The sequence below is a fragment of the Dendropsophus ebraccatus genome, chromosome 2, assembly GCF_027789765.1.
Source record: "Dendropsophus ebraccatus isolate aDenEbr1 chromosome 2, aDenEbr1.pat, whole genome shotgun sequence".
NCBI classification, from domain to species: domain Eukaryota; kingdom Metazoa; phylum Chordata; class Amphibia; order Anura; family Hylidae; genus Dendropsophus; species Dendropsophus ebraccatus.
Window position 1 is genome coordinate 102,016,014 of NC_091455.1, and position 1,092,209 is coordinate 103,108,222.

Sequence of the window (1,092,209 nt, forward strand, 5' to 3'; positions counted from 1 at the left end):
TCACATAAAGGTGCAAATCTGTCTATTAAACGTATGATCTATGCAAGTACCACTCCTAGTTTTGGGGCACAAATACTGATACAAAATACTGACCAAAATGCCCAGAGAAAGTGGCTTATGGAAATCTCTAAGGTTTAACCCCCCCCCCCCAACACACACACCACCACCACGTAATACCAGGTCTAAAGGTCTAAAGGGGTCCTGCAAAAATGAGAAGTAACTAAGTAACCCCCCCCCCCCCCCCCATGAAAATAAACAAAAATAGGAATGAGAAGTCTCCTCTGTCAATAATACATCACACTGTGTATAAGGCTTTTTAGGCAAAATAATGTCCGTAAGTAATAATAATGACCATTATTGATGGTTGTTATTGTAAGTTAACGCCTGTTATTTTAAAAACAACAAAAATAGCCTAATTTTGTAAAACTAAGCAGTGGTCTACAGTCTAGTGTAATTACTGCAGTCAGTCCACAGTCTAGTGTAATCACTGAAGTCAATCCATCCATCCATCCACAGTCTAGTGTAAACATTACATGTAGGCCACAGTATAGTATAATCACTGTAGTCAGTCAGTCCACAGTCTAGTGTAAACATTGCAGTTAGTCTACAGTGTAGTGTAATCACTGCAGTCAGTCCAGAGTTTTGTGTAAGCACTGCAGTCAGTAAATATTGTGGTTAGTCTTCAGTCTAGCGTAATCACTGCAGTCAGTCAATCCACAGTCTACAGTAAACATTGCAGTTAGTCCACAGTCTAGGGTAATCACTGTAGTCAGTCCACAGCCTACAGTAAACATTGCAGTCAGTCCACAGTCTAGTGTAAACATTGTGGTTAGTCCACAGTCTACTGTAATAACAGCAGTCAGTCAATCCACAATCAGTGTAAACACTGCAGTTAGTCCACAGTCTAGTGTAATCACTGTAGTCAATCAGTCCACAGTCTAGTGTACCCAGTGCAGTTCATCTAAGGTCTAGTGTTATCACTGCAGTCAGTCAATCCACCCAACCACCCACAGTCTAGTGTAAACATTGCAGTTAGTCTGTCTAGTGTAATTACTGCAGTCAGTAATTTTTTTTTGTACTATGTAATAATGTTGAATTCATTATGTTTAATTAGTTAGCATTTCAAAACTTACCTTTAAAAAGCCAGCATTTGCCCCTGCTGTGTGATTCTTGTAAGAGTTTATGGTTAGAGCTATACACACTATATGTCAACTGTGGATGCAGTGCTTTGTTGCTTGTCCTTTTCTTGTAGTATTTCCTGATCAGAACGGCACAGAGCGGCAAAGAGTTATATGGCAGCCAACTGATGAATGGATTGCAGCGGTACAGCGATTTCCTTCGTTATTGCTCCAAATTTGCTCATCTCTACCTTTGACATGTCATAATGGCTTCCCATGTAAAATAATCTATACTGCATGGTGTAATATTTAATAGATTCTGCTCTAGAGGTCTGTGCTCTTCCATGCAGCAAATTAAGCGGAAACCCCAACAGAAACCACCTGAGCAGGGGCAATATTACAGAAATATGGTGTAACAAGAAAACACAACAAAAAAAATCATTGCAATGAACTATGAAAAATCCACAACATTGCTGTCATATAAAGTGGCAAGCTGGGAGCAGAATGACCTTAAATAGGCCTGTCTGCTATGTTATATAGACACTATTTAGCAAATTAATGTATAGAGTGCAGCACATGGCACAGATTTAAAGTGGCAAATTTAACCACTTCAAGACATAGCCCTTTGATGCACAAAAGTCCGGGTCATATTAATATAATGTTCCTCCCTGCCTTCTAAGAGCCATAGCGCTTTTATTTTTCCACCTATAGAGCTGGTTGGGGTGTTATTTTTTGCGCCATGATCTCTAGTTTTTATTAATATCATATTGTTTTGTTTTTTTTTGTTTTCATTAACGCCGTTCACCGTGCGGGAACAATAATGTTATATTTTGATAGATCGGACAATTCCACACGCTATGATATGTAATATGTTTATTTATTTATATTTTTATAATGGGCAAGGGGGTCTTTTAAACATTTATTGGGAGGGGGTTACAAGGATTTTTTTAAATACTTTTCAAAACTTTTTTATTACACTTTTTTTTTTACACTTATTTACTGTAAAATATGCAATCATTAGATTTCATATACTGATCTATGCTATGCCATAGCATAGCATAGATCAGTGTTATCGGCGATCTATGTACAGAGCCTGCCTGAGAGCAGACTCTATACATGGATCGCCCATCCGACAGGACGGAGGTAAGGAGCTTACCCCCGCCTGGTGGCACATGCGATTAGGACCCCCGCAGCATGGCTGCGGAGGCCCCGATTACTCAGTGACAGATGCTTGATCTGAGCACCTTAAACGCCGCGATCGCGGCATTTAAGGGGTTAATGAGAGTCGGCTGCGGATCGCAGCTGACTCTCATTACCTCCGGCGCTGGACACAGATGTGAGCGGGATAGCTCTGTCTTCAGCTATCCCGCTCACATCACAAAGCCCCTGTCAGTGTAGGAATGTATATATATATTCCTACTGCACAGGGTATGTGCAGTACAACCGTATATATACAGATTACTGACGCGAAGGGGTTAATGATTCAGTCAGTGTTCAGTCATTAATGCAGCAGATCCTGAATCCAGATCATTATCTGCAGCAGATCCTGAAGGTGTGAATGGACCCTAAAGGTCCTATTATACAAAATGATTATTGGCAGATAATTGTCTTGTGTAATAGAAGGCAACGATCAGCTGACATGAACGATGTCGGCTGATTGTTGCAGTCATTTGTCTTTCAACATGTTGAAAAACAAACGATTCATACAGCAACGATCTATCAGACCGCTGCTATCTGCTATGGGCTGCCCGGACGATCAAGCGATCACCCGTACAGCCCACTGCAGCTCCCCCCCGCTCGCTGCCGATGTGTGTAATAGCACCAGCAGTGAGCGGGGAACGAGGAGCAAATGAGCGCTGACAGCAGCTGGCAGAGCAATCAGATTTGGCCAAACTTACTGTAAATTTGCTCATCTGTAATTAACTGCTCCAAAGCCAAAAGTGGATTTAGAAAGATTGTGAAGTGGAAGTCCTTCTTTTATATTTCCCATTTCTTTTGAATCCTCCTCTGGTATGACACTTTTACAAGCACACTAGATATGTAGATTTTTCAGTAACAATCTTTGAACTAACAAAATTTGATAAGCTGATAAAAATCTAAACAAGAACTACACAAAATGATGCAAACAAACTGAGTGTGAACCCAGTAATAATGATGCAACAAACACCAAAAATCTGGCAGCAGCAATTTTGCCCCCCACCCCCCCAAATTGCAATGATGAGTCTAGAATTTTTACAATGCAATTTATTAAGAAAGAACAAACATGAAAGCAGTAGAAAAAAACAAGATTCATAGTAGAATTACTTTATAATGGTAGCAGAATGAGTAGCAACAGAAACCCGACAGTAACAGAACCCACCCCCCTCAGCATTTTTCTACAAATGTAAAGGACTGCAAGCACTGTGCACCAGTTATATGTACACAGGCCAGAAACAAATGTACTTTGTAATATATCTATATGTAAGGACTGATCGGATGAAGTTATTTAATAAGTTCTCTGGAGGGTTTAGTCGCCAGGCTGCTTATGCATTGGGATTGGTTTTCATCAGACAAAGATCTGCCTCTACCATCTCTTTAACTAATTCCTGCAATGAAAGAAATCAGTGTTAGTTTTAATATTGGAGGTGAGGATACATGGAAACAAATTTACTGACATATCTCACGGTGGCTTTACCAATATAATTAATAGAAACCAAGAATTTATACAATGACTATTATAATTATTAGCAAGATTAAACCGAACATGACCTGAATCTGAGCAACAATAATAAAATGCAGAAAATGGAACAATATATTTTAGACCCATATATATTAGATATCATGGCCGGTTCTGCTCTGATAAAAGTATAGCAGGGGAGTGACTGCTACTCCATTAAAGAACATGAATTGCAAACTTCTGCAATGCATAAGTTAATCTGTAAGTGTGTTGTGTAAGACTAAAGGTCATACTTCTTTGGCTAAACAATATCCACAACTTTAGAACATTTCGGTTACTATTGTTTATTTACCAAGCCATGCCATGTTATGCTGTAGTGTACATTAAAGGGGTTATCCAGTGCTACAAAAACATGGCCACTTTTTTCAGAGACTACATGACTCTTGTCTCCAGTTCAGGTGCGGTTTGCAATTAAGCTCCATTCACTTCAATAGAACTGAGCAGCAAAACTGCACCTAAGCTGGAGACAAGAGTGGGGCTGTCTCTGGAAGAAAGTAGCCATGTTTTTGTAGTGCTGGATAACCCCTTCAAAACAGAAGCACAATGCATGAGACTGATGGAGTGCACAAACTAAGGCTTCCTGTCACAGATTGCACATCTTCCTTGTTATTAGCCCCAGTCATATAGTAACTTTTACAGAAAATACCATATTATTCTTGTCACTAGTAACACAAAGTATCATACACAGCTAGCAACTATCAGCCTGAATTAATAGTTCATAATCTGAAACAGGCTTTATATGTTGTTACTATTGATAGATAGCCTCTTCCTCCCCATCCTATATAAACTAGTAGGGTGGTCTCCCTTAGGATTAGCCTGAAGTTTGCTTGTACTGTTTACTGCATCAGCAGGATTAGGAAGTGAATGTGGCCCTCTACTGACTAGGAGCTAAAACAATCCATTCACTATAGGTAGAAATAAATATATATAAACTTATGTGTACCCAAGCTATTACTTCTGCACCCAAGCACTTGCTTTGTGAACTGATGATGTCACTTGGTTTCTTACGACAGGGAGGGCTAAAAGAGCCTGCAGGACACAGTGGGATCGATTTTTACTAATCCTCTTACACATTCAGACAGCGTTTATTACAGATGTTATAATACATCTGGTGCAATACTGTTTACAATTGTACTTTACACCAGTATATTGCAACACAATTTTTGTGCATATATTGAAAATTAAATATTGCATTTCAAGATACACCCCTTGGGCAAAACACAACCCTTGTGAAATAAATGTACCTCATGTGTGTCTCCCCTGCATGCTGTGTGTAGATTGAATAGGAAGTTACCATCCCTAATATCAGTGACCTATAACCAACCAGGGCTTAGTGGACCCTCTTCATGATACAAATGCATTGTGTGTCTGTTCTACCTAAGCTCTGTTTGCTCTAGCACTTTTCTTAAAGGGGTTGTCCAGCTAAAAGCTTTTTTATTTTAAATCAACTGATATCAGACAATTATATAGATTTGTAATTTAGTTTTATTAAAAAATCTCAAGTCTTCCCATACTTATTAGCTGCTGTATGTCCTGCAGGAAATGTTGTTTCATTTTCAGTCTGACACAGTGCTCTCTGCTGACATCTCTGGCGGAGAGAGGAACTCTGTCTTGGTTTTCTATGAATCCCCACAGAAAACCTCTCCTGCTCTGGACAGTTCCTGTCTCGACAAGAGATGTCGGCAGAGAGCGCTGTGTCAGACTGAAAATAAAACAACACTTCCTGCAGGACATACAGCAGCTAATAAATATGGGAAGACTTGAGATTTTTTAATAGAAGTAAATTACAAATCTATATAATTTTCTGATTGCAACATTGCAACCTTGGGCTAGGTTCACACTACGTAAGTTTCCGTCCGTAGCACGCTCCGTGAATAAGCGGCCGGAGATTTACGTAGTTTGCGTACAATGGAAAGTATACGATCTACGGCTGTACAGTTCACACTACGTAAGAACTTAAGCCCGGATCGTATGCGGCGCCGTAAAAAATGAACCAGACCATTGTTTCGGGACGGAAATGCTGTAACTTACGCCCGTAGCGTAACATGCGGTCCCGTACGGAGTGGTGATTTCTTCTTTTTGACACTTTGATTTGCCAATCCAAAAGGTTCTGTGGGGTGTCCGGGGCTAGCCGAAGATATCCAAGTAAAATACCGCTGTCAGATCGCTACGTACGCCGCTCGGGAAGCGTACGTACATTACGGACGTAAGTTCACGGACCTACGTAGCCGGCCGCAACTTGCGTAAATCCCGGCCGGAGTTTTACACGTATATGTCCGGCCGCGAAAAATATGCGGCCGGACATATACGTAGTGTGAACATAGCCTCGAGCAGTATTTGAATCTAGGTTATAATGAACAGGGTTGCCCTAGGAGTGGACAACCTGCATATATCAGGCTTCCTACCTTAAGGGGGCGCTAACAAAGCCCCACAAAAAAATAAGCTGATTCATTTCTTTCCTCTGAAGTTCTACCGCATCTTAAACGACAACTCCGGTGCTGATAAAAAAAAAAAAAAAAACTGAAGCTCCAGATGGTATCATTTTTTTCTTCACTTGCTGGTTTGGGCTTTCCCATGATGCACTTTGTCTCCTCTGATGTCTAACTGACTCTGTAGAACTTTTAGATGGCTTACAGCTTGCTCAGCCAATCAGAGCTGAGCAAGCTGACAAAGGGAGGCTGGCCTAACAGGGCTTAGACCAGTTTCCCTCTAGATGATGTCATTGTCACAAAATGTCTCCCACAGAACAGTCTAGGGTCAACAGTCATTAGGTAAGAATGAGTTTACTTCACTTCCTGGTGGGGGGTTGAGGGGGGAAAAGATAGGGAAGGGGGGCAGATAGGTGATTGAAATATATTACAAAGTTACATAACTTTGAAATGTGTTTCAATTGCTGGGAGCTTTTCACTGGAGTTGTCCTTTAAAGCAGAAGTCCTGAGGGAGTTGTGTGTGTGTGTGGGGGGGGGTTGATTGTGTAAAATAAAAAAGACAATATGCTCACCACTCTCAGTGCCCAGACTGCGCTGCATTACCGGGCTTTCAAACCCGACAGCTGTCATCTTCTCCCAGCTTCCAGGTATGTAACGATGGGTGGGATTTTGCCACCCCAGTCGTAACGTATGCCCAAAGCTCAGAAGACAGCTGTCTTGGGTCCAGGAGCGGGATGCAGCTATGTGTGGGCACTGGGACAGGTGACTATAACTTCTTTTTTATTTTTCTCCCAGCCCCTGTCCGTAATGATTTTTTGCCATGCTATATAGACATGTACAATCAGTAAGGTGAGTACAGGACCTATATAAACGTGCACAATCAGTAAGGTGAGTACAGGACCTATATAGAGGTGCACAATCAGTAAGGTGAGTACAGGACCTATATAGAGGTGCACAATCAGTAAGGTGAGTACAGGACCTATATAGAGGTGCACAATCAGTAAGGTGAGTACAGGACCTATATAGAGGTGCACAATCAGTAAGGTGAGTACAGGACCTATATAGAGGTGCACAATCAGTAAGGTGAGTACAGGACCTATATAGAGGTGCACAATCAGTAAGGTGAGTACAGGACCTATATAGAGGTGCACAATCAGTAAGGTGAGTACAGGACCTATATAGAGGTGCACAATCAGTAAGGTGAGTACAGGACCTATATAGAGGTGCACAATCAGTAAGGTGAGTACAGGACCTATATAGAGGTGCACAATCAGTAAGGTGAGTACAGGACCTATATAGAGGTGCACAATCAGTAAGGTGAGTACAGGACCTATATAGAGGTGCACAATCAGTAAGGTGAGTACAGGACCTATATAGAGGTGCACAATCAGTAAGGTGAGTACAGGACCTATATAGAGGTGCACAATCAGTAGGGTGAGTACAGGACCTATATAGAGGTGCACAATCAGTAAGGTGAGTACAGGACCTATATAGACATGTACAATCAGTAAGGTGAGTACAGGACATATATAGAGGTGCACAATCAGTAAGGTGAGTACAGGACCTATATAGAGGTGCACAATCAGTAAGGTGAGTACAGGACCTATATAGAGGTGCACAATCAGTAGGGTGAGTACAGGACCTATATAGAGGTGCACAATCAGTAAGGTGAGTACAGGACCTATATAGAGGTGAACAATCAGTAAACTGAGTACAGGACCTATATAGAAGTGCACAATGTATGTGGGTGTACGTGCATTTGTGATCGGTTTGATTTTAACTCAGAAGTCCTGTGTATCCTAAAAAAGATAACATTGGTCTGAATGGGAAAAAATGTCAACATTAGAATGCAGTAGTAGACTCTGGACTTCAAGGCGCCAGAAGGGTTAAACACATTAAAATGCATCAGTAGAATACGTACATCAAATGAGACCTTTGGTGCCCAGCCTAACTTCTGCTTTGCCTTGCTGCAGTCTCCTTGTAGAAAGTCCTGTGGGTGCAAAGAAAAGCAATGCATTTCAGAAGAAAACATTACACAGCTGAATCATTTTCATATTATTAAAATATATCATGTTACATAGTCATTTATAGTGTAAGCATAGCCAAACTTCAAATGGGTAAAACAGTCATCCCTACAGGTTAAGATGACACCAGGAGACGTATAATGACAGAACAGTAGGGTAAATATTCAGTCTCAAGGTCACATACAATTGGGACAATAAAACAGGGCTGTCAGGACTTGTGTGATCAGCAGGAGCGGATTAACTTTACCATAGGCCCCGGGCTGTTCACCAAGCCTAGGCCCCCCCACCCCACTGTAACTATCGAAGCACTAGCCTGGCGTTCATAGTACAGGATAGATAATGTCATGATGTCCTGATTTGTGCAAAATTGCCATTAAAAAACGGTGATTTTTTTGCAAATTATGGCAGAAGTGTAGCCAGGAGACAGTACACCACTGAAAGTATAAGTCTTTTTGGGTGGTCATGGGCCCCCAGGAGCTCAGGGCCCCGGCCTGCCGCCCAAAACGCCCCTATTATAATCCACTACTGGTGATCAGTATCATCTGGATACACCAGCACCCTTCTTTTAAGGGCAACTGATGCCATGGCTGATAAGGGTATGTTCATACCTCGTTTTCTGTCCCGCGTCGGGCTGCACGTCAGGAATCAGTGAAAAAAGGATGCGGACGTGCAGCCCACGGCCACATGACGGCCACATTGACATAAATGAGCAGGACGGAGTCATTTTGTGACTGTGTTCTGCTCATTTGCGGGACATACATGGCTTTTGTGCAGGACTCAAAAGCGTAGTCGACCACGCTTTTGAGTCCTGCACAAAAGCCGTGTATGTCCCGCAAATGAGCAAAACACAGTCACATAATGACTCCGCCCTGCTCATTTAAGTCAATGTGGCCGTCGGCCACACTTCCACATCCTTTTTTTACTGATCCCTGATGTGCAGCCTGACGTAGGACCGAAAACGAGGTAGTTTGAACTGTCCCATTTAAATGAATGGGATCAGTTCAAACACCAGTTTCCCTCCAGTGCAGTAGCAGCTGAAATAACTAAACAAAAAGAATAGAGTTTTGCACTCTAGCCTACAAGTGAGCTGAAAAAGTGGGTGTGGTTCTGCATAAAAGAGGCAAATCCTAAATACCCCAAATTTGCCAAAAAGTATCCTAATTTGAAGATGGTGAAAATGGAAACTAGACAGTCTTGGGCTACGACCACACAATACCTTCTTTTTTGCCGTCATTTCAAAGCAATGGCTATTGTTTTGAATTAACAGCCGTTATTTGGCCACAAAATGAAGGACATCTAGAAAAACAGCAATCAAATGGCCAAAAAAATATTGTGTGGTCATGGCCTAAAGATGTTAAACAGCCTGCTTAAGGCTGGGTTCACACTACGTTTTTGCAATCCGTTTTTTGCAAAAACCGGATGAAAAACGGATGGAAAAAACGGATGCAACTGTGTGCATCCCTTTTTTTTCCATTGACTTCCATTATAAAAAAAAGGATCTTTTTTTTGACAGACACAAAAACTGGGTTGTCCACGTTTTTGTGTCTGTCAAAAAAAAAAACTTATCCCTTTTAGATTCATTTTTTTTTAATAATGGAAGTCGAAAAAAAACAAAACAGATGCAACTGTGTGCAACTGTTGAAAAAAAAAATTGCAAAAACATAGTGTGAACCCAGCCTTACTTAAAAGCTGGTGCATTTGTGGACTATTTAGTCTAAGATGAGAATCATTAACTTTAGAATTATTCACCCAATATATATATATATATATATATATATATATATGGGGAATAATTCTAAAGTTAATGATTCTATATATATATATATATATCCTTAGCTGAAAATACCACATACTAAACAAACAGAAATGCCTAGTTATTGAGACTAGAGTGATTTCTGCTGTAGCTTTTTAACAATCAGATTATCTTCGCTGATCAGTTCGCTTTTCCAACAAACTAATCCATGTCTCTGTAATGAAAAACAGTTTACAGGCCCTAAGTAGCTACAATTTGTCCTAAACAATGAAATCAAGCTAAACCCTGAGGCCGCAGAAAGTCTTTTCAGGGACAATGTTCATTTTAGGGTGAAAGGTAATGTCAGGGCTAGGCTCCTGCAACTGATTACTCAACAGCCTCCACCATCCCAACCACAAATCTCTATGTGCCACTGCTGAAAACCCAAAGATACAAACACGTCGCTCCTCAGTATAAATGAAATTACTTGGGTTACAGTTCATGGTCTACATTTATGTGAAGAGCCGACAGATACATCTGTTCAGATTTCTAGTTTTCTCTGCCTAAACCGCACTCTGTAAAAACAGCAGAGGAACACTAGAGAGCTCAGTGGTCAGGTTACTGAATCAACTGCTTCAAATTATTGTCTTGCTTTGTTTAAAACAGAAGTAAATCACAAAACAAACACAATAACAAATGAAATGCTCAAACTTAAACAAAAACATGTGCTCCAGGCAAAAAGGTTGAAACTGCTAAGATTGTGAGGATTTCACTAATGTCAAAAGGTTGAGAGATCTGGGCTCTTCTAATGCAACCTGCCCTCTGCTGAACTGACAAAGCATAGCTATACATATATTCTTATATATAGTTTTTTCACATGTATATATATATATTTTTTATATAAACATATTAAACCTTGTTTACATATTAAAATCTTTTGACTATGTTAAAGTACACTCCAATTGTACTACTGTATCCCAGTCTCCTATATATTCTTATCTTTCAGCAGTTATGCTGTAAAGTAGTGCTTATATTACATATGGTATAGTAACTAGATGCATATAAATACATACAAATAAAATATATTAACTTCAAGTTGAAAACATGGAAGACAACAATGCATTAAAGAGGACCCTGCAAAAATTAGATGTTACTGTTATGAAATTGCTTAGGTTGCCCTGATTGGACACCTTTTTACAGTTTCTTGATATGCCCTCCTGTTCCTGACAAGTGTGTGTTGTATAGTTTATCTTTCAGTTCAGTAAGTGGACATGCTTATATAGTCAGGGTGTGGGTACTATGCATACACACCTCTCAATGTAAAACATTCACACTCCCTGACTCTAAAATTAAAGTCTTTAGCTTATATTTAGACATAAGCACAACTTCAGCATCCGGTCCGTCCAAAGCGGAGGGCGTAGCTGTATCCATGTTTTCCAGGCAGCCCTAGGGCTGTATCCAACTTCTTTAGGCACCGCTAATCAAATGCTGCACTCTCGGGTTTGGACGGACGCAAGCATACTCGAGTTGCGCTCACCTCTACTTATTTTGACTTTCACTATTAAAAGTAAGTTAACGCCCACATGACTACTTTTTGGTTGGCCAAGAGTCCTCTTTAAATAATTTGTTAGATGACTGGGATTTGTAACTCTGGGTTTTCAGGATAGCTGAGGGTGTTAAGTAATCACTTACAGCAGCCTATACCTAGCTACCCCCCTAAAAGAACTCTGAAAAAACTCTCTGAAGCCTTAGGGTTTATACTAATTTCATGGTTTAGGTCAATTTGTAGCTTCTTAAAGCTTAAAAAACATTCTTCCTCATAGAAATATGGGGGGAGATTGATCAAAGGGTGCAAAATATAGACTGGTATAAACTGCCCACAGCAACCAATCACAGCTCAGCTCTCCACCCTGGAAAAATGAAAGAGCTGTGATTGGTTGCTGTGGGGGTATAATGTACACCCTTTTCATAAATCAGGGCCATGGATTCATTTCTAGAATTGTAGATGTTCTACAGACCTTAGATATGTGAATATAACTATATATTTTTTTATTGTTTTCTGTTAAAGATGATTCTGCACATTAATAACCAGCGTGCCAGTGTGATATGGACACCCACCAACAATCTTCTATAAAAAGGATCCATCGGGGCTAGCGAATTGCTCTAGCCACATAGTGAGAATGGAAGATGGCTTACCTACTGTATATGTCAGCAATACATCTTACAATGTAATAACATTTTATAGTTTCTAAAGAAAATCTTTTGCAACAGATTTGCCAAAAAGTTCTGGTTTAAATTAAATCTGTTTTGACCATCCGCTCAATGCCAGTCATGTATGTACAGCATGTGACCAATACGACTAGTTACTGCTTGAGGGCTCAAGATACTAGTGAAGGACCAATGGATGGCCTGCACTGGAGAGGCAGGGTAACAGCCATGTATGTACTGTCTATTATCAAATATACAGCTGCCAGTACAGGTGACCATGCCTCCCCCATGTTATTGCATATGCAGCTGGAGAAAAACCCCTTTAATTTAGCTATGAAAGTATCATTCCATCCTGTTCAGCAATAAATATTAAACATAATAATAATAATAATAATAATAATAATAATAATAATAATAATAATAAAATCAATTTGCAACCGTAAAGAATATGCTCACACTCTAGAGCTGAAGACAAAGGGACACATTGTGTAGTGCTGTGACAACGTTCGAAACTCTGGTGAAAAATGTAAAGTATTTCAATGTAAATACGCTGCTTCCTGAGCACTGCTTCAGGGTGTGAGCGCTGCATTTACTCTGCCTACTTAGGTGAAAGCTATCGGCTGAAAATGTATTTATGCTAATTCAATCATTGTAATTGATCTTTACTAACTATTACCACTGCAAATAAAACCAGTCAGGTTAACAAGCTCGGATTAAGGAGAGTGGATGTATGCTGGAAAACCTGGAATGGAATCATACATTGTAACAGTTTCATGTCATAAATAGGCAGACTCACAATACTTTTGTTCCATGTAATTCTCTAAACATCTAACAACCTCCTCTAGAAAACTACAGCTATACCAGCCACAGATGAAGAGAACAGCCCCCCAATCTCCTTATCAGCTATGGTGGCTGCTTTCACCATGGTTCACAAAGCTGCATGTATCCCAGCGTATAGTGAAATGTACTCCTATCATTCACAACTATAGGTGGAAGTGTTTCTGAAGGGAGAGAAGACACATGAATCAAACAGGCTGGATTTAATATACCCAATATTTTGTTCCTGTAGATATATACACAGTATCAGCTATGTCACCGCTTACCTTCTTTTTATGATATCACTAGGCAAGTATTTTCGGTGTACCTAAACACGCAAGTGAATAAAGAATATATCCAGAGTCTGCCAAATATTCACATTGTTGACCAAGTCTGACATGGAAATCCTTTTACCTTCTTACTGATTACTACAGAGGTGACTAATTTACAGATTGGATTTTAACTTGATGCTGATAATGGCCTCTTGAGGTGCTGGTATACCTGGTATCCTTTCATCCAACAACCATCTCTCCCGTTCACATCAAACACATGAATGTTCAACTAAACCAAATGTTTAAGTGTTGTGAAAGAGAAGAGGGGAGTAAGCTGCTGTCAGACAGTTGTGGCGATGGCTTTTCTCCCAGAAAACAAAAGGGTTGGGCAGTTGAAATCCAGTATGCCTGGCCATTCTCTCTCTTGACATCAACTGTCATAGAATAATCAGGAGGTTTTCATTAATAATAATAATAATAATAATAATAATAATAATAATAATACACAATTGGAGAGGCCAGCCAAAATTTCACTAAAGTATATGGAGATCTTTATGTGGTGTACCTCCTATTAGTCATGAAGAATATTTATTAGGGCAACATGGGTAATAGAGCTAAATTTTATCACTCTACAATAAAAGCCCCCATACCAATTAAAGATGTGTCAATTGAGCCCGCCATTTTTGGTGGGATTGGCCAACCATATAAAGCGTATGACGACCCAATGCCTCTCCCCTGACAAATAAAGTTGGGTAAAAGAAGGATAAAGCATGTTTAATTTCAACAGTCCAATCCTTTTGCTCTCAGGGATATAAGCCGTTTCAAGGCCACTCTCTCCATTCAGAGTACATGAACACAATGGCCCAGTGTATAAACAAAGAAACTTGTGTAATTTGGTAATCGCAACAAATCACAGTTCAGCGTTCATTTTACAAGAGCTGTAAGCTGAGCTGTGACTGGCTGCTATGGGCAGTTTACACCAATTTCTATTCTACATGTTTTGATAAGGGCCGATGTTTCTGGGAAATAAAAACTGGGCTCTGCCTGGTTTTCATGGGTAACAAGGGCAGCTTTTGCTATCTAAGATTGAGTCAGGTTTTCATATGGATAATTTTTTATTGTTTCATTATAAAACATAAAAGAAAGTTGTGAAATTCTAATTTCAGACATAATTACAGCCCCCAAGAATGCTGTAGCTTCAATTTCCAGGAAGCCCAAATCCCTGCACGTTATCACAAAGATTACTGGCTATTGTGTCTTACATTTATGGGACCTTTACATTACATCCTAGTAAAGTAACAATTCATAGGGTAAAGGATTTTACAAAACAAAGTCTAGAAAGTTACACAGTTTGGTAAAAAGCTACAAAAGCCAAAACATAAAAAATAAAAAAAGGATTCCACTGTAAAAATCAGTTCCATGATACTCTTATTTCCCAACAATTGAAACCTCTACTTAATAGTAATAATTGCCTCTGTCCTTATCCTGCTATATCATGTATACTCTGCCTCTTGTTTAGACTCAGATGTCTTAAACCAAATAAAATGTTGGTGGTCGCAATGTGAGCCGCCTGTAGGAATTCTTTTACTGTCACATGATGCTATGATACATGTCAGTTCTAGAGCTGTTACATTAACTGAGGGTCACACGCAGCTAGCCAAACATAACCTACATTGTAAAAAATAATTCACCTTGTCAACAAAGAAAGCAGCTAAGCAATGAGCTTAAAGCGGTATTTCCAACTCAAAGGGAACACCTTTTGCTGCCATCCTATTACCTATTTATGAAGGGTGTCCTTTTACTGCCAATAGACACAGCAGTGTATATACGAATAGATGTTTAAAGGGAAACAAGTATAATCGGGTGCAAAGCTTTAGCTTGGCTGGACCCAAACGTCCAGTTTATCAATTCATTCCAAAGCAACTAGCAGCGCTTCAAGGTTTCAAAACCCACCCAAAGTTTTATTCCCACTGTGGTATTCACTGAGGCCAGCAATGTTATGGCACCTCATTGGAGCAAATTTTCTGCAGTTTACCATAAGTGCCTGTGGATCTAAATATAGTCCTTAATACAACATTAATTCATCATCAAATCACAACTACATATGATCTCATATCAAAAATTATTTTCACATGAATGAACCTGTGCATACAAGTGTTGGATTATACCATATGTTATAACTGTATTATTGATAACACAGGAGGCTGGTAATAAACAATTTAATCATGGGATGCACTTTCACACAAAGTAAGTTACACAATTATATCTCCTTAGTGGGATTTCTCCTAGCAGATAGGAAAATGTCTTCTACAGTGTATTCCTATCTAGAGCAGTGCCTGTAGAAGGTAATATAGTGCTGGATGGAACATCATGGAGCTTGAAGCACTCTGTGTGTTCCACTGGTGTACATAATGAGAATTAAAGAGACTGCAGGACACTGTCAGAGGGAATGATTCATAGCACCCTACAAAGTTATGGGTATTCTTCCCCTGCTTTCCTACACTAGGGATAGAAAGCAATATGACCCAGGCTTCAGATATCAGCTAGAGCCCACATCCTTTGCCTAAATCCATTGTTAACATCACCTTTTAGCCATTGACCACAGGTATACATCAGAATACTGATAGTATTCTGATGTATAGTATAGTTAGTGGCATAGCCATAAGAGTCATTTGGTATGCATTACACTGATATACATCTTATGGTGGATCAGACGTAGCTATCCAAACATACCACAATTTTTACAATAATTTTTTTATATATAAGTATTTACTTTGTTTCACTATGTGGTACATGGTCTTTTTAAAATTTCTTGAAATAAAATAAATAAAAAAATTATGCTTTTATTTGTATATCGCCAACTGATTCCGCAGCACTTTATATAGTTTGCCAATTGTGGTCCCTGTCCCCTTTGGGGCTCACATTCTAATTTCACCAATCTGTATGTTTTAGGTGTGGCAGGAAACCCATACAAACATGGAGAGAACATACAAACTCTTGCAGATGTTGTTGCCCTTGGTGGGATTTGAACCCAGGACCCTAGTGCTAACCACTGAGCCACATTTCTTTACCCTCACACCTATAACTTTGTTTTCTTGGACAAAGCTATGTGAGGACTGCATAGTGGCAGAAAGGCTAGGCCTATTGATAAATGAGCTGTAGGAAAGGGTTAAAAGGCCTGATGGCAACTGATGCAAAAATGCAGTCACCTGAGACACATAAACTGATCCTGATGCAGCTGATATATATACATATTTGTGCTATCAGTTTCCCTTTATCTGTTGAACAAACCCCTGTTTACAGAGGGAGATGTGCGGCCGATGAAGATAAATCTAGACAGACAATAATTGGGTGTTTTCCCGGTCTTCAGCGGATAACTGTCACTTTTACAAGGGCCAATTATCGGCTGCAAGAGCATTTCTAGCTACGCTTCTGGCTGATAATTGGTCTGTGTAAAAGGCCCTTTAAAAGCTTAGACCTAATTCACACATCGGGCACGCAATTGCGGACAGAACATAAAACCAATGGTATTCAATGGCCCCGTTCAAACGTCCATACGTGTATACGGGGCCCCGATCCATGCTGCAAAAAAACTGGACATGTTGTAATGCGGACTGTTTTTTGCGGCACAGATCGGTGGTAAATGTAGTGCTCCGTGAAGCATGGAGCACTACGGATGCACATTCATAGTATGGTCCGCGGTCGTGTACTGCACGACGGGTGTGTGAATACAGCCTCAGGAAAACCTGACAGGACTGCTAGGAAAGACAAGGAGTCCTGCTCACCACACCCACATAGGGTAAATAACAGCACACTGTTCAGTGAGCACACACTGATAGAGGGAAAGCTGTCAATCACTGAGCAGGGTCAGAAGGACTCTTACTACCTATATATTTTATTTCACTTTTCACTCAGAACTCCTGCTCCAAATCATATAAACTAATACTTCACAGAGCTCAGCTTCTCTCCCTCTTTTATATCCTGCTCTCAAAGCAGTTTATTTTATCTGACAGGCGGGGCCGTATTTACCACTAGGCACTCGTGCACCAGGAAGCAGGGTTCTCCCACCTCCCTTTCAGACTTGCCAGTAAAACTGGTGGCTTTCTGAGGAAGGGGGGAGGTTGTATGGTGGTATTGGTCAGGTATGGTGTGGCGGTGGTAAATGTGATGCCTGGAGCTATTACCTACCAATCTACCAATCCTGTGGTGAGAATTCCTTCAGACAATATGTAGACGTCTCTAATCATTGATTCAATGTGGAAATTTGTTTATGTTTGAAGCTGTTAAAATCCATGAAAAACACAATTCAGACAATGTTTCTACATGTAGAGAAATGCATGTGGCTGAAACGACGCTCCCATTTCTTCTCCAGTGGTCATGTGCTGTTACCAGGATTAGTGCTACAGTAAATGTGGGAACCCGGCCTAAGACTGATCAGATATAAATCATGATGCTTATTGGTGAGTGAAGATGGGGCGTCTTCAGATTTAGTGCCTAGGGCAGCAGCAGCTGGCAATACGGCCCTGTTTTCAAACACTTCGGTATATGAACTTGTCAATTTTCATCCTAACTACATGGTAGGAAATCAACTTACAAGGGGTATATATGGCTCCATTTTAGAACAACCTCAATTGAGTCACAAATCCAATAATACAGACCACCAATAAAAGTGATAATGTATTCCATTAATCTATTCTACACATTAACTTCGTAACGACACCACCTTTGGTCAAACAAAATGGCATTGGCAGGGCAGGAAAAAAAAAAAAAAAAAGATGCTCAAAAGGTGATCTTTAGTGAAACCCATTGTCAAAGTCTTGTCAATAGAGAATGAAAAGCTAAGACAACGAGAAATGGTGCCCATATACAGTATGTCATGTGTCAGTTAACTGGACGTGGTTAAGATTTTATCCATGATTTATGTTATAGATGACTATTACATCTGTCATCAGTGGACAGCCATGCTTGGGTCTGAAGTGACTAAACACACTGTTCTTCATTAGGATTACTGACAAAATATGCAACGTGTAAGGATGTATAATTTATTAACAACTCCTGACTTTTTAAGGCTATGTCATCACAATGAAAAAACAAGAGCAAATAATGGCCATTATTTGCTCTTATTTTTACATTCTGGGAGCATAGCCTAAATGCATGCAAACAGCTTATACGATTTAGCAAACAAGTTCATTTTGAACATTCAATAGGAAGCCTTTATTTTATTAGCCTTGCTTTCTAGGCAGCTCCTAAATGTATTTTGGTTATTGCCTAGTAACACATAACAGGATGCAAGTGGCGACATAGGGAAGTGCTAAGAGGCATGTATCAATGATGCACTACTAGCAAATCGGACATGCAGTGCTGGATTCAGGGGTTATAATCTTCCACTATAGACGCAGCCTTTACAGGAATAATTTCAGTGTTTTTACTTCCCTATCAACATTCTAAAAAAACAGATGACAAAAATTAGAGTTTACTTTGTAAAAAATAATCAAACAAACTCTATAACACACTATATAGAACTGCACAGATATGACACAGTGGTCTCAGAAAGACCACCCCCACCCCAATCCAGACAAGATTTTTTGTGACACATCTTCAGTTGCACCAGATTATGCATACTAGCCATGTGCTTTAAAAGGATCAGCCACATAAAAAAAATAACAAAGTGGTCACCTTAAAAAAAGTTTGATTGTAGAAGTCATTCTTTTTCCTATAATGGTGACTGAGTGCCAAATAAAGAGTAGAAAATATCACAGACTGTAGAGACTGAAAAGTCTTGTGCTTTTTCAGCATTCCTAGAAATCTAACGCAGTGGAACAGCCAGGGTATCAAGGGATTGAAGGAATTTTCGGGGACTTAACCCCTAGTATAAACCTGCGGTAGCTATGGCCTAAATGGGAAAAGGCTACATACAAAACATGGCATTTAGAAATAAAAAGACAACTGCTGTACGTAGTAATTAAAATACATATAGTGTATAAATAAAAGACTGCTCTTATCTTGTGACTGTACAGAATCTCTCATTTCCCTGTGTACAGGAATGGAAAAAGAGAACACGATGGAAAAAGCGATACAATGGGACAGTGACAACAAATACACTGCACCCTCTGGGCTTGTAAATATCAGCACAAATTAAGGCAGAAAGCAGCTCTGTGCTGTAATGACGGGTGATAAGAGACGACAAGAAAACAGCAAGCTGTCTGGTCTGCTCAGGAAGTCAGGAATCAGCAGCATTGTCCGCCAATGGAGGTCTAGAGAATTCCATCAGGACGCAAACAATGCTTCAAATCAACCTCAGGGAAATGGAGTCAGTCAGCACTGGCTCTGACAAGTATACTGACACTGGAGATAAAGTAGTAAATGGAGTGAGCCAGAGGGAGCTGGCCCCTGCACTGCATGCTCCACACTGCCAGCGTTAAGGATGCAATGGACACATTTATCAACACAAGATCATAATATATCCCTCTATTAACCCCTAGATGACCCACCTATTATAGCCCTTTATAACAATTTATTGTGATATTATTACATTCCAAGAGCCACAACTTTTTTTCTGTTAACAAGGGCTTATGTTTTTTGCTTCCACCATTTTGAGATACAAAAAATGTATTGTTTAATTTTCTTAATTATTATTATTATTATTATAATTATAATTATTATTATTATTATTATTATTATTTTGTGTAGGTGAGTGGGGTGAAACATAACTACAATTCAGCTGTTGGTTTTTGCATTATAAATGTGCACTCTAAGTCCTGATGTAGGAGTGCCAGCAACGGAGATTGGAAAAACGTCTCCTCTTCAGTGCACTGGCTAATTTTGGTACCATGAAATAAATACACAGAATTTTGCACGAATTGGATGTGCTGCGACTTCTTGATTATATATATATATATATATATATATATAAAAAAAAAAATATATATATATATATATATATATATATATAGCCTGCCCCAGCTCCCTGGACCCTTTACTGGGCCACCGGCGCCCTTCCCACACCTGATCCTGCAGCTGTTAGCCGGTACTTTCCCTAGCCCACCGCTGCTGCTCCCCGCTGCTGGGAACAGCTCCTACAGCCTGCCCCAGCTCCCTGGACCCTTCTCTGGCCCGCAGGCGCCCTTCCCACACCTGATCCTGCAGCCGTTAGTCGGTAATTTCCCTAGCCCACCGCTGCTGGGAACAGCTCCTACAGCCTGCCCCAGCTGCCAGCACCCATTTCTCCCCTGAGGCGGGGAGAAGCTACAGCTACGGCGTGTTTTTATCTTTTATTTTTTATTTTTTTGTTTTGTGATGTCCCAATAAAGCTACCATAATTTTATTGAAGCCGTGGATGGAATTTTTCGTTTCATGGACTTTCCAGGTTGCGGCCCACAATACAGCCAGAACGTGACATATTCTCCTTTTATGCAGAAGCTACAGCTGCCTTGGGAAATCACCGGCTAACGGCTGCAGGATCAGGTGTGGGAAGGGCACTGGCGGCCCAGAGAAGGGTCCAGAGAGCTGGGGCAGGCTAGAGCAGCTGTTTCCCTCAGCGGGGAACAAGTTCGAACAGCTGCCTGCTCCTGCCTCTCTCTGCCTTCACTGCGGGAAACACACATTAAAGGAGCAGGGATTCCCCTCATAATGAAGGGAATCCCAGCTCATTTACAGTAAGTAATGGTGCAAGATGCACCCCTACTTACTGCTAGTCTTTACACTTTGTGGGCCGGGCGCTTTGCACCAGACTCATAGAGTGTAAAAACCAATTAAAGACATTTACATTTTTCCCTAAGGGTGCCTTTACACAGACAGATTTATTTGGCAGATTTTTAAAGCCAAAGCCAGGAACAGACTATAAACAGGGAACAGGTCATAAAGGAAAGAATGAGCTTTCTTCTCTTCTAAAATCCATTCCTGGCTTTGGCTTCAAAAATATGTCAGATAAATCTCTCTGTTTAAGCAGCTTCACAGCTAAGCTTTCATTTACCTGGGGTAAGAACCAGCCCTGTACCTAGTCTGTGTAATGGAAAGTGGCTTGTTGGCCCTGGTTTTATTGAGAAGGTGCCTCAGCAGTATAACAAGTTGACCACCGATAACATAATGACAGCTTGATGTGTTATTATAGCATACGCTTTTTATAAACATTACTATGGCTGCATCTTTTTCTTTTTCTTTGTGTGTTAGTAATTTAAAAATGACATTTTTAGAATTTTAGAACATGACATAACAATAACTGTGCAAAGGCTCAAATATGGCAACAATAATATCTGAATTAATCCCATAAATAAGTATTATGGCCAGCCACAACTGTGTATATATTCTCCTTCACAACATGCCCTGTATATTGGCACCTGACAACACAAATAATGTCAGCTTGTGCTGCTAGACATCTCCCATATAAAATACATGTTATCCACATGTGTAGGTGTTCCAGTTAAGTGACAGCATACTACAGGCACATTTCCAATGTATTTTTTTCATGCAGCATGCCCAATGGAGGAAGTCCAAGCTGTGGCCTTTCACATGACTTCATAAAAGTCTAATTTATCACCAGCCACCAAACATCTAGAAAATCATAACATCCTTTCAGGAAAACTGTGTGGAAAATAATCAGATTTACTTTGATGAAAGCTTTATTACACTTTGCACAGTAACCCTTTAAACATATCAGCAAAATGAGAACGACTAAGATAATGTCCATAGTTTTCATTGCCAGTGGACCTTTGAGTCTAGCAGAATGGAACCAGTGCAGAACTGAATGGGTTACAGTATCTCAGTGTTCTTATCTGGATTGTGTTACTATCTCACTGTTTCATTGTTGGCAAAATCTTACGATTCGCTCAGCCAGAGAATGAGATACAAATTAATATGTTACTTTTGAGGCTTTCGGGGATTATTTTTCTTGTGTTTATTTAACATTGTTCTTCCACTTAGAAGTCTGTTTCAAACACGTTTCCGAAAAGGTTGTCCAATTTATAATTCACCCCAAATTTATACACATTTTCCACGTCATCCACACAAGCTGTAAACCAACAGAAATTACAACACTGATATGTAGGGGCAGAGAAGTAACATTTAAACAGAAACTGGTCACAATAAAAGGATCCATTTCATTTACACACATTACCATCTGGTTATAGAGGACGGCACCACTCTATGTTATATAGCAGATAGTAAACAAGTTTCATTATGGGGGATGTCTCAACCGGACAACATTGGTCCCTAGGGAAAGGGGCAATGTGAAACCACTCCTCACTTAGTCCCTGCAAAGAGTACATTTACCACTCTGGAGGACTCTGTGTGACCATGTACCACAAGCAGTAATGCCTCCCTACTCCTCCGCCTATCCCTATTCCTGCTTGATTGGCAGTCAGGGTTCAGCCTCCATCTAACTCAGTCAAGCAGGGATAAGGCTCTGAGTGGAGCAATGAGGTGTTATAACCCTCAGCACTTCAGGAGTTTGGGAACGCCTATTTGACACTTTGCACTGGAGAAAAAAGCATTCTTCTACATTATGGAAGCACAGTTGGATAATAGAAAAGTACCATGTGTCTTCTTGTTTTAACAGCTATCTAACTATGTCAGCAGTTTGGAAACTGAATTGCAGCTGACAGATTCCCTTTAACCTCTTCCCGATTAGAACCTGTCGTCACATCCCTTTTAAATCCCCATACCTGCATATGGACGTGTTGGCCTGTCCTTAGATGAATTGGGCACATAAGCTGGATCTCAGCAGTTAACCCTATAGATGCTGTGTGACTGCAGCATATATACAGAGAACAGAGAGAGAATTGTTCCTCTGTTCACCATCGACTCTCTGTGAACAACCACAGTTGTCCCGATCAGAGTCCCAATGGTAGCTATGAAAACCAGAGGTCCCTCTGAGGCCTCCAGTCTCATAACTATGAAAGCCAATCAGGCTCTGTCCTATCAGCTATGCAGATTACAGTAATCTGATATCTGGCACTCCAGTGTATTATCTATAAGATCGGACAGTCAGATAGTGAAGTCCCCTAGTGGGGAAGTGAAATAACATACAGAGTTAAAAAATAAAATAAAATAAAAATAAAGTCAAATAAACAAATTAGTCCCATGTCCCAGAATGCAAATAATAAATGTAGAACAAAAAAGTACAAATATTTGGTATCGCCACATGCTAAATGATACTGGCAATAAAGTTATCACATGACATAACCCGGAAGGTGACCACAGAAAATTCAAAGATGGAAAAATGCTAATTTTGGTATTTTTTATGAAATGGGGGAATTTTCCCCCAGAAATTGGAAGTATATTGGTTAAAATTAACCACTAACCTAAAGTACAATAGGTCACAAAAAAAACTTTCAGAATCGCTTGGTTAAGTTAAAGCATTCCAGAGCTATAATCGCATAGTGAGTGAGACAGGTCCGATTTGAAAAATGGGCTCTGGTCAAGGCCAAAAGTAGCCTGGTCCTGAAAGGGTTAAAGATGGTGGATAATGCCATAGGACGGAAGTATGTTTATAAAAAAGTTTTTTATTTATTTATTATTTTTTAAACAAATTTCACTAAAACTTAAAAATCAAATACTTTCACATGTTATGAAGTTTCTTACCCCACCAATAAGAGATATCTCCTTAGATGTACAGTAGAGTGAGTCAATGAATACCATAATGTAACAGAAACAATGATAATTGTTTATGTATAGATAATCTATGCTTCTAATAGGTTTCATGCACGCAGCACAGCTATGTCTAGGAGATAAGAGCAAGGCTCAAATAATAAACCCCAAATGGACTTATAGGGTGAAAAATAAAACCGCTATAGAAGTCACAAAAGGGCCATTTCAATCATAATTATTTGTAAAAAACAAATAGTAAAATATTAGTAATAATATAAATAGTAAAAATACAAAAGCTATGTAAAAATGAGTATCCTTGTATTTGGAATCACCTATAAAAGAAAGAAGATGAGGGAGATTTATCAAACTGGTGTAAACTAGCTCAGTTCCCCCTAGCAACCAATCAGATTCCACTTTCATTTTTGCAAGGAATCTGTGAAGAATGAAAAATGGAATCTGATTGGTTGCTAGGGGTAACTGAGCAAGTTCTACTTTACACTCCTTTGATAAATCTCCCCAAACATGTCTGTTTTACCGTAAATTAGTGCACTGCGTAAACACAGAACCCCCAGAAAAAGTTTTGAAATTGTTTCTTTTTTCCCCAATTTCACCTAATATTTTCTGTCATTACAAACTACAATTGAGAAAAGCAAGCCCTTCCATGGCTGTAGATGGAAAAATAAAAGAGCTATGGATCTGAGAAGGCGAGGAGGAAAAAACAAAATAAAAAATGACAATTGACCTGGTCTTTAAAGAGTCACTGTCGTATTTTTTTTTTTTGCAGAAATCAATAGTCCAGGCGATTTTAAGAAACTTTGTAATTGGGTTTATTAGCCAAATCTGCCATTATCTGCATGTAAAAAGCCTTTTCCCAGGTCCCCCCCTCCTTCCTCTTTTTCATCCACTCTGAAAAATCTGAAAATTGTGACTTGTTGCAGGAGACGTACCCTGTCTGCTCTAGGGAGAGGGGAGGGGGGAGGAGGAAGGAGGGAGTTAGCCGGCAGCAGAAAGCAGATAACAGAGGATTACAGGCACGGAGCTGGGTGACAGCTGTAATCTGAGCTCAGACAGGTCACTGGTGACTGTCCAAGAAGATAAGGGTGAGATATTTATAGATTAACTCTTTGTTGTCCTGTTTTGGTCTTTTGTTTAGCTCTCTCCATAGGAGAACAATGAAGACAGGGGGGAGAGCTTCAAACAGCTTTTTCATGATAAAAATGCATTTTTCTGATAATAAACCCAATTACAAAGTTTCTTAAAATCGCCTGGACTATTGATTTCTGCAAAAAAAATTTTCACGACAGTGACACTTTAAGGCCAAAACCCACTGTGTCCTGAAGGAGTTAATCAATTTATCATTCTTTGTCTGCACAGCGTATAGCAACTGTGGTCTCATCTGATGGGAATATTAAACATATTCAACCAGTGACTGCATGATTTCAGCATTCTTTCTATAAATCACATCAATTATTTACATGAATAACTTACACATACTGACATGATGACAAACAAGTTGGGGCCCATCCTATCTGTTCGGCTAAATTCACACATAGTGAATTTGCTGCAGATTTTCCATCTCGATTTGCCAGTGGAAAATATACAGAAGGACACAGCAGCAGCAAAGTGGAAGTGAATTTAAAAAGGTTGTCTGGGGACATTACATTTTTTATATATGGCCCCAGGGTCATTTCCAGCAGCAGGCTGGGTGTGGGGGGTGCCTCTGCTATGAGGGAGTTGGTGTTTGACCCTGGCTAATAATACTACCTACAGGAGGACTTGGCCATTGGGGTAACTACTTACAAGGGTGGACCTGGCCACTGCGGCTACTACAACCAGGGAAGACCCAACTACTGGGGCTACCTGGCTACTAGGGAAAAGACCTACAAGGGAAACCTGGCTACTGTTGTACTACCTAGAGAGGCGACTTGGATACTGGGGTACTACCTAGGGAAGATTAGCTACTGGGAGGACATACCTAATAGGGACAATTACCTACTAGAAGCAGCTATCTAACTACTGGAGCAACCTATCTAATAGGAGGGCCCCCCCATCTCCCAAATCCACATTCTCACCCACTTTACTGTGAAAGACACCAAAGGGGCATTATTACTGCTTGGAGCACTAAATGTGGGGAAAGGGAAGTAGAGAGCTGGAATATAGTGGAGCCTAAGGACCGTATTACATGGCTCGATCACCACTGTAAACAAGAACTGATCATTGGTTATATGTTTTTGTGTTACTGCCCACTCCCCAGTGTCCTTCTCCCCTCTGCCTGCAGCCACTGGTGGAACTTCAGAGATGGTTTCTGAAGTGACAGGTCGCTCAGCCAATCACTGGCCACAGCACTGTCCCGCCTCAGACAGTGATTGGCTAAGCAGCTTGTCACTTCAGAGACCAGCTCTGAAGTTCCACCAGCAACTGCGGGCAGCGGGCAGAAGCCAGGAAGATACCATGGAGCGTGCAGAGGTATGTAGAAACTTTATAATCTTCTTTACACATTCATCAGCTGTTAACAGTGCATTGCAAATACACGTAGCAATGAGCGGTCAGCAGCTAATGATTTTTAGTCAGGACCAAAGACAAGATCAGCCAATGATTGTTGTCATCAGCTGATCGTTGTATTTATTACACGGAGCGACAATTTGCCAAATCAGGCCAATTCGGCAGATTGTCTCTCCAAATAATAGGGCAGGTTCTGCAGAGATTAAATGGTAAAGTAAAGGACTCTGATCAGAGAAGACATCACCTGTGAGTTATTACATGTAATTGCATTGTAATCTTTTATATGTCTATTATGGTAATGACAGCAGCCATAGTATTATTTAGGCATCATTTGTGATATGTTACTGTGTATGGTGTATTTTGTTTAGTAGTAGTATGTAGGTGATAATTTATCACTGTGAGTGCTGCATCCTCTTCAATGATTACATATTGTTTTAGCCCACATTATACTTGCACATGCTTTACTTTTCGCAGCAGTTGTGCTAAGACATTGCAGCTTTGTCCCACTGGGAAACCCATCACTGCAGCTGCAAAAATAAAATGTTTGCAAGTGTGTAATATAATCAATTTCAGGGGGTACAATGTATATTGTAATGAATTTTAGAGGGAACTACACTTTTTTTTTTTTTTTTTTTTTTTTTACAGTCCCAGCCATATATAAAAATGTTTGCCCCAGGAAAACACTTCTGACAAATATAGTCAAAAAACAAACATAAAAAAAGCAAAACTGAAAACTTATCCTAATGATCCCCTGGTATTCCACTGGTGAGTCTTCCTTGGTTCCCTGCTGTTCTCTGTTTACATTGTCTTCAGCAGTGACATGACGTGCAGTGGTAATCTGACTCCATGTATCACTGGAGACCGATGGGGGACTATGAAACCCTATACAAGAAACACCAGGCAAGTATGGCAAGCATTCTGTTACTTTTTTGTTTCGTTTGTTTTTTGATTTAGTAGGAACTCACTGCTGTGAAAATATTCTGCAGCAAATCCACTGTAAGTGAATCCGCTGTCAGACACCTCTGGCAGTGGCTTATTTCCCCCAAAACAAAAGGAGAGTCTGAAGGCCCAAAACACATTGGATGGTCAGCATATGCTACTGAATTGTTAAGTTTAGCCGAGATTCACCTAATGTGCATGGCCAGCTTAACAGTAATGCAGAACATGTAATCAGGCAATTAATTAATAATTGCTACCTAGTTATTAGTGGTATTTTATGCTTTTATATGAGGAAGGCATTGAAAAGGGCAACAAAAGAAAAATCCCCAGAAGTTAATTTGAGATAATTAGCATGTTATTGATGCATGGTTTGAGCAGACAGACCTGTTCCAGCTAGTGCTAATAACACAAGAGGACACAAACTGTCTGGTAGTTTGCCTTCAGCTGATACCTATCACACCTTAAGTAATGGTAATTTACATCCTAACATTAAAGGCGCCTCTATGACAGTTCCCATACTCTACTACACCAAAAAGGATCATCAAATGCAATCTGCCCTTTATTTGAACTGTGTAAGGAAACGCCTCAACTTATAAAAGATAAAAAAAAAAAAAAACTGGAAACTTTCCAGTGTTGTCTATGTGTAGCTTACTTCACCTAAGGCCAGTACATTTGTTTTAAAGATCGGCATAAGGTGAGCTCTCATTAGCTGCCAAATTAAAGCACATATCATGGTATTACTGTAATACATGGTCAATGATGCTGGAGATAAGTTATAGTAATATGTGAAAAAAAATCTTGTATCATTAGTGGCCAGAATTTGTTATGAATTTAAGAATGTACTGATTGTTGTTCTACACAACACCATGGCCTGCTTATGTCCTCATATATGAATTTCTCATTGTCACTTTCTTCTAATCACATTCTCTACGGTCTTGATTTTTGAAACATTATTACTGGCACAAGCTTCATTTCCTACTGATAAATACTGCAATAATCGGCCAGACTACCCAATATTAGCTAAAATACCGTATGATGTGTGGGCACCAAAATAACTCCATAAGGCTCCAGAGTGACTGACCCCCATACTTTTTTTTATCTAGCTTATTTCAGTTCATTGATGGGTTTATATTTGACCACAGCTGTTATGAACAATAAGGTTTGATATAATGACATCTAAATTACCCCCTAGACATTTGAGTGCAATAGTAGTGCAATTCTGGTAAGACGACAGAAAGGTTAAACTTTGTTATAAACATTCACATTCTTGCAAACTGAGCTTAAAACCTGGATGCATTCCCTTTTACAATGCTGTAGCTACCCACAGAGGTTTATTTTTCTAACTGTAGTGAAAGGTTGCTGCCTCTGGGGCATGAAAAAATTCATCTCATTTGCATACATCACTTTTTTTTCTTCCCTGCTGCCATAGTTTATATCTAGGTCAAATTAAAGGAGAACCTTCAGTATTCTTAAAAACGTAAGATTTCTCTTTGATTTTAAATGCTTACTTCATATGTATTTGACATTTCTTCTGAAGCTTGTTAATATGTTACCAATTTTTGACGTGATCTCTACAGAATTTACACCTCCAAGCTAGAAACAGTAACTAAACAGTAGGAGAACAGCATAATGCCAAGGCATATTGCTAATATCAAATATAATTTACAAAAAAATATATGATGTTACAAACTTTTCTTTTTAAATATTATATTTTTTTTCAACTTTTGTTGTTGCAATTAACCCCTTTGTGCCCACCCACTGTATTTAGAGGGCTGTCTGAAAGGTGCCTGGTCTGTCATACCTCAGAACTCCCATACCTCCATGTTAGCTCTACTTCTACTGTAGTGCTGATTTTACAACTCAGTGCAATAACACTGCAATGAGCTGTATAAGCAATAAATATAAATGTTTATAAAAGTCCCCTAGGAGGACTTATAAAGTATGTATATGTTGCAGTGAAATGATAGAATCACGGATATAATCAAATCACAGGAAATGATGAAATGGCCGTGCCGTTCCATAATTTCCCTAGGGAATTGATCGAATCATTGACCCCTTTCAGGGAAATGATGGAATGAACTCTATCATTTTCCCCTGCGACATAGAATTCTCTTACTTTATGGCCTTTCTGCTCCCCCCAGCCTGTCCGGTCTGCTCCCGGTCTGCCCCCGCCGCCGCATACCTGCCGGGAGGTGTGCCATTCTGCTCCCCGTCTGCCTCCGGTCCCATCCGCCCCACCCTGCGACATGCCTCCTGCTCCCCCAGCCCGTCCGCTCTGCTCCCTTTCTGCCCCAACACCGTATGCCTGCCAGGAGGTGTGCCGCTTTTCTCCCCTGTCCCCCTCCGCCGCCGTGCCTGTTGGGAGTTCCTGTCCGCCCCCGCCGCTGTATGCCTGCCGGGGAGGTGTGCCGCTCTGCTCCCCCATCCGGGCGACTCCTCGATCGTTCATTCCATCATTTCCCTGAAAGGGGTCAGGCATTTGATCAAATCCCTGGATTCTACCATTTCACTGCAACATATATATATATATATATATATATATATATATATATATATATAAAAAAAGCATTTATAAGTTCCCTTTTGCAAGTAATAAAAACGTTACGTCCGAGAGAATAACATTTGACATCACAATGTGCTGAAATGTCCAAACTGTTAACATATGATGACAATTAATCTGCATTGGGTATCATTGTAGATGGCAGGAGTCTCTAGCAACATTTATATCAATAACTCCTTTTCATTTACAGATTTGCAACTATTTATTTGATACACTGCCCTATACCAAAATATGAGCTTGAAAACAAGTGCCAAGTGTCATGGCATAGTGAAGTGAACTGCAAATACAAAATCTGCATTTAATTGCATGTCAAGGCGTATTAAAAGCAGCAAAGTAACTGGGACTTGTTATCAGATGGAAAGAGAATACACAACATGAGATAAATAAATGCAGACATATAAGTTGCTAAGTTACAGCTTTCCTGGCACTTGTCCGTGCCTTTGGCACTTTCAAATAATTATAGTCATGTTCTTGAGTAACAAAAAAAAATCTAATCAAAAGCTGAAGCTGATTGTGGCAGTGTCTATTTCTGCACGTAGGCAATGGCTGGCACGTCCCTGACTTACACACTGCTACTCATCTTGACATCACACCTGTCACACAGGTTAGGAAAACATGATTAATAAAAGAACAAGAAAAAAAAGTGATAATCCTAACAGCATTTAGAGAACCACCCTAAATCACACACACTTCTTCCTTCTCTTCACATAGCACTGTATTTGCTTACTTAATAAGTAGGATTAGGAGTTCCTAAAGCCAGTTGTAAGGTAGAAACTCACACACTATGCAGATCAGTTATGCTAGGAGACAGAATCAACAACACATAATGTAGAATAACACTGAATTTCTTCATAATGCCAGACCCCCTCACAAGATAAGGCAGCCAAAGTAGTTTCAGGACAAATTTGTATTTTGTTATTCAAAGAAAGGCTACCCAGGCAAAGACTGTGCCACCCACCATATCACTTACTTCTAACATCAACTATTATTTACACAGAATCCTATTTAATTAATCAACAACGAGCATCTGGACCCCCTGAACTAACGTGTAAGTTGCCTGGCAGTTGTCAAGTGTTGGTGAATACTGGACAGAAGGTAAGTGTGGCGGTATGAGTACTAGCTCCTTTGGGAAAAGGGAACATGGAAATTGGTTGGTTTTAAACTTGAAGGGACATCTCTTTGCTCAAGAGGTGTGAGAGCTATTTTGCATATCATTCTTCACAGAATTCTCAATGGAGTAGCAATGGTGTGTAAGGGTGGTATTACACGGGCCGAGCAGGGCCCGATAATACCTGTAAACGAGCAGCGATCTGCTAGATCGTTGCTTGTTTACTGGACCTATTACACGGCCCGATAATCGTTTGACAAGAGCTGCAAGGACATCGTTACCGATGTCCTTGCAGCCCTTGCTAAACTGGCATACATTACCCATCCACGTTCCAGGGCTGCTCCTGCGTCCGCTTCTCCCGGGGGTCCCGCGCGCTCTCTAGCGTCACAGCAGCCTGTCAGCTGGTAGGCCGCTCAGCCAATCACAGGCCGGGACCGCCGCGGCCTGTGATTGGCTGAGCGGCCTATCAGCTGACAGGCCTCTGTGACGCTAGAGCGCGCGCGGGACGCAGGGAGAAGCGGACGGCAGGAGCAGCCCTGGAACGTGGATGGGTAATGTATATCGTTAGTCGCCGGCCACGCACCGCTATTACACGCAGCGGTGCGCGGTCGGCGCCCGACGAAAATAGGTTCTAACCTATATCAACGATCAGCCGATGATCGTTGTCATCGGCTGATCGTTGCATTTATTACACGGAGCGATAATCGTCCGAATCGGGCCAATTCGGCCGATTATCGTTCCGTGTAATACCACCCTTAGTCTCCATATGTCTCTATGACTAACTCTCCTTAATGAGAGTTAGTACCCCTTTGACCAAAGTTTAGACCAAGAAGGTTGGGCAACAACAAATGGGAGTGTACTTGTTCTCAAACACCCTAAATAAGTAGGAAGTAAGTGGAAGGAAGCATGTAATATAGTTTGTATAGCATGTTATAAACAGAGTTAATAGTACACATTTATAGGTCGAAGCCTCTCCATCTTATACAGTGTATTACAATGCATCAAGAATTGAGGATCATTATACTGGAAATCTCCTTGTTGTACGATGTATCTATAGACCCCCACTCACCACACAAAGGCCAGAAGTGTCCTTAGTAGGTATGTGTTGGTATAGCATGTTTTTGCTATTTTTTTATGTTTCAAAAGAAATCTGCATAGATTAATAGTATAAGTTAATATACAAAACTTTAATATATCTTGTCAGACAAAAATGCTTTTTTCTTCTGTTATCAGGAATATGCCATACTGAAGGTATATAATAGCAAGATATAGTGTTAATTCTCATCTATGAAAACATGGCAGCTTATACTAAAAAGTCATCTAAAACAACAGGGGCTTATAGGTGATGGGTGCCCTGTGGATGATGAAATGACAAAATGTTCCTTATGTATATCTCTGCATACAATGGAAATGTATTGTGAACACACATGAAGAGTAAATTATACTACACATCAGGACAAATACAGCTGTGAATCCATCTCTCTCTCTCTCTCCTCTAGTGCAGGCTCTTAACTGCTGAGTCTTTACTGTATAATCATATGTTTTGTTGACCACCCAAAATAACAGAAGTAGTCCTGGAAATGATAGCATGCTACTTGTGACACCATTCCGCCTATCAATTTCACAGTTCTGTTACTTGGGGAGCGCTTACAGAATTACAAAGACAAACAATCATTTCTATGAACTTGTGTGGGTGGTTCAATCTTAATAAAACTTCCCAATTGGGGACTGCGTGTTCAGTCAGAATTGTTTCTACACTTTTTATTCTTCTTCAAAGAAAACAAAGAAATACAAATAAAGTTGGCTTCTATGAGGTACAATAGCTGCTATTATCAAGAAATGTAGTCCTTCAGTCTTTAATTTGAATATCTCGTCTTGAATAGCATCAAATATCGAATATAGAAAAATGCTTTTATTATTTGGTACAAGGAGTCAATGGAGCTCCTGATCTGCTACAAACTGGAATGCCTCCTCTCTCCCCCTTCCACCCTGCTTGATTAACACCTGGAAGCTGAGTCCCTAGCAGGTCTGGGATGGGAGGGGAAGTAAGGAGGTGTTACAGCTTGCATCACATCTGGGGCTCAGGAAAGTCTCTTTGACTCTTTGTTCTATAGAAGTCAAGTTATTTTCTACATTCTGGAAGCACAGATGAATATAAAGAAGATATCATGTGTCTCCTTGACCTAATGGCAATCTAAATGTGTCAGCAGTTTGGAACATGAACTGCAGTTGACAGATTCTCTTAAAGGGGGTTATTTGACCATTTACAATTGATTGTCTAGCCTCTATATAGGCTAGTAACATCAAATCAGCAGGCATCCAGCACTTGTCAACTGCACTGTTCAGAGTCCTTAAATGGCACAACACTGTATCATCACACCTAATAAAACAAAAACTGCAGAGCAAGAAGCATTAAAGGGGTTATCCGGAGGGCAAAAAATATGTCCTATCTGTTCCCCCCAGCATTCCTTTACCTTCCCCTGGCTTGGGGATGGGATCATGTAAGAAGCATTATGTGTGAAACTACACCCACACGCAAGGTTTAACAGATACCCGTTGTTACCCATGTCGTGGCAATATTGAGCAGCTATTGGACATTGCGTGTGTGTTATTTCACAGGCACAAAATGCTCCTGACATGCACCTGTCCCTTCCAAGATGGCTGAGAGAAGAAATAAAGCACCTTTTCGGCTCCCCAGATATACATAATATATGCATACCTCTCAATGCTCCTTGGTGTCTTCCTGTCTTCTCCATGCTCCTCGCAGTCTCCAGTGGAATTTCAGAGTCAGTCTTTGAAGTGACAGGCTGCTCAGCCAGTCACTCGCCGCGGCGATCCCGCCCCAGTCAGTGATTGGCTGAGTGGCTTGTGACATCAGAGACCGCTCTGAAGTTGCAGCGGCAGCTGTGGGGAGCATGGAGAAGGCAGAAAGACACCGGGGAGTGTGGAGAGGTAATGTATGAACTTTATTATTTTCTTTGCACTTTCATCAGCCATCCGCCATGCATCGCTATCACACGTAGTGATGTGCACCCGGCAGCCAATGATTTTAGGTCAGGAACAGCGGACCATTGCCTTTATTACACGGAACAATTATCTGCTGATTCAGCAGATTCTCACTCAGTGTAATAGGGTCCTAAAACTCTCTCTGTAATACAAATATTGTCTTCTTACATGGGGAAAAAATAGGTCAACCTATGAAATAAAAAGAAATACACTTGTCTTATGAATGTATTGACCTAAACAATAAAACTATGAACCAATTTTTTTTTACAAGAATACTTAGCTTACATTGAAGGCCAAAACAATTCCGTCTAAGAAGACTTCATGCATTTAAATTCCTCCTGACACAAAGGCAACTTTATGTATCAAATACCCCCGGAGATAAAGCACAACCGTTCCACTTGTGGTAGTCGTGTGGTTTTAATCTGAGATGGATTTAGCATATGGTATCCCCACAAGAGATCCCCATTTGCATAAAAATGTCAGTATTCTAGTATATGATATTTAGATTTGCTCTGAAACCATGAGAACTGAAAGCCGTGCAAACAAAAAGCAATACTGTACACTTGTTTATGTGACTGAACATGTCCTTCATTATACATACATTGTACAATAAATTCATTTAATTGTACAAATGTAATATACATATTCACTGAGATAGAAAGCCTCAAAGCTAATCTTTCCTCATTCAATTGCTTCATCTGAAGTATTACAAATGAATGGCACATTTCTGGCAATACTACAAATTAATCTAAATGCGCAGAATCCACTTGTTAAGTAAAACAAAAAGAACAGTGACATACGCTAAAAACACAACACAGATGGAGTTGAAAGATAGTTCAACATGAGATTGTCTGTTTCCTATTATTTCGGCATTTACTGATGTTACTTCATTTACATATAATAGAAGTTAGCCTATTACTATTCCTGGATTCACTTGTGAATATGAAGGTGAATTGCACAGCACATATAGAGATTCTTTTTCAGTTTCAACATAATATAATTATAGTACAAATGTATTCTGCTTGTACTTTCAGCAAATGTAATATTTTAAAAATGTTGTTAGGAGAATTAGTTTTATATTTAAATGTGCCTATTGTAGGATGAAAACAATGTACTCACCTGCCACTGATCCCAGTCTGTGCTGCTGAGCACTTCAACACAGGAAATGCTCACTGAGCTATTTAATGGAAAGGGTAGTAACCACTGCAGTGAATGATTAGTGGAGTTTCTCTTGTGTTGAGATGTAAGCAGGAAGCGTTTGGGAGAAGGGACCAGCACTGTCAAAACAGAACCAGTGGAGGATCAGTGACATTTTTCAGCGTATGAGATGACTTTTTAACCCTGAAAAATCTTCTCAGAAGTCAGGGGTCGTCTTATACGCCGGGCATGGTCACCCCATACTGTGGGGGAGCTAAAAAATGGCCACATCCCTGCTGTATGTGGCGACCACTATAAAAAACAAACAAACAGCTAACTCATCTGGGATGTGTTCCCGGCAGCCGCACATCTCCTGTCCTGTTTCCGGCAGTGTGACACTGCCTGTGCCGGAGGTCCCCGAAGTTCTCCTGGGCAGCCGAGTGTCTCATCAGAGATGCTTGGAGATGCTCGGCTGCTGGGAGAGCTTCGGGAGAATGACAGAGGCTCCAGAAGTCCCAGAAGCCTCTGTCATTCTCCCCAAGCTCTCCTGGCAGCCGAGCATCTCCGAGCTTCTCCGATGAGACACTTTGGCTGCCTGCGCCGGGAACGGGATGCGAGACGCATGGCTGCTAGGAACGGGTCACAGGCAAGTTAACTGTTTTTTTTTTCTTTAACTGAAGTTACCCCTGCCTGACTGCAGCAGGGCTGCAGTTAGTAAACACTGCTGCGGTCAGGCAGGGGTTAACATTTTCTGACATATAAGGCGAACCCCTGACAATGTTTTTAAAGTCAGGGGTTGTTTTATACTCACAGTCACCTTATATGCCAGAAAATACGGTATTTCTTTCTACTCTAACACTGAGCATGTTTAAATTTAAAGATAATTTTCCAGACAACTCTTTTAACCCTATGCCACAAGTCAGGCATCATGAGGGGTTCCTGGTCCAACCACTATAAAATAAGCTATTACCAGCAAAAATAATAGCCATTCCCTTAATTCCCCTGTAGCATCACTGCATTGAAAAGTATTTGGGGTATGTTTCTATCACGACAACATTGCAGGGAAAGGTGGCCATGAATAATGATCATTATTTGTAGCCATGATTATAACAAAATGGCTGCTTTTCGTCGCTATGTTCCCATCATGGGAACATAGCCTTAAAGTGTACCTATTGGACTCACTAAGTTGTCTAGAAATGGGGCAGGTTTTGTAACATATTATAATAAAGGGATCTTAAAGTGGAAGAATTCCTAACAATTTGGCATCTGGATGATCAGGACAAATTATGGGAGATTTATCAAACATGGTGTAAAGTGAAACTGCCTCAGTTGCCCCTAGCAACCAATCAGATTCCACCTTTCATTCCTCACAGACTCTTTGCAAAATGAAAGGTGGAACCTGATTGGTTGCTAGGGGGAACTGAGCCAGTTTCATTTTACACCATGTTTGATAAATGTCCCCCATTATTTACGTGTTAACACAGGCATTAGGATTTGACATTCCCTTTGTTTGGATTAAATAATGTACAATTTTCAGTAATACTAAAAGTCAAAAGCTAATAAAAGTGACGATTATAGAAAACGCTATATACAGGTTACAATATTAATCGGAGAAAATAATTAAGATTTAAAATGACACTATATTCACCAACCCACTCCTCCAAACAGCTTGTACCATCTGTTTGATGAGAGTAAGTCCTTCCCAGTCATGTCTTTTAACCCCTTAAGGTCAAAGCCAATTTTCGTTTTTTTGCGCTTTTGCTTTTCCATTTTATGTTTGAAAGTCCATAGCGCTTGCCGTTTTTTTACCTAAAGACTTATACGAGCGCTTATTTTTGGCTAAACCAATTGTACTTTGCAATCACAGGCATTATTTTTCCATAAAATATGCTGCGAAAATCATTTGCGCTGTCAAATAAAAAAATAAAAAAACTAATTTGTTTTGATTTCAGGGAGTTTTGCATCTACGCCGTTCGCCCTATGGTAAAACTGACTTGTTATGCATGTTCCTCAAGTCGTTACGATTACAACGATATGTAACATGTATAACTTTTTATTATGAGATGGCTTTTAGAAAATTCAAACCATTGTTAACAAATATATGTTCCTTAAAATGGCTCTATTCCCAGGCTTATAGTGCTTTTATCCTTTGGTCTATGGGGCTGTGTTAGGTGTCATTTTTTGCACCATGATGTGTTCTTTCTATCGGTACCTTGATTGCGCAAACTTTTTTATCACTTTTTATTACATTTTTTCTGGATTTGATGCGCAATTTTGCACTTTGGAATTTTTTTGCGCTGACGCTGTTTACCGTGCAACATCAGGAATGTGATAATTTAATAGTTTCGGGCGATTACGTGCACGGCGATACCAAATATGTTTATTTATTTATTTGTTTATTTATTCATTTATATTTATAAAATGGGAAAAGGGGGGTGATTTGGACTTTTATTAGGGGAGGGGATTTTTTATTAATAAAAACACTTTTTTACTTTTTTTTTTTTTACATAAACTAGAAGTCCCCCTGGGGGACTTGTATATACACAGCACTGATCTCTCATAGAGATCAATGCTGTGTATATACACAGCAAAGATCGATTACATCGGTCATAGATTGCTTTGGCCTGCTGCAGGCCACAGCAATCTATTGCTGAGCCGGGATCAGCATCATTGCGACGCTGAGGCCCGACACGGGCAGAAGAATGGATCTCCCCCCCCCCCCCCCCCGCGATCGCATCGCGGGGGGGAGATGCGTCCCACTAGACACCAGGGACGTGAGGTCTGAAGCCCTTCAATGCAGATGTCAGGTGGCAACGGGACCTGCGCCGGCTAATAGAGGCACTGCCTGGCTGCAGATTGCTCTGAACACCCCCCGCGGGTACCCCCGCAGGTACATCATGGGTCGCTAAGGGGTTAAAATGCGCCTGGTGCCTTGGTTAGGGTAAAAAAAACTACTTTTAATCTGCAGTCAACATGGCGTGGCCCAGAGTGCCTGTGCCATAGGTTTGCAACACCTCTTCTTTCTTCCTCCTTTCCCTCCTCATCATTAGCAATGCCCCTGGGAAGGATTTCTCCTATTCACCACTTGTCTGAACAGTGCAAATGTGCCTTAACGATTGGAAGTGGCACATGTGCACTGTTTAGTCAAGCAATGAATGGGAGAAATCCTGCCAGGGGCATTCCTAATGATGAGGATGGAGCAGAGGAAGAAAGAAGAGGTGACGCAGGCCTAGGGCACCCCGTCAATTTTCAATTTTGCTTTTTATTTTTTCCTCTTCACTTTCTTAGTGTTATAACTCTTTTATTTTTTCATCTACAGGGCCATGTAAGGGCTTGCTTTTTTTGTTTTTTTATTTTAGAAATAAATGAACTTTGTAATGGCACCTTTCAATGTACCAAAAAATTAATGAAGAAACCCCTAAAATGTCATTTATGGGCTGAACTTGGGGGAAAAAAAACAATCCGATCCGGGTTTATGTAATGCATTTAATGGTAAAATTGAGATGATATCGTTATTCTATAGGTCACTCTGAATAGTGATATGCAGTTTATATAGCTTTTCTAATGTTCATCTGTTTTTTTTAACAGTAAAACTTTTTTTTTTTGTAAATAGGTATGATTAAATTGGCCCTATTATGACTCCTATAGCGCTTTTATTTTTTTTACCTATGAGGCTGTATGAGGCATATTTTTTGCGCCATGCTCTCTAGTTTTTATTAGTACCATATTTGTGTAGATTGGACATATTGATCACTTTTTATTAATTTTTTCTATATAAAATGTAATTAAAAAAATCATCAATCCTGTTTTTTCTTTTACTGCTTTTTGTTTACGCTGTTGATCATGCAGATACAATATTGTTTCATTTTATCAGATCGAACAGCTACAGACACTATGGTATATAATATGTTTATTATTTATTTATATTATTTATTATTTTTATATGTTTTATTTATAACATGGGAAAGGGGGTGATTTAAACTTGTATTGGGGGAGGGGCTGTCATGTTTTTTAAGCCTTTTTTACTTTTTTTTATTTTACACTTTTTAGGCCCCCTAGGGGACTTTAACATTTTTACATTTGATTACTAACACTGAACATTGCTATGCTATAGCATAGCATTGATCAGTGTTATCTGTGATAATTGCATAGAGTCTGCTTGTGGCAGTGACAGGAGTGCAGCCACAGAGTCTGCCTGTAACAGGAGTGACTGTAGGGGCCCATCATTAATGGTGAGGACCTAGCTGTGAAAGGTAGCCAGACCCCACGCACTCCTGAGCTCACTTCATAGCACCGCTGGACCCACTGGCGTACCGGTATGTCATGGGTCCTTAAGTGACAGGCTCCCATGATGTACTGGTACGTCATGGGTCCTTAAGGGGTTAAAGAAAAATAATCAGGTAACTAATATGGCTAAAGAAAGTCCTTACATACAACAGTCAGAAGGATCTAATAAAAAATGTAAATCACTCATTATGTAGAAGACCAGACTATTTTCAGGGTTCTGTATAGTGCACACAGGGTCCCAGAAAAGTAAAATGAAGCTGCCCTCACCTGGTGCCCAAAGGAGCAGCTCATCCTGGCACAGGGAGAGAGCAGTACAGAGCATGCATAGAGAGACGCTACTAGACAGCCCTTCTTATCAAGGACCCAATGCAGCTGTGGGGTATGCTTGCCTTTGCTTATATATAAATTTACTTTACTGTATTCTATAAACTACACATTTGTGCTATTTTTTATTTGCATACACCCTATGATCAATATAAGGAATATTATCTAATTATAAGTGTTAATATAAAATAATGAGTAATTTAATACTACCTCTAACATCACTTAAGGAATCTTTTGCCAACAAGTGTAACACCCAATAAATTGCTAGTAAAGCCTTGTCAGAGAACCACAGATAATCCCCATTAAGAGGACGTGTCCCATTAATACCAAGTAATTATGGTTATATCACACGACATTCATGTTACACATTTCAAGGAAAGAACTTTTTGTTTCCATATAAAGGTGAATGTGCAACTTTAATATATTGTGAGATCAATGATTTGGGCCACATATGCCATGAGGCCAGTTGTGTTTCTCACCCCAGGCAGTGTCAGATAGAGGAAAGGGGGTGGGGGGGGGGGGTGTGGTTGGCAGCATTTGCACTTCAGTACTGTGAAATGAGGAACCAGCCTAACATGTGTTGCTTTTCGGCAATGATTCCCGCTGTCTGCCCGCTCCGTGGAGAGGGTGGATACAGCGGGAGGACCGCCTGGAAAACTGGGATACAGCCATAGCCATAGGCTGTATCCCAGTTTTCCAGGCGGTCCTCCTGCTGAATCCACCCGCTGCACGGAGCGGCCAGACAGCAGGAATCTGATGCCGAGAGTTCGGGTTCATAAGAACCCGAACCTCGGCAGGTTCGGACCATCCTTAGTGACAAGACATAACCTCTCCCTACACTCACAGTAGGAGTAACAGCCTGGCCTACAGTGCACACACAAAGCTTGTCACATTTTGGGAGGTTGAGGTCATGCACACTCCATGGGTTATTTTTCTGCCAGTGACCTTACAGTTAGCATAAAAGTCCTGCACTTACCCTGCTCTTATCTACTGCAAGCTTCTGGCCACATCTTCAGTCAGTTAAGAGGACCATCATATTCCCAATGTGTAAAAAAGACAAATTTGGTCAGCTTTCCTGGGACACCATTCACACTAGGAAGGAGCACGTTGCCATGGCAGAAATTGCAAACACACCAAAACACAAAATGTGCAACAGCTCATCGCAATGTCAAGATACAGACCCAATACAGATATAAAAACCGCTAAAAGCAGCCCTGCTAAAAAAAATCTCCATAAAAATAATAAAGCTCTTAGTTACCATTTGCAAATAGTGTAAACCAGTCCACCAGCAATAATGCTTGGTATGGGCCTACACTGTACTTAGGCCCATCCTACTGGGGTATCTGAGGCCCACCAGAGGAGCTGATCCTGGGGGCCCACCAATGAAGAACCAGTGAGAAGCGACATGCTGACCTCATCCTGGATTCATCTGTACCTCTGTCTACAACTCCCTCGTGAATAACAATATTCAGTCTATCTACAACTCTCAGAATGCACTACACTAATGAAGCTCCTGTATGGAACCAACCCGGCGTGGTGGCATTCATAGTTACCCAAACTTATGGTAGCAGGAGCGAGTGCACACCAACCATTGCATTCAGACCTACATCAACAAACAATAGACTCCATGGATCAATAATGGTGGCTATTAACCCCTTGGCACTATAGCCAAAATTATAAATTTTCTTCTGTCTTTCAAGGACCATAACTTCATATTTTTCTATTAACATAGGCCTTATCACTCCTTAGTGACGAGCCTGTTTTCTTTTTTTGCCTCCTCTTGTTTAAAGGCCATAGCGCCTACAGACCCATATGAGGTCTTATTTTTTGTGACACCAATTGTACTTTGCAAGGACACAATTTTTCCTTAAACTTTTAAAATAATGTTGTTTGGGTCGCCATATTCTAAGCTATTCTATACCTTATTTTTACTTCTTCAATTAAGCTTCTGCACTTCTTTTATATTGGTTATCTTTCTGAAGTGTATATGATTTTCTGAGCACTTTCTATTCCTTTCTTTTTGGGTTTTAAGGTGACCAAAATGCATCAATTTTAGCTTTTTTCAGTATTCAAAGATCATTCAAATACCATTATATTTTACATTCTAATCATTAAATGTATCATTACTGTATGTTTATTTTTTATTACATAATAAATGTGACATTTTCCTTAATTTGTTTTAAGGTTTTTAAAGTAATGTCGTCTACTTTTGTTTGTAGACTATGCTATTATGTACTAAGAGTTATGTTAGGCGTAATATGCTAAATTACAGTAACCTAGTTTTGACCACTTTCTAGCAAGATGATATGCCACAGGTAAGAGGCACAGCACTTTTAGGATAATCTAAGCAGTTACATGTCTAGCAATACATCTTGTTTCAGAAGGGTCATGTTGTGTGTCACTTGAACCATAAAGAGATCTGGTTTCTGGCATTTACATCCTGGAAGACCACACATATCAGACATTGTCTAGTGAGTGGAGAGAGCCACTAGACGCATTGAATTGTATTTTCATCTGTAATTTTAGCAGCAGGAATGATTGGTTGTACATTACAGATCTGCAAACTTTCCATATTTTCCATGGTTGACTTCAGGTTGTCAGCAAGGTACCTTGTATTCTATATAAAGTGCATGTTGGCAAGATGCTTAAGTTCATAGAATTCTCTTGTTTTTAAAGTTATTGCTTATGAGAGAATTGCCATTCATAATAAGTCATTCTCTTTTAGTGCTTGTTTAGAGTCTTATAGCTATCATATATGCTAAATTTGCAAGTTTGTCAAGGGATACAGGGGGATAGGAAAGCATTGTAGTCTGCTCTATTCCATCTGACACATCCCAATCCCAGGACTTTTGTGAAAGGAGCTTTAAGTGGTTTTACGCGATATTACATTGAAGACCTGTCCACCCCTGAAATCTACACTGATCAGCAGAACAGAGTGGCTTTGCTTGGCCGAGCTGCAGTACCAAGCATTGCCACACTCTTATGAGGCACTATTGCGAGGGATACAGCAGTGCAAAAAATTGCCTTTTCATTGTGTCTGTGAGTGGGAGCCAACAATCATACATTACCGGCCTATGCTAAGGATTTTGCTTTTTAATGCAGGCTGAACGGTATTTATTTAATGATGCCCAAAGCTGTAGCCCTTACAGAAAAACCTGCTTAGGACATTGCTTTTCTCATAAATATGCTTCTGATCAATCGCCCAATATATTAATTTGGGGTAACTTGATGCAACATTTCATTTACATAAATGCCAAGCAGCCATTTTACTATGCAGGATGTGGTTTTTCCACAGAGGTGTGGATCTAAGAATTGGAAATACTTGTCTTTTCTGTGGATATAACATAGGAATCTAAGGTGTAATGCTTAGATGGTATCCATATAACAATATCAACCAATAACAATTTTCCATAAGATTAAATGTCCATTTGTTGGGGACAGGTGTTTGTTACCACAGACACACTCATATCATAGTTACCAACATATTAAAAACCTAAATAAGGCAATTTAAACCCCATCCCTGAATAGGTTTGGCGTGCCCCCAAATCATCTTTTAGGTATAGCTCACATGAATGCCGCTACTTTTGTGGCCTGGTTTGTAGGACTGTCCTGGCAAAATTTGGACAGTTGGTAACTATGTCGTATTAGCTGAATTATGTCTACATACATAGAATGTACTAAAATATTCTGAGACATAAGGTTTCAAATAGCATTCAATGGCATTTTACTCCTTTATTTAACATAAATCTGAATGTTTGAATTCATCAAGAATGATCACTATGCATCATGAAACAATTTTCTCATTGATGAAGCAAGTTTTCCGCACTAGTCCATTTCTCATGTGAACAGGATTTGTTGAATTCTTTATAAAACAACAAGAAATGTACTACAGAGGCCAATAACAATTAAGCACAAGGGACTTTTAAATATCTTCATAGGCAGACACTTATCATGGAAATTGGAAGAAGCAGCATCAGATCCATCCAATAAAGTTGTGAACACATGATTTTCTTAAGGACATTTCAAGAAACATAATAGTGTTAGTCAAGGACATGTTTCCCATGCTGCTCCAAAACTTCACTGATATCCTGAACAAGCTGCTCAGGACAGAATATTAGTTGGCTCTAAAAATCAATTGCAGAAGTGATTGTGAGAAGTCTAGAAAGCTGAAAACAGAATAAATAGTACAATTGTTTAATTTACTGGTAGTTAAAAAAAATAGTAACTCAAAATGGGATAAAAACAATTACCCACCCCTACATTTGTCATCCGTATAATGCCTCCCAGCAGAAGTGCAGCAATGATGCAGAGATTCTGGCTGGAGGTACCAAGGTGGTGGTGAGCTTAGGGGGAATAAAACCCATTTTAGATATTTACCAGTTATATGCAAAAATTAATGTATTATAAATTATTACTATGTTGTAACATGAAAAGAAGTAATTTTATGAACAGTCGTTTTTAATGTGCAAGCATTTATCATAGGGAAAAATAATATAAGATAAAATGACACCAAAGTGGAGACCAAAACAGCAAATATTTCTTTTTTCCACAACTTTTAAAAAGCAGGATGAATATTATTATATTCCAAGTTCTAATTGTTAGATGAAGCAATGGCAATCATTGGATGTTTATTTTTTCATTGTTTATTTTGTTACATAATGAATGGGATTTTTTTTTTTTTTGGAACTTTGGATTACTATGCAGTCACTGGACATGTGAACAGGCCCCCCCCCCACCTGCCATTTGTCATACACTTATTGTGGCAAGCGGTCTTTGCACCTTCTCAGGCATTGGAGCTCAGGTGTGATTACTTCTGAACCATCTATAGCTACACTTGACTACCCTTATAGATATTACAGCTAGATGTACAGTATAGCCATTTTATTGCAGGACGACTATGTTTTTCTCATGCAATGCTGCCTCATATAGAAATGTCCACAGCTTGACTGTGTGATGCTGCACCAAGTGCTTTTTCTATGACTTAAGCTGGAAGAGGTCTTTCCAAATCTCCACCTAGCAGTTCACTCGAAGAAAATAATTTGTGTAATGATTTAATTGGATTAATGGAAAGAAGGAGATGAATTATGGTTATCGGTATATTACAAGTAACATTCCCAATTAATTTCAGGATCTCTGTGTCATTTGTGATTTAATGACAAAAACAGAATGGGCTGAGTTATAGGCTCCCATTACATTTCACAGGAGTAGTTAATTATGGTTCAGCAACTCCCTTTTCTTACTGACATAGCTTAACTTCATTCCTTTCCACCCCAGCCCAGAGTGTCTGACAGTCTGCCAGGATTCCAGTTGACCCAGGACCTTGAATACTTAAGATACTGAAGGATCTATGCGACTAGCAATGAAATAATCAGAGAGACCACAATGTGCTGCTCTATTTACACATAATAAAGGAACAACAAAAATGATTAAAACACAAAATGAGCGCTTCCTATTACTTGTTCCTAAAATGTGTATGGCACTTGTCCAGTCTTCATAGAATAATACAGACACATTAATATCAAATATGCTGTATTTGTCATGCAGATTTTTTTTTTTATAAACCAGTAACTTAAACATTCCCATAATTATGGAAAATAATTAGTTCCACTGGGGAATATTTACATACTGTAGTGATGGTAACTAAGTCGATCTGCATTTTCATATGACATTCCAAGACCTTTAAATTAAAAACACATTTTTAACAAGTTGCTGGATTATATGCCTGCCATGAAATTATCTGAATTAGTCTGCCCATATGATTTGTAAAGCATAAGAATTTTACAATCCTGATTTTATATACTCACTTGTTCAATTGACTGATTCTTTCATTCAGTGTAATTACCCTACACAGGCACACTGGATTAGACACGATCTTTCTTCACGTAAAACTTTTTCACTGAGGCTTAAGGTAGCACAAAATGAGCATCTAAATAAGGTTTCTAAGGATAAAGGGTTTAAAAACACTCTCCAGAATAAAACACTAAAACCCTTCATGGCCACAGGTGCTATAACACCGCTCCAAAAACTTCCATGATTATTAATTTGACCTATACAAGCCAACCTGAAAGGGCTGAGACTTATTCACTTAAAGTTAAAGAGACACTGTTTTAAAGGGCCAGACTACAAATTTAGTGAATCTGATAAAATTGCTATACAATGGATATGTTACAATAAATGTGTGAAATTTAGCATTGTATAGAATGTCTAAGAAATCTATAGAATGCTGAACATGGCATAACAAAGTATGAAACACTACAAATTCCCCATATTACCTAGGCATTCTATGCAATGCCAAAAGGCAAACCAGTATATAATACTACCAAAAGTGACATTTTTTGTTTGTTATGCCGAAAGCCGGGGGGGGGGGGGGGAGTGTAAAATAATCTCACCAGTGATGTTTTGAGACTGCCTTTTTGTAATGACTGGGTATAAAATAAAGCCTTAAAGGGAACCAATCAGCATGATTGTACTGATATGGCTCCCAGCTGCACACTATAGATCTACTGTGCAGCTCGTGAAGCATACCAGCCATGTCTGCAGCAGTAGCTTTACAGAGGGGAAAAAGATGTTTTATTATGCTGATGATCTTTATGGCCGTAGTGTTCTAATGCGGGCGCATCAGCGCGTGCCCGCATCAGAACTCGCCATAGCGCACAATGAAGCTAGCATTCGGAGCAGCTCGCTTTATTGTGTGTACTGACAGGGTTTCCTACGACCGCAATTTACTGAATTGCGAACGCAGAAAACTGACATGTCAGTTCTTTGCAGCCCGGCATGGGATCCTGGCTGGAGCGTATACGATGTGTATACGCTCTGGCCGGAATCCCATAGAACAAGAGGCAATGTTTCACACTGCATTAAGTACGGTCGTTGTTGCCGATGACAACAATAGCCGTACTTTTACGTAGTGTGAACATAGCCTCAAACAGCAAAGTAGTCTTTCCCTTTTGCAGAGAATGGACCTGAAGGTGTTACCAGTGCTTTAAAGCATTTATGCTCTCATGAACATTTGTATTATGCAAACTAAGCTGATATATCTACTGCATTCAGAAATGGGTGGAAGTAATAAAAATCTTAATAAAAAAGTTTTTGGCTTACAGCAGGGCGACACTCAACTGCTTTGCACTGATAGTGGTGGCATGATATAAACACAATAGTAAAAAAAAAAAATTTAAATATGATTATAACATATCCAGATACCACAACAAATTGTACCCTTGGACTTTAACCCACATTTATTCCTAACTAGAAAATGTACCTGGCGCTGCCCGGGTATAAAGTGTCAGTGTGTTAATTAGATTTGTTCTAAGGTGCCCAGGAGGTCAAGCTAAAGGTATTGTTTCATCTGAGTTAATCAGTGGAATTAGTGTATACCTGTAGTGCATAGTTGGAGGGGTTCTGTATACCCACAATGTATAGTTTTTAGGGGTCTCGCATATCTGTAGTGCATAGTTGGGGGGGCTGTATACCTATAGTGTATAGTTGGGGGGGGGTCCTGTATACTTGTAGTGTGTATTTGGGGGGGCTGTATACCTGTAGTGTATAGTTGGTGAAGGTCCTGTATACCTGTACTGTATAGTTCGGGGGTCCTGTATACCTGTAGTAAATAGTTGGTGCTGTATACCTGTAATGTATAGTTGGTGGAGGTCTTGTATACCTGTAGTTTATAGTTTGAGGGTCCTGGATACCTGTAGTGTATAATTGGTGGAGGTCTTGTATACCTGTAGTATATAGTTCGGGGGTCCTGTATACCTGTAGTAAATAGTTTGAGGGTCCTGTATAACTATAGTACAGAGTTGGTGGAGGTCCTGTATACCTGTAGTGTATAGTTTGGGGTCCTATATACCTGTAGTATATAGCTGGTGGAGTTCCTGTATACCTGTAGTATATTTGGGGTCCTGTATACTTGTAGTATAGAATTGGTGAAGGTGCTGTATACCTGTATTATAGAGTTGGTGTAGGTCCTGTATACCTGTAGTGTATAGTTTTGAGGTCCTGTATACCTGTAGTGTATAGTTTGGGGTCCTATATACCCGTAGTATATAGTTGGTGGAGTTCCTGTATACCTGTAGTGTATAGTTTGGGGTCCTGTGTACCTGTAGTATATAGTTGGTGGAGGTCCTGTATACCTGAAGTATATAGTTGGTGGAGGTCCTGTATACCTGTAGTATATAGTTTTGGGGTCCTGTATACCTGTAGTGTAAAGTTTGGGGTCCTGTATACCTGTAGTATATAGTTTTGTGGAGGTCCTGTGCACCTGTAGTGTATAGTTTTGGGGTCCTGTATACCTGTAGTGTCCTGTATACCTGCAGGGTTGTATTTACCCGTATGGCAGTGTTATTCAGTCACAGTGTGTTGGTATTGGTCATGTCTGGTATGGCGGTGTTATCCAGTCACAGTATGGTGGTATTGGTCAGGTCTGGTGTGGCGGTGTTATCCAGTCACGGTATGGTGGTATTGGTCAGGTCTGGTGTGGCGGTGTTATCCAGTCACGGTATGGTGGTATTGGTCAGGTCTGGTGTGGCAGTGTTATCCAGTCACAGTATGGCGGTATTGGTCAGGTCTGGTATGGAGGTGTTATCCAGCACAGTATGGCGGTATTGGTCAGGTCTGGTATGACAGTGTTATCCAGTCACAGTATGGCGGTATTGGTCAGGTCTGGTATGACAGTGTTATCCAGTCACAGTATGGTGGTATTGGTCAGGTCTGGTGTGGCAGTGTTATCCAGTCACAGTATGGCGGTATTGGTCAGGTCTGGTGTGGCAGTGTTATCCAGTCACAGTATGGCGGTATTGGTCAGGTCTGGTATGGAGGTGTTATCCAGCACAGTATGGCGGTATTGGTCAGGTCTGCTATGACAGTGTTATCCAGTCACAGTGTGCCGGTATTGGTCAGGTCTGGTGTGGCAGTGTTATCCAGTCACAGTATGGTATACCTGTAGTGCCCTGTATGTACATGTCCTGTATAGATGGAGTAGGGGGCCCTGTATATATATGTACTGTATAGATGGAGTAGGGGGTCCTGTATATACATGTACTGTATAGATGGAGTAGGGGGTCCTGTATATACATGTACTGTATAGATGGAGTAGGGGGTCCTGTATATACATGTACTGTATAGATGGAGTAGGGGGTCCTGTATATACATGTACTGTATAGATGGAGTAGGGGGTCCTGTATACATGTACTGTATAGATGGAGTAGGGGGCCCTGTATATACATGTACTGTATAGATGGAGTAGGGGGTCCTGTATATACATGTACTGTATAGATGGAGTAGGGGGTCCTGTATATACATGTACTGTATAGATGGAGTAGGGGGTCCTGTATATATATGTACTGTATAGATGGAGTAGGGAGTCCTGTATACATGTACTGTATAGATGGAGTAGGGGGTCCTGTATATACATGTACTGTATAGATGGAGTAGGGGGTCCTGTATACATAAACTGTATAGATGGAGTAGGGGGCCCTGTATATACATGTACTGTATAGATGGGAGTAGGGGGTCCTGTATATACATGTACTGTATAGATGGAGTAGGGGGTCCTGTGTACATGTACTGTATAGATGGAGTAGGGGGTCCTGTATATACATGTACTGTATAGATGGAGTAGGGGGTCCTGTATATACATGTACTGTATAGATGGAGTAGGGGGTCCTGTATATACATGTACTGTATAGATGGAGTAGGGGGTCCTGTATACATGTACTGTATAGATGGAGAAGGGGGTCCTGTATATACATGTACTGTATAGATGGAGTAGGGGGTCCTGTATATACATGTACTGTATAGATGGAGTAGGGGGTCCTGTATATACATGTACTGTATAGATGGAGTAGGGGGTCCTGTATATACATGTACTGTATAGATGGAGTAGGGGGTCCTGTATATACATGTACTGTATAGATGGAGTAGGGGGTCCTGTATATACATGTACTGTATAGATGGAGTAGGGGGTCCTGTATATACATGTACTGTATAGATGGAGTAGGGGGTCCTGTATATACATGTACTGTATAGATGGAGTAGGGGGTCCTGTATATACATGTACTGTATAGATGGAGTAGGGGGTCCTGTATATACATGTACTGTATAGATGGAGTAGGGGGTCCTGTATATGCATGTACTGTATAGATGGAGTAGGGGGTCCTGTATATACATGTACTGTATAGATGGAGTAGGGGGTCCTGTGTACATGTACTGTATAGATGGAGTAGGGGGTCCTGTATACATGTACTGTATAGATGGAGTAGGGGGTCCTGTGTACATGTACTGTATAGATGGAGTAGGGGGTCCTGTATACATGTACTGTATAGATGGAGTAGGGGGTCCTGTATACATGTATTGTATAGATGGAGTAGGGATCTACCAGTTATTACTGTGGATGTTGTGAGGCAGCTTCCCTAGCAACCATTGCTCCCTGTGAAAATGAAAGCAGTAATCTTATTGGTTGCTAAGGCTCCAACTGCCGTGTCTGCTGCAGCTAATTATATCACCTGTGTTTGCAGTGAGGAGATTTTCCCATTCATCTCTATGGGGCGCCTCTCTTTCCCCTCCCCCTCCCCTCCTGTACATCTGGCGGGGACGGGACCTTCGTAATAACCTTCCCGGGCACCCAATGTATCTGTGTGCCAAATTTGGAGTCAAACGGTTCAGGCGTTTGGAAGTCTATAGAGGACAGACAGACAGACAGACTTTGATTTTTATGATATAGATGTTGAATTACTTTTATTAAATTACTCCTAAATAGTCAAGTTAAAAGTTTTAAAGAATAAATTAGGCCGAGCATTGCAAACAGTATAACAACCTGGAATAGACCCATGGTAAGTTCCACCACAATGCTACATTATCACGCTATTACATGCATGACATGCTTCTTTTTTTCAATAGCCCCACTGTAAACTGTAACATCAAATTGGCAGACTTAGAGAAGCAGTGCCGATTTTAAGGCTTGTGTTTTTTATGACAGTGTGAACATTTATCCTCCACAAGAAAAAAGTCAACTACACTGTAGAAGGCTCCACTGGAACATACGATAGGCACGTGAGAAGTGGAGGTTACACAAGTACAAAAGACAAACTAAAAACAAATTAAAGGAAATCTGTTAGGTCTCTACCAGGTAGAGCTGCAGAAGAGTGTGACACTTCAGCTTCCAAGGAAAATGCTAGAAGCAGATAGCTGGGGCACTTCAGCTTCCGAGGAAAAATGCAATTTTACAACTTTGCAAATTGCCATCAGCAAAGACAAAAGCATCACTTGTTATATCTCCCCACCACCTATCTGCCTGTGTCTGCAGCTCTGTACATGGTACAGAACTGACAGATTCCCTTTAAAACTTGCCTAACTAAAGATGCAGACATTCAGAACACTATAAGAATGTACTATATAGAATGTACTATAAGTGAAGAGAAACCTCTTTGAGACAACCACCAAAAATGGCAACAGTATTGATTTTGTAGGGTTGGTACTTTCAAAGAAGACTGTAGAAGTACATAGAAAATATGAAAATCCTAAATCAGTCTACATCAGGAGTGGTAATACAGGTTATATCCCAAATGGGGATATTACCCCATTTTACATTTTGTCTCCCCGTATAAAATCTTCAGAAATCAGTCATTTTCAGTGGTGGAACCATTTTTAATACTTGGGTGTCGATTAGAGATGAGTGAACCTGCCGAAAGCTCCCAAAGTAGTGTCCATTGATTCTGCTGGTGCTCTACAGTGGAGAGTTATACTTGAGACAGTGCTTAACTATTGGTGAAATAGGAATGCCCTTCTCTATTTTACTACCCTATTAATCATCACATACTAGAAGGCTATTTCATCAGTGAGAACTTTTCTAACCAATTCTCTGTACACTCTTGCCAGTCTTTTAGTCCTGCTGTATACAGAATCTCACTCATTGGCTCTAATAAATGTAAAGTTTTCCTCTTGGCTCACTAAAGTACTGCCTTCCCTTAAAACTGCTACCCTAGGCACAGGACCACAAATGAATAATGGCAAATACAGCCGTGCCTATTGTATCTGGAGGATGTGGGTCTCTTTCTCATTTCTTTATTAGACCTGGCTTAGAGATTTGGTTGCTTTTCAGACTTGGGTGTAAACTGAAAGAAACTTGAAGGGATGCCACTGTTGGACTTACAAATGTATAAAAACTTAACTAACGTGGGCGTGCAATATTCTCAAATGATAGGATGGACTGGTTGCCCAAAAGGCAGGGTCAGCACATTAGGGGACAGTGGATAGAGTGCACTCCCCCCCTTCCCCCTGGCCCTTGCGCAACCACCCCATCCTCTCATTTGAGAATATTGCACGCCCACATGTTAGAGTGATGTTCGATGTTAGTACGTTGTTACTGTAATTTTTAATCCGAACTAAATTTCAAACTCAATAAAAGTTTAGTTTTTATACATTTGTAAGTCCAACAGTGGCATCCCTTCAAGTTTCTTTAAGTATAAACACATTGCCACCGGGACCTAATCTATCAACGGTCCAGGACGCTCCATAAGTCCTACTGTAATTAATTGGGTGTAAACTGGGCCAAATCGACTATATTCTCCCTCTGTTCTTGTGACCAGGTCTCTCCAGTGGCTACAGGGGGAAAGGGCTTGATGGAGATCACATAGTTTAAAAATCTTGGGGTCCGAGTATCTTCTGATCTGCACTTGGACTACCTTATCCTTGTCCTTGTCTCTGTTGGGCAGTAATTATATTTTTTTTATGATTTACTTAACTAAGTTACCCACTAACCCATTCTTTTTCCACAGAGATTTCTTCCATAGACTAGGTTAAAAACCTTCCATTGACAGCACAGGCCCCCTATGTGGCTTAGCTGCTCCTAATTGGTGTTTTATTTTTTAACAGCAGCACAACAGTTAAATGTTAATTAGTGGCTGAATCACAATATGGGAAATGCAGCCACCTCTCTGGTTCTGATTAATTTTATAAGAACCTTTTTGTTTGAACAGTTATAAACCAATGACCTACTTGCCCCTTTAAGACTGTGGTCATAGGGTAAACTGTTTGGACTCTCCCAATTTCCCTCTCATTTATATCAACTCTATAGGCACTCTATATGTTACCTATTCTAGTCCCTTGGAGACTTCCTTTCCTTCCTCTCCCTCCAACCATCGTTCATCACTTTGTCTTCTCGGGCAACCCACAGCTCAGACATGCACTCATGGTGCAGCTTGGCTCCCTTCATGTTGTCCTATGTGCCTCCAAGCTGGAGGATCTACTTTGCAGTTGTGAATTGTGTAAGCTAGTGACCTGTGTCCATGATTTCTCATATCAGGTTTAAAAAATGCCTGATGACAAGGCTTTGCTTAAATGGCGGAAGGATATTCCAGATTTGTCAGACCTTGACTGGAGAAGGTGACTGATGATTTCCTTTCCTCTGCAGTGAGTGTGACATTCTGGTGCAATACAAATTTCTCTACAGAATCTAATACACATTTTTTCCAGTTTTTCCAGGTCTGACTTGTTTTTTAAGTGTTAGGGGGCAACTGGTGGCTTACTGTACTTGATGTGGTATGGTCTTGAACTATAGTATACCTCTTTTGGTCTATAGTGGTCCAGTTTATACACTTCTATTAGATATCCCCCATATCCTTTCCCCACAGGTCTGTCTTTTAGGCATTCCTAAATAAATACTCAAAGTATGCACAAGAGATCACTCCATTTTATTCACTTTTAATGTACCAGAAGTACCATTTCTATGTACATACAAATCATCTCTTTTCCTGGCTCAACCTGGATAATAGGTACATACCTCTATTTAAGATTGTATATGTTCAGGCAATGTTGGCACAAATTTGATAAGGTGCTTGTACCCAGGATCTGGCTGTCTCTATTAAAAATTGCATTGTTTTTCCTTCCTGTTTCTGGTGGTCTTTGCTCCTGGCTGAGGGATGGAAGGTTTATGGCTGGGTGTGTTTCTGTATGTGAGGTTGTGCTGTGTGCCTGTTGGTGTTGGCTCTTCAGAAGGCACTGTAATCCCCATGCTCCTTCACTGACTTTGTACCTCCATGCATTGCTTTTGTTCTGCTCCTCCTTATCAGATCCTGACTTGTATGAAGACATTCTAAATTCCAGGTGTATGTGAGCAGCTGATTTTGACAAGTTGACGACAAAGAGGCCAAAAAGCGATGTAACCGAGTTCTTATACAATCACATTTCTGTTTCTCCGTTTTAGCAGTAGGGTTGAGAAGTTGATGAACTCAGTTTTTAACATATGAACTTAAGATGAGCATGTGAGATACAGAAGGCTTTAAATTTTTCGGGCAAAAATCAGTTTATGATGGAGCTAGCACCTTAAAAAGCATACATCCTTAGAAAACAATATATATCAGGACATAAATGGGCTTAAAAGGAACTGGTTGTGTCCTGCATTTACAGTATCTTATAGCTGCCAGACACAACAATTCAACACTTTGGCTGGTAATCTGCGGCATGGAAATATTTTTTAAAATAACACTCTTTAGTCCTGCTCCTGACAAGTAGGCATGGGGCAGAGCAGGACCATTATGTAGTTACTGTGCCTCCACCCTCCTCCCACTCATTCATGCTTGAATATCATGCTGAGTGCTGGGAACTTAATGCTTGCCACTTAGGCAGGGCCGATTCCAGGGTTTCTGCCGCCTGAGGCAAACCTCAGGCGGCCGCCCCGAGTAATGGCCGGCATGCGACCCCCGCCCCCTTCCCCCCCGCAGCCAGCTGCTCACCTGTCCCATGCTGCAGCCGGCCCGCGCTCTCCGCTGTCTCCACATCCCGTCAGGTCCCGCGACGTCACCCTGCAGCTGTCACGGACCTCCAGGCTGTGGTGAGTGAGTGGGGTGATCGGGTCACGCGGGGCGGCCCCACGCGACCCGATCACCCCAGCGCGTCCCCCACCGACCCCGGGCACTCACCACAGCCTGGAGGTCCATGACAGCTGTAGGGTGACATCGCGGGACCTGACGGGATGTGGAGAGCGCGGGCGACAGGACAGGTGAGCGGCCGCTGTCATTTTTGTTAAGTGATACTTAACAAAAATGACAGCAGGGGGGACATAATGCCGCCCCCTGCCGGACCTCAAAATCTGCCGCCTGAGGCGGAAGGCTCATTCCGCCTCATGGCAGAAGCGGGCCTGCACTTAGGGTGCCAATCGAGTGCGAGTGGCTGGAAGGAGGGTGGAGGCAATGTGGCTACATGCTGCTTCGGCTGTGCCCTCATGCCTACTTACATGGAGCAGGGATTAAAGGGGAACTCCAGGTAGAGGTAAAAAAAAAATAAAATAAACCTGCTGCAGAAGCATATACTGTAGCATTGCTTACCTGTCTAACCCAATTTTGAAACTATCAAAAATCTATTTGTTTTCGGGAGTTTTGTTCTGTTTTGTGTTTCTGTACATCCTGGTTGAGCAGTTGTACACAGTACTACAGGTTCCAGAATGCAATGCTTTCCCTTAGCTGTTCATCACAGTCCTCCACCCTGCCCATTCCCCACCCAAATCTGTTGCAGAACTTCTAGGCTGTGTTCACACATTGCATTTTCATTGTGTTACTGAATTAATTGCATCATTTCATTGTGGTCCCACCCACACAGCATGCTGTATTCTCTACCTGTAACGCTGATATTAAAATAAAAGAAAAATATTATGGTCAAGCTTCTTTTATCTTTAAAGTTGAGCCCCATAATAAGGAGTTTATCCTATATTATCTTACATGGGATACACCAGTGGCGGACGTACCGCTTGTGCAGCTGGTTCGACTGCACAGGGGCCCTGAGGGGGACAGGGGCCCGCCGCCAGCTCTGTTTTCCCCCTTTCAGCATCCCTAGAAGCTGCGGCTCCGCAGCTTCTAAGGATGCTGCACTGCCCCAGCCCACCACCTGCAGACGCACACACACTAATTGTACCCTGCTACAAGGGCCTGGGACAATCAGTGTGTGTGTCGGCACTCATGTTACTGAGGGCCCCCCACTGATCCCCTCACAGGAATCCACCGTTCTCTCGTTTCCTTTGGCAACAGGAGAAGATGCCCTCACACACTGTAATGCGCGCTGTAATGGACTGCTCCTCTCCACTGTATGGCATCCGTGGGTTTGAAAGGCCCCTCCCCCAGGCCAGGTCACAACGCTGCACAACATACAGAGTGTACAGCATTGTGACCTGACCTGGGGGAGGGGCCTGTCAACCCCGCAGATGCTATACAGTACAGGGGAGAGGAGCAGTCCATTATAGCGCCGCATTAGTGTGAGTGGGGGTGTTTTCTCCTGTCGCCGAGGGAAACGAGAGAACAGTGGGTTCCTTTATCCGGACAGTGAGGAGGGGAGCGGTGGGGGCCCTCAGTAATGTGAGGGCCTGCAACAGTCAGGGCAGAGGATTGGAGTTCCACCTGGGGGGGCTTCCTCCTCTTGTCACTATAGGGGCTGTATACAGCAAGGGGCATTGTTACTATGGGGGGGTCACAACAGGAGGTATTCTTACTATGGGTGGTCACAACAAGGGGGCATTGTTACTATGGGGGGGTACAACAGGGGGCTTTATTACTATGGAGGGGGTCACAACAGGAGGCATTATTACTATATAGGGCACAGCTGGGGGCACTTTTACTATATGGGGGCACCACAGCAGGCATTATTACTATATGGAATCGACAGCAGGAGGCATTACTACTATATGAAAGGCATAGCAGGGGACCTTATTACTATATGGGGGGGGGCAGTATAGAAGGGGATGTAATGACGTAATGATTATATGGGGGTCATAGAAGATAGTGTTATAACTATATGGGGGATCCTACATACAGGGAGCAACCCACACAACTACCACTTTACTGCACATGACACCAAACTGTGGAATTACTACTCTATGGAAGCCTATAGAAAAAGGGAAGGAAGTTGAAGGAAAAGTACGGAGCCTAATATGTTTGTCTGGCAGGTTCTGAAGAGAAGAATTGCAGCTGGAAGAAATAATCATGGTGGTCTGGGCCGGATGTAGAGGAAAAGAAAAAAGTGATGCCTCAGATCAAATAAGACGTCACCTGTGAGCCACTTATTGACTTTTTAGTATTTTGTAGATCATTTGGTAGGGGTGTCCCGAGGTGGAAAACGTTGGTGGGAAACAAAGGGGAGAGGGGCCCAGGCAAATGTTTTGCACAGGGGCCTTATGCAGTCTGTGTCTGCCCCAGGGATATACTGTTTATGCCTCATTTTTTGTCCAGGTGGGATTGGCAGTGCCGGCTCTGATACTCTGATACGGTTTAGCATCATTTAATTGTTACTGCATCATTTTTGTGAAGACGCTGCAGTACTGCAATGACACTGCAACATGTGTGAACATAACCCGAATTTCACTGCAGACTTTTGCTCAATCAGCGAAGTTGCAGCACCTGCTTCTGTCTGGTCAGAGATAGTGAATCACTTAGGGGATTGGGAGATTCAGCCAAGCCTCCTGTGACATAATGCCCTGCCCCCGTATGCATTAGCAGTCTGTGCTCAGCAAACACACAAATGTGAGACAGAGGCATGGTATCACTGTCTCCTAAGGGGGGAAAAGCAGAGGGAGCAGGAGACAAAGTGGATTGGCACAGAGGCCAGTTTTCTTCACTTCCTGGATGTCAATCAGCTACCAGTGTGGCAGAACCGCACAGATATGGTAATACATTATATAGACACATCTATATAACTTTTAATGTACTTTTAATAGAAAAACTGATTTCCTTATGTGGAGTTCCCCTTTAAAGAATGTTATTTAAAAAATGCCCCCTGCAGCAGAGTACCAGGCACAGCATCAGAGAGCTGTGCCCAATAGTTATAAGGCTTACTTATTATGAGGGATGTGATCAGTTCCCTTTGAGGGTCTGATGGATAAAGCAGCATTACAGACCAATGCATTTCCAGGATACTCCACATTAGGTCTGTGGTTCTAAACTACAGTATTATTAAGTGACAATAATATGTTATTTAGCAGGACTGATTTTCTGTGCCCAGGACTGACAATGCAGCTCCTTCTATAACCCTCCACTCTCCCAATTTTAAAATATCAATTCTGTTATGGATGGTTGATGGTATTGGAAACTTAGTTCATGACCTGCCAACAAAAACACAGAGATAAGAGGAAGAGAAGGCCGCCACAGCTACACAGCACAGATTATTTCTTGTAGTAGACCTATAGTTCATGCGTGTTTACAAATGTATTTAGGGGGGGGAGGGGGCTAGGTCGTCGGGAAGCCTGAAAAATGTGACACTCTGGGACTTATCCTTTAGGGCAAAATTGTTTTGACTCCGTTTCTATTCAATTGACCTAATGAACCTATACAGGTCACTTTGTTGCCACTCAATATTCATCACAGAATGCTGTTCCTATATAAAATCACTTAAACATGCTGCCAAATATGTTACCCTGGGAATGCAACACTGATGGGAGTGGATGTATGACTGTGCCTCAGCGTTCTGAGCGACTATATAGTGCTGTATTTATAGGTTGATGAACATTGATTTGGAGACTTATTGTTCTCCCTCTCACTTTCGCCTGTATGTACACACAACTGGTAATCCTTTCAATCCATATTTATTGGCAAAAAGCTGTGCCTTCAATGACATATGCTAAAAAAATACAATGGGTTATAGTAAATAAAGAACGTTTGACACTATAACATTCCCATTATCTGTGGATTCTAATATGTACTCTTTACTGCAACAATAATACTGCAAACTAGAATTTATATCATGTCATGGGACTAGAGCAGGCAATAGAGCCTTGAAAGGATAGATATTAGCACATGCACTTGACTTTGCCACTACTAACTCGTCTGCTCTTCTTCATTCAGCAAGGACATCTCTGTTCAGGGCTGTGCTGGAGAAAAGCTTTCCATCAAATGGTTTGATAAGAAAGCCAGATGTGATCAAAGTTTGCCTATTCATCTTATCTGTGAAGCACCATAACTCAGAAATGAAGCTGCTCTTCGCTCGCTCCTCCCCACCATTAATAGCCATTCAATCACAGATGAAATTGCTGCACATGTACTCCCAGCCAGATGTTATCTTTCCCGGCCTCTACTTATAAACTCAGCCTGAAACCTGAGTGGTTGATGAGACTAGCTAAGCAGTTGTACCTTTGACCTGCTTGCATTAAACTTGCCCAATCAATTTAAGCTTAGTATAAACACTGTTTCCCATAGTCCCTTATGGTTCTAGTGGTGAGAAGAAACGGGCTAAGCCTAAACATTTTCTAGCAGCAATCTTGTCTTACAACACCAGGGGGATTTACCCAGCATCAGGGGCTTTATGAAACCATATGAACATGCTGAAAGAATTAGAGTCTTCTATAACAGATATATTGATGGTGACAGTCATTTCTTAACATTAGCTCTCTTACTAGCAGCAAAAACCAAGCAAGTAAATTTAGAATCATGCTAATAAACAGATAATCTATGCTAGCTACATGATAGGGCAGCGCGCAGTAGTATTAATGCCACTCTTAAAATATGCTGCTTCTTTAAAACTATTAACCTGTCTGTTCCTCTTAACACTTCCTAATTCACCAAACATCTTCTCTAGAAACATTACAGCTTATGATATGGCATCAAGCCCAGTGCAGGCAAAGGTTCCCTCCCAAGAGCTGCAAATCCATCCTAATATGTTATGATCTAAAACATGAAATCGTCAATACAAGACTAAAACTATCCCAAACATAACAAATCAAAATTATAAGAAAATAGCAATTTAAACCTTATAAAATTATCACTACTAGCATTTTTTGCCACTGAACCCAGACTGACAGAAACGATTAAGAACATGCAACAAGAGTAATATAAAATATGACACAACCCTTGCAGTCCCATGTGACTACATGGGCCACACATGTTGATCCTGCTGGCCCAAAAGGCTGCACATATATACATTTCTTGCACAGCGCAGGCAGAAGAGAAGTGGATCTTTATTAACATTTGTAACAATTGTAATATTCATTGGAGATAGATTAAAAGGTTTGTCTATCCCCCAAACCTTTTGGTTAAGCACTCAGACTGGTTTAAATTAAAAAAAAAAATTTTTTTATCATCTTTTCCCTTGCAGCTCCCATCCTGAATTGCAGTCCTGGCTGAGTAGATGAGTAGAACTTTTTTTTTTTTTTACCATGAGCAGGCTCCTGTGGAGTAGGATAACCCTTCTATGGTCACAGTCAGCTAGAGACTTCACTGAGGTCAATGTGAGCTATCCAGGAGCATCAAGGTAGGAACCAAAAATAGAATCTGCATAGGCTACTGCACCATGGCCCAAAAACTAGGGTTAGGAGTTTGAATCCAACCTTAGTTGGATTGGCTTTAAAATATAATTCTTTAAATATATGTCTGAAACAGAAATGAGACTAGTTAGACTATGAGGAGGAATACAGCACAACAAAGAACAGTAAAAAATGTAATTTAACCACTACAACCAAACATTGTACCATAAAACTGCTATGTGAATATGTACCTGGGTTCGTTGATCAGAAGCTGTCAGCATGAGATGCAGAGGATTGACACGGAGATTGTCGGAAACCAAGTGAAGTAAGAAAAAGGTAATCCAGCACCATGTCCATAAAAGCTTTCTTTTATTAGTCAAAAATCCAATAAATCCAATAAATAGATGCGTTTCAGTCATAAGGCCTTAATCACAGCTGTGATCAAGGCCTTATGGCCGAAACGCGTCAAGCATAGGTTGGCGATCACCATGTTTATTGGATTTTTGCCTAATAAATGAAGGCTTTATGGATGGGGTGCTGGATTACTTTTTCCTTACTTTACAAAGAACAGTGTTTCCCAACCTAGGAGTTTTTGGTACCAAGTCAGGGGTTCATGAGAGAACAGCAGCACTGAGACATTTCACTATCAAAGTAAGAATGACAAACTGGTTTCAGTCAAATTAAATATGCTTGGTAAAGCAGTCTGCACATTTTTAGCCAGTATATAGAATGCTTTACCACCCCGACACAAAGCTGCATCGAAACCAAAATGTAAATTACTTTCCTGGACGTGATATTTTTTTTTAGCAGGAGTTCCACCATGAATAAATGAATAAATTTTGGACCTATTAAAACCAATAAGTAGCACAAGGTCCTATTACACACACAGATATCTGACAGATCATTGAAGCCAAAGCCAGGAACACACTATAAACAGGGAACAGGAAAGATTGAGATTTCTCCTCTTCTCAAATCTATTTCTGACTTTGGCTTCAAGAATCTGTCAGATAAATCTGTGTGTGTAATAGGGCCCTTAGGCATGACTTTACACATCTTAATACTATACTGGCAGCACGGTAATGACTAATAGCTGTATTACATATAAGAAAGAAGATAGTTCTAAAGGTTCTTTGGTCATCACAAGGCAATTTGCAGCTACGTACTAACCCAATATCGGTAGTAGTGGCGCTATATACTTTGGATTATACAACGCGTTCACCACTAATTGAACAAAATATATTTCAATAACTTCTTCTTTATAACATTAATAGGAGGAACATGTTTTTCCTGATACAGGACTTGTAAATGTTTATGTGGGTAGTCACAGTGGCCAACTACATACATTCAGCTGTCGGCATCTCTAAATGTGTCTAGCTGGCAACTAAACTTACTGTACATATTGCTAGATGATAGAAATGGTTTTTATCACACATTCTCATAGAATGTGTTGGCTACCTGAAGAAATGGGCTAAAATCACATCTGTCACAATAGATAATATGGTCACAAACAAAATCTCTATGTGTGTGGCCATCTGCACAGTTAATCCCATTCCTATGGAGCGATTTAAGAATCTGTTAAGAATGTGTTGTAGGGCATCTTCCATCAAAGTAAGTGTACAAGTGTAAGAACATCTGTTGCACTTGCAGGTTAACACATTGAGTGACTTTTATCTAAAAGTGACACCTTCTTGCTATAGTGACACAAACATGCTAAATGTGTTCAAGCCAATTTGTGCCATTTTACAAGTTAGCACATTAGAGCATTATATGGTTAATTACTTGGATAACATGTCTTTGATACGTTTATCTAGAGAATAGGACCAATACAAGAGCTAAGGGTCCTTTTACATGTACAGATAAATCGATTAAGCGCTTGTTTAGTCAAAGACAAGCAATGATGTTTTTTTCTTTTAAATGATAGACGTTTAAACAAAAAATAAGTCGCTACAAAAAGTGGTTAATATGATTCGTAATATATCGTAATATAATACAGACCCCACAAACGACTGATCAACGAGGGTTTACACAGAAAGACTTGAGAACGATTAATGATGATTTTGAGGCCAACTTAAAAGATGCTGTGTTTACACATTTAAACAATATAACGATTTACCACACGATAATTGGCCTGTGTAAAAGGGCCCTAAGACAGAGAAACAACATGTTTCTTTATAGAAAGATATTCAAGGAAGGAACTGCCAGGAATAGGTTTTATGCATGTGGATTATATGATGAATGGTAATAATGACACTTATGATATGCTGCTAAGACTACTTAAAGTTATCTTCAGATATGCTTGAATTTTTACTAGTTGTTACATGTAAATGTTAATTTTGTTTTATTGCAAGATCTTTAAAACTATTAACCTGTCTAACTATGCATTCCAATTAGAGATAGCACTCCAAGATGGTATGCTTTTAAAGTGTACCTGTCATTTAAAAAAAAAAAAACGACAACCTTTTGACATATCCTAGAGACATTTCAGCAGTTTGGATCAGTAAGGCTCTGGGTGTTAGATCACTTTGTTCCCTGTCTCCAGACGACGGCCTATAGACTTACTATGGAAGTCCATCTGCTGCCATTAGAAGAGAGGGGATAGAGAGCATGCTTAGCGAACGCTTTTTTCTGCGGGTTCTAGTTGTAAATGGGACAAACAATTAAATTTTTTGTATGGCATTGCCCATTCAACATCTTTGTTATTTATTCCAACCATCTATGAACCACAATGATTGCAGTGTTTTGGGCCATGTTTTTGCTAAAGGCTTTTGGCCGGTCTGGGCATAGGCCTCTGTGATTAAAGGCCCTATTGCACCAAGCGATTATAGGACGATTATCAGCTGTTACAGCCAATAGTCGCTTGGCTGTATTAGGTAGTGTTAAAAGGCAACGATCAGCCAACATGCACAATGTCGACTGATTGTTGTCTTTCAACATGTTGAAGAAAAACAATGCAGCGTAACAGAAACGGTGGCAGCAGACCGCCGATATCCCCTATGGGCCACCAACACAATTTAAAGATCACCTGGGCAGCCCCTTTGCAGCTCCCTGCTCCTCCCCACTCGCTGTCGGTGGAATAGGGTGTGGAATAGCCCCGACAGCGAGCAGGGAACAAGAAGCAAACGAGTGCTGACCTTACAGGTCGAAGCTTGCTTGCTCCTTTAATATTAGCCCTTGTAATAGGGGCTTAACTCTTTCTATCTTTTTATTTATATTTAATTTGTGCAGTGTGAGCTTTAGGCTTTATTCACATACCCCCGGATCTGCACCAAATATAGAAATTGGCTCCTGTTCACCTGAATTCAAAAGTGTGTCCTTTTGGCCTCTAGAAGTTATTTTTACTGGGTAGAAAACTATATTCGATTACACTATTCAACTAAAGACATCTAGTAAATGTCTGCAGTACAACAACTAGTGTTGGTCTGTTTGGATTGCTTTAGCACTACTTTTAGATTTTATTATTATATACTAAAATATGAAACAAAAAAAAAAATAGAAGTACAGAAAATTCTCACCATATGATGTGCTATTCCCTAAATTACAGTTTATATAACTCAGAGCACAATTTTCAATCAGCACCCTTGCTTTGTGAGTGCTGACAAGACAGGGGAGCTATAACACAGGCAAAAAAAAGAAATGCACATACTGGAATCCCATTATTTAGGGCCATTCTTTATCAGTCTTAAATACTGATTTTAGCCAGGAAAATTGAAAAAAGACATGAAGCTGTAAGGGAGCAACCACTAAAATCTTTCATTACAAACACCATACAAAGGTCAGAACAAAGATAGTACCGCAGTTCTGTGACATTAGAATAAAGGGCCCTTTTACACAAGTGAGTGCCGATCAGTGAGATAGGCACTTGTTTGCAAGGTCTTCCTAAGGGTCCTTTTACACGCTCACATTGGCCAATTTATCTGACAGATTTTTTTTAAGCTAAAGCCAGGAATGGATTCAAAAGGAAGAAACATCTCAGTCTTTCCTTTATAACCTGTTTTCTGTTTATAGTCTGTTCCTGGCTTTCGCTTTAAAAATCTGCCTGATAAATCTCTCTGTTTAAAAAAACCTTAAGGCTCAATAAATCGCATGTCTGGGCCGCATGAACAACCCCTGCATCGTTCATGTGGTCTATTAATTTGAGCTGCCTCCACATTCCTCTTAATATGATATATGGGACACTAACAATGATTTAAATTTCCGCAAATAAGATGTGTTCAGCTGACAAACAAGAGATTTCACGTTTGTCGGCTGATCACTGGTCCTTTTACTGGGGCCATTAATTATGAGAGAGTGTTCCTGCCTGCAGTTTTTTGGCCCGTATAAAAGGACCGTAATCTATATCTCTGCTCTGAGGTGGGAGGCCAGCGGACTGGGACCACATACACCCTTGGTAACTGATGTGTATTGCCATATCCTATGTGACCACTCTGTTCAGCGTACTAGAATATGTAGTCAGTTATGGTTATTATGCGGAATACACAGTACAATATAGGTGTTTCTTATCAAGTTGGGTACTGAGTTGTATTCTCCTAGGAATATAGGTGTTTTCTATCTCTGTTTTAACTGTGTTCTCAATTATAAATAATTTCCAAAAGTCAATTATATAAGCAAAAATAGAAAGATAAGAAACTTTGTTGTATTATTCTGTTTTCTTTCACTCTTCTTTCGCTCTCACAGTAAGATTTTAAGTATAATTTTTGTGCTTCCTTTTGACTTGGCAGAAGAGACTCCAGCTTCCTTCACATACCGTTCTTTTTTGGCATTTTAAAATGAGTGAAAAAATGCTATTTAAAAACATCTATGTAACATTTTTATTATGTAGCATTTTATTAGATGTTACATGGCTTTTTATGGCGTTTTTGACAACATTTTGTGCATGTGTTTTTCCAGTTCTATAGGAAACGCTACAAAAAAAATAAATTCCATACCCCCAGCATCATGCACAAACATGGTTTTTCAAAAACTGCTGTGTGTAATGCTAGCCTAAAACTAATAGTGGTTACCTGGACCAGAACCTGTAATTGCTAGGCCATCTGAATGTGCATATACTGAAGAGTAATACACATACTGATATATGCTTAGAAGCTTGCAAGACTAAATACTAGTACACAATTTCTCCTAAGTTTAATAAATTTGGGCCACAATTCCTGTGGAGATGATGGGACTAAAATGGGTTATCTTGCATTAAAAGCTCATTGTTGCCCTGTTATAAAACCTAAAAATATTATGTTTACCACTCTGTGCTTTCTGGTGTCCTCCTTTGGTGTCTCCAGGTCCACCACTAAGGGTGCCTTTACACAGAGAGATTTATCTGACAGATTTTTTAAGCCAAAGCCAGGAATGGGTTTAAGAGAAATCTCAGTCTTTTCTTTATGAACTGTTCTCTGTTTATAGCCGGTTCCTGGCTTTGGCTTTAAAATCTGTCAGATAAATCTCTCTGTGTAAAGGCACCTTAAAAGCAGCCAAAGTCATCTTGGTAGTGAAAACTATTAGTTCTAGCTACTAGTTTGCCTGCAGTCAGTGGGGGACCCGGAGACGCTGCTGGAGGACACCAGGTGACCGCAAAGAGGTAAGCACAAGATGTTTGTTATGTTTTATAATAGGGCAGCCACACAGAAAACGTTTTTTATTGCTGGGAAAAAAACCTTAAAGGGGTAGTTCAAGACACATGACCATCCACAAGAAATGGCATAAATGGATGACAGGTGCAGGTCTCTGGCCCACTCACATGATGTATTGTTCCAATGAACAGCACATCAGCAGTGTAAGCAGAGCTGTAGAGGTACAATAGAATGGTGAAGAAAGTTTCCACACATCTTTATAGCGGACTTTCCCTAAGGAGAACTAGTAGTATCCCTTTGACTCACATTTTATTAAGACACAGAGAAAGATCAAAACTCCAAATATATCCAGAGAACACTTCTGTGTAATACTGCTATAAATCAAGACACAAAATAAAATTGATAAATCAGATTTTTTTCGTTTAAACCTTTCAAGTACTACCTCTGTTGTGGCAGCAAGTACAATAATTATAGGTTGAAGTCAAATGCACAACTAGCTGTAGAAAAAAAAATTAAAAGATGGCATAAAAATGCAGGGTGTTTTACTATCTGGGATTAAATCTGCTCTTGAATGAAGTCATAGAGCCCGCAGCCCAACACATTACACATACTGTCCATAGTGCAAGTGCAGAGCGTGAAACTCATGACTGACAGCAAGAGGCCACTCTGACAAACTGCCTCTCCCATCGAACATATCTCTGCTCCATATGAATGAGCACACTGACTGCCAACTGTATATAGCTGCAGCCTTCCAAACGCCTTGTGCAGCAGAAAGAGCCGCGTCGAGCATCTACCTCCCCCAGCTGACACCCAGCAAAACAAAAGAACTTTTGTGTTTAATTTGAGGTGATGCATACCATCCCTGGGCTGACATATACAAACAGTTTAGGAGTCAGTCACTCCAGGGTACATTTCACATCAGCCTACTGCAGTTTATTAAAGCCACTGATTGGAGCCTTATGTTTCACCGGTGACACTGTCACTAGTTTCATGATAATAGGCTCCAGATTCCAACTAATCCTAAAATAGAAAAGTTGTAATATGATAAACCTTAGTACTAAGAACACGTTAAAACAAATATACTGTATTTGTCAATGAGCAACAGGTTTTGTCTTCCGACATATAAAAATGGAAATTATTTTAAATATACAGCTAAAAGCTGGATTTCAGTCTTCAGTATACGTTTAGTAGAGAGAAATAGAGGGAAAACAGTTTATGAGGTCTTAATAGTGGAGCAGGTGGGAATATACTAATACTAATGAAAGAATTTATTTTATCTTAAAGGGGTTCTCCAGGTCAATAATACTGACTGCCTGTCTTAAGACTACATCACCAATCTTTAAAAAAAAAAAAAAAACTAATAATAATAATAACAATAATAATAATAATAATAATAAAAAAAAAAAAACATGTTGGTACCATACATTTGATGAGAGTAAGTCCTTCCCAGCAATGTCTTTCAAAATGTGCCCAGTGCTTTGGTTAGGGTAAAAAGTGACCTTTTAATCTGCAGCAGCCGAGTCAATGAGGCATGGCACTGTTTAGTCAAGCGATGAATAGGAGAAATCCCAGGGGTGTGCCTAATGGAGAGGAGGGTGGGGAGAAAGAAAGGAGAGGTGTAGCAGGCCTAGGGCACAGATCCTCTAGGCCTCGCCTCACTGACTCAGCTGATGCAGATTAAAAAATCATTTTTTACCCTAACCAAGGCACCGGGCACATTTTAAAGGGGTAGTGCGGCTCTAAGAAATTATTCACAAAATAACACACATTACAAAGTTATACAACTTTGTAATGTATGTTATGTATGTGAATGGACCCCTTCCCGTGTTCCCCGCCCCCCGCCCGTGTACCCGGAAGTGTAGTGCACTATACATACCTGATCCGTGTCGACCGACCCCATCTGTAGTCTTGTCAAAGACGTCATCTTTGGGAGGCCGTCCGACCCGCTCCTGCCGTCCCTCATGCCGGCCCCCCTCTGCCGCGTCATAACTATGCTCAGCCACAATTGGCTGAGCACAGTTATGCTCAGCCAATCGCGGCTGAGCATACATTACAAAGTTGTATAACTTTGTAATGTGTGTTATTTTGTGAATAATTTCTTAGCGCCGCACTACCTCTTTAAAAGACATTGCTGGGAAGGACTTACTTTAATCAAACAGACAGTACCAGTGGTTTGGGGGGAGGGGGTTGGCTCGGCGGATACAGTATGAATTTATTCATCATAGTGAAAGTGCTGCAGTAATGTAAGTGTCTCATCTTTTCCATTGTTTACTTAGGCACTAGTTCATACAAATGGCTGTGCCTGGAAGTGCAACTTTTCCCATTCACCAGAATCAGACAAGTGCAACACACAGCCGTCAGGCAGCAATGCCAGGAAACCCACCTTAAAGTGTACCTGTTGTTATAACTTTCAACATCTAAATCAACAGTAGGCAGCTTTTAAATTTTGTGCTTGTTGAAAAAAGGAGACCAAGCACAGGAAGTCCTGGCCAGTACAGAGTGTTACGGTTCAATGTGTCCCTCAATCAGATGACCGCCTTCTCTTTGAGTAGGCAGATGGCCGCGACTTCTTGTGTTTAGTCTCTTTTTTATATCTAAACACAGGAAATCCTGTGTTTCCCATGATAACCAAAAAAATAAATAAATAATGAATGTAAATTGCAAACTTGCTTTATTTCCCATTTACTGTTGATTTAGATTTTGAAAGTTATAACGTCAGTGAAACTTTAAAAAGGCTCCAAACAATAAGGGGGACTTATTCTGGCATAGTTTGTGCCAAAAAAATACCTACATGACTTGTGCTACATTTATAATTTGTTTTAGACATTTTTAAATTGTGTCCAAAGATGGATTTTTGGATCTGCAAAAAGGGTTTTGATTTCCACAAAAGAGGGCGTGAATTATTTTGCAACAACATAAGCTAAAAATGCAACAGTATTCTGGCACAAGATACTGGTGCAGTTTATGCTGACTGAGATAGTCAGTCTAAACGTTGACTAGCCAGTCTAAAGCTGGCCATCCACCTTTAGTAACTGAAGGCAGTCAGTTATCTCTCCTGACCGGCTCCCATCCTCCCCATACACAGAAGCGTTCGGCACAACCAACCTTTCCAGTGTTCTCTGTGAGGAGGGAAGCGTTAAGCAGCAGCAAGAGAGTTCTCCTAAACAAAGGAATTGGGCGGTGATTTTCCAACCCCCGATTGACATATATGACCATCAAAAGTGTATAGAGACCTTAACCCTTAGAGGACCGGGCCACTAATTGTACTTTGTAATGACAGGCTGAATTTTTTTTCATAAAGTAGACTGCAAAATCAGAAAAAAATTCAATGTGTGGTGAAATTGAAAAAAAACAAAACAAAAATGCATCTCTTTTATTTGGAGGGTTTTTGTTTTTACGCCTCTCGCCCTGGGGTAAAACTGTCTTGTTATATATGTTCCTCAAGTTGTTATGATTACAACGATATGTAACATGTATAACTTTTATATTATGTGATGGCTTGTAAAAAATTCAAACCATTGTTAACAAATATATGTTCCTTAAAATCACTCTATTCCCAGGCTTATAGCGCTTTTATCCTTTGGTCTATGGGGCTGTGTGAGGTGTTCTTTCTTGTGGATGACCGCTGGGACGTGAATGTTGTGGGACCGCTGGAATATAAAACGGGGTGCTGCAGTGAAACTGAAGACTGTATGTGGCACAAGCAAAAAGGTAAAAAATCTGGAGCACTCACCGATGCTAGTAATCTTAAGCGGTTTATTTCAACACATCAACGCAGGGAGGGGGAGAGATGGCACAGGTGCGGGAGCGTCTCTGCTAACGACAGTTTCACGCCAAAGCGCTTTCTCAAGTTCAGAGAAACTTGAGAAAGCGCTTTGGCGTGAAACTGTCGTTCGCAGAGACGCCCCCGCACCTGTGCCATCTCTCCCCCTCTCTGTGTTGATGTGTTGAAATAAACCGCTGAAGATTACTAGCATCGGTGAGTGCTCCAGATTTTTTACCTTTTTGCTTGTTCTTTCTATTGGTACCTTGATTGCGCATATGCGACTTTTTGATCGCTTTTTATTACAATTTTTCTGGATTGGATGTGACCAAAAATGCGCAATTTTGCACTTTGGGAATTTTTGCGCTAGCACCGTTTACTGTGCGAGATCAGGAATGTGATAAATTAATAGTTCGGGCGATTACGCACGCAGCAATAACAAACATATTTATTTTTTTTATTTATAACATGGGGAAAGGGGGGTGATTCAAACTTTTATTAGGGGAGGTTTTTTTTTTTTTTTTACACTTATACTAAAAGCCCCCCTGGGGGACTTCTAGTATAAGTACACTGATCTCTCATTGAGATCGATGCTGTATAGTTATACAGCATAGATCAATGAGATAGGCACTGGATTGCTTCCGACTGCTGTAGCCAGAAGCAATCGAGTGGCGAGCCGGGATCAGCGCCATTACGGCGCAGACCCCGGCCCGAGCCGGATGTGTGGATCGCTCCTCCGGGACAACATCCTGTCCCGGGGGCGATCCACCCCACTATACACCAGGGATGGGCTGCAGTAAGTAATCAGATGCAGCTGTCAACTTTGACAGTTGCATCCGATTACTTAATTAGTGGGCATGGCGATAGGACTGTGCCCACTAAAAGCTGCAGTCCCGGGCTACAAGCAGCACCCGGGATCGAGGTGGTTCACAGCGGGGGCCACCGCACGCAGCATCGGTCTGAACATCCCTAGGCGGCCCAGGACGTACGGGAACGCCCAGGGTCGCCTAAGGGTTAAAGTGTCTCTGTCTTTTTTTTTTTTTTTTGCTGAAATCAGTAGTATAAGCAATTTTAAGAAACTCTATAATAGGGTTTATTTGGCAAGAAAGCCTCTTTCTGTACTCAAGAAGCAATTTCCCAGCCTTTCCCCCCTCACTTCTTATCTGTGGATTATCAGGCAAATCTGCCTTCATTATAAAGAAGCCAGTAAAGATGGGTTCTGCTTCTATTGAGTGGGGGAGGGGCCAAGGTAAATGAGTGAACAGGAAGAAGAGACATGAAGGTCAGCTGTTTGTAGACTGTCTGGCCACCTAAACGTCTGGATTGAGGGGTCAGAAAGGTCAGTGCTTATCTAGAAACTTGCTGAGAGAAGATTGCAGGGTGTTTTGCTGTGCAGGACTCCTCCATGCTCACTCACTCCTCTCAGCCCCTCCCCTCTCCATTAAGCATAATGGACAGAGAAATCCTGCTTCTAAAGTGAGGGGGGAGCTAGGAAAACAGCTTTTTGAGTACAGAAGGAAACTCTTTTGCTAAATAAAACCTATTATAGAGTTTCTTAAAATCGCTTGAACTAATTTATTGTTTTAAAAAAAATTACATTACTGTCTACAAAATAAGTAAATCTAGGCCAGTGTGTTCCAGCCTAAAATGCATCTTAATAACTTTCCAAAAAAAAAAAAAAAAAGTGTAATCTGAATTAACAATTTTCATGAATAAATGCTATAATGGAGGCAAAAAGTTATACCTGGCTCCCCTATCAAGTAGCTATATGTAATTTTGTCAAAGGAACTGGGGAGATTTATCAGACACGGTGTAAAGTAGAATTGTCTCAGTTGCCCCTAGCAACCAAACTCCACCTTTCATTTTCCAAAGAGTCTGTGAGAAAAGAAAAGTGGAACCTGATAGGTTGCTAGGGGCAACTGAGGCAGTTTTACTTTACACCAGTTTGATAAATCCCCCCTATAAACGTTAAATATATTTATAGCAGTTATAGGAACCACTTGGTGTAGTTGTTCTTATCTAAAACGACCTCCATGCTCCTGAAAGCTGCTAACACTAGCAGTATATACAGTATACTGATCTGAGGCGGACTTGGCACATGTCTGTAGTGGGCCCCCAGGCAGTATCAGTACCCGGGAAGTACGGGCCCCCTGCTCCTGTTGGGCCCACTTAGTGACTGGATGCTGTGCCTGGCTGGGGCTGATTCTCCTCCTGTACTCCACTGTCTGGCATACCTTGTGTGAGAAGGAGAGGAGAGACCATGTGATGACGGTCTGGAGGGATCTTGCTGGGTTATGGCTGCCAGGGACAGGACTGTGGAGAGGAGGAGCAGCAGCAGCTCTGACAGTGAGTGATTATTTTCAGTGTGTCTGTCAGGCTGCTGGAAGTTGTAACATAGAGGGTGGACTGTGTAAGGCCCCATTCACACGTCCGTGTCAGTTTTTACTGTCAGGAAATCCTGATCAGGACGCCTTAGGGTGCGTTTACACAGACAGATTTATCTGACAGATTTTGGAAGCCAAAGCCAGGAATGGATTTGAGAGGAGGATAAATCTCAGTCTTTCCTTTATGACCTGTTCTCTGTTTGTAGTCTATTCCTGGTTTTGGCTTCAAAGATCTGTCAGATAAATCTGTCTATGTAAACGCACCATTAAATGTCATCAGGAAAGTATCAGGATTTCCTGACAGTAATCCGTTTTTACCTTCAGGAAACCATCAGGAGTGCCGGGGGTGCCGCGAGTGGCCGCGGGGGGGGTGGGGGGTGCCGCGAGTGGCCGCGGGGGGGGTGCGTGGGTGCCGCGAGTGGCCGCCGGGGGTACCTGCAAACAAGGATGCGGATGAAGAGGCAGCGAAAAGGCAGCAGGAGGCCGGAGCAGAGGCGGAAGGTGAGTGAAACTCCGGACGCTCCCATAGACTCCTATGGGGGCATCCGGGCCGGATTTCCGGACGAAAATAGGACCGGTTCTAAAAAATCCGGTCCTATTTTCCGGAACGGACACCCTTCCGGAAAATTCCGGAAGGGTGTCCGTGTCCAATGAAAGTCTATGCGTCCGGAAATCCGGGTGGTTTTTCCGGACGTGTGAAGGGGGCCTAAGAGAAAACACAGAGCCCCCCACCCTCTAATTCTGATGTTTGATTGTAAGTTTCTGCTTGTTTTTTTGCCAATTACTGTCCCCCCCCCTGCAGCATGGTTGTTTTTCTCTTTCATCTCCCCCCTAAGCAGCCTCATACAGTTCATGTATCCCACCTGTGCAGCCACATACAGTACATGTATGCCACCTGTGCAGCCACATACAGTACATGTACCCCACCTGTGCCCCAACAGTGATTACAGGCCCATTTGTTCTATCCCCTATTGGTTCTGTTCTGGGGTCACTTCCACACTCTTAGCTATATATTCTGATCCCCCACACAACATCCAGTGTATAATGCATCCAGGACCCTCCAAGTACAACAGCTGCAAAGACTACAACTCCCAGCATTTACTGACAGTCTGCAGCCCTCATATGTTGGGATTTGGAGTACAAATGAGCAGACAACTCAAGGGGTTGTCCTCCCAAGAAACTACAACTCCCAGCATTCATAAGTGTAAGGCATTCTGAGAGTTGTAGTTATTGTTATTCTGGGAGTTGTGGTCACAGATACATCAGTCCAAGATAGGACCAGGTCAGCATGTCACTTCTGACGGATTCTTTATTTGGGTGCCCCCCATGATCAGTTCTATTCGTGGCCACTGGGACCAGCACAGACTACAGTACAGTCCTTTAGTGGGCCCTGGCATCTGTGCAGTAGGGTCCTCCCGAGAAACCAGGACACATGTACCGGATACCCGGGCGTACATACAGTATGTGTGCACCTTTAGGGCAGAAAGGTGGAGAAACTAATAGTTTTGGGGGGTCCAACCACATTTTTTACACAGGGGCCCTCTGCAGTCTGTGTCCACCCCTAATATGGATCCTACCAATGTCATACACAAAATGAATGCAGAATTTTGCCTATCATGGCCTCTCATCAATGCTCTGTGTATTTGGGAGACTGCATAGCTTGCACTTTTGGCCTGTTACTTTTAGCCTGTCTGTACTCCCCTCCTTAGATTATGATACTGCAACCAAGTCACACACATAAACAGGTCACTGCCTCCCACAGAATCAGAGTTTCTTATTTCATGAAAAACGACATATTTCTGCAAGAATTATGATCTGATAAGCTGCAGGTTACACAGTCCATATCCTCTTCTAATCCCATAGGAGAAGACAACTTTTTTTTGGATAAGAGAAATGTACCTATACCTTGGCCAAAAGAATCTCAACAAAGAATAGATAAGTATAAAGGCTGTTAACATCATTGGACTCTGGTTGAAAAGTGAAATTTATACTCCAGGGGTCAAGGCAGGAGTTTATCAAGTATTAGTCAATGTTGATATCTGCACAACATGCTTAAAAAATAATAGTGTAATATATTAAGGAACATGTGATGGAGGGCAGGTGTGATGAAGTAGTATTATACCATCTACACTTGGTCAAGAGGTAAGACAACACACTGAATGTATCTTCTCTATGTTCACATACCGTAAAAAAAAAAAAATCAAAATACAACAGTAAAAAATGTATAAAACATGCCCATATTTTGAATCTACTATGTGCTACAGGTCTATGGAAATATGTCAGTCTGTGCACACATTGTAAAGAAATATATATTATTTTACAATGTGTGCACAGACGGCAGTTTTTCCATACACTTTAATGTAGCACATTAATAGAATCAAAATACGGCTATGCGTTATATCTTTTTTACCGTTGATTTAATTTTAGCCTTGAACATAGCCTTGGTAGAAAGTGGACAATGTCAATTACCCATCATAAGGAATACTATACTTTTAATCCAGAAAACACACAAAAAAGCTATATGCAGGAAAAATGTTAGAATTTTTAAAAGCGATGCAGTTCAGGAAGCACTGCATTAACGTGACCTAAAACTGGACTGTTTATGAGAGTTGCCCCACTGAGAGAAGTTGGCATGTGACACAGGAATTAGTTTTATTGACTGCAATGTTAAAATCTCCAAAAAATGAGACCTGTTAAGTGAGAAGAGAGGAAGTGTGCATGCCATAGAGTTATTAATGAACTGTGCTGGTTATGCAAATATAACCTAATACAAATGTGAGATTGTGACTTTGACCAGTCACACGTGTCTCAGGAGAGAGAAAACATACTTTCCATACTATTACAGGAGGCGAAATGTATACTTCTAATGCCAGGACCTGTTGTATCAATGGCAGTACCCATGCAGCATCAACACTGTCAAAAGATACACACACACCGTACACACTGTCAATACAAACACACACACACACACACACACCGTATACGCAGCGTACTTATTGCTGCGATACGCAGCAAATACGCAGCAGATTAGATCCAACTGAACACAGCATTAAATCTGCACCATCAAATCTGCTGCGTATTTGCTGCGTATACGGTGTGTGTGTTTGTTATAGACTACACTTACCTGGTACACTATGTAAAGAATACGCCAGGCAATGTCTTAGCATAACCATCAAGGTACCACACATTTGTGACTGCTAAAGTAGATAGCAATTACCTATATTAAAAGTGTTTGTGGATAATTTTAGTCTAAAGGCCCTATTACACAAAAATATTATCACCCGTCTTGTGTAATAGAAGGCAACTATCAACCGACACGAACAATGTCAGCTGATCGTTGCTGTCGTTTGTCTTTCAACATGTTGAAAAGCAAATGACTAATAAAGCAGGGATCTGCTGCAGGTGCTCCGTGGAATAGGAGCGGCGGCAGCAGACCGCTGCTATCGGCTACGGGCTGCCCGGACGATCTAGCGATTACCCGGGCAGCCCCACCGCAGCTCCCCGCTGTACTCACCTGCTCGCTGCCGACGCATGTAATAGAGCTGGCAGTGAGTGGGGAACGAGAAGCAAGCGAGCCCCCCAAAAGTTATACAAATCCTCAATATACACTTTTAGGGTAGCTTCACACGTACCGTATCGCCGTGGATTTTCTACTGCGGATCCGCAGATTTGTCTAAATGAATGAACACAGCACCAAATCCGCACTGTAAAATCTGCTGCGGATCTGCAGCGCATCCGCAGCAGATTTTACAGTGCGGATTTGATGCTGTGTTCATTCATTTAGACAAATCTGCTGCGGATCCGCAGTAGAAATTCCACTGCGGTACAGTATGTGTGAAGCTACCCATAAAGTGCTTTTTTCCCTGCACTTACTACTGCATCAAGGCTTCACTTCCTGGATTAAATGGGGATGTCATGACCCGACTCCCAGAGCTGTGCGGGCTGTGGCTGCTGGAGAGGATGATGGCAGACGGATATGCTCAGTGTCCCTCCAGTGCTCTGTGTCCCTCAGTGTTCCTCTGCCATCATCCTCTCCAGCAGCCACAGCCCGCACAGCTCTGGGAGTCGGGTCGTGACATCACCATTTTATCCAGGAAGTGAAGCCTTGATGCAGTAGTAAGTGAAGGGAAAAAAGCACTTTATAAGCATTTCCTTAAATAAGTGTGCAGTATATTGGTGATTTGTATAACTTTTGGGGGGCAATACAATACTTTAATAAAAATTTTAGCTGGACTTCTCCTTTAAGGATAATGGATTATTCTACTTCAGATTTGGACCTGGTTTCCAGGTTATTAGTGATCATAGGTAAACCTTCGTGACACAGAATGTGTTATAACTGTTTTTAATGGGCATCCATCATTTAATGACAAACAACAGCTGTTATAACAACGCCCACTGTTATAAAATAACAGGCGTTATTTGTGATTAAATGACAGGCGCCCAATAAAAATGGCCGAGAGAGTCATAACACATTCTATGTTACAAAGGTTAAACTATGATCACTAATAATCTGGAAAACTGCAGACATTATGGCCATTAGATAAATAGGTAGCAGAAACAACTCACACCATAAAAAACAAGCTCCTACACATGCAGAGAAAAATTGATAAACAGTACTAATGGTGCCAACTTGTCCCACAGAAAACAAGCCCTCTTAGAGATATGTTGAACAAAAAATAAAGTTATAGATCTTGGAATGAGTCAATGAAAAAAAATTACGCAAAAAAAAAATAAAAATCCCTGGGTTCTGAAGGCCTAAGGCAGGTCAGTCCTTAGGGGGTAAACACTATATGAATGAAATGTCTCTTGGAGTCCCCCCAAATACAAATAAATAAAGAGGAAAAGAAAGTATACTTCAAATAAACTAGTGTAGCTTGTAATTAAGCAGTCTTTATATCTTTACATAGTCACCACTGCTCGACAAGTGGAGATTCTAGTATGGTTATACTTAGTCCTAAGGCCTCATAAAAAAACTTTGAAAACACACAAATTATCACAAGCTGACTATTCTATTGTAATTTTATTGCCACAATTAGGCCTGTGTAGCTCTTATTATTACAGAGTGCTATATTGCTTAAAAATTAGCATGCACTGTAGCTGATCTAATTGTGGCTACAGTGTCTAAGTTTACACAGCCCAGAGAGCGCAATACAGGCTTGTATATAAAACCATTATAGTTAGTTTGTAAGGCTTAAAAAAGACATACATTCAGTTCAGCCGATTACCCTATTGTGTTGACCCACAGGAAACCAAAAAATGAGGTAGAAGCCAATTTTCCTAATTTTAGGGAGATAAATTCCTTTATAAAGTCCTTCACAATAAATCTTTGGATCAACAAGTGTGAGTATACAAGTATTTTACAGGAGAACTTCATTTTGGAATAGTTAATTCTAACTTCTAATCTAAAGTTAATGACAAATACAAACACAAAGTAAAAACAGTACTACTGCAATTGACATTTTACAGGTTTTACACTGAGATCTTTCTGTACATGTCTTTATTGGTGATAGTCTAAGATACACATGATGTGTATTATGGATTATATGCTAGACTATGTTGTTTCATTAGGCCTATGTTATGTAAATTGATGTGACACACAATATGATTCTATATTTTCTTGTTTTTTATGCTATTTTTTAAATAAGCAATTCATTATTATATCCCAATAAGAACTACACAGCCCAGTTTCAGAAATAACAGCACAACAGAAACTTGGAACAATCTATGTGTTTTCCAAGTTTTTATGAGGACTTAGAACTAAGTATAAACAAATTAAAATCTTAAGTTCTTGAGCTGTGGTGACTTTTATTCTTTCTACAGATTTAAAAAATGTTTAATTAAAAGTGACAAATGTTTATTTGAGGAATACTAGTGTCGAGCATAGTGCTTGGGTAAAGGCCCCCATACACCTTTAATAACTGACGGCTGAATGGTCGTTTGGCTGTCAATTGCCGGCATACCGCTTGAGTCCTAATGTGTCTAACGTGTCTTGCAGAAACCTACTGCTTTTTATGTTAAAATTTCTGTATATTTCGTTTTAACACCCCTTTAACCCCTTAACGACCCATGACGTATCTGATACGTCATGGTGGCGCGGGGGGTGTTCAGAGCGGCGCTGGTCCCGGCTGACATGTGCAGCCGGGCAGTGCCTCTATTAGCCGGCACGAGTCCCGTTGTCGCGCCGGCTAATTAAGCCTCTAAGTGCAGCTTTGATCCGTGCATCCCTGGTGTCTAGTTATACATGTTATATATCGTTTTAATCGTAACGACTTGAGGAACATGCATAACAAGTCAGTTTTACCATAGGGCGAACGGCGTAAATGCAAAACTCCCTGAAATCAAAACAAATTCCAAATTCCTTTTTTTTTTAATTTGACAGCGCAAATTATTTTTTTCCGGTTTCGCAGCATATGTTATGGAAAAATAAAAAAAAAAAAAAGGAAAAAATGATCTAGGTTAAAGCAATACTGTATACATGTACCCCCCCCCCCCCCAAAAAAAAAACTGCAGGTACTGTTCGTATCCTCTGCTAAAGTCCTTCCTCATAGTGTGTTTTATAATGCTCCTGGTGACATCATGTCATCATGTTTCTACGCATGCATCATAGCATCCAAAGCGGCACCGTCTTCACCCAGCCTTCGGAACTTCTCATTCATGTGATGCAAGCACGGTGAGAGTTACAGGCTACACTTGCAGCCACTCGCAGTGTATATAAATGAGCAGTCCCGAATGCTGGGTATAGCCGCTTCTTACGCTACGACGCACACACAGAAACATGAAGACAACTGACGGGGAGGGGGGGGGAGGGGGGTTTTGGGGTGACAGATGGTAAGGAGAAAGGAGACACGGATATCCCAGGCCACACCTCGTTGACTCGGCTATTGACTAAGCTGTGGCAGAGTAAAGAACTCTTTTTGGCAAACCAAGTCACTGGGCGCATTATAAAACACACTACCAGGAAGGACTACCCGAGAAAAATGGTACCTTCTGTTTGGGGGAGGGGAAGGTTTCATGCATACAAAATAGCTTTAACCAGGCACCCCCCACTCTGCCGAGCAGTTGGCATCTGGTTAAATAGGTTTCCTATTTATTTTAATGGGGTTTGTTACTTGAGGCAAGCACTTGAGGAATGAAAAATACTCAGTAATGAGCCCGCTCAACCAGTTGGAGGCAGAGGTGGGACATCGATATAACTGCTGACTGGCTGAGTGGACCTAAGTCACGCCCAAAGTCCAGTCTCTACACCAGGAAGCAGCTAAGGACCGGAGCAGCAGACTGCAGGCAACAGCACTGGAGCTGGGGAGGTAAATGCATGTTATTTTTTTTACCCACCCTCTCTGAGAAGCAGATACATACTTCCAAGACATGGAAATACAGGTAGCTAGTGCCAGAAAGCAGAAGACTTGAGCCATCATTTACTACCTTTCACCAACACTTTTAACAATCTAAACTCCCAGTTAGTACACTGCACCAGACTATTAGCGTTGCAGACTGCTGCATTTAGATCACAGAGCGGTGACTAGACTAAATACAACTGTATATACCTCTCAGATAACAGTAGAATGCACTGCACTGAAACAACAGTGTTGTCATTTACTGAAACTAAAATCTTAAAAGATCTGAGAATTAAAAAAGGTAGAGATTTTATAGTGATTAAGCTATTTTAATAAAACAGAAATCATCCTTAAAGTGAAAGTACAACCTTCATAAGGATCTTTATAAGTACTTATAGTAAACGATTGTATAAGGTATAGACAAGACTATTATGGACAACACTGGGAATTTATTTTTCAATTAGAGTCCCCACTGACTGCCCCCTACAAAATTTGAATATGCAAAAAAGAGGTCAGTGGAGCCTCAGTTGCGAGTCTCAAAACACAGGAATAGTCAGATATCCCTCTCTCCCTACAGAATCTGCCAGATAAAACATTTAGGCCAGCCCTATCCACACCTTTATACAAAGTCCCCATCTGTATTGCTCCACATTGTAACAGTGTCCACTTTGTCCCATGTAGTATTTAGGCCCTATTTGGATTTTCAAACAGTACTTAGGCCCCCTCTATGCCATCACATAGTAGAAGGTCCCCAATATCTGCCCTCATGTAGTAAAGTCTCTTTGTTTCCATATCGTAGTTAGGCCCTTTTGTGCCCCCATATAGTAGTCATACCCCCGTGCATCTAAATAGAAGTTAGGTCTCCCTGTGCAGGTAGCCCCCCCCAGTAGGTAGTGTCCATAATGAAGCTAATGCCCATGTAGGAATCTCCCTGTAGGTAACCCCCCTCCCAATAGTCCCATCTTGGGATGGCAGGACATCACCAGAAAATTGTGACTGTCCCGCCAGATCCGGGCTGGTTCGGAGGTAGGTATTTGCCCAGCTCTAAGAAGCGAATCCACCACAAGTACAATACAGAGGCACTATGCAACTGCAAAGGGGCGTGCCTATAACCCTGTAGTCTTAAGCTGTAGGGACTCCATATACTACCTTACAGACTCTGCTGTGCTCTTAAAGGGGCATTCCTGTCCCATTACTAACAAATATTTTTCATTTTTACAGCAGTCCCAGCATACCATAAACATCTTTATATCTGAATGCCCCTTTGTGAATTAGGTAATGCTTATCAGTATGCAATGCTAAGCATTGATTTATGACTTTACCATGCAGGTGATGAAGTTACATATAACTAGAATGAAAAGTTTCATGTCTAACATTAGCTTAGAGGAAAATAAAATAAATACAACTGTTAAAAGAAAACAGTTTAAATGGATTTGAAGGGGTTTATCATCACAGACAAAGCCTGTTCATAATATATCTCCCTGCACAATAAACTGATTACTCAAGATCTCTATCCCAGTACCTTGCCAAACAGTGGATATTGCCAGAGGACACCACAACCGAGGATGGCTTGACAATACCAGAACAGTTACGGAAGTCACTCTGTTCTGGGTCAGAGGGTGGCCTTGATCTGGAAACCACCCTCTGTGATGTCAATATGCTGTAATAGGGCAAAAGGACAGGAGTTGTCTTCATGTGACAATCTGTTTAAGGTCCTAATGTCCACAATTACTTCACTGTAGCCATCAACCCTTTACATTTCACAATAAATCACAAAAAAAACAGCTGTAATTTTTAAGTTGCAATTAAAAAAGGCAGAGCTCATGTTAGGTTATGACATGAGAAAGTATCCACTTGTGAATGATATTTTCTAGAGCTACAGGAAAAAAGATATGCTTCTTTTGTTATGCAAAATAAAAGTCACAAAGTCATCAACTTTACATAACAATCTGGCAGTGTAAGAGGCTGGCGTGGCCTTCAGAGCCAGATAGAGATGATAATCTCAGAGTTTTCAGTTCTGCTTCTTTCGATTCTCTGCTCCGCATACCACAATGCTAGATGAAAAAGTCATGTGTAGGTCAAACTGTTGCCTGGGGTAAAACCTAAACATTTTTTAGTATGAAGAATATATCTATATTTTTTTGTTCTCCTGTTAAAGTCGCCTGGGTTTACCTTATCTCTAGTAAATTCTCAGAGTTTATGTTCTCCCAATCTCTCTCTATCTTTTTAGAATGATGATACTTTACATAAAAAGGACAAGTCTGACAAGGGGAAAAATACTCTGAGGACAGTAACATATTGAAATACTTACACACACTGACTAGGCTGATACCTTTTTCAAGGAAAGCAACACATGCATTATGCATATACATTGTTTTATGTACATACAATATCAAGATAATCTTTTTAAAAAAAGGTTAAATGATTAGAATCTGTAGCTAAGTATTTTGATGTATACATACATGCACAGATGCTAGATTTTTACTATTAAACCACTCCTACTGCCTTTACTATGATCTTTTGGTTTGTAGTCGATAGGAGCTTAACAGAAAAACAAATGAAGACTATTAGGAGCTTGAAAGACCTGAACTCCAGTAGACAGATTGTTACATTACATGCTTTGTGTACTTACCACTGCCACTTATAAGCCTATAATGATTTTCTGCCCTTAAGTCATAGTGCCTTAGAAACCCTACTTGTGACAATACAACATCACATCCTCAAGTGTTGACTACATAAATGTCTTATTATGTGGTGAGAGCAAAACGTTCTTTCATAAAGGTACATTGTGACATGGGTTAGTGAAAAAAAATGCCCCTTTTAACTTAAATGAAAAGTTTAACAAGAGCTGTGCTACCCATTTTATTTAGTATGTCCCCAAGCAACAAATTTGATTGTGGGGCTTCTACTGTTACTACCAGAGATTAAGTTTTGGAACATATTTAAGGCTATGTTCCCACTACATATTTACAACGGGCGTTCTTTAGTGAACGGCTGTTGTTCAACACTAAACTACGGCCCCAATTTATAATCATGAACTTTAATTCCAGCCGTGGTTTAACAACAATGGCCGTTGTTTGTGCTCATCTGTAAATAGTAAAAACATAGCCTAAATATAAATATTTAGATTATATCACAATTTGCTTTGGCCAACAATCCAGCCTAAAATGGTGAAGAAGAGAACACCTTCATATACTGTTGTAGTGGATATAAAAGAGGTTGTCCAAAGTGGACAAATTCTTCAATTTGTGGGAAGTACACTGGGGCAAATTTACTATTAACTGGCATTTTACATGCCCGTTTTTAGTTTAAGGGTGCCACAGTAAGTTGATACAATTGTTATTAAGACCTCTTTTACAGAAGTGGCAAAACAGCACAGAAATAAAAAAGTCACAACAATGATCAACTTTTTTACTCCAGAAAAGTAGACTAACTAGTATAGTGAATTCCCCCACGAGTGAACCACATATATACTGTTTTCTGGTTGTATGCAGTGGCGGTCTTTGGCACCAAGCACCCCAAGCGATCGCTTGGGGCCCCCAACTTCCAGGGGGGCCCACACGCCCCGCTCTTGTGCTCAAGACCGCTGGACAGGGCTGCTGCCCCGCTCGCTGCTGCTATCTGAACTGTAACTATGAGCACTCGTAATGAGCGCTCATAGTTACATGCAGCAGCACTGACAGGGCGGGAGACATTGGCCCCCTTCCTGTCAGTCACTCTTGTGGCCGCAGGAAGGGTTTTCCCTGCGGTCACAAGTGGCAGCTTTGTCCTTGTGGTGCCGGCGCTCCAGTGACATCACTGGAGCATCGGACCCAGGTGAGTATAAGTGTTTGTTTTATTGTGTTATATATTATATGGGAGGGGGAGCACACAGGAGTCTGTTTAACTGGGGGAGCGCACATCGGGGGTCTATATAAATGGGGGGAGCACACAGGGGGGCTATACAACAGGGGGAGCACACCGGGGGGCTATAGACTACTGGGGCTTCACAGAGGGGTCTATATACTACTGGGGGCAGCACACAGGGGGTCTATATACTACTTGGGGCAGCAGAATGGGGTCTATATACAACTTGGAGAGCACACAGGAGGTCTATATCCAAGTGGGGGAGCACACAGGGGGGCTATATACTACTGGGGGAGCACACAGGGGTCTATATACTACTGGTGGGGCACACAGGGGTTCTATATACTACTGGGGGAACATACAGGGGGTCTATATACTACTTGTGAGGCACACAGGTGGTCTATATATAACTGGGGGAGCACACAGGGGTCTGTATACTACTGGGGCAGCACACAAGGGGTCTATATAATACTGGTGGGGCACACAGGGGGTCTATATACTACTGGGGGAACCACATAGGGGGTTTATATACTACTGGAGGAGCACACAGGGGTCTATATCCAAGTGGGGGAGCACACAGGAGGTCTATATCCAAGTGGGAGAGCACACAGGGGGGCTAAATACCCCTGAGGGAGCACACAGAGGGCCTATATACTAGTGGGGAGCACACAGGGGTATATACAACTGGGGGCAGCACATAGGGGGTCTATATACAACTGGGGCAGCACACAGGAGGTCTATATACTTCAGGGGGAGCACACGGGGGGCTATATATAACTGGGGGAACACACATGGGTCTATATACTACTGGGGAAGGCAAACAAGGGGTATATACTACTGGGGGCAGGACACAAGGGGTATATACTATTGGGGGCAGCACACAAGGAGTTTATATTACTGGCGGGAGCGCACAAGGGGTATATACTACTGGGGGCAACACACAGCGGTCTATTGCTTCGGAACGCGTGTCGAGGGGGGGGGGGGGCGCCCAGACATAAGTTTGCTTGGGGCCCCAGAAATGCCAAGACCGCCCCTGGTTGTATGTACACAGATAGAGAAGGTTTACATAAATACAAATATAAAAATATGATAATTAACTGATTTGTATGTGGCCAACATCTGGTATTATAACCAGGATTGGCCAATGTGGGGCAAGGATTTGATGTCAGACATACTCATGTGAGGTCTCCAGTGTAGACTTATGTCTATTTTACTTCAGACCTGAGAAAAAATTTTTTATGTTAAATGATTGACACACACTGTAAACAACAAAAAGCAGGAGAATTTGTTGGAAATGTACAGAGCTCTGAGGTCATGATTCAGGGGAGCTTTCACCTTACTGCACAGGTTGTGTGATGGATTCACATTAGCTTTTCAGGCTGATAAGCACAGGATTCCTAGTAATTGATGCATGCTACATTGTGAAACACAGGCTCTTAAACGTCAATCAGCAGCTAAAATTGCTGTCTGCCTCTAAGCAACATACAATATAATTGATTGTGTGACAACTTTATCTAGGTGTATAAAATTGCTCTTTTCCCTCCCTCAGGGTTCTGTCTTGCTTCTTCTTGTCTTTACACTAGACTGGCCTTTGCCCTGATCACACACTTCCATTAACCAAACACACACAAAAAAAGGACACAAGTATTTCAGAAGGGTGCTCAACATCATCATATTAGTATTTTACACAATTGTCTCTTTAAATTTTATATGATATACTTCTCTTATCTCTTTGTAGATATTGTTGTAGATAAACAGATAGCTACATACATGTAAGTGGTTGTGCAGCCTCTAATAGTTTTATTAGCAGTTTAAGTGTTACTGTTCTATCTTATTATTTAAAGTGTACCCGTCATCACAGTCGCTGCTGGATCAATAGTGAATTCCACTTTGAGGCCAGAAGTTTGGCCATCCATGGCTACAAAATGCCAAGACCTTAACAAGCCCAACCCCCCATTGCATCAGAACTAGAGCAGCCGTGACTGACAGGTACACTGGGGAAATTTATTAAAATCAGTGATCATCCAACTAATGCACAGGCATGGTCTCTCTTTCAAAGCAAGAAACTAAGAAACAAGGGGGCAGTCATGCAACTCAGAAGGTTCTCGTAGGCTAATTGAAATTTTTCCTAATTAGACAACCCCTTCAAGATATAGTAATAAAACTATGGATGACTCAGCAGCTTGAAAGGCCATCACAAGGTAAACTGTTGTATTTTGTTAAAGGGGTATTCCAGGAAAAATCCACAGGATAGTGGAAAAGTAGTAGAACATGGAGGTCTGACCTCTGTACCCCCGCCGATCTCAATATTGGGCCGACTTCTGTATTATGAATAGAGCCGTGGTGGGTACGACATGTGACCAGCGGTTCTATTCATTCCTTACAAATTTAAATTTTATTAAAACAGAAAAACTGAAAGAAATATGCCATACTTTCCTCTATTTTAAAAATGTGTTACATTAAGCTAACACATTTTAAACACACTTCAAATGTATTTCTTATGTTGAACTATATCTATACATATATATATATGTGTTTTTTTTTTGTTCCTATAGAGGAAAGAGTCGAGAACCCCGGAGGAGCGATGTGCTCGGCTCTTTTCGTTGCTCCTTAGGACTGAATAGAACTGCAGGTCACTTGCCATACCATGGCCATGGCAGTCATATTATTTTAGTTGTCCCTTCAGCTAGTTTAAAGCTATAAAGAAAAAAGCCCCCTAACTGAAAAAAGAGAGTATCATACACTAACTACAAGATAGGTTTTTAGCTTCTGGAACTATATCTCAATAAATGTTAAACATGGCACTATTCTAAATTTAGGAATAGCAGGATACAAATAATATACTTTGTATAGCATTTTCACCAGTTTGCAAGTAATTACATGACAGTTCAAGTCACAGTACGTCTTATTTCACTGGGTAAAGGTTTGTGAACTTCCGAGAAACGAGAGGTTGTAGAAAGATTTTCTGGAAATGATGGTGATGGAATATATTATATGTGCAACAGGATTACTTGTATGAGAAATCCCAGTTGAGGGAAGCCACATCAAGACTGCTGCTTTTGGCAATAATTTTCAAGTTTATGATTAACAAAGAAGGTTTTCTTCCGTAAGAATATCTCATCAGACTGCTTCCCTATCCCTATAAAGCAAGTCTTATGCTTTCTTATTCATCCCTAACCTGCTGTAGATGTAACATATTAGAATGAATTAGCATAAGACGCAATATCAGAGTACACAGAGGGGTTTTTTCACTCTTAAATTCAAATGAACTTAGAAACTTCCTGTAGGCTCAATGTTAAAGCTTCAAAGGAATTCCAACTCAACTGGAATCCTTACAACCAAAGAAACTGTGCTCTTGGTTAACCGGAACATAGGGAGGCTTGGTGAGAGCCAAAAATAACGCTTGCACATACTCCTCATAGTTCAGCTTTGAACAATTGCTTGGTGTCATGTTAGGAATCAAGGGCAGACAATGAGCTTGTCTGTTCCTTGATATTACACCATAAGCAAAGGTTTTGGAAACGTTCACAAAGTTAAACCCAGTATTGCTCAGACTTTCTGCAATGTATACTCAACACAGAGGAAACGCTGTGAGATGGGTCAACTTAGCTGTGAATTTGTGACTACAACTTACAAGCTGTCCCCATATTACAATTCTATCTTGGTGTATGAGTGACTTTGGAACATCTCTGACTATGCCATGACATCACTAAGTTTAAAATCTCTTTAAATGAAGGGATATGACTGTGCCTGTCTGTCTTTATTTTCCACATTGTTCATATTGTTTTTGGTGTTTGGTTCATGCAGCTTTTTTATATTTACCTTACAAAATAAAAGGGGTACTCCAGTGATTTTTTACAGTACAAAATCTGCAGACTTTTTAGTACTTATCAGCTGCTGTATATCCCGCAGGAGATCAGTAGCAAATCCTCATATTAAACCTCTCCAGACTGAAAATATTACACCGCTTCTTGCAGGACATACAGCAGCTGATAAGGACTAGAAGACTTGAGATTTTTTTTTAAATAGAATTACATTACAAATCTATGGCACTTTCTGGCACCAGTTGATCTGAAAGATTTTTTTTTTTTTGCTGGAGTATCCCATTAAAGGGCTGCTCCCACAGACTAGCTTAGCAGCATGTACTAACTGTGAGACCTCTTCTATTCCACTTAGATTGTAAGCTCTTATGCACAGGGACATAGCTTCTTATTACATACCATAAAATTCCTAATTTGGGAGAGTATAGTAAATCAGTAACATCTCTTCAAGATTGAAAGTTCAAGACTACACTTTGGTTTCTATCATTACCCTTAATGTTTACAGTCTTGTTATGATGAAGCCTCATCATCAGTAGGTTGTGCTTTTCATCCCCCCTCTCTACTATTGTTACTTTGATGTCATTATAATTTGAGTCTATAAATTATTTCCCCTAAATTTCTATTTTACCACCATAGACACTTATCCCCTAACCAGAGGATAGGAAAGAACAGGCCTCCTGAACGGCACTCTGAATACACTCAAATGCTGCTCCATTTCCATTTTTCTGTGGAAGTGCCAAAGATAGCCAATACAACTTTGCCCCTTTATCCCTATATGAACACAGATGGAATATGTCACAATTCTTCAGCTGGATTTACAGTATACATAATCAAACAGGAAAAAACTTCATAACCTTTTATTTGAAATTAAAGCTATATGAAGATCCCAAAGAAGACTCATGCACCTCTATGGAAGCCCTGGTAAGACTTTGAAGTACTCAAGGTGTGCAATACTCCCAGTAGTGGATTAAAATAGGGGCGTTTTGGGCGGCAGCCCGGGGCCCTGAGCTCCTGGGGGGCCCATGACCACCCAAAAAGACTTATACTTTCAATGGTGTACTGTCTCCTGGCTACACTTCCGCCATGATTTGCAAAAAATTCACAGTTTTTTTATGGCAATTTTGCACAAATCTGGACATCATGACATTATCTATCCTGTACTATGAACGCCAGGCTAGTGCTTCCATAGTTACAGTGGGGTGGGGGGGCCCAGGCTTGGTGAACAGCCCGGGGCCTATGGTAAAGTTAATCCGCCCCTGAATACTCCATTTGGGACTGTGCTCTATTAGCTGACAAGTCCTCCCTCTACAGGACCCTTTATAATCATGCACCATGCAGATGGCCTCCAATATCATTCTCTTGTATCATCTATTGGGAGAGAGTCAGGAGGCCATCATACGCATGGTCAACCACCCTACCAACACATATCTAAGGTGTATGGATAACTAAATATGGCAGTAAATTTTTAAAACACTTAAGATGCCAGTGATACTAAAGAAAGGATTTGCCATATACACAATTCCCTATTTAATAGTGCAAAGAAATAATGTTATTTCTTCATACCTTGATTATATTGTCATCCTTTAACACCTTTAGGGCCCTATTACACACAGTGATAATTGGGCCGATTAGCGATCCGTAAAATGGAGACAATGATCAGCTGATAAAATAATCATTATCTGATCGTTTCTTTAGGCCTAGACCTAGAATCATCAACTGCTGACCGTGCATTGCTACCAATGATTGCCCAAACAGTCAATACTTTACCTGTCCACGTTCCCAGTGTTCCCCTGCACTCTGTATGCATCCTGGCACCACTGACAGGCCATCAGCGTGAGGTGCTGAGATGCATACAGAGTGCAGGGGAACACTGGCACCAGGTAAAGTATCAACTGTTTGGGCAAGGCTGCACGGACATCGCTAACAATGCCTGTGCAGCCCCTGCTATTATCAGGCTGTGTAAGGGTCCATTTACACAGAAAGATTATCTGATAGATTATCTGCCTAAGATTTCAAGCCAAAGCCAGGAATGGATTTGAGAAGAGGAGGAATCTCAGGCTTTCCTTTATGACCTGATCTCTGTTTATAGTCTGTTCCTGGCTTTGGCTTCATATTTTTGGCAGATAATCTTTCTGTGTAAATGGACCCTAAGAGGCCTAGTAAATAAGCGCTGATCTAGCAGAGCGGTGTTCGTTTACAATATTGATATGGCCCATGTAATAGGACCCTTGCTCTGTAAAGGGGTCATGTGGCTTGTCTGGATCTGCCAGTTCAGTTTCACAGTAACATTATTCTGTAGCATTTTTTTCCTTATAGAAATGTATGACTAAATAGCCAACTGGGTGTTACCAGATGGTGTGTGTCCCTACATTGTCTTGCACTTTTATTGGATAGTCTCAGACAGTGCAGCAACACGTCCGGAATTGGTAATACCCAGTTGGCTATTTAGTCACGCATTTCTAGTAAGAACAACAGTGGAATGGCAAAACACAGAGGTGTAAGAAAAATATTCCAGGATGAAGTACTTACTAAAACAGACATTTCAGGAGGGTTTACAGATCCTCTTTATTCAACTGAAGTCCGTTTTATACATTTTTTTATGAGACTTAACTTTTATGGGTAAGCAAAAAGTCACTGTGCACCTATGTAACTGGAAAGGACCTCATACATAGCATCCATTCAAACAAGTAATGTCAGTGTTGCCTTCTTCACAAAAAAAAACTAAACAAAAAAACAATTAAATTTAAAAAAACGCACACACACATACGGGGAGGACTTTATCCACATGTATGACTATAGGTATTGTATTTGCATTGTTACTAATTGAATGAAAATGAAACATGCAGCAGCCACAAAAATTCACATTTGAGGAATATAAAAAAAAATGTGTGTGAATCTGGCAAAACATTTTATGAAGGCTACAGACTGGTCATGTACTATTAGTATAGAAGGGAGTGGAATAATTTACATCTCATTGCCAAACTGCCTGGCCAAGAACACACAGGATTTCACTTTGTTCTATCCTCTGACAGTTTACTTCACTTACATACAATGAAGAATATTATAGTAATGCCCTCAGCATCTCACACATACGAGATGCTTCATCTGTTCTATGACCGTTAGTCACCAGCTTATTGGAAGTGCTAAATCCCAGCCAATTTGGGAATTGCTTCATCAACATACTATGATATTCATTACGTATCATGGATTTGCTTAACAAGAGATTATTTAACCAAAACATTCTATTAGTTTGTTATACTTCTAAGCAATTGTAGAAGCAAATAAACCAACCTAAATGCTCTTTTAATTAAATTTATTTCACAGTAATCCTAAACTCCTGGGCAGGGTTCACAAGTTCAGCCGCTCACGTCCACTGTGATATGCTATGCTTTGCCCTAATGTTTCCAGTCTTTCGGGCGCAATTATTCACAATTAGGAAGAGACATACATTGAGAAATCCTGATACTCCTTGAATTTAAATCTTACTTTAGACATGATTTACCTTAGTGCTGTTTTTGTTAATTTTTTCTTTTTTACACCATATGGTTCAGTTTCAAGCAATAGGGAAGTGACCACCAAAATAAACTAATATTTCTGAAGGGACGAGGATTGGGTTTTAAAGTCTATAATAAGGCTTGTCAAGTCTTTTTAAGTGTCAAATACAAGATGATGTTGGTAACTCATTTCACCAAAAACCATAGTTCTGACTGCATATATTTACTTTTTTTCCCCCTGAATCTCCTTTTTGCTAAATCAGATAGTATTGCAATCAGAGAAAAGCCTGAATTAGAGATCATCATAACAGGCAGTTTAACCAAAAATCACGTGCAAAGTTGTTTCAGAAGTTAAGTTGACTAGTTATAATATATCAAAATGTACCGATTTTTCCCTAATTTTAGGAATTTGTTCAAGAAAATAAAATGTTTGTGAAATATTTCTTGAAATATTAAGATAATCCCCCCATCTGTTTCTACAGTAAAGCATTAGCGTTTATTGAGGATAAGGACAGACAATAAGTTATTCTTATAAAGCACTGCACACATATAATGTGGCTGTAATCAGTAATCACAGCTCTATAAAAAAAATTGGTAGTAAGTATCGTTGAGCGAATCTCTGGTAAACTTCTCTGAACTCTGAATTACTTGAGAGATTCACTCAACGATACTGAATCTGTAGAGAGGATAACTCTTGGACTAACGATCATCCAGCCTACAGCTATCTTTCCCGTCTTAATCATACACATGAATATTCAGCATGGCCAAAAGTTCCTTTGTTCTCTATGGGAAGGGGTAAGCTGTTGCCAGACTGTTCTGGTAGCAGCGTATCTCTCTGAGAACAAAGGGGTCATACAGTAAAATTTATCCACGGCTGAAACCTATCTCCACCGATATCATATGTCTGTGAAGACTTGGGTGACCCCCATTTAAAAGACATGAGTATAAAATGTATGGGGACTGTTAAGTTTCAATGCAGACTGTCTCAGACTAAAGAGTCAATTATCAAATTATTAAATTCAGGTTCCGTGAATCTTACAGTAAATTTGCTTAAAGGAGAAGTCCGGCAAAATTTTTTATTAAAGTATTGTATTGCCCCCCAAAAGTTATACAAATCCCCAATATACACTTATTACGGGAAATGCTTATAAAGTGCTTTTTCCCCTGCACTTACTACTGCATCAAGGCTTCACTTCCTGGATAAAATGGTAATGTCACGACCCAACACCCAGAGCTGTGCGGGCTGTGGCTGCTGGAGAGGATGATGGCAGAGGGACACTGGGCACTGGAGGGACACTGAGCATCCCCCTGCCATCATCCTCTCCAGCAGCCACAGCCCGCACAGCTCTGGGAGTCGGGTCGTGACATCACCATGTTATCCAGGAAATGACATCACCATGTTATCCAGGAAGTGAATATTGGTGTATAATAAGTGTATATTGGTGATTTGTATAACTTTTGGGGGGCAATACAATACTTTAATAAAAGTTTCCACCGCTCTTGCATCTCCTTGTGTAATATAAGATGCATGGCCAAAGGCTGATTACAGCAAGGGCTGCACAAAAATCACTATCTATGTCCGTACAGCCCTGCTACACAATTTTGAGCAGTGCAATAGGCTCAGTGAGTGAGCGCTGATTATTGGCAATTTCTTACAGTTTGGGGTCGGACTGTGCTTAAAGGGAACCTGTCACCCCCGTACCAGGGCAGAGCCTGGCCGACCCCCTGGTGGAGACCCTTATACTTACTCCTGCTCCTGGACCCGCTCCCGTTGTCCAGATATCGCCGCTGGGCTTCTGATGGCAAAATCTCGGCAACGGGAGCGAGTCCAGGAGCAGGACTTTGTGCACGGGGTAAATATAAGGGTCTCCACCAGGGGGTCGGTCGGGCTCTGCCCTGGCACGGGGAGTGACAGGTCCTCTTTAATAATAGAGCCTCTTAGGCCTACCCCCCCTAACATTATAGGACACATTACTGTACCTGTGCTTTAGTGACGTCCCTACACATGCCAGCAATTCCTATGCAGTACATTACGGTAAACACAAGGAAGAGATGGAGCAGGGCGAAATCTTCTAATGTGTGCTCCCTTCTCCTTTTTTGCAGGCCTAAACTTAGTAGTAGACTCAGCAGTTTTCTGCTGTCAGCCCTCAGTACAGACAAAAGGGGCCAACAGGTGAAAAAAATGAGAATGTATTGCAAATATGTTTTACATTGTACAGTTTTGGCATAAGTTCTTCAAAAGTACAATTTGCCTTTTATACCACATTGTAGTACTGCATCACCCTAGATATCTATTAAACCTATAAAAATCTATTTTTGTCACGGAAATATTTTGAACACTAAACAAGATGTGAGAAACTCTGGGTGCACGTCCACACGTTTCACTTCTTCCTGATGGCTCTAGCAGACTGCTTACTGTCCAGACATGTCAAATCCCTGTGTCAAAATCCATTTCTGAAAGCAATCTTGGTGATCAATGTAACTTGAAGTTCTAGTTGGGCTTTACTGTCCTCATATTCACCTTCTCTCTTGTCCTAAGTGACATTCTTGTAACAAGAATGAGGAGTTCTCCGATCTGATTATCTTATCACTGGGATGAAGCCAAAAGCATTGACAATTACCCCTATTGAAAGTCAAATGTTATTTCTAAATCTTCACTGGTGTTTTAAAAGCATCAATCACCTGGATCGGCACTGAAAATGTTGCCATTACTTCACTGTAGCCCCTTGTGGAATGATGCATTTATCAGGCTTCGTCTGTGTCCCAGTGCTTAGCTATTATTCAAAAATGAAAAAACCCGGAATATTTGTCAGTCAGGTGATCCATAATACAGCATAAGATCCCATCTATTTTATGGATAAATTAATGAAATGTTCCAAAATGCTTCACTTTTATAAAGAAAGTTTCAGAAAATAAAAGCTATAGTTGTCCGTGTGATCTGTTGACCTGTTGTTCACAATGAACTTAAGGAAATTCTGTAGCTACCAACAACCCTTGCACTCCAAAAACTTCAACTATCCTGGCCCGTACCTGTAATATAATTGGGTCTCTTACCCTCTGGGGTGCCACCACCATCTGTATGTCAATACTAAAGAAATGGGGCAATGAGTTTAAATATGGGAAAACTAAAATTAGATAACAGATAAGCAGAACCACATAAATCTACAAACCGAAAATGAAGCATCAGCATTGGGTTATTCTGGCTAGAAAAAGTCTTTTTACTTTATAAGTTCTCCAATTTCTTGGAAAATGTCACAATGGACTTTACTTGGAATCAGAGCACTTGGAAAAACACTTCTTTTTCTAGAAGAAACAAATCTAATGATGCATACTGTACAGTAGATTTGCTCATCTCTACCATTTAACAAGATGTGTCCAATGGATTTCTAGTTGACAACTGCACCAGTTCCTGAAATCACATTTGAAAAGACCTTAACCTCTTAAGGACTCATGACGTACCCGTACGTCATGCGCCCGTAAGAGGTGTTCAGAGCGGGGCTGCGCGGCGACCCCGCTCTGAACTGCCGCGGTCCCGGGTGCCGCTTGTAACCCGGGACCGCGGGTATTAGCGGGCACGGTCCGATCGCCGTGCCCGCTAATACAGTAATCAGATGCAGCTGTCAAACATGACAGCTGCATCCGATTACCGGATGCAGCACTTCCCTGGTGTCTAGTGGAGGAGATCGCTCCTCCGGGACGTTGTCCCGGAGGAGCCATCTCAGTTACTGCTGCCGGCCGGGGACCGCTCCAAGATGGCGCCGTCCCCGGCTCGGCACTCGTTTGTTTTCGGCTGCCGAAAGCAAACGAGTGCCGATCTCATTGATTTTTGCTGTATAAGTATACAGCAAAGATCTCAATAAAGGAGATCAAAGTGTATATACTAGAAGTCCCCCAGGGGGGCTTCTAGTATATGTGTAAAAAAAAAAAAAAAAAGAAGTATTGTTATTAGTAAAAAGCCCCCTCCCCTAATAAAAGTTTGAATCACCCCCCTTTTCCCAGGTATTAAATAAAAATAAATAAATAAACAAACATGTTTGCTAACGCCGCGTGCATAATCGCCCAAACTATTAATTAATCACATTCCTGATCTCGCACGGTAAATGTCGTTAGCACAAAAAAATCCCAAAGTGCAAAATTGCGCATTTTGGGTTGCATCAAATCCAGAAAAAATGTAATAAAAAGCGAACAAAAAGTCGTATATGAGCAATCAAGGTACTGATAGAAAGAACACATCATGGCGCAAAAAATTACACCTCACACAGCCCCATAGACCAAAGGATAAAAGCGCTATAAGCATGGGAACGTATATTTGTTAACAATAGTTTGGATTTTTTACAGGCCATCAGATACAAGAAAATTTATACATGTTATATATCGTTTTAATCGTAACGGCTTGAGGAACATGCATATCAAGTCAGTTTTACCCCAGGGCAAACGGCGTAAAAACACATTCCCCCCAAATAAAAGAAATGCGTTTTTTTTTTTCAATTTCACCACACTTTGAATTTGTGTCTGGTTTCGCAGTGTACTTTATGCAAAAATTCAGCCTGTCATTGCAAAGTACAATTAGTGAGGCAAAAAATAAGGGCTCATGTGGGTTTCTAGGTGGAAAAATGCAAGTGCTATGGCCTTTTAAACACAAGGAGGAAAAAACAAAAACGCAAAAACAAAAATTGGCCCCGTCTTTAGGAGAAGTCTGGAATTTTTTTTATTAATGTATTGTATTGCCCCACTAAAGTTATACAAATCACCAATATAAACTTATTACTGGAAATGCCTATAAAGTGCATTTTCCCTGCATTTACTACGCATCAAGGCTTCACTTCCTGGATAAAATGGTGATGTCACGACCCGACTCCCAGAGCTGTGCGGGCTGTGGCTGCTGGAGAGGATGATGGCAGAGGGATGCTGAGTGTCCCTCCAGTGCCCTGTGTCCCTCAGTAGTAAGTACAGGAAAAAAAACACTTTATAAGCATTTCCCATAATAAGTGTATATCGGTGATTTGTATAACTTTTAGGGGGCAATACAATACTTTAAACTTCTCCTTACAATAGAACAAGATTTAGATACAAATAACTTGACATTATACCGACAGCCATTATGTTTGTGCATTTTCAGCAAGTCATTCAGCCTTGGACTGACTCCCCGATGAAACACTTGTATACAGGAAGGTGTTGTTTCCTTCTGTAATCTCTATATTGTGGTAGATGCATTGTACTTTTTTTTGACAGACAGGTACTAGGTTTTCTTGTTGGGATCTACAGGGTTGGGGTGGTTCATGTACTGAGAGGTCAGAGGACAAGTACTGGAGAGCTGCTGCATCATATTTAACATACCACAATGTGACAGGAAGCCAAGGAGTAGACCTGGATCATCCATTAAATGTCGACAGCACTGCTGAGAGCACAATGACCTCAGGCAAATGGTAGATGGTGGCCCTCTGCTCTACAGAATCCAGTGCGGGGATAATTAGCTGCTCAAACTGTTTCCTAATCAACTTCTAATTAGTGTCACTAACCTGGGAATGTACACAACAGGGAAAGTTCTCACCCCTCGGGTACATCCAGTGGATATACAGTCTACACATAGACCACAACAGTCATTTATAGGCATGAATTATCTATCATTAATTCTTAATTTTTCCTATAGACACTTCTCATATAATTAGATTTTTGAGGTTATGTTGAATCAATACACTTCAGTTAAAGTACAAAATTTAAAAAGGTGCATAAAGAAAATGTATTATCTGTACACAGTTTTTCATAAAACTAGGTCTATTTTTGCAACCAGACCAGGCAAGTGCAGGAACATCTGTTAATCTGACACAAGCAGTATGTTATGAAGGACACCTAAAAAAAAGTCACAAAATGCGTGACATATCATATGTGTAATACATTTCACCAGGTGCGTAGCTAGGCCCCATAGCAAAAGAAAAAACTCTACAGGTCTCACCCCAAGAATCAGGTTACAGACCCCCCCAACCCCCAAACACACACACAATGAAACTGAAGGCAGGGGGTGTGGGAACATAAAAAGGAATGTATACTTGTGTAACTTGAATGTATGCTGCGGGGATACTGTCTCCGTGCCCCCTGCAGCACTGAATTACTGCTCCTGAACCCCTGCCAGGCTATGCCAAACTCGGGCTCACTGTTGTAGTCACTGATTGGCTGAGCAGGTACTTTTCCCTGGGTCGTGACACACCAGAAAGCAGGAAGAAATTGGAGCTTGGTGATGCAGCGCTGCAGGGGCACGGGGGCAGTTAAAGCGAATATACCAGCATGTACATTGCTTTAAGTTTTTGTACATGAACGGACCGGCACTGGTGCAGAGATGCTGGTGCCATGGCCCCTTTTATGAACCGCGGCCCGATTCCCGCACACAGTGCTGATCTATTTCCGGGCACCGATCCGACCTGAAGCCCTGGTGGCGGGCCCAAATGTGACGAAACACCTTTCCCTCTGTGACGCAGCTCCATTAGAATCAATGGAGCCATGTCACAGAGGGGAGGGGTTTTGTCTCACTGGGGGCCAGCTGGCCTGTCTCCAGTGCTTCTGGCCAGGCCTGTGCCTGGGAATAGACCGGTGCCGTTCACAGGAACCAGGCCGGGGTTAAAGAAAAGGACTGCGGCAACAGCGCAGATCTAGTCATTTAAAAAACTTAAAGCTGTGTACCTGATGGTACATTTGCTTTAAGTATACATTCTTTATTATGTTCCCGCACCTCCCTGCCTTCAGCATAGTTTTCATTTTGGCCGTAATTTGTCTTTAATTTCACAACAGACACCAGAATTCCTAGGTATTTAGTTGTCCAAGCAAGAAAAAAAACATAGTGGTCATAAACCACAGATGAGCAAATACAGCAGTCTCTAGGCTGATAAGTATTTATAGGACCCAACATGTTATTATCCAATAATTTCTGCTCTTAGGTCTATTAAAACAGTTCTATTGATGATGACCCTATTCCAAAAATTTCTTTGCCACGCAGGCTCAATGTGAGTAGACCAAAATGGGTAATGCCCTCAGCATGTCCAAACTTTGGCATATCCACATGCTTTTGCATGGTAAAGATTGCTGTAACACAAATATTAAAGGAATTGGCAACAGTTAAAGAACACCAGATGGTAAGATTAATACGTATTATCAGATATAGTGCACAATTGCTATTATGACTTTGGACAAAACATAGTCACCTACCTAGCATTGTTTTACATGTAAAATATATAGTCATGTGGCAGTATGTTAACTTTTGCTTATGTGCCCAAAGCATTTGGATGCAAGTCTTATTTATGTCAATTAATAAAGAACATTCTTATATCCCTAGGAAAATGTAAATGGTAACAAAGCCAACATATTTGCTTTGCATGTTTCAATTGGGGTTGCCAAAACTGCCACAAAGTGAAATGTTCTTATAGTAAGTGACAGCTCAATCGCTAAGACAAGGAATCTGACTGCGGTCTGTTTACTTTGGATAAAGGCAATTGGTTTCTGAAACTGTATTAATTTGCAAGCTGGATGACTTACACATATCTGATATATGAAGAGTGCGATCCAGTTCTCAATATGAATCATACTGTGCGGTTTATATTTCATTTACTCCTTTGTTTGTTTACCTGTAACTCAAATACGTTTTGTGAAACCTGTCTAAAATTTCACCATTATAATCTGAAAGGATTTTCTGCATCAGGAAATTTGTCTCGCTCCAGTTTCCATTTTTCCAAACAGGATGTTACACAAAAAGTAAAAAAAAAAAAAAAAATCCACCTGGCCTCATGTTATAGCAAATAAGGCAACAGAAAAAGTTGCTTTAGGTTATACCATTAGCTCATACATGTGGATGTCTATAGGAATCCTGACACTGTTGCATCAAATATTAATTTGTGATTTGACTGGGATATGGTGTCAGCTCATCCCCCAACCAGCCAACAAGTCAGCAGGCTTAGAGTTTATCCTGCGATCTTTTTCACTTAGAAGCACAGTATCTGGTTTATGTTATACTGAAGGAACACATAATGGACACAGTCAGATGGAAATTAAAATGCTGAAATGATACTCTTTTAATCAGGAACATTTTGGATGCGATAGGATAGGAAATGGAAATACAACAGTTTGTCTGTATCATTCCAGACCCACTGATGGTTCCTAATACTAATGACCTTATCCATCATATATCAGATCCTCCCATTCAATGAAAAATAGGTCATATAGTCACCATAATAGCTTAGGCTAAAGCCTCTTGTAAGTGCAATCTGCCAAAAAAGCTAATTTATGTGTGCTGGTTTTTACATTACAGATTAGTAGCCACTGAGGATTTCCTTCTGCTTGCAGAGAATTATACTCATACAGCACACTGAAAGACAGCAGAGTACCTGAAGTATGAATCCAAGTTCTAACAAGGGCACAGTATTACACAGTAACAGAACTGCACCATAGCACAGACGTGCCATAACCAAAAGAAAATTCATTGACCATGGATATCCAAAGGTTATTTGTAATTCACACATATCCTACAGTAGGACAATTCATTGGCTTATGGCAAAATAGAATTCATTCAAATATAATAATTACATGTATTTAACTATAATAAAGGGGTTTAACCTTTAGAAGACCTGGACAATTTTCATTTTTGCGCTTTCGTTTTTTCCTCCTCATGTATATAAGGCCATAGCTTATGCATTTTTCCACCTAGAGACCCAGATGAGCCCTTTTTTTTGCACCAATACTTGTACTTTGTAATGGCAGAAGTAATTTTTTGCATAAAATAGGCCGTGATACAAAAAAAAATTATATGTGTGGTGAAATTGATCTCTTATTGAGATCTATGCAGTATAAGTATACTGCATAGATCAATGAGTTCTATGCTCTATAGGCTCTAGATTGCCGAACCGGCTAATAGCCGAGGTCCCCGGCTGCATATAGCACCTGGGTTTGCGACCGCCCCCCCCCCTGAACGCCCCTAGGGGCTCCATGACGTACAGTTACAGTAAAGCTGTTAAAGGGATATTCCCATCTGAAGAGGTTATCCTCTTTCCACAGGATAGGGAAAAACAATCTGATCAGTTGTAAAAAAAATGGATGAAAAAACGAATAGGAAAAACATAGTGTGAATCCAGCCTAACTTTATCCCTTGTATCCTTGTAGTGACACCATGGAGACATCAAGAATTACACAATGCTCATGTTCTACCCACGCATCTCTCGAGAGTGAGAGATGCTCTTTGAAGCCAATGCCTTCTTTGGGAATAAAGAATGGTCCTCAATGGAGTCTATTAAAGGGGCACTTCGGTGAGTTTTTTTTGTAAGAAAGTTACATAGATTTGTAATTTACATCTATTTAAAAATCTATTAAAAAAATGTAAAAGTCTTCCAGTACTTATCAGCTTCTGTATGCCCTGCAGAAAATGGTTTATTCATTTAAGTCTGACACAGTGCTCTCTGCTGCCACCTCTGCCCGCAACAGAAACTGTCCAGAGTAATAGCAAATCCCCATAGAAAACCTTTCCTGCTCTGGACAGTTCTTGACATAAACAGAGGAGGCAGCAGAGAGCACAGTGTGAGAGTGAAAAATAGAATACACTACTTCCTGCAGGACATACAGCCGCTGGTACTTACTGGAAGACTTGAGATTTTTACAAATCTATATATTTTTCTGAAAATTTGTCGCTGGAGTTTCCCTTTAAGGGTATGCTCACACAATGGAATATGCAAGGAAATTTTAAGCAAATTTCTCAAGCTCAAACCGCCGTCCGCCCAAAGAATTGGAATGTCAAGCAGAGTGTGGCCTCAGCTTGAGATTTCCTCACGTATCCTGTAGTGTCAGAATTCCCTATAAACGTATTTTAAAATGGGTTTTCTAAACCAGACAATTGTTACTGGATAACCCCTTTAAGTACTCTGCCAGTCAGGCATTTACGAACAGTGGTAAGATACACAGAGTATGAATCATCAACACTGTTGTTGTTTCTTGTGTTTAAATAGTACTTACTTTATATCCCAAATGTAAAACTTTCTCCAGTGTTGTTCTTCATAATGCAATATGTGAACTTTTTGTATTTATGCTCTGACATCTGGAGGCCGCATAAAGAATTGAGCGTCTTCGTCTCCATACATGACAGCACTATGAAAGTGTTGTGGTCTACAGAACTATGGGGTTATTTATATTAATGCATGTGATACCAAGTGTGGTTGTACCTCTCTAATTTCAAGACAGGAGCATAGGACAATTTAGGCTATGCCCTCTTCCCCATGTAGACTATTTCCAGAGGTCATGTTTCTCTACCATTACATTTTGTATTTTACTTAAACAGAACTTTAGACTTCCCAAAGAAAATTAATCTCTTGGGAGGTAAACTGAATGTATAGGATTGACAAGGAGAAAGACTGGAAAACTGGGCCAAAAGTCATTACTGGATCAACATGTTCATTCTGGTATCCCCTACCGGCTAGAAATTCAACATTTTATTTAAGACATTTAAATCTTTTTCTCTGACTCCCAAGAGAGCTCTGTCATCTAAGCACACTGGGCTATGCCTATACAAGATCTTAAACTGTAGGTAAACCTTCGGCACCCTGTGCAAGACATTGGAGGGAATTTATCATTGCAGAGTATGTACTGCCAACCTTTATCTTTTTGGAAACTATGCACATGCTACATACAGTAAAAACTCACATAGCTTGATAAATTTGTGTGTATCCACATGCACTAAAACATTCAAATAAGACTGCTCAGAGTTTGGGTAAAAACTTGTGCATTTTTTAAGGTGGACCTGGAACCAAATGTCAAAAACTTTTGAGCAAACAATTGTTCAAATTTTTTTTGACTTTTTGACAAAAATTCCCAGAAGTACACTGGTAATAATTCCCCCCACTTTTGTTCCATAATCAATAATACTACACTATATGAACAAAAATATTGACACAGCTGCACATTACACCTGCATGAGCCTATTTTAGGACATTCCTTCTATTATCTATATAGAGTTAGTCTCCCTTTTGCCATTATAACAACTTTTGCTCTTCTGGGAAGACTGTGTACAAGATTTTGGAGTGTCTCTGTGGTAATTTTGCCCATTCACCAAGAAGAACATTTTCAGAAACTAAAATTGGATAAAAGGGGCTTGGCTAATAATCTCTATTCTAGTTCATAAGGTGCCCAATGGGGTTAAAGTCAGTAATCTCAGCAGCCAGACGGGTTGTTCCACCTCAAACTCCTCCAACCATACCTTCATGGACTTAATGTTTCCATAAAATATGCTGCAAAACTAGAAAAAATATTTGCGTGGGAAAATAATTTTTTGGGAGGGTTTCCTGTTTATGCCTTTTGCTCTATAGAAAAACTGACATGTTATGTATGTTTTTCAAGTCAGTACGATTACAATTATAGGTATGGTATGTAACTTTTATTTTATTTGACTGCTTTTAAAAAATGAAAACTTGAAAAAACAAACAAACAAACACTAAATGTGTTTAAAATTGCTCTATTACCACCTTTCTAACACTCTTATTTTTTGGTCTATGAGGCTGTGTGAGGTGTCTTTTTTTGTGCCATGATCTTTACCTTCTATCAGTACCTTGCTTGCGTATATGCGACTTTTTGATAATTTTTTATTACAATTTTTCCGGATTTAATGTGACCAAAAATCTTCAATTTTGCACTTTGGAGGGGTTTTGTGCTTACACAGTTTACCGTGCAAGATCCGTAACGTGATAATTTCATCATTTGAGCGATTCTGCCGCTGGAGCCCATAGTAATCAAGCTCCAAGCAGGTGATCCTGGCAGAAGCAGGGATCACCCCTAAGTGATCGCATCGCGAGTGGGCAATCCAGCCACTAGATGCAAGGGGAGACTTCTCTATAGCCAATTCAATGTCGCTGTCAGTTCTGATAGCGACATTTAAATGGTTAATTAGTTGGACATGGCAATTGGTAGCTGCCGGGAGCCACACGGTTCGGAGTGGGGTCGCAGCGTGACCCCTCTCTGAGATCCCCTAGTGGCATCAAGACAGACCAGGTACATCATGGGTTTCGGGCACATGCGCCTGAAACCTAATGCAATGAAACTGCAATGTGTGAACACATTTCCATGTGCAGATGTAGCTAAAACTAGACGCTCAACCCGAATTTCCAGTGTCATCACTTTTCAACCTCAGCAGAGAGATTGGTTTGCCTAAATACTTTTTTCTATATTAATTATTCATTTTCAGAAAAATAATAGGTAATATCAGTATTTCTCTATTCCATAATCTTATTTAAAAGTACACATAAAAACTCATGGAAGCACAAACAACAACTGACCTGCTATGGCACCACTCATCAACAGGTACAAACAATAAAGTAGAAACTAAAATTGTAAAATTGAGCTAATAAGACTTTACCTTTTACAAAATGTATATCTATGTATTACAAAAATTTAAACAACAAAACAAAAGAAAACGTGGCATGACCATGATTCATTTTTGTAACACATTGATGTGCACTTCTTAAAGGGGTTGTCCGGCGCTAAAAAATTATTCACAGAATAACACACATTACAGCCGCTGAGCGGCTGATGACGCGGCCACGTCATCAGCTGCTCAGCTGCGATTGGCTGAGCACAGTTATGCTCAGCCAATCGCGGCTGAGCTTCGGATGACGCTGCAGAGGGCGGCCGGCACTCGGGAAGATCCGCCGGCCGCCCGAAGAAGACGTCACTGCTGAGGATCGGAGACCGTGGTAGGCACGTGACAGGTATGTATAGCGCACCACACTTCCGGGTACACGGGTGGGGGTGGTGGGACACGGGGAAGGGGGCCATTCACAGACATAACATACGTTACAAAGTTGTATAACTTTGTAATGTGTGTTATTCTGTGAATAATTTTTTAGCGCCGGACAACCCCTTTAATATGGCAGAATAAAAGTCAAGTTTTATAATCTCAGGAGCTGGAGAACATTTTGTTTCTACCTCTGTTATCCACTGGGAGTCGTCTTAGCTGTCTATTGCCTCTATTCTCCTGCTCTGATTATACCTGCATATACTGCAATATACAGTACATGGCAGCGAGCTAATACATGTTTGTTTTGTTTTTTTAACAAACGCATACAATATAATAAATACAATACAACAAATGAGTATATATATATATATATATATATATATATATATATATAAAACCACAAAATTACATTGATGTGAAAACTCACTAAACAAACCCCAATAAAAAAAAGTGTATGCCTACACATAAAAGACCATGCACACTGACCAAATAACTTTAAAAAGTAAAGAAGAAAAAGAGAACACAAGGGAAAAGTATACTGCATAACACCTAACTGGTGCCATAGTGAAAGAGTCCCCACACATTGCTGCTCTATCTGCAGCTTCATCAGGGACCCCTTCAGTGTTTAAGGGTGAAACTACTGTTCACCCCAAAGGACACAAAATGTGTTCCAGAAAGTGTATGTTCTTACTTCACACAGTTGGAGCCTTTTAATGGTCACTTTTCAAATAGCACTTTAATAAGATTTCAGATGTGTAGGGTCTTTTCTGGTACATTTTTTGTGTAATTTTATGGCATATGTTTTACCATATGGAAACCATTTAAGGACATATTTTAATTGGTTACTCTCTGGGACAGCCATCTTGTTTTAGATATGTGATTTTTGATATGTGATGTAAGTGATTCTATCTATCTATCTATCTATCTATCTAGCAATTCTACATTTTGTAAATTTTCATTATAACAAATAATCCAGAAAAGGAATAACATAAAAAGTATAACTATAAATAAAACCAGTCATATTTGCATACACTTGTATAAAATAGCAAGGGTATCTACTAGACATTCCAGCATATACCTCCTAAAATTTTAAACTTTACAATAGAATTAATGTAGTTACATTGGTTTTTTTCAGTGATAAACAGTTATGCCAACTAGTAACCTAAAAGTGTATCTAAAGTTTCAAAAAAACTTCCAGCATGTCAGAGAAAAGGATCAATGGGAGACCCCCCTCCAATCACTAGGGCAAAGGGGCTGAAGTGCTTGGCTGAATGTTGTGCAAACAGTCAAATAGAAACTAAGGGGAACAGCACTCAGCTGTGACTGTGGGAGTCTCAGCACCTAGACCCCCTTAAATCCAAACTTCTGAGACGTCTCTATGACACATCACAAGTTTGCTCAAAGTTTAGGACATTTCAAGCCCTTCCACAGAAAACAACAAATAAAATCATGCCAGTCTTATATTGCTAAAGTCCAAGAATCGGGAAAAGAGAATTTTTGTGGATACATTTGTGATTCTATTTAAAAATCTGAAAGGGTCAGGTAATGTTATGATGGAAATGTTACTCTATCTTATCGTAGCTTTGAGAAAATCAAAAAGGCTAAGAAATGAATATTTTAGAAACTCCCAAGGGAGCAAAAGTTGAAAGCAAGAAAGGACCACACAGATTTCAGTATAATGAAACCTAAAAATATTTAGGGTCAGAAGAGTTGAGGAGATTAAGGTCAATTTATTAGTGTGTAGTGTTCTATAAATGGAAAAAATACACTGATCACGTCTAAAAGGCAAGATTTCTCTCATTAACAGCATACTTAAGACATTAGCATATAACATGGAGAGCACATCAGAGGGGTTTCATGTCTTGGTCACTTGTTAATATTATAATGGACAGAGAATGGGGAAAAAAACAATGAAGAAAATAAATGACTCTTTATAGTAAATATTTCTAATTTGTTCCATCCATATGTGGTTGTCATAGGTATGTCCATGAGGACTGAAATACTGCAGAATCTTCACATTCAGCTCTTTCCCAAGTATGCAGCAGAACAAGTGGAATACTATTCTAAAGTTGCAGACACAGCTGTTTTGGACGTCTCATTTGCTATATTAATTACACCTATGCTGCCTAAATTATAAAAGTCTGGACAAGTTGACGGCTCCTGAAAAATCATTCCTTCCTCAGAGAAATGACGCTGCCTGAGTATTTGGCCTTTTGCAAATGAATCCTTTATTACTTGTATCTCACATCAATTCTTTTCCATGTCATTGTAAATAAAAGGTGCTTTTCTCTATAAAGTAATAAATAAATAAATGACACCCTAACATTTTTGAGCATTTTATTTTATTAATTCTTCTTTATTTAAACTTATTCTTAATGTCAGTATGAGGGTAGGTTCACACTATGGAATCTGCTTGGATGGGGTACCATTCTATGGCCGGGCGGATTCCACATTTCGCAGAAAGAACTGACGTGTCAATTTTTGTCTTGTAAACTTTGTAATCGGCTGCGTATTACACACCCATGGTGATGCAAGGCTGATGCGAGGCTGATGCTGGGGTAAAGAAAAAGAATAAGTATTATACTTACCTGTCCAGGCTACCACGATGTCCTGCTGCCTTGTTACTCCACTCATGCCTCCAGCACTTCTGAACCCCGCCTCTGAAATGACAGGCCGTTCAGCCAATTACTGGCCCCAGAGTTGTTCCATCTCGGCCAGTGATTAGCTGAGCGGTCTGTCACTTCAGAGACTGAATAAGAAGTCCCCAAGATGACTGCGGTGAGCACAGGAACAAGGCTGGAGAACACTGGGGTAGCCTACACAGGTAAGTACATGTCTTTATTAATTATATACCCCAAAGCAATCACTCCATGGACATTGCTAACAGCCCTAGCTGAACGATAATTGAGCCGTGTATAAGCTCGGTAAGCAAGTGCCAATCTAGAGAATCAGTGCTCGCCATGAAATACGGCCCTTAGCTGAGCATTTCTTCTCACTTTCTGGTGATCGATGGGTGTCTCAGTACCCAAACCAATCAAAACTTTTGATGTTTTGATGGTTTCAAGAACTTTATTTATATATATATATATATATATATATATATATATATATAACTTTTTTTTTACTTTCCATGATGGTACGGTAGAGTTATACAAACACAGATCTGCTATGCAAACAGCTACACTTATAATCTGCTGCATACATACACAGACAGATGAAGGTGTAGGACCTTCCATTATGTTAAAGTCATGTGACCGACATCATGAAAGCTCCTGCAGGACTTTCATATTCTGTTCTGGGTAAGGTTGAACATAGGACCTTTAATTGTTGTGGGAATCTGGATGTAGATGTGCCAATTGCATCCAGCAATTTCTCTCTTGCCTGGTGCCAATCTCAAAAATCTGTAAGGACTTTGTAGAAGAGAGTGGCTGCACAGTTGCCAGAAGTTGAGTCCACTCCTGACTTTGGCTACTAAAAAAAATGCATCTGACTGCACTAGTAGCCCAATACAACATTTGCTGCTGGAGCGTGTTATATCTGGGTCAAACATATGCCAATGGGACACTGGGCATGCATTTGCCTATTCATCAAATATAGGTGCAATGTCATATATCCTGCTGTATATTCTTGCAATGTCATATATCCTGCTGTATATTCTTGCAATGTCATATATCCTGCTGTATATTCTTACAATTCACAACAATTCAGCATACTGTGCATCAAGTATGCTACACATTTCACTACAGACACATGTTGACAAGTTGCCAATGTAGGTCTTTGGTCCAATCCAAACACATTGGGAAGAAAAAATTTACTAAAACTTTTCCCAGTACTTTTTGCTGAGTTTTTCTAATTTTTGCACCATAAAATCTCCAAGTTTCAATGGAAAAAAATAAATACCAAACAACATTGAATTACCTAGGGATTTTTGGGGCAAGGCAAGAGAGGTGCAAGGTGACCATATAAGCACTCTAACACTTCTGGAAACATATATTGGGCAGGAAAAATGCATAAACATATTATAATCAATGTAAAAGGTAAAAAAAAAATCACTTCCCTTAAAAATTAATTTTTTATTCCAACCTATTGTATAAGTTTTACAATACCTTTTTATGAGTATTTTGCTCTTCATAGGTCAAATGACCTATAATTGCTAAATGTGTTATGAAAATGGGAAAGTGGTGCAATTATCACAAAACACGGGGAAACATTCTCTGACCCCCTGCGCTCCTGCTAATACTTGACACATCTCTATTTACTAATGCTAAATCCAAACCAGTTTTCTAATACCAACCAATAAACACACCGAAAAATTATCAGAGATCAATGGGACCACAGCAGTAGATTAAAGGTTCAAGGTTTACAGATCATTGCTGATAGAAAACAAGCAGCAGGGGGTATTCGGCATGTCAATCAAAGTAAGCCCTCATTCTTTTATCCCAATTGCTTGTTCATAAGCAACAGAATATAGAAGATATACTGTGTATTCATTGTTTGTTACTTTTTGTGGGGGGTGAGATCTTCTTGCCGTCTCGCAAAATGAAGTTTAATGCACACACATACACTTTTGTGGAGATGGTGGAACAGCTGTACCATAGACCTGTGTGCAGTTCCTCAATATTGCTTATTGTTGTGGACGCTTTCACAAATGGTAAATTAATAACATTTGCAATTGACTTGGCATGCTGAGACTATGTAAAATGCTCTGTAGAAATAACGGAATTATTATTATTACAAGCAAGCATTTTTCAGTATGTGGTCACTTTTGCATTGCTTCAGGGGAAGGGTGAGTTATAAATACCAACAGAGAACCAGCAATGACCTTAGCTGTACGAACTCTACTTCTGATTTATGTATTCCAACTTTCCAGTGCTTTCAACTTTCCTGGAGGGTAAAATATATCCATTCTTATTTCTTTTGGCATTAAACAGAGTCTTTACCTCCTCTACTAAATCCATTAATCGCAGCAGAGGGGCCTAAAGACCTGGCTTGTTCAGCAGGGGAGGGGTCAAGCCATTCTCTGATGTCAGTATCAATCATGAGACCCTCAAAGAGCTCACTATTGTTTCAGTGTGTCCTCTCGTCTATGCTACCAACCAAATATTTGCTTAAACAGTAGGTGCTACTTACAATAACTTTACATATTCTATCTTTATGACTGATGTAGGTATATTGCTTTTGGAAATTAATAAGCAGTGACTTTGGGTAGATTGTCACAATGTAAAGTCCCTCATTCATAGAATGGTAGTCCAGTACATTTAAACCATGAGATTAAATCCAAAAAAGTTCACTTAGCACACAGGTGTTTATAGGTATGGGCTTTGGGCGTCAAGATGTTTCCTTCCACACTTAAGAGAATGGACCACAAATATAATACAGAGGGGACACCCAGGCTTGTAGGTCAGTAGTGTTTTAAGTTGTTGTTAATATGTTGAACTGAATTCGTTGGAAATTGGTAGCCACTGAGGGGACTAGCAGAGGGGTCAGACAGAGGAAGATCGATGGCAAATATTGATTACTTTGGCAGCAGAGTGTTTGATGGGAGGCTACAGAGAAGGATGTTGCAGTAGTCCAGGCAGGACATGATAAGGGTGCACAAGTTTTTGTTGATTTAAAAAACTGGGCAAATTTAAAAGTCATCTCAAAGCAATGGATTTGTGAGACTGGGGAAAGTGTGGAGCTATTTATTATCACTGATAGTTTTGATGGGGTGGGGGTAGGAGGGGTTGGGGATTTAGCGAAATGAAAGAAAGATGAACAATTTAGTATTCTTCATGTTATGTTTTAGAAAATGAAAAAGAGTAAGGATTATATAGCCATTAGCCACATGATTGGGACAAGCCTATCTCTATAGAGGGATCGTTTCCTCCTAAGGTGCTCTTTAAAAAAAATTATGGCTTTATTATGCAGTGTGTGTGTGTGTGTGTGTGTGTGTGTGTGTGTTTTAATAGCATGTTTTAGTACATCTATTTAAACTGACACCATTAGCGTCTGGATCTTCAAAAAGCTGACATATGTTCCTCAGAGAAGGTTAACCCCTTCACATCAGCAATACGCAGATATACGTTCCTGCTGGACATACCCCGTGCAGTAAGAATGTATATCTATGTTCCTGACTATGAGGGGCCGTAGATGTGTGCGGGACTGTTGCAGTGAGAGTGGCCCCACACACATCAGTGTCCAGGGATCCCAGCATAATAACAGGCAGCTGCAATCCAACAGCTGCTTGTCATTAACCCCTTAAACGCCGTAATCGATAGCGTTTAAGGTACTCAGCGGCAGGACAAGCTCCTGTCACTGAGTGATCAGGACCCCCGCAGCGATCGCTTGTACCGATGGGCGATGTATGTATAGAGTCTGCTTTCAGGCAGGCTCTATGTACAGATCGCCGATAACACTGATCTATGTTATACTATGACAGAATATGTTTTAAATGGAAAAAAAGTGTTAAAAAAGTGTAATGAAAAAGTTTTTTAAAGTATTAAAAAAACCTTATAACCCCCCAATAAAAGTTTAAAATACCCCCTTTTACATTATAAAAATATAAAAAATAAATAAACATATTATATATATATAAAAAAAATTTTACTAAAAAGCTATCAAAATTTTGTTTTTACATCAATATGATATTAATAAAAACTAGAGATCATGGCGCAAAAAAATGACATCCCATCGTTATGGCTCTTAAAAGGCGGGGAGGAACATTGCATTAATTTGACCCGGATATCCGTGCATCAATGGGCTTGGTTTTAAAGGGGTTAAGTAAATTTAATTAAATATATCCTGAAATATATCTGTATTATCTCTGATAAATGCCATGATTTTCTCTGTCCCTATAACAGTGTTTATGCTTTAAAGCTACACACTCACATACTTATTGGGGGAGGGGGTCAGATTGTTTTAATAAAAGTGGAAAACCAGATTATGCTACACTGATCAAGTCTCTGCGTAACAAATTTTTATATCATTTTGCCTTAACTGAAGTGTGTCTGAAAACAAATGTGGTGGGTCCACTGAAATTCAACAACCAACTTCATTACTTTGGATTTGGTTTTTCTTTCTAGGGACAATGGCAATCCAGAAGGTGTTTAGGGAGCTAATCCAGCCACAACCCATTCTGAATCTTGGTCATTTCAAGGTTTTAAAATAAAGGATTTTTTAGGGTACATGAACATTAATTGCAGCCATTGTTTTACAAGAACAACAACAACCATTGTTTGCGCTTAAGAGTACGCAGTGGGAACATAGCCTATGACTGTGATTTTGCAGTGTATGACTGTGTATTGTTATTTTTAATTGTATGACATGTTAAATTGGCACTGTCAGCTCCTGCTGTTAGTGTAACCAAAAATAAAAATGGCAGCCAAGTACATGGAATTTCTTTGAGGCTGTTCTGAATATCTTTTTTTTAGCAACCTACAATGTAGGCAGCTAAAAAATACGACAACATAAAAGAGATTTGAAACTTTCCAACCTATTACTACTTCTTAATTATGTCTGCAAGTAATTTGAGTGATATAACTACATAATATAATACAAATATATAATATATATATATATATATATATATACATATATATATATATATATATATATATATATATATATATTAACTATATAATATAAAAAAGGAAATCTTATGGAGTGGAAGTCATGAGAGTAAGTATTATATTAGGAATTTATTATGACAAATTTATGCAAATGTCTTGTACATTCTTATTGTAGCATGGGAATATGCTGTTTGTCTAAGACAGACGTTCCCATAGTGCTTTAGTCATAGTCATTGCTGTAACTTTTCACAGTAATACCCTAATCTCACTGAGGCTGTACTCCCACGTTCCGTGAAGTTGTTCGTGTGCATGGTTCTGTGCACACAGACAAATTATTAGCCCACTACTTTGTATTAGGCTATTCACATGTTCAGTGTTTTCACGGATCTCCAATCTGTTCCGTTTAAAAATAGGACATGTCATTACTCGGAACAGAAGCACGTCACGTCAATTTGGCTGCAAACAAGTTTTATTCTGGTGATGCAGCACAGCGCAGTGTCAATAAGGCTGGGCCTAGAGAATCCAAGCCTCAGGCATGAAGCATCTATCTCCCTGCCTCTATTCTTCTTTGGCACACCATGTCCAGGCTGAATGAAGATGGGGAGAGAGGCGCTGTAGGTGTAGAGCAAGAATACTTTTAGCCCAAATACTGGCCCCAGGAGAAAGGCAGACCCTGGGACTGGACAAGGCGTGAGGAAGTGTAGAAAAAGGTACCGGCTGGCACATGTTTAGGGAACTGAGGGAACTGAGGGAACTTTTTTCAGGCTGGGTTCACACTACGTATATTTCAGTCAGTATTGTGGTCCTCATATTGCAACCAAAACCAGGAGTCGATTAAAACACAGAAAGGCTCTGTTCACACAATGTTGAAATTGAGTGGATGGCCACCATATAACAGTAAATAACTGCCATTATTTCAATATAACAGCCGTTGTTTTAAAATAACAGCAAATATTTGCCATTAAATGGCGGCCATCCACTCAAATTTCAAGATTGTGTGAACAGATCCTTTCTGTGTTTTTAATCCACTCCTGGTTTTGGTTGCAATATGAGGACCACAATACTGACTGAAATATACGTAGTGTGAACCCAGCCTTATACTGCATTGGACAGAAGCAGCTGAGTTTTGCAGAACCAATGGACAAATGGCATCATGCTAAAGTATAAATCAGCTCAGGTTTAGATAACCCAGTGGCATGTTCTGTTGCCTTGCAGCATTGAAGTCCTGGGTTCAAACTGGACCAAGAATAACATCTGCATGAAGTTTGTACTTTCCCTGTGTTCGCATGGGTTTCCTCGCTCTCACACGTTTCCCCCCATAATCTTATTAATGCCTTAACTGGCTTTCTATGAAAATTGGCTGTAGTATGTGTCTGAGAAAAGGTTCGAGATCATAATACCCACATATTTCTTGTCAAAAGGGTTATCTCACAAAGATAATGCATCACCTATACATAGGTAATATGGTTGAAGAAAGACACACATCCATCAAGTTCAACCAAGGAGGGGATGGATGCAGGGAAGGGGGGTATACAAGGAGGGGATGGATACAGGGACGGGGGAGGGATGATAGGTTCTATACATATGCATTTTTGTTATTTTGTTCTAAGAACTTGTCTAGGCCGGTTTTGAAGCCCTCTACTGTTTTTGCTGTGACCAGATCCTGGGGTAGACTGTTCCACAGATTCACAATTCTCATGGTAAAGAAAGCTTGTCGCCTCCGGAAATTAAACCTTTTTTTCTCGAGGCGGCAAGGCACTGCCCCCTTGTCCTTTGAGGGGGTTTTACCTGGAACATCTTTTCCCCATATTTCTTGTAGGGGCCATTTATATAATTATACACACACTTGAGCCCTCTCAGGAGGGTCAGGGGTCCCTTAATTCAAATAAACTCCAAACCCACAGGCCGTAGCCCGGGGTAAAAAACCCCCTTTAATTTATATCACCCCCCTAATAAAAATTAACTTTTATTACGTATCTTAAAAGTAAACATGTGAACTTGTTTAAAAACACAACACACCCAGTACTCCTATCACTAGCCAATACTAGATGATATATAGGGATATAGCTATCCTCTTTTACTAACTATGTCAATCACTATCACAGTCTGCAGTCCTGTATAAAAGGTAACTAGGAGATACTGGGTGTCTGCTATTTAAAAAACTATTCGTGGTTTTAAAATAGCAGACACCCAGTATCTCCTAGTTACCTTTTATACAGGACTGCAGACTGTGATAGTGATTGACATAGTTAGTAAAAGAGGATAGCTATATCCCTATATATCATCTAGTATTGGCTAGTGATAGGAGTACTGGGTGTGTTGTGTTTTTAAACAAGTTCACATGTTTACTTTTAAGATACGTAATAAAAGTTAATTTTTATTAGGGGGGTGATATAAATTAAAGGGGTTTTTTTACCCCGGGCTACGGCCTGTGGGTTTGGAGTTTATTTATATAATTAAATAAATTAATCATATCTCCCCTTAAATGTCTCTTCTCCACACTAAACAAATTAAATTCTTTTAATCTCTCCTCATAACTAAGATGCTCCATTCCCCTTATTAGTTTAGTTGCCCGTCTTTGTACCCTCTCCAGCTCTAGAACATCCTTTTTATGAATCAGATTCCAAAACTGGACAGCATACTCCAGATGAGGCCGCACCAAAGCTTTATAAAGCGGTAATATTATATCCCTGTCCCGAGAGTCCATGCCTGTTTTAATGATACATGTATGAGGGTCCATTGCTAGGGCTGTACAGTGAGAAAGGTCAGGGGCTCAGAACCTCCATTCTATATTATCAGTAGGGGTCCTAGTGGTTAGACCACAGCATTCATAAATGTGATAGTTACCCTATGACTAGGTAATAAATGTTTGATTCCATGTTCAGCCTTTTTTCAATCTTAGTTAAATATGGTGCTTTTCTTTCTTCTAGTCAGCAGTGTAGTAAAAGAGGGACTGAGGGGATCTTGGCTATTCTAGAATTCTTTGGCATGAAAGAATAATGCATATTTACTGCATATATATGTTACAAGACACTATTGATAAAAGACATATCAATATATTCCAAAAATGTGTCATATATGTACATAAAATGCCCCTTTGCCTCTATCTCCATCCTCTCCTCATAGTATGTAAGCCCTTGTGAGCAGGGCCCTCAATCCTCATGTATGGCTTGATAATAATATGTGTATCTCTGTAATGTCTGATTTTTGTCCATGTAAGTACCCCCAGAATTGCTGCAGAATCTATTGGTGCTATATAAACAAAAATTATTACTATTATATAAAGAAGTAACATATACCACCTTCAGTCTACTAAATCCCAATGTTATTGTAGTGATGTGGCATGCCACTGTGACTAAAATGTTAGGAACCTCATACGTCTAGCTAGGGATGTTGCTTTGGAATTTCCCTTAATAACTGGCTACTTATTAAAAAGCAAAGTATGTACCGCAAACTGTTCTAGTAAAGTTAAAAGGCATGTTTATTATTCTGTCCAGACAGAAGAGAATTCCATAACAGCTGGGTGGAGAAAGTGGGTTCTGCCCAAAAGTGAGTGCCCATTTTGTATTCGTATGACTATTCTCTTTGCATTAGTGAAAATTAGTTATAATTCAGAATTTCACTTGCATTTCAAACAGCCTGTTCCCTAATCTTAAAGATGCCTCCTGTGCCCTGTTTTGTTAGTCTTTAAATGTTGCTTTATTTTCTTTACTTACTATTTACTGGGGTCATGTGGGTGAGCCTTCCCACAGCTTGACTATCAGAGGCTGGTAGCAGGGGGTCAATTAGACCTGGGACAGCTGGCCAAACACACAGGCAATCACAGCGCAAGTGATTAAATTATCTGGCAGTAGGGGAGATGTAGAATTTCCTACTTACTACTTCAGTGGGTCTGTAGTACTTAAGATCAACTTTCACATGGACTTTTCCAGTCTCACTGCAGCGGCCCACTTCATCTTCATTTTTGCCCTCCCACCTGTAAAAAGACAAACATGATGAACACAGCTACATTCAAAGACTGGGGAAGAAGCATTTGGCCATTTTTGTTCCCCTCCCAAAAAGCCTGGTGTCAAACCCATCTCCCTAGGAGAGTGTAAACTCATTATCAAATGGAACAAAGGAGAAGACCTGCCACTAGAATAATTTCCCAAATTGTCACATTCTTGCCACGTGTGAAATGTGCAAGTTGTACATTCCAATCTATGGCCCTTGTAAAATCCTTAACTGGAAACTAAGGTGTAAAACCCTGTGCACACGCATATAATTTTGGTACTGTGTTAGTCAGCTGAGCTCAGAAATGTGGTAAATGTTACACAACTGCATGTGCTGAAAGAATAGGTCAAATAAGAATACTAAAGAATTAAAATGAATACTTAGAATAGTAAATGAATAATGGGAATACTAAATTGTTTGCCAATATTTGCAATACACATTTAAATTTAGGAAAAGCTTATTGATCAACCTAAGTTTCCTTTCCTCATCATCATAAAAGCTTTTCATCTATCCCATCTGTACAAAATAATAACATACAATTATTTCTGCAGAGATCATGGCTAAATATTTATAGTGTGTAAAAAAGACAATTACCATCTAAGCAAAACATGCACACTATGAAGAGAGTGCAACAGCACTGTTTGCCCATAGAAGGTGGCATTTCCACATTCTTTTATACATGTTTCCAATTCTCAAAAGTATGGCATAATAATATGCATAGATACTAATATGAATAAGTTCTCATACTAACATTAATGATTACATACAAGGAATCAACAAAATACATTAAGTGGATTACGTCTTATGAGTATGACTTGTCTTGATAAATGTATTGTGTATAAAATATACAAAACGTGTACTGGGAACTATAATGCAGTTTGGCAAAACAAGAGATGTATTAATGGTTGCAATGGTGAAACCATTGGTGACATTTATTGCAAGAAAAGCAATTCGAAGAAATTTGACAACAAATGTGCAATGAAGGGAGATGCTAAAAAAAAGTATTAATTGATGTTTATTGTTATAAAAACTAATATACCTGAAAAAATGCAAAGTTGAAGAACATCTAATGCCACCTTTCATAAACTGGAAGAAATGTAATTTTTATTGGGGTTGAGATGTGGTAATAAAATAATTCCAATCTGGATATTTTCCCATCTGGAAATTTATAGCATTTTCACTTATCTTGGAGACCCGCGCCTATCTCAAGATGGACAAGCTGACTTTCAGTTTATATAACTCTCATAGGGGTTAATGGGAGTTACATAAATCGTATGGCTCCACTAGACATGATGTTTCAGTAACATGGAAGTTATAGACCTAGTATAGCAAACTGTTGCAAACAAGTGCTCTGCAGTTTGCGCGACTCCCATTAATATGGATAGGAGTTATGCAAACTGCATAAAACAGCCTTCCTATATAGGTGGGGGGCCCAGAGGGGGGACCTGCTACTATCAGACATTTATGGCATATCTTTTTTAAAAAGTAAAGTAAAAATCTGAAAATTAATGACATGGTTGGATTTGCGCGTTTGTTAAAAGGAGCAAATGTTTTAGGGCATCAGTTGTGTAAACCCCCACCATGGATATCTACAATGGCATTTTCGAATTATATAGATTATCTATCTACTTACTATCTACCTACTATATATCCATCTACTGTATAAACACCTGATTATTTGTCAAAAATTCAACACTCAATATGACAGAATTTCTGGGTTTATTCTTGGTAACTGGCCTCTTGGACAAAGAAACATTACCAAAGTTGATAGATTGACTTAGTCGTTCCTTGTACTTGTCATTTATATTAGGTCAATTACTGTTTTTTCACCTATGAATAAATTCTGCTAATTGGAGCAAATAATGTGATTTGTATATTGGCAAGAGATGTTCTAGAAGAATTTAGCCCAGCCTTCCACATGTAAAGCACCATCCATGTACTGATAGACTGAAGAAGCATTTAACCCTTTTCTTCCCTGTGAATTAAATACTGGCAGTAAAATGTTTCAATCTGGAATATTACTAGTTACGTCTCTCGAAATGTCATAAAAAGCAATCCTGGCTTTATTGATTAATGACGTATGCTAAGATTAGTGTGATGTATTCAATGTTGGTAATGGGACATGCAAACTGAGCCAACAGTTGATTGTTAAAGGACAGGACAAGGGTGTAACCATTCTGCTGACATACTGACAAATCATTTTAATTAGAAATACATAAAAATAATGGATATATAGGCAGGCAGCTGGGATATAGGGTAGGCAGAGGAAGGCCATAGTGTATGGTGCCATCTTTTAACAGGCATGGAAGGGACATTTTTCATGAAGTAGAAACCATCTGTTTTTTACCCCCTTCCGCAACCACATGTTAAACAGCCGTTTCAACCACAGGAACGTCATGTTTCTGGAGTCATACAAGCACGGGCCTACAGAAACTCTGTTTAGGTAACCTAAAGTTACCTAAAGTTCACCAACAGCTAACATTTTTCCATGGATTCATACTGTTTCCACTATACGCAACAATTATCTGCCAGAAACTCTGTCACCATCGTATCTCTGACATGAACAATGGATCTTATTGAAATCCTTGACATCTGCCATCTGAGGAAATTGAGGAAGATTCCATACACATAAGATCATCATCCAATTCCACTGAATCAGTAGGTTCAGTCATATTATTAGTATGACCAGGTTTGGATAGAATAAGGGTACTTTACACGTACCTTATACATGTGCTGCTGTTCAGTGCACATACTGCTATACAATGCACATACTGCTGTAAAGTGTACATACTGCCGTACAATGCACATACTGTTGTACAGTGCACATACTGCTGTACAGTGTACATACTGCTGTACAGTGTACATACTGCTGTACAGTGCACATACTGCTGTACAATACACATACTGCTGTGAAGTGTACATACTGCTGTACAATGCACATACTGCTGTAAAGTTTACATACTGCTGTACAATGTGCATACTGCTGTACAATGTACATACTGATGTAAAGTGTACATACTGCTTTAGGCTGGGTTCACACTACGTATATTTCAGTCAGTATTGTGGTCCTCATATTGCAACCAAAACCAGGAGTGGAGTAAAAACACAGAAAGGATCTGTTCACACAATGTTGAAATTGAGTGGATGGCCGCCATATAACAGTAAATAACTGCCATTATTTCAATATAACAGCCGTTGTTTTAAAATAACAGCAAATATTTGCCATTAAATGGCGGCCATCCACTCAATTTCAACATTGTGTGAACAGATCCTTTCTGTGTTTTTAATCCACTCCTGGTTTTGGTTGCAATATGAGGACCACAATACTGACTGAAATATATGTAGTGTGAACCCAGCTGTAAAGTGTACATACTGCTGTAAAGTGTACATACTACTGTACAATGTACATACTGCTGTAGGCCAGGTTCAGACTATGTAACTGTGCGGCTGTATTTGCGGCTGTAATTGTGCGGCGGTATTTTTGGTGGTTCATGCGTACGCTGGAAAGTATAGGATATACGGCTGCACAGTGCACACTATGTATGAATCTACAGCCCGATCGTAAACGGACCCGTAAAAAATGAACAAGACCATTGTTTGCGGCTGGACATGCGGCCGAGGATTGACAGGCGGTCCGTACGGAGTACTTCAAAAATAGCCGGCAATGATGCCGAATGCCGATGCCTCTAATAGTTAATATATTAAATTAATAAAACAGATTTTCTTTGTAATAAAGTCCCTTTCGTTGGTCAATAATTTAATTCTAACGAATCCATCATTTGGCAATTAAATATACTGTTAAAATAAATAGATATATAAATAAATGTATATTTATATATATATTTATTTTTTGACAGTATATTTAATTGCACAATGATGGATTCGTTAGAATTAAATTATTGACCAACGAAACTGAATTTATTTAATCGAAAATGTGTTTTATTAATTAAATATTAATTAGTACAGGAAGCTCCATAAGCCGTTAATTCATATGCCGGCAATAGAGCTTTCTGTACTAATCATCACTTTACTTTAATGAAAACATCAAATGTTTCTTCTAATTATGTTATCACAATAGCATTATTAGAAGAAACATTTAGAATTATATGTGCGCTCAGCTGATTGGCTGATCGGCTCAGCGCACATATAATTAGCGGGTCCGCAGCACAGTGACTTCATTGTGCTGCGGACCAGCGAAGAGGACACATCGGGGTGAGTATAGAGCTCTCCCCACCCCCTCCCCAGCACTGCACCCCTCCCAGCAAGGAAGGGGGGGTCAGTTAACCCCTTCCTTGCTGGGATGGGTGCAGTCTGACATCAGTCTGGCCCCCAAGGGGTTAAGGGGGATGCAATACATCCTCCCTTAACCCCTTGGGGGCCAGACTGTAAGCAGCGATCTGTAAAGATGCTGCATACTGTAAGGTGCACAACACCGCTCACAATGATGGGTGTTGTGCTCCTGTTTGTGTGTTTTTTGTGTGTTTCTCCCTTTTTGTTTTTCAGATATCGGTATCCTGGGGATTACGTCGGATTCCGTGGACTACGTCGATGACCAGCGTTTTTTTTATGTTTTTTTTTAATAAAATGGTCAATGAGGGGTGTGGGGGTGTTTTTATTTGAATCAAAAATTTTTTTAACTTGTGTCTTGTCTTTATTTCTTTACTTTATAGACTTAGTAGTGGAAGCCGTCTAATAGACGGAATCCATTACTAAGTTGGGGCCTAGTGTTAGCCGGTATAAAATGGCTAACACTAACCCCCCATTATTACCCCAGTACCCAATGCCACCAGGGGTACTGGGAAGAGCCGGGTGCCAGTGGTCCCGGAGCGTCAAAATTGGCGCTCCTGGACCGGGCGGCAGCAGGCTGGTAAGAATTAGGCTGGGGAGGGCCTAAACCAATGGCTCTTCCCACCCTGGTGTTACCAGGCTGCTGTCGTTTGGTTTTTAACCCAGCTGGTTATAAAAATAGGGGGGACCCTATGCGTTTTTTTTTAAATAAATAAATAATAAAAAAACGCATAGGGTCCCCCCTACTTTTATAACCAGCTGGGTTAAAAACCAAACGACAGCAGCCTGGTAACACTAGGGTGGGAAGAGCCATTGGTTTAGGCCCTCCCCAGCCTAAATCTTACCAGCCTGCTGCCGCCCGGTCCAGGAGCGCCAATTTTGACGCTCCAGGACCACTGGCACCCGGCTCTTCCCAGTACCCCTGGTGGCATTGGGTACTGGGGTAATAATGGGGGGTTAGTGTTAGCCATTTTATACCGGCTAACACTAGGCCCCAACTTAGTAATGGATTCCGTCTATTAGACGGCTTCCACTACTAAGTCTATAAAGTAAAGAAATAAAGACAAGACACAAGTTAAAAAATTTTTTGATTCAAATAAAAACACCCCCACACCCCTCATTGACCATTTTATTAAAAAAAAACATTTAAAAAACGCTGGTCATCGACGTAGTCCACGGAATCCGACGTAATCCCCAGGATACCGATATCTGAAAAACAAAAAGGGAGAAACACACAAAAAACACACAAACAGGAGCACAACACCCATCATTGTGAGCGGTGTTGTGCACCTTACAGTATGCAGCATCTTTACAGATCGCTGCTTACAGTCTGGCCCCCAAGGGGTTAAGGGAGGATGTATTGCATCCCCCTTAACCCCTTGGGGGCCAGACTGATGTCAGACTGCACCCATCACAGCAAGGAAGGGGTTAACTGACCCCCCCTTCCTTGCTGGGAGGGGTGCAGTGCTGGGGAGGGGGTGGGGAGAGCTCTATACTCACCCCGATGTGTCCTCTTCGCTGGTCCGCAGCACAATGAAGTCACTGTACTGCGGACCGGCTCATTATATGTGCGCTCAGCCGATCAGCCAATCAGCTGAGCGCACATATAATTCTAAATGTTTCTTCTAATAATGCTATTGTGATAACATAATTAGAAGAAACATTTGATGTTTTCATTAAAGTAAAGTGATGATTAGTACAGAATGCTCTATTGCCGGCAATATGAATTAACGGCTTATGGAGCTTCCTGTACTAATTAATATTTAATTAAGAAAACACATTTTCGATGAAATAAATTCAGTTTCGTTGGTCAATAATTTAATTCTAACGAATCCATCATTGTGCAATTAAATATACTGTCAAAAAATAAATATATATATAAATATACATTTATTTATATATCTATTTATTTTAACAGTATATTTAATTGCAAAATGATGGATTAGTTTAAATTTAATTAGTGAACAATGAAAGGCACTTTATTACAACGAAAATGTGTTTTATTATTTTAACAGATTAACCATAAGAGACATCGGCATTAGTGCAGAGGATCGCAAACCCCGGTAATAGCAATTCATGTAAACTGTGTTCCCTGCTTTCCCAGATGCATCCAGAGGTGTTTGCATCACTTTCTTAAGATTTTATTTGTTATTTTTAGTTGAACCAGATTTCCAAGTAAATGACCGTATGTTTTGAGCCGCATGTCTATTTTTTCCCACGGCCGGAGTTTCATCCGCACATTTACAGCCGCATAAAAAATACAGCCGCAAAGTTACATAGTGTGAACCTAGCCGTAAAGTGTACATACTGCTGTACAGTGCACATACTGCTGTAAAGTGTACATACTGCTGTAAAGTGTACATACTGCTGTACAATGCACATACTGCTGTAAAGTTTACATACTGCTGTACAATGTACATACTGTTGTACAGTGCACATACTGCTGTACAGTGTTTCTGCACAAAAACAAATCAATCTATTTAAACTCAGTTGCGAATCTGCTGCAGAGATCGCAGTACTTGGCTATGTCTAGAAGCTCCTATAAAGAATAGATGGAATGGTGGCATGCATGTGCAAACTGCCAATCCATTCTAAAGGGAAACTCGCTTCCCTATTCTTGAGATTGTAAGGGGCCTTAGCGCACCGACCGCAATTAGATCCTGAGGATAGGGGATAACTTTGCCAGTTGAAGAAACCACAGCATTACCGCAGCATCTAATGTACATAGCAATCTCACAACTCAACTACCAAATCCTTTTGTTCTTTGGGAAATACGCCTCTTTCAGAGGAGCAAAATTTTATTTTGTCTATTTTTAGTCTAGTTAAACTAATACGGTGCTATCTACTGTTAAATCTTTTAAGTTTCTCTAACTGCACCATTATTAATAATATGCTTGAGTGTGACCTATACCATATGTAAAAAAATGCTAGTCTCATCTATACAGCACCCTATATTATGTTTGGTGTAATGATTCCAATAAAGTTCTAAACAGTCACTGACAAAAAATAGGAACACCTGTAAAGATGCTTAGCTGGCTGGGTGCAGACTAGCACAGGTTCTCTCTCACTTGAGACTGATAAGAGTATCATTGTGCAGAGCAGCTTCTTGCATCATTTATGATGAAGTGCGGACACAAAGAACCAAAACATTTACACTACAGAATTTCTTGCACTGTTGTCAGTATGTCTGGTGCCATAATTTCCCGCTGCGATGCATATGTCTGCACTTTATTTCATTCTTTGCAGTCAGTAATTGGCTTCATACATTGTTCCAGTGCTTAGATAACATTAATGACGTCTTGTTGTTATGTCATTTGCTTACACTATGGTTTTCCCGATGTGCTTGAAAGCTTTCTCCACAAACTCACGAACGCTGTGGACCTCCCCTGTAGATATCACAAAGTCTTCAGGCTCATCTGTTTGCAGCATCAACCACATAGCCTGCAGAGAAAATAAACACAGCACAAGTGAGTGTGATATACTATAGGAGAAGAGAACTTGCTGCCAGCCTGTAGGACTTCTGCCTAGCATAATGCATCCCATTAGGACATATACTGCCAAAAGTTATTTAAGACTACACAATATTTAAGAAAAGAAATATTCTGCAAAAATATAAGCAGGTAATTTTGAGTAGAATATGCTTACTGATGTTTTTATAACTTTATTTGCTGAACATGTTGAAAATAGTATGATAAGTTACAGATTTAATGTACAGTATGTACTCATGCCACAGTCAGACACAAGGACACCCAAAGCCGTACTACAGTGCAAAACCCTTTAAGTAAGTATGACAAACATTAAATATAATATATAACGAAAATAAGACCACTAGTTTAGGCTTTAAAGTGGATTTATCGCCCCTCCTGACCTGTCTGTTTTAATAAATTCTTCTTCATGAAATATTAATTTTAAATCAACTTTTCCTTTTCTATATGTCGTGTGACATTCCTCTTAATTGAAATATGACTAAATAGCCAACTGGGTAGGAACTATGTGTGGCACACCACAAGGCCTACTGTATCTCTCATATATGCTATATTGCTCCCCTCATCCAGGCCCCCTGTCATGGTGTTTGAGAAGGGGAGAAAGGGTGGGGAAAAGATCTTGCATGTATACTGTCAGTACCTGAGGGGAAAAGGCATTCTATTTCTGTGAAATAAATCCTTAATCTCCGTCAGTTATCAGGCAACCTACTATATACTAAGATATTATTAAGATGGTACAGAGTTCCCACACTGTTACATTCAATTTATCCAGACGTTCTGGATAGTTGTTACAGTTGTGAGTCTGAACAGGGTTCCATGTTCCACATTTCATGGTTATGCACAACCCAAGTTGCTAATGACCCATCTATCCGATTACTCTCATTATTACTAGGAACGATTAGGACCCAAGTTGTTGTTGGTTAGGTTTCTACTCATTGCAATGCACACAGTTATCACTAAATGTTAGAAGTACACTGAGGATCTGACTGTAACGTACTGGTTTCCATATAACGTATAAAAAAAATTGTTGAAAGTTTTAAGCGCAGCGGAATGAAAAAAAGCTATTTTACCTATTTTTGATGGTTTCATTTTTAGGCTATGTTCACACTATGTGAGAATAACAACAGCTGTTATTTGACACGGCTGGGTAAATAATGGGCGTTGTCTTACAATGTTCACTCAGCCGATACTGCAGTAGCGGCCAGATTAACATAATTTTATTTTCACCAGGATGCGGGCGCATTTGGGTGTACCGGACTCCAAATAACCTTTGACCACAGTTTAAAGAACGGACGTGAGCACAGACTATTTTCTACGACCACTGTTCACCGAACTGAAATTGTAGAAAATAGACATGTAAATTATTTTCTGCGGCTACAGTTAACCACGGCCGAAGTGTATACACTATGGCCATTGTCTCATTCTTTGCCATGCAATTAAGTATTGTCAATAAACAATTGATGTTGTTTTACAAAAGAATACAGTGTGTGAACATGGCCTTAATGTGGAATGTTAGTTTACTGGACCTGGCTAACACTATGGGTGGTTTCACAGCGTTTTGGAAAAAGATGCAGCATTTGTGGCAGTTTCTGTTTCAGTGATTTTATTCAAAGCCAGAAAATCAATTCAAAAGGAGGGACACTTCTCCTTCCTGCTGGATCCCCTTCAGGCTTTATGTCAAAAAGTGGGATGAAAAACTGTCACAAAACCTGTAGTAGAAGTTAAAACAAAGAAACAAACTGGGTTTTGTGTGACGCCACTATTAGCAAAGCACTTGCCATCATTTTTCCTAGATCTCCCCACTATTGCCATGTCTATTAAGGCAGCTAGAAAGTGCAGCTTTCTACACCAATACTGTCTACTTCACGATTGTCCTGGAGATCAGTCATTTTAGGGTGCTAGTTTCCATTGTAACAAATTTTGCTATGAATATATAGAAAGGAATATAATAGGCAGCATGCCAGGTTGTCGTCATAATCATTATTTGTGGTCGTTACTGTCAAAAGATGGCAGTCTTTTCTTGACAAAATGAAAGCCATCCAAAAAGATGATTGCATGTTATGTTAACATAGCCTTATGGTGTAAAAAGTCAAAACATTTGTGCCCAAGAATCATTTTTTTGTTATAGGTATTTTGCAATATTGTTTTATTTTAATAGAGCGGATAATTACGCATGTTACGACATATAATATGTTTATTTTATTACTTTTATATGTTTTATTTATAAAATAGGGAAGGGGGGGTTGATTTTGACTTTTATTGGGGGAGGGGCTTTGGGGCATTTTTAAAAACATTTATTTATTTTATTACACTTTTTAAGTCCCCCTATGGGATTTTTACATACATATATTTCTTACACTAATCCCTGCTATGTCATAGCATAGCATTCATCAGTATTATCTGCGATCTTCTGATCTCTATCAGAAGACTGAAGATCAGACTGCATGGAGGTAAGTAGTATAGCTCTGGCAGTCAGGCCATGCGATCGGGACCCCAGCAGACACCCTGCGAGGTCCCGATTGGTAAATGACAGGAGATGCTCCTTTCACTTACACTTAAACACCTGATCACGGCGTTTAAGGGGTTAATAGCGGGCTGCCGCATGATCGTGGCAGCCCACCATTGAGGGTGAGGGCCTGGCTGCTGACAGCAGCCAGTCCTCACCTGCTATGAAGCAAGCTCCTGAGCTCACTTCATAGCATGGCCTCAGGCAGGGCGTACATCCATGGATGTTAAGGAGTTAAAGATGTAACTTTTTTTTTGGAACACAATTTTTCTTTTCTGTAGAACTAAAACTCCAGGGGAAATTTTTATAGACTACTTAAAAAAAAAATGGCAACTTTTTAAGCGCAATTCAATTTAAGGCCCTATTACACCAACAGATTACCTGACAGATTTTTTTAAGCCAAAGCCAGGAATGGATTTGAAATGTGTAGTTAGTAGTGGATTCTATGTGTAGTTAGTAGTGTTGAGCAGACTTTCCCTGACAACATTCTCTGAACCCGAACAGTTCGTGAAGTTTGCTCAAAACTAACAAACATGTAGATCAGTTGTGTTGTTCTGGCTGTTGTTACTTTTTGTGCAGCCTTAGAACAACCTTATTTATATGAACTCCTTGCAGCACACTATGAAGGCTAGCAACACAAACATATGAAAAAATTGGAAATGTATTAAGTTTGGCAGGGGTAAAGTGTCATGGCAGCTGCACTGGGCATGTGCAAGGTGTTGATGATTTTTCAGACAACTCCTTTTTATTAAACTTACACACTGAGTCTCCCCACCAGGTACACATACAGCCTCCTCTCCTCAGCTGCACATGGCTGCCAACGAGTATATATTTAGTGGTAACAGTCTATGCATTTGAAGTAAAACACACTACAGCTCAGATTTTATAGGGTAAAACAATAGTTTTCAATTACTAGGAGGGAGAGAGTTAATTGCCCATATGTCCCTTCTGTTGTGAATGATTCGGCCACAATAGCCCGGCTTTCATCCTGTGTTTACATAAGTGAGTCCAAGGTGTGAAAGAGAATCTAATGAGATCCACCAAGTAGTGAACACCAAGGGCTATCCCTCCATTACTCCACAGGAATTCACAATCATCACACCTGAATATCCTTTGTGAAAACATACTGCTTATTCCTCTAGGTCCATATAGTGTTATGCTTTTCTATGGAGAAATCCTTACTAAGGACAATTTTTTTTTTACACAGAAAGTTTTTTCTTTTACATAAAGTGTCCTAATGTGAATGTAGTCTGCCTTTTATAACACTTTTTAGTCATGGTATTGTACATGCTTTGGTCTGAGATTATATGTTTTAACTAGAGATGAGCTAACCTGGAGCATGCTCGAGTCCATCCGAACCCAATCGTTCGACATTTGATTAGCGGTGGCTGCTGAAGTTGGATAAAGCCCTAAGGCTATGTGGAAAACATGGATATAGTCATTGGCTGTATCCATGTTTTCCAGACAACCTTAGAGCTTTATCCAACTTCAGCAGCCCCTGCTAATCAAATGCCGAACAATCGGGTTAGGATGGACTCGAGCATGCTCAAGGTTTGCTCATCTCTAGTTTTAACCCCTTCACATCAACAATAAGGCTATATACGCTCCTGCTGCCGATGCCCCGTGCAGCAGAAACGTAAATAACTGTCCCCAGAGCCGAGCCGGGGGTGATGATAGGCAGCCGCGGTCACCCCTCTATGCATCGTGGCATTTAAGGAAGTCAGTGACAGGCTAAGCATGGCTATTTTTTTTAAATATATATGAAAAAAGTAATAAAAAGTGGTAAGAATTTTATTGTACACCAATATGATACCAATAAAAACTAGAAATCATGGCACAAAAAAATGACACCCCAACGAGACCTGTGGGTGGAAAAACAAAAGCGTTATGGCTCTTAGAAGACAAGGAGGATAGCGCTGTTTCAGTGTGACCTGGACATCCATTCATCAATGACCTTTGGTCATGAAGGGAATAACCTCAAATGTACAGCACCCTGGAGTTCACGGCACCTTAAAATAAACAATGATGGCAGTGACAATAATACTAAAAATGCTACTAATAATAACAAGAACAACAAGAATAATAATAACATTTTATAAATAATAATATTTTATTCATTTGTGGTATAAATAGATAGCAAAATCAAATCTGGATTATTATAGAAAACTGAATTTCAATGTGCAAAATCATTGGGTTTGGCACCACAATTGATGGATTCAGTTGGTGCTACAGCGCTGCTACTGTTCTCAGCCTGTGTGTGGTATTGCAGCTCAGTTCCGGTGAAGTGAATAAAGCAGAGTTTTAATACCACACACAAGAGGACAGGTGTGGAGATGTTTTTGGAAGGGTGCAGCTATGTTTTTCTAGTTCAGACTACCCTTTTTAACATCAGTGGTAAAGTAAAGCTGGTCAGCCAAGGGGTTAATAAATAAAAAGGTTTGCATAAATGTGTTTTTGATAAAAAAAATAAATAATAATCTCTCAGTTTATGATTCTGTATACTTACTACCCTGGGAGATGCTTTATATATATTCTGGTATTTCCTGTCTGTAAAATCCTTATCAGCCAAAATATATAAAGAGTGTGCTGTGAAACTATTATTATTGAGCTACAAAGTATAAACATATTATATTGTCTATCTAATCTCTACCAACCTAAAACTTGTATTTAATATCTATCATCTCATACTTATCTAATATATATTACTTATACTCATAGCCCTCTCTATATACAAAATGTCTCTGCTATTGATCTCTCATATCTAATATACATCACTCTCATATCTACTTAACATATATCTCTCATATATCTAATATCTCATGTATATATCTATGTATATATGTATGTATATATATTTTTCTATCATCTATCTATCTATCTATCTATCTATCTATCTATCTATCTATCTATCTATCTATCTTATCTGCAGCACACCAATATTGTAGTAGGAAAAAACTGTTTCAAAATAGCAGTGAAGAAATGTTTCAATCCTTAAGCTCTATGAGAGAGATGAAACGTTGCTATCTTCAATGCTATTTTGTATGGAATAAACACAAGTTTTTTTTTATTACATTATTGTGCTGCGGACCTCTGCTTGTATATGGATGTATGTAGGCCTAGTAAAGTCCTGCTTGCACCCATCTTGACGGTAAACTCTTGGATGTGCTGTTTCTATCTACCTAACTAGCTAGTATCTCTCTCGTACTTATGTAGGTGGGCATAAACCTTCAACAACTGTCGGCTGATTAATTGATTGGCCAACAGTTATCTCTCCCATCCTCCCCATACACAGGAACATCCAGCACGTTCTAGTAATCTATGGAGTGCACAGGATTAAGTTGCAGTCACACTCCTCTGATGGCGGCTTATGTCTCTGAGAACAAAGGGATCGAGCAGTAACTTTCCATCATGCCTGTATGAGGACCTTTAGGCTGTGTTCATACATGGTTTGCCATAATTATGCTGCAATTTTGGCATAAATAAGGCAAAGTTTTGCTATATTACCACATTTTGCACAACTGCAGTAAAGTAGTAAAACATTTTTGCTGAGATTTCACCAAAATTGTGAACGCAGCCCTGGCCGCACGATTATCAAGTGTAACGGTATGTTTACACTGAGAAATAGGTGAGAAATAGGTAAGGAATTAAGGAGGAAAGTTTTCTGCTTGAAATTCCTCAACTATGCAGCTCTGGCAGAATAGATGCAGAATTTGAGTGGAATTTAAAGTGGACCTCAAGCTCCATTGACTTCTTAAGGATTTCTCTAGCGGAATGGGCCCAAAGAACTGACATGTAAATTTTTTGAGCGGAGATCAGCAGAGAGTGGCGGAGAGCAAGGGATTACATTAAGAAACTGAGGCAGGTGGAAGTGGAGTCTGCGGTGGGAGTGCCGCTCACAGTTTTACTCAGTGTGAACTAGGGCTGGGCGATATGGGCAAAAAATAAAATCTCGATTTTTTTAAATTTTTTGACAATTCTCGATTTAAATCTCGATTTTTTTCCTTTTTTGCTAAATAAACAGAACATTTTCTCCCTGCAGCATCAGATACTATTTTAATATTTTAGACAACAACTGTATTGATTTCCAGTGTAACAGAGGCCCCATATAGTATAGGAAATCATGTTTGTGCCTCCATCTACGTAGGGTGTAGTAGTGGAGGTATGGTGGATAGGGGGTGTAGGAGTGGAGGTATAGTGGATAAGGGGTGTAGTAGTACAGGTATAGATGAGGGGTGACTGGGGTAAAACTGAAGGGGACTGGGGTGACACTAAAGGGGACTGGGGTGACACTAAAGGGGACTGGGGTGACACTAAAGGGGACTGGGGGACACTAAAGGGGACTGGGGGACACTAAAGGGGACTGGGGTGACACTAAAGGGGACTGGGGTGACACTAAAGGGGACTGGGGGACACTAAAGGGGACTGGGGTGACACTGGGGGACACTAAAGGGGACTGGGGGACACTAAAGGGGACTGGGGTGACCCTGGGGGACTGGAGGGACAATGGGGGACACTAAAGGGGACTGGGGTGACACTGGGGGACACTAAAGGGGACTGGGGTGACACTAAAGGGGACTGGGGTGACACTGGGGGACACTAAAGGGGACTGGGGTGACACTAAAGGGGACTGGGGTGACACTAAAGGGGACTGGGGTGACACTAAAGGGGACTGGGGTGACACTGGGGGACTGGAGGGACAATGGGGGACACTAAAGGGGACTGGGGGGACACTGAGGGGACTGGGGGGACACTGAGGGGACTGGGGGGACACTGAGGGGACACTGAGGGAACACTGAGGGGATTGGGGGGACACTGAGGGAACAATGAGGGGACTGGGGGGGACACACTGAAGGGGACTGGGGGGGGACACTGAAGGGGACTGGGGGGGACACACTGAAGGGGACGGGGGGGACACTGAGGGAACAATGAGGGGACAGGGGGGACACTGAAGGGGACTGGGGGGGACACTGAAGGGGACTGGGGGGGACACTGAAGGGGACTGGGGGGGACACTGAAGGGGACTGGGGGGGGGGGACACTGAAGGGGACTGGGGGGGGACACTGAGGGAACAATGAGGGGATTGGGGGGACACTGAGGGGACTGGGGGGTGACTGGTGCAGCTGGAGGTGATTGGAGCAGGAGGGCACATACATCTCCTCCTCCTCTTACCTCCACACACACGCTCCCCTCCCGGCCAGATATGGAGGTCCCGGGTCTGTGGAGGAGGAGGCCGCAGGGACTACAGTAGGTGGTGATCGCATAGCTGCGGGTCACGGAGCTATACAGCGGGAACGGGGGTCTGCACCGAGCCCCCCGATCCCGCTGTATAGCTCCAGGACGAGCAGCGCCGCGATCACCACCTACTGTAGTCCCTGCGGCCTCCTCCTCCACAGACCCGGGACCTCCATATCTGGCCGGGAGGGGAGTGGGACGCTCAGTGGAAGGGGCGGGGGCAGATCAGCGGCGGCGCTGTCAGTGGCTGGAGGCCGCCGGCACTGCACCGCCCCTCTCCAGCCTGGCCACCCAGCATCTTCTCCCCGCTCACCCACACCGCCCCTCTACGGCTCTCCCGCCGGCCTGCACCGCAACCCCCCTTCTCTCAGCTCCTCCCTGGCACCGCAGCCCAAAATGATTTTTTGTGAAAATCGAATTTACGATTTTCACAAAAAATCAAATCGATTTCAACGTTCTGGACGATTAATCGAATTAATTCGATTAATCGCCCAGCCCTAGTGTGAACATACCCTAATGCTGTAGTAAGTGGTAATTTATGTGATTAGAGATGTTGTGGAAAAGTTATTTTCTACCTATAAAATGTTCCTGATATCTGAGCAATGTGATCACATGTGCCTGAAGTGTTGTCATACAGATTACCACACACAGGACAATAGGGCGCTGAACATTAACGGCTCGCTTCGAAGTGTTAGGTTCCCAATTGTTTGCTTTGAAAATACACAGACAAATTGTTCTTTACAGCTAGGGCATGTTGAGAGTGAAAACAGCCTGTTGTAACAACTGCAACTTGAGAGGAATTGTTCCTAAAAGGTTCTCTAGTCTAGTGTCACTTGTCTGCCAATGTATCCAGCACTTCAACTGCATTACAGTACACTGCCAATTCATCTGTATCCAAGGAGAAGAATACACTGCCCCCATGTCAGGCGTGGTGAGCACTCCTCAGCAATGTTGTTCTTCTGGGTGACACTAGTTTACAGAGGAAATGCCTTTTTCCATTGAATGCCATGCGGCTAATCAGCCTTGTGATGCACATAGCAATCAGACATAATCACCTAACAAAGGCTTTATCAGCCTGATATTTATCTTGGATGGTTCAATGATGGCTCAGACACAAGCCAGTGTACAGTTCTCAGTGATCCCGGAAACACTGCCTGGCATGTGGCACACCGGGAGATCATTGCAGTGATACGGCGATCTATACATGACAATCTGAAAACGTATGCCGAGATGAATATAGAGTAGGGATGAGCTTGTACGTATACACACCACATATAGGTACACAGGATCATCTAAGAAAACACATCCGAAGCTTGCAGATAGAGGAAATGATATGACTAATCCAGAGCACAATCCTCAGTTATTGATTCATTAGGCCACACTTTCTACATTGATCGCATGAAATTAACCTCGGAAATGGCACAAACAGACAGTACATTTTTATACCTAGACACTTAATGATCAGCACATTATCTACTATGTTTCCCCAAAAATAAGGGGTTGGGGGTTGTTAAAGGGGCCAGGTCCCATACAGGCAGCGGATCCGCTGCATGTATGAGACCCATTCAGCTTCACAGTACTGGATCCGCAGCGCATTTCGGTGCAAACTCGCAGTGTGAAATCCGCTGCGAATCTGGTATGTGTGAAGGTACACTAAGGGTGCATCCACAGGTACAGGATCTGCAGCAGATCTGCAGCAGATTTGATGCTGTGTTCAGTTATTGAGATCAAATCTCCTGCGGATGCGCAGCAGAAAATCCGCTACGATACGGTGTGTGTAGCCTAAAAAAGAAAGCTGCCATGGCTTTCTAAGCCAGGATAACCCCTTTAAGAAATACCTAGGTACTGCACTGACAGGACCTTCCTCCTGGTTGACATTACTACAGAGCTATCATCCCTGTACTCCTTGATTTGCAGGCATGGCTATTCCTAGACCGTGTGGGTCCTGGTTATCTCTCCCTTTCTGCAGAAGATGCAAATGTCTCACTACATCCAATAGGTAGAGTGACAATGAGAGGACACTAAACGTCATGGGGAATAGAGAGGGGGAGATGCTGATACAATGAATGGACACCAGGAAGTCAAGGCTGCATGCCTTAGAAAAATATACTTCCTATAAACTTGGATAAGTAGGCAATAACATATTTGTGGGAAAAAATAGCTAAGATACACATGTAAATTCTGAAGCAATGTTTGTTTTAACAGTGAACATTCTCTATAGAAAAAAAAACTGCAAGGGCAAACTTTATGTGCACAAAAGCTTCCAGCAAAAACTCTGATATTTCTGCAGTAACCGACTAGGGGAGATGTATAAAGCAGTCTTACAGCAGCCAATCACATCTCAGCTTCACTTCACCAGAGCCCATTAAAGAGGTACTCAGGAGAAATGTATTATTAGTTTTATTTGTAAATTACTTCTATTCAAAAATATTAACTCTTCCAGTACTTATCAGCTGCCATATGTTGTGCAGGAAGTGGTATATTCTTTCCAGAATGACAGAATGCTCTTGGCTGCCACCCCTATCCTAGATTTGCTACTGCTCTGGACAGTTCCTGACACAGACAGAGGTGGCAGCAGAGAGCACTGTGTCAGACTGGAAAAATAAAACTCTTCTTCCTGTAGCACATGCAGCAGCTGATAAGTACCGGAAGACTTGTGATTTTTAAATAGAATTTATTTATAACTTTCTGGCACCATTTTTTTTTTATTATTATTTTTATTTTAAATTTCTCGAGAACATCCTTTTAACTGAAAGCTGAACTGTGAATGGCACATTCTGATGGCTGTAGTTTATGAAAAATATGTCATTTAATATTAAAACAATAAAACTAAAGTACTTGATGGACTGGGGGAAATTCCATCTATACAAATCTTAATTGGTTTCGTACACTTGATGTCACACTTTTCTTTTTTTATTTTAACACAACGCAACTATGCAATACTATGTATTACCCATTAGCATGCTTCCATTATTGTACAGTATATATATATATATATATATATATATATATATACCACAGATATATGCTGTACAGAGAAGATACAATTTACATTAATCCCTGCATACAATACGGGAATAATCTATTGTTCTAAGACTATACACACTCACTAGGTCCTAACAGTATACCCTACTAAAGTTTATTAGCTTTTATTTCTAAGGACAGAAGATGGCTAGCAAACGCTTTCCTTCAGATATCAAAAGTCAGATTTGATAAAATAATACAAAGAAATGATCTCCAATGAAGCCTGCTTCAAATGTTTCCCATAGAACACTGCTAGCCTCAGAGAAAGTTGTGTTATATATAGCAAACACTCAAGCTATTCTCTGTTTCTCAATAAGAAAGTTCAGCTTGGAAGTTAAAAGAAAAAAAAAAACACACAAACCTTTTTTTTTTCTTTGTTCATAATAAAAAGGAAATAGTCATAGACTTTCAAGCCCTCATTGGATAATGTTTGTTTTCACTGCTTATGCCGCGTCTGAAATTTGCATAGCGTACGAGTTCCTTGTCTGGAACGAGTGCCAGAAATCTGTAGTTACAACAATGGTCAGACAGACTCTCCCAGGCCCCTGACCTACCAATTTCTAGGCATTTCCTCTAATAGTTCACATTGTACCAGACCTCAGTCTGAGAACGAGAAACGAGAGCTACATAGTGGCTGATTTATTTATCATTACTGGATCTTTTACTAGTCTTAACAGAGGAGAAAAACTGTGTTTAAATTCCACCGAGTATAATTAATGGTTATTGAGACGTAAATGAAGAACAGGTGACATCTGAAATCAGAAGATAAATGAGCCAGTGTTTTAGTGTGATAATGGGTTAGTAATTGCTATAAAGCTAAGGAATATTGAAGCCCATCATAATGCTAGATCATGTCCAGAGCACAAAGACCTCTGTGTGAGAGCTACTCAGCCGTTTACCTCCTTATACAGCTGCAGAGCTGATTTGGTCCATTTATTCCCTGATGGACTGCACAGCTCAGGCAAAAGTTCACCAATTCTCACCTTCCTGTTCACATGCTGAACCACATGACCCATGACACGGTGGGCCACAATCTCAGATATAATCACTGCAACCTCTTGGCTATCTTTTAACCGCATTAGATAGGTCACATATTTCAAGTATTGGACAGGCTTTACCCAATAACTTTTTCTTTCTTGCTGGATTAAGTAAAATACATGAACTTTCTGCTACCTTTTCCTTTAAGATTAATTGTTTATTTTACACTTACTGGCCTAATGCAGAGAGGGGGGGGGGGTCTAAAAATGTTAGAGGTTGCTTCTGGAAATTGAATTATTAAAACCTGTTACAGTAAGTTCTAGATGTCCTATACATTTTATTTGGGTTGTTTTACAGTGTGTGTATATATATATATATATATATATATCCCATTCAGATGTAGTTTGTGCCGCACATATTTTTTTATGTATACATCATTTTAATGATAAAATTGCAGTGGTTATCACTAGAAACCTATCAGACATCTACAGCTTTAGATAATGAAGAATCTAGATATTGTAACTGAAAAAAGTTGAAAAGAATATTTGCTAAGTAAGTTAACATTTAATATATAGTACTGAATTTTCCTTTAAGACACTGTAAGAGCTGGTTGGTGTGTTTATGGAGGGTTTTTAGAGAGCGGTCTTATTTAACATCATTAGGTTTTTGTGGAGAGAATAACCTTAGAGTTATGCAGAGGAAAACACACAACTGCTGAGGTGCACAGGGGAAATATGCCAGGCTAATGCATTCTGTAAAGCTACGTGACTAAGACACCTGCTTTGCAAGCCTTACCTATGTCTACTGCCAAAAAAAAAAAAAATCATATAAGAAAAACATGCCCATTCAAGTGATAAAGGCTATTTCAAGAGAGATTTGAAAATCCCATGGCTTTGCTATAGTATATATGAGGGAAACACCCACTGAGGAGGCATTCGTATGCATTTCACACCTGGACTAGTGAAGGAGAAAAACCTCAAGTGGATTAACAAACACTGAATTCATTTTCCACAGACTTCTGTCCTCAGACATTTTAGTGCATGAAGAGACTCTCATGTAACTTCCCCTTCTTCCGCTCAGCATCAGCCCAGGAAAACTTATTAACTGTGTTATCAACCATGACAAACACCTCGCGTTAATCAAACTCCTGTTTAACTGCCTTTATCTCAGACACTTTTCCATCTGCTTCTGTACTACAAGTAGCAGAACTGCTTCCCACCTTACATTTCTGACAGTTACAAACAAGAAAACATAGGAACGAGAGATCATATAACCTGCTCAATTACCAAGAGTCTGTAAAACAATATATTAGGTTTGCATGTTTATATTATTATTATTATTATTATTATTATTAGCAACATCATTTCTAGCATTAGTTATTTTTTTCTCCATTTTTATTACTTCCTTAATTTAGAATTTTAATTGGGTGACAAGGCCATTAACCCTTTGAGGACAAAGCCCAAAATGACCCAGTGGACCGCACAAATTTTCATTTTTGTGTTTTCGTTTTTCCCTCCTCCCCTTCTAAGAGCTCCAGCAATTTCAGTTTTCTATCTACAAGGCCATGTAAGGGCTTATTTGTTACAGGAATAGTTGTACTTTGTAATGGCGTCTTTCATTTTACCATAACATGTATTATGGGACCCCAAAATTATTATTTTTAAAGATATAAATTGGTGAAATCGTAAAAAAGAATGCAATATGGTAACATTTGGGGGGTTCCTGTGTCTACGTAATGCACTATATGGTAAAAGCGACATGATACTATTATTCTATAGGTCAGTCCGAACACAACCATATGCAGGTTTACACAGATTCTCTAATGTTATATATATTTTTTTTAATGAAATCCTTTTTTCCCCAATCAATTATTAATAAAATGGGCCTATTGCGACGCTTATAAAGGTTTTATTTTTTCACCTACAGGGCTGTATGGGGTGTCATTTTTTCCGCCATGATCTCTAGTTTTTATTAATACCATATTTGTGAAGATCGGACGTTTTGATCACTTTTTAATTAATTTTTTTAATACAATGTAACGAAAAAAATCGCTAATCCTACACTTCTTTCCCTCTTTTCGTCGACGCCGTTCGCTGTTAGTGATGACAATTGTTACATTTTAATAGCTCGGACAATTACGCACACTATGATATATTATATGTTTGTTTATTTATTTTTATATGTTTTATTTATATAATGGGAAAGGGGGGTGATTTCAACTTTTATTGGGGGAGGGGCTTTGGGGTATTTATAAAGACATTTTTTTTTTTACACATTTTTGATCCCCTTGGGGACTTTTACATACAATTATTAGATTATAAACACTGATCATTGCTATGCCATAGGCATAGCATTGATCAGTGTGACAGGCGGTCTGCTCCTTGAGCCTGCCTGTGGCAGACTTAATCACCAGAGCGCCGATTGGACCGCACAAATAAGGGTGAGACCTCTGGCGGTCCATTAAAACGATTGGAACCACCACAGTCACACTGCGAGGGTCCTGATCGGTAAGTGTCAGGTGGTAATCAGATTAGTAGTGGATTTTAATGTTAAACCCACAGCGTGAAATCCGCTGCAATACTTTACATGTGAGTGTACCCCAGTACATAATTTGTTCCTAGAAAAATGAAATGACAAGCAATGTGGCAGCTACAGCTGATTCCATAAGATGTCAGCAAGCTTTTCCATTCTGTGTGTGGGGGTGGGGGGCTAACTATGAGGAATTACCATTAAAGCTACTAGGAGCTCTGAGAACTTGACATTTTATAAGTATTTCTTTCACACAGCTTTATGCTTTTAGGTCTGATAACATATGTGGGTCTTTATTTTTTATTTATTTCAAGATTTGACAAATGAAATAGTGCTAGTCAAACTACTGAAGTGATGTAAAATCTTCCTACACAAGTGTATTGTATACCAACAAGCACTTTCACTTGGAAAAGCAGCCATTTGATTTATTAATGCTTCCTGCACTTGATATTGCCAAGAAGGGAATCCAAACATCATTTAGCCGCTGCAAAGCTGATATGTCAGTGTGAAGAAAACAGATAGAATACAATTAGAAACTCTAATCAAGATTATTTCCGCTTTGGATTCCTGCAGCTACGTAACACACAGGATGCAGTGTACGTAATCCCAGAGCAGATTATGATAGTATGGCAAGTATGATAAGCAGAAGGCCATTTAGAACTCATAACATACAGGCTCCATTTAGATCCACCCAGACAGTGCTGCGAGCCAACAAAACTGAAAGATTGGTAATACACATTCCACTCACTAAAGTAAAAAATGCAATCTGAATAAACCACCGCCGTTTCCTATTACCTAATATTTATAGTCACTGAAAACAAAAATACAATTATTGTTCCCATAAGCACTCAAGCTTTGATTTAGTGGGCACTGCGCTCGGCTCCCCCACACACTGATTATCTGGCAACTAAATGGATTTTTTTTCTAGTAAATGTTTTTATTTCAGCAACTGTAATAGCTGGAGTAACCTGGCTATGGTGCTGCTTGTTGTACTGTACATCTATGTTTATAAATCACATATGTTCTGCTATGTCAGATAGATTGATGGACCAATTGAAGTGCGTGGAGATAACATTCAAGAATTCTCTTTCTTTGGTGACTAAAGAAATATATATATATATATATATATATATATATATATACACACACACAATTTTTTAAAGGGGCATATTCAGATGGAATATATGAGCAACTGAAGCTGCCTATAAACTTTAGATACAATGTTGTCAAGTGTTGTCAATGCAGGAGAGGGATACAGTTCAAATCTGTCTACAACATCTCTCGTTTCCATATGTTGAGAATAGTTGTGAGACTGCCATACACATCAGATGGTCATCCAGTCTCACAGATATAGATGAGTTCTAATGACATTTATCTAACGTGTATGGGCAGCTTTACACTGTGGGTTAGATATGAAAGATTATTAAAAGTATGATAATTTATCTTTTTTAAGGTTTTGTGGAGCAATACAAATATTTGCATGCAGAGTGTCCAAGTCTTCATAAGACACATAGGTCCTATTAGGGCTTTAAGAATTCATAGAGGGACAGTCCTGCTTCATATCTGTCAACAAAAACGTGCTCAAATTGTTCAAGTACTAAACTGTAAGGCCCCATGCATATTTCTTTTACAGTCAGGAAATACTGATCAGGAAGCCATCAGTATTTCCTGACCGTAAAAACAGAAAGAAAAAGAAAATTAAAAAAGCACATACTTACCTGCTGCATGGCTCTCTAGCTCTTTTTCTCTTTTTTCGCTCTACTCATGTGCTGAAGCGGGAAGAGTGCCACAGGTATAATGCTGCCTTCTGCCACAATGGTGATTGACAGGGCAGCAAGCCAATGGCCTTGCAAATGCAGCACCGCATTTAACTGTATACGCTCCTCATTAGGAACTTGTACAGTTAAAGAGCCAGATGTAGAGCATGGTAGTACTTGCCTTCTTGTGCATCTTGGACAGCACATAATAGTACATTTTTCCTCCAACAGCTGATACCGATAGCCAACAGCAACTAGAGATGAGCCAATGTACTGCAATAAAAAAGCAAATCGCTTAGTTATCTCTGCAATCTGCAATTACTGCCGTTCCTCTCCAGGTACTGAGAAAAGCTGGATCCAGTGCTGGGAAGTTTCCTAGGACTGGATCCAGCTTTTCCCAACACCCAGGGAGCAGCAGCACAGAGCGGCAGTGATTTAAAAGGCAGCTGGCTGATGAGAGGATTGCAGAGATAATAAAATTCTTTGCTTCTTTATTACTGTACATTCGCAAACAGCAACTTTTCCCAGCAATATCAGCTGTTTTCCAGCAGTATAGGGAGGCAAAGGGATCTGGTGACTGCAAAGGCTTTAACATGAAGAGGGGCTTGCACATGGTTTACATCCAATGTGAATTTTAATGTTTCAAATATTTTTGGTCTTTAATGTATTTGATTTTTTTTTTATATAAAAAAGTGTCCGTTTTAATTTTTCTTTTGGGCGATTGCCCACAATGTTAACTGAGAAACGTGCCGAGTTACCAAAGCTAGGGGACTTTTGCTCTTGCACAGTCATTGGATCTCAATTGTACCGCCACAGAAATGAAACACAGCAGAACAAGTGACTCGCTTCAGTCTCCAATAATGACAGAGGTCACGCTGCGTGAAATAATGTATCTAATGTTTGTCTGACACTGCTCAAGTTATGGTTAATCACATCCACAACAAAGAAATCTTTATGTAGCTGTCAAATAGGGCAGGATTGCTTTCTTTACCTACAGTATACAATTAAATATAATTACATGCCTCATTGTGTCTAGAATAAATGATTGTTGAAATTCATTAGGGTTTATTGAGGTTACTGACAAAACAACCAATTCATTTTAGTTAATACATTGGGGTTCCTTATCTATTTTTGTGAATCAGTCCTTCCCACCATTGATGAGAGGCGTGCTCGGCTCCTACATAGAACTGGTAGTCATGGGAAAAATCAGAATGTACTTTCTACAGATGTATTGTTTTCCTTGGTGTTCCTGTGTTCCATAAAGCATTGAAAGAAAATACATTGCTATGTATTTTAGTTATGCAACAACTTGAAAGATGTCTATGATTGACTCTATGTTGCTGTGAAAAAGGGGAGATGATGGTGTGACAAAGCACTGGCCTATGGAGACAGTCATACTTACATAATACTGATATTTATCTATTTTCAATCTCGAAATAGCCTTTTAATGTCTTTTTGAAAGTGAGGGCTCCAGAACATAGTATGCCAGATGCAGTCTAACTAGATCTTTATACAATGGGATCCCAATCTTTATCTTTTTACTGTTTATACCTCTCAACTAGTTCTAAACTAGTTCTTAACTCATCTTTTCATCAAATTAAATTCTCATTTTACATAAAAGGTGGCTCAGTTTGACAGAGTTACTCACCACTAAACCCAATGGGTTGGGTCGAGGTTGTGGTATCCAGAGTGCAGCCACTGATATATGTGCCAGGAAAAACCCACAACCTTCCCACAAGAAATAACATCAGACTCGAAAGTCACGTGTTGGATCATTGCTACATACCAGGTCATTAGCTCGTCTCAATGCTCTTATTGATAACACCACTACATATGACGCAACTCGTCTGGAAGAGCATTTGGCTTCTGCTGTTTGTAGCAAGCACTACTTTTAGCCTCACCCTCTTGAGTACAATGCTGGATTATTATTATTAAATAAGTGCTCTGTCCCAAGCAGGTGAGATCACTGAAATCTATTTGTTTCAATGTGATCCAAGAGTTTGTGAAATTAAAAAAATATCAAGTTCAAAGAGTAAATTAAATCTGTAACCATTGTATTTTTTCATCATGAAAACGACAGTGATGCATTGTAGGCAATTGGAACTGTTTGTTGCCGACTGCAAGATAAAAATAAAATGGTAAAAATAAGAGGCATTTCTGCACTTTGACTGGGGAAACCATGTTGCCTGATCACTTGCTATATACCATTGTTCAATAGGAATGAGATTTTAACTGCTCATCTTTACAGCCAAGGGTGCTATAAAAAGACATGACGGAAGAAGAAGAGTGAAACATTAAGGGAAAAGGTCACAAGGTAAAGTCAGAAAACAAATGGTGTGCAGATGCCAAAGCTAAAACGGTTGTGTGCATCAAAGATATATAACTGCAGTGGACTGAGGATACATTGTCTAGAGGAAGAAGGAAACAGGAAATAGGAGACCCACTATACAGGAAAGAAAGAGGTAATGGTGACAACAGAGAAATGACAGAAAATCCAAGGAATGAATAGACTGATATGTGACAGTAGACATAGAGTAAGATAGTCCACAGTTTACGTAAACCTGTGTGTATCTTATCACATACTCAAGTATAGAATGAAAACAACCACAGCATCTAGAAATGGCTAGGCACCATAGCAAACTTTTAAAAGCCCTTCCCCAACCCCATTTTTGATTAATGGACCGTAGTTGCTTTCTCTCTCTCTATACATACAGTATATATATTAGGGATGAGCGAACTTTTAAAAAGTTCGGTTTTGTTCGATCCGATGAACTTTTGTGAAGTTCGAATTCGTACTAACCGAACCTAAAACAAACCTTACTGACTGATATATAGTTTCGTTTAGTTGCAGTTGCTATTACAATGAAAAAAGTGGAAAAAATCAAACTGCAAAAATAGTGAAAAAAAAATTAGCCAAGGTGTAAGTGATTACACGAGACATAGGACACAAAATTCTTTGGACACAGGAGGGTGGAAAACAGACATTTGACAGTGGAACCAGCAGCAGTAATGGTACTGTATTGGATTTAGTATGGTTGAGAACAGACAATTGACGGAGGAGGAGGAGGCAGCAGCACTTTATTCCACCCAGCCCAGTATGGTTGAGAAGAGATTATTGGAGGAGGGGGCACCACTTGATTGCACCCAGGCCACTATGGTTGAGAACAGACTATTTGAGGAGGAGGAGGAGGCAGTACCTGATTGCACCCAGGTCAGTATGGTTGAGAACAGACAATTGACGGAAAAAAAGGATGTTCAGCCTTGGAGTGGTGGCCTGGGAATCCTCGCTGATGATGTTGTTCAGCGCACTTTCCAGAACACGGACGAGTGGGATGATGTCGTTGATCCCATAGTCATGCCTGCTCACAAACAGAGTCGCGTCCTCAAAAGGGATCAACAATTGGCAGGAAATGTTTGAAGAAACCTGTGCACTATGAGGTTTATCACATGTGCCATACAAGATGTATGACTTAGCCCTCCCTGCTGCACTGCAGAGACAACGTTACTCCCATTGTCGGCTACAACACTTCCCACCGTTAGTTGACTCTGGGTCAGCCATTCATATATCTCCTCCCCGATGGTCCAGAGGAGCTCCTGCCGACTGTGGCTCTGTTCACCCAGGCTCAACAAATGGAGGACAGCCTGAGAGCACCAGGAATGACATAGTTGGTAAGACACCAGGGCAGGTTGGTCTGCAGTCAAAGCAGTGGATGGTTGCAAGCTGGTGAAGGAAGAACTTGTGCAGAACTGGCCCCCTAAAGCACCGGGGAGGTGACAGTGGCAAGAATAGGCTTCCTGATGGTCTTCTGGGAGGATGTTGACCCAATGGGCAGTAACAGACATGTACTGCCCTTGCCCATAATTAAAGAACCAGATATCAGCACTGGGGTGCACGGTCTTGGACACCAAGAATCCCAATGAGTCGCCAACATTTTTCTACACAACTGTGCAGTGATGGGACAGCTGATGGAACTTTTTTTTTTTGTTTTTTTTTTTACTTTTTTGTTGTGGCTAAACGGGGTTTTCCTATTTTACCTTTTTAAACTTTAATAAAGTAGATCAGATTGAACACTGAAGTTGCTTTCATGTGTTTTGGTTGATACTTACAGACAGCTGTCACATTACATTTTTGACTAGGCAGCACCCAGGTATATCTGAGGAGCCTAATTTAAAGTCACTCTGTACCCACAATCTGACCCCCCCAAACTGCTTGTACCTTCAGATAGCTGCTTTTAATCCAAGATCTGTCCTGGGGTCCGTTCAGCAGGTAATGCAGTTATTGTCATAAAAACAACTTTTAATTCTGCAGCGCTGTGTCTAACGGCCGGGGCTTACATTTGTATAAAACAAACAGCAGTAAATGTTCCTGGATCATTCCTAATGATGAGGAGGGTGGGGAGGAAGGACAGAGAGGGTGTGCCAGCCTAATGCATATACAAATGTAAGCCCCGGCGGTTAGACACTGCGCTGCCAGATTAAAAGTTGTTATTATGACAATAACTGCATCCCCTGCTGAACGGACCCCAGGACAGATCTTGGATTAATAGCAGCTATCCGAAGGTACAAGTGGTTTGGGGGAGACAGATTGTGGGTACAGAGTCGCTTTAAGGTCTCACCCTAACAGGGGTGACGTCACACATCTTGATATTCACAGAATACCAGGATACAAGGAATTATAGGAGTAATAATCCCTTGTATCCTGGTCTATTCTGTGATTTTATTTGTAATTGTTATTTTAACCAGAGTCGTTACAAACTTTGTCAAAGTTTGGTTCAGTGTCGCTCATCCCTAATATATATCTTACATATTTCTCTATATGACGGCAACATGCCTCCTCCAATTTCATAGGTGGTGCACATATTTAGAAATACAGTGGTACCTTGGTTTAAAAGTAACTTGGATTGAGAGCGCTTTGCAAGAAAAACTACAGTATTTTAACCCCTTGGTGCTGCAGCTAGTTTGGGCATTAATAACCAGGCTCATTTTTCAAAATCTGACCTGTCTCACTTTATGCGCTTATAGCTCAATGATGCTTTAACGTATGCTAGCAATTCTGAGACACATATGGCACTTTATGTTAGTGGCAAAATTTGGTCACTACTTTGTGTTTTTTGTGAAAAACATTAAAATATCATGAAAAATTAAAAACAGCATTTTAAGAACTTTGAAATTCCCTGCTTCTAAAAAAAGAAAGTTGTAGCACATAAATTAGTTACTAAGTCACATTACCAATATGTCTTCTTTATTCTGGCATAATTTGGTAAACATATTTTACTTTTTTAGGGCCGTTACGGGGCTTAGAAATTTATCAGCAAATTATCACATTTTCGTGAAAGTTTCCAAAACTGATTTTTTTAGGGACCAGTTCTTTTTTTAAATGGATTTAGAAGGCATGTATCCTGAAAACCCCCATAAGTGACCCCATTTTGGAAACTACACACCTTAAAGAATTAATCTAGGGGTATAATGAGCATTTTTACCCTACAGGGGCTTCAGGAAAGTATTCATAATTAGGCCATAAAAAGTGGAAAATTAAAATTTTCCAATAATATATACGTTTAGATTAAAGTTTCTCATTTTCAAAAGGAACATGAGAAAAATCACCCCACAATTTGGAACGCAGGTTCTCGTGAGTACAACTGTACCCCATATGTGGGCGTCAATCACTGCATGGGCACACAGCGGGACTCAGAAGGAAGGGTGCGCCAATTAGCTTTTCCAATGCAGATTTTGCTGAAGAAGTTTCTGAGCGCCAGGTGCATTTGCAGTGCCCCTGTAGTGACAGAAGAGAGAAAAAACCCATAAGTCACCCCATTTTGGAAAGTACACCCCTCAAAGAATTCATCTTGGGGTGCGGTGACCATTTTGACCCCACAGGTATTACAGGATAGTATTCAAAATTAGACAGTAAAAATGAAAAACTCGAATTTTTCCAATAAATTTTAAAAATAATTTTTCCAGGTTCTTGTGAGTACAACGGTACCCCATATGTGGGCATAAACCACTGCATGGGCACACAGGAGGGTTTAGAAGGGAAGGAGCGCCAATTAGCCTTTTCAATACAGATTTGGCTGAAGAAGTTTTCGAGCGCCAGGTGCGTTTGCAGTGCCCCTGTAGTGCCAGCGTAGTAAAATCTCGCCATAAGTCACCCATTTTGGAAAGTGCACTCCTCAAAGAATTCATTTTGGGTTGTGGTGAGCATTTTGACCCCACAGGTATTAGAGGAAATTATTCAAAATTAGACAGTAAAGATTAAAAACTCGAATTTTTCCAATAATATGTTCTTTTAGTTTGAAATTTCTCAATTTCACGAGGAACAAGAGAAAAAAAGTGCCCCAAAATTTTTAACGCAGGTACCTCATATGTCGGTATAAACCACTGCATGGGCACACAGGAGGGCTCAGAAGGAAAGGAGCGCCAATTAGCCTTTACAATGCAGATTTTGCTGAAGAAGTTTCCGAGCGACAGGTGCATTTGCAGTGCCCCAGTAGTGCCAGCGGAGTAAAATCTCTCAATAAGTCACTCCATTTTGGAAAGTACACCCCTCTGAGAATTCATTTTGGGGTGTGGTGAGCATTCTGACTCCACAGATATTAGAGGAAAGTATTCAAAAGTAGACAGTAAAAATGAAAAACTCGAATTTTTCCAATAATATGTTTCTTTAGTTTGAAATTTCTCAATTTTACAAGGAACAGGAGAGAAAATTCACCCCAAAATCTGTAAGGCAGAGTGTCCTAAGTAGAACGGTACCCTACATGTGGGCATAAACCACTGTATGGGCACACAGCAGGGCTCATAAGGAAGGGAGAGCCAATTAGCATTTTCAGTGCAGATTTTGCTGAAGAAGTTTCTGAGCGCCAGGTGCGTTTGCAGAGCCCCTTTGATGTCTGCAGAATAGAATCCCCCCAAAAGTCACCCCATTTTGGAAAGTGCACCCCTCAAAGAATTCATCTTGGGGTGTGGTGAGCATTTTGATCCCACAGGTATTAGAGGAAAGTATTCAAAATTGGCCAGTAAAAATGAAAAACTGCAGTGGTCAGAGGCAACGTGCGGTGGTCTGAGGCAACGTGCTGTGGTCAGAGGCAACGTGCGGTGGTCAGAGGCAACGTGCGTTGGTCAGAGGCAACGTGCGTTGGTCAGAGGCAACGTGCGGTGGTCAGAGGCAATGTGCGGTGGTCAGAGGCAACGTGCGGTGGTTACGTGCAATCTGGGGGGTTACATGTAATCTGGCGTGATTACGGGCAACCTGGGGGGGTTATGTGCAACCTGTGGAGGTTACGGGCAACCTGGGGTGGTTACAGACAATCTGGGATTGTTACGGATAAACTGAAGTGCTTATAGGTAATCTGGGGTGGGTAAATATAATTTGGGGTGGTTACGGGCAATCTGGGGTGACTACGGACAATATGGAGGAGGTCACTGGCAATTTGGGGTGGTTACGTTCAATGTGCGGTGGTTACAGGCAACCTGCGGTGGTTACGGGCAACGTGTGGTGGTTACGTGCAATCTGGCGTGGTTACAGGCAACCTGGGGTGGTTTCGGGCAATCTGGGAGTAAACTGCAATTATAACTATAATAAAAAGTTTATGTTTTTCACTTTTTGTGCTTTTACATTTTTTTCTTCACGATATTACTATGATTACTGTGATATTTTCTATCACAGTAATCATAGTTCAGTAACAGTGAACAGATTGGTCCCTGTCACTTTAAATTTTCAGAGATGATTGCTTCTGAAGGGCATGCGCACTTCAGAAGCAGTGTGGACGTCGAGGTGGAAGGACCTCCCTCGATCAGGTGAGTATAAGGGGTAGGGGGGTGACTGGGGGACGGGGCGGTGACGACTTGGGGGGGCACAGTTTCACTTTTTATCCCCTATTATTTATGGTGACAGGGGCTAAAAAGTGCTGGACAGCACATGGCACAAGCGATCAGCGGTATATAGTATATACTGCTGATCGCTTGTACGGGGACCACACAGGGGGGTCCCCGATCACTGCCCCATGCTCTCCGCTACCTCTGGTTGCAGAGAACATGGGGTTTTGATTTATTTTTATTTTTCCATCACTGTTGACAGACAGTCTGTTCACAGCAATGGCGGCGGCCATCTTGGAAATTATGGCCACCGGGGGAGGGGGGGTTAGTTATCAGGGCACTAGGGGAGGCTGATCTGAGGTCTGGGGGACACTTTTTTTTATCTCCCCCCGCCGGGGGGGGAGAGATGAAAGGCAGCGGCGGCGCCGGCAATGTCCAGTATCGCCGGCCACTATAACGTTAATAGCAGCGATCGCCGGTACAGGGCCGGCCGGGACGGACCCCACACACTGCCCCAACCCCTCAGCTACCTCCGCTTGCTGGGAGGACGGGGTGGGGGCCTTCCCGGCGCCGCAGCCTTATTCTCTGCCATCGACGCAAAAAGCTGATGGCAGCAAAATAAGGCCCATTAGTGACCGCCGTAAAAAGCTGTATCGGAGGTCACTAAGGGGTTAAAATTGTAACTTGGTTTAAAGGGGTTGTCCAGCGAAAATCTTTTTCTTTTAAATCAACTGATATCAGAACGTTATATAGATTTGTAATTTACTTCTATTAAAAAATCTTGTCTTCCCATACTTATTAGCTGCTGTATATCTTGCAGGATATATTGTTTTATTTTCGGCCAAAGATGTCAGCAGAGAGCACTGTGTCAGACTGAAAATAAATAATAATAATGCTTTTATTTGTATAGAGCACACATTTGTATAGAGCACTTCACACAGTTTTGCCAATTATTGCTCCTTGTCCCCAATAGGGCTCACAATCTAAATTCACCTATCTGTATGTTTTGGGTGTAGTAGGAAACCAAAGTATCAAGAGAGAACATACAAACTCTTTGCAGATGTTGCACTTGGTGGGATTTGAACCCAGGACCACTGAGCCAACGTGCTGCCCACACAAAATTTCCTACAGGACATATAGTACCTAATAAGTATAGGAAGACCTGAGATTTTTTAATAGAAGTAAATTACCAATCTATATAACTTTATCATACTAGTTGATTTGAAATAAAAAGATTGTGCTGGACAACCCCTTTAAGAGCATTGCTTTGTTTAAGAGCTAGGTGGCGGTGGTGGAGGGGGGGGAGTACTGGGTGGCAGTGGTGGAGGGGGGGGAGTGGTCTGCATAGCTGGGTCTACAGGACTGTACTCTGACCCAGGAAGTCTCCCCCACCTTCCAAATCATAGCAGATCCACAGGACTGTGGAGGCAATCTTTTCATAAATGTAACCCCTTTCTCCCCGGACAGAGAGTGCTGTATTTATGTACCTACATATGTCCTGGTCATTCCTTCATGCTCCCTGCAGTCTCTGACAGCCCTTGTGTTTCCCATTCTCTCCATTCCTGCTATAATGTGCCTGCACTTACACTCAGCCACTCACACTGCTGTATAAAAAAGTATCTGTCACTGTTCTCCTGCACAGATCTGTGATTCTCACTTTCGATTGGTTTATGCTGAACACTTCCTCACACCACACAGAGCTCTGACAGCAGCCTTTCTTTTCTAACCTATTGTACTATGCTTCTGCATTATGGGGGTCTACAGTTTCATCCTGTATCTACAAACTGCTGCTGTTTCTTCAGGTTTATGCCCTTACTATACATTATACTTCACATGCTTATTGCTATACTGTACAGTAACTTACATGACATATTCAGCTGTTTCTAATAGGGATGAGCGAACTTTTGAAAAGTTCGGTTCGGTTCAGACCGATCCGAAATTCACGAAAGTTCGCCGGATCGAACCGAACCGAACTTTTCAAAAGCGAAACGAAAACTAACCTTGCTCTAACGGCTGAATAATTGCAGCTACAATAGTGGGAGTGTGATAGGTTATAGTTTCGTTTAGTTGCAGTTTCTATTACAATGAAAAAAGTGGGGGGAAAAATTTCCAAAAATAATGAGAAAAAAAAAAAAATAATAATAATAATAGGAATAAAATTAATAAAATATAGTGAATAAAAGTGCCAAAATAGTGAAAAAAACATATAGGAAAAAAAGTTTACAAGGAGGATGCGGCAGCACTTGATTGCACCCAGGCCAGTATTGTTGAGAAGAGACAAGTTGAGCAGCAGGAGGAGGCAGAAGTTTATTGATTCCAGTCCAGTATTATTGAGGAGAGGCTACTTGAGGAGGAAGCAGCAGTTGATCGATTACAGGCCAGTATAATAAAAACAGACTACTAGTGATCAGGGGCGGATTAACTTTACCATAGGCCGCTGGCTGTTCACCAAGCCTGGGCCCCCCCACCCCACTGTAACTATGGCAGCACTAGCCTGGCATTCATAGTACAGGACAGATAATGTCATGATGTCCTGATTTGTGCAAAATTGCCATAAAAAACAGTGATTTTTTGCAAATCATGGCAGAAGTGTAGCCAGGAGACAGTACACCATTGAAAGTATAAGTCTTTTTGGGTGGTCATGGGCCCCGGGCTGCCGCCCAAAACGCCCCTATTATAATCCACTACTGCTAGTGATGATTATATTTCTATTTTTGTTCCTCGGCTTACAAAGTTCTGACAAACTAAATCTACTTACTCCTACGAAGCAGGTTCACTGGCCATGATACAATTGCATCTAGGGGGTCACGTGATTGTTTTGAGAAACAAAATAACAAATGTATCATTCTTTTGTTCCTGTGTGTATATGCCAAGGTTATTTCGCCATTTTCTGTATTTTCACATCTGAAGAGTGAAAGCAATTCACTCAATTAGCTTATTTAGAACTGTGAAGGCAAATCGAAGGAGGCAGATATGGTTATCGATAAATCACTCATCGACGTTTATGGACTAATCTTACAAGTAAGTATTTGATAACGCCTTGCCATTAATGAGTTAATAAATGTTGACATAGGTGGAGTTCTAACAGCTTACCGCTTTTTGGCTTATCATTGTGAGTCTGAGAAGCGATGTGTGTGACAGTCACTTGATGTATTTTTTAGAGTTAGTGTCAAAATTAAATGTACAGGTCTGGTCTTCGAATATATCAGATATCTGTTCTCAATAATGCTTACATTCTGTCCCGGTACTTTACAGTGCTTCATTTTATATATGTGTTGTTAAAGGCTCTTTCCTTCCTAATTTCTCAATTACAAGTTAGTCATGAATGATCCTTATTTATGACGAAGCTAAATGTTTATTATGGATTTTTGCCCCCACCCATTGCCCTGTGTGACTACATTGGCCACCATACATTGCTGATAGTAGTTCACATCCCTACGAATGTGTGTAATTCCTATGGCTTGCCCATAAGGGCTAGCTCTAAATCGCACTATACATTTATATTTGTTAGGGTACAAACACACACACCGTATACGCAGCAGATACGCAGCAAATACGCAGCAGATTTGATGGTGCAGATTTGATGCTGTGTTCAGTTATTTAGATCTAATCTGCTGCGTATTTGCTGCGTATATGTTGCGTATTTGCTGCGTATCGCAGCAGTAAATAGTCTGTGTATACGGTGTGTGTGTTTGTACCCTTAGGCTATGTGTCTGTGTGAAACATAATGCAATGTATTTCCAATTGTAGCCAATGTGCCGCTAATTATGTTTGATTCGCTATGTTTGTGTAATATCTCTTCCAGGAATTTTCTTTGTTTGATCACATGTTGCTGAGAAACGAGGGTGTGACTTATGGTTTGTGTTAGCGAGCTGCCCGCGCAGCTAACTCACTCCCCCCTCCCCCCTCCGGATTGTGGTGTCGAATTCACTATTACGTTATGTTTGAAATATTTGAGGCTTACACTATGACCACATGATGGGAGTAGTTGTGTACTGTGTATATGATATGGGCCGGCAGCAGACATCATGGAGGGAGAGGGAGGAGGTAGGGAGTTAGCAGCACGGGAAGCTCCATAACCCACCCACATAAGTGACGTCATATTTAGTCAGCAACATTGCCTCTAACAAGGAAAAGGCCTCGACTAGCTATTACCTTACCAAGCGAGCATTGTTTGCAAGAGGTTTATAATATTTATTTATCTTTTTATTAAGGTCCATGCTCGGCCACTGCTATGGGACGGCCCTACGCCTGGGTACACAAGCCGGCTAAGACGGAGTGCCGCATGGAGGGAGGTTGCCCGGATTGTGTACCCAGGTTGGGACAAGCATAGTAGATTACAGAAGTTGATCATTGGTAAGTTATTTACCCACTATGTCAAACAAGAAACTCTACTGTTATGGTCACCTGACGCTTATATATTCCTAATGTCTGTACGGTTTTTGCTTTCAGCCAAACATGTGGAGACCAGGTGGTCCAGTGTGAGGGACAGATTCATCAGGGAGCGACGGCAGCTGATGAGGCGTGGGGCCTCACAAGAAGAACTGGGCTCTTTGCGTTTTGCCCCAATGCTGCGTTTCATTTTGAATGCCAGCAGACGGCGCCAGTAAGTGTGTGTCTTAAGTGCATCTGTCCATGCTAGGATCAGATGATGTCAGTATTAGTTCAGTCTGTTATGTGTGCAGACATATAGACATGTGTTACGTAGACAGAGATTATATACATCGAGCTTCCTGCAGGGGGACCTATATATTTCTGGAACTGGATAGTCGATGATGTAAGACCTAACTGGAGTTCGATTTAGCTACAAAGCACGGACAGGATAAATGGCGACAAATGTGCCCCAATGATTACATATGACCTAACAATGTCCCACTCATTTCTCAAGTGAGATTTTTAGGGAGCCAAGGGCTAATTAGCCCAAGATGTGAGAATAAATTACTACTTCTTTGCAGACATATTATTTTCCCTGAGCATCATTTTTGGAGAGCAGTGTGAGAATGTTGATCAATAGTCTAGATTATGCGCAAAGGTAAGGCTAACACCAAGGGCGTAACTAGAAATGGCTGGGCCCCATAGTAAACAAGAAATGATTGGGCCCCCCCCCCCCCCCGACTGACCACTAAACGGTCAAGTGAAGTCATAACTACATAACTGCTAGCTCTGGTCAGGAGTGCTTGCAGTTAAAGGGACATTTGCAAAACCCAGGAAACCAGCAGGGCCACCGGGTGCTGCAAATGATGACGGCTCAGGGGGCCCAGTGTATTGCAGGAGCAGGCCATGGGGCCCCCTGATGCGGCGGGCCCCATAGCAGCCGCTATGGCTGCTATAGTGGGAGTTACGCCCCTGGCTAATACATTGGACATACTGGATAAAAAAGGACACAAAAAGCCTAAGTAAAATCCTGCATTGGATGCATATTGGTTCTTAAGAATTGTTACAATGTTGCTAACATGTTGAGATGAATGGAGATGAAGAAGCTCAACAAACAGCAGAGGCCTCATCGGATGAAGAGAATAAAGAACCTCATATGACGGAGGCACGCACCATGACTCCACCACCAAGAGGCCCTGTTGAGCCTGGGCAGGGGGACGAACATCTGGCTTGACGTTAAAGAATAAATTGTGGGTGTCCTGCCTGCACTCCCTCTTATACTAAGGTTGTTGTTGGCATAAATGATTGTGATTAGTGGTCACACAGCCTCTGCCACCCCCCCCCCCCCTCAACCACTATCCTGTGCTTTATACTATTTCGAGCATGTAATAAAGATATTTTGTGATATATCGGTGTTTGACTATTTTCTGGACATCACAAGTTTTTTACTTCCTATCTCTGCCTCTCTCTCCCTCTCTCTACCTCCCTGTAAATATCTACTTTTTTGCCTATCTATGTGCTTTCCCTCCCTAACTAGCACGGAGCTCCTCTCTCTCTGCAGTCTAGACACACAATGAGAAAGAGCATGGACGCTCAGGCACTTCCTGTTCCTGTAGTGACATCACACACCTTGATATTCACATAATAAAAGGATAAAAGGGATTATAGGAGTAATAATTCCTTATATCCTCTTCCATTCTGTGAAAACAATACAGTTTTGCGACGCCGTTGCGGTTTTAACGAACTTTGTCACAAACTTTTTGAAAGTTCGGTTCAGTACCGAACCAAACTTTTTGCAAAGTTCGTAACGAATCTGGTTCATAACGGTTCGGTTCGCTCATCCCTAGTTTCTAAATGTTTTTCCATTGTTTTACATGTTATTCAAAATAAAATAAAAAATCATTATTTTTGGAATGTGGAACCAATTGTCTGCATTTCAATATTTTCTTATAGGAAAAAGTGCTTTGGTTTAAGAGTGATTTGGATTACAAGCAAAGTCCCGGAACGTATTATGCTCATAATCCAAGGCACCACTGTATAGATAATTTATAATAATAGGCCGCATGCATGGAGCACATTGAAATCCAATCCCATACTGTTTGAACTTAATTAGGTAGCTACTAGATAGACAGCTACATGGCGACATCTGAACTTGGCCCTAGTTTCTCCCAGCTGCACAATAATTACTGCCTGACCACTCGTAATAGCACCTGGACACTCTGCAGGTACTGGCAGATGCAAATTTTCTCCATACTATAATATAACATCATCATCATAAAAAGGAGGTGTGCATATATTATAACCTAGTTTACAACAAATATAGGAAAAAATATATAGATATTACCCAACAGCTATTGATGTAAATGTCGCCATGCGGAAAATAAAACTTGTAGGCTATGGAGGACAAGAAGTGGCAAAAGGCAAAAGCTACTAGTGGCGATAATGGCGAAACATATCTATATAAATAGATCAATATATAAATAGATTATCTATAAATAGACAAATATCTATATATATATATATATATATATATATATATATATATAGCTGTCAAACTATTACTCTATTTCTCTGAATGCTGCCATTGATATGCATACTCCCCATTTTGAATGGACAGAGAACATAGGCCACCAGATTTCACTGGCAATGGCATATCTCTCATGAGAACAATAGCATAAGACAGTTGAAAACCAACTGATCAATCCTTTTCTTCCCTGAGATGTGCCATTAAGGGAGAGTTGGGAGGTCACCTCACAAATAAGATGGTCGCTGATCCCACCAGAATCTGTGGGTTCAGCTGGCAATCTACTGTATACTGTCAGCTTTTCCCATGATAAAGAATACACCAATCCTGCTGACTGACCTTGGGAGTAATGTGCGTTGCTGATGAGGCTGGACAAGTCTATGTATATAAGGTAATAGGCTAGATAACACAATTATGATGATATTTACATTGATTACTGAGCTGAAGCATTTAATACACAGTTCCAAGAGAATGTGTGAGCAGTGTGAAAGGGTAGCGAGAGACAAGAGAGCTATAGTTGTGTGGTGACTTGCAGTGTAGCGCCAATAAGAAAGATATCATATTTACCTTACAGATTAACATTTTCCCATTGAAGACACCAGAATACAAAAGATACTATTGGAGGCCTCTTGTTTCACATTGTTGCATCTATCAGAGTTTTAACCCCCTCCTAAAATACACTTAACTTCACTTTTTTTTAACCAAATAATGTATTCTAAAACCAGACCAAAAAGTATTCATGTGTTGAAAAAAACAAAAACAACTTTGTGGGGGGGGGCAATATGGTAAAACTGACATCTTATGAGAGCAAATTTATATATTTTCTGATCCCTTTATATTAGAGAACCTGGAGCATGCTCGAGTCGATCCGAGCCCGAACTTTCGGCATTTGATTAGCGGTGGCTGCTGAACTTGGATAAAGCCCTAAGGCTATGTGGAAATCATGGATTTAGTCATTGGCTGTATCCATGTTTTCCAGACAACCTTAGTGCTTTATCCAACTTCAGCAGCCCCAGCTAATCAAATACCGAACGATCGGGTTCGGATCAACTCGAACCCGAACCCGGCTTACTCATCTCTACTTTTTATTCATTTTTTTCTGGTATGTGGCATGACCATAAACCAACAAGTGGCATTTAGTATTTGCTGTTTAAGCTATTCACAATACAGAAAAGATGCTGCTATATGTGATTGATGGCTTCAAAAAGGCCACTCCTTGGCTGAAACGTTGCTGCGGCATGTCATTTTTTAACTGAGATGGATTAAAATCTATATTTTCTAGGTCTGATATAAGTCTGATGCCTTGGATTCTACTATTTTCTGTATTACTGTAAAGGATCAGTAACATATATTATTTATAAGTTCGAAAAATTCCTTACACATTGATACCAAATATGCAATTTTTTGTGGGAGTTTGGACTTTTTAAAAATGGGGAAAATTATCTATCTATCTATCTATATCTATCTATCTCCTATCTATCTATCTATCTATCTATCTATTATCTATCTATCTATCTATCTATCTATCTATCTCCTATCTATCTATCTATCTATCTATTAATCGATCGATCTATCTATCTATCTCCTATCTATCTATCAATCTATCTATCTATATCTATCTATCTCCTATCTATCTATCTATCTATCTATCTATCTATCTATCTATCTATCTATCTATCTATCGCTGATCTCAAATGTTAACATACCCCAGCAGAATTTATGCTTTCTTGTCCTTTTTTCAGAGAATATAAATGATAACACAAAAACTTTTTCCCCACTCATGGTTAGTGGTTGGGTGAAGCCAATTGTTTGTAAAACTACTGTCATTTCTCTTTTTAAATTATAACAACAACTAAAAACACCCAAATGACTCTGCTCACAAGTTTACATACCCCATACTGTGTATTGCCCCATCTAACATCAATAACAGCTTGAAGTCTTTTGTGGTAGTTGTGGATGAAGCTCTTTATGTTCTCAGATGGTAAAGCTGCCCATTCTTCTTGGCAAAAAGCCTCCAGTTCCTGTAAATTCCTGTGCTGTCTTGCATGAACTATACACTTGGGATCTCCCCAGAGTGGCTTAATGATACTGAGGGCAGAAGATTTAGATGACGACTCCAGAAACTTCACATTGTTCTGCTTTAGCCAATGACAGGTTGACTTGGCCTTGTGTTTTGGATCATTATCATGTTGGAACGTCCAAGTACGTCCCATGCACATTTTTCTGTCTGATGAATGCAAATTTGCCTCCAGTATTTGCTGATAGCGTGATTCATTCATCTGTTCTTCAACTTTGACCAAGTTTCTTGTGCCTTTGTAGCTCACACATTCCCAAAACATCAGTGATCCACCTCCATGCTTCAGAGTAGGAATAGTGTTCCTTCCATCTTAGGCCTTGTAGACACCTCTCTGAATGTAATGTTTATTGTTGTGGCCAAAAAGTTCGACTTTTGTCTCATCACTCCAACTGACCTTGTTCCAGAAGTTTTGAGGCTTGCCTTTGTGCTGTTTGGCGTATTGTAGATGAGATACTTTGTGGCATTTGCACAGTATTGGCTTTCTTCAGGCGACTTGACCATGCAGCTAATTTTTCTTCAAGTGCCTCCTTAATGTTCATTTTGAAACAGCCACACCGGTTTGTATCTCATCTGATGTTATTTGTGGACTTTTCTTTGCATCCTAAAGAATTTTCTTGGCAGTCCGGCTGAAATTATTGTTGGTTTACTTGATTGTGGTTTGTTTTTTACAGGGCCCATGATTTTCCATTTGTCCATTTGAACACTGCTGAATGGCATTATCAATTGCTTGGATATCAGAACAAAGTGAAGGTTCTGGAGAGGCCATCTTACTCTGTTGACCTAAATATCATTGAGCCATTCTGGGGAGATCTCAGGCATGCAGTTTATGCAAGACAGTCTAGGAATTTGCAGGAACTGGAGGCTTTTTGCCAAGAAGAATGGGCAGCTTTACCATTTGAGAAAATAGAGAAACTCTTCCACAACTACCACAAAAGACTTCAAGCTGTCATTGATGTTAGAGTGGGCAATACACGATATTAGGAACCGGTGTATGTAAACTTTTGATCAGGGTCATTTGGATGTTTTTGGATCTATATATCAATTCGTCAGTAACAGACTGCTCAGACAATAACTGGCCACAACGCTGTCCCATCTCAGTCCGTGATTGTGCCAAGATAAGTTTATCTCGAAAGTGGCAGTGGAGCATGCAGTGGGGGACCTGTAAACGCCACAGGAGGATACTGAGGGAGCAAGGTAATGTTATGTTGTACAAAAGGGCAGCATTATATAAAATGTTTTAAAGTGGCAAAGTACCCTTTAGTTGTTGCTACCAGATGCAGATAGCAGCTAGAACACACCAACCATGGAGTGGGCTAAGCCCACAAGTTTACTCCATACTTCCCCACCTGACCCATGACATAAGTATATATAATGAGTTGGGAACAGGTTAAGCATTCAGGCAAATTGTATCATGACTGCCATATTAAAGGAGTCATTAAAGTCCCACCAAATTAAAAAAAATGGAGGAAGGCACGGGAGTGCAGGAAGATAATAAACAATGTTAACTCACTCGTCTTTGTGGCTCCGTAGTGCTGCTCCCTGGTTCTGCTGGATGCCATTTTCTCCAGGAAACTATGTACATCGCATACCCGAATCTTCCAGCTGCAACGTCACTGCCTGGTTGAGCAATTGCCTGCTTAGCCAGTCAGTAACCAGGGCTGGTGGGTGTCCCTCTCCAATCACTAATTGGCTCAGCAGGCAATCACTCAGCCAGGTACATGACCTTTCAGCCAGAAGAGCTGCAGGACACCAACAATTGGCAACGGGACCCAGGAGCGGCGCTATGGAGCATGAGGAGAGCTGAGTTTACTTTGTTTATTATTCCCCCCCCCCCCCCGCCTTCCTGTAATTTTTGGATGTTTTGGGACTGCTCCTTTAATTTAGTCTCACTATCTAGTCATTTATGGACATTTGTTAAAGGGGTTTTCCTATTCTTAGGATAGCCTATTAATATCTGATTGGTGGGTGTCTAACACCTGGCACCCTCACCAATCAGCTGCTTGCCAAAATGGTGGTGTCACGTACACAATGAACAAAGCTAGAAACAGCTCTGTACAGCATGTAATGGCTGTGCTTAGTTACTTCAGCTCTAATCTAATGTACTGTAAGTTAATGGGAGCTGTGCTGCAATAACCCAGTACAGCCACTAGACAATGAATGGAGCTCTTGGTTTTCAGCTCTATTCACTGTTTATGTGATACCACAATTCTGCCAAACAGCTGAATGGTAAAAGTGCTTCTTTTAAAAACACAATGATTTAATACTAAATATTACACAGTGTTAATCAATAAAACATGTTTTGAAAAAAAAATTACACAGTGTTCTCTTCAGTGGACGACATTTCTAATGCCTCAGCAAACATTGTAATGGCCTTAATATAAAATATGCAGAAATAGATACATGAATATGATGGATATGCAAAAAAATAAAAAAACATCCACAGCTCTCAAAAAAACAAAAACAAATGTAAATGGTGTCAGGAGTCCACACCTAGCTCCACTGGTGTAACTTATATAACAACAAATATAGACTGCAGCATTCCAGTGTCCGTGGAAAAGGCGTTTATTCACCCATCCGCAAACAATATGCCAGGTTTCAGTTTATTAAAGAAGTCCCACCAAACGGAAAAACAGAAGGGAGGTGGGTGAAAAAAATAAACAAAGCTAACTTACATATCCTCATGCCTTGTAGTGCCGCTCCTAAGTCCTGTTGACAGCTGCCCATTACCTGCAGCTCTCCTTGACGCAACGTCACATACCTGGGTGAGTGATAGCCCACTCAGCCAATCAGTGACTAGGGTGAAACACTGCTACGGTCACTTACTGGCTGAGCAGGCAATCGCTTAGCTAGGCTGTGGCGTTGGTGGGACTTCCTTTTTAATAGAGGTTTTCAATAGAGCTGTGCTTGAGAAAAGTTCTATTAATGAGCTGCAATGGTGAACAACTTTTTCACTGACATTGGAGTTCTGCAGGATAGAAGGATAGATACAAGATAGGAAGATAGATAGATAGATAGATAGACGGACGGATAGATAGACAGACAGATAGCCATGTTACAATGAACAGTTTGTGTAAATCTTCATTAAGGTTGCATATACAACGTTCAGAATGAGGAAAATAGCAACTTTTTTAATATCAGGTAAAAAAAGTAATATTTTCCACATTGTAAATATTGTATATGTATATAGATAAATGATTGTGTGCATTTATTACAGCTATTCCTCAGCACAGCATATACACTGCATTTATCCTTCTAATAACTTGATCCCTAAACAGATAAAGACAAGTAAAAAGGAACAATATAAGAGGACATACAGTAGATGACAGCAAAATATTGGTATTCATTGGTTGCTAACAAAATCTACCAGGTAAGGCCACATTTACACGTTCCGTGAAATGCATGTAACAGACTCCCGCCCCCTGCCTCCCCCCCCCCCCCCCCCACCCGGGCAGCATCTGTGGAAAGATGCTGGGAGCTGGGGAACTGTATGCATACGCGCTGCACTGAAATGACAGAGCCGCATATGCGTATGCATACAGTTCCCTCGCTCCCAGAATCTTATCACAGATGCTGCCCAGGCGCGCGCCGGGGGGGGGGGGGGGGGGTTGGGGGGGGGTCCGTTCCATGCATTCCACATCTGTGTTCCATGCAGGGCACGGGACGTGTGAATGTGGCCTTATTTTTCTACAAACAATAGACAATATTAGGTATGAATGAATGCGCAGTATTGTGTTGTAGTATACAGTGACTATTCACCTGCCACTATCCATATAGTTCAATAACATTAGAAATAAAAGCTAGCAACTGCATCACTGTGCTAGAAAGGCTGTGAAACAAAATATCACATGAAGAGTAAAGTGATTTTTATGTATGTATATAACTTTTATCTGATATGACACTAGCGACCCCCTTCAATACTCCATGAATTGAGGATCTCCTACATCCAAAAAAAAATTAAAAAATTAAACAGGACACCCGAGATGATCTGTCCACATTTGCTTGATGTCATGTTTTTCTGGCACTAGTATGTTGTTTGTGGAGCACAGCCTTGAAGGGGAATGCAGATGATACGTCTCGCACATATGCTGTTCTGCTTAAATCATTTTTATATAGAAATTAAAAGGACCTCCCCGATGTCTGCTACCACCTTCCCAGTCCCACTGGTGACCTTTGAGGCAAGCCAGATGGGATTGGTGGAACGATGTCAAGGAAGTGCTGAAAAGGTGACTTTGGTCTCTGGCAGTTTGTCTGGAGCTCGTTTCTATGTGAAATCTCTGGGGGTTGCTACTTTGCAATTTCTCAGGAATGTCTAATTCTCCTCATCCCTTCACTGAGTCTCTCTGGAAGGGTCATAGAGGCCTGTGACATCCCTTGAGGGCACTGCCTAACTAAATTAGCATGAGATAACTTTGGACTCCCTTCCAAACAAGAAAATACAAGGGGGAGAATTTCATTAAAAGCAGGGGACGAGGTGATCCGAGTTAATCCCAGCCCAAAGCTGCTGCAGAAATGTTCTGTACTCACATTTTGACTTTTATCCATGTAAGAGAGTTCACGACAAGCACAAAGCCCAGTGTGTAACTTTACTTCCATTAGGCAGACATTAGCCCTCTCATAAGAGGAATACCTTTTGTGGGCACTAATGTGCCTCTGTGATGGAGTTTGCTTTTTTTGGACAGACTACCATCATTTACACTGCGTTTACTTGCCATACTATATAAATCTTTAGAAATGTGAATATGAACTTTAGACAGATTTGGTAAACTGCAGCTTGCAGTAAGCGTGTGGATATGCAGTGTAACTGTGGGGCATCTGGATTCCTCCTGCAGCCACAAATGCTACTTGTGCCAAACCAAGCTGACAGCTTTAGGGAGTGATAACACGGGGTATTGCTATCTGAGCAATTACCTAATAGATTCTGAACAATGGGAGACCAATACTGGACATCACCTTCTTATACATTCTTGTCATGTAACATGAGAATAACAGTCAATCAAGGCCTAGTACAGTGGCGTTGAAAAAACACAGCCACAACCATCATGTGCCATGAAGTATGGCATCATGTCATTATATAAATTAACATATTATGCATAATTGGGACATGAGAGAGACATGAGATTGGCACAGAATTCATATGCTTAGTGTAAAAACTAATATGCAAAATAAAATAAATACTGTAAATAAATTTTAAAAGGTTTGGAATTTTTCGTCCTGAAAAATCTCATGCAGCTGAGGTTAAAGGCATGCAAGACATTATTTTATTTAAGAACCTTATGGTTCGTTTACACGGAGCGATAATTCGCCCCAATCGATCGTTAAACGATTTTGAAGCAACAGACGTTTAGACGAATAAATCGTTAGAATAATCGTTAGAAAAATTGTTACTGCGATCGTTTTTAAGATCGCTTAATTTTAAGATCACTTAAAAAGCCCATCTCACACATAGGGTGAATCTTTGAAAGACTGTTTACACAAAGCGATTTGCGAATTTTAAGCGACCAACAACGGTTTGAGAAGATGTTGAAAGATCACAATGAAAGATTTCTTGCTCAATGCTTGATCGTTCGCTGTGTTTACATGAGCCGATTATTGCTCAAATGCGATTGCTATTGGGAAAATTCGAACGATAATCGTTCCATGTAAACGCAACATTATCTGATGTTATTACTATTATTATTAATTTTAATTCCATCAGGTTTATCAAAGTCTTACAACAATGTTATCAAGTGCGATATACAACAGAAAAACATATTACACAAAACAAAGTAACATTAATCTGGTTTATTTGCAACTCCCTAATATTTACTAATGTATTGAATTGCTCTTACATTAAAGCTACTGTGTGACGGCCTACATCTTGCCAGACAATAGGATGTGCTTTCCCCGCAGCCATCCTTTGCTACCTAAAGATCGCTTCTAGTGACATGTTAAGGAGCTCAGCAATGAAAACCAATCTGAAAACTTGACTGTCAGTGTAACTAATGATCTATGACCGATGAAAACAGAAGCTGCTGTCATGTGAACGGAGGCCAATTTTGATTTCCTGAAGCTCTTTGTTGATGTCACACTTCCTCAGCTATCAGGAGAAACAATGTACAGGTAGATTTCTTACCCAAAGCAAAATTTGAAAAGTTGTTCCAAAAGCACCAATAACATACATTTCTAGTTGTGATGATGTAGAAAGCTTTTTGCAGCTTCATTGTCTTCATGAAAACTATGACTACCCTCCATTATAATGAAGCATAAATGAATTAGTGTATTTTTCGGCATATAAGACAACTGGGAATATAAGACGACCCCCAACTTTTCCAGTTAAAATATAAAGTTTGGGATATACTCGCCGTATAAAAAAATTTCCACACAAAACAAAAATTAATTAAAAAAATCAGCAGCGAGAGGAGACAGACAGAGAAGGAGGTAGAGTAATACAGTAGGATACAAGGGTGGGTCAAATGGGGGAAAGAGGTGTGTTTTTCTGGGCACAGCGGTACTCCACCGAATCTCTTTATTTCATAACCCGGACCCCTGCAGCTTGCTCTGCCCTTGATACGGTCACTGCATACGCTGGGGATGTGGACGCTTTTGAGCTCCCTCCACCTTATGCAGCAACCACAGATTCTCCAGTTTTGTTCCTAAGTTTTTCAGCACTCCCATAAAACGACACCCGATGTATAAGACGACCCCTGACTCTTGAAAAGAATACCAACAATGGATATTCTCCTTTACCATTTATCTATAGCGGACATGTTACTAGTTACTAGATGAGCAAAGCAGGCTAAGCTAAACGATCAGCTTTTGAATTCCGTCCGAGACAGGCCGAGGACAAAATGGAAAACATAGATACAGTCCTGGAAGACATGGATACAGCCTATGGCTAGGTTCACACTATTTAACCCCTTCAAGACCAAGCCTATTTGCACCTAAAAGACCAGGCTCATTTTTAAAAATCTGACCTATCTCACTTTATGCGCTTATAGCTCAGTGATGCTTTAACGTATGCTAGCGATTCTGAGATTGTTTTTTCGTCACATATGGCACTTTATATTAGTGGCAAAATTTGGTCACTACTTTGTGTGTTTTTTACGAAAAACATCAAAATATCATGAAAAATTGAAAAAATTAGCATTTTATGAACTTTGAAATTCTCTGCTTCTAAAAAAAGAAAGTTGTATTACATAAATTAGTTACTAAGTCACATTACCAATATGTCCTCTTTATTCTGGCTTCATTTCATAAACATATTTTACTTTTTTAGGGTGTTACGGGGCTTAGAAATTTATCAGCAAATTACCACATTTTCGTGAAAGTTTCCAAAACTGATTTTTTTAGGGACCAGTTCTTATTTTAAGTTGATTTAGAAGATTTGTATACTGGAAACCCCCATAAGTGACCCCATTTTGGAAACTAGACACCTTAAAGAATTAATCTAGGGGTATAATGAGCATTTTAACCCTACAGGGGCTGGAGGAAAGTATTCACCATTAGGCCGTAAAAAAATGAAAAATTAAAATTTTCCAATAATATATACATTTACATTAAAGTTTCTCATTTTCAAAAGGAACATGAGAGAAAAAGCACCCCAAAATTTGTAACACGGGTTCTCTTGAGTACTACGGTACCCCATATGTGGGCGTAAACCACTGCATGGGCACACAGCGGGGCTCAGAAGGGAAGGAGCGCCAATTAGCTTTTCCATTGCAGATTTTGCTGAAGAAGTTTCCGAGCGCCAGGTGCATTTGCAGAGCCCCTGTAGTGTCAGCAGAGAGAAAAAACCCCATAAGTCACCCCATTTTCGAAAGTACACCCCTCAAAGAATTCATCTTCGGGTAGGATGAGTAATTTGACCCCACAGGTGTTAGAGGAAAGTATTCAAAATTAGACAGTAAAAATGAAAAACTCACATTTTTTCCAATAATATGTTCATTTAGTTTGAAATTTTTCAATTTCACGAGGAAAAAGAGAAAAAAAGTACCCCAAAATTTGTAACGCAGGTTCTCCTGAGTAAAAAGGTACCTCATATGTGAGCATAAACCACTGCATGGGCACACAGCAGGGCTCAGAAGGAAAGGAGCGCCAATTAGCTTTTTCAATGCAGATTTTGCTGAAGAAGTTTCTGAGCGCCAGGTGTGTTTGCAGAGCCCCTGTAGTGCCAGCGGAGTAAAATCTCGCCATAAGTCACCCCATTTTGGAAAGTGCACCCCTCAAAGAATTCATTTTGGGGTGTGGTGAGCATTTTGACCCCACAGGTATTAGAGGAAAGTATTCAAAAGTAGACAGTAAAAATGAAAAACTCGAATTTTTCCAATAATATGTTCCTTTAGTTTGAAATTTCTCAATTTCACGAGGAACAAGAGAAAAAAGTACCCCAAAATTTGTAAAGCAGGTTCTCCTGAGTAAAAAGGTACCTCATATGTCGGTATAAACCACTGTATGGGCACACATCAGGGCTCAGAAGGGAAGGAGCGCCAATTAGCTTTTTCAATGCAGATTTTGCTGAAGAAGTTTCTGAGCGCCAGGTGGGTTTGCACTGCCCCTGTAGTGCCAGCGGAGTAAAATCTCGCCATAAGTCACCCCATTTTGGAAAGTGCACCCCTCAAAGAATTCATCTTGGTGTCTGGTGAGCATTTTGACCCCACAGGTATTAGAGGAAAGTATTCAAAAGTAGATAGTAAAAATGAAAAACTCGAATTTTTCCAATAATATGTTCCTTTAGTTTGAAATTTCTCAATTTCACGAGGAACAGGAGAGAAAATTCACCCCAAAATCTGTAACGCAGGTTCTCCTGAGTAGAACGGTACCCCATATGTGGGCATAAACCACTGTATGGGCACACAGCGGGGCTCAGAAGGGAAGGAGCGCAAATTAGCATTTTCTCTGCAGATTTTTCTGAAGAAGTTTCTGAGCACCAGGTGCGTTTGCAGAGCCCCTGTAATGTCTACAGAATAGAATCCCCCCAAAAGTCACCCCATTTCGGAAAGTACACCCCTCAAAGAATTCATCTTGGGGTAGGATGAGCATTTTGGCCCCACAGGTATTAGAGGAAAGTATTCAAAATTGGCCAGTAAAAATGAAAAACTTGAATTTTTCCAAAAATATGTTGGTTTAGTTTGAAATTTCTAAATTTCACAAGGAACAGGAGAAAAAATGTACCCCAAAATCTGTAACGCAGGTTCTCCTGAGTACAACGGTACCCCATATGTGGGTATAAACCACTGTATGGGCACACAGCAGGGCTCAGAAGGGAAGGAGCGCCAATTTGCTGGAGCAAAACCGCAGCTAGTAACAGTTATTAGAATAGCGCAGTTACTAAAATACAATAAAAAAAATTAGATTACAGGTAATGTGGGGTGGTTACGGACAGTCTGGGGTGGTTCCGGGTAATCTAGAGGCGGTTACGGGCAGTCTGAGGTGGTTACGGGCAGTCTGAGGTGGTTACGGGCAGTCTGAGGTGGTTACGGGCAGTCTGAGGTGGTTACGGGCAGTCTAGGGTGGTTACGGGTAATCTGGGGTGGTTACGGGCAGTCTGAGGTGGTTACGGGTAATCTGGGGTGGTTACGGATAATCTGGGGTGGATACGGTCAACATGGGGTGGTCACAGGCAACCTGCTGTGGTTACGACAACCTGGGGTGGTTACAGGCAACCTGGTGTGGTTAGAGGCAACCTGGGGTGGTTAGAGGCAACCTGGGGTGGTTACGGGCAACGTGGGGTGAATACGGACAACCTGCTGTGGTTACGGACAATCTGGTATGGTTACAGGCAACCTGCTGTGGTTACGGACAATCTGGGGTGGTTGCGGACAATTTGGGGTGGTTGCGGACAATCTGGGGTGGTTATGGACAATCTGGGGTGGTTGCGGACAATCTGGGGTGGTTACGGACAATCTGGGGTGGTTACGGACAATCTGGGGTGGTTACGGACAATCTGGGGTGGTTATGGACAATCTGGGGTGGTTACGGGCAACCTGGGGTGGTTACGGGCAACCTGCTGTGGTTACAGACAATCTAGGGTGGTTACAGGCAACCTGCTGTGGTTACAGGCAACGTGGGGTGGTTACGGACAATCTGGGGTGGTTACGGACAATCTGGGGTGGTTACGGACAATCTGGGGTGGTTACAGGCAACCTGCTGTGGTTACGGATAAACTGAAGTGCTAATAGGTAATCAGAGGTGGGTACCTGTAATCTGGCGTGGTTACGGGCAATCTGGAGGGGGTCACTGGCAATTTGGGGTGGTTAGAGGCAAGGTGCAGTGTTCAGAGGCAAGGTGCGGTGGTCAGATGCAAGGTGCGGTGGTCATAGGCGACGTGCGGTGGTCATAGGCGACGTGCGGTGGTCAAAGGCGACGTGCGGTGGTCAGAGGCGACGTGCGGTGGTCATAGGCGACGTGCGGTGGTCAGAGGCGACGTGCGGTGGTCAGAGGTGACGTGCGGTGGTCAGAGGCGACGTGCGGTGGTCAGAGGCGACGTGCAGTGGTCAGAGGCAAGGTGCGGTGGTCAGAGGCAAGGTGCGGTGGTCAGAGGCAACCTGCGGTGGTTGCGTGCAATCTGGGGGGTTACATGTAATCTGGCATGATTACGGGCAACCTGGGGTGGTTACGGGCAACCTGGGGGGGTTACAGACAATCTAGAATTGTTACGGATAGAGTGAAGTGCTTATAGCTAATCTGGGGTGGTTACGTGTAATTTGGGGTGGTTACAGGCAATCTGGGGTGATTACGGACAATCTGGAGGGGGTCACTGGCAACGTGCGGTGGTTACTGGCAACGTGCAGTGGTTACGGGCAACGTGCGATGGTTACGGGCAACGTGCGATGGTTACGGGCAACGTGCGGTGGTTATGGGCAACGTGCGGTGGTTACGGGTAATCTGGGGGGTTACGTGCAATCTGACGTGATTACGGAAAACCTGGGGTGGTTATGGGCAACGTGCGGTGGTTACGGGCAACCTGCGGTGGTTACGGGTAATCTGGGGGGGGGTTAGGGGTAATTTGGGAGTAAACTGCAATTATTACTATAATAAAAAGTGTGTGTTTTATTTTTTTGTATGTTTGTCACTTTTTGTACTTTATACATTCATGTTCACTGTATTACTATGATTACTGTGATATTTTCTATCACAGTAATCATAGTTCAGTGACAGAGACCAAATTGGTCTCCTGCACTTTAAATTTTCAGAGCTTGGCTGGTTGTGGAGCGCATGCGCACTTCATAACCAGCCAGGACACGGAAGAGGAAGGAGCTCCAGGAGCAGGTGAGTATATGGGGAAGGGGGGGGGGGGGTGACTGGGGGACGGGGGTGACAGGGGGGGTGGGGGGGCGACTTGGGGGGTGGGGGGGACATCACTTTTTATCCCCTGTCACCAATCATTCATGGTGACAGGGGATAAAAAGTGCTGGCGGCACATGGCACAAGCGATCAGCGGTATATAGTATATACCGCTGATCGCTTGTACCGGGACCCCACAGAGGGGGTCCCGATGACTGCCCCATGCTCTCCGCTACCTCCGGTGGCGGAGAGCATGGGGCTTTCATTCATTTTTCTTTTTTGATCACTGTGAACAGACATTACTCTGTTCACAGTGATCGCGGCGGCCATCTTGGATCCGATGGCCACCGCGGGAGGGGGGGTTAGTGACTGGGGCACTAGGGGGCTGATCTGGGGTCTGATTTTTACTTATTTCATCTCCCCCCACCGTGGATTCACGGTGGGGGGAGATGAAATACAGCGGCGGCACCGGCCCATTAGTGACCGCCGTTTCGGCGGTCACTAAGGGGTTAATGGGGGTCAGCTGCGGAATCATAGCTGATCCTCATTATTTCCGGTGCTGTACACAGATGAGAGCGGGATCGCTGTCCCTGCAGCGATCCCGTTCTCATCACAAAGCCCCTGTCAGTCAGGAACGTATATGTACATTCCTACTGCACGGGGCATGTGCAATAGGAACGTATATATACAGATGGCTGACGTGAAGGGGTTAAAAACAACAGCCGTATTTTATAACAACGCCCATTGTTGTGCAAACAACAGTCGTTAATGCACAAATAACAGCTGTGTTTACACAACAATGGCCGTTGTTATAAGATATGGCCGTTGTTTTTACAACAATGGCCGTTGTTATGAAATGTGGCCGTTGTTTTTACATTGCATGAACCTAGCCTATCACTGTATCCATGCTTTCCAGGCGGTCCTTGGGCCGTTGCTGTACGAACCTAAACAAATCCTGCTTTGCTCATCTCTATTTACTAGTTACTCCCATTACAAAGAGAATACCCTAGAACAGTCATTGTTTCATGGTTAGTCCTCAGTGAGGAAAGGGAACCTGTCATGTTGGAAATGTAGTCTACTCTAGAGCAGAAAGAGCTAAACAGACTGGCAGACTGACAGAGTTTTATAGGAAACATAAAGGTCAATCTCTGGTTATTGGGCCCTAAGCAGTCAAGTGGGCTTTCCTGTTCAGTGACTGGCATCCTTTATGCACATTTATGAACACTAAGTTGTCAATCACTGAGAGGGACCACCCACTTGACCACTTTTTTGAAGGATGCCTTGTATAGTTTTTCTTGGGATACACATAATGAATTGAAAAATGTATTCAATGGGGGGGGGGGGGCATAGGTGGGGAAAAACATGCAAATAGCACTTGTACCATTGTTTTAATGGGTTTTGCTTTTATGGTGTTTATCATCTTGAATAAATCACGATACATTTCTGTTTGTTAAACACACCTAATTTGTATTTTTTTATGTTTTACTACTTTTGTGCAATTAGTTTTTCTGCCAGACCTGTAACATGTAAAGTGATCACCCTAAAATATTAATAGCAATTATTAAGGGGTTGAAAGTCAGTGGGGCAGATGTATCAAAAGTGATGCTGGTGGAATCAGATAGGTTGCTAGAGGCAGCTGCTCTACTTTTTTTTTGCATAAATTTTTGCAATAATTATTAAGTGATTAATCTCCATTGTATTTTGTCTTTCATAAAAAGAAGTAGTGCCAGCCTAGCACTCCTCCTGTTATAACTAGGTGTAAGAGATACAGTATGATGTATTATGTGCTATAAGGCAGTGATCTCAGACATTTCATGTCTGTATTTGTGTGTAGAATTATGCCAGGACATCAGGCAGCCTTCTTGTAGTGATTTTTTAGTAAAGGCTCTTTGTCTTTGACCAGAACTGACTCCTCGGGCATTAGGTATTTGGGCGTAATTGAAAGGATTCTCATGGTTCCTTGAAGGTTCCCATGTGAAGTGGTTGTAGTTAAAGCTTGTACATCTGTCTTCTGTATACTAAACAGTGCAGCAGGAGGCTCCAACACTACATAAGTTAAAAGGGAGCTTGTATTAAAGTGTCTGCATTTTATGTGCTTACAAACACATGATGAGCTAACATTACATGGAACTCGTCCCATGACATCCTTTAAGTGAGAAAAAAGGCAATAACTCTTTAAAGAGAAGGGCCAAATGACCGTGGTGGGATATTCCCTCACAGCTGCAAATAGTTTTTATATCTCTTAAAACCAAACATTCAATACCCTTCAGCATACTTGAAGCTATTAAAATGTTAATATTCTCTTTTCAAGCATTAATACACAGGTTGGCTTCCAAACCTGCAATGTAAATTTATGGATACTATACATTACATCATATATCATACTTAATGGAAAAAGAAATTAATTTTACATTCGGTAACTGCAAAGGATAATTATAATAAGCATAAAACTGATACCAAATCCAATCCTTCTAAACTGTGGGGGATAATAAATACAGGCTAATTGGTAACCTTTTCTGGGACTGTGATCATTTACACTGAATAAATTTGTTGCACTTATTTTATGCTGATTCTGCATTCCTTCCCATTTATGTCTATAGCGAAACACAAATCTGCCATCTATTTCCCAGTGAAACCAATAAAAAATTGTTCTTGTGGTTATAAAAAAAACTCCTAAAAACAATCATTCAAAGCTGTCACAATTGGTAATAGAAGAATTAACTGGTGAGAATAAAAAAAGATCTTTTTACGGTATCATATAATGTACAAAATGTAGGACGACACCCACTAGTGGAGCAGACAATCATCTGGCCATGGAGGAGGGCTAAAAACATGGACAGACGCGGATTATCTGCTGTGGATTTGCAGATGGAGAATCTTCGATGTATAAAAATGGCATTAAACTGGATGGGATTTTACCAAATCTTATCCACACATTGCCTATAACATGTGGAATTCATGCAGGAATTTAAAGGGGTCCGCTTTTTTTTTCTTTCTAGAAACCGTTCTTGTCCTCAGTTTGGGTTAAGGTTTTGCAGCTCAGTTCTACTTAAGTCAACAAAGCTGAATTGTAATACCACACACAACTTGGGGACAGGGGTGGTGCTGTTTAAGTCCATGGCATGTCAATTTATGCTACTGACTCCATTCCACTCGGTTTGCACAAAAATCTGCGCCTTTTCCCCTATGTGAGGGCTACTAGCCTGAGGGGGTGCTGCACAGTGGGAAGGAGAAGTGGCCTTCCCCTACGCCTGATTTACCATGATTCACATCTGCAAACAGGTGTAAATGCTTACAGTAATCTACACCTTATCTGCACAGCAGGTGCAGGTCCACTAGATTTGCTAAGAGGTGTGCACCTCTTAGTAAATCTGTCAGGGTGCATGGGGATGGGGCTTTATTTTTAAATTTCCCCAATGTCTTTTACGACCCTAACAGCACCCCTGACAACTAACCCTCCATTCCCCCATTGCACCAACTCTGTAATAAGTAGCTTTCCTATATGAGCCTCACAGTGGCTCAGTGGTTATAGTTGCTTCGCAGCACTGTTGTCTTGGGTTGGTTTGTATGGTCTCCCTGTTATGTCTAGGTACTCAGTTTTTTCCCAAAACCCCAAAAATACACGGACTGTGCATCTAACCCTTTTCTAACATCCATTTAATTTGCCTGTATCCAACATTGTATATAAGTCTACACACTGACATAATCTGTGGTGCTAAAACTAGGATTCTCTCTTTGGATTACTAAACCCCTGTCTTTTCTAACAAAGGAATAAAAGGAGAAAGAAAGGGAAACATAAGTAAAAAACTTATTCTAAGGCCATGCTCACATTACAGCAGTAAACCAATATACGGGCAATAGAAAAGAACTCTTTGAGATGTGACAGGTGAGCATAGTGCAACATACAACAGCCATTCACTAAAGCTAAAAGAAAGGAACTATTCTAATTCTTGCAATACAGTTCACTTCCATCCTGAGCAACCAATTTTACTGAACATATATGTTGTTAGAGCACTCGACCATGTACATTAATAAAATATTCCTGTAGTCACCTAAAAGATGGGTTAACATGTCACATATGAGAACATGTAATAATAAATTCTCTGAAAATACATTCCACGAATAAAAGAAAACATATTATATATTGCAGCAATCCATAAGAAACACTAGCCTGAATAATGAACGTGGTGGAATTAAAAGCTTTAAACCTGTTAGAAAAGTAATATTAAGTTAGTTGTAAATATAACTGAAATAATCCAGACAGTTTTATGATCCTAGACCCTGAAATGGAGGGTGCTGAATTCTTTCCCTGGTAATGGTGGTAAGCACAGCTAACAGATGGAAGAATTGAATGGAAATTTCAATAAAGCAGTCCACAAAGAAGTGTTTGTGAGTACAGGGGTTCTCCCTCTCTCTTACTTTCTACAAAAAAAGGAAAAATGGAACGTTGTTTTATTTTGATAGAGTGCCAGAACAGTACTGCATTCCTTACCGAGCAGAATAAAGGATTGAGTTAGACTGGCCTTCTCAACACCTTGGCAAAAGCCCCCTTGGGTCTCATTTTGCTGGGATGACTATTTATATGACAGGTAAGGGAATAATTTTGTGGGATTTGGTTACTCTAGGCCTCAGTGACCCCAGGGTCAAAAGAGCAAATACAAAAGTGACAATGTGGATAATTGCTCCGTTTAAGATAATGGAATACTGATTGGGGTCAATTATTATAACACCTGAAAGATAAATGAGCCGACGGTACAGGCTCACTGGAGGTAGCCAGGCAGAAATATCACTATGAGTGTAATCACTGGTATGGTGAGAGCTCTGGAAGAGGATTCCTTCTTAACCTGCACCCAGGCTGTCCTGTAGAATCATCAAATGTGGGTGTAAAAAGATGACCCCATCTGTGGGTGTTACCTAAAATTTAGTAGGATAAAAACACAAAGTCCAGCTCCATCCCCTTTCTTAGACATGTCTGTTTCCTCAATGATGCATGAGAGCCAAAATGGCTGCAACAACAGTTCTAGAAGGCCACTTGCACTTGTTACCCAGCTTTCCCATGTTTCTTATTTATTATAAGGACATATTGTCACAAAATGAATGCCATCGACTGAATAGGTATGATAAGGCCAGAGCATAACATTGATTCATCTTCATTTTTAGTCCAAAAAAAAGCTTAGTTCTGCATTCAGATAAAAGCACAGCTTGACCCATGGAAAGAGAAACCATTGAAAAGGAAAGATTAAAAAACAAACATTTGACAACCACAGAGGAAAAAACGACTGGAAGAAAAAGTAGGGAAGATGTGCTATGCATGAGGAAATTGGTGTTCTAAAAGAGACAACAACTCCTTCAATGAACATTGAGTTGGAAGCCCCCCTAAATGGTGTGTATAAATACATGGTTCTTTTGCAGTGTCTGTTTCAGTTGCATTTCTCTTATTATCATGAGATTCAAGTATTTTTTATTGAACAATAAGAAAAGAGATGCAAGCATGTACATTTAAATACATTTTTAAAGCATAGTGTTTTTCATTTCCTAACATCTGGCCACACCAAAACGCACTATGTGAAAGCACACTTAGGCAGGAGCTGGTCTTCTCTGAGGCTTCCCATCTAGTACTAGAGAAGGTTCCAGTCTGCAGGACACCTCTTTATGATGTCCATATGCCCTTGAAAGAGAATAGCAAGATAGTGTTCACATTTAGGTGACGATTTACTACTTTTTATGCTTTAACCTAATCCGTTTACTCTCCCTGACAGAGTATTTTGTGAGTGAACATATAACACTACCTAATATATGGAAGCCTTGGGCAATTGTAGCCCCTCCTGGAAAGATGTCGTCTGCAGTTACTTCAAGAAAATATGCTGTCTGAATTATAAAAATTATAAAAACCTCAATACCATGCAGTGACACACAGCATATTCATATAGTGCCTGCCCCAAGCAATACATGTGTTCCAAAGAAATAATGAGTTTCTATGGTTAGTTATTGTACAAATACCTTCATTGTTCACATATTTTAGTCCTCCTCACCAGGGGAAGAGTAAATCATCTCCTTGAAGCTTTAAGACCCACACATGATGCAAGATGTTCACTACCACACCAGGAGGTGGTTATTAGACATGCCCAAAGAATTATTGCTATGACTATGCTGCCCATCAAGTAAAATCATGGAGATCAGGGCAAGTTTCACTTAATTTATTATCCGTCTGCAGAATTATAGTTTAAACAAGGATTTGTTGCTTTCATTTCAATTCTCATAAAAAAAGTTTAAGTACTGTTCAGTTTATAGCCTTTGCATGCCAAGTGCACATCACTATATACTGAATTGAAGCAAAATTTGCTTTCATATTGCTCTTCATTTCATGACATTATCTTATCTGTCTACACACCATCCTTCCCTTTAAATGAAGTGGCTCTCTGGGAAGTTGGTGCAGTTTTACCCTGAGCAGTGCAGAGACTTCCTAATTTACTTTGCTTTACAATTTTGCCCCTCAACCGAGATTTCACAGTAAGGGTAGCTTCACACGTACCATATCGCTGCGTTTTTAACGCTGTGTATTTATCGCTGCGTTTTTGGTGCGATTTTTACATGCGAGTTTTGATTTTCAAATGAAAATCATGTGAAAATCAAAACTCGCATGTAAAAATCGCACCAAAAACGCAGCGATTAAAACGCAGCGATAAATACGCAGTGTTAAAAACACAGCGATACAGTACGTGTGAAGGCACCCTAAGGCTATATTCACACTACGTAAAAGTACGGCCGTTGTTGCCATCGGCAATAACGGCAGTACTTTGGACGGTGTGGAACACTGCCTTATCTGCTATGGGATCCCGGCCAGAGCGTATACAAATAGTATACGCTCCGGCTGGGATCCCATATGGCGCTGCAAAGAACTGACATGTCAGCTTTCTGCGGCCGCAATTCAGTAACAGCTAAGCAACGGGGGTTTTAGTATATGAACCTGTGACAACCAGCCAATCGTTGCCCAAAACCTTTTAAATACACCACTTACACCTATAAAATGATTGTTCCCATGCTCCTTTATCATCACCAATTTTAGAAGGAGCGCTAATTTACTTTCTATGCCAGGCTTAAAGAGGATGTACCATCAGGTACATCATCTTTAATTTGACCCACCGATAGGTCCGTTTTTCGATCCGTGGCCCTGTTCTCATGTACGGCGCCTTTCTATGCACGGGTCCCTGGCTGGTGCTCAAGCACTGGAGGCCGGGCCGAAGATCGAAAAACGGACCACAGCACCGGCTTCCCCATGACGGCGCCGTTCTATCGGTGGGTCAAATTAAAGAGGATGTACCTGATGGATGTACCTGGTTGTGATATACTGTATCTGCGTAAATAGGAGCAAATAGAGCTAAATAGTCCGAGAGATCCTCTCCGGATTGCCACAGCTCAAAAAAAGCAACACAGGGTAGTAACTGGTAATGCTACATAAAAACAACATTACATTGAAAAAGAAATATGGCAGAAAGAAAAAAAAAGGTTTTCCGGACTGTTTTGCTAAATGCAAGTGGGCAGATTATTCTGAAAACTGTTCCTTCCTGCTACCTTCCCTTTCTGGGCCCTGTGTGTAGGTTTTGAGGTAAATGAAAAGGATATGCCTGCTAAAACATATTTCCTTCAAGTTCCTGATGCATTTTAATAGGAATGTTGGCAGTATAATAGCAGAATGGCTCTTTCTTTCTCGTGCTTAGACTAAGAAAATTTCAAGGCACCAAAGGGAGATACTCCAATATTAGATTCTACATTCAGAATGTTGTTTGAATCATAAGTTTAGACTTTTTTTCAATCAAAGTAGCGTAGTAAAATCTTTTAGGCTGTGTACATGCCGCACTTATGGCCTCCCTTTAGCATGCATGCAGGGAAAGCTCACTTTGTACATGCTAAATGTGTCCATAGGGTTACATTAGTCTAATGGAGGTCAAAAGACTGTCCCTTCGGCATATGTTGGGCTAGTATACTGCAAAAATAATAAGGTAAGGAGTAGTGTATCAGACTAACGTATTTAATACATCTGGATCCTAGGGAAATAAATAAATAAAAAATAAAAGCATAGTAATACTTCCTGATATGCAGTTCCCAACAGGAACGTTGGTGGCAGCAGAGAGGCCTGTGGCACCCCTTATTGCTGGCACTCAACAGAAGTGGCTATATAGGGAAAGAAGTATACATTAATTTTAATGACGTTATGTAACAAAGTAATGTAACTCTACTAATGCAATGTATAAACAAAAAAAAAAAAATTAAGTCTCCGGAGTACCCCTTCAAAATTACATTTCTGAGAACCAACCCAGCTGATTATGGTTGCATATAGATACCAACAGTCATGGTTTTATGGGTGTTGTCAATTAAACATTAAAAGTCCAAGCCTGCAGCCACAACCTCCAATATCAGAACTTGATGACAAATTTACTATATTTTGCAGACTTGGCGGAGTTTTAATGCATATCATGTGATGAGTTATCAAATATTAATTGTGTAAAAGTGTCGTTCTTTTAAGAGAGAATTCAAGATCTGCAGTGTTGTACAGTTGCCCAACAGCTGTATAACACTTGAACTCATGTATCCGTGTCCCAGACAAATTTCATGCCTAATTTTCTGAAAATGAACACCAAAGCAGTGTCTGAGAAGACAGGTATGATGTAACATTAGTACGAGGAAGCAGACATCTGTTAGGCATGGAAAAAGCTCAAGCCATTTACATAATGTGTATTTTTGAATACTGGTGGCGATTTATGTGCGGCTGCTGAAGATTCACTACTCTGCATGTTCCCCTGCAGTTTACATGGCTATCATAGAAGTGTAAATGGAAAATCTGAGATTCATATTTTCAGATAAATTAACTGCTGGATGGAAGTTATTTTGCCAAACTAAACCACAGATTCCCCAGATTAACATGTAAATCAGAGGCAAAATGAACAGCATACCTGTATAAGAAAAGGGCTGCAACCACGGGAGAGTCTTCTGGTAATATTAGGAACTCTAAACTCACTTCATTTGCCAACAGAAGTGCTTGTGACTAACAGGCAATTTAATTTTTATACAAGTTAATTTTATTAAAAGTAAAAGCTAAGTCCGGCCATCTGTGTTCTTATTTCCTGTGCCTAGCTTATCCATTTGTTCCAAATTTGGAAAATATTACAGGGAAAAACAGCTTTGGTTGTTTATGAAAAAAAAAAAAAAAATCTCTCATGTCCTAAACCTTAGGATGTCATAGCTTATATTCTTCTTCTTCTCCTTCTCCTGCCTCTGCCATCAGAGCTGGCCACACATGCAGAGATGTCCAGATTTGGCCACAATACATTGAGCATTCTGTTTTTGAAAGGGAACATATAAGAAAAGATATTTCTTTTTAAAATCCTCACAATCGTAGAAAACGCAGTGCATTTGCATTGCTGTACATCTATTTTTTTTGTACGACAGTTAACTAAATCAGTTATTTCTAGGCATAGTAAGTAACCACAGTGCCTCATACTACAAGTACAGCACTACCTTGTGTCACAGGTCCTGGAACCTTTGTGTTTTGTTTTTTTTTAACTTTCAAAAAACACTTCCAACAGATTATGCTGGAAGGTGAAATTATGCCTCTCTGTGAAAAAAAAGTAGATAGTTTCATAAACCAATGAATATATACAGTATTTTGCCACATTTTGGCAATCTAGCCATACATAAAGTTAGTTTATGTTGAAGGCCAGAAAGTTAGTTTACAGTATAATCCAGACTGTGAAGTTCTTCGTTGTTGCGGACGATGCTATGTAAGAAGAAATGCACATAAACATGTTTACTCCTGTATCTAAGGGGTTAATTCTGAGCTCCACATCTGTCCAGCCTGACTAAACGGTATGTCTCATAGAACAGAAGGAGCTGCGTCTGCGAAAAAGCTTAAAATATGCATGAAGCCGCTGAAAAAGAAAAGCCTATGCATGCAGTGCAATGTCTCTGACCATGGTGAAGTCTGAGTTTTGGATGAGATTCAGGATAGACACCCCCACTCTATCCTCACCTCCACCAAAGGTCTCCCTGAAGTCAGGAACACAAATGTGGGCTGTCTGAGCGCTCTGGAATGCCAAGCAGAAGCCTGTGTTGCGGCAGAGGGAGGAGAGAGAAAAAAAAAAAAGAGCACGGCTGAATGAACTTAGTGTTACCTTTTTTTCTAACATTAGTCTTCTTTTCCTGATACTGTCTGAATTTGAAACATCTAATTTAATCCATTGAAGGGCCCAGTCTTCCTTTTATTTCCTGTCTGTACTGGAGCAGTCGCCTGTTTTAATTATGACTTTCTCCAGCTCCTACATGTTGCGTGCTCCAGCTGGCTCACAGCACACTTCCTTGGAAGGTAAAACCGACTAACTGTGCTGATGAGAGTCCGATAGGGGCAAAGCCACAGTATTTAATAGCACAGCTGATAGGGAGGGTGGCAGGAACTTCCAGAAATCTCTTCCAGCAGAGTGATTATGTGCAATCAATGCTCATTTACCAGCAATTGCTGAGGCAATTAAATATTACTAGTGACACAGAGGAATTAATTCACTGTATCATACCCAGGACGTGGGCCCTGTAAATTTTATATACATATAAATATATAGAGCGAGAGAGAGAGAGTTAAAAAACCCTTGGATGAAATAAAGTATCTATTATAAATCATGTTATTTTTTTTTAATTCTTTAACAAAAACTGTGCTATGAAGAATGTGCATCGTTTCTATTATTCCGACATGACAAACACTTTAATGGTGTGTTCACACTTACCGGATTGGCAGATGATTTTCTGCTGTGGATCCGCAGCAGATTTCATTTAAATAACTGAACACAGCATCAAATCTGCACCATCAAATCTGCTGCGGATCCTGTAGGTGTGAACGCACCCTAAGGGTACAAACACACACACACCGTATACGCAGCGTATTTTCTGCTGCGATACGCAGCAGATACGCAGCAGATTAGATCTAAATAACTGAAAACAGCATCAAATCTGCACCATTAAATCTGCTGCGTATACGGTGTGCGTGTTTGTACCCTTAGGGTGCGTTCACACTTAGGGTATAAACACACACAGCAGATATGCAGCAGATATGCAGCAGATTTGATAATGTGTTCAGTTATTTAGATCTAATCTGCTGCGTATCTGCTGCGTATCGCAGCAGTAAATACGCAGCGTATATGCCGTGTGTGTTTGTACTCATAAAAGATCTGCAACAGATCTGCAGCAGATTTGATGGCGCAGATTTAAATCTGCAGCAGATCCACAGCAGATTTCTTGGCCCAGATTGGATTTGCTTTGAATCTGCAACTTCAAATCTGTTCCATCAAATCTGCTGCAGATCCTGTATGTGTGAACACACCCTAATGCTACGTTTAGACGAAGCGATAATTCGCCCAATCGATCGTTTAACGATTTTGTAGCAACAATTTGGTTTTCTTAACGATCAGCGTTTAGACGAATAAATCGTTAGAAAATTCATAAGAAAATTCGTAAAAAAAATTGTTATTGCGATCGTTTTTAAGATCGTTTAAGCCCATCTTTTATATAGGGTGAATCTTTGAAAGACTCATCGCTTGATCTTTTGCTGTGTTTACATGAAACGATTATCGCTCAATGCGATCGTTTTTGCGAAAATTCGTCCGATAATCGTTCTGTGTAAACGTAGCATAAGCCTATGTTCGCACATTGTATTTCCATCAATGTTTTGGTCAGTCGTTTTTCAATCAAAATCAGGAGTGGATCTGACAGGGTAAAATTATAATCGAAAGAATAGTCCAGTTTATGTGTTTTCAACTGCTGGTTGCTGCTGGTTTTGGTTTTAAAAAAAGACTGACCGAAATACTGTGTGAACATAGCCTAAAATGTCACATTTTTAAAACATGCTTTTTAGGCTATGTTCCTATGTCTTTTTTAGCCATTTCACAGTTGTTTCTTTGACGCTCCTCAATTTGGCCCCCACATGCAAATTACAACTGTGGAACTGCAGCCATGGAAGGTACTATATATAACATTTTGATCTTATCCTGGATGCTTGCTAATGTTTGATGGAGGTCATGGCACATTCTAGTCTTATTTTTTTTTTATTCCTCAAACATGTTTTTCCATGCAGAGGGAACAGCTATCCCAGAACACAAAACCTCAGTCTGTGAACTGTTCTTTTTTTGCTCTGAGGAAGTCACAAATCTACCAGACACCATTCTTATTTTCCCTTTATATAGGGTAATATAACTTCAGTTTAATCTGTTTCAGTAAGCTCTCACAAGACATATACTGTCCATATAATGTACAAAGGTTTGACATGACTTCAGGATTCCATATTAGGCAGGAGCTCCACTTGCAAAGGCCAAGATTCACACAAAAAAGCAGTTCAGACACTTTATTACAAACCAACAGTGAACATTTTTATTGGGCCCTAGAGAGGCAGCTGCGATAATTAGAAAAACACTACAGAGGTGTTGATCAACACTCTCTTATTCTCTAACTCTGCTGTGTCAGTAAATCTCACTGAAAGACTTGAATTAACAAGGATGTCTAGTCCTCTGCTCTAACACTATCAGCTCTAAGGAAAAAGAGAAGAATTACAGTTTTGCATTTCAAATTATTGAAAAAGAAACAGTTCATGTTACATCATAGGCTTTGTTTAATATTAAATACCTTGGCAACATAAGTCTTTGTTCACCCCTTCCTTCCTCAGGATAGGCTATCAGTTGCTGATCAGTGTGGTGCCGACATCCAGTACCCAAAGCCCATCACCTGTTTGGCACAGCTGTGCCACTGTATAGTGAACTGGGCTGGAGCAGTTGGCTTTATTCACAGCATAACGGCTGAGCATAGTTATTGCAGCTCGGGTTCCATTCACTTAAATGGGAACTTAGCTGCAGTAACACAACATGGCCACTATGCGGTGAACAGAGCAAACCGCTTCTGGTCCTATTCACTGTGTATTAAAGGACAACTCCGGCGGGATCCCCCCCACCAAAAAAAACCACAGACACCATACTCACCATCTCTCCCGTGACGATCGCCACTTGATTCGCCCGCCATCCGCCTCTCCGTCACCGCCGTCCAGCGATGTCTCTTGCTTCCGGGTCCAGGTGATGGACAAGGCTGCCAAATGGAAAAGCGCATCACATGGCTTCCAGCAAGCTCAGCCAATCAGGGCTGAGCAAGCTGGAAGCCATGTGATGCGCTCCAGCCAATGAAAAGGCTGCTGGTGCGCATAAGCCGCCCCCCGGCTCTGACGTCGTCATCACCAGATGGCGCCCGGGAGAAGAGGACCATGACGACCGTAACAGGTAATGTATAATTTCTTTAACTTCTGGAGGGGGGGGGACGGGGGTCCGAAAGTGGGGGAAGGGGGCCAGACCGGGTATTTAACCACATTACAAAGTTATATAACTTTGTAATGTGTGTTATATAAGCAAAAACATTTTTTTCGTGGGAGTTGTCCTTTAAGGGTGTCACGGCTGTGCTGATCAGCAATTGATGGCCAACCCAGAACACCCCTTTAAATATGTTTCCAAGTTATCTACAGTTGTTAGTGGTTTGAGGAGGTTCTGGCAGATTTCATTTAAAGAGTGATGCAAGTTGGGCTTTTAAAATATACTGCCACACATATAACAGCGCCATAAAGCACTGCTGGCCAATTTCTGCATTATGAAACTCAAACTGTCATAAACAGATCAGAAAATGCAGCATAATACTCGTCCGCGTCACTTACATCTCTTAGATTTTAGACAAATCACTATTTGTAACCGTCCCTCAGTATATAGGATATTGGGACCAGAGGAGGGAAGACAGTACAGCACCAGCTTACTTGTGAAAAGCATCACTGCTAAAATATCCATGGCTAAGCAACTCCACACTTTTTACTTTTTTTTTATCAGACGTTACATAACGTCTACCAGAAAAATTGCTAAAATAGTTGCTGTCGAAAAAAAAAAGTTGTGCATTACTAAAACAACAGTATTATGCATTCACACCGTAATATATACCAGGGCAAGTAGAGGTCTGAAAGGGATTTTGCTAATAAAATTTTGTCAGAGTTCAATAAAAACAGTTTAACGTTAATCTTCATAGTATTTATAACCATTTTATAAGGATCAGATGTGAGACGAATGAGGGGTTAAGGCAGTAGTTAGAAGAGAGCTTCATTTTATTGCTGGTCAAATGTGCTAAGTCATAACTATACTAGCTATCAGAAGATATTATAAAACCAAGGCATGTCAATACTGTCCCGTCACTCTCTCCACTAACTGGCTTTACTGAATGCCATGCCTCATAAAATCTGGATTTAAGTCTACGCGGAGCAAACGCATTTTACTTGTGCTCAGCTCCTCCCCTCTGCTCAGTCCTCACTGGTTACAACCCAATCATAAGCACGAAGACTACAGAATAAACATTGCGAGTCCCATGAAGTAAGTGTAAAATATCAGTGTCCAGACATTCAAGGTACTGAGCAGGTACTATGAAACTTTCTGACTTTCACAGGCTGGCAACGCAGGCAGCTTTACCAGGGTCCATTACCAATAAGAGTTTTATTTGCTTAATAAATTACATTCAAAAGCACAATGGCCAGGGCTCACAGCTGTAAAATTGCCAAACATTGTCAATGGCTGTTCTCTGGTTATAAATAGTCAAATAATGGACTGCTCATGGGCTCCCCCTCCCTTTAATTCCCTATTGAACCGATCTAGCCATTACTTAGAAAGCATTAAAAAAGTGACTCTACATGACATTTTATAGAGTTCATAAATTGCCACAAACAGATGAACTAGGACAGATTTGTAGGCACAGGGGTTCACGTATAAAATAAATTGCACATAAAGGACTCGCGGACAAAAAAAATAAAAAATAGAAAAAGGTTTTGATAGTGATGAAAGAATACTTGTGGAGAAAAATTAAAGAAACAGAAAAAAGATGCATAAATCACGAACACTTTTATATCTGACCGTATTATTATCAGTTTGCATGTAATGCTGTGAGACTTTACACTATTACTGACATTATAAAACTGAACTTTTGCTTGTATTTTACAGTGTAATATTCATAACATCCAATTTATTGGAAAAAAAAAAAACTATTTCAGTGCTGGAAAGCAGTAACCATACCATTCTGCACTCTCTACTGCTAACCTAACAGTATTACACATATATATATATATATATATATATATATATATATATATATATATATATATATATATATATATACCGTGTTTCCCCGATAGTAAGACACCCCCGAAAGTAAGACATAGTTGGACTTTCGGGGGCTGGGCTAAAGTAAGACATACCCCGAATGTAAGACATAGTACATAGGGCGGTATTTTTGTACTTTTATGTCCCTGCGCCCGTCCTGTCAGAGGCTCGCACGCGCGCGCACACACACACACGCGCGGCCCGGCACGAGCGCTGCACGTCATGTGCAGGGACGCCGGTATTGGTGCGGGAGCTGAAGGAGCAGCAGGGCCCAGGTGACTGCCCGCACCGCCCCCGTCTGGTCCAAGCGACCTTCCCCCCACCCCCCGTGCGCGCACCTGTCCGCCCTCTCTGAGGCCCCGTCCTGCCGCACCGTCCATGCGCCCACCACCCGTCCGGTCCGGCGTCCCTGCTCACTGAGGGGAGTACAGGACAGCCGCCCTCACGTGCTGCTGCTCCTCCAGCTCTGACATGGCCGCCTCCCTGCACACACAGGACAACGTGTGACAGCTGACCTGTCATCTCATCCCCTCAGTAACAGTACAGGATAGGAGGAATAATGGGCTGCAGCAGGCGGGATAACTTATAGCTGTGTGTGTTATCCTGCCAGCTGCAGCACATCCATTCCTCCTATGTTACAGTCCTGCACTGTTACTGAGGGGACTACAGTCATACACCCCTGTCCGCCCCCCTATACAGTCATACACCCCTGTTTCCCCCCCCTATACAGTCATACACCCCTGTCCGCCCCCCTATACAGTCATACACCCCTGTCTCCCCCCCCTATACAGTCATACACCCCTGTCTCCCCCCCCTATACAGTCATACACCCCTGTCCAATATAAGACATACCCCAAAAGTAAGACATAGTGGGACTTTTGGGAGTAAAAAGAACGTAAGACACTGTCTTACTTTCGGGGAAACACGGTATATACACACACACACACACACACACACACACACACACTGCTCAAAAAAATAAAGGCAACACTTAAATAACACAATGTAACTCCGAGCCAATCACACTTCTATAAAATCAACCTGTCCAGTTATGAAGCAACTCTGACTGTGAATCAATATCTTCTGCTGTTATGCAAATAGAACAGACAACAGGGAGAAATGATAGACAATGAGTAAGAAAACCCCGAGTCCGGCAGGTCCTGGCAGTTCCCACACACTATATACTCGCTGCGGTCGTTCAGTATGTAATTCTACCGCCCTTAACCCCTTCTGCTCCCCCGCTGTAAGCATACATTACCTCTCCTCGCTGCACGGGTCCGGCGTCCTGCTTTTCCGTCCGGCCAATCAGTGTGTTGCCCAGCAGCAGCCACTGATTGGCCGGACGGGAGAGCAGGACGCCGGACCCGTGCAGCAAGGAGAGAGGTAATGTATGCTTACAGCGGGGGAGCCGGGCGGGAGCAGAAGGGCTTAAGGGCGGTAGAATTACATACTCGCTGTGGTCGTTCAGACCGCAGCGAGTATATAGTGTGTGGGAACTGCCAGGACCTGCCGGACTCCTTTCGTGTGAATATACCCTAAAGGAGAGATTCTGCAGGTGGTGACCACAGTGCATTTGTTCTCATCCTTTCTGGCTGTTGTTATGGTCACTTTTACATTTTGTCATAGCTCTGACCTCTGAAGGTAGCATGAGGCGGTGTCTACAACCCACCAAAGTTGCTTATCAAGGATGGCACATCAATGCGAGTTGTGGCAGAAGGTTAGCTGTGTCTGTCAGTACAGTGTCCAGTACAGTGTACAGAGACAGGAGGCAGGCCAGTACACCAGAAGACATGGAGGTGGCTGTAGGAGGGCAACAACGCAGCAGCAGGACCATTACCTCTGCCAGAGACCCCCAACAAGCAAGTAATATAGGATAGTATAAGAGCCTGACGTCCACAAGTGCTTACAGTCCAACATCATGCAGGGTGATTGGCAGACGTGACAAAGTCTAGAGACTCTTCAAGAACATTCTGCTGCCTGCAACATCCTCCAGTATGACCGATTTGGCAGTGGGTCAGTAATGGTGTGGGGAGGCATTTCTCTGAAGGGCTGCACAGCCCTCAATGTGCTAGCCAGAGGTAACCTGACTGCCATTAGGTACCAGAAAGAGATCTTGAGACCCACTGTAAGATCTTTTGGAGGCACAATGGGCCCTAAGTTGGCTGGAGTGTGTCAGGAGTTCCTGCATGATAAAGGCATTGAGGCTATGGACTGGTCTACCTGTTTACCAGACCTGAATCCAATCGAACACATCTGGGACCTCATGTCTCGTTCCATCCACCAATGCCACATTGCTCCACAGACTGTCCCAGAGTTGACTGGTGCTTTAATCCAGTTCTGGGAAGAGATCCCTCAGAAGAATATTGCGGCTTCATTAGGAGCATGCTCAGGCACGTAAAAGCCTTACACACTACTGAGCATCATTTCCTTGTCTTGAGGCATTTCCACTGAAGTTGGATTAGCCTGTAATTTGATTTACATTGCTATTTTTTGTTTTATTGCTCTCAATGTATTCCACTATGTAATCAATAAAGATTTTATTTGTTTATATCTAGGATGTGGTCTTTTAGTGGGAGATTTATCAAGAAGTGTAAACACTGGTGTAGACTGCCCTTAGCAACCAATCACAGTTCAGCTTTCAGCCCTGGTAAAATGAAAGTGAAGTTGTGATTGGTCTACACCAGTGTATACCAGTGTTCCCTTTATTGTATATATACACACACAGACATTGCCATTCCTACATGTTCACAACAATGTGCAGGGTTTGTCACTTGCTGGCTATAGAAGAACAACTGTTCATTAGGAGCCAAACAATTCTTGTTATGGTGTGCTTACTGTTGAAATCTTAACGGTTATTGTGAAGAAAAGCTGCCGGGGTCTTGCTTATTTGTAAATGTGATACTACACATTCCAGTGACTGAGCGACCATGTAATACATGGTCATGCTGAGAGATACTCTTTGTAGCAGCCCCCTTTTGGGTGAGTCCCAAGAGGGAAAAATGAACAGTGGATGTAAAATTGGGGGGTGGAAGGGGGAGGAAGTCCTTCTCCCAGGGCTTCTTCAGATATGAAGTACTTCAACTATTTTTCTGTTCCAGAAGGAAGAACAGCAAAAAAAAAAAAAAAAAAGTGAAGAAGTACATATATAGGCCAACGAAAATTAGAGCACAGATGCCCCCTTCATCAGGCAAATAAGAAAACTGTGAGACAATATCCATGCCATAAAAGAAACTTAAACATTGTTGGGGTTACCAGCCGAACAAGAGATACCATCTGCAGAAGAGCTAAAGCGCAGGGTCACTCAGTGCTGAGGTGCATAGTGCATAATAATCATCAACTCTCTGCAGATTTAGTAAATACAGGCATTTTTTTTAATGCCAAGCAGCTGCATGTAAGCCCTACATTACCAAGCACCATGCCAGGTATCAAATGGAGTGGAATAATGCATGCCACCACTTGACTCTGGAGCAGTGACAACATTCAAATAAGGAATCACGATTCTCTATCTGCCAGTTTGATGGACCAGTCTGAGTTTGGTGAATGCACTGTGACAACAGTAAAGTCTGGTGGAGAACAGATAATAGGGTTGCTTTGCAGTGATCGACACACACAGTTGGACCTCCAGTCTTGACCCACACAGTTGGACCTCCAGTCTTGACCTCCAACACCTTTGGGGTGAACTAGAAACTGCAAGCCAAGTGGTTGTCCCAATACTTTTTGTCCATATCTTACTAAGGGCCTTTAACATGGCATGATGTGAGGACGTGCAAGGACGTAAGCCAATTGTGTGGCCAGCTGCATGAATGATCTCTGTATTGTTTGTGCAGCTACTAAAATATATTTCTATCGGCCGCACATGCCCTGTTTACACAAGGAGCTGTATGTGGCTGATAGCGATATAAGTTAGCAAAACTAAAGAAGAAAAAGTAAACACGCTCAGATTGTTATATAAAATAGCTATATTAGACAGGCTAAGGCCTAGTTTACACATAGAAGTTGCATCCGTTTCTGTTTTTTGTAAGAAACTGACTACAACTGATATCACAATTGATGGCAAAAAGACATCAGTTGTCATCAGGTTTTCTATTATTTTTTCAGTAAAAACCATCAGTTGCCATCAGTTAATATCAGTTGCCATACTTTGATTCTATTAGTTGTCATCAGTTTTTTTTCCAATACAGCATATAGGGGGCAGCACCAGAGCAGGAGATATAATATCGTGTACAACTTACATGGGAGCTACTGTGGGCAGCAAGACATGGGGACATCTCCTATAGCAGGGGTAGGGAACCTTGGCTCTCCAGCTGTTGCAAAACTACAATTCCCTAATCATCCTAACAGTCCTATTGAAAACAATGGGATCGCTTCAGAGATGCGTTTCCCTCCGGTGATTTTCTACTGCATATCGCCGGATATGTGTAAACTAGACCAAAAAACATTTAAAAAAAAACTGTTAAAAATTCACTTTAAACAAACTAGTTGCAAACGGCCTTATATGCTTATACAAATAGCTGGGACACAAAAAAAAAATCAACTAGTATGTGATGCAAAGCAGACAATATGCATGAAAGTAACAGTCTATAAAGCTCAAAACAACCTGTGGTACTGGGTCCTGATGTAACAGTGAAGAGAAAGAACTCTACACATATCACTGCCTTAAGGCTCCTCCACTCCTTGACAGATGAAACTTTTACATGCGATTATGGGCCAAAGGAGTGTTTCTAGCAATGCTTCTTGCCGATAACCGGCCCGTGTAAAAGGGGATTAACTTATACCTCTTGCTAGATTCTACTGCCCATATGTTATAGCCTATAATTTTTATACTCTTTTTAATAACTTTTTTTTTAACATAAATGGCATAGTACAGACTACCATACAGCTAACACCCCAACTAAGTTGTCTCCACATCAGCTTTATTTACAAAGTGGAATTGTGACACACAATAAAGAAGACCACCAATGAGAGTGAAATTGCAAGACTTATATTACTGCAGAAATAAGGGCAATTTCATCCCTGCTTTTCTACTCCAGTCTCTATATCAACAGAGTTGTGACAGCGCTGATTTATTACCCACTGGGTCAAATGTACCAATGTGTCCTGTCCATACACATCTTGGGACAAAGACATTTGCAATTAGTAGGCAATGGAATGTATGGGAAACAAAATAATGTAGTCTGGACTTATATACAGTATGTGTTTCCAAGTTAGGTGAAGTTGGGTCAAGTAATCATATTGTTATTAGTGCTCAACATGCGTAAAGTGCCATGTTAAATATGACTTTAAGAATGAAATTATTGCTTTTCTGCAATTATGTTTTTATTTAGACTAAGCAAATAGATTATAATAGACACCAGAAAAGTAAAATACATTTGGGTCATGTAAACCAACCCTCCCACAAGTGGAATAAAGTGGGAAATTTTGTTTATCACACAGTGGTTATAGATTACAAATTTAATGCTGACCAAAAGGTGCAAAATAAAATATAAAAAGAAATCTTGGAATATATACTGGTAAGACTGACTTCTCATACCTTCCAATGCTATATCACCTCAGTGGTAAAAAAATGGTGTTTCATGATGCTGTTATAATTTAGATGGTCTCTTTTATATGCTGTGCTAGGTAAGAGGTGCAGTAGACATATTGGATGCCCACAGATTATAATACTGTATGTTTACCATGTAGCCATCCACGTAACCTTGCTAGATTGGGCAGCAAGCCAAGGTCCACAGGTATTATATTGCGTCCATGCTGAGATCTTGTCATGGAACTATGACTGGCTGCTGTCATCGTGTGATAAGGAGTCATACAGATAGCAGAACACTAGTGGGCATATAAAGCTATTTAATGCCATATAAATTGCAGAAAAGTGATTTCCCCCCTCCCCAAATCGAGTGACTCCCCATTGGATTGACATGTTTACCTGTTCTGAGAACCCCCTCTCCTTCCAGACCTGTCCATGATGAATGTGAAACTACAGTGACTTTGCTAGAAAGTTAAATACATCTCTGTACAAAAATAAACATTACAGCTTTGGGGAGCTGTAGGGTCTTTCATTTTCGAAGGACTGGTTCTCCAATGTCAAGAACAGTTCACTGGCAGGGCTCTCAAAGTTTAGACAACTGAAAAGTGACTGAAGGACCAAACCCTTTGGAAAACATACTTTTAAAAATATTTAGAAAAAAATAGTTTTTCAGATTTCATACACAATTTTATTTGAACATCTTATAACTTCTTATAATCTAGTTGTCTGCAGATTGGTTTAGTGAACCTGTAGAGCTTTGACTGGCATCACCCATTTGTTTCTGTCAACACTGTACAATTATCTATGTTCTAAACCACCTTGCAGTAAACGGAAGTTTTATTTCCGAAATATCACAATATCATTTATAGAACTTTACTTACATCTATCCTACGATAGGATACTGCATGCATGTTTCATTTGACTTTCATTCTGACATTTGGTTTTGGACCAGTTTTTGAGCCAAAGTCGGAGTTGTATTAAAAGGAAAATTCTGGTATTCTTTCTTCTATGCTAAGGTATAGTAAAAAAATAAAATAAAATAAACTATATCCACCTGGGTTTCCCTGCAGCTTCCATTGAAGTGCCTTTCAGACCCCCACTCCTCACTGCTTGTTTCAGGACGCTCAAATCACTGGCCATAGCAGTGCTCCACTTCTGTCAGTGGTTGGCCAAGCAGGTCCTGCTAAGGTTTGTCTCAGAAGAAGCAACAAGCAATCATGTGCAAGGTACTAGATGGCACTGGAATGGAAGCTGCAGAGCACCCATTTAGGAATTATAAATTTTTGTCACACTATACTGTAAATGTAAAAAAATGTTCTATACCAGAATACCGCTTTAAAAAGAATGTACCACTTCCCTTAGTGAAAAAAATAATATATATATATTTTTTTCATTCAATGTGGCTGGTGCCGGCACATAGATCCTAGTGGCACTGTCTATTTTTAAAACCGCTGGTTCTCGCAATCTGCGCCAATTTTTCAATATGCAGACAGGGTTGCCTAGTGCATTGGGGGTGGGTCCAGCACCCCCAGTGCACCAATATCTCCTCCCCTCAATGATGTCATGAGGCAGAGCCAGACTTGATTCAGAAGGTAGCACGTCAACCAGGGAAGGAAATATTGGTACATTGCGGGTGCTGGGTTTGCCTCCAGTGCATCAGGTGACCATGTTTGCATATAGAGAAACAGCGCAGATCATGGGAATCGGGCAGCAGTTTTAAAAATGGATGGTGTCATGAGGATCTACGCACTGGCGCCGAACAGGTAGTGTAAAAATATTTTTTTTACAAGGGGAAGTGGTACATTTGCTTTAAAGGGAACCATCAGCCCAATTGGGCTAATATGGTTCCCTGAACCGCTGTATACAGCTCCTGCAGCAGCTGCGGCACGTGCTGGCCACAGCTGCAGCAGGAGCTGTATAACCGAAAAAAAAAGCACTTTAATCCCACGGTGTGTGACAGGCAGAGGCGGGGAGGTAGTCATCTGGGTGGCTTTCCGCCCATGTCTAGTCACCACTCTGCCTGTCAGCGCGCTCTGAGGGAAGGAATGACAGGCAGAGAGGTCCCTTACGTTCCGAGGAGCGTTCTGACATGCAGAGAGTGGTGACTAGACACGGGCGGGAAGCCGCCCAGATAACTACCTCCCTGCCGCTGCCTGTCACGCGTCCCAGGGATTAAAGTGCTTTTTTCTGTTATACAGCTCCTGCTGCGGCTGGTATGGCCCGCGGCTGCTGCAGGAGCTGTATACAGCGGTTCAGGGAACCATATCAGCCCAATTGGGCTGATTGGTTCCCTTTAACATATATGGGGAATAAAATGGAAGGGTCTGTACTACATGCTGGAGCCACTTCCAGACTTGGCTAAAGAAACTGCAATGGTCTTTCCCAAAAACTACTGACAATTCCACAATGACATGTAATGGAAAACTGTATCAACAAGGATGCGTGAAATATGAAAAGACACCAGGATGCAGGCTTTGAGAAAAGGAGCCAAACTGCTGTTCACTGGATTCAGAGGACATACAAAATTATATAGTTTAATAAAGGCAGTCAGAAAATGAGAAATATCACTTAAAATATTCAGTATGTAGAAAAATGTACATACTAATTATATACTGGCCTCTTGGGAAGAATTATTAAGTCTCTATATGAACAGAATGTAATATGTGCTAACTGCCTTATCTTTTCCTTCGGAGAACTAATTTTAACAATAACTTTTTGTGTGCTTCTTTCCTGCCTACGAATGCCCAGGTTGATTCAGTCAAACATACACATTCAGAGGCCTGGATGTGTATATAGCAGTTTAAACAAACTTGGAATAAACTTGGAGCCAATTAAACAACACTGACTAAAGAACGGTCACTTAGCACACGGGTATCAAACGGTTTTATCTGCTTACGAACAGTAAAACCTTTTCCCTGTGCATTAAATACATATCTATCCCATCCACAGATATACATGACATCATGGAACAAGAACTACACAAAACAAAAACTGTTTGGAGACCTGTGTCAAGTTTACATTTTCTGCTGGCCCAGGACAGTCTCTCTGTGCCACCCAAACATTGAGAGTGACTAGGCTGGAATTAATGGTGTAACAGGTTTAGGCTTTAAGCACTGTGGCCATTAAGTTTTCATTTTTATGATTTGCCAAACCCATCACATAAATCATTGGACTATAGCTTCCTAAATCTCAATGAATATGATACAGGTGGAGAGGGATACTGAGGTTATCCTTTTAGCTTTTGCACAGAATTAGGTTTGTTTCTTAATTTTGTAACTTTACTATAACTACTTAAAGGTAAGGTGTCATTACTTTCATGCTGCCTGAACCACATAGTTTAGGCAGCATCAATCTGGTGACGGGTTTCCTTTAGCCATTGAGGTTATACAAGAAGGAGCAAAAAAATTTGGGCTATGTTTCATGAGTATGGCTTGATTCCTGTGAACCATGACATATTCATTCATCAGCTAAAAGGTGTGATTCATAGGTATTTCTAGCCACTTGCTATGATAAGACCATATAACCTTTAGTTAAGTGCCTAATACAAATACATTCATACAATGTACAAAACTGAAAACTACAATATTCACTTTATACGGTGATTAGTATACTTTAACACACACACACACACACACATATCTATATATTACATAAATTACATTTGTAGCTCATGTAACAATTAAATAGACAGATATCTAAGTGCCTTAGTTAAGAGTTAATAAGATCTGTTAAAGTGAAAGCAACATAATACTAGGTTAGGTTTTCCAAAAAGAGAGAAAGGTAGAGAACACAAATCCATACTGTACTGCAAGACAGGAAATGTGTTTTTCCCTCATTTACAGCACTCCGTAATTTATTTCTGCTCTCCCTGCCTGTGGAGTTTGCAGTCACTAGTGTTTCAGAAACCAGAAAGCATCCCCAGGGCACCAGAACGCAACCCGTATTTAATATTTGTAACCTAAGAAAACTTCTGCCTTTCTGCTGTGAACTCTGGCTGCTCAAACTCATTCTGCAGTGAGCCCTGCCGAAAGAAATGTATACTGCCAAGGACCACCAATGTTACACACTTCAAGACTGGGCCAAACCCTCAATGTATCTCCAAGTTTAAACTATGGCTGGCCAGAAAACCCTCTCTGTCTTATATTTAACACTAAGGATTAAAATTGTGAAGACTGTAAAAAAATAAAAAAACATAATTGTTTTGCATGCCCAGTCACATAAACTATGCAACAGACTTAAACTACATCTATGCTCCTAAAAATCTAAACTTAGTTGAGTGTTCTTCCACTGTTTTCTGTGTTTATTTTCAATATCAGCAAATTACAGTATCTACCAAAAAGAGGTCAGGTGGCATATATCAGTCTATGGGCACATTCACACAGGGCCCAATTTACCACTAGGCACCCGTGATCTGGTGCCTATGGCAGCACCTTGCAGGGGGGCAGCACCAGGGAACGGGGGGGGGGGGGGGGGGCGACTACTTTTTTGTATCTTTTTTGTATCTTTTTTGTATCCTTTTTTGTATCTCCAAGTTTAAACTATGGCTGGCCAGAAAACCCTCTCTGTCTTATATTTAACACTAAGGATTAAAATTGTGAAGACTGTAAAAAAATAAAAAAACATAATTGTTTTGCATGCCCAGTCACATAAACTATGCAACAGACTTAAACTACATCTATGCTCCTAAAAATCTAAACTTAGTTGAGTGTTCTTCCACTGTTTTCTGTGTTTATTTTCAATATCAGCAAATTACAGTATCTACCAAAAAGAGGTCAGGTGGCATATATCAGTCTATGGGTACATTCACACAGGGCCCAATTTACCACTAGGCACCCGTGATCTGGTGCCTATGGCAGCACCTTGCAGGGGGGCAGCACCAGGGAACGGGGGGGGGCGACTACTTTTTTTTTTTAGTCTCCCACCTCCTGTTCAGACTTGCCAGTAAATCTGGTGTCTTTTTGAAGGGGGGGGGGGGGGGGGGGGCTGATCTCTGGCTCTTTTACACTGGCTGATTATTGGCTAAATAAACATTAGTAGTAAAGCTGCCTGCCAATATTCGGCCAATGTAAAGGGGCTTTTAGAGACAACAGCAGCTATGGAGCTACTGTTTGGTCACTGAGTCACCCAGACTTCAGAGAAATGCACATACCCTGATATTCCTTGTCCTCGCCATGCTCTCCTCTTACAACACTCGATTCAGTTCACTTTTTCTTGTTCAATGTTTTTTATTAAAGTTTTACAATAAAATTATCAATACAGAGAAATGTGAACTTTTTAATCAATGGGGACCTGTTAAAAACTAGAAAGATCAGTTGAACAGGGTGTTTCCTGAATTGTCTATTTTCAAAAGTTAGGAGGGTGCACAAGGTCCTAAAAGTAACTTACCACAATAAGCCTACTTTGCACTTTTCCTCTATACATCTGTCTCCTCTCTGCACACTGTAAAAATAGCTTTTAGGGTGCCTTCACACTTGCAGCGGAAATCTCGTTGAGAGTTTTGCAGCGAGAACCAATACGGGCTAAGGTCTTACATAATCGCAGTGGTCTGGGCAGGGCAGGAGAGCAGGAAGCCGGGACCCAGAGCAGCAAGGAGACAGGTAATGTATACCGACAGCATTGGAGACGATTAAGGGGTTAAGGGGTCTTCAGACCGCTGCGAGTATGTAGTCACAGGGGCCTGCCAGGACCTTAGCTCGTAGCGGATCTCACTGCAAAACTCACAGCGAGATTTCCGCTGCGAGTCATTATGTGTGAAGGCACCCTTAAGGAAATATGTTTTCCAAAACTATTGTGTTCAATACAGTATTATGAGATACATATGTGTGTGATGGTGAAACAACTAGAGTGATGTCACTCCTTTTCTATGGCCCGGCCTCATGTAAGGAGGTGGGGGGTGGCCTGCTGGGGCGGCGCGTCATGACGTAGGACGCACGCCGCTGGAGGCTCTGCTCTCCCTTCCCCTCCTCCTCCCCTCTCCTCCTCCGTTCAAGCGGCTCCAGCTAAGGCCCCCGAGATGAAGTGATGACGCCCCTGGGAAGTCCCTGGTATCCCGGACGGGCAGGTGGTCAAGGATATGCCAGGTGGAAATACTGACCGGAGGATGGACTGGGAGGCTGACTGCAGCCGGACTCTAACCACTTGGTGCAAGGAGAGGATGTTCCGGAGGTGGACAAAAGGTGTATTGCGTGGCGTGGAGTGGGGGGACGGGATATTTCCCCGAAGAGTTGCCGCAGGCGGCGGGTTGGAAGGCCCCGGTATGTCACGTGGGGCCGAGGACCAATAAGAATGCGCCCTGTCGGGGGCCTGATCTGTGAGGCGCTGCTTGGTCCTGGTTAGGCGGGCAGCCGGGGCGCAGATGAAGCATTGCCCTGACATCACCGTGGAAGTGTCTGCTGGTCCAGAGCATTGCAGGGGACTAAAAGCTGCTCTGTGGAAAGTGCTGATTTGCTTTTTCGGGACTGCAATTGGGGTCAAGCTATTTCTGCCATTTGAGGGGGAGGAGTGGCCATTATGACCTCAAGAAACTCTAATAAGAAAGCTGGAACAGCGAAAGATAAGTCTGTCAAGCTTGATGAATATATGAAATCCCCTGTGAATTATGCTAAAGTAGTGGCTTCTCGCTCCCCTTCACCTACGGTGAATTCTGCTGGGTCTCGATATGCTGCGCTCCAGGAGGAGGGGGGGGAGACGGCCGCAGAGGAGGGCAATCTGGCGGCAGGTGGTAAACTGGATGCAATATTATCTGAAGTGAAAGGTTGCAGTAAATCTTTGGTGGACTTATCATTGCAAGTTGGCTCGCTCTCTACAGATGTCAATCTAATAAGGGATGATTTATCCAAAATCAGAGAAAGAGTCTTATCACTTGAGAAATCCGTACCAGGTTTGGAGGAGGAAATTGTGTGTTTAAAAAAGACTGTGTCTGATCATGGAAAACAGATTAAAACGTGTAATGATAAGATTACTGACCTAGAGGACCGCTCTCGTCGGTCTAATGTGAGGATTCTTGGACTTCCTGAGGGGTCGGAATCAGAGGATGTTGTCAAATTTTGTCATAAGTGGTTAATAGATCTTTTTGGAAGGGACTCTTTTTCGGAATTGTTTGGCATTGAAAGGGCTCATAGGATCCCAAGCAAACCCCTCCCGCCCGGCTCCTCTCCTAGAGCATTACTAATTAAAATGGTTTGTTCCAGCGATCGTGATGCTATACTGAAGCTGGCAAGGAAAAAGGACGATGTGCTGTTTAATGGGGGGAGAGTGGCATTCTTTCCGGACTTCTCCAAGGCTACTCAGGTCAAGAGAATATCGTTTAGAGATATAAAGAGGAGGTTACATCAAGCTGGCATATCTTTTTCATTACTTTTTCCGGCCAGATTACGAGTGACTTATAAGGATTCTGTCTGTTTTTTTTCTTCACCTGCAGATGCTTTGAAGTGGATGGAGGGGGCGGGAATAGATTAAAATGGATCGGGGAGGTTGGGGGGGGGGGGTTGGGGGGGGGGGAGCAGTGGCCAGCGGTGGTTGCCGGTTTTCGAAGAGGTGCCCTAGCATGAGATGTCTGGGGTGCCAGTTGGGGGGGGGCGGGGGGGGGGAGGTATGGGGAGGGATGGGGGGAGGGGGGAGGGGGGGGGAGATATGGGGAGGGTATGGGGAGGAGGGAGGATTCCTGCGGGGGGTGGGGGATGTAGTAGAGGTAATTGATTTTGTTATATGCCGGGGTTTTTTTTTTTTCCTTTTTTTTTTTTTTTTTTTTTTTTTTATTTTCCTCTTTCTCCCTTTTCTCTTTCTCTCTTTTCCCTCTCCTCTTCTAGATTATGAGCGGGAGTAAGTGTAAGTTTCTTTTTTGGAATGTAAGAGGCTTGGGAGATCGGGTTAAGAGATGTGCAATGTTTGACCGAATATCTAAATTTCTTCCCGCTATAGTCTGCTTGGCGGAGACACATTGTTCTTTAGATAACATCGGGAAGATTAAAAGAAGGTGGGCCTCGCATCAATTTCATACAGTGTATTCCAGCTTTTCGGCTGGGGTTTCTATATATGTACATAGGGGGGTCCCCTTTCAGGAGCTGGATTCGAGAATTGACTCCCTAGGTAGATATATTTTTTTACACTGTAGGATTTATGATGCTGTGGTTGTGTTGGCCGCAGTTTATGTTCCCCCTCCATATTCACATAAAGTGTTATTGAAATTGATCGAATTTCTGCAAGAGAAGGGGGATATCCCGTTGTTCGTGCTTGGTGATTTCAATTGCCCAATGGATAACCATAATGATAGAAGAGGTAGGATGAGGGAAGAACTCTCACGTCCTACCCCTTTAGCTAAGGTAGTAGAAGAACTAGATTGGTATGATGTATGGAGGAGCCTCTATGGTCTCACTCCGGTATTCTCGTGTTTTAGTGCCTCTCATGGTGCGGCCTCCCGTATAGACCTTGTATTCTGTAACAGTATCTCTATAAAGTGGGTGGGGTCACTTAGGTATGAGCCCAAATCACTCTCTGATCATTCTCTGTTGGTGCTGGGGATTGGGATTCCTGGATTTGCCGTAAGCCTTAGAAGGGAGTTTAGGTTTAACCCTTATTGGTTATCCCTATTGGATCAAAAACAGGTGATTAGGGAAGAAATTGAATTTTTTTTGAATACGAATAGAGATTCTACGCAGTTGCAGTTTGTCTGGGACGCACTTAAGGCCTTCTTGAGGGGGGTACTTTATAGGGAAGTGAATCGTAAAAAAAGGCAATATCATAGTGAGGAGAGTTTGATTAGAACCAAGCTTAATACCGCAGAGGCGGAGTTCGTAGAGAATCCATCTCGGGAAAATGGGCAGGAACTAAAGCGGCTGCAAAATAACCTGAAAGAGTTTTTATTATTAAAGGCGCAACAAAAGATCTTTTTTCAGGGTCAGACCCGCTTCTTAGAGGGGGGAAAGGCGGGGAAGTTCCTTGCCAGACTGGTTCAGAATCAAGATCCGAAAAAATGCATTACTATGTTAGCAGATGAACAAGGGAGACAAATACGTGATCCTGATGCGATTCAGAATATTGTCTTGCGGCATTTCCAGGAAGTCTATAGTTCCTCTAGTTCAGTGGATGAGGGTGGGACGAACTCACTGTTGGGGGGTCTAGAGTTACCTGTTATGAATCCTGAACAAAAGATTATGTTGAATAGACCCATAACGGTGAAGGATCTTTTACAATCACTTAGTAGCTTTAGAGGTCAGTCCACACCAGGAACGGATGGGCTGCCCTTTGAAATTTATAAAGAATTCCAAGATATCCTTCTCCCTAAGCTGTTAGAGGTATTTAAGGAAAGCTGCAGGCTGGGATGTCTACCCCGGTCTATGCGGGAGGCTAGCATCGTGCTTATTGGAAAAAAAAATAAGGATCCGGTTAAAATAGACTCTTACCGTCCTATTTCGCTATTGAATACAGATTGTAAGATTCTGGCTAAAGTGCTCGCACAGAGATTAGCGGAAGTGGCTCCGGAGATGATAGGGGCAGAACAAACGGGGTTTGTACCCGGTAGATTTTTACAGGATAATATATCTAGAGTGTTTGCGAATTTGCAGATAGACTCCGGTGGTCCCCGCTCCATCCTGTCGATCGATGCTACTAAAGCTTTCGACAGGGTGGAGTGGGGATTTCTCTGGAAAGTTTTGGAGAGATTTGGAGTGGGAGGGAACTTTATTTTTTGGGTGAAGTTGCTTTACTCTCTCCCTATGGTTAGAGTTATGATTAATGGTAATCCCTCTGATTGGTTCTCTCCTTCACGTGGTACTAGACAGGGGTGTCCCCTTTCGCCTCTTCTTTTTGTTTTTTATATTGAACCCTTGGCTGCTCTAATAAGGTCCTCACAGCAGATATCGGGCTTTGGGTTAAGAGGTATAAATGAGAAGATTTTGTTATATGCTGACGATATTATATTATTTGTTAAGGGGGGAAGAGGAGATATTTTGACTGCTATGGACTTGGTAGACAGGTTTGGAGCTGTATCGGGTTTGGAAGTTAACTGGACAAAGTCGGCGTTGCTCCCTCTCGAACCAGATGAATCATTGAGAGATTTGAGGGTGTCGGTAGTACCGATTGGGGGGTCTATTGAATATCTGGGTGTCAGGATTTCGGGTAATGTTGGGGATTTCCTTGGTCTGAACCTTTCCCCTCTGCGGGGGAAGATTCAGAGTAAGCTGAATCTATGGGCCCAGTTAGTATCCGCTATGGCAGACAGACTAGCTTTAATCAAAATGGTTATTTTGCCCCAGGTATTGTTTTTCTTATATTCTGCCCCTATCTGGATCCCAAAATCATGGTTTGAAAAATTGTCTACAATGTTAAACTCCTTTATCTGGAAGGGCAGGCCCAGACTTAAGTATAAAAATTGGACTGGAAGATTGGATGAGGGGGGTCTTGGATTGCCGGATTTTTTTATTTATTATTTAGCAATTGGGGTGCAGGATTTACACAGGGGGGATTCTTTCTCAGTTATAAGTTATATTTTGGAAAATTCTAAGTGGGAATATGCAGATGCACTGGTGGGGGCTGATGCTGCCTTTGGTGGTGGCAGAAGTTTAACACAGGTTAAAAAATATTGTAACATTTGGAAACACTTGAAGAAAATATGTAAGTGCACTTTTTATTTTGATTTTTCGTCACTTTGGGGGAATGAGGAACTTGAGGAATTCCTTAAATTTCCAAATGCACGTTTCTGGGAAAATAGAGGGTTAAAACGTTTGAATCAGCTGATAGTGGATGGGAATTTTATTTCTTTTGAGGACTGTAAAAAACTTTTTATGTTGTCAGATTCGCACTATTTTTGGTATTTACAATTGTTGAACGTTTATAAAAGCTCTGTTAAAGAGGCTGGTTGGCACATAGAGTCACATCCGTTTTTTGAATATTTAAGGTCACTCCCGAAGGGGAAGAAAGTATTGTCGGGGGTTTATAAGTATCTGGTTCGTGAGAGGAGCAATCCATATCTGTCCAGGATGAGGGAAAAGTGGGCACTTAGAATAGGAAATGTTAGCGATTCCCAATGGGAGGTAATGAAGAAGAATTGTAGGATAAATTCGATTAGCGCCTCCCATCGCTTGATATCGGCTAAGATCTTATACAGAGTTTACCTCTCCCCGGAAAGGTTGCATATTATGCATTGTAGGACAGACTCTATCTGTCCGAAATGTCAGCAAGAACATGCAGATTTTTTTCACTTGGTGTGGGATTGTCCACTAGTTCAGACTTTCTGGGGTGAGGTAATAGGGTTTATGAAGAACTTAATGGGCATGGTGTTTGAGGAGGATACCTTTTCATTATTGATGGGGGCCTTCTCTTCTGAGGTGGGAGATGGTAGATGTATAAATAAACTTACTACTCTGGTGAAGGTGGTAATTTCCCGTTATTGGATGGGTCCTTCTTCTCCTCCTTTTGGGGAATGGGAGCAATTAGTGGAAAGAGTGTACAATTATGAAAAATCTCTGGTTAAAAAACAATCATGTAAAGCACTGACTAGGTTCTGTAAGATATGGGTGAAATGGGAAAATAGGAAAATGAATTGATGAGGTTTCCCCCCCTCCTTTTTTTTTTTTTTTTCTCTCTCTCTTTCTCTTTCTTTTCTCTCTTATTTTCTACATCCTCTGTGGGCGGGTGGGTGGGTGGTGGGGAGGGGAAGGAAAAGGAAAAAAAGAAAGGGAAGGGAAGGGGAGGGGGAGGGGAGGGGAGGGAAGGAGGAAGAGAAAAGGAAAAAAAAAGGAAAAAGGTACTGTACACTGCATAAGGATGGTTAGAGCAAGAGTCGTGGGCCATTCTGGGTTGTTAAAACAGGCATGATTTCTTAGCGGCTTTTTTGTATTGGATGTTATTAGGCACAAAGAGGACTGGAATGGTGTTTTAATGTCTTTTATAATGTTTTATGCCACTGTGGAGAAATAAAAGTGCTAAAGGAAAAAAAAAAAGAGAGTGATGTCACTGATGTAACTGTGTATAGTAATATGTATAATATATGGTTTTAAACCAACATTCTGCATTTGGCCACAAGATGTCGCTGTTTTGCAGTACACAGCCTGTGTTGTTAAGGCTGTTGTTGTTGTCAAGGGAGACAAACCTGACAGTTGGAAGATATGGCCTGAGGGAAGAGAAGGAGGAGGGACCTGACGCCATCTATGTGAAGCACATATCTTCTGGGACCCCCAACTGCTGTGGAGAGCAGCTATACTAGTCTGTGACTGGGTCCTGTTGAGACATTCGCTGAGTTAGCATAGGAGCTGTTTCAAATCCAGTTGTGAAGAGCAATGACCGCCATCTTTGCTACAGAACTTTGGCAAGAGGCGCCCCGCGTCCCGGGTCCCTGGGTCAGTAAGCGCACACGCTAAACTTTCTGGGAGAGATATTGGCACTGTAGATAGTTTACTCAAGGCTATTGTCTGTCACAGGCCACATTATATTGTGAAAGGAACATTACAGCATACTCCATAGCCATTTGTCTTGTTATATTGTTAAACCCTTCCAATTAGCAATCTGTATATATACATTTCTACTGCACATACCCCGTGCAGTAGGAATGTATATATACATTCCTGTAACTGACGGGCCTACTGATGTGAGCTGGATTGCTGCAATGAGAGCGATCCTGCTCACAGCAATCCCGCAGCTGACTCATTAACCCCTTAAATGCTGTGATCTACAGCGATCGCAGCGTTTAAGGTGCTCAGTGACAGATCAAGCCAGATATGTCACTGAGTGATCCCATGTGCCGACAGGCAGGGGTAAGCTCTTCACCTCCGTCCTGTCGGATCAGCAATTTATGTGTAGAGTCTGTTCTCAGGTAGGCTCTATACATAGATCGCCGATAACACTGATCTATTCTATGCTATTCCATATCATAGATCAGTACATGCAATCTAATGATTGTATATTTTACAGTAAAGTGTAAAAAAAAAAAAAAAGTGTAATAAAAAACGTTTTTAAAAGTATTAAAAAACCCCTTATAACCCCCCAAATAAAAGTTTAAAAGTCCCCCTTGCCCATTATAAAAAAAATATATATATATAAATAAATAAATAAACAAATTACAAATCGTGGCGTGTGGAATTGTCCGATCTATTAAAATAAAACATTATTGTTCCCGCACGGTGAATGGCGTAAACAGAAAAAAAATGCACCAGGATTGCTGGTTTTATTAAACTATATATCACAAAAAAATTTATAAAAAGCAATCAAAATTTTTCTGTTAACACCAATATGATATTAATAAAAACTAGAGATCATGGCACAAAAAAATTACACCCCAACCAGCCCTGTAGGTGGAAAAATAAAAGCGCTATGGCTCTTAGAAGGCGGGGAGGAACATTGCATTAATCTGACCCGGACTTTAGTGCATCAAAGGGCTCAGTCTTGAAGGGGTTATTTTGTGGTTTAAGAAACAGTGTAAATAATTTGTAAGATTGCGAGCTGCTGTGCTACACCACAAACGCCCATGAGACGCACCCCCAAATATTGGTTCCTGTTTATTCAGGGGATTAGTAGGTATATGGGGGCTAGCCTATGTGAGCTTGCTAATAGGAAACTGTGGGGGAGATTTATTAAAAGGCTAAAACGCCTTTTTTAGGCACAGATGGCATAAAAATATTGGCAAATGGTCTATTTGCGAATATTTTATTCGCATCGGGCCCATCTGCGCCCCCTGCACCAGTGGGGTGGGGAGGGGGTGTTAGGGGGGGCACAGCATCATGCAGAGGGGGTGCGGCCTCTGCGTGCGCCGCATTTATAATTTTTTCTGGGAAAAAAATTATAGTGAAACCTACGCCAGCTCTGAGCTGGTGTAGGTTTTACTTTGTTCACACAGACAGGCTCCGTGCGCACAGGATTTATGTAGAGGCAATGCACCTCTACATAAATTCCCTGAGCTCCGGAGCTGCAGGAACATTTGTAAGCCTGGCGCAGCAACCGCAGGACTTAATAAATGTCCCCCTGTGTGTACATTTATACAACATATTTCTGGCGACATGCTGTGTAGCACAGGGGCTATTGGACTATTGGAAGAGGCCAGCCTAAAGGTCTAGGCCCCACCCCCTCTAGGTTGGCGCATACCAATAGCTGCTGAAGGTGCGGGACCTATGCAGCAATTACATCACGGGGCGGGGCCAGCCGATGCATTGTGGGAGGGGCTAAGCTGGTCTTTGCCCGTGAAGTTCCGCCCAGTTAGCACAATCAGCGGATGATAAAAGATCACTTTTTACTGGAACAAGCACCATGACGTATGATATAAAAAAGGTATGAAAACTGCTACATTTACACTTCACATCTGCGTCGAGAAGTCATAATGTAAAAAGGGGGTGACCGTTGTTACTTAAAGCCTGATTGTATATAATTTTGTTATATTTGAGTTGCTAGTACCCTCAGTACCTTAGTATTTTTCAGTAAAGTGCAGTTTTGTTTAGACTGGTGTTGGAGTCGCTTTCCTCGTTTGTGACTTTGCTGTATCCTAGGGAGCCCACCTCGGTACACGGCTTACACATAGTCCGCCATTACCCCATTAACCGTGTAGTGAAATGGCGTATGTACCTGACCATCTAGAATGCTATGGAACTGCAAGCCTATCACTGCCACTTATTGTACATACTTACTAATAATGAACATGTATCTGTAAAAATAAGGTTACATTGTTACATGCTTAATATCTGAGGCCTGTGGTTCTGATCCTCCAGCTCTGGTTTCTTTACAGCGTCTTCTTTCCTCTACTGTATATCCACATCTGTTTCCAGTGTGATGTTGGTATGCAGACAATTGTCTATTGGATGTGTGTTGTGGTAATGTTTGCCAGGGTTAAAGACAGGGTCAATCTGATCAAGGAACTAAAATTAGCTTCTGTATGTTATCCTGGAAAGAAAGTACTGTAAGTTTACTTTTTACAAGACAAAACACTGCTTTCATTTGATTTGGTTTATTTCAGCATCGGAATCATGAAATGTCCCACCCCTCTGTTCTCTATCTGTTCCACTAGGCCACTGTAGTTAAAGGAATAGGATTAATACAAATATAATAAAAAGTGGGTGGGCCAGCTGACTCCTTTTTATGAGCGACAATAAGAACTAGTGTGCTTACACAGAGAGATTTATCTGACAGATTATTGAAGACAAAGCCAAGAATGGACCTTAAGATGTTATTTTGTGATGCCAGTTCCGGTTGGGCACACAGGTGTGATGGCATGCCTGCTTTTAGTTTATAAGGCTGGCTGTACCTTGTTCTCCTGCGGACAGTGTCCTGCCGGGTTGCTACCGGGTCTCTTGGGATGATATCACGGTTGGCCAGAGGGGTGTACTGACCCTCCTGGACTAGTGGAACTGCCACCCGCAGAAATGGGAAGTGTCCTAAGGCTGTAGTGTACACTGTGTAGGTGTGAGGAGAATCACGACAAAGTCTCTTTATCACAAATAATCTTGTTTATACTTGTAAGGTACTTGTGCGCAGCAAGCTATACAGCTTTGCGTTGACAGGGTACGATACACTTGATAGTTCCCTTGATAAGACACTTGGTAATACAACAACCAGATCTGTGATAGGAATACAGTGAGGAGTACAGTCGTGCTGACTGTGTAGAGTGTTGAAAAATACAGAGAAGCAGAGTAGCAGAGAGGAGGATGTCGTGAAAGTCCCAACCCAAGTAGTACTGTGCTCTGCTGGGATGTTGGAGGATGAGGTAGAAGAATACTTAGAAGAAGAAGAAAATACTTGTGCCTGTGTATTGACCTTTGAGTCTTCACACCACCTAATGCCCACCAGTGTCAGCTGAACCGTCCTATGAGGGTGACACAAGGCCCCAGTGCTTGTGACCTGGGATAAGAGGAATGCTGAGGATTTCCTGCTGACAACCGTGCTGCGAATAGAGTTCATAGGCCTTTGCTCTATCTGGATCAGTTCCTAGCTTACTGCTGTCTGTGGATACTGTCCTGCTCTGTGACTCTCCTACAAGGCCCCAGTGCTTGTTACCTGGGATAAGAGGAATGCTGAGGATTTCCTGCTGACAACCGTGCTGCGAATAGAGTTCATAGGCCTTTGCTCTATCTGGATCAGTTCCTAGCTTACTGCTGTCTGTGGATACTGTGCTGTGTCTTGTGTTGCTTCCTACCCATATGGGGACCTGACTAAGACTGAACTGCTTTTCCTGTCACCCATGTGACTTCCTTCCTCTGTGTAACTAAGGTGCGCTGTGGGTGAAGAGTGCAGAAGTAAAGCGAGAGATAATAGAACAGAAGAAGAGAAAATACCTATAGGTCCACAGATCCATGTGACACACAAATAAACAATAACCCTTTACATACTTCAGCCGTGCAGCTTCTGAGTACATATACTTAATACAGTGACATCTAGTGGCGAAACTTTATCATCACCTTCATCACCATATGTATACAATAAGTACAGGCTTTTACGAAGGGTGTAACCAATAGCAACACCACAACACTACTGCTTATAATCTCCCATACAATGTGCTTACAGATATTGAAAGAAATAGTTCTTGTGAACTATTCCAGATGATGGTTCAAAGCAGACTGTCCCCAAACTAAGGGCGCACAGTATCTATGTCCAACAAAATGCCACAGATGCATTCCTCAGCATTCCCATCTAGTCTGCCCTTATCGTTTTTCTTTCTTGATCCCAGGCAAGGTAGGTAGGTGGCATACACAGATTTCTTATTTTATTCTGTAACTACATTGTTCTTTTGCTTACATCTGTATATGAACAGACACAAAGAAATGTGAGGAAAATCGTTATACAAAACAGGAAATGTATCACATGTAACTCAGAATCTATGTAAACCCACACAAATACAGTACAGTCCACCATGCCTAAAAAACTGCAAGCCTCGTTCCTAAGGCAGTGTGTCCTCAAATACTACTTCATTTTATTTCCTGTCAATGTCCCATCCCCTTTAAAGTCACAGCTAATCATCCATACCAGGGACTGTGGTACAGCTTATACCATACTCCGCAGTGCCTGTATACACATTGAAGGGGCCAGAGCACTAAGTGGCATGTTGATGTTGTGGTGACTGGTGGGTATTTCAGCTATCAGTCTTTCAGCGATCATACACTGATGATCTTTGATGGTTATGATTTAGCTGGATTACGTGCCCCATGTATACTGGTATTATTGGCTGGTCTCAGTGTTGGTTAAATAACAGTATGATGGTGTTATGTATGGTGATAATAATAATTGTCTTTTGTATACTGGTATTTAGTACCTGAATGAATATTATTTAGATTGGTACGGTACAGTATGCCCATACTGTCATTTTTAGATTGGTACGGTACAGTATCCCCCATACTGCCATTTTTTTTGTCTGCCTAGACTGCAAAAATACCTTGTCATAGCCCTGCTAACTACTATATGTGGACGCAGACAGTTTTATACTAATACTATATTTTTGGCAGATTTTGCATAAATGAGTCATGGGAAAAGTCTTTATGATAGTCCAGGCCAGATGGAGAAGAAAACCAAAACTGAGCAACTTTGATCAGAAAAGATGTCACCTGTGAGTCACTGGATAAAATTGAATTGTAATAACTTATATGGTCTGCAACTCCGGTGTAGAGACAGTATTAAGATTGTATTCAGCAGTAGTGTGGTGGTATTAGTCATTATGTAGTGGTATTATGTGCCCCTGGTAAACTGGTACTGTTAGTGTTATTGGTATACTAAATATGGTTAGTAAGTTAGTAAAGAAAGCAAATACAATGCTGGTTTAATATCAGGGATTGAGAATACACAGGGTATTTGGCATGCTTTCATAAATATTTGGTCATAATAATTATATAAGTGCATTAAAGGAGTAGTTCCCCCCCAAAAAAATTCTTTTAAATCAACTGTAGCCAGACATTACTTCTATTAAAAATCTCAAGTCTTCCAGTACTTATCATCTGTTGTATGTCCTGCAGAAAGTGGTATTCTTTCTATGGGGATTTGCTACTACTCTGGAAAGTTCCTGTCATGGACAGAGGTGTCAGCAGAGAGCGCTGTGTGAGACTGGAAAGAAAACACCACCTCCTGTGTCCTGCGTCCTTAGCTGTTGCATGTCCTCTACAGCAGCTGATAAGTACTGGAAGACTTGAGATTTTTTTTATAGAAGTAAATTACAAATCTTTTGCACCAGTTGATTTGAAAGAAAAACATTTTTGGTGAACTAGGATTTTAATTTTCCTCTGCTTATACATCAGACATGCAAATGCAAACTAATTCTTATGGCTATACATATTTATTTACATGGCTTCTTAGTAATGTTGATCGAGGGCATGAGAAGCCCTAAAGGTGGCTTCTGTGCCATGGCACCTTCACTACACTAAAAATGTGCAGCTTTGCTAAGCAATAGAATTGGAAAGTAAAAATGTCTGGGATAATGCTACTAACCACTGAGATCTAGCTCAAGCCAAACCAACGCATAATGGCACAAAACAAAACAAAAAGTGGGACGAGTAGAATATACAGAAGATTACATATCCCACAAATGCTGTATTTTGTAACATTTCCCGGGAAGATGCACAATTGCTGAGGCTGAATTATCATCCACTTTGTAGGAGAATATATATACACTATTTTATTAATCACTGCCATGATGCCTTCCCACAGTTCGATGTGGAGAGATGCAACTCATGCTGGTTGGTCAGGGTGCCGAGTTCCGTGTATGAGACCTATTAATTAGAATATCGCCCTGTGTAAGTGACATCTGTTCATGCCAAATTGTGGACAGCATGTTGGGATGCATCATGGCAGTGACCCAATAAGGAATTTATGCTTCTGTTCACTCTAGAGGTTTTTATACATTTTCTTGTTCATACAAAAAGGGGTTTTTATGGCTTTGTTATCATTTTGCTTCCAGCTTTTATTGTTGTGTTTAGTACCCTGAAATCTGTTATTCTATTCCCTTAAGGATATTTCCCATTGATATGAATATTTTGGAAAAAGGGGTCAGCCAGGCTTGATTTTTTTACTCATCTAACCGATCGCCTCCTGTACAGATGCAAACTTTCCACCCTTGCCCTCTTTATGGCATAGATACAGGATAGGCCATGTGTTTCTGATGGGTGTTGGATTCACCTCTGGGACCTCTTAGCTATAAGGTAGGTGGCTGTTGTGTTCACACACACGCATATGTTGAATGTAGAGACGGCCATACATTTCTGAAGGTCATTCATGTTGCCCAGCTGTTTCTGTAGACTAGAAGGATAGAGCTGTATATATGCCCATCCATCTTGCCATTTAATTTCTGCCTGTGGATATGTTAAAATCTGTTCTTTTATTCTCTTCAAAGTCATCCATTGGGCTGTGTTATTTTTCCTTTATTCAAATTGTGATCTTTGATAGCATGTGTGTGGTAAATTCCTTATTAATGTTTCCTTCTACCATATGATTAGGCAGCAAACACATGGTTAAAGAATAAATGACACTTTCTACTCCTATCTGAGCCGCTGGCATCACAGTTATACATTTATGGAGTGCTAAGGCCTCACTAGGAAGGAAGTCTTCAACTACTCTCGATGACATAGCTGCAGCAGGCGAAACTGCTGGCAGTTCCTGTGCACCAGTCCCTTGATACTTACACAAAGGACAGAAAATTGATGGCGCCAGAGGGCCTCTTCCTAGATCATCCCACAGCTGAATATATGAAATGATATGCCATGATAAGGAAGCAGCGCTGGACGAAGATCTAGGAGGGTAAGAGCCCTCAGATACATTAATCACCAAGTAAGGGGCCCTATGTAATCTCACACTGAAAATCATGGTCAAGGCTGCAACAGAGCTGACTCTGGAAGAGGGGGAGGCACTCGCAAGTTTTAGTACCGTTGAATGTCCTCTCTTCCCTTTGGTATGGAAATCTCATCAAGAAGGTGTCAGGAGGATGAAACACAAGATCTGCAGTTTTACTCTCAGACACAGAGTGATTCACAGCTTCACTGTCCAAGAAGTTGCTGCTATGAGACACCTCTAGCACACCCGTACATGTTGCTATAGTGAATTCACACTGTAATTCTTAATACCATCTTTAGATATTAAAGACAGGTCTCAAAAGCTTTCTCTTAAAGTAAGCATTTTAGTGTGTTTTAACCCTAAAAACTAACACACTAATACAAACATTTTTTTAAATAAAAAAAAATCCAGCATATAGCTTATTATACCCAAACTTGTCTGCACCATATGGTACTTCGAGATATTTACTACATGCTGGCACTGGTGAGATTTCTGTAACTTTGGGCTGAGAATATGAAGAAATAGCTCCTATCCAACACAGATTCATATAGAGCGTGCCTTTTGTAGCTATAACAATTCCTATTAAGAGGCCATCATTGGAAATATCCCATTTGAAATGCTCTAAAATGACATTTAGGGTCATTGTAAAAAAAAAAAAGCAATAATTTTGTGACTATTAAATCCCATATTGAACGGATTGATTTTGAGGCCACTTTCTTTGCATATTTGGAAAGCCACACTTCAATGATCTGCCTTTATAAGCAGAAGCTAGCAGACACAATCCGGTAGATTCCAGCCCATGGCAACCAAAACCACTTAAAAAAAAGTAAAAACATTACTTCCCTTTTTTGTACCTCGTTATTATCATTGGTGGAATTAAAGGGGTATTCCCATCTTATAAAATTATTCCTTACCCACTTCAAATAGCTTAGAGATTTCGACAGCTTTGTTGGGTAACCAATTTAACCCAGATACACTATGGAGAGTAAAGGTTGTTTTTTTGTGAATACATAGCTTTAAGTTATATTACTTTGTAATGTAACCTCATAAAAAATTGTATACTTTTCTCTTTATCAACTTCCCATTGGTGGCAGCAATAAGGGGCGACACAAGCCCATCTGTTAGCACCAATATCTTGCAGTTCCTGAGCCCTGATCAAGCACTGCCACACAGCACTATTGATGCTGAGCATGGTCCCCCACATGTACTGTATATTCTTATTAGAATATACAGTACCTAGGGAAGCTCACAGTAAATATAGCAATATAGTCAATATAGTGACGGCCAGCTTCCTCCCCAGGTACCGTATATTTTATTAGAACTAGAAAATAAGGTGTCAGTGTGTTAATTAGATTTATTCTAAGGTTCCCAGGAGGCCAATCTATGTCCTTGTTTTTTTCTAAGGGGAAATCGCCAGTAGCCCTATATGCCCCTATATACCCGACAGTTCTGCGCTGTTTATGTAAATTGTAGCTTATGTACATTAGAAATAAACTAAAAACTTCAAACATCCATCCTGTATACCTGTAGTGTGTAGTTGGGGGGCTGTATACCTGTAGTGTATAGCTGAGGGAGGTACTGTATACCAGTAGTGTATAATTGGTGGGAGGCGGTTATACCTGTACAGTATAGTTTGGGAAGTACCGTATACCTGCAGTATATAGCTGGTAGAAGTCCTGTATACCTGTAATGTATAGTTTGTGGAGGTCTTCTATACCTGTAGTTTATAGTTTGCGGGTCCTGGATACCTGTAGTGTATAGTTGGTGGAGGTCTTGTATACCTTTAGTATATAGTCCGGGGGTCCTGTATACCTGTAGTGTGTAGTTTGGGGGTCCTGTGTACCTGTAGTTTATAGTTGGTAGAGGTCTTGTATACCTGTAGTGTAAAGTTTGGGGGTCCTGTATACCTGTAGTATAAAGTTGGTGGAGGTGCTGTATACCTGTAGTATATAGTTGGTGGAGGTCCTGTATACCTGTAGTGTATATTTTGGGGTCCCGTATACCTGTAGTATATAGTTGGTGGGGGTGCTGTATACCTGTAGTATATAGTTGATAGAGGTCCTGTATAGTTTTGGGTTCCTGTATACCTGTAGTGTATAGTTTGTGGAGGTCCAGTATACCTATAGCATATAGTTTTGGGGTCCTGTATACCTGTAGTGTAGAGTTTGCGGTCCTGTATACCTTTAGTATATAGTTGGTGGAGGTCCTGTATAGCTGTAGTGTATAGTTTTAGGGTCCTGTATACCTGTAGTGTATAGGTTGGGGTCCTGTATACCTGTAGTATAGAGTTGGTGGAGGTGCTGTATACCTGTAGTATAGAGTTGGTGGAGATCTTGTATATAGTTCGGGGGTCCTGTATACCTGTAGTGTATAGTTTAAGGGTCCTGTATACCTGCAGTATACATATTTTATTAAGAATATACAGTACAGTGTGTGTGTGTGTGAGTGGGGGGGGGTGCTATATCTATAGTGGTTGATAAGAGCAGAGGCATGGGAACTGCACAGCTTAGGCATGAGTGTTGGTGGCAGCAGAGAGGAGATTTAAAGGAACAGGTATTCATTTATAATAATTTAAAAAAATAATACAACTTTATTAAAGCAATGAATTAACTCCCCCACGCAAGAGACAAACAAAAAAATTACTATGCTTGTAATACATAAAACATATATAATGTTGTTAGGAGTAAATAAGTTTTAATGTTAGGGACTGTTTCTATTACATTTTGGCCATACATTTAGCATATGCACTGATAAAGCTCTGTACATACAAACTGTATATACCTATAAGGATTCATGTAACCATAGTGTCCTTCTGTCATTCAACTGGACAGTATACTTATTTTCTTGCACTTTGGAAAAGCACAGTAGGCTAGATAGAAATACCCCAATATAGAGTGAAACAGAGAATATCTGCTAAAAACGTCTCTGACGTTTACAAAAATAAATAATGCTACTAATACTAATAAAACTTATAGCTACAACTACAGTGTACATGGTGATATGAGAGAGGACACTACGGAAGACTCCAGTGGTATATCCAATGTTACTATGTACCTAATCTTACAGGTAAACAGAAAGTCATATTATACTTTGATATTGCACACATACTGAAATGACCTACATTGGTCCACTAGTTGTAATAAAAATGCATGTACTCTATAAGTGACCTATGACGTGATGTTCAGTAAGAAAATTGAGTCAACTACTAATACTGTATAATATATATTAATAAAAAGATCCCTTTTATCTAGAGAGACATTTTCCATCATTCTCATCTTTGCTTTCCAATATACTCATCAGATAAAATCCACATATTTCCTTTTCAGGGGATAGTAATAAGTAGGGGATGAGTCAGTCTAGCGCATATATCATGAAAGACGTGTTCTGCCCGACTCTGACTAAAGTTCTGAATTTCAGATTTCTACAAATGTTAATGTGTGTCATGGCCTAGCTTTCTTAGGCTGTGTGGGACAAGGTTTAGATAAATCGGAACATAAAGTAACATTTTTTGTGTGAAGTAAAAGCTGTCATGAACAACCTAATGAAGAGGAATGGTTTAGAAAGAAAGCCCTAATGATATCCAGCTGCTGGTATATGTTACTAGCTGATAAGAGCATGTTTCAGCTTTACAATAGGGAAAGTTTTGGGAAAGGTTAAAATTCTGAATACAGGAAGTCCAACTTTTTTTTGCTTCATCTGCTAGACTTCCTCTGAACTTGTATTCATTTTCTTGCATAACACATTTTTCAGTAAAAAAAAAAAAAAAAAAATAGAAAAGAGGGGGGGGGGGGAAGCTCTTTATGTTCTCATTAGTAAGAAGGGTGTCGCAAAGCCAAGAATTGGCTGCAGTACAAAATAAATATAAGGTATGTGATCTCAGTTATCCTGACGGCAGACAGTGCCACCCTGTGCTGTCAGTTCTGTGTTCTCAGCCAGCAGCCCAAACCTAGAGCCTTAATGTAACTAGATCAAAAACACCCCCAGGAACCACACAGTGCACATCACAAATGAAATATGACTCATCTGCTAAGAGCTGTGCAAGGAGCTGCCATACAGCAATATTGTGATATGTGTATACTTGGAAACATATTCAACCTACAGCTGTTAAAATCCCAGAAGCCAGACAGCCAAAGCAATAAGTGACGACCTGAGCTTTTTTTTTTTTTTTTAAACTGAGGTTTATTGAAGGATGTACATAATATACCATACAGAAGATTGTCAAGTGCATAACAATAAAGGAGAACAGAAGGACATAAAGTGTTACAGGTCTTTCACACAAATGAACAGTATGCACAACATAGTGAAAAACAGGGAGTATGTGCATGCCCTAACCGAGGGCCTGCCCAACCATAAAGAACAGTCTATGCATCCTAACTAGCTAATACAGTAAGCAATCCTGGCTGCCTATACCCTGTACATCCACAGAAGATCGTCCCCTCCTACCTCTAGACCCCTCAAGTGCGCAAGGCATCTCGCTGACTCAAGTATCGGGACGGGGAATAATTGGTATCCGGTGAGTCGCACCATGTACCCCAAACTTTGCGAAATTTAGAAGCACAGCCCCTATGCTTAAACACAATATTCTCATAGGAAATGGCCGTATTCACTAGGGTCATCCATTCGGCAAGCGAAGGGGATCTAGAGTCCATCCACCTGAGTGCGATAGCCTTGCGAGCAAGAAACAATGTTTCCCTTATAAATATCATCTGGTGGTGAGTCCACGCAGCCTCATCTAGTATACCCAATAGGCAACATTTAGGGGAGCGATCAATAGGCCCCGGAAGGAGCCCATCCATTACTTCCCACACCTGCAACCAAAAAGCGTTAATCAGCGGACAATTTCAGATCATATGAATGAAATCAGACCTTGGATGCTTACATCTATGACACTCCGTAGTGGGGCATTTGCCCATTTTGTGCAATCTGACCAGTGTCAAATAACATTGGTGAAAGATAAATAGTTGGGTGAGTTTATTATTAATTGCAGGGGAAACCAAAGTGTGAGAAGCTAGTGCCTCATCCCAGTCCTCATCCGTCATGGATGGGATTAGTTTTTTCCACTTGACTTCTACTGGGCGAGGTGACCCTTGAATTTTAGCGTTCATAAGGTGTGTGTAAATCACAGATATGATGCCCCTAGGGCTTTGCGACTTAAAGACACCTATGAGGGGATATTTGGAGCATACTTTATGGGGGACGTCAAACTGTGTCGTTACTGCGTGGCGCAACTGGAGGTATCTATAGTGGGAGTGGCGAGGAAGATCATGTGCCTCCTGCAGTTGCTGAAAAGTTCTAAAATGTGGGGCAACAAGAACGTCTCCCAACCGATTAACTCCATGGTGAGACCAGAAGGCGGGGTCCAAGGCCTCAGAGAGGTGAGTTAGAGTAGGGTCGTGCCATAAAGGTCGGTCCAACATGCAGTCCGTGTACTGTGAGAGGCGCTTGGCAGCATTCCACACCTGAGCTGCAAGTCTGTGCAATGGAAGCCATCTACCATCCACTTTCCCTTCCAGGATCGGCCAGAGGTGCTGTAGGCCCAAATAGTATGCAAGGTGATGTTCCTTATTGGACAACACTTCAGCTAGAGTCCACTTCATAAGGTATCGCAGTTGTCCTGCCATATAATAAATATAGAAGTCCGGAAGGGACATACCACCCTGTGATTTAAATCGCTGAAGCGTGGATAGCTTTAATTTGGATCTATTCTGTCCCCAGACAAAGGGAGGAAGCATTTTATTTAATTGCTTGAAGAATGTTAGTGGGATTGGAGAGGAGGCGTGTTCTAATAGGTGCAGGCACTTGACCCTGTGAAAGAGCAGCCTGAAAGACCTCCACCAAAGCAGGAGACAGTTCATTCAGGTACTTTGCGTAGACCTCGATCGGAAGCCCATCTGGGCCTGACGCCTTCCCTTTGGCCAGATCAGAGATAGCCTGTTGTACCTCCTCAAGGGTAATGGCGGCCTCCAGCATGGTGCAACTATCAGGCAACAGGGTAGGAAATGTTATATCAGACATATAAGCATCTATCTGAGACTGTGAGGGAGGGTGTGGGGAGGAGTACAATTCTGTGTAAAAGTGAGCAAAACAATCTACTATGGCCTGGTTGGAGTCCAGCACCGTACCCTGTGGGTCTTTAATTTTAAGTATAGAGGGCGATCGGGAGTTTTGATGGATCAAGTATGCTAACAGTTTACTTGACTGGTTGCCCAGTTCAAACGCTGATTGCTTATTAAAGAAAATACGTCGGTTGGCCTTCTCCTGTAGGAGGTGCAAATATCATCTCCCAGTTCCCAACCAGGCTTCCCGATTGGTGTCTGAGGGGTCCTGAATATAAGCCTGTTCCAGGTGTTTACAATCATTTTCCAACTCTGTTTCCTCTCTGGCGCTCTCTCTCTTGATGTAAGTAATCGAGGACTGAAGGCAGCCACGCAAATAAGCCTTGGCGGTCTTCCATAGGATCAGTTTATTTTCATGCGGAGTATTCAGGTGGAAAAAACATTCAAGCTGATCCGGTATACGCCGGTATACGTCAGTCTCGCCGAAGAGAGAGAGCCAGAAAGGATTTAGTCTCCATACCGGCCCCCCCGACCGAGGCCGACCAAGAGTGAGCAACACAGCCGAGTGGTCCGACACAGACCTAGGAAGATACGTGATTGAGGTGGCTGCGGAAACCAAAAGGGAGTTTCCTACAATCATACCAATCCGTGAAAGGGTGGAATGCCCAATAGAGTGGCAGGAGTATACTTTGGTCGTGGGGTGGTAGTGTCTAAAGACGTCTGTCCAGCCCAACTCAGTGAGCAGACCATGTAGAGGGGTGGGGGAGGGGCAGTGGCTAATTTGTCTAGGGTCAGGTCTAGAACCATATTATAGTCGCCCATGCAGAGCAGGGCAGCACCAGGATATGAGGCTGTGAAAACCGCCGCTTGATGTATAATCTGTAGTGAACCGGGGGGAGGATTATAAATGCACAGCAGGACATAAAGGCGATTATCAATGTAAGCGTGTACAAATACGTATATGCCTTCAATGTCCACTCTGGAGGCCGCCATCTCCCACTTGACCGACTTGTGTACCAACAAAGATACCCCTCTGGAGTGTGTGGTGTGGAAGGAGTGTACAGTACCTTGCACCCATGGCTTATTTAAGAACCGTGCTGTCTCGGAGACCATATGTGTCTCCTGTAGGTACAACAGGTGTGGATTGCATTTGCGGATCTGGGCAAACACCATAGCCCTTTTCTGTGGACTGCCAAGGCCTCTCACATTCCACGACATAATTTTAATGGACATCATGGCACCTAAAAGAAGAGAACAGACAGGGCAGGCAGGCAGCATTAACATTTAGGAAATCTTGGATGCATAGAACTGATAACAAAAACATAATAAACCAACAAACAGTGCTGCTCTCGGCAGCAAACATATGAAAGCAAACAAAAAGCTGTACAGCTAACATGTGGCACTTCTATGTACGGGGGGATCCTGTGGATATAAACCCATATGTCAAGAGTATGTGTGCATAGGCTTCTAGTCCCGCCGGTCCTGAGCCCAGCTGTAAGCTAACCTAAGGGTCTAAAAAATAAAAATGTCCAGGTGACCAATAACATAGCAGTACTAAAGATGACCTTGCCGGGCACTACAGAAGTCACGGTCAACAGTAGTAAAGGAGTCTGTCCAACCTAGTTATGCCAAGTAGGGAGCAGAGGTGTCCTCAAGGTCAGCGATAAGCACGGTGTATCCCCTCACATGGAGGCGACCGCAGGGCTCCTGTAACAGTGCTGGTACTTCAGAAGGGAACACCATAACAAAGAAAGGTGTAGTGCAGGTACAATCCGGAAACAACAGGTAAGAACGTCAAACAGAATAACTCAAAGCGTTACCGCCCGATATGGCATCGTACTGGGACCAGTACATGGCGATCAGGTCATCAATCCTCCTCACGTCCGCAGGCCTCGGCCTGACGTCTGGCTGCCCACTCCTCAGCTTCACGAGGCGCCGTGAAGAAAATGGCTCTGTCGCCATCCACTATGTGGAGTCGAGCAGGGTAGGCCATGGAGTATGGGATGTCCATTTCTTTAAGTTTGCGCTTAACCGCTACAAACGTGGCCCGCTTCTTCAATAGCTCCGCCGAAACGTCGGGGAATATAGAGATTGGCGCCCCATTAAAGACAAGGGCAGGTAGTTGCCGTACCTGACGCAGCACCAAGTCTCGATCATTGCAGTTGAGGAGTCTGGCAAGGAATGGGCGCGGGGGGGCCCCCGGTGGAGGTGGTTTCGCGGGCACCCTGTGTGCTCTTTCGACTGCAAAGGCCGCTGAAAATGGCGCGTTAGGCAGAATTTCCTTCAGCCATTGCTCCACAAAGACGCTGGGAGCAGAGCCCTCAGAGCGCTCCGGTAGGCCCAGGATCCTCAGATTATTGCGTCGTAGCCGATTTTCCAAATCATAGGCCTTAGATTTCTATTGCTCACTCTGCTTTTCCAGGGCAGTAATGGCCGCAGGGATCGGAGCTGTTCTATCGTCCAGGTCCGATATACGGTCCTCAGTATTCCGGACTCTGTCCCTGAGTTTATGGAGGTCCGCCCGCAGTAGGCCCAAATCTATTTTGACTTCCTCCAACATACCCGTGAGGGAGGCCTTGCATGTGGTGATAGCCGCGAGGATCTGTCTCATGGTCGGCTCTTCCACCTCCTCCGCTCCGCTGTCGGATGAGCTGCCGGCTACGCCATCATCAGGGTCTGCACGGGCTTTAGTCACGGCGCGTCTGCTTCCCCCTCCGCCACCGCCGCCATTTTGGGAAGCCGTGCGCGCCTGTGACTGCAGCTTCTCGGGGATCGTAGGTTGCTTTGTGAGTCCCATGGCGGATCTCCCTGGACGGGCGCGGGTCCTGGGTCTCTTTTGTGGCGCTTTGGAAGCCAGGATTCTGTGCAGGATGCTGGGTTAAGGCCCTATTCCACCAACAGATCTGACGACAGATTATCTGCCAAAGATTTGAAGCTAAACCAAGGAGTGGATTTGAAAAGAGGAGAAATCCAGTCTTTCCTTTATGACCTGTTCTCTGTTTATAGTCTGTTCCTGGGTTTGGCTCCAAATCTTTGGCAGATAATCTGTCGTCAGATCTGTTGGTGGAATAGGGCCTTTACACGGGATCTGCCCGGAGCTACTGCAGCATGCGACCGCTCGCTCCAGTGTCCAAGCCACGCCCCTCGACAACCTGAGCTTTTGGAGCACTTTCAATACATCAAGCTTTACTTTGACAAATCTATAAATGTACTTGTCTTTCTGATAATTTTTGGCATCTCCCTATATTTATTCTTCCTATACCAAAACTGTCATAACTTTATAGAAATATATTACTCTTATTAAATATACCGATTGCATTATTTACTACAAATACACAAAAATCTACCATAATATTGTGTATGCCCCTGTTGTGTCGCCAAAACAACTATATAAGACTGTGAGCGATCCGGAGAATGAACCAAGAGAAGTCTGCGTGCAGCGCATTCACACCTGACTCTGTGTCATGTGACCTAGACTTATTTCCGGACCGTCTAGGTCTCAGACACAGAGCGGGAGAGGACCAGGGGAGGACTAGAGGAGAAGGTTCTGGCACATGGCAAGACACAGCAGTGCAGCCACACAGTGACACCGACAGCACTTGCACTGTGTTAGTGTCACTGTGGAGTGTTGCAGCATAGCCTTACACAAGACTACAGGACTACAAGGAATTGTTTGAGTTCTGAAGCAAAATTTACTTAAAAATACTGGTTGAGAACCAAACTTTTCAGGTTCAGAGCAGTCTGAAAAATGAAGTACCACTGTATTTGAACAAGTTTTCATGCAGGAGGTCTTAAGGAGGTTTTAACTGACTGCCGGAGGTCTCTTACCTTTCTCTGTGGAGTCAGCTAAGCGATCTTCTGGCAGAGGCTGCCGCAGGAAGGCTCTATGTGAAGATCGCTTATAACACTGATATGGCATAGCAATGACCACTGTTAGTAATGTAAAGCATGCATGTTATAATCCCCTAAAGGGACATAAAAAGTGAGAATAAAAAAAAATATATATTTTTTTTTTCAAGTATGACATAGCCCATCCCCCAATAAAAGTTAAAATCATCCCCTTTTACAATTTTATATATAAAACACAAACATATTATATATGATAGCATGTGCAATTGTCTGATCTATTAAACTATGTTCTCATATGTCCCATATGATGAATGACGTAAAAAAGAGCAAAAAAAAAGATCCAGGATTGCAAATTTTTTGTCACATTATTTATCAGAAAAACCATAATAAAAAGAAAAATATAAAGAAAATATTTAAAAAATGAACTTAAGAAAAACTAAAGATTGTGGCACAAAAAATGGCACTCCAACCAACCATGTAGATGAAAAAATCAAAGCGCTATTGCTCTTAGAAGGCCAGGAGGAAAAAGTGAAAACGCAAGACTGAAAATTGGTACTCCGGCAAAAATCTTTATTCAGATCAATTGGTTTCAGAAAGTTATATACATTAGTAATTTATTTCTATTTAAAAAATCTCAAATCTTCCCATACTTATCAGCTGCTATACGTCATGCAGCTGTGTATTCTTTCCAGTCTGACACAGTGTTCTCTTTTGCCACCACTGTCTGAGACAGGAACTGCCCAGAGCAGGAGAGGTTTCCTGTGGGGATTTTCTACTGATCTAGACAGTTACTGAGATGGACAGAGATGTCAGCAGAGAGCACTTTGTCAGACTGGAAATAATACACCACTCCCTGTAGGACATATAGCAGCTAATAAGTACTGAAAGACTGGAGATTCTTAAATAAAAGAAATTTACAAATCAATAGAACTTTCTTAAACCAGTTGATTTTTAAAAAAGTAAATAGCTGGAGTACCCCTTTAAAGGGGTTATCCAGCGCTACAAAAACATGGCCACTTTCCCCCTACTGTTGTCTCCAGTTTGGGTGTGGTTTTGAAGCTCGGTTCCATTGAAGTAAATGGAGCTTAATTGCAAACCGCACCTGAACTGGAGACAACAGTAGGGGGAAAAGTGGCCATGTTTTTGTAGCGCTGGATAACCCCTTTAATGTAAGCCTTCCTATCAAACCCTCACACTTTTTAAAAAAAAATACATAATGAAAATATGAAATATGAAAATACATAATGAAAAAACCCCATGCACCTGAAATAGCTACTTTTATTCTGGTGAACACTGATAGGTAACTCCCCCCCCCCCCCCCCCCCCCCCCCCGTGTCTTCACAATGTCTTCTCTCCTTTCCTTTAATGTATTGCTATGACTTTTCTCATTTTCTAAATGTTTAATATACAAGTATAGAATTATTCCTATAAAAGGTCAAAACCTGTGTGGTTTGTGTGAAAAACAACTCTGTGGTAAAAGCATGCATGGGAACATAGCAGTGACACCAAAATGTGCGACAGATAAGTTATTGTTCTTCGGAGAACTAATGGCATGGAAACCAAAAAGTTAAATGCAAGAAACTATGTCTTGTAGTCTGTGCAAACCTTCCTGTTGGGAGTTCCTTTCAGAATCAGTGGGAAACGTACAGTATTAATAGCTGCTCTTTCCCACAGGTCTGGACAGGATCTCTACATCAGCTTTAACTTCTCGGAAAAGGGTGACCCATACACACAGAAGACATTAGAAGCCTAAAACGCAGGACCCAGGGGGCAAGAAAAATGGATCACTTATATAATCCCAGTAAATAATAATAATAATAATAGTAACTGCAATCAATGAGTAATACAGGAACAGGTCACGTTCCACTAGGAATAAAAATATCTTTATATGAAATCTGTTTACTAAAGCAATTTTACAAATTGCCAAGTCATTCATGTGTCTTCTGGGTGCAAGTAAAGCTAACAAGGATGCTGTCAATTATAATAAAGATGAAAAAAGAAAAAACTAGTACAACAGGTATATAGCGATTAATAAAGATTCACATAAAGTGAATGAAATAATCTCTATATTACTTGACTAATTTACTATAGAAAAATGTTCCATCTTCCAGCAATACACGTGAAATACAATGGGGAACTCTTACACAAATTGTAGCTAATAGATTTTGGATAAGAGCTGCATCCAACTTCTTCAGCCACTGGTATTCAAATGCTGAACGATCGGACTCTGCAATTGCAACTGCGATTTGTTGTATATTTTAGAATTTGTGTGACAATTCGATGTTTGCAGCAGTACCTTACATGTAGTACTTGTGTCCAGGTTTTTATTTTTGTAATACTGGAGTATGTTTAAATGTAAAAAAAAATCACCAATCTGATGAATAAAATGGTCAGTAAAAGTATCCTTTTATAAATGTGCTCCAATACATTTAATTTACAGCTACTGTATTATAAAGGAAAACATGAAAGCACTACCATTTAATGTGAAATCCCCCCAAAAAAGTGGCAAATAAATGGCAAATAACAATGCAGTGCAGTGCTACGCTTCTTCAGGCTTTTTCGTGCAATCTTTATTATAGAGATACTGTATAAATTGCTAATTCTCCCACTGATGCTTATAGCCCTAACTGCCTTTTCTCAGCAGATTGAACGTTAATGACAAGAAAATGACAATATTTTCATAAAAAGCATAGATAGTGTAAGAAGCGTAGGAGAAGAGTAAGTTATGTCTAATTTCACGCTGGAATTCAGCTTAATGTTCCAAGTCACTAAATTGCTTCTTGCCTTCCTTTGCTGTACACATTCCTAAGCGGTGACAATAATGTGGGACATGATATAGGACTTATCATTAGACGCTCAGTTACCTCCCTACCATTTAATGAGTTGTGCATGCTGTGAAGAGCTTAAAGGAGACAATAGAGCAGGAGACCATCCATCCTGTAGCACATCCTGTCTAGCCAGGAAGTGACATATTCTCTGGTGTTCAAACAATTTTGATGTACTAAATGGTCAAAATACACAATTTTCACCAAATCCAAATATTGTTGCTTTCATTCCAAAGCAGTATCCATTTCCTTATTTGGTAACCTTTCCAAACATGAATGTGACTGTGTATCATAACAACCACTCTCATAATGCTCATTCGACACTTTCCAATGTATAAAGCATAAAAACTATGGAAAAATAATATCAGTAATGTCGATGTCTACCACCCTTCAAAAACTTTGCAATATTGTATTGGGGAATTCTAAATTTAAAAATATTGCCAAACAGAGCACATGCAGTGTTGACATTTCATATTATGTGCTCTATAGCAGGGGTGTCAAACTCAAATACACAGTGGGCCAAAATTAAAAAATTGGACAAAGTCACGGGCCAACCTTGATAATTATTGAAGCGTGCAGCATGCATTGTTCCTGGCACTGGTCAGTGGTATGCATCTCCCAGCTCTGTGCACTATGATAAATTGCTATGACATGATTAAACCCCAACGCATATAATAGCCAATCCACAAAAAATTGCCCCACATACTAGCCAGCCCTTCCAATAGTACCAAATAGTAGCCAGGCCTCCCAAATAGTCTCATATAGTAGCCAGCCGTCCCCAACAGTCTTATATAGTAGCGAGCCCTCCCCAATAGTCTCATATAGCAGCCAGCCCTCCCCAATAGTCTCTTATATAGTAGTCAGCCCTCCCCAATAGTCTCATATAGTAGCCAGCTTTCCCCATATTCTCATATAGTAGCCAGCCCTTCCCTGTAGTCTCATATAGTAGCCAGCCCTCCCCATAGTCTCTTATATAGTAGCCAGCCCTCCGCAGTAGTCTCATATAGTAGCCAGCCCTATCCATAGTCTCTTATATAGTAGCCAGCCTTCCACAATAGTCTTATATAGTAGCCAGCCCTCCCCATAGTCTCTTATATAGTAGCCAGCCCTCCGCAGTAGTCTCATATAGTAGCCAGCCCTCCCCATAGTCTCTTATATAGTAGCCAGCCCTCCGCAGTAGTCTCATATAGTAGCCAGCCCTCCCCAATAGTATCATATAGTAGCCAGCCCTCCCCAATAGTATCATATAGTAGCCAGCCCTCCCCAATAATATCATATAGTAGCCAGCCCTCCCCAAGAGTCTCATATAGTAGCCAGCCCTCCCCCATAGTCTCTTGTATAGTAGCCAGCCCTCGGCAGTAGTCTCATATAGTAGCCAGCCCTCCCCATAGTCTCTTATATAGAAGCCAGCCCTCCGCAGTAGTCTCATATAGTAGCAAGCCCTTCCCAATAGTATCATATAGTAGCCAGCCCTCCCCAATAATATCATATAGTAGCCAGCCCTCCCCAAGAGTCTCATATAGTAGCCAGCCCTCCCCCATAGTCTCATATAGTTTGCCAGCCCTCAGCAGTAGTCTCATATAGTAGCCAGCCCTCCCCAACAGTATCATATAGTAGCCAGCCCTCCGCTGTAGTCTCATATAGTAGCCAGCCCTCCCCAACAATCTCATATAGTAGCCAACCCTCCCAAATAGTGTCATGTAGTATCCAGCCCTCCCCAATAGTCTTATATAGTAGCCAGCCCACCCCCATAGTGTCTTATATAGTAGCCATGGTGGGCCAGATGTAATTAAAACTCTGAATTGCCTGGCGGGCCAAAAATAATGGCATCACGGGCCAGATTTTGACATGACTGCTGTATAGCTTTAGCAACATTTGCAAAAATGTAGATATTATAGGACTTTCACTTTCTCACTGCGGGGTTTCTTACCCCGAATCAGAGCTCTTACTTTAATCTGTTGTTCCAACACAGATATACAGTATATAAAATTTGATTTATGCAAATCAAGAGAGAAAGCCCATGGGGCACACTCTGGGTTGCAAAAAGCCAAGCAACATTTGTCTCTTTCTTTCCTAACTTATGCCCCTATTATTTGAACAAACTTCTGGCATGTCATAGCGACAGGTCAGAGGTTTTTATCGGTCGGGGTCCGGGTGCTGAGAACCCTGGCGATTGCTAGAATGAAGGGTCAGACGTGTCTCTCCTACATTTCACTGCTAAAATATCAGTGTATGGAATTATAATGGAGCCCTATGGAACTTCCAGCAATCACTGTAGTGGAAGTTCCACAGGGCTCTATTATAGAGCCGTCAACTACTACCTTAGCAGTGAAAGGGAGATGAGAAGGCAGAGTGTGCCCTGCTGCTTGTGTCTGCCCCTTTATTCTAATGATCGGCGGGAGGTCTGACCACCCGGGCCCTGATCGATACAAACCTCTGACATGCCACTATGCCATGTCAGAAGTTTGTTTAGATCATAGGTACCCATTAAGTAAACAGCAATTCAGTTTAGCTTTACAGGCTGAAAAATACTGGGCTTTTGCAATCTAGGGGAATGTCCCATTAGCTTTATCTCCTAATTTGCATAAAACTAAGAGTTATACCCCATAATTCAGGGTAAGACGCCCTATTGTACACAGTTTTACTTTAGTCAGCAAAAAAATCTGCAAAAAAAAAATGGTTTAATGTTGGTTGCTATCTGGTAGAGATTTAGTTACCACTGGTGGCAGATGTAGAGAAGAGAAAGACCAACTTTTTTTCTTAGGGATATAAACTGCTGCCAGGGGTGTCTGATGGCAGCTCTCTTCCCACTTTTCATTGAGAACACATTAACTGAGTACGCATATATACGGGCTAATTGGTAGAGATAGCTGTTGGCTTAATGAGTTTGTGGCTGACAACTATCTTATGTGTTTGCCCAGATTTAATAGCCTCAAAGTGGTGCCAACTAGGCTGTGATGAGTGTAAACATTTCCAGCTCATGTACAGAGTTGTCTACATTGAGCTACCACTCTTCTTCTGCTTTTGACTCCAGCCAATACCTCCTCTTCCCTCCCCCCTAAGCTTTATAAGGATCCTGGCCACTCTTTGCCTGAGCTGTCAGGTCTCTTTGGATCTAGTCTGCTTTAGCCTGTGTATCTTGCTTCTGTTCTCAGTTATAGTACAACTCGGCATAAGTTCTTTACCTCGTTCTCCTGTCTGCTGCTAGACCTGTCGAAAATAAATCTACAGGCCACCACTCCATTTATATTTCCTGCGTGCCTTAGTATTATGATTTTGGGTTCCCTCCACTCCTACACATCAGCATTTGCTAAACGAGACAACAAGGGGTAGTGACCGATGGATTCCCAGTGTGAAAATGCACTCATGTTGGAGGTTAAAGCTGCAAAATCTCTTTGGGCCCTATTAAACCAAACAATTATAGGCCGTACTTGGCCGATTACCTGACGATAATCGCTTGGTGTAATAGCAATTACACCAAGTTAAACGACTACGATTAGCCGTCATGCACAATGTCAGCTGATTGTGATCTTTCAAAAGTTTGAAAAAACCATGATAATTAGTACAAATTTTGTGAAATAAGGCCAGTGGCAGCAGACTACCGCTGACTTCAATGGGCTGCCCCTCCCACAGCTTCCCCCCCCCACTCGTCGTGCATGCAACGAGCTGGGAATAATGGAGGCGGCAAGCGCTGACCTGAAAGGTCGTGCCGTTTAACGTGGCCCTTAGACTGTCCTCCCTTGTTCAGTGCTAAGCCAAATCCATTAGTGACTTGTTAGATCTATTTTTCCAGTTGGCCCTACAATAAAGTTCTTAGTTTTGCAGAACGTGTTAAAGGGAAACTATTAGCAGTATAAGTCATGCTAACCTGCTGATATGGGCCAACATGAGATATCACATAGTACGCTGAATACCAAGTTACCTTAGTTATGTACATCCTGGGTTATATACATATGTAAATTAGGGCTTTCGGTGCACCAGGCGTATTACTTCATACTTCACTGCACCAATCCACCCAATATTGTATTAACACCTCCTTATGAATACCAATCCGCCCATCAGACTCACATCTCCTATAAAGTCTTGTGCAGTAACAGCCCCAATCTGCATATTCAGCATTTTTTACACAAAGGGCATACAGGACAGACATGACAGAGGGAACACACTAATCCAGTGTACCATGCCATATTACCGTATTTTCCGGCATATAGGACTACTTTTTAACCCCAAAAAATCTTCTTAGAAGTTGGGGGTCATCTTATATGCCGGGTACGGTCCCAAAAATGGCCCCATCCCCACTGTATGGGGCGACCACTACAAAAAAAACAAAACAGTTAACTCACTGGGGGCCCGTTCCCGGCCTCAGCGCGCCTTCTGTCCCGTTACCGGCGCAGGCAGTGTAACATACGCTGACTGTGCCAGGGATCCCCAAAGCTCTCTTGAGCAGCCGAACATTTCAGCGGAGATCTTCAGAGATGCTCGGCTGCCGGGAGAGCTTCAGAAGAATGACAGAGGCTCCGGGAGTACTTGAAGCCTCTGTCATTCTTCCAAAGCTCTCCCGGCAACCAAGCATCTCCGCGTTTCTTAGATGAGACGCCCGGCTGCTCGGGAGAGCTTTGAGGATCCCCGGCGCAGTCAGTGTACATCGAACTGCCTGCGCCGGGAACAGGACAGGAGGCGTGCGGAGGCCGGGAATGGGCCCCTGGTGAGTTAACTGTTTTTTTTTTTTTTTTTTTATTTAGCTGCAGTTAACCCCTGCCTGACTGCAGGGCTGCGGTCAGACAGGGGTTAACATTTTCCGGCGTATAAGGCAAACCCCTGACAATCTTCTTCAGGGGTCGTCTTATATGCCGGAAAATACGGTAACTCATCTCAGCAGGTTAGCATAGTCTAACCTGCTGATAGTTACCCTGTATGCTACATAAAAGCATTTATGTAAGAAAAACTTTATAGATATCTGTGACTGTGTTAGCATATAATATCTACCAATACCTAGAGCTTTTCTGGAATTCTATGTGCATAGTAAGATAATTGTGAAACCGGTCACTATTTTCATGTGTATGGTTAAGCAATCACTAGAGCACATGCTGCTATGTTAACAACTGTAAACCACCTACAATTACTAGCATGATCCCTAACCTCTGAGAGGTGGTAATCCTGTATTGGTTGTAAGCTGTCAAATTTATTTCCCTTTGGTGAAATATCCCCTGGATTTAATTACAAGTCATTCTCAATACTTTATGGAGTTGAGCCCAAGTGCCGTGGCTTTGACATTTAACCCTCTGACCCTTAAATATTTACCAGCTTTCAAACTAGTTGTGCACAATTATCCCTTCAAGTGCAGCAGAGATCCATCATTCTAGCCAAGAATTACCATGGTATTCTTTCCAAGGTATGTCATTGCCTTTCATGATCCAAGGTAGTATATACACCCAAAGTCTAGGAGTCTAGAAACTAAATATAGAATGCAGAGAACAGAAATTCCTACAGAAATAAATGCTGCAAGGATCCCTCCAACCTTGTTCTAATACCTCGCCACAAAATACTCTCCTGTATACACACCTGCCAAATTGCTAGAAGCCAAAAAACAATTGGACTCAGATTAGACAACCTGGAATGGCTGTTACATTAATTTCCAAAGAAAATCCATTACCAAAGCCGCAGTTAACAAGGTCTGCTCCATCCCAAGACAACTCATAACCTCACTCACTCTCACCAAGATATACATGTATGCTATCAACAGTACATGTGATTCCTCCAGAAAAATAAAGGCTAAAAATCTACATTTACACCTACCGTGTTTCCAGCTGCATGGTTCTGATGCTGCTTGTTTTGTCTTTATTGAAGCACAAAAACACACAACTGAAAACATGCGGCGTCAAACATGCTGTGAAACTGTATGTGTGAATGTACCCTAACATTTTAGTTTGTTGGCATTAAAATATATACTAGCTGCTTTAAGAGACTACCTTACATATCTGTACTTCATTTTAGCCAGGATGAACGTGAGACAGGCTATATCTCCTTTACTATGTGAATTTATCCTTAGAAAGATAATTAAAGGTGTTGGAAAGTTTGTAGTAAAAATAGATTAGTGTATAGTATTAGGCTATGTTCACACAGCGTCCAAAGGAGGAAAAAAGTGTCCGCTTTCAAAACCTAAATGAACAGAGTGGGCAGAGCATGCACAGCCTCCGCTACAATTTTACTTTTGGATTTCTGAACATTGCTAAACGCAGCACTCTGCAACATTTGGAAAGCCCATGGAGACTGAATGAAGCAATGTGTGAAAATGCATGACCCGCTTCATTTATTTGTGGCTCTAATTTTACTCTGTTCTGGCAGGTTCCAGCAGTGAGGCCACAAATTATCTTCTATTCTGTGGATAGTGTTTAACTTACCCCCATGAGAATAAAAACTGTAACTGGGCATCATCCAATATAGTACTACATAGTATTACATTGTGTAATGCGGGCTAAAATTGGGTAGCTACAGATCAGTGAAGCAGGTTAAAAATACTGTATTTACAGGCTTTTTTCCACTTTCATAGAATTTTACACCCGTGAGTGAAAATGAAATCTAAAAGAATACTGGCTACTAGAGCTGGGCGATATGGCCAAAAAATAAAATCTCGATTTTTTAAAAAATTTTGGACGATTCTCGATTTAAATCTCTATTTTTTTTCCTTTTTGCTAAATAAACAGAATAGTTTTGTCCTTGCAGCATCAGATACTATTTTAATGACATTTGAGACAACTGTATTGCTTCTCACTGTAACAGTGCTCCCCTGTAGTAGACAAGCCCCCTTTGTGCCATTCTGGGCCCCCATATAGTATAGGAGATCTTCTTTGTGTGTTTAGTAGTGGAGGTATAGTGGATAAGGGGTGTAGTAGTAGTAGTACAGGTAAAGATGAGGGGTGTAGTAGTACAGGTACAGATGAGGGCTGTAGTAGTACAGGTATAGATGAGGGGTGTGGTAGTACAGGTATAGATGAGGGGTGTGGTAGTACAGGTAAAGATGAGGGGTGTAGTAGTAGTACAGGTATAGATGAGGGGTGTAGTAGTAGTACAGGTATAGATGAGGGGTGTAGTAGTAGTACAGGTATAGATGAGGGGTGTAGTAGTAGTACAGGTATAGATGAGGGGTGTAGTAGTAGTACAGGTATAGATGAGGGGTGTAGTAGTAGTACAGGTATAGATGAGGGGTGTGGTAGTACAGGTATAGATGAGGGGTGTGGTAGTACAGGTATAGATGAGGGGTGTGGTAGTACAGGTATAGATGAGGGGTGTGGTAGTACAGGTACAGATGAGGGCTGTAGTAGTACAGGTATAGATGGGCAGCTAGGGGGGGATGGAGGGCGACTGGGGGTGACTGGGGTGACGGAGGGCAACTGGGGGTGACGGAGGGCGACTGGGGGTGACGGAGGGCGACTGGGGGTGACGGAGGGCGACTGAAGGAGGAGTGGGGGTGATGGAGGGCGACTGGGGGTGACTGAAGGAGGAGTGGGGGTGATGGAGGGCGACTGAAGGAGGAGTGGGGGTGATGGAGGGCGACTGGGGGTGACTGAAGAGGGACTGGGGGTGATGGAGGGCGACTGGGGGTGATGGAGGGGGACTGGGGGTGACTGAAGGGGGACTGCGGGTGACTGAAGGGGGACTGGGGGTGATGGAGGGCGACTGGGGGTGATGGAGGGGGACTGGGGGTGATGGAGGGCGACTGGGGGTGATGGAGGGCGACTGGGGGTGATGGAGGGGGACTGGGGTGATGGAGGGGGACTGGGGGTGATGGAGGGGGACTGGGGGTGACTGAAGGGGGACTGGGGGTGATGGAGGGCGACTGGGGGTGACTGAAGGGGGACTGGGGGTGATGGAGGGCGACTGGGGGTGACTGAAGGGGGACTGGGGGTGATGGAGGGCGACTGGGGGAGATGGAGGGCGACTGGGGGTGACTGAAGGGGGACTGGGGGTGATGGAGGGCGACTGGGGGAGATGGAGGGGGGCTGGGGCAGCTGGGAATGATTGGAAAAAGGAGTACACATAGCCCTCCTCCCCTCACCCCGGCCACACATGCAGGTCCCGGTCCCTGCAGGAGGCTGCAGGGACTGTAGTGGTGATAGCGTCGCTGCCATTACTGGAGCTGTACAGCGGGATCAGGGGTGAAGATCCTGCTGTACAGCTCCAGTAATGGCAGCGACGCTATCACCACTACAGTCCCTGCAGCCTCCTGCAGAGACCGGGACCTGCATGTGTGGCCGGTAGGGGAACGGAACGCTATGTGTACAGCTGGGGAAGGTCGGTCGCGGCTCTGGGGGACTGCCGACCGACCTGCACCTCGCCGCACTTCCCGCCCGCCCGGCACCTCCACGCAGCGCCACCCCCTCACTTCCCGCCGGCCGTAACCTGCACCTCATGCCCGGCTGGCACCTCCACGCAGTGCTGCCCGCCCTCCATCTCCCGCCCGGCACCTGCACCTCCCGTCCGCCCGCCCGCCCGACTGACTCTCCGCGCTTCTCTGCCCTTCTCTGCCCGCAATGATTTTTTGTGAAAATAGAATTTACGATTTTCACAAAAAATCTAATCGATTCTAACCTTCTGGGCGAATTAATCGAATTAATTCGATTAATCGCCCAGCCCTACTGGCTACAATGCTTTTTATTCACGCTTGCAGGTAAGAACCACTGTCATGGATTGACTAAACTAAACTAAACTAGGAGCAATCCACACGGTCTTCTGAGGCCTAGAACTCCATAAGTTCTATAAGTTATTTCTGGAACAGGGAGATCATTTCTGAATTAAAGTTTTTAAACTTACAGAATAGATAATAATAAATAATTTTTCTGAGTTTATTTTACGCACATCCCAGATGGCATTGTATGCCAATATTTTGGCATTGTTATAAACATGAAACGCTCTTCCTTTGGCCAAATCGACTTATTTACAGATTTGAATATTAGCCAATGTGTTTTCACCCACCAGCAATGACAGAAACCTCTCATAACAAGTGAGTGAAAACAATCTACAGCACAGAGCGTGTTAAAAGGATTATTCGCTGCCATCAGAGGTTCAGCGGCAGCCGTGGATTAATCTCTCCTGTACTGTGCGTCCTGATGATGACATGTACATGTATCCAGTATAGACTTGTTTTACATGCATCATACAGGTAATGCTCATTGTAAAGGTCATCTCAGGCTCCTCGAAGCAGGATTACAAGTGTGACACGAATGCAATATGGATGGGAGCCATATACACAACAAATGCTTATTGATGTGTCACAGGAAGAATGTTCTGTTGTGATGGCTATATTTATCTCAATTTCTATGAATAATCCAGCCAAGCAAAAACAAAGCTAAAAGATTTCCTTTTTGTTCAAAGAATGTAACCGAACATTGTAAGATTATTGACATATTTAACAGCCCAGTCTACAACGTATAGAGTACATGCAAAAAAAAAAAAAAAAAAAAGTAGCACAGACTAAGATTCAATGGGTAGGGCAGGAAAAAAGAACACTTTAGCTGCTTGGAAGTGACCATGATGATGGCTCCCTGCAATGACAATACTGAAATATAGGAAAGGTGAGAGCAAATAAACTTCCTTGTGTAAAACAGGTTAAAGTACAAAGGAGCACTCGTTTAGTCATTGCTGTTGGAATCACTTCCCCAAAATTATATACTTCAAACCATGTACAATGAGGCTTTTATGTCCACTACAGAACACTGTGTAATACCTCATAAAGATGTAATGATAAATGGATTTAGGCAGGTTACCCACATGGCCTTAAGATGTCTTATCGCTTTGGTAATTTGATATTTCAAATGGTTGCCAGTGGCTGTGGGCAGCGTTCCCATCAATAAAGAAAAAGGTTGTCTATTGCTGTTGCCCTGGCTGGAAAACAGGCTAGCACCTTATGGTTCGGATGTTCCCACCTTACAATGCTAGCACAGAACCTTACAGTCACAAGGACATTACACATAAAACCGTTTCTAATTGTAATCCTGGTCCGTTTTCAATTACTTGACAAAGATGTTTTGTTTACAGCGGTTGGAAAGTAGCCAGGCCTTCAGTAGATTGGATGAACATCGCTTATAGGAATTTTTGATGCACCTGTTAATTTTGCCTCTGGGTAAACAGTTGAGGACTCCACTACTTCCTTAAACTGTGGTGGAGGCAAAGAAACATGCAATAATAATTATAACAAATGAATAGATTAGGAAATCTGAGAAGTGAAAGTTTAGGAAAGCATCAGGACTGAACCTGCTCGGCTAAAATGCAGAGAATACATAGCAAAACACACACACACACAAGAAACATGTGCACAGCAGGGTAAGAGTTCACTTATTTTATCCCAATGATCTTTTCCAGACGTAGCAAATGATACATTATTGGATCCAGACCAACAACTGCTTTCGAAGACCAATCTCACTTAAGTGTCATTACTTTACCTCTTTCAGCTAGAAATTGCTGTTACCCTAACTTGTCCACAGTGAGATCTATACAGAGTTTGCTCTCTGGCCTCGTTCACTTTCCCTCTGTGTGATGGGAATTCAGTATTTAAAGCACCATGCTGACCGTAGAACACCCAAGTAGAATCTGGTGGGGACCATTTCTCACAACACTGCAATATTCCCAGCAGTTAAATAATGAACGTCACAGCAAAGATGAACAGGCAAGCAATTCAAGCATCAAAAAAAAAAAAAAAATGTTTTCTAGTGGATAAGTTGATATCTTCTATTAATAACAGAATTAAGAGTCCCTTTCTACAATGCCATGCAAACAAAAAGTGCTGTTCATAATTCTGTTTTACTCGCCACCAAATATTAAGTGGCATCAACAGCCGCTCAATGTCCAGCGCCAGTGAAAGCTTTTCATTTGGATTCCTGCTGAGCCACATCTGTCACAATTAAATAGCTCAGAGCTAGGATTAATATCAGAAAAATCATATGATCTTTTATCCTCTCAAAGGAGTGTTGTGCTCACTTTATCCGCTGAGGGCACTTCTTTTATATAATGGCAAGAAAGATTTATAACTATGGCAGACTAAAATGCAGCACAGTTTAATGCCAGTTCCTCATGCGATTCCTCAGGACGGTAACAAAACAGTTTCAGGGAAATTCCACGTCTTTTATCTCCACACAGAGACCTATCATAGAGACAAGTGTCCTTAAACTGGGAGCATAAAAATTTTTTTCACACTGAAGGGGCTGGGGTACTGAACCATTTTGGTGGCATTTGGAGAATTCAGACTTTTGCCACTTTCACATGGCACTAATAGAGCCAATATTTGTTATCAGTATTCATAAGCCAAAACCAGGCATGGGACAACCAAAAAATGTAATGGAAAGATACTGGCTTTGGCTGTGTTTTGGCTTACAAAAAGTAATGCAAAATACTGATCGAAATACTGTTATGTAAAAAATCCCTATAGAGAAGTTCAAGTCTGGAAATCCAGTGGGTTCCAATGTCCTATCAGGAACACTAATACAGAGATTTAGACCATACCTCTCAAAAGTTTAAAGGAAAACTATCAGCAGGTTAGAAGCTGTGTTTTTGCATACTTTGTAGTTTATTCCATATGGTAATAAGGTGGCTTGATTCACTGGGGGCAGTAATACTAATTCTCAGAAATAATACCAATGCTGATCACTGCAGAGTGCTGGATGAATATTTATTTGAAGGGGCAGTCTGGATTGGTGCATTGCAGGCAGTAGTCCCACCCCCAGTGCTCCAAACCGCCTCATTAGCATAGGTATTAAACTACAAAGTACACAAAAATGGCGCTGAAGATGAAGGTAAGAAAGCGCCATAGGGACATAGATGCTTCTAAACTCTACATGTGCTCTAATCCGAGATGTCCCAAAAGAAGTGACATACAATTACACTTACAGGTAGAAAAATCTTGATGTTATGGTTATTAAAAGGTTGGGATAATTGAGTTCAATATAGAAGTTTGGGCTGCCATAGAAACATGCTCAGGACGCTACTGCAACAACCCAAATTTCTATCGGCAGCTGCGTCTGCACACAAAAACATGACAGGCAAGCTAATCAAGACTTTTAGCATTTTGGGCTATAAAAGAAAGATTTTATGCAAGGAACACTGCAGCCAATACATATATAGTGTACTATGTCTCCTGAAATGTTGGTCCGAAGATGTCCATAGCCTTTAAAGTTCATTTGAAACACTTACAAATTAAAGAAAAATACAAAGCCATCAACTGGACTGGTATCAACTGGTATTCCAGATTCACAATATTTTTTTCCACATTTCCTTGTGCCTTGAGTTTTTTTTTGTGACTTATGGCTAGTTCATTCCTTTCCCTTTTTTTGTATTTTGGAGCGAAACTTTGTAAATTAAACATTCACTCTTAAACTGTTGCCATTACTAGCATTAATACTGTAAACACAGGCTGATTATTTTAATTATACCGCCATATTCTAGAATTGATGAAATATACAGCCCGATTTATTGTCACTTAGCTTTCGAGACTAAATTGTCTACACTTAAAGAAAAACAAACATTAGAGCAGACTGGATTTAAACTTGGAAAAAATGCAAGAGTGAAGAAATGGTGGAACATTAAGAACAACATAATAGTATTTGAGACTCAACTGCAGTAACCACCGGAGCAACTGAAAGCTACAAATATGTTGTATAACCATGCTTTATAATTATGTTCAGGTGTATGGCTCCATACCAGTAGCTTTATCCAAATAGGCTCTGAATCATGACTACATCCAGTTGTATATTCTAGTTAATCAAATACCCAACATGCCTAGTCAGAGCTGACAATTATTGGCAAACCAAAGACAATTCAATGTAGGTTATGTTAACACACAGTAAAAATAAAAAATTAAAACAGCAGGGGCATGGCTTGAGCATGGCCGAGTGAGGACGCGTCTGCTTGCAGCTCTGGGCACAACTCTCCATTATCGGGACTCTAGCCCTCATCATCTCACCCCGTTATGCCCGTAAGGGGTAGGAAGGCGTCCTCAACACCCGTGGTGACCCCAGGAACCTTCTTTGCCCGGTTTGTCCACTCCCCGGAGCAGCCTTCCTAGTCTACCCTGCCGCCCGCCAAAATGGCCGCGGCACCTGCGACGAGAAGGAATACCCAGAAAACAGTGCAGACCTTCCCCGAGTTGAGCCAATCGGTCCCGGAACTCCTGCGGACCCCGAGGGACCAGGACCCGACACCGTTGGTCACCGAGAACCGCGTCCCCGACACATGTCTGACCCCAGCCATGTTACTCACAGAGGTGCGGAACCTCTTGCAGGCGCTTCCCACGAGAGAGGAGCTCACGTCTCAACTGGCCCGCATGGAGGAGTGCCACGCCGGCGATATGGCGGAGCTGAAGACCGCAGCGGCTGCAGTTACCGCCATGGTGTCGAGTCTGGAGAACCGGCAGGCGGACTTGGACCAGGCCCTGACCTCGCTGACACCACGGGTGGACTCCCACGAGGCTGTCCTAAGAGATTTAATCTTCCATGTTGATGACCTCGAAAACCGGGGGGTGGCGAAATAATGTGAAAATCCGTGGTCTCCCGGAAGATATTGGCCCAGACCGCCTCACAAGGGCAGTGAGGTGCATTTTCAACCGCTACCTGGGAGATCCGGATGACACCAGGATCGAGATGGACAGAACGCACAGAGTCGCTGGCCCGCGACCGCTGGACAAGAACCGCCCCAGAGACGTCCTGTGCCAGGTACATTATTATCAGCAAAAGGAGGCACTGCTTCGACGTGCCTGTGAACTGGGCCCGATGGACTTCGACGGTGCAGAGATTAACCCCCTCCCAGATCTATCCAGGCGCACCAGGCTTTGCGTCGGCTACTGAAACCGCTCCTAGATGCCATACGTGGGTCTGAAGCCTCGTACCGCTGGGGCTATCCCTTTCACCTCATTATACGGAAGGCGAACTCCACCTACATTCTCCGTACCCCTGCTGACCTACCGGGAGCCCTCAAGCTGCTAGACTTGCCGTCCCTGGACCTACCGGACTGGACTGCACCAGTTCTCCCGACCCCGCCTCCTGGACCTATATCAGGGAATCGCTCGCCAGGCACGGAGACCCGGCGATCATGGTCTCCGCACCACAGAGCCTCCTCTTCTCCCCGACGTTGGGTTCAACGCTCTCCTCGCCGCATCCAAGACGATACCCGCTGACCGGATAGACTCCCGGGGACCGCGTTACTGGACTGCTCCCGCTGGAAGACTGCTGTCTCTTCTACCGAATGCAAGTAACCCCCCCCCCAACCCCCCCGAGGCAGGTATCAGTCTCACAGGTGGGTCGGTATCAGGATCAGGATAGTCCCCTGTGGACGCACGTCCATGCCTCGTTGTTCCCCGGCCAAGTCCCCCCTCCCCTCCCCCCTCCCTAGGGGCTCTGCAGGTCCTCACTACTTTTCCCCCCCTTCCCCCCTTAGGGGCCTCGGTCGCACACGGTTGCTAGAGTTCCTGGTGACCTACCGATACTGTTGCAGTTAGCTGCCCGAGCTGATGACACTCTTGGCTGACTCTTCCGCGTTCCCCCGCAACTTGTCACACAGGTTTTGGGATTGGTTGCGTTGTAGACCTCCATCCCTCCCAGTGTTTGGGTCTTTGTCAACCACTCTTCTTCCCCTCCCCCACCCTTCTTCTTATTCCTCTCTCTCCTCTTCCTCTCCTCCTCCCCTCCCACTCCATCTTTTCACTCTTCTTTTTCTCCATCCCTGTTACCTCTCCCTCCTCCTCCCCCCTTCCCAGGCCAATCCTTGCTGGGCTATGTCGTCCATAACGTGTGTCTCGCTCAATGCACAGGGTCTGAATATACCGGAAAAGCGGTCTTCCCTGCTGCGCCTCCTCTGGGCTAAACGTGCTTCGGTGGCCTTCATCCAGGAAACCCACTTCCGCAAAGACCAGATACAAAGACTGTCGGACCGCAACTTTCCTGATGCCTTCCACAGTTGCTCTTCAGATTCTAAAACAAAGGGGGTATCTATTCTAATTACCCGCTCTGCTCCTTGGGAGCTCGTGGATCAGATGGCGGACGCGGAGGGCCAGTTCCTCTTTGTGAAGGGTAAGATGGCTGGCACTTTGTGCACTTTTGGCACGGTATACCTTCCAAATACCGGCCAACTAGCATTTTTGGAGCGGTGCTTTGCTGAGGTGGATGACTTCCTCGAGGGAGTGCTTGTTCTTGGTGGAGACTTCAACATGGCTCTAGATCCCCTTCTAGACACCTCTACGGGTCATTCCTCTCTGTCTTTCCCCTCCCTACGCCGCACTAAGCAAACACTTCACTCGTACCAGTTGATGGACATTTGGCGGCTGTTACACCCGCGTGATAAAGATTATACATTTTTCTCGCACCCGCACAACTTATACTCTCGCATAGACTATTTATTTCTTTTTCATGCGCACTTGGAGCTTGTTACTGCGGCCTCCATTGACCCTATATCTTTCTCTGACCACGCCCTGATCTCCCTCTCTCTATCTCCCCCCCAACCCCGTTCCTGGCGATGGCGCCTCAATGACACTCTGTTGAGAGACCCTGGTGTGGCGGCAGAGATCCAGAAGGATCTGATGGCGTACTTCACCACCAACGTCACCCCTGGTGGTGTGGGAGGCCCATAAGTGCTACATACGTGGAACTTTCATCAAACTGGCCACACGCCACAAAAGAGAGCGCGCGGCCAAAATCAGCTTCTTAGTTTCTCAGATAGCGGCTCTGGATAGGCAGCACAAGAGAACCCTTGACGTTGTTACAGGGGCAGAGCTCTCAGTCCTGAGGGGTAAGCTATGGGATCTCACCTTCTCGGATGCTAAGGCTTCGCTGGCCAGATCCCGCCGCCATTACTATGAGTTTGGCAACAGGCCAGGCAAGACTTTAGCCCGAGCTTTGCGACAACAGAGGGCTCGCTCCTTCATATCCCACCTCTCCTCTGGGCAGGGCTCCCGACTATCTTTATCCTCTGAAATAGCAGGCGCTTTCCGCTCCTACTATGTCAACCTATACGGCCTACCCTCCACCACAACCCCAGGTAGTACAGATTCCCTCCACTCCTGCCATCTCCTCATACCTCCTGGACTCTGGTCTCCCCTCCTTGCCGGAAGAGAGCGCTTCCTTACTGGGTTCTCCCCTCACCGCCCAGGAGTGGGACTGGGCAATTAAATCGTCCCCATCGGGCAAAGCACCCGGCCCGGATGGCCTCACTTTACCATACTATAAAGCCTTCAGCTCCCTTCTCCCCGACCATTTCCTGTCTGCCTATAATTCCATTTCCACGGGTTCCCCTCTCCCTGCGGACGCTTTACGTGCCCACATCTCGGTTATACCCAAGGAGGGCAAGGACCCAACGCAATGGCAAAACTTCCGCCCCATCTCTCTCCTGAACCTGGATCTAAAATTCTTTTCTAAAATATTAGCCGCCCACTTGACTCCCCTTCTCCTACCCATCATACACCCCGATCAGTTGGGCTTTATGCCTACACGGGAAGCACAGGATAATAAGACTAGAGCCCTCAACATCCTATACCATACTCGCTCTGCGGCCCTCCCAGCTATGTTACTTTCCACGGATGCGGAGAAGGCCTTTGATCGGGTCAGCTGGCCCTTCCTTTTTGCTACACTCAGACATCTTGGTCTGGGACCTCACATGTTGGGGTGGATTGGCTCCCTGTATTCCTGTCCGTCGGCCCAGGTCTCGGTCAACGGCCTTCTCTCCTCGTACTTCCCCATATCCAATGGCACGCGACAGGGCTGCCCCCTCTCCCCTCTCATTTTTATTTTGACCCTGGAACCCTTCCTAAGGCGTATAGGAACCCTATACCACCGGAAAAGGAGCTTGTGGCCTGCTTCTTGGATGCGCGAGGAGATGGATGAGGAGTGGGTGCAAGAGAATATGCAGTCTACCTGGGCTGCCGTGAAAGTAAGCGCTAGGTCTACCTCCCAAGCAGAGAGAAATGGAGGGGGTGGTTGTTCTGGTGGAGAACCCAACAATGTGTACAGGAGAGAGAGAGTGACAAAGGGGGCCAGTCCCCAGATAGAGAGACTCGAATTGTGTGAGAGAGCATGCAAAGCAATCCGGGTTAGGATGAGAGCGGAGATAGTGAGTTGCAGTGCCCTCCAAAACCCGAGAGGGACAGGGTCGACTCCACCAGATCTTTCAAGAGGTCTCGTCACTCTGCTGGAGGAATTGTGGCGGAAAAGGCTCCCTGATTCACACTTACTGGAGTTGCCCGAAAGTGGTTCCCTTTTGGAAGGAAGTCTGGCGCATTTCGTCCACTTTCACAGACCACCAGCTCCCCTTCTCTCCCTCATTATTCCTCTTGCATATGTCTGATATCTCCCTTAAGAGCTACCGCCATTCTGTCCTCCGACACCTGATCAACGCTGCGCGTGCCTGTATCCCGGCATTGTGGCGGAGACCGGACCCCCCCACTATCTCCATGTGGATTCGCAGAATCAAAGACATTAAGCGCTTGGAACATCTCTCTGCTCAGTTGCATGACCGCAACACTCGGTTCTTTCGGACGTGGTACTACTGGGAGCAGTTCACCGAGACAGACGAATACAAGTTCCTGCTGGCTCAGTAAGGCTTGCCCCCCCCCCTTGTCCTCTTCTCCATCCCCTTCTCGTCCTTCTTTACCCTGCTTCTTCTCTCTTGGCTTCGAAATGAGCGTGAGCTCACTCCCCTACTTGCACACTTCCCGATTATACCGGCCCACCTGTGAGCCCTGTAGTGCCTTAAGGTGTTGGCATTGCCATTGTGTTAATTTTTCATTGCTGTTTTTTTTTTTGTTTGTTTGTTTTTTTAGATATGTGCCATTGCATCCGTTGGGATGATGTTTGAGTTGATGTTTCTTTCTTTTGTATGGAAAATGTGAAAATTGAATAAAAATGGAGAATTTAAAAAAAACAAAAAACAGCAAAATACAACAGTAAAATAGGTATAAAACACAGCCATATTTTGAATCTGATAACAGTAGTAAATGTCCCTAATAGTAATATTAATATCAGTAGGTCTACCTAAGTGCTGTGAACAGTCTCCAATCTCTATGATGTATAAAATATTGTTTTCCATTGCTTGTTATTTGGACTTCTGCTGTTCATTTTTTTTAATACAAGCATTTTTAAACCTCTTTCTGGCAGTCAGTCTCCATTTAGTTTTATATATTTGAACTTTACTCTCTAGATAAACAGAAACAGAGGGAATGAAGAAAGCAATGAGAACTGAGGACTTGAAAACTTTCTTGGTAAATCTGTTAATTTGACATTAAACTAAACTTTAAATAATTGGTAGGGAAGGAATTTTATTCCACTTATTGCAGGTAATAGCTGGACATCAGTAAAACACTGGATCTTTACATGTCCTATATTGGCTATGTTCATTTGTTTTTTCTTGGCTTTTTTTTTTTTTAATGACGTCCATCATTTTGAGTTCAAAATTACATCAGTAATTTCACATTTTGGATGCACGTCATTACAATGGCGGCTGTTGGTACATTATTCTAGTTCATGCTGTTTTGGGTGTGGTTCTTTTTAGTAAAGACAGCTAAAGGATGGTGAAAAAAAACGTGTGTGAACAACAAAAAAAAGTCCACTGACATCCACGCAAACAACATTCGTTAAATAATACACTGTGTGAATTGGGCGGCCGCCATTCCATTGATTTTAATGAATGCCTTTAAAGTCAATGAAAATGCTGCAACAACAGACGCGGCAGAAGCCTTTTTTTTTTTTTTTTTTTTTTTTACTTAGTGAGAACATAGCCATTCAATTCAAGTAACAACTGGATTCTGAGGAAACTCTATATAGAAATGACTAACCAACACATCATTTCATTACTGTAACTTTGCAACAGCTTTACTCCAACAGGACCAATTCAGTTGATATATATATATATATATATATATATATATTTAGAAACACACAGTCTAATTCTTAGTGGAACTTGGACTAGACAGTTTAAGAATGCCCCAGACTTATCTAAGTGTATCATGCTATTTGGTTTACATTTAGACCAAGTGTCAGCTGTCTCAAACTTTGTCAGAATCTCGGGACAATTTTTGGTGAATAGTGAAGCATATTAAGCCAGTTAATAAAGCTCCACCCTATTTTAAGAGATCACGCCCATCCCTAGCCTCTACATATGCACTGCACTGATCCCTATGAGCAATCAGTATATTGCTCACAGAAGTCCTCTAGGGTTCTACAAATAAGTGTGTAAAAAAAAAGTTTACTATTTAAAAAACCCCATCCAGCATTAAATGTTTAAATCACCCTTCTCAGAATTTTTAAATAAAAAAAACAACAAAAAAAAACAAACATATTTGCCACTGCTGCATGCGGAATCGGCCAAACTATTAAATTATCACATTCATGACGATTCTATCCGCCATAGATATAGGGAGAGTCTTCCATACCCCTATCCTACTTTTAAGATTCTTGGCGAATGGGATTAGATTATAATTCCGAAAACCATCCACCTGTCCGGAAATTCTGATTCAAAGATACTCCAAGCTATCCGATGGTCCCAAAATCCTAAGTTTCCCTATAGGGGAATCTATCTCCCCATCCAGAGGGAGAAGAGACGATTTCTCCCAGTTGATGGCGAGACCCGAGAATGACCCAAACTGCTCAATTTTTTCAATCATAACTGGGAGTACCTTTTCTGGGTCCCTAATAAACATCAGAACATCATCTGCGTATAATAGAAGCTTAGGAAAACCACAACAGCTACCGAAACCACAGTACCCAGGGTACTGTCTTGCCCAAGCTGCCAGAGGCTCAACATAAAGCGCAAATAATAAAGGGGATAGGGGACACCCCTCTCTGGTCCCCCTTCCAAGAGAAAAGGGCTCAGAAGGAGAGCCATTTACAATGAGTCTCGCTATTGGAGAATTATAAAGTGTTTTAGTCCAATTCAGGAAGCGTCCCCCTTATACCCATCTTCTCCATAGTGTACCACAGGAACCCCCACTCCACCCTGTCGAACGCCTTAGTGGACAGTTGAATGTTGGCAAACACTCTACTGATGTTTTCATGGACTGTCTTGCCTGGCATAAAGCCACACTGTTCGTCCCCTATAACTCAGACAATCACTTTGCCCAGCCGCAAGGCTAAAACTTTTGCGAATATTTTTATATCAGTGTTTAAAAGAGAAATGGGACGGTAGGAGTCAACCTCCAAGGGATCTTTACCTTTCTTGGGAATTAAGACTATATGTGCTTCTCTCATGGACTTTGACAGGGAGCCCCTACTACAGGATTCTTTCAAGACCTCTAACAGGATGGGCAAGACAGTACTAGAATATTTTTTATAGAAAAGGAAAGGCAAACCATCAGGTCCCGGAACCGAGTTACCCGCAAAGGACCCCAAGGACTCCTCCAGGTCCCCTACTGTCAACTCCTCCTCCAGTAAACCCAAATGTTCATTAGCAAGTGAAGGCTTCGTAACGTCTGCAAAAAACTCTTGCATTTTTCCCGTCAGCCAGACAGTCAGAGCCATATAATCTACCAGCACCTTTTCAACATTCTGTCTACCCTGAACCATCTTACCCTTGTGGTTCCTGAGCCCCGTGATATCCTGACGCTCTTGTTGGTTTTTAAGAAGACTAATCAAAAATTTATTGGGTTTTTCTCCCGAGAGAAACTTCTGCTGCCCCAGAAACAATAATTTATGCTGGGCCTTCTGTCTCAACCACTCCCCATATGTGTCTTGGGCCTTCCTAAGATTCTTCAGTGCCTCTGGAGTACCTTCCCTTTCAAATTCGTTTGTGTGATGTTCCTGCTGCAACCTGAGCTCTCTCTCTTTTGCGCCAAAATGTTTTTTTTTTAATAGAGATCTGTTTCACATAAAGACCCCTGAGATAAGCTTTTAAGGAATCCCAGACAATTAGAATATCTGCTGTTCCCTTATTTATATCCCAGAACCATTTAATTTCCTTGCTCATTTCTTCTTCATTGTTCAAAATGTTGAGCCAATGCTGGTTCAGTCTAAAAGGTTTAGGAATATAGTCATCCCCCTGGCCCTTTAATTCTAACAAAAGAGGGGTATGGTCTGAAATAGTTTTAGGTTCTAGTCTGATATTTTTAATATTTTAACCCCATATTGTTAACAAGAGCTAGGTCTATACTAGAGGCAGACTGGTGCGAGGCATTGAAGCAAGAGAAGGCAATTTTATCCAGATGTCTCAAACGCCAAGCGTCAAACCAGCCTACCTCTTTACAGAATGTCCTAAGAGGAGATGAGTGCCCTATATTTTGTGTTCTAAAACTTTTGCGATCTAGATTTGGATTAATCACACAATTGTAATCACCAAGCGCAAACAGGCACTCATACCTTTTCCCTTTCTGGAAGTTCATCAGGGCTACCAAGACATCTACCTTAAATGGTGGGGGAATATAGATAAAAGCAATGACCACTTCCCTTCCATCTAGCTTCCCATGCATAAAAATATAACGACCTCTTTGGTCAACAACTGAGGAGTATAAAGAGAAATTGACCCTCTTGTGGATAAAGACGGATACCCCTGAAGAGTAGGAAGACAGAGTGGAGTGCAGTGCATATTTTGCCCAGAGTCGCTGACATTTAGAAATGTTATCTTTATCTAAATGTGTTTCTACAATACCAACTATAGCAGGGAGATGTCTGTTAATTGCGACAAAAATGGCTACCTTCTTGACTCTATCCGCCATATCTCGCACATTCCATAAGAGAATTTTAGTAGAATTTACCATTCACCAACTGGAGGAGAGAAGAAAAAGAAAAAGAGAGAGAAAAACACAGACAAAAAAAAAAAAAATACGAATGATTCTTCTGCCTTAGCTTCTTTTTCTTTTTATGGCCTCCCCCATCTGGATCGAGGATGCGTGGCTTAAGTCAATTGAAAATTTGTTGGGTGATTTAATTTGGGGAAGCAAAAGAGTCAAATTGAAATACTCTGTTTTTGCAACCCCTAAGAGAAAGGGAGGGTTTGCGCTTCCTAACTTGCGTTTATATTTTCTTTCAGCACATTTTGCTAATATTATAAAAGGGGTAAAAGTGGCTACTTTTGAGCATTTATTGAGTATGAGCACTTTTGATCACTGGTACGAATTGTTGGGGTCTGGCTCCCTGATACAGGAGCCCTATAAAAGCTTCTCACTGTGTCACTTGTTAGACAAAATTTGGAATGAGACCAGACTCTGGTGCGGTATAAGTGGGAGCTTAGCTCTTGCTCCGCTCTGGAATAATTTGCACATTTGTGAATTCACAAAAATTTGTAATAGTTGGTTTTGGAAGCAGAGGGGTATCAATAAGATAGCCCAGGTATTTAACGATGGGAAATTGCACACCTTTCACTATTTTTGTGAGATGTATGGTTTATTACCTAAGCAAAAGTTTTTTTATAATCAGTTGTCACATGCTAGGGCTTGCTCACGGGAGGAAGGAAGATTTTCTATAGCACATTCAGGGATTTTTCAATCACTTTTGGAACTAGACATTAGGAAAAAGCGTATATCCTTTATATATAAAATGCTGAGTGGCTTGGGAGAGCAGAGTAGGGCTGATGCGAGTTGATCCAGATGGGAGAAGCAAATGGGGCAGATTGAGACTGACCAATGGGAGAATATTCTGAAAAATATTGACAAAGTCTAACTCAATGAAATGCATCGATTAACACAGTTCCGCATTGTTCATTTATGTTATTACTCCCCGGAGTTGCTATATAAAATGAGAATTAGGGACACGACAGCGTGCCCCAGATGTGGAATGGATAGAGCTGACTTGTTACATCTCTTCTGGTCCTGTGCCCTAATTCGGGAGTACTGGAAAGAAATTTTTACAGTACTCCACGTAATCCGCTGATAGCAATCCTTGGGGTCTCGGCGGGCATGGAGGAGGACAAACAGTTAGTGCTGCGGGTCCTCTTTTATGCCCGACTGAGGATTTTGAATAAATGGTTTTCGCAAGAGGTACCAACTAAGGCTAAATGGTTAAGATCACTTGAAGAGATTAGGGGCCATGAGATGGTCTGGTTTCAGGCAAAAAAAGAAGGTATGGTTAAATTCCAGCGGATATGGGGGAAATGGAAGTAGAGGTGAGGTCTGAATGTCTCCCTTCCTTTTTTTTTTTTTCTCTCTTTCTCCTCTCTCTGCTCTTGCTCCTCTAGGGTTTAATGGGGGGGGGGATGATGGGGATAGTGTGGGAGGGAGGTTAGCTTTCGGAATCAAGCTTTCTGATGTATGCATATACCTGCGGTACCATCCTATGTAATGATTCCGGAGCTTCTTTTTGTACTAATTGTTGGAATGAAATTTATTGTTGCTTTTGTTTTTTGCATTGTTGTGGGAAAAATATTAACTCCTAGACGACCCAGGACGTAGGGTTACGTCATGGAAGTCTGTCACCAGACGACCCTGGACGTAACTGTACGTCATGGGTGGTTCTCCCGTTATGAAGCGCGCTCCGGAACGGAGCGCGCTTCATAGGAGGTGGGGTTCGGCTGCAGTGAGCAGCCGGGACCTCACCGGTAATGACACGCTGCAGCGATCGCGCTGCCGCGCGCCATTGACCCCTTAAACGCCGCGACGCGACCGCAGCGTTTAAGTTTAAGTGACAGGGGGAGTCCCCTGTCACTTACCGATCGGGACCCCCGCCGTGTGACTGCGGGGGTCCCGATCGTTGAAACGGACCGCCGGAGGTCTCTCACCTGCCTCCGTGCGGTCCGATCGGCGATCTTCTACACTGAGCCTGCACAGGCAGGCTCAATGAGCAGAGCACCGATAACACTGATCAATGCTATGCCTATGGCATAGCAATCATCAGTGTAGAAATCAAACTAGTGAATGTAAAAGTCCCCCAAAGGGAAAAAAGGGAAAAAAAAGTTCAAAACACTATTACACTACCCCAAAACCCCTCCCCCAATAAAAGTTGAAATAACCCCCCCTATCCCATTATATAAATAAAACATATAAAAATAAATAAATAGATAAACATATAATATACCGTAGCGTGCGTAATTGTCCGATCTATTAAAATATAACAAGCGTCATTGTGATCGGTGAACGGCGTACACGAAAAGAGGGGAAAAAGTGCAAGGATTACCGATTTTATGTTACATTATATATAAAAAAAAAATCAATAAAAAGTGATCAAAACGTCCGATCTTCACAAATATGGTATTAATAAAAACTAGAGATCATGGCGGAAAAAATGACACCCCATACAGGTGAAAAAATAAAACTGTTATAAGTGTCACAATAGGCCCATTTTATTAATATTTAATTGCCAAAAAAAAGGATTTCATAAAAAATATATATATAACATTAGAGAATCTGTGTAACCTGCATATGGTTGTGTTCGGACTGACCTATAGAGTAATAATATCATGTCGCTTTTACCATATAGTGCATTACGTAGACACAGGAACCCCCCAAACGTTACTATATTGCATTCATTTTTACGATTTCACCAATTTATATCTTCATAAATAATATATTTGGAATTCCATCATACATGTTATGGTAAAATGAATGACGCCATTACAAAGTACAACTATTCCTGTAAAAAACAAGCACGTACATGGCTTGTAGATAGAAAACTGAGAGTGCTAGAGCTCTTAGAAGGGGAGGAGGGAAAAACAAAAACACTAAGATTAAAATTTGCGCAGTCCACTGGGTCATTTTGGGCCTGGTCCTCAAAGGGTTAAAAGAAATAAAGAATTTTAAAAAAATTATCACATTCATAATTTCATAATCTTGCTTTCTGCAGCCCGGGACTGCGGCTATTAGCAGGTGCAGCCGATTGCAGCACCTGCTTATTAGGACAGTTAAATGCAGCTGTCAAACATTTAAAAGTCCTGTGCAGCCCCTTTCCTGGTGTCTATTGGCCGGATCCCCCCAACCAACCCCCCACCCCCCGCGATCGCAGATAGGAGATCAATGATGTGTATATAGAAGTCCCCCAGTGGGCTTCTAATTACTGTATGTGAAAAAAAGTGTTTTTATTAATATTAAAAAAAATCCCCTCCCCTAATAAAAGTCTGAATCACCCCCCTTTTCCCATTTTATAAATAAAAAAATAAAATAAACTTATTTAGTATGGCCACGTGTGTAATCGCCCAAACTATTAATTTAAAGAGAAAACGGCAGGATTTACAATAGTAAAAGGACGGGCGCCAGCAAGAAGAGGTAAGCGAAAAATGCAAAAAATTTGGCTTGGTCATTAAGGAATTAACCCCTTGCCTCTCCATCCTCTTTTGGCCTTAATGCCCGGGGCCTATTTTTCAAATCTGACCAGTCTCTCTTTATGTAGTGATAACTCTCATTGCTTTTAACTATCACGGTTATTCTGAGATAGTTTTTTCGTGACATAATCCTCTTTATGTTTGAGGTATACTTTGGTTGATATACTCAGTAGTTTTTTGTAAAAATCACAACATTTGCGCCAAAATGTGAAAAATTTACATTTCTTTATATTCAAAACTCCCTTTCCTAAGAAAGATAGTCATGTCACATGAACTAATTATTGCTGCAACATTTACAACATGTCTACTTTATGGTGACGTCATTTGGTGAACGTCCTTTTACTTGTTAGGATGCTAGAGGGCTTCGAAATATTGCAGCGATTTTTAAAATTTTCATGAAAATTTTAGTTCTGATTTTATTTGGGACCAGTTCAGTTCTGAAGCGGATTTGTGGGGCCTCTATATTAGTTACCCCCATAAATCGCTCCACTGTAAAAACTGCACCCCTCAAAGTATTCAAAGTAACATTTCATAAGTTTATTAACCCTTTAGGGGTTTAAGCAAGTTGGAGGGGAAATTTTAAATTTTCATTTTTTTGGCAGATATTCTATTTTAGTAAATTTTTTCCTCTAACCCAGCAAATACTAACTGCGAAATACCACTCACTATTTATTCTGATTATTCCAATGTTTCTAGAAATCCCCCATATGTGGCCGCAGTGCATCACCTGACTCACCCACAGGCCTCAGACACGGCAGAGACCTGGGGAATTTTGAGGCCATTTTTTATTTCAGGGATTTTTTAGCCATTCTACCATGTCACAGAGGCCTTGGGATGCCAAAATATTTGTGTAAGAGGGGTTGACATTTCCATCGGTACCATTCTGGGGGACATATGACACCCTGATAATTTTTTATTAATTTTTTTATGAGGTGGTATGAATAAAAAAACACAATTTAGCAACTGTTTTTCACCATTTTTTGTACGCCGTTTAGTATACGTCACATGATATGTTATCGTTATTCGTCAGGTCGGTTCGATTACAGTGATATCCATGTTATATAGCTTTTGTTATAGTTTATGGCATTTATGCTATAAATACAGTGGAGTTACTGTATGTAAGGGCTTTTTTTTGCGGCATAAGCTGACGTTTTTAGTGGTACACCTTTTGGGTACATGTGATGTTTTGATAGCTTTTATCTATATTTTTTAGGGGGTGGGATTAAAAAAAATTGTCGTTTTGATTATTTTATTTTTTGCAGCGTTAATCAGGCGGGATAATTAATGTAATGGGTTAATAGATGGGGTCATTACGGCCACGGCGATCATTTATAAAGGGGGATGGGGAACATGTATCTCCCCTCTCTCCCCTGCCGCTTTCAAAAGATTATGACAGCGAGAAGGGCCAGACATAGGGGACATCAGCTATGGGATCATTATGATCCCACAAGCTGATGTCAAATCACGACCTGGGCATTGAGGCATCAATGATCCAAGGTCGTAAAAGGGTTAATTTATTAATTAATTAGTTTATTCATTTTATTTATTTATTTATGTATGTATGTGTGTATTTGGGTGTATTTTGACTTCTACAGGTCCATCTATAATACATTACAGCACATGATCAGTGCTGTAATGTATTCTAGAGAATGAACGAGCTGTCAGAATCTGACAGTTCATTCATAGATCAGGTCACTGCCTCAGTGCAGGGGCCTGATCACTGTCATCCACAGCAACCCAGACGCAGGAAGCAGCGCCTGGGTTGCTATGGTAACCCCCCGAAGCCGCACGAACACTCGCACGGCTCAGGGGGGGTCGGAGGAAGCGGATCTCCCTCCGGCTGCTCCAAAGACACGGCGGTTGCCTCAACCGCGGTGCCTATAAGGTTAACTGTCCGGGGAGGAGCGCGGCTCCCCTCTGGGCAGGAGCAGCAGGAGGAGGCTGTGTGAGGCTGTGTGGACAGCGGGGGGAGGCAGGGAAAGCATGATGACGTTTTGGAAACGTCATGTTGCACGAACTACATACTTTACAAACGTCATTTTGCGGCAAGGGGTTAAAGAACATAGCATGTCCCTTTATGTAACTTTTTTATTACCTTAGGAGGCTATTCCATGCATGGTCCCTTTGTATGGATGCTGTGCTGCAGAACAAAATGTGAAGCTCCCAGCATTATAATGAATCATGATGCTGAGAGTTCCGTGATACCAGTAGGTAGCACATCTTCTATGTAGGGGCCACAATCACAGAATGTGTGAATGCCCTCTTAGGGTATGTTCGCACACAGAGTTTCACTACAGTAATGCAATGAAGGACAGCTGGACAGCAATTAATTGATTAATTACTGCAGTGAAGGTATTAATTACTGCAATTAAATGATGCAGCTGTCAAATCTGTCAACTGCTTCCAAATGGCTAGTTAGCCGAGCTCTGCAATTGGCTGCACCGGCTAATACCCGCGGTTCCGTGCCATGAGCCCTCTCTGCTTCCCCCTAACAGCGGCGGGACAAGCATACTCGTCCTGCATCATCTAGGGGTAGGGAAAGCAGGGAAACAGTATTACAGGAATCGGCATTACGGGGTTAGCGATCCTCTGCAATAATGCCGATGCCTCTAATGGTTAATATATTTAATTAATAGAACACATTTTTGTTGTAATAAAGTCACTTTCGTTGTTCAATAATTTAATTAAAACGATTCCATCATTGTGCAATTAAATATACTGTTAAAATAAATAAATAAATATATATATATATATATATATATAAATGTATATTTATATATATTTATTTTTTTACAGTATATTTAATTGCACAAGTATGGATTCGTTTAAATTAAATTATTGAACAACGAAACTAATTTTACAACGAAAATGTATTCTATTAATTAAATATTAATTATTACAGGAAGCTCTTTTAAAGCCGTTAATTCATGTTCCCAGTAAAAAGAGCTCACTGTAATAATTAATACTTTACTTTAATTAAAACATCAAATGTTTCTTCTAATTATGCTGATAGCATAATTAGAAGAAACATTTTGAATCATATGTGCGCTCAGCTGATCGGTTGATCGCACATATAATTAGCGGGTCCGCAGCACAGTGACTTCATTGTGCTGCGGACCAGCGAAGAGGACACATGGGGGTGAGTATACAGCTCTCCCCACCCCCTCCCCAGCACTGCACTTATCCCAGCAAGGAAGGGGGGTCACTTAACCCCTTCCTTGCTTGGATGGGTGCAGTCTGACATGTCTGGGCCCCATGGGGTTAAGGGGGATGCAACGCATCCTCCCTTAACCCCTTGGGGGCCAGACTGTAAGCAGCGATCTGTAAAGATGCTGCATACTGTAAGGTGCACAATACCGCTCACAATGATGGGTGTTGTGCTCCTGTTTGTGTGTTTTTTGTGTGTTTCTCCATTTTTGTTTTTCAGATATCGGTATCCAGTGGAATACGTCGGATTCGGTGGACTACGACGATGACCAGCGGTTGTTTTGATTTTTTTTGTATAAAATGGTCAATGAGGGGTGTGGGGGTGTTTTTATTTGAATAAAAAAAAAATTTCACTTGTGTCTTGTCTTGAATTCTTTACTATATAGATTTAGTAGTGGAAGCCGTCTAATAGACGGAATCCATTACTACGTCGGGGCTTAGTGTTAGCAGGTATAAAATGGCTAACACTAACCCCCCATTATTACCCCAGTACCCAATGCCACCAGGGGTACTGGGAAGAGCCGGGTGCCAGTGGTCCCGGAGCGTCAAAATTGGCGCTCCTAGACTGGGGCGGCAGCAGGCTGGTAATATTTAGGCTGGGGAGGGCCTAAACCAATGGCTCTTCCCACCCTGGTGTTACCAGGCTGCTGTTGCTTGGTTTTTAACCCGGCTGGTTATGAAAATAGGGGAAACCCTACTCGTTTTTTTAGTTTTTTTTAAATAAATAAATAATTAAAAAAAACGCATAGGGTCCTTCCTATTTTCATAACCAGCCGGGTTAAAAAACCAAGCAACAGCAGCCTGGTAACACCAGGGTGGGAAGAGCCATTGGTTTAGGCCCTCCCCAGCCTAAATATTACCAGCCTGCTGCCGCCCCAGTCCAGGAGCGCCAATTTTGACGCTCCGGGACCTCTGGCACCCGCCTCTTCCCAGTACCCCTGGTGGCATTGGGTACTGGGGTAATAATGGGGGGGTTAGTGTTAGCCATTTTATACCGGCTAACACTAGGCCCCGACTTAGTAATGGATTCCGTCTATTAGACGGCTTCCACTACTAAGTCTATAAAGTAATATAAATAAACTATAAAGAAATAAAGACAAGACACAAGTGAATTTTTTTTTATTCAAATAAAAACACCCCCACACCCCTCATTGACCATTTTATTTTAAAAAATCCAAACAACCGCTGGTCATCGTCGTAGTCCACCGAATCCGATGCAATCCACTGGATATCTGAAAAACAAAAAGGGAGAAACACACAAAAAACACACAAACAGGAGCACAACACCCATCATTGTGAGCGGTGTTGTGCACCTTACAGTATGCAGCATCTTTACAGATCGCTGTTTACAGTCTGGCCCCCAAGGGGTTAAGGGAGGATGTATTGCATCCCCCTTAACCCCTTGGGGGCCAGACTGATGTCAGACTGCACCCATCCCAGCAAGGAAGGGGTTAAGTGACCCCCCCCTTCCTTGCTGGGATGGGTGCAGTGCTGGGGAGGGGGTGGGGAGAGCTGTATACTCACCCCCATGTGTCCTCTTCGCTGGTCCGCAGCACAATGAAGTCACTGTGCTGCGGACCCGCTAATTATATGTGCGCTCAGCCGATCAGCTGAGCGCACATATGATTCAAAATGTTTCTTCTAATAATACTATTGTGATAGCATAATTAGAAGAAACATTTGATGCTTTAATTAAAGTAAAGTATTAATTATGACAGAAAACTCTATTGCCGGCAATATAAATTAACGGCTTTAATAGAGTGTCCTGTAATAATTAATATTTAATTAATAAAACACATTTTCGTTGTAATAAAATTAGTTTCGTTGTTCAATAATTTAATTTAAACGAATCCATACTTGTGCAATTAAATATATTTATATATATATTTATATAATATATTTATTTATATATATATTTATTTTAACAGTATATTTAATTGCACAATGATGGAATCGTTTTTATTATATTATTGAACAACAAAAGTGACTTTATTACAACGAAAATATGTTCTATTAATTAAATATATTAACCATTAGAGGAGTCGGCATTATTGCCGATTTGCCGGCTATTTTTTTTTTCCACAATTTTTGCACTTTGATTTTTTCCACTTTTTTCATTGTAATAGCAACTGCAACTACACGAAAGTATACCCTATCACACTCCCACTATTGTAGCTGCAATTATTCAGCCGTTATTGCAAGGTTCGTTTTCGGTTCGGTTCGTTAGAACCCGAACTTCAGTAAAGTTCGGGGGATCGAACCGAACCGAACTTTTCAAAAGTTCGCTCATCCCTATTTAGGGGTTAAAGTAGTTATCTGGTACAAGAAAATTGTATTCAAATAAAACCATCAACTTAAATTATATAACGTTCTAATACAGTGTTATTAGTAATAGTAGTGGCTACAGTGTGCTTTGGCATGTTTCACCTCTGATAGGAAATAGAAAATACCATGAACTAAGTTCCGTCTACAGTTCCTCCCTCTTTTCACATCATCCCCTGACGTCACAGAAAGCTTGGCTGGATCTTGTCTTTGAGCTCTAGCCTTGACCCCTGAGCGATGTTACACCTCTGACCAGCACCTCCAGCCCACATCCCCATCCTTCATCATATACACAGATACATCTTTTTGTGGGACATGAAGGGTATGTTCACATGGTCAGGTAATTATTTAAGCCAAAGCCAGGAACAGATTAAAGGAAAGGACAGGTCATTACATTATGCTGCATTTACACGGAGCGATAATTCGTCCAATCGATCGTTTAACAATTTTGAAGCAACGATTTGGTTTTTACAACGTTTTAAAATCGTTAGAAAATTCGTAAGAAAGATCGTTATTGTGATCGTTTTTAAGATCGCTTAAGCCCATCTTTTACATAGGGTGAATCGTTGAAAGACTGTTTACACAAAGCGATCTGCGAATTTTTAGCGAACGACGAACGACGATTTGAGAACATGTTCAAAGATCAAAATGAATGATTTTTCGTTCGTCGCTTAATCATTTGCTGTGTTTACACGGAATAATTATCGCTCAAATACGATTGTTATTCCGATAATTCGAACGATAATCGTTCCGTGTAAACGCAGCATTACAAATGGCATTTTTGTCACGTTTTCTGTAATTTTTCATTTATTTTCCCACAAATTCCTGCAAATTGTGTATTTTACTGCTATATTAGCAACAAAATGGCAGGAAAACAGTGGCAAAAATGCAGCAAAGTTGAACAAAAAGGCCATGTGTGAACATAGCTTTAGGGAGAGTGAGGAGTAATTACATAATTTCATTGCAGTACTTCACCATTTCAATGCAGTGCATCATTTCTGTGAAGATGCTGCAATACTGTGACAGTACTGCAATAAAACCCCAATGTGTGTGAACACAGCCGAATGACGAGCAGGTGCTGCAACCTCATTGACTGTGCAGTGAAATAAATTGTTTTGGACGGGGAACTGGCAGTACTGCTGGGGAAAGGGAGTAGGTAGAGTATGGGACTGTTATGAGAATCAGAGGGAAAGTAATGCCTTCTGAGACTTGTAGGACTGAACAACCGCTAAACAAGGAAGTATAACCACAAAATACAATCAAAGACCCCCAAAACAACCGGATTTTTGGTGGTTTCAGAACTGGGGAAGACAGGTACACAATGCTTCTGCAGCATGTTTATTTTTTTCACCTGATGTTGGAGTACTCCTTTAACAAAAGAACAAAAGAAACTTTTTGCTTTTAAAATTACCCTTTATTACATTCACAAATTTTGGGCAAGTATTACAATCAGCATGCAAAAAACAAAGAGTTGACAGAGCAGAGATGCATGTAGATAATTCCAATAGCTAAAAAAACAGATAGTCCAGCTCTCTCTTGGAGTCATAAAACCAGCTCACTACACCAGTTATCATTGCTTTCCATTTATATGCATCAATAACTGTATAGCAGGAGAAAAAAAAACACCCTCCCACTGGACCTCACATATGCCTTAATGCTTAACAACTGCACATTTCACATTCATGAAATACCCCTGTATGTGAAGGTGACATGACAGACACAGCCTGGTGGCTGGGAGAGTTTCACTTTAACAGTCTGGCCATCTACTTTAATTACATGCTTTCGGCTAGACAGCAAATCAGCCAACTAACATAAACAAAAGGGAGGATTTCAGGCAAATTGGCCTGATAGCATAGAAGAAGTGTCCAAAGTAATACTAATGAAGAGGAGGCTGACTTACTAGATGACATAGCTAACATCAGTCTCCCAGGAAAGAAATTTGCAGCAGCAGCTCATGTTATTGCACAGACTGCCCACTGTCCGAAAGGGAAATTTCCTGTCACAGCAATTCCTGATTGATAATTAAAAAGGACATTGGCAAGGTAAGCTGACTCTGATTCAATTTAGCAATAAATAGATACACTCTAGAGATACCAAGTAGTAAGAATGGCATACAGTTCACATCATGCTACCTAAATGCTTCATTACTCAGGAATATGAGACAGCTGGCTCTAAGTGAGGGACATTTGGTTAACCATTACCTTCATTATGTTTAGAGTGAATATAACAATGAACTATAAGGCTGAAGATATCTAGAGATGTCTATTAGTTTCAAGCAAAATTACTATTGACCTAGAAAAGGAGCTGGTCGTGAACACACACATACACACTGATGAGCCATGAAATTAAAGGGGTTATCCAGCGCTACAAAAACATGACCACTTTCTTCCAGAGACAGCATCACTTTTGTCTCCAGGTTGGGTGCAGTTTTTGCAACTAAATTCCATTGAATTGAATAGAGCTTAATTGCAAATCACCTGACCTGGAGACAAGAGTGGTGCTGTCTTTGGAAGACAGTGGTCATGTTTTTGTAGCGCTGGATAACCTCTTTGAGGAGGACCCATAACCTCCCTACCGCCTCACTATCTACGAAATCTCTCTGAAATATATTTAATTAATAAAAGTACAGCCCCTTTTTGACATGTCTGTTTTTACTGTCAGGAAAGCCTTCAGGAGGCATCTGGAAACCATAAGGATTTCCTGACAGTAATCAGTTTTCATGTTCAGGAAACTATCAGGAGTGCCTTCAGGATTTCCTGATGCTCCTATAGACTTCTATAGGTGCATCGGTTCAGGAAATCCTGATGAAAATAGGAAAGGTTCTATAATTTCCTGACCTATTTTCCAAAAAGGATACCCTTCAGGAATAATCCTGAAGGATGACAGTGCCCAGTGTAACCATATGGGTCAGGAAATTAAGACAAGAATTCCTAATAAGAAATCTGGACAGATTTTCCTGAAGTGTGAAGGGGGTCTAAGGCACTTCCTCTATAATTTAGTAAAACACTGACACTTTAGGAAAGAGGGTCTGGAGTAGGGCTGGAGTCAGCAGCAGTGGAAGATCTTTATTTTGACAGCTCTTAAAGACTTCCTGCTTCTAAACTAGAAGAGTCCATTGTGAATAACTCTTTATAAGAACCTGTGTCCTCCACTAGCAGAATTACCTTTCATTCACAGTCAGTTGTGTTCTGCTCTTGCTTATTAACCCATGGACATCTTAATGTAAATATTATTATGTATAAAGCAAAGTTCCAACTTTAGGCTGGAGATGAGTTAAACTTTTTCCTGCTTTCTGTTGTGTTGATTTGCTACTCACAAGCACCTATTGAAGAGTTACCAAGATTGTGATTCCCTTTTGGTCAATTTATGAGAAATATAGCAGAATCAATTCTCCCATTGTATTCTACAGACCAAATGACTTGATAAAACACAAAAGAGGAGAAATAATTTGCTCATTGTGAATCTTTGCCAAATCAGAGCACAACAACCAAAAGGAAAAAAGAAAGCAGACATATATAAAATGCAAAAATACAATAATGTAAAAATATCAATATGCTTTATTAACAGTTATGCTTGGACAAAAACCTCCAAAAGCTTAAAAACACCTAAAACATTTACCATAACTCCACTCCTGGCTCAAATACAGCAGAGTGTGTCATTACTCACCCTGCCAATAATAATGTATATCTGTAAATACATAACCATATACAAAAAAGATAAACTACATGGCCAAGCCTAAAGTGCATCAAATAACAAATAAAGTACAAGTGCAATAGATCCACAAGGCAAGCCAACTGGGTCAACAAAGGTAAAAAGGCAACATGGCTAGTGTTCACCGGGGTGAGTGGAGAAGTGCCCCAAGATTATACACTATGCAAAGAAAAATAAAAAAGAGTAAAGGGTCATCAATGAACATCAATTCAGAAGGTGTCTAGCAAGAGGAGGCAATAGTTATTGTGACAATCTACAAATAACGCATGCGCGAATCACAGAACGTAAATGTTTATTAAATGGTAGCCTTAATATATTAAAAGTGATTCCCCTGACACACAGTATGACCAGTACAGTGCCAAGGAAGGAATTAAATTAATAAATCTTGTCAGGTCAACATGTTTAAGTAAATAAGGTAGGTGACCATGTGGTAACATAATTGTCGCAAGCATGATGCCACTAAAATTGGGGCTGAAGCTTAAAGGTTAGGATGATAAACCACATATAGTACAAGTGTGGAAATAGGTCTGCAAAGTAATCTCCTGGATACATGACCCCCCCCCCCCCCACACACACACACACTTCGTAATCCTACAAGGGCTGAGAATTGCTATAGGCATCATAAAATAAAGCCTCATAGTGAATAAATGAGCTATCTACATCAAGTTCATGCACACCAGCATATGGGGATGTCAACACCAATATATGCGTCCATGGACAACACCAGTTATAAGAATAGCATGATGTTCTCAAACAATTGAAAAAAGGGTAGAGGGTCAAATCTTGACCCCTTCACAGACACTGAGGTTAGTGTGCCATAATATTTTCGGCCAATAGTGGGGTCAAAACAAAAACCAAATATCTGAAATAAGACGTATTAGACATAAGAGTGCACAAGACTGCACATCAGTATAGGATAAGCTCCACCCACAGTCAGAGAAAAATCTTACCAGACTTTGATGTCTCTCTGCTAAAGTAGAACCTTTTGCCCTGTAATATAGTGGGACATCACTGACTTTGCTAATGATATGTATTAACAAAAGTCCAATACTGTACTTTCATTTGCTGGTGTTTTTTTCTTATAACCAATAGGTCTGTCTTTAAAACTCCCAGGTAAATATGGCATAGGTTTCCCTTATGTCTCCAAAACTGGTCTGACTTACTAGGCATGGACCTTGGAATCCCCCCTGAAAGGTCATATTAGATTGCCTTACCTACTGTGAAAGCCAGCACTAGCGATGTTCACGCAGCCTATTACTTTAGTTAGCTGCACATCTCTTATTACATGAAGAGATAGGTGGCTGGTTATTTTATTTCTGGCAGGTTTAAAGACAGCAATCAGTCAATGAGTAAGATCTTGCTTGCTTCTCAGCTGATCGCTGGCTGTTACATGTGGAGACATCTACCAGATTTGGAAGATAATCTCTGTGTAATTGGACCTTTACACTCTTTGTAAAAATTGTTCAGGAATGTTTCAAGAATATGAATGGTGGGGACACATTATCCTGATGATTGAGGTACCAATATCACTGTCATGAGAGTCTGTATTTAGTCTAAAACAATGTTTAGGTAGTTGGTACAGTTAGGGACCTATTCCACCGGACGATTATCGTTTGCATAATCGTTAACGATTAACGATCTCAAGCGACCGCTATTGCGAAAGATCTGAAAATGTTCACTCATTTCCATGGAACGATGATCGTTACTTATGACCGTATTTGTGATCGTTTTTTCTTCGCTATTGCGTTCGTATCTACTGCGAACAACGTCTCATTCAGTGCAAATGATTTGCGAACGTTTTGCGAACGAGCAATGATAAAAATAGGTCCAGGTCTTATAAAGCGATCACGATTTCTCGTTCGGTCGTTAATCGTTAACTGCTATTTAAACTAACGATTATCGTTTAGATTCGAACGATTTAACGATAATCTGAACGATAATCGTCCGGTGGAATAGGGCCCTTAAAGTACCATCCACATGAACGCAATAAACCAAGGTGTTCCAGTGAAACATTGTTCACAGCATCACACTGCCAACACAGCTCCAGTTTCAGAGGTTTTAGAGAGGCAGTTTTCAGGGGCAAAGCTATAGTTTTCTTTTCATAAACAAAATCTTTTTTTTTTTTTTTTTTTAAATAAATCTAATTAAATTTATTAAAGAAGAAGCGTGTTATATTTTAACCAAATGAAACAGGGATGAGCTAGGTGGAACTTTAAGTTCCTAGTCATTTTATAATATAATGACCAACTCATGCACATGAGGGTCACCATGGCACTAATTATTTCGGCGGTTAGAAGTAAGGACACAGTGCGCTCTTATATCTTATAACAGTAACCTCTAGTCGACAGAAAGAATTTATGAATTAAAGAACAGCTAACATAATTTACAGACTACAAGAGCTGAATGCATTCAAATACTGACATCGCTAAAGAACTAAAGTCCAGATCTACCCTAGAGCCAAGGCCCCTTTCCGTGTACCAATCATATACCCTGAACATTTAGTTTATCTTTGGTTCGCATATCATATGCACTGAATTTTCCACGTTTCTTTGGCGAAATACATGTAAGTTGAAAAACTATTCCCTGGAACCTGAAATGTTTAGATATTCGTAGCGGCTGAGATTATTCAGCCTGTAAAGTGAACTGTGACGTGCTTCTCTAAGGGGTTATTATGACTTGTAACAAGAAAAAAAAAAGAGACACATTTAGATTTAGTTACTAAAGTAACAGCTTCTGCTTCTTATCGCTCTGTCTTGATAACCTTTGTTTTCCCTTATGGCTCTAGACCTGAGAACCTGGGAAATGGATTATAGAAGTCAGATAGCCATTTTCTGTCTCAGGATGATAGATTACAATTTTTTTGTTTATTTCACCCTTCACAAGAAATGCTGCCTAAAGAAATGTATAGGCTGTATGCTTAACTTTGACTGGTAAAACTAAATAATTCAGACACTTCAGAGAAGCCACTTACAGCGGAGTTTTAAAGATGGGGCTCATTTAGTCTACAAGTCTGACACACACTCATATCTTACCTAAATATTTAAGGGTAACTGAGAATGTAGATGGTTTATTGGTAAGAGTCATTAGAGACAAGGATGTTATAGGGAATACTTAACTGTGTCTAGTTTTTAACAAGATCTATGCAACTTATAATACTAATGGCCCCCATATGCATTTATTTATTCTACCTGTTTTAAATGCTGAGGAAAAGAACAGTTATTAGAGTAAATGTCCATCCTAGAATGCCATTTATATTTCATTTAAACAGATATAAAAGTGTGCGCTCATAGATTTCTTTATATATTTATAGGTGTTGATGCATACTGTACATGCACATTGTTAATTTTGAAATGAGATGCAGTGTTGAAATGATTCCTAGTGCACCATTAACTGTTGGGGAGAATTTGCATCCATAGAAACTTACAAACACATTTTTGGGGATTTTAAAACCTTAAGATCCAAGCCAATTTTCGTTTTCGCACTTTTATTATTCTCTCCTCTCTCCATTTTTTCATCTACAGACCCATATGGGCTCTTATTTTTTGCATACCAATTGTATTAATAATGACATACTTCCTTAGAGGCACCATGATGAAACAGGTATGTCATGGGTCATTAAGGGGTCAACATATGTCCTCTATGGAAAAAAGCTTTTCACATGTTATTAAAATTATCTAGTATAAAAATTAAACCTTCACCTTTATTAGCTTTGTTATGTTCCTTTACTTTTTACTGGTTGCAATCCATGGGCCCTTTTACATGGCCCAATGTGAGGCAGAAAACAATCACCAATCGGCAAGATCACACAATGATTGCTGGGTTGTTATATTTGGCCATTTCAATATTTTGTTATTGGCTGACATCAATTGTTTAGACAGGGAGATATAAGAGTGATAATGATAATTTAGAGGGTAAATGAGTATTCTTTGGAATGCTCACTACTATAAATCGCCCTGTGCAAAAGGACACTAAAAAGCAAAGAGTAAGCACTGCAAGACAATATCAGGTCAGTCAAAAGATCATTCCAAGGGATTAACAAAATGGTGCTCTACCAATGAACAAGGCAAACTGCTACTGCTTTTCATCTGTTAGAACTTCGTTTTACTATTTATTGTTAGAATGTATGATATTCTTACTGTAAGGTTGATTTTATGATAATATGATTGTTAAAGATCAGAAAGCCTTATAACTATTATATGAAAGTTAAATACTCTGTACTAATAATCTGTTCTGACCATGCACTGACCATGAATGTATTGTAAGGCCATATGAACATCCTATAAGCTGCCTGCTGACACCAGCTGCCTGTTGGTCTTGTAATGTCCACCAGGAAACATTAGGAAATACTTTACTACTCAATATAAAATAGCAAACACAAATAAGCTGAAATATATGAAATAGGTTTTACCGTTTTAATTTTCAGAAGTATGTAAAGGACATAACTAGTATTACATAAACGTTTGGCGGCAATGGCATACATCAGTAAGAAGGGGCGTGCAACGCAATAATGTTCAGCATTTAATAAATACGTTTTCATTGTCAAGTAGCACTGCTAAGAAGATACGACCCAATGTTACATGATGAAATTTAAAAAAACTGTACGTAGAAACCACACAGGCCAAGCAATTTTTATTATTTGATTACTACTAATTTCTCCACAGTAAGTAACAAAATCATGTCCTGCTCCTGTAAAACAAAGGGGCTTCACATGGGTTAAGCCTACAAAAAAAATTTGAGGTTAAGGAAACAAAAATAGAGTAAAATGAATTCATTTGAAGGCCAAGAGCTTTAAAGCTAGGTTTCAGTAGGCATTCCATCCAATGAGGCAGGCCTGCAGTAATGCGGCTCCCAGTAACAGAGCCCTCATTGTTTTTTCATGGCAGCTAGAAAATGCTGCTTTATGTCGCCTCACACCACATTTCCAGTGCAAGGCCTATGAGAAAACGAAGGCCGAGGTTGCACGGTGCATTGAATAGCCCACTTTCTCCAGTAAACTGCTCAACATCCCAACCTATACTCACAAACCTTAGCAGAAGGATGTTGTTTTTTTTGCATAATTTATAACCGGCGTTTTTTCTTTAATGTGGGATTTGGTCATTTCTGTGTCCTCTCCCCTCCAAAGTCACTGGACTTAGCAAGGTGAAACCCTTCAAACAGCAAAGCCGACACATACACCCAGTAAGTAGATAAACATTGCATATTTGGAAGTGTAGTTATTCCACACCTGTTTTACATGTTTATACAGTAATTAAAGATTAATGCCTGTTCCAGACCAGATAAATATATGCACGGTGCACGGAACAAAGCTTTCACTGTTCGGAGCTAGCTCTAAAACATACTGCATTTAACATTATCCAGGGTGGTTGACAAAAGGTGAAGTCATGTCACAAGCCAGCCTTTGCAACAAGTCCCTAAAGAATATATGCAGCACATGTACACACAAACACACAACAAATATAAATGTTGGAGGATTTAGGGTTGTCAATTAATACGTTAGGGTTTTTTTTGTTTATATTTAACAATTCTATAACGAAGTAATATTAAAAACAACTCAATGTGAGTATATTGTTATATACTGTTAGATTACAATTATTAAAAAGCTTTTAATTCAATTATAAATCCGTGATATTTAAAGAAAAGGATTATTAAATACAGTTATAAAAGCTATTGTTTATGCTGTAAGATAGTAATATTTTTATGTGAATAAAAAACATTCCATTTATGTCTATGAGTGCAGTTAATATCTAAATTCAATGAAAATTCTATGACTTATGTGACAGGCAACATGTCATGTAACATAATAGCATTTGTCTCAAACAAATTGCAACCAATCACTGCTAATTCTGATAAAGGAAAGCAATAAAATGTATTTAAATAATGACATTTACATAGTTTTTTTATACAATCTAATTTTTATACAATTTACTTTAAATTATATACAATAAAACCTCTTTTATATGACCAACTAAAATGGTCTTGAAAATTGGTCATATGACACCTGATCTGGATACGGGATGGCCTTCTTAAAGAGGTGGTCTTTAAGAAAGATTTCACTGTATATTTTATTACATACATAAAATTGTGACTAAATACCACCAGACATTTCTTTAAAGTGGCGGTGTAGTAGACAATACTTATATTTAAAGGAAGATGAGCTAAGTTAAAGCACTCCAGATGGTTACTGTTTGTAACATGTCTCCTTTGCTGTTTTAGAGTTTCTGGCACTTTTATAGTGTGTAGCCCTAGTGATAACGTGTAAGCACAAAAGATAAAGAGACATTATGGAAACAAATGAAAAATTTCATTCAGAAATAGCTTGTACATATAAAGTCAAGGTGAAAACTGCAGCATAAAATCACAGCAACTACTTCTCATCCATCTGCAACACATTGTTTTACAACCTTGGCAGTGATATTCATGTCTTCAGACTACATTAGAGGAACACACACTAAGTACACAAAACACCTGAATAAACTGTGGGTACGCAGTGTACACACAGTACACAAAACACAGGAATTAACAGTATGTACAAACAGTGTATAGACACTACACAAAACACAGGAATAATCACTATTGATGTGACTATTTTCTATATTTTTTTCATAAAGTAAACTACTCTGGGGACCAGTAAGGTCCACTACAATGTTGCACTATTTATTGTTTTGCTGTATACCCACCAATAAAAGGAAAAATATACACTATTTCTGCCTCAGTCGGGCTATAAATCGGGAAATAAGGACAGTCGGGACAGAAGAGGTTCCACTATTCATGACCTGTATGGAGAACTCTATGCAGTTTCTACAACTATGGTAGACTTGACAAGACCATATATTACATTATTGCCCATTCATTGGAACTGGTATCTGGTAATACTAACTTTCTGCTTCAGTAGGAAGAGATTGGGGTAATTAGCCTAAGAGAAGGGGTTCTCCTGTTAAAGCAAACCTAACAATGTTTAAATGTGTTGTTCTACATTAGGCAACTTTTAATATCTTGCTGTTCTGTAGTAAACAAAGAATCTATGCTTACCTGCCTACATTCCCAGTGGCCTCCTGTGGCATTGCCAGCATGGGCTCTTTATTGTTTGCTACATAACAGCAGCAAGATATTTAAAGTTGTCTAATGCTGGATAACCCCAATGGGCATATTCCTTAGTTTGATATAATTATCACGAAACAAGAAAAAAAATGGAGGATATATAACTTTTGCAGAAATAGTGTATTTCTCTGTGTCCTGTGCAGCAAATAGATCTGCATAGATATTAATTAAAATTATAAAAATGCTCCCATTTCAATGGGTTCTTTATCATAACTGCAGACCCCCCGATTAGATTCTGGCAAGGGAATTATAATGTGAAAACAGGTTTACCTAACCAGAACAAGCTGCTCACTTTACCTGCTCACATAAAAGTAACATCCAAATCCTCACTTCTAGGCAAAAACTTACAAAAACAGTAAATGGTAGTATGTGCATTACTTTAGAAAGTATACTTAGGGGATGAAACTAGTATCCCACATGGGGCCTACTGCTAACATGACAGTAAAATTCAGCTAACACTAATAATTGCATTTAAAGGGGTTATCCAGCACTACAAAAACATGGCCACTTTTCCCCCTCTTGTCTCCAGTTTGGGTGGGGTTTTGAAACTCAGTTCCATTGAAGTAAATGGAGCTTAATTGCAAACCACACCTGAACTGGAGACAACAGTAGGGGGGAAAGTGGCCATGTTTTTGTAGCACTGGATAACCCCTTTAAGAGACAAACTGAAAGCTAACAGTTGTAGTAACTGAATGTTGTATTGTCTTATTTATTTTTATGAACTGTATTGATTAGATGAATATGAATCCTATATATATATGTATCAATAGTATCTAATTTACGTGTACAGTATTGGTAACATTTCTAATTTATTAGCCACATGGTTTTGCCCACATACAGCAAAAAACAGCCCACCCATGAAAGAGAGAAAAGACGTACAAGGCTGTGTCGCTGTGCGCTGCCATTGCTAGTGAAGCAAATTTACAGTGCTTGCAAAGCAATTCACTTCGCTAAGCTCGGCCTCGGCATGTCAGCCACCTTCATTTGAACTCCATGCTGCTATGGGTGCTTGGAAAAGCTGGATGCAGTCCTAGGAGAAGTTTCCCAGGACTTCAGCACAGAGTTCATAGACAGCTGGCTGACAAGCCGATGGCTGAGCTTGGCGAAGTGTTTTGCTAGCACTGTAAGTTTGCTCATTCCTAAAGAAGTTGCTAGGTTCCACATTGAAAAATTAGGATTACTGTATAACTACTTAAGATGGGGGTGATAGAGTGGGTGGTAAGGATACTGTGCAACCAGTATAAAGTCTTGTATTTTAAATAAAGAATAAGGGCTGTATCATCCATGCACCAAAGTAGTCCAGTTTATAGTCTTTAAACATATACACCAATTCTCAAATTAGTTAAGAATACTGTAATCAATGTACTGTTCTGATCAAGGACTATAGCAGCAACTAATTGACTCATTGGTCGACGTTGGGGAAAGGAAAATGTTAGGTGGTGAAAAATTTTATAAAAATGGAATCTGTCAACACCCTGGCCCTATACGAGGTGCTGACAGTGTGCTGTAGTTGGCAGTTCCCTAGTGAGCATGGCACCTTATGTAATTTGTTCCTGCAGTGGATTATGCATATTTATCTCAGGTCTCCTACTGTAATAAAGAGTCAAAGAGAAGTTGTTGCTTAGCGTTTGTGCCGCGCTGTGGGACGCATCAACATGGTTTTCTACTCTCTCATCTTCATGAATACTCTCTGCTGCCGGCCTCCTGTTTGCTCACGCTGTCAGCCAGTGTCTCTGAGTGTTTCAGTCATAACTGCCTACAGAGAACTGATCTGCAATCAGATATAGCTGAATCACTAAGCCTAACTTTATTACAGCAGTGGTCTAGGGGTAAATCACTAGTCTAGAGATCAACAACAGTTTATGCCTGTGTTCGATTTCCCTGATGGAAACTAAAGGCAACCAATCAACCCAATTGGGCTGATTTGGTTCCCTGCAGCACTGTATAAAGCTACCGGCCAGGGCTGCGGCAACAGCTTAATACGGGAGAAAATTAAGTTTTAATCCCCTGGTGCGTGGTAAGCAGAGGCGGGCAGGTAGTCCTCTGGGCAGCTCCCCGCCCGTGTGTAGTAAACGCTCTCTACCTGTCAGCATGCTCTGCGTGGATGATTGACCGGCAGAGAGGACAGTAACGGGCCGTAGGGCTGTTTGTAGTGGTGAAACAACACTTTGGACAGCACTACGGATGTGCATCTGTAGCCGTCCACATTTGCACAGACCCATTAATTGATTATTGGTGATCTATGCAGCAATTGTGGTCCAAAATAGGACCTGTCAGTTTGGCACAGATGGTGGCCCCATAACATCTATAGGCATATGAATAGGGCCGTTCAAATAAATTACAGACGTGTATATGTAACTATAATGGGAATCTATGCTGTAGTTCATATACTGTAGTTTGCATTTTTTACACTGCAGTAAGACAAAACAAGAGGGTAGCCAAACACTAATAAACCCCTTGGGATGGAGCTTACCTAAATGAAAATCCTTATCATTTTAAAGATTTTTTGTTGGTCAATAAAGGTATCACTCCTAAAATACTTTGATCACAAGTATTTATCACGATATAAAAGATTCCCTTCCAAATCCATGATATATTTTAACAAAAGAAAAAAGTCTGTGGTGTTAACATAGCCTAAGCCTGCACTAAGAGCAAAGTACATAAAATGTAGATTCCTGTATACATTGGGCTGCCTGTCTCATCTCTCGATATTCTCAGTCTGGTAAACTGGGCTCTCTATTATCTAGTTAACGTATTTGACAACGTTCAAAAGGCCCCAATATATCAGAGAAAGAACAGCTTGCAAACTGGCAAGTCACATTATTTATTATAAGCCACACATGCGACAAATTATTTAACTCACTGACTCCTAATAAGTCAAAGAGCAAGCAATTAGCTAACTGGGTCTGAACACTGTTTGTGGCAATTTATAGATGCTCTCAAGCTGTCACGGCACTTCAAAGCACTATTAGGGGGAAACCTTTTAATGACTCACTTGAGATGACAAGTATTACACAGCACACATGGCAGCAATGGACTTGGCATAGCGTCCAATTCTGTGTAGAGATTTCTTTCAACAGCTGTTTACATGTTTGCTGTTAGCATTCCTCTAGTTAGGGTTGTATGCAGGCAGTACACAAGTGGATGTAGATGGTAAGAACTTAGCAGGGAATCCTCTGGTGTCTTTAGATTGTATTCCATGTATACCTGCCAAAGGGATTTCTGTTACACAATAGTAACTCCCATTAGTGTTGAATATTACATTCACCAAACATCAATGGAATAATTAGTCGCATAAATAGGAGTAGGGGGAAAGATAAAACTTGACACCCTGTTATGATAATGGTTTTTGCCTTACTTTCCTTTGTCCATTTCCCCTCCAGCTATTTTGGAGAATGGGACTCTGCACAGGTTCCTGCCACCCAACAACAAAAGGATGGGCCCAACTAGTGGTGGACCCTTCTCTCCAAGGACTTCTGAGGTCTTCAGCTATAGTGTGTACATCCTTGACACTGATTCTAAGTGCAATAGAGCACAACATATTATAAGTTCTTACTAGTTGGGCAGATGACAGAAGAGTAAACTTAGCCCTCACCACCTCACCCTTCTTCATCAAACAAGAACCAGAAGTAATTAAAATGACTTTATACCACACACTTACTATATTAAAACTCTACAAGCCTCTGATTGTGCTGGAAGTTGGTTCAGACAGAGGCACCTTCATATTGCTGCAAAGCTATAATTAAAGACAGCACCAGCCTACTGCACATGGTATGAGCTCCTGCGCTGCCAGGTCTATAACTACTACAGTATACTGCGCCAGGCTTCACTACTGTCTGCAACTGATTTTAAGTCACATTTTACTCCTGGGGAAATAAACGTAATACATGTTGATTATGCAACTATATGTATTTTACTGTCTTGTTTATCAGTCTCTATTTCAATTCTGGAAACCAAAAACAATTCTACTTTGTCATTTGCAATTCTAAGCTCATTTCCGTACAGACTGTTCTTATATATTAATTGAGCCCTTGGCTTTTAGCATTATGTTTGTTCTGCTTAAAAGCTACGCTTTGTGCTACATTAGTTGCTATCTGTATTCTGCAATGTCTACTTTTACTTGTGTGTGTCCTTGTTGTAACATTCTTTGTAAATTAAGCAGTTAGGATTTTAATTATATTCATTTATTTTAAACCTCAATCCCCCAGGTTAAATTTGACCCTAGGCAAAAAAAATTTAAATTATATTTATTCTAAAGTTCAGACTGAGCCTGGTGCAAACTTGTACATGACGGAAAATGTATACCTCCCAGGAGGAGGTGTAAATGTTCCCAGCTTTACAGCAAGTGAGATAGAAAACATGTCTTGCATCTCTATCCACATGTAAACGTCCCTATAATTACATTCAGTGACTGCAGTTATTAGAGTCCCAGCCAAACGCAGACCCATTTAGTCATTTAATAGCTATATTTGCCCTCAGCTAATTATAGGGAACTAGAGGCACAACGATTAAACGTTATTCTGAATCCTTCGCAGGCCTTTGGGTCATTGATTCTGGTTGACAGTCAAATACAGTAAACAAAAGGATTATGAGAAATTATTTGCATATACATAATGCTGGACCTACATCATGGGGCAGAGGACTATGGACAGTAATAGGTATCACCAAAAGTAATATTAAATAAAAACAAATTCTACAATACAGAAAATAACTACTAGTGAAACTAAGGCAAGTGCCTTGTGGGTAGATCTTATTTATCTTTTATAGATATTATAAGGCATCTGTGAATGATACCAGGTTGAAAAAATCTTAAAATAACCACAAACCATGAACAAACATTACATCTGACATGTTCTGCTCTAGGGATGGTCCGAACCGAGTTTGGTTTGGGTTCGTACGAACCCGAACTCTCGGTAACGATTCGCGCTGTCTGCCCGCTCCGTGGAGCGGGAGGAACCAGCGGGAGGACCGCCTGGAAAACTGGGATACAGCCATATCCATAGGCTGTATCCCAGTTTTCCAGGCGGTCCTCCCACTGTATCCGCCCGCTCCACGGAGCGGGCAGACAGCGGGAATCTGATGCCGAGCGTTCAGGTTCATACGAACCCGAACCTCAGAGGGTTCGGACCATCCCTATTCTGCTCCAATAGTCCATCAAAGCCCTCCCATTCAAACACATTGAAGGCAGGATTTGGCCGGGTGGGGTGATTCCACACAGAATCTCGGTGCCAATTCTGTAGTGTGAACAGGGCCTTAGTAAGTTTACGTTTATTAAGTTTACTAATAGTGTGATAACTGAAGACAAACAAAGAATTTAGAATTTGGTATCTGTCCCAGAAACATATCATACATCACTAGCATATTTCTGACTAAACTGGTGACATCACATTATATGCTATCTTCAGTAGTTCCCAGACACTAAAGATAAGAGTTTACTGTACTCTTACGGTTGACCATCTGCATAGTGAACTCAGATAACGTTACTTTACGGACATATTACTGCATCTAGGACATTTTGAAGAATATATCCGTGGATAACTTTGACCATTATTGCTGTTTACGTTAAATCCTATAACATAACGGACATGCCCATCTTTTACAGGGTGAATCTTTGAAAGACTGTTTACACGAAACGATCTGCGAATTTTTAGCGAACGACGAACAACAATTTGAGAACATGTTGAAAGTTCAAAATGAACGATTTCTCGCTCATCGCTTGATCGTTTGCTGTGTTTACACGGAACGATTATCACTGAAATGCGATCGTTATTGCAAAAATTCGAACAATAATCGTTCCGTGTAAAAGCAGCATTAGACAGGATTATATTCCCCTATAGTTGCTGACAATTGTTGCTGTAACTACCTCCTGGAACCTGTGACAAGGAATAAAGAACAAATTCTAGAAATCTAGAAAACCTAAAAACATTTAAAACAGGATGATAGATTACATCACAGTTCTAAAAAAGAAATCCAAATAATTTATACTAAAGAAATAGGTTATATTTGCAAACAGATGGTGCATCTATGGTCCCTATGAAGGTATCATCTTGCAATCTTTACAGTGACCAAGTCCACATAGAACTTCTGAATTCCATCTATTATTATGGGCCTTTTTTGTAGATGAAAAAAATAAAAATAGGGCACATGTTGATGTATAAGAACATATACACCATATAAATAAGATATATGCTCATCAGATAATAGATATCCATCTTTGGTTGTTTGGAAATGTGTGCATCAAAGGACATGTTTTACTTGACATTTATTCAGCTGTTAGGTGGTAATATATCTTATTCATGACCAACATTGCCATTAGACAACCATGAAAAATCCAGTAGAATGGAGACACTGGCTGCAAACACCAGAGTATAGCATTTCTGTAACGTTAAAAAAACCCTCATCATGTCTGGTAAAGGCTTGTGTGAGAAGACAAAACCATCATATCAGATGATCAGTTAGGCCATACGTTACATTTGCCATGACTATTGTAGTACAAACAGGGCAAGGCTCAGTTACATGAGAGGAACATCAAAGAATTCATTTTGCAATATATCCTAGTCTATTACAGTAACTGTTCAAGAACATTAGTAATTCTGTCTGCCATTATAATAGTATTTAACTATGGTTCAGTTCACCCAATATTTCACAAGGTGGATGGGAGGAAACGCATTTGCATGAAATGTCCTTAACACCAACAGACCGGATTTTCCATCTCCCCCATCGCAAATAAAGAAGCACATAGATAGTAATAATATCATACTTACAAGCAGGGCCCCACCGGCCAACTAGAGCAGCACAGGATCCTCTTGAGGGGCATATTGAACAATACCAGGACCAATGGCATCAGAAAGATAACTGCATTTTAAGTTCACTTTAGAACAAAGTACTTGTCACTAGGGTCTAGGGGGAAATTTACCAAGGGTTTTGCACCTATTTTTAGGTGAATAATTGGATTCTATTTATGAACCAGTATTCGACAAACAAATATTTATTAGATGCAACGTTTTTTTTAATCTGCCTGTTTTTTTGAGTATTCACCAAAAAGTTTGCATAATCCAGGATTAGCGCCCAATTTATCATTTGCAACTTTTTAAAAAGTCTCACAAACAGGTGCAGGTTTACGTCTGGTCAGTACCAGGTGAATATGCTTGCACAATTTTTGCAACTTTTTCCTTAGATAAATTCACTATGGCAGTGCCATATTTTCATAAATCAATCACAAAATATAGAAACAAAATGTACACCAATCCTCATTAGAAGAGTCACACACATTAGACTCCTTGGTAAATGTCCCCCAAGGTGTCCATATACCTTAGACCAGTGCTTGTCTAACTGTGAGGTGGGCCTCACCAATGGGGCGCCCCCTGCTTGTTGGTGAGGCCCAGCTCGGGAGACAGTTTTCACAAAAGTAACTATGATCTGCACAGTTCTTTTTCTGTTTGCAAAAAATTCCATTTTAGCCACATTAAGTTATTTTGTACTTGCTTTATTAGCATATAGAGCTTGGGAGATGGGTGGAAGACAGCCCTAGCATTATGTTCAGCTATTAAATGGACTTTCACCACAAATAGTGAGGCCCAGGCACCTTCTTGGTCAGTCTGGTGAGGCCCAGGCATTGCCTTGGTCTGTTGGGTGAGGCTCTAGTAGAAAAAGTTTGAGAAGCACTGCCTTAGACTTAAGTCATGCACCAACCTCTGTATTTTCATCCAAGTAACGTGTATTGTGGCTTTCCGACAATCCCCCAGCAAACAATGTTGGGTTGCTGGAGAGAAGGGTCAGGCCTTCTTGATTTTTACAGCTTAACCCTATAGTTTTGTGACAGACGAGCCACTGCCAGGGGCATCTGGCTGTTACTTACCCATCCCTATAGATAAAACACATATTCAGTCGCGTATGGGGAGGTCAGGAGAGATAACTGTCAGCTGAACAAATGGTCAGCCAATAGTTATTGAAAGTGTATGACTACCTTAAAATGGTGTTCTGGTATCAAAAAATTCTATTTAACTAATATAGTGTCCTCATTAATAATACTTCAGTGGGCTTTTGTGAGATTCATCCCTGAGATGAAGTTGAAAATAGAGGATATACAGATCTGTAGCTGCTGATGTTACAGGAGGCTTGACTGGATCTGGTCTCTGAGCTCTATCTCCACCCCCAGAGTGATGTCACCATCTTTGACCAGCCCCTCCAAAGCAACGCATTCTAGAAATTGTAGCACTGAACAACTGCTCAACCAGAAATTACAAGACCCCCAACACAAATAGATGTTTTAATAGTTTTTAGAAGTGGAATAGACAGGTAAGCATTGATATGCTTCTGCACCCAATGTCGGAGTACCCCTTTAAGTTTAAATTGCAGTTAACACTGTGAAGACACATCTGCATTGATGGACGCACCCTAGAAATCTCAATCTTCACAATGTGAACCATTTGTTTTAGAAGACATAAGAGAACTCTGTAAGACCCAAACGAACAACATGGAGAAAATACAAACTCCATGTACAGTAGATGTTATTTCCTTCTCAGATTTGTTATGACCTTATTCCTATTCTTAGCCAATACACACATTTTTATTTACTATCACAAATACCACAGCACACATATATATTATAATATTCAATACAAGGTGTCATGGTGGGCTCAAAGTGCATGGAAACATTCAAAGATAAAACAAAAGAATACACATCTTAGGATGGATTGGAACATTTTCAGCATCAGTAAATGTTAATCTAGCTAAACTGGTTCTCAAGTCTTTGTGATACTATTCATATAGCTAAGTAGGTGACTAGAAGGGTAGCATCAATTGCCAACAGCCTGAAGTAGCCAGCTATTACTTTCTCACACTCATTCTGTGTTAATGCCACGGAACCTGCTCACCAATGTCTGGTGGCGTGTATACCTGAAAGAGCCGATTACTATACAGAGAGACCATTTAAACTGAGAGGAAAAATATTACACTTCAAACAATGCATTTATTATAGACGTAAAGCCAAGCCTTTAATTACCGCCACTTTATCTGAGGAACATTTTTGCTGGCTGTAAATCTAAAAGGGCTTTATTGTGAATGAGTGGTTATAGTTTATGCAGTTGGAACAATGCACCATTAAAGAAAAAAAAAAAAAACACTGACCCTCCTAAGACAAACTTAGGAAAAGGCATTAAATATCCTCTAACAGCTTTTTTTCCCCAAGACTTTAACAAATATACAACAGTAGCACTATTGCTTTGCAGCGGTGGGATCCTAGGTTCATATCCGGACAACAGCAACATCTGCAATGACGTTTCACTACCACTGCAGTTTATTTTGCCAAAGCCTGAAAAAGATTCAAATGGGATAGACTTGGGAGGACTTGTACTCTTCTTTTTTGTTGGATCCACTAGTTTTGGGCATTTTTACGGCACAGATACTCTTTAAAACTATGTTCACACATATTAACATAATAGTAACATATGGCAGTAATATAGAACACAGCCATATTTTGAATCTAATAATAAGCCCTTAATGTAGCAGAATATAGCACACTGCTATCCAGACTAAAGGGGACACACTTTCTTCCCGGACAGACATAAGTCTATAGGAAACTATAAATTCCAGGATGAGATGGAGTCTAGACAATAGATCAGAGAGAGAAAAAGTTATATAGATTTACAATTTATTTTTATTTAAAAATCTCAAGTCTTTCCATACTTATCAGCTGGTATATGTCCTACAGGAAGTCGTGCATTCTTCCCAGTCCCACTGCTCTCTCTGCGGCTACCTCTTTCCGAGACTGTCCAGAGCAGGAGAGGTTTTCTGTCGGGATTTGCTGCTGCTCTGGACAGTTCCTGTCTTGGATGGAGATGTCAGCAGAGAGCACTGTGGCACACTGAAAAGAAAACATCATTTCCTACAGGACATACAGCAGCTGATAAGTATGGGAAGACTTGAGATTTTTAAATAAAAGTAAATTACAAATCTATATAACTTTCTGAAACCAGTTGATTTGAAAGAAAAAGATTTTTGCTGGATAACCCTTTTAATAAGGTGGCCTCCTATCAGGAGTAGGGATGGTCCGAACCGAGTTTGGTTCGGGTTCGTACAAACCCGAACTCTCGGTAATGATTCCCGCTGTCTTCCCGCTCCGTGCAGCGGGCGGATCCAGCGGGAGGACCACCAGGAAAACTGGGATACAGCCATAGCCATAGGCTGTATCCCAGTTTTCCAGGCGGTCCTCCCGCTATATCCACCCGCTCCACGGAGCGGGCAGACAGCGGAAATCTGATGCCGAGCGTTCGGGTTCATACGAACCCGAACCTCGGAGGGTTTGGACCATCCCTAATCAGGAGTCACCTCTTAGCTTGGCCCATCCCTTGAGGGATATCTGGCTAATCCTGTGTTTCGAGACTCCAGAGACTCTTTTTGCATAATTCATAGTATATCTACCCTCTAATATTAAAGAGTTGACTCTGCTGAACCTACTTGGCCTAAACAGCAAATCAGAAAAGTGTGCTTTAGAAGAAATTTTGGCCTGTTTTGTGTGTTCCTGTGTCTACTGTGAAAATTGCAATATTTAAGGATTTTGTATGCATGGGTAATTACATTAAATAAGCAAAACTTACAGGTAGCTCAAGGGAGTAACCTGCCAGTGGTTATTAATATCAGCAAGGTGAAAAATGAAGGAATTACAAAACACATGCAATGTGATTGCTGCTTTTATTCTCATAGAACTAGACCTAATAGAAAATAAACATTAAGGCCTACATTAATTAAAGGGATTATCAGATTAATTAAAGGGGTCCTACCTCTTCTGGTTTATGACACTCCACTTCCCTCCCTTCCCATCTGTGCTGAAAACTTTCGAGAGGTGGGTGGGGCCAATTTGTGGGCACTACTAGGGATGAGCGAATCGGCCGAATACAGCCTGAGGACCGCCTGGAAAACTGGGATACAGCCATAGCCATAGGCTGTATCCCACTTTTCTAGGCAGTCCTCAGGCTGTATTCACCCTCTCCACGGAGCGGGCAGACAGCGGGAATCAGAAGCCGATAGTTCAGGTTTGCTCGTACCTAGGCACTACATGCAGGTGAACCACACCCGCAAAGTCCAATAGCTGCCCAATGTCACCACAACACTGGTACCATCAGGCAGCTATTGGTCATTGCCCACAATTTGCTCCCACCCCTCTCTTGTCAGTGAAATTTATCAGCACAGACGATAAAGGGGATAATCCCTTTAAACTGTGTAAAACAGAAACTGGTTGTAAACTGCCCACAGCCACCAATCACAGCTCAATTTTCTACCGGAGCTGAAAGATGAGCTGTAACTGGTTGAAATGGGCAGGTTACACCAGTTTCTATTTCATACTTTAATATATCTGGACCTTTGAAACTGAATATTGACTACTAGTGTTATCTTTTCATGGTTTGGATAAATGATTCCCAAAGCACTTAGGATTCAATAATAAAACTAGATATACAGCTACACAGTCACATTACTAATGCTGCAAAACACATCAGGAAATGGGAAATACAATAATAACATTAATAAACAAGAACATGAAATTATATCTTAAACATTAAATGACTTTCCTGTAGTCTAAACATATCTTATTGTACTGTTGTATAAGTGGACTGTTTGCATTAGGCATGTCTAAATGGATTTAAAATAGACAGACTTCCATTTATACTCCTAGTCCAAAGCATGTCTACATTTGAGTGGCATTTTCCCCCTGCCAATTAGATTCTTGGCAGGGTTTCGGGTACAATCTAGGAAGATTGTCCAAATATGGTGGGGAATTTCATAACACTGGTGATATTAGCATTTTCTTCCGAGTTTAACATAACACAGTCCACTGATTTGCCATCAGAGTCTGACACACAATGTGATATCATAGGTTATGGAATGCAAGAGAACCACTGGTTCACCATTAGTGTCATACTTAAGTTTTTAAGTATTCATTTTGCATCCTAGAATAGATGAACTCTTTCAGAAATGTGTAAAAATGCTGTGATGGAAGCCAAGACATTTAGAAGTCTTGGCAAGGAGTGGAAAGATGGGCGATATAAGTGTAAGTCTAGCAACCTGCAGCCGCCACTAGAGGAACCCTGGGAGCTAACAAAACATGAATATGAGCTCAATGATAAAGGCAATTTATAGGCAATGGGTTGCTAAGCTCCCCCTAGGAACATTTCACTGGCAGACACTAATTCAGAGCTTTGCATCAGACAAAGAGAGCTCAGGCTATAAAGATGTATTCTTTAAACTTCCAAGGTTGGAGCACTTTACCTACTTACAATTGCATCACTTTATGCTGGTTCGTTTAGGCTCGAATACTGTTTCCAAGCCTTCCGCATTTGAACAACTAGCTCGGATGGGTACGTCTACTGCAGGGCTCATCTCAGATATTTACCGCATTTTATTGTCACCAATAGATGGTTCCCAAACTAAACAAACTAAACTAAATTATGTGACAAAATGGGAAGTTAACATTGGCAGGGAGCTCCCACCGGAATGTTGGAGCATTATTTGGGAAAGGGCTGCAAAATCCTCCATATGCACGACGTACCAGGAGTCTCACTATAAGGTGTTGATGTTTTGGTATCATACCCCAGAACTCTTGCATAAGCTTAATAGTTCCATCTCTCAGTTTTGTTGGAGATGTATTACTACGGTTGGATTACTGTATTACATTTTTTTGGATATGCTCTCTTACACAGCAGTTCTGGGCAGAGGTGTGTGGATTGGCCTCAGCTGTTCTCCACATTTTGGTCCCTAAGGATCCAGTGGTGTGTCTACTTCCCCTATTTCCCAAAACTTTTAGGAAAAAACAGTCCAAACTCCTACTAGTAATGCTTACAGCTGCTAAGTCTCTCATTGCCAGAGCTTGGAAGCAAACATCTCCACCGACCCTACATTGTCTACTGACAAGGATTAAAGACTTGCGAGGTTTAGAACGGTTGACTGCGTCCCTTATAATAGGTTGGAAACGTTTGACTCTGTCTGGTCTCCGTGGGATGCTTATGACACCCCTTAGTGCTGTATGAGTTACTAGTCCTAGGGTCCCCTTTCCCCCATTCCCCCCCACCACTTAAGTCCATTGTCTTCCCCCTGTGTTGTTTTGTTTGACTTTTATATTTTATGAGCCTTACTGGTTTTATGTTCATTTCTAGACAACATAGCTACGGGTCTATATGGTAGTTCTTCTTTTCTCACGCGCTGTCATACTCGACCTAGGTTTAGATCCTACATGTGACTTGTTTTGTACAATACGTTTGCACTCTTTTGTCAGTACTGCCTATGACTTTGTTTGCATAACAATGTTTTATGTCTAATTTTCTTGTAAAACAAAAAATTCTAATAAAAATTACAGTTATAAAAAAAAGATGTATTCTTTAATTTATGGGCATATGATAACACAAGGTGGACTTTTACTTTAAGACAATGTTGGAAGGCAAGTCACAGGAAAAATAAATTCTCGCTCACGTTCTTGTCTCATCGCTAACCTGTCTGCTACACGTTAACCAGGCAATAAAGTTTTTAATTGACAAGCACAGGCTGAAATGCTAAACCTAATGAAAAATGACCATTGGCCTCAGATAAAACATTAAATCATAGGAGAAGTGGGCAACCATGTTTTAAAAGGGATGCTTTGAATATTTCCTGGGCAGGGAAGCATTAAGCATTAATTTAAGGAGCGCTGGGTCAAGATATTCATGCCTTTTCACTAGGAGGTGTCATTTTTGGCATCTGCTCCAACAAAAATATAAAATGATAATATACCAAGGAGAAGAGGAAACCGTGAACCTAGCATTTGTTAAAATAGTTTTCATGTAAAATTACCACTATAGAAATAATTTACTGTACATCACATAGCTTTAAATATATACATTGTTTACTGCCAATACAATAATGTCCTAATGCAGATTTTTCCACACCTAGCTCATGATACCCATGTGCAGAATACATATGGCATATCATGAAAAAAGGTGAAGGTCCCACATCTTTGATCCACACCTATCTTATCTAGAAAACTCTTAGCCCTCTCTGGCCTGCTTGCATTGGCTTTAGGTGGTTAGGAAGCCAAATCAGGTGTTTTAAACGCTGCTTTAGTGACATGCTTAGTGCTGCATTTACACAGAACGATTATCGTGCAAATTTGCACGATAACGGTCGAATTCGAGCGATAAACGTACGTGTAAACGCAGCGAACGATCAACGATTGATCTTTCAGCAGATCTTTCGCAAAAAATTTGCAGATCGTTCCATGTGAATAGTCGTTCGCCGATTTAACCAATGTGTGAGATAGGCTTTAAGCGATCGCAAAACGAATTTCCGTACGATATTTCGTACCGTCTAAACGCTGATCGATATGAAAAAAAAAAACCGTTACTCCGACATCGTTAATCGTACGATCGGGCGAATTATCGTTCCGTGTAAACGTAGCATTACGGCAAGCCTTAGGCACATAGACACATTTGTGAGCATGCTCTGCGTGCTCATTTCACAGAAGAGGAAGGGCTGATTTGTGAATTGTTCTTCTTTTTAAGACCAAGCCATGATCCTGATACAACTCTTGTCCCTACGATAATGATAGCAACAATTTGCTGCCCGTCGCTCTGAGCAATAGGAGCGCGGCAGCAGACCACCGCTATCTCCTATAAGCCACCCAGACGATCGATTGCTTGCCCAGGCAGCCCCTCCCACAGTTCCCCAGCATCTCTCCGCTGCTATCTCTGCATGTAATAGCACAGACAGCGAGCGGGAAGTAAGGAGGAAATGAGCACTGACCTGATAGGTTAGGTTGGCACTCGATTCCTCCTCTACATGGTGCTGTAAAATACGGCCTTAAAGCCTTGGGTTCAGATAGAGCAGACTGCACTCTCTATCCTGCTAACTGCAGCCCTGGCTCCAGGGATCCCCATACATTTTCAACAAATAACTGCCTGCCCTCCTCATGCAGAGGAACTTTCGGCATAGACGAGCATTACTGTGTTGTCTATAGGGAGAGGTAAGCCATAGCAGAATGCTCTCGTTAAGGCTTATCTCCCTCTGAATAAAGGGATCAGCTGTGATTTTGGTTCATGGACGAGCTACCACTAACATCATCTGTTTGTGGTTCAGAACACAGTTCTGAAAGAACCCAACCCCTAAGATCTGTCATTTGGATTCATGTTTATTATGACTGCACAAGGAGCCAACGGCATAGCCTCTGCTGATAAGAAAAAAAAAAATCACACAATATCAGTCCATCACAAGACAGTCAGACAGTCTGTCATTGTGATCAACAAATTTTCAGGCTGCGCCTTACAGGATGAACAAACTTTCAGATGCTGGATCATAGCAAACAGACAAGGGAATCGTACCTTTAATGACAGTATACTCATTTGCGAGATAAATGCACAGTGACATTTCAACTGTTAAAAGTTCCATGTTATCAACTTAATTAAAACAAATTCACTTGCTTATATAAAACACAAAAGTCATTGCCATAGCCACTTTTGATTAAGCTTGCTTTCCTAAAAACACAGCTGCAAGCTCTTTTTCTTTTTCCTATATTTTTTCCAAGATAAAACTAGATTTTTTTTTTCCTGAGTGCTGAACTTGATCCTGGTTCACATTGCCAGCTCACCTCCAGCTGCCTTTGCAAAGTTTCACACTAAACCCCTTGTTTATATCAGTGCTGCAATTAAGACTAGGCCAAGAGGAGACGTCCCCATGAGGGTGCCAAAAGTGCAAGGCAAAGACATGACTTTCCGTCGCTCTTTTTCTAACCAAACCCTCATGCCTTTTCCGATGTGACTGGTAAATATGCAAAGGCACACGCATACATACATGCAGATACACACATACACACATCTCCCCCTTGATCAAAAATCAGTGGCCATTTCAGGACATTTCCACAAACGCAAGCTTATTTGTTGGCCAGTGGAGGGGTTCTGCCATACTGAAATCATTTCCAGAGCTAAATTGGGAAACTTGAGGCAGCTGGGCAATGTTACAGCTGGCTAAACTGAAGCGTGCAATAAAAGGCAGTGTGAATAAGGTATATTGAAGCTAAATTGGATTCGTGTGAAAGGACATTTATTTTGAAGGTCAGAACAGGAGAATTAATGAACAGACGAAATTAAATTAGGTCAACCACATCTCGAAAAGCATGTTTAAAACATGCGGCAAATTTGAAAATGCAGGAGACACCGCTTTAAGTTGCTCGCAAAATCTCATGATACAATTTTAGTAAAACGTGCATACATGGGTCAGACTACTTTATGTGTATGTACTCATATTTCCTAGACATCTGTAACTATATTTTCATAGTGAGGCATCTAGTCATGATAACAACACAGGAATCAATATACAAAAATGAAGTTGTATTACTGTATTTTCTATCAAAGGATAGATGCCATCTCCTAGTGACGCAATGTCCATGCAAGAACTGCCTACTCAGCCAATCACTAGGCAGGACACCAAGGTGGGCAGTGATTGGCTGAGCAGAGATGTAGCAGGAACAAGTGGAGGGCAGAAACATCAAAGTGTCAGCTGCAAGGGGCTCTGGGTAGTAGGGTATGACTCTATTATTTTATTCCACTCTGACATTTTATAACACCAGAAAACTGTCATGCAATGTTAATAAACTGTGTTTGTGTTGCTTGTCTTCCTCCAAATGGATAAACTGTGACAGGCTAACCTTATGGCCCACAGAACCAACAAGTGCTCTGCTGTTACTTTGTCATAGCCCTCCCAACCCATCACTGTGGTCGGACCTTCACCAATCAAACACTGGTAGTCATAAGTGTCTATCCTGAGGCTACCGCAAAACTGTGTACACTGGCAGTCTGATTTCTAAAGTAAAAAAACTGTAAAATAAGGGGAATTTGGACCTTTGTAAGTTTTTTTTATATTTTACTTATACACAGCACCATGTGAAAGCTGTATGACTGATTATTTTCCAAACTTAATTACAACTCTGCCAAATTGCGCAAAATACCGTAGGAGTAAAGAGTGTGGGTGTACACATGAGCATATAGGTGTGGCTTGTATACAGATTACTATCCTAAACCCTAATGCTCATATATTCAATACTATACCTGGTAAAGTTTGTTTATAATGCAGCTCATAGGCAGACGTAGGTGAAAGTTTATAATTAGAGATGAGCGAATTTACATAAATAATGAAGTGAATCGCTTCATTATAATTGTCAGTTTGCTTATCAGCCAGCTGCCTTTTAACTAAGTGCCGCTCTGTGAGGCTCCTTCCCGGGTGCTGGGGAAAGCTGGATCCAGTCCTGGGAAAAGCTGGATCCAGTACTGGGAAACATCTCACAGTTTCCCAGGACTGGATCCAGCTTTTCCTGGCACCCGGAGTGGAGCAGCACTGACTTAAAAGGCAGCAGGCTGATAAGCTGACTGTGGAGCTAACAAAGCAATTCGCTTCATTATTAGTATAAATTCACTCATCTTTATTTATAATATACATAATAAACAGTAGGTTTATTTGCATTCTAAAGAAAAAATATTTGATTTATAACAAATACTTTTACCAATTCTAACTCACGATAGTTAAACATGAACTTGAATAAAGCCAAGAAAAAGATACCCAGAATCACAACAAAATATTTTACCTTCCTGAAAGTCTGATACTTCCCTAAACTAAACTGATACTTTTCCAAATCTAAGGGTGCCTTCACACGTAATGAATCCGCAGCGTATTTCACGCTGCGAAATCGCAGCGTATTTCACGCAGCGAATTTGCAGCAAAATCCGCTGCGGATCCAGTGCCTTTCATCCCATGCACTGATTGGCTGAGCAGGATCGGAGCCGGGAGCCTCACATGCAGCCGCTGCGGCGAGCTGGTAATGTATGCTCTCGGCGGCGGGCTGCCGGGGGTTAACTCACATACTCACAGCGCGATGAACGGCACTGGATCCGCAGCGGATTTCGAGGTTTTCTGGCCACAAAATACTGATACTGTGGATGGGTCATCAGTCACTGATTGGTGAAGTGCCAACAGCAGATACCCGCATCAATCAACTGCTCAGCACCTGCATTACACAGTGAACAGGGCTGGAAGCAGTGTGCCTCCCAGTGGTGGGAACGTGTAACTGCAGCTCATCTCCTGGTCAAGTGAATGTAAGCTGCAGTAACAAGGTGAAGCAAGTACACAGTAAGGGTGGTATTACACGGAACGATAATCGGCCGAATTGGCCCGATTCGGCCGATTATCGCTCCGTGTAATAAATGCAACGATCAGCCGATGACAACGATCATCGGCTGATCGTTGATATAGGTTAGAACCTATTTTCGTCGGGCGCCGACCGCGCACCGCTGCGTGTAATAGCGGTGCGTGGCCGGCGACTAACGATATACATTACCCATCCACGTTCCAGGGCTGCTCCTGCCGTCCGCTTCTCCCTGCGTCCCGCGCGCTCTAGCGTCACAGAGGCCTGTCAGCTGATAGGCCGCTCAGCCAATCACAGGCCGCGGCGGTCCCGGCCTGTGATTGGCTGAGCGGCCTACCAGCTGACAGGCTGCTGTGACGCTAGAGAGCGCGCGGGACCCCCGGGAGAAGCGGACGCAGGAGCAGCCCTGGAACGTGGATGGGTAATGTATGCCAGTTTAGCAAGGGCTGCAAGGACATCGGTAACGATGTCCTTGCAGCTCTTGTCAAACGATTATCGGGCCGTGTAATAGGTCCAGTAAACGAGCAACGATCTAGCAGATCGCTGCTTGTTTACAGGTATTATCGGGCCCTGCTCGGCCCGTGTAATACCACTCAGCAGTCAAATGTGCTTGGAAAACCCCTTTAATTTTCAGCTCAATCCAATCCCACTCATGTTAGCATAATCACAATATAGAAATTGTCAGATGTAAAAGAACAAGAAGCCAGGCATTTTGTTGCCTGTTTTTTTTTTTTTTCAATTTCCCTCAAAATTTAGTAGGTTTTCTATTACAAAGTATACCTACCCTATTTGCTAGTTGTAAACACACATATACAGCACAAAGTTTGCATTTTATCAGACAGATAAACAGTACTTACAGTGCCATGTGCAGATTTCTCACCAGTTGTGCTAACAGTCACCTGATACAAAAAGTTTAGCTTTGAAGTGCAAGTGTTAATAAATGGCTACTATTACTTGTTACTCTAAGGGTATGTTCACACTGAGGAACAGACAAGGAATTGAAGAGTAAATTTTCCAGAGGAAAATCTCCTCTTCTTAAATTGGTACAGAATTTGTGCGGAATTGGCGCAGAATCAAGCGGAATACAAGCTGAATTCAGAAAAGCGGAAATTCAAAGCCACAATCATTCTATAGGATTATTCTAGGGGAATTTGCAGAAAGAATAGACATGTCAATTTTTTGGGTGGAAAGTGGATCTGTGACAGGACTTCCTCGCAAAAATTTTGCCATGTGAACAACAGAGCAGAAAATCTATAGAACACAATGGGACATTGTTCTGTCCATATTTTACAGGAGAAATTTCCAGCGGAATATGCGTAAAATTAAATTCAGTTTGAAATTCCTCACCTATTCCTCAGTGTGAACATACCCTTAGAGCAAGGCACACATATACATTTTGCAATATAATATTATTCAGAATAAAAAGCAAAACATATAGCTGATCATGTGAAAGGGTAGTTTTTCTAGTAGATCAATAACATAAATAAAACTCAATTCCCGTCTTCCCCAGTTAAATTATTCTAATACCTTGAATTTATATTTTGGTATCATCATAGATTTAAAAAAACAAAAAACATTTTTAAATATTTATGCTTGCTGTGACTCAATTGGAATGTATTGACCTAAATGGGGTATTCTGCTTATTTTAAACTTTTAACTTTTTACCTCTCCGCACCCCTCGGTGTCTTCTTCAGGATATCGTAGGACGACACCAGGTGAGTGGGAAGAGGTAAGAATAGCTTGTTTGTTCTGTTCTCTGCCAGGGCAGCAACATATCAAAGATGTAAAATAAGCGGAACACCCCGTTAAGTACACAGCAATCATTTTCTAAACATAAACAGACAAGAAAAAAATGTAGAATGTAACCTCTTAAGGACACAGTGGATTTTGGCCTTTAGGACCAGGCCAATTTTCATTTTTGTGTTTTTGTTTTTTCATTCTTGCCTAATGCTTTTATTTTTCAACCTACAGGGCTATTTGGGGCTTATTTTTTGCACCACGATCTCTAGTTTTCATTGTTAGCATATTCATGTTTACGGGATGTTTTGATCACTCAAATTATTATTTTTTCTGATATATAATGTAACAAGAAAAAAATCATTAATACTGACGCTTTTTTGCTGACAACGTTCACCATAAGGGAATACTATTGTTATATTTTATTAGATCGGACATTTACGCAATCTACGATGAGGCTTTCACAGTCACAGAAATCCCGCCTTATTTCAAGGCCATGCCCCTGTTCCTCCTACACTGGTTCGAGTGACACCCCTGAATGGAAGGAGAGATGGGAAATTCCTGTAGCGGTAAAAGCCTCGTTTACACACAAGTTCTCTTCAATCAACAATCATATCCGACAGATGTCCTATTTTTAGTAAAGGCATATTGCTTTTTGCATGCAAATCCATTCAGCCAACTATAGTATACATTTTCAAAGTGTATTAAATGTCACTAGTTTATGACTGAGCAAAACAGAGAAGGAAAACCACAATGGAGTATTGTCAATTTCCTTAAACATCCCTAAACATGCACCTATCAATTTAAAAGAGTTTTATAAACCTGCCTGACTTCATTAGATTAACCTATTAGGGACATATGACGTACCCGTCATATGTCCTCATAGACCATGGGATAAAAGCGCTATAAGTATGGGAATGGAGCGATTTTAAGGAACATATATTTGTTAACAATGGTTTGAATTTTTTACAGGCCATCAGATGCAATAAAAGTTATACATGTTAGATATCGTTGTAATCGTAACGACTTGAGGAACATGAACAACAAGTCAGTTTTACCCCAGGGCGAATGGCGTAAACACAAAAAAACCTAAATAAAAAAATGTGTTTTTTTCTTCAATTTCACCACACTTTGAATTTTTTCCTGGTTTCGCAGCGTACTTTATGCAAAAATTCAGCCTGTCATTGCAAAGTACAATTAGTGACGCAAAAAATAAGGGCTCATGTGGGTCTCTAGGTGGAAAAATGCAAGTGCTATGGCCTTTTAAACACAAGGAGGAAAAAACGAAAACGCAAAAATTGGCCCCGTCCTTAAGAGTTTAAGGGGTTACCCAGCACTAGAAAAACATGGCTTCTTTCCTCCAGAAGCAGCATGACTTTTGTCAGCTGTTTGGGTGGGGTTTTGCAACTTGGCTCCATTGAAGTGAATTGAAGTCTAATTGAAAAATCACACCCAAACTAAAGACAAGATTCATGCTTCTGGAAGAAAGGAGCCATGTTTTTTTAGTCCTGGATAACCCCTTTAACCCATCAGAAGGGTGACAAGGTAATGTAGTGCTCTCACTGTTATTGAGTCCCATAGAGTCCCCTTTATCACGCATAGTTATTTTTCATTCACTCCATTTCAGGGGGTGGAATCAATTACTCACTTACTTCTTCAGCCAATCACAGCACAGCACAACATATTCTGTGCTATGCAAAGCCATGGTGTTGAGAAACCTGCACTGGAGTAAATAAGCTGGCACTGACCTTGGCCTAAAGATTTACATAATACAGTACTAAATGGCATGCATGGGAAAGAGGGGGTACAAATTAAACGGATTTGCAAGGTGCTATGGGTAGTACACAACACACTGAAAAGTTAATGTTGTTGCTGTGGCTACTAAGAAGCTGGAATTGAGAGATTACACTGTAGCATTGTTTATATATAGCAGTAGGTACATTTGAATATAAATAAGAAACAGCAGTCCAGAACCTTATGGGTGATTGGAGATAAGAAGCAAGCATTGATTTACCTTTGAGGAACAGTGCTTCTTTGGCAGGCAGACAGGCTCACAGATTGTAGGTACACAGCTCAGGCTCAGTCTGTGGCACTCTATCCTGCACATAGCAATCACTGCCCCACTTGTAATTTGTTCTGGTCTCTCTCATACTAGAGACAGATTTCCCCTGATAACAGGTAGTTGGCAACAGATTTAGGGGTGGGGAGACACCTAGTGGCCAAGGTTTTAGTGCATTTTTTTCTAGGGCAATAAATAGTTATTGATTAATAAATTGATACAAATATGTTATCAGTTCCAAATAAAGTATTTTTAAATCACATTTCAAAAAATCCCCCAAAATAGCTGTTTTATAACTAAAATATGATTACAAAAATATAGCACATATATTTTGTTTGTTATACACTGAAAGAAATAAAAATTGCTGGGTGTTCCCTTCATGAAACATTTACCACAATTGCTAATCAAAAGAATGGCTTTTCCTGATGGTTTGTATATCTATACTCTCTATAATTACATACAGCTTTTAACAAAATGGTTCTATTTAAATTAAACTACAGCTTTTAAAAAAATGTAGTAGTGTACAAAAATAACTTTTTACAAAAATAATTTTGAAAGGATGCTTAGCTTTTGAAATTGAGTAAACTTAAGAAATATTTACGTAATGTTTTTTAACCCTTAATCCTCTATACAAAAAAGTATGTATTTTCAATTAAACTGATTAACGTAACATTAAGATCACCCGCCTAAAACTCTGAAGGCATCAGAGGTCCTGTGGAATTTGTCACAAGAGGTTAGCAGCAGATCTGTTAAAGGGGTATCCAGTGCTACAAAAACATGGCCACTTTTGCACCACTCTTGTCTCCAGATTGGGTGGGGTTTGAAACTCAGTTTTATTGAAGTAAATGGAGCTTAACTGCAAACTGCACCTGAACTGGAGACAAGAGTGGGAGAAAAGTGGGAGAAAACTATATGTTTTTTTCTCACTTGCCCTGATTCTGCTTGGCACCGCTGCATCTCCCCCTGAGATCACTGACGGCACCCTAGGACTATCCACAAGCCCTAGACCTGTCTGTGATCTGAGAAGGACACATAAAAGGGGTAAAAATACTTACCAGCTACTGAGCATCATGGCCATCGAGGATGTCAAAAGCCCGGCCACCATTCACAGAGTGGAGAGCAGTAGTCAGTAACCTAGACAACCAGTTGACAACTATAGGGTAAAAGAATAGGGCCAAAATGCAAAAGTAAGGAATTTTCTAAATTTTGCATTATCTGGCAAGGAATACATGTTTCTGATGTGAGAATAACCCTTTAAATACTGTAAATTTAAATCCATGGAAGGGACATGACTTTCTAGCTTATCCCACAGATCTTTAATTGGATTGAGATTTTGGAGGCTAAAAGCTGTACTGCACAGCGTGACTGCGGTCAGCGCTCGCTTCCCGAGCCTGCTGCATGGCTTGAGAATTGTGCGGCAAGCAGGGCATAGGCATCGTTAGCGGTGTCTGTGAATCCCTTGCTGTAATCAGCTATCGACTGCGGATACCCTATTACACGGGAAGATGCACAGCTGATGATTTTTAAGCATGTTTAAAGACAGTGATCAGCCAATGAGCAAGCTTTTACTCACTTCATGTTCCTCAAACTATTCCTGAACAATTTTAGGTGGTATGTGTCAGTTATATATCCACATTATGTATAATAATAATAATAATAATTATTATTATTATTATTATTATTATTATTATTATTATTATGATTATTATAATAATAATAATAATAATAATAATAATAATTATTATTATTATTATTATTATTATAGCAGCAATATATCAGCCCAGGCCACCTTTTTCTACTTCTCAATGAATCGGTTCTGACGCTCGTGTATTCTTTCTATAGATCTTCTGGAGAAATGGATGACCACCCCACCCTCTTGTTGATTCACCAACTAACCAATGCACACACCGGAAACACCAAGACCTGCTGTTGAAGACACTGTGACTCAGTTGTGTAGACTTTAAATGGGGCCCGTTTACTGGGCCTATTCCACGGCACGATGATCGTTTAGCGAGGGCTGCAGGAACAGCTCTTGCAGCATACATTGCCTAGCAGGGCTTCTTCTCCGCTCTGTCTTCCTCCCTGGGTCCCATGGCGCAGCATCAACTCCGGAGCGGCCTGAGCCTGGCCTCAGCCAATCACTGGCCGCGGCGGCCCTGGCCTGTGATTGGCTGAGCGGTCTGACAGCTCAGTCAGGCCGCACCGAAGCTGATGCTGCGCCGATGGATCCGGGGAGGAAGACAGAGTGGAGTAGAAGCCCTGCTAGGCAATGTATGCTGCTTCTCAAATCGTCGGTCGTACGCCACGCCGCTATTCCACGTAGCGATGCGTGGTGAGTGACCGATGATTTTAGGTTTGGACCTAAAAAAAACGATCAGCCGATGACACGATCATCAACTGATCATTTTCTCTATTCCACGGAGCGATACTCGGCCGAATCAGGCCGATTATCGCTCCGTGGAATAGGCCCCTAAGTCTCTCAGGTCCTTTGCCCTTACATATGCAAAACTGACTGTCCATTTGCTACCTAAGGGTTCTCACTCTTAGGTCTGTATGTTCACACATTTAGGTCTGTAATTGCAATTATCTAAGCCAAAGCCAGGAACAGATCATAAATAGAGGACAGGTCATAAAGGAAAGACTGAGATTTCTCTTCTTTTCACATCCATTCCTGGCTTTATTTTCATTCATTGCAAAAAATAAATAAATAAATAAATAAATAAATAAATAATAAATAAATATATATATATATATATATATATATATCTTACACACACACACACACTTTCTGATGATATCGAATTGTTACATTGTTTGTGAAAACTGACACAGAAACAAGCAAAGTTTTTTGTGTCTGTTTATCTCCAGTCTTTTTTAAAAGAATTATTGTATAGAGAAGACCTCCTAGCCGCCCGCTCAGCTCCCAAGTGGTTGGAGAACGAACTCTAGTAGGTTGTTTTGGTATATTAACAGATATACTCTTCTGCTAGTCTTAAAAAGAACGTTCCAGATACAACTGCAATTTTTAAAAGGATTTGTAAAGCATTAACCTAATGTTAAACACTACTAGAAGCCAACAATAATCTTCTATTACATCAACAGCTCTGCAGTACAGGAGGATTCTAATAATTCAGTTATGAAACCTATTTGACTCTTATTACTTATTATAATTAAAAGGTTACAATTTCTGATCCATAATTTTATATACACTCACCAAAATGGGTAACAATATAAAATAAGCGCATTGTATAGATGAGAAATACATTCCAGACTGCATATTTGCTTCGGTAGAGAAGGTTAACTCTTTATTAACCCCTTAAGGACCCTAGAAATTCAAATCTTTGCATTTTCATTTTCTCCCATTTTCTCTTTGCCTTCTAAGACCCTTATATTTCCATATACACAGCCATGTTTTTGTAACATGGGCTTGTACTTGGTAACGCCCTTCATTTCACCATAAATTATACTACAAACAGGGAAAAAATTCTTTGTGAGGCGACATCGAAAACAATTTTGTTTACACTGTCCAATATGTAAGAATAGGCTATCGATTGTTTTATCCTAGAAAGCTTCTTTAACCTCTTCATCACCAAAGGTCATCAATGCACATATGTCCAGGTCAACATGAAGCAGTGTTCTTCTCCTCACCTTCTAAAAGCCATAACACTTTTATTTTTCCCCTACGGGGCTAGTTGTGGGTTCATTTTTTCCCCCATGATCTAAAGTTTTTATTGGTAAGACATTAGTGCAAATGGGAGTTTTTGATTGCCTTTTATTAATTTTTGTTTTCTGACATATAATAAGAAAAAAACAGCAACCCTGGTGTTTTTTCCTCATTTCTTTTACACAGTTTTATTTGTTAAATGGGATAGGGGGTGATTTAAACGTTTACTGGAGGAGGGGTTTTGACATTTTTTTTTAAAACTTCAGAAGATTGCTGATTCAACAGGACAGAGGTTATTGTTATACCACACCCTATCAGGGAGAGTGATTGGGACCCTTGCAGGGGTCATGATTATTATTATGATTTATTTTTAAAGCGCCCTTGATTCCAAGGCATTATTGAACAAACAGGAACATTACAAAATCAAAACACATTAAATGAATAAGGTAAGTGGCAGACTGACACATGGGGAAATAGGACCCGGGTGTTGGAGGATTAAAGGTCGCGTGAGGGTCGGTAGCCAGATATTAGGTTAGTGATATATATGGAAGGGACATATTGTGGCCTTATATGTCATGGTAAACAATTTAAAATGAATACGTTGGGCAAGGGAAGCGAGTTAACGGATTGGCAGAGGGGAGAGGCAGAGGCAAAGCGTGGGGAAAGGTGAATTAGCCGGACAGCAGAGTTAAGGATAGACTGGAGGGAAGGTTGTTAGAAAGTCAGTGACTTCTCCTGTCACTGACTCCCTTAAATGTTGTGATCATTATAGATCATGGCATCTAAGGGGATAATGACAGGCAGCAGCCTGATTGCTGCTGCCTGTCATTATGCCCAGCTCTTGGGATGGGATGAGCGAACATATTCAGTTCGGATCACAAACATTCACGAACAAATAACGAGCGTACTGTAAAAGTGTAAGTTTTGGTCCATGCACATGCGTACAGATTATTAGGCACAAACTGTAAATTACACAGTTGTGTACGCAGTAGCATACACAGTTGCGTACAGATTGCATACGGTTCGGTCTAGAGTTAAGCACATGCATACAGATTATCAGATGCAAGGCGTAAATTACGCAGTTGCATATGTTCGCAAGTTCGACTTCATTCAAAAATGATCGTTATAACTATTCCGATCATCAAATTGTTCATGATCAGCGAACACAAACAATTAGCGTCAGGTTCATATAAGTATACGAACATTTACGAACATGTTAGCTCATCACTACTCTTGGCATATTCATGTTTGCAGTACTGCTCATACTGAAGAAACCCCATGCTCATAAGGGGTTATCCAGACTTAGAAAAACATGGCCACTTTCATCCAGAAACAGCACAACTCTTGCCTCTAGTTTGGTTGGGTTCTGCAACTCTGCTCTATTGAAGTGCATGGAGGGGTAGCAAAAAATGTTTCTTTCAAATCAACTGTCAGAAAGTGCCAGAGATTTGTAATTTACTTCTATTTAAATATCTCAAGGTTTCCAGTACTTGTCAGCTGCTGTATGTCCTACAGGAAGTGTTGTATATCTAACTGCCAGAGGTATACTACTTATCTCCATAAGTATGACAAAGCCCCTGCCCAATAAAAGTTTCACCCTCCTTTCCCATTATACAAATAAAACATGTAAAAATAACTAAACCATATACCATATATTACTATATAAACCATAGCATGCCTAACTGTCCTTTTTTATGGTGTAAACAAAAAAGAGGAAAAAAAAATGCCAGGGTGTTGATTTTTTAAAATTACATTATATATAATAAAAAGTAATCAAAACGTCCCATACAGCCCCGTAGGTGAAAACATATTTGCAAGAAAAAAGTTTGACTGTAAAGAAAAAAAAAAAGTAAACCATTAAAAAAAGCTATGAAAACATGCATATCGTTGTGTTCAGATTTACATATAGAATAAAGATAACATGCTAGTTTTATTATAAAGAGCATAACGTAGACAAGTTACAAAATTGCATTTCCCCCCCAATATAATACTTTTGGCCTTCCTATATAGGCAGTATGGCTTTTTGAAGGTGAGGAGAGAAAAACAAAAAAGCGAAAATTCTAATTGGCCTGGTCATTTAGGTTATTTTGGGCTGGGTCATGAAGGGGTTAATGCCACAACCCACACCATACTAGCATCATGGCTGCCAAGAGATTCATTTGTCTCTTCTGCTCCTTTTCCTAAGCTCTCTGATCCAATAAAAAGTATACAATCATGGAGACAATTTACAGGTTAACGGCATACTGCTTTGCGGCACCTGGAATCAATGTTGCATGAAAAATGTCAAGTATTGGGCTTCCAATGTTCTATTCTGATTTGGTTATGTCATTTCCCCACCTAGCCTTTCTGTTCCTAAATTAGGGATTATGAATATAGTAATGATTTATAGTCTAAGGGACAGGTGACAAAAATGATTTTATAAGTGGTCCATATTTATCAAAGTGAGCAACCAATCACAGCTTAGCTTTTATTTTACCACAGCAGAGAGCTGAGTTGTGCTTGGCTGTTATGGGCAGCGTAAAGATGTTTTTATTTTACATACTATGGCGGATATTTACCAAACTAGTGTAAAGTAGAGCTGGCTCAATTGCCCCTAGCAACCAGATTCCACTTTTCATTCCTCACAGATTCTTTGGAAAATGAAAGGGGGAATCTGATTGGTTGCTAGGGGCAACGAAGACAACTCTACTTCACACCATGTTTGATAAATCTCCCCCTATGTGTTAGGGTCCTATTCCACAGGCCGAGCAGAGCCCGATCAACTATGTAAACAAGCGCCGATCTGCTAGATCGGCGCTCGTTTACTGGGCCTATTCCACGGCCCGATGATCGTTGAGTGAGGGCTGCAGGGACATCGTTACCGATGTCCTTGCAGCCCTTGCAGCATACATTACCTGTCGGTTCTTCTCCTCTGCTCTGTCTTCCTCCCAGGGTCCCGCGCGCTCTAGCTTCAGAATGGCCTGTCAGCTGACAGTGACCGCGGCGGTTCAGGCCTGTGATTGGCTGAGCGCTCCGTCAGCTGACAGGCCACTCTGCAGCTAGAGCGCGCGGGCCCCGGGGAGAAAGACAGAGCGGAGGAGAAGCCCTGCAGGTAATGTATTGTGCTTCTCAAATAGTCGGTCGCCCGCCGCGCACTGCTATTCCACCGTAACGATGCGCGGTGGGGGAACAATGATTTTAGGTCTGGCCCTAAATGAACGATCAGCCGATAACACGATCATCGGCTGATCGTTCTCTCTATTCGACGAGCCATAATCGGCCGCATCGTGCCGAATGGGGCCAATTCGGCCGATTATCGTTCCTGTGGAATAGGGCCCTTAGAAAGGCTGGAGCCTAAATCTTTCCTCCTTGTCAATCTGTTTGTTTGTTTTTAAGTACACCGCAATTCCCTGTTTTGTTACACAGACATAAGAAAAAGATATGTTTTTGGTCAGTAAAAGTAGGGGATTACAATAATTCCATGATGTTCTCGCACTACCTTAATTAGGAGATATAATGCAGATGAAACACCTTCACGCTACATCTGGAACCTAATAAGTCGGATCAGTTTCAGTGGTCCGCTGCTGGGGCTGCCTGATAAATGATCACTTAAACAATTATAATCAAGCCTGAGTTAGCAAACTCAATTATTTTAATTATTTCTTTTTTTCCTCCTATTTTAGCGCTGTATGGGACAAATTTGCATGACTTCCTGAGAGCTAGACACTATAAAATACATTGGGAATATATGGAGTCCCACCCCCTTCCTCCTTCATCACCATCATAACTACCTTGTCCTCCTCCATAGTCTTGGGTGGGCAGATGCATGGGGAGACTGTAAGCAGTATTGCCTGAACTTTAACAGCCTGCTACTCTCCTGAAGCACATCTGGGCTTTATATCAGGCCTTTAATTAATCCTCAGTGAAAGCCAAGCAATGACATTTTGACTGAGCAGGCTCCAGTTTTGGACAGGTCTTGATTTATTACGACTGAGTCTCAACCAACTTTGATTTATTTCAGCTTTGGGGAGGAGGTTGAGGAGAGAACAGAAAAAGCACTGTTGCTGGTAAAGTCTGTGACGCAAGATAGAACCTCCCATTACAAAACCAAAATGACAAATTTCAGACACATTATGGGAAGGGGAAAAGGCAATGTAAGACTAGGAAACTTTACCAAGTACACACTGGACAGGCAGCCTAGGACCAGTTAGGAAACGTGACTCTTATCTAAGAAAGCAATAAATGCCTAATTCCCCTTTAGGAGTAATCATCTGTAATCACAAGGACAGACCAGGAGAGGCTGCAGCTTCTGGTAATGTGCTATGGTCCCTGAGAGGAAAAAGGATGGGAGGACCTAGGAAGCTGCCAGGAATGGATATCCTCTGCTGGTCACCAAAAACATTAGTAGGTGCTCAGCTTTATGTTGTAGAGGAAAAGAATTAAACACATAACATAGGAAAATACACAAAGAACAGTAACATTACAAAAAGAACAATACACAGAATAGCAGGTAAATCTATCTAAGTGAGGACTGCAGCAATATTAACCATTTTACTACTGTCATATACCATTAAGGAGTGTGGCATTGGTCATTGTAAGGATGAACTGAGCTACTATAAAGCCAGATAAAATAACACATGTCTAACAAGAACCTCAGAAATTTCTGACGTCAGCTTAGACCCCAAGATGTTTTCTAAGGAAGGCAAAGGTTAAAGTAAATGAATTATTCGACAGGATTTGTTATGCTGCTATTCTACAAGATTCTTTAGGGTGCGTTCATACGTACAGGATCTGCAGCAGATTTGATGGTGCAGATCCAATGGCCCAGAATTGATTTGCTTTGAATCTGCAGCTTCAAATCTGCGCCATTAAATCTGCTGCAGATCCTGTACGTGTGAACGCACCCTCAGGGTACAGGATATGCAGCAGATCTGCAGCAGATTTGATGGTGCAGATTTGAAGCTGCAAATGCAAAACAAATCAGTTCTGGGGCATGAAATCTACTGCGAATCTCCTGCAGATCTGTTGCAGATTCAAATCTGTGCCATCAAATCTGCTACAGATCCTGTACGTGTGAACGCACCCTAATGCTGGGTTTACACGGAATGATTATCGTGCGAATTTGCACGATAACAAATTCGAACGATAATCGTACGTGTAAATGCAGTGAACGATCGCACGACGAGCGAGAAATCGTTCATTTTGATCTTTTAACTTGTTCTTAAATTGCCGTTCGTAAAAAATTCGCCGATCGTTCCGTGTAAACAGTCGTCGCGCGAAAGTCCCGCCGCCCAAAGTCCGGCCCCCAGCTCATCCGCAGCTCCCTGCGCCGGCTTGATTGCCTCCTCCGCAACCCCGATCGCCACCCCCCGCGCGCCCGCCGCTCCGATCGCCCCCCGTGGCCAAGAACATACGTTACCTGCTCCGCGTCGCAGGTCTTCAAACTCCCCGGCTCCCCTCTTCAGCGCATTGATTGACTGAAGAGGTGAGTCGGGAATTTCAAACGGCTCCTCTTTAGCCAATCAGTGCTGCCTTGCATTGATTGGCTGAAGAGGGGAGCCGGGAAATTCAAACGGCTCCCCTTCAGCCAATCAGTGCCGAAGAGGAGCACTGATTGGCTGAAGAGGAGCAGTTTGAAATTCCCGGCTCACCTCTTCAGCCAATCAATGCGCTGAAGAGGGGAGCCGGGGATTTGAAGACCTGCTACGTGGAGCAGGTAACGTATGCTCGTGGCCGGAGCGGAGGCGATCAGAGCGGGGGTGGCGATCGGAGCGGCGGGGGTGGCGCAGGGGGCTGCGGTCGAGCGGGGGGGCGGGCTGCAGGTTGGCTGGGCTGCGGGCGCGCGATCGCCAAATGATTTTTTTGAACGATATATCGTACAGTCTAAACGCTGATCGTTATAAAAAAAATAGTTACTTCGAAATCGTTAATCGTGCGATCGGGCCAATAATCGCCTCGTGTAAACTTAGCATTAGGGTGCCTTCACACACACTAGATCCACAGCAGATCAGCAGCAGATCTGCAGCAGATTTGATGCTGTGTTCAGTTAATTAGATCTAATCTGCTGCGGATCAGCAGCAGAAAATTCGCTGCGATACGGTGTGTGTGAAGCAACCCTTATAGTAGATCCCACATGCCTTATAATCAATTAATTAGATAGCAAAGGAGTGGACAACTGATAGACAACGTTTCTCCTGTGAGTGATACATTTTACAAATCCAATAAGTTGCAACATGTTGCAATGGCTGCAGTGGCTATGCTTATGTGACTTCTGGTTATTTTCCTATTCCATAGAACCACATGGCAGACACATACCAGGATGACAGACTTTATTTTTTAGAATCTCAAATAACATTGGTGTTATAACTTAGTGATATCCCTAGCATGCTGGGGGAAAAAAAACTATGTATATAACTGTGTTAAGTCCTGATTTTTGCTCTCTGCTGCCACCTCTGTCCATGATGAAACTGTCCAAAGCAGAAGAGGTTTTCTGGGGGATTTTCTACTGCTCTTGGACAGAGGTGGCAGCAGAGAGCACTGTGTCAGACTGCAGAGCATACACCACTTACACAGAACTGCCAATATCATACCCAGAAAGATGATTTTCTCCTCCTTAATGGAAACATAGAACTGCAGTTTCCATTGTTTGGACCACATATCTAGTAAAACTAAATTATTCTCCATATTACTGACACCTTCAGGAATATTAACCCTATAGCACATTTTTGTGTCATCAGCAAACAGACAAACCTTGCCTACCAAACCTTCCACAGGCAAATATGCCTGTATGCCTTCATGTCCAACCATATTGCATCTCTTTTATCCAGGCTAGAGGTGGCCCAATGGGGTACTGGAGCCTTTTTTCAGTTGTACACTTTTCCCTAAAAATCTTTTACCTTTAATATTATAATCACTTGCATATATGACACCGCCTGAAGCTTTAGCTGAACCAACTTATCGCTCGCTGCCCGTCCGGGGGTCTGTAAATTCGGTGAAAAGATCCAAGAAAGTTTCGCTCATCTGAGGTACGATGCGTGGAGTCCCCGGAAACTTGGCGCAGAGCGAATCAGCCACGGGTAGTAGTCCAATAGATAATAGGAGTGGTGTAGATTTCCGATAAACAGCTATATTGTTGTTAAACATCTATGACAGCTGAGTGGTGTATGTTGCTGTCCTTGACAATACATTGCAGTAGTCCAGCATGCACTGTGTTGTGCCATTTACTTGAGGGACCCCCATTTCTGTGATAAGTGGGGATACAGCTAGGCAGTCTTCCACTCATTAGCTAATTACCACCTATCCTATAGATAACAAATACCTCATAACAAGGTCTTAGGTTACCTTTGCCTCTGGTATTCCTAGATACTTGCAGTGCTGTACATGTGGGTTCAGGCCCAGGAGTCTTTGTGATAGTATTGTACTATACTTTGTTTTTCTCTATAGACAATGAGTTTTTTTTATTAAGTACTTTACTCTTGTTTTGCTGTTACACAGTACTTTCTATAGCGTGTTAAGTTAAAACCCAGTTACAAAAAAAAGTATCCATTGATATTTCCTCTGTAGCCATTTTCCCTTCAACTGTGGAAAATGAAAGGCATTTTGGAGAAACAGACAAAAAGCAGAAGGAAGGTAACCAGTCTGATAGATTCCCACAGGGAGAGACCAATGTCTGCTAAAGGAGGCAAGTCCGCCAGTCAGGCATGGGGCTGCTAAGCAATTAATTTTTTGTTTTTGACAACTTGACTGTCATACTGTAAATTTGTCTTTTTAGCATGGTACATAGTAGTCACACATAGTCATAACAGTAACAAAACAAAATCCCATATAGTTCCATTTGAAAATCTTTTACATCAAGTTTCTTGGTATATTAACATTTTACAGCCCAAAATGACATTTGTCAGCTTTGGGTCTATACAACCCATATTAATGGAGTTGTCTCTGACGACACAACCTCTGTAAATCTGTTCCTGGAAATACTAAGAGCCACAGATCTGAAAACACATAGCTGAAGAAAGAAAAGAGGGAGAAAGCTATAAACGTTCTCACCTTTGGGTTTAAATGAATCTACCTAAAAATCAGAACAGAGATCAAACCAAGACTTTCCACCTAGTATATCAAGAATGTAACCAATTCATTCTATTCAATCAATTGTTCTGTGTTACCAAAAGTACACAAGCCACATGAGGATATGTGTGTGTCCTTGCTCTGCCACATGCACAGTGATATACAAGACACCACTTGATCTCTATACACCACCCAAGAACACTGTGTGTGTATTACAATAACCAGCTCATGCAGAGAAGGTCAAACACCAGCCATGTCAATTTGCAAGCAGTGGACCTTGGAGGTCAGGGGGCACCTAGCTGTGTGATACTGGCAGTAAATAAGAACCCACGGTGGATTAGGATTAATTCCTACAGGAGGATTGTTATTGGTTTTTTCTCTTTCAGGAAAAGAAGCTGCATGAGTTTACAATCTAAAATAGCATATTATGAGGGCATATTGTGAGGAATGGTCACCACAGCAAAAAGAAAAGAGAAAGATGGTTCCAAGGATTGGGATGGGAGATCTCAAGGATTTTTTAGTAATGAAATACAGCAAGAGTGGTGTATTTTTTTTTATTAAATTTTTCATTTTTATAGCATTCACCTAATAGGATGAACGATGAGATAATATAGTTCAGGTCGTTATGGATGTGGCAATACCAAATATGCAATTTTTTTTATGTTTTATATAAAAGTTATGTTGTAAGGGGAAATTGTGTAGTTGTATTTTTTTGAAGGGGTGGATTTTTTTTAAATGTAATACAATAAATTTATATTTTCAAAAAGTTTTATTTGATCTGACCGGTAATATAATACACTGTTCTACTAGTATAGTGCAGTGTATTATCATTTCAAGATAACATCGATAGGCGATACAACCGCCGTGCCGGAGGCAATACTGGGTAGGCACTAATATATGGCATACCTGAGGGCTTTTATTAGACCCCCTTCTACTATAGAAATTCATCTGCATCCCAGCTATTTTATCTCAGCGATACTTATGGGGTGACAAAAACCCAGTAACCACTTAAATGCCACAATCACAATTTGACCACAGCATCTAATGGGTTAAACTAGAAGGATAAAAGGTTTCTCTGCTCTTGATAGTTAGAGCCCTGCTTTCATGCAACATTCAAGTTCCTGTGATATTCTACACAGGAGACTTTTACCCCGCAGACAAAAGACATATTGTGGTCATTAAGGGGTTAAAACACATATGCACGCAGCTAAGCATGTATTTGTATGTACAGTTATTGTATGTACGGGATATTCTTAACAGTTGTGTGACAAATGTACTTCTATAAAAGTCGGGGAACAAGGCACAAACTGTTCATTAACCTTTATCTTCTAACCCATCTTTATGAATGTGCTATTCAATATAGAGGACACTTTAAACTGGTTAAGTGACTAAGCACACGGCAAAAGGGTCCTATTACACAGCGATTTTTAGCGACTAACGATAAACAATAGCAAATTAGATTGTTTATCGTTAACCTGAAATCGTTTACCATGTTACACAGAACGATGGTCATTAGTTACGATCGTTAATGCGATCGTTTCTATGATCGTTTACTCCTTCTGATCCCAGCAAAACAATGAACAATGTGCAATTACACTGAACAATTTCTGAAAAAACGTGGAACTTGAGCGAACGAATATGGAATTACAGCTAACGTTTAGCGAACGATTAACGATAATTTTAGGTTCAGATCTAAATCAACGATCGGCATACAAACGATTTTCTGATCGTTGCCTGCAATTACACAGAACAATTATAGTTTAAATTTGAACGATATAATAATTTTTTGAACAATAATCGCCCCATGTAATAGGGCCCTGAGCCTTCTGGCACAGACCTAACGAAAGATGTTACTTCCATAGTATGGAATATTAAAACCCAATGTACACTATATAACTACCTATAAGAATAAATGGTTTCTGTACATGTAGACACTTGCCCAATAAGAGCTCTCTAAGTAAAGAGGGAAAAAAACAAAACCAACAGTGTTATGGAATCTGGAAGCTATAAACTTGAAAGGAATGATGGCAGGAATTAACATTTCTAATCAACCTAGTTAATTTGAAAGACCACCAATGTATGTAGAGCATGTTCAAGCTGAAGGGGTGGTCCTAGATCAGTCACATCTACTTACTGATAGACAGGAAATATAAGCATATGGTAGAGGTTTTTTTTATTTCATCTGAATATGTGTATATAAACATGAACAAAGGATTACACCATATGAAAACCAACAAGATATATTATATATACACATATATATTATACATGCATTTTCATTATTACACGTTTCTGTAGGCCAGCCCAGAAACCAGTGTGCATTAGTTACCTATAACAACCAATTACAGCACAGCTTTCATTTTCAGGAGCAAAATTTAAAATGCTTACATAGTGTTATGGTTACACTTTATGTTATGGTCATTTTGTGTTGGTGCAGCAATTCTAAACCACTGGGTGTTTACGCCATGGGAAAAGACTTCAGAAAACATAGTTAACAGGATTTGAGCCATGTACAAGTGTTGCCCTAAAAAGCCGATTAGGCTAACTAATATGGAACTATGAAAACGTCAGTTTTGTAAGTCATATAGATTACATCTTTTTCAGGAGCTGACACAAAGTGGATGGTTCCTTGCTGAGGATACTGTGACTGGCCACTTCTTGCTGAGGATACTTTTAGCTGACCAGCTATAACCAGGTCATCCATCTGGCCCTAACCTTTGGCTGAGGATACTGTCACTGGCCACTCCTTGCTGAGGATACTGTCACTGTCTACTCCTTTCTGGGTATACTGTCACTGGCCACTCCTTGCTGGGTATACTGTCACTGGCCAATCCGTGCTGAGGATACTGTCACTGGCCACTCCTTGCTGAGAATACTGTCACTGGCCAATCCGTGCTGAGGATACTGTCACTGGCCACTCCTTGCTGAGGATACTGTCACTGGCCAATCCGTGTTGAGGATAGTGTCACTGGCCACTCCTTACTGAAGATACTATCACTGGCCACTCCTTGCTGAGGATACTGTCACTGGCCACTCCTTGCTGAGGATACTGTCACTGGCCAATCCGTGCTGAGGATACTGTCACTGTCCACTCCTTGCTGAGGATACTGACACTGGCCAATCCTTGCTGAGGATACTGTCACTGGCCACTCCTTGCTAAGGATACTGTCACTGGCCAATCCATGTTGAGGATAATGTCACTGGCCACTCCTTACTGAAGATACTGCCACTGGCCACTCCTTGCTGAGGATACTGTCACTGGCCACTCCTTGCTGAGGATACTGTCACTGGCCACTCCTTGCTGAGGATACTGTCACTGGCAAATCCGTGCTGAGGATACTGTCACTGGCCAGTCCTTGCTCAGGATACTATCACTGGCCACTCCTTGCTGAGGATACTGTCCCTGGCCAATCCTTGCTGAGGATACTGTCACTGGCCACTCCTTGCTGAGGATACTGTCACTGGCCAATCCTTGCTGGGTATACTGTCACTGGCCATTCCTTGCTGAGGATACTGTCACTGGCCATTCCTTGCTGAGGATACTGTCACTGTCCACTCCTTTCTGGGGATACTGTCACTGGCCATTCCTTGCTGAGGATACTGTCACTGGCCACTCCTTGCTGAGGATACTGTCACTGGCCAATCCTTGCTGGGTATACTGTCACTGGCCATTCCTTGCTGAGGGTACTGTCACTGGCCATTCCTTGCTGAGGGTACTGTCACTGGCCATTCCTTGCTGAGGGTACTGTCACTGGCCATTCCTTGCTGAGGGTACTGTCACTGGCCATTCCTTGCTGAGGATACTGTCACTGTCCACTCCTTTCTGGGTATACTGTCACTGGTCACTCCTTGCTGGGTATACTGTCACTGGCCAGTGCTTGCTGAGGATACTGTCCCTGGCCAATCCTTGCTGAGTATACTGTCACTGGCCATTCCTTGCTGAGGATACTGTCACTGGCCAAACCGTGCTGAGGATACTGTCACTGGCCACTCCTTGCTGAGGATACTGTCACTGGCCACTCCGTGCTGAGGATACTGTCACTGGCCAATCCGTGCTGAGGATACTGTCACTGGCCAATCCGTGCTAAGGATACTGTCACTGGCCAATCCGTGCTGAGGATACTATCACTGGCCACCCCTTCCTGAGGACACTGTCCCTGGCCAATCCTTGCTGAGTATACTGTCACTGGCCATTCCTTGCTGAGGATACTGTCACTGGCCACTCCTTGCTGAGGATACTGTCACTGGCCAATCCTTGCTGGGTATACTGTCACTGGCCATTCCTTGCTGAGGATACTGTCACTGGCCACTCCTTGCTGGGGATACTGTCACTGGCCAAACCGTGCTGAGGATACTGTCACTGGCCACTCCTTGCTGAGGATACTGTCACTGGCCACTCCGTGCTGAAGATACTGTCACTGGCCAATCCGTGCTGAGGATACTGTCACTGTCCACTCCTTTCTGGGGATACTGTCACTGGCCAGTCCTTGCTGAGGATACTGTCTGTCACTGGCCACTCCTTGCTGAGGATACTGTCCCTGGCCAATCCTTGCTGATTATACTGTCACTGGTCATTCCTTGCTGAGGATACTGTCACTGGCCACTCCTTGCTGAGGATACTGTCACTGGCCACTCCTTGCTGAGGATACTGTCCCTGGCCATTCCTTGCTGGGTATACTGTCACTGGCCACTCCTTGCTGAGGATACTGTCACTGGCCAATCCTTGCTGGGTATACTGTCACTGGCCATTCCTTGCTGAGGATACTGTCACTGGCCATTCCTTGCTGAGGGTACTGTCACTGGCCATTCCTTGCTGAGGGTACTGTCACTGGCCATTCCTTGCTGAGCATACTGTCACTGTCCACTCCTTTCTGGGTATACTGTCACTGGCCACTCCTTGCTGGGTATACTGTAACTGGCCATTCCTTGCTGGGTATACTGTCACTGGCCAGTCCTTGCTGAGGATACTGTCACTGGCCACTCCGTGCTCAGGATACTGTCACTTGCCACTCCTTGCTGAGGATACTGTCACTGGCCAATCCGTGCTAAGGATACTGTCCCTGGGCCTCACCGTGCTGGGGATACTGTCACTGGTCACTCCTTGCTGAGGATAATGTTAGCGGCCACTCCTCGCTGAGGATAAGGTTAGTGGCCAGTCCTTGCTGAGGATACTGTCACTGGCCACTCCTTGCTGAGGATACTGTCACTGGCCACTCCTTGCTGAGGATACTGTCCCTGGCCACTCCTTGCTGAGTATACTGTCCCTGGCCATTCCTTGCTAAGGATACTGTCACTGGCCACTCCTTGCTGAGGATACTGTCACTGGCCACTCCTTGCTGCGTATACTGTCACTGGCCATTCCTTGCTGAGGGTACTGTCACTGGCCATTCCTTGCTGAGGGTACTGTCACTGGCCATTCCTTGCTGAGGGTACTGTCACTGGCCACTCCTTGCTGAGGATACTGTCACTGTCCACTCCTTTCTGGGTATACTGTCACTGGCCACTCCTTGCTGGGTATACTGTCACTGGCCACTCCTTGCTGGGTATACTGTCACTGGCCAGTCCTTGCTGAGGATACTGTCAATGGCCACTCCTTGCTGAGGATACTGTCACTGGCCACTCCTTGCTGAGGATACTGTCACTGGCCAATCCGTGCTGAGGATACTGTCACTGGCCACTCCGTGCTCAGGATACTACCACTGGCCACCCCTTCCTGAGGATACTGTCCCTGTCCAATCCTTGCTGAGTATACTGTCACTGGCCATTCCTTGCTGAGGATACTGTCACTGGCCACTCCTTGCTGAGGATACAGTCACTGGCCACTCCTTGCTGAGGATACTGTACCTGGCCAATCCTTGCTGAGTATACTGTCACTGGCCATTCCTTGCTGAGGATACTGTCACTGGCCACTCCTTGCTGAGAATACTGTCACTGGCCAATCCTTGCAGGGTATACTGTCACTGGCCATTCCTTGCTGAGGGTACTGTCACTGGCCATTCCTTGCTGAGGGTATTGTCACTGGCCATTCCTTGCTGAAGGTACTGTCACTGGCCATTCCTTGCTGAGGATACTGTCACTGTCCACTCCTTTCTGGGGATACTGTCACTGGCCATTCCTTGCTGAGGATACTGTCACTGGCCATTCCTTGCTGAGGATATTGTCACTGGCCATTCCTTGCTAAAGGGGAATGTCACTGGCCATTCCTTGCTGAGGGTACTGTCACTGTCCACTCCTTTCTGGGTATACTGTCACTGGCCACTCCTTGCTGGGTATACTGTAACTGGCCATTCCTTGCTGGGTATACTGTCACTGGCCAGTCCTTGCTGAGGATACTGTCACTGGCCACTCCGTGCTCAGGATACTGTCACTGGCCACTCCTTGCTGAGGATACTGTCACTGGCCAATCCGTGCTAAGGATACTGTCCCTGGGCCTCACCGTGCTGGGGATACTGTCACTGGTCACTCCTTGCTGAGGATAATGTTAGCGGCCACTCCTCGCTGAGGATAATGTTAGTGGCCAGTCCTTGCTGAGGATACTGTCACTGGCCACTCCTTGCTGAGGATACTGTCACTGGCCACTCCTTGCTGAGGATACTGTCCCTGGCCACTCCTTGCTGAGTATACTGTCCCTGGCCATTCCTTGCTAAGGATACTGTCACTGGCCACTCCTTGCTGAGGATACTGTCACTGGCCACTCCTTGCTGCGTATACTGTCACTGGCCATTCCTTGCTGAGGGTACTGTCACTGGCCATTCCTTGCTGAGGGTACTGTCACTGGCCATTCCTTGCTGAGGGTACTGTCACTGGCCACTCCTTGCTGAGGATACTGTCACTGTCCACTCCTTTCTGGGTATACTGTCACTGGCCACTCCTTGCTGGGTATACTGTCACTGGCCACTCCTTGCTGGGTATACTGTCACTGGCCATTCCTTGCTGAGGATACTGTCAATGGCCACTCCTTGCTGAGGATACTGTCACTGGCCACTCCTTGCTGAGGATACTGTCACTGGCCAATCCGTGCTGAGGATACTGTCACTGGCCACTCCGTGCTCAGGATACTACCACTGGCCACCCCTTCCTGAGGATACTGTCCCTGTCCAATCCTTGCTGAGTATACTGTCACTGGCCATTCCTTGCTGAGGATACTGTCACTGGCCACTCCTTGCTGAGGATACTGTACCTGGCCAATCCTTGCTGAGTATACTGTCACTGGCCATTCCTTGCTGAGGATACTGTCACTGGCCACTCCTTGCTGAGAATACTGTCACTGGCCAATCCTTGCAGGGTATACTGTCACTGGCCATTCCTTGCTGAGGGTACTGTCACTGGCCATTCCTTGCTGAGGGTATTGTCACTGGCCATTCCTTGCTGAAGGTACTGTCACTGGCCATTCCTTGCTGAGGATACTGTCACTGTCCACTCCTTTCTGGGGATACTGTCACTGGCCATTCCTTGCTGAGGATACTGTCACTGGCCATTCCTTGCTGAGGATATTGTCACTGGCCATTCCTTGCTAAAGGGGAATGTCACTGGCCATTCCTTGCTGAGGGTACTGTCACTGGCCATTCCTTGCTGAGGATACTGTCACTGTTCACTCCTTTCTGGGGATACTGTCACTGGCCAGTCCTTGCTGAGGATACTGTCACTGGCCAGTCCTTGCTGAGGATACTGTCACTGGCCAGTCCTTGCTGAGGATACTGTCACTGGCCACTCCGTGCTCAGGATACTATCACTGGCCACTCCTTGCTGAGGATACTGTCCCTGGCTAATCCTTGCTGAGTATACTGTCACTGGCCAATCCTTGCTGAGTATACTGTCACTGGCCACTCCTTGCTGAGGATACTGTCCCTGGCCAATCCTTGCTGAGTATACTGTCACTGGCCATTCCTTGCTGAGGATACTGTCACTGGCCACTCCTTGCTGAGGATACTGTCACTGGCCAATCCTTGCTGAGCATACTGTCACTGGCCACTCCTTGCTTAGGATACTGTCACTGGCCATTCCTTGCTGAGGATACTGTCACTGGCCATTCCTTGCTGAGGATACTGTCACTGGCCAATCCGTGCTGAGCGTACTGTCACTGGCCACTCCTTGCTGAGGATACTGTCACTGGCCATTCCTTGCTGAGGGTACTGTAACTGGCCATTCCTTGCTGAGGATACTGTCACTGGCCAATCCGTGCTGAGCGTACTGTCACTGGCCACTCCTTGCTGAGGATACTGTCACTGGCCATTCCTTGCTGAGGGTACTGTAACTGGCCATTCCTTGCTGAGGGTACTGTCACTGGCCATTCCTTGCTGAGGATACTGTCACTGGCCACTCCTTTCTGGGTATACTGTCACTGGCCACTCCTTGCTGAGGATACTGTCACTGGCCACTCCGTGCTGAGGATACTGTCACTGGCCAATCCGTGCTGAGGATACTGTCACTGGCCAATCCGTGCTGAGGATACTGTCACTGGCCAATCCGTGCTGAGGATACTGTCACTGGCCACTCTGTGCTCAGGATACTGTCACTGGCCATTCCTTGCTGAGGGTACTGTCACTGGCCAATCCGTGCTGAGGATACTGTCACTGGCCAATCCGTGCTGAGGATACTGTCACTGGCCAATCCGTGCTGAGGATACTGTCACTGGCCACTCTGTGCTCAGGATACTGTCACTGGCCACTCCCTACTGAGGATACTGTCACTGGCCAATCCGTGCTGAGGATACTGTCCCTGGGCCTCACCGTGCTGGGGATACTGTCACTGGTCACTCCTTGCTGAGGATAATGTTAGCGGCCACTCCTTGCTGAGGATAATGTTAGTGGCCACTCCGTGCTGAGGATACTGTCACTGGCCACTCCCAAGTGGAAATGGCTTATATCAGATAGACTACGTTTGTCAGGTCTTCCTTTACCAGCAGGATGGTGCAACTCCACATTTTTATTTAGACATCTGCAGACACCTGAATGAAACTCTTCGATTCTTCAATGTCGTGCTGGCCTCCAAGAAAGCCAGAACTATCACCCTTCAAACTGTTTCTGTGGGGCTACATCAGTGTATCATAGTATTCACCAACAGCCATTTCCTTGGTGTACTCAGGGGCATACAGTGATAAATCTGCTACTAAATGTGCCATAACTGCTAGTATTCCATCAAGAGTATTCTTACAAGAGCTTTTACATTGATTGTCTACATTACAGATATCTGCAGAAATAGTTTACAGGCATACAACAAAAAAACATACAAGTACATCCAACAAATTAACAACCATAAATACATACGTCAAGAATTCTCTACTTTAGATTTGGCAGCATCCCACTACTAATCTTCAATGCTTATTCTGTAACAGTGGACCCCCATCTACCACCTGCAGTTTATAATAATGATATCTTATATGGCAGGACCATATGGGCCCCTCTGAGACCAGGGTTCGGGTTCAACTGCTTATTCAGCAATGCCTATAGCTACACTCCTGGAAATTAGGGCGTTCGAACTCTGCAATGAGAAATTATAACAGGAAGGAAAGTCCGCCATATTGCAATATAGACAAGAATAATCTGATATAATCTGTTTAGTTATGCTCTGCCAAGACAATCCACAATGAAAAGAAAAATGGTTGTTAGGCAGTGTATACACACTAGCAACTAGACTGTCAGACATACTGTTACTCTGCTGTGTAAAACAGGACTGGCACTGTGATCAGGAAAAGTAAGTTTACAGCTGCCACACCATGCCATTCCTTATCTCTAACATTTTTCTAAAAATGAGTCTGGGTGAAGACCCTCTTTAGTTTGCCATACAAGCAGTGTTCTGGAATAATCAGATCTCTTTCTCTTCAGTAATAAAAGATGATGGAAAGTCCCCCTTATCTAAGTCTAACCTTTCTCTGTGACAGTAGGGTAAGGAAAGCTCTTTCATTAGGCAGAATTTTAGAGAGATAAATAATGCTGAAAATGATCGTAACATTAGGTATGTTGTATGTAATATAAGACACAGCAATAGTATATCACATCTTACTTTGACGTTATAATATAAAGTGGAAAATAAGTTATTAAACCATAAACCTTGTGCTTCTATTCCTCAAACCATTAGTGGGGGTGGGAAATGTATAGAGCATTGGGTTTATTACCATAGTGATTATGTCTGTCTAAGGTTTCACAGAGTGATTAACTGGGATATGACTCCTATAACTAAGAGAAGAAGAGAGTACGGGAACAGCTGCTGATTGTTTATTTTCACAGCTTAAAGATGCAATGAAAACATGAGCAGCAATGAAAGACATCATCAAAATTAGTCAACGTGTGAGCGGTCCTATCCAGGGGGGATTCCTGAAAGTCCATCCTTCTGTAAAGTGAATGGCATTTTTATGTGTCCATCAGAGGACAAAGACGGACAGACTTTTACCCACAAGTGCAGCCAAGCTGTGTAAAAAGGCTGAGACATACAAAAGAATTGTTGAGTTGGTGATTATGGATGTAGAACTCTTGTGAGAGACAGATAGACAGCCTCCCTTATGTGCAAAAAAATTGCCTGTATGTGCAAACTACAGCTGTAAAAACAAACAAACAAAAACACTGTTAAGAAAAGAAGTAAGGAGACCATCATGGGATGGGCTCTATGTCCAGCCCTAACCAACAGATAAGCAGTCACCTCTTCTGGAGATATTACATTGTCACACTGTGACACTTCAGACATCAGTTTAAAGCTTTTACAACCATGTCTATGATGCTATTTGTCCAACAAGCTGCAACCTGAAGATCTGTATGATGTCAATGATGCCTCTACTCTATGTGATTCCTCAAGCACACATGATGTCGATAATAGGGGTATTCTAAAATGGCCTATGTCTAGTTACTTTTCCGTTCCCAATATACTAATAAGGGTGTGGGTAGCCTAGGGGGTGGACACCACTGCTCTCTTGAGAACTGATCAGCGGTGACCACCTCTTTGTCTATCCAAGCTTTGGTATAAAAGGCATGTTTATGGAGTAGCAACTTAACATGGATCACATAGGTGGAAAGTACCTTTATGTGAGACATAAAAAGACACATAAAGCTTATGGTTGCTGCAATATGGATTAATACCAGTACTATAGCTTGTATAGAACTATAATCTGTTTGTGTGCATAAGCCCTTCAGAAGGTTAGACAAATCTAACCTGTTAATACTGTAGCTCCTTATTGCACATGGGGTGCTGAGGATGAAGATAAAATTCCTATCTTTATCCTCTGTGCCATCTCTGTGCAGTCTGAAATTTATACCTTTGTCTAATAGGGCCATTTGGAGATCTGGGGGCGAGGCTATGACCTCCAGAGCACTGATCCAGTTGGCCCACTTCACTGATAATTGTTAGAAGAGAAGGACCTTAGCCCTGCCCCCAGTGCTCTAAACAGCACTTCTAGACAGAGGATCAAACTTCAAACTGGCACAGAGGATGAAGGTAAGAGACTTCATCCTTAGCGCCCCATGCTCCATAAGGAGCTGTCAGCAGGTTAGATTTGTTGACCTGCTGATAGTTTCCATTTAAAGGTAAAGTGATCTGTACAGCATTACAGCCAAAGGTAACACCAGTAAAAAGCACCAGTATAAGGCAATAGAAGATTCCTGCAGAGTGAACTGTTCAAAGGTCACAGAGTATGCTCAGTAATATTTTACATTCATCTCAAGAGAACACGTTCTGTCTGTTTTCATCTATGCCCATATCTACGCTGTAAAGCATATCACTAAATTCTTATAAACAGCTTGAGCAAGATAGCAGCCCCAATAAAAATTAAATTACAAAAAAATTAAATAACAGAAAATAGAATGCATGCCCTTCTGAACAAGCACAAACAAGCACAACAAACAAAGAACTAGCAAATATAAGGACTCGAACTCCTGTCATCAAGCATCTTCCCTCCACTCCGTGCAAAACTGTCATCCACCTAATCAGTGTAGCAACGACTTTTATTTACTGGTTTCAACGTGTTACGTGATCCCCGAGCTAGCAAGTAAAACTTGCAGAACAGAAATCTGCAGAAAAATGTCACATACAAGATTAATGTGAAACTGTACTGGCATGTAACCACCCCCAACCCCTCGGTACCCTGTTGTACAGGTCCCTACACCGTGTCCGGTTCAGGGGTTGGACTTTCTATTGGACCCGGTATTTTGAAGAAAACTAGTTTTATCTCTAAGGCAAAGCGGGAAGTTGATGTGGGGTGACTTAGAGCATCCATGCCTCTCCCCGACTCCATCCAGCCCAGGGGCGTGCTGAAAACAAGGTGGGAGAGATGCCGGTGCTCTAGGCCACACCATATTGACTTCCCACCTCACCTCAGAAATAAAACTATTTTAAAAACACTGGCACCTGGAGAAAGGCCATGAGGACCTGTACAACATGGTAATGGCAGTTTGGGGGTGGGTACAGAATCGCTGTAATAACAGCCCAGATATAGTGCTGCTGCACATATGCACACACACAACACCTTATCCTGAGACGGGCAGATGACAAATGGGTCTAAGAGCCAGTCGAGTCAATAGGCACTTGTTTAAAAGCGTCTTTATGTAGTCTAATTATTGCACATGAAGGGTCCCATGAAGAATTGGAATCACAGGATTTATATGGCAACAGCATAGCAGAGTCTTCTGAAAACTGCAGAATAGCCAGGTTATCTGTTTGATAATAACACTCTGTAAAGGGGCCTTAAAGGGGTTGTGTCATAAAGAAAAACTAGTCTAGTCTATAGTCTAGTATATTTTAAATGTACAAGCATTTCTTAAATGTATCATTTGAGATTTATAGAGTCACTAATGTGCTGCTTTACATCCAGGCATCCACTTTCTTTGGTCACTCATGCTCAGTTCAATCCCAGTGACATGATCTGTCCTATTAGATCTAACAGTTGGTTTTCACTTCACATGGAAACAAGAGGGATTGTGGGAAAGTGTCTGCACTGTTGTACGGCCACAGCAGGGTTACAGAGGAAGCTTCTTTACTAAAAACAGCATATTTGTTCTCTTTTACAAATATGTAGGATTTTACCTTCTTTTCTTTGTGACACAACCCCTTCAAGTTTAACAATCATATTCACAAAGATAGATCTTTCTCTCCAACAAATGGTAAAGCCATATATTCTGCTAATCAATCTGATGGAATTTAGCTATCCAATATGTAAAAAAAAGTGTTATGAATGTAGAAAACTTCTAATTCCACAAATAACTCAATCTATCAAGTTGCATAACCCTTGAAAATCCTCCATGTCCTTCATGGCGGTGATAAACTAATCTAATCAGTTCCACAGATCAGGCATGTCAATCAACACATAAGTCAGGATATAATGATGCCTCTTCATCATCTCAGCATGGGAGAACTGTGGGCAGGTAACCACAGACAATATATATCAGGGAGACCTGCATTTACTGTGTAATAACTCTTTTCTACCTTATAAAAATTAGACTCAGTAAAATTAAAATCTGTCATCCCTAGTAAAATGGTCAGGATTATTCAGGAAGAATAATCAATTTCTAGGCGAATGTATGGTATATTACGAAATAAAGACAGATCCTAAAGGGTTGTCTCCCAAAGACAAACCCATTATCAAATAAAGATAGCCTGACTGACAGCTGATCACCATCAGAGCTTTCTCCTCAGAACCATTCAGTGGATTGCTGATGTTGAAAAGTCACATCTAGCCACTCATTTGTGTAGTAATATATGATGTTCATTCAAAAGAATGGACAACCCCATAATACATGGCATAGTTGGTCCATCTAGTCTTCCCTTTTAGCATGTCCTTTCTTATTATCTTCGGGCAGATACATGCTCATCCCAGGCATGTTTAACTTCAGTCATTGTAAATTTACCTACCACATCTGCAGGAAGGTTGTTCCCTTACAGTGAAGTAATATTTACAACTAACCTTAGATTGTGTCCCCTTGTCCTTGAATTCAGTTTCTACATGTTGTTGACCATGTAGATAGCCGGTGCATACAGAACATTCCACTTCAAATTGCCTGAAACTCCCAGGTTTCGAACCCTGAAAGTGGCAGATATTTGGGGTCTCTGGGAGCACATACACTGCATAATTCAGCATTCAGTAAAAACCTCTGGATCAAGTCTTTTCTTTTTGGAAGCTGAGCCTGAAATCACACATCACACAGACAAGGCCACAGACAGTGGGGTTTTGGGGCCCCCCCCCCCCCCCCCACTGCCAGCTGGCTGCATGCTGTCCTGAATTATTTTACTACTTTGCAGAAGAGGAACATATCTCAATATAATACACAATAAGACTGGGTACACAAAGGAATCTTTATCTTGTGAAATGCTCTGTGGCTAGTCTGAAGCTGTACGATAGGACCCCAGAATTATGTAATACAGGCAAGAATCTCACAACAATAGAAAATGTCTTCTGTACAGGCCTGTAGAGTAGTGTTGAGCGGACTTGCTGAACTGTTTGGATTTGGCAATGTTTTCTCTAAACCAGAACGGCGCTCTTGCCTACCAGGAGAACATTCACATTTTCCCTAGGGCGGCATTCTTCTCTAAACTATGGATGTCAAATGCTGTGCGTCTAGAACATTGCTGAACCTTTACAGTCCGGCAGATCCGCATACCACTACTGCAGAACATGGAATTCAGAGAAAAAGGTCCAGCACTCCAAGGAGATACAATATGAATAATTCTTTATTGCAAAACCAGCATAAAAACGGGAACAGGTAAAGCAGTTGGTACGTTTCAGGGTGCCACAACGCCCTGTTCACAAGTGAATATAGTGCAGATCATGTTACATATAATACCTGCAAAGCACTACACTTTAGACCAGCCCTGATCCCAGCTTTCTTAGCATCCTTTAAACTAACCCTCTAATGCAGGGCAGAAGTTTACCAGCTGTCTCTGTGCAGCATGTTGAGCCACTGGGTGTGATGAGCTGGACAGCTAGGAGGAAGCCGGGCACCAGTGGTAACACTGAGCCACAATCTACCATTATTTTTACAGCAGGAGCTGTAGAGTGAGGGAGCCAATATTGGGTAGTTAGTGAAGCAGATTATGACTTATTCAGAGACGTTTAATTTTAAGCTATTAGCAAAGTCACCAAAAAATCTTAGCTGTTTATTCCAAGAGTAATGTGCACCTTTAGTAGTACAGTTTCTCCCTCTACATAATGTTAGACATCACTACATGACTTGGCTACACCGCAGGAGGAGGAGGAGTGCTTGCTGTTTCCTTCCTACTTTCATGTAAATCAGTGGGTTGCCTTCCTTGAATTGACAAAGATTGTGAAGTATGAGAATACTCATAACTGCTGGGTTGTATCATAAATTTCCTCTTAAGTAGAACTCAGGAAACTGCTATGAAATAAAACTGACCTCTACTTAAGACATGGAGCACTTTAACCATTATATTAAGGAAAGGCATTACGTGCATTGTTATTGCTAAAGCAGGTGTGAATCCCATAAGAGGGAAGGGAAATTCAAGGGAAACTGAATTTGTGTCTGTTATAGGAATACAGATATTCTGATAATATATTATAATATGAGATAGCAATACATAAGTTACTAATCTCACAATTAAAGTCTTCAGATGAAAATGCTGAAGTGTCATGCAAGGAATTGAAAACACAACTGGGATAGCTTAATACCACAAAAAAGATACCCCCTGCAGGTCAGACAGTTTTATATAGCAATGGTGAATTAAATATTTCAGGCTTACAAAATGACTGTTTTATCAAAGGATTCTGGCCTGTATCCTACCTCAACGTAGTCCTTGGCATGACCCCAGTCTCTCTTGGCATCCAGATTTCCAAGGCTGAAACACTCCATCTGTCCGAGGTGAATCTTAGCTACTGAACGGCTAATTTTTCGGGTTACAAAATTTGCCCCTGAAATAAAGATAAAAGATATTGTTAGAACTGTCCCGCCAAGGACTTAATGTCTGGCAGAATACCATTAGTTCTCCACCTCATAGTAATTTCTTTTATTTCTCAGTCCTTCTCTGAAGCCCTCCTCCCCCCTTCAATAACCATGGCATCTCGTTCATCATTTGAGTAAGCTAAGAAGCTTCAATTGCCAGAGTCGCAAGCTCCACTTTCACGTCTTTTCTCTCTAAAACTTCTTAAGCATTCCTAATTCGCTGCTTCAATATTCAATCTAGGCAGAAGGCCAAGGAAAATCAATTGGAATGTCAGTTTATAAACATAAAATGCAAAAGGTTATACAAAGGGAAACACTAGTATGGAAGACAGACATCTAAGACCACCCTAGCTTTAGAAATAAGAACAAGTAGGAATACACTTTTTGACTGTTAATAAAGCAGCTGGTAAAGTCCAGTAAAATATTGCATTTTTTTTCAAGCCTATGAATAATGGAATACTTCAGAGAACGGTGTGTTTTGTCTCTGCATCTTACAGAATAAACAACTGCCAGAAAGGTAAAAAGGTAAAAAGCGTGTCACTGGGTGCAACTACCAAGATTTGCATAGTCACACACAAAAGTTATAGCGTCACTCTCATGATACAAAAAAAAAAGTTGTCTCGTCTGACACTGCATCTCTCTTCTGACGACGTATTTTGGAGAAAGACACCGCTATCAAGGTGGGAGTGCTGCGCCGTGGGGCTGTATCAGTAAAGTAAAGAATGAAACACTTTAGACTCTCCAGGCATTATATTTATACATGATGCCGGGAGGTCTGTGAGTTCACTGTGCAGCTTCACGTCCCATAGGGTCCAGGGATTAAGGAGCATGTGAATGACCCCGTTCTCGTGTCACACAGGTCCTACAAAGTCTGTGCACTATAAGGGAGAAGAGCTGTAGTTATGAGGGTAAGAGTGGGGGCAGGGAAGATCGTTTGGGGGTTGAGGCAGAATTACAGTTTTGGGAGGTAGGGTCAGGTCGACCAGTTTGGGATGAGGGGGGGGGGGGTCGTTCTGGGGTGTGTGGTAGGGGGGCAGTGTGACCAGTCTGGGATATGGGGGGGGGGGCAGAGTGACCAATCTGGGATGGAGGGGGGTGTTATGGTAACCAGTCCGTGGTAAAGCTGGGGCAGGAGGTTTTCAGGGAGACAAGGGTAGGGTGGGAGATGTCTAGAAGTTTTTAAAAATATAAAAAAAAACAAAAAGCTTTAAAATTAAAAAAAGAAAAAAACATATAAGCAAAAAAGGTAAACACAGTTGGCACTGTAATTCAGTCATTGATGATAACGAGGAGACTGCCAGAAAGTTATCTGTATAAAACAGTCTCAGCTTAATATTAAACCTAGGGTCCAACTGAAAACATGCAGGATTTTAGAATATTTTATAATACCGTAAAAGAAAAAATACAAAAAAAAACTTTACCAAAAGTCTTAAAAATATAATTAAGATGAAAACTTGATTTAAACTATATGTCATTTTATAATAACACATTCTCTTTAGGGGATAGTCTGGGAAATTTTTTTTTAAATAGACTGGTGTCAGAAAGTTATACAGATTTGTAAATTACTTATATTAAAAAATCTCCAGCCTTTAAGCCCTTTCTTGCTGCTGTATGTCCTGCAGGGAGTGAAGTTTTATTTCCAGTATAACACAGTGCTCTCTGCCGCCACCTTTTTCTGTGTCAGGAACTGTCCAAAGCAGGAGAGGTTTTCTACGGGGATTTGCTACTGCTCTGCACAGTTCCTGTCACAGAGAGAAGTGGCAGGAGAGAGCACTGTGTCACACTGGAAAGAGTACACCACTTCCTGCAGGACATACAGCAGCTGATAAGTACTGGAAGACTTAATTAATTTGCAAAACTTTCTGACGACAGTTGATTTAAAAACTTTTCTCCCTCCGGAGTACCCCTTTAATGGGCTTTCTAGAAGGTGAGGAAGATAGCACTTTCCCTTACTACCACAAACAGCTGTATGCTATGTGTATTCACGCTGTATCTATGAATAAAGTGGATTTGTTTCTATTCGTCTCAACCTAAACTGAACCCAAAAAGCATACTTTCATCCTAAATCCTACATAACAAGTGGATTTATTCCAGCATTACCTTATACATAAACAAATTAAAATAGCAGCCATTGCCATTTATTATTCTTGCAGGACATTTTGAGATACGCTGCTTGGCTAAATAGGTGTAAGGAACTGCATTTCTGTGCTTAAATGAATATTCTGAAGACAGTGAGCTGCTGCCAGGCAAAATATGCCAAACTCAAAGCAAACAGATGTGCTACTGAATAACTATGCAAAACGAACGTGCCAAACCTATTATATCACTGCACAGACAAGGACTGTTTAAAATGGTGCTAATGGTATTATATATCAAAGGTACATTTTAAACAAACAAAAAGCACAGTTTTATGAGTAAGTGGGATTTAAAGGAAATTAAACTTTTGCTCATAAAAAGTATTTACAGTACCCATGTGCTTACACAATCTACCTGTGTATTTTTCCCTTTGGCAAAAGCCTGGACGTCCAGTTTGTTATACTACATGACGCACCATAAAAAGGCTGGGATCATGTTCCATTGGCAACCAGCACTTGGTGGTTTAATGTATAGTGAGATTTTCTGTGTTGGCTGTCAGTCTGACAGTATGTATCATAAAAACAGCATATATACTAGATGGCCAAGTAGGCTTAGTGAATAAATGGCACCGATAATAGTTACAACATTTTACGTTTTTTAGTACCAAACACAATTGCCAAAAGATTTAGCTACATTTTTTTTGTAAGGGTTGTGTATGTGATGGTTTGTGTTTATTTCTTTGCCTTCTGTACATTATACATTTCCTTGCATGTTCTGATTTATTTCATATCTACCAAGTAACATTTGAAAGTAGACTTGTATTGGTGTATAAACAAAGGCCCTGGCTGTTTAAAGGGATACTCCAGTAAAAAAAAAAAAATCAGAGTAGCTGGTGCCAGAGCTTTGTAATTAAGAAATTAAAAATGTTCTGGTCTTCCAGTACTTAGCAGCTGCTGTATGTCCTGCAGGAAGTGGTGTATTCTTTAAGGCTTCAGATTGCAAAAGCCCAACAAAATGTATCCAATTTTTTTTTATTTATTTTTTTAGCAATGCCTCTCTGGCTGCTTGCAACCTCATTCGAGAGGCATTGTTAAAAAGTGGAAGGCATTAACATTGCTGGGTTTTTCTGTCCAGGGGAATGTCCCATTGGCCTTTTTTTTATATTTTAAAAAAAATATTTCTCTCAATCATTAAAAACAATCAATACAAAAGACATACAATCCAAAAGGTTATATAGGGGACACTGCCCCTGCCATATCCAAGCGGTAAAAACCCCAAGCTATGTGTACATTAAACAAGTTTCTGAAAATCCCGCACCCCCCACCCTATACCCACTCTCACCCGAGATGGGGGGAAAAGAAAGAAGAAAAAAAAAGGGAAAATTTTAACCATCAAAGTTCTAACTCAAATATTGCCGGCAGATGCTAGAAAAGCAGAGTTCTCATTCATGCTTCAACCATGCTCACCACTATTTAATAATCTGTCGGTGTTTTTGGTGTCCCATTGGCTTTTAGGGCCAATTTGTATATCACACTGGATGGATGCACAGAATTAGGCTATGTTCAAAAAATAAAAATAAAAGCATAGCACAAATATATGAATAATACAGCAGCATTTTCAGTCTATGGGAAAAGGACAATCGGCACACACACAATAAAGAAAGCAAGCCATAATTGGGTACAGGTAGAAAAATTATTAACATGTTCATTATTTACAACCAGTTTTTGCATTTTGTTTTTACCTGTTCACACACAGTTTATTTTCTCTCATTAATTATTTTCACATCATGATCATATTTTACTGTATTGTGAGTGTCAGAAGCACTACGGAGCCATGGCCTAAAAGTTCCTTACAATAGAGTCCACAGTGAAAGGAAAACTGCATAAAACCTCAAGTATATACCTCTATATGTGTGTTTACTTAACAGAACATTATGGAGTAAAGCAATAGTACAGATTGCTGTATTAAAAAAAAAACAGGATTTTCATAACAATAATCATTATGATAGCTAGCAAAGGCATCAAAGTTGCATTATGATGTATAGGTGAGCTGACTGCAGGAGCATTGGGCCATGTAGGCAATTTAGGGGTTTTTCCAGGATTCGAACAGCATAACTCCCTTCTTCCTAAAACAGCGCTGCTCTTGTCCTTAGTTTGTGCGTGGTTAGAGATGAGCGAACCGGGTTCGGGTTCGAGTCGATCCGAACCCGAACGTTCGGTATTTGATTAGCGGGGGCTGCTGAACTTGGATAAAGCTCTAAGGTTGTCTGGAAAACGTGGATACAGCCAATGACTATATCCACGTTTTCCACATAGCCTTAGGACTTTATCCAACTTCAGCAGCCACCGCTAATCAAATGCCGAACGTTCGAGTTCGGATGGACTCGAGCATGCTCGAGGTTCGCTCATCTCTATGCTGTATTGCAACTCAATTCCACTGGTGTAAATTGAACTGAGATGTAATGCTTTTCGTATCCCAGATAACTTCTTTAAGTTATCTTTTTAGAGACTACATTATACTTCTTTACTTTAAATTGTAATTCACTGTGCAAAGTTTTTGTCCATTTTAAAAAAAAAACATTTTCCACTTTCAACAGGAAAACATAATGGGCCACATGTATCATCCGGCGAACGGATGATTTTCGGCGGAAAGTGCCGATTTGCGTATTTTTTTAAACGCAAATGGCCGATTTGCGAATAAAATATTCGCAAATCGGCACTTTCCGCCGAGTACGCCAGGGGGCGGAAAGGGGCGGAAAGTGGGCGGAACGGAGGGTGCGGACTCAGAGTCCGCGCGATTTATCATCCGTTCCGCCAAAATGTACGCCGAAAACCTACTCCAGTCCTCAGCTGGCGTAGGTTTTCGGCGGTGCGCAACGGCGCGCACGGGATTTATGTAGAGGCAGTCCGCCTCTACATAAATCTCCGTAGCGCCGGAGCTGCGGGGGCATTTTTACGTCCGGCGTAAAAAACGCCGGACTTAATAAATGCCTCCCAATGTGATTGTGATCTGATGAATCTAGCTAAAAGGCTATGTTCACGCACTGATGTTTTGCTGCTATCTTTTTGGAAGCTGCAAATTATCATCATAATCATTATTGACAGCCATTCGAAAAGATAGCCACAAAACGCTCATTTTGTTAAAACGGCCTAAAATGTAGAATTTGATTCCGTTAGTTGGACAGATCTAGTGGATATTTCAATCATTACAAAAGGCTTGATGTGAAGCTGTGGTAGATTGTGAAAACTTTAGGGCTACAGCGAGTCAGAATGCCCTACTGTGTTATATTATTTAATACATGAAATTGCCAATTATATGTGGTCTGGGTACACATCTGCATTGTGAAACCAATATGGCAGAAAAACTGAATTCAAGCGGTGATGGATCCATGAAATGACTGACCTCTAATGACTTACAAGGAGGTCAGTTTGGAGCCCATCTTTTTGACAATAGTCATATAAAAGGAACTGTGATGACTGCTTCAAATAAAATTAAAATCCCCTAATGCAGATGTGAAAAGAGCCTAATAGTGCAAATTGCACTTTCCCCCTAAACCTAGAAATATTTAAACATTAGGTGTCAGTATGGTTTCAATGTATGTATTACAATTATTAATGTAACAAATGCTCTGAGAATGATGACAGACTCAATATCTGAGATATATTAGACTTTAACATATAAAAATTGGTTTAATTGTGTGCAAGTTAAAATCATGAATAGCCACATCTATTTAAATAAGGTCATGCATATTTGTGGTCTTCTAGGAATGGAACTCAACAGCCCAATTGTAACTTATGGTTACAGCTGCTCAGCAATAAAATTCTTAACAAATTACTTTTTCTGTGCACATTTTTTAAAAGCGCACATTTGCCATATAAACTGTACAGCACAATCTCCATGATATTTTGTTAACAGAAATTTCCTAAAAACAGTACAAAATACTGAAGTGAAGTTGGTATATAAGTTGGTATATATGTTACAGTAGAAGTGGATGGTCAGAGAACGTAAACCATTACTAGGTAATGTCTACCATGACTCAATTGATTTGATTTGTCTCATAAACCTAAGAAAAAAAGATGTTAACTACAATACAGATGAGCCTGATGATGAAATATACCCAAAGTCTCATTTACTTAAAGTGTCACTGTTGTTTAATTTTTTTGCAGAAATCAATAGTACAAGCGATTTTGAGAAACGTTGTAATTGGGTTTATTAGCCAAAAAATTCATTTTTATCATGAAAAAGCAGTTTGACGCTCTCCCCCGTCTTCATGGTTCTCTTATGGAGAGGGAAGGGGTTGAGGGAGATGAGGCACCAAAACAGGACAACAAAGAGTTAATTTACAGCTACAGCACCAGGCTATCTCCACTGAAGTCAGCACTGACCTCTGAATATGGCTGTCCCACAGGTCCCGCTGTGTAATCCTTTGTTCTCTGCTCTCTGCTCCCTCCTCCCCTCTCCATAGAACAGACAGGGCCCGACTGATGTAAAAGAGTCGAGATTTCCCGATAGTGAGCAATGGATGAGAGAGAGGGGGGGGGGGGGACCTGGGAAAAGTCTTTTTGAATGCAGATAATGGCATATTTGCCTTTTAAACCCAATTACAAAGTTCCTTAAAATTCTGCAAAAAAAAACAAAAAAAAAACGACAGTGACACTTTAAAAAGAAATGCATATGCCAAAACAAAAGAAAACCTAACATTTTAATCATGTCCCCTAGGTCCCACTGCCACGGGACCAGTATATAGATAGTAAACAAGGTAGGTAACAACAGAGTTGTTCATTAAAATATAGTATAGTGCAAATTTATTCTAGCTCCAGAACCATCAAGACAGGGCAGCATTTGGAAGCCTCAAAATTCTTTGGGAAACATATGAATAGAGTAACTAATAGGGAGTCTATCCGCTAAAGCAGCTGAAGAGGACTTGTTCAGGAATGGTTTGAAGAAGAAACATGACAAAGACAAGGTGTTGACTCGGCCTAAAATTCCCCAGATCTCAATCTGATCAAGCATCTGTGGAATGTGCTAGAAAAACAATTTGAATCCATAGAGGTCCCACCTCACTTTTTAGAATGGGAAATATATCAGTGGTTTCTATGTAGATTTGGGTGAAAAACTGACAATTGTTTGAGCATTTGCTTACTTTTACAAAAATGTGCAATTTTTCCAGTCTTTTCTACAAAAACTGCAAAACAAATGTAAAAATATTGATAAATGTCCCCGCTCCCTCAAATGTTCTATAATAAACAGGAACAAGCTGTAGCTTATGTATATAAATGGTGTCATGGTGAAAATGTTGAACGGTCCATTATACAGTATGCAAGAGTAACAGAACTGAAGAAGTCTCTAAAAATTCTCTAAAATTGGGACCAGATCCTAAAGTTGCTGAGCAAGTTATGTATTGAATGTTTATTTATCCTTATCATTAGAATGCACAACATTCTCAATAAAATTTTGTAGAGAGAAGATTTAGTGTGCACTTTTATTAATGCTGTTAATGTAGAAAGAAGTGAATAAAATATTACATATACATTCTTTTGACATATAGTTGCTGATTTACCATGAACCACATATGAACTCAAGCAAGTCACTATTTCCACCACCCCAATCTGCTTCTGCTCACATGGCAAACGTTGGCTTCCCTGTAGAGACCTGGCTCACTTCAGATTGGGCGTAGTAAGAAAAGACACTGAGAATGTCATGGTTGACCGACTAGACTACAGAGATCAGAGAGATTATGCTTCATTTGCTCACCAGGTCTTGCCAAAAGCAACACGTTTTAACTGCAGGTACTCATATCCAATAAGCATGTATAAAGGAATGTTAAGGCTCAAAAGAGCCATTCATAAGGAAGATGTGTTAGGGATATCTACTGTACCACCCTTAAGCAATGGCTCATTTTTAAACACACACTTTAAAACACTGTATAAAACTTCAAAGAATAAACCTCAAGATACTTCCAAAGAAAAACGTGTTCACCCAAAATAGTGAGAACAACAATATCCTTCTCCTGCCATTGTAAAAATGTATAATGCTGGGCATGGGGCATGATTTTGGAAACAGGAGAGTGGGAGAGTTATGATGTAACCCACAGCATTATGCAAAGGCTTGAGTACTCCTTGTCAAATTACATGTTATGTTGATTTTTTTTTCTTTTGTGGAAAGAAGTTAACGCAACTACAGAACAGAAGAACGTTAAACATAACATTTTTCAGAGAAAGTGAAACTCTATGAGCTGAGTGTACTATTTCAACTCAGTTTCAATAAGGTGAATGTAGCTAAGCTTAGTGTGTGAATCCAATGTTACTCCACTTCCTGACCTTCAGACTGGGCATAGAGTGATGCAACTGCACTCTAGGTGGTATAGTCGCCCATGCACCTGTATAACGTCCAGCTGATTTTGTGCATGGATTCTACTAATTAGACTTGGACTCACAAAACACTTTGGAAGTAGAACAAGCTGGCTTGACACCGTACTAATAAAAAGTATAATTATGTCTGGCCAGATCCAGGCTGAAGATTGGGCAGAAACGTACCACTGGATTTAAATTTGAAACAACAGCTAAAGCCAATGGAAAATTACGAAATTAACTATAATAGAAAAACAATATTTTGTATGTGCAAACAAGTTTAAATACTTTATAATCTATCGTAGATAAGTAAACAGACAAAAGCCTAAGGGTGCTCCTCTGTCATCTTACCTAGAAGGCTTGCCACTAATTTGTGATGATGTGGGTTCACTCAAACCCAAACTTTCTGTAAGTTCACTCATCGCTAGTTACGGACACACTTGCACTATGGTGGGGGAGTGAGTTACACAAACTCAAAGAGTGGAAGGGTCAAGGAAGGGAGCTCGCATAGGCTGGAAACAGAATGCAGAAATGGCAGTTTGCAGGGAAGAATCGAACAGGGCATAAACAGAGAAAAAGCAAGCTGCAGAGGCAGTTGAAGCAAAGGCAAGCAAATTTTTTGAAAGAGCTACAAAGAAAAGGCTTGTGCATTATAATAAGTAAAGGGCAGAAATAAATAAATACTTTTTCGAAAAGTGTAAATAGCCTTTAAGCGTAAAGATGAGGTGACCACACCAAATGGATTGCGGTACATGACTTATCTTGGCTTTAAGTTAGCAAAATCAGGTTGTATTGTATTTAAGTGTTAAGGTTCCTACTTAGTAATACACTGAAATCATATAAAATACCACCACTTTAAGAATACAATTATCTAGATCAGTGTTGCAAAGAATTTCATGCTCCCTTTAATCCCACTTCTTTGAGTTGACCAAATCTAAGGAAGACCATTCTTCCATTTTTGTAACTACCTGTAGCGATTTTATTATAATATAATATATTGGTGCAGCTCACAATTATCGCTGTATAGGTCGAGGTTAAACTAAAAAATGCCCTTACCTAGAAAGGAGCGAGTGAGGAAATCGGAAGTACATAAAGTTTTTTTTAGTCCTCTAAACCACAACAGTCCTATCTTACCAGTTGAAATGGTTACCTGTTCAGGTCGTAAACATATACTAATCTGGCCAAGATTTGGACAGTAATAAATTAATTTAATATAATCATAAATAGCGCATGATATAAATATTCATCAACAGAAGATAAAAACATATATACGCATTCCTATAGTTATCAAAAATGAGGATTAATACATGGAACATTAAATAAATGCACATAAAGGTTCAATACACAGATAAATAAATAAATAGAAATAAAAAATAAAAAATAAAAAATAAACAATAGAAAAATGAGTCAAAAAAAAAAAAAAAAAAAAAAAAGGGTCTCTTTAAAATGAGCGGTACCGCTGGGTGCCGGCCGGTTGCGAAGTAATATTGCTTATACCTTTAATTGTAAGCTACTAATTCCACTCTAGTTGCAGTTCAGTTTAGAGGGTGGTCTTGGACTTGTAGTCCTTCCAGGTACATATCAAGACTCGGACTGATAGTCTTTTTTAACGTGTTTTACAGACACCCTTTTAGACTAATAGTCCTCCCGAGTCATCAAAGTATGGTCTGCTTTGTTAGATCAGTAATGATATTTTACGCAAACAGTGATATCAGACACAAACTTATGGCGTTTGTAGCGCCTCTCACCCGTCCCGAGGTGGCTGGTGGTATCGCTTCTTCCCTCTCTGCTATCAGCTCGCAACGGCCGAATGAGGTTAGCGGCTAGTGTAGCGATCCCGCAGCGCGTCCTCGTGGTTCTGAGGATACATTCGCGCGCGATGGTACAGCCTCGATCTCGTCACAGATGACTCCGTCCGGGACAGGGTGGTAAAGATGGTTGTGGTATTCCAAATGGCAAGTGTCCAGATGGTACAATACAATCGGGGGGCCCCCCAGAGGGACAATGGGTCAAGAGTAGGTCCCAAAAAAAGGGAAAAGAAAAGAAAAATAAAAAATAATAATAATAATAAAAAAAAAAATGTTCGGTTTAAAATCACAATAACTAATCTGATGTAGCATTAGTCTGTATAATTTCCATACGCGTTTCAAGGTTCTCAATGTTTAACCTCTTCGTCAGTGGCGATGATGCTAGATTTTATGCTGATGCTGATTTTATTATATATGCTGCCATTAGTTGTAATCTAAATGTATCTTTTTTTGCTTCAACTGGCACATAATTTAATTTAAAAGTACCCATTTGTATCCTTTGGGATGGAAGAACCCCGAGGCATGGGTGTTAAACAATACAGTCTATGTAAAGCTTAGTCTAACCTCGTGTTATGCCTTAAACAGAATGGTCTCCATGATATAGTCAATGCAACAACTCACATGCTACTGTGACTTCTACAACTATGAAGAAAATACACTTGTGAGCCTTTAAATAATCCTACGTAAAACCAATACATTCTTTAATAAGTTTAGATTGCTACACATATACATTTCCCTTTATTATTAATAAATTTGTTTTATTCAGGTGTAGGTTTTATTCTTAGCAATCAACATCTATCTAGCAATGATTTCACTACTGATTTCAGAATTTCATGATATGACCACCATTATGTCATATAATGACATAGATCGATGAGATAGGCACTTGATTGCTTCCGGCTGCTGCAGCCAGAAGCAACCGAATGCTGAGTTGGGATCAGCTCCATTACGGCACAGACCCCGGATGGTAAAGGATGTGTGGATATCTCCACTGGGACAACGTCCCGGAAGAGCGATTCACCCCACTAGACGCCAGGGAACAGCTCCGGAAGGTAATCTGATGCAGCTGTCAACTTTCACAGCTGCATCTGATTACCTGATTAGCAGGCACGGCGATCGGACCGTGCCCGCTAATAGCCGCGGCCCTGGGCTACATGCGGCACCCGGGACCGCGGCCCCGCTCTGAACTCCCTTAACGACCGCAGGACGTAAATATACGCCCACGGTCGTTAAGGGGTTAAATTAACGTTATACATAGGCCAAACATAGGTCTGTGCTCCCTGAATGCCGATATTTGGTCTTTTCTCAAACACAGCAAGAGATGTTCGGTGTCCCTTCAGTGCCCTGTGTCCCTCAGTGTCCCCCTGCCGTCATCCTCTCCAGCAGCCACAGTCTGCACAGCTCTCGGAGTTGGGTCATCACTATTTTATCCAGGAAGTGAAGCCTTGATGCAGTAGTAAGTGCATTTAAAAAAGCACTTTATAAGCATTTCCCGTAATAAGTGTATATTGGTGATTTGTATAACTTTTGGGGGGCAATGCAATTCTTTAATAAAAATTTTCACTGGACTTCTCCTTTAATGGTGACCTTACAGACACTTTTAATAAACAGCACAGCCAAAATAATAAAATCAGCAATTAAAGATTCACATATAATCATGCAATCTATATAGTCACTACCTCCTTGAGGAATCAAAGGCAACACTGGCATCCCTCCAGAGACACAGTATGAACAGTAGAGGCGCTATTGCCACGGACACAACCTTCAATCAAAGCTGTATGTTTACAATAGTTAGTTTATAGTTAGGTAGTTACAGTCTCCATTGAAACATTATAAAGCATTAAAAACATATAGATATATATAGATTTACAAAATCCCAAGCCCATGACATGTATACAGTATTATAATACACAGACAAATGTGGCATAATAAGGGCTGTGGAGTCGGTAAGCTGCAGCTCAGACTCCAACTCAGACTCCTGAATTTTATCAGGACCAACTCTGACTCCTGACTCCGACTCCTGCTCCTTCATAAATGGCCAGTCATATACCAGGGGAGTTATTTATCACACTGGCTCAGCAGCTTCTCCCTAATGTCCTACACCATCCTGGAGTGACTTCTGAAACATACAAAGGAAGCTTCTCCTGTGTGTGCAGTGGATGCAGCCAGTCTCCAGCCTCCATGTCCTGAACAACTCAGAACTAGACTAGATGGAGCAGGTGATCTTTTCCTGCTGACAGTCTTCTATGTTTCTGACTAAATATTCACCATACTTAAAGAAACACTGCTAACAATGCCAGATACCTGTGATATAGAGGTCATCCATAGTGATATACAGAGGGTCACACATAGTGATATAGAGAGTGGTCACACATAGTGATAAAGAAGGTCACTGTGGGGGCACGCAATATCATGCACACACACACCCACACAGCCTGCTGCAACTATAGCACACACACACAGCCTGCTGCAGCCATAGCGCACACCACAAACACACACCCACAGCCTGCTGCGGCCATAGCACACATACACAGCCTGCTTCAGCCATAGCTCACACACACACACACACACACACACAGCCTGCTGCAGCCATAGCGCACACCACACACACAGCCTGCTGCGGCCATAGCACACATACACACAGCCTGCTGCAGCCATAGCACACACACACAGCCTGTTGTAGCCATAGCACACATACACACAGCCTGCTGCAGCCATAGTGTGCACACACACACATACACACACACAGCTTGCTGCAGCCATAGCACACACACACAGCCTGCTGTAGTCAGAGCACAAACACAGCCTACTGCAGCCATAGCACGCACACACAGCCTGCTGTAGTCAGAGCACAAACACAGCCTACTGCAGCCATAGCACGCACGCACACACACACACACACACACACACACACACACACACACAGCTGCAGCCATAGAACACGGAAGAAAACAGAGAGAAAACACCACACTGAGGACAGAGGTTACTGCTACACTACTTTTGGCTTCTCCTCCTTCTCTATATTACACAGAATATCTTCATATTACACTGCTGCTCATCTACAGTCATCCAGCATCCAGGAAGAGAACAGCACAGATCTCCCCCCACACAACGGACTCTTCTAGCTCAGGAACAAACTGCCAAATAGTGACCGACAACTTTTCCACCCTAATCTAATAGGACCAGTGTCCTATTACTGATATATTCCCCGACCCCCCTTATGTAATAGGGCCAGTGTCCTATTAGAATGTTGCTCATAATATATATTCATGAGAAAAACATGTAAAATTCATATCAAAATTCAATTCTACATTTTTTAAAGATTTTTTTAAAGCTGGAGTCAGAGTCAGAGTCGGTACATTTTTTTCCAACTCAAACTCCAGCCAAAGCTAGCTCCGACTCCAGCCAAAACTAGCTCCAACTCCGACTCCAAGACTCCGACTCCACAGCCCTGATAATAAGCACATTAGTAGCCATTAGAGCTAAATTTATTGCAGACTCTAAACCAAATCTATGAACACACCAAAATATACACCTTAAGGCTGGGTTCACACTATGTATATTTGAGGCTGTATTTGGTCCTCATGTCAGGTCCTCATAGCAACCAAAACCAGGAGTGGATTGAAAACACAGAAAGGATCTGTTCACACAATGTTGAAATTGAGTGGATGGCCGCCATATAACAGTTAATAGTTAACAGTTAACAGTCAATACCACAGCCGTTGTTTTAAAATAACAGCAAATATTTGCCATTAAATGATGGCCATCCACTCAATTACAACATTATGTGAACAGAGCCTTTCTGTGTTTTCAATCCACTCCTGGTTTCGGTTGCTATACAGCCTCACAAATACAGCCTCAAATATACATAGTGTGAACCCAGCCTAAATCAATAAATGTGTGTTCCCTACTAGTTCACACTGTACGGCGCTGCACTGCAGGTACCTAGCCACTATGCCGCTATATAGATCTAAAGGGTTCCGAATCCTCTATATTAGTATATGTCAAATAAACAAATAATAGTGATCTATAGCGCTGTGGTTGGTACAGGGATATTCGGTTCTAAAGCAATGATAATAAAGCGATAGTCATATATATCATATAAAGGAAGAAACAGTAGTGAGGAATTGACTATAACAAATGCAAAATCACAATCAGGTGGATGCTTAGTGTGTAGCTTTGTTGTGATCTTAAATAGCGGTATACTGTTGCCACACGTAGTAATACTCAAGTGTATTGGTGAACTTAGTAGCGATGTCCTACCTGTGTTTCACAATAAGTGCCTTCTACGATGGTCATACTGTAAAGTTCATCTTGCAAGGTGTAATGAGGAAGAATCCTTGCTGTCGGGGTTGGGAGCGAGCCCCGGCCGGCGGCTCTGCTACTACCAAAACACCCGGCACGGTAGAGTAAGTTCAAAGGAGTCCACGTTTAGGTGACGTCACTCTAGTGGATACGGAGGCCGATGTATGGCAAAAAGACATCTAACGCGTTTCAGCGAACTTGCGGTCGCCCTCGTCAGAGATGATGCAGGCTCCTATGCTTCCTCCTTATATAGACTACTCCACCTATCATTCCTCTCCTTGCTGCAATCATATTGGGGTAAGTAGTGTTCATCAGTTGTATTCCGCTACAGTATTACTATATTGCCTAAGTCTATTACTGTCTGGGCAACAAACATAGTTGCTAGTGTATATAATGTGACTTTTATATGTTTGTAACATGATTACTATTTACTTGTATGTCTCATTTATTTTAAAAAAGGTTGAGATATGATTTAATGTTTGCGAGTCCATTTAATTTAAAAACGCAAATAGTTCCAGATCCGCATTGAGCCCATGAGGGATGAGACTATTAAGCCTAAAAATCCATTCCGTTTCCACCCTGGACATCTGTTCAATAAAATTCCCACCTCTCCAATTTGGAACCACTACCTCTATACCTGCAAATTGTGCGTTTTTAAAAGATCCTGAGTGTTGCTCTGCAAAGTGTTTAGACAGGGGGTGGCCCATAAATTTCCTTTCAATATTATATATATGTTCTGTTATACGTGTGTTCAATTGTCTCTTGGTTCTCCCTATGTATAATTTACCGCATGGGCACTTGATGTAATATATAACCCCCTTACTTTTGCATGTAATGTGTTTTCTGATTTGAACTGATCTCTTATCTTCCTGGATGGAGGGAACCATGATCTGTTTGCCCGATGTTTTGCAGGGTTTACATGCTTTACACGGGAAAAATCCATTTCTCTCTGCTAAAAATCCCTGCGTCTCTTTTATGTTTCCCCGTCCTTTGTTTTGACGTTTTGTGGTGGGAGCCACTAGATTTCCTATATTCTGGGCCTTTTTAAAAATGAAATTAGGTTTCTCGGACAATTTCTCTCCTATTATTTTATCATTTTTAAGAATATCCCAATGTTTAGTTACTATCTGTCTAAATCTATGGCTTTCTTTGCTATATGTGGTAATGATGGGGATTTTTATCTGTTCTTCTTTACTTTCTCTGTTGTCCTCAATATTTTTGTCCTTGTCTTTCAAAAATTCTCCTCTATTTTGTTCCCCTACTTCCAGGGCAGTTTGTTGCATTTTTTCCACCTCATATCCCTTAGAGGCAAATTTTTCCTGTAGTTGTTTTGCTTCTTTCAAATATTGATCTTTTAAAGTACAGTTTCTACGTAATCTGATGAATTGACCCCTAGGGATGTTTAATAACCAGTTGGGCAAGTGACAGCTATTTCTATTAATAAAACTGTTGCTATCCGTGGGTTTGTAGTATGTTTTAGTTAAAATTTGATTCTCCTGAATGTAAATGGTCAAGTCTAAAAAATATATCTCTGTCTGACTGTATTCGGGGGTAAAAGTGAGATAAAAACTATTTTTATTAATATCATTTAAAAAAGAAATCAGAGTGTCCCTACCCCCTTTCCAGATGAATATGACATCATCTATCATCAACCTAATTTCATTTTTAAAAAGGCCCAGAATATAGGAAATCTAGTGGCTCCCACCACAAAACGTCAAAACAAAGGACGGGGAAACATAAAAGAGACGCAGGGATTTTTAGCAGAGAGAAATGGATTTTTCCCATGTAAAGCATGTAAACCCTGCAAAACATCGGGCAAACAGATCATGGTTCCCTCCATCCAGGAAGATAAGAGATCAGTTCAAATCAGAAAACACATTACATGCAAAAGTAAGGGGGTTATATATTACATCAAGTGCCCATGCGGTAAATTATATATAGGGAAAACCAAGAGACAATTGAACACACGTATAACAGAACATATATATAATATTGAAAGGAATTTCAATTTATGGGCCACCCCCTGTCTAAACACTTTGCAGAGCAACACTCAGGATCTTTTAAAAACGCACAATTTGCAGGTATAGAGGTAGTGGTTCCAAATTGGAGAGGTGGGAATTTTATTGAACAGATGTCCAGGGTGGAAACGGAATGGATTTTTAGGCTTAATAGTCTCATCCCTCATGGGCTCAATGCGGATCTGGAACTATTTGCGTTTTTAAATTAAATGGACTCGCAAACATTAAATCATATCTCAACCTTTTTAAAAATAAATGAGACATACAAGTAAATAGTAATCATGTTACAAACATATAAAAGTCACATTATATACACTAGCAACTATGTTTGTTGCCCAGACAGTAATAGACTTAGGCAATATAGTAATACTGTAGCGGAATACAACTGATGAACACTACTTACCCCAATATGATTGCAGCAAGGAGAGGAATGATAGGTGGAGTAGTCTATATAAGGAGGAAGCATAGGAGCCTGCATCATCTCTGACGAGGGCGACCGCAAGTTCGCTGAAACGCGTTAGATGTCTTTTTGCCATACATCGGCCTCCGTATCCACTAGAGTGACGTCACCTAAACGTGGACTCCTTTGAACTTACTCTACCGTGCCGGGTGTTTTGGTAGTAGCAGAGCCGCCGGCCGGGGCTCGCTCCCAACCCCGACAGCAAGGATTCTTCCTCATTACACCTTGCAAGATGAACTTTACAGTATGACCATCGTAGAAGGCACTTATTGTGAAACACAGGTAGGACATCGCTACTAAGTTCACCAATACACTTGAGTATTACTACGTGTGGCAACAGTATACCGCTATTTAAGATCACAACAAAGCTACACACTAAGCATCCACCTGATTGTGATTTTGCATTTGTTATAGTCAATTCCTCACTACTGTTTCTTCCTTTATACGATATATATGACTATCGCTTTATTATCATTGCTTTAGAACCGAATATCCCTGTACCAACCACAGCGCTATAGATCACTATTATTTGTTTATTTAAAATATACACCTTAATAAGCACCTTTCCAATTATCAAAGCTAAATTTTTGTATATGAAACCCAGGTCATTCCATCAAACATGCTCAATGCACTCACCAAGGCCCTCAGGTGTAATGCTCTGTATCTTATATATCCAATTCTCTTATATTTAAAAGAGACCATTGATTAGTTGAGAAATCAGAAATTTGTTCTATAAGAAAAATAGTAATGTTCCTAAATTCTTTGTCATGCTTTTCCGTCAAGTGTCTAGATACACTATGTTTGAGAAATCCCCTCTGCACATGTATGTGGGTATTAACCCTTTTGTGCAGTGGCTGTACGGTTCCTCCCACGTATTGCATTATGCATTTTCAGTCAAATAAATAGATCACAAATGCCAAAGTGCAACTCAGATGTTTTTTAATGAGTGAACAAGAGGAGAGAAACCTTGAAGGATAGCTCCCACAGGTTGGAGAAAGAGGGGAGCAAACGTAAGGCTCATAGGTTAAGTATAGAGGAAATTTTTTTAAATAAAAACCTATGGAGAAAATATATATGTTTGCACCATAACAAGTAGAAAGCAAGAATAACAAAATGCTATTTCTATAATCTGTCTATAGCCTTTAAAGGATTTTATTCATGATACCAACTTGGAGCTGCTTACTCTATAAACTGTAAAAATAAGACCTCATGCCAGTGACTTGCTCTAATCAGGATATAAGAAATATGTTCTAAAATGATCTGACATAATTCCCCAATGTCACAGACCTCAGTTTCTAAAAGTCTGAGGTCACTGTGACCGAATGGATGGACAGGCTCCCTTTGGGGAAATTTCAAGTATACTGCGCTATAAATATAAGAACCTAACCTCCACAGATTGTTGACACAGACACTAAAGGGGAAATCCCTGATGTTCCCAGATAGCTCTTCTTCACCCCTCTGTACTGCATACCCATAACTACACTCCTAACTACCACAACTGCACTGTATACCTTGCTCTACTATTTGGCCATTACTAAACCCTATCCTACCTAGCATTAAAAAGGAACTACTGGTAAAGCATTTCTTTTTTGTCCTGGTGACATTTAAGTCATAGGAAAGGTAGGTAATATAGGTGCTAATGCGGTGTCTACATGGTTCTTTAGGTATTACATGATGGGTCAAAAGATTTTTTTTTTCTTTTTTACTAGATTTGACATTTAACTCAAAAATACATGCTTCACCAGTAGGATAAAACTTCCCCTGACAGATGGTGGGTCATAAATGTTTAATGTTTATTCAGCGGCTAAAACATGAATTCCACTTGAGGTTATCATTTTACTATCTGTGATACATTAGACATTATGGACTATTTTGTAATCTGTCTGCACCTTTAATATAATACTTCACAGTTCTCAAAAAATAGACAGACCTCAGGGGTGAAAGAGAAACAATCTGTTCTTTTGTGCTCAGCAGCTTGACTTCTCAACTCTCCACTTGTGTTGTGCCTTTAACCACATGGATCTATAAAGCACACAATGTCTTATCTTGCATCGTGCCAGTATCATCATGTGGGTGTCTGCTTTAACACTACTTAATTCTACCCACTTGAAATTAAACTAACACATATAAACAATTGTTCACAAGGCCCCTAATGCCAATTCAAAACATACAAGGGCAAGGGGGAAAAACACTTCAACCATTCTGTGATGTGTTCACAGTAATATGGCCCTCTGCAATTTATATGCCACAGAGTGGTAAAATGACTGAACCTCTGGATGTCACCATGACAAAGCCATCTACAATGATTCACACAAAGAACTGCCATATATTGCTATACAAAGTGGCAGACTATTGTTTGCTTGTGTCTGTTTCTCTTAGTACCAATAATGATACAGAACCATTCTGAAAATGTTATACACTGTACCACAACTATCCATTGTGACATAGCTTCCACCATTCTTTACTGTTACAACTGGTTTGAAAGACACATTTCTTAGTGTACATTTGCACAAACAAGGAATGAAAATCAATGCATTGATTGTCAATGACCAGATCATTTTTTTTTATCACCCTCATCTTAGTGACTTCTTTTCCTACCATAGACATTGTTGGTATTTTGCTAGGAAATGTTAATATAGTTTAAGTAATGGAGGTTGTACTGCTGGAAGCCACAATATGGAAGGTGATGCAGAGCTAGGTAAAGGCCAACAGTTCCTTTAAGGGTTTGGCCACTTTACAGTAAAATAGTTCAGAGTACAGTATTAGTAGGTGCACTTAATGAGAACACCTCCCTGTGTACCTCATAGAGCTAATCAGACTCCCCTCAACCAGGCTGGGCTGTCCTGCTGTGTGGTGAGTCTGTCCATAAGATGGCTGACATGGAGGAGCATGTGACCATGTCCCGTCTCCAGTGTCCACCATAGGCATATACAGGCTCAGTGGTGGACACTGGGGGTAGGGCATAGTCACATGCTCCTCCATTTCAGCCATCTTATGGACAGACTCACCACAGAGCAGGCAGTACAACCTGGAGTAGATGAGTCTGATATTAGCTCTACAAGGTACACAGGGAACTGCTGTTAGAAAGTGCAGTGAGTACACTTACTAATACTGTACACTGAGCAATTTACTATAAAGTGGCAAGAACCTTTAATAATGTATACCTGTGTATATGTAACAGACCAAGAATGACATCAGTGATATGCTTTTCTAAACACAATGAAAACTTCTTAAATGCAGAAACAGCAGGTACATGTCAGAATATTGGGGGTTCTGTAATATCTGTTCACAGAAGTCATCAGCAGAGTAAATATTTACTAGGGGGTGGAAATATAGTTGCTACCCGCTCTCAGGTTCCATTACATGCAGTGTTTCAGTCAACACACAGGGCATGTCATTAGACAAGCGATTTTCTTCCTACATGTTATGTTTCTAGGGTAACCAGGTAATACAAATACAGGTGCGGACTCCAGATTCTGAACACATTCCTGATGACTGCACCACTTTTCTAACATAAAGTTCCATCCAACAAATATAAAACCATTTGTTTGTGATACAAATTGTTTAGGAAGCGAAAAGCGATAGATCTGGAAAGTTAATGTTGTTATACTTCTCTCCATCTATTGTAGTTTTCTGAGCGCTTTTCTTACAGGTTACAAAATATTTTCAGTAAAATGATCCTTTCTTTAAAGATGGGCTGTTCTCCAAAGAATTTCAATAAGGCATATAGTTACACAACTATTTAGAGGCTAATGTTTTGATATAAAGATTACTATAGACTTTCCATCATCTTGAAGCAGAGGAAAATATTATTATAAATATTATAAAGCATTATTGATAGAAACTTTTGTTGCACAGTTGATGACATAATGAAACATTGCATTCCATATCCTCCTTCTTCTCCTCCCGCTTTCTAAAACTCAACATGGACAAAACAGAACTTATCATCTTTCCCCCATTCCGCTCCACCCTGCCTTCTAATCTGACAATCACTATCAATGGCTGCACTCTGTCCCGTCCCCCAAGTCCGCTGCTTTGGGGTCATCTTTGACTCTGCCCTGTCCTTTAAACTACATATTCAGGCCCTGACCACCTCCTGCCGCCTTCACCTCAATAACATTTCCAGAATCCGCTCTTCTCTCACCCCTGACTCCACCAAACTGCTGGTCTATGCTCTCATTATTTCCCGCTTGGAGTACTGTAACATCCTCTCTGGACTTCCATCTATCTCCCTTGATCCCCTCCAGTCTATTCTTAACTCTGCTGCCCGACTAATCAACCTTTCCCCTTGCTTTGCCTCTGCCTCTCCCCTCTGCCAATCCCTCCACTGGCTCCCCATTGGTCAATGTATTCACTTAAAATTGTTGACCATGACATACAAGGCTATCCACAACCTGTCCCCTCCGTACATCTCTGACCTGATATCCCACTACCGTTCCTCACGCAACCATCGATCCTCCAGTGACCTCCGTCTGCACTCCCTCCTTGTTTGAACCTCACGAAACTGCCTCCAAGACTTTGCCTGAGCCTCCCCCATACTCTGGAACTCGCTACCCCGACACATCCGGCTCTCATCCACCATCAAGTCCTACAAAAGTAACCTGAAAACCCACCTCTTTAAACAAGGCTACAACCTACAATAACTCTGCATCACACTTGAATGGCTGCACTTTATCTCCTGTTTCTCTCCCCGTACCTTATAGATTGTAAGCCCTCGCGGGCAGGGTCCTCTTCCCCCATGTACCAGCCTGTCTTTTGCCTTCATGTAATGTGTCCTGATCTTGCATTGTTCCTGCTTGTTACCCCTATCTATTGTATAGTGCTCTGGAATTAAGGGTGCTCTATAAATAAATAATAATAATAATTCTCATGTGGCCACGGTAAAATGTCAAATTCCTATGCAGACAAGATAAAGTAAATGTAGCTATGATACGATGGGGGACTTCAAACCTAGACTCCCATATAAAATGCAGCATAGGCCTCTGCTTTTGGGGGGGGGGTGTAGTCTTATTGAAATGAACGTCCATGCTGTGCGACTATGCGAGCCGTGGACTTTATTTCTTCCTCGTTTACAGCGGTATTTGCACAAAGTGATGAAATGTTTACTGCATGTAAAATGTGAAAATTTTCATATAAAGAAAAACGCACTGGATTTTTTGTGTGTGTTTACATTGGACATATATTCTGGGGTGGCAGGCCCCTAATTCACACACATTTTTGAATACGAGGAAGCCAGGCAGTTTAATATATATTTATTGCACTGTGGAAGTTTGTGTTATGGCCTTATATGTATTTCCCTTTATTGGGGTCTTAGATTGTACTCACATGATATGATTAGTAAGCGCTATGTATTCTGTATCACAGAACAAACCTTATAGGATACCAGGAAATCCATCTCTAGGGAAAAGTTTTGGGAAAGGCTGTTCTGCTTACCTCTGATGGGGTTCCTGTGTGTTTTTGGAATAAAGTATACAGCAATACAGTGGTGTAAATACAAAGATTGTAGCATTAAGAGAACTATTAGTGTGTGAAGTCTAAAATAACCAATACTAATGATTGCTGGCACTAATAAGACCACTATTAGTGTAATTGGTGTAATCTTGGTGTATGAACCATAAAAATTGACACTATTTACTATATACACTAGGGTTACATAACTGTGAATGTGCCATAGGTTACTGCCTTAAGACACTCTCTGAATCATGTTGCATCTCAGATCATATATATATATATAAATATAGTCATATTGTGACTCAAATTTTTGCAACCAGAAGTCCATCTGGGATGGATTTAACACATTTGTCACTTGTGGTTTGCAATGCAACCCCATTGAATCAGATTGGCACAATTCAGGGTGTGAGGTATGACAATTTTTAACTGCATGACTTTAACTGAATCCCACTTTTCATTTTGCCCAGGGCCACACAGTCTAAAACCGTCCCAGGGCAAAATTTAAAAAACTATCAGCAAGTTAGACGAATCCAACCTGCTGGTAGCTCCCTACGGTAAACAGGGCACTGAGAAGGAAGGTATGTCACTTACCTTCATCCTCTGTGCCGTTACCATGCAGTTTGAAGTGTAATCCTGCACATAGTAAGGCAGTTTGGAGCACTGGGGTCGGAGCTACCACCCCCGGATGGCCCATCCCTTCTAATGATTATCAGTAGAGCAGGCCAGCTGAGCGGGGTAGCCAAGTTCCAGCGCTCCAAACAGCCTTACTAGATGCAGGATTAAACTACAAACTACTTCGGAACAGCATTGAAAATGGAGAGACATACCTTAATCCTCAGCACTCCGTGTGCAATAGGGGGCTATTAGCAGGTTTATTTAACCTGCTGATAGTTTTCCTTTAAAAGTAGGGTCCAGTCTTAGCTATATACAGCATGTCATAAAGGCCTATCAATGCAAGTTTCACATAGATAAGAAATACATAATTAAACCGTGCAAACAATATTTAGGATTTTACTGCTCAAGCCAACAGGGTTAATCTGTGTCCTCCATTGGTGTCTTGTAAGGAATTTTTTGCTGCCAACCAAAATAATATGCATATGACGCATCACCCTATACGACCACAGTTATTATTTGATCTGAAAATAACGTGTCACATCTAATCCTCAATCTATGAGCAGAGCTGCAACTTCAAAGCACTTCTAAATATGTCTGGGTTAAATATAGACGTTTGCAAACTACATGTTTTACATGCCTCAATAAATCTATTTACCATGTCAGCAAACACTGGTTCTGAAATCTAAGGTCATGAAAAGACTGCTTTTCTTTCAGGAAACACAGGCATGGAAAGAGTCTATATCATGCAGTTGTATGACGACTGATAAAGATTACAGGGAACTCACCTTCATCAAGGGAGACTGGGAATACATAAACACCCAGTTTTAGGATTTATAGCATCAATCATTTATTCCTATAATCTAACACAGTAGTATTATTCTAGTCACTAGTCATCATCATAAATGTGTGCTCAGAAGTAAAAATCATTTATAGGAAATTGCTGTCAGTAACTCTGCTATTTCGACCCTGACTTCTATAGAATACAATTACAGGACAGTTATCAGATCTGTCTCTTATTGTCACACATACACCTAGACGTTTATAACCTGATCAGGACATTTTCATTTGCTGGATGTAAATGTTAAATTCTCCTTTCGAGTATTGCAAGCAGCGACCTTGAAACTGAAGAATTTACAGACACAGAACATTGGAAAATGTAAACACTATTCATTGTAGTAGCAACAACCTTTATTTGCTGAAACATAAAAACCCAATATTGTAAAATCCCAATATTGTATTTGTTACTTACGTGTTTATATAGTTTCTAGTTGAAATTCCCACTAACTCATCATTACTTCAGAAATCTCCCATTATGTTACAATGAAATAATATAGGGAAAATGAGACTCCCATGATCTCGAAATGTCCAAAACCGGCAATATCAGCTAAACATTGCTTAAACAGGCATTACATTTAAAAAAAAAATGCATAAATCAATAGCACAAAATATTGTAAGAAACTTTGTAGTATATCTTATCAGAGAGGAAAAAAAAGCCCCTTTCTTCACTTATAAGGCTACTTTCCTGATCCCATCTAAAATCATAAAATTTGAAAAAAACTGCTTAACTCCATCTTGAGATAGATCTGTTAATTGAAGTATCAGGTTATAGCTGTCCATAGAAGTCTATGGAGGGGGAGGCGGAGCAGCTTGCACTGAGAGTTTTCTCTCATTCCAGGGCTTGATTTACAATTAACACTGCCCAGCACTTCGACATAATGTTCTCTGTGCTGCTGCATCTGTACAAAGCCGTAATCTTATAATATCTGATGTATTTAGAGCTCTGTAACAGGAAAATGGAAATGTAATCGACATAAAAATACATAGCAAAACAACAGGTCCAAAGAACAGTATATCACACAGCTGTTATACTTTATAAAACGAGATGTGACAAAGTCAGCACTGCAAGTATATAGCTCATTCTATTGGCCTTGATGAGTTATTTAGTAGATTTCCAGTGCTCTCTCCCAGAAGACTAGCTACAAGCGGGGCAGGGACAGGTGGGGTAATGTTGGGGGTTCTTGGGGTGCAGTAGCTGCTACTGGGCACACACTGGGCATACTTTCTGACCAAGACTTTTTTCCCAGTAAAAAGAAGAGAAGCACTGCTCACTAAATCTCTGGTGATACATTAAAATGCAAAAGATGCCCACTCAGCCATTGTTGTAAGTAATAGCAACGGGGGAAATTTAGCATGGGAGTAATTTTTTTTAACTATCCAAGAAAAGGGGGGGGGGGACCTCTTAATATTGCTTATAGAAAACTCTTTCACATCCTTGGTTTTCTACCAATAGTATGTAACAGAAGCTACAGAATCAGACTATATAGAGAGTTTGCTTCACTTTTTAGATGCATCGGAACAATAAAAAGGATTGATTACAAAAGTGTAGACCAAGCAGGTCTAATAAATATTCTTTCCAACCAGATGACTGGCCACTAAGACATGATATTCTTCTAATTAGCAATCAAACATGGTGGAGTAAAGCCGCATAATGCATGGTGTTGCAATGTTTTGCACTGTTCACCCTCTGCCCCTAAATCACAAGGAGCTAATTTCTTCTAAAAGTATCATTTCCCTTTGCTGGTTCATACGGCTCCAGGAATATAAACACAGAGCTCAAGGTGTTCACTATTTACAGCACCTCACAAAACAATTTTACAGCCGTATTAACTACCCTGTTTTATGACACCCTCATAATTAATTTTATTTTTAGGGCATATTATTTAACAACTGCATCTTTCAAATAAAGTGTGAAACTCATGGAACCCTGCCAACATGCCAATCATTCACATTTATTTGCTGCCATGTAAGTAGAGACAATCTACCTGGTATCTTAAAGCTTAACGTTTAGAACATAAAGAAAGACAATTGCATAGTTTGCATATAAGGAAATGCACATAACTAGACCTGCCAATAAACAGCCGGCATTTTCACATGAAACCATGCTATGTAATGTTGTTGCCTGGACATTGCTTCATTATGAATCACAGTATATATTTACTGCCAATTGTGATGGGGGGAATCTAGCCACACAGCTTAATGTGTGCAAATAAAATGTAGAAAGAACTAGATGGAAATTGGTTATACTATGCCATACTAACATTTAAATGTTACAAGGTATAACTGGAGGAGAAGCACCATAGTCAATATAGAGGCACTTTTTAAATAGATGCATATAGTCCCTATGCTGGATTGCTTATTGCCATTTGTAACATATAGCATCTATATGTTAAATCTTGCAATTTCTAACATATAGTATCTATATGTTACATGCAACTATAGCATTTAAAACAAGCTATACTTACTTGCATCCAGGTCCAATCTCCTGACAGCAGCTTTTTAGTCTTGTGCTGGTTGAAAAAGAAGACTAAATGCAGGAAGTTCGGCCAATACAGTGTGTCTCAGCTCAATGGGTCCATCAAATGACTGCTGTCTCTGTGAGCGTGCAAATGACTTCCTGTGATTTCTCTCTCTCTATATATATATATTTTTTTTAACCAGCACAAGACTAAAAAGCTGCCATCAGGAGACTGGACCTGGATTTCATGTATTGTAAGTATGGCTTTCCTTTAGGCTACGTTCACACTACGTATATTTCAGTCAGTATATATCAGTCAGTATTGCAACCAAAACCAATGAGTGGATTAAAAACACAGAAAGGCTCTGTTCACACAATGGTGAAATTGAGTGGATGGCCGCCATATAACAGTAAATAACTGCCATTATTTCAATATAACAGCCGTTGTTCTAAAATAACAGCAAATATTTGCCATTAAATGGCGGCCATCCACTCAATTTCAACATTGTGTGAACAGATCCTTTCTGTGTTTTTAATCCACTCCTGGTTTTGGTTGCAATACTGACTGAAATATACATATACTGACTGAAATATACGTGGTGTGAACGCAGCCTTAAAGTGATACTGTCACCCCCTTCACTTTACAGTTGCTTCATTTCATCGGGTAAGATTGCCGACTAGCCGTTGGGCCCAGCGCTAATGAAGCCCCGCCTAGTTGACACTGTCCACCAATGAAATGGAGTGATTTTAGAGTAGAAAGAAGATGCAGACAAGTTTTATACAGGTATATATTAAATGTGCAGCATTTTAGCTTGTAAATTGTGCAGAGATCGGCACATAGAGTACAGGGGTGACAGTATTACTTTGCAAACATTTTTTTATTTCACAATACGTTAAAAAAAAAAAAAAAAAAAACATTTCAATTTTGAAAGTTATAATTACACTTTAAGGTTGCAGTACAATTTTTTTTTGTTGAAAAGGAATCAGTTGCACATCCAGAAATCTGAGGGCATAACTTTGGATATCTGAACCTATCCTGGAAATCCTGGAGTACGTGCCCTTAAAACAATTTTTACTCTGCATGCTATATGTGTGGATGTGTATGTAGTCCTGTTCAATGGGCTAATCGGCACCCTGACTACTTAGCGTAGTTTAGCAATGCAAACTCCCGTTGAAAACAACAGGATGCAATCTAGGGATGGAATTGTTGCAGATTTCAAGGTGGAATACACACAGATTCTGATGGTGATATCCATGTGAATATCTGTCAAGATAAACTTTTAGAAAGTGACAAGATGCTTAGATTAAACGTTGTGATCAGTAAAACCATCATTTCTATTCTCTAAAAAAAATAATTAACATGAAAATGAATGTATGCACAAAACCTTAGACAGACAAAGGATAGCCATTTTTGTCTATCAGGGGAGACAAGCTCATAATACAGTCATAATTAAAGCTAAGCAAATATAAAACAAGTCTTTATAAATATACATGACTTGATTTAAAACGCTATCAAGCCGCTTTCTGTTTACCAGTGATTTGATATGTCTAAATTCCTTTACTTTGCAATGCAAAAAGCTGGTAGGGGTAGAGCCAGACAATTCTCCCAGCAAGCAACAGAAACTGGCTTCTGTTAGAGTTAACAGCAATGCCAGAGTCTGACGCCATATGTACTGTATATCAGAACCTTCATGTTCCAGTCGCTTATCGCTGTGTCAAAATAATGGAATGTGCATATACAAACAGTCTTCTTGCAGTCGGCTTTTTCATTTGTTCTCACTTAACTTCTACACTGATTTCTATACACTGTGAAAAAAATGACTGTGCCCTATGTCTTGTCTGGCATTACTTAAATGTACAGATATACAAGCTCCATTACTTTAATCTTCTCTATTTATAATCTGTTCATGCACTGAATAAAAGTGACAGACTAACCTTTTAGACTGCTGATCATCCAACGCTTACACTATTAACATTCACAAACTAAAAGTGAACCATTACGATTGTCACTGACTTACGGAAAAGTGGGACAAAACAATGTCAACTTTTTATTTAATAATTGTATACGCTAACGCTCAACATAGCCTTCATCTACATTAGAAGGAACTCTCTAATAGAAAAAAGGCCTACTCGGTGGCCATATGGTCTTAGCTAGTCACACAAAGGGGTGAACAATGTGTCTCATGTATACTTTCTGTTCTATAAGCGGTTTCCTAACTATTGCTCAAGACTTTTCCAACTATTATAGAAAAGTCCATAACAGTTGGAACTTAATTATTGTTGGAAACCGCTTATAGAACAGAAAACGTGCATGACACACTACTACACCCCTTTGTGTTAAGGCCCTATGACATGAAGAGATTATTGTCCATTATGGACAATAATCATCTTTTGTAATAGAAGACATTGATCAGCCGACATGCACGACGTTGGCTGATCGATGTCTTTCAACATGTTAAAAAATAAACGATCTAGATAGCAGCGATCTGCTGCCGTCACACCATGTAATAGGAGCAGGGGCAGCAGACAGCCGCTATCTTCTATGGGCTGCCCGGACGATCTAGCAATCAGACAGGCAGCCCCCCTGCTCTTACCCGCTCGCTGCCGTCATGTGTAATAGCGCCGACAGTGAGCGGGGAACGAGGAACAAGCGAGTGCTGACCTGACAAGTCGACGCTGGCTTCCTCCCTCTCGACACCCCAGGTAATAGGGGCTTTAATTTGTATTAGGGTAGCTTCACACGTACCGGATTCGCAGTGGGTTTCACGCTGCGGGTTTGCAGCACTGATTGGCATAGGCAGCACTAATTGGCTGATGGGGACAGACAGGAGCCGTGAGTCTCACATGCAGCCGCGCCGCCCAGCAGGTAATGTATGCTCCGGGCGCGAGCTTCAGGGGGTTAAAGGGGCGGGTTACATACTGCCAGCGGAATGAAAATTCCGCTGTGGGTATGTGACCCATTCAACTTCACTGTACCAGTATTTGCAGCGGATTTCACTGCAAACTCGCAGCTTGAAATCCGCTGTGAAGCTACCCTAAAGATCAGTCAATTTATGGTACAGGACTTCTCTTGATAAAGACTCAACTTTCCTGATGTTCAATACCTGTAAAAGGGTCAAACTACTGCTATTTATAGCAGTCTGATGTCTTCAACTGGACTAAAGCCCAGCCTCGATTACTTTAAGGGCAGTCTATCCCCATGTATATGTGCATCTAGTTACACCACGTTATATATGCACAATATAGCTAACCCTACCTTATTATTTAGGTATGCTGCAAAACACTCTTTATCAAATATGCAAATTAGTTATTTGGAGCAACGGGGGAGTTGCTTCTATTCGCAGAGCACTGGTACTAATGCCAAGATCCCCCTGCTCAGCTTCAAGCCGCTCACAAAATCTCAGCTCCTCTGTGACGTCGGCCCTCAGGGCCAGGTCATTCAGCAAGGACATGTTTGCCGTTTGGAGGAGACAGGAGGTTCTGGGCAGTCACACAACATGCACCCATTTGTGATTCAATAGCTAATAGCTAATTTGTGTTTTTCTTCCTGCAATTCTATTTAAATAATAAAAGACCATAAGGGTATAAACCCACACACCGTATAAGCAGCGTATTTACTGCTGCGATAAGCAGCAAATACGCAGCAGATTAGATCTAAATAACTGAACACAGCATCAAATCTGTACCAACAAATCTGCTGCGTATTTGCTGCGTATCTGCTGTGTATACGGTGTGTGGGTTTGTACCCTTAAGAAGGATCCCCAGCACTCACCAAATCTTGTGAGATATATTTATTTCAGGTTAACAGATGCACAGGCAAACATCCGTTTCCCAATTCACAGCTTTCATGCAAACAACAGAACAGTGACAGCCTTCAGAGCAGTATAGGGAACAGTGTCTCTCTCTCTCTCTCTCTTTCTAATCTATCTGTGAAGATGGATATGTAGCCAGGGTAAACTTGTATGTCACTGTCAAGGGTTAATTAATTATCTGGCAGTTAGAGAATGGCAGAAGTGCCAGCACACAATATTGCTAGTTGTCCAGCAGTGAGGGAGTTAACAGAACTGTGCTGTGAGAGAAGGGGAATAGAAGGAGCTTGTGTGGAGCCCAGTCATTGTGTTGTGAGGTAAAACGAAGCAAATGAAATATATGAGGTAGAAACAGTGACAGAGAAAGGCTATTTTCACACAACGTCTTTTCATCTCCGTTTAAAATGATGTCCGTCATTTTGAGTCTAAAATAATGGACGTTATTTAGCAGCCTGACCTCCCCTTAGTGCACTGACGGGTGTTTGTACATTATACTAGTTTAGAATTGCTAATTGGACTATGGGTGTGGCTTAATTGAAAAGTCCATTGAATGTAATAGTAAAAACGGAGACAGAACGGTGACAAAAGGAAAACTGTGTGTGAACTACAAATAAAAAATGTCCGCTGTTTGCAAAAGACGTCCGAAAATAATGATCATGCTCATTATTTTGACGCCCGCAGCAAAAACGTCCGTTATTCAATACGCTGTGTGCTTTGGACATCTGTCTTCCCATTGACTTCAATGCATTGCAGTCAGTTAAATCTCAAAATCTCAATAACGGACGTTATTTTAAATATGAAAATCGGCCGCCTTTTTAATATTTTTGACGTTGTGTGAACATAGCCAAATCCAGATTTATGTGAAACCCTCTGTCAGAGATCACAGTACAGGAGCAGGATCTGCCACAAGGGGAGTGTGCTAGGAACTGTGTGGGTGGTAGGAAGCATTTCGTCACTGTCAACACTGACGTTTCTTTTTGTTGGAGTTTACTGTTTATATCAGAATAAATCCTGTTAAACTGAACTATAATGGAGCATGCTGAACTTCAAGAGGTGGGTTATATAGAGGATACACTTAAGAGTCCTGACCCAAGGCATGCCCCCTCCCTCCAATACGCTCAGAATCTCAAAGAACTCAAATTATCCCAACACTGCCATACCGATACCATAAGGAAGGATGAAAACCAATCCCTAAAGTGGGTTTGCTTTTAAAGTAACACACTCATCTCCTCTGATCCCCTGCAACGGTCATCCTGATGATTCCAGGCCCCCACTGCATCCATATGCCAGCAACGCATTGAATCAAGACCATTGGTTCCCTGTAAGCCTGCACAGTGAAAGCCAGGAGTTAGGTTGAGCACTGGTCAGGACTCTGGCCTGTACGATGTGCAGACATGTGGTCCAGCCCTGTGCATCCCGGGTGCCTTTGCACGATTAGGTCGCAGCAATGTTTGGGACACTAGAACCGGCCGTAGCAGTGTGCCAAACACGGCCTAAGTGATATAGACATGCACGGTACTGATTAGTTCTTTTGTAGCATACCATCTCTACTTTTGGAGATTGTGTCACTTTAAGTTTTTTCACACAAGGTTACATTTGCCCTAGCCATTGTCTAGCCATATTTCTGTTCACAACTTTGCCCTTATCTAAGATGGCTGCTACTAGTAAGTGGGAGCTCAGGGCACATGGGCAGTTGATGATGACGTGTTGTATGTTTTTTAGTCAGTCCTGCGCATGCCCACTGTGAGCTGGCTGACGTCATGTGATGTGGGACACTGTTATTGCTTGGCTGTTTAGCTTATAAATATAATGTTTTTAATACTTATTATAATTAACACTGATCATGCACATATTGTTTTCTCACTTATTGATATGATTACTGTTTGCTCTGGATTGCTTTGCACATTACTATAATACAGTGAGATAAGATGTACACTACCGTTCAAAAGTTTGGGGTCACTTTGAAATGTCCTTATTTTTGAAGGAAAAGCACTGTACTTTTCAATGAAGATAACTTTAAACTAGTCCTAACTTTAAACAAATACACCCTATACATTGCTAATGTGGTAAATGACTATTCTAGCTGCAAATGTCTGGTTTTTGGTGCAATATCTACATAGGTGTATAGAGGCCCATTTCCAGCAACTATCACTCCAGTGTTCTAATGGTACAATGTGTTTGCTCACTGGCTCAGAAGCCTAATTGATGATTAGAAAATACGTGCAATCATGTTCACACATCTGAAAACAGTCTAGCTCCTTACAGAAGCTACAAAACTGACCTTCCTTTGAGCAGATTGTGTTTCTGGAGCATCACATTTGTGGGGTCAATTAAATGCTCAAAATGGCCAGAAAAAGAACTTTCATCTGAAACTCGACAGTCTATTCTTGTTCTTAGAAATGAAGGTTATTCCATGCAAGAAATTGCTAAGAAATTGAAGATTTCCTACAACGGTGTGTACTACTCCCTTCAGAGGACAGCACAAACAGGCACTAACCAGAGTAGAAAAAGAAGTGGGAGGCCGTGTTGCACAACTAAGCAAGTAGATAAGCACATTAGAGTCTCTAGTTTGAGAAACAGACGCCTCACAGGTCCCCAACTGGCATCTTCATTAAATAGTACCCACAAAACACCAGTGTCAACATCTACAGTGAAGAGGCGGCTGCGGGATTTTGGTCTTCAGGGCAGAGTGGCAAAGAAAAAGCCATATCTGAGAGACTGGCCAATAAAAGAAAAAGATTAAGATGGGCAAAAGAACACAGACATTGGACAGAGGAAGACTGGAAAAAAGTGTGGACGGATGAATCCAAGTTTGAGGTGTTTGGAGACAAAGAAGAACATTTGTGAGACGCAGAACAAATGAAAAGATGCTGGAAGAATGCCTGACGCCATCTGTTAAGCATGGTGGAGGTAATGTGATGGTCTGGGGTTGCTTTGGTGCTGGTAAGGTGGGAGATTTGTACAGGGTAAAAGGGATTCTGAATAAGGAAGGCTATCACTCAATTTTGCAACGCCATGCCATACCCAGTGGACAGCGCTTGATTGGAGCCAATTTCATCCTACAACAGGACAATGACCCTAAACACACCTCCAAATTGTGCAAGAACTATTTACAGCAGAAGCAGGCAGCTGGTATTCTATCGGTAATGGAGTGGCCAGCGCAGTCACCAGATCTGAACCCCATTGAGCTGTTGTGGGAGCAGCTTGACCGTATGGTACGCCAGAAGTGCCCATCCAACCAATCCAACTTGTGGGAGCTGCTTCTAGAAGCGTGGGGTGCAATTTCTCCAGCTTACCTCAACAGATTAATAGCTAGAATGCCAAAGGTGTGCAATGCTGGAATTGCTGCAAAAGGAGGATTCTTTAACGAAAGCAAAGTTTGATGTAAAAACAATGTTATTTCAAATACAAATAATTATTTCTATCCTTGTCAATGTCCTGACTTCATTTTCTATTCATTTCAGAAGTTATGGTGGTAAATAAGTGTGACTTTTCATGGAAAACACAAAATTGTTTGGGTGACCCCAAACTTTTGAACGGTAGTGTATATGGGTCATTTTATTATATTACGGTTTTCGATGGCTGTGATACTGAAAATAATTATTACATGAGTTGATTGATTCAGTTACACTGTATGTAATTCACTTTGTTACTAAATGAGATGCTGTGGACACTAGACACTTCTGCTTCAGAAATATTGCATTTGCCAGTGAAATAAAGTAACCACCTGTGGGATTGATATCTAGATGCTGTCTTTGTGCTTCTATAATTTCGATTTCTAACAAACAAGAATCCAGTCTGGTGAGGCAAGAATCTTCTACCATTTCTGCTTATAAGTCTTGGTGCTGTTGGGACTGTGTTTAAATTGCACAGTAAAAGCCGTCTGCCCAGGTGAAAGCAATATGCTCTCATCCAAGGGAGTAATATTCCCCTTACAAAAAAATTAAATATGGCCGAGGAGTTGCTGATGAGTCTTTAAGGAAATTCCATTTTTTTTGTATGACAAAACAGAAGGGATGATTTAACTTTATAAACATTAATATCCTATCTTGCAGCCAGGATACCATGCATGCTTCTGTGGAGTAAGAAGAAAAATAAATCCCAGGATCTGCTTCCTATTAGACAGTACTTGCAAACATCTGATGAAAACAAATGACACGGAACATGCAGAGTAGTAATACTGTAATTACGAGGGCCTCACAGAACATAAACTCTTCTTCTAGCACAATGTGGCATAATATGCTCTCTACCTAGGAAAGAACAAACTAGAAATCTGGATGCTAAAGGAAAGATACAGAATAACTTTTACAGACTTTTTATAAAATCTCCATGTCGGTTAATAAGCATGGCATGGGAGAGGTCAGCCAGCCAAAAAGAAATCTTTACAATGATGTCATCAGCACCTTACCCTGGGAATATTTCTGCACATGTAATGAACATGGAGCCTGGGAATCTGGAAATGTGATATAGACACAGTCCGTCTCTTTTGGCCATAATATACTAAAACATTACATTTATTATTAAAAATCAGCGAATGTAAAGCATTTCTATGGTTTAAAAATAGCTGAAAATAATATGCGTAGCCTTCAAAACAACATGTTATTGCTGCTAGGGGTTCAAAGAAATGAAAGCTTTAAAGTTTTCCTTAAAACCCTGAAAAGTATGTGTATATATATCACAAAAAAGTGCATGCAATTTATGGCAAACTATGGCTATATTCAATGGTAGTGTATCTGCTGCAGATTTGAGCAGTGGATATTCTATGTGTGAACACTCTTTAAAGCAAATGAGTAAAGTATGAGCAAAGTATGAGCAAGTACATAACTTTAATATTTTTACATGAATAGACTGGCGCCGGTGCATGAATGCAATGCCGTGGTTCTTTGTTTTGAGCCATGGCCCGGTTCCCACACATGGTGCCAATCTATTCCTGGGCACCAGCGCAGCCTGAAGCACTGGAGGTAGGCCAGACCGCCCCCCCGCCCCCGGATGTGACGACACCCATTCCACTCAGTGACGCAGCTCCATTAGAATGATTGGAAACTGGGCTGGGGTTTAAAAAAACAGAGTGCGGCACCGGCATTCCCGAGCCGGTGCCAGTCTATTGATGTAAAACTCTTACAGCGATGTACCTGATGGTACATTGCCTTTAAATATAGAAGATGTTTTCTTGTTTTAAGAATATATGAAATATATGGATATATGGAAGGTGCCAGGTGTCTCCTTGCACAGCTATCTAACAGCATCAGCAGTTTGGAATGTGAATTTTAGCTGACAGATTCCCTTTAAGGGGTTAAACAATAGGTCAATATCTGACAGGGAAATGGGAGCTGCATAAGCAGGCAGTGGAGCACCATAAGCTAGACTCCAATGTTATGGAAGCATCATAGCTTGGAGTGCTACACTGGTAACACAACAACACCACTCATTGTTAACATCAATGGGAGTTGTGCAAGCTGTGTAAAACAGCCCACTCTGTTGTCTTTGGCTTCCCAATCTCCTCCAGCTGCCTCACACTTGGGGGAAAGGGAATTGTTTATCTACATGTCACTTGTATGGGAGAAGGGGGGGGGGGGTGCAGCTGATATGGGGACAATGTAAATTATCTATACAGGTGGCACTATGTATTCCCGATAAAGGGCAATATGCTAAACAAAACATAAAATGAACTGCAATTCCAGGATTATTACAGCGCCTAGTTCTGCTAGCTGCAAGCCAAGCAATTTGTCAATTTATGCAGGGAACGGGAGAGGGGTGCCATTACTTATGGCCCATTGCTAAAGGATCAGGCCTCTCTAAATAAGTTGTACTCTGTTCAATGTGAAATTGCCAAACAGACAAATTTCCCAATATAAGAAAATATATACAATGATTTTAGGTTCTGTACATTCCTTTCCATTTAGCAGTTTCCAGAAATGTCAGAAACATGAATCTTTTTTTTCCTAAAATGTCATGTACACTGCAGTTCTGTGTATCTGTATTCGCCAAACGCAAATGACTTCCATCCAAGCTGGCACATTTACTGTAGCAACTTAAATGGATATCTTGCATATAATGAATATGAATACTGCTTTTACATTACTGTACAAGAATAAGTGTGTTTATAGAAGATATATCTGAGAAATCTAAAACGCACATATCCTTAAACCTACTACTACGTATGGAAACAAAGGTTTAAAATAAGAGGTGATATTTTTCAAGTTCTAGAGTTGAATTATTATTTGGAGACCACAGCCGTAATTTTCTCCCACAAGCTGATTTATGGAGTTACAAGATGCCACAAAGACATTTCCCCTTTCTGCTTTCTCTCCATTTCCCATTCATTTCACATAATAAGCGGCTATTTTCAGATTTAAGTTTTTTTTTTCGCATTTACGTCTAATTAATGCAGCCCACGATGTGAGCTGGTAGATTGTATTTCACAGTGTTCTGAAGGGCGATTACATTTTGATGTAGAGTCCTATGCGGTTTGCTTTGTTTCCCACACTGTGTTCCCGCCTGTTCATGGAATGCATACATGGTTTTGTCTGTTGTTGTCCAATGTGTGCATGCTCCAGCCAGCCTCTTATCTTATAGGGAAAAGCTCAGAGGGTGTGTCTACTGCAGAGGTTGGTTGTGAAACAGAGGGCATTCACAATTATATAAAGGATTTAGGCAACGTTGCTGTTCATCACAGATAGAGGACAAGTAATCATTGTTTTGGAGAACCAGTAAAGGGGGAAATACTGGTTACCTATAACACTGCAGCAATTGTTTTCCCATACCCTCTTGAAGCTGGCACCAAGGACTTCCTGATGCTAAGCATCTTGACATAATTTGTGGAACAAGGAATGGTCCACACACTGAGGTAGGGTGTTTCCATCCTGTACATCAATAGATACTATTATGTACCAATTCCAAACAAGTTATTATCTTCACGTTTGCTTGAATACATGCACTGTCTAATAGAAACTGCTCCTCCTTCCCAATAATTACTAAGTGAGTTTTGCATTTGGCATTTTTTTTGTAAATCAGCCCTTGGTATCACATGAAATAAAGTGGAAACTCAGCAGTAAATAACTGCAGGTTTATAGCTCCAAGGAAATTCACTGGCGCCTAGTTACATTTAACACTGGTGCCATACAGATATTCAGCACATGTACTGATCACAATAAAATGTTATAATCTATGGAGTGGCTTTCCCCATTATTGACTTTTAGAAACAATAACAATACACAAACATTACAATTAAAGCCAATGGAAAGTAAAAGAAATTTCATATATGAATCATATTAACAACAAAAGTTTCAATTACTTGTGTCACAAGCTTTTTCTATAATACACAGGAATAAGGGCTAGCAAGACCCACAAATCTTGATCTGTATGTCTGCAACACACATTTGTCAATGATCAGGATTTCAGTAAGTCTAATAAAATGCAAACACCATTTTTAGGAAAGCAAATGCCACTATGGCCACACGTAGCTGAAATCCACATTAAAGCAAATGTAGAATCAGGTACTGTACATTGCTTTGGTTTTTTTCTTTACATGAATGGATTGCGGCTAGGATGCAAGTGGTGCAGTTCCTTCCGCTCGGTTTCTGCACCCAGTACCGGCCCCCAGTGAGAGAAAGCCCCCTCCCCTCTGTGACGTGAGTCTATTCATTCTAAGGAAGCGGCATCGAAGAGGGGAGATTGTCACACTGGGGGCCATCCAGGCTGTACCCAGTGCTTTGTGCCAGGCTGCTTGGTAATACACCATCAGCGTGCATGGGAACTGGATGACGATTTAAAAAAAGGACCACGCCACCAGCACCCCCGTACCGATCCATTCATGTACATAACCCAAAGATTTTCTTCTGCAGATTTAGGTGTGAATTATGCAAATTTTAAAAATTGGGAATGTATTAAAGGGACTTTCAAGGCAAAGGTAAAACTTTCATGTGCAGTTCATACCACCTCTCTTGCTTCCCTTTAGAATATCTTTCCCCTGCTGTGTTCCCATTCTGCTAGCTTCAGGTTGACGTTCTCTTTTCCCCCAGAAAAACAAAACCCTATGGATAAGTACTATAACTTGGAAAGATTATTTGTCAAATCAGGCAGATATCACCCTGTGTAATAGGGCCAGCGGTTAGACGAATGAGCAAATGATGAGTCTTTGGCTGATTGTTCAATTCTAATCTGTTAATAAAACAACCCACTGACGGACACACATCTCTCTGTGTAATAGGGGATGGGCAGCCATTGACTGATTAAACCAAAGGGCCGAACAAACATTTCAGCCACTGCTTGTGCAGCCCTGGCTTCACAATCAGTGAGCCATGTAGATGCTTGTTTACAGCCTGGTTTGCGTCATGTAATACCCCCTTAACGCCAAAAGGGGTCCATCCCAGACACTCCACCCCTGTAACTAGCAGCTTTCTCTAGAATGGGGGTGCTGCTCAGCTATTTTCTTAAAACCAGCTCCTACTGCCACAGCCAGGCAAGATGGTCAAAGTTAGGATCGAGGGCACATGAATAAACCTGCCATAGTATTACACTTTTTTTCCAACTAATTTAAATCTATTCATTACGTTACCTCTACGCGGACTCTCATGATTGAAAAGAATACCATTGACTGCAAACAAATTGTAGGCTTCTCGGAAATTCACCACAATCCAGTAGGCATAGAGTTTGGCAGCTCCTGTAAAACATGAAATATAAACATATCATTTAGATTATCCTACCACATTAAATCTACCTCAGCAAACAAATCTATGCAGAAGTGTCCAGCTTCATGTTGTAGACACCTCTCCTTATATATGATAATATCACCATACACAAGTCGACCAATGGAGTCTGTACAACAGTACATAAAGGTTGTAGAGCTCTCTACTAAGAAGCAGCAAAGGCTCCAGTGCACTGCCATGCAGGCTCAGTACCATGTACGCAAACCCTCAATCCCCTTACTCACTAGCTTGGGCATGACTGAAAATTACAGCTGTTGCTACTGGGTGGGGAAATCTTAAGAAAAATGTCATATGTCAGTTATATAAAGTATATATATAGGAATAGTGCTACTCCCACACACACCTTATCCGGAAAAGTTACAAGAATCACCAGATACACTCTGTAGTGTTTACTCACCATAGGGAGACCGAGGGTAAAACGGAGTAGTCTCCTTCTGTGGGATTTCCTGTACTTTTCCGTACAATTCACTGGTTGAGGCTTGATAAAACTTCACTGTTTCAATAAGGCCACAGGTTTTAACGGCATCAAGAAGACGTAAAGTGCCAACACCATCCACATCTGCTGTGTACTCTGCCAGATCAAAGGAGATCTAAAAACAAACAAATTTAAGGTATAAAATTTGAGCAATAAAGTGGATACAAATTTTATTTTTCATACATGTGGAATACAGACAGGGGGAATACACGCTTAAGGCACACTAAAAGTAAGGGTAAGTCATTCTACAGCAGGCTTAGAATAAGTAGTGCAGCCCCTCTGTGTAGGGATCATACGAGATCGACCTCCCCCTTCTCCCTCTGTATCTAGCAGGCAAGAGATTGACCCTTTACATGCCACGGTCAGATGATGACAGTGACATGTAAAGAGTATACAGCACTGTACTTACCTATGGACATCCAGATGATGCTGTCTCCATAGCCTATGGGTCTCCATGGTAGCTGGGGGGCCTTGTGAAGCCCCCAGGGCTGCAATGAATGCCTGAGTACCCGGCTGTGGTACATTACCTGTCAGCATAACACTGACAGGCTGAATACACTGCACTAGATGACTAGTACAGTGTATTACAGTAGTGAAGTAATGACATATAAAAAAAAAAAACATTAAATAAAATGTAATACCCAACCCTAACCCCCCATAAAATAAATACTTTTTCTCTTATGCGTCTTCTAAATAAAACATATAAAAATACACACATTTAGTATATTCACATCCTACGTCCTGAACAATAACATAAATGAATTTTTTATCCCACACAGTGATTGCTGCTGCTGCTGCAAAAAATATTGATATAGGATTGCTGTATTTTGTTAATCTGTCACCCAGAAAATGGTCTGTACCAAAATGGTACAAATAAAAAGTAAAACTTTTCCCGCATAAAATAGGCTCTAATATGGCGATGGAAAAATAGAAAGGTTACACTGCTTGGGAGGCAACCGTGAAAAAATGAAAAACATGACTTGCACATTAAGTCCCGGAATGTATGCTGTTGGAAGGGGTTAAAAATGGATTGAAAAAAGGATGGTAAAAACAGATGCTGCTGTATGCCATACCGCAAATCTGTTTCCCATTGACATACATTATATTAAAAAAAAAAAGGACTGAAACAGATGAAGATGAACGAAATCCAAATTTGGTCAGGTGTATTGATGATTTTAAAAAAAAATTGTTAGGTTACTAAGCATAAGGTTGTTGTAAGTGGTAAGAAATATATAGTTTTTTTTCTATTAATTTTCCCCTACTTCAATTTCCAGAGTCCAACAGTATTATAGATGTTATAGTTGTGGCAATATAACAAACACAAAAAGTTCACAGCAGCAAAGATGCACAAAATAATATAGGTGGGTTCACGTCTCACCAACCGGGGCCCCAGATGGTCATGAAACCAAAAGAAAGACGAAGACAACACTTCCAAGAAGATTCCACATTTTAATATCACACCAGATGCGCAACCTTTTCGGCTGTTATAGCCTTTTTCAAGCAGCGATACAACACACAATACAAGCTCATTATACATAAAAAGGTAAATATAAATTAAATAGTGACATTCCAATAAAAAAAAAAAATCATGCAACAAATCACACGTGTAAATGCAAAATTAGTGACAAGTGATAAAATAGGAGAACCTTCATTAAATCCAATATATGAATCCGTGGTCCATACCCGACCTAAGAGCATATCAGCAATGTCAAAATGACAACACAGTCAGCGTGGCCAGGGTGCCAATCTCCCATTTCACCATGAAACAACAGTGCACAGGGGTCCGCAAATGGAATACATAGCCCATCCCTGAGTCCTCAATGTATACCAACACTAGCCTGGTCCGCCTAAAAAAAAATCTATTACTATGGCATAAACCCTAAAGTGGACAATACGTACAAAGATAAGGGTATAAAGACTTAATTTGGTAGCTTAGATATATACAGTAACACGACTAGTGCTGTAATAAATAAAGCCCCTCTAGCATAAATAGGCATAAAAAAGAATAGCATTATTCGGTTTCTCCGGTTATCAGGTAACTAAGATCGCTTTTTTCCCTCAAACAACATGGCATCTTGGTAAGCATAGGGTAAATGACATCCATCCTGTGGGTGCCAGCCGCACAGCACACGCGCTGACTCTGTCTGAGGCTTTCAGGTGACCCAGAGCGGTCACGTGACACGACTGTGCGATGCTGTTGTGTGACGTCACTTTGGAGAGAGAGCGTTTCCCTGCCTGCTGATTCCCTATACCTGTCAGATGAATGTATAGCCAAATGGGTTCATTTGTTTATGTTTTTAGTGTGATGGGGTTTACTCCTGTGTTCATTGGATCTTATTTAGGGTTGAGGCTGTAAGTTATGTAATCGTACACTATTGCTGCACAATCGGATTCATATATCAGATATATCTGGTGTGATATTAAAACACAGAATCTTGGAAGTGTTGTCTTACTTTTGGTAATATAATAAAGATATTACACTCACCCATCCCCCTGGCAGCACAGTATTACCAGCTCACTGTCACCCTCCAGTCTCCCATATATCCCAGTTTTTGTGTCATCACAACCTGACAGGAAATACCCATTTAGCCAGTCAGTAACTGCAGAAGTGTCCCGTCACTGACTGGCTGAGTGGGCATTTCTGAACTTGGTTGTGATGTCACAGGAGCGGGAGCTACAGGAGATCAGCAGGGCACAGGGGGCAGTTGTGCTGCAGGGCACAGAAATGGGTAAGTATAATTTCTTTATTATACATAACCTCTTTATTATTGACTGCATATAAAGAAGTTTTTAAGCCTGTGCAGTTCTATTACACTAATGCAATGATGAAAAAAAATTTTTTTTTCAGAAGAATATTTTTGCAAACAGAATTATGCAGTTTTTGCAAAGCAGTTGACCCCCTACTAACCAGGTGCAAAAGTTAATCATGTTTGATATTTTGCGCACGTGAGAAAAAGGGTTTTTGCAAGGTAAATCTCACACAAAAAATACCCTGCAATAAAAGAAGGCACATAAAAAAATAGCAGTTGTTAGACTGAATGATACATTTTCCCTATGTCTTTCTCCTGACCTTTTTGCATCTAAGCCTGTAACCCTGACAAGGGGAATTCCTCTACATCTAGAGGAAAGAAAGTTTCACCAAGATCCCACAGGATGGCTGTCATCTTCAGCTGAAACAGGGTATGTCATGTACCTGACTTCTCCAGCTGAAGCGTCATGTTCCCGGCTGAGTGATTGCCAGCCCAGCCAATCAGTGACTGGGGCGGGACAATGCACCAGTTACTGACTGGATAAGCAGGCGATCGCTCAGCAGGGCCCTGAAGTCGGGTACATGACATACCTGGTTTCCAGCTGAAGATGACAGCCGTCTGAAGTGAACGGGACCTGGGAGTGGCACATTGGCGGCCCGAGGACGGGTGAGTGCACTTGTTTATTATTTTCCTGCCCCCACCAACCTGCCTGCAGTTTTTGTACTTCTATGAGACTTCTCCTTTTAATCCTATATTTCACAACATACTACACATGAAATAAAAACACTTTACAGAAACAGGGTTTATTTCTAAATATCTACATGAGCTATAAATGCAAACAAACAGAAAATTCTAGCTATACAGGAAAACGAAAAGTTGAAAAGTTTAAGGGATTTATTAAAATGAAAGGACTGATAAACGGCTGGAAATGGTTTACGTAATGAATTATGCTGTCCTCTTACAGCTTGTAAGTGACAACGCTAGCTGGGAAAAACGAGGACTAGTGGGAGGGTACTTGCTTACTGGAGGACATGAATAAGAGAGATGTAAGAGATAGCCAATTCATTTTTCCTTATTTGTGCCATGGGAATCTTAGACTAAGAATAAATGTGGGAGGAAAGAGGTTTTTTTCCTGTTCTCCATATCCACAAGAAGAACACGCTTACATGAAAATGTCTCTGTAGCATTTTACAATGTTAAACTGCAATTTACAATAAAGAAAAACTGTATATTTTCCCAAGAAAATAAAATCTAGACCTAAGTCCAACAACACTAAGAAACAGAGATTACTATGGTAACCGCTGATGCTAGTCGTGGGGAGTAGGAAACCACTAATTGTAGGGCTGCTGAAACAATGAAAGTCACAAAGTTAATCACAAGTTCCAGGGCAAAATTATTTTTGACATGAAAATTCCATTTGTTTTATAGCCTGGACTCTGCACAGGGAATGGTGTTTGTGTCATACTTTAGGGGCGCTGAGCCAGTTTTATTCTTTACAGAATGGCTGGGGAAGTGATTAATGCAAAAGAAATAGGGATGACTCTTTTCATCAACTCGGAATTGAGTTTCCATTGATCTTGGTGACAGCTAACAGACACAAAGGCAGTTCCCTCTTCAGTCCTGTAATGCCATCTTCATTGCAAACAGGAGTACTGCACTGCAACGTTGTTGTTGGCACAGCAGCCAAGTGTTCTCTCAAAGTGTCATTTAGTATGAAATAGTGAAGCTCTGCTGGGGTCACCTATTAAGAAGCATTGCTTAACAAGCACAGACCTTGCAAAAATGAAGAAGAATTTGTCAACATAATTCCTACCTTATTTTATAGTCTAAAAGGTGAACACATTTTTTCGTATTACAATAACTAAAATAAATGGGTGGAATAAGGTAACATTACAATGGTATAAACCATAGCAAGGGTTATTAACTTCCACCTTATCCTAATAAGCTTGTAGCATAAAGCAACATTGGTAAAGTCAGATGTGCACCACATACTGTACATATATTTAAAGGAGTACAAATGTGCTGTTGTTGGTAAAGTCACTTGCATCACTGTATTGTTTTTCTCCCCATTGATCTAATCACTTCCTGGTTGTCATTTGAAACTGGACTCTGCCATTGCTATGCAATACTGTACACACTTTCCCAAAATCCCCCTTACTCCTAGGCTCAGTGGAGACCATCTACCAGTATTGCCTGGAGATTACAGCTGAACTGAACATGCTTGCCTCAGGTTATCAAAACAATCAAGGCACATGAGGAATTAGTAGATCTATATATCTCAAACAATATAAATTCAGAAATGCTTGTATATTTAAAATATATTTAATTTTACATAATGCATCGGTTTAGACTTCGGGCCCTCAGGCTCAAGGATGTAACTGGGCGTCTTTTTTTGCAGTGCATTGCAGCTCAAGGACGTATAGTTACGTTCTGGGTTTAAACAGGTGCAGAAGCTGGCGCATGTCTGCGGCGGGTCCTGGCTGTAAGTGATAGCCAGGCACCAACCACATCTGCCAAGACCTAGGCCAAGCCCAGATTGCGGCAGTTAACCCTCTGATCGCAGCACCGGTAGTGCAGAATAGAGGGAGAATTGTCCCACAATTATCACAATCACACAGCCCGATGGTTGCTATGACAGCAGGAGGCTTCCCTGAGGCCTCCTGTGTCATAGCTACGATGGCTGATCAGGCTCAGCCCGAAGGTTGTTTAAGTACTGTCCTAAGTAATTCCTACCTTCTTTTTACTTAGTAAAGATCCCACTATCCGTCTATATAGCACTGCAGCTTTGGGACTTTGTGTTGCTGTGGAACTGCAGCTGTGGGTTCAGGCTCATGTAATGCTAAATATGTATATTTGGATCCCATCTTAGGGAATTCCCCTAACTACCAGCACAGACAGTCATACTGCTATGTGATCTGTAATGTATTCCTGGCTGTCATGTCTTCTCTGTCCACTCCACTGTATTCTTTACTAGATGTGCTGATGTTACTTTTATAGTGAAACACCACCATACTGCATGTCTGCTATGGATAAACTTAAAATGTAACTATAAATTATGATTCAATTAGTTAGGCTACGTTCACACAGAGCAAAAGGGGCGGATTACGCGAGGAAATATTTCCGCCTGAAATCAACTGACGCTTAATTCCGAGCAGAATGTAAGCAGAATGTAAGCAGAATCCCTGCGTATTCCACTAGGAAAGTGTTCAGCTCGCAATCAGCTCGACAAATTCAGCGCGGAATACTCGAGGAATCCGCACTGAATCCGCATGCATTCAGCGCAGAAATTCAGCGAGTATTTGGCGAGTAAACTAGCCTATACCAGAATATATACTAGAATCCTCCTCCCCCCTTTTTTCCCCATTTCAGCACTGATTCAGCGCTTAATTTCGGCTTGTATTCCGCGCTGAATACGCGCATATTCTGCGCTGAAACAGAAAATCAGAGCCCCATTGATTTGTATAGGATTCCGCTAGCGGAAGAATGAACTTGTTCATTCTTCTGGCGGAAAGCGGATTAGTTCAGTGCGGAAATTCCACCGTGTAAACTGCAGAGCAGAATTTCCATTCAACACAATGGAAATTAGCTCTGCACCTATTTTAACGGCTGAAATTTCAGCGCTGATTCAGCGCAGAAATTCAGCTGCTTTTGTTCTGTGTGAACGAGCCCTTATGTGCAAAGTCATACTCTATTTGACTCATTTTATGCAGTAGTGAATATCTAGTTCCATATCTAGTTTTATAAGGGATTAAGGCTGGGATCACACTGCATTTTTGCAATTTTTAATCCGTTTTATGCAAAAAAAAAAGTAAGAAAAAATGGATGCAATGGTGTGCATGACTTTTGATCCGTTTTTCCATTGACTTACATTATTTTAAAAAAAAATGATTAAAAAAGGATCAAAATGAGAGATAAGCGAACCTCGAGCATGCTCGAGTTCATCTGAACCCGAACGTTCGGTATTTGATTAGCCGGGGCTGCTGAAGTTGGATAAAGCTCTAAGGTTGTCTGGAAAACATGGATACAGCCAATGACTATATCCATGATTTCCACATAGCCTTAGGGCTTTATCCAACTTCAGCACCCACCGCTAATCAAATGCCGAACGTTTGGGTTCAGATGGACTCGAGCATGCTCGAGGTTCGCTCATCTCTAATCAAAATGCATTTTTTTAGCGTACACAAAAACATGGTCAACCACATTCAAGGAATTCCTTAGGGTGGGACTTAAAGGGGTACTCCAGCGAGGGGGGCCTAGGGAAAAGACGTCCTTCACCTCCCCGGTTCCAGTGGCGGGTCCCGCATTGCGGCGCTCCGGTGCTCCCGGCCGCTTTCGGGTGTCTGACACGGGCCCGAGACATGACGTCTCAGGGCCGCTCAGCTACTCAGTGAAGGAGGCGGGATCTGAGCGGACTTGAAACGTATCCCGCCTCCTTCACTGAGTGGCTGAGCGGACCTGAGATGTCACACTTCGGGCCCGCGTCAGACAACCGGAAGCGGCCGGGAACCGGGCCCCGGAGCGCCGTGATGCGGGACCCGCTGCTAGAACCGGGGAGGTGAGTGGACATCTTTTCCCTAGGCCACCTCCTCCCTCCTCCGGTCCCAGCACAAAAGTGCCCCCCTGCTGGAGTACCCCTTTAAACAACAGCATATGGATACCACTTTTTGATCATGAGCTCAAGAAGGCAGTTACACCACTGAGAAAGATAATTGCATCAATGAACTACTAACATATATTCAGATTGCCTATAAGAAGGGAAGATCCACGTGGGCCCGCCATAACCCTGACGAAGACAACTGCATCCAGTTGTTGAAGGGTGTTGGTGAATTGTGGCCGATACGAGGATCACTGATTCCCGGGAAATCTGAATTGTACGTGGTAAATTCCCAGGCAGCATTAATGTAGAATCCACCTATCATACAGCAATGAACACCTTCTAGATACACGCATCCCGGATTGTAAGTCGATTCTTCCCATCATAGTGAACAGGTAGTGCATCTTTGCATTTTACCATTATTGCACCACATTGACAATATTAAAAATCGGTGGATATTGCTGACTCTACGCCACTAGCCAGTGCAAGCACTGGATACAGGACTTCCATTATATGTTTCATCTCTAGACATTACTTAAATAAAAGCAGGGGTCAAATAGTTATAGTGCATAACACAAGAATGAGATAGAAGGAAGACAATTTTGCTAAAAGGTAGTGATTACCTTTTGATTAGCACATCATAAAGAGCTGTCAGATTATCACATTGTTCTAGAAAGTTAGCAACACACTATCAAGAACAAACCGCCAGTATTGCTATGGTGGGAATACTGATTGTGGTGATATCACTAGTCATATTAACTTTTGCAGGACTAATAAAGCTTACAAGCACAGAGGGAGTGGACTGGAAATAAAATTGTCATGCATTAGGATCTCTTGGACTAAATGACAGACATGGATTTGCTCCATTCATGTTTAAGGCTAGGTTCACACTGCTTTTTTGCTGTCTGTTTAACCTTTGAGTTCTATGAAATTAACGGGTGCAAAAATGGATGGTAAAAACACTTCAGGATCCATTGACTTACTTTATAACACAAATCAAAACAGATGCATTTATTTTTTAGTATACACAAAAATGTGGTTGACCAAGTTTTTCTGTATGTTAAAATTAAACATTTAATAACAGATCTGTTAAATGGACAGCAAAAATGCAGTGTGAACCTAGACAATATGTAATATATTTTAAGCATAGGTATGTTGTATAAGATCACTACGGGCATTTAAACATGATGGGTGGACTTACTTAGAAGGCCTTGACAAACCGTAACAGCAAGTGATACGGCCGTAGTTTGGGGATCCAGCCCCTCTGACTATTACTGGCTGACTATTCAACAAACAGTTTACATCAACTATCCATGTTTCCGGCACGTGATAGGTAATGTAAAAACTGTTTAGACAAAGTCTGTACAGACATTGCTAACGAAGTCCCTGCAGCCCATGCTAAAAGATAACAGGGCGTTGCAATAAGCCCAGTAAACGGATCTAGCAGATCGGCACTCGTTTAGAGCATTGATAGGGTCGCCATCTGCCCAAGTAAAAGAACCCTTAGTTCCCATAGCCCAACGGTTGTTGTATCCTGACATTGCTAGACATGTTCCCATGGCATCTCCTTTACGCAAAAAATGTCCGTCTTTTGATAATAATAACACTGTATGTGCAATATATGTCTTATCACACTCTGGTCACAAAACGTATGGACACAAGAATACAATAAAAAAACTTGGGCAGACTGGACAAAGTAATAAAATAAATTATTAGAAACCAATAAACAACATTAAAAGGTGCAAAATGTTTAAACAAAACCACATAATTACATATAACCTAAAAAAGAAATGCTTACTTTATGGTCACTCTGTGTATTTCTACCATAAATCACAGTGATTCTTGGTTCAGTTTAATAACACATTCATTATGTAGGCTGGAAAATAAATAAGGGTCCCACTTAGAAAAGGCGCAGTGAAGGTCTCAGGATTTCAGGCATGAACTATTTGCTGTCCTAATGTAGGAGTGAAATGCTTAAAAAAGTGATAAATTAAGCAGATAATGTTTGGCTAGTTGCAAAGCATCTTGCAGAGATCATCAATCCAGCGCTGTGCCCTCTGTACACTACTCCCAGGCAGTCTCAACCAAATGGAATTTTTCTCCATGCTAAGCAATGAAGTGCTGGACTGTCACTCCACTGTGAATCATGTGCCCACCCAGCTTCTACAACTTCTCCCACTGCACACATAAATGTGAAAATATGGATGATAAAGCCTTGACAATGGCAATCTCAAATAAATAATGGGGATGCAAGGCAGCTTGTGTCAAACTGCTTTTTGGTACAGTCAAGGACAAAATATGAGGTAATAAGAAATGACAAAGAATTAGTATTGTGACTAATTTAAATCAAAGACTATTCATGTATACAGCACAAGATCACATCTCCTCAGGAGAACACATATCTATAGGTGAAACCAACCCATTTACTAACAAGGGTACCCTGCCATTCTTCCTTGTGGTTGCTAGCACACAAGACAGGTTGTGTTATCTAGCTAAAGCCAGAAGTGGATCCAGCAGGAAGGTAAAGACACTTGCTTGTCATCTGACTCCTGTCTTTCAACATGTTGAATGATAATTTGTCACCTGCCACACATCTCTCTGTGTAATAGGAGATGCACAACTGATGGCCGGTCTGATCGGTTAATATGCCCTTATGAAAACCATTGTGTCCCTTTGTGTCCCCTACATGGAAATAACTTGAATCAATAGGGAACCTTTAGCTCTCCAGCTTTTGCACAGCTACAAATCCCATAATGCCTGAATAGCCAAAGTTTCCTGGGCCCAGGCAGGATGGTAATTGTAGTTGGAGGGCCATAGGTTCCCTAACACTGACCTAGATGTTGTGGTCAATGTGACTGTAGCAAGTAAGTTGTTAAACACATAAAGGGGTGGCCTCTCTGTTACCTTATCACACCTCCCCAATAAGACCATAGGGTAACAAGCAGTTAAAATGACAGCTGGTGTTTAGTGAAGGAGCATAGTACAACTTGTAAAAGGCAGGGTGTACTAGGAGAGAGGGGAGCGGGGGGGGGAACAGAAAAAACGGCACCAACTGACCTCTCCCTGTTACTCTTCAGCACTGGATCATCGCTGTGGGAAACCCGACGCACTCTGCGATCACAAGCAGAGCTGACGATATGACCCAGCTGATTGTCTGGTCACTAAGTCAGTTACTAAAAAAACCAAAAAGAAAAAACTAAAAAGAAACAAAAAACGTTTTTCTCGGCCGTCATTCGAATCCCCCCGCCCCCTAAAATAAAATAAAACTTGGTATCACCATGTCCATAACAGTCGGATCTATTACAATAGCATTTAAAATGCCTAAAAATAAATAGAAAGGAAAAATATCTAATGAATATGAAGAGTTGCTAATTACAAAAAGAACAAGCTTTTACATAGACTAATTGAAAGTAACTGTAAAAATGTATAGGTGTAAAAATATAGGAATGCAAAGCATATTTGTAAAGAAAAAAATAAATAAAATCATAAAAATAAATAAAAACAACAGCACTAAAAACTGAAAAACTACTGTATTTTCTGGCATATAAGGCGACTGAATGTATAAGACGACCCCTGACTCTTAAGAAGATTGTTAGGGGTTCGCCTTATATGCCGGAAAATATTAACCCCTGCCTGACCGCAGTTAAATCACCTGGGGCCAGTTACCGGCATCCGCGTGTCTCCTGTCCCGTTCCCGATGCAGGCAGTGTAATGTACACTGCCTGCGTCGGTGATCCCCGTAGCTCTCCGGGCAGCACAGCGTCTCATCGGAGAAGTTTGGAGACTCTCGGTTGCTGAGAGAGCTTCATTAAAATGACAGAGGCTTCAGGAACTTCCGGTGGCTCTGTCATTCTTCCGAAGCTCTCCCAGCAGCTGAGCGTCTCTGAGCTTCTCTAAAGAGACACTCGGCTGCCCTTGAGAGCTACGAGGATCTCCAGCGCATGTACATTACACTGCCTGCGTCGGGAACGGGACAAGAGATGCGTGGATGCCGGCAAAGGCCCAAGGTGAGTTAATGTTTTTTTTTTTTTTTTTATAGTGGTCACCCTATACGGTGGGGATGTGGCCGTTTTGGAGCCCCCCACCACACACACACACACACTGTATGGGCGACCATACCTGGCGTATAATAAGACCCCCGACTTCTGAGAAGATTTTTCAGGGTTAAAAAGTCGCCTTATACGCCGGAAAATACAGTATTGCCACAAAATGAGGTTAACATGTTGTTATATTAGTTGTCTGGGGAGCAGGAGATGGCTGAAGCCATCTGCTCTTTCCCCGATGCTTACTTTGTCAGGCTAAGTGGGGCTAGGTTGTGATCATGGTGGGCAGATGAAATTACGCATACTCACAATGTCAAGTAGCTGCACTTTCTCTTTGACATTGTGCAGCTATTAGACATCACATGCGGGCATGATCGCAACTTAGCACCCCGTTTCGAGGGGTTGGTGGGTGCAGGAATTGGTGGTGTTTAATGTCGGTGAGCAGAAGGCTTTAGCAAATACATTCATTTAGCACAATTGCCTTTTTCTCCTGATAAGCTGCTCTTTCCCTATTATTAGGGAAGGCGAGGTTCCCTAACCCTGCTCTATATGGAGTAAAGGCTCAGCACATAACTAGAGAAAATGGAGATGTAATCCTGCCCCGTGCATGGGGGTCTGGCAGTCCCACATTGTCCTATATACTGTGGGATTGTCCTCTATACTGTCGGATTGTAGCTCCACTACTATTACCGCCAATATTATACTACAGTTTCTACTACCCCCAATATAATACTACTGCCATCAATATACCATACCAGTATACAGCTCCACTACTTCTACCCCCAATCTAATACTACTACTGCCCCCTAAATTTTATACCAGTATACAGCTCCACTACTACATTAAGTGTTCCTGTCATTGAAACATGTCAAAATAGTGTTCACACCTGTACCGATTGGAAGAACAAGGGCGGAGAAGACCCAGACCGATCAAAACTTTTGACATGTCTCAATGACACGTGAAAAGTCTTTTATGATGACAGGTACACTTATAACACATTTATTTAAAAAAAAATAAGAGGAACATAAATTTTATCATTGTAATAGTACAGACATATTTTTATGTTTTTTTAAATTTGTTATTAAGTATCGAAATGGTATCGAGTATGGAAATAAAAAAAGTTCATATTGGTATCCAACTAGAAATTCTGGTATTGTGACATCACTATTATACATACACTTGATGTCTATATATCTTTATTATAGATATTTATACACCAGCCATACCACTGTTTTTAGAGCAGGGAAGTGGTCTGTAACCTAGAATATGAGCTGTCAACAATTAGAGAAAAAGAGCACAATATCAGGAGAAGGAGACAAGTGTGGTAAATGAATATATTTGCAAAAATATAATGACTTGACAAGTCCTAAAAGTAAACCTATATTAGTTGAGATGGGACTAGCCCTTTAAGGACAAATGTAATGCAAAAACTAGTAGGAAACAAAAACAAGAAGGTTCCATGTAATTTATTTCTCTTAAGCGTAACAGCTATACTTGCTTTTGAGGTGGATAGTTATCAGCCTGACACAATACATAACAACAATGCTTCAGGTCCTGTTTAACATACCACCTGCTTTCCAAAAATAAATTGGAGACTGCTAAAAATACAGTACACCTCAGCGTTCCATAATAGACCCAGGCTAGTTCCGTGATGTCACACAAGAAGGGAGCATCTCTTAATAGAAGCAAACACCTTTTTTTGGCAACGCAAAACGGGATCAACTCATTAAGAGATGTGTGGGAGGACGAACAGCAATTTACACAAATGGTTTTATTTCTAAAGGTGCTGTGCCTTTATACACATTACGAATTAATACACTCTTTAGTTTTCTATTCATGCAGGGAAAATTGGTTTAGGAAATAACTAAAGGGTTTTTCCTCATTAAAAATTTGTGAGCACATGTTGTTGGCGGGGCAATCAATTCCTAGGGGTCAAAAGGTCCTGTAAAGTAGTTTTTGTTTGTTAAGGTGTGTATCCTAATATCCACATTAAAAATATATTTATTAGAACAGCTATATGATTGAATAGTACACTATTCGAGGTATTCGACTGCAGTCGAATATTCGAGCCAAAACGCAGTAAAAATTCTATTGGTCCTCCCACATCCCCTGGCGCTTTTTTTTCCAGCCAATAAACATGCAGGGGGGAGGGACAGGCACTAGGAATAGGCAGAACTTTAAAAAAAAAACTGTGATTGGCTGGCTAAACCATGTGACCTCCTGAATAAAAGAATAGTGATTTGAGATTCATATCACTTGCTGTTTGGAGCTAGAGAGGGACAGACTGTAAAGCAGGGAGAGGAAGGTATTAGGTGAAGTTAGGTAGGAAGGGACCCCCAAAAGCCCTTGTTAGGCCTAAAACTATAGAAAAAGAGAGATTTACAAGCTGTTATGGCACAGGCAGTGTGTATACAGCTGTATACAGTGTGTGTGTGTGTGTGTGATAATAGCTGTTATCTTGCTACTACAGATTTACGCAGTGTGTGTCCAGGGGAGGTGTTGATCAGCCTTTTATTTCTATTGTTGTAAAAACAATTCTGTATCCGGTATACGGCTGTATACAGTGTGTTTGGGAAAATATAGCTGTTATCTTGCTACTACAGATTTGCACAATGTGCGTCCAGTGAAGGTGTTGACCAGCCCTTTATTTCTATTGTTGTAAAAACAATTCTATATCCGGTATACGGCTGTATACAGTGTGTGGGATAATATAGCGGTTATCTCGCCTCTACTGATTTGTGCAGTGTGTGTCCAGGGAAGGTGCTGACCAGACCTTTATTTCTATTGTTGTAAAAACAATTCTATATCCGGTAAATGGCTGTATACTGTGTGTGTGGGATAAATTAAAAACTACCTGGTACAGCTAATTTGTATTAAAAAAAAGGAAAAAAGTTAAACGGCTACTACAATGCGTAGGACAAAGCAAAGAGGACAGGGACGCGGAAATGCTGCTGGGATTTCAAGCCGCAGTCAAGTGATTGGGGATACAGCGCGTGCTTCAGAGGGACGTCCATCCCTGGCTTTATAGGACAGTTGTCCAGGTGGCGGGGTACACAACTGTCGAGACCCGATCAGCGTGTTACTATGGATGGCGGAGAGTGCTTCCAGTCATTTATCCACTCATTCCAGTCTCGAGGCTAGCCAAGAGTCTGACACTTATGTCTCCAAACCTGTACAATTAGTCCATCATAGTCATCCCACCCTTGCCCACTCCGAGGAGCTCTTTTTGGGTCCTTTTCCCCAATTGGACAGTGTTCAAATAGTTGATGAATCCCAGGAGCTACATTGTCTGAGTATTTTTTCCATTATACAAAGCGGTTATATTGTGTTTGGAGTCTATAGTCGATAGTGGCATAATACTGAGAGTGGATATATATATATATATATATATATATATATATATATATATATATATATATATATGCAATATATACATGTGTGCAATTCACATCACTGGCTGGGCAATATATAACTCTGCAAGCAATTGTATTTCACAAGTGTACTGAATAAACAAAAAACAAACATACGCTATTATTACGCACCACCTAATACATATGCAAGTACCACTAGACCAAAAGGAACACTTCTACTTTACGTTTATGTACCCAGGCATGCTTCCCTTGCTGTCCCATATGCATTCCAGAGGTGTTGGCATCATTTCCTGAGGTTTCATTGTGCACTTGGTGACCTCCTAGTGATCGAATCTTGATTTCCAGGTCCCAAGTATTTTTCTCCCATTGACTGTAATAGGATTCCATATTCGTTTGAATAGTCGAATATCGGGAGCTATTCGAATCGAATATTTCACTATTCACTCATCTCTAATATATATAAGCCAAGCACAAATTTCAGTAGGAGATAAATGTATGATCACTACAGATTGATTCTTGTCATTGCACAGGATCCCAGAGGTCCTGAGTCCCAAGTTTCCAAGCCTGGATGGACTGGCAGTCACATATGAATAGTGCCCCTTAGCTTACTACATCTATGAGACTAATCGATCATTAGTTGGCTGTCTAGTAATACTTCTCTCCAGTACACTACTACATATACTTCTGTTCAAGCCTGTTTTTAGAGTTCACACTACCCTAGGCACTTTGAGTGTTGGTGCTCCTCTCCACTAAACAAAAATTGACCATAATTAACCATGTGGAGGTGGCTAAACATCAAATCTACCTAAATAAATCCCCCTTGCTTCAGTCAGGTTAGCCTTTCAAAAACCCAGGAAAGCTAAGTAACTCATCCACCAGCTAATACTACAGTGATGGCCAAAAGTATTGGCACCCCTGCAATTCTGTCAGATAATTCGCAATTTCTTGCAGAAAATAATTGCAATCACAAATGCTTTAGTAATAATATCTTTATTTATTTTGCTTGCAATGATAAGACACAAAAGACAATAAAAAAAAAAAATCAAATCATTGATCATTTTACCCAAAACTCCAAAATGGGCCGGACAAAAGCCTAAAACTTGGTAGCACAACCTTTAGACAGCAACTGCGAACAACTGCTTCTGGTAACCATCAATGAGTTTCTTACAATGCTCTGCTGGAATTTTAGACCTTTCTTCTTTGGCAAATTGCTCCAGGTCCCTGAGAGTTCGGGCCATTGTCCTGCTGGAAGACCCATAACCTCTGAGGGAGACCCAGTTTTCTCACACTGGGCCCTACATTATGCTGCATTTGTTGGTAGTCTTCAGACTTCATAATGCCATGCACATAGTCAAGCAGTCCAGTGCCAGAGGCAGCAAAGCAACCCCAGAATATCAGGGAACATTCACCATGTTTGACTGTAGGGACTATGGGGGAGATTTATCAAACATGGTGTAAAGTGAAACTGGCTCAGTTGCCCCTAGCAACCAATCAGACTCTTTGGAAAATAAAAGGTGGAATCTGATTGGTTGCTAGGGGCAGCTGAGCCAGTTCCAATTCACACCATGTTTGATAAATCTCCCCCCATGTTCTTTTCTTTGAAGGCCTCTTTTTTTCCCTATAAACTCTATGTTGATGTCCTTTTTCAAAAAGCTCTACTTTTGTCTCATCTGACCAGAGAACATTTTTCCAAAAAGTTTTTGGCTTTCTCAGGTACGTTTTGGCAAACTCCAGCCTGGCTTTTTTTTAAGTCTCTGGGTCAGAAGTGGGGTCTTCCTGGGTATCCTACTATAGAGTCCTCTTTCATTCAGACGGCCACGGATAGTACTGGTTGACATTGTTGCACCCTCGGACTGCAGGGCAGCTAGAACTTGCTTTGATGTTAGTGAAGGTCCTTCAGCCACCATCCGCACAATCTTTCGTTGAAATCTCTCGTCAATTTTCCTTTTCCGTCCACATCTAGGGAGGTTAGCCACAGTGCCATGGGCTTTAAACTTCTTGATGACACTGCACACGGTAGACACAGGAACATTCAGGTCTTTGGAGATAGACTTGTAGCCTTGAGATTGCTCATGCTTACTCATAATTTTGCTTCTCAAGACCTCAGACAGTTCTTTGGTCTTCTTTCTTTTCTCTATGCTCAATGTGGTGCATGCAAAGACACAGGTGTGATTTAGTTGTTGCCACCACCTTTTATGTGCCACAGATAAGTAACAGGTTTCATTAATTACACAAATTAGAGAAGCATCACATCACATTACATGATGGTGTAGAATTATATCCAATTTGGCTTTTTGACAATTCTTTTTGTGGTTTTCCATTGAAGACAAATTAAATGAAGAGATTAATACTAAAGCATTTGTGATTGCAATCATTTTCTGGAAGAAATTGAGTACTATCTGACAGCATTGCAGGGGTGCCAATACTTTTGGACAGCACTGTATGTATATAGTGTGTGTGTATAGCTTCACAGGACTTGAAATCCATCATATATGTCCCATTTGTCTAGACAAGGGATTCTCAAACTTTTTGTACACGGACCTCACCAGGCAATCCATGTTGGTGCTGGGGCCTCACTAACAAACACCCACTAACGCGCATCTCCAAATTCTGTCACATAGTGCACATAATATACCCTAGTAACGCCAAATCAGCACCATAGTGCAGACATAAATAATTCTCTGCCAGCAATAAATCAAACCCATGGTGTGGCAATAAATTTTTTTCTGTCAGAGAAAACACAGAAGCACAGTATAGAAATAAATACTGTTCTACCTGTAGTAAACCAACACTGCAGTGCAGAAATTAATACTGCTCCACACATTAGTTTACCAAGGTAGTAATTAATAATAAAAATCACTGGGTCACTAAATTATCTGGATTAAGGGTGGTATTACACGGGACAATAGGGACCCGATAACAACTGTAAACGAGCGCCGATCTGCTAAATCACGGCTCATTTACTGGGCCTATTACACGGCCCGATAATCGTTTAACAAGGGCTGCAAGGACATAGTTACCGATGCCCTTGCAGCCCTTGCTTAAACATTATACTTTACCTATCCACGCTCCAGGGCTGCTGCTGCGGTCCGCTTCTCCCCGGGTCCCGAGTGCTGTAGCTTCAGAGCGGCCTGTCAGCAGGTGGTCCCGGCCTGCGATTGGCTGAGCGGCCTGTCAGCTGACCGTTCGCTCTGAAGTTAGAGTGCGCGGGACCCAGTGAGAAGTAGAGCGCAGCAGCAGCCCTGGAGCGTGGATAGGTAATAGTCAGTCGCCGGCCACACACCGCTATTACATGTAGCGGTGCGCGGTCGGTACCCGACAATTATAGGTTCTAACCTATATCAACAATCAGACGGTTACAACAATCATCGGCTGATCGTTGTCTTTATTACACGGAGCGATAATCGGCCGAATCGGGCCAATTAGGCCGATTATTGTTTCATGTGATAGTACCCTAACTCTCAAGGTACAGGGAACCTCGCAGGTCATACTGTAGATGTCTGAGGTGACAAGTAGAGATGAGCAAACCGGGCCAAGGTTCGGGTTCTTACTAATCTGAACCATCGCCATTTGAATCCTGCTTTCCAGGCATGACTGGGGGTGTTTCCACCTTCCCCATGGAATGGTAAGACAGCAGGAGTCAAATGCCTATTGTTTGGGTTCGTATGAACCCGAACCTCTGCCCGATTCACTCATCCCTAGTGACAAGGTCTAAACACTGGAGAGGTCATAAAATATATATGGACACAATAAAAATAGGCGCTATTCTGGGAATAAAAGTAAACTGAAAATGAAAGTAATTTCAAAATTAACAGATTTTTGATTTTCCAGTAAAAAAAAAAAAAAAAAAACGCAACAAAAATATTGTGATTAACTTCTTTTGTTAACCCATTTGCTGACAAGTCTTGTACTGAAGGGTGGTGTAAATTAGTCAGATTTACGCTTCATCATCATGAAAAATCTTCCAGTTGCAGAAAGATGATTTATGAGCCCAAGTGTTTTTTTGTTAACTGGGGTTTTCCTTCAGCATTCAAGGTAATAAATCAGAGTGCCACAGTCCATTCCTCCAGTCTGTACAGAAAAATTTTGGTTGTTGCACTCTACATATTTTTGGTGTCCTTTAACCTAAGATTTTTTATTTTGATAAAAATGGTAAAAAGTGATTAGTATGTTCTTTATTTTAGCCTAAGTTATGGAAATGTACATATTAATATAATTTTAAAAGTTTATCTCAATATTTAAAGTTATCTGCCTATGGGATAGGTGATAAATAACTGATCTGTGGGGTCTGACAACTAGGACTCCCACCAATCACAGGAACATAGGTCTCCAATCTCCCCAGGTAAATGCCTTAGTATGTTCAGCTATTACTCCATTTACTCTATGGGCTTTCTGAACATAGGGAATAACTGTACTCTGTTATGTTCAGAAGACCCATGCAGAGTAAATAGAGTGAAGGTTGGACATGTGTGCTTATCTATATTCAGAAATCCCAAAGTGAAAGAACAAAGCAGTAGCATAGCATGCACGCTGCTTTTTTCATTTATTTTGGGATAACAGAACTCTGTTCTTCTGATCAATGGGGGTTGCAATGGTGGGCCACCCACTGATCTGTTAGTGATCACCTATCCCATGTATAGATCTTAACTTTAAATGTTAGGGTAATCCTTTTAATATAACTTTTTACTGTAGGGAAGTAGTTTTGCTGCACTACCATGGATGATCTGTGTGCATATATATAACAGAACTACTAGGTCAATTAGTTGCCAACTTAATTTGACCTGTAGACATTTTATGTAAAGTCGGTGTTGAACAGATGTTGCTGACATCCCTGGAAGCTATAAGGTAGTATATCCTGGTGCTGGAAGCATGATCAGCTTCGTTCATATGAGAATACAGCAGCCTTACTTGTGCCTACATGATCCTTTGTCATTTAAAAAATGACTTTGGGTTTAAATGTTAAACAGCACTGCTAGCTGTCGACTTCAAGTGGCCTCATGCCCTTCCTATGACAGCCCCACAGAGAGGTAACTGTTTTGTATTTCATTACGAAGTTGGAACAAAGAATCTTCAGGAAGACACAAACCTGAGCCAGCAGTTCTGGGCACATTCATAACCACAAGGGTAATAATGCTTCATCAAATGATCCTTCCTTATATAAAAGACATAAGACATGACCCTTCTATCATGCGGTTTGTATGAGTAGATGTATACTTAGGGGGGGAATTTATCAATGGTTGCATCTGGTGTTAGGTGTAAAAAAAAATTTGTGAAGCCCACATGTAAGTGACTGAGAATATAAGAAATTAATAGTGGGCAAAAAATTGGACAAAGTCAGGGGCCAACCAGTGTGCATGGACACCAGTGGCAGATTAACTGTACCATGGGCCTTAGGGCCCTATTCCACCGGACGATTATCGTTCAGATTATCGTTAAATCGTTCAAATTGAAATGTATTGAAATGTATTTAACGATTAACGACCGAACGAGAAATCGTTGATCGCTTCATAAGACCTGGACCTATTTTTATCGTTGCTCGTTCGCAAAACGTTCACATTGAATAAGATGTCGTTCGGTCGATACGAACGCAAAAGCGAAAAAAAAACAATCGCAAATACAATCATAACTAACGATTATTGTTCCATGGAAATGAGTGATCGTTTTCAGGTCTTTCGCAATAGCAGTCGTTTGAGATCGTTGATCGTTAATCGTTAACGATTATGCGAACGATAATCGTCCGGTGGAATAGGGCCCTTAGGCTGTTCACAGAACTTGCCCTCATTGCCCAGCCCTCCCCATTAGCCTCATACAGAAGCTAGCCCTCCCCAATAGTCTCATACAGAAGCCAGCCCTCCCCAATAGTCTCATACAGTAGCCAGCCATCCCCAATAGTCTCATACAGAAGCCAGCCCTCCCCAATAGTCTCCTATAGTAGCCAGCCCTCCCTAATAGTCTCATACAGTAGCCAGCCATCCTCAATAGTCTTATACAGAAGACAACCCTCCCCAATAGTGTCCTATAGTAGCCAGCCCTCCCTAAGTCTCATACAGTAGCCAGCCCTCCCCAATAGTCTCATACAGTATCCAGCCCTGCCCAATAGTCTCATACAGAAGCCAGCCCTGCCCAATAGTCTCATTCAGTAGCCAGCCCTCCCCAATAGTATAATATAGTAGCCAGCCCTCCCCAATAGTCTCATACAGAAGCCAGCCCTGCCCAATAGTCTCATACAGTAGCCAGCCCTGCCCAATAGTCTCATACAGAAGCCAGCCCTGCCCAATAGTATCATATAGTAGCCAGCCCTCCCCAATAGTCTCATACAAAAGTCAGCCCTCCCCAATAGTCTCATACAGTAGCCAGCCCTGCCCAATAGTCTCATACAGTAGCCAGCCCTTCCCAATAGTCTCATACAGTAGCCAGCCCTCCCCAATAGTCTAATACAGTAGCCAGCCCTTCCCAATAGTCTCATACAGTAGCCAGCCCTCCCCAATAGTCTCATACAGTAGCCAGCCCTCCCCAATAGTCTAATACAGTAGCCAGCCCTTCCCAATAGTCTCATACAGTAGCCAGCCCTCCCCAATAGTCTCATACAGTAGCCAGCCCTCCCCAATAGTCTCATACAGTAGCCAGCCCTCCCCAATAGTCTCGTACAGTAGCCAGCCCTCCCCAATAGTCTCATACAGAAGCCAGCCCTCCCCAATAGTCTCATACAGTAGCCAGCCCTCCCCAATAGTCTCATACAGAAGCCAGCCCTCCCCAATAGTCTCATACAGTAGCCAGCCCTCCCCAATAGTCTCATACAAAAGCCAGTCCTCCCCAATAGTCTCGTACAGTAGCCAGCCCTCCCCAATAGTCTCATACAGAAGCCAGTCCTCCCCAATAGTCTCGTACAGTAGCCAGCCCTCCCCAATAGTCTGATACAGAAGCCAGCCCTCCCCAGTAGTCTCATACAGAAGCTAGCCCTCCCCAATAGTCTCATACAGTAGCCAGTACTTCCTAATAGTCTCATACAGTAGCCAGCCCTTCCTAATAGTCTCATACAGTAGCCAGTACTTCCTAATAGTCTCATACAGTAGCCAGCCCTTCCTAATAGTCTCATACAGTAGCCAGCCCTCCTCAATAGTCTCATACAGTAGCCAGCCCTCCTCAATAGTCTCATACAGTAGCCAGCCCTTCCTAATAGTCTCATACAGTAGCCAGCCCTCCTCAATAGTCTCATACAGTAGCCAGTCCTGCCCCAATAGTCTCTTATAAAGTAGCTAATGCTTCACAATAGTCTCATACAGTAGCTAGCCCTCCCCAATAGTCTCATACAGTACCAGCCCTTCCCAATAGTCTCATACAGTAGCCAGCCCTCCTGCAATAGTCTCTTATATAGTAGACTGCCCTCCCCAATAGTCTTGTACAGTAGCCAGCCCCTATAGATTGTAAGCCCTCGCGGGCAGGGTCCTCTTCCCCCGTGTACCAGTCTGTCTTTTGCAGTCACGTAATGTTTTCTGATCTTGTATTGTTCCTGCCTGTTGCCTTTCTATTGTATAGCACTCTGGAATTTATAAATAAATAAATAATAATAACAATAATAATAATAATAATGGGAAACTGTCACCCCTGAATGGCCCATACTTACCCCATCCTGCTGGTCCCACCACGGAGGTACGCCCGCCCGCTTATCTTCTCATATCAGTATGGGGGGCCGTATACAGGGGTATGCAGAGTTTAACATGTCTGATGTACATCTAAGATTTTTTATTTATTTGACTTTAGTGTAGAAAATAGATGTGTCTTGTTGGCCAAAGATATGAGCCATATACTGTATGACGACCTGTAATGCCAGGACAGATCCATTGGTGCAGATTCTGGCAATACCATGTGTACATGAAGCCCACAATGCATACAACAAGTACCCCTGCTGAAACCTTACCATGCCCCTTCTGAAAGATCACCTAAAAATGTCTTAGGCTTGTGTTCAGAGGAAGAGGGGGAAAAATGGCTAAAGCGTGACAAAGCTGTCTGTAGTCATAAGCGTCTTTACCATCATTCTAAAGTTCTTTATTAATACACACAGTGTAAATATGCAGGCTTCATTGCGGAAGTCAGTGTTATTACTGCAAATGTACCAGAATTCTGTTATAATTTGGGCAAAAAGCTGTCTGTCTCAGGGCCCTATTCCACCGGACGATTATCGTTCGCATAATCGTTAACGATTAACGATCTCAAACGACCATTATTGCGAAAGACCTGAAAACGTTCACTCATTTCCATGGAACGATAATCGTTATTTGTGATCGTATTTGCGATCGATTTTTCTTCGCTATTGCGTTCGTATCTACTGCGAACGAACGAACGATGTGTTATTCAATGCGAACGATTTGCAAAAGTTTTGCGAACGAGCAACAATAAAAATAGGTCCAGGTCTTATAAAGCGATCAATGATTTCTCGTTCGGTTGTTAATTGTTAACTGCATTTCAACCTAACAATTATTGTTTAGATTCGAACGATTTAACGATAATCTGAACGATAATCGTCCGGTGGAATAGGGCCCTTACATGACATGTACAACAATTATTTTGTGATTTAGACATAGTTTTCCTACCAAAGACAAGAATGAAGCAGGGCTTTTTAAAAAGACAGAGGCCAAGTAAAAGGCTTTTATTAGTTTATGTCTGGATCCAAGAGAAATGAAGGTAATACCAGGGCTGTGGAGTCGGTAAGCCACAGCTCCGACTCCAACTCCGACTCCTGAATTTTATCAGGACCAACTCAGACTCCCGACTCCGACTCCTGAATTTCATCAGTACCGACTCAGACTCCCGACTCTGACTCCTGCTCCTTCATAAATGGCCGGTCAGATACCAGGGGAGTTATTTATCACACTGGTTCAGCAACTTCTCCCTAATGTCCTACATGATCCTGGGGCGACTACTGAGGGAATGAAGGATCAAGCGATGAGCGAGAAATCATTCATTTTGATCTTTCAACATGTTCTCAAATCGTTGTTGGTCGTTCGCTAAACAAATTCGCAGATCGCTTTGTGTAAACAGTCTTTTTACAGATTCACCCTGGGCTTAAGCGATCTTAAAACAATCAATTTTTCACTTTGTCTAAATGCTGATCGTCATAAAAAAACAAATCATTGCTTCGAAATCGTTAAACGATCCATTGGGCGAATTATCGGCAGATAAGTATTGGCATATTTGTGTTTGGTGGTTTTAACACTTTTATGCTCAGTGGCATGTTATAAAAATTGCAGCACGCTGTTCCTGCTAGAACGCAGGAAAGCTGCTGGCAATTTTTTCTGTCATTTTTGTTTAGGCCAAAAAATGCCATACATGCCCCCCAATGTTTAAAGAGGCACTGTCATAAAAATAAACTTTTGAGTTTGACATATTAGAGAGAGAAAGTTTTATCAGTTGGGTTTGAAGGTTCAGATCCTGACTGATCAGGAGAATGAGCCCTGAAAATCCGCGCCCAGTGTGGTCCTCTGCTGCTAGCTCTGTGAAACGTGAACAGATGGCCACATAATGCAAGTCTATGGAGCTGACACTGACACAGATTGGGGAGAGAACTGTGCGGCAGCGTGGTTGTCTCCCCCTCATTTCTCTGATCAGTCAGGTTCTGAACACTCAGGATACTAAATAAGGGTACAAACCCACACACCGTATATGCAGCGTATTTACTACTGCGATACGCAGCAAATACGCAGCAGATTAGATCTAAATAACTGAACACAGCATCAAATCTAAACCATCACATCTGCTGCATATTTGCTGCGTATACAGTGTGTGGGTTTATACCCTTAGGGTGCCTTCACACAGGATGTATCACAGCTGAAATCTCGCTGTGAGTTTTGCAGGGAGATTCGCTACGATGTAAGGTCCTGGCAGGTCCCTGTGAATACATACTTGCAGCAGTCTGAAAGACCACTGTGAGTATGTAAATCACCTGCCCCGTAACCCCTTAATCGGCTCCTGCTGTATACATCACCTGTCTCCAATCCTTGCTGCATGGGATCCCGGCTTCCTGCTCTCCCTCCCAGCCAATCAGTGTGTTGCCCAGCCGCAGCCACTGATTGGCTGGGCCGGGGAGCAGGAAGCCGGGACCCCGTACAGCAAGAATTGAAGACAGGTGATGTATATAGCGGGAGCCGATTAAGGGGTTAAGGAGCTGGTGATTTCCTGAAAGACCGCTGCGAGTATGTATTCACAGGGACCTGCTGGGACCTTACATCATAGCGAATCTCGCTGCAAAACTCACAGAGGGATTTCTGCTGAGATACGTCCTGTGTGAAGGCACCCTAAAAGTCATGGCTTGTTTCATATACTGGATTTATGAAAAGAAAAACACCTAACTAATGGTCCTTTTACACGAATCGATAATTCACTCAATCGATTGTTAAACGATTTCAAAGTAACGATTTGTTTTTTATGCCGATCAGCGTTAAGTTGCTGAGATAAATCATTTGAAAAATCATTATTACGATCGTTTTAAAATCGCTTAAGGCCATCGCACACACTAGGATGAATCTGCAAAAGACTGTTTAGACAAAGCGATTTGCAAATTATCAGCCATCGAACAGCAATCATTTGAGAACACGTTAAAAGACCAAGATGAACAATTGCTCACTCGTCATTTGATTGTTCTCTGTGTTTACACAAGCAGATTATCGCTCAAATGCGATCGTTATCGCGAAAATTCAAATGATAGTTGCTCCGTGTAACAGGACCATACTATAAAAGAACAAAGGGGCATACAACCTGGTATACCAGAGAGCCTCTGCTATAGAAGCTTACAATTCCTAGTGTTTATGTAGCAGGAAGGATTCCATACTAGAACAGATGGGCACTGTTAATACAAGGCAATGAAACTGATTTAAAGGCTAGAAATTCGACAAGTGTCAATATTGCCAGGACAAGGCAGTGTACAATTTAACACCAAAGAGTGTCCATTTCACAACTGATGTAGGAACACATATGGCAACATTCTTTCAAGCAGTAACATCATAAAGAGTGTACCTCCACAATTACCTTATTATAAGTGAAAAATAATGAAAAGCTAAGTAATGGCTGCAATGACACCAGTTGGTTACCCCTCCAAAGCCTGCACTGTAATGCTCTGCATTGAGATGTGTGTCTTTCTTTTTTCGCCTGCCTCCAGCTGAGAGGCTGCATGCTTCCTCTCCATCCCAGCTGTTCTGTGTACATTTGGCTTTAATCAGGTGTAGGGCAGGAACTTCACATCCTGTTGCCTTGCACTGATTAGGAGGAGTTAGATTTTACAAATTGGCAGATCCCTTTCCACAGGGTTCTTGGAAGGATGAATCATTTCACATTGACACATTGATGGCTACATTATGCAAAGCAGATAGAGGTGATGAGAATCATACAGAGCGTGCACAGAACTCCTCATGATAAGCCTCAATGCCTCATAGTGCTGCTGTTTGTATAGGCTCCACTGTACTATTTGATACAGTATATAATTAATAATCAGGAAGCACAAACTATACATTACCGACAAGTTACTTGTTTTTCTCTTCTGTTGTAGATATTTGTCACTTAAAGCAACAATGCTCAGCATTTCTAATGCATATGACCATACCCCCAAAGACTTCCAATTTGAGCAATTTTAAAGGGAATCTGTCAGCACCTGGAGCCGACCTGAGGGGCTGACAGTGTGCATTTAGTGACAGTTTACTAGTTAGCAAGGTACCTTTGCCTTCGCTCTCGGGGGAGGGGATGTTGCACAGTTTCATAGGATATGATAAGGCTGATGCTGCCAATAAGATATTGCAGTACATGTAACAATCAGAGTATAGTCTGCATAGACTTGTGGCCCCCAACATGCATTTTTTTGGAACATTTGTTGTTTTAATTGACCAAAATACTGTACTGTATATCTCATCAGTAAGTGGCAGCAGTGGGTTCAAAACTTTATCAACAGAGTCAGAATAAAGAATCAGAAGGACCAGGCTAAACTGGAGCACCAGCACAGGACTGGGCAAGGGGAGTATAGTGTATTTTGTGGTTTTACTGACCTTGCAGGCTGTAGTTTGTTTCTTAAATTAAACCAGAGAACCCCTTTAAATCCTTTTCGCACCATGAGGTCATGGTTTCAGTAGGAAGGTAAACAGAGAGCTCAGGAGTTGAGCCCTCTTTATACCCTGTGGCTCCAAGCCTCTATTAGCAGCCACGGCCCACGAATAATAGCTGGGAAGTAGTAATCTCCATTGTTAGGTATTTAAACAGTTTAAATGCAGCTGTTGCTTGTGAAACTGTGTAAGGGTGTCTTCGCACACAACGTATCCGCAACAGATTAGAATGGCTGACCGCCGGGAGGCATGGAGCTCAGCAGGAACACTGAGTTCAACATACTAGCAGCGGGATGACAATCCCACTGCGAGTTTAACATTGAAATGCATTGGCAAGTATCCGCAGTGGATTTCGCTGCGAATTCGCAGAAAGAAATCCGCTGCAGATACGTTGTGTAGTTAAGCGGCACTTCCACTCTGAAGCCTGTAGCATGCTTTAGGGGCTGCTAGAGGGAGTCCAGCATATTCATTAGGTGCAGCTTCCTCAGCGGACGCTGCAAAGCAATAAACACTGTTAAACTGGTGGCCGCAAGGCATTAAGGACATTCCTGCAGCCGATACCTCTGTCAGGATCCTGCAGCTGAGCACCATCGGGTGTACCCACAAATCAATTAGCCATTCACTTCAATGTAATGTGCGCCGCAGCACATTACATTGTGTGAACAGCGATTATTTTCAGACGATGTTCACTAAACAGGATTCGGAAATAGGCAGGTATATTATTTTAATGCCCGTTCTAAAGAACAGGCATTAAAATAACAATGTGTCAACACATCGGGCAGCATTGCCACCCCTGCAGTAAAAAATGGACGCTGATTCCATTGCAATCAGCGTCTGTTCTTTACTGAAATATATTGTGTGAACATAGCCTAAGGTCATTTAAAAAAATGTTTTTACATGTCATAGAGGCATGTCAAAAGTTTTGATCAATCCAGGTCTGTGTGTTCAGCTGCTGCAGTCCTCTCCCTGCTTATTGCCTGGATCCTTCCAGCGATGATCTTAGCCGGCAATGAGTTAATGGATTGGACCCGCTGTACTGCGCATGTGCTGCGTATTAAGATCACAGACACACCAACACGAAGGACCGGCACACCCCTGATTGACATCACAGCAATTATGCAGTTTAATTCCCGCCCAGAGGGGCATGATTACTGCGGAGGAACGCCTAAAGGACAGTCACTACTTGCCGGTGGCTTACCGCCCAGATGACTACTTGGAGACAATTTCCATACAGCACGCCAAGTTTATTAAGTTAGCTTGCGTGTTGTAAATTGCAGGGAGGGAGGTGTAAAAGCATGTCTGGGAAATGTGCTGGGTGCTGCTACAGCACATTACCATAGCGTAATAGACTTTTTTTGGTTACTGGTTCCCTTTAAAACGACAGTGCCCATTTAAGTAAAAGGTGATTCAAGCAAAGAAAGCAAAACAAAACAAAAAAAAACACTGGTTAATTTTATATCTTGTATAATAATAATATTTATTTATATAGTGCCAACAGATTCCGCAGCGCTTATGCTTCCATAAAACACTGAAGGAAACATTAAGATAAGTAAAGAGAAGCAAGCACTGGTACAGGAATCTACTGGATTACCAAAGTAGGGAGCATTTTGCACAAGTGTTCTTAAGCAATGTGGCTCAAGAATTCATTTTTGTGCATTTCTTTATAATGCAGTGGAAAAACTTGAACATATTACAAAGTCAGAAGTTTGCCACCTGGTTTGCTTTAAGGACCTCCTGGTGTGTGAATATATCAATTCCCTTTAGGTCAGGTGGAGGTCTCTTCGCACCCTTTCAGACCTCATCTGTCTGAAGGACATTTCCTCCATTAATCACACAGCTACCAGGATGAAGTCAACTCTTCCCCAACTGTTCCCGTCACACTCACAGCATTTGTTAAGTTATCTTCACCACCAAATGTATGGCAGGTTACATTTGCGCAGATATGCTCATGATGTGTTCAGTGATGTTGAAGGGAAGATTACACAGATTGAATCCATCACTGTGGATGCATTTAGTTAACCTTTAGGGATACATGTAACCTACGTCGCAGCAGGGCATCCACAGTTATCGCATCAATCACTTGTCATGCAGAAGTCTGTACTGAAATGAGCAGTGAGGACATTTGTATGGCAATGCATTGAAGCAAGTAGTCATACAGTATAGTATATTGTTTAATCCTCTGCTTTATTATTGCATCATTACTATTATTTGCATTGCTATTAAATCACTCATACTTTGAACCCAATCATACCCTGGCTTTTCCTATTTTTCTACACATTAGCCATATATTTATACTGTATACCCTGGTCAAGACAAAGCAGCTTGATGTAAAAGCATTTACAAATCACAGTTGTTAATGCTAGGTCACTAATGTGGCACAAGTTGCTGAACATTTGCTCTTTTCTTTGCCACCTTCTTGTCTGGTTTAATTTACACCAATACTTTGTGCCAAAATAATGGCAAACTCCATTAATAAACGTTGTGCATATTACAATTCGTCTTAGCCATGCCCTATATCTAGACACTTATCAAAGTCGCTGGTGAGGAGTAAAAAAAATTAATGAATGAATAAATTAAATAAATAAATAAATAAAGTGCTTATAAACACATGTATGCCAGTTTTTGGTTCAATTTGAAGCAGAATTCTTGTACAGCATGCATAGTAAAAGACCCTTATTATTTTCTGCATTAGTATAAGAATAAACCATACCCAAAATCAGGGCTTATACTTTAATATTCAATTGCTTGATAATGATATTAATAGAAATAATAAAAAAAAAAAATATATATATATATATATATATATATATATATATATATATATATATATATATAGGAAAAAATCTGCACTGAAATGTACTTTTTATCAGGTCCAATCTGAACATATGAAAAGTGCATGAACTCCAACCCATAGCTCCAACCTAACTCCAAGCTATACAGCCGGTACAGTACAGAAGAACGCAGAGTTAAAGATTATACCAGACCAGCCTGCTTGCTTATTCTAAGTACTCACACAGTATATGACTCTTCCAGAGACAGATCCCCAATCTGTTATCACATAAAGGAATGAACTCTTGATAACACAGCCACACAGTCACTTCCTGCTTCAAATCTTCACAAGCTTCAACACTCTGCTACAGACTGCAATCTCCCAGCCCATGAGAAAATTCCCTTCCTGCTTCCCCCTGATAGCATTGTACTTTAACCCCCTGAAGAAAATGGGATTTTTTTTCCTTTAATAGAACTTTCACTGATTTTTGTTGCCACACTAAAACTATTTTTGCAGGTTTTACTTTCTTTTAAAACCTACAGCAAAACGACAAGCTTTGCTATAGCATACATATATAGTTTAGATGCTTGTCCACCAAAGTACTGTAGGTCCAAGCTATAGTCATCTGTGCGGCAGGGGTAGACTATCCACTTTTCACTGTACAAACATTCAATAACCAATGCAGTATGAATAAGGCCAGGGCTTAAACTATTAAATGACTGATGTAGTACACAAGACTGCATGCATATCTATTTATTACTTTGCCCCAAAGCTGCAGCTTGATTTAAAAAAGTTTACAAAAAGTTGTGTAGACCTAGCCATAAATAGGCACTGTTACCATAGACATATCAAAAGTTTTTTTTTTATCGGTCTGGGTCAAACTTAGTAGAACATTTAAGTAGAAATCTTTCCACCTTCTTCAGGCAGTGGGATTCAAATGCTGATCGTTCGGGTTCGTGTGAACCCCAACTTTTGGCAAGCTCACTCATATCTAGTGCTTACCACACTCTCTCAGATGACAGCAGCATAATATAAGTCTATGGAGCCCGGAGAGACTGTGCTAAGCATGTCTTCCCCACGGTTTGTTCTAATTATTGGTAAGGTCTGAATACTCAAACCCCAACCAGTAAATTGTTTGACATTTCTCGGTGACACATCAAAAGTTTTTATTTGTGACTAGTACACTCTGAAGTGTGCTCAAAAAGGGATTTGCCCAGTGGTCCTATCATCAAGGCTCTGTACTTGGGGCCTGTTCTCTTCTCCATCTATACCTTTGCCTTGGGACACATCATAGAATCCCATGGCTTCAAGTGCCAACTCTATGCCAATGACACTCAGATCAACCTCTCCGGTCCGGATGTCACTTATCTGCTATCCAGAGTCTCAGATTGTGTATCGGCTATATCTTCCTCCTTCTCCTCCTGCTTTCTAAAATTTAACATGGACAAAACAGAACTTATCATCTTTTCTCCATTTCGCTCTTCGCTCCACCCCTCCATCTAATCTCTCAATTACAACCAATGGCTGCACTCTGTCCCCTGTCCCCCAAGTTCGCTGCCTTGGTGTCACATTTGACTGTACCCTTTCTTTTAAACCGCACATTCCGACCCTGACCACCTCCTGCACCTTCTGCTCTTTTCTCACTCCTGACTCCACTATACATGCTCTCATTATCTCCCGCTTGGACTACTGTAACAGCCTCCTCTCTGGCCTTCCATCTAACTCCATTGCTCCCCTCCAGTCTATCTCTAACTCAGCTGCCCGATTAATCCATCTCTACCCTCAATCTGCCTCTCCCCATTGCCCAACCTGATATCCCGCTACCATCCCTCACGCAACCTCCGATACTCCAATGATCTCCTATTGCCCCCCCCCCTTGTTCGTACCTCACACAACCACCTCCAAGATTTTGCCCAAGCCTCCCCCATACTCTGAAACTTACTACCCCGACACATCTGGCTTACATCTACCATGAAGACCTTCAATAGTAACCTGAAAACCCATCTCTTTGAACTAGACTACAACCTATAACAATTCTGCATCACACTGTGACTGACTGTACTTTACTTTCTGTCTCTCTCCCCGTACCTTATAGATTGTAAGCCCTTGCGGGCAGGGTTGTCTTTCCCCATATACCAGTGTGCCATTTACCTTCATGTGATGTGATCTTGTAATGTTCCTGTTTGTTACCCCTTATCATTTGTATAGCGCTCTGAAATCAAAGGTGCATTAATAATAATCATCATCATAATCTCTATCAATTACAGTGCATTATTGTGGTGGTACTACTATCTGTAATCTTTTACAACAGATTATTATATTGGCAGGCAAATTCTCTTAAAGGGCAATTCCAGAAAAAAAAAGTTTTCTTTCAAATAAACTGATGTTAGAAAGTGCCAGAGATTTGTAATTTACTTCTATTAAAAAAATCACAAGTCTTCCAGTACTTCCAGTAGCTGCTGTATGTCATAGACATAGAAATGTAGGACATACAGAGGCTGATAAGTACTGAAAGACTGATTTTTTTAGAAGTAAATTGCAAATCTCTGGCACTTTCTGACACCAGTTGATTTGAAAGAAAACATTTTTCACTGGAGTTGCCCTTTAATTTCCATGTACTAAAGAAAAAAGGGGATGAGTCTCACACACCAGTTTTAACCATTGGCCTACAGAAACCTTGGTCGAGCCCCAGAAGAAAGAAAGCTCAAAAGATGTAATCGAGAGATTATACTTATTTTTATATATAATTAAAATTTGATTTCTAACATATATTTTCACAGGGAAACAACAAATAAAACCCTGAATTATACCTAAAAAAAAAAAAGAATTGATCATTGTCAAGATTATGGATTAAATACAGACTAGAGATGAGCGAATCGCTCATCTAAATGAAACAAATCGATTCGTTTAATCTGTGCTCCGCTCATCAAGTCGCCTGCCTTTCAGCGCTGCTACGCTCACTGCCGCTCCACCCAGGGTGCGGGGGAAAACCTAGATCCAATCCCTGGAAACTGGGAAAAGTTTCCCAGCATTGGATCCCCTTTTCCCAGCATCCCTTGAGTAGTCGCAGGAAGCAGAGCAGCGCTGACAACCTGGTGGCTTGATAAGCGGAGCACGGTCACATCCAATTCTGGTACCTGAGAAGGCCTAAAAATTTAATTGTCAAATAAGAAAACATTATTATCATAAACGGTAGGTAAATGCTGGAGACTGTACTAGAGATTTTTTAACAGGGCCCAGGAGTATGCCATAAGCATACAGTATACAGTAAACAGACATATACTGCATATCTAGTGCCATTTACTAATGTGAACCCAGCCAAAGTAAGCTTTCTTGGGTAAAGGTGTTTCTGATCTTAAAGGGTAGGTATCCAATCTTGTTCGTGGCTTTAACTTAATAGCTCTGGCACAGAAGGCCAATGAAGGCAAAGAACCCAACTAAACATACAGGATGGGTACTATATATGAGGAAGTCAATAAGCACCTGGTATGTGGTGTTCAAAAAAACATGGAGAAATACATTGACTCCATGCAACTAATTCTTCCTTTCCTGCTCTATCATTTTCAATAATGATAAAGTGACACTGTCACCCCCATTATTCATTTTTCAATCTTTAAAGATGTGTGTAAACCGCAAATAGCTCTCTGCATACCTTTTTGTATTTTTTTTTTCATGAGGCGGGTTGCTGAGAAATTATAACTTTGCTGAGTGTCTTCTAGCGCCACTGGGCGGGGCTTAGTCCCTGAAGCGCCACATAGCCCCGCCCAGTACATCGCCGTTGACCCCGCCCCCTTTGGCACGTCATATCTCCCGGCCGACGCTCACAGTCTTGAGTACTCCAGGACGTCGGTGACGTGCGCGTCCACATCCCCCTGCGTCCGTCAAGTGATGCGCACGGGTCACCCACATCCTGCGGATTATACCAGCCGCACAGTCCCTCGCCGTTCCGAACGCTCCTGAGCCCTCGCTGTGGCTGTGAATCTCCTCACAGCCAGCAGCGAGGCGCGGAGATGCGGAGGTTCTTTTCGGCGCATGCGCAGTGCAAGGTGGACGCCGCAGTGCGTCTACAAACTATCTCTGCACCTCGCTGCTGGCTGTGAGGAGATTCACAGCCGCAGCGAGGGCTCAGGAGCGTTCGGAACGGCGAGGGGCTGGTATAATCCGCAGGATGTGGGTGACCCGGTGGTCACCTTCTGCGCCTGCGCATCACTTGACGGACGCAGGGGGATGTGGACGCGCACGTCACCGACGTCCTGGAGTACTGAAGACTGTGAGCGTCGGCCGGGAGATATGACGTGCCAAAGGGGGCGGGGTCAACGGCGATGTTATAATTATAATTATATAATAAGTTATAATTTCTCAGCAACCCGCCTCATGAAAAAAAAAAATACGAAAAGGTATGCAGAGAGCTATTTGCGGGTTACACACATCTTTAAAGATTGAAAAATGAATAATGGGGGTGACAGTGTCACTTTAAGGTGTCACCCAAGGTATTATGGGGAACAGGAAACAGCGCAATGATGGAGAACTCTAAAGAGACCAAGAAACAGCTGTAGCTTTCCAATGCACATATCAGCACACATTTTACACTTGTCCCAGATAAATGATTAGATGTTCTCTAGACAGTGTTCAGCTGTTGCACTGACACATGCAATAGGCAAGGTTTTCTCAGCTATGCTCAAGTTTAGACCTGAAACACTGAGATAATGTATGACCTTTCTAGTGACATTAATATGCGCCAATTGCAGGCTAACATACAACTTCACTCATTTATAAAGTTCACAAGGCAGGAAAATTCCATTTTGCTAGAATAGAATGTTACAAGGTACTATCTAGTTAGAACATCTGTTTTTTATTTGAAAATGCTCAATTTAAAAAAAATATTTTAAGTATTTCAAGAATAAATATTTTAGAAGAATATCATTAAAATACCTACAGTAAAGGCCCAACCACATAAACCTTTAACACCAAGCACTGGGCAATAGGTCTGTGAGAAAGATCCATGTGAGGCTCTAGTTATTATAATAAAAATAAAATATTAAAAAAAGTCAAGGAGATATGGCCTAATATGGCATAATACAGCCGAAACATTATTTGTGTGCACAGAAAACATAAACCAGTGGTCTCCAACCAGTAGCTTGGGAGTTAATATGCATCTCAAATCTAATTGTGAGACTGAAAGGAGCCCTCATGTATATGCACTGCTTACAATACAACATCTAAACTAAAAATAATGCAAATCCAATATACAGAGAAACAGCAGGTTGGTACATATGAACCTGCTGGTATGTGCCTGTAGTCTTTTTTTAGTCTGATTTAAGAAATACCTTTTGCTTCCTATACATTCCAAATTTGTTTGCATTATTTAGTTAAGTCCAAACATGTAAATTAGGTAGTTTGGTGCACCACATTACACCAATAGCCAGCCTCTACAGCAGAACAAAGTGAAGGTTCTGGAGTGGCCATCTTAGTCTCCTGACCTCAACATCATTGAGCGACTTTGGGCAACTTTACCATCTGAGAAAATGAAGAGCCTCATCTACAACTGCCACAAAAGACTTCAAGCTGTCATTGATGTTAGAGGAGGCAATACACTGTATTAAGAACTGGGGTGTGTAAACTTTTGATCAGAGTCATTTGGATGTTTTTGGTTGTCATTCTGTTTTAAACGAGAAAACACAGTAGTTTGACAATAAATGGCTTCATCCAACCACTAGCCATGAGTGGGGAAAAAGTTTTTTGTGTAATCATTCATATTAAGAAAACAAAAATCCTGCCAGCGTTTGTAAACTTTTGAGCACAACTGTATATATACACCTGAATAGTATAAACAGAGCCTAAGCTTTCCCTCCTTATTTTTTCTCTCTCTAAGGAATTCATCCTACTTGATCTCTCACATTTATCACCGCCCTCATTCAGAGGGAATATTTTGATATAAACACTTTGGGCCTAAATATGATATAACTTACTTAAACATGCCAGTATGTGTACTGATAAGTGACATTCCATTTGTAATGCATGGTATACATCAAGAATGCGTGAATATCGGAGCTGGCTAGATTTTACTGCTTTCCTACTTCAGTGACTTATAACAGGAAAATGTTTCATCCTTACAAAAATATAATTAACAAAAAGTGTTCACTACAACACATTATGAAGCTGTACTAGAATGACTAAACAATGCATCTTAGGGATTTGGGACAAAAGGTCAATTGGCAGGAATGCGCCTTTAAGAACTTACAAAAGGCTTGATCCTTACTTCTATATAGAGAGAGGAAGCCTATCTCACTAGAGGAAGGATGCCCACTTTAAATAAGGAAATGAGTTTGCAGGATGCACACATGCTGCTTTCTATTAATGACAAGTAAAGACTTGGAGATGATAGATAACAGAAATGTCACTGGATATTACCTGAATGTACCTAAAGTACAAACAAAGGCATACAACTTATAAGTAAACCAGATTTTCCTTTTCCCGTAAAACGTAAGCATTGAGGACACAGCTGAGAGAAAAGTGGCTAAAACAGTGGACTCTGTTCATCCTAGTGTCAAGGTTTCTAAATCTTAAAGGCTGCCCTAAAACACTTTAACATTATTCTACCCACGAATAAACAATGGAAACCTAACAGAACAGAGGCTAGCCAATGCCACTAGATGGCATTTGCCATATTATCATAATTATTATTATTACTACAAATCATCATTAATTACACATGTGCATATGGAATACACAAGAGAGCGAATATATAACATTCTTACTGATGAACAGACTCTTACAGAAGGAGATAAGGCAAAGAATGAAATGGAATGACTGACGTCCAATGCACACAGTATATAAAATGACGGACATTATCTGCACGGACGTCAAAATAATGATCATGTCAATTATTTTTTGGACATCTTTTGCAAACCGCGGAAGTTATTTTATAGTTGTTCACGCACAGTTTTTCTTTTTTCCACAGTGCTTTCTTAGTTTTTACTATTAATTTCAATGGACTTTTCAGATAAAGACACACCCAAAGGCCAATTAGTAATCCAAACTAGAATAATGTCCCAGCAGCTGTTATTGCAACGACGGGCGGCCAATCCTCAAAATAACGGTAGTTATTTTGGATTAAAAAAGAGGGGCATTGTTTTAAAAATTTTAAAAGAAAAACGTTGTAGGAACATAGCCTTATTGTACCTAATAAGCTTTTTTGAAGACTCTGGATTTCAGAATGCTTTCAATAGTTTAGAGGGTGAAAAAAAAGTGTAAAAACTGGCGGAATTCCACGGCGGAGCCAGCCTCCGTGTCATAATGACAGTCTATAGGAGGCTCGGGTGCCTCCTCTCTCCATGCTGAAGAATGGACATGTCTATTCTTTAGTGCAGAGAGAGGAGGTGCGCGAGCCTCATTATGACACACAGACTGACGGGATTCTGCGGCATGGAATTCAGCCAGTTTTGCTCCGTGTGAACGGAGCCTTAGAGTAGCAAGTTAAAGAGAATAGGGTCAATGGGAGAAATATGGGCTATGATTATTTATTTTTTATAGTGCCCTTGGTTCCAGGGCACTGTACATATGATACAGGGTTAAAGTACAGATCAGAAAAACACAAGTGAGGTACAATGGACGTAAAAAAGACTAAATGACAAGACTGATACAGAGGAAGAGAGGGTCCTGCTAATGAGGGCTTACACTCTACAATGGGCAAATGAGAAGGTCTTCTTACAAACTAAGATTACATTTGGGGAGGTATAGGAACATTATAGCACAGCTTTATATACAAGTAACACATTGTTAGTATTTTTAAATGAATTTGCAGGGCAATGTGTAGCCAGTTAAGGGACTGGCAGAGGAGAAAGGCAGTGGAAGAACAAGAGGAGAAGTGGATTAACTGGAATGCAAGATATAGGAACCTACAGAGAAAAATGCTGTTTAAGCGGGAGATGATGAGGGCCGTGTACAAATATTTTTGTGTAAAGGAGTTGTCGAGCGTTACGCAACTTTTATTATGCTGCTGTTAATAGAAGACAACAAACAACTTATGCTTATCTCTCCGCACTGTGTCCTTTCCAGTGTCACTCGCTGACTACAGCACCTCCAGACTTGTCTCGGAAATGACAGCCTGCTCAGCCAATCACTGACAGACAGTGATAGATGGGGGTCTGTCACTTCCGAGAAAAGTTTGTCCCCGCAACCTGACACCAGGGGAGCGTGGAGAGGTAAGCATAAGATTTTTATTGTATTCTATATAACAGCACCAAGATATTAAAAGTTGTGTAAAGCCAGACAATCCCTTTAAGGAAAAAGCAGATTAGATAATTGGTTTTGAGATACAGGTAGCAGGAGGTAAAAGGGTCTTGAATATTAGCTCTGTAGGACAGGGTTTTCCCAAGGTAGTGAACTTGTGGAACTGGAGATAATTTGGAGTCATTAGCAGTGATTGATAGCTGCAGTATAGGAGCTGAGTGAGATGGTGGGGGGAGTAAAGATTAATTCTATTTTCTCCATGTTTCATTTTAGGGCTAAGGAGGAGGAGAAAGAAGATGCTATAGCAGACAGATGTTCTGGAACTCTGCTCTGGATGCCAGAGAGTTAACATCTAGGTCAGAGTGGTAAATTTACATGTCATCAGCATTAGTGGTATTAAAAGCCATGGAAGTTTATAAGATGTCTTAGGCCAAAAGTACGGATGGAGAAAAGGAGTACCATTACAGAGCCTTGAGGTATACTATCAGAGGAGGTGGTGTGCCACTTAATATTGGGTTGGTGAAATACAAAAATATGGGCAAGTCTGTAATGCCAAGGAAGAAGAATCTGTTTTTGACAAAGCTGACCATTCCTTTCTGCTACAGAGGACAGGACAAGAATAAAGAATACATGGTAATGTTCTGCGACTTACAGTGCAGAAGATTACTGGTGACATTGATTAAGGCCATCTCAATAGAATGGTGGGGTCAAAAGCCAGAAAGTAAATGATCAAAAACAGCATTACAATAAGAAAGTTGGAGGGACTTTTCAAAGTGGATATGTAATGAAATTGTATGTAAAGCAGAGTAGTTAAATGGGTGGGTAACTGGACAAAGAGGAGTCAAGGGATGACTTTTAAAGGATGTTATAGTTACAGTTTTAAAGAGAAAGATCCCAACAGCAATTGATTAGAGAGCTAGGTTAGACAGGGATACACACAGTTGTAAGAATAACAATAAGATGCGATGACATTGGGTCATGTGCACAAGTGGTGAGGTGTGATATATGGACAGTAGGGTGGAAAGGCTTCCATTAGTAAACGCCCTGTTCCACAGATTTATCTGACAGATTCTTGAAGTCAAAGCTAAAGATGGATTTGAAAAGAGGAAAAATCTCAGTCTTTCCTTTATGACCTGTTTTGTTTATAACCCCCCCCCCCCCGATAAAGATGCCCTTTGATAAAGCAAACTTACGTGTCATGGTGTGTTAGGGTACAGGCACCATGCTGCTAATATGGATAAGCAGAATGCTTCATAGAGTAACTTAGAACATTTAGTATTGGCTACACAAAACGATTTTTCCGTACGATATATCGTTCCGTCTAAACGCTGATCATTCTAAAAAAAACCATTGTTCTTTCGATATCGTTAATCGTACGATCGGGCGAATTATCGCTCATTAGTAGGATGTTTTATTAGGGACAATTATTGTTGAGGCTACTTTATTCTGGCCTGTTTATTGTAGTGTGTCCATTGGAACTACTGTACATGAACTGTTCTGTTTATAGCCTGCTCCTGGCTTTGGCTTCAATGATCTGCCAGATAAATGTGTGTGTGTGTGTGTGTGTGTGTGTGTGTGTGTGTGTGTGTGTGTAAAAAGGCCTTTAGGGTGGTGAAGCAGGTTATGGGAGAAGAGCACTCAGCAGTTGTGTAGAGGTTTTTGTGCAGACTGTAGTTTGAAGCTTTCTCTAAAGGTGTCAATTTTGAGTTTAAAATGTGACAAAGTTCTCAGCTAAGATAAGAGATGTGGAGATGAGGCACTGGGGGTGGTGTAGAGAGTTAAAAGTGCTGTTTTGCTGTATCTGTTTGGAGTTGTAAGAAAAGAGTAAATAAGTCAATGAAGAAATAGTCTAGTTTAGCAGAGGTGTGAAACAGAGAACTGAATACTTGTATGATTTAAAGACTTCTTTGGAGTATTTTCCCTTTAAAGCGTAACTGTCATTTCAGGGTCATTTTTCTGAAAACATTAAATATCTACAGTTCAAGCGATTTTAAGAAACTCTGTAATAGGTTTTATGTACTAAAAAAGTTTCCTTCTGTACTGAAAAAGCAATCTCCCAGCCTCCCCCCTCACTTCAAATGAAGCAGGATTTCTGTCTCCATTATGTGGCTATGGAGAGGGGAGGGGCTGAGAGGAGTGACTGAGCACGGAGGATTTCTGCACAGCACAACACCCTGCAATCTTCTCTCAGTAAGTTCATAGATAAGCACTGACCTTTCTGACACCTGAATTTAGCGTTTTAGGTGCCCAGAGAGTCTACAAACAGCTGACCTTCCTGTCACCTCTTCCTGCTCCCTCATCTCCCTCAGCCCCTCCCCCCTTCATAGGCTTACAATGGAGAGAGCAGAACCCGTCTTCACTGGCTTCTCTGTAATGAAGACGTGTTTGCCTGATAATGCACAGATAAGAAGTCAGGGGGGGAGGCTGGGAGATTGCTTCTTGAGTACAGAAAGAGGCTTTTTTGGCTGATGAAACCTATTACAGAGTTTCTTAAAATCGCTTATACTACTGATTTCTGCAATAAAAAAAAAACATGACAGTTACGCTTTAACATCATTGTGCAAACCCATAACACTGTCTTTTTTGGCATTTTGGTGTTTCTGGACTGCCTACCACTGATTTGTTCAATTCTGTTGGAATGCTTAGGCTACTGTTGTATTGTAAAAGAATTGTAAATTGTAAAATATTATACTGCGACAATGAAGAGGTGATGTATTAGAACGCTAGAAGCGATTCAGGTTGAATAGGGCATTTTAGACTACACTGTCACCCCCCAAGAGTCATTTTTATAGACATATCATATGAGGGCTTGATTTTATCGGGACTAACTTTTATTTTTTAATAGAGTAATTTTGGGATTCAAGTAACTTACTGATTAACTTTTATTAACCCTTTTTGGGGGGAATAATGGGAAAAAATGGACAGTTTTTTTGCATTTTAACGTTATGTCATTAAGCTAGTGGTAAAAATAACATAATAAATATATTCTCTGGAATAGCATGATTACAGTGACACCGAATTTCTATAATTATTTTTTACGTTTTACGTGAAGCTATTTTTCTAAAGACAAAAAACTGTTGCCTTGTTCTAAAGTCCATAGCTTTCTTATGTTTCTCTAGAGACAGTAGGTTTGGTCTTGCTTTTTTAGGGAAAATGTTTAGTTTCAATCAATGCGATTTTTTAATTATATATGACTCACTTTTTGATTGCTCCATTTTTACTTTTTCAGAAGTAATAAAAAATAAAAAGTTTTATAATTGTATAATTTTATACATTGAGTGATTACAAAAACGCAGCGATACCAAATATGTATGTTTTTTCTTGTTTTATGTAACAATTTATTTTTTATGGGAAATATATACACTGCACTACTACTGTCAGGGCCGTATTTACCACTAGGCACTCGTGGTCCGGTGCCTAGGGCACAACCTTGCAGGGGGGCAGCACCAGGGAGCAGGGAGGGGAGAAAAAAACTTTTTTTGTTTTTATTTTTTTAGTCTCCCACTTCTCAGTCAGACTTGCCAGTAATGAGTAGGAAGGAGGGGGTGTGGAAGTCGGCACTCCGGGACGTAGAAAGATTAAAATATAACTTTTATTCGTGCATGTTAAAATACAGCAAGTAGCATAGTGGGACCATAGTGGGACCTAGACTTGCCAGTAAATCTGGTGACTTTTTGAGGGGGGGTAGGGGGGAGGTATGATCAGGTCTGGTGTGGCAGTATTGTTCAGGTCTGGTATGGCTGTGACGCCTGGAGCTATTACGGTGAGAATTCCTTCAGACAATATGCAGATGGCTCTAATCATTGATTCAATGTGGAAATTTATGTTTTAAACAGGTAAAAACCATGAAAATGTGATTCAGACAATGTTTCTACATGTAAAGAACTGCATGTGGCCAAAACCACTCTCCCCCACGATGGGGTGTCTTCAGGTTTAGTGCATAGGGCAGCAGCAGCTCTTAATACGGCCCTGACTACTGTGTATAGTGTCTGTCAGCATAACAATTTATACAGCTGTGCCTCCAGTAATGGGCATGTAACGGGTTAAACTAACAGTATCTAAGGTCTTTCTAGTCCTGGGAGTTTGTGCAGGAGCCCGGCTGTCTTAATAACAGCTAAGCTGCCATGACGTTATTTTGACCATGCCAAAAAAGGCATATTGGTTGTAATAAGGTCAATCAGTGACCTTTGTAAAAAGGCATACTAATAGTCATTAAGGGGGCATTCACATGTTCCATGCATGGTCCATATATACGGACAATATGCTGCAGGATAGAATGCAGAGCTCCTGGCATTAAGACTTATTATGATGCTGGGAGCTCAGAATCAATTAAAATATTTGCGCTACTGTACTGACACAGCCGCACGGCTCGGTCACTACTGTAGGGTGAACATTTAAACTGATTCTGAGCTTCCGGCATCATAATAACTCATAATGCCGAGAGTTCCTTGATTCAGGTCCGTAACACATCATCTGTGCACAGACCGTAATCATGCAACGCTTGAATGCCCTCTTAGGCTTTAAAGTACCTTCAAGAGAAGGCTGGTTTTGGGAAGAGAATAGAAGTGTGGTTAGGTAGAGGAGAAGAGTGGAAGACTAGCGCAGAGTGATAGGTAAGAAAAAAAGAAGGTCTACATTACACTAAAGAATAAAAGTGCCAGCCTTTATATTTCTTTGGCATATTCCAAAAGTCTTTTTCTTTTTTGTTCATCACCACATATTCAAGTGGATATGCATGGCTCTAATATATCTTCTAGATGAAAGACAACATAAGCAGCACTTCTTGGTATAGAGCTACCTTTGGACATGTATATTATTTTCCTCATCCAAGATGCAGCCTATTCATATTGTACAAATAACATCCCTATGCATTTCTTGTGCAGGCCAATCCTCAAAGGTAATATTCCTGCAAGAAAGTGGGACAAAAAACAGCTCCAAAAATTCTGCTGTGAACAGGGATTAATCTTGTTTGCCAAAAACTCTGCTGTGAACAGTGACCTATCTTGCTTCCCACAAACACATCTGTCTCACACTCTGTAATTCATAGACTTTCAAGCATCTCATCACATTACATTATTTCATACAGCATCTATAGTTGTGAACTCATATATTCACAGTACCCACCATAATTTATAATAATAATAATAATAATATTTATTTGTATAGCGCCAACAGATTCTGCAGATTATAGATGAAAGTTAGTCAAATCATTCAGCCCTAGTGCCTCATTCACCAGAGCATACATTCCGTAGGGAATAGATAAATAGTAGAGGAAAAAAAGGGGAGCAGGCGAGAGGCGGCGCCTTGTGTGATACCGTACAGTAAGGGAAAAGGAAGGTGAGGGTAGTAGGAGGCTCACCTTGTTGCCCCTTGGGCTTAATGCATATCACCCCTGAAATGGGGTACTGATGTAGAGTCTGAATGGTCCTGGTGCCGAAGACTGCAAGCTAGTATGGAGTAGCACGCCGGGATGCTCCCTGTGTGAGGGCCCGTGTAAAATTGCAGTAAAGGAAAAAAGAAAGAAATTGCTGAACTCCTAGGAAACACCAGCGCTGTCTTCACAAAGTCATGGGACCAAAGTTTTAGGTGAAAGAAACAAACGTTTATTTATTTCTCATTGACATCCCGCTGCATGTATGTAAATTAACCCCCCCCCCTGCCGGCCAGAGCATACATCACCTCCTCCCAGCTGCTGCAGGGTGGGCAGCGCACTGATTGGCTGAGCGGGATGAGCAGACGCCGGGAACACCTTAAGCTAGTTACATACACGCAGCGGGATGTCAATCCCGCTGTGAGTATGCATTCTCATTGGGATGAACAAACACAGGACCCGCAGCGGATTTAGCTGCGAATTCGCAGCGTGAAATCCGCTGCAGATCCGGTACGTGTGAAGGTACAATAATAGTGATTGGAGTTCCATTATTTTGCTTAAAAAGACTTGATTCTCCATTCATGTAAAAACTATGGTGGTATGCATCTTTTTAAGGACATACACATCTATCTATACTAAATTTCCTTTGCTGAATACAGCAAGAAGAGCTCACAGTTTTTCAAAATTGTGACTTGGTTTAAGAGCATTGCTTTGGTTTAAAAGCTCCCTGTACTGGGTGGGATGGGGAGTGGGGGAGGGGCATGGTCTGCATAGGGGATGGGGGAGTACAGCTCTGTACTCTGACCCAGGAAGTCTCCCCTCACCTTCCAAATCATAGCAGATCCCCTTCAGGCTGGGGCTTACATCAGGGGACAGGACTGTGTGTGGGGGGGTAATCTCTCCATAGCTGTAACCCCTCTCTCCCCGGACAGAGAGTGCTGCATGTATGTGCCCACATCTGTCCTGCTCATTCCTTCATGCTCCCTGCAGTCTCTGTCAGCCCTTGTGTTTCCCATCCTTTCCATTCCTGCTATAATGTGCCTGCACTTGCACTCATCTATACACAATGCTGCTATAACGTGCCTGCACTCATACTCAGCCATTCACACGGCTGTATAGAAAAGTTTGTCACTGTCCTCCTGCACAGCTCTGTGATTCTCACTTCCTGATATTTAAAAACTGCTGCTGTTATTTTTCAGGTTTATGCACTTACTATACATTATACTCCACATGCTTATGATATACTGTACAGTAACATATTCATCTCTTTCTAAATGTTTGTTTCATTTGTGATTCAGAATAAAAAATTATTATTTTTGGGGTGTGGAACCAATTGTCTGCATTTCAATGATTTCTTATGAGAAAATTTGCTTTGGTTTAAGAGTGGATTTGGATTACAAGCATGGTCCCAGATCGAATTTTGCTTGTAATCCAAGGCTCACTGTGCCATATATGCTGAACAGAACCAATGTTCTGCTGTGCGCATGAGCTCTGTGAACCATAACATGCTACATAAATAGTGTTCTACAGAAACATGTACATTTGACCATGAATTACTTTGATTTCCAAGCTCCAGTTCCAAAATTAAACTCCAAATTAGGTTGGCTGAAGAAATTCCAAAGAACTTGAGACTCCCATATAGAGCCAAGAAGAAAAATCAGCTGAGCATAATTAAATGACAGAACACAGTTGCTGATGACAGATTTATGGTCTGGCTACAGAAAATGCATAAAGATAACAAAGTGTTAATAAAATTAGCTGTTTGCTGATAAAAATCTGAGCCCCACCATCTCCACTGTAATTATCTCTACTGTGCCACAGTCTTCAGTATAGCAGTAATTGTACATGGGCCTAATCCAAATGTAGTTAAAAACACTAAGTTTGCTGAAAATAAATCTCTCTCCTGCTAGAAATTAGTGTAATGAGTAGGAGACTATTTTTATATGATATAGATAAGTTGCTCATAATTCTTTATACAAGGTCATTTTTCATCCTGACGCAAAGTTGGCCAAGAACCCATTGCTATTTCTGTAATCTAAGTATTAATCAGAACTAATGGTGGTCCTTAGTAATGGTAGACAATTGCTTGTAATTAACTATGATCACCTTCCGGGGAGGAAGACGAGTGGGGGGGCTCAGGAAAATCATTCCTCATTCAGGCGTTAACTTCAATATACACCGTACACAAAGAAGAAAATAAGTGAAAATATGTATATAGTGTGCATTAAGACTCTGTGGAGAGGAAATATAGTCTGGAAAAGGCGGTCCTCAGGCTGTATGCACCCTCCCCATGGAGAAAGCAGACAGCGGGAATGAGAAGCTGACTGTTTAGGTTCGTACAAACCCAAACCTTGGCCGCCTCGCTCATCTCTAACTGTCTCAAAAGAGCCAATCGGCTACACAAAATACTACACCTTCTCAAAAACAGTACTGTTTTTGAGAAGAATAAAAAAAAGAACAGACATCAGTTTCCAATCATGAACCACTTCTTTCACCTAAGGATACCTAGACACTCAACAAAACATAAAAGTCAATTTGTCTGCAGTATGCTGCAAATGACTGGCAAGAAGGGTTGAAATTAATACAGCCTCCACTGCTGTAGCCTTGGCAGGCATACGGTAAGGCAGCTCCATCAATGTTCAGACACCTGGTCACCAAATTCTGTAGCAAACGATAGCTGCCTATGGACCACCAGCCAGGAAAGCCGATCACAATACTTGCTCAGTTCTGTACTTTCGGTAGTTAAACAACACAAGAAAAGTAGGGTGAAGGAGTGCACATGACGTGGCATCCATTTACACAGAATTTCATAATTCCTTTATTAAATTTCACATTTCATATTTTCATACAGAAGTGTGGTGCTGAATAAAATGTAATGCAGTGGTTGCTGGATTCTTTTAGGAATATATATAAATATATATATATATATATATATATATATATATGGAAAACCTTTCCTCCCTGTTATTACTATTAGCTCCAAGAGTGCTGAAACATGCACCTCCTGTTAATACACAGAGGAGGAACATATGAGCCAACTCAAGGTTCAGGGCAAGTTAAGTGGCACGTTATTAACATCAGTAAATCATACGTTGACATTCTGCAGCAAAATGTACAACTTTTTATTTCAAAGCTGCAAACTGAATTCAATGACCGGGCTAGTTCTATGAAAGATCAGTGGCATCAGTGGCGTAAACTACAGGGACAGACCCAATTTATGAGCAATTGTCAAATCCAAATTATAACGGAGTGTTCTCATACATAGCACACCTTCCTTCCATTCTAAAATGACACAGTGTCACTTGGATGACCCTGCGTGTATGAAAGGTCATTGAAACCAGGCACCCTTACTTAACCCGCAGTATAATATATTTTTTGTCAAACTCTCAAAACTAGTTTTGTACACAGTGTTCATATTGAAAAAAACAGCTGTCTGCTGACAGACTGCTAGCTGGGAAGTAAAATCTGAGTGAAGTGGTTAACCCCACATCCCTCAGCTTCTGATAAAGTGCTTTGATAAGCAGACTATAATAGTGAAAACACTGTGCAAATCTAGGGTTGTTCCTCCTATGAATTAATGGTTTGTTTAGTTGAAGCTATATGAGCCTTTCACACAGCTTTCCTCTTATTTTGGGGAGTCTGCATAATTATTTTTTCTTACTTAGCACAGTAATATCCTCTGCATGAGGTAAACAGCAGTTGCAAAAGTGATGACCTTTCTAAAAAGTGTGTGGAAAAGTTAGAAAAGTCTTTGCCCCACCAGTTCAAATGCAAGTCAGCCACAACGTGGCATCAATTAAGCACACAGCGCGTAAAGTTAAAGATCATGTACATGACGTGATGGAAAGGTGAGCAATTTCCAGGCCAAAATTAAAAAAGGTGAAGACATACTTCATATAGAGAGGCGATTCTTCTCGTCCTCGGTGGTAAGCTTTTAAACTATGATGGCATTTTGATACTGTGCTCATGTTACAGAAGTCTGTTCATCTGATGAGGTGACTTGTACAAACATCTGAGACACTTCCCACCATCTGACATCAAAGTTACATCATGCAAGGGAGAAAAGATTCCACACTTGGTATATGTAATGCGACAAGATGCAGAAATATGCAGAAAAATATATACAGTAATATGTGTGTAAATACTGTAATATTCTGAGTGGTTCGAGATGGTGCTGCTACAAAGAAATTTAACAGATGCTTTACCCACTCCAGCCTAAAGTTAATGTTTTAAATAGAAGATTTCATTTTGTAGATAGAAAAAAATTGAGATAAAAAAAATTTACTGCACAAAAAGATAAAAATAAAAAATAGAAGGAAAACAAAACTGCATTGAACTGCTGATAATTTAGTGACTAAATTAAAAACCTGCAACGTGTTTAAAAATCTGCATTATTTGCAGTACCATGGATTTCATGCACATTTTGAAGTCAACCAGGAAAATTACGCATTACTTGCATTACGCATTACTTGCACTCACACAGCATGATTGCTGACTAAATATACCCTTTTCTCTTGATCCCTGATAGGGAAAGTAGGGGAAACGATGATTCATAACATCTTGATGTTGGATCACAACCCACCCATTTTGACGTGGAGCTGTCTAGTAGAGACTTGATGGATGGATGGATTTGATGGATCTCTTCAAATATGCTAATAAATTCTGAAAACTATCAACCATCCTTGATGGTGCAGACCTATCAGGCACATTAGAGAATTGCTGAATCATACTCACGAATCCGGAACAGACCAAAAAAAAAAAAAAAACAATTCTATTCTATTGCGAACGGTACATTGAAGATGGTGTTGACATGTCCGGCCTGTCCAACTCTGACAGGGGATCTCTAAATGCTCCAATAGGGCTGCCAGAATTTAATGCAGCCATTAAAAAACGTACAGGGGAGAGGGAGTATTAAGGACTGATGGCTCTTCAGGAGTTTTCTGTAAGGCATTAAAGCTGTATTAGACAGGGCTGTGGAGTCGGAGTTAGTTTTGGCTGGAGTTGGAAAAAATGTACCGACTCAGACTCCAGCTTTAAAAAAAATCTTAGAACAATTTAGAATTGAGTTATAATATGAATTTTATAAGTTTTGCTCATCAATATATATTATGAGCAACATTCTAATAGGACACTGGCCCTATTACATAAGGGTGGTCGGGGAAAAGTTGTCAGTCACTATTTGGCAGTTTGTTTCTGAGCTGGAAGAGTCCATTGTGTGGGGGGAGATCTGTGCTGTTCTTTTTCTGGATGCTGGATGACTGAATATAAGCAGCAGTGTAATATAAAGATATCCTGTGTAATATAGAGGAGGAGGAGAAGCCATAAGTAGTGTAGCAGTAACCTCTGTCCTCAATGTGGTGTGTTCTATGGCTGCAGCAGGCTGTGTGTGTGTGTATGCTATGGCTGCAGCAGGCTGTGTGTGTGTGTGTGTGTGTGTGTGTGTGTGTGTGTGTGTGTGTGTGCGCGCGCTATGGCTGCAGCAGGCTGTGTATGTGTATGCTATGGCTGCAGCAGGCTGTGTGTGTGTGTGTGTGCTATTGCTGCAGCAGGCTGTGTGTGTGTGTGTGTGTGTGTACTATGGCTGCAGCAGGCTGTGTGTATGTGTGCTATGGATGCAGCAGGCTATGTGTGTGTGTATGTTATGGCTGCATCAGGCTGTGTGTATGTGTGCTATGGCTGCAGCAGGCTGTGTGTATGTGTGCTATGGCTGCAGCAGGCTGTGTGTGTGTTTGCTATGGCTGCAGCAGGCTGTGTGTGTGTATGCTATGGCTGCAGCAGGCTGTGTGTGTGTGTATGCTATGGCTGCAGCAGGCTGGGTGTGTATGCTATGGCTGCAGCAGGCTGTGTGTGTATGCTATGGCTGCAGCAGGCTGTGTATGTGTGTGTTTGTGTGCTATGGCTGCAGCAGGCTGTGTGTATGCGTGCTATGGCTGCAGCAGGCTGTGTGTGTATGCTATGGCTGCAGCAGGTTGTGTGTGTGTGTGCGCGCTATGGCGTGCCCCACACCCACAGTGACCCCTCTATATCACTATGTCTGACGACCCCTGTATATCACTATGTGTGACCCCTCTCTATCACTATGTGTGACCCCCCCCCCCCCCTCTATATCACTATGGCTGACCTCTATATTACAGGTATCTGGCATTGTTAGCAGTGTTTCTGTGTGTATGGTGAAAGTTAGAAACTAGAAACTAAACTTTTAGAAACTAAAAGACCACCTGCTCCTTCTAGTCTAGTTGTGAGTTGTTCAGGACATAGAGGCTGGAGACTGGCTGCATCCACTGCACACACAGGAGAAGCTGCTTTATATCTTTCCATATTCCTGGAGAAATTGCCCCAGGATCATGTAGGACATTAGGGAGAAGCTGCTGGGCCAGTGTGATAAATAACTCCCCTGGTATATGACTGGCCATTTATGAAGGAGCAGGAGTCGGAAGTCGGAGTCGGTCCTGATAAAATTCAGGAATCTGAGTCGGAGCTGCGGCTTACCGACTCCACAGCCCTGGAATTAGAAGTCCTGACCCGTGCTGCAAGCAAGCACCAATATGCTAGATAAATAAATACACCAATGGATAGCTGATGTAAAGTTAGGCAAAAGTGTCTTAAAATACACCAAATTTATCAACCAAACACAAGGTGCGTTCTTTGTCTAGTCCCAATACACAAGTTCTCAGTTCTCAATACACAAGTATTAGACAATTTTAATAAATCTGCCCAACGTTGTTTTTTCTTAACAGCAGCATGTCCTCTCATTTACATTTTACCGACAATTTTCTGTCATTGACACACAGAAAAAGACTGCAGGAGATTTAAAAAAAAAAAAAAAAATGTCCAGATAACCAGTCCCTTGCTTCATGTACTATAAGGGGGGACAGTCCTGTAAATCAACGTAAAATAATGCATATAGTTACAATGATATGTCATAGATTTTGTGTAAGTAAATTGTTGTAAAGTTCTGTGCATACTATACATTCAGTATGAGTGCTTTTTATTAGTTTTGTCAGAACTAAGGTGGGATAACTTATGTCTTGGCCTTTACCCAAGTACATAGTTCGCCAACTAGTCAGCAATATTGTAAAGCATGTGACAATACGACTGCTTTCTCTGACCTCTCCAACCACACACCCTGGGTGATGGATTCTTAATCGCCCAATATTAGATCATTTGAAAAGAATGTTGTCTTAAAGCGCTGTGGCAAAGCACAGCCATTTCCTTGTAGATAGACATACAATAGCTAGTACCAAACTCTAAGCCCCTCTCTTTTCTTCATTGGCACATGAAGACACATGAAGCCAAGGCTCTAATCTGGACTTGCATATTTTACAGTTGTGTAATTGTATTGGGAAGTTCTTAATTATTACGGAGCAGTCACTCAACCATACATGTGTACTTTTCTTGTTCTGTAGATTTTTTTTTATCACCTTTCAAGACTCTGCTGTGTAATTTGTAGGGTTTGCCAAAGTAATAGATGGCATGATTGGTTTACTAGGAGTTCTTAGTTATGTATATGATACATTGTGGACACATGACAACATTTTGTTACCTGATAAATAACTAGAGAGAAGAAAACTTTTCTACTGTGACCAGAAACTACATATAAGCTGATATTGGTCATCACAAAAAAAGTTGACACTATGAAATCGGGGCAGACTCGGCGCCAACTCCTGCCTTCTATCAATTACAATGGTAGAGTATGCACGCCTCTGCTTTCCGTGCCTCTCTGTTGAAAGAACTGACACGTCAATTCTTTGAGCGGAGAGGCACGCATGCTCTCCCATTGTAATTGATACAAGGAAGGAGTCGGCACCGAGTTCCGCCTGGAATTTTGGCGCCGATTCCATAGTGAGAACGGGGCCTAAGGAGTAAAAAGGAATAATGGGATACAGTAACAAAATATTGGATAAGGTGTAAAATATAAAAAATAGAATCATACAAAATGTTGAGTGGTATATGATATGAGATATATATATATATATATAGTTCATTTCCTATTATCAGTGTTTGCAGGGCCCTTGCAAGCTGTTCTATTAATCTCAATATGTATATAATTCATATTCCAGCTGCGATTATAGAAAGGTTGCTCACTATTGCGCAACCTTTATATATTAGTGTTTCTAACTATAATAAAACATATATAAGGCGCATTCTACGGAGCCTACCACCTTTATCTGTTTACAATTTACCGGTTAGTAGGATGCTATACCAGGTAGTGCACTCGAATCACGCAGCCTACACCTTATTAACGGTTGCTAAAAAAGTTCGATGCAGCCCTAGAAAGTATTTGAAAACATGGATGCAGCCATAGGCTGTTCTCCAGGCAGCCTTAGAGCTGCATCCACCTACAGTCACCAGATGCCGAACATGACTGATCTGTTATATGGCGAAATTGATATGTTGAATTTAAGATCATCACATGGACATGTCACAAGTTTAAATTGATCAGGGTGGCAGCAGAGAGCACTGTCTCAGACTGGAAATAATACACCACTTCCTGCAGGATATACAGCCGCTGATAACTACTAGAAGACTGGAGGTTAAATAGAAGTAAATTACAAATCTATATAACTTTCTGAAAGTTGATTTGAACGAAAGATAAACTTTAAACTCCTTGAATTGTGAACAGAGTTACTCTGCTTTGCTACAAAAAATTTTATATGTCAGTGGATGTGAAAACAATTGGGCAATTGTCCTTGTACATTATAAAGTAGGGTATTCCAAGCCTTTGAACATCATCAAACATGAAGTAAATATTGCCTAATCCTTGGATATTCTAGGTATGACTACGTGAACATAAACCAACATATGCAAATATCAGCAGCAGGAAGGAATCGCAGACATTGTGTACAGGATGCTATGTCAACATTGAAGTAACATGAGTGGAATCAAGCAACAGTTCTGTGGTTTACAAGTTTATGTTCACAGAGTTGTATAGATTAGGACCAAAGAGATTATTACATAGCTAATTAAAGTTAAATTAATAGCCCATTTAGCTGGAGAAGAAATTTACATTGATCAAAGTTCTTTCTGCAATTTAAACAATTCTGCAGCATAATGTACAGGTTGTTTATACAGAACAATTACCTTTCTGTATACCCAACTTGTTCATGACATAAAACTGGTCTTTTCCCCCTTTTAAATGTTCCACGTCTCCCCAATAATAACATCAATAGATGATTTTATGCTAAAGGACTGATTAAAAGGAAATGCACTTAAGAATCAAAGACAAAAAGCCTCTATACCAAAAAATAGCAATAAGAGAACTGTTTCACTGCAAAGCTACAATAAACAGTCCCAAATAAGCACTATAGAACTAATACTAAAGAAGAAGCAAAAAAAAGAAATATTATCATCATTCAGTAGTTGCTAGGCACTGTCTTATTTGCTAGCAACTAAGGAGTGGGCCCTGTACTGTACTCTATGACAGACGTATAATGGCACGAAAAAGTGCTAGGTGCTGATAAGGCATTATTCCATTTAAATCCCCATTCAAAAAAAAAAAAAATACACATGGGTCACTGGTGAAACAAGGGGGAATATCCACAACCCTTGTCCAATGTATTTAGATACTAAGCTAGAGGAGCAAACTTTGTCCTGGGTCAGTAAAATCCATCTATAATAAAACATTATAACATAACAAGCAATAAATGAGTTTATAAAGAGATCATATAGTGATTTTCATTAAGGAGAATCTTTTAGGACCCCAGGGCTTCAAACACCAGGTGAGGAGAACAGCCTTCAGACATTCTTCTTTGCTCTATGATGCATAGAGCCCAAAATGAACTTTAAACTATTACAGAGCAGCACTGGACATAGCGGGAATTAAAAAAGGAAACGGTTAAGTACAGCATGCTGAAAAACCTAATTGTGCCACTTGGCACCTCACATCTTTTCATTGTACTACCTGGGGCTGGGTTCACACTACGTATATTTCAGTCAGTATTGTGGTCCTCATATTGCAACCAAAACCAGGAGTGGATTAAAAACACAGAAAGGATCTGTTCACACAATGTTGAAATTGAGTGGATGGCCGCCATTTAATGGCAAATATTTGCTGTTATTTTAGAACAACGGCTGTTATATTGAAATAATGGCAGTTATTTACTGTTATATGGCGGCCATGCACTCAATTTCACCATTGTGTGAACAGAGCCTTTCTGTGTTTTTAATCCACTCCTGGTTTTGGTTGCAATATGAGGACCACAATACTGACTGAAATATACGTAATGTGAACCCAGCCTTATGCTAAGTTTACACGAGGCGATTATTGGCCCGATCGTACGATTAACGATTTCGAAGTAACGATTTTTTTTTTATAACGATAGACGGTACGATATGTCGTACGGAAAAATCGTTTTGCGATAGTTTTGCGATCGCGCGCCCGCAGCCCGCCCCCCCGCTCAACCACAGCCCCCTGCACCGCCCCGATCGCAACCTCCACCGCTCCGATTGCCCCCCCCGCCGCCGCCGCTCTGATCACCCTCCCCCGCTGCCGCTCCGATCGCCCCCCCCCCCCCGCGCTGATCGCCCCCACCGCCGCGCCCAAGAGCATACGTTAACTGCTCCGCGCAGCAGGTCTTCCGACATCCCCGGCTCCCCTCTTCAGCGCATTGATTGGCTGAAGAGATGAGCCAGGAATTTCAAACTGCTCCTCTTCAGCCAATCAGTGCTCCTCTTCAGCACTGATTGGCTGAAGGGGAGCCGTTTGAAATTCCTGGTTTCCCTCTTCAGCCAATCAATGCAAGGCAGCACTGATTGGCTGAAAGGGAGCCGTTTGAAATTCCCGACTCCCCTCTTCAGCCAATCAATGCACGGCAGCACTGATTGGCTGAAGGGGAGCAGTTTGAAATTCCCGACTCCCCTCTTCAGCCAATCAGTGCATTGACCATTGAGGAAACAGTAAGTCATAGAATTATTTTAGCTGAAGTGTTATAGTGTATGTGTCAAAGCTACAAAAATAAACATACCATACCACCTTTTGGTTGGTCTTGAGGAAAAGCCACTGAACTAGAAAATAACATTGTCTTTCACAACTGCAGCTTTAGTTCTTGAAACCAGGCAGGGTAATTTCTCAGCTTAGCAGCTCCTAACAATTACCTTATTGTCACTAGGTCCACAGCATGCCAGATTTTATGTAACAATCCAGCAGCATGCTGTCATGTCTGGCTATAATGACTCTGGTATTTTACCTTAAATATGTTTTGCAGCCCCCTCCCTTTCTATTTCTAGTGCAGAACACTGTATTCCCATAGAAGTTCAGTGAACGCTGACATCATTACCTAATATTCCTAGCCTGAGATGGCCAAGTTCTGAGAAATATTCTTGGCTCACCTAGTTCAGGTGTTTTAATAAAGCGCCATAAATAACAAGATCAACTGTTCAAAGAATCAGCAAGGGTTTGGCCACACGTGGTGTATACATTGATGACTTTTGCATTGAATGACTGAGTGGAAAACCTACACAGTCTAGGGCCCTATTACACAGAGTGATAATCGGCAGAATCAGCCCGATTTGGCCAATTATTGCTCAGTGTAATAGAGAGAATGATCAGTCAATGAAATGATCATTGGCTGATCCTTTCTTTAGGCCCAGACCTAAAATCAATGGCCACCAGCGGCACATCGCTATGTGTAATAGCAATGAACGGCAGCACTTTTGCCATGTTTTTGCTGTTCTTAATGACGACTTTAAACATTTTTTCTTTTTATAGTGAAGCATACAAGAAATAACAGAAAACTTCAGTGTACATAACTATTCACCCCCTCCCTATAGTCAGTACCCCTCCTAGAGCCAGCTTTTGCGGCATTTCCTACTGTAAGTTGCTTCAGATAAGTCTCTTTCAGCTTTCCACATCTTGCTACTGGGGTTTTTGCCCATTTCTCAAGGCAAAACTGCTCCAGCTCCTTTAAGTTAGATTGTTTCCAGCAATTTTCATGTCAGGTCACTGATGCTCAATTGGATTAAGGTCTGGACTATGACTAGGCCCATTCCAATACATTTATACATTTCCCCTTAAAGCACTAAAGTGTTGCTTAAGCAGTATGTCTTGGGCCATTGTCCTGTTGGAAGGTGAACCTTTGTCCCAGTCTCAAATCACTGTAAGGGTATGCTCACAATACGGAATAAGTGCGGCCTCTGCTTCAAATTCCACCTGTCCCGTTGACCCAATGCATTTCTAAAGCTCAATCGGTCATCTGCCCAAAGAATTGACATTTCAATTCTTTTGATGGATGGCGGACTGAGCTTGAGTCATTGGGAACATACCCTTAGACCAAAACTGGTTTTGCTCAAGAATATCCCTGTATTTACTACCATCCATCTTCCCCTCAACATGGACCAGTTTCCCAGTTCCTGCTGCTGAAAAAACATCCCATGATTCTGCCACCACCAAGTTTTACTGTGGGAATGGTGTTGTTGGAGTGATGAGATGTGTCGGTTTAGCCCATACATTTAAGTCTATCAAATGCCTTTTGGCAAACTCGAAACAAGCCTTCCTTTTTTTGGCTCTAAGTAAAGGCTTTTTTTTCAGCCACTCTTTTATAATGTCCAGCTCTATGCAGTGTAAGGCTTATAGTAGTCAAAACGACAAATACTTAAGTCTTTGCTTGGAAACTCCATAGCTCCTTCAGGGTTAACTTTGGTCTCTTTGCTGCCTAATGCCCTCCTTGCCCAATCTGAGAGTTTTGACGGTGGCCATCACTTAGCAGGTTTATTGTGGTATTATGTTTTTTCCATTTGATGGTAATGGATTTGATGGTGCCTCCTGGGGATCATAAGAGATTTGGACATTTTTTTTATAACTATAATCCAATCCTTAATAGCGCTTCTTAACAAATTGTCCCTGATTTATTTGGAGATCTCCTTGGTCTTCATGGTGTTGTTTGGTTAGTGGTGTCTCTAGCTTAATAGTGCTGCAGCCTCTGGGGCCTTTCAGATAAGGGGTGTATATACTGACAGACCATGTGACAGATAGACTGCACACAGGAAGACTTCATTTCACTAAACATTTGACTGAAGGAAATCGGTTGCAAGAGAACTTTTTCGAGACATTCAAATTTTTTAATCTATTTTTCCCTCTTCACTTCACCAACTTTTTGGTGACTATTTTGTGCAGATGCATAACACACAATTCAGATAAAAAAAACTTTTAAACAACAGGTTTTAATTAAACAAAATAGGTAAAAAGCCAAAAAGGGAGTGAATACTTCTGCAAGCCACTGTGGCCCTAACAAAGATGTCTTACCTCCTACTCCATAACTACATTAATGGCTCTATATTGGGCAAAGTGGGCACTAAAGCAGCAGCCACCATGTCAACCGTGACAGTTTACTACAAATTGCCATAATTTAAACAGGCCTAACCTGGGAATTATTTCCTGTTTAACTACCATTTACATTAAGGGTGACAACAGGCAATACTATTGTATGAACAGATAAGCGGGGCACAAGCTCTATATTTCACTGTTTAAAATGCTGAATTTGCCCTGCTTAAGCCTGTCATGAGTATGTGACATGGAACCTTCTGGCATCTCCCACCCTGTGTGGAATCATTTAGACACAGTTGTTCACACAGTACAAGTATAATCTATCTTGATATTAACCTAAATCCCATCTCACAGATTCAAGTGCCAAGACTGACTGCATTCCTCAATTCTCCATAAACCGCATGCTGAACAATACATATTGTCAGTCGTCTGTGTGGTCAGCAATATATTATGTAGTTTACTGATATACTGATTCTAAGGGGTGAAAGATATGTGAATTATTCACTCGTCTATATACCTGAATATGGATGGCGGCCTGACTTATCTCAGTAACCACCTTACCAACATTTTTCACATTCCCCTCAATATAACGTAGCACAAGAAGTATATCGCTCTAACTGTACATTCACACGTACCATGTTTCCAGCTGCATGTTTTATTTTTTGTTTAAAGCACAACAAGCAGAAGTTAAAACCATGCAGCATTAAAGGGGTTGTCCGGCGCTAAAAAATTATTCACAGAATAACACACATTACAAAGTTATACAACATGATGCCACATGATTTGCTATACAAAGGGGCCCGCTGAGGCTCTGTCGCCCAAGGGCCCACCAAAACCTGGTGCCGGCCCGTGTACCCGGAAGTGTGGTGCGCTATACATACCTGTCACGTGCCGACCACGGTCTCCGATCCTCAGCAGTGACGTCTTCTTCGGGCGGCCGGCGGATCTTCCCGAGTGCCGGCCGCCCTCTGCAGCGTCATCCGAAGCTCAGCCGCGATTGGCTGAGCATAACTGTGCTCAGCCAATCGCAGCTGAGCAGCTGACGACGTGGCCACGGGGCCATTCACAGACATAACACACATTACAAAGTTGTATAACTTTGTAATGTGTGTTATTCTGTGAATAATTTTTTAGCGCCGGACAACCCCTTTAAAGGGAATCTGTCAGCTCCTATGAAGGGGGAGTGGTGATGGCTTCGTGCCGCACTTTGGCCCGCCTCACCACTCCCCCTCCCAGCTTGTATTGAATATTCATTGCGCTCACCAGGTCAGTGTAGTGCGTGCACGCTCCCGCGGCGATTCGTGCATGCACCGTAGTGCGTCGGAGCGGCACTGAGCGAAGCCATTGAGGACATAGGCTTTGGCCCTCAGTGCGTCTGCGCCATTCTGACGCACTACGGCGCATGCGCGAATCGCCGTGGGAGCGTGCACGCACTACACTGACCAGGTGAGCGCAATGAATATTCAATACAAGCTGGGAAGCTCTATTGGAGCTGACAGATTCCCTTTAAACGTGCTGTAAACCGTGTACATGTGAAAACACATTTTCAAATCTCTGCATATAAGTGAAGGGCTCGTGTGCTCTGGGGATGCTCCACATTAGAGATGAGCGATTCGGTTCATTCCTATTGGCATTCTACTTATCTGGCTGCGGAGCTTTAAAGTCTGCTCCGCTCCGTGCCGCTCCTCCCAGGTGCTGGGAAAAGATGGATCCAGTCCTGGGAAACTTCGCTCATCTGTACTCCTGATACAGACATTGAAGCAGTCAGGGGAACGGAACACAGCTGCGATACTTAGCATAGCCCCTATGAAATACAGGACAAATACAGGAAAGCATACAGCACTCACACATTGTGGACCCTTCAAACAGCTGATCAAGGACAATCTATCTAACATTTATAGACTATCCTGTGAGGTGAGGTCATCAATCTTAAAAGCTTGGTTAGCACTCACCAAAGCCTAATGTGAGTATCTACTACCCTTACTAACCAATACAGGATCCCTAATTTATAAAAATGTAAGAAGGAACAAAATCAAAAAGAAAGGGGAGAATCAAGTCAAACTTGTGTTCCAGCTGTCCAACATGATAAATCCAAAAACTTGTTTAATGGGATTGAATGTTCACCTTATTTTGAGTAACGTAAAGAAACAAGAGGTTAATGATCTGCTACTCCCATGCCAGCCGTGCGCACACACACACACACACAGACGCACACAAACATCCAGTCTGCTAACAATTAGGCATTTCTCTCAAAAGCAGTACAGAACTAACAAGACTAATAAATCAACCAAATCCACATTTTATAATGTTATGAAATGCAATGCCGTTCTTGGATATATTTAACCTGGTTCAGCTTAGGAGCACTCCTCATTTTTCTTTGGAATGTATTCCAACCTCTACTGCCAGACTTAGGAAAACAACATTTGTTTGGTTACACTTACATTGTATGTGAAGGCAACGAAAAAGATGGCTTAAAACCACAAGTACTTGAGCTTGTCACCTTGGGCAACACAAGACTTTGAACAGACTACTAGGGTTTACAGTCAAGCAAAATGGGGAGACATACAGTACTACCAAGAATCAGCCTTTCATCAGAAAGAAAATGTGACTGCTACAATTTGACATTTAACTTCTGTGGACCCTTTTATAATTTAATGGCAAGTAGAAAATTGTGTTTTAAATAGTACCAACATATTTTTTTTATTATTTTTTTTTACAAGTAGTAAAAATAAATTTGTATTACATAGAAACAGAAGATTGCTGGCCGAAAAAAAAACTACCTAGGTCATTTGGTCTGTCCTTATATCAACTTCTTTATTTAGATTTTAGGATAGATCAATGCTTATCCTAGGTATAATTTAACCTCTTACCAGTCGACTGCCAAGACACTTTTTTACAGCGACCCGTTGGTTGTTGCACATAGTCTTTGAGTAAAGTAATATTTTCTTGGGTTGCTCCTGATCTTTTTCACAACTAACCTCAGATTGTGCCCTCTTGTTCTAGTATTCACATCTTTAAAATAAATAAATACATAAATAAATAAAAGGCTTCAATCAGGTCTACCCTTTCCCTCCTTTGTTCTGGACTATATAGATTTAGCTCTTTAAATTAATTGTCCATAATTAGAAAAAAAACAGCACCACACCAGTGCTCAGGTCATGTGTGGTATCACATTTCAGCTCCATTGAAGCAGACATGTTTTTTTAGTTGCATGATGCCTTTGAATGCATTTTTATTCATGAATTCTACATATTATGGTCCAAAAAAAAAACTAAAGAAAAAAAATCTTCAATCTAGAAACTTTGTTTCAATCTAGCACAGCTGGGTTTTCTGAATTTATTTACTATAACTGGCTTACGTGATCACCTGACCCAAGAAAGCGGCAAATTATAATGACCGATAGCGATTCCTAGGAAATCCCCATGAGTGCACTCCTGATTGGGACAGGAGCAGGAACACCGAGAAGTTACAAAAAAAAGCACCCCTTCCTCCTTTCAGAATGTGTACACATTGCCACCAATCACAATATCAAGGAGTGATGTCGTGGAGACTTCCTAGAAATTGAATTATGGTGAGTATAATTCCAAATTTCCCATGTCATCTCCACGACAGCACCTCTAAGAACGTACGGCTGGGTTTACATATGTCAGATGCATGTGTTACCGTTTTTGGGGAAAAAACTGACCACAACTGATGTAACAACTGATGCCAAAAAGGCATCAGTTGTCATCAGGTTTTCTATCCTTTTTTTCAATAAAAACCATCAGTTGGCATCAGATGCAATCAGTTGCCATAAGTTAATTGCATCAGTTGTGATCATTTTTTTCTTTACACACAAGGGCTATCTATTTTTTAGGGGGCAGCAGTAAAGGAGTAGATGGCCCCCTGTGAGGTGTACCCCTAAAGTAGATGGTCTACATTAGGAGTACACCTCACAGGGGGCCATCTACTATAGAGTCAGCTGCTACAGGCAGCATCAGAGCAGGTGAACTACTATAGGGGGGAGGGGGTGACAACTCGGATCGGAGTCCTCTACTGGGGGCAGCAGCACACGGGGACATCTCCTATAGAGTGTGCCCCTCCTGCCAGGGGCCACTGTGCTGCAGAGCTGGGGTCACAGGGGTTAATGGGGGGGGCTGGGGAAACCTTTACTTGAAGCGCCAGAGGCAAAAGCCGGACGGTGCATAAATGCATGCGCCGGCACCAGCAGGGCCTCCAGCGCTCCACAGACTTCGAAGGATGCGGCAGCCGCATCACCGGACCAGCGGTACGTCAGGACGCTGCAAGATCAGTTCTGCCGCACCACCGATCCTGCGATGCGGCAGGCACTAATTGCACGCCGCATGTTTTGAACTGTCCCATTGAAAATAATAGGATTAGTTCAAAGATGTGTTTCCTCCGGCGCTTTCTTCCTGCACCGGAGGGAAACGCCGCCGCTGCGCCAGATATATGTAAACCCGGCCTACCAAAGATTTTTTAGGGATGGACACCTTGCAGCCACTAACCATTTCCTTATTAGCTAGTACACCTAAATGTGTAATGTCTGACAGAGGTGCAGATTTTTTTTCGAGGTAGCAGCACTAAACATTTAGCTTAAAGAGGACCTTTCACCCCCTGTGCCGGGGTAACAGGCTCCCGAACCCCCGCTAGAGCCCCCTATATTTACCTGATCGCGCTGGGTGGCGCTTCTTAATCCGGTCCGGTGACGGAGATTTCAGCGCCCGAAGCCCGGCGCGCGCGCTCCTGAGATGAGTCCGATGCCTATAGAGAATGAATGGTGAGTCCGACGCTCCATTCATTCTCTATGAGCATCGGACTTATCTCAGGAGCGCGCGTGCCGGGCTTCGGGCGCTGAAATCTCCGTCACCGGACCGGATTAAGAAGCGCCACCCAGCGCGATCAGGTAAATATAGGGGGATCTAGCGGGGGGTCGGGAGCCTGTCACCCCGGCACGGGGGGTGACAGGTTCCCTTTAAGTTCTCTTGACCCAGGAAGAAAAGACTGACCTGGTACTGTATAATGTTCCTTGACTTGAAGAGGAGGAGATTTACTTTTATTTTCTTAAGCCTCTGAGGTAGCTAACCTGACCCGCTTAGATATGTAGCTTTTGGAAGCTTTCCTCCATGTATTAGGACCTGCAATCTAAATACATAGATTTTTATTCTCTCCCCATGTCCCCAAGTTGTGTCTGATACTTTCTGCAGCTTTTATGAATCTGGAAATCCAAGGATCTTCAGGTATCTTAACCTGATAAAGAGTACAAAGGGGGAATTACCTCAAATTTTAAGGTGATAGGAGATATATAAATAAATAAATAAATATATAATATAATATAAATATACACATTCCCCATCCCCCTTTATAAATGATCCCCTATAAATGAGATACATATATTTGGTATCTCCGCATCCGTAATGACCCCGTCTATTAACCTGTTACATTAATTATACAGCCCCATTAATTTCATAAAAAAATAAAAAACTAACCAAAATGACTTTTTGTTTTCAACACGCACCCTAAAAAAAATACTGTATAGAAAAAAAAAGAAAATCAAAACATAACATGTACCCAAAAGGTGTACCGCTAAAAATGTCAGCTTATGCCGCAAAAAAAAAAGCCCTTACATAATTCCACTGGCAAACAAATTAAAATATTACTGCTCTTAAATTAGGCAAGACATAAACAGTTTTTATAGTATAAATGCCATAAACTATAACAAAAGCTATATAATATGGATATCACTGTAATCATACCAGATTACATTAAGCAGATGACACTTGAAACCAGATCGGTTTAGAAACGTGTTGTGTCGCCATTTAATGGTTTTTACAATAAATTTTATAGCTACTATCATTGTGTCTCCATTGGACCTGCACCCGTACAACCCCTTGTTGAGTGGAGGTGTTTTGTCTGCAATGTGATCCATCTTGTATGGTGGTACCTGGGGAGTGGCCGCGGTCCTGCTACATGCGTTTGTTGAGTGTTGTGCCTCCCTTTGCACAACACCATCAGGTGAGAGCCTTTTGATCATTTTCTATTCTGTTTGATCTGTGCTATGGAGCGCTGTTTTATATTCTTTTGACTGTAATAGTACCAACCTGACAACTAACGATAACACGTCATATGTAACGTTTAGTAAATGGTGTACAAAAAAATGATGAAAAACAGCTGCTAAATTGTGTTTTTTATTCATACCACCTCATAAAAAATTAAATAAAAAATTATCAGGGTGTCACATGTCCCTCAGAATGGTAAAGATGGAAATATCATTTGTCTTACACAAATATTTGGCACTGCAAGGCCTCTGTGACATGGTATAATGGCTAAAACAAAAAAAACTGAAATAAAAAAAAGGCCCGAAAATTCAACAGTTCTCTCTCATGTCTGAGGCCTGTGGTTGAGTCAGGTGATGCACTGTGGCCACATATGGAGGATTTCTAGAAACATTGGAAGAAGGGGAATAAATAGTGAGTGGTATTTCTCAGTTAGTATTTGCTGTGTTAGAGGAAAAAATTGATTAAAATGGAATATCTGAAAAAAAAAAAAAAAAACTGAAAATTTCTCCTCCAACTTGCTTACATTTCTGCGAAATACCTAAAGGGATAATAAACTTATGAAATGTTACTTTGAATACTTTGAGGGGTGCAGTTTTTACAGTGGAGAGATTTATGGGGGTAACTAACATACAGGCCTCACAAATCCACTTCAGAACTGAACTGGTCCCTAATAAAATTAAAACTTGAAATTTTCCTGAAAACTTCTCCAGAAGTTTACCATTTTTTGCGCCATGATGTGTTCTTTCTACCGGTACCTTGATTGCGCATATGCAACTTTTTAATCACTTTTTATTACAATTTTTTCTGGATTTGATGCGACCAAAAATGCGCAATTTTGCACTTTGGGATTTTTTTGCGCTTACTCCGTTTACCGTGCGAGATCAGGAATGTGATTAATTAATAGTTCGGGCGATTACGCACGCGGCGATACCAAACATGTTTATTTATTTTTACATTTTTATTTATAACCTGGGAAAAGGGGAGTGATTCAGACTTTTATTAGGGGAGGGGGCTTTTTATTGACAACACCACTTTATTTATTTTTTTTACACATATACTAGAAGCCCCCCTGGGGGACTTCTAGTATATACACTCTGATCTCTCATAGAGATCTTTGCTGTATAGATATACAGCAAAGATCAATGAGATCGGCACTCGTTTGCTTTCGGCTGCTGCAGCCGAAAACAAACGAGTGCCGAGCCGGGGACGGCGACATCTTGGAGAGGTCCCCGGCCGGCATCAGGTACAGAGATCGCGTCTCTGGGACAACGTCCTGGAGGAGCGATCTCACCCACTAGACACCAGGGAAGTGCTGCAGCCAGTAATCGGAGGCAGCTGTCAACTTTGACAGCTGCCGACGATTACCTGATTAGCGGGCACAGCGATTGGACCGTGCCCGCTAACAGCCGCGGTCCCGGGCTGCATGTGGCACCCAGGATCGCGGCGGTTCAGAGCGGGGTCGCCGCGCGGTCCCGTTCTGAAGCCCCTTACCGGCAAAGGGCGTAAATACACGCCCTTTGTCGTTAAGGGGTTATACAACACTACAAAAACATGGCCACTTTCCCCCTACTGTTGTCTCCAGTTTGAGCGGGGTTTTAAAACTCAGGTCCATTGAAGTAAATGGAGCTTGATTGTAAACCACACCTGAACTGGAGACAACAGTAGGGGGAAAAGTGGCCATGTTTTTGTAGCGCTGGATAACCCCTTTAATAAAAAAGATTATTATAATATTACAAAAAGGTAATCATTTAAAGCTTTCAATATTCTGCTAGACCAAAGATGACCACATGGTTATGCATGCCATTCATTCAACTTAACAATCAGGTCATTTTCAGGTACTTTACAACAAAACAACCAGGTACAAAATTTGATTGATTTACTGAAGAAACAAATTCTCAAAATGAAACCTCATGATAAAAGACTGCTGCAGACACAGTGCTAGAGAACAATGTGTGTGACAGCTCTATAGCTTTGTAGGGTCAACCTCTTGCAGGCATGTTCCAAGCCCAATAAAAAGGTTAATGCTTCAATGGCTGTCAGGAACATGCAAGTCAAAACACAATCTACACAAAACAAAGCAGCCATATAGCATTGAATATAAGCAGCTCAATATAATATCCCAGCTGTCACTTTTTTTCTTTAAATAGCTTGGCGCAGCTCCAGAGTGAGACAAAAGTCACTGCTGTTTGTATGGAGTATGTGCTTACAGCAAAATAGACAATTTAAAAGCAAGTGCTTGAAATGGGACTAAATATATCTCAATAAGCAAGAGTTAAAGATCGCCAATGGCTGGAAATATATGTAATTTTAGCTACAGTGACAAATATAGACACCTGCTTCTAAACTGTAGGTATAAATATAGATATTACTATCATATAATAGAAAGGGAGAGAAACATGGAAACTGTTCCCCCAGGAAAAGAAAACAATTGGAAACTCATTAATATTTTTTTCCATTACTATTTAAAATTCTACTATTCTAAAATGAGGGTGTTGTGTAAAAGCTATAGCCCAGCATCAATATTAGGATGTGCCTATGATTATAGATAGGACACATCTGAATGAATACTGGTTTCTCTTGATTTATAGACATGACGGTCTAAAAGCCTAAGGCTTAAATGACAATTTTTTTTTTTACATAAATAATAATATAGTAGATGATGTCCAAAATTGTAGGCTGTGTAAGGATAATACTTAAAAACTCTGTTGGGGGAAATGCACAAAAATTATTTTAAATGTGACTAAAATGTGAAAGGTGAAAAAAAGGTAAACTCTAGAGATGGAGCTGGAAGAGGTGCAAGTCATGAAATTCGACTCAGCTCACATTGAGGAGTTGCACCTATTGTTGGTTCTGCACCTGAAATAAAGCATCATCTTTAAAGGGGTTGTCCGGCGCTAAAAAATTATTCACAGAATAACACACATTACAAAGTTATACAACTTTGTAATGTATGTTATGTCTGTGAATGGCCCCCTTCCCCGTGTCCCACCCCCCCCCCACCCGTGTACCCGGAAGTGTGGTGCGCTATACATACCTGTCACGTGCCGACCACGGTCTCCGATCCTCAACAGTGACGTCTTCTTCGGGCGGCCAGCGGATCTTCCCGAGTGCTGGCCGCCCTCTGCAGCGTCATCCGAAGCTCAGCCGCGATTGTATACACAGGTATACAGGACCTTCCTACACTATACACTCCAGGTATACAGGACCCCACAACTATACACTGCAAGTATACAGAACCCCCCTAATTATACACTACAGGTACACAAGACCACCCCCAACTATACACTACAGCTATACAAGACCACCCTAACTATACACTACAGGTATAGAGGACCCCCAAATATATACTACAGATATACATGACGTCCCCAACTACACACTTAAGGTATACAGCCCCCCTAAACACTACAGGTATATAGGACCTCAACTATATACTATAAGTATACAGGACCCCCCCCCCCCTTCTTGTTCCTGTACCCACTGCACAGAAAGAGTTACCAGTAGTCAGGTACCAGCAGTCCCGGAATAAAATGGTGTCAGTTTTTTGGGTTTTTTTTTAAGTGTGTAAAAAAACAAATAGCAGCAGCCTAGTAATACAAGGTCAGGAAGGGACATTTATTTTGCTACCACCCAGTTCAGGGAGCCTTTTTTTTTTTTTTAAACCTCCAGGACTACAGGTACCTGGCTCTTTGCCATACCCCTGTGGCAGTGGGTACAGAGGTAACAATGTGGGAGTTGGTGTTAGCCATTTTACAGGCTAAGCCCTGACCCCGCCTTAGTAAAAGATGGAGTCTACCAGACAGCTTCCACTACTAAGCTTGTAAGGTGCATTAAAAAAATAAAAATAAAATTGGAGTCCACCACATCCGATGTAGTTCTCAAGATACCAATTATTTAAAAAAACCAAAAGAGAAAAAAGGCAGGAGCAGAACATCCTTCATTTTGATAGGTGTTCTGCTCTTTACAATAAGCATCTATACACATAGCTGCTTACTGTCTGTCCCCCAGGAGGTTAAGGGGGGAGCCAGACTGTGCTCCATCTGCTGTTCTGAGCACAGTGCATCTGACCCAGCAATGAAGGGGTTAAGTCACTTAACCACCCCTTACTTGCTGGGGCAGTGCACTCAGCACAGCAGACGGAACGGATGCTATGCATCTCCACTTGATCCCCCAGGGACAGACTAACTTTTTGAGCCAAAATATTCGGGTTTTCATTGATTTCGATAGGGTCCAGATTTGGTTCCAGGTTCACAAACATTTTTTTCCCCCCAGTAGCCAAAGGTCTTCCCATCCCTACTGTTGGGGCAAAACCACACGCGGTACCTTTCATATATCTGTACGCTTTCATAACACAGAAAAATGCTTTTATTCTCTATTGTCAAGTGGCAAAGAGGCATTCCCGAACCACTGAAGTGCTGACAGCTGGCGTACCTCTTCACTTTCCCTCCCCTCCCTTTCCCTAAAATCAGACAGGCTGGCTTGTATCATTGAGCCTTGGGCATCATGACCCCATTGCCCCATTTAACACCTACTCTTTCTTGAAAGTATATATAAATGCACAGTACCTAACAGAAAGAAGATCTTACTAAGCAGGGAAATCTATTTCTGCATTTCATAAAAATCTACATATGTTGCAGTTTTCAAAACAAGCTATGTGAACTATGTTTTTACAAACACAAAAGATCTAGATGCACACTGAAGTGTTCGGTGATTTGGCTATGTTCCTTCAAATGCAGGTGGTCAGGTTAGTTGTGAAGTTCAGGACTGGCATTGGAGGACATCCAGTTTCAATGCTTATCAGATTTCTTACATTTTAGGGCACACTACAAACCCGTCCCTCTGGAAGAAATAGGACAGACTTACTCCAAAATCAACAAATTTAACTTTTTTGAGATCATTCCAGCTTAATTTAGGAAAGGAAAACAGAGTTGAATATCGTTAAAATGCTGAAGTGGCAGAACTTTTACATTACCCTTCTACAGACACTTTGTACAATGATGATCAGTTTACAAGATTAACAAATGAACACCAGCATGCATTTTTAAACACATATTGCTATGCGACACGAAACCCCATTTTTTGTTTTCTTCAATAACCAACCATTTGGAGCTTGGCAGCTTTGTGTTAGAGGCTGTGGTTCATCTCACTGACAGTTTTAGAAAGCGGCTACTGTAGGGTTGTGTATATTAACTCAAGATATAGAATAGATAGGAATAGATACAGAATAGACAGAATAGATCAGTCTAGTGATGGCCCAGTGTCTGGGATTAGTATGTGATCAAACTTACAAAAAGGCTTACAATTGGCATTTTAATATACTGCAAAAAGCGCGTGAATTAATAGGGGTGCTTTCAAGTTATATAACCAACAGAACGAATATTTACCCTATATATAAGCTATTTTTGTTATAATACCATAAGGCAAAGTGCTTACATATTATAACATTTATATTCTTTAGTCACACATATGTATCTTTCTCTTTATTGACACATATCTGGGTATATGTAAAAGATGTGCGTTAACTCTAATTGTTCCCTCTCTCTTCTTTTTTCTCTTTTATTTTGTGTTTGTTCTGCAGAGAAAAAAAAAACAAAAAAGGCTTGTACTGCTTGTAGCTTGTCAATTCCAGAAAACGTGGAATGTAAATATGGTAAGTAAACGTTGGGTATTCCATGAATCAATATGAAAAATTATTTTACCATGGTTCATTTTTATGCAGGATTACAGAAAAAAAGCTTAGCTCCTATAAGAATAGCACCTTATCTATGGGATGTGTCTATTGGAGGGCATCTACATTCAAGTTAAAAAAGGGCTGAACTGCAATTCCAGATACAGCCCATGGGCAGAAGTAGCTCTGTGTTTGGAAATTAAAAAGCATTTTTTTTTCTAATCCTGGAAAACCCATTTACATTTTATTACTGGCTTGTTATATTTACTACTATTTTTATAGTCTTTGTAAAAAGCAAATCCTGCAAGTAAATGGTAAATCTCTGTCACTGAAGAAATTCTATGACTGTGCAGATGAATGTGTAAAGCATATACAAAATGTGCCTGCTGGAGAACAGGAACAAGCCGCACTTATGGAAGGCGTAGTAGTGATCAGAAGTACTGGCTATAAATGCGCTCTTTTATCAGGATCAACTGGAGAGTCAAATTAAAGAAAAAAATGTTTGGGGCACAAAAAATAGATTTATTGCCTAAGCATCAAATGTGTTTTTACTGGAACTGGAAAACTGTCAAAATACATTTTATATATTTCAGTCTAGGGCCATAATAAAGTGAAGTATTTTGTGAAAAAATGCAACACCTGTCACTTAGGTTCTTCTCAATAACAATAAAAATGTCCACAACAGCGATGACTGTCCTTTTAAGAGAAAGCGGATAGACATTTTGATTGATACTCTATAATGTGACAATTTGTCAATCATGTAAGCATTTTTTTAAAAAATTCTCTACAGAAATCCCCTATACTTTTAAAACAATGTAGACGTCTAAAGATCAGCACTCAATAATTTACTGTCATTCAAAAACCAGCTTAACTTGACTTCTAGAATGTGTGAAATGAAATTTAGCAACACTTTACATATGTGATAGGAGTAGAATACAATAATAGCATATTCAAATTTTTTTCATGCCATACCCTAAAGTACAATACAAATTTTAGAGGGCAGCCATTGTAAGTTGAAAATATAGAAGACTGAGACTATCAGGCTGGGTCTACATTTACTCCACTGCCTATTTTCTGCTTCTCTGATCCATTTTGGTGTAAAAAAAAAAAAACAGAAACAAATCTGTTTAAATCTTAATTGTTTTAAATTGGAATTTATTTGCCTCAGGTAACATCGATTCACATTTATTCAATTTGCTTTCTGTTGTTTGAAGGGAGAAAAATGTGACATGCACAAATTTCATTTCCGTAAAAAAAAAAAAAAAAAAAAAGACAGACACCAAACTAAAAGGAACCATTCATTTTTTTTCACTGAAGTCTATAGTTATATGTGTAAGTGGACCAATGTTCCATCTGTTTTCTGAGCTTAGCCAGAAAAGGAAGAGGCCCAGAAAACAACCCCAGATCATGTGAACTGTCCCACAGATAGGCATAAACATAAATGTGTAAAAAGAAGTAGTTTTTTTTTTCAGTTTGCATCAAGCACTACCTTAAGGAGAACTTTTAGCTTGTGAAGTAACCATCCTCCCCTGGTGACCATATTGCCCTGGTGGTCTGTACAGCTGAACAGCATTATAGTACACATACACATCATTAGCCAATGAAAGCAACTATTTCAAAGCACCCACTGATTGTTGCTACCTGCAATGTGCTAATTTACAGCCATAATGATATTCCAGGCACTGCATGAGGTGTATAGCCACACTTCCTAAATTCCAGATTTATCAAATTGTCTAAAAAAAACTGCCAACCAATCACAGCTCAGCTTTCATTTTGCCAGGGCTGAACACTGAGCTGTGATTGGTTTCTTTGAGCAGTTTAAACCAGTTTCTGTTTTACACACTTTGATAAATCTGGGCCAATGAGGTTTAAAAGTGTCACCCAAAATGTTAGAGAGACATGTCAACATTTTTTTTTGGTCAGGGTTTGAGTGTTCAGACCCTGACTGATCATTAAAATGAGCAGGGAGACGCTCTGTGTCTGTGTGCAGAGATGTGCTCCATTGACTTTCATTGTGCGGCCCATCTCATTACTCATTACTTTCTAAAAACACATTTCAAAAGAAAAAATAATAATTTGACATTACTTCTAATTTCGTATGTTAAATAACCAAATGGTATTCTTAAAGTATTGTAACCTTTTAAAAAAAAAAAAACTTGTATGTCATAGAGACATTTCAACAAGATTGGTTGGGATCTGGGTGGGTAGGGAGACCCCCACTGATCGCTAGAACAAAAATGGAATAAGTGCTCAGCTAAGCACATCTTTTTCCATCTCTTTCCTTGCTGCAGGAAACAGTGAGGAGAGAGATCGCTAGGGAAGTTCTCAGCTTAGTACTTCTCCCTGGTAATTTTAGCAATTGGGGAGGGGGTTTCAGCACCCAGACCCAGTTCAATCAAAACTTTTCTTTGATACATCTCTGACATACAAAAAATTGCTGCAGCAAGCTGCAAGTGTAAGGACTCACCGTATATATTCCATATATATATATATATACACACCGTAAATACACCTTATTTTCTATTTGTGTCTGTTAGCCAGCAAACTGCAGCGTGCAAACTGCATAGTGTGAACAAGCGTAGAGTGCTGGCTATTTGTTTGCTTTTTACAGTATATCTCTATGACATGTCAAAGGTGCTTTGTTACTTCCTTTTCGCCATATTGGTGTTTATACCTATGTACCTGGCAAAGCGGAGGGATTAAAAACTTTTATGCAATTATTACTGTCTTCTTCACATCCCCTCCCTCTGTTAAATTTGTCTTTCAGTCAGTTACTGTTTAACAGCCACCTTCTTCCTATCCCTTGAACTAATAATTTGTTAACTGATGTGAAAATAAAAAATTATATATATGAAAGAGAGCCTACTGGCAGATGAGTAATAGGTTAGTGACTAGCAAACCTAAAAACATCTAGCTTTTTATGTAGAATGGCTCAGTGTTCCACGCTGAAAGTGCAAAGGTGAATTGTATAAAAGCATATGTGTTACTTTTCCCTTACACAATGCTTTTTACTATGAAATCTTAATAACCCTGAAAATTCATGCCAAAGTTTACAAACCAAGAATACTGCCTGACTAGTCATCCATTGCCTGTTTCCAATTATACCACACAGGACTTTGAAAGCACTTCAGTTACTGAGGGTGCTCATCTCAAATTATTTTATGGATCTTGTTGTAATGGTGTCATGCCGAGAAACAAGTTAGGGCACATCATGTGCTTCTTGAAGACTTGTCAAGCTTTATGAGAAAGGGTGATCCTTGTGTGAATGCAACCACATGGGAAAGCTAAGCTGTTAAACATCACTGAGGTTTAGCTATCCTACAAATCTTAAGTCATTTCATAATATGTTGTTCTTATAGGCACATATTGGTGGTAAAATGCTGTAGGGGTACTTTATACTGGAAATTTCATATTAGCAGTATTTTTCCAGGCCAATTAAAACATTTCTATATAGGAGAATTAATTATTAATAATGAAATGATTATTTTTTAGTAATTAAAATATAAAAATATCTGGTCCTCAATTATAAAATTATTTTATGTGAAACCCTATAATATGTTTTATTGATAGGAGTGCTAAAATCATCCAGACATAGAGAAGCGCAGCCTACTAACCCAACTAAAGGTGGCTTGTTCACTGCAGACTAAAGGCTATTTAGTTATAAAACAGTGAATAACAGGGTTCACATTTCTTAAAGGGGTTATCCGCTGCTTCAAAAACATGGCAACTTTCTTTCAGAGACAACACGACTCTTGTCTCCAGTTCAGGTGTGGTTTGCAACTAAGCTCCATTCACTTCAATGGAACTGAGCAGCAAAACCCCACCCAAGCTGGAGACAAGAGTGGGGCTGTCTCTGGAAGAAAGTGGCCATGTTTTTGTAGCACTGGATAAACCCTTTAAGACATGGCAGCATGATAAAGGCTATTAACTGGTTGATGGTCTACAATCATTCAAAAGAATAGCAACTCAGCAAAAAAATCTGTGCCTGGTGTCACTGAAACTTGGTTAGGGCATGTTGCCTGCATTTTTTTTACACAAATTTTTTTTAGCCAAGTACATGGACAACAGGTTAAAGAAGATGTCCAGAATTTAAAAAATGAGAACAATGAATTGGAAGAAATGTACTGACTGCAACTGAAGTCTGATTATTTACATGATGGTGATGAAAAGCTTGATGGTACCATTTTTCTACAGAAAATGTATTACCAATTATTATACATGAGCCATTTGTGAAGGAGTCGGGAGTGGGAGTGTGGAAAAAAGTGAGGAGTCGGAAGTCTAGCTTACTAACTCTTAGGCCTGGAAAAACGGTCTGCTTTTTTTTTTCCTAAGAATAGCGCCACTGTAATTCAAGACTGTCTGGTTTTGCAGCATCTCTCTTGACATGAAATTGGATAAGCTGCAATTCTAGACACAGCCCAAGAACAAGCGGGGTGCTGTTCCTAGTAATAAGCAGAAAGCTCCAAACCTTTTTTTCCCTTAGTCATTGGAACCTCTTTAAAGACCCTGAATTAAACCCTCCTTGACTGATACAGGTAAACCAGTAAACCATCAGTTTCACTGCTCAGGGTTCAGTTCTCACCTATTTCAGACTGCTTCTATGGGTGGCAGGACTTTTAATATCTAGCAAATATCCTACTAGTAACAGGGACCACATTCATCAATGTACTTTTGTCCAGTTTTATCAAAAAGTCCTAAAAAGTAAATCCTTAGAGAACAGTGGGCTTGCTGGGTAATAATTTTAAAATACTACTACCTAGTTAAAAGCAAGTAAATTGCCTCTAGTCTGAATATATGACCCAACATGCAATTTCGGAGCAGCAATATTAACACTTGCTTAAAGACATAAAGTCTTTTTAATCTGCACTTGTTGAGAGAGAAGATAATATGCAGCATTTATTCTCAGGTTAGCAGGGCTTTCACTGTAATAATGTGCTATCATACATTCCTTAATTCAGATTAATCTTCTGGGGCACAAAAAGGACAGTTCAACAAGTAAAACATCAAGCTGGCTTGCATTTTATAGACAGATTACTTGGTAAGAAGCCTTTTTATCATATTCCTACAACATTCTTGTAGACCATTAATAGTTTCAGCTTGTTACACATTATCATCAATGTTCAGCCACAGCGATGTTTTACCGGGGTCCTTCTGAACAACAGAATACAATCCTTGTTGTTATTATGATTAATAAATATAACGACACAATAAATCTCTTTTATCAGACACTTGTGAATACCTTTTCAGTCCTCATACCTGTGGAGTTGTACAGTGTAGTGCAGTGGGGATATTGCCCCCCCCCCAACCCCCTACACCACCCCTTCTAAACCCCAAATCTTATATCCTGATAAGACAGTGGAAGAAAGTTATCAAAATGAAGGCAAAGGAACAGTGCGGCAGCCCCCTATAGCAACCAATCAGATTACAGTTTTCATTACATTTTATTTCATTGCAGCCTTACTAAAAAATAAAAAATAAATCTGATTGGTTGCTATAAGGCTGTTTCACTGATCTATGTAAAAATGTGGTTCATATTCCCCAGTGTATTAACTGGAGCCTACAACACATCTACAAGAAAATGTGGGGTATGTTAAAAGGTGTAAAAAGGAAAAAAAAAATCTAGTGATTGGTTAGTGGGCAAATCTAGCTAAATATTTTTGGTAAATAAAAGCCAAATAAATTCCTATCACTTAGAGTTGTTACCACAAGTAACTTGGTGCATGGTTATATAAAGGCTAATACTGTACAACAATAGGGCAATGAGGCTTCTTTTCTGGATGAAATTTTTCTGGATGAAATTTACAATTTTACAATTCTTCCCGCTATGCAAAAATCACAGCCATCTTTCCAGACAGCTGTCATTTTAACATGAAAAAAGGCCGCCTATTGCTAATGAAGGACGCAAACAATAATTATGATCATTACTTGAGAAGGTAAAATCCAGTAGTGGGAACAAAAGCGAAAACAATACGAAGCAAGATAGAAACATCACAATTTTTACTAGCTCTACTTTACAATATTACGCACATACAGTATGTGTTTTGAGAATCTTTAATGAGGCTCCACGGGCTCATATATATATATATATATATATATATATATATATATATATATGTTCCTTGATATAAATCTTAAAATCTTACACAAATGTAAAATTTTAAACAGCCTTGTAAAACATTATAATAAAACCTTTAGGTAAATACATAAAAATCAAAAGATTCTCAATTAACTAAAACGATTGTTGACAAAAAAAAGTAGGACACAAGAAACATTACGTGGATGATATTCTATACCTCATAGGGAGCACTGATGCTTTTACATTATGACACATATGTCTATACTGGAGCCCGTATTGTGATCTAATTTCGGAATCAATTGTACTTGTCTGTGACACTCTACTGCCATCTATGTGCCAAAAAGAGATTCACCACCTACAAGCACATTTACCAGCAGCATCAATGATTCCCTGAAACTACGCCGAACAAATCTAATAGAGACATACATTTATAATAGCAACAGTGACAAAAACTCTTGATTTAATTTTAATCTAGTAATTCTATTAATAGATGTCTTTTATCTTAGAGTTCAGTGACTCAATTCACTTCACTTGTTATATAAGAGTGCGGTGGCAGTAAATGTAGTTGTATTCCATTATTACTGACAGATGCATCCCCTGACATTCAGTGAAATAGAAAACGTGACTGGAGTAAATACAAAGTATAACAATGTATAATTAGGATTCTCTTGATCGTATCATTTAAAGTGTAATCATCATTTAAACAAACTTCTGATATGTCATAGCGACAGGTCCGAAGTGTGTATGGGTTGGGTCCAGGTGTGGAGACCCTCTGTTAAAGTCTTTTTTGTACTGCAACTATAATGCACCACCACTTTGTTTTTGGCTAAATTGTTCATCGCTTGCCGATACGCTGGAACTTTATTTTGGTTGATATCATTCCTTTTATTCTTTGAATAAAGTGTATCTATTTCACTAAACTTCTGACATGTCATAGTGAGGTCAGAAGACCCCCACCGATCACTTGAAAAAAGATGCAAAAGAGCTTGTCTGAGCGCTATACCCTTTTGTTTTGTCTAAACTTAAACTGTCCATGGGACGCTTAGCAAGCAATATTCGGATTTGCAGAAAGTGGTTATGTTCCCACAAAGTCTGCTTTCCGTCTTTTGATAATGACGGACATTAATAACAACCATGATCAGTAAAAAAAAAATCTGTCATTATCAAAAGACGGGCGCTTTTCACATGGCTGGAAAGATTGCCTGTCTTAGACTTTCACAGAATCTGTATACTGCTGGCTTGGCTATTCAAAGGAGAGCAAAGCAGAAACAAAGACTTCTGTCTCTTTCTGCTATTGATCAGTGAGCTTTCCAGTACCTGGACCCACACAAATCACAACCTCTGACAGGTCATAAGTTTAATAAAATAATAGGTACACTTTTGCATCATTTATTTATGGTTTATCTAGAAAAGAAACCTGTAAAGCTGTCAAAATGAGTGACTGAATTCCTGTCCTAACAGTGGGATTGCATAATAGGAGTACAATCAAGAGCTACTATAATGCCAATTGTTCGTAAGAAACCAAAGGCCAACTCGAAGTTTCTAAAATAAAAAGTTCTGAAGCTTAACAATACTTCAGACGATATATTGTATCATTTGTAGCTCTATGAATAACTAAATCATTGATCTTACAGAGTCTCTATCATCAGATTATACTACCCTAGGTAAGGGCAGCACATTGGGATCACTGCCTATTTATGCCAATAATAATGCTCAAGGTTAGATTTGCACATATGGGGTAAATTAATTGATGAATAATAAATATAAGTTAGGAACAATTTCTGTAGCTTCTATACCTCTATTTCAGTAAAAGCGTTATTACCCCATTCCATGGGGCGACTGGGAGGAGCAAACAAGCGCTGTCAGTGCTCGTTTGCTCCTCGTTTCCCGCTCGCTGTCAACACTATTACACGCCTTGGCAGCTGCAAGGGGGCTGCCCGAGTGATTGCTAGATTGTCTGGGCAGCCCATAGCAGATAGCAGCGGTCTGCTGCCGCCACTCCTCTTCCACCGAGCAAAGGCAGCATATCGCTGCTATATTAGCCGTATGTCTTTTAACATGTTGAAAGACAAACGACTGCAACGATCAGCTAACATCTTTCATGTCGGCTGATCATTTTGTTCTATTACACAAGACGATTATTGGCCGAATACGGGCGATAATCGTTTCTTGTAATAGGGCCTTTACTTAGGGAAGCATTACAGATATCACTGAGTACTTTTCAGTGAAGGACAAGTGAGCCCTTCCATCAACAAAGATTTTTGGTTGATACTTCATCCTACATTGATACTAGGGATGGTCTGAACCGAGTTTGGTTCGGGTTCGTACGAACCCGAACTCTTGGTAATGATTCCCGCTGTCTGCCCGCTCCGTGCAGCGGGCGGATCCAGCGGGAGGACCGCCTGGAAAACTGGGATACAGCCATAGCCATAGGCTGTATCCTAGTTTTCCAGGCGGACCTCCCGCTGTATCCACCCTCTCCACGGAGCGGCCAGACAGCAGGAATCTGATGCCGAGCATTAGGGTTCATACAAACCCGAACCTTGGAGGGTTCGGACCATCCCTAATTGATACCATTTTTACCAGTTACACTGGATCTGTATCTATAGATATAACTTTTCAAAGACTGCCCAGTTGTAGTCCATCTGTTGACAGAAAAGTAGAATTACAGCAAGAGTATATTAAACAACGTATGTTAATGACAAAAGGAAATTTTAAGTTTTTAAATACTCTTAAACCACCATAGATGAATACAGTAGGAAGCTAGTCTTAAAACAAACCAAATCACTGCAGGATCACATGTCTCCAGTCTCCCAGCACAGCGTGGCCTAGAATGTATATTTATCTTATGGTCACGTGACGTCTAGTCATTTGCAGATAAATGGTCTTTAATTATTGGAACAATATTTGCTTTCTTACTCACTGTAATAAAGACAAACCATACACTAATTAGAAGATGGATGGGACGGGGACAATAGGCAATGCTTTGTGTGGTCTGATAATAGCCCAGAAACCACAAGCTCCACCTAAACCTTCACAGACAATCATTTCACACATACAATTTCTTTGTGGATTGCGACAAGCGTAATATTATACCATTATCCAAGGATCCAAGCAGGTGTTAAAAATGTTATATATACACATACACACACTATATATAAAAATAATATTTTTTTATCATGCCAAACAAGAATACTTTTATTTAGTTGCTTATAGAACATGGATAACTTTTAGGAAAATTAAAATCTCTTCATATGAGATTCACATCAATGTCTTAAAGATAAACATTGTGGGATACGCCATGACTACTATGGTCCTTTATGTTAAAGCATACCTGTCACAGTTCAGTCTTTAAATTTAGCTATTAACATGCAGTTGAAACCAGAAGTTTACATACACTATATAAAGACACATGCATGCATGTTTTTCTCTTATTGAAATCATAGTAAACCTTTCAGGTTTTAAGGTTAATTAGGATTACCAAAATGATTTATATTTGTCAAATGCCAGAATAATGAGAGGGCATTTTTAAGGCATTTTTATTACTTTCTACAAAGTAAAAAAAATGCATACATTCCCTTAGTATTTGGTACCACTGCCGTTAAGCCGTATGAATGGAAGCTAATTTTTAAGATATACCTTCCACAGGCTTCTCACAATAGTTGGTAGGAATTTGGGTCCATTCCTCCCAACAGAACTGGTGTAATGGAGCCATGTTTGTAGGCTGCCTTGCTCGCGTCTGCCTTTCAGCTTTGCCCATGATTTTCTTCAATAGGGTTGAGATAAGGGCTTTGTGATGGCTACTCCGAAACACTGAATTTGGTATCCTTAAGCCACTTTGTAACCAGTTTAGAAGTATGCTTTGGGTCACTATTCACTTGGAAGACCCATTTGCGCCAAAGTTTTAACTTCCTGGCTGATGTCTTAAGATGTTGCTTCAGTTTTGCCACACAACGTTCTTTTCTCTTAATACTATCTATTTTGTGAAGAGCACCAGTCTCTCCTACAGCAAAACAACCACACAAAATGATTCTGCCACCTCCAGGTTATACGCAGTAGGGGTGGTGTTCTTAGGCTTGCAAGCTTTTCTCCCTAAACGAAACAATGATTATTATGGCCAAATTGTTCCATTTAAGTTTTGTCAGTCCACAGGACATGTCTCCAAAAATAAAGGTCTTAGTTCCTGTGAGCATTTGAAAACATTAAAGGGGTTATCCTCTTTAACATGGCGACAAAAACATGGCCACTTTCTTTCAGAGACATCACGACTCTTGTCTCCAGTTCAGGTGCGGTTTGCAATTAAGCTCCATTCACTTCAATGGAACTGGGCAGCAAAACCCTGCCCAAGCTGGAGACAAGAGTGGTGCTGTCTCTGGAAGAAAGTGGCCATGTTTTTGTAGCGCTGCATAACCCCTTTAATCTGGCTTTCTTTTAGAGTAATGGCTTCTTCCTGGCAGAGTGGCCTTTCAGCCCATGTCAATACACACTTTTACCAGTTTCAGCCAGCATCTTCATAAGGTCTTCTGTTTTTGTTCTCGGGTTGATATGCACATTTCGTACCAAAGCACATTCGTCTCTGGGACACAGAACTTGTCTCCGTCCTAAGCAGTATGATGGTTGGACATTTCCACCTTCTTTGTACTTGCATATAATTGTTTGTTTAGATGAATCAGGCACTTACAGGTATCTGGAAATTGCACCTATTGATGAACTAGACATGTGGAAGTCCACAATTCTCTTCCTGATATTTTGGCTGATTTCTTTAGACTTTCCCATTATGTTAAAAAAAAAAAAAAAAAGTGTGCTTCAGGTGTGCTTAAAGGAGAAGTCCGGCAAAGTATTGTATTGCTTCCCAAAAGTTATACAAATCCCCAAAATACACTTATTACTGCACATAAAGTAAAGTACAGAAATGCACATTAAGTGCTTTTTTTCCCTGCACAAGGGAAAACTACTGCATCAAGGCTTCACTTCCTGGATAAAATGCTGATGTCACGACCCGACTCACAGAGCTGTGTCACTGTGGCTGCTGGAGATGGCAGGGGATGCTCAGTGCCAGCTTTGTTCCTCTTCTTGTCTCCCTGTCGCAGCTCTCCCCCAGGGTGCCTCTTCCCACTGGGACCCCTTTGCTCTTCCCCAGCATGCCCGCTCCCCACACTCTCCGCCATGAGCCCACTGCCCATCCTGCCTGGTGGGACCTTCTCAGATGTCCCCCAGGCAGTGGCAAATTCAAACTAGCTGCCACCCAGCACTTTCTTTCCCCAGCCGCTGCTGTCTTTCTCTCTCCCGCCTGGGACTCCACTACCCCCTGCAGCGGCAGCAGGGACATCTCCCCGATGGGAGTAGTGAAGTCCCAGGCAGGTTAGAGAAAGACAGCAGCAGCAAGGGCTGGGGACAGAAATCTCCGGGTGCCAGCTAGTTTGAATTTGCATTCACCCGGGGGACATCTGAGAGGGTCCCGCCACATGGGGTGGGCAGCGGGCACATGAGGGAGAGTGTGGGGAGCGGGCACACTGGGGCAGAACGGGGGAGTCCTGGTGGGGAGCAGTACACTGGGAGAGGGCAGGGGGGTCCCAGTGGGGAGCGACACACTGGGGGAGAGCGGGGGGGGGGATCCCAGTGAGGAGCAGCATCCTGGGGAAGAGGAGGGGGAGTCCCAGTGGAGAGCGGCACACTGGGGGAGAGCAGGGGGGGTTAAAGTGGCGAGTGGCACACTGGGAAAGAGCAGGGGGGGCCCGGTGGGGAGCAGCACACTGGGGGAGAGCTGGCGCAGAGAGACCAGGAGGGGAACAGAGCTGACACTGAGAATCCCCCTGCCATCTCAAGCAGCCACAGCGGCACAGCTCTAGGAGTGGGGTCATGACGTCACCATTTTTATCCATGAAGTGAAGATTGCATGCAGTAGTAAGTGCAGGGAAAAACCACCTTATGTGCATTCCTAGTAATAAGTGTATATTGGTGATCTGTATAAATTTTGGGGGGCAATACAATACTTTAGTAAAGATTTTCATTGGACTTCTCCTTAAAATACATCCACAGGTGTGTCTCTAATAACTCAGATGTTTCCAATAAACCAGTCAGAAGCTTTCAAAGATATGACATCACCTTATGGGTTGTCTCAGATAGTTTAACCCTTTAAGGACGGGGCCAATTTTCGTTTTTGCGTTTTAGGTTTTTCCTCCTTGTGTTTAAAAGGCCATAGCACCTGCATTTTTCCACCTAGAAACCCACATTTTGCGTCACTAATTGTACTTTGCAATGACAGGCTGAATTTTTGCATAAAGTACACTGCGAAACCAGAAAAAAATTCAAAGTGTGGTGAAACTGAACAAAAAAAAAAAACGCATTTCTTTTATTTGGGGGGACTGTGTTTTTACACCATTCGCCCTAGGGTAAAACTGAAACTTTTCTTTTATCTGATGGCCGGTAAAAAATTCAAACCATTGTTAACAAATATACGTTCCTTAAAATCGCTCTATTCCCATGCCTGTAACGCTTTTATCCTTTGGTCTATGGGGCTGTATGAGGGGTCATTTTTTTTGCGCCATGATGTTTACTTTCTATCGGTACCTTGATTGCGCATATACGACTTTTTGTTCGCTTTTTATTACATTTTTTCTGGATTTGATGCGACCAAAAATGCGCAATTGTGCACTTTGGGATTTTTTTGCGCTTACGACATTTACCGTACGAGATCAGTAATGGGATTAATTAATAGTTCGGGCGATTACGCACGCGCCGATAGCAAACATATTTATTTATTTATTTACTTTTATTCAAAACCTGGGAAAAGGGGGGTGATTCAGACTTTTATTAGTGGAGGGGGATTTTTACTACAGCAAAGATCAATGAGATCGGCACTCGTTAGCTTTCGGCTGCTGCAGCCGAAAACAAACGACTGCCGAGCCGGGGACGGCGCCATCTTGGAGAGGTCCCCGGCCGGCAGCAGGTACGGAGATCGCTCCTCCGGGACAACGATCTCACCCACTAGACACCAGGGATAAGCTGCGTCCGGTAATCGGATGCAGCTCTCATGTTAGACAGCTGCATCTGATTACTGTATTAGCTGGCACGGCGATCGGACCGTGCCCGCTAACACCCGCGGTCCCGGGCTACAAGGGGCACCTGGAACCGCGGCGGTTCATAGTGGGGTAGCTGCGCGGCCCCGCTCTGAACACCTCTTACGGGCGCATGACGTACGGGTACGTCATGCGTCCTTAAGAGGTTAAGGACATAGTAATTTGAGTGTACTGTATGTTAACTTTAGACTTAGCAGAAAGTAATAAAAATGCCTTTAAAATGTTCTCTCATTAATCTGGCATTTGGCAAATATAAATAGTTCTGGTAATCCTCATTGACCTAAAACGGAAAAGGTTTATTCTGATTTCATGTCACATAGTAAGAAAATCATGCATATGTGTCTTGCCGTTTATATACCGTAGTGTATGTAAACTTCTAATTTCAACTGTGAGTTTGGGTTGTCGTGGAAATGTCCTAAGCGTTTGTGCGTTCTGTGCATTATGTTTTCTACCTTTTGGAACATTTTACACCTTTTTTTGTATTTGGACTATTTTAAAACTTTATTTTAAATAATTTCTTAAACTTTTTGGGCTAGAGGTAAAATACAAATCATAAAAAGTTTTTCTTTTCGCAAACCAGACTTTAACTGCCACATTCACATTCAAAAATATCCAGTATTTTTCTGCAAATAAGACTACTTTTTAACCCAGGAAAATCCTCTCAAAAGTCTGGGGTCGTCTTATACGCCGGGTATCGTCCTATTGGGCGGGTGCTGAGAAGTCTCAAAACCAGACTGGAGAATCCATATGAAGGGCAGCGCAAGCCGAAGGCATCTGGGGTATGTTTAAAAAGAGATATGGTAGAGTGGCGCTGTGCCCAGAAAAACAAACCTCTATCACCAGTCTGGCTTCCGTTATATCCTACCGGTATTACTGTACCTCCTTCTCTGCCTCTCAGATCTTACTGCTGTCTGATGTTTTTTATTAATTTTTATTTGGTGTGCATTGGAATGGGGGTAGTCTTATATGGTGAGTATATCCCAAACTCAATATTTTAACTGGAAAAGTTGGGGGTCGTCTTATAAGCCCAGTCATCTTATACGGTATGCCAAAACCCAATGCAAGCTTTTCATGTTTTCACTTGCTTTCATTAACCCCTTAAGGACAGAGCCAATTTCTATTTTTGCTATTTAGTTTTTTCCTCCTTGTGCTTAAAAAGGCCATAGCACTTGAATTTTTTCACCTAGAGACCCACATGAGCCCTTATTTTTTGTGCCACCAATTATACTTTGCAATGACAGGCTTAATTTTTGCATAAAGTACACTGCAAAACCAGAAAGATATTATATGTGGGTGAAATTGAAAATAAAACATTTTTTTTTAATTGTTTTTTTTTTTGTGTGTTTATGCCATTCGCCCTAGGTAAAACTTACTTATTTTAAATGTTCCTCAAGTAAGTAAAATTACAACAATATGTAACTTTTATTTTATTTGATGGCTTTTAAGAAAATTAAAACCTTTTTTAAAAAATAAATGTTTCTTAAAATTGCTCTATTACCATGCTTATAATGCTTTTATGGGGCTGTGTGAGGGCTGTGTGAGGTGTTATTTTTTGCGGCATGATCTGTTCTTTCTATTGGTACCTTGTATGTGTATATGTGACTTTTTGATCACTTTCTATTACAACTTTTTTTATTTAATGTGACCAAAAATGCACAATTTTGCATTTTGGAATTTTTTTTTTGCACTTACGCCATTTACCATGCGAGATTAGGAATGTGATAATAAAATAGTTCGGACAATTACGCATGCGGGGATACCAAATATGTTTATTTATTTATTTTTATTTATAAAATGGGAAAAGGGGGTGATTCAGACTTTTATTAGGGGGGGACTTTTAGTATTACTACACTGATCTCTCATTGAGATCTATGCAGTATAGATATACTGCATAGATCAATGAGATCTGTGTTCTATTGCTCTCGGCTGCTGCAGTCGAGAACAATAGATTGCCGAGCAGAGATCAGCGTCTTTACAGCACAGACCCCGGCTGGCTCAGATGCAGGGACTGCTCCCTCCATGATCGCATCGCTATCGGACCATGCCAGCTAATTGCCGTGGTCCCAGAATGCAGATAGCACCCGGGATCGCAGTGGTTCAGAATGGGGTCACCGCGCAGCCCCCCTCTGAACCCCCCTAGCGGCTCCAGGGTGTATATGTACACTCTGTGTTGTTAAGGGGTTAAACTAGCACATAAAGATACCTGTGGCAAGTGCACTCTAATGTGCTATTTACATCAACTATATATTTGTATGGGGAGATAAAACAAAAAGTGATAAAATTCTGTGTCCTGTTTGCTAGATCAGCTTTCCAAATTTCAGACACTTATCCACTATGTCCATAAGCTTCTCCCATACACTGTCCTCATCCCTAAAACAGAGAGAATTTTTTACCTCAGCACCTCTCCTGTCCTCAGTTTAAAAGTGTGGTTTTGCAGTTCAGTTCCATTGAAAGATAGGCAGCTGAATGGCAATACCACACACAACCTGAGGACAAGCTGCATGAAAGCAACTGTGCTTTTTCTAATTCTGGATAACCCCTTTTATAATATTACATTGACTTAATGATATTTTGAATCTCAATCCACCGCCCGCCCAAAGAATTGACATGTCAAGCGGACTCCCCTTGAAATTTCCAGCAAATTCTGTAGTGTGCAGAGATTTCTCTTTGCAGGTATTTCCTCTATATTAAACTTCAAGTAAGTCCATAACCAAATGCAAAACCACACTTTGTCTAGCAGCCCTGTACATGCCTTACAAATTAATAATATTAACTAGTTTCTGCACTGTATACATCATGAGTGCCCATCCAATGCATAAACTGTATAGTCTTACTTGCATGCTTATTTTTTTAATAAAAAGTCCTGTCTTACAATGCATAGACCCACAGAAAATTAAACAGAGCGGCCAAATAGATAAAGAAATTATAAAACTGCCCAAGAATAAGTCATCAATTTAACTTTTAGTCAGTGTTATGTCTAATACTTGGAAAGTCCATCGCTGTGAATAAGCTACTGTTAAAGACTTTCCATACAGACATGGATGAATACAGGTCACTACACTCCCTGTCCACACCCCTAGGAAAGGCTAAACCTGCTCAGTGCACAATCTGTTCCTCCAATCACCTGCATGGTGAAGTCATGGTCCTGAGAGTCACTATTTTAAGAAACTCTTAAGTTGAAATCGGCTTGCTTTCTCCCACATTGCGTCAACCATGTTACATCAAACCGGTCTCTGTGTAGCTTACCCTGAGTCACAGTGCTTACTATTTATGATTCAGTGTGAGTTCTTCTGTCAGTCCTTCCCAGACCTTGTGTATTCATTCCAAGAACCAATTTCATCTTCATTGGTTTCCTTCAGGAAACCAGACCAACTTCCTATTATTTTATTTTCCTTGCCTTCTGCACAGCCCACATAAAACTGACTGGAAGTGAGAGTGATAGAAAACGTTATACTGCAAAAACATGAGCCAAAACAAACACACACAAAGAAAAAAAAAACTGCACCCGTCATCTGTGTACACCGTCCAAACACATCATTGTGCTTTTTTTTTCTTTGTCAATTTCCAAATAGTAAATCAGTATTTTACTCCATTCTTAAAGAAAACTTTATTTATGCTACCAATTATACTAGACGCCTGAGTAGGTTGGGGGAGGTCCAACGCATCCCCAATGTGTATCGGTATCCGAGCTCCAGCTGGGATGTGAGTCATCAGCAGTCACAGGCTGGCAAACCTGACAGTCCTCCCAGAAATGCAGTGTTTATGCTGCCATTCCCTGCTCTGTGAAAAGGAAAATAAGCCATTGCTTTATATTCACAGCAAAACATACGATTCACTGAGATTTCATGGAAAATTGACTTCACAAACATAACTTGTTGAAACAGACAAAACCTCTAATTCTCCAAGAAACTCTGAGTAAAATATTCTAAAGTTTTGCCAAGAGTCGTGATCTCTTTCACTTCATTTCACAGACGCTGTAAGAAGCCAGCTCTCAGAGTTCAGCCTGTCACACAAGTCAGGGAATAGAAATGCTGTGGAGCCAATGGAATGAGTCAGTAAGAACAGTTCCCACTGGACAGTCTGTCAGTAAATGTTGCAAAATTCCTAATTAGGATGGGCACAGAAGGGATTCATGTGGAAATACCAGAATGTCTGCATTGTGGTTTCCAAAATGACCGCACACATTTTGCCACCTCTTGTCCCACGCTTCTCGAAAACTGCCGAGTTCCAGCATTAAATAAAAATTAAAAAAAAAGCAACGAAACAAGGTAAATATTATCCTATACACCCTACTCATTTTCTGAAATGACAATACCACAAAACTATTACACACAAACATTCATTCCGTTTACATTAAATTGAAGGATACTTACTGTATAAACAATTTCTAGTCTAGATTACCTATTATTCACATTACAGTGGCCCAAAAGACGGATATCTGTTATTAATAGCAATAAACGGCTGCTATGAGGGTACCATGACATATTACATCACTGTGCTAGCTGATTCTTGCAGTTATAAAATTAGACTGATAGATAGATACATTTTATATATTATAACAAACACATATACAGTACATCCTTAAAATACAATCCAAATCAAACATATATCTTACAGTAAACAGCAGACATATAAAACATTAACATTGTCTGGTTATAACCACAGGAAATTGTAGCCACAATGTCTGCTCATCCTGTAATTCAGAATTACACAGCCATTGGGCCATAATAATAATCCCTATCCAACATTCCAATCCCACACCGCAGTGCCCTCCAAAAGCTCACACAAAACAGACTGCTCCTACATTGTAATGTTGTATAACAGAGCACATTTACAAAATCAGACATGGCTAAAAAGTTGTGTAATTCTAACAAATATATTTTAAAAAGTGTTATATATAATTGAAAAAAAGCGCTCAGCTGTTCCTGCACTTCAAAAGTGTGACTATATTATAAAAAAAAAAAAATTATTTATTTATTTTCCATTTTTATCTTGTAAACTACTTCTATTTTCTGAGCTAAGGGTACAAAAAAACTAGGCGGATCCGCAGCGAGATCCATCTCGCTGGGAGTATGTCCGCAGCCCACCCCATAAATCTCCCAGCCGCCGGAATGAATACTTCACTTGGTCCCTCTCCGGCTTGATTCGGGGGTTTCCGGCAGGTCCCACTCGACCAAACAGTGCGCTGCCCCGCCGCAGCGCACTGATTGGCTGAGCGGGACGTGAAGCAAGCCGGAGCGGGGACCCGGAGATGGATGCGCACCGACGGCCGGGGGGTTAACGGGGAGTGCTGTGGACATACTCCCAGCAGGATGGACATCCCGATGCGAGTTTGTCTGGCCATAAGTGTACTGGGCAGGGATCTGCAACGGGTCTCGCTGCGAATTTGCAGCGAGAAACTTGCTGCGGATCCACCCAGTGTGTTTGTACCTTAAAGCATTTTTAACAGCATTTAGCTTTATGGCAAAGCCCATGGATATAGACACAATAGACAGGCTCAGACTATATTTGTGTTTGTTTTCTGGGCATTCTTTGTGTCCTGTCCAGGGGTCATTTCACAGTAAGGGGGGGGGGTTGAGCTACGAGCTTCAGCTATTGCAACTAGTAGTAGATATTCTGTTATATGTATTCTCCTTTCACTGTATTCCTCTAAGATATATTATCTAAGATGATAAGGAGGACACTGCTGGAAAGGTATCTGCACAGAACTGAAAGGTTTAGCTCAGTTTTTGGCTTACTGGTCAAAAGGTAAATTGCAGGAATATTTTAAAATATAGATTGTGGAAAAAGGAAAATTGAAAAAAAAAATTACACAAAAAATCTTACGAAATAGGTTTACCATAAAAACATAATTTAAACAGTAGGTATTTCTGCTGGTAACGCATTCACACTTAATATCACCCTATGCAGCCGACTAGAGACAAGCAAACTTGGCGAAAGTTTTGGTTGGCACCACCCCAAATGATCAGCATTTGAATCTGGCTGCCTGGAGAAAGTTGATGCAGTCTGAGTCTACGGCTGTATCCAGGATTTCCAAGCAGTCCTCAGGCTGCATCCACCTTCTCCAGGCTTCGCGATTCAAATGCCTCATGTAAACCTGAACTTATGGCAAGTTGGCTCATCTCTACAGCTGACCAAATATAAAATATAAGCTCACCAGACAAAAAAAATCTGTCATCCTAGTGTGCAAGCACAGATGAATTGTTTAGCCTGTGCCGATGGGGCAGTGGTTGAGTCACATGCTCAACTGTGTGCGCACTGCACTTATTTTTTTAGGGGTGACTCCTTTTTTCTCCTGTGAGCTTAGCATTGTACAATAAAAACTGCAGCTGGAACAATGAATAAATGCAGATAGTCTAACAAACAATATTCTTTCTTCAATGCCACCCACTGACTTTGAAACAATTTAGCATTTTTTTTTTGTTTTCTGAATGAAGCAACTTTCTAAATAGTCTTTATTAAAAATCTCTAAACTTGGCTGCTACTTGGAGGACAACATACAGTAGGCTGGCATAGATACACGGCAGTTTGCACTTATCTGCCATTTACTAGAATAGATATAAAAAAAAAGAGTTCACAAAAAAAAGAGACTGCAGAGACCTCATTAGAGAAACTAAGCAATATTTTAATAAAGACTTGGGGAACCTTTAAAGTATTCATAAAATGTTTGGCACAGCCCACTTTTCTTTTTTTTTTTTTTTTTTATCAAACTGTGTCTATAAAAATCCTGCACGGGACAAAAATCATAATTGTTAACAGTTACTTGGTTGTGCTTTATTTTTTATTTTTTTTAACCCAAGGGCGGGGAAAAGATGGAGGGTGAGGGTCTATTCATAACTTTAGAACTTTTTTCCCCTCTATTGATTAAGAAGGTAAAAATCTCATGAGGCCCAAATAAATCACCCTATAATGAAAGACTTTCCCCTTTTGATCTTAACAGTGATCATAAATAACCCCCTCCCGCCGCTGCACAGTAAATTAACATCGCTGCAGCGACATTAATTTATGATTGAGGATGCGCCTGTGTCATCCGCGGTGGTGCTGAGAGTAAACCCTATAGATACTGTGGTCAGTACGACCGCAGCACCTATAGGGCTCCTGACAGAGAATTTTCCCTCTACAGAGGGAGAATTCTCAGTTCAGTGTCCATTGGGGCTCTGCGAAGTGCCCGCAGAGCCCCGATGGTAGCCATGGAAACGGGAAGCCTGAGGCTACGGAGGCCGACGGGGGGAGGGAGGGAAGGACGCGCTGGGCGAGCGCTCTGCCCCCTCCGCTCTCTCCCCTGCCGCTGTTATAAGATTGTGACAGCAGCAAGGGACAGAGGAGAGGGGGTAGACATAGGGACATCAGCTTATGGGATCATAATGATCCCATAAGCTGATGTCCAAAAACAGCCTGGGCATTGATGCATCAATGACACCAGGTTGTAAAAGGGTTAAACAACATTTTAAAAAATTGTTGCCCCTGCCCCTTATAATTTCAGGTCTGTCTGCAAACTGGTGCTCACAACCAAACAGCATACTCTAGATGAGGCTGCACCAGTGCATTGTAAAGTGGTAACATTATGTCCCTGTCCTGTGAAATCATGCTTCTTTCACTACATGACAATATTCTGCTGTCCTCAGAAGCAGCTTTTCTGTAGTATATTATTTATACGTATACCCCCAAAATGCTTCTCTACAAGTCATTGACACTGTCCATCCCCCTAGAACATATGACATATGCAGATAAGCAGCACCCAGATGCAAAAAATTACATTTCTCTAAACTGAACATCATTTACCAAGTGGAAAGGAAAGAATTTTACACACCTATACCAAGTATGTAGTCACTGTCATAGGGAGTCGGCATAACGCTAAAATATGTTCTAAACCTAGACAAAGTAAGAATCTTTTCTACGATCTATCATGACATAGTACGGTATGCCTAAAACAATGGTGGGTTGCATATCCGAACAGATTTCTATTTTATATTAAGAGATCTTTGACCATCCAGCAGGACCCCTACCAGCGCAAATCAGAAACCACAAAAGGTTAAGCAGGGTAGCTTAAAGGAGAAGTCCGGAGAAAATTTTTATTAAAGTATTGTATTGCCCCCCAAAAGTTATACAAATCACCAATATACACTTATTACAGGAAGTGGCTATGAAGTGTTTTTTCCCTGCACTTTCTACTGCATCAAGGCTTCACTTCCTGGATAACATGGTGATGTCACGATCCGACTCCCAGAGCTGTGCGGGCTGTGGCTGCTGAAGAGGATGAGGGCAGGAGGATACTCAGTGTCCCTCCAGTGCCCTGTGTCCCCCTGCCATCATCCTGGGAGTTAGGTTGTGACATCACCATCACTCCTTTAATGCGCTGTGCTACAAAGAGTCCTTCATCATTAGATGCCATCCCATTAAGAAGTACAGCCAGATATCACAACAGTTATCCTTCATAGGATGACCTCATTAAATATTATACTGTACCATTTAGTAACCAAATAGGAGACTATGACTTACCTTTACGTGGCTCTGGGCTCCCAGGTTGTATATTTCAACGGGTTTAACTTCATTAATTATTTTCACTAGACATGTACTATCAGTCAGATCACCATAGTGCAACTTCATGTCTAAAAGTGTGAAACAAGAATTACTAAAGTATTAGGTATTTTAATGAAGGTTTTAACCCCAAATTGCCTTATTAGGAGTTATGCAGATGCTTTTATCATCCGTCATAAGACAAAGACCACAGTTATGGCATAATATGGGTTAGTGAGACCCTATGGAGTTTTAGCATACACAGACACTCGTGGGTTAGACCTGGTGAAATTCTTATTTTGGCCTTTGGATCACTTTCTACTATGATAACAGGAATACCAGCTTTAAACAATACCAGCTTTTTCAGGGGTTTATCTTATACTCCGGAAAATGTTTACCCCTGCCTGACCACAGCAGGGTTTACCAGCTGGAGCCCTACTGCGGTCAGGCAGGGGTTAACTGAAGCAGAAGGCAGGAACCCCCCACTGCCCAACTCCCCCTGACTGCTCACCCAGGTAGTCGAGCGTCACAGTGGAGAAGCTCGAAGACGCTCAGCTGCCGGGAGAGCTTTGGGAAAATGGCAGAGGCCCCCGGAAGTTCCTGAAGCCTCTGCCATTCTCCTGAAGCTCTCCCAGCAGCTGAGGGTCTCCGAGCTTCTCCAATGTGACGCTCGACTGCCTAGGAGAGCTTTGGGACCTCCGGTGCAGGCAGTGTCTCTGCATCAGGCTGCCTGCGCCGGGAACATGCGGTGACCATTCCTGGCCTTTAAGACGACCCCCAACTTTTGGGCAGGTTTTCGGGGGTTAAATACTATGTATTGTTCTATGAATAAATATTTTCTATTAGCTTCTAACATAACAAATATATATATCCTAAATATGGCTGTGTGTAGATATTGTTGTTACATTCTTGCTATGGGGCACCCTAATGTTCTTTTAATTCTTTGAACCAGTGTCCAGAACAGAACAAAATTATTCATGACAGGCCATTTACAATGTCCACATAAAGAATCAGAGCTAGTGGTCACACAAGCTCAGCCGTATAGTTGTCTTGTGCAGGCTAGTCAATAAGAATCAAGCCTGCACAAGGGGGGTCTACATAACGCACTTTACAGTAAAAGTTACACGATACCATTATTCTATAGGTCAGTCTGAACATAACCATATCCAGGTTTACACAGATTTTTTTTATGTATAAATTTTTTTTAATGAACAACTTCTTTTTATTGCAATAGCCCTACGGTGACTCTTCACATATGGGGGGTCTGGGTGTCATTTTTTGTGCCATGATCTCAAGTTTTTATTAGTACCATATTTGTGTAGATCGGACGTTTTGATCACTTTTTGTCAATCTTTTTTATAAATAATGTAACATTTTCCCTCATTCTGTTTACGCCGTTTGCTGTAAAATATTATTATTGTTATATTTTAATAGATCGGACAATAATGCACGCAAAATAAACGCATAATAAACATAATATGTTTATTTATTTATTTTTACGTTTTATTTGTATAATGGCATGGGGGTGATTTTAATTTTTATTAGGGGAGGGGCTTTGGGTTTGTTTTTTTTTTATTTCCCTTTTCTTTAAACACTTTTTAAGTCCCCCTGGGGGACTATTACATGCAACCATTAGATTGCATACACTGTTTAACCCCTTGCCGCAAAATGACGTTTGGGGAACGTCATGTAAAACAAGTAGTTCCCGCAACATGACGTTCCCCAAACATCATGCTTTCCCTGCCTCCCCCCGCTGTCCCTAACGGTGATCGGGCAGCGGGAGGAGGCTATGTCACACGGCATCCTCCCGCTGCCTCTGCCCGGAGGGGAGCCGCGCTCCCCCCGGGCAGTTAACCCCATAAACGCTGCGGTCAATGCGACCGCAGCGTCTATGGGGAGATACGGTGTCCTCCCGCCGATTGGGCGGCGGGAGAAGGCTGCAGCACATTGCCTCCTCCCGCCGCCACTTCTCCTATGTCCCCCGGCCCCCTCCCCTCGTCCCCCGATACCGGCGGATCGCCGTTATTACCGTTGCAGCGGCGATCCGCCAGTATCGGGCATTACCGGCGCCGCCGACAGCTTTTTATCTCCCCCCACCGTGAATCCACAGTGGGGGGGGAATTAAAATGTATAAATCAGACCCCAGATCAGCCCCCCTAGTGGGCGATCACTAACCCGCTCCCCTCCCCGGACGGCCATCACATCCAAGATGGCCGCTCCCATCTCTGCGAACAAACAATGTTTGTTCGCAGGGATGGAAATGAATAAATAATCAAAGCCCCATGCTCTCCGCCACCGGAGAGCATGGGGCAGTGATCGGGGACCCCCCGTGTTGTCCCGGTACAGGCGATAAGCGGTATATACTATATACCGCTGATCGCCTGTTCCCAGTGCAAAGAAGCACTTTTTAACCCCTGTCACCATAAATCATTGGTGACAGGGGATAAAAAGTGTCAGTGTGTCGTCCCCCAAGTCGCCCCCCACATCCCCAGTCACCCCCGTCCCTCAGTCACCCCCCCTTCCCCATATACGTTGCCTGATCCTGGAGCTCCTTCCTCCTCGGCGTCCTGGCTGGTTGTGAAGTGCGCATGCGCTCCACAACCAGCCAACTCTGAAAATTTAAAGTGACAGAGACCAATTTGGTCTCTGTCACTGAACTATGATTACTGTGATAGAAAATATCACAGTAATCATAGTAATATAGTGAAAATGAATGTGTAAAAGTACAGTGAAAAACATACAAAAAAATAAAACACACACTTTTTATTATAGTAATAATTGCAGTTTACTCCCAAATTACCCCTAACCCCCCCAGATTACCCGTAACCACCGCACGTTGCCCATAACCACCGCACGTTGCCCATAACCACCGCACATTGCCCATAACCACCGCACATTGCCCATAACCACCGCAAGTTGCCCATAACCACCACACATTGCCCATAACCATTGCCACCGCACGTTGCCTCCGACTACCGCACGTTTCCTCCGGCCACCGCACGTTGCCTCTAACCACCCCAAATTGCCAGTGACCCTCTCCAGATTGCCCGTAACCACGCCAGATTGCCTGTAACGACCCCAAATTACAGGTACCCATCCCAGATTACCTATAAGCACTTCAGTTTATCCGTAACCACCCCATGTTGCCCGTTACCACCCCAGATTGTCTGTAACCACCCCAGAGTGTCCGTAACCACCGCAGGTTGCCCATAACCACCGCAGGTTGCCCATAACCACCCCAGGTTGCCCATAACCACCCCAGGTTGCCCATAACCACCCCAGGTTGCCCATAACCACCCCACATTACCTGTAATCTCATTTTTTATTGTATTTTAGTAACTGCGCTATTCTAATAACTATTACTAGCTGCGGTTTTGCTCCAGCAAATTGGCGCTCCCTTCCTTCTGAGCCCTGCTGTGTGCCCATACAGTGGTTTATGCCCACAAATGGGGTACCGTTTTACTCAGAAGAAGCTGCGTTACAGATTTTGGGGTACGTTTTTTCTCCCATTCCTCGTGAAATTAAGATATTTTATACTAAACGAACATATTATTGGAAAAATTCGAGTTTTTCATTTTTACTGTCTTATTTTGAATACTTTCCTCTAATACCTGTGGGGTCAAACCGCTCACTGCACCCCAAGATGAGGGGTGTACTTTCCTAAATGGGGTGAATTTTGGGGGGGGGGGGGGGGGTTCTATTTTGCTGACACTACAGAGGCGCTGCAAACGCACCTGGCGCTCAGAAACTTCTTCGGAAAAATCTGCACTGAAAATGCTAATTGGAGCTCCTTCCCTTCTGAGCCCGGCTGGGTGCCCATACAGTGGTTTATGCCCACATATGGGGTACCGTTCTACTCAGGAGAACCTGCGTTACAGATTTTGGCATGCAGCTTTTCCCCTGTTCCTAGTGAAATTGAGAAATTTCAAACTAAACGAACATATTATTGGAAAAATTCAAGTTTTTCATTTTTACTGTCTAATTTTAAATACTTTCCTCTAATACCTGTGGGGTCAAAATGGTCACAACACCCCAAGATGAATTCTTTGAGGGGTGCACTTTCCAAAATGGGGTGACTTTTGGGGGGTTTCTCTTCTGCGGACACTACAGGGGCGCTGCAAACGCACCTGGCGCTCAGAAACTTCTTCAGCAAAATCTGCATTAAAAAAGCTAGTTGGCGCTCCTTTCCTTCTGAGCCCGGCTGTGTGCCCATACAGTGGTTTATGCCCACATATGAGGTACCGTTGTATTCAGGAGAACCTGCGTTACAAATTTGGGGGAACTTTTTTTCTCTTGTTCCTCATGAAATTGAGAAATTTCAAACTAAACAAACATATTATTGGAAAATTTAAATTTTCGATTTTTTTACGGCCTAATTGTGAATACTACCCTCTAGCCCCTGTAGGGTTAAAATGCTCATTATACCCCTAGATTAATTCTTTAAGGTGTCTAGTTTCCAAAATGGGGTGACTTATGGGGGTTTCCAGTATACAAGCCTTCTAAATCCATTTAAAAAAAGAACTGGTCCCTAAAAAAAATCAGTTTTGGAAACTTTCACAAAATGTGATAATTTGCTAATAAATTTCTAAGCCCCATAACACCCTAAAAAAGTAAAATATGTTTCCCAAATTATGCTAGAATAAAGAGGACATATTGGTAATGTGATTTAGTAACTAATTTATGTGCTATGACTTCCTTTTTTAGAAGCAGAGAATTTCAGAGGTTCATAAAATGCAAAATTTTCTAATTTTTCATGATATTTTGATGTTTTTCACAAAAAACACACAAAGTAGTGACCAAATTTTGCCACTAATATAAAGTTAGCATACGTTAAAGCATCACTGAGCTATAAGCGCATAAAGTGAGACAGATTTTGAAAAATGAGCCTGGTCATTAAGGCCAAAACAGGCTTTAGAGGCAAGGGGTTAATGCTAAGCCATAGGCATAGCATTGATCAGTGTTACCAGCGTTATGCACACAGAGTCTGCCTGTGGCACACTCTACAAGCAGAACGCAGATCGTACCGCAATGAGGCGTTTAAGGGGTTGATAGGTTGCAGCACAATCGCTGCAGCCTGTCATTAACAGTGAGGGCCCAGCCGTTGATTGCAGCCGGCTGTCACCTGCTATAAAGCACACTGTGCTCCTGAGCATGCTTCATAGCACATTAGACACCCAGGGCGTACTGGTACATCCTGGGTCGTCTGGTGACAGGCGGCCAGGGCATACCCGTACACCCTAGGAAAGAAGTGTGCTGCTTGCCTGTTCTAAAAAAGTCAATAAATATTTTATGAGGCAACCACTTAAATATTGGGATACTGAACTCTATCATCAAGCCACTCTAAATTACAATAAATACATCCATGCACTAAAGTCTAGAAAAAGAATTAGAAATTTCTGTCTATTGAATGGTATCAAAATATAGGGAGAAATAATTTGGGAAATTCTGTTTTATGAAGACATGGTTACAGCAGCATTGTAATAAAGAACTAGCCTTACTTCCTTCTATATGAGCTTGTGGATTCTTGTATAGATGCTCAATCCTCCCAGTGTTGAAAGAGCTTGATCGACGTACAATGCCATGCACCTGTGAATGACAAACCGCGAAACATGGTTCATCCCCTGTGACTGACAAGCCCATGTAGTTTAGTCTTCATGGAATGTACAATAAGTCTCTCCTGCAATACAGCTCTAAAGATGTTAGCTTGTAAGGCCACTAAGAAAAAGTCTAAAAACTACCCATTTATTGTGAGATTACAACAAACTAATGAGTTTTCTGTCAGTAGATAAAAAAGGCAAGGTGGCTATAGCACTAAAAGTTTTCTGATATAATTATATATATAATTATATCAATTACCGCTATTGAGGTATCCTAAAGATCTGAAGGAAACAACTGACACAAATATCACCCACTACTATGAAAAAACATTCACTTGTATGCTTAGTGATATGTACATTCACATAGTATACAGTAATACAAACATAATTTATAAACAAGGATAGAACAAAGGAAAATTCAGTCGTTGGAAAGATCTATTTTTCCTTTCAAAAGCCCCGATTAAGTGTTCTCATCCCCTCCTGACTGAGTTTTGTTAGACATTCGGCAATCCCGTCCTGAGCAGCCCATGGACTGACACGCTGTATCATCTCTCTGCAATGTGATGAAAGATTTCAGCTAGAGTTGACAGCAGGAAAAAGCACTCTGCCAGTAGACTGGCACTGTAGCAAATCACGCTCACAGAAAACACTCAAAGACCCTCTGCACAGTGTGGTAGCAGTCGCATTCTTTCCATCCTGTTTTGTTCTCTCGCTTTTGAAGGAATGTTCACGGCAAAAGAAAAACTTGTCAACTGGTTAATCTATGACAACAAGTATTAATGTAAGGACTGATGAAAGCTGGGGTTGTCTGCTGCTAATACAGGTGTAATATAAACATTTTGACATGCCAAAATGTGTGCAAAAGGGATAATCTGGTTAAGAATGTGAGATAAGGCAATCTTTATGCCTTGACACAGACAGTTAACTCCTTCAAGACAGCTTAAAGAAGTCATCATGAACAAATGAGTATTTTTTGAAGGATATTTGTAAAGTTTAGTGCTTGGTGGGCTAAACGTGACAAGACACATGATACATGGGGGAGGGCAGTTTTTTCTTTGTTAAAAGGGAAAATGTCAGCTAGAAAAGACATCCCAAACTGCTCACATGGCTCCATAGCTATGTAAGTAATGAGGCTACTCATTTCTTTATTTTAGTTGTCTAAGTCTGCAATCACCTAAAATACTGTATTAATTACTGCTCAGTGTCAGAGGCATAGTCAGAAATTTGCACTGTGCACTGAAAAGCCCAAGTGCACTGAAAAGCCCAAGCTACTTCTCTATGACACCTCAGAGCTGCTGTCAAAAGCATTTTAGGTGATTTTAGCATCGGACAAATACAGTACAATAAACATATGGATAGACTTACAGCTTACATAGCTATGTAAGCAGTATGGGACATCCTTTCCAGTTGACAGTTTCCCCTTTAAGGACGGAGCCAGTTTTAATTTTTGCGCTTTCGTTTTTTTCCTCCTCATGTTTAAAAGGCCACTGTGCTTGCATATTTCCCCCTACAGACCCACATGATCCCTAATTATTTTCCACCAATTATACTTTGCAAATACAGACTTAATTTTTCTATAAAATTTGCTGAAAAAAACTGAAAACAATTATATGTGCAGTGTAATTTGAAAGAAAGGTGCAATTCCTTTTATTTCGAGCGGTTTCGTATTTACGCCCTATGGTAAAAATATAAAAGTTATCTATGCTCCTTAAGTCAGTACGATTGCAACGATATTGTCATGGCCGCGGCGGCGTCCCGTGCTTCGGGCCGCCGCCGCGACCGCCCTCTATCCCACGCAGCTGCCGGGGTCCCTGTGCAGGGACCCGGCGCTGCGGTCTGTTCGGCCCCGGGGGGCGCATCACCTCGTCCCGCTCCGGTCTCCGTCTGTGCCGGCCGGCGCGCGCGTCCCCGCCTCCTCGGGCGCGCGCGCGCCGGCTGTCTCAGGTTTAAAGGGCCAGTCCGTCCCTAATTGGTAGTTGCACCCAATCACTCCCTATAAATCCCAGCATGCCCTGTCCCTCGTGTTGGAGCCTCTACATGCTTCCCATAGCGTTTGGCCCAGCTCCCTGTTGTTCCTGACCTTAGTCCTTGTCCCTTGTTCCTGTCCTCAGTCCTAGTCCCTAGTCCTTGCCCGCTGCCTTCCCACTGTTCCTGAGTCCTGTCCGCCACCTGCAAGCATATATACTATCCTCCGCCTGCACTATCTCCTGCCTACTGCTCCTGTCACGCCTCGCCTGCCGTCACTAGCAACCAAGCCAGGGGTAGCGACCTGGGGGTCGCCTGCCGCAGCAAGTCCATCCCGCCTTGCGGCGGGCTCTGGTGAAAACCAGCGGCCCCTTAGACTCCGCTCCCTGGTGAGGTCAGTGCTATCGCTGGTGACGGTCTAGTGGATCCACTACTCCAGGCGTTACAGATATGTAACTTGTATAACTTTTATATTATTTGATGGTTTTTAAAAAATTTGAACCTTTAAAAAAAAACTAAATGTTTAAAATCAATCTATTCCCATGCTTATAACGCTTTTATTGTTTGGTCTATGTGGCTGTGTAGGGTGTCATTTTTTGCGCTGCAATCTGTTTTTTTTCTGGACTTAATGTACACAAAAATGCGCAATATTGCACTGTGGCGGGTTTTTGCGCTTACACCGTTTACCGTGCGAGATCAGGAATGTAATCATTTAATAGTTCGGGCGATTACGCACGCGGCGATACCAAATATGTTTACTTTTTCATTTATTTATTTATATTTATAAAATGGGAAAAGGGGGATGATTCAAACTTATTAGGGAAGGGTTTGTTTTTTTTATTAATAAAAACACTTTTTTTTCCACTAACAGTAATTAGAAGCCCCCTGGGGGACTTCTATATACACAGCACTGATCTCCCATTGAAATCAATGCTGTGTATATGATAGAACAATGATCCATCAGATCGGTGCTCTATTATAATGGTCTGCTGCAGACCATCTACATGGATTGCCGAGCTGGGATCAGCGTCATTCCGATCACATCGCGGGGGGGAAATCCCCCATTAGACACCAGGAAGAGGGGCCACCACCACTATTCAAATTTGACAACTGCATTCAAATAGGTAATTAGCCGTCAGCGGCTAATACCTTCGGTCCCTGGCTACACATAGCAACTGGGGACCAAGGGCAGCAGGAGCCCTCTCTGATCACCCTTAACGGCCGCATGACGGATATACCAGTCATGCGTCGTTAAGGAGTTAAGCTAAAACTGTCACTGTTATTATAAGTTTCAAAATCAAAATCAACAGTACATGTGATATAAAACAAGTTTGCAATTTACATTCATTATTTTTTTTTTTTGTTCTCATGTTGTAAAACAAAGCTATACTTACTTGTATCCAGGTCCAGTGTCCTGAAGGCAGCTGTTTGGTCTTATACTGGGTAAAAAAAAAAAAAAAGAGAGAGACCAAACACAGGAAGTCCTGGCTCAATGCATCCCTCAATCAAATGACTGCCCTCTCTGTGAGTGCACAGATGACCGGGACTTCCTGCATTCGGCCCACTCAACAAGGATGGCACCATTGTAAAATGATGTGAATAATCTACACAATGTTTTTTTGAAGTGCTGTCTCCTCTACTCTTCTTTGGATTGTATCCAGATCTGGGTTTATGATGGGCCCCTAATACTACACATAATGATTATACAGGTAAAAAGCATACAGTGATATCTTCATGAAAAGGGTTAAAGATGAGGCACTCACCCCTCCATAAGCAAATGGTTACTTTATTGAAGACTCTTCATAAGAACATAGGACGCGGTCAAGTGAGCAAACGCGACCGCGTCCTATGTTCTTATGAAGAGTCTTCAATAAAGTAACCATTTGCTTATGGAGGGGTGAGTGCCTCATCTTTAATCCTTTTCATGAAGATATCCCTGTTAAGTGTCTGCTGCTATGGATGATTGAGCACCACCAAGCTCATATATTGAGGGGACTAGACGCAGTTCACACATCACGTCCGCTGTCTCTAGTAGTGCCGAGGTGAAAGTTCCTTTAGAGACTCTAAAAAGCATACAGTAATTATGGTTTATAGTTTTAGTTTGTAGTTGTAGTTTGTAGTTGGAGCCATAGAGTTCCCTTTTAAAGGACAAGTGCCATGAAAAACTTTTTCCCAGTAATTGAAGCACATTACAAAGTTATATAACTCTGTAATATGCTTCAATCACCTATCTGCCTCCCTTCCCTGTCTTTTCCCCCCTCCACCCCCCACCAGGAAGTGTCCTGACTCACACAGACCTGATTACTGTCATCACCGTCACCAGGCAGCTCCTTCTTGTGAGGATGAGTCATCAGCAGGAAGGCTGCTCTAGGTCTGTTACACCAGCCTCCCCCTCCCCTCCTTGTCAGGTGACTCTGCTTGCTCAGCTTATCTTCTCTAGTGACATGACTCCTTCACTGAGTCCAGGGCAGCAGGAGAGAGGGTATGAGGGGAGGGGGGAGCTGCCTATGTGCCGGAGTCAGTCTGAGGGAAGATAAGCAAGTGACATGTGACAAGTGATGGCTTGCAGTTGTTCAGCCAATGGGAGCTGAGCAAGCCTGTCACCTGACAAGGCAGGGGAGGGGGGAGGCTAGTGTAACAGGAGAAGGAGCTGAGAGAAGAGCTTGGTGACGGTGACGACAGTAATCAGGTCTGTGTGAGTTAGGACACTTCCTGGTGGGGGGTGGAGGGGAGAAAAAACAGGGAAGGGAGGCAGATAGGTGATTGAAGCATATTACAGAGTTATATAACTTTGTAATGTGCTTCAATTACTGGGAAAAAGTTTTTCATGGCACTTGTCCTTTAAGGGAAACAGGGCTAAAAAGGTGATGCGCTTGATAGAGAACAGTACAAACATGGGATTTTCCTACTTGACTTTATTGTGATCTAGGGATGAAAAAGGGGAGCACGGCTGCAAGGAACATGATGACTGTTTAGCCTTCCTAACTGTATATTTATGGTTTTCTGTAATTCAATAGAATATAGAAGGGAGGATAACCATACTGTCCTGCCACCGGTAAGAGATGGTACTGGCTCTAGCTGTCTAGGTAAGGCTATGTTCACACTACGTGAAAGACCTGCTGCTCTGTGACCCAGCTGAGTCACGGAACAGCCGGTTTCTGAAAAGATCATTCTGGCCTGTACTGCAGTATCGTCCAGATGATCTTTTCGGCCCCAGTGCTCATAGCACACAATGAAGCAAGCGGCCGGAGCCGCTCACTTCATTGTGTGAACTGACAGGTCTTTCTGCGGCCACAATTCACTGAATTGCGGCCGCAGAAAACTGACATGTCAGTTCTTTGCGGCGCTGCTTGGGTTCCTGGCCAGAGCGTATACTAAGGGGGAGATTTATCAAAGGGTGTAAAATTTAGACTGGTGCAAACTGCCCACAGCAACCAATCACAGCTCAGCTTTAGGCAGTGCTGAAAGAAAAGAGGAGCTGTGGTTGGTTGCTGTGGGCAGTTTGCACCAGTCTAAACTTTACACCCTTTGCTAAATCTCCCCCTAAGTGTATACGCTCCGGCCAGGATTCCATAAAAGGATAGGCAGTGTTCCACTCCGTACAAAGTACGTCCGTTGTTGCCGATGGCAACAACGGCTGTACTATTACATAGTGTGAACATAGCCTAATTTTGCAAAGAGGTATGAGGGGACTGGCATAGCATTGATGAAGGCAGGATGAAATCTAGAATTAAAGATTGTGTCTGATCAGAAGCGGGCAGGAGGCTGGGTGCTGCACCACTACCTGATGGTCTATGACAAAAGGAGCAGTTTCTGCTTCAGGTCTTCTTTAAGATGAGGCCTCAGACTGAAAATATTCCCTCCTACTGCACAAGAATTTATCAGTACGCAACCTCCACTGAAGGTAATGTAGCAACTGTACCATTAGAAAAACATGGTGTAGGTTTACAATTGGGAGTCATTTTTTGGCAATTATTAACTTGAGGAATTCATTGTATTCGCTGTATTAACTTTATCTATAACTTGCTGGCCTATAATACATGTGCTCAGAACTGATGGATCTTTTTACTGGCAAATAAAGTAAATGGAAAGTAAAAAATGACAGACAAAACAAAGCATGGACAAAAACATAAGCTATGGCAAAAGCTATGATAAACTGCTTGTTAAGAAAATACTTTTCATGCTAACATATTTTATTGCAGTTGAAATATTACCCATATTTTGACACTACAGTACCCAATTTTAGTAACACCACCTAATTCATCTTTGCAGAACAGATTAGTGTCCCCCTCCCCTCCATTCAGATGGGAATATTTAATTGTCCAGGAGACAAATCCATCAGCTTGCAGAACTTATCTCTGTTCCAACCTCAAATGAACAGTCATCGTTGCCAAAAGTAGTGATTTTGTATTTTCCCAGCCACTAAGACTCCTAATATCTGATCCTAAACAGAAGCTAAAATACTGGTGAACAGAGACGACTGACCCGTATAACCCTATATTTTCTGGAGAAACCAAAGTTATAGTTCAGTCATTTATATGTTTTCAAATTCAAAGTGAAATTCTGCCTTTTACAACTTTTACAAGCGAAATATTAAAAGAAAACTTTACAAAAATGTTTTCCTATCAGTTTCAAGTGTTATTTTGTTCTCCTATTATGCAGGAAAATGGGCTTTGTGCAGCACTACTCTTTCCACCTTCCAGCTGTTGATCGACAGCTGGCTCCCTATACACGGTGTGTGTGTGTATGTGTATATATATATATATATATATATATATATATATAAATATATATATATATACTGTATACACACACATTTATTTATTTATATATACGCACACAGTATAGATAGACAGTTGCCAATCAGCGGCCAGTGGGCAGAGGGAGCTAGTGCTCATGAATATTGAGGACTACTGAGCGCACTGGTGTGCGGTACATCTCTGTGCTGTAATGTATTATAGTGTGAATGAGCTGTCAGAACACTGACAGCTCTTTCAAATGATCAGACCCCTAACCTCAGCACATTAACCAGCATCTCGGTTGCTATGGTAACCCCCCTGGAGCCATGCAATCGCTCACGTGGCTCCAGGGGGGTAGGCGGGAGCAGATCTCCCTTAGGATTTCCAATGGACCGCGACGTCTATGGGGTTAACTGCCCGGGGCATAGCCTCCTCCCACTGCCCGACCGCCGTTAGAGACAGCGGGGGGAGGCAGGGAAAGCATGACGTTTAGGAAACGTCATTATGCAGGAACTACCTGCTTTACATGACGTTTCCCAAACGTCATATTGCGGCAAGGGGTTAAAGTGACACTGTCAACCCCTTTTTTTGCACAGGCGTCAGCCCATACCAATGGCCGCAGAGGGGGCAGGGCCAATGTGCCAATGACATAATGGAGGGGTGGGACCTAAGGTGTGATGTGGGCGGGGCTAAGTGGTGGTGCGCCCGTGAAGCCCCGTCCAGGTAGCACAATCCGCAGATGATAAAAGATCCCTTTTAACTGGAACAAGCACCATGACGTATAATACAAAATAAGGTATGAAAACTGCAAGATCACCGAATAGATGGTATTAGGAGTGGATGGAAGCCAGGGTCCACTGATCCCTGGTTTCTATCCACTCCTAATACCATCTATTTGGTGATATATTTTTTCCTTTTGTACACTCTCCTTCATTGTGCCCTCTTACTGCTTCACCTTTTCATAGTGATTTGTTTAGTACACACACTTATTCATATATTTATTCATTGCATGCATTTTTGTACTGTTTTTCACTTGTATTATTTGGAGATGCATTGGGTTAAGCATTGATACTACTTTTCATGTTCCCACATTGGTTTATGCAATATGGGCTTTAAGGTATTTGTATTAATTTCATTTTCAAAGGTGTATGTGGGGTGGATGGTTGCAATGGCTTTCCAGAGCCCTTTGGCCGTACTATCACTATAGACGGCTTGTACGGTGTTATATGTTTTTAATTGTTTTTAGATGTTGTCTCGTGTATGCCATAACTTGTTAATAAAGATTTTGTACTTGTTTCACTATATTTGCTGGTGTGCTGCTACTTATTCTGACCTTATTTCTATTGTTTTGGGCAGTTGTGTTTTTGGGTCAGGTTCTGAGCACCAGCTTTATATCTGGGCTGTGCAGGATATATGTATTTTTGGTTTGTAGACCTGTGTAGGGAAGTCATAATGCAAAAAGGGGTTGACACTTTAAGGGTGTCACTTTAAGAAAATAGAGCACCTAGTTAAAGGGGTAGTGCGGCAGTAAGCAATTATTCACTAAATAACACACGTTAGAAAGTTATACAACTTTGTACTGTATGTTATGTTAGTGAATGCCTTTCCCGTGTTTCCCCTCACCCACGCCACCCCCGGAAGTGTAGTGTTCTATACTCACCTGATTCGTGTCAACCCCCGTCCGCCATCTTGAGACAATGATGTCATCTTCGGACGGACGGCCGAACCACTCCTACCGTCCCTAGTGCCGGCCGCCCTCTGCCGTGTTATCAGCTGCTCAGCCGCGATTGGCTGAGCACAGTTATGCAGCTGAAGACGCAGCAGAGGGTGGCCGGCACGAGGGACGGTCGGAGCAGTTCGGCCGCCCGCACGAAGATTACATCATTGTCACAAGATGGTGGACGGGGGTCGACACGAATCAGGTGAGTATAGAGCACTACACTTCCGGGGGTGGCGTGGGTGGGGGGAAACACGGGAAAGGGGGCCATTCACTAACATAACATACATTACAAAGTTGTATAACTTTGGAATGTGTGTTATTTAGTGAATAATTGCTTACCACCGCACTACCCCTTTAAGAAAAATGTGTGAACATTTCTAACCCAAGTATTAGGGGAGGAGCTATATTATATTAATACAATATCTTTCACGGTCAGGAAAAAATGGAAATACTATACAAGGCATATATTGAGCCACTGAATTTTAAGACCAAGAAATGGGCTGTTCACTTATAGTCACCAATAGCAGCCTGTTAATTCAGTGTCTACACTTAAAAGGGGTAGTGCGGCGCTAAAAAATTATTCACAGAATAACACACATTACAAAGTTATACAACCTTGTAATGTATGTTATGTCTGTTAATCGCCCCCTTCCTGTGTCCCACCCCCCCCCGCCCGTGTACCCGGAAGTGTGTGGTGCATTATACATTACCTGATCCGTGTCGAGGGCCGTCCGCCATTTTGGCCGAATCCCTGCCGCTGTCCCCCCTCCGCCGCGTCACAACTGTGCTCAGCCACGATTGGCTGAGCACAGTTATGCTCAGCCAATCGCGGCTGATGACTGTGAATAATTTTTTAGCGCCACACTACCCCTTTAAGCAGTGCTTGTTTCTACTTGTATTTCTAAATGTACTGGGAGGAATAAGCTATTCTGTAGATTCATTTTGAGTACACCACACATGGCTGAAAGGGCAACGTCATGTTAAATAAGAGAAAACACCATTTACATCACTAGAATTAAAAATGTTTGGGTATGGGTGTGTGTGTGTGTGTATATATATATATATATATATATATATATATATATATATATATGTATGTGTGTGTGTGTGTGATTTTTATTGCTTAATGCAACTTTTAAATGAAAGTGACCTAGTTGGGAACGTTTTTATGTGCTGTATTACATCATAAATTATTCCGTCATTTTTTTTTTTTTTGTACAGCTCTGGCCTGTTCAGGTTGCAGCTTATCTGACCTTGCGGGAAATGTACAGAGCGCCAATACCCTGAGGAGACAAGGGAATCCACTAGCAGACCCTCTCTGATAAATAGTACAATAAGCTGGCGTGATTACAGGCCATGTTGCACATTCTTTTTGGAAGCTTTGATTTGTTATCTGGATTTGGAATGGAAAACACAGAGAAAGGACAGCAACAGAGGAAGTTCTGTAGGCTGCTGCATGCTAGTGATTTCATCAGCCTGTTCTAACGTTAGTCACTTACCTCATAGCCCTTTTCCAGTAGAAATTCAGCCAAATAAGAGCCATCCTAGAGAGAAAGGAAAAATAAAAGAATTAAACGTTTGTAAGAAACGTGCACAGCCACTGTATGGGAGCTGATATTATGTAATACAGTGATATAGAAATCGTACTGAAGAAAGGTGCACACACAGTCTGCCAACTGAAATGTTTAACCACATGCTGAGCTGCAGACATCCAGAAGCCAGTTCTCCAGGGAGAGCACATTTAACAACTCAAAACAAACCTGAATCTGGTTTTACTGATCAGAGCTCCCCAAGAGTATTAAAAAAAAAAAAAAAAAAAAAAGGTTGTGGCTTTTGCCTAGTTTCTAGCAGAGTCCATGGGGCTGCATTTAGCTGGGTAGTTCCACTGTAAGGGTGGGTTCATGCTGAGGAATTCTCGTGGATAATATCCGTGGAATTCCGCTGTCTGTGCGCGCGTACGGCCGTGCGCCTTTCCGCCGGCTCCATAGACACCATTCCATGGGCCGGCTGATTCCGCATTCCGCCGAAAGAAGTGACATGTCACTTCTTTTGGCTGATAGCGGTATACGCCGGCCCATAGAATAGTGTCTATGGAGCTGGCGGAAAGGTGCGCAACCGTGCGCGCGGACAGACAGCGGAATTCTGCGGATATTATCCGCGAGAATTCCTTAGTATGAACCCACCCTTAAAGCGACTCGGTACCCACAAACCCCCCCAAACCACTTGTACCTTCAGATAGCTGCTTTTAATCCAAGATCCTTCTTGGGGTCCGTTCGGCAGGGGATGCAGTTATTGTCATAAAAACAACTTTTAATCCGGCAGCGCTGTGTCTAACGGCCGGGGCTTACATTTGTGTATGCATTAGGCTGGCACCACCTCTATGTCCTTCCTCCCCACCCTCCTCATTATTAGGAATGATCCAGGAACATTTACTGCTGTTTGAGCTTTGCACAGGTGTATTAACGATCCAGCCCATGTGCCGGGCTGCCACAGATGGGGAATAGGAGGCAATCTGCCTGGAGTATTCCTAATGAGGAGGAGGGTGGGGAGGAAGGACAAAGAGGTTGTGCCAGCCTAATGCATATACTAATGTAAGCCCCGGCCGTTAGACACAGCGCTGCTGGATTAAAAGTTGCTTATATGACAATAACTGCATCCCTTGCCGAACAGACCCCAGGACAGATCTTGGATTAGAAGCAGCTATCTGAAGGTACAAGTGGTTTGGGGGGGTCAGACTGTGGGTACGGAGTCGCTTTAAGGCAGAAGGAAAACTTACATTCTGTAGAGCCATTTTGCTGAAAAGGAAAATAAAAAAAATAATAAAAAAAACTTTATTTTCTAGTATAGACACGCATGACATCTACAAAAAATCTATGACATCTATTTTTATTCTGTATTTGTATTAAGTGGAACTTTTACCAGGCTTAATAAAAGATATATTTTACCATAAATGCCGACTCAGCATAGCTCTTTCTAGGCTGTGTTTGTAATGTTCCCCGCAGTATGTTAAAGTGTACCTTTCATTAGAATAAACTTTTGACATGTCACAGAAACATACAAAAAAACAAAAAGTGCAACAGCAACCTGCAGGTGCAAGTGCTTACTGTATATACTGCCCCAGGCATACACATGTTAAAAACCTGCTCTATTGAGGATCTTAGCAAACTATTTGATGCAGTTATTGTCCTAAAAAACAACTTTTAAACTTGCAGCCCTGTGCTAAACTGGCATGGCCTAGATTGACTAGGCATTAGGCTGGCACAACCTCTCTGTCCCTCCTCCTCGCCTTTTTCTTCATTAGGAATGCTCCAGGCAGGTATTCTCCTATTCATCAGCTGTGAGAACATGGTACATGGGCTGGATCGTTAAGGCACCTGTGCAGTTTTCACTGCAAAGGAATAGGAAATATCCTGCCAGTGGCATTACTAATGATGAAGAGGGTGGGGAGGAGGGGTGGTGCAAGGTTAGAGCACAGATACTTTAGGCCACTGCAGTTTGGCACAGGGTTGCAAGTTTAATAATTGTTTTTTTAGGACAATAACTGCATCACCTGCCAAACGGATCCCAGGACAGATCTTGGATTAAAAGCAGCTATCCGAAGGTGTAAGTTGTTTGGGGGGGGGGGGGGGGGGGGGGGGGAGACAGATTGTGGGTACAGAGTCGCTTTAGGTGTCCTCAGAGACATGGTTCAACTCTAGCATTCTCACACTAGCAATGGCCTCTCCTGGGCTAACAATAGGCCTACAACTTGGCAAATAGGAACCAAATAATCTCTATTTATAGCACCCACATGACATAGGGAGTTCAAGCCAAAAGGAGGTAGCCACACTCCTCACATACAACAGAAAAAAAAAAAATAAAAAAAATTGGCAGCACCCAATGCCTCTGTTCACACTGTAGGATGCACGCAGCATGTGGCTAAAGCACAAACAACATTTTTTTTTAAAAGTGGGGGGTTTGGCTATCTCCTGACGGCTTGCACTCCACTCATGTCCTGTGGGTGCTGTAAATAGAGATTATTGGTATCCCTGGAGAGGCCATTGCTAGTATGAGAATGCTAGAGTAGGACCATGTCTCTGAGGACACCTTAACATGGTGACATGGTACACTCTAATCAAATGGTTTGCTATGATCCTCATTTTTTACTATCTATATAGCAGGTTTTCATCGTGTGTATGCTGGGGGGAGTGTGTATGGTAAACACTTGCACCTGTAGGTTGCTCTTGCACTTTTTGTTTTTTTGTTTGTTCTTTTGCCACATGCAGCCTACAGTGTGAACAGAGGCATAGGGGTTCTAACAATTTTTGCTTTTTTATGTCACAGAGACATGTCAAAAGTTATGATCGGTCAGGTTCTGAGTGTCCAGACATTGATCGTTGTGGAGAAGTAGAGAAGCCTATTGAGTTATCCAGGTTGGATAGACACAAAGCGAGGAGAGGAATGCACACCAGCATAGACTTTTCCTGGCTCGTTCTCCTGATTGGTCACACAGTCATAGGCTATGTTCACATTACGTAAGAGACCGGACGATGGCAACAACGGCCGTACTTTTACACTGTGTGAAAATAGCCATAGTCTGTATGCATGTTTTTCAGGACTCCCTAAGACTGCATGCAACTTCTTTAGCCATCGCGCATCTCTAGTAACAACAGTTTTCTTATCTCTAGTAACCATCATTTGGATAAACTTCTGGCTTATGATAGCAATGTCAGATGTTTTGATCGATAGGGGTCTGGGTTCCTTGCTGAAATGATTGTGCAGAAATCCTAAGATCTCTGTTTATTTCTGTCATGCTGCTAAATGTCCACCCCTCAATTGACATACTGCATATAAATTATGTACAGTATCCACCAGAAATTGTGTTGGCTAAACAGCAGAATATCATTCTCAAAAAGAAAAGGATACCACAAGCAGCAGACAGTGACTGACTGGACATTCATGACATACCCTGTGGAGATGTCATGATTGGGCAAAGATGCAAAGACCCCTTTATTAAGTGTAATGGGTTCCTGTATGCCACACAAAGCAAAATGTTGTATTATGTTTTCAAAATAATTTATTTAGGGAGAAAAATACAGAAACAAAGAATGACAAGAGGACTGGCAGAAAGGTCTGCAACTGTCAGTATTTTTACAGTGCAAAATAGCACAGTCAACTACATTTTTTAGTACCCTGAAAAAAAAAAACATATGCAAATGTAAAACTAGCCAAAGAATGGCAAAAATATACTTTTTGCATATGTTTTGCCCAAGGAAATGTAACAAACAACTCTTTTTTTGAGGAATAAAAAAAAAAATAAAAGAAATGAGTTGTTAACAGAATCGTACACATGGCTAGAAACTAACAACCCAGTAATGTTTATATTATAATAATAAATGTATTCGAGTTCTAACGAAAGGCCGTTAAGCAGTTACCCAAGTTTTTCTATACATTATTACATTAGAACTCAAATTACAATTGACATAATTTTTAAGAAAGCAGATCAAAATCTGACAAATATTTATTGCATTATAGTATATCCTTGGAAATACAAACATTAAACTGCAGAAGTGCTTAAGCCATAGGGTAAAGGGGAGAGGAAAAGCTGTGTGGATTTAATACACTGACGTGAAACAGACCTGACCAGGATTGAACCCTGTCAATAAGGTCTTGTTCTTCTCACCCAAGCTATTTCTCAGACTTTCCAACCACACTGGAACATTCTGAACTAGCAGTGGCACTTGCTTCCTCACTACTTCCTTTCCAGGTCTATCGAGTGATAGGCCCAGGATTTGCAATGAGATGGAAACAGGCAGCAAGTGCTACTGGTGTCTGGCCGACACACAGCACAGCTGATTTACTGTCTGGCAATGCAACACACACCACGCAGACTGATGTGGAACTGTGCCGGCACCCATAGGCCACAATTTTGTACTGGGTGTCGGTTTTCAAAAAGGGCACAGCAATGCAGCCATTGTCAATGTCTATAACTGAAGCATTGACTCCAGTTTCTTGCCTGTGCCAAAAGCCAGTAATGAAATCAGGGAAGGAGGAACATTCCAGTAGTGCTAGATGTGATAAAGTACACAGATTTGTTTGTCCAAAGCTAAAGTTCTCTTTTCCGCAAAGGCTATCAACTTTGATGATGTTTGACCATATATATTAAGCCAAGGTGGGTGTGCATGTATTCACTAATTTAAGGTAAACACTTTCAATTTGCTGACCTAGAGAAGAAAAAAAATCCTGCAGACATAGCTCATGAGGAGAAAAAATGATTTTAACATTAAGTCTAGAACTGAAACTTTTTATTCCTCCACTGCCCAATACACACGGCTGTCATTTCTCATGCACTTGTACATTCTTAAAGGGAAATCTCACCTAGATTTTTTTTAATAATTAGAACTACAGCGGTACCTCGGTTTAAGAGTAACTTGGATTAAGAACGTTCTTCAAGAAGAGCTCACAGTTTTTCAAAATTGTGACTTGGTTTAAGAGCATTGCTTTGGTTTAAGAGCTTCCTGTACTAGGTGGAAGGGGGAGTGAGGGAGGGGTATGATCTGTATAGCATGGTCTACAGCACTGTACTCTGACCCAGGAGGTCTCCCTCGCCTTTCAAATCATGGCAAATCCGGTCCAGGCTGGGGCTTGCATCAGGGGACAGGACAGGACTGTGGAGGTAATCTCTTCATAGCTGTAACCCCTCTCTTCCCGCACAGACAGTGCTGCATGTATGTGCCCACATTTGTCCTGCTGATTCTTTTATGCTCCCTGCAATCTCTGTCAGTCCTTGTGTTTCCCATCCTCTCCATTCCTGCTATAATGTGCCTGCACTTACACTCAGCCTTTCACACTGCTGCTATTATGTGCCTGCACTCACACTCAGCTATATATACTGCTGCTTTAAATGTGCCTGCACTTACTCAGCTATACACACTGCTGTTATAATGTGCCTGCACTTACAATCAGCCATTCACACTGCTGTATAGAGAGGTTTTTTGTCACTGTCCTCCTGCACAGCTCTGTGATTCTCACTTACTGATTGGTCCATGCTGAACACACACCCCCTTCCCCATTGCTGTCATGTGACTACATAGGCCTCTGGCAACAGCACTGCTTCTCTATTCTAGCCTGTTGTACTACACTACTGCATTATGGGAAACTGCAGCTCCATCCTGTATCTACAAACTGCTTTTTTTTTTTTTTTTAAGGTTTATATACTTCAGGGCTCCAGATGGCGACCAAAATGGTCGCCAATGCGACTGATATTTTGCAAATGGCGCCCAGATTTATTAATCTGGGCGCCATTTGCGACTGGCCCCGGCGGCGGCGTGCTGTATCTTTAAGTCCGGGTCCCCGGCTGATGCGCGGCTGCCGGGGGTGTCCCGTCCTATCCCCGGCTGATGCGCGGCTGCCGGGGGTGTCCCGTCCTATCCCCGGCAGCGCGGCGCATCAGTGAGCTGCCTGGGGCCCTGACTTCCGGCACAGGAAGCGCGCGTCAGAGACGCTTCCTGTGTCAGAAGTCACAGCCCCGGCGTACAGGGAGCTCACTAACGCGCCGCGCTGCCGGGGATAGGACGGGACACCCCCGGCAGCCGCGCATCAGCCGGGGACAGCGTCCGAAGAAGAAGAGGATCGCCGGGGGAGCGGGTTGTCAGGTGAGTTTGTGTGTTTGTTTCTTTTAAATACTGCTTAGCATAGAGGAAAGGGGGGGGCATCTATAATGGGGGGAGAAGAGGGGCCATCTTCAAGGGGGTGAGAGGGGGCTATCTATAATGGGAGGGGGTATCTATAAGGGGGGGAGAAGAGGGGGCATCTATAATGGGGAGGAGGAGGGGGCATCTATAATGGGGGGGAGGAGGGGGCATCTATAATGGGGGTAGAGGGGGTATCTATAAGGGGGGGAGAAGAGGGGTATCTATAATGGGGAGGAGGAGGGGGCATCTATAATGGGGGGGAGGAGGGGGCATCTATAATGGGGGGGGGAGGGGGCATCTATAATGGGGGTAGAGGGGGTCATCTATAAGGGGAGGGGGTATCTATAAGGGGGGGAGAAGAGGGGTATCTATAATGGGGGGGAGAGGGGGCATCTATAATGGGGGGGAGGAGGGGGCATCTATAATGGGGGTAGAGGGGGTCATCTATAAGGGGAGGGGGCCATCTATAAGTGTAGGGCAAACTGGCTGCAGACACTGGGAGATAGATATATGCACAATTATTATTATCAGGGCCCCTCAGGTGTCTGTATTGTAGGGGGTCACTTGCATTAGTCACTAGGTGAGAGATATATCTATCTATATACACATCTTGTGGGGGGTCACTATGGCTGCAGTCATAAGTCTAGCTCAGTATGTATAGACTGTTGCAAGCTTTTAAAGGGAACCTGTCACCCCCGGTGACGGGGTGACAGGCTCCCAACCCCCCGTTAGAACCCCCTATACTCACCTCATCGCGCCGGGTCCCGCTTCTGAAGATGGCCGGGTCACGGAGATCTCAGCCGCTGCAGCCCGACGCGCACACTGAGAGATGAGTCCAACGCTCATAGAGAATGACGGAGCGCTGGACTCTCCCGTCATTCTCTATGAGCGTTGGACTCATCTCTCAGCGCACGCCGGGCTGCAGCGGCTAAGATCTCCGTGACCCGGCCATCTTCAGAAGCGGGACCCGGCGCGATGAGGTGAGTATAGGGGGCTCTAACGTGGGGTTGGGAGCCTGTCACCCCGGCACGGGGGTCGACAGGTTCCCTTTAAGTTCAAGTTCAGAAGAGTAAGCCTCATTAAAAGGCTAACCAAGTGAAGCTGAAGTACTGAGTCAGACTGTATATGGTTGTCAAGTTGCAAGTTTCCATGTTGAACATTTTCAAACTAAGAAAAGAAAGAATCTAAAGGAGGAGGATGCCGTGGCCTCTGCACACAGTAAGTCCCATTTAACATAACATTAATTTTACATGGTTTAAAATGTTGGCGACCAAATATTCTATTTGGCGCCTAAATTTTTCAGGTTAGGAGCCAATGGCTCCCAGGTAAATTTTTTAGTCTGGAGCCCTGTACTTACTATGCATTATACTCCACATGCTTATTGCTATACTGTACAGTAATTTATATAATTTGACATATTCAGCTGTTTTTCATTGTTTGTTTCATTAGTTTTACATGTTATTCAGAATAAAAAAAAATATTTTTGGAGTGTGGCACCATTTGTCTGCATTTCAATGATATGTGAAAATTAGCTTTTGTTTAAGAGTGAATTTGGATTACAAGCACGACCCAGGAACTAATTATGCTCGTAATCCAAGAAACCACTGTATATACTGAATGATGGCATTTATATTTTCTGATTGTCACTTTTCTTTTTTTTTATTACACATTATTAGAGGGGAAACCAAACAGCAGTATATATGATGGCTTAAGTTAACAGTATTTTCAGAGATGCTTTACAGCACAAAAAATTCTTTAAAAATGATCAACATAAAAGGGATTGTGTCTTTAGAAAATAATACATTTTTAACTTCGCAAACCATTTCTTATATTTCACTTCTACAAAAAATGTTAAAAAAAACTCCCCTGACTTTGCATAGTCTCAACTTTTACCATGTAACTGGCAGATTTATCATTGTCATAACATATTTTTCTACATCCTCCCTACCCATTTTTTTTTTAATCGGTCAGGGTTTAATTATTCAGACCTCGCAGTGTTGTGCAATCCTTTCCTGGCTCTGTGTCCATTTGAGGAGATGTACCCCATAGACTTCCATTATGCGACCGTCTCCTCACTTGACACAGAATTGGAGGAGGATTGCACTTCTCCTGGCTCGTTCTCCCAATTGGCCGCAGTCTGAACACTTAGATCCCAACCAATAAAAACTTTTGACATGTCTCGCATCAAGAATAATTTTTGTGAAAGTGCCTATTTAAAACAATTTTCTTTTGGTTACAAAGCAAATCATGTGACTAGTGGATTAATATTTTCTACCATTCTATTTTTCAGCGACACTGAACACCATCCGGTACCGCCATCTTTTCATTACATACTGGACACAGCCACAGAAAAGGCCACCGTTCCTGTGTAATGTGCAAGTGTCATGCACATTGTACAGACCGGGAGGGAGGTGTAAGACCATGCAAAGTTAAAAATTGTCCATACCGCGATGCGGATTGGTGTACACAGTTCGAGTCTCCTATTGGACATGGTTTAATTTAGGTGACAAATATGGTTGTTTTCATTTTTTTCTCCTCGCTCTGTCTTGATTGTCAATGTACGTTTCCGGGAGGCGGGGGGGTTGTCCCTGCACCTCCACTCTTGTTGATCCCAAAAATAAAGAATTTAAAAAAAAAAAAAATTGTCCATACAATGGAGCACTGTTGTGTGAATGCTATATGTAAATAGAAGAAGTTTATTTATCAAGATTAAGACGGATATTCTTAAGATGCTCATATACATTAAATTAAAGTTAAAAAGAACATCAAATTTTACCTTAAATGATTGTATGTAGGCTAAAATTTAACAAATAGTTTGGCCAACCAATGACCCGTCTTCATCTGAAATGAAGTCAGCTGTGTCTGCAATTTCAGTGGAATAGTCAGACGGAAAAAAAAATCATTCAGAATAGTTCTCCCATCGACAATCTTTCAGGAAACAATGTTTTTAGAATATTTCCAGAAAGTTTGTTTGGACTTCACTCAGTGTCATTGATCCTGTATGGCCAGTTTGAATAATGTAATTAACTAAAAGAAAACGATTGAAAAAAGCTGGACTGTGTAGCATTGCAAAAGCAGGCAACAAGTGCTCAACATATATTGGAACTCCTTCAAGACCGCTATAAAAGCAGCCTGATTCAATTCAGAGAACGAGAATGGCTAGCATGTGCAAAGCTGGTATGTAGTTGATGAAAAGGCCACCGCAAGATGTATTTGTACACAATCCTTATTGTAGTTTTAATAAACTTTATTATTATTCAAAAATCTGGGCAAACATATGACTTGCCTACAGAATTATATTATTATATACATACACACACACACACACATATATATATATATATATATATATATATATATATATATATATATATATATACACATACACACACACACAATGTGAAATTATACAAAAAAAGTAAAAAATTTAAATGATTCTGTTCACAAAAAAAGTTCTTGGCATAATAAAAGGCACATTTAAGAGCACTGGTGGGAATGGTTTCTGCTCAGAAGCGAGAACAAGCAGCACAGTATCACGATTAGAAAAAGGTTCATAACACACATTTTATTGACTGGCTGTAAAAAGAAAACAAATGCTGCCTTATTCTTAAGCTCTACGCTTAGTCTCTTGGAGCATGTAACGTAGCAGTAATACAGATATATAATATTTCAAAATACTGGCATCACCAGAGTTCATATAAGTTTGCTCAATCCATATTGCTTTAATTCAGAGGACATAAACCCTGGAGTCAGTTCAGGAAGGCCAAGGGGGAGAAAAAAAAACTAAGAAAAAAACCCCCTTTGCATGTCCTTTTACAAAGAGGTCTTTTAAGGGTTGAGGCACATTACATTATGAAAAGTGAAAAGTCCTCACTTTCCCAATTTGCTGCTCCAAATCACCTGGACACAGATAAATTTCACTAACTTTATAAGCTGTGGAGAGATTTAACACCAAGCACAAGTTTTAAGAGGTTATATTCGAAATTCACAGGGTTTCCAGCCGATCTCGGCGTTCTTAAATAGCTGTTCAGAAACTGCTCCACATCCCGGAAACGACAGGAAATACTCAGGAAACCTCCCAGTCTCATTTACTCCTTCCCTCTTTCTGCCTACAGTTTCAAAAGTAGTTTTGATCAGGTTCATAACAAAGTATTTAAGTCAAACAGTGTACTGTAGTGTTCTTGTTTTAGGTTTTATGCCATGCCAAAAAGAAATGACTTCATTCCGTTACCTTCAGAGAGCTGTCAGTGAAGTGATTCTGCACAGCAAGAATGTCATTGAATAACGTACATTTATTGCTAAATTGTATATATTGGGCAATTTGTTTCTGTGAATGCCCATAAAACAAAAAGGAGTGGAAAACAGCTTTTTAATTGTGTTGTAAATCTTCTGCATACACCACAGCCAGCTTATGCGATCCATCAATATGCACTGCAGACTGCTGTGTATTGGCCTGTAGGGAGATGTTGCAGATGGCTGCAGCAAAAAACACTTTGCATTATTGTCTTCTACTTTGCAATACGAGTCACAAGATTACATGAACTTTTACATCACTATGGGCCATATAAACTACCTTATAATAATAGCTGTGTAACAACCAGAAATAGCACATTAAAGAGCAACCTATTTAAGTACAGTGTCGCAAAGGGACTTCTGGGAGTAATCCAGTTAAAGACCTTTAAAATTCAGTATGCCAATAAACTGGCAGGTCGTTTTATATACTCCACCGAATGGGAACAATGAATATTTATACTCACAATAGTACAATCTGTGGAAACTACATGAAGAATATTACAAATTATAGCATAATTATATCTCCACCCAAGTTCTAACACTTCTGGGGACTCATCCTCACATTCACATTTTCAGAATAGGAGTTAACTGTATGTGTCAAAGCTGCTTTTACCTCTTAGGGCTCGTTCCCACTGAGCAAAAGCAGCTGAATTTCTGCGCTGAATCAGCGCTGAAATTTCAGCCGTTAAAATAGGTGCAGAGCTAATTTCCATTGTGTTGAATGGAAATTCTGCTCTGCAGTTCACACAGTGGAATTTCCGCACTGAACTAATCCGCTTTCCGCCAGAAGAATGAACATGTTCATTCTTCCGCTAGCGGAAGCCTATACAAATCAATGGGGCTCTGATTTTCTGTTTCAGCGCGGATTCAGCGCGGAATACAAGCGTAATACAAGCGGAAATTACTCGCTGAATCAGCGCGGAAATGGGGAAAAGGGGGGGGAGGAGGATTCTAGTATATGTTCTGGTATAGTCTAGTTTACTCACCAAATACTCGCTGAATTTCAGCGCTGAATGCATGCGGATTCAGCGCGGATTCCTCGAGTATTCCGCGCTGAATTTGTCAAGAGCTGATTACGAGCTGAACACTTTCCTAGCAGAATACACAGGGATTCTGCTTACATTCTGCTTATATTCTGCTCGGAATTCAGCGTCAGTTGATTTCAGGCGGAAATATTTCCTTGCGTAATCCGCTCCTTTTGCTCTGTGTGAACGTAGCCTTAGGGTGCATTCTCACGTTGCAGGTTCGGCAGTGGAATGCCTGTAATGGACTCTCCCCCTGCCCGGGCAGCATCTGTGATAAGATGCTGGGAGCGGGGGAACTGTACAGATATGCGTCGCACTATAATGAATCAGCCGCGCGGTGCTGTCATTACAGTGCGGCACATATCTGTACAGTTCCCCCGCTCCCAGTATCTTATCACAGATACTGCCTGGGTGGGGGAGAGTCCGTTACAGGCATTCTACATCCGTGTTCCATAAGGAACACGGAACTTGAGAATGCAGCCTTACGGTACGTGCACACTGCGGAATGGCGACGGATAAACAGTTGCGCATTCCGCAGCTCGCACCCGAAGGCGAGCGCGCATATCTCCATCCGTGTGATAAACGCCATTCTATACATGGGCAGATTCCTTCATCCGTCCAAAGAATGAACTTGTTAATTTTTTGGACAGACGGAATCCGCCCGTGCATAGAATGGAGACTATGATACGGGCGGAGAAGAGCACGCCCGCCTCAGTCCGCCGGCGGGTGCGAGCTGCGCAATGCACAACGGGTTATCCGTCATCATTCCGCAGTGTGCACGTACCCTTACAGTCACCCTAAGCCACTCTGACTACCTACATAAAGAGTGGGTGACCACAGACTCCTAACCATTTTTTTTGTCATTATGCCAATATGTGTTAGCTATTTGTATGCTTACTTTGACCAAACAAGGTAAAGGCACCTATACTGACATAGTTGTAATCCATTTAATTGTAAAGATCAGTCCAGTACAGAATAAACAAATAGCTTAAAGTGAGTTGTTGTTTTTCACTTATTAGAGACGCATATTTTTTTATCTCTAATCTGGAGGGTGGGGGGTGAAGGCAGCCATATTGCCCAGTTTTCTGCAGAGAATTTATAGATATGCTTTATAGCAGCCCAACATATTGTAGTTGCTGCTACTGGGAGAGTTTTCTAGGCATGCTCTGTGACCTGTACAGAGGGAAGGAAGGTAGCCCAGACTGGCACTTACTATAAATGGTGGATCCTATATTATTTATATATAGGTGTTACCGTTTACTGTAATTCGGCCTGAGAGTGCTGAAATGTTTTCTCTACGGAACATTATATGTCAGGCTTTTATTAGGTTTAGTGTCCAGACAGAAAACTAAAAGGTTTCAGATTTTAAAAATGACAGTAAAATGTAAAATAAACAAATTACTAAGTTCATAAAGGGGTACTTCAGCAAAAAAAGAATTTCTTTTAAATCAACTGTTGCCGGAGATTTATAAACTACTTCTATTAAAAAATCTCAACTCAAAATCTCAAGTCTCTAGTACTTATCCATTGCTGTATGCCCTTCAGAGAGTGTTGTATTCTTTTACAGTCTGGAGAGCAGGAAAGGTTTCCATTGGGGATTTCCTTCTGCTCTTGACTATTGCTCTCACAGACAGAGGTGGCAGCAGAGAGCACTGTGTCAGTTTGGAAAAAATACACCACTCCATGCAGGACATACAGCAGCTGATAAGTACTGGAAGACTGGAGATTTTTTTTGAAAGAACTAAACAACAAATCTCTGGCACTTTCTGACACCAGTTGATTTGCAAGAAAAACATTTTCACAGGATAACACCTTTAAACAGTATGTTGAACATAGAAAACTTGATTTAAGCAATTAGTCATTTTGTGATGACACATTCTTTTACTATAAATTTAGAAGTTTATCTGATACAGTGCTCGCTACAGCAGTATAAAAGGAGAACATTCTATAATAAACATTTGAGAGAAGCTTATTGCATACTCTGTTATGTATTACTAGTATGGAGTAGGCAACTAAGCTGCCTGTAACAATGGCTGCAGTAAGCCAGCATGTTAGAAAAAGAATTTGGAGTCAGAAAAATGCCATCAGACAATTGCAAAGACACAAGACCATCAAGTACATTTGCTTTAAGTATTACCCATGTATACAACGGTGGTGGCGCGGGGAAGCCGGTGCCACAGTGCTTTTTTTAACCGCTGCCCAGTTCCCGTGTTTGGCGCGGTTCTATTCACAGGTACAAGGCTGTGGCTGAAGCACTGGAGGCAGGCAGGCCCGCCCCCAGTGGGAGGAGACCCTTCCCTCTGTTACGCGGGTCCATTAGAGTCGTACACGGAAACCAGGCCACGGTTTAAAAAAAAAAAAAAAAAAAAGGCCCTTGATGGTACATGTACTTTAAAGTGAATCTGTCAATTTACATTTCAAACTGTTGACACTGTAGCTCTTAGGTCAAGAAATCACATTGTACCTTGCATATATTCAGCTGTGCTTCTAGAATGTGGAAACATGCTTTTATTCCCTGGTGCAAAGCATCAAAGAGGCATTTAAAAACTCGTGAAATACTAAGGGCTGCAATGCCTCCTCACTCCCCCTTCCAGCCCTCTCCCCGTTTGATGGAAAATCAGCTGGAAGAGGAGTCCTGCTTCCAAATCTTGCACCTGTGCACAATTCGGTTAAACAGCAGAGAAATTATATTGGAAAGCATGGCTCAGCGCTAGAAGCTATGTCCGCAGGAGCAGAAATAGGTGGGAGAAGAGACATTACAGCACTCAGCACTCTAAGAGCTTGGGAACACCTTTGACACTTTGCATTAGAGAATACAAACCTTTTTTTTGTGGTAGCACAGACAGATATATGAAAAGTGTCAACAGTGAATTGCAGATGAATGATTTACCTTAAGAAAAGTATCAGCATAAAAATCTGTCCACATTACTTGCTTACTATAAAAACAACTATACCATCTCCCAGAGACCAAGCAGCAAGGCAGATCAACAGATGTCTGGAGAATAGTTTTCAAATCTAAGAATTTCATTTGGCAGTGCCGTTTTCTAGAGTGGAGGAGTCACAAAGACCTTTTTAAACATTTCTATAAATACCGTTCAGCAGATGTTGGGCTGCTGTCTGCCTTCTTTCGTGGGAGTGCTTTAGGTCTGTCTGCCTGTCACCAAGCTATTTGCCATCACCAACTTAATTGACAAATCGAGCAATTGATTTTTCTCTTGTGCCATTCACTTTTTTTTCCAGGTAAAATTGACTGAAAAATGCACTTGCATGATTCATGTCTTTGAGAGGTTTTTAGCCTTTTTTAGGCGAATATTGTTTTTCAAGCTTAGGCAAAAGCTTCAGCTTGCATATAGATTTAGTTTTATGTCGACTTCACACATCCCAGTCTATAACTAAAGCCAACAGACTGCCAGCATTCTGTGGTCGGGAGAGGAAGGGCAACTATGATCATTTCAAAAATTTTCCAATATTTGGTTGAAAATGTTACTCCAAGGTGGAGCAGTAATTTTAATCACTAAAACAGAACCCACACAACTTGGAAAAAAAAGTAAGAGCTTTTTTCTAAGCACTACATTTCTCTTGAAAGTGTGGTGACTTACCTTGAACATGTTCTTATTTCACAGTCAACTATTTTAAAGAATACACAGTAATAGTCATTACATTCAAAAAGCCATTGATGTACAGTACAGTATCCCATACTGGTATTGGGCTTGGCTGTGTTCACATCTACATCATATGCTTCAGTACAGATCTAGTAAGTTTGATGAAAATAGAGTAATGAATCCTAAAGAGAAATTAAACATCTCTCTGGTATCATGATGTGGCCCTGGCCTTCAAAAGTGTATACACCAATCAACCATAAGGGTGCGTTCACACTGACTAAAACACTGAGCCCCCCGCCTACCTCAGTTTGTCATTAGGATGCCTTGCGCGCCTCCGATCTCCGCCATGGAATTCAGCCTGTTTAACTCAGTGTGAACATACTCTTACCTTAAAACCGCCTGACTAGTATTACGTAGTCCCCCTCTTGCCACCAAAGAGCTCAGACTAGTGAAGGCATGGACTCCCCAAGACCTCTAAAAGTGCCTCCTGTACTTTTTAGTACCAAGATGTTAGAAGCAGATCCTTTATGTTGTGTAAGCTGCAAGCTCCATGGATATTTTGCAGCATATCTAGACTGACATTTGTAATTTAGAGGCCAAGTCTATACCTGAAATTCTTTGCAAAAAAAGTTCAAAAACATGGCAAAGCAGCAGGGTGCATCTATTAGAGAATACTATTGCAATTAAGGGGGTGCTTGGCCTGCAACTGTGTTTGAGTAGGTGGAACATCCAGCCAAATGAATTCCAGGACCTAAGAATTCCCAGAACATTATTACCCAAAGCACTGCCTTGGCGGGCTAAGCTTTTGTACCATAATGCATCTTGGGGCACTCTGTCCCTCAGGTAATGTAACTAGTTATCCATATAATGTAAAAGTAGGGCTAAAAAAGTTGATGTCTCTCCTACTTGACAAAGGGGCAATTTATGCCTCGAAACGCGATGTTTATGAGACCATTAAAATTCATCGTTTTACTTCATTAAACCTGAAGCCGTGAAGCGCCGTCATTCTGGCTCCTGTGGTCCCCGCCTACCCCGAGGATCCGACACTTCATCTACCATATAATGTAAAAGGTCATTCTTCAGACCTGGCCACTATTAACCATAAGCTCCATGGTCCAGTTCTTAAAGTGTACCTGCCATTATAAATGTCAAAATCTAAATCAAAAGTAGATGTGATATAAAGCAAGTTTGCAATTTACATTCATTTTTTTTTTGTTATCCTGGAAAAACACGGCACTTCCTGTTTTATGACTCTCTTTTTATCAAAAAACAGGAAGTCCTGTGTATCTTAGGCCATCTGAGCACTCACAGAGAGAAGGCAGTCATGTGACTGATGGACACATTAAGCTGCGACTCTCTGTACTGGCCGGAATTCCTGGGTTTATTCTGGGTTTTTTTTCAACCAGTACAAGTCAGAAAATCTGCCTTCATTAGACTGGACCTGGATTTCTGGTAAATTCAGCTTTGTTTTACAGCGTATTCATATGTTGATAATTTTTAACACTTTTAACACATCAACTTTAGGAATTAACTGTTGATGTTTTGCCTGTTCTGTGTTTTAAAAGTGGTTTCCTACTAATCTTGTGGTTCATATTTTAGACATCTGATTTTCTGATAACTCACTCTTAGGCTGGGTTCACACTACGTATATTTTAGTCAGTATTGTGGTCCTCATATTGCAACCAAAACCAGGAGTGGATTAAAAACACAGAAAGGCTCTGTTCACACAATGGTGAAATTGAGTGGATGGCCGCCATATAACAGTAAATAACTGCCATTATTTCAAAATAACAGCCGTTGTTTTAACCCATAGCTGCACCAGGACGTTATTGAACGTCCTCGTGCCGCTATGGGAGTTCAGAGGGGGGTCGCGCGGCGACCACCCTCTGAACTGCCGCGATCCCGGGTGCCGCGAGTAGCCCGGGCTCGCGGCTATTAGCGGGCACGGTCCGATCGCCGTGCCCGCTAATTAAGTACTTAGAAGCAGCTGTCAAAGTTGACAGCTGCTTCTAAATACTTGCTGTTATACATGCCTGGTGGTCTAGTGGGGGGATCGCCCCCCTGCGGCGCGATTGCGGGGGGGCGATCCCCGCATCCATCCCGGGCCGGGGTCTGCTCCGTAATGGCGCTGATCCCGGCTCGGCATTCTATTGCTTTTGGCTGCAGCAGCCAAAAGTAATAGAACACCGATCTCATGGATTCATGCAGTATAACTATACTGCATGGATCTCTATGAGAGATCAGAGTGCATATACTAGAAGTTCCCCAGGGGGGCTTCTAGTATATGTGTAAAGTAAAAGAAAAATGTATTTTTAATAACACAAAATCCCCTCCCCTAATAAAAGTCTGAATCACCCCCCTTTCCCCATTTTATAAATAAAAATAAATAAATAAATTAATAAACAAACATGTTTGCTATCGCCGCGTGCGTAATCGCCTGAACTATTAATTAATCACATTCCTGATCTCACACGGTAAACGGCGTCAGCACAAAAAAATCCCAAAGTGCAAAATTGCGCATTTTTGGTCGCATCAAATCCAGAATAATTGTAATAAAAAGCGATCAAAAAGTCATATATGCGCAATCAAGGTACCGATAGAAAGATCATATCATGGCGCAAAAAATGACACCTCACACAGACCCATAGACCAAAGGATAAAAGCGCTATAACCCTGAGAATGGAGCGATTTTAAGGAACATATATTTTCTTTAAAAGGTTTTAATTTTTTACAAGCCATCAAATCAAATAAAAGTTATACATGTTACATATCGTTGTAATCGTAACAACTTAAGGAACATATATAACGAGTCAGTTTTACCCCAGGGCGAACATAGTAAAAACAACCACCCCCCAAATAAAAAAAAAACATTTTTTTTTTTCAATTTCACCACACATATAATTTTTTTCTGGTTTCCCGGCACATTTTAGGCAAAAATTACATCTGCCTTAGCAAAGTACAATTAGTTGCGCAAAAAATAAGGGCTCATTTGGGTCTCTAGGTGGAAAAATGCAGGCGCTATGGCCTTATATACACGAGGAGGGAAAAACGAAAACGCAAAAATGAAAACTGGCTGTGTCCCCTAAGGGTTAAAATAACAGCAAATATTTGCCATTAAATGGCGGCCATCCACTCAATTTCAACATTGTGTGAACAGAGCCTTTCTGTGTTTTGAATCCACTCCTGGTTTTGGTTGCAATATGAGGACCACAATACTGAATGAAATATACGTAGTGTGAACCCAGCCTCATGGTGCGTTTACACAGGCAGATTTATCTGACAGATTTTGGAAGCCAAAGCCAGGAATGGATTTGAAAAGAGTCTTTCCTTTATGACCTGTTCCCTGTTTATAATCTGTTCCTGGCTTTGGCTTCAAAAATCTGTCAGATAAATCTGCCTGTGTAAACGCACCAATAAAAGTGTCAATTATACAAATGTTCAAGGTACAATAAAGGAGCTCTTATCTTATCCTTACTTGTCTGAAACCTTTAAATGCTGTTTCCCTGTGATTATACTAAGGGACAGGAAAGTGCATAGTGAAGGAACTCTTACTAGAGCAAACCTTTGCACAAGTTTGGCAATTGATAAAGGGTCCTGAATCCTGGCCGGTTTCCAGAAGAGTGCTCAACTTCCACAATTCATAGCAGAAAATAATTAAAAGATGGGTGGATGTCCTGTGTTAGGAAACCTTGTGACCTGTGATATGAACCTTCACTGGACAGCTCCTTGAAAATGTCTCCCTAAACACTCAAAAGGAAGCATCTTACATCCTTTATTCTAAGAGATCCTGATGTGACTTTTCAACCTACCTGTGTCCTGTCTGACAGTGGAGCTCAATGCGGCATCCAAATGGACTCAGATGATAGCAGACAAAACACATACACCAATTGCTGGGGGACTTCTGTTTTATACATTAAACAATGACCTCTGGGAAAATACATTCATAACAAAAATGGTGAGCTAATGCATTTTTTTAAAAAATCTTTGTCCTTTAACCTTCTGTAACAAGTCAACAAAAAGAAAGGAAAATCAAAAAGATAAAATCTATTTCTTCAAACAATACAGAAGGAAGAGTACTACTGTTAAAGGTATAAAATAATCCCACTGTACAATAGACAGTTTGCATACATTAATATTTTTATATATAAAAATACACACACACATATATATATATATATATATATATATATATATACACACATATTACAGTTTATCTTTTCATCTTACAAAATGTAAGGAATTCTATTTAAATAAGACACAGAAATGAGCAATGATCCATTAGGAATGTAATGAAATAATTATCCATCTAAATTGGGACCCTTAGAAATTTCATTGTCTTTATTTATAAATAACTAAGCAAAAAATAAGAGTTTGCTCACAATTTTACTAGGGCATCCTATTTTGAACGTGCTGAGGCAAACAGTTTTTTTTCCAAGATAGGCTATGTTCACACAACCTCAAAAATAGAGAAAAGGCATCCGAATTTGATATTTAAAAAAACGTCCGTTTTAGCTACAATTTAACTAACTGCAAGGTAATGCATTGCAGTCAATAGGAAGACAGATGTCCAATGCACACAATGCATTGAATAACGGATGTTTTTACTGCGGACGTCAAAATAATGAACACGATCGTTATTTTCGGATGTCTTTTGCAAACAGCGGACATTTTTTATTATTTGTTCACACAGTTTCTTTTGTCACCGTTCTTTCTCCATTTTTACTATTAAACTCAATGGACTTTTCAATGACGCCACATCCAAAGGGCAATTAAAACCCCAAACTAGAATAATGTACAAACACCCGTTAGAGGGGAGGCCAGGCTGCTAAATGACATCCGTTATTTTAGACTCAAAATAAGGGACATAATTTTTAATGGAGCTGAAAAAACGTTGTGCTTACACAGCCATAATTAGATGTCCAAATCACAGAACATTGAACCACGGGGTTCTTTTACATGTGGCGATATCTCGCCCACAGGCTTCCGGAAACGAGCACCGATCAGCAAGATCAGAGCTCATTTGCAGTGCCTTCTTACACAAGAAATGAAGTGGCCAGGGTACAGGACCATACATACATATATATATTATATATATATATACATACACATACATACACACACACACACACACACACACACACATTTGTGCCGTCAGTCTGCCAAACACACAGCAGTTGCAGATTAACCTAGTGCGCTGCTTGTGATCCAGCATCCTCTTCACTGTCTCTCAGTCCAGCTGCTGTCTCCAGGCCCTGCCTCCTCCGGTTGGCAATCATTCTGGTGAAGGTGGGGCTAGAAGACAGCGGCTGGATGGAAGAGCCAGTGAAGAGGATGACGAATCACAAGCAGTAGCCCACAGCAACTGCTGTGTGATCTGCAAACAGCATGGAATACATGTACAGTATATCTGTGCTGTCAGTTTTTGTCCATCTTTCCAATGTCAAACACATCAACCCCATGAACCAGGGCCGGATCAAGGTTGGTGGAGGCCCTGGGCGACAATTTCGTTTGGGGCTTCTCATTCCCCGCTCCCCCCCCCCCTCAAAAAAAAAAACTATACAGTTATCCATACAAATGGCTGCCTTACTGTAGGGGGTTTATAATGTTCATGAACATTATACACGACTGTCACACCGAGCTCTTCATGAATTGTAGTGAAAATGTTTGTAGATGTTTCATTTCTTTCAAATTCAGTGTTGAAAACTGTCAGTTTTCATTTAGTTTCATGTGGGGCCCCTCTCTGTCTATTATCAGTGTGATGTGGGGTCCCCCCCTCTCTGTCTATTATCAGTGTAATGTGGGGTCCCCCCTCTCTGTGTACTATCAGTGTGATGTGGGGTCCCCCCTCTCTGTCTATTATCAGTGTGATGCGGGGTCCCCCTCTCTGTGTAGTATCAGTGTGATGCGGTGTCCCCACTCTCTGTGTAGTATCAGTGTGATGCAGGGTCCCTTCTCTGTATATTATCAGTGTGATGCGGGGTCCCCCCTCTGTGTATTATCAGTGTGATGTGGGGTCCCCCCTCTCTGTCTATTATCAGTGTGAGATCAGTGGTCCAAAGTCAATTTTATTTTGAAATCATAATTTTGTGTTTTTACTGTTTTTACATTTTTATGCCAACCGTGGGCTCCTTTTGGCCATAATTATCACTAGACCTCTCAGGGCTCCTCACTTACAAGCAGGTAATGAATATTATACATTTTCTGTAAGAATAATAGCTAACAGGAAAAAAAAAAACTTTGAATAGGAAACTGCTGAATAAGAAACCAACTTCAGCTTGGTTAATCTAGATACTATATAACAGCAAGATGGCAGACATCATGTGGTAATGGGGACAGAGGCTATTTGTCCAGCAGTACAGCAATACTGTGCACTGTGCCACTGAAGGGGTATTGGGTCTCACCACAAAATGTGGGCATTGTTGTGGAAACTGTGGGGGGGGGGGGGGAGATGGCATTAGGGGGCAATGTGGAAAGTACAGAGTGTGCAAGTATAGATAGCAGAGCTGTATATGTGTGAGCATTCATAAAAAATATGTATGTGTAACAGGCAGTGCTGTGGTGTGTGTGTACATTGAAGGGCTGGTTACCTGCTCATATGGACATGAGCTCCTCTCCATACACATCCCTTCCGACAGCTTACAGAGTCTAGCTCCTAACTCATCACATGGGCCCGACATCACCACAGGTCCTTTAGCTCACAATGAGCAGGGTATCCCGTCCTGCAGCTGCCCTGGTGTCCTGTCTCTCAGCCATATCACAGTCCTCACAGGGAGGAGCAGGAGTCACAGGACACACAGGCACATGGTTAGCATGGTTAGACACATGGTTAGCAGCAAACAGTGAGGATACTCTACTGTTTTCTTTTTTTTCACAAACCCTACTTCCAGGTTTGGGCTGGTGGAGGCCCCCTAGTGGTGGAGGCCCGGGGCACGTGCCCCTGGTGCCCTCCCTTTAATCCGGCCCTGCCAAGAACAGTCTGTTCACTTGGTGCTTAATAGATCACCATCCCTTCACAGGTGTCATTGTCACTTGATTACGAAGGTCATTCACTTTACCTGGCAGTAGCTGATATATATTGTATACACTCACTGGCCACTTTATTAGGTACACCTGTCCAACTGCACGTTACCAATTAATTTCTAATCAGCCTATCACATGGCGGCAACTCGGCATGTAGACATGGTCAAGACAATCTCCTGCAGTTCAAACCGAGCATCAGTATGGGGAAGAAAGGTGATTTGAGTGCCTTTGAACGTGGCATGGTTGTTGGTGCCAGAAGGGCTGGTCTGAGTATTTCAGAAACTGCTGATCTACTGGGATTTTCACGCACAACCATCTCTAGGGTTTACAGAGAATGGTCTAAAAAAGAAAAAACATCCAGTGAGCGGCAGTTCTGTGGGCGGAAATGCCTTGTTGATGCCAGAGGTCAGAGGAGAATGGGCAGACTGGTTCGAGCTGATAGAAAGGCAACAGTGACTCAAATAGCCAACCGTTACAACCAAGGTAGGCAGAAGAGCATCTCTGAACGCACAGTACGTCCAACTTTGAGGCAGATGGGCTACAGCAGCAGAAGACCACACCGGGTGCCACTCCTTTCAGCTAAGAACAGGAAACTGAGGCTACAATTTGCACAAGCTCATCGAAATTGGACAGTAGAAGATTGGAAAAACGTTGCCTGGTCTGATGAGTCTCGATTTCTGCTGCGACATTCGGATGGTAGGGTCAGAATTTGGCGTCAACAACATGAAAGCATGGATCCATCCTGCCTTGTATCAACGGTTCAGGCTGGTGGTGGTGGTGTCATGGTATGGGGAATATTTTCTTGGCACTCTTTGGGCCCCTTGGTACCAATTGAGCATCGTTGCAATGCCACATCCTACCCGAGTATTGTTGCTGACCATGTCCATCCCTTTATGACCACAATGTACCCAACATCTGATAGCTACTTTCAGCAGGATAATGCGCCATGTCATAAAGCTAGAATCATCTCAGACTGGTTTCTTGAACATGACAATGAGTTCACTGTACTCAAATGGCCTCCACAGTCACCAGATCTCAATCCAATAGAGCATCTTTGGGATGTGGTGGAACAGGAGATTCGCATCATGGATGTGCAGCCGACAAATCTGCGGCAACTGTGTGATGCCATCATGTCAATATGGACCAAAATCTCTGAGGAATGCTTCCAGCACCTTGTTGAATCTATGCCACGAAGAATTGAGGCAGTTCTGAAGGCAAAAGGGGGTCCAACCCGTTACTAGCATGGTGTACCTAATAAAGTGGCCGGTGAGTGTATAATCTCATTGTAGACAGGGCTATATAACAATTTAGCTTTTTTTGTGAAGAGAAAAAAATAACATGTAGGTTCCTGTATTAAGTATCTACACCAAGAATCACTATTGTCCCTATATGTTTATTTGTAATAAATAAATGTGGATATACTGCCACTATATTTGAGCTTTGTTCACATCTGCAACAGATAACATCATATTAAAGGGGTAGTGCGGTGCTCAACATTTATTCACTAAATAACACACATTACAAAGTTATACAACTTTGTAATGTGTGTTATTTAAGTGAATGGCCCCCTTCCCTGAGTTCCCCCAACCCCCGGAAGTGTGGTGGATTATAATCACTGCATTACTGTCGACCCCGTCATTGTCCCAAGATGGCATTCCAAGATGACATCGCGGCTGAGCAGCTGATGACGCGCCAGAGGGGGGCTGGCATGAGGGAGGGCTGGAGCAGTCCGGCCGGCCTCCTGAAGATTAAGTCATTGTCCCAAGATGGCAGCCGGGGACGAAAGTAATGTGGTGAGGCAAACGCCCCAAAATATACCTATATTCCCTATTGGTTAAAATTTAACTTTTATTGCAAATAAAACTAAAATTAATAGATTAAGCAAACAATAGACAACATAGAATGTGAACAGTGAATTAAAAAATGGAAAAGGGCTTGTCATTCACTCCAACTCCACCATTTGATAAATTTTCTTGGGTTAAAGATGTCCATTTGTTTGCACGCAAACTTGTACTTCATAAATATTTTAAAAATAAAAAAATTCCGTCATACGATATGGACAAAAGAGAGAGAGATGCTTTGGAGGCACTTATCGACCTACAAACAGAAATCGATACAGGTATTAGGGAATTTCAAGCCCCCCAGACGAGATTAAAACCGCAATCTCTTTTTACACCAGCTATAGTCACATGTCACACCATTGATCGTTTCGTTACTTTAATGTGTCAGGATATTGAAAAACTGGAATGTAAAATTAATCAAGGAAATTCGAACATTTCAGTTGATGAATATAAAGCTCTCAAAGAATTAGCAAACAACAAGAAGATCACCATAAAATCGGCTGATAAAGGGGGTAATTTGGTGATTCTGGATACCCCCGACTATCGCAATATGGCATTACAACTATTACAAGACACCAAGACATATAACATACTTAAGAGTGATCCCACCAAACAATACCTTGCTGAGCTAAAACAGATCCTAATGGGGGCAAAACAAAAGGGACTAATAACTGATGATGAATTTAAAGTCCTATATAATCCTTGTCCAACTATCCCTACCTTTTATGCACTACCGAAGTTGCATAAGGAAAGACGCCCAATTCCTGGTAGACCGATCGTGTCGGGTAATGATAGTTTGTCTGAAGGTATAAGTACTTATATTGACATCATATTGTCTCCATTCGTGGAAGCCCTACCCTCCCATTTAAAGGATACGAAGGCGACTTTGACCAAGATTCAAGAAATTAACCTCTTCCCAGGAACCATGCTCGCATCACTTGATGTGGAAGCCCTTTACACGAGTATTGAACACAATCTAGGAGTTAAAGCGGTAGAATACTTCTTACAAACAAGAGGAATTTCTTTTCGTGAGCATAACACTTTCGTCACTGATATTCTTCATTTCCTTTTAACACACAATTTCTTTCTATTTGAGCACAAATTTTATTTACAGATGACCGGTACGGCAATGGGGACCACATGTGCACCTACTTACGCAAATTTATTTTTGGGGTGGTGGGAGTCGGAGATAGTCTTCTCCGACTCCCTCCTCCCCTTCACATCTCGGATTTTGTTTTGGGGTCGTTATATTGATGATGTTTTAATTTTATGGGACGGAGATATCGACCTTTTTCAAGATTTTGTTTCAGCTTTAAATGACAACAGTATTGGGTTAAAATTTACGAGCGAAATTCACCATGATCACATTAATTTTCTTGATTTATCTATCACCAAGAACACTGACGGGACACTTTCCACTGAAATATATAGGAAGAAGACAGCAACCAATAACTTCCTGGATTGGACTAGTCATCACCCTCTCCCCCTTAAAAAAGGAATACCGATGGCACAGTATATTAGGGCCCGTAGAAATTGTTCGAACGAGGAAACATTCGAAAGGGAGTGTAAGACTCTATATTCTCGATTCCAACTTAGGGGTTACCCTAAAAAAGTTCTACACAAGGCCTATTACAGGGCGAAACATCTGGAGAGGGATTCTCTCTTACAATCCAGGACAACTGTCCAAAAAGATGGCCCGAAAACCATCAGATGTATTGGGACATTCGATGTGGCCCACTGGCATATTCAAAAAATTTTCAAAAAGCATTGGCCCATCCTAATGATGGATACGGATTTAAAGGACATACTAACTCCAAGACCAAGTCTAACCTATAGACGTGGAAAGAACCTAAAAGACTGGCTAGTTCATAGCCATTTTTCTAGTGACAATGATATTCCAGAAACTAACTGGCTTAAATCAAGAGCAACAGGCTCCTTTACATGTGGGAAATGCATTTTCTGCCGTTATATTGTCAAAACAAAATCCTTTACAAATCCACAAGATAAAAAAACTTATGAGATCAAAGAATTCATTAATTGCCTTACAACCGGTATAGTGTACGCAATAGAATGTCCCTGTCATTTACTATATATCGGTAAAACGATACAACAGTTTAAGAAGAGAATCTGTCAACATGTCAGCTATATAAATACAAAAACAGAAACAAGTGTGGCAAGACATGTGAATAATGTCCACGGTGGTGACCCCAGAGTTCTCAAATTCTGGGGAATCCAACAGTTAAAACTGGGCCCCAGAAAAGGAGATCTTGACAAAAAACTTCTACAACTGGAGGCAAAGTGGATTTTTAGACTTAACACATTGGCTCCCTACGGTTTGAATGAGGGTTTTACCTACACCCCTTTTCTTTAAAATTTACATGTACTATATACACAATAATCTAATAGACACAGTATCTATATTGTACAGTGTTTTAAATGATAGGTCATATACAAGTTCCCCCCCCCCCCATCCATCCCTTCTTCAATGCACCCCAGTCATGATAATACTTACTTATAAAATCTACTCAGCCAGGTTAATTGGATCCGGAATGAAAGCATTTGTTATATATGTTATATCTATATTAATACTAATGATCTCAAAAATCCAGACATATGCTTCCTGGAAAATATCTTTTAAGTCCGTGGGGCGGGCACATTAGAGACTATAGCTCAAAAATCGACTAAGTCTCATGACATGCGTAGACTGTTACCTGGTGATTTAATCCAAGTCCCGTGTCATGCGCATCGAGCATCAAGAATCGAAGTCAGAACCTGGTGATTCATTCTAAGTCTCGTGTCATGCGCATTGGTAAATCAAGCGTCGGGAGTCTAAGTTAGAAGACATGCGCAGTAGCTATGACATCTTATGATCCCTGACATGCGTATTGTCAAATCAAGCGTCGGTAGTCTAAGTTAGAAGACATGCGCAGTGACTTTGACGTTTCATGATTCAGTCCAAGTCCATGCGCCTGCGCACAAACATAAACCCACCCCTCTATTACCTACCTATTACAGGAAGGAGTCATTTCAATGACCCTATCCTTGACTGCTACGTCATCTTTCAGGGGGGAGGTATTATTATTACGTTTATCCCTTTTTGACCTATCAAGTCGGCATCTCTCGGGGTAATAGGTTATTTAAACCTCCGTTATGACGCCGCCCATCAGCCATAGTCTTTGAAAAAGTTGCGTTGGCAACGAAACATGTCAGACGCTGGGCTCTTTTAGTACTTTGCACGCTGCCGTAGATGGTGACATTGTCATTGTTTAACACGGGGGGCTAGCTAGCTGAGCGTAACGCGCAAAATCGCTCGTGGGGCTGAGATAGGCATACCCGGCCACAGTGTCACCCTCTCCTTGTATATATATGTACGTTTTTCAAGGATAGGAGGAATCTATACCCATTGGGGTGTCTTGCTTTATCCCCTTTTGGGTTAGTAAATTGTTTGTGGTGACTCAAGGAGAGTACTGACCGGCTATTGATGCACTCCTATTCCTTATACATACTGCACACCATTCAACACTAAGGCAGATCGTGCAAAGCTTTTTAATTCACTGTTCACATTCTATGTTGTCTATTGTTTGCTTAATCTATTAATTTTAGTTTTAGTTTTATTTGCAATAAAAGTTAAATTTTAACCAATAGGGAATATAGGTATATTTTGGGGCGTTTGCCTCAGTGGATTATTATTATTGTTACCTCCTACTGGACTCTGGATCTAGTTATCCACTAGTGAGTATAATGCACCACGCTTCCGGGGGTGGGGGGAAACATGGGGAAGGGGGCCATTCACTTAAATAACACACATTACAAAGTTGTATAACTTTGTAATGTGGGTTATTTAGTGAATAAATATCGAGCACCGCACTACCCCTTTAATAAGGCCATCTTCAGGGCCGGCGTCCACACCCGGCATACTCGGGCAAGTGCCGGGGCCCACGGCCGCCAAATGGGCCCCCGACACTTGCCCGAGCAGTGAGCCAGACACCCGCCGCATCACCGACCCCCGGGGGAGCGGGTGCTGACGACCCCAAGTCCAGGGGAGGGCTGGAGGGGCTGGGGAAGGACCTGCCGTGTTTGCGGCACTGGGGAAGGACCTGTGGTGATGTCATAAGGGGGCGGAGCTGAGAACGGGAAAGGATGCAGGTGGATAAAGGACCTGTGATCATTGTCATGTGACATAAGGGGGCGGGGCTCACTTATACCTTCCCTCTGTATGCTGTGAGTTGTAGTCCTCCTCTTATATCTACTTCTGTAGTGTCCTCTGATCTCCCATAATAACAGGCTGTCCATGCTGGGAGTTGTAGTCCTCCTCTTATACCTTCTTCTGTAATGTCCTCTGATCTCCCATAATAACAGGCTGTCCATGCTGGGAGTTGTAGTACTCCTCTTAAATCTCCTCCTGTGATGTCCTCTGATCTCCCATAATAACAGGCTGGATATGCTGGGAGTTGTAGTCCTATTATATCTCCTCCTGTAATGTCCTCTGATCTCCCATAACAGGCTGGACACGCTGGGAGTTGTAGTTCCCCCTGGTATACCTCATGTAATGCCTCCTGATTGTAACTCCATTCTAGCCTGCTCTATGGTGAACAAGCTAGAATACAGACTCCAGGGGGACGACCTCCTAGCAACTCCATTCTAGTCCATTCTAGCATGGATGCGCTCTCACCAACAGGCGCAGAGCGATGACGTCATCACGCCTGCTGGTGGATCCACAAGGTGCACACAAGGGCGATGAGGACCCGTCCCCCGCCCGGATTAGTGAGTATGATTTTATTTTTTTATTTTCTTGTGCTGAGGGAGATCAGGGGGCATTTCTATGGGGGCAGGGGACATTACTATGGGGCAGAGCAGGGGACATTACTATGGGGACAGGGGGCATTACTATGGAGACATGGCAGGGGGCATTACTATGGGGACAGAGGGCATTATTACTATATGGAGGGCACAGCATGGGACCCCCAATCCGCCTTACTTTACTGCACATGACACCAAACTGTGGAGTTACTACTGTATAGGAGCCTATGGGTGGGAAAAAGGGAAGGAAGTTGCTGGAAATGTGCGGAGCCTAAGATGTTTGTCTGACAGGTTCTGGAGAGATGAAGTGTAGCTGGAAGAAATCATCATGGTGGTCTGGGCCAGATGGAGAGGAAACGGAGAGCAATCTCCTCAGATCAAAGAAGACGTCACCTGTGAGTTACTGAATTACGTTTTTTTTCGGTATTTTGTCAAACTTTATTTGGTAGGTGTGCCCCGAGGTGTGCTATACAAAGGGGCCCGTTGAGGCTTTCTCGCCCAAGGGCCCACAAAAACCGGGAGCCGGCCCTGGCCATCTTATATCATGGAGTGCCTTGTAAACAAAAGAAACAGAGCTCTCGAAATCTAATAGAATTTATAATTGTTTCTAAACTGACGCAAATACAACCTTATAAAATCTTGGCAAGAGGGACACCTGCTATGTTACCTGTAGAGTGGTGGTGAGAAATGTGTACTTCTGCATCACTTATGTACTCCGTCAATGCTTCCAATTGCAGGTATTGCTACAGAAGCATCATATGTGATTGTTGGAGCAGATGACTGACATTAAAGGAAAAAAGCCTGTGTGTCAACCTGCTTCTCCGATTAAACAAGCGTTGCCGCATTCATTGCACTAAATATCTCCTTTGTGATCCCTTCTTAGAAAAGGTTTGGCATTTCCTCTGGGTACTGCAGACCGCCTTGCAACAATCGCCCTTTAACAATGTGACAATTGAGAGCAGTATGACACTCACATAAATTTGTAATCTTTATAGCTGTGAAGAAGCCTATATTTTTAAAAGATGAAAAGTGATATTGCCCAACTTCATGGAATACTCCCACAGAGGTAAACCTGGCAGAGTAAAGAAATGCCGGAGCCCACATGTACCACAAGTACGCCTCCTCTATGTCTTCCAGAACAGATCTCCCCATGCACATTAAACCATGTTAAAACCTGTCTGCCTTGATCCAGCTGTAACACACAATTGTTCCTGTGATAGTAACTGTAACAAAAACAAACCACAGCCCCAAAACCACATCAAGCCCCTGTTTAATTACAAGAAAGCCACAGCTCCACTCGGCTATGTTCAAGTCCAATTTATAAGAAATAGAACATCATTTCTTTGGTGGAACATTTTGCTTTATTACATCTCTACACAGAAGACCCTCTGTCTGAACCAAAGTTCTTGAACATAATAGTGAAAGAAGTAGAAGCTTTAGATTAAAAATTTCTGGTCTGCAAGTCAACATGTTCCCTGTTTTACAGAAGTAAGTAAGTAGTGCCTGCGGAATGAGCTGTAATAGTCGATGGCTAATCAGCTAAATAGTACAAAACTAGACATGTAACATCTACAGTGGAGCCAGAAAGCTGAAAATGTTGGGCCTACCATGGGGTTTTGTAGCTCCTGTGGTTTCTTCTTTTACAAACACTTAGGTTACCTGGATGCCATATTTTAATGGAAAAATCTATTTTGAGTGTCAATAGGAACAGTGATGCTAAAAAAGCTTTGCAGGATAAGCTGAAGGTATACAAGTAGAATAAAAGACAGCTTCTCGTGAATACGTAGAATACTGTATTCATTTTGTGAAGCAGGGTGGTGCTGGCATCATCTCAGTATGTAAGACAGGGATGGACCTTCAATGGAGGAAGACTATGCAGCTGCTATGTATTGCCTTGTCCCAGAATGCTAAAACCTTACCCAACCCAGATGTATGAATCTCCTGCTGCATCCAGCTGTCTCTCTCTGTTCAGCAACTGCTAGTTAGCAAGGCAGTAGGCCTATAGGCCAGATGTAAACTGCAACATTTATGTCCTGCATCATAAAGAGCAGAGAGGCACTACTTACTGGCCAGCTGATGTTGCAGTCCACCTCTGTCCAACCAACAAAATAAAGGAAAGTCTTTCACTGTTTTGCTTTCATTTTTTTTTTACTTTTTTTTTGTCGGAGGGCCCTATTACAACATTACAACGATTATTAGTCGTACTTGGCCATTCTGGCCAGTAACTATTTAGTATAATAGTGCCTGTTAAAAGACCAGGTTGTGCATGTTGGCTTCAATATACCACCCAGGCAATCTAAGGATTGCCCAGACAGCCCCTCCCACAGCTCACCGCCCCCCTCCCCCACTCCTGCAACTGCCTGTCTGTGCATGTAATAACATAAGCAGCGAGCAGGGCATCAGGGGGAAGTGAGTGCTGATCTGACAGGTCAGTCTTTGCTTCCTCCTCTATATCGTGCCATGTATTATGGTCTTAAGAAAAACATGGCCAATTTAAAGCTCCTGGCAGAAGACCACTGACTGGAACAGTAAAAGGTAAATTCTGAAATAAAGGGAGCCGATTGTGGATACCACTATTAGTATAACATGATAGAATTAAGGGGGTAGCATGACTGGCAATAAGAGGTCTTCTGAAAGAAGGAATAACTGGCTTTTGCTATGGGAACCAATGGTTTCTATGCATGACCCTGAGGAAAGTGCCATAAGTGCATAAGCCACACCACCAGTGGCCCCAAAAAGCCTCATTAGCATAATACATAATCTGCTAGTATCCCAAAAATTGCACCGAGGATGATGGTAAGAAAATTCCCTTCCTCCTCAGCGCTTTGTGTGCTATAAGGACATATAAGAAGGTTAATTTTTTTTCCTTTTAAAGAAGTAAAGAATTCCCTGTAATATTGTTTGGAATACAGGGGTATTCCACTCATGTAAAATATATGGTAAATTATCCCTCCCTCCTTGAGATAAACAATTCATTCCATACATGTCATTATATTTTCTGTCTCCTTCCCCCAGTTCTGAGCTTGCTGCTTTCTTCTGAAGACACAGAAAATCATTTAAGTGGGCAAAAACGGATCAAGATGGCTGAAATCCTATGCTTACCACGTAAGCTAAAACAGGTAAGCACAAGGCTTACACAGTAACAGCTACATTATTTTCTAATAGCAGACTTTGCATCACACCAAAAGCAACAAGAAAAAAAAACCCAGAGTGCATCTTTAAAGGGGTTATCCAGTGCCACAAAAACATGGCCACTTTCTTCCATAGACAACACGACTCTTGTCTCCAGTTCAGGTGCAGTTTGCAATTAAGCTCCATTTACTTCAATGGAACTGAGAAGCAACACACCGCCCAATCTGGAGACAAGAGTGATGCTGCCTCTGGAAGAAAGTGGCCATTTTTGTGTAGCGCTGGATAACCCCTTTAATAAGTAAAAGGCATATAAATGAATTCTGCTTTATACAATAACAGGCGACAAATTGTTTATATACAGTTAAAGGTATGCCACAAATATTTCCACATTTTAGAGTGTAACCTGCTAGAGCTATACATCTGTTTTATTCATACACATATGGAAAATAGAATGTTATTATTTTTAATAAAATCAATCTTTTTAATTTACACAAGACTTCATATGTTTTTGCTATAGCATACTATAAAGGCAGGATCTGTCAGCCTGTTGTTATGCCCTTTTGACACTGATCAAATTATACCATAAATGTTGCAAGCAATAAAAGTAACTTAGATTTTAAAGCAAGGCAAATGACGAGCTGAATGTCATATGGAGATGTTACTACAGAAGCGCTATTATTTGAGTGTTACCGAGTAATGAATCAAACATGCTAACAGTAATTTAAAAGGTTAGTAAACACTTAACCTAGATATTTGGTACCACTCCTAAGTGCCTCTGGGTGTTTCCAGGAGTACACACTGAAGGCCATTGTTACTTTTCTTCCTTTAACTATTCTGTCAAACAAGTATTGAAAACCTTAAACAACCTACACAGTTTCACTTATCAAGATGTGACTAATCAAAGAGTGGGCCAGAGATGACGACATGCGGAGTGATTATTAGTGCTCGGGATGCGGTGTCACTTTAAGTAGTCTCATTAAATTACTACTTCCACAGTTTAATTGAGCCCTGGAGCAAAGCCATGGTGTTTACAGGAGTATACAATATTATGCATAAACTAAACTAAAAAAAAATCCCCCAAATCTTCTAGAACAATATTTGGAATTTGTAACCCACATATATAAATCATTGAATATATCCTGGTCTTCATACCTTGGCATGCAGGCATAAGTAGGATGAACCCCCGCCCGCCCCATTGTTCCACACACCAACAGCACAATATGAGTGGACAGCTCTAGCACAGAAACAAAGAAAAGAGCTGACCCTACTGTCCTGTCACAGAACATGTGTCATCTGTATACAGTCAGCCTGGGTGACAAACATGTTTCCAGTCATAGGGTGGGTTCATACTGAGGAATTCTCGAGGAATTGTAGATTAAAGTTTTCTGCTTGAAATAATAGGAGCAGAATGCAAGCAGAATTTAAGCCCCCATTGACTTCTATAGGATTCCTCTAGCAGCATCTGCCCAAAGGGCCGGTTCACACTGAGTAAACACGGCGTAATTCCGCGGCGGAAAGCTCAGTGTGCTGCCGTAAGTGAATGAGAGGGCGCGCACTCGTCCGCTCCCTCTCCTTTCCCCTTAAGGAAGTAACATGTTACTTTTTCAAGCGGCGGCCCTTAATGCCGTGTTCACTCAGTGTCAACTGGCCCAAAGAATTGACAGAAAGCAGATCAGCAGCAGAAAATTCTGCAGTGTGAACAACAGAGCAGAAATCCCATTGAACACAATAGGACTTTGCTCTGTACATATTTTATGGGAGGAATTTCAAGTTGAAATAAGAGTGGATTCCTCTTCCGTTCCTGACCTATTTCTCAGTGTGAACCCAGCCATAGTCAACACCATCATCTCACTCCGTGTTACTGTTTGTAGACCAACCAGCTCATGGGAAAAAAAAAAAACACAGTTAACCCCATCAATTAGGATTACTACTGTGGCATATGGTTTTAATCGACCATGCCAGGTGGCTATATTTTACCCATTTTATATAGAAATTGTGTGGTACGGGTGAGCAACTGATATGGTAAACGTGATTCATACCCTGTTGCTGGAATGTAAACCAAGCCAGCTTCATGACAGGACAGACACTTAAATATGCCACTCGGATAGCAGAGAACTACAAGATACTGTACAGAAAATTTTAAATATTCACACACAAAATGACAGAAGCAATGACTGCTGCCACCATGATGTATTAAAGCTGAATCTGATGCATGGGATTATTGCCATTTTCTAAAAACTTAAAACCTCTGAGGTTTTATGAATTATAGGGGGAGATTTACAAAGTCTGGTGATTTTCTACTTAAAACGCCTCCTGTGTTCGTTGTGCTAGATTTACAAAGACAATTACCTCTCAGTAGCTCCAGCAGATAAGGGCTGTCTATGCGCCAGATGCAAAAATCGAAGGCAGCTCAGAGCGTGTGTAAATTTCTGCTGTGTAAATTGGAAATTGCAAAAAATAAAATAAAATTAAAGAGATGACAGAGGTTGTGATCTCAAGCAGTTTTGCAATAAACCCAATTTATTTTTTATGTTCATATTAACTTTATACATATGGCCACTAGGTCTCACTTCCTGTCAAACTGTGGTCCATGCTCCCTCCATGCCAATATTTGGTCTTTTCTCTGTTCAAAAAAAGGGACCAAACACGGGAAGTCCTCTGCATACGGAGCAGGACAAGTCTTCACTACACATTTGTACAGCTGCTGCACATCCAAATTCAGTAGAAGAGAATCCTGGGGTGATTGCATTGTATGGTCAGCTCTCCTGTCACACACCACCAAAACCTCTGTAACCAGAAAGTGACATTATACTCACTAGATTGTTACATAACAAAGAGCATTTTCTTCTGATAAGACTATGTTCACACATGGCAATTAATTAGTGTTAATTATGTGTTTTTGCAGCGATTTGTGCAATCACAGTAAAATAGCACTATTTCTGCAGCAATTCCGTCAAAATGATGACAAAAATAGCACTATTTTACAGTGATTTCTGTAATGGTCCTTTTACACGGAGCAATAATTCGCCCAATCGAACGATTAACGATTTCCAAGTAACGATGTGTTTTTTTAAAACGATCAGCATTTACACGGAACTATATATCATTTGAAAAAATTGTTATTGCATTCGTTTTAACATCTCTTAAGCCCATCTCATACATAGCGTGATTCCTTGAAAGGCGGTTTAGACAAAGCAATCTGCTTATTTTCAGTGAATGACCAACGACGATTTGAGAACATGTTGAAAGATCCTGATGAACAATTTATCGATCGTCGATTGATCGTACGCAGTTTACACAAGACGATTATCGCTCAAATGCGATCGTTATCGTGAAAATTTTACGATAATCGCTGTGTAAACGGACCATAAGCGTGCATAGTTGATAATATAATTAGCAAAAGTTAATATAATTAGCCCTCAGCTGATATAAAACCTGCATGATGAACAGGTGGCTTTCCTTGCATGAACGCACAAAGGACTGAGACTTTCTGTGTTTGGTCTCTTTTTCTGAACAGAGAAAAGAATAAATATTGGCGCGAAAGGAGCACGGACCACAGTTTGGACATATGTATAACATTAATTTAAACAGAAAACTTTTTTTTTTTTTTAAATGAAGAGACTAAATTGCAAATATGCTTGCAAATACAACTCCTGTAAATTTCGTAAATTTTTTTTTTTTTGCGCGGGTACGCTTTAAAGTGATGTCCATTTCTAGCTTTGTACAGGTTGTATAGTGAATGCTGTAGCTTTGACTGACAGCCGGTCAACAGGTGGGTTGAGTGTTGGCACCCCACTGATCAGATATTGCCAGCCTATCCTGAAGATGGGCCATCAGTAAAATATATGTTATGGAAAACCCCTTTAAACAATTAGCATGGAGATTTAAATGTGTATTGAGCCGGGAACCTTCTATTGGATCATCGTGTTTAGAAGTTTTGCATGCTAGGGCATATTTTGGTATGACATGTCACTGAAAAATTTGCCATAGCAGTTATGTTACTGTCTGCCCCCTTCTTGCTAACCTGAGGAAAGTGGAAGCAGTAACACACAACATTTCTTTAGATGCATAATTTAGCTTGGGAGCTGTATACACAAGACTATTGTATATTCCTAATCAAGACTATTTCCAAAGTTGCCCCATTCATGAGTTAAGAGGCACTGGGGATATAAAATATCCTTTGAGTTGATCTTTTGTTGATTAAAGCTCCATGTGTGTGTTCATTTTGGATCACAGTGGACCACACAGGTAAAACACCCATATGAACAGCCCAGAATATGTGGCTCCTCATCCTGGAATTTCAATTATTCTGGAAAATACTTGCTTTCTAAGCTTTGTCAAAATCTTTCATGTGCTCATTTTAATGAGTATCCCATAAGGATAATGGTCATGACTCCTCAGTAGAAAGGCGAAAAAGCATGTATAGTACTGAATCCCCTGCTATCCAAAAGCAACATGCATGCTAGTGTAACGTTTAGAAGAAGAACTTTAGGATATCTTTAGGATACTTTAGGATACTATACAGCATTCTACAGTCTGAAAACATGGCGGCTGTAGTATGTTGGTGGGCATGTTTGCTTCCTCAGGGCCAAGACAACCTGCCATTATTGAAGAAGCACGACTACGTCAAATGCAGTAAAAACACGTAATTTTTACCATGATTTGGGTCAGTTAAGACCAAAAATTTAAGGGAACCATGACTGTACTGCAACAAAATGCATTGTATAAATACAGTCTTAGATGGGCAGACCCCTGCAGCCCATCACGTCCATCACAGGGACATGTCTCACTGACTAATGATTGTTGCTGCCGCATGATTCCAGCGATCAGAGGACAGACAATCTTGTTTTCTTTTTTGACTGATGCCAGGTTCTTTAAGAGTGTTATCACACTCTTATTGAATACACAGCCAGGAATAGACATGTATAAAGGAAGACTGGGACTTCTACCCCCTTTCAAACCCATTCCTGGCTTTGCATTTAAAAATTAAAAATCTTACCATGTGAACATTCTCTAACACAAGGCAATAAACAGGAAGGTTATGCCAGCTGGAGGTACAACCATGCAGGAAGGTCTGGGACTTTTGGTGGCGCTGACGGCATCAGATGGACATCACTCCTTCAATGATGGGAGTAATAGTACTTAATGTAAAATCATAGCTTTATTACAAGAATTATGCGTTTTAAGGCACAGTCTCTTTATCAGATTCGTATTGATACAATGATCAATACATTACAATGTATGTCATTGTTATTCCAAAAGCAAATAGTCAGGGGTTTAAAAAAAAAAAAAAAAAAAAAACACCTGCATGGTATTACATATATGGTTTTAGCGGCTAATGTTGAGAATGATCCACACTTGATACATTCTTCAAATACTGAAGTGTCAATTTAAGGTGACAAACCCTTGTATTTGTTTAAATGCGCTGCCTAGTTGTGCAGTGTAAATAGAAAAAAAACACAACATGCACAGTTCTGGTGCCATCTGCTGGAGAACTGTGCAACAACAGAATATACCTGACCAAGAAACAAGATTATTATCCAAACCAGGCCATGTGGTATTTGGTACTTCTAGTGCAGCAAAAAAATCACATTAATCATTTCTGTTTAAATACATTCAACTACTGTCTCAGTTTATCGCAAGAATAACTTGAAGAATAATGGCTGTCAATGGAGACATACGCACTTATTTTTACACACCTCTAGTATATATTCGGTAGCACACTTTATGCACGAAAATTAAGTGTAAAGACAGAACTTTAAAGCATTTACAGAGAAACTCCTTTAATTTCATATCAGGCACTAGACAGATACCATATTATAAAAAACCCGGATTCCAGGACACAGAAAAGTATAGAAACTGGAGTAGACAACACTCATTCAGATCCTACCTGTGCAAGACAATAGCATTTAGTTTCTACAGAAATATTTTTCTCTTCCTCCAGTATTTCTTTTAGACTATAATTTGGTGATTGCATAAGATGGACATGCTGTATTATTTTGAAATTCATGCTAGCAATATTCTGGTATCAATAACATGTCATTACAAAGTTATATTTCTAATAGTATCTAACTGTTTAAGTCAGTGCTTCTCAAACTTTTTCTACTGGAGCCTCACCCAACAGACCAAGGCAATGCCTGGGCCTCACTAGACTGACCAAGAAGGTGCCTGGGCCTCACTATCTGTGGTGAAAGTCCATTAAAAAGCTGAAAATAATGCTAGGGCTCCTTTCACCAGTCTCCCAAGCTTTAGATAATAAAGCAAGTATAAAATAAATTAATAATGTTGCTAATATGGAGATTTTTGCAAACAGTAAAGGGACTGTGCAGATCATAGTTACTTTGTGAAAACTGGTTCCTCAGCTGGGCCTCACCAACAACTAGGGGGTGCCTCACTGGTGAGGCCCGCCTCACACTTTGAGAAGCACTGGTTTAAGTAACTGATAAGAAAACGGAGGTTGACAACTTTAACTCCTTAAAGTTTCCTTGTTATAAAAAAAACAGATAACCAAAAAAGAGTTGTGCCAGAGACATGTCAAAAGGGGGTATGAGTGACCACCAATCTTCTCTACATATAGCCAGGAGAAGCATGAGGCTGTGCTCTTTACTCCCCAGAACTCTGCCATCTTTATTCCACTGCACAAGACCACCGAAGACCTATAATAAAAGTTGCCTTGTGCAACAAGCTTGTGATAGCAGGAAGCCACATAACCACACGCTTCTCCCAGCTATATCGAGAGAGAGAGAGAGAGAGAGAGAGAGAGAGAGAGAGGACCGCCCACATGCCTAGTTAAGTATGATTTACAAGTGCAAAAAATGTATACAGTTAGTTTTTGAGGGATTTGTGTAACGGTCATAGCAAATACTTATATGTTTGAAAACAGTGCTACCAGATTTATTACACTGTATGTATAGCTGCAGGGGTTGTTTGCTGGTGACTGGTGTCCCTTAACCCCTTCGGGACCAGGCTAATTTTCGTTTTCAAAAAACAAGCAAGCTAGCGGATTCCACCAAGGTGGTCCACTTGCATCCACCGGCGCTACTCACTATAAATGTGTATATTAGAATGCTGTCCAAAAGGAGTACAAGTGTCACATATGAAATCCGCTCCTGGGCTAAAAACAACACTGGCTAACTCTGCAGCCTTGCCAATCCGTCTAATGCAGGCACTACAAGTCTCAGCTCGCCCTCTCCAGCATAAGATACCATGAAACTGATCCTACCTGGGTAATTGGAGCAAACAATAAGAGAGCAGGTCCAGAACAGACGGTCCGCGGCAAGAGAAAACAGGATACAAATCCAGTGTAAACAGTCTGGGATATTGGATGCAGTGGCACAGGTAATAATCCTTCAGAACTTAAGTCCAGGAACAGGCAGTATAGTGGATCGAGTGTGGGCACGCTCCGGCCGGCAGCGTGCACCACAAAAACTTCCGCCCGTAGATCTTAGTGACGTCACAAAGACAAAGTAAGGAGGCCGTAGTAGACCAAAAAACCTCCGACTAGTTTCAGAAAATGGTTCGTTTTCCTTCATCAGGGAGCGGCTTCATTGGTGTGCTGTCCTCCTTTTAAAGACCTGGTCTTAGATCTTAACCAATATGGCTGATTAACCCTTTCTCTCCCATCCAATGTGGCCAATTAACTTTTTTTTTTTTCTAAATCCAATATGATGGTTTACCCTCTTCTGCCCCAGGCTGTACAACTCATAGGCTCCTCAATACCTAGTACTTTCATCCTGCTTTCTCTATTAGTATGCCTGGACTCGATTAGTTGCCTTTATTGCTCCTTTTCTTTCCCCCTTTTTTTGATTATTTTTAAAGCATATGTGTAATGTAATGTAGATAAAAAAAAATAATAAAAAAATAATATATTATATATATACACATACAAACATGCACACATACATACACATATAAAAATAACTTTATTTCAATATAAAAATAAAAAATAAAAAATACATAAGGATATACAAAAAATATTATTTCTGAGAAAATATTTATAAAAATATATGCACACATACAAAAATGTGCATACATACATAAAAACCCATACAAAAAAAAAGCTATGGTGGCCCCCATGAGATAATAATGCCCCCAGAGGTGCCCCCATATACTAATAATGCCCCCAGAGGTGCCCCCCATAAACTAATAATGCCCCCTGCTCTGCCCCTAAAAAAAAAAAACACATCCTACTCACCTAATCCGCGCTGTGGCTGCAGGCAGAAGCTCTCCTCCTCCTCTTCGGGCTCCATCTTGCGAGCCGCAGGGACGGGACCTCCATGACGTCATCACGCCTGCAGGAGAGGTCACGTCCCGGCCACCGATAGGCTGCTGGCATGAAATGCCGACAGCCTATGGGAGTTAATGTAGGAGCAGGATGCTGACACTTCCTGCTCCTACATTATGCTCACTTTAATGTTCCGCCTGCTCACTGTGCGGGCGGATCATCAAAGTGATCTGTGCATCCCGAGAAGCTGCGCGGCCGCAGCTTCTCGGGATGCTTAAAGAGACAGCGCACATTTCCCACCGGGATCCCGCGGCACCCCTGGCGGGTTCTCCCGGCACACCAGTGTGCCGCGGCACCCCGGTTGGGAAACGCTGGCATAAGTGACGAGCTGTGATGTATAATGCTCGGCATCTGGATGTAAGAGCAGTATTAGGGTACGACAAAATGGGATGTTGGCAGTGACACACTAAATCAAGTATATAAAGATAAAAATGATATGATAAGGTACCTTTCCTCTTGCTGGATCAGCCTCTGTCTTAGGGTATGTTCACACTGTGTAAAATCGGCGGAATTCCACCTGCCTCAGTGTCCCACAGTATCTCTATGGGATGGCTCGCGCACCTCCGCTTCCGTTGCTCTCCGCTCAAAGAATTGACAAGTCAATTCTTTGAGTGAACAGTCGCGGAGGTACCCAAGCCATCCCATAGAGAAACAGTGTCACACTGAAGCAGTTCCGCCGCGGAATTCCGCTGATTTTACTCTGTGTGAACTGGCCCTAAGGGTTCCCATTTATTTAGCAGGATTTGAGTGGTCAAAAATACGGCTTGAAGAATTTCTTTGTCTGCTCAAGTCTTGCTAAATACACAGTCTGTCTGTCTGTGCCTGACCATGCAGATGAGAACTTGCAAAACATCTTATAAATGTGTATGTTGAACCAAGCTCATATGTACAAGGGCATATGTACAAGGTAGAACTCTTGTATCACACATGATATATGGCTGTGTATATATACAGGATTCTTCAGACTCTACATCAAAGATGTCAAACTGCGACCCTCCAGCTGTTACAAAACCATAATTCCCATCATGCCTGGACAGCCAAAACTAAAGCATTAGCTGTCCAGGCATAATGGGAATTATAGTTTTGCAACAGCTGGAGGAACGGAGTTTAAAAAACCCGCTCTACCTGTACACAACTAATCTCTCCTCTATACATAGTGAATTGATATTAAAATCAGCAAAGGCCTCATACACTTGGCAGCCACATTATGGCCCCATGCAAAATGGAGCAGTAACACAGCCTTGCACATGAACCCGAGTCATTTTAATGTGCCTGTTGAGATTTTACCACCAAACCTAAATTATAGTGGGAAGCTACATCTGCTTCACTGCAATGAATGCCCAGACCTATCCTGCAGGCTCCACTGCCTGGAACAGGTGCACATATAGCCAGCTATATGTTAGTTTGAAATTTTCACTGTATCCTAAAAACTTCAATAGGTGAAGGGAATTTTCTTTATTAGTCAACAGGCATACAGTGGGTACAAGGTGTAACAAAACAGCCTGGGGACAAGGAGAGTAAACATCTGCAGACAAAATCCCATGTGTAAACAGCAGAGCTTACCTTTTATTCTGGAAGGTTACAGCGCAAAAAAAGGAAATTAACATAAAGAAAAGCGGAATCGAACCACAGAAGTTAGTTTGTTGTTATAGCATCGAAAAATAATACGCAGTTTACGATGAAGAACTCAAGATGTACTGTAGATCTTAAGGACAAAAAAAAGGTGGAGCAAACAGCGGCTATGAACCAGCTGACTGCCAAGTGAGACAGATGAACACAATGCCGATTCCTCCGCACATTTCATTGCTGTAGTTACATTTTATAGCTCCCTGTTAATCAGAAACAGATGTGGCTGCTTCTACAAATTCACAATAAAGTTTACATGTTCATTACCCCTCTTATTCCACAAATATAGTGGTAACTGCGACACAGACAATGCACAGTCTAAGGTCGCATGCACACATCCAGATTTTCTGCAATTGCTGACACAATTATGTCTACAAGCCCATGCACATATTCATTTCTTTTTTACGGATCCGTGTGGATGCGACAAAGTGCCAATAGAAGTCAATGGGTCTGTGAAAAACAGAATTACCATCCACATGTTTGGCATGTTCCGCAACCATCTTCTATCTATAGCCCTTTTTTTTCAGATCTGCAAATACAGTGGGGAATTATATACAAGTATTTGATGCACTGCTGATGTTGCAGGTTTTCCCACCTACATAAAAGGAGAGGTCTGTGATTTTTATCGTAGGTATAATTGAACTATGAGAGGCAAAATCTATTTTAAAAAAAAACCCCAAAAAATCATGTTGTTTGATTGAAATAATTATTTTGTATTTTATTGCATGAAATAAGAATTTGACACAATATAAAAACAAAACCTTAATATTTGGTACACAAACTTTTGTTTGCACAGGGATTTTGTCCTACTTGTCCATACAGATCATCTTCAGATCTTTCAGGTTTCTGGGCTGTCACTGGGCTACATTGAGTTTCAGCTCTCTCCAAAGATTTTCTATTTGGTGCAGGTCTAGAGGCCACTCCAGGACCTTGAAATGCTTCTTACACACCCGCTACTTACTTGCCCTGGCTGTGTATTTCTGGTCATTGTCATGCTGGAAGAACCAGCTACAATCTTCAATGCTCTGACTGAGGGAAGGAGGTTGTAGGCCAAAATCTTGCAATATAATGCCCCATCCATCCCTCCTTCAATATGGTGCAATCATCCTTTCTCCTTTTCAAAAAAAAGCACCCCCAGAAAGTTTGGGATGCATTTTGCAGACCTTTTCTCTTTTGGGGACTACAAAATGAGCAGTGTCATAATACAATGTGTAAACATAGCATATGGGTGCATGACGTTGTGTGGCTTGAGCAATTCACTAATACAAGATCAACTGCATATAAAAAGATATCTACAGTACCACATTTGTGTTTGCAATGCACCTGGAACCAGGCCCCCCTTTCTTCCCAAATAGCCACACAATCTTGCCAATAATCCCAGGAACATTGTGCAGCTACTAATAAAGAAATAGGACATGGTTTCGACCTAAGGGCCCTATTCCACCGGACAATTATCGTTCAGATTATCGTTAAATCGTTCGAATCTAAACGATAATAGTTTGGTTGAAATGCAGTTAACGATTAACGACCGAGCAAGAAATCGTTGATCGCTTTATAAGACTTAGACCTATTTTTATGGTTGCTCGTTCGCATTGAATAAGAAGTCGTTCGGTCGTTCGCAGTAGATACGAACGCAATAGCGAAGAAAAACTATCGCAAATACGATCATCGTTCCATGGAAATGAGAACGTTTTCAGGTCTTTCGCAATAGCGGTCGTTTGAGATCGTTAATCGTTAAAGATTATGCAAACGATAATCGTCCGGTGGAATAGGGCCCTAGGGCCCTGATCCCACATTTTTTTTACGCTTCTTTGTTTAGATAACTAGACTGCCAGTTGGGGCTCTGCAATGTGATCAACATTACCAGGCTTGTCAGATAGCTTTATGACAAGGAAAGACTGTTGCTAAAACATGTTTTGACAGCTGGTGTCTCAATCTATTAAACGTGCATGTTTTTGCAAGGCATTTTCGTGCATTTTCTCTGCAGTTCTCAAATGCAAATGTGCGTTTTACAGTGCACCTTAATGTCTTCCCTGTGTAGTGCACAGACAAGCCCGATCCTCCAGGAGGAAGAGGCACACTTCATAGGCACTCTACACTTAATAGAAGCAAGGTGTCTGAACCACATCCAAGACAACACCGGTGTCCCTGGTGACAAATCTTCCCCCAAGTTGCAGCATGGTGTGGAAGTCTAAAAGGCATCCTTTGTAAAGGTGATATGTTTTCAGTGGCCCTGCATTTTATAGCTTTCTAGACTGAAGCTCTGGGCACTAGGAAACAGTTTACCTCTAACAGAGAGCAGCCAACTACCCTCTCGCCAATTGTGGCACCCTTTCTAGTTTTCTTTACTAATGCAGCTGTGTTTCAGATGAGTGATTTTAAAAAGCAGTTACTCAGCATTCACATTTAATACGGGACACATCAAATTCTGCCTATGACCACACTATTCTTTCTTACCAAAATGTAGTTGTTGGCAAAACATTGCATCTCAATTTGTGTTCCAAGAAAGAAACATAACACGTAGCATCTGATGTTCAAGACTAAAAATGAAAACAAAGAGCTTTTGCTTGACGGGTTTATATGCAGTGCAGATTAAGAAGCCTCTTGCAATTTGGCACTTTCAGGGTCCCAGTAGATTTCACCAGCTACCTGCACATAATACTGCTTGAACGTTATGCCATCCTACCTGAAACATCTCAGCTATATGCTTGAAGGGAAAGCTGGTCATAGTATGCAAGTCAATACAAGCCTGTCTAGACACCCAATTTAGAGCACAGCAAGCCCATTTCAACTTCTATTAAACAATATGTAGAGCAGAAATTGTTTTATTGTGCAGTTTTGGACACAGCACAGTCCTTTTATTCACAACCCTAAACCTGTAAATAGGAACAGTTTTCCCTTCAACTGTGACAAAATGGTACTCTTAACAAGCGGTTTTCTATATAATCTCATACCGTAATTTTATTTTCATTCTCGGTTCATGGTTACAGAAATATTTATTCGATCTAATTTACTATGTGCTGTAAACGTTCTCCCTTGCATTAGGGAAGGTGCTATATTTATGCCACAACTGAGATTTTCCTTCTGCGTTGGCTGGAAAGTGAACATTTTATGGATAGCCAGAGAAGAGTTGAATTAAATGGCACATGCAGCATTTTGGCTTATAGCCGCTTTGCCAAATTACCTTCCATTGAAAGAAATAAACCTTTTCTTGTGTGGCATGTGGCACAATGATTTTTTTTTTTTTTTTAACTGCAATTTTTTTTCTTTATAAATTACAAAAACACAAATTACTTAAAAAGTGGTTTGTGCCCTTTGGCACAAGATTATTTCAGTCAGGAAATAAAAAAAAAAAGAAATTGGCCAACCAAAGTTTACTCTATTTTATCACATTTCTAAAGAAAATTGTTTTGGCATAGGAAATTTAACTTCTCTACTAAACCTTAGATAATAGATGGTTATTCGGGGGAGAAAATATTTCTGTGTCTAGGTTCTATGGTTTAATGTCCTAGTATTTACTGCCAAAATGAATACCGCCCACACACAGGATATACTGGACTTTAACTTTAATAAGAAACTTGGCTATCAAGTATACAGCGTTTTCTTGTCCTATGAGGCAAAACCTTTGTCTGATAAATGACCAAACTGTGGATGCCTGCATGTTGGGGTGAAGAAGAAATAACTCAGCTTTCAAACAGCCATGAAAGTTTACATGTTACTGAGCTACCCCGCTGGAGCTAAAATCCATGCAGGCCATGATAGCCAAGCAGCAGAAATACTTCAACCGCAGTGGTTACCAGCTGAAGTATATTCCATCCTATCCCCAAATAGCTTGTGCTACATTGATGTCATGTTCTCCAGCTGTAGCCTAAAAGAGTATGGGATCTCTAGAGCAGCACAACGTAAGTGAAGCCATTAGAAGCATATGGTGCGTTACTGGTCCATTTATACAGAAAGATTATCTGACAGATTATCTGCCTGAGATATGAAGCCAAAGCCAGAAACATACATAAACAAAGAACAGGTCATAAAGGAAAGACTGAGATTTCTCCTCTTTTCAAATCCATTCCTGGCTTCAGCTTCAAATCTTAGGGAGATAATCTGTCAGATAATCTTTCTGTGTAAATGAACCCTAAGAAATGAGTACAATCCCTTTCAAAGTCCTTATAAAACCTGTATCAAAGCAGATTTGGGGCAGAATTTCAAAGTGCAATGGGATGATTCTACCCAGAATTTGTCCAGAACAGACATGTGAATTCATGAAGCAGAATCTAAATCCACATCTGAAATTGTGCAGTTGGTAACTGATTTCTTAATTAAATCAATAAGGCCTCATTCACATATCAGTAATTTTTTTGCACACTATATTTAGTCCGCAAAAAAAGTTAAAAATCTGTTTGTGCTTTGAAGATCTGCAAGATGTGTAAAGTGCTAGTTAATAAAGTTGAACAAGTTAAAATAATAATAATAATAAAAAAAAGATGTACTAGTTTTCCCCACAACTAAAAAGGTCGTATGGTCGCTTGGCATCCATTTTCCCTTGCCATTACTGGCTCACTTTGCTGCCAGGAGGAGCTTAAATAGTGATGTCATAATTTGCAGATCCGCAAATAAGGGAGACCACAGATGCGCAATCTGCAAAAAACAGATCCCGTCAACTACTATTGGCATGTCTGTGCCAATAAAATCTGTAAAAATTGCGGGCATGTAAAGAGGGTATAAAAAAACAACGAGTTCTATATTTGTCTGCAATTGTGAATGAAATTAAGCCTAAGGCTTAAATTCCTTGAGGATTTTGAGGCAGGATCTGGGTAATAATCTGTGTGGAATTTAACTCAAATTAGATAGTGTAAACAAACCCTAAGGCCCTGCTCCCAAACTGTGGTCACCACAAGTGGCCAAAATAACACGCCTATGCAGTCACCAATAGCAGTGCAATGTTTCCGATAATCCTGGGAACAACACACTGCCATTGGTGAACAAATGGGCGTGGTCTCCACCACATGCATTCCTCGGCATGTGGGAACACAGCCTAAGGCCCCATTCACACTGCGCAACCTTCTCAAAGCCTGCATGCGAGTGACGGAATCCGTGGCGGGTTATCGGCTCAGATTACTTAGTGTGAATACACCCTTAAGCCCTGTTCACACTGAGCAAACACGGCGGAATTCTGCGGTGGAGTTCTCCGCTGCGGAATCCTGCCATGCTCAGTGTCCTGCTGGGAGTGAATGAGAGGGCGCACGCGCGCGTCCGCTTCCTCCCCTCTCTGCTCAAAGAAGTGACATATCACGCCGATGAGCGGAGAGTGGCGGCAGCGGACGCGCGCCCTCTCATTCACTCACAGCAGGACACTGAGCACGACAGGATTCTGCAGCGGAGAGCTCTGCCGCAGTATTCCGCCGTGTTTGCTCAGTGTGAACAGGGCCTAAGGGTGCATTCACACTACGGAATCCAGGCAGATAACCCACCACGGATTCCGTCACTCGCCCCCACTAGCACGCAGGCATTGAGAAGGTATACGACCACTGGATCAACCTCGTTCTCCGCATCCTCCCGAGTCTGCGAATAGTAAATTCCAGAGATTTAACCGGAGTTGTATTAATTTTTTAGCTTGCTCAGGTGATGGGTTAGTTTTATTAATACCCTAAGCTTGTTGGAGTTGGAGTACTAGAGCTGCAATGTGTTTCTCCTGCTCCTTTTTAGGATACTACCAAATTTTATAAAGGCGCCATGAATAAAGAATTTATGTTAGTTCTACATAGTAGTTGTGGAAATAGATTGATCATGATGATTATCTGCTTTAGGGTACAGTGCATATATTAAAGTTAATTTCTTTTTTTTCTGCTGTATTTGTATTATTTCTCTTTTTTATGAAAAATTTTAAAAACTTAAAATTAAAAAAAAAAAAAAAAAGGGTAGGTTTAGGAGAGGACAAGAATAGGAAATAATAAATATGGTTACTAAGTGTACAGTACATAATGATTTTTTTTTTTTATTAATAGTAGTAAACCTTTCATGAATGCTTTTGACTTAATCAGAAAGCATGTGAATAACCATCAATATACATTGTCTTTCATATAAATATTGAGATTGCTCTCATTTAATAGTAAGAAACAGTTTAGGTAACCAAACAACATTCACTCGTGGCTCCCACAGTGAGTCTACTGTGCTGTGTCTGCAAAATCTTGGCATTTCTTTCAAGCAAGTCAATAACAGGAACTTGATCATAAATGCCCTGGTTTCCGGTTATTACAGTACTTTCAGCTGCTCGGCCAATGGAGCATAAGAAGAAATAAAACTGGCAGAAAATGCTGCCAGGAAAAGGCTCCAGTGTTTTTAAATACATTTGTTTCTCAGTTACCAGTGCATTGGCTCCAGCTTCATTTATCATATTCCTCAGAGTCACAGACTCTGCTGTTTTATCTACATCAGTTAACATTACGCTATAGTCAAGTTGAGGGTATTTATGAAACTATATTTTATAAAAAAAAATATTAAAACACAAAATACAAATATCATGTCTTCTGACTGCTAAACACTACCTGGCTGCCATGACTGATGGGTAGCATCAGCTATTTTTCCATTGACCGGATCTGTTTTCCGACATTGCTGAGGTGAAGAAGCAGCTCTAGCCATATGCAGGCTGCAGCTTCTGCTTCACCTTGGCCGCATCTCCTTTCTGGTGTATTCTTTCTAGTCTGACATGCTGCTCCCTGCTGTCACCTCTGTCCCCATCAGGAACTGTCCAGTGCAGTAGTAAATCCTTTTCTACTCTGGATAGTTCCTGAAACAAACAGAAGTGGTAAGCAGAGATAACGGTGTCATACTGAAGAAAATACAACCCTTCCTTCAGGGCACACAGCAGCTGATAAGTACTGAACTTAAAGGGGTAGTGCGCGCTCAGCAATTATTCACAGAATAACACACATTACAAAGTTATACAACTTTGTAATGTATGTTATGTCTGTGAATGGCCCCCTTCCCCGTGTCCCACCACCCCCGCCCATGTACCCGAAAGTGTGGTGCATTATACATACCTGACGCGTATCGACCCCCGTCTCCGATCTTCAGACAATTGCGTCCTCTTCGGGCGCCCTCTGCAGCGTCATCAGATGCTCAGCCGTGATTGGCTGAGCATAACTGTGGCCGCGTCATCAGCTGCTTAGCCTCGAGTGGCTGAGCATAACTGTGCTCAGCCAATCGCGGCTGAGCACAGTCATGATGCGGCAGAGGGGGGCCGGCATCAGGGACGGCAGGAGCTGTTCGGCCGGCCTCCAGAAGATGACGTCTTGGCACAAGATGGCGGACGGGCCCGAAGCAGATCACGGGGTGGTGGGACACGGGGAAGGGGGCCATTCACAGACATAACATACATTACAAAGTTGTATAACTTTGTAATGTGTGTTATTCTGTGAATAATTGCTGAGCGCCGCACTACCCCTTTAAGATGTCAATAGCAGACATGATTTTGGCATACTTAAATATTTCTCCTTCTAATGCTAGTAGATGAGCACTATGAATATCTGGGAAGAGCATTATTATATTAGCCTTTTGGGTTTTTATAAGTCATCTTTAGCAAAAGAAAGGGAACCTAATGGTTTCTGTTTAGAAATGAGAGAATCAGATTTGAAGCAAAATAGATCTGCGCTCATCTCCCTCAGGCTGTCGGCTCCGTGCAGAGGGAGGATACCGCCCGGGGACCGCCTGGAAAATGTCTGGAAAACATGGATACCGCCATAGCTGTATCTTATTTTTTGTGGTTGGATATAGTTGTTGTTTTTTTTTTGTTTTAGCACTGTCACTTTATATCCATTTGTTATCAGAACTGTATATACTTGCATTGTGGTTCACCATTCACTTACTAATATACTTTTTTTTTATTGGAAACAGTTTGCACTTTGTTACACCTAAAACAGGATTACCCCTATTGATAGGGATACATATCTATATAATTCTATCATACATTTCTTTGAACATGGCTTTACTATTGGACTAAAGCAGCTCCCTGTAGGAATTACACTGGTTATCATCCAGTTATCCTAGTTGAAAGAAAGTCCCTTTCAATAATCCTTGAATCTTAGGGAACTGCTATAAGCATATATTTAAAGATTACCAAAATCTTGGCAAGAATATCAACCTTAACCCATTAGTTGCCGCTAAAACGCCTTTAGACGTGGTCCTTATTCCGATATTATTCTGATTTATACGCCTTTTTACTGACCTATTGGAATAAGTAAACGTCACACTTATGTGTCCACATCCCACGTTGTGACAGCTGGACTCCCACTGTAACTACCTGAAGCAAAAAATCATCCCCTTCGGGTAGTTTAACCCATTTAATGCTGCAGTCAAACCCCTCCCACGCAATGGTAAAATGACACTTTTTCCTCCATACAAAATTACATAATACATAAATAATACATAATAAATTACATAAAAAAACTAAAAAAAAAAAAAAAAATCTACATTTTTGGTATTAGCACATCATTAATGACCCAAGCTATAAAATGCTACTATTAATCATACCATATGGTTCACACTGTAAAAATGTTAAAAAACAGCGCCAGAATTGCTTTATTTTGTCAGTCTGCCTCAGAAAAACATAAAAGAAATCATATATACCTATGTGAAAATTGGTATTAATAAAAACTATACATCTTCCCACAAAACATGATCCCACAAACAGCTATATCACAAGAAAAATACGAACGCCATTAATCTTGCAACAGTTTGTCGTTTTTTCAAGAAAATAGTTTCTACTGTGCCCTTAGTTAAATTAAAAACTAGGCAAATTTGGTATCGCTGTAATCGTAGTTACTCAGAGAATACATTTATGTTATTTTTACCGCACACTGAATAGCGTAAGTTTAATATTAAAAAAGAAAAATTAATTTTTTCTATTATTCTCCAAAAAAGGGTTAATAAAAATCAATCAATAACTTTTATGAACCTGAAAATGGCGGCAATTAAAAAGTATAGGTTGTCCCACAAAAAACAAGAACTCATATGGCTATGTGGGCCATAAAACAACAGTATGACTCTTGGAAGGCCGCAATTAATAAAATATGAAAATGGCTTGGTCATTAAGGCCTAAAATGGGCTGGTCATTATTAAACATTCAAGTAGTTAAGTGGCCAGTATGACTACAGTAATGTGTTTTACAGATTTCTAAAACAACTTTAGTTGTCTTCAAGAACGCAAGTGTAGCAGTCCAAAAGTTATACCACTAACTACCTCTAGATGGAGTACTTAGCTGAAGGTTTGAAATGAGCTGAAGATTACCTGAAAGTCTAATTATTTGTATATATAAGATTTTACATCCAGTGAGGAACTAGCCATAAATAATAAACCTTTATTTACATGCTGACAAGTGGCAGACTTTTTTGCTGCTGATTTTATCTCCAATTTTAACCAGTGCATTGAAATATGCTGGAAAATTTATATTGTGCAAAAAAACTACTAGAATATAGAAAATAAAAGGGTGTCCTGAGACTTATTACTCACCCTGTTTATTTAAGAAATGAAAGGAAAAATTACAAATCTTAAAGGGGTACTCTGGCTGTAATCCTCTTTTTTTTTTTTTTTTTACAATCGCAGGTGAGGTAGTGGATAAAGACAATTACATTTTTATATCTCTCCAGCTCCAACCTCTCTGCTGAGTCTGTTTGTGAAAGACTTTACAAGCAGAGTGCCCATCTAGCAAATGCATTAAACTGACCAGTTATCAGCAATCGAATGCTTCTTTATAACAGGTTCCTAGGTAGACTTAAAAACTGTAAAAAAATATAAACTTATTTGGTATAGTGTGTGCAGAATGTCTGAATTCTAACTTTCCTGATCCTGCATGGTTAATGACAAACTCCAGGGTCCAAATTTGCTGATTTTTGGTCATATCAATTTGAAGAAAAAATAAGATGTGGTCCTAAAACAAAACTACAGATCATGGTGCAAAAAATCAGCCCTCAAAAAAATTATAGGGGTCAGAACATAGCGATGCACAGATTTTTTTTTTTTAATTATTATTATTATTTATTTTTTTAAGGGTTTTAATTTTTTTATAGTAAAACAAAAACTATTAAAAACTTAAGCACATTTAGCATGTCAGTTTTATAATGTAGCGAGCTCAGAAAAAAAATTATTGTCCGACAAATTAGCAAAATTACATTTTCTTAAAATTTTTATGGCTGTGTAATATATTATATGTAAAATAACTGGCACCAGTTAAAAGTACAAAAAAATAAGTCTTTATACACACATAAATAAAAAAGTTATGTGGTATTTAAATGGTAAGCTGGCAATTAGTTGGCATTGCTATAGGAAGCCCGTGTTTGCCAACATGTGATCACACTCCTTACCTGCCACTCAGCCACAGCTCTGAGAGGTAGTAGAAAGACAACACAATGGACAAAAACAGCACAGAGGGTCTAGTGACAATGACAGATCCCACACACTGATGGACATTTGCAAATAAATGTTTGTAGCTAGGTTCAGCCATGTTCAAGTTGTTTCCATTTGGGATTCTCCCAGTACAGTTTGTGTGTGTCTGTATAGATCTCTTACTATTGTGCAGTTGTGTTTTTATTGCATGCACGAAATACAGCCTGTCTGTATACATTTATAGACAAAGTTGACAGGTTTACTTTTCTTTCTTCTTGTCTCCTGATCCAGAACAGTGTTTTCAGGATAACCTGACCTTTCAAGCCAGGTGTGTGCGTGCAAATGGATGAATTAAGAGTAAGGGTACAAACCCACACACCGTATACACAGCAGATACGCAACAAATACGCAGCAAATACGCAGCAGATTTGTTGGTACAGATTTGATGCTGTGTTCAGTTATTTAGATATAATCTGCTGCGTTTTTGCTGCGTATTTGCTGCGTATCGCAGCAGTAAATACGCTGCTTATACGGTGTGTGGGTTTATACCCTTATACTGGAAATTATTTTCTACTTAAAGGTGAACACAATTCATGGGGTCGCATCTTAAGGCTGGGTTCACACACAGTATATTTCAGGCTGTATTTGGTCCTCATCTCAGGTCCTCATAGCAACCAAAACCAGGAGTGGAGTAAAAACACAGAAAGGCTCTGTCCCCACAATGTTGTAATTGAGTGGATGGCTGCCATACAACAGTAAATAACTTCCATTATTTCAATATAACAGCCGTTGTTTTAATATAACAGCACATATTTGCTATTAAATGACGGCCATCCACTCAATTACAACATTATGTGAACAGAGCCTTTCTGTATTTTAAATCCACTCCTTGTTTTGGTTGCTATACAGCCTCAAATATACGTAGTGTGAACATAGCCTTAACCTACTTTTAAACATTTTTCTTTAACGGTGCGTTTACATGAAACAACTAACTATGTAAGAGATTTGAATGCCACTACAGGTATAGAACCACTGTGAAGCAATCACTGACCTGGGAGATCAGCTAAAGAAGACACTGTAGGCTGCTAGTAAAAGTGCTCAACACAGTGAAAACCTAGGTGCAATGCCCCTGGGGAAATACAAATATGCTAAAAGTCTGTGGAGCCTGATTTATAGGGGTACTTCAGCGAGGGGGCTATTTTCTGATCTGGCCGGGAAGGAGGTGGCTGAGAGAAAAGACGTCCACTCACCTCCCCAGATCCAGCGGCGGGTCCCGTATCGCGGCGCTCCGGTCCCCGGGCCGCTTCCTGGTGTCTGACGCGGGCTCGAGACGTGACGTCTCAAGCCCGCTCAGCCAGTCAGTGACAGAGGCGGGATCTGAGCGGAATTAAAACGAATCTCGTCTCTGTCACTGACTGGCTGAGTGGACTTGAGACGTCACGTCTCGAGCCCGCGTCAGACACCAGGAAGCGTCCGGGAACCAGGGACTGGAGCGCCGTGATAAGGGATTCGCCGTTGGATCCGAGGAGATGAGTGGACGTCTTTTCTCTCAGCCACCTCTTTACCGGTCAGATCACAAAATAGCCCCCCCGCTGGAGTACCCCTTTAAGAGTCTTGAAACATGGACTAGCCAGATATCCCTCCAGAGAAGGACCATAGCAGGGGGTGGCTCCTGTAAAGAGACCACCAAAACCACCATATTAAGTAGCCCTTTCAGTCAATATGCAACACAATTTCAACTCTATGGATATGACAAGAGAAATACCAAAGCCAGATATCCACCCACAGGCAATTGTTTCAGGATGTTACCCTCTACTACAGACTCTTACTAAAAGTATAGGATATTGATTGAATCTGTATATATGGACAATGTAACGAATCAGAAGTGATTAGTAAGCATTCCAAGCAATCCAAGGGATGACACAGCACTTTTTGTGAGGGAAATGAGACGTCCAACGCACGCAAGATACAATGTTTTGACTACAAAACAGGCTTTTTCACGCACAGGCTGTTTTGTAGCCAAAACATTGCATCTTGAGTGAGTTAACCCCTTAACGACACAGGGCGTACATTTACGCCCTCACTGACTGGGCTTTACCGCAAGAGGACGTAAATGTACGCCCTGGCGCGGTCCCGGGATGCCACAGGCAGGCTGGATCAGAAGATCACAAATAACACTGATCCCTGCTATGCTATAGCATAGCAGGGATCAGTGTATGTAATCTTATGTATGAATGTGATAGTTCCCTAAGGGAACTATAAAAGTGTAAAAAAATAAATCAATAAAAGTTTTTACAAAATGCCCCAAAGCCCCTGCCCGAATAAAAGTGAAAATCACCCCACCTTCCCATTTCATACATAAAACACATAGAAAGTAATCAAGTTAATTAACATATTATATACCGTAGCATGCGTAATTGTCCGATCTATTAAAATAAAACAATACTATTCCCGCACGGTGAACTGCGTGAAAAAAAAAGCGCTAAAAAACCGCAGGGATTGCCTTTTTTTAATGCCATTTTCTGTATAAAAAATAAATAAAAAGCGATCAATACGTTTCATCTAGAAAAAAATATTACTAATAAAAACTAGAGATCATGACGCAAAAAATGACACCCCATACGACCCCGTAGGTGAAAAAATAAAAGCGCTATAGGAGTCACAATAGGGCCATTTTAAATATGCCTATGTGCAAAAAAAATGTGTTAGTTTTCCTCTAATTGCTGATATGCTAATTAGCGGGTACAGAGCATTTGGGGCATTCCCCATGCACCCAAAGCACCTGCCTAGCTCGCCCACTATGCAGGGCTCCAGACTAAAAAATTTACCTAGGAGCCATTGGCTCCTAACCTGAAAAATGTAGGCGCCAAATAGAATATTTGGTCGCCAACATTTTAAAACATGTAACATTAATGTTATGTTAAATGGGACTTACTGTGTGCAGAGGCCACGGCAGCATCCTCCTCCTTTAGATCCTTTCTTTTCTTAGTTTGAAAACGTTCAACATGGAAACTTGCAACTTGACAACCATATACCCCCCTGCTGCCGGTGTGTTCCCTCAGCCAGCTGCCATCTTACCGGCAATGATCTACTATATATATATATATATATATATATATATATATATATATATATATATATATAGCCCCCGGCAGCCGATGACATATAGCCCCTGTGGCAATGTATATGGGATATGGGAAGTGGTACTGTGCAGTGTATACATACACACACTGAGGGAAGTGGTACTGTGCAGTGTATATACATACAGACACTGTGGGAAGTGGTACTGTGCAGTGTATATACATACAGACACTGAGGGAAGTGGTACTGTGCAGTCTATACATACAGACACTGAGGGAAGTGGTACTGTGCAGTCTATACATACAGACACTGAGGGAAGTGGTACTGTGCAGTCTATACATACAGACACTGAGGGAAGTGGTACTGTGCAGTGTATATACATACAGACACTGAGGGAAGTGGTACTGTGCAGTCTATACATACAGACACTGAGGGAAGTGGTACTGTGCAGTCTATACATACAGACACTGAGGGAAGTGGTACTGTGCAGTCTATACATACACACTGAGGGAAGTGGTACTGTGCAGTCTATACATACCCCCCCCCCTCGCACCCCACACGCACTGACTACCGCACCTGGCCGCCATCACAACAGACACACTACCAATCCCCCGCCCAGGCCGCGGTCCCCCCACACACATTACTGGCCGGCCGCCACCCCTGCCGTCCCTCCGGTTGTACTCACCCACTATCTAAGCTTGGTGCCGCTGGGGTGAACTTGAAGAACCGCCGGGTGAGGAGAGGCGGGAGAGAGGCGCTGGAGGAGTGTGGCGCCTCTGTGGCCGTCCGTCCAATGAATGACGGACGTGCTGGATGACGTCACTGGAGAAGCGTGTCCCCGCACACGTCATCCAGCACGTCCGTCATTCATTGGACGGACGGCCGCAGAGGCACCACGTGATTCGGCGCAGCGTGCGGAAGTCCTTAAAGAGACAGCGCGCCGCCGGGGCCAGTCGCAAATGGCGCCCAGATTAATAAATCTGGGCGCCATTTGCAAGATGTCAGTCGCATTGGCGACCATTTTGGTCGCCATCTGGAGCCCTGCTATGCATATTCATATATGCATAGTTAGGCCATTGTTATGGCGCATGTGCAGGAAGCAGCCCGTAAAAAGCGGCATAACTATGCTTCTATGAATATGCATAATAGGCAGACCAGGAGGGGGCAGGCTAGGCGGGCCAAGCGGGTGCTCCGGAAGCAAGGGGAACGCCCCAAATGCCCTGAACCTGCTAATTAGCATATTAGCAATTAGCAGAAAACTACCATATACAAGACCAAACAGAAATATGAATTACAGACCGGGAATCTTGAGGTAAATAGCGGCTGGCTCATATCAGCAGGTTTACTGGCCCGAACCTGCTGATAGTGTCGCTTTAAGGCCCAAACTAGCTGCACCATGAAGGGGTTAATATATGTTATTACTGGTAGGCAGTAAAAAAAATAAACAATTTTTTTTTCCCAGAGTACTGCTCTAAAGGCCCTTATTGCCCAGGAACGATGCTAGAAACTCTCCTTTGGCTGATAATCGGCCCATGTAAAAGTGACAGTGATCAGCTGAGGACCAGGAAAAAAAGTTTAAAAGTTATCAATATTGGCAGCACATGTTCCTCTGTAAACAGGGTTATGTGAGTCTGATAACGATAAAGGGAAATTGACAGTACGAATATATATATCTATCTGTGCTGTCAGTTTACAGATCCCAAGCAGTGTATATTTCCATTAGCGCTGCTTGTGATCTGCCATCCTGTTCTCATGTTGTCAGCCACTGTTGTATCTTCAGCCGGGGTACTGGAGAGCTGCATGCCAGATGACAAGCAGCATAAATAGTAAGTATACGCTGGTAGTGATCTGTAAACAGAAAGCATAGATATATAGATATCTGTGCTGTCAGTTTCCAGGCCTGCCCAAATGATACAAGGATCGTTCATGCAGCCTGGCCGCTCGATTTCTCATGCTGTGTAAAAGCAGTGCAAACGAGCACGAATCTTGCTGATTGGCGCTCGCTTAGGGCCACCTGTGACCAAGAAATCGCATCCTTCATCAATAGCCACCTGATGTTGCTAGAATCAACAGCCACGTCACATAGCTATTGAGGAATTAAAGGGGGCATGGCTTTGGCCACATTCATGATCGCAAATGTGGAAATGCAACCGTAAGCAATCCTGGCCCATGTGTCAAAGAGAGTCACAGTTGTGACAGATTTTTAAGCTATTGGAATTTTTTTTAATGAAATGGCCCTAAACCACTTTTATGGAAACTACAATCATCAAGAGATGATTGATGTAAGACATATCTCTCCATGAAGAAGGGTTTCTAATGTCAAAAACATACTTAAAGGACAAGTGCCATGAAAAACTTTTTCCCAGTAATTGAAGCACATTACAAAGTTATATAACTCTGTAATATGCTTCAATCACCTATCTGCCTCCCTTCCCTGTCCTTTCCCCCCTCCACCCCCCACCAGGAAGTGTCCTGACTCACACAGACCTGATTACTGTCGTCACCGTCACCAAGCTCTTCTCTCAGCTCCTTCTCCTGTTACACTAGCCTCCCCCCTCCCCTGCCTTGTCAGGTGACTCAGCTTGCTCAGCTCCCATTGGCTGAACAACTGCAAGCCATGGTGTAACAGGACCTAGAGCAGCCCTCCTGCTGATGACTCATCCTCACAAGAAGGAGCTGCCTGGTGACAGTGACGGCAGTCATTAGGTCTGTGTGAGTTAGGACACTTCCTGGTGGGGGGTGGAGGGGGGAAAAGACAGGGAAGGGAGGCAGATAGGTGATTGAAGCACATTACACAGTTATATAACTTTGTAATGTGCTTCAATTACTGGGAAAAAGTTTTTCATGGCACTTGTCCTTTAATATGGCATGAGATTAAGCAAATCACAAGCTTTGTCTTCTTAAAGAATCTGTGAAGAAAACACTTTGTGTTTTCCTCTGTAAAAACTGAGAGTACACAAAAATATGGTATAGACCAGGGATATTCAACTGGCAAACCCCTGCACTAGAGACCTGGAGAGGGAGCAGTGTGAATTGTAAGGCTAGGATAACAGAGCCTTTTGCATCAGATTAAAACAAAAACAAACATTTTTTTTTTATTTATTTTTTTAAATCTTCTTAATGAACAATATCCAGATGGATCTTGTTCTTAAGGATAGGCATCTTGTTTAAAAAAAAAAACTAGTTTTAGGAGTGACAATAACTAGCCATGGCACTGTCCCATCCAAGTCAGTGATGGGCTGAGCAGGCTGTTACTGCCAGGAGCACGGAGGGGCAAGCATAAGGGGGAGATTTATCAAACATGGTGTAAAGTGAAACTGGCCTAGTTGCCCCTAGCAACCAATCAGATTCCACCTTTCATTTTCCAAAGTGTCTGTGAGGAATGAAAAGTTGAATCTGATTGGTTGCTAGGGGCAACTGAGGCAGTTTCACTTTACACCATGTTTATTATGTTTTCCAACAGGGAAGCATTATACAAATATTTTTCTAACACTGGATAACCTTTTAACTCTTTATTCTATAGGTCAGTCTGAATACCGCGATATGCAGTTTGTATAGCTTTTCTAATGTTTTACTGTGGGGTTTTTTTAACAGTAAAAGATTTGTTTTGCAAATAGATGTGATTACAATGGCCCCTTCTGTGACACCTATAACAATTTTTTTTTTCACCTACAGGGCTGTATAGGGCGTCATTTTTTGCGCCATGATCTCTAGTTTTTATTAGTTTCAAATTTGTGTAGATCGGACTTATTGATTAACTTTTTATACATTTTTTTAAATATAAAATGTAATAAAAAAAAAGCATTTTTTTTACCGATTTTTGTTTACACCGTTCACCCTGCGGGAACAATATTGTTTTATTTTAATAGATCGGACGATTACGCGTGCTACAGTGTATAATATGTTTATTTATTTTTATTTGTTTTAATTATAAAATGGGAAAGTTGGGTGATTTAAATTTTTATTGGGGAAGGGGCTATGGTGTGTTTATTAAAACTTTTTTAAAAAATTATTTTTTACACTTTTTAAGCCCCTTTAGGGGACTTTTACATTTTTACATTGGATTTAATAAACTAATCATTGCTATGCGATAGCATAGCAATGATCAATGTAATCTGCAATCATTGCATAGAGCCTGCCTGTGGAGTGCAGGGATCCCCAATCTGACTGCCAGGGAAGAGGTAAGAGACCTCAATCAGTCAGTTACAACGATTGGGACCCATGTATCACACTGCAAACGGACAGTGACAGGAGCTCCCATCTCTGATTTAAGTGCTGCAGCCCATCATTAAGAGTGAGGACCTGGCTGCATATAGCAGCCTGTCCCCACTTGTTATCAAGTGAGCTGAGTTCCTAAGCTCACTTCATAGCGCCGCCGGACCCACTGGCGTACAGGTACGTCATGAGTCCTTAAGTGACAGGATTCCATGACATATCCGTACGTCATGGGTCCTTAAGGGGTTAATAAAGTGGTTGCATTTTTTTAGAAATGCCCCCAGGTGCTGCTAAAATAAAAAGATAACACTTACTGACCTGCTGCTATCTGAAAGCAATGGTCCTCTCTGCCTCATCCTGCTTCTGATGACATGGCAACCCAGTAGGAACTGCCTGCCAATGACTGGCCACAGTGGTAACCCAGTGATTGGCTGAACACAAATTAACAATTAGTAGTTAAGAAATATAGGTAGCCAACTGCATAAACAGATAAATACATACATAGATATATACTAGCATCAATATACAGCACATATATACCAATAGTGAATATATTGCATGAATATATTCTTTTTATGGTGTTCACCATGCAGGAAAAGTAGTGTAGTTTTTGTTAAGTTTAGATATACAGTCATACCTTGGTTTAAGAGTAACTTGGTTTAAGAGCGTTTTGGTTTAAGAGCTCACAGTTTTTCAAAATTGTGACTTGGTTTAAGAGCATTGCTTTGGTTTAAGAGCTCCCAGTACGTGGTTAGAGGTGGAGTGGGGGAGGGACAGGGTCTGCATAGTGTGGTCTACAGCCCTGTACTCTGACCCAGGAAGTCTCCCTCAGCTTTCAAATCTTGGTAGATCCACTTCAGGCTGGGGCTTGCATCAGGGGACAGGACTGTGGGGGTAATCTCTCCATAGCTGTAACCCCTCTCTCCCCGGACAGAGAGTTCTGCATGTATGGGCGCACATCTGTCCTGCTCATTCCTTCATGCTCCCTGCAGTCTCTGTCAGCCCTTGTGTTTCACATCCTCTCCATTACGGTACAGTAACTTATAATATCACATATTCTGCTGTTTCTAGATGTTTGTTTCTTTTGTCTTACATGTTATTTAGAATAATAAATCATTATTTTTGCGGTGTGGAACCAATTGTCTGCATTTCTATGATTTCCTATGGGAAAATTAGCTTTGGTTAAAGAGTGGATTTGGATTACAAGCATGGTCCCGGGAACGAATTATGCTCGTAATTCAAGGCACCACTGTATATATATACACTGTATATAGTTTCTATAGTCTCAGGATTTGTTCACACTATGGAATACGCTCAAACATTTCAAGTTTAGGCCGTGTGGCGGACTCTGCTTGAAGTTCCATCTGTCCTATTGACTCAATGATATTCTCAAGCTCAATCTGTCGTCAGCTGGAGAATATCATTGAGTCAATGGGACCAGGTGAAACTTCAAGTGGAGTCTGCTGCATTGTCGGAACGTATTCCATAGTGTGAACATACACTCAGTTATATATATTCTTGTTTACATTTTTTTATTTAAAAAATAGGGAAAAGTACTGATTTTCATTTTTTTATACAGTGGATTCATTTATTTTTTTACATCTTTTAAAGGAGAAGTCCGGCGAAAATTATTTTTTTATATGTTATTACTGATGGAAAGTTATACAATTTTCTAATGTACATTTAGGGTACAAACCCACTTGACGTATTTGCTGCGTGAATCAGTCTTAAAAATAAGCAGGTAAAACGCAGGTTGGCTTTATACGATTGTTCTGCATTAAAATACGCAATTGCGTATTTTTGAAGCGTGAAGCTACATGCGTTTTTCGCACAGATTGTTAACAACTGATGCTTTGCTAACAACAAGCTTCACGCTTCAAAAATACGCAATTGCGTATTTTAATGCAGAACAATCGTATAAAGCCAACCTGCGTTTTGCCTGCTTATTTTTAAGACTGATTCACGCAGCAAATACGTCAAGTGGGTTTGTACCCTAATTATGGGAAATGCTCCTATACTGCTATTTCCCTTAATTTAGTGTACCAGGAAGTGTTAGAATTCTCTCAGAAGCAGTGACGTCACGACGAAAGGTGTAATTCCTATGGAGTGTCCAGCAGGGGGCGCACTATATATAGAAGTCAATGGTACTCATTGACTTCTATATATAGTGCGCCCCTGCTGGACACTCCATTGGAATTACAATGGATGTGTATGTAATGTAATATACAGTGTTTTTGATTGAATACATTTATGAAATACTTTGGGGAGCAAGTGTCCTTGCTCCCCAAAATATTCCATAAATGTAATCAATCAGTACATCACAGTGAGCCCACCGCCGCTACCGAACGCCCGCCGCTGCCGCCGCTGTGGACTACTCTCCCCACCTGCTCATAGCATGTGCAGGTGATGGGAGAGTAGTAGCCGGGTTATATGGCTGAGATCGCCGCCGCAATGCCGCGCAGGGGGAGCCGCTCATCACTGCAGCTATCATCCCCCTCCGCTCCCCCCTCCTGCTGCTTCCTTACTCTATGTGATAGCTGACTTCCTGCCCGGCCGCCAGCACGTGTGAACGGAGAGCGGCGGCCCGGCAGGAAGTCAGCTATCACATAGAGTAAGGAAGCAGCAGGAGGGGGATGATAGCTGCAATGAGCAGCTCCCCCTGCGCGGCATCGCGGCGGCGATCTCAGCCATATAACCCGGCTACTACTTTTCCATCACCTGCACATGCTATGAGCAGGTGGGGAGAGTAGTAGTTGAGAGTAGTCCACAGCGGCGGCAGCGGCGGGCGTTCGGTAGCGGCGGTGGGCTCACTGTGATGTACTGATTGATTACATTTATGGAATATTTTGGGGAGCAAGGACACTTGCTCCCCAAAGTATTTCATAAATGTATTCAATCAAAAACACTGTATATTACATTACATACACATCCATTGTAATTCCAATGGAGTGTCCAGCAGGGGCGCACTATATATAGAAGTCATTGGTACTCATTGACTTCTATATATATATAGTGCGCCCCCTGCTGGACACTCCATAGGAATTACACCTTTCGTCGTGACGTCACTGCTTCTGAGAGAATTCTAACACTTCCTGGTACACTAAATTAAGGGAAATAGCAGTATAGGAGCATTTCCCATAATTAATGTACATTAGAAAATTGTATAACTTTCCATCAGTAATAACATATAAAAAAATAATTTTCGCCGGACTTCTCCTTTAAACAATACACTGCACTAATAATGTAAGTAGTGTATACTGATTATTATGGTATTATTACAGTGTGCGGCTATAACTATGGCATCTAGGGATTTTTTATTGCTTCCCCAGCAAGGTGAATGTGTGTACAGGCTCAATGTGGGGGCGCTAATAACACAACAGAATGCCAGTCATTGGTGACAGATAGCAGCTAGCAACCCTGGGCATAGACTGGGCTCAGCTACTGAGATCACTCTATACTTATAAAGGGCACATGTACTGTACATACAGGGCAGATTAGATACACACATACACATACACATATATATATATATATATATATATATATATATACACACACATAATGTTTATACACACACACATATGCTGTATACACACACACACACACACACACACATTAACCTCCTGTGTCTGTCTCTTCTCTAGCAGATGTCACATCCCAGGCCAGCAGTGAAGGGGTCAGGAGATGAGGCTGTATGGGAGGGGACAGGGCACGCATACTTCCAGTCATACCTGCTGTGTGTGGGCTCTGCTGTTGTGCTGGGCCTGCCTCCCCCTTCTCTCTGCTCCGGCACAGACAGCCAGCAGCTAGAAGACAGCTGCCCCCAGTGACAATGCTGTCGGTCATGGAGCTATAAAGAGGGGGCCTGATGTGGCAGGGGTGCCTGGGGATGTGCCTGTAGTAAAAGTGAAAGTAAGGGATTGTGCCGCCCCCTAGTGGAGGAAAGAATCTACAGCCTGAGGCAGAAAGCTCATTCTGCCTCATGGCAGAAGCGGCCCTGGCTGAACAGGCATTTCCTGCATGAAGCTGAGAGTACCAGGAGCCATGAAATGGTTGCTAAAGAATTAGGGAGTATGGGTTATATACATATGTATTTATTATGGCAGCACCTACACAAAACTGCAGTGTGAGGGTACGTCCAGAGGTACTACATCTGCTGCAGATTTGATGGTGCAGATTTCATACTCAGGCTTTAACCAATATAAATAAATAACTAAATTAGCACCATTGAATCTGCCGTGTAAAATACATAGCAAATTATATATGTGTAAACAAACCCTAACAGCTCTTTTACACAGGCCGACACTGCCCTGATAATGAGTGCTGAACAGTGGGATTGGTGTTCGCTTGCAGTGCCATTACATGGCTCAATCAGACATGCAGCCGATCTGGATAAACAATGGCTGAATCACTTGTGCAATCCCTTTAAATTCATTGTTATTGATGGCACATCCTCGGTTTAGTTTTTTTCCAATGTTTTGCATCAAAAAGCCACTATTTTACAATGATTATGCAAATTTCAGTAAATGCCTTTTTTTGCAGCAATTTCAATTTGTGGCAGAGACACAGGAAAAGCAGGGCAAAATTGTGCTGTGTTCCCACATCTGCATTTCTGATGGGGTACTGTATTCTTCTCGTCACAGGTTTCCCCACATATTACAGTTGATAGATAGGGGTCCAAACATAGGGAACTTTATGATTAGCTTATTGAACAACCAGACATCTTAAGGTAAATGCACACTAGATGGAATAAGTGTGGATTTGTTCTGGTGGAAACTCGCACTGCATACTACAGTACCCGCAAACTAGATTGAATTTTTGAAATCTCATCTACACACAGTGAAAATTTTTATGACTGAAAATTACCTGCAAAGTAGATTTTAAAATTTGCAGTATATCAATTTAAGATGCATGCAGGCTGTGCTTTGTTTGCATGCAATAGCTGCACAGTGACATCTTACCCTAAGGGCCCGTGCACACAGAGCAAAATAGGCAGACATTTCAAGTGGAGCCAGTGCCGCGGACACCGCTTGAAATGTTGCCTGTCCCATTGATTCAATGGGATTTCTCATGCTCTTTTGCTCTGTGTGCACAGGCCCTAAAGGTGCTCTTCTACACAATGCTAGTAATCTGCATACAACCTGTGGCTGCATTAACTCCCTAGGGTGGCATCTAACTTCACCAGCCACAGGGCGTTGAATACAAAGCGTTTGCGCTCGGCCACATGGCCGAATCTGGACGCTTTTCTGAAGTTCACTCATCACTACTAAGTTGTGCTCTTTGAGCAGGATGGGTGGAAATTATACCACAGCAATTTATAAATGCTTTTTTTTTTTTGCCAAAAAAACAAAACAAAACTACACCTGAAGCCTGGCTAACTACTGGCAATGCAGGCATTCATTTTTATCAAATTAGAAATGCTGATGCTTAAAGCAAATGTACCCCTCTATGATGGGAACCAAGCCGCGGTTCAAAAAAAGGACTGTGGCACCAGCGCCATTCTATCCATGGTACCTGATGATTCACTTTTGTAGCCATATAAATGTATAAATGTGGAAAAAGGTATGTTCATGTCCCATTTTAGTTTTTGGTAAATTTGGCAAAGCTGCTGTGATATTTGGTAACTTTTCAGTCTATGGCCCTGCATTCTCACAGCAAATTTTCATTCAGCTGCAAAAACGAAGTCAAAACCATATTTAACTGATTAGCTGCTGGCAAAAATTATAAACAGCAAACACTTACCTGCCTGCGCTCCCTGGTGACACTTGTGCTTCAGTCTCAAGGTCCCTGCTTACTGACAGCCCGCTCAGCCAATTACTGGCTACGGCAGAACAACTCAGTGATGGGGCCCAGAGACTGAAGCAGGAGCACAAGTAAGCATGGGCAGGTAAGCAGGAACACAAAACCACAGCGAGAAAGCAGGGCCATAGACCTTAAAATTACAGATTTACTGCGAAACTCAGAGCGTAAAATACACAGTGAACTTGATATGTTGGAGCTCACCCTTAAAGTATTACCCATGTAAAGAACGGCACCGGCATGGGGAAGCCGATGCCATGGTCCTTTTTTTTTTAAACTGCGGCCCGGTTCCCGTGTGTATTGCCATTCTATTCACGGGTACCGGGCCAGGGCTAAAGCCCTGGAAGCAGCCTGGCCCGCCCCAGTTGGGGGAAACTGAATGACGTGGCTCCATTGATTCTAATGGAGTCACATCGTAAATGGGTAACTGGCTGAGGGTGGCCATCAATGGGGCATACTCTGATAGTCACAGTAGGTACAGCAGGGGTCAGTGTTGGGATCACTTATTTTTAATATGTTTATTAATGACCTTGTAGAGGGGCTACAGAGTAGAATATTTACAAATCACTGATTAGGCCACACATGTAATACTGTGTATAGTTTTGGGCACTTGTATATAAGGACATGACTGAACTGGAGCAAGTGCAGAGAAGGGTGACTGAGGTCATTAGGGGAATGGGTGGGTTACAGTACCAAGACAGGTAATCAAGCTTGCGGATATTTACAGTAGTTTAGAAGTAAGATATCTTAGTGGCGATCTGATTACAATGTACGAATATATGAATGGACAGTACAGAGATCCTTTTACTCCTAGGCCTGTAACCATGACAAGGGACATCCTCTACGTCTAAAGGAACGAAGGTTTCACCGCCAGCACAGAAGCGGATTCTTTACTGTACGAGCAATGAGAACTCTCTGCTATATGATATTGTCATAGCTAATTTATTCAATAAATTTAAGGAAGGCCTGGTTGCATTTCTTGAAAAATATAATATTACAATATTACATGTGATCCAGGGCTTTATCCTGATAAATTGGCATCTGCCTCATAAGAGATTTGCCTTCCTCTGGAGAAATACAGTACAGTTTCTGTAGGATGAACTTGATGGACTTTTTTTTTACCTTATTAGCTATGTTACTACATGACCAATTAACTGAGGTGTCAAATAAGAGACTCCTTACCTGTCCTGTAATCCCAGTGATAAGGGCCACTTTTCTGGACTTGCCGTTATCCGACACAGTCTTGGATTCATTTCCTACGTTGAGTGCCATGCTCTCAGGATAGGTTTTCTAGTAAAGATGTTAAGTGCTCTCAATACAGCCAAGTCACACTGTAAGCAGAAAGAAGCGACAGGTAAGTTACACTGCAGCTGCCTGGGGATTCAAAGAGGAAGGTGTGGAGAGATCACTAGGAACAGCCTGCTGGGCCACACAGCAGTTGTCTCCATACAATGAGAATGTGACACAGGAGGGCTGGGGTCTACAGGTGCACCAGCAACATCCTGATGAGTGACATCCAGGAGCTGTAAGGAAACGTGCTGGAGACATACACACAATATATATGTATGCTGTATTCATATATCATGCTATAGTAGACACAGCAGCTCACACAGTATACAGTATGTATATATCATATAACATGATATAGTAGGTACTCAGGCTCATATATACCATACAACATGATATAGTAGATAGAGGCTCATATATATCGTATAACATGATATAACAGATACACAGGCTCATATATAACATGATAAAGTAGATATAGATGCTCATATCGTATAACATGATAGTAGATAAAGCAGCTTGTATATACTTTATAACATGATATAGTAGATACACAGGCTCATATACACCATATAACATGATATAACTGATAAACAGGCTCATTTATATCACACAACATGATAAAGTAGATATAAAGGCTTATATATATCATGTAACATGATATAGTAGATAGAGGCTCATATATATTATATAACATGATATAACAGATAAACAGGCTCATTTATATCACACAACACGATATAGTAGATACACAGGCTCATATATACAATATAACATGATATAGTAGATACACAGGCTCATATATACCATATAACATGATATAAGAGCTACACAGGCTTATGTATATCCTATAACATGATATAAGAGCTGCACAGGCTCATATACATATGGGGTGCTCCCTCATTAGTCTATACAGGTATACTATAGAATAGCAGGTCACATATAACACAGTAGCCAGGTGGCCTTATATGCAGTATAGACTAGGTGGTCACATGTGTACAGCATCTGGTCCAGGGCTGAAGTGACACACATCCCCCTCCCCAGCAGAAGTTTTTATTGTGTATACAGGAGAGTCATTACTGAGTAGTACAGCAGCAGCAGCAGGGCGGGCGGCAGGCTGTGCAGTCAGGGCAGCAGGACAGCAGGCACATAGATGCTCAGCAATGTGATATCCGGATGCTGGAGTGTGTCCTCTCCACTCAGTGTGACATCAGCATGGAGGGGCGGGGCTTGTTTCGGAAGGGGCTGAGTTCCATTTGGGTTAGAAGCAGGAAGCTGGAAACAGTGATCTGCTGCACTATACACTGTGTATACTGAGAGACAGAGCAAGGGAGCTCTAATATCTACAGGTGGGGGGGGGGGGATACTGGTTTGTGTGGGGTCTGTATACAGGGGGAGAGGACTAGTGTGTGTGTGGGGTCTGTATACAGGGGGGAGGACTGGTGTGTGGGGTCTGTATACAGGTGGAGAGGACTGGTGTGTGTGGGGTCTGTATACAGGGGAGAGGACTGCTGTGTGTAGGGTCTGTATACAGAGGGAGAGGACTGGTGTGTGTGGGGTCTGTATACAGGGGGAGAGGACTGGTGTGTGTGGGCTCTGTATACAGGGGGAGAGGACTGGTGTGTAGGGACTGTATACAGGGGGAGAGGACTGGTGTGTGGGGTCTGTATACAGGGGAGAGGACTGGTGTGTGGGGTCTGTATACAGGGGAGAGGACTGGTGTGTGGGGTCTGTATACAGGGGGAGAGGACTGGTGTGTGAGGTCTGTATACAGGGGGAGAGGACTGGTGTGTGTGTGGGGTCTGTATACAGAGGGAGAGGACTGGTGTGTGTGGGGGGTCTGTATACAGAGGGAGAGGACTGGTGTGTGGGGTCTGTATACAGGGGAGAGGACTGGTGTGTGTGGGGTCTGTATACAGAGGGAGAGGACTGGTGTGTGTGTGGGGTCTGTATACAGGGGGAGAGGACTGGTGTGTGTGGGCTCTGTATACAGAGGGAGAGGACTGGTGTGTGTGTGTGTGGGGTCTGTATACGGGGGAGAGGACTGGTGTGTGTGGGGTCTGTATACAGGGGGAGAGGACTGGTGTGTGGTCTGTATACAGGGGAGAGGACTGGTGTGTGGTCTGTATACAGGGGAGAGGACTGGTGTGTGTGTGTGGGGTCTGTATACAGAGGGAGAGGACTGGTGTGTGTGTGTGGGGTCTGTATACGGGGGAGAGGACTGGTGTGTGTGGGGTCTGTATACGGGGGAGAGGACTGGTGTGTGTGGGGTCTGTATACGGGGGAGAGGACTGGTGTGTGTGGGGTCTGTATACGGGGGAGAGGACTGGTGTGTGTGGGGTCTGTATACAGGGGGGAGGACTGGTGTGTGGGGTCTGTATACAGGGGGAGAGGACTGGTGTGTGTGGGGTCTGTATACAGGGGAGAGGACTGCTGTGTGTAGGGTCTGTATACAGAGGGAGAGGACTGGTGTGTGTGGGGTCTGTATACAGGGGGAGAGGACTGGTGTGTGTGGGCTCTGTATACAGGGGGAGAGGACTGGTGTGTAGGGACTGTATACAGGGGGAGAGGACTGGTGTGTGGGGTCTGTATACAGGGGAGAGGACTGGTGTGTGGGGTCTGTATACAGGGGAGAGGACTGGTGTGTGGGGTCTGTATACAGGGGGAGAGGACTGGTGTGTGAGGTCTGTATACAGGGGGAGAGGACTGGTGTGTGTGTGGGGTCTGTATACAGAGGGAGAGGACTGGTGTGTGTGGGGGGTCTGTATACAGAGGGAGAGGACTGGTGTGTGGGGTCTGTATACAGGGGAGAGGACTGGTGTGTGTGGGGTCTGTATACAGAGGGAGAGGACTGGTGTGTGTGTGGGGTCTGTATACAGGGGGAGAGGACTGGTGTGTGTGGGCTCTGTATACAGAGGGAGAGGACTGGTGTGTGTGTGTGTGGGGTCTGTATACGGGGGAGAGGACTGGTGTGTGTGGGGTCTGTATACAGGGGGAGAGGACTGGTGTGTGGTCTGTATACAGGGGAGAGGACTGGTGTGTGGTCTGTATACAGGGGAGAGGACTGGTGTGTGTGTGTGGGGTCTGTATACAGAGGGAGAGGACTGGTGTGTGTGTGTGGGGTCTGTATACGGGGGAGAGGACTGGTGTGTGTGGGGTCTGTATACGGGGGAGAGGACTGGTGTGTGTGGGGTCTGTATACGGGGGAGAGGACTGGTGTGTGTGGGGTCTGTATACGGGGGAGAGGACTGGTGTGTGTGGGGTCTGTATACAGGGGGGAGGACTGGTGTGTGGGGTCTGTATACAGGGGGAGAGGACTGGTGTGTGTGGGGTCTGTATACAGGGGAGAGGACTGCTGTGTGTAGGGTCTGTATACAGAGGGAGAGGACTGGTGTGTGTGGGGTCTGTATACAGGGGGAGAGGACTGGTGTGTGTGGGCTCTGTATACAGGGGGAGAGGACTGGTGTGTAGGGACTGTATACAGGGGGAGAGGACTGGTGTGTGGGGTCTGTATACAGGGGAGAGGACTGGTGTGTGGGGTCTGTATACAGGGGAGAGGACTGGTGTGTGGGGTCTGTATACAGGGGGAGAGGACTGGTGTGTGAGGTCTGTATACAGGGGGAGAGGACTGGTGTGTGTGTGGGGTCTGTATACAGAGGGAGAGGACTGGTGTGTGTGGGGGGTCTGTATACAGAGGGAGAGGACTGGTGTGTGGGGTCTGTATACAGGGGAGAGGACTGGTGTGTGTGGGGTCTGTATACAGGGGAGAGGACTGGTGTGTGTGGGGTCTGTATACAGAGGGAGAGGACTGGTGTGTGTGTGGGGTCTGTATACAGGGGGAGAGGACTGGTGTGTGTGGGCTCTGTATACAGAGGGAGAGGACTGGTGTGTGTGTGTGTGGGGTCTGTATACGGGGGAGAGGACTGGTGTGTGTGGGGTCTGTATACAGGGGGAGAGGACTGGTGTGTGGTCTGTATACAGGGGAGAGGACTGGTGTGTGGTCTGTATACAGGGGAGAGGACTGGTGTGTGTGTGTGGGGTCTGTATACAGAGGGAGAGGACTGGTGTGTGTGTGTGGGGTCTGTATACGGGGGAGAGGACTGGTGTGTGTGGGGTCTGTATACGGGGGAGAGGACTGGTGTGTGTGGGGTCTGTATACGGGGGAGAGGACTGGTGTGTGTGGGGTCTGTATACGGGGGAGAGGACTGGTGTGTGTGGGGTCTGTATACAGGAGGAGAGGACTGGTGTGTGTGGGATCTGTATACAGAAGGAGAGGACTGGTGTGTGGGGTCTGTATACAGGAGGAGAGGACTGGTGTGTGTGGTCTGTATACAGGGGGAGAGGACTGGTGTGTGGGGGGTCTGTATACAGGGGGAGAGGACTGGTGTGTGGGATCTGTATACAGGGGAGTGGACTGGTGTGTAGGGACTGTATACAGGGGGAGAGGACTGGTGTGTGGGGGGTCTGTATACAGGGGAGAGGACTGGTGTGTGTGTGGGGTATGTATACAGAGGGAGAGGACTGGTGTGTGTGTGGGGTCTGTATACAGGGGAGAGGACTGGTGTGTGTGTGGGGTCTGTATACAGGGGAGAGGACTGGTGTGTGTGTGGGGTCTGTATACAGGGGAGAGGACTGGTGTGTGTGTGGGGTCTGTATACAGAGGAGAGGACTGGTGTGTGTGTGGGGTCTGTATACAGGGGAGAGGACTGGTGTGTGTGTGGGGTCTGTATACAGGGGAGAGGACTGGTGTGTGTGGGGTCTGTATACAGGGGAGAGGACTGGTGTGTATGGGGTCTGTATATATGTATGTGTGTGTATATAGGGGGAAGGGGTGTCTCTATACAGGGGAGAGGGCGTGAGTGTGTATGAGGGGGTCTGTATACAGGGGAGAAAGAGGATTGGTGGGTGTGTGTGTGTGTGTGTGTGTGTGGTGGGGGGGGGGGTTCTGTATACAGAGGAGAGAACTGGTGTGTTTGTGGGGTCCGTATACACTTCTCTCCCCCTGTAAACAGACCCTAAACACACCAGTCCTCTCCCCTGTATACAGACCCCACACACGCCAGTCCTCTCCCGTGTATACAGACCCCACACACCAGTCCTCCCCCCTGTATACAGACCCTACACACACCAGTCCTCCCCCCTGTATACAGACCCCACACACCAGTCCTCTCCCCCCTGTATACAGACCCCACACACACCAGTCCTCTCCCCTGTATACAGACCCCACACACACCAGTCCTCTCCCCTGTATACAGACCCCACACACACCAGTCCTCTCCCCTGTATACAGACCCCCACACACACCAGTTTTCTCCCCCTGTATACAGACCCCCCACACACCAGTCCTCTCCCCTGTATACAGACCCCACACACACCAGTCCTCTCCCCCTGTATACAGACCCTACACACAGCAGTCCTCTCCCCTGTATACAGACCCCACACACACCAGTCCTCTCCCCTGTATACAGACCCCACACACCAGTCCTCTCCCCTGTATACAGACCCCCCCACACACCAGTCCTCTTCCCCTGTATACAGACCCCCCACACACACCAGTCTTCTTCCCCTGTATACAGACCCCCCCACACACACCAGTCCTCTTCCCCTGTATACAGACCCCACACACCAGTCCTCTCCCCCTGTATACAGACCCTACACACACCAGTCCTCCCCCCTGTATACAGACCCCACACACCAGTCCTCTCCCCCCTGTATACAGACCCCACACACCAGTCCTCTCCCCTGTATACAGACCCCACACACACCAGTCCTCTCCCCTGTATACAGACCCCACACACACCAGTCCTCTCCCCTGTATACAGACCCCCACACACACCAGTCCTCTCCCCCTGTATACAGACCCCCACACACACCAGTCCTCTCCCCCTGTATACAGACCCCCCCACACACCAGTCCTCTCCCCTGTATACAGACCCCACACACCAGTCCTCTCCCCTGTATACAGACCCCACACAAAGCAGTCCTCTCCCCCTGTATACAGACCCTACACGCAGCAGTCCTCTCCCCTGTATACAGACCCCACACACACCAGTCCTCTCCCCTGTATACAGACCCCACACACACCAGTCCTCTCCCCTGTATACAGACCCCCACACACACCAATCCTCTCCCCCTGTATACAGACCCCCACACACACCAGTCCTCTCCCCCTGTATACAGACCCCCCACACACCAGTTCTCTCCCCTGTATACAGAACCCACACACCAGTCCTCTCCCCTGTATACAGACCCCACACACACCAGTCCTCTCCCCTGTATACAGAAACCACACACAGCAGTCCTCTCCCCTGTATACAGACCCCACACACCGTTCCTCTCCCCTGTATACAGACCCCCCCACACACCAGTCCTCTTCCCCTGTATACAGACCCCCACACACACCAGTCCTCTCCCCCTGTATACAGACTCCCCACACACACCAGTCCTCTCCCCCTGTATACAGACTCCCCACACACCAGTCCTCTCCCCCTGTATACAGAGCCCACACACACCAGTCCTCTCCCCCTGTATACAGAGCCCACACACACCAGTCCTCTCCCCCTGTATACAGACCCCCCACACACCAGTCCTCCCCCGTATACAGACCCCACACACACCAGTCCTCTACCTCTGTATACAGACCCTACACACCAGTACTCTCCCCCTGTATACAGAGCCCACACACCAGTCCTCTCCCCCCGTATACAGACCCCCCACACACCAGTCCTCCCCCGTATACAGACCCCACACACACCAGTCCTCTACCTCTGTATACAGACCCCACACACACCAGTCCTCTACCTCTGTATACAGACCCTACACACCAGTCCTCTCCCCCTGTATACAGAGCCCACACACCAGTCCTCTCCCCTGTATACAGACCCCACACACACCAGTCCTCTCCCTCTGTATACAGACCCCACACACAATACTGAACATACTAGAATGTATACCCTGCAGTAAGAAGCTCACAGAAAAGGCTACATTCTAGACTCAACCATAGCTGTATTTTCCTCTTGCTGCAAGGACCTCCTGACGCCAAAAGGTCACATGACCATGTAGTCATGTGATGCCTGTTTTTAAGCAACCCAGAGTTATATGGAGCTGCTGCTTCCTGTAACCTGGTAGAGGGGTTTATAGTATTGTAAGTTTTAGTGTATTGCAGAGGGGCACAGCGCTGTTTTGGGGTGAACAGTGTTTGCCAAAGAGGACACTGACGTTACAGGCTGTGTGAAGTGACAGGGTCCGTCTGCTTTCTATTCGTCCTACCAATATGTGCCGCAGAGCAGGTCTTTTGACACTGGCACCTGAGATACTTTCTGTCTTGCCTTGTATTCCTCCCCCTTAACATTGTAGTTGTCTGCTGACATATGGGGGCTTGTGTGGTTGTATTCTCGGCCAGTGGTGTTATGATGTTACTTGTCGTGACACCAGTGCTGTGATACCTGTTTTGTATATGGCCGGTTTATGTCCCCAAATGGTCGGTAACCTCCAGACTTGTTGCCGGTCGCTTGGGCTCTTGTCATGGCAACCTGGAGTGGCAACTGACCCACCCAGGATGTCAGTACCGCCACCCACAGAGAAGGGGAAAAATAACCCAAGGTGTACGGTGCTGTGTATAGTTGCAGACAGAAGATGACAGACTCTCATGCATTTTGTACAAAGGTATAACAATTTTCTGGATAATGTTGCAGGTGAACAACACATGCTTTGTAAATAGTGCAAATCTTGACACAGACTCAAGTGCTGACTTGACTCAAAAGTAGGGACTGTCCCTCCAAAAGAGGGACACTTGGGAGGTGTGGTAATTGCCAAATGTTCAGGTTCATCCAAACACTCACCATTTGATTACCAGTGGCTGAAGTCGTCGGATGTAGCCCTAGGGAGTCCAGGAAAACATGGATACAGTTGTAGGCAGTATCCCTGTTTTCCTGGCAGCCTTAGGGCAGCATCTAGCTTCTTTAGTCAAATGACAAACCGGAAGATTCAGCAAGTTTTCTTTTTTACTAATTACTATGGAAGCAGCCATATTGCCCGTTAACAGCACGGACTACAGGCAACAAGGCACAGAATTTTCAAAACCGTCTAATGGAACAATTGTTTCCTGCCACTTCTATTCTTTCGGTTTTGTAATGTGAGGTGAATTGTGTTTTGTTGTAGGGTGTGAAATCCTATCCTCTCTCACACACTCACACACACACACTCAACCCCTGTAGGAGGAGTTAGCTCCGTGTGGGAGGAAGTGCAAGGAGTTAGTCATTGGAGGTCTGCGAGGGCAGATGTGTGAGAGACCAGCTCAGTTAGAGATTTCTTCTATACAAACAACTATTTCTACTATGCCGTGCTAAACTACTGTAGGGAAGAGCAGCCACAAAGTGCTGACTTAAAAAGTGCTTAAAAAGAGTAAGAGCTTTGGTAGAAATAGTAGTAGTGCTTTGTAAAGGTAGAGAGAAGAGGAGTTTTCCAGAAGAGCCCTTGCCCAGTGTAGATCCTGTACTCTGCTGGAACTGTAGTGTAGATATCAGTAGATAAGTGATACTCAAAGTCACGTTTAGACAATGTCTGACCACCTTCTGCCCCCTTGTATCATCCTAGGTGGGTAGCACAAGCACTAGTCATGGGTTATCTGGGTGTAGCAAAGTGCCCGAGTTTTCCCAGTCGACCTGCCCTGCGCAGTAGGATACATAGACCTTTTCAATACTGGCTGCTTTGTCCTACTGGGGTTGATTCCTTTGTTAACAGGATATTGCCCTGCACATTTTTGAGAAGTTCCTGGCATGGACTAGGGTAATCCTTTGTGGCTGCTCTCCCCTACAGTAGTTTAGCACTGCATCATAGAAATAGTTGTTTGTAAAGAAGAAATATCTAACTGAGCTGCTCTCTCACACATCTGCCCTCACAGACCTCCAATGACTAACTCCTTCCACTTCCTCCCACACGGAGCTATCTCCTCCAACAGGGGTTGAGGGTGGTATTAAATGGGCCGAGCAGGGCCCGATAATACCTGTAAACGAGTGCCGATCTGCTAGATCAATTCCAATAAACCCACAGACCGAAGTCCGGGGTACAAAAACCCCTTCTTATAGAAACCCCCCTTATTAATAAAATGTAACTTTTAATATATATTCTTATAAAATAATCATGAACGTGTTAAAATTACATAACATCCAGCCCTCTAACTGTGTAATACACTACTTGGAAAATACAACTCTCTCTATCTAGAACCAGTATACACTGGAAATATATACACAACTAATTTATCTATCTAAGGCACAGCATATGCTGCAGACAAATGCTGCCTAGTTCACAAAGGAGCTGGGTGAATGCGTATAAAATCAACACAGTGCCATCTCTCTACATGTTTCGTTGCAAACACAACGTCATCAGGAGAAAAATGGGCAGCACTGGCTCTCTATACTGGTTACTATTTATACATATGGTCCATAAATTGGATCCTGGTACCGCCCCAAACAGTGGTCCATTTTGCACCAATGGCTAACAATGTTATTAAACTATATGGCCATATTCGTTGCAGATAGGTGATCCAATTGCAACTTTGTTCCACCTACTTTCAAATGTACCTATCGGCTACAATGTCAACAAATCACGTCATAATAATCCCACGGGCACGTGACATACCTCCGCCACCTGATCGTACCATCCCGGAAATGACGTTCTCAAATCAGTCATGTGATATTGTCACGTGACCGTTACATTCAGTTCCGCGCATGGCAGTGAACTTAGAGCGCAGTGTACAATGTTCATTCCTACTGCGCATGTCGCCGTACTTAAACCACAGCGTACCATATTCTTACTGACTGCGCATGTCACGGTTGATATAGTTTAATAACATTGTTAGCTATTGGTGCAAAATGGACCACTGTTTGGGGCGGTACCAGGATCCAATTTATGGACCATATGTATAAATAGTAACCAGTATAGAGAGCCAGTGCTGCCCATTTTTCTCCTGATGACGTTGTGTTTGCAACGAAACATGTAGAGAGATGGCACTGTGTTGATTTTATACGCATTCACCCAGCTCCTTTGTGAACTAGGCAGCATTTGTCTGCAGCATATGCTGTGCCTTAGATAGATAAATTAGTTGTGTATATATTTCCAGTGTATACTGGTTCTAGATAGAGAGAGAGTTGTATTTTCCAAGTAGTGTATTACACAGTTAGAGGGCTGGATGTTATGTAATTTTAACACGTTCATGATTATTTTATAAGAATATATATTAAAAGTTACATTTTGTTAATAAGGGGGGTTTCTATAAGAAGGGGTTTTTTTACCCCGGACTTCGGTCTGTGGGTTTATTGGAATTGATTTAGTTTGTGACCCCTACCCGCCTGTGAGAGGGGCGTTGGTTCTATTATTATTTAGGGTGATTAATCCCCAGTGTTTTCCCCGGTTCTAATGTGCACCGCGATATGGCGGGCTTTCTATCACAAAAATTTAATTTAGAAGGTTTAGCAGCTGAAGCCACTCAAGTATTTACTACGAATGTACTTCCTCTTGGACAAACAGAAATTAATCAGGCCTTTTGTAACATCAATAAAACATATAAACAATATATTAAATCGTGGTGGGAAGTGACCAGTCTCGATACATATTATAAACAAAAAATTGTATATAGGGGTCTGAGAATCCCCATTGTCCCCAACTCACATCAGGAGGATAATACCTTCCTGAAGGGGTGGGAACAAATTCTTACAGAGAATTCATTGCGCATGATCAATTACCTTCTTGAGTACGAGAAGGGTCATTTGCAGAGAATCGTTCAAAAACTTGAAGGTGAAGTGAAAGAGATACAGGCCCTATCTAACCATCCTGAATTTGGCAATCTAGAATTGAAATTACAAAGGAATCTTGAAATTTTTTAAAACGATATTAAAGAGAAAAAACATCGTAAATACGTGAGAGACTATACTGATTTCTCTACTGGCCAAATATATAATATCGGGGTACTAGACAGGGACAAACAGTACCTTATCAAAACCGTACAAGGAACGTTAATAATCCCTCTGAATCAGAGACTTCAGGAACTGAGGGTTCAGTCTCTGACTCTAGTTCAATTAGACAAGGAACGAAACGTAAAACAAAGTACAGTAAGGGTAAGACAACATTCAGTAGGAAACAACCCTATCAAGTAAGATCAGTGGGTAATTCTCATCATAATAATCAGAGAACATGGGTAAACAATGTTCCTACACCAAATGGAGCTCATGGCTCACTTGGTACGTCTACTGTACAATCATCTCAAGGTTTGGTTTCCCCCATGTTGACATCTCAATTTCTACTAACTACCTCACAGATGCCTATGATGATCAATGCAGGACCCACCCCTTCACAAACAAATCCAATAGCTACCTCTATGATGACCAATGCTGGACTCGTCCACTCACAAACAAATCTTACAGCTACGTCCATTCAAAATATGCCAACTTCAAGCCAGACTACTCCAATTATGACATTACCCTCTTTTTTAGGCCTCCCCCCTACGGGGTTGTAGATAATGTGGAAATACCAACTAACATTGCTCACGGGGTTTTAGAAAATGTAGTGATACTAACTAATAGTAATGACTTGATAGATGCCAACAATGACACTGCTACTGGTGCGTTACAAGTCATTAATTTATCCTCACATGTTCTAACTGATGGAGAAAGAGAGCTATTAAGCAGAGGTTTATCTTTTACACCTACGCCACAATTCCAGTCTTTTGACTGGGTAAAGGATATTAATCTCTTTGCGCGGAAGTTATCACTACATAAGTGGCACCTACAGAGAGATATTCATTTGAGGGGTATCCAGCAGAGAGAAGAGGAGAGTATACAGGCTTTAGAGGAGTTGCTACAAGAGAATGAGGGTGGAGAGGTCAACTTAAAGGCACCATTTACAAGGTTTAAACCGAGATCTGTAATGACACCACCATTCTCACAATATTCATATATTGACACTTTTGTCAGACTTGTGAGTAGAGATCTAGCTGGGATACATGCTAATAAAGAGTTGGTACATTCTAATATCACACAAGTCGAAGACCAAGCCTTGAAGAGCCTGAGGGAGAATGAAGACCTGATAATTAAGCCCTCGGATAAGGGGGGAAATGTGGTACTGATGAATCGTGAGGATTATGTGGAGATGGCATTAGCCCTCCTAAATGATGAAACCAAATATGAAAAATTGAGTTCTGACCCTACTGCCTGTTATCTCGGAGAGCTTAAGTCCATACTTATGGCAGCAAGAGAACAGGAGTTGATTTCGGAGGATGAGAAAAGATTCCTGTTTGACCCACACCCTACAATAGCAACATTTTATGCGCTCCCTAAGACCCATAAGTCTACCAGTCCGATTAGGGGTAGACCTATAGTGTCGGGCAATAACTGCCTAACACAAGGGGCAAGCCAATATGTAGATAAGATCTTGGCACCGTTGGTCTCAGCATTGCCATCATATATTAAAGATACGAAAGATATGGTTACTAAATTGATGCATCTAACGATCAATGAGAATACTATACTTGCCAGTCTGGACGTGGAGAGTCTGTATCGCAATATACGTCATGATTTGGGACTTCAGGCCACTTCTTACTTTTTGAGCACTAAAAGCCGTCACTTTCAGGCACATAATAATTTTGTTGTTGATTTATTAAGATTTATTTTAACACATAATTATTTCTTGTTTAATGGCCAATTTTTCCACCAAACACAAGGCACGGCCATGGGGTCTTCATGTGCACCTAATTATGCAAATTTATTTTTAGGGTGGTGGGAGGACACTATTGTTTTCGGTGATGATGATTTTGGTTTGTTTTCTACACATATTTTGCTGTGGGCACGCTATATAGATGACATCCTCATCCTTTGGGATGGGGATGCATCTTTATTACAGGATTTTGTGGATACACTTAACAAGAACAATATTGGCATGCATTTCACTTATGAATTTGGTGGCCGTAGCATTAATTTCTTGGATTTACACATTTACATTGATGACGACCTCCAAGTCCAGACTGGCATTTATCGCAAGCCAACATCAACCAACTCTCTGTTGCAGTGGCAGAGTTGGCATCCGACGAATCTACGACGTAGTATCCCGGTGGGGCAGTATCTTAGAGCCCGGCGCAATTGCTCTGAGGAACGGGAGTTTCAAGCAGAATGTAGGAACTTGTATAAGAGATTTCGCAATAGAGGGTACCCCAGTAAACATTTACGTAAGGCATACCATAGAGCTTGTGACAGTGATAGAGATGGCCTCTTACAGAATACTATGTCATGTGAGACACATAAGACAATTAGATGCATTGGCAACTATGATGGGAATGCAGATCAAGTAATGGCAATACTCAGACGTCATTGGCACCTCTTGCGAGCAGATACAGATCTTGCTCCTGTGATTAATAAGTACCCCAGTGTGACATTTAGGAGAGGGCCAAATCTAAGGGACATGCTGGTGCATAGTCACCTACAAACATCTTTAAACCCTCGTACATGGTTGGAAAATAGAGTGAAGGGCTTTTTTCCTTGTGGACACTGTGGATTATGCAAATTCATGTGTAAAACCAAAATGTTTCAGAATCCAGTGGACGGTAAGAACTTTGAAGTCAGACAATTTCTTAACTGCAGTAGCAAGAATTTGATATACATTGCACGATGTACTTGCCCCCTAATATATGTAGGGAAGACAACCCAGGAGTTGCGACGTAGGGTATCCAAGCATATTAGTACGATACGCACGGAATCAGACACTACTTTGGCCAGACATATCCGACATGTTCATAATGGTAGACTGGAGGATATTAAATTTTGGGGCCTCTGTCAACTCAAGTTAGGACCACGAAAAGGAGATATTGATAGGATCCTTCTGAAGGAGGAGGCGAGATGGATATTTCGTCTCAAGAGTCAGGCCCCTTTAGGGCTCAATGAGGGCTTTTCTTATGCTGCTTTCCTCTAAATAAGTTGCTTAAGACACTATGTACCGGCACTGTATGTGCAATTTGAATGATACGTACAGCATGAATATAGATATATTTTTTCTGTTAATTCTATACTGGTTAGTGATATAGGTATTATGCTTTAATGATTATTTTTAGGGACGCCCACAGATAGCTGTAGTGGATCTATACCATTTTGTATAGGGTGAAAAATAGATAGATGGAAGGTGAGAGACAAGTAATAATACACAATTTATGCTGCATAGATAATTGTATGATTATGCTTTAATAATGACATCATTGGTATAGTAGTTCTTTATTTGTGTATATTTTTTGTACTTACCTGTAGGGTTGTTGAGTGGGTACACCATAATAGGGCTTTAGTATATGTTTTGTATAGGCTTGTAATACTGTTATCCTATTATACTATTGTATAGGCTTGTAATGCTATTATCTTATAGCAATATGGGGTATACTTTAGCTTATTGTTATCTATGCGGAATATCATTGTCATTTATGGTAATAATACTAGGGTATACTATAATAGATTTGTCTCCCTAATAGGTTTCATGTAATTGCATGTAATCACTATTGACATCTAGTGGCCAGTAAACTATAATGAGTATTTGTTCTGTGAGCCTATCAACCGTGACATGCGCAGTCAGTAAGAATATGGTACGCTGTGGTTTAAGTACGGCGACATGCGCAGTAGGAATGAACATTGTACACTGCGCTCTAAGTTCACTGCCATGCGCGGAACTAAATGTAACGGTCACGTGACAATATCACATGACTGATTTGAGAACGTCATTTCCGGGATGGTACGATCAGGTAGCGGAGGTATGTCACGTGCCCGTGGGATTATTATGACGTGATTTGTTGACATTGTAGCCGATAGGTACATTTGAAAGTAGGTGGAACAAAGTTGGATCACCTATCTGCAACGAATATGGCCATATAGTTTAATAACATTGTTAGCCATTGGTGCAAAATGGACCACTGTTTGGGGCGGTACCAGGATCCAATTTATGGACCATATGTATAAATAGTAACCAGTATAGAGAGCCAGTGCTGCCCATTTTTCTCCTGATGACGTTGTGTTTGCAACGAAACATGTAGAGAGATGGCACTGTGTTAATTTTATACGCATTCACCCAGCTCCTTTGTGAACTAGGCAGCATTTGTCTGCAGCATATGCTGTGCCTTAGATAGATAAATTAGTTGTGTATATATTTCCAGTGTATACTGGTTCTAGATAGAAAGAGAGTTGTATTTTCCAAGTAGTGTATTACACAGTTAGAGGGCTGGATGTTATGTAATTTTAACACGTTCATGATTATTTTATAAGAATATATATTAAAAGTTACATTTTATTAATAAGGGGGGTTTCTATAAGAAGGGGTTTTTGTAGCCCGGACTTCGGTCTGTGGGTTTATTGGAATTGATTTAGTTTGTGACCCCTACCCGCCTGTGAGAGGGGCGTTGGTTCTATTCTGATCTGCTAGATCGTCGCTCGTTTACTGGGCCTATTACACAGCCCGATAATCATTTAGCAAGAGCTGCAAGGACATCGTTACCGATGTCCTTACAGCCCTTGCTAAACTGGCATACATTACCCATCCACGTTCCAGGGCTGCTCCTGCCGTCCGCTTCTCCCGGGGTCCCGCGCGCGCTCTAGCTTCACATCGGCCTGTCAGCTGATAGGCCGCTCAGCCAATCACAGGCCGGGACCGCCGCAGCCTGTGATTGGCTGAGCGGCCTATCAGCTGGCAGGCCGATGTGAAGTTAGAGCGCGCGCGGGACCCCGGGAGAAGCGGACGGCAGGAGCAGCCCTGGAACGTGGATGGGTAATGTATATCGTTAGTCGCCGCTCGTGCACCGCTATTACACGCAGCGGTGCGCGGTTGGCGCCCGACATAAATAGGTTCTAACCTATATCAACGATCAGCTGATGATCGTTGTCATCTGCTGATCGTTGCATTTATTACACGGAGCGATAATCGGCCGAATCGGGCCAATTCGTCCGATTATCGTTCCGTGTAATAGGGCCCTGAGTGTGAGTGTGAGAGAGAGGGAACAAGATAGGATTTCACACCGTACAACTATTAACAAAACAAAATTCACCTGACACTTTACAAAACCGAAAGAATAGAAGTGGCAGGAAACAATTGTTCCTTTAGACGGTTTTGAAAATTCTGTGCCTTGTTGCCTGTAGTCCGTGCTGTTTACGGGCAATATGGCTGCTTCCATAGTAATCAGTGAAAAGCAAACTTGCTAAATCTTCCGGTTTGTCATTTGTCTAAGGGCCCTATTCCACCGGACGATTATCGTTTGCATAATCGTTAACGATTAACAATCTCAAACGACCGCTAATGCGAAAGACCTGAAAACGTTCACTCATTTCCATGGAACGATAATCGTTACTTATGATCGTAATTGCGATCGTTTCTTCTTCGCTATTTATTCGCTATTGCGTTCGTATCTATTGCGAACGACTGAACGATGTCTTATTCAATGCGAACGATTTGCGAACGTTTTGCGAACGAGCAACGATAAAAATAGGTCCAGGTCTTATAAAGCGATCAACGATTTCTCGTTCGGTCGTTAATCGTTAACTGCATTTCAACCGAACGATTATCGTTTACATTCGAACGATTTAACGATAATCTGAACGATAATCGTCTGGTGGAATAGGGCCATAAGGAAGCTAGATGCTGCCCTAGGGCTGCCAGGAAAACAGGGATACTGCCTACAACTGTATCCATGTTTTCCTGGACTCCCTAGGGCTGCATCCGACGACTTCAGCCACTGGTAATCAAATTATGAGTGTTTGGATGAACATGAACATTTGGCAATTACCATACCTCCCAAGTGTCCCTCTTTTCGAGCCAAGTCCCTCTGTCCCTCTTTGCCCCTTACATGTCCCTCTTTTTTAACCTATGAATTAGATTTGCATTTATAATGCTGTCTGGGTTTTTTCCTGTATAATAGACCCAAACTTGCAGATTATACCATCATGTGGTGCAAGTTGGATCCTATAAATTGTTATATTCAGATGAATCGTGTGACATTATGGCATCTTTCACACATGCAGAATTATTTATTTCTTTGGCCCCATACACACACATCTCTAGGTGTTTCGGATCTGTTTTGGGGCCATGATTCGTGCCCCCAAAAACAATTAAAGGACAAGTGCCATGAAAAACTTTTTCCCAGTAATTGAAGCACATTACAAAGTTATATAACTGTGTAATATGCTTCAATCACCTGTCTGCCTCCCTTCCCTGTCTTTTCCCTCCTCCACCCCCCAGCAGGAAGTGTCCTGACTCACACAGACCTGATTACTGTCGTCACCGTCACCAAGCTCTTCTCTCAGCTCCTTCTCCTGTTACACTAGCCTCCCCCCTCCCCTGCCTTGTCAGGTGACTCAGCTTGCTCAGCTCCCATTGGCTGAACAACTGCAAGCCATCACTTGTCACATGTCACTTGCTTATCTTCCCTCCGGCTGACTCCGGCACATAGGCAGCTCCCCCCTCCCCACATACCCTCTCTCCTGCTGCAGTGGACTCAGTAAAGGAGTCATGTCACTAGAGAAGATAAGCTGAGCAAGCAGAGTCACCTGACAAGGAGGGGAGGGGGGGGGGCTGGTGTAACAGGACCTAGAGCAGCCCTCCTGCTGATGATTCATCCTCACAAGAAGGAGCTGCCTGGTGACAGTGACGACAGTAATCAGGTCTGTGTAAGTTAGGACATTTCCTGATGGGGGGTGGAGGGGGGAAAAGACAGGGAAGGGAGGCAGATAGGTGATTGAAGCACATTACAGAGTTATATAACTTTGTAATGTGCTTCAATTACTGGGAAAAAGTTTTTCATGGCACTTGTCCTTTAAGCCATATGAAACATATGACAGTAGGTCCCTGCAAATGCGGACAGTTACTAACACACATTGGTAATCTGGTCCGCAGTGAACCATAAGTGTCCCTCTTTAGCCATCCAAAAAGTTAGGAGGTATGCAATTACACTCATCACGAATAGTAATGTTGAAAAAAAATTACAATCCGAAAGTGGAAACATTTAGAAATGCTATAAAAGAGTGCTTGCCAGTTTAGGGGACCAGGAGGCCCTCATTCACCATAGGTGTGGGTCCTACCTCTAAACCCTGCATATAAAACATTTATGGCATATGCTATGGATGTACCATAGATGTTTTAGGTGGGAATACCACTTTAAGTGTTGTGGGAGGGGAGTAGGTTGGATGGGAGGCCTGTGATGAACTGAAGAAAATCAATGCATTCCATAAATTGTAGTGCTTATCGACTTGGGAGGAAGGCAAGCCAGTAGAGACACTGTGATGCTCTGGGTAATGTTCTGCTGCCAAAGTGTTACACTTTGAGACCAACCACCTAAACATTGTTGCAGATTTAGGACACCCGTGGCATCTGCTAATGACAGTGGCCTCTTTCAGAAAGATAATGCCCCTTGCACACCTGCATAATTTGTTTAGGAAAGGTTTAAGGGCTCAATCTGAACAAACATCTGTGGTGCTGGTTAAATATTTGGATAATGGAGGTCCTAGCTCACGACTTACAGAACAGAAAGGAGACCTATGCAGTTGTGGTGTCCCACCACTGTGGTTCTTTTTCTTTTCTTTTTATATTTCATACACCTGTCCAAAAAGTTCTTTCATCAGCTTAAGTGATTCTGGAGTGTTTAGAAGTTATTTTTTTGTCCACCACTATATGTCAGTATTGTATATGTATATGAGTATTGCACAGCTGTAGTTACTAATGGGTTACTGTTTTTTCTCTTGTACCACATGGATCTTGTTACCAATGAGAGCTGTTCTTTATCTTAATCTATAACTATCCTCTTATTCTTGCACACACACCTCCCCACCAATCCCAGGGAAGTTCACTTAGGTCCCTGTAGGAGGAGTTTTACACTGGTGAGTGGAAGTAGCTCAGTCCTAGTCAGATTTCTGTGCAGATATGACACAAGACAAGACAGTCCCTGCTGTAGTCAACCTGGGCCCTTGCTTATGCCATGTCCCCTGTCAGGGATAAAAGAACCAGTCTAGTGAGTCTTACTTTGGATTATGTACAGGACAGACACACAGGAACGTTCCCTACAGTGGTCAAGCTGGGCCCTGACCTATGCAAGGTCCATTGTTACGGGACGCGCACAACTAGTCCAGTGCAGTGTAGTCTAAGGTGTGATAGTGGATAGACGCACATGGAGGCAGATACTCGTTTCTTGAAAAGCAGCACTTCTACACACTATGCAGTGCTCAACGCACACTCAGAGAGGACAAGTCAGGGATCATCCCAGCCCACGCCATGAACAAGTTTAAAAGTGCTGGACAGTACCCTGAAGAAAAAGGAACTGATCCAGATAGAGCAAAGCTGCTAGAAGCCTTGGTACTCTATCTCGCAGTGCAAGTGTCACCAGGAAATTTTGGCCACTCTGTTTATCCCAGGTAACAAGGTCAGGGTCTTGTGTCACCCTCTAGGATGGGTCATCCGACACTGGTGGGCAATAGGTGGTGCAAGGACCAACGAGTCAAAACATGGGAACAAGTATTCTCTCTACTCTCAAGTATTCTATTTATTCTACTTCTCAAGTTCTGGCAGAGCACAGTACTACTTTGGATTTGGACTCTCTCGAAATCCTCCTCCTCTACTTCTCTTATCTTTCAGCACACAACTCAGTCAGTACGACTGTACTCCTCAGCTCTCAGCACAGATCTAGTCGCTAAGGTCTAAAGTAACTTATTAAACTGAAACGAAGGGGGAGATTTCTCAAAAAGGTATAAAGTAGAATTGTCCTAGTCGCCCCTAGCAACCAATCAGATTCCACCTTTTATTCCTCACAGACTCTTTGGAAAATGAAAGGTGGAATCTGACAATTCTACTTTACACCAGTTTGATAAATCTCCCCCTTACTGTGTATCACTGTATCAAGTATTCTGGCAGTTAAGAAGAGTTTATTTATTTTAACTGGACTCTGTGATCCAAATCCAAGCACCTACACAGCCATCATATCTTTCTTGTGTCATCTCCCCTTTCTGTGGGTGGCGATACCAATAGTCCGGGTGGGTCACAACTCCACTCCGGACCACCGTGATAAGTACCCAAGGGACCCCCTCACATCCTGACAGGTTACCGACCACAGGGGAAAGGGTATAGCCAGCCTCACAAAAATAAAAGCAGGTGTGCCAGCATACCTGTGTGCCCAACCGGCACTGGCGTCACAACAGTATAACACCTGGCTTGGGTATATCCCGACAAACCATTACTGCAGTGGAGTCACACTTCACCATCTGGCAAGTGACCGGTCATCCACCACACAGTCTTAGGGTATGTTCACACTGAGTAAATCGGGTGGAATTCGGCGACGGCGGAACTGTCTGCCACGGATTCCCGCCTGCCTCCCTGTCCCATACCCTGTCTATGGGAGAGCCTGCATGCCTCCACTCTCCTTGCACAAGCTCTCCCATAGACAGGCTATGGCATACTGAGGCAGGCAGGATTCCGCCTGATTTACTCAGTATGAACATACCCTAAGGCTGCATTCACATGTCTGTAGATTTTTACGGACCTACGGATGGTAAGTGCACGAAATGGATTGTTTCCCTGCTACCGGCCTAATATTGACACATCATGCCAGGCGGTGAAACAATTCATTGCATGCGTTCACTGTCCGTATGGCTGCTAAATCTACGGACATGTGAATACAGCATTAGGCTTTACTAGGTTTTACCAATTCTCAAACTTGAACTAATTATGAGGGTCTAGTTTGATGTGCTCCTATTAACGTCGAGTTCATTGCACTCAAACTGTACTTATGCAGTCAGTAGTGGGTGCCCACTGTAATATACGGCCCACCATGATAGGTGTGATTGAAGCTAACCCAACACCTCAGCTGCCACTGAGGGGTTGGGTTAGCTTGTACCACTTCAACCCATATATATACACTCACCGGCCACTTTATTAGTTACACCTGTCCAACTGCACGTTACCACTTAATTTCTAATCAGCCAATCACATGGCGGCAACTCAGTGCATTTAGGCATGTAGACATGGTCAAGACAATCTCCTGCAGTTCAAACCAAGCATCAGTATAGGGAAGAAAGGTGATTTGAGTGCCTTTTAATGTGGCATGGTTGTTGGTGCCAGAAGGGCTGGTCTGAGTATTTCAGAAACTGCTGATCTACTGGGATTTTCACGCACAACCATCTCTAGGGTTTACAGAGAATGGTCCGAAAAAAAAAACATCCAGTAAGCGGCAGTTCTGTGGGCAGAAATGCCTTGTTGATGCCAGAGGTCAGAGGAGAATGGGCAGACTGGTTCGAGCTGATAGAAAGGCAACAGTGACTCAAATAGCCAACCGTTACAACCAAGGTAGGCAGAAGAGCATCTCTAAACGCACAGTACCTCCAACTTTGAGGCAGATGGGCTACAGCAGCAGAAGACCACACCGGGTGCCACTCCTTTCAGCTAAGAACAGGAAACTGAGGCTACAATTTGCACAAGCTCATCGAAATTGGACAGTAGAAGATTGGAAAAACGTTGCCTGGTCTGATGAGTCTCGATTTCTGCTGCGACATTCGGATCGAAGGCTCAGAATTTGGCGTCAGCAACATGAAAGTATGGATCCCTCCTGCCTTGTATCAACGGTTCAGGCTGGTGGTGGTGGTGGTGTCATGGTGTGGGGAATATTTTCTTGGCACTCTTTGGGTCCCTTGGTACCAATTGAGCATCGTTGCAACGCCACAGCCTACCTTAGTATTGTTGCTGACCATGTCCATCCCTTTATGACCACAATGTACCCAACATCTGATGGCTACTTTCAGCAGGATAATGCGCCATGTCATAAAGCTAGAATCATCTCAGACTGGTTTCTTGAACATGACAATGAGTTCACTGTACTCAAATGGCCTCCACAGTCACCAGATCTCAATCCAATAGAGCATCTTTGGGATGTGGTGGAATGGGAGATTCGCATCATGGATGTGCAGCCGACAAATCTGCGGCAACTGTGTGATGCCATCATGTCAATATGGATCAAAATCTCTGAGGAATGCTTCCAGCACCTTGTTGTATCTATGCCACGAAGAATTGAGGCAGTTCTGAAGGCAAAAGGGGGCTCAACCCGTTACTAGCATGGTGTACCTAATAAAGTGGCCGGTGAGTGTATATACCAAATGTACCACTTCAACCCATATATGAAAGGGGAACTCTAGGTAGAGGGGGAAAAAATGAAACTTCTGCAGCATATAGCAATACTTACCTATCTATCCCAGTTTTGAAACTACCAAAAATCCATTTGCTTTGGGGGGTTTTGTTCTGTATTGTGTTTTTGTACTTCCTGGTTGAGCAGTTGTACACAGTACTGCAGGTTCCAGAATGCATTGCCTTCCCTCAGCTGTTCATCACAGTCCCCCACCCTGCCCATTCCCCACCCAAATCTGTTGCAGAACATCTAGGCTGTGTTCACACATTGCAGTTTCCTTGTGTTACTGAATTATTTGCAGTACTTTATCATTTCATTGTAGTCCCAGCCACACAGTGCACTATTACTACCTGTAACGCCAATATTGGAATAAAGTAAAGAACTTTTTAAATTTATTTATTTTTTCTTTTCATTTCCATGCACATATTATGATCAAGCATCTTTTAGCTTTGAGGTTGAGCCCCACAATAAGGACTTTATCTGATTTTATCTTACATGGGATATACAGTTTATGCCTCCTTTTTTTCCAGGTGGGATTGGCAGTTCCGGCTCTAATCCTCTGTGCCATTTAGCATCATGTAATTGTGTTACTGCATCATTTTTGTGCAGATGCTGCAGTACTGCAATGAAACTCCAACATGTGTGAAAATAGCCCGAATTTCACTTCATAGTTTTCCACAATCAGTAAAGTTCCAGCAGCTGCTTCTGTCTCTCCTTGCCTGCTCCGGTGTAGTGAGGGACCGGTCAGAGATGGTGAACCACACAAGAGATTAGAGGATTCATCCAAGCCTCCTGTGACATCACGCCCTGCCCCCTGTCTGCATCATCAGCCTGTGCTCAGCAAACACACACAATGTGAGACAGAAGCATGGAATATTTGTCTCCCAAGGTGGGGGAGCAGGAGACAATGTAGATTGGCACAGAGGCCATTTTTCTTCACTTCCTGGATTTGTATTAGCTACCAGTGTGGCAGAACCGTAAAGATATGGTAATACATTATATAGACACATCTATATAATGTTTAATGTACTTTTAATAGCAAACAAGTTTTCCTTATGTGGAGTTCCCCTTTAAGTTTTTCATACAACCTGATGCACACCACCCAGCAGATTCTGATATCTCCTTCCCAGGGAACGTACAGTTTCTTATTCACCCAGTCCCACCTTCTCTGTCAAGTCTGTCAGTAGGACAGGGGGTGGGGGGAAATAAAAAAGATACTATGCTTACTGCTCCAAATGCCCCTGCTGTGCTGCATCACCGAGCTCCCGAACCCCCGCCAGCTGTCATCATCTCACGGGTTTCGGGTATGTCACGACCCGAGTTTGACGTCACAGACTGGTGGGATTGAGCCTGCTCAGCCAATCAATGACTGCGGGCTGGGTGGTGGCGTAGCTGGAGGGGAGCTCAGAAGACGGGACGTGGCTCTGCACAGGCACTGGGACAGGTGATTCTAACTTTTATTCCCCCCCCCACCCCCTGCCCATAATGATTCCTTCCTGCCCGACTTCTCTTTTGATCTATCATACTGTTCCATACAACAGTAAATATCTCCAGGGCTGATGAAATCCATTGCTACTGCAAGTTCCTGAATGAAGCATTGAATTAAATCTACATCCTATTTAACAATATCCAGTATCTGGGTAAAGTGTATTTTATATGCTTTTATATATGTTTGTCTTTCCAATCATATCTCTACACTGCACCAGGATTAAATATCTAGGCACAAATTGTATCCTGATTGTGGTTCCTGAGTTTCCGTGAACCTGCAACATAGTTTAAATGCACTCTGATGTCATTTGCCCGCAGTCTGTTAACACTGCATTTAGGTGATTTTTTTTTATGTAAATCTTTCTATTGACCTTCTATGGGCTTAGATGATGTAAGAACACCTGCTCTTTGCACAGGTGGAACTTTCTTTTATTATGTCTGCTGGACAAGAATCAAAGGAAAAATATACAGAATTTTGTGCTGCTGAAGTTTTTATTTTAGCAAGGCCTGAGTTTTATCAGGCTTTTCACATTGACAAGTAAGTTCCTTAAATGCTAGTAAAACTTTAACAGAAAATTCTGGTCTTATTTGTAAAATTTTGTAGTGGTGTTTGGTTTGTGAGCGCAGAGAAATCTTTTGGTGCTTAGGCATGTACACATGACACTACTTAGTATCACTGTGTGCATAATTATCTAAACTATTAAAATGAAACCTTATTGATCCTATACAGTGATCATTGTAAACTAAATATAATGCCAAAATTTCTGATTTTTGGACATATCCTATATCAGATAAAAATTTAACAAAATGTCCTGTTGGCACCAAACCACTAAAAAGTACAGATCATGGGGCAAAACTCGATCCATCATACTGCTCTGTAGACTAAAACAGAAGCTAAAATTTAGAGGTCAGAGTATGGCAAATTATAATTACACATATGAGAGTGCGGTACTGACATGGCCAGACTGTTTTAGCTAATTCAAACAGACAAAAAGGCCATCTCCTATGTATAAGGGTGCGTTCACACTGAGTAAAACAGGCAGAATTCTGACTGCCTCATTGTATCAATAAGATGCCTTGTGCGCCACCACTCTCTACTCAAAGATATGTCATGTCAATTCTTTGAACAGAGAGCTGAGGCGCGGAAGGCATCCTGTTGACACACTGAGGCAGGCTGGATTCCAAGCGGAGTCTGCGGTTGGGGCTCCGCCACAGAATTCCGCTTGTTTTACTCAGTAAGAACGCACCCTAAAGAGAAAAACAATATACTAATAGTAAGGAGGCTTATATTTATTTAATAAATCAAAGTTAGGCATGAAACTTTTAAATAGTTTTACATGCAGGGCTGGATTGAAGGGAGGGCATCCAGGGCATGTGTCCTGGGGCCTCCACGACTAAAGGGCCCCAGGGCACCAGGTGTGGTTTTTTCCACACCATGGCTGGTCTTACGAGTGTGCAACCTTGCTGCAGTGTATACCATACTAAGTCAATAAAAATATTACCCTATATCCAGGGCCGGTTTTAGACTAAATGTGGCCCAGGGTAAAGGTGAAAATGGGGCCCCAAATGCTGAAATACTGTAGCAACAATTCAAGGTCCCCATACACTTCACACTTTTGTCGGTGGTACATGCTACTTGTGGTGGGTTCAGCCATCAGTGTAAGGTGTATGGGGCTCTATGGACATTCCTCTGACAGATGATGTCTGTAAAAAAGGGGGTTGGGGGTGATGGAAAATCAACGCCCAAACTCTTTGTTCTCTTTGTACCCTCCCATAGAGAACACAGGAATGCTTGGCTGTGCTGAACATTCCTGTGTATGGGGAGGACGGGGCCGAATGGGAGAGATAATTGTCAGTTGAAAGATTGTTCAGCCAGCAGTTAAGTGTATGGCCACTTTAAAGGCCGTATTACACGGCCTGATATTCCGGATAAGTAAGCGCCAATCTGGTAGAATGACGCTCGCTTACAGAGCCTATTACATGGCTTGATTATTGTGCAGCAAGAGCTGTATATATATCATTAGCGATGTCCGTGCAGCCCTTGCTGTAAATAGTGACTAGGGAATCCCCCAATTGTCTGTGTCACCACAGCTGCAGCTCTCACTTCTGGTCCCATCTCTGAAGTAAAAGGCTGCTCAGCCAATCACTTGCCCAGACAGGACAGCACCACGGCCAGTAACTGGCTAAGTGGCCTGTCACTTCAGAGATGGGACCAGAAGTGAGAGCTGCAGCTGTGCTAACCGGGGAATCCCACAGACAATTGGGGGATTCCCTGGTCACTATATACAGCAAGGGCTGCACGGACATCGCTAATGATATATATATACAGCTCTTGCTGCACGATAATCAAGCCATGTAATAGGCTCTGTAAGCGAGACAAGGCCTGAGGACACCGGGGAACGTGATCAGGTAACAGCTTTATTATTTTATAAACACAATCATCAGCCGATGATTTCTAAACTTCCCAAAACACAACGATCAGCCGATGATTGTTGTCTTTATTACACAGAGCAATATCAGCAGCCTCAGTGGTCACCTGCAGCAATTACATAGGACTGATGAGGCCGGAGAATGGCTGCAGCTCCTATGTACAGTCTATTCACCTCTACACTTCTGCTGGACAGTGGAGTCAGCAGTGCTGATACACACACTATACATACACACTAAATAAATAAATAAATAACCTTTCCTACTATGGACAGTTTCTATCTCGAACAGGGGTGTCAGCAGAGAGCACTGTGTCAGACTGAAAAGAAATGCAATTTCCCTTACGTCCTGTTGGCCTCACAATAGATGGGGTGTCTCCGCCCCTGTGAGACCCCCAGGACAAGAGGAAATTTTAATAAATTTCAGCTCCACCCCTTCCTAGGCTATAAGATAGGCCCCCGCCCCTATACTTCCAGTTCTTTTTTCGTCCTTGTCAGGACCACAGCCAGAGGAGGGCCGGGGTTTTGTCTTCCTGGTCAAGCATAGGTAAGGCCGGTTCATTCTGTATGCTGGACGCCGCCAGCTTCTGAAATCGGACGCCGGCTGCGTCTACTTCCAGTCCGGCGCGTGCAACTTCTGGTCTCCGCATGGGCGCCTCCATTTTGTTGTGTTCAGCTGAAAGGTAACCCCCTTTGCATTGGCTGAAAGGTAACCCCCTTTGCATTGGCTGAAAGGTAACCCCCTTTCAGGGACTTCAGCAAGGCAGAGTTTTCAGGGGAAGGGGCCTATTTTTGGTGCCGCTAACGCCATTTAAAGCCGCCGGTTTAGCTGTTTTGGCTCCCTGTGGATGCTAAAGCTACATAGGTGTCGGTTTCTATCCTACATATTCGTTTTGCACTGTGTTCCTATCTCCAACTGTAGGTATTCTCTTTTTTTTTTTCTCTGAATTTGAAGTTATTAGTATTTGAATTTTTTTCCGTTGTCATAGGTGTCCTCCGGGGAGGGTTTGGGTGGTAAATCACCCACTAAAAGAAAACACCTTAACTGTGTGCAATGTGGTGAGTCCTCCCTCCTTAAAGTGCCACAGTACCCTTTTTTAGAGGGGGTTTGTAACTATCTATTATGGTTTCAGAAAACCTCTTGCCTGATGGATGGGAGTATCTTAAGTGCCAAGTTTGTCGGCAGCAGCCTCCCAGTGCTCCTACTATGTCTCACCCTGACAACGAGAAACCTACGGTTTAAGATGTGGTGATTTGGGTAAAGTACTATGTACATTATTCCATATCTGGAATCAATAAGTCCATTTCTGATCTTAAAGATTCCTTACTGCAGGAGTAAGTGATATTTTTACTGTTTTTGTTTAGGGGCACATTGGCGGTGCCTTACATAATTTTTTCTCTTAGCAGAAAACGTGCAAGGAGAAGCCCGTCTCCAATGCAGTACTCCCCATCTGGACATGAATACAGGGTCCTGGACAAAGTTGGATCCTCACTCTCTGAGGAGGAAGAACCGGACCCTGGCAGATGCTATTTTCCTGAAGAGAAATTTCCTAGATTAGTGAGAGCTGTTAAGATCCAGAATCATCCAGATGAAGATGGGGAGAAACCTTCTATGTCTAAGAAAGCGTTTGAAGTTAGTGACAATTTACTGGAGATGATGAAGTCTGAGTGGGCAAAACCGGAAAAGGCAGCGGTTCTTAGTCGCAGATTTAAAGGGAATCTGTCAGTACCTATTCTTGATCTGAGGTGCTCACAGTGTAAGGTAGGGCTGTGTTATCTAGTGCCGTCTCATACCTCTATTTTCCCGATTTTCTAGATAACACAGACCTTCCTTACACTGTCAGCACCTTAGACCAAGAATAGGTGCTGACAGATTCCCTTTAAAACAATTTATATACTTTCAGAGGACAAGGTTAAAGAGTGGAAGTCTCCTCCGAAAGTAGATGTGGCGGTAGCCAAACTTTCTTAAAGAACCCTTGTCCCATTTGATGACGGTAACAGCCTGGAAGATCCAATGGATCGCCGTATGGAGACTTCACTTGAAAGAACATATTCTGCGGCCTTGACTCAGGCTGCAGTTTCCATATCGGCAGCAAAGGTTAGTGTGGCACTAAGGAAGTGGCTGATGAGTCTCGAGTTGGGAGTTAGAAGAGAGGAGATTCTCTCTTCCTTCAGATATGTTAATATGGGTGTTGACTACCTGTGTGATGCTGCCCGTCAGCAGCTACGCCTCTCTGCTACTATGTCCCTTGCCACCGCTAGCCATAGAGCGCTCTGGTTAAAGGAATCCGTCAGCTCCTGGGCCCTACCTAAGATGCTGACAGTGTGCTATAGCTGGCAGTCCCCTAGTTAACATGGTGACTTTTGGTAATTTTCTGTGCAGCGGATTATGTACAATCTTATGTCTTCTACTGTCACAGAGCTGTTGTTCGTGCCACACTTGGCATGCATCCTCCTCCCTCTTCATGAATAATCAATGCTGCCCGGCCTCCTGCTCGCTCAGCTGTCAGATTGCAGATCAGTCCACTGTACGCAGTTTATGTCTGAAAGAATCTCTCCTCCCTAATGTGTTGGAGCTGTCGTCTAGGGGTAACTCACCTGTCTAGAGACCTGCCAGCAGTTCATTCTCTGGTTCGAATCCCCTGATGGAAATTAAATAAGAGGGTTTTTTTCTCATTATTGTATCATTTTTAAGGCTACATTCACACACAGTATTTTGGTCAGTATTTTGCAACGAAAACCAGGAGTGGATTGAGAGCACAGAAAGGCTATGTTCTCACACTGTAGAAATGGCAAATATTGGACGTTGTTTTAAAATAGTAATTATTTGCTATTAAATGACGGCCATCCACTCAATTTCAACAGTGTGAGAACATAGCCTTTCTGTGTTTTTAATCCACTCCTGGATTTGGTTGCAAAATATTGACCAAAATACTGAGCAAAAATACTGTGTGTGAACATAGCCTTAAAAATTATACAATAATGAGAAAAAAAAGACATCTATTTAATTTTCATCTGGGGATTCGAACCAGAGAATGAACTGCTGGCAGGTCTCTAGATAGAGGAGTTACCCCTAGACCACAGCTCCAACACATTAGGGAGGAGAGATTCTTTCAGACATAAACTGCCTACAGAGGACTGATCTGCAATCTGACAGCTGAGTGAGCAGGAGGCCGGGCAGCATTGATTATTCATAAAGAGGGAGGAGGGTGCATGACAAGTGTGGTTGGCACGAACAACTGCTCTGTGACAGTAGAAGACATAAGATTGTACATAATCCGCTGCACAGAAAATTACCAAAAATGACCATGCTTACTAGGGGACTGCCAGCTATAGCACACTGTCAGCACCTTAGGTAGGGACCAGGAGCTGATGGATTCCCTTTAAGGCCCTGGGCAGGAAACAATTATTCTAAGTTTTTTCTATGCAGTATTGAATACATTCCAGGGCGTCTCTTTGGATCTGAATTGGATAAGCTTATAATAGATCTCTCAGATAAAAAGGTAAATCTGTGCCTCAGCCGCAGAGAACCTTTCAGAGGCCTTTTGGTAGAGAAAGAACTCCGCAAAGAATGCGTCAGTTCCACTACTCCTTCAGGGGTAGGGGTGCTTATTCATCCAGAAGAGGTCCAAACAGAGAGCCCCCTATGTCCACTACCAAAAAGCCCGACTTCTGAATATACAAGTCTGCCAGTGGGAGGTCGTCTAAGTTTTTTTGCAGACGCATAGGACTCCAGGATCAAGGATCCCTGGGTCAAGAAAAGATTTCGAATGGACACAATTCTTTCTGTGCAATTTGTTCTTCTAAAAAACGATCTCCTTTCATCTCTAGATTTACAGGGCACCTTTTTTCATATCCCCATCTGGCAGCCACACAGGAAGTATCTAAGGATCGCAGTAACTATAGAAAGGACTTTACGCCATCTCCAATTCAAGGTGGCTTCTTCAATAGTAGCGTAACTCAGGCTACAGGGAATCCGGGTCATTCCCTACCTGGACAACTGGTTAATCATGGCAGAGAACATCGACCTCCTGAACACGCAGGTTCGTACTGTCCTTTTAGTTTCTTCAACAGCTGGGATGGATTGTCAATCTAGACAAATCGGACCTAACCCCGTCAACCTCCAAGATTTTTCTGGGCTTTGTGGTGGATACCATCCAGATTCGCCTGTTTCTTTTGCCACAGAGAAAGCTCAGAATTCGTCACGGATGTCAGTTTCTATCCAGACCCTAACAAGTCCCTGTAAGAACAGTGATGAGTTTTCTGGGACTCCTGTCATCCACAGACAGAAATGCTCCAGGCCTGGGACAGGTCGCTCCTATCCCTAGACTCTCAGATCAGTCTGTCAGCCAACAGCAGTAGATCACCAGATCCCAATCCCTTCTAAGAAAAGTGGGACGGATCTTCAACTGGGCGGAGGGGAGGATAGCCGGGTTATCGGGTTGACCCGACCCACAATAAGGGAAGTGGGGACATCTGTTTATCAGCAACATGGACTACACCATTAACTTTTGTAAAGCACTATTGTTTACACTCCCTACTTGCTGACAGGACGGCTTTTGCCAGTTCAGTCCTTAATGTTGTAGCGTCTGAGGGCCCTCCCTATGGGGGTACTACTCGCTAACTCCCCATCTATTGTGAGGCCAACAGGATGTAAGGGAAGTTAACATTTTGAATGTTATTGTGTTTTCCCTGAGTCCTGTTGGCATCACAAATTCCCCCCCCTAGTACATGTTACTTGTAATAGAACTGGAGGTATGGGGGCAGGGGCCTATCTTATAGCCTAGGAGGGGGTGGAGCTGAAATTTATTAAAATTTCCTCTCGTCCTGCGGGTCTCACAGGGGAGGAGACACCCCATCTATTGTGATGCCAACAGGACTCAGGGAAAACACATTAACATTCAAAATGTTAACTTCTTGCAAGACATAGAGCAGCTGATAAGTAAGACTTGAGATATTTAAATAGAAGTAAATTACAAATCTTTAGAATTTTCTGAAACTCATTCTTACAATGGTAACTTTTGACATGTATCTCTCACATGTCAAAAGTTTTATTTTATAACAGTTAAACCTCAACCCCTTACATCAAAAGGACGTGCCAGCACCTCCTGATACGGGTGGGGGTTCAGGGAGGGGTCATGCCGTGACCCCGCTCTAAACTACTGCACTCTTGGCCGGGGACCATGGTAGTTAGCCGGTGCGGCAGATCAACATGTCTGGCTAATTAGCCATTTAGATGCAGCTGTCAACATCCATACGTGTATTAGGAATTGCGTATAAACATATACACAACATTATCCAGGACATTATATAAAATAAGTAAGCAGATAATTTATAAAACTTCTCAGGACCTTGAGTACATGGTTCTAGGTCTTTGTCCTACCATTTATAAAGAAATAAGACTTATTTAATTTCTCTACATTTATCATCTTCTCTTGTTTAGGGCAGAATGTTTGTAAAGATAAAGGGGTGAAGAGAATGGTGAGTAAGAGTAGGACTTATGCTGCCAAAGCCTACAGTGAGGAGGGTCCTGCTTGTAACTATTACTATTACAGCAAGAGGCTGTCAGCCTGGTACAAGCAGGAGGGGAGATCACCACCACCATCTGCTTGTAGATGCCCAGGATAGGAGAAGCAGGCTGTGCATGCATGATGCAGGAACTCTGTACAAGAGAAGAACTGGAGAATGTAACTATTGACAACCGGAAGAAACAGTGAGTGCCCTATTGACATTTAATTTGCAATTATGTCTTTAGCTGTGCATTTTATGACGATATATAGGAACATTTTCTTGGAATAAAGGACGAGTAAAGGACTCAGTTTTGACTTGATTTTTACAGTGCCACCTGCTGGTGAAATGATAAAATACAAGCATGTATAACAAACGTGCTGTCGTTTTCATATATTAAACTAGTTCGACCCAGTTTTCCCTCTTCATAAATACACACATACTCCCAGCCATTCATTGCCTTAATTCACCAATTACCTTATTTTATTTGAATATTTATATTTTGTGTATGCCCCAATATTTCTTCTCATGAGCCGTGTTTGTACGATAAAATTGTGTTTCTTAGAAATTGAGAATTTATCACATACATCTGATGAACCCACATGTTACATATCCCAGCAGAAAATGATTGGAATAAAAATCCAAAAACAGAAAGGCATTGCTATTATAGAAGGGAGACATTAATATCTGGTTAAGATAACTTAGACTAAAGCTGAATTTACATGTATAGGTAAATACTGCATTACATGTCAGCATACCTTTCATACCATGTCATGTCAATGTACATCTGAAATGTGTGCACAAAACCTGAAGTAAATGGGGTCTTACTGACATGCTGGTTCTTACGCAGCTCTATTTATAAATAAGATCAATGTCCCACATATCAGAATTCTTGAAATTTATCTTTAAACATTGAGCAATGCAATGGAGACAAGCAGCAGGAAATCAAGCACCTCTCTGCAGCATAAACCTGGGAACAGACACTACATTGAGCCAGCTGCAGACTCATTCTAATGGGGTCAATATGTCACATACAGGGCATCATTACACAGCTGATATCACATACAGGGGGTAGCTAAATGGCTGGTGTTACATAAGCAGTTCATTTGGTGTACAGGGGTAACTAACCAGTGCATTTTACATATGAGAACTGCACAGCTGGTACCACCTACAGGGGTACATAAAGGGGAGAAAATCACAGCTGATACTATGTATATGGTGGAAAATCACAGTGAAGTAGATGATTATATCATGCCATACTAAGGAAATAAATCGTAAACTCATTTACCTCTAATTGCTCATAGGAGGCATGTAACTTGAAAGAGATCTATAATGTCATCCCCAATAGAAAGGATGTAACATACACACATATGTACATTGCTCTTGTACACATGCAAACACACAACCTGAAGTCACCAACAAACCAAAATCCTTTGTGTAGCAATTACAGCGAAGCAGGGCCGTAACTAGAAATAGCAAACTTTTGCTTTAGGCAGTCAGCTCTGGGGGGCCCAGGCCCCCTGATGCTAGGGGCCCCATAGCAGCTGCTACGGCGGTAGGTCTGCCCCTGCAGAGAAGTCACTGACACTTGCTGATAAGGCGGATTGTGCCACTGTAACGTCCTCCCTAGATATATACAAACAGTAATCTGTAGTGACACAAGCAATTTTTATGTCTTATTCTCTTCCTCTGTGCAGACACGCTGCTTGTCACCGTGTTGAGGACCAGCAGTCATATTACTTCATCAGCACCTAATTATAATAGTCCTCTCAATATATATATATATATATATATATATATATATGTACATACCTCCCAACTTTTGCTGGAAGGAAAGAGGGACAGTCACGGCAATGGGCCACGCCCCCATGCAACGTCCGCACGGTGGACTGGAGGCTCTATTAGGACCAGATAGGGTGCCGATGGTGTTGTCAGGGGCAATAGTGTCACGGTGCTTTACTCCTACCTTAGCGGTCCTGGCTCTCCTGAGGCCCCGGGCGGTCGTCACAGCAATGAGGTGGTTGGTTTCCAGCGTTTGGAGACAATGAATAGACAGTGATAATACTGAGGGACTTTACTTTCTGGTTTACACAGTAATACAGCACATTGGAATGGTGTTCAGTCACTCTCCAGTCAGGCTGCATGAAGTGAGCATTGGGTTCCCTCTGCCTTAGTGGTTATAGCCTTTATCTGGCTGGTTAGAATCTCTCCTCTCTCTCCTTGCTTTGCCTGCTCTGCACTCAGCAGGTTACTTCACTTACTTGAAGGTTTTAGTCAGCACACGACTGCTTATATCTGACTATGATGGAGAGCACGTGTCTGCTCCTCCTCACCGACTACATCTACTCAACTCCTCTCAGGACCTGTAAGACCTCCTACTGTTGCCTAGGCAACCCACTTGAGGTGGAAGGCCGCTGGGTCCCAATGCTCACTGTCAACATGTTGGCAATGCACTGCCACCTGCTGGACACCAATGATAAAGCATTACACAGTTACTTTCTACAAAGCACATGTCATATTGCAGATAAAACTTTGTAGTGCCTGGTGGGTCACTACACCCATAGCCACACCTCCATAACCGCATTACCTATTACCATTATATAGGAAACAAATTTTACCACCAGATCTTCACCGCATAGTGACTTATTCCCCCCTTATACCATTACTACATAACATCCACTATACACAGAGCAGTACTCTCCCTCAGCAGTGACCATATAGCGGTGAGGCTGTACACCTGCTTACCTTATAGGTGATTATATTGCAGCTATTCAGTGACTCACAGGGGACGTCTTCTCTTGTTGATCACTTTTGTGGTTCTTCGCCATCATGCACGGCCATCTTGAAAACCTCTCCGGCCATCTGCGAGACAAACATTTTAGGCTCCTCTCTCCAGTATCATCCTCATCTGCTTCACAGTAACTCTCTGTGCCCCATATGGTACAGACCCCTCTGTGCCTCCATATCCCACTGTAGTAACCCCCATCTCCCCATAGGACACACTGTAGTAGCCCCCATCTCCCCCACACACTGTAGCAATCCCCCCTCTCCCTAGTAAATCCCCTGTAGTAATCCCCCATTTGTTAATCCCCCTGTAGTAATCCCCCCTCACTTTGTTAATCCCAGTGTAGTAATCCCCACTCTCATCATAGGTCCCAGTGTAGTAATCCCCCCTTTCATCATAGGTCCCAGTGTAGTATCCCCCCCCATCATAGGTCCCAGTGTAGTATCCCCCCCATCATAGGTCCCAGTGTAGTAATCCCCCCTCTCATCATAGGTCCCAGTGTAGTATCCCCCCCATCATAGGTCCCAGTGTAGTATCCCCCCCCATCATAGGTCCCAGTGTAGTATCCCCCCCATCATAGGTCCCAGTGTAGTATCCCCCTCCCATCATAGGTCCCAGTGTAGTATCCCCCCTATCATAGGTCCCAGTGTAGTATCCCCCCCATCATAGGTCCCAGTGTAGTATCCCCCCCATCATAGGTCCCAGTGTAGTAATCCCCCCCATCATAGGTCCCAGTGTAGTATCCCCCCCATCATAGGTCCCAGTGTAGTATCCCCCCATCATAGGTCCCAGTGTAGTAATCCCCCCCATCATAGGTCCCAGTGTAGTATCCCCCCATCATAGGTCCCAGTGTAGTATCCCCCCATCATAGGTCCCAGTGTAGTATCCCCCCCCCATCATAGGTCCCAGTGTAGTATCCCCCCCATCATAGGTCCCAGTGTAGTAATCCCCCCCATCATAGGTCCCAGTGTAGTATCCGCCCCCATCATAGGTCCCACTGTAGTATCCCCCCCATCATAGGTCCCAGTTTAGTATCCACCCCCCTCTTCCAGGCAGACCCATCCCTAATAGAAAATAATAAAAACAAATATACTCACCTAGTCAGGGATCAGTCACAGAGCTGTCTGTCTTCTCCCAGCTGCTGCTGTGGTCACAGGTAGTCAGGAACAGAGCAGGAGAGAGGCAGCCTGACACACAGCTCCCTGCCCCCGCAGCTCACAGCTCCAGCCCCGCGGCTCCTGCTTTCTTCTTCTCTCTGACCTTTCACTGACCTGTGACGTCACCAGCAGCCGCGGCAGCACACAGGAGATAAGAGGAAAGCAGGTACTGTGCGGGGCTGGAGCAGAGAGCTTCCGGGGCAGCAGCTGACCTGTGTGTGAGGCTGTGTGCTCCAGAAGCTCTCTGCATGTGACTGTCTGCTCCCTGAAGCCATCCGACACTGTCAGCAGCCGCAAGAGCCGCCGACACTGTCAGATGGCTTCAGTGACGCCATGAGGGGGGGCGGCGGGACACAGGGGGGCCGTTCCAGGACAGCGTGATATCACCCGAAAATCGGGACTGTCCCGCTTGATCCGGGACGGTTGGGAGGTATGTATGTAGAAGGTGGTAGGAAGGTGGTAATTTAGTCTCCAGCTTCTCAGTCCTGCACATCCCTACATATAGATCTATCGCCATGGATAATTGTACCTTGCAATATATATCATTCTTGAGCACAAATTAATATATATATATATATATATTTATTAATCTGTGCTCAAGAATGATGTATTGCAAGGTACAATTATCCATGGCGATAGATCTATATGTAGGGATGTGCTGGACTGAGAAGCTGGAGACTAAATTACCACCTTCTGCAGTCCTGGAGGGGCACTGTCTGAGGTGAGTGGTTCAACTCACCTTAAAAACAGGGCACCCCTGGGTATATGTTGGCAAAATGTCAAAGCTGTGTGCTGACATATATCATAGCATACTATACTCAATCCATTGAGGTAAAGCGTAACTATAAAATATTTTGACTATTTAGTTTTAGTATGTTAAGGCCATGTTAAGAATTTTTGCAATATACAATAATAAGCTAAATTGGACCGTTTTTCTAATACACGTAGCTGAATGTGCTCTCAGCCCTCTGTCTGCCTCTGCATTACTTGTCCATTCCTGCTGGCCACGCCCCCCTGGAGATCCGTACTCTGGCTGAGCTATGTACGGATTCTCAAACAGCAGGCACATGTCAGGCAGCTCTCACACTGTAATTCATTCCCCCAAACCCATATGTACAGTGGGGCAGGGCTGTTTTGGTTAGGGGGCAGTGATAGCAGTAACAGTGTGCACATTGATTATACATGTTATTCCCATAAGGCTCTGGTGGGCTCTGCTATGTTAGGGAGGCAGCAGGTGTCACACAATATTACTGATGTACAGCCAGGGCCGGCCTTAGGGTAGATGGCGCCCTGTGCGAAATTTCCTCTCAGCGCCCCCCCCCCTTCCTGGACACAGCGTATAATCAGCAGAATATGAGACCAGAAGGGCACACTCTTAGTCTTCCCACACAGTATAATGCCCTCAAAGTGTCCCCACTGAGTATCAAATTTATTGCTGACGATAAATATTACTACCATACAGTGATTACATATAAGCAATTCTGCTACTTAACAACACCAACTCACAGGGGGTGTCTTCTCCGATCTGGGCCATTCAATCTTTCTTTTTTTCTCTCCATTCTGCCATCTTCTCCTGGCCATGAGTCTTCTCTCCAGAATCTTCAGAGAAACATTTTAGTCTCCTTGCTACAGTAGTTAGGCTGCCTCTGTACCCCCAATATAGTTTTAATGCCCAATGTGCCCTCACATAATAGCTAGGTATGTCCTTCCTGTGCCCTTCTGTGCATTCCTCATTGTATGAGTGTACTGCTCTAATGAATTATAATTCCCTCTGTGGAGCCCCATGTATTATCCATCCCCTGTGTGCTGCCCCAATAGGTTATCGTCCCCCGTGTGCTGCCCTAATAGGTTATCGTCCTGTGTGCTGCCCCAATAGGTTATTGTCCCCTATGTGCTGCCCCAATAGGTTATCGTCCCCTGTGTGCTGCCCCAATAGGTTATCGTCCCCTGTGTGCTGGCCCAATAGGTTATCATCCCCCGTGTGCTGGCCCAATAGGTTATCATCCTGTGTGCTGCCCCAATAGGTTATCGTCCTGTGTGCTGCCCCAATAGGTTATCGTCCCCTGTGTGCTGCCCCAATAGGTTATCGTTCCCTGTGTGCTGGCCCAATAGGTTATCGTCCCCTGTGTGCTGCCCCAATAGGTTATCGTCCCCTGTGTGCTGCCCCAATACATTATCCCCCTGTGTGCTGCCCCAATACATTATCCCCCCTGTGTGCTGCCCCCAATACATTATCCCCCCTGTGTGTTGCCCTCAATACATTATCCCCCTGTGCTGCCCCAATACATTATCCCCCCTGTATGCTCCCCCAATACATTATCCCCCCTGTGTGCTGCCCCAACATATTGTATCATAGCGCCCCCATGGTGAGAGTAAAATAAATAAATAAATACTCACCAGCTCCCCGTAGCTCTTTTCCCTTCTTCTGTCAGTCTAAGGCATGGCATCTTCGGTCTTCCGGTGCAGGCAGCCTGATATACAGAGGCTCTCTGCACCGGAAGCTTTCAGGACCCGGCTTTCCTTCCGTGCGTGTGCACGCAACGCACCGCACTCAAACTTTATCCAGCTGGCTTCTTGTGACCGCAGGCATATTGCTGCCTGTGGCCACAAGGGTCATTGACAGCGTGAGAAGCCAATCGCTTCTTGCGCTGTCTAAACAAGGCAACTACAAGCATGTCATAGACATGCTTCTAGTTAAACGGGGCGGCACAGCACCCGGGTGGCAGCCCCGGCACCTGATCGGGTTTACCGGGTCCTGGCGCCCCCTTTGACACACGGGGCCGCACACCCCTAAGGCCGGCCCTGATAACAGGAAGGAATGCTGTATGTCTGCGGGAGCGCCGTTAGAAAGGAGCAGGGTGCCGGGCAGCCAGCTGGGGGAGCGATCGAGGCGAACAGACATACACACAGCACAACACTGTCACATAATGCATGCTGTGTATGTCTGTCTGCCCGATCGCTCCCCCAGCTGGCTGCCCGGCACCCTGCTCCTTTCTAACGGCGCTCCTGCAGACATACAGCATTCCTTTCTACTACACCAAAGATAAGTAAGCAGACCTGCCTCTCTGCCCGGCTGCCGGGCCGCCTGCGCCCTCCTGCTATAGTGTACCGGCGGCGCTCCTGCAGACAGAGACAGCAGCACACATTACTACAGCTAGATGTACAGCTGTCTCTTCTGCCCGAGCGCCCCCCTGCTGGCCTGGAGTGATGCGCCCTGTGCAACCGCTCAGGTCGCACACCCCAAAGGCCGGCCCTGTGTACAGCCCCCTTTTATTCTTCCAGAGTACCCCACCTGCGGCAGGAGCTGGGGACGGGGCTTGTCGTCTGGGGGCGGGGCTTATCAGGATATGTATTAGTTTATGTGGGGCAAATTAATGTCCCAACAAGCCCTGCCCCTGATGACAAGCCCCGCCCCCTGCTCCTGCCGCGGGTGGGGTACTCTGGCAGAGTGAAAGGGGGCTGTACTTCAGTAATATTGGGGCCATCACCCACCTCTGCTGGCAGCCTGCCCCCAAGCCTCAGCCTTTCCTGCACTGACAGCAAACACTTCAGCCTCCACTACTTCCTGCTCTGTGGTGATGCAGTGCTGTTGGCTCCACACTGAAGGTACGAGTGGGAAGCTGGGGGTCTGTGGGTACAGTGCACCTGACACCTGCTGCCTCCCTAACATAGCAGAGCCCACCAGAGTCTTATGGGAATAACATGTATAATCAATGTGCACACTGTTGCTGCTATCAGTGCCCCCTAACCAAAGCAGTCCTGCCCTACAGTACATATGGGTTTGGGGGAATGAATTACATGAGTGGGTACTCTGGCAGAATGAAAAGGGGCTGTACATCGTGTAGTATTAACTCTTTCTGCCAGTTAGAGGTCACTCAGCTTTCCCAGAACCCTAAAGCCAGTATAATAGAGGTCACCCAGCTTTCCCAGCTCCCTATAGCCAGTATAATAGAGGTCACCCAGCTTTCCCAGTACTCGATAGCTAGTATAATAGAGGTTACCCAGCTTTCCCAGCTCCCTATAGCCAGTATAATAGAGGTCACCCAGCTTTCCCAGCACTCTATAGCCAGTATAATAGAGGTTACCCAGCTTTCTCAGCTCCCTATAGCCAGCATAATAGAGGTCACCCAGCTTTCCCGGCACCCGAAAACCAGTATAATAGAGGTCACCCAGCTTTCCCAGCATCTTTTACTAAGTATAATGGAGGTCACCCTATCATCCTTGTGCTGCCTGATAAATATTAGACAGATATGTGATAGAAGGTAGATAGATAATTAATTGATAGATAGATAATTAATAGATAGTCGCCTGCTGATATTCTCGCTCAGACTCGCTTGCTCCCCCCTAGTGTGAACCCCTAGCTATGCCCCTGGGTCTGGTGTAAGGTTGCCCTGATCCCACCATCATACCGCTACATGTGTGCAGCCATTATTCTCAGCCATCACTATACAGCTATCTTTGTGGTGATATACACACATCCCTGCTTGTCTTGTAGAACTTTGTCAGTCATAGTTCCTGACTATACCAGTGTTCCTACAATTCCCATCATGTCCTGCCATATGAGAGCTAGTAGGGCATGCTGGGAGCTGTAGTTTTGGAGAGCCATGGAGTATATAAAGAAGTCATCCCAGCTAGTTGTCATCACAGATCACCCATCTTCCATCAACTGAGACCCCACCAGCAGCCCAGTGATTCATAGTAGAGCTAGTTGTGGTGTGAGGGGAGGCCATGCCCACTTTCTGTCAGCCAGGAGAAAATTTCATTTATTTGTTTGAGCCGAACAACTGGGGATAGCTCAGCATCCAGCAAGTCCAGTAAAAGACTGTATATGCATTGAAATGGACAGGCTGTAATTACTGTTAGACTTACTGGAAACCAGTGGTTCTGACAGACACTATATTTCTCTCCTTAAAATAAACAAGTTTATGCAGAGGTCAGAGCAGATAGCCATCTTATGCATATGGACAGCTTTTTTTTCCAGATGTGAACTGAGAATCTATAGGGCTCCTGGTCAGTAAGGCTCGTAGGTTTATAATATGTGCACTGTTCAAATTACTTTGGTACAATGACTAGCAGGCATCCCTTAATATAATCCAAAACTTTACAACTTTTTAATTCATGTAAGGCACGCAAGAATTATATCATGAAGACCATACAGGCAATGGTGGCATGTGGACAAACCACACCACACTATGTTGCTTTTATAAGGTCAGTATTAAATGGTCCTCCTTTAACCAGCTTGCATCTTATTTATAAGCCTTTTTGGGTGTATGCACCAAACACACTTTAAGAAAAAGAAAGAAAAAATTGTCATTGGTCAGTACTTAAATCATCATTACTATAATCAGACTTTACGAGCTTAAGTAACTTTCCTGTTTTACTCTGGCCATTCCATTCAGTACATTTCCATGTGGTGTGGTTTGGCAGCACTCATAAGTGTGGCAGTCGGTTGCTGCAAGCTATGGAACAAAGAGCGAGTCCCCGCTGCTGCTGGCATACCTGAGGACCACATATATAGATATAATTGGACACATCTGGTGCCCATGCTTGCCAGTTTTCACAAGCGTTTTTGTGTGTGAATATAAACATTTCATAACCATTCCTGAAAAATGCAATAATAATAATATTACGGTCTTCCACTTGTGTATATTATTTATTTTGGTTTACCAAAATGAGAATGTTAGGAAATCCATGCATGATTCCACTGAGGACAGAAAATTATATGGCATGGCTGACCAACTTGGAGATTAACAGTGAGCAAACGGAATAATATAGACACATTTACCGGAAATGTTTGTATTTGGAAACAGCAATTCCATCTAAAATTTTGCATTTGTGAAAGTTGAACAAGTGATGTATGATCATATTAACAGCGATACACACACCTGCTGCTTCAATTGGCTATGTTCACACAGCGTTTAACAGCGTCTGTTGCATAGCACCAGCTGTTAAATTGCCGGCCGCCTGGCTGCATTCAGGACGTTCCTGAAGCTAATACCTCTGAATCAGCTGCAGGAACGATCTTTTTTTTTACAATTGACTTGCAGGCACCCCCCTTCCCAATTCCATCAGAAATTCAAAGAACTTACAATGCCCCATGCTGCCATATCATAAGAGTGGCTGTGGATAACAGATTAATAGATGCAGTATTTTGTTTACAGTGTAAGGCTATGTTCACACTACGTGAACAACCGCCCGTTCCGTGACCCCAGCCGGGTAACGGAACGGCCGGTCTTAGCCCGGATCATCCCGGACGGTACTTAAGTACCGGCCGGGTGATCTTTTCGGCCGCGGAGCTCTGATGCGGGCGCATCAGCGCGCCCACATCAGAGCTTTCCATAGCCCACAGTGAAGTGAGCGGCTGGAGCCGCTTGCTTCACTGTGTGAACTGATAGGTCTTTCTGCGGCCGGAACTCACTGAATAGGAGGTCCGTAGAAGAGCGGTCACGCGCGAAACAGCCTGTCACCGACCTGTTTGTCTCCTAGCGTCCACCTTGTCCATGTCTGCACTATGTCCTATGTGTTTTTGCATTTGAAGAAATAAAGCAATGAAGACTACTCTGGTGAGTGCACCCCATTTCTTTTCTTTTTGAATCGTATTTACAAAGGATTGTCTATTGCTATTTTTGGAAGTTTTGCACCACCTATCTGAGTCCACGAACAGCAGACCACCCCTCCTGATTACATCCCCTGTATGCCGTCCTGAGTTTGTCTATAGTGCCGCCCGTCTCTCTTTTTTCTGTTTATTAATCTTAAGATTGTTTCTCTGAAACCTTCAGGATGGCACCAGCATCCCTCTCTATTTGGTATTTTTGAATATGATAATCATGTGGTACTAAAAGTGGGTTATAATGGGCTGGTGATATTAGGAAGGGGACAGGCTTTTAACCTCTCGTGTTTGTGCTTTTCTTGCTCCTTAGGGCAAGAGTTCACTCCATTGTGAAAGTTTTGGAGAAAGGTACATTTTCAAGTTGCCCCAACTACTGGCTGCATGAAACACTGACAGGATCCTTATTTGTGTATAGAAAGAGACCTATCACCTAAAGCCAGTGGGTCACGTACAGGCCAGCCCAGCCCAGTTTCTGGGTGAATCATACGCCACTGTAACATGGGTGCCTGTCCCTGTTTCATTTAACTTCCATTTTGGGCAGCATAAAACTGATGATAAGTTTCCTTGGTTGATTTTTATACTTTTGGTCATATTAAAGTGTCACTGTCGTTAAATTTTTTTTTGCAGAAATCAACAGTACAGGCGATTTTGAGAAAAGTTGTAATTGGGTTTAAAAGCCGAAAATGCATTTTTATCATGAAAAAGCAGTTTGAAGCTCTCCCCCCTGTCTTCATTGTTCTCTATGAAGAGGGGAGGGGTGGAGGGAGATGAGGGACCAAAACAGGACAACAAAGAGTTAATTTACAGCTACATCACCAGGCTATCTTCTCTGAAGTCAGCACTGACCTCTCTGACCTCTGAATAGGGGCTTCCAGCAGCTCCTAGCCGTGTAATCCTTTGTTCTCTGCTCTCAGCTGCTGACTAATCTCCCTCCTTCCTCCTCCCCTCTCCATAGAACAGACAGGGCCCGACTGACGTAAAACAGTCGAGATTTCCTGATAATGAGCAGTGGATAACAGAAAGGAGGGGGGGGGAGTCTTTTTAAATGCAGATAATGGCATATTTGCCTAACAAACCCAATTACAAAGTTTCTGAAAATCGCCTGGGAACCTTTTAAGGCATAATTATTCATCATCCATTTAATGAGCAATACTACATTTCTTCAGTCTGTGAACTTGCGTTTTTTTATTCATTAATATAAATGTTCAATTTGACTGTTGAAACATTCTTTCTGATTACTTCTGCCATGCTCTGAATGTAAAGTTAATTCCCTAAAACCCTTTATGAGATATGAGATGGAAAATATTTATATGTACTTATAACTAAACATATTTAATAAACATCTATCTTTAATAAAAGAAACAGTTTTGAGAGTTCACAATTTGAACCATACAATGTTTTTATTCAAAGTTTTTACAAACTGTGCACAATTTAAAAAAAAACGTTAAGCTTGTTGCTGTCTTAGTATTTGAGATATTTGGCATAAGAACATGAGCTATTTTGAACTTCTTTTGCCACCAGACAGAAAAAAAAAAATATTTCCCCTATTAAAGAATAGCAGATTTGTGCAGAGGTGATTCATGCAGTTCTGGGTTTCTTTAAAACAAATTATCACTCCAGTTCACAGCAAGATTAGCACCCACGACACTGGAGCAAAGAACATGATTGGACAATTTACAGACAGAAATTCTATTCCTCTGACCATTATGGTGAGACATTAACGCAAAGTTGGATCCATAGGCAGGGTAATCAATCTTGAGGCCTGACAGAACGCCATAGTCTGATCTGTGCCAGTTCTCATACACTGTGACAGACCCCACAGACGACAGAGAATTTTCTGCTAGCTGTTTTATTAATGGTATGTGAGAAACTCCAGTGTTTACCCAACCATTTACTTCAATATTTAGCAGAACAAAGTAATATCCAAGTATCTTCTACAGTTTGACTTACACCAAGTGTCAGAATCTTATAGGTAGATCTATAAAGATGTGATAAATAGAGTAAACTAGAAGACATCAATGTCTGTTTTGATAGCCCAAAGATGACAGATATTGCATTTTTTTTATACCAAAAAAAGTCCCCCCCCCAAAAAGTTTTTACCTCTAACTTTATAACTTATCAAAATTCCTGAAACTGTAGCTTCAGAATGAATTTCTGAACTGACAGCCAGCTCAGCCAATCACTGTGCGCCCCTATCCGAATTCAGCAGAAATGAACACATCTGGCCGGTACAGCAGTACTGGCCAGGATGATCTTCAGTAACACTGGCCGTTCTGTGATCTGGCCGGGTCACAGAACTGCCAGTGTTATACGGAGTGGGAACATGGCCTTAGGCTGGTCAACATTAGAGATGTTACATAATGCAAATTATACACGGTGCTGTGCAAATAAAGCCAAAAAGATATTTCAAGCTAAAAATGGGGTCTTGCCTTTTTAAACAGCTTCTCTTGTGCCTGTGGATATGGATTTTTACATGTGTTTTAGTATATTTGTCACTGTGAAACATTTCTAATCTGTATTAAATGTAATGTATCAATGCTAATATTAGTCTGGTTTCTACACTCTACAGAAACTGCCCTTGCTAAAGTGTGACATGTTCTCCTGATAGCTAAATGTAAGCATGCATACCACAATAGTAGGTTTTATCCTAAATAAGGTATCAACGAGAATAATTCAATGATAAATGCTTTTACTACACTACAAATATTACTTATAGTAACTTCTTGGTTACCAATATTAACTAGTTTTTTGTTATCTTTCAGCATGATCCATTTCGATAACTAAATTTAAAGACCGCTTCTTTTGAAAAATTTTTATTGTCCCTATACAACTAGATGGAAATGGAAATGTATAATCTTGATTTGTAAATGTCCGATGTTTTTCTTATGTACAGCTCATATGCCCATCTCTCCATCTTTTTACCAGATATAACTACACATCCTGGCTCCCTCTCCATTAATATTTTATGAGGGATCATGTATCACATCATATAATGAACTGACCAGTAGGGTAGGGGAACAGCAAGGCAATGTGTAAGTAGCAAATCTGTGTTGTGTGTGGTTAAGTACATCACTACCTTACACCTTGTCTTAGTGGGTAAGTAAAAAGAGGCAATACCTGTAGAGGGTAGGTGAATCAGGAGAGAACTAGTCTTATACCAATACCTGGCAGTAAGGTGCCCTACTTACTTAGTTATAGTGCACAGTGCTGCCCAGGATAATGAAAATACAACTCTGAGATATAGCAATATTTGGCGAAGCTTAAAAAAACATTTTTTGCATTGCTTTTAGAATAAATAGTTTCTGTTATTATAAATATTATTTAAATATTATTTGACTGAAAGCTAAAATTGAAAAAAGGAGATAAAAACATCGAATTTAGTTATTTTTTTATCTGGGTTTTTTTGTGCAAACAATATTTTAAGATTTTTTTTTTCCCCAGTTAAAAGCTAAAACGTATAATTGGGTAGTCACCAACTGAACAATATATAAGGAATCTTTCTCGCATTTCCTCATTTTATTCAAATTTTCCTGGAATGAGTCAAAAATAAATATTTATTATTCAATTATATGATCGTTAATCTGTTGGCACCTAAAAATCTAATATCTATGAACAGTGTACAGCTGTAGCTGCCACCAACTTGATTAGCGGTGCATTACAGAATCCAAGAAGAGTGCTAATGAAATTACATATAGGAGCAAGGACTCCTGTTAAAAGGTGCACTGCCTGTTTTTATATACTGAGCAGCAAGGTGTACAGTTTTTTATGCCTTACCTCTCACTTAGCTGGGTTATCTAGCCTAGTGATATTAGTGAGTGAGCGGCAAACTGCCAGCATTGCTGCTCATCTTTGGGCTGCTGTATACATTCACTCGACCTGCTGCAGAGTGCCTGGCCTAGTAAAAGTGATGTGTTCCTGCTTACCTCTAGCCCAGAGGATGCAGTGAGCAGCAATGCACACATTACTGAGTGCCTTACTGTTTACTGGGCTGACAGAAGTAGTAAGCAGCAGTGCTTATACACTCACATACACTTGCCTAGATTGCACCCACCTGCCACTGAGAGGGCTGCAGCATTCTGGTGCACTGCAGTACATAGATGTGCTGATGGTGACTACATCTATACACTGTATATACATTGCTGTGCAGTTCAGTATCATGGACGTATGATAGCTATAAATATTTTCTACTGTCAGAGAAAAAAAACCAAAAAACTTTTTTTGCTTTTTGACTTAATATTTGTAGAAGACTGGCAAAGTAACAGGTTATTATTTTTCCTTCAGGGGAAAGTATCAGAGGAAGAAAAGAATGACAGTGGTTTGTAATAAATGAATGTACTTTAATGGGACACTCAGTAAATCATATAAAAGGGTGTAAATCTGATATGTTAACACAATCACACACAATGTTTAATACTGAAACTGGGCAGATATCACTGATTCTGTGGTGTTCTCAGTTGTGCCAGAGCAAGGAAGGAAACACTTTGATTACAGAATAGTGTAATACACGAAGTACGCCAGAAACAGAGCCCTAATGAGAATGTAATCACATAGCAGTGTTATTATTGTAATATTAGCACATTGGTACATCAGAGGATCTTTATACATCTTTTTCTACCTGAGCTTCACTGATACAGTTTTGTTTTTTCAGTACATGTAGGAAACATGCACCCATCCTGCAGGCTGTTTTCAACACAATTCCTCATTGCAATACGCTTAGGGATAGTTTGCACATATTATTACAGGCTTTGCATGGCTTCTTTCTCTCAGAAACACTGCCACTCCTGTCCATGAGTTATATCTGGCATTGCAGTTTAGCTCCGCTGAAGTAAATAGGGCAGAGCTACAAAACACAACTTATTTTTGGAAGAAAGCAACTATATTTTTTTCTCTTTCAAATTGTCAAAAAACTATTATAAACTGGGACACTCGAGATGAGTGAACCTCAAGTACGCTGGGGTTCATCCAAACCCGAATGCTCCGCATTTGACTACCAGTGGCTGAAGAAGATGGATGCAGCCTTAAAGCTGCCTGGAATATGAATACAGTCATAGGCAAGATGTCAACGCCAATACAGATTTGCCTGAGGATAGGCTGCAATATATTCTGTAATTGAGGTTCAGCACAAGGCATGTTGTGTAGTGTTTGCAAAATTGCTCTGTGCAGAGTATTGTCTACATACGATAGATGTGAAGTATAAAATTATATATGAACAAATGCATGTTCCTTCTATAAAGGATTGATGGGTAAGGTGTACATGAGGTCCCAATGAGATACTGTTTGGTAGAATTAACCAAATATTTTGCTGTGTAATATTTTGCGACTTGAAAATTTTCTATCTTAATAACTTAATGGATAATTTTAACCCCCCTCATAAGTAGAATTTTTTGAATCTGTTCTTTACCAGATGATATAGTAGGGAATATTTGATTTTAAAAGGATATTCCGGACGTTCATATTTTTTATATATTGCTGGGTTTGCAGAAAAAATTATTAACAACCCATACTCGCTTAAAGGAGAAGTCCGGCCAAAATTATTTTTTTATATGTTATTACTTATGAAAAGTTATACAATTTTCTAATGTACATTAATTATGGGAAATGCTCATATACTGCTATTTCCCTTAATTTAGTGTATCAGGAAGTGTTAGAATTCTCTCAGATCCAGTGACGTCACAACGAAAGGTGTAATTCCTATGGAGTGTCCAGCAGGTGGCGCTCTTTATATACAAGTCAATGAGTACCATTGACTTCTATATATAGTGCGCCCCTGCTGGACACTCCATAGGAATTACAGTGTATGTAATGTAATGTTATGCACTGTACTTTTGGGGACTTTATGAATACATTTATGGGATACTTTGGGGAGCAAGTGTCCTTGCTCCCCAAAGTATCCCATAAATGTATTCAATGAATAGATTTGCTGGGCACCCAGCAGGGAGGGAAAGAGGTGCCTGTGCATCTACCCAACCCCTCCCTGCTCGGTGCTGGGAACATATACAAAGTACTGCTCCCCCATTATCTGCAGATAATGGGGGAGTAGTACCTGTGCTATCCCTATCACCGCCGCCGCCGCCGCTCACACAGGGGCTGCCTCTGACTGCCGCTCACTGACACCCACCCGCCCGCGCCACTACTCACTATCCAGCCGGCCGCTCACTCACTCCCACCCGCCCGCGCCGCTACTCACTATCCGGCCGCGCCGCTCCTCACTATCCCTGACTGCTGACTGCCGCCCGCACGCCCCGTTCCTCACCGCTCCTCACACTATCTGGCCGGCCGCCGCGCTCTGCTCATGCATAACGGCCACGTCAGCCCGCCCCCACCCCGGCCGGGAGCACGGCACTTCCTGGTGTCCCCGGCCGGGGTGGGGGCGGGCTGACGCGGCCGTCATGCATGAGCAGAGCGCGGCAGCTGGCCAGATAGTGTGAGGAGCGGTGAGGAACGGGGCGTGCGGGTGGGAGTCAGGGATAGTGAGGAGAGGCGCGGCCGGCCGGATAGTGAGTAGCGGCGCGTGCGGGTGGGAGTGAGTGAGCGGCCGGCTGGATAGTAAGTAGCGGCCGGCTGAATAGTGAGTAGCGGCACGGGCGGGTGGGTGGGAGTGAGCGGCAGTCAGAGGCAGCCCCTGTGTGAGCGGCAGCGGCGCCGGTGATAGGGATAGCACAGGTACTACTCCCCCATTATCTGCAGATAATGGGGGAGTAGTACTTTGTATATGTGCCCAGCACCGAGCAGGGAGGGGGGAGGTAGATGGCACCTGTCTCCCTCCCTGCTCGGTGCCCTGCAAATCTATTCATTGAATACATTTATGGGATACTTTGGGGAGCAAGGACACTTGCTCCCCAAAGTATTCTATAAATGTATTCATGAAGTCCCCAAAAGTACAGTGCATAACATTACATTACATACACTGTAATTCCTTAGGAGTGTCCAGCAGGGGCGCACTATATATAGAAGTCAATGGTACTTATTGACTTCTATATAAAGAGCGCCACCTGCTGGACACTCCATAGGAATTACACCTTTCGTCGTGACGTCACTGGATCTGAGAGAATTCTAACACTTCCTGATACACTAAATTAAGGGAAATAGCAGTATATGAGCATTTCCCATAATTAATGTACATTAGAAAATTGTATAACTTTTCATAAGTAATAACATATAAAAAAATAATTTTTGCCGGACTTCTCCTTTAATACTGCCTCGGAGGTCCTCCTGTGAATCCCCCACTTAAATCGCTGGCTGCTACTTCCGATACATATTTGTCTTGGCAGTGACAGCCCACTCAGCTAGTCATTGGCCATGGCACTGTCCTCCTTCAGTCAGTGATTGGCTGAGTGGGCTGTCACTGTCAAAGGGGTCCGTCTCAGAATTAGCAGCCAGAGCGTTCAGCAGTGCACCCGAAGACGTCACAGGAAGACCTCTGACGGAGAATGTTAGGTGAGTATGGGTTGTTTATTATTTTTTCTGCAAACATAAGTGTCCGGAGTATCCTTTTAAGTTTAAGGTTTAAAGGCTCCTAGTTGTTAATGAACAGAATATAAATCATGTAATGTTACATACCATTGTGCTTCTCTGAGGTTAGACAACACAAGTATTTTACCTTGTACTGCCCTCCAATATTCCTGGGCACGTTTTACTGTTTGGATTTGTAATATTAAACGTTTAAATGTAGCAATGGTTTGGGGAGGTCGTATTACTATTTTAGCTACTTGTTAGAATACTGAAGCCTGCCAAAATACACAGGGTCACCATAGAAACAAAGTATGAATCTTACTGCAAGAGTGTCTTTAAGTTAACGTTCCTCACTGCGGCATGGTGCTTTATAATGAAATATACCATGCATCCTAATGAAAAATAGTCTTAAGTAGAAATTGATATCCAGTAAATGCGTTACTTAGAACAGCACAGCATTGTCATGGAAACCTTGTAGTGACCTGTTATATATCACCAGTCTGTCTGTAATGTATTTGGCTCATTCAAAAACAGTGGGCTCAACCTTGCTATGGATATCATGCTTGTCAGGTTTTAAAGCTTAAAACCAGCTTTTTAGCACCTTCTAAAATAACATTTTTCATACAACATGAATAAGCTGTGCATTTTTACTTTCTCCAAGTGAATAATGATGAGTAATAAATGCATTTCTGAAATGAAGGTTTAATAAGGTTAGTCTGAAATAGTGGTAGGCTTCTTTTTCCAGATGCCAAACCCCCACTGGTTTTCCAGGCAATCCTTTATATTTTTATGTAGAGATAATGAAACCTAAACTGTGCAAAATGAAGAAAATATATGGAATAGTAACATATATCATAAAGCACAAACAAAATGCAATTCCAATGTCAGAGTGTTGTGAGGTCAGGGCTGCTGCCCTTGTGTGTGTATTTAAAGGGATTTGGGGAATTTTCTTCAATTGAATTTTAAACCCATTGAATTTCAAAAAGGGCTCTCAATTCTTTACATAAAAGAGAAAAATACTGATCTAATGGAGTTTATTTTACAGTACATTTTCTATGGACCTGGCATTTAGACATTTTTCTATCTGAGCTTTTGAACCATGTTGTCATGTTCTCATGGTTAAAAAAAGAAGCATGCACATACAAAAAACATACAGACATACAGTGAATTTAGTTTGTGAGCCCTAATGGGGACAAGGGCCAATAATTGGCAAAAACCATGTAAAGTGCTGCGGAATCTGTGTGCGCTATACAAATAAAAGCATTATTATTATTTATATGGCAATTTTTTTCTTCTTTCATATCAACTGGTGTCAGAGAGTTATGCAGATTAGTAATTTTTTTCCAGTACTTATCAGCTGCTGTATGTCCTACAGGAAGTGGTGAATTCTTTCCAGTATGACACAGTGCTCTCTGCTGCCACCTCTGTCCAGAGCAGCAGCAAATCCCCATAGAAAACTCCAGAAATGGACAGGAAACAGCAGGGGCAGCATGCATGGATGCCTCTGAGGCTGCCTAATCGCACTATTAGGCCAAAATATGGGCAACAGTATGACAATGATCACACAGTGAAGGATTAAAACAGAGGTAGCATATGAACCACCCCAAAATGTAGCCTGACACAGCATGGCAGTGAGAACACAGGGAACCATTGAAACAGAGGTAGCATATGAACCACCCCAAAATTTAGCCTGACACATTGAACCATTAAAACACAGGTTGCATATGAACCACCCCAAAATTTAGCCTGACACAGCATGGCGGTGAGAACACAGGGAACCATTAAAACAGAGGTAGTATACGAACCACCCAAAAACTTAGCCTGACACCACGGAACACCACGGAAATAAACAGGAAACAGCAGGGGCAGCATGCATGGATGTCTCTGAGGCTGCCTAATCGCACCATTACGCCAAATTTTGGGCAACAGCCTGGTGGTCAACCTCAAGACTGTGCTGACCCAGAACAAGATGGGCAAGGCACATGCGACCACGGTCAAAGGCCTTGGAGAGTGTTCTCCTGCCAGTGCCTGACAAGCTGACTGCTCCCCTCCTCCTCCCTTAATAACTTGTCTTTTTAAGTTACTAGATTGACCTGGGCTGGGGCATGACACCCCCTGACTACTTTAGCAGTTGGGGTAATTTTATTTGTATCATGTGAGTCACCACTTCTCCCCACCGCTGATTTGATTTTGATTTTGAGTTTGAATTTGAGTGGCTCAGAGGTTAGCACTATAACCTTGCAGCGCTGGGGTCCTGGGTTCAAATACCACCAAGGACAACATCTGCAAGAAGTTTGTATGTACTCTCCATGTGATCACCTGTTCACGCTACTGAGGTTTCAATAGCGGCGTACCCTGAGACCCCGTAAGTTGCTAGATATTGAATGTCTGCGGTGTGCCACTGCTCCCTCCTCCATGGGTGCTACTGTGTCACTCTACCCTAAACCACGGCCTCTGCCCACTGCATCGCTTGGAACCCCATGCCCTCGTCCTCGACCCATTTTATGGACACTGCATAGCTGCACTAAAGATCACAGCAAGCCAAGAAAATACATTACTCAGGCTACTTTTCGAGGTAGTCGTATAGAGTCTGGGTGTGAAAGTGCAGGTATATAGTGGATGCCACCCTCTTACATAGGACAATTAGCAGTGAGATTCAATATGGCAGCACTAAGAAATAAGAACATATACTGCTCACACTAGTTTTTTGGAGACTGTGGTATACAATCTGTTGGTAAATGGAGGTATATAGTGGATGCCACCCTTTTACACAGGGCAATTAGCAGTGAGATTCAATATGGCAGCACTAAGAAATAAGAACATATACTGGTCACACTAGTTTTTTGGAGGCTGTGGTATACAATCTGTTGGTAAATGGAGGTATATAGTGGATGCCACTATATACAGTACCTCCATTTACCAACAGATTGTATACCACAGCCTCCAAAAAACTAGTGTGAACAGTATACACAGGGCAATTAGCAGTGAGATTCGATATGGCAGCACTAAGAAATAAGAACATATACTGGTCACACTAGTTTTTTGGAGGCTGTCGTATAGTCTGTGTGTAAGTGGTGGTATATGGTCTATGCCACCTGTTACACAGGACAATGAGCAGTGAGGTTCTATGCAGCTGTACTACAAATCACAGCAATACAATGTACAACAGCAGCAGCACCAGCCACAAAAAATATTATAGTACTGAGGACTTCTTAAGGGTCTGTATGCAACACCTACTGTCGCCTTTCTGCCAGCAGCCGATCACCACAGTGTGCTGCTAAAATCGAGGTAGCTGCACTGCAAGTCCCAGCCAGCAGTCTGGAGTAATACAAAAAAATAAAGATTTAAGCTCTTAGAAGGGCTGTTGGGTTCTTTGTCTAGTATTCCCTACCTACTGGAACGCTAATTCCCTCCCTAATGCTCTCCCTGACAAGCAGTAGCTCTGTCCCTGTTCTCTTCCAGCATGCATGTGAGCCAAGCCTCGGCGGCCGAGATTTTTATATGGCAGGGTCATCTGATCCATCCAATCGCTGCTATCAACATGTATGGGTCCCACGTGATTGCAGGATGTACCAAAGAGTGTCCTGCATGTTTATTGGCTGAGAAATAGCGCCCAAACTTACAGGAAACAGATGATGAGATTTTCTCGAGTATCGCGTGATGCTCGTCCACGTAACGAGTACCCTAATACTCGAACCAAGTACCAAGCTCGGACGAGCATGTTTGCTCATCACTAGTCATTATGCCTCTGCTAACAGAGTTTCATTGGCTGAAACTCCCAGGCCATCTATGCTGTCTGTGCTGCACATAGTGGGTAATTTAATGCATATTTACTTTGTAGCTTTTTTCCACACTTGTCCTAAACATTTGCACAGTACTGTATATGTGCATAATGAGATGTATGTCAATAGAGCCTAGAGAGCAAGCTCAGTAGATAGTTCTGCTTTATAAACACTGGGTACTGGCAGTGTGATATTGCTATCAACCACCTGCAGTGGCCAGGATCAGAAATAACATATATTCTAGAAATTTAAAGGGAATCTATATATATGGGTTAGTGCATACTAACTTGACTTATTGATGTAGCGGTGCACATCACCCTGACCTTTTTTCTATCAGCCGTTCTCAAAAACTAACTAAAAATAATGTTATGCAAATTAGCCGTTGAATACTCATGCTCACATTCAGAATTTTAGATTGGTTGGTGGTTGGTTGCTAGGGAAAAATTACACCAGTTTCTGTTTCACACATTGATAAATTTGGATGTGTGTAATCTTGCTATTTTATAAAGCTTCTGTGCAGTCCTACCTTCAGTGTTTTGTTCCCGTATACCACACTATAAATAGAATAGAAAAACGTAAAACAAGAGAAACAAAATTGATATGGTGTCAGAAATTTAAATTTCCACACTCCTGTGGTGTCTGCTTTCTCTGTTCCTGGCTGTTACTCCATTTTGGAAACTGTTCAGGTTTGCCATTGCCAGCATCCAAACTTGTTTTAGGGTTTGCAGGCCAATCCGCAGTCAGGAATGAAGAGCCAATTAGGCCTAGATTTAACCCGTTAAGGTCAAAGCCTATTTTCGTTTTTTGCGCTTTTGCTTATTCCATTTTAAGTTTAAAAGTCCATAGCGCTTGCATTTTTTCACCTAGAGACGTATATGAGCGCTTATTTTTTGCGAAACCAATTGTACTTTGCAATGACAGGCATTATTTTTCCATAACATATGCTGCGAAACCGGAAAAAAATCATTTGCGCTGTCAAATTGAAAAAAAAACGAATTTGTTTTGATTTCGGGGAGTTTTGCATTTACGCCGTCCGTCCTATGGTAAAACTGACTTGTTATGCATGTTCCTCAAGTCGTTACGATTACTATGATATATAACATGTATAACTTATATTGTATCGGATGGCCTGTAAAAAATTCAAACCATTGTTAACAAATATACGTTCCTTAAAATCGCTCCATTCCCAGGCTTATAGCGCTTTTATCCTTTGGTCTATGGGGCTGTGTGAGGTGTCAGTTTTGTCAGTCAGTCAGTGATGTGTTCTTTCTATCGGTACCTTGATTGCGCATATACGACTTTTTGATCGTTTTTTATTACATCTTTTCTGGATTTGATGCGACCAAAAATGCGCAATTTTGCACTTTGGAATTTTTTTGCGCTGACGCAGTTTACCGTGCGAGATCAGGAATGTGATTAATTAATAGTTCGGGCGATTACGCACGCGGCGATACTAAATATGTTTATTTATTTATTTATATTTATAAAATGGGAAAAGGGGGGTGATTTGGACTTTTATTAGGGGAGGGGATTTTTTATTAATAAAAACACTTTTTTACTTTTTTTTTTTACTGTAACTAGAAGCCCCCCTGGGGGGCTTGTATATAAACAGCACTGATCTCTCATAGAGATCAATGCTGTGTATATACACAGCAAAGATCGATTAGATCGGTCATAGATTACTATGGCCTGCTGCAGGCCATAGCAATCTATTGCCGAGCCGGGATCAGCGTCATTCCGACGCTGAGGCCCGGCACGGGCAGAAGAACGGATCTCCCCCCCGCGATCGCATCGCGGGGGGGGGGGGGGAGATCCGTCCCACTAGACACCAGGGACATGAGGTCTGAAGCCTCTAAGTGCAGCTGTCAGGTTTGACAGCTGCACTTAGAGGCTTAATTAGCCGGCACGGCAACGGGACCCGCGCTGGCCAATAGAGGCACTGCCCGGCTGCACATGTCAGCCGGGATCAGCGCCGTTCAGAGCGGGGTCCCAGCGGGACCCCGCTCTGAACACCCCAAGCGGCACCATGACGTATCAGATACGTCATGGGTCGCTAAGGGGTTAAGCCAGGTAGTGATGCTCGATCTGTCAGTCATTCTTGGTACTCTTCTGACTCTTTTCTGGTTTACTCTTTGCTTGCTATATTGATTTCTTTGTGCCCTCCTTAGCTGACGACAGTCAGGACCGTATTTACCACTAGGCACCCGTGGTCCAGTGCCTAGGGCAGCACCTTGCAGGGGGGCAGCACCAGGGAGCAGGGGGAAGGAAACAACTTTTTTTTGTTTATTTATTTTTTTAGTCTCCCACCTCCCATTCAGACTTGCCAGTAAATCTGGTGTCTTTTCCAGGGGGTAGGGCGGTGGGTGGGTATGGTGGTATTGGTCAGGTTTGCTATTGCAGTGTTATCCAGTCACAGTATGGTGGTATTGTTCAGGTCTGGTATGGTGGTGTTAAATGTGACCATGAAAAATGTGATTCAGACAATGTTTCTACATGTAGAGAAATGCATGTGGCCGAAACCACGCTCCCCAAGATCCCAAGATAGTTTTTTCTTCGCTATTGCGTTCGTATCTATTGCGAATGACCGAACAACGTCTTATTCAATGCAAACGATTTGCAAAGGTTTTGCGAACGAGCAACGATAAAAGTAGGTCCAGGTCTTATAAAGCGATCAACGATTTCTCGTTCGGTCGTTAATCGTTAACTGCTATTCAAACGAACGATTATCATTTAGATTCGAACGATTTAACGATAATCTGAACCATAATCGTCCGGTGGAATAGGGCCCTAAGTCCAAAGCAGGGTCAGGTATGGGAGGGGGATGGAGAAGGTATCACAGCTTGTTGCACTTCAGCAGCTCGGGAAAGCCTCTTTGATTCTTACTCATACTATATAATAAAAGCATTTTGCTATAATCTTGAAGCACAGCCAGATATAGGAAAATTAACATGTGTGTCCTTGACCTAACAGCTATCTAACAGTGTCACAAGTTTGCGCTACCGTTAGGTACATATTGCCTTTTTTTTTTTTTTTTAAGCAAATTAACAAAATATAGCAAGTCCGATATAGTTTTTCCATTTTTATAGCATTTACTATGTGGGATAAATAATGTGATATTATAGCGGAAATGGTGTAGTTTTATTTTTTCAAAAAGGGATGAAGAATTTTATTAATATTTACTATAATAACTTTATATTTTCCTTTACTTTACTTTCATTTTTACTTTTCATTAATCCCATGAATTTACAAACCGCTAACATAATGCGCTGTAATGCTAATATAGCGTGGTGTATTATCCTGTCAACATAACATTTATAGGCCTTAATAACGGACCTTGCCAGACACAGCACCAATTAGGCACAAATATATTGCATGGCTGGGGGCCTCCATTAGGCCCCCTGCTGCTATAGAAAATATTCTGCATCCCATCAATTGCTTCACTCCGATGCTGATGGGGCAACAAAAGTCCAGAAGCCACTTAAATGCCACGAGGATTGTACAGTAGGTCTCTCTGCTCTTAATAGAGCAGGGCCTGCTGTCATGCAGCATCCTATTTCCCTTAATATTGTGCACAGGAGACCAGTGCCAGGCTACTTTGCCCCACTGACTAAAGACAGTATGTGGTCATTAAGGGATAAAAATAAATAATAAACTTTTAGTTTATAGCAAAATTTAAAGTTTCGGTGCAAAAATACTTATTAACTAATAAGGACTGAAATATATGATTAAGCAAGTACAGTGGTGCTTTGGATTACGAGCATAATTTGTTCTGTGACCATTCTTGTAATCCAAATCTACTCCTAAACCAAAGCAAATTTTCCCATAAGAAATCATTGAAATGCAGACAATTGGTTCCACGACCCAAACATAATGATTTTAGATTCTGAGTAACATGTAGAACAGATGAAACAAACATTTATAAACAGCTGAATATGTGATATTATAAGTTACTGTACAGTATAGTAATTAGCATGTGGTGTATAATGTATAGCAAGTGCATAAACCTGAAAAACAGCCGCAGTTTGTAGATACAGGATGAAGATGCAGATCCCCATAATGCAGTAGTGTAGTACAACATGCTAGAATAGAGAAGCAGGGCTGCTGTCAGAGGTCTGTGTGGTCACATGACAGCAATGGAGAAGGGGTGTGAGTTCAGCATGGACCAATCAGGACTGACAGACTGCAGGGAGCATGAAGGAAGGACATATGTGGGCACATATATGCAGCACTCTCTGTCCGGGGAGAGAGGGGTTACAGCTATGAAGAGATTACCTCCACCGTCCTGTACCCTGATGTAAGCCCCAGCCTGAAGTGGATCTGCTATGATTTGGAAGATCAGGGAGAATTCTTGGGTCAGAGTACAGTGCTGTAGACCACACTATGCAGACCATGGCCCTCCCCAACTCGCCCTCCCACCCAGTACAGGGAGCTTTTAAACCAAAACAATGCTCTTAAACCAAGTCACAATTTTGATAAACTGTGAACTCTTAAACCAAAACGCTCTTAAACCAAGTTACTCTTAAACCAAAATACCGCTGTATATTTAGGAGACTTATTTTTAAAAATGGGCTCACCATTGACTGTTTAAAGTATATTATGTTATGTGTTTTTTTGTCATGTAAGCAGCAATGAGTTTATGAATAAACTATGGTCTGTACATAATTAAAGGAAGTGAATTTTTAGGATTTGTTTCGCTTAGTGGATTCTTGGATCAACACTAATTTCTAAAATCATAGGGCCCGAGTTGTGGTCTAGGATATGACTTAGCCATTGACTTTGGGGAGATTTGTGTTATTCTACGTGCTTCTTCATTGTAAAACTATTATTACTCCTAATTATTCCAGAAGGGTACTGGTAGAGATGATTGAACCTTGATCATGCTCGAGTCGATCCGAACCCGAACTTTCAGCATTTGATTAGCGGTGGCTGCTGAACTTGGATAAAGCCCTAAGGCTATGTGGAAAACATGGATATAGTCATTGGCTGTATCCATGTTTTCCAGACAACCTTAGTGCTTTATCCAAGTTCAGCAGCCCCAGCTAATCAAATGCCGAACGTTCGGGTTTGGATCGACTCGAACCTGAACCCGGTTCGCTCATCTCTAGTCACTGGGTAACTGTAAAAGGAACATTGCCCCTTATATAAAGAGAGAACATCGTAACCATCATCCATAGTTTGCATGTTATATGGTGTCTTGCATCTTCCAGAAACATTAACCATTTTCTCTAAGATGTTGGGCACAAAAAATAGCACAAATAAATAAATTACACATTATCACAGTTCTCTTACATGGTCCAGCTTAGTGCTAAAACTGTAAAAGGCAAATAGACATCTGGGAAAGACTGGGGCTAGCTGAGGCTCAGTTATGTTCCACACAGTAATTATGCTATTTTGAAAAGACTTTACATATCACCAGCATCTGCAATAAAGATCCCACAAGCATAAGGCTAAAGAAAGCAAAGCATTATCTAGTTACTGCGTAATAGAAAAATGGTAAAAAAAAATACATGGTGGAATTTGGTTGTAAAAATTTATGATCAGGTACTTGTGTCACGAAAGCTCAAGGGCAAAATATAGAGCCTCATTTAAGGCCCAGCAGCAAACAAGGAATCAAAATGTGGTATTAAGGGTCAGCGGGATGTTAGGTACTTCTTAATCTATTTCATACAAAAATATTGGCAGAAGAAAGAAGAAATTCAGCAACTTCACACATCGTTTCTAAGCAGCAACACAAGCTAGAATACATACAAGTTGTAAAAATGAAATGCACTGTACATTTTGAGGCCAAATGAGTTACTTCTCTCCTTGAGGCTAGGTTCACACTCTGTATCTGTGCGGCTGTATTGCGGGCGGTAAATCATCGGCCGGATTTTTCCGGTTCATGCGTACGCTGGAAAGTATACGATATACGGCTGCACAGTGCACACTATGTATGAATCTACGGCCCTATCGTAAACGGACCCGTAAAAAATGAACAAGACCATTGTTTGCAGCTGGAAATGCGGCCGTGGATTGACAGGCGGTCCGTACGGAGTACTTCAAAAATAGCCGGCAATGATGCCGAATGCCGATGCCTCTAATAGTTAATATATTAAATTAATAAAACACATTTTCTTTGTAATAAAGTCCCTTTCGTTGTTCAATAATTTAATTCTAACGAATCCATCATTGTGCAATTAAATATACTGTTAAAATAAATATATATAAATAAATGTATATTTATATATATATTTATTTTTTGACAGTATATTTAATTGCACAATGATGGATTCGTTTAAATTAAATTATTGAACAACGAAACTGATTTTATTACAACGAAAATGTGTTTTATTAATTAAATATTAATTAGTACAGGAAGCTCCATAAGCCGTTAATTCAAATTGCCGGCAATAGAGCATTCTGTACTAATCATCACTTTACTTTAATTAAAACATCAAATGTTTCTTCTAATTATGTTATCACAATAGCATTATTAGAAGAAACATTTAGAATTATATGTGCGCTCAGCTGATTGGCTGATCGGCTGAGTGCACGTATAATTAGCAGGTCCGCAGCACAGTGACTTCATTGTGCTGCGGACCAGCAAAGAGGACACATCGGGGTGAGTATAGAGCTCTCCCCACCCCCTCCCCTGCACTGCACCCCTCCCAGCAAGGAAGGGGGGGTCACTTAACCCCTTCCTTGCTGGGATGGGTGCGGTCTGACATCAGTCTGGCCCCCAAGGGGTTAAGGGGGGTGCAATACATCCTCCCTTAACCCCTTGGGGGCCAGACTGTAAGCAGCAATCTGTAAAGATGCTGCATACTGTAAGGAGCCCAACACCGATCACAATGATGGTTGTTGTGCTCCTGTTTGTGTGTTTTTTGTGTGTTTCTCCCTTTTTGTTTTTAAGATATCGGTATCCTGTGGATTACGTCGGATTCTATGGACTACGTCGATGACCAGCGGTTGTTTGGTGTTTTTTTTTAATAAAATGGTCAATGAGGGGTGTGGGGGTGTTTTTATTTGAATAAAAAAAAATTTTCACTTGTGTGTTGTCTTTATTTCTTTACTTTATAGACTTAGTAGTGGAAGCCGTCTAATAGACGGAATCCATTACTAAGTCGGGGCCTAGTGTTAGCCGGTATAAAATGGCTAACACTAACCCCCCATTATTACCCCAGTACCCAATGCCACCAGGGGTACTGGGAAGAGCCGGGTGCCAGTGGTCCCGGAGCGTCAAAATTGGCGCTCCTGGATCGGGCGGCAGCAGGCTGGTAAGATTTAGGCTGGGGAGGGCCTAAAACAATATAACCCTATTATGCCCTAACCGAGTGGTATGTGTATACTACCCCTACTCGCACAGGGGGGAGCGGGGCACTCGCCCTAATAAGGGCGACCCCTACCCTGGTCTACCCCTTGGTGAATCAACACCCTGTTATGCCCTAAAAACAGTAACGCTGGTCCCTTACCCTCCGACGCGTTTCCTCCAGATGGCCGGATTTCTCAAGGAGGCAAGGTACAAAGCAGGGAATAGTTATGGCTGGGGCTTAACGGCTGCTGCAGTGGCAAGCAAAAACCGTGATACACTCCGTGCAAGTGTGCACGCTGAGTGTGTGTCTTGGAGCAGTGGCCATCCGGCCATCTGGAGGAAACGCGTCGGAGGGTAAGGGACCAGCGTTACTGTTTTTAGGGCATAACAGGGTGTTGATTCACCAAGGGGTAGACCAGGGTAGGGGTCGCCCTTATTAGGGCGAGTGCCCCGCTCCCCCCTGTGCGAGTAGGGGTAGTATACACATACCACTCGGTTAGGGCATAATAGGGTTATATGGTCCCTACTCCGAGTGTATCCTTCTACCCTGGTGTCATTAATTACCTATGACCATAGCTGAAGCAGCACACTTAGACAACAGCTGATGGCTCTAGGTGTATATTATTGAGAACAGTGATTGCAGATTTGTTTTGTGTTGTGTGTTGGTCTGTTTATGTGGGGTATAATTTTATTTGTATTTAATAAACGTTAGGTTTTATATATCATTTGTGCACCCCCTTCTGTGAATTAAATGATTTTAGACCAATTCTAAATTGGTGGTCTTTTCCACCAGTGCATGCACCAAATAGACAGAGAAATGACGGTGGAGTGAATACCACCACCAAACTGGTGGGGATAGAATGACAAATGTGGGTTTTATTTATGAGCAGTGTAAAGTTGTTTACCTATTGTTCTCTTTCACTTTCCTGGTTCTTGGAACCACCTTTAAAACATGAATCCATACATTGGGTAATCCTGTTTATTGAACAAGTCTGGAAAGCGTTTATGAAAACCACATCTGGATTGCCTTATATTGCTTTCTCTTTCTGCTCTCGACATGGTAGATTTATTTCTCTACACCTCTCACGTTTTGATGTTTTCCTAGTTGCTAATGAGCTCCCAGTAGTGTTAAAGAATAAGTCAACTATAATACAATACAACATCTCTCCTTCACTGACTTCCTATCTTCATGGTTACAGTAAATTTTAGTATGCTTTAGTTAAGAACTGGCGTAAACGGTCATTTACCATTTATAAAATGTCTAAGCAAAATGTAAAAAAACAAAACCTCCGAGAAAGGTTCCATAGGAAACAAATGTCTAAGCTATTCATTAGCACAAGTGAACAACATGTCTGTCATGTTAAAGTATACCTCCCAAAAAACAAAACTTGGCAGTTTCTAATTTTCATGTGTAGTAACTGTAGTATTTACAGGACATACAGGATCTACAGCAGATATAATGCTGTGTTAAATCATTTAGTTACACTAAGACTGCAGCATCAAATCTGCTCAGATCCTGTACGTCTAAATGTATCCTAAACCCAGATGTTTGCTGTCCATACGTCTCTTGTCTTGAGTTTCTAAAGGCCCCAATAATGCCTGTGATTGGCACTTGTTAAGAACCATCAAGTGGTCAGGCTGTACAAATGATTGTTTGATTGTTTATGCGGCCATGTAAAGGCATCATTATTGGCTGCACATGCCCTGCTTACACAGGGTGACGAACGACCAATAACAATGATTGCCTGTGAAAAAATGCAGTTAGCTGACAAAAGACCATTTTTTTGTTTGTTGGGTAATTGTTGGCTCTTTTACATGGACCAAACACTCATGTGCCGATAATCCACCTGCGTAAAAGGGCCTTAATGCATGAAGAAGTCACTTCCTGTTGGCCTTATTAGCTGTTACTGCTAGTAGCTGTTCATCTACTTTTGTGCATAATTATCACAATAAAGAATCATTCAATGATGTAGCATAGGTTGGCAGAACCCGTGACAAGGTAAAGTATATACACTTGGCCCGCAAATGTAAGAGTTCACTGCGGTTACATCCAGTGACACACAGGGGGCATTTTCTGAAAGTTGTAAGAGGTGTAACCTCGCAACGCGTCGGCGCTGATGTTTTTAACCTGTTTGCCATTTTAAGATGCACGTTCAATAAAGTTATACACATTTTTTACGGAGCTGGGAGCCACTATTTTCTTTACCGAAGTCTATACGGGAGACGGCCCGCAATATTGCTCCACGCGCTCTTGATCTGGGGAATTACAGCGGCATACATATACTGCATCCTGGTGAGCTGACCTTCCTTTTTGCTCATTTAAACATCTTAGGGGCTGCACTTTTCTATCACATTCCCCACCTTTTCTCTACCCCCGAGGAAACATTTGCAGTCTAAAAAACATAAGCACAAGTTTTTCCATTTACACCTAGACAAACACTAAAACTTCTGGGCCAATGTGTTCTAGACCAATGAGTCAAAGATTTTTTTGTAAACTTGTCTGACGAAGGGATCTTTTTAATCCCAAGAGCTCACAATTCTAACAATTTTTTGATGGCCAATAAAAGTACCAAACTGATCATATAAAGTGAGGAATTAAACACAAAAACCATCACCAAACCAAAGCCAAACAAAAATGCATGTACAGTTGGGAATAGATCATCCAACTGTAAAAATGTAAAAACTTCCTACACATGCCAGTGTGTTCACTGGACTTACATCTTCGCGTAACTGTATATTATAGGAAAAAAAAGGAGACTATGGATGGGAGTCCTTATCCTTACCAATAATGGCACCCATGACTCGGGTAGCAGATGGTGGGCGTGCAGGGCATCTAACGTGAGTGTGTTTATATTACCCTAGTTCTGGTACCCTGTTCTAGCCTGCCCTAGGCACAGTTTAGGCCCTGAAAGGATGGCCCTGCACCAGAACCTGCCCTCTCTCCTAATTATTCCCCTACAATAGTGAGGGCTGACTGTCTCACTGATGGTCCCAAAGGATGCTCTTGCCCAAATTATTATATAGGGAAAACCTTTAGAGAATTAAAGAGGCGGGTTTGTGAGCACCTATGTGACGTCATCAACACATAGGCCCCGCCCCCTCAATACACATTGGTATGGGCCGACCTAGAGGGGGTGGGTCCTAGACCTTTAGGCCAGCCTGTTCCAATGGTTGACGAGGGGGTGGGGCCTATGTGTCAATGACATCACATAGGGGCAGGACCGATGGTGTTGCTGTGGGCGGGGCTAAATGGCGCTGTTGCCGTGATGCCTTGCCCACTTAGCACAGTCTGCGGGTGATAAAAGATCACTTTTTACTTGAACAAGAACTAATTAAGACTGGCATCTCATCAGTGCATAGGTATACATGGGTGCTCTTCTAAGCTTCTTATGCACTCTCTCTGAAATCTATGCAGCTTGGATCTGGCATACGTTTCAGCTACAATTTGCCCTGTGTGCAGGTGTAAATTGTAGTAAATTTAGTTAAGGGAAGAGCAAACTACTTTTGCATCATGCCGCATCCCCCTGCACACCCAGCTGTTGAGCCAGTGGCAGACCCAGAAAAAAGCACTGCTATTGCACAAAAAGTTGTGTCCTTTTGCCAGAACTGTGCTTGCTGCAACCACAATAAATTTACCCCTAAGTGTTAAACTTTTACTTAACTGTTCGTAGGTGGTCCTATGTGGTCCAAAGGTGTGTCAATGCAAGTGATAAAAAGCAATGAAAGTAAAAAAAAAAATCGATTAGTGAGAAAGCAAAAACTTAGGGTCCTATTACACAGAGCAATTATTTACGATTAACGACTAATGATAAACGACCGCAAATGAGATTGTTTACCGCTAACCTGAAATTGTTCACCATATTACACAGTACGATAATCGTTAGTTACGATCGTTACTACGATCGATATTGCAACCGTTACTACTGTTTATAACTTCTGATCCCAGCAAAACAATGAACAATGTGCAATTACACTGAACAATTAGTTAAAAAATGCGGAACTTGAGCGAACAAATGTGGAATTACAGCGAATGATTAGCGAACGATTAAAGATAATTTTAGGTTCAAATCTAAATCAACAATCAACGACATACAAACGTTTTTTGGATCGTTGCCTGCAATTACACCGAACGATTATCGTTTAATTTCTAACGATTTTTTGCATGATAATTGTCCCGTGTAATAGGGCCCTTAAAGGTGTTGACCAGCCGGCGCTCACTTTCTGAGATTCCACGTCTCAGAAGTAAGCCTTCCAAGATGTGCGTATGTGGGGAGGCTCTGTGACAGAGACACTGTGCAGCTATTGGACATTGTGTGCAGGTGGTAAATCCCCGCCCCCCCCCCCCGTCAGGTATCCATTTAACCATGTTAATCATCTGTAGTTGACCCCAGTTAGCCCTTCAATGTGGAGGGAGTATAATAAATGGCTGTCATTCCTAACAAGTCAATGCATTAAAGGAGAAGTCCGGCCAAAATTAATTTTTGATATGTTGTTACTTATGAAAAGTTATACAAATTTCTAATGTACATTAATTATGGGAAATGCACATATAGAGCTATTTCCCTTAATTTAGTAGATCAGGAAGTGTTAGAAATATCTCTGAAGAAGTGACGTCACGACCCAGGGTGTAATTCCTATGGAGTGTCCAGCAGGGGGCGCTCTCTATATAGAAGTCTATGGGACTTTATTGTTTCTATGGGTTTCTATGTAATGTAATGTAATGTAATGTAGTGTACAGTGCTTTATTGAATGAATACATCTATGGAATACTTTGGGGAGCAAGTGTCCTTGCTCCCCAAAGTATTGCATAAATGTATTCATTCAATACATTCAATACACAGTAAGCCCGCCGATCCGCTGCATTTCCGCCGCATTCCCGCCGATCCGCCACACGCTGATCCGCCGCATTCCCGCCGATCCGGACCATATACATTGAACTACAGCTCCCATCATCTGCTTCTAGTATGAACAGGTGATGGGAGCTGTAGTTGGGTAATGGATATCACATGCCGCCGGGCGCAGGGGGGAGCCGCTCAGTACACAGGAGCGCTCCCCCCTCCTCCTCCTCCTCCTTCCGTGATAACTTCCGCCTATACCAATGCTGACTCCCTGCCTGGCCGCCGCTCTCCGCTCTCCCTCCCATACATACCGGCTCCCGATGCATCCTGGTGTCCGCGCTGATGCCGGGAGCCGGTATATGTGAGCGGAGAGCGGCGGCCAGGCAGGGAGTCAGCATTGGTATAGGCGGAAGGAGGAGGAGGAGGGGGGAGAGCTGCTGTGTACTGAGCGGCTCCCCCCTGCGCCCGGCGGCATGTGATATCCATTACCCAACTACAGCTCCCATCACCTGTTCATACTAGAAGCAGATGATGGGAGCTGTAGTTCAATGTATATGGTCCGGATCGGCGGGAATGCGGCGGATCAGCGTGTGGCGGATCGGCGGAAATTCGGCGGAAATGCGGCGGATCGGCGGGCTTACTGTGTATTGAATGTATTGAATGAATACATTTATGCAATACTTTGGGGAGCAAGGACACTTGCTCCCCAAAGTATTCCATAGATGTATTCATTCAATAAAGCACTGTACACTACATTACATTACATTACATTACATAGAAACCCATAGAAACAATAAAGTCCCATAGACTTCTATATAGAGAGCGCCCCCTGCTGGACACTCCATAGGAATTACACCCTGGGTCGTGACGTCACTTCTTCAGAGATATTTCTAACACTTCCTGATCTACTAAATTAAGGGAAATAGCAGTATATGTGCATTTCCCATAATTAATGTACATTAGAAATTTGTATAACTTTTCATAAGTAACAACATATCAAAAATTAATTTTGGCCGGACTTCTCCTTTAATATTGATAAACACCTTGAATTAAAGTTGCAAATGTATACTATTGTTTGCTTTTTCCCTATCCATAGTAGTTCTGTGCAAAATTGTGTCACTATCCAAATATAGTACTTTTAGACCTAACTGTATGAAGAGAATACTATCCAGTTTCCAGCAGCCTTTGGTGGTCTAAGCCTTGAAATAACTGTTAGAAAATAAACTATGTTTCATATACTCCAGAGTCTGCTGTCAACTATCAGCAGACAACAAATTCTAAATAAAATGTCCGTCCATTATAATACATGATTTGCTGCTATATAATGCTGTCGCTCGGAATACAAAGTGCACTAGTTCCTGGAAATAATGCGCTGGCAGCTTCACGTTTTTCATAAAGGAACACTTGTTATATAATGTATCAAATCATTAGAAAGTGTGCATTGTAAGTTTGTTCAGCTGCAGGATGCCAGGTACAATTCACGCATTAATGAAAATGTAAGATGAATTGTGCCTATAGATTTCTGACTTTCTGAAAATATATAAGCATTTATATTCCCTTTATGCAATATATTCCCTGATTCAGTGGGCTATTTATAAGACTTATAAAGAGAAATTGAAGCAAATAATGGTCAGGTTACCTCATGTATACATAATGGGTTTATAGTCAGTTTGTAATACATTTGGCTCTCCCTAGTCCCATCTGGCATAAGTGTACACCAGTTATAGCATACTCTGTATCACACTGAGTAGTTTTACAATTGCTAAAAAAAAAGCTCTGACAAGGAACACAAGGCTCTAAAAAAGAATTAATGACCAGTAATGAAAATCCACTTCACTGTATATCATTTTTTTAAGGCTCTGCCTTTTATGTGTCATACAAATTAAGGATTTTAATATCATCACACAGGTTCAAGCTTCTAGTGGCATTTTTCTGGGAAACCTGTGCAAGTGTATAGTGGGTAATGCGTATTCAATTATAAAGCTTTATATATGTGTAAAAGTATGTAATCACGGCCTCTACACTGTTTCTGAGCTTTTCTCAGAAACTCACCCTCTGAAAACACTGGAAAGCTGGTGGATAGCGTCCTCTCCATCTGTCTCCTGGCTCCCCCCCTCCTTCGGAGACGTGGATCATGTGTCCTCTGTCTGTTTAGTGGGCTGTGTTAGCTTTTACTACCCTGCCCACTGCAGAGATGGAGGACATGTGATCCACTGACATCAGTCTTGTGGGATGGTCCATGGGCAGTGGCTTTCCCCATGCCATCTAGTTGGAGCCCTGAATGGCAATTTGGAAGTAAAGAGAAACGGTGGGTCAGGGCCAGGCTGCTCTGGGAGCAGTAGGCAGAAAATCTCCTATTACAACTAAATCCCTGTTCGCTGCACATTACGGAAGTCTGACGCATGATCCACTGACAGGGGCAGTATGCGGACTTGTTGATGAAGGTGGCACATGGCATGCCAGGAGATGTAATTTCCTGGCAAACGCCAGCCGCCCCCTTAACCCCTTCAGCTCCTGCGCTGTCTGTGTATACGTTACCTCTCTCCTTGCTGCATCGGGTCCCGGTGTCCTGCTCTCCCACCCAGCCAATCCGTGGCTGCGGCTGGGCAACACACTTGGCTGGGTGGGAAAGCAGGAAGCCAGGACCCCTTGCGGCATGGAGAGAGGTAATGTATATACAGACAGCACTGGAGCTGAAGGGGTTAAGGGGGTGGCTGCATTACATACTCGCAGTGGTCTTTCAGACCGCTGCGAGTATGTAGTCACAGGGGCCCGCCAAGACCTTAGCTTGTAGCGGATCTCGCTGCAAAACTCGCAGCAAGATTTCCGCTGCGAGTCGGTACGTGTGAAGGCACCCTAACAGAATGTAAACATGCCTGGGATGAACATATATCTATCCTAAGATAATAAGAAGGGAGATACTAAAAAGGCAGACTAGATGGACCCAGTGGTCTTTTTTTGCCAACAATCTTCTATGTTTCTATAGCTTTAATCTGCAGCTAAGTACAATTACAGATGTAAAAATTCCATAGTTATTTTCATTTTTTACCACTTTTTAAAAGTAATAATTTTTTGGAGGCAATGTGGCCAAGTGACAACAATTCCGTCAATATTTTATACTTACACTTTTAGCCCCCCTAGGGATTTGTATAAGTGATCACTTGATCATTGCTATCCTTTCACAGGACATATTAGGACTACTAAGATGGCAGGCCAATGAGACATCACAAGGCTTCTAGCTGCCATCTTAACTACAAAAAACCCACAACCACTGTGTGAAAGTTAGAAGTTAGGCAGTCAGATGCATTTTAATTGCCTACTGTACATGCTGCTATGATTGTTATTCCATTTAGGTGTTATTCCATTCTGTCCCGTGCTCTGGGCCGCCGCCGCGACTCCTCTCTTCCCCATGCAGCAGCCGGTGTCCATAGGCAGGGACCCGGCGCTGCTGTTACTTCGGCCCCGGGGGGCGCCTCACCTCTCCACGCTCCTGTCCGTCGCTTTGCCGGCCGGCGCGCGCGTCCCCGCCTCCTAGGGCGCGCGCACGCCGGCTGTCTCAGATTTAAAGGGGCAGTGCGCTCCTAATTGGTCATGCACACAATCACTCCCTATAAATTCCAGCCCTGCCTCACTGCAGGTGTTGGAGCCTCTACATGCTTCCCATAGCGTTTGGCCCAGCTCCCTGTTGTCTCCTGATTCCTGTCCACTACCTGGTCCCTAGTCCTTGTTCCTGATCCCTGTCCGCTACCTGGTCCCCACTCCTTGTTCCTGGTTCCTGCTTCCCCGTTACTCCTTAGTTCCTGTGTTCAGCCCGTCACGTGCGGTCTCACCTACAGACCATTGCCAGTATCATCTCCTGCCTACGGCTCCTGCCACGCCTCGCCTGCCGTCACCAGCAACCAAGCCAGGGGTAGCGACCTGGGGGTTGCCTGCCGCAGCAAGTCCATCCCGCCTTGCGGCGGGCTCTGGTGAAAACCAGCGGCCCCTTAGACTCCGCTCCCTGGTGAGGTTAGTGCCATCGCTGGTGACGGTCCAGTGGATCCACTAGTCCAGGCGTTACAGTAGGCTCCAACCATGGATCCCGGCGAGGTGCCTGATCTCCGTGACGTAGCCAGAGTGGTCGCTCAACAGGCTCAACAGATCCAGCAACAGTCGCAGCAAATCCAGCAATTGACTGCCGCCCTACAGCAGCATACTACAGCCCAGCGCCCACCACCACCTGCAGCCACCTCGAGACTTCTATTGGCCCTCCCGAGTAAATATGGAGGCGATTCCAAGTTGTGCAGGGGATTCCTGACTCAATGCACAATGCATATTGAACTTTTAAGTAGTCAGTTTCCCACCGAGCGCTCTAAAGTGGCTTTCATCATCAGCCTATTGGAGGGTAGAGCTCTGGCCTGGGCCACGCCACTGTGGGACCGTGATGATCCTGTTGCTGCCAATCTCCGGGCCTTCCTGGCCGAGTTTCGCTCCGTCTTTGAGGAACCTGCCCGTGCTACTTCAGCTGAGACTGCTCTTCTCAACCTCTCTCAAGGGAGCTCCTCTGTTGGTGACTATGCCATCCAGTTCCGCACCCTGGCAGCTGAATTGGACTGGAACGAGGCCGCCCTATTAGCCACCTTTAAGAAGGGCCTATCCAGTCGAGTGAAAGACGTGCTCTCCGCCCGCGACCTCCCTACATCTCTGAACGATCTTATCCTACTGGCTACCAGAGTCGACAACCGATTTTCCGAGAGAGAGGAGGAGGTCCGGCAGGAACGACGACTGAGCCTGCCCCGTCGACATCCTCGGCTGGCACCGGTGTTCCAGAGTCCCGTTGCTCCTATGCCCCAGTCGTCTCCAGAAGTCCCCATGCAGGTGGAACGAGCTCGCCTGACGACTGATGAGAGAGCCCGTCGAATGGAGCTGAATCTCTGTCTCTATTGCGGTGGCGCTGATCACTACCGGCAGAGATGTCCCCAACATCCTCAGCGTCCGGGAAACGCTCGCACCTAGGTCCGGTGGGAGAGGCCTCCCTAGGTGTGAATGCCACCTCTCCAAGGTTGACTATGCCAGTCTCCATCCAGACACCCACAGGGCAAGTTCTCCAGACTACTGCCCTTATCGACTCTGGCGCTGCTGGCAGTTTCATTTCTGCTTCGTTGGTCCAAAGATGGCGGCTACCCGTGATACAGCTGACCCAACCCCGGTCTATCTCTTCGGTCACGGGCGAGATTCTTTCCGAAGCTGTGCACTGCCAGACGGAACCCCTAGTCCTCCAGGTGGGCGCCTTACATCAGGAGAGGATCTCCTTCTACGTTTTGCGCCATTCCTCTTCCAACATCCTGTTGGGTCTCCCTTGGCTGCAACTACATACCCCTAAGCTGGACTGGAGAACTGGGGAGGTTCTCAGCTGGGGCCAGGACTGTCCAAATAGGTGTCTGAGACCTCCTCAACCCAAGTGCGCTACGAGGTCACCTGCTGACGCCAAGCCTCATTCGGGACTACCGCAGGAATACCATTACTTCGTTGATGTTTTTTCGGCTAAGGAGGCGGACTCTCTACCACCTCATCGGCCCTATGATTGCCCTATAGACCTTCTTCCAGGAACTTCTCCTCCACGTGGTCGAGTATACCCTCTCTCGGTGCCCGAGACGGAAACCATGTCCTCCTACTTCCGGGAGAACTTACAGAAGGGCTTCATTCGTAAATCCACCTCTCCTGCTGGCGCTGGATTTTTCTTCGTGCAGAAGAAGGACGGTTCCCTCTGCCCATGCATAGACTACCGGGGCTTAAATAAGGTGACTGTCAAGAACCGCTATCCTCTTCCGCTAATCCCCGAACTATTCGACCGTCTCCGTGGAGCTAGGATCTTCTCTAAGCTGGATCTGAGGGGAGCGTATAACCTGATCCGAATTCGTGAAGGAGACGAATGGAAGACCGCTTTCAACACCAGGGATGGGCACTACGAATATCTGGTCATGCCATTCGGCCTATGCAACGCCCGAGCGGTCTTCCAGGAATTCGTGAATGATATATTCCGCGACCTCCTCTATGTCTGCGTCATTGTCTATCTTGACGACATCCTGGTCTTCTCCCACGATCCGCAGACCCACGTGTCCCATGTACGGCAGGTACTACGAAGATTACGGGCCAACCGTTTATATGCCAAGCTGGAGAAGTGCGTTTTCCATCAAAGCAGCCTGCCGTTTCTTGGGTACATTGTCTCCGACCAGGGCCTACAGATGGATCCTGCCAAGCTCTCAGCTGTTCTCCAATGGCCTCGCCCTGAGGGACTTAGAGCTATCCAACGATTCCTTGGATTTGCCAACTACTACCGGCAATTCATCCCTCACTTCTCTACCCTGGTAGCACCCATAGTGGCTCTCACAAAGAAGAGGGCGGATCCCAAACGCTGGCCTCCAGAGGCCGAACAAGCCTTCAATAGCCTAAAGTCTGCCTTTGCCTCCGCTCCTGCTCTAGTTCGCCCGGATATCTCCAAGCCGTTTTCACTTGAAGTTGATGCTTCTTCTGTGGGCGCAGGAGCCGTCCTCTCGCAAAGGGACACATCAGGCAAGATCAGAACCTGCGGGTTCTTTTCTAAAACTTTTTCCCCGGCCGAGAGGAACTATACTATTGGAGATCGTGAACTCCTGGCTATCAAGTTGGCACTGGAGGAGTGGCGTCATCTCCTAGAGGGGGCTAGACATTCCGTTAACATCTACACGGACCACAAGAACCTCCTCTACCTCCAATCGGCTCAACGCCTCAATCCCCGGCAGGCCAGGTGGTCCCTCTTCTTCTCTCGGTTCAACTTCACCATTCATTTCCGTCCAGCCGAGAAGAATATAAAGGCCGATGCGTTATCCCGAGCATCCGATGTCATGGGGCAAGAGGAGCCTCCTCGTCACATAATTCCTCCCGATCGCCTAGTACCTGTTGCTACTTCTACTCTGCAGAGATTGCCTCCCGGTAAGACTTATGTGCGCCCCGCACTCCGTAAACGCATCTTGAAATGGGGTCATTCCTCTATGGTGGCCGGGCATCCGGGAGCTCTAAAGACCGGGCAACTGATCTCCCGCCACTACTGGTGGCCTAGCCTACTCCAAGATGTCAAGGACTTTGTGGCGTCTTGTACCATCTGTGCCAGAAACAAGTCCTCCCATCAAAAACCTGCCGGCCTACTTCAGCCCTTGCCAGTCCCAGACCGCCCCTGGTTCCATATAGGCATGGACTTTGTCACAGACTTACCTCCATCTGCGGGTGACACGGTCATTTGGGTCGTAACTGACCGCTTTTCCAAGATGTCCCACTTCGTGGCTCTTCCTGGATTACCATCAGCTCCTCGCCTGGCCCAGCTGTTCTTTCAGCATATCTTCCGCCTCCATGGTCTTCCTCTTCATATAGTGTCTGACAGAGGCTCACAATTTGTCTCCAGATTCTGGCGTGCTCTCTGCTCTCAACTCCAAGTGAAGCTGGACTTCTCTTCGGCCTATCATCCCCAGACTAATGGGCAAGTGGAGAGGGTCAATCAGGTCCTTGGCAGTTATCTTCGACATTTTGTCTCCGCTCGCCAGGACAACTGGTCCAGTCTGCTTCCATGGGCGGAGTTCTCCTACAATCATCTGGACTCGAGCTCCACAGGCAAGTCACCCTTCTATGTGGTCTATGGACGTCATCCTCGCCCTCCTCTGCCCCTCTCTCCATCCTCTGAGGTCCCAGCCGTGGAGGAGTTGTTATCTGACCTGCAGTCAATCTGGGAACAGACTCGACAATCTCTGCTCAAGGCATCTGACCGCATGAAGGACCAGGCGGATAAGAGAAGAAGACCCGCCATGAATTTTCTCCCTGGGGACAAAGTCTGGCTCTCGGCCAAATATGTCCGACTCAAGATTCCCAGCTACAAGTTGGGTCCTCGATTCATCGGTCCTTTCTCGGTGCTAAAACGCCTCAACCCTGTCACCTACAAACTCCGCCTACCTCCTACGATGCGGATTCCGAATGCCTTCCATGTCTCCCTCTTAAAGCCAGTAGTCCTCAACCGGTTCTCCGATAAGGCTTCGCTCTCTGCTCCACAAGCCGTCTCTGACGACGTCTACATTGTCAAAGACATTCTGGCCATGAAAACTGTCAGAGGGAGACGGTTCTTCCTGGTGGACTGGAAAGGATTTGGTCCTTAGGAGAGGTCCTGGGAACCCGAGGCTAACATCCTGGACCAAGATCTCATCAAGAGGTTCCTACAGGCCAGAAAGAGGGGGAGGCCAAAGGGGGGGGGGGGGTACTGTCACGGCCGCGGCCGCGTCCCGTGCTCCGGGCCGCCGCCGCGACTCCTCTCTTCCCCATGCAGCAGCCGGTGTCCATAGGCAGGGACCCGGCGCTGCTGTTACTTCGGCCCCGGGGGGGCGCCTCACCTCTCCACGCTCCTGTCCGTCGCTGTGCCGGCCGGCGCGCGCGTCCCCGCCTCCTAGGGCGCGCGCCGGCTGTCTCAGATTTAAAGGGGCAGTGCGCTCCTAATTGGTCATGCACACAATCACTCCCTATAAATTCCAGCCCTGCCTCACTGCAGGTGTTGGAGCCTCTACATGCTTCCCATAGCGTTTGGCCCAGCTCCCTGTTGTCTCCTGATTCCTGTCCACTACCTGGTCCCTAGTCCTTGTTCCTGATCCCTGTCCGCTACCTGGTCCCCACTCCTTGTTCCTGGTTCCTGCTTCCCCGTTACTCCTTAGTTCCTGTGTTCAGCCCGTCACGTGCGGTCTCACCTACAGACCATTGCCAGTACCATCTCCTGCCTACGGCTCCTGCCACGCCTCGCCTGCCGTCACCAGCAACCAAGCCAGGGGTAGCGACCTGGGGGTCGCCTGCCGCAGCAAGTCCATCCCGCCTTGCGGCGGGCTCTGGTGAAAACCAGCGGCCCCTTAGACTCCGCTCCCTAGTGAGGTTAGTGCCATCGCTGGTGACGGTCCAGTGGATCCACTAGTCCAGGCGTTACACATTCACAGTTCAGCAGAGCGGGGGAGGCAAAGTACAGGAGTGAAGTATACCATATAGGAGAGAAGGGGTGCTCAGTACATGAAAGGACTGTACATGGAGCTTCTACTTACCATCTTTTTGACCAGTGCAGAAGCTGAAAGCGCCTCCCCCACCATCTCTGCTTCCATCCCAACTGCGTCTAATAACACAGGAGACAGAAAGATTAGAGCTAGCTGTCAGAAACGTACCTAACCTCACTGTGCTGCTCGGTTCTTCTGCTGTATGGCAAGGGAGACGAGTGTCTGTTGCTATGGATGCCCGGCCATCACAAGTAGCACCTCATTCAAAACCCAGGGGTGTGTTAGGCTGGCCAGGCTAAGTGATCATCTGGCAGCCTATCAGGGACACTTTAGGCCATATTACACGGCCCAATGTTCCAGGAAAGCGAGCGACGACCTGACAGCTCAGTGTTCACTTTCCCGCTTGCTGCACTTTGCTATTACACACACAGACAGCACTTGGGTAGCAGCGGGAGGGGCAACCCAAACAATCCTTAGATCCTTAGCAACCAATCAGATTCCACCTTTCATTTTTCTAAGAATCTGTGAGGAATGAAAAGTGGACTCTGGTTGCTAGGGGTAACTAAGACAATTCTACTTTACACCAGTTTGATAAATCTCCCCCAAAGTTTTTATTATTCCTACTACTGTTTCTTTCTTTTCTCATCAATACAATGAACCATGCAGAATCACTGACCTAGACAAGATACATGATATACACAGAAGGATAGTTATATACTAATATCTTTCGTGTAGCATAATATTTCTTTATATTGGCATAAAAAAATTAGTTACCAATATCATAAATGGCAAGGGACATGGAATTTTCCTAATTTGTGTTACTGTGTGTATGGCTATACATGTTTTCTGTGTGTATGGCTATATATGTCTAATTTTTTTTGCTTCCTGATCTCTTGTGACCTCAGTTCTCGCCTGGAGAATTTGTAATATTCAGCATTGTAACATTTCACATTTCCCCTCCCATCTCCCCTTGTGAGGCAGGAAAGGTCATCCTTGGCTATTCATTTTTCTCTAATTGAACTAAGACTGCAAACTGTGCTCTCAGCTGCAAAAATACATTGGACACAGAGTTACATACTGTACACTGGCATCAAGTATCAGCCCCCAGCAAGTACAGACACCTGACTCTACCTTTGTGCTCTACCTCCCACCATTTCATCTGGAATTATTTTCTGGAGGGGAATGGGAAACAGCAGGAGCTAAGGATGTTAGATGTTCTCAAGATGGACCATGGGTTATGTCACCCGTCAGACAAATGTTTCAACATAAATATACCTGTAAGGCATAGTAGATTCTCATCAAAAATCCACTGGGATCCAGATGGCAGAGTCTAGAAAAGGTCAAGCTTTCCCAGCATCATATTCAGAACAGGTGTAGATGGTAGATATCCATATGAATTAATAGAAAAACGGTAGGTCATTCATGTACTTTCTAATTGCTGTCAAAATATTCAATAGCTAACAAAATATGGATTTCTTACCGATAAAATGTAGGTGACTCTACAATAAGAATTACATGTTTTTCCTGGGTAAAGATCTTGATGTTACATCTATATGCAGGGGCATCCAAAGAGTTTCCAGATTAATATACCCTAAATGCCTTATTGATTACTTTTTATTTCTATGTAATATGACTGTACACACATGGCCAATTCAAATCCTAGTTGCCAGCCTCCCTAAATTAAAATATTTATATTACATTGAACCTGAATAAGTGTTTTTATGGTTTGGTTTTAATACTTTGAATGGTTCCTTGCAATATGTCAGAAGACAACAACTGGGACCCTCACCAATGCTCTAAATGAAGGTATAATAGTGTTTGGTATGACTTACAGGTCTACGAGGGTTGGCTAGAAATAATCCATGCTCATTATTAAGAGTGCTCTTAAACTTTAGCAAAAGAAATATCAGATAACTAGTAGGTTAGTAATAATTAGTAGGTGAAATAAAAGAACAATATTGTATATCTTTATTCTATATACAGTGGGGAAAATAGTTATTGCTGATTTTGCAAGTTTTCCCCCCTCCTCTCACTATTACACATAGCGGTGCGCAGTCGGCGCCTGACAAAAATAAGTCAGAACCTATATCAACGATCAGCCAATGATTGTTGTCATCGGCTGATCGTTGTATTTATTACATGGATCGATAATAGGCCGAATCGGGCCGATTCGGCCGATTATCGTTCCGTGTAATAGTACCCTTAAAAGTTGCTGGGAGTGTCCACACTGGGGATACTACCTATAGAGGGGGACCTGCTATGGGCATACTGTCTACAAGAAAAACTACCTTCTCTGGAAACTATTTACAGGAAGACACCTGGCTACTGGAAATATTACCTACAGGAAGACACCTGGCTACTGGAGAAACAGGGTCCTGGCTAATAGAGATATTACCTACAGGGAGACCTGGGTGCTGGGGAAGCTACCTACAGGGAGGCCATCGGTCCTGGATAATTGGTGAAATTAGCTACTGGGGACAGGGCTAATGAAGGAAATTACCAATGGGGGGACCTGTCTAATGGGGGAAATAACATATGGGAAGATCTACTTAATTGGAAAACCTATCTATAGGTAGCATTTACCTAATGGGAAAAGTATCTACTGGAGGCACCTCTCTATCTATTAAAGCAAGTTATGTACTTATTGTGAAATACACCAAAAGGGGCATTATTACAGTTTGGGGCACTATAGGTGACGAAAAGTATGGAGGGAGCTGGACAAAGATGTGTGTCTGGAAGGTTCTGCACAGACAAGTTATGTCTGGAAGAGATTGTCTAGGCCAGATGAAGAAAAAAAGGGAAAGTGAACAACATCACATGTAAGTCATTATAAAAAAAAAAAAAAAAAAAGTAACATATATATAGTGTGTAATCTGTAGCCATAATGATAGTAGTCATGTTGTGGTGACAGTGTCAGACATGGGTACCTAGGCCCCACCAGCAGTGCTATCTTTACAGCATGTGCTGCCCAAGGAACTGAACGTATATACACCCTATTAGGGTTATTCCACAAATGTTGGAAATTTTCATGCAGATTTGTCCCCTGAATTACATGTACATTTTGTTGCAGACTCACTGTGGATCTCATCACTGTATACAGTAAGAAGTGAAACAATCCCAAATCCACAACAGGTGAATTTCACATCTGTTCTCATCCATGTGGATACAACCAAAGAACCAGTGAGAAATGGCATGCTTACATGGTTTCATGCTGGGTTCAACTATATCTATGTCCACAACTCCCTTTGTGAATAGCAAGCGTTTAGTCAAACTACAACTCTAAGAATGCCCTACATTTATGAAGCTCTCGGGTATGCTGGGAGTTAAAGATAGAGAGAGAACAGCCCTTTAATAAATGCTGATAACATAAAAATGTGAACTGATGGTTGTGTAATGTCTGCAGTCTTTGCTTCACAAGCTTTTAGGAAAAGTACAACCATCAGTCCTGAAAGTCCATCAATTAATCCTAGTATAGTTATTGAACTAAAGTTATTAAAAATGTATGCCCTCCTGTATGAGCACAGACAGGTTTGTATAAAGGTTTGTATAAAGGTATATAGATTAAGGTTTTAAAGCGACTCTGTACCCACAATCCGCCCTCCTCAAACCGCCTGTACCTTCAGAAAGTGGCAGTTAAAGGGAATCTTGGCCAGAGTGTATACACATAGTATACACTCTGGCCGGGATCGCTAGCGGCCGTACAAAAAACTGACATGTCAGTTTTGTGCGGCCGCTATTTATTGAATGGAGAGTGCGGCTCCGGCTCTGAATAGTAAATTGGGATGCGGGCGAACACTGATGCGCCCACATCCCAATTCAGCACAAATGAAGATGATCAGGGCCGATACTGCAGTACCAGCCGTTCTGTGACCCAACCGGGTTCACATTGTGTGAACATGGCCTTAAGATGTTTTTGATTTAAATAGCTTTTTGATTTCAGTAAATGTGACCTCTTGCTGCAAATGCTACAAATTCAACAAATTCCCGTTTTTAGTTCCATACAACCCATAAAATGTATTGAAACACTGTTGTGCATAATAATTTGGACATTTTGTTGTTCATTTTGAGTATTTTAAGTTGTGACGTTGATTACTTTTTAGGAAAATGAGAGAAAAATATAATTGGCATAATAATTTGGATACCTGTGTATATCTCTATTTATATATAGAGAGAGATTGAGGATTTTCTTGCTTGCTGACGATTATAATTTTTGTCTCCATTTGACTGAAATGCATCTAAAATGTCCATGATACATATCTCTAAGAACACCAATAATGGGCTAGATAACTGGAATACATGTGCTTCATAAGAGAAGCTTGATAATTAAATGGATAGATCCCTTAGGCTGACTCTATAAAGAGCATTTTGGCGCTAAAACAATGTACTCGTAGTGCTCCCCATTGTTTTACTTGAAATATTTTAACATATATATTTTTCAGTGTGCATTCTTAATATGCTTGCATGTAACTTAATTCTAGTGTTTTGCTCATGACAGTGGGTAAAATGCATGAAAATGCAAGTCTACTCTTGCAATGTTTGCAATGTATTGGATGGTATTTTTCCCCTTCAGAAAAATGTGCTGTGTGAATATACTCTTAGCTTGATAATTATAGAAGCCAGATATAAAAAATTGCTTTGGCTTTCCCAAGAACCTTCTTTCCTATGATGTTTTTGGAACTCTGGATCACAGTGAACACCCTTGGGTTTAGTTATCCCCTGTCTGTGATGGAGAGTTCACTGACTGACATTTTCCCACAAATCTATTCAAACATATGTGTCACAAATAAATAAACGCTACTAGTCTATTGAGCAGTGGAAATAATGTTGTGCATTACAGTGCTATATTGGTCACATCTGATTACAGTAGTTTATAATATGTGAGTAATGCTGCACATGAATCTATATACGGCTGTTAGCTGTGATGTTATTAAAAATTGCAGTTAGCCTGCTTACACTTACCGTATCTATGCCCACTCTTACATCCTAAATCATATTGTTATTTAGTAGTAATAGATTCTAATAGACTCTAGCTAATTTGGTCCTATAAGGAACAGTAATTTGGTCTTATAGGGAACTAGGTCTAACAAGATCAATTGCACAACAAGTAAATATTAAGTATTATTTTTTTTTTTTAAACATTTTTCTGTGTTACAGCCTGCTAATAAGGCTCCCATACTATATGTTATCTTAGTAGTGAGGTCCCCATACTATATGTCCTCCCCTGTAGTTAGCCTCCCACACTGTATGCACCCCCCATATAATTAGACCCTCATACTGTATGCCCCCTAGTTGTTAGACCTCCATACTATATGTCCTCCCCTATAGTAAGGTCCCCATACTGTATGTCTCCTTCTGTATAGTTAGACCCCTATACTATATGCCTTCCCCATAGTGTCTTTCCTTTCAGTTGTTAATCCCTATACTGTGTGCCCCACTCATACAGTTAGACCCTTATTCTGTATGTCTCCATTTGTAGTTTGGCCCCCATATGTATGTCCTTCCCTGTAGTAAGGTCTCATACTGTATGCCCCACTGTCCCTCTATAATAAGGCCCCCATTCTGCATGATAGATGCTGACACAGAGCAGCTGTTGAAGCTTATAACTGGGCCAGGGCCCTTCTCAGGAGTCACAGCTTACAGATTTTCTTTATGAAACACTTTCCTCTACAAGTTATGCAGTGCTAAATCCAAAGGTGGGGTAATTGTCACCTGGGTTCAACCTTGAATCTTGCTTGGCCTACTCTGGTTATCTTAAGAGGTTAGCTTTACCCAGTTGTTCAAACCTGGACTTGTACTACCAAACCTGACACTTGCTGGACTTGTTGGCAAAAGGAAGTCTTCGTCTTCTCTTCTTCTTCTCAACCGTATGAGAGTTTTCTTCTTCTTCTACAAAAAGTCACTGCAAGATATCCTGGCAGAGTACTGTACTACATAGGCAAGGCCCCCAAGACAGTCCCTTAACCTACTCAATTTAGCTACACTTTCTAACCTACTCAACTCAGCTATTCTCTTAACCAACTACACTTCAAGTACACAAGCCAAATGTTCCGTGTTGTCCATCAAGAGAAGGGACATTATCTGTTGTGATTATTTCTGACGCACTTTCACGTATGAAAAGTTTATTTGAAATCTGTATTCATTACTCTCTGCCATACCTGCACCTGCACCCACACATTTGTGCTACCCTTACAAAGCACAAAGCCAGTGTGTCCCAGGGTGGGTATCACCACTCCTGGCCACCGTGACAAGTGCCCTAGTAAAACATGAACAAGCTGTTGTCACCTAGAAACCCCCGGGAAACGGCATATGCCCCCAGTAGTTAGGCTCCAATAGTGTGTGTCCTACCCCGTAGTTAGATCCCCATACACTATGCCACCCCCCACCCCCCTTTATAGTTAGGTCTCCATACTGAATGTACACCCTGTGTAGTAAAATCCTCAAACTATTTGTCCCCCCTGTTTTTAGGCCGACATACTGTGCATGGGATCTTTCATCTTTTGCTCCTGCCTCCCATTTGGCTTGTCTTGTTTAGCAGGAAAGAAAGGGGGGCAGAGCAATAAGAAACCTGGCTCAGGTGCTGTTGCTTAGTTAACCAGTTTTCATTTTAGAGTTCATTTTAGCACTGCAGTGTCCTGGATCATCTAATAATCCAGGGATCCAATGCATAGAGAGACCTACTTAGTAATGCTGCTGTGTGTCATCTGAAGTCAGTAAGACAGACTCAGGTCACACCCGGCGCAGTCTGCACTGTGTAAAAGCTGTGCCTCTTAGACTTCAGATAATAGTGCTAATTATCTCTCTGACTGTGCAATGGCACTGCTACCATAAGAAAGCACAAAGTACAGTGTAGTTGTCTGGGTCCATGGGAGAATTTTATGACCCTCCAGTGGGCCAAGCCATCCTAACGCCTGAACATTTTTATCTACATCAGTGCTTATTCTCACCGGATGAAATCAAGAATTTGCAACTAATGGTGAATGCCGCTGTGCATCCTTTCTACTCCTGATCTTGAGATTTACCTATATTTTACCGTAATGACTGAGGTTCCAATGATAATATGATATGCTTAAAGGGGTAGTGCAGCGCTAAGAAAATTATTCACAAAATAACACACATTACAAAGTTATACAACTTTGTAATGTATGTTATGTATGTGAATGGCCCCCTTCCCCATGTTCCCCGCCCCCCGCCGTGGACCCGGAAGTGTAGTGCATTATACATACCTGATTCGTGTCGACCCCCGTCCGCCGTCTTCTGACAATGATGTAGTTTTTGGGAGGCTGGCCGAACCGCTCCTGACGTCCCTCATGCCGGCCCCTCGCTGCCGCGTCATAACTGTGCTCAGCCAATAGCGGCTGAGCACAGTTATGACGCGGCAGAGGGAGGTCGGCATGAGGGACGGCAGGAGCGGGTCAGCCGGCCTCCTGAAGATTACATCACTATCAGAAGAAATGCGGACGGGGGTCGACACGATGTATAATGCATCACACTTCTGGGTCCGTGGGTGGGGGGCGGGGAACACGGGGAAGGAGGCCATTCACATACATAACATACATTACAAAGTGTATAACTTTGTAATGTGTGTTATTTTGTGAATAATTTCTTAGCGCCGCACTACCCCTTTAAAGGGGTTGCCTGGGTAAAACAAAACTTTTCACCATACGGGTTGTGTGAAAATAATAAACAAGCTATACTCATATTTATGATCTCCTGCAGCTGCCCTGTCAATGTCCCCAGTTCTCTACTGGCCTCTATTTTATCTGCGTTCTGTATTGCAATGACCCCACAGGGCCTTCCTGATTAGAGATCAAGGCAGGACACCACAGACGACTGGTTAAGCAGGTAGGTACTGTTGGGTCAGGATTTAACAGAACCTGTAAAACATGGAGACCAGCAGAAGACTTGGCGCATCGGAGGGTACAGGAGGACTATAAGATGTTTATTCTTTTCTCACTATTTCAGGTTCTGAATAAATGTTATATTTTCTTGTCACAACCCTTTTGATAATTTCTTGCATATAAAGAACAGTCACAAGGGGAGTCAGGTCTGGAATAAATGCAATCTCTGAAGACAAGGAAATCATTTCCATAGGTCTTTGAGTCCTCTATTATGCCATGGGTCCTTAATTAACTCATCATCTGCAGATTATTCTCTAGAATGTTGTTATTGCCCAAAACATAGCGGTGTCTTTTGCATGTAAATCACAGGTGTTACTAATCAGTTGGACATAACGTTGGTTAACTTATAATTATGACCCAATCAGCTGCTACTGTTCTGAGCCACACAGCTGTTGATTTCCAAAATGACGCTATCTCTATGCTCCGTCTCCGACTTGTGTTTCTTAGCATTATTTATAGACAGCGTGTGATGTGTGTTCTAGAATTCCTTGTAGCTATAACTATAAAGCCTACTGATTGTAATAAATGTAACATTTGGAAACTGATTGTGGTTTTGTTTATTCTTTCTGCAACATTTTCCACAAATGCCTTTGTGGAGAGTTTGAAGAAGTTCTGTAGACTCACTTTTCAAAGCGTTAGCCTCCAAATACTTCTTTCCCTCAGCTCCAAGAAAATGAAAGCCCATTAATCAATCTATAAAAATGCCAGAATAATATATACATTATTATTTCACAGACTTGCAACCAACCATCAAGTGTTTTTGATGTCAAGAGAGATTTTGGGAAAGTTGTGGGAAATTAATTAAGGCTTACTTTTCATGAGGGGTGGCCAGAAAATAATCCCGGATAATCAGCATAAAGGGATTGCGTACTTCAGCATCATTATCTACAAATGGATTCAGACATTATGATGTCATATAAAATATCTGAACATTAACAAAATTCTAAAGTTTTTTTTTATTCCTTGTATTTGTCACCTCACTATTCTTGACAGTGGTATGCTTATTCAACTACTGCTTGCCTTAAAGTGAATGCACCATCAAGAACATTAACTTTAAGTGTAGCATATCAGAAGAACGCCGTCCAGTGCCGGTCTGAAGCACTGGAGGTGGGCCGGCCCGCCCCCAGTGGGAGGAAACCCCCGCCCCTTTGTAAAGCGGCTCCAATAGAATCAATGCGCCGTTCTATTGATATGCTACACTTGTACCTGATGGTATATTTGCTTAAAAGATTATTATTGATGAATATGACTGTATTTCCTCCTCTACAGATAATACTATAGTTATCCCCCCCACAGATCCATGAAACCAGTGTAACTTCAAGTTCCTTTAAATTGTAATGGGGTAATTTTTTTTTTTTAACTAATACTTAATGCAAACTAATTGATAATTCTGGCACATCTGTAGACTATCTAGTTCATGCACTGCGGTCCCCCAGCTTTTGCAATACTACATTTCTCATCATGCCTTGACAGCCAAATCCAAATATTTAGCTGTCAGGGCATGATAGGAATTGTGGTTTTGCAAAAAGCTGGGGGACCGCAGTTTGGAGATCCATGGACTAGACAGTCTACAGATGTGCCAGAATTAACGATTAGTTTGCGTTAAGTATTAGTTTAAAAAAAATTACCCCATTACAATTTAAAGGAACTTGAAATTACACTGGTTTAGACCAGGACTTTGGTGTTGGTAAGCCGCAGCTCCGACTCTGACTCCAACTCCTGAATTTTATCAGCACCAACTCAGACTCCTGCTCCTTCATAAAAGGACAGTCATATACCAGGGGAGTTATTTATCACACTGGCTCAGCAGCTTCTCTCTAATGTCCTACATGATCCTGGGGCAATTTCTCAGGCAATAAGGAAAGATATAAAGCAGCTTCTCCTGTGTGTGCAGTGGGTGCAGCCAGTCTCCAGCCTCCATGTCCTGAACAACTTACAACTAGACTATAAGGAGCAGGTGGTCTTTTAGTTTCTAACTAAATATTCACCATATACACAGAAACACTGCTAACAATGCCAGATATCTATAATATAGATGTCAGCCATAGTAATATAGAGGGGGGTCAAACATAGTGATATAGAGGAGTCACTGTAGGTGTGGGGGCACGCCATAGCACAAACACACAACCTGCTGCAGCCATAGCATACACACACAGCCTGCTGTAGCCATGGCACACACTCTTACAGCCTGCTGCCGCCATAGCACACATACACACAGCCTGCTGTAGCCATAGCATACACACACAGCCTGCTGCAGCCATAGCACACACAAACACACACACAGCCTGCTGCAGCCATAGTACATACACACACACAGCCTGCTGCAGCCATAGCACACACAAACACACACAGCCTGCTGCAGCCATAGCACACATACATACAGCCTGCTGCAGCCATAGCATACACATACAGCCTGCTGCAGCCATAGTGCATACACACACACATACACAGCCTGCTGCAGCCATAGCATACACACACAGCCTGCTGCAGCCATAGCATACACATACAGCCTGCTGCAGCCATAGTACATACACACACACACACAGCCTGCTGCAGCCATAGCATACACACACAGCCTGCTGCAGCCATAGCATACACACACAGCCTGCTGCAGCCATAGCACACACACACACAGCCTGCTACAGCCATAGCACACACACACACAGCCTGCTGCAGCCATAGCACAAACACACTCACACACACACACACACACACAGAGCCTGCTGCAGCCATTGAGCACTGAAGAAGAACACCACACCGAGGACAGAGGTTACTGCTACACTACTTATGTCTTCTCCTCCTCTATATTACACAGGATATCTCCATAGTACACTGCTGCTTATATACAGTCATCCAGCATCCAGGGAGAGAACAGCACAGATCTCCCCACACAATGGACTCTTCCAGCTCAGAAACAAACTGCCAAATAGTGACCGACAACTTTTCCCTGACCACCCTTATCTAATAGGGCCAGTGTCCTATTAGAATGTTGCTCATAATATGTATTGATGAGCAAAACTTATAAAATTCATATTAAAACTCTATCTAAATTGTTCTAAGATTTTTTTAAAAGCTGGAGTCGGTACATTTTTTCCGACTCCGGCTCTGACTCCGACTCCAGCCAAAACTAGCTCTGACTCCGATTGCAATCACATTCCAATAATGATGGTAGCATGCCACATATATAATTTTTCCAAAATTAACATTGAGCTAGCAACCATTAAGACTAAAAATCATGCATGTTGGGTGATGAAAGTCAGAGATAAATCAGTTAGGCCCATTTTAACCCCTTCAAGACAGAGCCCTTTGATGCACAAAAGTAGGGGTCAAATTATGTATTCTGGTGTGTTATTTTTGCTTCTGGTTGTACTGTAATATTGTAATAAAGGTTGAGTTTTAATGGGTTCTAATTGTAACGCCTAGAGTAGTGGATCCACTGGACCGGCACCAGCGATGGCACAAACCTCACCAGGGAGCGGAGTCTAAGGGGCCGCTGGTTTTCACCAGAGCCCGCCGCAAAGCCGGATGGACTTGCTGCGGCAGACGACCCCCAGGTCGCTACCCCTGGCTTGGTTGCTGGTGACGGCAGGCGAGGCGTGACAGGAGCAGGTACTGACAGTGGCGTGTAAGCGTACCGCAGGTGACAGGCTGAACACAGGAACAGCAGAGAGACGGGAAGCAGGAACCAGGGACTAGGAGTAGGGACTGGGTAGCGGACAGGAGTCAGGAACAAGGACTAGGGACCAGGTAGCGGACAGGTATCAGGAACAACAGGGAGCTGGGCCAAACGCTATGGGAAGCATGTAGAGGCTCCAACACAGGGGACAGGGCATGCTGGGATTTATAGGGAGTGATTGGGTGCAACTACCAATTAGGGGCGGACTGGCCCTTTAAATCTGAGACAGCCGGCGCGCGCGCGCCCTAGGAGGCGGGGACGCGCGCGCCGGCCGGCACAGACGGAAGGAGGAGCGGGACGAGGTGAGGCGCCCCCCGGGGCCGAACAGACCGCAGCGCCGGGTCCCTGCACCAGGACCCAGGCAGCTGCCTGAGCTGGATGGCGGTTGCGGCGGCGTCCCGGAGCACGGGACGCCGCCGCGGCCATGACACTAATACAATGTATCTATTTGGTCTTCTTTGGTTCTCTATTTTGGCATTGTGGTCTTAGTGATAACTAGTCACTACAATATTGTTGGTTTACTGGATGGCTGTCCTTTAATCTCTGAATAAAATGTGTTACTTATAATTCTTTGATAACATGTGAATTACCACCATGAAGTCGTCACTGGAAATAACAATGATGTAGTAAATTTGGTTGTTAACACAGTTTTTTGGAATTTAAATGCTGTTGACCTACCTTCTCCTGGGACCCCCACCAATCTAAGCTAAAATTAGAGGTGGTGGCGCTTAAATATACCTTTCCAAATTATTCTAATTGATATCACTTTTTAGGATATTACAGACTAATCCCAGTAAAGTGGTTGTTCATAACCACATGTTGTTCAGGAAATTTGACTTTATTTTCATAACAAAACCCTTGTGTTCTCTATTGAAGTCTTTTAATGTAGTAAACCCTCCCACAACATAATTCATACTGCTTGTAATTTACTGGTTCTATCAACCAATAGAAATATATATGAAATTTCTCCAAGACTAAAATTTTTCTTTGCCACAGACAATTTTCCATGTCTAAATTCCATTTCAAAAGAATGCAAAAAATAAATAAATAAATAAAAACCTTCTGTATTTTTCCCACTGTTTGTGCATATATATTCTATTATCTACACTATACAATTAAAAACTAACAAAATCATGGGCGGTGAGCAGAAATACATAATTTTTGTGAACTCTGAACTTGTTAAAATCTTCCATTGTATGTGGGTGGCAGGAGTATCAGCTGACAGGGGGAAATGAACGCGTGAAGCTGGCCACCCAAGACCTGAGGTCACTGCTGACACTTCAGATCTTGGAACTTGGAAGGCACCTGCTCCTTTTGCCAAAACAAACCATCCCCTGCTATGGGCACACTTGGACAGACCTGTCTTTGGCTGCCCTGTAAGGGAGCAAGAGAGCGCAAGAGGAGAACAGACAGGCTTTGGTTTCACTTAAACAATCTCAAATAACGGCTGCACAATACTGTGATACTGTTCAGAATTTCAGAAAGGGGAAAAAAAGCCGTCTCACTTCAGACTTAGTGGTTTGCTGAACATTATTATGTATTGTTCTAGAATTTCATGAGATTCCTTCTATCCCTTGCTCTGGTGGTCCTCCAGCATATTTGTTATTTTTAGCCTTGATAAGTACATCTGGTTTTGATTCTAGCATCCTAGTTAGCCTGAAAGTTGAAAAGGGTGCTTTCTCAAATTGAATTTCTCACAAATATCAAACTGGGATGGGAACCAGAAGAAGCTCGGGCTTGTCACAGCAAAACCTCATCTCTATCTCAGCCCCTGGGCTTGTAAAACCTGGCACAAATCAGTTTCACCTGTTTGGCTAAGTGAATACATGTTAAAAGTAATGAAAGCTATTAGTGCAATCAGATATTTCGCTGCATGTGCTCTGATGTAAAAATGACTGAACTTCTAGTGACCTAGACCATCACACACATCTCTCTTTGTCCTATTAAATTAGGAGCAGAAGACTGACGCTTCTCCTAACTCAGTGGCTATGTAGTGCCTAATATGTGAGTTGGGACTGAGCCATAGGTTTGCTAGGTTAGAGGCCTTATAACAATAGTTCCTAATGTAAGCAAAAACGATATAGTTCACCAACTAGATTTACACATTTTCACTCCTCAGAGTATTGTTTTTACACTTATGTGCCAATAATTACAGAATTTGGCCTATTTCCTTCCATATAAGGAACCAAAATTGGGGGTTGTTACTATATTTACTGTGACAAAAAAACACTGCTGTATTCTAAAGTCATCTTTGTAATTATTGTTGCAAAAAAAAGAAACTAAATGAACCTTGAGGAGTGAGCCTTGGGGGACCAGAAAAATCTCTCTATTTCCCCTGTCTGTTCTGGCATTCTTTTTTTTAAAGGGGTTGGCCACTTTATAGTAAAATAGGTCAGTACAAAGTATTAGTAAGTGTGCTCACTGTATACACTGACAGCAGCTCCCTGTGTACTTCATAGAGCTAATATCAGACTCCCCTCCTCCAGGCTGGGCTGCCCTGCTCTGTTTTGTTTCTGTCCACAAAATGGCTGACATGGAGGAGCATGTGACCATGCCCTGTCCCCTGTGTCCTCTATAGACATATACAGGCTCAGTGGTGGACACTGGGGGGCGGGGCCTGGTCACATGGTTCTCCATGTAATCAATCTTATGGACCAAAACACCACAGAGCAGGGCAGCACAGCCTGGAGGAGGGGAGTCTGATATTAGCTCTATGAGGTACACAGGGAGATGCTGTCAGTATATACAGTGAGTACACCTACTAATACTGTACATTAAGCAATTTTACTATAAAGTGGTCAACCCCTTTAAGGTAAAAGTCCTCTGTATGTATGTTTTTCGGTATGTATACAGTAGAATTATTTTAAATTAATTTTATTTGAGAACCAATGCAGAATAAATGAATTCCACTGCAACTTAAACTGCACTGACAGCCTTAAAATGAGTCACCAGTGCAACCAGGCGGTGGGGAAAGCAAATCGTATGCTGGGCTGTATAGCTAGAGGTATAACCAGTAGGAAGAGGGAGATTGTGATCCCGCTGTATAGAGCTCTGGTAAGGCCACATCTGGAATACTGTGTCCAGTTCTGGAGATATTGATAAAATAGAACGGGTCCAAAGACGGGCTACAAAAATGGTGGAGGGTGTGAGGCATAAACCATATCAGGAAACACTTTAAGGCTAGGTTCACACTATGTATATTTGAGGCTGTATGTTTGAGGCTGTATAGCAACCAAAACCAGGAGTGGATTGAAAACACAGAAAGGATCTGTTCACATAATGTTGTAATTGAGTGGATGGACGTCATTTAATGGCAAATATTTGCTGTTATTTTAAAACAACGGCTGCGGTATTAAAATAATGGCAGTTATTTACTGTTATATGGCGGCCATCCACTCAATTTCAACATTGTGTGGACAGAGCCTTTCTGTGTTTTCAATCCACTCCTGGTTTTGGTTGCTATGAGGACCTGACATGAGGACCAAATACAGCCTCAAATATACATAGTGTGAACCCAGCCTAAGATTTGAATCTGTATAGTCTGAAGTAGGGATGGTACTAACCGAGCACAAGATCAAGGGGAAAGCAACATGAGAAAATATTACTTTTCTGAGCAGTAGATGCTTGGAACAAAACTCCCAGCAGATGTGGTAGGTAAATCTATAGTAACAGAATGTAAACCTGCCTGGAATAAACCTATATCTATCCTAAGATAATAAGAAAGAAATTGCTAACAGGGCAAATTAGATGGCCCAAACAGTCTTTTTTGCCATCAATGTATGTTTTTATGTTTCTATTGGGCCATATAAATGAATGGGTCCATATTGTGCTTACATTTGCAGATCTGCAAATGAGAGCAGAATACACAAATGTGTGAAAGTCGCCTTACTGTAATTACTTCATAATATAAACTAATGATTGAAAATAAAAAACTTTCACACCAAAATCTGTTGGAGAAGATGTGTGCCAAATCAGGCACAATTTGGTGCTGATTTGTTGTTGCTTTTTTGCTGTTTCCATCAGCACTGTGTACTATACTGTGGATCTGCTTAAAGGGGTTGTGTCACTAAGGAAACTAGGACTAGACTGATGCCTTATTTATTTCTGAAACTGTTACTTTACTAAAACCAGCGTATTTGTTCTTATTTACATATGTATGTGGTACACGGTTGCAGTCTGGCCCGGCGGCAGCAAGCAGGTCAGAGCTGGGGGCCTCAGAGAGCTACGGGGGGCTGCCCAAATGATCGCTTGATGGTACGGGCAGCCCATAGCATTCCACAGAGCGACAGCAGCATATAGCTCCTATATGAGTTGTTTGTCTTTCAACGATCAGCCAACATCATTCATGTAGTATTGTTGGGTAGTGTTCTATTACACAGGACGATTATCGGCTGTAATGGCCGATAATGGCCAAATACGGCCGATAATCGTTCTGTGTAATAAGGCCTTTAGTGTTGATATTATTTGTCGTGACGCCAGCGCTGTAACAGTGCACAGGTGTGATGTTGGTACCTGCTTTGTATATGGCCAGTTTATGTCCCCAATTGGTTGGTAACCTCCGGGCTTGTTGCAGGTCCCTTGGGCACTTGTCACGGCAACCTGGAGTGGTAGTAGACCCACCCAGGATGTCGGTGACACCACCCACAGATAAGGGGAAAAATAACCCAAGGTGTACGGTGGTTTGTATGGGTGCAGGTGCGGACAGGGATAGAGTCCTGTGCATTTTGTACAAAAGTACAGCGGTCCCTCAACATACGATATTAATTGGTTCCATGACGACCGTTGTATGTTCAAAACCATTGTGTCCATAACTCTATGGAAAACTAGTAATTGGTTCTGAAGCTGCCAAAATATCCCAAAATGAGAAAAAAAATAAGATTTAAAGAAAAGTAAGCAGATAACTTGCATAGATACAGCAAGTCCTTACATTCAACAGTTAAAAAGATCTACTGGAAGCTGTAAACTACTTCCTATGTTCCTAAGTAGAAGACCAAAGTGTTTTCAGGTCTTGTATTCACAATTAGGCTCCCTTAAGGATTTCTTTTTTTTTTTTTTTAACTGTAGTTTTTATTGAAATTTTTCATTTATCCACAAAGAATAATAAACATGCCTTAAGGATTTCTATCTCCCAGCATTTCTTCCTGGCATAATGTGCTGTCTCTAAAAAAATGCGTCAACCATTTAGTGACCAAGCCAATTTTCATTTTTTGCACTTTTAGTTTTTTCCTCCTCATGTTTAACCCCTTAGGGATGAAGCCTATTTGGGCCTTAAAGACCAGGCTCATTTTTCAAAATCTGACCTCTCACTTTATGCGCTTATAGCTCAGTGATGCTTTAACGTATGCTAGCGATTGTTTCTTCGTAACATATGGTACTTTATGTTAGTGGCAAAATTTGGTCACTGTCTTGTGTTTTTTTTTGTGTGAAAAACATCAAAATATCATGAAAAATTTTAAAAATTTGCACTTTACGAACTTTGAAATTCTTTGCTTCTAAAAAAAGAAAGTCATATGACAAAAATTAGTTAGTAAGTCACATTATGAATATGTCCTCTTTATTCTGGCTTCATTTCGTAAACATATTTCACTTTTGTAGGGTGTTATGGGGCTTAGAAATGTATCAGCAAATGATGAAATTTTCATAAAATTTCCAAAACTGATTTTTTTTAGGCACCAGTTCTTTTTTTAAGTTGATTTAGGAGGCTTGTATATTGTAAACCCCCATAAGTGACCCCATTTTGGAAACTAGACACCTTACAGAATTAATCTAGGGGTATAATGAGCATTTTAACCCTACAGGGGCTGGAGGAAAGTATTCACAATTAGGCCAGAAAAAAATGGAAAATAGAAATTTTCCAGTAATATATTTGTTAAGATTAAAGTATCTTATTTTCATAAGCAACATGAGAGAAAATGCAGCCCAAATTTTGTAACGCAGGTTCTCCTGAGTAGAACGGTACCCCATATGTGGGCGTAAACCACTGTATGGGCACACAGCGGGGCTCAGAAGGGAAGGAGCGACAATTAGCATTTCCAGTTCAGATTTTGCTGAAGAATTTTCTGAGCGCCAGGTGCGTTCGCAGCTCCCCTGTAGTGTCAGCAGAATAGAACCCCCGCAAAAGTCACCCCATTTTTGGAAAGTACACCCCTCAAAGAATACATCTTGGGGTGTGGTGACCATTTTGACCCCATAGGTATTAGAGGAAAGTATTCAAAAGAAGACGGTAAAAATGAAAAAATAGAATTTTTCCAATAATATGTTTGTTTAGTTTGAAATTTCTCAATTTCACGAGGAACAGGGGAGAAAACTCACCCCAATATATGTAACGCAGGTTCTCCTGAGTAGAACGGTACCCCATACGTGGGCATAAACCACTGTATGGGCACACAACGGGGCTCAGAATGGAAGGAGCGCCAATTAGCATTTTCAGTGCAGATTTTTCTGAAGAAGTTTCTGAGCGCCAGGTTCGTTTGCAGAGCCCCTGTAGTGTCAGCAGAATAACCCCCCCCCCCCCCAAAAGTCACTCCATTTAGGAAAGAACACCCCTCAAAGAATTCATCTTGGGGTGTGGTGACCATTTTGACCCCACAGGTATTGGAGGAAAGTATTCAAAAGAAGACAGTAAAAATAAAAAAAAATAGAATTTTCTCAATAAAATGTTCCTTTAGTTTAAAATTTTTCAATTTCACGAGGAACAGGGGAAAAAACTCACCCCAATATATGTAACGCAGGTTCTCCTGAGTAGAACGGTACCCCATATGTGGGCATAAACTACTGTATGGGCACACAGCAGGCCTCAGAAGGAAGGGAGTGCCAATTAGAATTTTCAGTGCATGATTTTGCTGAAAAAGTTTCTGAGCGCCAGGTGCGTTTGCAGTACCCCTGTAGTGTCAGCAGAATAGAACCCCCCCAAAACTCACCCCATTTTGGAAAGTACACCCCTCAATGAATACATCTTGGGGTGTGGTGACCATTTTGACCCCACAGGTATTGGAGGAAAGTATTCAAAACTAAACCGTAAAAATGAAAAAATGGAATTTTTCCAATAACATGTTTGTTTAGTTTGAAATTTCTCAATTTCATGAGGAACAGGGGAGAAAACTCACCTCAATATATGTAACGCAGGTTCTCCTAAGTAGAACGGTACCCCATACGTGGGCATACATTTTAGTTACAGGCAATATGTGGGTGTTTACTGGCTATCTGGGGTGGTAATGGACAATCTCGGGGTGTTTACTGGCTATCTGAGGTTGCGAAAGGGAATCTGGTGTGGTTATGGGCAATCTGGGGTGGTTACGAGCAGTCTGTACCAATCTGGGTAGGTTACGGCAATCTGGGGTGGTTACGGGCAATCTGAAGGTGTTTACTGGCTGTATGGGGGGGTACGGGCAATCTCGGGGTATTTACTGAATATCTGGGGTGGTTACGGGCAATCTGGGGGTGTTTACTGGCTATCTGGGGGTGTTTATTGGCTATCTGGGAGTGTTCACTGGCTATCTGCAGTGGTGACGAGCAATCTGGTGGTGTTCACTGGCTATCTGGGGTGCTGACGGGCAATCTGGTGGTGTTCACTGGTGATCTGGGGTGGCGACGGGCGATCTGGGGTGGCGACAGGCAGTCTGGGGTGGCGACGGGCTGTCTGCGATGGTTATGGGCAATCTGTGGTTGTTACGGGCTGTCTGCGATGGTTACGGGCTCTCTGGGGGGGTTACGGGCAATCTGGGGGGGGATTACGGGCAATCTGGGGGGGTTACGGGCAATCTGGGTGGTTACAGGCAATCTGGGGAGGTGACGGGCAATCTGGGGTGGTTACAGGTAATCTGGGGTGGTTACAGGTAATCTGGGGTGGTTACGGGTAATCTGGAGTGGTTACAGCTAATCCGGGGCGGCTTTTGACTTTGGTGACAGGGGTAAAAAAGTGCCGGCACCATTTGGAACAAGCGATCAGCGGTATATAGTATATACCGCTGATCGCTTGTACTGGGACCACACTGGGTGGTCCCCGATCATTGCCCCATGCTTTCTGCCACCTCCGGTGGTGGAGAGAACGGAGCTTTGATCATTTTTAGGAATCCATCACTGTGAACAGAGTCTGTTCACAGTGATGGCGGCGGCCATCTTGGATCAGATGGCCACCCAGGGAGGGGAGGGTCAGTGACCAGGTCACTAGGGTTAATTCTGGGGACGGGGGGGGACATGTTTTCATCTCCTCTCACTGTGGATTCACTGTGAGAAGAGATGAAAGCGTTCAGCTGCGCTGGCAATGCCCGTTACCGGTGGCGGCTGTAATACTGGTAATAACGCCGGTGAGGGGACTGGCCGGGACTGACCCCACATTCTACCCCAACCCCTCAGCTACCTCCGATAGCTGCGGGCATTACCGGCGCCGCTGCAATATTCTGCGCCATAAAGAGCTGATAGCAGCAGAATAGAGCCCATTAGTGATCGCCGTAAAAATCTGTATCAGCGGTCACTAATAACATAATACATGTATTCTCTGGGTCGCTACGATTACGGCGATACCACATTTGTGTAGGTTTTTTTTAACTATTACTGCTTTGGCGCAATAGAAACTATCTTCCTAGCAAAAACCCACAAAAACTGTCGCCACATTGCAAGATCCATAGCGTTCTTATCTTTTGCGCGACAGAGCTGGTTTTGGGCTTATATTATGCGGGAAGATCTGTAGTTTCTATTGATACCAAGTTTTATATGTATATGACTTTTTGATTTCTTTAATAACGTATTTTCTAAAGCAGATTGATAAAATACTGCTATTCTGGTACTGTTTTTTTTTTTTACAGCGTGTGTCGTATGGTGTAATTATTGATATAGTTTTATAGATTGGGTCGTTACGGACGTAACAAAACCAAATATGTATATGATTTGTGTTTTTGATCACTTTTATGTAAACTTTTATTGTGTATGGGGAATGTAATGCATTACATTACTGTACACTAGAGTAAAATACTTTGATCACTGATACAATACATTGCAGTACCTGATGTACTGCAATGTATTGTATCATGCCTCATGCTGACAGGCAATAGCCACGGCCACCCCTGTCAGCATGAGGCATCTCCATGGTGACCCCGGGGACCTTCATTAGGACCCCGGATCACCATGGAGACCACCAGGACACTGGACGGCGCCGCGGGACATCGCGATCGCGTAAGTGACCCGCACGCCTACCGGGACACACCGGCACCCGTTAGATGCCGCTGTCATGGTTTGACAGCAGCATTTAACGGGTTAAACTGCTCGGAGTCGAGAATCCTCCGCTCCGGGCAGTTACAGGAGGGTGACCGCTGACCACCCGCCCTGCTGCCGCCGCCGGGCGGTAATTTATTCCGATGCGCCCGCCGTTAAAAGGCGTACGCATCGGAATAAAGCCCATTAGTGGACGCCGTGAATATGCGTGCGTCGGTCACTAAGGGGTTAAAAGACCCATATGAAGTCTTTTGTTTACAACACCAATTGTATTTTGTAATGGCATGCTTCTTTTTTCCATAAACTATGCTGTGAAACTGAAAAAAATTATTTGAGGGGTGAAATTGAAAAAAAATATTTTTTTTAATTTTCTAGGTTTACATCCTTACGCCATTCACCATGTGGTAAAACTGACATGTTATCTCAAGAGATATGTGTGTGTGCTTAAACTGGCTCTATTTAGATTTTTTTTTTTATAGGACTGTGTGAGGTCTAATTTTTTACACCATGAGGGTGCCTTCACACCCACCGGATCCGCAGCGGATTTTCTGCTGCGGATCCGCAGCAGATTTGACTAAATGAATGAACACAGCACTGTAAAATCCGCTGCGGATCCGGTGTGTGTGAAAGCAGCCTTATCTGTAGTTTTAATCAGTACCACACGTGTATTTTTTGATCACTTTTTACTACATTTTTTCTGGGATGGGATGTGACCAAAATTCTGCAATTTTGCACTTTGGTGGTCCTTTGTGCTTATGCTGTTTACCTGCTAGACCAGGAATGTGATAATTGAATAGTTTGGGTAATTCCACAGGCAGTGATAACAGTTGTGTTTGTTATTATTTTCTTCATTTAAAAAATAGAAAAGAGGGTTGAATTAAACTTTTATTATGAAATGGATTTTTTTTACATATTAAAAAACATTTTTAATATGCGAGATTGTGGGGATTGTGGCAGAGACCCACATCACACAGCGAAGAGAAAAGTATCTACGCAAACTGTAATCTGGCAGTACAGATATATGTATAACTGTGCTGTCAGTTTCCCTTTAAATTGTTTAGGTGATGACCGATGGAAAATAAAATTTTGAAACTCTGTAAGCTCTCTTAGTAGAGTGAAAGTAGTAGAATTACCCTTTTAAGAAATGTCCGCAGGCATAAATAGTTGAAGAGAAGGTTTTACCAAGGCTTCACACTATGGTGTCTCTTGGCCGCTAGATTCCCTTTGACGGGGCACATAATGTGTAATGGTTACAGTTCATTCTAGGAGGTGCTCTTGAACGTTTCAGAACATACATTCTAGAACAGTACACACCAGTCCCAGTTGTTTTTCCCCAGGTATGAATTTAGAACCATCCACATCCTTCCATGCAGATACACACAAACACACGTCTACTTCACGCACCTCAGCACACTGTCCGCATGTTTGTCCTTCTTGATTACAACCACTTATCTACTCAAGTGCATTTCGCAGGTCCCGAGTTACTGCAACCACATCACAAGCATGTCTCTGTGCAGCTGCAGCAATGTTTGTAGACTTTTTTGAGGCTTCTCCTTTGTCAGCTCCCATCTTTGTGAACTGTTTTATGTCTCTGGCTTATTTCTTCTCTTTCCTCAATATAAGGGACCTCTGTGTGCCTTGTCACTAGGCTGACTCATTTGACTTGTATCATCTTCTAGTTTCTACGACATTGACATCTAGTGACAACAGTTAATATTACAATACAGGTATATACACATTGAATTATCAACAAGCAAGGTATAGCAGCATACATAATAAACATGTTGAACACGTGGAAGCAGCAAAATAAAACACTGGAATAGGGTATAACTGCACAAAGCATGCCAATATACATGTGAAAGATTAAGTGTACCTTTCCCTTCTAAAAAATGTTTTCAAGAGAACGATGGTTGACCTTCATCCGGCAAGGAACAACCAAGCCAAGGGTGGTCTTTAGTCAAGGAAACCTTCCAACAGGCCACAATCAAGAAATGACAGGACTTGCAAAATATCCCAGCAAGATATCCATCCACAGACCGCTGTTTCGGAGTATCTGCCCCTCATCAGTGTGGAGTAGGATTCTGGCTAGTGGGAGCAAAGCCTAGTAAGTGCATTCAAGAGAGTGATGGTTGACCTCAGGGAGATCAACCAAAACACAGTGGAGACACCATTATGTATTTCTCAACGTCAGTGAATTTAGCTTCTCTATTGATTATAGGCAGGGAAGGTTAACCAAGAGGTAATATGTTTAATGCGGTTAGTGTAACAGTAGTGAGATATATTTGGCAGAACTAGACCCCAATGCATAATGGTTTCAGTTAGAAAACAAAATAAGCTGTTTCCAACTTTTTGGCCTTTGCCACATCCAGGGCCACTGTTTTGGTCCTCCCTGCAGGTTTTGTTTACATAATGTTTGATGTTTTACATTTGTTTGATGATGGAGTGATGATATTCATATAACCAAGCAACTATGTACTGGTCATAGTGGTTCTGTGTTGTAGGACCAGATTGGTGGTGCTAGATATGACAAAGATTAAAAGGGTAAGCATTGTTTTTTTGTTTTTTTATATATATCACAGTCCTAATGGGTCATCCAATTTTGAGATAACATGAAAACCCCCAATAGATTTTCCATGAATTTACTTGTATGCTATGGTGTTTAGTAGGAAAGACATCATTTTAGTTCATAGCTAGGGTACCTAAATAAACAAGGAAGCATGGGTAGTACCAGAAAAAATGTTGCACTCAATATTGGTTTCACAGCACACTTCTGTTCAGACCATAAACATCTGAACTTTCTTTGCATTTAGATTTCTTGAAAGATCTCTTAGTGAGAAGTAAGAAAGAAAAATAAAGTGCACCTTGCAACCACTGTGAGAGCAAGAACTGGAAAGCTGAGGTCGTCATTGATTATAGAATTTTCGTTTCATTTGCCAACTTGATTTTTGTCATCTGTTCTGTGTTCCATTGAATTTCATTGAATAATGAGATTCCAGATGGAAATGAGATTTTGGAAATTCTGCGGAATGAAAATATTTTAATATTACAATGTGACTACCACCTTATTATGTTATTATTGGGTATAAAAGTTTGATTTCTGGTGCTACCTTTCATACTTCTTCTATACTGCATGAAGAGCATATAACAGACAGTTGAAGACAGCTTTTAACAACTCATTTGTATAGAATAACCCCTGCAATGGTGTTGGCCTCATCTCACTGACTGAACTCCCACTGACTCAAAGCGGTGTAGAAACAGACAGATTTAGTGTTCTTGTATAGCTGGGCCTTCCTGTGACCTGAGCGAAACCCTTTGCCTCTTTCTCACATCTCAGTGTTAAAGCCCTGTTACAGTTCTGAGTTTATTTGTTCAGGTGAGTAAACGTTGTATCGAATACTAGTTTCTCAGTTGCTTATAATTACCCTTCTCAAATCTGTTCTTTCATCTAGTGGAATCTGCGTCACTTCAGTCCATCTATTTTCAGTCCTAAAGCTGTGGGTTTTTCTTTTATGCAGCTAATTGAAGGCATGCAGGAAAGTGGCAATGGCTAATCCCAATAACCTGAGATGTTTTTAAGGTTAAGATAAAACCACACATTTTTACAACCACTTTCTAAATTTTATTCCACAACCACTTCCCTTGGGGCATATGAAAAGTATAAACCAAAAATGCAGCATGCCAGGTAAATTCTTTCTACTTCTTACACAAGGCAGTTGAGGAATCTGGTAAACAAGTTATTTAATTGGATCTTTTTCCATTAATTAAATAAACAAATTCAACATAATCATGAAATCTAAAGCTTATACTTTTACCCATATTGTACACATGTAATGTACATTTAGAGGACTGAAAAAGGTTTAATGGTAGCGTGAAAGGGTAAACTGAAGTTGGATTGGAAAGGGTTGAATGGGGCTTTGAACGATTTGGATGGTGTTTGGAATGGGTTGGATGGGGTTTGAAATGGTTAATTGTGCTTTACACAGTACACACCAACAGATTACAGCATTGGCACACTAACTGGATAGCTCCTGGTCCTGGACCACAAGAACTCTTATCTAATCCCTGACTCTCCTCTCTTTCTCTCTACCGCTCTCTACCACAAGAGCTTCAAGCTTATCCCGAAGTCTCCTTTACGTCTCTCTCTCTTTCTATCTCTATTTTTCCAAACTTTGTTGGAAAAATCTAGCTTCGCTCATGCATTTAGAACTGCATCCCCCTCTAAGTTTTCCCGATACATTTGCACTCCTGGTCAACTACACTCATTAACAAAAAAAGGTGTTGTTACTAAAGAGTTACTAAATGAATGGAACTTTAAATATGTGACTGTATCCAATTTTGGCCTTTAGGACACAGCCCCATTTTTAAAATTTGACCAGTCTTTATGTTGTAGTAACCTTGTGATCTTTTAACGTATTCCAGTGATCCTGAGATTTTTTTGTGACATATTGTACTTACTGTACACTCAGCGATTATTTGCGAAAAAAAACTCTCTAAAATGTGAAAAAGTAGAAAGATTAGCATTTTCAGAAATGTGAAATTCTCTTCTTATATGAAAGATAGTCATGGCACATAAATGAGTTAATTCACATTTGCAATAGGTCTACTTTATGGAATAATTTTGTAAGCGTTCTTATATTTTTTAGAACATTAGAGGACATTTTTATTAAAATTTCCAACCTTTTTTTCTGAAGTGAATTTAAGAGGCCTTGATGCTAATAACTGCCCTAAATCCCCCCATTTTGAAAACTACCGCTTTAAAGGGAATCTGTCACTAGGTTTATGCCGCCTTAAATGAGGGCAGTATAAACTATGTACAGAAATGCTGAACAGATTGTATAACTTACATCATTTTGTTCAGATGTTTTCCTAATATCAAGGAGAATAGGATTCTTGCTACACCCCTCCTCCCGCCCTCCAGCTGCTGATTGACAGTTGACTGCCTATACACAGCATAGATAGATGACTGCCAATCAGCAGCTGGTGGGCGGAGTTTTCTGTTTCTCATGAATATTGAGGACTACTGGGCTCATGCACATAATGGAGAGGAATACATATTGCCCATGATATTTAGGAGGATATCTCTAAATCAGCTGCATAGAACAATGTAAGTGATACATCATTCTGTTCAGCTTTTCTGTCACTATTTTATGCTACCCCTAGATGAGACAGTAAAAACCTACTGACAAAGTCTCTTTAAAGAATTCACAGCAGAGTGTAGGGGCTTTAATCGCCTTTTAGGTGGTTCTCAGGAATTAAACCAAAGTGAAGGTGTAATTTAAAATTGTAAATTTATTGCAAAATTTCAATTCTAATTAGTATTTTTCCGTTTAACCATAAATGTTTAACCCAATAATTATTACTCCAAATCTGCTATTACACTATTGTAAGGTGAACAATATGAAGTTGGATTTTATCTATCATTTTGAAGGAAACTGTGTCTCCTTTCTAGATATTACTGAAAGGCTGGGTTTACATAGATCAGTTGCACCCTTTTCTGTTTTTTTTTTTTCTTTGTCATAAAACTGTGATGCCACAACTGATGAATACCCCTTAAAGGTGAACTCCGGATAAGAAAAACTTGTTTTCTATTAAAAGTACATTAAAAGTTATATAGATGTGTCTATACAATGTATTACCGTTTCTGTACAGTTCTGCCACACTGGTAGCTGATAGAAATCCAGGAAGTGTAAAAAAAATGGCCCCTGTGCCAATCCACATTGTCTCCTGCTCCTTCTGCTATCCCCCCTTAGGAGACAAATATTCCATGTCTCTGTCTCACATTGTGTGTGTTTGCTGATGATGCAGACAGGAAGCAGGGTGTGATGTCACAGCAGGCTTGGCTGGATCCCCCAATCCCCTGAGTGATTCACCATCTCTGAATGGCCAGAAGCAGCTGCTGCACTGATTTACTGATTGTGATGGGTGGAGGAATGTAATGATCAGCTGCATTCTGGGAACTGCTCAACCAGGAAGGACAGAAACACAATACAGAACAAAACCCCCTAAAAAATTGATTGTTGTTAGTTTCAAAACTGGGATAGATAGGTAAGCAATGCTATATGCTTCTGCAGAAGTTTAATTTTTTTAACCTCTACCTGGAGTACCCCTTTAAAGAAAGGAAAAAGCTCACAATTCTTTGTTTACGGCCTCATTATTGCGTGCAGAACATGATAGCAACAACATTCTGTATGAAGAATGGCACAGGTTACAGCACAACTGCTGAGATGAAGCAACTTTCATTGCAAAGTTTGCTAAGTTGCATAAACGCCTTATAGGTATACTGAAAAAAATCTGCATAGAGCCCATGACAAGGTATCAAAGCTGGACGGAAATTGCCTGTTATTAAGTAAACAGGCAATGAGGGCTAATGAAAAAGACCTACATTCGTCACAGGATACAGTAAGCAGTACAGAAAAATTAAAAACATCATTACTAAATACTTACCTGTATTGCAGCAGGATCCGTTCTTTGAGGTGGTAGCACATAGAGGACCATTTTTACATTCCTTTTTATCCCCTATTTTGTATACATCTAAGTGTAATAATGGAGATGGATCATATTGGTTGCGCCACCAATGTAATTTAAATTCATAACTTGTCAACATATGGTGGTAGCAGAAGAGTTTGAGTTTGTGGTCACACATAAGCGTTATTACATAGCTACATAAATAAACTATAATACTTCTTTTGTGGTCTATATAGCAACATGTAATGTGTGTTAGCTACAGTATACAGGTTGTACAGAATACAATATCATATTTCTGATGCCAGCAATGCCAGCTGTTAATATATCTGTGCTCTTATGTCATTTAAGAGAGGTCCATCCAGAGAACTGCAAAACACTGGAGGTTATGGACATAGAGAAAGTGGTCAGACCAGTGCGCGGGGGTAATAATATGAGGAAGCTTCTTTCTAGGGAAACATATTTGACGTTTATTCTAGGGTCCTGGATACCAACAGGTTTAAACTCATGACAGGACTTGATTCTTAACTATACAATGATAGGAACTTCTGTATGTCCATGTTCACACCATGTTATGTATGGCCATGTTATACATGCCCCTGTTGATACAATGTTTTGTATGCAGATTCTCCTGGTTTTATGTTTTTCCATGGGGAATGTAGTTATATGACCTCCCCTCATGTATTTTAAGCATGTATGTTTGTAAGTACCTGTATGCTATGACTAAGGCTATGTTCACACATCGTATAACACCGTCGTTTGCTATTATCTATTTATGTTCTAAGACATACAGATTGGACACATGAAAGTTGCTGGATGTTAAAGGGGTTATCCAGCGCTACAAAAACATGGCCACTTTCTTCCAGAGACAGACCCACTCTTGTCTCCAGCTTGGGCGGGGTTTTGCTGCTCAGTTCCATTGAAGTGAATGGAGCTTAATTGCAAACCGCACCTGACCTGGAGGCAAGAGTTGTTTCGTCTCTCAAGTGGCCATGATTATGTAGCACTGGATAACCCCTTTAAATTTGTTTGCATCCTGGTCTTCACCATGTGTAGAATCCCTGCACAGGTGTGTCCCTTATTGGAGCAGTGAGTTTTCTATTTTCATTTTTATAAGATCAGATATGATTGGGCATGAAGGCATACCGATTCCATAGGGCATAGGGTTCAGCACATTTACCCACAAATATTGCATCTGATCTTGGCCTGCAGATCCTCCACACTTGTAAGCAGCTGAAGTTGGCATCCCTGCTTGTTCCATAAATACTCGATTGGTGATATATCTGGTGACTTGGCCATTGAAGTGTTGCAATCTGGTGGACACATTTCTTGGAAACCCTTGCTGTGTGTAAGCTAGCATTATCCTGCCAGTTGGAAGCCCTGCTATGAGAGGTAACATATGTGGCCACAGGATGCCCTGCACTCATTATGAGTGTCCCTTGTATCACTTCTAGGGGTGCCCGACTGCTGTATGCAGAACAAAAACAAGACCTATAGATTTGGTGCCAAGGATAATATGGTCCCAGTCCATAGCAGTCCAGATTTTTTGTTTGCAAAACACCATTGCAAACAAAGGAGATCACAATCAGCTGCAAACTGTGTGCTGTGACACCAAATTTCCTTCTGTTAAAGGAGAAGTCTGGCAAAAATTTTTATGAAAGTATTGTATTGCCCCCCAAAAGTTAAACCAATCACCAATATACAATTATTACGAGAAATACACATAAAGGGGGACATTTATTAAGTCCGGTGTTTTTTACGCCGGACTTATAAATGTCCCCACATCTCCGGCGCTACGGAGATTTATGTAGAGGTGGACTGCCTCTACATAAATCCCGTGCGCTCCGGTGCGCACAGCCGAAAACCTACGCCAGCTGAGGACTGGAGTAGATTTTCGGTGTATCTTTTTGCGGAACGGATGGTGAATCGCGCGGACTCTGAGTCCGCGCCCTCCTTTCCGCCCCCTTCACACCCCCTCCCCGCCCCCCCGGCGTACCCGGCGGAAAGTGCCGATTTGCGAATATTTTATTCGCAAATCGGCCATTTGCGAATAAAATAATGCGCAAATCGGCACTTTCCGCCGAAAAAAACCCTGTACGCCCGATGATACATGTCCCCCAAAGTGTTTTTTTCCCTGCACTTACTACTGCATCAAGGGTTCTCTTCCTGGATAAAATGATGATGTCACGACCAGGGTCGGTCTTGGCATTTCTGGGGCCCCAAGCGAAGTTATGTCTGGGCCCCCCCTCTTGACACGCGGTCCAAAACAATAGACCGCTGTGTGTTGCCCCCAGTAGTATATACCCCTTGTGCGCTACCGCCAGTAATATATACTCCTTGTGTGCTGCCCCCAATAGTTTATACCCCTTGTGTCCTGCCCCAGTAGTATATACCCCTTGTTTGCTTCCCCCAGTAGTATATAGACCCCTGTGTGTTCCCCCAGTTATATATAGCCCCCCGTGTGCTCCCCCAGAAGTATACAGACCTCCTGTGTGCTGCCCCAGTTGTATATAGACCCCCTGTGTGCTCCCCCACTAGTATATAGGCCCCCTGTGTGCTCCCTCAGGGGTATTTAGCCGCCCTGTGTGCTCCCCTACTTGGATATAGACCTCCTGTGTGCTCCCCCACTTGGATAGACCCCTGTGTGCTCCTCCAGTAGTATATAAACCCCCTGTGAGGTTCCCCCAGTAGTATATAGACCCCCTGTGTGCCCCACCAGTATTATATAGACCCCTTGTGTGCTGCACCAGTAGTATACAGACCTCTGTGTGATCCCCCAGTTATATATAGACCACCTGTGTGCCTCACAAGTAGTATATAGACCCCCTGTATGTTCCTCCAGTAGTATATAGACCCCCTGTGTGCCCCACCAGTAGTATATACCCCTTGTTTGCTTCCCCCAGTAGTATATAGACCCCTGTGTGTTCCTCCAGTTATATATAGCCCCCCGTGTGCTCCCCCAGAAGTATATAGACCTCCTGTGTGCTGCCCCAGTTGTATATAGACCCCCTGTGTGCTCCCCCACTAGTATATAGGCCCCCTGTGTGCTCCCTCAGGGGTATTTAGCCCCCCTGTGTGCTCCCCTACTTGGATATAGACCTCCTGTGTGCTCCCCCACTTGGATAGACCCCTGTGTGCTCCTCCAGTAGTATATAAACCCCCTGTGAGGTTCCCCCAGTAATATATAGACCCCCTGTGTGCCCCACCAGTATTATATAGACCCCCTTGTGTGCTGCCCCAGTAGTATACAGACCCCTGTGTGATCCCCCAGTTATATATAGACCACCTGTGTGCCTCACAAGTAGTATATAGACCCCCTGTATGTTCCTCCAGTAGTATATAGACCCCCTGTGTGCCCCACCAGTAGTATATAGACCCCTGTGTGCTCCCCCAGTAGTATATAGCCCCCCTGTGTGCTCCCCCACTTGCATATAGACCTCGTGTGCTCTCCAAGTTGTATATAGACCCCATTCTGCTGACCCAAGTAGTATATAGACCCCCTGTGTGCTGCCCACAGTAGTATATAGACCCCTCTGTGAAGCCCCAGTAGTCTATAGCCCCCCTGTGTGCTCCCCCTGTTATATAGCCCCCCTGTGTGCTCCCCCCATTTATATAGACCCCCGATGTGCGCTCCCCCAGTTAAACAGATCCCTGTGTGCTCTCCCTCCCATATAGTATATAACACAATAAAACACTTATACTCACCTGGGTCTGGGCGTCTCCTCTTCTCTTCACTCTTGTGGCCGCAGGAAGGGTTTTCCCTGCGATCACAAGAGGCTGCACTCCCCTTGTCCTGGCGCCGATGCTCCAGTGATGTCACTGGAGCGCCGGCACCACAAGGACAAAGCTGCCAGTTGTGACCGCAGGGAAAACCCTTCCTGCGGCCACAAGAGTGACTGACCGGAAGGGGGCCAATGTCTCCCGCCCTGTCAGTGCTGCTGCATGTAACTATGAGAGCTCATTACGAGTGCTCATAGTTACAGTTCAGATTGCAGCAGCGAGTGGGGCAGCGGCCCTGTCCAGCGGTCTTGAGCACAAGAGCGGGGCATGGGGGCCCCCCTGGATGTTGGGGGCCCCAAGCGATCGCTTGGGGTGCTTGGTGCCAAAGACCGCCACTGGTCACGACCCGACTCCCAGAGCTGTGCGGGCTGTGACTGCTGGAGAGGATGATGGATGATGTAATAACGTGTTACCCCTCCATCAATTAAAATTAAACCTGTATCAGTAATGTGTGTCACGTTTAAGTGATCTTAATGACCAACACACCTTTGTGCACGCAAACAGTTGTGCATTGGGCCATCTAAATGCACCCTAAGTCTTTCTGTAACTACTATAGTGATTGTACACAGACAGGAAACGATAATTGGGTCTGTCAACCCAAAAGCGATGGGTGTGACCCGGTGGTTAATTATTCTTAATTATAGCTATCACCGAGGGGAGAGGACCACCGTAGGTCAGATAAATTCTAAAACATAACGTTTATTGGATATTCATCTAAAAAGGTACAAGCTAGAGCGTATATCTGCACCTAAGAACGAAAAACGAAAATAAATAAATATATACTTCAAAACTAATATAGTGTTAAATAACTCACAGAGTTATAACTCACTACTATAGTGAGCTTCAAGTAATGGAGGATTTAAGAATATAATGGGCTCTAATGTCTATGGCGTAATTTTTTCTCTTTGCTTGGCTTAGTTTGACTTCACACATGCACAATTGTCACAGTGTTGGAATGTGCTAACTGAAAGAAATAGAAAAACATTCTGTACAATATTTCCTATTCTTTAAATCTTTCACCCTGGCTGCCGGGGTAGAGCTTGCCCGACCCCCCAGTGGAGCCCCATATACTTACCCCTTCTTGAAGTCCTGCTCCTGGACCCGGTCCTGCCACTGAAAAAAATCGGAAGCCCTGTGCGCGTCTTATGCTAAGGGGTAAGTGTATGGGGCTCGACTGGGAGGTTGGAGAGGCTCTGCCACAGCAGTCGGGGTTAAAGGTTCACTTTAAATACTAATAGAATTTATGATCTCCCATTTGTCTTGTTAGAAAGTAGTAGTTGTTTGCTTTGGTTAGTTGCTTCTTGTTAAGAGGAATCCCTTCCCCAAAAGAAATTAGCTATAAGTGCAGAAATATAGTAGTAAGTATTCCATTTTTTCTGGAGCATTACCACATGGGAAATTCATACTAGAGGTGATACTGGAATGTTTTCTGCACAGGTGTTTAGCGCTCATATATCCAATGTTCAACTTAATAATGATGGAGCAGAGAGATTCTGCCATTGTCAATGGACATCTGTCAGTCTTTAGTAGGTTTTGGGAAAAAAAAGACGGCACATTTATGCTGTAATTGCATTCACTCCAAGTCAATATGAATATTACAAATTATGGATTTGAGTATAACAAAAACTTTTTTAAAATAATTTTTTAATTACACATTTACTGCACCTAGGATTTCACTGTATTGAGCGCTTTAGGCAATAGCCGATCAGTGATCTGTTTCTCGTACAAGTAACTGTACATTGAAATGCCACCCTTTCTTCTTATAGTCTAGCATTAATAATTTATTTAGGGGCTTAATAAGATACTTTAATGAGGACCTGCTTGCTTCTGTAATACATTGCCTTACTTCTGTATGCCAGAGAAGGATATAAAGGGCCTGGTGCTTCTTTCCTCCTGCACCCTATTGCTTGTCAACAATACTGTTTCTCTGGAGAGAGAAGTTCTGCACATGTTTTCATTAACCAGTAACAAAGCAGGTGAGACTAGCCAGGATTGGGCCCCTCTCTCCAGGGGCCACAAAGCATCAGCCTCTATGATATTTACTCTAAACTGACTCTTTTTAGACTTAGCACTTACATAACAATAAATCCCAAAGAAAATCACTTAACCTCTTAAGGACATAGGACGTACCGGTACGTCCTATGTCCTCACTTGCACTTCAAAGCGGGGCCGCGCGGCGGCCCCGCTTTGAAGTGCCGCGATCCCGGGTAGCCCGGGACCGCCGCTATTAGCGGGCACGGTCTGATCGCCGTGCCCGCTAATTAGCTAATCGGAGGCAGCTGTCAAAGTTGACAGCTGCCTCCGATTACCGGAGGCAACGTTTCCCTGGTGTCTAGTGGGGGAGATCGCTCCTCCGGGACCTTGTCCCGGAGGAGCGATCTCCGTTACTGATGCCGGCCGGGGACGCGTCCAAGATGGCGCCGTCCTTGGCTCGGCACTCGTTTGTTTCCGGCTGCAGCAGCCGAAAGCAAACGAGTGCCGATCTCATGGATCTCTGCAGCATATCTATGCTGCAGAGATCTCAATGAGAGATCACAGTGTATATACTAGAAGTCCCCCATGGGGGCTTCTAGTATATGTGTAAAAAAAAAAAAAAAGTGTTGTTAATAGTAAAAAGCCCCCTCCCCTAATAAAAGTCTGAATCACCCCCCTTTTCCCAGGTTTTAAATAAAAGTAAACAAATAAATAAATAAATAAACATGTTTGCTATCGCCGCGTGCGTAATCGCCCGAACTATTAATTAATCACATTCCTGATCTCGTACGGTAAACGGCGTCAGCGCAAAAAAATCCCAAAGTGCAAAATTGCGCATTTTTGGTCGCATCAAATCCAGAAAAAATGTAATAAAAAGCGATCAAAAAGACGTATATGGGCAATCAAGGTACCGATAGAAAGAACACATCATGGCGCAAAAAATGACACCTCGCACAGCCCCATAGACCAAAGGATAAAAGCGCTATAAGCCTGGGAATGGAGCGATTTTAAGGAACGTATATTGGTTAACAACGGTTTGAATTTTTTACAGGCCATCAGATACAATATAAGTTATACATGTTATATATCGTTTTAATCGTAACGACTTGAGGAACATGCATAACAAGTCAGTTTTACCCCAGGGTGAATGGCGTAAAAACACATTTCCCCCAAATAAAAGAAATGCGTTTTTTTTTTCAATTTCACCACACTTCGAATTTTTTTCTGGTTTCGCAGTGTACTTTATGCAAAAATTCAGCCTGTAATTGCAAAGTACAATTAGTGACGCAAAAAATAAGGGGTCATGTGGGTTTCTAGGTGGAAAAATGCAAGTGCTATGACCTTTTAAACACAAGGAGGAAAAACCGAAAACGTAAAAACGAAAATGGGCCATGTCCTTAAAGGGTTAAGTAACAGGTCATTCCACCAAGTGCACACAGTCTACTGTGTCAAAGACATCTGGAATAGTTAAAGGGGTAGTCCAGAGGAAAAAAATCTACTGGTGTCAGAAAGTTATACAGGTTTATATAATACATGCATTTAAATATATCAAGTCTTCCCGTACTTATCAGATACTGTATTCCCTTCAGGGAGACGTGTATTCTTTCCAGTCGGACATGGTGCTCTCTGCTGCCACATCTGTCCATGACAGGAACTGTCCAGAGTGGCAGCTCATTCCCATAGGAAACCTCTTCTACTCTGGAAAGTTCATGTTATGGACAGAGGTGGCAGCAGAGAGCACTGTGTCAGACTGAAAAGAATACACCACTTCCTGCAGGGTATACAGCAGTTGATAAGGACTAGAAGACCTAAGATTTTAATAAGTAAAAAATCTCTATAACTTTCTGTATTGTTGATTTAAAAACACTTATTTTCCTGGAGTACCCCTTTAAAGCTGCTTTAGACTTTCTTCTATTTCTATTATAATGAGGTAGCCTCCCCTAAAGAACTGCAGACAAATCATCCCTCTGTAGGTAAACACATACAGAGAAACAAATTGCTAGTTAGGTAAATGAAATCCTCATGCTTACAGCATAATATACTCAAGGACAGAGAGTTGGTCTCATAATGCTTTTGTTTTTATGACATCATGTGAATCATCAATGGAAAAGTAATATTCATTCTTGACTGAATGTCATCTGTTATTTGCTTTGTATCACATCATTTTATACAACTACCACAAGCAGTAATAAGATACCACTTAACTACACTGATGTCCCAAACAGCTGCTACTGTACCACTGCAGAGTATGGGTGCATGCTCCCTAATTGCTGGTACAACAATGCCCCCTGCAGATGGATGTCAGGAACTGCAATGTAGACATACATTTCTTATGTTTTCTATTGAATTAGTACATTTTTACTCCCGGCTCTCAGCAGATGTGGTAGGTAAATCCACAGTGAAAAACATGTCTAGGTTAAGCATCCTATCCTATGATGAAAATAAAAAAGAAATATTATAATGGAAGACAAGATGGACCTGGTGATCATTTTATGACAATCTTCTGTGTTTCTAAAACTACTTGATACACATTGTGGCTATGTTCACACAACATTTTTTCAGCTCTGTTTAAATAACAACCGTTATTTTGAGTCTAAAATAACGGACGTCATTTAGTTGACTGGCCTCCCCTTAGTGCAATGACAGCTGTTAGTAAATTTTTCTAGTTTTGGTTACTAATTGGCCTTTGGATGCAGCTTAATTGAAAATTCCATTGAATTTAATAGTAAAAACTGAGAAATAACGGCGACAAAAGGAAAACTGTGTGTGAATAACTAATAAAAAAACGTCCGCTGTTTGCAGAGGACGTCAGAAAATATTGATCATGTTCATTATTTTGACGTCCGCGGTAAAAACATCCGTTATGCAATGCATTGTGTGCACTGGATGTCCGTCTTCCCATTGACTTCAATGCATTGCCATTGCAGTCAGTTTAAATTGTGACAAAAACGGACTTTTTTTACATATCAAATTCAGACGCCTTTTCTCTATTTTTGACGTTTTGTGAACATAGCATGTCACTGCTTGGAAATACTGCAGATTATTTTAGGAACACAGAAATGGAAAAAAAATTATTGGTACGGTACAGAATTGCTGCACAATTGGTTTCCATAGTTATAGGAACTGTTTTTACATGATAATTGTGGTTCAATGGATACAAATCTGTTACCAAAGATGTTCTGTAGATGTTACTGCCCATATGAATACTCCTATTGTGTCCTCTACATGAGCTAGAGGTTAGTCCTGGGGTGCATGAGCTCAGATCGCATCTGTACATAAACAGCTTGTGTGGTCCAGTCATCTATATTATATTATGTTCTACGTGGAATACAGATAGTTAGTGCTCAATTAACCCTTAATAAACTAGGTTCTCAAATGTAAATCCTATATAGTAATATTTTATTTAGTATCGTCATTGGCATAATTCATAGATGTATAAAGCATAACTGATTTATATCCAAGTGTATTGTAACTGTTTATGGGGCAAAACTCCTTAAAGGTGTTGTCAGGGGAGGGGGGGGGGGGCTTATATAAACATATATAATATATATATATATATATATATATATATATATATATATATATATATACATACACACAGTGGTGCCTTGGATTACGAACATAATTTGTTCCGGGGCCGTGCTTGTAATCCAAATCCACTCTTAAACCAAAGCACATTTTCCCATAAGAAATCATAGAAATGCAATCCACACCCCCAAAAATAATGATTTATTATTCTGAATAACATGTAAAACAGATGAAACAAACATTCAGAAACAGCGGAATATGTGATATTATAAGTTACTGTGCAGTAATGAAGAGGATGGGAAACACAAGGGCGGACAGAGACTGCAGGGATCATGAAGGAATGAACAGGTCAGATGTGGGTACAGTATAGCAGCACTCTCTGTCCAGTGAGAGAGGGGTTACAGCTATGAAGATATTACCCCCACAGTCCTGTCCCCTGATGTGAGCCCCAGCTTGAAGTGGATCTGCTATGATTTGGAAGGTAAGGGAGACTTCCTGGGTCAGAGTACATGGTTGTAGAACCCGCAATGCAGACCATGTCCCTCCTCCACTCCCCTCCCACCCAGCACAGGGAGCTCTTAAACCAAAGCAATGCTCTTAAACCAAGTTACTCTTAAACCAAGGCACCACTGTATATATACACTATATATAAACATGGTAAAAAATAATAAACATGATATACTCACCACCTGATTTATTGTATTCTGTTGCACTTTATTGTTATAAAATAATACATTTATACCATACATCTAGCCACCACTAACCACAGGTATCATGGCTACTACCAATATAGACAGGATAGACAGTGTGATTACTGATACAAAACATTATTAACAGCGAGAAGGAGGAGGATGTAGAAAGTGGAAAATTCAGGGGTACCTAGGATTTCATAGAGAAGAATGTAAATAGAATAACGTCATTACCAAACCTCATGCATAGATTTAATTCTTCTTGTTAACTGACATATTTCATGTATTCATACTTTATTCTTAAACGCAATAATTTCTGTCTTTTACAATTAACCGCTAGTGGAAAAGAAATGCTAATTTCATGAATACATCTATTGTGTGATTTCTATTACACAGGAGGTTTGTTACCTCAGATTCCATCTGTACATAAAGTTTCTAGTGTACAATGTGTGTGGTCCATTTTCTCACTTCCTTATAATATCCTTCACTGTATGGAATAAATATTAGAGTTCTTTTTTACATTTATTTAATAAGTGTAGCTTTTATTTAATAAAAAAAATGTAACGCTAAATGACTGATATTAAAACTTTAATGAATAAGTAATTAACCATTATTTTTACTGCAAGAAATGTGGAGATTTACACAATCTATTATTTCATTTACAGCTAAAGATTTCATAGCACTGCAGTATGGTAATATTGTGCCAGAGTGAGTAGTACAGAGAGGAGAAATGAAGAACGTTGACCCTCTTGTGACAATGTATTCTGTCAGAAAGTGCAATACATTAGGCAGCAAGTAACCAACCTCAGTAAATTTGATAAGGGCCAAAGTGTAACAAGGTAGATGACTGGGTCATATCATCTCCAAAACAGCCGGACCAAAAGAGCAAAGGGCAACTGATATACGGGAGACTGGGTAATGGGTGCACAAGGTTTACTAATGTGCATGTGGAGTGAAGGCTAGCCTCCTTGGTCTGGCACTACACTACACTTCTAATACTTGGAAACATAATATTTAAAGATAATATAAACAAAATATGTAAATATAAAAGATAAGAAGGAATAAAATAGTAATAGTGGTCATTATGTAGCATGGTTCAGAGAGTCAATCCTCCATCAGGTTGTGTACTTTATTACTGTCTGGGTTGGATGCTTCAAGCACACTCATAGATCTCCACTGCTTTGACAAAATATAAAGTAATTTGAGTGTTTGTTCATAGAACAGCAGTATTCTGTGGCATTCTACAGTACACACGCCGGCAGTCTAGTGATTTAGGCTATGTTCACACTACGTAAAACTACGGCCGTAGTTCTCGTCGCAGAACTACGGCCGTAGTTTTGCGGTGTGGAACATAGCTTATCTTCAATGGGATCCCGGTCGGAGCGTACACACATCGTATACGCTCCGGCCGGGATCTGTGCGACCCCGCAAATAACTGACAGGTCAGTTTTCTGCGTCCGGAATTCAGTGAATTCCGGCCGCAGAAAGCCCTGTCATTTCACACAGTGAAGCGAGCAGCTCTGGCCGCTTGCTTCACTGTGGGCTATGGGAAGCTCTGATGCGGGCGCGCGCTGATGCGCCTGCATCAGAGCTCTGCGGCCGGAAAAATCATCCAGCCGGTACTTAAGTACCATCCGAGATGATCCGGCCACACTATGTAAGAGACCCGGCCGGGGTCACGGAACGGCCGGTCTCTTACATAGTGTGAACATAGCCTTAGAATGTAAGTAGGTGATCTTGACCATGAGAGTGATAATGCGGATAAAGCACTGTAGGCCCCAAATAGTGGCATGAGACAGAATTGGGGGTAAATATATTCTTTTGAAAAACCTGTAGTTGAAACAAGTATTTTAGCTTCATAGAGGCATTTATTGACATGAACCAATTAAAAGTGTGCTACTCAGCAGATTCAGCTGCCACCATCCATAAACTTTGCTTTAATGATTAAACTGAGGCAGACTTTGTTCAAACGTTATAATACAACAGCCATTGTTTGACACGGCCGTTGTTTTGAGTGTCAAACGGCCGATGTATTACATGTTATTAAGGCTGAAAATGCATTATCGGCCGCATGGACATTATTTTCCACCCGTAGAGGTCTGCTGGCCGTATGGGTGTAAATGAAAATTAATAAATCATTGACTTTAATTCATACTATGGCTGGCAGGATGGCCACACAGTGTGTGAACAGTTGTTCGCAAACTGCTGTCATAGGAAATAGACATGTTCATTACTTTGTATGTCTGCAGTGAACAGTGGCCGTAGTTAAAAACCGGGTGCACAACAATGGCCATTGTTCTATTGAAATCAGTAGAAATCAATGAATTCGGAAACCTATGGCCCTTGTGTTTAATGACCACTACAGCTGTAGTTTCCAGAATTCATTACCCTATCTTAAAATTGCTGCCAATTTATAGTTCATTTTTGGTATTATAGAATTGATCAGATTACTATACCAAAAAGAAGTGTTTTTTAAAATCGTATGGGTATTATTTGGTTAAACCTAACTGTTTGAAGGGTAATGTTTTAACTCCGATTTAATACTCCATCACTAGAACAAGACCACTCTTTAATAATCTCTTTTAATTTGTAAGAGTAAAAGCAAATTCAAAATGCAGCCTTAAAATATTTTTACAAAAATGCTTTAACATAGAATTAATTAAAGGGACACCTAGAATGTGGCTCCAGGGATTCAACTATATTAAAGTTGTAAAAATATATTTGGACTCAAACGGATTGTGAACAGGTGTTCTGTAAATGGTGGAAAAAAAGAGTGAATCATGGATTGTGTTGAGCACTTAAGTGCCTCAGAGATCATGTGGGCAGCCGTGTGCATGCTCCCCAGTCCAGCCTGCATTAGATTTATCACAGGGTGGTAGAAATCCATTATTACCTATTAAATAACCTAGTAAGTGCTTGCAGTATATTAAACACTATTAACCCAGGCATACCTGTTGATATTGCTGGAACCAGCCAATACTATTAACAATATAGGTAACAGAGTTTAGACATCACTGATGACCTCCATTGAAGATTAAAGGTAACACTTCACTGTATTGTATACATTGTAGCATGTGATTCCACCCTAGAAGTAACATATACTCTCCTAGAAGCATAATACCTAAATATAATAAGTATGCATTTAAACATTTTACAATTTATTTCCTTATGGATATGCAAAACAAAATGGGTGTGGGTGGGTATTAAGAGTGAAGTTTCTTCCCCTCTTAAAGGGCTACTCTAGTGAAAGAAAGTCATTTTAAAATCAACTAGTGTCGACAGGTTATACAGATATGTGAATTATTTCTATTTATAAAATCTTTAGTACTTAATAGCTGTTGTATGTCCTGTAGAAAGTGGTGAGATCTTTCCAGTCTGACATGGTGCTCTCTGCTGCCACCTCTGTCTTTGTCTCTGTCTAAATTGGGCACAGAGAGAGGTCACGCACCCTCTTCTCCCCTCCATTACATCAAGCAAATAGGGCATAGATCGACAAAACGTCCACTTTCTGCCAGGTAAAGAGATGAAAAATTGCCTCTCCCCCGATTATGTGTTTAAGTACTCTTTAAGCCTCACCCGACAAGGGAACATGGCTTACTAGGGGAGCGGAGTTGTGATGAGGGGACATGACTTATGTGGTTTATTGAGCCAAGATGCACCAAAAACTAGTCACAGTTGTTGTTTTTTTTTTGTTTTTTTTAAGCCAACTTCAAATCTAAAAGTGAAACCAGGCATTCTAAGGATGTGTCATATTTAGCAAACAGCAACACTGTGGTATGTTGTACTACATGATTTGGCATTGGCAGTGTACAAGTGTGAAAAATAGAGATGAGCGACTACGATTTGATCGAGATGGTATTCGATCGAATATTTCGGTATTCGAAAGATTCGAATTCAATCAAGTAGTGTGACGAATACGCGGGAAACATTCGGAAGCCCTCCCATCGCACTTGATGCTTTTTTTTAATCCAATCACCATGCAGGGAGGCCATGAGGGACCCTTGGAGCACGCACGCAGCATCAAAACGGCGTCTACCCTCATTGGATGGCTGAACCACATGACCTCGAATATTTAATAATTGACTTCCGCCTCTCGACCACAGATGCGCTTTCAACCTAGTCAGGGAGAGTTCTTCGAGCAGGGAGAGATAGGTCTTAGTAGCGTTTTGGTTAGGCAGGATTACTACTGAATCCAAAAGTCCTTTTCAGGGCTAAGATCCAGCAAAAAAGGTCATCTTTAGAGATGAGTGAACCTGGAGCATGCTTGAGTCGATCCGAACCCGAACTTTCGGCATTTGATTAGCGGTGGCTGCTGAACTTGGATAAAGCCCTAAGGCTATATGGATATCATGGATATAGTCATTGGCTGTATCCATGTTTTCCAGACAACCTTAGAGCTTTATCCAAGTTCAGCAGCCCCAGCTTATCAAATACCGAACGTTCGGGTTCGGATCGACTCGAACCCAAACCCGGTTCGCTCATCTCTAGTAATCTTTGAATCCAAAGCACTTTTCAGTGCTAAGACATAGATGATATAAAAGCATCGGCAGCATCAGCATCAGCACCTGTATTCATTTCAGTGCCCTGTGTGTACAAGTGACTTATAGTGTCCCTGGTTTAGCCCACTAAGGGCACATAAACGTCGTACATATTGTGCCAGTTGCCCAGTAAAAGGCAAGTGACACCTTATTGTGCCAGTTGCCCAGTAAAAGGCGAGTGATACCTATTGTGCCAGTTGCCCAGTAAAAGGCAAGTGATACCTATTGTGCCAGTTGCCCAGTAAAAGGCAAGTGATATCTATTGTGCCAGTTGCCCAGTAAAAGGCAAGTGATACCTATTGTGCCAGTTGCCCAGTAAAAGGCACGTGATACCTATTGTGCCAGTTGCCTAATCTCTGCTCTGCTGCGGCCTAGCGTTCGTACAGCATAATGCGTGATACGCGCGAATAACGTGATGCTCTATGGATGCACATTGGAATCATGTATGTAAGGCTGCGCACGATATACGAAGGAAATGTGTGAACATTGCCGTAAACATTCGTAAAGCGTTTGCAAATATTTTTCCTCCGCAACTGCAGAGAGTGGCATTATACTGCAATTTTGGGGTGTTGGGTGCACCCAGGCATGCTCCCCCTAATATCCCAGTGTCACTCCGGACGTGTTGGCATCATTTAGGGAGGTTTTATGGGGGACTTGGTGACCTCCAAGTGGTCGAATTTGGATTTCCAAGTGCCTCAAATTTTTTACCCATAGACTATAATGGGATCGTATATTCGTTCGAATAGTCGAATATCGGTGCCTATTCGATTCAAATTCTCGAAAGTCGAATATTTCACTACTCGCTCATCTCTAGTGAAAAAATGCTAGTTTATTTGCATGAAATGTCACTAATGTGTGACATTATGTGTGACTTTGCCATGCAGTCATAATGAATTCCTCCTACAGTATGTTAATCCTTTTTCTATCCTTTACAACAGTCCCCCCCCCCCCATTTCTATAATAATACTACTATTGCTGTATTCTATAAGTGCTCATTTATAAAGATTGTCACATCTGTCTGGTCCAGAATGTGCTAAAATTCCCATAATGGGTAAAACTCCTTGAGACTAAGAAGCCATACCTCATTTTCCAAGCAGAAAATAATATTGTCATTTGCGTTTAGGGAAGAGGGTTAGCACAGGATTCATGGTGCCAGTCATAAGACTGGTGTTACATTATTACCATATGCCAAAGAGATCACTGAAGCTGACCAGCTAAATAAGATTGTATTTACTCCCAGTCCTGGAATGGATTATTTCCTAATAAAAATCGGATGCGATTGAAGTAATCCAACAATAAATTCAGAAAACAGAGCACACATTTGCCTTGTTTTAGATACCTGGTAGTGCATAGCTGTAATGCTAGGTGTAAATGGTGGCTATTTGAAGCATATTGGAACCATTTTATGTGTCATTCTCCATTTCACATCTTTAAAGGTCCATTTATGTCAGTAGGCATTAACAATTGAGGTCATGTTCATACTACGTAAGAGACCGGCTATTCTTCGACCTGGCCACGGAGCGGCCGGTCTCCGAAAAGATCATCCCAGCCGGTACTGCAGTACCGGCCGGATGATCTTTAGGGCCCGCATCAAAACTTCCCACAGCACACTATGGAGCGAGCGGCCGCAGCCACTCGCTCCATAGTGTGCACTGACAGAGCTTTCTGCGGTCGCTATTCAATGAATAGCAATGAATAGCAGCCGCAGAAAACTGACATGTTGTTTTTTTGCGGTGCCACTAGGGGTCCCGGACGGAGTTTATACTATGTGTATACACTCAGGCCAGGATTCCATAGGCGGCAATGTTACGTATATTTTCGTAATTAACACGGCCGTTGTTGCAATTTGCAACAACGGCCGCAGTTTTACAAGAATATACACAGTGTGAACGTAGCCTGAATATGTATGTTGCTAGACACGTTTAGCTGTTCCTTCACCTTTTCAACAGATGCAATAATAAATCCTGACCCAAGAGTGAACAGGGTAATGGAACCAGGGTCTGAGTTCCATTGTTGTGCCCCACAGTATTTTTCAGTAAAGCAGCATCATACTTTTATGACCTTAGATATGAATAAGCTGCAGTTCACCAGTGTTTTTTTGCTGCATATGCAGTGACGTTCGCCTTACCCGCATCTCCGCCCTTCTGAAGCCATTTCAGGGAAGCTCTCTATGGGAAATGTTATGTTTGGCCAAGATTTTATACATTAGAGAGAGTGAGGAAGAGTTTAGTCAGAGTGGAAAACACACAAAGAAAATTAAACAACCAGACAGTAAGAAGATGATAAATTAACGGAACACATAGAATGTACATTTATCCTAATCTGCAGTATCAAGGCTTTATACTGGACTTTACCCTCCAGTTATCAATTTAAGATCACTATGCAACACTTTCATGGAACAGCATGGACGCATGCGGTCACATGACATGCATCATGTGATTTAGGGTATTGGCATCTCTGTGACACGCAGCGTGGAACGCATGCGGCCACGTGATACGCGTCAGTCGCGCATGCGCATTATTGATATGAGTATATGATAGGGATGATTGGCGCATGCGCAGTAGGATATGACAGACGGCGCCGACGCCATCTTTCAGGTGCTCTCTCCACACTTAAGGGTCTCACAGGTAATTGTAGAACTTGATGATTATGTGTTATGTAATTCATTTCAGCTACAAAAGGACACCACTTCCTTTTAGGCTCCACCCCTGACGAAGTCACTGTGTGTGACGACACGCGTTGGGTCTGTACCAGGGCATCTGCTCCCATGTAATTTACTCCATGTGGCATATAAGGTTGGGCACTTTTTGTTATGTTAGAGGTTCATATTGGTGTTTACAATGATTATATGAGTTATTTGCACGTCTGCACTATAGCACTTTGGACTTTTTATATGGTATTTTGCATTGTATTTATAGATCTTTTTCTGTATCTTGCCAGCCATTCTATTCTTATGCACTTTATGAGTTTTATACTTGATCATGTGGAACATACTAATATGTTTGATTCCCTGGTAAAGTAGGAGAGTATATTGTCCTCCTGCCTAGTTTTTCATATACCTTTGTGGTTTTTTAATTGATTTTATTGTTGTCTTTTTGTGGTGTTTTTTTTTTGTTTGTTCTAATAAACTTTGCAACTTTTGGATATAGTGGTGTGCGCTGTATTATAGTGTCCAGCTTTTTCTCGCTTATTTTTCATAAGGTTGTTTCTTTTGGACACTTAGCTGCACCCCGTGTTTTGCAGTATTATGGTGAGCTCCCCCATATCTTAGATTGGATATACAACACTTTCAGACAGGATTACTAATTAACATCAATGTCTACTACTGTCCAATGAATTGATGGGTGATTGGAAATTCTTCCTGGAAAAATAAAAATGAACCAAAGATTGTTCATCCTCATTTAAGGATACATGAAAAATGAGCACAGAAACTCTTTGGACTGTGTCTGCATGTTCAGTGAAGTTAGGCTATACTCACATTTTTCCCCACTTTCTGTCGGGGATCCCATATTTTACATGGCAAGAAAAGAATGGACTGTTGTCAAAAATACCAGAATCCTGACAGCAGCTTAATGGAATGTATTATAATTCCATGAGATTCTTCAGGTAGACTAGTAAATGTGCCAGAACAGATCTGGAGAAGACAGCATAACATTTCAGTGTACACCAAGGTATGACTAGTTTAAAGGGTTACCCTACTGGAAAATTCCTTTCTACGGAGAAATCCAGCTGATTGCAGTCAGACATTCTCCCTATTCTCCCTTGTCATAGGGAAATTGTAGAATGACCAGCCATGAATTCAAATGCTTTTTTCGGGGTATAGAAAGGGATTTGGCTTCTTGAGACAACTCCTTTAAGCAGTAGGTGAATCATGTTGTTTTCTCTCAGTGGATTGTGTTACAGATCACCAAATACAAAAGTTTTACTATAACATAATATATTTTAATAAAATGTATTTTTATTACATCTACAATTATTTAACATGACATCAAAACAAGTAGGAAGAACAATATATATTACATTGTTGTGAAACATTCTACAATTCCATTTTATCAAGCAAGAGAGTATACATCATGTGGCAGCAATAGTTATGTACAAACCTAACATGATACAATCTAGGTAGTAAGCAAATAAATAAATACAATGTACAATTGCTTTGAAGTAAGGTTTTTTTGTGTTGATAGTTAAAGGGGAACTCCAGAAGGGGAAAAAAGTTTTCAAATCAGCTGGTGTCAGAAAATCATACAAATTTGTAAATTACTTTTATTTAAAAAATTGCATCCTTCCACTACTTCTCAGTTGCTGTGTGGCCGGAGGGAAGTGGAGTTTTCTTTCCAGTTTGACAGGCTGCTTTCTGCTGCCACCTCTGTCAGTGTTGGGAACTGTCCAGAGCAGGAGTGAATGGCTATAGAAAAACTCTCCTGTTCTGTGCAGTTCCTGAGACAGACAGAGGTGGCAGCAGAGAGCAGCATGTTAGACAAATCTACCCTCTTAAAAAATTATGGTAGACATAGAAATGTCAAGGGGATGCCAACAGCAAGCTATTCAATAAGAAAAAATAACTTAAATTACTGTGTAATTGCTAATGTAAAAAGAATAAAGAATTGTTAATGTACCAACAGTCTTTTCTAACAGTACACATGGATATAAATGAAGAATTGATGCAATATGAGTAAATCTATCCAATAAATGGTAATGCTGAGAAAATCTAATGTGAAATCTTCTAAAAACCTTACTAACCCTAATATTGTGTTAAATACAATCTCTATTAAATAAATACAGCAAATATAGTGTAAACATAAAAAGCGAGGAAATATAGGGAATATTTACTGCACTGCAACAGTGAAATAATATGTGCAATCCGCATCAACATCAATTTACAATTATGCATAAAAATTTACAGTATGATCTTTTTTATATACAGTGTTTACCAATTACAATTTTAAATAAGGCCCAGAAACATTTGAAGTCTTTTATCCCTACTTTCTTTTACATGAATTTGTAACATTTTTTTTACTAGAGATAAGTGAATCTCGAGCATTCTTGCATCTGTCCAAACCCAAGTGTGTGGCATTTGATTACCGGTGGCTGCAGAAGTTTGATACAGCCTATGGCTATGTTCATACATAGTGCTATGCTGCACAGTATGCATAGTGCTATGCTGGCAGTATGCATGGTGTTATACTGCCAGACACCACGCAGCTTTCGGCATGTTCCTGCAGCCGATACCGCTGTATCTGCTGTAGGAACATTACAATTTCTTTACAATTACACCGTTGGGTGTGCCCGCAATTTAATTGTTTAGCTATTTACCACAATGATTCAGCTGCTGGCCGTACTTTACATTGTGTTAACAGCTATTGTTTATAAGCATTGTTTATTAGGCATGTTCATTATTTTAATGCCCGTTCTAAAGAACGGCCGATAAAATAACGATGTACGAACACAGTGGCCACAATGCATTGAATTCAATGCATTGCTACAGCTGCAGAAAAGAACGGATGCTGATTTTATTTCAATCAGCATCCGTACTTTAAAAAGAAAAAAAAAACAAGTGCGAAATTATCCTATGGTTGTATCCATGTTTTCCAGACAGCCTTAGGGCTGCATCCAACTTCTCCAGCCACTGGTACTCAAATGCTGCACGCATGCTCAAGATTTAATCATCTCTAATAACTACCATGATTTAAAGTGCAGGCTTTTTGATTCAGAGCTTTAAAGAAGATATTTCTTTTATGAAATGTTTGTTATATTAAATATTTGTATCTCCTATAAAATACCATTTTGTTATGTCTGTCCTTAGAATTGTGTTGTGCTATTGTTCTTTTAATCATCCAGGCAATGTATAAATAAACTGGAGATAACCAATCAGTGCTGGCAGTGTCATGGTTTGTAGAATTACACTACTGACAAAGGGAGTGGTAACACCCAGTTGTCAATTTAGTCATACATTTTGGGGAGAAATAATAGCACAATGCAGAGCTCCAGAAGAACTGACCACATGAAGTTAACCTTTATTCACCATTTGTAATTATCCATCAAACTACAAATATGAAAGACATTCATAATGAAATATATTTTTACATGAATACACAATGAGGTGTATGTGTAAGAGGTTTATAGTAGGGGTGTGGCTTGGTGGAAAACAATTATAAATCTTTGTAGAGTCCCAATAATGCTTGTGCCGGTTTTATTCCGACATTAGGGACACTTATCACGAGTAGTGAATGATTTCAACTAACATATTGAAGATTAGTGTCAATTTATAGTATTCCATAGTTTATATGCGCCCAGGTTCAGTGACAATAAGGTGAACACATCCTATAGTCATTATTCAGTGCTGGTTGTTTTTCAGCCCTCCTTCAATACAGCACAGCTATGATGATAACTGATGAGAGTTTAAAGCAAATGTACCACTTCCCTTAGTAAAAAAAAATATCTTTATACAACCTGATTGGTGTCATTTCGTTGATCCTGGTGGCGCCATCCATTTTTCGAACCCCCACCTGGTTCCCGTGGTCTGTGTCAGTTTCTCCATATGCAAACAGGGTCGCCCAGGTTGATGCGCTAAGGCAGAGCCACACTTTATTCAGAAGGGTACACTGGGGGTACTGAGTCCGCCTCCAGTGCACCAGGCAACCCTGTTTGCATATAGAGAAACTGCCACAGATCCTAGGAAATGTGGCATTTTTTCTAAAATTGAAGGTGCCACGGGGATCTATGACGTGGTGCTGAACAGGTTGTATATAAATACCTTTTTTTTTATACTGAGGGAAGTTTCACATTCGCATAAGATGCTTCCCCAAAAAGAGAAAATGGTCATACTGCTGCTCAAGTATGCCCCAACTCCCTCCCTTAATGCTGCTTATAAGCACTTTTCCCCTATAAGCTAATACTTACATGCTGACATCTTTTTTTCTAACTATTGCTTTCGCTGTAGGCCCAAAACCACCAAAAACTGCCAGGGCCAAAAAATAATTTAAAAAATGGATCAAATGCAAAGAGAAGTCCCAAAAGTCTTAGAGGGAGATTTATCAAGTCTGTTGTTTTAAAATTTAATGTTAAATGCTGTTGGTTTCCACGTCCCTTATATATTAATAGGTGCATAGCACTTTATCAGTCAGACGGTAAAGCAGGTCATGCTGGCTCTGAACTGGTGTAGATTTAATCTACAATTAATGTTAAGTCTGTAGTGTAAATTGAAATAAAGCTGGAGTAACAGGAGGCCACACCCCTTGCACGGCCACTTTACAGTGAACCCAGCCGTACTTTACATTGTGTGAACAGCTATTGTTTCCAGACGCTGTTTGATGAATAAAGATGTGGAAACATAGCAGGTGGCATTGCACTGAATTAAATGCAATGCCGCTGCTGCAGAAAAGAACGGACGCGGATTTCATTACGGCTGATACTGTATTATAGGCTGGATTCACTGAAATCTGGCCGCCGTAAGGGGGTGCCTGGAAATCAATTAAGCATTGATTTGTTTTGGCTTTAGAAATCTGTCAAATCTCTCTCTGTACATGCATCATACGGCTGACATGACAGCCACACAGTGTGTGAAATGTCAATTATTTGCATTGATTTTAATGCTGCTCATTATTTTATGACAAGAATGGCCAATGTTTTATTTACCAGAAAAAATAAGTAGGGTGAACATAGTGTAAATGTCATATAAATGTCACTTTGCAGAAATCAATAAGTATCAACAGTACAAGCAATTTAACCCCTTCAAGACAGAGCCCTTTGATGCACAAAAGTCCGGGTCAGATTAATGCAATGTTCCTCTCCGCCTTCTAAGAGCCATAGCGCTTTTATTTTTCTACCTACAGGGCTGGTTGGGTTGTCATTTTTTGCGCCATGATCTCTAGTTTTTATTAATATCATATTGGTGTAACAGTAAGATTTTGATCGCTTTTTATAATTTTTTTTGTGATATATAACTTATTAAAATCAGCAATTCTGGTGTTTTTTTTTTTTCCATTTAAGCCGCTCACCGTGCGGGAACAATAATGATTGGACATCAGATCGGACAATTCCTCACGCTACTATATGTAATATGTTTGTTTATTTATTTATATTTTTATATTGGGCAATGAGGTCTTTAAACTTCTTTTAGGAGGGGGTTTATAATGGCTCTTTTAGTCCTTTTATAAAACTTTTTTTATTACACTTTTTTTTTTACACTTTTATTCCCTGTAAAATATGCAATCATTAGATTGCATGTACTGGTCTAAGCTATGCCATAGCATATTAGTCAAAAAACAGCACAGGTATTTGGCCACCACTATTACATATAAACCACTAATTTGGTGTAAATGAGTAGATACAGGCCTGAGCCGTAATGCTACCTCAATAAAGCTAGACTATATCACCAAAGAAAAACTAAATTGAGTAATGTAGCAATAATTTTATTTAGATAATATAAAAATACAAAATATGAAAATACAAAAAATTAATGAACACTATAAAAACAGGGTGTGAATCCTGGAGAGACATCACATCTCTCCAGGACGCCACGACCCCGATGCGCGTCTCATGTCCTTCAACCAGGGGACGAAGGACACGAAACGAGCGTCGGGGTGGTGGTGTTCTGGAGAGGGAGTTGATTCTGTGATTTACCGGTAATATGGGCAGTTCATATATGGGGTGGGAAGGGTCTTTACAGTAGATATAGGGTCTGGTTTCCCATGAGACAGTTTTGCACTTAGCACTTTATACCCGGTCCCAGTGTTCTTTATCATGAATTGCTGTTATACAAATATGTAATATGTATTATCTCTCCAGGATTGCCATCCTGTTTTTATAGTGTTGATTCATTTTTTCTTTTGCCTATTTTGTATTTTAATATTATCTAAATAAAATTATTGCTACATTACTCAATTTGGTTTTTCTTCGGTGATATATGCCATAGCATAGCATAAATCAGTGTTATCAGCCTGAGAGCAGACTCTATACATGGATCGCCAAACCGACAGGACGGAGGTAGGGAGCTTACTGCCGCCTGTCGGCATATGCGCTCGGGACCCGATCCAGGTCCTGATCACTCAGTGACAGATGCTTGATCTGTCACTGAGTACCTTAAACGCTGTTATCGCTGTAGATCACGGCATTTAAGGGGTTAATGAGACGCAGCTGCGGGATCGCAGCTGCCTCTCATCACCTCCAGCTCCGGACACTGATGTGCGTGGGATCGCTCTCACTGCAGCGCTCCCGCTCACATCAGTAACCCTGTCAGTACAGGAATGTGTATATACATTCCTACTGCACGGGGCATGTGCAGTAGGAACATATATATATACATGTTACTGACGGGAAGGGGTGTAAGAAACTCTGCAATAAGTTTTATTAAGGAAAAGAGTTTACTTCCGTACTCAAAAAGCTGTTTTGCAGCGTCTCCCCCTCCCCCAGGAGGATGAGTGATCAGGGAGAGGAGAAAAGGCAGAACTGCAAAGCACAACACCTTGTAATCTTATCTCACAAATTGAGTGCAGCATTTTATGTGCCCAGACAGTCTTCAAACTGCAGGGCTGCCTGTCTCCTCCTCCTGCTCACTCATCCCCTCTTCCATAAGTTATAATGGACTCAGAAAGCCATCTTCACTTTGATTCTCTGCAATGTAGATGATGTTGCTTGATAATGAACAGATGAGAAGTGAGGGGAGGCTGCAAACCAGCTTTTTGAGTACAGAAATAGGGTTTTTGTCTAATAAAACCTATTACCTGTTTCTTATAATTTGTACTATTGATTTCTGCAAAAATAACAGTTACACTTTAGGTCTTTGCACTATAAGCCAAAATGGTGTGAAACTGAAGGCTGATGTAGTGCCTTCTTCAGTGGTGGTCCTAATCCTGAGAATCCCAAAGTAGCATCTTCTGAGATATATATGAAATGCACATTTTCCTCTTTGAAAGCTTTGGAGCCATTCCATAAGTAAACAGCTTTGGACTTATATTGAAGCAGAAAAGCCCAGTCCATTATTCCCTACAATTCAGGCCAGCAATACACAAGTATATTTGGTTCAGGTTACCTGCCAGCATTTTAATTTCCATTACTGTTTATAATGAACTGGAAATTGTTCAGTTGAGGTTAGAAGTACAAACATTATAAAGAATGGGAAATGGAGATATTTAGAAAAACATTTGTTTGGCTTCAAAATATGAATATAATAGCCATGTGTCATTACCATAAGTATTATAATCATGGAAGTTCCTCAAATATGAGACCTAAAGATTCTTTTACATCATACAACTGCCTGACACTTAAGGCTCTATCACACAAAACAATTATCAACCGTATTAGGCCCATATCGGCCGTTGCGGCCGATAATCGTCCTGTTTAATAGAAGAGAACGATCAGCTAACATGAATGACGGCTGATCATTGCAGGAGTTTGTCTTTCAACATGTTGAAAGACAACTGACTAATATAGCAGTGATATGCTGCTGTCGCTCCATGGAATAGAAGCAGTGGCAGCAGACCGCCGCTATGCTCTATCGGCTATCCCCCGAGCAGCTCCTCGTGGCCCTTCTTGCACTCACCCGCTAGCTGCTGATGCGTGTGATAGCGTTGGTAGCGAGTGGAGAGCGAGGAGCAAGCTAGTGCTGACAGTGCTCGTTTGCTCATCTGCATCGCCCTGTGTAATGGGGGCTTTACGTGGCCCAATTTCTGAAGGCCACACAAACAATCACTTGATCATTGGCATGGCTGTTTACTTCCTTTATTGTTGCCAGCAAACCCTCTGCTTACACAGGGAAGCATGCTGCCAACAAACAATGATTTTTAGGCCCATCAAATGACAAACAATTATTTGATCTTTAGTCACATGACCATTGAGCCTTTTAACATTTTACATGGAGCAACATCTAGGACATTTGGCTGAAAATGACCCTTTGGCCTTTAAGCACTCCTCAGGTTAAAAATAAATAAATATCACAGGCCATTCTAGTAAATGAAAGCTGAGCTGTGATTGGTTGCTATTTCTTTGAGAAATGTATATGATTTCAGATTGGGAAATGTGGGCCACTCTCCACATTACCAAACCCAACATACAGCTAAGATTATCAGTGACCTTGTAAAAGTCAAGTCAGTTAATTATGTATGGTACTTTGCTTTTGGCATGAATGCATCCATTTGTACCTTTCTGCACCCTGTAGCCACATATTGAGCTCATTTTGTGACATTTTTTGATGGACCAACTAGAAACATTATGATCTAAAGCAATATGATATTTATATATAAAGGCAACATTGTTTCAGACAGCAGCATAATATCTTAAGTCTCACAAAGCCAATGTTTTACATTACAAATATCAGGTTGGTCCAGTCAAAAATGTCATCAAGTGCAGAGAAACATAGTTCCTCCAACGCAATGACTGCAAGGAATCTGCACTACATACCACTTGTTGCTTATGGCTGTGATTCATCCTGCTATTAGATCGCAAACTACTTATCCTATTGAAACAGACCACCCGGACAAGGAAAAACTGATAGCGTTCCAGGCTAAAAGGATGCATAAGCATGGTATCCAATGCAAATACACTTATTTAGTACAAATATATGTAAATCAGTAGAGTAGTAGGAGGGAGCAAAGATTTGGGCATGTAGTACAGTTGTGAATGTTATGAAATGTTTAAACTATGTAACAACCAGTAAGGCTAGGTTCACACTGCGTTTTCAGCATCCGTTTAACGCATCCGTTTTTTGCAAAAAACGCATGAAAAACGGATTGCAAAAAACGGATTCATTTGTGTGCATCCGTTTTTCCATTGACTTCCATTATAAAAAAAGGATCCGTTTTTTTTGGCGTACCAAAACGGACCAAAAAACATTGCTGACCCTATTTTTCTGGACGTTAAAAAAAACGGATCCGTTAAACGGATGCTGAAAACGCAGTGTGAACCTAGCCAAACCAAGGCATTTAAATTACATTCTAAGCATACAGCTGTGTAACAGCAACATGAAAGGACATCGGAGCATCTTAAATCTTTGGAAATAGTTGGTAAGACTCAGAGATTTTTGAACAAGGCAGTTTTAGCATATAAAGAATAAGTGGTGAAGTTAGCCCGGGTCATGCCAAGACCTGCCCTTAGTTGAAATGGCAATGTTCCAGCTGGTTAATGCCCAAGTCATCACATGGAAGGTCACAACACCAGAACTGCTCAAATGTCTCACAGCAGACGCCACACAGCAGTGTTCCTGAATAACAAAATACAATACTTGTTGGTTCAACAGTTCACTTTGTTATTTTTCTCCTAATTCATTATTTTTATTACTTTAGGCTATACTACTCTCCAGACCTCTATTACTTGTAAGAAAAGCTAGCCAGGATTTCAGGTTAAACTTTCATTTTGCTGAAGCTTTTCTGCCAAATCTTCTTTTAGTCATTCTTTTAGCAACAGAACATGATGATAAGATGACAGCATAAGTGTGTTGCCGTAAATAGCATCTAATAGAATGTCATTGTACATCTAAGCAGGTAAATTTACATTAATACATAGGTATATTTATACACACACAATGCATCTGGAAAGTTTTCAGTCTTTTTTTTTTTTTTTTTACGTTATTTTATTATGTTGCCACCTTGTGCTAATATAAAACAATCAAATTTTTCCCATCACTCTGCAATCATATATTAGAAATCTTTGCTGGTTTATTGAAAAGGAAAAACTACAATATTGTGTTAACATAAGTATTCAGACCCTTTACTTAGAACGTAGTTGAAGCTACTTTGACAGCGATTACATCTTCGTCTTCTTGGGTATGATGCCACAAGGTTTGCAAGCCTAGATTTGGGGGTTTATTGCCATGACCCTCTGCAGAAGTTCTTAAAGTGTCACTGTCATTATAACTTTCAAAATCTAAATCATCAGTAGATGTGATACAAAACAAGTTTGCCATATACATTCATTATTTTTTGTTGTTATCACGCTGTAAAACAAAGCTATACTTACCAGAAATCCAGGTCCAATCTCCAGAAGGCAGATTTCCTAAAATGTGTTGGTTAAAAAAAACAGACTAAACACAGCAATTCCAGCCAGTACAGAAAGTCACGTCTCAATGTGTCCATCAATCACATGACTGCCTTCTCTGTGAGCGCTCAGGTGACCTGGGATAAACAGGACTTCCTGTTTTCTCCTGTTTCCTGTTTTTTGAGAACAGTCAGAAAGCAGGAAGTGCCATGTTTTCCATAATAACTAAAATAAAAATAATAATGAATGTAAATTGCAAACTTGCTTGATATCACATCTACTGTTGATTTAGATTTTGAAAGTTAAAATGACAGTGACACTAAGCTCTGGGTGGATAGGGACCATTTCGTGCACAATTATTTTTTGTTGTCCCCAGAGATGTTTGATTGGATTAAAGCCAGGGCTCTGACTGGGCCACTCAAAGACATTCACAGAGTTGTCCCTGTGTTGTCTTGGACATGCGCATAGGGTCATTGTTATGTTGGAAGGTTAAAGGGGTTATCCACCTAAGAGCTGAAAAAAATCCCCCTGAGTATTTTGAGCCCCCTCCTGTCTTTCTAGCTGCTGCTATTCCTGAGTTACAATTTTTTCTTAAAGCAGGTCTATATCCAAAATGGCGTCAGCTGGAAAACTACATTTCCCATCATGCAGTGTTTCTCCTTGATTGGTCTGTTTGTACCTGATCCTTAGCTTTTGTCAGTATCGTGCAGTAACCTGGTGTGAAGTGGGCCTGGTTTTTGCATTTCTGTGACACACCCGATTGCTTCTCTGCATCCGGCAATGCAGGAGTTAACCAGAGCTCTGTAAAGACCTGATTACTGCAGCTGAGCGGGCTTCTTGACCGACTTGTTCCTCTGCCTGTCTGGAGCCTGGGAGATCAGAGCGCCGGTCCAATGAGGATCCGGACGGAGCTTGGTCAGCATAAAACTAAACTGAAGGAGTCTCTCAGAGCTGGCTATTAGGTTAATACCCTGGTCCCAGCTCCCCCCTGTCTATTCCTGCGTTTCCCGTCCTAACTCCCTTTGCTTGCTTGTTTTTTTGTTACCTGACCTCTGGCTTTGACTTTAGACTATCTGACTTGTTTTTGTACTGTGCTGCCTGTCTGATTTTGACCCTTGCTAATTTACTATCCAATATTGTGTTTGTCTGTCTCGTTCTGTGTGCACGTACCCAGTGTGGGACACGTCATCGAGGTTGTCCACAACTGCCTAGGGCCGTGTAAGGCAAGTAGGTAGGAACAGTTGGTGGGTTCAGTTTAAGGGCTCACTGTCGTGCCGTGTCCCTACCTGCCCCGTCCTGACAGCTTTCTTTCCTGCTCACTGCTGTCATTAATACATTGCACAGTAAACACAGGAACAATGATTTTGCTTCACATCACTCCGGTATGTATTCCATACTAGCTGACGATGTAGCACAGCTGATTAGCACATGATCATATGATGTAGCAGAACTGATTAGCAAATGATCATATGATGTAGCAGAGCTGATGCACACATTGGGGGATTGTCAAGGGGTGCAGTGGGAGGGAGCTGGAGCAGGCACTGTTTATGGGTTGAAGGGTTAGGTGGCACGGTGGTTTCAAGGGTCAGAACCAGGAGTCAGCACAGCAGCAGGAGACCGCCAGGTGGACTACGCTTGATATTTCCGCCCCAATTCCGTAGTGTGCACATACCCTAATTACTACTTTGTATTGGTCTATCATCTAGAATAAAACTTATTCTACATTTATTTTGTGAGTGTATCATGAACAAATGTGGAAAAGTATTAATACTTTGTCAAGACACTGTATGTGCTGTGACACTGCCCAAAAAGGTCCTTATTAAAGGAATAATGTAAAACATACAGTCTGTCTAGTGCATGCATTTTATCTCCGCCACCGAATTTCAACAAACCTGCTTATTATTAGTATGGAATATGTCACTGGTCCACAGTTGCCTCAGACACAGTACAGGCTTTTGTATTTTTCTGTAATGAAATGAATCAATTAGTTTTATAGCATATTTGTGGGGAAGTATATATATATATATATATATATATATATATATATATATATATATATGTATAGATATATATATATATATATATATATACATATATATATATATATATATATATATATATATATATATATAGTAGTGCCTTGGATTACACGCATAATTCGTTCTGGGACCGTGCTTGTAATCCAAATCCACTCCTAAACCAATGCAAATTTCCCATAAGAAATAATTGAAATGCAGACAATTGGTTCCACACCCCAAAAAAAATGATTTTATATTCTGAATAAAATTGTGAACAAATAAAACAAACATTTAGAAACAGCTGAATATGTGATTATAAGTTACTGTACAATATAGCAATCGGCATGTGGAGTTTAATATATAGTAAGCTCATAAACCTGAAAACGCATCCCCATAATGCAGTAGCATAGCACAACAGGCTAATATAGAGAAGCAGGGCTGCTGTCAAAGGTCTGTGTGGTCACATGACAGCAATGGAGAAGGGGTGTGTGTTTAGGATGGATCAATCAGGGCTGATAGAAACTGCAGGGAGCAGAAAGGAATGAGCAAGACATATGTGGGCATATAAATGCAGCATTCTCTGTCCATGGAGAGAGGCGTTACAGCTATGAAGAGATTACCCCCACAGTCCTGTCCCCTGATGTAAGCCCCAGTTTGAACTGGATCTACCATGATTTGAAAGGTGAGGAAGACCTCCAGGGCTCAGAGTACAGGGCTGTAGACCCCACCCCCTATGCAGACCATGCCCGTCCTCCACTCCCCCTCCCACCCAGTACAGGGAGCTCTTAAACCAAAGCAATTCTTTTATTCCAAGTTACAATTTTGAAAAACTGTGAGCTCTTCTTCCAAAACGCTTTTAAACCAAGTTACTTTTAAACCAAGGTACCACTGTATATATATATATATATATATATATATATATATATATATATATATATATAAATAAAAGAAAATAGGACTTCAGACATACCATAAGAAAGCAAGGTTGTCAGAAAACTGAGAGGCAGGAGACAGTACAAGACAGTGGGCCCTGAAGCTAGACAAACCCAATGTCCCTGCCACTTGCCACAGACGATCCTAAATAGCCGCGGACAACCACAGTCAGTCCCTACTCTGTATATGTGCAACACAAATGCAGACAAACAAACACAATAAAGAGAAGTAAACAAGCCAAGTCAGCAACAACGGGCTGCGAGGTACAAAATCATAAAGAGATAGTCGGCGGTCAGGCAGGTCAGGTAACAGGCAGAACAACAGCAAGGGAGGCTAGGGCAGGGAATGCTGGGAAAGGGACAAGGGGAGCTGGGACTAGTATACACTATTAGGCTGGGTTCACACTATGTATATTTGAGGCTGTATTTGTGAGGCTGTATAGCAACCAAAACCAGGAGTGGATTGAAAACACAGAAAGGCTCTGTTCACATAATGTTGTAATTGAGTGGATGGCCATCATTTAATGGCAAATATTTGCTGTTATTTTAAAACAACGGCTGTGGTATTGAAATAATGGCCGTTATTTACTGTTATATGGCGGCCATCCACTCAATTTCAACATTGTGTGAACAGATCCTTTCTGTGTTTTCAATCCACTCCTGGTTTTGGTTGCTATGAGGACCTGACATGAGGACCAAATACAGCCTCAAATATACATAGTGTGAACCCAGCCTTAGCCAGCAAGGACTAATTGGCTCTGCTGACTATTTATGATGATCAAGAGCCCAGTCCAGATCCCTATTGGACTGGCGCTGTGATCCTCAAGGTTCCGGACAGGCAGAGGCATCTGTCAGTCAAAAACTACTGCTCAGCTGCAGCGATCAAGGCTAGCAGTGAACAGTGTAACTCCTGCATTACCAGGAGGCTGAAAGTAAAGCGGGTGTGTCAGACAAAAGGTAAAAAAAGGCCCAGTTCACACCAGGCTCAGTGCACATTCCTGACGGTATTCTAAACACACTGAAATTGGATGTGTTGGTAACCCTCTGTCTTACAGCATTACATCAAGGGTTAATATAGTTATACCCGTAGAAAATGATGAGAAATTTTTTATTTGCATTAAAATCTGAAAACAATTTTTTTAACGTCTATCCAGTGAAACAGTTGCAAGAAATTAAATACCAGTAGCAGAAGCTACAGCAATTTATCCAGAGGCTCCTACTGACTTTTAATTACAGTTGTACCTTGGTTTAAGAGTAACTTCAACTGTGAATGTTTTGTAAGAAGAGCTCACTGTTTTTTAAAATTGTAACTTGGTTTAAAAGCATTGCTTTGGTTCAAGAGCATTGCTTTGGTTTAAGAGCTCCCTGTACTGGGTGGGAGGGGCAGTCAGGGAGGCGAATGGTCTGCATAGCATGGTCTACAGCAAAGTACTCTGACCCAGGAAGTCTCCCTCAGGCTGGGGCTTGCATCAGGGGACAGGACTGTGGAGGTAATCTTGCCATAGCTGTAACCCCTCTCTCCTTGTACAGAGAGCGCTGCTATACTGTGCTCAGCCTATACCCTGCTCATTCCTTCTTACAGTCTTTGTCATCCCTTGTGTTTCCCATCCTCTCCATTCCTGCTATAATGTGCCTGCACTTACACTCCGATATACACACTGTCGCTATAATGTGCCTGCGCTTATACTCAGCTATACACACTGCTATATAGAAAAGTATCTGTCACTGTCCTCCTGCATGGCTCTGTGATTCTCACTTCCTTATTGGTCCATGCTGAACACCACCCCCTTCCCCATGGCTGTCATGTGACCACACAGACCTCTGACAGCAGCCCTGCTTCTCTATTTTAGCCTGTTGTACTACACTACTGCATTATGGGGATCTGCAGTTCCATCCTGTATTTACAAACTGCTGCTGTGTTTTCAGGTTTATGAACTTACTAAACATTATACTCCACATGCCAATTGCTATACTGTACAGTAACTTATAATGTCACATATTCAGCTGTTTCTAAATGTTTGTTTCATTAGTTTTACCTGTTATTAAGAAAAAAAAAATCATTATTTATTCAGCCCATAAAAACTGATAGCCCATCCTGATGGGATTAGCCTTTAAAATTTAGTGCTGGGGGGTCCAACTTCTGGAACCCTGATGATCAGCTGTTTGAAGGAGCTAGGACTTTTTAGCTAATCCTTGCAATTGCCGTACTAACTGCAGCGGCACAAGGTACTGCAGCTTTGTTCCATTCAAGTGATTCAGCAATAGTACAACAATTGCAAGTGTGAGCCAATGTGAACAAGAAGAGTCTTAAATTGCACAAATGTTGTAGGCCCTTCAAACAGCTGATTAGCCAGACCAATTTCTTCTATTACTCCAGGGTCCACTATAGGCATTTCAGGTGGTAAACAGGATCATTATGAGTACTGACACCTTTCTATCATAGCCAGCATTACATTTTTCAGCAATTTGTTTACTAAGGCTACATTCACATGCTCTGTTAGTTTGTCCATTATTGCGGATCTCCAATTATAGACAAATTTAGGGCCCATTTTAGTTAGGCTGTTCACACTGTCCATAGTTATTACTGCCGCAAAAATTAGTCACAAGCCCTACTACAGACAGTAATAGCGGCATAATTTGTCCCACAGAAGTCAATGGGAGAGTCTGTAATTTTTGCTGATCTGTAATTTTTAAGAAGAAACGTCCATAATATATGCAAATCCATAGGAAATACAGATGAGTAATCATTTTAAACCATTCATCTTCTTTTTCATCGGTCCTGAAAAATTGCTGAACGTGTGAATGTAGCCTTGGGCTACATTCATACATTCCGTAGTTTTGTCCATAACTACAGATCAGCAATTATAGACATATTTAAGCCTCACTGATTTCAATTGGGCTGTTCACATTGTCTGTAGTTTTATGGGCTTGTAATTTACAAAAATTGCTGCTGCAAAAATTACTGACAAGCTCTACTACAGACTGTAATTGCGTCACAGATTGTCCCATAGAAGTCTATGGGAACGTCCATAATTTCTGCGTATCCATAATTTTTACAGAGGATACGTCCATAACGTCCACTAAACCATAAAAGATACAGATAAATAATCATTTTAAACCATTTTTACTTCAATGAACTACCACCTTCCCCTTTTTTTTTTACTGATTCACAAAAATACAGATTACGGATTTATTACAGATTCATTTTTAAAAAGATTGCAGACATCATATATGGTCCTGAAAAACTACTGAACATGTGAATGTAGCCTAACTCTTTGGTTGGATTGGAGCAGATGACTTGTATTTGCCCCCCATGCACATCAGTGAGTTTTTGCTCTCCATGAGCAGTTCATTGGTTCATCTTTTGTCCCTTCTTGGGTCATTTTTGGTAGGTACTAACCTCTTAAAACTGTGAATACCTCCCCTCCCATCTTCCCTATGGGCGAGCCTTACTAAAACCATACAAGACACACCTGTCAAGCCCTTTCCCATCCCCCTTCCTGCCTCCCTATCCTTCCCTATTACCCAATCCTCCCCTCCCCCTCCCCATATACCCAGTATCCACAGGTTAACTTACTCCTTTGCTATATATGCTGACGGAGGGACAGCTAACCACACTATGCGCACCACCATGCTCTTTGTTGCATGTCCCTATGTGTTACCTTTATATATGCTTATATGTTATACCTTTGTATACCGTGGATACTGTAAAAACTTAATAAACTTTGATTTGGAAAAAAAAACTGTGAACATCCCACAAAAACCCTGGAGTCCGGATGTCTTTTACTCAATGGGTCAAATATCAAAAGTTAAATTATGACTAAGGAACTCATAACTGATTGATTCTGCTGCCTAATACATTCCTGGTGAGAGGTGCCTGTGATATTACAAATGATAAATAAATCAGGCTAACCTCTCTAAGCTCCCCCAGCACCCTCCTGCTTACTTCTACGGGTTCCCTGATCAGTGACAGCCTGCTCAGCCAATCAGCCGAAGCTGTTTCGCCAGTGATTTACTGACCGGGCCATCACTAAGCAGGGAACCCAGAGAGGCAAGCAGGAGGGTGATGGGGGAGTGCAGACAGATAAGTGTGGTCTATCTATTATTTTTAATGTTATGGCAGCTAAATAGTTATGTTTTACACTACTATGGTACTATATTCTTGCAGCATAATGAAATTCTGCTACGAGAATACAGCGCTATAGACTTTATTAGTAATCAGCATTGCAGTCGATTTCACTGTGAAATTTGCAGTGTGAAATCCAGTGTAAACACGGTCTGAATGTACTCTAAAGGTGAAAAATAAGACATACCTTTGAAGCAACAAGTTGGTTGATTATATAGTGTTGTTTGGAGTCCGTCAACCATGGATGTTTTAGAGCTTCACTTGCACTCATTCTCCAGCTAGGAAGAAGATATATAATAATAATATTGATGAAGACATCTGATACATAAACATTACTTACTAATATATATATTGGTTATGTCAATATAGTGAAAAACACATGACTTTCACAATACTTTCTGTAAATACAGTTTATTAGGCCTTTCTTACCATTTTTCCTTTATCAGCAATTTAGTGATGAAATCTTTAGCAAATTCTGAGATATTCTGGAATTCTTCACATTCAAAGTCAAACTGAGCTACTATGATGTTATTTAGCGTTTCATTGTCATTTTCCCCTAAAAATGGCGAGAGTCCACTCAACCTAATGGTAAAACATAAAAAAAAGTGATATAATAACATCAATCAAATTGTAACAATTAAATACCATGTAGTGGTGCAAAACATATGTGTGGTTTGAATTAGATGGGTCTTTTTGAATACAATAGTCTGTAATTTTTGTTTTCAAACGCTGACAAAATAAGAGATATAATATGTAGAAGCCATAAAGTATGCATGAATAGCTAAATTAATTGATTTATATTTATTTGATTTACATTAATTCATATTATTCTTTCCTGGTCACCTTGGTTGACAATGTAGCAAAAAGTCCTGGCAGTGGATCTGGGATGTGTTGCTGCAGGGGCACGGGAACAGTATTCATTCTTTTCTTTCATTATTATGCCCCCTATCTGCACTGCAGTTTTTATTTTCCACAGACTTTTCCTTTAAGTCTGCCCAGTTGTGGATGTTGTTATTAAAATATGTAAATTTTTATATTTATACTCTAAAAGTGGTACAAAACTGAGAAATGGTTACTTTTAATTATTTAATTTATATTATAAAATATGATATCAGAAGTTTATATTGGTGAAGGTCTGGATGCTAGATAAATCAGTACACAACAAGGTAGTTAGGCAGTGTCTAGTGGATACCAATGGGCATGGTGCTCACACTGATCCCAACTTTTGAACTGTCACTATGACATGTCAGACATTTCTTACACGTATAGCTACCCTTTATTATGTTTCCAACATTATTTTATGGGAAAGACCAGTGAAAGTATTCTTTAACGGTGGGAAAGAAACAACAAAATGCATTATTGTTCAATTTCTTGGTAAAATGATGTCCTATGTCAATTAAATACATGAGGTCATCTTTCTATTGAGAACATATCCTTCAATATGTTTATCATTAGCCAATTTAAATTTAATAGCCTAAACTTGTCTGAACACCACAGGTCTCATATTCTTCTCATTCCAAATACGCTGCATGCAATGTGATTGCAGTCTTTCCATTTAATGGATGATAATGAAATTTGCTGTTGGCTCACTTTAGTCTGGTATATAAAAAGATAACAATATTTATCTTTAGCTGCCCTCGCTGTTCCAAATGCACCACCCATGTTTTTCCTCACAGACCGGTACAAATTCTAGTTCAGCAAAAGAGCCTGCATAGGCTAGAAACCAAATGTAAATGAAAGAAAAAAAAAAGAGATAAAGCATATTTCACACAAAACAGACTGAAGTTTTTAGCCAACTCACAGCATGTAGGCAATGACTCCTACACTCCACATGTCTGTGGGAAAAGAGACAAAGTCGTAGTTCACAACTTCAGGGGCAAGGAACTCCGGAGTACCAAAATGCACTTTCAATTTTTCCCTTGGCTTATACCTAGACCATGAACAAAAGAAAGATAAAACATAAATTCAGAGGAATGACATAGCATAAACTCTCCTAACAGAGTATCAGGTTTGGCTACATAATAATTCCATTCCACAAAACCTACTCTGCAGGAAGAAGAAGGTCTGACACATAACATAAACAGGGCTCATACAGTCAGTGACTAATAACAGGCATGGAATAAACTGGCAGGCAACATTACAGGAGAACTGCTGAGGGGGCTAGTCCACATAAATCACATCTAAGCAGATCCTGTAAGCAATATGACAGCCTATGTCCTCCAATCTAAATGTTTTTGATATGTGGCTAAATAATTACAGCTTCATAGAGGAAAGTAAATCTGCAAATAAATTGTATGTGTGAAAAAAATGGTAGGTTGTAATCAATAGGTTTTCTTTCAGTAAAATAATATTCATATTAAAACTCTACTGGGGGTAGAGTGATAGTTTAGCATTTTCAGTCTGTTTCACGTTGAGAGCCTGCTGTATAATCCTAATGTGGTGAGCCCCCGGATGATGTTATAGCAGTGGGATGGCCGGTCACTTGCTAGGTGAAGTGTGACGACACTACTGTGGTGGATGGCCAAGATACAGCCGGACCTTAGAGTTTTTTCATGCGACGCCAGTGCCTGGTTGGCACACAGGTGTGATGGCGCGCCTGCTTTTAAGATGTAAGGCCAGTTGTACCCTTCTCCCCTGTGGTCGGTGTCCTGTCGGGTTGCTGCAGGGTCCCTTGTAATTATGTCATGGATGGCCAGAGTGGTGTAGTAACCCTCCTGAATAGTGTTAGGAGCCGCCACCCACAGAAAGGGGAAATGTCCCAAGGTTACGGTGTAGTGCTGTGCAGGTGGTAGCCAGTAATCACAGACCCAGTAATAACAATGACTTGCTTTACTCTTTGTAAATGTGTAGCAGGTAATACAACAAATCTTAAGGTACACTTGATACAGTTCCAATAAATAAACATACAAGGAACCACCAGATCTGTGGGATAAGTGCAGAGTAGAATATAGTAGAGTTGATAAAGTTGTACTAAGGCAGTATAGAGGAGAGTGCCGTGAGAGTCTCAACCCAATTAGTAATGTGTTCTGCTGGGAGGTTGGAGTGCTTAGAAAAACACTCGTAGAAGAAGAAGAAACAACCTGTGCCTGCGTTTTGACCTTTCCTTTAGTCTTCCCACCGCCTTCTGCCCACTAGCTTTGGCTGAACCGTACTGATGGGTGACACAGGCCCAGACCCTGTTACCTGGGATGAGCGGAATAGTTAGAGTTCCTAAGTACACCTGCGCTGCGAGATGGAGTCCATCGACTTTCTAGTAACTTTGCTCCACCCGGATCAATTCCTAGCTCTTTGGCTTTTCTGCGGAGATTGTCCTGCACTGTACTGACTCCTTTTCCTCGGAGTGGGTTGAGGTTATCTGTAGGCTACTCCTCTCCTGAAGGGCTTAGCAGCGCATCATACAGCGTATTTGGTGCTTCAAGAAAAAGGGTTGTGTGAGCTGTCTGTTCTGCATCCTACCCATGCGGGGCACTGACTAAGAAAAGACTTGTAGAGGGGACCTGGCGGAGGGCCAGGGCCCAGGTAGAACCATTGAGCTATCTGAGCTGCGTCCGTTCTCCTCCAAAGCTCAGCTAAGACTCCCCTTCACCCAAGGGACTAACTTCCTAACCAGCGAGTGTGCTGTGTTGTGGTTGGGTGGAAAGAGTGCAATAGGGAAACGGGATAGAAAAGAGAGAATAGGGGAGAAGAAAGGAGAAATCCTACTGGACAAAAGAATCTGGTTCATACACAAACAATAACCCTTTAGTTTACTTCAGCCGTGCAGTTTCTAGACCTTGGTTACACACTATAGTGACATCTAGTGGTCATCTTCAGTAACACAACAGCTATAGCAAAATCATAGACAAGTACAGACTTTGTTCCATTGTTCTTCACCATCAAAAGGGTATAATAATGAAAATGGCAGCTTACATGCAGAACTTGATGCAGGAGAAGTATGTAAGTTTATCGACAGGGGCGTTACTAGAAATAGCTGGGCCCCATAGCAAACTTTCCAGTGCCCCCACCAAACCCTTGTACTGAACACAAACCAATCAAGTGTAGTCATAACCTTTAACATTTAACTGCAAGTGCTTGTCAGCAGCGCTAGCAGTTTAAGGGATATATGCAGCATCCACCTGGCCACCGAGTGCTGCAAATGATGATGGCTCAGGGGCCCGGTGTATTGTAGAAGTGGGCCACTGGGCCCCCTGATGCGACGGGCCCCGTAGCAGTCGCTAAGGCTACTATGGTGGTAGTTATGTCACTGTCTATAGAGCCCATCTCCTGCTAAAAGTCAGATAAAATGGGAACTTTGGAATGAAGTGCACAGCATTGTGCTTCATCCAGCTGTATTTACAGATTGGTTGGGGTCTCAGCTCAAGCTTTTGGCATAATGTTTTAGACCATGACAGCTTTGACAGAACTGGTTTGGAAAGGATCTTATATATGCTTATAAATTCCATAGACTCTTGGGGCTGTCAGTTTTTTTTAAAGCACTACAGCAAGAGTACTGCATCAGACTAAACTATGCCTACAGTACAAATACAAATGAGATGTGTCGGAAATTGTGGCAGTGAGAAGAAAGCCACAGGAACACTACACACCACTGGAAAAGCAAATAGTGGCAACCACACTTATTAATCTTAAGGGGCTGATCAGTATGCAAACACACACACAAAGCCATAAATAAGCTGCACATCCAAAACAACCAAGTATCACAAAAAAATGTTATTGTACACATCATGTAGTCTGATGGGGCAGCACTATGGTCCCCAGTGCACCAATCCGCCCTGGCTGGCCTGCCACCCAGGCTGGCCCGCTAAGACTGACCAGGGGCAGATCAGTCCTGGCAGTATCCCACCCTCCAGTACCAAAGTGCCTAATTTGCATTATTCTGGATTAAAATGTGATATCATGGAAACGTTGTGGAGGATGAAGGTAAGAAATGTACCTTCATCCTTAGCACCCCATGCACTATAGGGAGATATCAGGAGGTTAGATTCTTCTAACCTGCTGATAATTTCCTTTAAAAGCTCCTAAAACCATACAATACAGACCCTATGGCTAGGCCCTGCATCCAATACCATAGCCCCAATCACTGTGTCCCTGTAAATTCTAATCCCAAAATGTCAGAAATATGATGATACAATGTAGGTATATGCACCTTTTTTACATTCATTGTATGGTCATATTTCTTGATAACTTACAGGTAGGTTTAGTATGCAGCTTTCTGACTTGTATTTTTCTGACAAGTATATGAAAACTTGATGACTATTTGACTAGATGATTATTTTGACGTGCCCCCTTATTACAGTATAATAGCTAGGATAAACTGTGTTCTTTTCTTATGAGTATCACAAAATGACATGCACACATTTTTCAGCTCCTCCTGGGATGCCCTCTGTAGTACCAACAGTTTCATTATGTGAAGCTCAAATATTTACCTTCTAGCCAAGCCAAAATCAATAATTTTGATCTGATAATCTGCTCGACTCACACACATAATATTTTCTGGCTGAAAATAAATGGGAAAGAAGTAACATTTGTTAAAGTTGTAAATATGCAATCCAGGTTGAGATTAAATCACACATCATCCTTTTTACAGAATAAGGTCACCTTCACACTTAGTATGACACCAGCCGTTCTGTAACCCAGCCATGTCAAAGAACATCCGGTGTAAGTGAATTTTATCTGTCCGATACTGTAGTACCAGTCGGTTAAACTTAATTTCTATTGAATTGGGATGCGGGCGCATCCATGTGCGCCCGCATCCCAATTCCCCATTGCACACAATGGAGAGTGCGGTCAGAGCCACACTCTCCATTGTGAATAAAATAAATAAAATAAAATAAAAATAATAAAACTCTCCATTGTGTGAACTGTCAGTTCTGTGCGGCTACTATTTAATGAATATCGCCCGCACAAAACTGACATGTATATACACTTCAGCTAGGATTCCCTCTGGCGACAGTGCAACATAACTTTTCTATTGCTAATCTGCAACAACGGCAGTGATTAATAGAAAATTGTGTAAATGAAGCCTAAACTAGAAAAGAAGTACTTATGGACATTACTGTATTTTTTGGAATAACATAAGAATATACATGGTATACTTGCACCTCAAGAATTAAATTACACCCATAAATACAACACTGACACAAATGTCATAATATTTCCTAAATTGGTAACCATAAATCATAAGTCAACTACATATCCCATTTCAGGTCTTTAGAATTGACTTCCAAAGTACCATACCATAACAGAAACAAGATATCTATGTATGTTTGAACTGACAATACCTTAAGATCCAAGTGTATAATGTACATTTGATGCATGTACTGAATCCCTTCACAGATTTGCTTAATAAATAATATTGTGTCCACTTCTGAGAGATTGCAGTTCTCATCGATAATTCTGTCAAATAATTCTCCGCCATCTACACTGTTGGAACAGGAAATCAACCAAATTAACATAGAATTCATGGCATTTCAAATAAAGTCCAAGTAGTTTCACAAGTAATTGTATATGTATAGTTGTATAGGTTGTATAGTTAATAGGAAACTGAGTTATAAACAATTCTGGAATATATATGTTTGTATGATTGCAAACATTCCTTTTACAAGGGGAATCGATTTGGATAATAAGAGAGAATAGCAGAGATTATATTTAAATGGAATCAGTGTAGTGTAGTTGTGTGTCCCCTTTGTGTGTATGTTACCAGTCTTGAAACCAGCCGTGTAGTAGATTTGCCACATTCTTTACCAACACACTGGAACCATTGAAAAAGAGGAGTAGTAGTTTGGTGTTTGTGGCGCACTTCGGCACGCCTCATCACTACTTCCTCCTCACTCTTTTGCATATTTTCTGCGGCCCGGCCTCCAACTCCCCCCTGTTGCTATCTTTTTGCGTGTATGCGCCATTGCTGGCAAGGACCACATGTGCCGACTTGCCAGTTCATGCCAGTTCGGCTGGGCACTCCTGGTGACCTTAATCACGCATGCGCCATAGGGCTGAGGAACGGTGTAGGCACGCTGTGGGCCTGAAGCCAATGCCCTCAGATGAGACGAGGAAGTAGTGGTGAGGCGTGCTGAAGTGCTGCACAAATGCCAAGCCACTATTCCTCTTTGACACTTGGTTCCAGTGTGTTGGTAAAGAATATGGCAAATCTACTGCATGGATGTCTTCAAGACAGGTAACATACACAAAAGGGAACACACCTACACTACACTGTCAGCACTGCTAGCCCAGGTGCTGACATATTTCCTTTAACTACTTGCTGCTGCTCTCCTGGTTCTGGTTATTAAAGGAAATGTTCCATCAGGTACATTCGCTTAAAATTTTGCACTGTGACCCGGTTCCTGCACACACCATTGATCTTTTACCGGGCACCAGTCGGGGCTGAAGCACTGGAGGTGGGCCGCCCCCAGTGGGAGAAAACCCTCGCCCCTCTGTGCTGCGGCTCCATTGATTCTAATAGAATATCAATAGAGCAGTTTTCCTGCACCAGCACCGTTCTAATGATATTTAAAACTTGTATGTCCGTATTACAAAACTATTGCATCATGAAGACAGCCCCTGTCCATTTGCTCTGCTAGGCTTGGATGTGCAAATGGATGATAAAGCTCAATATGAGTTCAGGTAGGAAGTACAAATGACTCTTCCAGGGGTATAGGTGCTATGTTATTGTAGATATTTATACCACTTCTGTTCTGAGAGTGGAGCTATTCTGCATGTGCAGTACAGCACAGCTCCTCATTGATCCCTATTGATATAGGGGATATTTATCAAGGGCTTTGTGCCTACTTTTAGGTGAATAGTTGTATTTTTCACTAATTTTTGGTCTAAGTTCTATTTATAAACCAGTTTTCGATGGTTCAATATTTTTTAGATTCAACTTTTTTTTAAATCTCCGTTTTGAGTATTCACCGAAAAATTCACATAATTCAGGATTTGCACCCAATTAAAAAAGTTGCAAAAACTGGTGTAAGCCTACGTCTTAATTAGTACCAGGTGAATTTCTTTGCAACTTTTTACTAATGCTGCGTTTACACGGAACGATTATTGTTCGAATTTGCACAATAACGTGTAAACGCAGCGAACAATCAAACGACGAGTGAGAAATCTTTCATTTTGATCTTATAACATGTTCTTAAATCGTTGTTTGCAAAAAATTCCCAGATCGTTCCGTGTAAACAGTCATTCACTGATTTTACTTATGTGCGAGATAGGCTGAAGCGATCTCAAAACGATCGCAAAACGATTTTTCCGTACGATCGTTCTAAAAAAAACATCGTTCTTTCGATATCGTTAATTATACGATCGGGCGAATTATCGCTCCGTGTAAACGCAGCATTAGAGGCATTTACTATCACAGTGCGACTTTTCCAAAAATTTATATGGATGTAATTAACAAGTTTTGATGCCTTTTGGTCTAATTTTTGAGACAGATACCCCTTTCCATGTTATCCCCTGCCCTCTTTTCACAGTACTAGGATATGCCATTACTTTATGATAAATAGGGGCTCTTATCTCTGGCATCCCCACGGATTCTGGGAAAAAAAAAACAGGGCAACATTTCTGAATCAGCTATGCAGCCTCTTCACTGTTTGACTTTGACCTGCACAACATTTTTTTGTAGCCAACTGGCTAAGCAGTTTCGGGAACCCAACCCCATTTATTTGAATAACTCTGAATCAACCTTGTGGTTCATTTTTATATTTAGGATTGGTTGGGATTCCAGAGGTTGGACCCCCTTTATCATAAAGTGGTGGCATACTGTATGTCTACTTTGAGAGTGGAGCAGTTCTTTAAAGCGACTCTGTACCCACAATCTGACCCCCCCCAAACCACTTGTACCTTCGGATAGCTGCTTTTAATCCAAGATCTGTCCTGCGGTCCGTTTGGCAGGTGATGCAGTTATTGTCATAAAATATTACTTTTAAAATTGCAGCCCCATGCCCTACGGGTGTATCTGTGCCCTAACTTTGCACCACCCCCTCAGTCCCTCCTCCCCACCCTCCTCATCATTAGGAATGCCACTGGAACATTTACTTCTGTTTGAACATTGCACAGGTGTCTTAGGGCCCTATTACACGGAACGATTATCGTTCGAAAAATCGTTAAATCTTTTGAATATAAACGATAATCGTTCTGTGTAATTGCAGGCAACGATCGAAAAATCGTTCATATGTCGTTGATCGTTGATATAGATTTGAACCTAAAATTATCATTAATCGTTTGCTGTAATTCCACGTTTGTTCGCTCAAGTTCCGCATTTGTTCACTAATTGTTCAGTGTAATAGCACATTGTTCATTGTTTTTCTGGTATCAGAAGGAATAAACTATCATAGTAACGATCGCAATAACGATCATAGTAACGATCGTAACTAACAATTATCGTTCTGTGTAATATGATGAAAGATTTCAGGTTAACGATAAACAATCTTGTTTGTGATAGTTTATCGTTAGTTGTTAATCGTTAAAAATCGCTCATTGTAATAGGACCCTTAATGATCCAGCCCATGTGCTGTGGTAACACAGGTGGTGAATAGGAAGCAATCTGCCTAGAGCATTCCTAATGATAAGGAGGGCGGGGAGGAGGGACGGAGGGGTGGTGCAAATTTAGGGCACAGATACTCCCGTAGGGCACGGGGCTGCAATTTTAAAAGTAATATTTTATGACAATAACTGCATCACCTGCCAAACGGACCATAGGACAGATCTTGGATTAAAAGCAGCTATCCAAGTAATTTGGGGGGGGGTCAGATTGTGGGCACAGAGTCGCTTTAATAGGAAATGTTTTAAAGGGGTTAAGGGGACTGTTTAGGTTTGAGCTTAAGGTGTCACTGTTGTTTAAATTATTTTTGCAGCAAGGAATAGTACAGGCGATTTTAAGAAACTTTGTAATTGAGTTTATTAGCCGAAAAATGCATTAGGGGTGGAGGGAGATGAGGCACCAAAACAGGACAACAAAGAGTTAATTTACAGCTACATCACAGCTATCTCCTCTGACAGTCAGCGCTGAACTCTCTGACCTCTGAATATGGCTTTCATGCAGCTCCCGCTGTGTAATCCTTTGTTCTCTGCTCTCTGCTGGCGACTAATCTCCCTCCTCTGTCCTCCCCCCCCCCTCTCCATAGAACAGACAGGGCCCGACTGATGTAAAAGAGTCCAGATTTCCTGATAATGAGCAGTGAATGAGAGAGAGGAGGAAGCTGGGGAAAGTCTTTTTGAATGCAGATAATGGCATATTTGCCTAATAAACCCTAATACAAAGTTTCTTAACATTGCCTGTACTATTGATTTCTGCAAGAAAAAAAAAAAAATGACTGTGACACTTTAACCCTTCAGGACCGAGCCAAAAATACACTTAGAGGGGTTATCCAGCCTTTTAAAAGCATGGCCACTTTCTTCCAGAGACAGCACTACTCTTGTCTCCTGTTTGGGTGGGGATTTGCAGCTGAGTTCCATTGAAGCTTTAAGTGACACTGTCACCCCCTTTTTACATTATGACTGCTCTAGACAAGTGTAAAGGGTAAATTTAGCAGTTTTCATACCTCATTTTCTATCATACCTCATGATGCTTGTTCCAGTAAAAAGTGATCTTTTATCATCTGAGATTGGGATACCTGGGTGGGGCTTCAAGGGCAAAGCGCCACTTAGCCACGCCCCCGTGACATCATTGCATAGGCCCCGCACCCTCAACAGCCATTGGAAGGGTCAGCTTAAAGGTATAGGCCTCACTAGATTGGCCTACACCAATGAACGCTGAGGGGAGTGAACTATGCGGCGATGACGTCACGGAGGCTGCGTGGCTAAGTGGCGCTGGGGCGTGGCTAAGTTGTGCTTTGGTCGTAAAGCCCCGCCCAGGTATCCCAGTCCCAGATCAAAAAGAAAACAAAACACTTTTTACTGGAAAAAGCATCATGAGGTATGATAGAAAGAGATAGATAGATAGATAGATAGATAGATAGATAGATAGATAGAAAAAGAGCAGTCATAATGCAAAAAGGGGGTGAGTGTGTCATTTTAGTTACAAACCACACTTGAACTGGAGACAAGAGTAGGGATGTATCTGGAAGAAAGTGGCAATGTTTTTTTAATGCTGGATAACCCCTTTAGGGACAGAAGCCCATTTTTCAAATCTGGCCTCTCATTTTGTGTGGTTATAGCTTCTCGTGACATATTGTACTTTAGGTAATAGTAAATTTTGCCCAATATCCAGAAAGTGTTTGTGTGAAAAATGCCCCCGTTTCATGGTAAAAAAAATGGCAAAACAGTCATTTTTCTCACTTTGAATTTTCTGCAGTCACTGTGTTATAATTTTATTGACACTTCCATTGCACACCAAATATGTGTCCTTTTTTTCCTACATTTATTATTTGCTGTGGGATATATGGGAATTATGTGTTTATTTCACTTTTTTGTGTGTGTGGTTTTTTTATATTTACATTTTATTATTCTGTGCCACCTAAGAAATTTTATTATCTTAATGTCCAATAACAGGTATAATACATGCAATGCACTGCTGTGTATTATGCTTGTCACATACATAGCTGATCAGCTAATCAAAGTCTTATTGGCTTCTGTAGCTATGACTGGAGGCCTCCAGTTGTCAGAGCTACCATTGAGGCTCTGCAATTGCTTCACTGACAGTCAGGACCCACCACAGATGGCATGGGCACAGCTTTTGTGCTTGTGCCATCCATGGGCATAACTGTAAGTTAATTTGCTAGAACAGCATCCTGTCAAGTGTTAACCAAGCAAAAACATGCTGAAACCAGAACAATTTGTGACAGTGATAGTTTTTCTTCACTATACCCACTAACAGTATGTCAGAGTAGGAAACTGGACGACAAAAGACAGGGGCTGTCCTGACCCTGGCACCTGTCCCGCTGTCCCTGCCTAATTGCCTCAACTGCCTAGGCGGCAGCGGACAACTGGTTGACAGTCTCTAACCTTTATAAGTGAACACTGAATGAAGACAAGACAAACAAAGCACAATGAATCAGGGTCAGGAGTTTGGGTCAATAACAAATGAGCAATGCAGAACAAAATCGTATCCAAAAGAGAAGTCAAAAGCTAGAAATACAAAGCAGGACCAAACGCTAGGTCAAGAGGGAACTCAGGGTAAGAGGCTCTATTGCAGGCGGCAAGGTATAGGGGTATAGGGAAGATATTTATGAGGCCTAAAGTCCCAGCCCCAGGAGTCTTTTGACAGCTGACTGGTTGCCAGGGATGGAGTTTTCAGTATGCTAGCTGCACACTCTGGAGATAGGAGGAGCCGGCCTGCTTGTGACACAGTAGTCGTTAAGGTACAGTATATGGTACCAATAGCAGCTGGGTGCTGTTATGTTTATGACAAAGATAACCCTAATTTATATGCAGAAAACATATTAAAAAATAAACAACACCTACTATTCCATAACAAGAATGATGTCATTTCGGGATTCAAATGCATCATATAACTGGATGAGGTTACAGTGATTCAGCTGGTTCATGACTTGTATCTCATTTTTCACTTCTTCCTGTAAATAAGGGTTAAATAATTCTATAATACTTCTGCTGTCATCTTAAAAGCTGTGATCATATCTAAAGTGAAAAGGCATGCACAAAGTGATTTCTTGTCGAACAACCTCTGGGTCATTGAATCCATGCAGCAATCTTTTCTATATTATATTGCCAATTTTTCATCATATGGGTTTCTAGGCATACAAATTGGTAACATAAATTATGTACGCTTTCACACTGTCTGCCATAGCTGGATAAAAGAACTATGCCATGGGTTGTCTATTTTTATACATGATTTAAAACATAAATTGAAAACTGTCACTGTTGTTATAACTTTCAGGCTGGGTTCACACTACGTATATTTCAATCAGTATTATGGTCCTCATATTGCAACCAAAACTAGAAGTGGATTAAAAACACAGAAAGGATCTGTTCTCACAATGTTGAAATTGAGTGGATGGCCGCCATATAACAGTAAATAACTGCCATTATTTCAATACAACAGCCGTTGTTTTAAAATAACAGCAAATATTTGCCATTAAATGGCAGCCATCCACAGTAGATTTAAAGTAAAGCAAGTTTGCAATTTACATTCATTTTTGTTGTTATCATGCTGTAAAACAAAGCTGTACTTACCAGAAATCCAGGTCCAGCCTCCTGAAGGCAGATTTTTAGTCTTGTGCTGGTTGAAAAAAAGAGACTAAACACATGAAGTCCAGGCCAGTATAGAGAGTCACGGATCAATGTGTCCATCAATCACATGACTGTCTTCTTTTTGAGCGCTCAGATGACCTAGGGAACACTGGACTTCCTGTGCTTACACTCTTTGAAGTCAAAAGAAAAAAAAAATCAGAACACAGGAAGTGCCCATAATGAATGTAAATTGCAAACTTGCTTTATATCACATTTACTGTTGATTTAGATTTTTAAAGTTATAACAACAGTGACACTTTAAAGAACTTTTTCTATTTTTAATAGTTTCCAGAATTCTTTTGATCCGTCCTATAAAGTCTGATAAGCCATGGAAAGTCCAATAAGGCAGCATTAAAATACTGTAGCAGCACAATTTTTTGTTTTACATGTCATTTTGGACTGTCATCCTGAAGGTTTTTAAATCTTATTTTTCGATTAAAGGAAGAGAGAAAAAAGGAACAAAGCTCTCTGTGCCATTAAAGGTGTACACCAGTGGAATTTTTTCCCCAAATCAACTAGTGTCAGAAAGTTATATTTAGTAGTTTATTTTACTAGTTTAGTAGTTTACCTCTTTTTAAAATTCTCAAGTCTTCCAGTACTTATCAGCTGCTGTATGTCCTGCAGAAAGTGAAATATTCTTTCCAGTCTGACACAGTGTTCTCTGCTGCCACCTCTGTCTGTGACTGGAACTGTCCAAAGCAGTAAAAGTTTTCTGTGGGGATTTTGCTACTGCTCTGGGCAGTTCCTGACACTTATATTTTACTGTAAAACATACAAACATTAGATTGCATATACTGATCTATGCTATGCCAGCATAGCATAGATCAGTGAAATATGTGATCTATGCATAGAACTTGCCTGAGAGCAGACACTATGCACAGATGGCCCATCCGACAGGATGGAGGTAAGTGGCTTACCTCCTCCGTTGGTACAAGTGATCAGCACCCTGCAGCCATAAGACGTGATCAGTCAGTGACAGGTGCTTAACCTGTCACTGACTTCCTTAAACGCAGCGGTTGCTATGCATTGCAGCATTTAAGGGGTTAATGACAGGCAGCTGCGGGATATACATTCCTGCTGCATGGGGCATGTGCAGCAGGAACGTATATATACGTATGGCTGACGTGAAGATGTTAAATAGAAGTAAATTACTTATCAATATGACTTTCTGACACCAGTTATTTTGAAAGAAAAAAAAATGCTGGAGTTCCCCTTCATTTAGGAAGCAAGATTTCTCCCTTGAAATACATTGACTGTATTTAGCAAATAAAGAATGGGGAGGATTCATGAAGCTGTCTTATTATAAGACTTTATTCACTTCCAATAGCAACCAATCAGACCTCAAGTTTCATTTCACCAGAGCTCATCAATCTATGAAGGACAAGCTGTGATTGGTTGCTGTGGGCAACAAAGAAAGTCTTATTATAAGACAGTCTGAGCACAGCAACACATCTTCCCAAATTACATATGTAAAACATGCACTGGGGCACATGAAAAAGGCAATATAAACTCCATGGATAAGGTCTATGACCAGGGCCGATTCTGGCTTTTCTGCTGCGAAAATTGAAATGGTGCCTCCCTCCTGTTTATCACCTGAAAGCAGATTCCCTGCCGACAATAATGAGTAGTCGCTTGCACATTTTCCCATGTATAAAAGAATGTGTAGGCAACTATCATAAAATTAAACGGGTTATCCAAAATTATAAAAGCACAGCTACTTTCTTGCAAAAAGAGCACCACCCCTGTCCTTGGGTTGTGTGTGGTATTACAGTCTAGCTCCATAGGCAACAAAAGACAGTATTATTACTCTTATACTTTTCTTATAATTTTGATAAATGAAACCCTATTTGTGCCACTTCTGTGTACTTTCTTTAATTCTTTTCCTCTAAAAAATAATGATTGCCTTTCCTAATGGATATGAAATCTTAAGATTTATTTTTTAATTAAAAGGTAATCTGTGAGTAGGTTGATGCTGCCTTAAATGAGAGAAGTGACAGAAATGCTGAACAGAACAATGTATTACTTACAGAATTCTGTTCAGGCATTCTCTCTGATATGCCAAGCAGCGCCCACTGGGCAGAGGGAGCTTGTGCTCATAAATATCCAGGACTACTATGCACAGGCACATAATAGGGGGAGTAGTGTGCAGTGCTCAGAGCCCTTATTATTAAGGAGAATATCTTCAAATCAGCTTTACAGAACAATGTGATACATCATTCTGTGCAGCTTCCCTTTCAATGGGTTATGCTACCCTTAGGTAGGACAGAATAAACCTATTGACTGACTAAACTGACTAAAGTTTGGTGGTGTTACCTTTATGTGTGCAAGTGTAAATAATACCTAGTAGTTGATTTGTTGTTAAGTTGTGACAGTAAAGATGCCATAATGTTACATAAGGGTTTTTATCCAAGAAGGATGGAGAGGGAGGAAGGAGCAGGCCACTGATCTCAGACATTTAGCCCTTCATGTGCCATGATCAATAGCAATCTAAGCATCTAAAAGACAAAATGACAGCTGCCACAGTTGACTGATCGATTGATTGTCATATGACTGATCGGCAATGCATAGAGATCTGCCTCACACGATCCCACTGACTAATAGCTTTGCACGAATCAGTATAAGCAATCCAGTAATTGTGTATAATATTCTCCTAGGAGAAATTTTCAAACAAAAATAAAAGTTAACATATTTGATATAATTTCATGTGCAGTTGTCCAAACCATTAAAATGAAATGTTGTTAATTAATTAAGTAAAAATAAATGTCCCATCAAAGAAAAAATTGTACCAATGGAAACTACAATCATAGCACAAAAAAGAACCCCTTTTTAGCCTCATAGATGGAAAAAAAAGAAATAGAGAAATTAGAAGTATATACATTTTTTTTAAGTTGTAAAATAAAACAAAAACTATAAAAATTGGGTATTGATTAAATCAATGTTTCGTTTTTTTTTCAGTTTCACCCCACAAATAATTATTGTTCAGTTCTGGTGTACATTTTATGATAAAATAAAAAGGTGTCATAAGAAAGCCTGTAAATGGCAAAAGAAAAAAATTTAAATGCTAAACTGAAAATTCAATGAGGAGTCAAAGGGTAAATATGTCAAAATAGCATGTAGTGGTGTAGCTACCATAAAGGCAGAAAATGCAACTGCTACGGGGCCTGGGCAGTAAGGAAGCCTGTGCCCCAGCAAAGAGTGGTCTGCCTTCGGCCCTTGGGATCGCAGCAGCAGTGATCGCAGTGGACCCCACAGATAGCAGCAGCCGCAGCATTAACATCACCCCCCTCCAGTACTCACTTGGCTCGGTGCAGCGTTCCATTGTTCTGACAGGTCCTAGGGGCACAAGTGACATCGTCATGAGACCTGTCAGGATGATGAAACGCTGCGCCACGCCAAGTGAGTACTGGAGGGGAGAGGTAAAGTTGCGCCACTGCTGCTACGATCTGTGGGATCCACTGCTCACTGACAACAAAGCTGGGCAGCTGGGGGGCGTACAGGATTCATGGAGCCCTCTGCAGTTTTTTGTTATGGGGCCCCATGAATCCTAGCCACGCCCCTGATAGCATGTGATTATATGTGGCAGCAAACAAACTATAAAGTGATAATTAGTTGAAATACAAAGTCAGATCATCTCTCACTGCTTGTACATGTAAAATTGTCTCTCAGAACATCTTCTGACACGTACATTACAGTCCTATTGTACATTACAGTCCAATTGATTTAAATTGTTGTCAGTATAAATCAAATATATATATATATATATATATATATATAATGAATGAAAAGAATATGTGTGCTCAACCGTGTTCTATATGGAAAATAATTGAGTAGGTAACGAGTGCACTACCTGGTTTGCACCTATGGACAAAAAAATGAATAGAATAAGAAATGGTAGGCTCTCAAGAAACTTCCTCACATGCATAAAAATAATAATAATAAGTTTTAGGTTTAAAAAAAAATAATAATAATAATAATATATATATTTTATATTTCTTTTAAGAATGAAAGTTAAAATCAATAAATCATGAAATGTAATAAAATAACAACCCTAGATATATTGCATTGAACTATAAAGTGCAATCCTAGTCCATATTATCAGTTTTGGTCACAATGTATATCATAATATATCCATGTTTCGTATCCACAAATATCAGTTCTCGGCACCGAAGGGCCCTTGCGTGCCAACAAGTGTGAATATGCCACTTAACTTGTATTTATTTTTCAAGCGTCTCCTTTGGTATGCTTCAATATATGATGTTATTGCAGTCTTTTAGTATGTAGTATTGTGGCAGTTGTTAAAGAGTTCACTTGTGTGATAAGTGATGTGGGAAACAATTTTTAAATGCATTGGTGGTTAAACACCTCTCACCCGTTCTAAGGCCAATGTGCTATGTATTCCACGCTGATCTGATAGTGTCTCCGGCTGGTGTGGATTCTCTGTAATCAGGGCCGTGCACTGTTCAGTGACCAGTCTTGCAACCTTGACTACTGATGTTGTAGTAGTGGAGGGGCTTTTCCTTCTTTGCTATCAGAGTCTTTATGTGTTCCTCCAAAATGAGTAGACTTTTGATCCATTGGACAAGCTGAGATGATAGGTAATGTGGTAGTTTGTTCAATTTTTCTATGCAGTATCTTTTGTGCACAAGAATGGCAACTTTTAGACGCGTTTCAGAATATATCTATTCTTTTCTCAGTAAAATGTTGCCAGAATTTATCACACAAGTGAACTCTTAAACAACTGCCACAAAAATAAATATAAGTTAAGTGGCATATTCACACTTATTGTCGGCACGCAAGGCCCCTGCGGTGCCAAGAACTGATATTTGTGGATAGGAAACATGGATATATTATGATTAGAGATGAGCGAACCTGGAGCATGCTCGAGTCGATCCAAACCCGAACTTTAAGGCATTTGATTAGCGGTGGCTGCTGAACTTGGATAAAGCCCTAAGGCTATGTGGAAATCATGGATATAGTCATTGGCTGTATCCATGTTTTCCAGATAACCTTAAAGCTTTATTCAAGTTCAGCAGCCCCAGCTAATCAAATACTGAATTTTCAGGTTCGGATCGACTCGAATCCGAATCCGGTTCGCTCATCTCTAATTATGATATACATTGTGACCAAAACTTATAATATGGACTAGGATTGCACTATATAGTTCAGTGCAATATATCTAGTGTTGTTATTTTATGATATTTCATGATTTATCGATTTTACCTTTCATTCTTAAAAGAAATATAAAATATATATATATATTAAAAAAAAATATATATATTTTAAAACCTGAAACGTATTATTATTATTTTTATGCATGAGAGGAAGTTTCTTGAGAGCCTACCATTTCTTATTCTATATAAAAGTTAACATGAAGAAGCACACTGGTGCTCACTTTTTCACATAATAAAAAGATATCCCAGCTCATTACCATGCACCATTGGTATCATCTGACTTGTCTTACTGTACATGTCATAAGATGCTTTTTAAAGTTTGCTTTAGCATACATTTTTTTTTATAACACAGTATAAAGTGTAAGTCCTTATTATACAGAGCAATAATCTGCCGAATCAGGCCAATTTGGCAGATCTTCACTCCGTGTAGTTAAGACAACAATCAGACGATGACAACTATCATCGGTTGATCGTGTCTTTAGATCTTGACCTACAATCATTGAGCACGAATTGCTACGTGTAATAGTGATGTGTGGCCCATGGCTGATGACTGTGTAAAAAAATAATAAATTATACATACCTCTCCACGCTTCCTGATGTCCTGCTAGCTTCGGCCCATTCCCTGCAATGTTTGAAGTAAAAGGCCGCTTAGACGCTCAGCCGGTGATTGGCTGAGCGGCCTGTCACTTCAGACAGTCTATGGCTAAAGCTAGCAGGACATCACAGAGCGTGGAGAGGTATATATAAGTTTACTATTTTACAAGGGCTGCACAGACATTGCTAACAATGTCCTATCTGCACAATTATTAGGCTGTATATGGGCTCAGTAAGCGAGCACCGACCTAGCAGTTTACACCAAGTCACTGGGACGGGTAGTACGGCCCTAACATGACAAAGTCATAAATGTTACAAACCTTTTCCTTATGTCCTTTGACTTTGATAATTTTAGCTGCCAGGGTAAGTCCCGAGGCTTTCTCTACACATCTGTGCACTTGACCAAACCTCCCACTGTAAAGGAAAACAATATTTTATATTAACATAGGAAAAAAGACAAGACATGAAATTAGATTAATTCAACATATTATTTCTATATGAGAATTAACACAGATGCCGTGTGAGGTATAAGAACTTTCTCTTGTGTGTTGTTTACTTAAGAAATATGAAAACTGCAGGTTGAGGACTTACCCACCAAGCACCCGTGTCTTTTCCACGCTGTAAAAGTTATTTATCAGAGCATGTTTAGCTGAGACAATTCTGTGATCAAAAGGGGCTGGAGGAGGAGGTGTGACATCTATAAGGGATTTAAAAGCAAATAGGAGGTGAACAAAGACAAATAATAAATGTCCATGGAGTGATTGCATGGATTCATAAATATATTTATGCCATATGCCTAGAGTTCTCTTTCATTCATAATAGTTCCCGCTTTGTTTCCCAGAAAATTATAAGTCACCTAACCTTGGTCCTAGAACTGATCGATTTAGGCCTTTACTGATGCAGAGACATATGGTTCTGACATATGATCCTGGCATCCTGCAGGCCACAAGCCCAAAGCTGAGGACTACAGGGTAGAGGATGGCAGGCCATAGGCTCCCTACTTTTCCATAGGTTTCAGCTATATCTACACACATAGGAAATGGATACAATTGAAGGTAGCACTTACTGTATATGGCACACTGGGCAAGATCAATGAAAAATAGAAGAGGAAATCCACAGCTTCCATAAAACTTCTCAATCTTTATTTTGGCATATAAAAAGTGGTACAGAATAAAAATGTAGGCCTATGCATTTCGGGATTAACCTTTGATCACGGCAACATGTTCACATAGTGAAAGAGACAGCAAAATATGCCAACTCCATGTTACATCACTGGACTAGGACTGTCCCAAACAAGGTGGGGTTAAATATCACATGAATGATAAATATATGTCACATGACATATTTGCACAAAGAAAATGTGGTATAAACAACATTATTGCAACAACTTGTTAATCAAAGGTTAATCTCGAAATGCATAGGCCTACATTTTTATTCTGTACCACTTTTTATATGCCAAAATAAAAATTAAGAGGTTTTATGGAAGCTGTGGATTTCCTCTTCTATTTTTCATTGCACCAGTCAGTGAACAGCCTGCTTGAATCCACCTGCTCCTTCCTGGACACCTACCTCCATCTGAACAGTCTACTGCGGTGAGTTGACATTTCTATGTACAGTATATATTGCTTCTGCATTAGGCAAGATGTTTGGGGCATGTTCCCAATATTCACAGTGCTAGAGATTACTTCTTTAATAAAACTGTATAACACAGACACTTTCCTCGTTGCCAGTTCTTGAGGATATTAATGATATTTTTGTCAAAGACATTGTCTTTTTTTTTTTCTTTTTGCTTCTCTTTGATTTTAAAGGATAACTATCAGCAGGCTAGACAAATCTAACCTGCTAATAGCCCCTTATAGTGCCTGGGACGCTGAGGAGAAAGGTATGTGTGTTACCTTCCTCTTCGGCACGTACCGTGCTGTTTATTAGTCAGATTAATCTTCACTCCGGAGCACTGCAGCTATCAGCCCACTCCTTCTAATGATAATCAATAGAGAAGGCGGGCCAGATGTCACAACAGTGCACCAGAGCAAAGATTTCCCTGACTAACAGCGTGGGACACACATACCTTCCTCCTTAGCATCCCCGGCACTATAAGGGGCTATCAGCAGGTTAGACCTTTATGTTTACTACCCTATTCCTTATGGAAAGATTTCAACATTTTTGACAGTATATGTTTGTAAAAACAACTGGTCATGAAGTAGCAGGTAACAGATGTCATTCATTTCTATGGGACAAACTTCCACCAAACAGCATTAATTTATACCAGTTTGCAGGCATCATGCCATCCTGAAAACACTGAAGAGAAAACTGATGTGATGTGAAAGCAGTCTGATATAATTTCCTTCACAATTTGCTGACATTCCTCATATAAGTCTTCATCTTGACAAAATGGGATCCCGATCTATATGTGAACGTACAGGAACCGGCCATCATTAACTTCAGTTACTAGTGGCTACATTCAGGTCATTTTGCAAACATATTTGAGTTTTGACTGGGACCTTCAAGCCTAATTTGTTTAGGTAATTGAAGTCAATGCAGACACATGTACATTCAGGTACAGTATATGTCAGCATCCCATTCTGACAGGATGCTGACGTGAGCAAGGAAGGCAAAGCATGATGTAAATGGGGGCTTAAGCCTCTTTCACACAACCGTTACTTTGCTGGTCTGCAAATACAGAAAGAATACCAACCCATTCATTATTATGAGTCCTTATAAACATCTGTAATTTCATAGATCCATATTCAGGCTGCAATCTGCTTCCAAAAACAATTGTCTACTTAAAGGAGAAGTCCGGCCTGACCCATTCTTTTAGCAAGTGCAGGGGAGGATAAAAGAAATAACATGATCTTACCTCCCCCTCTCTAGTGCTGGTGGCAGCATACCGCTGCTCTGGACCCAAGTCCCCAGCCACTTCCTGGTCTGAGCCGGGACCCAAGTCATGGCATGTCAGATCCACTCAGCCAGTCTGCAGCCATAGTGGGGTCCCGCTAAACATATTTATTACGACTTTTTGATTTATTGATTTTTTTTTTTTGAAATCTGAAATCTTGTATTTTTATTCTGGCCATTAAAGGATACCTGTCACCCCCCGTGCCGGGGTGACAGGCTCCCGACCCCCGTTAGATCCCCCTATACTTACCTAATCGCTCGGGGTCCCGCTTCCTGATGCGGTCGGGTCGCGGAGATTTCAGCTCCCGAAGCCCGGCGCGCGTGCTGACAGGAGAGTCCGATGCCCATAGAGAATGACGGAGCATCGGACTCTCCATTCATTCTCTATGAGCGTCGGACTCTGCTGTGTCGCGCGCGCCGGGCTTCGGGAGCTGAAATCTCCGTGACCCGACCGCATCAGGAAGCGGGACCCGGCGTGATTAGGTAAGTATAGGGGGATCTAACAGGGGGTCGGGAGCCTGTCACCCCGGCACGGGGGGGGGTGACAGGTCCTCTTTAAGCTCAATAATAAGCTGATACTTCCTGTTCAATAAAGATCATGTTTCAGAAGTCTCATCATTATCATACTAGAAAACGTTTAAGCCTTTAATCCGTAAAAAATAACCTGTGACACATTCCCTTTAAGGGAAAATAAACCATTTCCAACCATTTTGCTTATTTTTCCAATGTACCTAAAAAAAAACAACAATGGAGCAACTTTTTATGAATTAAATTTAATTTTTCTTTAAAATAGTAGAATTTTAATTAAAACTTGAACAAATCTAAATAGTAAACTTTGTGAAGTAAACATGGGCAATCTGCAAAGGGGATGTTTACATGTAGCACACACACTGCAGATTTCACACAAAAAAACCCAAAGGTAACACAAGTGTTTAATCAATGTGTGCTTTAAGATTCCCTTTATCCTTAATGGACATGGCATAATATCTGCAGCATAAAGTCCTCAATGATATCCCCTGCATTCTATCCGCAGCACTGGGTGCTAATTTTATGCAGTAAACCTTGCTGATTACACACTGTGGATTTTACCTCTGGATTTGCTTGCATTATATCTTCAGCATGTACAGTATGCATGAACATACCCAAAATCAGCTGTACCACCAGGTTCTTTGGGATTTTTAGTACTGCGGGAAAAGGAGTGTCAAACTCATGTCCCTCCAGCTGTTGCAAAACTACAATTCCCATCATGCATAGACAAAAAAGCCAAAAGGAATTGTAGTTTTGCAACAGCTGGAAGGCCACGGTACGACACCCATGTGCTAGAGTCTCAGACAATCTCTCACAGTCACATCTACCAAAGTTTGTTGTGTTTATACACCAAATACAGTACATATCCAATAACCTTTATACTTATTCTTTAAAGCCGCCTTCCTACATTTGCAACCACGAAAACACCTGAAACCAATCCCCCATTGCTTCACCAATAGCCCATGTTCCTGGCAACATTGCATTCAAATGTGGAAACACGGCCAAATAGCCATTCATAGTGCTTAAGTAGTTTGAAGTTTATTAAAGCTGCTATATAAGCCATAGCTTTCTTGTACATATTATAAACATTCATGTAGCAGGGCTGCCTTTTGCACAGACTCTCTGTAACTAGCAAATTAAATTAATCTATTATATTGAATAATTCTTAATTCATTAGTATATGCCATTCATTTGCAGCTATTTAAACTGTGAAACCCTTCCAGATTGGCACTGGCAGGCACATGATTAGGCACTAAAGCTGTGCATAAGTTTAACAAGCGGCAGGCCTGCACTGGTTTCATATAGGGAAATAGGGGACATCATAAACTGAACATGATATCTTACCAAGAAATAAAAACTTGTCTTCTTCCTTTATGGAAGATTCCTCATTTTCTTCAATGCATTCACATATTTGTTCCTCCTGGTTAGTATTCAAATTGGTTGCTGTTTCTTCATTGATATATGGAGATAAACTTTCCTCTGTGTCTATTCTGCTTTTTTTGTTGTCATCCTTCATATGAGCATCATCAATTACTCGTCTCTTACTATTACAGCTCTGCTCATTGCGGCAGCTTTCATCATTTTGTAAAGAATCTTTTAATGTTTCTGCTGCATCACCTCTTCCTTCTCCTTTTGTTTCTTCTTCTTCTTCTTCTTCTTCTTCTTCTTCTTCTTCTTCTTCTTCGTCATTTTCTTCTGTCTCCTCTAATTCTTCTCCTTCTCCTTCTAATTCTTCTTCTTCTTCCTCTTCTTCTTTCTCCTCTAATTCTTCTAATTCTATTTCTTCTACTAAATTTTCAGTGACCAGTAGTTGTATAGCTTGTTTATTTCCCACACTAAAATATAACATTGTATTAAATGCAGAAATGATGCGCTTGGTATAACCAATTATTATCCAACTGAATTTAGTTTGACAATCTAATCCAATCCAATCCCATTCAATTCAATTAACTGAAATTTGTGCGCATATAACTTTTTCAAATTTCTTTTTGCTTATTTCTCTATTCTGACTTTATAACTTTTTGTTTTCTGGCTTTTTTAAGCCGTTCATAATGTTTGCCTGAGACTGTATCTGCAGAAATATGTGTCTGGCAAGGAGGCCTAGTAAAGGCCTCCAGCTGCAATAGTTACTGTTCCCCACCCCATAACCATGCTGTGTAGGTGTTAATAAGGCACCACACACCCACCATAAAGATCGGTGAGCAATTTAAATGCAGGGCATTTGTGGTTAAATGATTGATGTTGGTGTGGTCACTAGTGGTGAGTGCCAGCTGTTGATAACTGCTGGTACTTACTGGGTATGGTGCATGTTCAGCATGTGAGCATGCTTCATACAGCCCCAATGCTCATGCAGGGCATTAAGGGGTTAAATTGCAGAAATTCCCTATAGAAATACCAAGAAACCATGCTATGAGCTGCATACTTGAGGTTACAGCTAAAGGGGCTATAAAATAAATCACAGATTTGGTATCACTGATGTTTTTTCACTTATTAATATACTCAATTTTTATTGTGGGTGCAAGTGTCCACCTCCTGACTCTTCCTACCCTCCAAGATTAGCATACAAGGCTCTTATTTCAGCTCTAAGCCCATCTGCTGATTGAGTTTCTGCACCATCTTTCTAATAAGAGTGCATGCACAGTGACAGGCCCTACTGTGGGCAAAGCCTTCAGTACATCACCATGCATGATACTTGTAAGATGGTTCAGGCACTCGATCTGTAGACAGGGCTCAGTGCTGTAGGCCAAGCCATGTATGTCAATACTACAAGGCAGGGAAAGAAGGGGTAACTTTACAGATCATTGATCACAGATTATAGGCAACCTGACCAGTAGCCAGAACTGTGTAAATCAGCAGGGAATAAGCAACAGGGGAATTTTTTAAATATGTAAATTAAAATTGGTAAATCTCATAACAGGATCATATCATTAATTCATAAAATATTCTAATGTTCTTATGAAAGCAATGGCTGAAAGGGGTTGTCCAGATCAACTGGTGTCAGAAAGTTATATAGATTTGTAATTTACTTCTATTAAAAAATCTCAAGTCTTCCCATACTTATCAGCTGCTATATGTCATGCAGGAAATATTGTTTTCTTTTTAGTCTGACACAGTGCTCTCTGCTGACATCTCTGGCCAAGACTGGAACTCTCTAGAGAAGGAGAGGCTTTCAATGGTAATCCCCATAGAAAACCTCTCCTGCTCTGGATTTTTGCTGGACTTTTAACATGGATTTTTGCTGGATTTTTAAAGGGAATCTGTCAGCTCCTGGGCCCTACCTAAGGTGCTGACAGTGTGTTGTAGCTGGCAGCCCCCAGTGGGCATGGTGCCTTTTTGGTAATTTTCTGTGCAGCGGATTATGTACAATCTTATGTCACAGAGGTGTTGTTCGTGCCACACTTGACATACATCCTCCTCCCTCTTCATGAATAATCAATGCTGCCCGGCCTCCTACTCGATCAGTTCTCTGTAGGTCGTTTATGTCTGAAAGAAACACTCAGGTATAATTGAATCTCTTCTCCCTAATGTGTTGGAGCTGTGGTCTAGGGGTAACTCACCTGTCTAGAGACCTGCCAGCAGTTCATTCTCTGGTTCGAATCTCCTAATGAAAATTAAATAGATGTCTTTTTTTCTCATTATTGTATCATTTATTAGGCTATGTTCACACACAGTATTTTTGCTCAGTATTTTGGTCAGCATTTTGCAACCAAAACCAGGAGTGGATTGAGAACACAGAAAGGCTATGTTCTCACACTGTTGAAATTGAGCGGATGGCCGTCATTTAATGGCAAATATTGGACGTTGTTTTAAAATAACAGTAATTATTTGTTATTAAATAGCAGCCATCCACTCAATTTCAACAGTGTGTGAACATAGCCTTTCTGTGTTTTCAATCCACTTCTGGTTTTGGTTGCAAAATACTGACCAAAATACTGAGCAAAAATACTGTGTGTGAACATAGCCTTAAAATGATACAATAATGAGAAGAAAAAAAAGACATCCATTTAATTTCCATCAGGGGATCTGAACCAGACAATGAACTGCTGGCAGGTCTCTAGACAGATGAGTTACCCCTAGACCAAAGCTTCAACACATTAGGGAGAAGAGATTCAATTATACCTGAGTGTTTCTGATCTGCAATCTGACAGCTGAGCGAGCAGGAGGCCGGGCAGCATTGATTATTTATAAGGAGGGAGGAGGATGCATGTCAAGTGTGGCACGAACAACTGCTCTGTGACATAAGATTGTACATAATCCGCTGCACGGAAAATTACCAAAAAGGCACCATGCTCACTGGGGGCTGCCAGCTACAGCACACTGTAGCTGACAGATTCCCTTTAATATGTTGTTAAAGAAAAACATATTGTGTAACTATATACAGTATCAAGAGAGACTGAAAATAGCATTACTCGTCATGTAAAATAAACTAGAGGAAAATACATGTTTTGAGGATACAGCTATTCCTTACCTCTCTCCTACAGCTGATTCTTGATGAATATTCTCACAAGCCGGGCATGGAGAAAGACGATCAGATGTGTCAGTACCACTGACTGTTAGTTGAAGATCTGATGCCTGTGATTGCGAGGTGTCTTGCAAAGCTTTTTTGATTGTATCATCTTCAACTTGTTCCAGAATAATCTCATGTGTCACTTTATGCTCTTTGTATTTCTTTTCTATTTGTATACTAGTTGCATCTTCAGATACTAAAATAACAGTTTTCTCTTCTCCCTTGTTTTCTTCAGTACTATCAAACAATTCTTCTTCTGCCTTAGTTTTTCTACTGACTTCTGGCAATGATTGAACAGGTTCATCATTCACACACACAGGTACCTTATCTTCATTCACAAAAAAAATAATAGGGGTGCCAACTTGAGCAGTAGCACCTGTACATGAGCTCGGAATATCTATGGATATAAAGGTCTCTTCTTCCTTTATTTCAGGAGGCTTTTTCTCAACCAATGTAATAGATGCCTTTTCAGCATTTTCTCTATTGAGTTTTTGGACCTTTTCTTTATAGCTGCAGGACTGCGTCTTTTGGATAGAACACTCTAAAAGCAATGACAGGACAGCAAGCATATAATAGCAGTTCTGATTAGTATGGATTTAAATAGGACCTGTCAGCTCTCCTAATGGGTCTCTTTAAGTAAATGCCTATATTCTGTACATAATAATTATTCTGAAGCTTTTATTCTTTGAAATCTCCATATCCTCTGTTATTCCTCCTGGAAGTGTATGAATATTTTGACAACTCGGTATTACCATTACCCAACTATAGTTGAAATGTACATTTTTAAATACTATTGGAACCTCACAATAACTCTACACTGGAGACAATGTGATAAAGGCTATGTTCACACGCCGCAAAATACAGACGTAGTTTTGAGTTAACAATACAGCAGTATTTTCAATTTAATAATGTCAATGGGAAAGTGCAGAAGTTGGCCAGCAGTGCACATACTGTATAGAATAACTGCTGTAACTGGTGACGATAATCCAAATAATGCCTGCTGCCCAAAACAATTGTGCTTTCCAGCAGCCTCTGCTATCACCGCTTACTGTCTGAAGGCCCTATTTCACGGGGCGACTTGAGGAGCAAACAAGCGCTGTCAGTGCTCGTTTGCTCCTCGTTCCCTGCTTGCTGCCGCCGCTAATTCAGGTGGCAGCAGCGAGCGGGTGAGTCCAAGGGGGGCAGCGTGGAGCTGCGGGGGGGCTGCTCGGGTAATCGCTTGTTAGTCCGGGCAGCCCATGGCATATAGCAGTGGTCTGCTGCCTCCGATCCTATTCCACGGAGCGACGGCAGGAAAACGTTGCTATATTAGTCGTTTGTCTATCAACATGTTGAAAAACTAACGACTGCAATGATTAGCCAACATCTTTCATGTCGGCTGATCGTTGCCTTCTGCTACACAGGACGATTATCGGCCATAACGACCGATAATCGTTCTGTGTAATAGGGCCTTTAGAAAGAGAGCGAGCGGTGATAGCAGTCACACTCCCTCGGCAGAGGCTGCCAGATGCATCAATAATCTCGGGCAGCCTTCCCCCAGGGTAGTTGGAATAGAAGATATACAATATATAAGTATTGTATAAGAATATACAATACATTGGGGGGCTGAACCCTTCTCTGCATATTGCTGTAGTCTGTATGTAAGTGAAAAACAATACTTTTTTTTTTTAAACAAAGTTATATTGCAAAGTAATATGATGTTATTAAAGCAATGTATTAGCAAAAAAACCAACATATTTTTTGGTCAGTCTCCAGAGTAACGCTTAAGGCTATGTTCACACATTGATTTTCAATGGCCGTTATTTGATACTCAAAATAATGGCCATTATTTTGAGTATCAGATAAGGGCCGTTGTTTAACATATTTTGGCGGCCATCATTGCAATGACGGCTGTCGGTACATTATTTAAGTTTAAGTTGAATGATAGCTGTGTTCAATACCCTTTTTGGGCTATATTGGCTATTTTTGAAGGTCCATTGAATTTTGTTGAAAAACTGTGAAAGGATGGCCAAATATTCATACATTTCCAAGAAGAATAATGCTCCAGAATTGCTATTTTATGTTTTTTATTTGACAGGTCCTCTTTAAAGCATATTTTCAAAGCTGGTTTAGATTACTCAGTTGCATTAGTCATACACAACACATAAAGCATCATCACTAAGCTTAAAAAGCCAATGCTGTACTAAAAAAAAATCATAGTTATTTCCCTGTATTAGGGCAGATATTTGCTTGGCATTATCTGCTAAAACATTACACAATTGGTAAATCAGAAAATACAATAAGACCGACTACTCGACAGTACATATATAACAGTTAAATCATGTTAAAACAAAATAAAATAAAAGCAAAATACCCTGTAAAATAAGGAAAAAAATATGTAGATTTTTAATCTAATAATGTACTAATAAACATTTTTTTTTACAATTAGTGCAGAGACAGCTGTTTTCCAATAGACTTTAATGTACCACATTATCAGATAAGAAAAACTAATGTATTTTTCCATCTTTATGTTGCTTTTATTTCACTATGTTTGAATCTACTTCCTTTAATTTTAGGCTACGTTCACGCACCATCAAAATGACGTCTGTTTTTATTGGACAGCCAACATTTCATAGCAAATAACGGCCACTGTTATAAAATAACGGCCATTATTTGCCATTAAATGACGGATGGCTATAAAACGGACATTATTTTGATGGTGTATGAACATAGCCTTAGGTTAAGTGTGTTTAAAAAAAATCCTTAATAAAATTATAATGAATGCATTTTTTTTAACCATGTAAGGCCTCGTCCACACAGCTGTGGTCGAGACAGTACTGAGCCATAATGCACAGTCTGTGTTTGTGGGCAGCCCATGGATGCATAGTCACCAATCATGGACAATGTACATGTTAAGGGGAGTAATGTCTATGGAGCCCTGACCACAAAACAGACTGTTTAGGTGCCGTTCTTACTTTTTTGCAGAACAGATCCGGCCACACACACATCCGCTTTTAAAATAGATGTCTGGAAAACCCCAAAAAAGTTAATGGGGGAGATTTATCAAAGGGTGTAAAATTTAGACTGGTGCAAACTGATCACAGCAACCAATCACAGCTCCTCTTTCCTTTCACCAGAGCTGGAAGCTGAGCTGTGATTGGTTGCTGTGGGCAGTATACACCAGTCTAAATTTTACACCCTTTCATAAATCTCCCCCAATGAGTCCTGATTAATGCTATGTTCACAAAACGTCTTTTTTTCTTCGTTTTGTGACCGTTTTTTTTTAGACGGTTGTCATTTTGGTGCCAAAGCAAGGCAAATGACCAGTTGCAAAATGGCTTTAAAAAAGACTTTGTTGAACATCAGAAAATGATGACAGAAAATCAAACTGAGCGATCCTTAATTACTATACAAATAATTAATCAAGAGGAATGCACAATGTGGATTGATATTCCCGTCTGTAGGAAAATTCATTATATAGTTGGAACTGTGGTTATAGTAGATGGTGACATGAGGTGACCTTGGACTTTGGATTAGATCCAACATTTCACACATTATTACTTATATTTTCAATGTGCTTTAGAAAATACCTGCATCTGGTGGCTTCTTTTTCTTCAGAGACTTTGTTCCTTTCAAGCTCAAGGACACACGTCTGTTCTTTTCACTTGTTAGTTGATCATTGATGATCTACAAATACAAAGAAATAAAATTATTTTCTTGAAAATAAACTCAATGTATCACAAAAAAACACATCAAATGTTGTATTCATTACCAATTTTTGTCAACTGGAATGAATGAACTCTGAAGCTGTGTTCGCACACAGTAAAACAAGAGCAAAACCTGACAGAAAATAAGGGATAAAATACAGCTGCATTTTGAAGCTATGTTCACGCAACGTTTTTTGAGACATAAATATAGATGTATTTTTGCCTCAAAATGCATTGTGAGAACACAGCCTGAGGGTATATTCACACGAACGGGCTCGCAGCGAGATTCTCGCTGCGAGCCCGGCAGGTCCTGGCAGTTCCCATACACTACATACTTGCTGCGGTCTAAACGACCGCAGCGAGTATGTAATTCTGCCGCCCTTAACCCCTTCTGCTCCCGCCTGGCTCCCCCGCTGTAAGCATACTTTACCTGTCCTTGCTGCACGGGTCCGGCGTCTTGCTCTCCTGTCCGGCCAATTAGTGTGTTGCCCATCCGCAGCCACTGATTGGCCGCCCGGCCAATCAGTGGCTGCGGATGGGCAACACACTAATTGGCCGGACAGGAGAGCAGGACGCCGGGACCCCGTGCAGCGAGGACAGGTAATGTATGCTTACAGCGGGGGAGCCGGGCGGGAGCAGAAGGGGTTAAGGGCGGTATAATTACATACTCGCTGCGGTCGTTTAGACCGCAGCAAGTATGTAGTGTATGGGAACTGCCAGGACCTGCCGGGCTCGCAGCGAGAATCTCGCTGCGAGCCCGCCCGTGTGAATATACCCTGAATCTAATAACGTGCTACATTATTTTATAAATTTATGGTATAATGTCCATCTGTGCACAAATTGCCGCATCCCAGAGTGACCACCTCCAGTGCTTCAGCCCCGGCTGGTGCCTGGGAATAGAACGCATGTGGGAACTGGGCCGCAGCACCAGTATCCCCGCACCAGTGCCGTTCTATGCTTGTGAAAGGCTTAAAGAGAATGTACTGCTGGTATATTCGCTTTAACTGACATCTATTGGCCTTCTATGTACACATAATAGTGAAAAACGACTGTAATTGTGTATAGGTGTAAAAATAATTAGCATATTCATTATGTATGACCTGTTTTTAATAAAAGAAAAAAAATTAGTTCACCTGTTTATTTTGACGAATGTAAGATGGTAAAAAAAAAAATCTGTATTTATAACATATGAATTAAAAAATGATTTGCCCCTCCTAAAAGATAAATTACTGGATTAAAACAGACACTTAAAAACCATTCATGTCTTATGTTAAGGGTGCGTTTACACAGAAAGATTTATCTGTCACATTTTTTTAAGCCAAAGCCAGGAATGAAAAAAGGATGGATCCCTCTTTCCTTTTTGACCTATTCCCTGTTTATAGTCTGTTCCGAGCTTTGGCTTCAAAGATCTGTCAGATAAATCTGTCAGCCAATTTTATAATGAATTATAGACTGTTTTGATTTTACTTTTTTCCAAGCGACAATTAAAAAGATGCATTCCCTTTAAGGGTGAAGATTATAAATACTCAACCACATTTGGAATAACACGAATCCTCAGAATTCTCTAACAATAATGCTATTAGCCAGCTTTCCTAAATAAATAGATTCACTAGAGAATATGCACATAAGGAATAAGGAAGTATGTGGTCTACATGAAACTATTCACACACTAAATCGCATAGAAAGAAGAATCTTTATTTCATAGCCAAATTCCCTACTGTTGAGCGGCTTAGACAAAGGAAGCATTTGTGGTGATTGATACAGTAATACAGATGTATAAAACAATTGCTTTACTATTATCACTTTGGTCAGAAGGGACTTTCAAGGGTTCTTCCCACCTTACACATTTATGGCATATCCAAATGATTTGACAAATCTAGGATGTATGTGGATCCCACCTGGAAAACAGTGATTCTATGCAAAGCAACCCTCCAGCAGCAGGGAGGGAGCTTGCTGTCTAGTGCCACCTACTGGAAGCTGCATCCCTGCAAGTATATGCTCCACTCTTGAAAGAGCCGCATGACTGATAATAATTGGACAAACCAGAATTTTCAGTTCAGTGGTCTTAAAGAGAAATGTTACCCCCTCAGTCCCACAACAAAGCCCTCTCTGCTAGCCAGCCAGCACCCTGTTCTGTACTGACAAGGGGCAAGAACTCTAAAACAGTTGTCTACAGATGGCTTGGCTATTAATCCTCAAGCATGCTTCAAGACTGTTCAAGGAGTGACGCATTACGGGTATGTTCACATCTCGTTTTTGGCTGCACGTCGGGCTACACGCCAGGTATCAGTGAACAGGATTTAAAAGCATGGTCGACCACGCTTTTGAGTCCTGCATAAAAGTAGTGTACGGCCGGCAAATCACTCCATCCTGCTCATTTAAGTCAATGTGGCTGTCGGCCGCACACCTGGCTGCACGCAGCATCCTTTTTTCACTGATTCCTGACGTGTAGCCCGACATGCGGCCAAAAACTAGTTGTGAACATACCCTAGCTTGAAGGAATTCTACCTCAGCTGGTGGCACCAGAGAGCAAACTCTCTTCCTTCTGGGCAATTACTTTGCATATTTGTTTTCCAGTGAAGCATTGCATGTCCTATAAGACTCTACACACACTAGTTTGGCACTGTCTTTAAGGAGAAACACTACCCCCTGTCGCAACTGACCTCCATGTGAGTTATGGAAAGTGGCAAAACAGCAACTCCTGGGTCTTTCTGCTCCTGTTGCAGTGGTTGCACAGAACTGATGAATAGGGTCAATTGCCCCTCATTATTCCAATAGGTCTGAGTCCCAGTGGAAAGTTATTGCATTTAAAGCATCTAAAAGATGGCCACCCATGTGACTGTATGTCCTTTTACTGCCCATGGTGCACAGTTTACCACCACTGCCACTGGTACACAGTTTATTTCAATGGGGAGCACATAGTGATGTGTATGTCACATGCTCCTCGGTGTGCAGCCATCTTATGGACAGGATGGAGGAGCAATGTGTGTGCCTTTTGATTAAGACCAACTGATGCATCTAGAACATAAAAGACAGTACTTAATCTCATAACTTATGTCTTTTTTAATATTAAAGTGGCCAAATTCTTTAAGTTAAAACAACATATCAAGATCATTTGAAGATTTGTTATGATTTTATATTTCATTTTAATGTAAATACTACCAGGGCCATACTTGCCACTAGGCACCCGTGGTCAGGTGCGTAGGGTGGCAACCTCCAGGGGGCGGCACCTTCAGAGCAATAAAAAAAAGAAAGAAAGAAAAAATTTATTTAACCTGGTCACTGGCGAAAATGGGTGCAACCACAGCCAGTGGGGAGTCGGGGAAGGGTGTGTGTGGAGCGATCACTTGTCTTAGCTGCTTGCTTCAGTAGTGGAGCAGACAGCACAGCTCAAACAGCTTCCCTGCTCCACCAGTAAAGCAAGGAGCTCTGAGGGCCACTCACTGCCAGGGAAGAGAAGATGGACCACCCCTTTCCTGCAAGACTTCCTAGGCCTGGAGGAGTGGAGGACCATCCAGCATGACTTAGGTAAGGGGTGAAAGGGAGCAGAGCCAAAGTTGCGAGGGTGGAGCCTCGTTGGGGGCGGTCATCTACTAGTCCCTGAAATGTTTTTGGAGGTGTCTTTACTATACGGTATCTCCCCCTTCTCCGTGTACATGTTAGGGACTAGTAATCAGTATACAGAGAGGGTGGAGGGGATCCTGTATGATACAGTAACCCCCTCCTCATGTACTGTTGGCCTATTGCCTATATACACAGAGGCGGGTTCTGTATGGACATCAGACCCTGAACAGTACATGCAAGGTACTTATGATGGAGGTCACCCAGCCCTCCCAGCATCTTGAACTCAGTATGATGGAGGTCACCCAGCTTTCTGCGCATCTTGTACTCAGTATGAGGGAGGTTAGCCAGCTTTCCCAGCATCTTGTAGTCAATTTGATAGAGGTCACCCAGCTTTCCCAGCATCTTCTCCTCAGTATGATGGAGGTCACCCAGTTTTCTCAGAATCTTGTACTCAGTATGACGGTGATCACCCAGCTTTCCCAGAATGTTATACTCAGTATGTTGGAGGATACCCAGCTTTCCCAGCATCTTTTACTCAGTATAATAGAGGTCACCCAGCTTTCCCAGCATGTTCTACTTAGTATGATGGAGGTCACCTAGCTTTCTCAGAATGTTCTGTGGTGTCCCACCATGGGTGTTGCTATTGGTTACACCCTTCGTAAAAGCCTGTACTTTTTGAGTGTAAGTGGTGATATAGAAGTACCAGAGTTTCACCACTAGATGTTGCTATTGCAAGTATGTGTATTCAGTTATTGCACAGATGCAGTACTTAAGGGGTAAATGTTTATTTGTGTGTCACATGGATCTGTATGCCAATGAGAGTTCTTTCCTCTTTTCACCTATCATCTCACTCTTTACTTCTCACATATGCACTCCTCACCCACTCACAGCATACCTTACAGGGGCTGTAGGAAGCAAGTCACATGGGTAGAGGAAGTGTAGTGTCTTTTGCCACTAGATTCTGTAGAGGAAGGACACAAGCTAGAACGCTCTCTACAGCAGTCCAGTTGGGCCCTGGCCCCTGCCAGGTCCCCAGTCTAAGTTGTGCAGCCTAGACGTAGACCAGAGCACATGCAGACAGATACCGTTTCTTCTCAAGCAACCTCACTGAACACTATGCAGTGTTAAACCTTCACTAGAAAGGACAAGCCAGGGATCATCTCAAACCAATGTCGTGGACAAGGAGAGACACAGTGCAGGACAGTATCCATAGAAAGTAAAGGAACTGATCCAGATAGAGCAAAGTTGCTAGAAGCCTATGAACTCTATCTCACAGCGCGGGTGTAAGCAGGGAACCCTCAGCATTCCGCTCATCCTTGGGGCTTGTGTCATCCTCTAGGACGGGTCACTCGACACTGGTGGGCAATAGGTGGTGCAAAGACCAAAGAGTCAAAACACAGGCACAAGTATTCTCTCTCTATTCTCAAGTATTCTTCTATTTCTACTTCTGAAGTTCCAGCAGAGCACAGTATTACTTTGGGTTGGGACTCTCTTAACATCCTCCTTTCTACACTTCTGATCTTCTTTCATACCTCTCAGCACTCAGCTCAGTCAACACGACTGTACCACTCTTTCTACTCTCAGTACAGATCTGGATCCTAAAGTATCAAGTGTCTTATCAAGTGTATTATATCAAGGCAAAGCTGTATGATCCACTTCCTACCTCAAGTGTCTTCAGAGTAAACAAGATTTTATTTATGATAAAGAGACTCTGCGATTCTTCGTTAAGCACCGACACAGTGCACACACACTCCTTGGATCATCTCCCCTTTCTGTGGGTGGCAGTGCCAATAGTCCGGACGGGTCACTATTCCACTCCGAACCACTGTGATAAGTACCCAAGGAACCCCGCAACAACCCGACAGGACATTGTCAACAGGGGAACAAGTTATAGCTGGCCCTTTAAAATAAAAGCAGGTGTGCCACCATACCTGTGTGCCCAACCAGCACTGGTGTTGCAACATAACATCACTGGGCGCGGCTATATCTCGGCCAACCACTATAGAACTGGCGTCACACCTAACCATCTGGCAAGGGACCGGCCATACCGCCTCCACACCTGGCGTGTTCACCACACTTCTACTCAGTATGATGGAGGTCACCCAGCTTTCCCAGCCTCTTCTACTCAGTACAATGGAGATCACCCAGCTTTCCCAGCATCTTGTACTCAGTATGATGGTGATCATGCAGCTTTCCCAGAGGTAGTGGCACCTTGGTATAAATAGAGAGGTTGGGGAGCTGAAGAGCGGGCACAGTTGGGAATCTGGGAAAGCTGGATAACATTCCCTGATACTGGTGCCTGTAATATGCTGGGGCCTGATAGGGGGTGTATAATATGATGGAGGCTCATAGTGGGGGTCTATATGCTGCAGGCCTGATACTGGAGTTTGTAATACGCTGGGGACATAATACTGGGGTATATAATATGCTGGGGACCTGATACTGGAATGTGTAATATACTCCCTTTGTATTGTTCTAATTGTAAGGTCTATACAATGAGGACAATATAGGGACTGTTCTGAAACCCCCCACTGGTGACAAGCCACACCACTGCCAACCACACCGCCACAAACCAAGCCCTCAATAAGTGTATGGGGGTGTCAGCACTCAAAGTGCCTAGGGCAGCATGAACTCTAAATACAGGCCTAAATACTAAACATGGTCATACCATGCTATATGTACAAATAGGTGCTACCTTTATATGACCCAGTCTCACCTATTTCATCATAATAGGTTTACTAGAAAGAAAAGAAAAAGGGAACACTGTGAAAACCTAACTAGGTTATGTGACCTTCCCAAAAATCCCACCTTGTACGCTCTCAGACAGAAAGACAGATGTGGGAGTCAGACATTAGCTACAGCTATAAAAAGAACCAAGGGTTACAAGTGACACAGAGCTGGAATAACTGGAGTGTCTCATTACCAAGTCACCCTCATGCATGTGTCCCACTGACTTTCATTTACCAGGCTCAGGCTGCAGTGGACAGTGTGCTCTTTCTCACGGAGGCTAAAGACAAAACATTACATTTATCAATATAGCAAGTAATTTTGTATAGGCTTTCAGTCAATCCAAACACCACTCTCACTGCTCATGACATGTTGCTATGGCATGTGAGAACACAGGTGTCATTTAAAAAAAAAAACGTGTTGCCACATTCCAAGGCCCATAACTGTTTTTATTTGTCTACGTGGTGCTCAGTTTTTATGATACCGTTTGGGAGAACATATGACTTTTTGATTGCTTTTGTCTCAGTTTTTCGGGAAGCGATGTAACAAAATACAGCAATTGTGGATTTTTTTGGTTAGCTTTGCTTTGGTTTCCAGCATTCACTGTGTCTGATAAATAATGTGATAATTTTATATACATATAACGCTAGGTTCACATCTGTGCCAGAGGCTCAGTTCAGAGATATAGCAGGCTGAGCAACTGCACTCTAAAGCTCAGGGATCTGCTCAGGAGCAGAAGTTGTCTCCCGTCATCTTTATGCATTAATGTGAATTGCAGGCATCGCTAGGCATCACCACATACCTGCATTATACATACCTGGACTCCAGCGGTCAGACGGCCTCCTTCTCCTTCTACAGTTGGGGTAGCCTGTAAGTGTAGGCCATGGTCAAGCAGATCCTCAGCCTACACTTGCAGTTTTCTGGTGTATGTGCAAATGCACATACACCTGAAAGGATCTATGGCACACATATCAGCAGGGAGGGCTCTGCGTGCCTGGTTCGCCATAACTGCGAATTGAAAACAAAAGTATCAGACAGTTGAAATCGAGCATGCCCGGCCTTTTTCTGTCCCTACATATACTGTTGGGGGAAAGTTGCAAGGCCACCATATGAACAGTAAATGTTTGGCTAATCCCGCTGGCTAACACTGTTTTCATATGTATGGAGAAAGTGCACTGGGCACATGAATGCACCAATAAAACCCTATGCCCAAAAATAAAAATACTGTGAAAATATTATAGATATATGATGGACAAGGAGAATCTTCCCAATCATGAGAAAACTCAGACAGGAAAAGAGGTAATTGTTTTATTTTTGCGTTTATTTTTATTTACAAGTTTGTATTATGCAGCATTAGCAAAATGTAGGTCTACTGTACATGTTAGAAATAGACATCTTTATGTAAGTACACGTTACATATAGGAAATATACAGTAAACATGGCTCCACCTGCTTCCTCCAATCAGTCACTGGAAATGACAACATATTTCTCACTTTATTGGTGGCTCTAATTGACAGTAACAGAATTCATGAAAGCCTACAGACTATCTGTTCTCAAATGTATTAATCCTTCAACATAAAATACTGGAGCTCTCAGATATTGCTCTGTGGGTTCTCAGGTATTGCCCTTCTCTAATTACGGAAACATTAGCCTTGTCATGAAAATAAAATCTAAACACAACAAGAGTATGTATGCTATTTATTCCATATATCCACAGATCACTTTTACTTAGAGATATGTTTCAGGTTGATTAGCTCAAATCAGCCATCAAATTCTATTCAGATTTGACTGAAGCAATAGTAGATACTTGGAACAAACTTCCAGCAGATGTGAGGGGGATGAGGTCGCTTGGTGACCCCACTCTGAACTGCTGCACTCCCGGCTGCTGTTAGCTGGCACGGTGCGATCGCTGTGCCTGCTAATTAGCCATTTAAATGCAGCTGCATTTAAATGCTTCTTTTCCCTATCTGTGGTGGTCTAGTGGCAGGACCGCCCTCCCACAACTCCCCCCCTGCGCAATGCGATGGTGGAGGAGCGGTCCCTGCATCTTGCTGGGCCAGGGCTCTGCGCCTTAAACAGCTGCTTCTGCCCTAGGCACTAAACCTGAGGACGCCCCATCTTCACTCACCAATTAGCATCATGATTTTCTAGTTTCTGGATAAAATATTGATATCTGATCAGTCTTAGGCCCTGTTTCAACATTTACTGTGCGTTACCACATGCAGCTAAAACCAGACCCTCATGTGTTAACCAATAGGCATATGGCCAATAATCCTGGTTACAGCACATGACTACTAGGGAAGAAATGGGAGAGTGGTCTGGGCACCCAGGAGATAGCACTAATGTAGTTTATCTTTGGGACTAACCTGAGTCCACTGTTAGTTGATTTGTAGCCACCTCTTATTGTAGCCACCTCTTATTGAAGCCACCTCTTCTTGATCATATATAGTGGTTGTGATGTCATTTCCCAATGTTATTGGGCATAAAATAGACTGTAACTAGTAACATAGTGACTAGACTGTAGGGCTGAACCCACACTATGACTTGACTTTATGTTTCATACATATGTTGGCATCCAGTCAAAATGGGATGATAACTTGTACTTGCACATACTGGCACAGGCCTATAGACTTAAATGGCCTGAATGTAGTCAGATAGTGACTATGCCAGGGTGTTACCTGAACACGTGTTTGGGCTTGGACCCTAAATCAAAACACAAATATGTTCACAAAATCACCTGAATGTAATTAGCTGATCATGTTTATACCACTAAGCTATGTTCCCATTACAAGATTTTAGCGCAAAAGGACAGCCATCTATTAATAATGACGACTGCAAGTAATGTTCATGATCATTATTTGCGTTAACAATAGATGGCCAGCATTTTGTGCTAAATACCGTAGTTGGGGCATAGCCTTAAAGCCAGTGAGGCCTCTGCCTGTCTATTGACAGCATGCTGATGTAAATGTGAGATGTAAAAAGAAATCATAGTGTGAACCCAGCCGAAGTAATATAGTAGATATACAGAAATGTAATGGGGTGTGATCTGTTGTACCAACCCCTCACTAGACCCCGCACTGGAATGCGGCTAAACGTCCAAAGTGAAAACCCATAGGTTCACTACAGTGTAATAATAAAAAAGGATACAAAAAGGGTGACGTTCAGCGCAAAAAATGGATTCCCCAATCCATTTCCCCAATTGGGGAATCCATTTTTTGCGCTGAACGTCACCCTTTTTGTATCGTTCGAAGTAATATAGTGTTGTGTTTATTTTTTTATTTATGTTTGTGTCTATAGCATATGTCTGATTGCAGCAGACAAGCAAGTGAACAACATGACTCAGTAACAGGTCCTCGGCATCACCCACAAACTGTATAATATGTACTGTAAATTACTGGCAAAGACTCTCCCGAATACCACAAAATATAATACATCCATCTGTAATTCTTATTTATACAAGTAATCCTATTTCCAATAATGTCTGGGCAGTACAGCTGCAGTTCAGCTCTTCTGAAATAATCCTAACATATGACATTTGGATTCATGTAAATCCAGTGGGAACAATAGTTGTCTGTTCCTTTTTACATTGAATTATTCTCTAGTCTGATTCCTACTTTCTGAAAGGTGATGAGTGCAATAGCACACTTTGCAGAGGACACAGTACGCCTGAATAGACGTCATCTTACTAGGTAGCCTATCATGTTCTCTCATGATGCATTTGGGGAATGTGCTGCCTACACACTCACATCAATCTTCACAGTGCTTTAGATAGTTTCCCTCTGTTCCAAAAGGATTACATTTTGAAGTGTTATGTAACAGTATTCATGAGGACTGCAAAATAACAATTTAGGGGAAAAACTGGAACAAGCTACAAAACCACACAGTGTGCTAATAGTACAAGGACACATTTTCAAAAGATAAAAGAGGTAATCAAACACAAAATGGTTAAAAAGCTATTTAGTATAGTGACGTCCAAGCCATCAGTCAAAATGTTGGAAATAATTGGCTCTCATAGTTTCTCATATAACTATTATACTGTCTACACTCATACTGAGCTACAATACCTCACTGGCTATCCTTTCCAATCTGTATATTTATGACCAGGAGACATGCATCATGCTGCCTGCACATGAACATATCACAGACATATAATAGCAGATAGCCCTGGCTGACACTGTGTCAGCCTATTCCAAGTGGAGTGATCAGGACAGCTATGTTTAGCAATGAAGCAAAGCAGTGCAGTCTGTGACAGCATAATCCCAGGTACCAAAAAAACATATAGAGCCACAAATGAGATCCTATTTCCAAGGTAACACATTTCTCTTATCTTGTATAGAATTCTCTTATCTTGCTAGAATTTGTCCTTTCATATGTTCCAGTTATGACTATATGAAATCTTTCAGAAATGCTAGCTAAATTAGGGGATACCTCATCAACAGTAAAATAGAGAGGTATCCTCACTTCTAAAGTAATGGCATATTGGCAGCATAAGCCATCGTTTTACAATCAATGAGATGTGGCCCATTCACTGTTTCTCCCTGTACAGTGACACTTCTGGCCACCCGGCTGTGGCAAGGAAATGCAACCTGCCCCATTCACTTGAGTAGAGCTGTGCTGTGTTCGAACTGCTATGCAGGGAAAGGGGTGACAGTACTAAACCACAGCTACAGTCTCTCAGGATCAGAGTGGGTTCCAGAGGTTAGACCCTCAGTGATCATATCATATCCTAATTTTCTCGCCATTAGAAATCACCCCCTATCCACAGATAGCAGATAATTGTCTGATCATGGAGGTCCCAACCTCTGGGACTACCTGCAATTTTGGGTATAGGGACCCGAGTCTCTTGGCAGAATGGAATGAGGGTGTGTATGTGTGACAACTGCTTCAATAATTATTATGTGATAAATAGATGGAGCGGTGATGCAGTCATGTGACCACCACTCCATTCTGACAGGAGACTCCATACTGATGAGAGCTGTTCACAATTTTGTGACTATCCCCCAACCCTGCCCCCACTTCAGTTTTGTTTTTCATATAGTTTGATGATTCAATAATATTTAGCCCCAAATCCCAACATAATAATAATAATAATAATAATAATAATAATAATAATAATAATAATAATAATAATAAATAATAATTTATATTTATTATTATTATTTGCACAGAAAAGCTAAACTGTATTTACACTATGTGTAGCGTCTGACATTGCTATAACGTTGACGTTGCCACTGCAACAGTTAAAATCTTATCTGGTTATAGCTAAATGCTCTGTACAGGAGTTTTTAAACAAGCATTAGATTGGCAACACTCACAGCATGATAACACGTGACAGGAGAGAACAGTGCCATCAGAGTACCTACAAAAGAATTTAGCCTATTAATTTCCGTGAGATGGGCAGGAAGAGATAAGGCCCCTTTACATGGGCCAGTGGGCTGCGGGAAGCGAGCGGCGAACTGTTATTGGTTCTTGTTTGCTGAGCCTTTACAAGGCGGGATCAATCATGCGGCCAAAAATGATGCATTAAATGAGCCATACAGATGATGCAGCAATCATTCGCAAGGCCCACTTAATGCATCATGGTCAGCCATACATTACCTGTTTACACAAGGCAATATGCGCCGACAGCAATGCATTTAATGGACACAAAAGATCCAATCAGGTGATGAATGAGTTCTCTTGGTCATTGGTTTATTGCCAGTCTTTATCCACAGGCCCATTGTTGGCAAAGAGCATTGTGTAGAAGGGCCCATAAACTGATAAATTTATACATGACTGGTATACATATTGTTCTCTCCCCTGACAGTATTACCAAAAACAAGGGCTGTTAGTAACCAAGTGATTAAGGCATTAGAGGGGATGTCGGGAACCTGATTGCAAGGGAAAGAAAGGATGGAAATATAGGGTAGTGATTCACAAAGCCCATGAAATGCTGACGTAAATTTACAGTAGTTGTTCTTGAAGTGGTTAACCACCTCCTTACAAGACTGACAATTTTCCATCTTACTACCTGTATTATTAAATAATATTTGAGAATTCCGGCAATTTTCAGTAAAGCATCTATAAATGCTGCTAAAACTGCTCAGGCAAGATGGCTGGCCCCATAATAATGTACAACAAATGAAAAAAGAAATACAATCAGGAATTAGGGACAGATTAGGAAAGAAAATGCATCTGTCTTGGACTGGTTAAAAAAAATAGAAAGAAAATTATACATTTACTTACATTCATTTTCTGGGGCTGTAAATATCCTGACTGACGGATACATTGTATTTTATGTTGTGTGTCTTCAAGTATGGATTAGCACAACTATAAAACAGTATTTCCAGTGTCATGGATTCTCTGGATATTATATAGAAGTATTTCTCAGAATGTTTTCTATAGTGTCCAAGCTGAGGAAATCATAGAATTGATGTATAAACTGTACTTTAACTGTGAGGTCATGATCACACAACGTATGTTTAGCATAAATAACGTCTGTTGCAATTTGCCACAATGGCCATGATTTATTCTAAACATACGTTGTATGTGAATCAATGGAATCCTGGCTAGAGCGTAAACACATAGTATACGCTCCGGCTGGGATTCCATCCAGCCGAACAAAAAACTGACATGTCTATTTTGTGCAGCCACTATTGAAAAGCAGCCGCACACACATGTCAGTTCACACAATGGAGCGGTGCAGCGGTGAATTGGGATGCATCCGAATTCACCAGAAATTAAGATTATCCATCTGATACTGCATAACCAGTATAGATGATCTTCAGTAACACCAGCCGTTCGCAGTAACAGATGGTGTTATACGCAATGTGAACATGGCCTGACTCTGTAGGAGTCATCTGATGGTGAAAATACTTTCACTGAAATAGAGAAATAAAATATAGAAGATTCCAAATACAATTGGTGTGGATTTCACGTTGCACTCTATAGCATCAAATGCCAAGACCAAATTACAGTGAGCTGAAATGTCTCAAGGTTAAGAGTGATATTAAATACTGCCAATGGAAATTCTGAAATCCCATAAATGCACAGTAACAGTGAGTTTAGTTTTTTCACTAGGATGTTTTTTCTCCTTGCTTTCTAAAATATGTCATATAAGCATTTATTTTTGTAGGACAAGTTGTACTTTGTATTGGCACCCTTCATAATGCACTGCAAAAGCAGAAATAAATTTTCATTAATTCAACCTGGGGCCATGCAATACCTCTTGATCCTTTAAGTTATTTATTACACTATATTGTTAAAGATACTAAGGCTCCTTCTGGTAGTCTCGTTTGTTCTAAAGGAATTCATTTAACCCTATTAGTTTCCCTAAAATGCGTTTTGAAACATTGGATTCAAGATACTATTCCATCAATGTCAGAAATTACCTCTGCACCGAAAGAAAATTTTCATTGGGAACTTTTAGACGTTATACTGTACGTGTGAAAGAGATGTCCACAAAAACATTTATGTAAAAAAGAAAAAGCAAACAATACATAAAGGATTATGCACACAATACCACCATGACAGAAAATTTTAGAATATATAAATAATCTTTTATTAGAATTACCACCAACAAAGAATTTTAAAAACAATTAAAATCCACACATGCTGGAGAGCCCCCACAATACTCAGGGTCAAACCAAAACACCAGGAACAAGTATGATAAGAGTGACTCACATGCAAATATTCAAAATAATCTAGACAAAACCAAAATGAAAATATAAATATGAATAAAGGATATGTGTTATCAGGTCCTGTCAACAGATGTAATAATTACCAAATATATGCATATACATCCAAAACTGAACACATGAATAAATCATAACAAAAAGGGCAGTGAGTCAACTCATCCTGGTGTAAACAAGCCAACCCCACGCGGTTTTGTGCTTTGCCCACAATAAAATATATTTGGAGAAAAAACAGAAATAAATTATTTGTAGGGTAAAATTGAAAACAAAAAGCACAATTGCCTAATTTTGTGGAGGTGACATGTGATAGTAGGTTTACAAAGCTGTGTAAAGCTAGTTACTTGGGCCAAGAGCTCAGTAACTTTAACCCATAGTTCTGCCACCACAAGGCAGGTCCGTCCTGCAACATTACCACAAGGCTGATGGATGCCCTACTCAGCCAGTAAATAACTAGGCCGGGACACTGCTGCAGTCATTGATTAGCTGAGCAAGTACTTCTACCTTGGGCTGTAAAATAGCAGGAAGCAAGAGAAAATTATATCTAGGGGAGGTCAGGGAGCCTGTTGACTCGACACGGGGGGGGGGGGGGGGGCATGGAGACCTGGAAGCATGCATTCTTTATCATGTTTTCCTCACCCCCTACCCGCACAGGTTTTTTTTTTTGCGTGGAATACCCCTTTAACACACCAAATTTTTGAAAGTTGGTCAGAGAAACACTAGATCAAAGTAAAAAAAAAAAAAAAGGTCAGCAGATAAACTCTTCTTATATTCTTCTGCCCTCAGTCCCTGCACCTCTGACTTGCAATAACCACGCTAGAGGCTAATGCAAAAAGTGCAGGTGACAGCGGGCAATTCTGCCTTGACCGATAGTAATTAGAGTGGGGTTCTGTGATGGGAGAATGAGAAAGGCACATGGATCTCTATACAACATACTTAAAGCTAAAACAAATGGCAGAGTACAGCAAATAAATAGTTGGAAGACGGAGTCAAAGGCATTTCCTAATCTACCATTTCCAGATCTAGCAATGTAAGAGGTGTTTTGAATGTGTTGGCTTGGTGAATGAGGTTGATCAGTTTTTTAAATATTCTAAGCTAGGGAGTTCTTTACCCTAGCATTAAGAATAGAAGTAACATTTTGTGTCAAAGGTAATTAAAATGGCCAATAGTTGAAAGCGGAAAGTGGGTCCTTCTGTGGTTTGGGTATAACCCCAATGATGGCATTAAGGGATTCTAGTGGCATAGGTTTCCCCAAGAGAAGGTCATTAGAGTAATGATGAATGTGGGGGCCAAGAACTGAAAGAGATTTTTAGTAGTATATACTGTAGCAGATAGTTCGTCCAGCCCTGGGGCTTTACCTAATTTAAGATTCTGGTCATCATGTGTTATATGAGAACTTAAGGAGTCCCTTGATAACTTAGAAACAGGGTTATGATGAAGAAATTCAACTATTAACTCAGAGGAGGTCAGGCCACCCCTAGAACATAAATTAGCTAAATATGATTGGGGTTGGAAGTAACATGACCATGTGGTTTCCCACCACGGGTGTTTCATGTTTCTTCCACCTGTCACAAAACCTTTTACTCCAGCTTAAAGGAGACCTGTCACCCCCCGTGCTGGGGTGACAGGCTCCCGACCCCCGTTAGAGCCCCCTATACTCACGTGATCCCGCCGGGTCCCGCTTCCTGAGCCGGTCGGGTCACGGAGATATCAGCGCCCGAAGCCCGACGCGCGCGCTGACAGCAGAGTCAGACGCCCATAGAGAATGAATGGGGAGTCCGATGCTCAGTCATTCTCTATGGGCATCGGACTCTCCTGTCAGCGCGCCGGGCTTCGGGCGCTGATATCTCCCGACCGGCTCAGGAAGCGGGACCCGGCGGGATCACGTGAGTATAGGGGGCTCTAACGGGGGGTCGGGAGCCTGTCACCCCGGCACGGGGGGTGACAGGTCCTCTTTAAGTGGTGATGAAGGTATTCTAGAGTTTCACCACTAGGTGTCAGTGTTATTTCTAATTTTAGTTACATGGGTTACTGTTTTTGTTGTACCATGTGTTCAGTGCTGACCTATAGGAGATGCTCTTTTTCTTCTACCTATCCCTGCTCTCCACACACACATGGCCCCTAGGGAATTAGCTAGTTAGCCCCCTGTAGGAGGAAGTCAGTTCAGTGTGGTCTAGTTACTGAGTTGGTTAATACACGTGAATGCAGAAGCAACCAGAGACACTCAGTTCTTCCAGTCTATCTACTATATGTATTACACAGTGCTAGACACTCCAGAGGGAGAAAAGCCATCCTAGCCCAAGCCGAGAACCACTCTACAAAGTGCAGGGCAGTATCCTACTACACAAGAGGAACCAGCCTGAATAGAACAAAGCTACCAAAAGGTATATGTATTCTATCTCACAGTGCAGGTTAACCAGGACACCCTCGGCAATTTAGCTTCACCCAGGTAACCAAGACTGGGGCTTGTATCACCCTATTAAGACAAGTACCTTGACAGTGTAGGGCAGAAGGTGGTCAGACCATAGTCTAAACACGTGTACAAGTATTTTTTCATATCTTAGAAAAACGCCAATAAAAACGTAATGGCGGTTTTTTTTTGTTGTTGTTTTTTTTGCAAAAACGCCAGTGGCCAGATTTTAACTGGAAGTCAATGGAAGTTTATGATCTGCCTTACACGCATAGGGTTTTTTTTTTTTTTTTTTTTGGGGGGGGGGGGGGACCCACATTTTTGAGGGTCTGTGGTAGTTTTGTCAAAATACAGCATGTTGAGGGTGTGGCTTTTTTGGCAAACTGTGGCACTTATTCTACCATAGAATATGGGATTGTTCTAGTTGTCTCAAAAACACCATTGCTGCACGTATGGTGTTTTTTTTTTGTGTGTGTGTTTTTGTCACCTTTTGTGGTCCTGCAGCTAGGCCATGTGATGGGTTAAAAAAAAGTTCAGCACACAAAAACGCCTAAACAGAAAAGATCATTCACACATAAAGTCAAAAATGCTAGAAAAAAGGCAAGAAAAAAACGCCAATGCGTGGGGAAAAAACGCATTGGAAGATTTTCTGGCGTTTTTTGGAGACCCGAAAAACACCAAAGAAAAAGGATGTGTGGGGACACCCTTAGGCTATGTTCCCTCGTCGCATCGGACCAGCCGTTCCGTGAGTACCGGCCGGATGATCTTTATGACCGTCGTGTTCTGATGCGGGCGCATCAGCGCGGGCCCACATCAGAACTCCCCGCAGCACACAATGAAGCAAACGGCCGGAGCCGCTCGCTTGATTGTGTGAACTGACAGGGTTTTACTGAATTGCGGCCGCAGAAAACTGACATGTCAGTTCTTTGTGGCCCGGCATGGGATCCCGGCCGGAGCGTATATGATGTGTATACGCTCCGGCCGGGATCCCATAGAACAAGAGGCAAAGTTCCACATTGCATTAAGTACAATGACAACAACGGCTTACTTTTACGTAGTGTGAACATTGCCTTAGTCTGTTTTTCAGATAGCATGAGCTTGCATCTAGCACAATATTTTATTCTGTTCTCTACTGAGAGGACTGTATGTGAGAGTTATAGTGTGGGGTTTCTTTTGTGAGCTAATGACAACCAAAATAATTTATTTTCAAGAGTAGATTTAGCTTGCGTCCTATGCTTTTTTTCAACATAATCAAAATCTACAATTTTTTTTCCACAAAATTAAAATCCCCCACCAGATTAGAACATCAAGTGGAAGGGGTCCAATAAAAATAGGATTGGATAAGGGTAGAAAGAGGGAAAATTGGGGTTGATTGTCTAGGAAGGCCCAATGAGGTCACCATCAGCCTGATGAAGCAATGGTGCAAAAACAATAACATGGAACTATTAGGAATTTGTCTCAGAGAGACCAGTCCTCCTTCTGTGAGTTGAAGTGCAGGCAGAGACCACACGCTGAACCTTGGTCAGACACAGAGGCTTTTTAAAGGACAGCAGCTATCGCAGGCCCCAAATGGCATACAAAGGTGTACAAGGTTAAAGGGTTCTGTAGTCCTCAGGTCACATTGCGACCCATAAGCAAGAATTTTGAGATAATGTTGGTTTGAAGCATTGTGACTTTTAGGTGTCCAGGCATACCTTGCTGGCATTCATGCGCTCCAGTGTGTAAAGAGCTAAATCAGCATACATGTGGACTGATGGAGACAGGTCCGGTAGCTGAGGCAAACTATGCAGCTCCAAGAAGCAGGTCCCACATTTCAGCACAGTGTACATCTCTTGGGACCTCTGGATTGCGTGGCCTGATGAGCCTTCAGTGAATGCGATAGCTCGGCCACATAATTTGTCAGTAAAGTTAGGAAAATATGTAATATAATGTCCTTTACATGAGTAGTAGTCTCTGGCAGGCCTCTTATCCTGAGGTTTGCTCTCTTGGACTGATTTTCTAGGTCTTCAAGCTTATACTCTGTGGCCCCAAGCCTGAGGGCTTGGTCCTCAATGTCATGTCTATCAGAATCAATGGCATAAGCTAGCTAATCAGCCCGGGTCTCAATTAGAGATGAGCGATTTGGCAGAGGTTAAGGTTCATATAAACCCAAACCATCGGCTTTTGAATCCCACTACACATAGGATACGCTCCGGCCGGGATTCCATCCAGACGCACGAATCTGGGGCGGCTATTTATTGAATGGCGGCTGCAGAGAACCTGTCAGTTCACACAATGGAAAGTGTGGATCCGGTCTGCATGCTCCATTGTGTGCAGCGGTGAATTGGGATGAGGGCGCCCGCATCTCAATTCACCATGGATTTTTGGTAAAAATACGGTAGTCATTTTGTGGTTAACATAAGACCGTATTTTCAATATAATAATGCACTCCATTGAAGTCAATGGAGCTGACTGTCAATCAAGCAACGATAGGTATTAGAGGAAACAGGGGAGACATTCCAGCTGTTAAATGTGGATTAGGTTTTGAATACCCCATTTATATGTATTGAACTGTAAAAGTTTCTGTGGATTTGTGGTAAAAAGCTACCAAGACTTGCATTTTTAGCTAACTTTGCTAAGTTATAGTAAAAAGAAAGCAAAATAGGTATAAAGAATGGCAATATTTTGAAACTAATAATGTGCTACATTAAGCACTATAAAAAAACTGTCAGCCTGTGCACACATTATAAAAGAATTTGTGTGTGCACAGACGGCTCCTTTTCCATAGATTTTAGTATTCAGAATGGAAGCACCAGCAGTATGCCACATCAGTCCTATGATGAATGGCAATGGCATCTGATGGACCGCACTGACATATTCAGGTATTCAGGGTTATGGCGTGACTTTCAGTGCTTTGAACGCAAGAAAAGGGCCTCACGCTGTGCTATTCTTGCACCTACATGTAATGGAACTGCTGAGGAAGGCAGTGTAAACATAACCTAGCTATGAAAATTTGAAATACTTTTAAAAGTCCATATACAGAGACCCTAAATATCTTTCTGGTATTACACATTAGAGCAGGTCAGCAGAGTGTGTTTACACAGCCATGTGGAATTGTATGTATAACAGGTGGCATGCTCCGTACAGCAACATATGTCGCCTTTCCTGAATTCAAAAAGCATCTGCTAGCAGGAGATTGAAATAAAATAAACAGGGAATTAGCACTGCCTGGAAAGAGAGACTGTACTGGACTGCTGAACTGGTGACTGAAAGTAACCAATATAACTTCCTCCTTAAAGTTAAAACTTCATCTGGGTAAGCATTTACAAAAATGTATCTTGGTCATAAATAGATGGCAGTTGTCAGAATATCTGAGCATCTCATAGTCTGAACTTGCCTTTCCATTCTCATTAGCCTGGGTTTACATGTGCAGCAGTGGTTTACAGAGAATTAGACCTAGGTCCCTATTATCAAGATCCTGGGGGTCCCATAATGTACCCCCTGTGGATAGTGGATATGCTGTTTTGGTGGGACAACCCCATTGAGGTAAAGGCCTATTTACATGAGCAACTATCTTCTTCAGGTCTGACAGGTCTGATGTCACCTCTGTTAATGCGAGATTAATGGAGATCTGCTATTGATTTGGACAATTCCTGTCAGAAGCAGAGGTGGCAGCAGAGAGCACTGTGTCAGAATGGAAAGAATACAACATACAGCAGTTGGTAAGTACTGGAAGTAGGATTTTTAAATAGAAGTTACAAATCTGTATTTTTTTTATCCAGGGTACCCCTTTAATTGGGAAAAGCATAGTGGTTTTAGTGTCATTTTGTGGCTTTTTAACCAGCTTCCGAAAATTTGTATTTTAGAAATATGGATAAAAAATACAGTAACTCTACATTTATTTAACTCTACAGTACTCTCTACTGGAAATATAAATGACAAACTGTATACTACAGTACATACTAGTAACAGTAAGCATAGTCAGTATACTAGTATTATCATTCGCCATAGTGTATGGAACTACACTTACATTTATTTGGACTTATAGGCTAGGTTTACACTATGTAAAAATGATGGCCATCTTTTATAATAAGGGCCATTATTGCGTAAATAATGTCACATTTTAACAAACGGATGTTATTTGCACAATGATGGCCGTTGTAATGCAAGACAGCCGTCATTTTTACATAGTATAAACCTAGCCATACACAGGATGTACAAATATTATTGACCAATCTCACCTTGCGATGTCTTTTTCTCAAACAAGCATCTTTCTTCTTGGTTTCTATAAGTTTTATACAGTTTTTCCCCCTATTTCTATTATTACCTTTCTTTTCATTAGTGTTTATTCTATTGTCAGCTTTTGGGGGTTGTGCCACATATTGTCTTCGCTGTAGAAACTCAAACAATGTAGATAACTTAATCTGCTCCATTAGAAAATTGATCACTCCTTGTGCGCCCAGTAGTATTTTTTCAACTCCATCCAATCTTTTTGCCTGCTCTTCGGAATATCGATTTATTGATGAGAGGTGGCTGATCATTTCCAGGAAATGTCCATTCATTTCTAAAAACATATCTTTAACTTCTGATGTTTCTTTTTCCTCTTTTTCCTGATGCACTTTTTTGGCACTTGGACTCTCTATTTTAAGTCCTTGGAGGTCTTTTTCAATATCCACAATATCCTGAGAAATATTGTCAAGCTTTTCAAAAACACCGTCATGTCCCACCAAAATGGAGTCAATTTTGTGGCTTAAAAAGTCCAGCTTTGTATCCATAATGTTTATGCTTGTTGGAGCCTTTGTGGCTAATGGAGTCTGTGATGCCTTCTGTGTATTGGTGGGCCCTTGATTTTGTATAGCTTTTGGATCATACCTTTTGGCCAGAGAGTTCACCAGTGTAGTCTTGGAAATCTTATTGGCTGCACTCATTGTGAGTGCTTACTCAGTGGAAATCTATATTCTGCTGAGATTTCAAAAGATGAGGCTGCATCAAGTTCTCTGTTTCCTCTGTGTAAGTCACAGCTGCTTACTGACCAGTCTAAACTCCAGACAAGGATTCCTTTATGTTGTTTTCCTATTCTTCCTAGTGGTGGTAAATAAATTCACAAGATAGAAAACTGCCTTGCAAAGAACAAGTGGTCCCCTTTTCATCCAGTTTAAGTGTAATTAGGGACGAGGACTGACAAATGTATGTCCTAAATGCAGTAAGCTCTCTGACGTCAGATGTACAACAGGGAAGGGTCTCTAGTCTAACTTCACTGTAATTTGACAGCCAGGGGCCTTCAGGACATTTGAGAAGCCTCGTTTTGTACGGGGCCTCTGCAGCTCTGTTCATGCTTGTCAGATTTATGCTTGTTTCATGCAACTTGATATTAGCGCTAAAAGAATAAAAGTCTCTGAAGAGTGTCTAAAATTGATGTAGATGAAAGGTTTACAAGGAAAAATAACGCCTAATATATCAAATCAATTAGATGAAGAAGTAGCATGTAGAATAAACAGAGTTACCTTTCTTACAACAACACAGAAAACAAAATATTACATACTAAAAGACAATAAGAGTCTGTAAAATAGAGGGTTTTGTGTAATGTGGATAGCCTGTGTATTTGCAGTCATGTCTGCTTACACAAATAGCTTGTGCCACCATCATCTAGTTACACAGAGTATAGCAGTGACAAAGTGCAAACTGTATCTACTATACATGGTAAACCTATCCATTAAGTTATAATTAAGTTGTTAGAAAGGGGCTTGTGCACAGAACTCGATGGGGCGTCAGACTTTTCCACAGCAACCTCAACCTTGGCATTATCTGTGTCTGCATGCAAATTTTAAACTCATCATAGTGACAGATATGCTTCAAAGTGACACTGTCACCCTCTTTTTGCATTGACTTTTCTACACAGGTGTGAAGAGTAAATTTGGCAGTTTTCATACCCTATTTTAAATTATACGTCATGGTGCTTGTTCCATTAAAAAGTCATCTTTTATCATCTGCGGACTGTGTTACCTGGGCAGGCTTCAGTGCCACTTAGTCCTGGCCACATCACCACCGCAGGCCTGCCCCTCTGTGACATCACTGCATAGCCCCTGCACCCTCAGCGGCCATGGGTATGGGCCAACCTAGATGGGGCCTAAACCTTTAAGCCAGCCTGTATCAATGGCCGTCAAGGGGGCGGGGCCTATGTGTCGATGATGTTACAGAGGGCAGGGCCTATGGTGGCGATGTGGGTGGGGCTAAGTGGCACTGTGCCCGTAAGGCCCCGCCCAGATTGCACAATCCACAGATGATAAAAGATCACTTTTTACTGGAACAAGCACCACGACGTATGAAATAAAAGGTATGAAAACTGCTAAATCTACCCATTACACCTGTGTAGAAAAGTCATAATGCAAAAAGGGGTGACATTTGTTTTGAGTGCCAAATAACGGCCATTGTTAGTACGTTGTGTGAACATAGCCCTACTTTGCAAAGTACCTTTTGTGTGCTCTCTTTCCCCAGCCAGTTTGAGCTGTCCTCCAAGGATTCCCCCCACCCCACCCCCATCCCCACTTTGGTACATAACGCCTTTCTCCTCCCTGCTTCTATCTCTTAACATTCACATTGAGTAGAAAGTCTGTCTGACAAAACTATCCTTCTGTGAGCAGCAGCTAAATGGTAAGAAATGTCTAATGAAGTCTATTTAAGTTGCATCATTTTGCATTCAGCTAATAAAAAAAAGATTGTTAAACTGTCGACAGCATTAAGTTTGTCATTACTTTGATGGTTGTGACCAATTACTGACGTTATTCTATATGGTGTATGCACTGCCATGCAATTTCCCATTGACTTCAATGGAGCGCATTATTACATTGAAAAAAAATTGGGCCATATTTTTATCTCAAAGTTAAGGGCATATTTTTATTTTATTTTACTGTGTATAAACATAGCCTTAGGCTGGGTTCACACTACGTATATTTCAGTCAGTATTGTGGTCCTCATATTGCAACCAAAACCAGGAGTGGATTAAAAACACAGAAAAATATTTGCTGTTATTTTAAAACAACGGCTGTTGTATTGAAATAATGGCAGTTATTTACTGTTATATGACGGCCATCCACTCAATTTCACCATTGTGTGAACAGAGCCTTTATGTGTTTTTAATCCACTCCTGGTTTTGGTTGCAATATGAGGACCACAATACTGACTGAAATATATGTAGTGTGAACCTAGCCTCAAACTGTTTTATTTACAAACATGTCCAAGCTTGTACCTGAAGACCGATACTAGCATAATGGCTTCCACTTATAATGCAGCTGCCTTATAGTAAAATTGTCTTTAGTGCCTATAGCAGCCAATCACAGCTCAGCTTTCATTTTACCAGTGCAATGTGAGAAATGAAAGCTGAACTCTGGATGCTATGGGCAAAAAAAATTCCTACTTTAAGACAGCTTACAAATTAAGAATTCTATATAAGGCTTTACAGCTTGCTTCTTATGGGGCTGAGTGCCAGCAAGTGCTGATGCTTACTCCTGTCCACTGAAAGCACATATAAAGGATGCACAAGTAGCATGGCCGCATGGCCCATGGAGCAATGAAAGGAGGTGTGTAGTCTGTGTGTAGTACTATTACACAATCAAGTCACTGAATCTGTCTGCTCCACTTCTACTTCTGCTAATGACCAAAATGATGTGTCAGATAAAGACACCTAGATCTGCATAAAAACTATATATGCTAAAGTTTAGATTAGTCCCAAGATTAGTTGCAAAGTCGCACAACTGTACACATCTTTTAATCAATAAATAGATCTGCTATTTATACATGAAAGCTAGAACAGTCTATTCTTGGCATCCTAACATTTACAATTTGTTACCGTGAGAAGACAAGAGAGACCTATTGGATAGTGACACTAATGGAACAGTCAGGTCAAAGTTGCGGAACTCATGTAAACAAACTTGAAAATGATTATTCTGTATATAGTGCCATTATTTCCTGTGGTGCTATACAATGTGGTGCACATTAGGGACATTCCCATCATATGATACTATGGTACATCGCAAGGACCTAAAGGAAAGTATAAAAAGTAATAGAAATAGACTAAACACGTGAAGTCCCAGCCAGTACAGAGTGTCATGGCTCAATGTGTCCATTAATCACATGACTTCCTTCTCTGTGTGCAGATGATCGGGACTTGTGTTTAGTCTTTTTTTTTTCTTAAGACAGGAAGTGCGGTGTTTTCCATGATAACTAAAATAAAATGATGATTTGTATAAATTGCAGACTTGCTATATATCACATCTTGATTTAGAAAGTTATTACAACATTGACACTTCAACTGAATTGTCAGAAAAACTATAAATCCTCATATCTTAGAAACAAAAGTGCATACCAGGAAACAGTAAAAAAAAAATGTGTAATCAGTGTGCTCTAAGCTATTTAATAATGGCAACATCTAATTTTAGGGGGGGTTGACTCCAGGTCCTCTTTACCCCTTCAGGACCAGGCTAATTTTGACCTAAAGGTGACACTGTCACCCCCTTTTTGCATTCTGACATCTCTACACAGATGTAAAGGGTAAATTTAGCGGTTTTCATACCTTATTTTATATCATACGTCATGGTGCTTGTTCAAGTAAAAAGTCATCTTTTATCAACTGCAGATTATGTTAAGTGGGCGGGGCATCTTGGCAATAGCGCCACTTAGCCCCGCCCACAACACCACCGTTGGCCCCGCCCACTCACCAGCCATTGGAACAGGCTGGCCTAAAGGTCTAGGCCCCACCCCCCTAGGTCGGCCCACCAATTGCCGTCAAGGGGGCGGGGCCAATGGGGGCATTGTGGACAGGGCTAAGTGGCACTAATCCTGCGAGGCCCCGCCCACTTAACACAATCTGCAGTTCATAAAAGATCACTTTTTACTTGAACAAGCACCATGACATATGATATAAAATAAGGTGTGAAAACTGCTAAATTTACCCTTTACACCTGTGTAGAGATGTCAGAATGCAAAAAGGGGGTGACAGTGTCACTTTAAGGACCAGGGCCAATTTTTCAAATCTGACCTGTCCCACTTTATGCGGTAATAGCTATGGGACGCTTTATCCTATCCAAACGATTCTGAGACACATTGGCCCAGATTCATCAAAGCATATAAAATAGAGACTGATGGAAACCAATCAAAGCTCAAATGTTGGCCCTGGTAAAGTGAAAGTTGAGCTGTGATTGGTTGCCATGGGCAGTTTACACCAGTCTCTATTTTATATCCTTTGATAAATCTTGGCCATTGTATTCCAGGTGAGTGGCCATTCTGCACTGCAGTGAATTATGCCTGTGTTACACTGGGTGAGGCCTCCAGTTGTCATGGCTACCATCAGGACAATACGATCGTTTTGCAAAGCCCCGATAGGGACCCAATAGCTGCAAGAAAACCATCTCAGGTCATAACACAACCCTGTTTAGTTACCAAGGCCCCAACACAGCACGGTCCACTCATATACCTAGTTTTATTTTTGTATGGGTTCTGCTACTTTGCCTTTATCTCTCTCTCTCTCTCTCTGCCCCCCTAGACTCACCCTAGCCTTATTATCATATGTGTTCTGCTACTTTGCCTTAATCTCTGTCCCCCTACAGAATTACCCTGCCCCCCAGTGCCTTAAGCCTCCGGCAGCATCCACACTCTTTTAGAGATGCTAACGGTATCTATACACCTTACAATAAAGTCTGTTAAACATGCCATCAGGTTCGGACTAAAGTATAATGTGTATGGCAGCCTCCCAACTATCCACCAACAGATGATGTCAGTAGAGATAAGGGTTGGGTGTGCTAGACCCCACCAAGCTGGCACCAGAGCAGTCTGGCAGCAACATACCCCTCCCCATAGTGAGTAGATGAATAGCCTTGCCAAACATGTTAAGTGTATGGGGAATTCAGGGGAAGTAACTGACAGATAAACAAACATTTGTCCAATAGAAAGTGTATGGCCAGTTTAACAGTCAACGTCTACTGTCACAACCTGGATCCAAAATCACTCCAATCCTAACCAATTAATGCTGACAATATAGAAATCCATTGCAAGTTTGACAATAAAAAAAATCATCATCATGTATGTTGGATTGCACATAGATGTACAATCCCAACACAAGAACACAACCAGCTGACCCCTTTTAATATCTAAAAGCTTATTACCTATACTGCCATTATTTGTAGGAAAAAAGAGTCTGGTTAAAGGGGATAACCAAGATTAACAATAAATATAGTTGCTTTCTGCTGAAGTTCCCTATGGGTAACCTAAACCTTACTCACAACCCCTAGGCTGAACCCCTAGCTACACCCCTGCCCTGAACCCAGCCACCACTGGGCTCTGGAACAATGGAAACATGCTCTGCATTAAAGAAGGGATAGTGTTATTGGAGTGGTGTCAAAAAACTTCTGTTGGTATAATATTTAGGTGCCCCAATATATTTGTCCATGTTGCGTAAATCCGTTTAAATTACAATCATATTGCTTTTTAATCAATGTCTATAAAATCTACAATGTCTATAAAATGAGGCTCTTCAACGTCAAAGTTAAAGGCGTTAGAAAAACATGGCCACTTTCTTCCAGAGACAGCACCACTCTTGTCTTCAGTTCAGGTGTGGTTTGCAATGAAAAGATTTCAGCTCATCATAGCACGCTATGACTAAGACTGTATTATCAAAGCAGAAATCAATAGTCCAGGCGATTTTAAGAAACTTTGTAAGAGGGTTTATTTGGCAAATATGCCATTATCTGCATTCAAAAAGCCTTTCCCCAGGTCCTCTCCCCCCTCTCTCTCATCCACTGCTCATTATCAGAAAATCTCAACTCTTTTACATCAGTCTGGCAATGTATGTTCTATGGAGAGGGGAGGGGGGAGGAGGGAGATTAGTCGGCAGCAGAGAGCAGAGAACAAAGGATTACACAGTGGGACCTGTGTGAAAGCCCCTATTTAGAGGTCAGTGAGGTCAGTGCTGACTTCAGAGGAGATAGCCTGGTAATGTAGCTGTAAATTAACTTTTTGTTGTCCTGTTTTGGTGCCTCATCTGCCTCCACTCCTCCCCTCTTCATAGAGAACAATGAAGACGGGGGAGAGCTTCAAGATGCTTTTTCATGTTAAAAATGCATTTTTTTGGTTAATAAACCCAATTACAAAGTTACTTAAAATCACCTGTACTACACAATTCACAATTATCTCAGCTATGCAAACTTGTACTTTAGTAAAAATTCCCTTTAGTTATCATCAAGTACGCTGTTGTTGGTTACTATGTGCATACACAGACATACTGTATTCAATATGTTACTTATTGCCACTGACCCATACATTAATAATCAGTGAAATGAACTGTACATCTGTGCAGTTGGTAACCACAACCACTGGAATTTAAAGTTGTAGTAAAGAATCATTCCAGAAAGCGCAGTTTTATTTAATCTTTACAAATCAGACTTAAGGTTTACAGAATGTTCCTTTCACATAAAGCTGTGTGTGTGACTGAGATGCATTAGCGTCTTGTTTCTGCCATTAGGTATGCTGAAGAAAGAGCACAGGTCAACAACATGCATCACATTTTCACTTCTCCATTTACTTGACTGTTCCTCCAACAAGTGGGCACCTGCTGCTGCTGCCTCATTGACAATCTGAGTATGTTTTCCATGATGCACAGACCATGTCATCATTTCAAAGTTAATTTACCTTTAAATAGTTATGAAACAAGCAGATATAATATCCTAGCACTGTCTGCACTGATGGCTGGAACATATCTACAGAAACTATTTCATACAGAAATCTACAGAATCTATTTCATATCTTTTCAAATTACTTCTGTTTAACACAATCAAACAGCAAGTTGAAGCAACACGTGTATGTTAAAAAATGGTACATACAGCAAATGCACTTTTGTTACCCTCCTTTTGTTAATAAGAAGAACATAACAATAGAAGAAACAAAAGTGTATGCTGCTGTTTTTTTATCTGTCACAAGAATACAATATATTATTTACAGCCTGTGTTTGCAGTGATTTGACAAAAAAGTCAAGCTTGATTTTTTTATTAACCCCTTCAGGAGCGGGCATTTTTTTCCTCCTTGCGTTTAAAAGGCCATAGCACTTCCTTTTTTTCACCTACAGACCCACAGGAACCCTTATTTTTTGCGCCACTAATTGTACTTTGCAATGGCAGATTTAATTTTTCCATAAAATATGCAAAAGTGGGAAAAATATATCTTTTTTAGTGAAATTGAAAATAAAACTTTTTTTTTTATTGGGGGGGTGTTTGTGTTTACACCGTTTGCGTTTGCTTTATGGTAAAACTGACATGTTATCTATGTTCCACAAGTCAGTACGATTACAACGCTATGTAACTTATAATATTTATTTTATTTAATAGCTTTTAGAAAATTAAAACCTTTTAATACTCCTTAAAATTGCTCTATGTCCATGCTTATAGCGCTTTTATCCTGTGGTCTATGGGGGCGGTGTAATTTTTCTTGCTTTTTGATCACTTTTTATTACAATTTTTCTGGATTTGATGTGACAATAAATCAGCAATTTTGCACTTTGGCGGGTTTTTGCACTATACCACTTTACGCCATTTACTGTGCGAGATCAGGAATGGTATCATTTAATAGTTCAGGAGATTACGCAAGTGGAGATAGCAAATATATTTATTTATTTTTATTTATTAAATGGGAAAAACGGGGTGATTATTAAATTTTATCCTGTGGTCTATGGGGGCGGTGTAATTTTTCTTGCTTTTTGATCACTTTTTATTACAATTTTTCTGGATTTGATGTGACAATAAATCAGCAATTTTGCACTTTGGCGGGTTTTTGCACTATACCACTTTACGCCATTTACTGTGCGAGATCAGGAATGGTATCATTTAATAGTTCAGGAGATTACGCAAGTGGAGATAGCAAATATATTTATTTATTTTTATTTATTAAATGGGAAAAAACGGGGTGATTATTAAATTTTATCCTGTGGTCTATGGGGGCGGTGTAATTTTTCTTGCTTTTTGATCACTTTTTATTACAATTTTTCTGGATTTGATGTGACAATAAATCAGCAATTTTGCACTTTGGCGGGTTTTTGCACTATACCACTTTACGCCATTTACTGTGCGAGATCAGGAATGGTATCATTTAATAGTTCAGGAGATTACGCAAGTGGAGATAGCAAATATATTTATTTATTTTTATTTATTAAATGGGAAAAACGGGGTGATTTAAATTTTTATTAGGGGAGGGAATTTTTTATTAATTAAAAAACTATTTTTTTTACACAGTAATATGAAGCCCCCTGTGTATATAATAGAGCACCAATCCATTAGATCCATTAGATGGGTGCTCTATTGGTCTGGTCTACTACCTACCAGATCAATAGAACAGCAAGCCAGGATCAGTGTCGGAATGAAGCCTGACTGGGTAAGTTGAATGGATTTCCCCTCCGCAATCGTATCCCTGGAGGGGGGGGGGGCATCCTCCCACTAGACCACCATGGATGGGGGACAAATAGCTATTTAGATAGAGTTGTCAGCTTTGACAGTTGCATCTAAATGGCTCATTAGCAGGTGTGGCGATTGGACTGCATCCGCTAACTGCAGTGGTCCCGGGCTATTAATAGCAGATGGGATCAGGGCATATACGCACCAGCACACAGCGGGGGGACATATAAAAAAAAGTTTTCTGGAGTGCTTCTTTAAGATATGTTTCCACACAGTAAAATAATACCAAAAAAACGACAGTAAAATAGGTATAAATTGTGTCCATATTTTGAATAAAATAATGTGCTACAATAGAATCTAAGGGCAATTGTCAGTCTGTGCATAAAAAGAAAATATATATTTTCCAGTGTGTGCAAATGGTACATTATTGGATTTAATAAATATGACTGTGTTTTATAGTAATTTTACTGTCAGAGGCTATGTTCACATGAAGTGTTTTCCTCAGGGCTGTGGAGTCGGAGTCGTGGAGTCGGAACTACAGTAGTTTTGGCTGGAGTCGGTGTCGAAAAAAATGTACCGACTTCGACTCCAGCTTAAAAAAAAATCTTACAATTTAAAATTGATTTTGATACGAATATGAAGTTTTGCTCATCAATATATATTATAAGCAACATTCTAATAGGACACTGGCCCTATTACATAAGGGTGGTTGAGGAAAAGTTGTCGGTCACTATTTGGCAGTTTGTTTCTGAGCAGGAAGAGTCCATTGTGTGGGGGGAGATCTGTGCTGTTATCTTCCTGGATGCTGGATGATTGTATATTAGCAGCAGTGTAATATAAAGATATCTCTGTGTAATATAGAGGAGGAGGAGAAGAAGACATAAGTAGTGTAACAGTAACCTCTGTCCTTATTGTGGTGTTTTTCTTCAGTGTTCTATGGCTGCAGCTGTGTGTGTGTGTGTGTGTGTGTGTGTGTGCGCGCTATGGCTGTAGCAGGCTGTGTGTGTGCAATGACTGCAGCAGGCTGTGTGTGCTATGGCTGCAGCAGGCTGTGTGTGTATGCTATGGCTGCAGCAGGCTGTGTGTGTGCTATGGCGTGCCCCCACACCCACAGTGACCCCTCTATATCACTGTGTGTGACTTCTCTATATCACTGTGTGTGACCCCCTCTGCACAGTGGCGGAACTACCACCGTAGCAGCAGTAGCTGCTGCTACGGGGCCCGGCTCATCAAGGGGCCCGGCAGTGGGGACTGCGGGGACTGCCTGTGTGATGTCCCCTGGTTAGCTCTGCAGGACGTTTGTCCTGACACTAGCTAACCAGGGGAGAACGATGTTTGTAGAACTGCAGGGCAAACACTCACCAGCAGGGGGCAGCATCAAAAAGTACGTGGGGAGAGAGGGAGACTGGCCTGTCAGCTGCTGCACGGAGCATCCTGTGAGATAGGATAACCTCTGACCCCTAGCCCTCTCCCGCCGGACCTCGGAGAGATAGTGACAGCTCCCTCCTCCTCCTCATGTAAGTGTACACTGTCTCTGATAAGAGGTGTGTGTGTGTGCGTGTTTTATTTCTACAGGAGCGGTGACATTATAGGACTACAACTCCCAATGTGGTCTGTCTGCTGTCTGTGCCCCCCTCCCCCCAAAGACACAGACAGACCACACTGGGAGTTGTAGTCCAACACTGTCTATATAGAAAGCAGCCCTGTGACTGCAGCTCTTGTAGGACTAAAAAAACTCATTATGCATAGTAGTGCCAGGCTGAATATATATATATATATATATATATATATATATATATATATATATATATATATATATTACAGTGCAGTACCAGGCTGCATCATGTATATGTGTGTGTATATATATATATATATATATATATACACATATGGCTATATATGGCTGGATATATATATATATATATATATATATATATATATATATATACATACATACAGTAGCAGGCTGGAGAAATATATATATGTGTGTATGCAGTGCAGTAGCAAGCTGGTAGGCAGGCAGTTACAGAATGGAGGTGTCTGGTATGGCATCGCTATATAGTCACAGTGTGGCGGTATTGGTCAGGTCTGGTATGGCAGTGTTATCCAGTCACAGTGTGGCGGTATTGTTCATGTCTGGTGTGGCAGTGTTATCCAGTCACAGTATGGCGGTATTGGTTAGGTCTGGTATGGCTGTGTTATCCACTCACAGTATTGCGGTATTGGTCAGGTCTGGTATGGGAGTATTATCCAGTCACAATATGGCGGTATAGGTCAGGTCCGGTGTGGTGGTGTTACCAAGTCACTGTATGGTGGTATTGGTCAGGTTTGGTATGGTGGTATTGGTCAGGTCTGGTGTGGCGGTGTTACGCAGTCACTGTATGGTGGTATTGGTCAGGTCTGGTATGGTGGTATTGGTCAGGTCTGGTGTGGTGGTGTTATCCAGTCACAGTGTGGGGGGCCCCATTGGAAAGTTTGCTATGGGGCCCAGCCATTTCTAGTTACGCCCCTGCCTCTGCATCACTATCTGTGACCCCTTTATATCACTGGGTGACCCCTCTCTATATCACTATGTGTTACCCCCTCTATATCACTATGGCTGACATCTATATTACAGGTATCTGGCATTGTAAGCAGTGTTTTTGTGTGTATGGTAAATATTTAGTTAGAAACATACAAGATTGTCAGCAGGAAAAGACCACCTGCTCCATCTAGTCTAGTTGTGAGTTGTTCAGGACATGGAGGCTGGAGACTGGCTGCATCCACTGCACACACAGATGAATCTGCTTTATTTATTTCCTTATTCCCTCAGAAGTCGCCCCAGGATTATGTAGGACATTAGGGAGAAGCTGCTGAGCCAGTGTGATAAATAACTCCCCTGGTATATGACCGGCCATTTATAAAGGAGAAGAAGTCAGAGTCGGACCTAATAAAATTCAGGAGTCGGAGTCGGAGCTGCGGCTTACCGACTCCACAGCCCTGGTTTTCCTTTCAGTTTATTTTTTTTTTAATGGCAGACATAATTTTGCATTTTGGATGTTTGTTATTACAATGACAGCTGTTCCTACAATATTCTAGTTCAGGTAGACTGATTGCCCTTTGGGTGTGTCTATACAGTAATTTAAAAGTCCATTGAATTTAATAGTAAAGACAGTAAAAGGATGGTAAAAAAAAAAGTGTGCAAACAACTAAAAAAATTTAACGGCTGTTGCTTGCAAAAGACATGCACAAATAATTGTCATGATTATTATTTTGATGTCTGCGCAAACAACATCCGTTAACACTGTGCATTGTCCGGCCGTCATTACATTAACTTCAATACAATGCATTGAGGGCAATTAAAATGTGGTAATTACGGGCGTAATTTTAACCCCTTAGCGACCCATGATGTATGTGATACGTCATGGCGCTGCTAGGGGGGGGGGGGGTTTAGAGGGGGTCGCTCTGTACCGATGCGCTCCTGGCTGTAGCCCGGGACCGCGGCTATTAGCAGCCATGAGCCGATCACTGCACCCGCCCTGCATAGAGCCATTCCTGGTGTCTAGTGGATGGATTCCCAGCACCTTGATGTGATCGCAGAGGGGGGATCCCTTCTTCTTACCTAGCCAAGTCTCAGCATCAGAATGACACTCATGCCGCCTCAGTAATCCATAGATCTGGGCTGCAGCAGCCTTTAGTAATACAGCACTGATCTAATTGATCAGTACTGTATTACATACACAGCACTGACCTCTATGAGAGACCAGTGCTGTATATATAGAAGTCCCCAGGAGGACTTCTAATTAATGTAAGTGGGAAAAAAAGGATTTTATAAATAAAAAATCCCATCCTCTAATAAAAGTTTGAATAACCCACCTTTTTCCATTTTATAAATAAAAATAAATAAACATATTTGGTATCGCCGCGTGCATAATTGCCTCAACTATTAAATTATTCCCTGCCCGATCTTTAACGGTAAACAACATAAGTGCAAAAAAATTCCAAAATGCAAAATTGTGCTTTTTTGGTCACATTAAATCCAGAAAAACTGTAATAAAAAGTGTTAAAAAAGTAGCATTTACACAGTCCAGGTACTGATAGAAAGTACAGAACATCATAATTTTAAAAGTTATGCAAGTTGCAAGTTTTACCTTAGGGCAAATGGCGTAAACACAAACCCCCCAAATTTAAAAAAAATAAGGGTTTTATTTTCAATTTCACTGCGCAATGAATTTTTTTCTAGTTTTGTGGCATATTTTATGGAAATATTAAGTCTGTCATTGCAAAGTACAATTAGTGGTGCAAAAATATGGGCTCATATGAGTCTGTAGATGGAAAAAATACAACCACTATGGCCTTCTAAACACAAGGAAGAAAAAGTGCAAAAATAAAAATTGGCTCCATCTCTAAGGGGTTAAAGAGCAAAAGCGGATGCCTTTTTTTTCTTTTTACTTAGTGTGAACTTTGCCTGATTATTGCCTGATTTTGTTTTAATTTTACTGTTTGTGAACATAGCCTTAAATGTAACCATAAAAGTTTATTATTAGAGATGAGCGAACGATCGGCATTTGATTAGCGGGGGCTACTGAACTTGGATAAAGCTCTAAGGTTGTCTGGAAAACATGGATACAGCCAATGACTATATCCATGTTTTCCACATAGCCTTAGGGCTTTATCCAAGTTCAGCAGCCACTGCTAATCAAATGCCCAAAGTTCGGGTTCGGATGGACTCGAGCAAGCTCAAGGTTTGCTCATCTCTATTTATTATATGTTTTAGGCTATGTTTACACAACTTTTGTTTTCAGCCATCATTTTGAGGTGGAAATATGACCATATTTTGATAATTAGTTTAGTTGAAAAAATATTAACCAAAATAGTATGTGTGAACATAGCCTTATGTTTTATTTGTATCCCTTTTAAATGCATTTCAATGGTAGACATGAGCTCTTTCTGCATTAAAATAAATAATTTGAGACAAAAGAAGGAAGATGCAATAAATCTTATGCTCCAGAGTGCAGTTTCCAGTTTCATGACTTTAACCAAAACCGAGCATAGGCTACGTTCACATGAGCGTTTGACCATCCGGCACCATTCCGTCTACCTTTTCCGTTCTGGAGTCAGCAAAACGGAAACTGGCGGATCCATTAAAATCCCAATAGATTCCCATGATATATTAGTGTGCTCCGTTTGCCCTAATTGTGCTCCGATTGCATGCAATCCATTCAAGATTCGTTTTTTTGAACGGAGAAAAAAATAGTGTTTGCAGTATTTTTCTTTCCGTTATAAAAAAAACTGATCATGAACGGAAAGTGCACTTCTGTTTTTTTTTACATTTTAGTCGATGAGGACGGATCTAAACGGAAGGTATTTCCGTTCACATCCATTTGTTTTCATCCGTTTTTGCACTGAGCATGCTCAGAAGCAAAATGGATGCAAATGCAAATGGATGAAAACTGATGTACAAAAGTCAGTTTTTTTAAGCCAAAATACAAACTGACCATTAAAAAAAGATGAATATTTTGCAATCAGTTTGCATCAGTCTGCTCATCAGTTTATGGTCATCTGTTAAATTAATATGGACAGATCCCTTAGAAAAACGCTAGTGTGGCCGAGCCCATACACAGCAAATAGTGATGGAACTACAAGACATAATAAGTCGACTGGAAGTATCAGATCAACAGGAATCACAATAAAAACATGATTTTAAGTAGATGCTCCAATAAATACATATATCTCAATTAATAAAACTGAGGCGCAAACATAACAGCATCCAGCACAGTGTCCCATAAAAAAGGAACAAATACAAATGCAAAGCATTCCCTAGAGGGACTTAAAAAGTTAAAAAAAAGTTTCTAAAAACTTTCACAAAGTCGAAAGTTGACATCGCCTCCTTTCCCATTTTACAAATAAAGAGTTCATTAAAAAAAAAAAAAAAAAAATAAGATAAACAGATTTGGTATTGTAGCGTGCAGAATTGTTCAAGCAATTTAAATATAATGATACTGTTCCTACATGGTGAAAAGCTAACAGAGAAAACAAATGCCAGGATTGCATTTTTTTGTCACATTATAGTAAATCATACATAGGCTTTGTTCCCACTGCGTTTTCTCCGCTCCGTTTTTTTAAAAGAAAAAATGACGCCTGTCTATTCGAGTTGAAAATAATATCAGTCATTTTGCGGTCTGGCCGCCTGTTAGTGCAATGACGGCTGTTGGCAGATTATTCTAGTTTAGGTGGACTGAGTGCCCTTTGGGTGTGTGTTAATTGAAAAATCCATTAAATTTAATAGTAAAAACGGGGAAAGGACGGTAACTAAAAAAAACTGTGTGTGAACGACTAAAAAATAACATCTGCTGTTTGCAAAAGACGTCCGAAAATAATTGATATGATTATTTTGACGTCCGCGTAGACAATGTCACTAATTTTATACACTGTGTGCATTGGACGTTCGTCATTCCATTGACTTTAATGCATTGCACTGAAGTCAATTAAATTGCGGCAATAACGGACGTCTTTTCAACTAGAAAAGGCGGATGCCTTTTCTCTTTTTCTTACGCAGTGTGAACATAGCCATACTGTGTAAACATATATATACACACATATATACATATATATTATAGGTACCAATAAAAACTATAGATCAAGGCACAAAAAATTAGCCCCCAAGCAGCCCCTTATGTGGAAAAATAAGAGAGTTATGGCTCTTAGAAGGTGAGAAGTAGAGCACTGCTTCAGTGTGACCTGGACATATGTGCATCGATGACCTTTGGTCAAGAAAGGGTTAAAGTCTAGGTGCACAAGTACAGCACATATCTTGCTGAAATACCGTCAAGAATTCATGCTTAGGTGCCACACGTACACATATACATCTAAAATAGCATAAAAATATATACCTTATGCAAATATTTCTTTACTTATCACAAAACATTGCAGACCTTGTAGAAATATTAACTGTCGTTTATATTCAAAATGTTCTTGAGTTTGACTGACATGTTCTAAAGATGTATAAATAAAAGATTCTTTAAAAATTACAACTAATTTATATGTAGTCTAAACAGTTATTGAGCAAATAAAGAATAGTATTACTGCTATTAATAACAACAATAATAATAATTAATAATAATAATTAATTTTAAAAAAAGGTAACATCTCAATTAAACACACAAAAATATTTTTTTTTTATGAGGACGCGCTTCTGACCATTGTGCTATACAGTTAGTTGGACTACCTGTGTATCTTCAGGCTCAGCTGTCCTCTTGTCTCTCTTGACATGTAGAACATTCCACAAAAGCTGCCAGAGTAACGATGCAAAAATGCACAGATTGTCCGCAATCCACAGAAATTTACCCCGGAACAGAAGGTCCATATTTGCAGTTTTTCTTATATTTTACACTTTTCTACAGCTCTACCCTATAACCAAGCTGTAAGAAAACTAGGCTCCAAGAGAAGGCATGGAAACGGACAGGTTGTATCCAGTAACAAGGATCAACACATTCAATGTACCTAACATGGTATAATATGACAAGTAGATGACAAGTCTGAAGCAGATGCTAGGGTAAGGAGCTTGAGTGAGGCAATGCTTGACAGATATTTACTGTGATACCCTAGCACTTGTTGACTATGCAGGAACGCCAAGCACCATCAGCAGTAGCAGAATGTATTAGGCACATGTTCCCAATCAACAGTACAGGCTTTCTCCTCTTCTTCTCGGTGGAACAGTTAGAGGGCATCCTGTGCTGGAGTAGTAAATCTTAGAAGCCAAGGCTGCATTCCAAAGGAAGGAAAATGTTTATGGAGATGTACCATTGATAATAAATGTTTTCCATATCTTCCATTCAGTTATGACAAACATTTAGTAAATCTTGCCAAGTGTCAATATTATTATTATTATTACGCATATTATTTTTATATCAAATACATGTACATCGATTAGCCATAACATTAAGACATTAAGGGTCTATTCACACGTCAGTATATTTTTCCAATCCGCAAATTTCAGTCAGTATACAATCCGCAAATTCAGTCCGTATTGCATCCGTATTGCATCCGTATTGCATCCGTATTGCTTCAGTAAAATACAGACCCCATAGAGTTGTATTGGATGTGTCAGTTACTGTCCGTACTAGGGTCTGTCCTTTTTTTTTTGCGGAACGGATTGCAGCCCAGTACACAACACGGATGTGTGTATAGGTCCATTGAAATACATTGGTCCTATATTATTGCGGATCCGCAATTGCGGACAGGAACAGGATGTGTGAATAGGGCCTAAGAATAAGTAAAGTGAATAACAATGATGATATTGTGACAATGACACCTGACAAGTGATGAGATATAATATATAATGGTCAGTTTTTGAAGCTGATGTGTTGGAACCAGGAAAAATAGGGAAACATACTAATTTGAGCAATTTTGACAATGATCAAATTGTGTTGGCTTGGTCAGGGCATCCCTATAATAGCTGGTATTGAGGAATGTTTAGTAGAAAAGTAAATGCCAGCTTACCGCCGTTCCTGTAGCCTCACTGCTCGGACTCCCACTTCAACCAGTGCGTCGTAGTATGATGAACAGGAAAAATGAGTCCAGCTCCCGGCCAGGATTAAATGAATTGAGCTTTATTAACACCCCAGCACCGTGCACACACTGCGGCAACCCCCCCAGAGAGAAGCCTACGCGTTTCGATTGCTAACCGCAATCTTAATCATGGCTACTGTAGCCATGATTAAGATTGCGGTTAGCAATCGAAACGCGTAGGCTTCTCTCTGGGGGGGTTGCCGCAGTGTGTGCACGGTGCTGGGGTGTTAATAAAGCTCAATTCATTTAATCCTGGCCGGGAGCTGGACTCATTTTTCCTGTTCATCATTGAGGAATGTTTGTGGTATACTGGTGTTAGTACTATAAGTACCAAAAGTGTTGAGCTGATGACAGAATGGGCATGTGAGGAGGAAAGCTAGCTGCTTGGTCTGATCCCACAGAAGAGTGTATCACTACTCAAACATTGTTGCACACCAAGTACACCCCTTCATTTTAACAATATTCTCTAATAGCAGTGGCCACTTTAGCGAGAACAATGTGTCCTGCCGCACTGCAAAATAGTAATAGTTCAGTGTTGTCTATATGTTGCACAATATCCCATAAGGAGGGTGTCCGGGGAGCAGAAGACTAAGCTAAAGCTTTCTGCTCGCAAGGGCTTACATCCTGTCATTCCATTGGGTCATATCTAAGTCCTGATCAAGGCGTATAGGTGAAACCATGCCACATGTAATAACCAGCATCTCGTGCAGATGTGATAATCGGGAATTAGATTTATCAGAAGTGTGTGTGGGGGGGGGGGTTGGCTGAGAAACCTTCAGCACTGGTGAGCAGAAGGCTTTAGCTGTGTCACCATACTGATGGGAAGGAGCTTGAGTTCTTGCACTGGATGAAGTGTGGAGTGAAAGCCTTGTGAGGTGCAAGTGTTATTGGCTGCCTCTTAAAAAGTAGACCTAGGTTTAGACATAATGCTGGCTTACTCCATTTCAGGTAAGCAGAAAGAGGGATAACCAAATTGGAAATGGCAATCCTTGAAGAAATTGTGGATTTCTTGATGCTGCGTGGAAGAAGCAGCGGCTTAGTCTCATGAGTATCCATCTGCCATGCTGCATCAAGAAATCCACAATTTCTTTAATTTTCAATCTGGATATCCCTGCACACGGAACTAGTCATCCAGGCAGAGGAAAGGCAGCAGTCGGCTTTAAAACGACTCAGTACCCACAATCTGACGCCCTCAAACCACTCGTACCTTCGGATAGCTGCTTTTAATTGAAGATCTGCCCTGCAGTCCGTTTGGCAGGTGATGCAGTTATTGTCATAAAAATCACTTTTATGCTGCGTTCACACCTACAGGATCTGCAGCTGATTTTCTGCAGCAGATTTCATTTAAATAACTGAACACAGCATCAAATCTGCTGCAGATCCTGTAGGTGTGAACGCACCCTTAAAATTACAGCTCCCTGCTCTACGGGCGTATCTGTGCCCTAACTTTGCACCACCCCTCCGTCCCTCCTCTCCACCCTCTTCATCATTAGGAATGCCACTAGAACATTCTCTCCATGCTGAACATTGCACAGGTCCTTAAAGGGAACCATTCACCCCGTGGCCCCGGCAGAAACTGACATACAGTGACATAAAGGTCAATATACTTACCACATCGCTCCCGGTCCCGTCCCGGATCCCGTTGTTGACACGGAGAAATCGCTGATTCTTCTTCTCGCGCCCATTATGGTAATGAGCGCCGCCGAGTCCGAAGTCCAGCCTTCTCCCCGCCTCCGACACTTGATTGACACCGGGTCCTCTTTCTCCTCGTCTTCTTTCTTCTCGCCGGATCCCGCGCAGGCGCAGTGACAGTCGTTTTCGGCGCATGTGCAGTTCACAATTGAAGCCGCTCCGCAGCTTCACTGTTTACTGCGCGGACGCCGATTGTCTCGAACACGTATCCTGTTTACCGCGCAGGCACAGAAGAGGTGACGGGACCATCGCAACGGCGCCTGCACGGGAATTCGTCAAAAGACTGAAGACGTCAATCAAGTTCCAGGAGGCGTGGATGGGTGGCGACGAGAAGAGGACCTCATGGATAAGTTGGACTCGTCCGTCGTTTCCTATGGACGTTGGACTCATCTCAGCTCATTACCATAATGGACGGGAGAAGAAGAATCGGCGATTTCTCTGTGTCAACAACTGGATCCGGGACGTATCGGGAGCGATGTGGTAAGTATATTGACCTTTATGTCACTGTATGTCAGTTTCTGCCGGGGGCCACGGGGTGAATGGTTCCCTTTAACGATCCAGCCCATGTGCCGGGCTAACCAGGTGGGGAATAGTAGGCAATCTGCCTGGAGCATTTCAAATGATGAGGAGGGACAGAGAGGTTGTGCCAGCCTAATGCATACACAATACAGGCCACTCCCGTAGGGCACAGCGCTGTACGTTTAAAAGTAAATTTTTAGCACAATAACTGCATCACCTGCCGAACGGACCCCAGGACAGATCTTAGATTAAAAGCAGCTATCTGAAGGTACAAGCGGTTTGGGGGGGTCAGATTGTGGGTGCAGAGTCGCTTTAAGTCTTCCTGAGAGGACAGCTGGAGCCTATAGTGCCTAAAAAAGGTATGGGGTGAGCTCCACGTAGCTGCTCTACATATTTGTTCTATAGAGACTGATGCCCTCTCTGCCCAGGATGTGGCTACTGAACGGGTAGAGTGAGCCCCGAATCCCACTGGTATCTCAGCACCTGCAGCTATATAGGCAGAAGAAATAGCGCTTTTTATCCATCTAGCTATGACCTGTGCAGAAGCAGCCTTCCCTTTATTCTTTCCCTGAAAGAATAACAACAACTTATATAATAAGGGGAGAACCACTTACTGAGATCTGTGGAAGTTGGAAACAACTTTCAGGAGGAAGGCTGGATCTGGAGATAGTACTACCCTATCCTCCTCTGATGGTCATATAGGGCTCCTGGATAGAGAAGGCTGATATCTCTGCTACCCTTCTGGCTGATCTTATAGCTAAAAGGAAAGCAAGCTTATGAGAGAGAGTATTGATGGGAATATCTGGCAAGGATTCGAAGGAAGATTCTGTAAGCTGAGAAAGAACTAAATTCAGGTCCCATGTAGAGACGAGCGGACTTTTCGGATTTCTGGTTTGTGAGAACCAGAACGATCGGCATTGGATTCCCGCTGTCTGCTTGCTCCGTGCAGCGGGTGGATACCTCCTAAGGAACGCCTGGAAAACTGGGATACAGCCATTGGCATTGGCTGTATCCCAGTTTTCCAGGCATTCCTTAGGAGGTATCCACCCGCTGCACGGAGTGAGCAGACAGTGAATCCGACGCAGATCGTTCTGGTTCTCACGAACCAGAAATCTGAAAAAGTCAGCTCATCTCTAGTCCCATGGAGTAAGCTTTGGTTTGATGAAAGGAAAGATCCTATCTGCAGCCTTCATAAACCTCCTAACCCAAGGATGTATCGCCAGTCTAAAGTCAAAAAGGGCGCTGAGAGCTGAGATTTGCACCCTAATAGTACTTGGTCTTAACCTCTTATTTAGACCCTCTTGCAAAAAATCTAGTACTACTGGAATGTCTGGTGTAACTAAAACATTAACAGGTCTATTAACAAACCTACAAAAAGCTTTCCATGTCCTCAGGTATATTTCTGATGTGACTCTCTTCTTGTTATCCAGAAGGGTAGAAATGACTTGCTCTGAAAGGCCTCTATCTATAAGATCTGCCTCTCAATAGCCATGCTGTCAGGTGCAGGTTCCTGACTTCCGGATGGTAAATTGGGCCCTGACTGAGTAGGTCTGGAATCTTCGGTAGAACACAGGGGTCGGTAACGGACATGACACTCAACCAGGTTAACCACACCCTCCTAGGCCAAAATGGCGCTATAATTATTACTAGGGCTCTGTCCTGCCTGATTTTCCTAAGGACCCTGGGAATCATTTTGATTGGGGGGAACGCCTACAGAAGACCCTGACCCCAATGATGGGCTAGAGCATCCATTCCTAGGGGGTTGTCCGATGGGCTCAGGGAGAAGAACCTCTCCACTTTCTTGTTAGTCTTGGAAGCGAACAGATCTACTTTTGGATGACTCCACCTGGCACAAATCTGCTGAAACACCTCTGTCGACAAGCTCCACTCCCCCTGGTTTAGCTGGTGTCTGCTTAGGTAATCTGCTTTGAGATTTTCTGATCCCTTTAAGTGTAGTGCTGTGAGGGATGACAGGTGAGGTTCTATCAATCTGAACATGAACAAAGTGACCCTCATCAGATCTTTGGACCTTGTGCCCCCCTGGTGGTTTATGTACGCTACTACAGAGGAGTTGTCTGTCCGTATCTTTACGTGTCTGTCCTTTAGGAGTGGTAAGGCTTGGGACAGGGACATAAAGACCGCTGTTAACTCTCTGATGTTTTGAGACAGGACAGCTTCCTCTGGTTTCCAGAGGCCCTGAAGTATGAGGTCTCCTGCATGAGCTCCCCAGTCCAGAGGACTGGCATCGGTAGTAAGGATGATTTCGTCTGAGCGCACCCAGGGAACCCCCTTTTCCAGATTGGGTCCACTAGTATAGGGATCGTACAGTCTGTGGAGAGAGAACACATAACGAGTCTAAGGAGTCTGTAGTCTGAGAGAGAATATCTGACTGTAATGTTCTAGAATGGTATTGGGCCCAGGGAACCGCGGGGATGCAGGAAGTCATAAGCCCCAAAACGGACATGGCCTCTCTCACTGTAGTACTCTGACTATATTTAATGTGTTCTACTGTAGCCAATAACTGGGTTACTTTACTAAAAGGCAGAAAACTCCTCTGTACTCTAGAATTTAGGAGGGTACCCAGGAACTGACAAATGTAGGAAGGAGTCTTAACTGATTTGTCTTTGTTTACCTCCCATCCAAGTTTCTGAAAAATGGCCTCTACCTGTGTAACTTGTGATTTTAGTATCTCAGGAGAATCTGCCAAGAGAAAGTCATCTAAGTATGGTATGATGACAATATCTTGCTCTCTTACATGGGCCATAACTTCCACCATAACCTTTGTAAAAATTCTCGGGGCCTGTGAAATACCGAATGGCATGGCTTTGAATTGTAGTTGTAGGAGGGAACCCTTAAACCAAACCGCCACCCTAAGATACTTCTGATGTTTGTGGTGTACTGTGATGTGGCAGTACACATCCCTAAGGTCAAGGGTCACCATGGAGCAATCTCTTGAAAGATTCAGAATGGCAGAAGATATAGACTCCATTCTGAATCTTTCGTAGGTGAGGAACTTATGAAGAGGCTTTAAATTCATAATAGTACAGAAAGTACCATTTTTCTTCCTGACAAGGAAGAAAGTGGAGTAAAAGCCTTCTCCCCTCTCCTCCATAGGGACAGGTACCAATACCTGTTTGTCCAAAAGAGATTGCACCTCTGATTCCATGGCCTGTTGACGCTCGGGATCCCAGAAATGAGTAGTGACAAACCTCGTACCTGGAGGGGACACAAAAGAAATTTTCAAACCATGCTTTATTGTGCTCAAGACATTTGTGCTGGCAGAAATCTTCTCCCACTCCTCACTATACAAAGCAAGGCAACCACCCACCGGGACCTGGCGTCATTAGGGATTGGGCTTCTTGGTCGAATCATCAGTATTAAAGAGATAGCCCTTACTCTTTTTGGAGGCCCTCCACTCTCTTCTACCTGAGGAGCCTCCCCTCTGACTACCCCTACCTCGGCCCCTGTAATTCCTTTTTTGTGGCTGAGGAATTACTGGGAAGCCCTTCTTCTTATCTAAAGCCTTCTCGAGGACAGAATCCAGGGTAGGCCCGAAAAGAAATTCGCCATCACATGGCATTGCATATTACTTCGCCTTTGATGTAATGTCCCCCTTCCAGTCCTTTAACCACACTGTACGTCGTGCCGAATTAGATAAAGCAGCAAATCTAGCATTTAGTTTCAATGAGTCTGCTGAGACTTCAGATAAAAATGTTGCTGCTTGGCTAATAGTAGGGATGGCAGCAAGAAGATCTTCTTTTGGGGCATCTTCTTTAATTTTAGTTGTCAGCTTATCAATCCATACATCAAGGGACCTGGTGACTGACGTAGCCACAATCAGAGGGTTGAAGAAAGCCGTAGCTGCCTCCCAACCTTTCTTAAGATAGACTTCATCCCTTTTGTCTATGGGATCCTTTAATGTAGCAGAATACTCAAAGGGCAAGGCGTCTTTTTTAGAGATCTTGACTACGGGTGCATCAATCTTAGGGGCTCTGTCCCAAACCGTTGCCTCCTCTTCACTAAAGGGATACTTTCGCTTCATTGCTCTGGGGACAAAAAAACTTCCTGTCTGGGTTAACCCACTCGCATTTAATTAGGTCTTTAATGCTTTGATGTATAGGGAATACTTTTTTCTTCTTTGGTGTAAGTCCCTGAAACATCCTGTCCTGAATAGTTTTTGATACCGGACTATCCTCTATTTCCATGGTCCTTCTAACTGCATTAATAAGAGGATCTACCTCCTCTACAGTAGAGGTAGAGGGTTCAGAGTGGTGAGATTCATTATCACAGTCAATCACTTCACCAAAATCCTCTATCTCAGACACAGCTTCTTCCTCATCTGCTTCAGTGCTAGGACCAGGTCTAGGGTCAGATCTGGATGATTCCCCTTTCTCCAGAGGGACAGTGGTCTGCGAGGGAAGGGAATATTTAATTTCTCCTCTAATGAGCTCCCTTATGTCATTCATAAAAGAAAGGGTTTCTTTCTATTACGGCATGAACTACAAAGTGTCTTGTTGTGACTACTTATTTTTCTATCAGACACCGGGCATTCTCTGGACCTAGTACGTGGTGCCTTCAGTGCCTAAAAGAAAACATACATATATACTTTGTATCCAACATCCACCATATATATCTATATATTTCATAAGGATACAGGTTAACCCCTGTCCTACCGGATTAGTCTCAGAAGGGGTTTCAGGGTTATCTGCGTGCTCCTCCATAATGATGGTGGATAATTCTGCAGAGCTTGCAGCCAGAGCATGCTGAATGCAGAGATTGGCAGCCGGGAACGTGCTGAGAATGCAGAGTATACAGCCAGAAGCCTGCTAGAATACCTGTCAATGCGGACACCATCCTCAGAAGACTGCAGGCCTCTTTTGAATCCGGCACACCCTCTCCGAGACCGGAAGCTCCCGACGAGAGCTCTCCTGACAGGCCCAGCCTGTGGTCCGGAAAGGCACGGCCCCGCCGAATCCCCCTCCCGGAAGCATTAGTGGCGCCGCAAAGCCCGCCGGGATGCACGCACGTACGCACGCCGACGCACGCGCCCACACAGACCCGGAAGCTGAGAGACCTGCAGCTGCTCCAGGAGAGCCTTACGCCGCCAGGATGCCGGCAGTAAGGTAAGCAAGCCGGTTGCCCCGTTCCCCTCTTCTTGACGGATCCTTTGGAGAGGTGGGAGATCTGCCTCCTGCTCCAAAGGACAGGAAACAGTATTGGCGATGAAGGGACGTTCTCTTCTTTTTATGGATCCAGTGAGCTATTTCCTGTCCAGAGGAGCGGGAGGTGGACCTCTCCATGGGTGCCATTATAGGGCGAGAGGGAAATTAAGTCTGTATTTGCAAAGTATAATTGGTGTCACAAAAAAGGGCTCATGTTGGTCTATAGGGGAAAATATGCAAGTGTAGTGGCCTTTTAAACATGAGGAGGAAAAAACGAAAGCGCAAAAATGAAAACTGTCTCCGTCCTTAAAGGGTTAAAAAAACATTTTCTGCACTAACTAAAATATTTATGCATTAATGGAAAATATTGTATGTACAACAATGGACACACTTCACAGCTGTCTCATAGACAAAACTAAGGCCTCAGATAGTTATAAGGCTATATCGCCATCTAGTGAAATATATTAATGCACACATTTGCAGTCTTGAAACCAAATATATACAAGTAACATGCAAACCATCCTGTAAAGTTGTTATGACACTCTAAATTAAATTATGCATATATGATTTATGATCAAATAAGAGTAAATGTTTGTATTAAGCAGTATAAAATAACTGCAAAGTAAATATACTATTCAGAGTCCCTGTATAAGAGAAAATGTAGACAAGAAAGACTCTAATGTTATACTGCAGCACTCCAATATATTACATGCATAGGACAAAAAATCAGTGTCCTTCAAAAAACCAAAAGTATATTTTGGTGAGAGGTTCTGAAATGCACCATGGTAAGACTTTGGTATTTCTTGGTTTACGTTTATACATTGCTTGATTACAGCTTTCGATTTTTTTTTCAGTTACCTTATTTTGTAACTTTTTATTAGGTCTGTTAATGACAGTGTGAAGCTATGTTCACACATCATTTTTCTTTTAGTAAAGAACAGACGCTGATTGCAATGCCATCAGCGTCTGTTCTTTACTGCAGGGGCAATATTGCATTGAAGTCAATGCAATGCCGCCCACTGTGTTCACATAGCGTTATTCTAACGCCCATTCTTTAGAATGGGCGTTAAAATAACGTACCTGCCAATTATTTCTGGATGCTGTCAGTTCACACAATGTAATGAGCAGCGGCGGCCACACATTACATTAAAGTGAATGGCTAATTGATTTGTGGGCACATCTGAAGGTGCTCGCAAATCAATAGTAAAAAAAGAATGTTCCTGCAGCCGATACAGAGGTATCGGCCGCAGGATTGGGCTCAGTGCAGCCCGGTGGCCGGCTATGCAACGGACGCTGTTAAACGCTGTGTGAGCCTTACACTAACACTTTTTATAATTCCTTTACATGTTATAAAACATATATATGCTTTTTAAAAGGCTAGTGTTTTAATTTACATGTGTACATCCTACCTATTGACATTAACTGATTCCTGGCCAATGCCCTACTTTTGCAACTTGTTGGCTGTAATCCACACCATGAACTGTTGATAGTTATGTCTAATTTTTTGTGCCATCATGACCATCTTCATGAGATACCCCTGGCCTAGCATTTTGTACCATGAATTAGAATAAGAGGTTCAAGTAGGGAGCAGAAATTATTCACAGAATAACACACATTACAAAGTTATGCAACTTTGTAATGTATGTTATGTCTGTGAATGGCCCCCTTCCCGAGTCCCACCAGCCCCACCCGTGTACCCGGAAGTGTGGTGCGCTATACATACCTGTCACGTGCCGACACCAGTCTTCTATCTTCATTCAGCGACGTCTTCTTCGGGAGACGGCGAACAGCTCCGACTGTTCCGAATGCCGTCCGCCCTCTGCAGCGTCATCCGATGCTCAGCCGCGATTGGCTGAGCATAACTGAGGGGAGACGGGCGGCAGCGACTTGGCCGTCCGTCCGAAGATGACGTTTGGCACAAGATGGAGGACGGCCCTCGACACGGATCAGGTAATGTATAATGCACCACACTTCCGGGTACACGGGTGGGGGTGGTGGGACACGGGGAACGGGGCGATTCACAGACATAACATAAATTACAAAGTTGTATAACTTTGTAATGTGTGTTATTCTGTGAATAATTTCTGAGCGCCGCACTACCCCTTTAATGTACCTATTAGAAAATACTATATAAGGCTGGGTTCACACACAGTATATTTCAGGCAGTATTTGGTCCTCATGTCAGGTCCTCATAGCAACCAAAACCAGGAGTGGATTGAAAACACAGAAATGCTCTGTTCACACAATGTTGAAATTGAGTGGATGGCCGCCATTTAATGGCAAATATTTGCTATCTTAAAACAACGGCTGTTGTACTGAAATAATGGCAGGTATTTACCGTTATATGGCGGCCATCCACTCAATTTCAACATTGTGTGAACAGATCTTTTCTGTGATAAAGACCACAATACTGACTGAAATATAAGTAGTGTGAACCCAGCCGGAGCGTATACGATGTGTATACATCCGGCCGGGATCCCATACCAGATAAGGTTATGTTGCGCTCCACAAAAAGTACGGTAGCTGTTGCCGATGGCAACAACGGCCGTACTTTTACGTAGTGTGAACATAGCCTAATAGTGGATACTGGGCCATAACAGACCAGTTGATGCATTTTCAAAATATAGGGTGAAAGGATAATGTTCTTTCTCTAGGTAAAGAGTGGAATAATACAAAATGTTTCTAAATGACATCACATGTATAAATATATACTGGTATGACATTTAATTCTGTACCTCTTCACTGTCTGTGTCATCTTCAAGTTCTTTGGCATTTTCATCCCAAACACACCTCATGAGCTGAACTTTATGGAAGTGGGACTTTTCTTCAGTTGTCTTATTGGTACAGCACATGTCAATACTCAAAAGTTTTAGTGACATACAGATACTGCCCTTTAGCTCACAATTTTCCTCATGGTTAAGGTTCTCATCCATTTTTTCATCTGCAATTAATGGACTGTTTTCGTTTTCTCTGTCTCTGTTACTTTGCCTAAAAGAGAAAAAAAAGAGAATATAGGTTTAGTATGCAATAACAATAAATAGAAGTGCTAATTGTTTATGTTCAACAGAAGAAGACCCCAGATGTTTCCCTCAGACACAAATTGTATTTCTGGCGTTTTACCCCCTTCTTTTTTTTCATAATAAGTCATTCCTTGTGATTCCAGGACTTCTATTTAGGAAAAGCACCAGATAAAAACACTAATAAGGTGCCTCCAGACACAGATTTTTTTGTGTGGCATGTTTGTGGCCTCCAAAAAAATGCCAAAAAAACAGCCAACAATTATCTTGGCGTTTTTGTGGCATTTTTGACATTAGGTGTGAATGGCTTTTTTTTTGCCATTGGTGTTTTTGAAACAGAAGAATTTCTATTAAACTCTATGGGCAGGGGCGTAGCTAGGATTCATGGGGCCCCATAGCAAAAAACTGTATGGGGCCCCTCTACACACTATTATATATATATATATATATATATATATATATATATATATATATATATATATATATATATATACACATTCGGTGATGTGGCAAAAAAAAAAAAATCTCTTGTGGCCAGGGGCAGAATCTTGCGTGCAGTCACAACAGTGACTGGCAGAGGAGAAAGCCAATGTCTGCTTGTTCTGTCCATCTACTGTATTTAACTATAACAGGGTATTAGGAGCCTCATGGTTATATACATAGGTGCAGGAGCAGGCTACCTTTTGCTTAAAGGAGAAGTCCGGCCAAAATTAATTTTTGATATGTTGTTACTTATGAAAAGTTATACAAATTTCTAATGTACATTAATTATGGGAAATGCACATATAGAGCTATTTCCCTTAATTTAGTAGATCAGGAAGTGTTAGAAATATCTCTGAAGAAGTGACGTCACGACCCAGGGTGTAATTCCTATGGAGTGTCCAGCAGGGGGCGCTCTCTATATAGAAGTCTATGGGACTTTATTGTTTCTATGGGTTTCTATGTAATGTAATGTAATGTAATGTAGTGTACAGTGCTTTATTGAATGAATACATCTATGGAATACTTTGGGGAGCAAGTGTCCTTGCTCCCCAAAGTATTGCATAAATGTATTCATTCAATACATTCAATACACAGTAAGCCCGCCGATCCGCCGCATTTCCGCCGAATTTCCGCCGCATTCCCGCCGATCCGCCACACGCTGATCCGCCGCATTCCCGCCGATCCAGACCATATACATTGAACTACAGCTCCCATCATCTGCTTCTAGTATGAACAGGTGATGGGATCTGTAGTTGGGTAAGGGATATCACATGCCGCCGGGCGCAGGGGGGAGCCGCTCAGTACACAGGAGCGCTCCCCCCTCCTCCTCCTCCTTCCGTGATAACTTCCGCCTATAGCACTGCTGAGTCCCTGCCTGGCCGCCGCTCTCCGCTCACATATACCGGCTCCCGGCATCAGCGCGGACACCAGGATGCATCGGGAGCCGGTATGTATGGGGGGGAGAGCGGAGAGCGGCGGCCAGGCAGGGACTCAGCAGTGCTATAGGCGGAAGTTATCACGGAAGGAGGAGGAGGAGGGGGGAGAGCTGCTGTGTACTGAGTGGCTCCCCCCTGCGCCCGGCGGCATGTGATATCCCTTACCCAGCTACAGCTCCCATCACCTGTTCATACTAGAAGCAGATGATGGGAGCTATAGTTCAATGTATATGGTCCGGATCGGCGGGAATGCGGCGGATCAGCGTGTGGCGGATCGGCGGGAATGCGGCGGAAATTCGGCGGAAATGCGGCGGATCGGCGGGCTTACTGTGTATTGAATGTATTGAATGAATACATTTATGCAATACTTTGGGGAGCAAGGACACTTGCTCCCCAAAGTATTCCATAGATGTATTCATTCAATAAAGCACTGTACACTACATTACATTACATTACATAGAAACCCATAGAAACAATAAAGTCCCATAGACTTCTATATAGAGAGCGCCCCCTGCTGGACACTCCATAGGAATTACACCCTGGGTCGTGACGTCACTTCTTCAGAGATATTTCTAACACTTCCTGATCTACTAAATTAAGGGAAATAGCTCTATATGTGCATTTCCCATAATTAATGTACATTAGAAATTTGTATAACTTTTCATAAGTAACAACATATCAAAAATTAATTTTGGCCGGACTTCTCCTTTAAACCTTTATTTATGTCAGTGTGTAAGTGACCCAGTGTTCTCTTACATGCAACACAAACAAAGTGTTAATACAGAAGACAATTAGCTCTCTCCACTACTCCTGCTCTGATAACCCCTGACCTCTGCAGGAGCTCAGAGAACAGAGGTCAGAGGTTATCAGAGTAGTGAGGCAGAGAGCTAATTGTTAACCCTTTTTTGTGTTGCAGCATGTAAGAGAACACTGGGTCACTTACACACTGCAGTACATAAGGGGTTAAGCAAAAGGACACATGAGGCTCTTATCTTTCTTGGGCCCCCTCCCTCCACGGGCCCCATAGCAACCGCCTTCCCTGCCTCTATGGTAGCTACGCCACTGTCTATGGGAGAGAAACGCCACAGTTTGCAGAAACAAACCCCTCTCCATGCTATGTTTTAGATAAACTAACACAGAGCCCAAAAAAGGGCAGAGAGAAAAATGCTTTAAAAAAACAAAAAAGTTAAGCACTTCAGAAAATTCCATTGACTCACAGCTATCATCTTGCCGTGGCATTTTTGCTAAAAATATACCATGATGTTGTTTTTTTTTTAAATGTTTTTGCAAAAACTTTAGCCAGTTTAAAACCAGCCATATGCATATAGACATGGGAAGATTTCTTCCAGCATGTATATGGTTAACACCCTGCCTGGAACAATGACTGACAGCCTGGTCCTCCTGTCTGGTTTCTTGTCTGCTCCAATCACCTTGGGGACCGGGACTTTGTATCTCATAAAACTCTGTAATTTCCTATGCCTGCTGAAGGATTTCACTTGCTGTTCCTATTTCACGTTCCTTATTCCTGCTAAATCTAAACTCCTGTTATTCCTGACCTTAGCTTGTTTCTAAATACTCTTTGGCTCCCCGATTTGGTCTGTATTTTGATTCTCCTGGTCCTGACCTGGTGATGAATGAGAGCTCCTTAGACTCCACTCCTTGGGGAAGGAATGCCAGCACTCCTTGGTGATCCAGGGGATCCACCTCCTCATGCTTGGACCATCCATTACACTACAACAGAGCTATGGGGCTAGCCAGTCGCATTAAACATTAACTTGCCTTTCGTGATTTGCCCATCAGTTTGGACAACCTCATTATGCTGGCCACTGCTGGAATGACAGCAGAAAATATGTCAGCAACAGGAATTTTCCCGTTCTCATTGAGTTCCTCGGTTGGCTCCAACTTTCAACACCCTCTACAGCCTACATCCATGCCACCACGAGAAGAGGCTATGCAGGTTGAGAAAGCTCATTTATCTGCAGAGGAAAAGACTCGTTGTCATAACCTGGGTCTGTGTTCCTACTGTGGAGCCAAAGGGCACCAACTGAAGGCCTGTCACATCTGGCTGAGAAACTCTAGAGCCTAGGACTTGTAGGAGAGGCAACCCTGTGCAGCCACACCTACTCGATACCAATTTGATACCTAAGTATGAGAAAAAGCTACCCCCCAACTGTTTTTACGCAGTTAAAGGGAACCAATCACTTAAAAACATCTGTTATGCTATGGGAATGTGCTGTAGCAGCACCCAGCACACTTCCCAAACATGCTTTTACAACCCCCCCGTCCCTTGAATGTACAACCTGAAAACTAACTGTATAAACTTGGCGCCCTGTATGTAAATTGCCCCCAAGTAGTAATCTGGGTGGTGAGCCACGGCAGGTAGTCACTGTCCCCTGGGTGTTTCTGAGCGGTAATTACGCCCCTCTGGGCGTGATTAGCCTGAATAATTGTGGCGACGTCGCCGAAAGGCGCGCTGGCCCTAACGTCAGCACGCCTTTTTTCTTGCCGTGCCGCTCAAGCGCAGTACAGCGGGTCCGGTCTGCGCCGTACTGCGCAGGTGCAAAATAGCCTCAAACTCATTGCTTGATCTCCACCAATGAGTTTGAGGCTTTCTGCACCTGCGCAGTACAACGCGGACCAGACCAGCTGTACTGCGCATGAGCGGCGCAGTAAGGACATAGGCGTGCTGACGTTAGGGCCAGCGCGCCTCTCGGTGACGTCGCCACAATTATGCAGGCTATTACCGCTCCGGAACCCCCAGGGGACCGTGACTACTTGCCGCAGCTCACCGCCCAGATGACTACTTGGGGGCAATTTACATACAGGGCGCCAAGTTTATAAAGTTAGTTTTTCGGGCTGTACATTCCAGGGATGGGAGGTGTAAAAGCATGTTTGGAAAGTGTGCTGGGTGCTGCTACAGCACATTCCCATAGCGTTACAGGCATTTTTTAAGTGATTGGTTCCCTTTAAGTTCTTCAGGTCTGCACTATTACGGTGACAGCAGGTTATGGGCTTTTTATTTTATTTTACTAATTTAGAAATAGTTTAACATTTTTTAAATAAAAGAGCTTAAAGTTGTCCTACTCTGACTACTGTGACTACTCTAACCTTTTGATCACTTAATGATTTTTTTTGGGGGGGGTGATGTGCCAAAAATCATAGTAAAAATCATAGTAAAAATATAGCATCCTATATGTAGCTATCCCTCTCATAGGTAGTCCACAGAGTAGTCAGCTCCATATAGTAAGCACCCTCTCTATAGTTAATCTCCCCGTAGTGCTGCAGACTAGAGAGGTGATTCTGCTGAGGGTTGTAGTACATCAGACATTAAGTGCTGGGAGTGATGGTGCTTGTAATATTCTGTTAGTTAAGATCCAGATGTCTACAGGTTAGTGTGCCCCAAACAGGAAACATAATGGTGAGAATGATAGTGCCCCAAGCAGGACTGATTATCTGCTGAGACTTGTGGTGCCCCCAGCAGAGGAGACCCCTTTAATAACATGTGTCAGGTAGGATAGGTTGAAAAAAAAAAGAAAAAGAATAACAAAGCGGGGACCACAGGTATGCTACTGTGTACCCTATAGACGAATGCCAATGGAACAAAACAAAAAAAGGACAGAGAAATATAGGGTATATAAATGACAATGCACACCAATGAAATGTAATTAAAATAGCATTATTAATCCGGCTCACAAAAGAAATGATAAAAGCAATTAAAATGGTAGGAACGGCAACAGCCTCATAATGCAGGCTATGCTACACTACTATAAGTCTTGCCACATGCAAGCCTTTACCTAAGAGGACTATAGAGCAGATTGTCAGAAAAATGCATAATGGTATATAACAAAAAAATTCAAATGATAATATCACATGGAATACAGGCAAAATACCACCTGCTATGTCTATGTCCCTATGTAGTATTGGAGAAAAAAACTCCACTTGTATCGCCACCACGTTGTGGCTTCGTCAGGACGTTGTGGCGATACGCTTGGAGTTTTTTCTCCACTACTACATGGGGACGTAGACATAGCAGGTGGTATTTTGTCTGTATTCTATTTGATATTATCATTTGAATTTTTTTGTTATATACCATTATGCATTTTTTTGACGATCTGCTCAATAGTCCTCTTAGGTAAAGGCTTGCATGTGGCAAGACTTATAGTAGTGTAGCACAGCCTGCATTATGAGGCTGTTGCCGTTCCTACCCTTTTAATTGCTTTTATCAGGTAGGAGAGGTATCACATATAGGGGAGGTGGGAGGGGTGACACAATGCTGTCAGGACGGCCCTGGCCTGTCTTCCTGCTCTGATGAACCTCGGACCCCTGAGTCCTTGCCGGCAGAATAGAGGTCGGAGGTTATCATTGCAGAAGCTGATAGGGTTAAAGACCACAACACAAGACATCTGTGCCGTATTAGCCCCTGCACTGATAACCTCCGACCTCCACCCTGAGGCTGCCGGCAGGCTGCGGGACCCTGGTGTGTGTGTCCGAGGTTCATCACTGCAGCAAGACTGTCCCTCCACCCGCGGACCCCCTCACACTGCGGCAGGCTGCAATCATTAGCAGAGGGGATCTGCTACACATAGTAACCGACCCCCACTGCTTCTGGAGCGGCTCAGGAGGGGGAAATGCCGCTGTCTGTGTGGTAGCGGCATCTGCACAAGTTACATAGCCGGCACAGGCGACCACTGTGTGCCGACTATAACTTATCGCTGCAGTGAGCGGAGGGAGGGAGGGGCGGGCGGAGGGGGTGATGCTATGGGGCAGGGGGCAGCACCCAGAGAACATGGCCGGCGCTCAGTTAGCCGCCCGCCGTGTTCTCTGCTCTATACTTTATGTTAAGTTGCGTTATTAGACAGCTTAACAAAGTATCGATATCAGGAAATCCTGATACCGAACTGTATTTTTGCCCGAAATATTGATAGTAGTATCGATATTTCGGTGCATTGTGCATCCCTAGTTGAGAGCCAAGTCCGTGACTTCGTCCAGATTTGGTGTCAAGCTTGTCAAAGCCTTCTGCGAGCCTCTTCTAACATCAAAAGGCAAGCCAATAAGAAATGCAGGCCTGCACCCAAGTTTCAACCTGGAGACAAAGTTTGGCTATCTTCTAAGAACATCCACTTATGGGTCCCTAGTTTGAAGTTGGCACCTTGTTACTTAGGGCCCTTCACCATACTAAGACATATTAATCCAGTTTATTACAAGTTCTGTTTGCCTCCTTAATCAGTACTTTCGGAAAATCACTTCTCCTACCCCAGTGTCTGGCACCGAGGATGTATCTCCTTGAAGAAGGAATGCCAGCACTCATTGGTGATCTAAGCAACCCACCTCCTTGTGATTGGACCATACATTACAATAAGAATCTATTGTATCTTGATAACCCCAAGAGGCTAAACCCCCAGCAGACGCGGTGAGCCTTATTTTTTACAAGATTACCCTGATGCAAAGAACGTTAAAAGCAACTCTGTACCCACAATCTGACCCGCCCCAAACCTTTGGTTAGCTGTTTTAATCCAAGATCTGTCCTGGGGTCCATTCGGCAGGTGATGCAGTTATTGTCCTAAAAACAACTTTTAAACTTGCATATTGAAACACCCCTCTGTCCCTCCTCCCCACCCTTTTCATAGATAGGAATGCCCCTGGAACATTTTCTCCTGTTCATCACCTGTCTGAACACTGCACATAAGCTGGAACGTTAAGGCACCTGTGAAGTGTTCAGACAGGTGATGAATAGGAAAAATGGTGAAGAGAGGGATGGATGGCCGTCGCAATCCTAGGGCACAGACACTCTAGGCCACGGCAATTTGACACAGGGCTGCAAGTTTATGTTTTAGGACAATAACTGCATCACCTGCTGAACGGACTCTAGGACAGATCTTGGATTAAAAGTAGCTATCCGAAGGTACAAGCAGGTTCGGGGGGGGGGGGGGGGCAGATTGTGGGTATAGAGCCGCTTTAAGGCAGATGTCTTGTCTAGGAATTTTGGTGCCCCTTTCCCCCAGATGAGGAACCAAAGAATATCCTTACCCCAGGAGTTGTTGTTGCTACCCTTACTCCTGATGTAGTGTCTTCCATTATTAGTTCTCAAGAATCAGTGCCCCCAGGTCTTAGCTAACATCTGGCCATCATTTCTAATGACTGTTTTTTTTTTTTTTTTCATTTCTATTGTGAGTCCACTAGACCAGTGCTTCTCAATTCCAGTCCTCAGGCCTCACCAACAGGTCATGTTTTGAGGATTTCCTTAGTATGGCACAGGTGATATAATTATACATCAGGTATTATCACAGGAGTTCTTTGTATGGGAAATCCTCAAAACATGACGTGTTGGTGAGGCCTGAGGACTGGAATTGAGAAGCACTGCACTAGACTAACCAATTTTCAGAAAAAATGGGGTAAAAAAAAGCTGCAACTAGATGTTAGCTGACAGTCAGTGGGGAAAAAAATGAAATACAATCTCCACAGGATGCTTTCTGTGTTATCCCACCCAAAGACTATTATAGAAAGGTAAAAATGCTGGAAAAAAGTCATGTCTATATGCATATTGTTTTTTTCCACCAATTTTTAAATAGAAAACCTGAAATTACTTAACTGGAATTACATATGACTTATACTGAGAGGGAAAAAATGCAGGGTGTAGTAACGCATGTATAGTAAGGCTGGGTTTTCGCACGTATTGTAAGGCTGGTTTCACACTGCGTTTTTGCCATATATTTTTTTATCCATTTTTGCAAAAAACTGATGGGAAAAAGGAAGAAAAACTAATGCATTTGTGTGCATCTGTTTTGATCGTTTTATTAATTTACTTCCATGATAAAAAGAAATGGATCAAAACACATTGTTTGTTTTTTAATGTAGACGAAAGTAAGGTCAGGTAAGTTTTTGAGTACCTTAAAAAAAAAGCATGCGTTTAAACCTTTTTTTTTTTTTTTTTTTTAAATGGAAGTCAATGGAAAAACAGATCAATACAGATGCACACAAATGCATCAGTTTTTTTTCATCCATTTTTTTGCTAAAAGGGATGAAAAAAATGCATTGCAAAAACGCAGTGTGAACCCAGCCTTATTTGCACAAAAATGAGAAAATGGCAGAAAAAAGAAAAGCCAAAAAGCAGGAAAAACAGCTGGCAGTTTTTTGGTCTTTTTTTGGGGGTGTTTTTGAAGTGTTGTGCTGTTGCACCTCTATGAGCACCCCATTGTCAAGGCAGGTAGAAGCCTCTGATTGTAAGGAACAAACATTTCTATTTATAAGATCTTATAAAACTGCAAAATTTATGCTGGAAAACCCCCTTTATGTTTTATGAATGTAAACTGCAAACATGCTTTATTTCCCATCCCCTGTTGATTTAGATTTTGAAAATTATAACAGGTATCCTATAACTTTTTTTTTTTTTTTTTAAACTCGGTTTTATTAAAAATGTATAGAAATGCAGTACAAAAGAGAATTGGCATAGGTAGCATCAAGAAAGGAGAATCATGAGCAATTCCATCATGGTCAATAGAATGGTAAGCATGACAAGAGGTACTACATACAGGTGACTTACATTCAGAAATAACTCGTTGCAAACATAAATATAAACATAAATGTAACTGAGGTGATTCAATGATATATTTACCATATTAAGTCCTATCTGGGGGGGATGTTGTCAGGTGTGAGTCCTTCCACGCGCCCCATACTTTAGCAAATTTTTTAGGGCATTTACGGTGCAAATATGCAATTTTATCATACATCATTACGGTGTTGACCTGTTGTTTCCACATGGAAAGGTTAGGGGGACGGGGGTCCATCCATCTGATGGCGATGGACTTACGAGCGAGAAATAACGTCTCCCTTAAAAAGGTGCGCTGGTGGGGCGTCCAGACCTCCTCCTCCAACAGGCCGAACAGGCACACTGATGGCGACAATGGGACCGGCATTAACAGGACCGAGGACAGCAGCTGTATTACCGAACCCCAGAAAGAGGCAATAGATGGGCATGTCCACACCATGTGCCAAAAGTCTGCAGGACCAGTCTGGCACCTGGGACATATAGGGGCTGGAATGCGCCCCATGCGGAAAAGCCGTTGGGGTGTTAAGTATGCTTGGTGGATAAAATACAGTTGGATTAGCTTATTATTAGCTGCTGGGGATACGTGTCTGTGAGACTCCAGTAGGGCCTCACAGTCCTCGTCATCAAGAGTAGGGATATATGTTTTCCATCTATCTAGCGCCGGGAGAGGGCTGGACGCCACCACCGCAGTGATCAGGTGAGAGTAGAGAGTGGAGACTAAGCCTCCTGGACCTTGGGATCTGATTACCCCTATCAAGGGGTGCGAGGACAATGAGGTCGCTGGGTTGGGGAACTGCGCGTTCAGGGCATGGCGCAATTGGAGATATCTAAAAAAGGAGGTACGCGGGATACCAAAGGATTCTCTTAGGGAGTCAAAGGTTCGTATGGCATGGTCTACATACATGTCACTCACATATAGGACCCCTATCTGTGCCCAATAGTTCTGTTCAGGGAGGCATAACAAATGCGGGAGAGAGTGGTTATTCCATAGTGGAGCCTCCACGGGGGTTCCCTGAAACCGCAATTTGTTTCCGGCCGCCAACCAGACTATGCGACCCACCCTGTGGGCGGGTAGAGCCTGCACTCGGGGGCAGGAAGATGCCTCCAAGTAGGACCACAAAGATATCGGGGAGATGAAGTCCAACAGGTGTTGGTCAGGAGAGGGACCCGGGTTTACCTGCAGCCATGGGTTCAGGTATTTCAACTGCCCAGCGAGATAGTAAAGGTACATATTAGGGAGGGACACGCCCGCACCATCCTTTGGGCGCTGCAGCTTGGCAAACTGGAGCTTTGACCGCGATGGACCCCATATGAAGGGGATCATAGCCGAGTCAAGGTCTCGGAAAACGGATTGCGGAATTGGGACAAATATATGTTGCAGGGTATAAAGGCATTTGGGCAGGACCACCATTTTAATTAAATTAATTCGGCCCACTACCGACAACGGCAGTGAGGCCCAAATTCTAAATTTGTTGCGAAAATGTCCCAACAGTGGAAGAACATTTAGCGCCAGTGACTGTGCGGGGGTTTTGGCTATCATGATGCCTAGATATTTAAAATGGTCCACCACGGTCAAACCTTCCAACTCAGAGCCCACACTACCATCTCTAAATGAACTAAGAAACTGCAGGGAGGACTTGCCCCAGTTAATAGAGAGGCCGGAATATGTCCCAAAAGTATCTATCAGCCGAATGGCCACAGGCAAGGACCTCTCAGGATCAGATAGGAATAAAATAAGGTCGTCGGCATAAAGGCCGACTCTATCCTCCCCGGCAGAGTGGGGAATACCCGACAATAGGGGGTCATGTCTAAGAAGAGAAGCGAGTGGCTCAATAGAGAGAATGAAAAGGAGGGGAGAGAGGGGACAGCCCTGGCGGGTACCACGTTGCAGGGAAAAGGAGGGGGATAGTATACCATTCAGTGCTATAGCAGCTCTTGGGGCTTCATAGAGGATAGAGATCCATCGGACAAAATTCTGCCCAAATCCCATCCGTCTTAGGACCTCTAATAGGAAGGGAATTTCCACTGAATCGAAGGCCTTGGCGGCATCCAGGGATGCCAAGGCCCAGTCCCTATCATCATACACTCCCCGCTGGACGGTCACCTGCACCCTTCTTAGGTTGTCAGAAGTACTGCGGCCAGGGACAAAGCCAGATTGGTCCGAGTGTATGATAGTAGGGACCAACTTATTAAGGCGATTTGCCAGTAATTTAGTTAGTATCTTGTAATCTGAGTTTAAAAGTGATATGGGTCTATAAGAACCACATATCAGAGGGTCCTTATCTGGCTTCAGCAGCAGTACTATGTTGGCCTCATAGAATGAGTCTGGCAGCCTTCCCTCCTCAAATGATGCTTTAAGCACCCCCAACAGTTGAGGGAGAAGGATGTCCTGGTATTGCACATACAGCTCGGTGGGGAAGCCATCCGGCCCGGAGGCCTTACCTTTAGCCAGAGAAGCCAGCGCATCTCCTAGCTCTTCAAGTGTTATAGGAGCATCTAGGAAAGATATGAAATCATTAGTAAGGGTAGGGAGGGGGATAGAAGCTAGGAAAGAAGAAATGTCTGCCGGGGAGTGGATCAATCTGGTACTGTATAAGTCCCTGTAATACTGCACAAAGACCTCTGAGATTTCCTCGCTGCCCGTGGCCAGACGGCCCGTGGCGTCTCGTACCTGGAGTATAGCTGGGGAGGCCGTGTTTTGATGGATGAGATAGGCAAGGAGACTGCTGGACTGGTTGCCCTGTTCAAAGTAACGTTGGTTTGTAAAGAACACCTTGCGTTTAGCTTTTTCATGTAACACAGTCATATAGGATCTTCCAGCCAGCAGCCATTCCCTCCTGGTATGTTCTGTGGGCTGGGCAATAAACTCTGCCTCTAGTCTAGCACATAGGGCAGCCGCCTCATCCTCCACCCGGGTGGCCTCTCGCTTATGGAAGGAAATTGAGGAATGTACACATCCTCGGAGGTAGGCCTTCAGGGTCTCCCAATATAATGGGTTGTGGACCTCCGGCCGATTAGCCTGTATAAACACGGCCAGCTGGTCTGGGATTCTATCCCGGTCCCCAAATAATGACAGCCAAAATGGGTGTATTTTCCTCGGTCCAGTCGGGGCAGTAAAAGGAGTAAGATTGAGATCTACTATAATGGCCGAGTGATCGGACACTGCTCGTTGGACATGGAACACATCTACCATGGCCACTCGGGCCCGGGGGTTACCGAATACATAGTCAATGCGGGAGAGGCTATGCCCACCCGCCCCATGGCATGTATATTCCTGTACCCGAGGGTGGGCCATTCTCCATAGGTCCAGCCATCCCACTTCCATCATGAGTCGCGCCAGAGGGGAAGGCCCGGAGGCAGCGTCAGGCCCTATGGCCATATGGAATCTGTCTAATACAGGATCATATGTCATATTATAATCACCCATGCACAGTATTATGGAGTTTGGGTACGCCGATGCAAACCTTATGGCTTCATGTAAAATGCTGATAGGGGCCGGGGGGGGGTAGGTACATACCAACGAGGACCACCGGTACCTGGGCAATCCTCCCTTGGGCGAACACCGCCCTTCCTTCGGGGTCTATGTAGGTGTGACCTGGTTCCCAACGCAGGGCCCTGTGGATTAATAAAGATACTCCTCTAGATGCAGATGAGTGTGAGGAATGTAGGGACCACTGTACCCAAGGTCTAGCTAGGAATCTGTATGACTCTGGTAACATGTGCGTCTCCTGAAGACACAGTATATGTGGATTGTACCTCCTAACATGTTCAAATACCATTGCCCTCTTACGCGGGGTCCCCAACCCCCTTACATTCAAGGACATTAATCGTGTAGGCATATCAAAACTCTATCACCTCATGTAACTAGGAACACAATATACAGTAACTAGCAAACACTAAAACTATGACAATAGAACACAGAAGTTCTACGTGGCTTCTTATACGGGGGAAGTCTGAGAAACGGGATCCCAGGAGGGGGGGAGGGGGGGGGGGAAAGGGGGGGGGAAGGGGGGGGAAAAGGGGGGGGAAGGGGGGAGGGGGGGGATAAGACCGTGCATCTGAACCGCAGGGTGTTAGCTTTGCCGCGGTACATCCTCTGTAGTGCAGGAATCATTGTCTCTGATGTCCAACCTCAGCGGAGATCTGCAGGAGGTATAGTGTAGGGAGAAGTCTCAGTTATGTCCCTGTGGAGAATAAACATGCGTGCTCAATTGGAAGGCCCCCCTTGTAATCTCAGCGCGGGGGTGATGGCGCCATGCGGTCGCGGCCCAGTGACCGGAGCCAGTCATCCGCCTCGGCCGGGGTGTTAAAGAACATAGCCCGCTCATCGTAGATAACCCGGAGGCGGGCCGGGAAGGACATGGAGTAGATGATGCGCCGTTCTCTCAGCCTGGCCTTCACAGCCGTAAACGAGGCCCTCGTTTTCTGGAGAGCAGCGGAGAAATCCGGGAACAGTTGGATGCTAACATTCTGGTACGTTACTTGGCCCAGCCTGCGGGCCGCAGATAGCGCCGCGTCTCTGTCCCGGCTACTTAGCAGGCGCACCAGGAATGGTCTTGGCGGGGCGCCGGGTGGTAGCGGCCTGGAAGGTACCCGGTGGGCCCTCTCCACCGCGAAGGCCATAGAAAAATGCGCATCAGGTAGGATATCCTTGAGCCAGTGCTCAGCAAATGTGCATGGATCTTTCCCCTCAGCCCGCTCAGGAAGGCCCAGGATTCTCAGGTTATTACGCCTGAGGCGATTTTCCAGGTCGTCAGCTCGTTGGGCCCAGGCGGCAGCCGACCTATCTAGGGCTGTGAGCTTAGCTGGCATGGGGGCAGTCAGGTCCTCGAGGTGGGAGATTCGTGTCTCCGTCTCACTCACCCGGGCCCTGAGGTTCTGGAGATCCTGGCGTAGTAAACCCACGTCGATTTTCACCTCCTCAATCTTCCCTGTCAGAGCAGAGGTCGAGGATTGTATGGCCGCCAGCAGTTGAGCGGTGACTTGAGAGAGTGTAGGTTCGGAGTCCGGGTCCTCCGAGTCGGCTGCTGCTGTGTTTGGCGCCATTTCGGCATCCCGGGCCGCCCGCGGCTGCTCGGCGCCATGTTGGTCTGTCGGCCGAAAGTACTCCTTCAGCTTTTCTGCGGCGATGGTCTGCCGTGTGCGGTTCATTCTTCTGCTGGGGCGACCCCTTGTCATTCAGGTACAGTTTGATATAATTTGGCAGCTTATATCGGCAGGATAAAGGTAGTAAGCCGGTTACCAACCGGAGCTCACATGCAGCACGTCTGGTCTGTTCTGCGGTTAGCCACGCCCCCATAGGTATCCTATAACTTAACATTTTCAACACGTTCCCTGATACTGGCGGAAATATATCAGTTAGATCTTTAGGCAGGAGTGGAATTTAGTTACACGGAAAGTTAGACTGAAAGATGACACAAGGTCCATCGAGTTCAGACATTAGGATTTGGCATTCTCTTCTTTCTTACAGAATGTCAGCCCAGAGATAGGAAAGAGAGATTCAGTTATACAGCCAGGCTAGCAAATAACCATCCAGGTTTTCATAAACCTCCAAATATGAGCCATCTGCACAAGGTTTATTTTCTGATGTCAGTCAGTCATTTTAATGTAATCGACACAAGTCATCATGTTTTGTACAGAGATATACTGTATATGCCGGACAATCACTGTAACGGCTACAGAATTATATGAATGGCATACAGTATGTCAAACAAGGTATTAGGGTATAAACCCACACACCGTATAAGCAGCGTATTTACTGCTGCAATACGCAGCAAATACGCAGCAAACACGCAGCAAATACGCAGCAAAAACGCAGCAGATTATATCTAAATAACTGAACACAGCATCAAATCTGTACCAACAAATCTGCTGCGTATTTGCTGCGTATTTGTTGCGTATCTGCTGTGTATACGGTGTGTGGGTTTGTACCCTTAGTCTGATTTAATACTAGAGTTTTCAGTATGTTTTGTCAAGAAAATGTAAAGGAAAGGAACAGATTCCATTTGTTTTTATGAGGGAGGGGGGCAAATTGATGCAAATTGATTTTAATTTGATGAATGTCCATATTGCTAGGGCTTATGCACACTGCCAAATCATGGCTCAAACTCTGAGCTGTACAGCCCCATAATGCAGAGCCAATAATGTTCTATGGGATCATACTGAACTAAAATTCCTCTGGTTTCATCTCAAACGCATCTTTTTTTTAAGGTGCTGAATTCAGCAGAAAAATAAACCATGACACCTTCCATCAGATGCTTTACTATGGAGGTATCCTTCCCTAGAAGTAAAGCTCGAGAATAACTCCAATATAAAGCACAAAATTCAACATACAGAGTGTGAACAGTGTTTCCTCCATGTATTTTACCTAAAACTAGAACAGATTTCAGTTAAGTTTATGGACTGGCCAATTGTCCATACACTGATCCAGAATCTGGGAACATGGCTGGGCGCAGTCCACATAAAATAAAAAGACTGCCATGATACTGTCACACCCCGATGCACATACTGGCCTCCTTCCTTCGTCAGCGGAACTCTCTACCGCAAATAGATCTGCTATAGATTTTGAATACTGCCTGTCTGGAAAACCTCTATGTAAACACAAATGCATTATTGATAGACATGAGCGAACCTCAGGCACACTCTGGTTCTTCCAAACCTGAACACTCTGCAATGATTACTGGTGGCTAAGGAAGTTAGATGCAGCACTAAGGCTGCCTGGAAAATATTTAAACAGCCATAGGCTGTATCCATGTTTTCCAGGACTCCTTAGAGCTGCATCCAACTCCTTCAGCCACCGGTAATCAAATGCAGAGAATTCAGGACCAGAGCGTGCCTGAAGTTTGATCATCTCTAATTATTGAGGATAATAATCGATAATAATTGACTGATAATAATGTCTGTTGATTGACAGCATTTGTTCTTTATCGTACAGGTGTAATATAAAATACAGTCCATGCCCTGATGAGACAGGAAAGTGCTTCCCTTAAACTGTTGCCACAAAGGTTGAAGAGTACAGTTTTAGAAAATGGCATTCTCCTTACTCACCTATGGCTACAGCATATCCCTCCTTCCCAACCCTTCCCCCTATCCTATTGTGTTTGCCCCTTTGTCTTATGATGTCTGTACATGTATTGTTGAGACTAGAAATTGCTGTTGCCTACATTTCACTTGGTTTCTTATTGATCCCCCTTGGGGCGGACTTATTTTCATAATACAAATGATAAAGTTATGTTGGCATTAGTTACAAGAGACATTGGCTGTTAGCGATGGCACATACTGTTATTACTATATGGCAATATGCACTGCCACTGAATATTTTTCACAAAAAGAAAATGGCATTCTCATTGAATTTGTTTGATCAGATGGTTAGTGGTGTGCTTTACACCACTCTAGCCAACACCTGGCACTACACATGGTGAACTAAGGCTTGTGTAAGGCTGCTGGACCATGGAAATCCAATCCATGTAACTCCTTAAAAACATCTCTTAAGAACATCTAATGTTTTTTCTAGGTGCAGTTTGAGACATGGTAATGAGTAATGGTAATCAGGGACAGGCGATATTTACGCACAACATACTTCACGACTCAGCAGTTCATTCTGATAGATTGTCTGTCCCTCCACTTGGATTTGAGCTGCTGTTTTTTCCAAATGTTTTTGCTTAACAAATATATTCAATGAAGCAGCTCTAGCAGAGGAAATATTAGATGAACTGACTGGATAACAACCTGTGTCACACTGAGAGGTCACATTTAGATATGGGGGCTTTATTTTGGGTTTTAGTGTAGTTTACATACTTAGGCTATGTTCAAACTACGTAAGAGACCGGCCGTTCCGTGACCCCGGATCATCCCGGATGATCTGTCCGGCCACAAAGCTCCCCCTGCACACAGTGAAGCGAGCGGCCGGAGCCGCTCGCTTCATAGTGTGAACTGACAGGGTTTCCTACGGCCGTAATTCGTTGAATTGCGGCCGCAGAAAACTGACATGTCAGTTATTTCCGGCCCCCGTATGGGATCCCGGCCGGAGCGCATACGATGTGTATACGCTCCGGCTGGGATCCCATTGAAAATAAGGCATTGTTCCACCCCGCAAAAACTACGGCCGTAGTTTTACGTAGTGTGAACATAGCATTAAAGCGTAACTGTCATTTCAGCGTCATTTTTCTGAAAACAATAAATATGTATAGTACAAGCGATTTTAAGAAACTCTGTAATGTTTTATTTACCAAAAGAGTTTCCTTCTGTAGTCAAAAAGCTGTTTTCTTAGCTCCCCCCTCACTTCAGAAGGTTTTCTGTGTCCATTATGTGGCTATGGAGAGGGGAGGGGCTGAGAGGAGTGAATGAGCACGGAGCAGTTCTGCACAGCACTACACCCTGCAATCTTCTCTTAGCAAGTTCATAGATAAGCACCGACCTTTCTGACCCCTGAATCCAGCGTTTTAGGTGCCCAGACAGTCTACAAACAGCTGACCTTCATGTCACCTCTTCCTGCTCCCTCATCTCCCTCAGCCCCTCCCCCCTTCATAGGAGATAATGGAGACAGCACTTCTTCACTGACAGCAAATCTTCACTGGCTTCTCTGTAATGAAGACGTGTTTGCCTGATAATGCACAGATAAGAAGTCAGGGGGGGGAGGCTGGGAGATTGCTTCTTGAGCACAGAAAGAGGCTTTTTCGGCTAATCAAACCTATTACGGAGTTTCTTAAAATCGCTTATACTACTGATTTCTGAAAAAAAAAAAAAAAAAAAATACATGATAGTTACACTTAAAAAGGGAACCAATCAGTCCAATTGGGCTGATATGGTTCCCTGAAACAACGTATAAAGCTCCTACAGCAGGAGCTTTATACCGGGGAAAAAAATACTTTTATTTCCCCGGCTCATGACAGACACGGGCAGGGAAGTAGTCATCTGGGCGGCTCCCTGCCCGTATCTAGTCACAGCGCTCTGCCTTTCAGCGCACTCCGCAGGAATGATTGATAGGCAGAGAGGTCCGTTACTGGCCTCTCTGCCTGTCAATCATCCCGCTGAGCATGCTGACAGGTAGAGAACGGTGACTAGATACGGACAGGACGTCACCCAGATGACTACTTCCCCGCCCGTGTCTGTCATGAGCCGGGGGAATAAAAGTAATTTTTCCTCGGTATAAAGCTCCTGCTGCAGCCGCAGCTGGAACATGCTGCGGCTGCTGCAGGAGCTTTATACATTGCTCCAGGGAACCATATCAGCCCAATAGTGCTTGCTTCAGATGTATGCTGTGAGAGATTAGGGAGTGGGACAGAGCTGCTGATTCTCAGGGGCAGGGAATACTAGCAATACAAACAAATAGCCCTTTTAAGGGCTTCAAATTGTTTTTTAATAGTATTACTACAGACTGCTGGCTGGGACTTGCAGTGCTGCTACCACGATTTCAGCAGCACAATGTGGTGATCGGCTGCTGGCAGAAAGGGGACATTAGGTGTTGCATACAGAGCCCTAAGAAGTGCTCAGTACTCTTTTGTGGCTGGTGGTGCTGCTGTACTACATTGTATTGCTGGGATTTGTAGTACACCTGCATAGAACTTCACTGCTCATTGGAAGGGGGTTTCAGAGAGTGTGTATAGGTCCAGCCACTAGCAGATTGTATAGCACAGCCCCCCAAAACTAGTGGGTACCACATTGTATTGCTGGGATTTGTAGTACACCTGCATAGAACTTCACTGCTCATTGTAAGGGGGTATCACAGAGTGTGTATAGGCCCAGCCACTACCAGATTGTATAGCACAGCCCCCCAAAACTAGTGATTACTACATTGTATTACACAACATGGAGAGAGAGGAACAGCTGCACATCCCATCTATGGCTGACACTAATGCCGCTAGGCCTATTTTAAAATTCAACACCAGGGTGTCTGTATATAATTTGATCAAACCATAATAGCCCCGTGTACCACGTACAGGTCCCCTCGTTCACACGGGTCCACACCGTGTCGGTCAGTGACCGCCAACCCTGCAAAGAGTGCACATGCAGGGAAGGGAGGCCATGGAATGGCCTGCAACCTCAATGTCACAGGACCAAACCCAAAATGCCCCACCAGAACCCGGCCAGCACCACCGGCAGGGAAGGCTGCCCCCAAACAATACAAGTATGAATGAGGTATTACACTCACCATTGCTGCTCACACAGAATAGGGAAGACATAAGGTACTGACATGTGAGCACAGGCATATCCTGCCAATTTTGGTTATGTGGGTCTTATAAAGGAGTGCGAGCTGTTCAGAAAAGGGAGAACTGTAAAACATGACATGGAGAGAGAGGAACGGCTGCACAACCCATCTATGGCTGACACTAATGCTGCTAGGCCTACTTTAAAATTCAACACCAGGGTGTCTGTATATAATTTGATCAAACCATAATAGCCCCGTGTACCACGTGCAGGTCCCCTGGTTTACATGGGTCCCTACGCTAACTCCACACCGTGTCGGTCAGTGAACGCCAACCCTGCAAAGCGTGCACATGCAGGGAAGGGAGGCCATGGAATGGCCCTGCAACCCCAATATCAAAGGACCAAACCCAAAATGCCCCACCAGAACCAGGCCAGCACCACCGGCAGGGAAGGCTGCCCCCAAACAACACAAGTATGAATGAGGTATTACACTCACCATTGCTACATTGTATTGCTGGGATTTGTAGTACACCTGCATAGAACTTCACTGCTCATTGTAACGGGGTATCACAGAGTGTGTATAGGTCCAGCCACTACCAGATTGTATAGCACAGCCCCTCAAAACTAGTGAGTACTACATTGTATTTCTGGGATTTGTAGTACACCTGCATAGAACTTCACTGCTCATTGTAACGGGGTATCACAGAGTGTGTATAGGTCCAGCCACTACCAGATTGTATAGCAAAGCCCCCCAAAACTAGTGGGACCACAAGTATTTTTCCTGATTTCTGTATTTCATACGCAAGGTCTATCTAAGTTCACAACTGCTTGCACAGAGTAAAGGTGGTTTCACAGAGTGTATATTGGTGCAGCCACTACTGGATTGTATCCCACAGACCCCCAAAACTAGTGGGACCACAAGTATTTTTCCTGATTTCTGTATTTCATAAGCAAGGTCTATCTGAGTTCACAACTGCTTGCACAGAGTAAAGGTGGTTTCAGAGTGTGTATTGGTGCAGCCACTACTGGATTGTATCCCATAACCCCCCAAAACTAGTTGGACCACAAGTATTTCTCCTGATTTCTTTATTTCATACGCAAGGTCTAAGTTCCATACTGTGCAGTGTCCATAAAATGGTGAACCCAAGGGGTAAGGGTCGAGGACGAGGGCGTGGTGTTCCAAGCGATGCAGTTGGTAGAGGGCGTGGTTTAGGGCAGGGTGACACAACAGCACCTGTTGAGGAGGGAGCAGTGGCACACCGCAGACGTGCACTCCCTAGCTTCTTTTCCCAACTCACGCGGTCTCATGGTAGACCAATATTGAAACCGCAGAAGTGTGAACAGGTGATCACGTGGATAGCGGATAATGTGTCCAGTAACTTATCTACCACCCAGTCTTCCACGCAGTCCACCCACGCTACCCAAGGGACTGGAAACCTTGCTCCAGTAGCTCAGCCTCCTTCCCCACAGCCTGGCCCTTCCAGGGAAAGAAGGGATTCAGATCCACCACCATCATGCTCCCAGGAACTCTTTTCTGGACCCTTTCCTGAGTCTGAGCAACCGGAGCAGTCGATCTGTCCCGATGCCCAAACTATGAATCTCACGCAGTCAGTGGGTGATAAGAGTGGGCACTTGCAAGCGGGGTTGGAAGAGGTGTCTGATGATGACGATGAGACCCGGGTGTCAGACAGTGAGATTGTTGTCATGGATGTAACTCAAAGTGAGAAGGAGAGTGAGGAATTGGAGGAAGAGCTAGTGGATGAGGACGAGGTGACTGACCCCGAGCTGGGTGGATAAGCCTAGTGAAGACAGTGCTTCTGAGGGGGAGGCACACCCGCAGGACCGGTTGGAAGAGGAAGAGGGGTAAGCAGAGGGAGAAGCAGGGGCAGAGCTAGTAGATCAGCAACTGTTTCACGGAGTCAAACTCCCGTGGCAAGGCCTGGATGTTCCCAAGTCTGGAGGTTTTTTAAAGAAGGTGCGGAGGACCGACGGACTGTAGTGTGCAACGTGTGCCACGCCAGGATCAGCAGGGGAGCCACCACTACCAGCATGCGCAGGCATATGACTGCTAAACACCCCACTCAGTGGAACCAAGGCCGTTCAGTGACTGCAAGTCGCATCCCTGCTCCTTCCCGTCTCACGTGCTGGCTCTGTCAGTCCCGCCGCCCAGGCCCAAGCGCCTCCCGCCCTACACGCACCCTTCACCTCCACGATGCGCCACACCCTCCAGCAAGGTGTCCAAGCGCAGCGTTCAACTGTCCCTGCAGCAGACCTTTGAACAGAAGCGCAAATACACTGCCACTCACAAGCCCTAAATGTGCACATAGGCAAACTGCTGAGCTTGGAGATGCTTCCCTATCGGCTGGTAGAGACAGAGGCTTTTAGGAACCTCATGGCAGTGGCTGTCCCTCGGTACTCTGTCCCCAGCCGCCACTACTTTTCACACCAGCCTAATTTTTGGGAGGCTCACTTGCTTCCTCACTCACTTTTAATGGTTCTCTGTGTGCTCAATGCCATGCTGTGTCTGGCCTAATTTTTGGGAGGCTCACTAGCTTCCTTACTCACTTTTAATGTTTCTCCTCACTGCCATGCTCTGACATCACACTACGTCTGCGGAGGAGCAAAACTGGTTGCCGGGGCCCGCCGATCGCGCCCCCGTCAACTAGCCAGCTGTTTTTCTTTTTTTTGGTCTAGCCATGGCCTCACCACCCCCGGTCGAGAGGCATCAGGTGTACCCTTGATGGTGACTGACAGCTGGCCTAGCCAGTTAGCTGTCAGCACCCGGGTTCGTGTGTAATTAGCAGTGAGCTTGGTTGCGTGTGACAAGGGGCGGAAGCTGGTGGCGGCTCTGCAACTCGGAAGCCTCACACATGTACCATGCCTGGCCCACGTCTCCAACCTAGTGTTGCTGCGGTTCCTTAAAACTTACCCCAATGTGGCTGACTTGCTCAACAAGGTGCACCGCATCTGTGCGCATTTCCGCAAGTCAACTAGTTAAACTAACCCCAATTTACCTTCCTTGTCTTGTCCATTTCGATGTGGATGTCATCTTATCTTAAGGGTGTTCTCTGCCATTCTTTCACCAGTACCTTCTACCTTTTTTCGATGTTGTAGCCGTTTTTAAGGCAGGATTGACCAGAGCAGTAATGGACATCCATGTTGACTACTGCTGTGCCTGCCCTTGCCTCCATGTTGGCTACTGCTCAGCCTTAACTGGCATCCATGTTGGCTACTGCTGAGCCTTAACTGGCATCCATGTTGACTACTGCTGGGCCTTTACTGGCATCCATGTTGACTACTGCTGGGCCTTTACTGGCATCCATGTTGACTACTGCTGTGCCTGCCCTTGCCTCCATGTTGGCTACTGCTGGGCCTTAACTGGCATCCATGTTGACTACTGCTGGGCCTGCCCTTGCCTCCATGTTGGCTACTGCTGGGCCTTAACTAGCATCCATGTTGACTACTGCTGATCCTGCCTGACCTCCATGTTGACTACTGTTGCTCCTGCCTGGCCTCCATGTTGGTTACTGTTGCTCCTGCCTGGCCTCCATGTTGGCTACTGCTGCTCCCGGGAGTTCTCTGTGTGCTCAATGCCATGCAGTGTCTGGTCTAATTTTGGGGAGGCTCACTTGCTTCCTTACTCACTTTTAATGGTTCTCTGTGTGCTCAATGCCATGCTGTGTCTGGCCTAATTTTTGGGAGGCTCACCTGCTTCTTCACTCACTTTTAATGGTTCTCTGTGTTCTCACTGCCATGCTGTGTCAGGCTGAGTTTTTGGGTGGTCCATATGCCTACCTCTATTTTAACCAGGCTGTTGCACAGAATTAGGCATAATGGTGCCATTAGGCAGCCTCAGAGGCATGCATACATGCTGCCCCTGCTGTTTCCTGTCCATTTCAGTTGTGTTTCCATCAATTTCTAAGGTTGACAGGTTTTCACACGACGTTCCCTCTACCGAACTTGAGTCTCCTGCAAAAATGCTCGAGTCTACCATTGACTGAATGGGGTTCGTTACTCGAAACGAGCACTCGAGTATCGGGAGATATTCGTCTTGAGTAATGAGCACCCGAGCATTTTAGTACTCGCTCATCACAAGCACTGACTAAACACACAAATGCAAACAGGAGTATCAGTGTGAGAATAACGCTGAATGTGAACTATGCATAGATTAAATTACACGCTAAGATGATGGTCGTGAAGATTGGATAGCACTATTTGTTTTTTCTTTATTTGATTTTGATTTTCGTTTTTCAAATTTTAAATAAGTGAAATAAAGCATTGATATTTTACCTGCACTCCTATTATTCTCACTTAAGATATATATATATATATATATATATATATATATATATACACACACACACACACACACACACACTATATTTATATATACCCTTGACAGGCGACTGCTTTTAGAGCAGAGCAGTGGGCGGTAACCTAGAAAACAATAAGCTGTCTATAATGGGAGGGAAAGAGTAGCTTATCAGGAGGAGGCACGTTAGCTAATGTAATGTTTTGCAAAAATGTTAAAAATGTAATTATGTTTGTTGAAAATTCCCTCCTTAAAGGGCTCATCCAGTGCTATTAAATCATGGCCACTTTCTTATGTGACATGACTTTTGCCTCCAGTTCAGGTGCGGTTTGCAATTAAGCTCTATTCACTTCAATGGAACCAAGTTGCAAAACCCAACCCAAACTGGAGACAAGAGCGGTGCTGACTCTGGAAGAAAGTGGCCATGTTTTTGTACCACTGGATAACCCATTTAATATCGACAGCAAATCACACTACAATTTATGTGCACAGGAACATTATTCAAGTACTGTGGAAAAAATATGGATATGTGTCAGGGCTGGGATAAACAGACAACAAAGGAACGTGAGCCCTGCGCTTACCCCAACCTCTGTCCCTGCCTATTGCCCCACCCACGCTAGACCGTGGGGAGACAACCATAAAGACTGCATATACACTGACTAGTGTGCAGGGGATGGGAGACAAGATACACAGACAAACACAGAAGAATTGTCTAACAGGCCGGGTCAAAACCAGGAAGGAGCGTCAGGACAAAATCAGAAAGCTAAGAAAGGTCAAAAACAAGCCGAAGTCAAAACCAACCGGTAGCAAGGTACAAAGGGGTCAGGCAAGAGAAGGTCAGAACACAGAATAAGGTCAGAATAGCAGAGATCAGATCACCAAGCTAGCTAGTGCAGACAAATCAAACACTGGCAGTAAGCAGCCTGATAGCAGAGCTTAAATGCAGGCTGGAGCCCCACCCCCACAGGTGAGAGCAGGAGAACTCCAGAGAAATTAACCCTGATGTGACCAGGTCAGTACAAGATGGCAATAAATAAATGCTCACGTTCGCCTGCGTGCAGCTAATGTTTGAGAACGTGAACGAGAACCCACATCACTTGCAGTGTCGGAGACAGGGGCGATGGCATGCTCGCTATGAGCGCCAGTCCTGACAATATGATGTAGATTTTTATATCGGATTCCACCTATTACAATGAAAAAGAAAGTAAATCTACAGAAAACTAATTTTACAATCTGCTTGAACATTATACTGCATCCAAACTGATGAGAGCCTTAGGCCTGTTTTAGACAAGCATAATACAGCCAAATTGTTGCCTTTCTATTAGGTGTATTAAGGTGGGTTGTAATACAGACAGAAACTGGATAGAATCAGATACAGCATTTTGTCCAGAAATGACCAAAAAAATAAAACTATTTACTTCATTATATTCCTATTTATTTATTTATTTTGTGTGTGTGTGTGTGTGCAAAAATGCTACCGTCAGATGTTAACTGGGAGTACATGGGTAAATATTAGAGATGAGCGAACCGGGTTTGGGTTAGAGTCCATCCGAACCCGATCGTTCGGCATTTGATTAGTGGTGGCTGCTGAACTTGGATAAAGCTCTAATGTCTGGAAAACATGGATTCAGCCAATGACTATTTCCATGTTTTACACATAGCCTTAGGGCTTTATCCAACTTCAGAAGCCACCTCTAATCAAATGCCGAAAGTTCGGATGGACTCGGAGGATCGCTCATCTCTAGTAAATATGAAATGACGTACTTCCACAGTAAGTTTCACCCTTAGGGTATAAACACACACGGCATATCCTTGCGTATTTACTGCTGTGATACGTAGCAAATTAGATCTAAATAACTGAACACAGCATCAAATCTGCTGCTATACGGTGTGTGTGTTTGTACCCTTAGGGCTCATTCCCACTGAGCAAAAGCAGCTGAATTTCTGCGCTGAATCAGCGCTGAAATTTCAGCCGTTAAAATAGGTGCAGAGCTAATTTCCATTGTGTTGAATGGAAATTCTGCTCTGCAGTTCACACAGTGGAATTTCCGCACTGAACTAATCCGCTTTCCGCCAGAAGAATGAACATGTTCATTCTTCCGCTAGCAGAAGCCTATACAAATCAATGGGGCTCTGATTTTCTGTTTCAGCGCGGAATACAAGCGTAATACAAGCGGAAATTACTCGCTGAATCAGCGCGGAAATGGGGAAAAGGGGGGGGGGAGGATTCTAGTATATGTTCTGGTATAGTCTAGTTTACTCACCAAATACTCGCTGAATTTCAGCGCTGAATGCATGCGGATTCCTCGAGTATTCCGCGCTGAATTTGTCAAGAGCTGATTACGAGCTGAACACTTTCCTAGCAGAATACGCAGGGATTCTGCTTACATTCTGCTTATATTCTGCTCGGAATTCAGTGTCAGTTGATTTCAGGCGGAAATATTTCCTTGCGTAATCCGCTCCTTTTGCTCTGTGTGAACGTAGCCTTAGGGTATAAACACACACACCGTATACGCAGCGTATTTACTGCTACGATATGCAGCAAATACGCAACAAACACGCAACAAATACGCAGCATATTAGATCTAAATAACTGAGCACAGCATCAAATCTGCAGCAGATCTGCTGCGTATACGTTGTGTGTGTTTGTACCCTTACTGTGGATGCTCCACTTCATTTGGACCCTTGGGAATTTAAAGGCAAATGGATCCACCAGCTTCAAATCCAGCGCACGTTCACGTCACCCACTCCTGTGACCCCTTCTTCTGTCTGCTTTCCAATGCCTTCTCTATGGGAAATCGCTACTGACAGAAGAGGGGTCATGGGGGGGAATGAGGAGTTTCCTTTTCCTGCAAGGTCATACCTGCAGCAACCATAAGGTCAGACCTGCTGGGAACTTGTAGATGAGGGTATGGGGTTGGCTAGATACTATGTTTTGAAGTGCAGGGAGGGTGCTGTGCTGGGCAAAAGCCAGCCGTCAAGCTGTTCAGGGACTGGCCCATCTTAGCACACCAGCCCATCTAGCATTTTCCCTGAATTGCCAGATGAGCAGTCTGGCCCTGTCTAGCGCTGTGGGTCACGTTCCCTCACACACTGTTGTTCATGATGTTGCTTCTGTCTCTCTATGTGCTGTTCATATCAATTTGTTATATATATGTGAATGTAAATCACTGTCCACATCAATGTATCAGCTAAAATGCTCTTTAACAGCTGTGTACACAGCCCAGCAGGAGTTATATCCCCTTTCTGCCACATGTCTTGATGATCATGTGATCACTGGGTAACTGAAGTAACTTAAAGGGGCACTCTGGCCAAAAAAATGTTTTCCAATCAACTGGTATCAAAAAGATATATGTATTTGTAATTTACTTTTAATTTATATTAATAAATAATAATAATAAATAATATAATAATAAAATATTTGTGCTATTCCCCCCTTATTCTATAAAGATCCAATCCATGTACAAGACACTTGTGTGTCCTAAGGGTCCATTTACACATAAAGATTATCTGACAGATTATCTGCCAAAGATTTGAAGCCAAAGCCAGGAAGACTATAAACAGAGATCAGGTCATAAAGGAAAGCCTGAGATTTCTCCTCTTTTCAAATCCATTCCAGGCTTTGGCTTCAAATCCTTGGCAGATAATCTTTCAGTGTAAATGGACCCATAGGGTCCGTTTACACACACAGATTATCTGACAGATATCTGCCAGATTTTTGCAGCCAAAACCAGAAATGGATTTGAAACAAAGAGAAATCTCAGTCTTTCCTTTATGACCTGTTCCCTGTTTATAGTACATTCCTGGCTTTGGTTGCAAAAATCTGTCAGATATCTGTCAGATAATCTCTGTGTGTAAATGGACCCTTACTTTAGCAACAATCGGATGCCATCTTAATTTACCAATTAATCTACCAATCCGTACTGATACTGAGTCACCTATGATGAGCTATCACAAGTTACCTAATTATCTGACCACATCATCAGTTATCGCCCATATCCTGGGGCAGTCACGTGACTGCTCACATGCCATGTCAAAGACTACGGCACTTCCTGCAGGACATACAGCAGCTGATGAGATTTTTTAAATACAAGTAATTTACAAATCTGTATAACTTTCTGACACCACTTGATCAGAAAGATTTTTTCTTTCCCATGGAGTACCCCTTGAAGTACTGTAAGCTGCTGGAGACCCAAATCAGCTCTGAAGAGTGTGTTTGAGGGCTGCAATGTTGCCCCTATAACTGCGGCTAAGGCTAGATTCACAATATTTAAGGGCTTCCTATTCACTTACCAGGTGTTTTTGGAAAATGTTTTTGTTTTGCCCCTTTGGGTCCATTCACACACAGATCATATACTGGTGAATGGAGCCATAAGGTGCCTTCACACAGGACGGATCCGCAGCGGATTTCTTGCTGCAAATTTGCAGCAGATCCCTGCCCTGTAAAGTCTATGGGCAGACATACTCGCAGCAGGATGTACATGTCGGGAGACTGCCCCATTAACCCCCGGCCAGCCAGAGCGCATCCATTGACTGCTCCGCGATCCGGCTTGCTTCGGGGGTTCCCGGGTGCATGTCCCGCTCAGCCAATCGGTGGCGTCGCAGCAGCACACTGGCTAAGCGGGACATGCACCCGGAAACCCCCGAAGCAAGCCGGATCGTGGAGCAGGTAACGTATAAGCTCTGGCCGGCTGGGGGTTAACAGGGTGGTCTCCCGACATCCTCGCAGCAGGATGTCTGCCCATAGACTTTACAAGGCAGGGATCGAGGGGATCTTGCTGCGAATTTGCAGTGAGATATCCGCTGCGGATCCATCCTGTGTGAAGGCACCCATAAAGAAAGTGGGTAGCTTGGGCTCTGTGTTAGCTTACCATATTGACAGGCTGCTGATAAGCATCCAATGTAAAGCCCAGCAGAAGCCCAAAAACAGTGCGAACCAAGCATAAAATGTCAGCCCCAGGTACAGGAGAAATCAGCAATAAAACAAGATGGTGTGGCTTCTTTCAGACATACAGTATTTCTACATTTTCTCACAACTGTGTGCATTAGTATAGGCACTTTTTATGTGGTGGTTTTTCTTTTGCTTTTTTCCTAGTACAAGTTGTGATTTTTTTTTTTGACCATTTGATTTATGAATTTCTTCTGGACAATATAAGGGAAAAACACCAGAAAAAAATGCCCACATACATGTTTTTCTAGGTGTTTCCCCCCCCCCCAGCCTATAGAAGTGTACAGGAGGAAAAACGCCACACGCCAGGTGATAACCCTGTGATAAAATTGACCCAAATATGGCTCCAAGAAGAAAAAAACACCATAGCCAAAAAAGCATGACAGGCACAGGGCTTCACATTCCCCCATTGACCCCCATCGGGTTGATCCTGTGTTACAGCAGCCCTATGTATTACGCAGAGCGGCCCTGAGCTGTAGTCTTCGGTTACCTCTCGTGACCGGCAGTGAGCTGTCAGCTACAACTGTACAGTGACAGGACGGGCGGGAAGCCAAGAGACGCGGCGGAGCCGGGACTTCCTCTCCCATAGTGCTCCGGTATACGTGAGGAGGAAGAGGAAGGAGAGCGGCTCTAGATCACTGTGTGGCGCGGGAACCGTCCTCCACCTGGCCGCCGTGCCGTCACTACAGCAGCCTGGCATTACAGCGGGCACTGCCCGGGCAGATAGGCTGGTGGTGCGGGCGTATGATAGGTGGCCCCTCTGTGTAATCCCTGAGGTGACCCGCTCAGGTTCTGTCACATTGGCACAGCGCCCTTTCATCCTGCTGAGCTTCTACATAAGCTAGGCGCTCCCAGGGTGGGGATAGTAGGATGGAGCATGTGGCAGAGGGGTTGGGGGCATCACAGCATGGTAGTGCCACTAGCACGGTGATGTGCCCAGTTTGTAGCCTTGAGGTGCCAGATACAGATATCAATGTCCACCTTGACAGCTGCCTAAAGCCAAGTGGAGTTACAGCCAAGAAAAGGCGTCTTTCCTCCCAGGAGGATGAGACTGCTGGGGGCTCCTGTAGTCGGGGGTCCCACCAAGGACTGGCAGCCACCAGCTTCCCATTGTTCCATAAGAACAAGGTGGGTGAGAGGGCATCTCAGGAGATGCCCAATAAGGCTCCTTTCTTTTCTGTATTGTCATCCAAAATGACTGAGCCGATGCAGAATGTAAATGGTGCCCAAAACCCCCAGACACAACCTGGACTCCACCAGAAAGACCAGAACCTGGTGGAGAAACTGGATGGAAAACCTTTGGCAGACAGAATGAGACCGTGCACGTTACAGGACTACATGGGGCAGGACAAAGTCTTAGGAGAGAACACCATGCTGAGAAACCTGCTCCAAGCCAATGACATCCCATCCGTCATACTCTGGGGGCCTCCTGGTTGTGGAAAGGTTTGTATGTCTGCAGCTGCCGTAAGTGGGGTGATCTCTGTAAAATTACCAAATATTATGGGTACGTACACTATATGCAGCAGATTTGATGACCCTGATTAGATTTAAAGCAAATCTGCCTCATAAAACCTGCTGCATATAGTGTACATGTGAACGCACCCTAAGGGTAGCTTCATACGTAACGGATCCGCACTGATTGGCTGATGGGGAGCGGGGGCAGCCGGGAGCCTCACATACAGCCATGGCCCCGAGCAGGTAATGTATGCTGCGGGTGTTAAAGGGGCTGTGGGTATATGATCCATTCTCTTCACACTACTAGGATCCGCAGCGGATCTCGCTGCAAACTCGCAGCGTGAAATCTGCTGCGGATCCAATATGTGTGAAGCTATCCTTAAAGTGACTGTACCACCAGGCCCAGGCTGAAGCACTGGAGGCGGGCTGACCCACCCTTAGTGGGAAGAAACCCCAGCCCCTCCATGACGTGACTCCATTAGAATCAATGGAACCCTATCATAGAGGGGCTGGGGTTTCCTCCCACTAAAGCAAGAAGGAACATTGCTTCAATGTGACCTGGACATCTGTCTATCAATGACCTTGAAGGGGTTAATAGCTAATGCTCTTAGGGCAGAATGATGTAGTGAAGAGGTTCGTTTTTAGGGCATTTACAGGACAAGTGTGTAGCAGATTTGTGAATAGAAAATTCACAGCTTATTACAGCACCAGTGTTGTCAATTAGATTTTAAAAAGATCTCTTTCCCTTTCTGGAATAAAAAAGTCGACAACACGTTGCAGGAATTGTGCAGGTTTTCCATCTGTCCCACATTAAAAGTACCTTATGGCCTTGACACACTTTTATTTCTTGGCTTGTAAGTACAGCCCTATTCAGGTTAATAGAAAGGAATTTCTGCAACAAATTGCATGAAAGGGGTTGTATCCCTGAGCGCACATTGCTGTATATGTATGGCATAAATTGCCAAAGGGTTAGGTGCCTAGTTATAACTCCCTTTATAGTTACATTAGTGGATTAGTGATGTCACAATACCAGAATTTTAAGTTCGATACCAATACCAACTTTTTTATTTTGATACTGGATGCCATTTCGTTACTCAAGGGCCCATTCAGACTAAGGATTCAGGGTATGTGCATACTGAGGAATTGTAAAGAAAAGTTTTCTGCTTGAAATTCCTCGTATATTCGGCTCTGGCAGAATTTGAGTGGAATACAAGCAGAATTTAAGCAGAGTTCAAGGCGAATTTAAGCCCCCATTGACTTTTATAGGATTCCTGTAGCAGAATCCGCCCAAAGAATTGACATTTCAATCCTTTGGCCCCGTTCACACTGAGCAAGAATGGCGGAATTCTGCTGCTGCAGAGCTCTCCGCCACCGAATCCTGCCGTGCTCAGTGTCCTGCTTTGAGTGAATGAGAGGGTGCGCGCTCCTCTGCTGCTGCCGCTCTCCACTCAAAGAAGTGACATGTAATTTCTTTGAGCGGAGAGGGGAGGAAGCGGACGCGTGCACCCTCTCATTCACTCAAAGCAGGAATTCCGTCGTTCTTGCTCAGTGTGAACGGGGCCTTTAGGCGGAAAGTGGATCTGCAGCAGAAAATTCTGCTCGGAAATTCTGCAGTGTAAACAACGGAATGGAAATACCATTCAACACAATGGGACATTGCTCTGTACATATTTTATTCCTCACCTATTCCTCAATGTGAACCCACCCCAAGCATGAAGATTCCTCTGGGAACCTCCGTCCGCAAACTCCACGATGAATCCCTTCTGCTATGTCTATGAATGGGAGGGCTCGTGCGCCTCTCCGCTCCGAATTGACATGTCCCCGTTCAGAAACCTAGCAGGATAGATTTGGTGCAGAGTCTGCGGACGGAGGTTCCCGGTGGAATATCCGCGACAAATCCATAGTGTGAACATCTAAAAAAAACAAAACAACCCATAATACGTTCATACTATAACAATGATACAAATAGGTCTGTAGTATTACAATGATACAATTTATTTATTTTATGGCCAGATTCACACACACTGGATCCTCAGCGGATTTCACACTTCGAATTCGCAGTGAAATCCGCTGCAGACCCCTTGCCTGTTAGTTTCTATGAGAATACATCCAGTTTCTATGAGGATTGACATCCTGCTGCAAGTAAGTAAGTGACCCTACGCCGGCCAGAGCATACATTACCTGCTCCACGCTCCGGCCTGCTTCAGGGGATCCCACCGTCAGGACATCCCGCTCAGCCAACCAGTGGCTGAGCGGGTTGTCCAGCCAGGAACACCTGAAGCAAGCCCGTATGGGTGACAAAGAATTGACATGTCAATTCTTTAAGCGGAAAGGCGCAGATAGCGGAGGCGCACAAGCCCTCCCATTCAAACTAAATAGAAGGCAGGATTGCGCGTGGGGGGTGGGGGGGGGGGGTCCGCGCGAAAACTCAGCAACGATTCAGTTTGAACTGGCCCTAAAAGTGCATTATTTGATTTATTTCTGGACTTGGGATACACGAGTAAAAGTAAAGTACTGTTGATATTATTTATTGTGGGTCACTATTTTTTTCTTGGACAGTAGAGGGCACTCTAACACTTCTACTGGAGTGGTACTTAAACTATTGATGCATTTCAAGATCTTTTTTTCCTTTGCTCAGGGCATCCAGTTACATTATTGGCATAAAGCATGCAGCTCTGATATAGGCTGTTTATACTGTGGTGTGTTGTCAGTCTGAGGACTTCTGTAGGTGGGCACCCCTATGTAATTGTTAATTTTTTGGACTTCTAGGGATTTTCCAGGCAAAATGTACTGAAGGCCTATCCACTGCACCCATTCAGCAGTTCGGTGGTGCTGCAACTACAGTGTGAAATGGAGTTTGTCTTCTTACTGTGTAATGGTGTTGATGTGTGATTGCAGTTCAGCTCTTATTCACTTACAGTAAATCAGTGTAATTTAAAAGCTTTAAACAGATCCTTGAAGGTTTTTCACGGATCATGGATGTAGAAAGCAGACTTCATCTACGGACCTTGAAAATCCTGGCAGTGTTTTAGCTCCCTGGTCTGCACCTTATTAAGTGGAAATTAGCATTTACCTGGTGAAGCCACATGCAGCCCAATGTAAAACGGTGCAGTTTTTTGCACAAATTTTGCACATTTTTGCCTGTGTAGCTTGTGTAGTTGTGGGTATTTCTATCAAACATACCTATGCTGTTTACGCAACTCGAGATACAAAACTTAGTAAAGCAGCCTACTTAGTTGTTTTTAGCATCCTGGCCCTGTTGGGCAGCCACATACAGGTGTAATAGGTTTTGGGTGGGGGCCTTCATTCTCATGATTTAAACTTGAATCTGTAATGCTGCGTTTACACGGAACGATTATCGTTTGAATTTTTGCAATAACGATCGCATTTGATCAATAATTGTTCCATGTAAACACAGCAAACGAGCTAGCGACGAGCGAGAAATCGTTCATTTTGATCTTTCAACAAGTTCTCAAATCGTCGTTAGCTAAAAATTTGCAGATCGCTTAGTGTAAACAGTCTTTCAAAGATTCACCCTATGTGAAAGATGGGCTTAAGCGATCTTAAAAACGATCACAATAACGATCTTTCTTACAAATTTTTGAACGATTTTTCTAACGATTTATTCGTCTAAACACTGATCGTTATAAAACCAAATTGTTGCTTCAAAATCATTAAACAATCGATTGGGCAAATTATCGCTTTGTGTAAACGCAGCATTAGACATATATGGCATATCATATGGAATATTGCTATGGTAATAACATGCAGAGAAATGCATTACCTATCTACGTTCTCCATAGAAAGCAGTCTGTCTCATTTATTTCCATGTTAGATTTCTAAATACTGTATACTCTGTTACCTGTGCAGTGGTCAGTGTGTCAGGAGCGGGAGGAGGGGAACTGTTACAATCACCTATTGTAAGTAGCCAGATCCCATATAGCTGGGGTGTCTTATACATATACTGGTGTGACCTTACACTGTAAGGCTGGGTTCACACTATGTATATTTGAGGCTGTATTTGTGAGGCTGTATAGCAACCAAAACCAGGAGTGGATTGAAAACACAGAAAGGCTATGTTCACATAATGTTGTAATTGAGTGGATGGCCGTCATTTAATGGCAAATTTTTGCTGTTATTTTAAAACAACGGCTGTTATATTGAAATGATGGCAGTTATTTACCGTTATATGACGGCCATCCACTCAATTTCAACATTGTGTGAACAGAGCCTTTCTGTGTTTTCAATCCACTCCTGGTTTTGGTTGCTATGAGGACCTGACTTGAGGACCAAATACAGCCTGAAATATACTGTGTGTGAACCCAGCCTAATTCTGTTTGTGAAAATGAGGTGGCTGGAAAGTATTCCCCAGGGAACAGGAAGTGCCAGCCTATTAGGGTTAGTGGCCAGAATGAAAATATATATTTATTTATTTATTTAAATATAGATAGTTAAATGACAAATGGACAGAAATATCACCGCAAATACTTGAAAATATGTATAAACCTGTTTCCTTTAAACTAGTGTAGATAGGTAGATGGTGCCACCTTTCTGTTGTGCATGCTGCAGAGCTATTTCAAAAAGTGTCTAAAATGCAGTCAGAAAATCAGTGACCTGCCTCTCAGAGCAACCATGTTTTTACAGTATATGTGTTTTTTTTTTTTTTTTTATAACTGAATTTACTCCTAGCACATTTTATAAATACTGTATATTCTGCAGGTTTTAAAATCTGTAGCATATAAAGTAAAGTCGCTATTACAAGGGGCTAAACAAATCTGTAGCGTGTGAACTTATCCTAAAAAAAACAGTTGTCAGCAGCTGTGGGTGGGACACTGAAGACAGCAGTTTGAGCAGGGAACTGGGCGTGGGAGGAAGGCAGAGTAGGAGAACTGTGATAGAGAGCTGAGGGAGAGCAATGCATCCTGGACTTGTAGTAAAGCGCAACTACTCCACTAGGAAGGTAACCTGGCAAGGAGAGCGTTATGCCAGTGTACCCTTTTACGAATTAGACAGTTTTAGCAAATCTCTCCCCATATGTTAGACCTTGATTAGGCCAGTTTTTCAGCAAAACTAGGAAATGATGCAAAACCGGACCTATGGATATTCTGAGAGAATACACAATGATCTGCAGACTCTCTTGAACATTCTTCTAACCTGAACGCTTGGCATTTGATTATCAGTGGCTGCAAAAGTTGAATGCAGCCCTAGGGAGCCCTAGAAAACATGGATACAGCCATTGTCATATTCTTGTTTTCCTGGCAGGGTGCATTCAGCTTTTCCAGCCGCCAGGAGTCAAATGCAAAGCATTCAAGTTCAAAGAATGTTACCGAATGAAAACTGTTCCTCAGGTCCGCTCAACCCTGCTCTTAGGTCTGTAGCTGAGACGTATAATTGTGGAAATTCAGCTAGTATAGTTTACAGTAAAGAAAAATATACCAGCTAGTATCGGTATCCGTTACTGAGAGGTGAATTGTCATGTACTGTATATTCCATATATCTAGCTCTCTTGGCATTTGAACTATTTTTTTGGCCTTTCTGATATGTTAAGTGAAAAGTGACTCTGGAGAGCCTTTCATGGTGAGAGAGAAGTGTTACTTACCATTTAGCAGATAAACACGATTATTTATTGTTGGCACTTTCTCTGCTATGTGTCCACCCCCAGCTGCTGCATTAATGTCATCCACCCTTACATTCCTGTGGTTCATCAAATCATTTTTGAGGTTGAGAGGATTTTGATGATGATGGAGAGAGGGGTCCTACATAACCCAAAATAACCAAAGACAGGTGGTAAAGAGAAGAGATTATATTAAAACAGACTGGTGAAGATGGTTTCCCAGTAGAATTTAGACTCGTGCATGTCGTAAGCTGGGATGGATTTACTATTCTGCTATGGCAACTTTCACTCAGCAGTATTTGGATCAGTATTTTGTGTTGGTATTTATAAGCCAAAACCAGAGTAGAAGAAACACAGCAGAAAGGTATAATGGAAAGATTTGTACCCTTCCTGTGTGTTGGACTTGCTCCTAGTTTTAGCTTACAAATTGTGACACACAATATTGACCTCAGTGATCAGCCTAGGGGTTGTTGCAACAGAAATGTTCATGCTGGCTTAGGGTATGTTCACAATGAGGAATTGAAGAGAAAAGTTTTCTGCTTGAAATTTCCTCCTCTTCAGCTCTGGCGGAATAGGCGTGAAATTCAAGCAGAATGCGAGCAGAAAACGGAAATTCAAACACACGGCGACTAATGGGATTTCTCTAGCGGAATCCGACCAAAGACATGATTGGCTGAGTCTGCTCAGCCAATCACTGGCTTATGGCCAGTTTCAGACAAAGTGTCATTGTGGACAAAGTTAAAGGGGTATTCTGGTGAAATATTTATTTTTATTTTTTTCTTAACATTTCTTTCATTTTTGTTTTGTAATATAACTTTATTACTCTTTTTTTCCCATTGGCAGCAGAAGCACTTCCTAAGCTAGCATCTGATAAGCTTTGAAAGATTTGAGATTTTTTAATAGATAGTAAACTACAAAATCTTATTGTGCACTGCCACTAGGTATATCGCTTTGTTTTTACACGAACAGACCCGCACAGGGATGCTGGTGCCGTGCTCCTTTTTTGAACCGCTGCCAGGTCCTGCATATGGTGCCAGTCTATTCCCAAGCAGTGGCACAGCATTAAGCACAGAGGGTAGGCCCACCAGGCCGGCATGAAGCACTGAGGGTGGTCCCGCCAGCCCCCCAGTGTGACAATCTTCCCTCTGTGATGTAGCTCCATTGATTCTAATGAAGCTGCATCACAGAGGGGAGGGGTTTTATCACATTGGGGGCCGCCTCCAGTGCTTCATGCCAGGCCAGTGCTCGAGAATAGACCGGCGCTGTGTGTTGACCGTGGCTGGGCTGTTCATGTAAAAAACACAAAGTGATGTACCTAGTGGTGTATTCGCTTTACAGCTCTGTTCAGCCATGTCAGTTCAGCAGCTTTTGGAGCTCTTAGCATCATAGTTAATCATGGAACCGTGAGTTCCATGTGAGGTCACAAGTTTAGTTAACCCTTAGAGGACCGAGCCAATTAAAATTTTTGCGTTTTCGTTTTTTCCTCCTTGTGCTTAAAAGGCCATAGCACTTGCATATTTTCACCTAGAAACCCGGATGAGCCCTTATTTTTTGCGCCAATGATTGTACTTTGCCATGACAGGCTGAATTTTTTCATAAAGTACACTGAAAAAGCAGGAAAAAATTCAATGTGTGGTGAAATTGAAAAAAAACCCCACGTATTTATTTTATTTCGAGGGTATTTTTTTTACGCCGTTCGCCCTGGGGTAAAACTGACTTTTATATATGTTCCTCAACTAGTTACGATTACAACGATATGTAACATGTATAACTTTTATTTTATTTGATGGCTTGTAAAAAATTCAAACCATTGTTAAAGGGAACCTGTCACCCCCCCGTGCCGGGGTGACAGGCTCCCGACCCCCTGTTAGAGCCCCCTATACTCACCTAATCCCGCCGGGTCCCGCTTCTGGAGGTGGTCGGGTGATGAAGATCTCAGCCGCTGCAGCCCGACGCGCGCGCTGATAGTTGAGACCAACACCCATAGAGAATGACAGGAGAGTCCAGCGCTCCGTCATTCTCTATGAGTGTTGGACTCATCTCTCGGGGGGGGGGGGGGGGGGGGGGGTTGCAGGTTCCCTTTAACAAATATATGTTCGCTCTATTCCCAGGCTTATAGCGCTTTTATCCTTTTGTCTATGGGGCTGTGTGATGTGTCATTTTTTGCGCCATGATGTTTACTTTCAATCGGTACCTTGATTGCACATATGCAACTTTTTGATCGCTTTTTATTACAATTCTCCTGGATTTGATCTGACCAAAAAAGTGCAATTTTGCACTTTGGGATCTTTTGTGCTTACGCCGTTTACCGTGCGAGATCAGGAATGTGATTAATTAATAGTTCGGGCGATTACGGACGCGGCTAAACCAAATATGTTTATTTATTTATTTTTATTTATAACATGGGAAATGGGGGGGGGGTGATTCAAACTTTTATTAGGGGAGGGTTTTTTTTTTTTTATTAAAAACACTTTTTTCTTCTTTTTTTTCTTTTACACATATACTAGAAGTCCCCCTGGGGGACTAGTATAAGCACACTGATCTTTCATTGAGATCTATGCTGTAATTGAGTTAGGCACTGGATTGCTTCCGGATGCTGCAGCCGGAAGCAATCGAGTGTTGAGTTGGGATCAGCGCCATTACGGTGCAGACCCCGAGCCAGATGTGTGGATCGCTCCTCTGGGACAACGTCACTAGACACCAGGGATCAGCTGCATAAGGTAATCGGATGCAGCTGTCAACTTTGACAGCTGCATCCGATTATCTAATTAGCGGGCACGGCGATCGGATGCGCTTCCCCGCTCTGAACACCCGTAGGCTACCCTGGACGTACAGGTAAGTCCAGGGTCGCCTAGGGGTTAAAGTGTCACTGTTGTTTAAATTTCTTTGCAGTTTTACAAAGAAACTTTGTAATTGGATTTATTAGCCAAAAATGCATTTTTATCATGAAAAAGCAGTTTGAAGCTCTCCCCCCTGTCTTCATTCTTGTCTATGGAGAGGGGAGGGGTGGAGGTAGATGAGGCACTAAAACAGGACAACAAAGAGTTAATTTACAGCTACATCACCAGGTTATCTCCTCTGAAGTCAGCACTGACCTCTGAATAGTGGCTTTCACACAGCTCCCACTGTGTAATCCTTTGTTCTCTGCTGGCGACTAATCTCCCTCCTTCCCCCTTCCCTCTCAATAGGTTACACAGGGCTTGACTGATGTAAAAGAGTCGAGATTTCCTGATAATGAGCAGTGAATGAGAGAGAGGTGGGGAAAGTCTTTTTGAATGCAGATAATGGCATATTTGCCTAATGAACCCAATTACAAAGTTTCTTAAAATCGCCTGGACTATTGATTTGTGCAAAAAAATTAGATACCCTAGGTAGGTTCACCCAGTATAAAGGAAGGCCATCTCTGTAAGTATTTTTGCCCAGTAGGTGGATTCTCCAAGTAAATAATTGGATACCCCTGTAGGTAGAGCCCCCATCCCTATTATAATGCCCACCTTTATTCCCTCATAGAAACAAAAAAACAAACCACCTTTTCTCTGTTCCCATGCTAATTAGCAGGGTCTTCTTTTTATCCTTGTCCAGTTTGCCCCTTCTCCTCACCATCAGTCCTGACTTGCCTCAGCAGTGACCCATGTCATGAACTGACTGAGTAAGGGGGTATTTCCTGTGTGTTGAGATGGGACAAAGAGTTGTTGATCAACAGGGACCCGGGTCTATCAGAATGGAGGCGGCAGGGTTTTGGCAGTTGTGTAACTTTTTTTTTAAAAGTCTCTGAACAATCCTTTTTAATGGTGCAGTGTTTTGTAAGCACCTTCTTTAGACTACTTTTAGTAGGACTTCTTCCAGTCTGCAGCTCTCAGTATGTATATTATGTGTAAATGTATATAATAAATCTATGTAATTTGGGTCTCAGAAATACAGCTATAGCACAAATAAAAAATTGGAAGATAACAACTGGTGCGACGACCATTTGTTTAAGGCCGATTTATTTCCTTCTTTCTGGTATTTTACTGAAAATAATGTATTTAGAATTTTTTTTTTAATTTTGAGAGGTTGTTCTAATACACTTGATCCAGTGTTTTATTTTGGTATTTCTCCCATAATATGGCATCTACATTATATATCCTCTTCTTTTTGAACGGCATGTTGCCACATAAGTAAGTAATGTTAGATTGAGGCATGATCTGGCAGTGCCTATGAAAGTCTCCTAGTGTTTATTGCACAACGTGTGCTTGAATATAATATGTGGGTGTCATACAGCCAACTTTCTTTTAACTGTCTAAGCTAATGTTATTTATGTTCTTGCATATACTAGCCTAACAAGTACAGAATGTGTTTATAATGCAAGTTCTGCACTGTCATTTGGCTATAAACTGTGGACAGCTTGGATCCAGAAACTATCAGGTGAATACACACTGACCGCATTGTGGACAGAAAAGCAAGCTCTTCTATTGTGGAGAGACATTGTTACGGGCAAAGCTAAAGACAAATTTGCATATAGCATGCAGCAGAATATAAATATAATGTACAAATTGTGGCATAATGTAAAAAAAACATGGTAGGAGAGTTATTACCATCCATAACGCAGCCAGAATTTATTAAAGTGTACCTGTCGTTTGAAAAAAAACCTTTAGAGCCACTCAGTGAAGGAGGCGGGATCCGAGCAGACTTCAAACGGATCCCACCTTCTTCACTGAGTGGCTGAGCCGCCCTGAGACGTAGCGTCTCAGGCGGCGTCAGACACCAGGAAGCGGCCGGGCAATGGAGCGCCGCGATGAGTGACCCGCCGCTGGAACCGGGGAGGTGAGTGGACGTCTTTTATTTCAGCCACCTCTTCCCCGGTGCCCCCACACTGGATAACCCCTGAGGGTTTGGAGAATGTACCCAAACAGTTCGGCAAGTCCACTCAACACTACTGCTGATGAATATTCGTGAGGGGTATCTCCCTGTTTAGCCCTCTTTTTATGCAGCAATTGACCATGTCATCTAATATACTATGCTTAATCTGATTGGCTTGACCTCTAAATACTTCTGTTGCAGTTTTTCCAAAATGCAGCATGCTGAGGGTTTGGAGTTTTTTCTACCCCCTGCAAACTGTGGTGGTCCTCTCCCATAGAGTTAAATGGAATTTCTTCTCTTTGTCTTAAAAAACGCCAAAGGCAAGAAAAAAGCCATTGACACCCAAATTAAAAAATGCCTAAATAATCTTTGGCAGCTTTTCTGGTGTTTTTCTCCCCCAATAATTTCAGTAATAAAATCTAAGAACAAGATGGGGTATTTATCATCTGTGGCATTTCTCACGCTAGTTCTATTTTATTTATACCATACTTTTTCTGTAAAGAAGTTGCACCTCAGTTATTATAAAGTTGCATGTGGTTTCATAACTGAGGTGCAGTTCCAAGTACCTTCTGGGTGACAGACTACTGAAAGAGTGAACCTTAATGACAGCAAAGTCTGCGCTTCAGAGGTGTGAGGATTTCATGACTTTCTCCTTGGCAGCAGTACTGTTGGAGCTCCTCTGTAGGGTTTACAAGTGATGTACTGTTGATTTTAATAATAAGGTTGGTTTCAGTGGTCTCCCACCAGGGATTGTGAGGACATGATATAATATTATACTGACAGTAGACATCTGATGTCTTGCCAGATGTTTAAAAGGGAGCTGAAAAACCATACAATACATACATCAGATGGTATACAGGGCAGAGAAAAAGATAATAAATACTATATTTCACTTATATATTAAACCATTGATGGTATATCACTTTGGCCCACAGAGGTAGGAGGAGAAAAGAGATGAAAAGTAAATGCAAATAATCAAGAAACAGTAAAGTAAATCAACACAACTAAGACTGCAAGTGCAGTTTAAAGTGCAAAGTGCAATACCCTTGATAAAGCTTGCACAGCGAAACGCAGCGTTGGGTGAGTGGTGGTACAGGGCAGGTATATATACTACATACCCAGAGGTTGGACTATACACTTGCATAGTTTGTACTTTATATTGCACTTTGCACTTTAAACTGCACTTGCAGTCTTAGTTGTGTTGATTTACTTTACTGTTTCTTGATTATTTGCATTTACTTTTCATCTCTTTTCTCCTCCTACCTCTGTGGGCCAAAGTGATATACCATCAATGGTTTAATATATAAGTGAAATATAGTATTTATTATCTTTTTCTCTGCCCTGTATACCATCTGATGTATGTATTGTATGGTTTTTCAGCTCCCTTTTAAACATATGTTTTTAAACCAAAGAATTAAATTCTGTTGTTTGTAATCAATAAAGTATTTTTGATATATGTAGAATACTGTCCAGCATTGTTTTTTCATAGGTAGTGTGTATTATTCCTGATGCTTATGGACATAGGACCATTGGTGGTTCAAATTTGTTGGTTAATGTCTTGCCAGATGTGTTACTTTTAAGCAATGATTGGAAACCTGTCAGTCTCACTCTACCAGATAGATCATGAACAGGTGGCAAGAAGATCATCCAGGACACTAAATAGGATCCAGATGCCTCTGTAGGAGACAGTGGGACCTCAGTTGTGTTGGATCTTGGTGACGTGGCCGCCTTGGACAGGAGGCACATGGAGGAATAACATGGGCTATGCTGTACTTATGTGTGTGTGATGAATATTACGCTAATATGTAGCCATAACATTGGGCTGCGATCGGCAGAGAAAAGGGGTAATGGCTCTACATTAGACATTTTATTGTCAGGCAGGTTGCTTGTGGGTTGTTTCTAGGATCATTGTTGACACTAATTTCAGGGCATTGTATTTATTAGAGGCCCTATGGTGTTTTATTTAATGGGACACTATAATAGTACTAATAATGGGGAAACCACTGGCAATATGCTGCATCTAGTAATTCCTTTGCTGGTAATACTCATAGGGATTCCAAAATTAAGCAAATGGTAAGGACACAAATGCAAAAAAAGCCATATAACATAGGTGCTAATACCCTTATATAGGCTAGCAGGGTCACGTTCTTATTTTTATAATTTTCATCTGTAAGCACGTTTTAGCTTTAGTAAACCTATTTTTGCCCTTTACAGACAACATTGGCCCACATAATTGCAAAGAACGCCAACAAAAGCAACACACGATTTGTAACATTGTCTGCAACAAGTGCCAGCACAAATGATGTACGTGAGTTCATCAAGCAAGCCCAAAATGAGCGTAAACTCTTCAAGAGAAAAACTATCCTTTTTGTCGATGAAATTCACCGATTCAACAAGACCCAACAGGTAAATCACTGTATTTTTTTTTAAAAACAAGTTTTTGCTAAATGTTTTTACATTTTTAGCTACAAACAATACAAAAAGAAAAAAGCCAGGAGGATGATATCTTCTTAATGCTGCATTTACACAGAACGTTTATCGTTCGAATTTGCACGATAGTGATTCAATAGCGAATTCGAACGATAATCGTACGTGTAAATGCAGCGAACGATCAAACGACGAGCGAAAAAAAACCTTCATTTTGATCTTACAACATGTTCTTAAATCGTCGTTCGCAAAAAATTCGCAGATCGTTCCGTGTAAACAGTTGTTCACCAATTTAACCTATGTGCAAGATAGGCTTAAGCGATCGCAAAATGATTTTTCCGTACGATATATATCGTTCCATGTAAACGCTCATCGTTATTAAAAAAAAAATCGTTACTTTGAAATCTCTAATCGTACGATCGGGCGAATTATCGCTCCGTGTAAACGCAGCATAAAAAATGGGAATCACAGAGAGTACAGTCATGCAATAATGAGGTACACTAACAAAAACAAACATGCCCCACTTCCTATTCTCCCTCTCTCTAAAAAAAAAAATAACAGTAATTAGCAGATGCATACAAATTTGACAATTAAATCATAGCAGTAGGTACATTGTGACCAATACTTGCCCAACAACAAGTGCAAAGGGAGATCAACGATAACAATTTATAGCTAAGACAGCCTTAGGCCTCATTCACACATTCCGAAGGCTGTCCGTAGCAATAAGACAGCTTATAAAAGTGCATCCTTAGGGTGTCTGCAATGCGTGCACCCAGCCTATAGACTGGGGCCATTTAAATGACTAGATCTGTAGTGCTGCCCATAGTTAAAGGAGAAGTCTGTCTGTTTTAAAAATGTGACAGGCCGAGGAGAAAATAACAAGCAAGCATTGCTTACTTCTCCCCATGCCCATGATGTGACATGTGACTGGCACCGAGACCCCAGCCGCAAGGCATTTTCCCCTGAGTTGGGATGAAACATCATGACTTGGTGGAGAATGCCCTTCCTGGCTAATGGGCAGCCCACTAAGCCAATCAGTGACTGGAAAAGCGTCCCGCCCCAGTCACTGGCTGCCTGAGCGGCCAGTCCATCAGCCGTGTTGTAAAGCTGTGGTGGAGCCCCAGGGGGGTCACAGAGCAGCGATCCAGCACTGGAGATTCACGTGGAGAGGTGAGTAAGCATAGTTTTTTATATTCTCCCCTGCTGTTTAAAAATTTTCTTCCATGGCTGGACTTCTCCTTTAACCCCTTAGCGACCCATGACGTATCTGATACGTCATGGTGCCGCTCGGGGTGTTCAGAGCGGGGTCCCGCCGGGACCCCGCTCTGAACGGCGCTGATCCCGGCTGACTTGTGCAGCCGGGCAGTGCCTCTATTAGCCGGCGCGGGTCCCGTTGCCGCGCCGGCTAATTAAGCCTCTAAGTGCAGCTGTCAAACCTGACAGCTGCATTTAGAGGCACTGCGCCGCACGTCCCTGGTGTCTAGTGGGACGGATCTTCCCCCCGCGATGCGATCGCGGGGGGGAGATCCGTTCTTCTGCCCGTGCCGGGCCTCAGCGTCGGAATGACGCTGATCCCGGCTCGGCAATAGATTGCTATGGCCTGCAGCAGGCCATAGTAATCTATGACCGATCTAATCGATCTTTGCTGTGTATATACACAGCATTGATCTCTATGAGAGATCAGTGCTGTCTATATACAAGTCCCCCAGGGGGGCTTCTAGTTTTCCCATTTTATAAATATAAATTAATAAATAAAGAAATAAATAAACATATTTAGTATCGCCGCGCGCATAATCGCCCGAACTATTAATTAATCACATTCCTGATCTCGCACGGTAAACGGCGTCAGCGCAAAAAAGTTCCAAAGTGCAAAATTGCGCATTTTTGGTCGCATCAAATCCAGAAAAAATTTAATAAAAAACGATCAAAAAGTCGTATATGCGCAATCAAGGTACCGATAGAAAGAACACATCATGGCGCAAAAACTGACACCTCTCACAGCCCCATAGACCAAAGGATAAAAGCGCTATAAGCCTGGGAATGGAGCGATTTTAAGGAACGTATATTTGTTAACAATGGTTTGAATTTTTTACAGGCCATCCGATACAATATAAGTTATACATGTTATATATCATAGTAATCGTAACGACTTGAGGAACATGCATAACAAGTCAGTTTTACCATAGGACGGACGGCGTAAATGCAAAACTCCCCGAAATCAAAACAAATTCGTTTTTTTTAATTTGACAGCGCAAATGATTTTTTTCCGGTTTCGCAGCATATGTTATGGAAAAATAATGCCGGTCATTGCAAAGTACAATTGGTTTCGCAAAAAATAAGTGCTCATATACGTCTCTAGGTGAAAAAATTCAAGCGCTATGGACTTTTAAACTTAAAATGGAATAAGCAAAAGCGCAAAAACGAAAATAGGCTTTGACCTTAAGGGGTTAAGGGTGCACTACAGAACATGTGAATGCAGCCTTAGTAAGAGATGGGGGAGATGAGTAATGTGACCCTTAATTAAAAGTGGTTTACTTTAAATTTTAAGGTTTCTGTTACTTTTTTAACATGTTTTCTGTTTTGGATTTGAACTCAAATATCAGTGAGTTCCCCAGTTAAAATAAGAACACATGTTAAAAACCCACCAAAAAAACACAGATTTACTAAGATTTTACTAAGTTTTGGCTATAGGTCCTTTTAGACCTACAGATTTGTCGGCCGTGGGAGCCGCAAGTGAGCACCGTTCAGTGAGATCTGCGCTCTTTTGCAGTGCCATTTTTTTTTTTTTTAACAGTAATTTGTAGTTTCCCCAGGGGGACTTCTATGAGCAATACATTGATTACCCATAGACTTCAATGCAGTACATATGTTCTGAAGGCAGCCTCTAGCGATTGCCCAGCCTGGACCAGTGTTTGAGTGTCTCTAAGGTCCCGGGCATTAACCCCTAGACGACCCATGAGGCATGGGCCCCTGTCACCAGACGACCCATGATGTACCCGTACATCATAAGCTACTGCAGCGCTATGAAGCAGTTGGGCCCTCACCGTTAATGACAGGCTGCACCGATCGTGCTGCAGCCTGTCATTAACCCCTTAAATACCACAATTGCGGCGTTCAAGTTAAAGTGACAAGAGCAGCTCCTGTCACTTACTGATCGGGACACCCGCTGTGTGACTTCAGGGGTCCTGATCGCTGTGCCGGACCATCAGAGGTCTCTTACCTTCCTCCATGCGGTCCGATTGGTGCTCTGCTTATTGAGTCTGCCACATGCTGATGGCATAGCAATGATCAGAGTATGCAATTTAATAATTGTATGTAGAAGTCCTCCAGGGGGACTTAAAATGTGTTAAAAAAAAAAAAAAGTACCCTGAAGCCCCTCCCCCAATACAAAATAAAATCACCCCCCCCATACCATTATACAAATAAAACATACAAAAATAAACATATTATATACCATGGCGTGCGCAATTGTCCAATTTTTTTTCAAATATAACAATAGTGATACTGTATGGTGAAGGGTGTAAAAGAAGAGTGGAAAAAGCTGAATTGCTGATTTTTTTGTTATATTATGTTTAAGAAAAATTAATAAAAAGTGATCAAAACGTCCGGTCTACACAAATAGGGTATTAATAAAAATGAGAGATCATGGCGCAAAAAATGACACCCCTTACAGCCCTGTAGGTGAAAAACTAAAACCGTTTTAAGCATCACAGTAGGACCATTTTATTAATAATTAATTAAATAATTAAAAAAAAAGGATTTCATAAAAAAAAACATTAGAAAATCTGTGTAAATCCCCAAAAGTTACCATATTGCATTCTTTTTTCCAATTTTACCAATTTATTTCTTCATAAATAATAATTAATGTGATAGTAGAATGAAAGATGCCATTACAAAGTGCACTTGTCCCTAAAAAATAAGCCCTCACATGGCCCTGTAGATAGTAAAATGAAAGTGCTGGAGCTCTTAGAAGGGGAGGAGGAAAAAACGAAAACACAAAAATTTTAACCCCCTTAGCGACCCATGACGTATCTGATACGTCATGGTGCCGCGGGGGGTGTTCAGAGCGGGGGGTGTTCAGAGCGGGGTCCCGCCGCTGATCCCGGCTGACATGTGCAGCCAGGCAGTGCCTCTATTAGCTGGTGCGGGTCCCGTTGCCGTGCCGGCTAATTAAGCCTCTAAGCGCAGCTGTCAAACCTGACAGCTGCACTTAAAGGCTTTGATCCACATGTCCCTGGTGTCTAGTGGGACAGATCTCCGGGGTTGGGAGACATCCGTTCTTCTGCCTGTGCCGGGCCTCAGCGTCGGAATGACGCTGATCCCGGCTAGGCAATAGATTGCTATGGCCTGCAGCAGGGTGTATACACAGCATTGAACTCTATACAAGTCCCCCATTAAAATTCCAAATCACCCCCCTTTTCCCATTTTAGAAATATAAATAAATAAACAAATAAATAAACATATTTAGTATCGCCGCGCGCATAATCGCCCGAAATATTAATTAATCACATTCCTGATCTCGCACGGTAAACAGCGTCAGCGCCAAAAAAATCCAAAGTGCAAAATTGCGCATTTTTGGTCGCATCAAATCCAGAAAAAAATTAATAAAAAGTGATCAAAAAGTTGCATATCAAGGTACCGATAGAAAGAACACATCATGGCGCAAAAAATGACACCTCACTCAGCCCCATAGACCATAAAGGTTCATTTGGGTCTCTAGGTGAAAAAATGCAAGCGCTATGGCCTTTTAAACATAAAGTGGAAAAAGCAAAAGTGCAAAAACAAAAATTGGCTTTGACCTTAAGGGGTTAAATTGGTTCTATCATTTTGGGCCGGGTTTTGAGGGGGTTAAAGGAGTTGTCCAATGAAGATGTTTTTCGTTGAAATCAACTGGTGTCAGAACGTTATATAGATTTGTATTTTGCTTCAATTTAAAAATCTCAAGCCTTTCCATACTTATCAGCTGCTGTATGTCCTGCAGGAGTTGGTGTATTCTTTCCAGTCTGACATGGTGCTCTCTGCTGACTGCAGATAATCCCCATAGAAAACTTCTCCTGCTCTGGACAGTTCTGCACTGTGGCAGACTGAAAAGAAAACCTTTCCTGCAGGACATACAGCAGCTGATAAGTACTAAAAGACTTGAGATTTTTAAATAAAAGCAAATTACAAATCTATATAACTTTATGAAACAAGTTGATTTTTACTGGATAAACACTTTAACCCTTAGACGACCCAGGGCGTATAGTTACGCCATGGAAGTCTGTCCCCAGACAACCTAGGGCGTAACTGTACGCCCTGGGTGTTTCTCCGGCTATGAAGTGTGCTCCGGAGCGGAGCGCACTTCATAGCAGGTGGGGGCCGGTAATGTCACCGGTAATGACACGCTGCAGCGATCGCGCTGCTGCGTGTCATTAACTCCTTAAACGCCGCGACTGCAGCGTTTAAGTGTAAGTGACAGGGGGAGTCCCCTGTCACTTACCGATCGGGACCCCCGCAGTGTGACTGGGGGGGTCCCGATCGGTAAAACGGACCGCCGGAGGTCTCTTACCTGCTTCCCTGCGGTCCTATCGGCGATCTGTGTGCTCAATGAGCAGAGCGCCGATAACACTGATCAATGCTATGCCTATGGCATAGCAATGATCAGTGTAAAAATCAAAGTACTGGATGTAAAAGTCCCCCAAAGGGACTTCAAATGTGTAAAAAAAAAAAAAAAGTTAAAAACACTAACACACTACCCCAAAACGCCTACCCCAATAAAAGTTGAAATCACCCCCCTTTCCCATTATATAAATAAAACATATAAAAATAAATAAACAAATAAACATATAATATGCCGTAGCGTGCGTAATTGTCCAATCTATTAAAATATAACCAGCGTCATTACGAACGGTAAACGGTGTAGACGAAAAGAGGGAAAAAGTGCGCGGATTACCGATTTTATGTTACATTATATTTAAAAAAAAATTAATAAAAAGTGATCAAAACCTCCGATCTTCACAAATATGGTATTAATAAAAACTAGAGATCATGGCGGAAAAAATGACACCCCATACAGCTCCGTAGGTGAAAAAATAAAACCGTTATAAGCGTCACAATAGGCCCATTTTATTTATAATTAATTGCCAAAAAAAAGGATTTCATTTTAAAAAAAAATATAACATTAGAGAATTTGTGTAAACCTGCTTATGGTTGTGTTCGGGCTGACCTATAGAGTAATAGTATAATGTCGCTTTTACCATATAGTGCATTACGTAGACACAGGAACCCCCCAAACGTTACCATATTGCATTCTTTTTTACCATTTCACCAATTTATATCTTCATAAATAATATATTTGGGATTCCATCATACATGTTATGGTAAAATGAAAGACGCCATTACACAGTACAACTATTCCTGTAAAAAACAAGCACTTACATGGCCTTGTAGATAGAAAACTGAAAGTGCTGGAGCTCTTAGAAGGGGAGGAGGGAAAAACGAAAACACTAAGATCACAATTTGCGCGGTCCACTGGGTCATTTTGGGCTTGGGTCCTCAAAGGGTTAAAAAGATTGTCCAGGCAAAACCAACTAAGGACAAATTAGAGATTGCGGGTGTCCGATCTCCGCATCGGCCCCTGGTTTCTTTTTTTATTTATTCCTATGGAGCCGCCGGAAAGAGCGAAGTGCTGTACTGTATTTTGTACTCTGTATTCATAGCAAAGAGGCCAGGGGCCGATATAAAGAGCTGAGACTGGGCACCTAAAACACTGGATTCACAGGTCAGAAAGGTCAGTGGTTATCTGGAAACTGGGTGAAGATTGCAGGATGTAGTGTTTTGCAGTTATGCCCTTTCTTCTCTCCATGCCCACTCATGCCCCTTGGCCCCTCCCTCCTCCATAGACCAATATGGACACAAATCCTGCATCTTCTCAAGTGAGGGAGGCTGCAAAACAACTTTTTGAGTACAGAAAGAGGCTCTTTTGTTTAAAGCGAATTTATCATCAGGTACTTTTGTTTTAAGTGTTGCATAAGAATAGAACAGCATTGGTGCAGGGAAGCTGGTGCTGTGGTCCTTTACTTGAACCATGGCCCGGTTCCTGCGCATAGCGCCAGTCTATTGCCGGCGGCTGGCAGGCCTGCCTCAGTGAGAGGAAACTTCGTCCCTCTATGGTGCGCCTCCAGTGCTTCACCCCAGGCGCCATGCGCGGTTCAAAAAAAGGACCACGGCAGTTGCTTCCCTACGTTGGCACCGTTTTATTCATATGCAACACTTAAAGCGAATGTACCTTATGGTACATTTGCTTTAATAAAACCTATGACCGAGATTCTTAAAATTGCTTGATATTTATTAATTTCTGAAAAGTAACATTAACCCCTTAACGACATCGGGCGTATATTTACGCCCTGATGCCGGTAAGGACGTTCAGAGCGGGGCCGCGCGGCGTAGGTATTAGCGGGCACGGTCCGATCGCCGTGCCCGCTAATACAGTAATCAGATGCAGCTGTCAAACATGACAACTGCATCCTATTAACGGTGTCAGCTGTTCCCTGGTGTCTAGTGGCGGAGATCGCTCCCCTGGGATGTTATCCCGGAGGAGCGATCTCCGTTTCTGAAGCCGGCCGGGGACCGCTCCAAGATGGCGCCGTCCCCGTCTCGGCACTCGTTTACTTTCGGCTGCAACAGCCGGAAGTAAACGAGTGCCGATCTCATGGATCTCTGCAGCATATCTATGCTGCAGAGATCTCTATGAGAGATCAAAGCACTTATACTAGAAGTCCCCCAGGGGGGCTTCTAGTATAAGTGTAAAAGTAAAAAAAAAAGTGTTGTTTATAGTAAAAAGCCCCCTCCCCTAATAAAAGTCTGAATCACCCCCCTTTTCCCAGGTTATAAATAAAAGTAAATAAATAAATAAACAAACATGTTTGCTATCGCCGCGTGCGTTATCGCCCGAAGTATTAATTAATCACATTCTTGATCTCGCACGGTAAACGGCGTTAGCGCAAAAAAATCCCAAAGTGCAAAATTGCGCATTTTTGGTCGCATCAAATCCTGAAAAATTGTAATAAAAAGCGATCAAAAAGTCATATATGCGCAATCAAGGTACCGATAGAAAGAACACATCATGGCGCAAAAAATTACACCTCTCACAGCCCCATAGACCAAAGGATAAAAGCACTATAAGCCTGGGAATGGAGCGGTTTTAAGTGACGTATATTTGTTGACAATGTTTTAAATTTTTTACAGGCCATCAGATACAATATAAGTTATACATGTTACATATCGTTTTAATCGTAACGACTTGAGGAACATATATAACAAGTCAGTTTTACCCCAGGGCGAATGGCGTAAAAACACATTTCCCCCAAATAAACAAAATGCTTTTTTTTTTTTCAATTTCACCACACTTTGAATTTTTTTCTGGTTTCGCAGTGTACTTTATGCAAAAATTCAGCCTGTCATTGCAAAGTACAATTAGTGACGCAAAAAATAAGGGCTCATTTGGGTTTCTAGGTGGAAAATTGCAAGTGCTATGGCCTTTTAAGCACAAGGAGGAAAAAACTAAAACGCAAAAATCGAAATTGGCTCTGTCCTTAAGGGGTTAAAGTAACAGTTACGCTTTAACTCAATGTCAATTCTTTGAGCGGAGAGTGGAGGCGCGCAACACATTACATTGAGACACTTAAGCAGGCAGATCCCAAGTGAAGTCCGCGGCAGGGGTTCCGCTCTGAATTTCTGCCTTTTTACTCAGTGTGGATGGGCGCTTATACTTTATTTCTTGTGTACCTATGTATTTTCAAAATACTTTGTTAGGCTACGTTCACACAGAGCAAAAGGAGCGGATTACGCAAGGAAATATTTCCGCCTGAAATCAACTGACGCTTAATTCCGAGCAGAATATAAGCAGAATGCAAGCAGAATCCCTGCGTATTCTGCTAGGAAAGTGTTCAGCTCGTAATCAGCTCTTGACAAATTCAGCGCGGAATACTCGAGGAATCCGCGCTGAATCCGCATGCATTCAGCGCTGAAATTCAGCGAGTATTTGGTGAGTAAACTAGACTATACCAGAACATATACTAGAATCCTCCTCCCCCCCCTTTTCCCCATTTCCGCGCTGATTCAGCGAGTAATTTCCGCTTGTATTACGCTTGTATTCCGCGCTGAATCCGCGCTGAATCCGCGCTGAAACAAAATCAGAGCCCCATTGATTTGTATAGGCTTCCGCTAGCGGAAGAATGAACATGTTCATTCTTCTGGCGGAAAGCGGATTAGTTCAGTGCGGAAATTCCACTGTGTGAACTGCAGAGCAGAATTTCCATTCAACACAATGGAAATTAGCTCTGCACCTATTTTAACGGCTGAAATTTCAGCGCTGATTCAGCGCAGAAATTCAGCTGCTTTTGCTCAGTGGGAACGAGCCCTAATGCTTTGCAATGGCAGCATTTAAAACAGCCCTTGTACTATTTAACTTAGGTAAGGGGAGTTGTTATGGGGATAGATTTGAGAAACTCACCCAAAACCACCTCCAGAACTTTGTCCATCAAAAGGATGTTTCAATGTCTGTTGATGATTACTTCACCTCTAGTCTTAAAGGGAACCTGTCCAACCCCCCCCCCCCGTGCCGGCTTGACAGGCTCCCGACCCCCCGTTAGAGCCCCCTATACTCACCTAATCCCGCCGGGTCCCGCTTCTGGAGGTGGTCGGGTGATGAAGATCTCAGCCGCTGCAGCCCGGCGCGCGCGCTGAGAGATGAGTCCAACACCCATAGAGAATGACAGGAGAGTCCAGCGCTCCGTCATTCTCTATGAGCGTTGGACTCCTCTCTCAGCGCGCGCACCGGGCTGCAGCGGCTGAGATCTTCATCACCCGACCACCTCCAGAAGCGGGATTAGGTGAGTATAGGGGGCTCTAACGGGGGGTCGGGAGCCTGTCACCCCCGCACGGGGGGTGACAGGTTCCCTTTAAGTCCCAATAATTCTGACCTTTTCTGCCTCTCCCCCTTTCGTCTCGGGTACTGGGAGGTCATCACATTTACATCCCTGTATGGTCTAAATGCTAATTTGGACAATAATCAGGGTAACCCTCATGGCTGTGTAATAAACACTATCATTCAGAGATACTGAGATACTGCTACTTGATAATCCTCCTTATTAGACTGTTGGAGGATGTTTTCTTATGGAAGGTGGTCATCTTTTAGTCCACATTCCCTAAGCTGGACATCCAGAAAAGGTAGGAATCTCTTGTTGCGGCTTATCTTGTTTAAATTAAGTTCTCTAACTATCTCTCCGCGTTTCTCAAATGTCTCTGCCTAGAAAAGGAAAATGTCATTGCTAGAGTGTGCAGATAACAAGGCTTGCTCTCCAATAAGACTATGACTATCCAAAATAACTGTGGGAATCTCCCACCACCCAGGAGAAAATTAGCATATTGGGGCTCAGGGCTCCCCATCTTGGTGCTTTTTGGTAGTTTCCAAAAATGTAAAGTATAACTGGCATTTCAAGTGATTTTTCAGCATAAGCTGTAGATGGAAATATAAAAGTGATATGGAGGAGGTGGGGATGCAAAAATGAATGTAAGCTCAGTATTGAAACTGTTAAATCAGTGCCTTACTGAGGGGGGGTGGGTAGTATGGAAGGGGGGGGGATTATGTTTTAACACTATTCACTGTGCAAGAAAACTGATATATTCTGCTCACTATAACTTTAGATATTTTTTCATCTCTGGAGTAGATGGGGATTTGATCACTTTTTCACTTTGCGGAAATAATAATGTTGCATTTTAATGTTGAAACCTGTTGCTCTTATACTTAAGTAGTGAGTGTAGAGAGGGATTTTCTTACACTTCCATCCTTACACATCCTAGTAAAATTTGCAGTAAGTTTACTTCATGCTAGTAACCCCGGTTCCTGGTGTTCTCTCTTGAATTGTAAGCGTATGCAATGTAGTTCAAAGTACATCTAACCCATTCCGGTCAGTCTCTGATTGTTAGCCTTTGCACTTCTTTGGTGTGCACCAGTTTTTATAATATGCATTTGAAATGCAATGCAACAGATGTAGGTAAAGATTCTCAGCCAGCCTTTCTATTGTGCAGGTGTTGCAAGTTTCTAAAGGAAAGTATTTAGATACATAGGTGTATTGATAATTCAATTATTCGGCATCTGGTACTTATTTCCAGCCTATAACTGCTTAATGATATTGACTAGGCTTCTCTGAGTAAAAAGCGCAGTGATAGCTGTTTCTTTTCTATTGACATTTTATTGTGGGCTATCCTTCTTAATTTTTACCTTGTAGAAATCTATAGTAAACGATTAGTATTTGCAGCTTTCTCCTGTATGCGTGCAGCAGTTAACATGTTATAAAGGTAAATAAAACAAATCAATTTATAGAACATGGCAGTGTCTACTGACAGAATCTTGACTAAATTTCCTAAAACAGACTGCATGATTATCATAGGGTTTAAGAAGTGCCTGTATGCTGCTGGACATGCATGCTACATAAGAAGATAAGGATGGAGGCAGTCGCTCAGGCACGTAGCATTGTCATTGTTAAGCATACTGAACGGGGGAGAAGTTTTTAGCATATTTGACCCATGTAAGAATGGTTGCAGTGTGTGGCATCTTGTAGCTTCTTATCTATTTACACAAACCCATTTACATTCCCACTCGCTCCAGATATAGCTGATCCACCACTTCACCTCTGTATGTCACTAGACCAGGGTTTATAGTCCTGACATTCTGTGCAGCACCTATGTTAAGATGTAGATACTTACTCAGGATACTTAAGATGTTCTTTTTGCTTTCCTCCCATGCCCAGGACACCTTTCTACCACACGTTGAGTGTGGAACAATTACTCTTATTGGAGCAACAACAGAGAATCCCTCTTTCCAGGTGAACACAGCGTTGTTAAGCCGTTGCAGAGTTATTGTGCTGGAGAAGCTGTCTGTTGAAGCGATGGAAGCTATCTTGGGGCGAGCTGTGCACTCTCTGGGAATCCAGATTCTGCAGGAGAATGAACAGGCTGAGTGCTGTAGCAGTGATACCTCTGAGTAAGTGATAGAGCAACAGGTGGGCAGTGGTACACAGAAAGAGAAGGGTCTAGTTTGTCAAGTGGCCAGAAAAAAGGGGAGGGTGCAAAGGGGGGGGGTGTCAGGCAGTGAAGCAGACTATAAGTGTACACACATTAGTGTCCATTGTGCTACTGGAATTCATTGATAAGGCTAAAGAGTTTGCTATGCTAATAGACTAATTTGACTATTCCTATTTTGAATTTAACCTTTTTTTCTTAGTTATTTAGTCCTTAGTTATGAAAAATACCTAATTAATCAGAATTAACCACTTTTAGACTAAATCAGCATGCCACTCATGACCATGAAACACTTTAGTTTTTTCTGTACATTTTTTAAAGCTATAAAGTTTCTTCTTTTTTAGATCTTCAAATATTTTTTTCTGAGATACATTAAGCTTTTTTAATGTTCTATGTCCCCTTTATATTAGTGCATTTTTATCTCTGTTATTTCTGTGGGAAAAAAAAACATTTTACATATATTTTGTTAACAAAAAATACTTTTTGTTGCAATCGTTTTCATATAGGGGGATAGAAAGAAGGGCCATAATTCATTATGGAAATTTATTTATTTTACATTTCTTTTTTCTTATCACTTTATATATATATATATATATGTGTGTGTGTCTGTGTGTGTGTGTGTGTATATATATATATATATATATATATATATATAATTTTTTTATTTTTATTTTACAGTACATTTTTAATGCTGCTTTTTCCCTGTAACTGGGGCTGACATATTGGTCCTTTCTACAGGGGAAATACAAAACCCTAACATTCACTGCAGAGCTGATCCAGATCTGCAAAGACCCAGCATCTCCTGCAGCTACTTTTAGGCCTCTTTCGTACGTCCATTTATTTTGTTGAAAATAACAAAATAAAAGGACGGACCTTAATGGACAGAATATGGACAGAATAAGGAGTCATTCATTTATATGGCCCCATACAATCACTTATAGGTGTTAGAGGTCCATAGTGGGGCCTTGATCCATGCCTCAAAAAACACTGGGAAGTATATGCGGCACAGTTCACCTATTCAGATTAATGGGTCCATGCTAATGCGGACGGCTACTGATGCACTCTTGTCCATAGCTGCAGGTCCGTGGCTACAGACAGCTCTATGGATGTGTGAATCTGGCCTTAACCAGCAATCGTATATTATCACTAGGGATGAGCGAATTTTACAGTACTAGTGAAGTGAAACCTTTTGCTAGGTTGGTGGGCGGCTTGTCAGTCAGCTGCCTTTAAACTCTGGGAAACTTCTCCCAGGACTATATCCAGCTTTTCCAGGCATGCAATGAAGTTGAAAGGCAGCCGCCGAGAAGCCAGCTTCCAAGCCTAACAAAGCAATGTACTTCGCTAGTCGTGTATATTTGCTCATCCCTAATTATCACGAGGACAGAAAGCTGCAAGCTATATGGTTGATTTTTTCCTTTTCACGTTTTGGTACCATTTATGCGCAGATAATGCATGTTTATTTGTTATGGTGGTTGCATTTTTATTAAAGAAAAACTTATAGGAATATTTCCCTCTAAGAGATTCCATGAACAGCTATATGTAATCCCAATATAAAACTATGGCTTTATTGACTAAAATAAATGCTGCGGATGCCTGGTCGTTTTTCTGTAAGTATGGTTGTTTCTTTATAAATCATGTCAGTGTACAGTATTTCTAAGCAGGAGTAGAGGAAGCATGTGCATGTGTCTGTGGAAACTTTGGGAAGCACAGAATGTTATTGAATGCGAAAGTATCACATTACTGTGTGTACAAGAAGGGATTCCCTCAGCCCTTTGAATTTCATTCCCGTCACTTTGCCTGTGTCGGTGCTTAACATATCAATCATTTTAGCCTGTTAAGAGATGATCCTTTTAACTGCACAAAATGTGATACACAAGCAACATTGATTGTTTATAGAGCAGTTACTGTGACCTTGGTAACATCTGCTACCTGTAGTACACAATATACAGATTCATAACTGTGTGGTGGTTACTGTGTTTGATTTTATGAAAAAAAAAAAAATTGATCTGAACAATTACATTAATATTATGTGACAAAGACTCCTGTTTGATAATGCGTCTAATTGAAACATCTTATAGTGTTGTATTCAACCTGCTGAAAAGACAACACTCCCCTTGTTTAGTTATACCCTTGCATGACGCACTAATTCCTACAATCAGTGAGTGTGTAACACTTGTTTTAGTAGCCTTGATGGTAGATTTGCTTTAGGCTGAGACCTCCTATTCTATACTTTCCTTAATATCACAGACAGGTTTACAGTGAAAGCTGACCAGTATATTGATAAGATAGGATCACAATAGCTGTTGCTCAGCCTCCTACCTGTTGAGTAACCTCTGCACAGGTCACAGAGTATGTTTAGAAACATCTCCCATAAATGTGAAAAGGGTCTGCTAAAGACCATTGTACCTATCCCCACAGGGTTTGCTGTAAGGATTATAGTACCTCCCAACTTGTAATGAGTTCTGCACTTTAAATGTTACATCTAGTGGTGTCTTTAAATTGTACTAATCATAAAGGCTTCTGTATAATAGCCTTATGTTATATCAGGTTAAGCACGTTATAGCATGGTAACCTACTTCTTGCTTACCTACTCTTGTTTAATGAAAAAGGGGCTGCAATGTATGTCCTTAAACAAAATATTTCATATACATTAAATTTTGGAAGTTGAATAAGTATATCCTATTTATAAAGGTTGTGTAGATTTGTTTCCCTGTATCATGAGGGTATAAACAGTTCTCTATCAAAAGAACAAAGTGCATAGTTCATAGACGATCCCAGATTATTGCATGCTGTTTTATTTTGGAGACTGACACACTGTTGCCAAGATCTCCTTCCACTAGAGACCTGACAACTAAAGAAGACATTTAAATAGGAAGAAAATGATATTTACATATAGGGTGCGTTCACACGTACAGGATCCGCAGCAGGTCTTTATTAAAGGAGTACTTTGGAGACTAAAAATTAGTTTTTAATACATTGCTTTAATAAACTTATATTACTTTGTAATATAACGATAACCTATAAGCCATGGCAAGAGCAGTTTCTGCACAGAGAACACATGAACAATGTCATATTCACCTGATCCCACCTGATATTCTTGGCTTCTAACCCCCACCCTACCCCAATATATAGCGTTCGTGAACATTTATATGGGTTACAGCTGTATGGCGCAAGAGTAGTGGAATTGTCTGTACTGGGAGAAGTTTAGATGCTTTTTATCAGTATGAGTAGCATAAATAGTCAGCACCTTACATTTACAGTGTTTAATTGGTAACCCATATCACTACTGAATTTCTCCAGAGGAAATTTTTAGAAATGTCTGGGACTGAATTTTTTAAAAAAAAGAATGACATCATCAGCTACTAGTGCTGTCACTTTTTATTTTTTATGCTTTAATTCAGAGAAGTCCAGGAAACCTGCCAAGGGCTGAAGCAGTGGATTAAATAACAAAGGTTATGGTGTGCATCCCCGCCTCATCCCTTTGTGTAAATGATGTTTATGGGAATCCCTCAATAACACCAACTAGAAAGTCCATATGCACAAACCATATGTTAAAACTTATACTCAAAGAAAAATGGTCGACAATGATTGGAGAGTATACAATGTATTTTATTTAATGAGATACAAAACATATATATATATATATATATATATATATATATATATATATACCCAGATTATAGCAAAGTGCCAGTGCCCAGTGTTCTAACGCACCCAACACATGTTTCGTGCTTGAGCTTTGACCATTAACAAACCAACACATGAAACACACTTTGGGAACATACAAAATGTATGTTCTGAATGCTTCCATTGATTTCTATCCAGTGTTGCTGCCAGCTCAAAAGGTGGTTGGGAGATGAAAGATTCACTTGATCGAAGCCTTTAAACATGTATATAAAAATTAAAAAAGCAAGAAAAACAGCTATCTGCACTCTGCTGAACTTTTCCGTGGTGGACCTATTGACTTATAATAACATCTGGTTCTGCCAAGATGTCTGTAGTCTGTAAAAATACTGCAGCACTGCATGCAGGAATTTGTATTGGAGGCTGCTAATGCAGATGTGAATATAGCCTTTGCCTTTTCTATTAAATCTAAGTTGCATATTAAGTCACCAGCAGCAGAAGTTGAGGTTTGTGAATCCAAATATTTTCATTGCCATTTGTTTTGTGAACTGTGCACCTTGTTTTGTCAAGAAAAAATATTTATACTTCACAAGTGGTTGTATTAACTGTAAAATGTCTTTTATGACCTTTGTAGAGAATCTGAGCACTTGCAAAGCAGTCACCGTCCAAGTCAATCCTCGGCATGCCCAGAGTTAATGCTGTCTGGCCCAGTTTCTGTGTGTACTGTGACCACTTGGAACATGCTACTGGCAGTGCTCTGCATGATCCAAATAGTCAAGTGAAGCATCAAAGCATGCAATATGAATAGACATGGCAATCACCAAATGTGGCAAAAAAAACTATTATTCCATCACCAAACATTTTATGTGGAGCGGACAAGATCGTCTTGTCTGTGTACCTGTCATATTACATTTACAACAATGGAACACAGTATTTGTATCATGCGCCAAAATGTGCATAGAGAAAATGTAATGGAAAGATACCCCAACTCCTTTATCTAAGACTTCAGTCTTTAACCCCTTCACATCAGTAACATGTATATATACGTTCCTATTGCACATACCCCGTGCAGTAGGAATGTATATATACGCTGCAGAGATAGCGATCCCGCTCTCATCTGACTGCAGCACCGGAGGTAATGAGAATCAGCTGCGATTCCGCAGCTGACCCCCATTAACTCCTTAGTGACCGCCGATACAGCGGTCATTAATGGGCCAGTGAATCCACGGTGGGGGGAGATGAAATAAGTAAAATCAGACCCCAGATCAGCCCCCCTAGTGCCCCAGTCACTAACCCCCCCTCCCTGCGGCGGCCATCACCTAAGTCTGTTCACAGTGATCAAAAAGAAAAAAATGAATGAAAGCATGGGGCAGTGATCGGGGACCCCCCTGTGGGGTCCCGGTACAAGCGATCAGCGGTATATACTATATACCGCTGATCGCTTGTGCCATGTGCCGCCGACACTTTTTATCCCCTGTCACCATAAATGATTGGTGACAGGGGATAAAAAGTTATACTGTGCCCCCCCCCCCCCCCAAGTCGCCCCCCAGTCACCCACCCTACCCCATATACTCACCTGATCCTGGGAGGTCCTTCCTCCTCGGCGTACTGGCTGGTTATGAAGTGCGCATGCGCTCCACAACCAGCCAACTCTGAAAATTTAAAGTGACAGACACCAATTTGGTCTCTGTCACTGATCTATGATTACTGTGATAGAAAATATCACAGTAATCATAGTAATACAGTAAAAATGAATGTGCAAAGTACAAAAAGTGACAAACATACAAAATAAAACACACACTTTTTTATTATAGTAATAATTGCAGTTTACTCCCAAATTACCCTTAACCCCCCCCCCCCAGATTACCCGTAACCACCGCAGGTTGCCCGTAACCACCCCATGTTGTCCGTAATCACGCCAGATTGCACGTAACCCCCCAGAGTACACATAACCACCGCACGTTGCCTCTAACCACCGCACGTTGCCAGTGACCCCCTCCAGATTGCCTGTAACCACCCCAAATTACATGTACCCACCCCAGATTACCTATAAGCACTTCAGTTTATCCGTAACAATCCTAGATTGTCTGTAAACCCCCCCCCCCCCCAGGTTGCCCGTAACCACCGCAGGTTGCGCATTACCACGCCAGCTTGCCCATAATCATGCCAGATTAGATGTAACCCCCCCAGATTGCACGCAACCACCGCTGGTTGTCTCTGACCACCGCACGTCACCTCTGACCACCGCACGTCGCCTCTGACCATCGCACCTTGCCACTGACAACCGCACCTTGCCACTGACAACCGCACCTTGCCTCTAACCACCCCAAATTGCCAATGACCCCCTCCAGATTGCCCGTAACCACGCCAGATTACAGGTACCCACCACAGATTACCTATAACCTATTCAGTTTATCAGTAACCACCCCAGATTGTCTGTAACCACCCCAGATTGTCCCTAACCACCCCAGATTGTCCCTAACCACAGCAGGTTGTCCGTATCCACCCCACGTTGCCCGTAACCACCCCATGTTTCCTATAACCACCGCAGGTTGCCTGTAACCACCCTAGATTTTATGTAACCACAGCAGGTTGTCCGTATCCACCCCACGTTGCCCGTAACCAGCCCAGGTTGCCTCTAACCACCCCAGGTTGCCTGTAACTAACCCAAGTTTCTTGTAACCACCCCACGTTGCCCGTAACCACCCCACGTTGCCTGTAACCACCCCACGTTTCCCGTAACCACCCCACGTTGCCCGTAACCACCCCACCTTGCCCGTAAGCAGCCCACGTTTCCCGTAACCACAGCAGGTTGCCTGTAACCACCCTAGATTGTCTGTAACCACAGCAGGTTGTCCGTATCCACCCCACGTTGCCTCTAACCACCCCAGGTTGCCTAACCCAAGTTTCTTGTAACCACCCCAGGTTGCCTCTAACCACCCCAGGTTGCCTCTAACCACCCCAGGTTGCCTCTAACCCACCCCAGGTTGCCTCTAACCACCCCAGGTTGCCTGTAACCACCCTAGATTGTCTGTAACCACAGCAGGTTGTCCGTATCCACCCCACGTTGCCCGTAACCAGCCCAGGTTGCCTCTAACCACCCCAGGTTGCCTAACCCAAGTTTCTTGTAACCACCCCAGGTTGCCTCTAACCACCCCAGGTTGCCTGTAACCAGGGTGGATAAAAATCAATGATTTTTTAAAAAAAATCAAAAAAATCGGATTTTTTTGATTTAAATCGGATTTTTTTGATTTAAATCGGATTTTTTTCAATAAACTGCTTTTTGAGGAAAATATTTTACCATCCAAAGGTTCTTCCATCATGAGATAAAGCGGAGTTGTTTAACTCAGTAGAATAAAGGCTGTATATGTTCTCAAATGTTACAACATGAACAGAGTTGAGAAAAAGACCTTAATCCTATTGTTCTACAAACCTATGAATACAGAATCATCCCCTTCAGTACCAAGTCCAAGAAGTTAGACAATATGTTTCTGATTGTTTGGACTATTTTTTTTTTTTTTTTTTTTTGTTTAGCCAAATTAGTTAACATGGATGTTTGTTTAAGCAAATAACGTATGCTGTAATGTTGTTATTGTTTCAGTTGAATAAATCCATTTAAATTGTTATTAAGTTCAGGATTATTTTTCTCCTTCCTAAGTACAACAGAACAGTGGTGTCCAAATATGAATGATTAACCCATTAAACTGGGGAGAAAAAAGTAATATAAAAAGTGATTCTAAAAATCTTCATCTACTTGCATGTTAAAGTAGCAAGAACTAGTTTAGGTAGAAACTTTGATTTAAATCACTGATTTAAATCAAGCCTTCCTGACTAGTGATTTAAATCGTGATTTAAATCGTGATTTAAATCAGTTTGATTTAAAACAAATCCACCCTGCCTGTAACTAACCCTAGTTTCTTGTAACCACCCCTGGTTGCCTCTAACCACCCCACCTTGCCCGTAACCAGCCCACTTTTCCCGTAACCACAGCAGGTTGCCTGTAACCACCCTAGATTGTCTGTAACCACAGCAAGTTGTCTGTATCCACCCCACGTTGCCTGTAACCAGCCCAGGTTGCCTCTAACCACCCCAGGTTGCCTAACCCAAGTTTCTTGTAACCACCCCAGGTTGCCTCTAACCACCCCAGGTTGCCTCTAACCCACCCCAGGTTGCCTCTAACCACCCCAGGTTGCCTGTAACTACCCTAGATTGTCTGTAACCACAGCAGGTTGTCCGTATCCACCCCACGTTGCCCGTAACCAGCCCAGGTTGCCTCTAACCACCCCAGGTTGCCTAACCCAAGTTTCTTGTAACCACCCCAGGTTGCCTCTAACCACCCCAGGTTGCCTGTAACTAACCCTAGTTTCTTGTAACCACCCCTGGTTGCCTCTAACCACCCCAGGTTGCCTGTAACTACCCCAGGTTGCCGTAACCACAGCAGGTTGCCCGTGACCACCCCATGTTGACCGGAACCACCTCCAGGTTACCCGTAACCACCCCAGACTGTCCGTAACCACCTCCAGATTACCCGGAACCACCCCAGACTCTCCGTAACCACCCCACATTACCTGTAGTCTAATTTTTTTTTATTTTATTTTAGTAACTGCACTATTCTGATAACTATTACTAGCTGCGGTTTTGCTCCAGCAAATTGGCACTCCTGTGTGCCCATACAGTGGTTTATGCCCACATATGGGGTACCGTTCTACTTAGGAGAACCTGCGTTACAGATTTTGGGGTACTATTTTTCTCTTGTTCCTTGTGAAATTTTGAAATTTCAAACTAAACGAACATATTATTGGAAGAATTCGAGTTTTTCATTTTTACTGTCTAATTTTGAATACTTTCCTCTAACACCTGTGGGGTCAAAATGCTAATCCTACCCCAAGATGAATTCTTTGAGGGGTGTACTTTCCAAAATGGGGTGACTTATGGGGTTTTTTCTCTCTGCTGACACTAATGGAAAAGCTTATTGGCGCTCCCTTCCTTCTGAGCCCTGCTGTGTGCCCATACAGTGGTTTACGCCCACATATGGGGTACCATAGTACTCAAGAGAACCTGCATTACAAATTTTGGGGTGCTTTTTCTCTCATGTTTCTTTTGAAAATGAGAAACTTTAATCTAAACATATATATAATTGGAACATTTAAATTTTTCTATTTTTTACGGCTTAATGGTGAATACTTTCCTCCAGCCCCTGTAGGGTTAAAATGTTCATTATACCCCTAGATTCTTTAAGGTGTGTAGTTTCCAAAATTGGGTCACTTATGGGGGTTTCCAGTATACAAACCTCCTAAATCAACTTATAAAAAGAACTGGTACCTAAAAAAATCAGTTTTGGAAACTTTCTCGAAAATGTGGTAATTTGCTGATAAAAGTCCTGTAAGGCTAGGTTCACACTCCGTTTTCTGCATCCGTTTAACGCATCCGTTTTTTGAAAAAAACGCATGAAAAACGGATTGCAAAAAACGGATTCATTTGTGTGCATCCGTTTTTCCATTGACTTCCATTATAAAAAAAAAAACGGATCCGTTTTTTTTGGCGGACCAAAAAACGTTGCTGACCCTATTTTTCTGGACGTTAAAAAAAACGGATCCGTTAAACGGATGCTGAAAACGCAGTGTGAACCTAGCCTAACACCCTAAAAAAGTAAAATATGTTTATGAAATGAAGCCAGAACAAAGAGGACATATTGGTAATGTGACTTAGTAACTAATTTATGTGCTACGACTTTCTTTTTTTAGAAGCAGAGAATTTCAAAGTTCATAAAATACTAATTTTTAAAATTATTCATAATATTTTGATGTTTTTCACAAAAAACACACAAAGTAGTGACCAAATTTTGCCACTTATTTAAAGTGCCATATGTGACGAAAAAACAATCTCAGAATTGCTAGCATACCTTAAAGCTCACTGAGCTATAAGCGCATAAAGTGAGACAGGTCAGATTTTGAAAAATTAGCCAGTCATTAAGGCCCAAATATGCTTGGTCTTGAACGGGTTAATACCATGGGTGAAAAATTGACCTGGGAATATGAAATGCTTCAGGGGAAGTAGCGGAGCTAAGGGGTTGAACAGCGCAGTTACCCGGCGCTCTCCAGCTCCTCCGTCGTTCACCCTGCTCTGCCGCTGCACCTGCTGCTCCCAGCCACGGGGGACACCTTGGCTGATACTCCTGAAGAATATTAGAACAACACAAGTCCGACCGTACATGAAAGCCTACACAGTGTAGCGGGGGTCAGTGTATTGTAAGGGCTGTGAGGAAGTTGTCTCTGCTGCTGCCCTCTACAACTCCCCCCCCCCCCCCCATATGTGTTAACAGTGTGTGTCACCAGTGATGTTTCCAGTGATGCAGATGTGTGTGTCATCAGTGTGTATCCAGTGATGCGGATGTGTGTGTCACCAGTGTGTGTCTAGTGATGTGGATGTGAGTGTCACCAGTTTGTGTCCAGTGATGTGGATGTGTGTCACCAGTGATGGGGATGTGTGTCATCAGTGTGTATCCAGTGATGTGGATGTGTGTGTCACCTCCTTGTACACTGACAGCCCTAGTGTTGTGTATACAGACATTGTACTGCCACAGTACACAGACACTGACAGCTCTCCTCTCTATGCCTCTATGGCATAGGGAGGGGTTAGGGATGGGTACAGATTGATTTTAGCAAAAATAAAAAATGAGATTTAAAGGGGTATTCCACTCAAACATAACTTTTGATATGACATGGAGGGAACTTATAACTTTTGATATATTGCTGCCTGTGGTGAGACTAACAATTTCTTCCATACTTGTTATTATCTATTCAGTCTACTTCCCCCTGTCCTCAGCTGCTGCTTTCTGCTGAAGACACAAAAATCTGTGTGTGAGCTTTTCTCTCTGTATCCCCCTCCTCTCCCCTCACTTCTGAGACAGCTAATGTAAACAAGTCCCTGGCACACTGTATCTGCAACATTGTAGCTTCTTTGTAATGCTGGGAGGGTTAATCACAGTCAGGTCATCAGGAACTTGACCTCAAATTTATGTTGCCAGTATTACAAAGAAGCTACAGTGTTACAAATAAAGCCTGCCAGGGACTTGTTTACATCAGCTGTCTCAGAAGGGAGGGGGGAGGAGGGGGAGACAGAGAAAAGCTCACACAGAGATTTTTGTGTCCTTAGCAGAAAGCAGCAGCTGAGAATTGGGGGGAGGAAAATGAATAGATAATAACAAGTATGGAGGGAATTGTTAGTCTCCCCATGGGCAGCAACATATCAAAAGTTATGTTTGAGTGGAATACCCCTTTAAATCGAGAATTGTCCCCCCAAAAAATTTCAATATCGCCCAGCCCTACCTTAGATATCCCTTAGTTTGTAATCAGGTCACATAATGAAGTTTTCCATAGTTTCTAGTTGCCCATTTATAGTATGCCCTAATTCATCTACTGACTGCTGCTTTTAGATTCTCCTGTCGGTAACAAGGCAGACTGTGGTTATATTTGGTATTTCAGTCTTTCTGCAGTGACGCACATGAGAGACTTTCCATTTACTAGATGCTCTTCATGTTGTGGTTAAGAAAGGACATCGCTACAGTATGTTTCTTCTCTTAACTTGTGTCAGTTTCCCAATAGTAGGGTTGTATATACATGAAAGCAGACTGTCACCTGGCATTAGCACTCATGCAAGATTAAGCCCTTTTAAATGTGGAATTCCTTGTGACTTTAGCGTTTAGGAAAAGAACCAGATGCATCACTTGTGAGCTGACAAGTTATCAATGAATCCTGATCTCACCCTGTAGTCTTGTGAAGTATTATGTCCCATCTTTTAATTGGTTCATAAAATTAACAACTGGTCTTCATAGTGGTATTAGTATTAAGCCTCTGTCTGTGACACATTCCCCTTAGGTTAGGGCGTCTTACATATTGTATCACAGGACTGCTTTCTGACTTGCTCAGTGGGGGGACAAACTAGTCCCTCAGAGTATAGCAAGTTTAGCATACACATCAATTGGGAGTACAGTTAATGAGATTGCAAAAAGTCTTAGGCTCCGGTCACACTTCTGTGTCATTGCTTCTGTTCATAATGGACCTATGATGAATTTTTTTTTTTTTTAAGATTTCAACAAACTCTGTTGCATCCCATTTTCTATTTTCTGTCAATTTTCTAGGATTTGTGACATTATAAAACAAAATACCATTGCAAACTTTTAAGGCTGGGTTCACACTGCATTATTGTTTACATTTAACATGTAATTTTTATACACTTGAAATGGAAAGAAAATGAATGTTAATGGGTTCTGCTGTAAGCCATACACCAGAATCTATTCCCATTAACTCACAATAAGAAAAGAAAACAAACAAACAAAAAATTGCCATGTGTATACTAGATGCAAAATGTGTAGGTTTGTACACAGGAGAATCAAACCCGCTATAACAAACGATGAAATGTAAAAACAGGCTAAGCTTTGGTGAGTAATCCCACCAGTATATTTATTTTAACTAGTTCATGTCTAGGGCATTTTGGGCGTTTAAAAAGCACAGCAATCACTGAGCTCAGTAAGATCAGTAAAAAAAGAAGTCCCATGAAGTACTCACTCCATTGATACATTGCCCCCTATAAATGTAAATATGCAAAAAAAAAGGTCAGTGTAGCCTCAGTTGCGAGTCTCAAAACACTGGAATAGCTGAGTGTTTTGGTGATTTTAATTTTTTTTTTTTTTTTTTTTGCATATTTTGGGCTTTAAACAACAGACACCACTTTGCTATTTTTGTGCAAACATCAATTTTTAAAAGATGAATTATCAATGTTATATTAGCAGCATGCACAAAAAAGGTTTTTTTTAGCTTTGTTTTACACAGAAGCTGTAAACAGCTTTTTTCTTAAATGCAGGGCAGCCAATTAAAACAAGTGTTGGGTAGCCAACTTTAACTTACACTATAAAAATTAATTGTTTGAATACATCTGTTTATGGAACAAGACTACCTGTCATAAATAATAATGATTTATACGGTGTTAGATTACCTGTCATGAGGAAAAACTTTTGACATGTCATAGAGACATAAAAAAACAGAAGCTGCAACAGCAACCTACAGGTGCAAGTGCTTACTGTGCATACTCCCCCTGGCATACACATGATGAAAACCTGACAGAAGCCAAATCTCTATTTATACCACCCAAGAGACATGGGTGGAGTGCAAGCCAACAGGAGGTAGACCCCCCCCCCCATAACACAGAAAAAAAGCAAAAATTGTCAGCACCCCTATGCCTCTGTTCACACTTTAGGTTGCACGCTGCATGTGGCTTAAGTATAGCCCCAAAAAAAAAGTGCAACAGCAACTTACAGGTGCAAGCGCTTACCATTTATACTCCCCCAGCGTACATACGATAAAAACCTGCCCTATAAATATAAAAAAATAAGGATCATAACAAACTATTTGATTAAACAGAGTGTACCATGTCACCACGTTAAGGTGTCCTCAGAGACATGGTCCTACTCTAGCATTCTCACACTAGGGCCATTACATTGTAACGGGTGTTACATTCGCACGGCTTAAAATGTATAAATAAATTAGAAGAACATATATTACATTTCTTTTTATGGTATATACAGATGCGTCTTAATGTATATCAATTTAATAAATTTAACTTATGTGGTTAAATTGCAGTTTTTTTTAAATAGCTGTTTAAATAGGTGTTACGAGTGTTACAAAAAAAAGACCTAGCATCCTGAAAAGAGTAAGAAAAGCTCTAAACTCTGCTAACTTGACAATAATCATGCTTAGGTTTTTTTTTTACTGGTTGAAGTTAAAGGAGAAGTCCGGCCAAAATTAATTTTTGATATGTTGTTACTTATGAAAAGTTATACAAATTTCTAATGTACATTAATTATGGGAAATGCACATATACTGCTATTTCCCTTAATTTAGTAGATCAGGAAGTGTTAGAAATATCTCTGAAGAAGTGACGTCACGACCCAGGGTGTAATTCCTATGGAGTGTCCAGCAGGGGGCGCTCTCTATATAGAAGTCTATGGGACTTTATTGTTTCTATGGGTTTCTATGTAATGTAATGTAATATAATGTAGTGTACAGTGCTTTATTGAATGAATACATCTATGGAATACTTTGGGGAGCAAGTGTCCTTGCTCCCCAAAGTATTGCATAAATGTATTCATTCAATACATTCAATACACAGTAAGCCCGCCGATCCGCCGCATTTCCGCCGAATTTCCGCCGCATTCCCGCCGATCCGCCACACGCTGATCCGCCGCATTCCCGCCGATCCGGACCATATACATTGAACTACAGCTCCCATCATCTGCTTCTGGTATGAACAGGTGATGGGAGCTGTAGCTGGGTAATGGATATGACATGCCGCCGGGCGCAGGGGGGAGCCGCTCAGTACACAGGAGCGCTCCCCCCTCCTCCTTCCGTGATAACTATACCAATGCTGACTCCCTGCCTGGCCGCCGCTCTCCGCTCACATATACCGGCTCCCGGCATCAGCGCGGACACCAGGATGCATCGGGAGCCGGTATGTATGGGGGGGAGAGCGGAGAGCGGCGGCCAGGCAGGGAGTCAGCATTGGTATAGGCGGAAGTTATCACGGAAGGAGGAGGGGGGAGCGCTCCTGTGTACTGAGCGGCTCCCCCCTGCGCCCGGCGGCATGTCATATCCATTACCCAGCTACAGCTCCCATCACCTGTTCATACCAGAAGCAGATGATGGGAGCTGTAGTTCAATGTATATGGTCCGGATCGGCGAGAATGCGGCGGATCAGCGTGTGGCGGATCGGCGGGAATGCGGCGGAAATTCGGCGGATCGGCGGGCTTACTGTGTATTGAATGAATACATTTATGCAATACTTTGGGGAGCAAGGACACTTGCTCCCCAAAGTATTCCATAGATGTATTCATTCAATAAAGCACTGTACACTACATTACATTACATTACATTACATAGAAACCCATAGAAACAATAAAGTCCCATAGACTTCTATATAGAGAGCGCCCCCTGCTGGACACTCCATAGGAATTACACCCTGGGTCGTGACGTCACTTCTTCAGAGATATTTCTAACACTTCCTGATCTACTAAATTAAGGGAAATAGCAGTATATGTGCATTTCCCATAATTAATGTACATTAGAAATTTGTATAACTTTTCATAAGTAACAACATATCAAAAATTAATTTTGGCCGGACTTCTCCTTTAAGATCTCATACTATAATATTAGATATTTATTTTTATTTAATAATTAAATGTTTCTTTACAAAAAACATAATTAGACTGTTAAGGGTGTTACATGAAATGTTACGGGTGTTACACAGTACAAATGTTTTCAGTCTCCTGTGATTTCTAAAAGTAATACTTTCAATTTTAGACACATTTAAGCCACTGATAGCCCTTTTATATGTTTTTAAAATATTTAGGAGTGGGGAAAAAAAATTTTAACACATGTACTGAAAAAAGTCTTTTACATTTGTAAATTATGTTTATTATAACTTAAAATTGTTTCTGTTAAAACCCTCTTACTGTAATAAATGGGAATTAGAATTACATCCCTCTTATACAGTCACTGAATGGGGAGAGGCATTTGGATGGACTAAACATTTATCTAAATGGATTAAACATTGGGAGATGTCTCAAAAGATTGTTCTAAGATGGTATCTCACCCCCTCTCATATCTCCAAAATAGACCTGTCTTACCCTGGGCAGTGTTAGAGAGGTTGCTGCCTAAAAGGTACTTACTGTCACATGTGGTGGTTCTGTCCAATAATGCACTCCTTTGGTTAGACATCTATGACATATCAGCCATAGCCAAAAAAATGCTTAGCCCCTGACCCTTTAACTGTGTGTTTTTTTTCAATCCCACAGGTGTCCCCCGCAATTAAGAATAGTAGTCAGTCATATAATATTGGCAGCTAGGTTACTATAGCAAAATGGAAACTTCCCTCCACTGCCAGACTCTTAGATTAGTCAATCAGTCTTATCAAATGGAACTTTTTCATGCAAGGAAAACTAAACATTATCCCTCAGTTAAGTCTCACTGTGCCCCATGGTCTGAATATCTCACTCTTACTAACAGCATCGGACTGGGGTATCTGGGACCCACCAGAGGAAATGATCCTGGGGCCCACCAGTGAGACACGACATGTCAGTAAGTGTTTGTGCAGGGTCTTAAGCTGGGGGCCCAGCGGAGGATCCTCCGGCCCTCTGGTGGGCCAGTCCGACACTGCTTACTAATACCCAGTTCTCTTAGGTTGCTGTATGTTGGGCTATTCTCTATACATTTTAAAACACAATATATGTAATACAGTTACTTTACTCCACTATTACACATGCTTAACAGCTCATCGAAATGTTAATAAACTCCTCTGACTGCCCCTGAAAATACCATCATATGATGTTTGTGGCTATATTACAGTACATCATCAGGCAACCATTTTTATTTTTTTTATTTTTATTTTTTTTACTTAGTAATAGCTCTTATGTATTTTTGTTTTCTCTTTTTAGAGTATATTTTCATTACTTTCATTTCTAACTATTTTATGGTCAATATAAAGTTTATTTACTGTTTATTACACTTTTAAAGGGTTGCACAGTGCTACAAAAACATGGCCACTTTCTTCCAGAGACAGCACCACTCTTGTCTCAAGTTTGGGTGGGGATTTGCTAGGGCTGGGTGATAATGGCCTAAATCAATATCGCGGTTTATCGTACATGTAGCGGCGGTAACGATAAATTGAACGATAATTATGACACGCCCCTTTTAAAAGCCACACCCCTTTTGAAAACCCCATTTTCTGATGGTAATACAAACGTGGATTTATTCCATATAACAATGTGCAGCAAACTTCACAAGTAGTACACAACGTTTTGGCATCTCCTACACCATTTAAAAGTGCCACTTGAAAATGGTGTAGGAGATGCCAAAACGTTGTATATTACTTGTGAAGTTTGCTGCACATTGTTATATGGAATAAATCCACGTTTTCACGTTTGTATTACCATCAGAATATTTTTACTAGCTGACTTGATCCAAGGTCTGGGATTCATCTGCTGCCACCCACAGTTTGTTTATTGTGCTGCCTATATTTTTTGCTATATCTATCTATATACTGTGGGGTAGATTTCTCAAACATGGTGTAAAGTGAAACTGGCTCAGTTGCCCCTAGCAACCAATCAGATTCCACCTTTCATTTTTCAAAGTCTGTGAGGGATGAAAAGTGGAATCTGATTGGTTGCCAGGGGCAAATGAGCCAGTTTCACTTTACACCATGTTTGAGAAATCTACCCCAGTGTGTGTGTGTGTATATATTATATATACACACATACACACATACAGATAGGAGATGGATAGATAGGAGATAGATAGGAGATAGATCGATAGATAGATAGGAGATAGATAGATAGATAGATACAAAAAAAGAGAAAAAGCAGCACTGCTCAATTGGCGTTGGGCTGGTGCCAGCGGACCTAGGTCTTGACTCTTGACCATATTCAAATAGTAAGTAGATAGCCCACTGCACTCAAAAGGTTAACGGTGCAAAACGCAGATTTATAAAAAAAAAACGCTGCACTGTTTTTTTGAATAAATCTACAGTACATTACGCACCATTAACCCTTTGAGTGCCGTGGGCTATCTACTTACTAGATAGATAGATAGATAGGGGATAGATAGGGGATAGATAGGGGATAGATAGGGGATAGATAGATAGATAGATAGATAGATAGATAGGTAGACAGTAGATATCTCCTATCTATCTATCTATCTATCTATCTATCTATCTATCTATCTATCTATCTATCTATCATTACATCTATCATTTATCTATCTCTCTAGCTCCTATACCTTTCTATCTAATATCTGCCCCCAGTCACTGTCACATGCTGCCCTGCCCCCCCCTCCCCCCCCTCTCCCGCACATACAGTTGGGGTCAGCTATAGGTCAGCACCTCCATGCTCCCCCGGCCTCTCTCTCCCTCACAGGAAGGAATCCTCTGCCCCCTGTCACTCAGTGCTGTAGCACATATATCTGCCGGCAGCGTCCCGGGCAGATCGTCACACACGGCTGCTTCACCACTGTCAAAAGATGAGGCGAGGAGGATTCCTGTGCGGGACAGAGTGCGGTGCCCGGTGGGGGGAGGATATGCTGACCCATACCTGACCCCAGCAGCCACTTTATGTACGGGAGAGGGGAGGCAGGGTACGCCGTGCAGCTTCCAGAGCCGCTCGGAAGCAGCAGCAGCACTGAGCACACAGCACGCCTGTGCGCAGCCTGTCACATCTCCAGTCTTCCTCCTCAGGAAGATTAACAGAGGGGAGCAGAGCATGCGGCCGCAGGGTGAGGAGGAGGAGGAGGGAGGGGAGAAATACCGCAGATACCGTCCTGGCAGAGTTGAGGTCGGTTAACCGACGCCAGAGACGGTATCGGTATTTTGACGGTATACCGCCCAGCCCTAGGATTTGCTATACTTTCTATTGAAGTTAATGGAGCTTAATTGCAAAGCACACCTGAACTGGAGACAAGAGTTGTGTTGTCTTTAGAAGAAAGTGGCCATGTTTTTGTAGCGCTGGATAACCCCTTTAAAGGGGTTATCCAGCGCTAGAAAAACATTGCCACTTTTCGCCCTCTCTTGTCTCCAGATTCGGTGGGGGTTGAAACTCAGTTCCATTGAAGTAAATGGGGCTTAATTGCAAACCACACCTGACCTGGAGACAAGAGTGGGGCAAAAGTGGCCTTGCTTTTGTAGCACTGGATAACCCCTTTAAGGTCCTCTGTGACCTTATAATATTTGCATTTTGAAACATAAAAACCAATAAAAAAAAAAAAAAGTGTTAAAGCGACTCTGTACCCACAATCGGACCCCCCCCCCCCCCCCCCCAAACCACTTGTACCTTCGGATCGCTGCTTTTAATCCAAGATCTGTTGTGTGGTCCATTCGGCAGATGATTGTTGTCCAAAAAACAACTTTTAAACTTGCAGCCCGTGCCCTAGGGGAGTATCTGTGCCCTAACTTTGCACCACCCCTCCGTCCCTCCTCCCCACCCTCTTCATCATTAGGAATGCCACTGGAACATTTTCTCCATGCTGAACATTTGCACAGGTGTCTTAACAATCCAGCCCATGTGGCGGGCTGCCACAGGTGGGGAATAGGAGGCAATCTGCCTGGAGCATTCCTAATGCATACACAATCTAGGCCACACCCGTAGGGCACGGGGCTGCCAGTTTAAAAGTTGTTTTTTAGCACAATAACTGCATCACCTGCCAAACGGACCGCAGAACAGATCTTGGATTAAAAGCAGCTATTTGAAGGTACAAGCGGTTTGGGGGTCAGATTGTGGGTACAGAGTCGCTTTAAACTAATTTTAAACACTTAAGGTGCCAACTTCAGGGTGAAACCTAAAATTTTACCCTGGCAAGCTTAACCATCAATTTATCATATAATTTTCCACAAGTGAAGTCTTGGGATTTTTCTTTTGTTTTACTTTGCTAGGTTTGAATGAAAATGTTGGGCCCAAAGCCATAAAATTTTCCTTTAAAAATTATTAATTTTCACTGTTGAAAACAATGGTGATTGTGTTAAATAAAAATATCCAGCCAATAACTAGACTAACAGGAGTAGAATGGCTTCAAACAAATGCATGTTTATGTTACGGGTGTTATGAGTGTGAATGGTAACACCCGTAACAGTAAATGTGTAACACCCGTAACACTGAATTAAGGATGAAATAAATTTAAAAAAACCTTAAACAATTTAATGTTGTTAACTGGCATGTCCATAGCCTTACTTTCACCAATGGGTTTTGTACGAAACAGTTTAGTTAGATCACAGCATAAACTTTTGTATCGTTTTTTACGGGTGTTACAAGCTGGGGGTTGTTTAGTAGAACTGTTATAATACAGAAAGTAATAAAATTTCCAGTTAGGTAAAATATGTAGATGTTATAACAATGTTCAGTCTACTTCCCTTCTAAATTGCTGAACAATAAACCACTGTTAAGTAGCTACAACAGTCAGCTGGAAATAAGCCAAAAATCATATGATCCATTATCACTGTAGTCATGCTCTTCAGACACCCCAAAATGGTTAATTTTTTTTCTTCAGATATCTGTCATGACCTATCAAAAATATGTAGATTTAACTTTTTATCAGTGAGGGTAAAGTTATAAAATTAATAATTAAAAAAAAAAATGGTTTAGCTCAGTTTGGATGGAATGGCCCGCTAGCAATGGCCACTCTTGGGCTAACAATAAGCCTACAATGGACAGATAGAAGCCAAATCTCTATTTATACCACCCAAGAGACATGGGTGGAGTGCAAGCCAACAGGAGGTAGAACACCCCCCCCCCCCCATACAACAACAAAAAAAGCAAAAATTGTCAGCACCCCTATGCCTCTGTTCACACTGTAGGTTACACACTGCATATGGCGTAAGTACATACCAACAAAAAAAGTGCAACAGCAACTTACAGGTGCAACGCTTACCATATATACTACCCCAGTGTACACACGATAAAAACCTGCCCTATAAATATTAAAAAATGAGGACCTTAGCAAACTATTTGATTAAACAGAGTGTACCATGTCACCACGTTAAGGTGTCCTTCGAGACATGGGGGGAGATTTATCAAACAAGTGTAAAATAGAATTGTCTTAGTTGCCCCGAGCAACCACGCAGATTACACTTTTTATTTTTCAAAGAATCTGTGAGAAATAAAAAGTGTAATGTGATTGGTTGCTAGGGCCAACTAAGACAATTCTACTTTACACTAGTTTGATAAATCTCCCCATGGTCTCTGTACTTAAGCCACATGCAGCGTGCAACAGAGACATAGGGGTTCTGCCAATTTTTTTTCATGTCATAGAGACATGTCGAAAGTTTTGATCCTTGGGGTCTTAGTGTTCAGACCTGACCGATCATAAGAACCAGCAAGGAGAACCATGTGTTCCACTTCTTTCCTTGTGTCCATCCAACACGAGCAGCTACATAGACATTATGCAGCCATCCAGGTCACATAACACGGAGAACGTCTCCCAGCTCACTCTCCTGACCACTATCTGGCTAGTCATGTGTTTTAAGACTCTTAAGGGTGCGTTCACACCTACAGGATCTGCAGCAGATTTGATGCTGTGTTCAGTTATTTAAATAAAATCTGCTGCAGAAAATCAGCTGCAGATCCTGTAGGTGTGAACGCACCATAAATGAGACTCCACGGGCTCTTTTTTTTTTTTTTTTTTTTTTTGCGTATTCATGTTTCCCAGGGAGCAATGCATCTAGGATTTCACTGCATTGAGCACTTTAACCAGCAGCTGACAGTGTTATCTTTGGATGGTCTCCCTGGGATCAGTGATCTATTAAGAATAGGTTTCTTATTATTTTCAGAACAGCTATATATATAAAACAAGGCCAGATTATCCCTTTAATTCCCCTGAAACAGTCATTTTCTGTATTCCTCTCATGTGTACCATATTTTCCGGCATATAAGATGACTGGGCATATAAGTCGACCCCTGACTTTTAAGAAGATTTTCAGGGGTTTGTCTTATACACTGGAAAGTCTTAACCCCTGCCTGACTGCAGCAGGGTTTACTAGCTGGAGCCCTGCTGCGGTCAGGCAGGGGTAAGCTGCAGTTAAACGGCCCAGCCCAGCATCTCATTGGAGAAGCTTGGAGACGCTCGGCTGCCGGGAGAGCTTTGGGAGAATGACAGAGGGTTCGGGGACTTCCGGCGTAGGCAGTATGCATCACACTGCTTGTGCCAGGAACGGGTCACAGGTGAGTTAAATTGTTTTTTATTTTACAGGGGTCGCTGAATATGGTGGGGATGCGGCCATTTTTGAGCTCCCCCACCGTATGCTGCAACCATATCCGGTGTATAAGACGACCCTCGACGTTTGAGAAGATTTTTTTGGGTTAAAAAGTCGCTTTATACGCCAGAAAATACAGTATTTTTTTTCCTGTAATGTGGAATAGGTAATAGTTTCCTGACATCTCATTTATATTTATAGATCCAATACTTTGCACGTTGACTATGTTGGCTGATTGACAGTTGCCGTTTAGTGTTATGATGCTGGTATTTGTCCTTAGCATCAATTGTCTTGAATGGTATTATATCCTAAATCTTTCACACCTCGTGTTACTGGTTATCAACTGGTCCAGTTGCAAATCTTTTGCAAAATAATTTTTTTTCTCTATATAAATATATAAAAGAGTAACTTTTTACGTTACAATTGTGACTTTGCTATTTTTATGATTTTCTTTTAGATGTCCAATGTATATAGAGGCGAAAGCTTTAACAACTTTAGCACATCTTTGTGATGGCGATGCCAGAACGGGACTGAATGGCCTGCAGTTGTCCGTCCAGTCTAGACTTGCTGCAGGACCACATTCACCGACACAGGGAAGGATTATAAAGGAAGAGCACATTAAGGAAGGTTTACAGCGTTCCCATATTCTCTATGATCGAGCTGGTGAGCATTCATAACTTTTCTTTATAAGGTTGTGTTTGTAATTAGGCATGTTCTGCTGTTACTGATGTTCGTGTCAGCGACTTGGATATGACACCCAGCTTAGCAAGTAAGAAGAGCTGAACATGTCCTTATCTAGTTTATGAAAAGATGCATCTGTGTTATAGCTTCAGCTGGATAGAAAATGCTTTCCAGCTATTCATATAACACGTCTCTGGGCTTAAGTGTATCATCTCTAATGAATCAATGTGGGAAAAGTTATCTCCTGGTAGTTTTGTTATCGCAATAACATTGCTTAAGTATTACCATAATACTCTGAGCCATGTGTGGAACTAATTATTGAAATTGCAGCTACTAGACCTAGCTTGTGTGTGATGTTTAGCATATTGTCAGGGGGCTAATTATATGGTGGGGGACTTAACGTCCTGGGTCAGCTGTCACACACAGACGATGAGTAGAAGAAAAGGTTTAAAATTCATTAGCATCGACAATTGTCTCATGGTACTTCAGACAAAATAGAATGATACATTAGTATTAACCCCTTAACGACATCGGGCGTAAACTTACGCCCTCGCGCCCTGGTACTTAGCGCATCAGGGCGTAAATTTACGCCCGATGTTTCCCCGATCGCTGCGTGTTCACACACAGCGGTCGGGGAAGATGGCCTGCTATAAATCATAGCAGGCCATCATAGCTTCACGGCACGGGGGGTGGTTAACACCCCCCGTGCTTACGATCGCCGCTATTGGCTAATCAATTCAGATCAGCCAATAGTGGCGATCGGAACCTTTCCGGGTCATCGGTGACCCGATGACCCGGAAAAAAATGGCGGTCGGTGCTGTCCGAGGACGGCGCCGACCGCCATTACTGTAAAAAGTAATGTTGATCGCCGTGCCACCGGCCCGATCGCCGTGAACGGCCGGCCGGCCGTTCACGGCGATCGGGCCGGTGGCACGGCGATCAGAGTCCCACAAAATAATAAATACCTGCCCTGGACCCCTCAGCTAGGTAGCGGAGGGGTCCTGAGCAGGTATTTGTACATTACTCACCTGTCCCGGGCTCCTGATCGGCGTCTTCCGGGTTCGCGGCGTCCTCCGTCATTACGTTCGGTCTTCGGGTCTTTCCGGAGGTCCCCGTCGTCTTCTCTCGGCTATTTTCGGCTCCAGCCTCGTCAATTTCCGGATTTTGCGCTCTGCTGCCCCCTAGCGGCTGATATGTGTAATACACTTATCAGCAGCTACAGGGATATTCAGAATATAGAAAAATTTTTTTTTTTTTTTTCCAAATTATTTTTTTTCTATTTTCCGCACCCTATCGCCGCTGAGTGTTGATCAGCATCGCACGAAAGTGCGCTGCTAATCAGCAACTCCTCCTTTTTGGCGTAGGGTGTTTTTTTTCTGTAATCTACTGCCACGGTCTGCTTATAAGTGTCGCGCATAAGTGCGGCATTTATCAGCAACGCCTTTGTTGGCGTAGGTTTTTTTTTATACTTACTGTAAAAAAAACACGTAAAAAACACTACATTACATTGAATAAAGTTTGACACTACACCACTACATACCCCATATACTAGTCCCCATATAAAGATGGCCCCCAGGGTGTTTTCGGTATCGGACGCATACGCTATTGTTGCCTCCGACACCGAAACAGCCAGTGAGGATGAATGGGGGGATCCTTCTTTCCTCCATTCATCCTCATCATCCAGTGACGTGTCTGGGGGTAGCGTAGCGTACGCTGCCCCCCAGACACGTCTTTTCCGCCAGTACCGTCCCAATAAGAGATGGCGGTATGGAGTGAAATTCTACTAACTCTGTGAGAGTACCTCAGGGTACACTTACAGATTTGGGGTACGTGCACACTGCGGAATGGCGAAGGATAACCCTTTGTGCATTCCGCAGCTGGCACCCGCCGGCGGACTGATGCGGGCGCGCGTCTCCACCCGTGTCAAAGACTCCATGTTATGCATGGGCGGATTCCGTCGTCCGTCCAAAGAATGAACACGTTGGACGGAGAGCGGAATCCGCCCGTGCATAGAATGGAGTCTATGACACGGACGGAGACGCGCGCCTGCATCACTCCGCCGGCAGGTGCCAACTGTGGAATGCACGAAGGGTTATCTGTCGCGATTCCGCAGTGTGCACATACCCTTAGAGTGTATGAAGGGACACCCGAATCCAGCCCCAGATGCCCCCCTCCCCCCCCCCCCCCCCCCCCCCATCCTCGGAGTTAGTGGGAAGGTCGTCCGGGAACTGATCTTCCCACTGCTGGATAAAGGTCACCACCTGTACGGGGATAACTTTTATACCAGCGCCCCCTCTTCCGGTCCCTCGCTGCCCTGTAGCTTGCGGCACGATCCGAACATATCAGAAGTAGTAATAGCGCCCTAATATTTAGCAGCCATGGAGCGGACCCAGCGCTTCTGGATATGTGGGACCCCGTATCGCACCAGGACAACATTTTCCAGGTGACGTCCCCCACACTGGAGAAAGGGAGACCCCAGAAGAAGTGCAGAGTGTGGGGTAACAGGGGGATCAGGAAGGACAACATTTACCAGTGTGCCACCTGTCCTGATCCCCCGGCCTCTGCATACTGGATCGCTTCAAGGCGCACCACACGTCACTGGAGTTCTACATTATCTAAATTCTGTCCCTTATTCCTATTTCAGGGGTCACGTTGGTCCAGGGATTATTCTGATCGCCATTATGGAGTCGGGGAGGAATTTTTCCCCTGTGATGAGGCTACTGTCGTCTGCCTTATGAGGGTTTTTTTTTGCCTTCCTCTGGATCAACACAGGTTGAATTTGATGGACACCTGTCATTTTCAACCTTATAAACTAATAATTGGCCTAATACCCCCAAAATAAATTAGAATTGTCCCTTTTCCCCAGCTAAGTAGGTATGGCCGCCATTCCCATTAGAGGATGCCATGATGCAATTACAAAGCCTCTGTGCTGCCAGGACAGTAGAAACCCCCCACAAGTGACCCCATTCTGGAAACTACACCCCATAAGGAATCTAACAAGGGGGGCAGCGGGGATATGGCCCCCTGGTGACGGCCACATTTGGGACGTGAAAATGAAAAAAATGGTATTTTTTATTTTCTCGGCACATGTTTTACGTAAGTGCCTGTCACCAGTGGGGTCCATATGCTCACTGCACCCCTTGTTAGATTCCTTATGGGGTGTAGTTTCCAGAATGGGGTCACTTGTCGGGGGTTTCTACTGACCTGGCAGCACAGGAGCTTTGTAATTGCGACATGGCCTCCATCCTCCATTCCAGCCTCTAAATGGCGCTCTGTCCCTTTGGTGGCTTGCCCTGTGCCCATATGGCACATTATGTCCACATGTGGGGTATTTTCGTACTCAGGGGACACTACCCTACACGTTTTGTGTTCATTTTCTTTTTTAACCCCTTGTGGAAATGGAAAAAATCAAGGCTAGACCAACATTTAGTGTAATTTTTGTAAAATTTTTACTCTAAATCATTAATCTTGTCATGATTTTTTCATTTTCACAAGGGGCTAAAAGATAAAAAAAAACACTAAATGTGTAGAGCAATTTCCCCTGAGTACGGAAATACCCCACATGTGGACATAAAGCGCCATGCGGTTGCAGGGTAAGCCTCCGAAGGGAAGGAGCGCCATTTGGTTTTTGAAGGCTGGATTTGGATGGAATGGATTTTAAGGGGCCATGTTGCATTCAAAAGGCCTCTGTGTTGCCAAGACAGTTGAACCCCCCCACAAGTGACCCCATTATGGAAACTACACCCCTCAAGGAATGTAACAAGGGGTGTAGTGAGCATATGGACCCCACTGGTGACGGGCACAAATGTGGAACAATGTGGCGTGAAAATGAAATATTACATTTTTTACACTATAATGTTGGTTTAGCCTTGAATTTATCATTTTCACAAGGGGTTAAAAGAGAAAAAAACACACAATATGTGTAGAGCAATTTCCCCCGAGTCCGTAAATACCCCACATGTGGACATAAAGCGCCATGTGGGCGCAGGGCAAGCCTCCGAAGGGAAGGAGCGCCATTTCGTTTTTGAAGGCTGGATTTGGATGGAATGGATTTTGAGGGGCCATGTTGCATTCAAAAGGCCTCTGTGTTGCCAAGACAGTTGAAACCCCCCCACAAGTGACCCCATTATGGAAACTACACCCCTCAAGGAATGTAACAAGGGGTGTAGTGAGCATATGGACCCCACTGGTGACGGGCACAAATGTGGAACAATGTGGCGTGAAAATGAAATATTACATTTTTTACACTATAATGTTGGTTTAGCCTTGAATTTATCATTTTCACAAGGGGTTAAAAGAGAAAAAAACACACAATATGTGTAGAGCAATTTCCCCCGAGTCCGTAAATACCCCACATGTGGACATAAAGCGCCATGTGGGCGCAGGGCAAGCCTCCGAAGGGAAGGAGCGCCATTTCGTTTTTGAAGGCTGGATTTGGATGGAATGGATTTTGAGGGGCCATGTTGCATTCAAAAGGCCTCTGTGTTGCCAAGACAGTTGAAACCCCCCACAAGTGACCCCATTATGGAAACTGCACCCCTCAAGGAATGTAACAAGGGGTGTAGTGAGCATATGGACCCCACTGGTGACGGACACAAATGTGGAACAATGTGGCGTGAAAATGAAATATTACATTTTTTACACTATAATGTTGGTTTAGCCTTGAATTTATCATTTTCACAAGGGGTTAAAAGAGAAAAAAACACACAATATGTGTAGAGCAATTTCCCCCGAGTCCGTAAATACCCCACATGTGGACATAAAGCGCCATGTGGGCGCAGGGCAAGCCTCCGAAGGGAAGGAGCGCCATTTGGATTTTGGAGGTTGGATTTGGCTAGAATGGATGATGAACGCCATGTCGCATTTACAGAGCCCTCGTGCTGCCAAAACACTGGAAACCCCCCACAAGTGACCCCATTCTGGAAACTACACCCCTCAGGGAATCTAACAAGGGGTGCAGTGAGGATATGAACCCCTTGATGACGGGCACATTTGTGCCATGAAAGTGAAAAAATGAAATTTTTCCCTTTCACGTCACATTGTTCCACATTTGTGCCCGTCACCAGTGGGGTCCATATGCTCACTGAACCCCTTGTTAGATTCCTTGAGGGGTGTAGTTTCCAGAATGGAATCACTTGTGGGGGGTTTCCAGTGTCTTGGCAGCACGAGGGCTCTGTAAATGCGACATGGCCCTTGAAATCCTTTCCAGTGAAATTCAGCTTCCAAAAGCCAATTGGTGCTCCTTCCCTTTGGAGGCTCGTCCTGCGCCCCCTTGGCACTTTATCGCCACATGTGGGGTATTTCCGTACTCGGGAGAAACTGCGCTACACATTTTGTGTCTTTTTTTTTCCTCTTATCCCTTTAAGAAAATGAAAAATTGAAGGCTAGAACAACGGTTTAGTGTAAAAAATAAATTTTTCTTTTTTCACGCCATATTGTTCGGAAAATCTGTGAAGCACCTGTGGGGTCCAAATGCTCACCGCACCCCTTGTTACATTCCTTGAGGGGTCTAGTTTTCTAAATGGTGTCCCTTTAGGGGTGTTTTTTAGGTTTTGGCACCCCAGAGCCTCTGCCAACCTGAAGTGGTACAGTCAGAAATGACCAAATATAACGGAGGCGTTGAAATTCACTAGGCGCTCCTTTGTATCTGAGGCTTGTGGTTGCGTCAAATAGCGCAATAGGGCCACATATGGGGTATTTCTGTAAACTGCAGAAACGGGGCAATAATTATTAGGGTGCATTTCTCTGGTAATAGGTTTATAATTATGAAAAATATTGGATTACAATAAAATCTCTGCACAGAAAATTAAAATTTTCAAATTTCTTACACACTTAGCTTTTATTTCTGTGACTCCCCTAAAGGGTTAAAACACTTTCTGGATATGCTTTTGCAGAGTGTGGGGGGTGCAGTTTCTGAAATGGGGTGCTTTGTGGGGCTTTCTAACATACAGGCCCCTCAAATACACTTTGAACCTGAACAGGTCCCTAAAAATATCTGATTTTGAAATTTTACTGAAAATTTGGAAATTTGCTGCTAATGTTTTAAGCTTCCTATTGTCTAAAAAAAATTAAAGATCGTTTAATAAATGCCGCCAACATAAAGTAGACATGTTGCTAATGCTATTTAATATATAATTTATGTGGTATAACCACTTTCTGTATACGCAAAAAAGTTTCAAAGTTGGAAAAATGCAGTTTTTCACATTTTTTCACATTATTTGGGTTTTTTTCATAAAGATTTGTTATGATTATCGACTCCAATTTACCAGAAATGTAAAGTACAATATGTCACGAGAAAACAATCTCAGAATCAGCCGGATAGGTAAAAGCATCCCGAAGTTATTAATGAATAAAGTGACACTGGTCATATTCATAAAATTTGTCTCTGTCATTAAGGCCATTTCAGGCTCTGTCCTTAAGGGGTTAAGCATGTTATTTTTTTTTTTTTTTTAATAAGATGTTTGCAACGTTTTATTCTCCATTGTATCTTTAGTTGTTTTGTGTCTACAGCTGCTGTACAGACCTAGGTGTCCCCATGATAACAAGCTTCAGATGAACTAGTCTGGTCCTGTTGTCCAGCCTCTTTCAGTGTGATCCCATATTTATACTACCTTGGTTTAGTAGCAAGAAGTAGAGGACAAATGAATAGCAACTAGAGATGAGCCAACCGGGTTCGGGTTCGAGTCCATCCGAACCCGAACGTTCTGCATTTGTTTAGCGTTGGCTGCTGAACTTGGATAAAGCCCTAAGGCTATGTGGAAAACATGGATATAGTCATTGGCTGTATCCTTGTTTTCCAGACAACCTTAAGAGCTTTATCCAAGTTCAGCATCCACTGCTAATCAAATGCCGAACGATCGGGTTCGGATGGACCCGAACCCGGTTCGCTCATCTCTAATAGTAACAGAATTGTAGGATCAGGCTACAGAGATTGTAGTCTGTTACCATAAGAACTGGTCTGGACAGGTTCTCCAGTCACACATCAATGAGATTTTGAATTGAGATAAGTATTCAGTGTATGGGCCGTATTAGACGGGCCCGATGACTATAGTAAATGAGTGCCGATCTGCTAGATTGGTGCTGATTTACTGAGCCTATTAGATGACTCAATTATTGTGCCGCAAAGGCTGCACGGAGATTTTTAGCAATGTCCATACAGTATGGAGAAGTAATGTACGATCTTTATTATTTTCTTTGCACATTCATTAGCCATCTGCCTTGCATCACTATTACAAATAATGATGCATGCCTGAGGGCCAAGGATTTCAGGACAGGACCAAAAGACATGATCAGCCGATGATCTTCTTTATTACATGGAGAGATAAACTTTTAGACACTAAAACATATGGAAGGACCAATGTTAAATCTTCCTTTCCCCTTGGTTTAAGTGGAGCTCCAATTGTACACAAAAATTATTACAGTGCAGGAATGTGCACAATAATTATTTTATGAAGGCGATTGCATTGCCGATTTTCTTTTTTTTCAAGTACACTTTTGAGCTGTGCATCAAGGGAGAGAGCTTCCTGCTTTTCTCCTATGATCCCCTTTCCAGTACTTGAATGTAAAGGGCTGGTGTCAGGAAGAAAACTATGTCTATACTCATGCGTTATGGTTAAAGCAGCCCTGGTAAATTGGTTCAGGTGTTTGGAAGTCTGTATAGCAATGGACTGACATTTATTTTTGTTATATCGATTATATCAGTCCTTATAATGTGCACAATCGTAAGTGAACACAGACCAATATTTAATAAATGGTATATGATAACCATATAATGCTCAGTTCAATCAAAGGAGCTTTTCACATAGTATTTGTGTACACCTCCACTCAGTCCTGTACTTATCTATTTGTTTGGTACAAGTAGCACCATGGCTCTCAGCAAGGGTGAACTGAGAACCTTCTCACACAAAAGAGAGGTACTATGTGTCTCCAATTATACAGTTGTACCCTTAGTTTTGTTCAGAGTGTTGTCTCCCTGGTTTATGTATGATGCATCTACACCATTTGCTTGTTTTTCTTAATATTACCATATTAATATTTTGTCATTATGTTCTGAGTTGCTCCAGACGAAACTGGGGTCACTTTATTTACTGCCAATGAGTTCTTGTAAAGGGCTGTATATCTTGCATATTGATTGACTATCTTTGGCCTTCCATACAGCTATATCTTTTGAAGTGTTCACATATCCAGTACACACAGAACAAATGGTTACCCTTACTAGGAAACCTAAATGTTTAAGTATCTACAAACTCTATATTGTATGACAAATGTTAGAGTTTTAGGTATATAGGTATACAAGTGTTATTATTAGAGGTCTAGTTCATACTGGACAGGAGTACTCTTTAAAGAGACAGAAGAAATTGGATCTCTTTTCAGAAAATTAATTGTACCTTTCATCCTGGCAAGAGATGGGCAATGTAGACAGATAAGTCAAGACCTTAAAGCCAGTCCCTGGCTTATTTGCAAAATGGATTGCATTACAGGATTTTTATTTTTTTTCTGTGATGATCTATTTGAAGAACATGACACTTTGCCACTCACTGCCGTATGAGCATATCACAATATACAACAAAATTCCTTGATCGTTCACTGAAATCTCTTGGAGCTAAAACTCATATTTATCATAAGGTGCTGAAAGGGCTTATAGGAATATAGTTTAGCTTTGCTTAAAAAAAATAAAAAATGACCTATTGTTTAAATCTAATTTTTATGTTAAACATTTTAAAGCAATTTAGTTTTCAGCCTGATCACTAGGCTGAATAGGCTTACACTTGGTGTTCAGTAGAAATCTCTTCTCAGGGATTACAATAAAAGGTGACATCTATATGTATATAAGATTGGATCAGACTATTCACAATATAGGGATGGTCAAAGCTTCCTGTTCAATGACCTCTGCACAGGTCACACAACAATCACCTGTAGTAATCTCAAGATCTAAGATCTATAATTGTGCAAATAATTTAGTAACACAATAAAACTGCAATGTGCGAACACAGCCTAGATGTTCTGCAACAGATTTGGGCAGGGAATGTGCAGGGTGGGGGACTGGGATGACCAGCTTAGGGAAAGCATTGCATTCTGGAGCCTGTAGTACTATGTACAACTGCTCAACCAAGAAACAAACAAAATACAGAACAAAACCTCCCAAAACAAATGGATTTTTGGTAGTTTCAAAACTGGGATATACAGGTAAGCAATGCCATATGCTTCTGCAGCAAGTTATTTTTTTTTTGTTTACCTCTACCTGGAGTTTCCCTTTAAAACTGAAAATGTTGGTCCCCTCAAAAATCTGGGTGTAATGGTGGAGGGGATGAGAAAAAGACCAATCTACTAAATAAGCCTATCGGAGAAAAATTTACTTACCCTAGTGCGCAAACACAGATAAATGGTTGAGTCTGTGCAGATGGGGCAAATGTGCACGCATTGTCTCTGTGATCATAAAGCAGTAGCGATCAATTAGACAGTTTGTGTCAAGCAGTAATTGTATGTAAACATGGGTAAATGTAAGGATGTGACAGAGTGGCAAAAAGGATAATCGTGTTTGGCTGTGCCCTTGGCCATACAGCAAGTGAAGTTGCTGGATTGTGTTTCGCAGTAGAATGTTCAACATGTCTACAAGCAGTGGTGTTATACATGTAGCCATGAAACACTACGTCAGAATTGTGGTCAGAAAAGTATCCTAACTAAAAGGGACTGGAGACGAGTTTTACGGCTTGTGGATCATAATAGCTTCTAAACCCGAACTACAGCAGTCAGTGAAGGAAGGTCCTTCCCATCCTGTTAGCGAGCGAACATTGTGACGGGTTATCAAGGCCAGAGGTGGAGTTACACACTAATAAATTATGATTTTCTTGATTTCTTTAGGGGCAACAAATTTTTTGTCCGGTGACCTTGCATTTCTCTCAATATTCATCCCATAACAGATGACATGACTAGGGATGATGTAAATCCTCCCATAAATTTCACCTGCCTAACACAACAATAAGTGAGGCAGCGCCTAAAAAACATTCAAGTCCATAAATCAGTGGGGTAAAAAATGCTTCAGGAAAGGACCTGGGGGTATTGGTGGACAGTAAACTCAACTCAACTTTAGTGAACAGTGCCAGGCAGCGGCTGCCTAATAAAATAATAGGATGCATCAAAAGAGGTATAGATGCTAAAGATGAGAACATAGCTTTGCCTCTTTTTGCCACATATGGGATACTGTGTACAGTTTTGGGCATCGGTATATAAGAAGGACACAGCTGAACTGGAGCGGGTGCAGAGGAGGGCAACAAAGGTCATTAAGAGAATGGGTGGGTTACAGTACCAGGACAGGTTATCAGGCTTGGGGCTATTTACTCTAGAAAAAAAAGACGTCTTAGGGGCGATGTGATCACAATGTACAAATATATGAATAGACAGTACAGAGATCTTTGTAGTGATGTTTTTACTCCTAGGCCTGTAACCATAACAAGGGGGCATCCTCTAAATCTAAAGGAAAGAAGGATTCACTATCAGGACAGATGTGGATTCTTTACTGTACGAGCGGTAAGACTGTGGAACTCTCTGCCACATGATGTTGTCATGGCTATTTCATTAAATAAGTTCAAGGGAGGCCTGGATGCTTTTCTTAAAAAAATTTATATTACAAGTTATGGGCATTAGATTTCATGTGATAGGGCGGTTCTCCAGGGATTGTTCTGATTGCCATTGGAGTCGGGAAGGAATTTTTCTCCTGTGATGGGGCAATTGTCATCTGCCTCATAAGAGTTTTTGCCTTCCTCTGGATCAACATAGTAGGGTTTCTATAGGTTGAACTTGATAAACTCTTGTCTTTTTTTCACCCTTATTAAGTATGTTACTGGTCACTGGTTGCCAGTGATTTTGGGGCTGAAATAAACAATCAGCCGATGATGGTTGTCTTTATTACAGTGATAATTTTCTGAATCGCCTGATTTTGCTGATTATCGCTCCATGTATCAGGGCCCTTAGTTTACTTAGCTGCAGCAGGGCACTGGGGCACTTGAAGCAAAGTTGTAGTATATAACTTTTCCTGCTGATTTAACATTATATATTGGACCGTGTCCATTTAAATTTAGGGTACCAAACACGGGTCAAAGCTGCTGCAGTCTTAACATTTCAGTGGTACCAGTCTCACACTGGAGTGAAAAGGCCAAAGTGAGCTTATTTATTCTTGTAATATGTGCAGTGATTTCACTGTGGCGTGTAACAGATTAGCCAATGGCATCTACCCCATGGCTCTACACAGCCATGCCAGCATAATGCTTACAGATACAATACATTGCACTACACTAGTACTGATTGGAACTAGAAAGTAAAAAGAAAAAATGTTAACTAAAATATAATTTAAAAAAAATATCCCCAGCTTTCTTCCCAAAATAAAATGACATTTGTTATTGTTACAAAATGATTTGTTGCATAAAAAAGAAACCAATTTTTTTGTATATATGAATAAAAAATGGTATCCATAAAAACTAAACATTTTCTCTAAAAAAAATTGCCCACACCCAGCTCTGTCACAAGAAAAATGAGAAAGCTATCTTAGACCGTGGTGACAGTTTTTTGTTGTTGTTTTTTTTTCTGTTCTGTTTTTGTTCTGTTCTATTTTTGTGGGGTTAAAAATAGTATGGCTGTCTTTCTATCTATTTATCTATCTTTACTAATTGTAGTAACCCAGAGAATATATTTTTTTATTTTTACTGTACGATGAATAGTGTAAATGGGGGCTGCGTTCACACTACGTATATTTCAGTCAGTATATTTCAGTCAGTATTGCAACCAAAACCAGGAGTGGATTAAAAACACAGAAAGGATCTGTTCACACAATGTTGAAATTGAGTGGATGGCCGCCATTTAATGGCAAATATTTGCTGTTATTTTAGAACAACGGCTGTTATATTGAAATAATGGCAGTTATTTACTGTTATATGGCGGCCATCCACTCAATTTCAACATGGTTTGGACAGATCCTTTCTGTGTTTTTAATCCACTCCTGGTTTTGGTTGCAATACTGACTGAAATATACTGACTGAAATATACGTAGTGTGAACGCAGCCTTATTATGCAAAAAAAGGTTAATAAAAGTTAGTATTAGTTTAGTTGTTTTAATAAGTTACGCTAGTAAAAACTGGTGATTTTATTCTGAACATAATGCAGAGAACTGCTAAGGACACGTGCTCTTTCCTGGAACCTGGTCTTCCTTGCGTTCCAATAATCGCCTATAAATTTTTATGAACATTGCAGAGATGACAGGTGCTTCTTCAGTGCAGAAGTAGCTATAAATCTGCTGGGTAACAATTTTACTATACTATACAACACCAGTGCATGCTGGCATTATGGAAACAACTTATACTGGAAAGCGAGTGACATCAGATCCAGAAACTGCTTACTATATCATTGGTGGTCTGACGCGCAAACATTGACATATAGTGTGATGTTTTTGCTCATCCTGATTTAAACCACTAAACTACAGTAATCCCAATTATAGTCATTTTTATCATTGTACCCATTCCCATTCCCCCCTGCCGTATGCCTGCTAAAGCTTTGGCTTTCCAGGCATGATGGGAATTGTAGTTTTGGTTGGAACAACTGGATGGCCTGAGCTTGACACCCCTGATCTACGCTGTATACAGATATTCACATTGGGCGCATTTAGGTATGTTTCTATATGCAGAGTCCATCAAAATCCATGATAGCACATATGTAATTGGGTACACTTATGTTTCATGGTCCATACATCATAGACTTAAAGGGGTTAGCCAGCAAAAATCTTTATCTTTCAGATCAACTGTTTTCAGAAGGTTATATTGTTTTTATAATTTGTTACTTCTATTTACAAATCTTATGTCTTCCAGTACTTATCAGTTGCTGTATGCCCTGCAGGAAATGTTGTTGTTTTTTTCAGTCTGACACATTTCTTTCTCCTGCCACCCCGTCCTAGACATTAACTGTGCAGAGCAGGAGATGTTTTATTGGGGATTTGCTGCTACTCTGGACAGTTCCTGTCTCAAACAGATATTTAAGCAGAGAGAGCTGTGTCAGACTGAAAAGAATTCACCACATCCTGCAGGACATACAGCAGCTGATAAATATGGGAAGACTTGAAATTTTTAAATAGAAGTAAATTACAAATCTGTATAAGGCCCCCTTCACACGTCCGGAAAATCCACCCGGATTTCCTATCAGGAAATCCGGACGGATTTCCAGACCCATAGGCTTTAATTAATCACGGACACCCTTCCGGATTTTTCCGGAAGGGTGTCCGTTCCGGAAAATAGATCCGGAAAAAATAGGACATGTCCTATTTTTGTCCGGAATTCCGGCTCGGACGCCCCCATAGAAGCCTATGGGAACGCCGGAACCGCAGACGCTTTCCTGATGCATATCAGGAAAGCACCCGGGGTTCCGCATTGTCTGCCCACCACCCGTACCCCTCTCCCCTGAACCTCACCCGTTGTCTCCTCCGGCTCCGGCCTCCTGCTGTTCCTGGTCTGCTCCGCTGGTTTGCTCCGTTCTCCCGGCCTCTTCCTTCCGCCGCCTCAGGTCTTTCCCGGCCTCCTGCAGCCTGATCCCCATACTGCCCCTCGGACCCCTGGCGCGCCGCGGCATCTCCGTACCGCCGCACCCCCCACCTGGGCCATAGCGCACGCTGCCCAGCACCCTCATTCCGCCCCCGGACCTCAGCAGCCGCCGCACATGCCCTCCGTTACGCCTTCCCCCCCCCCCCCCCCCGGGGGCGGAGCGCACGCCGTCCGACACCCCCATACTGCCCTCCCCCCCACGGACCTCAGTGATCGGCACCCGGCACCCCCATTTTTCTCCCCCCTTCCCCCTCCTCAGCTCAGCACCCTCAGCGACCCCCAATCCCATGCCAGGAGCCCGATCACCACCCCCAGGACCGCGGCACCCCCCACCCCTCACCTCGGGGACCATCAAAAGGAGAAGAGGACTACGGAGGCCAGAGCAGGATCCAGGACAGGTGAGATTATCCCCTAAAACTACTACTCCCATCATGTCCTGCTGACAGTCCATGATGGGAGTTGTAGTTCTGCAACATGTGGCCATTCAGGATGCAGAACTACTTCTCCCATCATGTCCTGCTAACAGTCCATGATGGGAGTTGTAATTCTGCAACAGATTAGAAGATGACACAGTATAGGAAGTGGGAGGCAGGGGCACAGTAGAACTACATCTCCCATCATGGTTTGCATGGTAATACGCAAGACTACATCACATAATGGGAGTTGTAGTTCTGCAACAGATTAGAGGATAATACATGGCATGAGGGGGAGACTGTGAATATGTACAGGAGGGGGACGCATTGGCAGGGTACACGAGGGGGACGTGGTGGCAGGGTACACGACGGGTGATGTGGGTACTTGTGATGTGTGTTGGCATACTACACCATATTGAAATCACTTTTTTTTTCCATCAGGAAATCCTGAAGGCTTTTCCTGATGGTAAAAACGGATTACTGTCAGGAAATCCTGATACTTTCCTGATGACATTTGAGGCCTCCTGATCAGGATTTCCTGACAGTAAAAACTGACATGGACGTGTGAATGGGGCCTAACTTTCTAAAACCTGTTCATTTGAAAGAATTTTTTTTCCGCTGGATAGCCCCTTTATTTCTTCACATACTCATGGCATGTTGCAAGGTATTGTGCTGTAGACTTTGGAGCAGCATATAACAATATAACGCATTGAAAGACAAAATTTTTAAGTGATTTGAAATAGCTCTCCCAACTCTACAACCTGCTGAATCTTCAACTCATGCCTCATTCCCAAAAGCATAGAATTCCTGCATGTTTCATGTATGTAGATGCAGTTAGATAGATTCGCATCAGCCACTCTATAGGGGGGGGGGGTAATAATTGTGGTAAACTATGGTCTTCACACTGCTAAAGTGAAGGTGAATGGCATGTGTTACCTGGTCATGTGGGAATCACAAATTGTACATGCCATGTGCTGACTATGGAGCATCTGGTAGCAGTAATAATGCATACTGGTATCCATCTAGGCAATAATCAGTACAGATTATAGCATTATAGGTATTTTCTTTTAACATTTACATGTGAAAGATCCCATGATTTCTGTCCCAGCTATGATTGAGGTGTTTGAGTATTTTGGTCAGCACCCTTACGGATAAAGTGGTACAGATAGAGTTTCGATAATCAGAACCTCCCACTCCCGCCTTCAAGACTTCTCTCGTGCTGCACCAGTTCTCTGGAACACTTTACGCAAAGACCTCATACTCATACCCAATACTCACAGTTTCAAGCGTGCCCTGAAGACTCATCTAAACTTGATCCTCCTTTTGTTGTCTTCTCACTCTATGGGTGAGATTTATCAAAGGGTGTAAAATTTAGACTTAATAGGGCCCTTTTATAGAAGCAGTAAGACAGGCCCTGGGTATGGAAGAGGTTCAGGAAGACATCGCTCCTAAGGATAGGCCCATCGCTAAGGATAGGCTCTTTGCAGGGCTTAAATCCAAAGAAAAGACAGTCTTCCCTATTCATGAGGCCTTTCAATCTCTGGTTCTGGATGAATGGAAAGAACCCAAAAGAAGGTTTTCTATTTCTGGAGAGATCAGGAGGAGACTGCCATTTAAGAATGAGAACATTCTTAAATGGGATGAAGCGCCAAAAATTGATGCGCAGTTAGCCAAGGTTTCCAAAAAGATGATTCTTTCTTTTGAGGACTCCTCCCAATTAAAAGATCCCATGGATCGCAAGGCAGAAAGTTTATTTAAAAAATCCTGGGATACAAGCTCTTTTTCTATAAATAACATCGCAGCCACCAGTGTGGCACATGCCATGCATGTATGGCTAGATCAGTTGGATGATGATTTAAAGAAGAAAGCCTCTAAGGAGGATATATCTAACTCTATTGTGCTCTTGACAGATGCAGCGGCTTTCTTGGCCGACTCTTCGGCTAAGTCAGTCAGAGCAGCCGCCAGGGATGGAGCCCTTACAACTGCAGCCAGACGAGCACTGTGGCTAAAAGACTGGTCTGGAGATAACAGTTCTAAGACAAAACTATGTAGCATTCCCTTTGAAGGTAACTACTGTATGTCTTCGGAGCAGCCCTGGATACCATCTGTGAAAAATCATCAGATAAGAAGAAGGCCCTTCCAGAAGGTAAAACACCAAAGAAAAAAGAGCCATATAAGAGACCCAGATACCAGGACCATACCAGAGGTAAAGGTAAAACAGGAGGTCGTTGGAGCTACCAGAAGGGGGGGGGGGTAAGAATATTTTTTTACAACCTCAAAGGCTCTCAGGACAAACAAATAACCCAAAATTCTTGGATTCTAGACATAATTCATCACGGTTACAACATAGAATTCACCCAGTCTCCTCCCAAGAGATTCCTGATCTCCCGTCAATCATCCCCACTATTACAGAAGGAACTTGTAATACCAAACAAAAAAAATATAAAAAAATAGGAGAGCGAACTTTACATCTGACAAAATCATAAATATGTATTGTTAAAAAGGGAGCACAAATGTTACTCACGCTGAGGAGGGGAGTTTTGGAACGCTCCCCTCCACCTCCAGGTTCTCCTTCAGAAAGATCTCAGCAGGCATCCAGATCAGTCTTTGTTTCTTGTAGCTACCTTTCAGCATCTGGAGAGAAACACTGGGATTCCTGTATCGATTTCTCAAGTAAATTAGGGTTCTGTATACACTTTACTAGGTTTTATTCATAGCCTAACGCGTATCGAGATATCAAATCTCTTTCTCAAGGACAATGTTCAACAAACACACATGCAAGCATAAAAAGCCCTCCCTTTGCTCCGCCCCCTCATGACCTCATACTGGAACCATTTTACAAAAAAAAAAATGTTAAAAAGGTATAAATACATAAAAACAATAAAAATCTCTTTTCTTATCAATGTGGTTACACTCTTTCCAACATTTCATTTAGACCATTTGGTGTTAGTGTGTTTAGCCTAAATATCCAATAACTCCAATCCAATAACTCTCTTGTTTGCATAACTTCGCAAATCTATGTAACGTTTTTTTTTTTTCTTTTTTTCTATTTTTAGAAGGAACTTGTAAACAGTGTAAACAAGCTGATTCTTTCAGATGTGGTGTCTCCTGTCCCAGTGACGGAAGTGGGAAAGGGACATTACTCCAACCTGTTTCTGGTGAAGTAACCAAACGGGTCGTACAGACTAATAAACTTAAAACCCTTAAACAGGGTAGTAAAGTACAAGAGATTCAAGATGGAATCCATAAGATCTACTATTCCTCTGATTTCAAGAGAAGCAGTGATGGCATCGATAGACCTCACGGATGCGTATTACCACATCCCCATCTATACAACTTTGCAACGTTACCTAAGATTCGCCCTGCAGATGGACGGTAAAGTTCAACACTTTCAATTTAAGGCTCTCCCGTTTGGGATATTTTCAGCTCCCAGGATTTTCACAACTGTCATGGGAGAGGTGGCTTCCTACTTACATTTAACCCTTAGGCGACCCTGGACGTACCCGTACGTCCGGGGCCGCGGTCCAGGGTGGCGCTCGTAGCCCGGGACCGCAGCTATTAGCGGGCACAGATCGATTGCCGTGCCCGCTAATAGAGTAATCGGATGCAGCTGTCAAAGTTGACAGCTGCATCCGATTACCGAATACAGCCGTTCCCTGGTGTCTAGTGGGGAGGATCGCTCCATATATATAACAAGTCAGTTTTACCCCAGGGCGAACGGCGTAAAAAAAAAAATAAAAATAAATGTGTTGGGTTTTTTTTCAATTTCAGCACACTTTGAATTTTTTTCTGGTTTCGCAGTGTACTTTATGCAAAAATTCAGCCTGTCATTGCAAAGTACAATTAGTGGCGCAAAAAATAAGGGCTCATGTGGGTTTCTAGGTGAAAAAATGCAAGTGCTATGGCCTTTTAAGCACAAGGAGGAAAAAACGAAAACACAAAAATTGAAATTGGCCAGGTCCTCTAAGGGTTAAAAGGCATAAGCATTGTATGTTATCTGGATGATCTTTTAATTTCACATACTCCTCAGAACCTTATCCAAAACCTAGAGGTGACATCAAACCTTCTGAGGAACCTGGGATGGCTGATAAACAAAGAAAAATCTGACTTGGTGCCAAGCACACAAAAGGTATTTCTGGGAATCCTTTTGGATTTCTCCAGACAAATGTCTTATCTCCCTACAGATAAAAAGTTATCTCTGATCGGGAAGGTAAATAGCTTCAGGAGGAAGAAGTCATGGAAAATCCGTGAAGCCATGTCACTGTTGGGATCTTTTACAGCCTGCATCCCAGCTGTACTGTGGAGCCAGGCCCACTCCAGAGTATTGCAAGGACAAATTCTTTCTGCTGGAATCATCAGCAGACAGGTCTGGACAAACTAATGTCTATTTCTCCAAAGGTCCTAAAATCCCTCAGATGGTGGCAATGTCCAGAAAATCTCTCAAAAGGGGTCCATTGGAATCCGAATCCCAGAATTACCATGACTACAGATGCAAGCCTATCGGAATGGGGAGCCCAAGTAGAAGGCCGTCTCCTCCAGGGCCAATGGTCTCAAGAAACAAGATCCAGGTCTTCCAACTTCAGAGAGTTATTGGCAGTCTGGATGTCTTTTAAACAGGCAGAAGATATGCTGAGACAGTGTCACGTTCAGATTTTATCAGACAACATCACAACAGTTGCCCATCTGCGCCATCAGGGCAGTGCGAAGAAGAACATCTCAGCAAAAATCTTCCTTTGGGCAGAGGAGAATATCTTATCTCTCAGTGCCACACATCTCAAAGGTTCATAAAATGTCAGTGCGGACTATCTGAGCAGGCACATAGTTCACCCAGGAGAATGGTGCCTCAGCGACAAAATCTTCCGGCAATTAACCTACAGATGGGGTCATCCAGTAGCGGACCTATTTGCCAATGCTCAAAGCAAGAAGACTCCAGATTTCTTCTCTCTGGACCTCAGAGACGGGGCGAAGGGGATAGATGCGCTATCCCAACTATGGAATTTCAGCCTGGCGTATGCTTTCCCTCCAATTCCTCTGATACCAAGAACCCTCCAGAAAAATTCTGAAGGAGAAGGCCTCGGTAATACTCATTGTACCTTTCTGGCCGAGAAGATCTTGGTTCAGACTTCTCCAAAGTCTTGCAGTAGAACCCCCAATTCTTCTCCTGGAAGAACCGGATCTTCTTTTTCAGGACCCTCTTTTCATCCCGACCTACGGACACTCAAATTATCAGCATGGATCCTGAGATGTGCATGCTGAGAAGTAGGGGTCTTTCTGATGTCGTAATTTCTACACTTCAGAAGAGTTGGAAACAAATATTGCGCAAATACTTGACTTTCTCCAAGCAGGTCTTATGAAGGGCCTAAACCTGCTACACTAAAGATTTAGGTGGCGTCTCTCTCTGCAATCTATGATTGCTCTATTGCAGACCACAGGTGGATAAAGAAATTCATGAGAAGTGCACAGCGTCAGTCTCCTTCCCAAAAGAACCTACATCCACCTTGGGATCTCAACACTGTCCTTGAGGGACTCACCCGAGCACCCTTTGAACCTTTGGAGGAAGCAGATATAAAATTACTCTCTTACAAGACTGCCTTTCTAGTGGCCATAGTGTCTGCACGAAGAGTGGGAGAACTGCAGGCTCTTACTATTTGTGAACCATATTTAATATTACAGGAGGATAGAATTGTATTAAAGACCGATTAAAATTTCCTCCCAAAAGTCGTGTCCTCTTTCCATCAGTCTCGGGACATAATTTTACCATCGTTCTGCTCTTCACCAAAAAATGACTTGGAACGAAAATTCCATACACTTGACCTAAGAAGGACTATTCTTCAATATGTAGATATTTGCAGTCCTTGGAGGAAGGACCAGTCATTATTTATACAGTTCCAAGGTAAAAAAAAAAATAGGGAAAAAAGTATCCAAAAGTGTGTTAGCACGATGGATTTGTAATGTTATTGAACAGACGTACAGTCTTCAGAACCTGACTTCACCTCTACAAATCCGAGCCCATTCCACCAGAGCTGTCTCTACCACCTGGGCAGAAAGAGCTTCCGCTTCCATTGACCAGATCTGTCGGGCAGCCACTTGGTCCTCCCCGCACACCTTTACGAAGCACTATAGACTACATGGTTGGCATTTTCTTGTGGTGCCGTCGTGAAGATGAGGAAAGAAAAAAGTATTAGTCTTACCGTTTAGACTGTTTCTCTGAAATCTTCACGACAGCACCAACACCCCACCCTATACTGTGTGTGTGTATATGTATGTATGTATGTATTTTTATATATATATTAGTACTCACGTGGTGGCAGAAGTGGTTATAATACACTCGTGATTGTGGGAAGGGGAGGTGCTTTTAACCTCTCGTGTTGTGCTTTTCCGGTCCCTAGGAAACGAGTTAACTCTTGTGGTGCTGCCGTGAAGATTTCGGAGAAACAGTCTTACCGGTAAGACTAATACTTTTTTTTGTCTCCCACTGGAAAAGCTTTATGTTGTCAGTGAATAGACATCATGACGCCTGCAGCACTGGCACAACACATGCAGATGCCTGGGTATATTGTTGCAGTCCTAATCTGCAAGTTGAAAACATGAATGCAAGCCCATAGGGCCAACACATTGTTAACCTTGTCATGATAATGAGGACATACCAGTGGGCTCTACTGTGAGAATATAGGGTAAAAATAGGTATCATTAGATATCTTTGTCTATGCTGTTTAACCATTATGAAGCTATCTGAATGTAAATGTTTTAAAGATTTTTATTTAAAGATTTATGTGAAGGTACGATTGTACCTCTGCAGCCTGTTAACGTTGTAAAATTATGCAGCCTGACAAAGGTTAACTTTAGGCTATGTTTTACACAATATTTTTGTCAGTATTTTGCAACCGAAACCAGGAGTTGTTTGAAAACACAGAAAGGCTATGTTCACACATTGTTTAAACTGAGTGGATGGCCGCCATTTAATGACAAATAACAGCCGCATTATAAACTAAACTAATAAAACCAAACAGTTGTACTGTTCATACCTGTTGAACACATTAAAGGGGAACTCCAGGTAGAGGTTAAAAAAAAATGAAACTTCTGCAGAAGCATATGGCATTACTTACCTGTTTATCCCAGTTTTGAAACTACCAAAAATCCATTTGTTTGGGGGGGGGTTTGCTCTGTATTGTGTTTCTGTCCTTCCTGGTTTAGCATTTCCCAGAATGCAATGCTTTCCCTCAGCTGACTATCACAGTCCCCCACTTATCACAATCAGTAAAATTAGTGCTGCACCTGCTTCTGGACGGTCAGAGATGGTGAATCACTTGGGATTGGGGGATCCAGCCAAGCCTCCTGTGACATCACGTCCTGCCCCCTGTCTGCATCATCAGCAAATACACACAATGTGAGACAGAGGCATAGAAGATTTGTCTCCTAAGGTGGGAGAGCAATGGGAGCAGGAGACAATGTGAATTGGCACAGGGGCCATTTTTTCACTTCCTGCATTTCTATCAGCTACCCGTGTGGCAGAACTGTACAGGTATAGTAATACATTGTATAGACACATCTATATAACTTTTAATGTACTTTTAATAGAAAACAAGTTTTTCTTATCTGGAGTTCCCCTTTAAAGGGGTTATCCAGTGCTACAAAAACATGGCCACTTTCTTTCAGAGACAACATGACTCTTGTCTTTGGTTCAGGTGGGGTTTGTAATTAAGCTCCATTCACTTCAATGGAACTAAGTAACAAAACTCCACCCAAACTGGAGACAAGAGTGGGGCTGTCTCTGGAAGAAAGTGGCCATGTTTTTGTAGCACTGGATAACCCCTTTAGGTTACAAACACACTTGGCGGGTCTGCAGCGAGTCTCCATGCTGCGTTTTTGCAGCGAGACTCGCTGCAGATCCCGGCCCTATACTTTTAATGGCAGACAAACACGCAGCAGGGATGTACATCCCTGCTGCGAGTTTGTCTGCAGCCCTCCCAATTAACCCCCCGGCCGCCGGAGCGGATACTTCACCTGATCCCGGCTCCGGAGGTTCCCGATGTCTTCAGCAAGCCGGAGCAGGGACCAGGTGAAGTATATGCTCCAGCCAGCCGCCCGCAGCCCCAGCCGCCCGATCGCCCCCCCGCAGCACCGATCGCACGAACCCCCCCCCCCCCCCCAGCAGCACCGATCGCACGCCCCCCCCCCCCCCCCGCAGCCCCGGCCGCCCGATCGCCCCCCGGCAGCACCGATCGCCCACCTACAGCCCGATCGGTGCTGCGGGGGGGCGAGCGATTGGTGCTGCGGGGGGGGGGGGGGGGCGTGCAATCGGTGCTGCGGGGGGGGACGTGCGATCGGTGCTGCGGGGGGGGGGCGTGCGATCGGGCGGCTGGCTGGAGCATATACTTCACCTGGTCCCCGCTCCGGCTTGCTGAAGACATTGGGAACCGCCGGAGTCGGGATCAGGTGAAGTATCAGCTCCGGTGGCCGGGGGGTTAATGGGGTGGGCTGCAGACAAACTCGCAGCATGGATGTACATCCCTGCTGCGTGTTTGTCTGCCATTAAAAGTATAGGGCCGGGATCTGCAGCGAGTCTCGCTGCAAAAACGCAGCATGGAGACTCGCTGCGGACCCGCCAAGTGTGTTTGTAACCTTAAACAAATCCACAGTACATAAAAGGTGGAAAAGGGGAGTCCCAGCAGTCAGGCCGTATCACACAGATATTTATCACCTATCCTGTGGATAGTTTTCAGGTTGTAATCTTAGGATAACCCCTGTATAAATAGGTATAGAGCTGCAGTATTTATGGAGAAAAACTTGTTTGCTTGCTAATTCTTTTGGTTCCCTGGCTTAGTACATTAGGATAAACAACATAAAATAAGTTATTAAAAGCCGCCTCCGTGGTATGTAAATGTATCATTTATTGGTATGCTTCCAGGGATAATCATACTCGGCCCAGGAAGCAGCCATTTATTTGCACTGTCTGGTGTTCTGTTTATTACTCGTCTCTCAGCGTTGCAGCTGTTTCTTTAATGCTTCTATATGTGCTAAACATCTGAAATGCTCATTCATCAAGGTTTACCCCCCCCCCCCCCCCCGGAGAGAAATAGCACAAGAGTATCATGTGCTCTCGCCCAAATTGAGCCTTAGCTAAGACTTATAAGTAGGGATGGTCCGAATATGCCGAGGTTCGGGTTCGTATGAACCCAAACGATCGGCATTTGATTCCCGCTGTCTGCCCGCTCCGTGCAGCGGGTGGATACAGCGGGAGGACCGTCTGGAAAACTGGGATACAGCCTATGGCTATGGCTGTATCTCAGTTCTCCAGGCGGTCCTTCCGCTGTATCCACCATCTCCACGGAGAGGGCAGACAGCGGGAATCATTTCCGAGGGTTCGGGTTCGTACGAACCCGACCCAAACTAGGTTCGGAATATCCCTACTTATAAGGGGTAAAACAGTAGTGAACATATATATGTTTTAATTGTTTGAGATTGTGACTTATTTTTATATGTTCCTCTATCATTTCACATTGTAGGAGAAGAACACTATAACTGTATATCTGCTCTACACAAGTCCATGCGTGGATCAGATCAGAATGCCTCACTATATTGGCTTGGGCGAATGCTCCAAGGTGGAGAAGACCCACTATATGTGGCTAGGCGTCTTGTCAGATTCGCAAGTGAAGATATAGGTATTTTCTTTTCTTTTCTTGTGTCATCAGATTTTTTTTTTATGTGTTAAGGGCCTTATACACTGGCTGATTTTTGTGGAAAAAAAAAGTTGAATTGTTTGAATTTAAACAATAATCTTCTGGTGTAAAAGTGGTAACGGTAAAAATGCTGAACAAAAATTAGTTAATTGTTCTCAGTGTTTTATCTGTACTTGTAAAAGGACCCCTAGGGGGAGTTCAGTGGCTGCGATGGGGCAGCGCACTGACTGGCTGAGCGGGACTTTCAGGCGCAGGGAACCCCCAAAGCAAGCTGAAGCACAGATCCATAATGTCTGTACCGGGCCGTAGGGGGTTAAAGGTGCTGCCTTTTGCATACCGTCATTGTCATCCCGCTGCAAGTATGTAACCTCATTGAAAGTGACAGGGAAGGATCCGCAGTGGATTTTGCTGCAAACTCGCTGTGTGAAATCTTCAGCGGATCGTTAGGTGTGAACCCAACCTTAGTAAAGGTTAAATGGTTATTCTGTTTACACGTGGCATTTTTTATGCATTTTACCATGATTTCTCTGCTGTTTTTCCGTTTTTACTGCGATTTCACCAAAATTGCAGGAAAAATTGAGCTATAGCCTGGGTCTCGTTTATACCAACGATGTTCAATGGAGTTGAGATCAGGTTCAAAATCTTCATCACCAAACTCACCCAACCATGCCTACTGGAACAGAAAAGGGCCTTCCACAAGTTGAAAGCATACAATTGTCTAAAATGACTCGGTATATGGAACATATACAGCTTTTGCGTTGTATGAACTCTATACTTGTACACAGCCTATATGATTCTTTCTTGCAGACTGCCTTGTATGTGCTCTCCTCTTTAACTGTAGCCTCTGTGAGCTGTCCACTAGAGTTTCTCTCTACTATCTGAGCCTGATCTGTAACCGCACCCTGCTACTATCTGTAAAGGGCCTTTTGCACAGGCCTATTATAGTGCAAAAAGTTGTTAAATCGTTCTAATTCAAGCAATATTCTTCAGTTCAGCAATGATCAAATGATGAACAAATATTTGTATGTTTATTGCGTCTTTTCAGCTAACTTCAAAATCAATAATTGTTAATCGTTTGCAAGTCTTTCAGTGTAAGCCCCCATTGTTATTGGTATTTCACAGGGATCAGTATATATTATGATCATATTAATGGCTTTTCATAGCGATTTATCTTTTCACCTGAACGCCTATCATTTAATCCTTTAAGGACCAAGCTAATTTCCGTTTTTGCGCTTTAGTTTTTTTTCCTCCTCGCATTTAACCCCTTCATGACCGAGGTCATTGGTACATTGGTTGGGGTGTCATTTTTTTGCGCCATGATCTCTGGTGTTTATTAGTATCATATTGGTGCAAAGAAAAATTTTGATTGCTTTTTATACATAATTTTAAAAAATCCTTCCCGCCCCCCCCCCCCCCCCCCCGTTTATGCCGTTTACGCCGTTTACTGCGCGGTAATAATAATGTTATATTTAAATAGATCAGACAATTCTGCACGCTACAATATGTAATATGTTCTTTTTGTTTTTTTTTTTTACATATTTTTATTTTTATAATGGGCACGGAGGTGTTTTTAAACTTTTTATTGAGGGGTTTATAGTTTTTTTTTATATTTTTAAAAACTTTTTCAATTTTTTTTACCCTTTTTATTTTACATTTAAACATGCAATCATTACAGTGCAAAGAAGAAATAATAAGAAGTGGCACTCACTGCATCTACTGGTGTAAAGTACTTTTTATTCAATCACAAAATCACTGCATGGGATGGAGAGCAACTGCAAGTGCATCTAGCAGTGATCAGCTGAACAGTTTGAGTGGTGCCGTACTGTGTTCTCTGGGATACAAACATGCAATCAATAGATTGCATATACTAATCTATGCTATGCCATAGCATAGCATAGATATGTACTACCAACGATCTGTACATAGTCTGTCTGAGAGCAGACTCTATCTACAGAATGCCGATCCAGCAGGATGGAGGTAAGTGTCTTACCCCCGCCCATCAGGCTGTATATTTTGCTTTGGCAAAACTGCCATGGCCTCGGTCATTCAGCGCAAGCAGAAGTCAGGCAAAACTGCTGTGAGGGCGTTATATCACATTTTCTAATTAACCCCTTCCTTGCCAGGCCAATTTTGATTTTTGTGTTTTTGTTTTTTCCTCATGTTTAAAAGGCCACAGCGCTTGCATTTTTTCACCTACAGACCCACATAAGCCCTTATTTTTTGCGCCACTAATTGTACTTTGCAGTGGCAGACTTAATTTTTGCATAAAATATGCTGTGAAAGCAGAAAAAAATTTATATGCGCAGTAAAGTTGAAAATAAAACTCAATATTTTTATTTGGGGTTTTGTGTTTACGCCATGTGCCATATGGTAAAATTGACTTGTTAGCTATGTTCCTCGAGTTGATACGATTACAACTTTATGCAACTTGCATAACTTTTATTTTATTTGACTGCTTTTAAAAAAACTAAAACCTTTTAAAAAAAACTAAATTTTCCTTAAAATTGTCATTCCGCTTTTATCCTTTGTCTATGGGGCTATGTGAGGTGTCATTTTTTGCTCCATGATGTGTACTTTCTATCTTACTTGCGTATATGCGACTTTTTGATCTCTTTTTATCACAATTTTTCTGGATTTGATGTGACCAAAAATGTGCAATTTTGCACTTTGGATTTTTCTGGTGCTTACGCTGTTTACCGTGCGAGATCAGAGATGTGATAATTTAACAGTTTGGGCGATTACGCACGCTGTGACACCTAATATGTTTGTTTATTTAATTTTATTTATAAAATGGGGGGAAAAATCTGACTTTTACTAGGGCAGGGGATTTTTTTTTATTAACTTTTTTTTTTCCCCACTTACAGTAATTAGAAGCCCCCTGGGAGACTTCTATATACACTTCACTGATCTCCCACCAATGCTGTGTATATAATAGAGCATTGATCCATCTGATCTGCTGCAGACCAGATACATGGATTGCCGAGCTGGGATCAGTGTCATTCCGACGCTGAGCCCCAGCCCGGCAAGTATATTGGAGGGGAGATCCGGCCACTAGACACCAGGGAAGGGGCTGTAAAGGACGTTTAAATGCAGCTGTCATGCTTGACAGCTGCATTTAACTGTCCTAACTAGCGGGTGCCGAGTTCGTCCGTGCCCGCTAATAGCCATGGTCCCAGGCTGCAGAAAGCAGCCAGGATCGCGGCAGTTCTGAGCGGGGTCACAGTGTGACCCTTCTCTGAACCTCCCCACCCGCTGCAGGACGTGCCAGTAAGTCCTGCGGAGGGAATGGGTTAAATATATCTTTTATATCTAAATAAATTATTTACCATTTTAAATAAAGTGATCTTACATTATTTTCCCCTTATGTATTCCATATTCTTACACAAAGAAAAGAATACACACTATTAGCTTACGATGAGGCATATCCCCTACTGGCGCCACCAAAAAAGGATAAACAGATTCCACAGCACTTTACATTTCTGGGGGTACATACATAGACATAAAGAGACATAACATAGAAAAACAAGTAATTATAAACCATACATGAGTGAGGGTCCTGCTCACAAGAGCTTACAGACTATCAGGAAAGGGTTGGAGGCAAAAGTGCTTGGCTGTTACTATGCATCTTTGAACTCCAGTCTGTAACTCTTCGTAATAAGACACCTCATGGCCAATTTGCTGTAGTTGCTTAACCCCTTAAGGACAGAGCTTGAAATGGCCTTAATGACAGAGACAAATTTTATGAATATGACCAGTGTCACTTTATTCATTAATAGCTTCGGGATGCTTTTACCTATCCGTCTGATTCTGAGATTGTTTTCTCGTGACATATTGTACTTTACATTTCTGGTAAATTGGAGTCGATACTCATAACAAATCTTTATGAAAAAAACCCAAATAATGTGAAAAAATGTGAAAAAAATGCATTTTTCCAACTTTGAAACTTTTTTGCGTATACAGAAAGTGGTTATACCACATAAATTATATATTAAATAGCATTAGCAACATGTCTACTTTATGTTGGCGGCATTTATTAAACTATCTTTCATCTTTTTTTAGACAATAGGAAGCTTAAAACATTAGCAGCAAATTTCCAAATTTTCAGTAAAATTTCAAAATCAGATATTTTTAGGGACCTGTTCAGGTTTAAAGTGTATTTGAGGGGCCTGTATGTTAGAAAGCCCCACAAAGCACCCCATTTCAGAAACTGCACCCCCCAAACTCTGCAAAAGCATATCCAGAAAGTGTTTTAACCCTTTAGGGGAGTCACAGAAATAAAAGCTAAGTGTGTAAGGAATTAGAAAATTTTAATTTTCTGTGCAGAGATTTTATTGTAATCCAATATTTTTCATAATTATAAACCTATTACCAGAGAAATGCACCCCAATAATTATTGTCCCGTTTCTGCAGTTTATAGAAATACCCCATATGTGACCCTATTGCGCTATTTGACGCAACCACAAGCCTCAGATATAAGGGAGCGCCTAGTGAATTTCAACGCCTCTGTTATATTTGGTCATTTCTGACTGTACCACTTCAGGTTGGCAGAGGCTCTGGGGTGCCAAAACCTAAAAAACACCCCTAAAGGGACACCATTTAGAAAACTACACCCCTCAAGGAATGTAACAAGGGGTGCGGTGAGCATTTGGACCCCACAGGTGCTTCACAGATTTTCGGAACAATATGGCGTGAAAAAAGAAAAATTTATTTTTTACACTAAAACGTTGTTCTAGCCTTCAATTTTTCATTTTCTTAAAGGGATAAGAGGCAAAAAAAGACAAAAAATGTGTAGCGCAGTTTCTCCCGAGTACGGAAATACCCCACATGTGGCGATAAAGTGCCAAGGGGGCGCAGGACGAGCCTCCAAAGGGAAGGAGCGCCAATTGGCTTTTGGAAGCTGAATTTCACTGAAAAGGATTTCAAGGGCCATGTCGAATTTACAGAGCCCTCGTGCTGCCAAGACACTGGAAACCCCCCACAAGTGACTCCATTCTGGAAACTACACCCCTCAAGGAATCTAACAAGGGGTTCAGTGAGCATATGGACCCTACTGGTGACGGGCACAAATGTGGAACAATGTGACGTGAAAGGGAAAAATTTCATTTTTTCACTTTCATGGCACAAATGTGCCCGTCATCAAGGGGTCCATATCCTCATTGTACCCCTTGCTAGATTCCTTGAGGGGTGCAGTTTCCAGAATGGGGTCACTTGTGGGGGGTTTCCAGTGTTTTGGCAGCACGAGGGCTCTGTAAATGCGACATGGCGTTCATCATCCATTCTAGCCAAATCCAACCTCCAAAATCCAAATGGCGCTCCTTCCCTTCGGAGGCTTGCCCTGCATCCACATGGCGCTTTATGTCCACATGTGGGGTATTTACGGACTCGGGGGGAAATTGCTCTACACATTTTGTTTTTTTTCTCCTCTTTTAACCCCTTTTGAAAATGATAAATTCAAGGCTAAACCAACATTATAGTGTAAAAAATGTAATATTTCATTTTCACGCCACATTGTTCCACATTTGTGTCCGTCACCAGTGGGGTCCATATGCTCACTACACCCCTTGTTACATTCCTTGAGGGGTGCAGTTTCCATAATGGGGTCACTTGTGGGGGGTTTCAACTGTCTTGGCAACACAGGGGCCTTTTGAATGCAACAAGGCCCCTCGAAATCCATTCCATCCAAATCCAGCCTTCAAAAACCAAATGGCGCTCCTTCCCTTCGGAGGCTTACCCTGCACCCGCATGGCGCTTTATGTCCATGTGGGGTATTTCCGTACTCAGGGGAAATTGCTCTACACATTAAATGTTTTTTTTTATCTTTTAACCCCTTGTGAAAATGAAAAAATCATGACAAGATTAATGATTTAGAGTAAAAATTTTACAAAAATTACACTAAATGTTGGTCTAGCCTTGATTTTTTTCCATTTCCACAAGGGGTTAAAAAAGAAAATGAACACAAAACGTGTAGGGTAGTTTCCCCTGAGTACGAAAATACCCCACATGTGGGCATAATGTGCCATATGGGCACAGGGCAAGTCACCAAAGGGACAGAGCGCCATTTAGAGGCTGGAATGGAGGATGGAGGCCATGTCGCAATTACAAAGCTCCTGTGCTGCCAGGACAGTAGAAACCCCCGACAAGTGACCCCATTCTGGAAATTACACCCCATAAGGAATCTAACAAGGGGTGCAGTGAGCATATGGACCCCACTGGTGACGGGCACTTACGTAGAACATGTGCAGAGAAAATAAAAAAAAAATTTTTTTTTCATTTTCACGTCCCAAATGTGGCCGTCACCAGGGGGCCATATCCCCGCTGCCCCACTTGTTAGATTCCTTATGGGGTGTAGTTTCCAGAATGGGGTCACTTGTGGGGGGTTTCTACTGTCCTGGCCGCACAGAGGCTTTGTAATTGCATCATGGCATCCTCTAATGGGAATGGCGGCCATACCTACTTAGCTGGGGAAAAGGGACAATTCTAATTTATTTGGGGGTATTGGGCCAATTATTAGTTTATAAGGTTGGAAATGACAGGTGTCCATCAAACTCAACCTGTGTTGATCCAGAGGAAGGCAAAAAACCCTCGTGAGGCAGACGACAGTAGCCTCATCACAGGGGAAAATTCCTTCCCGACTCGATAATGGCGATCAGAATAATCCCTGGATCAACGTGACCCCTGAAATAGGAATAAGGGACAGAATTTAGATAATGTAGAACCCCAGTGACGTGTGGTGCGCCTTGGAGCGATCCAGTATGCAGAGGCCGGGGTGATCAGGACAGGTGTCACACAGGAAAATGGTGTCCTTCCTGATCCCCCTGTTACGCCACACTCTGCACTTCTTCTGGGGTCTCCCTTTCTCCAGTGTGGGGGACGTCACCTGGAAAATGTTGTCCTGGTGCGATACGGGGTCCTTCATATCCAGAAGCGCTGGGTCCGCTCCATGGCTGCTAAATATTAGGGTTCTATTACGGCTTCTGATATGTTCGGATCGTGACGCAAGCTACAGTAGCTCGGGCAGCGAGGGACCAGAAGAGGGGGTGCTGGTATAAAAGTTATCCCCGTACAGGTGGTGACCTTTATCCAGCAGTGGGAAGATCAGTTCCCGGACGATCTTCCCACTAACTCCGAGGATGGGGGGGGGGGGGAGGGGGCATCTGGGGGCTGCATTCGGGTGTCCCTTCCTACATACATTCTAAGGGTACATGCACACTGCGGAATCGCGACAGATAACCCTTTGTGCATTCCACAGCTGGCACCCACCGGCGGACTGATGCAGGCGCACGTCTCTACACGTGTCATAGACTCCATTCTATGCACGGGCGGATTCCACTCTCCGTCCAACGTGTTCATTCTTTGGATGGACGACGGATTCCGCCCGTGCATAGAATAGAGTCTATGACACGGGTAGAGACATGCGCCCGCATCAGTCCGCCGGCGGGTGCCAGCTGCGGAATGCACAAAGGGTTATCCTTCGCCATTCCGCAGTGTGCACGTACCCTAAATCTGTAAGTGCACCCTGAGGTACTGTCACAGAGTTTGTAGAATTTCACTCCATACCGTCATCTCTTACTGGGACGGTACTGGCGGAAAAGACATGTCTGGGGGGCAGCGTACGCTACGCTACCCCCAGACATGTCACTGGATGATGAGGATGAATGGAGGAAAGAAGGATCCCCCCATTTATCCTCACTGGCTGTTTCGGTGTCGGAGGCAATAATAGCGTATCCCTCTGACGCCGAAAACACCCTGGGGGCCATCTTTATATAGGGATTGGTATATGGGGTATGTAGTGGTGTAGTGTCAAACTTTATTCAATGTAGTGTGGTGTAATGTAGTGTTTTTTACGTGTTTTTTTACAGTAAGTATAAAAAAAAAACCTACGCCAACAAAGGAGTTGCTGATAAATGCCGCACTTATGTGCGGCACTTATTAGCAGACTGTGGCAGTAGAATATAGAAAAAAAACACCCTACGCCAAAAGGGAGGAGTTGCTGATTAGCAGCGCACTTTCGTGCGATGCTGATCAACACTCAGCGGCGATAGGGTGCGGAAAATAGAAAAAAAAACATTTGGGAAAAAAAAAAAAAAAAAATTCTACATTCTGAACATCCCTGTAGCTGGTGATAAGTGTATTACACATATCAGCCGCTAGAGGGCAGCAGGGCGCAAAATACGGAAAAAGCCGACGCTGGAGCCGAAAATAGCCGAGAGAAGCCGAACGTGACGTCACGGAAGAAGCCGAAGACCCGAACGAAGACGAGGACGCCGCGAACCCGGAAGACGCCGATCAGGAGCCCGGGACAGGTGAGTAATGTACAAATACCTGCTCTGGACCCCTCGGCTACCTAGCTGAGGGGTCCAGGGCAGGTATTTACTATTTTGTGGGACTCTGATCGCCGTGCCACCGGCCCGATCGCCGTGAACGGCCGGCCGGCCGTTCACGGCGATCGGGCCGGTGGCACGGCGATCACCATTACTTTTTAAAGTAATGGCGGTCGGTGCCGTCCTCGGACAGCACCGACCGCCATTTTTTTCCGGGTCATCGGGTCGCCGATGACCCGGAAAGGTTCCGATCGCCGCTATTGGCTGATCTGAATTGATCAGCCTATAGCGGCGATCGTAAGCACGGGGGGTGTTAACCACCCCCCGTGCCGTGAAGCTAAGATGGCCTGCTATGATTTATAGCAGGCCATCTTCCCCGACCGCTGTGTGTGAACACGCAGCGATCGGGGAAACATCGGGCGTAAATTTACGCCCTGATGCGCCAAGTACCAGGGCGCGAGGGCGTAAGTTTACGCCCGATGTCGTTAAGGGGTTAAAGGGGTTATCCAACACCACAAAAACATGGCCACTTTCCCCCTACTGTTGTCTCCAGTTTGGGTGGGGTTTTGAAACTCTGTTCCATTGAAGTAAATGGAGCTCAAAGCGTAACTGTCATTTCAGGGTCATTTTTCTGAAAACAATAAATATCTATAGTACAAGCGATTTTAAGAAACTCTGTAATAGGTTTTATTTACCAAAAGAGTTTCCTTCCGTACTGAAAAAGCAGTTTTCCTAGCTCCCCCCTCACTTCAGAAGAAGGATTTCTGTGTCCGTTATGTGGCTATGGAGAGGGGAGGAGCTGAGAGGAGTGAGCACGGAGCAGTCCTGCACAGCACAACACCCTGCAATCTTCTCTCAGAAAGTTCCTAGATAACAACTGACCTTTCTGACTCCTGAATCCTGTGTTTTGGATGCTCAGACAGTCTACAAACAGCTGACTTTCAGGTCTTCTCTTCCTGCTCACTCATCTCCCTCGGCCCCTCCCCCCTCCATAGGGATATAATGGAGAGAGCAGAACCCGTCTTCACTGGCTTCTCTGTAATGTAGACGGATTTGCCTGATAATCTACAGATAAGAAGCCGGGGGGGGGGGGGGGGGGGCTGGGAAATTGCTTCTTGAATACAGAAAGAGGCTTTTTTGGCTAATAAAACCTATTATAGTCTTTCTTAAAATAGCTTATACTACTGATTTCTGCAAAAAAAAAAAAAAAAATTACAGTTACGCTTTAATTGCAAACCACACCTGAACTGGAGACAAAAGTAGAGGGAAAAGTGGCCATGTTTTTGTAGCGCTGGATAACACCTTTTAATGCTTCCATTTATTCAGCTTCTTAGCATTCATTCTTTCACAGAAGTTTCTAGAGGCAGACAGCATTGGTAGCTGCTTGACTTCCTACACCTGTGGCAATGGGACTGGACACACACCTGGTTTGGTACTTAAAGGGGTAGTGCGGCGGTAAACAATTATTCACAGAATAACACACATTACAAAGTTATACAACTTTGTAATGTATGTTATGTCTGTGAATGGCCCCCTTTCCCGTGCCCCACCACCCCCACCCGTGTACCCGGAAGTGTGGTGCGCTATACATACCTGTCACGTGCCGACTCGTCTCCGATCTTCAGCCTGCGACGTCGTCTTTGGACGGCCCGGCCGAATCCCTCCGAGCGTCCTGAGTGCCGGCCGCCCTCTGCCGCGTCATCGGCTGCTCAGCCGCGATCGGCTGAGCACAGTTATGCTCAGCCAATCGCGGCTGAGCATCTGATGACGCTGAAGAGGGCAGCCAGCACTCAGGACGCTCGGAGGGATTCGGCCGGGCCGTCCAAAGACGACGTCGCAGGCTGAAGATCGGAGACGAGTCGGCACGTGACAGGTATGTATAGCGCACCACACTTCCGGGTACACGGGGTGGTGGGACACTGGGAAGGGGGCCATTCACAGACATAACATACATTACAAAGTTGTATAACTTTGTAATGTGTGTTAGTCTGTGAATAATTGTTTACCGCCACACTACCCCTTTAAAATCTGTGTTGTAATACTTTTGTCCATACAGTATATGTTAGAAAGTTATAAAAATAAACTGTAATAAGCTCATTAAGTAGAGATAAGCAAAGCGGGCTTTGTGTAGCTTTGTGCGAAGCAAAATGATCAGCTTTTGAATCACACTGTCTGCCTGTTTTGTGGAAAGGATGGAGACAACCCGAGAAGCACATGGAAAACATGCATACAGCCTTGGAAAACATGTTATCCAGGCAATCCTCGGGCTGTCTTTACCTTCTCCACACAGCAGGCAGACCGTGGGATTCAAAAGTCGATCATTTTTGTTTTGTATGAAACAAAGCCTGATTACTTGTTTGAATATGTAATAACTTGTATAAATGTTATATTATTTTTCTCCAGGACTAGCAGATCCCCTGGCTTTACCTCAGGCAGTGTCTGCTTACCAAGCTTGCCACTTTATTGGAATGCCGGAATGCGATGTAAGTCACTTTGCCTTTTGCTTATCAAGAGCTTTCTTCATTATCTGTGGCTACAAGTGTTAGAGCAATGTCAAGTGACGGAATGTGCTTTTCCTTTTTGTGCAGGGACAGCTATTTAGCTTTAAGAACAGAGGGGGGAGGGGACAAGTACATTTTAAAAAATTTTGCATGCAGAAAGATTATAGAACGTAATAGAAGTCTTCTCAAATATTGCAATTATTTAAAGTTTAAATAGTCTGTTTTTGTGTTTAGTAGTGTGGGGTTTTGTATTTGCCCATTTTCTGATAGCTTGGTAACAACCTATGACTCTACTGGAAAATGAAGACACTATTCTGTGGCACAAATTCAAATAATTCAAGATTTTTATTGTGCAAAAGTGATTAAAAAAAAGTAATTATAGAGGGCAATATAAAATTGAGATCTTAAAATAGTGTATGGGGTGCACATCTCCAGGGCACAAGATATGATGCACTGAAATGGTGTGTCTGGAAAAATTGCAGTTTTAGCTTTGCAGCATCTGATGCACATTAAAGTGTCACTGTCGTTTAATTTTTTTTACAGAAATCAATAGTACAGGCGATTTTAAGAAACTTTGTTATTGGGTTTATTAGCGGGGGCTATGTTCACACTACGTAAGTTTCCGGCCGTAGTGCGTTCCATGAATAAGCGGCCGGAGATTTACGTAGTTTGCATACAACGGAAAGTATACAATCTACAGCTGCACAGTTCACACTACGTAAGAACTTACGCCCGGATCGTATGCGGCGCCGTAAAAAATTTACCAGACCATTGTTTCAGGACGGAAAATGCTGTAACTTACGCCCGTAGTGCAACATGCGGTCCCGTACGGAGTGGTGATTTCTTCATTTCTGCACTTTGATTTGCCAATCCAAAAGGTTCTGTGGGGTGTCCGGGGCTAGCCGAAGATATCCAAGTAAAAGACCGCTGTCAGATCGCTACGTACGGCGCTCGGGAAGCGTAAGTAGACTACGGGCGCAAGTTCGCGGACCGTACGTAGCCGGCCACAACTTACGTAAATCCTCAGCCGGAGTTTCACACGTATATGTCCAGCAGCATAAAATATGCGGCCGGACATATACGTAGTGTGAACATAAAAAAAATAAAAAAAATTCCTGCAAGACTGATAGCTCACACCAAGATATAATAAACAATATACACTTTATTGATAATTCATGTGAAATTCATAAAAATACATATTTAAAATTCCAAAATCATGATATAGACAGATTTGCACAGATGACACGTGATCAAGCTAACGCGAAACGTGCGTTGGGGAGGAGGAGGACCACGCAGTCACCGGACTTGAGGTATATCCCGCACTTTAGCATGCTACTAGTTTGGAAGCTGGTTAGGCATTGTCGCTATTACTGTGTATATGTGTAATCACCTCAGTCGCCCATATATCAGAGATTTCATATATAGTATCTTTACAGCACTGTGCACCTTAATATATACTATTATTGCTGCTACACATGTTGATTGGACACCTGATCCTACAGCACTGTGCACTTTATCAATTTCTCCCTTTGTTTGGGCGCCTGACTAATTTTACTACGCTTCCCCTCACTGCTCAATTATGTCCTGGTGATCTCTGTGGCCCACCTATGTCATCTGTGCAAATCTGTCTATATCAAGATTTTGGAATTTTAAATATGTATTTTTATGAATTTCACATGAATTATCAATAAAGTGTATATTGTTTATTATATCTTGGTGTGAGCTATCAGTCTTGTAGGAATTTTTTGCTGTAAAGATAGCCCTGTTTACACATTTCGGTCTATGTAGGAAAAGCGTAGTGTGAACATAGCCTAAAAATGCATTTTTATCATGAAAAAGCAGTTTGAAGCTCTCCCCCTGTCTTCATGGTTCTCTATAGAGAGGGGAGGGGTGGAGGGACATGAGGCACCAAAAAATTTACAGGTACATCACCAGGCTATCTCCTCTGAATTCAGCACTGACCTCTGAATACTGGCTTTCACACAGCTCCCACTGTGTAATCCTTTGTTCTCTGCTGGCAACTAATCTCCCTCCTCCCTCCCCATAGATTACACAGGGCTCGACTGATGTAAAAGAGTTGAGATTTCCTGATAATGAGCAGTGAATGAGAGAAAGGAGGGAGGGGGGACCTGGGGGAAGTCTTTTTGAATGCAGATAATGGCATATTTGCCTAATAAGCCCAATTACAAAGTTTCTTAAAATTACCTGTACTATTGATTTCTGCAAAAAAAAAAACAGTGACGCTTTAACCTCTTAAGGACATATGACGTACCCGTACGTCATATGTCCCCAGGAGGTGTTCAGAGAGGGGCCTTGCGGCGACCCCTCTCTGAGCCGCCGCGATCCCGGGTGCCGGGGTCTGATCGCCGTGCCCACTAATCAGGTAATCGGAGGCAGCTGTCAAAGTTGACAGCTGCCTCCGATTACCGGAAGCAGCACTTTCCTGGTGTCTAGGGGGGGAGATCGCTCCTCCGGGAAGTTGTCCCGGAGGAGCGATCTCCGTGTGTGCTGCCGGCTGGGGTCCGCTCCAAGATGGCGCCAACCCAGGCTCGGCACTCGTTTGTTTTCGGCTGCAGCAGCCGAAAGCAAACGAGTGCCGATCTAATTGATCTTTACTGTATAATATACAGCAAAGATCTCAATGAGAGATCAAAGTGTATATTCTAGAAGTCCCCCAGGGGGGCTTCTAGTATATGTGTAAATAAAAAAAAAAAAGTATTGTTATTAGTGAAAAGCCCCCGCCCCTAATAAAAGTCTGAATCACCCCCCTTTTCCCATGTTTTAAATAAAAGTAAATAAATAAACATGTTTGCTATCGCCGCATGTGTAATCGCCCGAACTATTAATTAATCACATTACTGATCTCGCACGGTAAACAGCGTAAGCGCAAAAAAATCCCAAAGTGCAAAATTGCGCATTTTTGGTCGCATCAACTCCAGAAAAATTGTGACAAAAAGAGATCAAAAAGTCGCATATACGCAAGTAAGATAGAAAGTACACATCATGGAGCAAAAAATGACACCTCACATAGCCCCATAGACCAAAGGATATAAGCGTTATAAGCCTGGGAATGGAGTGATTTTAAGGAACGTATATTTGTTAACAATGGTTTGAATTTTTTACAGGCCATCAGATACAATAAAAGTTATACATGTTACATATCGTTTTAATCGTAACGACTTGAGGAACATGCACAACAAGTCAGTTTTATCCCAGAGCGAATGGCGTAAAAACAAATACCCCCCAAATAAAAAAAATGCAGGGTTTTTTTTTTCAATTTCACCACACTTTGAATTTTTTTCTGGTTTCGCAGTGTACTTTATGCAAAAATTCAGGCTGTCATTGCAAAGTACAATTAGTGATGCAAAAAATAAAGGCTCATGTGGGTTTCTAGGTAGAAAAATGCAAGTGCTATGGCCTTTTAAACACAAGGAGGAAAAAACGAAAACTCAAAAACGAAAATTGGCCCCGTCCTTAAAGGGTTAAAGGGGTTATTAAGGATTAGAAAAAGCCCAGCTACTTTTGTTTCCAGAAGAACACCTCTCTTGTCCTCATGTGGTATTGCAGTTCAGCTGCTTTCACTTCAAGTTGAACTAGTAGCTGCAAAAATACACCCAAACTGAGGGCAGGAAACATGCTGTTTCTGGAAGAAAGCAGTCATGTTTTTCTAATCCTGGAAAACCCCTTTAATCCTTTCATGACCATTAATTACTCAATGTCCAGGTCATATTTCATACTTCAGCTCTGGGATCAAAATCTTCAAAAGCTTCATATGCTGAAGCTGATATCTGTGTCCACTCCGCTCCCCTCCCTCCCCTGCTGCTGTCACAAGCTCCCCTGAGAAGGCATCATATTGAAATCCTGTGCCGTAATGACAGAACCCAGTTCTGTTATTGCAATAGAAGCATCATAGCAGCTTCTATTGCAATGACAGAACCGATCTGGTTCTGTCATTGCAGCACTGGATTTTAATCTGCCGCTAGCTCAGGGAAGCTTGTGACAGCGGCAGGGGAGGGAGGAGAGCAGGCACAGATCGCAGCAGTGCTTCTCAGGTTATAACCTAACCTGAAAAGCACTGCCACGATCTCTAACACCCCCCCCCCCTTCCAGCTTCTATTTTCCATGGCTACCATCGGGACTCTGAAATCGTTTTGCAGGGACCCGTTTGTGAACATAGTGAACAGATTTCTTCCTCCGTAGCTCTATAAATGCTATGGTCGCACTAAAACTGGGTTAACTGTCAGCATTGGAACACTGCTTCACTGCTCACTGTTGCAGCGGGTGGCTATTAGTTATAGCTGGGATTTGCCGTGGATGAAACAATAATGCTGCAGCAATATTAATTAAGTTCACAGGATAACACAGGCACAGAAGCTGTGCCCGTGTTATTCTGTGAACTTAATTAATATTGCTGCAGCATCAGGTATATACTGCCGCTACGTTAACTTACAGTGCAGTGGCAGCAGGGGTTTAAGCTCTGGAAACACTTGTGAGGTCAAAGTGCTCAGTACCCCTTTGTAGCCCATGAACAGCAGTTCATGGTCATACTGGATAACAAATTTGAGGGTATTAATACTCCTGTGTTCCTTGCTAAAATTAAGTTAACATTTTATTTCATTGGAAAATATTTACATTTTCATGGCCCAATGCTAAAAACTTTTCGCAAACACCAGTGGGTGACATTTATCAAGACTGGTGTACTCTTATGCCAGTCTTAAATAAAACTCCGTCCCCTTTTCCCATATATAGGATATACTAAGAGGTGTACGGCTCTTTGAAAATCGTTGAAATGTTTGTTACAGATTCAGGGTAATAAATATTCAGTTAAATATTTTTGTTAAAGGGGTATTTCCTTCTCAGATAGAGTTAGGCTGGGTTCACACTACGTATATTTCAGTCAGTATTGTGGTCGTCATATTGCAACCAAAACCAGGAGTGGATTAAAAACACAGAAAGGATCTGTTCACACAATGTTGAAATTGAGTGGATGGCCGCCATATAACAGTAAATAACTGCCATTATTTCAATACAACAGCCGTTGTTTTAAAATAACAGCAAATATTTGCCATTAAATGGCGGTCATCCACTCAATTTCAACATTGTGTGAACAGATCCTTTCTGTGTTTTTAATCCACTCCTGGTTTTGGTTGCAATATGAGGACGACCATACTGACTGAAATATACGTAGTGTGAACATAGCCTTAAACTTGTAGGGCTTTTCAAATTTAATATTTTTGCAAATCCAATTTAATTTAGCAAACTTGTCTCCTTCTCCTGAAATGTCTACATGCCTGAAGGCCCCAGGCTTGCCATGTATATGCCTCTACATAGCCATGCCGGAGGTATGATTGTGTAGATTTCCTGTCAGAATAATGGTAATGCAATGTATTGTATCAGTGATTAGTAGATCAATAGTGAAAGTACACTAGTAAAGCAAACAAATGTCCCCCATCCTACCGCCAAATAAAAAATGACATTTTATTCCCCATACAAAATAGTTACATAAAAAAAACTATGTTTTATATTGCCATGTCTGTAACGCCCTAAACTATAAAACTATACCATACTATACCTATTACCACACAGGATGTTGCACGCTATAAAGAAAGGGAAAAAAAGCACCAGAATTGCTGTATTTTGTCAATCTGCCTCAGAAAAGTCGGATTTGGCAGTATGGCATACAACAGCATCTGTTTTTACCATCTGTTTTTGCATCTTTTTCTTTAAACGAAATCAAAGCAAAAACACAGTGTGAGTTTAAAATAAGCCTTCTTATGACCTGGAAAAGTAAAAGGGCTTACCAAATTATGCCTACACAAGCTAGGCCTATTGTAAACAGGAATTATAAACTCTTATGCTGCATGACTAACTTTCTTACAAGCAGATGCACATTTCTGAAAACAGTTGCAAAATTTTGGACTAATATTAAGTACAGTGTCATAAAAAAAACAGTCCCACAATAACTTCGATAAGTTAAATAATCACAGTTTTTAACGCATAAAGTAAAACATGTTTGAAAAATGAGTCTTTGTCCTGAAGACCCAAATTGATAGGGTGTTAAAAGCGAATCTGTATCCAAAAGCCCCAAACTGCCAGTACAGTCTTCAATCCATGACCTGTTCTGGGGTCCATTTGGCTACTGATGCCATTTTTTTTAAAAAAAATATCTTTTATTCCAACTGTGTGATGTCAAAGAGGCGGGGACTAGAGCTTTCATGCGGTACCGCTTTGGTCCTCCTCCATGCCCTCCTTCTCTCAAGCAATGTCCCCTGGGCAGGAATATTTTCTTCGGTGCCTCCCACTTTAGCGCATGTTCCATTGCAAGCAAGCGAAGAAGATAATTCTGCCCAGAGGCCATAACTTGAGGCAAGGAGGCTGTGGGGTAGGACCGAAGAGGCAAGTCAAGGGCACAGACACTATGCCTTGCCTCTTGGACACAGCGAGCTGGATTAAAAGATGTTTTTAAAGAAAATAACTTAATCAGCAGCTTGACGAATTCCAGGACAGGTCATGGATTGAAGGCGGCTATCCAATGGTACTAGAGGTTTGAGGAAAGGAGTGGCATTTTTGTACAGATTCACTTTATGGGGTTAGAAATTTAGTTATATTTACTATATATTACTTTTATGTACTTTACTTATTAGCTAATGAGCTCTACTTTATATGTTGAATTTACAGGTAATACTGGCTCAGTGTGTCATGTATTTGGCCCGTGCCCCAAAATCAGTTGAAGCATATAGTGCATACAACAAGGTAAAAGAGCACTTAAAAAACTATAAGGGGCCATTACCATCAGTTCCACTCCATTTGCGGAATGCACCAACAAAGCTAATGAAGAATTTGGGTTATGCAAAAGGCTACAAATATAACCCTAGGTATAGTGGGCCAGTTGATCAAGATTATCTACCCCCTGAAGTAAAAGGAATTACATTTGTTTGAGTCAAATTTCTTAATAGTATATTTGTTCTGTGAACATATGCTTTTTGTGTTATGTGTAGAGATGAGTGAACCTTTCAAAAGTTTAGTTTGGCAGGTTTGCCGAATTTTCATGTGAAGTTCGGGTTCATGCCGAACCGAACCGCATTAAGGTTATAAACACACTTGGCGGGTCTGCAGCGAGTCTCCATGCTGCGTTTTTGCAGCGAGACTCGCTGCAGATCCCGGCCCTATACTTTTAATGGCAGACAAACACGCAGCAGGGATGTACATCCCTGCTGCGAGTTTGTCTACAGCCCACCCCATTAACCCCCCGGCCGCCGGAGCTGATACTTCACCTGATCCCGGCTCCGTTGGTTCCCGATGTCTTCAGCAAGCCGGAGCGGGGACCAGGTGAAGTATATGCTCCAGCCTGCAGCCCCGGCCGCCCGATCGCACGCCCCCCGCAGCACCGATCGCTCGCCTGCCCCCCTGCAGCCCCGGCCGCCCGATCGCCCCCCCGCAGCACCGATCGCACGCGCCCCATCCCATCGGTGCTGCCGGGGGGCGATCGAGCGGCCGGGGCTGCGGGGGGGGGGGTGCTGCGGGGGGGGGCGTGCGATCGGTGCTGCGGGGGGGGGGGGGGCGATCGGGCGGGCGGCTGGCTGGAGCGTATACTTCACCTGGTCCCTGCTCCGGCTTACTGAAGACATCGGGAACCGCCGGAGCCGGGATCAGGTGAAGTATCAGCTCCGGCGGCCGGGGGGTAAATGGGGAGGGCTGCAGACAATCTCGCAGCAGGGATGTACATCCCTGCTGCGTGTTTGTCTGCCATTAAAAGTATAGGGCCAGGATCTGCAGCGAGTCTCGCTGCAAAAACGCAGCATGGAGACTCGCTGCAGACCCGCCAAGTGTGTTTGTAACCTTAAACAGATAAACGTCTGCAGGTTTTTAACAGTTTTAATGTGGTTTCTAAACTCCTTATACTTATATGTCCTCCTTCTCCGGTCCCTCCCTAGCATCTTCTATGATGAGCACCCGCTTAGCTAATCACATGCTGACTGGGAAGGGACAGCACCTTGGCCTATGATTGTCTATAAGTCGGCTGTCTCTCCTTTTTTTTTTTTTTTTCTACATAAGTGACGTCATCTTCATGAACCCCTCCAAACTTTGCAGAAAGTTCAGTCAGGTAGTGAGCCATACTTTTTGCAAAGTTCAAAATGAATCTGGGTTCGGGTGGCTTGGTTCGCTCATCTCTAGTTGTGTTTTTTTGTATTTTAGTGTACTTTTGTGAATTATCTTGTGTTAATTATACCACAATCTGTATACCATTTAGATAATGTATAAGATGTAGGGGGAAATGCAGTAATATTAACTAAATAATAATAATAAAAAATTATTTCTTTATTACGCTTTGTTGTTTTAATGCAAGTGTATTTATGTAAATTTGTGTTGTAATATCAGTTGTTACAAGAAATGCTTTTTACTGTACATTATGTGTTCACACGTTTTCAGGTCGATAAAGGCCTTTATTGAAAAATAAACATCTAATTTAGGAGAGAGACTGAAAAACTAAAAAAAAAAAAAAAAATAGAATAAATCATTTTGTATTTCAAGGGGTTAGCAAAACCAGGATGCTCTTGAATCACATCACTTTCCTGTGTATCGGTGATGAATATTTTGAATGTAATAATCTGTTGATTTGTTGACATTTTTGAGGTGTGAGGGCTGAACTTTCCGGCATGCTGCTCTCCCTATCTTGTTGCAGGAGTCAGGCTCTATATTAAAGGGGAATTCCAGGTAGAGTTTAAAAAAAATGAAACCTCTGCAGAAGCATATAGCATTACTTACCTATCTATCCCAGTTTTGAAACTACCAAAAATCCAAAACTACCAAAAAATTTTTTAAGGGTTTTTGTTCTGTATTGTGTTTCTGTACTTCATGGTTGAGCAGTTCCCAGAATGCAGTACTGGTTCCAGAATGCAATGCTTTCCTTCAGCTGTTCATCACTGTCCTCCACCCTGCCCATTCCCCACCCAAATCTGTTGCAGAACATCTAGGCTGTGTTCACAAATTGCACATTCATTGTGTTACTGAATTATTTTCAGTACTTTATCATTTCATTGTTGTCCCACCCACACAGCACACAGTTACTACCTGTACCACCACACAGTATGCTGTATTCTCTACCTGGAATAAAGTAAAGAACTTTTTGAATTTTATTTTTTTTTCTTTTCATTTCCACACACACATTATGATCAAGCATTTTTTTTATCTTTGAAGTTGAGCCCCACAATAAGGAGTTTATCCAATACTATCTTAAATGGCATGTATTGTTTATGTCTAATTTTTTTCTCCAGGTGGGATTGGCAGTGTCGGCTCTGATTCTCTCTGTCATTAAGTATAATTTACTTGTGTTACTGCATCATTTTTGTGACTGTTCTGCATTACTGCAATGAAACTCTAAACATGTGTGAACACAGCCCTAATTTCACTGCAGACTTTTGCACAATCTGTGAAATCAGTGCAGCAGCTGCTTCTGGCCGGTCAGAGATGGTGAATCACTCAGGGGATTGGGGGATCTAGCCGCGCCTCCTGTGACATCATGCCCTGCCCCCTGTCTGCATAATCAGCCTGTGCTCAGCACCATACACAATGTGAGACAGAGGCATGGAATATTTGTCTCCTAAGGTGGGAGAGCAGTGGGAACAGGAGACAATGTGGATTGGCACAGAAGCCATTTTTCTTCACTTCCTGGATTTTGAACAGCTCCCAGTGTGGCAGAACCGCACAGATATGGTAATACATTGTATAGACACATTTATATAATTTTTTAATGTACTTTTAATAGAAAACAAGTTTTCCTTATGTGAAGTTCCCCTTTACGGCTGCATTCACACATCCCGAAAAATTGTCCGTGGTCATGGATCCGCGACCATGGACTATTTTAGCAACCATCCAAGTGAATGCAGCCATTCATACGGTTCGTGCTGCGACCCCCACCATGATCCGAACCGCGAAAAAATAGGACATGTCCTAGTGCGGAAAGCGGCATGGATCCCCCATTGTGCAGCCCCCTGCCAGCAGAGATGACAGTTGTACATAATGTGCTCCTGTCATCGCATCTGACAACTACTCACTTACTCCCCCTGTGTCAGTCGGCGTACATGTTCGGCAGAAGTGGCGTGGACTACCCTGCCTTCTTCTCCCAGTGCCAGCACGAACCAGTGAAGTTCATGCCACTTCTGGTGAACGTTTATAAGCCGGCCAGCACCGGGTGATAGGTGAGTAGTTATCAGATGCGATGACAGGAGCACACATTATGCACTCCTGTCATCTCTGCTGCTGGGGGGGCTGCACTTATATTAGGGGATCCATGCCGTGATTCTCCTCTAGTCATCGCGGCATGCGGCTCATATGAATGAGGCCTAAGTCTGTGGAGCACAACTCCTGCAATACAGCAGCCAGCACCTGTCACCAACCCCTTACTGTGGGGGTCCTGATCAGACAGTTCCTGAGTGCCCTCCCCGAAAGGTGACAGGGTGATCTAAAGCTCCATGCACAGTGACGTCCTCCCTCCCTAGCTTGCCAGCTTTTCTCCTATGTAACCGGATTCCTGGGGAGGCAGGATGTCACTGTGCATGACGCTCTGGGTCACCCCCTATACACTGGGCAGCAGCATGCCCCAGTTCACCCAGCAGTCCTTTATATATGTAAACATGGAGATTCCCATGATTATGATGGGATTCCCCACTCCTTTACAGTAAGGATTGGTGCACAATGCACCGCTACTTACTGCAAGTCCAAAGGAGGTAATTGGTGAGTTATTCCATCACCACTTAACTCTTTACACTCTGTGGGTGGGCGATCTGCACATAACCCATGGAGTGTAAAAACCAATTATGGGAATACACAGTTCTTTTCTCAAACTGCTCAGTTCTAGAACAGCCTCCCAGAACGGATTTCAAGCGCACAATTCATGCAAGACAGCCCAGGAACTGGAGACTTTTTTTGTCAATAATGGGTAGCTTTACCATCTGATAAAATAAAGCGCCTCATGCACAAATACCACAAAAGACTTTTGATCAGGGTTATTTGGATGTTTTTGGTTGTCATTATGATTTAAAAAGTGAAAACACAGTAGTTTGAAAATAAATGGCTTCACCAACCACTAACCATGCGTGGAAAAGTTTTTGTGTTATCATTCATATTCTCTGAAAAAAGGACAAGAAAGCTAAATTTCTGCCGGGGTATGTAAACTATGGAGCACAACTGTATATTAGAAAAAAATTATTTACAAATCCCTCCATCTACTGTACACTGAAGATGCACCGTTCAAAAACATGTCAAGGTGCAAATATAGAGCCCTCAAACAGCCCCATTGATTAAAAAATAAAAAGATCATAAGGGTTAGAAAAATACAATTTTGAGCATTTTGATTTTGCCAAAAAAGCAGCTGTAGGCCATGTTGACATGCTTTAAAATATGGCTACCATTTGAATTTAAAATAACGAGTGTTTTTCATTCTTTAATTATTTTCATTGAACTCTATGGTTACAACAGAAAGGGCTGAAAACATAAACACAAAAATGATAAATGGCGTTGTGAAAGGCCAAAATAGGCTGTGTCATGAAGAGGTTAATTTCTTTTGAAATAGTGGCAGCTACTTCTATAGTTTCCTTTTTTAGCTTATAGTATGCTTTTTGATTTCGGAGTTTTACAGGACTTTTTGATCAGTGGTCTTATCTTCACGATAGGCCATTAAAATCCGATCGGTGGGGTGCTGGCAGTTGTTATTACTGCCAATTTGCTGTTTAGTTGCAGTGGCCAGTGAACTGTGCTAGAGGCAGGACACTTCACTCACTTCTTAATGGCAATGTAGGGTTACTGCAGCTAAGCTCCTTTTAACATGAATGCAGGACTCTATTGTTTTGAAACTTCGGTTTAATAGAAAATATCTAACTGGTTTGCAGGCAATTGTACAATTTGCCTTCTACATATTTTCTCATAGTTATCAACCAAAGAAAAAAATTGCAGAACTAATACTTTTGTGTATCTCATGGTGATAATTATGTAATTTATTATTGATTTAAATAAAGAAATATGTTTTATTCACGTATTAGTTCTGCATTTTTTTCTTTTGGTTGATATTTAATATTCGAATTGCAAATGTATTATTTTGTGGCAGACTTTTTTGGGGTTTCAGTTTTTTCTCTTCTATATTTTCTCATAGAGCCCTCTTCTTAAAAGTTTTTTTGGGTAGTGATTGTTTTAACATCCCGTGCGTTACTCAGAAGACAGTGTTCCTACTCCAGATTCCAGAAGAACATGATGACAAGCATGATTGGAACTCCTATTAGATCTTACTAATTTTCAATTATTAAACTGGTATTAAATGTCTTCAACATACTTTCCATATACTGTATCATTCCCTTAACCTTATGGTCCTTCCACATCTGCAGTAAAAAATAAAATGAATTGTTGAGTTGACAGCCATTTGTACAGATGCTCTGTGGCTTGTGGTAATAGCATGAATTCCCTTGATCCAGAGTGTAGTGTCCCAGAGGGTGGTCCACTGTCTTTTCTAAACAAGTATAGGTCGATACCATATGTATGTATGTATAATTTCGGAGACTGAGGCTGTAATATGCAACTCCCGCCACTAGACGTCACTGTTTTACTGCACGGCTAACAGCTAAAAGTGTATAAGGGATAACTGATGTCTCTATTATTGATTGTGTATTTACTGCCACTGTTGCTGATTTCTATTAACCAATCCCGGAGCTATCTACCTCAGGAGTATTCACCTATCACAAAAGGTTATCTTAAGCTTATTGCCCAATCAGATCCCCTCTCGATAGCCCTATATATAGTGGGATGGGACTAATGAGTTCAGTTGTGGTCCAGTATTGCTAAGTGTATGAGGGAGAGTATCTTCACAGAGCCTGCTGAGCGTGTTCTTCCAGGCCCTTGTCTGCCTCCAGGAGCCTTGCACAGAACTTCTGTTATTTCTTTTGACTACTAGATCCTAACCATGTCCGGCTAGAGCTCTGCATGAAGCTGCAGTGAAGGACTGAATTAACCTATTTACACTGAGGGGACTGTCTTTTCTACTTCTGCTACCTCTGAAGGATTCTACAAGTGCATTGAGGTACCAACTCAAGTCAGTAGTTTAAGTGCAAAGGCTAAGTCTCTATTGCAACTTGCTAGCCTTTCCCTAGAGGGTCTCCCGGACAACTAGCTCTTCCACTAGGTGGACCTGAACTCCCTTTTATCTTGTCACTCCCTGCCCTCATAATAGCATAGGTGGATGTTCTTTCCTGTGGATTTAGGACTTGTCTCCAACAGCCCCAGCTGAGCCATTGTGCCTAAATAAGCCCCAATTCTATAGCCATCAGTATCCTAACTTAACCTTGCAGCAAAACTAAAGTCTGTTACAATTACCGTATTTTTCAGACTATAAGGCGCACCGGATTATAAGGCGCATTACCAAAGATCGCCTGCTAAAATGTATAGGTTCATATATAAGGCGCACCGGATTGTAAGGCGCAGCGCAGCATTGACAGGCTATGGCACACTGAGGCAGGCGGGATTCCGTGGTGGGGAGTTCCACCTGATTTACTCAGTTTGAACTCAAGAGAAGAATTAATTAACATATAAGGCGCATCGGACTATAAGTCGCACTTTCGATTTCTGAGAAAATTATAGGATTTTATGTGCGCCTTATAGTCCGAAAAATACGGTAATGCTAAACCAATTCCAACTAACTACCAGTGTATTTCTAAGTATATTTAATTCAACTGCTATATTGTCAAGTGTATCTTAACTCAACTACTGTGTTCCAAGTATATCTCAAGCAGCTATTCTGTTGCAAGTGTATTCCAGTATTACAAGCAAGTTGTTGTTTTCTAAAGATTGTCTAGTATTTAGTCTCTGGTACAAGTAAAATAGGCTTTTCCAAAATCCTGATCTGCTGCATGCTGGAATGTCTCCTTTGATTGACACCTGGAAGTTGAATTCCAAGCAGGTTTAGGTATGGGAGAGGGGAGTAAGGAGGTGTTTCAGCTTGCTGCACTTCAGGAGCTCAGAAAAGTCTTTTTGACTCTTCATACTCTATAATAAAGAAAGTATACTTGCTAGTCTCCGTGCCCCCATAGCACCGCTCTGACAGCTGCCAGATGTTATTTTCTCCCAGCTTCCTTGGACGTCAAGGCCCGACTTCCGCTGCTGCAATGCCACAAACCGGCTGATGGGTTGTTTGCTCAGCCAGTCAGTGACTGCAGCGGTGTTGTGAGGTTGCAGCTGCAGGAGACCGGGAGCTGTCAGAGAGCAGTAAGGCAGCACTGCAGGGCACAGGGATGAGTTCTACCACCCCTTGCCTGCAGTTGATTTTTTATTTTTGTGGGACTTCTCCTTTATTATCACCATTGCAAATGGCACGTTTCTATTACTATCCTTAGTACATAGTACGTGTATAATGGAAAAACTGATGTTTTGCTTGTTGAGTTAGAGAATCTGAACCTTATTTGTGAATGGTAGCATCTAGAGGTGAGCAAAGTGAATCTGGCGAATCAAGATTCGCTGCAAATCGCGCTGTCAATTCTCTTTGTTTTGTGAAGCAAATTCCCAACAATTCGTTAAGGAAATTTGTAAATAACAAGATGGCTGCCGCACATGCTGTCTAGAGCGTCACTGGACGGGAGAAAGGGATTAACCATAATCCCCATCACCCATCCAATCAGCTGCAGGCCCCTCTGTGATGTCAGCACCTCCCCCTCACCCTCTATATAAGGTGGTTGGTGAAGGAGGTGGCCAGTCAGCTGTATGTGAAGGAGAGAGCAGGATCGCAGCAGGGAGAGACTAACTGTGATTTAGGGACAGAGAGGAGAGGAATGGCGGAAATTGGATGATTGACTGTCTGATTGACTTTTTTTTTTTTGTGTTTTTGTGTTTTTTTGTTTTACACTTTTACAACAACATGCTTTCACAAATTAACCCTATTGTAGCTGCTATAGTTTTGGCTGCTTTAATGGCTGCGAATCTTAACGAGTTTGACCAAAAATTTGCGAAGCTCGCAAAACGAATTTCCTGCTGCTTCATTCATAGCATCCTATGTACCATGGTGTCTGTAAACGTTTCTCTGTCTTATATAGGCATTGCTCTTTCAATAAACGTTGCATACATCAAGTGAATACAATAAACTTTAATTAAGGGATGTTTGGCTTGCAGGTGCAATCTATGGAAAACGTAAAGTTCACACTACAATGAAATATCATGAAAGTATGGCATTTAAGTAGAAGCATGCAATGGTGACTTCTTCATCTCAAACAATTTATTGAAACAAAAGCCAACACCAGTGGTGGGTATACCCCAACATATGTTTCAATAAGTTGTCTTGTGCCCTTGAGCATTGATAACTGCTTGAATCCCACTTTTTTTTGAAGGACAAGCCCTCAGGTCAATGAAGTTCTAGGCATAGAGTTACAAACCTCACCACAGTGGCTCAGCTGATCCCATAGGTTCTCTATAGGATTCAGGTCTGGAGAAACGTCAGGCTATTCCATTTGAGGTACCCCAGGCTTCAGCAACCATTCCCTTATAACGTAACCTTGATGATCTTTGTCATCCATGAAGATGAAATTAGGCCTGTGTTGTTTGTGCAGAGGCGCACAATGACCGGTTTAATTATCTAATTCAAGTAGTATGGGCTTGTCACTGTACCATTTACAAAGTGTAAGGCAGTGCTGTATTGAACAGACACAACTGCTTACACTGTAACACCACTTCAACCTGGTAACAGTTGCTGATGCATATCATTTTCCTTGACGTCTCCAACATTGTTTTTTAACTTTTATCGGTAAATAGCACAGAAGCACACTGGTCCCTTGTAGGGTTGAGTGAATTTACAGTACTAGCAATGCGTTTGGCTTGGCCGTCAGCTTGTCAGCCTGCTGCTTTTGAACTTCTCCCAGTTTTCCATGACTGTATCCAGCTTTTCTAAGCACCTGGAGAGGAGCGGTGTGTAGTTTAAAGGCAGCAGGCTGACAAGCCGACGGTCAAGCCTAATGAAGCGGTTTGCTACTACTGTAAATTTCCTCATTCCTAGTCCCTAGTCCAGAGTAGAAGGGGAGCATAGCTCATTAGCCACTGTTGCTTATACTGGTGGTGTTAGTGTGAGCAGGTGTGTCTAATAGAGAACTGCCCTACACTTTGGGAATGTTACTGTGACAAGCCTATACAAGTTGAATAACATCATTAATCTAATCATTGTGCCTCTGCATGAACAACACAGGCCTTATATCTTCATGGATGACAAGCTCTAGCTCATCTAGGTCAAATCATTAGGGAACAACTCCCAGAAACTTAACCCCTTAACGACATCGGGCGTAAATGTACGCCCCCGCAGGCTGGACCTAAACGCAAATGGACGTACACTTACGTTCCGCTGTTTACCCGATCGCTGTGTGTAAAAACACAGCAATCGGGTAATGATGGCTGCTATAAATCACAGTAGGCTAACATAGCTTGTCGGCACAGGGGGTGGTTAAAACCCCCCGTGCTGACAATCTCTGCTATTGGCTGATCAGTTCAGATCAGCCAATAACGGCGATCTTTAGCTCTCCGGGTCATCGGTGACTCGGGAAGCAATGGTGGTCGGTGCTGTCCGAGAACAGCACTGACCGCCATTACTGTTAAAAGTAATGGTGGCGACGGTGCCATGTCCCGATCGCCGTGATCGACCATCCAGGACCGACCAGCCAATTACGGCGATATAAGTCCCCCAAAAAAGTAAAATACCTGCTCTGGGCACCTCGGCTAGGTAGCGTCGTCTATCTTCGGCTTTCTCCAGATTTTGCGTCCTACTGCCCCCTAGCGGCTGATAAGTGTATATAATGCACTTATCAGTAGCTATAGGGTTGTAAAGAGGGTTTTTTTTTTTTTTTACGCACCCTGAGGCCTGATCAGCATCGCACCCATATACCATTCCCCATATATAAATGGCCCCCAGGGTGTTTTCGGTGGAGGAGGCATACACTATTATGGCCTCCGACACCAAAACAACCAGTGACGATGAATGGGGGGGATCCTTTTTTCCTCCATTCATCCTCATTATCCAGTGACGTGTCTGGGGGTAGCGTAGCATATGCTGCCCCCCAGACACGTCTTTTCCGCCAGTACAGTCCCAATAAGAGATGACGGTATTGTGTGAAATTCTACAAACTCTGTGAGAGTACCTCAGGGTACACTTACAGATTTAGGTTACGGGCACACTGTGGAATGGTGACAGATAACCCTTTGTGCATTCCGCAGCTGGCACCTGCCGGCGGACTGATGCAGGCGCGTGCCTCCGCCCGTGCACGGGCGGATTCCGTCGTCTGTCAATGAGTGATCACGATCATACTTTGGACTGAGGGCGGAATCCGCCCGTGCATATAATGGAGTGTCACACGAGTGGAGACTCGTGCCTGCATCAGTCACGCTCACATATGCTCACCCCACTGGTGACTGGTACAAATGTGGAACAATGTGGCGTGAAAATGAAATATTACATTTTTTACACTATAATGTTGGTCTAGTCTTGAATTTTTCATTTTTACAAGGGGTTATAAGAGAAAAAAAACACAAAATGTGTAGAGCAATTTCCCCTGAGCCTGTAAATACCCCATATGTGGACATAAAGCGCCATGTGAGTGCAGGGCAAGCTTCCGAAAGGAAGGTGTGCCATTTGGATTTTGGAGACTAAATTTGGCCAGAATGGATGATGATGAAGGCCGTGTCGCATTTACAGAGCCCTCGTGCTGCAAAGACAGTGAAAACTCCCCACAAGTGACCCCATTCTGGAAACTACACCCCTCAAGAAATCTAACAAGGGGTGCAGTGAGGATATGGACCCCTTGATGACGGGCACATTTGTGCTGTGAAAGTGAAAAAATGAAAATTTTTCCTTTCACGTCACATTGTTCCACATTTGTGCCCGTCACCAGTGGGGTCCATATGCTCACTGTACCCCTTGTTAGATTCCTTGAGGGGTGTAGGGAAGCACAAGGAATTTGTAAATGCATCCCGTGAAATCCATTCCAGTAAAATTCAGCTTCCAAAAGGCCAATTGTTGCTCCTTTCCTTTGGAGTCTCGTCCTGTGCCCGCTTGGCACTTTTTGTCCACATGTGGGGTATTTCTGTACTCGGGAGAAACTGCACTACACGTTAGGAAAAGGAGCAATAAATATTGGGGTTCATTTCTCTGGTAATAGGTTTACAATTATGAAAGATACAAAAACTTTCTGGATGTGCTTTTGCAGAGTTTGGGGGGTGCAGTTTCTGAAATGGGGTGCTTTGTGGGACTTTCTAACATACAGTCCCCACAAATACACTTTAAACCTGAACAAGTCCCTAAAAAAAATCAGATTTTGGAATTTTACTGAAAATTTGGAAAATTGCTGCTAATGTTTTAAGCTTTCTATTGTCTAAACAAAATGAAAGATAGTTTAATAAATGCCACCAACATAAAGTAGACATGTTGCTAATGCTATTTAATATATAATTTATGTGGCATAACCATTTTCTGTATAAGTTATTTTGTTGTTGTTTTTTTTCATAAAGATTTGTTATAAGTATCGATTCCAATTTACCAGAAATGTAAAGTACAATATGTCGCGAGAAAACAATCTCAGAATCAGCCGGATAGGTAAAAGCATTCCCAAGTTATTAATGAATAAAGTGACACAGGTCATATTCATAAATTTTGTGTCTGTCCTTAAGGCCATTTCAGGCTCTGTCCTTAAGGGGTTAAATGGAATGGCCTGCACTTTCTCCAGACCTGAATTCCATGGAAAACTTATGGGATCAGCCGTGTCCTAAATCTGTACTCCAGAACCTTCATGATCTGATTTAAGAAGAGTAGGATGCCATGCCTTGGCAGACAGTAAGTCAACTTGTGAACAGCATGAGACGTTGTCAAGTTTTAATTTATGCTCAAGCGCACATAACAAGATATTAAGACATTGTTATATTTGTTGGGGTATACCTGATATGGATGCACACCAAAAGTGCTGTCATATTTACTGTCTGTTCTAAATTACAAGTTATAGGGGGGGATTTATCAAACACTTGGGCACTTTTTTTGGACTGGAAAAGTAGCAAAATCTTTCGACTTTTTCCCAGACATACATTGATCATACCTACTTCAGCTTACACAGAAAGTAGGCATGATTTATCATGTGTGACTATCTAAATTAAAGGAGAAGTCTGGTAAAAAATTTTTATTAAAGTATTGTATTGCCCCCCAAAATTTATACAAATAATTGATATACACTTATTACTGGAAATGCACATAAAGTACCTTTTCCCTGCACTTACTACAACATCAAGGTTTCACTTCCTGGATAAAATGGTGATGTCACGACCCAACACCCAGAGCTGTGCTGGCTGTGGCTGCTGGAGAGTATGATGGCAGAGGGACACAGGGCACTAGAGGGACACTGAGTATCCCCCTGCTATCATCCTCTCCAGCAGCCACAGCCTGAACAGCTCTGGGAGTCGGGTTGTGACATCACCATTTTATCCAGGAAGTGTAGCCTTGATGCAGTAGTAAGTGCAGGGAAAAAAGCACCTTATCAGCATTTCCCGTAATAAGTGTATATTGGTGATTTGTGGGGCAATACAATACTTTAATAAAAAATTTTGCCAGACTTCTCTTTAATCACACACGGGTCGCAAACTGACTCCACACTAGAGGTGGCGTATTTCACCACCTAATGTGGAGCCAGTTTGCTCTGTGGATCGGTAGCAGAGCGCCCTGTCCACAGAGCTTAAGAGGATGAGTAGTGGTGCAGTAACATCACTACTTACCTTCTGGGGCTGCGTTCACACTACGTATATTTCAGTCAGTATTGCAACCAAAACCAGGAGTGGATTAAAAACACAGAAAGGATCTGTTCACACAGTGTTGAAATTGAGTGGATGGCCGCCATTTAATGGCAAATATTTGCTGTTATTTTAGAACAACGGCTGTTATATTGAAATAATGGTAGTTATTTACTGTTATATGGCGGCCATCCACTCAATTATAACATTGTGTGAACAGATCCTTTCTGTGTTTTTAATCCACTCCTGGTTTTGGTTGCAATACTGACTGAAATATACTGACTGAAATATACATAGTGTGAACACAGCCTGGGGCTGTACAGTAAAAAGCAGTGCATATCGCATTGCTCTTTACAGTACAGGAGCACGGAATCCCCTCATAAAGCACGAATTTCCTGCACTGGGTCTCCTACCCAAGAGCTTTTGTTTTTGAGCGGAATATTTGAAATTCCCCAGGCGGTCTGAGCTAACACTGATCTCAGGAAGACCAGTCAAAGATAACACTGCCAGTTAAAGTGCTCAATACACTGAAATCCTAGGTGCATTTCTCCCTGGGATATATGAATATGCAAAAAAGAGCCTGTGGAGCCTCATTTAACAATTTAAAAATATAGGACTAGCCAGAGATACCTTTGGGAAGGGCTTAGCCAAGGGGTGGCTCCTGTAGGGAAACCACCATATTAGGTGGACCTATAAGTAAATGTAATGACAAGGGAAAAACCAAGGCCGGGTATCCATTCACAGACAGCTGTTTTGGGGTGTTGCCCTGGGTAGGTGAAAGCAAAGCCTAGTAGAGCCATACGGGAATATGGAATGTATGTTAGCATACCAGACCATATTGAAATCCTGAAGGCAATTCCTAACAGTTTCTTGAAGGTAAAAACTAATTACAGATCCTGATGGTTTCCTGAAGCCTTTTGTGGCCTCCTGCTTAGAATTTCCTCACAGTAAGAACTGACACAGACATGTGTAGGGGGCCTAAGCCAGCTTGACAATTATAAGATTATTTTGGGATAATTCTGAGACTATTTGGGGACAATTTAGAGACAAATAACTTTGCACTTTCAATAGATCAGTCTTTTCTTGCCATGGAAGAAATAGACCACACACAGAAACATCCCCTGTTGATAAATTTCCCCCATAAAGTTTATAGTGCACACTGAGTAACCTCACTAAGGGTGCTTTTACACAGATAGATTTATCTGACAGATCTTTGAAGCCAAAGCCAGCAACAGACTATAAACAGAGAACAGGTCATACAGGAAAGACTGGCTTTGGCTTCAAAAATCTGTCAGATAAATCTCTCTGTGTAAAGGCACCCTTACACATTGATGTTTAAGGTGGATCTGTTTTATTCAAAGATGGCAGCAGTATGTATAAATCCTTGGGGCGTGTTTTCTTCTGGTAAGGCTTGTGTCAGTAATTCATTGACTGTAAACATCCCTGTGTATAGAAGGTCAATGCCATATTGTAATGGCTTCACTAAATATACAAAATATGACATACCCACCACTGTTATTGGCTTTTGTTTCAATAAATAGTTTGAGCTGAGGAAATAGATTATGGGGGACATTTATTAAGTCCGACGTTTTTTACGCCGGACTTATAAATGTCCCCGCACAGCCGAAAACCTACGCCACCTGAAAGGTGGAGTAGGTTTTCGTCGTATCTTTGAGCCCCCCCGACGTACTTGGCGTAAAGTGCCGATATGCGAATATTTTATTCGCAAATCGGCCATTTGCGAATAAAATCATTTGCATATCGGCACTTTACGCCATAAATCATCAGTACGCTGGATGATGCATGTCCCCCATGGTATGCTTCTACTTAAATGCCCTACTTTTATCATATAATATCACTGTAGCTTGAATTTTTTACATTTTCCATAATTCTGAATTGGATTAAAGACAGGCTACAAAAAAGGTGAATGGTGTGAAAAATAAAACATAAGGAAGAAATTACATATATTAATAAAAAAAAAAAAACACCAGTAAATAAAAAGAAGAAAACAGGAGATTCCATAAAGATAAGCCAGCACTAGTTATATTTCAATATAGGTTTCTTAACATCAAAATACCAGCTAAGGCTGTGTTCACACAACATATAGCTTCAATAAACAATTGCCGTATTTGCAGGTTTGCAACAATTGACGCTGTTTAATGACAGCGGCCAATCGCTTTAATTATTACATTGTTTGCACGAAATTGACTGTGTAGACAATGTAAAGTGCAGGTCTGGTCGCACTTTGTCTGCTATGGTTAATTGGAACTAGAGCACACCCGAATGTGATCGAATTCTAATTTAAAAAAAGTGAACTTCACAGAAAGCTAATACGGCATCTGAACGTGGCCTAAAACAGCAAAAACGCTACAAAATGCTGTGTTTGAAGGTCAATACGTTCTAAAACCTTCCACTTCTATAGAAGTTCTTCTTTGTAGATGTTCTGATTACAGATTGTATAGGAGATGTTTATTTAAAGTAACAAGTTAGATCAAATTTAGCTTCACAAGTAATGCACATGCTGCATAGTGAGTGAAGCTGTCATCCCATTGCTCTGATTGATTCACTAATTATACCTATTGGAATGTCTTTAATTATATAAAAAAAAATCTCCTCAGTCTGTAAGTGTTATAAGAGCTCCATCATGGGCAATTTCCTTCCTGGAGTTTAATTCTTCCATTACGTTGTATAGTATTACAGACTGACTATCGTTTTTAGTGTAAGAATGTGAAATGTGAGAAGAACAAAACAGATTGGATAGAATTTATTACAGCCTGTACTTCAATTTTCTTTTGTACAAATGTTGCAATATGTGTGCAAGCCTGCACAAATGTTTGTGACATCTTGCTATTTTTATATCACTTGCACATTGTGGTCTATATGGGACCCTGATCTAACCCTATGGGCACACTGTGATATATGGTGGAGTGCTTTTTGTTTGTTTTTTTCCTCCATTTTATATTAGCAATGTACAGCAGATAATAGACGTGAACAAGGCTTAAGCATAGTCATCAGCAGGGGCGGGCTGGGCCGGGGGGCAGGGGGGCATATGCCCCCCGGGCCGCTCTTCCCCCAGCTGTCAGGGCCGCCTGGCTGCTGACAGCTGGCTGGAGTCCTCAGTGCCTCCCCTGCTTACAGCCCCTCTTCTGTCATATTTACCTGTGGCTGTGGATCCGGACTGTGATGGAAGCGGCCGCTGAAGCCCCGCCCCCCATTATGTTAAGCCCCGCCTCCTTTATGGCCATTATGCTTTCCTATAAGCCTATGAGGCTTATGGTAAAAAGCAAACTGCTGTACGCAGTATCTTCCTCCGGCCACCAGAGGCCGCTCTCTCCTCCCAGCTCGTTCTCCTGTGTCTGGGCTAGAAGAGCCTGAAGACCGAGAAGATGGTGTCTGCAGGAAGCCAGGTACCTACACAGGAGGACATCTACACAGCAGGCCATAGGGCAGGGGGAGGGAACCAAGGCTCTCCAGATGTTGCAAAACTACAACTCCCATCATACCTGGGCAGCCATAGGCTTACCATAGATGATGGGAGTTGTAGTTTTGCAACAGTTGAAGAGCCAAGGTTCCCTATCCCTGACATAGAGGACACATATATACAGGAGACCTACACAGGAGGATACATATATACAGGAGACCTACACAGGAGGATACATATATACAGCAGGAGACATACAGAGGAGTACATAGAGGATACATATATACAGAAGGATACATATATACAGGAGACCTACACAGGAGGATACATATATACAGGAGACCTACACAGGAGGATACATATATACAGGAGGAGACATACAGAGGAGTATATAGAGGATACATATATACAGAAGGATACATATATACAGGAGACCTACACAGGAGGATACATATATACAGGAGACCTACACGGGAGGATACATATATACAGGAGGAGACATACAGAGGAGTATATAGAGGATACATATATACAGGAGGAGACATACAGAGGAGTATATAGAGGATACATATATACAGGAGGAGACATACACAGCAGTACATAGAGGATACATACAGAGGAGTATATAGAGGATACATATATACAGGAGGAGACATACACAGCAGTACATAGAGGATACATACAGAGGAGTATATAGAGGATACATATATACAGGAGGAGACATACACAGCAGTACATAGAGGATACATATATACAGGAGGAGACATACAGAGGAGTATATAGAGGATACATATATACAGGAGGAGACATACACAGCAGTACATAGAGGATACATATATACAGGAGGAGACATACACAGGAGTATATAGAGGATACATATGTACAGGAGGAGACATACACAGGAGTATATAGAGGATACATATATACAGGAGGAGACATACACAGCAGTACATAGAGGATACATACAGAGGAGTATATAGAGGATACATATATACAGGAGGAGACATACACAGCAGTACATAGAGGATACATATATACAGGAGGAGACATACAGAGGAGTATATAGAGGAGACATATATACAGGAGGAGACATATATACAGGGGTATATAGAGTATACATATATACAGGAGGAGACATACAGAGGAGTTAGGGCTGGGCGATTAATCAAATAAATTTGCCCAGAAGGTTATAATCGATTTCGATTAAAATCATAAATTAAATTTTCACAAAAAATCACTGCAGGCAGAGCAGCGTAGAGTGATGGGTTGGCGGTTGGGCTGGAGTTGCAGGTCAAGCAGGCGGCGCGGAGGTGAGGTGCATGGCGGGCGGCGGTGCGTGGAGTGTCGCGCCGGAGGTGAGGTGCAGGGCAGTCGGGCAGTCCGCCTAACAGAGCCGCGACTGACCTGCCCCAGCTATACATATCACGTCCAGTTCCCCTCCCGGCCACACGTGCAGGTCCCTGGTCTCTGGAGGAGGCTGCAGGGACTGTAGGGGTGATAGCGTCGCTTCGGGTCCTGGAGCTGAACAGCGGGATCTGCATCCCCCGATCCCGCTGTACAGCTCCAGTAATGGCAGTGACGCTATCACCACTAGAGTCCCTGCGGCCAGGGCCGTATTTACCACTAGGCACCTGTGGTCCGATGCCTAGGGCAGCACCTTGCAGGGGGGCAGCACCAGGGAGCAGGGGGACAGAAAAAACTAATTCTTTTGTTTTTATTTTTTTAGTTTCCCTTCTCCCGTTCAGACTTGCCAGTAAATCTGGTGTCTTTTCCAGGGGGGTATGGTGGTATTGGTCAGGTCTGGTATCGCCAATAGGTGCTTGAAGATGGGGCGTCTCCAGGTTTAGTGCCTAGGGCAGCAGCAGCTGTTAATACAGCCCTGCCTGCGGCCTCCTCCAGAGACCGGGGACCTGCACGTGTGGCCAGGAGGGGAACCTGTGTGCCGGGGTGAGAGGAGGAGGGATATGTGCACTCCTGCCCCAATCACGCCCAGCTGCCCCAGTTTCCCCCAGTAAGCCCCTGTCACCTCTCATTTATACCTTTATTACTACTACACCCCTCATCTTTACCTGTACTACTACTACTACTTCTACTACACCCCTCATCTATACCTGTACTACTACAGCCCACATCTATACCTGTACTACTAATTCCCCTCATCTTTACTACTAATACACCCCTCATCTTTACCTGTACTACTACTAATCCCCCTCATCTGTATTACTAATACACCCCATATCTATACCTGTACTACCTCACCCTTCATCTTTACCTCTACTACTACTACTAATGCCCCTCATCTGTATTACTAATACACCCCATATCTATACCTGTACTACTACACCCCTTATCCACTATACCTCCACTACTACACTCTACCTAGATGGAGGCACCATGTGTCCCGCTATCCCCACCCCCACCCCCTCGCTTATCCCGGAAATGCCCCTGCCTGCATGTGTCCCTGCTACATAGAGGATACATATATACAACAGTACATAGAGGATACATATATACAGGGGGAGGCATATATACAGTAGTACATAGAGGATATATATATATACAAGAGTACATAGAGGAGACATATTTACAGGAGTACATAGAGGAGACATATATACAGAAGTACATCGAGTGATATAAACTATTGTAAAAATACAGTAACCCCAGCTTTCCCAGCATCTTATACTCAGTATGATGGAGGTCACCCAGTTTTCCTAGCATCTGTCTATGGGACCGTTTCGTGTCATCACTGAGCCGCCCAATAGACTTATACAGGAAAGTGAGTTCTGACCCTTTCACAGGGCACAGTAGGATATTTGGTCACCAATGACTGGAAGGACCGAAGATGTTATAGGTAAGAGGTTAGAGGCCAGAGTGGTCCTTTAAGGATGGGCCGCCAGCCTGCTACTCATGGGCCAGTGCTGTGTACTTGCCTCCCGGGCTAAAATTTGCCAGCCAGCCCCTGGTCATCAGTGTGGTAACGGGGATGAGACAGCATAGTCAAACAGGATCAGGACAGACGGCTTCAGGTGCTTGTTTGTAGATGAGCAAAATGGTTGTCACTGCTGAAAACGCTCTAGCGTCCTCTCCTAGACCTGCTATTCTTTTATCTTTTTGGATGGAATATAGAAGTTTATATCGCATACAACAGATGTGGGACTGATTACTATATTCTTATAAAGAGCACCCCACCTGTTCATATAGTGTCAGAGTAATTCAAACCCTATCCTTTCAGAGAGAATAGTGTCTGACAACCATTTTGTTTTTGTGGATAAACTCTCTAAACCCACAGACCTTAATTTACCCATCAGATATCTATGCGGACAGTGTCAAACTTTTTTGCAAAGTCCAGATACACTCTATCCAGGCTTTTAGCTCACCTCTTTATAAAAACTTATTAGGTTGATTTGGCAGCTTCTATCCTTACTAGAACCATGCTGGCTATAACTTATCATAATCTTACCCCCTGCACATTCCTGTATGTAGTCCCAAGTATTTTCCCAAAATGGAAGACCTAGAACTCTTTTTCAAGATTGGCACTACACTTGCCTTACACCAGTCCTTTGGCACAATATCAATCACCAGTGAATCTAGGAATATTATGCACAAGAGAACAGAAATTACAACTCAGTTCTCTAAGAACTCTTGGGTGTAATCCATCAGGTCCTAAAGCTTATATTATTACATTGTCTATTAAATTTCTTTCACGCCATATCTAAATTATCACCTTCAAGTCAGCCATATGGCTATATACATTGGCCGAGGTGTAGTGGTGAATGGAGTGGACTTTTGGAGCTAATGACTGACCCTTGCGATTCCGCAGATGGCAGTCATATAACCCCTGATGATCACAGCATTGAATGGGCTGAATGACAGGTGCCATTCCTGTCAGGTGTCCAATTGGCAACCCCGTAATGTGACTGCTGGGTGCTGATGGGTCATTTAACAAGCCAGAGGTTTATACTTACCTTCCAACACTGCTAATGTGTCTCTGGTAATAGTTCACAGGTAACACGTTTCTGGAGCACTGGGCCCCCTTTCTTAAACCCTAAAAACAGTGCACACATAGGTATATATGTATACACATATACGTGCCCTCCACATGTTTCAACTAAAGTGTAATACAAAGCTCATTGTTATACAAATCGCATGTGTAAAGTCTCTAGTTCAGTCACCAGATGAAAAAGATGTCTTGTACTTGAATGAAACACGCTTATACTTACAACACCAAACCCAAATAAACATGTATATGACTTAAAACAATAGCCCTTACAAGTCAGCGTGTTCTAGATTTCGTTGGTGCAGGACGCATGGGCTCTCAGATCTGCACCATGACAACCGGAGTATGCTGCAGGTTCTGCACTAGAAAGAGCAAGGGGGATATATATCAACCCTTCCGACGACTAGATTAACGGACTCAAATGTGCATAAACTGGGCTGGCATCACAAACAATAATAAAAGGAGTGCTAGCTTTCACAACCTACAGTTAACAGCATTACAGAATTACCAACAAAAATGGTTAAAAAAAGGGTGTTCTGCTCTGACCACATCTTGAGTAGAGATGAGCAAACTTTTCAAAAGTTCGTTCCGACCGGACTTCCGGATTTTTTTTTTAAAGTTTGGTTTGACCGAATTTCGGATTTCTTCGGATTTTATAGTTTAAAGCATCTATATGATACCAGGGTAGTGTATTTGGTTGAATTTACGGCTCTACATGTCAGTAACATCATTATCTTTTCAATATCTAAAAGGCAAATTTTTTTTTTTTTAGACTTCAATATTCACCATTACAGGGTCTATGCAGGAAATTCACCATTACAGGGTCTATGCAGGAAAAAGATCACAAATGCAGTGAAGGAGCAGCAGTAGTCATTGAAGGATAGTGGAGGTCCAGCAATAGTCATTTGAGACCAGTACAGGAGCAGCAGTAGTCAACATGGAGGCCAGTACAGGAGCAGCAGTAGTCAACATGGAGGCCAGGCAGGAGCAACAGTTGTCAACATGGAGGCCAGGCAGGAGCAACAGTAGCCAACATGGAGGCCAGGCAGGAGCCACAGTAGTCAACATGGAGGCCAAACAGGAGCAACAGTATTAAAAATGGAGGCCAAACAAGTGCAACAGTAGCCAACACGAAGGCCAGGCAGGAGCAACAGAAGCCAACATGGAGGTCAGGCAGGAGCAGCAGTAGCCAACATGGATGCCAGGCAGGAGCAACAGTAGTCAACATGCAGGCCATTGAAGGCCCAGCAGTAATCAACCTGGACGCCAGGCAGGCACAGCAGTAGTCAACATGCAGGCCAGTGAAGGCCCAGCAGTAGTCAACATGGAGGCAAGGGCAGGCACAGCAGTAGTCAACATGGAGGCAAGGGCAGGCCCAGCAGTAGTCAACATGCAGGCCAGTGAAGGCCCAGCAGTAGTCAACATGGAGGCAAGGGCAGGCACAGCAGTAGTCAACATGGAGGCAAGGGCAGGCACAGCAGTAGTCAGCATGCAGGCCAGTGAAGGCCCAGCAGTAGTCAACATGGAGGCAAGGGCAGGTACAGCAGTAGTCAACATGCAGGCCAGTGAAGGCCCAGCAATAGTCAACATGGAGGCAAGGGCAGGCACAGCAGTAGTAAACATGGAGGCAAGGGCAGGCACAGCAGTAGTCAACATGCAGACCAGTGAAGGCCCAGCATTAGTCAACATGGAGGCAATGGCAGGCACAGCAGTAGTCAACATGCAGGCCAGTGAAGGCCCAGCAGTAGTCAACATGCAGGCCAGTGAAGGCCCAGCAGTAGTCAACATGGAGGCAAGGGCAGGCACAGCAGTAGTCAACATGGAGGCAATGGCAGGCACAGCAGTAGTCAACATGCAGGCCAGTGAAGGCCCAGCAGTAGTCAACATGGACGCAAGGACAGGCACAGCAGTAGTCAACATGCCAGCCAATGAAGGCCCAGCAGTAGTCAACATGGAGGCAAGGCAAGGCACAGCAGTAGTCAACATGGAGGCAAGGGCAGGCACAACAGTAGTCAACATGCAGGCCAGTGAAGGCCCAGCAGTAGTCAACATGCAGGCCAGTGAAGGCCCAGCAGTAGTCAACATGGAGGCCAGTGAAGGCCCAGCAGTAGCCAACATGGAGGCCAGTGCAGAGGCCAGTATAGGAGCCGCAGTAGTCAACATAGAGGACAGTGAAGGCCCAGCAGTAGTCAACATGGAGGCCAGTGAAGGCCCAGCAGTAAAAAAAATGGAGGCCAGGGCAGAGGCCAGTACAGGAGCCGCAGTAGTCAACATAGAGGCTAGTGAAGGCCCAGCAGTAGTCAACATGGAGGCCAGTGAAGGCCCAGCAGTAGCCAACATGGAGGCCAGTACAGGAGCGGCAGTAGTCAACATAGAGGCCAGTGAAGGCCCAGCAGTAGCCAACATGGAGGCCAGGGCTGGAGCGGCAGGAGTCAACATAGAGGCCAGTGAAGGCCCAGCAATAGCCAACATGGAGGCCAGGGCAGGAGCCAACATGGAGACCAGGGCAGGAGTAGCAGTTGTAATGGGGTGACATGAGCAGGGGAAGCAGAATAATGAGGTCCATGGACAGACGAGAGGTAGCAGGGCAGCAGCAGCGGGGATGGTGGAATGACCAGTAAGGTCTAGTTCACATATAGGCCATAATATAAGCAAAAAAGGTCCTACATCTTGGTGACAACAGGACTAAATCCTACTCTGTGGTATCAGGAGCAGGTGTCACAAAGTCCTTATCTATCCATGTGGCGTTCATTTTGATGAAAGTCATATGCTCCACACTATCACAGGACAAACTGGTTCTCCTGGGACTGACAATATGACCTGCTGCTCTGAAAACTCGCTTGGATGACACACTGCTGGCCAGACAGGAAAGTATGTACAAGCAAATTCAGTGAGTTGTGGCCAGACATCTAATTTTCCCACCCAGTAGTCCAGGGGTTCCGGCACGTTACTTGCTGTTTGAGGTGTGCCGCCATGTCCTGCTGCTGTGCGGGTGCTGCTGTTACCTCGGCCATCAGGCTCAGACTGGTGCCGCTGCTCATGCCACCCAAGCTGCTAGAGGAGGATGTGGAGGAGGCAGCGCTGCTGGTGTGGCCCTGGTGGGAATGGCGTGAATGAGAGCGCCGTGTTCCAAAGGCTGCCACTAACTGTGCACCCAGCTCCCCTCTATAATAATTCATTTTTTCCTCCAGTAGTGTGGCCAGCCAGAACTCGTCCCATTACCGAATCCTTTGCCCGAAAGCATATCAACATGCGCTTAGCCATTTCCACCAGGGAGTGGGAAGAAGCCCCCGCCTCCGTCTCCACAGCATATTGCCAATGTGTACTGCCTCCATCCTCCTCATAGCCCTGCATATCCTCCTCTGGCCCCCCTCTGGTATGGCAGGAAGGCTCATCTCCTTCTCCTCCACCCATCTCCCCTAAGAGTTCCTGTGCGTTCAGGTCCTCCTCCTCCTCAACTTCCTCTCCCTCCTCCTCTGCCAAGCCTTCCTCCAGCAACCCAGGCTGCGACAGTGGCAAGACCTGTTCCCCCTCGCCACTGAGTCGAATCAGCATCAGCTCCAGTACATGAAGCATGGATATGATGGCGCTCAGTCCTGTGTCTTGCCCACTGACCAGAAAGGTGGCCTCCTCAAAGGGTCGTAGCAAGCGGCAGGTGTCACGCACGAGCTGCCACTGCCCGAGCTCCAGGTTACACTGAGGAGTCGCCGTGTCTGCCTGCATCAAGAGGAAATCCGTCAAGGCCTTCTTCTGCTCATAGAGCTGGTCCAACATGTGGAGGGTGAAGTTCCACCGCGTCTCATCGCAAATGAGACAATGGTTGGGAAGAGCATTCCTCTGCTGCAGGTCGGAGAGGATGTGGTGAGAGCGACTTGAATGGCTGAAATGGTAAGACAGCTTTCGAGCCATTGACAGCACAGTCTGCAATCTTTAAAACGTGTGCCATACACGAGGCGTGCCTCATACCTCCTTGATGCAGCGTGGAGAGAATGTTGCTCCCATTGTCACTCACCACCGTCCCAACTTTAAGATGGCGTGGAGTCAGCCACAAGAAGATTTCCATCTCGAGCAGGCGGTGCAGCTCCTCCCCTGTGTCTCCTTTCCCCCAGGCAGGCTAGGTGCAGCACAGCGTGACACCTCCGTGCTACACCCAAATGGTACAAGGGAGGACCACTGGAGGTTGAGGAGGCTTTGGACCTACTGGAGGAGGTGGAGGAGGACCGCGACACAGGAACCCTGCTGTGACAATGGGGTGGTGTCATCGCCCTTCCCTGGCCAAGTTGCTGGGGGTCCGCCGGCCATATTACATTTACCCACTGAGCAGTAATGGACATATACTGCCCTTGCCCGTAATTACAGCTCCAGATGTCTGTGGTTAAATGTACATGTCTGCTCACTGAATGGCTAAGCGAGTGAGCAACCTTTTTGCGAACATACCTATACATGGCCCGCATAGCTGTGTTGGAAAAGAAGTGTCGACTCGGCACCTTCCACCGTGGCTTCGCACACAACATCAGTTCACGGAAAGGTGCAGAGTCCACCACTTTAAACGGCAGAGCCTGGAGCACCAGCAACTTGGCCAGGTGGGCGTTCAGCTTGACTGCTGCGGGATTGCTGGGTGCATATGTCTGCCTCCGGTATAGGGACTCCATGATGCCAGGCTGCCTACTGCTAGCAACACAGGGGCCACCAGCTAAAGAAGGGAGTGAAGCCACACTCCCTTCCACAGAGGAGGTCTGACTCTGTGAAAGGACCGCCTGACTACTGCTGCTTCCTGCTGCTGTTGACCGCGGGTCTGCCTGGGCCTGCTGTGACCCACTATCACCCCGTTTCTACCAGGCGGAAAGGTGGTGGTGCTTCATATGGGCAGCCATGGCATGGCCAGGATGGCAACTCTTGCCTCTTTTAATGCGCGTGTTGCACAGGCGACAGATGACCACATAGGTATCCTCCTGGCACTTTTTAAAAAACTGCCATACAGGCAAGGTGTAGAGTCTAGTACCGACAGGCTGCAAGGATGGCGCGGGTGCTGCCGATATTAGGACCTGCTGTGGAGGAGGTTTCCCCAGTGGTCCTCTGCTTGTCCCAGCTACGCTTCCGACTTATTTGAGTACTGCTGCCTGTCTGCTTCTTAGTTGTGGCGGGCCTGCTGGCAGACGGATTCCCGGTTGACGAATCCGTCGAATAAGCCTATCCTGCCGTGGATCCCATGTAACATCCGATGTAGCATCATCCTGTTCCAGAATGATGCTCTCATCCTCATCAGGCTTCTGCCCAGCCCTCTCTCGTCTACTGCCTACTACTCTCCTGCCAGGCCTATCATGGACCTGCTCTGATATCGCCTCCGACACAGCTATACCCTCCACTTGATTGACCCTGTCTCTTCCCCCACGTGCTCATCGTCATTAAAGAGCAGTTGGCTCTTAGACGCCAACAGTTCCCTTGCAGGCGGCGGTTCAAAAGTTAGCGGGATGTTGCTGAGCTGATGATGTCAGATGGAGGAGGTGGGGGAATTGCTGCGTGCCCGTGCCAAGTCAAGGTCGTGTCCGAGGTACCCACAGATACCTGGCTGGCTGGCTCACTACTCATCCTTGTGGACGTTGAAGTGTGAGCCAGCCACTCCAGGACTGTGGACACGACCAGACATATATATTTGTGTCTCAGGAAAACTCGTATGTCATATACACTCTGGCAAGGGTCCAACTATAGTACTTGTATATCTGTATAGCGTTTTTGTTCTGTGCACCCTTTGCTCTCCTATGCCTAATCTATCTACCTATCTTTCGCCCTTTCTATTTTTCTCTCTCAATCATTATATGTTTCTCCTTTTCGCTTTCCTAGTAATCTTTTTGTCTTTCCTTTTGTACAATATCTTCTCAGTGCAGCATCAGCGTTTTGTCACTGACTAGCTCTGTGCACTTCTAACAGTCTCCTTCCTCTCTCTCTCTGCAGACTGCGTTGTGCAGTCATGTGACCGCTCCTCTTAAAGCAATACTTATTACTACACCAGATGTATCTAAAGCTACGTTTACACGTAACGATTATCGGGCGAATTTTCGCAATAACGATCGCATAGAGCGATAATTGTTCCGTGTAAACGCAGCGAACGATTAAGCAATTAGCTAAAAATCGTTTATTTTGATCTTTGAACATGTTAATAAATCATCGTTGATCGTTCGCAAAAAATTCGCAGATCGTTCCGTGTAAACAGTCGTTCACTGATTTTACCTATGTGCGAGATAGGCTTAAGCGATCGCAAAATGAATTTTCTGTACGATATATCGTTCCATCTAAACGCTGATCGTTATAAAAAAAATCGTTACTTCAAAATCGTTAATCGTACGATGGGGGGTGAATTATCGCTCCGTGTAAACGTAGCATAAGGGTCCATTTACACAGAAAGATTATCTGACAGATTATCTGCCAAAAATTTGAAGCCAAAACCAGAAACAGACTATAAACAGAGATCAGGTCATAAAGGAAAGCCTGAGATTTCTCCTCTCTTCAAATCCATTCCTGGCTTTGGCTTCAAATCTTTGGCAGATAATCTGTCAGATAATCTTTCTGTGTAAATGGACCCTTAAACACAATAATGGCACTAATAAAAGGGTCTCTAATAGTATGAATTACAATCGATTGTAACCACATCAAGTGAGCCGAGACCTGAAAGCTTTCTGTATCCACATATCAGTTATTATATTGTGTCACCCTATGAGGTGCTCTGCCTTGTCTTTTTCTCTTTTTGTTTATGCCATCTCCGGTAGTAGAGTCTGCTCTACAATAAATTTTTATTTTTTAAAACTCCTCCCAACAGAAAAGTTCAAATTACTCCCCTTTTTCCATTTTTCAAATGTAATAAAAAAAATGTAAACCTAAAATAAACTTATTTGGTATTGCTGCATGCAGAATTGTCCACACTACTAAAATATTATTAATCCCATAGTAAATAGCATAAACAGAAAAAAAAAAGTCGGAATGCCAAAATTGCTGGTTTTTGGTCGCATCATACATCAGAAAAAAAAAGATTAAAAGATTAAAAAGAGATTAAAAGGTCCTATCTAAGACAAAATGTTACTATTAAAAACTATAGTAAAATGAAAGCGCTCATAAGAAAGTATAATTAAAGTCCTGCAAAAAACAAGCTGTCATATGGCTCTGTATAAAGAAAAATAGAAGATAAAAACATTATGGGTTTTTAAAAGGCCATAGCACTTGCATTTTACACCTACAGACCCACATGAGCCCTTATTTTTTGCGTCACTAATTGTACTTCGCAATGACAGGCTGAATTTTTCCATAAAATATGCTGCGAAACCAGAAAAAAATTATATGTGCAGTGAAATTGAAAAAAAAAACGCAATTATTTTTCTTTGGGGGGGCTTCATTTTTACGCCGTGTGTCCTATGGAAAAACTTAGTTGTTATATATGTTCGTCAAGTCATTACGATTAAAACGATATGTAACATGTATAACTTTTATTGTATCTGATGGCCTGTAAAAAATTAAAACCATTGTTAACAAATATACGTTCCTTAAAATCGCTCTATTCCCAGGCTTATAGCGCTTTTATCCTTTGGTCTATGGGGCTGTGTCAGGTGTCATTTTTTGCGCCATGATGTGTTCTTTCTATCGGTACCTTGATTGCGCATATGCGACTTTTTGATCGCTTTATATTACATTTTTTCTGGATTTGATGCGACCAAAAATGCGCAATTTTGCACTTTGGGATTTTTTTGCGCTTACACCGTTTACCGTGCGAGATCAGGAATGTGATTAATTAATAGTTCGGGCGATTACACACGCGGCGATAGCAAACATGTTTATTTATTTATTTATTTTTATTTGTAAAATGGGAAAAGGGGCGTGATTCAGACTTTTATTAGGGGAGGGGATTTTTTATTAATAAAAACACTTTTTTTTACTTTCCCTTACAGTAATATGAAGCCCCCTGGGGGACTTCTATATACACAGAACTGATCTCCCATTGAGATCAATCCTGTGTATATAATAGAGCAATGATCCATCAGATCGGTGCTCTATTATAATGGTCTGCTGCAGACCATCTGAATAGATTGCCGAGACGGGATCAGCGTCATTCCGACGCTGAGCCCCGGCCGGCTCATTAGAACGGATCTCCCCTCCGCGATCGCATCGCGGGGGGGAGATCCCCCACTGGACACCAGGGAGAGGGGGCACAGCTGCTATTCAAATGCAGCTGTCAGCTTTGACAGTGGCATTTGAATAGTTAATTAGCCGGCCGCGGCGATCGGCCGCGCCGGCTAATACACGCGGTCCCTGGCTGCACTTAGCAACCGGGGACCGCGCGCTGCAGAGAGGGCTCACGCCGGGAGCCCTCTCTGTTTACTCTTAACGGCCGCATGACGGGTATACCCGTCATGCGTCGTTAAGAGGTTAAACTAAAAAGTAAAAGTATACCTGGACACGAAGGGGGTTAAAGGAGTATTTTGAAACTTTTTATATAATGCTGCTCTTAAAGGGAACCTGTCACCCCCCGTGCCGGGATGAAGGCCGCCCGACCCCCGCTAGAGCCCCGGATACTCACCCCACAGAGATATCCTTGTCGGAAGCCCGGCTCGCACGCTGCATAGATGAGTCCGATGCCCATAGAGAATGAATGGAGCAGTCATTCTCTATGGGCGTCGCACTCATCTCTGCAGCGCGCCGGGCTTCCGACAAGGATATCGCCGTCCTGTGACCGGCTCCAGGAGCGGGACTTGGCGAGATGGGGTGAGTATTCAGGGCTCTAGCGGGGGGGGGGGGGGGGGGGGGGGGGGGGGTTTCGGGCGGCCTTCATCCCGACACGGGGGGTGACAGGTTTACTTTAATGCTACAATGGCTAGGAATTTGAATACCAGTGGTTGAATGCAGCTCTAGGGATTCCAGGAAACCATGGATACAGCCTATGGCAATTCCCCTATCAAAAAATATTTATTGGTATGCTGTTTATCTATTTACTCAAAAATAAAGAGATGAAAAAAAAATCAAGATTTATTTTTAGGCCATATTGTCTTTTATGTACAATCAAAAAAATGTCACTTCTGTGCTTTAAATGGAGCAAAAATTCTTATACTTTTTTCCAAAATAGCTTCAGACAGCAGTATGATTGCAGGGAAGACAGAAGGTAATCATCATCAGCAGAACTGAAACCTAGGTGTGAACTAAGCCTTCTTAACGTTGATGCCCATTTTTACATGGTTAACTTGTTGTTGCTTAAGTTGCCCACTAGATGGTACATTAGTATCAGCAATCAATGGCATGAAAACCATTTCAAGCCAATAGACAAAAGGGCAAACAGGAAAAAAAAAACACATTGAAAGCTTCTCCGGGTTTCCTAAATTTACTGTGGTAAATTTTGACATTAAGGCTCTATAAACAGTACGTGTGTAGGTTTGTGTCAGTAGTTTTTATTTTTAACTTCAGAAACAGTGCAATTTGTAGCCTGACTGACCGTATCAAAAACTACTGCCACTCTTGTCCTCAGTCTGCGGGGAGCAGAGTTGTAATACCACACACAACCTGTAGTGCTTTTTTGGAGAAAGCGGCTATTTTCACACTGCCTTAAAATCTTGGGAAAAACGCCAGCGGACAGATGTTATCTGGAGGTCAATGGAAGTTTATAATATGCTTTGTACACACAGCGTTTTTATTTGTGTATGTGTGTGTGTTTTTTATCCCCTCTGGCATTTATGTGGCAGTTTTTTCCAAAATGCAGCATGCTGAGGGTGTGTCATTTTTTTTGTCAAACTGCAATATTTTTTCTCCCATAGACTTCAATGGGATTTGAGGTCATCAGGCCAGTTCTATTCTGTAATAAGACATTACAATTGACAATTTAGTGGACAAGGAGATGTGCTATAAAACTGTGATTTTATGCGACCTATACAGAATGGAAAACTTATGTTTTAACTTAAATTTTATTAAAGTATTGTATTGCATTTACTATTGCATCAAGGCTTCACTTCTTGGATAACATAGTGATGTCACGACCCGACTCCCAGAGCTGTGCAGGCTGTGACTGCTGGAGAGGATGATGGCAGGGGGATGCTCAGTGTCCCTCCAGTGCCCTGTGTCCCTCAGTGTCCCCCTGCCATCATCCTCTCCAGTAGCCACAGCCCGCACAGCTCTGGGAGTCGGGTCGTGACATCACTATGTTATCCAGTAAAGTGAGGCCTTAATGCAGTAGTAAGTGCAGGGAAAAAAGCACTTTATAAGCATTTCCCATAATAAGGGTATATTGGTAATTTGTATAACTTTTGGGGGCAATACAATACATAAATATACATTTTCACCAGACTTCTCCTTTAGGTATGGTTGCACTATTTAGCCACAGTGAGCAGTGGTAATAAGGCAAAAATATCTAAAATTGCTATAAACAATAGTTATTGGTATGGTAACAATAGTAACTGCAACTAAAACTTAGGGGTGGAAAATATGCAGACAGGACTAAATATTCTTGCTGTTTCCCTGACTGTGGTATACTGTAAATGGGTTTTGCTGTGGGTTTAACATTAAAAACTGACTATAAAACAAAGCCACAGAAAAATAGTATCAGAAGTCCCTTTTGTTGTGAAAAAATAGGTCAGAAATGTGGCCAGAATTCATTATTTCCTGCAGAAAAAAAGCGAATGAACACAGTTAATGAAATTTGATGAGATGCCTAATTGAATAGACAGTAGTGTGTAATGCTCAGCTGTTTATTTGTCTTCTATTGTCATTTCCATAATCCCTCACAAACTGCTGACACTTGATGCCAGTGTGTGAAAGAAGACTTTGTCTATAGTGTCAGCTCCAAATAGATCTGACTGTCTCATGTCTGAACTGTAGCTTAGCGAACATGCCCAACAATGCACTAGGGTAATAGTGTTGTGTTTTACCAGAATCATCAGGGATTAAAGGAGTGAAGTTATTCAGTCAATTGTTTTCTGATTTTTAAGTTGTCATCAGTAGATGATGTCCTTGCAAAATATCACATTTGAAGGGAAATGAATCTTGAACCAAGTGAACTGAAAGCATTTGATTTTTCCCTATGGCTTATATAGTGCCAATGTATAGGGCAAGGCATTGTTCACTGACTATAATAACATCACTTGTACTCAAGAGGGCTCTATTTTTCCCCGAAGCATATACCTGTAGGAAAAGGCTAACTTTCAGATAACTTTTAATTATAGCGTTCCAATAGGGCAGGAGTCCTTAGAGACAATTGTAGGTATTGTCACAGGATCACTTGTACAGATGGCACTGTGGTAATTGGTCAGGTCTGGTGTGGCGGTGTTAAATGTGACCCTGGAGCTATTACCGATCATTAAAAACCGTGATTCGGACAATGTTTCTACATGTGGAGAAATCCATGTGGCAGGGGCGTAACTAGAATTCATGGGGCCCCATAGCAAAAAACTGTATGGGGCCCCCCTCCTCAGCATACTCCTGGAAGGAACGCTGCCTCTGGCAACGTGTTGCGAGCCCTACATGTACACATGTACCCACATAGCCGCTAGTCTACTGTGCCACCATCTCCCCCTCGTGTACCCGGTCATCGTCTTATCTGTTGCAAAACTACATATCCTATTATGTGAAATAGTCCTGCATATTACCACTGTAGACATGTCACTGGAAAAGTGTTCGAGGGGAGATACATCTCACCCAGGTTACTGCATATGGTGAGATGGTAAATCCAGGAGAGATCTGTCACTCAGCAGTATTATGCTGCTGAGTTGTTGTTTCCATTTTCCGGGCCTGGATTTACTGGAATGGCGGGTAGGTTGGTAGTGAGACCTGCCATTCCCTTCCCCCGGATCCAGTTTGGGTGTTGCGGCCAGGTGTGCCCTGATGAGCCTACACGAGGGATAAAGCTCTCACAGTGTGCAGAGTGTTAGCTCTCAGCCAGGAGTGAACAGCCTGGGTGCTGTGTTTGCTGGGAGCTGGAAATACAGCCTCTGCAGGGACTTATTCACACCCTGCGAAACCCACTTATCGAAGTGTCAGATAGGTGACCTGTATGTTAGTAAGTGCCCAGACGGGCAGGACCTTTTGTTTTGTTTTGTTCTTAAAAGCACGGTGTTGTTATATTTCTGTTGTGATGGACTGTTTATGCTGCAAATAAACGCCAAGCTGTTTTTATAAGTCCAAGTCTGCTGCTGAACTGTGTCCAAACACACCATCCCCCAGGAAGATCCCTACAATTGGTGCTGCGGAGCGGGCAAAACGGTTGCTAGGGGCAACGGTGTGCATCAACTTGGCTACAGCTGCTTATGTCCTGGGTGAAGGCTGCTGCTTCACTCCAAAAACAGACAAGCAACATGGAGGAGATGATGAAGCAGTTAATGCAAGTGAGTCTGCAACAGCAACAGGCTCTGACAGCCGCTAACCTGCGCCATGAACAGGCGATGGCTCAACAACAGAAACTCATTGAGTACCTGATAGCAAAGCAAGAGGCGCCTGCAGGTGATAATCCACAGCCAGTGGCAGCCGCCGCTCCAGAGACTTTGTCTGTGAGAAGAGCTGTGCAGTGAGCACTGCAAAAGATGACTGCTGATGACGATATTGAGGCCTACTTAACTGTCTTTGAGCGTGTGGCTGAGTGAGAAAAGTTACCCTCCACTGAATGGGCAGAGGTCATTGCGCCCTATTTAACAGGCGAACCTCAAAAGGCCTATTATGACCTCAGTGAGCAAGAGGTCAAGGACTATCCTCGGCTAAGAGCAGAGATACTCGCCCGACTAGGAGTTACTGCTGCTGTCCGTGCCGGGAGAGTCCGCAACTGGAGCTACAGTCTGGACAAGTCAGCAAGGTCCCAGATGTATGACCTGATCCATTTGGCAAAGAAAGTGGTTGGAGCCGGACACCTCTACCCTTGCCCAGATCCTAGAGAGGGTCGTGATGGATCGCTACCTCCGAGCACTTCCTGCTGATCTACAACGCTGGGTGGGACAAGGCGACCCTAGGAGTGCCAACGAACTTGTCAACCTTGTGGAGAGGTTCCAGGCGATGGAGGACTACCTCCGTGATGTTCCTGCAGCATCTTCACCTCCCCGGAGTGCCAGATCTGTGCCGTCAGCTGGTAAGAGACTTCCATCTATTGGGGGAGTGTGGAGGGGTGCTGATAGGGGGAAGAGCGCTCAGGAGGTGTCTCAAGGGCAAAAGGCAGGTGATGGTCCCAGGTGGCTAAGTGGCCCTAAAAAGGACTCCCTGCCAAGGAGACCAGGCCCTATCCAGTGCTGGAGATGCCATGAGATAGGACATGTGTCTGTCCATTGCCCCCTTACCAGTGAGCCCATGGAGTGTGACGCTAGCCGGCGTCAGTCGCTATTTGCGGAACCGTCTTTTGTTGCAGTCACTGGACTAGAGACTGAACCGCAAGTCTGCAACATTACGGTCAATGACTTCCCTGTTAAGGCGTTGCTGGACTCAGGAAGCCTTGTCACCTTGGTGCATGCCAGCCTGGTGACTGGGGACTTTGTGCCAGAAAGACATATGAGTGTGGTGTGCATACATGGTGATACCAAGGTTTACCCTATAGTACTGGCCAATGTTGGGACTGAACTAGGCACTGTACAATATGAAGTGGGTGTGGTTAAAAACCTCATGCATAATGTGATATTGGGGCGTGATTTTCCATTGTTCTGGGCTCTATGGGGAAAAAGAAAATCCCCTGTAAGGAGTGAGGATACCCCTAAGTCTAATGCATTACCCACTGTAAATGATAACACTGTACAGGATGCAAATGATGCTTTTCCTTTGCAGGTCCTGGCTGGTGAGGAAGAGGCTCCTCCCACTGACCAGAATGTTCCAGACTTAGAGGTGTCTAGGGATAATTTTGGTACTGCACAGTTGCAGGACCCCACTCTCAAAAAATGCGAGAGAGCAGGTTGCTGTTATGAATGGGGTACCTCAGGAACCAGAGGCTGAAAAAAGATTTCCACATTTTTCTGTGACTAACAATCTCTTCTATAGAGTCACTAAGATTAATGACGAGGTGGTAGAACAGCTTCTGGTGCCTAAGTCGTACCGGCGTCAGGTACTTGACATGGCCCATAATCATGTCCTTGGGGGCCACTTGGGGACGGATAAAACGCAGAAGAGAGTCCTCCAGAGGTTTTATTGGCCTGCGATTTATGCTGACATAAAAACATACTGTGAGTCGTGCACCACATGTCAGCTTAGCGCTCCAGTATCGCATTTTCGCAGTCCTTTGGTCTCGCTCCACATCATAGAGGTACCTTTTAACCGGATCGCAATGGACTTGGTGGGTCCCATTGTAAAGTCAGCTAGGGGTCACCAGTATATTCTAGTTGTCTTAGATTCCGCGACCCGCTATCCTGAGGCTGTACCCCTAAGAAACACTGCATCTAAGACAATTGCGCGTGAATTGTTTTATATGTTTTCCAGGGTGGGGATACCCAAAGAAATCTTGACGGACCAAGGTACACCATTTATGTCCAAGGTAATGAAGGACTTGTGCAAACTGTTTAAAATTTCACACCTACGCACCTCTGTATATCATCCCCAGACAGACGGGTTAGTGGAGAGGTTTAATAAAACCTTGAAACATATGTTAAAGAAAGTGGTGGAAAAAGATGGTCGTGATTGGGATCACTTACTACCTTACCTGATGTTTGCTATTAGGGAAGTGCCCCAAGCATCCTCAGGGTTCTCTCCCTTCGAGTTGGTCTATGGTCGTCACCCGAGGGGTTTGCTGGATATAGCGAAAGAGACATGGGAAAGCGAGTCCACCCCATACAAGAGTGTTATAGAACATGTAGCACAAATGCAGGACCGTATAGCCACTGTAATGCCCCTAGTAAAGGAACACCTCCAGAGGGAGCAAGAGGGCCAAAGCAGAATTTACAATCGTTCTGCAAGAATCAGGACATTCAGTCCAGGTGACCGGGTCCTCATACTTGTTCCCACGGTAGAAAGTAAATTCTTAGCAAAGTGGCAAGGTCCCTATGAAATTGTAGAGAAGATCAGTGAGGTCAACTACAGGGTACACCAACCCGGTAGAAGGAAGCCTTTCCAAGTTTATCACATAAACTTGATCAAGCCCTGGAAAGACAGGGAATCCTTGGTAGCGACAAACCCTGTTAATCATTTGTCACCACCAATCCCTCCGGTCAAGACTGGTGACACCCTATCAGTGTCACAGAAGCAGGAAGCTAAGGAGTTCTTGCAGAAAAACAGGGACAAGTTTTCTGACCTCCCAGGGCGTACACATCTCATTCGTCATCATATTGAAACTGAGCCTAGAAGCAGAGTAAACCTTAAGCCCTATAGGATACAGGAAGCACGGAGGGAGGCGGTATCATCTGAGGTAAAACGTATGCTTGACCTAGGAGTCATCGAGGTGTCCCAGAGCGAGTGGTCCAGCCCGATTGTGCTAATCCCAAAGCCCAATGGAACTTGGAGGTTCTGTAATGACTTCAGAAAATTAAATGAGATCTCCAAGTTCAATGCTTACCCCATGCCCAGGGTTGATGAGTTAATAGAAAGGATGGGTAATGCCAGGTACATAACCACCCTCGATCTCACTAAGGGCTACTGGCAGATCCCCCTCACTCCTAAAGCTAAAGAGAAGACTGCATTCTCCACCCCTGATGGGCTCTTCCAATATGTAGTGATGCCATTCGGGTTACATGGAGCCCCTGCCACTTTTCAGAGGTTGTTGGACTTGATTCTGCGACCACATCGTGATTACTCTGCTGCCTACCTCGATAATGTGGTCATTTTTAGCCCTGATTGGGAAAGTCACCTCTGTAAAGTACAGGCTGTGTTAGATGCCATAAGCGATGCGGGGTTAACCATCAATGCAGAGAAGTGTGCACTAGCCTTAGGAGGCCAAATACCTGGGCTACATTATTGGGAGGGGGTTAGTGAAACCACAACTAAATAAAATTGAGGCAATACAGAATTGGCCTCAACCCCTCACAAAGAGACAGGTCAGAGCTTTCCTGGGTATTACGGGCTATTACCGAAGGTTTGTGCTGAATTTCGCCTCAGTTGCAGCCCCACTAACTGACCTGACAAAGGGTGCGAAGTCCGCAATGGTGACATGGACTCCCATGGCCGAGAAGGCTTTTCAAAGCCTTAAGTCTGCCTTGTGCCAACAACCGGTGCTAGTTACCCCTGACGTTAGGCGAGAGTTTCTAGTACAGACAGATGCCTCTAACACAGGGTTAGGTGCCGTCCTCTCACAGGTTGTGAATGGCGAGGAGCACCCAGTGATGTACTTGAGCAGAAAGCTATCCCCGGCCGAGAAAAACTACGCCATTGTTGAGCGAGAATGTCTGGCAGTGAAGTGGGCCCTAGAATCCCTGAGGTATTACTTGCTAGGTAGAAAATTCAAGTTAGTGACAGACCATGCCCCCCTAACATGGATGAAATTAAACAAGGAAAAAAACGCAAGGGTGACTAGATGGTTTCTGTCGCTACAAAACTTCAATTTTACGGTGGAACACAGGCCAGGAAAGTTACTGGCAAATGCTGACGCCCTATCAAGGGTACACTGTCTGTGGGGACAAAATGCGCAGCCCTCCGGTCTGAAAGAGGGGGGGGATATGTAGACATGTCACTGGAAAAGTCTTCGAGGGGATGTACATCTCACCCAGGTTACTGCATATGGTGAGATGGTAAATCCAGGAGAGATCTGTCACTCAGCAGTATTATGCTGCTGAGTTATTGTTTCCATTTTCCGGGCCTGGATTTACTGGAATGGCGGGTAGGTTGGTAGTGGGACCTGCCATTCCCTTCCCCCCGATCCAGTTCGGGTGTTGTGGCCAGTTGTGCCCTGATGAGCCTACACGAGGGATAAAGCTCTCACAGTGTGCGCAGTGTTAGCTCTCAGCCAGGAATGAACAGCCTGGGTGCTGTGTTTGCTGGGAGCTGGAAATACAGCCTCTGCTGGGACTTATTCACACCCTGCGAAACCCACTTATCGAAGTGTCAGATAGGTGACCTGTATGTTAGTAAGTGCCCAGACGGGCAGGACCTTTTGTTTTGTTTTGTTTTGTTCTTAAAAGCACGGTGTTGTTATATTTCTGTTGTGATGGACTGTTTATGCTGCAAATAAACGCCAAGCTGTTTTTATAAGTCCAAGTCTGCTGCTGAACTGTGTCCAAACACACCATCCCCCAGGAAGATCCCTACACCACACACAGCATGCTGGGAGATGTAGTCCTGTATATTACCACACACACCATGCTTGGGGATGTAGTCCTATATATTACCCCACACACCATGCTGGGGGATGTAATCCTGTATATTACCACACACTACGCTGGGAGATGTAGTCTTGTATATTACCACACACCACGCTTGGAGATGTAGTCCTGCATATTACCACACACCATGATGGAAGATGTAGTTCTACAGCCCACCCTATACACCAAGCTGGGGGATGTAGTCCTGCATATTACCTCACAGCATGCTGGGAGAAGTAGTTCTACTGTGCCCCTGCCTCCCCCCTCCTACACTGTGTCAACCTCTAATCCGTTGCAGAACTTCAATCCACACTATGAACTGTCAATAGGAAATGATGGGGGTTGTAGCTCTGCAACTTGAATGTCCACAGGCAAACTACATCTCCCATCATGAACTGTTAGCAGGACATAGTGGGGGTTGTAGTTCTCTGGGGCTAATCTCACCTGTCCTGGTTCCTGCTCTGTCCTCTGGTCCTGTGTGACTTCTGTGCTCACCTTTTTCTTCTCTCCGGTCTGTCGGGGGCCGCAGGGCAGGGGTGGATTAAGGGTACCATGGGCCCCGGGCAGTTCAAAAATTGTGGGCCCCTCGCTAACCACACACCCTCTAGCCCTTCCCCCACAGCAATAACCACGCCCCAGCTAACTGTGGCCATTAAGCATATAAATTACAACAGAAAAGCCCTAGTCATCATTTAGATGTCACATAGCCTCAGGCTATGGCATATAGCCCCCTCAGGATATGTGACCTATAAATGATGACTAGGCCTTTGCGGTAACCATGTTCTCTGTTTGTTCCCTCACAATTTGCTCAAGCTGGCATTAAATAAATTAATTAAATAATCAAATCTGCAATGTAGTCAGTAAGTGTGAACAGAGCATTAAAAGACAACTCCCGCGGGACCCCCCCCCCCCCAAAAAAAAACCACAGACACACACAGAAACCATACTCACCATCCCTCCGGTGACGATCGCAACTCGATTCGCCCGCCATCTGCCTCTCCGTCACCGCCGTTCAGCGATGTCTCCCACTTCCGGGTCCAGGGGATGGAAAAGGCTGCCAGTGCGCTTGCGCACCAGCAGCCTTTTCATTGGCTGGAGCGCATCACATGCCAATCAGGGCTGAGCAAGTTGGAAGCCATATGATACGCTCCACCCAATGAAAAGGCTGCTGGTGCGCATGTGCACCAGCAGCCTTTTCTCTCCCATTCACTTTCCATGAAGACGCCGAGGAGGAAGAAGACCCTGACCGCCCCCCCTTGGCTCTGACGTTGTCGTCTCAAGATGGCGCCCGGGAGAAGAGGACGGTGACGACTGTAAGTAATTAATGTAAGTAATGTATAATTTCTTTAAATTCCGGGGGGGGGAATCCGAAAGTGGGGGAAGGGGGCCAGACCGGGTATTTAACCACATTACAAAGTTATATAACTTTGGAATGTGTGTTAAATAAGCAAAAAAAAAATTTTGTGGGAGTTGTCCTTTAAGGAGAATCTGTGAGGTCCATACTAGGTACACGGCTGCAGCTACAAGGTGACACTGGTTATGTCACTATATCTAACACTTGTCTGCTGCGACCTGTAGTCTTCTACCTGGTACAGACCTCACAGACATCCTTTAAAAAAAATAAAGGACTGTTTTCTTTACAAAAAGAGAGTTACATCCAGTGACTCACAGGAGGCGTCTTCTCTACACAAATTACAAGGGACGTTTTGCTAGTTGAAGTTGTTCATTTTTCTTTCTCTTCGCCATCTGGCTCCGCCCATCATGAAGACTTCTCTGGCCATGACTCCTCCCCACTGGATCTGTCAGACAAACATTTTAGGCTCCTTGCTCCATCATCCCTGTGATCACCATATAATAAATAGCTTTTATCTTTGCTGTGTCCCCATTATTAAGCACCTCTATTTTGTTCCCCCCATTATAGAAAAAGCCCCCTCTGTGTAGCATCACCTCTATATAGAATAGTTGCCTCTGTGAAGCATCCCCATGAATAGCCCACCCCTGTATCCCCCATGAATAGCCCCCCTGCATCCCCCATGAATAGTCCCCTCAGTAGCATCTCCCATTATTAGCCCCCTCAGTAGCGTACCCCATTAATAGCCCCCCTTTAGCATCCCCATGAATGGCCCCCTCAGTAGCCTCCCCCATTAGCCCCCCTTTAGCATCCCCATGAATGGCCCCTCAGTATTAGCCCCCTCTGTAGCTTCCCCCATTATTAGCATCCCCATGAATGGCCCCCTCAGTAGCCTCCCCCATTAGCCCCCCTTTAGCATCCCCATGAATGGCCCCTCAGTATTAGCCCCCTCTGTAGCTTCCCCCATTATTAGCATCCCCATGAATGGCCCCCTCAGTAGCCTCCCCCATTAGCCCCCCTTTAGCATCCCCATGAATGGACCCTCAGTATTAGCCCCCTCTGTAGCTTCCCCCATTATTAGCCCCCCTTTAGCATCCCCATGAATGGCCCCCTCAGCATTAGCCCCCATTATTAGCCCCCCTTTAGCATCCCCATGAATGGCCCCCTCTGTAGCTTCCCCTATTATTAGCCCCCCTTTAGCACCTCCCCCCCCCCAAAAAAAAAATATAAAAGTATACTCACCTGGCACTGCTCCCCAGCAGCAACTCTCTCCTCCTGGAGCTTGGGCTTCTCTCTTCTCCCGGCCGCTGCTCGTCGCTCTTCCGCGTCGGCGTGCATCCCGGAAGTGACGTTACGGGTTACAGGACGCTCTAGCAGACGTGCCTGCGCGATGCACGTCTGCTCGAAAATGACGGACATTTTAAAGGGGCAGAACGGCCTGAAATAGATCCGGGGGCCGCGGACCTTTGCTGCACTCCGGAGACCATGCAGAGGTATGCGGTGGCAACATTATAATGGGGGCAATCGCGCTGGGCCCCCCGGAGCCCTGGGCCCCGGGCGGTTGCCCAGATTGCCCTCATTATAATCCGCCTCTGCCGCAGGGGGACAGGGGACGGAGACGGAGGCCACGGGGGGACACAGGACAGGGCAGGAGCCGCAGGGGACGCTGAGAACAGGGGCGGGAGCCGCAGGACAGGGGAAGGAGGGGGCGGGTGCCGCAGGAGACGCTAAGGACGTGGGCGGACCTCATGGCATGCTGCGGATTGGCGTTTAGCGAGTAAAGATGGGGCATCTTTAGGTGTAGTGCCTAGGGCAGCAGCAGCTGTTCCTGCATAGGAACGGATTATATCTCCACTACAAAACCTCGCAAGGGAGGTTACCATTGTCAGTGGAGCTGGGGAGTGGCGCAGAGCACAAATGTATCATACTTTCCCTTGATCATTAGTCATACCTTTTACTTTTAAAATGAACAGTGTTACAAAACGTGAATTATTGGAATAATTCCAGGAGGATGCTTTCACAATCAATTTTCATGACATACACTTCTACCACAATACTATTTATATGGTACAGATGTAGCCAGGCTTAACATGAGTAGTAGCCAGGGTTGCCAGTAGCCAGGGTTGACACAGCAATTGTGTCAGGGAGCTATGTTAAGTTAATTAGAAAATTGAGTTAAACGCGTTACTGTGATCAAGTTAACCCTGGCTACTACTCATGTTAAGCCCGGCTACATCTGTATGAATCTTCAACATTAAAGATGTATGAATTTTATGTTAAAGCGTAACTGTCTTTTTTTTTATTGCAGAAATCAGTAGTATAAGCGATTTTAAGAAACTCTGTAATAGGTTTTATCAGCCAAAAAAGCCTCCTTCTGTACTCAAGAAGCAATCCCCCAGCCTCCCCCCCTGACTTCTTATCTGTGCATTATCAGGCAAACACGTCTTCATTACAGAGAAGCCAGTGAAGACGGGCTCTGCTCTCTCCATTGTAAGCCTATGAAGGGGGGAGGGGCTGAGGGAGATGAGGGAGCAGGAAGAGGTGACATGAAGGTCAGCTGTTTGTAGACTGTCTGGGCACCTAAAACGCAGGATTCTGGGGTCAGAAAGGTCAGTGCTTATCTATGAACTTACTGAGAGAAGATTGCAGGGTGTTGTGCTTTGCAAGACTGCTCCGTGCTCAGTCACTCCTAACAGCCTCTCCCCTCTCCATAGCCACATAATTGACACAGAAATCCTGCTGCTTCTGAAGTGAGGGGGGAGGCTGGGAGATTGCTTTTTCAGTCCAGAAGGAAACTCTTTTGGTTTATAAAACCTATTACAGAGTTTCTTAAAATCGCTTGTACTGTTGATATTTAATGTTTTCAAAAAAATGGCTCTGAAATGACAGTTACGCTTTAAGCAATTAAATGTTTTCAAAAAAATGGCTCTGAAATGACAGTTACGCTTTAAGCTATATCCTCCTACATGAATGCTATTGATTTTTACTTAAGATGCACATCATATGAAGATATATATTCTTGATAATGACCGCAAGGGCCCTGCAGCATTGGCAATGTCTTGCATTGTAGGCCTTGTTCACCTTTCACAAATTTAGGGCGCATTGATTTTTATTGGGCTATTCACATTGTAGTTTTATTGATCTGCAATCCATGGAAAAAATAGGACATTCAGTGGTTTGCAATAAATTAGAATATCAACAATATTTTTTCAGTAATTAAACTCAAAAAGTGACATCATATATTCTATAGAATCATTACATACAGAGTGAACTTTTTCAAGCGTTTATTTCTGTTAAAGTTGATGATTATGGATTACAGCCAAGAAAAATCCAAAAGTCAGTTTTTCAGAAAATTAGAATAATGAACCCAAAACACCTGCAGTGGCTTCCTAAGTGTTATAAAAGGTCCCTTAGTCTGGTTCAGTATGCAACACAATCATGGGGAAGATTGCTGACTTGACAGATCTCCTGAAGGCAGTCATTCACACACTCCACAAGGAGGGTAAGCCACAAAAGTTTATTGCTAAAAAAGCTGGCTGTTCTCAGAGTGCTGTATCAAAGCATATTAATGGAAAGTTGAGTGGAAGGAAAAAGAGTGGTAGAAAAAGATGCACAAGCAACCGGGAGAACCACAGTCTCAACAGGATTGTAAAGAAAATGCCATTCAAAAATTTGGGAGAGATTCACAAAGAGTGGACTGCTGCTGGAGTCAGTGTTTCAAAAGCCACCACATACAGACATCTGCAGGACATGGGCTACAAGTGTTGCATTCCATGTGTCAAGCCACTCCTGACCAAGAAACAACGCCAGAAGCGTCTTATCTGGGCCAAGGAAAAGAAGGACTGGACTATTGATCAGTTGTCCAAGGTGCTGATTTCTGATGAGTGTAAATTTTGCATTTCATTTGGAAATCAAGGTCCCAGAGTCTGGAGGGAGAGTGGAGAGGCTGTACACAATCCAAGCTGCTTGAGGTGTAGTGTGAACTTTGGTTGGGGAGCCATGTCATCTGCTGGTGTAGGTTCACTGTGTTTCTTCAACACCAAAGTCAACGCTGCCGTCTACCAGGAAATTTAGAGCACTTCATGCTTCCCTCTGCTGAAAATTTTTTTAGAGATGGAATTTTCATCTCCAGCAGGATTTGGCACCTGTCCACACTGCCAAAAGTACCAATACCTGGTTTACTAACCACAGCATCACTGTGCTTGATTGGTCAGCAAACTCACCAGACCTTAACCACATAGAGAATTTATGGGGTATTGTCAAGAAGAAGATTAAAGACACCAGACCCAACAATGCAGACGAGCTGAAGGCCGCTATCAAAGCAACCTGGGCTTCAATAACACCTATGCAGTGCCATCAGCTGATCGCCTCCATGCCACGCCACATTGATGCCATCATTCATGCAAAAGGTTCCCCGACCGAGTATTGAGGGCATTTACTGTACAGACTTTTCATTTGGTCGACATTTCTGTGTTAAAAACATTTTTATTCAGTTGGTTTTATATAATCTAACTTTCTGAAATACTGACTTTTGGGTTTTTCTTGGCTGTATTCCATAATCATTAACTTTACCAGAAATAAACACTTGAAAAAGTTCACTCTGTATGTAATGGCTATATAGAATATATGAGGTCACTTTTTGAATTGAATTACTGGAAAAAAAAACAACTTTTTGTTGATATTCTAATTTATTGCAAACCACTGTACCTTAGTATGGGCCATAATAGTGGCATGGATTCATCCACAGAAGTCTATGGGAGCGTCTCTAATTTTTGTGGATCCGTAATTTTTACAAAAGAAACGTCCTTAACATCTACAAAAAAAATATGGGTTACAGATGCTCTACGGACAATCTTTTTGCGCAGTGTTTCTCAACTCCAGTCCTCAAGACCCACCAACAGGTCATGTTCTGAGGATGTCACAGGTGATATAATTATAGTCAGTGCCCCAGTAACTGCCACAGCTGGTCGTTGTATGGGATATCTGCAAAACATGAGCTGTTGGTGGGTCTTGAGGACTGGAGTTGAGAAACACTGGTTTAGATGGTGATGAGAAAAATCTTGTGGATCAGCTGCTGTTATTGTATATTTCATGTTGTTACTTTCTTTTATTTTTCAGGATCCAGGATAGCTGAAGAGGTGTGGCATATTATTCCTAGGAAAAGTGAGTAGTCAGTTTTTCATTTTTGTAATTACAGTGGCAGCTATCCAGCAGTCTGCAATAGGCCACTAAAACGCAAATACTGGAAAAAGCCTACCTAATAACCGTTGCATGTGGGTGGTCTCGAAGGAGAAGTCGTGCTGAAATTCATGTTGAGAGCCCACGGCTCACTGTACTTAGTGTGAGGTGTGTTCCGGCCGGTAACACAATGCACTGGCACAGTAGTTCTGTAGTGAACTGAAACAGTCCTGAGTGACGCCATTTTTCTTGGCTACAGATCCTCTGGAGGGACAAAATCCAATCCTACTAGTTTCAGTGCAAACACCTTCATCAGGGATCACAGTGGTCCCAAGATCCTTTATCTTTCTATATGTATAGTAAACCAAGGATTCTGTTGTGTGGTGTAAATTACCAAATCTTGTGCAGCTGAGCAAGATCCTCCTTCTGTCTTTACAGCTTAACCCTTTGTGTTCCCTCAATGTGTCCGGAGCTAAAGTTCCGTTATAATGTATCACTTTTCCACAGCCGGATCAAAAAATGTATTAAAAAAATCTATACAGAGCTCAAATTTCGTTACAGTGTATCAGCATTTTACAGCAGCGTTGAGAGTCGTAACTGGAATCTATTTTGGAAAAGTCCCAAAATTTTGCAACTTTTCCCCGACATGCTGTTGAAAGTAGGCATGATTTATCATGTGCGACTATCTAAAGTAGTCGCACATGGGTCGCGAACTGACTCCACACTAGAGATGGCATATTTCACCACCTAAAGTGGAGCCGGTTTGCTCTATGAAGTGCCTGATCCATCACTATTTACCCTCAGCAGCTGTACAGTAAGGAGGGGTGCATACCGCACAGCTCCCTACAGTACAGGAGGAGGGAATCCCCTCATAAAGCCAGGATTCCCTGCTCACGGTGTCTTACCCTGAAAGTAGGCATGATTTAGCTATCTAAGGGTGCGTTCACACCTACAGGATCTGCAGCAGATTTGATGCTGTGTTCAGTTATTTAAATGAAATCTGCTGCAGAAAATCAGCTGCAGATCCTGTAGGTGTGAACGCACCATAAAATAGATTTCGGATTCGTTTGGACTACCAGCAGTTTTTAATATTCAATAAAATGTGTTGGCGGTTTTTTTTTTGTTTTCTCTTATTAATTTACAGGTTTAGTAATGGAAGCTGTCTATTACTGAGTCGGGGCCTAATGTTAGCCAGGATAAAATAGCTAACACTAACACCCCCCAATTATCATCCCAGTGCCCACCGCACTAGTAGTCCTGGAGTGTCAAAAATGGCGGTTATTGAAAAGACGCTCCGAGACTACTAGTGCCCGGCTCTTCTAAGTACCCTTGGTGCAGTGGGTATTGGGGTAATAATGGGGGGGGGGGTAGTAGTGGCCATTTTACAAGCTAACACTAAGGGCCCTATTCCACCGGACGATTATTGTTCAGATTATCGTTAAATCGTTCGAATCTAAATGATAATCGTTCGCTTGCAATGCAGTTAAGACCTGGACCTATAACGTTGCTCGTTCGCAAAATGTTCGCATTGAATAAGACGTCGTTCGGTCGTTTGCAGTAGATACGAACGCAATAGCGAAGAAATAGCGAAGAAAAAACTATCGCAAATACGATCATAAGTAATGATTATCGTTCCATGGAAATGAGTGAACATTTTCAGGTCTTTCGCAATAGTGGTCGTTTGAGATTGTTAATCGTTAGCGATTATGCGAACGATAATCGTCCGGTGGAATAGGAAAAGGAAATCTGAAAATAGAATATCTGAAAAGGAAAGAAGAAAATGCTTGTTGTCTAGGGGACAAATCTGGGCCAATGAGACTATTTAGAAACCATTCTGAGACAAACAAATTATCACCACAGAAAATAGACCAGGCTTATCCCTGATGGTAAATTGTGCTTTCAGCTTTCAATAGACCAGTCTATTACTGCCATAGCAGAAATAGACCACACACTGATAAATCCCCCCCATAGGATGTAAATATTGGGATATCCTGAAGCAGGACAATATAGTGGGGGATAAATTGCCTTCTCAACCAACATTCATATTTAATAAAGCACATGTAATATTGGTAATTTGGTAGCACCAACAGTCAATAAAACATACAGTAGTGGATCGGGACCAGATGTTCTCCTTAGCCCCAGGGTTTTTTCCATGCAAAAAATGCAGAGCATGTAGGAGTGCGGGTTCCCGGAAGAATGTCCTACAGATAGTCGGGAGAAGATATTACAAAAATAAAAAAAACACATTACATGCAAGACCAAGGGAATGATTTATTACATAACATGTTACTGTCAAAAACTATGTGGGCCGAACTAAACGTCAACTCAACATCAGAATTCAGAATTATAATATCAACAGGAAATATAGGGGACATCCATTATCCCGCAACTACATGGAAAAGCATAATAGCAGCTCTATAGGATCTCAGTTTCATGCTATAGAAAAAATTACACCACACTGGAGAGAGTGAGTGTGTGTGTGTGTGAGTGTGTGTGTGTGAGAGTGTGTGTGTGTGTGTGTGTGTGAGTGATGTGGGGGGGGGGGGGGGTCAAAATTTCTGGAGCACATATCCCCAAGTCTGAATCAGAATGGATGTTTGCATTGAACACACCCATTCCTAATGGTCTGAATAGTGACCTGGAATTATTTGCCTTCTTATAGACCACATCATTCAGATAATATGTATATGTAATACTCAGAGAATTCAAATGTAGAAACATCTACATGTAACAGTAATTCTCTAACACAATATTTTATATTAAAACTCCAACCCTATATAGATTTTAGTTACAACTCTCAACTCTGCTGTAAAATGCTTTTACACTGTAACAAAACTTCAGCTCCATATAGATTTCAAATAGATTTTTTGATCCGGCTGTGGAGAAGTGGTACATTATAACGGAACTTCAGCTCTGGACACATTGAGGGAACACAAAGGGTTGAGCTGTTAAGACAGAAGGAGGATCTTGCTCAGCAAACTAGCAGGAAAATTACCAGAAGGCGGCACACTAAGTACAGCAAGCTGTGGGCTCTCAACATAATATAGGCCGATAGCGCTGACAGCATATCCCAGCTCCTCACACTGTAAGTGCCATAGGGGACCTTTTATGGTCTCCAATCAGCAGCTGCCAGAGTGGGAGATCAGCACTCTGCAAATATAACTACAGACTGCCGAACTCCCGCTCTGGCAGCTGCTGCTGTTCTGAGGCTGCAAAAGGAACCATCCCTGAACCGGCATTACACATGGTGGTGAGGAGAAGACAGGCTGTCACCTCCGGCTACAGGCATCCAAATGTGTGTAAGAAATATGTCTCAGTAAATGTGTGTATGTACTGTGTGGGTGTAGATGTGAAATGTTTATATGCATAAGGCTTGGTTCACATTTGTGGTGTTTTTTTTTTGTTTGTCCACTTCTGATCATTGGAGCAGAAGTAATAAAAAAAAAAATGATGCTGCAAAATGGCACCATACAGAGCTATATGCGCCTATACAGAACTATACGCACCTATACAGAGCTATAAACGCCTATTCAGAGAATTATACGCACCTATACAGAGAATTATACACACCCATACAGAGCTATATGCACCTATACAGAGCTATACGCACCTATACAGAGAATTATACACACCCACACAAAACTATATGCACTATACGCACCTATACAGAGCTATTGCACCTATACAGAGAATTATACAGACCCATACAGAGCTATACGCACCTATACAGAGCTATACACACCTATACAGAGAAATATACACACCCATACGCACCTATACAGAACTATACACACCTATTCAGAGAATTATACGCACCCATACAGAGCTATACGCACCCATACAGAACTATACGCACCAATACGGAACTATACGCACCTATACAGAGAATTATGCACCTATACAGAGAATTATGCACACCCATACAGAGCTATACGCATCCATACAGAACTTTATGCATCCATACAGAACTATATGCACCTATACAGGTCTATACAGAGAATTATGCACACCCATACAGAGCTATACGCACCTATACAGAGAATTATGCACACCCATACAGAGCTATACGCACCTATACAGAGAATTATACACACCAATACAGAGCTATACGCACCTATACAGAGAATTATACACACCCATACAGAGCTATATGCACCTATACAGAACTATACGCACCTATACAGAGAATTATACACCCATACAGAGCTATACGCACCTAAACAGAGAATTATACACACCCATACAGAGCTATATGCACCCATACAAAACTATATGCACTATACGCACCTATACCGAACTATACACACCTATACAGAGAATTATTCACACCCATACAGAACTATATGCACCTATACAGAGAATTATACACCCATACAGAGCTATACGCACCTACAGTATACAGAGTATTATACACACCCATACAGAGCTATATGCAGGCGTACAAAACTATACAGAACTATACGCATCTATACAGAGTTCTATGCACCTATACAGAGAATTATACACACCCATACAGAGCTATATGCACCTATACTGAACATAATACGCACCCATACAGAACTATATGCTCCTGTACAAAACTATATGCACCCATACAGAACTATACAAACCCATACATAGAATTATATACACCCATAGAGAGCTATATGCACCTATTCAGAGAATTATACACATCCATAGAGAGCTACACACACCCATACAGAGCTATACACACCCATTCAGAGAATTATACACACCTATACAGAGCTACACTCACCGGCCACTTTATTAGGTACACCTGTCCAACTGCACGTTGCCACTTAATTTCTAATCAGCCAATCACATGGCGGCAACTCAGTGAATTTAGGCATGTAGACATGGTCAAGACAATCTCCTGCAGTTCAAACCGAGCATCAGTATGGGGAAGAAAGGTGATTTGAGTGCCTTTGAACGTGGCATGGTTGTTGGTGCCAGAAGGGCTGGTCTGAGTATTTCAGAAACTGCTGATCTACTGGGATTTTCACGCACAACCATCTCTAGGGTTTACAGAGAATGGTCCGAAATTGGACAGTAGAAGATTGAAAAAACGTTGCCTGGTCTGATGAGTCTCGATTTCTGCTGTGACATTCGGATGGTAGGGTCAGAATTTGGCGTCAACAACATGAAAGCATGGATCCATCCTGCCTTGTATCAACGGTTCAGGCTGGTGGTGGTGGTGTCATGGTGTGGGGAATATTTTCTTGGCACTCTTTGGGCCCCTTGGTACCAATTGAGCATCGTTGCAACGCCACAGCCTACCTGAGTATTGTTGCTGACCATGTCCATCCCTTTATGACCACAATGTACCCAACATCTGATGGCTACTTTCAGCAGGATAATGCGCCATGTCATAAAGCTAGAATCATCTCAGACTGGTTTCTTGAACATGACAATGAGTTCACTGTACTCAAATGGCCTCCACAGTCACCAGATCTCAATCCAATAGAGCATCTTTGGGATGTGTTGGAACGGGAGATTCGCATCATGGATGTGCAGCCGACAAATCTGGGGCAACTGTGTGATGCCATCATGTCAATATGGACCAAAATCTCTGAGGAATGCTTCCAGCACCTTGTGGTATCTATGCCACGAATAATTGAGGCAGTTCTAAAGGCAAAAGGGGGTCCAACCCGTTACTAGCATGGTGTACCTAATAAAGTGGCCGGTAAGTGTATACCCACCTATTTTAAAGAATTATACACACCCATACAGAGCTATATGCACCTATACAGAGAATTATACGCACCCGTACAAAATTATATGCACTATACGCACCCATACAGAACTATACAGACCCTGTTGATGTTAATTGTACACATCTGGTTTCTGTGTCATTTTAAGGGCCCATTTATACTGAACAGAAGTAGCGGAATTTTCAAGCAGAGCCCGTGTCTCTGCATTGCCTTGAACGTCCCTCTTTTATCCTAGCAGACGTTGGGAGGTATGTATTTGCATTTTAGTGGCCTATCTATTGCAGACTACTGGATGCCTGCCACGGTAATTACAATAATAGTCATTGTCAATCCTATCATTTTCTATGGGCTTAGATACTCTCAAGCAGAGTTTTCATTCCACTGCAGGTATGTAAAGCCCCTTCCCACTTAACCCCAGTGCTGCCGGGCTAACACGTTACCTGGCTGTGCTCCTGCTTGCTTCTTAGGCTCCCGGCTTCCTGATATCCTGCTCAGCCAATCAGTGCGCTTTCACATCACAGCTAATGATTGGCTGAGCGGAATGTCAGGGAGCCTGAGAAGCAAGTGGGAGCACCGCCAGGTAATGTATTAGCCCCGCAGAACTGGGTTAAGTGGGAAGGGGCTTTACATACTCACAGCTGAATGAAAAATCCGCTTCAAGTATGAGTACCTATAGAGAATGACAGGATCGCAGCAGATTTTGCAGAGGAACTTGCAATGTGAAATCCGCTGCAGATCCTGTAGGTGTGAAAGCACCCATAAGGAACAAATGGTGCACCTGTACAGCATGCCTAGGGGTTTAAAAAAATATATATGGAAAAAAAAAAACTGTAAACCTGCAGTGTGTTTTTTTATTTTTTTATTTAAGGATTGTTTATATTTTATGAGGAAATGGGGAGGAAATAAGGCAATATGGGGAGATGGGGGTATGGGCGTAAAAGGGGAAAATCTTCCCTTCTATTATTTTGCTTTAAAAAGTTTAGAGAGGCTTTTACATGCTTTTAAAATTCTAGTGAGGCGTTTACATCTTGTCCTTTTTTCTTTCAGAGTGGTTGGTGGTTTTCTTGCTGCAGCGGACACTTTTTTGAAAAAAACCTGTGTAACAGCTCCCGGGACGACTGGCATGAAAAAAAGGAAAACATCAGTAGGTAAGATATATAACAGAAGCTTTCACTTTAACCCCTTCAGGACCAGGCTATTTTTGGCCTTAAGGATCGGGACCTAGTTTTCAAATCTGACCTGTCTAACTTTTGCTGGAATCACACACAGGAGTTTTGTTGAAAACGACAACTGCAGTACTTGAGCCAAAGCCAGAGGTGGAAGTACATGTGCTCCTTTATATATCCCATTCCATCTGAATCCACTTCTGGCTTTGGCTCAAATACTGCAGTTGTCGTTTTCAACAAAACTCCTGTGTGTGATTCCAGCATTTATGTGGTAATAGCTCTAGGACGCTTTCACTTATCCAAGCGATTGTGTGTGTGTTTTTCTGTGACACATTGGGGCAGATTTATTAAAGATGTGCGGCATGGCCTCCTCCCGTGCCTGATTTATCACAGCTTACGCCGGGCTTAAACCTTGGCTGAGAACTTCACCAGTCCCAGAGGTGCTCCACCGGCCCGCTAGATTTATTAAGGAGCGTACACTTCTTAGTAAATCCAGCCAGGTAAATGGGGGCAGGGCTTTATTTAGCACTTGTGGACAGACAACTGGTACAGAAATAGCTACAGAACATAAATAGCAAAAAAAATACTGCAAGAAATGGCCGGGATATCATAGCAGCTGTTGCTTTCCTGTAGCCCATATAATTTCAGCCTACAGGCCGGTCCCAATCTAGAGTACAGTAATACTTACCTGGCTTGTGGACTACCACCTCTTTCAGCACATCTAGCTTTTTATAACAGCCTTTTATACGGCGCTTCAGACACCTGTAACTGTGAGACAGAGAAATCTTGTTATATAGACTGGTAAAGATTCCAATACTGATTTATCCATCAGAATACCCCCCTCCCCCACTACTGACAGAGATACATAAGGTACAATATATAAGAAGCAAGAAGGGTTTAGCACAGTCCAATCCCTGGCTGCAGTGCTTATTGCTCCCCCTATAGGTCACACAGTACAATTACAGTTTGGCTTATACAGCAGACCCCTATAGACAATAATGTGATATGTAAAGTAGATGAGGAAGGAAACTCACCATTTAATACAGGCAAACAGTAGTGCGGCACCTAGCACTAGGATTATAACACTTCTGACTGATGAGAAAGAAACAAGATGATTGTTATTATTACTGACAGTATATTCTATAAGACATAGTACAACATCTATAACTCCTCCTGATGCCAGCCATGTCCTTCATAAATCCATCAGTAGGGCAGGGACGGGCAGCTTGGTTGGGCGCAGAGGAAACAATAGCTGAAGGACATGTTCACACACTGCAGATATTACTACAGGCAGGCTTGAATAGGAGGCTGTGAGAACAAAACTAAGGGAGGAAAAACGGACTACTCACTTTTTCTAGGAATAATATCTCACACCTCTCCAGCTATCCTGGATCCTGAAGAATAAAGGAAAGTAACAACACGAAATATACAATAACAGCAGCCGATCCCCAAGACTTTTCTCATCTAAACCTGTGTTTCTCAACTCCAATCCTCAAGACCCATCAGCAGGTCATGATTTGCAGATATCCCATACAACGACCAGCTGTGGCCGTTACTGGTGCACTGACTATAATTATATCACCTGTGACATCCACAAAACATGACCTGTTGGTGGGTCCTGAGGACTGGAGTTGAGAAACACTTAAAACCCTAGAAACCCATCACAAACCCTCCATAGTGATGATGTCCATTACCTGCTGGCGTCTCAGTAACTTCTCCCACCATAAGACAAATAAATAACAGCAAAAATATCAGAGCAATCCTCTGCACATCCATCCTCACAGCCAATACTGAAAAGACTGACATGCAATCCCAGAACCTAGAAGCCTGGACACTGCATTGTGATGTCACAATATTTACAATGATGATGTCACAGAACATACTGTCTTAATTATGTGACATCACAATGCAGTGTCCAGGCTTCTAGGTTCTGGGATTGCTCTTCAGCATGGGTCTCCAAGTTTCGAAACCACAACTCCAATCATGCCTGAACAGCTAAAGCTTTGGATTTGGCTGTCCAGGCATGATGGGAAATGTAGTTTTGCAACAGCTTGAGGGATGCAGTTTGGAGACCCATGCTCTTCAGCCTTTTCAGTATTGCCTGTGAGGATGGATGTGCAGAGGATTGCTCTGATATTTTTGCTGTTATTTATTTGTCTTGTGGTGGGAGAAGTTACTGAGACACCAGCAGGTAATGGACATCATCACTGTGGAGGGTTTGTGAGGGGTTTCTAGGGTTTTCAGTGTTTCTCAACTCCAGTCCTCAAGACCCACCAACAGGTCATGTTTTGAGGATGTCACAGGTGATATAATTATAGTCAGTGCACCAGTAACGGCCACAGCTGGTCGTTGTATGGGATATCCGCAAAACATGAGCTGTTGGTGGGTCTTGAGGACTGGAGTTGAGAAACACTGTTTTTGTGGATGATGATTGTGGACATAATATACAGTCCTGAAAAACTGCTAAACATGTAAATGAGGCCTCAGACCAGATTCTATACGTTTTTATAGTGGGTGTGTAGTAGAGCCAGATTTATGTTCCATGTACCACTAGCTACACCATGGGTATAGGTGTGCTCGGCATCCCTTCCTTATCCACCCAAGATCTGAGAGAGCTGACTCACTAAAAAAAAAAAAAAGTGTGAAAATACTAGTAGGGACCATGTCTTGAGGACACCTTAGCATTGGCGACATGGTACACTCTGTTTGATCAAATAGTTTGCTAAGATCCTCACTTTTTTTAGAAAAAATTATATTTAAATTTTTAATATCTAGAGTAGGTGTTTACCGTGTGTTCGCTGGGAGGAGTATATACGGTAAGCCCTTACACCTGTGTGTTGCTGTTGCACCGTTTGTTTTTTGTCTGTACTTTGCCTGAGTCATAGATGTGCTGTCAAAATTTCCCTTTTTTTTTTTTTTTAGAGCTTACTCACTACCCATTTATTTATTGCTTTGAAACCTACCACCTTACTAAACCTTGTTGCAAACCTTGTACTTATCTCTCCATGGTAACAGTTGCAAAAACTATTCAGGAAAGGTCTAAAGAACATGAGTTGACTTGGCCTCCATATTGCCCAGATTTCAGTCAGATCAGGCATCTTTGTGAATGGCTGGAAAAACAAGGCTAATCCATGAAGACACCACCCCTTAAAGGGGTAGTGTGGTGTAAAGCATTATTTCACTAAATAACACACATTACAAAGTTTTTTACAACATTTTAATGTGTGTCATTTAGGTGAATGGCCCCCTTCCCCATGTGGAACTTCCCCCCCCCCCCCCCCATGTTAGACCCAGAAGTGTGATGCTGTATACTTACGGAATCACTGTCGACCCCGGCCGCCATCTTGGCGCAATCACGTCATCTTCAGGAGGCCGGCCTGACTGCTCCAGCCCTCCCTCATGCCGGCCCCCCTCCAGCGCGTCATCAGCTGCTCAGCCGCAATTGGCTGAGCATAACAGTGAAACATGGGGAAAGGGGCCATTCACTTAAAAAAACACATTACAATGTTGTATAACTTTTAAATGTGTGTTATTTAGTGAAATAATGCTTTACACCGCACTACCCCTTTAACTTATAGGTCTTAAAGTGTAACTGTCTTAATAACTTTCCAGATATAAATCAACAATACAGTATATGTAAAATAAAGCAAGTTTGCAATTTATATTCTTCTTTTTTTGTTGTTATAATGCTATAAAACAAAGCTATACTTACTTGAAATCCACGTCCAGTCTCCTAAAGGCAGATTTTTAGTCTTGTGCTGGTTGAAAAAAACAGACTAAACACATGGGGGGAGATTTATCAAACATGGTGTAAAGTGAAACTGGCTCAGTTGCCCCTAGCAACGAATCAGATTCCACCTATCATTTTCCAAAGAGTCTGTGAGGAATGAAAGGTGGAATCTGATTGGTTGCTAGGGGCGACTGAGCCAGTTTCACTTTACACCATGTTTGATAAATCTCCCCCATGACGTCTGTACAGAGTGTACAGAGTGTCACGGCTCAATGTGTCATGACTGCCTTCTCTCTGTGAGCGCAGGTGACCTGGGAAACAATGGACTTGTGGTTTGACTCTTGTGGGGGGGGGGAAGTCAGAATACAGGAAGTGCTGTGTTTTCCATTATAACTTAAAAAAATGAATTTGAATTGCAAACTTGCTTTATTTCACATCTGCTGGGGGGGGGGGGGAATCTATCATCTGATGTGCCCCATGCAGAGCAGCTAAAAGTAGTAAATTATGTAAGGCAAGGTAGTAAGGCATGTTATAGTTGAAATCTACTTCACGATGCTCCCTTACATACTTTTTGTGTGGCGTTTTCCAGACCTCCGAAAAAACACCAGAAAAACTGCCAATGCGTTTTTCTCCATGCACTTGCATTTTTTTTTTTTTTTCTGCCGTTGACTTTGTGTGAATGATCTTTTTTGTGCTGAATTTTTTCCCCTCTGCCATCACATGACCTAGTTGCTGGACCACAAAAGATGCCAAAAAAAAGCCACAAGCTGATGACGATTTCTGAGGCATTTGTGTGCGCCTCTCAATATGGTCACTAATAGTCAGTACATTATAGAGCCACTTTTTGTGGCAATTACAGCTGCAAGTCACTTTGGATAAGGGTCCCATTACATGGCCTGATCATAAAGTTTAAACAAGCTCCGATCTGCTAGAAAGGCGCTCGTTTACTGAGCAATTACACGGGCCAACTACCATGCCGCAAGGGCTGCACAGAGATCGTTAGCGATGTCTGCAGCTGTGGTGCACTGCTGTGAGGCTCGACTAGTCACTTGCTAGATGGTGAAGTGTGACTCCACTTCAGTAGTGGTTGGTCGGGGAATAGCTCAGCCAGATGTTAGGTTGTAGTGACGCCAGTGCCAGTTGGGCGCACAGGTATGGTGGCACACCTGCTTTTATTTTAGAGAGACTGACTACACCTTTTCCCCTGTAGTTGGTGACCAGCCAGGTTCTGAGAGGATGCCTTGGGCGCTTGTCACGGTGGTCCGGAGTGGAGTTGTGACCCACCTGGACTATTGGTACAGCCACCCACAGAAAGGGGAGATGACCCAAGGAAGGTGTTGTTACTGTGTAGGTTCTTGGATAAGAATCACTGAGTCCTGTTACAATAAATAAACTCTTCTTTACTGCAGGAATACTTGATACAGTAGTATACAATTGACTTCCGGCTTGATTGATAAGACTTGTACTGAGAGCTTGAGAGGTAGAATAGCTGTGCTGGTTTGGTTGAATGTGGAGAAGTAGAGAAAGTTCAGAGAAGTAGAGGGTAGGATGTCAAGAGAGTCCCAACACAATGTAGTACTGTGCCCTGCCGCAACTTTAGAAGTAGAATACTTGAGAGTAGATAGAATACTTGTGCCCGTGTTTTGACTCTTTAGTCTTTGCACCACCTATTGTCCACCAGTGTCGAGTGACCCGTCCTAGAGGGTGACACAAGCCCCAGACCCTGTTACCTGGGTTGAGCAGAGTGGTCAGAATTTTCTGGTTACACCCGCTCTGTGAGATAGAGTACATAGGCTTCTAGCAACTTTGCTCTATCCAGATCAGTGCCTCTGTTATAGGATACCATCCTGCACCTTTAGACCTGTTCACAGCGTGGGCTGGGATGATCCTTGACTTGTCCGCTCTGAGAGTGTCTAACACTGCATAGTGTGTAGAAGAGCTGCTTTCAGGAAACGAGTGTCCGTGCTTCCCATGTGTGTCTGTAGACTAGACTACATTGGACTTGTCCTCTCACAGAGGACCTGGCATAAGGCAGGGCCCAGCTTGGCTGCTGTAGGGACTGGGCTAGCTTGTGTCCGCTCTGCTCAACAACATGACTAATACTCACTAACACTTGCTCTCCCCATGTGACTACCTCCTACAGGGTATGAAGTGCCTGCTATGAGTTGGTGAGAAGAGAGTGTAAGAGAGGAAAGGAGAAAAGAGATAGGTAGAGAAGAAGAAAGAGCTCTCATTGGTGCACAAGTCACAATCAACAATAACCCCTTGAGTACTACAGCTGTGCAACACCAAGGTACAAGATCTCCTTCAAACTTGATGGTTTCCGCATGGGAACAGCAATCTTCATGTCTGACCACAGATTCTCAAGTGGATTAAAGTCTGTGCCTTAACTAGGCCATTCCAATATATTGACACATCTCCCTTAACCACTTAAGGTCATTGCCCTGTTGGAAGGTGAACCTCCTTCCTAGTCTCAAATCACTAACAGACTCAGGCTGCCTTCACACTGCCTCTTTTTCCTAAAAAACACACCAGGGCATTGTTTGTTTTTTTTTCAAAAACTTCAGTGGGCGTTTTTTGCAGGTCTGTGGAAGTTTTGGAAAAACACAGCAGGCTGAGGGTTTGGCGTTTTTTGGGAAACTGCTGAGTTTATCTCCCATAGACTTAAATTGAAGTCTTCAGCTCCACTAAAATATCTATAGGCTGTGCATATGGATATTTATTTCACACCATACACTCCGGTGATTTGTCCCACATTTATTATGCAGGTCCATACCACCTTACCAGTTCTTGTTCCAATCCCATCTTTAACAAGGTACAGTTCAAAGCTTAGCCCCTTGAGGACAGAGCCAATTTCGATTTTTGCACTTCCGTTTTCCCCTCCTTGTGCTTAAAAGGCCATAGCAGTTGCATTTTTTCATCTAGAACTCCACATGAGCCCTTATTTTTTGCGCCACTAATTGTACTTTGCAATGACAGGCTGAATTTTTTCATAAAGTACACTGCAAACCCAGAAACAATTAATGTGATAAATTAATAATTCGGGCGATTATGCATGCGGCAATAACAAACATGTTTTTTTATTTATTTTTATTTTATAACATGGGAAAAGGGTGGTGATTCAAAATTTTATTAGAGGAGTTTTTTTTTTTTATTGATAACACTTTTTTTTTTTTTTTTTTTAACACATATACTAGAAGCCCCCCTGGGGGACTTCTAGTATATGCACACTGATCTCTCCTTGAGATCTATGCTGGATAGTTATACAGCATAGATCAATGAGATGGGCACTGGATTGCTTTCGGCTGCTGCAGCCAGAAGCAATTAAGTGGTGAGCCGGGATCAGCGTCATTACGGCGCTGACCCCAGCCGGTGAGAGATGTGTGGATCGCTCCTCAAACTCCCTCCAGCTCACTATGAATGAGAGTTGGGCAGCCAGAAAATAAAGTTAAAAATTTGGAACGTTTAAACCCCTTTATTCCCAATTCTTTGTCAATACTTCACTATTCTGTTTTTCCAGATGATGTTATTACATACGCTTCTAAGGGCCCTGAATGTTTCTTTCCCTATCCACGTAAGGCTATTTGATAACACGTACAACACTTGAGGGAGAACAATCACACTGAGGGGAAGCCTCTCCCAAATTCGACACTTACTCTGAAGCCTTTTAAGTAAAGGGAATAAGTTCTCTTTTAAATATCTATTGGGTTCTCAATTGCCAACTCTATACCCAGGTACTTAATTGATTTTTCTGATGGCTTTACTACAAGTTGGCCATAGTCTCCCATATACTTATAATCAAGCAGCAGCATCGAGGATTTACTCCAGTTGATGGCAAATCCTGAGTAGGACCTGAACTCTCTTATAACCTTCATCATCATGCTAACCGTTGTCTGGACACTTGACAGGAACAGCATCACATCATCTGCGAATAAAGATATTTTCTCTATCCCTGTCAAGCATCTGAATCCCCTAATTTCTTCTGATCTCCTAATCATCTTAGCCAGTGGTTCTATCGCAATGGCGAACGGGAGGGGAGAGAGGGGGCAGCCTTATCTTGTTTCTCTAGTCAGGGTAAACGGTTCTGATAGTTGTCCATTTATTAATATTCTTGTTCGTGGCTCTGAATAAAAAAGCTTAATCCAACTAATAAAGCCTTCACTTAGACCCATTTTACTCAAGATCTTCCATAAGTACCCCCATTCTACTCTATCGAAAGCTTTTATAGCATCTAATGTAAGAATTGCTCTACCAGATGGCTCCTTTTTCCCTGCTTGAATATTATGGTATGCCTTCCTAATACTATGATATACCCCCCTTCCCGGAATAAACCCTGACTGGTCCTTGTGGATTAGCTTCCCGATCACTTTAATTAAACGATTTGCCAAAATTTTAGTTATTATTTTTGCATCTACATTAATGAGGGAGATGGGTCGGTAAGACTCCGGGCCCCTAGACTCCCTCCCTTCCTTGGGAAGCATAATTATAATTGCCTCTTTCATCGATTCAGGTAATGATCCCATTCTCTTAACTGTCTTGGTAACTTCCAGTAATTCTAACAAAATTTTATCTCCTCCTGCCTTGTATATTTCGCAAGGCAGGCCATTGGAGCCAGGAGCCTTGCCGTCTCCCATGTCCCCCAATGCTTTCTTAAGTTATTCTATTGTAAATGGGGCCTCTATGCCTGCTCATTTCTCCCCATCTAGTCTGGGTAGGGGAATTTTCCCCAAATACTCCTCTATCTCCTCTTCCCTCTATGATCTTTCTTATGTATATATTTCCTCATAATACTGGACGAACATTTCCAATATCAGCTTTGTAGATGTTAGTCTTACCCTGACTTTCTAAAAATACTATTTCCCCCCCCCTTTTTTGTTGTTAATAAGTCTAGCCAAATCTTCCCTGTCCCTCCCCCCCCCCCCCAGTTATCCCAGTTCTCTTGGCTAGGGTCCACTTTATATCTTTGCTCACTCGATGCTGCTGCCTTATACAAGATATTTTCTCTTTCCCTTTTCTCTTTTTTTTTTGTATTCTATCTGTTGAAAGAGGGTTCCCCTCAGCGTCGCTTTAAATGCTTCCCATACTACATTCTCATCCGCAGATCTCTTATTAAACTACAAAAACTCTAGTACCAGCCTCTGCCAGTAATTTCCTATTATCTTCAGCCAGACGGGATTAATCCTAATGGTGGTTTTACACGGAAAGATTTATCGTTCAAATTTGCACGATAACGATCAAATTCGAACGATAATCGTACGTGTAAACGCAGCGAACGATCAAGCGACGAGCGAGAAATCGTTCATTTTGATCTTTCAACATGTTCTCAAATCGTCGTTGATCGTTCGCAAAAAATTCGCAAATCGTTCCGTGTAAACATTCTTTCAACGATTTCACCCATATGTGAGATAGGCTTAAGCGATCACAAAACAATCGCATAATGATTTTTCTGTACGATGTATTGTTCCGTCTAAACGCTGATCGTTATAAAAAACACATCGTTCATTCAAAATCTTTAATCGTGCGATCGGGCGAATTATCGCTTCGTGTAAAACCACCATAATTGTTCTATTATTGATAGTTTCCCACTCTCTCTTATGGTGGTTTTACACGGAGCGATAATTCGCACGATCGCACGATTAACGATTTTGAATGAACAATGGACTTTTTTTTATAACGATCAGCGTTTAGACGGAACGATACATTGTACGGAAAAATCGTTATGCGATCGTTTTGCAAACGGTTAAGCCTATCTCACACATAGGTGAAATCGTTGAAAGAATGTTTACACTGAACGATCTGCGAAGTTTTGGCGAACGATCAACGATGATTTGAGAACATGTTGAAAGATCAAAATGAATGATTTCTCGCTTATCGCTTGATCGTTCGCTGCGTTTACACATACAATTATCGTTCGAATTCTATCGTTATCTTGCAAATTCGAACGATAAATCGTTCCGTGTAAAACCCCCATTATACAACTCCAACATTAGGGGAATATGGTGTCCAAAAACTAAGAGAGGACCTTGGGAACATAGACTGGGACAATGCCTTCAGAAATAAAAGTACACAAGAGAAATGGGACATATTTAAGAGCATCCTGGGTAAATCGTGTGAACGACACATACCATATGGGAATAAACGTAGTAGAAATAAGAGAAATCCAATGTGGTTAACTACAGTTGTAAGGGGTGCAATAAATGATAAGAAACAAGCATTCAGACTACTAAAACAAGAAGGTAGTGGGGAAGCATTGAGCAACTATAGACAGAAGAATAGAATGTGTAAAACGCAAATAAAAGAAGCAAAAATAGCAACAGAAAGAAGGATAGCCACAGAAAGTAAAACAAATCCCAAAATGTTCTTCACCTATATAAATAACAAAAGACTTAAAACCGAAAATGTTGGTCCCCTCAAAAATAATCTGGGTGTAATGGTGGAGGGGGAAGAGGAAAAGGCCAATCTACTAAATACATTCTTCTCTACTGTATTCACAGAGGAGAATCCCATAACAGACGACATGACTAGGGATAATGTTAATCCTCCCATAAATCTCACCTGCCTAACACAACAAGAAGTGGGGAAACGCCTTAAAAACATTAAAATCCATAAGTCACCGGGCCCAGAAGGTATCCATCCTAGAGTTTTGCAAGAATTAAATACTGTGTTGGACAGACCGTTATTCCTATTATTTAAAGATTCTATTACGACAGGGATTCTTCCACAGGACTGGCGCATAGCTAATGTGGTACCAATATTCAAGAAGGGGTCAAGGAGTGATCCTGGAAACTACAGGCCTGTAAGTCTAACATCTATAGTAGGTAAAGTATTTGAGGGGATTGTAAGAGATGCTATACTGGAGTATCTTAATGAAAATAATCTTATGACGCAGCACCAGCATGGATTTATGAGGGATCGGTCCTGTCAGACTAATCTGATCGGCTTCTATGAAGAGGTAAGTTATAGACTGGACCTGGGGGAGGCTGTGGATGTTGTGTATCTGGACTTTTCAAAGGCATTTGATACTGTGCCGCATGAAAGGTTGGTCTACAAAATGAGGATACTGGGACTCGGGGAAAACGTATGCAAATGGGTAAGTAACTGGTTGTGTGATAGAAAACAGAGGGTGGTCATTGATGGAACATATTCAGATTGGGTTTTAGTTACTAGTGGGGTACCACAGGGGTCAGTGTTGGGTCCACTTCTTTTTAATATTTTTATTAATGATCTTGTAGAGGGGCTACAGAGTAGAATCTCCATTTTTGCAGATGATACTAAACTGGGTAAAGTAATCAGTACAGAGGAGGATAATATCATATTACAGAGGGATTTGGAGAAGCTAGAGGCTTGGGCGGAGAAATGGCAAATGAAGTTTATTGTGGATAAATGTAAGGTTATGCATTTGGGCCATAGAAATAATAAGTACAGTTATGTGCTAAATAATAAAACACTGGGTAAAACTACTTCCGAAAAGGACCTGGGGGTATTGGTGGACAGTAAACTCAACTTTAGTGATCAGTGCCAGGCAGCAGCTGCCAAGGCTAATAAAATAATGGGGTGCATCAAAAGAGGTATAGATGCTAAAGATGAGAACATAGTTTTGCCTCTTTATAAATCACTGGTCAGACCACACATGGAATACTGTGTACAGTTTTGGGCACCGGTATATAAGAAGGACACAGCTGAACTAGAGCGGGTGCAGAGGAGGGCAACAAAGGTCATTAAGGGAATGGATGGGTTACAGTACCAGGACAGGTTATCACGCTTGGGGTTATTTACGCTAGAAAAAAGACGTCTTAGGGGCGATCTGATCACAATGTACAAATATATGAATGGACAGTACAGAGATTTTTGTAGTGGTCTTTTTACTCCTAGGTCTGTAACAATGACAAGGGGGCATCCTCTACGTCTAGAGGAAAGAAGATTTCATCATCAGCATCGACGCGGGTTCTTTACTGTACGAGCGGTAAGACTGTGGAACTCTCTGCCACATGATGTTGTCATGGCTGATTCATTAAATAAGTTCAAGGGAGGCCTGGATGATTTTCTTGAAAAATATAATATTACAAGTTATGGGCATTAGATTTCTGGTGATACGTTGATCCGGGGATTGTTCTGGTTGCCATTGCAGTCGGGGGAGGGGGGGGGGAGTTTCTCCCTGTGGTGGGGCGTTTGTCTTCTGCCCCGTGGGGGTTTTTCGCCTTCCTGGATCAACACAGTAGGATTTTCCTAGGTTGAACCTGATGGACTCTTGTCTTCTTTCAACCATATTTACTATGTTACTATGTTACTATGTCCAAACCTTGCCTTCTTTACATAGTCTACAATCTGGTCATCCCCCAGTGCTAGATCTATTCTTTACATTGTTTTATGAGTTTTATTTATGCATGAATACTCTCTTGTCTCCATTCACTATTCTTCCATTCACTATTCTTCAAATATCTTTCCACCGTAGTTCACAGCAAAGTTTGGACAGGGGGGTAATCTTAGGATGGGTACCTCGATCTGTCAACCGTAATCTGTCCCTATAGTTATCAGGTATCTCATTAAAGTCACCTACCCACAATTTGGGGCATTCAGTCATTCCATTCATTATACTATCTAGCTTAGTAAACAAGTTACTAGAGAATAGGGGGGGGGGATAAACTGCGCTTAAGAAAAAATTCCAGTTCTTTGCATTTCCTTTTGCTTTTTAAATATCGATATCCTGTGGATTAAGTCGGATTTGTTGGACTTTGTTGATGACCTGCTTTCTTTATTTAATAAAATGGTCAACGAGGCGTGTGGGGGTGTTCTTTTTTAAATGAAATACTTTTCTCTATTGTGTTGTGTTTTATTTTCCTTTACTTTCAAACTTAGTAGTTTAAGCTGTCTGCTAGGTCCTAGGTACGGGGGCCTAGGTGTGAATATACTGACAGACCATGTGACACATAGGGCACGTTCACATTTCCGTGGTATAAGGTGAATGTGGCTTTAGAGTGCTTACAGGAGGACTTCATTTCACTAAGCATGTAACTTCTGAAGGAAATTGGTTGCACCAAAACAGACTATAAACAGAGAACAGGTTATAAAGGAAAGATTGAGATTTCAAACAGGCACGGATGTGTCTTTAACCCCTTTAACCAATTTTAGTTTTTGCACTTTTGTTTCACCTCCTTGTGTTAAAAAGGCCATATTGCTTGAATTTTTTTATGAGCTCTAATTTTTTTTTACATCAATTGTGCATTACAGCTTTACTGAGGCCCAGCCTGGTAAGTGTAACAGATCAGCTTCCCACAATACCATCGTGGGGGAGCCGATGTAGACACTTTTCAAAAAGAGTCTTGAAACACAGGACTAGTCACATACACCCCAGGGAAGAACCTAACGAAGGGGTGACTCCAGTAAGGAGACCACCAAAACCACTATATTAAGTGGCCCCTTCAGTCAATATCCTATTCCTATTCTAAGGATATGACAAGGGAAATACCAAAGCCAGGTATTCATCCACAGACAGCTGTTTCAGGGTGTTGCCCTTCATCAGTGTGGAGTATGATTATAGTTAAGCAGAAGCAATGCCTAGTAGACCACCATGGTAAAACCAGCATAAAGAAGACACTGTAGACTGCTAGTAAAAGCGCTCAACACAGAAAACACCTAGGTGCATTGCCCCCTGGGAAATACAAATATGCAAAAAGAGTCAGTGGACCCTCATTTAAGAGTCTCAAAGTACAGGACTAGCCAGATATCCTCCCCAGGAAAGGATCTAGCTAAGGGCCCTATTCCACCGGACGATTATCGTTCAGATTATAGTTAAATCGTTCGAATCTAAACGATAATCGTTCGGTTGAAATGCAGTAACGATTAACGACCGAACGAGAAATCGTTGATCGCTTTATAAGACCTGGACCTATTTTTATCGCTGCTCGTTCGCAAAACTTTCGCAAATCGTTTGCATTGAATAAGACATCGTTCGGACGTTCACAATAGATACGAACGCAATAGCGAATAAATAGCGATTACGATCATAAGTAACGATTATCGTTCCATGGAAATGAGTGAACGTTTTCAGTTCTTTCGCAATAGCGGTCGTTTGAGATCGTTAATCGTTAACAATTATGCAAACGATAATCACCCGGTGGAATAGGGCCCTAAGGTGTGGGTCCTGTAAGGTGACCACCAAAACCACCCATTCAATCAATATCAAACTCAGTTTACGAGTCTCAGGATATGATAAGAGAAAAATGAAGGTTGTAGTGGAGGGGCCCTGTGACAGATTTTGCACCGCCAACATTAAGGCTACATTCACACATCTGTAGTGCTGCCCTCAACAGCAGACTGCACTACAAATGTCCATCAGTACTGCTTTGTGTATTACTACATGAAATACATTTTTCCTATGTTCTGTTTGCAACTGCGGATAGAACTACGGATGTGTGACCCATAAAAAATCATATGGGTCAGAATAAGGCCCTTTAATGACTGCTGTAAAAAGGCGCATTGGAGGTCATGGGTCACCAAGGGGTTTAAGTACTTTTGGTTGGGCAATTTCCTCCATGTTATTCCTATGAACTGCAACAGTTTGAGCAGCTCCATATATAAAATAGTTTTACAAGAAAGTGGAGAGAGAGAACCATAAATCCTTTATTGTTCTATTTTGCTTTTAAATTTGATAAATGGCAGAATAAAGCCTATAAAACAAAGAAGGGTTCTTATATTTAAATGGCTGATATGTCTGATTTTCTTTTTGCTATGGAGAACAGTATTTGCCAAAAAAAAGAATATTCTTAGTTTCATTGTGCCTAATGTAGAAGAGAAATGGGTGATCTGCATTGAATTCTTCTTCACGGCTCAAGCACATCATTGCAATGCCAGCAGTGGCAGCTGCAGCCTCCGTGCCTTCTTCATTCACCTCCACAAAAGACTTGTGAATTACTTCAGAAAGGAATAGATTCTGGGATCCTGATAACCCAGATAGATCTGCACAACTTGAATTAAAGATATCAGCCATTCCCAAAGCAGATAATGTTGATTTTAGTTTATAGCTTTCTTCCAATTTGAATTTTGGCAGATGCACATGTACATCAGTTGGATACATGTTTTCAGGCCGTGTCCATTCCTGAAGATTTTCTAAGGAGATTTCCTTCTCAAGCTGGAACACAATATACATGTATATATAATGTGTCATAAACCCAAATTCTTTAAGCATAATAATTCTCATATTGCAGTTACAAAACATATATATATATATATATTATATATATATATATATATATATATATATATATATATATATATATATAACATAATTACATACATACTACAATTCCAGTTGTGTGATTCAAAAGAGTTTGATGTAAGTAACAAATAAATAAATGTATACTGTATATGCATAAATGTTATTTCAGACAACTTTTTCAGGATGTCCATGTTGTCCTGTGTTCGGCTATGTTCACACAATGTCAAAAAAAGAGAAAAGGCGGCTAATTTTGATATTAAAAAAAAACATCAGTTTTTGCCACGATTTAACTGACTGCAATGGCAATACATTGAAGTCAATGGAAAGATGGACGTCCAATGCACACAGTGTATTGAATAACGAACGTTTTTACCGCGGACATCAAATTAATGAACATGATCGTTATTTTCTAACGTCTTTTTCCAACGTTCTTTCTCCGTTTTTACTATTAAATTCAATGGACTTCTCAATTAAACCGCATCCAAAGGCCAATTAGTAACCCAGACTAGAATAATGTACAAACACCAGTCATTGCACTAAGGGGAGGCCAGGCTGCTAAATAACATCCATTATTTTAGACTCAAAATGATGGACCTAATTTTAAACTGAGCTGAAAAAACGTTGTGTGAACATAGCCTTTGTGTATACTTAAGGAATATTACTATTTCTGGCCATTATTCATTACAATTTTTACATTGCATTTATATCAGATATCTGCTCTGGAGGCATCATCTCCAATGTTCAGTTGTCCCTAAGCTGGAGGGTGGAGCTTAGCCCCTTTAGGACTGACATTTTGTGTTTTTTTTTTCTCCTTGCGCTTTCCTATACATTTTATTTTTCTGTTTACAGAGCTGTGTGAGGGCTCATAGTTTATCTGATTGGAATAGATAGAACCTTTTAATTGGAATCTTTAATTTTTTTCCTAGGGTTTGGTAGTTTTTTTTGTGTATGCAGTTCATATCACATTATTAAACTATAATGTTATTGAGTTTTACACAATAACATTATAGTTTAATAATGTGAAGATTTCTGCATGCAGCAATATCAGATATGTGATTTAAGTTTTGATTTGAGGAGGGATTTTTTTTCTTAAGGTGTCTGTATTTCACCAGCACATTTATTTAATTGCTTTTGGAGGTGCTGATCAATTTTGGTTTCACACTGTATATATGGGGGAGTGGCTACCCTAATTTTGGTCAGGTGTTCCTCCTATCTGTTAAAAAAGGTACTCCAGCGTAAGAAAACTTTTTATGTATTTCTGAAGTACTATAGAGAATAACAACTCTGGGGTACCCCATTCAGGGGTGTAACTATCACTGTAGCAGCCATAGTGGCTGCTGCAGGGGCCTACCACATCAGAGGGCCCCAAGACTCGCTCTTACAGCGATCTTACAGTAAATTTTATAGGCCTAAGACCCAAGAGTGTGAGTCTGCTTAATGTAAGGATCCCATCTGCTGAGGTTGCAGGTGGGCCCACATTTTTTGATCAAAATGTGGGCTTAAATTCTCAATTTTTAATTTGCACTAAATAAAACAGTAATGCACCTCAAAATAATTAATATATTCTATGTTTGCTTGTGTCTTAGAACTTTCAGTGAGCTTTTAGTGTTTAGTAGTATTCATACAGTGTCCATATGGCAAAACTGAATTATACCAGAACTCAAACAAGAAGTATTCAAAATAATATAGTTATCTTAAAGGTTATGCAGGATTAAAAAAAACATGGCCGCTTTTTTCCAGAAACAACACTACTTTTATCCAGAGAATGTGTGTGGTATTGCAGCTCAGTTCCATTGAAATGAAACCAGCCAAGTTGTAATACGACGAACAACCTTGGGACAAGAGTGTTTTTTTTTTTTATGTTTAAGGGTAAGTTCACATACAACATATGTACAGTGGATCATTAAAACAACTCTGGCAGGGAGGAGGGACAGATGGGCATTGCAGGCCTAGGGCACAGACACTGTAGGCCACACCCAATTTGACACAGGGCTGCAAGTTTAAAAGTTGTTTTTTTGGACAATAACTACATCACCTGCTGAGCGGACCCCAGAACAGATCTTGGATTAAAAGCAGCTATCCAGTACAAGTGGTTTGGGGGGACAGATTGTGGGTACAGTCTTTTTAATTGTAATTTTCAATGAGATTCCATACTCGTAAGTAAAAGGCAGCCCCCTTACACCCCCCCCCCCTCCTTGCGCAGCCCGTTACTTACATTACCTGGTCTGAGCTCTGGCTTGCTTCAGGGGCTCTCTGGCTTGCTTCAGGGGCCAATTAGTGTACTGCCCCCGAAGCAAGCCGGAGAGCAGACACGGTAATGTATGTACCGGGCTGCGAAGGGTTAAGGAGGCTGACTTTTACATACTCGCAGCTGGATGACAATCCCGCTGCCAGTATGTTTTCTCATTGAAAATGACAGTTAAGGATCCGCAGTGGATTTCACAGTGAATTCGCAGCATGAAATCAGCAGCGGATCTCTTATTTGTAAACCCACCCTAAAGCAGCTATATTTTCCTGGATAACCCCTTTAAAACTAGTGATACACTTAAAATATATCAGACGTACTTTTTTTTAACTGTAAATATGATTATGATTTTTAATCAGGTATTTTATTAAATATTTTGCATTGTTTGGAAAGACAGTGAGAGCTGTATTAAATGGAAAAAAAAATAGAAAAATTGTATATTCTTAGTGTAAACTGGCGCCATTCTGACTAAGCTACACCTCTAATCTTGGCACGACAAAAAAAGTTTAAAATTTTTCTAATAAAAACAATTAATAAAAAAAAATCAACATTCTCTTCCATGATATTAAAATAAACATACCTTTTGTAAACCAGTTGTTTCATCTTCAATATTGTCTGGCAACAGGACAATCATACTGAGTTTATTTCCCACATATGGGAGCTCTAGGATTCGACAACTTAGTTCTGGGATGTAGTTGAAAGGCAGTTTTTTCATGTGATACATCATTTTGACAGGTTTTTGTTCATTCTGGACAAAAACATGTTTTTAATGTTACATTTTATCTTAAAAGGTATATCTGCTATGATTTATATTGTATAGCTGTTGTTACAAGGTTCTTTTCTAAGAAACCAGGGATATTAAAGGGGTATTCCAGTCAGGTAAAATACATGTTAAATCACCCCCCCCCCCTTCTTGGAGACTAACGATTTGTTCCATACTTGCCATTATCTTTTCAGTCTTCTTCCCCCAGCTCTTAACCAGCTGCTTTCTGCTGAAGACACCAAAAATTCGGAGATGGCTCATGTACATTTTGGCCTCTCTATAATTGTTTTAGTGTTCTTGCTGCTGTAGCTCGGGATGTTGTTGCTGATGGAGACATGGTAAGGTTTGTCTGTTTGCTAATGATACAAAAGTGTGCAATAGTGTTGATATTCCTAGATATGTGGTCCAAGTAATGAAAACTGCAGTTTAATGTTTCCAAATGTAAAATAATGCATTAGAGGAGAAAGAATCCTCTATCCGAGTATCATATGGGCAGTTCTGTGTTGGTGAAGACTTCAGAAGAGAAGGATTTAGGGGTAGTGGTTTCTGACAGCCTTAAAATGAGTCACCAGTGCAACCAGGTGGTAGGGAAAGCAAATCGTATGCTGGGCTGTATAGCTAGAGGTATAACCAGTAGGAAGAAGGAGATTGTGATCCCGCTGTATAGAGCTCTGGTGAGGCCACATCTGGAATACTGTGTCCAGTTCTGGAGACCTCACCTAAAAAAGGACATTGATAAAATAGAATGGGTCCAAAGACGGTCTACAAAATGGTTGAGGGTGTCAGACATAAAACATATCAGGAAAGACTTAAGGATTTGAATCTCTATAGTCTAGAGAAAAGAAAAGAAAGGGGGGACATGATTGAAACCTTTAACCTTTAAAAGGACTTAATAAGGTTCAAGAAGGAAGAATTTTTTGTAATAGAAAACTGAACTTAAGAACAAGAGAACAAAGTGAGAGGTTAGTTGGGGGAAAGAAAAGAAGCAACATGAGACAATATGAAAGAGTTGTAGATCCTTGGAACAAACTTCCAGCAGATGTGGTTGGTAAATCTACAATAAGTGCATTTAAACATGCCTGGGATAACATATATCTATCCTAAGATAATAAGAAGGGAGATACTAAAATGGCAGACTAGATGGAGCAAGTGTTCTTTTTCTGCTAACAATCTTCTGTTTCTGTAATGCTGGGAGGGTTAATCTTTGTTCAAGTTGCTGATAACCTCACTGTAATTAACTCTTCCGGCATTACAGAGTGCAGAGACAGACAGTCAAGGACACTGTCTACATAAGCTGTCTCGAAAGGGAGGGGGAGGAGGGAGTTCAAAAACAAGGTAGAGTAAACAGGTCACACACTGTTTTCTGTGTCTTCAGCAGAAAACAGCTGGCTCAGAGCTGGATGAAGGAGACAGAAAAGATAACAGCAGGTATGCAACAAATTATTAGTCTCTAGGAGAGGGGAATGATTCAACATGTATTTCACCTGACCAGAATACCCCTTTAATGATTTGGAGTATTTACCTAATGTATATTAGGAAGACTATGGTGCATTTTTTATTTACTGCACAGTTCTTTTTCTTCACTACAAATACACCATAAGGTTTTGTTCCCACTTGAGGAACATAGCGGGGAAAGGAGGCCATCTCGTTATAATCACAACCACAAATGATCATATTCACATTTCAAAATGGCTGCCTTTTTCCAAAGTGGGAACATAGCCTTAGAGTTAGTGTCATTTTAATAATCTTTTGACGTGTCAACACTTTAGATCGGTGCCATTTTCAGAGCAGGGAACCCATCCAATCATTATATGTGTTTCATCTGGCTATATCTAACAACTTGTCAGGTTTTTAGTGTTTACATCCCCTCCAATCTAAACTTTTGACAAGTCTTTGTGACATGTCAAACATTTATTTAAATGATTGGAACGCTTTAAGGCTACAGTATGTTCAAATATACCATAAAATAAAAGCAAAATACAATGGTAAAATAGGTATAAAACACATTTGTGTTTGAAGTCTAATAATCTGCTACATTAAAGTCTATGGGAAAATATAAATCTGCACACATATATATTTTTTCACAATGTCAAAAAAATAGGTTTTATTTTGTATTTATTTTACTGTCATATAGTCATATATTTCTTTCTTTCTTTTTTTTAAAAGGAGAAGTTTGGGGGGGGGGGGGTAAAAAATAATTTCCGTCTGGAGGTGTGTGTGTGTGGGCCCATAATAAAGGTGTTATATTTACCTGTCTTTGTACCCACGCAGTGTTGCGACTAGATATGAGCGAACCCACCGGATTTCTGGTTTGTACGAACCAGAACTCTCGGCGCCTGATTCCCGCTGTCTGTCCACTCTGTGCAGCGGGTGGATACAGCCGGAGGACCACCTGGAAAACTGGTATACAGCCTATGGGATAGGCTGTATCCCAGTTTTCCAGGCGGTCCTTAGGCTGTATCCACCCGCTGCATGGAGCCTGCAGACAGCGGGAATCAGACGCCGGGAGTTCTGGTTCATACGAACCAGAAATCCGTCGGGTTTGCTCATCTCTAGTTGCGACCTGCTTCTGGACCCTGCTGACAGTCTGCAAATCTCCCCTGCAGCTACGTCATGACCCGGCTGATGGATGATCTGCTCAGCCAGTCAGTGACTGGAGCGGGACTACACTGCAGTCACTGATTGGCTAAGCGGGCTAAATCCCACCCTTCATTGATGTGTCAGCCGAGTCGTGACGTACCCTCAAGCCGGCAGGAGGCAACGTCTGGCAGAGATGCGGTGCAGTGAGGGCATGAGGTCCTATAAGCATACTGTCTTTATGTTGCTCCCACCCCCTGCTTGAAGTGATTCCATGCCCGACCCACACTCCCCGGACTTTTCCTTTTAATGTGTGTGTGAACATACCTTGAAATTAATTTAAGATCTTACCTTGTTTAACCTAAAAGGTACTTCTGTTGTATGTTCAGGGTTGAATTTTTCAGCCCAGTCACCTTTAAAATATATGGCATTCACCAGAACTAATTTGGTATTTCCATTCACTAACCCCTCGGTTAGTATTTCTGGAATTTTTCCTATAACACAGAAATGTGTGGTCAGTGGCTACCTATGTAGCTATTTTGTTCCTAACTTTAAAAGGGGTTGTCCAACACCACATAACTGTGGCATGTGGGCTCTGGCACAGATACAAATAAAAAAGTATACTTGCTATCCTCAATCCCAATTGAGCAGTGTTTCCTGCATTCCTATCAACAAACAGAAAGTGGCTGAGGTGGGTGTCACCACTGTGGTCAGTGATTGGCTAAGCAGGCACTTATAGAAACGTAGTGTCAGCTCACCGATATAAGTAGTTCTCTGGTGTCCCGGACTCACATCTGGCCGATGTGTGGTACAGCAATGAAGAAAAGAAGGTTTGTAGTCCAGCACTTGAGCAGAGAAATACGCTTTATTTTCCAAATGCAAAAAAAGAATTTATCTTATTCTTTGCATTTGGAAAATAAAGCTTATTTCTCTGCTCAAGTGCTGGACTACAAACCTTCTTTCTTCTAAGCAGGCACTACCTGCATGTTCCCAGCTGAGCAGTGCTTTCCTCTGTCGGAATGGATAAGGTGGAGGTTAAGGGCATTTGGTGTCAGGTTTTTTTACATTTGTAATCCCAGCAATAATCCATATGCGACAATTTTAGAATGTTGACCAAGCACTTTAAAGGGTTTGTCCAGTCTTACAAAAAACATATATTAAAACTATTGAAATATATTCACCTCTTCCAACTCCTATGCCACTTTGATCAGTGCTGTGGTGTAACCACCAGCCTTACTATCCAGAGGACTGGTCGGCCAATTGGGACATTGGGACACAAAGTCACTCAAGGCTCTGGATTAACATCCAGTGTGTGTGCAGGGCAGGCTTTTGGATTATGTACTTGCTAACCCTCCTTATCTGCTGATTATGATCGCTACATGACCATCTGACTACTGGATTGTTAATCCATTGCTTCTTTCCCTTCTGATTTTGTATATACATCATCTAGTGCCTTCTGAACCACTGAGTGCTGCTGGCTATACTTTTGTTTGCTAATTTTGTCCTGATGAACCCTGCAAGACGACCACTGTACTCCCTCCCTTGGTTTCTGTCATAGTTAGCAGTCTGCTGTCCTGCACCAATACTCCATCTCTGTTCTCTATAGGGGCAACCAAGTCCCTGGCAGCCAAGACTGTGCAACCTTGTGAAAACCTTTGCTTAAGTTACAGGGGTAGCCGAAGGCGTATCTTAAAATTGGTAGCCCCAGTGCCACCTTGTGAAAAGCCTTTGAAGTCACAGGGGTAACCCCTCAAATTTAATGCTTCATTTATATATTTTTTTTATTTATTTTGAAGGGACTTTATGGGCCCCCTCAGGCTCCTAGGCCCAGGTGCAACCACACCCCCTATATCTACACCCCTGGGTGTAGCCTTAGGACCCTATTACACCAACAAATTATCTGACAGATTTTTTAAGCCAAAGCCAGAAATGGATTTGAAAAGAGGAGAAATCTCTTTCTTTTATGACTTGTTCTCTGTTTATAGTCTATTCCTGGCTTTTGCTCAAAAAAATCTGTCAGATAATCTGTTGGTGTAATAGGGCCATTAGACTCTGCCACTCATTCATGGTTTACACCTGTTTCCAGGGGTAAACCATGATAAATTAGGTGTGTGAAAAGGCCATGCCTCCTCCCCACCTTGCGGCAACCCCATTTTCTGTGGTGTACATCAGGGGGGACATTTATTAAGTTCGGCTCTTTTTGAGCCGGGCTTAAAAATGTTCCCACAGTGCCGACAATATGCAGATTTATTTAGAGGTGCACTGCCTCTACATAAATCCTGAGTGCATGGAGAGAAACCTATGCCAGCTCTAAGCGTGTGCAAAATCATAAATTCAGTGGACCTAGAGTCCGCACCCCCCATGTCACAAGTTTTGATTGTTTAAGGTCTCACTGCCTACACATCCCCAATCTCTAGATATAGCTGCATTGTGCAACAGCGCCCTTCACTCCCAGACTTGGTGGACTATTGCAGGAAATGGGCTTAGTAGAAGTCTATGGAGCATGCCTCTTGCAATAAGACAGATTGAACAATTGGACATTAAGACAGCTGGGGATTGAAACACACTGTTGCAGGCTTCTCCCAGTGATATCACAAGGTTGAGGGGGTGTCAGCACTGAGACCCTGGCTGAATAATACTTTTAGCATATCTGTGTAACATTTTTTTTTTAGAATGGCAGTAATACTTTAAGAAATATCCAGCATTCCATGCTGCAAATAATTCATCCTGTATTGATGGGAAATAGGTGTACTGCCCAGTACTGGTATTATGAGAAAGTGATCAGTAAGTATTTCATTTCCTAGGCTTGATGTGCTGCTACTTCCCCATTTGTCAAAATTAATCTCACATTTGAAATGTAATACAATATCTAATATACCGACCTTGCGTCTGTTCTGAAACCCATTTATTGATTTCCTTTCTAGCAGCTTCAAACGTAGATAAAAAGTCAACTGTGCCCAGTTCGGCTTGGTATAATCTCTGGATAGATGATAAAAATTCCTGCCGAAAACACAATGTTCATTGTTATGTTATATGAAGTGTGAACACTTTTCAGAGGGGTCGGTCACATTGGGCTGCTGCTTTTGCTTTGGCACTGCTGTAGTTAGAATAAAATGTTTTCGGTATGTTGTAGATACAGTGTGGGTGGTTGAGGCAGGTTTAACCTTTACTCATAAGTAAGATCGTGCAGCAAGGGCCGCACACAATCTCATTAGTGTAGCATTTATTCCTGCATCATTGCTGGATGTGCAGCCAACCAAAGATTAGTTTTAGGGTGGCACAATCCCAGTGATCAGCCGACAAATGAAAGATTGCTCGTTTGTCTGCTGATCAATGGGACTTTAACATGGGGCAATAATAACTGCCTTGTTTAAAAAACAAGGATTTTTATTTTTGATGTCCTATGTCTCTATCAAACACTTCCCTTGAAAGCATTTTCTGGGTCAAATGTGCTCTCCATAGGATAGCTTATCAGCCACTAATTGGTGGGGTGCTGACACCTGGCAACCGTGACGATCAGCTGTTCCAGGAAGCACTACACAGTGAGTGGAGTTTGTCCCCATTCATTGTGCAGCAGTGGCAATTTGTAGTTGCAGCTTAGGTCCCATTCAAATGAATAGAGCTTAGCTGCAGTTACATATTGCCACCACTACACAATGAATGGAGACAAAGGTCACTCACTGTGTAGTGCAGCGCCGAACAGCTGATTGGTGCAGAGCCCTATGGATAGCTCATCAGTACACTTTGCCCGGAAAACTCTCTTAATATGCTTGGGGACATTTATGTCAAGTATGAGTACACCGGTCTTAAATCAAGCCCTGCCCCCATTCACCTCAGATTTACTAAGAGTCGCACAGCAGGTACAGAAATCTATGCCTGCCCTGAAATGGATGTAGACCTCTGCCATGGTTTACGCCTGGCATGACATGATACATTAGACGCAGGAGGAGGCCACACCTTCTCCCCGCCTTGTCACGCCCGGCATTTTTCTGCATGTCAAACAAGAAAGCAGGAAGTACTGAGCAGCAGGGACCATGGACAGTCTAGGAGGCAGTGGCAGAAGAAGTATAAATTCTTATTTATTTTTAGGTTAGCCTCATTCAGCCAAGCTGACAAGTTTATACAACAGGTGGTGTACACCAGAAAAACAACTTCATTACCAATCTTCATGAATATCACCTTTATTAATGGATGTAACAAATTGAGATTTCATATTTACTACTTTTATGTGAGCTCTTACATTAAAAAACAATCATTGGTGGGAATTTATTATTCAGTCTAATAACTATTTTTCCTGTGTGTCTTCTTTTATTTCATGGTTTGTGTGTGAAATATATCTATTATGCACAAAAATCTGATGAGTTATGAATTTTGCACAGTTTTTCACACTTGTGAAAACTCAAAAATGAGTAAATTGTACACCTGGTGAGAGGTGACGGACAGCAGCACAATGAATTAGTCTAACAGGACTGTACGGCGTACAAGTACAAGCAGTGATTATTAGTGAAAAAAATGCACAAAAGTAAAATAGATTGTTTCAAGTCATAAAATAGCGTAATTATTAATAACAGATGTTTCTGTTATTAATTGAATCTTAACTTTAAAAACATAACATAATAATAATGATGATGATGATGATGATGATGATGATGATGATGATGATGATGAAAAACTCACTGACTTACAGGAAGAAAGTTGAAAGTCTGCTCTCCATATAACCGGTTAGCCAGGTTTAAGGTGTGGGAGCTAGATTTTTTATTAATCTGAGCATTCAGGGATTGGAAGTTTGAATGAATATCTTGAACAGTATCAAAATGCAGAACCTAATGCCCAGAAAAAAAAGAATAAATACATGTACATGGAAATAATTTATTGCATACAATAAACATAATTATTACGCACATGATAAAATGGGAGACCCATAAGCACTGCTTAGAGCTGTGCTGCTGGTGAAGAGCTGTATTTCTTGCATTGAAAAATAAATATATTACTAACATTGTTTTTAAAGTAATCTATGAAAGGTCTGAACATACTAACCTGCTAGTATAGTGAAGTAGCCCAGGTCACCCTAATAACCAAACTCCCCCACCCCCCACCCCCCCATTTTCCATTCTGTTGGTTCAGGACTGAGACATGGGCATGAATGTATGAATAAATGTTCAAATTACTTGGTTTGGTGCACTGGGTTGTTCCAAGCCCCTACGTCTAATGCTTTGCTCACTTGGCAACTGCACAGACAGCCATCTTTGAATATTTGATCTGACGCCACTCAGCTCTAAAGTATTGTGCAGTCACCTGTCCTGCACAGCAGCCTCAGAGCCAAGTGTGGTGGCGATGATATCACTAGACAGGATTGAATATTCAAAGTGTGGCCGAAGTTTGTTTAGCTGCTGGGTGGGAGATTTGACTAATGGCATGAGCAGAGCCAAAATGATTTGTAGCCTCTAAACTTAAAGCGACTCTGTACCCACAATCTGTCCCCCCCAAACCACTTGTACCTTCGGACAGCTGCTTTTAATCCAAGATCTGTCCTGGGGTCCGTTCGGCAGGGGATGCAGTTATTGTCATAAAAACAACTTTTAATCCTGCATCGCTGTGTCTAACGGCCGGGGCTTAGATTTGTATATGCATTAGGCTGGCACCACCTCTCCTTCCTTCCTCCCCACCATTAGGAATGATCCAGGAACATTTACTGCTGTTTGAGCTTTGCACAGATGTATTAACAATCCAGCCCATGTTCATTATACACACAGGTGGGGAATAGGAAGCAATCTGCTTGGAGCATTCCTAATGATGAGGAGGGTGGGGAGGAAGGACAGAGAGGTGGTGCCAGCCTAATGCATATACAAATGTAAGCCCCGGCCCTTAGACACAGCGCTACCGGATTAAAAGTTGTTTTTATGACAATAACTGCATCCCCTGCCCAACGGACCCCAGAACAGATCTTGGATTAAAAGCAGCTATCTGAAGGTACAAGTGGTTTGGGGGGGTCAGATTGTGGGTACAGAGTCACTTTAAATGTGTCCTATCATTAGATACAGCCTATAGTCTTAAAAATTAAACAGTGACCAGGGGTAGATAGGCACTTACACAGATTAAACTGCACACTAGAGATGAGCGAATACGATTTGATCGAGTAGGTATTCGATCGAATATTGCAGTATTCAAGAGATTCGAATACAATAGAGTAGTGTGTCGAAACATTCGAAAGCCCTCCCATCGCACTTGATGCTTTTTTTTAATCCAATCACCATGCAGGGAGGCCATGAGGGACCCCTGGAGCACGCACACAGCATCAAAACGGCGTCTACCCTCATTGGATGGCTGAACCACATGACCTCGAATATTTAAGACTTGACTTCCGCCTCCTGACCGCAGATGCGCTTTCAACCTAGTCAGGGAGAGTTCTTCGAGCAGGGAGAAATAGGTTTTAATAGCGTTTTGGTTAGGCAGGCTTACTACTGAACCCAAAAGTCCTTTTCAGGGCTAATATCCAGCAAAAAAGTCATCTCTGGAGTCTGCATCCAAAGCACTTCTCAGTGCTAAGAAATAGATGATATAACAACAGCAGCAGCTGTATTCATTCCAGTACCCTGTGTGTACAAGTGACTTATAGTGTCCCTGGTTTAGCCAACTAAGGGCACGTAAACATCATACATATTGTGCCAGTTGCCCAATAAAAGGCATGTGATACCTATTGTGCCAGTTGCCCAGTAAAAAAGCAAGTGATACCTATTGTGTCAGTTGCCCAGTAAAAGGCAAGTGATACCTATTGTACCCGTAGTCCAGTAAAAGGCACGTGATACATATTTTTCCAGTAGCCCACAAAAAGACACGTCATATATACTGTTCCAGTAACGTTCGTACAGCATGATGCGTGATACATGCAAATAACATGACGCTCTACAGACGCACATTGGAATCATGTATGTAATGCTGCGCAAGAAATACGAACGAAATGTGTGAACATTGCCATAAAGTGTTTGCAAATATTTTTCCTTCGCGACTGTGGAGAGTGGCATTATACTGCGATTTTGGGGTGTTGGGTGCACCCAGGCATGCTCCCCCTAATGTCCCAGTGTCATTCCGGAGGTGTTCGCATCGTTTAGAAAGGTTTCATGGGGGACTTGGTGACCTCCAAGTGGTCGAATTTTGATTTCTAAGTGCCGAGAATTTTTTTTCCCATAGACTATAATGGGATTGAATATTTGCTCGAATAGTCGAATCTCGGTGCCTATTTGATTCGAATTCTCGAAAGTCGAATATTTCAGTACTAGCTCATCTCTACTGCACACCAAAAGTTGGTTTAACTGACCGCAGACAGTTTTCCCAGGTTAAAAAAACAAACAAAAAAAAACAAACAAACCTGCGAAATAAAAACCTAGGCCTCTCTGGCTGTAACTAAACCTACATGCTCCTGGCTAACCCGGTGCAGGCCTAATACCTGGCATTAACAAAACACAAAATAGCAAAGTCCATACAACCTGATATACCTTTAGCGCAGGGTTCTCACAGATTCTTGGCCCTAGCTCTTTTACCCAGGAAGAGACCCATCTTACCATTAGACAGACTTTTTTTAGAGGCAATCACGTCTGAGTCCTAATTACTCCTACTCAGACCACCACAACCCAGACAGTCTGCATGTGGCCTAGACATCAGCACCCATTACCAGACTTTACAGCAGACATATTGCAGAAACTCTAAAAATGGTTCCCTGCTGGTTGCTTTATGAGAAGGAAGCCATAAATCTTGGAGAAATATAGGCTCCTACTACAACCTCTCCACATTGTCTATTACACCAGCAATAACATTACAACCACTTGAAGGGACATTATTGCTGTGACAAAGGCAGAGGCCAGGAAGACCAAACCCACCTTGGTGTTGCTTAGAGTAGTGCTTCTCAAACTTTTTCTACTAGAGCCTCAACCAACAGACAAAATGATGCCTGGGTCTCACCAGACTCACCAAGAGGATGCTGGGGCTTCACCATCTATGGTGGAAGTCCATGCAAATATAAAAACCATTTCTCAGTCTACCCTTCATTTGTCTCCTAAACTATGAACAACACTAAAATATCTTCAAAATGAGTCAATAATGTTCCTAAACCAGAGATTTTTGCAGCCAGGGCCATGACTGTGCAGCTTATAGTCACTTTTGTGAAAACTGCCTCCCCAGCTGTGCCTCCCCAGCAACTAGGGGGCACCTCACTGGTGAGGCTCGACTGGTTTAGAGTATGTAGTCTTGGTTTCTTTCCTTTCCAAAGAAATCCTATAAGCATTTATCTGGGGACTGTTTGGCATGTTTATAACAATTGGAGTAAGATAGTGTATGCCACGGAAAAGGTGAAGAAATCCACCTATAGATTTTCGCCATGATGTAAGCCTCCCAGTTCGCACTAAAATGTGCGCCTTTTCTCTGACATACACACTGCTCGCCTAATGGGAGGGCAGGGGGCATGGTCAGGTGGGATTTAGCAGGCGTAAACCAAGGCAAAAATCTACACCTGTTCCAGAGCAGGTGTGAATTTCTGTGTCTGTCATGCATGGGGGACTTTATTTAAGACTGACGTAATGGTCTTAATAAATTCCCCCAATTGTCTTTTTTTTAATTAGTTTTTCTTCTTTATACAATAGAGGTAGAAGATCTGTATGACATGCATGATTGTAAGTTAGATAACAAGGAAGTGTAGTTAGTTCTACTGTAGATAAGTTTGAAGGGCTTTAGTAAGATGGATACTCAAATATTTAATAGAGTGGTCTGGCCTAGTGAAGAGGGAGGTGGATTGCAAAAACTGGGCTTCTTGCTGGGGACTGAGATATTAAATTCCATAAGATAAAGGAATATCCTGTATTAAGCCATGCATCCATCCCTTCCTTGGTTGAACTTGATGGACATGTGTCTTTTTTTCAACCGTATTAACTATGTAATTATGTTACTTTGGGACTGGATATGATTAGTAATAAATTGCAAAAGTAGAACGTTTGTTGATGAAGTTATCTTTTATACTTATAAATTGAAAGTCAAAAGTTCACCAGGTAGATGAATAACTTTTACAACCAGGTTATGTGTAGTCAGCATTGTTATGGTGGAGGTTGGCTTGGTGAAGCTACAATCATTGGATATACCTTGCTGATAAGGGACAGATCATTATCGTTTTAGTTGACATAGTTGACTAAGAAAAGTGACTTTACTATACCACATATTCAAATACACAGCTCAGGACTTTGTGATAAATTTGTGTTGCAAAAAAACTGCTACCAGTGAGCACATTTAGTAAAATTTAGAACCTTACCATAATTTCTCTGTCATTTTTAATTCGCCCTTAGCATGGACACAAATGCTGCTGTCTGGTTATAGGTTACCTACCTTAGATAACTGTTCAGCAGTTTTACCTCTCGCACCTAATAAAATCATGGCCAACGCTGCTGATATACTTAGTGGTGAGTAAAAAATATTCCCATTAGGGTGGTTGTAACATAATTTCTTGAACAAATCAAGTGAAAAATTGGTGCAGGCAGAACTCAGTGACTCCATTTTAGGGTCTGAAATGAGAATGAAGATGGATTTTAATGTGCAGCATACATACCAGATGTTACATCAAAACCATGTATGGGGTCTACTCTGATGTGTGATCAGAATAAGATAAGAAACAGAGAGCAAATTACTACCTGTAATTCTAGGCTGCACAGCCTATATCAGTCATTTATTTAGCATAGCATTTATTTGGGCATGGAAACTCTTCTGTAAATACTTTTATTAATACAGGAAAGTCACTACATATTTGTGATATTTGGCAGGTTTAACTGTTGTCATTGAGTAGCAACAACAGATAAAAACAAAAAATAAATAAATAAAAAACAAATAGATATGACATGTGCGGAGAGGCGAAAAAAGGCTAAGACAAATGGTAGGGAAGGGAGGAAAGAAAGAAAACAGCGTTAAGGAACAATATGCTCCTACATGGGCGATGGCTGCAATTAATAATAATATAATAATTATAATAAGATAATTACAAGGTTTTTCACAGATGGAGCCCTCAGTAACATGGCCAAATGCATTAAAGTGCTAGAACTAGATACTGAAACATCTTAATATCTAACTGGTTTCCATTTTCTGAATGTAATTTGTTTTTGCGGACATGCTTCTTGCCTAAGCTATTATTAATAGCATTTAGATATATGCTTTATAGCAAGCTCCATGGACATACGGGAATAGTGTCTGTGCTCTGTGAGCTTTGATATGGTCATTCCACAGGCTAGAGAAGGCTAAGCTGTAATGATTATCTTTTGTTTATACCGATGTCACCTTTTATGGTAAGGCTATGTTCACACATAGAAATACTTTTCTTTCAGTTTTCTTTTAACCAAAACCAGGAGTAGATTGAAAACACAGAAACTATGCAAACGTTCCATTATAATTTTGTCCTGTCGGCTCACCTTTTGGTTTTGGTTGAAAAAGAACTGATGGAAATACTGTGTGTGAACATAGCCTAATTCTGTACATATCACTTTCCAGCAACTTATTTTAAAATATAAACAGTAAAATGTAAAAATCTGTAAAAACATCAACAAAAAAATATTTGAACATAAAAACCTGATTTAAACAAAAAGTAATTTTCTGATGAAACATTCCTTTTAAGCAGCAGTATTCTTATTGGGTGACATTGACCATTACCCATCTGTTATATATCTTCTGAATACTGGTGTATGCATACATAGAAAGCGGATTTTAACAATTCTTTACGTGGCAAGAATTAGCCATAAGCTTTGTTCACACAACGTCAAAAGTAGAGAAAAGGCGGACACTTTTGCTATTTAAAAAACGTCCATTATTGCTGTGATTTAAGTGACCTTTATGCAATGCATTGCCATTAATGGAAAGACGGACTTCCAATGCACAAAATGTATTGAATAATTGACGTTTTCTCCATAGATGTCAAAATAATGATCATGATAATTATTTTCGGCCTCTTTTGCAAACAGCGGATGTTTTTTTATTAGTTGTTCACACACAGTTTTTTATTTTGTCACCGTTCTTTCTCTGTTTTTACTATTAAATTCAATGGACTTTTTAATTAGGCCGCATCCAAAGTCCAGTTAGTAACCCCAAACTAGAATAATGTACAAACAGCCGTTTGGGGAGGCCAGACATCTAAATCACATCCGTTATTTTAGACTCAAAATGACAGACGTCATTATAAATGGAGCTGAAAAAACGTTGTGTGAACATAGCCATAAGGTGACATATGACAAAACCAATATCCCTGTTCATTAGAAATGCGGTAATCTGAAATGCACAATACCAGGTCATGGGTGCTGTCTGGATTCCCAGCCACAACTAGTGTACTGCCTCTCAGATTTCAGAAGTAATTCAGTAGATAAGGTTGGCTTTTCTCTCTTACTAGACTGGCAACACAGGCTGTACAGGATACTCAGACATTCCAAAGGCAGAATTCTATACATATACAAAAGAAATGAAGAAGAAGCAGCTCGGACTGTCAACAGAAACATGTTTTGAAGCTCCTTTTCTTACGCCAACTCTGCATTTTGAAAAAAAAAACAATAAAAAAAAACTCAAAGTCTTACACTTTTTGCACTTCTCTCTTGTATCTTGCAAAGCTGTCTCAGCTGTATATTTCCCAGAGGAGAACAGTGGCCAGTTACTGCAGCCTTCTTCTGCCGCAAGTGAAAGTGTAATAGGAGTCAGGCACAGGAAGAAGAGGAGGGAGTGTTAATAAAGCACAACGGATCTGATGTAATAGTTCCTATCTGTGATGATCGACTAACGAAATTTTAATTACATTGAAGCTTGAAGCCTATAGACAGCGGTAAGAAATAAATGACATGAACATTATTTTGACAGCTGTAGCCAAACAACTGCCTTTGTTCAATACACTGTGGGTAGTTTGCTGCTGTAGTTTTGTTTTCTTCTGTGTTTTAGGGCACCTGTGTAGTTATAGCAGTACTATTACATGTGCTGCCCAATTTTCTTCTGTATTAAGGGTCTGTTCACACATACAGGATCTGCAGCAGATCTGATGGTGCAGATTTGAAGCTATAGATATCATTGTGATTTAATGATTGAACACAGTATAAAATCTGCAGCTTCAGTTATGTGCCAACACATCTGCTGCAGATACTGTACGTTTGAATGCACCCTATATGTGGAGGAACTGACCATTCAAAAAACGTAAAAATACCACTAAGATATATAAACAAACAGGCTACAGTGTGTACCAATATTGCAACAGGAACATACAGATTTCAAATAACAAATAAATACACAAAATAATTAGTGTCAGTGCCTGACAGCTTCCCAAGTCGATAGACCCAGCAGGGGTCTATGCCAGCGTTGTTGTTTTTTTTTGGTAGCCTTGCATCTTTAAAAAGTGATCAAAAGTCTTATCTACCCTAATATGGTATCTATGATATCACACAGCTATAAAGATATAAAAGCTATATAGAATATGGAGATGGAAATTTTTTTTCTATTCGTAAATCATTGTAAGGGTGCCTTCACACGTAACTGGTCCGTTGCGGATCCAGTGCCATTCATCCCTATGAGAACACATACTCGCAGCAGGATTGACAACCTGCTGTATGTGAGTTAACCCCTGCCGCCCGCAGCTCGCCGCCGAGAGCATATATTACCTGCTCGGTGCCGCAGCTGCATATGAGGCTCCCTGCTCCAGTCACGCTCAGCCAATCAGTGCTGCCATGCACTGATTGGCTGAGCGGGACAGGAGTCGGGAGCCTCACATGCAGCCGCGGCGCCGAGCAGGTAATGTATGCTCTCAGCGGCAGGCTGCGGGCTGTGCGGCAGGGGGTTAACTTACATACTCACAGTGGGATGTCAATCCTGCTACGAGTATGTGTTCTCAAAGGGATGAATGGCACTGGATCCGCAGCGGATTTTGCTGCAAATTTGCAGCGTGAAATCCGCTGCGGATCCGTTACGTGTGAAGGCACCCTAAAGCCATATAAATTAGGCACCATTGTAATCATACCAACCTGGGGAATTTAACATGTAATTATTACAGTGTTACAGGTAGAGAATACAGCGCACTGTGTGGTGTAACAGGTAGAGAAAACAGTGTGCTGTGTGGTGTTACAGGGAGAGAAAACAGCGTGCTGTGTGGTGTTACAGGTAGAGAATACAGCGTGCTGTGTGGTGTTACAGGAAGATAATACAGTGTGCTGTGTGGTGTTACAGGTAGAGAATACAGTGTGCTGTGTGGTGTTACAGGTAGAGAATACAGCGCACTGTGTGGTGTAACAGGTAGAGAAAACAGTACGCTGTGTGGTGTTACAGGTAGAGAATACAGCATGCTGTGTGGTGTGGTGTTACAGGAAGATAATACAGTGTGCTGTGTGGTGTTACAGGTAGAGAATACAGTGTGCTGTGTGGTGTTACAGGTAGAGAATACAGCATGCTGTGTGGTGTTACAGGTAGAGAATACAGTGTGCTGTGTGGTGTTACAGGTAGAGAATATAGTGTGCTGTGTGGTGTTACAGGTAGAGAATACAGCATGCTGTGTGGTGTTACAGGTAGAGAATACAGTGTGCTGTGTGGTGTTACAGGTAGAGAATATAGTGTGCTGTGTGGTGTTACAGGTAGAGAATACAGCATGCTGTGTGGTGTTACAGGTAGAGAATACAGCGCGCTGTGTGGTGTTACAGGTAGAGAATACAGCGTGCTGTGTGGTGTTACAGGTAGAGAATACAGCGTGCTGTGTGGTGTTACAGGTAGAGAATACAGCGTGCTGTGTGGTGTTACAGGTAGAGAATACAGCATGCTGTGTGGTGTTACAGGTAGAGAATACAGTGTGCTGTGTGGTGTTACAGGTAGAGAATATAGTGTGCTGTGTGGTGTTACAGGTAGAGAATATAGTGTGCTGTGTGGTGTTACAGGTAGAGAATACAGCGTGCTGTGTGGTGTTACAGGTAGAGAATACAGCATGCTGTGTGGTGTTACAGGTAGAGAATACAGTGTGCTGTGTGGTGTTACAGGTAGAGAATACAGTGTGCTGTGTGGTGTTACAGGTAGAGAATACAGTGTGCTGTGTGGTGTTACAGGCAGAGAATACAGTGTACTGTGTGGTGTTACAGATAGAGAATACAGTGTGCTGTATGGTGTTACACGTAGAGAATAGAGAAGCGGGCTATATCCTTACCCCTGTGGTCGGTGACCTGCCGGGTTGCAAGGGGGTCCCTTGGGTACTTATCATGGTGGTCCGGAGTGGAGTGGTGACCCACCAGAATATCGGTACTGCCACCCACAGAAAGGGGAGATGACCCAAGGATGTGGTATCTACTGTGTAGGTGCCGGAACAATAATCAGAGTCTTGTTACTATAAATAAATCTTCTTTACTGAGAGAATACTTTGTACAATAGCTAATAGCAGACTGTAGACGTGACGAGAGTTGAAGAGAGGAGTTTGTACTGAGAGTCCAGAACAGGGAAAAGGAGTTTGTACTGAAAGTCCAGAACAGTGGAAAAGAGTTTGTACTGAGAGCCCCAACCCAGGGTAGAAGTGTGCTCTGACAGAACTTTAGAAGAAGAAGAATTAGAATACTGAAGACTTGAAAGTAGAAGTGTACTTGTGCCCGTGTTTAAACCTTAGCTGTTGTTATACCACCTGTTGCCCTACAGTGTCGGGTGACCCATCCTATAAGGGTGACACAAGCCCCAGACCCTTACCTGAGCAGAGTGGCCAAGTTAACCTGATTACACCCGCACTGCGAGATAGAGTACGTAGGCTTCTAGCAACTTTGCTCTATCCGGATCAGTTCCTATTGTTATCAGGATACTGTCACGGCTTAAGTTGGGGTGATCTCCGACTTGTACTCCTTTAGTGGCTTAACACTGCATAGTGAGTAGAAGTGCTGCTTTCAAGAAACTGGAGTCTGTGTCTCCCATGTACGCCTATCCACTACCACGGACTAGACTACACTGGACACGGTCTAGGGTGTGGGAACGTGGCAAAGCCAGGGCCCAGCTAGACTACAGCAGGGACTGTCCTATCTTGCGTCCTCTCTCCACCAAGGCTTAGGTAGGACTCAATGAGTGTGGGCATGTACTTCCTCTCCCCATGTGACAATTTCCCACAGGAGGTGTAATGTCCCCTGTGAGTGGTGGAGAAGAAAGTGCAAAAAAAAAAAAAGAAACACAGATATAGGTGAAGAGAAAAGAGGGCTCTCATTGGTGCACAGATTACAACAAACAATAACCTCTTAGTTACTACAGCTGTGCAATATACAGGTACAGTTACATACAGTAGTGACATCTAGTGTCAAAACGTAGGTACTACTTCATTATCACTTTTACTTAAAGTACTGACTTTTGCGAGGTGTGTAAAATACTAATAACACCGGGTTAAGTGAGGAGGGAATGCATCCTCACTTAACCCCCTGGGGGCCACATTGTTCAGTCTGACACAAAGGGTTAAATGTGGATGCCATGCAACCTCACTTAACCCCTTGTGTGCCATACTGTAAGCAGCAAGATGCTGCCTACTGTAAGGTGCAGAATACCTGTCATCACCTGTCATGATGGGTGTTCTTCTCCTGCCTTTTTTGTGTGTGTTTTTCCCTTTTGTTTTTCAGATATCGGTATCCAGATGATTATGTCGGATTTGGTGGACTACGTCAATGACCCGCCTTTTTTTATTATTTTTAAAATGGTGAAAGAGGGTTGTGGCAGTGTTTTTTTTTTTTTTTTTTTTTAATAAAAGATTTTTTTTCTGTTGGGTTGTGTTTTATTTTTATTTTATTACAGGCTTAGTAGTGGAAGCTGTCTGATAGACGGAATCAATTACTAAGTCGGGGCCTAGTGTTAGCCGGTATAAAATGGCTAACACTACCCCCCCAATATTATCCCAGTACCCACCACACTAGGGATACTGGGAAAAGCCAGGTACCACTAGTCCCGAAGTGCCTAATTTGGCACCCCTTGACTAAGTGGTAGCAGAGTGGTATTAGGCTGGGGAGGGCCAAAAAAAATGGTCCTTCCCACCCTGACACTACTAGGCTGTTGTTTGTTTGGTTCTGTTTTCTAAATTATTATTATTATTTTTTTTTTTTAAATGTATAGGGTCCCCCCTTATTCCATAACCAGCCAGGTTTAAAGATCAAACAGCAGCAGAACTAAGACCCCTATAACAAATGGATTTTTGGTAGCTTTAGAACTGAAACTGACAGGTATGCAATGCTTCATGCTTATGCAAAATGGGCTTTTTTCATGTTAGACAAAACTACCCCTTTATGGATGGAGCAAGTTTTTTGCTGTTTGCCATGTGGTAAAACTGACATGTTATCTATATTTACCAAGACAATACAATTACAACAATACCCAAATTAAACAACTTTTATTTTACTACTGTGCTTAAAACTGCTCTATTATGACTCTTATAACAATTTTTATCATTCAGTCTGTAGGGCTGTTTGGCGCGATGGCTATTTTGACAACAGCATATAAATGGTAAAATAGCCAGCATGAAGGATCAGTCTCTCTTGGCTATAACAGTGGCCCTCTGCTGCTGAGAGCAACCGGAAGGCACCATGTATAGAGTGGGCTTGCATCTTGAGCCGGCTATATACAATGTTAATGGCACCAGGTCAAGTATGCTCGTCCTGTGTTAAGGCTAAAATTAGCCAGGTCCTTAAGAGATTAAAGGAAATCTAACACTCTTATAGAGGCTAATGGGGGACTTTACCATGTGCAGTGCCTTTGATATGGTGATTCGTTTCTTTACAATATCAATTTTTCTTATAAGCAAATGAGGCTATTCGGTGCACTGGGGTCCACTTTGCACCAATACAGCTTCCCATCTGCTCCTCCTCCATTAATTCTGAACCACGCCTCTGCAGTGATGTAAATCAAGACCACTGCTGAGATAGCTCAGTATTCACGAGAAGCCAGGGTAAGAGGAAAGGATGGGTGGCTGTATTGGTTCAACGAGGAGTGAAGAACTTCCACACTGAATGGACTCATGTGTATATAAGAAAAACTGATATTGCATAGAACCACCCCTAGTAGCCTCCATCAGCAAGTCGGGATGCTCTAACCTGCTGATAGATTCTCTTTAAGGGTCTGAATAAAGAAATCTTTAAAAATTGTCAAGTGGAATGATATTCGAGGTATATTTGCAGTTTCAACTCATCTGGGTACAATGGGAAATTGTATGTTTTGACCAAGACAGCAGATTTATCAATGTAATTTCACCAGTTGTGCATTCTGGCAAATGATTAACTGAAAGAGAATTTATGAGCAATCCGTTTAGTGTTTTCTTAAGTAAAAAAATTCAAGACTCTATTCATTGGAAATGTAAGATGTTAGGAAAAAAGCATTTTCTTGCATTACTACACTTCAGCAAAGCAATTAGTAAAGGCTAAAGTCTGTTACATAGTCACTGCGATTAGTCACTTTTATTGAATGCTGTAAAAAGGATCTACCCATGTCAGTGCCATAAATCTATGGGTAAATAGAGTTTACTGATTAAAAACTTTTATAGTAATTCGCTTCTATATATGGGCTCTTTGTCTATAGAAGCATTTACTCTAGATATCAGCCCTAACCTTTGACTTTGCTCCTTCCTCACAGAATTTAGCATTGTTCTACAATTTGTGTCTCCTCAAAGAATACAAATTCTCCAAATATAGATATACAGGTAAAGGAATTCACCTATTTTAACATGAATAACAAATAATGTTGTGGTAACACATAGGGGGAAATTTCTCTCGCCCCCTGCAGTCCACTGAATATACTAAGGGGTGCAAGCCTCCAGAACAGGTGTCGATTTCTGCCATGGTTTATGCCTGTTCCCAAGCGCAATTCTTGGTAAATTAGGCAGGAAGGGAGGCCATGCCTCCTTCTTGCAGGGCTTGTCCCCCCCATCTGTCAAGCAGGGCTTATGCCATGCCATGGAAAAGGCAAAAATACGCACCTTTTACATGCATGCTGGAGCACATGTTGATAAATGCCCCATATTGTTTTATAGGTAATTATCAGCTTGATTTTGCACACATTCCTATGTGAAACATTGAAGTTTAATCCAAAGTGTCAGCATTCAAGATGGCTAGCATGTCGGTGATATGGCCTAACAGGTTCCCTCCTCCCCCACAACTTCTATCTGCCATTTTCATTTCATAAGGGCATTTTCTTGATTACAGAAATAAAGATATTTTACAACTTTCTACACAACTATATTACTTTAATGAATATTGATATACAAACCTGTTTGTCATTTTCAATTTCTGCTATATTACAGGAAATAACTAATGACAGGGAAGGGATATGCAACACTAATCTCCACCCACAGCATTAATCCGCATAAAATGAATTCACAAACCATACTACCTACTGACTCCTTAGGGCCCTATTACAAGGGACAATTATTGTTCAAAAAACCGTTAGATTGTTCGGATTTGAACAATAATCGTTTAGTGTAATAGCAGACAACGATTAAACGACCAACGAGAAATCGTTAGTGGTTTGATAGAATTTGGACCTATTTTTATCGTAGATAATTTGCAAATCGTTCGCAAGATGCTGTTCAGTCGTCTGCATAAGAATGGTCATAAGTAACGATCATTGTTCCGTGCAATTGGGTGATGGATTTCAGGTCTTTCGCCATAGCGGTCGTTTGAGATCGCTTCATGTATTAGTACCCTTAAACCACTGCTGCTGCTGGACATTACAGTGAAGTTTCCAGAAGAAGAGAGGAGTTATGTAATTTAGATTTATATTTAATCCAGCTGTGAGAGGAAGTTAGTTCAGTTGGAGGGAAAAGAGACTAAGAAGGTGGTCAGTAAAGTTAGAGGGGAGTGACTGAGGGGAAAGCAGCTAGAGGTAGAGAAACCTTCAACTTCTTGGACAACTGTAATGTCTAAAGCATACAACAATACATGCAGAAATGAGCACAACTCAAGGATGCTCGAGTGCAAACATTCAGCATTTAAATACCGATGGCTGAAGAAGTTGGATGCAGTCACAGGGAGTCCTGGAAAACATGGATACAGCCTATGTTGCACTCATCTTTAAATACATGCAAAGTGTTTGCAGTTCTGACTTTTCAGAACTTGTATTCTACGTCTGTATCCAGCTATCATTTGCAGGTTATAGTGTCAATGCAGTCAGTGGTGGGTAGCAGACAGTATAATTAATGGCCACTCCATGGAACATGCCATCCCTCAAGGATTCTGCAAATGTGTTGCCTGAGGCAATAAACTCATTTGGCCTAATGGCAGGATTGGTCTGTCCATTGACAACAAATTGGTGCAGCCGCCCTAACATCTTTACTGGCCTTTATAAGAAGGGGAAGCAGCGGAGAGCTGTTTGGTCTGCAGAAGTCCTTGTTGCCTATCAAAGACTGCGACATATCTCCAGCTGCACACAGGCAAAACGTCATTCTCTCACCACAGCTGACCAATTCCTCCTCATCTGAGTTGAGTGTAAAAGACTCACAGGTGGCTACACATAATTTTATGGGGTAATGGAAGATGGGGGGCAATTATAGTTTCCACTTCTTGGTAATCAGACATTTTGCAGCCGTTTTGTTGTGAAAGAGCCATCTCCCAGTCTTTTGAACCTGTCTGAATGGAGGGACATTGAGCATATAAAAAGTATATAACATTTGGTACCAAAAAATCCTCTTTATTCCATGGGCAATAAAATACAAACAGGTAAAAATGCTGGGGTAAAGCAGAAATTCACCCTATATCCCTAAATATGTCCGAAGTCATATAAGAAGGAGGGTAAATTGGGTAAAATGATATATAATTATAACATGAGCAGAATATCCTCTGACAATAAGGAGATTGTTTTATTTTAAAATAACAGCAATTATTTGCTATTAAAGGGGTAGTGCGGCGCAAAAAAATTATTCACATAATAACACACATTACAAAGTTCTACAACTTTGTAATGTATGTTATGTCTGTGAATGGCCCCCTTCCCCGTGTCCCACCACCCCCGCCCATGTACCCGGAAGTGTGTGGTGCATTATACATTACCTGATCCGTGTCGAGGCCGTCCGCCATCTTGTGCCAAATCTCTGTACACTGTGAGCATAGGAATTTTTTTTTCTGGGATTAATTCTATGACTTAGAATAAACTTTAAGGGTACGTCCACACTAAGGAAATCACGCGGGGAACTCCCCGTGGATTCAGACGCTGCTTCACTGTCCGCCTGTCTCATAGACTCCTTTTTATGGTCCGGCAGATTCCACTGTCGCCCAAAGAATGAGCCTGTTAAATAAATATTTGTACATTTTACTAGATTTAGTTCCATATGGTCTTTTCAGTGATGTTTCCTTGTACAGTATATAACATGAGTGTCTTTATGGCATTTGCCAGCACCTTCTGTTTTTGTTCCACTCAAGAATTTCCTTTTATATATACATCTTACATTGTTTAAAGGGGTTGGCCACTTTATAGTAAAATAGGTCAGTACAAAGTATTAGTAACTGTACTCACTATATATACTGACAGCAGCTCCCTGTGTACCTCATAGAGCTAAAATCAGACCCCCCTCCTCCAGGCTGTGCTGCCCTGCTCTGTGGTGTTTTGGTCCATAAGATTGCTGACATGGAGGAGCATGTGACCATGCCCCGCCCGCCAGTGTCCACCACTGAGCCTGTATATGTCTATAGAGGACACAGGGGACAGGGCATGGTCACATGCTCCTCCATGTCAGCCATTTTATGGACAGAAACAAAACAGAGCAGGGCAACCCAACCTGGTGAAGGGGAGTCTGATTTTAGCTCTATGAGGTACACAGGGAACTGCTGTCAGTATATACATTGAGTACACTTACTAATACTTTGTACTGACCTATTTTACTATACTCACTGTATATACTGATAGCAGCTCCCTGTGTACCTCAAAGAGCTAAAATCAGACTCCCCTTCACCAGGCTATGCTGTCCTGCTCTGTTTTGTTTCTGTCCATAAAATGGCTGACATGGAAGAGCATGTGACCTTGCCCTGTCCCCTGTGTTCTCCATAGACATATACAGGCTCAGTGGTGGACACTGGCGGGCGGGGCATGGTCACATGCTCCTCCATGTTGGCCATCTTATGGACCAAAACACCACAGAGCAAGGCAGCCCAGCCTGGTATTAGCTCTGTGAGGTACACAGGGAGCTGCTGTCAGTATATACAGTGAGTATACTAACTAATGCTGTACACTGAGCAATTTTACTATAAAGTGGCCAACCCCTTTAAGTTTAAATATAGACATCTTACAGTGATTACATAAGTCCAACCACAGCAATTTTTTTTCAAAAGGCAGGGGATAGGGGGAACATAAGGGCCCTATTCCACCGGACGATTATCGTTCAGATTATCGTTAAATCTTTAGAATCTAAACGATAATCGTTCGGTTGAAATGCAGTTAACGATTAACGACCGAACGAGAAATCGTTGATCGCTTTATAAGACCTAGACCTATTTTTATCTTTGCTCATTCGCAAAACGTTCGCAAATCGTTCGCATTGAATAAGACATCGTTCGGTCGTTCGCAATAGATACGAACGCAATAGCGAATCAATAGCGAAGAAAATACTCGCAATTACTATCATAAGTAACGATTATCGTTCCATGGAAATGACTGAACGTTTTCAGGTCTTTCGCAATAGCGGTCGTTTGAGATCGTTAATGATTATGCAAACGATAATCGTCCGGTGGAATAGGGCCCTAACATGATACTAACCTGCCTCTCCCTGTGCTTTTTCAGTGATGGATTGCCACTCTGGGACCCCCACCCCACTTCAAAAGAGTGGACAAAACAAAGAGCATATAAAGAGCCTACAGAAGAACTTTGCAGACAGATGAAGCTATAGTTCTGTTTATCTTACTAACTAAAGTGGGTATGTCCACACTAAGGAAATTACGCAGATTCCACCATGCGCTTCCGCTTCACCGTCCCCCTGTCCCGTAGACTCCATTGTATGGTCGGATAGATTTTGCCATTTCCCCAAAGAATGGACAGGTTTATTCTTTAACTGGACGACAGAATCCGCCTGTGCATAGAATGGAGTCTATGGCACGGACGGGTGATCCGTCCGGATTCTGTAGTGTGCATATACCCTAACAGATTATTCTGAAGCCCTACGTGTTTTAAAACATAATTATCTTCAGGGGTCAGTAGTACTTCAATAAATATTTGTAAAATTTACTAGAATGATGTAGTTCCCTATGGTCCCCATGTTCCCTTTTATTATATATAACAGGAGAGTCTTTATGGCACCAGCACCTTCTGTTTTTGTTCCACCCAAGAATTTCCTTATATATACATTTTACATTGTTTAAAGTTTAATTATAGACATCTTGCAGTGATTAAAAGTACGACCACAGCAATTTTTTTTTTCTCCAAAAGGCAGGGCATAAGGAGAACATAACTAACGATACTAACTTGCCTAACCTGTGCTGGATCGCCGGGCTCTGGGATATCCAGCAGAGCCAATATCACGACCCAGCTGATGGACTGGGCGCTTAACCAGTCAGAGACTGGGGCAGGACACCACTACAGTCATTGATTAGCTGAGGTTGCAATCTATAAACCGACACAGGCATTTTCCCCCCAAGTTGTGACGTCATCACAACTTGGGGGAAAATGCCTTTTGCCGGGGGTCCCAGAGCCTTGCAGGAAAGGTAAGCAATCCTTGATTGTTATTTTGTCCCCTGCCTGCTCTCAGAATATTACTACAGGTGGACTTCTCCTTTATTTAAATTAAGGGTGCGTTCAGATATACAGGATCTGCAGCAGATTTTATGGGCAGATTTGAAGTTGCAGATTCAAAGCATATCTGCGCCATCAAATCTGCTGCAGATCCTGTAACTGTGAACACACCCTAAATAAAGACAGTATACATAATTTTTTTCTGCATGCAAGGACTTTGCCTAAAATAAAAAAAACTAATCTGGTGAGTCACTATCCAAAGTTCACAAGGGCAATTGACCTACATCAAGGAATGTTCTTTCCACACAGGTGGTCAGCAGTTATTAAAGGAGATACTGAGCAGAGCAGAAATGGTGGCCACCAACAATGTTATGCCCCTATTCCACGAGTCGTTTGGAGGAGCAAACGAGCGCTATTAGCGCTCGTTTGCTCCTCGTTCCCCGCTCGCTGCCGCCGCTATTCATCACGGCTGCAGCGAGCGGGTGAGTGCGGGAGGGGCTGCTCGGAGGATCGCTGATCGTCCGGGCAGCCCATAGGATATAGCAGCATCTTTTGCCGACGCTCCTATTCAACGGAGCGACGGCAGCAGATCGCTGCTATATCAGTCGCTTGTTTTTCAACATGTTGAAAAACAAGCGACTGCAACGATCAGCCGACATGAACGATGTCGGCTGATCGTTGCACTTTATTCCACGGGACGAATATCGCTTGTAGCGGCCGATATCGGCCGAATACGAACGATATTGCTCCTTTAAACAACCCGTGGAATAGGGGCTTTAGAGACATCAAGGAGAGTGATACGCTTCAGCCAATGGCCTTTGGCGGTGGTGGTACAGGGAGGGTGGGTTTGTCTGTTCAATACAGAACTTTCCTACACTTTGTGAATGGCACAGTGACAAGCCTAAACTACTTGAATAACATCAGTAATACAGGCAACAACACAGACCCTATTTCATCTTCATGGACGACAATGCTCTAGCTCATTGAAGTTGCATCATTGGGTAATGGCTGCTGGAGACAGATGTACTTCAAGTGAGGTGGCCTGCATCTCCAGACATGAATCCCATAGAATAGCTATAGGATCACCTGAGATGCCATGTACATTGTACCTCTATAACCCAGAACCTCAACGACCTGTGGGCTGCACTGCAAGAGTGGGATGCCATACCTTAGCAGACAATAAGTTGATTTGTGAACAGCATGAGACATTCAATAAGATGTCAAGCAGTAATTGATACTCAAGGGCACATCAAACATTATTGAGACATTGGGGCTGATTTATTCACATGTTCCCAGCAGTAAACTGGCGGGTTTTTGGCCCATTTTCCCTGTCAGTTTAGGGTTCCGACTAGAGATAAGCGAACCTCGAGCATGCTCGAGTCCATCCGAACCCGAACTTTCGGTATTTGATTAGCGGTGGCTGCTGAAGTTGGATAAAGCCCTAAGGCTATGTGGAAAACATGGATATAGTCATTGGCTGTATCCATGTTTTCCAGACAACCTTAGAGCTTTATCCAAGTTCAGCAGCCCCAGCTAATCAAATGCCGATCGTTCAGGTTCAGATGGACTCGAACCCGAACCCGGTTCGCTTATCTCTAGTTCCGACATATTTACTAAAGGTGTGCAATACAATTTTTCCAAAAGCCTGACAAACTCGTAATTTTTGTCCCCCCTCCCCAAGTGGGTGTGTTCTGTAAAACCCACCACAACCAACCGATTTAGTAAGCAAACCTCAGGTTTTTTCGTTTTTCCCTGTAAGAAACCTTCCAGATTTACTAAGGACATGCGCCACATTTATGAATTTAACAGAAAAAATATTTGAGACAGGTCTACTGACTTTTATGGTTAGGGTTTGGTTATAATAAATTATCGAACTGTATGCTTCAACTTAAATGTCCTATTTCATGATATGATATCACTGCACTGTGAACTTTTTACATTTTCCACATGGGCCATAGGAAATGCAGTCGCAAAGGTGTTTTAGGGGCAAAATGTACTGATCGTCAGGATGATGCGAAACAGTTGAGCTGTGTAAGCGTCAGGACCCTGCCGATCAGGGACTGATTAGCTATCCTCGGTTGAGGATGCCATCCTGTAGTTCACAGTAATTGTATGTTTACACAGAGATTTATCTGACAGATTATTGAAGCCAATGCCAGGAATGGATTTGAGACGAGGAGAAATTTAAGGCTGCATTCCAACGTTCCGTGATCCTGATGGATCACGGAACGTTGAATGCATGTACCGGAGTCCCCCCGCACCCGGACAGCATCTGTAATTAGATGCTGGGAGCAGGGGAGACTGTATTCATAAGCGCCGCGCTGTAGTAACAGCACCGCGCGGCTGATTCATTACAGCGCGGATGATTCATTACAGCGCGGCGCTTATGAATACAGTCTCCCCCGCTTCCAGCATCTAATTACAGATGCTGTCCGGGCGCGAGGGGACTCCGGTACATGCATTCCACGTCCGTGATCCGTCAGGATCACGGAACGTGGGAATGCAGCCTCAGTCTTTCCTTTATGACCTGTTTCCTGTTTATAGTCTGTTCCTGGCTTTGGCTGCAAAAATCTGTCAGATAAATCTCTCTGTCTAAACACACCATAAGTCATGTGATGCAGGACAGACCACTTCCTCATACTCATTAAAGGGGTTATCCAGAATAACAAAAAGCACAGCAGGTTTATTGCAAAAACAGCACCACATCTGTCCCAAGGCTGTGTGTGATATTGCAATTCAGCTCCATTCACTTCAGTGGAACTAAGCTGCATAACCACACCTAAGTATAAGGTGTATAAGAGAAGTGATGTTTGTGGAAGAAAGCAGTGATGCTTTTTTATGCCTGGACAACCCCTTAAAACACTATTTTCTGAGGACAGGTATGATCTACAGCAGTGAATGGGGGAAAAATGTGTATAGTACTGTACTGAGGTGGTGGTGTGATCACAGGGGGTAAGTTTGATGACTGACATATTAGTGGTGGGGGTTGATAGGCAATCAGAGTTTTTCACACTAGTTTTGTACAGTACACCTGCTCTCCATTCTTCTCTCCTAGCTAAGGGTACGTTCACACTTACCGGATCCGCAGCGTATTTTCTGCTGCGGATCCGCAGCAGATTTCATTTAAATAACTGAACACAGCATCAAATCTGCACCATCAAATCTGCTGAAGATCTGCTGCGGATCCTGTAGGTGTGAACGCACCTTCATAAGACAATTAGGGATCAAGAATCCCTACCACCTCCCTACATCAAAAGCTGTTGTTTTTCAGTGACATTGACTGACCAATCACATCAATCGCCAATGAAGACCAATCTGATTCTGCGGTCCACTTACTGGGGGTCTATTGTCAGGTGAAGGTCCGAGCTGAACATCATTAGTAAACGTGTTGTGCTCCCCCAGTAGTATATAGCTCCCCTGTTGCTCCGCTAGTAGTATAGACTCCTGTGCTCTCTCCATTAGTAGTATAATGGAGTATTAGTAGCCCCCTGTGTGCTCCCCCAGTAGTATATATCCCCCTGTGCACTCTCCCCAGTAGTATATAGCCCACCTGTGTGCTCCCCCAGTAGTATATAGACCCCCACTTTGTGCTCCCCAGTAGTATATAGCCTTCCTGTGTGCTCCCCCAGTAGTATATAGACCCCCACTTTGTGCTCCCCAGTAGTATATAGCCCCCTGTCTGCTCCCCTTCCCATATAGCCCCACTGTGCGCTCCCCCAGAAGTATATAGCCCCCGCTTTGTGCTCCCCAGTAGTATATAGCCCCCCGCTGTGTGCTCCCCCAGTAGTATATAGCCCCGCTGTGCATTCCCCCAGTAGTATATAGTCCTCTGTGCACTCCCCATTAGTATATAACCCACCTGTGCTCTCCCCCAGTAGTATATAGACCCCCACTTTATGCTCCCCAGTGGTATATAGCCTCCCTGTGTGCTCCCCCTCCCATATAGGCCCCATTTGTGCTCCCCCAGTAGTATATAGCCCCCCTGTGTGCTCCTTTAGTAGTATTTAGACCCCCGCTTTGTGCTCCCCAGTAGTATATAGCCCCCTGCTGTGTGCTCCCCCAGTAGTATATAGCCCCCCGCTGTGTGCTCCCCCAGTAGTATACAGCCCCCAGCTGTGTGCTCCCCCAGTATTATATAGCCTGCAGATTTGCGCTTCCCAGTAGTATATTGTCCCCCTGTGCTGCCCCAGTAGTATATAGCACCCCTGCTGTGTGCTCGGGCACTCCAGTGATGTCACTCGAGTGCCGAAACCAGAGACAGCACAGAGCGGCCTCTTGAGACCGCTGTGGCCACAAGAGTGACTGACAGGGAGGGAGCCAGCTGCTGCACAGTAATTATAAGCACTCGTTACGAGTTACTCATAGTTACTGTGCAGAGGAGAGTAGTACAGCTCAGTATGCAGGTATACTGAGCTGCAGCAAGTGTCCAAGGATCCGGAGAGCTGGCCTCCACGGTACGCGGTCCACCACTTGAGGACCCCTGTGCTAGATCATTAGTTCCCTTGGTGAATAAGCTAGTAGTCAAGCATTGGGTGCTGCCACTTTAGTCTATAGGACTCACAAAGGGAACTGAACACTGAACATACTCAGCTATCTTCATCAATCCTATAGATATTGTGTTTCTGTCTTTTGGGCAGTATTTTTACAACCAAAATCAGGAGTGGAACTGAGCGCAAAATTATAACGGAAATATTTGCACAGTTTCTGTGTTTTCAACTCACTCCTGGTTTTGGTAAAAAAAAAAAAAAAAAAAAGACAGCAATACTGTGTGTAAACATAGTGTAATTATATAAGAGGTGTCTACTTTAAATGGGTGTAGAAGCTTTTCTTTTTTTTAATTAATTTAAAATTTTGCCAAAAATGTGAAAATTGCCATGGCTACTAAAGGTGCAAAATGTCCAACATACCCTTGCAGCAAAAGAACATTGGCTTGCAGGGATTTCCAATGGGTAGCACCAGAGACCAAGCTCCTTTCCTTCTGGGAGAGAGCAGTTTTGCATAATTTTCCAGAAGAATATAGGTAGCAATGCAGAAACACTTCTTTGTTGAGAATCTAAGGATATTGCTACCACCAACAGGTATAAGAATATACTCAATCTGTGCCACTTCAAATTACTTACAGGTAAACAAAAATTGACAGATCTTTATTTTATTCCTTGGGCCATCAGCCAATATATTTGCTCTGTTTGCTTTGTAGGTTAGACTTTATTTGAGGTTAAGTAATTTATCTTTTCTAGGGACACAATCCAATGTACACATTTCCTGTGCAGATTCCCTGTTGCAAGGTAGAATATTTCAAAGTTAAATACATCCATAATTTGTCTCTGGGCACCTCAGAAGATAATTTTTTATGTGTTTATTTTTATTCTCAAGAAAAACACCATACCCAACCATACTGCAATCTTAAAAAACTGCCACTGAGCCTAAAAGCCCATACATTTTAAAAAAAATATTAAAAACACAGCATTTCACATTTCCCAATTGATTCCAAGCAAACATTTGGTCGCAGTGGTTTTATCCCAAAAATCTCAGTCTGTAAGCTCTTGTCAGCAGGGTCCTTACTCCTAATGTTTGACTTATAAAACCAGATATTACAATTATACACGTTATTTTGTCTGTCTGTGTATGTATACCCAGAATTGTAAAGTGCTACACTATACAAGTATATAGTACCTCCTATTTTTCCCATTCTACCTGCAGAAGCAATGGTGAGCGTTTTAGACCTTGTTCACACTTGTGTTGTTTGGTGGCACCTTTTTGGGGGGGCCCTTGGGGATTGGTCCTGTGACAGTGGGGTTGCTTGCTTTGTGGGGTTAGCGGTCGCTGACTGACACAGTGGTGAGTTAGTGTAGGGACCCATGTGAACCAGGGGACATGCACGTGGTACATGGGGCAATATGGTTTGATCAAGTTATATACCAACATCCTGGCATTGGTTTTTAAACGTAGCCGAGAGGCATTAGTGTCAGCCATAGGTGTAAGGTGCAGCAGCTCCTTTCTCTCCCTGTCCGTACTATACAGGAAATACTGGCTTTTTGCATTGCATTGCAAGTCCGTCTAGGTCTTTTGCACATACTCGTCCCTGCTTGGTCTCCTGTGTGATTGTGATCTTAACACTTTGAGGCATATTTAACATTTGCACAAGAATTTTTGCACCAGTGCACTTTTCACATGCTGCACAAAAATCTCCAGACTATGCGCTAAACATGTAGCAAAGTCCTGGTTAAAACTAGCAGATTTTTTGAAGGGGCTAAGAATTTGGCTAAAAAGTCTGACTCAAGTACTGCTGCACTAATATATATATATTTTTTTTTTTTGCAGGAAAAAAAATGCACATGATAAAATGTAGCTAACTTAAACCCCACCTAAAAAAAAAAAAAAAAAAAAGCCTGCATGCTACGTAGCCAACTGCTCAAAAATAGCACAAAATGCTTCATAGTTGGTGTGTAAAAGTTTATGCCCTTTGTGAAAACACAGAATACACCACAGAAAACAGACCCATTGTCTTCTATTAGAGCTTCCAATCAGAAAAAAACAGACCTTGTAAGTGCAGGTCCTACCTTCATCGGAACCGATCAGTGATTAAAAGTTGATCCATTTTTAAAATGAATGTGTGGATGACCACATTGAAATCAATGTTTCCTTTTTGTGTCTGCAAACCAGGATCCAGATTCACGGACAGAAAAAAAAACTGGTGTGTGTGGATGAATCTTTACTGTTGAATCTTGCCCCTCAGATCTCTAATGTGTCATTACTGAACAAATACCAAGTGATTTAATTACCTGTTTTTGTTCAGCATTGTGGCCAAAGTTGCTGTGTGGCCCTAGAATTAAACTGATTTTATTAACAGGTGGTAAATTTTGGTCAACTGTGTGCAGTGGCATTGTTTCCCAATTATGAAAAATACAGCTATTTTTCTTCCTACACTTATGTATATGGGGCCATAAAAATAAATATGTCTGCATTCTGTCCGGGCATGGAATAAACAGATGTGTGAAAAGGTCCTTTTACACAGCCTGATGACCTGCATCAATCTTAGTTATTACTGCTTGTTTGCTGAGCCTTCACAATGCTTCATAAAATCGTAAGGCCAAGCTGCATCGATTATTTTGAAGAACTGCACAAACAATCCAGCGATCCTCACTGTCAGCCATTTACACAGGGCGATGTGCAGCCAAACAAAGATCCAATCAGCTGAGCAGCTTTTCCTTCTTCTTCAGCTGATCGCTGGACCTTTTACACAGTCCACCCCTCATGTGCCTGATAATCTGCCTGAGAAATTGGGCCTTTAGGTGTTGTTTGTATGGATTTGATACAATGTGCAACACTTCATTATGCGTTGGTGATCTGTCTGTCTGCCTATAATGTATCATTATTTAGCACCAGAAAAGAAACAGTACTCCTTGAGAGTCATTTACAAATGTCAACAATTCCGATATATTTATTGTGGGTTTATAAACAAACAGCATAAAGGTCTTCTGAACAATAATGATATTTGGGGGCGGGGGGAATGCAGCCAAGAAAACAAACAAACCGTCTAACATATCTATTGTAACAGTCCAGCAAGTATTACATAGTGTGTAAGAGATCTACAATAGGCCATCATAAAGCCTAATAAGCCAAATCTATAAAGTTTTTGTGAGGGAATGCCAAAATGAAGCAAAAATACATTTTAGTTAATATTTGAACAATTCTGTATTTAAAAGGCTTTTTTTTGTTTTATTAAAGGCAGATTACTCACTGTATGATTAAAAGGTTAGGCAACTTTCTATTGGACTATAAGCTCTGTGCTTGCATACAGGAAAACAAAAGGTGAGGATAATGTAAGGTGCTTAGTTACAGAATCAAAGTAATAAGGATTTTCATTAACAGAAGTTACTCTTATTTGCATTAAAAAATAATGTTGGTGAATTATAACTAACATGCTGCAATGTACAATGTGGAAAGTACAAATCCCACAAAAAGCTAAATTACTAGCAATCACACTAGGAAAATGAAGTACATAAATATCTTAAAATAGTTAAATTTGCATAGAAGCTGAAATTTCCCTTCTTAGTGTAATAAAAGGCACATAGGTTGTATTTTAAAAGAAGTCGTTCAGTTGGGGGGGGGGGGGGGGGGGGGACAATGTATACTTACTGGACCTTGCGCCCCGAGTGGCACCACCTTACCAGGCTCCCATACTCCGCCAGATGTAATTTTCTTCCGGCTGTGAGGTGCGTCACGACCTGGGCTGCCACGTCACTAGCTGAGCAGGGTAAATCCTGCCCTTCAATCAGTGACAGCAGCAGTGTCCCACCCCAGTCAGTGATTGGCTGAGTGGGGCATCCATCAGCCAGGTCGTGACATAGCTGCAGGGGAGATCTGCAGACCGTCAGCAGGTCGCGGTGCTGCACGGCCACCGGGACAAGTAAATATACCTTCTTTATTTATTATGTTTCCCCCCCCATCCCCAGACGGAAAGTTACCCCCCTCCCCCCCGCAAGATTTGGATCCATCTTTTTCCAGGACCCAGGGAGGAGAGGCAGGGAGCCTGATGAGCTGAATGCAGATAGGAACAAAGAGCTTCACTTCGGTTCTACTGTAGATTCGCTCATCTCTATTTTTTATTGGTATCATATTGGTGTAAAGAAATTTGATTGCTTTTTATTAACTTTTTTCTGATATAGAATTAAAAAATAAAAATCCAGCAATCTCTTTTTTTTCCCTCCTTAGGTTTACGCTGTTAGCCGTGCAGGAACAATATTGTTATATTTTAATAGATTGGACAATTCTGCATCTATGACATAAAATGTATAACGGAAAAGGAAGCCATTTACCGTATTTTCCGGCGTATAAGACGACTGGGTGTATAACTTTTCCAGTTAAAATAGAGAGTTTGGTATATACTCGCCATATAAGACTACCCCTCTTCCCACGTACACCAAATAAAAACTAATAAAAAAAAACATCAGACAGCAGTGAGATCTGAGAGGCAGAGAAGGAGGTACAGTCATACTGGTAGTATACAAGGGCAGGCCAGAAGGGTGTGAAAGGTGTGTTTTTCTGGGTACAGCGCCACTCTACTGTATCCTTTTTTTCCATACCCCCCACTGTATGCGGTGACCGCAGATTATCCAGTCCAGTTCCAAAGCTTTTCAGCACCCGCCCCATAAGACGACCCCTGACTTTTGTGAAGATTTTCCTGGTTTAAAAAGTAGTCTTATACGCAGGAAAATAGTCAATGTCTATTGGAGCTTTATTTTATAAGGGTGTTTTTAAAACATGTTTTTTTTTTTAAACACATGAGAGCCTGTATGTACAGATCGCTGATCCGACAGGACGGAGGAAAGTCTTTTACCCCTACCTGTCAGTGTTAGTGATCGATCAGTCAGTGAAATATGCTTATCCACAATGCATCACAGCGTTTAAGGGGTTAATGATAGGTAGCGAACACTGATGTGTGCAGGACCAAACCCATTGAAACGGCCCTGCGCACAATGCAACCCCTTTACAGTCAGGAAAGTTTATATACGTTCCTAATGCACAGGGCATTGGCGCAGGAGCACCATTGAATGTATGAGCACCACTGAATGCTACTCTTCTGAATTTCCCTCTGCAGGAATGTTCTCTTGGCAAAAATAACAGCTGATTGTAAGAGATTGTAGGCGTTGGAATCAAATAATTGTGGGGCGAGTGTTTTTAAAAAATGTTATGACAATAAGCCAACACTTTTAAGGAACATTTGAATAAATTTGAGGTACTGTGTGTAGCTAACCATTAACATATTTTAAAACACACAGTAATGCTGACCTAGAGTTCAGACCCTGACTGACCAATAAAACGAGCAGGGAGTGGAGCGCACAGCTAAACACTTCTCTCCTAGCCCTCTGTTTATGTGACTGAGATGGTCCCATAGACTTACATTATGCTTCATGTGGCACAGAGCAGGGGGAAAATGCACTTAGGGCTTATTTCCACATTCTGTGAAACATGAACAACACAGACGGGGAAGCAGTCATAGATTCTGTTCCTGCGTGACACAATATATCAATATTAGAATCCATCAAGAGGCTTCCCTGTCTGTGCCATCAGTGTTTCACGGAACATGGAAATAAGCCCTTAGTGTGCACTTCTCCCTGCTCATACTAGCAACTGGTAAAGGGTATGATCACAACCATTTATTTTTATGGACTGGCATGTCTATATGTCCCTACATTAGACACAGTGATTACTAGGCAGTCAATATGAAAAGATAGCCATGGAGTCCAATAATGCCATTTAAAACAGTTATTCCTACAGAGATTGGGATGATCTCCAACTCTGGCTGTACAGTAGCAGGTCTGCTATCAATTACAGACACCAACAAGTAAAAGTGGCATTCCAAAATTGAATATAGTAAATACTGTAACTATCATGTCCTGAAAATCCTCCCTGTTGCTGCATGCCCATCAGGCGAGCACAGCTTAAGTAAAATTGCCACCTTTTTGCTGAAGCATTTCAAGTGCACTTTTGTTAAATGCCCCTGTTGCACACATTCAGTGTGGATTCTGCAACAAAACTGCACACTAAATTAGAGTATACAGTGGAGATTCTAAGACCCCATTCACATGCTGTGGAATAGAACAGACAGAATTTTAGAGCACGCTACAGATTGGGATGTCCACAGCATGCGCTAAAATCCTATAGGTTTTTTTCTGAAATTGCTTTGAAAGTAACAGAACGCATTTTAAGAAAAGATATTAAATGCATGTACTGTAAACTTGCAGGTTAGGATGCGTTTACACAGAGCGAGTTATCTGACAGATTTTTTTTTAAGCCAAAGCCAGAAACAGACTATAAAAACAGACAACAGGTCATAAAGGAAAAATTGAGATTTCTCCTTTTTTCAAATCCATTCCTGGCTTAGGCTTCAAAAGCCAAATGTCTGGGATGTATGAATCCATCCCTAAGGGGACGTGAATCTACCAAAGAACAGGATGCTGCGGCTTTGCTTGTGTATTATAAAGAAAAGGAAAGGATGATCACAAGTGAATCTTGGTACAAATCGAGCACAACGAAGCATAATGACAGCTCCTGTAGCAGCTGCTGCCTCTGTTCCTTCCTCATTCACCTCTACGAAGGATTTATGGAACACTTTGGAAAGAACTAGATCACGACTGCCAGACATGCCTGTAAAATCACATCTGCCCATGTCAAAGGCATCAGTCATGCCTAAACTTCCAAGAACGGACTCTAAATCATAGCTGTTTTCTAGCTTAAATCTAGGTAGAGAGAGTTCCACTTCAGTTCTGTCCATGTTGTCTGGATTTGTCAGATCTGCAAATTTCTCATAAGTGAGTTCCTGTTCAAGCTGAAAATAAAAATATGAAAAACATTAAAAGTAAAATCCAACATCCTTTTGACAAAGATGATAATTTTCATCTAAGCAAATAAATCCCAGTTTTACAAGAATTTACAGTAATGTACAGTTGCTTTGCCAACACCAACATCATGACTTCCTTTGATAAAACCACCATGACAGTTGGACAGATCCTTTTAAAAAAGGGATGTAATAGCCATATAAGAGTTTCTTTCAGATTTCCAGCAGTCTTTTGGCAGTTTCGATGGCAAGTCCAGTGCTAAAAACTGCACTTCTTGCTGTTGACAAAGACAAGAACAGGAAAATTGTGGGGAAAAAAAAAAAAAAAAAAAGGCTGGGATGTATTTGCAAAGAAAATACATTCTGAAAATTCTGTAGCCAAAACTTCAATGAAACATTGGGCATAGAAATCAAAGAAAAATCTATGTGACATGCTGCTGAACAGAAAGCAGCAGATTGTTTTCTAACAGATTTCAAGAGTAATCGAGAAGACTTTAGCATTCTTTAACCCCTTCAAGACCAAGCCTATTTGCACCTAAAAGACCAGGCTCATTTTTCAAAATCTGACCTGTCTCACTTTATGCGCTTATAGCTCAGTGATGCTTTAACGTATGCTAGCGATTCTGAGATTGTTTTTTCGTCACATATGGCACTTTATATTAGTGGCAAAATTTGGTCACTACTTTGTGTGTTTTTTGTGAAAAACATCAAAATATCATGAAAAATTTAAAAAATTAGCATTTTATGAACTTTGAAATTCTCTGCTTCTAAAAAAGAAAGTGGTATCACATAAATTAGTTACTAAGTCACATTACCAATATGTCCTCTTTATTCTGGCTTCATTTCATAAACATATTTTACTTTTTTAGTGTGTTACGGGGCTTAGAAATTTATCAGCAAATTACCACATTTTCGTAAAAGTTTCCAAAACTGATTTTTTTAGGGACCAGTTCTTTTCTTAAGTTGATTTAGGAGGCTTGTATACTGGAAACCCCCATAAGTGACCCCATTTTGGAAACTAGACACCTTAAAGAATTAATCTAGGGGTATAATGAGCATTTTAACCCTACAGGGGCTGGAGGAAAGTATTCACCATTCGGCAGTAAAAAAATGAAAAATTACAATTTTCCAATAATATATACGTTTAGATTAAAGTTTCTAATTTTCAAAAGGAACATGAGAGAAAACGCACCCCAAAATTTGTAACGCAGGTTCTCTTGAGTACTACGGTACCCCATATGTGGGCGTAAACCACTGTATGGGCACACAGCGGGGCTCAGAAGGAAGGGAGCGCCATCTAGCTTTTCCATTGCAGATTTTGCTGAAGAAGTTTCCGAGCGCCAGGTGCTTTGCAGTGCCCCTGTAGTGTCAGCAGAGAGAAAAACCCCCTTAAGTCACCCCATTTTGGAAAGTACACCCCTCAAAGAATTCATCTTGGGGTAGGATGAGCATTTTGACCCCACAGGTGTTAGAGGAAAGTATTCAAAATTAGACAGTAAAAATGAAAAACTCGAATTTATCCAATAATATGTTCGTTTAGTTTAAAATCTCAATTTCACGAGGAACAAGAGAAAAAAAGTACCCCAAAATTTGTAACACAGGTTCTCCTGAGTAAAAAGGTACCTCATATGTTGGTATAAACCACTGTATGGGCACACAGCCGGGCTCAGAAGGGAAGGAGCGCCAATTAGCTTTTTCAATGCAGATTTTGCTGCAGAAGTTTCTGAGTGCCAGGTGCGTTTGCAGAGCCCCTGTAGTGCCAGCGGAGTAAAATCTCGCCATAAGTCACCCCATTTTGGAAAGTGCACCCCTCAAAGAATTCATTTTGGGGTGTGGTGAGCATTTTTACCCCACCGATATAAGAGGAAAGTATTCAAAAGTAGACAGTAAAAATGAAAAACTCGAATTTTTCCAATAATTTGTTCCTTTAGTTTGAAATTTCTCAATTTCACAAGGAACAGGAGAGAAAATTCACCCCAAAATCTGTAACGCAGGTTCTCCTGAGTAGAACGGTACCCCATATGTGGGCATAAACCACTGTATGGGCACACAGCAGGGCTCAGAAGGGAAGGAGTGCCAATTTGCTGGAGCAAAACAGTAGCTAGTAATAGTTATTAGAATAGCGCAGTTACTAAAATAAAAAAAAATTAGATTACAGGTAATGTGGGGTGGTTCCGGGTAATTTGGAGGTGGTTACGGGCAGTCTGGGGTGGTTACAGGCAACCTGCTGTGGTTACGGGTAATCTGGGGTGGTTACAGTCTGGGGTGGTTACAGACAATCTGGGGTGGTTACAGGCAACCTGCTGTGGTTACGGATAAACTGAAGTGCTAATAGGTAATCTGAGGTGGGTACCTGTAATCTGGCGTGGTTGCGGGCAATCTGAAGGGGGTCACTGGCAATTTGGGGTGGTCAGTGGCGACGTGCAGTGGTCAGTGGGTGCAATCTGGGTGGTTACATGTAATCTGGCATGATTACGGGCAACCTGGGGTGGTTATGCGCAACCTGGGGTGGTTATGCGCAACCTGGAGGGGTTACAGACAATCTAGAATTGTTACGGATAGACTGAAGTGCTTATAGGTAATCTGGGGTGGGTACATGTAATTTGGGGTGGTTACAGACAATCTGGAGGGGGTCACTGGCAACGTGCGGTGGTTACGGTCAACGTGCGGTGGTTACGGGTAATCTGGGGGGTTACGTGCAATCTGACGTGATTACGGACAACCTGGGGTGGTTACGGGCTAGCTGCGGTAGTTACGGGTAATCTGGGGGGGGTTAGGGGTAATTTGGGAGTAAACTGCAATTATTACTATAATAGAAAGTGTGTGTTTTATTTTTTTGTATGTTTGTCACTTTTTGTACTTTTCACATTCTTTTTCACTGTATTACTATGATTACTGTGATATTTTCTATCACAGTAATCATAGTTTAGTGACAGAGACCAAATTGGTCTCTGTCACTTTAAATTTTCAGAGCCGGCTGGTTGTGGAGCGCATGCGCAGTTCATAACCAGCCAGGACACCGAGGAGGAAGGAGCTCCAGGCTCAGGTGAGTATATGGGGTAGGGGAGGGTGACTGGGGGGGTGGGGGGACATCACTTTTTATCCCCTGTCACCAATCATTCATGGTGACAGGGGATAAAATGTTGCGGCGGCACATGGCACAAGCGATCAGCGGTATATAGTATATACCGCTGATCGCTTGTACCGGGACCCCACAGGGGAGTCCCCGATGACTGCCCCATGCTCTCCGCTACCTCCGGTGGCGGAGAGCATGGGGTTTTCATTCATTTTTACAAAGAGATCACTGTGAACAGACAGTCTGTTCACAGTGTTCGCGGCGGCCATCTTGGATCTGATGGCCGCTGCGGGGGGGGGGGGGGGGGGGGTTAGATACTGGGGCACTAGGGGGGCTGGTCTGGGGTCTGATTTTAACTATTTCATCTCCCCCAACCGTGAATTCACGGTGGGTGGGGGGGGGGGGAGATGAAATATAGCGGCGGCACCGGCCCATTAGTGAACGCCGTTTCGGCGGTCACTAAGGGGTTAATGGGGGTCAGCTGCGGGATCGCAGCTTATTCTCATTATCTCCGGTGCCTCACTCAGATGAGAGAGGGATCGCTGTCCCTGCAGCGATCCCGTTCTCATCACAAACCCCCGTCAAAGCAGGAACATATATGTACATTCCTACTGCACGGGGCATGTGCAATAGGAACGTATATATACAGATGGCTGACGTGAAGGGGTTAATCAATTAAGTCAGGCAGAATTAAAACCAAACCATTTCACCTACTTGCCAGAAATCTCTGACCACCTATGCTGCCTCCTTCCTGCAAGAATTATAGGAAATAGAGGCCAGCAATAAAAGTGCTCTGGAAATCCCCTTTAAATTAAACTAATTTACAGCATCAGGAGGCGCTCGCTCGGTTATGCCATTCATGTCTGGTCATTAGGAGTCTTACTACTGTAACCTAGAAGATTGTTAAAATTAGGTGAGAGCAACACAAAGTTACCATGTAATCTGAGGGATCCTCTTAACTGCATGAGAAAGTCAGTTTTTTTTTCATAACTTATAATGCGTCAACCATGCATCCTCCAATGCCAAATTGCCAATGGGAACCAAGTGGAGCCAGGAGAAAAGTTCCTTTCCTTGACGCATAACCGATCAAACATTGTTAGCATATTATCCATTTGATATTTTGAAGGTTTTTTTTTCTTCACGTGGTTGCTTAGGTGGCAAATGAGAGCACAGCCGTTTTTCCAACAGTGAACAAATCAAAAGCATATTCCGTAACTTTCATAAGCAATCCAACAAAGTTGCCTTATTTAATTAACTTGGAAGATTATACAGTTGCAGTCATAGATTACGTAGCTCATCTCTTTCCTGATTTGTTTCTTTATTACTGTGCAATAAGCAATTGTATTTACTTACATACGAAGTGTCTCTTTACACTCTCACAGAGCAGTTGTCATATGACTGGGGAGTGGGTTGAAATTAAAATCACCTATACTTACCTGGTCCCCTGAAGCAGTTATGACAACATTTGTGTTGTTTTGTCAGGAACTGCCCACAGTCAGTCGCTGGCTAAGGCAGGACACTGCGGTGGACAGTGATTGGCTGAGCAGGGAAGCTCCTGCCAAAACCCCACATCAGGGGTTCCCAGACAACCTCTTTAGGAGTCTATAGTCTACAAGATCCTATATAACATAAAACTTGCAGAAAGTGTCTGTTTTGGTAAAGAACATACTGTATGTAAACTACAACATTTAGTAAGCAAAAAATTGAGCAGACCCATTTTATACTAGAGAGGACCTTTTATTCGGTCTTTAACTGATACATGTATAAGAACACATCACCTATATTGATGAAAATTATAGAAAAGCTCATTGCCAGTTCAATGTCAGAAATAGTGGAAATAGTGAATTTATTAAAAAAAATTCTGATATCAGATTCTCTACTAAGAAATTCATTATGAAACAATGGCTAGCACATTTACTATATCCTGAATTGGATTTTTTTTAAGACCTTTGGCTGGGATAATGGTCACATTTAGGCACAGATTTGGATTTATCATCACATATCTATTTGATACATATCACATGCACCACCTCCTGTTTTTAATTTCTTTAGACGTTTCCATACTTTTGAACCACCCTATAGATGACATGCCCTTACAAATGAACTGATTCAAATGTAATTTCTCAGGGTGCAGCATATCTACCAGTAAACAAGATGCTGCGGCTTTGTTTATGTGTGATAAAGAAAAGGAATGCATGGTCACAGACAATCTTTGGCACAATCATTGCACAACGGAGCATCATAATTCCCGCAGTGGCTGCAGCAGCCTCTGTACCCTCCTCGTTTACTTCCACAAAAGACTTGTGTATCACTTTAGACAGGACTAGTTCATTATTACTAGACATTCCTGAGAAATCGGCTTTGCCTTGGTCAAAGGCATCAGGCATTCCCAGGTCACTAAGAACAGATTTCAGGTCAAATTTGTCTTCTAGCTTAAACTTTGGCAAATGCAACTCCATTTCTGTAATGTCCATTCTTTCTGGATCTGTCCATTCCAAAAATCTGCTATATGTTAACTCTTTTTCAAGCTGAAAGGAATAAAACATTGTAACAGTTACATTACAAATGGTTCTAAGCAAATCAGAAATAAAGCAAGTGGAAGGATGGCTTGCTGAGCAAGGGTCTCAGGACAAAAATGCCGTTCCCCTAAATCTAGAGAGTTCAGGACAGAAAATAGTAGAGGATCGCTTCTTTAGTCAAATACAAGCACTCCACTTTCCTTATACATGCAACTTGGATCAGCCAGGAATGCAAGTTTTGTTGATAGAGGGGGTGGCTGCACTCCTGCCAAATACTGATGGTAACATGCATCTCTCAGGGAACTCCCAAGAGACAAGTTCAATATGCTTGATATTAGCATTCTTCTGACACGTAGCAAAAAAGGAAACAGAGTTGTGCCCAAAAACAGTGAAACTTGCAAAGAACAACACCAAACTTTGCCACTCAATAATAAACTTTAAGGCCAAAACACATCAGATTTATGGGTACTGAAAACAAATATACCAAAAAAAATAAATAAAAACTCTGCCCATCAGGGTCAGTTCACATCTGCTCTATGAATTCTGTAAAAACAAACCACAATGTTGTGCTGTATCTCTTGAATTATGGACCCCACTGGCTCACAATTGAGTCCTCCAGGCTTTGCTGAATGGTATGCCATTCTTTCTGTCAAAACGGTGACACAGGTGTGAGCATAGCCTAAGACAAGGTTTCTCAAATCCAGTCCTCAAGACCCACCAACAGGTCATGTTTGAGTATATCCCATACAAAGTACACCTGTGATTATACATGATGCACTGAATACACTGAACTGTATAATTGAATTGCCTGTGAAATACTAGGGAAATCCTCAAAACATGACCTGTTGGTAAGTCTTGAGGACTGGAGCTGAGAAACACTGGCCTATGGGCTAACACTCCAAAGATGATATGCTGAATGTTTAGCAACCTAGCTTCTTGTTTATACAATGGAGAATATACTTAATGTACTGTATCAAGCCAGTGTTTAAAAAAGGTCAACTCCTAATCTTCATAAAGCCTCTACATGTATGTTGTATGCAGTAAAGTCTTAGCTGCACTGGTGTCAGCAGAGGTTGTCCTGGTTTAGAAAAAACACGGCTGCTTTATTCTAAAACAGAGTTCCATACTTATCCAAAAGGCACAAATGTCAATTTAACCCCTTCAGGACTGGGCTAATTTTCGTTTAAGCGTTTTCGTTTTTTCCTTCTTGTGCTTAAAAGGCTATAGCAGTTGCATTTTTACACCTAGACTCACATGAGCCCTTATTTTTGGCATCACTAATTGTACTTTGCAATGACAGGCAAAATTTTAGCATAAAATATGCTGCGAAACCAGAGAAAAAAAACAAAACAAAAAAAAAAATTCTTTTTCTTTGGGGGGGGGGGGCTTTGTTTTTACGCCGTGTCTCCTATGAAAAAACTGACTTGTTACATGTGGTCCTCAAGTCATTACAACGATATGTAACATGCATAACTTATTGTATCTGATGGCTTGTTAAAAATTTAAACCATTGTTAACAAATATATGTTCCTTAAAATCGCTCTATTCCCAGGCTTATAGCGCTTTTATCCTTTGGTCTCTGGGGCTGTTTGAGGTGTCATATTTTGCACCATGATGTTTACTTTCTATTGGTACCTTGATTTCGCATATGCGACTTTTTGATCGCTTTTTATTACAATTTTTCTGGATTTGATGCAACCAAAGTGCACAATTTTGCACTTTGGGATTTTTTTGCGTTTACGCCGTTTACCGTGCAAGGTCTGGAATGTGTTAAATTAACATTTTGGGCGATTATGCATGCGGCGATACCAAACAGGTTTATCTATTTATTTTTATTTATAACATGGGAAAAAGGGGATGATTGTGACTTATTAGGGGAGGGGGCTTTTTAGGGGAGGGGGCTTTTTATTAACAACAACAACAACTTTTTTTTTTTTACACTTATACTAGAAGTCCCCCAAGGGGACTTCTAGTATAAGTGCACTGATCTCTCATACAGATCTATGTTGCATAGATATGCAGCATAGATCGATGAGATAGGCACTCGATTGCTTCCGGCTGCTGCAGCCGGAAGCAACAGAACGCAGAGCCGGGATCAGCGCCATTACGGCGCAGACACCGGCCGGCACCAGTCACGTCATGGGGGAGCAATCTCCCCACTAGACACCAGGGCAAAGCTGCTCTGAAGTCTTCAGATGCAGCTGTCAACTTTGACAGCTGCATCTGCAGACTTTATTAGGCGATCGGGCCGTGCCCGCTAATAGCCACGGCACATGCGAGGACGTACAGTTACGTCCTCGTGCGGGAAAGGGTTAACATTGGACCATTGAAGGCTTTTTGAAAAGGATTCCAGCCATGTTTTCCTAAAACTGGACAATAATTTTTAAATCAGGTTGTAAACAGTTCTATATACAGGTACAGATTACAGAAAGGTTGACCAACAAAGCTCAGCCCCGCCACTGCTTAGAATAGCAGCTACATTATTCAGGATGAACAGGACTCTAAAATGTGCTTAACTCTTTAAATAGTACCTATTAAATATGAGCAAGTAAAAACAAAGTGAAGTGCTTCATTCCTATCTGTATTCTGCTCATCAGTCTGAGGGGCCTTGAAGTCTGCTCCGCTCCGTGACACTCCTCCCGGGTGAAAAAAAGATGGATCCAGTACTGGGAAACTGGAAGAAGTTTCTCGCAGCCTGATGAGCAGAATCCTGCTTCACTTTGTTCCTACTGTAGATTCGTTCATCTCTAGTACCTGTTTTTAAATAAAACTTCTGACATGTCATAGCAACATGTCAGAGGTTTGTATCGGTTGTGGTCCAGGTGCTGAGACCCCTGCTGATGCTTACAATGAAAAGTCAGATGCATACAGCAGTGCAGGCTCCGCCTCTTCATCTGTCTTGCTGCTAAAAAAGCAGTTGACTGAATTATAATTGAGCCCTATGGAACTTCTGGTACAGCAATTACCGGAAGTTCCATAGGGCTCCATTATAATTCCATCAACTGCTACTTTAGCAGTGAGACGGAGACGAAGAGGCAGAGCACGCATGCGCCTGCCCCTTCATTATAAAGAACAGTGGTTGTCTCAGCACCTGGACCCTGACCGATACAAACCTCTGACATGTTGCTAGGACATCAAAAAAGAGAAAAGAAGAGGCACTACAAATGAAAAAAAAATAAAAATAAATAATATCTAAAAAGGGGGAGGGGGTGCTGCAAAAATGTGCTATATATGATTGAAAACAAGAAAAGAAGCACATATGTTTAGAGTGCACACCAACTTTTGCAAAAGTAATACACATTTTATTGAAGAACAGCACAAAAAACGGAAATAAAAACTATTTAAAAAACACAGAAATCATGAAAAACCCTACAATACAGGGTGTGCACCCCACTGAATAGGGCCCAAATAACCCCACCATTGGAACCGGGTACACTACGGGGCATGTAAGGTAGTAAAGTATAGTAAATTTATTATATATTATATATACACACACACACAGTAATAATACCAAACAAAGAATGTGCAGGAAACACAATACAACCTGTGGGTGAGAATACCCCACGCATATCGCTGCCTCACTGCAGCTTTATCAGGAGTCACAGCGCAAATAATTTTTAAAAATTTCACAGCATATTTTATGGAAAAAAATAAGTCACTGTAAAGTACAATTGGTGTGACAAAATATAAGGGCTCATGCGAGTCTGTAGGTAAAAAAATTGGATAGAGAATATGTTTAGTGTAGGTAACCGCTTGCACATTCCTGTTTTAGCAAACAAAATGTAGTTGGGACAAGCCCCTTGAACACCTGCAATTTGTGTATATTTACTCAATGACACATGTAAGACTTGCCATCTGCTTAGGAAAGACTTAAGCCTTATTCACACATTCTGTAAGTTTGTCCATAATTGCGGATCCACAATTTATAGCCTACTGATTTTTATTATGCTGTTCATACTGTCCGTAGTTTTACGGATCCATAATCTGTGCAGCAAAAGTTACTTGCGGAAGACAACTGCAGACATAGTGAACGTGTGCATGAGGCCTAAGGGTGTATTCTTAACCCTTAGACGACCCAGGGCGTATAGTTACGCCATGGAAGTCTGTCCCCAGACGACCTAGGGCGTAACTGTACGCCCTGGGTGTTTCTCCCGCTATAAAGCGTGCTCCGGAGCGGAGCGCGCTTCATAGCAGGTGGGGGCCGGCTGCAATCAGCAGCCGGGACCTCACCGGTAATGACACGCTGCAGCGATCGCGCTGCCGCGTGTCATTAACTCCTTAAACGCCGCGATCGCGGCGCGACCGCGGCGTTTAAGTGTAAGTGACAGGGGGAGTCCCCTGTCACCTACCGATCGGGACCCCCGCAGTGTGACTGCGGGGGTCCCGATCGGTAAAACGGGCCGCCGGAGCTCTCTCACCTGCCTCCGTGCAGTCCGATCGGCGCTCTGGTCACTGAGCCTGCACAGGCAGGCTCAATGAGCAGAGCGCCGATAACACTGATCAATGCTATGCCTATGGCATAGCATTCATCAGTGTAAAAATCCAAGTAATGAATGTAAAAGTCCCCCAAAGGGACTTCAAATGTGTAAAAAAAAAAAAAGTTAAAAAAAAAAAAGTTAAAAACACTAACACACTACCCCAAAACCCCTCCCCCAATAAAAGTTGAAATCACCCCCCTTTCCCATTATATAAATAAAACATATAAAAATAAATAAATAGATAAAAACATATAATATACCGTAGCGTGCGTAATTGTCCGATCTATTAAAATATAACAAGCGTCATTGCGAACGGTAAACGGCGTACACGAAAAGAGAGAAAAAAGTGCGCGGATTACAGATTTTATGTTACATTATATATATAAAAAAATTTATAAAAAGTGATCAAAACGTCCGATCTTCACAAATATGGTATTAATAAAAACTAGAGATCATGGCGGAAAAAATGACACCCCATACAGCCCCGTAGGTGAAAAAATAAAACCGTTATAAGCGTCACAATAGGCCCATTTTATTTATAATTCATTGCCAAAAAAAAGGATTTCATTTTAAAAAAATATATAACATTAGAGAATCTGCGTAAACCTGCATATGGTTGTGTTCGGACTGACCTATAGAATAATAGTGTCATGTCGCTTTTACCATATAGTGCATTACGTAGACACAGGAACCCCCCAAACGTTACCATATTGCATTCTTTTTTGCGATTTCACCAATTTATATCTTCATAAATAATATATTTGGAATTCCATCATACATGTTATGGTAAAATGAATGACGCCATTACAAAGTACAACTATTCCTGTAACAAACAAGCACTTACATGGCCTGTAGATAAAAAACTGAAAGTGCTGGAGCTCTTAGAAGGGGAGGAGGGAAAAACGGAAACACTAAGATCAAAATTTGCGCGGTCCACTGGGTCATTTTGGGCCTGGTCCTCAAAGGGTTAATGATGCATGTATAAATGAATTACTGACTTCTTTTAAAAGTGCTATCATTTACAAAACCTTTTGACATGTCAGATACGTAAAAAGTTAAAATTAGTTGGGGTCTGGTTGGCGAGTCCTCCGCCAATGAAAAGAATAAGCAGTAAATAGCATGCATTAGTGCACTGTAATACCCTGCTTGCTCCAATCTTTGTCTTAGGCTAGATTCACACGTAATGTATTTATAGCTGATTTCTCACTGCAAATTTGCAGCGAAATCCGCTGTGGATACTTGCCCATTCACTTCAATAGGCTGACCTACTCGCAGCGGGATGAAAAACTCAGCGTCATTAACCCCGCAGCCCGGGAACATACTGTGAATCTGTCAGCTATAGTTCATGTTCCAAACTGCTGACACTGTTAGATTTATGAAATGTACAGTGATTCTACTTGTTTTAACAGCTGTCTCTATTGTGGACAAATTTTAAAAGAATCTCTCCTTAGCTCCTGAAAAGCTGCCGGCTGGGAAGACTCCTGTCTCCCCTCTTCCGGTTTGATTGACAGCTTCCGGTTTGATTGACACCTGGAAGCTTAGTCCCAAGCAGGGTCAGGATGAGTAAGGAGGTGTTACAGTTTGTTGTACTTCAGGAGCTCAGGAGTAAAAACTGACTCTTTGTGCTTCCAGAATATAGAAAATGCTTCTATTTTATAGTGTAGACAGATATATGAAAGGTACCATGTGTCTCCTAGCCCAAACAGCCATCTAAGGGTGGGTACACCATGAGAAATCCACACATAGAAGCTCTACTGGATTTTGTCACTTGCCCCTGCTCGTGAACATTTCCGCCCATCCCATTCTATGGTCGATCAAATTCTGCCATCCGCCGAAAGAATTGACATCTCAAATGCGCACGGGCACAAGCAACGGAATCCACGGGAACATTCCTCATGGTGAACCCACCCTAAAAGTGTAAGCAGTTTGGAATGTGAATTGCAACTGAAAGATTCCCTTTAAGGCTATGTTCACACTACGTAAAACTACGGCCGTAGAACTACGGCTGTAGTTTTGCGGGGTGGTACATAACCTTACTTTCAATGGGATCTATGCGGCGCCGCAAATAAATGACAGGTCAGTTTTCTGCGGCCGGAATTCAGCTCCGGCCGCTTGCTTCACTGTGCGCTATGGGAAGCTCTGATGTGGGCGCACGCTGATGCGCCCACATCAGAGCTCCGCGGCTGGAAAGATCATCCGGCCTGTACTTAAAAAAAGATGATCCGGTCAGAGACCGGCCGTTCCGTGACCTGCCCGGGGTCACGGAACGGCCAGTCTCATACGTAGTGTGAACTTAGCCTAAATCTTTTCCTGGTTTGGGCTTTAAGCAATGCACAATAACACAAAAATGAAAATTGAATTGAAAGTATTTTCCCTTGCCTTGCCTTCTTAAAGTCGTAACAAAAACAAAAAGGCACAATTTTTCTAATTTAAGTTTTTACTTGTCACTATGGGATATTGAGTGCAGAAGTATAGGGAAAACGTAAACTTTGTTATATTGGAGCCATGTACTAAAATAAAATTAAAAAAAAAAAAAAAAAAAAGAGTCTTTTCCAAATGCATTGTATATTAGCATGGTAAAAGATAATGTATGTACAAATGTTACAGGTGTACTGTATGTACTTTGTTAAATTGACTGCAAACACCCTATGAGCAAGAAATGCAGAGAGGAAAAAAAAAAAAAAAAAAAAAAAAAGTTTACACCGAAGATAAATGTCCTCCAGTACAGAAATTATAAATCCATAAGGCTTAGATGAGCAGGATGAATGTGGACATAGAGTTCAGATTCTTACCTTTTCCAGTCCAGTGGTTCCATCCTCAATATCGTCAGGAAGCATTATGATCATACTCAATTCATTATTAACATATGGCAGCTCAAGGACTTTAGTAAACAGTTCTCCAACATACGTCATTGGATATTTGGCCTTTTTATACATCATTTGCACTGGTTTGGTTTCATTCTAAACAAGAGAAAATATTTTTAATCAAAACTCAAAGTATTGTGTTCATGCATTCACAGATTTAACAGAATACCATACATAACATTTAAATAACGTATTCACTTTAACCCCTTTCCGTCAGCAATCTGTATATATATATGTTTCCCGTGCAGTAGGAATGTGTATATATACATTCCCGTACTGACTGGGATTCCTGATGCGAGTTGGAGCGCTGCAGTGAGAGCGATCCCGCTCACAGTCGGGGCTGGAAGTAATCCCGCAGTAAATGCGATCCCGCAGCTGACTCATTAACCCCTTAAACGCCTTGATCTACAGTGATCACGGCGTTTAAGGTGCTCAGTGACAGATCAAGTAAACGGAACAAAAAAAAAAAAAAAAAAAAAAAAAAAAAAAAAAACACACCAGGATTGCGGATTTTATTAAATTATATATCACAAAAAAAAAAAATAATAAATTTTAAAAAGCAATCAAAATTTTTCTGTTATACCAATATGATATTCATAAAAACTAGAGGTGAAAAATGGTAGGTGGAAAAATAAAAGGGCTATGGCTCTTAGAAGGCAGGGAGGAACATTGCATTAATCTGACCCAGACTTTTGTCTTCAAGGGGTTAATAAAACAAGAAGCAGCAGATCTTTAGCTTAAAAAGTTTAAAAATGTCTAATGTCTTAGGCCAACATGAAATTTATAAAGCTTAATACCCACATATGTCTGGGCTCCCAGTAGGGCATGAGTGTCGTTGTATTTTTTGCACAGATTTTGCTGGAATAGTTTTTGTACACTTTGTATACTTGCAGTGCCCATGTGGTACCAATACAGTGTGTAAACAGACGTGAATCAATTTTGAAAACTAAAAACTACACAAAATATTAAATTAAGTAGTGAGCATTTAACATGTAGATGTTTGAGAAATTTTTTTTGTGTTAAGCTGTTAAAAGGAAAACTTAAAAAGGATGTACCATTAGGTACACTGTCTTGAAAATTACACATTAATCAAAGGGCGCCGCCACGGGGAAGCCGGTACCACGGTGCTTTTTTTTTTTTTTAAATGTGGCCTGCTTCCCGCATACGGCGCCATTCTATTCATGGTTACCGGGCTGGGTTGAAGCACTGGAGTTGGGCCGGCCCCGCCCCTCCATGACCGGCTCCACGCTAAAATTTCTCCCAATTACAGAAGCACCCATATGTGATGTGACTACAACCTGCTGTTTGGGCACACAGAAGGGCTCAGGAGGAAAGGAGCACCATATTAGTTCAGATTTTTCTGGAGTGGTTTTAGGGAGCCAGTGGGAATCACTGACAAGTGACCCCATTTTACATTCCTAAAAGGAATACACCTAGGGGAGTAGCATTTTGACTATACACATATATATGTTTTCCAGGGTCTAATGTCCATCAGATGTACAAAATGAAAATTCCATTTCTTTTTCTCTAAAATACGTTCCCTTGAGAATTGGGGGTGAGGACAATTACCATTGTGAAGGCTAGGGAGAATGTCTTGCTTTAAAACATAACAGACAGACTTCATGGGCCAGAGTTACTATGAAAGAAATGGAGAGAACGTACTGTTGACAAGACCTTTAAAGCGACTTTGTACCCACAATCTGACTCCCCCAAACCACTTGTACATTTGGATAGCTGCTTTTAATCCAAGATCTGTCCTGTGGTCCGTTCGGCAGGTGATGCAGTTATTGTCCTAAAAAAAAAAATACTTTTAAACTTGAAGCCCGTGCCAAATGGGAGTACCTGTGCCCTAACTTTGCACCACCCCTCCGTCCCTCCTCCCTACCCTCTTCATCATTAGGAATGCCACTGAAACATTTCCTCCATGCTGAACATTGCACAGGTCCTTAACGATCCCGCCCATGTGCCGGGCTGCAACAGGTGGGGAATAGGAGGCAATCTGCCTGGAGCATTCCTAATGATGAGGAGGGCAGGGAGGAGGGACAGAGAGGTTGTGCAAAGTTAGGGCACAGATACTTCTGTTTGGCACGGGCTTCAAGTATTTTTTTAGGACAATAACTGCATCACCTGCCGAACGGACCCCAGGACAGATCTTGGATTAAAGGCAGCTATCCGAAGATACAAGTGGTTTGGGGGGGGTCAGATTGTGGGTACAGAGTCGCTTTAAATGTAAAGTGTTCTTCAATCCCTGCCACCTTCAAAATTTATTATAAAGCAGTCAGTAAGGGCAATATTCTTAATAAGTATACTACTATGCCGATGTTATTAGAAGTGATGATAATGGCAATACCTTTATTTATATTTTGAAAAGGACGAAAAGATATATTGTCCAAGATTATGCAGAATGCAGCTTTGGAAACCAAGTTGAAGCTATCTGAACTTTAAAATATAATGTTATGAAACTTGCATGGTAAATATCAAACAATAAAACAAAAACTAAAATGCCACAATTTTGTTAAACAATAAACATGATCAAAAAGACCCATCTACACCAAAATGGTAAACATTAAAGCTATATGTGGTGGGGAAAAAATAAAAAGCTCCAAAACAGCCCCTGTAGACACAAAATAAAAAAAAAAAAAAAAAAAAAAAAAATAAAAAAAGTTATAGGGATTAAAATATAGTGAATTAAAGCAATTTTTTGTAAAAATGTTTTAAACTTCTTAAAAACAAAAAAATAACCAAACTGTAATCAGCCTGACCAGCAGAATACACACACCCCTACTCACATTTGTGAAACTGAAATTTCATTTCAATTTTTTTTGCAGTATACTTTATTGTAGAATGTAGGGCTTAAAGGGGTTATCCAGCGCTAGAAAAACATGGCTACTTTTTTTCAGAGACAACACAGCTCGTTTCCAATTCAGGTGCAGTTTGCAATTAAAGCGACTTTGTACCCACAATCTGACCCCCTCCCCCCCCCGCCCATACCGCTTGTACCTGCGGATAGCTGCTTTTAATCCAAGATCTGTCCTGGGGTCCGTTTGGCAGGTGATTCAGTTATGGTCATAAAAAAAAAAAAATTTAAAAAAATTGCAGCCCTTTGCCCTATGGGCGTATCTGTGCCCTAACTTTGCACCACCCACTCCGTCCCTCCTCCCCACCCTCTTCATCATTAGAAATGCCACTGGAACATTTACTTCTGTTTGAACATTGCACAGGTGTCTTAATGATCCAGCCCATGTGCTGTGGTAACACAGGTGGGGAATAATATGCAATCTGCCTGGAGCATTCCTAATGAGGAGGAGGGTGGGGTGGAGGGACGGAGGGGTGGTGCAAAGATACTCCCTGTGCCGGATCGCTGCTCCACGACGAGCTGACATCACGACCCGGCTGATGCTCACGACAAGCTGACATCACGACCCGGCTGATGCTCAGCCAGTCAGTGACTCGGAAGGGACACCACTGCAGTCGCCAATTGGCTGAGCAGGTTGTTTATCACCCGGAACGGGCGTTCATGTCATCACAACTCGGAGGGAAAAATGCCCAATGGCAGGGGTCCTGAAGAATTGATCAAGGCAAAAAAACTACCTCAATTTCCCTGGGGCTATAGGATCATAAAGTCAGGTTAGTCTTATTAACCGGTCATTAGTTTCCTTTTAAGGAACTTTCTCTAATCACCAGCAGACTAATTACCAAATCTGTTTGAGATTGTTTTATCGCAAACATATCTCATATCTTTGATTAACTCTTTGGAACACTAATAAATATATATTATATATTATATTATTGTATATTATATATATATATATATATATATATATATTATATTACTATATATATATATATTATATTACTATATTATATATATATATATATATATATATATATATATATATATATATATTACTATATATATATATATTATAATATATATTATATATATAATATATAATTTCTAGGTGTACATAAATCAAACACCTATGTAGCCAACCAGTCAAACATGAGCAGTGAGGGTCCTACTTGCAAGAGCTTACAAACTAGAGCATGAGTGTCCAACTAGCAGCCCTCCAGCTGTTGCAAAACTACAATTCCCATCATGCCTGGATAGCCAAAGCACACACACTTATTCATTCAGTACATACCTTATTGAGCCTGAAGGGCATCTGGCGTGTTGCATTTTTGTCAAATTGATTTGCCCAATTTCCTTTGAAGTAAATTGCATTTACAAGTACTAATCTGGTGAGGGAATCCAAACTGCCACTGGGCAACAAGTCCTGAATTTTACCTGAAATAAAGATTGAAAAATGAAGGCAGGATACTCAATTTAAAAAGGGATTATCCAGAATTTGGAAAAGCACAGCTACTTTCTTTAAAAAACAAAATAGCACCCCATCTTTTCTCAGGTTGTGTGGTATTGCAGAGGAAGTTATATTTTAATTAGGATCCAATAGTACTTTAAAATTATGAAAATCTGAAGACTGGGGCAATTTTTATTTTTTACTCCTCCTGCTTAAAAGGCCACAGCTTTTGCATTTTCTCACCTACAGACCCACATGAGCCCTTATTTTTTGCGCTACTACAGTATTTTTCTGCATATAAGACTACTTTTTAACCCAGGAAAAATCTTCTTAAAACTAAGGGGTCATCTTATACACGGGGTGTCATCTTCTAGGTTGAAAAACTTTGGAACCAGACTGGAGAATCTACAGTCGTCGCATACGGTGTTTGTGCGTGTGGGAGGAGTGTAAAATCGGACGCATCTCTGCCGTATGCGGTGACCGTATGAAGGGTAGAGCAAGCTGCCGGTGTTCGGGGTATAGAAAAAAAGATATGGTAGAGTAGCGCTGTGCCCAGAAAAACACACCTTTCACCTGTCTGGCTGCCCTTGTATCCCCTCAGATCTTGTTGCTGCCTGACGTTTTTTATTAATTTTTTATTGGTGTGCGTTGGAAGAGGGGTAGTCTTATAAGGCAAGTATATCCCAAACTATATTTTAACTGGAATAGTTGGGGGTCGTCTTATACGCCAGAATTGTATTTTGCTTCTGAAATTGAAAATAAAAACACTTTTTTTTTTTTTTTTACTTGAGGGTGGGGGTGGGGTTGTGTTTGAGCCGTTCACCCTATGGCAAGACTGGCATCTTAACTATGTTCATCAGGTCAGTACGATTATAACAATATGCAACTATATAATATTGTATATACAATTTTTCTGGATTTGATGCAACCAAAAATGCACAATCTTGCACTTTGGAATTTTTTGCGCTTATGCAGTTTACTGTGCAATAATGTGATAATCAAATAATATGGGCGAATACACATAAAATGGAAAAAGGAGAAGATTTAAACTTTTACTAGGGGAGGAGATTTTAAATTAATAAAAATCACTTTTTATACATTAATTAGAAGTTCCCCTGGGAGACTTTTAGTACAACTACACTGATCTCTCATAGAGATCAGTGTAGTATACTTTATACAGCCCAGATCTATGGATTGCCGAGTTGGGACCAGTGATATTCCAGTGGAATCCCCCTTCCGCGATCAGGGGGGGGGGATCCGTGCACTAGACCACCAGGTGATCGCTTTACATGAAATTTAAATGCAGCTGTCATGTTTGACACCTGCATTTAATTGTATCAATTAGCAGGCACAGCGATCGGACTGTGTCCGCTAACTTCCGCGGTCCCCATCTGTGCATAGCAATCAGGAGGTGGTTCAGAGCAAGGGCACTGCGTGGCCCCCCTCTGTAATCTCCTAGCGGGGGCAGGATGTACATGTACATCCTGGGTCGTCAAGGGGTTATATTAACAAGGAAGATATGCAAAGAATGGGGTGTGAGTACAGTGGTCCTAAAGCAGGTGTAGATTTCTGCCATGGTTTATATCTGTTGGCAAGCATAAACCGCAAGTGGGGCTTAAGCCATGCAAAAGCACCTTCTTCATGGCATACAACAGGGCACAGATAATAAATATGCCCCATAGCGCTTAGTGGCATTGTTCTGCATGTACGACACTGATGCCAGCCACAATTGGCTCTGACTGTGTGTAAGAAAGAGCGAAGGCCTCTTTTCTCTGTGTACACTGTGCATTAGAGAAAAAGCTGTGGATATCCCTTTTAGAGGATATGGCTATGTTCTGTCCACTCCCATAATGGGCCAGATTGACACTAGCATGTACCAAGTTTTAAATGCACATCAATAAATATTTATAAATTCCCAAGAGTCTTATCAGGGACCTTCCCTCCTACTGTATATAATGTGAGTGACTTTTTGGCAATTGCCAGCACCTTCTGTTTTCTGTTCCACCCAGGAATTTATTTCCTTTCTGCAATCTTCTGACTTTGCAGCAAAGTCCACAGACTGTAGATCTGCATGGTAGTATTTCTGAGTAGATCCCAGGAATTCCTAAAAAATTCAAATAGCACTTTACACACTTCAGTCTGGAAATGATTTTATCAGGAGACGTCACTAAATAACCATTAGTTTTAATAAGGAAGATTTAACATCTCAAAGTTTTCACATCACTATTCAGATTGACTGTCTCTAGTAGAAAATTAAATATAAATGATTTTTATTACAATTTTTTTTCCTTTATGCAATTATTTTGCCTATAAGAAAAACAGAATTTGCATGTCTATATACAAAGGTCATAAAGACAATTAACTTACGTCAAGGAATGTAAATGATTTCTCTCCATACAGGCGGTTAGCAGTTCTTAAAAGATAATCTGTGCCTGGTTTGTTGATCTCAGAGATTAGGGACTGAAATGCTCCATGGACATTTTTTGCTTTTTCAAACTCTAGCACCTATATATAAAAATCGATCAGTTAGTTATCACCTGTGGCAAGGTGAAGACATTTCATGATAGCTTGGAGCTGTCATTAATAAATTAAACACATTTTTACTACTTTCATCATGCTTTTTATCTCTCTATACCTGCTAATCTTATGTCTACATACCTATCCCCCACTTATTCCACCTGTGGACTCTGTCCACATCAACCCCTCGCTCCTTCTGTCACCCATGTACTGTTCACACTCACTTTTTACCTTACTGAACCCCCATCACCTTTCTTCATCCATCCAATGTGCAGCACAGAAACAGTCCTCATAAGTCACTAAATCATTTACTGTCCCTTACAATTCTCCTTCTTGCAGCGGGAGACATTTCTCCTAACCCTGGTCCTCCCTCTTTCACTAACAGCTTCTTCTCCCCTACCACCTACAGAAACCCTCAGAACCTGGTCAGGATTCGCTGCTTGTCGGATCCTATCAGCATTAACTGAGCTCTCTGGAATGCCCGGTCTGTCTGTAACAAACTTACAGAAATTCATGATATGTTCATCACTAAATCACTCCACCTAATGGCTCTCACGGAAACATGGCTTCAAGAGTCAGACACAGCCTTACCCGCCGCTCTGACCCATGGTGGCTTACACCTTTCCCATACCCCTAGACCTGATAACAGGCATGGTGGAGTAGTGGGTTTACTTCTCTCCCCAGACTGCACTTACAAGGTCATTTCCCCCTGTGCCCTCTCTCATTCTCCTCTTTTGAAGTTCAAAATGGACGACTTTTCCGTCCATTTTCCCTAAAAGTCGCAGTCATCTACCGCCCTCCTGGCTCACCTACTAAGTTTCTTGATCACTTCTCTACCTGGCTTCCTTACTTTCTATCTTCTGATATTCCTGCTCTAATAATGGGTGATTTTAACATCCCAATAAACAACCCAATCTCCCCATCAGCCAATCAGTTTCTTTCTCGAACCTCCTCCCTTGGCCTCTCTCATCATTCTAACTCTCCAACTCACAAGTGTGGGAATACCTTGGACCCAGTCTTCTCCAGACTTTGCCCAGTTTCCCATTTTACTAACTTTACCACTGAGCTCAGACCACAACTTCCTCTCCTTTATAATAAGAAATTCTCGTCCTCCTCTTGACACCCCAACCTCACTCACATACAGAAACTTGCGTGCTATAGACACCCAACAATTCTTAGACACTGTACAGTCATCATTGCCCCCCCATCTCTTCCCTCTCCTGTCCTAATCTGGCTGTCAAACAATATAACGACACCCTTAAAACCACCATGGACAAAGTTGCACCCCCTATACCCCAAACATCCCGACAGGCGGCCACGACCCTGGCACACATCCAGAACTCGTTTTCTTAGACAGTGTTCTAGGTGTGCTGGACGTCTGTGGAGGAAATCCAAGACAACAGCCAACCTTCTACATTTTTAGTTTGTGCTTAGAAGCTACTACTCGGCTCTTCACTCTGCTAAGCAATCCTACTTCACCACTCTGATCTCTTCTCTATCCCATAACCCAAAACGCCTTTTTGATACTGTCAACTCTCTCATTAAACCCAAACTTCAGACATTCAAAACTAACCTCTGACCAGCCTAGCCCACTACTTCAAGGACAAAATAGACACCATCAGTCAGGAGATCATCTCCCAGTCCCCTAGTAATGTTGATCCTATTCCCACTCACTGTTCCTCATCCCGCTCAGCCTTTGAGACAGTGACAGAGGAGGAAGTTTCCAGACTCCTTTCCTCCTCTGACCCCACAACCTGCTCTAGTGACCCTTTTCCCTCACACCTTGTCCAATCTCTCTTCTGCTCTCACTACTTACCTTACTAAAATCTTCAACCTCTCCCTCTCCTCTGGCTTCTTCCCCTCGACTTTCAAACACTCCATTACTGAAAAAACCCTCTCTAGACCCATCCTGTGCAGCCAACTATCGACCTGTCTCTAATCTCCCTTTTATCTCTAAGCTCTTGGAACATTTGGTCTATTCCCGCCTAACCCACTACCTCTCTGACAACGCTCTTCTTGACCCCCTTCAGTCTGGTTTCCGTCCTCTCCATTCTACAGAAACTGCCCTTACTAAAGTCTCTAATTATCTCCTCACCGCTAAGTCTACAGGCCCTCTCCTTTTCTCACTTTACCCATCGGACAAATCATCAGTAAGTTTGGTTTTCAGTACCATCTCTATGCTGATGATACCCAGCTGTATACCTCCTCCCGTGATATCACCCCCGCTCTTCTACAGAACACCAGTAACTGTCTGTCTACCGTCTCTAACGTTATGTCCTCCCTATTCCTAACACTCAACCTTGCTAAGACTGAGCTTCTTGTATTCCCTCCCTCTGCTAACCGCCTCCTACCTGACATCTCCATCTCTGTGTGTGGTGCAACCATAACCCCTGGACAACAAGCCCGCTGCCTTGGGGGTTATGTTTGACTCGGATCTGTCCTTCACTCCTCAAATTCAATCTCTTTCACGTTCCTGTCACCTGCATCCAAAAACATCTAGAAGAGTGGATACCAGATTGAGTGGTGCATTGTTTGAGTGGTGCCCACTGCTATTGCTGTACATTTTCTGGCTGCTATCATTTACCCAGTGGATAGGTTATAACAGGAATAAAATCACATAATTACTGCCAATCAAGGACAAGTGACAAAATTCGGGCCTTAATACATATGTGAAAGAAATTGGGATCTATCCCATATAAAACTAATCAGATGAAAGTAAAAAAGCCACATACTGTAACTCTTCATAAAATAAGACAAAAAAAAAATATAACATAACATAGGTGTGTGTCCCAGAGGGGAGAGCCACATCTAGAACACCCTTATGACATGAGAGGCCCACCTTTGACATCTGAGAGGCAGTATTTCCTTTAGCTCCTAGATAAATCATTCCTAGAGCAGAGGAGATGCTCAATGGGGAGAAGAACAAATTGCATTTGTTATCGCTTTCTGTAAGCTTCTTATACAGATTGATAGCAAAGGTTCCATTAGCTTCACTGAGAAAATCCATTGTTCAGAGTCTGCAAGATAAAAGGAAAACAAAATGGTCACTTGTATACTTCCTCCATACCTACCTATTATCACTGCAGATAGTAAGGTATGTTTAGTTACAGAGAGGAGTCTATATACAGTATATTTGTTACTAAATACAAATACTGTGGCACTTTGGTTTAAGAGCGTTTTGGTTTAAGAGCTCAGTTTTTCAAAATAGTCACTTGGTTTAAGAGCATTGCTTTGGTTTAAGAGCTCCCTGTACTGGGTGGGAGTGTGGGTGGGGGAGGGCCTGGTCTGTATAGCGGCATCTACAGCCCTGTACTCTGACCCAGGAAGTGTCCCTCACCTTCCAAATCATAGCAGATACACTTCAGGCTGGGGCTTACATCAGGGGACAGGACTGTGGAGGTAATCTCTCCATAGCTGTAACCCCTTTCTCCCCGGACAGAGAATTCTGCATGTATGTGCCCACATCTGCCCTGCTCATTCCTTCATGCTCCCCGCAGTCTGTCAGTCCTTGTGTTTCCCATCCTCTCCATTACTGTACAGTAATATTCTGCATATTCTGAATATTCACATATTCTGCTGGATTTGGATTACAAACACGGCCCCGGAATGAATTATGCTCGTAATCCCAGGCACCACTGTAATCGGAAATGTTGTATCTTCTACTTCATCCCCCATTTCCCCTTGTTGAAAACCAGACAACTGTATGTTATGGTGAGAGAAGACCCCTTGTAACTTATGAGACAACTGATCATCAGGACAAGGGCCCATACTGTACATACTATTGCCCATTTGCACTCGAGTGTAGTTATATTCTTCAAGGAGGAGTATAATTCTGTAATATTGCAAGAAATGTTAGTTGCTTAAGGATTTGCTAAATATCTGGACAAAAAACCTCAGTCAGTGGCCCAAATTCACCAGTCCTGTCTAATATTTAGAATAATTTAGTAAACTCAGGACAGACAGACCAGTCTTTAGATGCACCAAATTTATTACACTGGCTCAGGCTCTCCCCCCTGTCTTCATGGTTTTCCTATGTAGAGAAAGTAAAAGCAGCAACAGGCCAACAGAGTTAATTTACATTCACATTGTGGGCTCTCTCCTCTGACAGTCACCATGGACCTCTCTGACCTCTAATTAGGGCTCTGAATAGCTCCCCCACTGAGCAATCCTTTGTTCTCAGCTCTCTGCTGCCAGCTAATCTCTCTTCTTCCCCCTCCCCCCTCCCCTCTTCATAGACCAGACAGATCCGACTGATGAAAAAACAGTCGAGATTTCCTGATTCTGAGGAGTGGATGACAGAAAGGAGAGGAGGGGGGGGACCTGGGGAAAGGCTTTTTACATGCAGATAATGGCATATTTGCCTAATAAACCTTCTTACAAAGTTTCTTAAAATCGCCTGGACTATTGATTTCTGCAAAAAAACAATTTAACGACAGTGACTAAGAAAATTTTTTCTAACTTTTAAATGTTGTGCTTGTAAGAAAAATGGATATGCCACATAAATTTAGATAGTCAAAATCTGATTTTTCAATGGACCAGTTCACGTTTGAATTGAAGTGTATTTGAGGGGGCTCTATTTTATGAAGCCCCACAAAGCACCCAATTTCAGAAACTACAACCCCCCCAAACTGTTCAAAATCAATTCCAGAAAGTTTAATCCTTTAGGGGAGTCACAGAAATAAAGGCTAAGTACCCAGGAGTACCCCACATGTGAGCGCAAAGTGGGCGCACGGAAAGCCTCCAAAAAGGGAAGGGGCGCAATTTGGATTTTGGAAGCTGGATGTGGCCAGAATGGAGGACGAAGGGTTCGCAGAGCCCACGTGCTGCCACAACATTGTAAACCCCCACAAGTGACCCCAATGAACTCAGGAATCTGTGGCTCTTACGTGTCAGGGACTGGTGTCCAGGTGGGTTCACTTGAGGGGGCTTGTGGGGCTTCCTGGGGCGGTGCCTTGGAGGCTCATCATCACTAAATGATGACAACGATGAGGAAGAAGAGGAAGGTACGAGGAACGAGGGATCTTCCTTTTATCCCTCACTGGTTGTCTCAGTATTGGAGGCAATCCAGGCGTATGTTTCCTCAACCGAGAACAACCTGTGGGCCATTTTTTGTTGTTGTTTCTTTAGGGTGCCATCACACACACACACCGGATCCAGTGTCCGTGCATCCCTATGAGAATACATACTCGCAGCGGGAATGACATCCCGCTGCGTGTAAGTTAACCACCCGGCTGCCGGAGCATACATTACCTTGTCCCTTGCTTCAGGGCTCGCAGCGTCTGCTCATCCCACGCAGCCAGTGTGCTGCCCCGCCAAAGCCACTGATGAATGAGCGGGAAGTCCTGCAGAGAACCCCCTGAAGCAAGCCGGAGCGGGGAGGAGGTAATGTATGCTCCAGCAGCCGGGGGGGGGGGTTAACTTACACGCAGCGGGATGTCATTCTCGCTGCAAGTATGTATTCTCATAGGGATGCACCTTTAGAGGGGGTGTGTAAGTGTTATGCTTTTACATGTATAAGTGTTGTGTGTGTTTTATGTACTGCTTTTACATTTTGTGTGTGTTTTTGACTTGGGGGCACACACTGTGTGGGGGTTGGGGCAGAAAAAAAAAAAAAAAAAAAAAAGGCAGGGGACACTACATAAACACCGATCCAGGGGAGAGGGTGGCAGGAAAAAGCAAAGGGTGGCAGGAGAGGAGTAGCAGGAGAGAGGGGAGAGGGTGGCAGGAAAAAGAAGAGGGGAGAGGGCGTCAGCAGAGTGGGGAGAGGATGGCTGGAAAAAGGAAAGGGTGGCAGGCGAGGGTGGCAAGAGGAGGGAAGCAGGAGAGAGGAGAGAGGAGAGGGTGGCAAGAGAGTAGAGGGTGGAAGAAAAGAGGAGAGGGTAATCGGAGAGTGTGGCAGTAGAGGGCAGAAGGCAGCAGAGGATGGCAGGGGAGAGCGTAGAGGGTGGCAGGACAGGGATGGCACAGGGAGGCAGACGAAGATGGCTGTCTCGGACAGCACCAATCACAGCTCTGTGCCGAGGTCCGGTCCCAGAAACAAAGGAAGTTGCTGTGATTGGCTGATGAGAAAATCGGCCAATCACAGCAATCGTTGTCACGGGGGGCAGGGAAACTGCCCCCTACGTGACACAGGAAGATGGCTGCTGTAAGAATCAGCAGCCATCTTCACCGGAGCGCTGCGCAACTAGTTTTAAAGGGCCTGCGTACCAGTACGTCATGGGTCCTTAAGTGACAGTGATCCATGACGCACCGGTACATCATGGCTCCCTAAGGGGTTAAGGACCGGGCCAACTATCACTTTTGCAGGTTTTTTTTTCCCCCACTCTTTCATTTTTCCACCTACAGGGCCATGTGAGGGCTTTTTTTCAGGAGCAGGTTTACTTTGTAATGGCATTTTTCAGTCTGCCATAAAATGAATGACAGAACCCCCAAAATATCATTTATGGGGTGAATTTGGGTAAAAAAAAAAATACAATTACGCAAATTTTAGAGGGCCTCCAGGTTTACGTAATGCACTTAACGGTAAAACTGACATTTGTTTCTTTATTCTATAGGTCAGTCTGAAAACAGAGATATGCATGTTTACTAGTTTTTCTAACATTTTACTATTATTAGCAGTAAAACTCTTTTGTTGCAAATGGGTATATTTAAAATGGCTCTATTGTGACTCATAGCGTTTTATTTTTTCACATACGGGGTCGCATGGTGCATCATTTTTTGCGCCATGATCTCTAGTTTTTATTAGTAAAATTTTTTCTACAGCAAACGTATTGATCACTTTATTAATTTTCTTTATACATAAAATGTAATCTAAAAGAAAAAAAAACAAAACAAAACACAATCTCTGCGTTTTCGTGTGGGAATAGTTTTCGTGTGGGAATAGTAATGTTTTATATTAATAGATAGGACGATTACGCACGCTACAGTATATTATATGTTAAGTAACTATTGTTTTTATGTGTTATGTATTAAACGGGAAGGGGGGGTGACTTCACTTTTATTGGGGGAGGGGCTTTAGGACTTGATTTTGATTTGATTTGATTTTGATTTTTTTTTTTTACTTTTTCAAGTGGAACTCCAGGTAGAGGTTAAAAAAATGAAACTTTTTCAGAAGCATAAAAGCATTACTTACCTATCTATCCCAGCTCTGAAAGAAAAAAAATCCATTTGTTTTGGGGGAGTTTAGTTCTGTATTGTGTTTCTGTACTTCCTGGTTGAGCAATGATCAGAATGCAGTACTGGTCCCAGAATGCAATGCTTTTTCTCAGTTATTCATCACAGTCCTCCACCCTGCCTATTTCCCACCCAAATCTGTTGCAGAACATCTAGGCTGTGTTCACACATTCCAGTTTCATTGTGTTACTAAATTATTTGCAGTACTTTATCATTTCATTGTGGTCCCACCCACAAAGCACACTATATTCTCTACCTGTAACACCACACTGTATTCTCTACCTGTAACACCACAGAGTGTGCTGTATTCTCTACCTATATGCCACACAGCACACTGTATTCTCTACCTGTAACACCACACAGCACACTGTATTCTCTACCTGTAACACCACACAGCGCGCTGTATTCTCTACCTGTAACACCACACAGCGCGCTGTATTCTCTACCTGTAACACCACACAGCAAGCTGTATTCTCTACATGTAACACCACACAGCAAGCTGTATTCTCTACATGTAACACCACACTGTATTCTCTATATGTAACACAGATATTGAGGTAAAGAACTTTTTCAAGTTATTTTTTCTTTTCGTTTCCATGCACATATTATGATAAAAGCTAATTGACCTTTGAAGTTGAGACGCACAATTCATATCATTTTTGTGAATACGCTGCAGTACTGCAATGAAGCTCCAACATGTGTGCAGACAGCCCTACTTTCACTGCAGACTTTTGCACAATCAGTGAAATCAGTGCAGCAGCTGCTTCTGGCTGGTCAGAGATGGTGAATCACTCATGGGATTGGGGGATCCAGCCAAGCCTCCTGTGACATCACACCCTGCCCTCTGTATCATCATTCTGTGCTCAGCAAACACACACAATGTGAGACAGGAGACAAATATTTCAAGCTTCTAAGGGGGGACAGCAGTGGGAGCAGGAGACAATGTGAATTGGCACAGAGGCCATTTTTCTTCACTATCTGGATTTCTATCAGCTACCAGTGTGGCAGAACCGCACAGATGGTAATACATTATATAAAACACATCTATATAACTTAAACCCCTTAGCCTCTCATGACGTACCTGGTATGTCATAGTGGCGCAGGGGGAGTTCAGGGACCCGCTTTGAACGGCGCCGCTCCCGGCTGCTAACTGTAGCCTGGGAGCGCCTCTATTAGCCGATGCGGGTCCCGTTGCCGCACGGCTAATTAAGCATTTCAATGAAGCTGTCAAACCTGACAGCTGCATTAGAATCCTTTGTACCTGTAGTCCCTGGTGTCTAGTGGGTCTGATCCCCCCCCCCCCCCCACGATGTGATCAAGGGGGGGGGGGATCCGTTCTTCTGGCCGGGCCTCAGCATCGTAATGATCTAATGGATCTTTGCAGTGTATACGCACAGCATTGATCTCTATGACAGATCAATGCTGTGTATATAGAAGTCCATCAGGGGGACTGCTAGTTAAGCAAAAAAGTGTTTATTAATGTAAAAAAAAAAAAAAAGCTTCCCCTAATAAAAGTCCAAATCACCCCCTTTTCCCTCCCCCCTCCTTGCTCGGTGCTGGGAACATATACAAAGTACTACTCCCCCATTATCTGCAGATAATGGGGGAGTAGTACCTGTGCTGTCTTATCGCCGCCGCTCACACAATTGCCGCCCTCTCCGCCGCCGCTCACACAAGTGCTGCCCCCTCCTCCTCCGCTAAACACTATGGCCCTGCTGACTCCCCACCGCCCCTCACACTATCAGGCCGGCCACTGCTCTCTGCTCCTGTATGCCGGCCGCGTCAGCCCTCACCCACCCCGGCCGGCAGCAGGGCGCTTCCTGGTGTCCCAGGCCGGTGTGGGTGAGGGCTGACGCGGCCGGCATACAGGAGCAGAGAGCGGTGGCCGGCCGAATAGTGTGAGGAGCGGCACGGGCGGCGGGGCCATAGTGTTTCGAGGAGGAGGGGGCACTTATGTGAGTGGCGGCGGAGCGGGCAGCACTAATGTGAGCGGCGGCGCGGGCGGCGATAAGATAGCACAGGTACTACTCCCCCATTATCTGCGGGGAGTTAGATGGCACCTCTCTCCCTCCCTGCTCGGTGCCCAGCAAATGTATTTATTGATTACATTTATGGGATACTTTAGGGAGCAAGGACACTTGCTCCCCAAAGTATTCTATAAGTGTATTCAATCGCAAAGTACAGTACATTACATACACACATCCATTGTAATTCCAATGGAGTGTCCAGCAGGGGCGCACTATATATACACTCACCGGCCACTTTATTAGGTACACCATGCTAGTAACGGGTTGGACCCCCTTTTGTCTTCAGAACTGCATCAATTCTTCGTGGCATAGATACAAGGTGGTGCTGGAAGCATTCCTCAGAGATTTTGGTCCATATTGACATGATGGCATCACACAGTTGCCGCAGATTTGTAGGCTGCACATCCATGATGCGAATCTCCCGTTCCACCACATCCCAAAGATGCTCTATTGGATTGAGATCTGGTGACTGTGGAGGCCATTTGAGTACAGTGAACTCATTGTCATGTTCAAGAAACCAGTCTGAGATGATTCTAGCTTTATGACATGGCGCATTATCCTGCTGAAAGTAGCCATCAGATGTTGGGTACATTATGGTCATAAAGGGATGGACATGGTCAGCAACAATACTCAGGTAGGCTGTGGCGTTGCAACGATGCTCAATTGGTACCAAGGGGCCCAAAGAGTGCCAAGAAAATATTCCCCACACCATGACACCACCACCACAAGCCTGAACCGTTGATACAAGGCAGGATGGATCCATGCTTTCATGTTGTTGACGCCAAATTCTGACCCTACCATCTGAATGTCGCAGCAGAAATCGAGACTCAGACCAGGCAACGTTTTTCCAATCTTCTACTGTCCAATTTCGATGAGCTTGTGCAAATTGTTGCCTCAGTTTCCTGTTCTTAGCTGAAAGGAGTGGCACCTGGTGTGGTCTTCTGCTGCTGTAGCCCATCTGCCTCAAAGTTGGAGGTACTGTGCGTTCAGAGATGCTCTTCTGCCTTCCTTGGTTGTAACGGTTGGCTATTTGAGTCACTGTTGCCTTTCTATCAGCTCGAACCAGTCTGCCCATTCTCCTCTGACCTCTGGCATCAACAAGGCATTTCCGCCCACAGAACTGCCGCTCACTGGATGTTTTTTCTTTTTCGGACAATTCTCTGTAAACCCTAGAGATGTTAGTGGTTGAAAATCCCAGTAGATTAGCAGTTTCTGAAATACTCAGACCAGCTCTTCTGACACCAACAACCATGCCACGTTCAAAGGCACTCAAATCACCTTTCTTCCCCATACTGATGCTCGGTTTGAACTGCAGGAGATTGTCTTGCAATGTCTACATGCACTGAGTTGCCACCATGTGATTGGCTGATTAGAAATTAAGTGGTAACGTGCAGTTGGACAGGTGTACCTAATAAAGTGGCCGGTGAGTGTAGAAGTCAATAGTACTCAGACTTCTATATAGAGAGCGCCCCCTGCTAGACACTCCATAGGAATTACACCGTTGGTCGTGACGTCACTGCTTCTGAGAGAATTCTAACACTTCCTGATACACTAAATTAAGGGAAATAGCAGTATATGAGCATTTCCCATAATTAATGTACATTAGAAAATTGTATAACTTTCCATAAGTAATAACATAAAAAAAAATAATTTTGGCCGGACTTCTCCTTTAAGGGTGCATTCACATGTACAGGATCCGCAGCAGATTTGATGCTGTTTTCAGTTACTTAAAATCAAATCTGCTGCAATTCGGTGTGTGTGAAGCTACCCTTAATGTACTTTTAATAGAAAACAAGTTTTCCTTATGTGGAGTTCCCTTTTAAGTCCCCTTAGGGGCCTTTTACATACATACATTAGATTACATACACTGATCCCTGCTATACCATCGGCTTAAACCTTTAGGCCGACCCTTCCAATGGCCGCTGAGGGGCGGGGCCTATGTGCAGATTACATCACATAGGGGGTGGGCTAAGTGATGCTGGAGGTGGGGCTAGTGGAGCTGCGGCCATGAAGCCCCGCCCAGGTATCCCAATCCGCAGATGATAAAAGATCACTTTTTACTGGAACAAGCACCATGACATATGATATAAAATAGGGTATAAAAACTACAAAGTTTTCCTTTTTCACCTTTGTAGAGCAGTCGTAATGCCAAAAGGGGGTGACAGTGTCACTTTAAATTTTTAAATTTACCCCACTCATGGTTAGTGGTTGGTGAAGCCATTTATTGCCAAACTATGTTATCTGTTTTTTAAGTCAGAATGACAACCAAAAACCATCCAAATGATCCTGATCAAAAGTTTACATACCCCAGTTCTTAACACTGTGTATTGCCCCCTCTAACATCAATGACAGCTTCAAGTCTTTTGTGGTAGTTGTGGATGAGGCTCTTTATTTTCTCAGATGGTCAAGCTGCTTATTCTTCATGCAAGACAGCCCAGGAATTTAGAGGAACTGGAGGCTTTTTGCAACGAACTACGCACTTGGGGATCTTCCCAGAGTGGCTCAATGATATTGAGGTCAGGAGACACAGATGGCCACTCAAGAACCTTCACTTTGTTCCGCTGTAGCCAATGACAGGTCGACTTGGCCTAGTGTTTTGGATAGTTATGTTGGGACGTCCAACTACGTCCAATGGGCAGATTCCGGGCTGATGAGTACAAATTTGCCTCCAGTATTTGCTGATTATGTGGTGCATTCATCTTACCATCATCTTTGACCAAGTTTCCTGTGCCTTTGTTGCTCACACAACCTCAAAACATCAGTGATCCACCTCAGTGCTTTACAGTAGGAATAAGGTTTCTTTTTATCATAGGCCTTGTGGACACCTCTCCAAATGTAATGTTTACGGTTGTGGCCAAAAAGTTTGATTTTGGTCTCATCACCAAGGTCACCAGGTCATCCAAATGACCTCTTTCCAAAAGTTTTGAGGCTTGTCTCTGTGCTGTTTGGTTTATTGTAGGAGAGATACTTTGTGGCCTTGGTGCCATAATGGCCTTCTTCTGGCAACTCGACCATGCAGCCCATTTTTCTTCAAGTGCCTCCTTATTGTGCATCCTGAAACAGCCACACTGCTAGTTTTCAGAGAGTCCGGTATTTCAGCTGAGTCTTTCTTTGCATCCCAACAATTTTCATGGCAGTTGTGGCTAAAATTTTTGTCTATTTGTGTCAGGTTCTACGCATGTTATTAGGCCAAAATCACCCGGGTATGTGAACATTTGATCTGGGTCATTTAGATGTTTTTAGTTGTCATTAGGATTTAAAAAGAGAAAACACAGTAGTTTGACAATAAATGGCTGAACCCAACCACTAACCATGAGTGAAAGAAACATTTGTGTAATCAATTCATATTCTCTGAAATAAAAGGACAAGAAAGCAAAAAGTCTGCCGGGGTATGTAAACTTTTGAGCACAACTGCATATTGGTTGGGGTTCTAGCCGTTGCTCTGCCCCTTTAGCTCTGCTACAGGAAAATGAATTCCGTAGACTGATAACATGAGCAGTCTATGGAATTCACCTCCCTGCAGTGTGAGCTCCTGCCCCTTCAGTCTAGCAACCATTGTGGTTCTCAGAAGTTTTTAAAAACAGTAGTAACACTGTAAAATAGTCATGTAGGTAAAGTCACTGCTACAACACCTAGTGAGATATGACTGACAAAGTATTAAAGAGTCTTACCCTACCTAGGGAGCTTTCTAAATAGGTATCTAGACCAGGCCAGGCACTAACTAAAATGGACCCTTGGACACTTGTAGGAAACTTCAGTCCTTGTCCCTCAAACTAACAAAGACAGTAAAGTCAGAAGCAGAGATAAAAGGTCATTAGGTCTAGAATGTGCACCTGAAAAAAAACTCCTGCCACACCTCCAGATGTGATCACCTCAGAAGCTGAACTCCTACTCTGTTTCCTATACAGCTGGATTTTATCTGAAACCTATTAAAGGGGGTTGGCCACTTTATAGTAAAGTTGTTTTTTGTGTAGTATAAGTGCATTCACATTACTACTGACAGAAGGTCCCTGTAAGCCTCAGAGCTAAAAATCAGACTTCCCTCCTCTAGGCTGTGCTGTCCTGCTCTGTGGTGAGTCTGTCCATAAGATGGCTGACATGGAGGAGCATGTTACAATGCCCCGCCTCCAGTGTCCTCCATGGGCATATAAAGGCTGGTGGACACTGGGGGGGGGGGGGCACATGGTCACATGCCCCGCCATCTTATGGACAGACATACCAGAGAGAAGGGCAGCACAACCTGGAGAAGAGGGGTCTGGTTTTAGCTCTATGAGGTACACAGGGAGCTGCTGTCAGTAAATACAATGAGCACACCTACAAATACTACTACTACTACACATTGAACTATTTTACTAGGAAGTGGCCAACCCCTTTAACACAGCTCTGCTCACCTACCCAAGTTCTAACAGTACACTCAGAACTGCAAGTGGCTCCACTGCATAAAAGCTAGGTGTAGATGTGTGCAAGATGGTTTGTAACCCATTCTCTACCTGTGCCTCACCAACCAAAGGACCTAGACTAGCTGGGCCTCAGCGAATGACTAGTTTGCCCTCATTTACATGCAGTGCGGAAGTTGACAAAAAAAGTTTGCAGGTCACAGTGGACAAAGGGAACAGGTATGTTCCTGCAGTGTATTATTAGCGGTTTAGCAACATTTGGTAGGTTTATAACTATTTTTGGTCATTGCTTCCCCTTAAAGCATTTCCTACAATGATCGTATGTTGCCCTCTCCCAGAATGTGAAGAAAAACAACTTTCAAAACTGCATGTGTTGTAAATATAAAATGAACTTCAATTAGTCATCTAGGTAAAGTCACTGCTATAACACCTAGTGAAATGTGACTGACAAGGAAAACAATGTGCAGGTTTCTAGTTGTACAGCTAGAGAATATTTTAAGGGTTGGCACACCCATTATTGTATCAATTTAGTGAATGAGTCTATTCAGTGCTACCCATTAGGTTTCAGTTACTGGTAATCTCCAACACAACACTGTAAGCCTAAGGCCATTCACAGAAATGGCATTTTGCCTAGAATGCAGTGTCACACTAAAAACAGTCCGAGGTTGTTGCCAGAAATTCAAGTTGCTGTGGAAATGTGCCTAGTCCAGATAAGGCCAGTGTAAGGGCCCAATAATGTAAGAGGCTCAACTTTCCTTATTTTCAAATCAATATAGCTGCATCAAGGCTCATTTTTTGAGGGACAATTTTTTTTTTTTTTTTATTTAAATTGTTTTATTTCCCATATAGAGTTGAAAAACTTAAAAAAAGGTAATCTTCCAGCTCCCGGGCACTACCTAAGGTGCTGACAGTGTGCTGTAGCTTGCAGTCTCCTAGTGAGCATGTTGCCTTTTGGTAATTTTCTGGCAAGTGGATTATGTACAATCTCAGGTCTTCTACTGTAATGAAGTGTGAAAGAGGAGTTGTTTGTGCCACACTGTGGCACACCTCCCCACTACTTCATGGATAAACAATGCAGCCTGGCCTCCTGCTCGCTCAGCTGGCAGCCAGTGTCTCTGATTGCAGACGAGTCCTGTCTAGTGACCTGCCTGCAGTTGTGGTCTCTGGTTCAAATCCCCCGATGGACATGAAATAGATGTCTTTTTTCTCATTATTGTATCATTGTTAAGGCTTATGTTCATACACAGTATTTTTGCTCAGTATTTTGGAACCAAAACCAGGAGTGGATTGAAAACACAGAAAGGCTATTCACACATTGTTGAAAATTGAGTGAATGGCCGCCATTTAATGGCAAATTAGTTATTTTAAAACAACGGACGATATCTGCCATTAAGGGTACAAACCCACTTGACGTATTTGCTGGGTGAATCAGTCTTAAAAATAAGCAGGCAAAATGCAGGTTGGCTTTATACAATTGTTCTGCGTTAAAATACGCAATTGCGTATTTTTGAAGCATGAAGCTTGTTGTTAGCAAAGCATCAGTTGTTAACAACCTGTGCGAAAAACGCATGTAGCTTCACGCTTCAAAAATACGCAATTGCGTATTTTAATGCAGAATTGTATAAAGCCAACCTGCGTTTTGCCTGCGTATTTTTAAGACTGATTCACGCAGCAAATACGTCAAGTGGGTTTGTACCCTAAATGACGGCCATCTGCTCAATTAACAGTGTTGTCTATAGCCTTTATATGTTTTGAATCCACTCCTGGTTTTGGTTGCAAAATACTGACCAAAATACTGAGTAAAAATACTGTGTGTGAACACAGCCTTAAAGTGACTGTACCACCAGGCCCAGGCTAAAGCACTGGAGGCGGGCCGACCCACCCTTAGTGGGAAGAAACCCCAGCCCCTCCATGACGTGACTCCATTAGAATCAATGGAACCCTATCATAGAGGGGCTAGGGTTTCCTACCACTAAGGGTGGGTTGGCCCGCCTCCAGTGCTTCAGCCTGGGCCTGGTGGTACAGTCACTTTAAAAATGATACAATAATCCAGCAGGGGTTTTGAACCACAGAATGAACTGCTAACCGGTCTCTACACAGGTGAGTTACCCCTAGACCACAGCTCCAACACATTTGGGCTGAGAGATTCAACTAACAAGTGATTCTTTCAGACATAACCTACCTAGAGGATTGATCTGCAATCAGAGACACTGGCTGACAGCTCAGCTAGCAGGAGGCCCGGCAGGAGAGATTATTCATGAAGAGGGAGGAGGAAGGAGTGGTGAGGTGTGCCACAGTGTGGCACAAAAAAACCCCTCCTCTTTGCCTATTCAAGTTTAGTAGGAGATGTTTGTGCATAATCCAGTGCACGGCAAAAGTCACCATGCTCACTAGAAAACTGGCAGCTACAGCACACTGTCAGCACCTGCATTTTTTTAGCATTCATTGTGCATATAAAATTACACAATTTTATTATGTGGGTCAGCACAATTACAGCAATAGCATTTATACATGGTTACATTTTGCATATTTATAATTTAAAAGTTTTATGCTGCCAAATACTTAGCATTATATCATTACTTGATTTATCATCATTATCATTGCCATGGTCACTACTTACCACTTAGTGCTACTCTATTTAGGGTAGATACCCATACGAATCAGAACTCATGAAGTGGTGTGTGGGCTTATATACTTTGTTTAAATGTATACTAACGCCTGTTAGTTTTGAGAAGCAGTGGATATGTGTATAGCATGAGCAGCCATGTCATTTTCTCTTCAAAGAATTACAGATCAATTAGACCTGCAAAGTGTACCATACATGAAGAGTGGATGTTAGGAAGGGGTCAATAAATCTGTAGTGTTAAAGGAGGTTCAGGTAATCTGCGTTTTTTTCTGTAGACATACAAGCTTAGACTCCACTGTGATTTAGGGTATAAACACACACACAGCGTATACGCAGCGTATTTACTGCTGCGATACGCAGCAGATTAGATCTAAATAACTGAACACAGCATCAAATCTACTGCAGATCTGCTGTGTATACGGTGTGTGTGTTTGTACCCTAAGGCTGCATTCCCACGTTCCGTACGTGGAATGCATGTACTGGAGCTCCCCCGCGCCCGGACAGCATCTGTAATTAGATGCTAGGAGTGGGGGAGACTGTATTCATAAGCGACGCGCTGTAGTAACAGCACCGCGCGGCTGATTCATTACAGCGCGGCGCTTATGAATACAGTCTCCCCTGCTCCCAGCATCTCATTACAGATGCTGTCCGGGCACGGGGGAGCTCCAGTACATGCATTCCACGTCCGTGATCCGTCAGGATCACGGAACGTGGGAATGCAGCCTAACTGTCACTTTTCCAAGGTATGTCAAAACATACATCATATACACTAAATACACTATTTCAATAAATAATGGGTATATTAAAACCAATTGTATAAAGGGAATTGGTCACCTAGGAATTGCCTATGCAATTGGTGACATGGTCATACAGAATATTGTAACTTTTTTGCCATCTCTGCAGCCAAAAAAAAAAGTTTAAAAATGGCTTTAGGGTACCTTCACAGGTACAGTATCGCAGCTGATTTTATGCCGCAGCGACACTCTGTAGTGTCATTTCCTATGGCTCTACATTCTGGCAGTGGATTTTCATTCCGCTGCAAGAATAAAGCCCCTGCCCACTTAAGCTACTACGGCAGGGCTATTACATTATCTGTCCACGTTCCCGCCTGCTTCCCCGGCTCCCAGCATTGCATTCAGCCAATCAGTGGCTGCGGCGGAACTCGCAGCGTGAAATCCGCTGCGATACTGTACATGTGAACTTACCCTTAATTGCTGGTCCATGGAGTCAGAGGCATAGCTGGGGCACTGGGCCCACATTTTATGCTCTCTCACTCCATGACGGACAACTAGGGTTCTCTGCCGCAATGAAATCCCCAATCTGCACAGTGTGCTCGCTCATGCCAATGCCAGCAAGCTGGTTTTGCACCTGTTTCAGTTTTATTTAGTACTGTGGCACAAGTTTCCCTGAGAATCTAGTTTGAGCGTTTTTTTTCTTTTCTTCTTTAAAACCTTTCTAGCGGAGTGCTTAGCGCCAAATTTGACGAAAATAATGTGTAGCACAATATTGTAAATCAGTAAAATGTTGGCAAAAAAAAAAAAAAAAAAAAAAAAAAAATCAAACAGTGTCAAAATTATGTTCCATCAGGGGTTAGTACATCTAGGCCACTGTGCACATTCTGTCAATGACAGCGTTCGGTTATTTCCAGCTCTCCATTCGAATTGACAGCAATCCTAGTGCAGTGCGCATGTGAGGGATTTCACCATGGTTCAGAAAGCCCTGGCTGTCCACCATAGGGAAAGATACCCCAGTGCCCAGGCCACACCTCTGACTCCTTGTACCAACAATTTACAATGGATATGTACCGAAAATCTTTTTCTTTCAAATCAACTGATTTATATAGATTTCTAATTTACTGCAAATTAAAAATCTCAAGTCTTCCTGGAACTCCTCCGCTCTCCACACAAAGAAGTGACATATGGAGCCAGTAAGCCACAACTCCGACTCCTGATTTTATCAGAGACCGACTCAAACTTCCAACTTCTTCATAAAAGGCCAACACCAGGGGAGTTTTTTTTAGCACACTGGTGTAAAGTAGATCCGGATAAGCAGCTTCTGTGTAATGTTCTACATGATCCTGGGGCGACTTCTGAGTGAATAAGGAAAGATATAAAGCAGCTTCTCCTGTGTGTGCAGTGGATGCAGCCAGTCTCCAGCCTCCATGTCCTGAACAACTCACAACTAGAATAGATGGAGCAGGTGGTCTCTCCCAGCTCACAGTCTATGTTTCTTACCAAATATTCTCCATAAAAAAAAAAACAAAAAAAAACAAAAACCACTGCTAACAATGCCAGATACCCGTGATAGATAGTGATAGAGAGTGGTCAGCCATAGTCCCAGATTTAAGCTCTCTGTCAGTGTCTGCGCTCCTGAATCATCGCAGCCCCACAGGAACTACTCGCTCAGCCAGTCATTGACGACAGCGGTGTCCCCCCTCACTCACTGATTGGCTGAGTGGCCATTTCTGAGTGGGGCCGTGATATCACAGGATAGGCAGCCTGGTTGGGGACCATGAGCAGTGATGCTGAACTGCGAGGGCATGGGGGCAGGTAAATAGGACTTCTTTATTATGATCACACCACTCCCTGTGCCCACTGTATTTTTCACTGTTGCCCAGAATACCCCTTCAATTTATGCCTCTCTCTCTAACACAAACACAGCCTGCTATAGCCATAGCACACACACAAAGTCTGCTGCAGCCATACAGCACACACCCACACCTGCAGCCATAGCACACTGAAGAGAAACACACAATCATCTCCCCGAGAGATAACACCACATTGACTGCAGTAGTTTACTGCTGCCCTGCCTATGGCTTTTCCTCCTCCTCCTCTTCTATAATAAACATCCAGAATCCAGGAAGAGAACAGCACAGATCCCCCCCCCCCCCCCCCCCCCCCTCACACAGCCCCATAGACCAAAGGATAAAAGCGTTATAAGCATTGGAATGGAGCGATTTTAAGGAACGTATATTTGATAACAATGGTTTGAATTTTTTACAAGCCATCAGATAAAAGAAAAGTTATACATGTTACATATTGTTGTAATCGTAACGACTTGAGGAACATGCATAACTAGTTTTACCATAGGGCGAACTGCGTAAATGCAAAACTCCCCAAAATCAAATCAAATTCCTTTTTATTTTTCTATTTGACAGTGCAAATGATTTTTTTCCGGTTTCGCAGCATATTTTATGGAAAAATAATGCCTGTCATTGCAAAGTACAATTGGTTTCGCAAAAAATAAGTGCTCATATACGTCTCTAGGTGAAAAAATGCAAGCGCTATGGACTTTTAAACATAAAATGCAAAAAGCAAAAGCGCAAAAACGAAAATTTGCTTTGATCTTAAGGGGTTAAAGGAGGAGTCGAAGTTGGTACATTTTTTCTGACTCCAGGCAAAACTTGCTCCGCCTCCACAGCCCTGGTAAATTCCCTGTAACAAATTCTTTTAATTCTTGTAAACAAACTTTTACTATCAAAGGGTGTTACACTTTCATTACCTTTTCAATGTTTAGTTTAAAATGTGTACTTTATTAAATAATATTGTTTTTTGTGCCAACAGGCAGCTTGGTCAGGATTAAGGCCCCATTCCCACTGAGGAAAGGTAGCGGAATTCCGCAACGGAATTGTCCGCCGCGGGAGGCTAACGGCATTCCGCGGCGGACAATTCCGTCGCGGAATTCCGCTACCTTTCCTCAGTGGGAACGGGGCCTTAGGCTGTCCATATAAAAGAGTCAAATACTTATTCTGATAAAAGGTCAGTACAACCACACCCAAAGGAGACAGCAGTCATAGTACAATGAGAAGACGGATACTGCACATATAAAAGTTTAATGACTTACAGGCTTCCCTGAACTGTATCCCATAGCTCAAACATATGTTTTACTGAAGCTGATAAACGTTGGTTTGACGACATCAGGTCATTAACCCCTTCAGTAGAAAAGTTTTTTTTAGACGGCACTTCTGTGTCTAGGGTGGTGCTCGCAGTAAGAAAAAACTCCCAACAGTATTATGAAAGTTCATTCTCGGCGCTCACCATCATGCTTCATAAATTTTTATTTTAGAAAAAAGTCCATCAAAAAAATATACAACGGCAACAGGAAATTTCGGCATCAAGCCTTCCTCAACTGTGAGACAGTTGAGGAAGGCTTGACGCCGAAACGTCCTGTTGCCGTTATATTTTTTTGATGGACTTTTTTCTAAAATAAAAATTTATGAAGCATGATGGTGAGGGCCGAGAATGAACTTTTTATTAACCCCTTCAGGACCGTGCTAATTTCTGTTTTTGCGTTTTCGTTTTTTCCTCCTCGTTTTTAAAAGGCCATAGCGTGTGCATTATTTTACCTACAGACCCACATGAGCATTTATTTTTGGCACCACTAATTGTACTTTGCAACGGCAAAGTAAATTTTTCCATAAAGTATGCTGTGAAACCAGAAAAAAAAAATAAATACAATTAAAAAAAATTGTACAGTGAAATTGAAAAAAACAAAAAACAAAAAAAAAAACAAAAAAAACACCTTACCTCCTCAATTCTCCAGCAATCCTGACCAGACCCCACCTCAGTGTAACCAATGGTTGAGAGTTATCTAGTTTTAGTTATTTCTGTAGACTAATGGTGCGTTTACACAGAGATTTATCTGACAGATTTTGGAAGCCAAAGCCAGGAATGGATTTGAAAAGAAGATAGATCCCAGTCTTTCCTTTATGACCTGATCCCTGTTTATAGTCTGTTCCTGGCTTTGGCTTCCAAGATCTGTCAGATAAATCTGTCTGTGTAAACGCACCATAAGGGGACATTCGCACGCTCCGTAGTAGATCACAAATACTATGGAGCATGAAGCTACAGGCCGAGATCAGGAATTCTGCTGTGTCAGTGAAGTCATGTAAAGATTTGAAGGTGTACTATGGCAATTTTTTCTCTCTTTTTTTTTTTTTTTTTTTTAGAAAGTTATACTGATTTGTAAATTACTTTTAAAAAATGTCCAGTCTTCCAGTACTTATCAGCTGCTGAATGCCCTGCTGGAAACGGTGGATTCTTTCAAGTCTAAGGGTATGTGCATACTACGAAAATGCGACACAAAATCCGTTGTGGATTCCGCAGCTTGGGACCGTGGCAGACGAGCGCGTCTCCGCCCTGGTCATAGACTCCATTCTTTGCACTGGCAGATTCCATTGTCTATCCAAAGAATGAACCGGGTTATTCTTTGGACGAACGACCGAATCCACCCGCCAATCCGCGACAGGTTTTATGTTGCATTTTACTATTGACATCTCTGTCTGGGACAGCAACTGTTCACAGCAGTAGCAAATCCCCGTAGAAAACCTCTCCTGCTCTGGACAGTTCCTATGATGGACAGAGGTGGCAGAAGAGAGCTCTGTGTCAGGCTGAAAAGAAAACACCACAGCAGCAGCTGTAGTGGGAGACTTGAAAATTTTAAATAGAAGTAAATTACAAGTCTATATAATTTTTCTGATACCAATCAACTTGAAAGAAGAAGATTTTCACCGGATTACCCCTTAAACTACTGTCAGTATCCACTGCTGGCCTGCAGCTTCATACTCCTATTATCCATGATCTATGCAGCTGGTAAATGCTCCTAAGATTTCCCCTAAAATCATCAGCTTGGCAGAAATTTTATTCAGTTTTAGTTCCTGGAAAGGTAGTAGAAAGCAATTTGACTGGTTTTGCAAACTTTGTACTACAATATGGCTGTATTTAAACAATGCAGTTGAACCAGGTCTTTCTGCAAAGATTTTGTTAAAAGGTACAACTCAACCAGAGTATCTGAAGACCCCTCACAGTGCCATGCTGCTGGAATTTAGACTAAGGGGCTATACTGATACTTTTCAGCTTTGGTAGCAAAAAAATTGTTGTCTACCACTGTCCCTGTACCCTATGTTTTCAATAAACCTATACTACGCAAGGTGATTGCTGTGCTGTCTATACGGATACCCTTAACCCCTTGCCACAAAATGACGTTCAGGGAATGTAATGCAGGTAGTTAATGCAAAATGACGTTACTGAAACCTCATTGTTTAACTGCCTCCCCCTGCTGTCCCTAACAACGATCGGGCAGTTAACCCCATAGACACCGCGGTCCAGGCAGCCGAAGTCTATGGAGCAGCCAGAGGGAGACCCGCTGTCTCCTCCCACCCCCACTCTTCACCCAGGGTGTTTTATCATGCTGCTTCCTGCGTACCAAACTGATAAATAAAGAGAACATGTCATATGTAGCGTATAATAAACGACGTACAAAACAAAAATGGTGAAAAACAGCTGCTAAATTGTGTTTTTTTATTCATACCACCTCATAAAAAAAATTTAATAAAAAATGATGAGGTGTCACATGTCCCCCGGAATGGTACCGATGGAAACGTCAACTCGTCTTACACAAATATTTTGGCACTGCAAGGCCTCTGTGACATGGTATAATGGCTAAAAACCCCCCTGAAATTATAAAAGGCCCCAAGATTCAGCAGTTCTCCGTCATGTCTGAGGCCTGTGGGTGAGTCAGGTGACGCACTGTGGCCACATATGGAGGATTTCTAGAAAACACTGGAAAAAGGGGAATAAATAGTGAGTGGTATTTCTGAGTTAGTATTGGCTGTGTAAGAGGAAAAAATTTATTAAAATAGAATATGTGCCCAAAAAATTTAAATGTAAAATTTCCCCTCCAACTTGCTTAAATTTCTGCGAAACACCTAAAGGGTTAATAAACTTATGAAATGTTACTTTGAGGGGTGCAGTTTTTACAGTGGAGGGATTTATGGGGGTAACATACAGGTCCCACAAATCCACTTCAGAATTAAACTGGTTTCTAATAAAATCAAAGACATCAAATGACATCACCATAAAGCAGACATGTTGTAGATGTTGCATTAATAATTAGTTCATGTGGCATGACTATCTTTCTTAGGAAAAGAGTTTTGAATGTAAAGAAATGTAATTTTTTCAAATTTTTGCACAAATTTTTTTTGTTTTTTTTTTTACAAAAAAGTATATCAACCAAAGTATACCACAAACTTAAGAGGAATGTCACAAAAAAACCCCAAAAAATCTCAGAATAACCGCGATTGTTAAAAGCATCACTACATAAAGAGTGAGAGGTGAGATTTGAAAAATAGGCCCCGAGCATTAACCAGGCCCAGGCTGAAGCACTGGAGGGGGGCAGACCCACCCTTAGTGGGAGGAAAGCCTAGCCCCTCTATGATAGGGTTCCATTGATTCTAATGGAGTCACGTCATGGAGGGGCTGGGGGAGGGGTCTGATTTTGGGTACAGAGTCGCTTTAAGGCCAAGACAGGCTGAAGAGGCAAGGGGTTAACAGTCATCGTGTAGGTGGAATATTCCATAGTACTAAAGAAAAATGTAATGGAAGAATGCTCTGTAACTAAATAATAACAGCCATAAAACAACCCCTGCTGGACTCTTCTTTATCAGTGTGTAAGCTGGTAAACTATAGACCTAGGAGTGAGCATGGCCAATAATCAGGGCTTTGGGGTCAGAGTCAGCTTTGGGTGGAGTCTGCACTGGTAACATACAGACTAGGAATCAAAATAAAAGCTATTACCCCTTGATAACCAAGCAATTTTCTTAGCTTTTTTGTCATTGTTGCCTTCCAAGTGACACAACCTTTCCATTTATTAGTAAACATACCTATATGAGGGCTTTTATTGCAGGACAAGTTGTACTTTTTATTGGCACCATCTTAACGTTCATATGACTTTTGGGCTTTATTTTCTCTCTTTTTTTTTTTCCCCAGAGGCAAATGAACAAAATACAGCAAGTCTGGTGTAGTTTTTTTTCCATTGCATTCACTACGTGGGATGAATAATGAGATAGTATTACCCCTCTTACGACCGTGGGTCATTGATTCCTCAATGCCCAGATGTTTTTGGGACTTCAGCCTATGGGATCATAATGATCTTATAAGCTGAAGTCCCTTGCTCTGTCCCCTCTCGCTGTTAGAAGCTTGTACAGCAGCAGGGGAGAGAGGAGAAGGGGCAGAGCTCACGGCCGCGCTCCAACAGCAGACACGTGCCAGCCTACCCTTCCAGCTTCCGGTGTCCATGGCTGCCGACAGGGATCTGCGATCACATAGCAGACCCCTCTGTAGAGGAAGAATTCTCTGAAGCCCTATAGATGCTGTGGTCGTGCTGACTGCAGTATCTATAGGGTTAACTGTTGCAGCGGGTCCCGGCTATCAATGACTGCTGGGACCCGCTGCGGGTGACACAGGTGCAGCTTCTGAAAAAGCCCAGAAAAATGAAATGAAGCTGCCCATACCTGGCGCCTAAAGGAGCAGCTTATCCTGGCGCAGGTAGAGAGCAGCACATATATGTTGTGTCCGGTCCCCAGAAAGGACCATTGTATGTCACCAATACTATAACCTGAGGGACCACTGTACAGGGACCCCAACATCTACTTCTAAGCTGTGAATCAGGGCAGCACTGAGGTAACATGCACGGGGGGGGGGGGGTTCCACCATATATAACCCCCAGAGTGAGCAGGGAGTCATTGGTAAATGACTATTCAATAGATGTACTGCACACTTACCTCACACTACCTCACACCGGCAGCTGACACATATAGGCTGCTCCTCCCAAGCAGCTGTCAGCTCATAGAAAGCAGAGGCAGCTCCTATACTGGCAGCTTCAGGGACCTTTAACATCTTTACATGAAACATATATACATATATATATATATATATATATATATATATATATATATATATTGCAGTAGATGTCTCTCTAACTGCGCAAAGAAGACGTTATATGTGACACAAGCCCCCATTACTAACATAGCCCATCACTAGTACAGCCCACTGCAAGGTATAACACACGGTACGAGGCTTCTGGAGAACATACGTATATATGCACACTGAGTACAGCCACCAGGCTCGGACTCACCTGCGGTAGTGCTAGGAGTGGATGGGTGTGACACTACCTCCAGCTCAGTCCAGTGCAGTAGTGAGCACAGCGCCACAGGCTGGCCTCTAGTAGTGCAGACACAGCAGCTGGGAGGTCACGTGAACACACAGAAATTTCTGACTGCCGTCCAGAAGGTTTGACTTCACGAGGACACGTGACGCTCCGAGGGAGCCTGGCGATGAGTAACGGCTGTGGCAGTGCTGCGCCTGTCGGGTGGGGCCGCTTCTCTTCATACTTTTTTATAAAGGGTTTCTGACTGCTAGTGAGCTCCAGGACCTGTGCTGAGGTCACAGTCATGTGATTTGTCTTCTGACGTGGGAAGAGCAAGGTTGTCAAGTGTCAGTATAGAAGGAAGTGTTACTAGGGGGTATACGTGTGTGTGTTACCTGCTCTGGCGGCTGCTGGAGCCATTGTGTGAGTGGAGGACATATATATTGCTGAAAGAAAAGCCCAGGTCTTGTAAGAGCTGTGTGTGTTGTATGTGGCATAGCTGTATTTATGTGGTGGGAATATATATATATATATATATATATATATATATATATATAGGGTTCTGGGTGGGATGATAAAACATAAGTACTCACCTGTGTAGTGTGCACTGTCGGTGTGATGGTGGGGTGCTGACCTCCGCTGCCACCTGTGTAGTGTGCACTGTCTGTGTGATGGTGGGGTGCTGACCTCCACTGCCACCTGTGTAGTGTGCACTGTCGGTGTGATAGTGGGGTGCTGACCTCCGCTGCCACCTGTGTAGTGTGCACTGTCGGTGTGATGGGTGGGGTGCTGACCTCCGCTGCCACCTGTGTAGTGTGCACTGTCGGTGTGATGGTGGGGTGCTGACCTCCGCTGCCACCTGTGTAGTATGCACTGTCGGTGTGATGGTGGGGTGCTGACCTCCGCTGCCACCTGTGTAGTGTGCACTGTCGGTGTGATGGGTGGGGTGCTGACCTCCGCTGCCACCTGTGTAGTGTGCACTGTCGGTGTGATGGTGGGGTGCTGACCTCCGCTGCCACCTGTGTAGTGTGCACTGTCGGTGTGATGGGTGGGGTGCTGACCTCCGCTGCCACCTGTGTAGTGTGCACTGTCGGTGTGATGGGTGGGGTGCTGACCTCCGCTGCCACCTGTGTAGTGTGCACGGTCGGTGTGATGGTGGGGTGCTGACCTCCGCTGCCACCTGTGTAGTGTGCACGGTCGGTGTGATGGTGGGGTGCTGACCTCCGCTGCCACCTGTGTAGTGTGCACTGTCGGTGTGATGGTGGGGTGCTGACCTCCGCTGCCACCTGTGTAGTGTGCACTGTCGGTGTGATGGTGGGGTGCTGACCTCTGCTGCCACCTGTGTAGTGTGCACTGTCAGTGTGATGGGTGGGGTGCTGATCTCCGCTGCCACCTGTGTAGTGTGCACTGTCTGTGTGATGGGTGGGGTGCTGACCTCCGCTGCCACCTGTGTAGTGTGCACGGTCGGTGTGATGGTGGGGTGCTGACCTCCGCTGCCACCTGTGTAGTGTGCACTGTCGGTGTGATGGGTGGGGTGCTGATCTCCGCTGCCACCTGTGTAGTGTGCACTGTCAGTGTGATGGGTGGGGTGCTGACCTCCGCTGCCACCTGTGTAGTATGCACTGTCAGTGTGATGGGTGGGGTGCTGACCTCCGCTGCTCGGGCATATACACAATGAATGAGGTAGAAAGCAGATGGCTCCTCTTGTTATGTAATGGCGATGTCATGTTATTATTGCTGAGCTCCTACTGAAGTGAATGGGGACTGGGCTGCAGTATCCCGCACAGCTGCTTCACTGGTTTGTGGGATATATATTCCAGTACAATAACCTGTGTACTATTGGTACACTGTAAGTTGTAAGGGCATATAGCTAAGTGTACAACTGTACATAGGTGTATAATTTTTTTTTTTTTTTTAACATCATTCGTCCTAATACCCACAGTGACAGATCCACACAATTTGGTGCATGATTTTCATTGTACAAAAATCTGCAGCATTCTGTCCCATGTGGTCTTACCTCTATATCAGGGATGGGGATCCTTCAGCCCTCCAGCTGTTGTAAAAAATACCAACTCCCATCATCAGCCCTACCCCTGCTTTATAGTTATTTGCTGTGCTACAATATAGGCTAAGCTATGAGGGATAGTTATTAAAATGGCCCTAGGGGAACACCATGGAAAAGGGGCAGATTCACCAACTGTATTCCTGCTCACCTGATGGTGTAAATCATGGCACAAATCTACATCTGCTCCTAAGCCGGTGTAGATTTGTCACGCAATGGCGGCACCAGTTGCCTCTTCGTAAATCTGTCTGGGAAACAGGAGGCAGGACTTTATTAAAGACTGGCGTACTTGTATGCCAGTGGTGATAAATGTCCCCCTATGTGCATGACCCTCAATATTCAGAGTAAATAGCTAGTGGTCTGTAATGAATCAGTACAGTGTACACTTATAGTAAGACCAGGGTTGGGCAGCTAACTGCCTGTAAGGAGCCAGAAATAACTCTCTTCCAAATTCAGAACTAATTTCTACTTCTCCTGTGTATTTTTACTCAAGCCAATATCCTTAAGATTAACTTAGGTATGTTGCATTGCAGAAAATAAACCGGTTGAATACCATGGCAGGACACCAAGATGACAGGCGGGAATATCTGCTGTAGGTTTTCTTGTAAACATTAGCCAAGTACACTAGACTTGTGTTATTTCATCAGGGCTTAAGTCCTATAAAGACATTCCATAGGAATACATTATTACTTCCTTATTTCCTGTGCAGATATAAATGTTTGCGTAAGACCCAGATGAATTAATATTACCAGCAGTCAGGTTTGTAAAGAAAACCAAAAATGTACTTTATTGTAATTAGAAAACACTTAAACCGATACTTTTGTAATAACCACAATTTATCACCAGGTAGGTGATAAATGTATGATCACTTGGCGTTCTACCAATGGGACCCCCACCAAAATGCATGGATCGGCAGTCATGTACACACATTCAGTTTTTGGGACAGAATAGAAATAGCCAGGCATGGTACTTTGTATTTTCTTCAGTCCTATGGATGATAAAGGGAGCAGTAGTAGTCAAGTGTGACCAACACTGTTCAACTATTATACTTTGGACCTCCATTAATATGAGTGGTGGGGGTCTGTGTAGTTGGACCCCTAGTGACCATACAGTGTGGATCATACTAATGGTTGTTTGTGGTTCAGTTCCTTTGATTGGTTATACATTTTTTAAGTAATACAAGAAACAGATGTTTCATATTGTAAAGGAAGTATTTATAGAAAGCATATACTGTAGTAGACAAAATAGCAGTGCATGTAAAGAAGTAGTAAAATAGTTTGATCTATATATCCTTATAATTAATTAGGGTATATTGATGGCAGAATAATAATGCTATATTAAATTCGCAAACTACATACAGTGGTCCCTCAACATATGATATTAATTGGTTCCAGAACAACTATTGTATCTTGAGACCAAAACTCATGGAAAACTGGTAATTGTTTCTGAACCCCCAAATTGTCATCCCAAAATTAGAAAAAAATTTAAATTTAAAGGAAAACAAGCAGATAACTAATATACTAAAGCAAGTCCTTACATATAACAGTCAGAAAGAGCTACTGGAAGCTGTAAATAACTTTCTTTGTAGAAGCCGGAGCGTGTTCAGGGTCCTGTATAGTGCACACAGGGTCCCAGAAAATTAAAACGACTCTGTAGCCACAATCTGACCCCCCCCCCCCCCCCCAAACCACTTGTACCTTCGGATAGCTGCTTTTAATCCGAGATCTGTCCTGGGGTCCGTTCGGCAGGTGATGCAGTTATTGTCCTAAAAAAATACCTTTTAAATTTGAAGCCTGTGCCGAACTGGAGTATCTGTGCCCTAACTTTGCACCACCCCTCCGTCCCTCCTCCCCACCCTCTTCATCATTAGGAATGCCACTGAAACATTTTTTCCATGCTGAACATTGCACAGGTCCTTAAAGGGGTAGTGCGGCGCTATGAAATTATTCACAGAAATGTAATGTATGTTATGTCTGTGAATCGCCCCCTTCCCCGTGTTTCCCGACCCCCGCCCGTGTACCCGGAAGTGTGGTGCATTATACATACCTGTCACATGCCGACCCCCGTCTCCGATCTTCTGTCAATGACGTCATCTTTGGCCGGCCGATCAGCTCCGACTGTCCCTAGTGCCGGCCGCCCTCTGCAGCGTCATCAGCTGCTCAGCCGCGATCGGCTGAGCGTAACTGTGCTCAGCCAATCGCGGCTGAGCAGCCAATGACGCGTGCCGAGTCATCAGCTGCTCGGCTGCGATTGGCTGAGCCTAACTGCTCAGCCAATCGCGGCTGAGCATCTGGTGACGCTGCAGAGGGCGTCCAGCACTAGGGACAGTCGGAGCTGTTCGACCGGCCGAAGAGGACGTCCTGGCACAAGATGGCGGACGGGCGCTACACGGATCAGGTATGTATAATGCACCACACTTCCGGATACACGGTCGGGGAACACGGGGAAGGGGGCGATTCACAGACATAACATACATTACAAAGTTGTATAACTTTGTAATGTGTGTTATTCTGTGAATAATTGTTTACCGCCGCACTACCCCTTTAACGATCCAGCCCATGTGCCGGTCTGCCACAGGTGGGGAATAGGAGACAATCTGCCTGGAGCATTCCTAGTGATAAAGAGAGGGAGGGGGGACAGAGAGGTTGTGCAAAGTTAGGGCACAGATACTCTGGTTGGGCATGGGGCTGCCAGTTTAAAAGTATTTTTTTAGGACAAGAACTGCTTCACCTGCCGAACGGACCCCAGGACAGATCTTGGATTAAAAGCAGCTATCCAAAGGTACAAGTGGTTTGGGGGGGACAGATTGTGGGTACAGAGTCGCTTTAAAATGGTACAGAGAGAGCAGCACAGGACATGTAGTATCACACTGTACTAGTCACTGCAGGCTCTTTAGTAATACTGGGGTTTTACCAGTAAAATGGCCACTTTCATTGGTCGATCATCCACTTATTTACATCTGCCGCAGATCTTGACTTTCTGTAGTATTGTATGTTAAGCTTGGTCTCAAGTTGCGATGGTCCAAAAAGGAACATTGTATATTGAAAATATTGTCTCTTGAGACCATTGTAAGTTGAGGAACCACTGTATTATGCTTGCGTTATCATTATGCAATATTCTATGGGGAGCAAAATTTTCCAAGAAAAAGTATGGCATTTGTCGGCTTATGTTTTATGAAGAACAGAAAAGGGTGGTCAGCTCGAAATACCTCTGCGATAGGGCGCATTCTAGCTACCACAACGCCAGCAGTAGCTGCAGCAGCCTCTGTTCCTTCTTCATTTATTTCCACAAAGGCTTTGTGAAATATCTCTGACACATGTAGGTTGCCTTGTTCTGAAATCCCTGTAAGATCGGCTTTATCTGCACTGAAAAGATCACCTAGTCCCATCTCGGTGAGGTATGACTTCAGATCATAGTTCTCTTCAAGAATAATGCGTGGAAGATCAATCTCCACTTCACTCTTGTCCATCATGTCAGCATTGGTCCAGTTTTTAAGATTGTCATAGCTCAGCTTCTTTTCCAGCTAAATATTTATGAAACAAACTTTAGTAAATGCACAGCTCCATATGGATTTATACACAGGATTAGCTGAATTAAAGCAAATGTTTAATCAGGTGCATCGCTTTAAACTTTTTACATGAATAAAACGGTGCGGGGATTCCGGTGCTGGGGTCCTTTTTTTGAACTGTGGCCCAGTTCTCACGCACGGCGCCAGTCTTTTTCCGAGCAGTGGCTCAGCATGTAGCACTGGAAGCAGGCCTGCCCCAGTGTGACGAACGGCCCTCCCCTCTGTGGTACGGCTCCATTAGAATCAATGCAGTTGTGTGACAGAGGGGAGGGACGATCGTCACACTGGGGCAGATGGGCCCGCCTCCAGTGCTTTATGCTGGGCCGGTGCTTGGGAATAGACCGGAGTTCAAACCGGGCCACAGTTTGAGGAAAACACAGCAGCACCGGCTCCATTCGAATCATGTAAAAAACTTAAAGCGATGCATCTGATGGTACATTCGCTTTAAACTTTCAAACATTAGCAGGCCCTGGAGGGCATTGCTTCTCCAGTGAGACACAAATCAGACAATGGGCGCTTTCTATGATCAATAGTTGGCTTTGTAGCAGTAACTATTTTCCTTGCATAAATTGGGGTCTTCGAAGATTTATGGGTGATCAGCTAGTAATTCCAAACAGTATGGCCTCCTCGCTTTCTCACCTGATTGCACCCTGTGTTACCTCTGGTTGTGAGGTTCCTTTAATATTCTGGTTTTTTTTTTTTTTTTTTTTTCCTGGTTCAAAACTTTTTATACATACATTTTTTTCATGGGAATTGGGCATAAATGATACCCGAAATGCACCTTTCATCTATTTATTTTTCATTGTTTTTGTTACATCATAAAAACACAGTTACCCAGTCATTAGTTATCATTTTTTTATATTATATACTTCTATATAGTTTTATATTATATTTTGCATTTATAGTATACATATTTTTTTTGCAATCTTGTAAAAAATTACATACCTAAAATAATAGTGCAATAAAAAAAAAAAAGTTTCACATGCTGCACTATAAAAAAAATCCCATACTTGTCTCTCAAAATATAAAAAGGAATCCAAGAACAGAACTTTTTTTTATTTTTTTAACAAAAATGTAAAGATAATGCAACAAGGGTAAGGCTGGCATCTGCTAAATGTAGTGAAAAGCTCTTGTACCCTGGTGCAAAAGTTGTACACACCCCATTCCCTAATCACTTTTGATGTCATGCGTCACCATATATGATGTCATCACATCTGTATCACGTATAATGGTGAAGTATTTATTTGTACAGTGAGATAGTTGCATCTATGATTTTTTTATTTTATTTTAAATTTCTTTATTTTTTTTTTCCCATCCAAGTATAAAGTATAAATTAGAAATCACAACTTATGAAACAACCTTATACCCCCTTACCCCCCCCCCCCTCCCCGTCCGCTGAGAGAAAAATAAAGAGAAAAAGAGGGGGGGAAAAAAAAAAAAAAAACACAAAAAACCAATAACCCTTTCAACCAAAGTGTTTTTCATACAAAATGACACATCTTTCCCAGTCCCCCACTTTTGGCACTTCTTTTGCTGCCCAGTTCCTTACCAACACCAACCTAGCATAGAAAATGAGTCTCACTATAATCTGTCTCTTTTCGCAATTTAATGCTACCCGTGTCCCCCAAGAGAACAAACTGGACTGTTCTCGGGATTTTCACTCCTACTTCCCTCTCCACTCTCTGTAGAATAGAGGACCAGAATTGAAAAATCTTTTCACAGACCCACATCCTATGTATATAATCTACTCCACTCATTCCACATCTCGGACACTGGTCGTGGGATTTACAACCAATCTTGTAAAGAAAAAACGGGGTATAATACAGGCGATGGACAAGGTTAAACTGTACGAGTTGGTGGTTACCTGACCTGGAGACCCTCTTTATATTCTTAAATATTAAGGACCAATTCCAGTTCAACTTTTCCCCAACTTCTTTTTCCCATTTGTGACAACTTCTAAGCCTAAGAGCTGAGTCCATTACCTCATTACTCAAGTGTTTATACAGGAAGGAAATTTCCTTTTTCCCAATATTTTGACCAATTAGTTTTCCCACTAGCCAATCCTGCCCTATGACTTGCCACGACCTCTGCTTTAAGTCTGCCATCAATGCTGATTTCAAACCCTCGTATTCTAGCCATAAGCCCTGGTCAATATTGAATTCCTCCCTTACCCTTACCCAGCTTTTGATTACAACCCCCCTTACAATATCCCCAACCTTCTGAATTCCCAATCTATGCACCCTCTCTATCTTCTCTAACTTGCTAGTATTCTCTAAATAACGATTCCCCCAAAGCGGGGCGAAATCACAAAGTCCCCCAATACCCCGCGCCCTCTTCAACTCTTTCCACACCTTTTATAAGCAGTTTTACCATGGGCCATTGTCTCAACTCCCCCACTTCTAGGCTCCCTGCCTCTAATTTCTGGAATATATCCCAACCCTGATTATCTCCTTTAACTCTTAATTGACCAAAAAAAGAGCTAGATCTATGTTTCACCAACCAATATACTTGTGAGGCCAACCAGTACCTTTTTATATCAGGGACCCCCAGACCACCCTTCTCCCTTGAGATGCATAACATCTCCAATTTTATTCTAACTCTACCCCTGCCCCAAATTAATGCATTAAACAAGGATCTGATAAGTCTAAAAAATCTTTCCTCAATACAACAGGGGGAAGCAGCAAACAAAAATAATAATTTTGGAAGGCACACTGATCTAATTAGTGTAATTCTGTCCACCCTCGATATTGGAAGGTTTCGCCATACTTCTATTTTTCTGGCCAACTGATCAATTACTGGCTTAGTATTAAGGGAGTTAAATTCTTCCAACCTCCTGGAGACATACACTCCGAGGTATCTAAAGGAACCATACATCTCTAGGGATCTCAAGGGGGGGAACTCAAATCTCAGGTGTTCATCTAGAGGCATTAACACCGACTTGGACCAATTTATCTCCAAGCCAGAGAAGGCCCCCAATTCTCTAACTATTTCCATCACCCTGGTGACAGAAGTCTGCGGATCTTTCAAAAAAAGGAGCAGGTCGTCTGCGTATAGAGACACTCTGTCCCCCTCGCCCCTCGCCCCAAACCCTATTAGACCATTATCTAGTCTAATTTTTATCGCTAAAGGCTCTATACACAGGGCGAAGAGCAAGGGGGAGAGAGGACAACCCTGCCTTGTACCTCTGCCAAGAAGGAAAGGAGCAGAGGACTCTCCTTCCAGCGAAACTGAGGCCCTAGCACCTGTATATAACAATTTGACCATACCTATAAAACCCTCTCCAACCACAAATTGTCTCAAGGTCTCCCACAGGTATTCCCACTCCACCCTGTCAAAGGCTTTAACTGCGTCCAAAGACAGGATGGAGTGGGAAACCGGCGCTCTTTCAAGTTGCATATTTTCATACAAGCGTCTTATATTATTTTTCACCATTCTTCCCCCTACAAAACCGCATTGGTCCTCATGTATCACCTCTCCTATGACACTGCCAAGTCTGGTCGCCAACACTTTCGCGAACAGCTTGGCATCGGTGTTAATAAGGGAGATGGGCCTGTATGACCCCACTTCCAGGGGGTCTTTTCCCTCCTTAGGTATTACTACAATCTCCGCCTCCCCCATCGACTTAGGAAGCCATCCGTCAGTCAAGGACTGACGAAGGGTTTCAAGAAGAGCCGGGAGGAGTGTGTCTCTATGCTGTTTATATACACCGAACGGCAGGCCATCGTTACCCGGAGCTGAGTTCCCTCCTGTTGAATCAAGGGCTCTATTCAGTTCTGCCAAAGTTATGGGTCTATCAAGGTCCTCTTTTTGATCTAGGGATATTTTTGGAACTACTATTGTGCTAAAATAATCCTTCAAATCCTCCCCCCTATACTCTACTTCCGATGTGTACAAATGTGCGTAAAATAATCTAAACTCTTCTAATATTTCTTTTTTTTGTGTGGTGACCCCCCCTCTTTCTGTTTTAATTGCATCTATACCCTTTCTATTTTGTTGGTTTTTGATAAGTGCTAACAATCCCTTATTTAATGTGCCTGATCCCTTATATCTCTTTTCTCCCATAAACTCTATCTGGTGTCTTGCTTTTTCCAGCAAATATGCGTCTAAATTATCTTGAGCCCTCTTTAACTCCTCGTGAATATTTTGTGATGGGGAACTAACATATTCCCTTTCTAAACCCCCCACCCTCTCTCTTAATTTACTCTCCTCTACTTTAAACCTCTTTTTCATACAACAAATAGCCCCAAAATAAAAACCCCTCAAACTCGCCTTTAACGTATCCCACACCCACTGTGTCGAAGCAGTCCCTAAGTTTTAACTCCCAGAGTTCCTTAATATCCTTACCTATCTTATCCCCACTATCCAATATCTCCAACCAATACGAATTCAATTTAAATTTACGAACTATTCTCCCCCTATCCGTATTTATTACAGTCAGAGTTGGGACATGATCGGAGAGGGCTTGTTTTAAATATCTCATCTCCCCAACCTTGGGAACCATCTGAGAATTCACAAAGACTAGATCAATTCTTGACATCGTCTTACTAGATCTATTCCAGCAAGAAAACTCTTTCCTCTTTGGATTAAGGGATCTCCAATAATCTATCAGGCCCATTTCATTTACCAGGTGACAGAGAGGGGAATTATTGAGGATCCTTACAGTTTCATTCATCCTCACTCTATCCATACCTTCATCAACTACCGAGTTGAAGTCCCCTGCTACTAGAACCGGACACCCCGGGAATTTTTGCACATAGCTAAACAGTTGCAGCAATATGTCAGATCTAAATGGAGGAGGAAAGTACATAAAAGCTAAAATACAAATTAATCCATCCACTTTACAATAAAAAAATATGAACCGCCCCTCCCTATCCACCCTTAAATCCATAACCTCCCAATTAATACCCCGATGTACCAGAACTGCCACTCCTCTAGAATAATTAGAATGAAAAGAAAAATATTCCTTAACCCACCATGATTTGTGGACCACATGCTTAGTTTCCTCTACTAGATGAGTTTCCAAGAGGGCAACAATACCTGGCATATAATTTTTTATATAACTCATAACTCCCACTCTTTTCCTCCTCTCATTTAGACCTCTGACATTCCATGTCAAAATTTTAACTGTCATTTAGCTAGAATCGGGACAGAAAAGGGATAGAAGAGAAAGAGAGGGGGAGAGAGAGAGAGAGAAGGAAAAAAAAAAAAAAAAAAAGCGCCCCCCATCTCCCTCCCCACCCCCCCACCCCCCAGCGGACCCCCCACCCCACCCCCACACTGCTTCTAGACACGTCCGTGTCCAAGCTACCTAACTTGGAGCGTTCCTCCAGTTCTCCCTACCAAAATCATATCCTTAAACAACTGCCAAATTACATGCCTTTATGTTCCAACCAAATGCTAGCTTCTTCTGGTGAACCAAAATAATGAGCCCTATCCTCAAAAACAACCTTCAACTTAGCAGGGAATAACAGAGAATATCTAACGTTTTTTTCCCTTAGCCGCTTTTTAACTCCCAGAAAGGCCACTCTTTTCTTCTGGGTTACTGAGGAGTAGTCAGGAAAAATAAAAATCTTGTTATTATTAATTAAGATTTCTCCCAACTCCCTACCTTTCCTGATAATGGCCTCTCTATCTCTGAAGCATAGCACTTTGATAATAAAGGCTCTCGGATAGGCCCCTGGCGGAGGCGGTTTCGCCGGGACTCTATGGGCCCTTTCAATAGAGAAATTCCCTGAAAGGCTATCTTCCCCTATAGTTTTAACCAGCCAATTCTGAATGAATCCAACCGGATCTTTCCCTTCAATTCCCTCCGGGAGCCCTACCAATCTAAGGTTACACCTCCTCGTTCGATCTTCCAGCTCTGTCACCTTTCTCTGCAAACTCTGATGTTCCTCCTTCCAACCCATCCATTCTCTTTTTATTATTTTTATTTCATTTTCCACGCTAGAAATCCTTTTATCAGACTCTTCAACTTTCTCTCTTATTTTACTCATATCTGCACGTAACGTTGATATTTCAGTTGTAAGAGACCCAACCTGGGACGAAAGACCAACAATTGATGCATCACATTTTTGTATAGCATGCAAAATGTCACTTAGCCAGCTGGGTTGTTCACCGTCCTCTTTCCCTATTGCTGACAAAGACTCATCCCCCCCACCCTTTCCACCTGTCTTCCCCTTAGCACCAGCTCCTGGGGAGAAAAAACTCTTATCTATTTTTCCAGATGACTTTTCCTTCCCATCCTTGCCTGGACTATTCATCTTAGTGGCCTTCCGACTCATCTTGACCCCTTCCTCCCACTCCTTAGGTCACAGTCACACCTCAACTTGAGACAGGAAAATTCCAGTGCGACTCAAAACCACTAAAGGTATTTGATCAGTTCAACTCCTACGGAAAAAAGTCAGTCTTTCAAACGATAAGAACAGTGATAATCAGTAGATATTTGCAAGGAGACTTCTTATTTCTTAGTTCCTTCTAAAAAATCCTAAGGGAGCGAAAAAGTCACCGTAGCAGTTAGTGGTTTAGTGAAATAACACCTGCTTGGCCCCTCTTCGTTGCTTACAGAACCTCGAGCCGTGGCAGCAGTTTACACAGACTCCCAAATGATATTCTTGTCAAGCACTGCCTATATTAGCTCTTCCCAGGGGCACTCCCACTCAGACTCCAACATGTGTTTTAAGTGTCCATCCACTGTAGAGAAAACGTTATTAATTCCACCAGAGGCTGTATTCCACTTCAATGTATTAACCAGGGCACCTAGTTGGATCACCAAGTTCACAAAACCCCAAGTCACTTGGACCAGCCAGACAGGGGCCACCCTGTATGTACAAAACGGAATCCCCTTTAACCAAGCCAGTTAGTTAACCCTTGAACTCAGGAAATCTCCACCTTAGCTCAATCAATGGCCAAATCTCAGGTGGATGAAAAGTTAGTTAGTAGTTAGTATATTAGTCCAGCCATGTAGCAGCCCCTGCGAGCCCGTAGCCCAGTTGCAAACACCGTTTGACTACCCCTTTTCCTTGAGCCAGATAACGGAGCAGGGATTACTATATATGATAGTCAGTCGTTAATTCTGGCCACCGCACTCCACAAATTACACTGAGAGTAGTGAGCACCTTAAAGCTTTATCCGTCTGCTGCCGGGAGACAGTTCCACTCCTGCATTTCTAAAACAGATATAGGCAACTCACCACCGTGGCCCCACTTCACCTCTCACCACTCCTCTGCTCGGTCTGATGCCCTGGCAGGAAAACCCCTCTCCCCGGTCCGCCTCGGCACCTTTTCTCTGATGCGGCACTTCAGGCTGCAGTCGTCGGGGACCGGACGGTGCTCGCTCTCCTCCCAACAGACAGGCCACCGGCCCGGAAAGAGATTCCACCTCCTCCACTGCAGGGACTCCGGCGGGCCACCGTCTCCTTCCCGACCTTGGCGTCAATACTGTCTGCTCCGGAAGTGCTCCGACCTCTCTCACTACCGCACGCAGTCCTTCACTCCGCTCCAAGCTACCATTGTCCACGGGGGCCCAGCGTTTAGACAATCACCAGCACCTTTGCAGCCTTAAACTCCTCTCACATGGCATGCTCAGGATCTCCTGGAGACTGGACGGACGAGGTGAGCCTCAGCCCCTCCTCATGCTCCTCCCACCCCCCAATATTCTGGGGTTTTTACCGTGACACACTTGCATCAGTGTTAGATCTGAAGGACAGTATTCCTAGGCAAGTTGTAGTGATTAAAGGGAACTGCTGACACTCTTAGATAGCCGTTAGGGCAAGAAGATACTGGGGACCGTTCACATACCCAGCTGTGTTTCCAGAATGTAGAAAAATCCTTATATTCTCTGATACAAAGAGTCAAAGAGGCTTTCCCAAGCTTCTGATCTACTGCAAGTTGGAGATTTCCTCTCTTCCCACTCCCTGCTTGGGGAGGGGGGGAACAAGGCAATATTCACACATCCGCAAATTTGTGGACCTTACGGACGGGGAAGTAATCTAATGGATTTGTTCCCTGCCTGGCATTATGTGTCAATATCATTCCGTCAGCAGAGAAACTCTTTGAATATTTGACCAGTACCAGGTGTCTTCCTGACCTAATAGCCATCTAACAGTGTCAGCAGTTTGGATTGTAATTTACAGCTAACATTCCCTTTAAAGTTGACTCACTGCTTTCTAGTTAATGTAAGGCCGGAATATTATCTGAAGTGTCTGTTTACATCTCATTTGAAGCAGCAGAACACACTCCAGAGCCCTCTGAGTTGGGGAAGTGTAATTTCACAAAACTGTATAAGCAATAAGTTATAACTGAATTTTACCTTACATACTTTATTTATACACAGTACAGTTGAGAAGAATATAATATACAATGTTGCAGAGAGTTTTTTTTCCAAGTGGATCAAGACAACTGCATAAGAGAAAGAGGCAATTTGCCTGTTTGAGACTCCACTGTAATATGCTGAAATGAGGACTAAACACATGAGCCTCATGAATAAGCCATTAAAGGGGTATTCTGTCCAAGAGCTAAAAAATTTAATCCAAGTCCCCCTGAGTATTTTGAGCCATTTCCCGTCTTTCTAGCTGTCGCCGTTCTTGAGTTAAAATTTTTTCTAAAAGCTGCTCTATATCTAAGATGGCGCCGATCACACAATGCTTCTTCCTGATTAGTCCATTCGCATACCTGCCCCCTTAGTTTTCTTTGCTGCCCACTGCTGGTCATTACTACCTTGCACAGTAAAGAAAGCACTGTGTTTACTGTACAGCTCAAAGAGAACAGACCTGACAATAGTAATTGGTGAAATCATTATAAAATATAGTATTATAAGCCTTCAAACACCTCCTGGCATTACTCCTGCAACAGTTTACACATAGTGGGCTTGTATTTGACTATAATAAACATTGGTAATGATTGTTGCTTTACATGCACCTTACTAATCACACAGAGTGCTCATGGGTGGTGGAACGGATGCAGGGGAAGGGATCTGCATGGGAGAAAAAGATGCCGGGGGAGGGAGCCACATGGGTGAAGGAGAGGCAGGGGGAAGAAGACACACGTGGAAGAAGACGCAGAGGGGAAGAAGCCACATGAGGAAAGAGTCTACAGGAAGGAAACCACACAGAGGATTGAGCCATACAGGGGAAGGAGATGCACAAGGGAAGCAGACACGGGGAGGGAGCCACATGGGGGAAGAAGATGCAGGGAAAGGAGATGGAGGCAGGCATACTGAAGGTGATGTCACTTGGTCAGGTGTCCTCACTCTTCAGTGGGCAGGGTTAAAAGTGCTAACCCAGCCTATTGAAGAGAAAGAGGACACAGGATCCAGACTTCAAAGGTGGAGGCTAGGAGGAAGGAGCGAGTTGGAGAGGACTCTTGCTTATTTTTTGTGTGCAGGGTTGGTAAGTATGGTGGGCGTAAGCCACGGAAAAGAGGCAAATCTGCCTTTTTTTTTTTTTTTTTTTTTTTTTTTTAATGTGGCGTATGCCAGGGGTGCGTAATGATAAACCCCCCAATGTGTTTTTGGGGGAAAAGAAAAGCAACTGCAGTATCTGAGGCAAAGCTAGGATTGAAACCAGCAGGAATAAGAGTAAGTATATTTCCTTGCTTTATTTTTCCTGCTTTCTTTAACCCTTTGAGGACCAGGCCCAAAATGACCCAGTGGGCCGCGCAAATTTTGATCTTAGTGTTTTCGTTTTTCCCTCCTCCCCTTCTAAGAGCTCTAGCACTTTCAGTTTTCTATCTACAAGCCATGTAAGTGCTTGTTTTTTACAGGAATAGTTGTACTGTGTAATGGCGTCATTCATTTTACCATAACATGTATGATGGAATTCCAAATATATTATTTATGAAGATATAAATTAGTGAAATCGTAAAAAAGAATGCAATATGGTAACGTTTTGGGGGTTCCTGTGTCTACGTAATGCACTATATGGTAAAAGCAACATTATACAATTATTCTATAGGTCAGTCAGAACACAACCATATGCAGGTTTACACAGATTTTCTAATGTTATATATTTTTTTTAAATTAAATCCTTTTTTTTGGCAATTAATTATAAATAAAATGGGCCTATTGTGACGCTTATAACAGTTTTATTTTTTCACCTACGGGGCTGTATGGGGCATCATTTTTTCCGCCATGATCTCTAGTTTTTATTAATACCATATTTGTGAAGATCGGACGTTTTGATCACTTTTTATTAATTTTTTTAAATATATAATGTAACATAAAATCGGTAATCTGCGCACTTTTTTCCCTTTTTTCGTGTACGCCGTTTACCGTTCGCAATGACGCTTGTTATATTTTAATAGATTGGACAATTACGCACGCTACGGTATATTATATGTTTATTTGTTTATTTATTTTTATATATTTTATTTAATGGGAAAGGGGGGTGATTTCTACTTTTATTGGGGGAGGGGTTTTTGGGTAGTGTGTTAGTGTTTTTAACTTTTTTTTTTTTACACATTTGAAGTCCCTTTGGGGGACTTTTACATCCAGTACTTTGATTTATACACTGATGATTGCTATGCCATAGGCATAGCATTGATCAGTGTTATCGGCGATCTGCTCATTGAGCCTGCCTGTGCAGGCTTAGTGCAGCAGATCGCCGATCGGACCGCAGGGAGGCTGGTGAGAGACCTCCGGCGGCCCGTTTTACCGATCGGGACCCCCGCAGTCACACTGCGGGGGTCCTGATCGGTAAGTGACAGGGGACTCCCCCTGTCACTTACACTTAAACGCCTTTATGGTGCGTTCACACCTACAGGATCTGCAGCTGATTTTCTGCAGCTGATTTCATTTAAATAACTGAACACAGCATCAAATCTGCTGCAGATCTGCTGCAGATCCTGTAGGTGTGAACGCACCCTTAGGCTGGGTTCACACTATGTATATTTGAGGCTGTATTTGTGAGGCTGTATAGCAACCAAAACCAGGAGTGGATTGAAAACACAGAAAGGCTCTGTTCACATAATGTTGTAATTGAGTGGATGGCCATCATTTAATGGCAAATATTTGCTGTTATTTTAAAACAACGGCTGTGGTATTGAAATAATGGCCGTTATTTACTGTTATATGGCGGCCATCCACTCAATTTCAACATTGTGTGAACAGATCCTTTCTGTGTTTTCAATCCACTCCTGGTTTTGGTTGCTATGAGGACCTGACATGAGGACCAAATACAGCCTCAAATATACATAGTGTGAACCCAGCTCTAAGGAGTTTAAGGAGTTAGTGACACACAGAGCACGCCCTGGAGCACGCTTCATAGCCGGAGAAGCACCCAGGGCGTACAGTTACGCCCTAGGTCGTCTGGGGACAGACTTCCATGGCGTAACTATACGCCCTGGGTCGTCTAAGGGTTAAAGAGAACCAATCATGGCCGAAATTAAAAAATATTATTTTTTTGCTAATTAGCTGTAAATTTATATTTTATTAATATTTGTAATTGGAATTATTTAATTTTACGCCCGCGTTTTTATAATATACACATTCTCTTTTCCTGTCTTGCGCCGGCTCTTTTCAAAAGAGCCGGCGCGAGACAGGAAGCTCCCGGCATGCCGAGCAGCGGGAAGGGCTCCGATGACTCTTTGCCGCCGCTTTGTAAATACACAGTGATCCCGCGCTATACGGCGTGAGATCGCTGTGTATGTCTATTCTAACTGGGCCTATTAGTCTGTCCCTGAAGATACAGACTGCCTGTGCAGTCTGCATCTTATGCGTTTACCTAATCCTGTATAGCGGAGCAGTAAGGGCGGGGGCGGCCATCTTAATGACGTCACTGGTGCGTTCCAGCGCTGGAACGCAAGGGACGTAATCAAGATGGCGCCCGGCTTAACTGCACCGCTACAGAGGACTGGATAAAGTATAAGATACAGACTGCACAGGCAGTCTGTATCTTCAGAAATAAAATTCATGAAGATACAGACTGCCTTTGCAGTCTGTATCTTATACTTTACCCAGTCCTCTGTAGCGGTGCAGTAAAGCCGGGCACCATCTTGATTACGTCCCTTGCGTTCCAGCGCTGGAACGCACCACTGTGACGTCATCAAGATGGCCGCCCCCGCCCTTACTGCTCCGCTATACAGGATTAGGTAAAAGCATAAGATACAGACTGCACAGGCAGTCTGTATCTTCAGGAATAGATTTAGGGAGAGATAATCTTTTATTATACGGACAGTTAATTTCAGGTGATTGGTTCTCTTTAAATCCCTTTCTGATTTTGGCTCAGAAAGATTGATGAAAAATTACTACAAAAACTTGAGCTTTTTCGATGAAAATGGTGTGTGCTACATATATTTCTATTCTATATATGTAATTATATTCTAGACTATTTGTATAAACATTCCTATTTTCTCATGTTTTCATTTCTGTTTATATTTCAGCGCTACATGTTCTTTGTTTAAAAGTTGTCATTTTAACAGTGACCTGTATGTGGCAGTATTTAGCCAACTATATATTGAAGTTCCCTAAATGTGATTGTAGTGATGACTAAAATTACTAAAGTGGACATCCAAACCATAAAGTTGCGCAAATTAACAAAGACATCAGACAAATATTAAAAGATCTAAAAAGATTTATACACAAGGATCCCTCTAATATTTAGAGTCTCTATGCACACTACATCATAAAATGTCGCCCATGCTATAAAATAGAATAAAGAAGGACCACTCCTCTCTATTTCTGTGTTGTTGTATTTGGGACCTCTCAAGGTCCGTGTCTTGCCTTGTTGGTAAATGTTTGTTTTATGAAAAATAAAAAACTTAAATATAAAAAAAAAAAAAAAAAAAAGGACCACTCCCTATAGAGAATAAAAGTCCCAAAACACACGAGTCTGTAAAAAAATAATAAAATGCCGTGATGACCATCCTAATAACAGAAAAAATATTGTAAGTACTATGAGACCACAGTGTATAATTTAAGAAACGTTCCACAGGAGTGTAAACAGTGGTGTTCTGGTGTAGTGTAGAACCCACTATGCCCCCATACACCAAAGTGATAAAAAAAGGTCTGTTTTTTGAGCATGGTGTCATAACCCACTGAAAAAGTTGAATACACAGTACAAAGAGATATGGTTATATGTAACCCCCTGTCTTATTTTGCCTGTACCTGAGAGAAAAAGCTGCAGCACAGTACAATGGCTTACATTTTTATCTTGCAGAAAAAGTAAAACATATCTGTTGCAAGCCATCTTGAAGCCCTATGTCTACTAGGGCACTAATATTTGTAGCATACTGTCAGCACCTCTTAGGGCACAGGTACTCCAAGCCACGGCCGTGTCACTCAGGGCTGCAAGTTTAAAAGTTGTTTTCAGGACAATAACTGCATCACCTGACGAACGGACCCCAGGACAGATCTTGGATTATAAGCAGCTATCCGAAGGTACAAGCGGTTTGGGAGGGACAGAGTCACTTTAAAGAGGTATTCTAGTATCATAAAATTGTATTCAAATAAACTATCACCCTAAAATTTATGACTTAAGGCCCTATTACACAAAGCTATTATCGGCCGTTATGGCTGAATTGCTTGGTGCAATAGCAACAATCATCTGACATGCACAATGTTGGCTGATCCCTGTCTTTCAACATGTTAAAAGATAGAATGATAGTGAAGGTGTGCAGCAGATCACCGCTATCCTCTATGGACCGCCAGGGTTGCTGGGCAGCCGTTCCCGGCGCAACCTCCCTCCCCCTGCCCTTACCCGCTCGCTTTTGGTGCGTGTAATAGCGCTGGCGGTGAGAGCGTGGAATGAGGAACAAGGCAGCACTGATCTGAGAGTTTGGCGCTCGCTTGCTCCAAAACATCAGCCCGTGCAATAGGCCTTTATAAATATATTGTGGAAGATTTATTAACAGGGGATTTTTCTAGATGTGGTCTATTTCTGCTTTGGCAAAAATAGACTGGTCTATTTAAAGTGCAATTTACTATCAGGGATAAGTCGCGTCTATTTTCTGTGGTGCTGATTTGTTTGACTCAGAATAGTCTCAGAATTGTCTCTAAATAGTCTCATTGGCCCTGGTTTGTCTCCTAGGTAATGAGCATTTTCTTCTCCCTTTTCTTTCAGCTACCGGCATGCAGAGGATTACGTTGGATTTGTTTGGACTACATCGATGACCAGCGGACTTTACTGTTCAATAAAATGGTCAACGAGGGGTGTGGAGGTGTTTCCCTTACGTCCCATTGGCATCACAACGATAGGGGTATTTTCGCCCCTGCGAGCCCCTGGGACGAAGGAATTTTTAATGAAAACAATAGTAAAGCTTTATTAATCCCTCCTACAGGAAGTATAAATAAGCCCCCCCCCCCATACACACCCCAGTCTTTTTCTTCGTCCTAGTGACTAGCCCCAGTGGACCTTGCTCCCTCCTTTTACTATGTAGTGGGTTTATTCCTTTAAGAGGCAGGACCCAGTTACCTGGTTCCTGCATGTAGTTAGGCCATTTTTCTTGTTCGGGGCCCGCTGATGATGGTACAATTGTACAGATCTTCTGTTCCAGTGTGGGGCAGGAGCGTCCGGCTTACGGTAGCCATCTTGGTCGCGTCATCAGCGTCATCAGCGAGCGTACTATCGACTGCGCATGCGCATGCGTTCCACATGCGTTCCACTGATGCGGCGCAGGTAACAGACGTCATCAGGAGGGCCGGAAGTGGCCGGCCCGAGCGGCGGCGGCCTCGCTGCCAGGCTCCATCCCATTTAAATGGGACTCTTCATTCAGGTAGGACTAGGTCTGACTCCTGAGTCCTACCTAAGATACATTGTGTGTGACTGTGCTCCAGCGCCGCTGTGTTCTCTGTCTTGAGACTCCTGCAGTCTATTTGGAATGTAAGTACTCTGCTGCCATCTAGTGGCTGCTTCAGGGTATGACACCCTATGTTAGTTCAGGCAAGGCCTGTACTTATATGGGTTTTTTATTTCTGATGTAACCTTTCTGTTATTAGATGTCCGCTATGGAAACTAGCCCGTCGGGTAAAAGAACCTCCAAGCGCAAACATCTGGTCTGTGCTGATTGCGAAAATCCTTTGCCGGATGGATACGAATATCGTACGCACTACTATCAACCATAAGGTTCCAAATTTTGTTCATATTCATGATGTCTTATCTATTCATATGTGTATTACAGTACGTTGTACTTCATGCCGCCCAAAAAGTACTGGAGAACCTGATACTCAGGATGTGGTAATTTGGGTGAAGGATTATGTAGAGAAATCCCTTGCTAATAGGGACTGCCGTCATAAGAAGAAGTCTAAGCGTAGCATTTCACCTTCTGCCTCACAGCCTGTGAGTATATATTATTTGGGTGCACAGCAGGGATTATTACCCTAGCTAAGCTATGTTTTTTTACCCTAGGGGTCAGAATTTAAGGTGATAGATGAGGTGGGGTCTTCCTCCTCGTCTGATTCATCTTCACCTTCTGAGGATGAAAAGGAGATTTTCAAGGGTTATTTCCCTATGGACAGCATCTACAAGCTACGCAGAGCTGTTCAGGCTGAAATTCACCCTGAAGAAATCGAGGACGTAGCCTCAGCTTCGAGAAAGCCTAGGGCTTTTTCTATTGGGGAAACATCCATGTCTATGCTCTTTACTGAGTGGAAGAAACCGGAGAAAGCTCCGGTTCTAAGTAAAAAGTTTAAAACCTTGTATGTCCTCAAGGAGGACCAATGCAAGGATTGGGCCGATCCTCCTAAAGTAGATACTGCCATAGCCAAATTGTCTAAGAATACTGTCTTGCCCGCTGATGATGGTTCGAATCTCAAAGATCCAATGGATAGGAGAATTGAAGTAGCCTTTAAAAGATCATACACAGCCGCAGCTGCCCAAGGGGCAGTTGCTATATCGGCATTTGAAGTATCCAGAAGCCTTAGAAGATGGTTGGCTAAGGTGCAGGAGGATCTTGAGTCGGGAGTGAACCGGGACAAGGTCCTCCGTTCATTCAAAAAAGTCAACATGGGGGTTGATTTTTTATGCGACGCAGCTTCGCAGGAGACCCGCTTGGCAGCTAAATCTATGGCCCTGTCAACTGCTGGTCGCCGGGCCCTATGGTTAAGGCCATGGGCTGGCGATTCCAACTCTAAATTCCAGCTGTGTAATTTGGAGTATCAGCCGGGACGACTTTTTGGATCAGAGTTGGATAAAATTATGGAGGAAATGTCGGACAAGAAGGGTAAGTCATTACCCCTTTCTTACGTCGGTGGTTCGTATAAGAAACCTCGCGGATCCTTTCGTAGAGGCAGATCTCCTCAGCGTGGAAAGAGTCGTTATCAATCCCGAGGAAGAGGAAGATACTATAATAGAAGAGGTACAGGCAAGCAGCAAAAGGATTCTGCCAAGAAGCCGGATTTCTGACGCCAGAGGCATACCTGTGGGGGGGGCGTCTCACTATGTTTCTTCCCGCCTGGAAAAAATTAATAAAGGATATGTGGGTAATAAGCATTATTCAAAGTGGTTATGTGCTTCCTTTGTTTCTTCCTCCCCCCCCAAGGTTTCTGGTGTCGCATCATTTAGGCCCGGTCAAACATCCCGTTATAGAGAAAGAAATCTTTCACCTGTTGGACATAGAAGCCCTAGAGGAAGTCCCTCTGTCAGACGTCGGTCTGGGAGTATACTCTCCGATTTTTCTCGTACCAAAGCCGTCCGGAAAGTGGAGGCTTATTATCGATCTGCGTTACTTAAACGGGTTCATGATAAAAAAGAGATTTCGCATGGAAAATATCAGATCCGTAAAAACCGTCCTCCAGGAGGGCGACTTTATGGTATCAATAGACCTCCAGGACGCATACCTCCACATACCTATTCTGCCAGCGCACAGAAAATATCTGAGGATTGCCATCCAGCTACAAGGGAAGGTAAGACATCTTCAGTTCAAGGTTCTTCCCTTCGGCATAACATCGGCCCCCTTTGTGTTCACAAAGGTAGTGTCGGCCATGATGGTTATCTTCAGACTTCAGGGAATAAAGATCATTCCCTATCTAGACGACTGGTTGATTATGGCTCAGACTCAGAGTCTTCTGAGCTTTCAGCTGAATTATGTCTTGGACATCCTTCAGCAGTTAGGGTGGCTGATCAACCAGGAGAAGTCAGAATTGGTGCCATCCAAAATAAAGACTTTTTTGGGTTTCATCATAGATTCCACGCAGATGAAGCTGTTCCTCTCAACACCCAGGCTGGTACGTATACAGAGGGGAGCCCAGTTTCTCATTCCTCCGCGTCAGGTGTCTCTTCGGACCCTAATGAGATTCCTGGGACTCCTTTCGTCAGCCACAGAGGCAGTTCCATGGGCACTATGGCATATGAGGTACCTCCAGAGAGAAGTCCTGACGAAATGGAACCGGAGCCTAGAAGACTTGGATACTATTCATGTCCTATCGACGGAAACTCGACAGTCTCTAACATGGTGGAGACAGGTGAAGCATGGAGCCTCCATAACCGAACCCCAGTGGATCACGATCACCACAGACGCTTCAGGTTCGGGATGGGGTGCACATCTAGAAGAGAGTACTGCGTCAGGGACATGGAATATCCAGGAGTCATCCCTTCCATCAAACGTACGGGAACTCAGGGCTATTTATCTAGCCCTTCTACACTTCGCTCCAAAACTGTTACAGAAGGCGGTAAGGATCAGGACGGACAACACTGCTTGTGTCGCCTATATCAACAAGCAGGGAGGTACCAAGTCACCTCTACTTCTCAGGGAAGTGGAGTACATCTTCAAATGGGCGGAACCCCGGTTAGCCAAACTATCTGCCCTTCATATCAGAGATGGGGAGTTCCTCAGATAGATCTCATGGCATCAACAAACAATGCCAAACTGAGGAACTTTTGCTCCCTGTACTCAGCCGACCAGCCAACGACGGTGGATGCGATGTCAATTCCATGGAATTTCCAGATGGCATACATCTTTCCGCCCATATCAATGATCCCCAGAGTTCTGGTGAAGATCAGGTTGGACCAAGCGTCAGTGATCATAATTACGCCGTTTTGGCCGAAGAGATCTTGGTTCACCCTGCTCATGAACATGAGCAGGGGCGAGTTCTGGAGACTACCGTTACATCACGACCTGATATCTCAGGGACAACATCTGTGTCAGGATCTAGCCAGCCTCAACCTCACGGCCTGGAGACTGAGAGGACCTTATTAGGTCCTGAAACTTTTTCAGAGACTGTTCTCCGAACTCTATCCCATGCACGCAGCGACTCCACAAACGCTTCATACGCGCGCATTTGGAGAATATTCCAGGCTTGGTGTACAGATAAAGGATGTGTTCTTCTAAACCTTCTACTCCTCAACTCTTAGAGTTTTTACAAGAGGGGTTTGACAAAGGTCTTACTCCAGGGTCCATTAAGGTCCAGATAGCAGCTTTATCTGCACATCTGAACTCTAGACTTTTTCAAATAACTGAGGTAAAAAATTTTGTGAAAGCTATCACGAGATTAAGACCCAGGGTAGACAGGTATGTCGACTCCTGGGATCTTTCTTTCGTCCTCAGGTGTTTATGTCTCCAACCATTTGAACCCCTGGAGGAGGTAGAAATTAAATTCCTAACCTTAAAATGTACACTGCTTTTGGCCCTTACTTCTGCCAAGCGTGTCGGGGAGCTTCAGGCTCTGGGCTCAACTACTCCGTACATCACTTTTCTCCAAGACAAGGTGATTCTAAGATTTTTACCTGGATTTCTACCCAAGGTTGCTTCATTCGTTAACATTAACGAACCTATTGTTCTTCCTGTATTTTCTCCTTCGAATCCAGCCCATCAGGATGTTGATTTTTCCCTTTTAGATGTTCCTAGAACTCTAAGAATATATCTGGACAGAACTAGTTCAATAAGGAAGGAGGAAAATTTGTTGATTTTATTTGCAGGGAAGAACAAGGGCAAAAAAGCTTCTAAGCCTTCCATATCAAGGTGGATATGTGAGGCCATTGAATTATCTTACTCCTCGGCGGGTAAGACACCGCCTTTATTTACCAGGGCGCATTCCACTAGAGCGGTTGCCTCTAGTTGGGCGGAACGGTCCTCGGTATCTCTGGAAAATATATGCCAAGCTGCGTCTTGGTCATCCTTATCCACTTTTGTTAAACATTACAGAATAGATACCAATCTTTCTGCGAGAACGGCTTTTCCTAGGTCAGTTCTTAATGCAGCTGTATCAGACAACCCACCCTCTGGGGATATTACTTGCTAGTTCCCCTATCGTTGTGATGCCAATGGGACGTAAGGGAAGCAAAAATTATTATGTTAATTTGTTTTCCCTAAGTACCATTGGCATCACAAGTCTCCCTCCCTATTTTGTTGTTCTTGTAAATGACTGAGGTGTGTATGGGGGGGGGGCTTATTTATACTTCCTGTAGGAGGGATTAATAAAGCTTTACTATTGTTTTCATTAAAAATTCCTTCGTCCCAGGGGCTCGCAGGGGCGAAAATACCCCTATCGTTGTGATGCCAATGGTACTTAGGGAAAACAAATTAACATAATAATTTTTGCTTTTATTTGAATAAAAAAAAATTTCTAGGTGTATTGGGTTTTCTCTCATTACTTTACAGACTTAGTAGTGGAAGCCATCTGATAGACAGAAACCATTACTCGGGACTTAGTGTTAGCCGGTATAAAATGGCTAACACTAACCCCCCATTATTACCCCAGTACCCAATGCCACCAGGGGTACTGGGAAGAGCCGGGTGCCAGTGGTCACGGAGTGTCAAAATTGGCGCTCCTGGACTGGGCCGCAGCAGGCTGGTAATATTAGGCTGGGGAGGGCCAAAATAAATGGCCCTTCCCACCCTGGTGTTACCAGGCTGCTGTTGTTTGGTTTTTAACTCGGCTGGTTATGGAAAAGGGGGGGGGGATACTATGCGTTTTTTTTCTTTAAATAAATAATAATAAAAAAAAACGCATAGGGTCCCCTCTATTTTCATAACCAGCCGGGATAAAAACCAAGCAACAGCAGCCTGGTAACACCAGGGTGGGAAGAGCCATTGGTTTAGGCCCTCCCCAGCCTAAATATTACCAGCCTGCTGCCGCCCGGTCCAGGAGCGCCAATTTTGACGCTCCAGGACCACTGGCACCCAGCTCTTCCCAGTACCCCTGGTGGCATTGGGTACTGGGGTAATAATGGGGAGGTTAGTGTTAGCCATTTTATACCCGCTAACACTAAGCCCTGACTTAGTAATGGATTCCGTCTATTAGACGGATTCCACTACTAAGTCTGTAAAGAAATGAAAGAAAACACAACACACTTAGAATTTTTTTTATATTCAAATAAAAACACCCCCACACCCCTCGTCGACCATTTTATAGAACATTAAGCTTCGCCGATCATCGACGTAGTCCAAACTAATCCGCTGTAATCCTCTGCATGCCAGTATCTGGAAAAAAAAAAAGAAAAAGCACAAGCAAAAACAAACAGCAAGTAAGGGGTTAACCCCCTGGGAGCCAGACTGTAACTCCCATGCCCATGCTGGAGATCACCCAGCTTTCCCAGCATCCTGTAAGGTTAACCCTTGCAGGATGCTGGGAAAGCTGGGTGACCTTTAGCATGGGCATGGGAGTTACAGTCTGCCTCCCAGGGACTTAACTCCCTGGGGACCAGACTGTTATGGCACTGCATCTGCACCAGCAAGGAAGGGGGTTAAGTGCCCCCTTTCTTCTTCGGGCAGATGCAGTGCAATCTCCAATGAGGGATGATGATAGGGGCTGGGGGTTACCTGCTCCCTCGGCTGTCCTGGTAGGCTCTGCCTCCATGACAGTAAGCCCCGCCCCCATAGCAGGCTGAGGAAGCAGCAGCAGGTAACCCCCACCACCTTGGAGAGTGCCCTGCACCAGCAAGGAGGGGGCACTTAACCCCCTTCCTTGCTGGTGCAGTGCACTCTCCAAGGGGGGGTGATGGTAGGGGCTGGGAGTTACCTGTTTTGCTGCTTCCTCGGCAGTCCTGGTAAGCCCCACCCCCGTACTGGGCGCAATGGGGGCAGGGCTTACTGTCATGGAGGCGGAGCCTACCGGGACAGCTGAGGTAACCCCCAGCCCCTATCATCCCCCCCATTGGAGAGCGCACTGCATCTGGTCCAGCAGATGTCCCTGGGAGCCAGACTGTAACTCCCATGCCCATGCTGGAGGTCACTCAACTTTCCCAGCATCCTGTAAGGGTTAACCTTACAGAATGCTGGAAAAGCTGGGTGACCTCCAGCATGGGCATGGGAGTTACAGTCTTGCTCCCAAGAGCTTAAGCCCCTGGGAGCCAGACTGTAACTTCTTTCCCGGGATTTTAAATTTCCCGCCCAGAAGCAGACTGCTTTCTGCTTTTGGGTGGAAAACCCTGTAGGCAGGGAATCCCGGCTTAATTAAGGGATTCCCCACTCCTGTACTGCAAGGAGGGGTGCGCTAAGCACCCCTCCTTACTGTACAGCCCCAGGGGGATAGTAGTGATGCTGCTGCATCACTACTTAACCCTTTAAACTCCGTGGACCGGGTGCACTGCACCCGACCCACAAAGCATACCGGCTCCACAGTATAGGTGGTGAAATAGACCACCTCTAGTGTGGAGTGAGTTTGCGACACGTGCGACTATTTTAGATAGTAGCACATGATAAATCATGCCTACTTTCAGCGTAAGCTGAAGTAGGCATGATCAGTCTAAATCAGTAAAATGTGGAAAAATTTTGCGCAGCTATGCGGGTGTGCAAAATTTTGCTACTTTTTATGTCTGAAAACCTGTATAAAATATTGACAAATCTCCCCCATTGTTATCAGTAATAGCACTAGCACTTTCTTTCCAGTCACTGGATCTTGTCTCTGAGTTCAAGGCCTGCTCCATGAGTGATGTCAAAACCTCTGACCAGCCTCCACAGCCTACATTACCATTTCCTATACACAAATACATGTATATATTTATTGGGACATTTATTGGCAGAATAAGCGTTGATTATAGCATGTTGCCTTGTGCTGAACAATGCCACAAGCAGAGAAGTGAATACAGCAGCTTATGTAGACTTGCTGTGTAGTGCACTGTTCTGCAGCAGTTTCGGGTGGGGAGCTGTCAGGAGTGCTGTGCGAGGGGAATGAGCAGGGTGGGAGGACTGTGATAAACAGCTGAAGGAAAACAATACATTCTGGTAATTGTAGTACTGAGCAACTTCTCAACCCGGAAGCATAACGATAATCTGACTAAAAAACAAACAAACAAAACAAATATATTTTTGATGTGTGTGTGGTTTTTTAACATGGCATCAGAATACTCCCTAAGGGTATATTCACACGAACAGGCTCGCAGCGAGATTCTCGCTGCGAGTCCGGCAGGTCCTGGCAGTTCCCATACACTACATACCTGCTGCGGTCTAAACGACCGCAGCGAGTATGTAATTCTGCCGCCCTTAACCCCTTCTGCTCCCTCCCGGCTCCCCCGCTGTAAGCATACTTTACCTGTCCTTGCTGCACGGGTCCAGCGTCCTGCTCTCCCGTCCGGCCAATCAGTGTGTTGCCCAGCTGCAGCCACTGATTGGCCTGACGGGAGAGCAGGACGCCGGACAGGTAAAGTATGCTTACAGTGGGGGAGCCATCCGGGAGCAGAAGGGGTTAAGGGCGGCAGAATTACATACTCGCTGCAGTCGTTTAGACCGCAGCAAGTATGTAGTGTATGGGAACTGCCAGGAATTGCCGAGATTCTCGCTGCAAGCCCGTTCGTGTGAATATACCCTTAAAAATACAATAATTCATTCTTGTATACCTGTAATAAGTAAATAATATCCATATATTTAGTGTACACATGTGTTAGCGCTCGCAGACTGCTCCTGTATTTTGTATTTGTTTTTGCATTGCAGTCATAGCAACCTGCACATTTCATTCATTTTTGTGCTGACTAACTTTTTTTCTCCATTGCACATATAGGGGAGTGGTTGTCTCCATGTTATACATCTAGCAGTTCAAAGTTTTTTTTTTTTTTAGTGCTCACATGCAGTCTATTTGCTTTTGAGTTGCAACCTTGCCGGGTGCACCTACACATTTCGCTAATTAAAGTTGATGCTAACTTAGTTTTTTCAGTAATATACTGTGAATGGTATTAACACATTTAATGACCAGTACCTTATATCGTTGTGTGACAGACACAACTATATAGGGGTATACTTATCTACGATAGGAGACACATGGCACATCCACAGGGCCTACAAATGCAAATTAAGCTGTTTAGGTAACTCAGCGAACATGCCAGAGGGGGTTAAGAAGCCCTCAATCTGAATATGTGGTTGGGCCCCGGGTATAATCCAGGGCTCTACCGCCGGGATGATGTTATGTCAGTGGTTGAAGCTCAGCTCAGCCAGTTATAGTTCTATCGAGATGACAGTGCTAACTCAGCACACAAGTGTGATGGTATACCTGCTTTTAGTGTGTGGCTGGCTATATTGATCCCCAATGGTCGGTGACCTGCCGGGCTGTGAGATGTCCTTTGGGCTCTTATTATGGTGGTCCGCAGTGGAGCGATGACCCACCAGGACTGTCGGTACCGCCACCCACAGAAAGGGGAAAATGATCCAAGGATGGTGTAGCCTGTGTGTATGAGTGCTGGTGCAGTTATCACTAAGTACATGTAGAATAAATAACATGATCTTTCCTGACAAGTCTCTTGTAATACAGGATAACAGAATGACGAGTGACTCTTGAGATACAGACTTGCGTTCACTGAATCTGTGCTGAAGTGTTGAGGTAGAATTTCATTGCTAGTTTAGTTGAGTAGAGTAGAGAGTTCAGAAGAGTGGAGAGGAGTTTGTCAGGAGAGCCCCAACCCAGTTTAGTAATGTGCTCTGATGGAACTAGTAAGAAGAGATACTTGAGAAAAGAAGAATACTTGTGCCTGTGTTTCGACCTTTGTCGCTATAAACCACCTTCTGTCTGCAGTGTCGGGTTACCCGTCCTACGAGGGTGACACAAGCCCCAGTCTTGGTCATCTGAGTTGAGCAAAGTGTACAAGCGTGCCCCTTTGTCACCTGTGCTGCGAGATAGAGTACGTAGGCCTTGGCTATGGCTGCTTTGCTGTATCCGGGTCAATTACTCTGCTTTAGGATACCGCCCTGCGCTGTATAGAGAGGTTCGCGGTGTGACTTGAGGTGTGCTCCTTAAGTGTTTGGCACTGCATCTTGACTATAAGTTTAGTTTTAGTAAAGGAAGTCTCCATACGTTTGTCCACTACCACAGCTGGTCTGTCCCGGACAGGGAACCTGGCGGAGCCAGGCTCCTGGCTAAGTTCAGCAGGGATGCCTGATCTGTGTGTCTTTCTCCACTGAGAATCAGAGAAGAACTAACTAAAGGTGGTCCTACACTTCCTCACCCCATGTGACTACTTCCTACAGGGTGTGTGTAACAGCCACTGTGAGTGGTGGAGAAGAGTGTATAGAAGAGAATAGAGATAGGTAGGGAGAAAAGAGTCTCTCTCAGTAGTGCACAGAATCACAAAATACAACAGTAACCCTTGAATGACTGCAGCTGTGCACTATACAAAATAATACATAGTGACATCTTGTGGTAAAACCTGAGAGTTCAACTTCATTACCACTTTACTCTACAACACAGGGCTTTTACGACATGTGCCCATACTAGAAACACCTGTGTTGGGATACTACAAATATAGGTGTTGGTCCTAGAGGTGGAACTCTACAAACATGCCAGAGGGGGTCGAGGAGCCCTCAATTTCAATATAGGTGTTGGTCCTGGAGGTGGAACTCTAGGTGGGACATCTAGGAGACATTTATAAGTCCTGTCAATGTAATCACTTTGAGCTTCAGCAGTTGTGCTTCTATCAGAGCAACGTATAGGCATGGCCCAACTTTACATACAGTAAATTCTGACATGCCTTACAGACATGTCAAAGGTTTTGATCGTTCAGGGTCTGGGTGTTCAGGCCCCCACTGACTGCTAAGTCCAGATGCGAAAAGTGCTTGCTGAGCTTGCAGTTCTTCCTGCCTTATTGCAGGGGATGGGTATATACAGCCCGTCTCCTGTTACAAGATGGGAAAAGCATTTAGCCAAATGATAGTAATGCTCTAAATTGACATGTCTAATTGATATTCAGTATAAAGCAGACAGTTAAACATATGCACATTTGCTAACCGTATTGTTTATTTAAAAAAAAAAAAGCAATAAATCCACACTTCCTATGTACCTTAAAATGGTGTAAATTGAAACTACGTTCTCATTCAGCTACATCAATACCAACACCTATCTAAGAGTTAACCCACAGGTAATCACTCTATTGTTTGTCATTTTGACAGATTGGTAAGATTGAAATAGTTCAAAAATGTCGGAATAAGTTCCCTTGAAACTAAATATCCAAACCATTTGCTTTGTTTTCAGTTCATTAGGTAGCTATTCTGGGAAGCTAATAAATACTTTAGAATATCTGGAAACAGTAATCCACCTCTCTCCCTGGGGAGACATAAATACACACACCATCAGTCTGGGTACTATTTGCAGCACTGGATTTTTCTCCAGGCTACTCCAGTACTCCATAAAGAATATTCTACATGATAGATACACAGAAATCACTATTTACTCAGGCTTCTTTCGCTTATCACTTTCTCAGTCCATAACCTTCTCTTCAATGGCTCACTCTGAGCATCAATGCATTGCCTTTTCTTTTTAGCAAGCATCACCTTTTCCGCCTGCAAACTGGCATTCAGAAAGCCTGTTTCTGGTGTCACCCCCTATTGTAGAATAACAGCAGTCCCAACCCCATGTACAAATATGATGTGGAGGACGAGGTGCACAGACTTTGTGGGGTACCAACTTTATAGAACAAAAGTATAGTGCACAAAAATATGGCATATACACAGATTGAAGGGGCAAGTTTGGTTATTTGCAGCATAAGTCATACACATTGGCAAAATATAGGGGCTGATTTAGTAAGATTGTCTGGTTTTCAAGAACCCTACACCTCAGGGCTTTAGTTTCCCAATCCAACAAATTTATTAATGTGTCCTATTGCCCTTAGTAAATCTGGAAGGTTTTTCACATGACAAAACTAAAACGTGACCATCCCACCACACTAGAAGTGGCTGATATTTAGAATGGAAAACCCACCAGAAAAATTTGGTTTGCTTAAAAAATATGTCGGTTATGGTGGATTTTAAAGGCCCCATCCACTTTTCATTTTTTAAATGTAAAATGACGAGTGTGTCGGGTTTCTGACATTTATGTGCTAGACACCATTAGTAAATAGGACAGAACAGAAAGCTAGCAGGGAAACTGAACACAAAGGGAGAGATTTATGAAAGGGTGTAAATATAGACCTGGTGTAAACTTCCCACACAACCAATCACAGCTCCTCTTATATTTAACCAGAGCTGAAAGCTGAGCTATGATTGGTTGCTGGGGGCAGTTTACACCAGGTGTATATTTACACCCTTTCATAAATCTCCCCCCAAATCAACGCTTTTCTGATGGAAGCACATTAGTAAATTGGCTCCATAGTGTGAGAATAGCCTTTCTTTCTCTACTTATATACTGGCTCTTCAGGGTGAAAGAATAAAAAAATAGCACTTCAGAGCCAGTATTATGTTAAAGTGTCCCTGTCATTATAACTTTCAAAATCTAAATTAACTGTAGATGTGAAATAAAGCCATTTTGCAATTTACATTCATTTTTTTCGGCTACCATGGAAAACACGCCACTTCGGACTGAGTTTAAACACAGGAGTCTTGTGTTTCCCAGTTCATCTACGCGCTCACAGAGAAGGCGGGACTTCATATGTTTAGTCTGTTTTTAACAACTAGCACAAGTGTACAAAGCTGCCTTCAGGAGATTGGACCGGGATACAGATAAATTCAGCTTTGTTTTACAGCATGATAACAAGAAAGAAAAAAAAATAATGAATGCAAATTGCAAACTTGCTTTGTATCACATTTACTGTTGATTTACATTTTAAAAAGTTATAATGACAGTGACTCTTTAAAGGTAAAAAAAAACAAAGATCCACCTTTTTCCTCTAATCTGCAGTCTTTCCATAAACATAAATTGACATACTGCAGTTTTCTAATCTGCTGCAAATCAGTTTTGCAGTGGGAAATCCACAGTGTATGTAGCCCATATTAACATTCTGATATGTATTCAGATTTCAGTGTCTTACTTGTTCGAGTCCAGTAGAGTTGTCCTTAATCTCATCTGGTAGTAGTATTACCATGCTTAGTTCATTATTAACATAAGGGAGCTCCAGCACCTTTGTCTCAAGCTCTTCAATGTAAAAGATATTGAACTTACTTCTCTGGAACATCATTGGTACTGGTTTACTTTTTATCTGTCCAAAAAAAAATAATATATATATTGTTACATAACATTTTATTTAAAGGCATTTTCTGGGCAAAATAGACCGAGTTACCCCTTTTAAATTACTTTCAAGTAAGCCATACTAAAAATATTCTTTTTACTTTTAGTTGAGCAAATCACGTAGCAACTATTAGAAACCACTTTTTTTTCAAGTAAGTAGAAAAAGCTAGGTGGGGCCAAGCACAGGGCTTACTGTCTCTGTCCTCCCTGCTCCTCTCCTGGTCGAGTTATGGCAGCCTGTGCTGAACATTGCCCTGCCGCAGAATACCGGACACAGTGCTGGAGAGCTGTGCCCATCAGCTAAAAGGTAATGGTGTAATGGTGACCCATACCTATAAGGGGTTAAATGACCTAGCCAGGAGTCAGATAGATCATTAGTTTTGTAGAGAAATAATGCAGGACAGTGCTCATTAATGTAGAGGTCCAAGACCAAAAAGAGAATAGTAGACAAAATCCTTGCTTAAATGGGAGACTCACGTTTTCAGGTTGTGCAAGAATAGGAACTGCATGTGTGTGATGTCTGTTCAAGTAAAAAGACTGTAACCTCACCCATGCAATCCACAGTGGGACAATATACAGTACCAACAAATCCACCTCCACACCAGCAGCAAAGTTATCAAAGGCACAGGTCACATGAAGATCTAGCCATGAAAATTGTATAAAAACACATTGTGTATTTTGCATTTTTTATTTGTTTTTAATACATTTTTCATGATTGGATCTTAATATTACCTGCGCCTTTTGATATCTGTGCCATTGGTGTGGATGTGGATTTGTTTGTATATTAGTTTTTTAGGGCTGGATAACCCCTATAAAAGATACACACTATGCTGCTGCTTCAAATGGGACAATTGATTGAAGACATAAAATGACAGAAAATAGTCTTACCTTGCTCATTTTAAATGGTTTTTGTTCTGTGTTCTCTTCTGGAAATTTATTTTCCCAACTTCCTTTAAAGTAAATTGCGTTTACCAAGACTAACTTTGTTAGTGAGTCAATAGATCCTGGTACCAAGATGTCTTTTATTTTACCTGGAAAAGGAGACAGCATTAGGCTATGTTGGCAGAGAGGAGGCGGAATGGTGGGTGTGGCTGCACACGGAAGGGGCATGACTTCTGAGTGTGTCTTATTTGCCATAATTTACGCCAGCACACAGGCGTTTACCTTTACATATATCCAGCATGCCTATGTGCTGACGCAGGATTATTAAAGACTGGCATATGAGAAGCCTATCTTACTACATTTTTTTTGCTATTTATATCCTTTAAAATACAGCATGCCTCCATATTAGGAACAATGGTCCACATTTAAAACTGTCTAGGTGCCAGTTTCATCAGACTGTTTGATAAATCTGGCACACTTAAAGACTGTCTAGTTTTTTGGTATAAAGTTTACATCAGCTATCACTTGAGGCTTGAGGTTTGCAAGAATTTTTTGCCAGATTCAAAAAGGTTTTGCACAAACCACACCCCTTTTTGTAATAGCCAAAACAGTTTGTAAAAGTGTCTAAAATGCATAATAAATAGAGATGAGCCAACCTCGTCCATCCGAACCCGAACTTTCGGCATTTGATTAGCGGTGGCTACTGAACTTGGATAAAGCCCTAAGGCTATGTGGAAAACATGGATATAGTCATTGGCTGTATCCATGTTTTCCAGACAACCTTAGCGCTTTATCCAAGTTCAGAAGCCCCAGCTAATCAAATGCTGATCGTTCGGGTTCAGATGGACTCAAACCCGAGCCAGGTTCACTCATCTCTAATAATGTAGAGAAAAGTCCTGTCCGACACTTTTTCACCAAAAATTCTGCCAGAGACACATTAGTAAAGCTGAACCAATGTCTAGAGGTATGTATCATTTGTTTGGGCAATTAACCACCTTGATAGAATTTATAGGCTACAGAATACCATGGTCTTCGGCTCCCATTTGCTCCTAAAAAATGGCCTCCAGGGTAGGAGAGAAGTTTGCATGAAACATTAATATATTACTTTGCTAGTGATTTAGGGTTTCAAAATCCTAACCACATAGTGGAAAAAGTTTAAACTCCATTATGACTAGGGATGAGTGAACCGGGCGCTGTCTACAACCTTGAGGACATAGCCATAGGCTGTATCCCAGTTTTCCAGGCGGTCCTCCCGCTGTATCCACCCTCTCCACGGAGCGGACAGACAGCGGGAATCAGAAGCCGATAGTTCAGGTTCATACCGGTTCGCTCATCCCTAATTATGACCTAGATTTTTACCAATTACAACATAAAAGATGAAACTTGCTACAAATACATTTAGCAGTGAACTTGCTGCAGGTTTGTAATGACATAATATTACATACCTACTAGTACTTACCATCTGTTTGTTTTTCTACCCAGGTGTTAATAGACTTTCTGCTCTTTTCCACAGCTTGCAAAAAATCCACAGCTTGCATTTCAGCTTGAAAATATTTCTCAAGTACTTTTGTATATTGCTAGCAAGAGAGACAATTTTAGTTTATTCATTATAATATTTTAGCAGCACACAAGATGACTAGACTAATAATCCATACAGGGTCACCATCAGGGGAGTACTATCGGTTCTGCCGGCGGACCTGGGTGACATAAAACATAAACTGCTGCTGGTTCTGCCACTCGCCTCCTGTACCCCACAGTGTATTTTATGTTTTATACTGCAGGTACTAAGATCTTCAAGATGGCTGGCGGTGGCCTTACTGCTTAAAGGGGTACTCCAGGCAAAATGTATTTTTTAATATTTTATTACATATGGAAAGTTATACAAATCACTAATAAACACTATTTATGGGAAATGCACATAAAGTGCTATTTCCCTCCCTTTAGTAGATCAGGCAGGCTTTACTTCCTCAAAAAAAAACGTGACGTCACGTCTCAAGTGTGTGTTTTCCGGCAAGGTACAGCAGGGGGGGCATGTAGAAGTATAGACGTCTATGTAGAAGGGCAGTGCTTTCTCCCTCCCTCCGTCCCTCCCTTCCTTCCCGTGCTGACAATGTCCCCCCTCCCATCTCTCTGCCTGTCTCCCGCCCGATCCCGTGCAGGGGGGTGAGCGCTCCACATCTGCCGCTCACCGCGCTGCACCTACTTTCAAGAAGCTGCCCGTGCTCTCACTGTTATCACTCATCCTTCCTCGATGACCCTCTACATCTCCGTACCCCGCCGTCTGGTCCTGTGCTCTCACTGGCATCACCCCGCCCGTCTGGTCCCGTGCAAGAGCGCTCACCCCGCCACCCGATCCTGTTGGGGTGAGCACTCCTGCGCCTCCTCCCGTCCTCTCTGTGCCCCTGCGTTCCCCTCACCTCAGCACTCACCCCCGCTGCTTAGTCCTGTTCGGGGTAAGCGCTCCTGCATGGGACCAAACGGCAGAATGAGTGCTGAGGCACATTGGGGCAGAATGACAGGAAGGAGGAGGAGAACAAAGGGGACGAGGAGATGCAGGAGCACTCACCCCGAACAGGACTAAGCAGCAGGGGTGAGCGCTGAGGTGAGGGGAACGCAGGGGCACAGAGAGGACGGGTACGGAGGTGCAGGGGCTCATAGAGGAAGGATGAGTGATGGCAGTGAGAGCACGGGCAGCTTCTTGAAAGTAGGTGCAGCGTGGTGAGCGGCAGATAAGGAGCGCTCACCCCCCTGCACGGGACCGGGCGGGAGACAGGCAGAGAGATGGGAGGGAGGGGGGACGGAGGGAGAGAGAGAGCACTGCACTTCTACATAGACGTCTATACTTCTACATGCCCCCTCTGCTGGACCCTGCCAGAAATACACACTTGAGTTTTTTTTTTTTTTTTTGAGGAAGTAAAGCCTGCCTTATCTACTAAAGGGAGGGAAATAGCACTTTATGTGCATTTCCCATAAATAGTGTATATTAGTGATTTGTATAACTTTCCATATGTAATAAAATATTTAAAAAAACATTTTGCCCGGAGTAAACCTTTAAAAAAAAGTGTGTGTGTATACTGTGTATATATTAATATATAATATATATATATATATATATATATATATATATATATATATATATATATATATTATATTATTATATATTATATATAATATTATATTATATATATATATTATAATATATACATACATATATATATATATATATATATATACTGTGTGTATATATATATATATATATATATATATATATATATATAAATTGTGGATGTACATATGTAATATGTATGTGTTTGTATCTGTATAAATCAGTGTTCCCCAACCTCTTTGCCCTTAAAGGGGTACTCCGGGCCAGGGGGTATTTTTGAGGATTCCTGGTAAGAGGATTCCGCTTTCTGGTCAGAGCTGCCACATGAGACGTGATGTCTCAAGGCAGCTCTGCCAATCAGCGGCCGTAGCGGGGTCCCGAATCGGCACGTCTCATGTGGCAGCTCTGACCAGGAAGCGGCTGCGGGATGGGAGTACCGGGCGGCGTGATCCAGGCACCGGCGCTGGAACGGGGGAGGTATGTTAACTCCGGCTTCAATTTCCACCCCCTCTCCGGCGATCTTCAAAAATATTCCCAGACCGGAGTACCCCTTTAATTTAGTTTTACAGTAGGTTTTTTTTTTTTTTTTTTAAAGCTTAGAAGGTTTATAGGTAATGTAATGAGGTACAGGTGTTAATGTATGAACAGCAGTTTGTTGTAAAAATTTTTAATGAAGTCCCTATCCAACTTTTTCCATACCTGATAAACTTCTGTGTATGTGGGAAATACATTTTTTTTTTATAAATCTTTATTTAAATATTTTATCCTTACTTACATTTCAAGGCAAGAAAAACGCCATATCACAATATATTACAACAAAATTTCCTCTCCCCTCCGAACCTCCCCCCCCATGTGGGAACTACATTACATATGAGATATCGTACCTGAATAATGTTGAAGCTCTTTTCACTGAATACTCTATTAGCCATTTTCAAAGTATAGCTACTCGAGGGCTGGTTAATACTTGAAGAAAATTCCTCAAAAACTTCAGGAACATTTTGTATTTGAATAGCATCTGAGGTCTGTTGAGATATTTTTTTTTTATAGTATTATTATTATTATAATAGGTTTTTGTTATAGCCTTATTATCCTATTATTACACAAAGCAATAAATTATTACAGGGACACAACCTAGAAATAAATAATAAAAATGAACAGGATAAAGAGTTGCCCACTCTGCTTGTGTCAGTCTGCAACATATTTTACACATTGCTGAATCAAACTGTAGAAATTGTAGAAATCCTGTAGAGATCACAAGTTAAGGCACTATTACATGGGGCGATGGTGAGGAGCAAGCAAACGCCGCCGTTTTTACCGCCGTTTTTACGTGTACCAACAGTGAGTGGGTAAGAGCGGGCGGGGCGGGGATTCTGCGGGAGGGGCTGCCCAGACCATCTTTAGATTGTCCAGCGAGCCTATAGGAGATAGCGGTGGTCTGCTTCCACTGCTCCTGTTATCTTTCTGAAATAATTGATCTCACAAAGCACAAAAAAAAGATTTTCCTTTTTGCCAAGATATGTCTGTTATAAATCAATTGCCAGTTTCTACCTCAAGACTCCTATGAGAGGCCACACAGAGACTTATACTGTTTTTGAGCCACTGTTTGGGGACCGGACTTCCACTTCCACTTCCACTTCCAACATCTGAAAATAGATGCAGGTCCTAGAGGTGTTACCTGCATCCAGTGTAACTTATGGCAGATCCTGCTGCTACTAATGAGGATGGTAAGCTAAAGGGAGCAGGAGGGAGGTTTACATTCAGGAGCTAGCACTGTGTACTTAGAATCATAAAAACATGGTGGTCAAAGATGAGAGGAGAGCCTTGGTTAACCTTTTTGACACAACAAAAATTCCTTGTGTTACATCTTGGTCTTTCTGTTACAAGAGACAGATTGATTCTAACAACAAACATTGGAGAGCAGGTTGCAGGGAAGTGAGACACCTAGTGGCCAAGACTTTAATGTTTTTTTTTCTGGGGAAATCACATAGGCTATTAAATAGAGAGAACAATTTAAGTGTGTTACTCAACATGTTTCATATAGTATAGGTCTACCTTCGAATTGCAGCCTTGTTTTCCAGATGGTTTTCGGAAATTTAAAACCTAATACATAAGGAGATAGTAGAATGAATACAGTTATAAAATAAAATAATAATTCATAATAAATGCAATAATAAAATGTCATCCTGTGCATTTACAGTACAATGACATAAGTAGATAGGTTTACTTACCACACAGATTTATAATATTTTTATTCACCATGTTTTTACTGTAAAATCCAGTAATGCTATAAAATCAGACTAAGTTACTAAGCAAAAAGTGCCAGAAGTCTTTTGCAAATTGCACCATGGAATACATGGCACGAATCAAATGTATTGAGTAATTTTGATACTTTTTATGTCTTCATGAAAAGTATATAACATATGGTTGTGGCTACAAATGCCAGTTGCCAATTTGCGAAGTGTAGATCAGTGTTTATTCAAATGCCCTAATGTCTCAGTTGTCGCTATTTTCAGTGACTCCTTAATGCATGCATGCCACAACACTATTGAAAAATAAATGATGTTGCAGATAAAGTTGGAGGCAGCACAATTGTGTTTATTCCTTGTGGACACTGCGCCATTAAAATGTGGTAATTTTTCTACAAATTCCCGACACTTTGATTTTTGACAGTTTGAAACACAGCTCAGATATGTGCCACGATGTGGCCAGAATTTTCTATAGCCTAAAACTTCTTTGTCAAGGGAGACACTGAGAGAAGCTGATGAAAGCCAAGGAATCACGTTGCACTGTAGCCCCCCCCCCCCCCCCAGATATTGATACACTTATGTAAAAAAGAGAAACAGAACAGCATCCCACCACTACAACTGCTTCCTAGCAGAGTCTTAACTTCCAAGTGTGCACCTATTCACACTGGTAGAGGTCATATGGAGAAACCGGGGTAAGGATAAAATGCTAGATAGTACTATGGGACTTAGGTTAGATATTTAATGTGTAGATCATTCTAAAAACAATAAAATATAAAATCTTTGTACACAGCATACCTTTATTGGACCAACATTTACGGACGACAACTACTATATAGTACCGATAGAGTGGGAATGCTTGTGAGTTTACTATACAGCTACAGTTCTTCGACAGCGGTCCGGTAAGAGCTCTAAGTACTTTCTTTTCATCTATGAGCTTTGGAGTTCAATGGTAGTACTACCAATACACACTACAAATCTTTTTGGGACATTTTTATTATTCCTTTTTGGACTTTTACCTTTGGGACATTGCAATATTTGTTATTATTGTTTATTATTTTGATATTTTGTCATCTATAGTTACATTCCTTATCTTATAACTAGATTTTATATTTCATTACATAGTTACATAGTTACATAGTTAATACGTTGAAAAAAGACACATGTCCATCAAGTTCAACCAAGGAGGGGATGGATACAGGGAAGGGGGAGGGGTGATAGGTTCTATACATATGCATCTATATTATTTTGGTCTAAGAACTTGTCTAGCCCTGTTTTGAAGCCCTCTACTGTTTTTGCTGTGACCAGATCCTGTGGTAGACTGTTCCACAGATTCACAGTTCTCATGGTAAAGAAGACTTGTCGCCTCCGGAGATTGAACCTTTTTTTTCTCCAGGCGGAGGCAGTGCCCTCTTGTCCTTTGAGGGGGTTTTACCTGGGACATTTTTTCCCCATATCTCTTGTAAACATTCTTATTGTTTTTAACATAATATAAACATTAAATATCTAACATAAGTCACATAGTACTATCTAGGAGTTTTCTCCTTACCCCCCTTTTTCTCCATTGATGCCATTATATCTTTAGGGTATGTAAATGGATAATTTGAATAGAATTTAGTTTATTGTAAAGGTAGATATTTGAACCTTGTCTTTTTCACAATGGGTGACTGGGAACTCTGAAGCAAATGTACCATTAAAAGTAGTGAATTTTTTCCCCCACTTCCGTATTGGTCTCTGTGTGGAGATCCCAGTGGCATAGATTGTAGGAACCGAGCAGTGTTTCGCAAAAAGGACCACACCACTGGGATCTCCGTGTCAACAATGACAGGGTAGTAAAAAAAAGAATTTCACACACAAGAGAAATGAATTACTCCTGGCACCACTTCTACTCCAACTTGCGGGACACAAAGCGAACCCATGCCAAGCTTATAAGACTGTTGCTCTACAGTGGTAGGGTAGTCCAAGATATGCAAACATATGAAAAAAATAATTTCACTACTCCTAATGGTACATTCACTTTCTTTTAATGTTTTTATTAAGTTTTTACATATATTTTTTCCACAACAACAGACAAGGAATATGCAACAGGAAAGCTTTTCAGTTCTTTACTCATACTTTTTCTTAAATTTGCACCTGTCCAGCTGTAACATTATCAGTATGATAGCACAAAGCTCCGTCTATTAGATAACAAGATAGCTAATTGTGAAATTACTGTAGGTGATTTTTTTTTTTATCTAATATATATTCAGCACAAGAACATAATTATATTACCTGTGTAGAATTACATAATTATTACAAAAGTAGTAATACATAATAACTCACATTTGCCATTTGGAATTCAGTATTGCCATTGGTGCCAGGCAATATCATAGTTAGGGCAGACGCAATGCTCATAGGTGAAAAAAAGATGTTTTTGTCGGTATGTTCAATCAGTGTCTTGTACAGGCTGACAGCAAATGTATTATATGATGTAATTAAGGCCTCCATTATCCTCTCCTTAAAAGACCTGAAAGATTTTTTTAATGCAAACACATAAAATAAAAGTTCTACAAATAGCAAAAGTTCATGCAGTATAACAATAAATAGCAATGCTAAGTAAACAAAAACTTTACCTACAGACTTTAGTCACTGTGTATAGTGTGATATAGTACACTACCTGAATGTAAGAATGCAGAACCCTTTGTGAAGACTGTAACTCTTTGCTGTTACACCCAGATATAAGGCATTCTTTCTTCATCAAATAAAGGAACACATGTTTCCTGCTTACTTGCATCTCTGCCTCAACATGTACTGTTACATCTTGACACATGGAAAATAAATGTGCCAAGAGATGTGAATCATAAAAGAAGAGTATAACTGGCAGCCAACAGTCTTAACAAATAGTTACTGTTGTAAAAACATTGAGAATTTGGAGTTAGCAGGGAAAGACTTTTTCATGTAAAAATCTTAGCTCTCCAGACATGTCTGTTTTAGTATGTACTTGCATTCCTTGTAAAATGACAATGTTAGAGCATCTTTTTTTTAAGAACTGTGCATTTGCCATCCTTTTTTAATACTGCTAGTATAACTAAATTGACAGCTGTTGTCAATAGAGGGTGTCCCTATATAGGATTACGTGTCAGTACTAACTGTACAGTGACATAGAAACACATTTTACTGAGAGAGGACCTTTGGATACTATACTGGTTAGTTATAGCGTTACTCATGGTCCTGACTCCTGTTTATCATCTGACTTCAATTCCTGTTTGATGGCTTATCACATCCTGTCCACTTTTCTGGTGATGAATTTAAGGTCTCTTCCTTACCAGGATTTCCTTTCTAAAATGTCCACTGGCCCGTCCTTGTGAAAGTTTAAAGAGAAGTCCCATGAAATTAAAGGTGTGGGAACATAATAAACAAGGTTTACTTACCCGTCCTCTTGCATCTGTTGCACCGCTCCAGGGTCTTGTTGATGGCCGCTGGCATTTTCAGTATGTCACGTACCCGGCTCTCCCAGCTGCAACGTCACTGACTGGCTGAAAGGGCAATCGAGACCTGGGAGTGGCGCTACATGAACAAAGATAGGTAAGTATACATTATTCATCATCTTTCTGTACCCCCCTGTCTTCCTGTAATTTTTTTTGTTTCATTGGACTGCTCCTTTAAGTGAAAAAAACAGGGGACTCCTTAGACATTCACCTGGACATCTTGCAAAAGCTTTACTATATCTTCTGTTTCCATAGCCCAGCAAGCTTCTTGTGTGGCACGTCTTTCATCCTTCACTATGTGCTTCACTTTCTTATACCTCTACAGTATGATGGAGATCCTAAGACCTGCCAGGGATTTACAAGTTTGCATACTGTACACTCTGACCTGTGTTCCTGTCAATATTACTCATATTGCACCAAGGTCACCTATATAATCTCACTGCTATCCGGATATGCAATTAAACTGCAACAGTTTAGAATCTCAGGAGATGAAAGGGAAGATATCCAGTAGTAAAAACTTGCCATTTATTAGTGGTCAGCATACAAAAAATGTTAAAAACATAGAGCAGGGACTCCCTGTTCTTGTACTCTAGAGCAGTGTAGGAAGACCCGAGAAACGGACATACTCAGCTACTCAGTTTACATAATTGGGGGATAGCCATTGGAGGCATCTACTTCATTGGGGGTGAAATACTATGAGCATCTACCTAATTTGGTGGGGTTAACTACTTACTAGGGCCATTTACCCCAAGGCTGGCGTTTAAAATGTTCCTGGTGCCTTGGTTAGGGTAAAACCAATTACAGTATCGCTTTAAGGACCTACTTCCCAGCTTATTAAGGAAAATATGGCAGTTGGTGTGTATAACGTAACAGGATTTTCACAACCTGAATCATAGTGGTTTGTGATGTGGCAATAAGCTGTTTACAAGATTTTTTTTTTTTTTTTTTTTTTACATGGGCAAACATGCAATCATGTTATGCAGTATGTGTAATGTGCATTGTAAAAATAAAAATCTTGAGATGATGAAGATTTGTCACACCAAATAGGACAATTGGTAAAAAAAAGAACTATATTAAAGGGAACCAATCACCCAGAAAATCAATGTAAAGACAAGGATATGTGCTGATAGATCACCCAGCACACTTCCCAAATATGCCCCTGTAACCTCTGTGCCCCCCTCAATTAGACAGTAATCTTACTTTGTTCAGGTCACGCGCTGTATGTAAATTTTTGCTAACTAGTCCTGGTGGGCGTATGTAGTCCTGGTGGGCGTATGTAGTCACGGTCGGGGGCGTATCTAGTCACGGTCCGGGGGCGTATGTAGTCACGGTCCGGGGCTGTAATCACGCCCAGAGGGGCGTGATTCGGAGGCTTGCGGTCCAGTGACGTCATCCGGCGGCTTGCGTTCCGCGTCGCGGCCGCGCTGACGTGTTCGGGAACCCGCGCATGCGCAGTACGTCAGCGTCGTCTCCCGCCGTACTGCGCATGCGCGGGTTCCCGAACACGTCAGCGCGGCCGCGACGCGGAACGCAAGCCGCCGGATGACGTCACTGGACCGCAAGCCTCCGAATCACGCCCCTCTGGGCGTGATTACAGCCCCGGACCATGACTAGATACACCCCCGGACCGTGACTAGATACGCCCCCGGACCGTGACTACATACGCCCACCAGGACTACATACGCCCACCAGGACTACTTAGCAAAAATTTACATACAGCGCGTGACCTGAACAAAGTAAGATTACTGTCTAATTGAGGGGGGCACAGAGGTTACAGGGGCATATTTGGGAAGTGTGCTGGGTGATCTATCAGCACATATCCTTGTCTTTACATTGATTTTCTGGGTGATTGGTTCCCTTTAAAATGTATGAAATATAATAAATTGAGTAAATAAAACAAAAATTACATAAAGACTATGTTCACACAGTCTTCTTCTGGCCATTTCGCAGCCGTTTTTGTTTTCCCCTTTTTTCGGCGGACGTTATTTTGGTGGCAAAACACGGGTGTTTTATGCATTTGCATAGAACTGACATGTTTTGGAGCCAATCTGCTAGATCAGCTCTTCCTTACTGAGCCAATACACCACTCAGTAATCATGCAGCAGGGCTGCACGGACACAGTTGGTGATCATAATTTCTTTTTTTTTTTTCAATCAAATTTTTATTGAAGAAGATGAAACATAGAACAACAAAGAGCGGGTTGAAACATAAAGGTCTCGCAGGACCTTGCAAGTGAAAATGGCATAATAACAAGCTCTATGAGTCATATAGATTTTTTAACAAATTTTGTGCAGATAACTGCTAGAGAAGACAGTTGCTCAGTATGAGGTAGGAACTATACATAATAGTAAATTCCTATAACAATAACATCATATTGTAAAAAGGAAACAATATGTAAAACATAAAAAAACTAAACACAATGAAACGGAACAAAATAACACTGTAGATTAATAAGACGCTATTGTGGAATGTTGCTAAGAGTTACAGAACAAGGTTGTAGATATATTTGTGACATGCTTGTATTAGGATTATGGCAACTTCTAAGATTCGGTAGAGGGAGAGGCCAGATAGCTGTTATAGAAGGTAAGCCAAGGGGTCCAAATGGAAATGAATTTATCATGGGTACCATTTTCCCAACTGCATAGCTCCTCTAAGCGAGCTATTTGTTGAGTCTTTTCAATGCATTCTTTAAATGTTGGGGGTGATTCATCTCTCCAATGGAGAGGGATTAGCAATTTAGCTGCTGTTAGTAAAAATGTAGGGAGATGGTTACGGGCTGGAGTAAATGTAGGTGATGGAACCCATAAGAGTATAAGGGTAGGATTTAAAGGGATATCACAACCACATATGTTGAGTAACTATAGACCAATAATTTTTTAATTTAGGACAAGTGAGCCAAATATGAGAAAGTGTCCCTGTATGGGTTTTACATCTCCAACAATGGTCATTATCTAAAATGTTCATTTTTCTCAAGAGATGGGGTGTTCTATACCATCTAGTGGTCAGTTTGTACAAATTTTCTTGTATTTTCACACATCTTGAAAAGCCATGTGAGTTTTTATAAATCTGTAATACTTTAGATTTAGAGAAGGAAAGATCTAGTTCCTTTTCCCAGGTGATCATAATTTCAAGAAGATAATTATGAAAAGATGATTTTAAATGGAAAAATTGACCTAAAATAATGTTTTAATAAATTATGATTTCTTCCCTTTCCACACTGGAAAAACATACTGATTGGTTTATTGAAAGACTAAGGGGGAGATTTATCAAAGAGTGTAAAATATACCCTGGTATAAATTGCCCACAGCAACCAATTACAGCTCAGCTTTCATTTTACCAGAACTGAAAGCTGAGCTGTGATTGGCTGCTGTGGGCAGCTTACACCAGTGTATTTATACCTTTTTAAAAAATCCCCCTCTACATGCCTTTCATAAGCATTTCATAAAATATTTTCTCTATAGGTCTTTATTAAAAATGTTGTTTACCTTCAAAGCACGCTGTGTGAGTCCTACAGTATTTTCTTTCTATACTTGTACACTGCTTGTATGATTCTCCACTGCAAAAGGCTATTTAGACACTAACAGAATTCTGCATTTGTGAAACAACAACAATAAAAAAAATGTTCACGGTGAAATCTGCTGTGGATACCTTCCCAATCACTTCAATGAGATGACATACTTGTAGCAGGATTGTCATCCCGCTGCAAGAATGGAAAAGTCAGCCCCCTTTACCCCCGTGGCCCGGGTACATAAATTACCAGCTCCGCGCTCCGGCTTGCTGAGCCCTGGAAGACACCAGGAGCCCCCGAAGCAAGGTGGTGCGGGGACCCGGTAATGTATGTATCTGGACCGCGGGGGGGTTAAGGGGGCCACAATTCCACAGAGAGTATTTAATCTCATTGAAGTGACTAGGAAAGTTTCTGCAGCGGATTTCGCTGTGAACTCGCAGCGTGAAATCCGATTGGATATGGTATGAGTGAACCCACCCTAAAGAAGTATTCCACCCAAGAGCGAAAAAAATTGAATGCTCCCAAACCTAGCTGGTCTTACTCTCCAAGTCCCCCTGAGTATTTTGAGCAGTCATGCAATGTTTGGCCCTGATTGGTCCATTCCCGTACTCACTCCCTTGCTAGGTTGCACAGTAAACACATGACTGAAGCTGCAACTGAAAGAGAGCACCCCTGACAGAATAGACCAATCCCTGACAATATTAATTATTTAATTAATTATAAAATATAGTAATATATACCTTCAAAGCCTTCAAACACCTCCTGCCATTACTCCTGCAAAACCTCCTGGCATTACTTATGCAACACCTTCTGACATTATAACTTTAACACCTCCTTACATTATTCCTTCAACACCTCCTGGCAATACTCCTACAAGACCTCCCAGCATTACTCAGGCAACACCTTCTGGGACCGAGGTTGAAAGAGAGAGCGGGACAGAGATGAGGAGCACAGATAGAAGTCCAAAGAAATGAGGATCCATGTTGAGAATATTCTTCACATCTCTGCTGTTGGCCAGATTACATTACAACCTGGAACACTTTAGAGATGAAGGATATGTAGCCACAAAAACACTCTGCTTAGCTTAGTGCTTACTGAAGGCACGGCCCACTGAAGGTGATGTTAGTGGGACAGGTGCCCTTTCTCTCTTCAGTGGGCAGGGTTATAATCACAAACCCAGTCCATTTAAGAGATGCAGGATATGTGATCTACGTCTCGAAAGGTGGGGGCCTTCAGGAAGGAGTGAGACAAAGTGGACTCCAATTAGCTCATGTTTTGCTTCCAGCGGGGGTTAATCAGCCGAAAAAGTACCAAAAGGGCACAGAACACATAACTAATTGCTTTGACCAATATGTGACACTATACATAATGTAAAAAAGATTTCTGGTGGAATAACCCTTTAGGGCTATGTCACCAACAATTTTTAATGGCCTATGTTCACAACAATTTTTAATGGCCTTTGTTCACAAAAATTTTTAATGGCCGGTATTTGATACTCAAAATAGCTGTTATTTTGGGTAAAAAATAATGTTTGTTACTAACATACATGCAATGATGGATGTTGGTACATTATTTAAGTTGGTTGAATGAGGGCCATGAGAGAGACACAAATGCCAATTTTTTCTAATGTAATTCCATGGGGCCATACAATATGTTTATAACTAAATTAAAAGAAAATCTCAGAATTTTATGCAAGACCAACACTTTAAAAGTACAATAAGGCTCAATAATTCTTTTTAATAACGTTGTTATGCTGCTGCTATCAATGAAGAATAAAGTACTTCTTACCATTAATGTGACTTCTGGTTGTGCATGGTTTTGCTGATGGCTTTGTAGTTGTCCCACTCGCACACAACTGCAGGTGCAGTCATCACTAGAGGAGAACGGCAGTCAGAGTGGTTTCCTGCAGAAAGTGGTGTTGTGGTTACCCTCCCCCCACACACACACTACCCCCCCCACACACACACACATATACACTACCCCACCTGACCCACAACACACACACCCCCCCCCCCCCCCACACACACACATATACACTACCCCACCTTACCCACAAACACACTCTACTCCCCCCCACACACACATACACATTACCCCACCTGACCCCAGACTTTTTAAAATAGTGCTATTCATATATTTTGCATAGTCCGGCTGCAGCGACCTCGCGTTCCTGCCCCGCCTCTGTAAACGAAGAATTCCCCTCACAGGACAATTACCTTCTTGCAAAGTTGGAGCAGGAGCGTTGGGCCAGCTGTGGCGCATGCATACTGTCATTGCTAGGCCGTCAGTCTGTGAGCCAGATGTGGCCACCAAAAGAGCCATATGTTGCTAGAGAGCCATAGGTTGTTCTTTGCATTGTGTGAACGAATGACTGTTAATTATGTGGCTTGGCATCTTCAGTACAGACTTTGAATCTCTGGTTAACATATGTTGAAGGTAGCATAACAAGAGCTTGCAGAACTCTAAAGCTCTATGGTAGGAAAGGGGCTAATGAGCAAATCCTTTGTGATTTGTAATGGGACATATCCTTGGTGCTTTAAAGGGCAACGCTAGCAAAAAAATTTTCTATTAAAAAATCTCAAGTCTTCCAGTACTTACCAGCTGCTGTATGTCAAAGACCATGGGCCAAATCTGTCCTACGGTGCTGTTATTTTTGGCCCGCCATCCAAATCACAATTTGTATTTCATATGGTCTGCCGACATTGCATTAGATTATAATTTCGGTGGCCCGGACGGCCGCTCAGACCGCCCATATTATAATCTTGTAGGCCACAAGAAGTTGTCAGCTTGCAACGAATTGACGTTAAGGCACATGTCCAGCACTGGGTGCTCCCATGGCCTCTGAGACCACAGAAAAGGGTGAATTGAAGCTAATGGGACATCCTGTCACCCCTGAATGGCCCCAAGAACCCACCCTATCCCTGGATATGGTCCCCCCATACTTATATGAGAAGATGAGCAGGTGGCATACCTCCCCTGTGAGACCGGAAGGATGGGGTAAGTATGACTATTGGGCTAAGTATGACTATTGGGGAGGGCAGTCTACTACTTAAGACTATTGGGGAGGGCTGGCTACTGTATGAGACTATTGGGGAGGGCTGGCTACTGTATGAGACTATTGGGGAGGGCTGACTACTATATGAGACTATTGGGGAGGGCAGTCTACTATGTAAGACTATTGGGGAGGGCTGGCTACTGTATGAGACTGTGGGGGAGAGCTGGCTATTGTATGAGACTATTGGGGAGGGCTAGTACTGTATGAGACTATTGGGGAAGGCTGGCTACTATATCAGACTATTGGGGAGGGCAGTCTACTGTATCAGACTATTGGGGAGGGCTGGCTACTGTATGAGACTATTGGGGAGGGCTGGCTACTATATCAGACTATTGGGGAGGGCAGTCTACTGTATCAGACTATTGGGGAGGGCTGGCTACTGTATGAGACTATGGGGGAGAGCTGGCTATTGTATGAGACTATTGGGGAGGGCTGGCTACTATATGAGACTATTGGGGAGGGCTGGCTACCATATGAGACTATTGGGGAGGGCAGACTACTATATAAGAGACTATTGGGGAGGGCTGGCTACTATATGAGACTATTGGGGAGGGCTGGCTACTGTACGAGAGTATTGGGGAGGGCTGGTACTGTATGAGACTATTGGGGAGGGCTGGCTACTATATCAGACTATTGGGGAGGGCTGGCTACTGTATGAGACTATGGGGCAGAGCTGGCTATTGTATGAGACTATTGGGGAGGGCTGGCTACTGTATGAGACTATTGGGGAGGGCTAGCTACTGTATGAGACTATTGGGGAGGGCTGGCTATTGTATGAGACTATTGGGGAGGGCTGGCTACTGTATGAGACTATTGGGGAGGGCTAGCTACTGTATGAGACTATTGGGGAGGGCTGGCTACTGTATGAGACTATTGGGGAGGGCTGGCTACTGTATGAGACTATTGGGGAGGGCTGGTTATTGTATGAGACTATGGGGGAGGGCTGGCTACTGTATGAGACTATTGGGCAGGGCTGGCTACTATATAAGAGACTATTGGGGAGGGCTGGCTACTGTATGAGACTATTGGGGAGGGCTGGCTATTGTATGAGACTATTGGGGAGTGCTGGCTTCTATATGAGACTATTGGGGAGGGCTGGCTTCTGTATGAGACTATGGGGCAGAGCTGGCTATTGTATGAGACTATTGGGGAGGGCTGGCTACTGTATGAGACTATTGGGGAGGGCTAGCTACTGTATGAGACTATTGGGGAGGGCTGGCTACTGTATGAGACTATTGGGGAGTGCTGGCTACTGTATTAGACTATTGGGGAGGGCTGCACGTTCTGGGGGGCACGTTCTGTGAACAGCCCAAGGCCCATGGTGCAATTAATCTGCCACTGGTGTCCACATCACTGCTGTACAAACTATCCGTCTAGCACACCACAATTGGCTCTGACAGTGCCAGGAACACCGCACGCTGCTCTGACAGTACCAGGAATGCCGCACGCTGCTTTGACAGTGCCAGTAATGCTCCAATAATGCTTCAATAATTATCAAGGTTGGCCCGTGACGTTGTCCAATTTTTTTCATTTTGGCCCACTAGGTATTTGAGTTTTAGACCCCTGTAATAGAAGTAAATTACAAATATTCTGAAACCAGTTTATTTGAAAGATTTTTTTTCTTGCTGGAGTTGCCCTTTAACGCAGAAAAATGGTTTATAGGAAGATCACAGGGATTAGCCTACAAATAAAAGGGTATAACTAGTTGATTGGTCAGGAGGTGAGCTGGGACCCCCAATGCTTGTTGTTCCATTCATCTCTAGGACCAATGGAGATAGCGGAGTTCAGCACTGCAAGTAATTTACACCAGAGGAATACATATTCTGACAATATAATTCATATCTATAGTTGTTTGAAATTTAGATTTATTCTGTGGAATGTTGGCATTGTGTTCTACCTAGGTATTAACAGAGTTATAATTTCAACATATTCTCTACGCCTTTGGGTATACTTGTCAAAGCATGTGGGGACCCGCTAGATGGTGCATCTATATGTTTTTCTAAACCTTCAATGTAACCATGAAGATTACTGTACTTCTACTCACACAACATATAAATGCTGTGGTGTTATTAATAGTCAGAATAAGCTATATTAAATAAATTATAACTTTACTGTAAGGGTCGTATTAGACGGCCCGATCACTAATGTAAGCGAGCGCTGACTTGCTAGATGGGTGCTTGCTTACTGAGCCTATTACACAGTTCCATAATCTTGCAGCAAGGGCTATATATATATAGTTACGGATGTTTGTGCAGCTCTTGCATTAAAGTGTAAAATTATAAAGTTTATACATACTTCTCCACGCTCCCGAAGTTCTCCTCACTTCCGCCCGCTCTCTGCAGCCACTGCTGGAACTTTAAAGCCAGTCTGTGAAGTGAAAGGCCGCTCAGCCTATCACTGGCTGCAGCGACCCCAACTTGGCCAGTGATTGGTTGAGTGGCTTGTTGCTTCAGAGACCGGCTCAGAAATTCCAGTGGTGGCTGCGGGAACTAGGTAGAAGCCAAAGGGACACCAGGGAGCATGAATTTTTGTACTGGTATAAACAATGTTCAGGCAATGATTGTTTCATCAGCTGAACGTTGTCTTTTTTACACTTAGCAATAATCTGCTGAATCATCCTGATTTGACAGACTTAAAGCGACTCTGTACCCATAATTTGACCCCCCCCCCAAACCGCTTGTACCTTCAGATAGCTGCTTTTAATCCAAGGTCTGTCCTGGGGTCCGTTCGGCAGGTGATGCAGTTATTGTCATAAAAACTTCTTTTAAACGTGCAGTCTTGTGTCAAACTGGCGTGGCCTAAAGTGTGTATGCCCTAGGCTTGCAACACTTCTTTGTCCCTCCTCCCTGCCCTCTTCATCATTAGGAATGCCCCAAGAACAGTTTCTCCTATTCATCACCTGTGTGAGCAATGCACATGAGCTGGATCATTAAGGCACCTGTGCAGTGTTCAGGTGATTAATAGGAAAAATCCTGCCCAGGGGCGTTCCTAGTGATGAGGAAAGCAGGGAGGCGTTGCAATCCTAGGAGAGACACACACTCTAGGCCACGCCAATTTGACACAGGGCTGCAAGTTTAAAAGTTGTTTTTTAGGTCATTAACTGCATCACCTGCCGAGTGGACCCCAGGACAGATCAGAATTAAAAGCAGCTATCCAAAGGTACAAGAGGTTGGGGGGGGGGGGGGGGGGTCAGATGGTCGGTTCAGAGGCGCTTTAAAGGGAATTCACCATCCCTGTTTAAGAATAAGGGTCCTTTATACTATTCTTGTACTGACTTTATGTCTGTGCTGACCCTTGCAATCAACTGACCCAACCATGTATTTATATTGTTTCTTTATCTTTGAACCTTTATCTTTGAATCTTTGAAGTGAACCTATAACCTGGAATTTTCAGTTTCACAGTGTGACATAGGTCTTGGGAAAGGGACAGTGTTACATAGGTCTTGTTGAAAGGATACACATATGGGGGGGCATTAATCAAACCTACGGCTGGGGTGTACACTAGGAGAATGCGCAGATTTTCCCCTTCTCCCTGGCGTATGCCTGCCGTATCCTCCGCTGGCACGATGGGTGGACAGGGGGCATGACAAGATGGGAAGGAGGTGTGGCCTCCTCCCACGCCTCATTTATCATGATTTACGCCTCATTTGTCATGATTTAAAGCATGATTTAAATATACACCTGCTTCCAGCGGGGTGTAGAGTCGGACGAACGGTTGGATTCAGTAAGAGGCATGCGCCTCCTAGTGAATTCAGCTGAAGAAAAGGGGGTGGGACCTAACTTGATAGTGAGTATGAGTATAAATACGTTGGTCTTAATAAATGTCCCCCCATAGCCTTCCATTTAGCCATCTGTGACTGCAATGTCCTAATGCTGTTTTATGTTGCAGTAAAGTGTCTAGGAGCTCTGATTTGCTTGGGCCACATTTTTTGCACTTCTCTGCAGCATAAAACAGCATTTTCCCCCACATATTGTAGTCACAGTAAGCTAACTGAAAGATAATATATGTATTAGAGATGAGCAAACTTTTCAAAAGCGTGGTTCGGCAGGTTTGTCAAATTTTGGTGTAAAATTCGGGTTAGTCCAAACCGAACCATACAAAATCACAAACTTTTTTTGTGGCAAAAAATCTTTAATGTACCATTGATTTCAATAGAACCTGTGTCAAAAATGCGCGGTGAACACCAATAGTGCGTTGCATCTCTGTCCCTGTGTTTCTGCCCCTAGGGAGCTGTATCTCTGCCCCTGTGTTTCTGCCCCTGGAGAAAAGTCAAACTAGAATAGAGCAAAGTATGGCAGCAGGTTGCTTACCACAAGTCCTTATGGGGTAGCCTGAGGAGTAGGCTATGCCACCAAGGCCCTTTCCACCACTGACCAGCTACTGGGAGACTATCGAGTCTGGCTGGGATGTGAAGGCAGTTTCACATGATCCACCACCATCATCATAGTGGTTGTCAATGTGCAGCACAGACACTAATGTAAGTGATGCTCCATGGAACCAAGCATCCAGCTTTCCTGAGAATGTAGCAGTCTCATTAAGGTCGTATGGCTATTTGAGCGTACATCAGTCCTTCTGAGGCTGTCTGGCTTTCCTGAGCATGCAGCAGTCCCACTGAGGCTGTCCAGATTTCCTCAGCAGTCCCACTTGAGCCCTCTGAAAGAACCCCTAGAGGCCAATCTGCAACTTCTTCAGCATCATCTTCTTCCAGTCGTTCTTTGTCTCATGGGAGATGGTACCAGGAAAGGAAACAACAGGAATTGTATGTCAGACAATGTGTAGTATGTTATCCATGGAGGAAGGCAATTGTACAGGAGTTTGACAAGGCAAAAGATTATGGCTTTCTGTGGAACATCGTACATGACCATACCTTGTTTGGGAACAGGAGGTCTGTAAAAATAGACTACCTCCTGGAATATCGGCATAACCTGAAACGCGGTAAAGTGGTGAAGTACACCCCTATGCAAGGGTCATGTGGATGTTGGGTTGCAGCAATCTTCCGGCCATGTGTGTTGCCGCCAGAGCCTTCCTCTATCCCCACGGACTCGGAAGAGTGACAAGAAATATTGCCTGCACCGCTGAGGGCCTGAGCCTTACTTCAGGACATGGAAGCCACCTCACAGGTGCAGAAAACACCCCCACAGAAACCAGGTCCACCTCACCAGCTCCTCCTACAAGCCAGGAAGTCCCTCAAGCAGCCAACACTATCTCACCTTCTCCCATAATGGCAGTCCTCCCCCCGGAACCCACCTCTACATCTCCACAGGTGCCCAATTGTGTGTGCCATCAGTGGTGAGAGGATGCCTCAGGGACCAGAGGTCGATCCTATATCTTGTCCCAGCATCAGCGACTTGCGAAGTAGGAACAGTTAGAGATCCTCTGTTATGCACCCTTTGGGCAGTTTGTGTTTCTGTTATGTATGCCCAGTAGGCAAAGTTTTAAGTTGTGCCATGTTGGCGACATGTTATGTTTAAGAAAAGTGCCTGGTCATTATATCACATATGTGCCAGGAAAATTGCCTATTGTTATGTGGTATGTTTTGAGGTAGGTTTGTTAGGGTTTAGTGTGTTAAAAACACGCTATTATAAAGGATGATGTTTGGTGATTTTTATGTGGAGACGTTAATTGACACTACTTGCTATGTGCTAGAGGAGCTCTGTCTACAAAAGGGACTTCTACATCAAAGGACACTATACAGATTTACATTGGCAGAGGTCTTATGTTATCTTTTCACCACTATGGCAGTCACCAGACTCTTGTTTACAGGTTTATAGGAAAACTTTAATATGGATGCTCTGTCAAGTGACTCTAAAAAGTAAGGCCCCCTTCACACGTCCGGAAAAACCATCCGGATTTCCAGACCCATAGACTTTAATTGGTCACGGACACCCTTCCGGATTTTTCCGGAAGGGTGTCCGTTCCGGAAAATAGATCCGGTAAAAATAGGACATGTCCTATTTTTGTCCGGAATTCCGGCCCGGACGCCCCCATAGAAGTCTATGGGAGCGCCAGAATCACGGGCACTTTCCTGATGTACATCAGGAAAGTGCCCGGGATTCGGGAATGGTTGAGAGCCTCAGCACAGCTCTCTGCCCTGCAGACGGCATGCCGCCCAGTCATCGAGACTCCCACCCCCCCGGACCATCAGCGGCACCCCGCACCCACCTGGGACCTTTAGCGGCACCCCATCTCCCCCGACCCAGACCTTCAGCGCCCCCCTCCTCCCGTACCCAGACCTTCAGCGCCCCCCCGCACCCAGACCTTCAGCGCCCCTCCCCCGTGCCCAGACCTTCAGCGCCCCATATCCCCCGGCGGAGCTTCAGCGGCACCGCTCCCCCCCGTACCTAAACAGCGGCGGCACCCGGTGGCCTCAGACGCCACCACCCCCCGATTCGGAGCAGCATCGGCGATCACCGAATCCGGCCCCCCAGATCTGCAGCGCCGACCTCAAGTCCGGACAGGTGAGATCACCCCCCCCCCCCCAAGGCTCCTATCATGTCCTACAGATGGGAGTTGTACTTCTGCAGCCTGTGGTCATCTAGGTTGCAGAAGTACAACTCCCATCATGCCGTACTGTCAGGTCATGATGAGAGTTGTAGTTCTGAAGCCTGTGATCGCCCAGGTTGCAGAAGTACAACTCAAATCATGCCCTACTGTCAGGTCATGATGAGAGTTGTAGTTCTGCAGCCTGTGATCACCCAGGTTGCAGAAGTACAACTCCCATCATGCCCTACTGTCAGGTCATGATGGGAGTTGTACTTCTTCAGCCTGTGGCCATCCAGTTTGCAGAAGTACAACTCCCATCATGCCCTGTCAGGTCATGATGGGAGTTGTAGTTCTGCAGCCTGTGGCCATCCAGTTTGCAGAAATACAACTCCCATCATGCCCTACTGTCAGGTCATGATGGGAGTTGTGCTTCTGCAGCCCGTGGCCATCCAGGTTTCAGAAGTACAACTCCCATCATGCCCTACTGTCAGGTCATTATGGGAGTTGTGCTTCTGCAGCCCGTGGCCATCCAGGTTGCAGAAGTAAAACTCCCATCATGCCCTACTATCAGGTCATGATGGGAGTTGTAGTTCTGCAGCCTGTGATTATCCAGTTTGCAGAACTACATCTCCCTTCATGTCCTATTTTTTCTTCTGATCAGGAAATCCTGACGGCTTTTCCTGATGGTTTCCTGAAGGTAAAAACGGATTACTGTCAGGAAATCCTGATATTTTCCTGATACTTTCCTGATGCCATTTGAGGCCTCCTGATCAGGATTTCCTGAAAGTAAAAACTGACAGGGACGTGTGAATGTGGCCTAAAAGATGTACTCTGTACCCTAAAGCCCCCTTCACACGACCGGAAAAAACATCCGGATTTCCGGACCCATAGACTTTCATTAGGCGCGGACACCCTTCTGGAAATAGAACCGGATTTTTTAGAACCGGTCCTATTTTCGTCCGGAATTCCGGCCCGGACGCTTTCCTGATGCATGTCAGGAAAGTGTCCGGATTCCGGACTCTCTATGCACCCCCCACCTGTACCCCTCTACCCCCGAACTCACCGGCCTGCACCTGGCTCCCTCGGCTGCGCTGCTCCTGGTCTGCCCCAGCTTCCGGATGGTGCCGTACCGCCACCTGCCGCTCCCCCGCACATCAACGCCCGACGCCCGCACCCCCCCTACCCCGCCGGACCACATCGCCCATCGCCTGCCGCCCGTGCCCCGACCCCCCCACCCGGAGCTCATCACCCGCCGCCCGCAATTGCCCCCCCCCGGACCACATCGCCCAGCGCCTGCCACCCGTTCTCCGCCCCCCCCACCCGGACCTCACCAGCCCCCCCCCCCCCTGGACCACATCGCCGGCTAAGCCCCGGACCCCAGCACCCGCAATGCACAACCCACCCCCCTTCACATCGGCGAACTGTCTCAACCGCCCCAGCAAGCGGAGTCCAACTCCCGACCCCGACAAGCAAGAAGAAGAGGACCAGGGACACCAGGATCCAGGACAGGTGAGATTATCCCCCTAAAACTACTACTCCCACCATGTCTGCTGACAAGTCCATGATGGGAGTTGTAGTTTTGCAACAAGTGGCCATTCAGGTTGCAGAACTACTCCTCCCATCAAGTCCTGCTGACAAGTCCATGATGGGAGTTGTAGTTTTGCAACAGGTGGCCATTCAGGTTGCAGAACTACTCCTCCCATCATGTCCCACTTGACAGGCCATGATGGGAGTTGTAGTTCTGCAGCCTGTGGCCATCCAGGTTGCAGAAGTACAACTCCCATCATGCCTTGCTGACAGGTCATGATGGGAGTTGTACTTCTGCTACCTGTGGCCATCCAGGTTGCAGAAGTACAACTCTCATCATGCCTCTATTGGCAGGCCATGATGTGAGTTGTAGTTCTGCAGCCTGTGGCCATCCAGGTTGCTGAAGTACAACTCCCATCATGCCCTACTGACAGGTCATGATGGGAGTTGTAGTTAGGCAGCCTGTGGCCATACAGGTACACTAGGGGCTGTGTGGGTACCTGTGATTTATGTTGACCATATTAAGAACTATTTTATTTTTTTCTCATCAGGAAATCCTGATGGTTTCCTGATGGTAAAAACGGATTACTGTCAGGAAATCCTGATACTTTCCTGATGACATTTGAGGTCTCCTGATCAGGATTTCCTGACAGTAAAAACTGACACGGACGTGTGAATGGGGCCTAATGGATGCTGACTACTGGAGTGCTGTTTACAAGTTCCTTATCAATTACTTTAACCGTGTTTGCTTCTTAGGCTGGGTTCACACTGCGTTTTTGCAATCCGTTTTTAAATCCGTTTTTTGCAAAAGACGGATGAAAAACAGATGGAAAAAAACGGATTCATTTGTGTGCATCCGTTTTGATCAAAACGGATCAGTTTTTTTTTAATGGACACAAAAGTAGTGTCAGCTACGTTTTTGTGTCCGTAAAAAAAAACGGATCCGTTTTGATCCTTTTTTTTTTTTACAATGGAAGTCAATGGAAAAATGGATCAAAACAGATGCACACATATGCATCCGTTTTTTTTCATCCATTTTTGGCAAATAATGGATGGAAAAAAAACGGATTGCAAAAACGCAGTGTGAACCCAGCCTTACTTTATAAGTTATGTTTATCTTTATTGTGATATTTAGGACTATTGCACTATATTGCATATGAGGTATATGTGTTGTAGTTGAGAGATAAATTTGTATTTATTGACCCATCTTGAGTGACCCATCTCTGGCCACTGGCCATTTTGAAGGTACTCCACAGATAACAGACTGTAAACCGTTACTTTTAGTCACAAGTCACTGTTGAACAATAATGCCTAGTTTCCTAGATGGCTGATTCCTACTGCACCTGACCAACACCAAAGGTGATGTTGTACACTAGAAATCCACCACTGTCCACAGCTCTCTTGGGTTAAGATAAATCAGTCAGTCATCTATCACATGGCTTGTTCTAAAACCGTGTCTGGCAGCAGCATAAATGTCATTTTATGCTGCTGAGTTATTGAGTGAGTGAGTTACCTGACAGGTAACTCACTGAGTTATCTTTGCTCAGGAGAGCTGTGGACAGCATGTACTGACACAACAAGTAACAGGACAGAAACCATTTAATAGCTACAAAGCTTACACTACTTTCCTCACAAGATCCTCTATCTGTCCCTAATATCTAATTAACCTTCTATAACACTCTTTAACCCTGCCTCTACCTGTCTACAACGCTGCCAGCAGGGGCGTAGCTAGGATTCATGGGGCCCCATAGCAAAAAACTGTATGCCCCCCTCCCCTACACACTAATATATATATGATGTGGCCAAAAAAAATTCTCTTGTGGCCAGAGGCAGAATCCTATGGTTATATACATAGGTGCAGGAGCAGACTACCTTTTGCTTAACCCTTTATTTACTGCAGTGTGTAAGTGACCCAGTGATCTCTTACATGCTGCAACACAAAAAAGGGTTAATACAGAAGACAATTACATAGCTCTCTCCTTCTACTCCTGCACTGATAACCCCTGACCTCTGCAGGAACTCAGAGAACAGAGGTCACAGGTTATGAGAGTAGTCAGGACAAGAGCTAATTGTCTTCTGTATTAACCCTTTTTTGTTTTGCAGCATGTTAGAGAACACTGGGTCACTTACACACTGCAGTAAATAAGGGGTTAAGCAAATGGACACAGGAGGCTCTTATCTTCCCTGGGCCCCCTCCCTCCACGGGCCCCATAGCAACCACCTTCTCTGCCTCTATGGTAGCTACGCCACTGGATGCCAGGAAACAAAGATGAGACAGACAACGTGGTACAGAATCAGAATTCAATAGAGTAGTCAGTGGTACAAGAGCCAAGATCAGAATAACAAGATAAAGAGATACAGATATATAGAATAGATACAAGGTAAGTTTGGCTGAGCGGCCTGTCACTGCAGGGACAGGATCAGTAGTATCAATAGCTGTGGTGAGCAGGGAATCCCAGAAACAAGCCAAGAGGACACCAGGGGAGCTTGGACAGGTAAGCAAAACCTCTTTATTATTTTCCATACTCAATCAGCTATTGGCTGTGTTATTTTGAAAGACAATGATCGGCTCCTCGGCTGTGTTACTACACAGGGCGATATCTGCCCAATTCTGCCTGATTTTGCTGATAATAGCTGTATTGTATTAGGGCCCTTAGATCTGAGTGCCTAGGGCAGCACAAGCTGTACATACGGCTCTGCCAATAGTGAGTTGTTATTTTTGTAGTTTACAATTGTTTGAATTGATACATACTTTCATATACAGTGGTACCTTGGTTTAAGAGTAACTTGGATTGAGAGCATTTTGCAAGAAGAGCTCACAGTTTTTTAAAATTGTAACTTTGTTTAAGAGCATTGCTTTGGTTTAAGAGCTCCCTTTTCTGGGTGGGAGGGGGAGTGGGGGAGGGGCATGGTCTGCATAGTGGGGTCTACAGCACTGTACTCTGACCCAGGATGTCTCCCTCACCTTCCAAATTATAGCCAATACAGCAGGCTGGGGCTTACATCAGGGGACAGGACTCTTCAGAGCTGTAACCCCTCTCTCCCAGGACAGACAGTGCTGCATGTATGTGCATACATCTGCCCTGCTCATTCCTTCATGCTCCCTGCAGTCTCTGTCAGCCCTTATGTTTCCCATCCTCTCCATTACTGTACAGTAACTTACAATGTGACATTGTCAGCTGTTTCTAAATGTTTGTTTCATTTGTTTTACATGTTATTCAGAATAATAAATCATTTTGGGGGGTGGAACCAATTGTCTGCATTTCTATGATTTCTTATGGGGAAATTTGCTTTGGTTTAAGAGTGGATTTGGATTACAAGCACGGTCCCGGAACAAATTATGCTCGTAATCCAAGGAACCACTGTATTTGTTTTTCTGACTGTCTGGCTGTTACACAACTTGGTGTATTGAAGTACTGAGAACTAATGTTAGGTTCTGGAAAAAGGTGTCTGCTGAGCTTGAAGTCCAGTTCTGCCACCTTGTGACTGCCGGGGTCATTACATCTTCTTTAACCAGCAGGTAACATTTATCAACCATCCACTTTCAAAACTCTGGGACCTCTGGGAAACACTGTCGACCCCCCCTCCCCCGTTGGGAGGAGGCAGAGGCACCAACAATCATGGGCATCTGCTCATTTAAATTTCCCTCCATCTGTCAGTATTGAGCGCCAGGCCACTTGTAATAGACCTAGCGTTTGAACAACACCATCATTACTGGAGTTTTTATTATTTTTCTAATAAAAATGATAGAAAATAAACTTTTCATGTTCACTTTATTATATTGATCCTAATTGATAGAATGCTTTTTAAAGTGAAATTGAAAGAGGCAGTATTCATGGAGATGACACAACTCCACAGAATAGCATAAGCATATCTTTGTTGTTTACTAAGCAAAACATGAAAGGATGGTCAACAGTAAATTGCTTACGTACATATGCAACCGTAGCACTTACTCCAGCACCAGTGGCAGCTGCTGCCTCAGTACCCTCTTCATTCACATCTATACAGGATTTGTGAGCTACACTTGACAGAACGAAACCCTTTGCATTAGACATGCCTGATAAATCAGCATTTTCTTGGAACACTTCTTTCATCCCCATTTCTATTAACTTTGACTTTAGCTCATAGTCTGCTTCCAGTTTGAATTTTGGGATCTTGACATCAATGTCTGTTTCTTTTAGGTCTTTTGTTTCGGCCAAGCTGGTCAGTAATTCGGGTGTTGTCTTTGACATTAACTAAAAGAGCAACAAGACAAAAAAAAGACAATTAAACAAAATAAACTTTGTGTGAAATGCAATGTGTTTTGTAAAGAATTTGCTTTTATTGCTCCAATGCATATAAATAAATAATAACAAAAATGTCGTAATTCTTAGGCCTCAATTACACGTCCACAAAATTTGTCCATAATTGCAAATGCGTAATTGCAGAAAAATTTAGATGCCGTTGGCTTCTATGTGCCTATTTCGCAAGTCCGCAATTTTTGTGGCTCTGCAATTAGGCTGTGCGACAAAAAAAGGCTATGTCCTAGTGTGGACAGAAGTCAAGGCACAGACACACCAATAGAAGTGTATGTGATCTGCATTCCTTGCAGATCTTACAGATGTTACCTCCATAACAACCAACCAATTGCCAACAAGATACTGTATATGGCTGGCAAAAATATACTGACGTGACTGAAGCCTTAAAGTGTCACTGTCGTTAATTTTTTTTTCCAGAAATCAATAGTACAGGCGATTTTAAGAAACTTTGTAATTGGGTTTATTAGCCGAAAAATGCATTTTTATCATGAAAAAGTAGTTTGAAGCTCTCCCCCCTGTCTTCATGGTTGTCTATGGAGAGGGGAGGGGTGGAAGGAGATGAGGCACCAAAACAGGACAACAAAGAGTTAATTTACAGCTACATCTTCGGCTATCTCCTCTGACAGTCAGTCTTCGCCATAATGGCGCTGATCCCGAATGGCAGCAGCCGAAAGCAATAGAATGCCTATCTCATGGATCTATGCAGTATAACTATACTGCATGGATCTCTATGAGAGATTAGTGTGCATAAACTAGAAGTCCCCCAGGGGGGCATCTAGTATATGTGTAAAAAAAAAAGTTGTATTATTAATAAATAATCCCCTCCCCTAATAAAAGTTTAAATCACCCCCCTTTTCCCATTTTACAAATAAAAATAAATAAACAAACATGTTTGGTAACGCAGTGTGCGTAATCGCCTGAACTATAAATTTATTTAATTCCTGATCCCTCATGGTAAACGGCGTAAGCTAAAAAAAAATTCCAAAGTGCAAAATTGTGCATTTTTGGTCGCATCAAATCCAGAATAATTGTAATAAAAAGCGATCAAGAAGCCCTATATGCGCAATCAAGGTACCGATAGAAAGAACATGTCATGCAGCAAAAAATGACACCTCACACAGCCCCATCGATCAAAGGATAAAAGGGTTATAAGCCTGGGAATAGAGCGATTTTAAGGAACATATATTTGTTAACAATGGTTTGAATTTTTTACAAGCCATCACATAAAATAAAAGTTATACATGTTATATATCCTTGTAATCGTAACAACTTGAGGGACATGTATAACAAGTCAGCTTCACCCTAGGTAAACCGGCGTAAATGCAAATACTCCCCAAATTGAAAAAAGCATGTTTTTTTTCCGATTTCATCACATTTAATTTTTGGGGGGTTTTGCAGTGTACTTTATGCAAAACTTAAGCATGTCATTGCAAAGTACAATTAGTGGCGCAAAAAATAAGGGCTCATGTGGGTCTTAAGGTGAAAAAATGCAAGTGCTATAGCGTTTTAAACACGAGGAAAAAACAAGAGTGCAAAAAAAAAAAGTCCGGTCCTGAAGGGGTTAATGTATAGTTCTTCTATGCAGAATAATGTAGACAAAGCCAGGAATGGATTTGAAAAGAGGAGAAAACTCAGTGTTTCCTATATGACCTGATCCCTGTTTATAGTCTGTTCCTGGCTTTGGCGTCAAATCTTTGGCAGATAATCTGTCAGATAATCTTTCTGTGTAAATGGACACTTATGCTCGGTTTACACGGAGCGATTATCGTTCGAATTTGCACGATAACGATCGAATTCGAACGATAAACGTACGTGTAAACGCAGTAAACGATCGAACGACGAGCGAGAAATCGTTCATTTTGATCTTTTATCTTGTTCTTAAATCGTCGTTCGCAAAAAATTTGCCGATCGTTCCGTGTAAACAGTCGTTGCGCAAAAGTCCGGCCGCCCGTAGCCCAGCCCCCCGCTCATCCGCAGCCTGGCCCCCCACTCATCCACAGCCCGCCCCCCCCACTCATCCGCAGCCCCCTGCGCCGACTCGATCGCCACCCCCGCCGCCCCGATCGCCCCCCCCCGCCGCCGTTGCGATCGCCCCCGCCGCTCTGATCGCCCCCGCCACCCCAGCCATGAGCATACGTTACCTGCTCCGCATAGCAGGTCTTCGAAATCCCTGGCTCCCCTCTTCAGTGCATTGATTGGCTGAAGAGGTGAGCCGGGAATTTCAAACGACTCCTCTTCAGCCAATCAGTGCTGCCGTGCATTGATTGGCTGAAGAGGTGAGCCGGGAATTGCAAATGGCTCCTCTTCAGCCAATCAGTGCTGCCATGCATTGATTGGCTGAAGAGGGGATCCGGGAATTTCAAACTGCTCCTGTTCAGCCAATCAGTGCTGAAGAGGAGCACTGATTGGATGAAGAGGAGCCGTTTGAAATTCCCGGCTCACCTCTTCAGCCAATCAATGCACTGAAGAGGGGAGCCAGGGATTTCGAAGACCTGCTACGCGGAGCAGGTAACGTGTGCTCGAGGCCGGGGCGGGGGCGATCGGAGCGGCGGCGGGGCGTTCGGAGCGGCATCGGCGGGGGTGGCGATCGGAGTGTCGGGGGTGGCGATCAGGGCGGCGCAGGGGGCTGTGGTTGACCGTGGGGCCGGCTGCGGATGAGCGGGGGGCCGGGCTGCGGACGCGCGATCGCAAAACGATTTCAAAACGATTTTTCCGTACGATATATCGTACCGTCTAAACGCTGATCGTTATGGAAAAAAAATCGTTACTCCGACAGCGTTAATCGTACGATCGGGCCAATTATCGTTTCGTGTAAACCCAGCATGAGGGTCCTATTAGAGAAAGCGATTTTTCATTTACACTGATTAACGATTGCTTTTGAGAATGAGCTGAAATCATTCACCATAATACTTGGAACAATTGCAATTGTGATTGTAATTACGATCGTTCCTGTACTCTAGGATACGAACATTCGTAATTGCGAACAATCAATGTGTACATACAACAAAAGGTTTGCGAACGTTTAACAATGATTTTATGGTCAGCTCAAAAGATGTGATTAATGACATACGAACGCGTTTTTGGTACTCGTTTGATCGTTGCCTGCATGGACACATGGAAAGATTGTTGCTTAAAGGGTACCTATCATTAAATTTCTGACATGTCATAGCGACATATCAGAGGTTTGTATCGATCAGGGTCTTAGTGCTGAGACCCACGCTGATCAGTAGAATGAAGGGACAGATGTTTGTCATCACTTGTAGTATAGTTATGTCTGAATCATATGACAATGTCTGCAAAGTGTTTGCAGTCCTTCCTTGCATTCTATGTCTGTGTCCAGCTATGATTTGCAGGTCACGGAGATGGATGAAGGAAAGAGGGATGGATAAATTCTACAGTCTATAAATATGCACTTATGTAATTTTGGTCTAAGTCTGTAGAGAGCCAACAGTCAGAGAAAACCAGACTCCCCACTGGCTCTGTTATGAGTAGAGCTCTGGCTCGGCACGTGATCCGCTCCTCTACTCATTCCTATGGAGCGACGGAAATAGCTGAGCACAGCACTTTTCCGCCATACTCGGCTCTTTCCTTTACTCCATAGTAATGAATAGAGCCACAGGTCACGTGCGGACCCAGGGTTCTATTCATAACAGAGCTGGCGGGGTCTAATATAGAGATTGCCGGGAGGTTCAGGGGTTGGACCCCCGCGATCTCCTACTTTTCCTCTTTCCTGTGGATAGAGGAAAAGTGAACTTTTCCTGGAATACCCATTTAAGTTCAGTGTGTAAGACCGGCCATGAGCTCCAGCACATTAAAAAAAAAAGAAATTTTTTTACTGTACCTCTTTGATTCCTTCAGTCTCATCTGGTAACACTATGATCATGCTTATGTCTTCTTGATAAGGAAGCAGCAGAACCTTGCTCTTTATGTCTGGAAGGGCAGCAAATTTAAACTTTCCACTGTGAGACATCATCTGAATTGTCTTCTTTTCATTCTAGAAGAAATAAAATAATTTTTTTTAATTTAATTTTTATATTTTTTTTTATCTTATGGAGTTTTCACAAAAATCCCGGCCAGAGTGTATACTGTGTGTATACACTCCGGACGGGATTCCATAGAACACAAAGTCATTAGATGTTTTCAATAAATAGCGGCCAGTGTTGCAAACTGCAACAATGGCCGTTATTACTATTACTTGTAAGTGTAGCAATGACTATTGGTTAATAGAATTCTTGGTATGCATATAGAATCAATCTACCTTATGGTAAATTTACATTATTCATTTGTAGTCCACATCACTAGAGCTGTTGGCAAAAAAAGTATGTTAGGAAACTGAAAATATGCACCTGCTTTTTATAAGCTTCTATAAAAAAAAAACGAAGATTTGCTTTAATTTCCCATACAGAAAATCTGTACAAACTAATTTTACGGCAAACACATTTATGATGTGAATGAGATGTGTCAAGAACTATACATCCATACATATACTTAAAATATACATAACATCCTGAAGATGAGACTTTCATAGACATTCAAGGTAAGTATCCTCAGCCAGGGACATAGCTAGGATTCATTGGGCCCCATAAAAACACTGAAAACTGGGAGGGGGGTTAGTTGGGGGTTCCAAAAGAGAATACACTCAGAACATCATAGGACTCTATAGAAGAGTAAGCTGACACCAAGTGCCAGGTACAGCTGGAATAGTGTGTGTGCTGTGGCGATGCTGCCAGTATCGGGGGGGGGGAGGAAGCGTGAACGTCATCACATGAAACAGGCTGTCGACCGCTCACTCACTCGACCACGTTCTGTGCTTCCGAGATGAGACTTGAATAAACCTTAGCAACATTATTACCGATGGCTGGGTGAGTGCCTCATCTTTAACCTCTATATGAAGATTTCGTTTTCATGCATCTGTGACTGATGATTGAGCACCACCCATATAGGAGGGCAAACTAGTCACAGTTCACACGCTGCTGCATGTGCTGAGGTGGATTTGCTCATGGTGAGACTTTGTTATATCAAAACTTTAAAGTGAATGTTCCACCACAATAACATATGGCATGTTTTATCTGCCTTCCTAGGCTTGTCAGGAGACCCCACTTCTTCATATAGGGGGAGCCCCAAAAGTGAGACCCACATATATCAGGCATTAATTATATATTTTGTGAATATACCAAACGTCCAAGTTCGGAATACGTCTTTAAAACAGATACCATGTCTGAACTCGACTAGAGAATTACTCTTTTTCTTACTTTATATAAAAACCATAAATAGCAGATCTACCTTGTTCACGTTGAAAGTTTCTTCTCTTGTATTTTCTGGATTGAACTTGATTGCCCATTGACCCTTAAAGTAAATTGCATTTACTAAGGCCAAAACTGTTGATCCATCAAGTTTTCCTTCAGCGTACAGGTCTGTAATTTTACCTAGGATGATAAAACAGGCACAGAAACTAGCACACACAAACAAATATGCACTGGGTTCACTATTTGGCTTTGTTTCTACTTATTTTAAACATTAAGAATTTTTGCATTCCAAGGTTACAAACAAAAATATACCCAGATGTCATTTGTAAGACAGTAAGTATTGCAAACAAACTATACCTCACTAATAAAGGTCGGACCAAATTGAGGTACCAGTGGATCAGTGAAAGCTTCATGTTCGTAAGGTGTGAAGTAAGTTTCTGCTTATGTCTATCCTTTAAAGGTTATATATGGAAGGGACCCTTATGGCTGGTCTTTTACATAGAAAATTGTCATCTTAGCAGCAGCTATACAACTGTTAACACAGTCACACAGCTATGTTAACATAGGTAGTTACAGTATCTGTACAGTTTATGGTCCTCATTTATCAAAGTGTATAAAATTAAATACTGTATTTATATGCATGTATTCTGCCCATGATTGTTTCCTGAAATCTAATTCTGCCTGATCACATCCTGTACTGTACTCTTTCTCCTGTTGCCAATCCATATTGCTGGTCTAAACACCTTTGCCACCTGCCTTGCTTGACCATCTGCCTTTATCGAACTACACCTCTGCCTCATCCTTGGTTATTCTCATTCTCCAGTCTTCAACCTAGTGTGCTGACTATGCTTATGTACCTTTATGGGGACATAAGATCAGCTTTGCCATCCTGGAGTAGAATGTAGGGGGAAAACCTAGATGGTACTTAGACTCCTCTACCGGGTATGGTCCAATGCCAAACCGTTTTTTTAACTTAGTGGGCCCATATCTGTTCCCTGTTACATGATACCTCTATGGTCTTAGTTTCTCCTAAAAAACAGATTTTAACAAATTATGGCAAAATTGTATTTAGTTCTTGTCATTGATCTGCAAGAACATCTAAATGTAAGAAACGTGTGTCCTCTGATAAGCTCTGAGTCAGCTATAGGGAGTTTGAACTCCAAATGTCTTCCTTCTTTATTTTTAGATTATGTTTCTCGTCCAGATAATAGGGATATATTAGAGAATGGCTTTGTGGTATTCCCAAATATGCAAGTATAGTCATACCAAATAACTATGCACACAGGATTAATGGGCCCCGTATAGTTTCTTGCTATTGCGCCAAATAAATCCTTGCTATGCCACTGGCTTGAGGCTTTGCTTCATTATTACTGTAAATTTGCTCATCTCTAATTCCACCTATGCAGTATATGTAGTATGATGATGAGAAATAACTTACCATTTGTTAAACATTTTACCCATTCATTTATTTTTTGTCTTTCTATTTCTGCATTATTCTTGAAGTCAGCAGGGTTGAGCTCTACATTGAATTCCTTTTTTATAAGCTGCAAATATTGCTGAAAAAAACAATTCATAAATTTAATGTAGAAGGACCTTTAAATTAGTTGTTCAGGGTTTAAAAAAGACTGCTGCTTTTTTACATACTGTCCACAGATTGAGTCTGGCATAGTAACTCGTCTCTGTTCAGTTCAGTAGAGCTTAGCTGCTACACAGACATAACCCATGGACAGGTAAGTGCTGTTTCTTGAAGAAAACAATGGGGGAGATTTAGCAAACATGGTGTAAAGTGAAACTGGCTCAGTTGCCCCTAGCAACCAGTTAGATTCCACCTTTCATTCCTCACAGACTCTGTGGAAAATGAAAGGTGGAATCTGGTTGCTAGGGGCAACTGAGCCAGTTTCACTTTACACCATGTCTGATAAATCTCCCCCCATGTGTTTCTAATCCAGTACATTTCTCATAACACACGGTGCAATACAAAACAAAGGTTTTTTGGTGTTGCACATAGCTTGATACTGCCAGCAATGACTTAACAGTGTTAAGGGCACATCCTATATGCAAGGTGATTGGTAACAGATTGTTATCAATTTGTCAATACATTTAGGCTGGGTTCACACTACGTATATTTCAGTCAGTATTGCAACCAAAACCAGGAGTGGATTAAAAACACAGAAAGGATCTGTTCACACAATGTTGAAATTGAGTGGACGGCTGCCATTTAATGGCAAATATTTGCTGTTATTTTAGAACAACGGCCGTTATATTGAAACAATGGCAGTTATTTACTGTTATATGGCAGCCATCCACTCAATTTTAACATTGTGTTGACAGATCCTTTCTGTGTTTTTAATCCACTCCTGGTTTTGGTTGCAATATGAGGACCACAATACTGACTGAAATATACGTAGTGTGAACGCAGCCCTAAGGTGAAATAAGAGATGCTGGTACAATGAAATAATAGGGATCATGGAAAGTTTTAGATAGTTTTCTAATCTTCTAAGAATGAAGCTTCATAATAATATATAGCGATTTTTAGACAACATTACCCTGTACATCTTACACATACTGTAAGTAAAAACAAAATTCATTAAACCGTTAAACACATAGGTGGAGATTTATGAAAGGGTGTAAATATACACCTGGTGTAAACTGCCCACCGCAACCAATCACAGCTCAGCTTTTATTCTACCAGAGCCAGAAGCTGAGCTGTGATTGGTTGCTGTGGGCCGTTTACACCAGGTGTATATTTACACCCTTTCATAAATCTCCCCCATAGATTGCATGAAAAATGTTACACCCTAAAGCTATGTTCCCACTACAGAAACGGGACGGCATTTATGAGGAAAAGTCATCCATCTATTGATAATGACGGCCGAAAATAATGTTCATTATCATAGCCTAACAGTTTCAAGAGAATAGTAGTATAACAAAATCTTAAATTTGCAACTTACTTCTAGAAATGTGATGGTCTTTTCTCCAAAAAGTGCATTTACAACCTTCAGATCATACTTTTTGCCTGCTTGGTTTGACAGAAGTGCTTTTATGCTTGATGGGAGGCCTTGACAGTCCTATAATGCACATAACCAGAAGAGATCAGATGAAAACATTGTTGTATATTAGACATCATGAAGTCATGAGAAGGAAAACTTTGTATTTCATTTTGGGTAATGTTGGAAGAAACTATTATTACTACTGTAATTTCTAGTAACTTCTGACATGTAATCCGACATATCAACCAACAAAACACAGTAATCACTGAACTCAAGGAGAACAGTGAAAAAAACTCCAATGAAGTACTCAATCAAGAGTCTCCACTGATGCCCCCAAAAATTTAAATATGCAAAACAAGAGTCCGTGGAGTCTCGGTTGCGAGTCTCAAAACACGGGATAGCCAGATATCTCTAGCCAGTTGCCACGGGGTGCCTCCATGATTGGGGGAGAGCATCACACCACCCTGATAGATAGCCCCTTAAGTCCCACTCAGTTGCGAGTATTGGAACATAAATAGGGAAATACCAGGGTGGCCCCCTGGTATTTCTCAGGGTCAGGTCCTGAAAAAATGTACACAGAGTTTCTTTAGTAGGTAGGCAACACTTCTGTTGTAAGTATAAGGGCACAACATATTTATGAAAGGCATACTTGTACCTGTGTTGGACATTCTTCAGAAACATGAAGAACCTGAAATGGAAAAGAGAATTTAACATGAATAACTGTTCATTCTACAAATATTAAGGTAACTTACACACACACACATAATATTTTTATTGCACAGGTTTTCATGTAAAACCTGCATAGTGCTGTAAGAATTTTTAGGCAGTATTCTGCATATTGATTCTTGTATCATGTAGGATACCCCCGTCTAGACAATGTAAGGGCCATAAAGTGCTCATTCAAGCTGGTTATCCAGACACTCTCGTGTATTAATATAGTTTGGTTACTTTAGAATAGTTTTTAAAGGTTTTTTTTTGTGATTTCTCCCCTGTGTCCTCAATAAATCCTAAAGGTACAGGTGTCTGCTAGATGACTGGTTTTAACTAGTCTTCTGACCATGACTTAAATTGAATTGGTCATGAGAAAGTGAGCCACTGTTTAAATGGAATGTTTATATTTAACATATTTTTAAAAAATTGGTGATTTTTTTCCTTCTAATATTCCATTTTGCTATCTTACTATAATCCTGAAATCTTGCAATTTTCACTCTAGCCACTAAGCCTAATAGTAGCCTGACGCTTCCTGTTGTGTGTAGAACATAGCAGGCTTGTCATTAATATCACCTGCAACATTATTATGAAAGTGACATGAGTATAATGTCATCAAAACATTCATAGTAGTTTACAACACATAGTACAAGATAACATTGGTGAATATTCATGATCTGTAAACTCCATGATTCCAAAAACAAAAGTGTTCAACAACTTTCAGCATTGATGGACAATCATATCTAAGGTTTTTTCATATCCAGTTATTTTTCAGCTATACTGCAAGTTGTAGCTGAAATCATCACTCTTCAGAAGGTTGTGGAATACAGATGTCATTACCTTATGGTCATGGCAGATTTGAGCCTACCATGTATTGCTTGAGCAGCCAGGTCTACAATGAGCAGCCAGCTTCAAACTCCTTAGGTAGAATCATCTATTTGCTAAAGATTTACAGCTAGATGCAAAATGATAGGCTGTCCACCATAGTGGATGTCAGATTACAGAAGTTGTCTTGAATTAAAATACCAATTGTTTCCCCTCAATGATTTGGTATGATTTATCTGAATAATATACCAGAAGGTAACTATGATTAGAAGAATTCCCTTTAAATACATCTAAAAAATACATAACAATTGCAGAGTGAAAGTACCTTTTCTATTTCAGTTTTAGTATTTCCACTTGTGCCCAACATAGCCATTTTCAACACTAGAGAAATGCCGAGAGGTGAGTAAAATATGTTCTTGTCTCCTTCAGTTTTCAACATTTCTTTCATGAGGTCAAATGAGAAGTTGAAAACAGCTTTACTGGAGGCGTCCATGATGCTTGCAGTGGATCCTAGAAAAATACATTGGTCACAGTTTAATGCAATGTTAACCCTAAAAATTACCAAACAACGTAACTATCACTACGCAAGACTTCATTGTCTAAGGAGCCATCCACACCCGAATGTACACCTAAAGCAAATTAATGTTTAACAAAAAAAAAAGTGATTTTTGCAAGTTAGATACCTTTTTGTAGATTGTAACAAAAATGTATGTTTGCTTAATATCTAACTAGATATTGTAGAACACATCAAAGGAGAACACTTGTGGTAAATGCCCTTAAAGAGATAAACCTACTTCTATGTATGATGCAACTAAAAAGTAAAGTATAAAGTAGGAAATACATTTTTGTAAGTGAAAAGTTAAATTACCTAGTGGAATTAGTTATATAGTCTCAGTGTATTCTTGCTGGATCTCAGCTGACTGGTAGGGCGTTTAGAATGTGCAGGCTTTTATACTGTACTTCTGTACCCATTGACAATGTGCCAAGAAATGCAATGATTATATAGCGTATAAATGCATGGCACAGTGTCCATTATTATGTCATTTATTAGGTTAAACCTAATGTGTTACTATTTTTTTTTAGGTGTTTCTGTATATAAACACCTGATCTATCTCTTCATCTATGGACAGTATTTATCTTTCTACGGTATCATCTATCCCTCTGTAAACAGCTAATATACCAACAAATTTAGAAAAGTAAGAATAAAATTGACATGGCAATCCCTCATCGAATTTAAAATGTGTATAAAATTTAAATATAGTAAAAAAAAAGCCTTAGAGTTCGAATTGTAGTTTGAAGAAGAGGAAATTGTAGTAGTAGCCCACTGTGCAAAGTGTATGTTTAAAGGCAATGGCTTGAAGATTTTCAAACTGTGTCTGCCAAACAAGGTACTCAAAGCTTAAAGGGGTTATCCAGCGCTATAGAAACAGAGACAGCTCCACTCTTGTCTCCAGCTTGGGCGGGGTTTTGCTGCTCAGTTCCATAGAAGTGAATGGAGCTTAATTGCAAACCGCACCTGAACTGGAGACAAGAGTTGTGTTGTCTCTGAAAGAAAGTGGCCATGTTTTTGTAGCACTGGATAACCCCTTTAAGGATAGCCCCTGTGGAAGTGGTGTAAAACATATATAAGGTTACGGTGAAGGAGCATGGCTTTGTAACACAATGGTTAAGGCTACCTTTGGGAATAGTGCATAGATTTGTAAGTCAATATATTTTTCTGGACTATTTGGTTTTGCAGCTATTGCACTTGCACACGTTTTTTTTTTACATTTGCTGCTACATCATATATTGATTTGTTGTTGCTATTTACATTGTATCTATTATTTGGCACGCCACACTTTAGATGTAGATTAGATTTAATGTAAAAATCTCCAAAAATCCACAGTGTTTTATCTGCGTGGCCCAATATTCTTGATCAGTGGTGAAGAAAAACCTTGCTTAGCTTTATTTTCTATAAAGCAAAACAGCCCAAACCTGTACTTTGTTTGCAAGTGACCTTTTCCCATGTGCATTATGTCTGTGGTAGGAAAGCAGATGACGAATATACTTCTGTATTGACAGACTACTTGTTTCCTAAATCCTTTTCGTTTGGAGGGTAAATGGCATATAGTCATACAGTATCACAGTAACATAGTGGCCACAATCGTAGTAGGTCACAACACAAACCTAAGATGCTGTGATATGTAACAAGACAAGGGAACCTTACCAACACAGTGACTGAGCCATTAAATAATGCAGTGCATTGTTACAAAAAATTATAGGGTGGGATCTTCAACATTGCAAGGGACAACACCTCATCTTACAGCTTATATCTCATAAAATACTGTATTTATTTCATTCCTCAATACGTTATAATTCAAGGGAACAGAAAGTCAAGCCATAAATATAGAGAAGAATATTTTTTTATGATAATTCTTACAGTAGTTAAGTTGTTAAACATATGTTTTATATTTTATTGCAAATGTCAATGTCTATAAAAAGACCTATGCTGTGTGCGAACATTGCAACATATACACTACCGTTCAAAAGTTTGGGGTCACCCAAACAATTTTGTGTTTTCCATGAAAAGTCACGCTTATTCACCACCATACGTTGTGAAATGAATAGAAAATAGAGTCAAGACATTGACAAGGATAGAAATAATGATTTGTATTTGAAATAACATTGTTTTTACATCACACTTTGCTTTCGTCAAAGAATCCACCTTTTTCAGCAATTACAGCATTGCACACCTTTGGCATTCTAACTATTAATTTGTTGAGGTAAGCTGGAGAAATTGCACCCCACGCTTCTAGAAGCAGCTCCCACAAGTTGGATTGGTTGGATGGGCACTTCTGGCGTACCATACGGTCAAGCTGCTCCCACAACAGCTCAATGGGGTTCAGATCTGGTGACTGCTCTGGCTACTCCATTACCGATAGAATACCAGCTGCCTGCTTCTGCTGTAAATAGTTCTTGCACAATTTGGAGGTGTGTTTAGGGTCATTGTCCTGTTGTAGGATGAAATTGGCTCCAATCAAGCGCTGTCCACTGGGTATGGCATGGCGTTGCAAAATTGAATGATATCCTTCCTTATTCAGAATCCCTTTTACCCTGTACAAATCTCCCACCTTACCAGCACCAAAGCAACCCCAGACCATCACATTACCTCCACCATGCTTAACAGATGGCAGGCATTCTTCCAGCATCAGGCATTCTTCCAGCATCTTTTCATTTGTTTTGCGTCTCACAAACCTTCTTTGTGATCCAAACACCTCAAACTTGGATTCATCCGTCCACAACACTTTTTTCCAGTCTTCCTCTGTCCAATGTCCTATGTGTTCTTTTGCCCATCTTAATCTTTTTCTTTTATTGGCCAGTCTCAGATATGGCTTTTTCTTTACCACTCTGCCGTGAAGGCCAAAATCCCGCAGCCGCCTCTTCACTGTAGATGTTGACACTGGTGTTTTGCGGGTACTATTTAATGAAGATGCCAGTTGGGGAACCGTGAGGTGTCTGTTTCTCAAACTAGAGACTCTAATGTGCTTATCTTCTTGCTTAGTTGTGCAACCTGGCCTCCCACTTCTTTTTCTACTCTAGTTAGAGCCTGTTTGTGCTGTCCTCTGAAGGGAGTAGTACACACCGTTGTAGGAAATCTTCAATTTCTTAGCAATTTCCCGCATGGAATATCTAAGATAGAGATAGGGCAAGGCACTTTTTAGACTAGATGTACCTTTAAACAATATAACTGAGTACTGAGCAACTATTGATTATGGAATAGTCATTATGGAATAGTCATTGGTATTAGATAGCGGACTTTATGTAAGAGTTATACGGGTTGTTGTCCCGGACAGGGATAGCCTACACGCATCAGGCTAGCAGGTATCACAAATCATAGCGACTGCCGTCAGCGAGAGGCCACCGGCCCAGCTGACGATATAGCCTGCATAACTTCTAAACACCGCTCACTCCGCAAATATCAATAGACTTACCCGATTGTGTCAAGAGATAAGGGTGGCATACCTCGAGCACGCCATAACAATCACTGTAATTGCTGGAACGGCGATATTGCTATTTAGGTCTCGGACACGGGACAGCCCGTCAGCCACCAGCAACTTGGCACTCGAGTATAAGCATTATTTGTATGACAGCTTCTCTATATACACACAATATTACATACTGAGAGCAATATATCTCTCATATCGCTGCGGTGCAGTGGCCCTTCCTGACACCTTAGTGTATGTATATCAGTTTCTCTGACATAACACCAGTGAACATAAGACATAAGACTACTGAGGGATGTTATCCCCAACAAACAGTTCACGTTAACCACTTATGACTATTCATATTGCCATACTCAGTACACACTGCACTACAGACCAGTTACAACACTGGCAAAACAAATAGCTCGGAAGGTACACCTATTTTAATAAGGAGCACTGTATATACACTAACACTGAAGCACATTGAATCATATCTTAATCTACTACAATAATAAAAGCTAAGTTTTAAACTTTTGGGGAAATAAAGGTATTATTGCCTATGGCAAACCAACTAAACCTTTATAGGCTGCACGGACGATCTAGCGAGCAGCCCCCCCCTTGGCCCCCCACACCTCTCCCCCACCCCCCCAGCTCTCACCCGCTGGCTGCCGATGTGTGGAATAGCACTTGCTTGCTCCTCATTATCGCCCCGTGTAATAGGGGCTTTACACAGTGACATAGAACACAGCTCTGCTTTAAAGGGAGTCTGTCAGCAATCACGAGCCATCAAAACTGCTTACAGCTCTATTCTATTGGAGAGGGGATTGGAGCGATACCTTCAGTTTCAGCCATGCAACTTGCATGGCTAGGCAAAACATTGTTTAATATCTGGACCACCGCCATAGCAAATGTTGAGAATACAGGATCTTCTGGTAAGCTGCACTAAGCTCCCTGTTTTTAGCTTCCCTGGTCTCTGCTGTGATTCACGACTCTATTGTCCAATCAAGAGACCATTGGAGTTGTAAATCTTAGCTGAGAAAGAAAGGCAGTAAAACTTCCAATGCAGTCACAAGGGTACCTACGCATAAGAGCCCACTTCCTAGGCACTTGCTGTGGCTGAGACAAGAGACAGTGTTTTCCTTGGATATGTAAATGGCATGATCGAAGCACCAAGTAGCAATCCATTTCCTTCACTAAAATTTGCTTAGGGCTGTTCCAGTTTTCTTACATTTTTTCCTGTATTATTTATGTGGATAGGATCATGTAGCATCATTTGTTTAATGTAATGTTGGTCATCCCAAAAGTTGAACAATTTCAACTGTATTATTGTTGTGTTACAATTATATACAATAATTATGTTATTATATACATAAAATGTCCAGAAAGGAAAGCCAAAACATATTTAACCTCGACACAATGCAGCCAGACTAAATGCTAAGGTTAAATTATTTGCATTTTTATAGGCTGCTTTTTAAGTTAGTTGCGTTTTTTCTATGGTGTATTACAATGAACTGCGTTTTATTATAGTTATACTTTGGCTAGCAAAGGATTAGTCCTGATTTAAGTGCTTTGCTTATATAAGGAGGATCCGAGTGAGACATGCATCTTCTTAAGAAAGGAGATAGCCATCCCCAAAACACGTTGAGGGAATTTTGCCACTTACCGGAGCCTGTAGCACCTGGACGTCACAGAAAGTTTTGTATGGGAATTTCTTCTTTCAGCAAGTTGGTTACACGCCACTGGCTGGGGCATGCTCCCTACGCTTCAGCAGATCAAGGGTCAAGACTGCACAAGGACACATATCACATATATATAGGTACCAGGGGCGGATTAACTTCACCATAGGCCCCGGGCTGTTGACCAAGCTTGGGCCCCCCAATCCCACTGTAACTATGGCGGCACTAAGGGCACCTAGTTTATAGTACAGGATAGTGCAGAACTGTGATAAAAAACCAGCGATTTTTGCAAATCATGGCAGAACTGTAGCCAGGAGACAGTATACCACTGAAAGTATAAGTCTTTTTGGGTGGCCATGGGCCCACCAGGAGCTCAGGGCCCCGGGCTGCCCGAAAAAGACCTGTTATAGTCCGCTACTGATAGGTACACTGTGTATATCCAATTGGAATGATGCTTACAGTTATAAAAATAGTGATAAGCTAATATCACACTTGAGAGAGTGTCACGGTAGTCATCAACTATATCGCTGGCGTGGAACAGGACAGTCCAATAGTCCTTAGTCCTTAGTATGCTGCTTAGTATGCTGCTTACCATTTCTATATATTAATCTTTCCATCAAGAAATGATGCTAAGAATGTAATCTTGAGATCAGCAATATATAAACTGTTTCTTTATAAATTTATAAACTTAACTAAATGTTTATTTTAAAAAAAAATCTATATAATCTGACATCAGCGCTGCATTTCTTTATAAAGACTCTTAGAACATGACTAGGGATATATGCCAAGCCAATCTAAAGACAGATATTTCAAGGCTATTGTCCCTTCTCAGTACAGAGAAAGGTGCCGGCTGGCTATTGAGAGGCCTATTGCCATGAGACCAATGGGTACTGATGAGGTGCAATAACCCTAAAGCAGCATTCTGTAGATGGGTATTCTTTCATTTTAGAGAGATTTTTGTCTTAGTAGATATAGCTAGAAATGTTTAAAGAGTCCTAGGTGGAGTAAAACACTGACTTGAAGGGGATAAAACCTTATTAAGATGGTGTGAGAGCTCCTTTGCATATCCTTTCTTCCCAATATTCCCAGTGGACCCTGTAAGTCTCTATACATCTTTATGACGCTCTCACCTAAAGGAGAATTAGTATCCCTTTGGTCCCACTGTTATATCATGTTATAAACCCTCTCTAAATCATTGGAGACTATAGTATAACTACCATAGTATACCTCCAGTAGCAGGACATCATTTTTAGCTTAGGATAATGTAATATTTTCACTGCATTTATATTTTATAGAGAACTTGTAAACTATTATATCTAATAGTTAAGTGTGCTTTCCTTAGCGGGACCACCAATTATTTTATAATAACCATTCCTACAATTTTGACTTAAACTGACTGTGTGTCCTATAATTCTCATTTTCTGTGTCATTATTCTAAAAATAAAGCTAATAAAACAGTATTTGTGGTGATTCTGCAACTTTTTAAATACAAACTCAACCTGCTGTGAATCATAGAATATCTTACATTTATATTCAGTTATAAAATATTACTGTCTGCTGTATTAGTAAAGGGAGGTGAATATGCTTCTGTATATTGTTTGTGAAAATAATTGGGTGAGGGTATTGTAACGGGGACAACTCCTTGACCCAAATTTACTTAGCAAATAAATTGTTTAAGTAGTATTCTTTCAATTCCTGCCTCCTATGACTCTGACATCCCAACCACACAGAAAGGAACAGATGAACCGAGAATGGTAAGGAATGATGTCAAGCAGAAGCAGAACTATGAGAACTACAGAAAACTCTTCAGGAAAAGAGATGATTGTGGTGGAGACTCAATTATCAAGTAGAGAGAATAAAGCAGTGTTCAAGATCATAGCTGGACATGCCTCCTGCACCGTACCTTGTGGCTGGAAGATGTTACCGATGTCTGAATCAAATTAGTATAAAACAGTGTAAAAAAAAAAGTTTTATATTTTATTATGTTTACTCTGTTTTTATTAAAGGGGTAGTGCGGTGTTTCAAAATTTTTTACTAAATAACACACATTACAAAGTTATACAACTTTGTAATGTAAGTTATGCTAGTGAATGGCCCCCTTCCCCGTGTTCCCCCCACCCACGCTAGACCCGGAAGTGTGATGCACTATAAACACCTGATTCATGTCGACCCCCGTCCGCCATCTTGGGACAATGATGTCATTTTCGGGAGCGCGGCCGAACTGCTCCATTCGTCCCTCATGCCGGCCCCCCTCTGCTGCGTCATCAGCTGCTCAGCCTAAGGCTGAGCAGCTGATGGTGCGATGATGCTATCTTTGCATGCAGAATCGCCTGAACTATTAAATTATCACATTCCTGATCTTGCATTGTAAACGTCATAGGCATAAAGAGCCAAAGTGCAAAACTGCTGATTTTTGGTTACACCAAAGCCGGAAAAATAAAAAAGCAATAAAAAAGTTACATAAACACAAGCAAGCTATCACTACAAACTACAGATCATGGTGCAAAAAATGATACCTCAAAGCCCCATAGACCAAAAAATAAAAGCTTTATAAGGATCAGAATAGAGCAATTTTAAACACACACGAGGACATTTACTATGAACCAGCGAAAATGGCATTACCTGGCCCAGAGGGGCAAATACATTTGGACATGCTTGCTGTGTGAATAAATTATTTCCATCGGGCCCCTCTTCCCTGCTCATGCCAGAGGCCACACGTGAAGGGGCGTGGCCTCTGCATGCGCTGCTCTGAGTTAGCGTAGGTTTCACTTTGTGCGCACCTCTAAATAAATATGACGAAACTCGCTGCTGCGGGGACATTTTTAAGCCTGGTGTTTGAAACACCGAACCTAATAGGTTTTTTAAAAAAGCTTTTAATTTAAAGCAGTGAAATTAAATAAAAGCTATATAAGCTGCCGATCATTGTTAACTGAATTGGGGAACATAGATAACATATCTGTTTTACCACAGGACGAACACTGTAAACATGAACCCCCCCCCCCCCCCCCGAATAAAAAAAAAAAAAATAGCTTTTTTAATCAATTTCACTGCGCAAATAATTTTTTTTTCCTGGTTTAGCAGCATATTTTATGGAGCAATTAAGTCTGAACAGTTGGGGGGAGATTTATCAAAGGGTGTAAAATTTAGACTGGTGCAAACTACCCACAGCAACTGAAAGGAAAGCTGAGCTGTGATTGGTTGCTGTGGGCAGTTTGCACCAGTCTAAATTTTACACCCTTTGATAAATTTCCCCCTAGGTGTCTCAAAAAATAAGAGCTCTTACCAAGAGCTCTGGGTCTATACCAGTGTATACCTGTTTAGCTGAAGGGACAGAAGCTCCTGGCTGAGCAGTGTGTCCCCTCATTTCTGCTCGGCTCTCTTCAGGCTCATAGACTTTTCAGGGAGACGCAAGCAGAAGACGCCCCATCTTCACTCACCCATTAGCATCATGAAGACATTGGAGCGACATTGGATGCTTAAAACATTAACAAATGTCACCACAGGATTGGAAGATTGGTAGGTATTAGCTCCAGGTGTCACATTTACAGTAACACCGCCATACCACACCAGACCTGACAAGTACCACCATATCACATATCACCCCTACCTCCCCACCCCCCTCTTGAAAAGACACCAGATTTACTGGCAAGTCTGAACAGGAGGTGAGAGACTAAAAAAATTAAAACAAAAAAAAAGTTGTTTCCTTCCCCCTTCTCCCTTGTGCTGCCCCCCCTGCAAGGTGCTCACAGGTGCCCTAGGCCCAGGTGCCCTAGGCCCAGATACAACTGTCTCTCACACACACACACACACACACAGACACACAGACACACAGACTTGTAGCCTTGCAGCACTGGAGTCCTGGGTTCATATCCCACCAAGGGCAACATCTGCAAAGAGTTTGTATGTTCTCTCCATGTTTGCGTGGGTTTCCTCCGGGTACTCCGGTTTCCTCCCACATTTAAAAGCATACAGATAGGTGAAGCGCTGCGGAATCTGTGTGCGCTATACAAATAAAAAAAAAAACACCTCCCAAACATCCCAGATTCAGTGGGATAGTCCCAATATTGGGGTGATGTCCCACCGCCCCTATGTGTCCCGCTTCCCAGCGCCAAAGTCAGCACCAGGTGTACACTGCAGAGCAGGAGCCATGGGCCCTCTGCTCTGCTAATAATCCTGTAGCCAGTGGAATCATTCTGCCTCCGATCACAGTGTGGGGCTTCCTCCCCCAGCACCCGCCGGTTTCTAGCACTGTGCGGGCTGGGCATTGCACGGGGCGCAGCAGTACAACCCACCCTCCATTCCAACCATTTAGACCTCCTTCAGCACCCCCCCAGCATACCGCCCACCCCCACCTCATCTCACTCAGCTCCAGATCGCCCCCCACCCCCTGATCTCACTCAGCTCAAGACTGGCTCCATGCTTGGATTAGGTGAGTATAATTTTTTTTTGTGCGTTGGGGCATTACAGAGTGACATTATTACTATTGAGGCACAGCACAGGGAGCATTTTTACTATGGGGGCACAGTACAGGGGGCATTGCTACTATGAGGACACAACACAGGGGGCATTATTACTATGAAGGCACAGCACTGGGGCACATTATTGCAGTGGATGTTAGGTAGCAAAGGTATGGGAATGTAAGTCAATATGTGGTGATAATATTTCTTTCCTATATAATGTTAATAGGTGATGTGGATAAGGGGTATGTGGTTATAGAGTGCAGTTATGGGCGTAGCTATGTCCCTCTTTCCTCCCAGTAAAAGTTGGGAGGTATACACACACATGTTCATCTAGCTGTTCAACAGTCCAACAGCCTTTTAAAGTGACACTGTCACCCCCTATTTGCATTTTGACTGCCCTCCACAGGTGTAAAGGGTAAATGTTGCAGCTTTCATTACTTATTTTATATTATTCAAAATGACAATGAAGGGATATAAGCTAACAAATAATCTTTATTGGTATGCAAGATAATAAAGTGTACTAGGTATACAGAACAAATAACAAATGGAGTACATAAATAACTATATAACATGTACAATCTCTCCAACAGGTAACAATACCAGAAGACCAAATAGGATTGTAAGATATAACAGTACTTTGAATACACTGCTAGGTCCTATATCGTCGGTATTGTCTGTTTGTAGTCCGTATAGGTCACTGTCTGTTTAGCGACAAAAGAATCCCATATATGTCACAGCGTGTCCTATAGTATTAATTTAGTTCGTGCAGGTCACCAACTGTTAGGGAAATTCAATCTCATATGTCACAGCATGTCCTGTCACCGTCAGTACCAACACCTATACCCTACGTGTTTCTGTCACCCTTGTCAGTGACGTCAACAGGGGTCAAGAGGTGCACAAAGAAAAGGTACATGAATCAACAAAATGAGTATCGTCAGAGCCCTAAGAATATTTCAGCCGTGATGAAGGTAATGGAGTATTGGCATCTGAGAAGTGGGTGGGGAGATGGTGAAAGCAGGTGTACTCACTGTACCCAGGTAATTGGACCCATGTACAGTATGTCCTGAAGCGGCAATGGCCTGATTGTGGACAGTTCTGCAGGGTCGTGATAAGTGGCAGTGAGATGTTGCTGTGTTCCCATAAATAGCCTCCCTGTCTTCAGTATTAAACTGGAGATGTGTACCAGTCAGGCTGCAGTGGCAGTTATTTTATATTATACCTCATGGTGCCTGTTCTGGTAAAAAGTCGTATTTATCACCTGTGGATTGGTATATGTGGGCAGGGCCTTGCGCCCTATGTGCCACATCGCTTCACCCCTAGCACCATTTAGCCCCGCCCCATCTGTGACGTCATCACCATATAGGTGTGGGACAATCTAGTGGGGGGGGCCTAGAGCTTTAGGCTAGCCCTTCCAATGACTGCTGAGGGGCGGGGCCTATGCGGCGATGACGTCGCAGATGGGGCAGGGCTAAGTGGCGCTAGGGGCGGAGCGATGTGGCACATATGGCGTGAGGCTCCACCCACATGTACCAATCCACAGGTGATAAAAACAACTTTTTACCAGAACAAGCACCATGAGGTGTGGTATAAAATAAGTAATGAAAGCTGTAACATTTACCCTTTACACCTGTGGAGAGCAGTCAAAATGCAAATAGGGGGTGACAGTGTCACTTTAAGTAAACTGTTTCAGTTAGTATGAAAGATTTTAGTTGGTGGGTGGGGCTATGCTAATGAGCTCCCGATAAAAATCCAGCTGTGACAGGAAATCGTAGAGTTGAGCAGCAGTGGTGTGACAGCTCAGTCTAGTCAGGAGAGTTGAAATTGGAGAGATTAAAAAACACCGGGGGCGCACATAGTGTGTTACTGCAAACTGGACATTCGAAAAGAAATGGTGGCTTTGGAGCCGCTCACCTCACCACGATCGTATAATCAGATAACGAGCCTCTTGCAGCCAGTCCGCAGGCCGGGAGATCCCGGTGGTTATGCCAGCTGGAGGTACAACCGTGCAGGAAGATCTGGGACTTTTGGTGGCGCTGACGGCATCAGATAAACATCACTCCTTTAATGATGGGAGTAGTAGTACTTGATGTAAAATCAAAGCTTGATGTAAAATTAAAGTTTTATTGCAGGAATTACGCGTTTCAGGGCACAGCCTCTTCATCAGATTCGCAACTTATGAAGAGGATGTGCCTTGAAACTCGTAATTCCTGCAATAAAACTTTAATTTCACATCAAGCTTTGATTTTACATCAAGTACTACTACTCCCATCATTAAAGGAGTGATGTCCATCTGATGCTGTCAGCGCCACTAAAAGTCATGGATCTTCCTGCACAGTTGTACCTCCAGCTGGCATAACCTTCTTTTAGTCAGGAGAGTTCACTCAGTCAGTGCAGACAGGGAGTCTGTCACTATTAAGAAATGGAATGAGGAAACAGAGAAAGACAACTAGTGCAAAGTTAACTTGGCCTCTGTCGAATGCTCCTGTGTATAGGGAGGATTGGGCCAGACTGGAGACATAGCTGACAGCCAAACAATCGGTTGGCTGTCAGCTGTTGAAGGTGTATGACCATCACTTTCTTCATTGTCTACCTGTTGTCTAGTTTAAATCTGCACCACAACAATATCAAGGGCCTCCCCACCATGTTATCATCAGCCCAGACAGCAGTATCAGGGGCTGGCTCTGGGGGTACCAAAAGGTTCCCTTCCTTGACCACCATCAGGAACAACAGGTACAGTTTCCTACTAAAACCTCTGCAGTAGACCCCCAAGAGTGAGAGTTTAAAAGGTAAGTACCAAAGAGCAGAAGAGAGCAGACTGTGCCCTCCTGCGGAAGCCTTTGCCCAGAAACCATGGAAAAGTCTGTGTGAGAAAGGGCTAAGCCATCCTGCAGGTTTGGACTATACCTTTTTCTGCTTTGGCATGACTGCTCCCCTGTGCACAAAGAGAGGTCCATAAAGACATGGCAAGAGAAGTTTGGTCTTGAGGAACTCGAGTGGTCTACACAGAGCCCTGATTTCAACCCCAACAAACATTGTTTGGATAAATTGGAACACCAAGTGAAAAACAGACTCCCTTACCATCAGTGACTGAACTCATAAATGCCTAAAGGGGTACACATTTTCACAGACCCAGTCCAAAATCTTGTTTTAAAGTCTTTAGAGGAGAGTGGAAATTGTTACAGCTACGAAAGTGTATATGTATGGATATATGCGGAAGGGGGTGTTTATATTTATTTTCATTATTTTTCTGTGGGATGTCAGGCCAATATTGTGGTCATGGTCATATGCCTACATAATTAGGACATTTATGAAACTTACAGCCGGGGCACACGCCAGGGAGAAGGCACAGATTCGCTCACCCGATGGGCAGGTGGGAAGGATGCAGCAAAGAGGGAAGCAGGTGTAGATTTGGTACACCAGGCGCAGGGTCAGGCACACGTCCAGCAACATTTACTAAGGAGTGTGTGCCTCTAAGTGAGTTTCAGCCGGGGGAGGAGCGGGGCCTAATTTAAATATAAATATATTTAGAATGAGCTTATTCAGAATAGTTTTCGGTTTTGCCCTTTCTGTTTTTTTGTTGCGTGTGCTTTAATGTTTAAGGACATGAGTGTTACACTTTAAGGCTATGTTCACACTGCGTATGAGTCCGGCCGTAGTTCGTACGCCGCCGTACATGTGCGGCTGAAACTACGGGCGTGGGAAAAATCGACATGCGGCCGTTATGCTTCCCTAGCTTGTTTCGTAGCGATCTGAAACAGGTCATTTACTTGGAAATCTTCGCCCAGCCCAATAAAACACACAGAACCTTTTGGATTGAAAAATCAAGTTCAGTTTGGCTAAAATAAGTACTTTGTACGGGACCGCATGGAAATCCACGGCCGTGAGTTTCAACATTTCCGTCCTCAAACAATGGTCTTGTTCATTTTTCACGGCGCCGTATACGATCCGGCCGTAAGCTCATACGTAGTGTGCATTGTGCGGCCGTATATCGTATACTTTCAAGCGAAAGCATCAACCTCAAAACTACGTGCGTATATTCGCGGTTCGCACTACGGACGGAAACATACGCAGTGTGAACGTAGCCTAAAGCTGCTGTAATAAACACACCTTTTATAAAACAATTTAAACTACAGTGCTGTAAAGGTTTTGCAGTCCTCCCATATGTAGACCCATATGTCACCAATTAGTGGGAAGTGATGTGCATGGTAAGTACCTCCTCCTCTAGTCTAGTTAGGAGCACATGGAGTGGGCTTTTAGATCTGTTCACACTAGGTGTTGGCTGGTGGCCATTGCCTCTACTTGCCGTGTCTGCGGGGTGGTGCAGCTCTGGCCCTGGGGGCTTGGTTCTGCGACACCGGGGTCACTGGACCGCTGGGCTGCGATGGTGGTGGTCGCCGGCAAATGCTGCTCCATGGCTAGAGTAGGTACTCATGTTTATCAGAAGACCTGCATGTGGTACAATATGAGGCAATATGGTTTGATCAAATTATATACTAACTTCTGATGTTGGTTTTTAATGTAGATGAGTAATGTAGATTGATACTAGCTTGGGTGCAATTTGCAGCCATTTCTGTGTTCTCCAAGCTTGTGCTGTAAAGGATATTACAGTAACAGCAGCTTCCCTGTGTGCCTTGCAGGGCTGATATAAGGCTACCCTCCTCCAGGTTGTGCCGTCCTGGTCTGTATGCCGAATTGCAATCCTGTCCATAGCATATGTCCGAACATA

General features: G+C 42.2%; 7 protein-coding genes across 17 annotated transcripts; 1 reads left to right on the forward strand and 6 right to left on the reverse strand.

The window, feature by feature from the left end:
* Positions 1-3,382: 3,382 nt before the first annotated feature.
* GMDS (GDP-mannose 4,6-dehydratase) lies at positions 3,383-523,081 on the reverse strand. 2 transcript variants are annotated; one of them, XM_069960220.1, is made up of 12 exons: positions 522,981-523,081; positions 521,786-521,934; positions 455,335-455,379; positions 445,313-445,400; positions 439,797-439,906; positions 349,866-350,058; positions 349,318-349,422; positions 310,415-310,542; positions 122,078-122,196; positions 114,355-114,451; positions 8,185-8,253; positions 3,383-3,703 (listed from the first exon to the last, which is right to left on the reverse strand). In XM_069960220.1, the coding sequence occupies exons 2-12, from the start codon at positions 521,873-521,875 to the stop codon at positions 3,641-3,643; spliced, it is 1,107 nt and encodes a 368-aa protein (XP_069816321.1). In that variant the 5' UTR covers positions 521,876-521,934; positions 522,981-523,081; the 3' UTR covers positions 3,383-3,640. The 2 variants fall into 2 exon arrangements, with proteins under 2 accessions (XP_069816321.1, XP_069816320.1); XM_069960219.1 differs by having other exon boundaries at positions 522,971-523,081.
* A 123,933-nt stretch (positions 523,082-647,014) lies between these two features.
* On the reverse strand, positions 647,015-792,243 carry MYLK4 (myosin light chain kinase family member 4). 4 transcript variants are annotated; one of them, XM_069958096.1, is made up of 15 exons: positions 791,961-792,243; positions 737,226-737,478; positions 688,671-688,767; positions 685,063-685,642; positions 681,939-682,429; positions 677,763-677,868; positions 677,492-677,585; positions 670,621-670,730; positions 664,503-664,644; positions 663,648-663,718; positions 660,026-660,154; positions 658,654-658,806; positions 658,412-658,502; positions 653,041-653,113; positions 647,016-650,375 (listed from the first exon to the last, which is right to left on the reverse strand). In XM_069958096.1, exons 1-14 carry the CDS (start codon positions 791,996-791,998, stop codon positions 653,066-653,068), a joined length of 2,403 nt encoding a protein of 800 aa, XP_069814197.1. In that variant the 5' UTR covers positions 791,999-792,243; the 3' UTR covers positions 647,016-650,375; positions 653,041-653,065. The 4 variants fall into 4 exon arrangements, with proteins under 4 accessions (XP_069814196.1, XP_069814197.1, XP_069814198.1 ...); XM_069958097.1 differs by lacking the exon at positions 791,961-792,243 and adding an exon at positions 766,368-766,539; XM_069958095.1 differs by lacking the exons at positions 737,226-737,478; positions 791,961-792,243 and adding an exon at positions 709,379-710,277 and having other exon boundaries at positions 647,015-650,375.
* Positions 766,391-855,804, forward strand: WRNIP1 (WRN helicase interacting protein 1). Of its 3 annotated transcripts, XM_069958099.1 has the most exons (7): positions 766,392-767,320; positions 780,000-780,191; positions 792,005-792,237; positions 814,141-814,346; positions 837,864-838,019; positions 848,762-848,841; positions 855,538-855,804. In XM_069958099.1, the coding sequence occupies exons 1-7, from the start codon at positions 766,748-766,750 to the stop codon at positions 855,796-855,798; spliced, it is 1,701 nt and encodes a 566-aa protein (XP_069814200.1). In that variant the 5' UTR covers positions 766,392-766,747; the 3' UTR covers positions 855,799-855,804. The 3 variants fall into 3 exon arrangements, with proteins under 3 accessions (XP_069814201.1, XP_069814202.1, XP_069814200.1); XM_069958100.1 differs by lacking the exon at positions 837,864-838,019 and having other exon boundaries at positions 766,391-767,320; XM_069958101.1 differs by lacking the exon at positions 780,000-780,191 and having other exon boundaries at positions 766,391-767,320.
* A 65,197-nt stretch (positions 855,805-921,001) lies between these two features.
* SERPINB1 (serpin family B member 1) lies at positions 921,002-938,923 on the reverse strand. Of its 2 annotated transcripts, XM_069958106.1 has the most exons (8): positions 938,791-938,923; positions 938,508-938,659; positions 936,572-936,747; positions 931,891-932,028; positions 930,088-930,205; positions 927,557-927,699; positions 924,446-924,613; positions 921,002-921,533 (listed from the first exon to the last, which is right to left on the reverse strand). In XM_069958106.1, exons 3-8 carry the CDS (start codon positions 936,737-936,739, stop codon positions 921,132-921,134), a joined length of 1,137 nt encoding a protein of 378 aa, XP_069814207.1. In that variant the 5' UTR covers positions 936,740-936,747; positions 938,508-938,659; positions 938,791-938,923; the 3' UTR covers positions 921,002-921,131. The 2 variants fall into 2 exon arrangements, with proteins under 2 accessions (XP_069814207.1, XP_069814206.1); XM_069958105.1 differs by lacking the exon at positions 938,508-938,659.
* An 18,372-nt stretch (positions 938,924-957,295) lies between these two features.
* Positions 957,296-1,006,362, reverse strand: LOC138783413 (serpin B6-like). 3 transcript variants are annotated; one of them, XM_069958104.1, is made up of 8 exons: positions 1,006,118-1,006,355; positions 983,821-983,998; positions 980,832-980,969; positions 980,451-980,568; positions 978,309-978,451; positions 974,092-974,259; positions 966,641-966,830; positions 957,296-961,036 (listed from the first exon to the last, which is right to left on the reverse strand). In XM_069958104.1, exons 2-8 carry the CDS (start codon positions 983,986-983,988, stop codon positions 960,813-960,815), a joined length of 1,149 nt encoding a protein of 382 aa, XP_069814205.1. In that variant the 5' UTR covers positions 983,989-983,998; positions 1,006,118-1,006,355; the 3' UTR covers positions 957,296-960,812. The 3 variants fall into 3 exon arrangements, with proteins under 3 accessions (XP_069814205.1, XP_069814204.1, XP_069814203.1); XM_069958103.1 differs by lacking the exon at positions 966,641-966,830 and having other exon boundaries at positions 957,296-961,217; positions 1,006,118-1,006,362; XM_069958102.1 differs by lacking the exon at positions 957,296-961,036 and having other exon boundaries at positions 966,019-966,830; positions 1,006,118-1,006,343.
* A 4,108-nt stretch (positions 1,006,363-1,010,470) lies between these two features.
* Positions 1,010,471-1,048,066, reverse strand: LOC138783415 (serpin B6-like). Of its 2 annotated transcripts, none has more exons than XM_069958107.1 (8): positions 1,047,891-1,048,066; positions 1,047,601-1,047,784; positions 1,045,088-1,045,135; positions 1,043,920-1,044,057; positions 1,041,389-1,041,506; positions 1,039,936-1,040,078; positions 1,038,851-1,039,018; positions 1,010,471-1,011,714 (listed from the first exon to the last, which is right to left on the reverse strand). In XM_069958107.1, exons 1-8 carry the CDS (start codon positions 1,048,049-1,048,051, stop codon positions 1,011,310-1,011,312), a joined length of 1,365 nt encoding a protein of 454 aa, XP_069814208.1. In that variant the 5' UTR covers positions 1,048,052-1,048,066; the 3' UTR covers positions 1,010,471-1,011,309. The 2 variants fall into 2 exon arrangements, with proteins under 2 accessions (XP_069814208.1, XP_069814209.1); XM_069958108.1 differs by having other exon boundaries at positions 1,010,473-1,011,714; positions 1,047,935-1,048,043.
* Positions 1,048,067-1,067,074: 19,008 nt separating this feature from the next.
* Positions 1,067,075-1,078,335, reverse strand: LOC138783416 (serpin B3-like). The gene is made up of 8 exons (XM_069958109.1): positions 1,078,254-1,078,335; positions 1,077,711-1,077,895; positions 1,076,508-1,076,540; positions 1,075,814-1,075,930; positions 1,074,301-1,074,418; positions 1,072,900-1,073,042; positions 1,071,458-1,071,610; positions 1,067,075-1,067,553 (listed from the first exon to the last, which is right to left on the reverse strand). Exons 2-8 carry the CDS (start codon positions 1,077,876-1,077,878, stop codon positions 1,067,152-1,067,154), a joined length of 1,134 nt encoding a protein of 377 aa, XP_069814210.1. The 5' UTR covers positions 1,077,879-1,077,895; positions 1,078,254-1,078,335; the 3' UTR covers positions 1,067,075-1,067,151.
* Positions 1,078,336-1,092,209: the final 13,874 nt, after the last annotated feature.

Bases quoted from the DNA above. Each gene is read 5' to 3' on its own strand.
- GMDS (XM_069960220.1), bottom strand. From the start codon at position 521,875: ATGGCACTCAACGTAGGAAATGAATCCAAGACTGTGTCGGATAACGGC. The intron at 445,401-455,334 runs GTAAGTGACTAA...TGTCATTCACAG, and splicing joins TACTGGAAAAGGGCTATGAG to GTGCATGGCATTGTACGTCG. The intron at 349,423-349,865 runs GTGAGTAAACAC...CATGTTTTACAG, and splicing joins TTACCCTCGGTCTCCCTATG to GAGCTGCCAAACTCTATGCC.
- MYLK4 (XM_069958095.1), bottom strand. From the start codon at position 710,065: ATGAGTGCAGCCAATAAGATTTCCAAGACTACACTGGTGAACTCTCTG. The intron at 688,768-709,378 runs GTGAGATTGGTC...TTGTATTTGTAG, and splicing joins TGAGAAAAAGACATCGCAAG to ATCATCAATGATCAACTAAC. The intron at 664,645-670,620 runs GTAGGTGTTGTT...CTGTTCCAACAG, and splicing joins ATCATTCTTGTTATGGAATA to TGTAGATGGCGGAGAATTAT.
- WRNIP1 (XM_069958099.1), top strand. From the start codon at position 766,748: ATGGAGCATGTGGCAGAGGGGTTGGGGGCATCACAGCATGGTAGTGCC. The intron at 767,321-779,999 runs GTTTGTATGTCT...TGCCCTTTACAG, and splicing joins GGCCTCCTGGTTGTGGAAAG to ACAACATTGGCCCACATAAT. The intron at 814,347-837,863 runs GTGAGCATTCAT...TTCACATTGTAG, and splicing joins TATTCTCTATGATCGAGCTG to GAGAAGAACACTATAACTGT.
- SERPINB1 (XM_069958105.1), bottom strand. From the start codon at position 936,739: ATGGAGTCACTGAGTTCTGCCTGCACCAATTTTTCACTTGATTTGTTC. The intron at 930,206-931,890 runs GTAAGTCAGTGA...TGTTTTCGGCAG, and splicing joins AGACTTTCAACTTTCTTCCT to GAATTTTTATCATCTATCCA. The intron at 921,534-924,445 runs GTATGTTTATTT...ATTGTGTTCCAG, and splicing joins AAACAACTGGTTTACAAAAG to CTTGAGAAGGAAATCTCCTT.
- LOC138783413 (XM_069958104.1), bottom strand. From the start codon at position 983,988: ATGGATTTTCTCAGTGAAGCTAATGGAACCTTTGCTATCAATCTGTAT. The intron at 980,970-983,820 runs GTGGGCCTCTCA...TTTTATATATAG, and splicing joins CTGCCTCTCAGATGTCAAAG to GTGCTAGAGTTTGAAAAAGC. The intron at 978,452-980,450 runs GTGCTGGCAATT...TCTTTATTTCAG, and splicing joins GGTGGAACAGAAAACAGAAG to GTAAAATTCAGGACTTGTTG.
- LOC138783415 (XM_069958107.1), bottom strand. From the start codon at position 1,048,051: ATGCAAGTAAGCAGGAAACATGTGTTCCTTTATTTGATGAAGAAAGAA. The intron at 1,045,136-1,047,600 runs GTGAGTTATTAT...CTTATGTATTAG, and splicing joins CTGAATTCCAAATGGCAAAT to GTTTTAAATTTCCGAAAACC. The intron at 1,040,079-1,041,388 runs GTAAGTACTAGT...CTCCTTTTCCAG, and splicing joins GGTAGAAAAACAAACAGATG to GTAAAATAAAAGACATCTTG.
- LOC138783416 (XM_069958109.1), bottom strand. From the start codon at position 1,077,878: ATGGACGCCTCCAGTAAAGCTGTTTTCAACTTCTCATTTGACCTCATG. The intron at 1,076,541-1,077,710 runs GTACTTTCACTC...TTTCCATTTCAG, and splicing joins CTAAAACTGAAATAGAAAAG to GTTCTTCATGTTTCTGAAGA. The intron at 1,073,043-1,074,300 runs GTAAGTTATTTC...TTATCATCCTAG, and splicing joins GGTAAAATGTTTAACAAATG to GTAAAATTACAGACCTGTAC.